This window comes from Aquarana catesbeiana, linkage group LG04 (assembly GCF_042186555.1).
Source record: "Aquarana catesbeiana isolate 2022-GZ linkage group LG04, ASM4218655v1, whole genome shotgun sequence".
Classification (NCBI taxonomy): Eukaryota; Metazoa; Chordata; class Amphibia; order Anura; family Ranidae; genus Aquarana; species Aquarana catesbeiana.
The window spans coordinates 190,035,598-191,189,030 of record NC_133327.1 but is presented as its reverse complement, the minus strand read 5'-3'; positions in this window follow the sequence as shown (position 1 = coordinate 191,189,030).

The following is a 1,153,433-nucleotide window of genomic DNA, read 5'->3' as shown; positions in this document are numbered from 1 at the left end:
AACAGGATCGGAAAAATTGGGCCTTTGGTGGTGGACGGTGTGGTGGTGTTGCCACGAGACTGTAAGGCCTCACAGTTACTCTTGGTGGGTGCAGGAACAGGCCCTGCTGCAAAGCATTGCATCAAAAATTGTAGCTATAGGCCCCTGTTAAACAGGGGCTGAAAAATTAGGCCTTAGGCACTGGTGCTGGTGCCACAACACTGCAACCCCTCACAGATACTCCAGTTGGAGTGCAGGAATGAGCCCTGCTGCAAAGTATTGCATCAAAAATTGTAAATACACACCCCTGTTAAACAGGGGCAGGAAAATTGGGCCTTAGCCATTGGTGGCGGTGCCCCGAACCAAAAATGTTCTTACAAGCTATGGTATCAGCATGAAAATTGAGGAGAAAAAGGATAGTCACTCAGAATAACAGGATAGTCACTCAGCATCAGCATAGGCAGTCTTGAAGGGATCTCAGATTAAAAAAAAAAAAATATTCGGTTACATCAGCATCAGGTGCTTGGTAGCTGGTGATCCAAGACTGATTCATTTTTATGAAGGTCAGCCGATCGACCGATTCGGTGGACAGGCGCACCCTGTGATTGGTTACAAAGCCTCCAGCAGCACTGAATGTGTGTTCCGAAAGAACGCTGGATGCAGGACAGGCCAGTAGCTCAATTGCATACTGTACAAGCTCTGGCCAGTTATCCATCCTCAAGTAACCCAGAGGAATTTCGGTGGAAAAGGTGTCCAAGTCTGATCTTGCCCCTAGGTAGGGATGAGCCGAACACCCCCCGGTTCGGTTCGCACCAGAACCTGCGAACTGACCGAAAATTTGCACGAACTTTAGAACCCCATTGACGTCTATGGGACTTGAACATTCGAAATCAAAAGTGCTCATTTTAAAGGCTAATTTGCATGGTATTGTCCTAAAAAGGGTTTGGGGACCCGGGTCCTGCCCCAGGGGGACATGTATCAATGCAAAAAATATTTTTAAAAACGGCCGTTTTTTCGGGAGCAGTGATTTTGATGATGCTTAAAGTAAAAAAAAAAAAAAGTGAAATATTCCTTTAAATATCGTACCTGGGGGGTGTCTATAGTATGCCTGTAAAGTGGCGCATGTTTCCCGTACTTAGAACAGTCCCTGCACAAAATGTCATTTTTAAAGGAAAAAAAGTTTTTCCCATATTAACTCTTACAGGAGAGAATTTCCCTGTCTCCTTCCGTTTGCAAGTAGGAGTCTTTTGTTTGTTGGATGCTTGAAAGTAGGGGCCTGCCCTATATACTCAGCAGAAATTTGGGCCTTAGGTGTTGTTGTGGCCACAACACTGTAAGCCCTCACAGGGCCCTGCTGTGAAATATTAGATCAAAAATTGTAATTACATGCCCCTGTTGAACAAGGGCGGAAAAATTGGGCCTTTGGTGGTGGTGGTGGTGCTGGTGCCACAACACTGTAAGTCCTCACAGTTAATACTCTTGGTGGGCGCAGAAACGGGCCCTGCTGTGAAATATTAGATCAAGAATTCTAATTACATGTCCCTGTTGAACAGGAGCAGAAAAATTGGGCCTTAGGCACTGGTGCTGGTGCCACAACACTGCAACCCCTCACAGATACTCTAGTTGGAGCACAGGAACTAGCCCTGCTGCAAAGAATTGCATCAAAAATTGTAATTACATGCCCCTGTCAAACAGGGGCTGAAAAATTGTCCCTTAGGCACTGGTGCTGGTGCCACAACAATGCAACCCCTCACAGATACTCTAGTTGGAGTGCAGGAACTAGCCCTGCTGCAAAGAATTGCATGAAGAATTGTAATTACATGCCCCTGTTAAACAGGGGCTGAAAAATTGGGCCTTAGGCACTGGCGGTGCCCAGAACCAAAGATGTTCTTACAAGCTATCATCATGATCATTGAGGAGGAAGAGGATAATTACTCAGTATAACAGGATAGTCACTCAGCATCAGCATAGGCAGTCTTTGAAGGGATCTGACATTTCAAAAAAATTTATTCGGTTACATCAGCATCAGGTGCTTGGTAGCTGGTGGTGATCCAAGACTGATTCATTTTTATGAAGGTCAGTCAATCGACCGAGTCGGTGGACAGACGCACCCTGTGATCGTTTACAAAGCCTCCAGCAGCACTGAATGTGCATTCCGAAAGAATGCTGGATGCAGGACAGGCTAGTACCTCAATTGCATACTGTGCAAGCTCTGGCCAGTGATCCATCCTCAAGACCTAGTAACCCAGAGGATTTTCTGTGGGAAAGGTGTCCAAGTCAGATCTTGCCCCTAGGTATTCCTTCACCATGTAAAACAGACGCTGGCGATGGTTGCTGGAACTGATCATACCTTGGGGCTGCGGACTAAAAAATGGTCAGACGGCCACCTTCTCCACCGCTCCTTGTTTGACTGACCAAAGCCTCAGCAACACGTTGTCCAGAAAGAGACGTTTGTAACCTCACAGTCTCTGGGAACGCATTGCACAGACCTTTCTGCAAGGCCTCCCGAAGATGTTTCATCCTCTGCTCCCTCTGCGACGGCAAGATAATGTCCGCAACCTTACCCTTGTAACGTGGATCAAGGAGGGTTGCCAACTAGTATTGCTCCTTCTCCTTGATGCCACGAATACGAGGATCCTTCTGCAGGCTTTGCAGGATCAGGGAGGCCATGCAGCATAGGTTTGCTGAGGCATTCGGTCCGGAGTCCTCTGGGTCACTAAGGACGACACGATCCGCAGCCACCTCCTCTCGGCCACGTACAAGTCCATGTGTTTCTTGGGACTGTAAATGATACCTTAAAGACTGCTGCTGATGCTGATTGCCAGGCTCCACCTCCATACTGACACAATCCTCCTCGTCCTCTTCCTGTGTGATCAGCGGGCATGCAGGAACACTGTCTGGATAAAGGGGGCCTTGAGAGCTAAGGAAGTCCTCCTCTTCCTGCCTCTGTTCTGCCTCAAGTGCCCTGTCCATTATTCCACGCAGCGTGTGCTCCAACAGGTGGACAAGGGGGACAGTGTCACTGATGCATGCACTGTCACTGCTCACCATCCTTGTGGCCTCCTCAAATGGTGACAGGACAGTGCATGCATCTCTGATCATGGCCCACTGGCGTGAGAAAAAAAAACAAGCTCCCCTGACCCTGTCCTGGTGTCATAGTTGCACAGGTACTCATTGATGGCCCTCTGCTGCGTGTGCAGCCGCTGCAGCATGGCCAACGTTGAGTTCCACCTGGTGGGCATGTCACAGATTAGGCGGTTCTTGGGCAGGTTAAATTCCTTTTGGAGGTCTGGCAGCCAAGCACTGGCATTATATGACCGGCGGAAATGCACACAGACTTTCCTGGCCACCATTCCTGCCTTAAGTTGGCGTGGCGTCAACCACCTTAGGCACTGGGCCTTAGGCACTGGTGGCGGGACTGGCGGTGCCCAGAACCAAAAATGTTCTTACAAGCTATCATCATGATCATTGAGGAGGAAGAGGATAATTACTCAGTATAACAGGATAGTCACTCAGCATCAGCATAGGCAGTCTTGAAGGGATCTGACATTTCAAAAAAATGTATTCGGTTACATCAGCATCAGGTGCCTGGTAGCTGGTGGTGATCCAAGACTAATTCATTTTTATGAAGGTCAGTCAATCGACCGAGTCGGTGGACAGACGCACCCTGTGATCGGTTACAAAGCCTCCAGCAGCACTGAATGTGCATTCCGAAAGAATGCTGGATGCAGGACAGGCTAGTACCTCAATTGCATACTGTGCAAGCTCTGGCCAGTGATCCATCCTCAAGACCTAGTAACCCAGAGGATTTTCTGTGGGAAAGGTGTCCAAGTCAGATCTTGCCCCTATGTATTCCTTCACCATGTAAAACAGACGCTGGCGATGGTTGCTGGAACTGATCATACCTTGGGGCTGCGGACTAAAAAATGGTCAGACGGCCACCTTCTCCACCGCTCCTTGTTTGACTGACCGAAGCCTCAGCAACACGTTGTCCAGAAAGAGACGTTTGTAACCTCACAGTCTCTGGGAACGCATTGCACAGACCTTTCTGCAAGGCCTCCCGAAGATGTTTCATCCTCTGCTCCCTCTGCGACGGCAAGATAATGTCCGCAACCTTACCCTTGTAACGTGGATCAAGGAGGGTTGCCAACCAGTATTGCTCCTTCTCCTTGATGCCACGAATACGAGGATCCTTCTGCAGGCTTTGCAGGATCAGGGAGGCCATGCAGCATAGGTTTGCTGAGGCATTCGGTCCGGAGTCCTCTGGGTCACTAAGGACGACACGATCCGCAGCCACCTCCTCTCGGCCACGTACAAGTCCATGTGTTTCTTGGGACTGTAAATGATCCCTTAAAGACTGCTGCTGATGCTGATTGCCAGGCTCCACCTCCATACTGACACAATCCTCCTCGTCCTCTTCCTGTGTGATCAGCGGGCATGCAGGAACACTGTCTGGATAAAGGGGGCCTTGAGAGCTAAGGAAGTCCTCCTCTTCCTGCCTCTGTTCTGCCTCAAGTGCCCTGTCCATTATTCCACGCAGCGTGTGCTCCAACAGGTGGACAAGGGGGACAGTGTCACTGATGCATGCACTGTCACTGCTCACCATCCTTGTGGCCTCCTCAAATGGTGACAGGACAGTGCATGCATCTCTGATCATGGCCCACTGGCGTGAGAAAAAAAAACAAGCTCCCCTGACCCTGTCCTGGTGTCATAGTTGCACAGGTACTCATTGATGGCCCTCTGCTGCGTGTGCAGCCGCTGCAGCATGGCCAACGTTGAGTTCCACCTGGTGGGCATGTCACAGATTAGGCGGTTCTTGGGCAGGTTAAATTCCTTTTGGAGGTCTGGCAGCCGAGCACTGGCATTATATGACCGGCGGAAATGCACACAGACTTTCCTGGCCACCATTCCTGCCTTAAGTTGGCGTGGCGTCAACCACCTCTGAACCTGCCCCTGCAGAGCTGACAGAACCTCTGCCCCAGTGTGGCTCCTGCCCCCCCAAGCACACCAGCTCAAGCACCACATGGCATCTTTTGGCCTGCATACTTGAGTAGCCCCTTGAACGCCTACGGAGCACCGCTGGTTCCGAGGACAAAGCACAGAAAGAGGCCATGGAGGAAGAAGAAGAGGAGGGGGAGAGAGGTGTGTCAGAATCATTAGTAGTGGCATTTTGGAGGCGTGGTGGTGGAACAATCTCCAACACTACTGCACCTTGTCCTGCATCCTTCCCAACTGCCAGCAGAGTCACCCAATGCGCTGTGAAACTTAGGTAACGTCCCTGTCCATGCCTGCTGGACCATGAGTCTGCGGTAATATGCACCTTACCGCTGACCGCCCTGTCCAGCGAGGCCAAGACATTGCCTTCCACATGCCAGTAGAGAGCCGGAATCGCCTTTCGTGAGAAAAAGTGGCATTTGGGAACCTGCCACTGAGGAACCGCACATTCCACAAACTTACAGAAGGGGCAGAGTCTACCAACTGAAAAGGCAGCAGTTGAAGTGCTAGCAATTTAGCCAAGCTATCATTTAACTGCTGGGCATGTGGATGGCTGGGAGCAAACTTCTTTCAGTGGTGCAGCAGCTGGGGCAGGGAAATTTGCCTGGTACAATCTGACGTCGGTGTGCCGAAAGCAGATTGCCCACAAGTACTTGGCTGTGACACACCTAATTCTATACCTTCATTCCTCTCAGTGCAGGTCTCAGAGAGGACTGAAGGTATAGTGGGGTTGGAGATCTCAGCTGATGAGGAGCAAGGAGGGGTCCTCTTTGTTCTTAGGTGTGGGTCCTTTAGATACACTTGCCAACGAACTGTCAGGCACCCACGTTGAGTGAGTGACCTCATCATCCCCTGCCTCCTCATCACTGGAGCAAACCTGGCAGTATGCTGCAGCAGGGGGAGCTTAACTGCCAGATTTCTGTCCTCCTTGGGCACCCCCTCTGTCCGTGCTCACGTTACTGCCTTCATCTAGCTCAGTATCATCATCAGAGCCTTCTAAACGCTGAGCATACTCCTGGAGCATGTACCCAATGCTGTGGTCAAACAGTTTGAGGGACTCCTCAGGAGGACATGGTGGGGCTAGGGAAGGAGTCACTGATGCCATTGAGCCGAGGGAAGAGGCCGCGTTGGCAGCTGCTTTACCAGACAAAGTACCCTGAGCATGGGTGAGAGAGGATGAGGAGGATGAGGACGGCTTGATCATCCACTCGACCAAGTCTTCCACATGTTGCGGCTCAACACAGCCAGCTTCCAAAAAAAAGGCCAAGCATGTCCCATGGCCACGTGCTGATGAGGATGCACCGTCTCCAAGACCAGCACTGTTGCCTCTAGACACAGAGCCTGCTTGACCACTTTTATTGGCTTGTGACTGTCTGCCTCTCCTTGTTGGCCTTCCAGACATACTAATGGCCTGCAGTGAGATGTACCTGAACTAAGCTTGGATATATATATATATATATATATATATATATATATATATATATATATATATATATATATATATATATATATATATATATATATATATATACATATATATATATATACTGATAATGCAGCTAGCAAAATCAACTGCCTGCCTGTAGTATGAGAACACCACCAATGTTCTACACTGTGCAGAGGTCGCACTACACTAACTTGTAGCTTTAGCTGAACACTGTGCAGAGGACGCACTACACCAACGTTAAAATAATGTAGCTGCCTGGGGTAGTGATGGGATCAGGAAAACACCACCAACCTTCTACAGGTAGCTTTAGCTGAACACTGTGAAGAGGACGCACTACACTATCGTTAAAATAATATAGCTGCCTGCGGTAGTGATAGGATCAGGAAGACACCTCCAACCTTCTACAGGTAGCTTTAGCTGAACACTGTGCAGAGGACGCACTACACTAACATGTAAATAATGTAGCTGCCTGCGGTAGTGATAGGATCAGGAAAACACCAGCAACCTTCTACAGATAGCTTTAGCTGAACACTGTGCAGAGGAAGCACTACACTAACGTTAAAATAATGTAGCTGCCTGCGGTAGTGATAGGATCAGGAAAACACCACCAACCTTCTACAGATAGCTTTAGCTGAACACTGTGAAGAGGACGTACTACAATAACTTTAAAATAATGTAGCTGCCTGCGGTAGTGATAGGATCAGGAAAACACCACCAACCTTCTACAGGTAACTTTAGCTGAACACTGTACAGAGGTCGCACTACACTAACGTTAAAATAATGTAGCTGCCTGCGGTAGTGATAGGATCAGGAAAACACCACCAATCTTCTACAGATAGCTTTAGCTGAACACTGTGCAGAGGACACACTACACTAACGTGTAAATAATGTAGCTGCCTGCGGTAGTGATAGGATCAGGAAAACACCACCAACCTTCTACAGGTAGCTTTAGCTGAACACTGTGAAGAGGACGCACTACACTATCGTTAAAATAATGTAGCTGCCTGCGGTAGTGATAGGATCAGGAAGACACCATCAACCTTCTACAGGTAGCTTTAGCTGAACACTGTGAAGAGGACATACTACAATAACTTTAAAATAATGTAGCTGCCTGCGGTAGTGATAGGATCAGGAAAACACCACCAACCTTCTACAGGTAACTTTAGCTGAACACTGTGCAAAGGTCGCACTACACTAACGTGTAAATAATGTAGCTGCCCGCGGTAGTGATAGGATCAGGAAAACACCAACAACCTTCTACACATAGCTTTAGCTGAACACTGTGCAGAGGTCGTACTACACTAACTTATAGCTTTAGCTGAACACTGTTCAGAGGACTCACTACACCAACTTGTAGCTTTAGCTGAACACTGTGCAGAAGTCGTACTACACTAACTTGTAGCTTTAGCTGAACACTGTTCAGAGGACGCACTACACTAACTTGTAGCTTTAGCTAAACACTGTGAGGAGGACGCACTACACTAACTTGTAACTTTAGCTGAACACTGTGCACTATACTAACTTGTAGCTTTAGCTGAACACTGTGAGGAGGACGCACTACACGAACTTGTAACTTTAGCTGAACACTGTGCACTACACTAACTTGTAGCTTTAGCTGAACACTGTTCAGAGGATGCACTACACTAACTTGTAGCTTTAGCTGAACACTGTTCAGAGGACGCACTACACTAACTTGTAGCTTTAGCTGAACACTGTTCAGAGGATGCACTACACTAACTTGTAGCTTTAGCTGAACACTGGGCAGAGGTCGCACTACACTAACTTGTAGCTTTAGCTGAACACTGTTCAGAGGACGCACTACACTAACTTGTAGCTTTAGCTGAACACTGTGCAGAGGTCGCACTACACTAATTTGTAGCTTTAGCTGAACACTGTTTAGAGGATGCACTACATTAACTTGTAGCTTTAGCTGAACACTGTGAGGAAGACGCACTACACTAACTTGTAGCTTTAGCTGAACACTGTGAAGAGGACGCACTAGACTAACTTGTAACTTTAGCTGAACACTGTGCACTACACTAACTTGTAGCTTTAACTGAACACTGTTCAGAGGACGCACTACACTAACTTGTAGCTTTAGCTGAACACTGTGCAGAGGTCGCACTACACTAACTTGTAGCTTTAGCTGAACACTGTGAGGAGGACGCACTACACTAACTTGTAGCTTTAGCTGAACACTGTGAGGAGGACGCACTACACTAACTTGTAGCTTTAGCTGAACACTGTGCAGAGGTTGCACTACACTAACTTGTAGCTTTAGCTGAACACTGTGAGGAGGACGCACTACACTAACTTGTAGCTTTAGCTGAACACTGTGAGGAGGACACACTACACTAACTTGTAACTTTAGCTGAACACTGTGCACTACACTAACTTGTAGCTTTAGCTGAACACTGTTCAGAGGACGCACTACACTAACTTGTAGCTTTAGCTAAACACTGTTCAGAGGACGCACTACACTAACTTGTAGCTTTAGCTGAACACTGTGCACTACACTAATTTGTAGCTTTAGCTGAACACTGTGAGGAGGACGCTCTACACGAACTCGTACTTTAGCTGAACACTGTGCAGAGGTCGCACTACACTAACCTGTAGATTTAGCTGAACACTTTTCAGAGGACGCACTACACTAACTTGTAGCTTTAGCTGAACACTGTTTAGAGGACGCACTACACTAACTTGTAACTTTAGCTGAACACTGTGCACTACACTAACTTGTAGCTTTAGCTGAACACTGTGAGGAGGACGCACTACACTAACTTGTAGCTTTAGCTGAACACTGTGCAGAGGTCGCACTACACTAACTTGTAGCTTTAGCTGAACGCTGTGAGGAGGATGCACTACACTAACTTGTAGTTTTAGCTGAACACTGTTCAGAGGACGCACTACACTAACTTGTAGCTTTAGCTGAACAATGTGAGGAGGACGTACTACAATAACTTTAAAATAATGTAGCTGCCTGCGGTAGTGATAGGATCAGGAAAACACCAACAACCTTCTACACATAGCTTTAGCTGAACACTGTGCAGAGGTCGTACTACACTAACTTATAGCTTTAGCTGAACACTGTTCAGAGGACTCACTACACCAACTTGTAGCTTTAGCTGAACACTGTGCAGAAGTCGTACTACACTAACTTGTAGCTTTAGCTGAACACTGTTCAGAGGACGCACTACACTAACTTGTAGCTTTAGCTAAACACTGTGAGGAGGACGCACTACACTAACTTGTAACTTTAGCTGAACACTGTGCACTATACTAACTTGTAGCTTTAGCTGAACACTGTGAGGAGGACGCACTACACGAACTTGTAACTTTAGCTGAACACTGTGCACTACACTAACTTGTAGCTTTAGCTGAACACTGTTCAGAGGATGCACTACACTAACTTGTAGCTTTAGCTGAACACTGTTCAGAGGACGCACTACACTAACTTGTAGCTTTAGCTGAACACTGTTCAGAGGATGCACTACACTAACTTGTAGCTTTAGCTGAACACTGGGCAGAGGTCGCACTACACTAACTTGTAGCTTTAGCTGAACACTGTTCAGAGGACGCACTACACTAACTTGTAGCTTTAGCTGAACACTGTGCAGAGGTCGCACTACACTAATTTGTAGCTTTAGCTGAACACTGTTTAGAGGATGCACTACATTAACTTGTAGCTTTAGCTGAACACTGTGAGGAAGACGCACTACACTAACTTGTAGCTTTAGCTGAACACTGTGAAGAGGACGCACTAGACTAACTTGTAACTTTAGCTGAACACTGTGCACTACACTAACTTGTAGCTTTAACTGAACACTGTTCAGAGGACGCACTACACTAACTTGTAGCTTTAGCTGAACACTGTGCAGAGGTCGCACTACACTAACTTGTAGCTTTAGCTGAACACTGTGAGGAGGACGCACTACACTAACTTGTAGCTTTAGCTGAACACTGTGAGGAGGACGCACTACACTAACTTGTAGCTTTAGCTGAACACTGTGCAGAGGTTGCACTACACTAACTTGTAGCTTTAGCTGAACACTGTGAGGAGGACGCACTACACTAACTTGTAGCTTTAGCTGAACACTGTGAGGAGGACACACTACACTAACTTGTAACTTTAGCTGAACACTGTGCACTACACTAACTTGTAGCTTTAGCTGAACACTGTTCAGAGGACGCACTACACTAACTTGTAGCTTTAGCTAAACACTGTTCAGAGGACGCACTACACTAACTTGTAGCTTTAGCTGAACACTGTGCACTACACTAATTTGTAGCTTTAGCTGAACACTGTGAGGAGGACGCTCTACACGAACTCGTACTTTAGCTGAACACTGTGCAGAGGTCGCACTACACTAACCTGTAGATTTAGCTGAACACTTTTCAGAGGACGCACTACACTAACTTGTAGCTTTAGCTGAACACTGTTTAGAGGACGCACTACACTAACTTGTAACTTTAGCTGAACACTGTGCACTACACTAACTTGTAGCTTTAGCTGAACACTGTGAGGAGGACGCACTACACTAACTTGTAGCTTTAGCTGAACACTGTGCAGAGGTCGCACTACACTAACTTGTAGCTTTAGCTGAACGCTGTGAGGAGGATGCACTACACTAACTTGTAGTTTTAGCTGAACACTGTTCAGAGGACGCACTACACTAACTTGTAGCTTTAGCTGAACACTGTGAGGAGGACGTACTACAATAACTTTAAAATAATGTAGCTGCCTGCGGTAGTGATAGGATCAGGAAAACACCACCAACCTTCTACAGGTAACTTTAGCTGAACACTGTGCAAAGGTCGCACTACACTAACGTGTAAATAATGTAGCTGCCCGCGGTAGTGATAGGATCAGGAAAACACCAACAACCTTCTACACATAGCTTTAGCTGAACACTGTGCAGAGGTCGTACTACACTAACTTATAGCTTTAGCTGAACACTGTTCAGAGGACTCACTACACCAACTTGTAGCTTTAGCTGAACACTGTGCAGAGGTCGTACTACACTAACTTGTAGCTTTAGCTGAACACTGTTCAGAGGACGCACTACACTAACTTGTAGCTTTAGCTAAACACTGTGAGGAGGACGCACTACACTAACTTGTAACTTTAGCTGAACACTGTGCACTATACTAACTTGTAGCTTTAGCTGAACACTGTGAGGAGGACGCACTACACGAACTTGTAACTTTAGCTGAACACTGTGCACTACACTAACTTGTAGCTTTAGCTGAACACTGTTCAGAGGATGCACTACACTAACTTGTAGCTTTAGCTGAACACTGTTCAGAGGACGCACTACGCTAACTTGTAGCTTTAGCTGAACACTGTTCAGAGGATGCACTACACTAACTTGTAGCTTTAGCTGAACCCTGGGCAGAGGTCGCACTACACTAACTTGTAGCTTTAGCTGAACACTGTTCAGAGGACGCACTACACTAACTTGTAGCTTTAGCTGAACACTGTGCAGAGGTCGCACTACACTAATTTGTAGCTTTAGCTGAACACTGTTTAGAGGATGCACTACATTAACTTGTAGCTTTAGCTGAACACTGTGAGGAAGACGCACTACACTAACTTGTAGCTTTAGCTGAACACTGTGAAGAGGACGCACTAGACTAACTTGTAACTTTAGCTGAACACTGTGCACTACACTAACTTGTAGCTTTAGCTGAACACTGTTCAGAGGATGCACTACACTAACTTGTAGCTTTAGCTGAACACTGTGCAGAGGTCGCACTACACTAACTTGTAGCTTTAGCTGAACACTGTGAGGAGGACGCACTACACTAACTTGTAGCTTTAGCTGAACACTGTGAGGAGGACGCACTACACTAACTTGTAGCTTTAGCTGAACACTGTGCAGAGGTTGCACTACACTAACTTGTAGCTTTAGCTGAACACTGTGAGGAGGACGCACTACACTAACTTGTAGCTTTAGCTGAACACTGTGAGGAGGACACACTACACTAACTTGTAACTTTAGCTGAACACTGTGCACTACACTAACTTGTAGCTTTAGCTGAACACTGTTCAGAGGACACACTACACTAACTTGTAGCTTTAGCTAAACACTGTTCAGAGGACGCACTACACTAACTTGTAGCTTTAGCTGAACACTGTGCACTACACTAATTTGTAGCTTTAGCTGAACACTGTAAGGAGGACGCTCTACACGAACTTGTACTTTAGCTGAACACTGTGCAGAGGACACACTACACTAACTTGTAGCTTTAGCTAAACACTGTTCAGAGGACGCACTACACTAACTTGTAACTTTAGCTGAACACTGTGCACTACACTAACTTGTAGCTTTAGCTGAACACTGTGAGGAGGACGCACTACACTAACTTGTAACTTTAGCTGAACACTGTGCACTACACTAACTTGTAGCTTTAGCTGAACACTGTTCAGAGGACGCACTACACTAACTTGTAGCTTTAGCTGAACACTGTGCAGAGGTCGCACTACACTAACTTGTAGCTTTAGCTGAACGCTGTGAGGAGGATGCACTACACTAACTTGTAGTTTTAGCTGAACACTGTTCAGAGGACGCACTACACTAACTTGTAGCTTTAGCTGAACATTGTGAGGAGGACGCACTACACTAACTTGTAACTTTAGCCGAACACTGTACACTACACTAACTAGTAGCTTTAGCTGAACACTGTTCAGAGGATGCACTACACTAACTTGTAGCTTTAGCTGAACACTGTGCAGAGGTTGCTCTACACTAACTTGTAGCTTTAGCTGAACACTGTGCAGAGGTCGCACTACACTAACTTGTAGCTTTAGCTGAACACTGTTCAGAGGACGCACTACACTAACTTGTAGATTTAGCTGAACACTGTGCACTACACTAATTTGTAGCTTTAGCTGAACACTGTGAGGAGGACGCACTACACTAACTTGTAGCTTTAGCTGAACACTGTCCAGAGGTCGCACTACGCTAACTTGTAGCATTAGCTGAACACTGTTCAGAGGACGCACTACACTAACTTGTAGCTTTAGCTGAACACTGTGAGGAGGATGCACTATACTAACTTTTAACTTTAGCTGAACACTGTTCAGAGGACGCACTACACTAACTTGTAGCTTTAGCTGAACACTGTGCACTACACTAACTTGTAGCTTTAGCTTAACACTGTTCAGAGGAAGTACTACACTAACTTGTTGCTTTAGCTGAACACTGTGCAGAGGTCGCACTACACTAATTTGTAGCTTTAGCTGAACACTGTTCAGAGGACGCACTACACTAACTTGTAGCTTTAGCTGAACACTGTGAGGAGGATGCACTACACTAACTTGTAACTTTAGATGAACACTGTGCACTACACTAACTTGTAGCTTTAGCTGAACACTGTGAGGAGGATGCACTATACTAACTTTTAACTTTAGCTGAACACTGTTCAGAGGACGCACTACACTAACTTGTAGCTTTAGCTGAACACTGTGCACTACACTAACTTGTAGCTTTAGCTTAACACTGTTCAGAGGAAGTACTACACTAACTTGTTGCTTTAGCTGAACACTGTGCAGAGGTCGCACTACACTAATTTGTAGCTTTAGCTGAACACTGTTCAGAGGACGCACTACACTAACTTGTAGCTTTAGCTGAACACTGTGAGGAGGATGCACTACACTAACTTGTAACTTTAGATGAACACTGTGCACTACACTAACTTGTAGCTTTAGCTGAACACTGTGAGGAGGACGCACTCCACTAACTTGTAGCTTTAGCTGAACACTGTGAGGAGGACGCACTACACTAACTTGTAACTTTAGCTGAACACTGTGCACTACACTAACTTGTAGCTTTAGATGAACACTGTTCAGAGGACGCACTACACTAACGTGTAGCTTTAGCTGAACACTGTGCAGAGGTCGCACTACACTAACTTGTAGCTTTAGCTGAACACTGTGCAGAGGTCGCACTACACTAACTTGTAGCTTTAGCTTAACACTGTGAGGAAGACGCACTACACTAACTTGCAGCTTTAGCTGAACATTGTTCAGAGGATGCACTACACTAACTTGTAACTTTAGCTGAACACTGTGCAGAGGTCACACTACACTAACTTGTAGCTTTAGCTGAACACTGTGAGGAGGATGCACTACACTAACTTGTAGCTTTAGCTGAACACTGTGCACTACACTAACTTGTAGCTTTAGCTTAACACTGTTCAGAGGATGTACTACACTAACTTGTAGCTTTAGCTGAACACTGTGCAGAGGTCGCACTACACTAACTTGTAGCTTTAGCTGAACACTGTTCAGAGGACGCACTACACTAACTTGTAACTTTAGATGAACACTGTGCACTACACTAACTTGTAGCTTTAGCTGAACACTGTTCAAAGGACGCACTACACTAACTTGTAGCTTTAGCTGAACACTGTGAGGAGGATGCACTACATTAACTTGTAACTTTAGATGAACACTGTGCACTACACTAACTTGTAGCTTTAGCTAAACACTGTTCAGAGGACGCACTCCACTAACTTGTAGCTTTAGCTGAACACTGTTCAGAGGACGCACTACACTAACTTGTAACTTTAGCTGAACTATGTGCACTACACTAACTTGTAGCTTTAGATGAACACTGTTCAGAGGACGCACTACACTAACTTGTAGCTTTAGCTGAACACTGTGCAGAGGTCGCACTACACTAACTTGTAGCTTTAGCTGAACACTGTGCAGAGGTCGCACTACACTAACTTGTAGCTTTAGCTTAACACTGTGAGGAAGACGCACTACACTAACTTGCAGCTTTAGCTGAACATTGTTCAGAGGATGCACTACACTAACTTGTAACTTTAGCTGAAAACTGTGCAGAGGTCACACTACACTAACTTGTAGCTTTAGCTGAACACTGTGAGGAGGATGCACTACACTAACTTGTAGCTTTAGCTGAACACTGTGCAGAGGTTGCACTACACTAACTTGTAGCTTTAGCTGAACACTGTGCACTACACTAACTTGTAGCTTTAGCTTAACACTGTTCAGAGGATGTAATACACTAACTTGTAGCTTTAGCTGAATACTGTGCAGAGGTCGCACTACACTAACTTGTAGCTTTAGCTGAACATTGTTCAGAGGACGCACTACACTAACTTGTAGCTTTAGCTGAACACTGTGAGGAGGATGCACTACATTAACTTGTAACTTTAGATGAACACTGTGCACTACACTAACTTGTAGCTTTAGCTGAACACTGTTCAGAGGACGCACTACACTAACTTGTAGCTTTAGCTGAACACTGTTCAGAGGACGCACTACACTAACTTGTAACTTTAGCTGAACACTGTGCACTACACTAACTTGTAGCTTTATCTGAACACTGTGCAGAGGTCGCACTACACTAACTTGTAGCTTTAGCTGAACACTGTGCAGAGGTCGCACTACACTAACTTCTAGCTTTAGCTTAACACTGTGAGGAGGACGCACTACACTAACTTTCAGCTTTAGCTGAACATTGTTCAGAGGATGCACTACACTAACTTGTAACTTTAGCTGAACACTGTGCAGAGGTCACACTAAACTAACTTGTAGCTTTAGCTGAACACTGTGAGGAGGACGCACTACACTAACTTGTAGCTTTAGCCGAACACTGTGCAGAGGTCGCACTACACTAACTTGTAGCTTTAGCTGAACACTGTGAGGAGGACGCACTACACTAACTTGTAGATTTAGCTGAACACTGTGCACTACACTAACTTGTAGCTTTAGCTGAACACTGTGAGGAGGACGCACTGCAATAACTCGTAACTTTAGCTGAACACTGTGCAGAGGTCGCACTACACTAACTTGTATCTTTAGCTGAACACTGTTCAGAGGACGCACTACACTAACTTGTAGCTTTAGCTGAACACTGTGCACTACACTAACTTGTAGCTTTAGCTGAACACTGTGAGGAGGAGGCACTACAGTAATTTGTAGCTTTAGCTGAACACTGTGCAGAGGTTGCACTACACTAACTTGTAGCTTTAGCTGAACACTGTTCAGAGGACACACTACACTAACTTGTAGCTTTAGTTGAACACTGTGAGGAGGACGCACTACACTAATTTGTAATTTTAGCTGAACACTGTGCACTGCACTAACTTGTAGCTTTAGCTGAACACTGTTCAGAGGACGCACTACACTAACTTGTAGCTTTAGCTGAACACTGTGAGGAGGATGCACTACACTAACTTGTAACTTTAGCTGAACACTGTGCAGAGGTTGCACTACGCTAATTTGTAGCTTTAGCTGAACACTGTTCGGAGGATGCACTACACTAACTTGTAGCTTTAGCTGAACACTGTGCAGAGGTCGCACTACACTAACTTGTAGCTTTAGCTGAACACTGTGAGGAGGATGCACTACTCTAACTTGTAGCTTTAGCTGAACACTGTGCGCTACACTAACTTGTAGCTTTAGCTGAGCACTGTGAGGAGGACGCACTACACTAACTTGTAACTTTAGCTGAACACTGTGCAGAGGTTGCACTACGCTAACTTGTAGCTTTAGCTGAACACTGTTCGGAGGACGCACTACACTAACTTGTAGCTTTAGCTGAACACTGTGCAGAGGACGCACTACACTAACTTGTAGCTTTAGCTGAACACTGTGAGGAGGATGCACTACATTAACTTGTAACTTTAGATGAACACTGTGCACTACACTAACTTGTAGCTTTAGCTGAACACTGTTCAGAGGACGCACTCCACTAACTTGTAGCTTTAGCTGAACACTGTTCAGAGGACGCACTACACTAACTTGTAGCTTTAGCTAAACACTGTGAGGAGGACGCACTACACTAACTTGTAACTTTAGCTGAACACTGTGCACTATACTAACTTGTAGCTTTAGCTGAACACTGTGAGGCGGACGCACTACACTAACTTGTAACTTTAGCTGAACACTGTGCACTACACTAACTTGTAGCTTTAGCTGAACACTGTTCAGAGGATGCACTACACTAACTTGCAGGTTTAGCTGAACACTGTTCAGAGGACGCACTACACTAACTGGTAACTTTAGCTGAACACTGTGCACTACACTAACTTGTAGCTTTAGCTAAACACTGTTCAGAGGACGCACTACACTAACTTGTAGCTTTAGCTGACCACTGTGAGGAGGAGGCACTACGCTAACTTGTCATCTTAGCTGAACACTGTGCACTACACTAACTTGTAGCTTTAGCTGAACACTGTTCAGAGGATGCACTACACTAACTTGTAGCTTTAGCTGAACACTGGGCAGAGGTCGCACTACACTAACTTGTAGCTTTAGCTGAACACTGTTCAGAGGACACACTACACTAACTTGTAGCTTTAGCTGAACACTGTGCAGAGGTCGCACTACACTAATTTGTAGCTTTAGCTGAACACTGTTTAGAGGATGCACTACATTAACTTGTAGCTTTAGCTGAACACTGTGAGGAAGACGCACTTCACTAACTTGTAACTTTAGCTGAACACTGTGAAGAGGACGCACTAGACTAACTTGTAACTTTAGCTGAACACTGTGCACTACACTAAATTGTAGCTTTAGCTGAACACTGTTCAGAGGACGCACTACACTAACTTGTAGCTTTAGCTGAACACTGTGCAGAGGTCGCACTACACTAACTTGTAGCTTTAGCTGAACACTGTGAGGAGGACGCACTACACTAACTTGTAGCTTTAGCTGAACACTGTGAGGAGGACGCACTACACTAACTTGTAGCTTTAGCTGAACACTGTGCAGAGGTTGCACTACACTAACTTGTAGCTTTAGCTGAACACTGTGAGGAGGACGCACTACACTAACTTGTAGCTTTAGCTGAACACTGTGAGGAGGACACACTACACTAACTTGTAACTTTAGCTGAACACTGTGCACTACACTAACTTGTAGCTTTAGCTGAACACTGTTCAGAGGACGCACTACACTAACTTGTAGCTTTAGCTAAACACTGTTCAGAGGACGCACTACACTAACTTGTAGCTTTAGCTGAACACTGTGCACTACACTAATTTGTAGCTTTAGCTGAACACTGTGAGGAGGACGCTCTACACGAACTTGTACTTTAGCTGAACACTGTGCAGAGGTCGCACTACACTAACTTGTAGATTTAGCTGAACACTTTTCAGAGGAATCACTACACTAACTTGTAGCTTTAGCTGAACACTGTTTAGAGGACGCACTACACTAACTTGTAACTTTAGCTGAACACTGTGCACTACACTAACTTGTAGCTTTAGCTGAACACTGTGAGGAGGACGCACTACACTATCTTGTAACTTTAGCTGAACACTGTGCACTACACTAACTTGTAGCTTTAGCTGAACACTGTTCAGAGGACGCACTACACTAACTTGTAGCTTTAGGTGAACACTGTGCAGAGGTCGCACTACACTAACTTGTAGCTTTAGCTGAACGCTGTGAGGAGGATGCACTACACTAACTTGTAGTTTTAGCTGAACACTGTTCAGAGGACGCACTACACTAACTTGTAGCTTTAGCTGAACACTGTGAGGAGGACGCACTACACTAACTTGTAGCTTTAGCTGAACACTGTGCAGAGGTCGCAGTACACTAACTTGTAGCTTTAGCTGAACACTGTTCAGAGGATGCACTACACTAACTTGTAGCTTTAGCTGAACACTGTGCAGAGGTCGCTCTACACTAACTTGTAGCTTTAGCTGAACACTGTGCAGAGGTCGCACTACACTAACTTGTAGCTTTAGCTGAACACTGTTCAGAGGACGCACTACACTAACTTGTAGCTTTAGCTGAACACTGTGCACTACACTAATTTGTAGCTTTAGCTGAACACTGTGAGGAGGACGCACTACACTAACTTGTAGCATTAGCTGAACACTGTTCAGAGGACGCACTACACTAACTTGTAGCTTTAGCTGAACAATGTGAGGAGGATGCACTATACTAACTTTTAACTTTAGCTGAACACTGTGCACTACACTAACTTGTAGCTTTAGCTTAACACTGTTCAGAGGACGTACTACACTAACTTGTTGCTTTAGCTGAACACTGTGCAGAGGTCGCACTAAACTAATTTGTAGCTTTAGCTGAACACTGTTCAGAGGACGCACTACACTAACTTGTAGCTTTAGCTGAACACTGTGAGGAGGATGCACTACACTAACTTGTAACTTTAAATGAACACTGTGCACTACACTAACTTGTAGCTTTAGCTGAACACTGTGAGGAGGACGCACTCCACTAACTTGTAGCTTTAGCTGAACACTGTGAGGAGGACGCACTACACTAACTTGTAACTTTAGCTGAACACTGTGCACTACACTAACTTGTAGCTTTAGATGAACACTGTTCAGAGGACGCACTACACTAACGTGTAGATTTAGCTGAACACTGTGCAGAGGTCGCACTACACTAACTTGTAGCTTTAGCTGAACACTGTGCAGAGGTCGCACTACACTAACTTGTAGCTTTAGCTTAACACTGTGAGGAAGACGCACTACACTAACTTGCAGCTTTAGCTGAACATTGTTCAGAGGATGCACTACACTAACTTGTAACTTTAGCTGAACACTGTGCAGAGGTCACACTACACTAACTTGTAGCTTTAGCTGAACACTGTGAGGAGGATGCACTACACTAACTTGTAGCTTTAGCTGAACACTGTGCAGAGGTCGCACTATATTAACTTGTAGCTTTAGCTGAACACTGTGCACTACACTAACTTGTAGCTTTAGCTTAACACTGTTCAGAGGATGTACTACACTAACTTGTAGCTTTAGCTGAACACTGTGCAGAGGTCGCACTACACTAACTTGTAGCTTTAGCTGAACACTGTTCAGAGGTTGCACTACACTAACTTGTAGCTTTAGCTGAACACTGTGAGGAGGATGCACTACACTAACTTGTAACTTTAGATGAACACTGTGCACTACACTAACTTGTAGCTTTAGCTGAACACTGTTCAGAGGACGCACTACACTAACTTGTAGCTTTAGCTGAACACTGTGAGGAGGATGCACTACATTAACTTGTAACTTTAGATGAACACTGTGCACTACACTAACTTGTAGCTTTAGCTAAACACTGTTCAGAGGACGCACTCCACTAACTTGTAGCTTTAGCTGAACACTGTTCAGAGGACGCACTACACTAACTTGTAACTTTAGCTGAACACTGTGCACTACACTAACTTGTAGCTTTAGATGAACACTGTTCAGAGGACGCACTACACTAACTTGTAGCTTTAGCTGAACACTGTGCAGAGGTCGCACTACACTAACTTGTAGCTTTAGCTGAACACTGTGCAGAGGTCGCACTACACTAACTTGTAGCTTTAGCTTAACACTGTGAGGAAGACGCACTACACTAACTTGCAGCTTTAGCTGAACATTGTTCAGAGGATGCACTACACTAACTTGTAACTTTAGCTGAAAACTGTGCAGAGGTCACACTACACTAACTTGTAGCTTTAGCTGAACACTGTGAGGAGGATGCACTACACTAACTTGTAGCTTTAGCTGAACACTGTGCAGAGGTCGCACTACACTAACTTGTAGCTTTAGCTGAACACTGTTCAGAGGACGCACTACACTAACTTGTAGCTTTAGCTGAACACTGTGAGGAGGATGCACTACACTAACTTGTAACTTTAGATGAACACTGTGCACTACACTAACTTGTAGCTTTAGCTTAACACTGTTCAGAGGATGTACTACACTAACTTGTAGCTTTAGCTGAACTCTGTGCAGAGGTCGCACTACACTAACTTGTAGCTTTAGCTGAACACTGTTCAGAGGACGCACTACACTAACTTGTAGCTTTAGCTGAACACTGTGAGGAGGATGCACTACACTAACTTGTAGCTTTAGATGAACACTGTTCAGAGGACGCACTACACTAACTTGTAGCTTTAGCTGAACACTGTTCAGAGGACGCACTACACTAACTTGTAGCTTTAGCTGAACACTGTTCAGAGGACGCACTACACTAACTTGTAACTTTAGCTGAACACTGTGCACTACACTAACTTGTAGCTTTATCTGAACACTGTGCAGAGGTCGCACTACACTAACTTGTAGCTTTAGCTGAACACTGTGCAGAGGTCGCACTACACTAACTTCTAGCTTTAGCTTAACACTGTGAGGAGGACGCACTACACTAACTTGCAGCTTTAGCTGAACATTGTTCAGAGGAAGCACTACACTAACTTGTAACTTTAGCTGAACACTGTGCAGAGGTCACACTAAACTAACTTGTAGCTTTAGCTGAACACTGTGAGGAGGACGCACTGCACTAACTTGTAGCTTTAGCCGAACACTGTGCAGAGGTCGCACTACACTAATTTGTAGCTTTAGCTGAACACTGTGAGGAGGACGCACTACACTAACTTGTAGATTTAGCTGAACACTGTGCACTACACTAACTTGTAGCTTTAGCTGAACACTGTGAGGAGGACGCACTGCACTAACTTGTAACTTTAGCTGAACACTGTGCAGAGGTCGCACTACACTAACTTGTAACTTTAGCTGAACACTGTTCCGAGGACGCACTACACTAACTTGTAGCTTTAGCTGAACACTGTGCACTACACTAACTTGTAGCTTTAGCTGAACACTGTGAGGAGGAGGCACTACAGTAATTTGTAGGTTTAGCTGAACACTGTGCAGAGGTTGCACTACACTAACTTGTAGCTTTAGCTGAACACTGTTCAGAGGACACACTACACTAACTTGTAGCTTTAGTTGAACACTGTGAGGAGGACGCACTACACTAATTTGTAATTTTAGCTGAACACTGTGCACTGCACTAACTTGTAGCTTTAGCTGAACACTGTTCAGAGGACGCACTACACTAACTTGTAGCTTTAGCTGAACACTGTGAGGAGGACGCACTACACTAACTTGTAACTTTAGCTGAACACTGTGCAGAGGTTGCACTACGCTAACTTGTAGCTTTAGCTGAACACTGTTCGGAGGATGCACTACACTAACTTGTAACTTTAGCTGAACACTGTGCAGAGGTTGCACTACGCTAACTTGTAGCTTTAGCTGAACACTGTGCAGAGGTCGCACTACACTAACTTGTAGCTTTAGCTGAACACTGTGCAGAGGTTGCACTACACTAACTTGTAGCTTTAGCTGAACACTGTGCAGAGGTCGCACTACACTAACTTGTAGCTTTAGCTTAACACTGTGAGGAAGACGCACTACACTAACTTGCAGCTTTAGCTGAACATTGTTCAGAGGATGCACTACACTAACTTGTAACTTTAGCTGAACACTGTACAGAGGTCACACTACACTAACTTGTAGCTTTAGCTGAACACTGTGAGGAGGATGCACTACACTAACTTGTAACTTTAGCTGAACACTGTGCAGAGGTCACACTACACTAACTTGTAGCTTTAGCTGAACACTGTTCAGAGGATGTACTACACTAACTTGTAGCTTTAGCTGAACACTGTGCAGAGGTCGCACTACACTAACTTGTAGCTTTAGCTGAACACTGTTCAGAGGATGCATTACACTAACTTGTAGCTTTAGCTGAACACTGTGAGGAGGATGCACTACACTAACTTGTAACTTTAGATGAACACTGTGCACTACACTAACTTGTAGCTTTAGCTGAACACTTTTCAGAGGACGCACTACACTAGCTTGTAGCTTTAGCTGAACACTGTTCAGAGGACGCACTACACTAACTTGTAACTTTAGCTGAACACTGTGCACTACACTAACTTGTAGCTTTATCTGAACACTGTGCAGAGGTCACACTACACTAACTTGTAGCTTTAGCTGAACACTGTGCAGAGGTCGCACTACACTAACTTGTAGCTTTAGCTGAACACTGTGAGGAGGACGCACTGCACTAACTTGTAGCTTTAGCCGAACACTGTGCAGAGGTCGCACTACACTAATTTGTAGCTTTAGCTGAACACTGTGAGGAGGACGCACTACACTAACTTGTAGATTTAGCTGAACACTGTGCACTACACTAACTTGTAGCTTTAGCTGAACACTGTGAGGAGGAAGCACTGCACTAACTTGTAACTTTAGCTGAACACTGTGCAGAGGTCGCACTACACTAACTTGTAACTTTAGCTGAACACTGTTCCGAGGACGCACTACACTAACTTGTAGCTTTAGCTGAACACTGTGCACTACACTAACTTGTAGCTTTAGCTGAACACTGTGAGGAGGAGGCACTACAGTAATTTGTAGCTTTAGCTGAACACTGTGCAGAGGTTGCACTACACTAACTTGTAGCTTTAGCTGAACACTGTTCAGAGGACACACTACACTAACTTGTAGCTTTAGTTGAACACTGTGAGGAGGACGCACTAAACTAATTTGTAATTTTAGCTGAACACTGTGCACTGCACTAACTTGTAGCTTTAGCTGAACACTGTTCAGAGGACGCACTACACTAACTTGTAGCTTTAGCTGAACACTGTGAGGAGGACGCACTACACTAACTTGTAACTTTAGCTGAACACTGTGCAGAGGTTGCACTACGCTAACTTGTAGCTTTAGCTGAACACTGTTCGGAGGATGCACTACACTAACTTGTAGATTTAGCTGAACACTGTGCAGAGGTCGCACTACACTAACTTGTAGCTTTAGCTGAACACTGTGAGGAGGATGCACTACTCTAACTTGTAGCTTTAGCTGAACACTGTGCACTACGCTAACTTGTAGCTTTAGCTGAACACTGTTCGGAGGACGCACTACACTAACTTGTAGCTTTAGCTGAACACTGTGCAGAGGTCGCACTACACTAACTTGTAGCTTTAGCTGAACACTGTGCAGAGGTTGCACTACACTAACTTGTAGCTTTAGCTGAACACTGTGCAGAGGTCGCACTACACTAACTTGTAGCTTTAGCTTAACACTGTGAGGAAGACGCACTACACTAACTTGCAGCTTTAGCTGAACATTGTTCAGAGGATGCACTACACTAACTTGTAACTTTAGCTGAACACTGTACAGAGGTCACACTACACTAACTTGTAGCTTTAGCTGAACACTGTGAGGAGGATGCACTACACTAACTTGTCGCTTTAGCTGAACACTGTGCAGAGGTTGCACTACACTAACTTGTAACTTTAGCTGAACACTGTGCACTACACTAACTTGTAGCTTTAGCTTAACACTGTTTAGAGGATGTACTACACTAACTTGTAGCTTTAGCTGAACACTGTTCAGAGGATGCATTACACTAACTTGTAGCTTTAGCTGAACACTGTGAGGAGGATGCACTACACTAACTTGTAACTTTAGATGAACACTGTGCACTACACTAACTTGTAGCTTTAGCTGAACACTTTTCAGAGGACGCACTACACTAGCTTGTAGCTTTAGCTGAACACTGTTCAGAGGACGCACTACACTAACTTGTAACTTTAGCTGAACACTGTGCACTACACTAACTTGTAGCTTTATCTGAACACTGTGCAGAGGTCACACTACACTAACTTGTAGCTTTAGCTGAACACTGTGCAGAGGTCGCACTACACTAACTTGTAGCTTTAGCTTAACACTGTGAGGAGGACGCACTACACTAACTTGCAGCTTTAGCTGAACATTGTTCAGAGGATGCACTACACTAACTTGTAACTTTAGCTGAACACTGTGCAGAGGTCACACTACACTAACTTGTAGATTTAGCTGAATACTGTGCACTACATTAACTTGTAGCTTTAGCTGAACACTGTGAGGAGGACGCACTGCACAAACTTGTAACTTTAGCTGAACACTGTGCAGAGGACGCACTACACTAACTTGTAGTTTTAGCTGAACACTGTGCACTACACTAACTTGTAGCTTTAGCTGAACACTGTGAGAAGGACGCACTACAGTAATTTGTAGCTTTAGCTGAACACTGTGCAGAGGTCGCACTACACTAACTTGTAGCTTTAGCTGAACACTGTTCAGAGGACGCACTACACTAACTTGTAGCTTTAGTTGAACACTGTGAGGAGGAAGCACTACACTAATTTGTAATTTTAGCTGAACACTGTGCACTACACTAACTTGTAGCTTTAGCTGAACACTGTTCAGAGGACGCACTACACTAACTTGTAGCTTTAGCTGAACACTGTGAGGAGGACGCACTACACTAACTTGTAACTTTAGCTGAACACTGTGCAGAGGTTGCACTACGCTAACTTGTAGCTATAGCTGAACACTGTTCGGAGGATGCACTACACTAACTTGTAGCTTTAGCTGAACACTGTGCAGAGGTCACAGTACACTAACTTGTAGCTTTAGCTGAACACTGTGCAGAGGTTGCACTACACTAACTTGTAGATTTAGCTGAACACTGTGCAGAGGTCTCACTACACTAACTTGTAGCTTTAGCTGAACACTGTGAGGAGGATGCACTACTCTAACTTGTAGCTTTAGCTGAACACTGTGCACTACACTAACTTGTAGCTTTAGCTGAGCACTGTGAGGAGGACGCACTACACTAACTTGTAACTTTAGCTGAACACTGTGCAGAGGTTGCACTACGCTAACTTGTAGCTTTAGCTGAACACTGTTCGGAGGATGCACTACACTAACTTGTAGCTTTAGCTGAACACTGTGCAGAGGTCGCACTAAACTAAGTTGTAGCTTTAGCTGAACACTGTGCAGAGGTTGCACTACACTAACTTGTAGCTTTAGCTGAACACTGTGAGGAGGACGCACTACACTAACTTGTAACTTTAGCTGAACACTGTGCAGAGGTTGCACTACGCTAACTTGTAGCTTTAGCTGAACACTGTTCGGAGGATGCACTACACTAACTTGTAGCTTTAGCTGAACACTGTGCAGAGGTCGCACTACACTAACTTGTAGCTTTAGCTGAACACTGTGCAGAGGTCGCACTACACTAACTTGTAGCTTTAGCTGAACACTGTGGAGAGGTCGCACTACACTAACTTGTAGCTTTAGCTGAACACTGTGCAGAGGTCGCACTACACTAACTTGTAGCTTTTGCTGAACATTGTGAGGAGGACACACTACACTAACTTGTAGCTTTAGCTGAACACTGTGAGGAGTACACACTACACTAACTTGTAACTTTAGCTGAACACTGTGCACTACACTAACTTGTAGCTTTAGCTGAACATTGTTTAGAGGATGCACTACACTAACTTGTAGCTTTAGCTAAACACTGTTCAGAGGACGCACTAAACTAACTTGTAGCTTTAGCTGAACACTGTGCACTACACTAATTTGTAGCTTTAGCTGAACACTGTGAGGAGGACGCTCTACACTAACTTGTACTTTAGCTGAACACTGTGCAGAGGTCGCACTACGCTAACTTGTAGATTTAGCTGAACACTTTTCAGAGGATGCACTACACTAACTTGTAGCTTTAGCTGAACACTGTTTAGAGGACGCACTACACTAACTTGTAACTTTAGCTGAACACTGTGCACTACACTAACTTGTAGCTTTAGCTGAACACTGTTCAGAGGGTGCACTACACTAACTTGTAGCTTTAGCTGAACACTATGCAGAGGTCGCACTACACTAACTTGTAGCTTTAGCTGAACACTGTGAGGAGGATGCACTACACTAACTTGTCGCTTTAGCTGAACACTGTGCAGAGGTTGCACTACACTAACTTGTAACTTTAGCTGAACACTGTGCACTACACTAACTTGTAGCTTTAGCTTAACACTGTTTAGAGGATGTACTACACTAACTTGTAGCTTTAGCTGAACACTGTTCAGAGGATGCATTACACTAACTTGTAGCTTTAGCTGAACACTGTGAGGAGGATGCACTACACTAACTTGTAACTTTAGATGAACACTGTGCACTACACTAACTTGTAGCTTTAGCTGAACACTTTTCAGAGGACGCACTACACTAGCTTGTAGCTTTAGCTGAACACTGTTCAGAGGACGCACTACACTAACTTGTAACTTTAGCTGAACCCTGTGCACTACACTAACTTGTAGCTTTAGCTGAACACTGTTCAGAGGTCGCACTACACTAACTTGTAGCTTTAGCTGAACACTGTGCAGAGGTCGCACTACACTAACTTGTAGCTTTAGTTGAACACTGTGAAGAGGACGCACTACACTAATTTGTAATTTTAGCTGAACACTGTGCACTACACTAATTTGTAGCTTTAGCTGAACACTGTTCAGAGGACGCACTACACTAACTTGTAGCTTTAGCTGAACACTGTCCAGAGGTCGCACTATGCTAACTTTTATCATTAGCTGAACACTGTTCAGAGGACGCATTACACTAACTTGTAGCTTTAGCTGAACACTGTGAGGAGGATGCACTACACTAACTTTTAACTTTAGCTGAACACTGTTCAGAGGACGCACTACACTAACTTGCAGCTTTAACTGAACACTGTGCAGAGGTCGCTCTACACTAACTTGTGGCTTTAGCTAAACACTGTGCAGAGGTCGCACTACACTAACTTGTAGCTTTAGCTGAACACTGTTCAGAGGACGCACTACACTAACTTGTAGCTTTAGCTGAACACTGTGCACTACACTAATTTGTAGCTTTAGCTTAACACTGTGAGGAGGACGAACTACACTAACTTGTAGCTTTAGCTGAACACTGTCCAGAGGTCGCACTATGCTAACTTTTAGCATTAGCTGAACACTGTTCAGAGGACGCACTACACTAACTTGTAGCTTTAGCTGAACACTGTGAGGAGGATGCACTACACTAACTTTTAACTTTAGCTGAACACTGTTCAGAGGATGCACTACACTAACTTGTAGCTTTAGCTGAACATGTGCACTACACTAACTTGTAGCTTTAGCTGAACACTGTGCAGAGGTCGCACTACACTAACTTGTAGCTTTAGCTGAACACTGTTCAGAGGACGCACTACACTAACTTGTAGCTTTAGCTGATCACTGTTCAGAGGACGCACTACACTAACTTGTAACTTTAGCTGAACACTGTGCACTACACTAACTTGTAGCTTTAGATGAACACTGTTCAGAGGACGCACTACACTAACTTGTAGCTTTAGCTGAACACTGTGCAGAGGTCGCACTACACTAACTTGTAGCTTTAGCTGAACACTGTGCAGAGGTCACACTACATTAACTTGTAGCTTTAGCTTAACACTGTGAGGAGGACACACTACACTAACTTGCAGCTTTAGCTGAACATTGTTCAGAGGATGCACTACACTAACTTGTAACTTTAGCTGAACACTGTGCAGAGGTCACACTACACTAACTTGTAGCTTTAGCTGAACACTGTGAGGAGGACGCACTACACTAACTTGTAGCTTTAGCTGAACACTGTGCAGAGGTCGCACTACACTAACTTGTAGCTTTAGCTGAACACTGTGCACTACACTAACTTGTAGCTTTAGCTTAACACTGTTCAGAGGATGTACTACACTAACTTGTAACTTAAGCTGAACACTGTGCAGAGGTCGCACTACACTAACTTGTAGCTTTAGCTGAAGACTCTTCAGAGGACGCACTACACTAACTTGTAGCTTTAGCTGAACACTGTGAGGAGGATGCACTACACTAACTTGTAGCTTTAGCTGAACACTGTGCAGAGGTCACACTACACTAACTTGTAGATTTAGATGAACACTGTGAGGAGGACGCACTACACTAACTTGTAGATTTAGCTGAACACTGTGCACTACACTAACTTGTAGCTTTAGCTGAACACTGTGAGGAGGACGCACTGCACTAACTTGTAGCTTTAGCTGAACACTGTGCAGAGGTCGCACTAGACTAACTTGTAACTTTAGCTGAACACTGTTCAGAGGACACACTACACTAACTTGTAGCTTTAGCTGAACACTGTGCACTACACTAACTTGTAACTTTACCTGAACACTGTGAGGATGACGCACTACACTAATTTGTAGCTTTAGCTGAACACTGTGCACTACACTAACTTGTAGCTTTAGCTGAACACTGTCCAGAGGACGAACTACACTAACTTGTAGCTTTAGCTGAACACTGTGAGGAGGACGCACTACACTAACTTGTAGCTTTAGCTGAACACTGTGAGGAGGATGCACTACACTAACTTGTAACTTTAGATGAACACTGTGCACTACACTAACTTGTAGCTTTAGCTGAACACTGTTCAGAGGACACACTACACTAGCTTGTAGCTTTAGCTGAACACTGTTCAGAGGACGCACTACACTAACTTGTAACTTTAGCTGAACACTGTGCACTACACTAACTTGTAGCTTTATCTGAACACTGTGCAGAGGTCGCACTACACTAACTTGTAGCTTTAGCTGAACACTGTGCAGAGGTCGCACTACACTAACTTGTAGCTTTAGCTTAACACTGTGAGGAGGACGCACTACACTAACTTGCAGCTTTAGCTGAACATTGTTCAGAGGATGCACTACACTAACTTGTAACTTTAGCTGAACACTGTGCAGAGGTCACACTACACTAACTTGTAGATTTAGCTGAATACTGTGCACTACACTAACTTGTAGCTTTAGCTGAACACTGTGAGGAGGACGCACTGCACAAACTTGTAACTTTAGCTGAACACTGTGCAGAGGACGCACTACACTAACTTGTAGCTTTAGCTGAACACTGTGCACTACACTAACTTGTAGCTTTAGCTGAACACTGTGAGGAGGACGCACTACAGTAATTTGTAGCTTTAGCTGAACACTGTGCAGAGGTCGCACTACACTAACTTGTAGCTTTAGCTGAACACTGTTCAGAGGACGCACTACACTAACTTGTAGCTTTAGTTGAACACTGTGAGTAGGACGCACTACACTAATTTGTAATTTTAGCTGAACACTGTGCACTACACTAACTTGTAGCTTTAGCTGAACACTGTTCAGAGGACGCACTACACTAACTTGTAGCTTTAGCTGAACACTGTGAGGAGTACGCACTACACTAACTTGTAACTTTAGCTGAACACTGTGCAGAGGTTGCACTACGCTAACTTGTAGCTTTAGCTGAACACTGTTCGGAGGATGCACTACACTAACTTGTAGCTTTAGCTGAACACTGTGCAGAGGTCACACTACACTAACTTGTAGCTTTAGCTGAACACTGTGCAGAGGTTGCACTACACTAACTTGTAGCTTTAGCTGAACACTGTGCAGAGGTCTCACTACACTAACTTGTAGCTTTAGCTGAACACTGTGAGGAGGATGCACTACTCTAACTTGTAGCTTTAGCTGAACACTGTGCACTACACTAACTTGTAGCTTTAGCTGAGCACTGTGAGGAGGACGCACTACACTAACTTGTAACTTTAGCTGAACACTGTGCAGAGGTTGCACTACGCTAACTTGTAGCTTTAGCTGAACACTGTTCGGAGGATGCACTACACTAACTTGTAGCTTTAGCTGAACACTGTGCAGAGTTCGCACTACACTAACTTGTAGCTTTAGCTGAACACTGTGCAGAGGTTGCACTACACTAACTTGTAGCTTTAGCTGAACACTGTGAGGAGGACGCACTACACTAACTTGTAACTTTAGCTGAACACTGTGCAGAGGTTGCACTACGCTAACTTGTAGCTTTAGCTGAACACTGTTCGGAGGATGCACTACACTAACTTGTAGCTTTAGCTGAACACTGTGCAGAGGTCGCACTACACTAACTTGTAGCTTTAGCTGAACACTGTGCAGAGGTTGCACTACACTAACTTGTAGCTTTAGCTGAACACTGTGCAGAGGTCGCACTACACTAACTTGTAGCTTTTGCTGAACATTGTGAGGAGGACACACTACACTAACTTGTAGCTTTAGCTGAACACTGTGAGGAGGACACACTACACTAACTTGTAACTTTAGCTGAACACTGTGCACTACACTAACTTGTAGCTTTAGCTGAACACTGTTCAGAGGACGCACTACACTAACTTGTAGCTTTAGCTAAACACTGTTCAGAGGACGCACTACACTAACTTGTAGCTTTAGCTGAACACTGTGCACTACACTAATTTGTAGCTTTAGCTGAACACTGTGAGGAGGACGCTCTACACTAACTTGTACTTTAGCTGAACACTGTGCAGAGGTCGCACTACACTAACTTGTAGATTTAGCTGAACACTTTTCAGAGGATGCACTACACTAACTTGTAGCTTCAGCTGAACACTGTTTATAGGACGCACTACACTAACTTGTAACTTTAGCTGAACACTGTGCACTACACTAACTTGTAGCTTTAGCTGAACACTGTTCAGAGGGCGCACTACAATAACTTGTAGCTTTAGCTGAACACTGTGCAGAGGTCGCACTACACTAACTTGTAGCTTTAGTTGAACACTGTGAAGAGGACGCACTACACTAATTTGTAATTTTAGCTGAACACTGTGTACTACACTAATTTGTAGCTTTAGCTGAACACTGTGAGGAGGACGCACTACACTAACTTGTAGTTTTAGCTGAACACTGTCCAGAGGTCGCACTATGCTAACTTTTATCATTAGCTGAACACTGTTCAGAGGACGCATTACACTAACTTGTAGCTTTAGCTGAACACTGTGAGGAGGATGCACTACACTAACTTTTAACTTTAGCTGAACACTGTTCAGAGGACGCACTACACTAACTTGCAGCTTTAACTGAACACTGTGCAGAGGTCGCTCTACACTAACTTGTAGCTTTAGCTGAACACTGTTCAGAGGACGCACTACACTAACTTGTAGCTTTAGCTGAACACTGTGCACTACACTAATTTGTAGCTTTAGCTGAACACTGTGAGGAGGACGCACTACACTAACTTGTAGCTTTAGCTGAACACTGTCCAGAGGTCGCACTATGCTAACTTTTAGCATTAGCTGAACACTGTTCAGAGGACGCACTACACTAACTTGTAGCTTTAGCTGAACACTGTGAGGAGGATGCACTACACTAACTTTTAACTTTAGCTGAACACTGTTCAGAGGACGCACTACACTAACTTGTAGCTTTAGCTGAACATGTGCACTACACTAACTTGTAGCTTTAGCTGAACACTGTGCAGAGGTCGCACTACACTAACTTGTAGCTTTAGCTGAACACTGTTCAGAGGACGCACTACACTAACTTGTAGCTTTAGCTGATCACTGTTCAGAGGACGCACTACACTAACTTGTAACTTTAGCTGAACACTGTGCACTACACTAACTTGTAGCTTTAGATGAACACTGTTCAGAGGACGCACTACACTAACTTGTAGCTTTAGCTGAACACTGTGCAGAGGTCGCACTACACTAACTTGTAGCTTTAGCTGAACACTGTGCAGAGGTCACACTACACTAACTTGTAGCTTTAGCTTAACACTGTGAGGAGGACGCACTACACTAACTTGCAGCTGTAGCTGAACATTGTTCAGAGGATGCACTACACTAACTTGTAACTTTAGCTGAACACTGTGCAGAGGTCACACTACACTAACTTGTAGCTTTAGCTGAACACTGTGAGGAGGACGCACTACACTAACTTGTAGCTTTAGCTGAACACTGTGCAGAGGTCGCACTACACTAACTTGTAGCTTTAGCTGAACACTGTGCACTACACTAACTTGTAGCTTTAGCTTAACACTGTTCAGAGGATGTACTACACTAACTTGTAGCTTAAGCTGAACACTGTGCAGAGGTCGCACTACACTAACTTGTAGCTTTAGCTGAAGACTGTTCAGAGGACGCACTACACTAACTTGTAGCTTTAGCTGAACACTGTGAGGAGGATGCACTACACTAACTTGTAGCTTTAGCTGAACACTGTGCAGAGGTCACACTACACTAACTTGTAGCTTTAGATGAACACTGTGAGGAGGACGCACTACACTTACTTGTAGATTTAGCTGAACACTGTGCACTACACTAACTTGTAGCTTTAGCTGAACACTGTGAGGAGGACGCACTGCACTAACTTGTAGCTTTAGCTGAACACTGTGCAGAGGTCGCACTAGACTAACTTGTAACTTTAGCTGAACACTGTTCAGAGGACGCACTACACTAACTTGTAGCTTTAGCTGAACACTGTGCACTACACTAACTTGTAACTTTACCTGAACACTGTGAGGATGACGCACTACACTAATTTGTAGCTTTAGCTGAACACTGTGCAGAGGTCGCACTACACTAACTTGTAGCTTTAGCTGAACTCTGTTCAGAGGACGCACTACACTAACTTGTAGCTTTAGTTGAACACTGTGAAGAGGACGCACTACACTAATTTGTAATTTTAGCTGAACACTGTGCACTACACTAACTTGTAGCTTTAGCTGAACACTGTTCAGAGGACGAACTACACTAACTTGTAGCTTTAGCTGAACACTGTGAGGAGGACGCACTACACTAACTTATAACTTTAGCTGAACACTGTGCAGAGGTTGCACTACGCTAACTTGTAGCTTTAGCTGAACACTGTTCGGAGGACGCACTACACTAACTTGTAGCTTTAGCTGAACACTGTGCAGAGGTCACACTACACTAACTTGTAGCTTTAGCTGAACACTGTGCAGAGGTTGCACTACACTAACTTGTAGCTTTAGCTGAACACTGTGCAGAGGTCGTATTACACTAACTTGTAGCTTTAGCTGAACACTGTGAGGAGGATGCACTACACTAACTTGTAGCTTTAGCTGAACACTGTGCGCTACACTAACTTGTAACTTTAGCTGAGCACTGTTCAGAGGACACACTACACTAACTTGTAGCTTTAGCTGAACACTGTGCAGAGGTCGCACTGCACTAACTTGTAGCTTTAGCTGAACACTGTTCAGAGGACGCACTACACTAACTTGTAGCTTTAGCTTAACACTGTGCACTACACTAACTTGTAGCTTTACCTAAACACTGTTCAGAGGACGCACTACACTAACTAATAGCTTTAGCTGAACACTGTGCAGAGGTTGTGATACACTAACTTGTAGCTTTAGCTGAACACTGTGAGGAGGTTGCACTACACTAACTTGTAGCTTTAGCTGAACACTGTGCACTACACTAACTTGTATCTTTAGCTGAACACTGTTCGGAGGACGCACTACACTAACTTGTAGCTTTAGCTGAACACTGTGCAGAGTTCACACTTCACTAACTTGTAGCTTTAGCTGAACACTGTGAGGAGGACACACTACACTTACTTGTAGCTTTAGCTGAACACTGTTCAGAGGACGTACTACACTAACTTGTAGCTTTAGCTGAACACTGTGAGGAGAATGCACTACACTGTTTGTAACTTTAGCTGAACACTGTGCACTACACTAACTTGTAGCTTTAGCTGAACACTGTGAGGAGGACGCACTACACTAACTTGTAGCTTTAGCTGAACACTGTTCAGAGGACGCACTACACTAACTTGTAACTTTAGCTGAACACTGTGTACTACACTAACTTGTAGCTTTAGCTGAACACTGTTCAGAGGACGCACTACACTAACTGTAAATAGTCTAGCTTCCTGACTGTAGTACTAATAGGATCAGAAGAACACCAGCAATTTTCTTCAAGTAGCTGTAAATACTGTAACAACACAAGCCTGCCTGTCAGTAGGAAGATAATAACAGGAACGGATCTAGCTAAACTGAATACAGTGTATATATATATATATATATATATATATATATACAACACCTGGGATGCATATATATACACAATACACTGTAAGTGCAGCTAACTGACTGACTGTCCTGCCTAATCTGTCTAACTTAAATCAAATTACACTGTCTCTCTGTCTCTCAACGCCGGAACACACTACACAGGGCCGCCGTGCAGGCCGCCTTATGTAGTGTGGGGCGTGTACTAAACCCCCTGAGCCATGATTGGACAAAGCCACCCTGGCTTTGGCCAATTACAGCTCTCTCTACAGACGGCGCTGTGATTGGCCAAGCATGCGGGTCATAGTGCATGCTTGGGCAGTCATCAGCCAGCAATGCACTGCGATGCCACAGTGAATTATGAGCCGTGATGCGCCACGCAAAGTTGGCGCGAATGGCTCATATCATTCGCAATTTGGCTAACGGGTGAACAGACGATGTTCGAGTCGAACATGGGTTCGACTTGAACACAAAGCTAATTCCTACCCCTAGGTGTTCCTGCACCATGTAAATCAGACGCTTGCAATGGTTGCTGGAACTGATCATACCTTGGGGCTGCGGACTAAAAAATTGTCTGAACACATCGGTCAAACAGCCACCTTCTACACCGCTCTTTCTGTGACTGACCGAAGCCTCAGCAACACGTTGTCCAGGACCACGAATTTGTAACCTCCCAGGCCCTGGAAACACGTTGCACAAACCTTTCTGCAAGGCCTCCTGAAGATGTTTCATCCTCTGCTCCCTCTGCGATGGCAAGATAAGGTCAGCAACCTTACCCTTGTAATGTGGATCAAGGAGGGTTGCCAGCCAGTAATGATCCCTCTCCTTGATAACACGAATACGAGGATCCTTCCGCAGGCTTTGCAGGATCAGGCATTTGGTCCGGAGTCCTCTGGGTCACTAAGGACGACATGATCCGCAACCACCTCCTCTCAGCCACGTACAAGTCCATGGGTTTCTTGGGACTGTAAATGATTCCTTGAAGACTGCTGCTGATGCTGAGTACTAGGCTCCACCTCCATGCTGACACAATCCTCCTCCTCCTCCTCTTCCTGTGTGATCGGCGGACCAGCAGGAACACTGTCTTGATAAAGGGGGCCTTGAGAAGTAAGGAAGTCCTCCTCTTCCTCCCTCTGTTCTGCCTCAAGTGCCCTGTCCATTATTCCATGCAGCGTGTGCTCCAACAGGTGGACACGAGGGACAGTGTCACTGATGCATGCACTGTCACTGCTCACCATCCTCATGGCCTCCTCAAATGGTGACAGGACAGTGCATGCATCCCTGATCATGACCCACTGGCGTGGGGAAAAAAAACAAGCTCCCCTGACCCTGTCCTGGTGTCATAGTCACACAGGTACTCATTGATGTCCCTCTGCTGCGTGTGCAGCCGCTGCGGCATGGCCAACATTGAGTTCCAACTGATGAGCATGTCACAGATTAGGCAGTTCTTGGGCAGGTTAAATTCCTTTTGGAGGTGAGCCAGTCGAGCACTGGCATTATATGACTGGCGGAAATGCTCACAGACTTTCCTGGCCTGCCTCAGGAGATCCTGTAAGCCTGGGTACCTGCCCAAGAACCGCTGCACCACCAAGTTAAGGACATGAGCCAAACAGGGCACATGGGTCAGGTGTCCCTGTCAGAGGGCGGAGAGGAGGTTGGTGCCATTGTCGCAAACCACCATTCCTGGCTTAAGCTGGCATGGCGTCAACCACCTCTGAGCCTGCCCCTGCAGAGCTGACAGAATCTCTGCCTCAGTGTGGCTCCTGTCCCCCAAGCACACCAGCTCAAGCACCGCATCAAACTGCCTGCATCTTTTTGCCTGCGTACTTGCGTAGCCCCTTGAACGCCTACAGGGCACCTCTGGTTCTGAGGACAAATCAGCACAGGAAGAGGCCATTGAGGAAGAAGAAGAAGAATAGGGGGTGGAGGAGAGAGGTGTGTCAGAATCACCACTAGTAGCATTTTGGAGGCGTGGTGGTGGAACAACCTCCAACACTACTGCACCCTGTCCTGCATCCTTCCCAGCTGCCAGCAGAGTCACCCAGTGGGCTGTGAAGGATAGGTAACGTCCCGGTCCATGCCTGCTGGACCACGAGTCAGTGGTACTATGCACCTTACCTCTGACCGCCCTGTCCAGCGAGGCCAAGACATTGCCTTCCACATGCCGGTAGAGAGCCGGATTCACTTTCCGTGAAAAAAAGTGGCATTTGGGAACCTGCCACTGAGGGAACGCACATTCCACAAACTCACGGAAGGGGGCAGAGTCTACCAACTGAAAAGGCAGCAGTTGAAGTGCTAGCAATTTAGCCAAGCTATCATTTAACCGCTGGGCATGTGGATGGCTGGGAGCGAACTTCTTTTGGTGGTGCAGCAGCTGGGGCAGGGAAATTTGCCTGGTACAATCAGACGTTGGTGTACTGATAGCAGATTGCCCGCAAGTACTTGGCAGTGACACACCTAATTCTACACCTTCATGCCTCTCAGTGCAGGTTTCTGAGAGGACTGAAGGCATAGTGGGGTTGGAGATCCCAGCTGATAAGGAGCAAGGAGAGGTGCTCTTTGTTCTTTGGTGTGGGTCTTTTAGGTATGCTTGCCAATAGACTTCATGGCAGGTCGACATATGTCTGGTCAAGCATGTGGTGCCCAAGTGGCTGCTGTTTTGGCCACGCGAGATACGCTTCATACATATGTTGCAAATAGCTGCACACGTCTCAAAAAAGGCCCACACCAAAGAACTTTTGGATTAACATGCAGAGACAGCAGCGCCATGCACATGCAGAGCTCTGCAGTGTGATGCAGTCAGTTGGCTGCCCTTAAGCTGGCCCCTGGAGGGCATCCTGCCTCGTTGGAAATGTGCCTCCTCCTCCTCCTCTCTCCTATCAGGCACCCATGTAGAGTCAGTGACCTCATCATCCCCTCCCTCCTCGTCACTGGAGCAAACCTGGCAGTATGCTGCAGCTGGGGGAACATGACTGCCAGTTTGCTGTCCTTCTTGGGCACTCCCTCTCTCTGGGCTCATGTAACTGCCTTCCTCAAGCTGGGTACCATCATCGAAGCCCTCAAAACGCTGCGCATTCTCCTGGAGCATGTACCCAACACTGTGGTCAGGGACTCCTCAGGACATGGTGGAGCTAGGGAAGGAGTGACTGATGCCATTGAGTCGAGGGCAGAGGCCGCTTTGGCAGCTGCTTTGGCAGACAAAGTACCCTGAGCCTGGGTGAGAGAGGATGAGGAGGATGAGGACAGCTTGGTCATCCACTCTACCAACTCTTCTGCATGTTGAGGCTCAACATGGCCAGCTGCCAAAAAAAGGACAAGCGTGCCCCATGGCCACGTGCTGATGAGGATGCATCGTGTCCACGACCAGCACTGTTGCCTCTAGACACAGAGCCTGCTTGCCCTCTTTTATTTGCCTGTGTGTGTCTGCCTCTCCTTGTTGGCATTCCAGACATACTGTCTTTGATGTATTGGAATAGGTACACAAGGACTTGTCTGCAGTCAGCTTTACCACACTGTGCCCAGTATACAGTACACTGACTTAATAAACTACAGCTTAGCTCAATCAACTGCCTGTATTATTAGGAATAGAACAGGAATAGTCTGCAGTCAGCTTTACCTGCACACTGAGCCCAGTATACAGTACACTGACTTAATATACTGCAGCTTAGCTCAATCAACTGCTAGTCTATATTATTAGGAAGAGAATAGGGATGGTCTGCAGTCAGCTTTACGTGCACATTGAGCCCAGTATATAGAACACTGACTTAATAAACTGCAGCTTAGCTCAATCAACTGCCAGGATATATTATTAGGAAGAGAACAGGGATGGTCTGCAGTCAGCTTTACCTGCACACTGAGCCCAGTATCCAGTACACTGACTTAATATACTGCAGATTAGCTCAATCAACTGCCAGCCTATATTATTAGGAAGAGAACAGGGATGGTCTGCAGTCAGCTTTACGTGCACACTGAGCCCAGTATATAGTACACTGACTTTATAAACTGCAGCTTAGCTCAATCAACTGCCAGCCTATATTATTAGGAAGAGAACAGGGATGGTCTGCAGTCAGCTTTACCTGCACACTGAGCCCAGTATACAGTTGACTTAATAAACTGCAGCAAGAATAACAGGAACACTCTGAAGTGAGATCTAATTAAACTGAAATACAGTGTATATATAGTGTATATACAACTCCTGGGATGCATGTATATACTAAATACACTGACTGCAGCTACCTGAATCGCCTGCATGCTCTAACTGAAATGAAATGACACTCTGACTCTCTCTCTATCTCCCGCACACGCCGCAACACACTACACAAGGCTGACACACAGGCGGCCTTATATAGTGCGGGGTGTGTACCTACTCCCCTGAGCCATGATTGGCCAAAGGCACCCTTCCTTTGGCCAATTATGGCTCTCTGTGCTGAAGGCGCTGTGATTGGCCAAAGCATGTGGGTCATAGTGCATGCTTGGCCAGTCATCAGCCAGCAATGCACTGCGATGCCTGCAGTAAATTATGGGCCATGACGCACCACTCAAATTTGGCGCAAGCAGCCCATAATGTTCGAAATTCGGCGGATGGCCAAACAGCCAATGTTCGAGTCGAACATGAGTTCGTCTCAAACACGAAGCTCATCCCTATCACAGAGCAGGTAGGAATGATATATTTGTTATTTTAACCACTTGAGCTCCGGAAAACTACACCCTTTATGACCAGGCCATTTTTCACTATTTAGCACTGTGCTCCTTTAACTGGTAATTGTGCGGTCATGCAATGCTGTATGTAGCACCCTGATAGTAGGCAGGCCTGCTAACAAATTTAGATTGCTAGGTGATAATTAGACTGGCTAATTGATAGGGAATTCACTGGCTTTCTACCTAACTCTGGATTTGATGCACCCCTCTCTTCTGTCACTAGGTGGCATTATTGCCTGTGGCAGTAGAATGATAAGGGCATAGGGAATCCAGATTAGGAGTGAAAAGGTTGACTCAGCCAGTTGGCAGGGGTCTCTTTGGTTCCTTGGCCTGCTGGGAGTGCAATTTATTCGGGAGGAGTCAGGTGATCAGGGTTCTGTGCCACCTGGATGGCTGTCTGGGTGGACGTGTGTCACAAGGCTCTGGGTTGCTAGGCCAGAAGCCTGAGGCCTATCCCAGGAGCATCTGGCTGCTAGGCTGTCTGAGGCCTAGCCAGGTTAGGTTAGAGAGAGGCAGTGCGAGGTTGGGGCTTCAGGCTGGAAGCCCAACCAAGTTGCAGAAGTTCCACCAGGCGGGGGAACTGGATCGTTGCCAGCGGGGAGAGAGAAGCAGTTGCCACAAGGGATGACCACTCCTGTCACCAGGGGCAAGTGATGATCAAATCCAGAGGTAAAGGGAGGAATAGTCGCGAGCAAGGGACAACCATTCCTGTTATCAGAGGCCAGTGTAAGGAAGTCTGAAGGAGTACCAGAGCAGCCTTTTCACTGGGGATGGTGAAGAAGTGGGAAAGCTTCAGCAGAGCGCTAAGCTAGGGACCCAGTGGGTTAGCGTGGGTGAAGCTTGAGGAGTTTACAGCAGGTTAGCTGTGGAAGAGCTCAGGGGATCCAGTGACGTCTGGGATCTTAAAGTCTAGTGAGAGACTGGGAGCTCAGTGAGTGAAGATCTACAGTAGGATTATGTGAGATGTGAGAGAAGATCTATAACAGGTTACTGTGAGTTATGTGTATGAATCTCTCTTGACTGTTCAAAGTTCAGTTGCCATAGGAGACAGCAGTTCTACAAATACAGTTGCTGCATCCAGCTTAAAGGCCCTTTTCCTGTATAGCTGTCTGCCTATTATTTTGTCTCAGAATCTGCCAATTACTATTGCATCTGCCTAAGGATGTCCTGGCCCTAACTCTCTCTCCCCCAGTTCTGTTTAAGAGACAATAAATCTCTTTTCTTGCATTCCAAAAAGTGACTGGCGCCCATGTTTCCCACTTGCAATACACCCACTATGCCTAATAACCCACACTACAAGGAAGGATGTCAGCTCTCCCTGACTCTGGAGGTCACCATTAAGCCTTTGGAGGTCGGGGATACCGCTACATGTACTTAAACAAAATGAATATAATTTTTTTACACTATTACAGCTTTATTTTGGTGGTATTTGATCACCACTGGGTTTTTTTACTTTTATTTTTTTGCAGTATATACAAAAAAGACCAAAAATTTTGATATGCAATAATTTTTACTTTCTGCTATAAATCATATGCAATCAAAAATAAAAATACATTAAATTTATTCATAACTTTTGGCCAAAATGTATTCTGCTACATGTATTTGATAAAAAAATCCCAAGAAGTGTATAATGACTGTTTTGCGTGACAGTTATAGTGCCTACAAACTTTAGTATATACGGTATACCAGATTTTTTTATTTATTTATTTTGTATACAACTATCCATATACCAAAAAAATACAACTGTGATAAAAAGTATTTGTGAAAAATTGAGGTAGTTCTTACAGAAATTCCGGCAATAAATAAGCCACGTGAGAAAACTGGGAAGTGCACCTTACAAGTTTGCCCACCACTGCCATCAAGCCTTTTACCAAATGGATATGATAAGCAATTACTAAGATATACGCATAGGGAGCCTCAAATCCTCTGCCGGAGTCTCCAAATCAGGTAAGTATGGTCAGCAGGGTCCCAGTATAAAAAAAAATGAATCACCACAACTCCAAAGTGAGCTCAGATAACCATCATACAGAAAAAAGGAATAAAGGACTCACATAGCATCAATGCCACTAGTACATATTTATTAATAAAACCAGGCTAATACAAGGCAATCAGATAATGGATGGCCTCACCATCAGTCAGCATTGGCTGGTGTGATGACGTCAAAAGTTTTGCGGCCCCGCCCACATCCCAGCGATTGGCAACAAAACTTCAGTATCCAGAATTCTCCATAGGAATGCTTTACAGGCGATTGGTTTGTTAGTTGTGAATGATGACCCTAGAATTATGATTCTCACTTCTCACTGTGCGTAGCAATATGTAAAATGTGTAGTAACAGACGTTTCTATACCTAGCCACACCCAAAGCATATGTTCACAGATGTATGTGAATGTGTGTGGAGTTTGTATTTTTTTGTGTGTTACTTTGATTTTTAAACTTTTTTTACCTAACTTTATTGCTACATATGGGGCTAATGAATCCTCAAGCACCAGAGTTGTGGCTTCCCCTCCTGATAAGGTGCTGGGCTAATTTTGCCATGTTTGCATTTAAATTGAATTTAAATTGTTTTATACAATTAGCCAGAGCTTTTTTTTCTCTGATTTTACATGGTTGCATAAAGATACATGATTGTATAAAGATACATAGTTGCATAATGATACTTGATCGCATAAAGATGCATGTTTATACATGTTTATACATGTTTACCTAAATATACATGGTTATACATGATCGCATAAAGATACTTGATTGCATAAAGATACAAGATCGCACAAGGATACATGGTTGCATAAAGATACATGTTTATACATGTTTGCTTGGATATACATGGTTATACATGATCGCATAAAGATACATGATAGTATAAGGATACATGATTGCATAAAGATGCATGTTTATACATGTTTGCTTAAATATACATGGTTATACATGATTGCATAAGGATACATGGTTGCATAAGGATACATGGTTGCATAAGGATACATGATCGCATAAGGATACTTGGTTGCAAAAAGATGCATGTTTATACATGTCTGCATAGAAACGTGTTGCGTAATGTTGCATAAACACGTTTCATGAACGCATGCTGCTTATTGCGAAAATGCTTGTTTCCATGGGCACATGTTGCATGCATGTGTGTGTACAGCGCACGCTTTCATATTTTGCCTAAATGCATAGTTGTATAAGCACATGCTTCCATAAACGCATGCTTCCATAGATGCATAATGCTTAAACAGATGCTGGCATGTTTTCATTTGTACTGCATACGTATGTTTATTTACATTAAGCTGTATACATATGTACTTGTTTTCCTGGGACTACATACATATGTGCTTATTTGCATAGGACTGCATGCCTATGGGCTTATTTGCCTGGGTGCTTGTTTGCCTGGTGGTACATGTGTGTGTGCTTATTGACCTTGTACTGCATACATAAATACATGAATGGCAAGAATACTTGTATACCTGCATGTTTGCATGACGACACCTCAATACTCTTTAGCTCAATAATCTTTGTTTAGGAAGCAGTCAATTCCAGGGGTTCCTTCGATAAATATTTCTACAGGAGGAAGCTGTATTTAGGTCAAAGCACGTTCTCTACATACAGCCCTACTCCAGGTCTTGGTAGAGGTTCATTCTCTGTCTGGAACTTGAAGATCCAAGCAGCGCATTGCCAGAAGGCTCTGTTTCCAGGGTGTTGCAGAGCAGAAATTGGTGCTTGATATTCTTCCTTTTCAGGAATTTGGAAAATAATAACCACTGATGCCAGTCTGTCTAAGTTGACTTGAGGCTGGCTACAGTTCAGTGGGCTTGGTCTCCACAGGAGAGAATACTGTCCAATAGCTTGGAATTTTTGGCTAATATGCCTTGCTCTAGATTATAGGACAAAGCTGTTGTAGGTTCAATCTGGAAATACCTCTGCAGGCATATATATACTGTATCAACCACCAGGGAGGCACCAGAGGTCATGCGTCTCAGGGAGGCATACCACATTCTGTCTGGGACAGTACAAGTGCTGTCTCTATCGCCAATACATATTCCAGGTATAGGATAGTGGCAAGGGGAACTCTGCAGGGGAATCTACTAGAGTCCAAGTTCTACAACAGTTTGGGACAGGTGTGTCCAGGACAAGAGCAACACTGCTAAAATTGGTATATGTACTGGTAACACCTTAAGGTCTGGTGGCGGTTTCTATGATGATGTCTCCCTCCCCCCGGGGCATTGCTTTGGGACATCCCAGATAGTAATTACTATTGCTGCTCTGTTTCCCATGATGTACGATAAAGAAAATAGGATTTTTCCTATAGTTTACCTGTAAAATCCTTTTCTTGGAGTACATCATGGGACACAGAGGCCCCTCCCCTCTTTTGGGAATTGCTTGCTAAAAAACTAAGGTACTTCCTGTATAAGAGGGGTTATATAGAGGGGGACTTCCTGTCTTTTGGGTGTGCCAGTGTCCATTCACCTATAGGTGGCGTATAACCCAGATAGTAATTACTATAGCTGCTCTGTGTCCCGTAATGTACTCCAAGAAAAGGATTATACAGGTAAGCTGTAGGAAAAATCTTATTTTTTAACACTCCCTACCAAACCACAGGTCTAAACAAGCCCTTAGTGTGTATTGTAGAATACCATGGATTATAATATACTCATACTTCCCAACTGTCCTAGAATGGGCTGGATCTTCCTGGGTTTTCATTGAAATACTGTTTCCCCATGGACCCAGACTGATTCCTAGATCCCAGTGCCCCTGCTCCAATCCTGCAGCACAGCCAGTGGAAGGGAGAAGCTGGCTGTGCTGCAGGGAAATTGGTGCGCCCAGCGCCCCCCTTTTCCCACTTTGATAACCACCACCCCCTGATGTTTCGATCTGTTCCAATTGAATCACCCACCCCCCACCTGGCCCTCCTATAACCCTTTCTTTTCTTTCTGACCCTCAACTTGCAAGACTTGTAGCTCTTTACCCCTCTGTGTGCCCCCTCCCACTGGCTTCCCTTCTCTTCCATTGGCAGGCTGCTGAGGGGCACAGGAAATTGGGTTCCAAATAGAGAGCAGGGGGCCAGTAAGTGTGTAATGTTTACCAGTTTTGTCCTTTCCTGAATGAACACTGTAAGCAATTGGTATTGATAACTACTGTGTTCATTTATAACTGAAGCATTGTAAATTTTGTTTACTATGCTTCAGTTTGTGAATGAACAGGAAGCAGCTTTCTTCTCATTCATTCTCCAGTGCAGCTGAGGCTGCAGATAAAGGGAATGATGGATCTGTGTCCTCAGTCACTTTCTATGTCTCAAAAGTGAGAAATCAGAGGTCTGTTTATACCCCTGATATTTCACCAAAGCCCAAAAACTGGGCTGTTAAAAATGAAAAACTATAAAAAAAATCTAAGTCTGTACAAAAACAAATTGTATTTTTTAAAAAAAAAACTTCCAGCACACCCACCTTTTAGAGAATACAGAGCCAGTATTATTTTTGTGGTGATATATGTCATTTTTGTGGAGGTGTGCTGCCTGTGGGTGTCAGCATGGCCAATAATGTGGGTGTTGCTTCATGGTTTATGACTTGTAGTGTATCACCTTTCCCCTTTGCTATGTTTTAGAAGAAAAACTGGTTAAATAAGCCCCATCTTTGGTGTCAATGGCAGCAATAATACCCCCCAGAAATAATATAAGTGGTAGCAATATTAAGCCCCAAAATAAAGGATAGTAGCTGCAATAATAACCCTCAGCATCGGTGTTCAGTTTTTTTACATACCTACGGTATGTACTTACTTCCGCACTGCAGCCTTTCCACCCCATTGGAGGAGAACTATACTTTTACTGTTGGATGGAGATCACTCAGCCTGGCAATACCAGTGTTAATTCAGTGCCAGGTGCTTTCTGGTGCCACTCTGCATTGTTGCCACAGGTCCCGTAGAACAGCCCATGGGACACAGGCAAAACTCCAAAATGCTGGGACTGTCCAGCTGGAAATGTGACTGTTGGCAACTATGCAGCCATGCAGCCAGACTGACTCACGGATATCATATTGCCACAAACCAACATATAGCTGTTAGACTGTGGGGTACACAGTGTCCTGAAGTGTGATGAGGGACTGGTCAGGAAACATTGCTGTACTGCATAAGGTACAAAACAGGAGCTTAGTTTGGCTTGTGTCCAGCTGGTGACCTCCGTGGGGGAGTCCTATGACCCACAGAGATCGCTAGAAGAACATGAGCCATACACAGGCCTTTCTCTACACAGGCAGATGTGACTCCGGCACAGCAATGCCAGGTGGCATAGCAATGCCAAGTGGGTTGCCTCCAGGTGCAAAATGTGGTTTGAGTTGCCATTCCCACTCCACCTCACCACCTCACCACCAGCATGTGTGTCAGCTTACCTGATGATCTCAATGGCTAAAGCTATGAACTCCAAGAGTATCCCCTCATACATTGATTTCCTAGCTTTCTGAAGGAGGCCTTCTGTAATCACACTAGCCGGATGTTAATGCTGGTTGATGGGAAATGGCAAGAAGTGTTCTGGATACATGTGGATCTATGTAAATAAATGCTCCACTGACACGCAAAGGGTATTGCACCCCCCCCCCAAGTGTCAGTTCATGGTGTGGACTGCACCCTCAAGGTCATGGCTGCCATTATAAATAATGAAACCTCGTGCATCCTAACTTAATGTCCCCCCACCTGACAGCCCCCCTCCTAACCCCCCATAAATGAATGCTGACTTTAGTGTTCTTTTTTTTATAATAATGTAGTGCCCACTACCCTAGGGTAGGTGCTATAGTAAATTTAGGTAAATTTAGCCAGGCCTGGTTGTAAAGGGGGGGGGGGGCACCTACACTTAGGCTCAGAGATACCTCCTCTGCCTGACAGTGAATTGTTCTGTGAAGGAGAGGATGGGCTGAGATCTGAGTGGCAGGAAGCTCATGTGAGAGTCGGGACCAATCATTAATTTGTTTGGTCGAGAGGAGGTCTCTTATATAAGGGGGTTCACATGCTTCCGGGAGGAGGAGCGCTGAGGGCCTGGGAGGAGAGGGCCAAGGGTCCGGGAGATGGGAGAGGGTCGAGGACCTGGGAGAAAGGAGGTTGAGGAGTGTTCCAGGAGGTCCAGGCGGGTGACTGGAGTACAGTGGAGCCAGCATGTAATGCTGGGGAAGAGCCAGGCATTCCCACGCGGGGATGTGCTAGGCGAGCGAGGAGAAAGTAAGAGTAAAGAGGAGGAAGTGAACTGGGTGATCGAATTTCTGTGAGTGAAACATGGACTGTTGATCGGGAGTAAACAGGTCACTGAAAACCCAAAAAAACAAGTGCAGAAACCATAAGAACAGTAACTTCCAGGGACTGAGGAACGTTAGCATGCAGGTCATGGAAATAGGCAGTGAAGGCCTGTGACTTGGCAGTAATACTCCAAAGGAATTCTATCAGTCAAGCAGAGGGAATTATTCAGAGTAATGACTTTCTGTTCATCTTGGGAGTTCTGTATAAGGGAAGTCCATTAACAAAAGCTATGGATGATACCCTTGTAAAAATGGGGTCTGGCAGAGCATCTCATATCTACCTATGAACAACTCGAGATTAACTCCACAAATAAAGAGGTATAAAAGTTAAACACTGACTGGTTGGTGTCATGTACGTGTATGGGAGATCGGAAGCGGAGTGATTGGCAAAATGATGATGAACAAATCAGCAGCCCCTACGGGGGTACCGCTACAATAAAAACAGATTTTATACACCAAAAATGTTGTCTCAATGTATTCAACTAAGAATAAGAAGTGATGACTATTTGACGTCCTGGTGCTACAGAATGTCACCAATCTATAGTTTGGCAAGTTGTTTTTAGTTATAAGTAGGGATGAGCCCGATGTTCGAGTCACACTGACATGAACAAATCAAAAGTGCTCATTTTAATGGCTTAAATGCAATTTATTGTCATAAAAAGTGTTTGGGGACCGGGTTCTGCCCCAGGGGACATGTGTCAATGCAAATTTTTTTTTAATAAATGTCCGTTTTTTCAGGAGCGGTGATTTTTATTACTGCTTAAAGTGAAACAATAAAAATGAAATATTCCTTTAAATATCGTGCCTGGGGGGTGTCTATAGTATGCCTGCAAAGTGGCATATTTTCCCATTGTTTAGAACAGTACCACAGCAAAATGACATTTCTAAAGGAAAAATTGTCATTTAATACTGATCGCGGCTGTAATGAATTGTGAGGCAATATAGATAAAACTCACTGAAAAAAAGAGCATGGGATCCCCCCTCAGCCCATTACTAGGCCCTTTGGGTCTGGTATGAATATTAAGGGGAACCCAAACCAAAATTAAAAAAAAAATGTGTGGGGGTCCCCCTAAAATCCATACCAGGCCCTTCAGGTCTGATATGGAAATTAAGGGGAACCCTGCACCAAATTATTTTAAAAATGGCTTAAGGGTCCCCCCAAAATTCATACCAGACCCTTCAGGTCTGTTTTTTTACCCAGATCTCCTATTTTTTGTTTTTTATAGTGATCATCGTTTTGTGTCAAGTTACCACAACACCATTATTATCTTGTATTTTTTAACCTTAAGGAGGTTGGTGTTGGTGTCCCTTGTTAATTTGACATTGTATTTTTGAAATGTACCTGCCTACTCACAAACAAACTGTCCTTTTTGAAGTTAAACACATAGGCAAGTATTTGTGAAAAATAAATAGCCATTTATTATGGGTCATAACAAACAAAATTTGTGAAGCCTTTGTACCCTAGAGCATGCATCAATTATTTTACGGTCAAAATTGGTGGCCTGAGGAGTCCTTATAATAGTGAGTACAATCTGGTCCAGGACTACAAGAGATCAGGAACAGCAGCAGATGACATATCTGTCCCCAGGCTGTGGTCTTACCACAGCCTGCATCTTTTGTCAGACCAGACTGAACCCAGGCCATCACTCTCTTGTCTTCTATCCACGCTTGCTTCCGCTGTGGCTCTGGTGTTGTAGTTGTGGCAGGAGGTGGAGGAGGAGGAGGAGGACCATGGTTGAACTCACAAACATGGCTTTGGCTTGTGAGTTTGCCCCTCAACCCCTTATTTAGAACTTGTAACATAACTTCCTCACATAAGAGGCATTGGCCCTCCTCCATTTCCTGCATTTTGCAGGCTGTCATGTAGGCATAGTCCTCCTGATTATTAGGGGGATTCTGAGGGCCGCAGTAGCCTTCAGAAATAAGCCAAGTGCTGCCTCCTCCAGGTTACTCCTCTTCCTGGGACTTTTTTGTGGAAGGCGGAGGGGAGGGACCTGGGATTGGGGCAGGCTACTAGGCCCGGCCACCTCCTGGCTGCCACTTACCCCTGCCACCTCCTGGCTGCCATTTTCCATGACCTTGTCCTGGCTGAGATTTTCATGTGTATGAAAAATGGACATAGATTTAGTTTTTGGTTCACCAATCACACACAATTTTCAGCTCATGACTACTGCAAATTGAATGTTAATAAATAGAAAAGACTATCATTCTAACCCCAGCATTTTTCATTCTTGTCCCAATCATTTGTGGCTACTACTGTCTATTGATATGTAAAACACTTCATAAAATCAGAAATTACTGATCAAACATAACATTTAGTTTTTAACATCATTAATTATTTAACTATAAATATGTTGAACAATGCTATACCTGGCTCTAGCTGGGCTCCTCCACTTATTCCTGGCTGGAAGGCCCAGGTTGGTTGTCGGAAGCCTCAGCGGATTTGGAAGAAGCCTTGAAGGAAGATTGGAGAGTGCTAGCCTGGGTTCAGTCTGGCCTGCCAGAAAATGCATTCTGTCATAGTACCACAGCCTGGGTACATAAATGTCATCAGCTCCTGATCTCTGGGAATCCTGGACCTTCTTGCTCTCCATATCCATATTATAAGTGTTCCTCATGTCACCAATTAGGGCCTTCAAATAGGAAATGTCTGCCGTGGGGATGACCGGCTTCACAAATTCCAGCAACTGATCCAGCGCTGCCTTCCTCTTTGGTTTATTGTTATAAAAGGGGTGGTTTACCTGCCACAGACTGGGCAGTTCCCTGTACATAGCAATGAATATGGGGGTTAAAATTGTACCTTCGTTTTAACGATCGGCGCTTCCGATACTCCTTCACAGATCGTACATAAGACACACGCGTGTTACACTTTATATACACTGCGTATGCATGAAACTCTGCCCACCCCTGACCTTCTATCTAGTATATTCCCCACCCGTTGTCTTTCGGCGCAGTGGGACAGCACATGGCAGAGACACAACAGGTGCATGAAGACAGCAGCAGCAATGACAAAAGCTCGGAGCTACGAACCTCCCGATCCCGGAGGATATTCAAGGCCTCAAATATGGCCTTTAAAGAGATGGTGGAGATGGTGGACATCTTCAAGATGGCCGACTATGATGGGAAGCATGGACCGTACCCAAACCAAAATGTGAGAACGGTGAAGATCATGACTAAAGTTGTGAAAAGTCCGCCGAAGAATTTTGGGGTACAGCGATCCAAGGATCAACTGGTCAGACCTCAAATTGAGGGAGCAGGATCAGTACAGAAGAATCCAGAGAGTGCTGCAAAAAAGTAAGTATTTTGTCGTGTGTTCCTATTCTTCTTCTTATGTTCATGTTACTCCATGTGCTTTTCTTTACTGTTGTACAGTTTAAAATGGCAAGTTTCAGGTTTGTGGGCACAGTAATGGTTCGTAGTAAACATCGTTCGTTCGCTCACTACTACGATGTTTTTTTGCAGATGCAGGTTAACTACATTTGGTCATGCCTATTTGTCTAAAAAGAAGTTTAGTACATTGTTCTCTAGATGGGTTTGTAACTAGAATGAAATGCAAACTTGATTCAGTGTAAGGAGAGAACACTCAGCAGCTGTTTACACATCTGGAAGCAGGAGCATTTCACAAGTGCAAGTGCACAAGTCCTCATCGGGGAGATCATGGTATACAATCGGGATTTACAGAAGATCAAGGAAGACATCAATGATGTTGAAAAAAAATTCAAAAACATAATTGATGTTTTAGGCAGAATCGAAAACACACCAACATTTATCAAATTCTTTCTATTTTTCTAACTTTTCTCCAAAATTTTGAAAGCCAAATTTTGAAGATGCACACAGTGTGTCAACATGTGCTATCTGCCATCACAGGATATCAAGGTACGTGTTTTGGTGGTGCAACCCCTTCCTTACAACTAAAGTAGATGCACCCTCGAAACACGCCCATTGATCCCCCATGATAGGAGTTTGCACAATGTGACATTAGGCATGGGATCAGGAGGAAAATCCCCATATTGACTGTCAATTTGTGTGCATCTTCAAAATTTGGCTTTCACAGGGGTGGATATAAATAGTGTAGCGCTAGTATTAAATCACAAAAAAGATAAAAATCGCAAGAAGCATAGTATCCAACTTGGACCACCATAAATTTGGAGAGTGGTGCCAAGAAGGATTTAGATAGATCTCTATTCCCCTCACAGAAATCTATAAACCAATAAAGGATCAGATTCTAATAGTAGTGTCTATGCACCCCATAACTAAATTAGATGAGGTAGTGAACAAAAAAAAGGAGCAAAGAGAATATGCATATAACCATTTGATTCATAACACCGTATACTGGAAAGAGTCTCTATAAGTGTCTATTTAAATAGAAGCTAAAGGTTATAAAAGTCCAAAATAGATGATGATGTCTATACGCCACATAGGTTGAGAGGAGATGGTATACAATGATGGAGGCTTACCGGAACCGTTGGACTCACAGAGACATATATCCCTTGAGTCAGAAAAGCTTGTGTTGCCACCGGGCAATAGAATGAGGTGTCACGCTAGACCAATACGGAATCCGGATGCTGTATCCAAAGCTCCCAACGACTTTCTTTCTTGTGTGACCAAATTACGTGATGGCTCATAGAAAGTAAAAAAGGGGCCACATAGTGTAATACCGTTTAAGAGAGATAAAATTTATTGTGGTAGAAAACTTACATGTTCCATGGTAAAAAAAGCGCTTAATTAAAAATTGATGGCAGGCAGTGGAGTCTCCCGACGCGTTTCGTCTCATTAGACTTCCTCTGGGGTACCTTACCACCGCTGCCATACTTACTTATATATCTACCAAGACCCCCTTTGATGAGAATCCGGCATGTGCCACTTGTTTACTTGCACTTCCGGGTGTCACCAAAATGGCGGCCCCGCGTGCGTTCCAAGCCTCTTTCCACTGGCTTCTATGCGTTCCAACCATCCCTTATACAAAATTAGGGAACATAAATGTCCATTTATTATCAGGTGGTTGAGTCCTATAGACAATTAATACCACCAGTGTTATATAGGAGGTAAGAAATACTAATATACTTTGAGGAAAGAAAACCGGATCTCCCTCGGGAAGTGGTTAGAACCGGATGTCCACTCCTCATGACGTGTTTGGCCTCGACTTCCGCCCATATGGAGCGCAAGCTGGACGGCCGTTCGCCGTATGCGTACCACGCCTCAGTGTAGCGGAAGGCATGGCGCGATGTCGTCATTGGCGGTCCGCTCTTCAACGCATGCATACCACGTCTCAGTGTAACGGAGGACGCGATGTCGTCATTAGCGGTCCCCTTTCTTAACACGCCTACCATTTAAACAAAGGTGTTCTAATTGTAAAGTGCGTAGTGTGTATTTAAGGTGTTGACAACAGTACATAAAGTAAAATATTCATGTTTAATCTTTGCTATAGGGCTATTCGTACTAAACGTGAAAGTGTAACAATCAAATAAAGGTGCAAAAAAAAAAAAATAAAGTCTTACGGTGACAAGTGTTGATGTGTCCGTATTATTCATGACAGATGTATACATTACGCTGGAATGTATATATTACACTGAAATGTTGTTAACATCCGCCAAATGGGTGTGATTGATATGTGCAATGTGAGTTAAGGGAAAGGGCTGGGATTTTCAACCGATGGAATAATACTACACATAAACCATCTTTTAATTTGTAGGTCTAATGTAAAATTGTGTAAAAAATCAATGTGCAATGTGAAATGAGGGAGAAGCTAGGTTTTAGAACCGATGGAATAATGTTAAATGTATACCCATCTCCCAGACTCATGAGTCATAGATATGTAAATATAGAAATCCTGTAGGTTGTAAGAACACAAAAGGGGGGGTGTAGGCCCAAGACGGATTCTCAATAGGGGGTCCATATTGCACAATTAATTGCACTCAAAAATTATAAGATATACATCCCAAAAAAAAGGAAAATATGAAGAATATATATCCAAAAGTACTTAAACATGAATGCAAATACATATTCATGCATGTAATAAATAATCAACTCCCACCAACTAATAAGCCTTAAAAGTAATCAGTAAAAATATTTCAAAGAATTGGGTAATAGCTATTCCCTATCCTCTAAAGTGTAATCTAATTAAAACTTCATTATTAACAGCCTTGTTTCCAGAACTAGATGTAGTCGTGTTCATTCTACGATTCATTAATAAAGGCGTTAATGTCTAGATCCACATTCATACCCCTTGGGTGAAGAGACTGTAATTCGTGGATCCAGAACATTTCTAAACGAGAAACGCCTCTAGTTAAAGCCCCGCCTCTCCATGGGGGGGTGTATTTGTCGATTATCATAAACAGTGAGCCAGTAGGATCACTGTTATGAGCCTCTTTATAGTGTCTCGGGACACTATGTTTTGAGTCTCGACTTTTGATGAGGCTAATGTGTTCACTCACTCTTTTCGTGAAGGTCCTGGTTGTTCGACCCACATATTGTTTGCCACATGGGCAAACAATTAAATAAACGACATATCTGGTATTGCATGTGCAAAAGGGTTTAACAGTATATCTCTTCCCTGTGGCTGTAGAAATGAATTCAGTTAGTTTTCTTCTTATTGGTATGTTGTGTCGACACACAACACACTTTTTGCAGGGGTAAAACCCCGTCCAGTCATGGAAGAAAGAAGGACGTACTGGAGGGTTAATAATGTTGGGTGCTACTCGTCCCTGTAAGGATGGTGCTCCTCTAAAAATAATCCTAGCTTGTTCCGGCACTATTTTTCCCAAGACATTGTCTTGTTTCAATACTCCCCAATGTTTTCTTATGATACTCTTGATTTGTTTGTGTTGTATTGAGTATGTAGTTGACAATGCCCATTTATAGGTGGTATCTGGATCTCTTTCTTGTTTGGTTAATAGGAGAGTATTTCTATCTATATTGGTCACTCTTTGCAGCTCAGTGTCAAGATCTGCTTGGTTATACCCTTTATCCAAGAATCTCTGTTTTAAAACCTCAGCTTGTAAAATAAATGTATCCACATCTGTACAATTCCTACGAAGCCTTAAGAATTGGCTCCGAGGAACAGCATTGAGCCAGGAGCTGTGATGACAACTGTCTCTGGGGATAATACTGTTCCGGTCCGTTGATTTAAAGTAGGTGTTAAACTTGAATTGACCGTCAACAATTTTGATCTCTAAATCTAAAAAATGTATCCCCGTTTTGCTGGCTTCATAAGTAAGGGAGATGCCTCTATTATTCGAGTTCAGATCTTCAAAAAAGTCGGCTAGAGTTTCAAAGGTGCCACTCCATAGGAGGAGGATGTCGTCTATATATCTTGCCCACAACACCAATGATGTGGTATGGTGGGCATAGACGACATCCTCCTCCCACTTCGCCATAAAGAGGTTCGCAAGGCTTGGAGCGAACTTTGCTCCCATGGCTACACCGCGCTGTTGCAGATAATAGCGGTGGTTAAACCAAAAGTAGTTGTGTTCCGTTGCGAACTCTAGGAGCTCTATCACATAATCACTCTGAAATGATGCTAAGGACTGTTCTTGGTTTAAAAAATGTCTAACTGCTTCTATACCTCTTTGATGTGGTATGCATGTATACAAAGATGCTACATCTGCCGTAGCTAAGATGTAGCCATCCCGTATATTGATGCTCTCCAGAAGTTTGATTGTAGAACCCGTGTCCTTCAAAAAGGAAGGTGTTTTTTTGACTATAGGTTGCAAATAAAAGTCGATGTATTTGCCAATTCGTGAGGTAATGGAGTTGATACCACTCACGATGGGTCTACCTGGAGGGCAAGTCGGATTCTTGTGGATCTTTGGCAAAAAGTAGATAGTGGGAATTCTAGGTGCTTTGGGTATCATGAATGCTTTTTCTTTTTTGTTTAGAATTCCACGATTATATCCTTTATTTACCAATTTCAAAAGCTGTTTTTTATATGTATTGGTGGGATTATTGGTAAGTTCAGTATAAGTGCCTGGTTCGTTCAGGATCCGGTACATTTCCTCCTCGTATTTATCTTTATCTAAGATCACTATACCCCCTCCTTTGTCTGCCGGGCGGACAACTATATTTTTCCGTGCGCACAAAGACTGTAACCCCTTTTTTGATATTGGGGGATGTCTTATGCGTTTCTCGGGTAGTTTTGCAAGATCTTCCAATATCAGATCTCTAAAGATCTTAACAGCAGGTGCCATAGGAACAGGGGGGGTAAACAGAGAGGGATTAGAAAGTCCGGAGTGCACAGTCCCTGAAGTGGCTGCTGGGTAATCCGTCCTCATAGGGTTAGTGACAAGATATCTCTGTATGTTTATTTTACGTATATATTTATGAACATCTATGTATGTATGAAATTTATTTAGTTTATTTGGTGGGGCATACTTCAAACCTTTGTCTAGTACTGATATTTCTCCTTGGGATAGTGGCTGGGTACTCAAATTGAATATACCTCGCCCTGCTACACTTTTTTTCTCTTTCCTCCTCCTCTCCTTTTTTGGGATGTATATCTTATAATTTTTGAGTGCAATTAATTGTGCAATATGGACCCCCTATTGAGAATCCGTCTTGGGCCTACACCCCCCCTTTTGTGTTCTTACAACCTACAGGATTTCTATATTTACATATCTATGACTCATGAGTCTGGGAGATGGGTATACATTTAACATTATTCCATCGGTTCTAAAACCTAGCTTCTCCCTCATTTCACATTGCACATTGATTTTTTACACAATTTTACATTAGACCTACAAATTAAAAGATGGTTTATGTGTAGTATTATTCCATCGGTTGAAAATCCCAGCCCTTTCCCTTAACTCACATTGCACATATCAATCACACCCATTTGGCGGATGTTAACAACATTTCAGTGTAATATATACATTCCAGCGTAATGTATACATCTGTCATGAATAATACGGACACATCAACACTTGTCACCGTAAGACTTTATTTTTTTTTTTGCACCTTTATTTGATTGTTACACTTTCACGTTTAGTACGAATAGCCCTATAGCAAAGATTAAACATGAATATTTTACTTTATGTACTGTTGTCAACACCTTAAATACACACTACGCACTTTACAATTAGAACACCTTTGTTTAAATGGTAGGCGTGTTAAGAAAGGGGACCGCTAATGACGACATCGCGTCCTCCGTTACACTGAGACGTGGTACGCATGCGTTGAAGAGCGGACCGCCAATGATGACATCGCGCCATGCCTTCCGCTACACTGAGGCGTGGTACGCATACGGCGAACGGCCGTCCAGCTTGCGCTCCATATGGGCGGAAGTCGAGGCCAAACACGTCATGAGGAGTGGACATCCGGTTCTAACCACTTCCCGAGGGAGATCCGGTTTTCTTTCCTCAAAGTATATTAGTATTTCTTACCTCCTATATAACACTGGTGGTATTAATTGTCTATAGGACTCAACCACCTGATAATAAATGGACATTTATGTTCCCTAATTTTGTATAAGGGATGGTTGGAACGCATAGAAGCCAGTGGAAAGAGGCTTGGAACGCACGCGGGGCCGCCATTTTGGTGACACCCGGAAGTGCAAGTAAACAAGTGGCACATGCCGGATTCTCATCAAAGGGGGTCTTGGTAGATATATAAGTAAGTATGGCAGCGGTGGTAAGGTACCCCAGAGGAAGTCTAATGAGACGAAACGCGTCGGGAGACTCCACTGCCTGCCATCAATTTTTAATTAAGCGCTTTTTTTACCATGGAACATGTAAGTTTTCTACCACAATAAATTTTATCTCTCTTAAACGGTATTACACTATGTGGCCCCTTTTTTACTTTCTATGAGCCATCACGTAATTTGGTCACACAAGAAAGAAAGTCGTTGGGAGCTTTGGATACAGCATCCGGATTCCGTATTGGTCTAGCGTGACACCTCATTCTATTGCCCGGTGGCAACACAAGCTTTTCTGACTCAAGGGATATATGTCTCTGTGAGTCCAACGGTTCCGGTAAGCCTCCATCATTGTATACCATCTCCTCTCAACCTATGTGGCGTATAGACATCATCATCTATTTTGGACTTTTATAACCTTTAGCTTCTATTTAAATAGACACTTATAGAGACTCTTTCCAGTATATGGTGTTATGAATCAAATGGTTATATGCATATTCTCTTTGCTCCTTTTTTTTGTTCACTACCTCATCTAATTTAGTTATGGGGTGCATAGACACTACTATTAGAATCTGATCCTTTATTGGTTTATAGATTTCTGTGAGGGGAATAGAGATCTATCTAAATCCTTCTTGGCACCACTCTCCAAATTTATGGTGGTCCAAGTTGGATACTATGCTTCTTGCGATTTTTATCTTTTTTGTGATTTAATACTAGCGCTACACTATTTATATCCATATTGTTTACAAATTTCCTTACTTTGTGTGTGAGCTGCTTTGATAGAGCAAGCGCGGTGTCTTTTGAGTTAATCGGCTTTCACAGGGGTGACATCCCCTCATCTGATGAAGGCAATATCAACACAGTTTGGACATACTAATGTCTGATATTGCCTTCGCTTTGTCAAAGTTGAACTTTGTAAGTTCCTGAGTTGTGTATTGTTTTATGGTTTTAAACATGCCTGTTTTAACACAAAAAGGCTATTTGTACTGTCCAAAAAAATGTTATTACTAAAATATGTTGGTTTGTTCAAAAATCCTTTTCTAATGCACATGTGAATGTGCACAGAGTAAAAAGTTTTCTACTCAACAATGTGTGGCTTTTTCTTTCAAGGCTCAATATCATTTTTGGACTAAGTTGGTGTTTACACTGAAATGGGGGTTATTTACTAAAGGCAACTCCACTTTGCAATACAAGTGCACTTTCAGTGCAGTTTCAAGTGCAGTTTCATGTGCACTTTTGCAATGCACTTGGAGTGCAAAGTGGATTTTCCTTTAGTAAATAACTCCCACAGTGCTTTATAATTTGCCACAATCATGCCATTTTCGTGACTCACCAAAATTCATTCATGGTGTTAAAAATTATGTATATTTTTATCAGTAATGCATTACATACATTAACAACAAAAACAAGGTGTGTGTGTAGCAGACCCACAAAATAATAATAGTTCGGTGAAGAAGAGATTGTCACCTCATGTATCAAATAAATTACATTTGCACTATTGAAGAAAATGGCCAAAAAGAAAAGCCCATTGGAGAACCTAGGAGACAGCTAAAAGAAACACAAGCAGTAAATCCAAGTAAATCTTATTTCAGTTTAAGTAAAAAATGTATTTTGAAAATGTTTCTTAAACATTTTCTGGCATATCAATGGCCCCCCTACCCGCAAAGTACTCCACATACTTCTGTCTTACTTTGCGGGCGCTTTGGGGGGGCAAGCCAGGATGGCCAGCTTCAAGCGCTGTCAGGGTTTCTTCTTGAAGTCTGGCCTCAGGCCCAACTGAGGCAACATAGTTCATTGAATTTCTCCTCAAAGAGTTGTGGAGAATGCAGCATGCAAGGATTATATGGTTAAGTTTTTATTCCGCCATGTTGATTGTCGTAAGGAATAGGCGAGACCGGCTGGCCATTATCCCAAAAGCATTATCCACCACTCTTCTGGCTCTGGCCAGCCGGTAGTTACAAAGCCTCTGGTCCGGGGTGAGGGTCCCATGGCTTCAAAACGGTCAGCTGGTCAGAACAAACTAACAGAAAGCACTGAAAAACAGAAAGGCCTGAGAAGAGCGAGCTGAAAATCAGAAAGGAGCGGATAATAACGCACTGAAAATCAAGTACATACTATAAAATACGCACTGAAAAACAAATGTGCAATAACTACACACACATCGAAAACCAGATACGAACCCACAAACACAAACTGAAGAGCAGTAACGATTGGAAAAGCACAAGGCTGAAAAGCGTGAATCGTCTCTCACCAAACTTCTACTAACACGAGATTAGCAGAAGGAGCCCAAAGGGTGGTGCACTTGGTATTGAACTTCCCTTTTCTAGTGCCGTCGTACATGTTGTACGTCACTGCGTTCTTGACGTTCGGAATTTCCAACAAGATTTGTGTGACCGTGTGTATGCAAGACAAGTTTGAGCCAACATCCGTCGGAAAAAAAACATGGATTTTGTTGTCGGAATGTGCGATTATGTGTACGCGGCATTCGTTTTTCAACTTGCTTTTAAGTACCTGGTCAATGTAATTGTCTTTTATCAATGATACAATAATTATGTACAGTTTTGTGTAAACTTATTAGGATATAAACATATCACAAGAGGATCTTGACAAAATAGAAAATTGGGTGGTTAAAGCCTAAATTTTAGGGCCTGGAGAAGATTCTTTTTATTATCCTTTTTATTATACAGTTTTCTCTGCTTGTTTCAAAAGCAGTTTTGATACCTACATTTGCACTCTCCTCTCTGCTGTATTCCTCCAAGTGTTTGTGCTAGTTACAGATCACACAAGTTGTTGTGGAAATTTTATGTGGACTCATTTGGACATTTTCTTCTAGGATGTGTTTTTTATAGATTATTATCTGTCTCCCTGTGTCTGATTTAACTGAGGAGTGCTCTAGTAGAGCTCACTAGGGTTGAATCGGGACCAGTGGTAAAACCGTCAGTATGAAAACCTTCTCATGGGCTTGGAGACGTGTTCTTTGTGTGTGTGGGTGTTTGCCAGTTTGTAAGTATCAAGCGCAATGCGCCAGGCTTCTTGCCTTCAGATGTCTATGCAAATTCCGCATAACGAGAGAAACATATTATATCTCTGTTGTGGGTATGCTATCCCTTTTGGATACATATCTGCTTTTATAAGAGGACATTGATATCTGCATTGTTGGTATACTCATGCCGTATATTGACCAAAGCAGTAGCAATGTCCCCGCAGATCTTCCTTTACTGTTGTCATTTCCTGTGTTGTCATTTCCTGCTGGGAGGTCATTTTGCATGGAGGAAGCGATTGGCTGATGGGACCATGACTTCCTGTTTGTTTTTATTTATCGACAACAAAAGAAATGACAAAGTGCCTCTGCTCATGAGGGGAAACACGTCAAGACTCCAGCTTGAAGCAGCATCTTTTCTGATTCTATCTGGTGCTACTGAAGTATTTCAATTTACTTGTACCAAAGAGCTTGATACAAACGTGCTTTTAAGCACGTAGGAATTGTTTTGTGCTTTGTGTGCATTTTGATGCTGGAAGTGCACATTTTGGCGCGGTGTGGATTTGCGTACAAAGCCCAAGGAAATTTCCATGACAAAGTAAAGGCAAAATTATAGGATACAATGTTATAGACTGCATCTGCAATTATATCTCTCTTTCTCATAGACGGTAAACTCCTGGTCCTCATCAAAACTTAATTTCACTAAGGGAATGCATTTTTTGCAGCATTACTTATGTCACATTTCTCCTTAAATAAAAATAAAAAACACTGTGCCCTAAATTCTTAAATTCAGTGAGTAACTCTGAAAATTAAGTTGTGCTTTTGCTGAAAATAACATTTATAACATCTATTAAAAACAACAGTTTCATGCAACATCAGCTAAATGTATATTTGATGTTAACATACATTGATTTCAAAACACTTTGCCAGCATAGGATTGCCTGTAAATATCATTCTTGTTTTTCCCATAAACTGGTATTACTGTTTTTTAATGGGACAGCTTCCTAGTAGGATGTTATCTTCTATGAAAGCTTTGACAGGGTTTAATAATGTCAGTTCACTTCTTGTATACTCCTGTTCTGTGTAAGCTTGAGGCTACACATTAATGTGAAGTTGAAATATTGATCTATTTCTTGACATTTTTAGTTTTTATTTCTCTTATTGCCTCTATCAAAGCAAAGCCATATTCCCTATATTTGGCTTTTTTCTCTGGTTTGTATAATAAATGTCAAATAAGTATTCTTGGATGAATTTATTTAGCTTTATCTGTGTCATTCTACCTTGTTCTTTTCTCTGTTTCTTTCTTTGAGAACCTACAATAGGTTATAGAACACAAGCATTTTGTCCTGGCCCACAAAGTGATTCTGGGAGGCAGTTAACTTGTACTTGGTATATGAACAAAGGCACTTACAATTTACAATACATGGAGAGACATATGCTCCAGGCGTGGAGGGCTTTGCTTACAGACAGCTTCAGCAGCAGCATAGATTTTAAATACTCAACATAGATGGTGAACAATTCAGTTGTGGTAAAACGATGTACTTAATTGTATCATAGTGCTACTACCCAGTAATCCTAGTCTCAGAGGAAAATGGGGGTTTTAAGCAGAAAAGGGGTGGATATACTGTCTCATAAAAAGAAAGTATATGCTGGGAAGGAGTGGGTTTAAGGGATTTACTGTATTTTGTCCTGGGATTTCATTCCAGGATGTGAAATTGATCTTTACATGTAACATTTTTAATACGGTGTTCATTCATTGATCAGACCAATATTGCCAAACAGACTTGTGCATGGAGAAAATGGACCATAACAAAGTACATAGCAACATCTATAAAATATGTGGATGCTGAAATTTTCACATTTTCGATTCTTTTTTTTAAAGAATAGAAAATGTGAAAATGGTCCTTAAATGGTTAAAGTGGTTGTAAACCTCAGACATGAAATGTGAACAAAGCAAATCCCTCTATAGAGTGTAATTGTTTCAATTAACAGCACTAAGTGTAATTTCTGTCTGTAGCTTCATTCCTCTGCTATCGGCATGAATAAATTCTGACAAGTCTGACACCAAGAGAAAAATGGTAACGGGGAGGGAGCTCCAGCAGATTTACAGCCTCAAACTGGTTCCTGTGTGCTGTGTGAAGAGGGGTGTGTTTCTTCCCTCCAGTCAGATGTTAAATATACAGCAGGTGACATGCCTGACGAAGGGCTCTGAGTGGCTCCGAAACATTGCTGTATATTTTAATATGTGACTACAGAATAAAGCTTTGGATCCTTCCGCGGAATCCTTGGTGTGCTGATGACATTTTCTTCACTTTGATCATCCACGGTTTCCAGCCTATGGCCAATAACCAAGAGTAAATCCAAGATGCAGTTTTTAATTATTATTTAATTTATTAAGGAAAAAAAGCTGTTCAAACCTGCCTGGCCCTATGTGAAAAAGTAATTGCCCCCTCCCATGCTGAATCATAAATGAACTGTGATTAACCACAATTTTTTGGAAAGCTGAGTTAATATTTCACTTGCCACACCCAGGTCTGATTACAATCACTTAAATAGAAGCTGTCTGACAAAGTGAAGCATGCTAAAAGATGTCAAAAAGCAAGACATCATGCCGTGATCTAAAGAAATTCAAGAACAGATGAGAAACAAAGTCATTCACATGTATCAGTCTGGAAAAGATTACAAAGCCATTTCTGGCTTTGGGATGCCAGCGAACCACGGTGAGAGCCATTATCCACAAATTGAGAAAACTTGAAAGAGTGTAGAACCTTACCAGGAGTGGCCGACCAACCAAAATGACTCCAAGAGCACAACGACGACTCATCCAGGTGGTCATAAAAGAACCCAGAACAACATTTAAAGAACTGCAGGCCTCACTTGCCTCAGGTAAGATCAGTGTTCATGATTCAACAATAAGAAAAAGACTGGGCAAAAATGGCATCCATGGGAGAGTTCCAAGGCCAAAGCCACTGATGACCAAAATGAACACAAAGGCTCATCTCACATTTACCAAAAACATCTTGATTATCCCCAAGACTTTTAGACAAATATTCTGTGGACTGATGAGACAAAAATGTAAATTTTTGAAAGGTGTGCGTCCCGTTACATCTGGCATAAAACTAATACAGCATTTCATAACATGAACATCATACCAACAGTCAGACATGGTGGTGATAGCGTGATGGTCTGGGGCTGCTTTGCAGCTTCAGGACCTGGCGACTTTCCATAATTGATGGAACCATGAATTCTGAGCTCTACCAGAAAATCCTAAAGGAGAATGTCCGGCCATCAGTTCGTGACCTCAAGCTCAAGCGCACTTGGGTTATGCATGTCTCAGTCTGGCATGTACAGTTGTGTGAAAAAGTATTTGTCCCCTTTCTGATTTTATTTTTTTGCACATTTGTCACACTTAAATGACTCAGATCATCAAACAAATGTTATTATTACACAAAGATAACCAGTAAATGCAAAATATAGTTTTTAAATGATGGTTTCATTTATTAAGGCAAAAAAAAGCTATCCAAACCTGCCTGGCTTCATGTGAAAAAGTAATTGAACCCTAAGCCTAATAACTGGTTGTGCCACCCTTGGCGGCAACAACTGCAATCAAGCATTTTAGATAACTGGCAATGAGTCTTTCACGTTGCTGTGGAACAATTTTGGCCCACTCTTCTTTGCAGAATTGTTTAATTAATTCAGCCACATTGGAGGGTTTTCCAGCACGAACGGCCTGTGTAAGGTCATGATACAGCATCTCAATTTGATTTAAGCCCAGGCTTTGACTAGGCCACTCCAAAACCTAAATTTTGCTTTGAACCATTTGGAGGTGGACTTACTGTTGTGTTTCAGATCACTGTCCTGCTGCATCACCCAAGTAAACTTGAGCTTGAGGTCACAAACTGATGGCCGGACATTCTCCTTTAGGATTTTCTGGTAGAGCCCAGAATTTATGGTTCCATTAATTATGGTAAGTTGTCCAGGTCCTGAAGTTGCAAAGCAGCCGCAGACCATCACGCTACCACCACCATGTCTGACTGTTGGTATGATGTTCTTGTTCTGAAATGCTGTATTTTTTTTATGCCAGATGTAATGGGACGCACACCTTCCAAAATGTTACATTTTTGTCTCATCAGCCCACAGAATATTTGCCTAAAAGTCTTGGGGATAATCAAGATGTTTTTTGGTAAATGTGAGATGAGCCTTTGTGTTCTTTTTGGACATCAGTGGCTTTGGCCTTGGAACTTTCCAATGGATGCCATTTTTGCCAAGTCTCTTTCTTATTGTTGAATCATGAACACTGATCTTACCTGAAGCAAGTGAGGCCTGCAGTTCTTTAGATGTTGTTTTGGGTTCTTTTATGACCTCCTGGATGAGTCGTCCTCATGGTCTTGGAGTAATTTTTGTAGACGGGCCACTCCTGGGAAGGTTCACCACTGTTCCAAGTTATCTCCATTTGTGGATAATAGCTCTCCCCGTGGTTCACTGGAGTTCCAAAGCCTTAGAAATGGCTTTGAAACCCTTCCTAGACTGATACATGTACATTACTTTGTTTCTAATCTGTTCTTGTTTTTTTTTTAAGATTGTGGCATGATGTGTGGCTTTCTGTGATCTGTTAGCGTGCTTCACTTTGTCAGACTGCTTCTATTTATGTGATTTCTTGATTCAACAGGTCTGGCAATAATCAGGCCTGGGTGTGGCAAGTGAAATTTAACTCAGCTTTCCAAAAAATTGTGGTTAATCACAGTTCATTCATGATTCAGCATGGGAGGGGGTAATTACTTTTTCACATAGGGCCAGGCAGGTTTGAACAGCTTTTTTCCCTTAATAAATGAAATAATGATTTAAAAACTGCATCTTGGATTTATTTGGGTTATCTTTGTGTAACATTAAAATTTGTTTGATGATCTGAATCATTTAAGTGTGAGAAATATGCAAAAAAATAAAAAAACAGGAAGGTGCAAATACTTTTTCACACAACTGTATGTATAGAAGCGTTTGTATGTAAAATCATTCTAGTGGCTATAATATTATTTTTCCTAGCCACTAAAATGAAATTGCATACAAACATTAATGTGGGTATATGCATTAAATTATGCCAGTAAGCATCTCTCTGAATGCAGGTTTCAGGCTTTCCTTATGCCCATAAACTTTATTCTTAAATACGAATATAAATACCACAATATACATGAACATGAAATATAGAGCTGCATTCAGAAGGCATAAAAAAAAAAGAGACCTCCAAAAGCTGGATTTTTTTTTTTTTTGCTTGTGTGCATGTAGCCTTTAAGTGAAAAAAGTTATATATGTTTAGTTTTATTTCCCTCCTAAATTACATTTGATTATTCTTGCTTCTTTTCTTGAAGCTTGAACATTCCCAACTGAGGGATAGTGTTGTTGAGAAGCAGTGCCCATTATGTACTGTACTGTTGTGAGAGAGAGAGTAGCTGTATTCATCATTTCTTACTGATAATCAGTCGATCTCCAAAACAAGAAAAGCAAAGAAACAAGGAGAACACCTAATCATCACATTTCTCTTTGTTTTCTAGTTGATGAATTTAGTACTGTCACAAGTAGTCGAACATCAGATGGAGAGTGTTCATGATAAGACAGGCAGTAAATGCCCCATCAGTTGTGCGCATATTGCTATTCATCATTATGTAAGATAAACGACGGTCTGATTTTGACAGCTATGCACTTATATAAACACTTAGCTCTTTCAAAATAGTCAACATATGTATTAAAAATGTCTGTATATTCATGGGAAACCTGCATTTTAGGAAGATATTACAAGTCAACCCAGTAGAAATATTTAATGGACTGCTAATAGTGTATTTAAGCAGACATTTATACATTTCCACATGAAAAATGATTCATAGTCTTGTGAACTACGGTGATGCATAATAGCATGGATAAGAAAGGTTAACAGCACATGAAAGAGCACAGGTCTTTTAAGGACAAAAGAAACACATAACAACATCATATTATTGCACTGTGGAATATAGTCATTGATTGTTTTAGGACTATACCCTGTGTTTTTTTTAAATAATACACTGGTTTTATATGACTATGTCTCAAGAAAATAATTATCTAGATCTAAGGGGTATAGGTGGTGTAGCAACATGGGTCATCATAGCTCCTTGTTTCTGACATCACGCTTTCCTAAAGTTTGATGTCTTTGGTTATATATAAAATTCTAAATCTACAAGAACATAGTTTATGTTTTTATGATTAAATAGCAGCCAAGGAGAGCTGGAGTTGGGATATCATTTGGCTTTGGTAATAAGTGCTACAAATGTCAGATGTCACAATCAAAAAGCAGACTTTATGATAGTGTGTTCAGCACAAATTTTGTCAAAACTGCTTATCAGGAACCTGGGTTCTGGATCAAGTGGAGCTGACATATTGGTCAATAGGAGATTCATTTCAAACTCCTTGACTCCCATTCTAATCTCTGACCAGGTGAGTCTGCCTACAGTTTGAATAGGGCCTCATACACAGACATGCCTTTGGTGTTTTTCTTTCAGGCTGTAAATACTCCTCTTCTTGTATGCCTGTAAATGACTATGTGTGCATGAACTCATAGGCTTACATAGAAGAGCTTTTACAGGCTGAAAAAAATGCCAAACATCTGTAAAAGTGGTGTTTTTTAGCCCAGTGTGCATGAGGCCTAAGGCTTTTCATGCTCCAGGGACAGGGATACGAATAGGTACAGGGTACTTGCTATGGCATTGTGCTTTGTTTTAAACTTCATTATCCTTAAGGAATCATTTACACCTATGCAGTTTTACTCACACAGAAAAGTGTAAATTCAGCCTTAATAATGTGACTGTCAGGGAGCCATGGAGGAAGTTCAGGGAGAAGAGAAGGGTCATCATTTCATGAATTTGAAGATATACAGGAAATTTACACTATGCCTCGGGTACCATTATGATTACGCAGCCCCTTTAAGCTTTCCTGTAGAATATTCCTCCCTGTCACAGTTCATTATCATTAATGGACAGAGAGTGTCTCCAACACAGGAGTAAACACCTTTTTGGTGGACTTTAAACATTAAACATACTTTTAAGATGGCGCTAACCTTTCTAACCTTAATGTGCTATTCATACCGGCCAAAAAAAATGCAGCTGCCCCTTTAAGTGATTAACACTAATATTAGCAAAATATACAAATGCAAGGTCCAGTGTTCTGCCGAGAAAGTTCTGCTCGGCGTATAAGGACCCCCCTGTACTGCGCAGACTCTGCGCCTGCGCAGTAGGATCCGGCGGAAATAGCCGAAGGTGAATAGGTGAAAATCAGCTGTACACGATGCCTGTAAGAGGGCCCCTCGCAGGCTCGATTCGCTCGCCACGCTTCAGGCACGGCCTCGCTTTGCTCGGCTCTTTTTTATTCCCCCTCTAGGTCCACTTGGATGGTGGGGAAGGAACCTGGACCCAGGGCGCAGGCGCCGTGTACAGCTGATTGTAGATTTTGAGCTTCGGCTATCTCCGGCGGCTCATAGTAGTTCGTACTGCGCAGTACAGGGGGGGGTCCTTATCCGCCGAGGGAACTTTCTCGGCAAGACACTGGCTCTATTAAACCGTGCATATACAATGAATGATGAATATTAAATGATAAAATTGACAAATTGCAAGCTTGTGACAAAATTTTCTTTCTTAAAGTGTTTGTCAAAGCTCATTTTTAAAAAAAAATAGCAAACATGTCATACTTATCTGCTCTGTGCAAGGGTTTTACACAGAGTGGCCCCGATCCTCCTTTTTTAGGGTCCCCTGGTGGCGCTCCTGGCTCCTCCTCTTTGGCAAGTGCCCCGCGGAGAGACGATTTCCATGGGGGCACCCGTGCGAGCGTGCTCCTGAGTCCTGCTGATGCATCCATCACTGTATTTGATTGACAGCAATGGGAGCCAATGGCTCGTGCTGTTATCAATCTATCCAATGAGGACTCGAAACAGCGGCTGGAGCTGCTGGGCTCGTGCTCGTCGCTACAACGATCGGGTTTAGGTAAGAAAAGGGGGCTCTTGGGGGCAGCAGCAGAACAGAAGGTGAAAAGCCCTGAGACTTTACAACTCCTTTAAATGTTGAAAAAGTCCACGTGTCCAAAAGCAAGCCCAACACCACTTTATGTTCACACCAGCAAAATAGCTTCCTCTTATTTCTTCCACCATATACAGTACTTCACCATGTGTGTTTAAAAATGCACACTCAACACTAATTTTTTAATTTGGGAAGCCAGGAGTTTACTCGCCCTATTGTTTTGGAAGTAGAAAGATAGTTTCATCCTTTTGAAGTACACATCATAGTCTGCTCTAAGTTCTTGGCATAATTTTTCGCAACATTGGGTAAGGCGGTTCAAAATGTTGGGGGAAGTGGTGCTGGGGTTCTTGTGTTGGGCCTCTAGTTCTGCAATGGACTTGTGAAGTTGTGACATGTGTTGTGATTTTTTTTTTCATTCCTGGGAAGCTACCTGGATAAAGGTACCCCTAGCAAATGCTTTATGTGTGCACCATGTCATTGAAGGAGAACATTCTCCATTGGCATGGAAGTGGAAGTATTCTTTTAATTTCCCTTCTAACTCATCCCTGATTTGGGGTTGCAATAGGAGGAAAGTGTTGTTGCGCCACAGAGATTTGTGGGAAGTTTTGTTAGTAGCCACAACCTCAATAGTCACTGGAGCATGGTCCGCCCATGTGATGTTGTGGATATCAGTTTTGTTCACATTCTGCAAAGTATACATGTCAGTAAGAAAAAAAACAATTCTAGAATAGCTGTTGTGTACCATAGAGTGGTAGGTGTAATCCCTCTCTGTGGCTCTAAGGCAGCGCCAGGGTTCAAAGAGTCTTTCTTCATGGCAGAAAGGGCCTAAAGAGGGCCTTTGCCTAAGAGCCACAGAGGAGGAGTCAAGTTCTCCGTTCAGAACCATATTGAAATCCCTGCATAAAATTAAGTTTCCTTTCTGCATGGATTTAGCAAGTTTTACAACTTTGCGGATAAATTTCAGCGGTTTAACATATGGTGCGTATAGGTTTACCAGTGTGTAGGTAGTATGGTTCATATCAGCCACCAAGATGATGAAGCGTCCATGGGGGTCAACATAGTCCTGTAATAAAGAAAAGGTTACAGTGTCCCTAATAGCAATCAATACACCATTTTTCTTGGCATTGTCATTTGCAGTGAATACATGTGGGAATTTGTTGTGTGTGCACTTTGGGGGTTTGCTGCTAGAGAAATGTGTCTCTTGTGCACACAGGATGTCACATTTTATGTCCATAGCTGATTTCCATAGAGCTCTATGTTTACAGGGACTGTTCAAGCCTCTCACATTGTGTGACATTATTTTAAGGTACATTCCAATAATAGAAAGCGAACTGTCACCATCTAGTGGTAGAACTTGGTAGGAAGCACGTTAACATTCTGTTGCTGGGTATGTGTATAACCTGAGGTAAATTTTCTTTAACAGTCATCAAAAAACAAAAGAGAACATGAAAAATAAACCAAACTGAGTTTTGCACCAACTGGGAACAGTCAAGTAACTCTTGCTGCTGAAAACAGGTTACGGGAATCATCCTGTAAATGAAGAGGGGGGAAAACAAGTTCTCGGTTTAGCTGAACAACGGATGCTTCTTGAGCCATCACATAAGTTTGCAGGTAGGTTAGAAGGTACCAGTGATCTGTAGGCCTGAGAAAGGTAGTAATCAAGTAGGTGTATCACTGAAGGCACGAGTATAGGCAGGTTAATTGCCTACCTACCCCTCCTGTGCTGGCGACGATGATTATTGTGTCTGTCCTGGAGGGGTTCAGGGTCTGCAGCCTCACCATTCACAGGGAGAAATCACCATTTTCTGAGGAGCTCCATTCCTTTTTATAGTGAGGTGCATGCGATTCATTATGCATTTCCAGCAGCAATTTGGCTGGGAACCCCCATTTGTATAGGATTTTGTGATTACGCAGGATTTTTGTAATAGGAACTAAATTATGCCATGTTGACAATGTAGCTTGCGACAAATCAGCATAGAGTGTGATTCCAGCGAATGGGTCAGGGAGTGCAGAGTGTTGTCTAGCATATCGCATCAACTGGTCTTTCACATGCTAAAAGTGAATTCTTGCTATGACATCCCTGGGGATTTGGTCAGACAGGAATGACGGTTTTGGCAGTCTGTGGGCTCTGTCAATGATGACATTTGCAGGCCCCAGGGATGGGAGAGCAGCAGTCATAAGCTTTTGGAGGTAAGCCATAAGCTCTGCAGGCTTGATTGATTCAGGGACCCCTCTAAATTTGATATTGTTCCTGCAAGCCCTGTCCTCAATGTCCGCCAATTTAAGACGCATAGCTTTGAGCTCATCTTCAACATCAAAATGGGCATCCACTAGCTCATTATGTGCCAAAGTAAATTCTTCCATCTTTTGTTCCACATATTTCACTCTGTTGCTGACTGCTGACATGTCTGCTTTTGTGGATTGCATGAATGCTGCCATATCCTGCTGGAGGGCCCCCTGCAAGGTTTGTAGCATTTCCTTCATAGTAGTGTCTATGATGGGCTGCCCTGATGTGAAAAAGGCATCTAAATGCTGACCATATGAGGAGGATTCCTCCATTTCTTCCCCCTCTGTCCCTGCAGCTGCCTGGGTCTCTCCCTCCTCCCCAATCCTCCTTTTTTGCTTAACAGGGCTGTCAAAAGGGGAGGATGGCATTGGATGTCCCGAGGGACAGGACTCACCCGTGGATAGCAATGGATTGCTGAGTGAGTGTGCAGGGGATGCTGAGGCTCGTCTCCCGGCGCGGGAACCATCTTGGATTTCTAGGTCGGCCGCTGGAGGGAAGAAATCTGTCGATTTCTTCAGTCCCTCTCATTCCTTACTTTGTTCATGGTGTCCAGTGTGTACCCCTTGGTCTCCCCGTGCTGAGGGTATGCTTTTTAGCTGTGTGGGCTTGCTGTGAGCCACGATATACTGTCCGTTGTGGCAGAGCTCTCCTCTCACACACCATCTGCTCTGGCTGTCGGCTCCGCCCCCCACTCAACACTAATTTTGACCCCCCAGTTAAGGCAGGTCAAAAGAGCCTTCTTCAATATGCTTTCACTCAGTCGGGTTTAATTACTTCTCCTTCACACTCCATCAGCAATTTCCATTATCTCCAACACTCAGCCACAGACTCAGCTACAGTACATGACCCCTGAACTAGCAGGAAAGTCAAAATGAACATTCCCCTTAGGGTAAAATCCAAAGCTATGGTGCCACCGGGGCCGCTGCTCCAAATTCTGGACTTCATTAGATATATTTCTACTTCTTCTTCTTTGTTACAGAACAGAAGCCAGTCAGCCTCCAGCCAGCTTTCCTCCCAGCCTTAATCAAAAACTGGATATCAAAAAATGATGTCAAATTTATTTGGGTCCAGGTTTGCATGAATGAGTAATTGTTATTCATACTATCACAGCACAGAAAACTGATAAATGGAACACAGAGACAGAAACAAGAAATTACATCAAAACCATTGCAGTTCCCCTAGAGGGAATAACATTATATAGTACAAGCATTAAACATAACACACTAGTAACATCAACACCCAGTGGCAGGAAAGCTAATGTTCCAGTACTATATAAGAGAATGGGATTCAGGTGATGGTGGTTCTCAAAGAGTGTCAGATCGGAAAAAAAAGACTGGAAACCTGTAAAAAGGACTGAGGTATCCACATAAAATATAAAGGGTAGAGGCAGGAGAGCCCTTTTAGTGTGGTATGTACAGTATCACACAAAAGTGAGTTCACCCCTCACATTTTTGTAAATATTTTATTATACCTTTTTATGTGACAACACTAAAGAAATAACACTTTGCTACAATGTAAAGTAGTGAGTGTACAGCTTGTATAACAGTGTAAATTTGCTGTCTCCTCAAAATAACTCAACGCACAGCCATTAATGTCTAAACCACTGGCAACAAAAGTGAGTACACCCCTAAGTGAAAATGTCCAAGACTTTTTCTCTCCCCAGTGTCACTTGACTCATTAGTGTTCCAAGGTCTCAGGTGTGAATGGGGAGCAGGTGTGTTAAATTTGGTGTTATCGCTCTTACTCTCTAATACTGGTTACTGGAAGGTCAACATGGCACCTCATGACAAAGAACTCTCTGAAGATCTGGAAAAAAGAATTGTTGCTCTACATAAAGATGGCCTAGGCTATAAGAGGATTGCCAAGACCCTGAAACTGAGCTGCAGCACGGTGGCCATGACCATACAGAGGTTTAAGAGGACAGGTCCCACTCAGATAAGGCCTCGCCGTGGTCGACCAAAGAAGTTGTGTGCACATGCTCAGCGTCATATCCAGAGGTTGTCTTTGGGAAATAGATGTATGAGTGCTGCCAGCATTGCTGTAGAGGTTGAAGGGGTGGGGGGTCAGCCTGTCAGTGCTCAGACCATACGCCACACACTGTATCAAATTGGTCTGCATGGCTGTTGTCCCAGAAGGAAGCCTCTTCTAAAGATGTAGCCCCCCCAAAGCACCTTGTCCCCATATTGATGGGGACAAGGCCTCATCCCCAAGAAAGCCCCAAGCAGACTAAGGACATGGATTACTGGAACCGTGTTCTGTTGTCTGATGAGACCAAGATAAATTTGGTTCGGATGGTGTCAAGCATGTGTGGCGGCAACCAGGTGAGTTGTACAAAAACAGGTGTATCTTGCCTACAGTCAAGCATAGCGGTGGAAGTGTCATGATCTGGGACTGAATGAGTGCTGCTGGCACTGGGGAGACAGGGCTGGATTAAGAACATCATGGGCCTGGTGCTGAGGATTATGGTGGGCCTTTTTATTAAAAAAGATAAATTAAAAAAAAAAATTAAAAATGCAAACAATTTTTTGTTATAACAAATTAAATTAAATAGAGAGAGGGAGGATGAGAGAGAGAGAGAAAGGGGGTGAGAGAGGGGTGAGGGGTAAGGGAGGGAGGATGAGAGATAAAAGGGGGATTAGAGAGAGAGGATGCAAATGAGCATGCGTGGAAGTGACAGCCCGGCCAAGGCAAGTGACCGAAGGCACAGAACCCGGAAGGAAGACCGGGTGAAGATAGAACAAAAGTGTGCCCATTCTAGATCTGGTAACATTGAGGATATTCAATATAATTTTAAAGAACTGTTTTTGTGTGTAAGAGGCATAGAGGAGGAGTATGGATGGTAAGTGGGAAGTATGTGCAGGTGAGGTAGAGGAATGTGAAGGGTATAACAGTGGGCACTATGTACAGGAGAGGAGTTTGGAGGGAATGATGGGGGCAGTATGTACAGGAGAGGAGTGTGGAGGGTATTATGAGGTTGGTATGTACAGTAGAGGAGTTTGGAGTTGGCAATATGTACAGGAGAGGAGTGTGGAGGGTATGACAGTTGGCAGTATGTACAGGAGAGGAGTGTGGAGGGTATCACAGTGGGCGGTATGTACAGAAGAGGAGTGTGGAGGGTATGACAGTGAGCAGTATGTACAGGAGAGGAGTGTGGAGGGTATGACAGTGGGCAGTATGTAAAGGAGAGGAGTGTGAAGGATATGACAGTAAGCAGTATGTACAGGAGAGGAGTGTGGAGGGTATGACAGTGGGCACTATGTATAGGAGAGAAGTGTGGAGGGTATTACAATGGGCACTATGTATAAGAGAGGAGTGTGGAGGGTATGACAGCGGACACTATGTACAGGTGAGAAGGATGTAGGAATCTGGGAAGGAAAAATATAAAGGTTTGTGGAAGGATGTCTAGGGACTGCGTAGTGATTAAGCGGGCCATACATGAATTAAAATTAAGCCAATTAAGCAGATACCAGCTACAGTCGCTCTATGTATGGGCCAGCTGGTTGTACACAAGTCAATCTATTAATCGACTTGAGTACAACCAGCCTGTCAAGTTTTTCCCAAAACAGTCAGTACTGCCAGCTATAGTTAGCAACACCGATCATTGTATTCTGTGGGTAGGGAAGGCTCCCCACTGGCAGAACACAATAATACTGCGGGATTGATTCCCCCATCCACAGGTCAGCAGGTGAGAAGGTGTGTGGGGACAGGCTGCGGAGAGAGGTCTGTCAGCAGGGGGGTGTGAGGTGGTCATGAAGGGATATCAATCAGCGGGTGGGGGGAGTAACTGGGAGTGATATCTTTTGGAGGTTGGGAAATGGTCACTTGTGATATAAGTTGAAGAGAGGTGGTTAACATTGGAAGTGGCTGGGAAGAGACCTGGTTGGTGGGGAGTGTGAAATGGATGATGTGTTTCAAGTTTCTTTCACATTTGCAGCAATGCTTACTGCCCTCTGAAAAGTGATCTGTGGTGTATTACTTTTCAACGAGTGGTATAGCAGTGTTTTTTTTACATTGCTGAATGGCAGTTTTACAATGTTGGACTATGCTGCTACTGTGAGCGAGTTTGACAGGCGGTGCTGCCTGTCAAACTCTGCAGGCTCCAAGCTGTCCATTGAGCTCAGTGCCTCTGACAAGAAGTGAGGAGAGGCACTGTGAGCTCATCCTCTCAGTCTGCTGCAAACAGAGTGTGCCAGCTTGTATTTAAACTGGCCGCTCCGTATGTAGCTTCTGACAGGCTGTGCAAGGAGCCCCGTATCTCCGGAACCATAGATGATAGGAGCACCAAATTTTTACCAGTAGTGGGGTGGACCTTCAGCTACATAGCCCCTAAATTTGGGCTCTATGTAACCCCTGGTCACCGAGCCACGACCCTCAAAGCCAAATGTTTTTTTTTTTAAATGGGCCTATCTTAAGGCAAGGGGCCTGGAGCTGCAGCTCCATTAGCCCCTATGTTAATCCAGCCCTGTGGGGATATACAGTTCATTGAGGGAACCATGAAAGCCAACATGTACTGTGACATACTGAAGCTGAGCATGATCCCCTCCCTTTGAAGACTGGGTCGCAGGGCAGTATTTCAACATGCTAATAACCCCAAACACACCTCCAAGACGACCACTGCCTTGCTAAAGAAGCTGAGGGTAAAGGTGATGGTCTGGCCAAGTATGTCTCCAGACCTAATCTCTAGTGAGCATCTGTGGGGCATCCTCAAATGGAAGGTGGAGGAAAATGGTCTCTAATATCCACCAGCCATGTGATGTCATCATGGAGGAGTGGAAGAGGACTCCAGTGGCAACCTGTGAAGCTCTGGTGAACTCCATGCCCAATAGGGTTAACGCAGTGCTGGAAAATAATGTTGGCCACACAAAATATTGACACTGTGTACCCAAATTGGACATTTTTCCCAAGGGGTGTACTCACTTTTGTTGCCAGCGGTTTAGACATTAATGGCTGTGTGTTGAGTTATTTTGAGGGGACAGCAAATTTACACTTATATACAAGCTGTACACTCACTACTTTACATTGTAGCAAAGTGCCATTTCTTCAGTGTTGTCACATGAAAAGATATAATTAAATATTTACAAAAATGTGAGGGGTGTACTCACTTTTGTGAGATACTGTTTGTAGCTAGTTATTTTCTTAATTGAAAAAAAAAGAAAAGAAAAAAATGACTTACATCTGGTGATGTTGCAGTGACCCAGGAGGGTAGAACCATGCAATCTTCCATGAACGCAGGTGAAGAAAAGGCCCCGTCTGCCATGCAGGGTGAAATTGGTCACTCTCAATGGCATGAGGTCCCAATCCTGGATCCTTTATGAGTTCTAAGGTGGGTATTGGACTGGTAAGATGAGAGGCGTGCATACCTCCCAACAGTCCCAGATTCCATTTAAATTCAAGTGTCCCACAAATCCAGATTAAATCCCAGAGCCCAGTGCCAAAACAAGTTCTGGCACTTGGTGCCACTATCTTGCCTGGCACGGGCACGCTAGTGTAGGCTCCTTGGGCACCTGCCCCACATCGCTCACTTGGGGTCCTACGTGTCATTGCCTGTACAACTCACAGCAGAGTCCACTAAAGCCTCCTTCTTGGCTCTGACATTCTCATGGACACAGGACAGGAGGAGGAGCCAGGGAAGATGCTCTGCGGCAGCCGCACTGATCAGAGGTTTGTAATAAGTTTAATATAAATGGAGACTTGCAAAGGAGGGGACACAGTGACAGGAAAGTGGGTAGGAAAGAAAGATTTACACTGGGAGGAATGATTTGGGGGTATAAGAGGACATGTGCTGGGCGGGCGCTCTGAGAGTGTCAGGGCTGGGCTCAGCCCTTCTTTCTCAGTGCAGGGCACTCAGCTGTCGGTTAATTGCCAGCTCCAATCTTTTCCACAGTGACTCACCTTTATGATGATATCCTGTTTGTCAGTCCTGCTGGTTACTTAAGCTATTCAGTTCAGTGCCTGTCTGCCTTCGCCTTGGTCAATACATTCAGAGACTCTCTCCTGTGTACCTGTTGAAGATTTGCTTGGCTGACGTCCCTTCTGGTTCCTGATCCTGCTTGCTGTTTTACTACGCTGATTGTCCAGTTTCCCAATTTTCTGGCCTGTCCGCTGATCTCTGGCTTCCTGACGTTTTGGCTTGTCTGACTATCCGTTCCGGTTACCAAACTCTAGCTATGATTTGAATATGTTACTCTGTTTACTCTTTTTTCTATTATTATTATTAAACAAGTTTTTTTTAACTGCACTTCTGTCTCAGTCTTATTCATGGTTTCTGACAGAGTGGGGAGAGGACCCATGCTAGAAGGGGGCAGTCAGATTGGAAATCCCCACCAACCCCACCTATTAGCACAAGTTCTCTCCCCTCCCGCCCCCCTAGCACATATCCTCTTAGTCTCCCCTTCCTTAAAGCGTAGGTCCGCCCCAAAAAATAAAATTGAAAACCAGCAGCTACACATACTGCAGCTGCTGGCTTTTAATAATAGGACACTTACCTGTCCTGGAGTCCAGCGATGTCGGCACCGCAGCTGATGCTTCCATCAGCTGTCGGGTGTTGCCGTCACCATTGTGGGTAAGTGTACTCAGCAGTGTAGCCTTTCGGCTTCACACCGGGAACTTTACTGCACCTCTCTCTTACTGTCCCGGCGACAGGGAAAGAAGGAGGGAGGAGGAGGGAGCCCCAGCTGTGACGTCAATATCCGCGGCTGAGGATCCTGGAAGTGGGAAAGGATACCTGTCAAAGACAGGTATCCTTTCCCCCCTCTCCCCCGATAGGGGCCAATTGTGGCACCGGAGGGGCGGAGAAATCAGATGAACGGAAGTTCCACTTTTGGTGGAACTCCGCTTTAAATCAAAGCAATGCAGGCTGCCATAGAGGGGGCTATTGTGGCATCTGGGACCCTAGGCACCTCACCAGAGATACAGGGTAAGTGACCCAGGTGCCCACACTAGCGCACTCCTGCCAAGTGCCTGGACCTTGTTATGGCACTGGGATCTGGGAATCAGTCTAAATTTGCAGGATGTCAGGATTTCTTGGGAAGGTCCTGCCAAATCTGGGATGGTTGAGAGGTATGGATTTGTACTAGCGGGAGGGGAGGAGTGTATGGTAGAGGGAGGGTTTCTATTGAAAGGGCGATTTGGGTGGGAGGATTTGTGCTAGAACTGGGGAGAGGACTTGTACTGGAGAGGATTGTGGGAAGGGAGGATTTGTGCTGGGTGGAGGGAGAGTTGTGCTGGGAGGGGTAAACTATTACAGTAAAACCTTGGATTTCCAGCATAATTTGTTCCAGAAACATGCTTGTAATCCAAAGCACTTGTGTATCAAAGCAAATTTCCCCATAAGAAATAATGGAAACTCATGTGATTCGTTCCACAACCATTTATTCATAAATCCTTCAGTTTAGTCCATATAAAAAGATTATAGCATCGTGATAGGTTGTATTACCATAAAATGTCCACCCACAAATGGAAGCCTTCACAAGAGGATTACAAAGATGATTTAAAGAGGCACATCTAAGTATGCAGGCATCTGAGGAAAAGCTGTTCACATAGACTATCCCGCACACCGCCGGCTTTCACCGCTGTCAGTCTGCAGTTGTGACCAGGAAGACTACCTTGCAGTAGAGCTATCAGAAAGCATGGCTTGAACCACTAGTGGAGTGCAGCGTAGAAGGGACGACGTCGATGGCAGTGAGGAGGATGCTCTATGTGGACAGCTTTACTCCGGATGCCTGCATACTTAGATGTGCCTTTTTTAATCATCAACCATGTGATTTGATAACTGTTGATCTTCATTAAATGTAACCATATTGCTACACTTAGAGGCGCCTCTCTTCTCTTTTATACTCACTTGTGACTTGACGCTACTTGTATATCAAGACATCGCTTGTATATCAAGGCAAAATGTATTAAAAAAATTTGCTTGTCTTGCAAAACGCCCTCAAACCAAGTTAAATTTAAAGAAAAAAAATGAAAAGGAGAGCCAAACGGACTTTCCAGGCAAGATGGACGAAAGTATAGAAAAATTTAATTTTATTCAACAAATCCTTATATACAAGTCAAGTAGAAAAGAGTTTAAAAAACATACAATTCACACATGAAGATCGTAAACATATGGAGTGAACAAAAGGTTGACACCAATTAGACAGCAGTGAGCCCCTGTGCGTCAATGCGTTTCACTGTTTTGCTTCATCAGGACACACTCGGGGGTTGTTGGAGGAAACAGGTCTCACTATCTTGCCAACACAAAGTTTTCCCCACAAGGGAATTTCCCAAATGAAACATCAGAATATCAACCGTGTAGAGGGGGAATCAAAACTCTGCCAATGTTAGCACGTATTATGTAGCACAAAGATATGAATATAAATATCTCTTTACGGATTGTTATTCACTGGAGGTAAACCATGAACATCAAGATCATTGTGAGAGAAGGGGGGGGGGGGGGTCCGTAGAAATAAAACCCTTCCAACTGTGTTTTGTCTGCAATATCAGGGACTTAGGTGTTGGTTGATGTTTCCCTGGGGGGTACAATGAGCCCTGTACTACAGTTGGAAGGGTTTTGTTTCTACCAACTCTCCCTTCTCTCACAATGATCTTGATGTTCACGGTTTATCTCCGGTGAATAACAATCTGTAAAGAGATATTTATATTCATATCTTTGTGCTACATAATACATGGATGCTAACATTGGTAGAGTTTTGATTCCCCCTCTACACGGTTGATATTCTAATGTTTCATTTGGGAGATTCCCTTGTGGAGAAAATTTTGTGTTGACAAGATAGTGAGACCTGTTTCTTTGTGTGTCCTGATTAGGGATGAGCTTCGAGTTCGAGTCGAACTCATGTTCGACTCGAACATTGGCTGTTCGCAAGTTCGCCGGACAGCGAACAATTTGGGGTGTTCGCGGCAAATTCGAATGCCGCAGAACACCCTTTAAAAGTCTATGGGAGAAATCAAAAGTGCTAATTTTAAAGGCTAATATGCAAGTTATTGTCATAAAAAGTGTTTGGGGACCTGGGTCCTGCCCCAGGGGACATGGATCAATGCAAAAAAAAGTTTTAAAAACGGCCGTTTTTTCAGGAGCAGTGATTTTAATAATGCTTAAAGTCAAACAATAAAAGTGTAATATCCCTTTAAATTTCATACCTGGGGGGTGTCTATAGTATGCCTGTAAAGGGGCGCATGTTTCCTGTGTTTAGAACAGTCTGACAGCAAAATGACATTTTGAAGGAAAAAACTCATTTAAAACTACCCGCGGCTATTGCATTGCCGACAATACACATAGAAGTTCATTGATAAAAACGGCATGGGAATTCCCCAAAGGGGAACCCCGAACCAAAATTTAAAAAAACAAAAATGACGTGGGAGTCCCCCTAAATTCCATACCAGGCCCTTCAGGTCTGGTATGGATATTAAGGGGAACCCCGGCCAAAATTTAAAAAAAAAAATGACGTGGGGTTCCCCCTAAATTCCATACCAGACCCTTATTCGAGCACGCAACCTGGCAGGCCGCAGGAAAAGAGGGGGGGACAGGAGTGTGGCCCCCCCTCCTGAACTGTACCAGGCCACATGCCCTCAACATTGGGAGGGTGCTTTGGGGTAGCCCCCCAAAACACCTTGTCCCCATGTTGATGAGGACAAGGGCCTCATCCCCACAACCCTGGCCAGTGGTTGTGGGGGTCTTCTTATCAGAATCTGGAAGCCCCCTTTAACAAGGGGACCCCCAGATCCCAGGCCCCCCCCTGTGTGAAATGGTAAGGGGGTACTTACCCCTACCATTTCACTAAAAAACTGTCAAAAATGTTAAAAATGACAAGAGACAGTTTTTGACAATTCCTTTATTTAAATGCTTCTTCTTTCTTCTATCTTCCTTCATCTTCTTCTTCTTCTGGTTCTTCTGGCTCTACTGGTTCTTCCTCCGGCGTTCTCGTCCAGCATCTCCTTCGCGGTGTCTTCTATCTTCTTCTACTCGGGCCGCTCTGCACCCATGGCATGGGGGGAGGCTCCCGCTCTTCTCTTCATCTTCATCATCTTCTCTTCTTCCTTCTTCTCTTCTTCTCTTCTTCATTTTCTTCTCCGGGCCGCTCCGCATCCATGCTGGCATGGAGGGAGGCTCCCGCTGTGTGACGGCATCTCCTCGTCTGTCGGTTCTTAAATAACGGGGTGGCCCCGCCCCCTCTGACGCACGGGACATGACGGGACTTCCCTGTGGCATTCCCCGTGACATCACAGGGAAGTCCCGTCAAGTCACCGTGCGTCAGAGGGGGCGGGGTCACCGGGTGGCCCCACCCCCCGTTATTTAAGAACCGTCAGACGAGGAGACGCCGTCACACAGCGGGAGCCTCCCTCCATGCCAGCATGGGTGCGGAGCGGCCCGGAGAAGAAAATGAAGAAGAGAAGAAGAGAAGAAGGAAGAAGAGAAGAGGATGAAGAAGAAGATGAAGAGAAGAGCGGGAGCCTCCCCCCATGCCATGGGTGCGGAGCGGCCCGAGGAGAAGAAGATAGAAGACGCCGTGGAGGAGATGCTGGACGAGAACGCCGGAGGAAGAACCAGAAGAGCCAGAAGAACCAGAAGAAGAAGAAGATGAAGGAAGATAGAAGAAAGAAGAAGCATTTAAATAAAGGAATTGTCAAAAACTGTCTCTTGTCATTTTTAACATTTTTGACAGTTTTTTAGTGAAATGGTAGGGGTAAGTACCCCCTTACCATTTCCCACGGGGGGGCGGGATCTGGGGGTCCCCTTGTTAAAGGGGGCTTCCAGATTCCGATAAGCCCCCCGCCCGCAGACCCCCACAACCACCGGCCAGGGTTGTGGGGATGAGGCCCTTGTCCTCATCAACATGGGGAGAAGGTGTTTTGGGGGGCTACCCCAAAGCACCCTCCCAATGTTGAGGGCATGTGGCTTGGTACGGTCCAGGACGGGGGGGCCGCACTCTCGTCCCCCCTCTTTTCCTGCGGCCTGCCAGGTTGCATGCTCAGATAAGGGTCTGGTATGGATTTTTGGGCGGACCCCACGCCGTTTTTTTTTTTTTTTGGCGTGGGGTTCCCCTTAAAATCCATACCAGACCTGAAGGGTCTGGTATGGAAATTAGGGGGAACCCCACGTCATTTTTTTTTTTAATTTTGGCCGGGGTTCCCCTTAATATCCATACCAGACCTGAAGGGCCTGGTATGGAATTTAGGGGGACTCCCACGTCATTTTTTTTTTTTAAATTTTGGTTCGGGGTTTCCCTGTGGGGAATTCCCATGCCTTTTTTATCAATGAACTTCTATGTGTATTGTCGGCAATGCAATAGCCGCGGGTAGTTTTAAATGGGTTTTTTCCTTCAAAATGTAATTTTGCTGTCAGACTGTTCTAAACACGGGAAACATGCACCCCTTTACAGGCATACTATAGACACCCCCCAGGTACGAAATTTAAAGGGATATTACACTTTTATTGTTTGACTTTAAGCATTATTAAAATCACTGCTCCTGAAAAAACGGCCGTTTTTAAAACTTTTTTTTGCATTGATCCATGTCCCCTGGGGCAGGACCCGGGTCCCCAAACACTTTTTATTATAATAACTTGCATATAAGCCTTTAAAATTAGCATTTGATTATTCATGTTCGTGTCCCATAGACTTTAACGGTGTTCGCGTGTTCGAGCAAACTTTTTTTCTGTTCGCATGTTCTGGTGCGAACCGAACAGGGGGGTGTTCGGCTCATCCCTAGTCCTGATGAAGCAAAACAGAGAAACACGTTGATACACAGGGGCTCACTGCTGTCTAATTGGTGTCAACCTTTTGTTCATGCCTTATATTTACGATTGTCATTTGTGAATTGTATGTTTTTTAAACTCTTTTCTACTTGACTTGTATGTAATAATTTGTTGAATGAAATTAAAATTTTCTATACGTTCACCCATCTTGCCTGGAAAGTCCGATCTAGAGCCGTTTGGCTCTCCATTTTTTCTCTAAATTTAATCTCATATGGGGGTGGTCTTAGGAGTGCTGTTCCAATTTTTCTCAAATCAAGTTACTCTCAAACCAAGGTTTTACTGTATATGTAAGCAGGACTTGCTTTTCTCAGCATGTTCAATAAAGATACTTGTATAACATTTATATAAACCTGAAACATTTAGATTTCTATAACTAGTAAAACTTTTGTGGCTCATCTGATAGAAAACAAACCAAATATACTTTTAGGCTGGGTTCACACTATACTACACGACAGTAGTACGACTTTCATCCTACTTTGCTCTGCGACATCAGTCCTACATTGGTCCTACATTGATCCTACATTGATCCTACATTCCTAACTGGTCCGACACAAGTCGTTCCGACTTCAGAAATGCTCCCTGTACTACTTTGGTCCGACTTTGATCCTACTTCAGCCCATTGACTATCATTGAAGTAGGATCAAAGTTGGATGCTTGTCCTAACCATCCGACTTTGGCATCCTACATTGTGTTATTTCCTGCCCCCTGCTGTAGCCCCTCCCATTGTGTGTTAGTTTTGATTGGTCAAAGGACAAGTGTACTATCTGAAAAGTCGGATCAAAGTAGTATCCTGTTCATGAAAGTCGGATGGATGTAGGACCAATGTAGGATCAGGCTGGGTTCACATTGGTGCGACACGACAGTCGTCCTACTTTGGATCCGATTTAGCCCTGCGACATGAAGCCAGCATGCGTCCGACTTTCAATGAAGGGGGATCCGACTTGGACCAATTAAAACTAACACACAATGGGAGGGGCTACAGCAGGGGGCAGGAAATAACACAATGTTGGATGTCTTGGTGTGAATCTTGAGGGGGAACTCGGCGCCAAATGTTAAATAAAAAAACGGCATGGGTTCCCCCTCCAAGAGCATACCAGGCCCTTAGGTCTGGTATGGACCTTGAGGGGAACCCCCTATGCCGAAAAAAAAGGCATGGCGGTCCCCCCAAATCCATACCAGACCCTTATACGAGCAGGCAGCCCGACCGGTCAGGAATGGGGCTGGGGACGAGCGAGCGCCCCCCCTCCTGAACTGTACCAGGCCGCATGCCCTCAACATGGGGGGGTTGGTGCCTTGGGGGAGGGGGGCGCGCTGCGAGCCCCCCCACCCCAAAGCACCTTGTCCCTATGTTGATGAGGACAAGGGCCTCTTCCCCCACAACCCTGGCCGTTGGTTGTCGGGGTCTGCGGGCGGGGGGCTTATCGGAATCCGGGAGCCCCCTTTAATAAGGGGGCCCCCAGATCCCAGCCCCCACCCTTTGTGAATGAGTATGGGGTACATCGTACCCCTACCCATTCACCTAGGGAAAAAAGTGTCAATAAAAAAACACAGTACACAAGTTTTTAAAGTAATTTATTAGACAGCTCTGGGGTCTTCTTCCGACTTCAGGGTCTCTCCGGCGTCTCCTCCCGGTGTCCTGATCTTCTGCCGGCTCCTCCGCTATCTTCTACAGCTCTATTGCTAGCGGTGGCCCGGACTTCTGCCTTCTGCCTTCTGCCTTCTGCTTTTCTTCCCTGGGCATGCTGGGACTGTGGCGGCATAAGGGGGCGGGGTCACCGCCTATATAAGCCATAGCAGAGTGCACAGAGAGCATTCCAGCCGGAGAGAGCGTCGTGTCAACATTGGAAGAAAAGAAGAAGGCAGAAGACCGAAGACCGGGCTCCTCCGCTATAGCAAAAGAGCGGCAAAAGAGCAGAAGATAGCGGAGGAGCCCGGCAGAAGACCCGGAGTGCGCGGAGAAGAACTGGAGAGACCCCCGAAGTTGGAAGAAGACCCCCAAAGCCGGAAGAAGACCCCCGGAGCTGTCTAATAAATTACTTTAAAAATCTGTGTAATTTTTTTTTATTGACACTTTTTCCCTAGGTGAATGGGTAGGGGTACCATGTACCCCATACTCATTCACAAAGGGTGGGGGGGCTGGGATCTGGGGGCCCCCTTATTAAATGGGGCTCCCGGATTCCGATAAGCCCCCCACCCGCAGACCCCGACAACCAACGGCCAGGGTTGTCGGGAAGAGGCCCTTGTCCTCATCAACATGGGGACAAGGTGCTTTGGGGTGGGGGGGCCCGCAGTGCGCCCCCTCCCCCAAGGCACCAACCCCCCCATGTTGAGGGCATGCGGCCTGGTACGGTTCCGGAGGGGGGGGCGCTCGCTCGTCCCCACCCCCATTCCTGACCGGCTGGGCTGCGTGCTCGGATAAGGGTCTGGTATGGATTTGGAGGGACCCCCACGCCGTTTTTTCGGCGTAGGGGGTTCCCCTCAAGGTCCATACCAGACCTAAGGGCCTGGTATGCTCTTGGAGGGGGAACACATGCCGTTTTTTTTATTTAAAATTTGGCACGGTGTTCTCCCTCAAGATCATCTGAGCACAAGTCGCGTGCCGAAGTCGGATCATGCGAGACGGCGATCCGACTTTTATCCGACTTCAATGACAGTCAATAGGCTGAAGTAGGATCAAAGTCGGACCAAAGTAGTACAGGGAGCATTTCTAAAGTCGGAACGACTTGTGTTGGACCAGTGAGGCCTGCTCCCATAGGGAAACATTGGATTTCACACGTCATGCGTCATGAGCTCCCAATGTCGAACCAGTGTGAACCCAGCCTAGTAATCAGAAATACCGGTAATTAGCAGGGCAAGTTACAAGTAACACATTCAATGGTCATTGACACCTGATCTTTAATTAGCTTATAACATTTCAGTGAATAGATTGCCTGCAGGTGATTCTCTCTACCTTCTCTTATGTTCACATTTTTGCACTTAATGTCATTGAATGCACCACTGATATTTAATGTGTGCTGCCTTTGAGTCTGTATTATTCTGTTTTCAGATTGTAATTACACCAGTCTATTGATATTACAGCTATTAATTTGCTTTAAAACATTCAATGAAACCTGCTGTACAGTGCCTAGCTGTATACTTTAACAGATTACAGTATTTTACTATTGGATATGAAGCTTTCATGAAATTTAACAGTACAGATAGTATTTTACATTTTAAAATACTATCTGTACTAGTCAAATTAAAGCCAACCTACACTATTCTTAAATAATATAAAAAAACAAACAAATGAGATACTCACTGTCTATCCCATTATGACCGTTTTTTGTGTGTAGATGGAGATTTTTCATTTTTGCTTTTATTTATTTATTTTTTTTTGTTTGTTGGACTTCGTTCCATCTAGTATTTTTATTACTCCTGTCCTCTAGTATAAAATATGTTATTTCGTTTTTAAAATTCAAATCAATTTTTGATTGCTTCCTGTTTACAATGAGAAGATCAGGTCCCGCCGCTCAGGTTTCACAATAAGGCGTGGTCCTGTTTATCGTTTTAAGCGATGAGTCAGTGCGTCGCCCGTTCCCCAGATGATGTCTTTTTGAGACGAAATGTACATCGGGTGGTTGATGCGCTGACGTCATCGCAGTGTACCTCGTAGTAGAACGGGTGTCTGCAAGCTGGCCATCTACTGTTTTTACTCTTTTTACTCTGGCTATACTGATTCACACTATGGAGAGCTTTTTCTCATCCATCTCTACCTGTTGATTGCTCCATATGCCCAATGGATTGAGCTATGCTGTGTGCCTCTGGTTCTATACTGCGGAGGGGAGCTATGACTGCATTGCTAACCAGACATCGAGTTACCTTACAAGCTTGTGCAAGCTTGCCCTTTGGTAAGTGTACACTCTATGCAGTTGTGGATCACATCAAAGGGTGTTATTTGTGTGATTAAGAAGTTCTATTCACCTTCATTGATCTATTACTAATTAATACTCACTGACTTATTCTTATTTGGGACGATTCACTGCTTTAATGTTCATATTTATATTTTGTTACCTTCAATGTTGTTCATAATATTCATTCTTTGGGTCCATCACGGATTTTTTCACTCACTTATTTTTGTTATTTGTTTTATTAAGCGCAGCTTGTTCCCTTTTTTTATTCTTTTTATCATTAACTTTAAAATTGCTGCAAAACAGTAAATAAAAATGTACCTATGTAACACCCTGCTAGTATAGACTAGGCTGCTAGGTAAATTTAGTTTGCCTCCTCTCTAATCAGTGGACCAGGAGTTGATTGTTTAGGGCAGCTCAGTGTTTCACAGGCAGCTGTTCTGTTGCTTCCCCCTGTCTTCTAGAGGATTATAGAAGTATAGTGGGAGAAAGAGCAGGGCAAGTAGCCTGAATATTTATGGGACCGCAGTCAATCCCTGGAGAGGTGTGCCCAGAAGGTAGTGAGAGAGCCTATAAATAGTCGGAGGCCCGAACAACAGAAAGCAGATTTCCTGGATCCAGCCCTGCTGGAGGAGACCCCTGTGCAGGGGCTCTTCCCCTGGGGCAGAATTCTGGAAGGATCTGAGAGAAAGATATTAAGGTCCGAGCTAGGATTAAAATCCAGATCAAAGTTTCAGCAAAGTCCAGTTGTATAGGGCCCCATTAGGGGGTTTTGATGAGCCTCTTTCCATAGCGTTCCTCTTTTGGCCAGGTGCCAAAGGCCATGGACATTGTTTTTATCGCTATTTTGTAAAATTAGAGGAAGCTAATGGTGATACCTTAGGTCAATGTGATGATGACAAAAGTACATGTAGACAGACAGGATAGCTCAAATAATAATGGACGAAGGATGACCTGGACGTGGTCTTCTGGAGTCTGTATTCAGAGAGCATAAGAGTACTGTGTGAACTAAATCATAAGAGAGCCCCAAAAAAACAGAAACAAGAACAAGAAACCAAAAACAGTGGTTTAATAATGTAACGCAGGGGTTTACCAAAGTCATCTTACTGAGTGGTGTGTTATTCCTTAAGTAAGGGAATGGCTCCCTCTAGTGACCGTTACAACTTTGGCATTTTCTTTTCCCTATTCAGCAACAAACAATTATGCATTGTGGGATTAGTAGTTTAATGAGGGAATGACTCATGTGTTTAACTCAGTCTGGAAACTACTGACCCACAATGCCCAGTTCACCTACCTACAATGCCCAGTCACAGAACAGCCTGCTGGTTAAGGAGATAAAAGGGACAGGCGTGGCATGTTTCCGGCCTCTTGGGACGCTATTCAAGACCTGCCTGCAGTGAGGTCTGAGTGTGACCGACAGACTGAGGCCTGTAAGGCGCGGAGCGGAATCATTTGGTCTCTGAGGAGTTCCAGAGCACAGTCAGCTGGACCAGTGTGCGGATGGACCGGAGAACCCAAGATTTCTAGAGGTTTCCTGCATTACAGTCACCGGACATCAGAAGGAGTGGTGCGGTGTGACGGCGCTAGCTTGGATCGGGACTGAGATATCAGGAAAAGAGCCTTGCAAGCATCTGGGCCTGTGTGGTGAGCGGGCACTTGCCCAAATCAGTAGAGTACACTGTTATTGTGTGATTTGGTTACAGACTTCTGGTGAGACCTGTAGTCCCACAGAAGTGATCTCACTTAGTCACAGGCCGCATGCAGTGGAACTTAGACATTTGTTTCTCTATGCTATAAACTCCATACAGAATTATACTCACTGCTAAGAAGGAAGTGATATAAGGGCCTTATATTTGCAAGTACTCAATTATCAGCACCTCCTTATTCTACAGTTTGTTCTCTACTTGATTTCCCTATTTAGATTTACAAATACTGCAGTCTAATACCATTAAGCTTGTGAAGATTCTGAAGACAAGGAACTTTTATCACCATTTACTCTACAGCTGGAACATTGCATTACCATCTAGGGGGAGCCCTTGAGTACAGGACATAAATATATTTTATTGTGCTGTTGCATATTCATAGCATTGTGCTGCAGTATTGATGTGTGTGTGTGCTCAGAGGTTTCAGTGGGAAGGTGCTCAATGAAGCTGTTGATTAATACCTGTACCTGTCCCACTGTACCTGTCCCACTGTACACCTGTTTGCATACGCTATCTATGGTGATCCTTGAGTACAGTGTCACATTTACATTGACTGTTATGTTACCATTTACTGTCTCTGAGTTATCACACTGTTCATTGTTTTAAACTTCTACCTCAGTAAACTTTCATATGGTTAATTGATACCCTGTGTGAGTATCTATCTTAATTGCAGCTGGTGTAGTGACGGGTACCAAGGTTATGGTAAATATACTGTATAGTGTATCCTTGCTGTGTTTCTCTATACTGCTGAGTCTTACACTAATATCACCATACAGGTGTCCCAGAGGGGCCGAGACTGTTCTTGGGGTTGATAGGCAGGGTGCAGAATTGAACATTTATCAGCAGGTCCTACGGGGGTCAGTGTTAAAATAAAAAGGTAGATCTCAACAGGAATCTGAACACAGATTAACTGCACATAGTATTGGGATGGTATTCTGTCGGATAGCTCCAATATGTCAAAGAGAATCTTTACAACGTGTTACTGTTGTGTTTTAGCAAAGTGCCTAAGAGGAAGATTTTTTACTTTTGAGCTTATTAGTGACCACCTGTCAGCCTTGCTGATCATCTAGTTTGGGTGTGGGGATGAATGAGAGGAGTCATAGTCAGGGAGAAGTTTCAAGTCACATAGGAGTTTTAAGCCCTCCTCAATTGTGGTAATTATAGTGGTGGAGCTATTTTTGGTGATAGACAGTTTCACGGGGTAACCCCATTGGTAGGGAATTTGGTTAGTGTGCAGAGCTTTGGTGATAGGCAGTAAGAATTTGTGTTTTTGTAGCATATATTGCAAAAGATCCATATACATCTGTATTACCGAGTATTTTTCCGGCATTTGTGAGAAGTTACAAAAAGCTGTCATAAACTTTTTCTTAATGTGGAAAAAATGGATGAGTATAAGAACATCCCAAGGAATATTATCAAGAAGACAGGACAGTTTGGGTAATTGATGAATTCTGTCAATCACCAGTTAGGAGTCAGAAATAAAAGGCAATACTGTTTGAATGAGATCATATACTGGTGTAGTTGGGCTGGCTGTACAGATTCAGTTATACAGTGAATTCTGACATTATTCCTTCATGATCTATCTTCCAAATCTGCCATCTTAGCTCTTTCTTTTTTTTTTTCTTTTTTTACAAAAGTTTGGCTTAAGGAAAGACTTTCAATAGATTGCAGCGAGGTAGCTGCTCTGCTACGCATAAAACCCTGACCCAGAATCTGGTCATTTATGAATGAATTAGCATCGGGTTCCCAACGAACATGCGATACGCTCCAGGAGAGAGGCGGCCTGCTTCTGTCTGCTCTCTGGTCCCAAGGTGAGAAGTGCTACATGCTGACCCCGCTCCAGTGAAAGGTTGGGGGGGGCTATCCCAGGCCAACCTGGGCTCCGCAGCACTGTGGTATCGTCACCTTTAGGGATGATTCTGACTGAGAGGCATTCAATCATAATCCCACAGATGGTAGCATTACCCATTGGCTCCTCAGCCAAGCACTGCCGTCTTAGCTTTTAACCAAGCCACTTCATCATCTTGATCATTTTGAGCATCTACCAGAGAGTTATATGAGGCAGCAAACTCCCCCACTTTGTGCTCCAGGTGATCTAGTCTGCCCTCCAGTTCCTGAACTTCAGTCTTAAAGTTTTGGACACAGGATATCATGTCAACAACATAGAGAGAACTGCATAAGGAAACCAGCTTACCTTTCAGTGTAGTGTCCATTATAGGGTGGTTGCTGGTAGGGACGAGGTTCATAGTGTCTTCAAGTTCTCTGGTGTCATCTAGGGAGATGTTACATGTGCTCCCCTCTGAATTTTTGGAGCCTGATGACATACAAAATTTAGCAGGGCTTCTTGAGAGCTCTTTGGAAGCTGCACGAGAAGGTGGCTGTGTCCTGACCTTAGCACTGGCAGAGTGTGGGCTGTGAGAGACAGGAGAAGAGCTACTGGATGAGGCTGGATATCGGCCACTACTACCATCTTGGAGATGTATGCAAAACAAAACCAGAGGAAATTCCTAGCTCAACTCTCCAACCAGTGTGCTACCAACCAAATTATCCTGTCTAACAGTTTGTGTTAAAAACAGGGGCTTAGTTGACACACATTTGCAAATACATGCATAAGCTGCAGAGCCACTCCACGGCACACTGATACTTCTGCAGTCTGAACTAGACTTGTGCACAACGGGAAATTTTGTTTAATTTCGGTTTGTTGTTATTCGTAAAATACATAATTTCGTTCTGTTATATTCGTTATGTTACGTTAATTTGTTTTCGGATAATTAGTTATTATTCGTAGTGTCAATATTCGTTATACTGAATCTCGAATCATGTCAAATTCATTCGTTATATCCGCTATAATTTCTTTCGTATTAATTGAAATTTGATATTTATGTATGTATACATATTTGTGATAATGATTCGTAGTTTGGAAAGTCCTTTGTTTATTGAATCTATTAACACACACAATGATAATATCTCTTCTCCTCTGCTCAAATACAATACAACACCCCTCTCACTCAGTTCTCAGGAATGCACTTTGCCAGTAATCCAACCTCCAGCACAAAATGAATCATCTGATTGGACTGTAAGATTTACTTTGAGTTGACCTTTTGTTTCATTAGATCTTTAACGAACTACCGAATCACGTAAAATTAATTCGTTATATCCGCTATAATTTCTTTCATATTAGTTGAAATTCAATATTTATGTATGCATATTGATTCGTGATAATGATTCATAGTTTGGAAAGTCATTTGTTTTTGAATCTATTAACACATATAATGACAATATCTCTTCTCCTCTGCTCAAATACAATACAACACCCTTCTCACTCAGTTCTCAGGAATGCACTTTGCCAGTAATCCAACCTCCAGCACAAACTTAATCAGCTGATTGGACTGTAAGATTTACTTTGAGTTGACCTTTTATTTCATTAGATCTTTAACGAATTACCGAATCATGTCGAATTTATTCGTTATATTCGCTATAATTTCTTTCGTATTAGTTGAAATTTGTTATTTTATTATTCGGACATTCGGATGCATCCAAATGTCCGTAAGATGCAAAATTCGGCCGAATTTTGATTCATTATGAAACGAATTGCACATGTCTAGTCTGAACTCTTGTAAATTTATGAGAGTCTCCACAGTGGAAGCACATGCATTCTAATGGATAGATAGAGGGCAGGCGAGCCGGAGGTAGCCCACCCCTCCTTAAAGACACAGAGGCACACTAGACACCCAGCACATAGCACAATGGCAGCAAATGTCTCTAGTGTGTCCCCTCACCAGTATAGCATCGGTAACAAATTGCCACTGCCCCCACCTATAACTGGCCTTCACAGCAAGGAGCAGATGGAAGGGCAACGTATACAAAACAAAACCAGAGAAAACCAGAGAAAATTCTCAGCTCAACTCGCCAACCAAATTATTTTCTCTAACAGTTTGTGTTAAAAATACTGGTATAGTTAGCACACATTTGCAAATACATGGCACCCCGATACTTCTGCAGTCCTAACTCTTGTAAATTTATGAGAGTCTCCACAGTGGAAGCACATGCGTTCTAATGGATAGATATAGGGCAGGTGAGCCGGAGGTAGCCCACTCCTCCTTAAAGGCACACTGGACACCCAGCACATAGAACAATGGCAACAAATGTGTCCAGTGTGTCCCCTCACCGGTATAACATCAGTAACAAACAAATGGTCACTGCCCTTTCACGGCAAGGAACTATTAGCTGGTTGTCCAGTGTGCCCTGTGCCTTTAAGGAGGAGTGGGCTACTTCCAGCTCACCTGCTCTCCATCTATCAATTAGAATGCATGTGCTTCCATTGTGGAGACTCTCAAATTTACATGAGTCAGTTGGCGAGTTGAGCTGGGGATTTTCTCTGGTTTTGTTTTGTATGCACTGTACTTCCATGTGCTCCTTGCTGTGAATGTCAGTTATAGGTGGGGGCAGTGACCATTTGTTTGTCATCTTGGGGATATTCCTGGAATATAAATGTGAAAGCTTCCTCAGTCTGAAAGTCTCTTTTCATTTCTGGGTCATCCCCTCGGGTGAGTTGGCAATACAGGATATGGAAGAGGTGGCGGGTGGTAGAGAAAGACACTGTAATCAGTGAGGATCAATTTCAGATAATTTACGAGCTTTACAAAATAAAGAAAATTCTCTTAGTTATAGAGACTTTTAAGCAGTAAATGAGCTTGATAACACAATGCAGCATTCTCTCTTCCAATTACAACAGAAAGATGTTCGAAAACACATTAACAGACTAAGCTCATTATTAAGACGGACACTTTCTTTGCCCTTTCCAGGCACAAACAAAGAACTGCCAAGTGCCACTTTTTTGTTTACATTTACAAGTCCTTAATAAAGATAATATATTTTTTAGTCATACAAATTGGGTCGCACTAAGTACTTGCTTTTTCTTGGGGGCTTCCCTCCTATTTCTATTATTACTGCAAGTTTTGGGTACACTGACCCACACCTGATATGGTGTAGTAGTGGACAAATTGTATTAGCTTCTTTCCTGATTCTGTGCCACTATGATGGTGACACCAACTTTTGTCTGTGCTCTGCCAGGTTGCATGTCTATCCTTCTTTTGCAGAGCTGTTTCTTCAGTTTCTGACTCTTTGATAGCAGTCGCAAAATGGGGGATAACCTAAGAGGTTTTAACCTTTCCCCACAAATTCAGATTTTTGCATCTTGTAAGTCCAAGGCACTGCTCCCCACTGCATACTCCCCACTCCACCCCACCCAACCTCTTACAAAGGTTGGAAAACCTGCATTGTTAGGGGGCTTTGAAAACTAGAGTTAAGCATCTTTTCCTAAAGTGGACTATGTGGTAGTGTGGAAGCAAAGTCTGATCGTCCACAAGACAACCTAGGCAGGAGGCTAGGGCCCAGTGGGTGTCCAGGCGACCCAAATGTAGCTACATACCCCATTCTGGGTGACTGTAATTATACAGACAGTATATGGAGTAGAATTACATTATAACACGTGTATTGTACCAAACTCTGCCAGATCCAGCAATGCATCAACCTATAATGCAGAATATTTAGAGCCTATAATAAACCTCACTGTTTAAGACCTGACAACAGAAGCTCACTTCATCTCACAAATATTTTCTGTAGGCCTTCAATTAAAAAATATGTTTTTACATTTTCTCGTCCCCAACCCTACACCAGTATTATGTTTAGAAATAATTATTTCTATTAGATGCACTGACAGAAAAGGAGAAGCACATGTCTTACAGGCTTAGTCTCTATGACTAAGCTTGTAAGGGCGAAACATGTTAGAGAGGAGTGGTCTCCAACCAGGGATGCTTCTATGGCTGAACATTTTTTTACTGAGCATCATCTGCGTGCAGCTTCTCGTTTTCTGTCAGTGCATCTTTACAGATAACTTCATCGGCTTTGCAGCGGTGGAGGCTTAGAGAGGTGACTCTGCATGATTCTCTCTACGTTGTACTACCTGTAGTATAACATACATCAATAAGAACTAGGTAGTTGATTCTTTATCTATTCAAAAATAAACCTACAATAAAATGGACCTAGTGTTAGTGAGGAGCAAACCAGGTTCTGGCAGGAAGTTTGTGAACTCAGAACTCCACTGTAGTCTATGGCAGCTGAATTTTGTTATTTGTTTCTGGCGTCTTGAAGGTTAATGTGTGAAAGTTTGTTAAAAAAAAAAGAGTCATGAGAATTGGAAAGTGCCACAGGAGACATGCTTCAATACAAAATATACATTAAAAAAAGCAGGGAGAGGGTACATTTACTGCGATGGGGTGGCATGTGCAGGCACAATCATATTCCTGTACATCATTGCGCCTGCTGCAGTTAAAGGAGTTGTAAAGGCAGAAGGTTTTTTATCTTAATGCATTAAGATAAAAAGCCTTCTGTGTGTAGTAGCCCCCCCCAGCACTCCCTAATACTTACCTGAGTCCCATCTCTCTTTCCAGCAATGTCCACGAATCCCTCGGCCATTCTAGACTCTCCCTCCTGATTGGCTGAGATACAGCAGCGGCGCCATTGGCTCCCACAGCTGTCAGTCAAAGTCAGATAGCCAATTGGGGGAGAGGGGGCAGGGCTGAATGACAGCTCCGTGACTGAATGGACAAATGGACCTGCACCTTGGCTCGGGTGCCCCCCCAGCAAGCTGCTTGCTGTGGGGGCACTCGACATGAGGGAGGGACTCAGGAGCAGCAAAGAGGCACCCAAGAAGAGGAGGATCCAGGCTGCCCTGTGCAAAACCAACTGCACAGAGGAGGTAAATATGACATTTTTTTTGTTGTTTTTTTTAAACAAAACTTTACAATCACTTTAACCACTTCCCGTCCAGTCTATAGCAAAATGAAGGCTGGGCGGTGGTTCCATTATCCTGACTGGACGTCATATGATGTCTTTCAGGATAACAGTGCAGTGATCGGTGGTGTGGCATGTCAGTCTGACATACCGCAACAGTGATCAACTGCTCTCCTGGCGGGGGGGGGTTTGCGCTGATTGATTATCAGTGCAGCCCCCCCGAGGATACCCACCCAGGACCACCAGGGATGCCCACCACTGATGACCACCAAGTATGCCACCCATGACCACCAGGGATGCAAATCAACGTCCATATATGAAGCCAATCAATGCCCATATATGATGCCAATCAGTGCCACCTATCAGTGTCCATCAGTGCCGCCTATAAGTGCCCATTAGTGCCACCCATAAGTACCCATCAGTGCTGCCTATCAGTGCCCATCAGTGTTGCCTATCAGTGCTCATCAGTGCCACCTATGAGTGCCCATCAGTGCCGCCTATCAGTGCCCATCATCAGTGCAGCCTTATCAGTGCCAACTCTTTGGTATGACCTCATCAGTGCCCATTAGTGCCACCTTATCAGTGCCCATCAGTGCAGCCTCATCAGTGCCCATCAGTGAAGGAGAAAACTTACTTATTTACAAAAATGTATAACAAAAACAAAGAAAAACTTTTTTTTTTCAAATTTTTTTGATCTTTTGTTATTTGTTTAGCAAAAAATAAAAACCCCAGAGGTGATCAAATACCACTAAAAGAAAGGTCTATTTGTGGGAACAAAATGATAAAAATGTGGTTTGGGTAGAGTGTTGCATGACCATGCAATTGTCATTCAAAGTGCGACAGCGCTGAAAGCTGAAAATTGGCATGGGCAGAAAGTGCCTGGTATTGAAGTGGTTAAGGAGTGTGTTGCATGCCTCTTCTGTGATCACTGTGTCCACTGCTGATCACTGCGGAACACTTTCATTAACTCTTATTTGTGGCCACCTCTTATTAGTGGCCACCAGTGCATAGGAGGAATCCCTTCAGTTCTCTCACATAGAGGAGTTTATCTACCATGATTGAGACACAGGTTCTTTCATTCTATTACCAGGGTAGGACCCACTAATTCAGGGTACTTTGTCGCAGTAAGTGGGCTTAGCACTATATAACCATATAGTGTGACCAAACCCCCATATTTTTGAATATGTTCAGGTGTTTTTAACTAACCTTGCAGGATAAATAGTAAAAAAGCATGAAAATGGGACTTTAAAGGTGCAAATGATTGGAAACAATATCAAATATAGTATAACATTTTTTTTTTATTTTGACAGACAAAATAAGAATTTCATATATTTAAAAGAAAGGGAAAAGGGGAAAGGAGATACAATACTGGCTGGTACAATAGTATATGCAGCGTGGACACATGCATGTCTGTCTTTTCAATCCAGATACACTCTATCTGACGGCATGAAGGTGTGTGGCCCCTGGCATTAGCCAGCTGCTGAACCTACTGTTCTGGTCTTTTTTTACCATCTACGGCCACTTCAGTGCATGGTTCCTTATAGCAGCAAACTAACAGTCATCCCAACGGTTACTGGTTTCTCCCCTATGTTTAGGAGATATAGAAGGCATTGTACGCTTCACATGACAAGCATCCCCTGAGGAAGCCCGTCCTATGGGTGAAACATGTTGGGAAATCCATCATTGCTGTATTGTCGCACATATACTATTGTACCAGCCAGTATTGTATCTCCTTTCCCTTTTTCCCTTTCTTTTACATATATGAAATTCTTATTTTGTCTATCAAAATAAAACAATTTTTTATACTATATTTGATATTGTTTCCAATCATTTGCACCTTTAAAGTCCCATTTTCTTGCTTTTTTATCTAATCTAAATTCTGGGATGTGGTGCTATTAAATTAATTGGTGTGTTCATGCTCAAAAAAATCTATATTGCAGGATAAATGTCTTATAGCAGCACCATCTTGAATGTAAAGCATTTTAGGGTGTGCCCCCCCAAGTATGTTTTTGTATATTGTATGGACCTTGACCAGGTCTCTTGGGCTGGAGCACCCCTCTTCATTAGTGGATAGGAGGAATCCCTTCAGTTCTCCCACATAGAGGAGTTTATCTCCCATGGTTGAGACACAGGTTCTTTCATTCTATTACTAGGGTATGACCCACTAATTCGGGGTACTTTGTCGCAGTAAGTGGACTTAGCACTATATGACCATATAGTGTGACCAAACCTCCGTATTTTTTAATATGTTCAGGTGTTTTTAACTAGCCTTGCAGGATGTGCCCCTTAAGTATGTTTTTGTATATTGTATGGACCCTGATCAGGTTTCTTGGGCTGGAGCACCCCTCCCCCTCTTCATTACCTCTATTAGTGGCCACCAGTGCATAGCAGGAATCCCTTCAGTTCTCCCACATAGAGGAGTTTATCTCCCATGGTTGTGACACAGGTTCTTTAATTCTATTGCTAGGGAAGACCCACTAATTCGGGGTACTTTATCGCAGTAAGTGGGCTTAGCACTATATGACCATATAGTGTCACCAAACCCCCCGTATTTTTGAATATGTTCAGGTGTTTTTAACTAGCCTTGCAGGATAAATGTCATTTTTGTATGTGTGTGCTGTAATCTGTTTTGTACTGTTTTTGGTCTTATAGCAGCACCATCCTGAATGTAAAGCATTTTAGGGTGTGCCCCTCAAGTATGTTTTTGCATTTTGGAAAGTAGACACCCCAAGGAAATTGCTGAGAGGCATGTTGAGCCCATTGCATATTTTATTCTTTTGTCACAAGTGATTGAAAAATGACAAAAAAAAAAAATGACACAAATTCACTTACATGCTGCTGCTTATCCTGAGTACGGGGATACCACATGTGTGAGACTTTTTGGGAGCCTAGCCGTGTACAGGACCCCGAAAACCAATCACCGCCTTCAGGCTTTCTAAGGGTGTAAAATGGCGATTTCACTTCCTCACTACCTATCACAGTTTCGAAGGCCATGAAATGACAAAACAAAATACCAAATGACTCCGTTCTGGAAAGAAGACACTTCAAGCTATTTGCTGAGAGGCATGTTGAGTCCATTGAGTTAATTTATATTTTGCCACAAGTTTCGGGAAAATTAAAATTTTTTTTTTACACAACGTAAATGATATATTGTTAAATCATGGCATGGTTATATGTGGAATTACACCCCAAAATACATTCTGCTGCTTCTCCTGAGTACGGGGATACAACATGTGTAGAACTTTTTGGCAGTCTAACCGCGTACAGGACCCCAAAAACCAATCACCGCCTTCAGGCTTTCTAAGGGAGTACATTTTTGATTTCACTCCTCACTGCCTATCACAGTTTCGGAGGCCATGAAATGCCCAGTTAGCACAACCCCCCCCCAAATGACCCAATTTTGGAAAGTAGACACCCCAAGATATCTGCTGAGAGGCATGTTGAGTATTTTGCAGATCTCACTTTTTGTCACAAAGTTTTGAAAATGAAAAAAAAAAAAAATGTTTCTTTACTTTTCTTCATTTTCAAAAATAAATGAGATCTGCAAAATACTCACCATGCCTCTTAGCAAATACCTTGGGGTGTCTACTTTCCAAAACTGGGTCATTTTTGGGGGGTTTGTGCTATCTGGACATTTCAGAGTCTCCATAACTGTGATAGGTAGTGAGGAGTACAATCACAATTTTATGCCTTTAGAAATTGCCAATTAGAGATTGATTTACGGGGTCCTGTACACGGCTAGGCTCCAAAAAAGTCTCACAGATGTGGTATCCCTGTACACAGAGAAGCAGCAGCAATGTATTTTGGGGTGTAATTTCACATATGCCCATGGCATGTTTGAGCAATAGATCATTTAGTGACAACTTTGTGCAAAAAAATGTGTAATTTTCCCGAAACTTGTGACAAAATATAAAATATTCCATGGACTCCACATGCCTATCAGCAAATAGCCTGGGGTGTCTACTTTCCAAAAAGGGGTCATTTGGGGGGGTTTACAAGCTTATGTCACACATCACCCACTCTTTTAACCACTTGAAGACAAAACCTTTTCTGACACTTTTTGTTTACATGAAAAAAAAATATTTTTTTTTTTGCAAGAAAATTACTTTGAACCCCCAAACATTATATATTTTTTAAAGCAAGGCCCTACAGATTAAAATGGCGGGTATTGCAATTTTTTTTCACACAGTATTTGCGCAGCGATTTTTCATATGCAATCTTTTGGGAAAAAACACACTTTTTTTCATTTTAATGCACTAAAACACACGATATTGCCCAAATGTTTGATGAAATAAAAAAGATGATCTTATGCCGGGTACATGGATACCAAACCGAACATGCTTTAAAATTGCGCACAAACGTGCAGCGGCGACAAACTACATACGTTTTTAAAAGCCTTTAAAAGCCTTTACAGGTTACCATTTTAGATCTACAGAGGAGGTCTACTGCTAAAATGACTGCCCTCAATCTGACCTTCTCGGTGATACCTCACATTGCTGGAACCGATCATACCTTGGGGCTGCGGACTAAAAAATTGTCTGAACGCATCGGTCAGACGGCCACCTTCTCCACCACTTCTTCTTTGACTGACCGATGCTTCAGCAACACGTTGTCCAGGAACAGGAGTTTGTGACCTCCCAGTCTCTGGGAACGCGTTGCACAGACCTTTCTGCAAGGCCTCCGGAAGATGTTTCATCCTCTGCTCCGGCTGCGACGGCAAGATAAGGTCCGCAACCTTACCCTTGTAACGTGGATCAAGGAGGGTTGCCAGCCAGTAATGATCCCTCTCCTTGATACCACGAATACGAGGATCCTTCCGCAGGCTTTGCAGGATCAGGGAGACCATGCAGCGTAGGTTTGCTGAGGCATTCGGTCCGGAGTCCTCTGGGTCACTAAGGATGACAGGATCTGCAGCCCCCTTCTCCCAGCCACGTACAAGTCCATGGGTTTCTTGGGACTGTAAATGATCCCTTAAAGACTGCTGCTGATGCTGAGTGCCAGGCTCTACCTCCATGTTAACACAATCCTCCTCTTCCTCTTCCTCCTCCTCCTCCTCCTCCTCCTCCTCCTCTTCTTCTTCCTGTGTGATCAGCGGGCATACAGGAACACTGTCTGGATAAAGGGAGCCTTGAGAGCTAAGGAAGTCCTCCTCTTCCTTCCTCTGTTCTGCCTCAAGTGTCCTGTCCAATATTCCATGCAGCGCGTGCTCCAACAGGTGGACAAGGAAGACAGTGTCACTGATGCATGCACTGCCACTGCTCACCATCCTCATGGCCCCCTCAAATGGTGACAGGACAGTGCATGCATTCATGATCATAGCCCACTGGCGTGGGGAAAAAAAACAAGCTCACCTGACCCTGTCCTGGTGCCATAGTCGCACAGGTACTCATTGATGGCCCTCTGCTGCATGTGCAGCTGCTGCAGCATGGCCAACATTGAGTTCCACCTGGTGGGCATGTCACAGATTAGGCGGTTCTTGGGCAGGCTAAATTCCTTTTGGAGGTCAGCCAGCCGAGCACTGGCATTATATGCCCGGCGGAAATGCACACAGACTTTCCTGGCCTGCCTCAGGACATCCTGTAAGCCCGGGTACCTGCCCAAGAACCGCTGCATCACCAAGTTAAGGATGTGAGCCAAATAGGGCACATGGATCATTTGTCTCTGTTGGAGGGTGGAGAGGAGGTCGGTGCCATTGTCACAAAACCCCCATTCCTGCCTTAAGTTGGCGTGGCGTCAACCACCTCTGAACCTGCCCCTGCAGAGCTGACAGAACCTCTGCCCCAGTGTGGCTCCTGTCCCCCAAGCACAAAAGCTCAAGCACCGCATGGCATCTTTTGGCCTGCGTAGTTGTGTAGCCCCTTGAACGCCTACAGAGCACTGCTGGTTCCGAGGACAAAGCAGTTGAAGTGCTAGCAATTTTGCCAAGCTAGCATTCAACCGCTGGGCATGTGGATGGCTGTGAGCGAACTTCTTTCGGTGGTGCAGTAGCTGGGGCAGGGAAATTTGCCTGGTACAAATTGACGTTGGTGTACCGATTGCAGATTGCCCACAAGTACTTGGCTGTGACACACCTAATTCTACACCTTCATTCCTCTCAGTGCAGGTCTCAGAGAGGACTGAAGGTATAGTGGGGTTGGAGATCTCAGCTGATGAGGAGTATGGAGAGGTCCTCTTTGTTCTTTGGTGTGGGTCTTTTAGGTATGCTTGCCAACGAACTGCATGGCAGGTCAACATATGTCTGGTCAAGCATGTGGTGCCCAAGCGGGAGATGTTTTGGCCATGCGAGATACGCTTGAGACATATGTTGCAAATAGCAGCGGTGCGATCTGATGCACTCATCTCAAAAAAGGCCCACACCAAAGAACTTTTGGAATAACGCGCAGAGACAGCAGCACCCTGCACATGCGGAGCTTTGCGGTGTGATGCAGTCAGTGTGCTGCCCTTAAGCTGGCCCCTGGAGGGCATCCTGCCTCGTTGGAGATGTGCCTCCTCCTCCTCCTCTCTCCTATCAGGCACCCACATGGAGTCAGTGACCTCATCATCCCCTCCCTCCTCATCACTGGAGCAAACCTGGCAATATGCTGCAGCAGGGGCAACATGACTGCCAGATTGCTGTCCTTCTTGGGCACCCCCTCTGTCTGGGCTCACGTTACTGCCTTCCTCTAGCTGAGTACCATCATCGGAGCCTTCAAAACGCTGGGCATCCTCCTGGAGCATGTACCCAACACTGTGGTCAAACAGTTCTGGGGACTCCTCAGCAGGACATGGTGGGGCTAGGGAAGATGTGACTGTTTCCATTGAGCCGAGGGAAGAGGCCGGGTTGGCAGCTGCTTTGCCAGACAAAGTACCCTGAGCATGGGTGAGAGAGGATGAGGAGGATGAGGACGGCTTGGTCATCCACTCAACCAAGTCTTCCGCATGTTGCAGCTCAACACGGCCGGCTGCCGAAAAAAAGGCCAAGCGTGTCCCACGGCCACGTGCTGATGAGGATGCACCGTGTCCACGACCAGCACTGTTGCCTCTAGACACAGAGCCTGCTTGCCCTCTTTTATTGGCTTGTGACTGTCTGCCTCTCCTTGTTGGCCTTCCAGACATACTAATGACCTGCAGTGAGATGTAGCTGAACTAAGCTAGGATATATATATATATTTATATATATATATATATAGATATATATATATATACTGATACTGCAGCTAGCAAAATCAACTGCCTGCCTGTAGTATTATTAGTATGAGAACACCACCAATCTTCTACAGGTAGCTTTAGCTGAACACTGTGCAGAGGTCGCACTACACTAACTTGTAGCTTTAGCTGAACACTGTGCAGAGGTCACACTACACTAACTTGTAGCTTTAGCTGAACACTGTGCAGAGGACGCACTACACTAACGTTTAAATAATGTAGCTGCCTGCAGTAGTGATAGGATCAGGAAAACACCACCAACCTTCTACAGGTAGCTTTAGCTGAACACCGTGCAGAGGACGCACTACACTAACATTTAAATAATGTAGCTGCCTGTGGTAGTGATAGGATCAGGAAAACACCACCAACCTTCTACAGGTAGCTTTAGCTGAACACTGTGCAGAGGACGCACTACACTAACGTTTAAATAATGTAGCTGCCTGCGGTAGTGATAGGATCAGGAAAACACCACCAACCATCTACAGGTAGCTTTAGCTGAACACTGTGCAGAGGACGCACTACACTAATGTTTAAATAATGTAGCTGTCTGCAGTAGTGATAGGATCAGGAAAACACCACCAACCTTCTACAGGTAGCTTTAACTGAACACTGTGCAGAGGTCGCACTACACTAACGTGTAAATAATGTAGCTGCCTGCGGTAGTGATAGGATCAGAAAAACACCACCAATCCTCTACAGGTAGCTTTAGCTGAACACTGTGCAGAGGTCGCACTACACTAACTTGTAGCTTTACCTGAACACTGTGCAGAGGTCGCACTATACTAACTTGAAGCTTTAGCTGAACACTGTGCAGAGGTCGCACTACACTAACTTGTAGCTTTAGCTGAACACTGTGCAGAGGTCGCACTACACTAACGTTTAAATAATGTTCTGCCTGCGGTAGTGATAGGATCAGGAAAACACCGGTCTTTTCATTCCGGCGCCGAGGAGAGAAGACATCAAGTAAGTTTGCACCAACACTACACTAACAGTAGAACATGCAGGCACACTTTTCACCCCCATCACCCCCCGATCACCCCCCTGTACCCCCTGTCACACTGACACCAATAGCGTTTTTTTTTTCCTGATTATTGCATTGGTGTCAGTTTGTGACAGTTAGAAGTGGTAGGGCAGTTAGGGTTAGCCCCCTTTAGGTCTAGGGTACCCCTCTAACCCCCCTAATAAAGTTTTAACCCCGTGATCACCCCTCGTCGCCAGTTTCACTAAGCGATTGTTTATCTGATTGCTGTATTAGTGACACAGGTGACGCTAGTTAGGGAGGTAAGTATATAGGTTCGCCGTCAGTGTTTTATAGCGACAGGGACCCCCATATACCCCCTAGTAAAGTTTTTAACCCCCTGATTGCCCCCTAGTTAACCCTTTCACCAGTGATCACTGTATAACTGTTACTCGTGATGCTGATTAGTTAGTTTGTTTTTTATAGTTTTAGGGCACCTGCCGTTTATTACCTAATAAAGGTTTAGCCCCCTGATCACCCGGCGGTGATATAAGTTAAATTTTAGGGTCAGATGAGGTCTGCGTCACCCCAGGCAGCGTCAGGTTAGGGCCAGTAGCGCTAACACCCACGCACGCAGCATACACCTCCCTATAGATCTATACTAGTGTCCCCAGCAGTTTAGGGTTCCCAAAAATGCAGTGTTAGCGGGATCAGCCCAGATACCTGCTAGCACCTGCGTTTTGCCCCTCGGCCCAGCCCACCCAAGTGCAGTATCGATCGATCACTGACACTTACAAAACACTAAGCACACATAACTGCAGCGTTCGCAGAGTCAGGCCTGATCCCTGCGATCGCTAACAGTTTTTTGGTAGCGTTTTGATACAGTCGCTGACAGTCAGGAGCTTTTTTGCCTGTGAGTCTCACTAGTGTACCACTAAATTTAGAGCCCAAAATGGCAAATTGAAGGTACACTAGTGAAGAGGCCTACACGTTTCTAAGCATGACAGATAGTGAAGAGGAAGTCACTCATCTGTCAGATTCAGGCTCAGAATATGATCCTGTAGACGACAGTGGCTCTATGACAGATAGCTCTGATGACGGAGTTTTGGTTCCTGCAAAAGGTCAGGCGTACCAGACCCCAGGGCTCTCGTATGGAGAAGAGAAGTACTAGCGCCGCCATTCCTTCTGGTGAACTGGCAAGCACCAGCGGCCTAGTACACCCTGGTCGAGGTGGCAAGCACAAGTAGTGTCCCGCTGGCACCAAGAAGACAAAGACAGGCCCGTCGTGCCCATAGTGCCCTTCCTGCTGCATTCGCCAATCCTAATTGGGAACCCACCACTTCTGCAGCACCTGTACTTCCCCCATTCACTGGCCAACCCGGCATTCAGGTGGAAACAGTTGATTTTACGTCACTTGATTTTTATTCACTGTTTTTCACCGAAGATCTCTATAGATCTATTGTTGACCAAAGCAATTTGTACGCTGGTCAACACATCGCCACTATTCCCCAGTCCTCCCTTGCCAGAGATTGGAGACCAATTACGGTCTCCGAATTTAAGATCTTTCTGGGCCTTTCCCTCAACATGGGCATATATAAAAAGAGTGAGTTGTGGTCATATTGGTCCACTGACCCAATTTACCATATGCTCGTGTTGTCTGCCTCCATGGCCCGGGCACGATACGAGCAGATTTTGCGGTTCATGCACTTCAACAACAATGAACTCTGTCGTCCTCGTGGAGACCCTGAATACGATCGGCTCTACAAAATTCGGCCCCTCGTAAACCACTTCAACCAACGTTTTGCAGACTTGTTTACTCCCCATCAAGTTGTCTGCGTTGATGAGTCCCTGATTAAATTTTCTGGCCACTTGTCATTCAAACAGTACCTTCCCAGCAAGCGTGCCAGATACGGGGTCAAGATCTATAAGCTCTGTGACAGGGCCACGGGCTATACATGTAGTTTTATGGTTTACGAGGGCAAAGATAGTCACGTAGAGCCGACAAACTGCCCTGACTACATAGGAAGCGCTGGCAAGATTGTGTTGGACTTGGTGTCACCCTTATTCGGAAAGGGGTACAATTTATATGTGGACAATTATTACACGAGCGTGCCACTTTTTAGTCACCTTTTTGATCATCAAATTGGAGCATGTGGCACCGTGCGATCTAATCGCCGGGGCTTTCCCCAGCGGCTTGTAGATTCCCGTCTTAGGCTAGGGGAGAGAGCCTGCTTGCGGTGTAATAATTTGCTCGCTATGAAGTGGAGGGACAATAAGAATGTTTTCATTCTTACCTCCCTTCATGCAGACAAGACGGTCCAAATTACTATGGCGACTGGTGTTGTGGAGAAACCCTCTGTGTCCATGAATATAACCAAAATATGGGAGGGGTGGACCTCAACGACCAGTTGTTGGCGTCATACCTAGTTGCCCGTAAGGCCAGACGCTGGTACAAAAAAGTGTCTGTATACTTATTTCAGTTGGCTTTGCTGAACGCTTATGTGTTATACAGAGCTTCAGGATGGACTGGATCCTTCCTTAAATTCCAGGAAGAGATCATCAGAGCCCTTCTGTTTCCAGACGGTGCTCCACCTCACCATCCCCAACCAAATGCAGTAAGCCAGCTGCATGAGAGGCATTTTATTTATGTCCTCCCGAGTACCCCTACCCAACGAGCGCCCCAAAGAAAATGTCGTGTCTGCAGAAAGCGTGGATATAGGCGTGACACCTGCTATTATTGTCCCTCCTGTCCTGGCAATCCTGGTCTTTACATTGGTGAATGTTTTGAGCGCTACCATACACTAGTTGAGTTTTAGTGTAGGGTACAGCATTGCACAGACTAGAACACACTTTCACAGGGTCTCCCAAGATGCCATCGCATTTTGTGAGACCCAAACCTGGAACTGGTTACAGTTATAAAAGTTACAGTTATAAAAAAAAATGTAAAAAAAAAAAAAAAAGTAAAAAAAATAAAAACAAAAAAATATAAAATAAAAAAAACAAAAATAGTTGTCGTTTTATTGTTAACTCTCTCTCTATTCTCTCTCTATTGTTCTGCTCTTTTTTACTGTATTCTATTCTGCAATGTTTTATTGTTATGTTTTATCATGCTTGCTTTTCAGGTATGTAATTTTTTTATACTTTACTGTTTACTGTGTTTTTTTGTTAACCATTTTTTTGTTTTCAGGTACGCCATTCAGCTGCAGAGCGGATTTATTTATCTTGACAACAACAGCGTTTGCTCCGACAATACATAAAGCCATGACTGCAGCGCTGTCAGAGGTGATTTCACCACCACAGTTACAAACTTCAGCATATATGCTGAAGCGTGGGGGCAGCAGTGGGCGGAGGAGCGATTTGCTCCTACCTTTGGCGGGCGGATGCCCCCATGCTTCGCCATATATATATTTTAGGCACAGGTTGCGTTAAATGTTTTATTTTTTACTATTTTTTTTTTTATTTGCTTTGCAGGTATGGTAAGTCTTACTGTTATACTGTAATGTTATTTTGTTTTATTGTTAACCATCATTTGCTTAGCAGGTACGCCATTCAGTTGCACCGCTGATTTATTTATCTTGACGGCAAAAGCGTTGGCTACCATGATACATAAAGCCGTGACTCCAGCGCTGTCGGAGGAGATTTCACCACCACAGTTACATACTTCAGCATATATGCTGAAGCGTGGGGGCAGCAGTGGGCGGAGGAGCGATTTGCTCCTACCTTTTGCGGGAGGATGCCCCCATGCTTCGGCATATATATATTTTAGGCACAGGTTGCATTAAATGTATTATTTTTTACTATGTTTTTTTGTATTTGCTCTGCAGGTATGGTAAGTCTTACTGTTATACTGTAATGTTATTTTGTTTTATTGTTAACCATCATTTGCTTAGCAGGTACGCCATTCAGTTGCAGCACAGATTTATTTATCTTGACAGCAACAGCGTTTGCTCCCACGATACATAAAGCCGTGACACCAGCGCTGTCGGAGGTGATTTCACCACCACAGTTACATACTTCAGCATATATGCCGAAGCTTGGGGGCAGCAGTGGGCGGAGGAGCGATTTGCTCCTACCTTTGGCGGGCGGATGCCCCCATGCTTCGCCATATATATATTTTAGGCACAGGTTGCGTTAAATGTTTTATTTTTTACTATTTTTTTTTTTATTTGCTTTGCAGGTATGGTAAGTCTTACTGTTATACTGTAATGTTATTTTGTTTTATTGTTAACCATCATTTGCTTAGCAGGTACGCCATTCAGTTGCACCGCTGATTTATTTATCTTGACGGCAAAAGCGTTGGCTACCATGATACATAAAGCCGTGACTCCAGCGCTGTCGGAGGAGATTTCACCACCACAGTTACATACTTCAGCATATATGCTGAAGCGTGGGGGCAGCAGTGGGCGGAGGAGCGATTTGCTCCTACCTTTTGCGGGAGGATGCCCCCATGCTTCGGCATATATATATTTTAGGCACAGGTTGCATTAAATGTATTATTTTTTACTATGTTTTTTTGTATTTGCTCTGCAGGTATGGTAAGTCTTACTGTTATACTGTAATGTTATTTTGTTTTATTGTTAACCATCATTTGCTTAGCAGGTACGCCATTCAGTTGCAGCACAGATTTATTTATCTTGACAGCAACAGCGTTTGCTCCCACGATACATAAAGCCGTGACACCAGCGCTGTCGGAGGTGATTTCACCACCACAGTTACATACTTCAGCATATATGCCGAAGCTTGGGGGCAGCAGTGGGCGGAGGAGCGATTTGCTCCTACCTTTGGCGGGCGGATGCCCCCATGCTTCGGCATATATATATTTTAGGAACAGGTTGCGTTAAATGTTTTATTTTTTACTATGATTTTGTATTTGCTTTGCAGGTATGGTAAGTCTTATGCCCCGTACATACGGTCGGACTTTGTTCGGACATTCCGACAACAAAATCCTACAATTTTTTCCGACGGATGTTGGCTCAAACTTGGTTTGCATACACATGGTCGCACAAAGTTGTCAGAATTCCCGATCGCCAACAACGCGGTGACGTCAACCACATACGACGAGACTAGAAAAGGTGAGTTCAGAACCAAGCGCGGCACCCTTTGGGCTCCTTTTGCTATTCTCGTGTTAGTAAAAGTTTGGTGAGAGACGATTCGCGCTTTTTCAGACTCGTGGCTTTCAGATCGTTTTCTGCGGTTCAGTTTGTGCTTGTGGGTTTGTATCTGCTCTTCAGTGCGTGCAAGCAAGTTCCGCGTGACTTTAATTAGTCATTGTGTTCTTGTTCGTTCGTTACTGTTTTTCAGGTAGCTCTTCACAGGCCTTGCTGTTCTTCAGTGCGTTCTGTTACTTCGTTCTGAGCAGCCGACCGTTTTCTAGCCATGTTGCGTATACGTACTCCTCGTAGAGTTCGTGCTGTGCAGGGGCTTGGTGTTGGGGTCCTGACCTTGACACAAGTCCAGTCCATGAACAGGGTGGGGAGGAGTTCATGGACCAAGAATTGGTTGCTTCAGCGTGACCAGTTCTCTCATATGCCTTTGCTCCGTGAGAATAACCTTGATGATTTCAGGAACTTTCTCAGGATGACGGACCCCGTATTTCACCATCTGCTGGCTTTGCTGACCCCCTATATCAGCAGGCAGGATACCTGCATGAGGCAAGCCAGCACTGCAGAGCAGAGGCTCGTCGCTACCCTGTGGTACTTGGCGACAGGGAGAAGCCTGCAGGACCTTAAGTTCTCGACAGGCATCTCCCCCCAGGCTTTGGGTATCATTATCCCAGAGACCTGTTCTGCCATCATCCAGGTCCTGCAGAAGGAGTATATGAAGGTACAATTTATCCTTTAATATCACATTTTATTGTATATAATTTTTGATAATATATTGTATTTCTTTCCTCATTCCCTAATTACCATGATTGTAATATGCTGTGAATGTCCCCTTTGTTCTCATGCATGCTGGATTTTTATGTAATTATTTTTTTAGTCCTTCATACATATTTGCCTTCAATAACCTCCCCAGCATGGTCTCCTGCCCTATATTCACCTCATGTAGTCACTTAACAATGTATTTTCTCAGGTCCATATTAGTGCTTTACCCCAAACACCCCCAAAAATTTTTCAAAATGTGATTTTGGCTTTAAATTCAGGCAGAGTGGCAGAGGCTTTGTTTTTTAGTGTCCCCAAATCATTTTTATTAACCCTCCCTCCCCCCAACTGCTTAGTCAGCTGATCCCAATTCTCTATCTATCCTCAATCATCTATCTGCTGACTTTGCCAAACCCATACCCACTATACCCACCTCTTTTGTGGTCATATTTATGGATGAATTCCCCAAAGCATGTAGTGCAAGGGCCTGTCTGAATACTTTCAAATGGTACTGTTTGAAGTTTTTCTATCCTATTATTATCTTGATAGGTAATAGCAGAATGTCAAAATGTGCTCTAATGTGTACAATGTGTATTTATATCTTTGTATTATGACACTTCTTTTACCTGTCCAGTGGGCTGCCAATAGTGTAACTAAGGAGGGGCTGTTCCAAGTAATACCCTGTATTTAGGCATTCATCTCTCAATGAAGTGAAGAGGGTTACCTGTCCAAGATCCCCCCCCTATAATGTTAGAAATGGCCCATGAGAGGGGGTGGGAGGGGGAATATGATAGGTGTACCTTATACTTTGGTGTTGTAAAATTCCCCCTAATAAATGTGATCTGAATGTTTTGTGTCTATAATCTGCTTTCCATGGTTATGTGCAAAAATAATAATTTTTTTTCTTTCCTCAACAGTTTCCTTCCACGCCACAGGAATGGCAGACTGTGGCCTCCCACTTTGCCCAGCGGTGGGACTTTCCTAACTGCGGAGGGGCAATTGATGGGAAACACGTCCACATCGTCCCACCACCCAACTCGGGGTCGTACTATTTCAACTATAAGGGGTTCAATAGTATTGTGATGTTAGCTTTGGTGTTGGCTAATTATGACTTCTTGTATGTGGACGTGGGGAAGAATGGCGGGATGTCCGATGGTGGAGTCATCGCCCAGACGGAGTTCTACAGGCATCTCCAGAATGGCAGCTTGGACTTGCCACCTCCAGAGGACAATGTGGAAGGACTCCCATTTTGTCTTCGTTGCTGATGAAGTGTTTGCGCTGGGGGACCATCTTATGCGGCCATTCCCTATGAGGACCCTCACCCCGGAACAGAGGGTTTTTAATTACCGGCTGGCCAGAGCCAGAAGAGTGGTGGAGAACACATTTGGAATCCTGGCCAGCCGGTTCCGCCTATTTCTGACACCCATCCATATGGCGGAGCATAAACTTAATCATCTAATCCTGGCGTGCTGTATTCTCCATAACTTTTTACGCCAACATTCGGCCAACTATGCTGGCTCAGTTTGGCCTGAGGCCGGAATGATACATGAAACAACACTGACGGCGCTTGAAAGTGGCCATCCTGGCTTGCCCTCCCTGAGTGCCCGTGATGTCCGGTTACGATACCTGGAGTTCTTTGCGGGTAGGGGGGCCATCAATATGCCAGTAAATTTGTGAAGCCTTTATCAAATAAAAAAAACAAAAAAAAGAAACTGTTTGTAAACATTTACTGCTTGTGTTTGTTTTAGATGACTCTGACAGAAATGTGGTGAGTCCCGAAAATGGCGTGATTGTGTAACCTTATACAAAGCATTGTTGGGTGTTATTTACTAAAGGCAAAGACACTTTGTACTACAAGTGCACTTGAAACTGCACTGAAACTGCACTTGTAGTGCAAAGAGGATTTGCCCTTAGGAAATAACCCCCATTTTCACAAAAAGCAGCAATTAGAGCCCCACAAAAGTGTTGTAGCGTTGAGACAATAATCCACACATTCTTGATGAACAATCTTTTTAATACCTGCACAATCACATGTGTATTTAGAAAAGGTTTTTAAAACAAACCAACATGTTTGTTGTATAACAATTTTTGGGGTATCATTATAAAAAATAGAAATGTCCATTTAAGCTAAAACAGGCATGTGTAAAACCAACAAGAAAGACACAAATCTTGAACTTACAAAGTTCACATTTGCTAGAATTTGAAGGCAATATCAGACATGAGTATTTAGGAACTGTGTTTGATATTGCATTCAGATGGGTTGAGGTCACCCCAGGAAAAGCCAAATTTGGAAGATGCACACAAATTTCCCAATGTCAACATGTGCTAGCTGCCATCACGGGGGATCAAGGGACGTGTTTTGGGGGAGCAACCCCTTCCTCTCAGCTACTTTATTATTGAGGAAGGGGTTGCACCCCCAAAACGCATCCATTGATCTCCCGTGATGGCAGATAGCACATGTTGGCACACTGTGTGCATCCTCCAAATTTGTTTTTTTGAAAAATCACTAACAAATTTAGAACATTGTAGCACACCAAAAAAACAAAGGGATTTGGAGGGGTTTTAAACTCGCCCCAAAATATCAATGATGTTTGTATTTTTTTGAATAACATCATTGATGTTTTTCTTGAGGTTTTCCAATTGTAAATTACACCCCATGATCTCCTCTATCAGGATCTGGGCACTTTCTGATGTGAAAGGATCTGGATCCACAACATCACGATCACCTAAAAAGAGAGAAACCAAAAAAAAAACAGGTATCAAAAATATGCCGGCATCCATCTCTTACCTGAGCCTGTGGTCACAGACACTCACCTGGTGACAATTTCCACCACGTCTTCCTCCTCCTGCTCTTCTTGTGTTGGGTGGATTTCCCCTTCTTCCAGAGGTGGGGGGTCTCTGGTCTCCTCGGATGAGGGGTGTCCTCCGAGTCTTTTCTCCCCTATGTGAAACAAAAATGATATACTTAGCACACAGATCTTTGATGGCAGAACTATAAATATGAAACATTGCTTGGAAGTGGGGTACAATTGTCAATTTTAGCAGAGTTCCAAGATGTAGCATTTTCAGTGTCCTTTGTCAAGCTGCAATACTTTACCTGTCTTGTACAAGCTTCACAAATGGAGACCCCCTATAGTATACACTGGAGCACCTGTGTGGGCCCCCTAATAAAAAGGGTGTTCTGGGGTCCCACACTAGTGCTCCAGTGTCCAGATGTGAAAACAGCTGCTGAGTGTCCTCTCCTTACACAGAATCTAGTTTGTATTTCATTCTAGTAACAAAGCCATCTACACAACCAAATTAGTTTCAGACAAGTAGGGCGTAAAAATTGTAACCAAATGCATATGGCCTAAACAATGGTGTTTTATAGGCCGAAAGAAAAATGTTTGATACGAACGAATAATGTGGCCATGAACATGAAAGTTGCCATTTAAAAATGTACACTTGTAAGAAAAGCACATGGAGCAGCACAAACGTAATAAACAGAAAGAATAGGAACACAGGACAACTACTTACTTTTTTGCAGCACTCTCTGGATCTTTCTGTACTGATCATCTTCTCGTAATTTGAGGTCCGACCACCGCTTCCTGAGCTGATCTTTCGATCGTCGTACCCCGAAATTCCAGTGCAGACTCCTGACCACTTTCGCCATGATCTTGGCCTTCCTGACATTGGGGTTGGGGTAAGGTCCATACTTCCCCTCATAGTCGGCCTTCTTCAGGATGTCCACCATCTCCAACATCTCCCCAAAGGACATATTTGAGGCCTTAAATCTCCTTCTGGATCCAGACGTTTCAGGCTCCGGGCTTTCCTCCCCCTCCTCCTCGTTGCTGTAATTAGCACGCACCTGCTGTGTATCCGCCATGTGCTCTTCCCCCACTGCGCCAAACGAAAAGGGGCGGGGAATAGACTAGAAAGAACGTCAGGGGTGGGCGGAGTTACACGCATGCGCAGTGTGTATAAAGCGTAACACGCGTGCGTATTACGTATGATCTGTGAGCGGAGGAAGGAGCATCGGAGGCGCCGATCGTGATAACGAAGGTAAGATCTAAACTTGGGCCTATACTGCTTCGAAATGGAAGCCTATATTGTAACAAGATTAGGGGAGTTTGGCCTGACCTTAGGGTTTGTCTTGTGTTGTGTCTTGCAGAGAAAATGGATGGCTTCAACGACCACAATTTCCTCCCCCTGTTCATAGACAAGTACAGGGAGCTGCGCTGTCTGTGGCAGGTGAAACATCCACATTATACTCATAAACAAAAGAGGCAGGCAGCGCTGGAGAAACTGCTGGAGTTGGTGAAGCAGGTGGTCCCCACAGCAACCATCCCCTATTTAAAAACCAAAATTGGTGGCCTGAGGAGCACTTATCTTAGGGAGCGCAAGAAGGTCACAGATTCCCAGAGGTCCGGAGCTGCAGCAGATGACGTTTATGTCCCCAGGCTGTGGTACTATGAGAGACTGCGATTTCTGTCAGACCACACTGAAATCAGGGAATCCCTCTCCACTCTTCCTTCCACTCTTCCTTCCACCCCAGCTGAGGCTTCCGATGTCCAACCTGGGCCTTCCAGCCAGGAAGAAGTGGAGGAGCCCAGCTGGAGTCAGGTATAGCATTGTTCTACTGATTTCTGGTCAATAAATAAATTATGTTTATTTGATGTTATTATTGATCACTAATTGCTTGAAAAAAGTGTTTGACATATCAATAGACAGTCGTGGGTACCCAAAATTGGGACAAGAATGAAAAATCCTGGGCTCAGAAGGATAGCCTGTTATATTTGTTAACATTCAATTTGCAACAGTCAGGAGGTGAAAATTGTGTGTGATTAATGAAGAAAAAAACTAAAACAATGTCCCTTTTTCATACACAGGAAGACCTAAGCCAGGAGGAGGTTGTGGAATGTGGCAGTCAGGAGGAGGCGGGGATTAGTGGCAGCCAAGAGGAGGCGGGGCTAAGTGGCAGCCAGGAGAAGCCTGGGACCAGTCGCAGCCTGACTGAATCGCAGGTTCCTCCCCTCCGCCTTCCATACAAAAGAGCAAGGAAGACGACTTCCATGCAGGATTCAGCGCTCAGGCTAATTCAGGAGGCTTCTGCGTCCCTCCGAGCCTTACCCACTCCTGAAGAGGCCTTTGCCTGCATGGCTGCCACAAAACTGCAGGGCATGCAGGAGGGTCAATGCAAGCTATGTGAGGACCTGCTTTATAAAGTCCTAAGTAAGGGGGTGAGTGGGGAACTAACACCCAAGACCGACGTGATTTAATTGGACCATCCTCCTCCTCCTGCTGCCACAACTCCACCACCAGGGCCACCGCGTGGAAGGAAGCGTGGAAGGAAGACAAGAGAGTGATGGCCCAGGGTTCAGTCTGGTCTGACAGAAGCTGCAGTCTCTCGTATGACCACAGCCTGGGGACACAGATGTCATCTGCTGCTTTCCGGAGCTCTGGGACTTCTGGACCAGACTGCACTCCCTTAGATAAGGACTTCTCAGGCCCCCAATTTTGCTTGAAAATAGTTGATGTCTGCCCTGGGGGTCCAAGGCTTCACCCATTTCTGCAGTTTCTCCAGCATTGCCTCCCTCTTTGTTTAGTTGTGAGCCCTTAATAAATTTTTTTTTTTTGGAAATTATACTCTCCTATGTGTGTTTGCATCCAAAAAGGACAGTTTGTTGGTGACGATTCAGGTACATTTCTAAAATACAATGTGAAATTAACAAGAGACAACAACACCAAACAATCTCCTACAGATTAAATAGAACAACATATCAATGGTGTTGTGGTAACTTGACACAAAAAACACACACAAAAATTTTCGGGAGTAAAAATAAAAATCCAAAAAAACAAAAATCAGCCTTGAAAAAAATACAAAGCAAAAATAACTAATCTGCCTTAAAACCAAAAAAAAAACAAAAAAAAAAACACCAAAATAATGTTGTCAGATGTGACTAATCAAAATATATTGAGGGAATCCCGATAAATAATAAAGAAATAAGTTTGTGAGAAGTCTGTGTGAATATGAGCAGCAAAACTACTTCATTCTTCTCACATTATAAAGAAGAAGAGAGTGCGCTGTATTAAACCATTTTTAACATTGCAGCGTGACGAAAGTGCTGTATCCATTGCGAACGCTAATTTTACCAGACCAAGCTGTTCCGTGTCGGAATTTCTTCTGAGCATGCGTGGCACTTTGTGCGTCGGAACAGGCCACATATGGTCGGAATTGACGCGATCGGATTTTGTTGTCGGAAAATTTTATAGCCTGCTCTCAAACTTTGTGTGTCGGAAAATCCGATGGAAAATGTCCGATGGAGCCCACACACGGTCGGAATTTCCGACAACACGCTCCGATCGAACATTTTCCATCAGAAAATACGACCGTGTGTACGGGGCATTACTCTTATACTGTAATGTTATTTTGTTTTATTGTTAACCATCATTTGCTTAGCAGGTACGCCATTCAGTTGCAGAGCGGATTTATTTATCTTGACAGTAACAGCGTTTGCTCCCACGATACATAAAGCCGTGACACCAGCGCTGTCGGAGATGATTTCACCACCACAGTTACATACTTCAGCATATATGCCGAAGCGTGGGGGCAGCAGTGGGCGGAGGAGCGATTTGCTCCTACCTTTTGCGGGAGGATGCCCCCATGCTTCGGCATATATAAACGGTGCATATATGCCCATAATTAGAAGTGGGTGGATGAAGGGAGGTATTCTAATGGTGGGCATACCCACCGATCAATCTCTTTTTTTCGTTCAGCCCATAGGCTGCATGAAAAAAAAGTTTACAATAAATGCCCAACAAGGACCAGCAACGTACTGGTATGTTGGTGGACTTTAAGTGGTTATACCAGAATGATGCCTGCAGGTTTAGGAATAATTTTGGTATTATTCTTTTCAGCCAGTCTTCGGCTTTCATGTAAAAGCAATCCTAGCAGCTAATTAGCCTCTAGACTGCTTTTACAAGCAGTGGGAGGGAATGTCCCCCCCATCTTCCATGTTTTTCTCTGGCTCTCCTGTCCCAACAGGGAACCTGAGAATGCAGCCATTGATTCGGCCAGCTGACCATAGAGCTGATCAGAGACCAGAATGGCTCCAATCATCTCTATGGCCTAAGAAACCGGAAGCTACGAGCATTTCATGACTTAGATTTCGCCAGATGTGAACAGCGCCATTGGGAAATTGGGAAAGCATTTTATCACACCGATCTTGGTGTGGTCAGATGCTTTGAGGGCAGAGGAGAGATTTAGGGTCTAATAGACCCCAATTTTTTCAAAAAAGAGTACCTGTCACTACCTATTGCTATCATAGGGGATATTTACATTCCCTGAGATAACAATAAAAATTCTAAAAAAAGAAAAAAAAATGAAAGGAACAGTTTAAAAATAATATAAAAAAGCAAAAAAAATAAGAAAGAAAAAAAAAAAAAAAAGCACCCCTGTCCCCCCCGCAAGCGTCGGTCTGGCGTCAAATGTAAACAGCAATTGCACCATGCATGTCAGGTATCACCGCGAAGGTCAGATCGAGGGCAGTCATTTTAGCAGTAGACCTCCTCTGTAAATCTAAAGTGGAAACCTGTAAAGGCTTTTAAAGGCTTTTAAAAATGTATTCAGTTTGTCGCCATTGCACGTTTGTGCGTAATTTTAAAGCATGTCATGTTTGGTATCCATGTACTCGGCCTAAGATCATCTTTTTTATTTCATCAAACATTTGGGAAATATAGTGTGTTTTAGTGCATTAAAAATTTAAAAAGTGTGTTTTTTCCCAAAAAAAATGCGTTTGAAAAATCGCTGCGCAAATACTGTGTGAAAAAAAAATGAAACACCCAACATTTTAATCTGTAGGGCCTTTGCTTTAAAAAAAATATATAATGTTTGGGGGTTCAAAGTAATTTTCTTGCAAAAAAAAAAAAATTTTTCATGTAAACAAAAAGTGTCAGAAAGGGCTTTGTCTTCAATTGGTTAGAAGAGTGGGTGATGTGTGACATAAGCTTCTAAATGTTGTGCATAAAATGCCAAGACAGTTCAAAACCCCCCCAAATGACCCCATTTTGGAAAGAAGACACCCAAGCCATTTGCTGAAAGTAGTACATGGAATATTTATATTGTGACACAAGTTGCGGGAAAAAATACTTTTTTCTTTTTTTTTTTTGCACAAAGTTGTCACTAAATGATATATTGCTCAAACATGCCATGGAAATATGTGAAATTACACCCCAAAATACATTCTGTTGCTTCTCCTGAGTTTGGGGATACCACATGTGTGAGACTTTTTGGGAGCCTAGCTGCGTACGGGACCCCGAAAACCAAGCACCGCCTTCAGGCTTTCTAAGGGTGTAAATTTTTGATTTCACTCTTCACTGCCTATCACAGTTTCGGAGGCCATGGAATGCCCAGATGGCACAACCCCCCAAATGACCCCATTTTGGAAAGTAGACACCCCAAGCTATTTGCTGTAATTCCACATATGCTCATGGCATGTTTGAGCAATATATCATTTAGTGACAACTTTGTGCAAAAAAAAAAGTTTGTCATTTTCCCGCAACTTATGTCAAAATATAAAACATTCCATGGACTCAACATGCCTCTCAGCAAATAGCTTGGGGTCATTTGGGGGGTTTTGTGCCATCTTAGCATTTTATGGCCTTCAAAACTGATAGGTAGTGAGGAGTGAAATCAAAAATTTACGCCCTTAGAAATCCTGAAGGCGGTGCTTGGTTTTCGGGGCCCCAAAAAGTCTCACACATGTGGTATCCCCATACTCAGGAGAAGCAGCTAAATGTATTTTGGGGTGCAATTCCACATATAACCATGGCACGTGTGAGCAATATATCACTTAGTGACAACTTTTTGTAACATTTTTTTTATTTTTATTTTTTTAATATTATTCAATCACTTGGGACAAAAAAATGTAATATTCAATGGGCTTAACATGCCTCTCAGAAATTTCCTTGGGGTGTCTACTTTCCAAAATGGGGTCATTTGGGGGGGTGTTTTTCACTATCTGTCATGTTCAGAAACGTGTAGGCCTCTTCACTAGTGTGCCTTTGATTTGACATTTTGGTCTGTAAATTTACTGGTACACTAGTGAGACTCACAGGTAAAAAAATCCTGACTGTCAGCGACTGATTCAAACGCTACCAAAAAAACTTAGCGTTCGCAGGGATCGGGCCTGACTCTGCAAATGCTGCAGTTATGTGTGTTGTGTTTTTGTAATTGACAGTGATTGATTGATACTGCACTTGGGTGGGCTGGGCTGGGCGGAGGGGCTAAACACAGGTGCTAGCAGGTATCTGGGCTGATCCCGCTAACACTGTGTTTTTGGGAACCCTAAACTGCTGGGGACCTTAGTATAGATCTGATCAGATCGGATATTGATGCGTTCAGACACTATACTACTAAGGGAGGCGTATGGTGCATGCGTGGGTGTTAGCTCTACTGGCACTAATCTGCCACTGCCTGGGGTGACTCAGACCCTGACTGATGCTAAAACCTAACTCAGGGGGTTAAACCTTTATTGGGTAATATACGGCGGGTGCCCTGACGCTATAAAAAATAAACTAACTAACCAGCGTCACACGTAACACTAATATGGCGATCGCTGGTGATAGGGGGTGAAAGGGTTAACTATGGGCCAATCAGGGGGTTAAAACCTTTCTTAAGTATTATATGGGGGTACCTGAGGCTATAAAAACCTGACAGTAAAACTAACTGGCTAACTAGTGTCACCAGTGACACAAATACGGTGATCAATTAGTGACACTGGCGACAGGGGGTGAAAGGGTTAACCAGGGGGTTAAAACCTTTATTAGGTAGTATATATGGGGGTACCTGATGCATTAAAAACCTGACGGTGAAACTAACTGGCTAACTAGCGTCACCAGTGACACAAATACGGCAATCGATTAGTGACACTGGCAACAGTGAAAATGTTGAAAACTACAATTGGTGACACAGTGATGAATGCAGCAGGAAGGGCACTATGGACTCGAGGGGCCTGTCTTCTTCTTGGTGGCAGCGGGACACTACTCATGCTTGCCACCTCGCCAGCTTGAACTGCACTTATGGGATTTGCCATTTCACCAAGTGTTACTGCAGTGCTGGATGTATGACCAGGATGTTATAGGCCACTGGTGCTTGCCAGTTCACCAGAAGGAATAGCAGCGCTAGTACTGGCTCTCTGCTCCATACGAGGGACCTGCGGTTCTTGCACCTCAACGACAGCAGAAGAATGGTGTCTGGTACACCTGACCTTGGCAGGGACCAAAACTCCGTCGTCAGAGCTATGTGTCAGGGTGCCGCTGCTGTCTACAGGTTCGTATTCTGAGCCTGAATCTGACAGATGAGTGACTTCCTCTTCATTATCTGTCGTGCTCAGAAATGTGTAGGCCTCTTCACTAGTGTACTTTCGATTTCACATTTTGGTCTCTAAATTTACTGGTACAGTAGTGAGACTCACAGGTAAAAAAGCTCCTGACTGTCAGGTATCTGGGCTGATCCCACTAACACTGCATTTTTGGGAACCCTAAACTGCTGGGGAAGCTAGTATAGATCTGATCAGATCAGATATTGATTTGTTCAGATACTATACTACTAAGGGAGGCATATGGTGCGTGCGTGGGTGTTAGCGCTACTGGCACTAATCTGACACTGCCTGGGGCGATGCAGACCCTATCTGACGCTAAAACCTAACTTGATCACCCGCCGGGTGATCAGGGGGTTAAACCTTTATTGGGTAAAATATGGTGGGTGCCCTGACACTATAAAAAATAAACTAGCTAAACTGCATCACCCGTGACACTTATACTGTGATCACAGGTGACAGGGGGTAATCAAGGAGTTAAACCTTTATGGGAGGGGTTAGGGGGGGTCCCTAGACCTATCTGGGCCTAAGACTAATTACCCTAACACTGATTTTTGTCACTAATGACACTAGTACAGCGATAAAAAAAAAATCTGATTGCTGTACTGGGTGACACAGTAACAGGTGGTGAAGGAGTTAACTGGGGGGGTGATCGGGGGTGAATTGTGTGCCTACGTGACCTGGTGTCAGTGTAGTGTTGGTGCAACTCAGTGTTTGATGCTCTCTCCTCTCAGTCTGGAACGAAAAGACCGTTACGAGGAGAGATGACATCACTTCTCCTGTCAGTGTTTACAGTTACACAGACAGGGGAAGGATCTCATTCGTCAGGAGTGATCACCATGTGCAGGCCAGATTTCATTGGCCTGGGCCTGGGGATTGATCAATTCCTGATCGAACCCGATCGTAGTGGACGGCAGGGGGGACACGCGCCAGACGCGCGCATCACGTATAGTAACGTGATTTTGCGCAGCCGGACCAACCTGCCGCAGTAAAACTGTGGCAGCTGGTCCGGAACTGGTAAATATACACCAACTGGGATTTTTTTTTACCGAAGACATGTAGCAAAATACATTTTGGCCTAAACTTATGAAGAAACTTGACTTTATTGGATATATTTTATAACAGAAAGTAGAAAATGTTGTTTTGTTTTTTTCAAAATTTTCTGTCTCTTTTCATTTATATAACAATAAGAAAAAAAATCCAGTGGTGATCAAATACCACCAAAAGAAAGTTCTAGTTGTGTGAAAAAAAAATAATATAAATCTTATTTGGGTACAGTGTTGCATGACCACGCAATTGTCATTTAGAGTAGCACAGTACCAAATAGCAAAAATAGCTTGGTGAGGAAGGGGTTAAAACCTTCTGAAGCTCAAGTGATTAATGCAGCTTGATGGGCAATATTAAGGGCTCATGCGCACAGGACACATGGAAAATGAACTCTGGATGTCAGAATTCCTGGCAGGAAAACGTGGTGCTTTTTAGCTATGGTTTAAAGCTGTGTCTACATGAGTTGAAGCTCCTTAGCATTTACAAGCGTTTTTCACTTTCCTCTGTATTCTTCACTCTCAAATGCCCAGAATCCATTGTAAAAAGTAATATTAATTTCTTGGCGCTATTTTTCAATAGCAAAGAGAGCACAGAGAGCTTCCTGTCTTTCCTGATTGTGTTATGGATTCTGTCATCCAAAAGATAAAAGAGGCACTCCTGATTCTCTTGCGGAGGGTGAGGAGACTGGGGGGAGGTGAAGAGAAGCCGTCATCAGTACTGGACTCATCCGTTGTTGTCTTGCCGTTTCTCTTTGGGATATTCCGCCAACATGTTTGTTGAGCTGTGGAATTATCCAGAAAAGTTCTACAATTTCACACAGATTTCGGTTAGGACCTTCAATGAGCTTGGTATAGTATTTTTTTAAATTATGTTTGAGTGTATATATATCTATCTATCTATATCTATCTATCTATCTATCTATCTATCTATCTATCTATCTATCTATCTATCTATCTATCTATCTATCTATCTATCTATCTATCTATCTATCTATCTATCTATCTATCTATCTATCTATCTATCTATCGATATATGTATATATAGAGATATCTAGATATATATATAGATATATATACACAGTATCTCACAAAAGTGACAACACCCCTCACATTTTTGAAAATATTTTATTATATCTTTTCATGTGGCAACACTGAAGAAATGACACTTTGCTATAATGTAAATTAGTGAGTTTACAGCTTGTACAACAGTGTAAATTTGCTGTCCCCTCAAAAAAACTCAACACACAACCATTAATGTTTAAACCGCTGGCAACAAAAGTGAGTATACTCCTAAGTGAAAATGTCCAAATTGGGCCCAAAGTGTCAATATTTTGTGTGACCACCATTATTTTCCAGCACTGCCTTAACCCTCTTGGGCATGGAGTTCCCCAGAGCTTCAAAGGTTGCCTTCGGAGTCCTCTTCCACTCCTCCATAACGACATCACGGAGCTGGTGGATGTTAGAGACCTTGCGCTGCTCCACCTTCCGTTTGAGGGTGCCCCACAGATGCTCAATAGGGTTTAGGTCTGGAGACATGCTTGGCCAGTCCATCACCTTTACCCTCAGATTCTTTAGCAAGGCAGTGGACTTCTTGGAGGTGTGTTTGGGGTTGTTATTATGTTGGAATACTGCCCTTGCGGTCCATTTTCCGAAGGGAGGGGATCATGCTCTGCTTCAGTATGTCACAGTACATGTTGGCATTCATGGGTCCCTCAATGAACTGTAGCTCCCCATTGCTGGCAGCACTCATGCAGCCCCAGACCATGACACTCCCACCGCCATGCTTGACTATAGGCAAGACAGACTTGTCTTTGTACTCCTCACTTGGTTGCTGCCACGCAAGCTTGACACCATCAGAACCAAATAAGTTTATCTTGGCCTCATCAGACCACAGGACATGGTTCCAGTAATCCAAGTCCTTAGTCTGCTTGTCTTCAGCAAACTGTTTGCCGGCTTTCTTGTGCATCATCTTTAGAGGAGGCATCCTTCTGGGATGACAGCCATGCAGACCAATTTGATGCAGTGTGCGGCCTATGGTCTGAGCACTGACAGGCTGACCCCAAACCCCTTCAACCTCTGCAGCAATGCTGGCAGCACTCATACGTCTATTTTCCAAAGACAACCTCTGGATATGAGGCTGAGCACTTGTACTCAACTTATTTGGTCGACCATGGCGAGGCCTGTTCTGAGTGGAACCTGTCCTGTTAAACCGCTGTATGGTCTTGGCCACTGTGCTGCAGATCCTTTTTTCAGATCCTCAGAGAGTTCTTTGACATGAGGTGCCATGTTGAACTTCCAGTAACCAGTATGAGAGAGTGAGAGCGATAACACCAAATTTAACACACCTGCTCCCCATTCACACCTGAGACCTTGTAACACTAACAAGCCACATGACAAGCCAAATAACAAAATTGGGCCCAATTTGGACATTTTCACTTAGGGGTGTACTCACTTTTGTTGCCAGGGGTTTAATCATTAATGGCTGTGTGTTGAGTTATTTTAAGGGGACAGCAAATTTACACTGTTATACAAGCTGTACACTCACTACTTTTCATTGTAGCAAAGTGCTATTTCTTCAGTGTTGTCACATGAAAAGATATAATTAAATATTTACAAAAATGTGAGGGGTGTACTACAATGTAAAGTAGTGAGTGTACACCTTGTGTACAGTGTAAACAGTGTAATGCCCTGCACACACGGTCGGACTTTCTGACGGAATATGTGCGATCGGAGCTTGTTGTCAGAAATTCCGACCATGTGTGGGCTCCATCTGACTTTTTCCATCAGAATTTCCGACACACAAAGTTTGAGAGCAGGCTATAAAATTTTCCGACAACAAAATCCGTTTGCGTAAATTCCAACCATGTGTGGACAATTCCGATGCACAAAGTGCCACGCATGCTCAGAATAAATTAAGAGACGCAAAGCTATTGGCTATTGCCCCATTTATAGTCCCAACGTACGTGTTTTACGTCACCGTGTTCAGAACGATCGGATTTTCCGACAACTTTGTGTTACCGTGTATATGCAAAACAAGTTTGAGCCAACATCCGTCGGAAAAAATACATGGATTCGATTCAATGTCCGATCCTGTGTACAGAGCATTACAGTGTAAATTTGCTCTTTCTTCAGTGTTGTCACATGAAAAGATATAATAAAATATAAAGATATAATAAATAAAGATATACTAAAATATTTACAAAACTGTGAGGGGTGCACTCACTACTCACTTTTGTGAGATACTATATATGTAGTGGGGACGGAAAGTATTCAGACCCCCTTAAATTTTTCACTCTTTGTTATATTGTAGCTATTTGCTAAAAACATTTGAGTTCATTTTTTTCCTCATTAATGTACACACAGCACCCCATATTGACATAAAAACACAGAGTTGTTGACATTTTTGCAGATTTATTAAAAAAGAAAAACTGAAATATCACATGGTCCTAAGTATTCAGACCCTTTGCTCAGTATTTAGTAGAAGCACCCTTTTGATCTAATACAGCCATGAGTCTTTTTGGGAAAGGTGCAACAAGTTTTTCACACCTGGATTTGGGGATCCTCTGCCATTCCTCCTTGCAGATCCTCTCCAGTTCTGTCAAGTTGGATGGTAAACGTTGGTGGACAGCCATTTTTAGGTTTCTCCAGAGATGCTCAATTGGGTTTAAGTCAGGGCTCTGGCTGGGCCATTCAAGAACAGTCACGGAGTTGTTGTGAAGCCACTCCTTGATTATTTTAGCTGTGTGCTTAGGGTCATTGTCTTGTTGGAAGGTAAACCTTCGGCCCAGTCTGAGGTCCTGAGCACTCTGGAGAAGATTTTCCTCCAGGATATCCCTGTACTTGGCCACATTCGTCTTTCCCTCGATTGCAACCAGTCGTCCTGTCCCTGCAGCTGAAAAACACCCCCACAGCATGATGCTGCCACCACCATGCTTCACTGTTGGGACTGTATTGGACAGGTGATGAGCAGTGCCTGGTTTTCTCCACACATACAGCTTAGAATTAAGGCCAAAAGTTCTATCTTGGTCTCATCAGACCAAAGAATCTTATTTCTCACCATCTTGGAGTCCTTCAGATGTTTTTTAGCAGACTCCATGTGGGCTTTCATGTGTCTTGCACTGAGGAGAGGCTTCCGTCGGGCCACTCTGCCATAAAGCCCCGACTTGTGGAGAGCTGCAGTGATGGTTGACTTTCTACAACTTTTTCCCATCTCCCGACTGCATCTCTGGAGCTCAGCCACAGTGATCTTTGGGTTCTTCTTTACCTCTCTCACCAAGGCTCTTCTCCCCCGATAGCTCAGTTTGGCCGGACAGTCAGCTCTAGGAAGGGTTCTGGTCGTCCCAAACATCTTCCATTTAAGGATTATGGAGGCCACTGTGCTCTTAGGAACCTTAAGTGCAGCAGAAATTTTTTTGTAACCTTGGCCAGATCTGTGCCTTGCCACAATTCTGTCTCTGAGCTCTTCAGGCAGTTCCTTTGACCTCATAATTCTCATTTGCTCTGACATGCACTGTGAGCTGTAAAGTCTTATATAGACAGGTGTGTGGCTTTCCTAATCAAGTCCAATCAGTATAATCAAGCACAGCTGGACTCAAATGAAGGTGTAGAACAATCTCAAGGATGATCAGAAGAAATGGACAGCACCTGAGTTAAATATATGAATGTTACAGCAAAGGTTCTGAATACTTAGGACCATGTGATATTTCAGTTTTTCTTTTTTTTTAATAAATCTGCAAAAATGTCAACAATTCTGTGTTTTTCTGTCAATATGGGGTGCTGTGTGTACATTAATGAGAAAAAAAAATGAACTTAAATGATTTTAGCAAATGGCTGCAATATAACAAAGAGTGAAAAATTTAAGGGGCCTGAATACTTTCCCCACTGTATATATATATATATATATATATATATATATATATATATATATATATATATATATATACACACACACTATATTACCAAAACGGTTTAAAAATTCTTCTGATACAAAGACACCAGAGGCCTCTGATATCTTTGTACCAGAAGAATTTTTAAACCGTCTTCAATAAAAGGTATTAGTGCGGCCTTCCAGCCTTTTCTTCGATTCATTCCTACATGCAGAGCCAGCACCTGTTTCCATCAGCAGGTGGGATGCATTATGAGATGTATGCCTAGAGCGGTGCTCTTTTGTTATTGGGACACCTGCCTTTACATGCCCATGAACACTCAAGGTGGGTGATTTCCAAGCTTTCTCTATGGTCTGCTTAGTAGCAGTAGTGACATACAGCAGTAGTTTGAATTGGCCATGAGTCGAGGACATGGGTTTGTTGTTCAGGAGAGCCACTGTCAGGTCAGGCGGTAGGGAGGTGGCAAATAGTTTTGTCAAGATTGAGAAAATCTTGCGCTATGGGACAGTCCCACCATACGTGGAGGTGCGTACCAGCCTCGTTACAGCCGTGGAAACAGTGCAAGGAATATTGCAGAAGGAATTTGTGTATCCTAGAGGGGACCATGTACCACCTGGTGAGTACCTTGTAGTTCTTTTCTAGGTCGGTGATGTTTGGGGACGAAGATTTAGTCGCCTGCCAGATAGATGACCAGTCAGCCTGGTCAAGCGTGAGGTTGAGGTTTCTTTCCCATCTGCTTACATATTCTGGAGGTTTTGCTGTTTCTGGGGCAATTAAGAAGGTATAAAGCTCAGAGATTAGCCCTTGTCTGTGGGAGCCAGACTTATACGCTCTTTCAAATGATGTAAAACCTGAGTCTGAGGGATCAGAGGGCGTAAAAGGTGTGAGAAAATGTTTGACCTGTAAAAATCAGAAGAGTTCAGAGGAGGGAATGTCATAGGACTCTCAAAGTGTCTGTTTGAAGGCTGTGGACGTAAAGAATTGATGAGCTCTGATCAGACCAGCTCTCGACCAAGCCAAGAATGAGGCCGGGGAGGACCAGGCTGGATAGAATGATGGGTTGCGAAGAAAAGAGAGTAGGGGATTATGAGGGGACTGGAAGCCAAATCGGGTCTTTAGTCTATCCCAGACAGTTAGGCTATGTTTTGAAACCAGGTTGGTGATGGATCTACGTAGGGCAGGAGCCAACAAAAGGAGATTGGCTGTGGAGAGGGGATCACATTCCACTGATTCTATGGCTACCCATAGTGGGGTTTCTGCTGTGGCATGGTATTTTGGGCCAGTTGCGGAGCCTAATAGTACTTCTGAAAGTTTGGAACGCCTGGGCCTCCTCTAATTCTAGCGGTATATAGAGTAGGTTTAGGTAGTCGGGGTCTCTGTTCCAGATAAAGGAGGATGCATGCCGCTGCAAAATTCAGAGGTAGTGTGTAGGGACTGTGATAGGAGGAACTCGAAATAGGTAGAGGAGTTTTGTGAGAATAGACATTTTCACGACAGTGATTCGGCCCATCCAGTACAGTGGTAGCGTGGCCCATCTGGGCAATAGAGACGTGAGGTCTAAGAGCATAGGAGGATAGTTTGCTGAATAGAGGTCTAGGGTATTTTAAGTATAACACCTAGGTAGGGGATGTGTTTATTTGCCCATAGAAAGGGGAGGACCTCGCTAAGGTGGGTTTGGAGTGAATTTGGTAATGATATGTTGAGAGCTGTCGATTTCTGAGGGTTAACCATGAGTCCCGATATTTGACCAAAGCTAGAGAGTGTATCTAACAGGTTGGGGGAGGGGGGCAGAGATTAGGGGGGAGGTTATGAAAACAAAGATATCATCCTTGAAAAGGCAGAGCTTGTGTTGAATGCCTCCAAGTAGGGATGGGCTTTATGTTCAGGTCGAACATGAGTTCGACTCGAACATTGGCTGTCCGCCCATTCGCCGAACAGCGAACAATTTGGGGTGTTCGCAGCAAATTCGAAAGCCGCGGAACACCCTTTAAAAGTCTATGGGAGAAATCAAAAGTGCTAATTTTAAAGGCTTATATGCATGGTATTGTCATAAAAAGTGTTTGGGGACCTGGGTCCTGCAAAATGTATCAATGCAAAAAAAAGTTTTAAAAACGGTCGTTTTTTCGGGAGCAGTGATTTTAATAATGCTTAAAGTGAAACAATAATAGTGTAATACTCCTTTAAATTTCGTACCTGGGGGGTGTCTATAGTATGCCTGTAAAGGGGCACGTTTCCCGTGTTTAGAACAGTCTGACAGCAAAATGACATTTCTAAAGGAAAAAAAGTCATGTAAAACTACTATCGCTAGCACCGGCTATAATGAATTGTCGGTCCGGCAATACACATAAAAGTTCATTGATAAAAATGGCATGGAATTTCCCTACAGGGGAACCCTGAACCAAAATGTAAAAAAAAATGTGTGGTGGTCCCCCTAAATTCCATACCAGGCCCTTCAGGTCTGGTATGGAATTCAGGGGAACCCCACGCCAAAATTTAAAAAAAATGGCATTGGGTCCCCTTCAAAATTCATACCAGACCCTTTAGGTCTGGTATGGATTAAAAAAAAATGGCGTGGGGTCCCCCGAAAAATCCATACCAGACCCTTATCCGAGCATGCAACCTGGAAGGCTGCAGAAAAAGAGGGGGGACGAAAGAGCACCCCTCCCCTCCTGAACCATACCAGGCTGCATGCCCTCAACATTGGAATGGTGCTTTTGGGTAGCCCCCCAAAGCACCTTGTCCCCATGTTGATGGGGAAAAGGGCCTCATCCCCGCAACCCTTACGGGCGGGGGGCTTATCGGAATCTGGAAGCCCCCTTTAATAAGGTGACCCCCAGGTTCCACCCCCCCCCGTTGTGAATTGGTAATGGGGTACAAATGTACCCCTACCATTTCACAAAAAAAGTGTCAAAAAGGTTAAAAAACACAAAAGACAGTTTTTGACAAGTCCTTTATTAATTTCTTCTTCTTTTCGCTTCTTCTTCCATCTGCTTTCTTCTGGTCTTCTTTCGGTGTTCTTCTTCCTCCATCTTCTTCTTCTCCATGTAGATACGAGTAGTGGGTATATTGGTGCCGGGCAGGATTGTGTACTCTCCAGGCATCTAAGAGCAAGAATTTTCTTAAGAGTTGCTGGAACGGGTAGGGCTAGGGGAGGAGGGGACAGGAGATTTATCAAGGAATGGGTACAAAACTTGGTTAGAGTCACCGCAGATTATGAGGGTGCCTTGTTTATGTAAGTCAATAACTGTTAGCACATGGGAAAGAAATCGGATTGGGTGTTTGTTAGGGGCATAGTATGAAACTATGGTTACCTCACTATCGAATAGGTGCCCGGTCAGGATGAGGTACCAACCCTCTGGGTGACTGATCTCCTCCACAAGCATAAAGGGGGTAGTACGATGAAAAGCAATGAGCACTCATCATTTTTTAGAGGAGGCTGAGGCTGTGAATGCCTGAGGGTAATGGCGGCCAAAGAATTTAGGCGTGGATTTGTGCGTAAACTGTGTCTCCTGCAAACAAACCACATGTGCCTTAGCGGATACAATTGAGTGAAATGCTTTAGTGCGTTTGTTGGGGAGGCCTTGAACATTGAGTGTGAGAATGTTGAATGGAGCCATAACCAAAGCAGAAGAGGCTAGGGACTAGCTAGGATTGAAGGTCTGAGGTTGGCTATCCACCCCTAGTGGGAAGGTGGGGGGTGTGGGCTTGGATAGGAGAGGGGAGAGTGGACCTTTAGCAGAGGGGGAGAAAAAAAAAGGAGGGGGGGAGAGAAGTGAGAGTTAGATAGGGTCAAAAGGGATCTGAATGTTGTTTATTAGGGTAGAGAAGATGTCCACTGGTAGGCCAGTAAAATAACCACCAAGGACAGAGGTTGGTACGTGGAATACTGTGTAACAGGATAAGCTAATATGTTAAAAGGTAGAGCCCGACAATGATTTGTTGAAGGAGACCTGAGTTTTGGTAAGGGGTCCCTTGTAACAAAGTTGAAAAACGGGTCTACAGTAGAGTAGGAGATATTCTGTAGGGTCAAACTGCAACAATTTTGTGAACAACAAATATTAACAAATATCAACAAGTGCAGTGTGGATAATACTGCATGGACCAGGGGACAATCAGTCCTTATACAGGCAGTATACAGAGTAGTAGGTGAAGGTAGTAACAAGTAATGGCAGGAGCAATCATTAAACTACAACCAGTATAACATTAGTAAGCTGTGAAGCTAAAGGCCTGAGCATGTGGCATTGTGTGCATAGCTATATATACAGTGTGAACCTAGGACATTTGAACGTGTGTGTAAAGAGAAATGTCATTGAGCGGGGGATGGAGAGGGGGGAGGAAAGGTAGGTAGTAGGAAGGGGAAAGGGGAAAAGAGAAAGGAGATTGGGGGGAGGAGAGTGGCATAGGAAATTTAGGTACAAATCTCATTTAAGAGGTAAGGCTAAGCAGATATATGCCTACAGGTGTTGTAGTTTAGGCCTGAGGTGTCAAAGTATATTTACGACTGGGTGGAAGTCCCATAAGGATGCTCTAGGAAGGCGATCGGAGAGGTGCCATCTAGTTGTGAAAAGCTTGTCAGTCCATGGAGTCTTCGGGAGCAGGGACAGGAGAAGGTAAGATGTAAGGACTCCGTTTATGGATGCTTGAGGATGTTTTTGGTTCAGGTGGGGATTGGAGTTTCCTCGGAGAATGAGAAGCAGATCTGCAATGAGCTCCCATAACAGCGGGGTCTTGAAGTGCCAGGTGTAGTTCTTGGAGTGTAAGTTGTAGGTCTTCGGCAGACTTGCACTGGTAGGCTGACCCTTTATGGGAGAAGCGGAAGGAGAAGGGAAACCCCCACCGGTAGGCAATTCGGTGCTGTTGAAGGATCTGAAGGTGAGGTTTTACGGCTTTCCATTTCACCAGGGTTACCCGGGAGAGGTCGTGGAAATTCTGGTAGCGGTGGCTTTGGAACACCAGTGATTCTTTATGCCGTGACACAGCCAGCGGTTGTTGCTTGGTGCCAAAGCACTGTAGCTTCACGGCAATGTCGCGAGGGGGGCCATCATCAGGACGCCTTGCCAGAGTGCGATAGATCCTATCTATTTCAAGGTGTTCTATAGGTATTGAGAGCACAAGTTCCTGGAATAATGCAGTGATGATGGACTGTAGGTCAGTGATTGTCTCAGGAATGCCACATATGAGCAAGTTAGAGCACCTGGCCCTATTCTCAAAGTCCTCGAGACGGGACTGAAGAGAGAGGTGTCATGGTTATGCAGTAATCTTTCTCTCAGCTTACCTCTCCTCATGTGTTCAGACTAAGAGGCCAGCCACTCTCACCTGGCTGTTTTTATAACCTCTCCTCTAAGCATGGCTCCACCCCAGGCCCTATCAGGGAACCCCATATTAACCTGTGCACTGCAAGCCAGCGGTGCTGATCAACCATTGTGTATTCATTGTGTGTTTGGCTTCCTGTTTCCTGCTTGCTGTGTGCTCTTTGTTTGTCTCTGTTACCGACCTTGGCGTGTTCTCGACTATTCCTATCTGCTTGTGACCCTGACCTTTTGGCGTGTCCCCGACTATCCCTGTTTGCCTGTGACCCTGAACCTTTGGCATGTACTTTGTTGTTCCTGTCTGCTAGTTGCCCTGACCTCTGCCTTATCCCTTTACTATCCTCGTTGTTCCAGCCTGCTGCTTCCTTTTCCTGTAGTCTACCGTGAGCTGTGAGACCCTAGGGGCCGCGACCTGGAGCCAGACTGCAGCGCAGTCCATCCTCACCACTAGAGGCTCTGGCGAACATCTGCTGGCTCTTAGACTCCGCACCCTGGGGAATCTATGCTCTAGCTCCCACTGGGATCTGTTTTAGTGATCCAGTAGACCTGCTTCCTGAACCTCCCTGGGTACTATCCACAGCAATCAGTCCTAGGGTCCACTATCTTAGCGGTGCACTTCCGACTCCTACGGAGTGCATCTGTCACCTGGTCTCAGGTGACCTGACAGTTTGATCAGCCATGGACTTGGCTGACGTGCCGCTTCCTGCAGATGATCCATTACAGGGCTTAGTCCGCAGACTTGAGACCCAGGAATCGCATCAGACCTAGGTGATGCGATTCCTTCAGGATTTGGCCTCCCATTTTGAACAGGTTCAGGCATCATTAGGATCCCCGGTTTAACAACCTCAACTGCTATCTGCTGCTGCACCTATCTCACCAGTTACAGCCACACATTCATTACAACTGCCAGCTCCGGGCAGCTTCTCTGGGGAAGCAATATGAATTCCACCGCTCAGGTAGATCCAAGCCAAGGTGTATACATCCTCAACCTCCAGAAAGAGGAGAGCCCCAGGTGCTGGCTACTGCTGGTACAAGTAGATATGGACAAAGAAATCTGGACAGCCGCACACCAGAATAAATTATATTCGCCTTTATTCATAGAACAGGATCATGGAGTGTACAGGACACAACAGTGGTGTGGTACAGAAAAACAGCTGACGCGTTTCACACTTACATTAAATGCTTACTCATAGTTGGTGCCCTGTACACTCCATGATCCTGTTCTATGAATAAAGGTGAATATAATTTATTCCAGTGTGCGGCTGTCCAGATTTCTTCATCCATATCTACTTCTACCAGCTTCTCTGGGAATTCCAAGGCCTGCAGGGGGTTCCTTAGCCAGTGCACAATTCATTTTGAACTACAGCCCCAAAACTTCCTGTCTGATCGGGCGAAGGTAGCCTATATTATATCTAGAGCTGCACGATTCTGTCCAAAATGAGAATCACAATTTTTTTGCTTAGGATAAAAAGATCATGATTCTCTCATGATTCTCACGATGTAAAATCTTTCACATTATACAAAAAAAAATGGGCTAACTTTACTGGTTAGTTTTTTTTTTTTTAATTCATTAAAGTAATTTTTTCCAAAAAAAATTGCATTTGAAAGACCGCTGTGCAAATACAGTGTGACAAAAAGTATTGCAACAACCATCATTTTATTCTCTAGGATGTCTATTAAAAAATATATATATAATGTTTGGAGGTTCTAAGTAATTTTCTAGCAAAAAAAATATATTTTAACTTGAAACCAACAAATGTCAGAAAAGGGTTTAGTGTTTAAGTGGTTAAACTTTTTTCACTTACACACAAAGTCTATTCCATTGACAAATGTTTACAATGTTTACACTTAGTTCAACTGATAAAGAATGTTTTGATTCTTGGCAGACTGCTCAGTTTTTCTCCTCCTCTCTTTTGACAGCTGTGGCTTCAGAAGAGCGAATTCTTTGCATAGAAAGAATCGGGAAACACTTTAGACCCCTTTCATGCGATCGGACCGTTCAGGTCCGCCTGTCAGTTTTGACGGTGGACCTGTTAGCCTATGGAGCGACGGATGTCAGCGGAGACATGTCCGCTGACATCCGACCCCATCCGGTCCGCTAAAAGCAGACGGATGGCCCTACGTCTAGATCCGTCGCTGGCGGATCGGATCGGGTGAGATCTGACGAAAACGGACATGCTGTCCGTTTTCATCCGATCCCTCCATGGGCAGCAGCGGTGCCTCACAAGCCACTCCCCGCTCAGTGAGCAGAGAGGGACCTGTCATCCGTCGACTCAGCAGAGATCAATGGACTGATCTCCCGCTGAGCCGGCGGATTGAGGCGGGCTCCGTGGAAACGGAGTCCGCTCGTTGTGAAAGGGGCCTTAGTCAAGATCGCGATAACGATTCTTGACGATTAATCGGGCAGCTCTAATTATATCCCTCCTGTCCGGTGAGGCCTTAGCCTGGGCTGCTCCTCTGTAGGAACTGAATGATCCAGTGGTTTCTAGCTTGTCTGATTTCTTGAAACTCTTTCGAAATATCTTCGAGGAAACGGGTCGTGTCTCCTCAGCGACCATCGCTCCTTTACGTCTCCGTCAAGAGTACGCTTCTGTGGGACAGTATGCTCTTCAGTTCCGTATCCTCACAGCTGAATTGAGCTGGAATAAAGAGGCCCTAGTTGCAACCTTTTTACATGGCTTCTCTGATAGAGTGAAGGATGAATGAATCTTCTGCTCTTTAGCTAACGGTGGCCCGGTCTTCTCCGCCATCTTCTTCCCTCTTCTCTTCTTCCGATGTTGACACGATGCTCTCTCCCACTGTAATGCTGTGTGCGTGGTGCGCAACGACTTATATAGGGATGGGGCATGGTCATCGAGTGATGTCACCTGGTGACCACACCCCTTATGACATCACAGTCCCATCATGCCCCGGGACTGTGACTTCAAAAGGGGCGGGGTCACTGGGTGACATTACCCTTTGACCATGCCCCATCCCTATATAAGTCATTGCGCACCGCTCACACGGCATTACGGTGGGAGAGAGCGTCGTGTCAACATTGGAAGAAGAGAAGAGGGAAGAAGACGGCGGAGAAGACCGGGTCACCGATAGCAAAAGATCAGAAGATAGCGGAGGAGCCCGGCAGAAGATACCAGAGAGTAGGGGAAGAACCGGAGAGCGCAGAGAAGAGGCCAGAGAGCACAGAGAAGAAGGAAGAGACCATGGAGAAGAAGAACGAGACCCCCGAAGTCGGAAGAAGAATCCCAGAGCTGCCTAATAAATTTCTTTAAAAACCTGTCTAGTGTGTTTTTTTATTGACACTTTTTTCCTAGGTGAATGGGTAGGGGTACGATGTACCCCATACTCAGTCACATAGGGTGGGGGGCCGGGATCTGGGGGGCCCCTTATGAAAGGGGGCTCCCAGATTCCAATAAGCCCCCCGCCCGCAGACCCCGTCAACCAACAGCTAGGGTTGTTGGGAAGAGGCCCTTGTCCTCATCAACATGGGGACAAGGTGCTTTGGGGTGGGGGGGCCGCAGGGCACCCCCCTGCCCCAAAGCACCCACCCCCCCATGTTGAGGGCATGCAGCCTGGTACGATTCAGGAGGGGGCACTTGTCCCCACCCCCTTTCCTGACTGGCCGGGCTGCATGCTCAGATAAGGGTCTGGTATGGATTTCGGGGGGACCCCCATGCTGTTTTTTTGGCATAGGGGGTGCCCCTTAAAATCCATACCAGATCGAAGGGCCTGGTATGCTCTTGGAGGGGGAACCCATGCTGGTTTTTTATTTAAAATTTGGCGTGGAGTTCCCCCTCAAGATTCATACCAAACACAGTGCCTGGTATTGGCGGGGATCCAAGTCGGATCCCCGTTCATTGAAAGTCGGACGTATGTCGGCTTCAAGTCGCAGGGCAAAGTCGGATCCAAAGTAGGACGGCTGTCGTGTGGCACCAGTGTGAACCCAGCCTAAGACTTGGAGACAGCTCCGCCCGGCAGACAGGAAGTCTGGCCTAGGAGGTTGGGAGGGTCCCAGTAAGACACGGCTCCAGGAGAAAGAGACAGGAGGTCTCGAAGTCTAATGCTGGCCATACACTATACGAAAAATTGGCCGAACCCATTTTCGAAAAATTAACATTTGGCTGTGAGAGCAAACGATAGTGCCATCATATAATGACCGATAAATTGTTCAGTGGACATAAATGAATCAGTTTTTTGTTCGTTTTTTTTTTACATATAGTGCAAACAGTTCGGACGGGAAGCACATTAACCTTTCAATTTATCGTTCGTTAGGCAGAAAATTTCCAAATGTCCAGCTTGTCCTTCGTTTTTTCGGCTCAAAAATTTCCCACCAATTTTCGATTTTGTGCCCATTAACTGGCCAAACAACGAACGAACTGGCCAAATGCCGAATTTCGGCCAATTTTTCCTTGTCAAAAGAAGTTTATTGAGTATACAATGTTATAAAGATACATAAAGTAAGTTTACAAGGATCTATAAAGTAAGCTCATTGTTTTACAGTAGGGTTTATATAGGTAAATATCATGAAATTTCAAATATTAAACATTGGGTTCACGTAAACCTAAATTAAAGATATATATCATTTCCTTAGTTACTTTTGTAGGTATTTAAATGATTTATACCTACTATACATATTGTTTACAAGTAGAGTGTATATAGGTCAAATAAATTCTGATAATGAGCTTTAATCGTAAGGTGGAGAAAAGGAAAGAGAAAGAAGAAAAAGGGTTGAAAGGTAGAGGTATGGTCCACAAGGTTGTCCCGCTCGTCAGTTTATTATTCTTTTTAGTTCTCTTTGAAGCCTTAAAATTGGGTGTCTCTGTAAGTCATTTAATCTGTTACCATGGCAACAGGACAGAGTCATTGAAGTTTGACAGGAACTGTTGTTTTATCCAAGGATGCCAAAGTTTTTCAAATTTTGGAATTTGATTTTGATCGATGGCTACCATCTTAGCATGGGACATTGTATTATTCATTCTGTGAATTGTTTCTGCTAGTACCAATGTAGGAGATTTCCATGCCTTGGCCACTGTTTGTTTTGCAGCCGTTATTAGTTGGATCATAAGTTTGAATTGAGAGAGTGTTAACCATTCCGGTTTTAGATTAAGTAAAGTTAAATATGGATCTGGTTGTATTATTTTTTTAAATATTTTAGATGCAATCACGAAGACTTCCTTCCAGAAGGTTTGGATTACTGGGCACGTCCACCATATGTGTAAATATGTGCCTATTTCTGGGCATCCTCGAAAACAAAGAGCTGAGGTATTAGGTGAATATTTTGCCACTCTAGCGGGTACAAGGTACCAGCGAGTTAGGACTTTATAATTTGTCTCCAGTGCTAAGATGTTGGGTGAAGATGACTTAGATGTGAGCCATATGTTAGACCAGTCCGTGTCTTCTAAAGTTCATCCCAGGTCCTCCTCCCACCTCTGAACGTAAGAGGGTCTATTAAGATTTGCTACTCCATATAATTGATTATAAAGTGATGAAATTGTACCTTTAGCAAATGGATCTTTTGTACAGATTGATTCAAAAATGGATAATTGGGATAATGGTGTATCCCCCTTTAGGAATGGTGTATAGAAATTTTTGATTTGGAGATATCTAAATATCTCAGAGTTTGGTAGATCATATTTTTTTCTAAGCGATGGGAATGAAAGGAATGATTTAGATGCTATGAAGTCATTTAGTGTTTGAATGCCTGATGTTGTCCAAGCTTTAAAAGAATTTGGGTAGATCCATGCCGGATAAAAGGCCGGATTTCTGATAAAAGAAAGGAGAGGATTGTGTGGAGATTGTAACTGATATTTGGTTTTTAGTTTATCCCAGAGAGATAAGAAGTGTTTAGTTATGGGATTATGAATTTTAAAGCGGTCTTTAGGATCAAGCCATAATAAATTTGATATTAATAGAGGGTCATTTTCTGAAGCCTCTATAAATACCCATAATGGGATTTCCTGTTTTGCATGGTATTTGGACAGACTGGCCAAATGTGCTGCTCTGTAGTAGTTAGTAAAATTAGGGTATCCCAGGCCTCCTTTATTTTTGGGAAGATGTAGTGTGTGTATAGGTATACGTGGTTTAGAAGAGCCCCATATAAATGAAGTTGCTCTTTTTTGTACTATTCTCAAAAAATAGGAAGGAATTGGAATAGGGAGGACTCTGAATAGATAAAGCAATTTGGGTAGAATAGTCATTTTGATTGCATTAATCTTCCCTATCCAGGATAAAGGAAGTTGCGACCATTGTTTTATTAGATTTGTGATCTGTCTTAATACAGGAGGATAATTGGTTGAGAATAAGTCAGAATGAGATGCTGTTAAATGAATTCCAAGATATGGGATTGATTTTTCTGCCCATGTGAATGGGAGTGCAGCACTAGCCGGGATCAATTCCATGTTTGTGAGTGAAATATTAAGCACTAGGCATTTCTTAGGATTAATCATAAGGCCAGATAGGGCTGCAAACCCATCAAGAGCTGGTATTAAGTTAGGACCAGAGACCTGTGGTGATGATAGAAAAAGTAATATATCGTCTGCAAATATACATAATTCAATGCCAGTTATAGTTTGGTTTGTTCTGATGTATTGGGCCATGGGTTCGAGTATAAGGGCAAATAATAAGGGAGATAATGGGCAACCCTGTCGGGTACCTCTTTCGATATTAAAGGCTTCAGATTTGTATCCAGCATATTTTATATAGGCTTTGGGTTTATTATATAATGCTTTGATCCATGTTAAAAAGTGGGGTCCAAAACCCCATTTTTGTAATGAATATTGCATATATTGCCAGGATACTGTGTCAAATGCCCTCTTAATATCGAGAGATAGAAAACATAAAGGGATTTTCCGCTTTTTAGCAATATGTGCCAATAACACTGCCCTGCGTATATTATCGCCTGCCTGTCTATTTGGCATGAAGCCTACTTGATCTCTATGTATTAATTTTCCTATAATGCTATTGAGGCGTTTTGCTATTATTTTTGCTAATAATTTAATATCGAGATTTAACAGAGAGATAGGCCGATAATTCACACAGGAAGTATCATCAGAAAGGGGTTTTGGGATCATACAAACAATTGCCATTAGTGTTTCTTGCCGAAAAGAATGTCCATCTAGAAGTTTGTTAAAAGTTTCAGTGAGAATGGGAGAGAGTATTTCTGAGAATGTTTTATAGTATAAAGCCGAGTAGCCGTCTGGGCCTGGTCTTTTATTAAGTTTTAGGTCTTTTATGGCGTTAGCAACTTCATCTATAGTTATAGGCTCATCCAAACTGCTTTTTTGATTTTGAGATAACTCAGGTAAGGTTATTTTTGAGAAGAAGGATTCAGCCTCTGTAGGATTAAATTCATTGTTTGTCTTGTATAAAGTTGCGAGATGTGAGTGAAATTTATGGACTATTTTAACTGGATTACAAGTGTAAACATTTTTTGATAATTTCAAACGTATTGGTTTGAAAGATTTGTTAGTTGAATTTAATGCCCGAGCCAAATATGTACCTGGTTTGTTTGTATTCATGTAGAAATTGTGTTTGGAGCGTTTGAGGGATTTATCAACTGACTCCGTGAGAAATAGATTGTATTCCAATCTAGATTTTTCCAGATAAGATTTTGTACTCTGAGATGGATTATCTTGGAATGATATGTAGGCTGCATTAAAATTGAGTTCTAGTTTTTTTGCTAGATTTCTGCGTTCCCGTTTAAATAGTGCCATGTGTCTTTGTATTGTACCACGCAAGACAGGCTTATGAGCTTCCCACAGTGTTATTGGGGAGATGTCTGTTGTATTATTAATTGATATGTATTCCTTTAAAGCTTGTTCAATGGCCATCTGATGTAGTGGGTGTTTGAGCATTATGTCCGGTAAGTACCACGTTGGGTCATGCGCTTTTGGTATGGCTGAGGCTATAGTAGTGTATACTGCATTATGGTCAGACCACGGAATCGGAATTATATCTGATGCAATAATTTCTGGTATCATTCCTATTGTTAGAAAAATATGATCTATTCTGGTGAAGGTTTGATGAGGGTGCGAGAAATAAGTGAATTTCTTTTTCATTGGGTTACTTTCTCTCCATGAATCTACCAGATTGTATTTGGAAAGAAGTTGAGAAAAAGGTAATCTAGAGGTTATTTTGGATGGTGTAAAAGGTGATTTATCTAGAAATGGGAGGAGGACCTGGTTCGAATCCCCACACATTATCACTGTTCCTATTTTGTGTGTATTAATCACTTGTAATATATGTGAGAGGAATGGTGTAGGTTGTTTGTTAGGAGCGTAGTAGGAAATCACCGTGATTGCTGTATCCATTATATAACCCATGAGTATCAGGTATCTACCTTCTGGGTCTTTAATTTCTGATGATAAGGTGAATGGTGTGGATCGGTGAAATGCAATTAGAGTTCCCCTTTGCTTGGTACAGGCAGAAGCCGTGTAAATTTGTTGATAAAAAGGAGAAATATATTTTGGAGTAGAATCTTTGGTGAAGTGTGTTTCTTGGAGGCATACTATGTGAGCCTTCTTGTTATGGAAAGTACGGAAGGCTTTGGTCCTTTTTTGAGGGACATTTATTCCCTGAACATTCAGGGAAAGTATATTCAGTGGTGCCATGGCAACAGATCAAATAGTTTTGACTTACTTTTTGTTATGCAGAGCTGACTGCGCAGATCAACCTGTGTGGACTGAAGAGATGAATAGATAGAAAAGAAACCAGTGAATTCTGGAGTAAAGAGTAAACAAAAAACATACGAGATTAGATGATACATTGTATAAATTATTTTTTGCAAGTAATCACAATTTACCCGTGAAAGAGAATAAATATCTCTCTCAGGGGAATAAGTGCCTTCGTCACACTCCCACATAATATGGTTGGGAGAATGAGGAGGGCTAATGGGGGTACACGGATCTTCCGCTTACAGGAGAGAAGTGCTATGTCAAAAGACATCAAAATGATGTTTCATTAATTGGAGTGCAGAATATAGTTTTTGTTGAAATTATTTATTCCAGGGTGGTTGTATATGGTTAGTCTTGCCCTAGGCTAAATAATTCAGTTAGAAAGGTACTGTTAATAACTTTGGTATTGATGAAGATAGTTTGAATTATTTTGGGATTTTAACCCTTTTAGAGTAAACAATTACATATTTTATTCTTACATAACTGTTTAGATATGTTAACTCATAAAATTGAGGTTGTATTGCTTCAGATTAGAATAAACAAAAACATAATTCTAGGAACTAGTTAGGTAATAATATATTTGTTTTAAGAAAAGAAAGAAAAAGCTTCCATTACTTCTGGATTATTGAACATATTTGTCCTAAAAAGTAATAAATCTATTGTTATTACCTGATAATATATAACTGAACAAGAATTTCCTTATTTCACTTATATATTCTAAGGCTATATGAATCAGAAGTAATAAGAAATATAACTGGAATGTAACATGATCCCACACAGTGTGTGACTATCAGAATGCAGTTACATTCAGTTATAAATATAGTTTTTTTATAGAGAACCATCTCTTAGTATAATAAATGAAGAGATATCAGGAATTAGGATGTCAGTCCATTGAATCTTCTTGGTCCATGGATGATGTGGCTTAACGGCCTCTTTTGTGAGAATGGTGATTCCCATTTTGTTCTGAAATTTTCTGGGTGCTGCCTGAAGGTGAAGATGATGCCATTCTTCTGCGTGTGGGAGTGTTGCTGCTTGTGGGTTCTGTCAGATTTAATTTTAAAAGGGTTTGTTGTAGTTCATCTGCTGATCTGCTTCTGTAAATTGTACCTTGGTAGTTAAATCTGACTGAAAAGGGGAAGCCCCATTGATACATAATGTTGTGGCGTTGCAGTTCCATTAGTTGGGGTTTCATGGATCGTCTTTTAGTAATAGTAAGTTGGGATAGGTCAGAAAAAATTTGACAATTGTGTCCTTGAAAATTAAGTTCCTTTTTTTCTCTTGCAGCAATTAGTATTTGTTCTTTCGTTCTGTAATAATGAAATTTTGTGATTATATCACGTGGGGGTCCATCTTTCTTTTTGGCTGTGAGGGCTCTGTGTACTCTGTCCAGTTCTAAACGTTCAATAGGGATATCTGGCTTTAGTTCTTGTAATAGAGCAGTAATAGTAGATTGCAGGTCTGTCACAGTTTCAGGTATTCCCCTTATGCGTAAGTTTGAACATCTGGCTCTATTTTCGTAATCTTCGAGCTTAGTTTGAAGTATTAAATTCTCTTTTTTTAATTGTTCCAATTCTGTTATATTTTCTTGGGTTGTAATTTCAATTTCATCCATTTTTATTTCTAAAGCTGTGGTGCGGTTTCCCAGCTCTCTTATTTCTTTGGTTAGGCTTTTTGTTATTTGGTCTGAGGTTTGTTTTAAAGCCTTATGAAGCATCTTTTCAAATTGTAATAATATTACTGGGGATACTGAGGAGGCTTGTGGAGAAGTTTGTGAGAGGATTTGTTCTGTATCTGACTCAAATGGAGAGTCTTGCTGTGACATTTTCTGTCTGTGAGAGCGCCCTGATGCTGTATCTTGTGAGGTGACTGGAGCTGCTTCAGCTGCAGTAAGTGCCTGTGAGCTCTTTGTGAGGTGATTTTTATTTCTGCCACGGTTTCCTCCCAGTACCATATTTCCTGCCCAAACTTTCACAGTTTGTTCCCTGGGGCAAAAAGGTTCAAATGGATACATTTTGAGCCTGCAGGCTCCGCTTTGTCCTTCTCTTCTCTCCTCAGCGGTGTGGAGCTCTAACAATGCATGTCTGCTCTGCTAGGCTCCGCCTCCTGCCCTCTTCGGCCAATTTTTCAATTATGGCCAGCATAAGACTGCAGGTGGCAGCCTGTGTGTGCACAACTGTAGCAGGCAGATGTGGCCCGCGACCGAACAGCACGAAGCTGACAATGAGTAAGCCAGGAGGTTGAAAGTTTGAACTATACAGTAATGGTGGAACCCACTGCGAGGGAACTTGCTGTTACTTTCTTAGAACTTTGTTTCCTTTAAATGAAAGTGGGCTGCCAAACCTTTAAAATACAGTCTGGACTGACACTTGTTCCTGAAATTGCATGCACCACTTGAGTTGAATCACCCTGATAGCTTACTATATATATATATATATATATATATATATATATATATATTATGCTTTTCTTTAGAAAAGTTGATTTGTTTTCTTATTTTTTTATTTCACCTGTGTTTAACCGCTTCAGCCCAAGAAGATTTTAACCGCTTCCTGACCAGGGCACTTTTTGCGATTTGGAACTGCGTCACTTTAACTGACAATTGGCGGGTCGTGTGGTGTTGCACCCAAACAAAATTGATGTCCTTTTTTTCCACAAATAGAGCTTTCCTTGACTTTTGCTATAATAAATATCCCCAAAAAATATATAAAAAATATATTTTTTTCCTCAGTTCAGGCCTATATGTATTCTTCTACATATTTTTGGTTAAAAAAAATTGCAATAAGTGTATATTGATTGGTTTGCACAAAAGTTATAGTGTCTACACCATAGGGGATCGTTTTATGGGATTTTTATTGTTACTTTTTTTTTTTTACTATTAATGGCGGCGATCTACGATTTTTATCGGGACTGCAACATTATGGCGACATTATGGCAGATGCGTCAGACAATTTTGATGCACGCCCCTTGTGGCCAAAGATAAAAGCGACGTAACATGACGGCGATTTGTGCTGCCAAGCCATGTTGCCGCAGTGCAACTACGGCGGCTGGTCGGCAATATATATATATATTTTTTTTACAGTTTCTTATTTTTCCCCTTTTTTTTTTCATATCAAATTTTTTTTCAATATGTTTAATTTTTTTTAAGATCTATTCTAAGCTTCTCACAAAAGGACCAACTTTTCCATCACTACACCATTATTTCCTTATGGGTGAGTGAGTCCACAGTTGCAAAAGTTACCCATGAGTCTTGCTTGGTAATAAGGGCTGAGTTGTGTGATGCTGTCATGCCTCAGCCAAATGAAGAGATGTAGGAAGAGATTGCTGATGAATTTTGGGAGAAGACTCCTAACTGCATAGGAGCACTGGATGGAGTGAAAATGCCACACAAGTCCAGAACATGACATTTCAATTATAAAAAATACTTTTCCATAGTACTACTTGGTATAGTGGATGCTCACCTGCGGTTCATGTCCATTGACATTGAAGCCTGTGGCAGTAAGGAGATGCAAGGATCTTTAGAGAGTCAGGGATGGGGCGTAGGCTATTTGGTGGACATTTCAGGATTCCCCCAAGGAAGCCATTCCCTTGCACATTGGAACCGAGTCTTCCAGTTGTCATTGTGAAGGATGAGGCTTTGCTGAGAACCTCATGCACCCCTACAGCTGGCACGGGCTTGCCTACCAGCAGAAGATATTTAACTAAAAATAAAAATAAGTGTAGCACTAAGAAATGTAGATCACTGTGACAGTGAACTATAATACAATAAATATGAACTAATGTAAAGAAAAAAGGACCATGAAGGGACAACAGTGAATAATATCTGTGACATATAAAGTCCAAATCCTGTGAGACACAAAAATTAATAAATGAGTTCATAGATGGGAGCTTTACTCAAATGACTAGGCTAATATCCTCTGTGACTCAAAAAATGGAAAAAACATAGTGATGACTGTGTAGGGATGACTGTGTAACACGACAAGTTTTACTGTCAAGCAACAAATGTACATTCATCAAATGAGGAGTAATGGATGGATACTTCATACCGGACTCAGTGGGCACATCTGTCGTACGACAGTGGGCCAATCAGGCTTGTACTGGTGACCAGAGGTCCAACACTCATCGATATTCCCGACTGGAAAAAGAATGGAATGGATGAAGAGATCCCTCCAAGAGTGGACGTATCAATTGGCCAAGCCGGATCGGGGTATAGCAAGCAGATATCCAAACCTCGTGATAATTTTTCAAAAAGGGACGAGCCAGACCTCCGGAGGAGGTCAAATGGACAATGGATAACACGGTGGAATGGTGTCACATACAAACCAAAAGAGAAAAAGAAAAAATGGAGGGCTCCATATGGTGCAGGTCAAAAAGATATAAGAATTTATTCTAATATAAAAAAGCTTGAAAAACATCAAATAACAGATGTAAGTAAAAAGTGATCACTGGTAGGTTTAAAAGCAATATGGGAAGCATGTGTAGCAAGCCCTACGCGTTTTGACCGCACGGTCTTCAACTGGGGCAGATATTTAACTATCGTTTGAGCTGTGCCCGTGGAGTTGTGGAGTGTGCATTTGGTGTCTGTGCTGTGAAGTGGCAGGTACTTTTGTCATGCATGCAGTTGGATTTGGAAAATGTAATCAAAGTCGTTTTGGCCGGCTGTGTGCTCCATAATTTCCTCATTCATAAAAGTGAGGCTCCTGTGAACCTGTGCCACCCTAACCTGCTCAGGATGTCCAATTTCATGAATTGCATTCCTCTGCATGTCTCATGGCCATTAGATATAAATTCACAGATTTCTTTGTGTCCTATGAGTGTCAAGTAACCTGGCAGGATCAGTATGTGTAGGAATTGTATCTGATGTGGCTTGACATTTTCTCAACTTTTCTTGTTATAAAAATAAAAAAATATATCTTTTTCACTTTGAATAACATCTTTCAAACTTATTTTTATCCTCTCTTTGTTCTCAGTGCTTTATCATCTGTGGGAGGTAAAGTAGCCACTCTGCAAGTAAATGACTGTATTTGCCCCACACACAATTAAATATGCTGCATTATCTTCTGTGGGAGGTGAAGTGGCCATTTACCAAGGGAATGACCGCATTTACCCCACACACAAGAAAAAGTGCTACATTTTTTTTCTATGGGAGGTAAAGTGACCATTCCCCATGGGAATGGCCACATTTACCCCACACACAAGAATTTTTTTTTTCACAAACTGAGGTCAAAACATTTGGCCAATTGAAAATATCATTATAAATTGGCCAATAAAAATGCACAGAATTTAAATATAACAAAGTCCACATAGGAGAACATACAAAGAAAATAATAAATTAAAGGGAAAGTGGCACTAGCCTGTAATGCTAACCTCAATATTCATATACTAACAATATAATATACAAATTATATACTTCTCTATGTGCAATTACACCTTAACATGATCAATAAAAAAATTGTTAAAAAACTACAAGTGCATACATAGCAATTTTTTGTTCACCCAACTCTATCTGACAGCTTTAGTGTGCATGAGGCTTAAAGTTGAAATCTACATATGATCTTACTTGCACACTTACATTCATTCAGCTTGGACTAATATAAGTATGCATATCTCATACCTAGTGAACAACTGTGGAAGCTAGCACTCACTGTAGTAATCAATGATGCTACAGTACTAACTGCAATCCTCCGGGTTCTATACTGTAATGCTGACCCACTACACACTGACTACAGGGGGTCGTTCACTTGGTACTGCCACCATTTATAGGATGCCTTGTACTTTTTAGCGAAAATAAGGTATTCTCTGATTAGACAAGGTGGAGGTTTTGATAGGGCAAAACCTTCCCATTTTCCAGGGCAGCTTTAAGGCCTCATTCCTACGAGGTACATTTGTTTAAGGAGGCTATGCAGCATATCTTTATGTTACCTGTTTTTGGCTTTGAGTACATGGGGTGATCAGCAAAGTACTAAAAAGACCTTTGTCTTCCAGTGTCTATTTTTCTCAGTCTGTGCATTTTACTTGCACAATAACCCCAGTATGATTTAAAGGTACATCTCTAGCCACTTCAGCTCCGGAAGAATTGGCTGCTCAATGACCAGGCCATTTTTTGCGATATGGCACTGCGTCGGCTTAACTGAAAATTGCGTGGTCGTTTGACGCTGTACCCAAACAAAATTGACGTCCTTTTTTCCCACAAATAGAGCTTTCTTTTGGTGGTATTTTATCATCTCTGCGATTTTTATTTTTTGCGCTATAAAATAGCAACAATTTTGAAAAAAAAAAAACACAATATTTTGTACTTTTTGCTGTAATAAATAGCCCCAATTTTTTTTTTAAAAAAGCTAATTTTTTCCTTAGTTTAGGCCGATGTGTATTCTTCTAAATATTTTTGGTGATAAAAATCGTAAAAAGTGTATATTGATTGGTTTGCGCAAAAGTTATAACGTCTACAAAATAGGGGATAGATTTATGGCATTTTTATTATTTACTAGTAATGGAGGCGATCTGCAATTTTTATTGAGACTGCAACATTATGGCAGACACATCGGACACTTTTGAAACACTTTTGGGTCGATTGACAATTATACAGCAATCAGTGCTATAAAAATGCACTTATTACTATACATGTCACTGGCAGGGAAGGGGTTAACACTAAGGGGCAAACAAGGGATTAACTGTGTTCCCTAGGTGTGTGTTCTAACTGTGGGGGATGAGACTGACTATAGGAGATGAGAGATCGTGGTTCCCAGCTCGTAGGAACTCACAATCTCTCTCTCCTCTCCTCACAGAACTGAGATGTGTGTGTTTACACACACACACGTCCCTGTTCTGCCTCTTGTGCCTACGATCGCTCGTGGCCAGCAGTCATCGCTCCAGTGGCACGCTCGCCTGCTATCCCGCTTAAAAGGACCGACGTATAGCTACGACGGTTCGCAGGATCGCGCCGACCTGCAGCAGTATAATGACGGCGGCTGGTCGGCAAGCGGCTAGAGAATGTTATTTCTCCATGAATAACCCGGGATACTTCCTATCCTAGAAACATGCAAAGCAAATTTTCTTTACGACACTAGCTGTCACCACCACACAAAGCCACGGTCTCCATGAAGGAAAAAGACTAATTTTGAGAGTTACGGGTTACCTTTACTTCCAGATAATAGCTGTGGAAATTGTCTGTGGGCAAATTGCAGAAAAGCAGCTCACAAGTGTGGACCACTTCATATTAGCAGTCAGTAGAAAGACATGTAGCAATAGGTCTTCTTTGTAGATATAAATCTAGCTCCCTCGTCATCTCCTCCCATGCTCGTCTCCAGGTCTTTTCCAAAGCCTCTCCAATCCTATGGAATGCCCTACCCCAATCTGTCTGCTTATTTCCTACTTTATTAGCTTTTAGACGATCCCTGAAAACCCTTCTCTTCAGAGAAGCCTACCCTACCCACACCTAACAACTGTATTTTCATTTTCTCCATCAGCTCATCCCCCACAGTTATTACCTTTTGTTTCCACTTGACCCTCCCTTCTAGATTAAGGGGTCCCTCTGATCCCTCCTGTATTGATTTGTATTGTAAGTGTACTGTCTGCCCTCATGTTGTAAAGCGCTGCACAAACTGTTGGCGCTATATAAATCCTGTATAATAATAATAATAATAAAAATTAATCATTTCAAATAAACCCCAACCTACTGTATATAAATGTGTGGATGTCACAATATATCAGTATACAGCATACCTTCCTTCCAAGAAGACTATTTTATCAGATGACAGATTTCTTTGTTGTTGGGATGTTTCTCACCTAAAGCTGTGAACTAATAAGGGAATCTTGGAAAAACATATTTCTCGCATGTCTGCTATAACAACAAAGCCATTGCCTCATTTACAAAGAATTTTTGTCATTAAACCAAGATAAACTTAGAACATCAACTATCAATTTTGCCTTGGCATACCTATACATTTGTTTTATTTTTGGCAGTGATGTAAATGCGCTTGGAATCGTTATCTCAGCTGATCAAAAACATACACATTGAAGGTGTAAAAATAGAAACCACCAAGCAAGAATGCTAACATTTGGGTAAGAAATCTGACAATATAATTTATTGAAAGAAAGCGGCAACAGCTAGCGCTGCCCCAGGCAAATATAAAACATTTATTCTTTTTTTTTAACCTCAAAATTTCTTGTGGCATAAAATAATAACAAAAATATGAAAGCAATATGTAAGCCACCATGGAGTTTTAATGCTAGCTATGTTTTTGCAATGATTAGTCATACAGTTGTTTACCAATGCAATTATGAAAATAGTAAATTATTCAGTTTATAACTGTTGGATGATTATTAGTATGCTATAATAAGGAACATGAGCATGGGTGACGTATGCATTTGAAATAAAAAAGAAACATTATCAAAGCTAAACTCATTTTAAATAGGTACATAGTAGGTAAGGTTGAAAAAAGACACAGGTCCACCAAGTTCAACCTTTTGTGTATCTATGTGTGTTTGTGTGTGTGTTTGTGAGTTTTATGTGTATGATTACTATTATTATTATTATTATTATTAATAATAATAAAAATGAAAACTAATGAAAATAATATGATTATTATACAGGATTCAAACAGGTTGTGCAGCGTTTGATCACTTTTTTTTTTAACTTGCCCTACATAATAATTTTTCTGTAGCAATTGCCCCCAAAGAAGCTGCTGACAATGTTGCGCCCCCCACACCTTTAAGGGGGCTGCCCGCCAGGGCTACACTACTAGTTAATTATATGTAAAGGTAAATTTGTTTTTATATTAGGATGGAGTTGGATAGGGTTAAATTCTTGGTCAAGTTTTATTGCTGTCTGTATCAGAGCTAGAGATTCAACCACTGTCACCAAGAAAAAAAAAAAAAAGGAAAACCATTTTTTTTTAACATATGTTTATTAAGGTTTTAAGCAAAATACATAGAACATAAGGTAAATTTCAAGGCAAATACAGAGAAACATACATACCTTGAAGTTAGAGAATGCTCACAAAATGTAGTAATGGATGGGGTGAAGCTTGCTGAGGACCGTGATGGTCGCATGAGAGAGGAGCTCTAGACACACCAGGGACAAAGCGGCACATAGCAGCCCACAATCCAGCAATCTGGACACCCCATCTTGGCAAGTGTACCCCAGGGACGCAGCCTGTCATGACCAACAAGAGGAAAGAGAACCGGAGGCTACAAAAGCTCACAGGCTTATTCACACTTGGGCAGCCAGCACTCCCCAGCAAGCACTGAGGAATGGCAATCCTACAAAAAGGAATACACCACCAAACAGCCAACACTCTCCTCTATCCACATCTGCCTCAAGGAGCCTGGAAAAGACACATTACAGGCTGGATGGCACAGATCCTACTCATAAGGTGAGCATGGGCCCAGACTCAGGGGATGACACCAGGGAGCTCCCTGACTCCATAGATTTCTTTTCCACTAGCAATCAGCTGGTACTAGATGATACCACACTCAAGGATATGTTATTATCCCTTAGAAGCTCACTTCACACTGATATGATGGCCTGTGTACACAAGTTTGGAATGGAACTACAGTCAGTGTCTGCAAGGGTGGATCATGTAGAAACAAAGATGGGGGAGTTTGCTACCACAGTTAATTTACCACTTTGATGCCCATGACACCAAGGAAGAGGAGATGGAGACACTTAAAGCCAAAATCGCTGCTATTGAGGATCATTCCAGAAGGAACAACCTAAAGATCAGAGGGGTCCCCGAAACAATTCAACAATCAGAACTGCATAATTATGTTGCTCAACTGTTCACATCCATTCTGCCTGATCTCACAGAACTGGATGTTACAGTGAAGAGAATTCATAGATTGCCAAAACCCTCTTATCTCCCTGATAAACTGCCCAGGGACATTATTCTACGCTTGCATTTATTTCATGTGAAGGAACGCCTAATTTCTGCTGCACGCATCGAGGAACTTCTGCCTGCACAGTACAAAAATCTTCAATTCTTCACTGATTTGTCCCAATTTACACTGCAAAAGAGGAGAAGTCTTAATACCACATCCAAGGCATTAAGAAACCACAAGATCACCTATAAACGGGGTTCCTGACAAAATTGATCATTACCAAAGATGGCAGGGATCATACCGTGTATTCTCTTACAAAGGGTCTAGACTTGCTGAAAACGTGGCAAATTATTCCAGATGACCTTCCACAGGGGTCCAACAACCGCAGTCCTGAACGACAAATAGAGGACTGGCATCTGGTCAACTCAAAAAATGCTCGTACACATTGAATAATGAGCACAATAATGGGCACAACACATTGCAAGTTTTTGTCCCTGTACTGGAGATATCCTACTAAGCTAGACTTTCTTTTTCCCCCTCAAGTTTGAGTGGCAATATGCTACACCCAGGTCCTCATGACCTACTACTGTTTTCTATGGACTTGTTTTTTGTTTCTCTTATTTTTTGTTCATCAAACCATTTACTTTATATGTTTGCAGTTAGATATGCAGATACCATCTTGTCTAAATGGACCCAAGTTAAGAAGTATTCACATGTCAAGAATCACTTAGGAGATGTCATAGTTTCCGGAAAGGGGAATCCTCACCACCTGATGTAAGTGTTACATACATATGCTGCACCTACAATTACCACTATACATACCACAATGATAGTTACCTTTCTAATCATTAATATCAAGGGCCTCAATCACCCGGCAAAACGAAAATCAATGTGGAATGAAGCAATCCAACATAACTGCGATGTTCTATGTGCCCAGGAGACTCATTTCCATAGTCTACGAATGCCCAAATGCACTCACCCCAAATTTCCCCATATCTTTATGGCAATTACCATGGCAAAAAAAAAAAGAGGGGTACTAACAGCTATTAGAGACACAGTTGCATTTACTTTGCATACAGAACTGGCAGACCCCCAAGGACATTATCTTGTCCTGATTAGGGATGAGCCGAACACCCCCCGGTTCGGTTCGCACCAGAACCTGCGAACGGACCGAAAGTTCGAACGAACGTTAGAACCCCATTGACGTCTATGGGACTCGAACGTTCGAAATCAAAAGTGCTCATTTTAAAGGCTAATTTGCATGGTATTGTCCTAAAAAGGGTTTGGGGACCCGGGTCCTACCCCAGGGGACATGTATCAATGCAAAAAAAACTTTTAAAAACGGCCGTTTTTTCGGGAGCAGTGATTTTAATGATGCTTAAAGTAAAAAAAAAAAAAGTGAAATATTCCTTTAAATATCGTACCTGAGGGGTGTCTATAGTATGCCTGTAAAGTGACGCGTGTTTCCCGTGTTTAGAACAGTCCCTGCACCAAATGTCATTTTTAAAGGAAAAAATCTCATTTAAAACTGCTTGCGGGTTTAATGTAATGTCGGGTCCTGGCAATATGGATGAAAATCAGTGAGACAAACGGCATGGGTACCCCCCAGTCCATTACCAGGCCCTTTGGGTCTTGTATGGATATTAAGTGGAACCCCGCACCCAAATTAAAATAAGGAAAGGTGTGAGGCCACCAGGCCCTATATACTCTGAACAGCAGTATACAGGCTGTAGGTTTGTTGTTAAGTAGAATCTCTTTGTAATTTTGAACGGGTACATTTTTAACGTGTTTAGCTCCAGCCAAAAAATCTTTTTTAAGCTTTTTGGAAAACATAGGGAAGGGTTATCACCCCTGTGACATTTGTTTTGCTGTCTTTCCTCCTCTTCAGAAGATTTCACCTCACTTTTTGTCCCAATGGATTGGAAAGCATCAGTGGAAAGGAGAAATGTTTTTCCCATATTAACTCTTACAGGAGAGAATTTCCCTTCCTAGGGGTAGATTTATTCTCACTTCCTGTTGTCTCCTTCCGTTTGCAAGTAGGAGTCGTTTGTAAGTTAGTTGTTTGAAAGTAGGGTCCTGCCCTATATACTCAGCAGAAATTTGGGCCTTATGCCGCGTACACACGGTCGGACTTTCTATCCTACTTGGTCCGGCACACTTACCGACGGACTTTGTCCGCCAGGTGCGCCGGACTTTAAAACGGACGGACTTGCCCACACACACCCGGACTTTCCGGCGGGCTAAGTCCACCCGTCTTTCCGACGGACTTTCGCCGGAGTTCCGGCGGACTTTCAGAATGAACGGACTTGCCCACACACGGACAAGTCCGTTCATTTTGAACGTGACTCAGGTGCGACGGGACTAGAAAAGGATGTCAATCTTGCCGCTTTTATCGGCGAGATTGACACCTTGCGAGCCCCGTCGCGGGGCATACCAGGCCCTTAGGTCTGGTATGGATTATAAAGGGAACCCCCTACGCCGAAAAAACGGCGTGGGGTCCCCCCTAAAATCCATACCAGACCCCGATCCGAGCACGCAGCCTGGCCGGTCAGGAAAGGGGGTGGGGACGAGCGAGCGCCCCCCCCTCCTGAACCGTACCAGGCCGCATGCCCTCAACATGGGGGGTGGGTGCTTTGGGGGAGGGGGGCGCCCTGCGGGGCCCCCCCACGCCAAAGCACCTTGTCCCCATGTTGATGAGGACAAGGGCCTCTTCCCGACAACCCTGGCCGTTGGTTGTCGGGGTCTGCGGGCGGGGGCTTATCGGAATCTGGGAGCCCCCTTTAATAAGGGGGCCCCCAGATCCCGGCCCCCCACCCTATGTGAATGAGTATGGGGTACATGGTACCCCTACCCATTCACCTAGGGAAAAAGTGTAAGTAATAAAACACACTACACAGGTTTTTAAAATATTTTATTAAACAGCTCCGGGGGGGGGGATCTTCCTCCGGCTTCGGGGGTCTTCTTCCGGCTTCGGGGGTCCCTCCGCTTCATCTTCTCCCGGCGTCCGGTTGGTTCTTCTCCGCTCTCTTCTCCCGGTGTTCCTGTTCTTCGGCCGGCTCCTCTGCTGTCTTCAAGTAGCTCTCTTGCCAGCAGAGGTCCGGACTTCTGGGCTTCTGGGCTTCTGGGCTTCTGGGCTTCTCTTCCCCAGATGTTGACACGACGCTCTCTCCTGCTGGACTGCTCTCCGAGGGCTGCGTTGTGACTTATATAGGTGGAGACCCCGCCCCCTTTTGATGTCACAGTCCCTGGGCATGCTGGGACTGTGACGTTTTAGGGGGCGTGGTCAACATCACCCAGTGACCACGCCCCCTAAAACGTCACAGTCCCAGCATGCCCAGGGACTGTGACATCAAAAGGGGGCGGGGTCTCCACCTATATAAGTCACAACGCAGCCCTCGGAGAGCAGTCCAGCAGGAGAGAGCGTCGTGTCAACATCTGGGGAAGAGAAGCCCAGAAGCCCAGAAGCCCAGAAGCCCAGAAGTCCGGACCTCTGCTGGCAAGAGAGCTACTTGAAGACAGCAGAGGAGCCGGCCGAAGAACAGGAACACCGGGAGAAGAGAGCGGAGAAGAACCAACCGGACGCCGGGAGAAGATGAAGCGGAGGGACCCCCGAAGCCGGAAGAAGACCCCCGAAGCCGGAGGAAGATCCCCCCCCCCGGAGCTGTTTAATAAAATATTTTAAAAACCTGTGTAGTGTGTTTTATTACTTACACTTTTTCCCTAGGTGAATGGGTAGGGTACCATGTACCCCATACTCATTCACATAGGGTGGGCGGCCGGGATCTGGGGGCCCCCTTATTAAAGGGGGCTCCCAGATTCCGATAAGCCCCCGCCCGCAGACCCCGACAACCAACGGCCAGGGTTGTCGGGAAGAGGCCCTTGTCCTCATCAACATGGGGACAAGGTGCTTTGGGGTGGGGGGGCCCCGCAGGGCGCCCCCCTCCCCCAAAGCACCCACCCCCCATGTTGAGGGCATGCGGCCTGGTACGGTTCAGGAGGGGGGGGCGCTCGCTCGTCCCCACCCCCTTTCCTGACCGGCCAGGCTGCGTGCTCGGATCGGGGTCTGGTATGGATTTTAGGGGGGACCCCACGCCGTTTTTTCGGCGTAGGGGGTTCCCTTTATAATCCATACCAGACCTAAGGGCCTGGCATGCACCGCGCTCACCGCAATAGGAAAATTTGTTTTTCCTATTGCAGAGAGCGCGAGATGCAATACCCTGCCCTCGCGTCGTATCTGGTCCGTCGGACCAGCCTACACACGAGCGGGCTTTCCGTCGGACCAGCACACACACGAGCGGACTTTCCGCCCGAAACTGAGTCCTACGGAAAGATTTAAAACTTGTTTCAAATCTAGGTCCGGCGGGCTTTTGGGAAGAAGTCCGCCGGAAAAGTCCGCCGCCGCCCACACACGGGCGGATTGTCCGGCACACTCTGGTCCGCCGGACCAAGTATGCCGGAAAGTCCGACCGTGTGTACGCGGCATTAGGTGTTGCTGTGGCCACAACACTGTAAGCCCTCACAGGGCTCTGCTGTGAAATATTAGATCAAGAATTGTAATTACATGCCCCTGTTGAACAGGAGCTTAAAAATTAGGCCTTAGGCACTGGTGCTGGTGCCACAACACTGCAACCCCTCACAGACACTCTAGTTGGAATGCAGGAACGAGCCCTGCTGCAAAGTATTGCATCAAAAATTGTAATTACACGCCCCTGTTAAACAAGGGCTGAAAAATTGGGCCTTAGGCACTGGTGCTGGTGCCACAACACTGCAACCCCTCACAGACACTCTAGTTGGAATGCAGGAACGAGCCCTGCTGCAAAGTATTGCATCAAAAATCGTAATTACACGCCCCTGTTAAACAAGGGCTGAAAAATTGGGCCTTAGGCACTGGTGCTGGTGCCACAACACTGCAACCCCTCACAGACACTCTAGTTGGAATGCAGGAATGAGCCCTGCTGCAAAGTATTACATCAAAAATCGTAATTACACGCCCCTGTTAAACAGGGGCTGAAAAATTGTGCCTTAGGCACTGGTGGTGGCACCCAGAACCAAAAATGTTCTTACAAGCTATCAGTGTGATGATTGAGGAGGAAGAGGATAATTACTCAGGGATAGTCACTCAGCATCAGCATAGGCAGTCTTTGAAGGGATCTGAGATTTCAAAAAAAATTATTCGGTTACATCAGCATCAGGTGCTTGGTAGCTGGTGGTGATCCAAGACTCATTCATTTTTATGAAGGTCAGTCGATCGACCGAGTCAGTGGACAGACGCACCCTGTGATCGGTTACCACGCCTCCAGCAGCACTGAATGTGCGTTCCGAAAGAACGCTGGATGCAGGACAGGCCAGTAGCTCAATTGCATACTGTGCAAGCTCTGGCCAGTGATCCATCCTCAAGACCCAGTAACCCAGAGGATTTTCGGTGGGAAAGGTGTCTAAGTCAGATCTTGCCCGTAGGTATTCCTGCACCATGTAAAACAGACGCTGGCGATGGTTGTTGGAACCGATCATACCTAAAAAATTGTCTGAACGCATCGGTCAGACGGCCACCTTCTCCACCGCTCCTTCTTTGACTGACCGAAGCCTCAGCAACACATTGTCGAGAAACAGGAGTTTGTAACCTCCCAGACTCTGGGAACGCGTTGCACAGACCTTTCTGCAAGGCCTCCCGAAGATGTTTCATCCTCTGCTCCCTCTGCGATGGCAAGATAAGGTCCGCAACCTTACCCTTGTAACGTGGATCAAGGAGGGTTGCCAGCCAGTATTGGTCCTTCTCCTTGATACCACGAATACGAGGATCCTTACGCAGGCTTTGCAGGATCAGGGAGGCCATGCAGCGTAGGTTTGCTGAGGCATTCGGTCCGGAGTCCTCTGGGTCACTAAGGACGACATGGTCCGCAGCCACCTCCTCCCAGCCACGTACAAGTCCATGTGTTTCTTGGGACTGATCCCTTAAAGACTGCTGCTGATGCTGAGTGCCAGGCTCCACCTCCATACTGACACAATCTTCCTCCTCCTCCTCCTCCTCTTCCTCCTCGTCCTCTTCCTGTGTGATCGGCGGGCACGCAGGAACACTGTCTGGATAAAGGGGGCCTTGAGAGCTAAGGAAGTCCTCCTCTTCCTGCCTCTGTTCTGCCTCAAGTGCCCTGTCCATTATTCCACGCAGCGTGTGCTCCAACAGGTGGACAAGGGGGACAGTGTCACTGATGCATGCACTGTCACTGCTCACCATCCTCGTGGCCTCCTCAAATGGTGACAGGACAGTGCATGCATCCCTGATCATGGCCCACTGGCGTGGGGAAAAAAAACCAAGCTCCCCTGACCCTGTTCTGGTGCCATAGTCGCACAGGTACTCATTGATGGCCCTCTGCTGTGTGTGCAGCCGCTGCAGCATGGCCAACGTTGAGTTCCACCTGGTGGGCATGTCACAGATTAGGCGGTTCTTGGGCAGGTTAAACTCCTTTTGGAGGTCCGTCAGCCGAGCACTGGCATTATATGACCGGTGGAAATGCACACAGACTTTCCTGGCCTGCCTCAGGACATCCTGTAAGCCCGAGTACCTGCCCAAGAACCACTGCACCACCAAGTTAAGGACGTGAGCCAAACAGGGCACATGGGTCATTTGTCCCTGTCGGAGGGCAGAGAGGAGGTTGGTGCCATTGTCGCAAACCACCATTCCTGCCTTAAGTTGGCGTGGCGTCAACCACCTCTGAACCTGCCCCTGCAGAGCTGACAGAACCTCTGCCCCAGTGTGGCTCCTGTCCCCCAAGCACACCAGCTCAAGCACCGCATGGCATCTTTTGGCCTGCGTACTTGCGTAGCCCCTTGAACGACTACGGAGCACCGCTGGTTCCGAGGAAGAGGCCATGGAGGAAGAAGAAGAGGAGGGGGTGGAGGAGAGAGGTGTGTCACAATCATTAGCATTTTGGAGGCGTGGTGGCGGAACAACCTCCAACACTACTGCACCTTGTCCTGCATCCTTCCCAGCTGCCAGCAGAGTCACCCAATGCGCCGTGAAACTTAGGTAACGTCCCTGTCCATGCCTGCTGGACCATGAGTCAGCGGTAATATGCACCTTACCGCTGACCGCCCTGTCCAGCGAGGCATGGACATTGCCTTCCACATGCTGGTAGAGAGCCGGAATCGCCTTCCGTGAGAAAAAGTGGCGTTTGGGTACCTGCCACTGAGGAACCGCACATTCCACAAACTCACGGAAGGGGGCAGAGTCTAGCAACTGAAAAGGCAGCAGTTGAAGTGCTAGCAATTTTGCCAAGCTAGCATTCAACCGTTGGGCATGTGGATGGCTGGGAGCAAACTTCTTTCGCCTGGTACAATCTGACGTCGGTGTACCAAAATCAGATTGCCCACAAGTACGTGGCTGTGACACACCTAATTCTACACCTTCATTCCTCTCAGTGCAGGTCTCAGAGAGGACTGAAGGTCTAGTGGGGTTGGAAATCTCAGCTGATGAGGAGCAAGCAGAGGTCCTCTTTGTTCTTTGGTGTGGGTCTTTTAGATACGCTTGCCAACGAACTGCATGGCAGGTCAACATATGTCTGGTCAAGCATGTGGTACCCAAGCGGGAGATGTTTTGGCCACGCGAGATACGCTTGAGACATATGTTGCAAATAGCAGCGGTGCGATCTGATGCACTCGTCTCAAAAAAGGCCCACACCAAAGAACTTTTTGAATAACGCGCAGAGACTGCAGCGCCCTGCACATGTGGAGCTTTGGGGTGTGATGCAGTCAATGTGCTGCCCTTAGGCTGGCCCCTGGAGGGCATCCTGCCTCGTTGGTGATGTGCCGCCTCCTCCTCCTCCTCCTCCTCCTCTCTCCTATCAGGCACCCACGTTGAGTCAGTGACCTCATCATCCCCTCCCTCCTCATCACTGGAGCAAACCTGGCAGTATGCTGCAGCAGGGGGAGCATGACTGCCAGATTGCTGTCCTTCTTGGGCACCCCCTCTGTCCGTGCTCGTGTTACTGCCTTCATCGAGCTCAGTATCATCATCAGAGCCTTCCAAACGCTGGGCATCCTCCTGGAGCATGTACCCAACACTGTGGTCAAACAGTTAGAGGGACTCCTCAGGAGGACATGGTGGGGCTAGGGAAGGAGTCACTGATGACATTGAGCCGAGGGAAGAGGCCGCTGCTTTGCCAGACAAAGTACCCTGGGCATGGGTGAGAGAGGATGAGGAGGATGAGGACGGCTTGGTCATCCACTCGACCAAGTCTTACGCATGTTGCGGCTCAACATGGCCAGCTGCCGAAAAAACGGCCAAGCGTGTCCCATGGCCACGTGCTGATGAGGATGCACCGTCTCCACGACCAGCACTAGACACAGAGCCTGCTTGCCCTCTCTTATTGGCTTGTGACTGTCTGCCTCTCCTTCTTGGCCTTCCAGACATACTAATGGCCTGTAGCTGCACTAAGCTGGGATATATATATATATATATATATATATATATATATATATATATATATATATATATATGTACTGATACTGCAGCTAGCAAAATCAACTGCCTGCCTGTAGTATGAGAACACCACCAACCTTCTACAGGTAGCTTTAGCTGAACACTGTGAGGTGGACGCACCCCACTAACTTGTAGGTTTAGCAGAACACTGTGAGCAGGACGCACTGCACTAACTGTAAATAGTCTAGCTGCCTGACTGTGGTACTAATAGGATCAAAAGAACACCAGCAATTTTCTTCAGGTAGCTGTATTTACTGTAACAAGACAAGCCTGCCTGTCAGTAAGAAGATAACAGAAACGGATCTAGCTGAACACTGTGAGCAGGACGCACCCCACTAGCTTGTAGGTTTAGCTGAACACTGTGAGGTGGACGCACCCCACTAACTTGTAGGTTTAGCTGAACACTGTGAGCAGGATGCACCCCACTAACTTGTAGGTTTAGCAGAACACTGTGAGCAGGACGCACTGCACTAACTGTAAATAGTCTAGCTGTCTGACTGTGGTACTAATAGGATCAAAAGAACATCAGTAATTTTCTTTAAAATACTGTAACAAGACAAGCCTGCCTGTCAGTAAGAAGATAACAGGAACGGATCTAGCTGAACACTGTGAGCAGGACGCACCCCACTAGCTTGTAGGTTTAGCTGAACACTGTGAGGTGGACGCACCCCACTAACTTGTAGGTTTAGCTGAACACTGTGAGCAGGACGCACCCCACTAACTTGTAGGTTTAGCAGAACACTGAGCAGGACGCACTGCACTAACTGTAAATAGTCTAGCTGCCTGACTGTGGTACTAATAGGATCAAAAGAACACCAGCAATTTTCTTTAAAATACTGTAACAAGACAAGCCTGCCTGTCAGTAAGAAGATAACAGGAACGGATCTAGCTGAACACTGTGAGCAGGACGCACCCCACTAGCTTGTAGGTTTAGCTGAACACTGTGAGGTGGACGCACCCCACTAACTTGTAGGTTTAGCTGAACACTGTGAGCAGGACGCACCCCACTAACTTGTAGGTTTAGCAGAACACTGTGAGCAGGACGCACTGCACTAACTGTAAATAGTCTAGCTGCCTGACTGTGGTACTAATAGGATCAAAAGAACACCAGCAATTTTCTTCAGGTAGCTGTATTTACTGTAACAAGACAAGCCTGCCTGTCAGTAAGAAGATAACAGAAACGGATCTAGCTGAACACTGTGAGCAGGACGCACGACACTAGCTTGTAGGTTTAGCTGAACACTGTGAGGTGGACGCACCCCACTAACTTGTAGGTTTAGCTGAACACTGTGAGCAGGACGCACCCCACTTACTTGTAGATTTAGCAGAACACTGTGGGCAGGACGCACTGCACTAACTGTAAATAGTCTAGCTGTCTGACTGTGGTACTAATAGGATCAAAAGAACATCAGTAATTTTCTTTAAAATACTGTAACAAGACAAGCCTGCCTGTCAGTAAGAAGATAACAGGAACGGATCTAGCTGAACACTGTGAGCAGGACGCACCCCACTAGCTTGTAGGTTTAGCTGAACACTGTGAGGTGGACGCACCCCACTAACTTGTAGGTTTAGCTGAACACTGTGAGCAGGACGCACCCCACTAACTTGTAGGTTTAGCAGAACACTGAGCAGGACGCACTGCACTAACTGTAAATAGTCTAGCTGCCTGACTGTGGTACTAATAGGATCAAAAGAACACCAGCAATTTTCTTTAAAATACTGTAACAAGACAAGCCTGCCTGTCAGTAAGAAGATAACAGGAACGGATCTAGCTGAACACTGTGAGCAGGACGCACCCCACTAGCTTGTAGGTTTAGCTGAACACTGTGAGGTGGACGCACCCCACTAACTTGTAGGTTTAGCTGAACACTGTGAGCAGGACGCACCCCACTAACTTGTAGGTTTAGCAGAACACTGTGAGCAGGACGCACTGCACTAACTGTAAATAGTCTAGCTGCCTGACTGTGGTACTAATAGGATCAAAAGAACACCAGCAATTTTCTTCAGGTAGCTGTATTTACTGTAACAAGACAAGCCTGCCTGTCAGTAAGAAGATAACAGAAACGGATCTAGCTGAACACTGTGAGCAGGACGCACCCCACTAGCTTGTAGGTTTAGCTGAACACTGTGAGGTGGACGCACCCCACTAACTTGTAGGTTTAGCTGAACACTGTGAGCAGGACGCACCCCACTTACTTGTAGATTTAGCAGAACACTGTGGGCAGGACGCACTGCACTAACTGTAAATAGTCTAGCTGCCTGACTGTGGTACTAATAGGATCAAAAGAACACCAGTAATTTTCTTCAAAATACTGTAACAAGACAAGCCTGCCTGTCAGTAGGAATATAACAGGAACGGATCTAGCTGAACACTGTGAGCAGGACGCACTGCACTAAATGTAAATAGTCTAGAAGATAACAGGAACGGATCTAGCTAAACTGAATACACTGTATATATATATATATATATATATATATATGCAACACCTGGGATGCATATATATACACAATACACTTTAAGTGCAGCTAACTGACTGACTGTCCTGCCTAATCTAGCTAACTCAAATGAAATGACACTGTCTCTCTCTCTCTCTAAGCACACCGGAACACACTGCACAGGGCCGCCGTGCAGGCGGCCTTATATAGTGTGGGGCGTGTACTAAATCCCCTGAGCCATAATTGGCCAAAGCCTCCTTGGCTTTGGCCAATTATGGCTCTCTGTTAAGGCGGCGCTGTGATTGGCCAAGCATGCGGGTCATAGTGCATGCTTGGCCAATCATCAGCAAGCAATGCACTGCAATGCCGCAGTGAATTATGGGCCGTGACGCGCCACACGAATTTGGCGCGAATGGCCCATATCGTTCGCAATTCGGCGAACGATCGAACAGCCGATGTTCGAGTCGAACATGGGTTCGACTCGAACACGAAGCTCATCCCTAGTCCTGATGTGTGACATCAACTCTACCACTTATACAGTGGTCAACATCTACGCACCTAATAAGAAACAATATGTGGTGACTTCAATCTCCCCCCTGACCCCAACATGGACTCTACGACACGTTCTAACAGACATCAGCACTTGCTACAACCACTACTGCATACTAATGAACTCTATGACGCCTGGAGATGCCTTCATGGCACGGAAAATGATTACTCCTTTTTCTCTACATGTCACAGAACCTACACAAGGCTTGACCTATTTCTCACGGTCTCATAAATGGTTGATGCCCAAAATCAAAGCATCAAGGATCAATACCATCACCTGGTTGGATCATGCCCCGGTGACGCTTTCGGTGACGATTCACCAAATGTTAATTCTAAATTTGTTTGGCTGATCCCTCCAAAACGACGCTCACAAAGGATCTAACTGATTTTTTTACATGTAATAAAAATTCTGTTTCAGACCCCTTTGTTATTTGGAACGCCCTTAAGGCATATTTAAGAGGGATTCTCATAAAAATGGGTAAGGGCTAAGGAACAGAGGCGGCAGCGTATTCAGGATATTACTTCTAAAATTCATGTTCTAGAAGACCATAACAAAACAAGCGCATCCCCAAAGGTATCGGAACAATTAACACAACTTAAGTATGAACTACGACTAATACTATTTGATGACTTTGTGAAAGCTTCTAAGTGACGCAAAATGTCTTACTATGCAAATAGCAACAAAGCTGGGAAACTTTTAGCCAATAGTCTTAGAGGGCATGGACACAAAACCAAGCTTCCCTATGTAATACACCCCACTATTCAAGAAAAGCTATACCACCTACAAGCTATTGCAGATGCATTTAGCTGTTACTATAGTTCTCTCTACAATTTGCGTGAGGACCTAAATACGATCCAACCTACATCCTCCCTGATATCAGATTTTCTTGACAAGATTAAACGTCCCCAATTATCAGAGGTGCAATTGGAGAAACTCAATTCCCCCTTTTCAGAGGCAGATTGCCAATACCATTGATTCTCTACCCAACAATAAATCTCCTGGGCCTGATGGCTTCACAGGGGAATACTACAAAACATTTAAATCCATACTTACCCTGCACTTAAAAATGTGAAAAAATGTGTCACCGGAGCAAAAATCTATAAATCTATAATAATGTGTAACTTTACCTTTTGATTTAAACAGCAGATCTGCTGCAGTTAGAGATCCCCCAAAAATAGTGAGGGGTAAGCAATGTTACAGAAAAAAATCCTCTTCGAAAGATGGCTATCCAAATCCCAAGTGCACAAATCCACATCCATGACTGGAAAACTTTCACCAATTCATGAAACACCACCACCTTCTAAAATGGACACTCACCAGAAACAAGGTAAAAAGACGCCTTTGGTTTATGTTGGGCTAACCACTCCACTCATATAAGCATGCCTGAAGATTTCCCAATTGAATGCCAGTAATCACTCCTTGAATCTCCACATTAATCTCAGGATCTCATAAAAAGCAAACAGCCATCATTGCGCAACATATTATACTTTATTAAAACATTAAAATAAGTATAGGGAATTTTCACTCACAAGTGTGGTGCCTTTAGACCAGCACTAAGTCGTTCCAGCAATGCTCTTAGGGCTAGCAAGCGTTGTTCCGTCTCCCAGGATTGGTCGTACGATCGAAGCCTTGATTTGGTGCAGGTTGGGGCACGAAGTGACGTCAGTGTTACCCAGAAGCCTCTACGCATTTTGCATCCAATCATGCGTCTTCAGGAAGCTGAGCTTATTTATTTTAATGACTGAATTGTTCGCGGAACAGCGAACAAATTGGGGTGTTCGCGACAAATTTGAAAGCCGTGGAACACCCTTTAAAAGTCTATGGGAGAAGTCAAAAGTGCTCATTTTAAAGGCTTATATGCATGGTATTGTCATAAAAAGTGTTTGGGGACCTGGGTCCTGCCCCAGGGGACATGGATCAATGCAAAAAAAGTTTTAAAAAACTGACTTTTTTTTCGGGAGCAGTGATTTTAATAATGCTTAAAGTGAAACAATAAAAGTGTAATATTCCCTTAAATTTTGTACCGGAGGGTGTCTATAGTATGCCTGTAAAGGAGCGCATGTTTCCCGTGTTTAGAACAGTCAGCAAAATTACATTTCAAAGGAAAAAAAGTCATATAAAACTGCTCACAGCTATTAATGAATTGCCGGTCCGACAATACACATAAAAGTCCATTGATAAAAACGGCATGGGAATTCCCCACAGGGGAACCCTGAACCAAAATTTTTTTTAAAAAATGACGTGGGGGGTCCCCCTAAATTCCATACCACGCCCTTCAGGTCTGGTATGGATATTAAGGGGAACCCTGGCCAAAATTACAAAAAAAAATGGCGTGGGGTCCCCCCAAAAATCCATACCAGACCCTTATCCGAGCACACAACCTGGTAGGCTGCAGGAAAAGAGGGGGGACAAGAGCGCCCCCCCTTCTGAACCGTACCAGGCCACATGCCCTTAACATTGGGATGGTGCTTTGGGGTAGCCCCCAAAACACCTTGTCCCCATGTTGATGGGGACAAGGGCCTTATCCCCACAACCCTTGCCTGGTGGTTGTGGGGGTCTGCGGGCGGGGGGCTTATGGGAATCTGGAAGCCCCCTTTAACAAGGTGACCCCCAGGTCCCGGCCCTCCCCCCCTGTGTGAAATGGTAAGGGGGTACAAAAGTACCCCTACCATTTAACAAAAAAGTGTCAAAAATGTTAAAAATTACAAGAGACAGTTTTTGACAATTCCTTTATTTAAATGCTTCTTCTTTCTTCTATCTTCTATCTTCTTTCTTCTATCTTTTATCTTGAATCTTCTATCTCCCTTCGGTTTCTTCCTCCTTCTTCTTCTGGTTCTTCTGGTTCTTCCTCCGGTGTTCTCGTCTGGCATCTTCCTCCACGGTGTCTTCTTCCCTTCATCGGGCCACTCCGCATGCATGATGGCATGGAGGGAGGCTCCCGCTGTGTGACGCTTCTCCTCTTCTGACTGTTCTTAAATAAAGGGGGTGGCAGAGCCACCCGGTGACTCCGCCCCCCTCTGATGCACGGGGACTTGACGGGGACTTCCCTGTGGTATTCCCTGTGATGTCAGAAGGGGGCGTGGTTATGTACCGGGAGAAGCGTCACACAGCGGGAGCCTCCCTCCATGCCATCATGGATGTAGAGCGGCCCGAGGAGAAGAAGGGAAGAAGACGCCGCAAAGGAAGATGCCGGACGAGAACACCAGAGGAAGAACCAGAAGAACCAGAAGAAGAAGAAGATGGAGGAAGAAACCGAAGGAAGATAGAAGATAGAAGAAAGAAGATAGAAGATAGAAGAAGCATTTAAATAAAGGAATTGTCAAAAACTGTCTCTTGTAATTTTTAACATCTTTGACAGTTTTTTTGTGAAATGGTAGGGGTACCCCTTACCATTTCACACAGGGGGGAGGGCCGGGATCTGGGAGCCCCCTGTCCGCAGACCCCCACGACCACTGGGCAACGGTTGTGGGGATGAGGACCTTGTCCTCATCAACATGTGGACAAGGTATTTTGGGGGGCTACCCCAAAGCACCCTCCCAATGTTGAGGGCATGTGGCCTGGTACGGTTCAGAAGGAGGGGCTGCTCTCTCGTCCCCCCCCTCTTTTCCTGCGGCCTGCCAGGTTACATGCTCGGATAAGGGTCTGGTATGGATTTTTTGGAGGACCCCACACCATTTTTAAAAAAAATTTTGCCACGGGGTTCCCCTTAAAATCCATACCAGACCTGAAGGGAATTTGGGGGGACCACCCACGTTATTTTTTTTTTGAAATTTTGGTTCAGGGTTCCCCTGTTGGGAATTCCCATGCCGTTTTTATCAATGAACTTTTATGTGTATTGTCGAACTGGCAATTCATTAATAGCCACGAGTAGTTTTAAATTACTTTTTTCCTTTGAAATGTCATTTTGCTGTCAGACTGTTCTAAACACGGGAAACATGCGCCCCTTTACAGGCATACTATAGACACCCCCCAGGTACAAAATTTAAAGGAATATTACACGTTTATTGTTTCACTTTAAGCATTATTAAAATCACTGCTCCTGAAAAAACGGCTGTTTTTAAAACTTTTTTTGCATTGATCCATGTCCCCTGGGGCAGGACCCAGGTCCCCAAACATTTTTTTATGACAATAACTTGCATATAAGCCTTTAAAATTAGCACTTTTGATTATTCATGTTCGTGTCTCATAGACTTTAACGGTGTTCGAACAAATTTTTTGCCTGTTCGCAAGTTCTGGTGCGAACCGAACAGGGGGGTGTTCGGCTCATCCCTAGTTGTAGCATTACCAAAGCCCGGGAAAGACCAAAACACGCCGCAAAATTTCAGACCTATTTCATTGCTGAACAATGATTTAAAATTGTATGCTAAATTCCTAGCTAACAGATTGGTGGGTCTATAGCCATCTATAATACACTTGGATCAATCTGGGTTTACAAAGGGACGTCAGACAGCAGACGCAACGCGATGTCTGATCAACATTACATCTGGCTAAACAAAACACAAACACCTTCTCTGCTTCTGGCTTTGGATGTAGAGAAGGCGTTCGATAGAATACACTCGGAGTACCTGGCACGTTTGAGGGTCAAATTCACTCAGCTATCATGGCACTATATACAACCCCATCAACTCAAGTGTATATTTCGGGCATGCTCTCCACTCCATTTAAAATAACTAATGGGACACATCAGGGGTGTCCACTTTCCCCGCTTATTTTTAACCTTTTAATGGAACCTATGGCCACATATATTCGTTCCCATCCCCAAATAAGCGGGTTTAGGATCAGGGACACAACACACACCATTAGTCTCTTTGCAGATGATACTCACCAGCGTTGATTCCTCCCTGGCTTCGGTTCACCAAGCGTTACAGCTTTTTAACACAGTGTCTTATTACAAGGTCAACAATACTAAATCATATATTTTAGACCTAGGAATTTCTAATAAAACCAAACAAGATCTACACCAGAGTTTTCCATATACATGGAAGGAGAAAGGAATCTCATATCTAGGTATTGCCCTTACTTCTAGAGTATGTGAACTGTTAAAACTATATTCCCTTTTACTGTCTCTCCACACCAAGTTAGGAAAACTGGCAAAATATGAATTATCCTGGTCTGGTAGATTGGCAGCCTTTAAAATGCAAATCCTCTGGCAATTACTATATCTCTTTAGAACACTACTCGATCCTGACTCCTTCTGTTCCATACAATCTATTCTCAACAACTACTTACGGGTGGGGAAAAAGGCACGTTGTGCATTCAGCAGACTTAAAAAACACAGAAAGGTGGGAGGAGTGGGCCACACTCACATAAAAGACTACTACATAGCCTCCATTCTAGCTCAACTAAAGGGATGGTTCTCCCCATCTCAAACTACTCTGTGGGTGGCACACGAACAACACCAGATTGCAGGAGGTAATCTCTATAATTATCTCATATCTAGTCCTTTTCTCCCTCGCTCATCCTACACCAGTGGCCCTACCATACAGGTGTCTATAGAGGCATGGCTTACCCTCCGAGCACATCTGTTCCCTCAATCCAAACAAACTACACTGAGGTTCCCACTTTCAGCTCTCCCTTTCCTCATACCGGGTATTTCTCTCACTAACTGGCAATCTAGGAGAGCTCTGGTGTCGAAGGACCTGTATGTAAGCCCTGCACTCAAGACATTCAGAACTCTCCAACTGGAATTCTCCATTCCCCAATCTGAACACTACAGATATCTACAAATTTCATACTTACTGAAACAGTCTAGTGGATTAACTACCTCACTGCCATGGCTAATTGCCCAATACTATTTAGCAAAAAACATGAATATCAAGGGTATATCATTATTTTACTCACATCTTCAAAACAAACTGGAATTTAAAAAATCATTACCTACTCAAGCATGGGAAAGGGATTTTGATAAGATATACTCAGATGATGAATGGCAAAAAGCGTTGACTGTAACATACTCCTCTACCAGGAGCTCTAATCTCTGGGAACTCTTCCAGAAGATCTTGTTATGTTGGTACCTTACCCCCTACCGTATATCCAAGTTTGCCCTAAGTGTATCTCCCTTGTGCTGGAGACAGTGTGGGGAGTCAGGAGCCTTATTTTACCTTCTGTGGTCCTGTCCCGATATAACTCAATACTGAAACCTAGTATTTAACCTCATAACACAGGTCCTAAAACTCAAATTGGAGCTGACACTGGGTATGGCACTAATATCCCTGGGGGGGTGGGATATGTCCCTTCTACTTTGAGGATATTGATATCCTACATCCTTTTAGCAGCCCGACTAAATCTGGTCAGGCACTGGAGGGACGCCAAAACCCCTGATATACAGGAAACCATCCAAATAATCAATACTCATGGTACTTAGGGACAACTCTTTGCTTCTATTGTGGGTAGATACTCAATTATTGACAGGATTTGGTATCCCTGGAAAAAGTGCTACAACATAGTCTCTAGTTCTTGACCTATTCTCAATTTCTTGATAACTGTTCGGAAAGTTTTGCTTGTATCACCTAACTGCACTTCTTATTCCTAAAATCTTTTAATTTTTTTTTATTCCTACATTAATTAAATTTTACAAGTTATTATTAATGTTTGTACTGTTTATTCTTCTCTTTGTCTTGAAAGTTCAATGGCATACTAGCTTGAAGAAAACACTTATGCACCAGCCCGTTGGGGTATGTTTGATTGTAGAGAAAATATTTGTTACAGATAGTCGTTAAACCCATCGCATTTATTGCACTAGATACCTCTTGTTCTAATGTAATGCAATGTATGATCTACAAGTCTACTGCATCATCCAGATGTCATGTACTCTTTACCTTGGACTTGTTAAAACCTAATAAAAATGTATTGAAATAAAATGTAGAAATGAACATTCAGTCTAAAAATATATTTGTATCAAAAGGACAAGGGTAAAATGAAGTCTAAGTAGGTTAGTGATTGGAAAATTGCATATTTCATATTTCCATATTAAAGTTGTCTAGTTGGCTTACAATATCTAATAATGAATTCTAAACCTGGTTTAAGTGATATTAAAGTCTTGTTTTTTTTTTTTTTTTGTTTAAAAATAGCAAACATGGTATACTTACCTGCTTTGTGCAATGGTTTTGCACAGAGCAGCCCAAATCCTCCTCTTCTCAGGTCCCTTGGCAGCTCTTCTGGCCCCTCCCTCCTGCCGGGTGCCTCTACATAAGCAGCTTGCTATGGGGGCACCCGAGCCGAGCCACTGCTCTGTGTGTCTATTCAGACACAGAGCTGTGGCTCGGCACTGCACCCTCACTTTCCTCATTGGCTCACTGACTTTGATTGACAGCAGCAGGAGCCAATGACACCCGCTGCTGTGTCTCAGACAATCAGGAGGGAGAGCCAAGACTCAGCCAATCAGGAGGGAGAGTCCAAGCCAGACAGCTGAGGCTCTCATGTAACATTGCTGGATAGAGATGGGTCTCAGGTAAGTATTAGGGGGGCTGAGGGGAGCTGCTGCACACAGAACATCTATTTTCTAAAATTATATGTATCTGTCATTACTTTTATTAAATGTTATACTTAGAAGTATTTGTGTGATCTCTCTTTACACAAATTGAATACAACCCCAAAAAACTTAAATTACCATGTGACCATGATAAAACATTGTGGTACCAGAAGTGGGGTTTGATCTGTGTAAACTAGAGACATTGTGTTAGAATGTTTGTGCTGGGTTTAATGCTATGTTGTTGTATTGTAAGACATTCAGAAAGTATAGAAAATGCATCAGATACTTAGCTGGCTTAAAAAAAGATGCTAGTAGATGATCGGGTACGAGCCCTTTCCAGAGTTTGGTGCCCATGACTGGACATTGCTCGTAAAATGTAGTGTTTTTTTATAAAATTGAATGATGACTGATATACAAGGGAGTGGTTGTATTAACAGAAAGCTTCAATTTATGATAGTAAAAAGGCATTGGACTCTGGGATGTAAGCTGTTCCATTGCAATTAGCTTTTTTGAGATTTGGAAACGATGAGCCGATGCTCAGATTGTGATTATAGCAGTAATGTAAGATATGTGTGTAAGTTGAAATCTGAATGCTGAGCTCTTTGTGTTTTGTTTTTAGCTAGCTAATGTTGAGGAGCTGTTATTAGTATGAAGACATGATGAATGCATGTTGTTTTTTTTGTGGTAGATGTGATAATGTTACCTGAATTAAGACAGACACTAGGCTGATTTGTAAAATACATTTTGCTACTTTAGTTTGAGGGTCCAAGTAAGTTTAACATTAGAAAGGTTTATAAGTATTAAAACTAGGGCAAACGTTTTGTGAAGTTGTATATGAGAAAAGTGAGAACAAAATAGCATTTATGAGACAAGCAGCCCACTTGTGTAAAGGACATATGACCCCTCCTTTGCATGTTCTGTGTGAGGGAGAAGAGAAGAAGGAGACAGAGACAGAGCTTGCAGTTTGCAGCAGCCCCCTCAACTCCTACCTGTAAAATAGAGAAATGTTTATATTTTGACTTATAAGTATAACATGTTACATGTGTATAACATGTATGTTTAAATGTGGGTGATGTAGATTTTATAAGGCAAAAGGTTTTACAAAATAAAATCCTAGTTGAAATCGTTAGGTTTTATTATATAACTATAGGATTATTTGAAACAAAGAAATGAAAATGGCTGATTGAGGTTGACACCCTTTAAATTTATAAAAGCCGCCATGACTGTTATAATTATTTAAATGTTTATCTCTCCTACTGGGCATTGAAAAAGAAGAAGGCACCACCCACCAATAAAACCTGGCTGTACTCCTTTAATAGCAGTCATTTGAACAAGATAGTTGACTAGTAAAGACTAGTAAAGTTCTGTATAGCATGTTGAATGTATGACAAAGCTAAGAGTAAGGCCCCTTTCACACTGGGGCAGGAGGTGCGTCGGTGGTAAAGCGCTGCTATTATTATAACGCTTTACAGTTTTAGCGGAGGTATTCGGCCGCTAGCAGGGCGGTTTTACCCCCGCTAGCGGCAAGAAAAGGTTAAAAACCACCACAAAGCGCCTCTGCGGAGGAGCTTGGGCGGCGGTATAGCCGCGCTGTCCCATTGATTTCAATGGGCAGGAGCGGTGAAGGAGCTAGCAGGACTTTTTTTCCCGTCCTGCTAGCGCACCGCTCCAGTGTGAAAGCCAGCGGCTGTTTCGGGTCGGTTTGCAGGCGATATAGCGCAATAGTGCCTGCAAACCGCCCCAGTGTGAAAGGGGTCTAACAGCATACAGTAGAACAACAGTAAAAAAAAAAATCACTGAAGATGTACAGTATATCTACTTTGTATTGGCTTATTGCTGATTATAATGAAGTGTGATACTTTAGAATACAACACTATTTTTATGTTTTTCGTTAATACAGAAGGACTGTGTTTAGAAGTTAAGAAGTTTCCAAGATCTGTGTGGGATTGAACAAGAGGTTGAACTAGAAAAATCAGTATGGATGGTGACGTATAATCTTTGTACACAAATGTGATGAACACACTATAAATGTTATTGTGACTTTCATTTCAACCATGGTGAATTAATGACAACTTTTATTAAACGTCCTTTAATGAAAATTCACGTTGTGATAATTAATCCATTAATTGATATAAGCTCATTAAGTATGTATAATAGATAGTGCACTCATGAATCAACAAAATAATTGGCCATATGTTTTGGATTTTGTGATTTTGTGTAATGTGTGTTTGTGCTAACCATTCATTTATTTCTAGGAAGGAAATTTATTGATACCCCACTAAGACCTTTTATTTTGTTTAGTTCCTAGATAGTACAAAAACTCCATCAAGATATGGTTGCTTGAACAGAACTAAAGAAGAAAATTACAGCTTTAATGGAGAATTTGGGCCATTTTATTTTTGTTTTTATGTTTCTGGGAAATATGTAAATGTGATGAAAGTTTTTGTTAGAGCCAATTATTGATGCTGTATTATGACTATATAAAGGTTTTCCTCTGATTAAATTGAATCTGAAACAAAAATAGCTAGTATTTGATCAGCAGTAATATTGTTTCCCGATTTGGGATTTTTTTTTTTTTTAAAGGAACATGTTTATTCGAAAAAACAAAATGGAAAGCATACATACATGTTTTACATTGCACATATCATCTGGATAGACGTGTGGTATATGTATAAATTTACATTTTGGATAACATACGTTAGAAAGCAATAACACTCTCTTAGTAATATGCGACTCATATTGACAGAACATAAAACTTTCTGAGCACTCCTTTCTCATGGTGTGGCTCCACTCTTGTGTGGAACTGGAGACAATTCCTGACTCCTCTACTCATATCAACCATATATCTATTCATCACATGTATTTGTATTATTGAGCCACGTATCCCAGATCTGGTTGTACTTAGTAGGACATCTCCTGTGTTTGTATATAACCTTTTTGTAAGGTAGGGACATATTTACCACTTTAATCCAAGCCTGGAGAGTGGGGGGGTTGGCCCTCATCCAATGTCTAGCCACTAGTTTTTTAGCACAGAAGAATGTTTCGTATAAAAAAGTAGCTGAAAATTTGTCAATGGTAGTATCCGGAAGCAGCCCCAATACGCATAACTTTGGCTCCAATTGAACGGGGGAGCCCATATCATCATGTAAGAATTTGATGATTTGTGTCCAGTAGCTCTGGATATCCGGACAGGACCACATAAGGTGAAAGAATGAGCTTGATAAACTTGTGCATCGTGGGCACTGTGTGTTCTGGTTTTGAGAGAATTTAGCAATTCTAGTTGGTGTAAGATAGGATTTGTGGATTATGTACAGCTGAGTCAGATGCTCCGGAAGCCTTGGAGACACCTTTGACGTTTTCCAAGACCTCATCCCAGTCAGAATCATCCACTGGACCAATGTCCTCTTCCCATCTATGTTTTGCTGTGTCAATGATACCCACAACCAAGCGTGCCAGCAAAGCTATGTACAGGGTTGATATCAGTTTGGCTGAGTCTACCCATGTAATTACATCCACTAGGGGATAGTACTTGTGGGTTCAGGAAACCGTTTACAAATTGTGCTTGTAAAGCATGTTTCAATTGCCTATAATTAAATAACATGTGTGTAGGCAGTTGAAACTCAGCGCATAGTGATTGGAAATCTCTTACACCTAACGGGGTGACCACCTGATGTAGAAATACGATCCCCTTTGCGGCCCAACTGGCAGCGCCGGGGACCGATAGCAGTTCTCCCATCTGTGGGTTGTGCCATAAAGGAGTATGTGAGTGAAAAAAGTCAGCTCCAATGAGTTTTAATGCTATCTCCCAAACGCGTTGGTGTTGTATTAATAGAGATCCTCGACCCCCTGCACCCCTCCTGCCATCTCTGCCTCGGAATAATACTTGTAAGGGGGAGTAGATATCCTTATTAGGTTTGTTGCAAACAAGGGCCTGGTATTTGGCGCTATTCATTTTGTGTATGTAATAAAAGTGCGATAACTGTGCGGCTATATAGTATGAGTGAAAGTCAGGGAGGGCTGCCCCCCTGATGAGGTAGGGTTTTTAAGGGTATTCCAGGCTAATTTATGTCTGCTTGGGCCCCACACAAATGAATTAATAATTTTGTCAATTGTTTTGAATACTTTAAGAGGGATGAGTACTGGGGAATTCCAAAACACATACAAAAACTTTGGCATGATGATCATTTTGATAAGGTTGATCCTACCCATTATCCCCAATGGAAGACGTGCCCATATTTGTATATGTGATTTGAGATATGTAAAAAGCTGTTCTATGTTATTATCTAAAAATTCCGTGGGGTCCCTGGTTATTTGTATTCCCAAATATTGGATAAGCGCCACTCTCTTCAACGGGAGGGTCGCTGATAAGCTAGTGGGAGGTGATATATCTAGAGGCAAGATCTGCGACTTTGACCAGTTCATACGTAACCCTGAGTGTTTACCAAAGTCTTCAATAGTCTGAAGGGCAGCATGTAGAGATGGGCCTGTGTCCTCCAGATACAGGAGCATATCATCAGCATAGAGACTCACTGTCTCCACCAAGTTCCCTACCCTAAGGCCCCGTATCTTGGGATTGTTCCTAAGAACAATGGCAAGTGGCTCCACCGCCAGTGCGTATAGGAGTAGGGAGAGCGGGCATCCCTGCCTGGTCCACCGTTCAAGGGGAAATGGGTCTGATGTCCTCCCGTTCACTGTTACGCGGGGCTTCAGGTAAAAAGTAAAGTAATTTGACCCATTTTATAAAATTAGGTCCAAACCCGAAGCCCCTCAAACACTCCCATAGATATCCCCACTCCACGGAGTCGAACGCCTTGGCGGCATCAAGTGCTACCACTGCCCTATTCCCTATCTCCTCATGTGTTGCTGAAACATTCATGTACAGGCGACGTAGATTCATAGCTGTGTTTTTCCCAGGCATGAATCCCGTCTGGTCTGGGTGTATAAGGGATAGAATGATTTGATTCAAACGAGTAGCCAGAATCTTCACCAAGATTTTGATATCAGCCTGTAAGAGCGAGATTGGGCGGTAGGATTCGGGGTGCCGGGGATCCTTACCCGGCTTAGGGAGCACTAGGATTACCGCTTGTTGGAGTGAGTGGGGAAGGGTCTCGGATTCAAAAATATAATTATATAACCTTAATAGCTCAGGTACTAGTTCCTCTGAATAAGCTGCATAAAAGTCTAAGGGCAGGCCGTCCAGCGCCAGGGATGCCACGGCCGCCGCGATCTCATCCGCAGTAAGAGGAGCTTCAAGGTCCACCAACTGGGATTCCGAAATTTGTGGGAAAGAAATATCTTGAAGAAAGGTCTGGGTCTCCTGTGCTTTAGATGAGTAAAGGTCGGCATAGTATGCCCGAAATGTATCCGCCACTGTCGAAGGGTCCGTCAGTAGCACATCATTTGGAGCCACTAGGGAGACCACCACTGGAGGTCTGGCATCTTGTCTAGCCAGGTACACTAACAACTTGCCCACCCGCTCACCTTGTTCAAATACTCTGCTTTGAGAAGAATAATTTTTGTTTGGCTTTTTCAAAATGTAATTGATCCACTATCCGGGTGTGGAATTTCAGTGCTGAAGCTTTATCTGGCGTAGGATCTTTGCTGAATTCATTTGTAATCTCCTCTAATTTTTCAGTGGCCTGCTGGATTATTGCTCTTGAGGAGGTTTTCACTCTATTAATGCATGATGTCAACATGGCCCGAACAGGTAGTTTAAAGGATTCCCAGACCATATCCACAGGAGCGGTGTCTCTGTTGGTGTTAAAGAAAAACTGCCACTCCCTGTGTATATCATCCTGATCCTCCAAAGCAGAAATCCAAAAAGGATAAAGACGCCACACCCTGGGCCCTGCCCGCAAGGCGAGCATCAAGGAAGCCCAGCATGGAGCGTGATCAGATAGGGACCTAGTGTGATAGCCTGAATTGGTTAACAGAGGGAGTAAAATGTTCGAGATCAATATCATATCTATGCGTGACATAGAAGAGTGTGTCACAGAGAAGCAGGAGAATACCTGAGCCCCTGGGTGTTTATGGTGCCACGTATCGGTAAGTGAAAATTCAGTTAAGGTGCGCCCAAATCGGGTAGTGTTAGGGGGTTGAACGTCTCGACACAGCTGCAACCTATCCATGGATGGATCCAGAACCATATTGAAATCTCCAAGCCAAATAGCCGGGATCAAGGGGTGTTTTGTCATAAAAAGAAGACCCTCATTAATCAGATTGGACGTGTACGGTGGGGGGCTGTAGAACGCCATTATGAGATACTGGGTACCTGATAGTGTACAATGCAGGAAGATGAACCTTCCCTGAGGATCAGTCTGCACTGACATACAACTAAACGGAGTGGTCTTAGCAATCAGGATAGAAACCCCCCGCGAGTATGGAGTATGAGTGGCTTGATAGGTCCAGCCCATCCATGGGCGCTTTAATGCACTCTGGAGTTGTCCAGTGACATGCGTCTCAACCAGAACAGAAATGTCAGCCCAATAGGACTTAAGACACCTAAATATCGCAGAGCGCTTAATCTTATTATGGATTCCTCTAACATTCCAAGTTAGGAACTTTATGCTAGTCATATTTTAGTTGTTGAATGCTGTTGAGATGCCTGTCACTGAATTTCGCCCGCGATATAGTTACCCACATCACACATCTCACGGATTCTTCCCAATCGCACAAGAGCAACCTATACCACATATATTGCCTTCTACTATTTTTTAATGTGACATAAACATAGTTCCTTATGAAAACCAGATAACATTTCCCCTCCCCCCTCCCTGCCCTCCACCTCCCAAACTTGGCTGGGGCATAAAACCCAAAACATGTGTGATTATATGTGAACAACTGTCCACTCGCATATAAGAAAAATAATAATCGCACAACTTTAACTTCTACCCACTGGCGGCACAGCATCGCTTTTAATAGAAGAGCAATTACCGCCAGTGAGGGCGAATAAACGCTGGTGAAGAATTCAGCAATAAGAGTAACAGACGGCATTACTTAGCAATACCTAGTAGATGTGTAACTCTAACCTGTTACTCAGCCGTGATATATAGCAACCACAAACGTGTAATGAAAAAAACTTGTAAATTAAAGAAAAACACCACAAAACAATTGTTGATTATTGAGCCCCCCACTCTCCCTCGAAAAGGGAAGGAGAGAAGGGGAGAAGAAGGTGTCCCCGTGGAAAGGAGGCAGACATAGTAATATGGGGCCGATAATCAGGATCCATGTATAGTTAAGTCTTGTCTTTTCTCTCCCCAGTTGCATAAGATCAACATTTCCCAAACAGGAGTCTGGCTTTACAGTATCTGAAATCCTTTAGGGATAATCGTAAGATGGGGTGCATGTCAGGAGCATCCATCACTCCCCCTGCAGGGCTTGCCACGTGCCTCAATTAATTAGAGTAGAATATTCTACATCTATTATAAACTCATGTGAGTTATGAGACAGTTACAAGTTCAGTATGTGGGTCTCTGGTAGTGTTATATAAAAAATGAGGCAACTTACAATCCCACACAGCAGCAAGTCGAATCTTCTATCTGGCAGGTCTGTTTCTTTCTGCTTCACGCTGGTCCAACCAAGCCACTGCGAGCATCGGATCCTCGAAAAAGTGCGCACGGTCCTCTCCCTCCACATGAAGACGGCTGGAAACAGCATTGCGTATTTTAGTTTGAGGACCCTTAACCGCGTTTAACCTCTCCAACGCAAGCCTGTTGTTTTTGGACCTCCGCAGAGAAGTCTGGGAACGCCATCACATGACCCGACTGGAAAGGTATATTCCCCTCGGTTCTTGCCAGACGGAGGATGGTATCTCTGTCCCTAAAGTTTAGCAGCTTTGCTATGAAGGTGCGTGGCGATGCACCTTCAGGTGGGCGGCGTGCAGGCATTCGATGGGCGCGTTCCACCACAAATGTGGTAGAGAAAGCCTCTCTGCCATAAGTGATGATGAGGAGTTATTCCAGAAAGGTGGCTGGGTCTGGACCCTCCGAACCCTCCGGCAGACCGATAAAATGGATATTGGATCTGCGGGCCCGATTTTCCAGCTCGTCTTGTTTCTGAACTAATTGTTGTAGTTGGTGCTGGAAGTCCTCCTGGGAGTGCTGCAGGGGGTACAGTGTATCCTCCGCGCGGCCTACTCTGGCCTCCACTTCCGTGACCCACTCCCGGATCTTGGTTATGTCCTGGTGAATAAGCGATATATCCACCTTCACCTCCTCTATCTTGGTAGTTAATGTGGATTGGCACAGAGAGATCGCCTCCAGGACCTTAGCAGTATCAGCCGCCTCGTACTCTGTATGTTGGGCAGCGTTTGGTGCTGCTGAGGCGCCATCTTGTCCCTCTAGATCCTGATCTACTCTCTGGTATTTTTCCAGGGAAGAGGATGCCGCGCTGCTCTTCCTCGGCGGGGACATTGTAGTGCAGGTGTTGCAGGGTATTTTCACCCAAGTACAGGAAGATTTGTCAGCTGAAAAGATGCAGGATATTACTGGCAGGATATATCACATGCGGAGCTCTTCTCGGACACATCCACTCACATTGCCGTCCAGGCCACGCCCCTCCGATTTGGGATGTTTACCTATTTTTAAAAAACATACAAAAAAACAAAGAAACACAAGAGGGTGCCTCCATCTAGGTGTAGCAATTTATTTAAAAAAGGTATAAAAGACAATAAAAATGCAGTCACTAGTTAAAAAAGTGGGTCAAGGCTAGTCATAAACGCATATAGACCTCCATGGAATCACCATGAGGCTGCAGAGCTCTGCAGGCATGTGGCTAGTTGAAGCAGAGTTCTTGGTGGAAGTACAGCCGTCAGGCTTCAGGCTGAAACATAAGCAACAGCAGCTTCCAGAAGTAGCAAGCTGGCTGCAGCTCCAAACAGCACCTCTTTTTGGCTGAGTGATGACAGGAAGTGGAGGGGGTGTGGCTACATGTTTCAGGGCAGACAGGAGCACCTCTTTATCAAACCATAGGATGGTTTACATATTCGTAATGCTTTGAAGGGTGTAAGAAACCCAAACATTTACACTAAAAATGTTGTTGTAAATCTTCCTTTAGTGCCAGTACACACTTGTGTGATGCCAGACATTGCATGTGATTCGCACCGCATTGCTGTGCAGATCACATGCAATGTCTGTGCACTGCAAATTCAGCCATACAAACTGTATGGATGAAAGCTCATCGCATTCGCACCAAATTGGTGCAGGACCTTTTTTTGGTATGCACTGGAATCGGATTGTGTAGGTGTTCACTCCTATGTGATTCGATTCCTGCACAATTTTACAGTTCATACTGCGATCTGTGAATCAACCTGGGGGTGTCATTAAAGCGGAGTTCTGCCCACCACTGTAAAAATGAAAAGCCAGCAGCTGCACATACTGCAGCTGCTGACTTTTAATAAGCGGACACTTATCTGTCCTGGAGTCCAGCGATGTCGACACCGAAGCTGATGTTTCCATCAGCTGTCGGGTGCATGCCGCCTCCATTGCGAGTAAGGGAACTGACAGTGTAGCCTTACGGCTTCACGCTGGGAACCCTACTGCACATGTGTGAGGTTCCGCTCCTCTCTCCTACTGGCCTAGCGGCTGGGGAAGGAGTTGGGAGGAGGAGGGAGCCCCAGCGATGACGCAAATATCCGCAGATGAGGCTCCCGGAAAGGGGGACAGGATACCTGTGAAAGACAGGTAACCTGTCCCCCCTCCCCCCCGAAAGGTGTCAAATGTAACACCGGAGGGGGGATGGAGTCCAATGAGCGAAAGTTCCACTTTTGGGTCGAACTCCGATTTAACTTTGTATTGAGGAGAAATTATTTGAAGGGGAGGGAACTATGCAAGAGACTGATCCTAGGGGTTTCTGCCACATCCCAAAGGCAAAATTGGAAGAAACAAAAAGGTGACCCCAAAGGATAATATGGGCAGAAGACCAATAAAGGATGGTAAAAAGTAGGGATACCAGATATATAAAATTTAACAAATTTTATTCAGAATACAATTAGAAAGTATACAAAATTACAAAAATAGCTTAAAAACTTTTGAAAAGAGCATGATTTGTAAATGCAAATGATGTACATAGCTGATAAATGCTACAGACGGCGCAAGAAAGCGCAGTTATTACATAACTAACCACCCTACATGTTTCGGAAAGGGTCACAGAAAAATAAATTTCTATGGAAAAATGGTAGGTTGTAGTGTTGCATTTCTATCGAGAAGAAATAAGAGAGTATAAGTATATCTGGGTGACAGTACCCCATAATTCCAAGTTTGCAATTTATTCATACATTAGCATATAATTGTGAGATGGCAAAATACAGTCAAGGAAATGTAATTACATACTCACAGATCAAACAGTGCTCTCTTAGTGGCAGGAAAGTTACACAGCACATGTGCAGGCAGATTGGGTCCCACACCCAAAAGGTCCTTTTGAGAAACTTGGTCAATGTGCATGGAGTTATTTTCTAAACACAGAGGCAATATGCAACCACTCATTCAGTGAATATGAAACATATGGAGATGTTCATGAAGACAGGGTGAAGTGATGGTGTCAAGGACCCCCCCTTTTTCTCATACACCCATAAATCAGTGAAAGCGGCAGGTCAGAGCTCACAGGAGCCACCTGAATCAGGGTATGGAGAGCATATGCCTGTCAAAGTATAAAAAAAGGGGGTATATATGTGTGTGCTGCAAGACTCAACCCACAGTATAAATTTAATGGCATACTTTCACTCAATGAGGAGAGCAAACAGATAAACCAAAAAAGCTTAGCCAGGAGGGAGGGAAAGACAGCTTTAAAAGAGCCAAGTATCACATGGGATTGAAGCTGCAGAGAGAGTTATATCAACAAGGATATATAAGGAGAGAGGGCCTAGAAAAAAACAATAGTGCTATCTGTATTCTAACCTTACTTTTAGATCGATCCCAATGTGTCCATGTCAGATGCCTCAGCTGTGTAGCACTGATCTGACAAATGTGTTTGGTGGTTTAAATATCCCTCCTGGGGGAGTGGTGGCCCAGAAGCAGCCAATTAGTAAGTTAAGAAGATGGAGTCCATGTGACAGGTCCTAAAACACAGCTGCATTGACAGGCATATGCTCTCCATACCCTGATTCAGGTGGCTCCTGCGAGCTCTGACCTGTCGCTTTCGCTGATTTATGGGTGTATGAGAAAGAGGGGGGTCCTTGACACCATCACTTCACCCTGTCTTTATGAACATCTCCATATGTTTCATATTTACTGAATGAGTGGTTGCATATTGCCTCTGTGCTTAGAAAATAACTCCATGCACATTGACCAAGTTTCTCAAAAGGACCTTTTGGGTATGGGACCCAATCTGCCTGCACATGTGCTGTGTAACTTTCCTGCCACTAAGACAGCACTGTTTGATCTGTGAGTATGTAATTACATTTCCTTGACTGTATTTTGCCATCTCACAATTATATGCTAATGTATGAATAAATTGCAAACTTGGAATTATGGGGTACTCTCACCCAGATATACTTATACTCTCTTATTTCTTCTCGATAGAAATGCAACACTACAACCTACCTAAACCCCTGAAGAAGAAAGTACACTTTCCATAGAAATTTATTTTTCTGTGACCCTTTCCGAAACATGTAGGGTGGTTGGTTATGTAATAATTGTGCTTTCTAGCGCCGTCTGTAGCATTTATCAGCTATGTACATCATTTGCATTTACAAATCATGCTCTTTTCAAAAGTTTTTAAGCTATTTTTGTAATTGTGTATACTTTCTAATTGTATTCTGAATAAAATTTATTCAATTTTATATATCTGGTATCCCTACTTTTTACCATCCTTTATTGGTCTTCTGCCCATATTATCCTTTGGGGACACCTTTTGTTTCTTCTAATTTTGTATTGACACCCGCAGCCGTTTGCAGAGGGCAGTGTGAAGTGCCAGCGATTCAATTGCGATGCGAGAACCCGCACTGGAATCATGCTTGTTCCCACATCACACAAGTGTGAACCGAGCCTAACTGTTCTTTTTTCGTGTGTGTGTTCAAGCTAGATTATGGTGGCATGTACTTTAGTACATTCTGCCATAATCATAGTAGTCTAACTGTAAGGCAGAGCCACTGTCAGAGTGCACATACGTTTGAAAAGGCAGAATCCACAGGATGTGCACAACACAGGGAGAGAAAGGGTGATACTACATTAAAGGTTTAAACTTGGAGTTTTATGCCCCGTACACACGGTCAGACTTTGTTCGGACATTCCGACAACGAAATCCATGGATTTTTTCCGACGGATGTTGGCTCAAACTTGTCTTGTATACACACGGTCACACAAAGTTGTTGGAAAATCCGATCGTTCTAAATGCGGTGACGTAAAACACGTACGTCGGGACTATAAACGGGGCAGTGGCCAATAGCTTTCATCTCTTTATTTATTCTGAGCATGCGTGGCACTTTGTCCGTCGGATTTGTGTACACACGATCGGAATTTCCGACAACGGATTTTGTTGTCGGAAAATTTTATATCCTGCTCTCAAACTTTGTGTGTCGGAAAATCCGATGGAAAATGTGTGATGGAGTCTACACACGGTCAGAATTTCCGACAACAAGGTCCTATCACACATTTTCCATTGGAAAATCCGACCGTGTGTACAGGGCATTACACATAACTACTGTCGGATTTGAAGTATACATTTCCACATGAATGACAGTTTGAATTTAAAACAGACCTTCAGTCATTTTTTCAACTTTCCATGTATGAAATCTTCTGCCCTTGTTGTTTTAACTTTGGATAGTAAAACATTTTTTTTGCTGGCCAGTAAATACCTTATACAGCTCACTTCCTGTTTCTTGTCTGGTAAAAAGCATAGATTTATGACATTACTCTCGTGAGAGTTTGCCAGGAAGGGAGGGGGGATGAGTCATAAGAGGGCCAATGAGAGCTGAAGAGCTGGAGGTGTGTCTGTGTGATTCCAGGAAGTGAACAGGCAGCAGCTTCAGCTGCCCACAGTTAATATAGATGCCCTCCAGACTCAGTGGAGGGAGATTTCTGCAGAATATTTGGCAACTACAGAATCACAGGATATATAAAGTAATATGCTCAGTGGTTGGAGGGAAGCTTCAGAATGGCAAAGATGTTTTGATTACAGATTATGTGAGCAGACTGCAGTTTCTCTTTAAGCTAATTGTATCATTCATTAAGGAAAAAAATAATTTTATGTCTACTCATAGTCATTGGTTATATCATAATCCTGATCAAAGAGAATTTTTAAAGTATTTCCTTTACGATGAGGTGTTCTAGTATATACAGTCAGTTATACCTGACACTCAGTGCTTAGTAAATCATTATGAAATAGGTTTCCAGGTTTGTTTTTTCTCAATCCTCCAAGATTATTTGGGTGTTAGACTGGAATATAGAGTATGGTGACACATTATGCATGGGTAAAATGTATGCACATACTGAGGCCAGTGCAGATAAGAGCCAGTTAGCCTGCCAGAATGTCTTTAGAGTGTGGGAGGAAACCGGAGTGCACAGGAAATGCACACAATGCACAAGTAGTTTGAAGTTGGGCCCTTAGTTTGTGACACAGTTTTGTTTAGATAAAGAATAGTGTAAAGTTCAGGTGATAGATGGGTAATGTCCCTATTAAATAATCTGAGTTTTTATTTTACTGTCAGGCCAGACTGTCACTTCTACCCCAACATAGGTGGTTAGACACTATAGCTGTCTACTGTGTTCTTCACCTATAGCAGCCCCCTTTCCCATAAGGCAAGCAGGCCTACCAGTACTCAGTTGCCCCCTGGTCTTATACACAATGCTATAGTGCCTGGCCACCACACCAGGGCAGGAGCAAACTGAACAAAGCAAACAGATACTTGTGGTTGGTAGACAAGCAGAGTGGTTCTATGACAATTCAGGTAAAAAGGCAGTCTGAGATCAGGGAATAGTCCAAAATCCAGTCCAAGGTCATACACAAGGAAATCCAATCTAACAGAGCAAGGCAGACAGACAAGGTGCTTGATCAGGGATTACACATGTAACACTCTCTATCACAAGCATGCAAGTGAGGGTTTGGCTGACTTATAACAGGTTTGGTTTCCACCCAGAGATTGATCACATTAATCACCTTGTAGGTGGACAGACTGGGCCGCATCGCTAGGTATAGCGACTAACTAGACCGCATTGCCTGGTGTAGCGACTGACTGGACTGCATCGTCAGGTGTAGCAACTGACTGGATTGCATCGCCAGGTGTAGCGACTGACTGGATCGCATCGCTAGGTATAGCGACTGACTGGACCGCATCGCAAAGTGTAGAGACTGACTGGACCGCATCATCAGGAGTAGCAACTGACTGGATCACATCGGCAGGTGTAGCAGCTGACTGGACCACGTCGCCAGGCGTAGTAACTGACTGGACCGCATCACCAGGTGTAGCGACTGACTGGACCGCATCGCCAGGTGAAGCAGCAGCAGACCTTGAGATCCAGTTAGCCTGGATGTGCATCCAAGGGAGTTTAAGGACAGGCAAAGGTAGGGTTAATCCAGCGGGCTTGACTTCTGAGGGCTTATGTCGCGTACACACGACCATTTTTTCCATCAGAATAAACTCTGACGGTTTTATCTGACAGAGTTCTGACGGAGTTCCACTGGAACTGACTTGCCTATACACGATCACACCAAAGTCCGACCGTTTAGAACGTGATGACGTACAACGGGACTAGAAAAAGGAAGTTCAATAGCCAGTAGCCAATAGCTGCCCTTGCGTCGTTTTTGGTACGTCGGAATAGCATACAGACGAACGGTTTTCCCGATTGGACATGTTCTATTTCTAGGTCCATCAGAATTTTAGAAAGAAAAAGTCAGATGAAGCCCACACACGATCGGAATATCCGATGGAATAATTCCGTCTGACCTTTTCTGCCGGAAAGTCCAGTCGTGTGTATGCGGCATTAGGGAAAGCTTCCAAACAGGGCTCAAGGCTGAGAGACAGTGGGTAAGTTTGGCTTCTAGGAGAAGATTCAGGCCATGGGCGTCTGCATGGGGAAGCAAGGGAGGAAAGGGCCCCCCCCCGGAGCACGGTGTCCACACACGCAGCTCTCAAAATTTCCACTCGCCTGCTCTCATTTGAAAAAAACTAATTTACTCATCAGTTTAGGCCAATATGTATTCTGCTACATATTTTTGGTAAAAAAAAAATCACAATAAGCGTATATTGATTAGTTTGCGCAAAGGTTATAGCGTTAACAAAATAGGGATAGATTAATGGACCTTTATTTTTTATGTTCTTACAGGTAATGGCAGTGATCTGCGATTTTTAGCGGGACTGCAACATTTCGGCGGACAACCCTGACCCCAGGTGACACTCTTTGGGGACCAGTGACATTATTGCATTGATCAGTGCTATAAAAACGCACTGATCAATATATAAATGGAACTGGCAGGGAAGGGGTTAACACTAGGGGACGGTCAAGGGGTTAACTGTGTTCCCAGTGTGTGTTCTAACTGTATGTATGGAGAATGGGCTTACTGGAACCCCACAGAGATTGCTATTCCGATCACTGGGAACAGCAGATCTCCATGATGTCCCCTAGCAGGATGGGGATCCGCCGTATTTACATAGGCAGATGTCCGTTCTGCCTCTGTGTACAGCAACCGCTGGTCGCCCTGCAGACATCGAGTTAGCAGGACCCGCTGTGACGCCCCCGCAACGTGCAGCGCACATCTGCAGTTTAACATGCACAGACGGACGTACGGGTACATCGGTTCGCGCAGGAGAGCCGACCTGCCGCTGTATATATACTGTGGCTGGTCGGCCTAAGGCCTAAGGATGTATGATCAGATGGAAGTATTACAGACACTGTCAAGGTATACACTTTAGGGGAGGGGGTAACTCACAGAAAACCTAGAGTGTAGTATGTCAGTGCACAAATGACTATATAGAAGCAGAGTGACAGTCACTTCAGCTAAATCAGTATTATGGCATGGTGATTAAGAAGGTGGTATATGCTGTAGATTTCAGTTCCACATAATAAAACACAAAATATATAAATGTTTGTATTAGTTTTGCAAAGGTTGTAAAATACTCCTGGAGTATACCAATATAATTTGAAATCTGGTAAAATGATCCTAAGTCTGTGTAGCAAGTTTCTCCAAGTTCCTGCATGCATCCTTATCTTATTTCTACAATACCACAGAAATCCCAAAGCCTATCCCAAAGAAGGTTGCATAGTTGGGTTGTGGCCAGCACCTTCCCACTGGACTCTCATGCCTTCCCACTCAACTCATGCTTTCCTAGTGGCCAAATGTGATGGGATACCTCACTAACCAATAGTAGGGCAAGGGGTTGGAAGACGGAAGGCCTGAGTGCAACTATGCTAGGTTTGGTCAGAATTAGCAGTATTGAGCACACCAGTTTTTAGAAGGACTCCTGGAGGTGCCTTCTATACAGTCCAAAAAGCACTTTACCAGATTGTTTGGTTTCCCAATTTACTTGTATATAACTAATTATACATATAGAAAAAGTTGTTTAATCTTTTCTAGTTACTTATTTTTATTTAGGTATCAGGCGGATGTATTAATTGTAAAATAGGTAAAGCACATATTTATTTGTATAGGGGTTGTAAACAGAAAAAATGGACAGGAACGTAGAACCCTGGCAATTTTTTTTTTAGGAAAATAAAAAATGATTTGTTTCAAATAACGGTATTTTCCTTGAACAGAATGGTGGACTATATGCAAGATCTATGTCCTCCTAAGATTATACACAATTCACCAGACAATTGATACAATACTGCTTTGAGCACAAATCAACAACAAAGAACAAAGAACAAAGTTCATCCAGTTTTGGTACTCTGTGGAGATGCAATCACTGGCTCATGCATTTATTGAACTTCAGATATAATAAAGCTGAATCCAATAAATAGGAAACTCTTCAGTATTTTTGATTTCTGTGGATGCCTTATGCACTTCAATTAATTTACTGTAGCCTGGTTTAGTAAAAGAGAATATGGGCTTTTTTTTTTATAAGATAATGGTATACAGCTTGATACCTGCTGTGTCTCTATTTCTAGAGCAAATTTCCCCATGATGTATTTCACCTATATAACAATAATAATAAATATGTATCAGAAAGAAGAGCCATGAGCACCCTGCTTGTAGCAATTAGTAATCTGAATGGAATCAGACACAAACAAGTCATCTTGGGAAAGGCAGCATTGAACAGTAAGAAGGGGTAGAAGAGATAATAGAATGATTTAGAAGGAAGAATGTCTGGTGTGGGGATCATAATACAAAGGCAAACTTGAACCTCAAAATATTCAAGCCCCAAAAAGCACAAAAAAATCAGCACTAGAAGATCTATGTGCTCTGTAAAATATGAAATATATTTTATATTCAGCAGTAATATATAAATAAAAAATATTATATTTCAATACACAGCTGTGCTTATTTAAACTGAATAATTTTGTAATTATATAATGATGCGGTAGCACTGTATTTTGCAGTAGTTTACAGAGTACTGTACATAGACCTATTAAAGTATATCTAAAGCCAAAAATTGTTTGGGGTTGTTTTGCATGGCCTAGGGCAGTAATGGTGAACCTTGGCACCCCAGATGTTTTGGAACTACATTTCCCAGGATGCTCATGGAATCTGCAGTGTATTTGAGCAACATGGGAAAAAACATCTGGGATGCCAAAGTTCGCCATCACTGGTCTAGGGAATCGTTAAAACCCCTTTCGGTTTTTAACTGTCTGTTTCCCACTAGAGAGATTTTTCCTAATTTCCTGTACCAAAACCCAACAGAGGCTGAGAGGAGATCTCGCCAGAGTGAGGAGAAACCATTTGTTACACACCTGTGACTGAAGCAAATGTCCCTATGTCCTAGTGACAATTGTATAACTTTGGATTTCCTATATAAGAACCAATAATTATTAAATATTAACCATATATTAAAAAATACATGCAAACATCCTGTTTAGGGATGAGTAAAAATAAGAATCAATTTTGAAGAATCAAAATGACTGTTTACTTGTAATCTTTTTAGTATAACAAATAAGAACGACTAAGCTAGAGAATGCCATTTACAGTCACGATCATGTGAACATATATGTACATCCCATGTAAGTTGTTTTTTTGTAAATATTCGAACAGTCAAAAATTAAATATTCAGTCATACAGTGCCTACTGATAAACATAATACAGTACCTGAACAAATGAAACATAAAATGAACACCATGTATTCATTCTATTATTGTGGATGCGTATAATGCCCTGTACACACGGTAGGATTTTCCGATGGAAAATGTGTGATAGGACCTTGTTGTCGGAAATTCTGACCATGTGTAGGCTCCATCACACATTTTCCATAGGAATTTCTGACACACAAAGTTTGAGAGCTTGCTATAAAATTTTCCGACAACAAAATCCGTTGTCGGAAATTCCGATCGTGTGTACACAAATCCGACGCACAAAGTGCCACGCATGCTCAGAATAAATTAAGAGACGAAAGCTATTGGCTACTGCTCCATTTATAGTCCCGACGTACGTGTTTTATGTCACCGCATTCAGAGAGATCGGATTTTCCGACAACTTTGTGTGTCCGTGTGTATGCAAGACAAGTTTGAGCCAACATCCGTCGGGAAAAAATCCATGGATTTTGTTGTCAGAATGTCCGATCAATGTCCGACCGTGTGTACAGGGCATAAGTCTGAAAGGGATTTAAAATAATTTGCCACATTATTTGTCAATCAATCTACTATACGAAAAGTAATCTACAAATGATGCAGGATTTGTCCAACATTGGCCTGTTCAGCAAATTCAGCCCAAAAAATTGATGTTAAAAGAAGTCTATGTGAACCCCAAAATGTATTTATGGGATCTGCAGGTAACTCTTGTAACATTGGGTGCCAAAGTGCATGCATCTACAATCAAAAAGCGACTACATACAGTCCAAAAGGAACATTAATAAAAGAATTCAGCTTGCCATTGAATATATAAGAAAGGACCAGGCCTTCTGGAATGAGAGAACGACTGATAAATAAAGACTGAGGTATTTGGCCACAGTAACAGGAGATATGTTTGGACAATCCAAAAACAGTATTTTAGGAGAAAAGAACCTCACACCCACTGCATAGGATGGTGGAAAACTGTTATGGTTTGGGTTGCCTTGCTGCATGAGGATTATCACAAATGTTTACACGTGTGCAGCATACAGGATGGTTCTTACACAGGACTTCAGATGCTGCATTTTTTTTAAATCTTGATCTTTATGGAAGATTATTTTGATACAGGTAGAGACAAACAAAAAGACATAAAAAAGACACATAAAAAGACATTTGTTTGTCTCTACCAGATGCTGCATTTTTTATGCCTGTGTGCATGGGCCCATAGGAAAAATACACAAAGAAAACAATGCACAGCTGCACCGAATTCTGTATGCCCCAGTTTTAGTAAATCCCCCAATATGTGTCAGGGATAGCTTGAACCACAGTACTAGGCAAACAGGTTTCAACATTAAAAATTATGCCAAACAGTAAATATATGTTATCTACATCAAATAGGTGCCCCAAAAGAGCTCCATAACAAACTAGAAAGTACTATAGGACTTAAAGTGATTGTAAAGTATCGTTTTTTAAAAAAAATAATAAACATATCATACTTACCTCCACTGTGCAGCTCATTTTGCACAGAGTGGCCCCGATCCTCGTCTTCTGGGGTCCCTCTGCGGCTCTCGTGGCTCCTCCCCGCATCAGATAACCCCCTAGGAGAAGCGCTCTCCTGAGGGGGTTAACTTGCGGGCGCGCTCCCAAGTCCAGCATTTGAGTCCACAGACACGAATGCCGGACTCGGCGCCTGCATCATTGGATTTGATTGAGAGCAGTGGAAGCGAATGGCTGCTGCTGTCCAATCAGGACACGAGACACCAGCTAGAGCTGGTGTGCTTGTCCCTGGGAGAAAAAGACCGGGTTCAGGTAAGTAAAACAGGGGCTCTGGGGGGCTGCAGCATGAGAGAAGGTTTGCATAGAGTGCATTAAGGTGAAAAATCATGAGGGTTTACAACCCCTTTAATAGTTATTTAGTAATTTGCCACTGTTTATTTGTATAGTGCTCATATATTGCACAATGCGTTACAGTGCACATAGACACTTAAAGTGGAACTAAAAGCATTTTACTTACACTCACTAACGATCTGGGTCCCCTGCTGGTGCTGGCGTTTTCCTCCCAGTTCCATTCTTTAGGTATCTCCATTGGCCAGCATGGGATAAGGTAACTGTGTAGTGCATGTGCAGGAGTCAGTCAACCTTGCACACAATGATCATATCGGGAATGTAAGTTGAGTTGTGCATGCACAGCTCAGTTTACATGCCACAGAAGACTGCAAGCAGGCAGGTAGGTGTATTTTATCAAAGAAGAGACATTGCATGACTCTTCTGTGATAATAACAGAACATTCAATTCCACTTTAACTTTAGTGCCTGCTCTTAAATCAACCTAAGGGCTCAAGTAGATGTTCGTTGTTTAAAAGTGCTGCCTTTTGCACTAGAAAGCAGCGCTACATAAATGCATGCATTCAAATACAAAACATAGCAAAAGGCTATTTTTGACTCGCTTTGCTTACAATGCAAACATATCTCAGTATCGCTGGAAGTGTTCAGGGAAAGTGAATATGTATCTGCTAACCTGCTTTTGATGTGGATTTAAATACAGAAAAAGAACACATGCCTACATGAACCCTAAATCTTCTGTCCCTACTTTTTTTTAACAATCAGGAGTGCTTTATTGAAAAGAATAACTTACAGTACAAAGCAAACAAAGGTTATGTAGAAACTTACAATGTCATGCGGACCACATATAAATCTTCAGGTAATCTCTTCCTCATAGTATCCAACTTGAGTACATAAAATACACTTAATACATTAAGGGAGAGTCATACAAATGAATCCTGCCAGGCAGGGTAAAAAGAAGGAGAGTAAGGAGTGGGGGGGAGACAGAGATCAGGTCATGGAAACACAGGAGAAGGGAGAGGCCACACTGGAGGCAACAAGAAAAGAATCAGTCTACCCCCTCACTGCTCAAAAATCATTGACATATCAACCATTATAAGATTCCCATAGCTACTCTACTAAGTAATCCATGGGAGCCAGACTTTTTCAAATTTCCAGGGGCAACCCAGACTGATGTATGTCAACCTATAGAGAGGCAAGGCAGCATTAATTCTATTTTCCCAAGAGGAGAGGGCTGGGGGGCTAGCAGAGGTCCACCTACAAAGGATTTTCTTTTTGGCATAGTAGAAGAGGAGCGAGACTAAGATTTTACTATGATGAGATCTGTGCTCATCCTCATGTATTCCCAATAGGGCCAACTCAGGTGTTTTGGGGACAGACAAATCCATCCGGATGTTTAAGTGATCATACAACACCAACCAGAACTTCGACAATGCAGGACATTTCCAAAACATATGAAGGTATGTACCAATCTGAGTCCGGCATCTAGGGCAATGTGGATCCCTACCAGGGTACATCCTAGCTAATCTCGCCGGAGTAAAGTAGATCCTATGCAAAAATTTTGTTTGTGTCAGTTTATCTCCGGCCGAGATCACCAGTTTGGGACCATGTTCCAGACAGGCCTCCCAGTCCTCTCTGTCTAAAGTGGGAATATCTAATTTCCATGCATTCCACAACCTGTCCATCTTGGGAGTTTCCCTAGGTAGCAGAGTATTGTATAGGGCAGAGAGGGGCTTCTCTAGTTCACTATTGGATAGTAAATCCTCCAAAGGGTCCAGCTGGAGGAGAGGCGGGACAGGGAACTGTGCCCTGGCCGCGTGGCGCAGCTGAGCATAGTGGAAAAACATCCATCCCGGGAGCCCATATATCCTAGACATATGAGCAAAGAACATCAGTACACCATTGGGCATAATATCTCTAAGAGTCTTTATTCCAAAACCCGCCCATAACTGAGGATCAGGGATTGTTCAAAAATGGGGCAAATGAGGATTCCCCCAAAGAGGCTGGACAGGTGCCCAGCGCTCCGCAAGGGAAAAACCCCTTCCAGGCACTCTCCACACCTGAAGCATTGCTCTAGTTGGAGCAGGCAGTTCCGCATAGGCTTTCACCCCTCTGTAAACCAGATTTTGTAGATCTTGTATAGACCCTAGCCGTGCCACCTCCACGCACACTGCAGCATTAGAACGTTTCCCTTCAAACCACCAATACAATACGTCGTCACAAGCATCGCCGCCGAGTAGTAGATTTTGAAGTTGGGGAGAGCAAGCCCACCCATCTGTGTAGGTAATTGCAATGTGGATTTTGCCAGTCTTGGAATAGCACCATTCCAGATAAAGGAAATGATATATTTGTCCAGTTCCCGGAAAAAGGATGCCGGAAGCCAGATCGGGCTATTTCTGAAAAGGTAAGTAAACTTGGGTAAAGGCATAATTTTTAAAATATTTATACGCCCCAGTAAGTTAAGAGGAAGTCCGGACCATGAATGACACCTCTCCTTAAGGAGACGGAGCAGAGGGAGCATGTTGAGGCCATAATACTGGGTAACATCCTTGGACACCCGAACCCCGAGGAACTTGAATTCCGATACCCACATCAGGGGCGTATTGCCTGCCGCACTAGGAGCCCCACCGTCCAGAGGAAAGAGGACCGATTTGGACCAGTTTATGCGGATCCCTGATGCATTGCCAAACCTGTTAAAAAGATCCAAGGCAGCCAGTAAGGACGGTCCAGCATCCTTCAGATGGAGCAAAAACTAAGCAATCAGCTATGAATAATTGTTACCCTACACATTCCCCATGGTATTTGTAGTACAATGACAGATACTAATAACAAGAGTTCAGTAGTTCAATGTAGTTGTCACCTCCATGGCTGGAGGTTGCGCGCTTATCTATCAGGTGACTTTAGCTCTTGGAGCTAGCAGTACTCCTTACACCAGGGACAATTTGAACCTGCAGAAGAAGTTTTTCATATAGGATAAGTTTCAAATTGAAGAGAAAAGAGAACGAAAAAGGGCATGCACTGCAGTTCAATCTTAACCGATACCAGACAGTACATCCAGGTCAGTTTAAGCAACGATAGGGTCCTTACCAAGGAACTATAATAATAGCAGTTTCCCATAACTGTTCGGGTGGGCTATAAACTAACATCAACATCTCGAGCAGGTACTACCCTTTTCGTCAAGGTTGCTACTTGCAAAAGACCCGCGTGGCAGTCAACTTTATGTATCTTCATAGTAAAACACGCGTCAAACCTATTAAAGAAAAGAAAAAAAAAAAAAAGGGGAAAGGGAGACTTCTTCTGTCTCATGTACATACTAGTACCAGCTCAGCCATGTCATCCGGTGCAGCAGATTTCTAAGCTGGCAAGGGCAAGTGCTCTATCAGGCACAGCCGGTAATAGATAACAGCAACTAGATCAATATCCTCTAGTCAGTAGTATAGCATCCAGAGCAGCCTGGAGAGGATTGAAGTAGCATTCCACTTAACGCTGATGTGGTAGGGCTTCAAGCCAGGTGGCAGCATCTCGGGGAGATGTAAAGAATTTCACTGTCTCGCCATCCTGCACCCTCAATCTGGCCGGAAAAAGAATGCTATATTTATATTCCGCGCCCGCAGCGATGCTTTGACTTTTTTCCTTGTCAAAAGAAGTTTATTGAGTATACAATATTATAAAGATACATAAAGTAAGTTTACAAGGATCTATAAAGTAAGCTCATTGTTTTACAGTAGGGTTTATATAGGTAAATATCATGAAATTTCAAATATTAAACATTGGGTTCACGTAAACCTAAATTAAAGATATATATCATTTCCTTAGTTACTTTTGTAGGTATTTAAATGATTTATACCTACTATACATATTGTTTACAGGTAGAGTGTATATAGGTCAAATAAATTCTGATAATGAGCTTTAATCGTAAGGTGGAGAAAAGGAAAGAGAAAGAAGAAAAAGGGTAGAAAGGTAGAGGTATGGTCCACAAGGTTGTCCCGCTCGTCAGTTTATTATTCTTTTTAGTTCTCTTTGAAGCCTTAGAATGGGTGTCTCTGTAAGTCATTTAATCTGTTACCATGGCAACAGGACAGAGTCATTGAAGTTTGACAGGAACTGTTGTTTTATCCAAGGATGCCAAAGTTTTTCAAATTTTGGAATTTGATTTTGATCGATGGCTACCATCTTAGCATGGGACATTGTATTATTCATTCTGTGAATTGTTTCTGCTAGTACCAATGTAGGAGATTTCCATGCCCTGGCCACTGTTTGTTTTGCAGCTGTTATTAGTTGGATCATAAGTTTGAATTGAGAGAGTGTTAACCATTCCGGTTTTAGATTAAGTAAAGTTATATATGGATCTGGTTGTATTATTTTTTTAAATATTTTAGATGCAATCACGAAGACTTCCTTCCAGAAGGTTTGGATTACTGGGCACGTCCACCATATGTGTAAATGTGTGCCTATTTCTGGGCATCCTCGAAAACAAAGAGCTGAGGTATTAGGTGAATATTATGCCACTCTAGCGGGTACAAGGTACCAGGGAGTAGGGATGAGCCGAACACCCCCCTGTTCGGTTCGCATCAGAACATGCGAACAGGAAAAAAGTTTGTTCGAACACGCGAACACCGTTAAAGTCTATGGGACACGAACATGAATAATCAAAAGTGCTAATTTTAAAGGCTAATATGCAAGTTATTGTCATAAAAAGTGTTTGGGGACCTGGGTCCTGCCCCAGGGGACATGGATCAATGCAAAAAAAAGTTTTAAAAACGGCCGTTTTTTCAGGAGCAGTGATTTTAATAATGCTTAAAGTCAAACAATAAAAGTGTAATATCCCTTTAAATTTCGTACCTGGAGGGTGTCTATAGTATGCCTGTAAAGGGGCGCATGTTTCCTGTGTTTAGAACAGTCTGACAGCAAAATGACATTTTGAAGGAAAAAACTCATTTAAAACTACCCGCGGCTATTGCATTGCCGACAATACACATAGAAGTTCATTGATAAAAACGGCATAGGAATTCCCCAAAGGGGAACCCCGAACCAAAATTAAAAAAAAAAATGATGTGGGAGCCCCCCTAAATTCCATACCAGGCCCTTCAGGTCTGATATGGATATTAAGGGGAACCCCGGCCAAAATTAAAAAAAAAAAATGACGTGGGGTTCCCCCTAAATTTCATACCAGACCCTTCCGGTCTGGTATGGATTTTAAGGGGAACCCCGCGCCAAAAAAAAACAAAAAAAATGGCGTGGGGTCCCCTCAAAAATCCATACCAGACCCTTATCAGAGCACGCAACCTGGCAGGCCGCAGGAAAAGAGGGGGGGACGAGAGTGCGCCCCCCCCCTCCTGAACCGTACCAGGCCACATGCCCTCAACATTGGGAGGGTGCTTTGGGGTAGCCCCCCAAAACACCTTGTCCCCATGTTGATGAGGACAAGGGCCTCATCCCCACAACCTTGGCCGGGCCCGGCCCCCCCTGTGTGAAATGGTAAGGGGGTACTTACCCCTACCATTTCACTAAAAAACTGTCAAAAATGTTAAAAATGACAAGGGACAGTTTTTGACAATTCCTTTATTTAAATGCTTCTTCTTTCTTCTATCTTCCTTCATCTTCTGGTTCTTCTGGCTCTTCTGGTTCTTCCTCCGGCGTTCTCGTCCAGCATCTCCTCCGCGGCGTCTTCTATCTTCTTCTCCTCGGGCTGCTCCGCACCCATGGCATGGGGGGAGGCTCCCGCTCTTCTCTTCTTCTCTTCTAGCACTTTTGATTTCTCCCATAGACTTTTAAAGGGTGTTCCGCGGCATTCGAATTTGCCGCGAACACCCCAAATTGTTCGCTGTTCGGCGAACTTGCGAACAGCCAATGTTCTAATCGAACATGAGTTCGACTCGAACTCGAAGCTCATCCCTACCAGGGAGTTAGGACTTTATAATTTGTCTCCAGTGCTAAGATGTTGGGTGAAGATGATTTAGATGTGAGCCATATGTTAGACCAGTCCGTGTCTTCTAAAGTTCGTCCCAGGTCCTCCTCCCACCTCTGAACGTAAGAGGGTCTATTAAGATTTGCTACTCCATATAATTGATTATAAAGTGATGAAATTGTACCTTTAGCAAATGGATCTTTTGTACAGATTGATTCAAAAATGGATAATTGGGAAAATGGTGTATCCCCTTTAGGAATGGTGTATAGAAATTTTTGATTTGGAGATATCTAAATATCTCAGAGTTTGGTAGATCATATTTTTCTCTAAGCGATGGGAATGAAAGGAATGATTTAGATGCTATGAAGTCATTTAGTGTCTGAATGCCTGATGTTGTCCAAGCTTTAAAAGAATATGGGTAGATCCATGCCGGATACAAGGCCGGATTTCTGATAAAAGAAAGGAGAGGATTGTGTGGAGATTGTAACTGATATTTGGTTTTAGTTTATCCCAGAGAGATAAGAAGTGTTTAGTTATCGGATTATGAATTTTAAAGCGGTCTTTAGGATCAAGCCATAATAAGTTTGATATTAATAGAGGGTCATTTTCTGAAGCCTCTATAAATACCCATAATGGGATTTCCTGTTTTGCATGGTATTTGGACAGACTGGCCAAATGTGCTGCTCTGTAGTAGTTAGTAAAATTAGGGTATCCCAGGCCTCCTTTATTTTTGGGAAGATGTAGTGTGTGTATAGGTATACGTGGTTTAGAAAAGCCCCATATAAACAAAGTTGCTCTTTTTTGTACTATTCTCAAAAAATAGGAAGGAATTGGAATAGGGAGGACTCTGAATAGATAAAGCAATTTGGGTAGAATAGTCATTTTGATTGCATTAATCTTCCCTATCCAGGATAAAGGAAGTTGCGACCATTGTTTTATTAGATTTGTGATCTGTCTTAATACAGGAGGATAATTGGTTGAGAATAAGTCAGAATGAGATGCTGTTAAATGAATTCCAAGATATGGGATTGATTTTTCTGCCCATGTGAATGGGAGTGCAGCCCTAGCCGGGATCAATTCCATGTTTGTGAGTGAAATATTAAGCATTAGGCATTTCTTAGAATTAATCATAAGGCCGGATAGGGCTGCAAATCCATCAAGAGCTGGTATTAAGTTAGGACCAGAGACCTGTGGTGATGATAGAAAAAGTAATATATCGTCTGCAAATATACATAATTTGTGTGTAATACCTCCTACTTCAATGCCAGTTATAGTTTGGTTTGTTCTGATGTATTGGGCCATGGGTTCGAGTATAAGGGCAAATAATAAGGGAGATAATGGGCAACCCTGTCGGGTACCTCTTTCGATATTAAAGGCTTCAGATTTGTATCCAGCATATTTTATATAGGCTTTGGGTTTATTATATAATGCTTTGATCCATGTTAAAAAGTGGGGTCCAAAACCCCATTTTTGTAATGAGAATTGCATATATTGCCAGGATACTGTGTCAAATGCCCTCTTAATATCGAGAGATAGAAAACATAAAGGGATTTTCCGTTTTTTAGCAATATGTGCCAATAACACTGCCCTGCGTAAATTATCGCCTGCCTGTCTATTTGGCATGAAGCCTACTTGATCTCTATGTATTAATTTTCCTATAATGCTATTGAGGCGTTTTGCTATTATTTTTGCTAATAATTTAATATCAAGGTTTAACAGAGAGATAGGCCTATAATTCACACAGGAAGTATCATGAGAAAGGGGTTTTGGGATCATACAAACAATTGCCATTAGTGTTTCTTGCCGAAAAGAATGTCCATCTAGAAGTTTGTTAAAAGTTTCAGTGAGAATGGGAGAGAGTATTTCTGAGAATGTTTTATAGTATAAAGCCGAGTAGCCGTCTGGGCCTGGTCTTTTGTTAAGTTTTAGGTCTTTTATGGCGTTAGCAACTTCATCTATAGTTATAGGCTCATCCAAACTGCTTTTTTGATTCTGAGATAACTCAGGTAAGGTTATTTTTGAGAAGAAGGATTCAGCCTCTGTAGGATTAAATTCATTGTTTGTCTTGTATAAAGTTGCGAGATGTGAGTGAAATTTATGGACTATTTTAACTGGATTACAAGTATAAACATTTTTTGATAATTTCAAACATATTGGTTTGAAAGATTTGTTAGTTGAATTTAATGCCAAATGCAAAATATATACCTGGTTTGTTTGTATTCATGTAGAAATTGTGTTTGGAGCGTTTGAGGGATTTATCAACTGACTCAGTGAGAAATAGATCGTATTCCAATCTAGATTTTTCCAGATGAGATTTTGTACTCTGAGATGGATTATCTTGGAATGATATGTAGGCTGCATTAAAATTGAGTTCTAGTTTTTTTGCTAGATTTTTGCGTTCCCGTTTAAATAGTGCCATTTGTCTTTGTATTGTACCACGCAAGACAGGCTTATGAGCTTCCCACAGTGTTATTGGGGAGATGTCTGTTGTATTATTAATTGATATGTATTCCTTTAAAGCTTGTTCAATGGCCATCTGATGTAGTGGGTGTTTGAGCATTATGTCCGGTAAGTACCACGTTGGGTCATGCGCTTTTGGTATGGCTGAGGCTATAGTAGTGTATACTGCATTATGGTCAGACCACGGATTTGGAATTATATCTGATGCAATAATTTCTGGTAGCATTCCTATTGTTAGAAAAATATGATCTATTCTGGTGAAGGTTTGATGAGGGTGCGAGAAATAAGTGAATTTCTTTTTCATTGGGTTACTTTCTCTCCACGAATCTACCAGATTGTATTTGGAAAGAAGTTGAGAAAAAGGTAATCTAGAGGTTATTTTGGATGGTGTAAAAGGTGATTTATCTAGAAATGGGAGGAGGACCTGGTTCGAATCCCCACACATTTTCACTGTTCCTATTTTGTGTGTATTAATCACTTGTAATATATGTGAGAGGAATGGTGTAGGTTGTTTGTTAGGAGCGTAGTAGGAAATCACCGTGATTGCTGTATCCATTATATAACCCATGAGTATCAGGTATCTACCTTCTGGGTCTTTAATTTCTGATGATAAGGTGAATGGTGTGGATCGGTGAAATGCAATTAGAGTTCCCCTTTGCATGGTACAGGCAGAAGCCGTGTAAATTTGTTGATAAAAAGGAGAAATATTTTGGAGTTGAATCTTTGGTGAAGTGTGTTTCTTGGAGGCATACTATGTGAGCCTTCTTGTTATGGAAAGTACGGAAGGCTTTGGTCCTTTTTTGAGGGACATTTATTCCCTGAACATTCAGGGAAAGTATATTCAGTGGTGCCATGGCAACAGATCAAATAGTTTTGACTTACTTTTTGTTATGCAGAGCTGACTGCGCAGATCAACCTGTGTGGACTGAAGAGATGAAAAGATAGAAAAGAAACCAGTGAATTCTGGAGTAAAGAGTAAACAAAAAACATATGAGATTAGATGATACATTGTATAAATTATTTTTTGCAAGTAATCACAATTTATCAGGGGAATAAGTGCCTTCGTCACACTCCCACATAATATGGTTGGGAGAATGAGGAGGGCTAATGGGGGTACACGGATCTTCCGCTTACAGGAGAGAAGTGCTATGTCAAAAGACATCAAAATGATGTTTCATTAATTGGAATGCAGAATATAGTTTTTGTTGAAATTATTTATTCCAGGGTGGTTGTATATGGTTAGTCTTGCCCTAGGCTAAATAATTCAGTTAGAAAGGTACTGTTAATAACTTTGGTATTGATGAAGATAGTTTGAATTATTTTGGGATTTTAACCCTTTTAGAGTAAACAATTACATATTTTATTCATATGTAACTGTTTAGATATGTTAACTCATAAAATTGAGGTTGTATTGCCTCAGATTAGAATAAACAAAAACATAATTCTAGGAACTAGTTAGGTAATAATATATTTGTTTTAAGAAAAAAAAGAAAAAGCTTCCATTACTTCTGGATTATTGAACATATTTGTCCTAAAAAGTAATAAATCTATTGTTATTACCTGATAATATATAACTGAACAAGAATTTCCTTATTTCACTTATATATTCTAAGGCTATATGAATCAGAAGCAATAAGAAATATAACTGGAATGTAACATGATCCCACACAGTGTGTGACTATCAGAATGCAGTTACATTCAGTTATAAATACAGGTTTTTTATAGAGAACCATCTCTTAGTATAATAAATGAAGAGATATCAGGAATTAGGATGCCCATTGAATCTTCTTGGTCCATGGATGATGTGGCATAACGGCCTCTTTTGTGAGAATGATGATTCCCATTTTGTTCTGGAATTTTCTGAGTGCTGCCTGAAGGTGAAGATGATGCCATTCTTCTGCGTGTGGGAGTGTTGCTGCTTGTGGGTTCTGTCAGATTTCATTTTAAAAGGGTTTGTTGTAGTTCATCTGCTGATCTGCTTCTGTAAATTGTACCTTGGTGGTTAAATCTGACTGAAAAGGGGAAGCCCCATTGATACATAATGTTGTGGCGTTGCAGTTCCATTAGTTGGGGTTTCATGGATCGTCTTTTAGTAATAGTAAGTTGGGATAGGTCAGCAAAAATTTGATAATTGTGTCCTTGAAAATTAAGTTCCTTTTTTTCTCTTGCAGCAATTAGTATTTGTTCTATCGTTCTGTAATAATGAAATTTTGTGATTATATCACGTGGGGGTCAATCTTTCTTTTTGGCTGTGAGGGCTCTGTGTACTCTGTCCAGTTCTAAACGTTCAATAGGGATATCTGGCTTTAGTTCTTGTAATAGAGCAGTAATAGTAGGTCTGTCACAGTTTCAGGTATTCCCTTTATGCGCAAGTTTGAACGTCTGGCTCTATTTTCATAATCTTCGAGCTTAGTTTGAAGTATTAAATTCTCTTCTTTTAATTGTTCCAATTCTGTTATATGTTCTTGGGTTGTAATTTCAATTTCATCCATTTTTATTTCTAAGGCTGCGGCGCGGTTTCCCAGCTCTCTTATTTCTTTGGTTAGGCTTTTTGTTATTTGGTCTGAGGTTTGTTTTAAAGCCTTATGAAGCATCTTTTCAAATTGTAATAATATTACTGGGGATACTGAGGAGGCTTGTGGAGAAGTTTGTGAGAGGATTTGTTCTGTATCTGACTCAAATGGAGAGTCTTGCTGTGACATTTTCTGTCTGTGAGAGCGCCCTGATGCTGTATCTTGTGAGGTGACTGGAGCTGCTTCAGCTGCAGTGAGTGCCTGTGAGCTCTTTGTGAGGTGATTTTTATTTCTGCCACGGTTCCTCCCAGTACCATATTTCCTGCCCAAACTTTCACAGTTTGTTCCCAGGGGCAAAAAGGTTCAAATGGATACCTTTTGAGCCTGCAGGCTCCGCTTTGTCCTTCTCTTCTCTCCTCAGCGGTGTGGAGCTCTAACAATGCATGTCTGCTCCGCTAGGCTCCGCCCATCTCCCCCCGCTTTGACTTTTTTCAAATGATCTGCGTAGCTTCTGCATTTCAACTGAATAATCCGGAAAGAAGACCAGGTTTGCATTTTGGAACTTTATTTCTCCGACCTTGCGCGCCCCCCTGAGAACTGCATCCCGGTCTCTAAAATTGAGCATTCGGAAGATCAGAGTACGGGGATTGGAGCCGGGCGGACCAGGGACAGGAGGGATCCGGCGTGTGCACTCCACAGTAAAGAAGGGAGAAAATTGAGCAGCCGGGAGCAATGATTTCAGCAGATCTTCCACAAATACCGTGGGATTCTTCCCCTCAGCCCCTTCTGGCATGCCCACAATCCGGAGGTTGTTCCTCCGGTTCCTGTTCTCGGCGTCGTCCACTTTATATTCTAGAGCCCGGACTTTAGTCTGTAGCGTGCGAATGGAGGCAGCGTGGTCTGTAACGGTATCCTCTGTCAGTCCCACACGCTCCTCTACCTCCATCACCCTCAAGCAAAGCTTGTCCTGGTCCTGCCAGATCAGGCTCACATCAAGCTGCACTGACTCGATCTTACTTGTCAGGGCAGCCTGGCAAGAGGCAATCGCAGCCATCACCTCTGGGAATCCAAGCTGTGATGTTTCTGTGGGCCATCAGCCTCCATCTGCGACGCCATATTTGAGAGCCGCCGGGGAGAATCTGCCAGGTGGGGGTCCGCAGTCAGAGCTGTATCCTCCGGGATTTGCGGGAAACTTAGCTTTTTCGCCCACCGACGTGTTTTATATGGCATTCAGGCTATTGTGGTTAGTTTATCTGGTGGAAAAGCAGCCAGGAAACAGGATAGACAAGAGATCATCCAGCAGAGCTCCGACTCACATGTCCTCCTAGATTTCCATCTTGGACACGCCCCCTTCTGTCCCTACTTTAATTACAAAGACACATGCCTTGGCTGGTTTGGGTGGAAGACAATTATCCTCCTGATGCTATATTTATGTACACATCTGTACAGATAGCTTTGCCTCTCTTACTGTCCAGCTCTGCACTTTACCCATTAGAGTCTTGGATAGCATGGAAAACTGTTAGAACCTCAGTTTACAAAAAATGTTTTTATTTATGATTGATATTTGCCTGCTAGAGACATTCATCTTCTCCTTCCTGTTCCAGTGATCTCAAATAAATAAAAATAAAAAAACTCCCCAAAGGGGGTAGAGACAGCAAAAGTTTTACACCCTTCCTACTGTATCCAAAACTAAAAAAAAAATGTGTTTGTTGGTGTAGCCGTATTAGTACTGATCTTAGCTAAGTCCACCTACTTGGCAACAAAGTCTCAAGCAAAGGATTGAAGGAACATAGGCACCAGTAATTTTAAAGTTAAATTTGATCAGGATCATTGCACTATTACGTGGAGAATAGGAAAGAGGGAGGAGGCAGCACTGGATACCTGAGGGTTTTCTACATAGAACACAGTCCGTGGTCCTCTGCTATCCTTCTGAATTCTCTGGATCCTTCTCTAACAGGATGCTGGGCGGAAATCTATCTTAGAAGATGCTCTTTGGCATTTGAGGTTTAAGTGGTTTCCTAATCTTTGTGTTCCAAGGGAAGACAGCATAGAAAGGTTCCTACGTGTACTTTCCACCGAACCAGTAACTCACCACCCCTCTTGTGGGGGGCAGTTGTAGCTTGCTTCTTCTAGGTCAGAACAGGGGAACACTTGCAACTCAAGGTTTCCTATTCAGAGGGGAAATTCCTGCAGCACTCCAATCTTTAAAGCAGAATACTGGGATTTTCAAAAAATCCCCCATTAGTACACCCCCACCCCCAGACAAAACACTAAACAGTTATTACATTTGTACAATTTCTTACTGTTTAAGAGAGATTTGTGATTGAATTTTTAGGAAGTCAGATTTGTGATTCAAAAAAAGCTTAATCTTTTCTGGCAGGGAGGATCTCTTATGCCGTGTACACATGGGCGGACTTTTCGACCAGACTGGTCCGACGGACCGAATCCGGCGGACAATCCGACCGTGTGTGGGCTTCATCGGACCTTCAGTGGCCTTTTCCAGTCGAAAATCTGACGTACTGTAGATTTAAAACATGCTTTAAATCTTTCAGACGGACTCGAGTGCGGTTGAAAAATCCACTCGTCTGTATGCTAGACCGACGGACGAAAACCCACGCTAGGGCAGCTATTGGCTACTGGCTATCAACTTCCTTAGTTTAGTCCGGTGTACGTCATCACATAGGAATCCATCGGAGGCAAGTCCGTTCGTTCAAAAGTCCGTCGGAAGTCCGTCAAAAGTCCGCCAGAATGGCCATCGGAATTTTGTTGCCGAAAAGTCTGCTTGTGTGTACGCGGCCTAAGAACAGTGATTGCATCATATTCTCTTCTCTCTCTCTAACTGTAATCAGACTACACTTCCCATAAATCCTTAGGATGGGAGTAGTGAATGTGGGAGGTACACGAGGCTTGTACATGTAAATGTGAACTCGCCCACTTCAACATAAATCACACCCCTGATTCTGCAGCCAGCAAACCATACATAACACACAGTATGATAGGTTACTGCCTTATAAATACAAAGCATTTTAATATAAATGCAAACCAGTGCAACATGTCAGGGACCACCAGAGCCAAATATCAGGGACCACCAGAGCCAAATGTCAGGTACCACTAGAGTGGAAAGTCGGGGACCACCACCAGTGCCAAATGTCAGGGACCACCAGAGCCAAATGTCAGGGACCACCAGAGCCAAATGTCAGGGACCACCACCAGTGCCGAATGTCAGGGACCACCAGTGCCAAATGTCAGGGACCACCAGAGCCAAATGTCAAGGACCACCAGAGCCAAATGTCAGGGACCACAGAGCCAAATGTCAGGAACCACCAGAGCCAAATGTCAGGGACCACCACCAGAGCCAAATGTCAGGGACCACCACCAGAGCCAAATGTCAGGGACCACCAGAGCCAAATGTCAGGGACCACCACCAGTGCCGAATGTCAGGGACCACCAGAGCCAAGTGTCAGGGACCACCAGTGCCGAATGTCAGTGACCACAGAGCCAAATGTCAGGGACCACCAGAGCCAAATATCAGGGACCACCAGAGCCAAATGTCAGGGACCACCAGTGCTGAATGTCAGGGACCACCAGAGCCAAATGTCAGGCACCATCAGAGCTGAATGTCAGGGAACACCAGAGCCAAATTTTAGAGACCACCAGAGCCAAATGTCAGGGACCACCACCAGTGCCAAATGTCAGGGACCACCAGAGCCAAATGTCAGGGACCACCAGAGCCAAATGTCAGGGACCACCAGTGCCAAATGTCAGGGACCACCAGAGCCAAATGTCAGGGACCACCACCAATCCTGAATGTCAGGGACCACCAGAGCGAAGTGTCAGGGACCACCAGAGCCAAATGTCAAGGACCACCACTAGAGCCAAGTGTCAGGGACCACCAGTGCCAAATGCCAGGGACCACAGAGCCAAATGTCAGGGACCACCAGAGCCAAATGTCAGGGACCACCACCAGTGCCAAATGTCAGGGACCACCAGAGCCAAATGTCAGGGACCACCACCAGTGCCAAATGTCAGGGACCACCAGAGCCAAATGTCAGGGACCACCACCAGTGCCGAATGTCAGGGACCACAGAGCAAATGACAGGGAGCACCAGAGCCGAATGTCAGGGACCAGCAGAGCAGAATGTCAGGGACCACCACCAGAGCCAAATGTCAGGGACCACCACCAGAGCCAAATGTCAGGGACCACCAGTGCTGAATGTCAGGGACCACCAGAGCCAAATGTCAGGGGCCACCAGAGCCAAATGTCAGGGACCACCACCAGTGCCGAATGTCAGGGACCACCAGAGCTGAATGTCAGGGAACACCAGAGCCAAATTTCAGAGACCACCAGAGCCAAATGTCAGGGACCACCACCAGTGCCAAATGTCAGGAACCACCAGAGCCAAATGTCAGGGACCACCACCAGTGCCGAATGTCAGGGACCACCGGAGCCAAATGTCAGGGACCACCGGAGCCAAATGTCAGTGACCACCAGAACCAAATGTCAAGGACCACCACTAAAGCCAAGTGTCAGGGACCACCAGTGCCGAATGTCAGGGTCCACAGAGTCAAATGTCAGGGACCACCAGAGCCAAATGTCAGGGACTACCAGTGCCGAATGTCAGGGACCACCAGAGCCAAATGTCAGGGACCACCAGAGCCAAATGTCAGCGACCACCACCAGTGCTGAATGTCAGGGACCACCAGAGCTGAATGTCAGGGAACACCAGAGCCAAATTTCAGAGACCACCAGAGCCAAATTTCAGGGACCACCACCAGTGCCGAATGTCAGAGACCACTACAGCCAAATGTCAGGGACCACCAGAGCCAAATGTCAGGGACCACCACTAGAGCCAAGTATCAGGGACCACCAGTGCCGAATGTCAGGGACCACAGAGCCAAATGTCAGGGACCACCAGAGCCAAATGTCAGGGATCACGAGAGCCGAATGTCAGGGACCACCAGTGCCGAATGTCAGGGACCACAGAGCCAAATGTCAGGGACCACCAGAGCCAAATGTCAGGGACCACCAGAGCCAAATGTCAAGGACCAGCAGAGCCGAATGTCAGGGACCACCACCAGAGCCGAATGTCAGGTACTACCAGAGCCAAGTGTCAGGGACCACAGAGCCAAATGTCAGGGACCACTACCAGTGCCGAATGCCAGGGACCACCACCAGAGACCACCAGAGACCACCACTAGAGACACGGTTAGCATTGATAGGGGTGCTTGCAGTGATCAGATTTTATTTATTTATGTTAAATCTTTAGGGCCAATTCATGCCACATGCAGTCCAGTTCATTTTTTTCCTCCATAAAAAATGCATGGAAAATAGGTTATGTGGTTTTTAATGGCATAGTTCACACCAGTGTTTGCAGTTCCAGTGCGTTCCAGCTCCAGAAAAAAAAGTAGAGCATGCTGCATTTTTCCTGTACTGGACTGTACTGGAACGCTGTAAAAAGCATCAAAAACCAACTAGAACGCACCAGAACGCACCTAAACACACCAAAATGCACTGGAACACACATGTCCTTATTTAGGACCAGTTCACACCATAAAAACGCAGTCCAGATGCATTCCAGGTGCTTTTCTGTATGCCCGTTTTTGACATGTTTTTGATGCGTTCCAGTGCGTTTTTGATGCAGTCCAGTGCTCCCCCCCCCTGTTTTTTCTTAACCTTAAACAAGGACAAGTGTGTTCCAGTGCATTTTTGGTACGTTTTTTGATACGTTTTACAGCGTTCCAGTACAGTCAAAATGCAGCATGTTCTACTTTTTTTTTCTGGAACGCACATCAACTGTAAGCACTGGTGTGAACTAAGCCATTGAAAACCATATAACCTACTTTCCATGCATTTTTGATGCAGAAAAAAAATGCACTGGACTGCATGTGGTGTGAACTGGCCATAGAAACGCAGTCTGGATGCATTCCAGATGCTTTTCCGCATGCGCGTTTTTGACGCATTCCAGTGTGTTTTTGATGCAGTCCAGTGCATTTTTTTTGTCTGCATCAAAAACGCATTGAAAGTAGGTTATACTGTATGGTTTCCAATGGCATAGTTCACACCAGTGCTTGCAGTTCCAGTGCTTTCCAGTTCCAGAAAAAAAAGTAGAACATGCTGCATTTTTTAAAAATGCACCATAAATGCATCAAAAAACGCACTGGAATGAATCAAAAACGAGTCAAAAATGTGCATGCAGAAAAGCATCTGGAACGCACGTGGACTGTGTTTCTATGTTGTGAACTGGCCCTAAAACAGAGGTGTGTTACTGGCCAGATCACCAGGTGAAAACAGAGGGAAAAAAGCCTGAGAAAAGAAAACTGCCAAAAGCCACCACATCTACTGGTTGGTAAGCTGCAATATATTACATTCTTGCTTTTGGGTTGAATACCAATTTAACTGGGATGAGAACTTCTACCGATTTAATTGGGAGAAGATGTGTACTACTAGCAGATCCAACCTATCTTCATGGAAAACAGCTCAACGGTTTGAATGGAGTAGCCAATTCATTGTGGCAAGATGTATTCTGGATACTAATTTTGTTAAGCCAGCTCCACTATGTTCTGTCTGCTCAAATGCGGCACTTTCATGTTTCAGGGACAATGAAAATAGCTGATATAGAAACAGATTGGAAGAGAATTAGCAAATTTGTTTTCATTAATAAATTAAGGCAGAGTAGCCTAGCAATTCAAAACCATAATTAGAAATCAGAAAATGTGTACGCAATGTTCTGCCAAAAATATATATGTACGAAAATGTTATTTTTTTGCGCGTGTGTGTGTGTGTGTGTGTGTGTGTGTGTGTGTGTAGGGGGGAAGAAAATAATCGTAATGCAGATTGAAATGTCCCCATGTCTGATAAGGAATAAAGGACTTGTTTGATTCTGTGTAGCTGATGAAAACAACTTCCTGGTTTAATCAGCCGACATTTTTAGGCAGCAATGTTCACTCATAAGAGTTAAATGCACAAACAATTTTTTTTTTTTTTTTTTATAATTCTGTGTTGTATGCCAGAGATTTGCAGAGCATTTGCCAAAAGTTAGAGAAAAGCCTTGTTATGATGTGCAGCGCTGAAATCCATAATTGCATGATGATGAAAGAAAATTATATTTTGAATTTATTTAAAACTGATTTAGTCCTATTAAAGCGGACCTTCATTCACATTGAAAACATCACATCATCCTAACTCTCCCCCTACCATTTACATATTTGGATTTCTTTTTTTTTTTTCTTTTTTTAGACCAAGCTCCCAATTTCTTCTTCATTGCCCAGGTGAGGATGATGTAGCCCTTGGTCTACCCACCTCCCCCCTGCTGGGATACATGTCACACATCCCAGGAGGCTTCAAGGCAGTCTCTCCCTGGTGGCAGATATTGCACATGTGCAGTAGGGTCCTGGCTGTGAGTGATCAAGAAGTTCCTGAATGCAAGATGGTGTCATGCCATGAGGACCTATTTTGGCCAAAGTACAAACTTATAAATCACGACTTTGTATGGTTATGCTTTCTGGTGAGCAAATGAAAAGATGCAAGCTCAGCAAAAGCTGGATCTTTTTACAGAGAAAGGACTTTTTCTTGTTGTGCTTTTGCATTTTACCCTACCCCTTTTTGAGTGAAAAACTTTTAGCCCTATTTAGCCAGGTGCTACCGCCATTGTATGGATTCTGTCCAGTGCGTGGTTATGCCTGTTCATAGATTTTGTGTGGGCATATTAACCAGTTATACATCTGTGGTCTGCTATAAATGGAATTATATAAAATATAAACCAAAAAAATTGCTCTTGTGTTATACCGCAATAAAAAAGCTACAAACACAACAGTGAGATATTTTCCACTAAACAATATATATAAATCCAAAGTGTTGCGCTTTTAACCATATTCAGTGAAAATTCATAATAATACTAACAATAAAAAGTTTAAACCATAGTGCAAAATGTTCAAAGTAAGCACCAGTCCCTTGTAATTGAAGTTGGAAAGAAAAAGTGATCCAAGAGGCCAAGCAAAGATGGGTGAAATTCCTTCCCTCCACCTTAGGGGCACACACCAACACCCAGATAAGATGTACTCTACCAGAGCACCTGGGCTCCCTGAGGACAGGTGGGTCAAACAGGCATTTGGGGACTTTCTCCCTGTGTAAATGTTCGAGCTGTTAATAACCAGTCACACAAACAGTACCTCGGTATACGTCTCAGGAAAGGAAACAACAACTCCAAAAATGCAATGAAAATGGATAAAAAAACACTCAATAGTGTAAAACCTTACGTTGGATCCTTTATTAAAAACAAATGCTACTCACATTTGGTAAAAATTAATGCGCATGTCTCAAGAGAAAACACAATCCCGGGCAGGGTAAATGGCGTCTGCCTCCACTTCCGGCTGATGCGATGACGTGACCAAGTCCCCAAATGCTTGTTTGCCCCACCTGTTCTCAGGGGGTCCAGGTGCTCTGGTAAGAGTACATCTTATATGGGTGTTGTTGTGTGCCCCTATGGTGGAGGGAAAGAATTTCACTCATCTTTGCTTGGCCTCCTTGACCGCGTTTTCTTTCCAACTTCAATTACAAGGGGCTGGGTTTTACTTTGGACATTTTGCACTATGAATTGAACTTTTTATTATTAGTATTATTTTGAACTTTCACTGAATATGGTTGAAAGCGCAACACATTGCATTTATATATAAATGGGATTATGTCTTATCCGACTTATCTTGTCATTTGCTTATATTGTGGTGCTCTACATTGGGACCTGTACATGACATTTATAGAGGTCAATTACATTGTGGCTGGTACTGTAGAGTTACGTTCCTTATATTCTGCTAGTTAGAGGTTTTCTTTTCCTTTAATATTTTTTATCTTTGACATCAATATTTTTGGCTGCACTGTTATAAAGAGTGAACAACAAAGTGGATCCTGAAGAAGCTCTCTTTGGGCAAAACATATCGATCCACCTGTTCTATGTCATGTTTGTTCCATTGTATACTCTTCATGTTGGAATTGCAGCTGATGGTATATGCTTTTATAATGTGTCAATTTTAGTATGGAAATAAAACTGTGTTTTTGTTGATTTTTTTATGTTTTAGTGGTGTTTAAGCACATTAAAATCCTCATTTTCCCACGACCCCTGGCAGGGCATTAGGGGAAACTCCTCACTTTTCATTTGACATTATAGGGGATAGTGCCATGTATTTGGTTGACAAGGCCCCCCACCTACTATATAGATTTTTAGCATTAAATACTACACTATATTGGATCCTCTTGTGCTGTTGTCTCCTTTTTTTTCTCTTGGGATGTACTCATGCATTTGTTGTTCCTGACTTGAAGGGACTTTATCACTTTACTCATTTAGCAAAGAACAAAACAAAACAAACCCACCCACTAATACTTTCCTTCCCATCATTTAATGCTATGTTCCTCCATCAGAGCCAGAAGACCAAACCCTGTGTAAGGTGTTGGAGCTTACACAGGATTAATGACCCCCTCCTTCTCTTGATACTGTTTGAGCTTGGCAATTAGGGATGAGCCGAACACCCCCCGGTTCGGTTCGCAATCAAAAGTGCTCATTTTAAAGGCTAATTTGCACGGTATTGTCCTAAAAAGGGTTTGGGGACCCGGGTCCTGCCCCAGGGGACATGTATCAATGCAAAAAAAAGTTTTAAAAATTGACGTTTTTTCGGGAGCAGTGATTTTAATGATGCTTAAAGTAAAAAAAAAAAAAAGTGAAATATTCCTTTAAATATCGTACCTGGGGGGTGTCTATAGTATGCCTGTAAAGTGGCGCGTGTTTCCCGTGCTTAGAACAGTCCCTGCACAAAATGACATTTTTAAAGGAATAAAAGTCATTTAAAACTGCTTGCGGCTTTAATGTAATGTCGGGTCCTGGCAATATGGATGAAAATCAGTGAGACAAACGGCATGGGTACCCCCCAGTCTATTACCAGGCCCGTTGGGTCTTGTATAGATATTAAGGGGAACAACGCACCCAAATTAAAAAAAGAAAGGTGTGGGGCCACCAGGCCCTATATACTCTGAACAGCAGTATACAGGCGGTGCAAACAAGACAGGGACTGTAGGTTTGTTGTTAGGTAGAATCTGTTTGTAATTTTGAACTGGTACATTTTAACGTGTTTAGCTCCAGCCAAAAAATCTATTTTAAGCTTTATGGAAAACATAGCGAAGGGTTATCACCCCTGTGACATTTTGTTTTGCTGTCTGTGCTCCTCTTTAGAAAATTTCACCTCACTTTTTGTCCCAATGACAAATGTTTTTTGAAAATTTGGGGTTTTTAATGAAACAAGAATTGGTGATAAAGCATCAGTGTAAAGGAGAAAAGTTTTTCCCATATTAACTCTTACAGGAGAGAATTTCCCTTCCTAGGTGTAGAGTTCATATCACTTCCTGTTGTCTCCTTCCGTTTGCAAGTAGGAGTCATTTGTAAGTTGGATGTTTGAAAGTAAGGGCCTGCCCTATGTACTCAGCAGAAATTTGGGCCTTAGTTGTTGTTGTGGCCACAGCACTGTAAGCCCTCACATGGCCCTGCTGTGAAATATTAGATTAGGAATTGTAATTACATGCCCCTGTTGAACAGGGGCAGAAAAATTGGGCCTTTGGTGGTGGTGGTGGTGGTGGTGGTGCTGGTGCCACAACACTGTAAGTCCTCACAGTTACTCTTGGTGGGTGCAGAAACGGGCCCTGCTGTGAAATATTACATCAAGAATTCTAATTACATGTCCCTGTTGAACAGGGGATGAAAAATTGGGTTTTAGGCACTGGTGCTGGTGCCACAACACTGCAACCCCTCACAGATACTCTAGTTGGAGCGCAGGAACTAGCCCTGCTGCAAAGAATTGCATCAAAAATTGTAATTACACGCCCCTGTTAAACAAGGGCTGAAAAATTGGGCCTTAGGCACTGGTGCTGGTGCCACAACACTGCAACCCCTCACAAATACTCTAGTTGGAGTGCAGGAACTAGCCCTGCTGCAAAGAATTGCAACAAAAATTGTAATTACATGCCCCTGTTAAACAGGGGCTAAAAAATTGGGCCTTAGGCACTGGTGGCGGCACCCAGAACCAAAAATGTTCTTACAATCTATCAGCTTGATCATTGAGGAGGGAGAGGATAATTACTCAGCATAACAGGATAGTCACTCAGCATCAGCATAGGCAGTCTTTGAAGGCATCTGACATTTCAAAAAAAATTATTCGGTTATATCAGCATCAGGTGCTTGGTAGCTGGTGGTGATCCAAGACTGATTCATTTTTATGAAGACCAGTCGATGGACCGAGTAGGTGGACAGACGCACCCTGTGATCGGTTACAAAGCCTCCAGCAGCACTGAATGTGCGTTCCGAGAGAACGCTGAATGTAGGACAGGCCAGTAGCTCAGTTGCATACTGTGCAAGCTCTGGCCAGTGATCCATCCTCAAGACCCAGTAACCCAGAGGATTTTCGGTGGGAAAGGTGTCTAAGTCAGATCTTGCCCGTAGGTATTCCTGCACCATGTAAAACAGACGCTGGCGATGGTTGTTGGAACCGATCATACCTAAAAAATTGTCTGAACGCATCGGTCAGACGGCCACCTTCTCCACCGCTCCTTCTTTGACTGACCGAAGCCTCAGCAACACATTGTCGAGAAACAGGAGTTTGTAACCTCCCAGACTCTGGGAACGCGTTGCACAGACCTTTCTGCAAGGCCTCCCGAAGATGTTTCATCCTCTGCTCCCTCTGTGATGGCAAGATAAGGTCCGCAACCTTACCCTTGTAACGTGGATCAAGGAGGGTTGCCAGCCAGTATTGTTCCTTCTCCTTGATACCACGAATACGAGGATCCTTCCGCAGGCTTTGCAGGATCAGGGAGGCCATGCAGCATAGGTTTGCTGAGGCATTCGGTCCGAAGTCCTCTGGGTCTCTAAGGACGACATGATCCACAGCCACCTCCTACCAGCAACGTACAAGTCCATGTGTTTCTTGGGACTGTAAATGATCCCTTAAAGACTGCTGCTGATGCTGAGTGCCAGGCTCCACCTCCATACTGACACAATCCTCCTCCTCCTCGTCCTCTTCCTGTGTGATTGGTGGGCACGCAGGGACACTGTCTGGATAAAGGGGGCCTTGAGAGCTAAGGAAGTCCTCCTCTTCCTGCCTCTGTTCTGCCTCAAGTGCCCTGTCCATTATTCCACGCAGCATGTGCTCCAACAGGTGGACAAGGGGGACAGTGTCACTGATGCATGCATTATCACTGCTCACCATCCTCATGGCCTCCTCAAATGGTGACAGGACAGTGCATGCATCCCTGATCATGGCCCACTGGCGTGGGGAAAAAAAACAAGCTCCCCTGACCCTGTCCTAGTGCCATAGTCGCACAGGTACTCATTGATGGCCCTCTGCTGCGTGTGCAGCCGCTGCAGCATGGCCAACGTTGAGCAGGTTATATTCCTTTTGGAGGTCTGCCAGCCGAGCACTGGCATTATATGACCAGCGGAAATGCACACAGACTTTCCTGGCCTGCCTCAGGACATCCTGTAAGCCCGGGTACCTGCCCAAGAACTGCTGCACCACCAAGTTAAGAACGTGAGCCAAACAGGGCACATGGGTCATTTGTCCCTGTCAGAGGGTGGAGAGGAGGTTGGTGCCATTGTCGCAAACCACCATTCCTGCCTTAAGTTGGCATGGCGTCAACCACCTCTGAACCTCCCCCTGCAGAGCTGACAGAATCTCTGCCCCAGTGTGGCTCCTGTCCCCCAAGCACACCAGTTCAAGCACCACATGGCATCCTTTGGCCAGCATACTTGCATAGCCCCTTGAACGCCTACGGAGCACCGATGGTTCCGAGGACAAAGCACAGGAAGAAGTCACCCAATGCACCGTGAAACTTAGGTAACGTCCCTGTCCATGCCTGCTGGACCATGAGTCAGCGGTAATATGACACCTTACCTCTGACCGCCCTGTCCAGCGAGGCATGGACATTGCCTTCCACATGCCAATAGAGAGCCGGAATCACCTTCCGTGAGAAAAAGTGGCGTTTGGGTATCTGCCACTGAGGAACTGCACATTCCACAAACTTGCGGAAGGGGGCAGAGTCTACCAACTGAAAAGGTAGCAGTTGAAGTGCTAGCAATTTTGCCAAGCTAGCATTCAACCGCTGGGCATGTGGATGGCTGGGAGCGAACTTCTTTCGGCGGTGCAGCAGCTGGGGCAGGGAAATTTGCCTGGTACAATCTGACGTCGGTGTACTGAAAGCAGATTGCCCACAAGTACTTGGCTGTGACACACCTAATTTTACACCTTCATTCCTCTCAGTACAAGTCTCAGAGAGGACTGAAGGTATAGTGGGGTTGGAGATCTCAGCTGATGAGGAGCAAGGAGAGGTCCTCTTTGTTCTTTGGTGTGGGTCTTTTAGGTAAGCTTGCCAACGAACTGCATGGCAGGTCAACATATGTCTGGTCAAGCATGTGGTGCCCAAGCGGGAGATGTTTTGGCCACGCGAGATACGCTTGAGACATATGTTGCAAATAGCAGCGGTGCAATCTGATGCACTCGTCTCAAAAAAGACCCACATCAAAGAACTTTTGGAATAACACGCAGAGACAGCAGCGCCCTGCACATGCAGAGCTTTGCGGTGTGATGCAGTCAGTGTGCTGCCCTTGGAGGGCATCCTGCCTCATTGGTGGTGTGCCTCCTCCTCCTTCTCTCTCCTATCAGGCACCCACGTTGAGTCAGTGACCTCATCATCCTCTCCCTCCTCATCACTGGAGCAAACCTGGCAGTATGCTGCCGCAGGGGGAGCATGACTGCCAGATTGCTGTCCTTCTTGGGCACGCCCTCTGTCCGTGCTCACGTTACTGCCTTCATCTACCTCAGTATCATCATCAGAGCCTTCTAAATGCTGGGCATCCTCCTGGAGCATGTACCCAACACTGTGGTCAAACAGTTCGAGGGACTCCTCAGGAGGACATGGTGGGCTAGGGAAGGAGTCACTGATGCCATTGAGCCGAGGGAAGAGGCCGGGTTGGCAACTGCTTTGCCAGACAAAGTACCCTGAGTATGGGTGAGAGAGGATGAGGAGGATGAGAACGGCTTGGTCATCCACTCGACCAAGTCTTCTGCAAGTTGCGGCTCAACACGGCCAGCTGCCGAAAAAAAGGCCAAGCGTGTCCCACGGCCACGTGCTGATGAGGATGCACAGGACACAGAGCCTGCTTGCCCTCTTTTATTGGCTTGTGACTGTTTGCCTCTCCTTGTTGGCCTTCCAGACATACTAATGGCCTGCAGTGAGATGTAGCTGCACTAAGCTAGGATATATATATATATATATACTGATACTGCAGCTAGCAAAATCAACTGCCTGCCTGTAGTATGAGAACACCACCGATCTTCTACAGGTAGCTTTAGCTGAACACTGTGCAGAGGTCGCACTACACTAATTTGTAGCTTTAGCTGAACACTGTGCAGAGGACGCACTACACCAACGTTAAAATAATGTAGCTGCCTGCGGTAGTGATAGGATCAGGAAAACACCAACAACCTTCTACAGGTAGCTTTAGCTGAACACTGTGCAGAGGTCGCACTACACTAACGTGTAAATAATTTAGCTGCCTGCGGTAGTGATAGGATCTGGAAAACATCACCAACCTTCTACAGGTAGCTTTAGCTGAACACTGTGCAGAGGTCGCACTACACTAACTTGTAAATAATGTAGCTGCCTGCGGTAGTGATAAGATCAGGAAAACACCACCAACCTTCTACAGGTAGCTTTAGCTGAACATTGTGCTGAGGTCGCACTTAACTAACATGTAAATAATGTAGCTGCCTGCGGTAGTGATAGGATCAGGAAAACACCACCAACCTTCTACAGGTAGCTTTAGCTGAACACTGTGCAGAGGTCGCACTACACTAACATGTAAATAATGTAGCTGCCTGCGGTAGTGATAGGATCAGGAAAACACCACCAACCTTCTACAGGTAGCTTTAGCTGAACACTGTGCAGAGGTCGCACTACACTAACGTGTAAATAATTTAGCTGTCTGGGGTAGTAATAGGATCAGGAAAACACCACCAACCTTCTACAGGTAGCTTTAGCTGAACACTGTGCAGAGGTCGCACTACACTAACATGTAAATAATGTAGCTGCCTGCGGTAGTGATAGGATCAGGAAAACACCACCAACCTTCTACAGGTAGCTTTAGCTGAACACTGTGCAGAGGTCGCACTACACTAACGTGTAAATAATTTAGCTGTCTGGGGTAGTAATAGGATCAGGAAAACACCACCAACCTTCTACAGGTAGCTTTAGCTGAACACTGTGCAGAGGTCGCACTACACTAACATGTAAACAATTTAGCTGCCTGGGGTAGTGATAGGATCAGGAAAACACCACCAACCTTCTACAGGTAGCTTTAGCTGAACACTGTTCAGAGGACGCACTGCACTAACTTGTAGCTTTAGCTGAACACTGTGCAGAGGTCACACTACACTAATTTGTAGCTTTAGCTGAACACTGTGAGGAGGACGCACTACACTAACTTGTAGCTTTAGCTGAACACTGTGCAGAGGTCGCACTACACTAACTTGTAGCTTTAGCTGAACACTGTGCACTACACTAACTTGTAGCTTTAGCTGAACACTGTTCAGAGGATGCACTACACTAACTTGTAGCTTTAGCTGAACACTGTGCAGAGGTCACTCTACACTAACTTGTAGCTTTAGCTGAACACTGTGCAGAGGTCGCACTACACTAACTTGTAGCATTAGCTGAACACTGTGCACTACACTAACTTGTAGCTTTAGCTGAACACTGTTCAGAGGACGCACTACACTAACTTGTATCTTTAGCTGAACACTGTTCAGAGGTTGCACTACACTAACTTGTAGCTTTAGCTGAACACTGTGCACTACACTAACTTGTAGCTTTAGCTGAACACTGTGCAGAGGTTGCACTACACTAACTTGTAGCTTTAGCTGAACACTGTGAGGAGGATGCACTACACTAACTTGTAGCTTTAGCTGAACACTGTGCAGAGGTCGCACTACACTAACTTGTAGATTTAGCTGAACACTGTGCACTACACTAACTTGTAGCTTAAGCTGAACACTGTTCAGAGAATGCACTACACTAACTTGTAGCTTTAGCTGAACACTGTTCAGAGGACGCACTACACTAACTGTAAATAGTGTAGCTGCTTGACTGTGGTACTAATAGGATCAGAAGAACACCAGCAATTTTCTTCAGGGAGCTGTACTGTAACAACACCTGCCTGCCAGTAGGAAGATAATAACAGGTACGGATCTAGCTAAACTGAATACAGTGTATATATATATATATATATATATATATATATACACACACAACACCTGGGATGCATATATATACACACAATACACTGTAAGTGCAGCTAATTGACTGACTGTCCTGCCTAATCTATCTAACTTAAATCAAATGACACAGTCTCTCTGTCTCTGTCTCTCAACGCCGGAACACACTACACAGGGTCGATGTGCAGGCGGCCTTATATAGTGTGGGGCGTGTACTAAACCCCCACCCTGGCTTTGGCCAATTACAGCTCTCTCTACAGATGGCGCTGTGATTGGCCAAGCATGTGGGTCATAGTGCATGCTTGGCCAATCATCAGCCAGCAATGCACTGCGATGCTTCAGTGAATTATGGGCTGTGACGCGCCACACGAATTTGGCGCGAACGGCCCATATCGTTCGCAATTCATTGAACGGGCGAACAGACGATGTTCGAGTCGAATATGGGTTTGACTCGAACACGAAGCTCATCTCTATTGACAATTGGTCACTCTGGCCAAGTCATTTCATATAGTATTTACCAAGGGCTCAGATGAAGCAAATAAGTTATGGTAAGAGTGCTTTTCAGAGATTGTTTTTACGTACAACCAATAAAATTGTTTAGATGTGATTATATATGCTATAGCAGTGCAGTTAAGCTGGTCAAAGATTGGCTGAACTAAACAAAAGAAATACAGACTTCTCCATCCACACAATAGAGGTGGATGGTGAAATCCCCCTTGCTGGATCATTGTATTCTGTCAGTGGGACCCATCACTGTCAGAATACACCGATCAGCACATGCAGCTGATTGAATGCAGCCGCAGATTGAGAACATTTTTCCAGCAAGCCTGTTCTCCAGAAGTCAAACGATAAACCTCCCTCTTGAACCAGCCAAATTTCTATCAGTTGTGACATTGGGGATTGTTCATCTCAGTGATAGATGTGTTTTTCTGTAGTGAGTCCACATCAGACAGGCATTTATAGGTAAGAGCCCGGTAGCCCATGTTTATTAAATGAACAAAAAAACAAAAAAGTCCGTAAGTCCACTAAGGAATCCCACGCAGGGGTTTACACATCATTCAAACAAAACTGAAATTGCAAGCCCTCCTGGCTACTCTTTAACAGCACTGCTGTTATAGGTACTGGTAACTCAAACCACCAGATCTTCCAGGCCCATGGTCTTGGGTGCACACAACTTTGGGCTCCTTAAAGCTTCAAGCTCCTCAATGCACACAGCTTCTGGCTCCTTGGACGGACACAGCTTTGAAGCCCTTCAACACACACAGCTTCTGGCTCCTTGGACGCACACAGCTTTGAGCTTCTTAATGCACACAGCATCTATCCTCACACAGAGACACTCACTAGCAGCCACGGCTCCAACTCCACCTTTCTTCTTCTTCTGCTCTCTTCAGCCCCTCGTTATATGGGCTGTGTGCACCTGGACAGACCCCTGCTGGCCGTCCACAAGACCCAGACACAGGGTTGGAGATCCCGTCCCACCCAAGACTCTGAAGGCTCTCCAAACCACAGAGCCCCTTCCAGAAATAGCAAGATCCGGAGAAAACTGCCATAGGTTGTAAAAAATAGGTTGTAAAAAAATATAGGTTGTAAAAAAAAAATATGTCAATTGTAAAAACTGCGGGGGGTGGTATATTTACTCACGTGCCAATGTGGAAGTTTTTACATTGGCAAGACTTAGTTGGAATTTCGCAAACGTGCAAGACGCCATATTGCAAGCATGCTGACAGCAAACCCTGAGCTCCCCTTGGGGAGACATGTTGGCAGTTATCATGCTGGAGTATGCCCTAGATTTCATTTCTTAATCCTAGATCGTATCCACCCAAATATGAGAGGAGGAGATTGGAACAAACTTCTCCTGGAGCGGGAAACCCGATGGATCATGGAGCTCAATGCCACACATCCACCTAGCTTGAACACCCAATTAAGCTATAGGCCATTCTTCAAAGGATTTGAATCAGGGTCTGTGAGAAGGATCTCTGATAGAGGTTTCTCAGTTTGGGTACAATGTGTGGAGAGTCAGCCTGGGCAGGGTTTAGAAGGGGTTAATTGAAGAGGACAGGTACTTCCCCTTCAGACCTGCTTATTGCCAGTTGAGTTGAAAATGTCAGAGAGGAGAAGTGTGTTTGGAGAAAGATGGCTGTTAAGCCATCAAAGCTGAGAGGAGCTTGAAGCTGGAAGGACCCCTGTTACCTATGACTTGATCCTGCTGTGTGAGCTTTCCTGAACTTGGACTATGTTATGTGCTGTGGCTGGGATACTGAGCATTATTTAAAAGGACTGTCTTATACTGCTAAGAAGAGTTTTTGTGTTGTTTGAACTGCCTATAAAGACAAAGTTTGTCAATTTTCTGTTGCTTTTTCTGAATAAAGTCTTTTATGTTGACTGAACTGTTTGAGCCGGCTTGTCACCCCCTGATCCCTTACAGATGGTTATTCTTTACATTGGATTGTAATATTCTGTCCATTTGCCATATGTATATTTATTATATATGCTATGTATTTTGTCTATAGTCCCCTATTTGATGTAACTGTAACATCGAGACTCTTTTTCATGTTTCATGTGGTTGCTCTATGATCCCTTGAAGCTAAGCCTTGAGACATACAACCGATCATTAAAAGTGAATATTTATCCTTTGTTAGGAGGTACTCACTTATATGTCTGTGGAGCCGATGCGCTCAGCTACCATCGAGCTATTGATATTTTCATGTATTGGATACTTTCAAGCTCTGTGTTGTGCCCTCTGTTCTAATGGCTTCTATTTAGCCTGTGTTATTATGCACAGATGCTTTGTATTCTTTCACCACTGATCAGTCATAGTTGTCCAATTCTATGCTGCTCATTTAGGGAATATTTAGCAGAGCTTGTGATTCTGTTATGGTTCTACATTTCACTTCGATTAAACGTGGTTATGCTATTTGCAACAATTTTCCTTCCCTATGAGCGATCATTAGGCTGTTGCCCGCATGTGATCCCGTTCTGTGATCCAGAGCTGCGTGGCTTGGAACATGCATTTGCTGTGTGCTTCCCCCTCCTCCCTTGCTATGTGAGAGGGGAGGCTAGGGGGGCGTGCACAGCCTACGTGTGTCTTCTGATTTGAAGGCCACGTTGAGAACGGCCTCCTTGTTAATGCTATCCTCCGTAGCCCCACACTGTATGTTTACGTGTGTGGAGAGGGAGGTGCTTGGCATGACTTAGAGGGTGTGAGGACAATCAGAGATGCTGATATATCGCCCCGCCCCTCTCTTTATCGCATTCACAGCCTCTCTCCTATTTGACGTGATACATGTCGGTTACATTCCCTGCCTACGCCATCCACATTGGCACTTCCTGCCTATAACGCCGCACAAAGCTCAACACACTACTTAGTGCACATGTGCAGGCATCTGTTAAGAGCTATATAAGGAGGAATTGTTATTCCTCCCATCTGCTTCCACCCACACTACAAGAGGTCAATATGGAATCAGCATATTTAGCATATAGCTGCTGGTGCTGGGTTTAGTTTGTGCTGATTGATCTGAGTGATTTGGTTTTCACACATTGGTATATATAGTTATTCATAAAGAGGTCTATATTTCATACCGGTCACCATTACATGGCAATTATATATATATTATTACTTTCAATCTCTTTCCATGTATCTGGTCTCCATACCTCTTTTTGTTCCAAAGTTTTTATCTGTCCCAAATCTGGAATACTATAAAGGGCCTCTCTGTTTACTTGCTGTCACTATCCTATCATGATATTGGCTGGCGGCACTATAGAGACCACCCCTGGAGGGCTCACACTGTCCACTGTCTCACCTATATGATCATAGTACAGCGCTACTTAAACTAGCATATGACCCCTGTTACTCAAATGTTATACTAATAATTGTGATATAAAAATCTGGTATTCTGTTTCAATAATATCATCACTGCTAAATATATCATTTAATATTAGCTAGTTTGTCACCCAACAACAACATGTAAAACTATGTTTCTACAAAAAATCTGCTCTTTTCACAGAAACATTTCTGTTCCTTTGGCACTTGATAACATTACCAGTAAAATCAGCAATACCGTTTAAGTTTGTGTTTTGGAAAAATGGCTTTCCACCTATCCAAACTTACCTGATGTCCGCAAACACTCCAACGTACATGATTACTCTTCCAGGTCTCATATACCCCCAAGTTTCCCTGCAACATCTGAGCCTATTTCCATCTTTGGATCTGTATCAGGTGATACCTTTATTGCAGACTCCACATTGGATTGATATGTTTTTCTAGACTTGGCTTCAACGATGCTCATTTCTTTGTTTCTGATGTTGATTTTGATATGTGATTCTGTTTCATTGTAGAATGTTGTATAGCAGTAATACTTTGCATGGAATGCCCCTGAAGAAAGGACTCTACATAGGTTCTGAAACACGTCGGGCCCAATACTGAAGGAACTGTATTTACATGATCTAATTCTGCTTCTTGTTTGTATTCAATTTATGGTGATGTGTGCACCACATATTTTATACTAATAATACATTTCTATTTTTTCATATTTTGTCATTGATCAGTTGCCCTTAAAGTCCCACAGTATTTCCATGGGGGGGTACATTCTTTATATGAACATATTTAGGCCAATCATTCAAATGAACCCCATCAGGTCTCAATAAATACTGTTATCTCCCTCAGGACCCCAGCAGACAACGATGCCACCAATCCCTTGGACAAATGTGAAAACCTAGGCATTCACCTTGCAGTGAAACAGCTTGAAACAAGAACAAAGCATGTGATGGGCCAAAACCAGAAAATGGGGGACAATGTTGGACCAAACAATAGATTGGTAAAACTGGCAAAACATGGAGCAATAACATGCTTAATAGAGGAGATTGAATCTACAGACTGGTAATGTCCTACATTGTTACCCCATACATGAATGATAAGAATGAAGGGGCCAGAAACAAACTGTCTCAGATAAAACCAGCAGCCAGTGTAGGCAACGAAAACTGCAACAACAAATTCTGCCAACTGCAAAGGAAAATTCTCCCCACAGTGTCAAAATTTGGCATGGCAAGAAGCCCAATAAACAAAGGAGTCAACCATGATCCAAAGTAATGCTGGAGAGAGACATGAAATTTTAACAAAAAGGTGAGGACGAATATATAGCAAAAAAAAAAAATCCCATGGGCAGCAATGGCTGCTCCAATGAGAAAAGAGTATGTGGGAAAAAACATTAGGAGGCAAGACCAATTGGAAAAAGGAAAAGGCAGAAGAACTGAAAAAAATGGAATTTGTTGAGGTTAGAAGAATTAGCGGTAGAGATTAGAAATAAAAACAAAAAGATTCCGTGATCAGCACATCCACTGAGTTACCACCAACTGAGCGTTTGTCCTCGGAGACAAGTTCACTAATCCTAAAGGTGCCACAGAATGCCCAAGAAAAGGCAACTCGAAACAAGAGAGCCCTACATGTGAAAACAAAGGGCAAATTGGAGAGGATGTCGGTTAGGTTGTGCACAGAAAATCGGTGGCAAAAATCAGGGAAGCAAATCAGATGTTTCCAGACTTTCAAAACCCTCTGAATGAGAAAACTTTTGAGATGTCCTCCCAGCTGAATAGTCTGAACCAAACAATACAGCAGGGGGAGCGGTACCTATATCCTGCAGGTGGCGGAGGTAGGAGAAAAAAGCCAGGTGCCTGTCCCACAAGGGAAAAGGGAGAACTCATTGACAGGTGGAGGCACCCATTCATCCCAAATTTGCCGGCAGGTTACCCAAGAGTTCTGGGAGGAGAGGCATGAACGGGGGGCCCAATAGGAGTCAGAAATGAAACTACACAAAAAGGGAAGGACAAGGAAGACCCACACCTGTTGAAGCCAAAAAGCAGAAGCGGGTGAACTGTGAACAAGAGGACAAATCAACAATGGAATTAGCTACATCTGAAACCAAACAGTTGTAGCACCCTTTATCTTAGGTAAGTAGGTTGCTAGAGTTGTTGTTTTTGTTACAGCCAGTGCAGGTAAATTTAGGCATGGCTAGTTTTGAGCTAGGCCTGTTTGTTTTGATCTGGGGGCTGGGAGTGGTTTTGAGTATAGCAGTAGGTGACTGACATGTACTTCACCTCTCTGGTGCCTCCTCTGTTTCTAGAGGGTTCTGGAAAAGAGGCAGGGTAGAGGATGAAAATGGCATGGAGTGTATTTTGAAGTCCTGACCAATCCCCAACTAGGATTGGCAGGGGGAAGGCCTCCTATATATACTTATGGTCAGCCTGCTGTGGGAGGAGTGGTCGGGTGGAAGAACTAGTGATGAAGTGTTAGACTGTTGTGGCCCTTGAGGGAACCCCCTTTCTGGGGGGGTGAACTCGGGTCTGGAGCTTGGGAGCTAGGAAGGAACCTCTAGATACGCTGTCATCGAGAGGTGTCTGGAACAGGAGCAGGAGGAGGACAGTGGGAGAACATTGCCGGGCAAGTTACTAGGAGGGATCCATTCTGGGGTCGGTGAGTGACAGGAAAAGTGGAGAAATCTGGGAGAGACATTTGAAGCGTGGATGTAAAGCCAGAAGGAGAGGCTGTGATGTCACCGGTGTTGAAGCTAAGTTGCTGCAGCTAGGAGGATTGGCAGAAATTGCATAGGATTTTCTGGGACCAGTCGTCCACCAAGCTTTGCAGCTAGCTAAAGAAGTATTATTCATATTGCTATTGGATGCTTTTCAACTGTTAGGACTTATTCAGAGTAGGACCTTAACACATGCTATCTGTATCAGGAAACTATGATTGCGCAGTAGAGAAGCAGAGTTTACTCAAGTGATGTGCTGGAGGAGTATGGAGTTTTAGAGACTGCAATATAGATTCAAAACGATTGTTCAATTCATCAAGATCAATTATCTTGGCATCACATGTCCCTTTCCCCAATCCAAGTTAAAACCCCTAAATAAAAACATCAAAAACAAGCTAAAGAACTATTAATTGACTGGCAATGTGTGTCTTAAGTGAATGCTTGGCCTATCAGGATGATGTGTGGAACTACTACATGCAGCGACCCCATGGGGGCACCGCTACACTGTCAACTGAAGACATCCAAGCACCAGGAAAAACACAACTGGGGGAACAGAGGGTGGAGAGCATGCAGAGAGGCAGATAACCACTTGTATCACACTCCTCAGTCCAAAAAAACACTCACCTACTCAGCAATGTATCCACTGATTATTCCACTGTAGGGATGAGCTTCGAGTTCGAGTCGAACTCATGTTCGACTCGAACATCGGCTATTCGCCAGTTCGCCGAACAGCAAACAATTTGGGGTGTTCGCGGCAAATTCGAAAGCCACGGAACACCCTTTAAAAGTCTATGGGAGAAATCAAAAGTGCTCATTTTAAAGGCTTATATGCATGGTATTGTCATAAAAAGTGTTTGGGGACCTGGGTCCTGCCCCAGGGGACATGGATCAATGCAAAAAAAAGTTTTAAAAACGTCAGTTTTTTCGGGAGCAGTGATTTTAATAATGCTTAAAGTGAAACAATAAAACAAGCAAGGTGGGTAGAGATCAGTATTTCCAGAAATACTGGAAACATTTTTTATGTACCAACATCCCTAAGAGTAATAAAGCAAAAATATATGTAGGAAATGGGATTTTAAAGGTACACCCAATATAAGAAAGAGCACTGTCAGTTAAAAATTTTATACCAAATATTTATTAATACAGTTTTACAAAGAAGAGCAATAAAATGTGAAAACAGTTTTACACTCATAGTCAAAGGTAAACATCCTCAACCTAGTATTGACAAATGAAGAGAGAGAACTGTAATCACAAAGAATTCTTATCATAACCACGTCCACAAATTTCAACATGTTTCGCCAGGAACACTTCATCAGGAAAATGGACAAGGATTTTCGATTATTCAACAACAATACACATGATAAGAATAACCTTGGATGTTTAAAAGAGAAAACAGAAAATAAAGATAAATAAATGGAAAAGATACATGAAACATTTATATTTATACAACTTGAAAGCTCTTTAGCTTGTATAACCATGACTCCACCAAAACCCCCCAAGAAAATTCAACACCTACCCCCACCCGACCCCACCACAGGCTTGCACCCTCCCCCTCCCCCTCCATATGCTCCCAACCGACACAACCCCTACTTCAACTCCATACCTCTAAAGAGAGTTCCAGGGAAGTCACAGGACCCGAAGTTTCAAGTGAGAGGAGAGGGGAGGAGGGGTACCCCCAGAGTTCACTCCCCCCTGTAGTCCAGAAAGATGTCTGATCACCCGTAGGGAGGGATGTGTGTTATTATAAATGAAGACCATCCAAGCAGAAGAGATGATCACAGTATCTGTAACATATATCATAGATAATAAAAATACACACATTGCGGGTGAGAGGAGAAAAAGTCCACAGCAGTGTCTAATCAGTTGACCATACTCACCGACACCCCGTGATATGAAAAGATATTTATATTGGGAGCTCAGGAGGACTAGTGGCACAATACCAATTATGCAAATGCATCTATGCGAGAATCAAGAGAGAGGACACGGCTACGTCAAAGTTTCTGAAATGATATGTAAATATGCATATGCTTGTATCAGAATCTTGTATAATAAGAAATATATATATGTGTATAATGCGTCTCTAAATCTTCAAGAGCACATGCTCACCTTGAAGGGATTCACAACGCTGTGTAGAAAGCTACATCAGGTGCCTATTGGTGCTTCTGGAGAGACACCCAAAGATAATGAACCTCAAAGGGTAGTCGCTTCCTTTATTTCAAAAAAAAAAAAAAAAAAAATATTAAGGCACTCAAAGCAGTGCTTAGTTTTCAATTGAATATATCGCAAAGTGCTAGACCAACTATTAGTTTTGTGGTTTTACCTGGTGCCGGCGTCCATATTCAGCATGAGCTCCCAAGCTGCTAACACAAGCATCAGAATGTGTGGGGTTTAAATATCCCTCCCCATGGCGCCAAAATGCTGCGTATGTCATCACGCTGCACCGGCGCCAAGCAGACGCAAGGGGGAGGTCCCAGGTCCATGGACTGATTACCCAGAAACAAAAACCCGGAAGTGAATAGTACTTCCGGTTGCCAAAAACAGCGCTGTAACTCACATTGAAGACAGTGCTGAGCCAAGAGAATGGAAAGGCTCGGACAGATGGTATATGGTGGCTGTTGAATACAGTTATGCCCGGGATGCCATGGGTCAAAAGGAAACCTCAAGGCGGGTGTCGACCGGGGTGGCACCCCCCCAGAAGGGAAAAACCCAAGGGGGATGTGTACCCACCCTAGTCCACAACCTTGGGCGTCCATACGGGGATCAAAGGGCACTGGACAGGGGAGGTAAAAATGAGGGAACAAAGAAGCCCGGGGGGGGTAAATTAAAAAAAAAAAAAAAGGGGAAAACCATAAAGTTTGGGTGTAGTCATGATTATACATCACAATAATTGATTTACAATAATGCACCCATAATTTGTATCTACATATAGGAGATTATAACAATGTGTACACCATTATAGCTAACTATGTATTGCTTTCCCTATTTTCCGAAAGATATATTTTAAATAATAAAAGCAACCCTAGGCTAGACAGCCAATCAGGGATTGGTCGCGATCAAAACACACGTCTAGCAATCCCATGATGTTCAAGCGTGGTGAGTGACTCCAAGACGGGGGGGAGGGGGAGGAGGGGGGGAAAGAAAAGAAAGGGAAGATGGGTAGTAACATGGGTAACACAATCCCATGATTAGTATACCCAGGAAGATAGTCATATTCAGAAATTAGTGCCTTGATTTATATGGCCAGATGGGTCTCTCAATTTTGGGGACGTACTCCCAAAAGGACATGAGTGACAAATCTCAGTAAAGGATGGTGTTCACAGAAAGGGCTTGTAACTAATCCTCTCTTTGAGGCCAGGGGACCGAGTAGCCTGTAAACAGTAAATCCATCTCGTCACCAGTTGGAGGAGTTTGTTATCTATGTCACCACCTCCTTCATGTTCTGGAATGTGTTCAAGACTAAAAAAAACAATAGCTTTTAAATCAAAATTGTGGTATAGCCCCACATGACGGCTGATTGGTGTTTCCATCCTGTGTTTGGAGATAAGGGACACATGGTCCCTGATTCTGCAGAACAGTGGGCGCTTTGTTTTTCCCACATAAAATGCCCCGCAACGACATTTCATTAAGTATACAGAGCCAACCGATTGGCAGTTGGTTCTGTATTTGGGGGTCCAGATATTGTTATTGGGCAGAGTGACATTTTTCCCTTCTAAGATGAAGGGGCAATAGTTGCACCTGCCGCATGGGTAGGTACCTGGTGACTTAGATTTTAGAGTGGTCTGATTACTGTGGTGGCTACTCACTAGGGTGTCTCTCAGAGAGCGAGAGCGTTTAAAGGTTGTCTCTGGATGTGGCTTAACGAACTTAGAGATTTTTTGATTGGCTGCCAATAGGTACCAGAACTTTTTGTAAATATGTCGCACCTTTGCATGTTGTCTGTTGTACTTAGTGATCACTCTCGTTGATGTTGATACTTTATCATGTCTGGGCTTGTACAGTAAAAGTTGTCTGTTCTGATTTTTTACTCTATTAAAGGCTTTTTTCAAGCAAGTTCTACTATAGCCCCTGGCTAAGAGGCAATCACGTAGCAAATTTGCCTCCTTTTGAAAGTCTGTATCCAATGTACAATTGCGTTTCAGTCGCAAGAATTGACTGAAAGGGATACTTTTGATTAATTTTTCAGGGTGCGAGCTACTGGCATGCAGTAAGCTGTTTCCTGCTGATGGTTTTCTATATAATGTGGAACAGAGTGTCCCTGTTTCGTTGATAAAGATCTCTATGTCTAAGAAGGTAATTCTTGACTGGTAGAATGTATATGTAAACTTCAGATTGTATGTGTTTACTTGTAGACCAACCAGGAATTCTAATAGTTGTTCTCTTGATCCTGCCCACACCATAAAAACATCATCTATATATCAAAGCCATGATACAATCTTACCAATAGATTCTGATTTGGACTCGTCAAAGAAAAGGTATTGTTCCCACCCCCCCAGGTACAGGTTTGCGTAGGAGGGGGCACATTTCGCCCACATTGCCACGCCCTGTACCTGGAGGTAGTGGGAACCCTTAAACACAAAGATATTGCGTGTAAGTATAAAATTGAGAATTTCAATCACAAATTCATTGTACTTCCATGAATCAAGATCTCGTTCGTTCAAGAATTCTCGCACAACCTTCACACCTCTGGTATGGGGTATGGAGTTGTACAAGGCCTCTATATCGATCGCAACTAGCCAACATCCTTGGGGTAGCTGTAATCCATCCAATGTTTTCAATAACTCAATGGTATCCTTAACAAATGAAAAGAGTCCCTTTAAATGGGGGTATAAATACTTGTCCACTAGTTGGCTGGCCTTTTCTGTCAGAGATCCGCACCCTGTCAGAAAAGGCCATAAAAATAAAAAATAAAATAAAAATATCCCATAGTTTGTAGATGTTATAACTTTTGCGCAAACCAACCAATATATGCTTATTGGGATTTGTCTTACCAAAAATATTTATCAGAATACATATATATTCATCAATATTGGCCTAAATTGATGAAGAAATTTGATGTTTTCAATTTTTTTATTGGATATGTTTTATAGCAGAAAGTAAAAAATATAGTTTTTTTTTCAAAATTGTCGACCTTTTTTAGTTTATAGCGCAAAAAATAAAACTTCAAAAAACTCACAATGCCTCTTACTAAATACCTTGGACTGTATACTTTCCAAAAAGGGTTGTCAGTACATCAGGATTGGTCAATTTTTAGATACATACCATAATTTGTGGACTCTATAACTTTCCTACAGACTAAATCATATACACTGATTTGGATTATTTCCACCAAACAAAAATGCAGCAGTATACATTTTGGTCTAAATTTATGAAGAAAGATGATTTATTTGCAACATTTTATAACAGAAACCTGTCTTTTTTTCAAAATGTTCAGTCTTTTTTTGTTTATTTACCAAAAAACAAAACAAAACAGTGTTGATTAAATACCACCAAAAGAAAGCTTTATTTGTGTAAAAAAATGCATGCAGTTGCATGACCACACAATTGTCATTCGAAGTGTGATAGTGTTAAAAGCTGAAAATTGGCCTGGGCAGGAAGGGTTGAAAGTGTTCGTAATTGAAGTGGTTAAAGGCATCAAAAACCTTCCTACCTGCCTGTTGTGTTTTGCACCTGCAAAAGATGTGTATTGATCATGTAGTTTTATGGTGTAATTTGTTGCTCTGTACACACAGCCTATAGTGGAGTAAATCTGCACATGCTGGTGTCGTGAGTTTCTGTTTGTGTTCAAGCATGATGCAAGTGGCATTATACTGCACGGGTTAATGCATGACCTCTGTCTGTAGTCTAAGAACTGACTTTTTCTGTGAAGAAACTACATATCCCATAGTCCCTGGGTCTTCCAGTCTAGCACTGGTGCAGGTGCAGTAATTAGATTTGACACAGCTACAAACATGCAGAGCATTCAGAGGCATCACTGTGCTGGAAGAGATGTGCTTCCATCACATTAGCATTCCCACATTGAATGCTCATGGCACTGTTTTCATCATTTTTTTCTGCTATCATTGATTTTCCTTTTTTCCTTTTCAGAGCAACAGCTGCATTGTCATGTTCCACCTCCCTGATGAAGCCAATGTTTTGGCGAGACTAGTAGGAGCAACAGCTGCATTGTCATGTTCTACTCCCCTGATGAAGCCAATGTTTTGGCAAAACTAGTAAGGACTCACTGATTTGCTGTTGTAATGTACCACCACCTCAAATTTTGATATGCATTATTGTATTATGCTCCCCATATTTGTATGTTTTTTTTCATGAAATCCTTTTTAATGAATTGTAATAAAGTTTATATATTTTTTATCTATATTGTACCAAATTACTTTGTGGCACCATAATAATCCTTCTTTTCTCGCTCCTTATTGTATTCAAACATAGGGATGAGGTGCCTTATCTACTAAGGACATACCAATCACCTCCTCTTTTTTCTTCCACCCACATTTGTGATGCAACACAGAGGAAATGGCAAGGTGTGGATTGGATTCTGCAAGTCCCAGAACAGGAAGCTGCCCGTCCCTTTATACTACATTCACACCTATGCGTATTTTGGTGCATTTTTCGTTTTGCAAAAACGCTCTACAGTCCATTTAACATGGTTTCTTATGGATGTAGTTACATATATGCGTTTTGCGGCACTGCATTTTTTGGAAAGGGTCAGGGAATTTTTCTTCTGCAGCAGATTGTGTTTTGCGTGTAATAGACTTCTATGGAGCCTCACCAAAAATGCAAGTGTTGTGTTTTTTATACGTTTTTCATTTTGCAGTTTGTTTGTTTTTTTTCACTTTAATACACTGTGTATAGCTGGTTGCTAATGAGTGGGCCGGAAATCCGGACGCCGCATCCTTAAAGTGGTTGTAAAGGTAAAGAACAATTACAGCCAGCTCCTCTGCTCTAATCCAGCGGTCCACAACCTGTGGGTCGCGACCACGCCGGGGGTCAAATACTGATTTGTCAGGGGTCGCCGAATCCCAATCCAATCCATCTGATCCACAGACAAGACTCTCGAAAGTGACGTCATTAGCCGGCGAGACGTCACTTCCGGGAGACGAGAGACCACGCCAGAGTAACTAGTAAAGTAAGTAAGTTTCTATGATTTGCATATAAACAACTTGTTGATCAGACTCACGCTGTCTGGGAACTTGGTGTGGCCAGCTATGATGTAAATTTATTTACCGAGCTTTGTGGCTGAGCACATGGATTTTTGAGAGGAAATTTAACTTATATAATTCTGTCTGAGATGGGGGTGAGATCTTGGGATGGGGGAGTCTTAAGTGTTAATAATATTACATTACATGTGCTTGAAGTTGGAATGAACAGTAAGTAGGGATGGAGTTTGGTCAGAGCCACCTTGGATTTGAGGTGGATCTTATTATTTGGTGAAACTCAGAATTTGTGGGCATAAATTTGCACCTGAATCCATAATGCACTGCAAAACAATTATCCTTGGTCAGATAGGTCCCTAAGAGCCAGTAATCAAAAAATATGGACAAGGTTGTCTTATTAAGACTGTTAACGTTGTTACGCTTTGTTTTCAAATTTTTAAATGATTATACAATACATTGAATACAGTTCAATACATAATGAATAATAAATAAAAAAACGTAAGTCGTAAACATTTTACTCATCTGTAACTTATATATATTAATTAGAAATAAATATTTCACAATATATATTACAGATTGTTTTTGTGATTAATCACTACGCTTTAATTATGTTAAGTTTGTAAGAATTGTTTTTTTTGTTTTTCTTTGATCTTTTATGGCTGGTCACATGTCCTCTGGCTGCTCTATTACGCCGATCTACGGGCTACAGAGGAAGGGGCCGAGTTCCCCCTATTATTTGTAGGCTTTGCTTTACAAAAGCATTTACATAGTGTAGATGGGGACAAGGGCCTCTACCCCACAACCCTGGGTGATGGTTGTGGGGGCCTGCGGGCAGGAAGAATTTTAAAGCTAACTTTACCAAATGGGGTCCCCCAACTCCCAGCCCCCCTATGTGAATGAGTATGGGTTACATTGTACTCCTACTCATTCACCAAAAAGAGTGTCAAAAAGGGGAAAAAAAACACAATGTCCTCAGATGTAGATCCATCGTCAATCACGCCGCCCGCCGCAACACGGGACCCTAAAAAAAAGAAAAAAGCTTGGCACTGGATGAAGGCTAACTGCCAACTGCCCCCTCCTCCTTCTGACAGTTCTTGAATATGTAAGGGGCGGGGCTACCTGGTAATATCACTTGGTGGCACCACCCCCTTGTTACATCACTGACCAGTGACCAGTGAGTCACCAGCTGACAGCTGATGACTCATCGGTTGTTAAGGACACGGCGGTGAGCTTCCCTTAGCAACCAGCTATATACAGTGTGTATAAATAGAAAAAAAAGAAACAGCAAAATCCATGAAAACTGCATGCAAAAACACATCCAAAACACAGGTTTAAAAAAGCAAAATCGCACCACAAAACACGCCTGAAAACCACATCAACCACAACCGCATAGATGTGAACCTAAACTTAGCAAATGAGGACAAGCTTGGTGTATTAATACATGGGCAAACAGATACAATTAGCTATGACACTACAAACTGCACCACGACAAATTAACCCATCATTACAAGGTAAAGAAAACAAACACATGGAATATAACTACACTAATACCATGTTTGTAGAGCAAAAACAAATACAAGTGTACAATGCCTTTAAGAGTATCTGGAGCCCTGGTACTTCTATTTCCCAGGATTTACAAGGATTGACTGTTCTGACTTTACAGTTTTTTTTAGTTATACCTGCTACAGGGTTGGAGCTGCACTTTTGTCAAGCTGTGTATATAAATCCCTTATGCCTGGGAGTGTTATTTTACCTGCTGTTCCTTTTCATAAGGTATGAAGCTGGTGCCATGTTTCTACCATTTGACAAGATTAACAAACCTTGAGAAGAGAACATCATTTAACCACAGGGACAAACAGCCTTTTTCCCTAGGCAGTTCACTCATGTTATGTTCAACTCTGAGTTTCAGTAAGCAGATTTCTTTTTCTGACCTAACTGTCTATTCAGTTGAACACACAAACCATGCAAAATGACACTTCTACACATTCGCTTCTAGCTCTCTTTTTGATAGAGTAGTGAAACTCATTCACATCACAGAGACCCTGTTGATTTAATAAAATTGTAGAATGCAAAATCTGCTGCAGATGTGCATAGAAACCAATCAGCTTCTAGTTTTTTTTGTCAAAACTTATATGAACAAGCTGAAGTTAGAAGCTGATTGGCTGCTATGCAGAGCTGCACCATATTTTGCACTCTCTAGTTTTAGTACATCAACCCCTGTGTCTAGGCTGTACTTGTAGCCAGCAGCAACTGCCAGGTGTCTGCCTAGTAATCACATGATCCCTATAGCCTCTGAATATACTTTTATTAACCAACAACGTTTCATGTTATATTGCTAAAAAGGGTATCAAATAGTGGGGTAAAACGATGAAGACTGACCCTAGTCAATTAAAGCTAAGCTCCAGGTATAGATTGTATTGCATAGTTACATAGGTCTATCCTGGACAAATGTAACTATGTACAGTATCTCACAAAAGTAATTACACCCCTCACATTTTTGTAAATATTTTATTATATCTTTTCATGTGACAACACTGAAGAAATGACACTTTGCTACAATGTAAAGTAGTGAGTGTACAGCTTGTATAACAGTGTAAATTTGCTGTTCCCTGAAAATAACTCAACACACAGCCAATAATGTCTAAACCGCTGGTAACAAAAATGAGTACACCCCTAACTGAAAATGTCCAAATTGGGCCCAATTAGCCATTTTCCCTCCCCGATGTCATGTGACTCATTAGTGTTACAAGGTCTCAGGTGTGAATGGGGAGCAGGTGTGGTAAATTTGGCATTTTCACTCTCTCTCTCTCATACTGGTCACTGGAAGTTCAACATGGCACCTCATGGCAAAGAACTCTCTGAGGATCTGAAAAAAAATAATTGTTGCTCTACATAAAGATGGCCTAGGCTTTAAGAAGATTGCCAAGACCCTGAAACTGAGCTGCAGCACAGTGGCCAAGACCATACAGCGGTTTAACAGGACAATTCCACTCAGAACAGGCCTCGGCATGGTCGGCCAAAGAAGTTGAGTGCATGTGCTCAGCGTCATATCCTGAGGTTGTCTTTGGGAAATAGACGTATGAGTGCTGCCAGCATTGCTGCAGAGGTTGAAGGGGTGAGGGGTCAGCCTGTCAGTCCTGCTCAGACCATACGCCACACGCTGCATGAAATTGGTCTGCATGGCTGTCGTCCCAGAAGGAAGCCTCTTCTAAAGATGATGCACAAGTAGGCCTGCAAACAGTTTGCTGAAGACAAGCAGACTAAGGACTTGGATTACTGGAACCATGTCCTGTGGTCTGATGAGATCAAGATAATCTTATTTGGTTCAGATGGTGTCAAGCGTGTATGGCAGCAACCAGGTGAGGAGTACAAAGGTAAGTGTGTCTTGGCTACAGTCAAGTATGGTGGTAGGAGTGTCATGGTCTGGGGCTGCATGAGTACTACCAGCACTGGAGAGCTACAGTTCATTGAGGGAACCATGAATGCCAACATGTACTGTGATATACTGAATCAGAGCATGATCCCCTCCCTTCAGAGACTGGGCCCCGGGGCAGTATTCCAATAAGATAACGACACCAAACACACCTCCAAGACGACCACTGCCTTGCTAAAGAAGCTGAGGGTAAAGGTGATGGACTGGCCAAGCATGTCTCCAGACCTAAACCCTATTGAACATATGTGGGGCATCCTCAAACTGAAGGTGAGTGAGCACAAGGTTTCTAACATCCACCAGCTCCGTGATGTCATCCTGGAGGAGTGGAAGGACTCCATGCCCAAGAGGGTTAAGGCAGTGTTGGAAAATAATGGTGGCCAAACAAAATATTGACACTTTGGGCCCAATTTGGACATTTTCACTTAGGGGTGTACTCACTTTTGTTGCCAGCGGTTTAGACATTAATGGCTGTATGTTGAGTTATTTTGAGGTGACAGCAAATTCACACTGTTATACAAGCTGTACACTCACTACTTTACATTGTAGCAAAGTGTAATTTCTTCAGTGTTGTCACATGAAAAGATATAATAAAATATTTACAAAAACATGTGAGGTGTATTGACTTTTGTGAGATACTGTATATGCCATACCCGTGGGACTGCTGTAGTTGCTACGACATCAGTGCTCACTGCTATATTCTGAGTCCTGGTTCTGGATTGTGACATCACCGCCCACCTCTCTCTACTTTGTTCAATCAAAGAATTCCTTGCATCCATTCAAAAAAAATGTTAAGCATTCTGTGATTGGCGCCCATGCCAAACAAGAGACCCCCTTAGCATGGGACTCAGAAGACAGCACGTAACTTTGGCATTGACTCGTATGTACCATTCTTTTGTTGTTTTCTTTGAAAACTAAAATAAAGATTATATGAAAAAAAAATACTGCTGTCAAGTTTATTTACATTGTACACTAGGCTGTACATGCACAGCTCACTGATCAATCTTGGCATGACTTCAGGGATAATTTAAATCTCATGCACGTTTATATAAGTACATCATCTCCAGCCAGCCAATTAAGATTGTCAATATATCTCCTCTATTGCTGGGATTCGCAGGGAACAGGCAGCCGTTGCAACAGCACTACAGCAAGCTGTGCAACGTCAGTCTGATATTTATACTACTGACCCTACTAATATCGCTTTTGACCTCCTGAATGCTGCAAAACGTAAGTTACATCTCCATCTTACTGAGATCACCAGATTAGATCTACATCGGAATAAACAAATGTTCTTTGAACAGGGAGACCGTAATGGTCGTCTTCTAGCGATGTTGGCACAGCCGGATTATCCTCCAACAGTGATTCCCAATGTGGTGTCTGCCTCAGGTGCATCAGTTTCTTTATTACCAGATATATTAGAGGTCTTTCGCCAATATTATAGTTCTCTTTATACCTCTGTGTTGCCTTCTGACTTTCAGCCCAAGGATTTGGCATCCTGGCTAGACCCATTGGCATTAGGCTGGCTTTCAGATAAAGAAAGAGAATCTCTGGTGGGGCCAATAACCCCGGAGGAGGTACTGAGAGCAATCGAATCATTTCCGCGGGGGAAGTCTCCGGGTCCGGATGGCCTCCCCATAGAGTTTTATAAGACACATGGGAATATATTAGCTCCCAAGCTAGCACAACTTTATTCTCAATGTCTGATAGATGGAGCCCTTCCAACTTCTATGAGCCATGCCCATGTTATACTAATTCATAAAGATCTAAAAGATCCCTCATTGTGTGCCTCCTATAGGCCAATTGCCCTACTTAATACAGATTTTAAAATTTTGACTAAATTACTTACCATCAGACTACAGCCACTATTACCATCTGTTGTAGATATTGATCAAACTGGCTTCATGGCCAACAGGTCAACCGATGTAAATTTGAGACGTTTGTTTACTAATATACATGCAAAGCATTTGAATGAAGGTACTAGGGTGGTGGCCTCCTTAGATATTGAAAAGGCCTTTGATACTATCGAATGGCCTTTTCTTTGGGAGGTCCTTAGAAGGATGGGGTTCCCCCTGATCTTTATTAAATGGATACAGATAATTTATCAAAACCCCACCTCAGCTATCAAGTTAGGAGGTAGCTTATCACAGTCTTTTTCTCTGTCAAGGGGTACTCGACAGGGCTGCCCCCTCTCTCCAGCCCTTTTCGTTATAGCGATGGAACCGCTGGCGGAGGCTCTCCATACTTCCCTTCATGTTGCGCGTTGGCTGGCTGGAGGAAAGGGTCGCCTTGTATGCGGACGACCTACTCCTCTTTCTTAATGACGCAGGACCATCACTTAGGGGGGCCCTACAGGTCCTCAATTCTTTCTCCGCAGTCACAGGCCTTAAAGTAAACTGGGAAAAGTCACTTCTATTTCCTATAGACTCTGCGGCTCGTGCTACTGCTGATATGGATACCCCCCTAAGATGGGTGGAGAATTGTAAATATCTAGGGGTGGTGGTTTCCAGACAAGTTTCAGACTATATATCCCTAGATTTAACACCTGTGATCCAGGAGACTCAACAACGGCTGAAGGCATGGGAGTCATTACCCCTTACATTGTTAGGACGCATAAATTTAATAAAAATGAATGTATTACCTAAATTCACATATTTATTTCGACACTCTCCCCAGTGGATCTCTAAATCTTTCTTTGCAAGGCTACATCGTATTTTCTCAGCATTCATATGGAGATCAAAGCCCCCTAGGTATAGCTGAGCAACATTGGTACGCCTGACCTCCCAAGGTGGCCTGACATGTCCAGATTTCCATAAATATTACTTGGCTTCTCAGCTAGTAACTACGGCCTGGTGGCTTAACCCAGATACCTCAAATTCCGCTACTCAGGTAGAAGCAGCAGTGCTGGGATCCCTAGAGGCGCTGAAATTTTTGATTTTTCGGGGCCCTCGTGCTCCATATTCATTGACACCATCTATGCTTACCACGCTACGTGTATGGGGAGAGAGCCTCAAAATTGAACGATATCCCCTACAGGCAATATCACCTAATGCTCCCCTCTGGTTAAATCCCACTCTAGAGCATTTCTATTCACTACCCGACCCCTATGCTTGGACTAATTTTAAGATAAAAACAGTGACACAGATCATTTTGGATAAATCTTTGATTTCTTTTTCCCAATTAATCTCTGATTTCAATATCCCTCAGTCGTATTCTTTTCGTTTCCTTCAACTCTCCCATGCCTTCAGCTGTCAATTCTCTGGCTCTCCTCTACAACTAGTCCAATCTGCCTTAGAGAAGCTTCTTAGGTTGGATGGCACAAAGAATGCTGCATCTAAATTGTATCTTCACTTAACAACTGCCTCTCTCTCTGATTTAGAGAAATTAAGATCAAAATGGTCTAAGGATATCCCTGAACTTAATGAGGATGATTGGGATAATATATGGGACTCTCCCTTCAACTCTCTCGTCTCCTTGAGAGACAGACTTATTCAGTTTAAGATAGTCCACAGGGCATATTACACCCCCCATATATTAAATAAAATTAATTCAGACTTTACCCATATATTCTGGACTTGTCCAGCTATCGTAAGGTATTGGGAAGAAATACTAGCTTTTATATTCAAAAAAACATATATCCCACTGCAACAATCAATGCCAATATGTATTTTAGGTCTGATAGAGCAATTTATTCCTACGACAGCAGGGCGTACTTTGGTGGGGCTGCTTTTGTTCTATGCTCGTAAAGCCATAGCTCTCAGCTGGAAGAAAACCACCCCCCCATCTCTGACTTTGTGGAAACAACTCATTAATAATAGCTTACCATTATACAAAGAAACATATATAAATAGGGGTTGTCTCCTCAAATATGAAAAGGTTTGGTCCAAATGGCTCACGGACCCCTCTACAGCCTCAATAGCCTCCTAGAGGAATATGACTCTTTGCAATCTCTCCATTAGTTATTGGGCTCTAGTTGTACATATGTAACACGGGATAACACCTTTCTCTAAAATTAAACTGGCATAGGAACCAGGTATGACCAATGTATGTATGTATGTATGTATGTGGGGTTTGTTTTGTTTGTTTTTTTTTTTTTGTTTTGTTTTTTTTGTTTTGTGTTTTGTTCTCTATGTATATAGTTTCTTTAATTGCTGCAAATATTCATTTTTGTTTGTTTGTTTTTTTGAAAATTAATAAAAAAGTATTAAAAAAAAAAAAAAAAAGATTGTCAATGATGCTGAACCCAGAAAAAGATGTCAAGAGAAGAGCTTGTAAAAATCCCATCACTGTAGAGGAGGTAAGTGCGCAGATTTTAGTTCCTCTTCAAGTGGATTCAAATTAACTCTTGTCCTGAAATATAACAGTTGAAGATATAAAGTGGTTCTAAAAGCTCAAGGTTTTTCACGCGCAGAGCAGCGGCTCTGGAGCGAGTCTGTTTGGGTGCCTTCATAGCATACTGCCTGCTCTGAGGGCACTTGGCAGGCGGAAGGGGCCAGGAGCGCTGGCGGGGACCTGAGAATACGAGGATCAGGGCTGCTTTGTGCAAAGCCACTGTACAGAACAGGCAAGCATGGCATGCTTGTTATTTATTTTTATTTTTTAAAAAAACAAAATGCCTTTAATTTTACTTTAAAGTATAAGTATGAGCACAACTATATATTGACATATATGATGTAAACTGTCAATAGCATTAAAGAGTCACTAAACCCAAATCATAAAAAACAATAAATAAATGGTTTAAATAAGGGTGGCTTCACCTCCTTCTTATTCTAAGACACAGAAAGGAGGGATGTGACACAGCCTGTGACTGGTAGAAATCTGCCCATACCATGTTATTGCCAAAAAATAAAAAATATTTTACTTCAAATATATAATTTTTTGCCAATTTAAAACAGTTTATTGATATTATTTATTTATTTTACATATATTACAATGGGTACACACAGGAACAGTAGCATTGTGTTGAGTTAAAAATTAAGCAGCATATCTCTTTCATGAGGTATCAACACTTATCAGCCACCTCCATTAATTTCAACGGTAATATGCCATAACGGCATCTTAACTGCACCTTTAGCATTTATGCCATGTTAAGAAATAATAAAGTGTTAGTTGGGCACTGGAAGAGAGGTAGTGGAGGTTCCTGTTCCTGTATCTCAGAATAAACTGGGAAATCATAGAGAACTATGACAGAGCAGCTCCAGCCACTTCCTGTTTGTACAGAGCAGCTGTGTGGTTACAACATTTGCTTTTGTAGGCAGGGAAAAGTTTTAAGCTAGATAGCAATACTGACATACCAGGCAGGAGCAGGAACATTGAACATTACTACCAGTGGCAAAGTTGAGTTGGACCAAGCCAAGTGCCAAAAAGATATGCAGTACATATGAAGTATACAAATCTTGCAGAGAATTCACAAAAATGTCTGCTATCACACCACAACCTAACCACACCTCAAAGCAGATCATTTCCTCTACATCACTTTCCTGTTAAGCACTATCCCCTAGAAAAACAACACTATCACTGGAATTTATCAAGCATTCTTGAAACTTTTTCAGTGCTTCAAAAGCACAACAAAAAATGTCAAAAACACATCATAAACATATCATAGGTGAATTCATGAGTATTGTTTTGTTCTTCATAATTAATACACACGTGAACAAGACCTTAGAGTGGAACCAAAGACACAATTGCTTACCTTAGTCCCAGTGGACCGGCAACTGTGAGGTACATCACCTGCACTGGCAACTTCTCCTCGAGTGCTGGTCTTTGGCCAGGTGTTCATCTTCAGATGGCGTAAAACGATGCCAGAATGTTAAAAGAGGGTGAAAGAATTTGAGCCTAATGTCATGGGCATGCGGCCACCCCTCCCTCCTAAATTTAAAGTAAATTTAAATAGGTTTTTTCAATCACCTTAGGTGATTACATTTTAGAGACACTAGCCCTTTAAATTTCAGATATGAGTTTGAGTGGGAAGAGAGTGTAGCACGTGACCTAGTAGAACCTTCTGAAAGGTTTGGGGCTTATTATATAAAGGAATCAGCTGAGGAGACTGTGTCAGTGAGCCAGTTTTGGTACAGTGAGCTCCCCCACCCTTTGTCACAAGGCACTTTATGTGGTTTGTCACCTTTTCAAATAAAGGTGGGACTTATGGTTATGTTTAAGTCATTTTGCTTGAGTCCTTGATGACTGAGCAATTTATTATCAGAGATAAGTTGTCTTAAGTTATTTATGAATTAAATACATTTTATATTATCTATTGTAAATAATTTATACCAATAAATGTGCAGCGGCCAAAAAATTGGCAGAAAAATAGTGTATGTGTCTCTTTTTTTATTATAAAGATGTATTCATGGGAGGGACAAAGGTGTGGCCTGAATGCCCATGACTGAGCCCCTAGCGCTTATGTGGGGCTCCATGGGACAGTATGGAGGGCTGTAGTATGCTCCACTGTTTCCCCCCTCCCTCCGTTTTCATTATTGGGTTGTCCCAGGTGATGGCAGATTTCGGAGCAGCATGGCAACGGTTTCCGATTGGCTGAATCGGGCGGGATTGAGCCGGGCTGTGGTTATATAAGCCGGCGGCTTTCCCGCTCCGTTCACCGCCTGAGGAGATCCTGCAGAAGATGGACCCCGCGCTGCTCCAGACAGCGTTACCTGAAAGATGGAAGAGCTACTGCGCAGTCTTATCCACAAAACCGAGAGCTGTGGAGGGGTGGAGTGGTTCAGGCGGTGCTTAGAAGAGGATGCGGTTCCATCGGCGTCAGCCTCAGCTGACATAGAGGGGGAAAAGAGTTGACTCGCGCTAAAACAAAAAAAAGGCTAACGTGTATAAAGCTGAAAAATCCCAGCCTGTTTATGATATCTTAGACATTGAAGAAATGTAGCAAAAGTATATATCAAGTTGGGAGATGAATACCACTTCCCCTTAACAGGGTGTCATCGCGTCACCTCCCTCTGTCGTTGTTACTCCAGTAGGACGGGCGGCCTGTGTACATCCGGCCGGTGTCACAGACTGCCTTTCATCTGAGGAAAAGTGCTATTTTAAATCTGAGTGTTTACTACATTTTTTAATACATTTTTAAGTGATTTTACACTATGGGAGCCTCCTTTTGTTTTCCCCACATGACGTTGGTATTCCATTGAGGGCTGAGTTTTGCCTTTTTTCCCTGGAGATCCACCTGTAACCAACCTTTACAGCATTACAAACTCCAGAGATTCCAATCCAGTCTTCTTTTCGGGACCCCAGGCTGTCAGATGCAGCAGGACTTCAATGCCCATTTAGACCCTCTGTAACGGGGGGTCATGGGGTTCCGGTAAGCGGCCAGGCACTTCATTCATGGTGGTGGACCCACACATTTGGGACTGTATACAATTGGACACCTTTTGTTTTCATCACAGCACGTTATGGTGTTTTTTGTACATGGACTTTCTTTTTTACACTATTTTCTTTTTCAAGCAGTTTATTTACTTTGCCAATTTAAGTGGTTTGTTTTGGTTTAGGTACCAATTTGAGTCGCTATTGGTTACACATACCTGTTAAGGGGAAGTGGTATTCATCTCCCAACTTGATATATACTTTTGTTACATTTCTTCAATGTCTAAGATATCATAAACAGGCTGGGATTTTTCAGCTTTATACACGTTAGCCTTTTTTTTTGTTTTAGCGCGAGTCCACTTTTTTTCCCATTCGTTTTCTGTGTGTTTGTGTCATACATAGGACTCTGCTGCATAGATGGTTCACAATTTATTTTTATTGCGCAGTTAATTTGACATTTTTCTTGTTCAGCTGACATAGAGCATGCCCAGTCAGTGCCCACTGAAGTCATTGTAAATGACAGTCACCCAGCCCCCCCTGCTGATATGAGGAGAAGTCGCAGAGGTAACAAGGGAAGGAGGTTGAGAAGGGATGATTCTCCCTCTTCCCCTGTGAGAGAACAAGTGAAACAGGAAAGGTCACGCTCCTCAGACAGAGCCAGAATGGAATCAACTCAGACAGCTTCTGCGGGCATATCCTGTGAGGTGCCAATATCTGGGCATCCTGTTAGCGTGGACCATAATTCTGGTGAGAGAAATTATTCACATTTAATAGAATTGGGTAAAGTAGGTGGTTCTTTAGCCAATGTACTTGCTAAAATGAGTGAACCTATTAATATTGGTAATGTTGGTAATGTATGGAGTGGCGGTGGCTCAAGAGGTTTAACTGTATCAGATAATGCTGTTTTTTCACAAGGTAACCCCGCCACGCCAGTAAGTATTAACCTTTTGAATAAAAATGTTTCTGTTGATAAATTACCTGTTCATAATATTAATATTGTATGTTTCTGTTTCTAATCCTACACTTTCTTTACCTATAAACCTCTGGTTTCTGAATCCTGTTTTAAAGAGGCTCTCCCCTGTGAATTATCTCCGCTTGGATATCATTTATCCACTGCTGTTAAAGAAAAAATATGGCGTGGAGAATTCATAGATATTTTATCATTGCTCCCGTCATCTAAAGAATTTCTGTTAAAATCCAATAAAAAAATAGATGATAGGTCTGAGGAAGACAGGAGGAGGGCAATTCCCAGAACTTTTCAGAATTGGCTTCAGGCCTTTTGTATCTTTGCCTCTGTGATGGGTGAATGTTTTACTGATAAATGCTCAGGTTTGTTTCAGCACCTGGATAAAGTAGCGGAGGCATACCGCCATTTTGGTGCCATTGCTTGGTTCAGTTATGATGAGAGCTTTAGACAAAAGCTCTCTGTTCACCCATCCCTCCGTTGGGGGGTAAATGATGTAGGTTTATGGCTGAACCTGATGCTGCAACAAAGACCTTAATATACACAGAGACCTCAATTAGCGAATGTTCAATCGACTTTTCGTAAAGGAGTATGCTTTGCATATAATGATTCCCAATGCAGATTCCTATCGAATTGCAGATATAAGCACGAATGCTCATTCTGCTCAGGTACCCATCCAGCATCCTGCTGTTTTATGAAATCAGCTACCACATCTGAGTCAAGAGAAAATAATGCAAAAGGCATGGATGCCAGTGAGATTGTCAAAAATGCAGTTCTGGCTAGATCAGTATCCAGATCGCAAGCTGGCGGACCTTCTTTATGAAGGATTTAAATTTGGTTTCTCAGTCCCTGTTTTTACAGGGCAAGGTTGTCTTCTGGTAAAAAATTTACGCTCTGTTCTTGCGCACCCTGATATAGTCAAGGAAAAAAATTTCTAAGGAATTAAAGGAAGACAGAATTGCTGGACCTTTTCCCTCTCCCCCCTTTGAAAATTTTCGTTTATCCCCTTTAGGCCTGGTACCAAAAAAGGAGCCAGGTTCTTTTCGACTCATTCATCATTTATCTTTTCCTCATGGAGATTCTCTAAATGATGAAATAGCGGATTTTGAATCAACAGTGTCCTATGCTTCTTTTGAAGAAGCTCTTTGCCTGTTAAAGCAATATGGCAGAGCATCTTTTATGGCAAAAGCAGATATAAAATCTGCTTTTCGACTTTTACCAATCAACCCCATTGGTTTTAACTCACTGGGTTTTTATTTTAAGGATAAATTCTATTTTGATAAGTGCATGCCCATGGGTTTTTCCAAATCTTGCTGTTATTTTGAGGGTTTTGTCACAAAATTCCCCCAGAGGTGGTGTTATACATTATTTAGATAATTTTTATTTATAGGCCCTGCCGAAGCTCCAGTTTGTTCTGAAATGTTGAATTCTTTTTCAACATTTGTGAGTCTTTTGGCATTCCCCTAGCCAATGAAAAAACGGTGGGTCCAGTAACGGTTATTGAATTCCTGGGCATCACAATTGACTCTGTCACCATGAAATTCCGTTTGCCGATAAAAAAAAATTATAAAAATGAGGCTGATGATCGCTAAGTTTTTGTCAAAAAGAAGGGTTCTGTTGCGGGACGTTCAGTCCTTGTTGGGTCTTTTTGTTTTTGCATCTAGGGTCATCCCAGTAGCCAGAATCTTCTCTCAGAGATGCTCTAGCCACTAGGGGTCTTAAAAATCCTTTTTCTCATGTCTCCATTACACGGCCCATTAAGCAGGATCTAAAAGTCTGGGATCAATTCTTGATCAACTTTAATGGTCGCGCAGTATGGCAGAGCGAATTCGTTAAAGATTTTGATATTCGCCTGTTTACCGATGCATCTGGTGCTATTGGTTTTGTTGCTTTCCTGGATGGTCATTGGTGTGCCAAAGAATGGCCTGTGTCTTGGAGGTTGCCAGATATTAGCCGTAATTTAGTATTATTAGAATTATTTCCGGTAGTGGTGGCTATTACTATTTGGAAAGAATTTTTGAGAATAAACGAGTTATACTACATACGGATAATAAAGGAATATTTTTTGCAGTAAACTGTTTGTCATCCAAGTCTGAATTAGTGATAAAATGACTCCATTTTTGGTTTTGAAATGCATGACGTTTAACATTTGGCTGAAAGCAAAACATGTCCCGGGTATTACTAATGAGATCGCCGATTCCTTATCTCGTTTGCAGTTCCAGAGTTTTCGTGAACTCGCTCCAGAGGAGGACCAAAAAGGTTTCCATTGCCCAGATTTTCTCTGGGGCCTGATATGGGAATAATTGAAGAAAACATAAGAAATTCCATCACTCATAAAACTTTGGAAGAATACTCACAAGCTTGGTTTAGATGGTGTAATTTTTGTGAAGAATATAATTTTTCTTTTAATACAGTTAGTATGCATATAGTGTTATGTTTTCTCTCCGCCTCGGTTAGCAAAATTGTAGCAGGGGCCTCATTCTTTTTGAAAATGTCAGGACTTCCTGCTATTAATTCCTTTTTTCCGGTCAAACAAATGCTAAAAGGTTTTAGAAGATCCTTTCCAGCTGTTGACAGTAGACGCCCTATTTCCTCTGATTTATTGGTAAAATTGATGTCTACATTGAAATCAGTTTGCTTTTCCTCTTTTGAAACTTTGCTGTTCAGAACAGCGTTCGTTTTTGCAATTTTTGGTGCTCTTAGATTAGGCAAATGCACGGCACCTAATAAATTTTCTTCTTCCTTTTTAGTTTTTTCAGACATCTCTCTATTTTAGAAGATTCGGTTAGGATTTTTATTTGTAGACCCAAAATGGATCAATCAGGCAAGGGTTGTTGGTTAACTCTTTATAGAGCCCCTTTTCAAGTCATAGGTCCAGTTTTTAGAGTTACTCAATATCTTTCTTCTCGACCCCCTTTTACAGGTTCATTCTTTATTCATATTAATCTATCTCCATTAACTAGATACCATTTTTTTCATCTGTCCTGTCTTCTTGCTTAAAGAAATTTAACCTTTCTGGTTTTCATTTCTCTTCACATTCTTTTAGAATTGGGGCGGCTACTGAAGCCAGCCTTCTCGGGTTTTCTAAGGATGGTTTAAAGAAATTAGGGTGTTGGGATAGTGATAGATTTAAATTGTATATTCATCCTGATCTGGTTATTGTTTAATTTTCCTTAGGTTCTTCCAAGTGCATCATTTGGATAATAGGACATTCCTTTATATTTTGGGCCAAAAAGAGAGCTTCCATCAAGAATGGCACAATCAATATTGGTCTGGATGAAAGACGTTTTCAGGTTTTATGGTGGGGAATAAGAGGGCTGAGATGGAGGAATTTAAAGGATCGGTTAATTTACTTGTTAGGTCAGTGGCCTTCTCCCGATGCACTTATTATTCATGCTGGGGGTAATGACCTAGGCAGGATCAAAACTTGGAATTTGATTTGCGAAATGAAGAGATACGTATCTTCTTTTAAGTTGTTATTTCCTTCCACAGTTATAGTTTTTCCGAAATAGTGCCAAGACTCCTTTGGTCAGAGTTAGGTAACCTTCATTATATACACAAGATTAGAAAATGTGTAAATAGAACCATATGTAACGTAGTCATTTCTCAAGGAGGTTTTTCCTATCGCCATATAGATCTGGAGGGTTTCCTGCCTGGTTTATATAGAATTGATTTTTTACACCTGTCGGAAGTTGGTTTAGACATTTTTATTTTAGGTTTGCAAAACATGATTGAGCAGGCCACGGCATTTGGGGGGCTTCAGCCACTCATTTCTTGAGTGGCTTTCAGCTGTTGGGGTTTGTCATCCAGTTCAGTTCTGGATGGACTACGTGATATCATTAATAAATTAAATATTTTATGGTTATGGAATTTTAAGTTAAAGATTTTGTTATAAATGATTATTGTTCATCTTGGGTAACCCCTTAATAAATGCTGTGGCCATTATTACCAACATGAGATAGTGTTGTGTCTCTTTATTTCTTTATTGTATATTATCAACATGAAATGGTGTTGTGTCTCTTTATTTCTTTATTGTATATCCTTTTTAGTCCTTTGTGCTGTTCCATGTATCTGAGCTGCACATGCACAGCTTAGTGTACTTCCTGCAGAGGATTGTGAACAGGCAGGTAAGTGTACGTTAATGCAGAAGAGACATTGCATGTCTATTCTGTGATAAAAAGCCTGCCTGTTCAATTTTTTTTTTTTATATTTAGCTTTAGTTATATTTTAAAGTCAATTTAAAGCTATAGATCTATGTAAGAGTACCCTGCTCAAGGTAGTACAAGTTGACAATGCTGCCATGGAATTTCACCACAGAACAAACAGCAATCGCTGTAAGGATAAAAATTAATGGACCAACCGATAAGATCAACCATTATTAAAACCTTTTTACAAGAGAGGCAAAAAACCAAAAACTGCTGTGTTAATATTGGTGACAGATTGCATGATTCCATTTATGCATATATTTTTTTAGAAATGTTTGTTTTTCCTGAAATGGTGTTAGCTTAGATGCACAGAGCACGGAGTTATTTAATTACTAACAGAAAAAATATCCACAACAGCACTTGACCATTTGATGTTATGATATGCCTTTACACTGAATACCAGGAAATAATGAGCATGACATATAAAAACAGTATCCCATTTATAAGCAGGGAGACTGGTTTTATGGAAATCCTCAAAAAGACCCATTTTTGTTCTGTTTCATCCCACAATATGTCAAAGCTATGAGTTCTGCTTGACTAAATCCTTTTTTTATTGCCAGGCCTTTCTCATCTGGCTAAAATAACATGCAACACGCCTTAAAAGGCACAGCGACGCAGAAAGGCTGCTGCATTTTAGTAACACACTTGTGTTAATGCACAGGTCAGAGAATAACATGTAATTTATACAATCCAGAGGTCATGTCCTAAGCCAGCTCTTTCCATGTTCTGTTTTCCTGCATATTGCCCAAACACTATCAATTATATTCTTGTGTGATGTCGACTGCATACACTTCAATGATCAGCATACACATCTCGCTAAATGCCACATCCTAATTTGTGCTTTTCTTGCTGTAGGGGAAGCAGAGTGATTTCTGGAGTAAGTCTAATCATTACCAGTCCATTTTCCCAGCCTCAGATCTTTTTCTTATATTTTTAATCATGAAAAGTCTCCTTTTATATGTTTAAAGGATTTGACAAATAAGTGTTTCAAAGCATATTCTAATACATTTTAGATTTGAAGATGTTGATCTACATTTAGAAACAATAACCAAGAATTTAATTTTAGACTTCCTTTAGGAAATAGAGCTTACTTGCTGAATGACTTTCATTTTTTTCCTGCTTTTCATCATATGCACCTTTCTACTTATGACTGGCAGATCCCTTTTGCTAATGGTAGTTTTTGATTCTGAATAACCCTGAGTTCAAGCCTTCAATAGTGCAAGCCACCAGGTAAATGTACCTTGATTCAGGGCACCAGCCTTTGGAAATTCCAAAGAGGAAGGTTGAAGCACACACAGACTCTTTCACACTGGTGGTAATGCCTACTGCCTGAAAAGCAATCCACAGTCGATCTCTTTTTAGAGGGTGGTATAGCAGCGGTGCAGCAGGTGTTCAGAAGGCACCAATGCTGACTCCTGTATTTCTTTTTCCTTTTTTTATTATTGCCAAATGGCAATTTTACGTTGTGGGGCTGCGCTGCAACAGTGAGCTAAGCATTTGGCTCGCAGTTGCGATGCAGCCTCATTGATCTCAATGGGCAATTTTTACAGCCAGTGCCCCAGGCTTTACATTCTGGGTTAAAAAGAGTCCTGATTCGTATGACAAAAGACTGAACTCCCATCTCCAAAAACTGCTAGAGGGTTTTACAAACTTGATGGACTGGCAATGGAGAGTCAATGCGTCTGGCTCTGCTGTTCCAGTCTGCTTCGGGTGCCGGCGTGGGTAAGCTCATCCAGGAAGCATTGTGTATTTTGATAGGAACTGTGGCATATCAAGCAGCTCAAAGTGCCTGAGATGTAAGAAATGACCTCAGTCTCAGCTCCTGGCCATGCCCTCTGACAAGTTTTTCCGCACCCATGGAGTGCCTGTCTCTGTACGCTGCATAGCAAGCAGCATATTTGCCATTGCTATCTCTTCCTCTTCCCACCTGGTACTGGTTGTTAGAGACACTGTTGGCTCCACAGTGATGCTGACAATGAAAGGAGTCTGATGGGGAAGCTGAGACACTAGTTCCCTATCAGGTCCGCTCTTTCCATGTGATTTACAGCAGGTAGCGGACAGATTCTATAGAAGGCTGTATACTGGCTATGGATTTGCCCACTGCCTGCTGTCAATCACAAGTGGAATGTACCTAATGGGAAACTAGCGTCTCAGCTTCCCCATCAGGTTCCGTCCACCCAACCACAAAACTCTTCTGCCTCTGCACTGTCTGTGTGTCCCTATGGACACCCTGGTCTGGTCTCACTGTGCTTCCAAACGTGGTGCGTGCCCCAGATTCTTGTACCTGTTTACAACAGTTCTATGAATTTTTTCTCACATACTGAAATTTGTTGTGAGGAGGCACAACATAATTATAAAGAGTGTCTCAAACACTCTTAATGAATTCCCCTGACTAAAACCTAGTGAACCTACTGATAAAAATGTCTAGTGATAAAATAAGACAAGGAACTTCATAAGTACAGCGCAAAGCCAGAACCATAACATGAATATTGTACACCAAGAGGTTTTTCATGCATGCAAAGGTCTCTGTTGCTAGGAGTGGGGTATTTGTGTCATTGTACAGTATTTCTGGTGCACAACTTTCTGTCTAGCGGCTTGCTAACAGCGGTGTATATTCAAGCTGATCTAAAATACCCAATAAGGTCCACAGGCAGAATACCACTAGCATGTTTGCATGCAGCTTTAAAAATAGGAATGACATTGATAACCTTTCCACTCTTCTTGACAGTAATTGATGTTGATTTGCATCATCTATACATCACAGCAGCCATTACCCACAGATTTATATATTGAGGGAGTGCCCATCTTTTATTCCTACAAATTGAGTGCTGCAGGTAGCAGAAACCCTAGGTCAAAGGTAATGGTAAAGAGGTAAAGATGATGGGGGGGCTTTCAATATCAAAATAAATGCAAATGAGGCAGCAAAACGGTGAAAATCACAGTGAGGCAGATTATTTATTATCCGCCTCAAGAGAATCAGTACACATTCTGATACGTACAGATCAGCTTGTCATTTCCCAATTACAATATTTAATTTGTCAAAAAGAATCTTTAGGTTACATTTCAGTGAAGCTCTAAATTGGTTAAGACTGCAAGCTTTGCTCACAGGACTCTTTGGTATTTTGTCTCCACGTGTGTGTGTATGTTACTGTGTTTTTATTATTTTAATTTGGGCCCATCTTTTTAAAGGACTGCTGCATAGGTACTGTAAGTTAAAAATAATAATGTGCATCTCCAATTGTTTAGGAGAGCCCATACTATAAACATACACCCAAAATTATTTTCCTGTCCTCAAAGCACACTGCAGACTAAAACAGTTGCCTTGGAAACAAACTGCTTCAGTCACATGTTATCAATCAACATAAAAGTGCAACTTCCAGATTCTGCAACATAGATGGGTTAATTATGTTTCATACAGGCAGTGTGAAAGATACACATCATTAGCAATACAGAAAAAATACTGTATGTGTTATTAAAATAAACTAAAAAGAAAAACACACATTTCACACAAAACACACATATTATAATTTTCCACTAAAATGTCCTGTGGCTTTGTTTTAGGTTTACGATCATATATTACCTTGGTAGAGATATTGGCGTGCTATGTCATAATTGACATGTCACTCACTGATTTTAACAATTTTTTGTTATAGCTGTCCACGTAGTGAAGGCCCCTTGAACCGCCTTTAGGGAAATGTAGCCTTGACTGCTGGAAGCATGGCATCACTGTGGGTGTGAACCTAAAAGGGAAGTTAAGTAGCTCCCTTGGGATTGGCTACAAAGACTTGAAGTGATTGGGTGGAGCCTGGACTCTAGGAAAAGGCTATGCTGAGACATATCCAACTGCTCTGAGGAGATTCAGCTGTCACAAGAGTTGTTAGTTGAGTATCTCTCCTCTGTTCCCTGGCCCCTCACTACAAAAATCTCACAGGTGCTCTGATCCACCATACTGATTGATCCAGAGCCCCTGCAGGGTCCCAAGTACTTAAGTCAGACATTGGATCAGTACTGGAGCAACTAGCAATGAATTTGCTGGCTCCACTCCTACAATCTCCACTTTGCTATACAGGTTCATTTACATAGCCCTGACCTCTTCTTTAACTCATGGACACCTTTTGCTACCCACACCAGAGTGTGTCTCTCAACCATCACATCCCCTGAGAACTGCTGCTCTGACCAGAAGGTGTCTCTCCTCTACACCCAGCAGCCTTCCCCTATGCTCATTCCTGCATGGGATGGGGTCCTTCACCACGGCTACTGGTGCTGATGGAGCTGGCTCCTCTCCTACTTTCATCACTCACTCTTCTGCCTACAACCTGTGAAGACTTCTAATACAGCATCTGCCTCTGGTAATGGACACTGCCTTCCCCATCTTAGGATTCCCAGAGCACTGCCATCACATGTGAATGGACCTCAGACACTTCAAGCATCTCACTCCAAGGATTCTGCCAGTGGGACTGAGTTCCCTGTGCCCTACAGGGCAGGAACTGATGTCTACTGTCAGCTCTCATCCCCTCCAGCACTTCACTCAGCTCCTCTCACTGCATGTGTGAGAGATCAGGTTTCCATACAGCAGGAGGCACTGATATTTAAGTATAAAATAGTATGAATACCGGGCTAACAAAAACGTAACAACAAGCAGCAGCATACAGTGCGATCACACCAAAATTCAAAAAGTTATATAAAAAAACTGCGCTAAGTATTAAAGTCCATAATGGATGACATCAAGGAAAAAATAAGTTAAGAAAAAAGTGTCCATTAAGAACATAAAGCACCACCACCATGTGCCTAAAAGATAAATGTGCTCATCCACCGTAGCTGTTGATTCAGCTTACCAGACGGCAAGCTTAAAAAGGCAAGTGACTATAGCCCAGCCAAGGCCTTTAAGCTTGCTGACGATCCCGGTGTTCAGATGGCGGGGGTTAAATCTCCAGGCTCACTCGCGGTGTCCACGTATCCACATATTCCAATGAAAACCCAGGTAGCTCAAAGGAAAAAAAGACTGGCCATAGTGTGATACCTTCTAAATATTTATTATAAAACTTGTAGTCACTCACAGTTAAAACAGCAGAGTTGCGCATACGAAAGCCGGCCAGCATACAAGATAAGCGGAGCCTGTTCTCCTACTCCGAGGGTGTGGTGACGTCAGTGCGTGAACTGGATCAGTGTTGGATCAGTCGGGATTTAATTGGGGGTTTTGGATGCCTTTCATACCACTCCTAACACTCCTCATATATATATATATATATATATATATATATATATATATATATATATATATATATATATATACAGTATGGCACAAATCACAAAAGTCAGTATACCCCTCACATTTTTGTAAGTATTTGATCATATATTTTCATGTGACAACACTGAAGAAAATACACTTTGCTACAATGTAAATTTGCTGTGCCCTCAAAATAACTCAGCACACAGTCATTAATGTCTAAACCGCTGGCAACAAAAGTGAGTACACCCCAAGTGTAAATGTCCAAATTAGGCCCAAAGTGTCAATATTTTGTGTGGCCATCATTATTTTCCAGCACTGCCTTAACCCTCTTGGGCATGGAGATCACCAGAGATCCACAGGTTGCCACTGGAGTCCTCTTCCACTCCTCCATGAGGACATCACGGAGCTGGTGGATGTTAGAGACCTTGCACTCCTCCACCTTCCATTTGAGGATGCCCCACAGATGCTTAATAGGGTTTAGGTCTGAAGACATGCTTGGCCAGTCCATCATCTTTACCCTCAGCTTCTTTAGCAAGGTAGTGGTCATATTTGATGTGTGTTTGGGGTCCTTATCATGTTGGAATACTGCCCTGTGGCCCAGTCTCCGAAGGGAGGGGATCATGCTCTGCTTCAGTATGTTACAGTACATGTTGGCATTCATGGTTCACTCAATGAACTGTAGCTCCCCAGTGCCGGCGGCACTCATGCAGCCTCAGACCATGACACTCCCACCACCATGCTTGACTGTAGGCAAGACACACTTGTCTTTGTACTCCTCACCTGGTTGCAACCACACATGCTTGACACGATCTAAACCAAATAAATTTATCTTGGTCTCATCAGACCACAGGACATGGTTCCAAAAATCCATGTCCTTAGTCTACTTGTCTTCAGCAAACTGTTTGCGGGCTTTCTTGTGCATCATCTTTAGAAGAGGCTTCCTTCTGGGACGACAACCATGCAGACCAATTTGATTCAGTGTGCGGAGTATGGTCTGAGCACTGACAGGCTGACCCCCCACCCCTTCAACCTCTGCAGCAATGCTGGTAGCACTAATACAACCCCTGGCAAAAATTATGGAATCACCAGTCCCTGAGGATGTTCCTTCAGTTGTTTATTGTTGTAGAAAAAAATCTGATCACAGACATGGCCAAAAACTAAAGGCATTTCAAATGGCAACTTTCTGGCTTTAAGAAACACTAAAAGAAATCAAGAAAAATAATTGTGGTGGCCAGTAACAGTTAGATTTATAGAACAAGCACAGGGAATAAATTATGGAATCACTCAATTCTGAGGAAAAAATTATGGAATCACCCTGTAAATTTTCATTACAAACACTAACACCTGCATCAGATTAAATCTGCTTGTTAGTATGTAGGTAAAGAGGGTAAATCATCACGCAATGTCGCACAAGATGTTGGTTGTTCACAGTCGGCTGTATCTAAAACATGGACCAAATACAAACAACATGGGAAGGCGGTTAAAGGCAAGCATACTGGTAGACCAAGGAAGACATCAAAGCGTCAAGACAGAAAACTTAAAGCAATATGCCTTTGAAACAGAAAATGTACAACAAAACAAATGAGGAACAAATGGGAGGAAACTGGAGTCAACATCTGTGACCGAACTGTAAGAAACTGCCTAAAGGAAATGGGATTTACATACAGAAAAGCTAAAAGAAAGCCATCTCTAACACCTAAACACAAAAAAACAAGGTTACAATGGGCTAAGGAAAGGCAATCATGGACTGTGGATGATTGGATGAAAGTCATATTCAGTGATGAATCTCGAATCTGCAGTGGGCAAGGTGATGATGCTGGAACTTTTGTTTGGTGCCGTACATCTATCTACATCTACATCTATTTTACAAAGACAACCTCTTGATATGACGCTGAGCACGTGCACTCAACTTCTTTGGTCGACCGTGGCGAGGCCTGTTCTGAGTGGAACCTGTCCTGTTAAACCGCTGTATGGTCTTGGCCACTGTGCTGCAGCTCAGTTTCAGGGTCTTGGCAATCTTCTTATAGCCTAGGCCATCTTTATGTAGAGCAACAATTCTTTTTTTCAGATCCTCAGAGAGTTCTTTGCCATGGGGTGCCATGTTGAACTTCCATTGACCAGTATGAGAGAGTGAGAGTGATAACACCAAATTTAACACACCTGCTCCCCATTCACACCTGAGACCTTGTAACATTAACGAGTCACAAGACACCGGGGAATGAAAATGGCTAATTGGGCCCAATTTGGACATTTTCACCTAGGGGTGTACTCACTTTTGTTGCCAGCGGTTTAGACATTAATGGCTGTGTGTTGAGTTATTTTGAGGGGACAGCAAATTTACACTGTTATACAAGCTGTACACGCACTATTTTACATTGTAGCAAAGTGTAATTTCTTCAGTGTTGTCACATGAAAATATATAATACAATATTTACAAAAATGTGAGGGGTGTACTCACTTTTGTGAGATACTGTATATATATAAAGGAGAAAAACTTAGGGATTGCTGCACAAAAAATTATATTTAATCAAAAATATGAAAGATTACATAATGTCCATGGCATGCAAGGTATAAGTTATCAACTTATATAACAATTTCCTTTCCCTGTAGGTTTGTTGGTTAATAGTGGTATTGATCAGGAGAATTTCTGGGTCCAATACTCTACTTTTATACAGCACTTTCTTTGCTGATATATTTGGTGCTCCTACCCTTCTGGTGAAGGCCGACATCGAGTCTGCCTTTCACTTCCTTCCTGTACACTCTGACTGTTCTAACCCAACATCACAGAAGGTCATCTGTCCTTTTGGGCATTGAGATTGACATTGTGGAGATGGTCTGTCGACTCCCTGGGGTTAATTAGATTCTAGCCTTGTTTAAATTCCCAAGGGACTCTAGGAAGCTCTGACTGTAGCAGCTTCAATCTTTTTTAGGCCTTTTTGTTTATACACTGCATGTACGTCTGATCGGCAGTGCATTCTGTGGGTGTCTTGAAATGTATAACAGATACACGTAATTACGTACAAATTATCAGACCCATGTGATGACTTGGAAGCTCAGTTGTCCTTCTTGCACCCCTCTAATGGTCATTCTTTGATAAATGGAGGAATTGCCGAACTCACAGCTGGAGTTTTACAGGGCTGCATTCAGCTCCACCCGCTTTGGCATCTTGTTCCAGGGTGACTGGTCTGCCGAGCCTTGGATGGCCTTATGGGCCCAACTCTATTTGTTATGTAACATGATGCTGTTAGAGCTCTTGCCTCATGTGATGACAGTGGAATAGGGATGAGCCGAACACCCCCCTGTTCGGTTCGCACCAGAACTTGCGAACAGGCAAAAAATTTGTTCGAACACACGAACACCGTTAAAGTCTATGGGACACGAACATAAATAATCAAAAGTGCTAATTTTAAAGGCTTATATGCAAGTTATTGTTATAAAAATTGTTTGGGGACCTGGGTCCTGCCCCAGGGGACATGGATCAATGCAAAAAAAAGTTTTAAATGGCTGTTTTTTCGGGATCAGTGATTTTAATAATGCTTAAAGTGAAACAATAAAAGTGTAATATTCCTATAAATGTCATACCTGGGGGGTGTCTATAGTATGCCTGTAAAGGGGCACATGTTTCCCGTGTTTAGAACAGTCTGACAGCAAAATGACATTTCAAAGGAAACAAAGTCATTTAAAACTATTCGCGGCTATTAATAAATTGCCGGTCCGACAATATACATAAAAGTTAATTGATAAAAACGGAATGGGAATTCCCCACAGGGGAACCCCGAACCAAAATTAAAAAAAAAAATGACGTGGGGGGTCCCCCTAAATTCCATACCAGGCCCTTCAGGTCTGCTATGGATACTAAGGGAAACCCCGGCCAAAATTTTAAAAAAAAATGGCGTGGGGTCCCCCTCAAAATCTATACCAGACCCTTCAGTTCTGGTATGGATTTTAAGGGGAACCCTGGCGAACATTTTTAAAAAAAATGGCGTGGGGTCCCCCCAAAAATCCATACCAGACCCTTATCCGAGTATGCAACCTGGCAGGCCGCAGGAAAAGAGGGGGGACGAGAGAGCGCCCCCCCCTGAACCGTACCAGGCCACATGCCCTCAACATTGGGAGGGTGTTTTGGGGTAGCCCCCCAAAACACCTTGTCCCCATGTTGATGGGGACAAGGGCCTCATCCCCACAACCCTTGCCCGGTGGTTGTGGGGGTCTGCGGGAGGGGGGCTTATCGGAATCTGGGAGCCCCCTTTAACAAGGGGACCCCCAGATCCCGGCCCTCCCCCTGTGTGAAATAGTACCATTTCACAAAAAACTGTCAAAAGTGTTAAAAATGACAAGAGACAGTTTTTGACAATTCCTTTATTTAAATGCTTCTTCTTTCTTCTATCTTACGGATAGAGGGGGTTACGTAACGGGTGACCCCGCCCCCCTCTGACATCACGGGGGAATGCCACAGGGAAGTCCCCGTCAAGTCCCCATGTGTCAGAGGGGGGCGGGGTCACCGGGTGGCCCCACCCCCCATTATTTAAGAACTGTCAGAAGATGAGAAGCGTCACACAGCGGGAGCCTCCCTCCATGCCATCATGGATGCGGAGTGGCCCGAGGAGAAGAAGGGAAGAAGACGCCGCGGAGGAAGATGCCGGACGAGAACACTAGAGGGAGAACCAGAAAAACCAGAAGAACAAGAAGAAGAAGAAGATGGAGGAAGAAACTGAAGGAAGATAGAAGATAGAAGAAAGAAGCATTTAAATAAAGGAATTGTCAAAAACTGTCTCTTGTTATTTTTAACATTTTTGACATTTTTTTTGTGAAACGGTAGGGGTACTTTTGTACCCCCTTACCATTTCACACAGGGGGGAGGGCTGGGATCTGGGGGTCCCCTTGTTAAAGGGGGCTTCCAGATTCCGATAAGCCCCCTGCCTGCAGACCCACTGGGCAAGGGTTGTGGGGATGAGGCCCTTGTCCCCATCAACATGGGGACAAGGTGTTTTGGGGGGCTACCCCAAAGCACCCTCCCAATGTTGAGGGCATGTGGCCTGCTACGGTTCAGGGGGGGGCGCTCTCTTGTCCCCCCCTCTCGTCTGGTATAGATTTTGAGGGGGACCCCAAGCCATTTTTTTTATTTTGTCCGGGGTTCCCCTTGATATCCATACCAGACCTGAAGGGCCTGGTATAGAATTTAGGGAGACCCCCCACGTCATTTTTTTTTAAATTTTGGTTCGGGGTTCCCCTGTGGGGAATTCCCATGCCGTTTTTATCAATGAACTTTTATGTGTATTGACGGACCGGCAATTCATTAATAGCCACAAGTAGTTTTAAATGACTTTTTTTCCTTTGAAATGTCATTTTGCTGTCAGACTGTTCCAAACACGGGAAACATGCGCCACTTCAACTAACATTTTGCAGCCTTATTTACTCCCCATCAAGTTGTCTGTGTTGATGAGTCCCTGATTAACTTTTCTGGCCCCTTGTCTTTCAAACAGTATCTTCCCAGCAAGCGTGCCAGATATGGGGTCAAGATGCATAAGCTCTGTGACAGGGCCACAGGCTATACATATAATTTTATGGTTTACAAGGGAAGAGATAGTCACGTAGAGCCGCCAAACTGCCCAGATTACATAGGGAGCACTGGCAAGATTGTGTGGGACTTGGTGTCACCCTTATTCGGAAAGGGGTACCATTTGTATGTGGACAATTGTTACACAATCGTGCCACTTTTTAGTCACTTGTTTTATCATCAGATTGGCGCATGTGGCACCGTACGATCTAATCGCCGGGGCTTACCCCTGAGGCTTGTAGATTCCCGTCTTAGGCTGGGGGAGAGAGCCTGCTTGAAGTGCAATAACTTGCTCGCTGTGAAGTGGAGTGATAATAAGAATGTTTTCATTTTGTCCTCCCTTCATGCAGACACAACGGTCCAAATTCCTACAGCGATTGGTGTTGTGGAGAAACCCCTCTTTGTCCATGAATACAACCAAAATATGGGTGGGGTGGACCTCAACGACCAGTTGTTGGTGCCGTACCTAGTTGCCCAGACGCTGGTATAAAAAAAGTGTCTGTATACTTATTTCAATTGGCTTTGCTGAACGCTCATGTGCTGTACAGAGCTTCAGGATGGACTGGATCCTTCCTTAAATTCCAGGAAGAGATCGTCAGAGCCCTTCTGTCTTCAGATGGTGCTCCACCTCACCTTCCCAATCCAAATGCAGTAAGCCGGTTGCACGAGAGGCATTTTCCGTATGTCCTCCCGAGTACCCCTACCCGACGAGCCCCCCAAAGAAGATGTCATGTTTGTAGCAAGCGCGGATATAGGCGTGACACACGCTATTATTGTCCCTCCTGTCCTGATAATCCTGGTCTTTGCATTGGTGAATGTTTTGAACGCTATCATACACTAGTGGAGTTACATAGTTACATAGTTACATAGTAGGTGAGGTTGAAAAAAGACACGAGTCCATCAAGTCCAACCTATGTGTGTAGAGTTTTAGCGTAGGGTACAGCACTGCACAGACTAGGACACACTTTCACAGGGTCTCCCAAGATGCCATCACATTTTGAGAGACCCGAACCTGGGACCGAACTGTTATGCCCCGCACACACGGTCGGATTTTCCGACGGAAAATGTGTGATAGGACCTTGTTGTCGGAAATTCCGACCGTGTGTAGGCTCCATCACACATTTTTCATCGGATTTTCCGACACACAAAGTTTGAGAGCAGGATATAAAATTTTCCGACAACAAAATCCGTTGTCGGAAATTCCGATCGTGTGCACACAAATCCGACGGACAAAGTGCCACGCATGCTCAGAATAAATAAAGAGATGAAAGCTATTGGCCACTGCCCCGTTTATAGTCCCGACATACCTGTGTAACGTCACCGCGTTTAGAACAATCGGATTTTCCGACAACTTTGTGTGACCGTGTGTATGCAAGACAAGTTTGAGCCAACATCCGTCTGAAAAAATCCTAGGATTTTGTTGTCGGAATGTCCGAACAAAGTCCGACCATGTGTACGGGGCATAACAGTTACAGTTATGCCCTGTACACACGGCTGGACTTTCCGACGGAATATATGTGATCGGAGCTTGTTGTAGGAAATTCCGTGTGTGGGCTCCATCTGACTTTTTCCATCGGAATTTCCGACACACAAAGTTTGAGAGCAGGCTATAAAATTTTCCGACAGCAAAATCTGTTTGCGTAAATTCTGACCGTGTGTGGACAATTCACAAAGTGCCACGCAAGCTCAGAATAAATCAACAGATGAAAGCTATTGGCTACTGCCCCGTTTATAGTTCTGACGTACGTGTTTTACATCACCGCATTCAGAACAATCAGATTTTCTGACAACTTCGTGTGACCGTGTGTATGCAAAACAAGTTTGAGCCAACATCCGTCGGAAAAAATCTATGGATTTTGTTGTTGGAATGTCCGATCACTGTCCGATCCTGTGTACAGGGCATAACAGTTACAAATAAAAGTGTAAAAAAAAAGTAAAAAAAAAAAAAACACAAAAAAAATAACATAAAAAAACAAAAATAGTTGTCGTTTTATTGTTCTCTCTCTCTCTATTGTTCTGCTCTTTTTTACTGTATTCTATTCTGCAATGTTTTATTGTTATGTTTTATCATGTTTGCTTTTCAGGTATGTAATTGTTTTATACTTTACTCTTTACTGTGTTTTATTGTTAACCATTTTTTTGTTTTCAGGTATGCCATTCAGCTGCAGCGCGGATTTATTTATCTTGACAGCAACAGCATTTGCTCCCACGATACATAAAGCCGTGACTCCAGTGCTGTAGGAGGTGATTTCACCACCACAGTTAAAAAAAAGATGCCAAAGCATGGGGGCAGCAAGGGTGGAGGAGTGATTTGCTCCTAACTTTTCGGGCGTATGCCCCCATGCTTCAGCAGATATATAATTTAGGCACAGATTGCGTTAAAAAAGGTTTTATTTTTTACTATTTTTTTTGCATTTGCTTTGCAGGTATGGTATGTCCTACTGTTATACTGTAATGTTACTTTGTTTTATTGTTAAACATCATTTGCTTAGCAGGTACACCATTCAGTTGCAGCATGGATTTATTTATCTTGACGGCAACAGTGTTTGCTCCTATGATACATAAAGCCGTGACTCCAGCGCTGTAGGAGGTGATTTCACCACCACAGTTAAAAAAGAGAGCATATATCCCAAAGCATGGGGGCAGCAGGGGTGGAGGAACGATTTGCTCCTAACTTTTGGGGCGGATGCCCCCATGCTTCAGCATATATTTTGTAGGCCATTCAGCTGCAGCACTGATTTATTTATCTTGACAGCAACAGCGTTTGCTCCCACAATACATAAAGCCGTGACTCCAGCGATGTAGGAGGTGATTTCACCACCACAGTTAAAAACAAAATGGTGCATATATGCCCATCATTAGAAGTGGGTGGATGAAGGGAGGTATTCTAATGGTGGGCATACCCACTGATCAATCTCTTTTTTCCTTCAGCCCACAGGATGCATGAAAAAAAGATTACAATATATGCCCAACAAGGACCAGAAACGTACTGGTATGTTGCTGGACTTTGAGTTAACCAGAATGATGCCTGCGGGTTTAGGTATCATCTTGGTATCATTCTTTTCAGCCAGCGGTCGACTTTTATGTGAAAGCAATCCTAGCTGCTAATTAGCCTCTAGACTGCTTTCACAAGCAGTGGAAGGGAATGCCCCCTCCCTCACCATCTTCCATGGTTTTCTCTGGCTCTCCTGTCCCCACAGGGAAACTGAGAATGCAGACGGTAGTTCCAGAATGGCTCCAATCATCTCTATGGCCTAAGAAACTGGAAGCTACGAGCATTTCATGACTTAGATTTTGCCGGATGTAAACAGCGCCATTGGGAATTTGGGAAAACATTTGATCACACTGATCTTGGTGTGGTCCGATGCTTTGAGGGCAGAGGAGAGATCTAGGGTCTATTATCCCCCTATTTTTTCAAAAAAAGAGTACCTGTCACTACCTATTGCTATCATAGGGCATATTTACATTCCCTGAGATAACAATAAAAATGATTAAAAAAAAAAAATGAAAGGAACAGTTTAAAAATAAAACTAAAAAGAAAAATAAATAATTAAAAAAAAAAAAAAAAGCACCTCTGTCCCCCCCTGCTCTCACGCAAAGGCAAACGCAAGCGTCGGTCTGGCGTTCATATGTAAACAGCAATTGCACCATGCATGTGAGGTATCACTGCGAAAGTCAGATCGAGGGCAGTAATTTTAGCAGTAGACCGCCTCTGTAAATCTAAAGTGGTAACCTGCAAAGGCTTTTAAAAATGTATGTAGTTTGTCGCGGCTGCACGTTTGTGCGCAATTTTAAAGCATGTCGTGTTTGGTATCCATGTACTCGGCCTAAGATCATCCTTTTTATTTCATCAAACATTTGGACAATATAGTGTGTTTTAGTGCATTAAAATTTTAAAAAGTGTGTTTTTTCCCAAAAAAATGCGATTGCAAAATCGCTGCGCAAATACTGTGTGAAAAAAAAAAAAATGAAACACCTACCATTTTAATCTTTGCTTTAAAAACATATATAATGTTTGGGGGTTTAAAGTAGTTTTCTTGCAAAAAAAAATAATTTTTTCATGTAAACAAAAAGTGTCAGAAAGGGCTTTGTCTTCAAGTGGTTAGAAGAGTGGTTGATGTGTGACATAAGCTTCTAAATGTTGTGCATAAATTGCCAGGACAGTTCAAGTGACCCCATTTTGGAAAGTAGATACCCCAAGCTATTTTCTGAGAGCCATGTCGAGTCCATGGAATATTTTATATTTTGACACTAATTGCGGGAAAAAGACAATTTTTTTTTTTTTGCACAAAGTTGTCACTAAATGATATATTGCTCAAACATACCATGGGCATATGTGAAATTACACCCCAAAATACATTCTGTTGCTTCTCCTGAGTACGGGGATACCACATGTGTGAGACTTTTTGGGAGCTTAGCCGTGTACAGGACCCCAAAAACCAAGCACCGCCTTCATTCCTCACTGCCTATCACAGTTTCGGAGGCCATGGAATGCCCAGATGGCACAAACCCCCCCAAATGACCCCATTTGAAAAGTAAACACCCCAAGCTATTTGCTGAGAGGTATGCTGAGTATTTTGCAGATCTCGCTTTTTGTCACAAAGTTTTGAAAATTGAAAAAAGAAAAAAACATTTTTCTTTTCTTTCTTCATTTTCAAAAACAAATGAGAGCTGCAAAATACTCATCATGCCTCTCAGCAAATAGCTTGGGGTGTCTACTTTCCAAAATGGGGTCATTTGTGGGAGGGGGGGTTTGTGCCATCTTGGCATTTTATGGCCTTCAAAACTGTGATAGGTAGTGAGGAGTGAAATCAAACATTTACACCCTTAGAAATCCTGAAGTCGGTGATTAGTTTTTGGAGCCCCGTACGCGGCTAGGCTCCCAAAAAGTCCCCGTACTCAGGAGAAGCAGCAGAATGTATTTTGGGGTGTAATTCCACATATTCCCATGATATGTTTGAGCAATATATCATTTAGTGACAACGTTGTGCAAAAAAAAAAAAAGTTTGTATTTTTCCCGCAACTTGTGGCAAAATATAAAATATTCCATGGACTCAACATGCCTCTCAGCAAATAGCTTGGGGTGTCTACTTTCCAAAATGGGGTCATGGGGGGGGGTGTCATCTTGGCATTTTATGGCCTTCAAAACTGTGATAGGTAGTGAGGAGTGAAATCAAAAATTTACGCCCTTAGAAATCCTGAAGACGGTGCTTGGTTTTCGGGGCCCCATACGCGGCTAGGCTCCCAAAAAGTCCCACACATGTGGTATCCCCATACTCAGGAGAAGCAGCTAAATTTATATGATTTAGTGACAACTTTTTGTAAAAAAAAGTTTTATTTTTTTTGTCATTATTCAATCACTTTGGACAAAAAAAATACATATTCAATGGGCTCAACATGCCTCTCAGCAATTTCCTTGGGGTGTCTACTTTCCAAAATGGGGTCATTTGGGGGATTTGTACTGACCTGCCATTTTAGTACCTCAAGAAATGAGATAGGCAGTCATAAACTAAAAGCTGTGTAAATTCCAGAAAATGTTCCCTAATTTGTAGACGCTATACCTTTTGCGCAAACCAATAAATATACGCTTGTTGACATTTTCTTTTTACCAAAGACATGGCTGAATACATTTTGGCCTTAATGTATGACTAAAATTGAGTTTATTGGATTTTTCTTATAACAAAAAGTAGAAAACATAATTTTTTTTCAAAATTTTCGGTCTTTTTCCGTTTATATCGCAAAAAAATAAAAATCGCAGAGGCAATCAAATATCAAAAGAAAGCTCTATTTGTGGGAAAAAAGGATGCAAATTTAGTTTGGGTACAACATTGCATGACCGTGCAATTACCAGTTAAAGCAGTGCAGTGCCAAATTGTAAAAAGTCCTCTAGTCTTTAGGCAGCCAAATGGTCCGGGGCTTAAGTGATTAAACAACATCTTAACAAGCCCCCCATGCTTAGATGAGTGTCATTATATACCAGGCCTATATACAAACATGAAGCTTGCATGCCATATTCAGGAGGCGTGCCTGAAAAATAGAAGGCCACATGCCCTCAAAATAAGGGTAGTTTGCAAGGGGGACTCCTTCTGTCAAAGTACCTTATCACCATATTGATGAGGACAAGGGCCTCTTCCTGACAACCCTGGTACAGTGGTTTTGGGGGTTCTAAGGGGATCTGAAGCCCCTTTTAACAGTAGGGGTCTCTAGATTCTACTCCCCCATTTTAAGGGTTAAGGTGTACATAGGACCCCTACTCATTCACAAAAAAAACAAGCAACGGTAACACAGTTTTTGACAAGTCCTTAAAAAATAAAAAAAATTCCACAATGTAAATCCACCACTATCAATCAATCATTGTCCAGTGAAGCAGATCCACATTAGTCATAATAAATGGCACCTACTGAAAGTAAAACAACTTGACACAATCCGTTTCCAAAGACTGCTCACCCGCAAATGACAAACTCTAATGGATTTAAACTGATCTAAACACAGGGGCAGGGTCTCCCATGTGACATCATTGACCAAATATGGACATGGGCATGGAAATCCTCCTGACATCATTGAACAAATATGGTCATGTCCATACCTGGTAAGTGACAATACCCTAAAGACCCATTGCCTATTAGCCTAAAAGATGGCCAGAGCTGGTTTTGAATATTTGGTTCCCTTTAACTTCAATGGGGTTTGGCTTCAACACCCAAACTTCTATAATTTTTGCAGAACCTGTTTCAAACCGAACCCTGGTACCCCTAGTTATAATAAATGAAGAGTACATTTTCAGATGTTTGCATAAGCTGCCTGTTAACTTGCTCTTTTTATAATGTATGTTCAGGAAAAGTCTAAAAACTATATCCATCACAGCTCTTCAATACATACAGATGTTTTGTCTCTAGAAATTCTGCAAGTACAGAAAAATGCCCAATGGTCCTACTAGAAATGCAGTCAGCCTATAGGTTCCTGTAGTGGGCAGACAATGACTGAACACAGACAGAATGGCCTCTATGTGGTCCTTACAATTCAACATGTGGCAGCATTGAGGGTTGTGCTAAATCTTTTAGATTTTGCCCACAAATGCTCTTTAAAGATAATCCCTAAAGCCTTGTATCATTCTATGATGCAGTTTTTGATTAAACTGAAAGAGTAGCTAAAAAATAGAATCAAAATGTCGCTATTCCTTTGTATATGTTACTAATTTCTTATTTTTTCCTAATCTGCTAATGCTAGAAAGCATGTTATACACGGCCTGCTATTGCTGCAGGTTCCGTGTTACTCTGATCACAATGCCAGCTGAGTTCTATTCCCAAAACCTCTGCTTGGTAAATTTTCATGAAGAAATTATCCTTTATTGAACATACCATGCATCAAATTCCATTTTTTTTCCCTGCAACTTGGGATATCTGGACATAGCTAATATTAATAGATTTTAATGCTAAAAATGTTACACTATCACGTTAAATAAGCATCCTTATCAAAAATAAAATATCACACTTTTCACAGTAGAAAAATTATGTTTACTGGTAAAAATTACATTCTGATTAAAAATGCCATGACGATGTCATAAAAAAGGCTTGTCCACATTCCATAAGCTGTGACTGTAAGGTCAAATCTCTCTCTGCTATTGATTGTACTTGCCAGTGCTGTAACTGACACATTCAGTTCTTCTGTTGTACAAACTCATCTTCTGTTAGCAATGAATTATATCTCTAAAGAACAATGATGAATACAAAAATCATTCCAAAATAGAGACCTTGCTGTGACCTTAAGCAAGCTTAGAAAAAAAAAGGAACTATTATTGACTTCCTGCTTATGTGTTATGTAGGTTCTCATTATTCTCGCCTCTGTACCACTCCTTTCCCAAGTTGTATTTTTTTTATCACATAAGTTCTAAATATACAAAGTTACAACAGAAATAGCATTTTCTGCATCTTTTTATCACATATTATTCTAGAGGCTGGTTGTGACCGGGTCTCACTTTTACTAGTGATAAAAAATGCAGTGAGAAACTCTTGCTATATATGTCTCATGATTACACACTCAGGCATTTTACAGTTCTTAGTGGGTAATACTTTTTTACATTGCTTTTTTTTGCCTACATTTTATGCAGTGTAATATGACTAAACAATAGTTCACTTTATACAGAATAGTTGAATCATTCATTAGCTTTTTAGGCTTTTCAACTAATCGTTATTAAAACTTGCCAGTTTTGCTCCAGTGAAATGCACTAGAGTTTGATCTTGATTACCTAACCCTAAAATTTAACCGAACCCCCAAATTCATACCTCCCAACTGTCTCTGATTTTGAAGGACTGTCCCTGATTTAGAACAATGTCCCTCTGTCCCTCTTTCCTCCTCATTTGTCCCTAATTTTGGTCTGATCTACATAGTTGTATATAAAACGCACTTTTTATCTTTCAAAAAGTGTTTCCCAGTGCTAAACCTTTCATCCATTTTCTAAATTTCTACATTTGTAAATTTCATAAACCAGTATAAAGGAATAATAGTGGTAGGAAAAAAAACTCTTGGGTTTAACTAATCATTTTTTTTTTTGCATAATGTCCTTTCCTTTAACCACCTGCCGACCAGCCCATGCACATTTATGTCGGCAAGTTGGCTCGTTCCTGCGAATCAACATATGGGTACGTTGGCTCCTTTAAGAGACATAGCAGGCGCGCACGCCTGCTGCACGGTGGGGAACCCGATGCTCGTGGCCGGCTATGTCCACCGGCCACCCACGATCACGTAGTAGGTCAGTAGAAGATGAGGCAGAGTTCAGTAGTAAGTGACAAAGAGGACAGGTTTTGCCTAACAGTGGAAGGATCTAAATGTCGCAAGTGTCTGTCTCACAGATACACATAAACCTCAGAACATAGGATCATTTTAAAAATGTAAATGCTTCCATCACACATGCTTTTCTGCACACTAAAAGGAATCACTTTGTCTGTCTGAGGCTACTTTTAAAAAGAACTTTATTGAAACCAGCAACTGTTGGGACAACACTATGGTCTGGACTATGTAATGTACAACATAATGTATAGAGTGCAGGGTTAGGTGTAAGTAACATCAAAACAACATATAGAGTGCAGCATCAGGACGAGCCCATCCGTTCACATCAGATTCCCCTTTACATCAAGAATCCCCGTTAGCGTTCCATCTCAAACAGAAACTAAAGAGTCCCCTCTCTCCAAAAGAGTCCTCCCCCTAACATCAGGGTCCCCCCTACCACCAGGGTCCCCAGAAATACCACCCTAACATTAAGATCCTTAGAGCACCCCCTTACATCAGGATCCCCGGGGATACTCAGCCTTACCTCAAGATCCCCAGAGCCCCCCCTTACATCAGGGTCCCCAGAGTCACCATCCCTACATTAGGGTCCCCAGAGTAACCCCCCTTACATTAGAATCCCCAGAACTACCCACCTACATCAGGATGCCTAATGAACAGGCCAAACTTGGACCCATCTATGGGCAGCCTGGTTGTACTGAAGTTGATCTATCAGTCGACTTTAGTACAACTAGCCTGGTGGGGTTTTTTGTGAGATTACTGTGCGCGGCTATAGTAGAAAACCTCCCGCTGTCAGAATACAATATTGTGCTAATGGGGGAACTGACTGGTGCTTGAAGGAAAGAATATTGTTTAATGTATGGTCAGCTTAAAGAGCCGTACACAGGGGCTGAATATTAAGCGGCATCAGACGGTTCAATAGAAACCAGCTGACATTTAGCCCGTGTGTACGGAGGCCATTTCGGCCGGCTCACTGTTGAAGGGGCATGACTGAAAAAGGTGGCTGAGTGTACTGACTAGTGTGTTCTGGTAGGGGGGCAGTCCTCCTGTCAGAACACAATAGCTCAGTGGGGGAGATTTCTGTAGTAACATTGGATTGTTAGTACAGCGGCTCCTTCTGAGCTCTTCATTTTTTTTGTTTAGTCCCATGGGTTGAACAAGAAAAAACTTCTAGTGTGTTCCAGGCTTAGCCCTAAGAGTAGCCAAGCAAACTAATACACAGAAATAAAGGTTTAAATTATAAACCTTCGGATCTGATAACATAACTTTCACTGAACACAGCCCTATTTATTCCTGGGTTTACTGTGTATCTCCAGTCTCTGCTGACAGGTCAGGCAAGAACAGATAAAGGATCACCGCACAATCTGGCTCAGCTTAATTTACTGCTGGGCTGACTGTCAATGATCGTGCTGCATAGAGATCATAGAGATCCAGAGCAGTGAAAGTTCTGTGCATTTGTGTGTCTTCTTTTAGAAGAGGTAGAAGGAGGCTATTGGAGCTCCCAGTGCGCCCCTGCCTCTATCCACTGCTCCCTCCTTGTCCTGAGGAGTTCAGTGGCTGGGCACAGTGTTCCAGGGTGGAGATAGAAGGGGGCTGTTGACTTTGGGGGGGACACACAACTGGAATCTGGGGGAGCGTAGCCCACCCCAGCACCCCCCTAGATGGTGCTCTCATAGTCTATTGATTCGTCCTATGATTATGACAAAGCGCAGATGCGCAAAACGCATCGTCAAGGCAACCTTATGACAGTGGTCCTATCCAGAACCATGCCACGGTGACCATCCATCCATCCATCCACTCTTGGGAGCTTCACATTGCCCAACATCGGTGACTTTCATCAACATTTCTGGCTCCATTATTTTCCTTCTGGTTTTCCTATCCACCTTTCACCACTGGATCCCCTGAGTGACACCACCTAACACTGAGGCAATTTATTTCTGAGGTGTCACAGACCGTCGAGTCAGCGGCTCAGCGTCTACCAGCTGACACTCCGGCAGCTTTCCTGTGAGAAGCCGCGCTCTCCCCTCCCAGCTGTGCTGACGTCATCGCCCATCGTCACGGAGCCTCAGAGAGGCTTCTCTCCTCACGGCGGAGCATTGGTTTCCCTTCATGCTATATCAACCACACAGCTATCCGGAGACGGTGAATCATCTCCTCAGGGACCAGACCCCACATCCAGTGGGGAGTCTGTGAGTCCCTAGTGTTTCCCGACCTGGGTTCCCTGTTTCCTTTCCATCTCCCTTTTCCATCGATCTCAGTTTGGGGCTATGCAGTTGGATGGATCTCCCGTTTTTGGTTCCTGTTGCTCAATGGACTATCTGTCTTTTACTATGCTCCTAATCTAAGTGCAATGTAGTGCTGTGTTACTATGGGACTATTTTTACAATCTGTTTTCATTATCTGTTTTTATTAAACCATTCAGTTTTTTACTTTGGGCTGTTGCAGTCGGACTTTGTGACATCCAGAGCGCTGGACATTTTTTGTTTTTTCTATTGATTCGTCCTGTCATTCAGTAACTGTCTGCCTGTATTGGAGGTAAGTGCAGACAGTGTACTGAAAATCTGCAAAAACCTAGCATAGCACCTGCAATCTGCTGATCGGGGGTGCAATGCCTTACAGGCTGCAGAGTAAAGCAAAAGATAACAAATGCTCATTTTTTTACTTGCAAAAAGATGTGCATTTCTAATTTTTTTTTTGTAAAAGGTGAACTTAGCTTTTAAAACCAATGTGTACCCTGCAATACCCCATACAAATGCTTTACAAATCAATATATGTAATGCAGAAGAGCAAGTTTGTAAAAATGTGAAAGTCACAATAAAATTACTTCATGGAATAAAATAACCCCGATTTGAAAAAAAAAACACAAAACATTCTCTTTCATAAACTGAATTTAGAAATGTCTGCCTGCTAGGAGTGCAGCCATTGTGTCATCAATATCTTTTTATATATTTCCACATTTACTCAGCTGACTACGTCAGTTAAACACCCTGTCTGCATAGAATATGAAATACTATTTTCAGTGTAACAGTTCCAGAAGCAAGGGACCAAAGGTCAGTTTTAAAAAATGTAATACAATTTCAAAGATCCAACAGTTAATAATGTGTGATTGTCAAAAACTCCCAAGCTACTTTTTGTGTTTTTATTTGGTACATTTGTGAACCAAAGCCAACTAAGAACACACACCTGTAACATTAACATTCATGTCAAAAGCAGGTTTTTGGCCTTTTTCTTTATACATCAAAACAGCATGAAAGGCATTTCATTTGTACATCAAAACTAAGTATAATAATAGGAATACTGTATATCAAAGCAAAATTTGCATGCTTAGTATCTGTATCAATTCACATTCCCTATGCCTAGTGGTAATCAAGAAATTATAACAATCCTTTCTCCCAGACATGAGAAGGTTGGTAATTTTTATGTTGCATTTGACTTTGGACATTAGAGGCTTGTTAAAAAAAGCAACAAACACATATTTACTTTATTAAAAGCTAATTCCAGGCAAAGCTGAAAATTCACCTTTGGGTAGAACCAGGAACATTAAACACATATCTTACTTATGTCTAAATTTCTGGCATTGCAGTCTGAGAGCTGATTTGTCTTTGTTGTTTTTGCTCCCTGGAGAATTTCATATGTGGAACTTGACTACCATGCTCAATTTTAGGACAACTATAAAGAGCAACTCCAGGCACGTAGGGCAATCATTTGGTGAACTGTTGATGCAATGCAGGAGTCACTGCGCCTATGTGTACTGGCAAGTCCACAAAACTGAAAATATTTGAACTTCATATATTTCCTCAAACTGCATTTGTAGAACATCAGAATACACGTATTGTCCTAATTTCAGATTTTCAAAGTACTGACACTTCTCCTTGGCAGTTAGTAGGTCTCTTGTTTCTCATCTCTCTTTTGCTGCCTGAACTGTTTGTAATTGTAAGCCATGTGCCGCTGCCCCCCATGGGTGGCTGAGTTGTTACATTGAATCTATTAATTCAATAAAACCTGCAAGAGAGACTTCTTGAGTGGACTGCTTCCCTCCTTTAATCTATATACGTGCTCTGACAAACGTGGGGCAACATCACACCAGAGTGTCATGAATACTTGATGACGATACTCTCAGCCTCACTTTGCACAAAGATTTTCCAGCTCACAAGACCTCAATATAGCTGCCAGCAGATTAATAGCAAGTGACAATGGGTTTAGTTAACTACTGTAGCATACCTCCCAACTTTTTGAGATGGGAATCAGGGACACCTACTAGCAAGGTATGTAGGCAAAGGACACACCCTCACACACACGCCGGTTCAGGTGAGGACACTGCTGGATATCTGGACAGGTAAGTGCCTATAGTATTTTCAGCTGCTGACTTTAAATTTTATGTGTGTGTGTGTGTGTGTGTGGGGGGGGGGGGGCTGGTGCTCCTCTTTAAAAAAAATACTTACTTGAGTCTTCTCCCGATACAGTGCTGTCCAGTCTGCAGCAGCTCTTCTTCCCTCTCCCTGTATTCAGCAAAAGACATCTGGACTTTACAGGCATTCAATTTTTTTTTTATTTGTATTAACAATTTTTTTAAAAGCTAGTAACACATGTATAGGTTAAAAAAATGCAAAAGGCTGACATTATAGATGTGCAATCATAGCTGTTGTATACAAATGTTCCCAACACGTTTCAAAATGTCTTTCTTCCTCAGGGGAGAAGATAATTTGCTCACAAACACCCATGTAATGTATGTACTGTAGGTGTCAGCCTATAACAACTCCTATGTTAAAAGGTTTTGGTGTAGTTCCCTAGGCAAACCCTGGAGTCCTCTCCATCAACAGAACCTCTCCAGTACAGTCTTGTTCCTAACTGGATCTGATATAAACAGAATAGGTATAATACAAAAGGGACAACATTACTCTTGAAAAAATAATAAATTAAAGAGCAGCCAATGAACTATAAATGTTCTGAGTAACCAAAGGACTGGGAATTATCAGAGAAGTGTGCCCAACAATAAGAAGCATGTAGCACTGTGATTGGTCTGCACAGCCCTGACATAGAATGAGTAAACAGAGGATTTCTGGCTTTGCTCCACCTTTTCTGATAAGCATTTTTGTTCCCAGTCTGTTATCCCAATAATATTGAAGGCAGCTATTCAGCACAATACCCAGGGTCAGGGCAGATTCATGTTTATAACCTAATGCTTAAAGTGGATGTAAACCCAATGTCATCCTTTCTAAATTACTGCCATAGGGGTTATCTATAAGGATATACATGCCTTCTGCATGTATCTTTACCTGTCAAATGTCTCCCCTCTGTCTGTTATTAGACCCGAAAAACTGCATATTCTGTGGGTGGGTCTGTTGTCTGGAGCTCGGTGGGTGGAGTTGTGATGTCAGTAGACTCCCCGTCCACCTCTACACTCCCCTTGTCAATATGCATTTTCTCCTGTGTATTTCTTACAATGAAATTCTGCTATGATCTCTAACATCCAGTGAAAAGACAGGAAAGTAACCATATGACTTCAGCATGCCAAATCATGCTGAGGTGTGGAACAGCGAATCCTTGCAGAGCTGCTGAAGAAAGGAGTGGGAGGGAATTAAAAAATACTGCATGTCTCTTAGGCTAGTGCACGAGATATGTAAATCACCTGTCACTCACAGCAAGGGGGAGTATTTGACAAAGTTTTTCTCAGTTTGTCAAGATTTATCTCACTGAACAATAAAAGAGGATTGCTCAGAGATGGATTAACTCTGTATGGCAAGACTGGGCTCAAATGATAGGAAATCTTATACTCTACAGTATGATTAAAAAAAAAAAATTTCAGGTTTACATCCACTTTAAGACCTAAGCACACCTGAATGACAACATTTTGCTCTAGTTCCACCCCTGGTGTAAACGTTAAACCAACAATAACTTGTAGAAAAACGTGGCTTTTGTAGGCAACAATATATAAAAATGAACACATTTTATTGGGTTTCATCTTAAAACATTATTACAAATCATACAATAACAATTCACTGAATCAAGTAGTGATCACTACTACTCAGCCTGATGGTTTGATTCAATAAATTGTTATTGTATGCTTTGTATTAGTGTCTTAAGATGAAATTCAATAACATTTGTTAATTTTTATATATTGGTGCCTACAAATTCCATGTTTTTCTGCTAGTTATTGCTGGTTCTCATATATATTTAGGGACGTAGCACAGTAGGCTATTTGGTATACCTCCATGCCACGTGCGGAGTTATGTACTACATACTATCTACTCATGAATGGTAAAATGAGCTACTGGAGGCAGAATGTTATCTGCTTTATATGGAGAGCTATATTTTTAATTGTATAGCATAGCACTTGTGGTCAGTAGGAGGAGGAGTAGTACCCCATCTTTGTATTAGTGGAAGGAATAGTGACACATTGTTGGAGTCAGTGGGAGGAATAGTGCCCCAAAAATGGTGTCAGTGGGAAGAACAGTGCCCCATTGTTTGTCAATTGAAGGAATAGTGCTTCATCAATGGTGTCAGTGGAAGGAATAGTGCCCCATCATTGATGTCAGGGGGAGGAATAGTGCCAGACCATGTTGTCAGTGGGATGAATAGTGCCCCATTGTTGTGTCATTTAAAGAAATAGTGCCACATCAATGGTGTCAGTGGGAGGTGGAGCACAGGTGTGTCAAGAGGAAGGGGTCTATAAAGCTGCTGCAGGTGATCTGTGTGAGAGGGGAGTGTGGTGGTGAAATCTCTCCCAGCCACCCTGGCCCCTCTCTGGGGAAGCCATGGAGGCCAGTGGGGCCTCTTCTGATGGAAGCTCGCAGCCATCTCCTGGGCCATCAGGTGACATGCCTGCCCCTGTACAAGCCATGTCTTGTGATCTCTCTGCCCCTGGTGAGGATGAAGGCTCGGAGGCCATTCAGGAGCGAGTGGTGGCTGGGATTAAGGTCCTGAATAGGGAGAAAGACAAGCTCTACAAGCTCAGAGCAGAGCTGAAGTGCTTGCGAAGGCAGCGTGAGGGCTTGCACAGCAGGAACCGTGGTTCAATGAATTCAGAGATCAAACTGGCTTCTTCTGGGTGAAACACCAGAAGACCATTGTGGCCATGATGCAAGGATGAGACGGGCCCTTCAAGGAAAACTTTGGCAATGATCAAAGATTTGGAAGGATGGCAAAAGTGGAGGTGAAGGAGGAGACCCCCAGTTCTGACCCCCTGCCCCCTCAGGGAGAGGTAAGCAGCCCCATGCCTTCCCAGAACTCACTAGGTATGCTGAGGGCTATCCAGGCGATGGAGTCTCCTATGCAGGGGGGATCAGTTGGCGTTTGGTGGTGAGGACATAACAGATGATGTGCCTGAAAATGTCAAGCCCCAAGCAGGGGATAAAACTGTTTTTGTGCCATCTAACACCATGAGCAATGTCGAAAGTGTGCCCAGTGACAGTCAAGTTGCTAATGCTATGTGTAGCGATGCTGTACCTGCCGATGCTGCAGCGCAGCAAGAGTTGCATTTAAAAAATGACATTCCTGCAAAGGAACTACAAGTCTCAGCCCAGCCTGTTAATCCTCCTTTAGCTGAGTCTAAAGCTGTTTGCCCCACAGCTGCTGAAGACTCTACAGCACGGCTTCAGGAGACAGCTGGTATTGCAGCAGAAACTGTGACTATTCCTGATGGGAAATTGAATGTGTGTGTGACTGATAGCAATTGTGCAAGCATGATAGACAATCGTCCCAGCTCACTCCAAGCAATTAATAATGTACAGAGTACTGTGACATCTGTGTGGGGCCTTGGCCCTGATAAGCCTACATTTGCTCAGGTGGTACACTGTGCTCCTGGTAACTCCACTTCTAAGCGGGTCTTCCCACTACAAGCTACCACGTTGAGCCCCCCAAGATCTGGTCTTGGGTCTCTGGCTTCTGCTGAGGGTCTGAGGAGAAATGTAGTAATTCTTAAATGGGAAGGTGGTGCAATCCCTCCAGCATGGCGTGAGGTGCTGGATATGATTTTAGAGATGGGTTTTGGAGCGAACGACCTCTATGCTCTACATGTAGCTGGGACACGGGAATATATTATTAGCTTCACCAGGACAGAGGGTCTTGACCTGTTCTCGGAGCGATATGAGGCTCAGTGCAGGTCAAGACCTGAATGGGAAGGTCTGGTCCCAATTGCAGTTTCACAGAGGTCAACAGTGAAAAAGATCACAATTATTCTCACTAGGGTTGAGCCAAACACCCCCCGATTCGGTTCACATCCAGAACATGCGAACAGGCAAAAAATTTGTTCGAACACGCGAACACCGTTAAAGTCTACGGGACACGAACATGAATAATCAAAAGTACTCTTTTTAAAGGCTTATATGCAAGTTATTGTCATAAAAAGTATTTGGGGACCTGGGTCCTGCCCCAGGAAACATGTATCAATGCAAAAAGAAGTTTTAAAAACAGATGTTTTTTCGGGAGCAGTGATTTTAATAATGCTTAAAGTGAAACAATAAAAGTGTAATATTCCTTAAAATTTCGTACCTGGGGGGGGGGGGGTGTCTATAGTATGCCTGTAAAGGGGCGCATGTTTCCCGTGTTCAGAACAGTCTGACAGCAAAATTTCTAAAGGAAAAAAAGTCATGTAAAACTACTATCGCTAGTAGCGCCGGCTATAATGAATTGTCGGTCCGGCAATACACATAAAAGTTCATTGATAAAAATGGCATGTAATTTCCCTACAGGGGAACCCCGAACCAAAATTTAAAAAAAAATGCATGGGGGTCCCCCTAAATTCCATACCAGGCCCTTCAGGTTTGGTATGGATATTAAGGGGAACCCTGCGCCAAAATTAAAAAAAAAAAATGGCATGGGGTCCCCCTCAAAATCCATACCAGACCCTTCAGACCTGTCAGAAGAACTGAAGCGTCACACGGTGGAAGACTCCCACTGAGGCGAATCGTGCAGATGGAGCGGAGAAGAAGCCGGAGGAAGATGCGGGACAAGAAGAGCGGAGGAAGAAGATGATGGAGAAGAAGAAGATGGAGAAGAAGAAGATGGAGGAAGAAGAAGAACACCAAAGGAAGACCAGAAGAAAGAGGATGGAAGAAGAAGCGGAAAGAAGAAGAAATTAATAAAGGACTTATCAAAAACCGTCTCTTGTGTTTTTTAACCTTTTTGACACTTTTTTGTGAAATGGTAGGGGTACATTTGTACCCCATTACCAATTCACACAGGGGGGGCGGAGTCTGGGGGTCCCCTTGTTAAAGGGGGCTTCCAGATTCCCATAAGCCCCCCGCCCGCAGACCCCCACAACCACCGGGCAAGGGTTGTGGGGATGAGGCCCTTCTCCCCATCAACAAGGGGACAAGGTGGTTAAGACAAAGCACCCTCCCAATGTTGAAGGCATGTGGCCTGGTACGGTTCAGGAGTGGGGGCGCTCTCTCATTCCCCCTCTTTTTCTGCGGCCTGCCAGGTTGCGTGCTCGGATAAGGGTCTGGTATGGATTTTTGGGGGGACCCCACGCCATTTTTTAAAATTTTGGCACGGGTTCCCCTTAAAATCCATACCAGACCTGAAGGGCCTCGTATGGAATTTAGGGGGACCCCCACGCATTTTTCTTTTAAATTTTGGTTCGGGGTTCCCCTGTGGGGAAATTCTATGCCGTATTTATCAATGAACTTTTATGTGTATTGACGGACCGACAATTCATTATAGCCGGCGCTAGCGATAGTAGTTTTACATGACTTTTTTTCCTTTAGAAATGTCATTTTTAGACAACCCCCAGGTATGAAATTTAAAGGAATATTACACTTTTATTGTTTCACTTTAAGCATTATTAAAATCACTGCTCCTGAAAAAACGGCCGTTTTTAAAACTTTTTTTTGCATTGATACATGTCTCCTGGGGTAGGAACCAGGTCCCCAAACACTTTTTATGACAATACCATGCATATAAGCCTTTAAAATTAACACTTTTGATTTCTCCCATAGACTTTTAAAGGGTGTTCTGTGGCTTTCAAATTTTCCGCGAACACCAGAAATTGTTCGCTGTTTGGCGAATGGGCGAACAGCCAATGTTCGAGTCGAACTCATGTTCGACCTGAACATAAAGCCCATCCCTAATTCTCACTAATGAGAGTGTCCCTGCTTAGGATCTAGTGGTCTGGTTAAAAAAGTATGGTGAGGTTTTGACTAAGCCCAATAAAATCCTTGATGAGCGTAACATCTGGACTGGGGGTTGGTCAGTGACGGTCAGGTTGGCCAGGGATGGGAATTTTGTCCATCACCTGCCCTCCTCAGCTTTTATAGGGAGGGATAGGATGACTATTTTCTACCCTGGTCAGCCGAAGCTGTGTCACTGCTGTGGAGAAAAGGGGCATTTGAGCTCCTCCTGTTCAGCCTTGATATGTTCAGTGTGTCAGGGTCAGGGTCATATGGCCAAGGACTGCACCCAGATGATCAGATGCAACCTGTGCCTGCGCTTTGGCCACCCCTATAGCAGATGTCCTGAAGCCTGGCACAATATGGAGAAGGAGGTAACAGATGACTTGTCAAGGCTGGACAGGTTAGAGGCCCCTGGTGTATCATCCTCCTCTGCGGTGACCGACTCCCCTGGTCCTGTTCAGGATCCCTCTCCAGTTCCTGTGGCCACCCCTCCTGTGTCTGTAGGTATTCCTTCTGTATCTGAATCTGTCTCTGCGTCCCCCCAGCCTACTGTACCCTCTTCTCTTTGTCAGAACCTTCCAAGTCTGTGCCCCCCGAGTCAGTTACCCCACAGGAGTCTACCCTTCCTAATTCTGACTTAAAGAAAGCCCCCACCAGGAGTGGTAGAGAGTATCAAAAGGGGTGCTGCTTCTTCCTCTGTAAAGAAGTCTTCTCTGAAGATTTCAAAGAAAAAAGCAAGGGATGAGGCTCTCTGAAGCTGACCTGAAGTACCTGGAGGAGAGAAGGAAGGTTGGGAGGCGGAAGAAGCAGGCGGTGAGGACGGAACGGGGTCAGGAAGCTCCAGTGCCTGTCCCCAACCATCATAGGTCCTCTAAGTGGGGAATTTCCGCTTCTTCGGAGCAAAGTTCAGATTCTGAAATTGAGTTTGAGGCAGTCTCAAGAAAGAGAGAGGCTTCTGGTGATGAGCAGCAGAGGGGAGCTAAGAAGCAATTCACCCAATAACCTAAATGGCGGTTCCCCCTCTGTTTCATAGTTACATATATAGTTACATAGTAGGTGAAGTTGAAAAAAGACACAAGTCCATCAAGTCTAACCTATGTGTGTGATTATGTGTCAGTATTTCATTACATATCCCTGTATGTTGCGGTCATTCAGGTGATTATCTAATAGTTTCTTGAAGCTTTCAATGCTCCCCGCTGAGACCACCGCCTGTGGAAGGGAATTCCACATCCTTGCCACTCTTACAGTAAAGAACCCTCTACGTAGTTTAAGGTTAAACCTCTTTTCTTCTAATTGTAATGAGTGGCCACGAGTCTTATTAAACTCTCTTCTGCAAAAAAGTTTTATCCCTATTGTGGGGTCACCAGTACAGTATTGGTAAATTGAAATCATATCCCCTCTCAAGCGTCTCTTCTCCAGAGAGAATAAGTTCAGTGCTCGCAACCTTTCCTCATAACTAAGATCCTCCAGACCCTTTATTAGCTTTGTTGCCCTTCTTTGTACTTGCTCCATTTCCAGTACATCCCTCCTGAGGACTGGTGCCCAGAACTGGACAGCATACTCCAGGTGCGGCCGGACCAGAGTCTTGTAGAGCGGGAGAATTATCGTTTTATCTCTGGAGTTGATCCCCCTTTTAATGCATGCCAATATTCTGTTTGCTTTATTAGCAGCAGCTTGGCATTGCATGCCATTGCTGAGCCTATCATCTACTAGGACCCCCAGGTCCTTTTCCATCCTAGATTCCCCCAGAGGTTCTCCCCCCAGTGTATAGATTGCATTCATATTTTTGCCACCCAAATGCATTATTTTACATTTTTCTACATTGAACCTCATTTGCCATGTAGTCGCCCACCCCATTAATTTGTTCAGGTCTTTTTGCAAGGTTTCCACATCCTGCGGAGAAGTTATCGCCCTGCTTAGCTTAGTATCGTCTTCAAATACAGAGATTGAACTGTTTATCCCATCCTCCAGGTCGTTTATAAACAAATTAAATAGTATTGGTCCCAGCACAGAACCCTGGGGAACCCCACTACCCACCCCTGACCATTCTGAGTACTCCCCATTTATCACCACCCTCTGAACACGCCCTTGTAGCCAGTTTTCAATCCATGTACTCACCCTATGGTCCATGCCAACGGACCTTATTTTGTACAGTAAACGTTTATGGGGAACTATGTCAAATGCTTTTGCAAAATCCAGATACACCACGTCTACGGGCCTTCCTTTATCTAGATGGCAACTCACCTCCTCATAGAAGGTTAATAGATTGGTTTGGCAAGAACGATTCTTCATGAATCCATGCTGATTACTGCTAATGATATCATTCTTATTACTAAAATCTTGTATATAATCCCTTATCATCCCCTCCAAGAGTTTACATACTATTTATGTTAGGCTAACTGGTCTGTAATTCCCAGGGATGTTTTTTGGGCCCTTTTTAAATATTGGTGCTACATTGGCTTTTCTCCAATCAGCTGGTACCATTCCAGTCAATAGACTGTCTGTAAAAATTAGGAACAACGGTCTGGCAATCACCTGACTGAGTTCCCTAAGTACCCTCGGATGCAAGCCATCTGGTCCCGGTGATTTATTAATGTTAAGTTTCTCAAGTCTAATTTTAATTCTGTCCTCTGTTAACCATGTAGGTGCTTCCTGTGTTGTGTCATGAGGATAAACACTGCAGTTTTGGTTACTGAAGCCCCCCGATTCACTCGTGAATACTGAGGAGAAGAATAAATTCAATACCTTTGCCATCTCCCCATCCTTTGTAACCAGATGTTCTTCCTCATTCTTTATGGGGCCAATATGGTCTGTCCTCCCTTTTTTACTGTTTACATACTTAAAGAATTTCTTGGGATTTTTTTTGCTCTCCTCCGCTATGTGTCTTTCATGTTCTATCTTAGCCGTCCTAATTGCACCCTTACATTTCTTATTGCATTCTTTATAAAGTCTGAATGCTGAGGATGATCCCTCCACCTTGTATTTTTTGAAGGCCTTCTCCTTTGCTTTTATATGCATTTTTACATTGGAGTTAAGCCATCCAGGATTTTTGTTCGCTCTTTTAAATTTATTACCCAATGGGATACATTGGCTAATGCCCTTATTTAATATGCTCTTAAAGCAAACCCATCTCTCCTCCGTATTCTTTGTTCCTAATATTTTATCCCAATTTATGCCTTTTAGCAAGGTTTGTAGTTTAGGGAAGTTGGGTCTTTTGAAATTCAGTGTCTTTGTGTTCCCTTCATGTTTCCTATTTGTGTGATTTATACTGAAACTAATTGACCTGTGATCGCTGTTACCTAAATTGCCCCGTATTTCCACATCTGTGATCAGGTCTGTATTGTTGGTAATCAGTAGATCCAGTAATGTTTTATTTCTAGTTGGTGCGTCTACCATCTGACCCATAAAATTGTCCTGCAAGACATTAAGGAACTGGCGAGCCTTAAATGAATGCGCGGTTCCCTCCGCCCAGTCTACTGTATGTCTGGATAATTAAAATCCCCCATTATGATAACACTTCCCATCCTTGCTGCTAATCCAATTTGTGATAGGAGATCCGTCTCCACTTCCTCCCTCAGGTTAGGGGGCCTAAAGCATACTCCCAGTATTATTTTCCCCTTAGCTTCATCCCTTTGGAGCTCTACCCATAAGGATTCCACCTCCTCACTAGCTCCCTCAGTGATGTCATCTCTCACATTCACTTGTACATTATTCTTGATATATAGGCATACCCCTCCCCCTTTTTTACCCTCTCTATCCTTGCGGTATAGGGTATATCCTTGAATGTTTGCCAGCCAATCATGAGAGCTGTTGAACCAGGTCTCTGAAATTCCCACAAAATCCAAATCCTCCTTGTACAACAGTATCTCTAGTTCACCCATCTTGTCCGCCATGCTCCTGGCATTGGTGAACATGCCACATAGTTTAGACCGGTCGCATATTGTCCTCGTATTGGGTGTTTCAAGATTGCAACTAGGACTTGCTACTATACTCACCTTGTGTTTTTGTGCTTTGGTTAACCTACCACTAATGCCCCCAATACTACCCTCTGGAATATCTTCCGCGCTGGCTATCACTGTCTCTGGACCCTCCCCCCCATCGCCTAGTTTAAAAACCCCTCTAACTTTTTGGCCATCTTCATTCCCAGCAGATCTGCACCCTCCTCATTTAGGTGCAGTCCGTCCCTTCTATAGTACCGGTTACCGACTGAGAAGTCGGCCCAGTCCTCCAGGAACCCAAATCCCTCCTTACTACACCAGATCTTCAGCCACTTGTTTACTTCCCTAATCTCCCTCTGCCTTTCTGGTGTGGCTCGATGTACCGGTAGTATTCCTGAGAACACTACCTTGGAGGTCCTTTTCCTCAATTTAGCACCTAGGTCCCTAAAATCGTTCTTTAGGACACTCCATCTGCCTCTGACTTTGTCATTGGTGCCAACGTGCACCATGACAGCCGGGTCTTCCCCAGCCCCTCCCAGTAATCTGTCCACAAGATCCGTGATGTGCCGAACCTGAGCGCCTGGTAGACAACATACTGTTTGGCGCTTCAGGTCTTGGTTACAGATTGCCCTCTCTGTCCTTCTAAGAATTGAGTCCCCTACCACCAGAATCTGTCTTTCCTTTCCCTTTGCTGCCCCCCCACTCTCACTGGAGGAGTTCTTCCCCTGGCAGCTAGGAGAGTCCCTCATCTCCAGCAGTGCTGGTCCCTGACTGGTTTCACCAATGTCACTCAATGGAGCGTACTTATTGGGATGCTCCAGTCCTGGATCGGCCTCTCTGGCACTTCCCCCTCTACCCCTCCTGACTGTCACCCATCTACTCTTTGCTAGTGCCTGCACCTCTTTGTCTCCACCCGCCTCTGTGCTGGCCCCTGCCGGCACCTGCCGTGTACGTTCCTGGCTCACCTTTAGTATGGAGGGACTTCTCAGTGCTGACAGTTGCTTCCCCAGATTCAGAACCTGGGCTTCCAGGGAAACAATATGCTTACATTTTGCACAGCAATATTCGCCCTCGATCGGATGATCAAGGAACGCATACATGCGGCAAGATGTACAAAGAGTCGCCTCTCCACACCCGTCGGGCATCGTACCTATTAAATTTAGTGAGGATTTGGGGATTTTACCCTGTCCAAATTACCTAACAGCTAGCTTCCTGGCACTAATACTCAAGACAATACACAGGTACACAACAAGACAATACACAGGTACTCACAGACCTACGTGCAATCGCAGAACAGTCGAAGACCTACGTGCACTCGCAATACTCAAGTATACAGTACACAATACACAAGTACTAACGATCCACACGCACTACTCAGACAACACTCAGATACTCACACTACACAGGTACTATGACCCCTGTTATAACCTCCTGTTTTAAACTCTGGTTTTTAACTCCCACTTATACCAGCTCCACTTACACAAAGTTTCACAGCCTCAGACTGAGCACGCTCAGACTGAGTCCTACACCCAGTTAAATAGACACCTGTGAGCAATTAACCACCCCCCTTAATTGATAGACTGATGGAACCAGAGAAAAAAAAAAAAGCTATTTAAAAAGTGACAGCAAAAGGCAAATAAAAAACTAAAAGGGAAAAGCCCCAAAAATGCAACCCAGCAAACAAACAGCAAACAAACAGCAAGCACACAAACAGCAAGCAAAAAAACAGCAAGCAAAAAAACAGCAAGCAAACAAACAGCAAACAAACAGCAAGCAAACAGCAAGCAAACAGCAAACAAACAGAAAACAAACAGCAAACAAACAGCAAACAAACAGCAAGACATGTACACTCTAACTCTGGTTTTTAACTCCCACTTATACCAGCTCCACTTACACAAAGTTCCACAGCCTCAGACTGAGCACGCTCACACTGAGTCCTACACCCAGTTAAATAGGCACCTGTGAGCAATTAACCACCCCCCTTAATTGATAGACTGATGGAACCAGAGAAAAAAAAAAAAGCTATTTAAAAAGTGACAGCAAAAGGCAAATGAAAAACTAAAAGGAAAAGCCCCAAAAATGCAACCCAGCAAACAAACAGCAAACAAACAGCAAGACTTGTACACCCTAACTCTGGTTTTTAACTCCCACTTATACCAGCTCCACTTACACAAAGTTCCACAGCCTCAGACTGAGCACGCTCAGACTGAGTCCTACACGCAGTTAAATAGGCACCTGTGAGCAATTAACCACCCCCTTAATTGATAGACTGATGGAACCAGAGAAAAAAAAAAAAAGCTATTTAAAAAGTGACAGCAAAAGGCAAATGAAAAACTAAAAGTGGTGACAATAAATGTCTCCAGCATTAAGTCAGCAAGAGCTCATTCTATGGCCTTCTTTTTCTTCAGCCAATTAGATGCTCAAATTTTATTTTTGCAAGAGACTAGGCTCACCTCCTTGGCAGATATTCATATGGCCAAGAGAGAGTGAAAGTGTGGTCCATCTTACTGGTCTCTTGCGGCCGAGCCTTACGGTGGTGTTGTTTAAAACTGGCATGGTAACTGTCCGGCGGGTTATTGAGGTGGAGATTGGGAGATGTATGGTCTCAGAGGTCCTTGTGGGAGGGCAGGACCCGCGCCTAAATAATATTTATGGGCCGCACATGAAGTGGGACAGGAAATGCCTTTTTACAAGGATCAAGCCATTTCTTTTTACATCCCGGCAAGTGGTCTGTGGAGGTGACTTTAATACAGTAACTAGGCCCAAGGACAGGAAGGAGTTCAAGGACAGGCTGGGATATGTTAGCGTTTTTTTAAATAGTATGGTTAGGTATGCTGGTCTTGTGGATGTGCACATTAAGCACCTCACGGATGACACCGGGTTCACCTTTCATCAAGGTAGTAGTCGTAGTAGGATAGATAGGGTTTTTTTAAGGAGACCTCTGCTTTCTCACTCCCAGTGGTTCAGGCATTAGAGTTCTCTTATCACTGTATGCTAGCTGTGGTCCTAAATGCTTCAGGCACCCCTCAGAGGGGCAAGGACATCTGGAGATTGAATTCAACTCTACTGAAGGAAGAACATGTTAGACAATCCTTTGAGGAATTCTTTTAGGCACAGGTGACCATCCTGGACTTTTGTAGCAGTAAGGCTGAGTGGTGGGAGCTGACCAAAAAGAGGATCACTGCATTCTTCAGGGGCCTAGCCAATATAAAACAGTTTAATAAATACATGACTTACCAACGTTTACAGAGGAAGCTGGATATTCTTATCTCGAGAGGAGGAGATCCTGGGGCAATCTCCGAAGTGAAACTCCTTCTCAGGAAGTGTCAATATGACCGGCATGCCTCTTTTGTTCTAGAGAGGGACTATGGGAAGTACCACTCTCCTGACCCTTACCAGAACTGCAAACAAGGTGTAGCTGTTAAAACGGCCTTTGGCCTTAAGGGTAGTACAGGTTCCTTGACAAAGTCCAGGTCAGGGATCCTGGAGGTCGTGAGGTCCTTTTATGCTGACCTTCTTGGGAGGAAAGAGCTTGACCGTGACAGGATGGAAAGCTTTTTGGACTCTACTGCAGGTCTAAATGATGAAGATGTCCCATTGATGAATTTGGCAGAGGAGATCACAGTTGAAGAGGTGATGAGGGCAATTGAACAGCTTGCCATCAAAAAGTCACCTGGACCAGATGGCTTGACGGCTGAGTTTTACAAAGCCTTTAAGTCTATTCTGGCCCCACATTTGGTAAAGGTTTTTAACAGTTGCCTTGCTGAGGGGGTTCTTTCCCCTTTCATGAGGCACTCAGCTGTGATTCTTCTTTCAAAAGGTAAAGATCCTTCGATAATTGAGAATTGGTACCCCATCAGGCTTCTCAATGTCGATAGAAAGGTGCTGGCAAAGATATTTTTCTGGCGCCTATCGTCAGTTGCCATCAGCACTGTTCGGTCCAGGGTAGGATCACCTTCACAGTGGTTTTAGCTGTCCGGGAGGCCTTGGAGCAGTGCAGGGCTGCAGGATGGGGACATTGGATCAGGTAAAGGCTTTTGATCGTGTTAACCATGAGTACCTATGGTTGCTCCTTAGTAAGTACAGTCTGTCGGGTGGTTTTGTTGATTGGTTGAAAGTTTTGTATAAGGGGGCAGAAAGCTTTCTTCTTGTTAATGGTTGGGTTGGGCAGTCCTTTGAGGTTGGCTCTGGAGTGCGTCAGGATTGTCCCCTGGGTCCCCTTCTCTATGTGCTTGCAATTGACCCCTTCATCAGGAGTCTAGAGAGCGGCATGTTGTGTGGGGTACCAGTGGGGCTCCCCGGTGAGCCGCCATTGGGGGTTGTTGCCTATGCGGATGATGTGTCAGTGATTGTCACTGGGACCGATGAAGCAGAGGAGGTGGTATCTCTGACATCACGTTATTCTGAAGCATCGGGCTCCAAGATCAATCAGGAAAAGAGTGAAGTTTTCTGGATGGGAAAGGAAGGAGAGGGGTTTGATCTCTCGGACACCTTTCCAGTGCCCCAGGAAAAAATTAAGATACTAGACACTGAATTCGGATTATGGCCTCAAAAATTGGGAAGGCAGACTGGAAATTGCCAATACTAAGGTGGTCAGCTGGAAGAGATGGGAATTATCTCTGAGGGAAAGGGTTGATCTGATTAAGACTTACCTGATTCCGATCTTCTTGTATGTCAGCTTTGTCTGCATCTTGCCAGTATCTCTATGCTCTCTATGCTAGGGTCAGTAGTGTTTTCTTCCAGATGCTGTGGGGGAACAGACTGCATCCCATCAAGAGGAATGTCACCTATCTATCCAGGAGGGAGGGTGGCTTAGGTATGGTCAACCCAGTTCTTTTCTTTTTCGCAAGTTTAACATTGGCAATATGCTTGCAGTGGAACCTCCTGGATGGGTAGGCCTATTTAGATCTTGGTTTAGGCCTTTTCTACGACTTTGGGAAGAAGGTGGCCAAGTGAAGAATCTCAGGGGTCATCGTGGTCAGCTACCAGCCTATGTCGCTCCGTGCCTGAAGTTACTACGGCAGTGGCGATTGTCAGCTGAAGATCTCAGATCGGTTCTGAGGAAAGTTCTTATGAGTCGAGTCTTGAGCGAAGTCTTTCATGACCCACTGGCCTTAAGGGATTTCCCAGGTCCAGTTTTGAGGGCAGGGTTAAGACTGATTAATTTGGATAGAGTCCCCCTTAAATTTAGGGATCTGGCCTGGTTGTGCTTCCATAAAAAAGGGGAAAAGGACACAAAAGAGGGAGAAAGAGTGCTCCCTGGTACTAAAAAAGGAAAAAAGGGAAAGAAACTCCCCCAGGATGGGGTTTTTGGGCAGCAAAATGTAGATATCAAGTCAAAATATGTATAAAATTGAAAAAGTTTATTTTACAAAAAATCACATGTCATAAAAATTAAGATATGAGCTCCAGTAGGAAGTAATTCAACTTTGTTTACAATTGGCATACACTATACAGACATATTTCCATAATAGCATCAGACAAAAATGTTAGCAATATGAAAAATAAATTTGACGCGTTTCAACCCATATGCTAGGGGTCTTCTTCAGAGGGTCAGTCTGTTGAGAAATATGTGATATAAGTACACATGTAACATAGAATTTGCATACAACAACAGTAATACACCACAAATACACCTAGTTATAATTACCCAACAGTGTATGTCCAGTAGAAGAAAAGAGGAACTTCCTACATCTAGGTCCCTTTAAAAAAAAACTGCTCACTCTCTCACCCCCAGGGGGTCTAGTGGCCTTTAGGTACTTGGCAATTATATTTCTATTAGGTAGTAATAAAAAGAAAAATATATAAATATAAGGGAATAGGTTAGAAAGGAAAAGGTAGATAAGTATGTTTGATGGATAAGTGATATAAGGGATTGAAGGGTCAGAATAATATATGTCAGCCCGATTAAAATACAGGAATTGTGAAAAAGTGAAACAAGTGTAGTGATATATGGAGTGTATCAAAAAATATGATACTAACATATGAATAATATAGAGAAGGTGACCCAAGAAGTGAAAGATAATACATACAGTGTATACAAGACCACAGTGAAAGACTGGTGAAACACAGGGATGCAGAAAGTGAACTGTATGTGCTAAAAGGGAAGAAAAAGAAGTCCCCACTAGAATCTGAATGCAAAGGAAATGGAGATAACAAAATAACCCAAGTATACCAAATCGCCGTATATAGACAGACTATAGTTTGTGGCCTGGCCCGGGAATGGCCACAGATTATGTCAGGCTCAGAGGATCAATGTCCAAACCGAGTCGACAAGTCTGAAATATATATGTAAAGAGAAGGTACCATAAGTATCTGCTCAAAATAGCATAATATCTTTGTTGCAAGGTGTAACTATAAAGGCAAAGATGGCGCAAAAACATACTGCTCAAGTGTGTACTTACTGTGCAGGGGCTGTATAGACTTCTGACCCACCAAGTAGAGAGGCTACAGATCCCAAATCATTCAGGCATATATATACCTAACAGGGGCGTATCCTAATCCAATTGGATCCACTGCAGGTGTGCATCCCCCCCCACAAGGGACAACCCCATTGAGGGACCGATCAGATGAACCCTCATGGGCGGCATGGCTGCCATACAGGCAGCCTCGTGTGGCTTCCCCGGCGTTCGGGATGAGCGTTGCGCCCCAAAATGACGTCATTCCCGTCGCAACTATGTGACGCACCTACATCACGTCGCACGCGCGGGGGCCCGCACATGCGCAGTGACGTGAACGTCCGGGAATGGTCCGGAAAGCCTCCGGCAAGGAAAGAAAATCCCCAATATGGCAGCCAGTGCCAGCCCGGGTGCCTGATGGGGAAAAGGGGGAGGGGCCACTTGGATGGCTCCTCCCCCCCTTTCCGGGAAGGCACATAGGAGGAAAGAACCCCCCCAATGAAAACGGAAATCGCGGCAGCAGGCGCGTCGGATCCCCAGGGGGGCGAGTAGGAGGACCAGATCAGGGAACATCACAACCATTTACATTAACCTACAAACAGAAAACATGTGCTTCCATGGGAGGCTCTATGTTCGGGGCAATTTGAAATTCCGCAGTGAGATGGCTCATAGTTGTCCTCGGGAGGAGTGTGCAGGTGAAGAGGAGACTATGGGCCATTTTCTGCTTTATTACCCTTTAACCGCTTGCTGACTGCGCTATAGCCGAATGACGGCTACAGCGCAGCTCGATAACTCTGGGAGAGTGTACATTGACGTCCGCCCAGAATCACGCCTCCCGGGGCGTGCACCCGGGAATATCCGTGACCGCCAGGTAGCGGCCGTTTACCACGTGTTTGCTCCGTCAAATGACGGAGCGATCACTTGTAAACAAACCGGTGTCACGTCCGGTTCCTCTCCCCTCTCTGTACCGATTGGTACAGAGAGGGGAGAGATCAGATGCAGCAGCACTGTGGACTGGATGTGTAGTGCCCACACCGCTGATATGTGACAACTCCAGCATTCATGCAGCCATCCATCCATGCTCAGCCATCCATCCTCATCAATACTCAGCCATTCATCCTCACCCATCCATCCTCATCCAAGCTCAGCCATCCATCCATCCTCAGCAATACTCATCCATGCTCAGCCATCCATCCATACTCAGCAATACTCATCCATCCATCCATACTCAGCAATACTCATTCATCCATCCATACTCAGCAATACTCATCCATGCTCATCCATCCATCCATACTCAGCAATACTCATCCATCCATCCATACTCAGCAATACTCATCCATCCATCCATGCTCAGCCATCCCATCCATACCCAGCCATACTCAGCCGTACCTAGCCGTACACAGTCGTAACCAGCCGTACCCATCCATACCCAGCCATACTCAGCCGTACTCAGCTGTACCCAGCCATATCCATCCATATCCAGCCGCACCCATCCATACCCAGCCGTACCGAGCCGTACCCATCCGTACTCAGGCATACTCATTCATGCTAAGCCATCCCCATCCACGGCTCATCCATCCCCATTTATGCTCATCCATGCCACATCAGTTCTCATCCATGCCACATCCAAATCACTACAGTGCCTCACAAAAGTGTAATAGGTAGTCAAATTAGATTTGACATTTATGCCCCTATAACACCTGATGGCGCCGTCAGTATATCAGGTGTGATCAATTTTCAGAGATTGGCACCATAGCTTGTGGACTCTATAACTTTCACAAAGACCAAATAATATACACCAATTTGGGTTATTTTTACTAAAGATACAGTGGGGACGGAAAGTATTCAGACCCCCTTAAATTTTTCACTCTTTGTTATATTGCAGCCATTTGATGAAATCATTTAAGTTCATTTTTTTTCCTCATTAATGTACACACAGCACCCCATATTGACAGAAAAACACAGAATTGTTGACATTTTTGCAGATTTATTAAAAAAGAAAAACTGAAATATCACATGGTCCTAAGTATTCAGACCCTTACAAGTTTTTCACACCTGGATTTGGGGATCCTCTGCCATTCCTCCATGCAGATCCTCTCCAATTCTGTCAGGTTGGATGGTAAACGTTGGTGGACAGCCATTTTTAGGTCTCTCCAGAGATGCTCAATTGGGTTTAAGTCAGGGCTCTGGCTGGGCCATTCAAGAACAGTCATGAAGTTGTTGTGAAGCCACTCCTTCGTTATTTTAGCTGTGTGCTTCAGGTCATTGTCTTGTTGGAAGGTAAACTTTCGGCCCAGTCTGAGGTCCTGAGTAGGGATGAGCTTCGTGTTCGAGTCAAACCCATGTTCGACTCGAACATCGTCTGTTCAGCCGCTCGTGAATTGCGAACGATATGGGCCGTTCGCGCCAAGTTCGTGTGGCGCGTCACGGCCCATAATTCACTGCGGCATCGCAGTGTATTGCTGCCTGATGATTGGCCAAGCATGCACTATGACCCGCATGCTTGGTCAATCACAGTGCCATCTGAACAGAGAGCCATAATTGGCCAAAGCCAAGGAGGCTTTGGCCAATTATGGCTCAGGGGATTTAGTACACGCCCCACACTATATAAGGCAGCCTGCACGGCGGCCCTGTGTAGTGTGTTCCGGCGTTGAGAGAGACATAGATAGACAGACAGACTATTTAAGTTAGATAGATTAGGCAGGACAGTCAGTGAGTTAGCTGCACTTACAGTGTATTGTGTATATATATGCATCCCAGGTGTTGTGTGTGTGTGTGTATATATATATATATATATATATATACACTGTATTCAGTTTAGCTAGATCCGTTCCTGTTATCTTGCTACTGACAGGCAGGCTTGTGTTGTTACAGTAATTACAGCTACCTGAAGAAAATTGCTGGTGTTGTTTTGATCCTATTAGTACCACAGTCAGGCAGCAGACTATTTACAGTTAGTGTAGTGCGTCCTCCTCACAGTGTTCAGTTAAAGCTACAAGTTAGTTTAGTGAGACCTCTGCACAGTGTTCAGCTAAAGCTGCAAGTTAGTGTAGTGCGTCCTCCTCACGGTGTTCAGCTAAAACTACAAGTTAGTGTAGTGCGACCTCTGCACAGTGTTCAGCTAAAGCTACCTGTAGAAGGTTGGTGGTGTTTTCCTGATCCTATCACTACCGCAGGTAGCTAAATAAGCTACAAGTTAGTTTAGTGCGTCCTATAGCCGTACCCATCCATACTCAGGCATACTCATTCATGCTAAGCCATTCCCATCCACGGCTCATCCATCCCCATTCATGCTCATCCATGCCACATCAGTTCTCATCCATGCCACATCCAAGTCACTACAGTGCCTCACAAAAGTGTAATAGGTAGTCAAATTAGATTTGACATTTATGCCCCTATAACACCTGATGGCGCTTCCTGCATGTTAGAAAAAAAATGACTCATTATGCCTCATAGATTATACATTGGGTTGTTTTCTTTCCAAAATGGGGTCATTTTTGGGGCGTTTCCATTGTCATGGTGCTCCAGGGCCTTCAAAAGTGTAAGAGGTAGTCAAGAAATTATATGTATAATTTATGCTCCAAGAACGCCTGATGGAGCTCTCTGCATGTTGGGCCTCTGTATGTAGCCACGCTGTGTAAAAGTCTCACACATGTGGTATCGCCTTACAATAACCTGCTAATATAACAATTTTGTGGAAAAAAAAAATTTAAAAAAATGTGATTTTGCAAAGAATTGTGGGAAAAAATTACAACTTCAAAAAACTCACCATGCCTCTAACTAAATACCTTGGAATGTCTACTTTCCAAAAATGGGTCATTTGGGGGGCATTTGTACTGTCCTGGCTTGTTAGGGTCTCAAGAAATAAGATAGGCCGTCAGTACATCAGGTGTGATCAATTTTCAGAGATTGGCACCATAGCTTGTGGACTCTATAACTTTCACAAAGACCAAATAATATACACCAATTTGGGTTATTTTTACCAAAGATACAGTGGGGACGGAAAGTATTCAGACCCCCTTCAATTTTTCACTCTTTGTTATATTGCAGCCATTTGCTAAAATCATTTAAGTTCATTTTTTTCCTCATTAATGTACACACAGCACCCCATATTGACAGAAAAACACAGAATTGTTGACATTTTTGAAGATTTATTAAAAAAGAAAAACTGAAATATCACATGGTCCTAAGTATTCAGACCCTTTGCTCAGTATTTAGTAGAAGCACCCTTTTGATCTAATACAGCCATGAGTCTTTTTGGGAAAGATGCAACAAGTTTTTCAAACCTGGATTTGGGGATCCTCTGCCATTCCTCCATGCAGATCCTCTCCAATTCTGTCAGGTTGGATGGTAAACGTTGGTGGACAGCCATTTTTAGGTCTCTCCAGAGATGCTCAATTGGGTTTAAGTCAGGGCTCTGGCTGGGCCATTCAAGAACAGTCATGAAGTTGTTGTGAAGCCACTCCTTCGTTATTTTAGCTGTGTGCTTCGGGTCATTGTCTTGTTGGAAGGTAAACTTTCGGCCTAGTCTGAGGTCCTGAGTAGGGATGAGCTTCGTGTTCTAGTCAAACCCATGTTCGACTCGAACATCATCTGTTCGGCTGTTCGCGAATTGCGAACGATATGGGCCGTTTGCGCCAAGTTCGTGTGGTGCGTCACGGCCCATAATTCACTGCGGCATCGCAGTGCATTGCATGCTGATGATTGGCCAAGCATGCACTATGACCCGCATGCTTGGCCAATCACAGTGCCGTCTGAACAGAGAGCCATAATTGGCCAAAGCCAAGGAGGCTTTGGCCAATTATGGCTCAGGGGATTTAGTACATGCCCCACACTATATAAGGCAGCCTGCACGGCGGCCCTGTGTAGTGTGTTCCGGTGTTGAGAGAGACATAGATAGACAGACAGACAGTGTAATTTGATTTAAGTTAGATAGATTAGGCAGGACAGTCAGTGAGTTAGCTGCACTTACAGTGTATTGTGTATATATATGCATCCCAGGTGTTGTGTATATATATATATATATATATATATATATATATATATATATATATATATATATATATATATACACTGTATTCAGTTTCGCTAGATCCGTTCCTGTTATCTTGCTACTGACAGGCAGGCTTGTGTTGTTTCAGTAATTACAGCTACCTGAAGAAAATTGCTGGTGTTCTTTTGATCCTATTAGTATCACAGTCAGGCAGCTAGACTATTTACAGTTAGTGTAGTGCGTCCTCCTCACAGTGTTCAGTTAAAGCTACAAGTTAGTTTAGTGAGACCTCTGCACAGTGTTCAGCTAAAGCTGCAAGTTAGTGTAGTGTGTCCTCCTCACGGTGTTCAGCTAAAACTACAAGTTAGTGTAGTGCGACCTCTGCACAGTGTTCAGCTAAAGCTACCTGTAGAAGGTTGGTGGTGTTTTCCTGATCCTATCACTACCGCAGGCAGCTAAATAAGCTACAAGTTAGTTTTTTGCGACCTCTGCACAGTGTTCAGCTAAAGCTACCTGTAGAAGGTTGGTGGTTTTTTCCTGATCCTATCACTACCGCAGGCAGCTAAATAAGCTCCAATTAGTGTAGTGCGTCCTCCTCACAGTGTTCAGCTAAAACTACAAGTTAGTTTAGTGCGTCATCTGAACAGTGTTCAGCTAAAGCTACAAGTTAGTGTAGTGCGTCCTCTGAACAGTGTTCAGCTAAAGCTATAAGTTAGTGTAGTGCGTCCTCCTCACAGTGTTCAGCTATAACTACAAGTTAGTGTAGTGCAACCTCTGCACGGTGTTCAGCTAAAGCTACCTGTAGAAGGTTGGTGGTGTTTTCCTGATCCTATCACTACCGCAGGCAACTAAATAAGCTACAAGTTAGTGTAGTGCGTCCTCCTCACAGTGTTCAGCTATAACTACAAGTTAGTGTAGTGCAACCTCTGCACGGTGTTCAGCTAAAGCTACCTGTAGAAGGTTGGTGGTGTTTTCCTGATCCTATCACTACCGCAGACAGCTAAATAAGCTACAAGTTAGTGTAGTGCGTCCTCCTCACAGTGTTCAGCTAAAACTACAAGTTAGTGTAGTGCGATCTCTGCACAGTGTTCAGCTAAAGCTACCTGTAGAAGGTTGGTGGTGTTTTCCTGATCCTATCACTGCCGCAGGCAGCTAAACAAGCTACAAGTTAGTGTAGTGCGTCCTCCTCACAGTGTTCAGCTAAAACTACAAGTTAGTGTAGTGCGACCTCTGCACAGTGTTCAGCTAAAGCTACCTGTAGAAGGTTGGTGGTGTTTTCCAGATCCTATCACTACCACAGGCAGCTAAATTATTTACACGTTAGTGTAGTGCGACCTCTGCACAGTGTTCAGCTAAAGCTACCTGTAGAAGGTTGGTGGTGTTCTCATACTACAGGCAGGCAGTTGATTTTGTTAGCTGCAGTATCAGTATATATATATATATATATATATATATATATATATATATATCTATCTATATATATATATATATATATATATATAGATAGATATATATATATATATATATCTCTATCTATATATATATATAGATATATATATATATCCCAGCTTAGTGCAGCTACAGGCCATTAGTATGTCTGGAAGGCCAACAAGGAGAGGCAGACAGTCACAAGCCAATAAAAGAGGGCAAGCAGGTTCTGTGTCTAGAGGCAACAATGCTGGTCGTGGAGTCAGTGCATCCTCATCAGCACGTGGCCGTGGGACACGCTTGGCCTTTTTTTTGTCAGCTGGCCGTGTTGAGCCGCAACATGCGGAAGACTTGGTTGAGTGGACGACCAAGCCGTCCTCTTCGTCCTCATCCTCTCTCACCCAGACTCAGGATACTTTGTCTGGCAAAGCAGCTGCCAACGCGGCCTCTTCCCTCGGCTCAATGGTATCAGTGACTCCTTCCCTAGCCCCACCATGTCCTCCTGAGGAGTCCCTCAAACTGTTTGACCACAGTGTTGGGTACATGCTCAAGGAGGATGCCCAGCATTTAGAAGGCTCTGATGATGATACTGAGCTAGATAAAGGCAGTAACGTGATCACGGACAGAGGGGGTGCCCAAGAAGGACAGCAATCTGGCAGTCATGCTCTCCCTGCTGCAGAATACTGCCAGGTTTGCTCCAGTGATGAGGAGGGAGGGGATAATGAGGTCACTGACTCAACATGGGTGCCTGATAGGAGAGAGGAGGAGGAGGAGGAGGCACATCACCAACGAGGCAGGATGCCCTCCAGGGGCCAGCCTAAGGACAGCACACTGATTGCATCACACCGCAAAGCTCCGCATGTGCAGGGCACTGCTGTCTCTGCGCATTATCCTAAAAGTTCTTTGGTGTGGGCCTTTTTTGAGACAAGTGCATCAGATCGCACCGCTGCTATTTGCAACATATGTCTCAAGCGTATCTCGCGTGGCCAAAACATCTCCCGCTTGGGCACCACATGCTTGACCAGACATATGTTGACCTGCCATGCAGTTCGTTAGCAAGCGTATCTAAAAGACCCACACCAAAGAACAAAGAGGACCTCTCCTTGCTCCTCATCAGCTGAGATCTCCAACCCCACTATACCTTCAGTCCTCTCTGAGACCTGCACTGAGAGGAATGAAGGTGTAGAATTAGGTGTGTCACAGCCAAGTACTTGTGGGCAATCTGCTTTCAGTACACCGACGTCAGATTGTACCAGGCAAATTTCCCTGCCCCAGCTGCTGCACCGCCGAAAGAAGTTTGCTTCCAGCCATCCACATGCCCAGCGGTTGAATGCTAGCTTGGCAAAATTGCTAGAACTTCAACTGCTACCTTTTCAGTCGGTATACTCTGCCCCCTTCCGTGAGTTAGTGGAATGTGCGGTTCCTCAGTGGCAGGTACCCAAACGCCACTTTTTCTCATGGAAGGCGATTCCGGCTCTCTACCGGCATGTGGAAGGCAATGTCTTGGCCTTGCTGGACAGGGCGGTCAGCGGTAAGGTGCATATTACCGCTGACTCATGGTCCAGCAGGCATGGACAGGGATGTTACCTAAGTTTCACGGCGCATTGGGTCACTCTGCCTGCAGCTGGGAAGGATACAGGACAAGTTGCAGTAGTGTTGGAGGTTGTTCCACCACCACGCCTCCAAAATGCCACTATTAATGATTGTGACACACCTCTCTCCTTCACCCCCTCCTCTTCTTCTTCCTCCATGGTCTCTTCCTGTGCTTTGTCCTCGGAACCAGCGGTGCTCCGTAGGCATTCAAGGGGCTATGCAAGTACGCAGGCCAAAAGATGCCATGCAGTGCTTGAGCTGGTGTGCTTGGGGGACAGGAGCCACACTAGGGCAGAGGTTCTGTCAGCTCTGCAGGGGCAGGTTCAGAGGTGGTTGAGGCCATGCCAACTTAAGGCAGGAATGGTGGTTTGCGACAATGGCACCAACCTCCTCTCCGCCCTCCGACAGGGACAACTGACCCATGTGCCCTGTTTGGCTCATGTCCTTAACTTGGTGGTGCAGCGGTTCTTGGGCAGGTACCCGGGCTTACAGGATGTCCTGAGACAGGCCAGGAAAGTCTCTGTGCATTTCCGCCGGTCATATAATGCCAGTGCTTGGCTGGCAGATCTCCAAAAGGAGTTTAACCTGCCCAAGAACCGCCTAATCTGTGACATGCCCACCAGGTGGAACTCAACGTTGGCCTTGCTGCAGCAGCTGCACACACAGCAGAGGGCCATCAACAAGTACCTGTGCGACTATGACACCAGGACAGGGTCAGGGGAGCTTGTTTTTTTTTCCCACGCCAGTGGGCCATGATCAGGGATGCATGCACTGTCCTGTCACCATTTGAGGAGGCCACGAGGATGGTGAGCAGTGACAGTGCATGCATCAGTGACACTGTCCCCCTTGTCCACCTGTTGGAGCACACGCTGCATGGAATAATGGACAGGGCACTTGAGGCAGAACAGAGGCAGGAAGAGGAGGACTTCCTTAGCTCTCAAGGCCCCCTTTATCCAGACAGTGTTCCTGCGTGCCTGCCGATCACACAGGAAGAGGACGAGGAGGAGGAGGATTGTGTCAGTATGGAGGTGGAGCCTGGCACTCAGCATCAGCAGCAGTCTTTAAGGGATGAGTCCCATGAAATGCATGGACTTGTACGTGGCTGGGAGGAGGTGGCTGCGGACCATGTCGTCCTTAGTGACCCGACTCCGGACCGAATGCCTCAGCAAACCTACGCTGCATGGCCTCCCTGATCCTGCAAAGCCTGTGAAAGGATCCTCGTATTCGTGGTATCAAGGAGGGGGATTGTTACTGGCTGCCTACCCTCCTTGATCCACGTTACAAGGGTAAGGTTGCCGACCTTATCTTGCCGTCGCAGCTGATGAAACATCTTCAGAAGGCCTTGCAGAAAGGTCTGTGCAACGCGTTCCCAGAGACTGGGAGGTCTCCTGTTTCTGGACAACGTGTTGCTGAGGCTTCGGTCAGTCAAAGAAGGAGCGGTGGAGAAGGTGGCCATCTGACCGATGCGTTCAGACAATTTTTTTGTCCGCAGCCCCAAGGTTTGATCGGTTCCAGCACCCATCGCCAGCATCTGTTTTACATGGTGCAGGAATACCTAGGGGCAAGATCTGACTTGGACACCTTTCCCACCAAAAACCCTCTGGGTTACTGGTCAGTCTTGGATCACCACCAGCTACCAAGCACCTGATGCTGATGTAACCGAATAATTTTTTTTGAAATGTCAGATCCCTTCAAAGACTGCCTATGCTGATGCTGGGTGACTATTCTGTTATGCTAAATAATTATCCTCTTCCTCCTCAATGATCATGCTGATAGCTTGTAAGAACATTTTTGGTTCTGGGTGCCGTCACCAGTGCCTAAGGTCCAATTTTTAAGCCCCTGTTTAACGGGGGCATGTAATTACAATTTTTGATGCAATTCTTCGCAGCAGGGCTAGTTCCTGCACACCAACTAGAGTATCTGTGAGGGGTTGCAGTGTTGTGGCACCAGCACCAGTGCCTAAGGCCCAATTTTTCAGCCCCTGTTTAACAGGGGCGTGTAATTACAATTTTTGATACAATGCTTTGCAGCAGGGCTCGTTCCTGCTTTCCAACTAGAGAATCTGTGAGGGGTTGCTGTGTTGTGGCAACAGCACCAGTGCCTAAGGCCCAATTTTTCAGCCCCTGTTCAACAGGGACATGTAATTACAATTCTTGATTGAATATTTCACAGCAGGGCACGTTTCTGCGCCCACTAAGATTAACTGTGAGGACTTACAGTGTTGTGGCACCAGCACCACCACCACCACCAAAGGCCCAATTTTTCAGCCCCTGTTCAACAGGGGGCATGTAATTACAATTCTTGATCTAATATTTCACAGCAGGGCCCGTTCCAGCGCCCACCAAGAGTAACTGTGAGGACTTACAGTGTTGTGCCACCAGCACCACCACCACCATCACCAAAGGCCCAATTTTTCTGGCCCTGTTCAACAGGGGCATGTAATTACAATTCTTGATCTAATATTTCACAGCAGGGCCCTGTGAGGGCTTACAGTGTTGAGGCCACAACAACACCTAAGGCCCAAATTTCTGCTGAGTATATAGGGCAGGCCCCTACTTTCAAACATCCAACTTACAAACGACTGCTATTTGCAAACGGAAGGAGACAACAGGAAGTGAGATGAAATCTACCCCATAGGAAGGGAAATTCTCTCCTGTAAGAGTTAATATGGGAAAAACTTTTCTCCTTTTCACTGATGCTTTATCACCAATCCTTGTTTCACTAAAAACCCCAAATTTTCAAAAAACATTTGTCATTGGGACAAAAAGTGAGGTGAAATCTTCTGAAGAGGAGCACAGAAAGCAAAACAAATGTCACAGGGGTGATAACCCTTCCCTATGTTTTCCAAAAAGCTTAAAAACAGATTTTTTTGGCTGGAGCTACACTTTAAAAATGTACCAGTTCAAAATTACAAACAGATTCGACTTAACAACAAACCTACAGTCCCTGTCTTGTTTGCACTGCCTGTATACTGCTGTTCAGAGTATATAGGGCCTGGGGGCCCCACGCCTTTCCTTTTTTTAATTTGGGTGCGGCGTTCCCCTTAATATCCATACAGGACCCAATGGGCCTGGTAATGGACTGGAGGGTACCCATGCCGTTTGTCTCACTGATTTTCATCCATATTGCCAGGACCCTAAATTACATTAAAGCCGCAAGCAGTTTTAAATGACTTTTTTTCCTTTAAAAATGTCATTTTGTGCAGGGACTGTTCTAAGCACGGGAAACACGTGCCACTTTACAGGCATACTATAGACACCCCCCAGGTATGATATTTAAAGGAATATTTCCCTTTTTTCTTTTTTACTTTAAGCATCATTAAAATCACTGCTCCAGAAAAAACGGCCGTGTTTAAAAGTTTTTTTTGCATTGATACATGTCCCCTGGGGCAGGACCGGGTCCCCAAACCCTTTTTAGGACAATACCATGAAAATTAGCCTTTAAAATGAGCACTTTTGATTTTGAACGTTCAAGTCCCATAGACTTCAATAGGGTTCTAACGTTCGTGCGAATTTTCGGTCCGTTCACAGGTTCTGGTGCGAACCAAACCGGGGGTGTGTTCGGCTTATCCCTAGTCCTGAGCACTCTGGAGAAGGTTTTCATCCAGGATATCCCTGCACTTGGCCACATTCATCTTTCCCTCAATTGCAACCAATCGTCCTGTCCCTGCAGCTGAAAAACACCCCCACAGCAAGATGCTGCAACAACCATGCTTTACTGTTGGGACTGTATTGGACAGGTGATGAGCAGTGCCTGTTTTTCTCCACACATACCGCTTAGAATTAAGGCCAAAAAGTTCTATCTTGGTCTCATCAGACCAGAGAATATTATTTCTCACCATCTTGGAGTCCTTCAGGTGTTTTTTAGCAAACTCCATGTGGGCTTTCATGTGTCTTGCACTGAGGAGAGGCTTCCGTCGGGCCACTCTGCCATAAAGCCCCCACTGGTGGAGGGCTGCAGTGATGGTTGACTTTCTACAACTTTCTCCCATCTCCCGACTGCATCTCTGGAGCTCAGCCACAGTGATCTTTGGGTTCTTTTTTACCTCTCTCACCTTGGCTCTTCTCCCCCAATAGCTCAGTCTGGCCAGACGGCCAGCTCTAGGAAGGGTTCTGGTCATCACAAACATCTTCCATTTAAGGATTATGGAGGCCACTGTGCTCTTAGGAACCTTAAGTGAAGGAGAAATTTTTTTTGTAACCTTGGCCAGATCTGTGCCTTGCCACAATTCTGTCTCTCAGCTCTTCAGGCAGTTCCTTTGACCTCATGATTCTCATTTGCTCTGACATGCACTATGAGCTGTAAGGTCTTATATAGACAGGTGTCTGGCTTTCCTAATCAAGTCCAATCAGTATAATCAAACACAGCTGGACTCAAATGAAGGTGTAGAACCATCTCAAGGATGATCAGAAGAAATGGACAGCACCTGAGTTAAATATACGAGTGTCACAGCAAAGGGTCTGAATACTTAGGACCACGTGATATTTCAGTTTTTCTTTTCTAATAAATCTGCAAAAATGTCAACAATTCTGTGTTTTTCTGTCAATATGGGGTGCTTTGTGTACATTAATGAGGGAAAAAATTAACTTAAAATTATTTTAGCAAATGTCTGCAATATAACAAAGAGTGAAAAATTTAAGGGGGTCTGAATACTTTCCGTCCCCACTGTATGTAGCAGTACAAATTTTGTCCAAAATATATGAAGAAAAATTACTAATTTGCAAAATTTTATAACAGAAATGAAGAAAAATGCAATTTTTTACAGAATTTTCTGTATTTTTTCTATTATAGCACAAAAAATAAAAAACCCAGTGATGATTAAATACCACCAAAAGAAAGCTCTATTTGTGTGAAAAAAAGGACAAAAATGTCATATAGGTACAGTGTTGCATGACTGAGTAATTGTCATTAAAATTGTGAGAGCACCAAAAACTGTTAACATAGAGGTGTACAAACAGGTGGGGCGGGCACTCTGTTTTCCTTTCCTCTCCAGGCTGGGTTATGCTGAGTGGGTCTACGGAGCATTCAATACTGGTGAGGGTTTTTGTTTGGATACACTTTTTTTAGTTAGCCTAGTAGTCTGTTATTTCACCTGGAATGCACGGTGTCAGGTCTGCACTTGGCATAAAATCCTTCCTGTTGAGGTAGTGGTGTACAACATTTTGCATGAGGTGGGGAAGATTTGAGAGCTTGAGAAAGACAAGCGGAGTCCGGGGGCTTGGTTGAAGGCATGGAGGTAATAAATTATTGAACACAATTAAAAAGAGAAAAATAAAGATGAGATATATTAATGTGATGAACCACAGTGCACAGGTATCTCAATAGGACAGCATAATGCTGTGAAAAAATATAACGTCTTTGGTGATTTGATGAATATAGACAGGTTTCAATGAGTAATCCCCAGTGATAGCTGGCTTGCTCATATATTCAGCTGCTCATTAGCATGGGCTGGCTTCTGGCTTTCAAAGGACTTCTGCAGTATGAAACTACAAAAAAAGAAAGACCATTGCGCAGGCAGTGTGATATGTAATCCCTATAAACAAAGGGTAAAAATTCACTCACACTTTTCAGCAGAATAAATCGCATATGGTAAGGTCAGTTGCATACAGCTAACAGCTGGGATCTCCTCACACGCCAACAGTGTACACACAGCACTGCTCGTCACTGGCTCCTCCCGACCGGTTTTATCACTAGACACGTGACTTTTTCAAAGGTGACCATGTGACGACCTTGCTTAGTATTTATAGTGTGCATGCCAGTTGCCATAGTGACCAGGGAGTGTAATGCATCATCATGCCGCTATATGCGTTCTGCACTACATTCAAACAACATAATATCCATACAAAGTAACTATTTAATACATATAGATACATATTTTTTACAATAAAACATATATTTAACCACTTCAGCCCCGGAAGGATTTACCCCCTTCCCGACCAGAGCACTTTTTACAATTTGGCACTGCGTCGCTTTAACTGCTAATTGCGCAGTCATGCAATGCTGTACCCAAACGAAATTTGCGTCCTTTTCTTCCCACAAATAGAGCTTTCTTTTGATGGTATTTGATCACCTCTGCCGTTTTTATTTATTGCGGAAAAAGACCGAAAATTTTGAAAAAAAATGATATTTTCTACTTTTTGTTATAAAAAAAATCCAATAAACTCAATTTTAGTCATACATTTAGGCCAAAATGTATTCGGCCACATGTCTTTGGTAAAAAAAATGTCAATAAGTGTATATTTATTGGTTTGCGCAAAAGTTATAGCGCCTACAAACTAGGGTACATTTTCTGGAATTTACACAGCCTTTAATTTATGACTGCCTATGTCATTTCTTGAGGTGCTAAAATGGCAGGGCAGTACAAAACCCCCACAAATGACCCCATTTTGGAAAGTAGACACCCCAAGGAAATTGCTGAGAGGCATGTTGAGCCCATTGAATATTATTTTTTTTTGTCCCAAGTGATTGAATAATGACAAAAAAAATTACAAAAAGTTGTCACTAAATGATATATTGCTCACACAGGCCATATGTGGAATTGCACCCCAAAATATATTCAGCTGCTTCTGAGTACAGGGATACCACATGTGTGGGACTTTTTGGGAGCCTAGCCCCAAAAACCAATCACTGCCTTTAGGATTTCTAAGGGCATACATTTTTGATTTTACTCCTCACTACTTATCACAGTTTTGAAGGCCATAAAATGCCCAGATGGCATAAACCCCCCCCCAAATGACCCCATTTTGGAAAGTAGACACCCCAAGCTATTTGCTTTGAGGCATGTTGAGTCCATGGAATATTTTATATTTTGACACAAAATGCGGAAAGTGACAATTTTTTTTTTTTTTTTGCACAAAGTTGTCACTAAATGATATATTGCTCACACAGGCCATGGGCATATGTGGAATTGCACCCCAAAATACATTTAGCTGCTTCTCCTGAGTATGGGGATACCACATGTGTGGGACTTTTTAGGAGCCTAGCCGCGTACGGGGCCCCGAAAACCAATCACTGCCTTCAGGATTTCTAAGGGTGTAAATTTTTGATTTCACTCTTCACTGCCTATCACAGTTTCGGAGGCCATGGAATGCCCAGGTGGCACAAACCCCCCCAAATGACCCCATTTTGGAAAGTAGACACCCCAAGCTATTTGCTGTGAGGCATGGTGAGTATTTTGCAGCTCTCATTTGTTTTTGAAAACTTTCAATTTTCAAAACTTTGTGACAAAAAGTGATGTCTGCAAAATACTCACTATACCGCTCAGCAAATAGCTTGGGGTGTCTACTTTCCAAAATTGGGTCATTTGGGGGGGGTTTGTGCCACCTGGGCATTCCATGGCCTCCGAAACTGTGATAGGCAGTGAAGAGTGAAATCAAAAATTTACGCCCTTAGAAAGCCTGAAGGCGGTGCTTGGTTTTCGGGGTCCCGTACGAGGCTAGGCTGCAAAAAAGTCTCACACATGTGGTATCCCTATACTCAGGAGAAGCAACAAAATGTATTTTGGGGTGTAATTTCACATATTCCCATGGCATGTTTGAGCAATAGATCATTTAGTGACAACTTTGTGCAAAAAAAAAAAAAAAAAAAAAATTTGTCTCTTTCCCGCAACTTGTGTTACAATATAAAATATTCCATGGACTCTACATGCCTCTCAGCAAATAGCTTGGGGTATCTACTTTCCAAAATGGGGTCATTTGGGGTTGTTTTGAACTGTCCTGGCATTTTATGCACAACATTTAGAAGCTTATGTCACACATCACCCACTCTTCTAACCACTTGAAGACAAAGCCCTTTCTGACACTTTTTGTTTACATGAAAAAATTATTTTTTTTGCAAGAAAATTACTTTGAACCCCCAAACATTATATATTTTTTTAAAGCAAATGCCCTACAGATTAAAATGGTGGGTGTTTCATTTTTTTTTTTCAAACAGTATTTGCGCAGCGATTTTTCAAACGCATTTTTGGGGGTAAAAACACACTTTTTTAAATTTTAATGCACTAAAACACACTATATTGCCCAAATGTTTGATGTAATAAAAAAGATGATCTTAGGCCGAGTACATGGATACCAAACATGACATGCTTTAAAATTGCACACAAACGTGCAGTGGCAACAAAATAAATACATTTTTACAAGCCTTTAAAAGCCTTTACAGGTTACCACTTTAGATTTACAGAGGAGGTCTACTGCTAAAATTACTGCCCTCAATCTGACCTTCGCGGTGATACCTCACATGCATGGTGCAATTGCTGTTTACATTTGACACCAGACCGACGCTTGCGTTCGCCTTAGCGCGAGAACAGGGGGGGGACAGGGGTGCTTTTTTTTTTTTTTTTTTTCTTTATTTTTTTTTGCTTTTTTATCTTATTTTTAAACTGTTCCTTTCATTTTTTTTTAAATCATTTTTATTGTTATCTCAGGGAATGTAAATATCCCCTATGATAGCAATAGGTAATGACAGGTACTCTTTTTTGAAAAAATTGGGGTCTATTAGACCCTAGATTTCTCCTCTGCCCTCAAAGCATCTGACCACACCAAGATCGGTGTGATAAAATGCTTCCCCAATTTCCCAATGGCGCTGTTTACATCCGGCGAAATCGAAGTCATAAAATGCTTGTAGCTTCCGGTTTCTTAGGCCATAGAGATGTTTGGAGCCACTCTGGTCTCTGATCAGCTCTATGGTCAGCTGGCTGAATCACCGGCTGCATTCTCAGGTTCCCTGTTGAGACAGGAGAGCCAGAGAAAAACACGGAAGATGGTAGGGGAGGGGGGGCATTCCCTCCTACTGCTTGTAAAAGCAGTCTAGAGGCTAATTAGCCAACAAGATTGCTTTTACATGAAAGCCGATCGCTGGCTGAAAAGAATGATACCAAGATGATACCTAAACCTGCAGGCATCATTCTGGTATAACCACTCAAAGTCGTGAATGGCGTACCTGAAGACAAAAAAATGGTTAACAATAAAGCACAGTAAACGGTAAAGTATAAAAAATTGCATACCTGAAAAGCAAACATGATAAAACATAATAACAATAAAACATTGCAGAATAGAATACAGTAAAAAAGAGCAGAACAATAGAGAGAGAATAGAGAGAGAGAGAACAATAAAACAACTATTTTTTTTTATTTTATATTTTTGTTTGTGTTTTTTTTTTTTTTTTACACTTTTTTTTGTAACTAACTTTTATAACTGTAACCGTTTCCAGGTTCGGGTCTCTCAAAATGCGATGGCATCTTGGGAGACCCTGTGAAAGTGTGCCTAGTCTGTGGAATGCTGTACCCTACGCTAATACGCAACTAGTGAATGGTAGCGTTCAAAACATTCACCAATGCAAAGACCAGGATTGTCAGGACAGGAGGGACAATAATCACGCCTATATCCACGCTTGCTGCAGACACGACATCTTTTTGGGGGGGGTTCGCTGGGTAGGGGTACTCGGGAGGACATAAAAATGCCTCTCATGCAGCCGACTGCATTTGGATGGGGGAAGTACGGGTGCTGCAGAAGTGGTGGGTTCCCAATTAGGATTGGCGAATGCAGCAGGAAGGGCATTATGGGCACGACGGGCCTGTTTATCTTCTTCTTGGTGGCAGCGGGACACTACTCGTGCTTGCCACCTCACCAGCTTGAACTGCACTTACGGGACTCGCCACGCCACCAAGTGTTACTGCAGTGCTGGTTTGACTATGACCGGGGTGTACTAGGCCGCTGGCGCTTGCCAGTTCACCAAAACGCTACCAAAAAAACTGTTAGCGATTGCAGGGATCAGGCCTGACTCTGCGAACGCTGCAGTTATGCGTTTAGTGTTTTGTAAGTGACAGTGATCGATCGATACTGCACTTGGGTGGGCTGGGCTGGGACAGGCGGAGGGGCAAAACGCAGGTCCTAGCAGGTATCTGGGCTGATCCCGCTAACACTGCGTTTTTGGGAACCCTAAACTGCTGGGTATGCAAGTATAGATCTGATCGGATCAGATATTGATCCGTTCAGATACTATACCACTAAGGGAGGTGTACGGTGTGTGCGTGGGTGTTAGCGGTACTGGCGCTAATCTGACGCTGCTTGGGGCTAGTGTTTACCAGTTCACCAAAACGCTACCAAAAAACTGTTAACGATCGCAGGGATCAGGCCTGACTCTGCGAATGCTGCAGTTATGCGTTTAGTGTTTTGTAAGTGACAGTGATCGATCGATACTGCACTTGGGTGGGCTGGGCTGGGCCGGGTGGAGGGGCAAAACGCAGGTGCTAGCAGGTATCTGGGCTGATCCCGCTAACACTGCGTTTTTGGGAACCCTAAACTGCTGGGGACGCTAGTATAAATCTGATCGGATAAGATATTGATCCGTTCAGATACTATACCACTAAGGGAGGTGTACGGTGCGTGCGTGGGTGTTAGCGGTACTGGCGCTAACCTGACGCTGCTTGGGGCTAGTGTTTGCCAGTTCACCAAAACGCTACCAAAAAAACTGTTAGCGATCGCAGGGATCAGGCCTGACTCTGCGAATGCTGCAGTTATGCGTTTAGTGTTTTGTAAGTGACAGTGATCGATCGATACTGCACTTGGGTGGGCTGGGCCGGGCGGAGGGGCAAAACGCAGGTGCTAGCAGGTATCTGGGCTGATCCCGCTAACACTGCGTTTTTGGGAACCCTAAACTGCTGGGGACGCTAACATAGATCTGATCGGATCAGATATTGATGCGTTCAGATACTATACCACTAAGGGAGGCGTATGCTGCGTGCGTGGGTGTTAGCGCTACTGGCGCTAATCTGACGCTGCCTGGGGCGACACATATCACCGCCGGGCGATCAGGGGGCTAAACCTTTATTCGGTAATAAACGGCGGGTGCCCTGACACTATAAAAAATAAACGAACTAACCAGCGTCACCCGTAACGGTTATACGGTGATCAGTGGTGAAAGGGTTAACTAGGAGGCAATCAAGGGGTTAAAACATTTATTAGATAGTATATGGGGGTCCCTGTCGCTATAAAACACTGACAGCGAACCTAAATATTTACGTCCCTAACTAGCGTCACCAGTGACACTAATACAGCGATCAGAAAAATGATCGCTTAGCGACACTGGCGACAGGGGTGATCAAGGGGTTAAAACTTTATTAGGGGGGGTTAGGGGGGTACCCTAGACCTAAAGGGGGCTAACAATAACTGCCCTACCACAGTAACTGTCACAAACTGACACCATGCAGTAATCAGAAAAAAAAAAAACTGCTTGGTGTCAGTGTGACAGGAAGGGGGGAGGGGTGATTGGGGGGTGATCGGGGGGCGATCGGGGGTGGGATCGGGGGTGTAATGTGTGCCTGGCATGTTCTACTGTGTGTGTTTGTGTTTTACACTCACAGTGATGTCTTCTCTCCTCGGCGCCGGAACGGAAAATACCGAGCCGAGGAGAGATGACATCATTTCCTTTGCTGCTGTTTAGCATACAGCAGCAAAGGAAGATTCTCATTGGCTGGGAGCGATCGCGAGGGGGGGCCACGAACGGATGGTCTCCCCCTCACCTCTCATCGCTCCCAGTCACAAGCCGACTGCCTCGGGCACCGGGAGGGGTCCGATTGGACCCCCCGCCCGCGGGAGGCAGATCACGTATGGGTACGTGATTCTGCCTGCCCGTGCCATTCTGCCGACGTATATTGGCGTGAGGCGGTCGGCAAGTGGTTAAAAACATAATTGCAACTCTACCCTAAGACCCATTTAAATACATGAAGTAAGCAGAACTAACCTAGGAACTCCGTCTAGTGGTGAACCAGTGGAATTACATCTCTACATAATCATCCTCTAATGAGCTAAGGGTAAATGGATGTGTATGAGATAGAAAGATGCTAAAAAGACGCTAAAAGAAATATTTAAAAAATATATAATAAAATTATTAAAAATAATTAAAACAAGTTCTAATATTTTAAAATATTTTTAATAATTTTATTATATATTTTTTAAATATTTTTGTCAAAAAAAATTTTAGCGATTTTTTTAGCGTCTTTTTAGCATCTTTCTATCTCATACACATCCATTTACCCTTAGCTCATTAGAAGATGATTATGTAGAGATGTAATTTCATTGGTTCACCACTGGAGGGAGTTCCTAGGTTATACCTGCTTACTTCATGTATTTAAATGGGTCTTAGGGTAGAGTTGCAATTATGTTTTTAAATATATGTTTTATTGTAAAACTTATGTATCTATATGTATTAAATTGTTACTTTGTATGGGTATTATGTTGTTTGAATGTAGTGCAGAACGCATATAGCGGCATTGATGATGCATTACACTCCCTGATCACTATGGCAACCGGCATGCACACTATAAATACTAAGCAAGGTCGTTACATGGTCACCTTTGAAAAAGTCACGTGTCTAGTGATGAAACCGGTCGGGAGGAGCCAGTGACGAGCAGTGCTGTGTGTACACTGTTGGCGTGTGAGGAGATCCCAGCTGTTAGCTGTATGCAGCTGACCTTACCATATGTGATTTATTCTGCTGAAAAGTGTGAGTGAATTTTTACCCTTAGTTTATAGGGATTACATATCACACTGCCTGCGCAATGATCTTTCTTTTTATTTTGTTTCATACTGCGGAAGTTCTTTGAAAGCCAGAAGCCAGCCCATGCTAATGAGCAGCTGAATATATGAGCAAGACAGCTATCACTGGGGATTACTCATTGAAACCTGTCTATATTCATCAAATCACCAAAGATGTTATATTTTTTTACAGCAGTATGCTATTGAGATACCTGTGCACTGTGGTTCATCACATTAATATATCTTATCTTTATTTTTCTCTTTTTAATTGTGTTCAATAATGTATTATCACATTGATATTTAGTTATAGGATTTTGTTATGGTGAATGATGTTATGTTATTTATAATAGACTCCATTTGATTATTTTGCACATAATTTACTGATAAATCATTAAGAGATCACACCGTGTTATATTGGGAGGTTAATATTAGCGCATTATACATTCTGAATATATACAACACTTTTTGTGTGATATCAGTTCACATACACAATAATTGCAGCTATATTATTTGGTCATCTTCTAGTATTTGTTACTTATTTATTTATTTACTAGTTCATATCAGCGCTTTAGTACACTTTTTACTTGAAGGCATGGAGGGGTTTCAAGCCTCCCTGACTGCCAGGAGTCTCTTTCCCGGGTGTGGCTGTCTGTCTCTTATCACCCTAGATTATTATTTTTTTAATTATTTTTTTTATAAATGGCTGGGTACATAGGTGATGGGTTGTGCCTCTTAGGCCCTCTCTGCTGCTTTTATGTAAATAGTTTTCTAAAAATGTTTTGGTAGTGGACTATGTATATATTGTATAAATTCTGAATGTGGATGTGTATTCCTTTGATTTCTGTTAAAGTTTTGTACTTTGGTTTTGTTTTTTACTTTTGTATAAAATTGGTTGCTTGATTCTTTTCAATAAAAGATCAATAGTGCCCCATCATTGATGGTGGTGGGAGGAAGAGTGCCCCACTGTTTGTGTCAATGGGAGAAATAGTGCCCCACTGTTTGTGTCAATGGGAGAAATAGTGCCCCACTGTTGGTGTCAGTGGGAGGAATAGTGCCCCATTGTTGGTGTCAGTGGGAGGAATAGTGCCCCATTGTTGGTGTCAGTAGGAGGAATAGTGCCCCATCATTGGTGTCAGTGGGAGGAATCATACTCAATCGTTTCTGTGAATGGATGGAATGGTGTCTTATATCAGTGGGAATAATAGTATCTGTGGGGACAGATAAAGGCAAGCAAAGGTCCGCATCTGGCTCATGGGCTGCAGTTTGGAGTCCACTGATATAGACCAACAAACAAGAAAAAACAGGTAGTTTCATGTTCCTTGAACTTTGTTAAGTCTTTTGACTCCTTCTAAAATTCTGTGCATTCCTTTCAGTTCTGCTATTGAATTTATTAACACATGGAGAGAAGAGGAAATAAGAGAGTGAAATAATTACCATTCCGATCTGGCTCAGAGAGATATGTTTGCATACTTGTTATTCCCTTGTTTTCTCAAAGCCCGGACTCCCAGGGCCAAAAGCAAGGCTATGTTTGTAAAGCTACTTTGGGAAGTTTAGACATGTATGGAGCTGTATTGAAGAGGAAGCGCAGTGCAGCCATGACAGGGTGCAAGTAGCTTAGGAACAGGTTAATAATGAGGAGGGGTTTAGGGAATTTAGTTCCCTGTTGGGATTGGGGGATCAGTGTAGAGGGAAGGAGTGTGTAACTTTGGGAAGGAGCTGGGGGGAGTGGGAAGATCAGTCATGGGTGAGATAGCTAGGAAGAACGTTCCCGAGTCCCCTGTGAGACAGTAGGTACAGGATGAGCGATTTAGAAAATCTTTGGTCCCAGTTGAGGGAGGCAGCAGAGACCCATGGCTCTGACTGGCTTCAGAGCCAGATCGCTTCCACACTGCAGGGGGTAGAACAGGGCCCATCTAGAGTGAGGCCTGCCTCAGCACAGGCTAGGAGAACAGAGCCCTCTTAGTATTGTTGCCCCCCCTCCGGTCGCTCGGGCTGCAGGACACAGCAGGGATGAAAGGACGGAGCAAGTGCTACAGCAAGCAAGACACATGGGCAGCGACAGCAGCAGCAGCGAGGAGGGTGAGCTGAGCGACGATCCCCCGGAGGCAGCGGTGGAGTCTGGACAGACGGCTGGTGGGTCCTCTCGCCTAAGGCAGCCAGGTAAGTAAAAAGTTCCTACTGTTGTTAAAAATGTACCTAGGTTGTTAGCTGGGAATAGGAATAGTGGTGGTAGTGCAATGCAGGGTACACTTGGGAGGGGGGATGAGGGCTTATGGGATTCAGTGCGGGTGTTGCTGCGCCGACTGGAGAACGGGGCTCAACAGCCCTCGCCCCCAATTACCCCCTGGATAGCACAACCCACAAGTGGGCGGGAGCCCCCTGACGTGACGGATCCTCCGCGCAGGACGGCGACGTCGGTGGTGGCGGAGACGCAGGCGGGAAGTGACGGCGTGGGAGAGTCTACGGTGACTACAACGCAGGAGAAGGACGTGGATAGAGTGAGACTGGCTGATGCAGCAAGGTATGAGGTATGCTTCGAGGGACCTCTAGGGGCGCATTTAAAAAAGGAGGTCAGGGAAAAAATTTGGAAGAACGAATATGTGGAGATTTTTTCCCTGCTCCCACTAGAAAAATTTAATTTAGACAGGGTAAAGCCAGATGAGAGTAAAAAGGAAGAAGAAGAAAAGAGGAGTTACAGACTCATTCTGCGCACGTTTGCTAACTGGTTGCAAGCGTTTGCGATTTTGGCAAGCGTGATCGGGGAAAAAGCCCCCGAGAATTGCTCAGCACTATTCTGTTACCTGGAGGCGATCAGCGAGGCGCATAGAGTTTATGGGGGTTTGGCATGGCTTCGTATGACGAGCAATTTCGTCAGCGGAAGGCCATTCGCCCCTCGATTAGGTGGGACCATAAGAATATTAGTCTCTGGATGAAGTTGATGACTTCTTCCAGGGCTACGAGCCCGTTTTTTCCAGGGGGGGTTGGCGGCACCGCCTCAGTTGGATCGCCGGCCCCAAAAAAGAAAGGGGTGTGCTGGCAGATCAATGAAAGTACCTGTCGGTTCGGAAACTCATGTCGAAACATGAATGCTCGGGATGCAGTGGGACACATTCGTTCGTGCAATGTTTCAGACATGGAAAGGGTCGCACAGGTGACGTCGCTGGAAAAAGGGATGACGCCGGTGAGGTTAGAAAAGATGCTACCGTTCCTAAATAGGTATCTGGATAAGGCGGCGGTGCAATTATTGGAAACAGGGTTTAGGGAAGGTTTTCAAATTCCTAGCCCGGTGCGGGAGATTCCGCCTGTGGTGGAGAATTTGAGGTCGGCACTCCGTCATCCGGAGGTGGTGTCGGCTAAGTTATTTAAGGAAGTGGCGTTAGGGCGCATGGCTGGACCATTTCCTGCTTCGCCGTTGTTAGGGTTAATAGTTTCCCCGTTGGGAGTTGTTCCAAAAAAGGAGGTGGGCCAATATAGGATGATACATCATCTATCTTACCCAAAAGGCGGCTCAGTGAATGATGGTATCGACCCGCAAGCTTGTGCGGTTACCTATACATCATTCGATGCGGCTGTCGCATGGGTTAGGAGGTATGGTAAGGGCTCCCTCATGGCAAAAACGGATGTGGAATCGGCGTTTAGACTATTGCCGGTACACACCCAAAATTTTGACGATCGATGCCTACCTATGGGCTGTTCGATTTCCTGCGCACTGTTTGAGGCGTTTAGCTCGTTCTTTGAATAGGCGGTTAGGGAAGTGGCGGGGGTTAATTCAATTATCCATTATTTGGATGATTTCTTGTGTGTAGGCCCCCCTGACTCCCGCTGTTGTGTGGTGTTGCTAGGGATGTTGCAACACTTAGCTGAGAAATTCGGGATCCCGTTGGCGGCGGACAAGACAGAGGGCCCAAAATCCGAGTTGGTTTTTTTGGGCATTACTATTGATTCCATGGCCATGGATTGTAGGCTGCCGGAGGACAAGGTGGTGTCCCTACGAGAGGAGGTGAGTAGGGCAGTTAAGAGGCATAAGCTGCGTTTGAAGGAATTGCAATCCTTTTAGGGAAACTGAATTTTGCATGTAGAATCATTACCATGGGTCATATATTCTGTAGGCGGTTGGCGGCGGCCGCGGCTGGGGTGAAGGTTCCCAATCACTTCGTAAGATTGACTAGAGAATTGCAGGCAGATTTAAAAGTCTGGGACGGGTTCTTGGAGTACTTTAATGGGCGCTCTATGTGGCAAACAGGTCCGGTCAGCAACGCTGACCTGCAATTGTTTACGGATGCGGCAGGATCGGCGGGGTATGGTGCGTATTGCCGAGGTAGGTGGTGTGCAGGGCCTTGGCCGGAGAGTTGGAGGGAGTCGGGTTTCCTTCGCAATTTGGTGCTACTGGAGCTTTCCCATTGTTTTGTCAGTTGAACTGTGGGGTGAAGAGTTACGTAACAAGAAGGTTTGGTTCAATTGCGACAACTTGGGGGTGGTTTGGGCGATTAATAACATCTCGGCTTCTTCCCCGCCCGTGTTTAGGCTGTTGAGATACCTGGTGCTCAGTTGTTTGCGCATGCGGTGCATATCCCTGGGGTAGACAATAAGTTAGCGGATGCTCTGTCTCGTTTCCAGTAGGAAGAATTTCGCAAGCTGGCACCGGAGGCGAAGCGGGTAGGGGAAACATGCCCTTCGGAATTGTGGAGAATTGCGTTGGAATCACCGCGGGCTTGATACAGCAGTCTCTCAGCGCTGGAACCTGGAAGGCCTATTGCAAAATATGGCAGGAATGGTTGACTTTGATGGAAGAGGTAGGAGGGTCAGAGGATTCGGAGGACATGCAGGTATGGGTGTTGTGTTTTATTTGTAAAAATTATTCAAATGGGGTTTCAGGACCTTCGATAGGGAAAAAGATGGCAGCTTTAGCCTTCTTGTTTCAATTGAAAGGGCTAAGGGATTTCACAAAATCCTTTCTGGTTCGCAGGGCGTTGAGGGGCTATAGAAAAGGTTCTCACAAACAGGACTCCAGACGCCCAGTGTCATTTGCAGTCTTAAGAACGATTATTTCAAGTTTACAGAAGGTGTGTTCGGAGCACTTCGAGCAAGTGCTGTTTAGAGCGGCCTTCATTTTGGCTTTTTTTGGGGCGTTCCATATTGGAAAGTTAGTTTCACCTTCAAAAAAGGTAGTGGGAGGTTTAAGGTTTGGTGACGTTCAGTGTTCAGAGCAGTCAGTGCTGATTTGTATTCGGCGCTCAAAAACAGATCAGGAAGGTAGAGGGGTTAGGGTGGAATTGCTTCGGGGACGAGATCCTCAGTTGTGTCCAGTGACAGCTCTGCGACAGTTCATGGATATTCGACCAATGGGGGGGGGCATTGTTCATCCACAGGGATGGACAGTGCCTATCTAGATTTCAGTTTACGGTGGTGCTGCGGAAGTGTTTAGCGGAGGGTGGTCTCCCTCCGGGGGAATACGCGGGGCATTCTTTTCGCATAGGAGCGGCCATGGAGGCTTCTCGTTGGGAACTTCCTGAAACGGTAATAAAGAGGATAGGCAGATGGGAGTCTAGTAGGTACCAATTGTATGTTCGCCCACACTTAATGTGATTATTTTGTACATGTTAAATATGGAGGCGACTGCCAGGTTTCGATTGTCGCTGGTATCTTTCTTTTTATGTCTTTGCAGATCCTCCACGATGTCTCATTTGGATACTGGGACATTCATATGTTTTTTGGGGGGCAAGAAGGGTGGACGTCAGACCTGACGGTAGGCAGCTTAGGATTAAGAGGGAGGAGGGCACGGTTAGATGGCTCGGCATACCCGATATGCGTTGGCAGCAAGTAGTTCTGGAGGTACATCACTTTTCCAGATTGGATAGGGCCCCCGGATATATTAGTCCTACACGTGGGAGGAAATGACTTGGGCAGTAGACCAATGAGACAGGTAATTAAAGACATACAGTGGGATTTTCTCAGGCTGAGGGCATCTTTCCCGAACATGATGTTTGTATGGTCGGATATAGTAGCCCGCATGTCTTGGAGGGGGGCCCGTTCATGGGAAAAACTGAATAAGTCCCGGATAAAAGTTAACAAAGAAGTGGGCAGGTTTATTTCTCGCAATGGCGGCATAGTCATACGTCATTGGGAGTTGGAAGTTGACACTTGGATGTACCTTAGAGGGGATGGTGTTCATCTCAATCCAGTGGGAATTGATCTTTGGGCCTTGGGGCTGGAAGACGGCATTAGGAAAGCATTGTTAGTTTGGCTGCAGGCACAAGTGTAAGGTGTCACACTTCTGCTGTGGTGGCGTTAGGTCCTTGATGACAGGAGTATATATATGTATATGGATATATAGATATATATGAAAAGGAGGTCTTGAAAACGTTGGGACACATCCCAGGATGGAGTAGTCCGGTTGGTCTAGTGTCAGTTTTTGGACCAACGGGTAATAAGTGGGGGTCTGTGGTCAGTTAGTGTGTCCTCGAGGCGAGTTAGCGGCTGAGGGCAGATGCTAACAAAAGGGGCTACAGGCTCAAAAGTTAAAGAGGGTCGTCAGGGACCAGAAACCAAAAATGTAAATTCAATTTTAAATATTTGAAATAAAAAAGTTTACAGTTTTATTGGTTTTGTTAATAAAGGCCGTGAAGGCCATTTACATCCATTCAAGTGTCAGTGTCATTAATGGTAGAGTATAAGGTTACATGCATTGGTGGGGCAGTAAGGTATCTGGCTACCTTAGTCAAGACATGTACGAAGCTGTATTGAAGAGGAAGCGCAGTGCAGCCATGACAGGGTGCAAGTAGCTTAGGAACAGGTTAATAATGAGGAGGGGTTTAGGGAATTTAGTTCCCTGTTGGGATTGGGGGATCAGTGTAGAGGGGAGGAGTGTGTAACTTTGGGAAGGAGCTGGGGGGAGTGGGAAGATCAGTCGTGGGTGAGATAGCTAGGAAGAACGTTCCCTACCTCCCGCCCTAAGGGATGTGGTCTAAAAATGGTTCTTATTGGAGAGTAGAGGCGTTAGGTCCTTGACGACAGGAGTATATATATGTATATGGATATATAGATATATATATGAAAAGGAGGTTTTGAAAACGTTGGGACACATCCCAGGATGGAGTAGTCCGGTTGGTCTAGTGTCAGTTTTTGGACCAACGGGTAATAAGTGGGGGTCTGTGGTCAGGTCCTCGAGGCGAGTTAGCGGCTGAGGGCAGATGCTAACAAAAGGGGCTACAGGCTCAAAAGTTAACGAGGGTTGTCAGGGACCAGAAACCAAAAATTACTGGGATTTCGAGTTTAAAATCTTTTTGAATATTTTGAATATGTAAATTCAATTTTAAATATTTGAAATAAAAAAGTTTACAGTTTTATTGGTTTTGTTAATAAAGGCCGTGAAGGCCATTTACATCCATTCAAGTGTCAGCGTCATTAATGGTAGAGTATAAGGTTACATGCATTGGTGGGGCAGTAAGGTATCTGGCTACCCTAGTCATGTTGACTGCCTGAGACCCTAGTCAAAACTCTTGTAACTGATAAGCTGAATATTGTTTTTTACCAAAATGAGCTGATCCATTTGTCTCAGCAGAGTACTGTATATACAATATACAGACACACACACTATATACATGAAATACCTGTGGGAAGAACATAATTTGCCTTACAGAAAGGTGTTAATTCCTTTTCAAATAGTAACATTTTAACCTGGCCTTGTAAGGTGCCTTGTACATTTTATTTGCATTCATTTCCAGCCTTCAGTAAATAGTGTAGAAGTCAAAGGCCACAGCTCAGTTAATGGACTTGGTAAAATAAATGGTAACTTGTGAGCGAATGCTGCAGATAAGCAGCCATTGATGTAGAACTGGATTTCTGCTAGTTTTCTGTCAGTGTACAATTATATAACTTGGGATAGTCTGTCAGTTGTAAATTGTTGCTGCTTGTGTAAGCAGAAAGATATGAATAGATATAACCTAGGTTCAGATTTTTTTTTTATTGTTTTTAATGTTAATAAAAAGGTGGTAAAGCCTAGAAAAAAAACACATACGATTTTTAAAACAAAACAAGAATTGCTAGCCCTTTAAAGGGGAACAGTCATTGTTCCTGTGAAGCAGGGCTGACCAAGCTTTTTAACTAGAGGGCTGTATACTGGGATCACACACTGGCTTGTGAGGCAAACCCTTAATTGTAACCTGACACAGCTGCTTTGTAAATGTAACTATAACCAAAACCTGCTTTTATAACGCAGGATAGATAAGAGTCACAATGCCCTTCTTTTACATACTGCATTCCATTTACACTGACCATAATATCCAACATAACACCTATTGCATGCTGTCATATCAGAATGCACCATACATTATACACACTGAATCATATATGTGTAATTTTACAGGTGCTACTACAGGACAATGCCCATTCATCATCTTTTTTGTCAAAGACGTTCTCCATAAAACCTCTTGATGGGTCTAGGGGATCATTTGGAACCAAGATCATTTTGAAAGGGTGTATCCATCAGATAATCTAAATGTGATGTTTATAATGTAAATGTATCATTAGGTACCAGTTTTGGGTCCCTATATGGATGTATTGTTAATTATTAAAGATACCAAACTGATTTTACTCTTTTCTGTTTTAGTGGTAAATATTAAATAACAAGGTTCTACAAAAGCTCCAGAAGAAGCCACATTTGTGGTGAAACATGTAGAGGCAATCACACTTTTGTACCATTGGTTTGATATGGTCTGAATTTTACAAATTGTTTTATAATATCTATGTAATAACATTTTCTATATTTTTTGCAACTATTGCTTTTGATTGATTTTTCTGCACCTTAAAACTCTAATTTTGTGCTCTCTGGGTATATATTGTTTTGTCATACTATACTAAATGCACACGACATCATATATAACATGCATTATTCCCCTATATTAGAGACTTGACAGCACACTTTACATACTACCCACTGATTCATTTATCACTTGCACTGTACCACCACATTATAAATTTTGAGAGCTTTTTTTTCAGTTGAACACAGTTCCGACACCTCCAGCACTGACTTATGTAAAAGCAAGGGGTGCAGGGGTATGCTACAGGGTCTATTGATGCTGGCTACTTGGTTGGGGATCTACTCTACCTGGAGGGGATCTATCTAGTTTTCTAGTTTTGCGGGGGGCAGAGACTGTTGTTGCTGGTAGAGGACCTATTGTTGCTGGAGGTGGGTCTTATATTGCTGGGGGGTCAGATATTGCTGGGAGAGATCTACTGTTGAGGAGGGGTCTATTGATGCTGGCTGTGGGGAGATCTGTTGTTGGTGCCGGGGGTCTATTGTTGCTGGAGGTTTTCTTGTCATTGCAGGGAGGGAGATTTTGTTTCGGGTGGTCCATTGATGTTGGGGGGGTCTATTTTTGCTGGAGGGGGCTCTATTGTTACTGGCCTCAGGGGATCCATTTTACTGCTTTCTTGTTACAATTTAAAAAAATCCATACAAATGACTTATCACCACAATATGATACTTGGTTCTGTATTCTCTAAAAGGGCAGTAATGGGAGGTGGGTAGGGGGTAGAACCAAAAAACAGTGCTCGATGGTGGGTTGGGGCAGAGAAAAGAGGTCAGAAAGAGGGAGTTCCTGCACCCATTCGCTGAGAGAAAAAGCCCTGCAAATTGTACAACACACTATACACACATCGCACCACATCATATCTAACATGCACTGCACCCCCATATTAAAAACTGCACCACATACTATACACACAGCACATCATATCTTATATAACATGCAGTGCACCTCCAAAATACAAACTGTAACATACACAATACACACAGCACACCACATACTAAAAACCATGCATTACACACCCACATTACAAACTGCACCACAAACTACTGTGTATTCACAGCACACCATATCATATATACAAGCAATGCACCCCCACATTGCGCACTGTACCACATACTACCCACACAGCACACTATATCTTATATAACGTGCACTACACCCACACGTTAAAACTGCACCACACACTATACATATAGCGCTACCTCCTCAGGAGTGGTTGGTTAATAAGGGATTCCCCACCCTGCACAGCCAGGCACACATAATTTTCCACAGCACTCTTAAGTCAGAAAACAGTCCTTGCAGCTTTGTTTTTGTGTTTTTATTAGGGGTGTTCAACTTGGAAGGGGATAAGGGTATTAAGGGATGCCCACTTGACTAGTAGAACTTTCCATGGACAACTTCTTCTGTCCAGACTATTTACACACTCCTCAGCTCCTCCAGCACAACACTTGCTTGAAGCACTAAAACTCCTAGGATCGGCTGGCACACTGTTAGGTGATCTGACAATAGGGCTCACTCAGATTGGTAGCAAATGCCCTTTACAGGCAGGGGCCCCTTGGTTGTGTAGCAAGGCCCTAGTGTCCAGCTGTCCTTCTGTGGCTACTGATCCGAGCACCACCTCTTCAGGCACTGCCAGCCCACCTGGCTGTAGCTGCCCCTTTCTCTAGCCCTCCTGGCCAGGGCCACCATCAGAAATTTTGAGGCCCCTTACACAGTTTTAGGCCTGGGCCCCCCCATCCCCGGACCTGACCATCAACATTCCCCAGGGCCCGCCCACTGGCAGTCCCACCGAGTCCCATCCCATGTCCTCCTCTTTCAGTCTCATCTCCCCGATCCCATGTCCTCCTTCTCCTCCATCCTATGTCATCCTTCTCCAGTTCCATCTCCTCCATCCCATGTCCTTATTCTCCTCCAATCCCATCTCCTCCAACCTTTCTCCTCCTCCTGTTAAACCTCCTCCATCCCACATTCTCCTCCTCCTCCAGTCTCATCTCTTCCATCCCACATCCTTTTCCTCCTCCAGTCCCATCTCCTCCATCCCACATCCTCCTCCTCTTCCAGTCCCATCTCCTTCTCCTCCTCCAATCCCATGTCTTTATCCACCTCCAGTCCCATCTCTTCCATCCCATGTCCTTATTCTCCTCCAGTCCCATCTCCTCCATCCTCCTCCTCCAGTCCCATCTCTTCCATCCCACATCCTCCCCCTCCTCCTTCAGACCCATCTCCTTCTCCCCCTCCCCCTTACACAGTTTTAGGCCTGGGCCCCCCCATCCCCGGACCTGACCATCAACATTCCCCAGGGCCCACCCACTGGCAGTCCCACCGAGTCCCATCCCATGTCCTCCTTCTCCTCCCCCAGTCCCATCTCCTCCATCCTATCTCCTCCGCCAGTCCCATCTCCTCTATCCCACATCCTCCTCCTCCTCCTCCAGTCCAACCTCCTCCATCCCACATTCTCCTCCTCCTCCTCCTCCAGACCCATCTCCTCCATCTCATCTCCTTCTCCTCCTCCATCCCATCTCCTTCTCCTCCTCCAGTCCCATCTCCTTCTCCTCCTCCAGTCCCATTTTCTTCTTCTCCTCCTCTAGTCCCATCTCCTTCTCCTCCTCCAGTCCCATGTCCTTATCCTCCTCCAGTCCCATATCCTCCATCCCATGTCCTCTATCCCATGTCCTCCTCCTCCAGTCCCATCTCCTCTTTCCCATCTCCTCCTCCTCCAGTCCCATCTCCTCCATCCTGGGACTGGGATTATATGGACTGCTCCTACCACATTACAAACAGCTCCACACACAATACAAACAGCACACCGCATCATCTAATGTATAATGTGCACCTTCGCTTTACAAACTGCAACATACACAATACACATGGCACACCACACACTATATATCATTCAATGAACCCCCCTCCCCCATTACAAACTGCACCACAGACCATACAGATTGCATACCACATTATATAAGACATGGACTACAACCCCACATACCACACACACTGCATACCACTTCAAATATAATGTGTACCTTATATTATCAGTTGCACAGGGCCGAGGTTGGTGGGGGAGGCAAACTTAGCCATTGCCCAGAACCCCCACTTTCTGTCTTCATTACAAGGGTAAAATTTATTAGCAGTTTTATTTTAGTGACCGTGTCTCTTTAATCTGATTTTGATACAATCTAGAGCAGCCAAATTTAGCATGCTTTTCACATAAGTTTAACGTCAACATTTTTTTTTACATGAATTTGTATTGTGTAGCCTCCCTCTCTGTGGAATACAGACGGTGGTGCTCTATAACAGAAATGAGTTGGCATTTTTGCAGGCTTGGATTCAGAAGATAAGGATACTAGCTGCCACTGAGATTTGCAAACTGGACACGAAACCGTGTGAATGCCAGGATGAAAATTAGAGCCATTCAGCAGGCAGGCTTTGTCCACTGAGTGAATGTAAACACAAAACTTTCATATTTAATTGCAGTCTACCTTCAATAATGTTTTCCTTTGCCTTGCAGGGCTATTAGTCTTTGCCCTAGAGTAAATTATTCATGTGAAATGTTTTCAAAAGTTTTAATTTTGTTTTGTTTTTGTTCCTCTATTTTCTATATGCGATGTCTAGATTGTTTAGAAAGGTGTATGTTAATGAAAAATGTAACTGTAAAAAACACACAATGCTCAACCCTTTCTTTTTTCCAAGGTATTACCTTTGCCAGTGACAATACTTAGAACTTTCAGCAGCAGAAATTCTTTGCCTATCACTGTCTGTTGCCATGGTTTCCAAGGTTTTTGAGCCAATTATTGTCAACACTGGGAATAAAGAATAGCCAAAAAAGAAAATTTATAAAAGAACCAGTTAAAAAAAAGGGGGGAGGGGGTAGAAAGATTGAGCAAAACTGTAAAAGCATAAGCTTAGCAATAACACACTTGAAACAGTGTGCATTGTGCACTTTACCTTTTTTTTGTTGTTGTTGCAAATACACTAGTGCGGAGAAGCAATACAGCAGCTGGATTCTGATTCTGAACAAGCAGTTTAATAAGCAGCTGGAATCCTAGTGGTCCAACACTGTAATCAGATTTTTTCAATAAAATGCATATTTTAACCTGTTGCCCATGTAACAAGGTAACAATGTAGGACCACATTTGGAAGATAGGTATATAGCACATAAAAAGCCACTCTATAAGAAAGTGCCTGAACAAGGACCTTAGTGGCAGGATTGGCAGTTATTATTGCAAGGAAAGCTGCAGCTTTAAAAAAAAAATGAAAATAGATTTTGAAATAACACAAATGCGTTAAAGCTTATATCATTTTTGAGAATTATTATGGCCAGGGACAACCCCCATCCCCAGCACAAATATTACCCACCATCTCATGTAGATAAGCACTGCAGCAATTTAGAAAAAGAAAGAATCAAAATGCCACTTTTACATACTTAAATGTGCTGTCATGTTACATGCCCCAAGTGTTCTGTCTTTAGGACTGCCAAGTAGGAGGGACCTTTTTCATGTGTTTCTGTTGCTGCCTCAGTGATGTTGACACCTATATTTTGCTGTCCAGTGGTGGCAGCAATGCAAAGCCTGAATTCTTCTTTTTTAGCAGTGCTAATTACCTTCTAGGTACCACACAGTGGTCTTGAAAGAAGAGCAGAACACTGGTCAAAGTATGGCAGGTAGAGCATGAAAATTACAACTCTGAGACTTGTTAACTTGAGGAAGATGGGTATAGACCAGCCTTTCTCAACCAACATTCCTCCAGAGATTCCTAGGGGTTCTTAAAGCAGTGAGCACTTCCCACTTACACCAGAGATTTTTTTTTAGATATATGTACTTCCCACTGATCGCAAACATAAGGAGAATTCTCCCCACTGACTATCACACTAATATATAGTGAGCGACAGATATAGTAATTATTAAAGTGGAGTTCCACCCAAAATGTAACTTCCACTTTAAGGGAAGGTGACCCCCTGACATGCCACATTTGGCATGTCATTTTTTTTTGGGGGGGGGCGGAAACCCTCTTTTTAGAGGGTTCCAGCTCCCACTTCCTCCTGGCACATCCCGCGGTGCCGGAAGGAAGATCACCTCTCCCTCTCAGCAATCATCTGGGACCTGTGATTGGCCGGCCAATCAGAGCGTGCAGCGCGGCTCGCACGTGTGCAGTGCGCACCCAGCTGTGAAGTCACAGCTGGGCACCTACAGTGACAATGATGGCGCCACTTCCCTCGCATCGGGGGCTTCGTTCCCCCGCATCGCTGGACCCTGGAACAGGTAAGTGTCCGATTATTAAAAGTCAGCAGCTTCAGTATTTGTAGCTGCTGACTTTTAATTTTTTTTTTTAATTGGAACCCCGCTTTAACCAATCATATATAAAGATTTGTATGGACTGGTTTTCCTATTTCTGAGTATTTGTCTGTATCCACAGACTATAACATAACAACCAAAATATAACAAAAATAGGAGGGTTTTGGATACAGGAAGTCAACCACAAATGAACATTTGTGGTTGACTTCCCATATACAAAAAAGTCCAATTTTTTAATAGGTGGGAAGACCCTCATCACGATATGTATAAGGATTGACCAGTCGAAAAATTGGCGAACTTGTGGGCACACAATGAGAGGGAAAATCAATAAAAAGGTATACATTTTATTACAGCATAATTAAAATAATAAAAAAAAAACATATAACCAACATACAAACAACACCCTGTATGGATACAGTTACCAGTTACCCAATAATGATTCTGATCCAGTAATTCCTCCAAAAACTTGCTTGTCAACGAGTTTCCCTAAAATATTAGCTTCCTTAGGACAAATACTGGGTAGGTGCTGGTATATTTAAAAACAAAAGAGTACATGTGTAAGTATTTATTGTAGTATAGATCTATATAAGTATAACTATGGTTGTTGCAACATTTCCCCAGGAGGAGTACATATACACAAAGACCAATTACATATAGACATGACAACATGTATGCTTGCCTGGTAAACTTGTGGCTCAGAGTATGGGAGAACCTAACAGAACTAACAGACAACTGAAAAGGCAAAATTTCAAGTTTTCATATGTGTGTGTATGGTAGTAAGATATAAACATATCATATGGTCTATGATAGGTACCACTAGATAAAACAGACACATATGCATTATGGACTAGGGTGCCACTGTAAAAAATCCCCAGATCAAAAAAACGGTTTATACTAGAATGGCTCTCACCTGATATGCAACGGTCAAGTAGAAATATTAGAATATAAATCACACACAGCGGTAAATGGTCACAGATTCCAAATATAAATATATTCGACACAGTATCTAAAAGTAGACAAAGTCCATGATTAGGGGTTAACCCTTTGAAAGGGATGTATATAGTAGAATAGAATACAAAAGAGATACAAAAGATTTATATGGGTGGTACTTACCAATAGTACCGAGAAATGGCCCATAGGTACAGAACCAATGTATTAAATGGATGAGTGCTCAATCCCCTAAAGTATAGCGATCGATAGCATGTCTAAAAGAGGGGGCATAGCAGCCTATTAAGTATTTAGCATATATATGGAAAACGCCTAAATGCAGGCACAACTGACAAGAAAAAGACATGCAGAAAACGTGAGAACCCACCTGAATATGTAAATACTTCACTTATCCCATAGGGGGAGACCTTTTTTTAGGGCTCAGGTCAGTGTTGCCGCATAAGCAGGGGAAAATGTGCCCACATAATAAAAACAGTTATATAGATGGAATAAATGTCCAATTTCCAAGAAAGATGTCACATAGGGGTTTGCTAGAGTGGCTAAACAACAATACGGCTTACCCTGTGACACTGCATGACCACAATCACATGGCATTGTTATACGTCATGTGATCAGGTACCTTTTGGTGCCATATTTGCGCCGCCATGCTTCCCCCTCTGCTATTTCCATGCCCTATTACAAGAGCGGATGTATATGCTCACATGTTGATATCTGCCCAATCATCTAAGAAGTGGTTTGCGGTCACATAACTACGCTCACGTGACCACGATCACAAGGCGTTGTCCTGAGGAAGCTAATATTTTAGTGAAACGCATCGGCGAGCAAGTTTTTGGAGGCATTACTGGATCAGAAATTCTTCTCCCTCTTTGATACATTATGAAATCAATCTTTTTACCTTAGATCCAGCCCTCTGTAACTGCATTTTGGGTAACTGATAACTGTGTCCATACAGGGTGTTGTTTGTATGTTGGTTATATTTTTTTTAATTTTAATTATGCTGTAATAAAATGTATAACTTTTTTCTTGTTTTTCCCTCTCATTGTGTGCCCACAAAGTTTGCCAATTTTTTGACTTGGTCAATCCTTATCCAATTTTTTAATGTTTTGGTTATTGTCTAGAAATTATTAACAGGGTTCTCTGAGACCAGGAAGTTTTTTAAGGGTTTCTCTATTTAAAAAAGGTTGAGAAGGGCTGGTATAAAGCGATATGCCTTAATGCTAAGCCAGTCAGTGTGTGAGTGTGAGAGTGTGAGTGTGTGTGTGGGATTTAAAGGCCGCCATAGATATCTTGAAAATAATAAGTTATTCTCCCAAATGTGAACCAAGCAACTATGACCTTGTGACTAAATCATCAGATTATCTGCTCTAAAACCTAAACTAAAACACATATAGGTGCCCTCCTAGCACAGTCTTATGCCCCGTACACACGGTCGGACTTTGTTCGGACATTCCGACAACAAAATCCTAGGATTTTTTCCGATGGATGTTGGCTCAAACTTGTCTTGCATACACATGGTCACACAAAGTTGTCGGAAAATCTGATCATTCTAAACGCGGTGACGTAAAACACGTACGTCGGGACTATAAACGGGGCAGTGGCCAATAGCTTTCATCTCTTTATTTATTCTGAGCATGCGTGGCACTTTGTCCGTCAGATTTGTGTACACACGATCGGAATTTCCAACAACGGATTTTGTTGTCGGAAAATTTTATATCCTGCTCTCAAACTTTGTGTGTCGGAAAATTCGATGGTAAATGTGTGATGGAGCCTACACACGGTCGGAATTTCCGACAACAAGGTCCTATCACACATTTTCCGTCGGAAAATGCGACCGTGTGTACGGGGCATTTGTATTTGATCATCAAGCACACTTTCTGTAACAGTATATCCCACTCTGGGAAAGTAGCATTTACCAAAATGTGATTATATTCTTAACACTATAGACTAATCAGCCCACGGTAACATATTTTTAAACACAAATCCAACCACAAAATGATAAAAAAGAAAAACGATGGAAATAATTTAACCTTCCAATTGTTCTGCTCTCCAACTGCTACTGGAAAAGGAAGGGATACTGATGTATGCACATGTGCTTAGAAGAGGAAGGAACAAAGTGAGCAGAGCTGATGACTTACCAATGTGTTGCTGTTCTTTCACTGTCCATTCTTCAGGTTGCAGGTAAGGAGCTGACACTACTGTGTTCCTTCTTTCTAACAGAGAAATTGGGGTCACCCTCTTGGTTTTTCTGTCTGGCTGAATTGTATGAAACCCCAAATTGGCTGAACAGAATTAAAAACCCTTTGGTATATAAATTAGTTCACATATGTGTGTAGCCCAGATCTGCGACACTCCCCAAACCACAACCACATGAACTGGGCTGTCACCACTGCTTGCATACTGCACCTGTCATTCCCTTCTACCCAGCCACTAGTGAAGCACATGGAGCAGCTTCACAGGAGAGAGGGGGAAAGAGAGAACACGGGCAATGTGACAGAGCTGCAATTGCAGCCACAGCTGCTGGAGGAGAGCCTCACCCACTGCCCAGGATATAGAGAGCACTGATTTTCTGCAAGGCAGTCTGGGAAAGAAAGAGCTCATCCAGGGAAATATGAAAGACTGTTGGGAGCTGCTTGGAACTATTGGAGATATAGTCCTCAAGAGAAAGCCTCTATTACATTCCATGCAAAGTGTATCAATTCTCAAAAGGAAAATCTTCTCCCATGTAGGACATTTTATTTATTATTATTGTATTAAGTATTGCCTTTAGTTAGGACGCCCTAGATTGAGGATTCAGGCACCTGGAGGGGAGTGGGTCCGGCATTACTTGGTCCTTGCACTGGTTTGTAGTATTGTACAATTTTTTTTAATCTTGTTACTGTTTTATTGCTGTTGCCGTTTTTTTGTTGTTTTTGCCTCACTGAGTGTATAACCCAAATAAATCATTTTCTTCAGTCTTGGCATGTCAGAGGGTGTGGCATTGATGGAAGGGACATTGCTATCTGAAATAAGGATATTCATACATAAGAGGCTCCTTCAGGGGTAAATGCTGCATGTTTATTTCATCTGTATATTCAGCTGCGTCCCTGGAGTTTAGCATTAATGAAAATGGTGTTTGCAAACACTGTTTGCTAAAAAGTGGAATCCATAAAGTAAATGCAAATAAAAATACCCCTCTTTTATTATTTTCTGTTGTGTTCTTTTGAGGGGATTGCCCTTTACTTGTCTCAGAGAAATAAAAGAAAGTGAAAGGAAATCCAGGCAAAGTGAGGGGAATTCTCCTCTATGTATTAAAAAAGAGAGTGACCCCTTTGGAGCATGCCCCCATTATTCTTTTCTGATGACCCTGCAATTTTGGATCTTATATCACTTTCAGCCTTGGTGACAGTCTTCACCAGGACAAATAGAGAGGGACATATTAGAGACACAAAAAGCAATAAAAACTTGACAGAGGTTACATTCCTTCCATACTCTGTACAAAATGAGAAAATAAATGTTTTAGCTATACATACACTTTAATTCTCTGAACAGCTGTGATGATATTCATCTATCACAGTGATTTATAGCCGTACCTTGTCACAATAAAAAAAGAGGGTGAATTGCTATAATTTTGTATACAGTATGATATATTACTGTAAGACAAGGCAATGCCAGTACATAATTATTACTGATTTATGTTTCTGGTATTGTAAAAATAATTCTTTGACTCGCACATACAGAACTCTATATTTTAATAAGTGATACATTTTGTCTATTCTGTGATAACTCTTCATTTTGATGGCTGAAATGTTTACTCTTTTGCATGTGCCATGCTCCTTGATGTATTAGCGCTGAGATTTTTTTATTTAATCCTGTTCGTTAAAAATATGCTCATGTTCACTTGTTCAATTTTAGAGGCAAGAATTGCTTTAGTCACAGAATTGGCACAAGGCTAACACCTGTCATCACTCGGGTTGCAAGAAGATAGAGAAGCCAGCAGGTGATTCTACTTTCCAGCAACCCTTAGGTAGAGTTCAATTCTACAAGCATTTCAGTACACCAAATGTGTCAGAACTGTATCATTGAGTCTGCCTTTCGGGAAAAGCATGATATAATAAATTGGGCTTTTTCCATAAAACAAAGAGTAAAGTGCAGTAATTCATTATAGACAAGTATAATTTTTTATTGAATGCTCTGGGTATGGAAAACTGCCTATGGTATGCTCTTATCTTGACCTGTTTGTAAGGATTAAAGCATTTTGTAAATATTCTTTGGTCTTTGCATTGCCATATTGAATGAAACCGAATATGTGCTTTTCTCTAAAGGGCTCATTCACACTGTGTGCAGTAACTGGCATTTTTCCAGACTGGATAAACACAAGTCACCACAAAAGGCACATAGAAAACAATTGTTTTATGTGTTCCCGATTCACACCACAATGTTGTGCAGTGCAGAACACAGAAATGCAGACATGCTAGATTTCCTGCAGAGCACTGGATGGCAATGCACCATGCTGCTGTGCAGAGACATAAATGGAGTTTCAATGTGGGCTCTTCAAATAAAGTTTAAACAAAGTAAACAATGCAATGTGCTGAAACGCGCATTGCACTACCTCATCATTGCAACTCATTGTAGTGCAAAACTGACAGCTGCCCTCACACTAAAACAGAGGATTTAGGATATGGGCAGTGGGAACAAGCCCTAAAATAAACTTTGGTATGTAACATAGGTGTAAGTGCCAACTAAAATTGGTACTCAGTGTACTGTACCCTTACATTGGTGGTTAGTGTCTGGCTTCCAGAAGAATGGAGGGGGGGTAAGGAGGAGCTGTCTGAGGACCCTGACCAATCCCCAACAGATTGGTTGTCAGGGGGCAGGCCCCCTCAAATACTCAGGGTCGGCCCAGCTGGGGAGAGTGGAGTTCGGGTGGAAGCTGGAGATAGAGTGTTAACTGTTGCAGGCCTGTGAGAATAACCCCTTATTCTAGGGGGGGGAGTGGCGATGAACTCAGTCCTGGGCTTGGGGGCAGAAGGGACCCCTCTTCAAGACACACAGGCGGATCCTGACCAGGAGGCACGGGAGCATGAAGGACAACAGGAGGACACTGCCAGGCAAATCTCCAGGGAGGAAGACAGCCAGGTGGGCTGGTGAGTGAGACACAGTTGGGAGGACTGAGAGACAGCCCGAGAGGACTGGGCGAGAGCAGTCGGGGGATGGATGCAGAGTCAGTCAGGAGGACTTAGTAGAATGGGCAGGAGAAAGGGGCAGCTGCAGTTAGGTGGGCTGGCAGTGCCTGAAGAGGTAATACTGAGAGCAGTAGCTGTAGATAGGACACCTGAGCACTAGTACTTTTCTACACCAAAGGGGCCTGCGGTTCATGCCTGTAAAGGGCATTTGCTTTAAAACCAGAGTGCCAGCTGGTCCTGGGTGTTGTACTTCAACGAACAAGAGTTGTGCTGGAGGGGTTGAAGGAGATCTGCAAGCAAGTTAGTGCAGAAGGCAGAGGAGTGTATATACTGTGTGTATATAGTTGTCCCTGAAGACTTTACTACACTGATCAAGTGGGCATCCCATATTCCCCATCCCCATCCAAGTTTAAATCCCCTAATAAGAAAAACGAAGCTGCTTGGACTGTTTCCTGACTCTGTGTGCTGTGAAAGATGCAGTGTGCCTGGCTGTGCAGGGTGGGGGATCCCATTCACCAGAGCCTCCTATGGGTGTAACGTTACAAAAAATAATAAACATCTATACACTTACCTGCTCTGTTCAATGGAACTGCACAGAGCGGCCAGGAGCCTCATCTTCTCGGATACCCCGCCGATACTGCTGGCTCCACCACTCTTGTGCCCTATGGGAAGCTGCTTCCCATGGGGGCACTTGTTTATGCTCGCTCCCAAGTCCCACTGCTGCGCCAGACAGTGGGTACCGGCCCCACCTCCCCGATCCCTTGTCACTGGCTTTGATTGGCAGCACGGGGAGCCACTTACTCCCAGCACCCCAGCAAAGCCAACGAGACCCGGAAGTGAGGGGAGAGAAGAGATGCAGTCGTGCATACCATTGGATCAAATAAGGGCTCAGGTAAATATTGGGGGGGGGGGTTAGGGGCCAAAATCAATGTCTAAATATTTTTTACCTTAATGCAAGGTATGCTTTAGGTAAAAAATGTTTAGGCTTTAGAACCACTTGGATGTTTTGGGCACACACAAAGTTTATTAAATGAAGCTAGGCAGTGGAGCTGAAGCGGGGATGGGAAGGGGATGATGGGAGCAGCACTGAATCATAAAGGGGGGGGTTACTTCTTTGGAAGAAACTTATTTTGTAAATGAGAGAAAACCAAGCCTACATGCACTTTATCAGAAATTCTGAGCTTAAAATGCTAACCTGCATTCACAGGACAATTCTGCAGATCTTCCAGCCTGAGCCTTAGTAAAACTCTCTATTAAGTGCAAAATTTTTACTTACTGGTTTTTATTTCCAGGTACAATGTTTCAGTTTGACATAGAATGTAATAGATTATATCCTTTTGTATAAACCTCCCACTCAGTACACGGATGCATATTTTTTAAATGTGTAGACAGGGATGATAAAATAAAGACATTTCACTTAGCATTCATTTAACATGCATTCTAATTTAACTAATTCCGTTTATTTTCCCTGATATGCTATGTGCGTGATCGAAATGTGCTGAAAAAGAAATCAATTAACACTATATTCCAGAAAAAGCACTGCTAGATAATTAGCAGTTAGTGCATCACAAAGCTGGCATTTTTGGCATGCAGCATGAGAGAACTGTACAAATAGTATTTCATCAACAGAAAAGAGGAGTTATTTTTCAAACTTTAGTTAAAAACTTACAGGGCTTACTGTCTGAACTCACATCAGGGTTCTGTGGTTAAATTACAGTTCATGGCCAATTTATACTTATCTTTTCCTGTGCAATGACAAGGCTCTGCTAATGAATTGCTCACACATTGCAAAAAGTGCCTGATTGCTTCTATTCTAAATTGTACCAGGCATGGTGGGTCTGTAGAGGTATTATTTAACAAGGCTATTCCTAACATAAGGAAAGGTAAGCATTTGGGTTCACCCGCGGTCTCCATGACATTATGCTATCACCTACCCCTTCTAGTTCTTCAGCTGCATTCTTACACAGTTTATCCATTGTCGGTAGCAGCAAAAATGGCTAGGATAGTGAGGACAGAGCCCATCTTTTAATGTGCTTCAAAGCTACTATTATAAATGTCATATAGACAATGGAGTGTTTGAGAGGATGTTACAATCCATTGATTAGCTCTATGATCCTTAAGACCTCTAAGGGCCCTGTCTAAGAAGTAATCATGCTGCTAGTAACATGACCACTAATAGACCACTTACTTTTTCTCACTGAGTCATTGCCTTACTGGCCAGACTAATAAGAAGTACTTCCCTCACTATCAGGGTTCTACAGCATTCTAGGCCAGTCAGAGAGCAACTACATTAAGGTAAATGGTTCCCTTACCTGGATGACTGTGCTGCTGACGACAAATCAGTTAAAGTGGTTGTAAACCCCATTCATGAAATCTGATCTAAGCACATATATCTGAAGTATTTACGTATCTCTCTCCAAAGCTCTGAGTGCTGTTTTTCTCTGGTGCTCAGTTCCTCTGTTATCAGCAGAGTCACTTCTGACAAGTTCTCCAACACATGAGATAAACAGCAGCTGAGAATTTGTGTTGGGGAGGGAGCTTAGAGGTAGATTAGCAGAGAAAGCTGGTCTATGCAGAGTACAGCTCTGCATTCCTTCGTTCCTCTATCTATGTGGAGGGGGGTGTGTGCTTTTCCTCCAATCAGCTCACACACAGTGTATGCCCAGGCTCTCCACCCACTGCTGAATGAGGAAGAAAGATTTCCAACACAATCTGCACTTTTCAAAGACTGCAGAAAAGGGAAGACTACAGATATACATGTAAAACGTATGTAGGAGGATTTGTTTAATCTCTGTGTATCATCTGAGGCTATTCACTTCACTGGGTATATGTGCAGGTTTACAATCACTTTAATCACTACCTCTGGTCTTAAAACCAAGCTTTTGAATATATACAATATTTTTGTATGATGGACTGGAGAATGATTGAAAATATTTAATAAAAAAATGTCTTTAACATTAATATTAAGACATCTTTTTCAATTATTGAATTATGAAATTTACCATGCAAGTACCAGGTTTATAATGGACCAAGTTACCAATGTTTATCAATAAAGTTTTTCAATAGAAAGGTTTACCAAGTTTACAATGGACATTGCTAAGCCGGTGCTGCTGGTTGGATCCTCGAATGTGCCAGCCATCACTACTTTACTGTGCCTATATGTGTATATAATTATCCCCGGGTCCTTACATAGATCAATGATCTCCGCCCAGATCCTAGCCCACCATTTTGAGGAAGGGCAATGCCCATATCGGAATCCCCATATCGCAGCCGTTAATAGGGGGGAAAAATTAACAAGCACAATGCAACATATGTAATTATTAGAAGAACATATAACCTATGATTGGTTTCAAAAATTGTCACCAATTAACAATTTAGAGGGTCACACATATTGACCCAGACACATGGAATAGCATAGCGATTCGTAATGGGCCAAAAGCAGGGTCATAAGGCAGAACACATCCCCTCACACAGTAATTAAAGGGAAAGTGTGGAGTGGGTCGCATCATTAAACTCTAGAATTATCTAGAAAAATGAAGGCCCCAGCAACACAGCGACTTGGAAATAAAAGCGCTGCTACTTCCGAGTCGCTGTGTTGCTGGGGCCTTCATTTTTCTAGATAATTCTAGAGTTTAATGATTTGACCCACTCCACACTTTCCCTTTAATTATGTGAGGCGATGTGTATTGCCCTTTTTCCCAAGTCATTACTACATTTATTAGGTAAATGTGAGGAATAAAAATTTAATGAAATCATGGTTATTTTATAGACTGAATGTGAGGAACCAAAACTAAATATATGAGAGAAGTTTATTTACCAATCACCTGTGTAATAGACCACCTGTGTCACCACGATAACAGAAATTATCTAAATGTCAAAATTATTTCTTTTGACTGCAACATATAAGGTAAATATTAAGTTTTGAATTTAAGACATTTTTGGACTGAAGGTACAGTATCTGTAATATAATCCTTGATGGATCCCCCTTGCAGGGGAACACACATAATTAACCTTGAATATAAAATAAATAAATAATTGATTGAAGGTTTGAGTGATATTTCTGTCACCCACCAATTGAAAGAATTAATAAAGTATTAAATAAAATGAATTAAGCTGGAGGTCGGAGGTTGGGGGAGGAGGAGGAGGGAGGGAGATTCCCCATCTTGGGACCCCTGTGCCATGTATGATTGAACTGCGAGGAATATCTGGATACACATTATTGCAGTCCATGGGGAGGAATTATGGCACGATGTATGAAAATGCACTATATTTTTATGACTGTTTAAGATCAATTGTGTCACTCTATTTAGATGGCAGCAATTCAAGTCTGCTATCTCCCAATGAAGAGGACCATGGCCATGAAAAGCTTTGAGCAGAAAGACTTGCTATAAATGACTGCAGTGGTTTAAAATTACTGTTTTATAATTGTATTTTATTATATGTTTACTTCTTTAAAAGAAATGAAATAAAAGCTTACAAATTTCACTAAAACGTTCTGCCTCAAAAGTCCCATATGTTACTACAGATACTTTTTTGATTTATGGACATAATCATACACAAAGTGACATCTAAGTTTAACACCAGGGAATATTTATGAAACCTTTTTATAGAATATATTTACATGTTGATTTGTTGATAGAATGACTAGAAAGTCCCAGATAACCCTGTAACCTTGCATTGACACAATTAAAAACAAAATGGCATGGGGTTCCACTAAAAATTCCAACCAGACACTTATCCAGGCATGCAGACTGGGTGGACAGGAAAGGAAGGGCACTTTATACATGGGGGGGAGGAACTTGCAATGGAGGGTGGCAAAGCCTTGGATCCCCCTTTTCCTTGGCAAGGCACATTGTCCCCATATCTGCTCCCCAAAAATGAATGTGGTGATTTTTTGGAAGACTTATAGCAAAACTCAGAAACCTGTTTTATAATAAGGAGCATCATGAAGCGAGGCAGGCTTTTCTCCAGCTATTATTTTGTCTTGCAATCCCACACAGGTTGGACTTGCTGTTGACTGTAGTTAATAATGTACCTCAACATTCCATTGATAAAAGGTTGTTGTTTAAATCCTCCAATTCACTTATGTCCTTTGTGTAAAGGAGAAAATAACTTTTCAAATAAAATAATACAGTTAATAATCTCAGTCTTAGCACTCGGAATAATGATTCTTTCATTCTGTTCCTTGAATTTTCAGCTCCTTCTTTTGAATATATATTGTCTTCTCTATTCCCTCTACAGATGCCGAGAACCCATCAACATGATTGTCACAAACAACTCATTAAATGCTTTTTTTTACTTCTTTCTTTTGAGAACTGTAGTTTTTCATTTTCAGTTAATTTGTAACAGTCACGATTTTAATATTTCTTATGTCTATGTTTGAGGTGAATTGATATTGCTGCAATTCTGAATAAGTTTTACTATTTTTAAAGCTGAACACCAGGAATTATATTTTTTGCATACTTATGTCAGGTCAGCTTGCTTTGATGTAAAAATCCAAACCTGATATCCGAAGGGCCATTGGGGATGCTCTTTTTTTTACCTTTGTCAGTTATAAAATGTCTTGTTTTTTTTTTTCTTTAATTAATACAAGGCATTTTTTGATGGAATAAAGTTAAGCTCATAATATCATTGCCCTTCCTTTCCACCTGTATTTTCTTCACACCATCCTAGTGGTAGTTTATTTAGTGTCCCCACCCCTTGTAACACCAGGCCATTGTTATGCAGAGGTCTTGACTGGTTAACTGGTACTCCTCTACTGCAATCCCAACTACTTACCCTATATGTGAACCTTCACCTTGTATAACAATCCATTCAGTTTAAAATAGAAATGTGAGGCAAAACATTTTTTCTTCATTTTTTTTTTTTTTTTTTTTTTTTATAAGTGATCACACAACCGCTGTCCTCAGCTGCATAAGGGGCTTGAATAGGTGGGGGTAGAGACTACTGGGGGTGGAGGGTGGACGTGTCAGCAGGAGGTAGAAAAAGAGCAATACATTCCCAGGAAAGAATTGTGCAGGGGGGCATGTCAGCACAGTCTTAGCCATTGGAGGACAAGCAGGCTGGGCTACCAGAACAGCCAGAAAACTGACCACATTGGGAAGAATCTGTTTCTTTGCCTAGCATGGCCAGTTTGATATAGGAAAGCAGAGGGACTGTCAGGATCACCAGGTATTTCATACAGAAGAAAAAATACAAAGAGATCAGGATACTTTTAACACAAGTACATGGTACAACATACATATACAGTATCAGGATTATAAAATGTTGGGGTAACATACACTTTAATTCTGTAATTTCTTTAAAGTAATTTTTGATCTTTTTGCAGCTTTTCTCAGATCTGTTTCTGTCTACATAAAGAGGTTTAAGGGTCAAAGGCAGATCCCTTTGTGTGAGTAAAAGGGGACATTAGATTTCAAGAACTCCACACACTGATACATCTTGCACCATTCCTTATCACATTCTACATATAGCATTTCCTAATATTACAGACATGATAAGAGTGCCCTCTTATGATCAGTTTCTGCTGTCAGCAGTAGACAGCCTTATCATGAAAATAATACTAGAAAAAGCTATAATTAGGCTGGTCAGTTTCTGTTTCTAATACTAACCATAGGTGGGGAAGGTTAATATGAAAGTAATATCAGTAAATGCTATATGCTGATCAGTTTCTGATGAAGTAATATTAGGAAATGCTATATTCAGGATGTATATGGGAAATCTGAAGCATTGTAATCTAATGTCCACCAATAATGCTAGCTCTGGCTGTGAGGTATACAGGGGCAGACTGACAAAACTCAGGGCCCTCGGACCAAATAAAGCAAGGGCCCCCTGTCAGGCCCTGCCCATGACCCGCCCATGACCCACCCCTGGCTCACCCATGACCCACCCCTGGCCCCGCTCCTTCATTTTGCACAAAGTAAAACTTTTGCCTTTAAAAAAAGAAAAAAACACTGTTTAATAACAATCTTTCAATGCAAGAGACTACAAAGGAGTAATAATGGGACCTGAAGGGGGGTCTCTCTCTAACAGATGCCCTCTCTGTGTCTATTAGACAGTCTGTTAGAAAGCATCCCCTCCAGACCCCATTAGAGACTACAACAGAGTAGAGAGAGACCCCCCTCCAGAACCCATTGGAGACTTCAAAGGAGTCTAATGGGACCCGAAGGGTAGTCTCTCTAACAGAGGCCCATTCAGTGTCCATTATAGAGTCCGTTAGAAAGAGTCCCCTCTAGGAGACTGAAAAGGCGTATAATGGGACCTGGAGGGGGCTACTTTCCAACAGAGTGTACAGTGAACACCTTCATTCACTCTGGTCCCCATGGGATCCCCTGCTTGTGCCATGACTCTCACCCCTGCTCCAACCTCTCACAAAGTAGAAATAAAATTGGCACTGTGTAGCACTCCTCTTACCTTAACTATGGGTACTATAGCTGTGGCTGGCTCCGGCATCCTCTGTGTCTGGCTCCTGTGTGTGGCTCGCTGGTACCCTGTTGTGGCTGGCTGGTTTCCTGGTGTGGGTGGGTCACCATGGGTGGCTGGCTACACTCTTCTGCGGGTGGCTGGCTTGGCTCCCTGCTGTGGGTCAGTGGAAGGGTGGCTGGCTGGCACGGTGCACCCTGCTGCTGGTGGCTGGCCTGGCTCCCTGCTGTGGGTCAGTAGGTGGGTGGCTGGCTTGCATGGTGCACTCTGTTGTGGGTGGCTGGCCTAGCTCCCTGCTGTGGGTCAATGGGTGGGTGGCTGGCATGGTGCACCCTGCTGTGGGTAGCTGGCCTGGCTCCCTGCTGTGGGTCAGTGGGTGGCTGGCTGGCATCCTGCTGTGGCTGACAAATAGGGCAGACTGACAGAGAGGGGAGGTGGCTGAAAGAGAGGTGGGCTGACAGAGGGGGGCTGACAGAGAGGGGCGCTGACAAAGGGGGTTTCTGACGGGGGGTGCTCACAGAGAGGGGTGGGCTGACAGAGAAGGATGGGCTGACAGAGGGGGGTTTACACAGGGGGGTTGCTGACAGAGGGTGGGCTGAGGGGGGGTGACAGAAGGGGGTTTCTGACAGAGGGGGTTGCTGACAAATGGGGGGCTAACAGAGGGGGTTGCTGACAGAGGGATTTGCTGACAGAGAAAGGGTTGCTGACAGAGGGGGCACTGACAGCGGGGTGGGGGGGTGCTGACAGAGGGGGGGTGCTGACAGAGAGGGTTGCTGACAGAGGGGGGGCGGACTGACAGAGAGGGTTGCTGACAGAGAGGCTGGCTGACAGAGGGGGCGCTGACAGAGAGGGGGTGCTGACAGAGAGGGGGAAGGCTGACAAAGAGGGTTGCTGACAGAGGGGGGCGGGCTGACAGAAAGGGGCGGGCTGACAGAGGGGGGGTGGGCTGACAGAGGGAGTGGGCTGACAGAGAGCGTTACTGACGGGGGGCAGGCTGACAGAGAGGCGGGCTGACAGAGGGGGGCACTGACAGAGGGGGGCGCTAACAAAGGGGGTACTGACAGAGAGGGATGCTGACAGAGGGGGTTGCTGACAGAAAAGTTTGCTGACAAAGGGGGTTGCTGACAGGGGGGTTCTGACAGAATGGGTTGCTGACAGAGAGGGTTGGGCTGACGGAGGGGGAACGGGCTGACAGAGGGTTGCTGACAGAGAGGGGCGGGCTGACAGAGGGGGGGTGCTGACAGAGAGGGTTGCTGACAGAGGGGGCGCTGACAAAGGGGGGTGCTGACAGAGAGGGTTGCCGACAGAGGGGGGGCTCTGACAGAGAGGGTTGCTGAAAGAGGGGGGCGCTGACAGAGAGGGTTGCTGACAGAGGGGGTTACCGACAGAGAGGGTTGCTGACAGAGGGGAGCGCTGACAGAGGGGGCGCTGACAGAGAGGGTTGCTGACAGAGGGGGCGCTGACAAAGGGGGGGTTGCTGACAGAGGAGGGTGGGCTCACAGAGAGGGTTGCTGACAGAGAGGGTTGCTGACAGATGGGGGTGGGCTGACAGAGAGGGTGGGCTGACAGAGAGGGCTTGAGGGGGCGGGCTGACAGAGAGACCTCAGGAGACACACAGTGCGCCAGGCAGAGAGGCAGGACTCACATGCCCCGCGATCACTCACAGATCAGCCCCGCCTCCACACGGCCCATTAGGCCAAACACAGGGCACTCGCTGCCCATCGCTAAGCTGGGCTCGGAGCGATCACTGTGAAACATTTAAAACAGAACAAGTGGCAGCCCTACATCAGTGGGCTCCCCTCTGCGGCTCTCCCTCGGACCACGGTTAAATGGACCGACTGGTCAGTCTGCCCCTGGAGGTATAATCCTGGGGGCACAGCCAGAGATAATTCGAGCCCTTCCACATGCTTTCCAAAATGAAAAAAGTTGGTTAGGAGTTAGACTTTAACTGTGAGGTTTTTATCCAGAAAATATGTTATATAGTGTTTCACTGATGGAGGTCAATTTTGAGGCAATTGTGTGCTCATTAGACAATTGTTTTTCATCTATGTAAACACACAGTTTCCACAATGTAGAGACTAATTAGTTATACAAACAGCATAATTTCTGACATAAAATAATATTATATTATCAGTGTTTTGAAAATATCACAGAGAGATGGGACTAATAAAGTATTCTAAATTTGAATTTCTGTAGGTGCAAAATGAGAGAATTAGTCAAGGATCCTTAATGTATGGGTGGGTACACGTGTCTATACATTATATATATATATATATATATATATATATATATATATATAGCCTCTCACAAAAGTGAATACACCCCTCACATTTTATAAAAATTTTATTATATTATATATGTGACAACACTGAAGAAATGACACTTTGCTACAATGTAGTGAGTGTACAGCTTGTATAATGGTGTAAATTTGCTGTCCCCTTAAAATAACTCAACACACAGCCATTAATGTCTAAACCGTTGGCAAAAAAAGTGAGTACACCCCTAAGTGAAAATGTCCAAAATGGGCCCAAAGTGTCAATATTTTGTGTGGCCACCATTATTTTCCAGAACTGCTTTAACCCTCTTGGGCATGGAGTTCACCAGAGCTTCACAGGTTGCCACTGGAGTCCTTTTCCTCTCCTCCATGATGACATCACGGAGCTGGTGGATGTTAGAGACCTTGCGCTCTTCCACCTTCAGTTTGAGGATGCCCCACAGATGCTCAATTAGGTTTAGGTCTGGAGACATGCTTGGCCAGTCCATCACCTTTACCCTCAGCTTCTTTAGCAAGGCAGTAGTCATCTTGGAGGTGTCATTATCATGTTGGAATACTGTCCTGCAGCCCAGTCTCCAATGGGAAGGGATCATGCTCTGCTTCAGTATGTTGCAGTACATGATGGCATTCATGGTTCCCTCAATGAACTGTAGCTCCCCAGTGTCAGCAGCACTCATGCAGCCTCAGACCATGACACTCCCACCACCATGCTTGACTGTGGGCAAGACACACTTGTTTTTGTACTCCACACATGCTTGACACCATCTGAACCAAATAAGTTTATCTTGGTATCATCAGACCACAACACATGGTTCCAGTAATCCATGTCCTTAGTCTGCCTGTCTTCAGCAAACTGTTTGTGGGCTTTCTTGTGCATCATCTTTAGAAGAGGCTTCCTTCTGGGATGACAGCAATGCAGCCTAATTTGATGCAGCATGCAGCGTATGGTCTGAGCACTGACAGGCTGACCCCCACACCTTCAACCTCTGCAGCAATGCTGGCAGCACTCATACGTCTATTTCCCTAAGACAAGCTCTGGATATGATGCTGAGCATGTGTACTCAACTTCTTTGGTCGACCATGGTGAGGCCTGTTCTGAGTGAAACCTGTCCTGTTAAAGCGCTTTATGGTCTTGGCCACCATGCTGCAGCTCAGTTTCAGGGTCTTGGCAATCTTCTTCTAGCCTAGGCCATCTTTATGTAGAGCAACAATTCTTTTTTTCAGATCCTCAGAGAATTCTTTGCCATGAGGTGCCATGTTGAACTTCCAGTGACCAATATGAGAGAGTGAGAGCGATAACACCAAATTTAACACACCTGCTCCCCATTCACACCTGGGACCTTGTAACACTAACGAGTCACATGACAGCGGGGAGGGAAAATGGCTAATTGGGCCCAATTTGGACATTTTCACTTAGGGGTGTACTTACTTTTGTTGCCAGTGGTTTAGGCATTAATGGTTTAGTGTTGAGTTATTTTGAGGGGACAGAAAATTTAGACTGTTATACAAGCAGCACACTCACTACTTTACATTGTAGCGAAGTGTCATTTCTTCAGTGTTGTCACATGAAAAGATGTGACAAATGTGAGGGGTGTACTCACTTTTGTGAGATACTGTATATACGGTATACAATCATGCTCATAAGTTTACATACCCTGGCAGAATTTATGAATTCTTGGCCATTTTTCAGAGAACATTAATGATAACAGAAAAACTTTTCTTTCACTCATGGTTAGTGTTTGACTGAAGCCATTTATTATCAATCAAATGTGTTTACTCTTTTTAACCCCCCTGGCGGTATTCCCGAGTCTGGCTCGGGGTGGATTTTACATACCAAAAGCGGTATCCCCGAGCCAGACTCGGGCTTGCATCGCAGGATCCAGGAAGAGATTACTTACCTTGTCCCCTGGTTCCTGCGATGTCTCCCCGCTGTGATCGGCGAGCCGCTGTGTCTCGCTCGATTCACAGTGCCGAGCTCCGTTCCCTGCGAGCGTTGCGACGCACGGGGACGGAGTTCGGCGGTAAATTCAAAAGTGAAACACATAGTATAGATACAGCATACTGTAATCTCACAGATTACAGTACTGTATCAAATAACTACACATCCCCTTTGTCCCTAGTGGTCTGCCCAGTGTCCTGCATGCAGTTTTATATATATAAAACTGTTCTTTCTGCCAGGAAACTGGAGATTGTCCATAGCAACCAAAACTGTCTCTTTACATCAAAAGTGGTTTTAGACCAGCTAGAAAAAAGCGATAATAAATTATAATCACTTGCAGAATTGAGCGATAGTGATTTGTGGGGAGATCCGTCATCAAACAATAAAAGTAATAAAAGCTAAAATTCTGCAACTGTGCAAATTTCAGTGTTTTTGATTTGATTACATTATTATATAATTTTTATTATTATTATATTATTATGTGTTTTAATTATTTATAGTTATTTATTATATTATAATTTTTTATTTCGTTTTTCAAACTTTATCATACCCGGGATGTCTACTAGACTCTTGTTTGGACAGATTTAAGTGAACTATTCCTAAGAATTACAGGCCTACAATATGAAACGCCATATTTCTGTGCAAAATAATTGTACCGCTTTCAGCACCTAAAATCTGAAATAATCATACCGCCAGGGAGGTTAAATCATAATGGCAACAGAAACTACCCAAATGACCCCGATAAAAAGTTTACATACCCCAGTTCTTAATACCGTGTATTGCCAGCTTTAACATCAATGACAGCTTGAAGCCTTTTTTGGTATTTGTGGCTGAGGCTCTTTATCTTCTCAGATGGTAAAGCTGCCCATTTCTCTTGGCGAAAAAGCCTCCAGTTCCTGTAAATTCTCGAGCTGTCTTGCATGAACTGCACATTTAAGATCTTCCCAGAGTGGCTCAATGATATTGAGATCAGGAGACTGAGATGGTCACTCCAGAATCTTCACTTTATTCTGCTGTAACCAATGATAGGTCGACTTGGTCTTGTTTTGGATCATTGTCATGTTGAAATGTCCAAGTACGTCCCATGCGCAGCTTCCTGGCTGATGAATGCAAATGTTCCTCCAGTATTTTGATAACATACTGCATTATTCTTGCCATCAATTTGACCAATTTCCTGTGCTTTTGTAGCTCACACATCCCTAAACATCAGCGATCCACCTCTGTAGCAATGGTGTACCTTTAATCATAGTCCTTGTTGACTCCTCTCCAAATGTAGCATTTATGGTTGTGGCCAAAAAGCTCAATTTTGGTCTCCTCACTCCAAATGACTTTGTGCCAGAAGGTTTGAGGCTTGTCTCTCTACTGTTTGGCATATTATAAGCAGGATACTTTGTGGCATTTGCGTAGTAATGGCTTTCTTCTGGCGACTCAATCATGCAGGACATCTTTCTTCAAGTGCCTCCTTATTGTGCATCTTGAAACAGCCACACCACATGTTTTCAGAGAGTCCTGTATTTCACCTGAAGTTATTTGTGGGTTTTTCTTTGCATCCCGAAACATTTTCCTGGCAGTTGTGTCAGAAACCATGAATCAGACTGAGGCATAAGTACAGTTAAATCACACTTGTTTAACCACTTCAGCCCCGGAAGGATTTACCCCCTTCCTAACCAGAGCGTTTTTTGTGATTTGGCACTGCGTCGCTTTAACTGACAAGTGCGCGGTCGTGCAAACAAAATTGACGTCCTTTTTTCCCCACAAAGAGAGCTTTATTTTGGTGGTATTTGATCACCTCTGTGATTTTTATTTTTTGCGCTATAAACAAAATAAGAGTGACAATTTAAAAAAAAAACGCATTATTTTTTACATTTTGCTATAATAAATATCCCCCAAAAATATATAAAAAAACATTTTTTTCACTCAGTTTAGGCCGATATGTATTCTTCTACATATTTTTGGTAAAAAAAAATCGCAGTAAGCGTTTATTGATTGGTTTGCGTACAAGTTTTAGCATTTACAAAATAGGGGAACGTTACGGGTATGTTACTTTGCGCGGCCGTGGCCATTCTGCCGACGTATATCTACAGGAGGCGGTCGGCAAGTGGTTATTAGTAGTAATGAAAAGGTTATCAGAATAAACGTAGTCAAAACATAGCCAGAGTTCAGGAACCAGAACGGATAGTCAGACAAGCCAAAACGTCAGGGAGCCAGAGATGAGCATAGTAGAACAGCAAGCAGGATCTGGAGCCAGAAGGACTGTCAGCCAAGCAAGTCTTTAACAGGAAAACAGGAGAGCATCTCTAGAGATATGACCAATGCGAAGACAGAGATCATCTGTGCTGGATGGTTTAAGTAGGCAGGACTGACGAGCAGGATATCATCAACAGGTGAGTCATCGTGGAAAGAAAGGAGCTGGCAATTAGCTGACAGCTGAGCGGCTAGCTTTGAGAAGGAAGGGATGAGCCCAGCCCTGACAGTACCCCCTCCTCAATGACAAATCCCCTCGGAAGACCACAAGGCTTGAGGGGAAAACATCAATGGAAATCACGGAGGAGGACAGGGACATGTACGTCTCAGGATGAGACCCAAGAGCGTTCCTCTGGACCGTACCCTTTCCAATGCACTAGGTACTGTATGCGCCCACGGAACCTATGGGTGTCAACAATGGATTGTACTTCATACTCCTCATGGTTCTCAACCTGTACAGGGTGAGGATGAGGCACCGAGGTGTTAAAGCGGTTACAGACCAAAGGTTTTAATAAGGAGATAATATAGCAACGTAGAAATTGCTTCAAGGACTGATTGGCTCGTTCTGCAGCCTCATTAGACTGCGGGTGATATGCAGAGGAGAAAGCAAACTGAATTCCCAACTGTGCACAAAAGGCTCGCCAGAAGCGGGACACAAACTGACTATCCCTGTCCTAGACAACCACCTTGGGTAGCACATGGAAGCAAAAGATTGCCTGAGCAAAAATGGAAGTCATTTCTGGCAACTTCTTAAATGGCAACTTCTTAAATGGAATACAATGGCACATTTTCGAGAACCAGTCAACCACCATAAGGATAACTGTGTTGCCCTGGGAGTTGGGTAACTCCACAATGAAATCCATAGACGGCTGGGTCCAGGGCCTCTCTCCATTGGGTATGGGCTGTAGGAGGCCCACTGAAAGGTGTTATGGAGTCTTACTCTGAGTGGAACAGGCAGCTATGAAGGCGGTTACATCAGCACGTAGACTAGGCTACCAGAATTGTTGGGAAATGGTCCAAAAGAGTTGATTCTTCCCAGGGCATCAAGCAGCCTCGGGAGAATGGTAAGTCTGGAGCACGGCAGTATGGAGACTCTCTGGGACAAAGCAGTGGTCACAAGGTTTCTCAGGAGGAGCATGGACCTGAGTGGCAAGAATTTTGTCACCCAAAGGATAAGTGAGACTGGTGCGAACCATAGCCAGAATACGATCAGGAGGAATCACAGTAACTGGAACAGACTCCATGTTAGAAGTGGAGGACAATTGTCGTGACAAAGCGTCAGCCCTTACATTCTTAGTACCAGGTAAGAATGAGACAATGTAATTGAAACTAGACAAGAAAAGAGCCCATCGTGCCTTTCTGGGAGAGAGGCATTTAGCGTCAGACAAGAATGCGAGATTCTTATGGTCAGTAAGAAAGAGAACCAGCACAGTGGTACCTTTGAGGAGATGTCTCCATTCTTTCAGGGCTAAAATGATCGCTAACGGCTCTCTGTCACCAATCTCGTAATTGCACTCTGCAGGTGACACTTTCTTGGAAAAGTAGCCACAAGGATGCATAGTGCTCTCAGAGGTAGGACGTTGAGACAGAAGGGTGCCAACTCCAGTCTCAGAAGCATCAACCTGAAGGATAAAATTTAACATAGGATCAGGATGTGCTAACACAGGAGCAGAAACAAAGGCAGACTTAAGACTCTCAAGGCCTTAATGGACTCCGGAGACCAAATCTGTGAGTTACCGTCCTTTCTGACTATATCAGTCAGGGGCTTGACCAGAAACGAGAAGTTACGAATAAACTTCCGATAATAATTGGCAAAGCCAAGTAAACGCTGCAGAGGACTTAAACCCATGGGTTGGGGCCACTGTGGGACTGCTGAAAGTTTCTCTGGGTCCATCGAAAATTCAGCAGTGGAAATGACACAAGCCAGGAATTTAACTTGTTCAAGATGGAATTTGCACTTCTAAAATTTACAATAGAGATTGTTCTCTCTTAGTTTCTTAAGCACACAACAGACATCTGTGAGGTGGCTCTCCAGGGACTTGGAAAATATAAGGATATTGTCAAGATAAACCACCACACATAACTACAGCAAATCTCGGACATTGTTAATAAATTCCTGGCAAACTGACGGGGCATTACAAAGACCAAAAAGCATTACGAGGTACTCATAATGGCCTGTTCTGGTATTAAACGCAGTTTCCACTCGTCGCCCTCCTTAATCCTCACGAGATTGTATGCCGCTTTCAAATCAAGCTTTGTGAAAATCGTTGCTCCCTTGAGGCGGTCAAATAACTCTGTACTCAACGGATTCGGATAGGCATTCTTAAACGTGACACAACTGAGACCCCTATAATCAATACAAGGTTTCAGTTCACCACTCTTCTTCACAAAGAAGAATCCAGCGCCAGCAGGAGATGAGGATTTGCGGATGAAACCTCAAGAAAGTGTGTCTGCAACATACTCCTTCATGGCCCTATCCTCCAAGACCGACAAAGGGTAAACCCGGCAACGAGAGGGTATGGCACCAGGTTGAAGGTCAACTGCGCAATCATACGACCGACGTGGAGGAAAACTATTGGCTTGACCTTTGTCAAAGAAATCGCTAAAATTGTGGTACTCCTCCGGCAGGGAGGAGAGTGAAGAGGTGCACAGGACCTTGGCTATATTCTGGAAGCATTATTACTTATTGCATTGTGACGACCAGGAGAGAACCTCAGCACAGAGCCAATCAAAAGAGGGGTTGTGCTGGGGGGCGTGGTGACTGCTGTCAAAGATGGCCATATAAGACTATAGCTCCGCTCAGAGCTTCCGAGATATACGGCCCATCCACAAGTCCATCACACTGCCGATCCAGCAAAGACATCTACGGACTCCTCACACCACCGACAATGTCACAGTGGAGGAGAGAAGAGCTGCAGCATCAGAAAATGTCCGCATTCTTTCCGAAAATCTGAAGAGGACCACAATAAAATGGCGGTGCGAGACATCAAGACGCGGCCGAGGATAGACCTCTAGACCTCTAGCCACTGCTACATTTATTTCCCCTCAGGGAGAGGGGGAGAAAGGAGAAGGTGAAGGATCTGACAGGGAAGTGTCCCCAAGCACTCCTAACACTGGCAGCCCTGCTAAATCTCGCCCCAGGCGAAATTCTAATGAACCTACTGGCCCATGCAAGGAGGTATGTTACCCTACCACAGCACCAAGAAGCACCACTCCTAAACCTCTCCCCCTTTCCTACAGTAGGACAACCAATGTCAGATATAATGATGAAAGAAATGCTTTTATCCCTACGTTCCTCACTGCAAGCTGATATGTCAGCATGTTTCAATAAATACGCAGTGGAAGTCCATAATTTGGGGGAGAGAGTAGCTCACCTAGAAGACACTATGGGTGCTTGCACAGAATCCTACAATAATATGGTTGACATACACACAAACAATGCTGGCTAAAATAAAGGTGGCTAACCTGGAGGACCGCTCCAGGCGTAATAATTTAAAAATAAGAGGCACGCCTGAGTCAGTGCAACCATTGTAGCTTCCTCACTATGCTAGAGATCTTTTCCATGTGGCGGTGCTGTCATTATCACTTACAGACTTAACTATTGACAGGATTCATAGAATCCCCAAACCATAATTTCTTCTGGATGAAGTTCCAAAGGATGTTCCTCTAAGGATGCACTACTTCCAAGTGAAATAAACAGTTCTCAAGGCATTCTGTAAGAAATCTCAACTCCCTGAAAGCGCTGCATCAGTACAAGTCCTCCCTGACCTCTCCGCGCACCTTACAGAGATGCAAAAATGTAATCTCTATCACAAAAGCCCTGCGAAACCAGGAAATAGGATACCAGTGGAAGTATCCCACTACCTTGAAAATCTCACGTGCTGGCTCAACTTTTTTTAACAATTCTCTTTCAGAGGGGCTCCAACTTCTGAAAGAGTGAAAAATTGTCCCAGTGGATCCACCTGACCATCCACAATCTCACCCATCTACTAGACCAACTTGGAACTGGCATAAGTCATCACACAAATGCAGCGCCAAGAAAAAATCTGCGGTGGGCAGTCATACCTGACCGAATCAAAGCCGAGGAGCCATACTCTCATGAGAAGAGAGCTCTCCATTTTTGTTTTGTTTATGAGAAAGCATCTCTATTTCTTCCCCCCGCCTGATATGCAGTTCGGCTGCCCTGAGTTCTTTAGAACTTTCCTTTTTACCCTCACCAGGGTTAACATGTATACCCTGGCTATTACACTTAAGAACCCTAGTTACAATTTTCACCAGTCTCTTAAAAGGCGCTATGTACTATGCATTATGTTGATCATCTTCAGATTTTTATATGCATCGATTCTTCATGAGGCACCTACAATTCCACCCACACATGACTGTGTATTATGTTTCAGTATCTCACTCCAAGCACGGAAAGAACTAAACCGGATCTACCTCTACCCTCAAATCCATGTCTCTTAAATTACTATCCATCAATGCCCGGGGCCTCAACTACCCGGCTAAATGCTTCTCATTATGGAAGGAAGCTTACAAGTCCAACGCAGATGTTCTAATTGTACAAGAAACTCACTTCAAGACCTCAGCAGCTCCAAGATGTCAGCACAGAGACTTCCCATATGTTTTCTCAGCTGAATACTCCTCCAAAAAAGGGGAGTTTTGATTGGCGTTAAGAACTCGGCATCCTTTAAAGCTACACTCTTCCATCTTAGACAAAGACGGTAGATATGTTTTACTAGTGTGTCATATTAATGAACGTTTGTACATAATAGTAGGGGTGTACTCTACCAACTCAAAGCAAGGTTCCTTTTTTCGTAAATTATTTAAATGTATAGCAAAACATAAGCAAGGCAACCTAGTTGTAGACACTATTGGACACTACCTCAAATATGAGGCCACATTCATTCTTCCTAGCCAATCTCTTACTAAAAGACGAGATATGTATGATGTATGGAGATGTCTACATGCATCCGAAAAAGATTACTCGTATTATGCCCCTATATTTAATACATAAATACATACTCTAGAATTGACCTATTTCTAGTGGTCAAGTGGTTGTTACAACAGGTGTCCCACTCTGACATGAAAATATGGCAATACTATGGCAATACCCTTAAATCTGTAAGAGGTACATCCCTTATTTATAGCTTCCATAAGACAAATCTTATGATTAAATGGGAAACAGATCTTAAAGCTTCCTTCACCAATACTCAGTGGACAAGAGATATCAGACACACATATTCTACCAATCACTGTGTGAACCACTGGAAGCTAGCACTTAAGATATCACATCGTTGGTATCTTACCCACTATAGATTAGCATCCATATACAAAACAAGTTCTTCTCTATGCTGGCGTGGTTGCAGTGACTTGGGGACCCTTGTACATATCAGATGGGCATGTAATAGCATTCACAGTTTACTGATTTTGGAAGTTTCTGGCATTATTACCCCCACAAACCCAGCTTTAGACCTACTTAACATAGGCATAGACCAATTTCCACCTCATTTTCATGGTATAGTAGCCAATATCTTACTCTCATCAAAGGTAATTCTCACCAGGCATTGGAAACAAGACCTGGCTCTTAACCCGTTAGAAATTGCGAATGTTACCTAATAACATTATATGTATAGAAAGTCCCTGATTCCTCACAAGTTCTTCTCGTGCCTTCAAACACATATGGGGTCCATGGGTCTCTCGGTATCCACCTTAGGGTCCAGAGTACCTTTGGCCCAAGTTAAGATATATTAATATTAGTGTTAATGTTAATGTTTGAGATTGTTTCATTTACAACATATTCGGTGCTGCCTCATTATCTCTTGTTCAGATAACCATGACCCTGCTGATGTAGTTGTATTCTGTTAAGTAAGTTAAAAAAAAAAAAAAACGATGTCCAGTCCATGCCTACAGTTTGAAACCATTAGGGGTAGACTGGTCCAGGATATCAAGTGTTCTATAACTATGCAACAGCATTTCTGAATTACTGTAACTATTCTAGTTATTAATGACTGAAATAAATGACAATTTGTATTGTTACATAATAATTTCAATAAAAATGATTGTTTAAAAAAAAAAAAGAGGGGTTGTGCCTCTGTAACAAAGGATAACCAATAACCAGCGGAAACTTAGGTGAGGAAATAACGTGGACTTGGATTATCTCATGGTGAGGAGCCCCTACGGCCATGGACAATGGAACAGTCTCATGAGTCCCATGGGCAGGCTGTAGAGGTCTCCCGTTAAGAGCCTCAATGGCAAGTGGAGTGTCATGCAGCTGCAGAGGAATCGAGTACTTCGATCCAAAGGCAGCATCAATGAACAGGCCTGCAGCCCCATAGTCGATTAGAGCCTGTATCTCGACGGATGACTCAGCCCAAGAAAGGGTAACCAAAACCATGGGCTTATCCTTCTGGATAACTGGGGATGAAACAACGCCACCTAAGGTCTGTCTGTCACAGGACCTCAAGGTTCGGGCATTCCCTGGACAGGTAGGACAAGACTTCAAAAAGTGACCTGCCTGGCCACAATAAAGGCACAATCTTTCTCTCCCTTTAAGGGTTCTCTGATCCACAGAGAGATGTGTGAAGCCTGAGTGCATGGGTTCATCATCACAGACCGACTCAGTACCAGGAGGCATGGGAGGTGAGTGAGGCAAGGGTGGGACTGCAAAGTTCGGAGACAAATGTACAGGAGGCTTGCACAAGCGCTCCCTAAAAGGGAGTCTTTCTCTGAGTCTGGAGTCAATGAGGATCGCTAACATGATCAACTTCTCCAGCTCAGTGGGTATATCTCGGGCTGCTATCTCATCCTTCATGGTATCCGAGAGACCATGAGAAAAAGCAGCCATGAGGGCCTCATTGTTCCAAGCAACCTCTGCTGCCAGAGTACGGAATTAAATGGTAAAATCGGCAACAGTTCTTGTACTCTGTTTGATGGACATGAGGCACTTGGCAGCAGAAGCGGAGCATGCGGGAACGTCAAATACCCTTTAAAAGAAGCCACAAACTCTGGGTAACTCAAGACAACAGGTTTTTGCGTCTTCCATGCCAAGGCTCTCTCAGAAAGCAAAGATATCAAAAAACCTATTTTGCTTCTGTCTGTGGGAAACGCCTGGGACAGCATCTCAAAGTATATCTTAACCTGGTTGAGAAACCCTCTGCATTGGATTAGATTGCTCTCAAATCCCTGGGAAAGCAGAGCAGAACCAGACATACCTCTTATAAAGGTAATATTGGAAACGGATGCCTGCACAGAGACTAGAGCAGCAGCAGGGGCAGTCTGCAACACAGGTTGTACCGGAGCAGCCATAGTGGGAGATTCCAGGTGAGCCATATGACTCAGGAGCATTTGTAACGCCATGGCAAACTGATCCATGCGGTGATCCTGCTCATCTAATATGGAAAAAATATTATACCATCAAGTGGATTAACTGCATCTTCTGAATTCATGTCCTTCGCCTGCTGTCAGAAACCATGAATCAGACTGAAACAGAAGGACGGTTAAACCACACTTGTTTAATAATAATAATGAAAAGGTAAACAGAGTAAACGTAGTCAAAACATAGCTAGAGTTCAGGAACGGATAGTCAGACAAGCCAAAAGGTCAGAGAGCCAGAGATGAGCGTAGTAGAACAGCAAGCAGGATCTGGAGCCAGAAGGAATGTCAGCCAAGCAAGTCTTTCAAAGGAACACAGGAGAACGTCTCTAGAGATGTGACCAAGGCGAAAGCAGAGATCATCTGGGCTGGATGGCTTAAGTAGGCAGGACTGACGAGCAGGAAATCATCAACAGGTGAGTCCCTGTGGAGAGAAAGGAGCTGGCACTTAGCCAACAGCTGAGCGGCCAGCTTTGAGAAGAAAGGGCTGAGCCCAGCCCTGACAAGTTGTGGCTGAAATTGTAGTTGGTCTACCTGACCGTGGTTTGGTTTCAACAGAACCCCTCATTTACCACTTCTTGATTAGAGTTTGAACACTGCTGATTGGCATTCTCAATTTCTTGGATTTTTTTTATATCCCTTTCCTGTTTTATACAATTCAACTACCTTTTCCTGCAGATCCTTTGACAATTCTTTTGCTTTCTCCATGACTCAGAATAAAGAAACCTCAGTGCAGCACTGGATGAAAGATGCAAGGGTCTGTCAGGAGTGCAGAAATTCATTGACCTTTTATACACACACACACTAATTATAAGCAAACAGATCACAGGTAAGGATGGTTACCTTTAATAGCCATTCAAACCCCTTTGTGTCAACTTGTGTGCATGTTATGAGGCCAAAATCACCAGGGTATGTAAAGTTTTGATCAGGGTAATTTGAGTAGTTTCTATTGCCATTATGATTTAAAAAGAGTAAACACAGTTGATTGATAATACATGGCTTCAGCCAAACACTAACCATGAGTGAAAAAAAAGTTTTTGTGTTATCATTCATATTCTCTGAAAAATGGCCAAGAAATCATAAATTCTGCCACGGTATGTAAACTTATGAGCACAACTGTATGTGTTCATACTGCTAAGTACAAATCTAAACAGGCATACTTTTAGGTAGTCACTGGTTACCATTTGTGCCAGTATCCAATCAAACTTGCATATTAAATCTATATGATTAAACTGTAATACTAGTAATTTTATACAAGGTCATGCCTCAGGACTAACTTTCGAAACGCATAGGCTGTTTTACAGCTCTATACATGTATTTAATAAAGGAATACTATTTTGGATGTCATCCTGAGTGCTGACCATCATTTTCCTTATTCTGGTACGTTGGAGGTGTCAGCAGCCTCAAGGTCTGAGCACCGGGCGGAGCTTTTATGTGGGAAGGTTGCAGCACCTATACACTTGTCTTTCTGGCATATAACTAATGTTTGGCCCTGGAAATAAGGTCATACTAATATCTGAATTCCACATTCATCCTTTCAGTAAATCTGCAGGGACCGGAGCAATGGGAACATACTAAATGTTGTTTGCTGATGAGCAAAAAGCAAAACGAGAACTTTGACTCTGCCCCCTCTGTGAAGAGCTGCTTGAAAAAAGTTACAAATCTTGTTGGATAGGAAGATCGCAACCACTTACACACAAAATGCTCATTGTTACTTTTGATAGAAATTGACAGCAGACATGTAGGAAGTATATAGATGGATGAATGTAAAAATGATGATGTCCTCAATACAAACAAATAATATAAAAAAATATATATATTTAAAAGTGAAAGCCATTAGTTACATTTTTTTTTAGAATGAAGGAATTCACTAGGAAGTAGTGTAACTGGGGTAAATATTTTGTAAGGGGACACTTACTTACTTAGGTGTATCAGGTTGATAGCTATATGTAGCTGTCTCAGCATTCACTCATAATCAAATAAAATCAATAACGATTCACTTTTATATTTTATGGGGTTTTTAAGGTTAAACAAAAAGGGGTGTGTTTGTGTTTTTGTTTTCTTTTGCAGTGAATTTATGTACGGTAAATACAGGGTGGCAGTTTTGTAGCTTTAGAGTGGTACCAGAGAGATGTCCAATATTGGGACCCCCCTGGTTCCTCACTTTTTATATTAGAAACCCCTTTTTTTTTCACTAGAATTTAGGAATTCACTAGGAAGTAGTGTAACTGGGGCAAATATTTGGTAAGGGGACACGTATATTTAGGTGAATCAGGTTGATAGCTATATGCAGCTGTCTCATTATTCACCCTTAAATTAAACAAAGTCAAAATGATTTCACTTTAAAATTTTAGGGGTTCTTTGAGCTTAAAAAGGGGAGTGTGTTTTTTTTTTTTTTGTTCTTGGAGAGAGAGAAGGTTAGTAATAATTACATATTAAGGGATATTTAAAATATTTTTGTAGTATGCTTACTCTAGGAATGTTATGTTATATGTAATTGTGAATGTAGAAATGTTATATGTGATTGTGGATGTTTTGTAATGTTATTTATTTCAATGAAAACTAATAAAAATATTTTGAATCCTCAAAAAAGATGAATGGGACACAACCCATGCTGTATGCAGTATGTATGCAAATGCTGTGGAATTAAAGAGCCCACTTAGCACTATAAGGTCCATTTATAGAAAAAGTCTCAACATTTTATGCAATTATAATGAAGAATACCTTTCATTGTTTCATTGTTTCATTGTTGCCTTTCACCAGGTGAATTTACCATTCCTTAACATTCGGTCTTAAGAGAAAGAAGGCAACAAGGAAACTATTACACACATATTACAAACATCACGGGTAATAGTTATTACACTTGCACGAATGTTGAGACATTAGCAAAGAGATTTTTTATGTATAGTCTCCATGTTATGCTGTGGGGGGCCTAAAGAGAAAAGAAACACCCATTATGTGTGCAGTAGATTTACATTCATTGATAAAAAAAATGGGCAAACTAAAAATGAAAAGTCTGCTTAAAGAGAGGGTATGGTTTATTTTCCGTATCTTTTTATTGATTACCAACAATTTTTATTGTGGCAAAAGTTGAACATGTACAAAGATTGCATAATTAGCTATCTTTACATAACAGATATCAGTCAGGTACAAACGTAACTTGAAAATAAAAAGGAATACAACAATAATAGCCACATCTAAATGGGAGAATAACAATCATAGTCCAAGAGACATAATCTTAACTGTTGGGCCATATAAACTGACATATATGATACAGTGCTTTATGAAAGAAAAACAAAAAAAGGGAAAGGGGAAAATAATACAGTTGCTTAATATCATGGGTATGGTGCTATCCAATAAACTACAAGCCAACAAATCCGTAAGAGGACCAAGATTCCCATTTTCTATTGAACACAGGCAGAGTGTCCATAATGGAATGGTGAATACATTGCATGAGTTGTATTGCCTCCATACACCTCAGTACTTGGTCCCAGGGGACCGTAGGGGAGCACCAGTGTAAAGCAATCGCCCAGTGAATATCGATGAATAAAGTGTGGGCAAACCTTTGGCAGGGGGGACTCACTTCGGGCAGATCTTCAAAAAACAGGCACATCTGGAATGTCAGAGTTAACTGCATATCTGTGATTTGAGCCACTCTAGTAGACACCTGCTGCCATAATGGTTTGATTACCTTGCAACTCCAGAAAATGTGGAGGTGTGTGTCCCTATCTGGACAGCCTCTGAAATAGGTTTCTGGCACTGAGAACCTATGTAATTTGGTAAGTGTATAATACCATCTAGTGTGAAGCTTAACCATCGTTTCCTTCAGGGCTATTGAATTTGTACATCTATGCATATTGGAAAGCATATCTAACCCATCTTCTCAGGAAATTTCCTCAACTGTTTCTGATTCCCAACTAAGCATTGCTGAGGATTTAGTGGGAAGATCCTGTTCACTAAGGTATTTATACATAATGAAAATATTGCTCTTATCTCTGGAAGATGACCTGCTTTGGTGTTCAAAAGGGGTGTCCACACTTACAGTTTTAGTATATATTTAAACCTATATTATGAGTTAATATAGCAAAACCTCAAGGTCATTTTTTAAAATGACTTACATGTTTTAAAATAATTGTTCTACTATATTTTTGTTATTGTGGTCACTAGGGGAAACCTATGTGAAGGAATTCATGAAAGAGTTTAAAGGTTGCCATGGCTGAACTCTCCTTTTGAGAATGCCAGTTCTCTAGTTGTTGAGGCAACACTTTTGGCTTCAGTTCTGTATGTGCTGGTAATCTGAACAGGTACAGCAATTCTGACACTTTCCTGACAGTCATTTGCAGCATACTTATTCAAGATCTGTGACCTAAAAGTACTTAAAGTGGAAAGGAAACTGACCAATCAAACAGTGACCTTTCCGGCACAGCTGGAAATGTAACACTCTTATTGGTTGTGCTCTCAACCAAACTGTCAAACCATCCAAAGGCTGGTGTCATAACTGTTTACATGTGCAGCATCATGGCAGTTGTAGATTAAACAGAGGCCAAGATAGCAGCTTCCTTGGCTGAAAACGATAGGAGGGTTTACTTCCACTTTAAGTCAGACACAGCATTTTCAAAAAGAGGACATTAATGGCAGCCCCCATACTTTGTTCATGAGTGATTTTAACCTCTGTTAAATGCAGTACAGGCCACACAGGAAATGAAGAGTACTAAATCATAACCATTGCATAGAAATGCAAAGCATGAAGCCAGTGGCAGCCCGTCCATAGGGGGCGCTCGGGCGCCGCCCCCCCAAGCTCTTAAAAAACAATTGTCACTTTAAGAGTGACCAGACATGGTCAGCTAATTCCCAGCCTGCAATCAGCTAATTGCAGGCTGGGAAGTTGATTTGCCTGTGTTTAGGGTGTGGTCGTGGGGCACAAGTGATGTGCCCTGAACACTCCTCACTCCACTGTGATTTGTCTCTGGTCTCCTTTCCTATATTTTTATTGGCCAGGACCGGAGGACGGTGGATGGTGCTGTTTGCGGCGGCACTTCCGGTTTCCCAGCTCACTGCTGTGTGCTCTGGGAGTATAGTACCGGAGACCATAGTGAAGGACAGCCAGGCTCCGGTATAGTGGGTTCCATATTTCCAGTATGGAGGGCAGTGGTGCAGGACTGGAGGTATAGTGGAAATCGGTGTCGGTAGCAGGGAAGAGGAGGATGGTCAGGCTCAGTTCTGTATTGTTGGCGCTCTGCCCCTTGCTGTACCCCGAGGGGTCTGGGAGTGACATCAGGGGATGGGCTGGTGGCGATTCGGGCGGAAAAGATGCTGAGACCCCCCAGCTGGAGCCCCATGTGACCGGGGAGGTGGCTGGCTGGCCGACTGGGGAGGGAGGAGGGTGAGGCAGCCTCTGCTGCTCGGATGGCCACAGTGTGAGCGGAGGGTCTGCTGTGAGGCTGCACCAAGGAGGATCGGCAGGGATATGGCTGGGCTCCTGAAGATAAGAGAGCATCGGCCCATCCACAAATACTGACTGACATCAGCCGATTAGTGTGAGAGATCCCTGACTGAGAATGAAAGCTGAGTGACAGATGGGCACAGTGACAGTGATCTGAGTGATAGATGGGCACAGTGACAGTGATCTGAGTGACAGATGGGCAAAGTGACAGTGATCTGAGTGACAGATGGGCACAATGGCTGCATTTAATGCAATTGATGGCACAGTGGCTGCAATTGATGGACACAGTGGCTGCAATTGATGGGCACAGTCGCTGCATTTGATGGAACAGTGGCTGCAATTGATGGGCACAGTGGTGGCTTTTGATAGGCACAGTGGCTGCAATTGATGGGCACAGTGGCTGCATTTGATGGGGCACAGTGGCTGCATTTGATGGCACAGTGGTTGCATTTAATGGGCACAGTGGCAGCATTTGATGGGCACAGTGGCGGCATTTGATGGGCACAGTGACAGCATTAGATGGGCACAGTGGCTGCAATTGATGGGCACAGTGGCTGCATTTGATGGGCACAGTGGTTGCAATTGATGTGCACAGTGGCTGCAATTGATGGGCACAGTGACTGCAATTGAGGGCACAGTGGCTGCAATTGATGGCACGGTGGCTGCATTTAATGGGGCACAGTGGCTGCATTTGATGGCACAGTGGCTGCATTTAATAGGTACAGTGGCAGCATTTGATGGGCATAGTGACAGCATTTGATGGGCACAGTGGCTGCAATTGATGGGCACAGTGGTTGCAATTGATGTGCACAATGGCTGCAATTGATGGGCACAGTGGCTGCAATTGAGGGCACAGTGGCTGCAATTGAAGGCATAGTGGCTACAATTGATGGCACAGTGGCTACATTTGATGGCACAGTGGCTGCAATTGATGGGCACGGTGGCTGCAATTGATGGGCACAGTGGTTGCATTTGATGTGCACAGTGGCTGCAATTGATGGGCACAGTGGCTGCATTTGATGGGCACAGTGGTGACATTTGATGGGCACAGTGACAGAATTTGATGGGCACAGTGGCTGCAACTGATGGGCACAGTGGCTGTATTTGATGGCACAGTGGCTGCATTTGATGGGCACAATGGTTGCAATTGATGTGCACAGTGGCTGCAATTGATGGGCACAATGGTTGCAATTGAGGGCACAGTGGCTGCAATTGGTTGCACAGTGGCTACATTTGATGGCATAGTGGCTGCAATTGATGGGCACAGTGGCTGCATTTGATGGGCATAGTGGCGGCATTTGATGGGCACAGTGACAGAATTTGATGGGCACAGTGGCTGCAATTGATGGGCACAGTGGCTGCATTTGATGGCAGAGTGGCTGCATTTGATGGGCACAATGGTTGCACTTGATGTGCACAGTGGCTGCAATTGATGGGCACAATGGTTGCAATTGAGGGCACAGTGGCTGCAACTGGTTGCACAGTGGCTACATTTGATGGCACAGTGGCTGCAATTGATGGACACAGTGGATGCAATTGATGAACACAGTGTCTGCAATTGATGGGCACAGTGAGGCTGCAATTGATGTTTTTTTTTCAGTATTTTTCAGAATTTTTTCCGGAAATTGCAATATGTGTGAACTAAAAATCCCTGTTTTTTATTGCATCATGTGCTAGAAAGGGTGTACAGCAGTGTGCAGAGGATTTATCCAGAATTTGTAGTATATAACATAAAGATCACACAGAAACAGAGCTTTTGTAAAAGATAATTTTTATACCATTATTTATATCAAATGTACAGTGCATCTGCAGGGCCTATCCTGGGCAGGTGCGTGGGGTGCTCTGCACCCGGGCGCTGCAGAAAGGGGGGCACTGAAGTGTCAAAGTGCTCCCCTCCTGGCTCCCTCCTCCTCTTTGTTCTGTGAAGTAGCGTCGCTATGGGGAAGGCGGCCACAGTGCAGTCTGCCAGTGAACACAATCGGCCGTGCTATGAACAAGGGGAAGTGAGCTGCGGGATGTCAGCGTATCTCCCCCGCTCGCCGCCCCCCCCTTCTCCTGTCAGGAGAGCGCTGCTCTCATCTTGTTAGCTGCTCAGCTTGGTGCCCAATTTGCTTCCGTCCCCATTGGCCACATGGAGGGCCAATTAGAAGATGCTAGCAGTGCATCATGGGACATGCAGTCCTGGAACATCTGCAAAGAAGTCTGTAAAGTGTAAAGGAAGGCTTCCTCTGCTGTGCCCAGTGATTGTAGGTATGTGCAGGGGAAGGGGCTGGTGAGTGAGCTTGTTACTTTATCAGTTAGCAGCAGGACAGTATGTCTGTGTACACTGCAGTCTGCTAAGAACAGCCCAGGAATGAAGGGGGGAGGGGGAGAGTGAACTACCTGAGCTCCTCACTGACTTCCCCCTGACTTGGCCACTTTTACCATTAATGTAGAAGGCTGTAAGGGGTGAGCAGTAGGCTGACACATAAGCAAGTAACTCAGCTTGTCCTCCTGATACTCCCCCCTTACAGACAGTGGAGTGTAAGAAGTAAGTCACACACAGCATGCTATACCATCTCTGCACACTTGAGGGAGAGCCAGGAGTAGAGTAAAGTCTCTATTGGGGTAATTTAAGGGGATAGTCTGTACTGGGAATGGGGAGGGGGCAATATTTGTTGTACATTGGCCAGTGTGTTACCTCTGTGCTATGTGCATGGCACACTCCTGGGCACTGTCTGAAACACACACTTGAACCCTCTACTCCATGCACTCCTCAGCCCAGCAAAACAATCAAACCTCAGCCCAACACCCGTACAATATGCATTCCTGAACCCTGTGCTGTCTGTGAGTATCGCACTCCTGTGCCATCTGTGAGTATCGCTCTCCTGTGCCATCTGTGAGTATCGCACTCCTGTGCCGTCTGTGAGTATCGCACTCCTGTGCCATCTGTGCGTATCGCACTCCTGTGCCGTCTGTGCGTATTGCACTCCTGTGCCGTCTGTGAGTATCGCACTCCTGTGCCGTCTGTGCGTATCGCACTCCTGTGCTGTCTGTGCGTATCGCACTCCTGTGCCATCTGTGAGTATCGCACTCCTGTGCCGTCTGTGAGTATCGCACTCCTGTGCCGTCTGTGAGTATTGCACTCCTGTGCCGTCTGTGAGTATCGCACTTCTGTGCCGTCTGTGAGTATCGCACTTCTGTGCCGTCTGTACGTATCGCACTCCTGTGCCGTCTGTGAGTATCGCACTCCTGTGCCATCTGTGAGTATCGGGCACCTGTGCCGTCTGTGTGTATTGCACTCCTGTGCCGTCTGTAAATATTGCACTCCTGTGCCGTCTGTGAGTATTGCACTCCTGTGCCGTCCTGTGCTTTCTGTGTTAAACGCATTCCTGTGCTTTCTGTGTAAAACGCACTCCTGTGCTTTGTGCTCTGTGCAGTATGCGCTCCTTATCCCTATGCTCTGTGTAACACACACTCCTGTGCTCTGTGCGATATGCACTCCTGTGCCCTGCAGCCTGTGCAATGCATACTCCTAAGCCCTGTGTGTTGCACACTCCTGAACCCTGTATTCTGTGAAATATGAGGAGTGAGTACCTGCACCTATTCTCTGAGAAGAAAAAAAGTCCTGGGTTATGTTTGAAGTCTCTGACCATCTCTTGTATCATTTCTGCAGTCTCTGACCATCTCTTGTATCATGTCTGCAGTCTCTGACCATCTCTTGTATCATCATGTCTGCATTCTCTGACCATCTCCCATAGTATGTCTGCAGTCTCTGACCATTTCTTGCATCATGTCTGCAGTTTCTGACCATTTCTTGTATCATGTCTGCAGTCTCTGACCATCTCTTGTAATATCATGTCTGCAGTCTCTGACGGTCTCCTGTACTATGTCTGTAGTATGTCTGGGGGCTCTTTCTACCAGACTCTCTAACAGAAGTCCTCTCCATCAGAGAGACCCCCCCCCCCAGGTCCCATTAGTGTACTCTCTTCCTGTAATTTGTTTATTGTTAAGAGATCATCGGAGGATCCCAGGGTAACGAAGACTCCTTAGGGGAGCATCTCTCTGTTTGAGTCATCGACATTTTTAATGGGGAGGAGTTAGTAAGATGACCAACATGCCCCATGTGGGGGCGCCAGAAATATTTCTGCACCCAGGCTTTGGTGACCCTAGGATCGGCCCTGTGCATCTGGAAAGTATTCACAGCGCTTCACTTTTCCCACATTTTGTTATGTTACAGCCTTATTCCAAAATAGATTAAGTTAATTGTTTTCCTCAAAATTCTACAAACAATACCCCATAATGACAACTAGAAAGAAGTTTGTTTGAAATCTTTGCAAATGTATTAAAAATAAAAAACGAAAAAAATCACATGTACATACAGTAAGTAGTCACAGCCTTTGCTCAATATACTTTGTTGAAGCACCTTTGGCACCAATTACAGCCTCAAGTCTTTTTGAGTATGATGCTACAAGCTTGGCACACCTTTTTTGGGCAGTTTCTCCCATTCTTCTTTGCATTATCTCTCAAGCTCCATCAGGTTGGATGGGGAGTGTCGGTACACAGCCATTATCAGATCTCTCCAGAGATGTTCAATCGGATTCAAGTCTGAGCTTTGGCTGGGCCACTCAAGGGCATTCACAGAGTTGCCCCATAGCCACTCCTTTGTTATCTTGGCTGTGTGCTTTGGGTCATTGTCCTGTTGGAAGATGAGCCTTCGCCCCAGTCTGAGGTCCAGAACACAGGTTTTCATCAAGGATGTCTCTGTACATTGCTGCATCCATCTTTCCCTTGATCCTGACTAGTCTCCCAGTTCCTGACACTGAAAAATATCCCCACAGCCTGATGCTGCCACCACCATGGTTCTCTGTAGGGATGGTATTGGCCAGGTGATGAGCAGTGCCTGGTTTCCTCCAGACATGATGCATGCCATTCAGGCCAAAGAGTTCAATCTTTGTTTCATCAGACCAGATAATTTTTTTTCTCATGATCTCAGAGTCCTCTAGGTGTCTTTTGGTAAACTCCAGGTAGGCTGTCATGTGCCTCTTACTGTATAATGGCTTCTGTCTGGTCACTCTACCATACAGGCCTGATTGGTGGAGTGCTGCAGAGATGGTTGTTCTTCTGGAAGGTTCTCCTCTCTCCACAGAGAAAGGCTGGAGCTCTGTCAGAGTGACCATCAGGTTCTTGGTCACCTCCCTGACTAGGGTACTTCTCCCCCGATCGCTCAGTTTGATCGGTCGGCCCGCTCTAGGAAGAGTCCTGGTGGTTCCAAACTTCTTCTATTTAAAGCGGAGTTCCACACAAAAATGGAACTTCCGCTTTTCGGAACCCTCCCCCCCTCTGGTGTCACATTTGGCACCTTTCAGGGGGGAGGGGGGTGCAGATACCTGTCTAAGACAGGTATTTGCACCCACTTCCGGCATAGACTCCCATGGGAGTCTATGCCTCTTCCTGTCCCTCCGCGCTGTCTGCTGGGAACACACAGCTCCCAGGAGAGAGGGGGGACCAATAGGGATGCGCAGCGCGACGCGCGCATGCGCAGTAGGGAACCGGGAAGTGAAGCCGCAAAGCTTCACTTCCTGATTCCCTCACCTAGGATGGCGGCGGCAGCTGCCGAGAACCGAGCGGGTTCTCGGCATCGCCTGCCGACATCGCTGGACCCTGGGACAGGTAAGTGGCCATGTATTAAAAGTCAGCAGCTGCAGTATTTGTAGCTGCTGGCTTTTAATATTTTTTTTTTTTGGCGGTGTGGGTGAACCCCCGCTTTAAAAATGATGGCGGTCACTGTGCTCATTAGAACCTGCATTGCTGCAAAAAAATTTTTGTATATTTCCCCAGAGCTGTGCCTCAATACAATCTTGTCTCGGAGGTCTACAGACTATTCCTTGGACTTCTTGGCTTGGTTTGTGCTCTGACATGCACTGTTAACTGTGGGACCTTATAGACAGGTGTGTGCCTTTCCAAATCATGTTCAATCAACTGAATTTACCACAGGTGGACTCCAGTCAAGTTGTAGAAACATCTCAAGGATGATCAGTGGAAACAGGATTCACCTGAGCTCAGTTCTGAGTGTCATGGCAAAGGATGTGAATACTTATGTACATGATTTTTTTCATTTTTTATTTTTAATAAATTTGCAAAGATTTCAAACAAACTTCTTTTACATTGTCAAAATGGGATATTGTTTGTAGATTTTTTAGGAAAATAATCAATTTAATCAATTTTGGAATAAGGCTGTAAAATTACAAAATGTGGAAAAAGTGGAGCGATGTGAATACTTTCCAGATGCACTGTATGTCTTATACACATATACATCTAAAATGCCTTTGAAGATAATACGCATTCCCCAAAAATGCCCACTTGCCAGGGCTTTTACAATTTTCCTAGATCCAAGCTGGAAATATTACAAGCTTGTTTTAAAAAAAAGAAAAACTCATTGTCACTTTCATTGACACAGCTACTGAAACAAGGTCCTAAGTGCACATTATTTGAACTGAAGCCCCATTGTTGGGGATCCTTCCCCAGCCTTGCCGGGCTTTGCCCGTACCACCACCATATTGCCTCACTGTGCTTTCCTATGCATCTTTGCGTAGCTCTACCATGAGGAACATCCAGAAAACATAGGTTGCTTTATGCTAAGTATAATTCACTCTATCAACCCAGAGGTGGGCTAGGTCTCAGGTGTGACTGTTATGACCTCTATTCCTACATCACTATTTGACCACCAGCACTAATTCAGACCATGAATATTGGTTATTGAAGGAGTACAGTGAAGACACCGTTATATAATTTCTTTAGAGCATGTACATCCTCTCTTCCGTAGAGCAAATGCTGTTACTAAAACAGTAGAAAAAGAACTGATAGGAAGGGATATAGGCTATACTGTAAATGCTGCTACTGGAAGATGATTCCAATGATGGCCAGATGGTCTGGGTTTCAGAATATTTTCATCAACAATCACTTGAATACTGGAAAGGTTCTGGAATATCTGTTTAGGCATTCACTTGGGGCTCTGTTAAACGGCAGAAAAGGAAAAGCACAGATCAGCACAAATATTCAGTTCTCATAGCAATGCTGGCATGGTGACATTATTCTTTCCAGGATATCTGTCATCAGTTATCACCCCCGGAGGATGCAGTGAAACACGTGCATGTGTTATTTTTCTCAGCACATTGCAGCCTCTGCACATTGCTGTAAACAGGGTCAAAATTGTAATTTGTTGGAGTGTCTTCAAATGCATAGAGAAGCACACTTATTTTAAAGATTAGCGTTATCATGATTTATAAGGCATTAATAAGGGGCTTGGACTCCTGGGACACCAAAAGTTACAGATACTGGAAGTCCATCTGTACGCCTTCTGCAATGATTGCCATCTGCAGTTGTGGGATTGAATAAAGACAACAGAGCTTATGAGCTGGGTATTTAGTAGGAGTTGCTTTCTATCTTACTATTTAACAGTTTAAAAAGATTGATCTGTTTGAAATATTAATATAGCATTTTTACAACATTGGCCAGTTATACCATTGTGTCTTTTTCTTTCCTTTATTTATTATGATGTTCTATCTGTACAACTATGTAAACTAAAGCATGTTATCAATACAAGTTATGCATGCTAGCATAGGTATGATGATGCCTTATTCATCATGTGTCAAACACATTATTTATAGTTTTCCCATGTACTTAATTAATCAAAGACTCTGAGTTAAAGAAGAAATATTGATAGCACATTTGGTTGTAGAAGTCTGTCCTGGCAAAGGGGCTGTATAAATGTAACATTTAAACAAGGAAAAAATGACAGCTGCAGAGGGAACTGAGGAATCATTTTGACAGATCATTTTGGAGCAGATGACTTTAAAGTTAAAAAGAAAAAACGGCTAGTGACAAAACAGAAATACATTTTATTTTGTAAGAGATCAGATACATTTTCCTGGCCTTCCTTTTCTACATTTGTAAGTTAAACGTCATTAAAATTCAGTTACAAACACCAAATCATGTTTTGTTTTATAACAGATTTGGAACAGTTTATATGCTTTTATTCACTTCATCTGTTGCATATCATACCCCACTTGATGTTTAACTCTATTATGAATATAAATAAAGTAATATGTATAATAATAAATTACATTCAAACTTCCTGAAATTTGTTCTGCCAGTTATTCACCCAATTCACTCTTGCAACATTCACTGCAGTTTATGAATTTTCAAGATATGGATACTTGTTAGAAAAATATATTCTTTTACTTACTTTTGCTTGAAAAAGTAAAGAGGAGAATGTTCTTGTTTTTTTTTTAACTTCCCACATGTCTCCTCTTGTATGATATTAATAAGGATGCCCAGCTGAAAATACTATGTAGGAAACATTTTTGAGAGTTTTTTTTTTTTTTAGATGGGAGGAGGGGGTTTGAAAAATGTTGAATTGGCAAAACTGTATATGTATTGATATAAAAGTAAAATGTAAAAGCATGCTTTTATTTGCAAACTTACCTTCATTTAACTAACAGATGCAACTCCAGTTATGAAAAATCTTTACCTGGCAGTGGTAGGGTTAACTTCTCATTTTGCCTATATGATGAATAAGGTAATACTGTATACCGATACCTCGCAGGCCTTCTTCTACGAAAGGCTCCCAAGCCTGTTTGAAGTCATTTACTGTTGACTGTCTCACTACCTATGCTGGTAGTTTATTACGAGCATCAACTACCCTTTCAGTAAAATAATACTTTCTAAAATTCGTTTTTAACTTTCCTCCAGTTAGTTTGAGGTCATGTCCCCATGTTCTCGATTTTGGTTTCATATTAATAAAACTGCCCTCCTGAACCTTATTCACCCCATTGATGTATTCAACCACTTAAAGGGTTTGTAAATACTCATGGTTTTTCACCTCAATGCATTCTATGCATTGAGGTGAAAAACCTCTTGCAATGCAGCAGCCCCTCAGTGCCCCGTTTTACTTACCTAAACCCTCTCTTTCTCGCGCCGAGCTTGAGCTCTAGCCAGTGTTTCGTGTCCTGATTGGCTAGACTGATAACGGCGCAGCCATTGGCTCCCACTGCTGTCAATCAAATCCAATGATGTGGGCACCGGGGGGGCGGGGCCACGTCTGGCATTCGTGTCTATGGATGCAAATGCTGGACTCGGAAGTACGCCGCAAGGTTACTCCCTCGGGAGAATGCTTCTTCTAGGGGGTTATCTGATGCAGAGAGGAGCCACGAGAGCCACGGGGGGAACCCCAGAAGAGGATGTTCGGGGCCACTCTGTGCAAAACGAGCTGCACAGTGGAGGTAAGATATGTGTGTTATTTAAAAAAAACAAAAAAACGATCCTTTACAATCACTTTAAGGACCGAGCCTCTTTTTGAGATTCCAAACATTATATATATTTTTTTAGACACCCTAGAGAATAAAATGGCAGTAATTGCAATAATTTATGTCACACCGTATTTGCACAGCGGTCTTACAAGAGCAATTTTCTTTGGCAAAAATACATTTTTTGAATAAAAAAAATAAGACAGCAGTAAAGTTAGCCCAATTCTTTCCTATATTGTGAAAGATAATGTTACGCCGAGTAAATTGATACCCAACGTGTCATGATTCAAAATTGCACCCGCTCGTGGAATGGCAACAAACTTTGTCACTTAAAAATCTCCATTGGCGACGTTTAAAAATTTCTACAGGTTACTAGTTTTTAGTTACAGGTTTGAACACCGTCTTCATATGTGGGCACGACGTCTGTATTCATACACCGCTAGTGACTGCTCTCTGTTCTGAGTGAACCCCATTTACAACCACACTCTGGTTCTGGATAGTGGAGGAAAGCGCCAACTGCAAGGGGAGCCAGTTAACCCTTGTAGTGGGAGGCTGGACCCACTACAGGGAAAAATATTTTTGTCACCAATGTTCAGCTTAAAGTTGCAATATGTGCAAATAATGTATAACTGAAACTTAAATATGTATTTAGCTTTAATTAGAGAAATCAGGGTTAAACTTTGGTTTTAAATTGCTATTGTTAACTCCAATGTTTTTTTTATTATTATTATTATTATTATAAGATCTTAAAATGGGACTGGGTGTCACTGAGACAAAAAGATCTAGACAGCAATGCAAACCATATTTATCCTTTCCCCCTCTACAAATAAATGCTGCTTCTCTGTCCCCATTATAGAGATTTGCCATTTCTTCCTGGGCATCTGACCCCTGTGCTCAGCCCAGAAAGTGAGGGCAAAGCATTCTCACTCTATGAAAAATAAAATAAAAATTGGCTAGAGTTTTGCTTTAAACTGAGAATATACAGGTGAGACTCGATGCGCCACTGGCTAAGACATTGTGGCTCACTGCACATCCAGATTATTTTGGATGTTCAGTGAACTTTAGTGCCTCAGCCAGTGTCACACCCAGTAGCTGAGACATTCAATCAGGATATAAATTCAACAGTAGCTGAAAACAATTCAACATTTGTTGTGTAATCTGCTAACCAGTTATAGTTATCAGCCTAAGCAAAATGTTTAAATCAGGGTCAAACTATGGTGCACAGGAGTTTTCCACATAATATTAGTTAATACTTTCCTGACTTCTATGTTACTCTTCTCTGCTCCCAACCCTTTCCAATTCTCAGCTTTACACTACCTGTTTCTTCTCCATATGCCTTGTTCTTAATTACCTCTTCTATACTACCAGTTTCCTAGCTATAGTCTAAATATTCTCTACTCCTACATACACAAAGAGAAAATGTGTATTCTAGAACATGATGTTAGGAAACATAAATTCATGTTTAAACCACATCTTTGAACATTGTGTGGGGTAATACAAATTCATGTTTAATAATATCCTTCAGGGTAAAACGTGTCATTGAAAAAAAAGACAAATAACTGGTCACACCAATAAATAAAAGATATTATAGGTAGAAAGTGTCAGTTATGAATGATTGAAAATCTGCTTTTTGGTTGTATCTTAAGTTGTTAGTTGATACAGAATATGCCAGCTTGATGTCATTTTTATTTACTTATGGAATGGATTGCACAACGCTGGTTAAAGTGGTTGCAAACCCTTACAGACCATTTTTACCTACAGGTAAGCCTAGGTTAAAGCTTACCTGTAGGTGCAAGAAATATCTCCTAAATCTACATGTTTAGGAGATATTTCCAAAAGACAGGTACTGCTGTCTACGGCGCATGCACCGTAGACAACGGCGCACAGGCGCACTGAGCGTGCCATCTCTAACGGTGATCATGCCGTTAGTGGCGGCACCAGCGCACATGCACGGGAGTGACGTCATCATGGGTCCGGCCAATCACAGCAGATGGACGGAAAGAAGATAGATGCTTTGTAGGAGAAGGGACAGCGGTGACATCACAGGCTCCCTTGTCAGGTAAGTGACACATAATGGCCTACTATGCGATGCATAGTAGCCCATTATGCTTTACCTTTGCGGGGAAACAAAGAGGAAGTAAACTCATCAGGGTTTACTTCCCTTTTAAAGTAAATCTTTCACAAACAAACTAGATAATATTATCAGAAAACTTATGTGGGAATGGTCAATAGATTCAATAATATAGACAGCTGAAAATATATGTAAATCTCAACCTTTTCTGGTGAAAGTTAAAGTGGATGTAAACTCTCACATATACCCAGTGAAGTGAACAGCCTAAATAAAATAAATATAAATAAATACAGCTGTACTGTGAAGCCCTCAGAGGTTTGTTAGAGAACCTTGGTGAACAAACCGCATCATGAAGTTCATGGAACACATCAGACAGGTCAGGGATAAAGTTGTGGAGAAGTTTAAAGCAGGGTTAAGTTATAAAAAAAATATTCCAAGCTTTGAACATCTCATGGAGCCTTGTTTAATCCATCATTCGAAAATGGAAGGAGTATGGCACAACAAACCTACCAAGACATGGACGTCCACCTAAACTGATAGGCCAGGCAAGGAGAGCATTAATCAGAAAAGCAGCCAAGAGGCCCATGGTAACTCTGGAGGAGCTGCAGAAATCAAAAGCTCAGGTAGGAGAATCTGTCCACAGGACAACTATTAGTCATGCAATCCACAAATCTGGCATTTATATAAGAGCGGTAATAAGAAAGCCATTGTTGAAAGAAAGCCATAGGAAGGCCCTTTTGAAGTTTGCGAGAAGCCATGTGGGGGACACAGCAACCATGTGTTAGAAGGTGCTCTGGTCAGATGAGACCAAAATTGAACTTTTTGGCCTAAAAGCAAAGCGTGTGGCAGAAAACTAACACTGCACATCACCCTGAACACACCATCCCCACCATGAGACATGGTGGTGGCAGCATCATGTTGTGGGGGTGCTTTTCTTCAGCAGGGACAGGAAAGCTGGTCAGAGTTGATAGGAAGATAGATGGAGCCAAATACAGGGCAATCTTAGAAGAAAACCTGTTAGAATCTGCAAAAGACTTGAGACTGGGGTGGAGGTTCACCTTCCAGCAGGACAACGACCCTAAACATACAGCTAGAGCTACAATGGAATGGTTAACATTAAAGCATATTCATGTGTTAGAATGGCCCAGTCAAAATCCAGACCTAAATCCAATTGAGAATCTGTGGGAAGACTTGAAAATTGCTGTTCACAGACGTTCTCCATCCACTCTGACAGAGCTTGAGCTATTTTGCAAAGAAGAATGGGCGAAAATTTCACTCTCTAGATGCAAACCTGGTAGAGACATCCTCAAAAAAACGTGCAGCTGTAATTGCAGTGAAAGGTGGTTCTACAAAGTTGACTGGACTGAATACAAACGCACGCCACATTCTTCACATATTTATTTGTAAAACGTTTTGAAAACCATTTATCATTTTCCTTCCACTTCACAATCATGTGTCACTTTGTTGTGGTCTACCACATAAAATCCCAATAAAATACATTTACATTTTTGGTTGTAACATAGCAAAATGTGGAAAATTTCAAGGGGTGTGAATACTTTTTTCAAGGCACTGCATATTAGCACTGTCAGTAATATGCTGAACCAAACAATGAAAACGTTTATTAACCTAAAAAAAAAAAAAGATCTTGCTCATTTAAAGCATTTTATACAGCACAGTGCGTGTGCTGTGTAATTTGGCCTCCGTAACATCTGAAATACCTGGTTGATCCTGCCTGGCTATGCCTTCCCCCCTGTATGCTGACTCCAATATATCAGGGATGCTGAGCCCTGACACTGGAGTCATCTGTATGTGCCTCCATCATCCACAGCCCTGCTCTCTGTCTCCTCTGTGCTCTCTCTCCCCCTCCCTTCCTGCCTGTCAGCTCTGTATGTGTGTGAGAGCCGCCCCTCCTCTCTCCTCCTGCCACTATTAGTAAGCATTAAAACTTTAAAAACGTACTGCCAGCCCCTCTCTTGTACCCAGTTATAACATTCAGTGTATGTGGAAATGTGGAAAACAAAGCTCCTAAATTACATTTTTGCAGATCCCTTCAGAGCGGTCACATGACTCCTGGCTGCCTTCCACTCCATCTAAGAGCTACAGGGGAAGGAGCCGAGTGGCCAGCACAGCAATCACGTGACCTCCAGGCTGATGTCAGCGGGAGACCTCGGCTCCTCCTGCTGCCCTGGATCAGAGTAGAAGAGCGTCCAAGAGTCACGTGACTGGCCTGAAGAGATCTGCAAAAAAGGTATATAAAAGCTTTGTTCGCCACATACACTTACACAGTGTGTTATAGGTGGATACTAGAGAGGGGCCAGCAGAGTAAAAAAAATAGTGTTAACAAACACTTTAACCAGATTAGGGAGAATGGAAAGGGGATAGAAAAAAAAAGAAGAAAAGGGATGGATCCCTATGCTCTCTCTCCATGAAGTACCTGGAACTCCTTAGTTGGGTTAAAAGTAGGTGTAAAGGGGTTGATTTACTAAAGGCACAAAAGTTGTGCATTTTGCAAAGTGTGGTTGCACTCTGCAAGTGCAGCTGATTCAGAGCTTAGTAAATGAGTATAAGCTCTACTGACTTTCATCATCCAATCATGTGCAAGCAAAACTGCTGTTTTTTTTATTTTCCTTGCACGTGATTGGATACTCTTTGAAAAATGAAGCTTTACTTCATTTAGTAAGCTTTGGAGCAACTGCACTTGAAGGGTGCAATTGCACTTTGAAAAGTGCACAGTCTATTTGCCTTTAGTAAATCAACCCCAAAGTATCAGTGGCATTGAACAATGAAGGCTACTACAGCAATAGTATCAAAAGAGGGTCATCAGTATTTCCCATTGAAACCACTTTTTGTTGTAGGCATGTGGGGAGTAGTTCAGTCCAAAAGGCATTCCGTGTTTTGGATGTTGTAAATGTGTTTACAGAGATTGGATTTGGAAGGTCCAGCTGAATGTCTTAATTTCAAGGATGTGAATTTTTGCAGCAGTCAGAATGTGCTTCATTTATTTATTTCAAAAGATTTTTATTTTGAGAAAAAGTAAGAGAAATCATACAGAGCAGGATTGTACATTGTCAGGTATAGGTATTGAGAAACAGAACAGTGTCTAAGCAGTAAAAATTATAACAGTTGTCTACTGCATGTATTATGAGTGGTCAAGGATTCTAGAGCTCAGTAAATAGCCTAACACAAAAAAAAAAAAAATACGGGTGTCAGAGAAAGTTATAAGCTCAAGGAGAGGAAGGGGGAGGGGGACGGCCGCAGTTAGCTGCTCCTGTCAGCCAATGTCTCCACCCCCCAACAGGAAGAAAAAGGGGGACTATTGCGGTACTCAGTATAACTATGTACTGAACAAGGAAGGGTAAAGAGGGAAATAACAGGTTTTATAAAATTTCAATTTTAATAGAAACAATATTTAAAAAATTATTACAGTATCACATACAGTTGCGATTTGAAACAAGGACAATATATACAACCATATGGATTACACCCAATTTTTGATGGTAGATAAATATAGCTTGAATTCTCGACCGGTTTCGCGGTTTTCACCGCTTCCTCAGGAGAGCCATATCTATAGTGCAACATAAAATAGTTGTAACAAATACAAACAACTCAACAAGTGTATAATGAAGTTATTATCGCAGCAAAATTATTAATGATACATTAAACCATTACATACAAATTGTAAACAATAAGGATAAGCTCACCCGTTCAGGAATTCTAGAAAGTTATAAGCTGTCGCTCAAGGGATCATCTTCTTCCCGGCACCCCGTATGGGAACTCACTGTGCCGGGACGAGGGACCTCCATACAATCTCGGAGATTCAAACTCACCCTAAAAGAGCTCACATCCCAAATAAAATTATATCTTTGAGAGCCGTAAAATAAAGTTAAGCTATGAGGGGAATGGGATTTGAAGATTTACTTGTTTCACTGCTGTGGTTGACACTGATATGAACAAAGCTGAGCAAACCTAGTAACCATGTAACTGAAGTAATAACAGGGTCTAGAGGAGACCTAAAGACGAGAGAATAGTAGGAAGGAAGAAAGAAAGAAGAGGAGGGAGGGGAGAAGGGGGGGGGGGGGTGGAACATCTCTAATGCTTTTAGAGTATGCTTTATGTGGATCTACCATTAGGGACTAAAGTTACTCCTACGAAATGAGCCCATGGATTCCATATACCTTCAAACTTCTTCACATTGTCCTGGACTATGCTGGTGAGTTTTTCCTGGGCCATTATCCAGGATATTTTCCTTTTGGCTGCTGGGAGAGACACGCCCGGACGTTTACAGGCCCTGGCAATCGTGAGCTTAGCCCCCAGCAGCACAAAGTGAACCAGTCTGTTTGAGGACTTCGGAATCCCCGGGATCGGGGCATTAAGAAGGGCTACCTGAGGAGTTCTGGGAACCTGAGCCCCCACCAGCTCTTTCAAAATATTAAATATTTTTTTCCAGAAGGAGCGAAGTTTGGGGCATTCCCACCAGATGTGGGACATTGTGCGCCGGAGTTGACAACCTCTAAAGCAGAGAGGGTCAGCCGTAGGATAGATTGAGGCCAGTCTAGTCGGTGTAAGGTACCATCTGGAGATCACTTTCAGGCTGGCCTCAGTGGTATTGAGGACACCCTGGAAGGATCTGAAACAGGATCTCTGCCAATCAACTAAATTCCAATTAAATTGGAGCTCAGATTCCCAGGCCTCCATGAAAGTCGCTTTTGAGCATGTCGATGTAAGTGACGAATAGATCACCGAGATCCCACCCCTCTGGTCTCTGGCTTGACCACACCACATTTCGTAATCAGAGAATTTTGGAGGGAAGTCTTAGCGATTGCAAAAAGTGGGAGATTTGACTGAACCGAAAGGTTTCAGACAAGGGCATGTCTAGCGATTTGGTGCAGTGTTTTTGAGTGAAGGGGCCTGCGGCTGTAAAAAATTGTCCTATCCTGTATAGGCCTTTATCCACCCACCATTTGAAGGCCATGACATTTTTCCCCGGAGGGAAGTCTGGGTTATTATAGATATGAGTGAGAGGTTTGTATGCCAAAACTAAAGCCTTGGAAGAACGTAATGAATCCCATAGAGCGAAGGAGTGAGAAAGGGTCGGTGCTAGAATAGAGGGTCTGTCTCTTGGGGGCATCCATAGGAGGAAGTCTAGTGTGAAATTAGGAACTGCCTGTTTTTCTATTGCAACCCAAACAGGTTTTTCGGAGGTAAAATAGACTGTTGACATTTGAGCCACTCTGGCAGCTTGGTATTACTTGAACAGGTGGGGCAAGCCCAGCCCTCCTTTTTTCCTATGTAGATAAAGGGTTCTTTGGGGAATTCTGTATCACGCCTTACCCCAGATGAACTTTAGAATTTTGCTTTGGAAAGATCTAATATGGTCCTTCCGGAGAGGGATGGGCAAGGCGCGAAACAGATATAGCAATCTGGGAAGTAATGTCATTTTGACTGAGTCTACCCTCCCCAGCCAAGAAATATTGCCACGTGACTAGGAATTTAGGTCTTTTTCCAGATTATGGTACATGGGGGGGTAGTTATGGCCATACAGAGCTTCAGTTTTAGCTGTTAGGTTAACACCTAAGTATTTGATGGAGGAGTCGCTCCATTTGAAGGGAAAGTTTTGTCGTAGGAGATTAACAGTCTCAGGTGATAGTGAGATATTGAGAGCTCGTGATTTTGAGTAATTAACTGCTAAACCGGACAGATTGGCAAAGGCGTCTAGAGTTTTGCATAGATTGGGAAGGGAGGTTACTGGGGAGGTGAGGAAGAGCAGGACGTCGTCCGCATATAATCCGCATTTGTGGGTTTTGGGGCCGCAAGTCACTCCCTGGATGTTTGGGTTATGACGAATTGCAATAGCAAGTGTTTCAATGGCCATTACAAATATAATCGGCGAAAGTGGACATCCTTACCTAGTCCCTTTTTAATTGTGATGGGTTTTGAGTAGTATCCTTGCAGATGGATACTGGCAGTAGGGTTGGAGTAAAGGGCCCGCATTAGTTCGAGAAAACTTTGTCCAAAGCCCCATTGCTCTAACATGGTAAAGATATATGGCCAAGCAACAGAGTCGAAGGCCTTTTGTAGGTCCAATGACAGGAGCATACCAGATTGTTTAGGGCCTCCCACCCAATTAGTTTGAAGAATGGAAACCAAGTCTATGGCCCTCCTTATTTGGTCTGGACCTTGTCTGCCCGGGATGAAACCCACTTGATCCTTATTGATATATGTATGGATGAAGGAAGCCATGCGATTAGCAAGAATCTTCGTCAGAATTTTGACGTCACAATTTATAAGTGATATAGGGCGATAGTTTCCGACATCTTCCAGATTCTTATCCGGTTTAGGGATCACTGCAATGTACGCAGTATTAAGTTGTGGATCAAGTGAGTTCCCCCGCGTTTTAAAGTTGAAGAAGTTTGTTAGATGTATGGCTAAGGTATTGGAGAAGGTCTTGTAGTAAACGTTGGACAGACCGTCCGAACAAGGGGCCTAGCCGTTTTTTTGTGATTTTATTACACCAAGTACCTCTCCCTCCGTGAAGGGGGCTTCAAGGCTGTCTCTATGTTCCGCTGAAAGCAAAGGAAGAGAGAGACCGCCCAGAAAGGAATCTAGAGGGATGATCTGTGAAGGAGATTTTGGCGAGTAAAGCTCGTTATAGAAAGCTTGAAAGGCCTCTAAAATTTTGGAGGGATCAGCCGTGGAACCCTGACCTGGGATCTTTATTTTTGGCATAGTATGTGATTTAATTTGAGGTGTTAGTTTGGCGGCCATCATGGAACCTATCCTGTCCCCTTGGGTATAAAATTTGTGTTTGTTCCATCTAATTTGCTTTTCCGCCTTAGTAGTGAGGGCCAGATTGAGCTCCAACCTGGCCTTGTCTAACTGAGACATCGAAGAGGGAGAGGGGTTGGATTTGTGGAGCATCTGCTGCTTGGAGAATTCGGATTCTAGGCTCTTAATATCGCTCTCCCTTTCCCTCTTCAGTTGGGAAGCTAGTCTGATTAGCTCCCCTCTAATGAAGGCTTTATGAGCTGCCCATAAAATTTCGGGTGATATGCCCTCGGTTTTGTTTAGGAGGAAATATTCTTTTAAAGATTTGTTCAGCATAGTGACGTGGATTGGGTCTGTGAGAATGGATTTGTTTAGTCTCCATTGTCCCCTGCCCAATCTGCGGTAGTGTGCTTGTATGTCCATGAAAACCAGTGAATGATCAGACAAAACAGTGTCTTTGATATGAGACTTTATGATCAATGGGACGGACTGTGTTTTGACGAGGAGGTGATCAATCCTAGCCTAGGAGTTATGTGGGTGAGAAAAGTGGGTATAGTCCCTCTTCGTGGGGTTCAATTCCCTCCAGACATCCGCTAACCCATGGGCATGAATAAGTCTAGCTATTTTCAGACTTTGTTTGGTAAGGCGGGTAATTTGCTTTGCGGGGGGCTTGGACTTGTCCAGCCCTTTGTCAAAGGCGGTGTTTGAGTCACCACCAAAAATAACAGTGCCCTCTAGAGCTGGGGAGAGGACGCTCAGAAGGTTCTGAAAAAAAGAAACTTGTCCCTTATTAGGTGTATAGTAGGAGATTAGGGAGTAGACCTGTCCGTCTATTTTACCCTTAACCAAGAGAAATCTGCCGTTTGGGTATTTAATGTCTGCAATCCAGCTAAAGTTGCAAGTTTTGGCAAAAGCTATGGCTTAGGACAGTATTTAGCCGGGAAATGAGTTTCCTGCATTAGAACAATATCAAATTTAGAAGATTTATAGAAGGTAAAGATTTTTCGTCGTTTGATGGGAGAATTTAGGCCTTAAACATTGTGGGTGGCGACCCTTAAAGTGTCCAGTGGAAGATCAGCCATAAGACCAGAGAAAGTGAGTGCTGCAGAACCCTCCGTTACTTACCATTGCTGAAGCCCTCGAGAGCCGCGCTAATAGTGGATACGGTGCCTTATCCATGATAGGAGCCTCCGATCGAGGGGATAAGCCTCTGTTTTTGGGCTGAAATGAGAGAAACCTTTGAGTGATGTTCCGTGTGTTGGGGAAGGAAGGGAGGAAGAAAGAAAGACGAGAAAAGGAAAGAGAAGAGAGAAAAGAAACGGGAGAGTTCCCTCCCCTCGGGGCTATATGGAGCCCAGGGAGGAGAGAGGACCCCCCTCATCATCTCACTATAACATGTGAGAACCATTGATATCAATAGTCTGACCGTAGTTGAACTTCCTATCCCCCAGTGCCTTGTGGGAGACTAAGGGATAGGTGGAGGCACATGCATTCCGCCCCAAATCAGGGCGCCCTACAACCTGTGTTAAATATTAAATGTGATATTAAGGTCAAGATAGCAAGAACAGGTTGTAATAATAGCAATAGTAAAGTGAGTTTTCCGAACCCAAACTGTACCCCCTCTTGAACTCGCTGCTCTCCAATTCTCTACGGTGCAGGGAGTGGAGGTGGAGCAATGGGGAACTGAGCTTGAACATTAGAACAACAGTAGAAAAGAAAAATGGAAGCAAAATTGTCAAGCTAAGAAACGTTCAAAGATTTCTATCGTCCCCTGTCAGTGGAGGCACATCAGAGGGTAAAAAATTACTCCCAAAGAAAAATATAGGAAGTGAGTCAGGTCTTCTATCAGGAAGTCAGTCACTAGCGATAGAAGTCGACATCAGGAGACACAAAGATTGGAGAGGTCATGTGGTCATGGTGGACCATAGTGGGAGGATCTTCTGGATTTATTCTTGGACCACAGTGGATTTGGGGAGCCAGCCAGAGGTGGACGTTTGTTGGAGCCAGAGGGGGGGGGATGCTTCTGTGTCCATTTCTTGCGAGATTATCTTCAGGTTGAGCAATAGCTTCTCTCCCTATATAAAGTTGGAGAAGGAGTGATTCTGTCCCTTGTGAGCAAATTTGACCGCAAATGGAAAGGCCCATTTGTACTTGATTTCCTTCTGAGCCATTGCAGATAGCAGGGGTTTCAGCATTCTTCTGCGCTGTATGGTGGAGGGAGAACTGTCCGCATAGATTTGCACTATGTGACCTTGGCAGGAAACTTGAGGGAGGGACCGGGCCTGTTTCATGACAGCTTCTTTGACTTCATAAAAATGTGGTTTGGCAATAATGTCCCTAGGGGAACCATCTTTCCTGGGGGGTCCCAGAGCCCGATGAACCCGGTCCAGCTCCAGACGTGCTGTTGGAATGTTTGGGATCAGTTCTCTCATAAGGTCCTGCGTAGCCGCGGCGACTTCTGTGACTGATTCCGGTAGGCCTCTGATCCTAAAGTTCAGTCTCCGAGATCTGTTCTCCATATCACCTATGCGGGAGTTTGCTGTATCTAATTGGTCTTGGAGGGATTGAAGCAGGTCAGAGTTCTGATGGGAGACTGCAGCAGTCTGTTCAAGCTTTCCTTCAATGGCGTCAATTCTGGAGCCTATATTCTGCAGGTCCGCTTTGATGTCTCCTGTTATTTTAGCTGCCGTGGCCTCTAGGCCCCTTTCAAGGAGATTGGAGAATTTAGCAAAGAGATCTTCCATCATAAACTGAGTGTTTTGTGTCGACGGGCTAAGGGGGGTAGGAGCAGCATAAATGGAAGCCATCGGGCCTGCCGGGGAGAAGGCCTGCTCTCCAAATGTGCGGCTGAGAAGAGACTCTGTGGAGGCCAGTGAGGGGGTCTGAGCCTGTCCTCCTGCATTATGTGGGCCGGGGGTGATGTGGAGAAGAGCGGGAGACAGCTCTTGTCTGTGTTCAGGGGTGGCTTCTTTAACTGAAGCATGGTGTTGTGCAGCAGCAGCGGCCGCGGCGGCCATCTTGGTACACCCGGCGTGGGTGGAGGAGGCGAATTCGGGGATCAGGCTTCTCCTGACCCCGGGTTCCAACATATGGGGCTGTTCTCCGGTGCTTGGGGGGTCTCCTGAGCCAACTCTGATGCTATAGAGCGGGGTCAGAAAGGCTCGCTGGGCGCGTCTGAGATGGTGAGGTGCGGAGCTCCTGGCTCAGGCGGCCATCTCGGAACTCTCGCGCATGCGCACTGTGCTTCATTTATTTAATACATTTCTCCTTTTAATTTGTATTTTATTTTATCAGACATTCAGTTTCAATTGCAAGTATATTTTCAATCAAAAGGTTTGTCTATATTGCTTTTACCAGGTTAGGTCTTATAAGTACAAAGTGTGATGCACAGAATATCTAATAGCATTCCATCTTAGTGAATTATATTAAATTCCTATAGGTCAGTGATGGCGAACCTTGGCACCCCAGATGTTTTGGAACTACATTTCCCATGATGCTCGTGCACTGTGAAGTGTAGTGGAGCATCATGGGAAATGTAGTTCCAAAACATCTGGGGTGCCAAGGTTTGCCATCACTGCTATAGGGTAATGCATTTTTAATTGCTCTTTGCAATTTAGTGAATAATCCAAAAATCTTCAACTAGTGCATGAGTGAGAAACTCTGGTATTCAAAAAATTATAGATTTAAAATTATTTTTACTTGTATCCCTAGTCTGCTATATTTAGATGGTTTACATTGTTGCTGCAAGAAAGTTACACACGCAACTGGGATTTTTTCCTCCAAAACTTTGATTTGCTATAGCCTGAATTGTGTATTTAGAAAAGCTGCCTAAGGCAGACATCTGTGACTGATCTTATAATAACACAAATGAGATGTTGCTGCTTGTTAGTAATAAGGATTGTTCCTGTGTACATATGACTCATGAAAATGTTCACATATTCTGCTTACATTCTTTGCTTAGCTCTAATAATTTTTTACTCCATTCAAAAGACAACCTTATGTACAGTGAAACAAGAATAACCACATTCAATCTTATGTAAGGGTACAACTGTTATTTGATTTGTGTTGCAAAAAATGAATGCGCACAATGTTTTGTATGGTTTACTTAGACAGTTTTGTTCTTTAAAGTGTTAGTCTATTCAAAGTTTGTGTATTTTAGGAGCTCCTGTATTGACATCTCTGAATGCAAGTTCCCAGAATGCAGCAAGAAGGGCTAGACTCTAATACTTGGCTTTAGAATGTCTGCAAAGGGGGAAATTTTGAAATGATCTGTAAAGGTTCTCGAGTCTTTAGGTCATGGTATTTCTAGTAGTAGGAACGAGCTAGATGAAGATTGTCAGAGGAATCCACGCTTATGATATGTGTGATTGCTGCCTCCCTAAAGACAAGTCCCACCTAGGTGAAACCCAAACAAAGTGTAAATACGTAAAAAAAGGAATTGGTGCTGTGCTAATAAAAAACATATGTGCATGTAACTGTTGATGTTGTGTTTACCACCAAATAGACATATATATGTATAACCATATACATAAGGTGTGCAAACAGCAAGAACCAGGTACAACCTACCACGTGAGAAAGTGAAATGTGCTAGAAATTAGACGTGCACACTGAAATATTTTGTTTCGGAATTTCGTTTTCGTCCGAAAAATAAATGTATTTAGTTACTCCCGAAATTCGTTTTTCTTTATTTCGTTTTTCGTTAAAAACTTGCATTCGTCCGAAAATCGAAATGAATTAAGGTCGTATCTGTCATTAAAGGCTTATGGCGTCTGTCGAATGTTCAAAGTAGATTCGACGGAGCAGCTAAACTGTACGACGTCACAATCGTACATTCCGGTCAAATTTTCCGGGATGCATTTGACCGGAAATGTACGATAGCAGCATCGTACAGTTTGTTTAGCTGCTCCGTTGAATCTTCTAACTTTCGACAGACACCATAAGCCAAAGATTTACGTTTGCATGTTTTCGTTTCTGTGTTGAATCTTCATCGTTCATGCTCATTGGTCTACTCTGCCCCAGCAGTCAGCCAACCAAACTTTCACATTCGTTTCTCAATCGGAAGTGCGGCCGCAAAATCCGACGCTGTGTCTGGCTTATAGAGATAATGGCAATGGCAGCACCAGCAACAACCCATGAAAGCATGGAGGAGGAGGATGTTCCTGGGCCTTTTAAGGCAGCATCCAAAAATGGGCGCAGGAGGGGGACACAAGCTGCAACCAGCAGGAAGCGTAACCTTATGTGGACTCACATTGAGTCCCAGGTCCTTGTAAGGGAAACGCTTCCTTGCTGGATGCAGCTGTGTGGCCCCCACTCCAGGGAAACCACTGCGAAGTGGAAGTGGGAGAAGTGGGAGGAGATCTCCAGGAAGGTCAAGGAGACCTATCGCCATCGGTGTGACCCGACTGCCTGTCGCAAAAAATTCAGCAACATAAAATGGTAAGTAACGTGTCTGATTATTTATTTTTTTTACATTTTAACCACTTCAGCCCCGGAGGTATGGCTGCCAAATGACCGTGCCACTTTGTGCGATTCGGCACTGCGGCGCTTTAACTGACAATTGCGCAGTGGTGTGACGTTGCTCCCAAACAAAATTGACGTCCTTTTTTCCCACAAATAGAGATTTCTTTTGGTGGTATTTGATCACCTCTGCGGTTTTTATTTACTTTTTGCTATATAAGTATCCCCAACAAACCTATAAAAAACTATTTTTTTCCTCAGTTTAGGCCAATATGTATTCTTCTACATATTTTTGGTAACTAAAATTGCAATAAGCGTTTATTGATTGGTTTGTGCAAAAGTTATAGCGTCTACAAAATAGGGATAGTTTTATGGCATTTTTATTAACAATTTTTTTTAATAGTAATGGCGGTGATCAGCGATTTTTATTGTGACTGCGACATTATGGCAGACACATCGGACACTTTTGAACCCATTTTGGGACCATTGTCATTTATACAATGATAAAAGCTCCAAAAATGCACTGATTTTACACATAAACATATATTATTGCTATCACATGTGATGTCAGTAAAGTTAAGTGAAATTTTTTTTAAAAAAGGAATAAATAATTTTCAATTTATCCTCCCTCCTGTGAAAAACCAAATTTGCGCATAGGTGTGCCTAGCCTACACATAGTTTGCAGTTGCACATGTTATATATTATCGCCACAATCATTTTAAGAGGAATATTTCCATGCCCGTTATTTGTTCTTAGTTAGTTATCATTAAACTGAACAGTAAGTGCTTTTAAGTTCCACTTGACCTGACCACCTGTAGGTTACGCCCCCTTTCTGACCAGGCCATATTCTGCTATTTAGCGCGTTGCAGCTTTAAACTGAACGCTCCTGCTATGTACTACCCAAATGAAATTTATGCTCTTCTCCCGCCACATATAGAACTTTTATTGGTGGCATTAGATCACCGTTGGGTTTTACATTTTTTGTTATTGAAAAATAAAAAAGTTAAATATATAAAAAAAAGTGTTACGATGGCTGGACTTAACCAGCTTGCGGACCCGCCATATGTTTAGTTACTATGGGGGGGGGTCCACATCCGCGGGTTAATGCTTTGCAAAAAGAAACAAGAAAGGAAATTTTACACTATACACAGTTCACACAAGCGTGTAACTGGACTGGAGTGGACACAATGGACATTTACTCGGCACAATCCCAATCCTGTCTTTTATTATTTATTGTGCACCAAAAAAGCATACGTTTTTCTTACAATAAATTTGGTTAATAAATAAATGTGCAAACCTTGTGCTACATGAAAAAATGTGCCTAATCCAAAAATTCCATTTGCATGTTTCATTCTACGAGTTTATTCTACATGTGTTTCATGTGTTGATGTCATTTTCAGATTACAATTGTAGTTTATTTGTGGAACCCGTTTCTCTTCTCTTTTTGTTTTGCATTTCCATAGCGCTTAAGCGCAGGCAGTCGGGGCGCAGAGGAAAGCAGGTACCTCTCCTCCCCCATGAGAAAGAGCTCTTAGCAGCTGCGGGGGAGGATGAGATAAGAAAGCTGCTGGCTCATCAAGGTTGGTGTCAGCATTGCATTGTGTGCAGGACATTTTTTTTGTCAAGCATGCGACGCGACATAGTCATTTACCATGATGTGTTTGATTTTATTTAAAGATCGTCTCCAGGCCCAGCGCCGCCGAAGGCAGAGGGTGGAGGAGCAGTCCTCCACGTCATCAACGTCCAGTAAGTACTGTAGTAGTGACACTAATACAGTGGTTCCTTTTCCATTTGTCCAGCCTTCCATTGTTGATTCCAGTGTCATTGCTTCTCGCTCATGCAGTGACAGGTAGAGCCTCTGTGACGCTCTGTCAGGTAACGCAAGTGATTGCGTAACTTACATAATCTGACAGAACGTTGCCGCTCTGAACTGAGGCGCCTGATCAGTGGCGGTGCACCTAGCACTCGCTGGCGCCACTGGAACCAGGACAGATAAGTGCCTCGTATTTGTTTTTTTTTAATGATTTTTTCTAAATGGTGAATGCATGTCCCTGCCTTGTAGATAAACGTTAGTGACCTGCCCTGTATTGCCATGCTAATGGATAATTAATTTTATCTATTTACACTACAGTATATTTATTTACGTTTATTAACATTCATCATTTCTCCTTTATAAATAGGTGTCATCCAGTCAGAGGGGGAGACTGAGGAGGAGGCTGAGGCAGCAACGCCCACATTAAGTTAGTATAATCTTTCTGGTATCTGCTGAGTGATCATACATGTTTCAATGTTCTTGTACATGTGTGAGATTGTTGTACACTGCAGATTGTAATGTTCTTTTCTATCATTATCAACAGCTACTGAGGCTGAGCAGGAGGTGGAGGAGACCTGCTCTGTAGAGGCTGCTGGGGATGCGGCAGAACAGCCAGACGCAGCAGATCCAGGGAGTAAGCATAACTTTTTTTGTATTTTCCAGGCAAATATAGTATTTTAAATATGAAATGCTGATGGCATACCTTGTCTAGAATAGCTTGTGATTTATTCTGCAAGGCTTCAGTTTAGCTGTAATTATTAATTATATTAGTTCCCCTCTGCAGCTGATTCCAGTCTTCCTGTTAGCGTGACCTGTGCTTGTCAATATTTCCTCAATGTCCCTGATCACGCCACTTTCTTGCTGCGGTTCAGATTCCCAGTCTGAGCCAATCACTGTTAATCATTAAGAATAACACAGCAGGCTGGAAGGGGTGTGTCAGAAAAGAATCTCCAGCTATTGGCTGGCAGTCCCTGGACATGTTCAATCTCTGGCATGCCCCTAATGCATGCATTAACACTTTTCTCATGATGTTATACCTCCTGGCCTAGACCAGGAGTGAGTAACCTACCTAGCCTAAAACAGAAGTGGGGCTTATTCAACAATCAGTGGCCTTACAAATTTATCAACTTTAAAAAGTAGCCTGCTATATTTTATTAAACAACTTTTTATTAGGTCATCCCAAATGCAATGGCTTGAATGGCTTCTCTTTGGTGAGTGTAATGTTAAAAGCTGGTATAGCTGATATGTTTTTCTGCAAGTGCAACTGATCTTCCACATTTGCCAAAGTCAGTCAGTCTGGATGAAGTAGATTAGTTAGCAGTAGCACTTAGGCGTCCATTACACCTTAAGATTTTCTCCAGCCGCCTGTGCGACCAAGCGGATAAAATCTTTGGGAGATTCCCCTTTACATTGCTCGATGTGTAGAGGGGAATCCCTTTGTACTCTGGCCGGGGAGGACACTCAGCTCCGCCCCGGTCAGAGTACAGTAAAGTAGTACTACACCTTCCTGCACAGCTCTGCAAACTTGTTATGACGCAGCGAATTGACACAGACACCACTATCTCCTATATACAAATTGATTAGGTGCATCTCACTAAATAATATCAAAAATCGAAAACTGGTATGGAAGTGAAAACATCTCAAGATGTTACAGGATTGTCTACAAGGGCTGGGAGATCTTTGCCTTTATATAATGTTAGGGTGAAGAAGCCATGTGTATTGTATTATCTATCTAATGTATTTTCTTTTCTTCACAGGTGAAGTCTTCATCCTGCAACTGCACCCTGTGGACGAAGGCCTGGACCTGCCCGCGTCTGGTTGGACTGACTGTCCTTCCGAGTCCCCAGTGGTTTCTACAGTCCTCCACCCTTCAACATCCCCCCACCTGGACAGTGACACACCCATTGTTGTTGCTGCCTCCTCCCCAGTGCATCCTTCACTCGCTCCAGAACAGGCACACATCCCCCACCCTCCAGAGCCACATGTGACGGATTATCTGCGGCGCATTGTGGAGGTCCAAGAGAGACAATTTGCAGTAACCCAGAGGCTGTGTCGATCTTTGGCCCCCCACAATCGCCGGCAGCTCCGTCACTATGTGGCTCTGGAGAGGTACCAGCGTAGCCTCAGGAGATACCTGGAGGCTACACGGTACCTTGGTGACCAGTTGGCTGGGATTAATATGTCCCTACAGCGACTGGTCACCAGGTTGGGGGAGAATGCACTTTAATTTTTTTTTTATTTTAATTTTTTATTTGTTTGGTTTATGTTAAAAATAAAAAAATTTTGTTCAGAAATAATTGTTTTCTTGAGTTTTGCTTTCCTTGTTAGATTTGTGTGATGTTTATCTAAATGAACTAGTCCATATATTGTTACTAACTTACTAGAGGCCTTATAATTGTAGTTTTTCTACATTTAACCATCAGGTTGAACTTAGAAAATTGATGAGATTTCTCTCTACACTATTTCAATGTGCAAAGGGTAATCCCATGTATTGTGTCCAGTCACGCCGTTCAGCTTTCCCTCCACCAGAATACACAGCAGATAGTTACAGCAGGGCTTACTATACAGTCCTTAACAGTTCACAGGACATAGGTTGCAGGCTTGCAATCATGAGGGCAACAGTTAACCGGACAGAGGTTCACAGGCTAAGGCAATCACAAGGGGCAACAGTTCAAAGGGCAGCGTCATGGTTATGCAATAGAGTTTGTCTGTCAGCATACCTGTCTCCATGTGTTCATCTCTAGAGACCAGCTGACCCTCACCTGACTGCTTTTGTAAGCTCTCCTCTAGCATGGCTCCACCCCAGCTCCTATCAGGGAACCCTATATTAACCTGTGCACTACAAGCCAGCAGTGCTGATCAACCATTGTGTGTTAGCTTTCGTGTGTACTGGCTGTGTTTCCTACGTCTGATTCCAGTTAACCGACTTTGGCCTGTTCTCTACTATTCCTGTCTGCTCTTGACCCTGACCTTTGGCATGTCCCTGACCATCCCTGTTTGCCTGTGACCCTGAACTTTGGCGTGTACTCTGTTGTCCTTGTCTGCTTGTGGCCCCAACCTTGGCTTATCCCTTACTTGCTTGTTGTTCCAGCCTGCTGCCTCTTTCCTCTTCTCCTGTAGTCTACCATGAGCATGAGCTGTGAGACCCTGGGGGCCGCGACCTGGAGCCAGACCGCAGCGCAGTCCATCCTCACCACTAGAGGCTCTGGTGAACACCTGCTGGCTCTTAGACTCCGCGCCCTGGGGAATCTATGCTCTAGCTCCCAGTGGGATTTGTTTTAGTGATCCAGTAGACCTGCTTCCTGAACCTCCCAGGGTTCAATCCACAGCAGTCAGTCCTAGGGTCCACTACCTAGCGGTGCACTTCCGATTCCTACAGAGTGCATCTGTCACCTAGCCTCAAGGTGACCTGACAGGCAGTCATCATTTCCAGGGCTTGAGTAACATGGCAGCAGGGTAGATTACTCACTCACACTGGTGACTTTGGACAATTGCAGATGGTCATGAAACAGACGGAGGATCAGAGAGGGCCCTGGTGTCCCCAGGGTCAGAGATGGTAAATGGGAGGGGTCCTGGGCATCTGGATGCAGCTCAGCAGTGACCAACTAATCTATCTTGCATAGAATCACGTTTCCAACTGTATGCTTTGTGCTATGTTGTGTTGGTAGCATATTCTGATCCTTGAGTTGACAGTCTCTCCATCAAGAGGAACTGTCATGCTGTTGAGGTCATCTTTAATCATTGTCTCTTATTTCCAGACCATCAAACAAAATTGGTTAAATTAGCACATGTTGCTATTTGTATTTACAAAGACAGCAACACGTGAGCAGTAGCGCCACGTCAAGGCTTCAACCCTTGCTACTGTCTATTCACACAACATTCATTGATGCAATCACGCACACTCTAGTCACTCTACACAACATTCACTACAAAAAAGGGTGATGAAAGGAATAAAGGGAAAAATTTGGATTACTTAAAACAATATAATTCTATTTAAATCTTGGGGTCACACCAAAGTCAAGTAGACAACTGCTATTGTGTCAAGCGGTAAGAAGAAAATAAAAAAATTATTTTCCTCAACATTTGGATGGTTCCTCTGAGTCCCATCTATCTTCACTGTCCATTCACACATTCATTCATGCAATCACGCACACTCAAGTCACTCTAGTCCCATCTATCTTCACATGGTAGCAATGATTCAGGTCTCACAAGTTAAGGGTAGGGTAACCCAGCTTGGGGAGGTTAAATTTGAGGAAAGTTATTTGTTCCATAAAATGGGGTGTTAGTTGTGAACGGTGTGGATTAAGGATATTACCAGTAATAGAGAAAACTCTCTCACTTTGCACAGTGGTTGGAGGACAGGATAGTAGTTGCTGGGCAACCAGGCAAAGACCAGGCCACAAACTTTTCTTAGCATCCCAATAGGTCAAAGGGTCCTCTGTAGGAAGCAAAGGTGCTTCATATAGGTAAGCCCTGACCATTTCAGAGGCACTGCTCTCCTCTCAATTACCTGCTGCTTTACCTACATCCAGCAGATTGTCAAGTGCCTCTACCCAACATGCACATGCTCCACTCTGTTGTTTTTGAGTGATGGTGCCAGGCCTTGGAATAGCAGACATGGCAGGGGAATCTTCCAAACCGGCCTCATCTGTCGTACATTTCTGTTGCTGCAAATTCTGGACCCTTTCAATCAATTTTTCTTTCCAGTAGGAGAGGCTGTTGTCTCTGAGTGCTAGTTTACCTTTGATCCTGGGATCACACAGGGAAGCCAGCATGAGTTCAGGGCTTTTGCGGACACGGTCATTTAGCCGATCTTTTAAGTTAGCTTGTAGCTTTCTGATGAAAGACGCTACATCGGCATGAAGTGGGCTGCCACAAACAGGCTCACTGTTTTCTAGGAACGATCCCATCTTATCTATGAGATAGGTAAACAAGGGTATGACCTGTCCTAGGCTGGCATTGCTCTGACTCAAGTTTTCCGTCACATTCCGAAAGGGTTTTAAGACATAAACGAGCTGCCCAATTATACACCAGTCATCACGTCCCAGTGTGGAATCAATCCCGATGCTGTGGCGGGATGATAGATTGTGGATGGCTGTCTTTTGCTCCAAAATGCGTTCCAGCATTTCCAGGGTATAGTTCCACTGGGTGCTGACATCTTGATTCAGGCGATGTATGGGGAGCCCTGATTGTTCTTGCTCCTCCCTCAACAGTTGACTAGCCCCTACACTGCGGTGGAAATGCCCTGCAATCTTTCTGCAAAGGTCCAAGATTTGAGCAATCTTGTTGTTTTTCTCCACTGGGATTGCACCCTTGACCACTAAATGCAGTATGTGTGCAGAACAGCGCACACCGACAAAAGATCCATCTTGGAGAGCTTTAACCATGTTTGAACCTCCGTCTGTCACAATGAACCCAACAGAGACATTGGTGACTGCCCCCTCTCCAAACCAATTGGCCAACATTGATCTAATTGCCCGCAATATGTTGGCAGAGCTGTGTTGGTCATCACGGACTTCTGTGTGGAGCAGGAAAGCTTGATAACCCTGCTGGTCTTGCGCTGCAGACCTGCTTCCATATGAAGTTTGGACTCTTACACCAGTGCCACCACCAACAGGCACAGTGGCCTGCCACCAGTGTGCAGTCAAAGACAGGAAAGCGTGTTGACCGCTGGGAGCTGTCCACAAATCAGTTGTCAAATGAATTGTCTGACCCTTGGCTTTGGCCATTTTTTCCTTCAATAATCCAAAGCACGAGTGGTATAGTGCTGGAATAATCTTTCTGCTGAAAGTTGTTCATGCAGGAACAACGTATCGTGGAGCAAGGGCATGCATAAGCTGTTTAAACGGCTCCCCTTCAATCATGCGAAAAGAGGCTCCTCCAACAGCAATGAATTGGCCCTATGAGGCGGGTGATCTTGTTGGCCTGCTGTTTTGACATGCCCTTGGAACTAAAGCCAACAAAACTATTGAGGGTAGGCTGATGATGTCCTTGGGAGGATGAGGAGCCTGATTGGGTCTGACTCTGCAGTGGAACTACTGCACATGGACGGGTTGTATTAATTGAACCCTCTCTATTGCCTCCTGTGCTCTGAGTAAGTGGTGTGCTTGAGGAGGTATCACCAGTACAGTCAGAGTCCGTTATGCTGCTTCCTGCGCTACCATCTTCTTTTTCTGCCTCTGCCTGCAGTAAAGTAGAGTGGTGGTCATTTTTAAGGTGTATTTTAAGGTTCATACCAGCATTGGTTAAATGACCTAACTTTTTACCCCTACTTACTTGCTTCCCACACAATTTACACTTGGCAAAGAACCCGCCTTCCAATGTTTGAAAGTATTTCAAAACGTTGCTGCGGCGGGATGCAGCCCCTTGACCCTGTTGATATCTATTTAGGGCTGATATAACTGCAGCAGGTAGCACACCAGTGGTGGAAGCTGTTGCCACTACAGTTACACTTGGTGAACTAGAACTAGTGCTGCTAATGGCAGGGGTGCTGGGGACTGAGAGGTCAGTAATATCATCATCACAGGATTCTTCCATAATAACAGAGGGAGAAGGGGAGTTAGCAGCAGATGAAAAAAGTGGACTGCTACCTGTCCTACTCCTCACAGAATATCCCTCTTGCACTTTCTCCAGGTCAAGCTGTAAGTCCTGTGGGCTAAGATTGTATAAAACATCTGCAGTGTTTGGGGAAAGAGGAGCATCACATTCTAAATCATCTTCTTGGGCCAATGAAGAAAAAGTCTCACACTCTGTCTCCCTCAATTGCTCCTTTGGGGAGCTGGGCAGTGGCACCGGTAGTGTGATTGGTGGTGGTGACTGTAAAGGCAACTCCACTTTACTAGGTTTCTTGCCTATTCCATAAAAATATGCAGCCATGACACCTGTAGAAGTGGAAGGAGGCGCTGCACTGGCAGTGGAAGTGGCAGCAGATGTTGGTGGTCTGGCAGGAAAAGTAATATTAGAAGAACTGGGGGTGGTGGAACTAGCTTTGCTGGTGGCACTGGCGGTGACACCCACTGCTGTGGACAGCATGTTGGTGGCGGCAGAAGTGTCAGAGGCACTAGTAGCAGAGACCTTGCCACTTTTTTTAGCAAGGCGTCCACCGCGACCGCGACCACGACCACTACCTCTACCAGCCTTCACTTTTACATTAGAATGGTACATTTCTGAACTTTACAGCAACTGCAAGTCAGAAAATGGACTGGAGTGGAGATAGGGTATATAGAATCTCAATCTATAAATCACCCCCCACCACAACACGGGCAGCCTCTGAGGCTATCACAACACTAGCAGCAACACTAATATCACTAGTCTATCTATCAAGTTCACAACACAGATGTAGCTTGCTTCACTACTGTTCTGCTGCTGTGCTTAGCTTATGCTCAAATGAAATAGTTCAGGTTCTCTGACAAAGTGACAATGAATTCAAATGGACCAGCTAAGATTGACTGTTCTGAAATGAATCAGCGTGTCTGTCTCTCTCTGCTAACAAATCGTAAGTAAAACTAAGTTGGCTGTACATGCGGTTCTAGTTATTTTACTGCCCCTCCTCTTTGGTTACAATTGGCCAATAACCATCATCATCATTATTTTTATTTTACTTAATTTTTCTCTCTACGTCAAATCTTTTCTCTCTATGTCGAATCTTCTCTCTCTATGTCGAATCTTTTATCTCTATGTCGAATCTTTTCGAATAATCTTGGTCTACTATGGTGGATAGACTATAGAGTTAAGGTTAGGCACTTTTGACCACAGGTTCGATAGACACAAATTGTTATTGTTAGCGTTATGTCGAATCTCCTATCTATATCGAACTGTTGTCGCAGCGAAAACGAAAATAAAGCATTTGTTTATGTCGGATCTTTCGTTTTTCGGAACCTGCTCTTTCGTTATCGTTTGTTAAAACGATAACGAAAATACCTGAAATTCGGACGAAAATGCATTCGGACGAAAATGAATGCACATGTCTACTAGAGATACAATATGTGCACAAGGTAAAAAATGCAAATATAAAATACATATGTAGCAATAACTCTCGGTGGAGCTGCTGGTTTAAGCGGGCTTGTTACCTTCACTCTCGACACCTCTGTTTCCCCGGGTCAAGGGTTCCGTTGAGTTTACCTCTGGATGATATAAGCACCAAACACTTGAGTAGGTTTTCCAATGCTTTAATAAAATAAACAAGGGAAGTAGCAGGAAAGAGGTAGTAGGAAAACTGCAGGGAAGCTCAAATACCTTTCTGTTGTATTTCTTCAGAACATTCTTTGTAATTGAACACTTGTAATTGAATAGTCCCCCTTTCATAGGATTCAATCTTTGCCTGCCTGGATAGACATCTCTCACTTGCCTAGCAGCCAGCACATAGCACGAACAAAAGTCTCTCCCACAGACTTATCTGGAATAAAACTCGTACGATCCTCTGCCACAGGATGTATTGGTTTGTGATGAATGTCAGATACAGTACTTGAACCTTTAAGCCAGCCCGGCAGTACTATACTGTAAGATTACTTCGGAATGCGTCCTCCAACCGAGTCACCAGGCCCCTCTCCAGACCAGCACTCTGCATGATCCTTCCATGACGGGTCCTCCCCTGGGATCTTCTCGGTTGTCCAGCTTCTTCACTCAGGATAGACAGCTCAGGACCATTCCTCCGCTGCTGTGGTAGGCCCCAGACAGGCTTCTTGGCCCACCCACACGCCACAGCAACGCGGAATGGAGGACCATGAGGTGGTATTCCTAGTGCATACCTGTCGGCCAGGAGGGCCAGCAGGTGGCTGAAAACGAACCCTAAAACATGGTGTCTGTCCCATAAATACCGTCTCCCAGAATGCAACTCGGAAGGCCACCTCCACCAAGTTATCTCCGGGACAGAGGAGCACTCATTCGCTTCAACACGTTGCTTTTCCAACACCTGCCGATGGTGACAACGACACCCACCGGCACAATGTGGAACTGCATGCAACATCAGCCAAGCTGGAAAAGAGGCAAATCTAACTTCCTATAATAAGCGACCCACTAAATTTACCTATCAGCGGTAGATAAAAATCTACCAGCGCTACATATATGTGAAGGTGTATGTAAAGAGAAATGGTCAATAAATAAATAGCATCAGCTGGTGTGAGTAATATCTAACAAACAGCATTGGTATAGGATACAAACATATAAGCTAGATAGACTGCTGTGAATGATATCCAATAAATAGTTAAAACCGAGTGTCCATATGAGGTATTGACCAATAGTACCCAAAAAATTAAAATTAAAATTAAAAAACAGTGTCCATATAAAGGGACATAGTGCTTCCTTCAATAGGTGAAAAATCTCCAAAGATAAGCAAAGAACTTGCTGGCAAAAGTGTCTGTGCTCCCCTCTTGTGCTTTCACTCACCAGATATTGTAACTCACCAGAGAGTTACGATATCCCCCTGGTTCCCAGCTTTAGGGCAGAGAGGTCATCCACGGGCGGAGGGGAAGGAAACTCCAGTGTCCCCCCTCTACAGTGACTAAGCTGATTGGCCACAATGACAGGCGGTTATCTGGCCGGAAGTTATGCTGTAGAGGGGGGACACTGGAGTTTCCTTCCCCTCCTCCCGTGGATGACCTCTCTGCCCTAAAGCTGGGAACCAGGGGGATATCGTAACTCTGAGACCGGGATCACATCATACTCTACACGCTTGTACCCCTGCAGGGGTAAAGCGCTCTGGTGAGTGAAAGCACAAGAGGGGAGCACAGACACTTTTGCCAGCACGTTCTCTGCTTATCTTTGGAGATTTTTCACATATTGAAGGAAGCACTATGTCACTTTATATGGACACTGTTTTTTATTTTAATTTTAATTTTTTGGGTACTATTGGTCAATACCTCATATGGACACTCGTTTTAACTATTTATTGGATATCAGTCTATTTAGCTTATATGTTTGTATCCTATACCAATGCTGTTTGTTAGATATTACTCACACCAGCTGATGCTATTTATTTATTGACCATTTCTCTTTACATACACCTTCATATATATATTTTATATTTGCACTTTTTACCTTGTGCACATATTGTATTTCTAGCACATTTCACTTTCTCACGTGGTAGGTAGTACCTGGTTTTTGCTGTTTGCACACCTTATGTATATGGTTATACATATATATGTCTATTTGGTGGTAAACACAACATCAACAGTTACATACACATATGTTTTTTATTAGCATAGCGCCAATTCCCTTTTTTACGTATTTACACTAGGAATGAGCTAGATGTTCGGGTCGAACAATAGTTCGACTTGAACATCAGGTTTTCGCCCGCTCGCTGAACAGCGAACATTATGGGGCGTTCACGGGAAATTTGGGTGCCGCAGAATGCCCCATAATGCACTGCGAGATCGCAGTGCATTGCTGTATGATGATTGGCCAAAGCATGCACCTGACCTGCGTGCTTTGGCCAATCACAGCACGCTCTGCTGAGAGAGCCATAATTGGCCAAAGGAAGGGTGCCTTTGGCCAATTATGGCTCAGGGGGACTAAGTCCACGCCCCACACTATATGCGGCTGCTTACATAGCGGCCATGTGTAGTGTTGTTGGTGTGGCCAGAGAGATAGCTTGAGTTAGATTAAGCAGGCAGGTTATTAAGTTAGTGGCAGTGTATTTGATGTATATCAGTCAGTCTAGTATATATATATATATATATATATATATATATATATATATATATATATATATATATATACACATATACAGTCAGGTCCATAAATATTGGGACATCGTCACAATTCTAATCTTTTTGGCTCTATATACCACCACAATGGATTTGAAATGAAATGAACAAGATGTGCTTTAACTGCAGACTTTCAGCTTTAATTTCAGGGTACATCCAAATCAGGTGAATGATGTAGGAATTACAGCAGTTTGTATATGTGCCTCCCACTTTTTAAGGGACCAAAAGTAATGGGACAGATTAACAATCATCCATCAAACTTTCAGGGAACAGCGGAGCAGCCAATTGTCCCATTATTTTTGGTCCCTTAAAAAGTGGGAGGCACATATACAAACTGTTGTAATTCCTACACCGTTCACCTGATTTGGATGTATATACCCTCAAATTAAAGCTGAAAGTCTGCAGTTAAAGATTAGAATTGTGTCGATGTCCCAATATTTATGGACCTGAATATATATATATATATATATATATATATATATATATATATATATATATATATATATATATATATATATATTCTGCATCTAGCATAGACTATATATTTAGTGTTTGTATTCAGTGACTGCAGGAAGTGTATTAATATATAATATATATGTTACATTACAGCCTTTGGTTCAATATTTTTTTTTATCTGAATTATATGTGATGGATCAGAACACAACAGTTTAAGTTGGTGAAGTAAAATTAGAAAAATATATACATATAACAATTTTTCAGAAATAAAAAACTGATAATTGGCATGTGCATATGTATTCACCCCCTTTGTTATGAAGCCCATAAAAAGTTCTGGTGCAACCAATTACCTTCAGAAGTCACATAATTAGTGAAATGATGTCCACCTGTGTGCATTTTAAGTGTCACATGATCTGTCATTACATATGCACACCTTTTTGAAAGGCCCCAGAGGCTGCAACACCTAAGCAAGAGGTACCACTAACCAAACACTGCCACGAAGACCAAGGAAGTCTCCAAACAAGTAAGGGACAATGTTTTTGAGAAGTACAAGTCAGGGTTAGGTTATAAAAAAAATCCAAATCTTTGATGAACCCTAGGAGCACCATCAAATCTATCATAACCAAATGGAAAGAACATGGCACAACAGCAAACCTGCCAAGAGACGGCCGCACACCAAAACTCACAGACCAGGCAAGGGGGGCATTAATCAGAGAGCCAGCACAGAGACCTAAGGTAACCCTGGAGGAGCTGCAGAGTTCCACAGGAGAGACTGGAATATCTGTACTAGGGATGAGCCAAACACCCCCCTGGTTCGGATCGCACCAGAACCTGCGAACGGACCGAAAATTTGCACGAACGTTAGAACCCCATTGACGTCTATGGGACTCGAATGTTCGAAATTTAAAAGTGCTAATTTTAAAGGCTAATTTGCATGGTATTGTCCTAAAAAGGGTTTGGGGACCCGGGTTCTGCCCCAGGGGACATATATCAATGCAAAAAAAAGTTTTAAAAATGGCTGTTTTTTCGGGAGCAGTGGTTTTAATGATGCTTAAAGAAAAAAAAAAGGAAATATTCCTTTAAATATCGTACCTGGGGGTGTTTATAATATGCCTGTAAAGTGGCGTGTGTTTCCTGTGCTTAGAACAGTCCCTGCACAAAATGACATTTTTAAAGGAATAAAAGTAATTTAAAACTGCTTGCGGCTTTCATGTAATGTCAGGTCCTGGCAATATGGATGAAAATCAGTGAGACAAATGGCATGGGTACCCCCCAGTCCATTACCAGGCCCTTTGGGTCTTGTATGGATATTAGGGGAACCCCGCACCCAAATTAAAAAAAGGAAAGGTGTGGGGCCACCAGGCCCTATATACTCTGAACAGCAGTATACAGGCGGTGCAAACAAGACAGGGACTGTAGGTTTGTTGTTTAGTAGAATCTGTTTGTAATTTTGAACTGGTACCTTTTTAACGTGTTTAGCTCCAGCAAAAAAATCTATTTTGAGATTTTTGGAAAACATAGGGAAGGGTTATCACCCGTGCTCCTCTTCAGAAGATTTCACCTCACTTTTTGTCCCAATGACAAATGTTTTTTGAAAATTTGGGGTTTTTAGTGAAAGGATTGGTGATAAAGCATCAGTGGAAAGGAGAAACGTTTTTCCCATATTAACGCTTACACGAGAGATTTTCCCTTCCTAGGGGTAGATTTCATCTCACTTCCTGTTGTCTCCTTCCGTTTGCAAGTAGGAGTCGTTTGTAAGTTGTATGTTTGAAAGTAGGGGCCTGCCCTATATACTTAGCAGAAATTTGGGCCTTAGATGTTGGTGTTGCCACAACACTATAAGCCCTCACAGGGCCCTGCTGTGAAATATTAGATCGAGAATTGTAATTACATGCCCCTGTTGAACAGGGGCGGAAAAATTGGGCCTTTGGTGACGGTGGTGGTGGTGCTGGTGCCACAACACTGTAAGTCCTCACAGTTACTCTTGGTGGCCACAGAAACGGGCCCTGCTGTGAAATATTAGATCAAGAATTCTAATTACATGTCCCTGTTGAACAGGGGCAGAAAAATTGGGCCTTAGGCACTGATGCTGGTGCCACAACACTGCAACCCCTCACAGATACTCTAGTTGGAGCGCAGGAACTAGCCCTGCTGCAAAGAATTGCATCAAAAATTGTAATTACACGCCCCTGTTAAACAGGTGCGGAAAAATTGGGCCTTAGGCACTGGTGCTGGTGCCACAACACTGCAACCCCTCACAGATACTCTAGTTGGAGTGCAGGAACTAGCCCTGCTGCAAAGAATTGCATCAAAAATTGTAATTAGACGCCCCTGTTAAACAGGGGCTGAAAAATTGGGCCTTAGGCACTGTTCTTACAAGCTATCAGCCTGATCATTGAGGAGGAAGAGGATAATTACTCAGCATAACAGGATAGTCACTCAGCATCAGCATAGGCAGTCTTTGAAGGGATTTGACATTTCCAAAAAAATTATTCGGTTACATGAGCATCAGGTGCTTGGTAGCTGGTGGTGATCCAAGACTGATTCATTTTTATGAAGGTCAGTCGATCGACCGAGTCGGTGGACAGATGCACCCTGTGATCGGTTACAAAGCCTCCAGCAGCACTGAATGTGTGTTCCGAAAGAGCGCTGGATGCAGGACAAGCCAGTAGCTCAATTGTATACTGTGCAAGCTCTGGCCAGTGATCCATCCTCAAGACTCAGTAACCCAGAGGATTTTCGGTGGGAAAGGTGTCCAAGTCAGATCTTGCCCCTAGGTATTCCTGCACCATGTAAAACAGACGCTAGCGATGGTTGCTGGAGCCGATCATACCTTGGGGCTGCGGACTAAAAAATTGTCTGAACGCATCGGTCAGACGGCCACCTTCTCCACCGCTCCTTCTTTGACTGACCGAAGCCTCAGCAACACATTGTCCAGGAACAGGACTTTGTAACCTCCCAGTCTCTGGGAACGCGTTGCACAGACCTTTCTGCAAGGCCTCCCGAAGATGTTTCATCCTCTGCTCCCTCTGCGACGGCAAGATAAGGTCCGCAACCTTACCCTTGTAACGTGGATCAAAGAGGGTTGCCAGCCTCAAGTGCCCTGTCCATTATTCCATGCAACGTGTGCTCCAACAGGTGGACAAGGGGGACAGTGTCACTGATGCATGCACTGTCACTGCTCACCGTCCTCGTGGCCTCCTCAAATGGTGACAGGACAGTGCATGCATCCCTGGTGCCATAGTCTCACAGGTACTCATTGATGACCCTCTGCTGTGTGTGCAGCCGCTGCAGCATGGCCAACGTTGAGTTCCACCTGGTGGGCATGTCACAGATTAGGCGGTTCTTGGGCAGGTTAAATTCCTTTTGGAGGTCTGCCAGCCGAGCACTGGCATTATATGACCGGAAATGCACACAGACTTTCCTGGTCTGCCTCAGGACATCCTGTAAGCCCGGGTACCTGCCCAAGAACTGCTGCACCACCAAGTTAAGGACATGAGCCAAACAGGGCACATGGGTCATTTGTCCCTGTCGGAGGGCAGAAAGGAGGTTGGTGCCATTGTCGCAAACCACCATTCCTGGCTTAAGTTGGCATGGCGTCAACCACCTCTGAACCTACCCCTGCAGAGCTGACAGAACCTCTGCCCCAGTGTGGCTTCTGTGTCCCCCAAGCACACCAGCTCAAGCACCGCATGGCATCTTTTTGCCTGCGTACTTGCATAGCCCCTTGAACGCCTACGGAGCACCGCTGGTTCCGAGGACAAAGCACAGGAAGAGGCCATGAAGAAAGAAGAAGAGGAGAGGGTGGAGGAGAGAGGTGTGTCAGAATCACCAGTAGTGGCATTTTGGAGGCGTGGTGGCAGAACAACCTCCAACACTACTGCACCTTATCCTGCATCCTTCCCAGCTGCCAGCAGAGTCACCCAATACGCCGTGAAACTTAGGTAACATCCCTGTCCATGCCTGCTGGACCATAAATCAGCGGTAATATGCACCTTACCACTGACCGCCCTGTCCAGCGAGGCCAAGACATTGCCTTCCACATGCCAGTAGAGAGCCAGAATCGCCTTTCGTGAGAAAAAGTGACGTTTGGGAACCTGCCACTGAGGAACCGCACATTCCACAAACTCACGGAAGGGGGCAGAGTCTACCAACTGAAAAGGTAGCAGTTGAAGTGCTAGCAATTTTGCCAAGCTAGCATTCAACCGCTGGGCATGTGGATGGCTGGGAGCGAACTTCTTTCTGTGGTGCAGCAGCTTGGGCAGGGAAATTTTGCCCGCAAGTACTTGGCTGTGACACACCTAATTCTACACCTTCATTCCTCTCAGTGCAGGTCTCAGAGAGGACTGAAGGTATAGTGGGGTTGGAGATCTCAGCTGATGAGGAGCAAGGAGAGGTCCTCTTTGTTCTTTGGTGTGGGTCTTTTAGGTACACTTGCCAACGAACTGCATGGCAGGTCAACATATGTCTGGTCAAGCATGTGGTGCCCAAGCGGGAGATGTTTTGGCCACGCGAGCCGCGCTTGAGACATATGTTGCACATAGCAGTGATGCGATCTGATGCACTCGTCTCAAAAAAGGCGCACACCAAAGAACTTTTGGAATAAGGTGCAGAGACAGCAGCGCCCTGCACATGCGGAGCTCTGAGGTGTGATGCAGTCAGTGTGCTGCCCTTAGGCTGGCCCCTGGAGGGCATCCTGCCTCATTGGTGATGTGCCTCCTCCTCCTCCTCTCTCCTATCAGGCACCCACGTTGAGTCAGTGACCTCATCATCCCCTCCCTCCTCATCACTGGAGCAAACCTGGCAGTATACTGCAGCAGGGGGAACATGACTGCCAGATTGCTGTCCTTCTTGGGCAACCCCTCTGTCCGTGCTCACGTTACTGCCTTCATCTAGCTCAGTATCATCATCAGAGCCTTCAAAATGCTGGGCATCCTCCTGGAGCATGTACCCAACATTGTGGTCAAACAGTTCGAGGGACTCCTCAGGAGGATATAGTGGGGCTAGGGAAGGAGTTACTGATGCCATTGAGCCGAGGGAAGAGGCCGCGTTGGCAGCTGCTTTGCCAGACAAAGTACCCTGAGCCTGGGTGAGAGAGGATGAGGAGGATAAGGATGGCTTGGTCATCCACTCGACCAAGTCTTCCACATGTTGCGGCTCAACACGGCCAGCTGCAGGAAAAAAAGGCCAAGCGTGTCCCACAGCCACATGCTGATGAGGATGCACCGTGTCCACGACCAGCACTGCCTGTAGTATTATTAGTATGATAACCCCTGCACTTGTCTTCAGGTAGCTATACTGTAGGTGCAACTGTGCAGGATACACAGTACACTAACTGGAAATACGTCAAGAGCCTACACAAGCACCTGGCTGCAGGTAGCTATACTGTAGGTGAGACTGTGTGGGGTACACAGTACATTAACTGGAAATACTTCAGTGAGCCTACACAAGCACCTGACTGCAGGTAGCTTTACTGTAGGTGAGACTGTGCAGGGTACACAGTGCAGTAGCTGGAAATACTTCAATGAGCCTACACAAGCACCTGGCTGCAGGTAGCTAAACTGTAGGTGAGACTGTGCGGGGTACACAGTACAGTCACTGGAAATACTTTAATGAGCCTACACAAGCAGCTGGCTGCAGGTAGCTTTACTGTAGGTAAGACTGTGCAGGATACACAGTACAGTAGCTGGAAATACTTCAATGAGCCTACACAAGCCCATGGCTGCAGGTAGCTAAACTGTAAGTGAGACTGTGCAGGGTACACAGTACAGTAGCTGGAAATACTTTAATGAGCTTACACAAGCACCTGGCTGCAGGTTGCTATTCTGTAGGTAAGACTGTGCGGGGTACACAGTACAGTAGCTGGAAAAACTTCAATGAGCCTACACAAGCACCTGGCTGCAGGTTGCTATACTGTAGGTGAGACTGTGCAGGGTACACAGTACAGTAGCTGGAAATACTTCAATGAGCCTACACAAGCACCTGGCTGCAGCTAGCTATACTGTAGGTGAGACTGTGCAGGGTACACAGTACAGTAACTGGAAATACTTCAATGAGCCTACACAAGCACCTGGCTGCAGGTAGCTATACTGTAGTTGAGACTGTGCAGGGTACACAGTACAGTAGCTGGAAATACTTCAATGAGCCTACACAAGCACCTGGCTGCAGGTTGCTATACTGTAGGTGAGACTGTGCAGGGTACACGGTACATTCGCTGGAAATACTTCAATGAGCCTACACAAGCACCTGGCTGCAGGTAGCTATACTGTAGGTGAGACTGTGCAGGGTACACAGTACAGTAGCTGGAAATACTTCAATAAGCCTACACAAGCACCTGGCTACAGGTAGCTATACTGTAGGTGAGTGTGCAGGGTACACAGTACAGTAGCTGGAAATACTTCAATAAGCCTACACAAGCTCCTGGCTGCAGGTTGCTATACTGTAGGTGAGACTGTGCAGGGTACACAGTACAGTAGCTGGAAATACTTCAATGAGCCTACACAAGCACCTGGCTGCAGGTTGCTATACTGTAGGTGAGGCTGTGCAGGGTACACAGTACAGTAGCTGTAAATACTTCAATAAGCCTACACAAGCACCTGGCTGCAGGTTGCTATACTGTAGGTGAGACTGTGCAGGGTAAACAGTACAGTAGCTGGAAATACTTCAATGAGCCTACACAAGCACCTGGCTGCAGGTTGCTATACTGTAGGTGAGACTGTGCAGGGTACACAGTACAGTAGCTGGAAATACTTCAATGAGCCTACACAAGCACCTGGCTACAGGTTGCTATACTGTAGGTGAGACTGTGCAGGGTACACAGTACAGTAGCTGGAAATACTTCAATGAGTCTACACAAGCACCTGGCTGCAGGTTGCTATACTGTAGGTGAGACTGTGCAGGGTACACAGTACAGTAGCTGTAAATACTTCAATAAGCCTACACAAGCACCTGGCTGCAGGTTGCTATACTGTAGGTGAGACTGTGCAGGGTAAACAGTACAGTAGCTGGAAATACTTCAATGAGCCTACACAAGCACCTGGCTGCAGGTTGCTATACTGTAGGTGAGACTGTGCAGGGTACACAGTACAGTAGCTGGAAATACTTCAATGAGCCTACACAAGCACCTGGCTACAGGTTGCTATACTGTAGGTGAGACTGTGCAGGGTACACAGTACAGTAGCTGGAAATACTTCAATGAGTCTACACAAGCACCTGGCTGCAGGTTGCTATACTGTAGGTGAGACTTTGTAGGGTACACAGTACAGTAGCTGGAAATACTGTAAAAACACCTGCCTGCCTGTCAGTATATTAGGAAGAGAAGAACCGGATCTAGCTAAACTGAATACAGTGTGTATATATACATATATATATACACAACACCTGGGATGCATATATATATATATATATATATATATATATATATATATATATATATATATATATATATATATACACACACACACAATACACTGTAACTGCAGCTAACTGACTCAACCTGCCTACTCTATCTAACTTAAATCAAATAACACTGTCTGTCTCTCTCTCTCTCTCTCTATCTCTCTATCTGAATGCCGGAACACACTACACAGGGCCGCTGTGCAGGTGGCCTTATATAGTGTGGGGCGTGTACTAAAACCCCTGAGCCATAATTGGCCAAAGCCTCCTTGGCTTTGGCCAATTACGGCTCTCTGTTCAGACGGCGCTGTGATCGGTCAAGCATGCGGGTCATAGTGCATGCTTGGCCAATCATCCGCCAGCAATGCACTGCGATGCCGCAGTGAATTATGGGCCGTGACGCGCCACTCGAATTTGGCGCGAACGGCCCATATTGTTTGTAATTTGGCGAACGACCGAACATGCGATGTTCGAGTCGAACATGCGATGTTCGAGTCGAACATGGGTTCGACACGAACACAAAGCTCATCCCTAATCTGTACATAGGACAACAATAAGCCAAACGCTCCATAGAGTTGGACTTTATGGCAGAGTGGCCAGAAGAAAGCCATTACTTTCAGCAAAAAACAAAATAGCACGTTTTGAGTTTGCGAAAAAAAAGGCATGTGGGACACTCCCAAGATGTATGGAGGAAGGTGCTCTAGTCTGATGAGACTAAAATTGAACCCAACACATAAGATCACCCAAAAAAAAACATTCCCACAGTGAAACGTGGTGGTGGCAGCATCATGCTGTAGGGAAGTTTTTCAGAAGTCAGGACTGGGAAAGTGGTCAGAATTGAGGGAAAGATGAATGGTGCTAAATACAGGGATATTCTTGAGCAAAATTTGTACCACTCTGTGTGTGATTTGAGGCTAGGACAGAGGTTCACCTTCCAGCAGGACAATGACCCCAAACACACTGCTAAAGCAACACTTAAATGGTTTGAGGGGAAACATGTAAATGTGTTGGAATGGCCTAGTCAAAGCCCAGACCTCAATCCAATAGAAAATCTGTGGTCAGACTTAAAGATTGCTGTTCACAAGAACAAACAATCCAACTTGAAGGAGCTGGAGCAGTTTTGCAAAGAGGAATGGGCAAAAATCCCAGTGATAAGATGTGGCAAGCTCATAGAGACTTATCCAAAGCGACTTGGAGCTGTGATAGCCGCAAAAGGTGGCTCTACAAAGTATTGACTTTAGGGCTGTGAATAGTTATGCACATTGACTTTTTCTGTTATTTTGTCCTATTTGTTTTTTGCTTCACTATAAAAAAAAATCTTCAAAGTTGTGGGCATGTTCTGTAAATTAAATGATGCAAATCCTGAAACAATTCATGTTAATGCCAGGTTGTGAGGCAACAAAACACGAAAAATGCCAAGGGGGTGAATACTTTTGCAAGGCAAAAGTGAGTAGTAGTGAGTGTACAGCTCGTATAACAGTGTAAGTTTGCTGTCCCCTCAAAATAACTCAATACACAGCAATTAATGTCTAAACCGCTGACAACAAAAGTGAGTACACCCCTAAGTGAAAATGACCAAATTGGGCCCAATTAGCAATTTTCTCTCCCCGATGTCATGTGACTGGTTCATGTTACAAGGTCTCAGGTGTGACTGGGGAGCAGGTGTGTTAAATTTGGTGTTATCGCTCTCAATCTCCCATACTGGTCACTGGAAGTTCAACATGGCACCTCATGGCAAAAAACTCTCTGAGGATCTGAAAAAAAGAATTGTTGCTCTACATAAAGATCGCCTAGGCTATAAGAAGATTGCCAAGACCCTGAAACTGAGCTGCCGGATGGTGGCCAAGACCAAACAGTGCTTTAACAGGACAGGTTCCACTCAGAACAGGCCTCGCCATGGTCGATCAAAGAAGTTGAGTGCATGTGCTCAGCATCATATCCAGAGGTTTTCTTTGGGAAATAGACGTATGAGTGCTGCCAGCATTGCTTCAGAGGTTGAAGAGGTGGGGGGTCAGCCTGTCAGTGCTCAGACCATATGCCACACACTGCATCAAATTGGTCTGCATGGCTGTCCTCCCAGAAAGAAGCCTCTTCTAAAGATGATGCACAAGAAAGCCCGCAAACAGTTTGCTGAACATGAGCAGACTAAGGACATGGATTACTGGAACCATGTCCTGTGGTCTGATGAGACCAAGATAAACTTTTTTGGTTCAGATGGTGTCAAGCGTGTGTGGTGACAACCAGGTGGGGAGAACAAAGGGGCTGTATGAGTGCTGCTGGCACTGGGGAGCTACAGTTCATTGAGGGAACCATGAGTGCCAACATGTACTGTGACATACTGAAGCAGAACATGATCCCCTCCCTTCAGAGAGTGGGCCACAGGGCAGTATTCCAACATGATAACGACCCCAAACACACTTCCAAGATGACCACTGCCTTGCTAAAGAAGCTGAGGCTAAAGGTAATGGACTGGCCAAGCATGTTACAAGACCTAAAGCCTATTGAGCATCTGTGGGGCATCCTCAAAGGGAAGGTAAAAGAGTGAAAGGTCTCTAACATCCACCAGCTCAGTGGTGTCGTCATGGAGGAGTGGAAGAGGACTCCAGTGGCAACCTGTGAAGCTCTGGTGAACTCCATGCCCAGGACAGTTAAGGCAGTGCTGGAAAATAATGGTGCCTACGCAAAATATTGACACTTTGGACTCAATTTGGACATTTTCACTTAGGGATATACTATGTGTATATATATATCTATATATATAGATCTATATATATATATCTATATATATAGATCTATATATATAGATATATATATAGATCTATATATATACTCTTTATTCAGTGTAGCCTATATATATATAGTGCATTTGGTGGTGTATGCTTTCTAATACACTTCAGGCGGTGTACACAGTATCTAATACAGTGTGTACAGTTTCTACTGCACTTCTGGTGGTGTACACCGTATACAATACAGTGCAGCCATTGTACAGTTTCTAATACAGTGCAGGCGGTGTACACAGTATATAATACACTGTGTACAGTTTCTAATACTCATCAGGTGGTGCATTAATATATATATATATATATATATATATATATATATATATATATATATATATATATACAGTCTAGTATATATATATATATATATATACAGTCTAGTATATATATATATATATATATATATATATATATATATATATATATATATATATACTCTGCATTCAGTATAGCCCATATATACAGTGTATTCAGTGGTGAATAGCTTCTAATACATTTCAGGCGGTGTACACAGTATATATGACAGTGTAGTGTGGTGTTGCAAAACAAAAATACATCTTGTCTGGAATGCCACCAAGAAGAGGCAGACACTCACAGGCCACTAAAAGAGGGCAAGCAGACTCTGTGTCTACGTCAACAGATGTGGGCGTGGACATGGTGCATCCTCTGCAGGTGGCAGTAGGGCATGTTTGTCCTTTTTTTCTGCTGCTGGCCATGTTATTGAGCCACAATATGCAGAAGAGTTGGTGGAGTAGATAATGAAGCCGTCCTCATCCTCCTCATCCTCTGTCAACCAGGCTCAGAGTAGTTTGCCTTCCAACGCAGCTGCCAAAGTGGCCTATTCCACTGGCTCCTTGTCCACAGTCACTACTTCCGTAGCTCCACCATCATGCACGGAGGAGTGCCCAGAATTATTCGACCACAGTGTCTATTATATGTTGCTGGAGAATGCGCAGCAATTTGAAGGCTCCAATGTTGGTTCACAGATTGAGGAAGGGAGTAACATGAGGCTAGAGAGAGGGGGTGCCCCAGAAGGACAAGAAACTGGCAGTCATGTTTCCCCAGCTGTGGCATACTGCCAAGTTTGCTCCAGTGACAAGGAGGGAGGGGATGATGAGGTCAGTGACTGTACTTGGGTGCCTGAGAGAAGAGAGGAGGAAAGTGAGGAGAAAGAGGAGGCACAACTCCAATGAGGCAGGGTGTCCTCTAGGGGACAGTTTAAGGGCAGCCACCCTATTGCATCACACTGCAGAGCTCTGTAGGTGCAGGGCACAGCTAACTCCCTATTGACTTTTAAAAGTTCCTTGATGTGGGACTATTTTGGCCAGAACAGCAGCCACTTGGGCACCACATGCTTGACAAGCCATATGACGACCTGCCATGCAATCCATTAGCAACAGCACCTGAAAGACCCACATATTAGAAAAAGGCAGACTTCTCCTTGCTTATCATCTAGGATCTCCAATCCTACTATACCTCCAGTCCTCTCAAAACCTGCACTGAGAGGAATGAAGGTATAGCAATAGGTGTCCCAAGTACTTGCAGCCAATCTGCTAGCAGTACACCACCAATTGATTTTAGCAGGCAAATTTCCCTACCCCAGTTGCAGAACCGTAAAAAGAAATTCAGTCCCAGCCATGCACATGCTCAGCATCTAAATGCTAGCTTGACCAAATTGCTAGCACTGCAACTTATGCCTTTTCAGCTGGTAGACTCTGTCCCCTTTCGTGAATTTGTGGAATATGCTGTACCTCAGTGGCAGGTTCCAAAAGGCCATTCCGGCTCTCTACCGGCATGTGGAAGGATATGTTTTGGCCTCAATGGACAGGGCGGTCAGCAGTAAGGTGCATATTACCGCTGACTCATGGTCCAGCAGGCATGAGTATGGACGTTATCTTTCCTTCACGGCGCACTGGGTAACTCTGCTGGCAGCTGGGAAGGATGCAGGATGGGGTTCAGTGTTGTTGGATCTTGTTCTGCCACCATGCCTCCAAAATGCTAGTGATGATTCTGCTACAGCTCTCTCTTCCACCCCCTACTCTTCTTCTTCCTCTATGGCCTCTTCTGCAGATTTGTCCTCTGAACCAGCAGTGCTCCATAAGCGTTTAAGGGGCTACGCAAGCAGCCAAGCTAAGAGATTCAATGCGGTGCTTGAGTTGGTCTGCCTAGGGGACAGGAGCCACACTGGGGCAGAGATTCTGTCAGCTCTGCATGGGCAGGCTCAGAAGTGGTTGTATGCGACAATGGCACCAACCTTCTCTCCAGCCTCCAACAGGAGCACTTGAGCAGGTACCCAGAGTTACAAGATCTCCTGAGGCAGGCCAGAAAAGTCTGCGGTCATTTCCGCCAGTCATACAATGCCAGTGCTTGGCTGGCTGATATTCAAAGGGAATGCAAACTGCCCACCAACCACCTCATTTGTGACATGCCCACCAGGTGGAACTCAACGTTGGCAATGCTACAGCAGCTGCACACACAGCAGAGGGCCATAAATGAGTACCTGTGCAAGTATGGCACCAGGACAGGGTCAGGGGAGCTTGGCTTCTTTTCGCCATGCCAGTGGCTACTGATCAAGGATGCATGCACTGTCCTGTCACCATTTGAGAAGACCACAAGGATGGTGAGCAGCTACAATGCATGCATCAGTGACCCCGTCACTCTAGTCTTCCTGCTAGAGCACACACTTTGTGGAATCAAGGACAGGGCACTTGAGGCAGAACAGCGGGAAGAAGAGGAGAACTTTCTTTGTTCTCAAGGCTCCCTTTATCCAGATAGCTTTCCTGCAGGCCCGCCAAACACACAGGAAGAAGAGGAGGAGGAGGATTATGTCAGCATGGATGTAGAAGATAACACTCAGCAGCAGTCTTCAAGGGATGGTTTTCAGTCCCCAGAAACCCAAGGAGTTGTACGTGGCTGGGAGGAGGTAGTTACGGATAATCCTTAGTGACCCAGAGGACTCAGAATCGAATGCCTCTGCAAACTTACGCTGCATGGCCTCCCTGATACTGCAAGCCTGTGAAAGGACCCTAGGATTCGTGGTATCAAGGAGAGGGATTACTGACTGGCAACTCTTCTTGATCCACATTACAAGGCTAAAGTTGCAGAACTCATCCTGCCTTCATGGAGGGAGCAGAGGATGAAACATCTCCAGGAGGCCTTGAAGAAAGGTTTGTGTAATGCATTTCCAGGCCCTGGGAGGTTACCATTTCCTGGTACTGGATAACGTGTTGCTGAGGCTTCGTTCAGTCAGAGGAAGAGCGGTGGAGAAGGTGACCGATGCCTTGAAACAATTTTTCAGTCCTCAGTGCCAAGGTCTGATCAGTTCAAGCAACCATCGCCAGTGTCTGCATTATATGGTGCAGGAATATCTAGGGGCAAAAGCAGACTTGGAGACCTTTCCAACAGAGCATCCACTGGGTTACTGGGTCTTGAGGATGGACCACTGGCCAGAACTTGCTCAATATGCAATCGATCTACTGGCCTGTCCTGCATCCAGCATGCTTTCTGAATGCACATTCAGTGCTGCTGGAGGGTTTGTAACGGATCAAAGAATGCGCCTGTCCACAGACTGGGTTGATATGCTCACATTCATAAAAATGAATCAGTCTTGGATCCTCAGCTATCAAGCCTCTGATGCTTATGTAACTGATTGAATTTGCTAGGGATCTGGGATCCCTTGAAGACTGCCTATGCTGACTATTCTATTCCTCCTCAATCTTGATGATGCTAGCTTCCAAAAATATTTTTGGTTTAGGGCATCACCACCCAAGGCCCAATTTGTCTCCCCCTGTTTAAGAGGGGCATGTAATTACAATTTTTAATATAATATTTCACAGCAGGGCCCATTCCTGTGCCCAACAAGAGTATCTGTGAGTGGTTACAGTGTTGAGGCACCATCACCACCACACAAGGCCCATTTTTTCTGCCCCTGTTTAACAGGGGCATGTAATTACAATTTTTTAAATAATAGTTGAGCAGGGCCCATTCCTGCGCCTAACAAGAGTAACTGTGAGGGGTTACAGTGTTCTGGCACCACCAACACCTAAGGCACATTTTTTCTGCAGCGTATATAGTGCAGCCCATATAGTATATATACTGCTTTTCAGAGTATATACAGTAGTGCCTGGGGGACACCCACGCCATTTTTTTTATTCTGGTGCGGTGTTCCCCTTAATATCCATACCAGACCGGAAGGGCCTGGTATGGATTTTGGGCGGGACATCCATTTTTTTTTGTTTTTTTTCAATGATTTTTTATTTATATTGCTGGGATCCGGCAATACATTACAGCCGCAAGCAGTTTTAAATTACATTTTTTCCTTTAGAAATGTAATTTTGCTGTGGTACTGTTAAAAACATGGGAAAGATGCGCTACTTTACAGGCAGACTATATTTCATTGTTATTGTTTCACTTTAAGGATTATTTAATTTACTGCTCCAGATGTTCTGCTGCGAGCCGAACCGGGGGGTGTTTGGCTCATCCCTAGCTAGTAGTAGTTAAGTCACATTCAACTGGACTTGTTCTGTCATAATAGAGGAAAAGTCCAGTAGAATGTGACTAACTACTACTAGCTGGCATATTGGGTATTTTTGCAGGAAAGAGTTGCCATTGTGCAAGTCCATACAGTTTAATTTAAAGTGGTTATAAACCCTTACATATACCCAGTGAAGTGACTGGCCTCAGGTGAAACACAGAGGTGAAACAAACCCTCCTACATAAGTTGCACCTGTTGGAGTGCAGCCATCTCCTCTCTACAGCCTTCTAAAACTTACATTTTACACAGGATCTCTCAGCTCTGAAAAGCAGGGGGCAGGGATCTGAATACTCACACCACAGAGTTCAGTGAGGAGAGTTCAGAACCCTGATTGGAGGGAAGAGACACACCCTCCTCCTCATAGTACATGGAGAACATGCAGAGCTGTAGCTGTCAATCACAGGCTATGTGCTGGAGCTTTCCTCCCCTGTTATCAATTATCTCTTGGAGTCTGGAAAAGCTGTCAGAGGTGACTCACGCAGATAACAGAAAAATGAGGCAGCCAGGGAGAAATCACACTCAGTGCTTTGGATAGAGTCAAGTACACAGTATAAAAGGATGTGCTTTGTTCATTATTCATGTTGGAGGTTTACAATCACTTTAACCTTAGCTTTATATATTGTTATAATTTCATGGCTGAATAAGGCTTTCAGAGGCTGCATGCAATGGATACTGAGTGCCGATATCCAGCAACGGTAGGGGTGACCAGTTCAGTGTAGCTGCACTTAGGAAACTGAAACCAGACTATGTATAATTAAAGTAAGATGGATTAATAATGAAACAAAACCCCAGTGAAGATATATGTGAACAATAAACTAAGTGACAAAATATCTAACAAGCAACCTAACTATAATACAATATACTGGGGAACACAGAAAAACAGGACAAGACAGGAGCTGGAAAGAGATGGATAGAGAAGGAGGCCAGAACTGGGATCAGAAACAAGGAGAGAAGATATGAAGTAGCAGGGCACAGAATGCAGGTACTGAAACAGAATCACAGCAGAAGTCAGGATCAAGGTCAGTAGCAGCACATCAATAACCAGGCATAAGGCTCACAGGCAAAACACTGACCCAGTGAGAGAAGTTAGGGAAAGAGATATAGAGTATATACCTTCCCAGCAGACATCCTCAGGTGATACTGATTATTGGGATTAGCTGGCTAATGGGAGACACCCACTGGTGGCCACTGAAACTGCACCATTCTACTGTAGGAAAAACAGTGCCACCAGCAGGTGATCCAGGACCTGACACTGCAGTCATTTGTCATTAGTTCTATACTGTGTAACATTTCTACATCCAGAATATTGAAATGGGGTGGATCAGGATTGTTAATAAATTCATTCTCAACGATAAGGGATGGAATAATTAAAATGGTACAGCCCATGGATTTACATACATACTTTAGAATAACTCTGCTGTATGGCTCTTTGTGAAGACTCTTTGTTAGAGAAAGAAAGAAGTCAACACTGGAACTGTAATTTGAAGACTATTTCTTTACTGAAGACTTTATAGCACAGCACGAATGAAATGGCACACACAAAATCAAAACATTGAGAATACTTACCCTTGCTGTTGCAGACAGGGCGGGATTAAGAACATCATGGGCCTGGTGCTGAGGATTTTGGTGGGGCTTTTTATAATAAATAAATAAATAAATAAATAAATAAATAAATATGCAAACAATTTTTTTTGTTATAACAAATTAAATTAAATAGAGAGAGGGAGGATGAGAGAGAGAGAAAGGGGTGAGAGAGGGGTGAGGGTTAAGGGAGGGAGGATGAGAGAGAGAGGGGGGATGAGAGAGAGAGAGAGGATGCGCATGAGTATGTGTGGGAGTGACATCAACACAGCCCGGCCAAGGCAAGTGACCAAAGGCACAGAACCCGGAAGGAAGACCGAGTGAAGATGGAAGCATCCGGGACCCACCGGATTGATTACAGTGCAGTGCTGCAGGGCTCAGTCTGACAGGTAAGTGTACCCTAGTGTGCTAATATGCGGTGCATACTAGTACATTATGGCATAACCTACCTCAGGGCCTCTAAAAAGTAGTAATGTTAGCAAAGTTTACTACCGCTTTAATATCACAGGCTCCTGGGAGCCTCTCATGGGGCCCCCTACTGACCCGGTGGGCCTTGGGCAATGCCCAAGTGCACAGTTACCAACATTTCAAAAAAAATTCAGGGACACTTTTTTTACCAGTGGTATATTTAGAGTAGCTGATATCCTCTATGTTCCTATATACATCACAATAGTAATCACAAAATTAAATGAGTACTAATAATGGGCAGAACAAATATGAGGACTGAGAAGATTTCCTTTAGTTGAACTAACAAAAGTGTGCCCATTCTAGAGCTGGTAACATTGAGGATATTCAATATAATTTTAAAGAACTGTTTTTGTAGGTAAGAGGCATATGGGAGGAGTATGGATGGTATAAAAGTGGGAAGTATGTACAGGTGAGGGAGAGGAATGTAGAGGGTATAACAGTGGGCACTATGTACAGGAGAGGATTGTGGAGGGTTTGGTAGTGGGCACTGTGTACAGGAGATGAGTGTGCAGGGTATGACAGTGGGCAGTATGCACAGCAGAGGAGTGTGGAGAGTATGCCAGTGGGCAGTATGTACAAGAGAGGAGTGTGGAGGGGATGACAGTGGGCAGTATGTACAGGAGGGGAGTGTGGAGGGGATGCAAGTGGGCAATCTGTACAGGAGGGGAGTGTGAAAGGTTTGATGGGGACATCATGTACAGGAGAGGAGTGTGGAGGGTATGACAGTAGGAAGTATGTACAGGAGAGAGTTGTGTGGAGGGTATAGCAGTGGGCGGTATGTACAGGAGAGGAGTGTGGTTCGTATGACAGTGGGCAGTGTGCACAGGAGAAGAGTGTGGAGGGTATGACAGCCGGCACTATGTACAGTAGAGTAGTTTATGAAAGTGGGCAGTATGTACAGGAAAGCATTGTAGAGGGTATGATACTGAGTAGTATGAACAGGAGACAAGTGTGGAGGGAAAGACAGTGGGCAGTATGTACAGGAGAGGAGTTTGGGTAGTATGACAGCAGGAAATATGTACAGCAGAGGATTCTGGAGGGTATGACAGTGGTCAGTATGCACAGGAGAGGAATGTGGAGGGTATGACAGTGGGCACTATGTATAGAAGAGAAGTGTATGACAGTGAGTAGTATGTACAGGAGAGTAGTGTGGAGGGTATGACATTGAGCAGTATGTACAGGGAAGGAGTGTGGAGGGTATGACAGTGGCCGATATGTACAGGAGGGGAGTGTGGAGGGTATGATGGGGGCAGTATGTACAGGAGAGGAGTATGGAGGGTATGACAGTGGGCAGTATGTACAGGAGAGGAGTGTGGAGGGTATGACAGCGGGCACTATGCACAGGTGAGGAGGATGAAGGAATCTGGGAAGGAAAAATGTAAATGTTTGTGGAAGGATGTTTAGGGACTGTGTAGTGGTTAAGCGGGCCATATATGGATTGCAATTAAGCAGAGACCAGCCATAGTCGATCTATGTATGGGCTAGCTGGTTGTACACGTCAATCTATTAATCGACTTGAGTACAATTAGCCTGTCAGGTTTTTCCCAAAACAATCAGTGCTGCCAGCTAAAGTTTGCAACACTGATTATTGTATTGTGTGAGTAGGGAAGGCTCCTCACTGGCAGAACACAATAACACTGCGGGAGTGATTCCCCCATCCACATGTCAGCAGGTGAGAGGGTGTGTGGGGACAGGCTGGGGAGAGAGGTCTGTCAGCAGGGGGGTGTGAGGTGGTCATGGAGGGATATTAATAAGCGGGGGGGAGTAATTGGGAGCAATATCTTTTGGAGTAGGGTCTGTCATCTGCAGGTTGGGAAATGGTCACCTGTGATATAAGTTGAAGGGAGGTGGCTAACATGGGAAGTGGCTGGGAAGTGACCTGGGTGGTGGTGAGTGTGAAATGGATGATGTGTTTCAAGTTTCTTTCACATTTCGGTAATGCTTACTGCCCTCTGAAAAGTGATCTGTGGTGGATTGCTTTTCAACCAGTGGTATAGCAGCAGCTGACAGACATTCATGAGGTGCTACTGCCGCCTCCTTGTTTTTTTTTTACATTGCTGAATGGTAGTTTTACATTGTTGAACTATGCTGCTACTGTGAACGAGTTTGGCTTGCAGTTGCAGAGTGGCCCCATTGAAATCAATAGGCGAGTTTGACAGGCGGTGTTGCAGTTAAAGTTGCTGCAGCTAATGTAATTACAAAAAAAAGTCTCAGCTGTGAAGTAAAGCATCACAGCTACGGCATTGGTACAGCCCTATCCAAATGTATTTTTAAGATTTGGGTCAGTGACGTGTGATGAGGTCAGTGGCTGGTGATGCACTGGCTAGTATCAGAGCCAGATACACTCAGGTTATATATGCTGCGAACATTAGAGCGAGAGCAATAATTCTAGCACTAAACCTCCTCTGTAAAGGCTCGTACATACAATCATATTTTCGGCAGGGAATTGTGTGATGACTGTCTGTCTAAAATCCGACTGTTAGTACGCTCCATCAGACAATTGTTGTCTAACTTTCCACCAACAAGTCAGATTTTCGTATCGTCTGTCCGCAAGTCCGTCACACAAAAGTCCAAAGTACAAACGCACGCAGTACAAATCAATGCTTACCAAACCCGACATTAGCATAAGGTGCACAAAGGATGGTGCTCAAGAGCTGAAATTCCACGTAGTACGTCTAGTACGGCACTACGTTGGTGTTTGTTGGCCAATTGTGTGCCGTTAGTATGCAAGACAAAATCCAGGCACACACCCTTCGGACAATAGTCTGACGCTCTGTCTGCCAACAATCGGATCCTGTGTACTAGGCTTAACTCTTATGCCCCGTACACACAGTAGGATTTTCCAATGGAAAATGTTCGATGGGAGCTTGTTGTTGGAAATTCCGAACGTGTGTAGGCTCCATTTTCCCTCGGAGTTTCCATCACACAAAATTTGAGATCTGGATCTCAAATTTTCCGACAACAAAATCCATTGTCGTAAATTCTGAACGTGTGTACACAATTCCGACGCACAAAGTTCCACGCATGCTCGGAATCAAGCAGAAGAGCCACACTGGCTATTGAGCTTCATTTTCCTCGGCTCGTCGTACGTGTTGTACGTCACCGCGTTCTTGACGTTCGTAATTTCGACAAGATTTGTGTGACCGTGTGTATGGAAGACAAGTTTGAGCCAACATCCGTCGGAAAAAAACGGATTTTGTTGTCGAAAAATCCTATTGTGTGTACAGGGCATAACATGTAACCTGTAAAAAAATGTAAAGCTTCGCCTTCGAAAGATCCATCCCCAAGAGGGAGCAAGTCACTACCTGTACATTTATCTGCAAACAGTATCCTCCATTACATATGACAAGGAGAGACTTCATGGTCCTCATTGTTTACCCATCAATGTTGTATTCACTGTGCATTCAAATTTGGCTCATCTTTAATACCTTCCACTCTGTCCATGACAATGTGCCACTGAGGCTATGCCCCAAGTGGCATGATGTCATGACCTATGCCATTTTATCTATGTGTATGTTCACTATGTACTTTTTTTTAAAATTCAATTTTTTATTTAGTTATCAGAACATAAAACAACAAATAAAGACATTAAGAAAGGTATAACAGGATTCACACCATTACAGTTACATAGTATAGCGAATGCATTTTTGATAAATACATTAAGTCAGTATAATAATCATGAATAATCCTTCAAATTCATATCTTTAAATTCAGTTTCTAGCTAGTAAACCTCCAAGAATAAACCTATTCACCCCTAGGGGAGCAAACTGTGAACAGGTCTATTCTAACTTATGTAAACAAAAGAGAGAACAGAATGTCGTCTAGTAAATCAATGTATTCTAGCGAGTCAAACCAATCAGGGAATGAAAGTAGCATAAGTCTCTACAAGGAATAAGTGATACCAACAGGCTACCTAGTAGTAGTTAAGACTGAGCGTACAAGTCTTTTAGTACTGTAGATGCTTTAGGATGTATGATCCATACATACCAGTGCTTCTTAAAGTGAATTACGTTATAATTTTAACTGCTAACAGTAATTCATAGTATGCCTGGGTGTTGACTCTAAGAATGACATCGCACAGGTTAGGGGCCTCAATTGATTTCCACATTTTCGTTATGGTAAGTCTAGCTGCTATAAGAATATTCACTGTATTGAAATGGGAAAGTGTCAAAGTTGATACCTAAAAGGGCCATAGCAGGTGATAGTTTTAATAAGTTGCCTGTGAGAGAGGCAATAAAGGTGGATATCAAGTTCCAGAAACTGGTCAGATTTTTACAACTCCATAAAATGTGGAATAAGGAACCAACTTGATCCGTACAACGCCAGCATAGTGGTGATGTAGATGAATAATTTTAGCTAATTTGTAAGGAATTAGGTACCATCTATTCAATATTTTCTGGGAGTTGTCCCAATACTCTAAGCAGGATGTTGCAGTTTGGTTTATTCTCATAGCATTGTACCAACATTCGTCCGAAAAGGATTGTCCTAAATCTTTTTCCCATTTATACATATTAGGGTTTTTCTCATATTTAAGATACTGAGAAAAAACTTTATAGAAGAAAGCTATACTTTTATGTTTTACAGGTTTGTTAATGGTGAGGTGTGACCAAATTAAAGATGGAATTTCTTTGCAGATGGTTAAGCTTATTTAACTTATCATCAATCATGGCTTTGTATCCTGAGGGAAGGTGTACGTAGAAGTTAAAGCCCTCAGCAATCCATTTGTTCATCGAGAGTCGGCCTCTACAGTAGTCAAGGGCTCTGAGTGGTATAGGTATCTTTTGTAAATGCCCTAAAGAATGGAAGTTTGAGACAAGAAACTTCCATGCTAACAGGGTAGCTTTAATGGAAAGTAATTTAGGAACTATGACCTTAGGGAATATAATGTAAGCCACTGACAGGGTAAATAAATAATTTCCCTTGGTGATTTCTCTTTCAATGGATAACCAAAGCTTATTGTCATTTGGGAAGAACCAGTATTTCATTTGATCCAAAAGTGTTGCGTAGTAGTATTTATGCATATCAGGTAAGTTCATACCCCCTTTGTTTTTAGAAGATGTTAAAATAGAGAAAGCTACCCTTGTTTTTTTGTTATTCCAGACCAGGTTTATAAATTTAGTATTTAGAATCTTGAAAAAGCTTGAAGGTATTGGAATAGGTATGGCTCCAAAAAGGTAGAGTATCTTGGTTAGGGTTTGCATTTTAAATGCTGCAATTTTGCCTATCCAGGATAGGTGCATTTGTTTTATATTTTGAAGATCTTTAGAAATCAAGTCTAATAACTAGGAAAATTAGCTGCAGATAGTTTTTTTGAGGGAAATGTAAGGTTGATACTTAGATAGGTGAACGAAGATGCATCTCAATTATAATTATATTTTTCTTTGAGGATGGTAGAGGTATCGTTAGATATATTCATAGGTAAGGCAAAGCTTTTCCTATTGTTAATTTTGTAATAAGATACTTTACTAAAGGAGTTAAGTATTGATTGTAGCACATGCAGGGATTTGTTGGGACTAGTTAAAGATAGAATGATGTCATCTGCAAATAGCCCGGTTTTATGTATTCTATCACCTATCTTTATTCCTAAAATATTTTCATTGGACCTAATGGTTTCCGCTAAGGGTTCAATTACCAAAGAAAATATAATGGGTTAGAGTGGGCAGCCCTGTCTGGTGCCATTCGTGAGGTTAAAAGTCTTAGACAACATTCCCGAGGAGGGAACTTTTGCTGATGGTTGTGTAAAAAGTAGCATAATTGCTTCACGGATAAATCCTGAAAATCCAAACTTCTCAAGAGTCCTGGAGATATAGTTCCAATGCACTCTATCGAATGCCTTCCCTGCATCCAGACCTAGGAGCAGAGAAGGCGTTTGTGTGTTCTCAACGTAGTTAATCAAACTGATCATCCTTCTCGTGCTGTCCGGGGCTTGACGACCCTTAACAAAGCCTACTTGGTCAAAGTCGACCAGGTAAGGGGTAATTTCTAACAAACGATTGGCCAATATTTTGGCATAAATTTTAATGTCTGAATTGAGCAATGAGATTGGTCGATAGTTTAAAGGAGATGTCAAGTCTTTGTCAGATTTCAGGAGAGTAATTATTACCGCTTCTAATAGTTCTTTCGGGCAACATTTAGCTGTAGCTATGCAATTAAACAGGTTTGTTAAGTGCGTAGCTAAAATATTAATGAATGTTTTGAAATATTCGTTGGATAGACCATCATTACCTGGCGATTTATGCTGCGGAAGGTCTAACTTTCTGGGTTTCCATTAACCATATGGGTTGATTTAGTGCGTCAAGTGTGTTAGAGTCAATTTTGGGTAAGTTCACTTTGTCTAAGAATACTGTAATGTCTTTTAACGTTGGTTGGATAGTATCCTTGTAATTTTTTAAGTTGTATAAATCTCCATATTAATCTGAGAAAGTATCTGCTATTTCTTGTGGGTTTATTAATGCTTTCCCAGATTTTTGATGAACTAGTCTATCAATTTTTTGTGTTCTTTGGCGGTGACGTAGTACAGAAGCCATCAATTTGCCTGCCCTATTATTTTGGGAGTAATAATTCAATTTCAATCGTTTGAGGTATTTGTCATGGTTAGTTAATAAAGTTGTCCTAAGCTCATTCCTTTAGTTGTTGAGTTTTTGTAATAAGTTAGAATTTTCTGGAGATTGCTTATGTTCTTTTTCAAGATTAGATATATCTTTTAAAAGGGTATCAACAAATTTTAGCCTTTCTCTTTTATCCCTAGATGCCATCTAGATAAGGATACCCCTAATAAAGGCTTTGTGTGTACACCACAGATTAGTAGTGGATGTAGAGCCATTATCATTAAAATCAAAGAATTCTGTCAATTTGTTCTTCATTGCAGACACGTATCTCTCTTGAGAGAATAGAAATGTATTATTCTTCCAAAGGGTTGACGTTAGGCCTTGTTGGCCTGTCGTAATAGATAAAGTGAATGGTGAATGGTCCGACCAAGTGATATTATGAATTTGTGCATCTGAAATTTTTTGTAAGAGCATTTTGTCTGCAATGAAGAAATCAATTCTGGAATACGTTTTATGTACATTAGAGAAAAATGTGTAGTCTTTTTCAGTAGTATGTAAACACCTCCATGGATCATATAAATATTCCTCAGCAAAATATTACCAATACTCAATCTATTTGTGCAGTCTCTTTTAGTAGTATCTACATTAGGATCCATCAGGGCATTAAAATCTCAGATGATGATGATAATATGCCCTTTCTGTATTTTCCGTACCTTTCTCAACAGCTTACGGATGAATTTTTGTTGATGCTTGTTAGGAGCATAAATGTTGGCTATTGTGTAAGTAACATTGTCTATAATAGCAATTAGAATTACATACCGACCATGGTTGTCTATTACTGAGTCAAAAAGGTGGAATGAGACTGTCCCTTTGATTGCCGTTATAACACCTTTTTTCTTTTTAAGGTTGTTAGAGCAGAAGATATGTGGGAAAAGAGGATGCAAAAATTTAGGTGCTTTATCTTTCGCAAAATGCGACTCTTGTACACATATGATGTCACTCTGAAGTTTGATAGCAACAGTCCAGAGAGCTTTTCTTTTATGAGGACTGTTAAGCCCGTTGGTGTTCAGAGAAAAAAAGTTGCAACATTTTTTAAGGTGTTGATGATAAGTAGCAGTGACATCCTATTGTGGATAAGCCAAGATATATAATGATCATGTTCCTGAGTAGAGAGACCAACCTTGAAGGAAAAAAGATAGATTCTCATAGAATGTATGAGTAATTTTGAATCCTGTTAGAAAAAAATATAAGGAGACAAAAATAGAAACAATCATAAAAATTCAGAACATTGAAGAAAAACGTTGAGTCGCCATGCAACTGTAGGGTGCACCAATGTGCACTTATAGATAGGGGGAAATTTACCATTTCCTTCCGGGGTAAAAGTTTCCCTGAGAACAGATAGGTTTGAGGGTTTAGCAATATAAGCAGTGAACCATAGTAATCCAGTGAGTTTAGGCATGACCAAGTCGCTTTTCTTGTGCGATTTATACTGCAAATTATTTGCTCTGAGAGTTATCTTCATCCATGGGGAGTAACCCCCATTTCCCTTCAGGCCATCATTAAGTGTATGGATATTGTAGGAAACATCATTACGATCAATGATCAATGTGGTTGGGAAACCCCATCTATATTTGAGATTATGAGTACGGAGTAACTTAGTAATGGAATTCAGGTTTTTCCGTGCCAATAAAGTTGCTTGTGAAAGGTCTGAGTAGAAAAAAATACCTGCATATGGATCAGGTAGTGGGACATGTTGTCGTGCGCTTTGCATCAGGAGATCTTTAATAAGATAGAAATGAATTCTCGCAATAACATCTCTCGGGAGTTTTTCCGGTATATGCGAAGGTTTTGGCAATCGATGAGCCCTGTCAATTGTCAGCTCCTGACGCAGGATTTTGGAGAGTAGGTCAGACATCATTTTTTTTTTAAATCCCTGTAATTCAGTATTTTTGACAGTTTCTGGGATCCCTCTGAATTTTATATTATTGCGTCTGGATCTGTCCTCGATTTCTGACACTTTCAACTTAAGTTGCCTCAATTCTTCTATTAGCTCAAAATGGGAGTCTACCAATACATTATGCGCGTCAGCGACATCCTCCATTTTATTTTCCATGTCATCAATTCTTACTCCTAGACCTCCTATTGCCACATTAGTTTTGTGCATATATGACTGCACATCATGTTGAATCGCTCCTCTCAGGGACAGAAGCATTTCTTTGATATCTGTATCAAGTATAGGCTGTCCAGATGTGGGGAAGCAAGCAGTTTATCAGCACAGGGATTATTAACAGGTGGCTGGTCATAATCAGGCAGTGAACTACTGGCATGTTCATCTGAGGCGGAAATCCTCCTTCTTTGTCTCTGAGATCCAATAATTTCCTCCCCCATGTCAGGGTCAGGCACATATCTGCCGTTTTCAGTGTTACCAAGCTCACTGTCTGTCACTGAGGCGTGCTGGCTGCTGTTCAGCCCTAGAGTGCTGAGGTAAAGCTGTGCCATTTTTCCTCACAGAATCACTATAGTGATTCTTAAATGACCCCAATTTCCTGGGTCCTCCGCGGTCTTTCCTTTTCCCCATTGTGACACGCTATTACTCCAGATATTCCAGTATCTTTTTGTGCCCTTAATACCTCTTTTAGTTGCCGTGTGTCGCTTCAGGGAAAGTCAGTGCTGCAGAGCTCAGCTAAATAGCAGCCATCTTCCTCCACTGCCACGTTCACTGTGTACTTTTAAAGATATTGTAATAAACATGTACATGTTTATTGAATTGACATTGTAGAACCACATTTTTTTGGTGCCAGAAGAGTCCTTTATTTTATTTTTTAGGCAGCTTGAGGAGATATATGACCCCTTCCAGATAGATAGAATTAAGAATCAGAATTTTTTTCGTTCCCTGGTGTGTATAGTTACGCATTTACATTTGAATCCTAATAAGAGTAAAACATGGGGCTAAGTTCTGAAGTGTGTAGTTCTGAACAGCTGGGAATGGCTGTGAAAGGATCAGTTGTGATCTGCCCAATGTTTTTGAGTGCTACTGTTTTACAGTGAGTCTCTCTTTAGAGACTATAGGGTTGATTTACTAAAACTGGAGAGTGCAAAATCTGGTGCAGCTCTGAATATAAACCAATCAGCTTCCAGTTTTTTTTTTGTCCATCAAAGCTTAATTGAACAAGCTGAAGTTAAAAGCTAATGCTGGCTACCATGCACAGCTGCACCAGATTTTGCACTCTCTTTGTTAGTAAATCAACCCCTATGACTTGCACATCTGACCCTAATATCCAAACGACTTTGTAAGTTGCTACTTTATGTATCTTTATGTGATATCTTGAATCTCCAGTCAATGATCAGCATTGTTATTGGATTGTTTTTCTTTATTGTGGCATTAGTAAAGTATGCTGAAAATACTTGTGTGTGTGTTTTGTCATCTAGGTAACTGCTTCTATTCTCCAGCATTTGATCTGACTGCTTGAAGATCTATGTTGTTTGATATATTCACCCTTTTAACACCCAATGTATTAGCAGGTGGGTTTGGCTATGTATGTGTCACATGCTGAGCATCTATATTTCATCACAATCCCAATCTATATCACATTTAACTGGCAAACATTTAGATTTTAGGAAAAGTATATCTTTGAAGTGCCATAGCAGTAACCAAAGCCAAATTCTATAGCCTGTATATTTTGTACAAGATAATTGAACTTTTTTTCATATGAAAAACAGATTCTCCAGTTACAAAAGGCACAATAGGCTGTCAGAAATATTGAGTTAAAACACAGTAACATGAATAGCTGAGGTTAACTTTAAAAAATGAAATATGCAAGCTAATGCTATTATTTCAAATTGACAGATACAAAAAAATCTGCCACGTATAATGCAAGCAGCCTTAGTGATCTGTGTCTTAGAGAAAGGCAATATTATGCTTCGCACTTTGGTTTATACACATAAAAAGGTGGAAGTAAATACTTTTCCCATTTACAAAAATTATCGGTAAATCTTCTTAAAATTTTACAGCAGTCTTGCCTGAAATAGACATTCCTTTGATCTGTCTCACTAATGAAGGATAAAGTTACTGCACAGGTCTTTTACCTTTTTGATCCTAATGACTATGTGTGCATAAAATACATCATGAATTTATACATAGTTTAAGAAAAGTGTATTGCCCTGTCAGTGTAAGACTTTATTAGGCAAAGTTCTTGTATGCATTTATTTTAATATTCCTAACTATAAAATATTAGAACATTTTTTTATATGCCAAGTTAGTTCTCAATAAACAGACATTAGTTATACATATTTTATGTACAGTATTTACCCACAGTATAGAGGTTTTTTGTCTTCTCTTCCTAAAATTCTCGGACTACAGCTCTCCTCACTGACAAGATTTCAACCAGGAAGCCTACTCATTGAAGACTGCCGTTGTGCAAGACAAGTAATTTACTATATGTATTTTCTTCAATGAAGAATGGAAATATAAGCAAAAAAGAAATGCTGTAGTTCATTTATGCAGGTTCATAGGAGCTAGAGACCTTAGCTGAGCCTCCCATATGCCTAGTCACACTCACAACAAAGAAAAATATGTTGGACAAGAAGATCCCCACAGCAGAGCTACGGATGATTGATGTAGAGCGTAAGGATATGTCTTGGTCTGTGATCTGATCTGTGAAGTCACATGACCCATTTAGTGATACAATGTAAATGTATTTATGGAGCCATGTAGTAAATATTAACTCGAATTGCCCTTCATGGTGAAAACCAGCAGTTACTAAATTGTAGTTTAAATTTTCCTGTAGTATATTATATGGCATAAGAGCTTATTTATAAGAGATTGTTCATCAAAGGCAAGCTTCTAAAAATATCTGGCACCAACATCTTGGCTACAAGAGCAGGCTGCTATTAGGTGGGGTGACACATAAGTGAGCCTGGTCACCAAGAGGTTCTATGGACTATATGGAAACTGGGATTGTATCCAAAAACATTTATATTATTCATAAAAATTGCAATTTTTTAAAATGTATGTTTCCTTTTAAGACAAAAAAAAAAGAACACATTGTTTTTAAAACTTCATTTTTATTGTAATATATAAACAAGTATAGCACAACTTATGGGATTTGTTACATGCAAAGAGCAAAGGCAGATACACAGATAAACCTTGTACAGAGTGATGAAAACATTAGTTGTAAGACAGGTATACCATTTATAACATCTGAGTCCTTGTGTTGTACATCTAAGAAATGATATATTGATGAAATGTTCAAAAATCTTTAACCATATGGGTTAGAAACCAAAGTAATAAACAAATAAAACCCTACAGAACTAACAACTCTAAAGAGGTGGTCTGGTCAGAAAAATTTCTCATTCTACAATAAGCGAATTCAAGCAAAGGTCACATATACAGGCACACACTATAATATTCCTCCACATATGAGAAATTTCTTTTGAAACATTTGAGTACAGGGCAACCTCTGTACACATTAGTGGTGTAAGAAGAACTAAAAAAGAATGGGTCAGTTTTCAGGCAATTCACAAGTTCCAAATGTATCTACCCTTTGTCCCCAAACTTTGTTAAATTTTTAAGGGCATCCCCTTGCTTCATAAATTAGTTTAAAAATTGGTAGTACTTGATTAATGAGATTATTCCAGAGATTAATGGGTACAATCCTTGAGCAAATCCACTGCAGTACCACAGTTTTCCTGGCATAAAATAACATAAATCTCAGAAATTGTTTTTGAAAGAAACGTAGATCTATATCTTCTAGAACCCCCAGTATACACCACTTTGGACTACAAATGTTGGGGAGATCAAAATGCGTGGTGATAAATTGAATAATTTGAGACCAGAAGGGACGTATTTTATCACAACTCCATAACATATGTAAAATGGTACCTTGAGTATTATGACATTTATGGCACTCTGAATTGTCTTTCCTTTGCATCCAAAAGAGTCGGAGTGGTGTATAGTATGTCCTATGAAAAATATGTATCTGAATCAATCTATCCTTGGCCAAGATTGTGGTAGGAAGTAACTGTGAAGCAACTCTTCCCAATTATCATCAGACAAGTCCATTGGGCTTGTACAGTGTCTAGGCGGGATGGGATACTATGAATCAGAGTACCTTAATAGGAACTAATTAGTTTAGAGTGTTCATTGCATAGTAGTTCTTTTTCTAGTAGGAAGTTAGTTAGGCGAACTGTACTGAGTCCTAGTTGTATTGAGGGCCCATGCCTCAGTTGAAGGTATCAATAATACCAAGAGTTCAGGATCTGGGTATTCTGTTTCAATTGTGCAAAGGTTTAAAAGACACCATTGTCATAGATTTGGTGAATATACAGTGGGGCTAAAAAGTATTTAGTCAGCCACCAATTGTGCAAGTTCTTCCACTTAAAAAGATGAGAGAGGCCTGCAATTGTCATCATAGGTATACCTCAACTATGAGAGACAAAATGTGGAAACAAATCCAGTCAATCACATTGTCTGATTTTTTAAAGAATTTATTTGCAAATTATGGTGGAAAATAAGTATTTTGTCAATATCAAAAGTTCATCTCAATACTTTGTTATATATCCTTTGTTGGCAATGACAGAGGTCAAACGTTTTCTGTAAGTCTTCACAAGGTTGTCACACACTGTTGCTGGTATGTTGGCCCATTCCTCCATGCAGATCCCCTCTAGAGCAGTGATGTTTTGGGGCTGTCGCTGGGCAACACGAACTTTCAACTCCCTCCAAAGGTTTTCTATGGAGTTGAGATCTGGAGACTGGCTAGGCCTTGAAATGCTTCTTACGAAGCCACTCCTTCGTTGCCCGGGTGGTGTGTTTGGGATCATTGTCATGCTGAAAGACCCAGCCACATTTCATCTTCAATGCCCTTGCTGATGGGAGGAGGTTTGCACTCAGAATCTCACAATACATGGCCCCATTCATTCTTTCATGTACATGGATCAGTCATCCTGTTCCCTTTGCAGAGAAACAGCCCCAAAGCATGATGTTGCCACCCCATGCTTCACAGTAGGTATGGTGTTCTTTGGTTGCAACTCAGCATTCTCTCTCCTCCAAACTCGACGAGTTGTGTTTCTATCAAACAGTTCTACTTTGGTTTCATCTGACCATATGACATTCTCCCAGTCCTCTTCTGGATCATCCAAATGCTCTCTAGCAAACCTCAGACGGGCCAGGACATGTACTGGCTTAAGCAGGGGGACACGTCTGGCACTGCAGGATCTGAGTCCCTGGCGGCGTAGTGTGTTACTGATGGTAGCCTTTGTTACGTTGGTCCCAGCTCTCTGCAGGTCATTCACTAGGTCCCCCCGTGTGGTTCTGGGATTTTTGCTCACTGTTCTTGTGATCATTTTGACCCAACGGGTTGAGATCTTGCGTGGAGCCCCAGATCGAGGGACATTATCAGTGGTCTTGTATGTCTTCCATTTTCTAATTATTGCTCCCACAGTTGATTTCTTCACACCAAGCTGCTTGCTTATTGCAGATTCAGTCTTCCCAGCCTTGTGCAGGACTACAATTTTGTTTCTGGTGTCCTTCGACAGCTCTTTGGTCTCCAACATAGTGGAGTTTGGAGTGTGACTGTTTGAGGTTGTGGACAGGTGTCTTTTATACTGATAACAAGTTCAAACAGGTGCCATTAATACAGGTAATGAGTGGAGGACAGAGGAGCCTCTTAAAGAAGAAGATACAGGTCTGTGAGAGCCAGAAATCTTGCTTGTTTGTAGGTGACCAAATACTTATTTTCCACCATAATTTGCAAATAAATTCTTTCAAAAATCAGACAATGTGATTGTCTGGATTTGTTTCCACATTTTGTCTCTCATAGTTGAGGTATACCTATGATGACAATTACAGGCTTCTCTTATCTTTTTAAGTGGGAGAACTTGCACAATTGGTGGCTGACTAAATACTTTTTTGCCCCACTGTATTTAAGACCTATTCTGCCCCAAGAATGGGCCTCCTGAGAGGTAAGAAAATGCGTGAGATTAGGATTACACCATATGGGTTGATTAGGTCCTCCCTGACATAAGAGGTCACCACAGCAGCCTCAGCAGCCATGGCAGCATTGTTAAGTTGTGGGAAGAGCCACCAGTGTATATAAACCAATTGGGAGGCGTAATAATACAAACGCAAATTAGGGAGGGATAGCTCTCCTCGTGACGTTTGTTGCTGGATCGTGGGTAATGAGAGTCTGGGCACTTTGGGGTGCTAGAGAAATGAGGAAAGAAGGGAGTCTATTTCTTTAAAAGCCTTATTGGGAATGTAGGCTGGGCTAATAGATAGGATATACTGTATAAGAATTTAGGTAACAGAACCATTTTAAAAAGATTTATTCTCCTTGACAAAGTCAAGGGTACATTTTTCCAGCTAGCAATCTTAGTTATGAATAAGGATATGCAGGGGAGAAGATAATTTGTCACATACGTTGATAAAGGTTGCTGCACCTTAATTCCCAAGTATCTGAAGGAAGTAGTTACCTGTAGTGGACATTCCAAAGGAAGAGAGATGGGTGACTTCCCTGGGAAGACACTTGACTTGAACCAGTTAACCTTAAAAAACAGAAAAAGTCCAGAAGTCTTGTATAATCTTTAATACCTTCATGATTGTGTTTTGAGTATCTGACAAGTAGAGCAACATGTCATCTGCGTAAAGGGATACGCGTTTTTCTAAGATACCAATCGACATGCCTTGCATTTCTAGAGAATGCCTAAGAAGTTGTGCTAGGGGCTCTATAGCAATCCAAAATAATAATGGGGATAACAGACAGCCCTGCCTCATACCTCGATGAATAGGAAATGGTTTTGAAACGCTACCGTTAATACGTAGGCGGGCTACTAGCTAGTTGCATAAAATACAAATCCATGTAAGGAAATCCTTGCCATAACCAAATCTCTCCAGTACATAAAACAGGTAGGGCCACTCGACAGAGTCAAAGGCTTTTTGTGTGTCGAGTGTCACCATCGCCCTAGACCGTGAGAGGGCATCCGGATTCTGGAGGTTGATGAACAGCCTACGAATATTAATGTGTGTAGAGCGACCCGGGATAAAACCTGTTTGGTCTGCACTAATTATAGTAGTAATTACCCTATTCAGTCTCAGTGCCAAAATTTTTGAAAGGATTTTAAGGTTCGTGCTAATTAATGATATCGGCCTGTATGAGTCACATTACAATAGATCTTTATTTGGTTTTGGGATTAAGACTATCAGGGCCTCTTGCAGTGAGTCAGGTTCATTTTCTTCTATCATAATTGGCTGCTCTAATGTGGCACTCTGAGCCTGTGTGAGCGTATGAAGAGGAATAGAATCTACATATTCATACAACTCAGGGCGAATGTAATGAGCTTGAGATGTATAAAGGTTGGTGTAAAAATGCAAAAAAGAATCCATTATCCCTTCATGAGACACAATAAGGACAGCATTACAATCGTAAATGCTGGTGATAGTTAAAGGATCAGGGATAGGGTTTGCCAAAAGACAACCATTTTGGTCACCAGACTCAAAGATCCTCTGTGACTGATACAAAAGCCTCTTCTGATTTTGTTCACCAAGGCCAATTTATAGTCTCTCTGGGCAGCTTTTCATAACTGATAGATAGCTGGGGTAGGATTTAACGTATATGACCTCTCAGCTGTACCCAATCCATCCGCATTGGCCTTTTTAAAGGGCCGTGACCCCAATCAGATACCTTTCATCGCTGCCTTAAAGGTGTCCCAACAGACAAAGTCAGAAACCCCCTGGGCATTTTCCATCCAAAAAATATGAGATAGCATCAGTACAAGTATATAAAACCATGGGCTCCATAAGCAAGTATGGACTCATACACCATACTTCCAGCAGCATAAGTCTAGATGCCCTAATTCCAATTCCAGGGGTAAATGATTGGACATTGCTCTAGGCAAATAGGACATACCCCTACGATTTTCTTACCCCAGTAAGAAAATCCAAAGTTACAAAGAACATATCCAGCCTGGAAAAGGACTTATGGGAATCCGAGTAGCAGGAGTATTCTTTACACCCAGGGTGTTTCCACCGCCATGTCTCCACTAAATTGTAAGTTGCAGCCCGGTCTTTCAGACCTGATAGGGAACATTTTGCACAGTGTAGTCTATCAATTGCAGGGTCCATGTCTGTGCTAAAGTCCTCCCCTATAATAATGGTCCCTTGAGCGACCGAGAGAGCATCTAGCATACAACTGGTTAAACGTTGCGCCTCAAAGGGTAAAGGTTTACAATTGTAAGGAATTGGTTCATATAGTGCAACACCACTATGACATAGCATCCCGAGTGATCAGTCCTAACTTCCACGATCTGCACTGGTAGAGCTTTGATAATTAAAATGGAAACTCCTCTGGAGTATGTTGAATATGTCTTGGTTCTCTTTAATACCATTACCCTTGATCCAGTCAAATGAGTCTCTTGCAAAAGAAGGACATGCGCCTTTGTGCGTTTAAAATGGTCTAGCACCAAGGACCTTTTAATCTTGGAATTTAGGCCCCTAATGTGAGTAGTTTCAGACTCATGACAAGGTACACAAATACAACGGCTCAAAGAGGAACTCCAACCTGTCAAAAGGAAAATTAGCAGTGGAGGTACACAAAGTACCAACATAAACCATACCACAACCCTTGACTTGGAAAGTTGCCATACCATTATGACCAAATAAGTAAAATAGACCACCATCTTAGTATAGAAATTTGTAAAATAAGAACAGAAAACAGTCAATTGTCCCTCCCCCCGCCTGACTAATTGCGTAGAACTGCAACAAGCTTTATCCCAAAAACCTTAACAATTGTGGACATGACTATGTCAGTCCTGAACTACTTGGGAGGGGGTCTTTCCCCCACCTAAAAGATGAGAAATGGCAACCGCAATAAAACAGCACTATAGAAAGGTTCAATAGAGGAAAAGAAAAAAAAATGGGATGCAGTACGAGCCATCTTTGCACCTATTCCATGTTCATGTCTGTTATCCAGCTTCTCCCCTCCAGCAGGAATCAGCAGAGTCACTGAAGAGTGGGTCAAATAGGCAGAAGTGATGGCAAGCACTGTTAGATGGCATTCAGTAGTCAGAAAAGAAAAAAAAGAGAAACAAGCAATGAAGCCACTCCGAAGCTTCTGAAGGAGACAAGAAAAAATGGGCTTTGCCGTTTTTGAGAACTCATAGTTTGACCGGAAAGAGAATACTATAGCGGAGCTGCTTGTCCCGGAGGCGCCACTTAACTGCAGTGAAGGCAGATCTCTGCTTCTGGGTAGCTGCTAAAAAGTCTGGAAATATGGAAATACAGTTGCCATTGAACTTGATTTCTGAAAGGTTACGGGCTGCTCCCAGGTTATTCTCTTTATCCCAGAAGTGAAGCAGTTTTGCCAGCAGAGGTCTTGGAGGTGCCCCAGGTGGAAGTGGGCGCATAGGCACACTATGAGCTCTCTCAATGGCGAATAGGGTTGAGAGGTGTTCTGTCCCTATTGTCGATTTCATCCAACTTTCGAGGAAATCTTCAGGGTCTCTAACCTCAACCCCCTCTGGAAAGCCTATGAAGCGTAAATTGTTCCTGCACATGCGATCCTCCAGGTCCCCAAGCTTAGCAAAGTGGTCTTTCAAATTTTGCTGCTGGGATCTAACTTCAGCAGTCAAAGAGTTAACTGTGTCTTCAACATCACTGATGCGTTGTTAAGCTGTAGAGATTCTAGATCGAATCTTCTGCATGTCATGTTTGACAATGGAAAGGTCCAGCTTGACTGATTCTTTCTGGGTTGTTAAAACAGCCTGACAAAATTGTATGGCTTCCATAATGTGTTTCAGAGTGAGATTACCATCCTCTGTGTCTCCTTCCCCCTCTGGCTTCTCTCCCTGTGTAAGGGTCTCTGGGTCTTCTCCCTCATCCCAAACCCCTCAACCTCCCAGGGATCAAATTCCTCACGCACTGCTGAGGTATCTGGAGCAGACCGATGTGAGGGCACAGAGGAGTCTGAAAATGCTCCTTGATGGTTGTAGGAGATCTATGTTTAGCAGTGCCTGGTTTAGCTTTAGGAGTCGGTATCTGGGACTCACCCTGCTTGAACTGGTGCAGCTTGTCCTTAGGTGGAAGTGGACACGAGGCAGGGGAGTCAGTACCATCTTGAGGGTCCTCTGCAGCCGGCCGGCGCTGGCAGGCTCCTGAAGTTTTGGGGCCAATCTTTACCATCCTGCTCAATGGTGAAGTGTAGCTGGAGGTGAGCCCGAGCTGTCTGGAGTGGAGGATAAGCCTAGCAGGATCTATCAGTGCACACAGAGTTCTGGATCCTCGCTGATCACATCTCTGTTGCTAGCCACGCGAACAATTCATTTTTAAAAAGGAATTTAAATGTACCATCAAATGACTACACAAGTTTGCATTGTGCCATACAATAAAAGAGCAAAGTGGTATCATATGTTAACAGGAGCTTTACTGAAAATGTAAATGTAAAACAATACAAAACAAATATGGACGGTAATACAGGAAATGCAGGCCACACGGCCAAGACAGTTATATAATTGGAAGAGACAAAGGTAAATGTCATATAACATGACAGAAATCAGTAAAGATAGACAGGATATCAAAGAGATCTTGTTTATAACCATAAACTACAATACCCTATGGGGCTATCATTAAAACAGGGGGTCTAAAAAGTAGGAAATAAGGGATGGTGAATGGTGGCAGACCAAGGCATGTAAATGTATGAAGAGTAACAGCTGGGGCAGGCTATCATAAACCACACACAGAACATTAAAGGCAGAAGAATTAATATTCTTTCTGATCTCTCTGGAAAATCTGTATCAGTGTTTATTAACAGGGGTATTAGGGAACAAAACCAGATAAGGTGGGTGGAAGTAATAGGAGGAATGGGGGGTTAGGGTGACAATGGGAAGGGGGTAGGGTGAAAGACAAGGGGAGGAAAAAAATTGTATAATTTGATTGTTTGGTACTGGATTAAACATTTCTGGTCTCAGCAATAAGCTGTCATGGAATTATGTATTAAATACCCAGGGCTGGTTGCATTATATGACAGAGGATTTTGATTCTGAAGTAACAAAATCACAATATTTACATAGTTGTTAAGCTGAATAATATTAGGTTAATTGATATTTAGCAGTATGTGTAAGGCAGAAATGTGCTGTGTACACTGACCCTTGATATGTGAACATTAAAAGTGACATACAATAACTAACAGAAATCCAAAAAGGCCCTATAGCCAATGACCAAACTGAGGGTACATCAGTAAGACAAACTGTACAATTCATTAAAGCTAAACTCAAGACAAACCACTAACACTGTTAAAATACATATACAGAAGCTGGTTAACCCGACAAAGGATTCATTCCACCCAGTTCTGACATTTACACACTTTTCAAGACAGCACAGTCAGGTTAGTGGCCTCACTTTTCTCCACTGCTGGTAAGAAATAAATCTTTCCCACCTTCCTGACCCAACCTTTGAATGGACAGTAAAATGCAGAAATAGACTGATGAGGTCATCACTTTCTTCCTTTACCTCATTAATACATGTGCCTCATTGCATCTCCTTTTCTCAGTCCCAGTTATACCGTTTGAAGAGTTAAAGAACCTAATTAAGATATTAATCAAGACAAATTCAAGTACTTCCAGTTGAATTTAAAAATATAGTTGATGCTAATTTTGTTACTACATGATGGCATTGATTTGTGTCTTTTTATACACCTGCTTGGAGTTCAGGTTTAAGGTGTCCGGGCTAAGAGTCTAACAAATGATGATATAGTAGTACATAAATGGAAAAACTATATCATCAAGCAGGAACAGTTGTCATAAGTACAAGTTTTGTCACTAATTGTGCAGCTTCTGTCAATAAATTAAATTATGATATTTGTTGCTCAGTCTCAAAACAATACATTAAATCCAATATATATTTGTGGTGATCCTTATAATAACTTACAAAAGGAGGCATCATCCCCATGAAATATACAGAAAGACTAAAAGACCATATTTATGGGACTTTATACATGCCTCCAATAGTAAAACAAAAACTTGTTTAAAAATACCATCAAATTGTATTAATACATATATTAAAAACACACAAGAACAATGCTTAAAACCATTATTACATTCCTAGATTTTTGAGGTCACAAACAACAACCGATTTGGATATTCCCGACAATGGTCGCGGTTATAAAGGTCTACACATTTCGTGGAAGTGTCCGCTTCTTCAGGACCTTACAGATCTCATATACTGTACTTTCCCATGCAGTTACATATAGAACTGTAAATAAATAAATCATGAAGTAAGTACTCCATGTTCAATAATTAAACTGGTTAATATAGTAATAAAATGAAAATTATACCTCTAGGGAGAACAGGGAAACAGGACACACACACAAAAAGGAAACATATTATTGTAATAATAATAATAACAATTAATTAATTAATTAAATATATGTCACCTCAAAATCTCACAAAAACTTTTATCACCCAAGCCAGGGAAAGAAGGAGCTTGTGGAGTCAAACTCTGAGCGGCCCGTAGTAGTAGTTAGGGTAGTTGGAATCAAAAAGATAATGGTAAAAATATGTAAATATAGCCTAGATGGATATATAGATATGTTGAAGATCCCCACTGGACAATATATATATATATATATATATATATATATATATATATATATATATATATATATATATATATATATATATATTTCTTTTTAATTGTTTTTTATTGAAACTTTTTCATAATACAACATAGAGTACAAATAGTACAACAGTATAAAGATATACATTCAGCTGTATGTAGTAGAGGAGGTATTCTCATAAGGCAGAGATAGATGGATATTCAACAATCATTGGGTTATCTATTTTAGAACCAAATAGTTGCCGAAGTTACAACAACCTGAAAATGGGAGACTAATGGTCTGTACTGAAAAATGATATTCTCAGAGTATCAATAGCTGAGTATATTTTAAATGCAGAGTGTATAAATAAAAGTAAATGTATATAAAATAAAACATAGGGTGGGATATAAACAAGGTTAAAAGGAGAATAGACTTTGGTCTGACCTTTATATGAGCAGAAGAGGGTGGATGGGGATGAGAAATATAATCATCAAAGAATGAGTCATCAATTTACTTTAAACCAGTTTTTCCATATTTTCCATTGAGTATCAAACTGTTTACTAGTGCCACATCTACTAGCCAGTAAGGATTCATAAACATAATGGGATTGAGTAATCTCGAATACTTCAGAAGCGTTTGGTGCCTTATCAGTTTTCCAATGTTTCGCTATCAATGTGCTAGCGACCACAAAATATATAATTTGATAGCAATCAATAAAAACCCAACAAAATCAAAGAAAACTAAATATATAAAGGGAATACTTTAACTATTGTCATCCCAAATATATCATGTAACGAGCCCCTTGCTCGCTCGGTTCCACTCTCCTGACACTCCTCTGCAGCTATAGAATCAGATTGCAGATCGCAACATCTGATTATTCGGTCATCCAATGCTCCGGGATTAGAACTACAGCTATGTGCCGTTCTAACCCAGTTGTGATAGCTCAGAACAAACACTAGGCAGGCTGTATGTAAGTTCAACCAGGAATCTCCTTTATTGCAAAATACAGGCTCTTTTATACACTTATGCCCCGTACACACGGTCGGACTTTGTTTGGACATTCCGACAACAAAATCCTAGGATTTTTTCCGAAGGATGTTGGCTCAAACTTGTTTTGCGTACACATGGTCGCACAAAGTTGTCGGAATTTCCGATCTCCAAGAACGCGGTGACGTCAAGCACGTACAACGAGACTAGAAAAGGTCATTTCAGAACCAAGCGCGGCACCCTTTGGGCTCCTTTTGCTAATCTCGTGTTAGTAAAAGTTTGGTGAGAGACGATTCGCGCTTTTTCAGACTCATGGTTTTCAGATCGTTTTCTGCCGTTCAGTTTGTGCTTGTGGGTTTGTATCTGCTCTTCAGTGCGTGCAAGCAAGTTCCGCGTGACTTTAAGTAGTCATTGTGTTCTTGTGCGTTCGTTACTGTTTTTCAGGTCGCTCTTCACAGGCCTTGCTGTTCTTCAGTGCATTCTGTTACTTCGTTCTGAGCAGCCGACCATTTTCTAGCCATGTTGCGTATGCGTACTCCTCGTAGAGTTCGTGCTGTGCGGGGGCTTGGTGTTGGGGTCCTTACCTTGACACAAGTCCAGTCCATGAACAGGGTGGGGAGGAGTTCATGGACCAAGAATTGGTTGCTTCGGCGTGACCAGTTCTCTCATATGCCTTTGCTCCGTGAGATCCGTGAGAATAATCCTGATGATTTCAGGAACTTTCTCAGGATGACGGACCCCGTGTTTCACCGTCTGCTGGCTTCGCTGACCCCTTATATTAGCAGGCAGGATACCTGCATGAGGCAAGCCATCACTCCGGAGCAGAGGCTCATCGCTACCCTGCGGTACTTGGCGACAGGGAGAAGCCTGCAGGACTTGAAGTTCTCAACAGGCATCTCCCCCCAGGCTCTGGGGATCATTATCCCAGAGACCTGTTCTGCCATCATCCAGGTCCTGCAGAAGGAGTATATGAAGTTAAGATTTTTATCCTTTAATATCACATTTTATTGTATTTAATGATTGATAATATATTATATTTCTTTCCTCATTCCCTAATTACCATGATTGGAATATGCTGTGAATGTCCCCTTTGTCCTCACTCATGCTGGATTTGTATGTAATTCATTTTTTAGTCCTTCATACAGATTGCCCTTCAATAACCTCCCCAGCATGTTCTCCTGCCCTATATTCACCTAATGTAGTCACTTAACAATGTATTTTATCATCTCCATAGTAGTGCTTTACCCCAAACACTCCCTAAAATGTTTTGAAATGTGATTTGTGTTTTAAATTCAGGCAGAGTGCCAGAGGCTTTTTTGTGGTGTCCCCAAAGCATTTTTCTTAAACCCTCCCTCCCCCCAACTGCTAAGTCAGCTGATCCCAATTCTCTATCTATCCTCAATCATCTATCTGATGACTTTGCCAAACCCATACACACTATACCCATCTCTTTTGTGCTCTGATTTATGGATGAATTCCCCAAAGCATGTAGTGCAAGGGCCTGCCTGTATACTTTCAAATGATACTGTTTGAAGTTTTTAGATCCTATTATTATCTTGAGACAGGTAACAGCAGAATGTTCAAATGTGCTCAAATGTGTACAGTGTGTATTTATATCTTTGTATTCTGACACTTCTTACCTGTCCAGTGGGCTGCCAATAGTGTAACTAAGGAGGGGCTGTTCCAAGTAATACCCATTATTTAGGCATTCATCTCTCAATGAAGTGAAGAGGGTTACCTGTCCAAGATTTCCACACCCCCCATAATGTTAGAAATGGCCCATGAGAGGGGGGGGAGGGGGAATATGATAGGTCTACCTTATACTTTGGTGTTGTTAAATTCCCCTTAATAAATGCTATCTGGAGGTTGCCCCAGAATGTTTGTGCCTAATCTGCTTGCCATGTTTCTGAGCAAAAATATTAATTTTTTTTTTTTCCTCAACAGTTTTCTTCCACGCCACAGGAATGGCAGACTGTGGCCTCCCACTTTACCCAGCGGTGGGACTTTCCTAACTGCGGAGGGGAAATTGATGGGAAACACATCCACATCATCCCACCACCCAACTCGGGGTCGTACTATTTCAACTATAAGGGGTTCAATAGTATTGTGATGTTGGCGGTGGTGTTGGCTAATTACGACTTCTTGTATGTGGACGTGGGGAAGAATGGCCGGATGTCCGATGGTGGCGTCATCGCCCAGACGGAGTTCTACAGGCGTCTCCAGAAAGGCAGCTTGGACTTGCCAGCTCCAGAGGACAATGTGGAAGGACTCCCATTCGTGTTCGTCGCTGATGAAGCGTTTGCGCTGGGGGACCATCTTATGCGGCCATTCCCTATGAGGACCCTCACCCCGGAACAGAGGGTTTTTAATTACCGGCTGGCCAGAGCCCCGAAGAGTGATGGAGAACACATTTGGAATCCTGGCCAGCCGATTCCGCCTATTTCTGACACCTATCCATATGGCGGAGTATAAACTTAATCATATAATCATGGCGTGCTGTATTCTCCATAACTTTTTACGGAAACATTCAGCCAACTATGCTGGCTCAGTTGGGCCTGAGGCCGGAGTGATACCTGAAACAACACTGACAGCGCTTGAAAGCGGCCGTCCTGGCTTGCCCTCCCTGAGTGCCCGTGATGACCGGTTACGATACCTGGAGTTCTTTGCGGGTAGGGGGGCCATCAATATGCCTGCAAATTTGTGAAGCCTTTTTCAAATAAAAAAGCAAAAAAAATACATTCTTTGTGGACATTTACTGCTTGTGTTTGTTTTAGCTGACCCTGACAGAAATGTGTTGAGTCCAGAAAATGGCGTGATTGTGTAACCTTATACAAAGCACTGTTGGCTGTTATTTACTAAAGGCAAAGACACTTTTTATACTACAAGTGCTCTTGAAACTGCAATGAAAATGCTCTTGTAGTGCAAAGAGGATTTGTCCTTAGGAAATAACCACCATTTTCTCAGAAAACAGCAATTACATCACCACAAAAGTGTTGTAGCGTTGAGACAATAATCCACACATTCTTGATTAACAAACTTTTTAATACATGCACAATCACATGTGCATTTATTTATTTATTTATTTCAGGTACTTATATAGCGCCGTCAATTTACGCAGCGCTTTACATATATATATATTATACATTCACATCAGTCCCTATACCCTCAAGGAGCTTACAATCTAAGGTCCCTAACTCACATTCATACCTATACTAGGGCCAATTTAGACAGGATCCAATTAACCTACCAGCATGTCTTTGGAGTGTGGGAGGAAACCGGAGTACCCGGAGGAAACCCACGCAGACACAGGGAGAACATGCAAACTCCAGGCAGGTAGTGTCGTGGTCGGGATTCGAACCAGCGACCCTTCTTACTGCTAGGCGAGAGTGCTATCCACTGCACCACTGTGCCGCCCGATAGAAACGGTTTTTAAAACAAACCAACATGTTTGTTGTATAACAACTTTTGGGGTGGCATTATCAAAAATAGGAATGTACATTTACGATAAAACAGGCCTGTGTAAAACCAACAAGAAAGACAAAAAACTTGAACTTACAAAGTTCACATATGGTAAAACTTGAAGGCAATATCAGACCTGAGTATTTAGGAACTGTGTTTGATATTGCATTCAGATGGGGTGAAGTCACCCCTTGAAAAGCCAAATTTGGAAGATGCACACCAATTTACGAATGTCAACATGTGCTAGCTGCCATCACGGGGGATCAAGGGACGTGTTTTGTGGGAGCAACTCCTTCCTCACAGCTACTTTATTATTGAGGAAGGGGTTGCACCCCCAAAACGCGTCCATTGATCTCCCGTGATGGCAGATAGCACATGTTGGCACACTGTGTGCATCCTCCAAATTTGGCATTTTGAAACATTGCTAAAAAATTTAAAACATTGTACCACACAAAAAAAGTGATTTTGTGGGGTTTTAAATTCGCCCCAAAACATCAATGATGTTATTATTTTTTTGAATCACATCATTGATTTTTTTCTTGATGTTTTCCAATTCTAAATTACACCCCATTATCTCCCCGATCAGGATCTGGGCACTTTCTGATGTGAAAGGATCTCGATCCCTAACCTCACGATCACCTAAAAAGAGAGAAAACAAACAAAAACAGGTATTATAAATATGCCGGCATCCATCTCTTACCTGAGCCTGTGGTCGCAGACACTCACCTGTTGTGGTGCCAATTTCCACCACATCTTTATCCTCCTCCTGCTCCGCTTGTGTTGGGGGTATTTCACCTTCTTCCAGAGGTGGAGGGTCTCTGGTCTCCTCGGATGAGGGGTGTCCTCCGAGTCTTTTCTCCCCTATGTAAAACAAAAATGGTATAATTAGCACACAGATATTTGATGGCAGAACTATAAATAGGAAACATTGCTTGTAAGTGGGGTACAATTGTCAATTTTAGCAGAGTTCCAAGATGTCGCTTTTTTATTGTCCTTTGTCAACCTGCAATACTTTACCTGTTTTGTACAAGCTTCACAGATGGAGACCCCCCTATAGTATACACTGGAGCACCTGTGTGGGCCCCCTAATAAAAAGGGTGTTCTTGTGTCCCACACTAGTGCTCCAGTGTCCAGATGTGAAAACAGCTGCTAAGTGTCCTCTCCTTACACAGAATCTAGTTTGCATTTCATTCTGGTAACAAACTCATCTACACAACCAAATATTTTGCATCCAAGTAGGCCCTAAAAAATGTAGGAAAATGCATATGGCCTAAACAATGGTGTTTTAGAGGCCGAAAAAAAAATGTTTGATACGAACGAATAATGGCCCATGAACATTAAAATTGACATTTTAAACTGTACAATTAAGAAAAGCATATGGAGCAGCATGAACGTAATAAAGACAAAAAGAATAGGAACACAGCACAACTACTTACTTTTTTGCAGCACTCTCCGGATCTTTCGGTACTGCTCGGGCTCTCTTAATTTCAGGTCCGACCACTGCTTCCTGAGCTGATCTTTCAATCATCGTACCCCGAAATTCCGGTGCAGACTTTTGACCACTTTCGCAATGATCTTGGCCTTTCTGATATTGGGGTTGGGGTAAGGCCCATACTTTCCATCATAGTCGGCCTTCTTTAGGATGTCCACCATCTCCAACATCTCCACAATGGACATATTTGTGGCCTTAAATCTTCTCCTTCTGGATCGGGACGTTTCTGTCTCCGGGCTTTCCTCCTCCTCGTTGCTATAATTAGCACGCACCTGCTGTGACTCCGCCATGTGTTCTTCACCCACTGCGCCGAACGAAAAGGGGCGGGGAATAGATTAGAAAGAACCTCAGGGGTGGGCGGAGTTACACGCATGTGCAGTGTGTATAAAGCGTAACACACGTGCGTATTACGTACGATCTGTGAGAGGAGGAAGGAGCATTGGACGCGCCGATCGTAAGAACGAAGGTAAGAGACATACTTGTGTCTATACTGCTTCAAGATTGAGGCCTATATTGTAACAAGATTAGGAGAGTTTTGTCTGACATTAGGCTTTGCCTTGTGTTGTGTCTTGCAGTGAACATGGATATCTTATTACAAGATAATGACTTCATGTCAATATTCATTGACATGTTCAGGGAGCTGCCCTGTTTGTGGGAGATCAACCACCCACATTACAGGAACCAAACAAAGAGGAAGGCAGCGCTGGATCAATTGTTGGAAATTGTGAAGCAGGTGATCCCCACGGCAGACATCACATATTTGAAGACCTTAATTGGTGGCCTGAGGAGCATATATGTAAGGGAGCGCCAGAAAGTCCAGGATTCGCAGAGATCCGGAGCAGCAGATTACATCTATGTCCCCAGGATGTGGTACTATGACAGGCTGCATTTTCTGGCAGGCCAGACTGAACCCAGGTCATCCCTCTCCAGTCTTCCTTCCACGCTTCCTTCCCCTCCAGCTGAGGCTTCTGACGCCCAACCTGGGCCTTCCAGGCAACAACATGTGGAGGAGCCCAGCTTGAGCCAAGTATAGCATTCCTCTAAATATTTCTGCTTGTCCAATCAATGATGTTAACTAGATGTGAGTTTGGAGTACTAATTTCTGAATGTGATTGATGATGCAAAAACTAAAACCATGTCCCTTTTTCATACACAGGGAAGTCTCAGCCAGGAGTTGGCCGGGCCGAGCAGGCTGCCTGATCTGCAGGTCCCTCCCCTCCCCAACACCTGGAAAGAGAAAGTGGCAGGAGGAGGAGTGCCCTAGAGGAGGCTGCCATAGGCCTCTTTTGGAGGGCTACAGAGGCCCTGGGAGCACCACAGACCGTGGAGGATGACTTCGCTGCCATCATTGCCTCTAAAATGCAGAGGATGGAGGAGGGACAACAACTCATGTGTGAGTCACTCATATTGGAGGCTCTTAATAAAGGTATGAGGGCCCAAATTACATCTGGGACACACCTTTGTGAACTCACACATGGTCCTCCTCCTCCTCCTGCAGGTCCTCCTCCTCCAGGTCCTACTCCTCCTCCTCTCCAACAGCACAGTCACAGCCCGGAATGAAGCGTGGAAGGAAGACCAGAAAGTGAGGACCCTGGATCCAGTCTGGTCAGCCAAAAGATGCAGCCTCTTGTGGTACCACAGCCTGGGGACACAGATGTCATCTGCTGCTTTCCGGATCTCTGGGACTTCTGGACCAGACTGCCCTCCCTTACATATGGACTCCTCAGGCCACCAATTTTGATGTTCAAGAATTGATGTCTGCCCTGGGGTCCCAGGCTTCGCTAATTTCTCCTGTTTATCCAGCGTTGCCTCCCTCTTTGTTTGGTTCTGAGCCCTTAATAAAGGAATTTTGTTTTGAATTATACTTGCCTATGTGTGTTTTACTTCAAAAAGGACAGTTTGTTTGTGAGGATTCAGGTACATTTCAAAAATACAAGTACAAATAAAGGGACACCAACACCAAGCAATCTCCTTGAGATTAAATAATAAAAGATATCAATGATGTTGTGGTAACTTGACACACAAAACATACACAAAAATAGTCTGGAGTAAAACTAAAAATAACATTAAACAAAGATCAGCCTTGGAAAAAATACAAACATAAAATCTAAACCAAAAATAGCTTTAAATAAAAAAAAAAGAAAACAAAAAAATCTGTCAGATGTGACAAATAACAATATATTCAAGGAATCCCAAGAAAAAAACAAAAAAATAAGTTTGTGAGAAGTGTGTGTGAATATGAGCAGCAAAACTACTTAATTCTTGTCACATTATAAAGAAGAAGAGAGTGCGCTGTATTAAACCATGTTTAACATTGCAGTGTGACGAAAGTGCTGTATCCATTGCGAACGCTAATTTTACCTGACCAAGCTGTTCCATGTCGAAATTTCTTCTGAGCATGCGTGGCACTTTGTGCGTCGGAACAGGCCACACACGGTTGGAATCAACGCGATCGGATTTTGTTGTCGGAAAATTTTATCTCCTGCTCTCCAACTTTGTGTGTCGGAAAATCCGATGGAAAATGTCCGATGGAGCCCACACACGGTCAGAATTTCCGACAACACACTCCGATCGGACATTTTCCATTGGAAAATCCGACCGTGTGTATGGGGCATAACAGTGGAGGTGCATACCTCCAGCTCATATTACTCTGAACATACACCTGTAACCTAATTAACCTAATTAACATGGGCTAATTAACTAATCCCTTTAGACAGCCTAGATGACTCAGACATGACCTTTAGGCCAGACTGGCCGTCTTGTAGCTTAGAACCCCCAATCAACATTATCACAATAGCAGAGTTAATTAACACAAACAACAATGGGGATCTAATGACTCTTAGATCCCATACTAGAGACTTATTTACAATACACATTTTAGCAGACACAGACAGGTAGCTGGAATTGATGACATTAGCATTTAACAGTAGGAGTCCCAACGGTATGAATCAGTCACTATTCCAATATGGCAAATCCAGGGTCCCCAGAGTCTGTGTGTCTTGGGGGACCAGGACCCGAATCCACAGTAATACCACCTCAAGGGTCCCCAGGCATACAGCTCACAAAGAGCACCGTTCCCCCAAATTCCAGGGCCCACGATCGATCAGCAAGAGGCTAGCATACAGTCCCCTCCAAAAGTCTCTCTCCCGGCTAGGTCTGTCACATATCAAATACAAAAAAAGGAGGAACTATCAAAATAATACATTGTAAACTTCACAACTTAAAATTGCTAGCTGTCTTGCAATTTGGAAATTGCAAAGGCAAGCACACAAAAAGCTTAGCCTGGTGCAAGGAGCAAAAAAACCTGAACTCCTGTCGGATGGGAAAAGTGATATACTGTATGTCTCCATTCACTAATCTATAATGAATGTGGTATTTACTGTAAAAACCACTTCCCCAGCAATCAGAACTAAAAATAATATAATTCCTGAAAATATTGGTCACTATGGAAAATAATAAATCAAACTACACTTAAAGCCAACGCATTTTTTCTCATTTTTGATAGACATAGAGAGGAAGGATTCTTTCTGTCTCCAATCTTTGTAAAATATAATGGGGAATCAAGAACTGTAATTGTATGGCTGAATGATGGTCAAGAGCTTGGTCACATTACAGGGGTGCCCTTTAATACAAACACAGGGGTTGATTTACTCAAGATAAATACAATACTCACTTTGCAAGAGAATTTTCCCTTAGTTTAGTAAATGTGAGAATTAACTTTGCAAAGTATACACAATTGTGTGCAAGAAAAATAATTAAAAAAAAAAATATTTCTGCTTGCACATGGTTGGATGACTTATTCACGAAGCTAAGGGAAAGTTCCCTTGCAAAGTGAGCATGTTCTTTTAATGTGAACAGCCTATTTGTTTTAGCACATCAGCAATCAACCCCGTTTCCTCAATATACTGTAGTTCTGTTTTGAAGTATCCCAGTACACCTATACACACAGCTAAATAAATTCAGAACTGATTTTTGTAAATGCCAGGACAATGTCAAAAGTCTTCTGTGGCCTCCTGAAATACCAGATCTAAATATCATCAAAACCCTATGGAAAGTTTAGGTACAGTAGCTTTCCTGTCTTTCATTCCATGGAGAACTGCAGACTTTTCTTCTTTATATAAGGTTACATGTTATCTAATTATTTTATCCAATCCCCATCAAACAAAGTCCCCATCAGCCCTTAACTAAGCATATCTGATGTGGTATGGTTGGCTTTTAAACACTATGTTTTGTTACATTTACATAAATCTAATCAGGCAATTAGCAGATTTGACATATTTATACATAAGACTGTCTAAAATGTAATCTTCAAAACATAACTACCCTAATTTAAACTGAAAATATATTTAACATTTTCATAATAATCCACAGGAGTAAAAAAAAAAATTACAGCAAACTGATATGAACATTGTACTGATATTTTTATTTTTAACCCCCAGGAACCAAACAGATAATGTTATAAACAATTTTAACCCTTTAGTAAAAGGCCACTGATGGTACCTGTTGTCTATTAGTGATAGAATATTTTCAATAACTATACAAAAACCTGACACTTATAGAGGTAATGTTATATATGAACCTTGTTTTTAAAGGTACACAGAATGTATGATCGTCAATTTATTTCTGCTAATATTGTCATGTTAAGTATCTAGTTTCTCTTTTGTATATTTAAATTTTTTTACATGTCGCTGTACATGACTGGATAGTTGAAATAACATGGCTTCAGCTGACTTCAACCATTATTAAATCAAGCCCTTAAATTCAAGAGGTGTTGTGGAAAATACCAGAGCAGCCAGATTGTCAGTCTTGGTCTGCATGTAGACATAATATGTAAACAATTTACCATACATTTCAAAGTTTTTAAAATCAGCTAAATTATATGTACATCAAGACAAAAGGAGTGCAAAGATTTATGGTTATTTTTTTTGGAAGCAGCTGCACCCTACGTAGAAAAGCCTGTCTACTACAAGCATGCTGTAAAGAAGGACCTTTGCTTTCTGTGTGGAAGTAGTGGTTTCTCTTCAGAGATTCGACACATCCTCTGCTGAGCCAGACCTTTAGGTCTGCAATCAGCAAAACCCATTCTCCCTTCTAATTGGAGAGCTCTAGCTCTGACTCAACAGGGATTGGGTAAGACCTCTGCAGAGATACCACTGTTTCCATTCCAATAATATATAGACACTGCTCAAAGTGTGCGTGAACGCCTTGTTGAACATCCAAAACAGAGGTGCCTGCCCGGCTTCCCTCTGAGATTAACAAGAACAAAATAAATGTTGATGGCTGCACACTCCAAACGGATGCCAAAACTATAGTGATGCATATCAAAAATGGAAAATTAAAATCACGATAGCACTATGAGCAGGAGGAGTTGGCTGTTAATGCGTTTCACGCAAACAACAGCTCTTGCTCATACACCATGAGTGTTATGACTAAGCACTGTTGTTAGTAGTGTGTTCTCTTCTCTCTGTATTGCTTCCTTTATGTTAAATGCCTGGTGTTCCTGCCAGTCCCTCTGCTTTCCTATTAAAAACGGACCACACTAAGCAGAAGAACACACTGTGGTCAGTTCTCTAGTTATGCTGGGAACTCAGCCTGCTCTCCCCAATGATCAGACTTGTTCTGACTTGCCCCCACTGCACAGCTATTCACTGTGAAGCTCAGTGTTCTGCTGCTTCTCCTCCTCCCAGCTCTTATGCAGCTGAGAACAGAGAGAATGTGGTCACTTATAAAAAAGTGAAAAGGGGTATTTATAATATTTTTTACATCTATACAAAAATGTTTTGCATTTAATTTCAATTTTAAATTGAATGGGCCATGGGCTATTTTACACAGTGATCATTTGCAATCACTTTAACTGTGTATTATGGCTCCAGAATTATTTGACAGTCACATTGACTGTCACATTGACTGTCAGAGCGCAATTTATATCTACAAGCACATGCATGCCTTACTCTGCCTGTTTGAAATGGGGTGTCTACGGGGCTAACAGAGGTGCCTTTAAAAATGCTAACTATTTTTATTTTATATAATTTTTTAACTATTTAAGTTAACTTTATTTAACTTCATAACAAGGGGGCTAACACGCCCCTATAGGATAGCTTCGTGCAGGTGACAGGTTCATTTTTATAAAGGCATCAAGAGTTTATACCCTCAATGTCTTCCCTGCCCTCCATTTCAGCTAATTAAAAAATTACAGCACACTGATATGAACATTGTACTGATATTTTTATTTTTAACCCTCAGGAACCAAACAGATAATTTTATAAACAGTTTTATAAAGAGTTTACACCCCCAATGTCTTCCCTGCCCTCCACATCAGCTAAAATTACAGCAAACTGATATGAACATTGTACACACTGAACATACTTCAGCTAATCAAGCACATATGTGCTTGATTAGCTGCATCTTCGGCTATAGTAGCCAAGGAATGACTACTATGAACCTGGAAGGGAGTTAATAAATGATGTTACATTAGTAAAAGGCTCTCACATCAATCCTGCTCTCCCTGTGGTAAGCCTTTGCTAGCTCTAAAAATCATAAAAATCAGTAGCAAGCTTAAGGTTACAGCAGCAGCCATGAGCTTGCTTTACCCCTTGTATACCACACCTTTTATAAGGTATGTTGGTAGACAAGGTGATAAGAGGACTCCATAGTGTACTAAAAATAAAACTAGAACCAGATGTTTAGGAAATATTACATACAAATATTATAGATGTGCTACTTGTAGCCAGTAGGTGGTGCGCTATCCCACTGTGCTATGCTTTTCTAAGATTCACAGAAAGCAGCTGCCTAACTAAACATAAACTGGAATAGCAGACATGCTATTGTACTGAGATAACACTTCAGTTTATGACTTCACCAAAGCTTAATTTATGCAGCTTGTACTGGACTCTCCTATTACAAAGTGCAGTATCCTTTGCAAACTAATGTCATGGATAAGGGTTTTATGTAATTGATTAAAAATGTTTAGAAAATCAGTTTAGAAATGTGTAAACGTTAAAAAAGTAAAGAAAATAATTGATATTCAAATTCATTGTTATGTCCTATAACAGAATATAAGTTCATAGGTAACATTTAATCTGAGTTATAGATCAATATTGATATCTGAAACATGTATGGTGTATTTGCATAGATAGGTAGCTAAACAGACAGAGAAAGGTATGTCCACAAAGTTCAAGCATTTTGTAAAAAAAAAAATTTAAATACAATATTCTGATGATCTGAAAATACAGCTACTCAATCTTTGACAGTAGGCACTGTAAAGAAGTATAACAAGTTAAGTGTGATTTCACACTTTGGTCACACTCAGCAAGTGTACACAGTTGCAAAGGTTTGGGATTCATTTAAATTAAGAGCATGAAGTGTAAATTTGAAACTGGGAATAGCGTGTTAATTTTTTACATCACGATCTGTCACCTAGGCATAGGTGTTTAATATTAGTTATTTTAAAACAGAAGTTTCTGGATTATTAAAATTCAACTGATTTTGTTTTATGTTGGTATCCACTGTTCTCTGAAAATTTACCAGGTAATACAGATTTGTAACATATGTCCAACTACATACAGTATGCATGGCCTGCATAATTAAAAATAGTGGTTTGCTTACAGTCATTTTTTTTCACCATTGTACCACTTGCTCCACCCTATTAGATTGTAAGCTCTAATGAGCAGGGCCTTTTAACCTTCTTGTATTTAATTGTGTTGTAACTGTACTGTCTCCCTTTTTATATTGTAAAGCGCTGCGTAAACTGTTGTATATAAATACTGTATATTAAAATAATTATAATAGTAGTCATTATCAGGAAACCTTTTTTCAAAATATGGTTTGATATTATTACTAGCAAAAGTGTGCCCATTGGTATACATGACAAATCGGACTGGAGTGGAACAGGAAAATCAGAGACACCAATTGGGGACACAGAGAAAAAGTGTACCCTGTGTAAAAGAAGAAATATTGTATATGTCAAAAGGAAAAAAAGAGAGAGAGAGCAGATTGAGGAATGTGACCTTCACTGTGGGGGCGTGCAATATAAAATAGGGTATATAAAAAAAAAAAAAATTACAGGGATCATAAACTGCCTATAAGTAGAGGTCGGTGCTTACTTAAAATTTTACATATTTAATGAAGTCATCTTTACTTATTTTTCAGTATTTAATATTTATCTTTTGTGTTAGGTGTCTTTTGGTATACAGATATTTATAAATTAAAGGCCACCGCTTGTTTTAGCTGTACTTGGTTAAGAAAATGCATCCGGATATTTAATCTTACAGAATTCAGATTTTTATTATGAGGCTGGGGAGTTCAGCAAAAGACTTTGTAACAAATACCTTACTGACAATTTGGTAAAGTAAACTTTAAGTGTTCATTCGCTTCAACGGGAACCCCTTATAGTGTGTTTAATGTGCATGTGCTGGTGTGTATTGTGAACTCACATCGTGATCTCATGTACCAATACATTGCAGTGTTTATGTGTGTTTTATATATATATATATATATATATATATATATATATATATATATATATATATATATATATATATATATAATATATATATATAATATATTTCTTTTTTTTTATTGAAAAATGCCCCTTTTACATTGGTGGAGTCCATTAGCGGTCTCTCCATGGCTCCCTGCAATGGACCGCCTGTCCAAAGCCATCCAACTGTCATCCAATCCGATCTGCTGGACGGATAGGGAACGGATCCCCATCCACCTGTTTTTAGCAGACAGGATCGGATCAGATGCCTGCAAGTGTCAGCGGACACATGTTTGCTGACATCTGCCACTCCATAGAGACCAATAGATGGTCCAAACAGCTCTGCCTGAAAAACTGACAGGCAGACACGATCGGTCCATCAATGTGAAAGGAGCCTAATTGATCTCTATGCACAAGAGTGTATAGTGACACACTGGCATAGGCTATAATGCATTGTCACGCGGTGTACAGATCCAGTAGTATGTACAGACATACTGCATTTTTATATAACACACATCAATGGATCTGTGTGGTATGAACAGGGCAAATAGAAAACAATTGTTGTCTCTGTATCTTTGCATTGTTCACAACAGGTGCATTGAGCTGTGTTGATCAGCATTGATCAATGCAGCTCAACGCACCTGTTGTGAATGAGTCCTAAATTATTTTATTTTTTTTAAATTAATAAGATTTGTATTTCTGAATTATGCAATTGTTTTAAATATATTGCTTGGCTAAGCCAAACTAGCATTTTGCTGTTCCCATAGTTCCATTATTCTATTTGGTTCAACCATTGAAGCGCATTAAATCTTGGCAGTAGCTCCTCATAATAACATTGTAGAAACAAAAGGAAATAGGAGTACTGAGTGACTCCTCTTCATATTTACAGTATATCTGTAGTAAGATAATGCAATTTATTATATATGGTGTGTATTTTTCCTTTTATTGTCATGTCTCATAAATCCCATGTAAAAAAAAAAAAAAAAATGATTTCAAACTGCTGAGGATGACCTTGGGAGGCCTCATCAGAAGAAAAATTGGCCAAGTGGAAATTTTTGACCATCAGACCATTATTCATCTCTTGATTTCATTGACTACATTAGCTGGCTTATTCAAGTAAGCAGTGCAATATGCAACAAGAAGGTTAAATGTAATGCAGTAGGCAGTTAGATATCATCTCTTAACAGACCTTATTATAGTTAAGATCTGACTGACCAGCCATGTATTTATGTAAAGCGTGAAAGAGAGACAGTGGTATTGCTCCTGCTCAAATTGTTTCCTGTTCTAATATTTAACAAACTACCTTGGCTCTGATTTGTCATTAATTTTTTAATAGAAAAGGCAACATACACCTGTATTTTTAATATTCTTGACTAGTAGGGTTAATATGCTGTTCTGCTGATAAATTATAAATGAATGTGTTGAGCTTGAAAAGGACACAAAGACAACAAATACATCAGCTTTGACAGGTCAGCAAGTTCTGCCCTCCTCTATAAGGTATCCACTTAGCCATTTTTCATGACTTAGTATGATGTGCTAGTAAAGTGTTTTTCTCAAAGCTTACTGAGGCATGAAGCTACTCCGCAAATAAACAAAAGATGAAAGAAGGAGAGTAAAACACGTAGAAACAAGATAGGGGGTCCATGCAGAATTATGGCCTATGAGCGGTTTGTGTTAAAAATCAAAAACAAACATACACAATCATTAAAAAATAAGTTATGATAGAGAAGATTTTCTGGGTAACAGTAAACTAGAGAAGAATTTGAAAAGTGCAATAAACAGTGGTAACACTTTCATTAGTCTGAAATCAGTTATGCAAAAATCAGAAGCAATGAAGCAGGGGTAGGCAACCTTAAAGAGGTGGAGATCTACCCGAACAACATGGAAGAAGTCTAAGATCACTGGGCACAGTGTTGCCTCCTCACACCTGATTTAAACCTCTAATTGCCGTACTCCCGTGTTGCAATCGTATGCATTGCAAGGCAATCATGGGTTTAAATCAGTTGGTGAGGAGGCAACATATCACTGAGATAAGAGGAGGAGTGCAGTTGGTATCACTCCGCATGCGATAGGAGCCAGCACTACAGAGGAGGCATTGTCTTATGCGGCTCTTGCTCCCTACTACAGTTCCAATTTTACAAGTAGCCCCTCTGCATTGCACACTGTTTGATGCTCTGGGGTGGCGGGTCAGCAAGCCCTGACCGCAATCTACCAGTCACCTGGTTGCGATCTACGGGTTGCTGACCCCCGCAATAAAGCAATAAAGTACAGAAGCAAGTCTAGAAAACAGGGTTTAAAGGTTAAAGACTGAAAGACCTACAACTAGCATGACAAGTCCAGATGCATGACAAGACATAGTCAGAAGGAAGAATTTAGAGACTCAAACATACTTCAGCACTTAGAGAGATACCATGGACATTTTCACTTAGGGGTGTGCTCACTTTTGTTGCCAGCGGTTTAGACATTAATGGCTATGTGTTGAGTTATTTTGAGGGGACAGCAAATTTACATTGATATACAAGCTGTACACTCACTACTTTACATTGTAGCAAAGTGAAATTTCTTCAGTGTTGTCACATGAAAAGATATAATAAAATATTTACAAAAATGTGAGGGGTGTACTCACTTTGTGCGATACTGTATGTCTCTCTGAACAACTGCTAGGAGGCTTGATGCCAGTAGTGCTTTCTGGAGAAGGATAAAAATATTAGGGGGGTTAAAAAAAAAGATCTATAGATAAAAAAATGGGTGACCTTACAAAAGCTCTCTTGCCTTTTGGGCTTTTTGCCAGGAGAGGAGTCTGTGTATTTATGCTCAGTGCCTCTGAGGCCTGCTGCCTAAAAAGGCGAGACCTTGGTATGTGGCCTAGGAAGAATGGACTACCTTCAGTGAAGCACCTGAGTGTCCTGGAGAGCTGAGCAGAAGGTTCTGCCAAAAGAGATTGCAGGGAGTTCTGGAAGCTCTTCCAGGGGATATGGGTGCTACCTTAAAGTTGGTATACAATATGGCTTAAAGGAACCTTTTCTGTTTTGACTGAAAGTCAAGTCAGTCAGGAATCTGCATTTTTGGTTACTTAAGTGTCCTGTACCCTAACCCCTCTCTATCTCTCTCTCTCTCTCTCTCTCTGTTATTTTTTACTTAATAAACTCTGTTAATACTTCCTAAACTGACTGGCATTGACTTTCCCCCCAACCCACAAAGAGTCAAGACCCTGAGGTGAAATACAAGGCCAGCATGCCACCTGAGGTTCCTCCACCACTACCCAAGAGAGGGGGTGCTACAGTTCCCTTGATTGTGCACAATATGCATACACAGACCACCCATGAGTAAACATTACAAAATTATAAAGAATCTTTTAATGAAAAAAATGATACTTGATTGAACAAAATACCCAATTTTATACAAATACAAAATAATATTGTATTAACCACTTACCCACCTTACCCTTGACAATGCCTGGAATCCATTTCTTAGTGAACAAACACGTACAGTTATGAACACATTTTTTTAAGGAGCTCACCCACTATAATCTATGATAGTGACTGATTGCATTTGACAGCAATCAACTTCACCTTTTATTCTAAAATGAACCCCTAATGTTGTCTAGTTCCAGGATTCTTGTATTTCCTATGAAAGCATCAACCAGATGGATTGCAATTTTGTTCATTTCTTTAAAAAACAAAAAAAACAGAGCAGAACATTTGAAAGCAGACATTAATCTGCAATCAATGTCCTGTCCTGTGGATGCATGCTGCATGAACAAGAATATAACATTTTAAAGCTTACAAAGCAGTAGTACAAATCATTTTGTGTACACTAGAGCATTTCAATTATTTCAGACATACAATGGTTTTATTCTCTTTTCTAAAAGATGCACCTGAAATAGAAATACCATTAGGATATAGATCAGGACAGGCGTCAGTATTGGTTTTAAATGTCGCCACAGTAGGATTGATCAGCAAGATGACCTTCAGCTGTAGTCATATGGTTGTCCCCAAAATAAATATTTGTGTCTCTTTAGCTGAACCTAGTTTAGCCAGCTTTTCACCCTGCAAAATAAAAGAAGAAACTTTGTATGTACTTATGCATTATTTATATACAAAATATAGGATTGATTCTTTGTATTATTATTATATTTTTACCTGTATTCATGTTATGAAGTAGGGAATGTCAAAACAAATAACAAAAGATTTTTTTGATTGCCATCACACTTCAGACTCTTATGAGCTAGCTGTACTATGTATAGGATACAGTGGAGAGTCTGCTCTCCAGCAGTGCTTACATTAGTGATCACCTATGCAAACCAGTACTGTATCTACAGTCTCATCGGTAAATTTCCCATATCAAACTGTTCATCAACATATCTTTTTTTTTTCATTTGTATTTCTTGTTCTGTATGTTCCTTGCAGTATGTAAGGTGCACCACCAGGATGTTAATATTAGTAACAGTAAACACTATTGTGGTGGGTAACATCCAACTGCTTTTCAACATTCAAATGCCTCTAAACATTTTTTTCATAGTGTACCAGGGAGATATGTCCTCATTCTGATTCCACTGAGTTACAAAGCCTTCTGTATCTAGCTGGGGTGAGGATTTGTGCAGTGGGCTCCTGGAGCCTAAGGTATATTGGCTATTTATACTGTTCTCCAGGATGCCTTGTGGTTTAAATCATAGTTAGGATGTCAATTTACACATTAACCACTTGCTTACTGGGCACTTAAACCCCCCTCCTGTCCAGACCAATTTTCAGCTTTCAGTGCTCTCACACTTTGAATGACAATTACTCAGTCATGCAACACTCTACCCAAATGATTTTTTGTCCTTTTTTCCATACAAATAGAGCTTTCTTTTGGTGGTATTTGATCACCTCTGGGTTTTTTATTTTTTTTGCTATAAATGAAAAAGACCGACAATTTTATAAAAAAAACAAATTTTTCTTAATTTCTGTGAGAACATTTTGCAAATTGTTAATTTTTCTTCATAAATTTTGGCCACAATTTATACTGCTACATATCTTTGGTAAAAATAACCCAAATTAGTGGAAATTATTTGGTCTGTGTGAAAGTTTTAGAGTCTACAAGCTATGGTGCAAATAATATAAAAAATCAGATGTATAAAAATCCGCCCACTCATACACCCAAAAACGCTGCGCTGATGGCAAAAACCTAAATCTGAGCTGCTGCTTAAATAATAAGTATACAGTAAAAAATTGATTCACCACAAACTCGCTCCTAGTGAACTCAAAATAGCAGCGCTAAAAGTGATCCCTAATCAAATAATAAGGTGTAGTGAAGAGTGATGAGCTGATGTATCAACCTGTGCAATGATTACATCACGTCCTCATCCTTCATCATTAATGTGCATACAATGACATACTCAAAAAAATCACAAACAAATGGTGCATATACACCAATTAAGTGAATAAAGTATCTGTGCACATACAAATATAATGTGAAAATTATAACTGAGAGCCAATGTGAATTAACTCGCAAAAAAATAATTATATCTATAAAGTGTGTCCACAAACAATCCAAAAGTAAAATAGTCCAAAACAAAATCCGTGACGTGTTGTAGTGCAAATCTTCTACTTAAATGAATCTTCCACCGCACCTCTGTGACTGTGAATCCACTCCCCTTAGGTGAATGCACTCACCAGCTCCTTTTGCCCACACTCTCGTGTCAGGGCTAACAAGCTTTTATCCCACACTCACAAGGGATAAGATTGATCTTCAGTGGTAAACCTGTACACCTTTACTTCTCCAAAGTGTAATGCCCAAGAGCTCTCTCCACATGAAAAAAGAAAAATAATCCAATGGTGCAATAACGTAATAAAATTTATTAAAAATCAAAAAGCCCCTTCACCATTGCACTCACATCTTTAAAATTCACTGCAGGCTCAACAGTAACACAGCACAGCAAGTTGTCACAGCATAACAAATGAAGTAAGTAAACCAGTGTATGGTGGTCACGGCGGACCCAGGTACTGCGCTCTCAAAATACCCGTCTCACCCGATCCCTGGTGTAAATGTGACCGGCTTCCACCTATCCTCGTATGGCGCTCCCTGTCACAGCGTCCTACGTCACTCAAAAACGATTGCCGTGTAGCCACGCCCCGACATGTTTCGTCATAAAGACTTAGTCATGGGATTGGCTACACGGCACGGCAATCAATCTTTTATACCCATAGCTTCCGATCCGGGCGGAAGACCCATAACTGCGCCTGCGCGCTTTCAGTGTTTGATCCGAGCGGAGATCGCAATACTGCGCATGCGCGTTCCCTGTGTCCCCGCTCGCACCATTTCACACTGCTACTATATACCAAAGTACACATTGTGCTTGTGACAGTCACATTATTACAAATATCGGAACTGTTTCATCCTATAATGTTTCTCCCGATGTTGTACCTCACATTAATACTGTTCTAAAAATATTTCACCTCCACGTGAGACAACGGGCTAATTCTCACATATATATAAATAAAAACTCCATAAAAAGTTCCTTGAACATCACAGTGATATGTAAAAGAGCTGCTTTGATAAATCATAATGTTGAATATAAAAAAACAGTCAACTAATATCATCCTATCATCGAGCAGATATATAACGCTAACCCAACCTATAACTCATATCTTCCCCTAAACCATGGATAAAATACTAAACAGGACTATATCTAACGATACCTTTATCTCACAGTGTAAACATGAGCCCTCACTGCAACACCATCAAACTAAAAAAGACAAATATAAAAAAATATATAAAGAAATTAGATAAAGAATAAGATAGAAATAAAAATAAAAATAAAAATAAAAATAAATAGAAATATAAATAAAAATAAATATAAATATAAAAATAAATAATAAAATTAAACAAAAATAAATATAAAAAAAAACAAAAAAAAACAAAAAAAACAAAAAAAAAAAAAATTAAAAAAAATTCCTTTTCTTTTCTCTTTCTTTCTTCCTTTCCATATATGAAATAATAAATAAAAATGAGTAAAACTATCAAAAATATGTCAATCAATTGAATTTAATAGTCGTTGATGAAGCAGTTGAGGTCCAACTCTATGTTAAGGCCCCTCGGAAAAAGGCACCTGAGCAGGAATATCCATCGGGTCTCTCGTTGGGACAAGTCCCTCACCCGATTTGACCCTCTCCAGGAAGGGTAAACTATGTCAATCCCACAGAACTGGAGAAGAGTAGGGTCCTGATCATGTTTCTCTTTAAAATGGAGGGACACGCTGTGATATTTATATCCATTCCTAATATTGGACATATGTTCAGAGATCCGCACCCTTAGAAGTCGCTTGGTGCGTCCAACATAAAACAGGCCGCAGGGGCACCACATTAAATAAACCACAAACGATGAGTTACATGTAATAAACTCCCTTATTTTAAAGGTCTCATTTTCGTGGTTGGTGATGCTCTTCATTCCTCGGTTACTTATTCTGGCTGTTTTGCAGCATATACACTTCCTACATGGGAAAAACCCATTTAACTCTATCTTTATAGACTGGCGCCCAGGGGGATCAAGGATCTTTCTCACCACCCTATCTCCAAAGCTGGGGGCCCTTCTATAGATAAACTTAGGGAGTTCAGGTAGAGCCTCCCCCAAATGGCGGTCTCTCCCCAGAATATACCAATATTTCTTGAAGATATCTTCAATTTCTTTGTATTGACAATGAAAATTCGAGATGAATCCCCACTGTTGTTCATTAGAGGTGCATAATTCTCTTTTTTTGCTTTTTAAGCACTCTTCTCTTGGGACATTGGCTACCTGTTCTATGACATTGTCTAGGGATCCTTCAGAGTATCCCTTTTGCATGAATCTCTCCTTTAATATATTGGCCTGTGCATAGTATTTTTCCTGTTCTGAACAGTTCCGACGGATCCTCAACATTTGACCCTTTGGTATATTCTTTATCCAAGCCGGGTGATGTCCACTCCGGATGGACAAAAAACTGTTGCGGTCAGTCGGTTTAAAAAATACATACGTGCTTAGAGAGTTCCCTCTTTTCTCAATAGTTACATCGAGAAAATTCACACTCATGTCACTCACTTGTGCCTCCAATTTTATGTTATTCCCATTAGTGTTAAGGTAACTTAAGAATTTATCCAAAGACTCCCTAGAACCCTCCCAAATCAATAGGAGGTCATCTATGAATCTTCGATAAAGTCTGAGTTGAGGTAATCGTTTGCTAAATATAAATCTGTCCTCCCACTCTGCCATGAACAGGTTGGCGAGGCTGGGAGCATACTTAGCTCCCATAGCCACGCCAACCTGCTGAGAGAAGAAGTGACCATTCCACCAAAAATAATTATGTGACATGCAGAAGGTCAGGGCATGGCCCAAAAAACGCTTCTGCATGTCAGGAATGTCCTCTCTCCTGCTTAATGCCCAATTCAATGACAAGGAGGCGTCCTCATGCTGAATGACCGTATAGAGGGAGGCCACATCGGCCGTGACCAAATAGGTCTCGGTGGTGGGATTGAGACACACCTCACTCAAATGTTGGAGGAGGTCAGAGGTGTCTTTAAGATATGCCCTCGTGATTTTCACACTGGGCTGAAGGAATTTGTCTAAATACTCTCCAAGCCGCGCTGTTACTGATCCTATCCCATTCACGATGGGTCGTGCTGGGGGTACTTTGGCATCCTTGTGGATTTTAGGTAACGTGTAGATTACTGGAATCCTACACGCACTTGGTACCAGATATCTCCTTTCTTTCCCATTCAAAGCACCTGTGTCATACCCCCAGTCCACCAATAAACTCAGTTGGTGCTTATATTTCTCCGTGGGATCACTAGTCAGTCTCTCATATGTTGAACGATCGCTTAGCATCTTGGTGAGTTGTTCCTGATAAAACATTTTATCCATAATAACGACCCCCCCTCCCTTGTCCGCTGGGCGTACAATAATGTTATTCCTTTTTTCCAGAGAGCGAATACCATCCTCAATATATTTTGGGTTGATATTATCTTTTACAGTCAATTGTTCTATATCATTTAGCACCAAATTTTTAAACACCTCTATGCAATGATTGCTAGATTTTTGGGGGTTAAATACGGACTTATTCTTTAAGCCACTATCCACTTTCCTCACAGATGAAACTGGGTCACTCCTAGGGGCCAGCGGGTGGCTCAAAAAATATTTTTTGAGGTTCAAAGTCCGTATAAATTTGTGTGTGTCGATGTACACCTCAAATTTATTAAGTGTTTTTTTGGGCGCACATTTAAGGCCCAAATTTAGTATATTCTGTTCTTTTGGATTTAATTTCACCTTACTTAAATTATATATGCCAGTATTTATGTGTCCCTTAACCTTTTTCTTGGATTGTCTACGTTGTCCTGCTCGACAGCCCCTTCGTTTCTTAGTGGTGGTCCCATTTCCCTGTTCACATGTTGCTGTGGGCCATTCCTCCCTCCCTTGTTGTTCATCGGGTGGTTCTTTCCTCTCGGTGTCCCCCCTCCCCTCCCCCTCCTCCCTCGCTGTCCTAAAAAAGATCCAGGGCCCTGTTGATAGTGGTATTGTCCCTGATAATCCTCGTCCAGGGGGAGATATCTATTGTATATTGTCTCACGTGGAGGTGAAATATTTTTAGAACAGTATTAATGTGAGGTACAACATCGGGAGAAACATTATAGGATGAAACAGTTCCGATATTTGTAATAATGTGACTGTCACAAGCACAATGTGTACTTTGGTATATAGTAGCAGTGTGAAATGGTGCGAGCGGGGACACAGGGAACGCGCATGCGCAGTATTGCGATCTCCGCTCGGATCAAACACTGAAAGCGCGCAGGCGCAGTTATGGGTCTTCCGCCCGGATCGGAAGCTATGGGTATAAAAGATTGATTGCCGTGCCGTGTAGCCAATCCCATGACTAAGTCTTTATGACGAAACATGTCGGGGCGTGGCTACACGGCAATCGTTTTTGAGTGACGTAGGACGCTGTGACAGGGAGCGCCATACGAGGATAGGTGGAAGCCGGTCACATTTACACCAGGGATCGGGTGAGACGGGTATTTTGAGAGCGCAGTACCTGGGTCCGCCGTGACCACCATACACTGGTTTACTTACTTCATTTGTTATGCTGTGACAACTTGCTGTGCTGTGTTACTGTTGAGCCTGCAGTGAATTTTAAAGATGTGAGTGCAATGGTGAAGGGGCTTTTTGATTTTTAATAAATTTTATTACGTTATTGCACCATTGGATTATTTTTCTTTTTTCATGTGGAGAGAGCTCTTGGGCATTACACTTTGGAGAAGTAAAGGTGTACAGGTTTACCACTGAAGATCAATCTTATCCCTTGTGAGTGTGGGATAAAAGCTTGTTAGCCCTGACACGAGAGTGTGGGCAAAAGGAGCTGGTGAGTGCATTCACCTAAGGGGAGTGGATTCACAGTCACAGAGGTGCGGTGGAAGATTCATTTAAGTAGAAGATTTGCACTACAACACGTCACGGATTTTGTTTTGGACTATTTTACTTTTGGATTGTTTGTGGACACACTTTATAGATATAATTATTTTTTTGCGAGTTAATTCACATTGGCTCTCAGTTATAATTTTCACATTATATTTGTATGTGCACAGATACGTTATTCACTTAATTGGTGTATATGCACCATTTGTTTGTGATTTTTTTGAGTATGTCATTGTATGCACATTAATGATGAAGGATGAGGACGTGATGTAATCATTGCACAGGTTGATACATCAGCTCATCACTCTTCACTACACCTTATTATTTGATTAGGGATCACTTTTAGCGCTGCTATTTTGAGTTCACTAGGAGCGAGTTTGTGGTGAATCAATTTTTTACTGTATACTTATTATTTAAGCAGCAGCTCAGATTTAGGTTTTTGCCATCAGCGCAGCGTTTTTGGGTGTATGAGTGGGCGGATTTTTATACATCTGATTTTTTATATTATCTTCATTTATTTAAACGCGTGCAGCCATGGAAGTTCTTAACTTTCTCAATAACAGACAGATGAATCCGGATAATATTTTCTCAGCTAATTCTGAAATGACGGATTATGAGGAAGATATTTCCGGCATGTTAAAGAATTTAGAAAACTTATTGGAAAAACAGGTGAAAACCTGGTGGGATGTGTTCACTTTTAATCATTATCAGAAAGAAAAACTGATTTTTAGGAGCCTGAGGTGGGATATTCCCCCCCAGGATGGTCTTGATGACCAATGTTTTATGGATGAATGGTTAGAATTTTTTAATAGAGTAGGAAGGGAGTTGCAAGACCTAGTATTAAGTAGGAAACAGAAAAAATTAAGTAGGATTAATGAGCAGATTAATACGCTACGCAACAAATTAGAACCTATGAATGAGTCTAATCAACTCAAAGAATTCAATAACACTATGAAAAGAAAGCTTGAAAAGGTGGATAGAGAGACACAAAAGAAAAAAGTTAGGAAATATAATAGGGACGTAGCAGATTTCAAAAATAATAAAATCTATGCATGGCAGAACCCTGTTGTGAAAACCAGGGAGGTCTCTGTGCAGGATAAAAACAATATGCATACAACCACTGACCCTAAAACTGATCAAAATAAAAGAGTGAGGGCGAAGAGTGGCACCGGTAGAGGTGAACAAAGTGGGAGTGGACAGGCATCTAACAATGCTTCTCTACAACAAAGAGATAATCAATATAATGATCACCACTATTCACCTAAGCCAACCCCACCCTGGAGAGGGAATTATCAATATTACCCGAATCAGGGGGATTGGCGGGAACCCCAGTCATATGGAATGAATTACCCTGGAGGAGGTGCCCCATCCCAGGGTCATGGGGTATATCAAAATTACCCCCCTCAAAATCATGGGGAGGGCAGATATCCTACCCCCCTATACAATAGATATCTCCCCCTGGATGAGGATTATCAGGGACAATACCACTATCAACAGGGCCCTGGATCTTTTTTAGGACAGCGAGGGAGGAGGGGGAGGGGAGGGGGGACACCGAGAGGAAAGAACCACCCGATGAACAACAAGGGAGGGAGGAATGGCCCACAGCAACATGTGAACAGGGAAATGGGACCACCACTAAGAAACGAAGGGGCTGTCGAGCAGGACAACGTAGACAATCCAAGAAAAAGGTTAAGGGACACATAAATACTGGCATATATAATTTAAGTAAGGTGAAATTAAATCCAAAAGAACAGAATATACTAAATTTGGGCCTTAAATGTGCGCCCAAAAAAACACTTAATAAATTTGAGGTGTACATCGACACACACAAATTTATACGGACTTTGAACCTCAAAAAATATTTTTTGAGCCACCCGCTGGCCCCTAGGAGTGACCCAGTTTCATCTGTGAGGAAAGTGGATAGTGGCTTAAAGAATAAGTCCGTATTTAACCCCCAAAAATCTAGCAATCATTGCATAGAGGTGTTTAAAAATTTGGTGCTAAATGATATAGAACAATTGACTGTAAAAGATAATATCAACCCAAAATATATTGAGGATGGTATTCGCTCTCTGGAAAAAAGGAATAACATTATTGTACGCCCAGCGGACAAGGGAGGGGGGGTCGTTATTATGGATAAAATGTTTTATCAGGAACAACTCACCAAGATGCTAAGCGATCGTTCAACATATGAGAGACTGACTAGTGATCCCACGGAGAAATATAAGCACCAACTGAGTTTATTGGTGGACTGGGGGTATGACACAGGTGCTTTGAATGGGAAAGAAAGGAGATATCTGGTACCAAGTGCGTGTAGGATTCCAGTAATCTACACGTTACCTAAAATCCACAAGGATGCCAAAGTACCCCCAGCACGACCCATCGTGAATGGGATAGGATCAGTAACAGCGCGGCTTGGAGAGTATTTAGACAAATTCCTTCAGCCCAGTGTGAAAATCACGAGGGCATATCTTAAAGACACCTCTGACCTCCTCCAACATTTGAGTGAGGTGTGTCTCAATCCCACCACCGAGACCTATTTGGTCACGGCCGATGTGGCCTCCCTCTATACGGTCATTCAGCATGAGGACGCCTCCTTGTCATTGAATTGGGCATTAAGCAGGAGAGAGGACATTCCTGACATGCAGAAGCGTTTTTTGGGCCATGCCCTGACCTTCTGCATGTCACATAATTATTTTTGGTGGAATGGTCACTTCTTCTCTCAGCAGGTTGGCGTGGCTATGGGAGCTAAGTATGCTCCCAGCCTCGCCAACCTGTTCATGGCAGAGTGGGAGGACAGATTTATATTTAGCAAACGATTACCTCAACTCAGACTTTATCAAAGATTCATAGATGACCTCCTATTGATTTGGGAGGGTTCTAGGGAGTCTTTGGATAAATTCTTAAGTTACCTTAACACTAATGGGAATAACATAAAATTGGAGGCACAAGTGAGTGACATGAGTGTGAATTTTCTCGATGTAACTATTGAGAAAAGAGGGAACTCTCTAAGCACGTATGTATTTTTTAAACCGACTGACCGCAACAGTTTTTTGTCCATCCGGAGTGGACATCACCCGGCTTGGATAAAGAATATACCAAAGGGTCAAATGTTGAGGATCCGTCGGAACTGTTCAGAACAGGAAAAATACTATGCACAGGCCAATATATTAAAGGAGAGATTCATGCAAAAGGGATACTCTGAAGGATCCCTAGACAATGTCATAGAACAGGTAGCCAATGTCCCAAGAGAAGAGTGCTTAAAAAGCAAAAAAAGAGAATTATGCACCTCTAATGAACAACAGTGGGGATTCATCTCGAATTTTCATTGTCAATACAAAGAAATTGAAGATATCTTCAAGAAATATTGGTATATTCTGGGGAGAGACCGCCATTTGGGGGAGGCTCTACCTGAACTCCCTAAGTTTATCTATAGAAGGGCCCCCAGCTTTGGAGATAGGGTGGTGAGAAAGATCCTTGATCCCCCTGGGCGCCAGTCTATAAAGATAGAGTTAAATGGGTTTTTCCCATGTAGGAAGTGTATATGCTGCAAAACAGCCAGAATAAGTAACCGAGGAATGAAGAGCATCACCAACCACGAAAATGAGACCTTTAAAATAAGGGAGTTTATTACATGTAACTCATCGTTTGTGGTTTATTTAATGTGGTGCCCCTGCGGCCTGTTTTATGTTGGACGCACCAAGCGACTTCTAAGGGTGCGGATCTCTGAACATATGTCCAATATTAGGAATGGATATAAATATCACAGCGTGTCCCTCCATTTTAAAGAGAAACATGATCAGGACCCTACTCTTCTCCAGTTCTGTGGGATTGACATAGTTTACCCTTCCTGGAGAGGGTCAAATCGGGTGAGGGACTTGTCCCAACGAGAGACCCGATGGATATTCCTGCTCAGGTGCCTTTTTCCGAGGGGCCTTAACATAGAGTTGGACCTCAACTGCTTCATCAACGACTATTAAATTCAATTGATTGACATATTTTTGATAGTTTTACTCATTTTTATTTATTATTTCATATATGGAAAGGAAGAAAGAAAGAGAAAAGAAAAGGAATTTTTTTTAATTTTTTTTTTTTTTGTTTTTTTTGTTTTTTTTTGTTTTTTTTTATATTTATTTTTGTTTAATTTTATTATTTATTTTTATATTTATATTTATTTTTATTTATATTTCTATTTATTTTTATTTTTATTTTTATTTTTATTTCTATCTTATTCTTTATCTAATTTCTTTATATATTTTTTTATATTTGTCTTTTTTAGTTTGATGGTGTTGCAGTGAGGGCTCATGTTTACACTGTGAGATAAAGGTATCGTTAGATATAGTCCTGTTTAGTATTTTATCCATGGTTTAGGGGAAGATATGAGTTATAGGTTGGGTTAGCGTTATATATCTGCTCGATGATAGGATGATATTAGTTGACTGTTTTTTTATATTCAACATTATGATTTATCAAAGCAGCTCTTTTACATATCACTGTGATGTTCAAGGAACTTTTTATGGAGTTTTTATTTATATATATGTGAGAATTAGCCCGTTGTCTCACGTGGAGGTGAAATATTTTTAGAACAGTATTAATGTGAGGTACAACATCGGGAGAAACATTATAGGATGAAACAGTTCCGATATTTGTAATAATGTGACTGTCACAAGCACAATGTGTACTTTGGTATATAGTAGCAGTGTGAAATGGTGCGAGCGGGGACACAGGGAACGCGCATGCGCAGTATTGCGATCTCCGCTCGGATCAAACACTGAAAGCGCGCAGGCGCAGTTATGGGTCTTCCGCCCGGATCGGAAGCTATGGGTATAAAAGATTGATTGCCGTGCCGTGTAGCCAATCCCATGACTAAGTCTTTATGACGAAACATGTCGGGGCGTGGCTACACGGCAATCGTTTTTGAGTGACGTAGGACGCTGTGACAGGGAGCGCCATACGAGGATAGGTGGAAGCCGGTCACATTTACACCAGGGATCGGGTGAGACGGGTATTTTGAGAGCGCAGTACCTGGGTCCGCCGTGACCACCATACACTGGTTTACTTACTTCATTTGTTATGCTGTGACAACTTGCTGTGCTGTGTTACTGTTGAGCCTGCAGTGAATTTTAAAGATGTGAGTGCAATGGTGAAGGGGCTTTTTGATTTTTAATAAATTTTATTACGTTATTGCACCATTGGATTATTTTTCTTTTTTCATGTGGAGAGAGCTCTTGGGCATTACACTTTGGAGAAGTAAAGGTGTACAGGTTTACCACTGAAGATCAATCTTATCCCTTGTGAGTGTGGGATAAAAGCTTGTTAGCCCTGACACGAGAGTGTGGGCAAAAGGAGCTGGTGAGTGCATTCACCTAAGGGGAGTGGATTCACAGTCACAGAGGTGCGGTGGAAGATTCATTTAAGTAGAAGATTTGCACTACAACACGTCACGGATTTTGTTTTGGACTATTTTACTTTTGGATTGTTTGTGGACACACTTTATAGATATAATTATTTTTTTGCGAGTTAATTCACATTGGCTCTCAGTTATAATTTTCACATTATATTTGTATGTGCACAGATACGTTATTCACTTAATTGGTGTATATGCACCATTTGTTTGTGATTTTTTTGAGTATGTCATTGTATGCACATTAATGATGAAGGATGAGGACGTGATGTAATCATTGCACAGGTTGATACATCAGCTCATCACTCTTCACTACACCTTATTATTTGATTAGGGATCACTTTTAGCGCTGCTATTTTGAGTTCACTAGGAGCGAGTTTGTGGTGAATCAATTTTTTACTGTAAGCTATGGTGCAAATCATAAAAAATGTATCACATCTGATGTACTGGTGGCCTATCTCATTTCTTGAGACCCTTTTTTTTTTAAGCCAGGAAAGTAAAAATGCCCCCCAAATGACCCCTTTTTGGAAAGTAGACATTTCAAGGTATTTAGTAAGAGGCATGGTGAGTTATTTGAAGTTGTAATTTTTTCCCACAATTCTTTGCAATATTAAGATTTTTTTTTTTTTTTTTTTTTCACAAAATTGTCATTGTAATAGCTTATTTCTCTCGCATGGCATGTGCATACCACAAATGACACCCCAAAATACATTTTGGAAAGCTAACACCCCAACATATAATCTATGAGGCATAATAAGTCTTTTGAAGGGTTCATTTTTTCCAGAAGTTTTTGGAAAATGTGGAAAAAAAATGAAAACGCATTTTTTTTTACACAAAGTTGTCCGTTTATAAGATATCTCCCACACATAGCATTTAGATAGCAAAAATGACACCCCAAAATACATTCTGCTACTCCTCCTCAGTATGGCGATACCACATGTGTCAGACTTCTGCACAGCCTGACCACATACAGAGATCCAACGTGCAAGGAACACCGTCAGGTGTTCCAGGGGCACATAGCACATACCAAGAATTACACCCCAAAATACATTATGCTGAGCAAAGCGTAAACAAAAGATTACCTGTGGTTGTAGTAACGCAGTTGTACACAGGAGGATAGCACTGGTCCAGGCAGCAGGCAGGGACGTGGTCAGCAACGGCAAACACAATTGTCTAGGCAGCAGGCAGGGATACTGTCCATATACAGTCCAGGGTTAGTGCAGGCAGAGATATTGTCAGAAGTGCCATAAATATTGGTCCTGGTAGTAGGCAGGAACATGTGGTGTGGTCAGTGCAACAGGCAGGGACATAATGGCAGTAAGTCCTACAGGCAGCAGGCAGAAGTAGGGCCTCATTCAGGACAGAATGGGGACAGGGGTAGAGGCTTCTCCCACCAAAATCTCTTTGAAGCCTCTGAGTCTCCAGACCCTAATCTAGGAATGAGAAAACAAAAAAAAATAAAATGTTTTCTTCATCCAGAAAAACAATTCTGGAGCCCCTCACAAATGTGAGACCCCTGTGTTGAATCCCACTAGTCCAGTTGCAGGGTACAAGATTAGTCCAAGAGGCAAGAAAATATCATGGTCAAACAGTCCAAGGTCAGTTCCAGATCAGGCAGAGGTATGTACAGAATTGTTAGGCAGAAGCATGGTCAAATAACAGTCCAGGGTCAGTTCCAGATCAGGCAGTGTTATGTTCAGAATCGTTAGGCTGAAGCATGGTCAAATAACAGTCCAGGGTCAGTTCCAGATCAGGCAGCGGTATGTACAATATCGGCAGGCAGAAGCGTGGTCGAATAACAAGCCAGGGTCAGTTACAGAGCAGGCAGTGGCATAAGGGGTGTGAAGGTGTGTGAAGGCAGGAACTGAGGATTACATTTACCATACTTCACTAATAATTTATTGAAGTATGGTAACGGCGAAAACATTCACTTATGCAGAGGCCTAGTTCGGAAGGACATTGGGTACAGTAATAAGATGTGTCTCTTCTGACTCCTGCTCTGGTACACACCTTACTTTTTTTTTACGTCGTTGGCCTGTTGGTCTGGGAGGGAATCTATCTGGAAAGTGGCGTTCGGAGAGTCGACTAAGAATATCTGATCGGATGTTTTCTGGGGGGCCGTTCGGGAATATAAGGGCAGTGTAAATTTCCTCCTGGTAGCCAAGGAAGAGTTTGGGGTTTTGGGTGGAGTTGCGGTAAATTACATATGAGTTGTATATGGCCAATTGAAAAAAATAAATTGCGACTTTCTTATACCAATGGTATGTCCGTCTTGGCAAGGTATGGTTCCAACATTTGGTCGTTGAAGTCGACTCCCCCCATGAACAAATTATATTCATAAACGCATTTTGTTTTTTGGATGGGGCCATTTCTTCTAGGGATTTCTACGAAGGTATAATTGTGGATCGAAGACAACATGTAGACATCCCTTCTGTCCCTCCACTTCACTGACAAAATCTCCTTGCTCCACAGACTTGCCGTTTCTCCTTTCCTCAGCCTATTATTGACAAGACTTTGAGGAAAGCCCTTCCGGTTCTTTTTTACGGTGCCACATGCTGGCGTCTTCTTCTGGTGAAGGTTGTGGAACAGGGGCAGAGATGTGTAGAAGTTGTCTACATACAGGTGGTAGCCTTTCTCCAGTAGGGGGGTATATCAGGTCCCAAACAATTTTCCCGCTTGATCCCAAGTAGTCTGAGCAATTAGGGGGTTGCAGCTGGGTGTCCTTCCCTTCGTACACTTTGAAGGCATCCATATACCCTGTGACTCGGTCACATAATTTGTATACCTTTACCCCATAGCGGGCCTTTTTGCTGGGAATAAATTGTTTGATTTTAAGCCTGCCACTAAATTTAACAAGGGACTCATCCACACATATGTGTTGGTCCAGGGTAAACAGCTGGTGGAATACTTCAGAAAAATAATTTAGAAGTCGCCGAATTTTGAAAAGCCTGTCATAATTTGGGTCATTTCGGGGAGGGCACTGGGTGTTATCATTGAAATGAAGGAACCTCATTGTCATTTGGTATCTGGTTCTGGGCATTACCTTGGAGAAGATTGGCATGTGGTGGATGGGGTGGGTTGACCAATAGGAATTCAAGGTGTTTTTTTTTTGGTGAGTCCCATACAAAATGTGAGGCCTAAAAAAACTTTCAACTCCTCCACCGTTAGGTCTTTCCACTCGTAGGGACGGGTATAATAGGACATTGGATTATTTAAAATAAATTACTGTGCATAAAGGTTGCACTAGGCCACAATTGTTGATAGCATACCCTCTGTAAAAATTAAATCAAAAAAATTGATTGGGGAAAAATTTTCTGTGTCCACCTGGACTCCTGGCTGGGCAGTGAAAGGGGGAATGTTGGCTTCTCCTGAATTAGGAGAAAGCCACAAGGGGTTCTGCAGTGCATAGGGAAGGCTGGCATGGGTTCTTGGCCTTTCTTGCCGAGGTACTGCGGTGCTGGTGGATGGGACTGCGGTGCGGGTGGAAGGCACTGCGGTGCTGGTGGAAGGAATTGCGGTGCTGGTGGAAGCCACTGCCTCCTCACTTGAACGCCTTCGTTTGGCAGGCTAAATATCTTCCTCCTCTGAGTCACTCAGTGTTCCACTACTGAGGACTGGCTCATAATTTACGTCCGACTCAGAATCGGAGTTTGAAATGGAATCCGAACAAGAGAGCTCCCCGTTGCTCTTGTCGGCCTGGGAAAGTATCTGGTATGCCTCCTCGGCGGAAAAGCCTCTTTTAGACATGCTTTCTGGTGGTGATGCGACTATACTGCACTGATGGGCACTGATGAGACAGTACTGATGAGCACAGATGTGCACTGAGGCGGCACAGATGTGCACTGATGCGACGGCACTGATGAGGCTGCACAGATGTGCACTGATGAGGCAGCACAGATGTGCACTTATTACACAGATGTGCACTGATGAGGTGGCAGAGATGGGCACTGATGAAGCTGCACAGATGGGCACTGATTGATTGCACAGATGTGCAATGAGGCAGCACAGATGGGGACTGATTTATGACACAGATATGCACTGATGAGGTGGCACTGATGAGATGGCACAGATGGGCACTGAGGTGGCACAGATGGGCACTGAGGTAGCACAGATGGGCACTGATGAGGTGGAACAGATGGGCACTGATGAGGTGGAACAGATGTGCACTGATTGATTGCACAGATGTGCACTGATGAGGTGGCACAGATGTGCACTGATGAGGCGGCACAGATGGACATTGATGAGGCAGCACAGATGGCCACTGATGAGGCGACACAGATGTGGACTGATGAGGCGGCACAGATGGGCACTGATTGGCACAGGTGGGCACCAATGAGGTGGCACAGGTGGGCACAGGTGAGCACAGATTGGCACAGGTGGGCGCAGGTGGGCACCAATTGTCACAGGTGGTCACCGATTGGCACAGGTGGGCACTGATTGCCACAGATCCCACTGTACTGATGGGGCACTGTTTGGGCACTGTTTGGGCACTTTTATCACTGTAAATAATGTTGTTTGACTCACTGAAGCGCAGATTGCTGTCAGATCCTCTCTCTCTCCTCACACGCGGTCTCTGTGTGAGGAGAGAGAGCCGGCAATGAGAGATGATCTCATATGTTTACATATGAGATCATCTCTCATTGGCACCGCCGATCACGCTGTAAACGGGCGCTGTGATTGGCCGTTTACCGCGATCTGTGACTGGCTGTGTCCAAGGGACACGGCCAGCACAGAATTTCCCCGATGCGCGCTCGTGAGCGTGCACGGGGAACGAGGAAAGGGGAGGACGTCCCTTGACGGCCTCCCAGAGATTGAGGTCCGCGCTGTAGCTGTCATTCGGCTATGGCCCGGACCTCAAGTGGTTAAGTAATAAGACTTTTTTGTGTGACAATATTTTTGCATCCTAATTGTTTCAATTTTCTGCATTACATATGATGTTATTTTATATTTAAATGTTTTTAATGTGCTCAAATTATTGTGTAGCGCTTACCCCCGAAGGAGCGGCTGATTAATTTCAGGTCTTTGCCGTCACCCTCTTACCTGTATTTCCACCATATACGGGACTTAGAGTCTCTATGAGGCCTTACGCCCATCAATGTATGCACCAGTCACTTTGTTCTGTTTCCAATGCTTTATTGCAAAACTTTTTAGGAAGTAGCAGTAAAGAGGTAGAAAGGGAGTTGCAGGAGAGTTCAAATACCTTTTTGCAGATCACTGAGGAATTTAAGATCTTGCAGACAAACACACCTTCAGTCTAAAGATCTTTGCCCACCTGGATAGGTCTCTCTCACTGACGTAGCAGCCAGAATGGCGCACGGACGAAAAGTCTCTGCCACAGACTTGAGAAGAACAAAATGGTTGTACGATCCTCTGCCACAGGATGTAGTATTAGATGAACAATCCTCTGCCACAGGATTTAATATTAGATGAACAGCAACACAGTACCAGAACCTTTAAGCCGACCCAGCAGTACTGTGCGGTAGGTTAGTTAGGATGCATCCTCCAATTGAGTCACCAGGCTCTTCTTGAGATACCAGCCTTTCGCACGGTCCTCTCCAAGATGAGTCCTCCCCTGGATCTTTCAATTGCTTGGCTTCTTCCCGCAGGACAGACAGCACAGGCCCACCTCTAAACCAACAGGCCCCAGACGACCTCTGGGCCTACTTGTAGTAACGTAGCCTCGGGCCAGCATGGTCCCGAGACAGGAAAGAAGCTGTCACATACCTTAGGACAGGAGGGCCAGGAGGTAAAAGAATGGTCCAGCTCCCTTTTGGGTGGCAGGTTCCTGAATTACAGTGGTGGGGTTGTTTTTTCTAAGCACCTGATTAGAGCCATGGGCTCTAATAGGCTTCAAAAAAGGTAGACTCAGAGCACAGAGTATTGCGCTCAGATTCCACCCAAGTGTGTTAGAAAAGCAAATGAATATTTGCTTTTCTGACACTAAACCGCCTCTCCGCTAATCAGGAAGCGCGGGTCTAATACCTGTCATTTGATTGGTTGAAGGCACAGGCATCCCTATTGGACACCTATCGGAATGGAAGGAGAGATGCACGGGAATCATGGAGGACACAGGAGTCATCACCTGACCCGCTGCTTGGACCCGCTGCATGTCCCACAGCTCGCCGCTGTCACCAGCTGCCTGACCTGCCACCAAGATTAGATAAGTGCCGGTCAGACAGCGAGCGCGGTCACAGTGGCTGCATATGATGGGCACAGTGGCTGCATATTATGGGCACAGAGGCTGCATTTTATGGGCACAGTGGCTGCATATGATGGGCACATTAGCTGCATTTGATGGGCACAGTGGCTGCATTTTATGAGCACAGTGGCTGCATATGATGGGCACAGTGGCTGCATTTGATGGGCACAGTGGCTGCAATTGATGGGCACAGAGGCTGCACATGATGGGCACAGTGGCTGCATATGTTGGGCACAGTGGCTGCATATGATTGGCACAGTGGCTACATTTGATGGGCACAGTGGCTGCATTTTTGGGGGCACAGTGGCTTAATTTTATGGACACAGTGGCTGCATATGATGGGCACAGTGGTTGGATATGATGTGCACAGTGGCTGCAATTGATGGCACAGTGAGGCTGCAATTGATGAGTTTTTTTCAGTATTTTTCACTTTGTTTGCGCCCCCCCAAAAAATTTTGAGTGCCAGCCGCCACTGGCTCCAATACTATCTGAAAAAAAACCTCCAAAACATACAGGCAGTGAAGTCAGAAGTCACAATCTGTATACTTGCCTAATGCATACTTTGTACCCTATTTATAAGGGTTTACTACCTATAGAATACAATAAGTAGCTGCATATGAGCATTTTTAAACAATCAGGCTGGCATCCCAAGATGCTTTGTCATACCTGTATGTTAGTGTAGAAGCAGCAATTAAATAGGAGCATGCTATCTATGAATAAGGAGAAGCACTGTTGGATTGTGTTATTAATAGCTAAGTTATAATTAGAACAGCATACAACAAAACACCTTTCCTTGGATGTCTGCCCTTATATTCTGTCTGTATGTGTTTTTCTTTATATATGTGTAACTACTATGAAGAAAATGTCCATCTACCAGTCAAAAAAAGTGTGATGCCTGCCTGAAGCAGAAAGAAATTGGGAACACTGTGGGGGGAATTCAATAAAGCTGCTGCATCACTTTTTTGGTGTTAATCCCTCTTGTTAATGTATTGTGCCAAATCCATTCAATTTTGGTGCTGATAGCGACTCATGCACCACATTTAGGTAGTTCTAAAATATGACACTTTTACATTATGTCGCATTGAATGTTCCACTTTACACTGTGTCACATCAAATGTGCCAAATGTAAAAGTGGAGCTAATTAACCACTTGCCAATGGCGCTATAGCCAAATTACGGCTACAGCACAGCTGGCTAGTATTGGGAGGCCTTCATATAATGCCCACCCCTGCTCGCACGTCTCACACAGACCCAGTGTCTGTGATCGCTGGGTCCCCAGAACCCAACACATCACAGAATAGGGTCAAGGGTCAATCATAGTGGCCCTTTACCACATGATTGCTCTGTCCAGTGATGGAGCGATCACTTTGTAAACAAACCAGGGTCATGCCCGATTTAGCTCTCTCCCCTCCTCACACGGATACAGTGTGAGGAGGGAGACCGTGTGCAGCAGCATGAGTTGATTGATTTTTGTGTGCCCTATAGTGCTCATCAGTACCCTACAGTGCCACTAAAGTGCCATCAGTGCCACCACAGTGTTCATCATTGCAACTACAGTGCCAATCAGTGCCACTACAGTGCCCATCAGTGCCACTCCACTGCTCATCAGTGCCCTACAGTGCTCATCAGTGCCCTACAGTGCCATCAGTGCCACCACAGTGACCTACAGTGCCACTACAGTGCTCATCAGTGCCCTATGGTACCACTACAGTGCTCATCAGTGCCTTATAGTGCTCAACATTCCCTTACAATGATCATCAGTGCCCTACAATGCCACTACAGTGCTCATCAGTGCCCTACAGTGCCACTACAGTACTCATCAGTACCCTATGGTGTCACTACAGTGCTCAACAGTGCCCTACAGTGCCATCAGGACCCTACAGTACACATCAGTGCCACCAGTGAGTGCTTATCAGTGACCTACAGTGCCATCAGTGCCCCACAGTGCACATCAGTGCTACTACAGTGCCCTATTAGTGCTCATCAGTGAGTGCCCATCAGTGCCACCCTATCAGTGCATCCTTATCAGCTCCTGTCAGTGCTGCCTCATCAGTGCACATTGTTGCCAGCTAATCAGTGCAGCCTCAGTGCAGTGCATTAGTGCACATCAGTGCAACCTCATCAGCGCACATAAGTGCACCCTCAACAGCACCCATCAGTGCAGCCTCATTACACCAGCCTCATCAGCACTCATCAGTGCAGCTACATCTATCCCAGTTTCCCTATCACAGCTGTTTGTCACCACAGCCCACAGTCACCAATATGGCAAAATTAATTTTTTCCAGTGAAGAGGCATATCAACTTCTAAGCCTGGCTGATGAGAGCAGTGGAGAGCTCTCTGAGTCCGATTCTGATTTGGATTATGAATCCATTTTAAGTAGTGGGTCTGCTATAGAATCGGAGGAATAAGAAAGTGTGCCTGCCAAACGAAGGCATTCTGGCGTGAAGCAGGCTATCACAAGTAGAGCAGTGGCATCCACCAGCAGTTCAGTGCCATTCACCATTAGTGCAGTGGCGTCCACTAGTAGTGCAGTGACATATACCAGTAGCAGAGAACCTCTACAAGAAAGACCAGGAACTAGTGGGGTGTCATTTCAGTCCCAGAGGATTAAGACCCATGCAAGCCTTCCATCTGGTCTTCAAAACCCTCTGTTGCTTCCACCTAATTCAGATGCAGTGAACCCTTCTTTTACCACCCATCCAGGTGTCCAGGTGAACACAAAGAATTTTGCCCCCATTGATTTTTTTAAATTTAATTTTTAAGTGCAACCTCAATGCCCAATAATTCATATCAAGCAACCCAGGTTCAAGTTACGCTCGTCCCTATGAGTAGAGAAACTCCACGGGTGCCATTTTCCAGAGAAAGTCCCTCCCCGTGAAACAGGCATGTGTTCCAAAGGAGGAGTTAGAAGAGACATGTATTATTGTCCCCAGTGTCCTTCCCAACCAGGCCTCTGCATAGGTGACTGTTTCCACCGTTACTAAACTTCTATACATTATTAGTGAAGTATCGTAAACATAATTCTCAATTCCTGACATTTACCTTCACACCCCTTACACCACTGCCTGCTCCGGAACTGACCCTGGCCTGTTATTTGACCACGCTTCTGCCTGCCACTTAAACTGTACATACAGTGCCTTGCAAAAGTATTCACCCCCCTTGGCATTTTTCGTGTTTTGTTGCCTCACAACCTAGAATTAACATGGATTGTTTGAGGATTTGCATCATTTAATTTACAGAACATGCCCACAACTTTGAAGATGTTTTTTTTTTTATTGTGAAGCAAACAACAAATAGGACAAAATAACAGAAAAAGTAAATGTGCATAACTATTCACACCCCTAAAATCAATACTTTGTAGAGTCACCTTTTGCGGCTATCACAGCTCCAATTCGTTTTGGATAAGTCTCTATGAGCTTGCCACATCTTACCACTGGGATTTTTGCCCATCCCTCCTTGCAAAGCTGCTCCAGCTCCTTCAAGTTGGATGGTTTGTGCTTGTGAACAGCATTCTTTATTGCCCCATACACACGGTCGGACTTTGTTCGGACATTCCGACAACGAAATCCTAGGATTTTTTCCGACGGATGTTGGCTCAAACTTGTCTTGCATACACACGGTCACACAAAGTTGTTGGAAACCATGATCGTTTTAAACGCGGTGACGTAAAACACGTACGTCGGGACTATAAATGGGGCAGTAGCCAATAGCTTTCATCTCTTTATTTATTCTGAGCATGCATGGCACTTTGTCCGTTGGATTTGTGTACACACGATCAGAATTTCCAACAACGGATTTTGTTGTTGTAAAATTTTATATCCTGCTCTCAAACTTTGTTTGTCGGAAAATCCGGTGAAAAATGTGTGATGGAGCCTACACAAGGTCAGAATTTCCGACAACAAGGTCCTATCACACATTTTCCATCGGAAAATCCGACCGTGTGTACAGGGCATAAGTCTGACCACAGATTTTCTATTGGATTGAGGTCTTGGCTTTGACTAGGCAATTCCAACACATTTACCTGTTTCCCCTTAAACCACTCAAGTGTTGGTTTAGCAGTGTGTTTAGGGTCATTGTCCTGCTGGAAGGTGAACCTCCGTCCTAGCCTCAAATCACACACAGAGTGGTACAAGTTTTGCTCAAGAATATCCCTGTATTTAGCACCATCCATCTTTCCCTCAACTCTGACCAGTTTCCCAGTCCCGACTGCTGAAAAACATCCCCACAGCATGATGCTCCCACCATCATGTTTCACTGTGGGGATGGTGTTCTTTGGGTGATGTGTTGGGTTTGCGCCAGACATAGCATTTTCTTGGATGGCCAAAAAGTTCAATTGTAGTCTCATTAGACCAGAGCACCTTCCTCCATACATTTTGGGAGTCTCCCACATGCCTTTTCACAAACTCAAAACGTGCCATTTTGTTTTTTGCTGAAAGTAATGGCTTTCTCCTGGCCACTATGCCATAAAACCCAACTCTATGGAGCGTACGGCTTATTGTCGTCCTATGTACAGATACTCCAGTCTCTGCTGTGGAACTCTGCAGCTCCTCCAGGGTTACCTTAGGTCTCCGTGCTGCCTCTCTGATTAATGCCCTCCTTACCCGGTCTGTGAGTTTTGGTGTGTGGGCGTCTCTTGGCAGGTTTGCTGTTGTGCCATATTCTTTCCATTTGGTTATGATAGATTTGATGGTGCTCCTAGGGATCATCAAAGATTTGGCTATTTTTTTATAACCTAACCCTGACTTGTACATCTCAACAACATTGTCCCTTACTTGTTTGGAGAGTTCCTTGGTCTTAATGGCAGTGTTTGGTTAGTGGTGCCAATTGCTTAAGTGTTGCAGCCTCTGGGGCTTTTTGCACACAGGTGGACATCATTTCACCAATTATGTGACTTCTGACGGTAATTGGTTGCACCAGAGCTTTTTATGGGCTTCATAACAAAGGGGGTAAATACATACGCACATGCCATTTATCAGTTTTTTATTTCTGAAAAATAATTTTATGTATATATTTTTCTAATTTTACTTCACCAACTTAGACTATTGTGTTCTGATCCATCACATATAATTCAGATTAAAAAAACATTGAACTTTCTGGCTCCTCTGATTCACCTAGACAACGGAGAGCCCGACGTGACTATTGATACCTATTCAGGCACATATGCTTGTAACTGGATGCCGGCTCCACTGGTCCACCGGTAAACTAACTCTCTTTCACTCTTTACATAACTCTCCTATTCATTCCAGTTACAGTTGACTATAAATGCAAAAATTTGATTCACCAAAATCTAGCCCCAAGTGAATTCAAATAGCAGCGCTAAATAAAAGTCCTAATGTAAATAAAATAAGCGAGTGATAAAATTACATAATGCACCGGTGATGAAATTATATAATCACTCCTACCTACTACTGTGCATTAAAATAATGTGATCTATATTCACAAATACAGTGCGCATAACCAATTAAGTGAATATCATAACTGTGCACAAAAAATATATATATAAAAAATTGAAGGATATATATAAAAACCAGTGTAAAATAAGTCCACAAATGTGTAAAAAAGTCCAAAAGTATTGATCCGTGACGTGATACAGTGTAGATCTCCACTTTAAATACTCTTCCACCACACCTCTGTGACTGTGAATCCACTCCCCTTAGGTTAATAAACTCACCAGCTCCTTTCGCCCACACTCTCGTGTTGGGCCATAAAGCTTTATCCCACACAGAAGGGGGAAATAAATGGCCTCCAATAGTTCACCTTTACATATCCAGAGTGTAATGATAAAGAGCTCTCTCCACATGAAAAAAAGAAAATGATCCAATAGTGCAATAACGTAATGATATTTTATTAAAATAACACACTCCTCCACCATTAAACTCACATCTTTAAAATTCACTTCAAGCTCAAAACAGCACAGCACAGCAAGCTGTCACAGCATAAACTCCAAACAGTAAAACCAGCGTATGGTGGTCACGGCGGACCCAGGTATTCCGCTCTTTGATATCAGTCTCACCCGATCCCTGGTGTTGCTAGGACCCACTTCCCCACTTCCTCATATGGCGCTCCCTGTCACAGCGTCCTACGTCACAAGCGTTCGATTGCCGTATAGCCACGCCCCGACATGTTTCGTCATGAAGACTTAATCATGGGAATCCCATGAAATTTTACTCACTAAACACTCATGGATTAATACCCTGGAAAAGAGATCCCAACTACTACTACACCTTCAAAGGACTAAAGCCCACATAGTGTTTTTACAAGAGACTCACTTTAGATCAGATAACATCCCAAAGCTTCATAGCAGCTTCTATCCAACAGCATACCATGCCTCCAATACAGATTCAAAAACCAAGGGCGTCTCGATACTATTCTCTGAACACTGTCCCATCCCCATCCAAGATATTGAACAAGACAATGAAGGTAGATACTTATTCCTCAAGGGCAAACTACACAGACCTATTACACTGGCTAACTTGTATGCTCCCAATACACCCCAGGTACCCTTTTTCCAAAAAACCCTACACCAGCTTACCTCCTTTCAGAGTGGCATCCTGATAGTAGGGGGCAATTTTAATGTAGCACTATCTCCTGCCCAGGACACATCCGCAGGATCCTCATCCCTGACATACAGAGCCCTATGAGTAATCAAGTCCCAACTAAGTGACCTATCCCTACACGATACCTGGCGTACTCTCCACCCCAAAGAAAAGGACTTCACTTTCTTCTCCTCACCACACAATAAATACTCCAGACTGGACTAATTCTTCATCTCACAGAATGAACTGACACTCCTCACTACGGCTACCATTGATCCCATGCTTCTTTCTGACCACAACCTCATCACTATGACCCTGACTCTCCCAACCTCACAAACGAATCTTTCCATTTGGTGCCTTGATAATTCACTACTGACAGACCTGGGCATAACGCAGAAAATCACAGCAAGCCTGACACACTATTTTCTTGAATATGAATCTGCTGACATCTCACCCACAACTCTCTGGGCAGCACACAAATGTGTCCTCCGGGGCGAACTCATCTCTATAGCTGCAAAAAGACGCAAAGCTAGAAAAGCACATATTGAGAGTCTTTCTAAGCGCATTCATTCTCTTGAGAAAATCCACAAATAAACCCTGGCCACTAATTCCCTTGAAGACCTACTGAAGGAAAGGGAAGAACTACTGGGAGAGCTAGGGAAAACGTTAAAACGCAAGTTCACACTAACAAAATGCTTCTTTTATGAATTCGGGAACAAGTCCGGGAAAATGTTAGCTAGAGCCCTACAAATTAAAAAGGCAGCCTCCACCATTCATACTATCAAAGACCCTTCCAGGAACCCAATTGTCACTTCGGATGGAATAGCGGATCAATTCGTAAAATACTTCGCCAAACTTTATAACCTGCCACCTACGAAAACGACCGGTCAGACCCCAGACAGAACACAGGCTATTGAAAGCTTTCTAGCCCAATATAGCCCTATAATACACCTATTACCCCAGCTGATTCGGCCACAATAGATCACCCAGTTACCAATGAAGAAGCTCTGGTAGCATTGAAACAATTAAAAACCATCAAGAACCCAGGTCCTGACGGCCTCTTAGTCAGATACTATAAATCCTTTACCGACATTCTGATCCCCAGATTTCTAAAAGCATTCAACTCTATACCCTCCTCACCTCAAGCTACCACAGACATTCTATCTGCCCACATAACGCTTATACCGAAACCCGGCAAGGACACCACCTTAGTATCAAATTATAGGCCCATATCTCTCCTGAACGTGGATGTAAAACTTTACGCGAAAATCCTCACAAATCGTATCCTTCCTCTACTCTCCAAACTGATATCACTAGATCAGGTAGGTTTTGTTCCTGGACGGGAGGCCAGGGACAACACCATAAAAGCCATCAACATACATCACTGGCTGTCACGTTCCTCGAAACCTGTTTTTTTGTTGTCCCTCGATGCGGAGAAGGCATTCGACAGAGTGGCATGGGACTACATGATGGCAACACTAAAGGCTATGGGATTCCCAGACCACCTACTTCATTTAATTCTCGCCCTATATTCCACGCCATCAGCCAGAATTAGGGTCAATGGCCACCTGTCGGACGCCTTCTCCGTTTCGAATGGCACACGCCAAGGATGCCCCTTATCGCCCCTTATCTTCATTCTTACCATGGAGCCCCTTCTTCGTAGAATAAAAGCTAACCCCGACATTAAGGGTATTCACATTAAACACAAACATTATAAACTAGCAGCTTACGCTGATGACATACTGCTTTTCCTTTCGGACCCAATAACCTCCATTCCAAACCTACTAAAAGACCTCACTCTATTCAAATCACTCTCTAACCTCCAAATTAACTTCTCTAAATCTAAAGCATTGAACATTACCCTACCTTCCACCACAGTAGCGCAATGTCAAGCAAACTTTCCCTTTGAATGGGAACCCCACGCTATCACCTACCTAGGTATTCAGATCCCCAAAACCTTTCAAACCTATACTCCAGAAACTTTTCGCCCCTTCTACAATCAATCCAACAGGACCTACAGAGATGGAACGTGGGCCTCTATTCATGGTTTGGAAGAGCGTCCATCATAAAAATGAATATCCTTCTCAGAATCCTATACCTCTACCAAACCGTTCCAATACGCATACTCGCAACGTTCTTCAAGACATACAAACGACTCTGCAGGAACTTTATCTGGTCCTCTAAAGCGCCCAGACTAAGATGGGATAGATTAACCCTTCCTAAATCAAAAGGAGGAATTGGACTCCCGGATGTTTACAAATACCATTGGTCCTGCCTACTGACCAGAGTAGTCAACTGGCATGTTCACACAGACAATAAGGACTGGATTAAGCTTGAGGAGTCGTTTGTGGGTTTTCCGATATCCCATCTCCCGTGGATCTCACAGAAAACGATCCCCAAAGAATGTACTGACCATCCACTTATACACCTTACTATCCTACATTTTAGGATGGCATGTAATAAACGCAATATGACATCCTCGCCTGGACCCCTGACCCCTATGGAACAAAATCCTGACTTCCCTCCTGGCCTTGTAAATTCCACCATTGAAATCCCGAGGCGACCACCTTTCTTTCGAGCAGAACAAATTCTTCCATAACGATGAGTTCACTACATACGCGACTCTAACCTCTCGCTTTCCCGAACAAACTATCCCCTTCTTTAAATATTTGCAGGTCAGGCATTTCATCCAAAGCTCTAAACCTCTGACCAAATGGCATAGGGAATACACTACCTTCAAAACCATTTGTACCACCACTGAGCCCCAAAAACATCTAATTTCGACCATATACTCTCTTCTGTTGTTAGACTGCAGCCCCAAGTCCAACGCCATTAGCCAACGATGGGAAAAAGAACGATTATTAATCCTATCTAACGTTGAATGGGAACAGATCTTTGAACACATTCATAAAGGATCCATCAATGTATCTGCACAAGAAAACGGATACATGCTATATTCTAGATGGTACAGGACCCCAGTCAGAATACATAAATACCACCCCAGCATCTCCCCACTCTGCTGGAGATGTAATTTATCTCAAGGCTCTCTACTCCACATATGGTGGGAGTGCCCGATCATACAACCTTTCTGGAAGGAGGATCACCGCCTCACCACCCAAATCACAACTTACACACCGGATTTTAAAAATTGAAAATACATGCTCCACCACACGTCCATACCCCACTCGGCCTACAAAAAATCTCTCATCCTCCACCTCATCAATGCTGCAAAACAATGCATACCAATGTTCTGGAGACAAACCAACCCCCCAGCTACTTCTCACTGATATTGCCGCATAGACAGAATAGCAGAAATGGAAACCCTTATTCACCAGGATGGAGAGAACCCAAGTAAGTTCTAGAAAACCTGGGCCTGCTGGTTACATTTTAAAGAAACAGCCGATTACTGCAATTCCCTAAACTAACACACCTCTACCCAACCCGGGGTATTCAACAAAACACTAACTGCCTATACTATACACTCGCAGGGGAAAGGTTCCCCCATACCTTTATCCAACCTCATGTCCCTATCCACCCCCATATAATGCCTCTGCCTAAGGTTGTATATTACATTAGGTCCCTAAGAGATATTAATCCCCTCATTGTAAGGCCATTTGGTGACAGAGGTGCTTCCCCAATTACATTTCATCAGGAGCTAACTATTCAACTACTTTGTCCTACTGGCACAGCATATACCAAACCATCATACAGGTTAAATACACCCTTTTCTGACGACGCCTATGGAGATCATTAGCTCCCCCCATCCACGCACAGTTAGAACCCAACAGGGGTGTTTGGATGTCGGGAGCGTAAATCAGACTACCTATATTTTACACTCTCCATGATACTCACACCTTACCCCAATAGTCGCCAGTGGAGACGTCCTCCTACTTTACTTAAAGACTTCCTTACCTTTTCCTTACTTGGTTTGGCTCTTTCTCTTAGTCGTATAGTTTAATGATTATAAAACTTAGTTATTGTACTGCAAATGTACTGTATACATCCAAACTGTAATATCCATGTACCACTTCATTGTTGTATTGTATTTTCCTTGTTGCATCACAAGTCAGTTTTAATTTTCTTTCTACATTTTCCAAAAACTTGTGGGAAAAAAATGACATATACATTGGGGTGTTTGCTTTCCAAAATTGGGTCATTTTGTGGGCGTTTACATTGTCCTGGTGCTCCAGGGCCCTAAAAACTGTAATAGATAGTCAAGAAATTAGACATGTAATTTATGTCCCTAGAACACCTGGCAGTGCCCCCTGCATGTTGGGCCTCTGCATGTGGCCAGGCTGTGAAAAAGTCTCACACATGTGGTATCACCATACAGCAGAATATATTTTGGGGTGTAGTTGCAAGTATGCATATTCCATGTGAGAGAAATAACCCGTTAATATGACAATTTTGTGGGAAAAAAAATTACATGCTTTTTTACTAAAAAGCTTGTCTACTTTCCAAAAAGGGGTCATTTAAGGGTATTTGTACTTTCCTGGCTTGTGAAGCCCCATACACGATTAGAAAATCGTATGAAAAATAACGCTTTTGAAGCGAACGTACGATAATCGGATCATTAGTACAGAGCTTTCAAAAGCCGATCATGACAATTCATCCGATATTATCCAATCGGAAAAAAATGAGATAGGCCATCAGTACATCAGGTGTGATCAGGTGTGATCAATTTTCAACAATTGGCACAACAGCTTGTAGACTCTATATGCTTCACAAAGACAAAATAATATACACAGAGTTGGGTTATTTTTACCAAAAATATGTAGCAGTATAAATTTTGGCCAAAATTTATAAAGAAAAAATACTAATTTGCAAAATTTTATAACAGAAGCAAAGAGAAATGCATTTTTTGGTCTTTTTTTATAGCGCAAAAAAAATCCAGTGATGATTAAATACCACCAAAAGAAAGTTCTATTCGTGTGATAAAATAAACGAGAAACATTTCATATGGGTACAGTGTTGCATGACTGAGTAATTGTCAAGTGTGAGAGCACTGAAAGCTGAAAATTAGCTTGGTTAGGAAGGGGGTATAAGTGCATCATAGGCAAGTGGTTAAGACCAACTCTCTTTTGGCATACATAGAGAAAAACTGTCTCAGACTTTTTGCAAAAGTGTCTTGAGTGCATTCTAAAAGTGCCACAAAATGATCCAAACTCAAATACAAGTCTAAACAGGTACATGAATTTGGCGCATTCTTCACCACTTTTAGAATGTATGGGTCCCTAGCATTCAGCAGGACCCCATGGAAAAGCTCAAAGGGGACAGATGTTTCTTCCCTTCTCTGATTTCTTTTTTCAGGTTGCTACTGGCTACAACACCTAGTCTTTCTGCTTGGTAACAGGAGCAAGATTGGTTGAAATTGGTGGGCTCAGCTCGGCTTGCTCTGCTGGAGCATTTAAAAGCCAGCTAGCACCTGAGGCTGCGCTAAGAAACAGGACCGGACTGCAGCCATCGTGCAAGATGAAGTGCCACTCACCTGAGAAGAGGAAAAGATTGCTCTGCTGCCTCATTGAGAAAGTCAAGAGTTTCAGAGGAGAGGAGTGGCTTCAGTGCTGCCTGGCAGAAAACTCTAGTGTTGCTACTCCCAATACGAAGTCAGAGGGGGACTTGGCCATCATAGACGTCTCGGCTCAGGACTTGCATGGTCTGGTGGGGGGGTTAGAATTTGTTGATCTGCTGTCTTTATTACCAGCATCAAAAGAATTTCTGTCCAAATCTGAAAAGAAAACCGAGAATAGATCAGAGGAAGACAGAGGGAGGGCTATTCCTAAGACATTTCAGAACTGGCTGCAAGCCTTTTGCATTTATGTGGCAGTAAGAGGTGAACATTTTCCTGGTAAATGCTCTGGTTTATTTCAACATTTGGACATAATAGCAGAAGCTTTTAGACATTTTGGTGGCACAGCATGGTTTTCTTATGATGAAAACTTCAGATAAAAACTAATTGTTCACCCATCTTTGCATTAGGGAGTAAAGAATGTGGGACTATGGATACATTTAATGTTAACGCAGAAACCTCAGCTCACCTCTAAAATGGTTAACAGTGTGCAGAATCCCTTTCATAAGGGATTCTGCTTTGCCTTTAAAGAAGGGCAATGCAGATTTTCATCAATTGCCACTATAAACACAAATGCTCCTACTGTAATTGAATGCATCTTGCCAGTAGATGTTACCTTAAAGCCTTTGCATCCTCAATACAACCACAGGCACGAGACATTACTGTCAAAGGTCAGGACTCCGGCAAGTTTGGCAAAAATTTCCCATGGTTGGATCGCTATTTAACCACTTGCCGACCAGCCGCCGCAGTTTTACTGCGGCAGAATGGCGCGGCTGGGCGGAACAACGTTACCTTACGTCGCTTCGCCCTGTGGCCACTAGGGGCACGGTTCTCTGAGGGGACAAGTGACTGATCGTGTGCTCATACAAAGTATGAACACCGATCTATCTCTTCCCCTAGCAAGTCCTATCCCCTCTTCAGTTAGAACACAGCGAGGGAACACAGTTAACCCCTTGATCGCCCCCTAGTGTTAACCCCTTCACTGCCAGTGACATTTGTATAGTAATCAATGCATTTTTATAGCACTGATCGCTGTATAAATGCCAATGGTCCCAAAAATATGTCAAAAGTGTCTGATGTGTCCGCCATAATGTCGCAGTCTGGAAAAAAAAAAATCGCAGATCGACGCCATTACTAGTAAAAAAAAGAATAATAATAAAAATGCTATAAATCTATAACTTTTGTGCAAACCAATCAATATACGCTTATTGCGATTTTTATTACCAAAAATATGTAGAAGAATACATATTGGCCTAAACTGAGAAAAAATTAGTTTAAAAAAAAAATGGGGATATTTATTATAGCAAAAAGTACAAAATATTGTGTTTTTTTCAAAATTGTCGCTCTTTTTTTGTTTATAGCGCAAAAAATAAAAACCACAGAGATGATCAAATAGCACCAAAAGAAAGCTCTATTTGTGGGAAAAAAAGGACGTCAATTTTGTTTGGGTGCAGCGCCGCACGACTGTGCAATTGTCAGTTAAAACGATGCAGTGCCAAATCGCAAAAAAAATGGCCTGGTCATTCAGCAGCCAAATCTTCAGGGGCTGAAGCGGTTAAATCACAGGATGGCAGATCTTTTGCATAAAAGCTTTGGTGAAGGTTTTCTGGTACCACATTTCACGAGTAAATGTTGTTCCATAGTTGGGAATTTACGTTCCATTTGTCTTCATCCTGATATTGCTGAAAGCAAAATTGCTAAATAACTCAGTGAAGGGAGGATTGCAGGTCCGTTTTCATCTCCCTTTTTGGCGCTCCCCATTAGGCCTTGTTCCTTAAAAGGTACCTTCCGGTTAATTCACCACCTATCTTACCCCTCAGGCATGTCTCTCAATGATGATGTTGTGAATGTTAAAGTCTCAGTATCTTACGTCTCTTTTGACAAGACACTTTTGTTACTAAGGTGTTTTGTTGTCTAAAGCTGATGTTAAATCGGCCTTTCGTTTACTACCAGTGCATCCGCAAGGTTTTAATTCCCTCGGTTTTTATTTTAATGGTTGTTTTATTTTGATAAATGTATGCCCATGGGCTTTTCACTTTCTTGCGAGTTGGATTATCCTTTAGATCTTACATAGTCTGGTCTTACTGGAGTTACAGTGCTTTGAAATGTATTCATACCCCTTGAAATTTTCCACATTTTGTCATGTTACAACCAAAAACATAAATAAATTTTATTGGGATTTTATGTGATAACCCAATTATGTGCAAACTTTGTGTTGGTCTATAAAAAAATATCCCAAGCTTTAAACATCTCAGGGAGCACTGTTCAATCCATCATCCGAAGATGGAAAGAGTATGGCACAACTTCAAACCTACCAATAGGCTGATAGCCTCCCATAGCTTCCAATACCACCTCTATGCTGATGACACCCAAATCTATTTCTCTACCCCTCAGCTCACTCCCTCTTTCTCCTCACGTATCACTAAATTACTATCAGATATATCAGTCTGGATGTCACACCACTTCCTCAAACTCAATCTATCCAAAACCGAACGTATAATTTTTCCTCCCCATGTGTTCCTTACCCTGATCTCTCTGTCAAAATCGATGGCACAACTATAAGCCCATCCCCGCATGCCAAGGTTCTAGGTGTAGTCCTGGACTCTGAACTCTCCTTTAAGCACCATGTCCAATCACTGTCCAAATCTTGCCACCTCAACCTCCACAACATATCCATAATACGCCCCTTTCTAACCAATGACACAGCAAAGCTCTTTATTCACTTGCTGGTCATCTCTCGCCTCGACTGCTGCAACTCCCTTCTCATTGGCTTACCTCTACATAGTCTATCATATCTTCAATCTATCATGAATGCTGCTGCCAGACTCATCCACCTTACCAATTGCTCTGTGTCTACTACTCCTCTCTGTCAATCCCTCCACTGGCTTATCATAGTTGCCAACATTGTAAAAAAAAATGTGGGACACTTTTGTGGCTGTAAGTGGAGCCGTACAATAATTAGGGGGTGGGGCATTCATGTGCGGGCGTGGCTTAGGAAAAATATACAACTGCGGCACGCGACAAATGGGCATGGTTTACGTGACATAGTGGGCGTGGCTTAAATGGGCATGGCTCAAGAGGGTGTGGTTAGAGTCTGAGATGAATGATGGAGAGGGAAAGGGGGAGAGGGGGGAGAGGGGGAGAGGGGGAAAGGGGGAGAGGGGGAGAGGGGGAAAGGGGGAAAGGGGGAAAGGGGGAGTCGGAAATGACGGGACAGCAGCCCCAGATCCTACACAATAAAAATATGTGTATTCTAGAAAGTTTAACAATCAGCAGATAAAGATACTCCAAACACCTGGTGTTAGCACTTCAATCATCCCGGCACCATGGTTGTTATGATGTCAGGATGATTGAAGTGTATTATTTCTATTATTACATTGTAATATAAAATGAAATCATTCAACTCACCATAATGCAGAATCAGTGGGATCCCTGAGCGTGTCACTAGCCACGTCGCCTGCCACCAGCCATCCGTCCTTGCGTCAGATGTCCCAGCAGAGTCCGTCCTTGCATCAGGTGCCCCCAGCGGAGCCCCCCTTACATTAGATGTCCCCAGAGGAGCCACCCTCACACCAGGAGTCCCCGGCAGAGCCCCCTCTCACACCAGGAGTCCCCGGCGGAGCCCCCCTCACACCAGGAGTCCCCGGCGGAGCCCCTCTCACATCAGGAGCCCCGGCGGAGCCCCCCTCACACCAGGAGTCCCTGGCGGAGCCCCCTCACATCAGGAGTCCCCGGTGGAGCTCCCCCTCACATCAGGAGTCCCTGGCAGAGCCCCCTCACATCAGGAGTCCCCGGCGGAGCCCCCCTCACATCAGGTGCCCCCGGCGGAGCTCCCCCTCACATCAGGTGCCCCCGGCGGAGCCCCCCTCACATCAGGTGTCCCTGGTAGAGCCCCCCTCACATCAGGAGTCCCCAGCAGAGCCCCCCTCATATCGGGTGTCCCCAGAGGAGCCCCCCCTCACATTAGGTGTCCCCAGTGGAGCCCCCCTCACATCAGGTGTCCCCAGTGGAGCCCCCCTTACATCAGATTCCCAGAGCGGTGCGCCCCCCCACCTCAGAGGTGTCTGCCGGCCGCATGGCTAGAACCCCCGCCCCTTTCCATAACAGACTGGCAGCGGGGCGAGGGGTAGGCGGGGTGAGGCGGAGCCCCCGGCGGAGGGTGGGCGGCGTTTCAGGACTGGCAGCAGGGTGAGGGGTAGGCGGGGTGAGGCGGAGCAGGGCGGAGGGTGGGCAGCGACGCAGGACTGGCAGCGGGTCAGGGGGTAGGTGGGGAGAGGCGGGGCGAGGCGGAGGGTGGGCGGCGACGTAGGAGCTCCGTCTAGCCCCCCCAGCTGCCTTCCTGATCTTCGTTAAAAGAACCGGATTTCTCTGGACATTTACCGGGACACCACAAATTCGGGAATGGCGTCTAAGTCCCGGGAATGTCCTGGGAAATCCGGGACAGTTGGCAACTATGGCTTATGCTCACCCAACTAATTAAATTCAAAATACTAACAACTACTTACAAAGCCATCCACAATTTAGCGCAGAGCTACATCACTAGCCTAGTCTCTAAATACCAACCTACTCATTCTCTTTGTTCCTCCCAAGACCTCCTGCTCTCTAGCTCCCTAATCACCTCCTCCCATGCTCATCTCTAGGACTTTTACAGGGCCTCTCCAATCCTATGGAATGCCTTACCCCAATCTGTTCTCTTATCTCCTACTCTATTAGCTTTTAGACAATCCCTGAAAACCCTTCTCTTCAGAGAAGCCTACCCTACCCACACCTAACAACTGTATTTTCATTTTCGCCATCAGCTCACCCCCCACAGTTATTACCTTTTTGTTCAACTTGACACTCTCTTCTAGATTATAAGCACTAATGAGCAGGGTCCTCTGATCCCTCCTGTAATGATTTGTATTGTAGGTGTACCTGTATGCCCTCATGTTGTAAAGCACTGAGCAAACTGTTGGCACTATATAAATCCTATCCAATAATAAAAATAATATATATATATATATATATATATATACAGTGCAGGCAGTGTACAGTATATAATACAGTGCAGCCAGTGTACAGTACATAATACAGTGCAGGCAGTGTACACAGTATATAATACAGTGTGTACAGTTTCTAATACACTTCAGGCTGTGTACACAGTATATAATACAGTGCAACCGGTGTACAGTACATGATACAGTGCAGGCGGTGTACACAGTATATAATACAGTGTGTACAGTTTCGAATACACTTCAGGCGGTGTACACAGTATATAATACTGTGCAGGCGGTGTACATGGTATGTAATACACTGTGTACAGTTTCTAATACACTTCAGGCTGTGTACACAGTATATAATACAGTGCAACCAGTGTACAGTACATGATACAGTGCAGGTGGTGTACACAGTATATAATACAGTGTTTACAGTTTCGAATACACTTCAGGCGGTGTACACGGTATATAATAAAGTGCAGGCGGTGTACATGGTATGTAATACACTGTGTACAGTTTCTAATACACTTCAGGCAGTGTACACAGTATACAATACAGTGCAGCTGGTGTACAGTACATAATACAGTGCAGGCGGTGTACACAGTATATAATACAGTGTGTACAGTTTCTAATACACTTCTGGCGGTGTGCACAGTATATAATACAGTGCAGCTAGTGTACAGTACATAATACAGTGCAGGCGCTGTACAAAGTATATACAGTGTGTACAATTTCTAATACGAATAAAAGCAGGAGTAGATGTGGTGCTGCTCTGGTGGAGTAAATTATAATATATAAAAACCTTATTTGATGTCCTGGGTTAATACTGAAGATTTAGGTGGTCTTAATAGTGCATTTGGTTTGACAGGACATATGCCTTGTGAATATGTGTCACCTGTGTGGGTTTTGTGGTCATTAAGTTGATTTAAACCCTTAAAGACTACAACTTACATACCTACAGGATCCAAAATAAAATAATAAAAATAAAAATATATAAAGTATGTGCCACCAATGCTGTGCCTTTGAATAACCCGAGATGTTTTTAGGATTGTGCTACAACCTCTGTCGGTTGTTTCCTATTGTGGTTTCTTCTGTGGTTGGACTGAGAGTGATATGATAATGTTCAACAGACCTTGGTAGTGATTGTATAAGGAAGGGATATTATATTATATATCCCTATGTGCATAATTAGTAACAAATTAAAAAAGAAGGTGTCCTTTATCACCCCTGATCTTTGCCTTAGCTATGGAACCAGTGGCCGCTGCGGTAAGACAAAATAGGATGGTGGAGGGGTTTCGGAGAAGGACCAGGGAGGAGAAGATCACGTTATACGCGGATGATGTCCTTATTTTCCTGGGGAATACGGAGGGGTCATTAAGACAGGTGATGGGAGTCTTTTCAGACTTTGGGGAGGTCTCCGGCCTCACCATAAATTGGGAGAAATCTGTCCTGCTACCAATAGACCCCATCAAACAAGGTACTTTTCTGGAAGAAACCCCATTAAAAATAGTGCAGAAAACCAAATATCTAGGAACCCAGGTAACAAGGGATTTAGACCATTTCTTAAATAATAACATGGCTCCATTATTGGAGAAATTTAAAAAAAAGGTTGATATATGGAAAGGACTCCCATTGTCGGTAGCTGGAAGGTGCAACTTGGTTAAAATGCTGTGGATGCCCCAACTATTGTATATATAGTAGGTGAGGTTGAAAAAAGACACAAGTCCATCAAGTCCAACCTATGTGTGTGATTATGTGTCAGTATTACATTACATATCCCTGTATATTGCGGTATATCTTACACAACTCACCAGTTTGGATATATGGTAAATGGTTAAAAAAAATAGATATGTTGTTTAGAGGGCTTGTGTGGAGGGGGGGCACCCGAGGATAAGTCTACAGACCCTACAGTTTGCAATGGGTGAGGGGGGCATGGCGGTCCCGCATCCACGTTGCTACTTTCTGGCGGCCCAATTGCAACATCTGAGAACAGGTAGTGGCCCTATGGGTAATAATAACCTAGGTATAATGACTACAGGTGCACCCCACAGATGGGCGCTGGAGGTGTTGGAGGCAAACTCGTTTGTATATAGGACTCCCACAGTTAAACTAATGCTAAAAATTTGGAATAGTATTAAAAGTCTGAAAGATATGGAGGGGGTAGCAGGAGGTATGCCTCTTTGGGATAACAAATATCTCCAAGAATTGACAAAGATAGGAAAAATCAAAACATGGGAGGTAAGGGGGATAACTAAATTAGAGCAATTATATAATGGTAATATGCTGAAATCCTTTGCCTCCCTAAAAGAAGAATTTGGTGTCCCGAAGCAGTCATATTTTAGTTATATCCAAATTAGGCATGCACTACAGGCCCAGTTTGGGGAACAAGGCCCGAGCTGGAGCCAATCACCCATCCCTCAGATGATAGAGAGTTTTGAGGGATCAAGAGGATTAATAGCTGAACTCTACCAACATATCTTTAAAACTAGCAGGGAAGGGCCAAATAAACTTAGGTGTAGAGGGAAGTGGGAAAGAGACCTGGGGATAATATTGGACGCCCAGTGGAGGGAGGTGTTGAAGGGGGGCCACCAAGTCTCGGTCTCGCCAGCTCAGAAATTTTCGCACCTAATGTTATTGCATAGGGCATACTATACCCCCCAAAAACTGTTTAAATGGGGGAGAAGAGTAGATCCCAAGTGTCCTAGATGCCAAATGAATGGAGATTTGTTACATATGGTATGGAAATGTCCTAAACTATCCCGCTATTGGACGGAAGTGATTGAGGATATAAATAGGTTTTTCAATTTGAGTCTTAAACTAGATCCAAAGCTATGTATTCTAGGGGTGGGGGGGAATCTGGGTAATGGGAGGGACAAAATAAAAGCAGTGCGGAGATGCCTATATCAGGCAAGAAAGGGAATAACCAAGAGATGGCAAGCTGAGAAACCCCCTTCGGTAGCTGATTGGCGTAGAGAAGTGTCGGAAACAATAGGGAAAGAAAGGACAGTGTTTGTAAGGGCAGGAAACTTAAGAGAATTTTAAAAAATCTGGAATCCCTGGCTGATGAAGGTGGCCCACCCTATGGAGTAAACAGAGTAAGAAGAAGATAGGGAGGATGTTGATCTTAAGATAGGTGTAGTAGTAACATGTAAGCACAATAAGTTTTTTTTTTTCCCTTCTTTTTCTGGTGATTATATATAAGGAAAAGAGTTTGGTACAAGGTATATATAATGGTGCAATGGGGGGGGGGGGGGGAGAAAAGTAGAAATGTACTTTTTATAGTGTGGACTAGGGATGAGCTTCGTGTTCGAGTCGAACCCATGTTCGACTCGAACATCGGCTGTTCGATCGTTCGCCGAATTGCGAACGTTATGGGCCGTTCGCGCTAAATTCGTGTGGCGCGTCACGGCCCATAATTCACTGCGGCATCGCAGTGCATTGCTGGCTGATGATTGGCCAAGCATGCACTATGACCCGCATGCTTGGCCAATCACAGCGCCGTCAGTAGAGAGAGCTGTAATTGGCCAAAGCCAGGGTGGCTTTGGCCAATTATGGCTCAGGGGATTTAGTACACACCCCACACTATATAAGGCCGCCTGCACGGCGGCCCTGTGTAGTGTGTGTTCCGGTGTGCTGAGAGATAGAGAGAGAGAGAGACAGTGTCATTTGATTTGAGTTAGATAGATTAGGCAGAACAGTCAGTCAGTTAGCTGCACTTACAGTGTATTGTGTATATATATGCATCCCAGGTGTTGCATATATATATATACACTGTATTCAGTTTAGCTAGATCCGTTCCTGTTATCTTCTATCTAGACTATTTACATTTAATGCAGTGCGTCCTGCTCACAGTGTTCAGCTAGATCCGTTCCTGCTATTTACATTTAGTGCAGTGCGTCCTGCTCACAGTGTTCAGCTAGATCCGTTCCTGTTATCTTCTAGACTATTTACATTTAGTGCAGTGCTTCCTGCTCACAGTGTTCAGCTAGATCCGTTCCTGCAATTTACATTTAGTGCAGTGCGTCCTGCTCACAGTGTTCAGCTAGATCCGTTCCTGCTATTTACATTTAGTGCAGTGCGTCCTGCTCACAGTGTTCAGCTAGATCCGTTCCTGCTATTTACATTTAGTGCAGTGCGTCCTGCTCACAGTGTTCAGCTAGATCCGTTCCTGCTATTTACATTTAGTGCAGTGCGTCCTGCTCACAGTGTTCAGCTAGATCCGTTCCTGTTATCTTCTAGACTATTTACATTTAGTGCAGTGCGTCCTGCTCACAGTGTTCAGCTAGATCCGTTCCTGCAATTTACATTTAGTGCAGTGCGTCCTGCTCACAGTGTTCAGCTAGATCCGTTCCTGCTATTTACATTTAGTGCAGTGCGTCCTGCTCACAGTGTTCAGCTAGATCCGTTCCTGATATTTACATTTAGTGCAGTGCGTCCTGCTCACAGTGTTCAGCTAGATCCGTTCCTGCTATTTACATTTAGTGCAGTGCGTCCTGCTCACAGTGTTCAGCTAGATCCGTTCCTGCTATTTACATTTAGTGCAGTGCGTCCTGCTCACAGTGTTCAGCTAGATCCGTTCCTGTTAAATTCCTACTGACCGGCAGGCTTGTCTGGTTACAGTATATAAAGCTACCTGAAGAAAATTACAGGTGTTCTATTTGATCCTATTAGTACCACGGTCAGGCAGCTAGACTATTTACATTTAGTACAGTGCGTCCTGCTCACAGTGTTCAGCTAGATCCGTTCCTGTTATCTTCCTACTGACAGGCAGGCTTGTCTGGTTACAGTATATAAAGCTACCTGAAGAAAATTACAGGTGTTCTATTTGATCCTATTAGTACCACGGTCAGGCAGCTAGACTATTTACATTTAGTACAGTGCGTCCTGCTCACAGTGTACAGCTAGATCCGTTCCTGTTATCTTCCTACTGACAGGCAGGCTTGTCTGGTTACAGTATATAAAGCTACCTGAAGAAAATTACAGGTGTTCTATTTGATCCTATTAGTACCACGGTCAGGCAGCTAGACTATTTACATTTAGTACAGTGCGTCCTGCTCACAGTGTTCAGCTAGATCCGTTCCTGTTATCTTCCTACTGACAGGCAGGCTTGTCTGGTTACAGTATATAAAGCTACTTGAAGAAAATTACAGGTGTTCTATCCCAGCTTAGTGCAGCTACAGGCCATTAGTATGTCTGGAAGGCCAAGAAGGAGAGGCAGACAGTCACAAGCCAATAAGAGAGGGCAAGCAGGCTCGGTGTCTAGTGCTGGTCGTGGAGACGGTGCATCCTCATCAGCACGTGGCCATGGGACACGCTTGGCCTTTTTTTCGGCAGCTGGCCATGTTGAGCCGCAACATGCGGAAGACTTGGTCGAGTGGATGACCAAGCCGTCCTCATCCTCCTCATCCTCTCTCACCCATGCCCAGGGTGCTTTGTCTGGCAAAGCAGCGGCCTCTTCCCTCAGCTCAATGTCATCAGTGACTCCTTCCCTAGCTCCACCATGTCCTCATGAGGATTCCCTCGAACTGTTTGACCACAGTGTTGGGTACATGCTCCAGGAGGATGCCCAGCGTTTGGAAGGCTCTGATGACGATACTGAGCTCGATGAAGGCAGTAACATGAGCGCGGACAGAGGGGGTGCCCAAGAAGGACAGCAATCTGGCAGTCATGCTCCCCCTGCTGCAGCATACTGCCAGGTTTGCTCCAGTGATGAGGAGGGAGGGGATGATGAGGTCACTGACTCAACGTGGGTGCCTGATAGGAGAGAGGAGGAGGAGGAGGAGGAGGAGGAGGAGGAGGCGGCAGCACATCACCAACGAGGCAGGATGCCCTCCAGGGGCCAGCCTAAGGGCAGCACATTGACTGCATCACACCCCAAAGCTCCACATGTGCAGGGCGCTGCAGTCTCTGCGCGTTATTCAAAAAGTTCTTTGGTGTGGGCCTTTTTTGAGACGAGTGCATCAGATCGCACCGCTGCTATTTGCAACATATGTCTCAAGCGTATCTCGCGTGGCCAAAATATCTCCCGCTTGGGTACCACATGCTTGACCAGACATATGTTGACCTGCCATGCAGTTCGTTGGCAAGCGTATCTAAAAGACCCACACCAAAGAACAAAGAGGATCTCTCCTTGCTCCTCATCAGCTGAGATTTCCAACCCCACTAGACCTTCAGTCCTCTCTGAGACCTGCAGTGAGAGGAATGAAGGTGTAGAATTAGGTGTGTCACAGCCAAGTACTTGTGGGCAATCTGCTTTTGGTACACCGACGTCAGATTGTACCAGGCAAATTTCCCTGCCCCAGCTGCTGCACCGCCGAAAGAAGTTTGCTCCCAGCCATCCACATGCCCAGCGGTTGAATGCTAGCTTGGCAAAATTGCTAGCACTTCAACTGCTGCCTTTTCAGTTGGTAGACTCTGCCCCCTTCCGTGAGTTTGTGGAATGTGCGGTTCCTCAGTGGCAGGTACCCAAACGCCACTTTTTCTCACGGAAGGCGATTCCGGCTCTCTACCGGCATGTGGAAGGCAATGTCCATGCCTCGCTGGACAGGGCGGTCAGCGGTAAGGTGCATATTACCGCTGACTCATGGTCCAGCAGGCATGGACAGGGACGTTACCTAAGTTTCACGGCGCATTGGGTGACTCTGCTGGCAGCTGGGAAGGATGCAGGACAAGGTGCAGTAGTGTTGGAGGTTGTTCCGCCACCACGCCTCCAAAATGCTGATTGTGACACACCTCTCTCCTCCACCCCCTCCTCTTCTTCTTCCTCCATGGCCTCTTCCTCGGAACCAGCGGTGCTCCGTAGGCGTTCAAGGGGCTACGCAAGTACGCAGGCCAAAAGATGCCATGCGGTGCTTGAGCTGGTGTGCTTGGGGGACAGGAGCCACACTGGGGCAGAGGTTCTGTCAGCTCTGCAGGGGCAGGTTCAGAGGTGGTTGACGCCACGCCAACTTAAGGCAGGAATGGTGGTTTGCGACAATGGCACCAACCTCCTCTCTGCCCTCCGACAGGGACAAATGACCCATGTGCCCTGTTTGGCTCACGTCCTTAACTTGGTGGTGCAGCGGTTCTTGGGCAGGTACCCGGGCTTACAGGATGTCCTGAGGCAGGCCAGGAAAGTCTGTGTGCATTTCCGCCGGTCATATAATGCCAGTGCTCAGCTGACGGACCTCCAAAAGGAGTTTAACCTGCCCAAGAACCGCCTAATCTGTGACATGCCCACCAGGTGGAACTCAACGTTGGCCATGCTGCAGCGGCTGCACACGCAGCAGAGGGCCATCAATGAGTACCTGTGCGACTATGGCACCAGGACAGGGTCAGGGGAGCTTGGTTTTTTTTCCCCACGCCAGTGGGCCATGATCAGGGATGCATGCACTGTCCTGTCACCATTCGAGGAGGCCACGAGGATGGTGAGCAGTGACAGTGCATGCATCAGTGACACTGTCCCCCTTGTCCACCTGTTGGAGCACACGCCGCGTGGAATAATGGACAGGGCACTTGAGGCAGAACAGAGGCAGGAAGAGGAGGACTTCCTTAGCTCTCAAGGCCCCCTTTATCCAGACAGTGTTCCTGCGTGCCCGCCGATCACACAGGAAGAGGACGAGGAGGAAGAGGAGGAGGAGGAAGATTGTGTCAGTATGGAGGTGGAGCCTGGCACTCAGCATCAGCAGCAGTCTTTAAGGGATCAGTCCCAAGAAACACATGGACTTGTACGTGGCTGGGAGGAGGTGGCTGCGGACCATGTCGTTCTTAGTGACCCAGAGGACTCCGGACCGAATGCCTCAGCAAACCTACGCTGCATGGCCTCCCTGATCCTGCAAAGCCTGCGTAAGGATCCTCGTATTCGTGGTATCAAGGAGAAGGACCAATACTGGCTGGCAACCCTCCTTGATCCACGTTACAAGGGTAAGGTTGCGGACCTTATCTTGCCATCGCAGAGGGAGCAGAGGATGAAACATCTTCGGGAGGCCTTGCAGAAAGGTCTGTGCAACGCGTTCCCAGAGACTGGGAGGTTACAAACTCCTGTTTCTGGACAACGTGTTGCTGAGGCTTCGGTCAGTCAAAGAAGGAGCGGTGGAGAAGGTGGCCGTCTGACCGATGCGTTCAGACAATTTTTTGGTCCGCAGCCCCAAGGTATGATCGGTTCCAGCAACCATCGCCAGCGTCTGTTTTACATGGTGCAGGAATACCTAGGGGCAAGATCAGACTTGGACACCTTTCCCACCGAAAATCCTCTGGGTTACTGGGTCTTGAGGATGGATCACTGGCCAGAGCTTGCACAGTATGCAATTGAGCTACTGGCCTGTCCTGCATCCAGCGTTCTTTCGGAACGCACATTCAGTGCTGCTGGAGGCGTGGTAACCGATCACAGGGTGCGTCTGTCCACCGACTCGGTCGATCGGCTGACCTTCATAAAAATGAATGAGTCTTGGATCACCACCAGCTACCAAGCACCTGATGCTGATGTAACCGAATAATTTTTTTTGAAATCTCAGATCCCTTCAAAGACTGCCTATGCTGATGCTGAGTGACTATCCCTGAGTAATTATCCTCTTCCTCCTCAATCATCACGCTGATAGCTTGTAAGAACATTTTTGGTTCTGGGCGCCACCACCAGTGCCTAAGGCACAATTTTTCAGCCCCTGTTTAACAGGGGCGTGTAATTACAATTTTTGATGTAATACTTTGCAGCAGGGCTCGTTCCTGCATTCCAACTAGAGTGTCTGTGAGGGGTTGCAGTGTTGTGGCACCAGCACCAGTGCCTAGGGCCCAATTTTTCTGCCCCTGTCTAACAGGGGCGTGTAATTACAATTTTTGATGCAATACTTTGCAGCAGGGCTCGTTCCTGCGTTCCAACTAGAGTGTCTGTGAGGGGTTGCAGTGTTGTGGCACCAGCACCAGTGCCTAAGGCCCAATTTTTCTGCCCCTGTCTAACAGGGGCGTGTAATTACAATTTTTGAAGCAATAATTTGCAGCAGGGCTCGTTCCTGCGTTCCAACTAGAGTGTCTGTGAGGGGTTGCAGTGTTGTGGCACCAGCACCAGTGCCTAAGGCCTAATTTTTCAGCTCCTGTTCAACAGGGGCATGTAATTACAATTCTTGATCTAATATTTCACAGCAGGGCCCTGTGAGGGCTTACAGTGTTGTGGCCACAGCAACACCTAAGGCCCAAATTTCTGCTGAGTATATAGGGCAGGACCCTACTTTCAAACATCTAACTTACAAACGACTCCTACTTGCAAACGGAAGGAGACAACAGGAAGTGAGATGAAATCTACCCCTAGGAAGGGAAATTCTCTCCTGTAAGAGTTAATATGGGAAAACAATTTCTCCTTTCCACTGATGCTTTCCAATCCTTGTTCCACAAAAAAACCCAAATTTTCAAAAAACATTTTTCATTGGGACAAAAAAGTGAGGTGAAATCTTCTGAAGAGGAGGAAAGACAGCAAAACAAATGTCACAGGGGTGATAACCCTTCCCTATGTTTTCCAAAAAGCTTAGAAAAGATTTTTTGGCTGGAGCTAAACACGTTAAAAATGTTCAAAATTACAAACAGATTCTACTTAACAACAAACCTACAGTCCCTGTCTTGTTTGCACCGCCTGTATACTGCTGTTCAGAGTATATAGGGCCTGGTGGCCCCACACCTTTCCTTATTTTAATTTGGGTGCGGGGTTCCCCTTAATATCCATACAAGACCCAAAGGGCCTGGTAATGGACTGGGGGGTACCCATGCCGTTTGTCTCACTGATTTTCATCCATATTGCCATGACCCGACATGACATTAAACCCGCAAGCAGTTTTAAATGAGATTTTTTCCTTTAAAAATGACATTTGGTGCAGGGACTGTTCTAAACATGGGAAACACGCGTCACTTTACAGGCATACTATAGACACCCCCCAGGTACGATATTTAAAGGAATATTTCACTTTTTTTTTTTTTACTTTAAGCATCATTAAAATCACTGCTCCCGAAAAAACGGCCGTTTTTAAAAGTTTTTTTTGCATTGATACATGTCCCCTGGGGTAGGACCCGGGTCCCCAAACCCTTTTTAGGACAATACCATGCAAATTAGCCTTTAAAATGAGCACTTTTGATTTCGAACGTTCGAGTCCCATAGACGTCAATGGGGTTCTAACGTTCGTGCGAACTTTCGGTCCGTTCGCGGGTTCTGGTGCGAACCGAACCGGGGGGTGTTCGGCTCATCCCTAGTGTGGACTTATACACCACATCGGGTATTAGGAGGTTTTATTATTGTTTGGAAATTTGTATACTGAGTAATGTGATGTATTGTGTTTAACCATGAATAAAAATTATCAAATAAAAAAAAAAAAAAAAAGAAAAAATGCAATGGTGCTAACACTAAAATTGCCAATAATAAATGCAAACCATTATCATACTAAATAACAAAGTGCAATAAGTGCTTGTGCTTATACCATATATCATAAAGTGACTAATGCTTTTTTTTTTTTTTTTTTTTTAATTTTGGCACGGGGTTCCCCTTAAAATCCATACCATGCCTGAAGGGTCTGGTATGGAATTTAGGGGGAACCCCACGTCATTTTTTTAAAAATTTTGGCCTGGGTTCCCCTTAATATCCATACCAGACCTGAAGGGCCTGGTATGGAATTTAGGGGGACCCCCACGTCATTTTTTTTATAAATTTTGGTTCGGGGTTCCCCTGTAGGGAATTTCCATGCCGTTTTTATCAATGAACTTTTATGTGTATTGTCGGACCGGCAATGCAATAACCGCGAGTATTTTTAAATGACTTTTTTTCCTTTGAAATGTCATTTTGCTGTCAGACTGTTCTAAACATGGGAAACATGCGCCCCTTTACAGGCATACTATAGACACCCCCCAGCTACGAAATTTAAAGGGATATTACACTTTTATTGTTTGACTTTAAGCATTATTAAAATCACTACTCCTGAAAAAACGGCCGTTTTTAAAACTTTTTTTGCATTGATCCATGTCCCCTGGGGCAGGACCCAGGTCCCCAAACACTAAAATAACTTGCATATAAGCCTTTAAAATTAGCACTTTTGATTTCTCCCATAAACTTTTAAAGGGTGTTCTGCGGCATTCGAATTTTCCGCGAACACCCCAAATTGTTCGCTGTTCGGCGAACTTGCGAACAGCCGATGTAGCAAACCATCTGTCCTCATTCATAGCCCAGTATGTTCACCAAGACCAAGCAGGATTTATCCTGGGGAGACAGGGCCCTGACCAGGTGAGAAGGGCGATTGATGTAGTGTCCCTGTTCAGATCACAATTGGATGGGGGTTCCCTGCAAGAGGGGTTCTTGCTTTCCATTGATCTACAAAAAGCATTTGACACAGTCACATGGCCTTATATTTTTGGAGCTCTAGAGAGATGGGGTTTCGGGCCCTATCTTCCTCGGCACTCTACACTCCCTTTACTCTAATCCAAGCGCTCAGGTAAAGTTGCAGGGCAGATACTCAGACAACTTTTTTTTATAGATAAAGGCACAAGACAAGGCTGCCCGTTATCGCCATTGATTTTTGCAATAGCAATAGAATCCCTCGCAATCGCCATACGTACCCATCCAGATATCAGAGGAGTTTCTTACGGTCTGCAAGAACATAAATGTGCTTTGTTCGCTGATGATTTACTTCTCTTTGTCACATCACCCCTTATTTCCACCCCTAATATTATTAAGCTCATCGAGCGGTTTGGGAAAGCCTTGGGTCTCCGTGTCAATGTCTCCAAATCCGCTGCCCTAAACATCTCAATACCCCCAGACCTACTTAAACGCCTACAGTCACATTTTCCTTTCACTTGGTGCTCTTCACATATTCCTTACTTAGGCATAAACTTGACTGCTTCGTACAAAACATTATTCGTTGCTAATTACCCTCTGATGTTTAAAAAATTAGAAGCAGACATGTCCGTGTGGTCCAAGCATGATCTATCCTGGCTGGGCAGAGTGAACTCCACAAAAATGACCTTACTTCCTCGCCTCCTGTACCTCTTCCGTTCACTTCCTATCCCATTTAAAAAAGCGCTACTCCTACGATTCCAATCTTCCATCCTGAAATTCGTCTGGGGTTCCAAGGGTAGAAGATGCTCCAAGGAAACACTATATAGACTAAAAACTCAAGGTGGACTCGCTCTTCCTAACGTCTGGTGGTATTACCAGGCAGCGCAAATCGCCCAAATCTCCATAGCATACTCCAGGGGTCCTAAACCAGACTGGTTACGGATGGAACGGAAAGCAACGCCACGACACACAATAGATTCCTTGCTCTGGGCTCCTCCCCGCCTTAGACCGGCAATATTAGCACCAACACTCTCTCACTCGATGACCTTGTGGGACAGGTTGCAAAAGAACGCTTCCCTAACATCTCACATTCGCCCCCTTGCCCACCTATTTAACAACCCAGAATTTCCCCCAGGCCAAACCATACTTGCATTCAAATGGTGGCTTGATAATAGCCTTTACCAAATCGGTCACTTTATAAATTCCAATGGGCCCCTCACTATCGGTTTTTGCAAAAAAAAAATTAGAAATGCCTGACACGGAAAGATATAGATTGTTACAAATTACCCACTTCCTTCATAACAAATGGCCGATACCTCTGTGCCCCTTTCCCTAACTGCCTATGAAACGTGGTGCTCCAACATAATGGATCAGAGACGGGGAATATCTATTATCTACACCTCGCTTGCCAGTAGTGACAACAAACCTCCATATGCCCGAAGGTGGGAGCAAGACCTGGCAGTTGAGTGGGACTTGCATGACTGGTACCGAGGCATTCACAGGTCATTCAAGGGCATCCTGAACATCTCCCTTATGGAAGCTAGTATTAAAATTATCACATGTTGGTACTGAGTGCCTACCACCCTATCCAAAATATTTCCAGATTCATCCCCATTATGTTTCAGAGGGTGCGGCCATGAGAGGTCCTTGTTCCATGTTTGGTGGACATGCCCACGGCTCTGGAACTTCTGGAACAGCTTTTTTCACACAACACGGAAAATCACAGGAGTGGCTGTCCCACAGGCGCCGGACATAGCACTTCTCAACGCCAAAATAGATGACATCCCCAGACACAAACAATCCTTGATCTTTTATATGCTCTTGGGTGCCAAAATCACTATTGCCAGGCACTGGAAAAGACACTCGGTACCAATAATTGCTATGAAACGTAAGATATCCTGGATCATGGCTCAAGAGAAGATTGTTAGCAAGTTGCTTGACAAAATCCACAAATTTGTACTGATTTGGGAGCCCTGGGCCACATACATAGGGATACCAATACTTCCAGTTTAGCGGATATCCTCGAATAATCCAACATACTCTAGGTGATCTTCCTTTTCTTACCTCCTACTGTCACTATTCCTCTTATTGTTACTCACTTTTCTTTTCCCCTCTCACTTCTCTTCCATCTTATTCTTAACTTGGCGATGAAGTACCACTACTGGTACACCAGACACAGGTGTTCATTGGCCGAGATTTTGTATTGTCTTATTTTTTTTTCTTTTTTCTTTTTTTTTATTACAACAAATTCAATTGCACTATTGAATGCAGAGGTTGAGGCTGGTTTATGCGGATCCTTGTGATATCCGCCCAATAACATTCCGACCTGTTTGTTTAATTCATGACTTAATTTAGCTCCATAACCATCTTTATGAAACCAATAGGGCAGACCAGGGTAGCCATGATTTTTCTATTCCCGTGACCATTTTATAATCTAGAGGATTCATCAGGGTAGGTCTTCTCCACAGTGAGTTCCCCTAGGAGTGGAGAAACGTCCTTTCCTGGTTACTCAACCGTCTTATCAATCTCTAAATTCTCTTTTGTTAATTATTCAGGAATGTTTGCTCGCTGATATCGGTCAGTGAGTTTAAATAATCTAGTCTCCCTGGTTGCCCTTGGACCCTGAATTCTACATTCACGGGGCTATTCGACCTAATACCTCTGCTATTTTTTTCTTTGCTCAAATACTTATAGATTTGTTAGCTGAATACCTGTATCACATTGAATTTTCTCCTGACAGAGTGTATCTATCATTGTATGTAACCTGCAATATTTTTATATACATGTAAACTAATAAAAACTATTGAAATAAAAAAAAAAAATTATAACAAGAGCAAAATTTTCACCCTCGGTATGTTACCTAATCCAAATTGGGCACACCGCTCCCCATTCACAATAGCTAAATCCCATATATCCTACCTGGGTATTAAGTTAGGCAAGACCCCTTCCTCCCAGGACACATTGAACTAACCCCCCCTTAATTAAAATTATTGTTCAGGAGCTTGAAAATTGGATGGATCGACCTCTATTGCTCCTAGTGAGATGTCATTTATAAAAAATGGTATGTTTTGCTAGGATGCTATATCCTCTTCGGACAATGTCAATTCTCCTAAGACACACAGAAATCAAAACCCTGAACAAAGTGATATCCAAAATTCTCTGGCGCACAAAACGCCCACGCATTGCACTTTCCGAATTCTATCTCCCCAGGAGCAAAGGGGGCATTAGGGTTAGGGTTTACAATTGAGCTTGCCTGCTTTGTACAGGCCTAGACTGCATACTGAAGGCATCCCGCTACTCAAACTACTATATTGAATCTGAAATGGCATGTCTATATACTCTGGAGGCTCTCTTACATGCCAAGTGGAAATCAGTTCACCCAGACCTTCAACATATTACAAGACACGGTAATAGCCTGGAGGGAAATCCGGAAAAAATGAAATCTTTCCCCCTACATCTCTAGACAGCTATCTATCCAGGGTAATCTCATGTTCCCACGGGGGATGGAACATAAGGCCTTCCCTCTATGGCAACAACAAGGTCTCACCAAATTCGCATCCCTGTATGACTTAAGTTCTGGCTCACCATACTCCTTCACAGAAATAGTGGAAAAATTATCTCTCCCTACATCACACTCTCTCTACTTTGGCCAATATATCAGCTTTGTGTGTACCCAATGCAGAAACAGTAACAGAAGATTCCAATTGTCAATCCCGGACCGTCTTTTCGAAGTAGGAACATACTCCATCTCGGACATCTACAAACCCTTAATTCACAAATTCATCCCCCCACTTGCGTCATCCTTAACGGATAACTGGGGCAAAGATTTCTCTGACCCGGAGATCTTGGATAAAATACTCCAAGGGTACAACAGTATACTCCGTCTGGTCCCAAACGAGCAATGGAGAGAAACACAGATGAAAATTCTCCACCGTGCCTACATACCATTCATATCTGAAGCAGCCAACTCCCGAGGGCCGTAGAAAATTTGGGGGGTAGGTAGCCAAAGACCTACCCCACCACTGGTAGAAATTTGGGGATACTAGGACCGATGGTTCTGGAGATATGGGGCTCCTTGCACAGCCCGTCAGAAGCTACATACAGCGCGGCCAGTTTAAATACAAGCTGACACACTCTGTTTGTAGCAGACTGAGAGGATGAGCTCACAGTGCCTCTACTCACTTCTTGTCAGAGGCACTGTGCTCAATGGACAGCTTGGAGCCTTGGACCATTGGTAAAGTACCATTGGCCCCAGCTCAGGGACGGATACAGAGTCTAGTCTTGGGAGGGGCACTGGCAGAAAATATGTTTTTTTGGGGGCAATTTATCGGGGAAATGGCTGGTGTTGGTGCTTCAATCATCAGGGCACCATGGTTGTTATGGTGTCAGGATGATTGAAGCACATTATTTCTATTATTACATTGTTATATAAAATGAAATAGTTCAACTCACCATAATGCAGAATCAGTGGGAGCCCTGAGCGCGTCACTTGCCACGTCGCCTGCCACCAGATGCAGATTGTCACTTGTCTGCCACCAGATGCGGATTGCCACTTGCCACGTCGCCTGTCACCAGAATATGGGGATTTGGTCACACCATATTGCTATATGGTGCTAAACCCACTTACAGTGACAAAGTACCCCATGATTAGTGGGTCCTACACTATCCATAGATTGGGAGATCCTGCTTCTCTGAACCATGAGAGCAATACACTCTTCTATATAGGAGAACTTTAAGGTCTCCACCCATGACACAAGTGGACACTAATGAGAAGTACTTAATGAGGGAGTGGGGTGCTCCTCACCCAAAATGATTTGGTCAGAATCCATACAATAGACAAACAAAATATTTGGGGGGCACACCCTAAAAGATGCATTAAAGATGGTGAAGCCATAAGACCATACAAAAGAACAAAATATTACAGCACACACATGCAAAAAAGACATTTACCTCCAGCAAGGCTAGTTTAAAACACCTAAACATTTTCAAAAAACATTATCAAAGAATATGGGGATTTGGTCACACCATATTGCTATATGGTGCTAAGTCCACTTACTGCGACAAAGTACCCCATGATTAGTGGGTCCTACACTATCCATAGATTGGGAGATCCTGCTTCTCTGAACCATGAGAGCAATACACTTTTCTATATGGGAGAACTTTGAGGTCTCCCCCATGACACAAGTGGACACTTCACCACGTCACCTGCCACATGTTGTGGATTGTCACTTGCCACACCACCTGCCACACATTGCAGGATTGTCACTTGCCACATGTTGTGGATTGTTACCCACCTGCTACAATTGTCACTTGTTGTGTCACTTACCTGCTAAGGTGGTCTCTTGCTGTGTCCCAGAGTCAGGCAGCAGAGAGATGATGTAATCAGGGATGCAGGGCAGGCGGTGAGATTGGCCAGCAGCCCGCTCACACACCAAGCTACCCAGCTGCTCGGCTGCTCTCTCACCCGCCCGCTCACTGACTGAGCTGCCCGGCCTGCCGGCTCTCTCACCCGTGGAGCCGCCCACTCACTCACCCGCATTCTCAGAGGGGGCAATTGCCCCGTTGGCCCCCCGTGAATCCACCCCTGCCCCAGCTGTCCAATAAAAATGTGTCATAGAAAGGGGCATATGTCTAAAAGACACATGCTCCCTTCCAGCCCAGCCTGCTTAATTAGAAGGAAAAAACATGTTTATGTGTATAAGATTTACCCCAAATCCCATGTTTTTCTCACACAGTTAAGAGGAATGATGAGAATCTTCTGCTGCTGAAAAGGTACTGTTATAATCAAGCTAAATCATATATTATAATGCTATCTGGTATAACATAATAATTTATTATTTATCTATTTACTGTGAAAATACTGGTTGGATGTTATAACTTCAAACTTCAGTAATTTGTTTGTTAAGCCACCTGCTTGAGTACAGTTTTTGAAAATATAGTGAATTGCCTTAAAAACAATATATAATAATTCTTTGTATATTACTTGGTAATTAACCCCTTGCCACCCAGGCCAATTCTGACACTTCTCTCCTACGTGTAAAAATCATATTTTTTTTTGCTAAAAAAATAGTCAGAACCCTCAAACATTATATATATATTGTTTTAGAAGACACCCTAGGGAATAAAATGGCAGTCATTGCAACTTTTTATGTTACACGGTATTTGCGCAGCAATTTTTCAAATGTGTTTTTTTTTTGGAAAGAAAGTGTTTCATAAATTAAAAAAAAAAGATCTGGCTCAGATACTAGCCAGTGCCTCACCAGCCACTGACCTCACCGCACGTCCCTGACCCAAATCTTAAAAATACATTTGTACAGGGCTGTACGAATGCCGTAGATGTGATGCTTTACTTGACAGCTGCAACTTTTTTTTTTTGTAATTTCTTTACCTGCAGCATCTTTAACTCAGCCTGCAGAGATTGAAAGGCAACACCGCATGTTCAAACTCGCCTATTGATTTCAATGGGGCCACTCTGCAACTGCAAGCCAAACTCACTCGCAGTAGCAGCATAGTCCAACAACATGTAAAAATACCATTCAGCAATGTAAAAAAAAAAAACAAGGAAGCGGCAGTAGCACCTCATGAACGCCTGTCAGCTGCTGCTATACCACTCGTTGAAAAGCAATCCACCACAGATCACTTTTCAGAGGGCAGTAAGCATTACCGCAAATGTGAAAGAAACTTGAAACACATCATCCATTTCACACTCCCCACCAACCAGGTCACTCCCCAGCCACTTCCCATGTTAGCCACCTCCCTTCAACTTATATCACAGGTGACCATTTCCCAACCTGCAGATGACAGACCCTACTCCAAAAGATATCACTCCCAGTTACTCCCCTCACCCGCTGATTGATATCCCTCCAGGACCACCTCACACCCCCCTGCTGACAGACCTCTCTCCCAAGCCTGTCCCCACACACCCTCTCACCTGCTGACCTGTGGATGGGGGAATCACTCCCGCAGTATTACTGTGTTCTGCCAGTGAGGAGCCTTCCCTACCCACACAATACAATGATCAGTGTTGCTAACTTTAGCTGGCAGTACTAATTGTTTTGGGAACAACCTGACAGGCTGGTTGTACTCAAGTCAATTAATAGATTGAATTGTGTACAACCAGCTAGCCCATACATAGATCAACTATGGCTGGTCTCTGCTTAATTTCAATCCATGTATGGCCCGTTTAACCACTACGCAGTCCGTAAACATCTTTCCACAAACATTTACATTTTTCCTTCCCAGATTCCTTCATCCTCCTCACCTGTACATAGTGCCTGCTGTCATACCCTCCACACCCCTCTCCTGTACATACTGATCACTGTCATACCCCCACACTCCTCTCTTGTACATACTGCTCACTGTCATACACTTCTCTCCTGTACATAGTGCCCACTGTCATACCCTCCACACTCCTTTCCTGTACATACCGCCCACTGTCATACCCTCCACACTCCTCTCCTGTACATACTGCTCACTGTCATACCCTCCACACTCCTCCCCTGTACATACTGCCCTCTGTCATACCCTCCACACTCCTCTCCTGTACATACTGCCCTCTGTCATACCCTTCATACTTCGCTCCTATACATAATGCCCGCTGTGATGCACCTCTCTCCTGTACATAGAGCCCACTGTCATACCCTCCACATTCCTCCCCTGTGCATACTACCCACTGTCATACACTTCTCTCCTGTACATAGTGCCCATTGTCATACCCTCCACACTCCTCTTCTGTACATACTGCTCACTGTCATACCCCCCACACTCCTCTCCTGTACATACTTCTCACTGTCATACACTTCTCTCCTGTACATAATGCCCGCTGTCATACCCCCACAGTGCTCTCCTGTACATACAGCCCACTGCCATACACTTCTCTCCTGTACATAGTGCCCACTGTCATACCCTCCACATTCCTCTCCAGTGCATACTGCCCACTGTCATACCCTCCACTCTTCTCTCCTGTACATGTTGCCTGCTGTCGTACCCTCCATGCTCCTCTCCTGTACATACTGCCCACTGTCTTACCCTCCACACTCATCTCCTGTACATACTGCTCAGTATCATACCCTCCACACTGCTCTGCTGTACATACTGCTCACTCCTCTACTGTACATAATGCCGCTGTCATACCCTCCACACTCCTCTCCTGTGCACACTGCCCACTCTCATACCATCCACATTCCTCTCCTGTACATACTGCCCACTGTCATACCCACCACACTCCCCTCCTGTACATACCGCCCACTGTCATACCCTCTACACTCCTCTCCTGTACATACTGCTCACTGTCATACCCGCCACACTCCTCTCTTGTGCATACTGCCCACTGGCATACACTCCACACTCCTCTCCTGTACATAGTGTTCACGGTCAACCCTCCACACTCCTCTGCTGTGCATACTGCCCACTGTCATACTCTGCACACTCATCTCCTGTACATAGTGCCCACTACTATACCCTCCACACTCTTCTCCTGTACATAGTGCCCACTGTTATACCCTCCACATTCCTCTCCTTCACCTGCACATTCTTCTTTTATACCATCCATACTCATCCCCTATGCCTCTGACCAACAAAAACAGTTCTTTAAAATTAAATTGAATATCCTCAATGTTACCAGCTCTAGAATGGGCACACTTTTGTTAGTTCAACTAAAGGAAATCTTCTCAGTCCTCATATTTGTTCTGCCCATTATTAGTACTTATTTAATTTTGTGACTACTATTGTGATGTATAGAGGAACATAGGGGATATCAGCTACTCTAAATATACCACTGGTAAAAAAAAGTGTCCCTGAAAATATTTTTGATATGTTGGCACTAGGCACTATGCACTAGGGGGCCCCATAAGAGCCTCCTGGGATCCTGTCATATTAAAGCGGTAGTAAACTTTGCTAACACTACTACTACTTTACTACTTTTTAAAGGCCCTGGGGTAGGTTATGCCATAATGTACTGGTATGCACAGCATATTAGCACACTAGGGTACACTTACCTGTCAGACTGAGCCCTCCAGTGCTGCACTGTGATCAATCCGGTGGGTCCCAGGTGCTTCCATCTTCACCCGGTCTTCCTTCTGGGTTCTGTGCCTTCAGTTACTTGCCTTGGCCGAGCTGCGTTGATTTCACTCCCATGCATGCTCATGCACATCCTCTCTCTCTCTCATCCCCCTCTCTCTCTCATCCTCCCTCCCTTACCCCTCATCCCTCTCTCATCCCCCCTCTCTCTCTCATCTTCTCTCTATTTAATTTAATTTGCTGTAACAAAAAATTGTTTGCATTTTTATTTATTTATTTATTTTTAATAAAAATCCCCACCAAAATCCTCAGCACCAGGCCCATGATGTTCTTACTCTATCCGATATTGGTCTAGATGTTTTCAATATGAGCTTACAAAGCTTAATTGAATCAGCCACGGTGTTGGTGGTGCCTCAGCCAGCAGTTTCCCTTCTTGCTTCGGCTGGTGGGAATTAGTCGTTCAGTATAGTCTGGATGGCCACCGTGTCTTGAATTACTGGTATATTTTGTTGATAGTCAGACAGGCTAAATTTTCAGTTAAAGGTTGTTTGAGATATGCTGTTAAGGTTACTCCTTGAGTAACACCATGGTCGATTTAAAATAATTTCCAAATAAATATTCATTAGGTTTTAATGATTGAGTTTGTCTCCTTTTTATGGTTGTATTGACTCCCTTTGTGCTATCCCATGTATGGGTCCGTAGCTTTCAGCAGGACCCCATGGGATAGCTCAAAGGGGTCAGGTGTTTCTTCCCTTTCCCGATGTCTATTCTTAGATTGCTACTGGTTACAACACCTGGCCTTTCTGTTGGCAACAGCAGCAAGATTGGTTGAAATTGGCAGGCTCAGTCACTGCACTGAGGAAGAGGAATTTCCCACATCCCCCACCCATCCTCCCATCTTATTTTTTTGTTTGTATTGTCATGGTGTTATTTAGTGGGGATTAGTTGCCTGTATATTCTGATGGACAACGTGTCTTGAATTACTGGTGTATTTTGTTGATAGCCAGTACGGCTAATTTTTCAGTTAAAAGTTGTTTGTGATATGTTATTAAGGTTACCCTTTGAATAACATAATAGCCAATTTAAAATAAATTGCCAAATACATTTTCATTAAGTTGTAATGATTGAGTTTGTCTAATGTTTTAGTTGCATTGACTCCCTTTGTGCTATCCCATACAGTGCTGTCTCTTGGCCTAGGCCAAGAAGGCCCAGGCCTAGGGCAGCACTTTGCGGGGGGGCAGCAAAATAGCCGCCCCCCCACATGAAAGAAGCCCCCCCACCTGTCCTCCCGAGTCTCGTATGACCGCCTCCCGCACATACACAATCCTCGGTGGCCGGCGACTTGCTGTACTGCGGTACTTGTGTGCAGTACCAGTGTATGGAGCGTACTTGGCCAGGTGAGGGGGGGAGGGACTAGTACCCTCATAGAGCGGCCGGTGACTGGCCATGCAACTGGCCAAGGCGGAGCTTAATGCTCCGCCCACTCTCCTTTACTGGCATCTAACATATTGCGAGGCACATCTGTGTCCAGGGGAAGAGAGCGAGGAGGACGTGGTGAACCCCCAGGCAGGGGGAGGTGGAACGCACCCAGTGACACCCTCCAGGAAGCGGGTGCTATCAAACCCCCTCCAGCTGTGAAGCGGTGACTGCAGCTGAAAGTACTGGCACTGTGACAAGGAAGAGGCAGGCTGTCAGACCATTTCCCCCCTGTTCACCCCCCTCCTCTTTTTATGTCAGCCACGCAGGATAAGAGAGCAGGGGGCTCTTTTCAGATTTGCCACCCAGCTTCCTGCCCGTTTTTTTCCCCTCCCCATTGGCCACAGCAGATGCCAATCAAAAGCATCATGGGAAATGTAGTCCCAGAAGATTAAGCCATTTACTTTCCCTTTCATTTCACCCCATCTCCTATTGCATTAAAAACAGGATTGGTGTATATGCTTACCATTGAATAAACTATTCAAGAGAGAGCACCACTCTGCCCAGCGCCACTAGAGAGAGCACCACGCAGCCCAGTGCCACCAGAGAGAGCGCCACACTGCCCAGCGCCACCAGAGAGCGCCACACTGCCCAGCGCCAACAGAGAGAGCGCCACGCTGCCCAGCGCCACCAGAGAGAGCGCTACACAACATAGGGTGAGGGAACATCCAGCCAGAGGGGTCGCTGATGCTGTTTCGCTGGGTCTGGTAAGATGACCTGTCGGCCATTATGCATTACTGATCCCAGGGACTGAGGGGGGTGGCACCATGTTTTACCGCACCAGTTGATATCCGATTTCCCCATAGAGGAGAGCAGGGCTCTGACAGGTCTGTCTCAGCACAGTGAGCGGAGACGGACCTGTCATCCACCTGCTCAGCAGCGATCAAGGGAGCGATCCCCCATTGATCTAGCGGTGTCCGTCAAAACAGATCGACCCTATGTGAAAGGGGCCTTACAGTGTCACCTCATGAGATCATTTATGAGAGTGTGTTTAGGGGCAGGGGAGGGGTTGGGTGGGAAAAGTGGTAGTGAGTAACTATTAGGCTGCTTTCACACTGGGGCGTCGGCGGTAAAGCGTTGTCGTTTTTGCAGAGGTTTTTGGCTGCTAGCGGGGGCGCTTTTAACCCCTGATAGCAGCCGAAAAAAGGTTAAAACGACCCGCAAAGCACCACTACAGCAGCACTTTGCCAGTGATTCAGCAGCGCTGCCCATTCATTTCAATGGGCAGGAGTGCTTTAGGAGCCATGTATACACCGCTCCTTCACTACTCCAAAGATGCTGCTTGCCAGAGTTTTTTTAACATCCTGCCAGCGCATCGCCTCAGTGTGAAAGCCCTCGGCTTTCACACTGACACTGCAGGGGAGCCGTTTTTCAGGCGCTTTACAGGTGCTATTTTTAGCCCAAAAGCGCCTGAAAAACGCCTCAGTGTGAAAGGGGTCTTAAGGCCTAGCTAATGGCTCATGACTTGAAATTTTGAGGCCTGCATTGTACATTCACATCGGTCCCTGCCCTCAAGGAGCTTACAAGTAGGCACTTGGTACCCACTTTTAATGTACAGAGAGGAAGAGGTGGACCCTAAAGAGGAAGGGGTGTAGTTTACAGATGACCGGGTTGGTCTTAAACAGAAAGGGGTGTGGCCTTGACAGGAATGGGCGTGGCATATTTAAATTAGGGGGTGCATGGGTTCAGTCAGGCCTAGGGCAGCACAAAACCTAAATATACCACTGATACCATACATGAGAGACACTTTTGCAAAATCTGTCTGCGGCAGTCTTGCTGGCATAGCCAGAAATGTTGAGAAGAGCTGGGACAAATTTGCCTGTTGAAACCAAGAAATAGTATTCTTTGTAGTTCTACCTGTACTGTGGTCATTTTAGCTTCACATAAATAGGGCTTTTCATACATACAAATAAATTATATCTTCTTGTGGTCTTCTTATTTATGATCACCCTTATCATGGAGAAAGCAGTTGCAAGTTAACAAATGTACAATATCATTACTAAAGGCAGATCTACATGATGTGGACTGTAAAGTGCAAGACTGCAGAATTGTTCCATAATAATGTTATAACTGTAACGGAAACATCTAATTATTCTGCTAGTCTCAATGCATTCAGTGTGTTCAAAAGCCACTTGGTTCCAAGTAATACAGTACATAAAACTCCCTCAGACAAATTATTGTTTGTGGTTTATTGTAAAATTGTCTAGGTGAATGATGGAATGAAATTACATCAGTGCCAAGTTTTTGTGACACTGTGCAAAAACATTAGACTAGTCATTATAATTTACCACAACAATAACTGGATCTTGAAGACGCTAAAATAAAAAAAAATAGAAATAAAATATTGTACAAGTGACGATGCTTGGCAGCACTTAGCTCATCAAACTGTGTGACATTTAAAAGAAGCTTAGACATGTTCAATTAATTGAAGCTTTCAGTAGACTTTTGTGTTCCAGACCATTACAGAACAGTAAGCCAATCTGTCTTCACAGTCCACATTCAAGATGAGTGACTCATTTTTAATTCTGTAATGGCACTGTTAATAAAAAACACAATACAGGTGAACTATATTTTAGTATGGTACAGATTTAAAGCAGAGCACCTTCATTTTTCAAACAATCTGTGCACAATAATGATTTTAACCAACACCTGTAATTTAAGCATCATTATGTAGTGTTTTTTCCAATAACATGGGGTCCTAAAAAAATTCCATTCCAAAAAACACGAAATGAAGAGCTTAAAATGTATATTAGCATTACAGGATATGTACATATCATACCATATCATATCATTTTTACATAACATTCTGAAACTGTCATCAATCTAGAGTTATAAAGTGTATAATACCCTTAAATAACCAAAATATGGCCAAATCTCAAGACTTTCTAGGACCAAGAGTGAGTTAATCACATAACGCATTTATACCCCATTAAATTTGATGCTATTGCATATTAAATCTTGAAATGCATGGCTAGCAACCATTTGTGGTTTAGCAATCACTGCAGTTGATATACTAAATGCAAATAGACATGTGCAAGGAAATTTTACCCAGAACGTATTGAATGAGGTGAAGCTTTGCTGACTTCCATCAAGCAATCATGTACAAATAAAAATGCTATGTTTTTTATTTTATTTTTTTGCATGTGATTGTTTTTTTAGCAAAGTGAATCTTCACTAATTCACTAAGGTGTTGGGGAAATTCTCTTGCAAAGTGCAACTTCCCTTGCAAAATCAACAGCCTATTTGCCTTTAGAAAATAAACCCCACTGCATGACTCCCTGTGACATATTTTTGCTCCATATAACAATGGAAAATCTTTGCAACATGGACTTCTGCTTATCTGCATCAACTTACCCTCTTACATTTTACCACTATTAACTAAAGTTATGTGAAATAAAGACCTTAAATAAATGGCAGCTGATGACATTCTGCTTGAGTTTTCTTTGTTTTGGGTCTTTAACCACTTCAGCCCCGGAAGGATTTGCCCCCCTTAATGACCAGTACATTTTTTGCGATACGGCACTGCATCTCTTTAACTGACAATTACACGGTCGTGCGATGCTGTACCCAAACAAAATTGATGTCCTTTTTTCCCATATGTAGAGCTTTCTTTTGGTAGTATTTGATCACCTCTGCAGTTTTTATATTTTGCGCTATAAACAAAAAAAGAACGACAATTTTGAAAAAAAAAACTATATTTTTACTTTTTGCTATAATAAATATCCAAATAAAAAAAAAAACACATTTATTCATCAGTTTAGGCCAATCAATATGTATTCTTCTACATATTTTTGGTAAAAAAAAATCACAATAAGTGTATATTGACTGGTTTGCGCAAAAGCTATAGTGTCTACAAAACAGGGGATAGATTTATGGCATTTTTATTATTATTATTTTTTTTTTTTTACTAGTAATGGCAGTGATCTGTGATTTCGGACAGATCAGACACTTTTGACACTTTTTTGGAACTATTGACATTTATACAGCGATCAGTGCTATAAAAATGCACTGATTACTTTGTAAATGTTACTGTCAGGAAAGGGGATTAACACTAAGGGGCGATCAAGGGGTTAAATGTGTTCCCTCATGTGTGTTTCTAACTGTTGGAGCAGTGTACTGACTTAAGGAGGAGACATATCGCTGTTCCTAATTACTAGGAACAGCAGATCTGTCTCTCCTCTCCTGTCAGAACATTTGTTCTGACAGATTTGTGTGTTTACATTATGGACGGGCGAACGGTTCAGCCCGAGCATGACTTCAGGGTCGAACTTTCACTGTTCAGACGTTCGGTGAACAGCCAAACAAACGGGTTGTTCGATCATTTGTTCGGCCCTCTGATCCGACCACAATGCATTGTGGTGCTGAACAGTGCATTGCAAGCCCTGATTGGCTGAAGCAGTGAAAGCATCAGCCAATCAGGGCACAGAGCACTGTCAGAGTCATGATTGGACATTGTCATCCAATCATGGCTCATTCCCGCCCCACAGTATTGAAAGCATTCTTTCAATGACAGCCATTTTCAGTGTGATTTCAGTGTGAAAAGAGATAGAACAGGGCTCTGTTCAGTGCTATTAGTTAACTCTGTTCTGTGCTATTTTGCTTCAATTGTCAGTGTAGAATTATTAGTTTAGTGTCAGTCTAGGGATAGCGTGAGTGTAGTAAGGAGGACCATCATTCAGCTTTGCATAGTGTGCAGCTAGAGTAGGGACAGCTCAGATAGTTTCAGTATAGTGTAGTGAGACTGTGTCAGTAATCTTTACATTAGTGTATAGCTAGAGTAGGGACAGTTCAGATAGTGTCAGTGTAGTGACGGTTGAACATCATCTATTTGATTGTGTTACTGCTAGTTTAACACCATTTACTTCTGTGTGCATTACTGCCAGTTTAACGCTATATAGTTATGTGTGCGCTACTGCCAGTTTAACGCCCTATAGTTCTGTGTACGTTACTGCCAGTTTAACACCATATAGTTTTGTGTGCGTTACTGCTAGTTTAATGCCATATAGTTCTGTGTGTGATACTGCCAGTTTAACGCCATATAGTTCTGTATGCGTTACTGCCAGTTTAACGCCATATAGTTTTTTGCATTACTGCCAGTTTAACATCATTTATTTCTGTGTGCGTTACTGCCAGTTTAACGCCATATAGTTATGTGCGTTACTGCCAGTTCAATGCCATATAGTTTATGTGCATTACTTCCAGTTTAATGCCCTATAGTTCTGTGTGTGTTACTACCAGTTTAACGCCATATGGTCTTGTCCATTACTGCCATTTTAACTCCACTTACTTCTTTGTGCGTTACTGCCAGTTTAACGCCATATAGTTCTGTGCGTGTTACTGCCAGTTTAACGCCATATAGTTCTGTGTGTGATACTGCCAGTTTAATGCCATATAATTCTGTATGCGTTACTGCCAGTTTAACACCATATCATTTTGTGTGCGTTACCTCCAGTTTAACGTCATATAGTTCTGTGTGCGTTACTTCCAGTTTAACACCATATAGTTCTGTGTGCATTACTGCCAGTTTAACGCCATATAGTTTTGTGCATTACTGACAGTTTAATGCCATATAGTTCTGTGTGCGTTACTGCCAGTTTAACGCTATAATGTTTTGTGCGTTACTACCAGCTTAACACCATTTACTTCTGTGTGCATTACTGCCAGTTTAACACCATATAGTTCTGTGTGCATTACTGCCAGTTTAACGCCATATAGTTTTATGTGCATTACTGCCAGTTTAACGCCATGTAGCTCTGTGTGTGTTATTGTCAGTTTAATGCCATATACTTTTGTGCGTTACTGCCAGTTTAATGTCATTTACGTCTGTGTGCGTTACTGCCAGTTTAATGCCATATAGTTCTTTGTGCGTTACTGCCAGTTTAACGCATATAGTTTTGTGTGCATTACTGCCAGTTTAATGCCGTATAGTTTTGTGTGCGTTAATGTCAGTTTAACGCCATATAGTTCTGTGTGCGTTACTGCCAGTTTAACGCCATATAGTTCTTTGTGCGTTACTGCCAGTTTAACGCCATACAGTTTTGTGTGTGTTACTGCCAGTTTAATGCCTTATAGTTTTGTGCATTACTGGCAGTTTAATGCCATTTACTTCTGTGCGCGTTACCGCCAGATTAATGCCATATAGTTCTGTGTGTGTTACTGCCAGTTTAACGCCACATAGTTTCGTGTGTGTTACTGCCAGTTTAACGTCATATAGTTTTGTGAGCGTTACTGCCAGTTTAACGCCATATAGTTCTGTGTGTGTTACTGCCAGTTTAACACTATATAGTTCAGTGTGTGTTGCTGCCAGTTTAACGCCATATAGTTCTGTGTGCGTTACTGGCAGTTTAACGCCATATAGTTTTGTGTGTTACTGCCAGTTTAAAGTCATTTACTTCTGTGTGGGTTACTGCCAGTTTTTTATTCCATATAGTTCTGTGTGCGTTCCTGCCAGTTTAATGCCACATAGTTTTGTGTGTTACTGCCAGTTTAACGCCATTTACTTTTGTGTGTGTTTTTGCCAGTTTAACGCCATATAGTTCTGTGCGTCACTGTATGTTTGGTTCATTCTATTGCAGTATATTATAGTGTATCCATGGAGTGTGTCTGTATAGTGTGAGTACTCAAATTAAGCAACAAATGTGTCCACAGGCAAAGGTGGATGTGGTGGTCAGTCCTCAGGCAGGGCATCATTTCCTCTGTTTAGTGAGTTTGCCCGTGCTATCCAGCCACAGCATGCAGAGGAGGTGGTGGACTGGGTAACTAAATGTTCATCCTCTGTCACGAGATAAGTGTGCAGTCCCCTGCAGTTGCCAGGGTGGATAAACCTGCCTTCTTGTCCACATCTATTCCTGCCATAGCCCCAACATCAGCCATTGAGGAGTCACCTCAGTTATTTGACCACAGCATCAGCCACTTGCTCCTTGATGATGCCCAACCATTACTGGATTCAGATGTTGATTTTGAGGATTGGCAGGAACATGAGCCTAGAGAGAGGGAGGAACACTGGTAGACAAATAGGCATTCATGTTTCCCAAGCCACAGCGTATTGCTAAGTTGTCTCCAGTGGTAACAATGAAGATGGAGGAGATGGAGATGATGATGATGATGAGGTCACTGATGCCACTTGGGTGCCAGATAGAGCAGAGGAGGAAACTGAAGGTGAGGCGGCACAAGCCCAAGGAGGCTGACATCAAGAAAGAGTAGAGAGCAGCCACCCTATTCCATCACATTCTGCAGCTGTTATCTCCGGACCCACTGCCCAAAGCTCAGCTGTCTGGGCCTTTTTCAGCACATCTGCAGCAGATCGCACTGTTGCTATCGGCAAACTGTGTCTCAGACACATAAAACGTGGCAAAAACACCAACCATTTGGGTACCACATGCTTAACAAGGCATTTTACATCCAACCACTCAGCTCGTTGGCAAGAGCACCTAAAAGCCACACAAAAGGGGAACAAATCTGTCCCTCCTCCTCCTCCTTATCCACTTCAGTCTACCTCTGCTATACCGAGTCCTTACCTCTCAGCAGCCTCCACTGACAGGGATGATGGTATAGCACAGGGTGTCCCAGGTCCTAGCAGCACACCTGCCAGCAGCACACCACCAGCTGTAACCTGTAGCCGGCAAATATCTTTGCCCCATCTGCTGCAGTGGAAAAAACAATACAGTCCCTGCCACCCACATGCCCAACATCTAAATGCAAGCTTGTCAAAGCTCTTGGCTCTCCAATTTCTGCTTTTCAGACTGGTATATTCTGCACACCTTTCGTGAATTCGCACAATGTGGTGTACCACAATGGCAGGTTCCCAGTCACTACTACTTTTCACGTAAGGCCATTCCATCTCTCTACTATCACGTAGAAGGGAATGTTCTGGCATCGTTGGGCAAGGCAGTTAGCCATAAAATCCACCTTACTGCTGACACGTGGTCCAGCAAGCATGGAAAGGGACAATATATTTCGTTCACAGCTTGCAACTTGAAAGGATGCAGGACAGGGCTCGGTGCTGCAGCTTGTTGTGCCCCCACATCTCCATACAGCTGATGTTGATGATACCAGACCTGTGAGCTCTACCCCCTCCTCCTCCTCCTCTGCCACCTTCATGCCATCCTCTGCAGAATAGTCCTATAAACATCAAGTACCCACTAAGCCTTCAAAGGGCTAGTCGAAGAGTCAGGCTAAAAGGTGCCATGCATTGCTTCATCTGGTGTATTTAGGGGACAGGAACCACACCGGAGCAGAGATACTTGCAGCTCTGCAGAGACAGGCCCAGAGGTGGTTCACACCATGCCAACTGGAGCCAGGAATGGTGGTTTGCAATAATGGCTCAAACCTCCTGCCCTCCCTTAGACAGGGAAAGATGACATGTGCCATGCCTGGCACATGTCCTCAATTTGGTGGTGCAGCGTTTCCTAAATACATACCCAGGGTTGCAAGCTGTGCTGAAGCTGGCCAGAAGAGTCTGTAGCCATTTAAGGCGGTCATACACAGCCAGTGCTCGGTTGGCTGAAATTCAGCAGGAAATTCACCTGCCCATAAACTGCCTGATTTGTGACATGCCCACCATGTGGAACTAGACTTTGTCAATGCTGCAGCAGCTATACATGCAGCAGGGGGCTGTCAAACAGTACCTGTGCGAATACAGCATCACGTCAGGCTCAGGCCACCTCAGCTTTTTTTTTTCCCCATGCCAATGGCTGATCATTAACCACTTCAATACCAGGCGCTTACACACCTTCCTGCCCAAGCCAATTTTCAGCTTTCAGCGCTGTCGCAAATTGAATGACAATTGCGTAGTCATGCTACACTGTATGCAAACAAATTTTTTATCATTTTGTTCCCACAAATAGAGCTTTCTTTTGGTGGTATTTGATCACCTCTGCAATTTTTATTTTTTGCGCACCAAATAAAAAAAGACCGAAAATTTTGAAAAAAAAAAGGTTTTCTTTGTTTCTGTTAAAAATTTTTGTAAATAAGTATGTTTTCTTCTTCAATGACGGGCACTAATATGGCTGCACTTACAGGCACTGATAAGGCGGCACTGTTGAGCACCGATGAGGTGGCACCAATGAGGTAGCACTGATGGGCACTGATGATGAGCACTGATAGGTGGCACTGATGGGCACTGATAGGCGGCACTGATGGGCACTGATAGGTGGCACTGGTATGTGGCACTGATGGGCACTCAGGCGGTACTGATGGGCACTCGTAGGCGGCACTGATGGGTACTTATGGGTGGCACTGATGGGTACTTATGGGTGCCACTGATAGGTGGCATGGATGGGCACTGATGGGCACTGATAGGTGGGCACTGATAGGCATGAATGGGCACTGATAGGTGGCACTGATGGACACTGATGGGTGGCACTGATGACACTGATGGGTGGCATTGCTGGGCATCACTGTTTTTTATTGTGCCACAGAGGTGTCAGTCAGTGCCCATTTGTAGGCACTGATTGGCATATTTTTGGCATCAATTTTCACATGTGGATGGCCATGGGGGATGTACCTGGCCATCCACATGCTGGGAGCTTCCCTGGTGGTCCTGGTGGCTTCCCTGGTGGTCCATTGTGGGCATCCGATGGGGGCTGCGCTGATAAACAGTCAGTGTAGACCCCCCCTGTCAGGAGAGCTGTCGATCAGCTCTCCTCTACTCGCGTCTATCAGATGCGAGTGAGGATGAGTCGATCACCGACTCTTCCTGTTTACATCCTGATCAGCCATGATTGGACACAGCTGATCACGTGGTAAAGAGCCTCCACCAGAGGCTCTTTACCGAGATCGGTGTAGCTGTGTGTCAGACTGACACACTGCACCACTGATTGCCGCGATGCGCGTGGTGGCTATTATCCCGTAGGACGTCACATGACACCCAGACAGGATATCTGAATCATCGATCGGCAGTCATTCTGCTATAGGCCAGGCAGGAAGTGGTTAAGGATGCATGCACTGTATTGTCACCATTTGAGGAGGCCACAAGGAGGCCACAAGGATGGTGAGCCGTGACAGTGCATGCATCAATGAAACAATCCCTGTTGTGTTCCTGCTGGAGCAGACTCTGTGTGGCATTATGGACAGGGCACTGGAGGCAGAGCAGCAGGAGGAAGAGGAGTATTTCCTTTCCTCTCAAGGTCCACTTTATACAGACACCATAATTCCTTTTTCACAGAACACACAGGAGGAGAGAGGGGAAGAGGATGAGGAGTTGGATTCTGGCACTTTCATTGGCTTCGAAGAAGAGGAAGACATGCGTCAATCTGTAAGCGATGGCTTTCCATCCCCAGTACCCATGGGAGTAGTACGTGGCTGGGAGGAAGAAGTTGCTGATGCTGTCATCCTGAGTGACCCCGTGGAGTCTGCCTCTCAAGCCTTGGCAAATTTGAGACACATGGGAAACCTCATGCTTAAAAGCCTGTGAAAGGACCCAAAAATACGTGGCATAAAGGAGAAGGATGATTACTGGTTGGCAACCCTTCTTGACCACCGTTGTAAGGGGAAGGTCTCAGAACTCATCCTGTCCCCACAGAGAGTGCAGAAAAAAAAAATCTCTTGAGGACACATTAAAGAGGATTTTATTGAATGTTTTTGCTTACTCCAGTAGGTTACAGTGTCGTGGAAAACATCGTTTGGAGTCTTCTGTTGGTCAAGAGAAGAGCGTTGGAGAAGGCGTCCGCCTAAATGAGGCATTTCGGAATTTTTTTAGTCCTTGCCCCCCAGGGCTGTCAGCTTCCACATCCCATTGGCAGCGTCCGCATCACATGGTGGACGATTACCTCGGGGCCAAAACAGAGATGGAGAGCTTTCCAGCTGATGATCCACTGACTTACTATGAGAACAGACCACTGGCCAGAACTTGCCCAGTATGCTATTGAGTTGTTGGGCTTCCCTGCATCCAGTGTGCTTTCAGAATGGGCATTCAGTGCTGCAGGAGGTTTCGTTACTGATCATTAGGGATGAGCTTCGAGTTCGAGTCGAACTCATGTTCGACTCGAACATTGGCTGTTCGCAAGTTCACCGAACAGCGAACAATTTGGGGTGTTCGCGGCAAATTCGAATGCCGCGGAACACCCTTTAAAAGTCTATGGGAGAAATCAAAAGTGCTAATTTTAAAGGCTAATATGCAAGTTATTGTCATAAAAAGTGTTTGGGGACCCGGGTCCTGCCCCAAGGGACATGGATCAATGCAAAAAAAAGTTTTAAAAACGGCCGTTTTTTCAGGAGCAGTGATTTTAATAATGCTTAAAGTCAATCAATAAAAGTGTAATATCCCTTTAAATTTCGTACCTGGGGGGTGTCTATAGTGTGCCTGTAAAGGGGCGCATGTTTCCTGTGTTTAGAACAGTCTGACAGCAAAATGACATTTTGAAGGAAAAAACTCATTTAAAACTACTCGCGGCTATTGCATTGCCGACAATACACATAGAAGTTCATTGATAAAAACGGCATGGGAATTCCCCAAAGGGGAACCCCGAACCAAAATTAAAAAAAAAAAATGACGTGGGAGTCCCCCTAAATTCCATACCAGGCCCTTCAGGTCTGGTATGGATATTAAGGGGAACCCCGGCCAAAATTTAAAAAAAAAAATGACGTGGGGTTCCCCCTAAATTCCATACCAGACCTAAGGGTCTGGTATGGATTTTTGGGGGGACCCCACGCCGTTTTTTTTTTTTTTTTTTGGCGCGGGGTTAAGGGGAACCCCGCGCCAAAAAAAAAAAAAAAAACGGCGTGGGGTCCCCCCAAAAATCCATACCAGACCCTTATCCGAGCACGCAACCTGGCAGGCCGCAGGAAAAGAGGGGGGGACGAGAGTGCGGCCCCCCCTCCCTCCTGAACCGTACCAGGCCACATGCCCTCAACATTGGGAGGGTGCTTTGGGGTAGCCCCCCAAAACACCTTGTCCCCATGTTGATGAGGACAAGGGCCTCATCCCCACAACCCTGGCCGGTGGTTGTGGGGGTCTGCGGGCGGAGGGCTTATCGGAATCTGGAAGCCCCCTTTAACAAGGTGACCCCCAGATCCCGGCCCCCCCCTGTGTGAAATGGTAAGGGGGTACATAAGTACCCCTACCATTTCACGAAAAAAGTGTCAAAAATGTTAAAAATGACAAGAGACAGTTTTTGACAATTCCTTTATTTAAATGCTTCTTCTTTCTTCTATCTTCCTTCATCTTCTGGTTCTTCTGGTTCTTCTGGCTCTTCTGGTTCTTCCTCCGGCGTTCTCGTCCAGCATCTCCTCCGCGGCGTCTTCTATCTTCTTCTCCTCGGGCCGCTCCGCACCAATGGCATGGGGGGGAGGCTCCCGCTCTTCTCTTCTTCTTTTCTTCTCTTCTTCTTTTCTTCTTTTCTTCTCCGGGCCGCTCCGCAATCCATGCTGGCATGGAGGGAGGCTCCCGCTGTGTGACGGCGCTCCTCGTCTGACAGTTCTTAAATAACGGGGGGGGCGGGGCCACCCGGTGACCCCGCCCCCCTCTGATGCACGGTGACTTGACGGGACTTCCCTGTGACGTCACGGGGAATGCCACAGGGAAGTCCCGTCAAGTCACCATGCGTCAGAGGGGGGCGGGGTCACCGGGTGGCCCCGCCCCCCCGTTATTTAAGAACTGTCAGACGAGGAGCGCCGTCACACAGCGGGAGCCTCCCTCCATGCCAGCATGGATTGCGGAGCGGCCCGGAGAAGAAAATGAAGAAGAGAAGAAGAGAAGAAAAGAAGAAGAGAAGAAGATGAAGAAGATGAAGAGAAGAGCGGGAGCCTCCCCCCCATGCCATGGGTGCGGAGCGGCCCGAGGAGAAGAAGACAGAAGACGCCGTGGAGGAGATGCTGGACGAGAACGCCGGAGGAAGAACCAGAAGAGCCAGAAGAACCAGAAGAACCAGAAGATGAAGGAAGATAGAAGAAAGAAGAAGCATTTAAATAAAGGAATTGTCAAAAACTGTCTCTTGTCATTTTTAACATTTTTGACACTTTCTTCGTGAAATGGTAGGGGTACTTATGTACCCCCTTACCATTTCACACAGGGGGGGGGCGGGATCTGGGGGTCACCTTGTTAAAGGGGGCTTCCAGATTCCGATAAGCCCCCCGCCCGCAGACCCCCACAACCACCGGCCAGGGTTGTGGGGATGAGGCCCTTGTCCTCATCAACATGGGGACAAGGTGTTTTGGGGGGCTACCCCAAAGCACCCTCCCAATGTTGAGGGCATGTGGCCTGGTACGGTTCAGGAGGGAGGGGGGGCCGCACTCTCATCCCCCCCTCTTTTCCTGCGGCCTGCCAGGTTGCGTGCTCGGATAAGGGTCTGGTATGGATTTTTGGGGGGACCCCACGCCGTTTTTTTTTTTTTTTTGGCGCGGGGTTCCCCTTAAAATCCATACCAGACCTGAAGGGTCTGGTATGGAATTTAGGGGGAACCCCACGTCATTTTTTTTTTTTAATTTTGGCCGGGGTTCCCCTTAATATCCATACCAGACCTGAAGGGCCTGGTATGGAATTTAGGAGGACTCCCACGTCATTTTTTTTTTAAATTTTGGTTCGGGGTTACCCTTTGGGGAATTCCCATGCCGTTTTTATCAATGAACTTCTATGTGTATTGTCGGCAATGCAATAGCCGCGAGTAGTTTTAAATGAGTTTTTTCCTTCAAAATGTCATTTTGCTGTCAGACTGTTCTAAACACAGGAAACATGCGCCCCTTTACAGGCATACTATAGACACCCCCCAGGTACAAAATTTAAAGGGATATTACACTTTTATTGTTTGACTTTAAGCATTATTAAAATCACTGCTCCTGAAAAAACGGCCGTTTTTAAAACTTTTTTTTGCATTGATCCATGTCCCCTGGGGCAGGACCCAGGTCCCCAAACACTTTTTATGACAATAACTTTCATATAAGCCTTTAAAATTAGCACTTTTGATTATTCATGTTCGTGTCCCATAGACTTTAACGGTGTTCGCATGTTCGAACGAACTTTTTTCCTGTTCGCATGTTCTGGTGCGAACCGAACAGGGGGGTGTTCGGCTCATCCCTACTGATCATAGAATGCGTCTGTCCACAGACTCCATGGACCGTTTGACTTTTATAAAAATTAATCAGTCCTGGATTACCAGCTATAAAGCCCTTGATGCCGATGTCTCTGATTAAGTCTTTTTAGGATGTGGAATCTCTGCAGGACTTCGAGGCTGCCTAGCTTTGATGGGGTTCAATCATTTCATCTGGAATAATGTTTTTGGTATAGGTTTCATGGGCACAATTAACACCCAAAGACCAATTTTTCAGCACGTGTTTGACAGGTGCATATCATTGCAATTTTTTTTGCCTTCATCAAGAGCACCTCTATAGGGTTACACTGGGAAGGTGCCCCTGACTCCCAAAGAGTAATTTTTCTGCACCTGTTTGACAGGTGCATATCATTGCAATTTTTTACAGCAAGACCAATTCTTGCTTTCATCAAGAATACCTCCATAGGGCTACGGTGGGAAGGCACCACCGACACCCAAAGACCAATTTTTATGCACCCGTTACTTCTATACAAAGTCAAAGTGACACCAGAATGTATCCAAAAAATCTCTAATCTTGTTTCCCAGTGCACTACATTGTGGCCTAAAATCGTGAGCAGTGATTTTACTAATGCTTAAAGTGAAACAATAAAAGTGAAATATTCCTTTAAATTTCAGCTGGCCTCGCCCCCTCTGACGCTACGGGGAAGCCATAGGGATGTCCCCGTGCTCTAAGAGGGGGTGGGTTCACCGTGTGGCCCCGCCCTCAGTTATAAAAGAACTGTCAACTGAGAGGACGGTTATTACAGCAGGTCGGTGGTGGCGTGCGGGGTTTTTTTTTCTTTTTTGGTCCGTCGTTGGAGCAAGAGAAGAAAAAGAAGACTTCGTGGGACATTTAAATTTTTTATTTTATTTTATAAAGGACTTGTCTACAAGCCGGGTCATGTCATTTTTACCATTATCACACTTTTTTTGTGAAATGGTAGGTGTACATTTGTACCCCGTTACCATTTCACACAGGGGGTTAGGCCTTGTTAAAGGGGGTTTCCAGATTTCGATAAGCCCCCCGCCCGCAGACACCCACAACCACCGTGCAAGGGTTGTGGGGATGAGGCTACCCCAAAGTACCCTCCCCATGTTGAGGGCATGTGGCCCGGTATGGTTCAGGAGGGGGGGTGCGCTCTCGTCCCCCCCTCTTTTCCTGTGGCCTGTCAGGTTGCGTGCTCTGATAAGGGTCTGGTATAGATTTTTGAGGGGAACTCCACGCCATTTTTATTTTTAATTTTGACACTGGGTTCCCCTTCAATTCCATACCAGACTATGGATTTTGAGGGGGACCCCCACGCCATTTTTTTTTAAATTTTGGCGCGGGGTTCCCCTTAATATCCATACCAGACCTGAAGGGCAGGGTATGGATTTTGGGGGGACCCCCACGCAATTATTTTTTTAAATTTTGGTTCTGGGTTCCCCTTAATACTCATACCAGACCCAAAGGGCCTGGTAATGGATTGTGGGGGAATCCCATGCCGTTTTTTTCAATGACTTTTATGTGTATTGCCGGGACCGACAATTCATTATAGCTGCGAGTACTTTTAAATTACTTTTTTTCCTTTAGAAATGTCATTTTGTGCAGGGACTGTTGTAAACACGGGAAACATGCGCCACTTTACAGGCATACTATAGACACCCCCCAGGTACGAAATTTAAAATAATATTTCACTTTTATTGTTTCACTTTAAGCATTATTAAAATTACTGCTCCCTAAAAAACGGCCGTTTTTAAAACTTTTTTTGCATTGATACATGTCCCCTGGGGCAGGTCCCAGATCCCCAAACACTTTTTATGACAATACCATGCATATAAGCCTTTAAAATTAGCACTTTTGATTGCTCCCATAGACTTTTAAAGGGTGTCCCGCGGCTTTCGAATTTGCCGTGAACACTCCAAATTGTTCGCTATTCGGCGAAAAGGCGAACACCCGATCTTACGTTCGACTCAAACATCGGGCTCATCCCTAACAGGGATATACAATGTAATACTGACATATAATCACACACATAGGTTAGACTTGATGGACTTGTGTCTTTTTTTAACCTCACCTACTATGTAACTATGTAATATCAGTGCCGCCTATCAGTGCCCATCAGTGCTGCATATTAGTGCCTCATCATCAGTGCCCATCAGTGCCACATCATTAGTGCCCGTCAGTGCAGCCTCAACAGTGCTCATCAGTGAAGGAGAAAACTTACTTATTTACAAAATGTTATAACAGAAACTAAGAAAAACTTAAATAAAAAAAAAAATTCAGGCTTTTTTACTTGTTTAGCAAAAAATAAAAAAAAATAAAATAAAAAAATAAAAAAACTCAAATATCACCAAAAGAAAGCTCTATTTGTGGGGAAAAATGATAAAAATTTTGTTTGGGTACAGTGTTGCATGACAGCGCAATTGTCATTCAAATTGCGATAGCGCTGACAACGGAAAATTGGCCTGGGCAGAAAGGCGGTGAAAGTGCCCTGTATTGAAGTGGTTAATGAATGTTCTTGGCGTATGATTGAGTATTTTTTGCTAGGTAAATTTTTCACTACATTTACTAAGCTAAGAGAACATTTCCCTTGCAAAGTGAACAGCATATATTTCCATTCAGTAAATCAACATTGTTGTGTCTTGATGTTCTGCTTTCAGTGAAACGTAGGTTCGACATATGCACATGGCAGACTCCAGAATTCTACAAACAGTGTTTACTGGTGAAAGGACCTTTAAGCCAGACTGACAACCTGTACTTTCTAAACACTAGATTGTAGAGCAGATGCGTCATGAAACTCCTAGGCAAGACACTAGACTCCCTTTGAGGTCCAAGATAAAATGCAGCTTTTCAGGCACCTGCAGCAGCCAAAGTTCCTCCATACAGTTATTCCAACTTATATTTCCTGTTCCCTACATGGTCAGTATTTTGGTTACATAGCACACCAACATAGGTGCATTCATTGTCCATTTTGATAATTTATATTATGGACTTTTATGTAACTGTGCATGTGTGTGGTTTCTTTCGTCTCCTGGCATGTTCATATGCCTGGCCTCCTGCAAGTTTCAAACAGCAACACTCCTCTGGGTGTGCGGTTGGGGTGCCCAGGTAAACACATGGTTTTAATTGCTCTGGTTTATGTTCAGTATCCCCAAGCTGCAAGGTAATTATACCATGCATACATACTTAGTGTAGCTTGTAGCTCCCTGATCACCCTGATGAAGATTATGATTGTTGCATATTTAAACGCATTGGGCTCTTGCTTTACGGCAGAATTATAATGTGGATATTCTCTGTATAGCATTTCTGCCATTAGCAGGGTTATCTTTGCATTCTAAACGGGGACATGATATACCTTGATATGATATATATCATATTTTAAGCATTTTTGGTTTTTAATTTTGTATCAATCAAGATGTTGTTATTATATTTCATACTATTGTATCTGACTCATTTTGCTGCCTAAAAGCCCCAGGGGGATAAATTTATTGTCTGTGTATGTTCCTCCATTGTGCTCCTTCCCAGGGTCAGCCCCAATCCAGGGAAAATATCTCCAGCAAAGCAATGCAAACTTATTCTTACAACATACTACATTGGGCCTCTTTAAGCAACAGGCCTGTACAGTCAGAGACAGCAGCGTGGGAAACATAAATATTCATAACCCTGCTTATTAGATTCTCTGACACTATAGGCAGGGACACTCTACAGTAGCAGACAGAATCAATCAATAACCAGAGCATAAGAGTAAATTAAGGCCGCGTACACATGCGCAGACTTTTCTGCAACAAAAGTCTAACGGCCATTTCGGCGGACTTTCGTCAGACTTTTGACGGACTTCCAACAGACTTTTTAACGAACGGACTTGCCTACACACGATCACACCAAAGTCCGACGGATTCATACATGATGACTTACGACAGGTCTAAAATAAGGAAGTTGATAGCCAGTAGCCAATAGCTGCCCTAACGTGGGTTTTCGTCCGTCAGACTAGCATGCAGACGAGCGGATTTTTCGACCGGACTCGAGTCTGTCGGAAAGATTTGAATCATGTTTCAAATCTAAAGTCCGTCAGATTTTCGACTGGAAAAGTCCGCTGAAGGTCCGATGAAGCCCACACACGATTGGATTGTCCGTCGGACCAGTCCGGTTGAAAAGTCCACTCGTGTGTACGCTGCATTAGAGATAGCAGAACTATCAATTATGCCCAGGCTGACTTCAGCCAGTAATGCCTATTTTGACAGCTAAGCACTACGTCAGCGCCTGATAAACATTTCTGTGTTGGTTTTATTGTTTACAACTCAGCTTTACTCAACATGTGTTTATTGACTAAAGCTTAGAATTCCATACTTCTGTTTGCCTCTGATTAAGACACTTACTATTTGGATTATGCTTTCAAATAGCCATCTACTCTGGCCATCTGCTTGGTTTTTAAGTATAGTTGTCTACTACCAACCCTGACCTCATCTTGGCTTCACAATCCAGTATGAACTGTAGATTAATATCCTAGATTATTTTGGCCAACCAAGAGACAGGGTTAAAATGTAAGCCTGTGTGGGATTAGCTGTGGTATCTGTACTATGGGAATACAAAATGCAAAAATTCAAATGATGTGCAAAAGAGAATGGGACAACGCCCATACATTCTCCAAATATATTAATAATAAAAAAGCCAGCTCTGAATATCTAGGTCCTTTACAAGATAACTCAGTTGGTGACTGGGAACAATGAGAAGGCAATTTTATTAAATACCTTTAGCTTTGTATATACAAAGAAAAATTGGGAACCCCAAGTCCATAAAAACGATAGTATTGACATAGCCACAAAAGAGCCACAATGGCTCAAAATGGATATGGTCCAGAAATAGTTAAAAGAAATAAAGGTGAATAAAGCACCTGGAGCAGATGGCATACATCCATGGATCCCCAAAGAGTTGAGATATGTTATTTCAAAGCTATTGTTTTAAATTTTTAGATACTCTTTTGTTACTGGCTTTGTACTACTAGATTGTCACAAGGTCATTGTGGTGCCTATGTGTAACCACTTGCCTACAGGGCACTTTCACCCCCTTCCTGCCCAGGCCAATTGTCAGCTTTCAATGCTCTCACACTTTGAATGACAATTGCACCATGCAACACTGTACCCAAATTAAATTTGCGTCCTTTTTTCCCCACAAATAGAGCTTTCACTAATGGGTTTTTAATTTTTTGTGCTATAAAAAAAAAAGACCAAACATTTTGTAAAAAAAATGCCTTTTTCGTTGTTTCTATCATAAAATTTTGCGAATTAGTAACTTTTCTTCATAAATTTTGCCCAAAATGTATATGGCGTCATATCTTCTGTAAACATAACCCTAATTAGTGTATATTATTTGGTCTGTGTGAAAACTATAGAGTCTACAAGCTATGGTACCGATCACTGAAGTCTTATCTCATATCTTGAGACACTTAGAGCCGGTTCATACAGGGGCGACATGACTTACAGCGTGACTTTGCGAGGCGACTTGGACACAACTTGAGCGTGAACCACAGCGCGACTTGGAGCAACAAGTCACCTCCAGGACAGGGGATCTTGGCAGTGGCCAATCAGAGCTTATCAGCTCTGTGTGTGGGAAGGAGGGGGCTGCCTGTTTAGTGGGGTGTACCTGGGTAAATTCCTTTCTGCTTCCTGTAAAGTTGCCTCACTATGAACGGGGATCTGACTTGGAGGCGACTTCCATTGAAATCAATGGGTACAAGTCGGATTGAAGTAGTACAGGAACCTTTTCTGAAGCCAGAGCGACTTCAGTAGTGTACATTAAGATGGCTCTCATTCACTAACATTTCTCATGTCGCGCGGCTTGGGGCCACCTGGGGCGACTTGAAGTCGGACCCCAAGTCGCTCCTGTGTGAACCGGCTCTAACAAGCAAGGAAAGTACAAATACCCCCCAAATGACCTCTTTTTGGAAAGTAGACATCCCAAGGTATTTAGTAAGTCACATGGTGAGTTTTTTAAGTTGTAATTTTTTCCCACAATTCTTTGCAAAATGAAGATTTTTTTTAACAAAATTGTCATATTAACGGGTTATTTCTCTCACACAGCATATGCATACTTGCAACTACACCCCAAAACACATTCTGCTACTCCTCCTGAGTATGGCAATACCATACGTGTGAGACTTTTTCACAGCCCAGCCACATACAGAGGTCCAACATGCAGGGAGAACCGTCAGGTGTTCTAGGGACATAAATTACACATATAATTTCATGACGACCTATCATACTTTTGAGGGCCCTGGAGCACCAGGACAATGGAGACGCTCAAAAAATGACCTCATTTTGGAAAGCAAACACCACAATATATAATCTATGAGGCATAATGAGTCTTTTGAACGGTTAATTTTTTTCCAGAAGGTTTTGGAAAATGTGGAAAAAAAATTAAAACGCATTTTTTTATACAAAGTTGTCCATTTGTAAGATATTTCCAACACATAGCATGTACATAACAAAAATGACACTAAAAAAATGACACTACGAGGAGTAAGACTTTTATCCAGCCTGGCCACATACAGAGGCCCAACATTGAAGTAGCACCTTCTGGTGTTCTACAAGCATAAATTACACTAACATCTAATTTCTCAACCACCTATTACACTTTTGAAAGCCCTGGAGCACCAGGACAATGGAAACACCCACAAAATGACCCCATTTTGGAAAGCTAACACCCCAACGTATAATCTATGAGGCATAATGAGTCTTGAACGGTTAATTTTTTCCAGATGTTTTTGGAAAATGTGGAAAAAATGCATTTTTTTTACACAAAGTTGTCCATTTATAAGATATTTCTAATACATAGCAGGTACATAGCAAAAATGACACCCCAAAATACATTCTGCTACTCCTCCTGAGTATGGTGATACCACATGTGTGAGAATTTTTCACAGCCTGGCCACATACAGAGGCATTGAAGTAGCACCTTCAGGCATTCTAGGAGCATAAATTACACATCTCATTTCTCAACCACCTATTACACTTTTGGAACACCAGGACAAAGGAAATGCCCACAAAATTACCCCATTTTGGAAAGCTAACACCCCAACGTATAATCTATGAGGCATAATGAGTCTTTTGAACGGTTCATTTTTTTTACAGAAGTCTTTGGAAAATGTGGAAAAAAATGAAAACGCATTTTTGTTACACAAAGTTGTCCATTTATAAGATATTTCCAACACATAGCATGTACATGATGTCCACCATCAATGATGACACTACAGTTGAGGTTCAAAGAAGATGAGGTGCCATTGAAACATGTGTCCAAAAATTCAATCTCTACATGTCAACGACCAAATGCTTCAGCCCTATTTGTCAATAAGGAGGTCCTGTTTCTGCTACAAGAAAGTAGCAATTTATCTAATTCACACATGTTGGCTTTTCAATGGCACCTTGTCTTTGAACCTCAACTGTAGTGTCACCATGGATGGTGGACATCATGTACACATTCCTGCTATCCTTCCACCTCAAGGCCAGCACTTCATTGCATCTCAACGTTGCTCTTTCCCCCTTCGCAGTTTTTTGTTCACTATGGATTGTGAGAAGCCCTTCCTGTTCTTTTTGGAGGTTATGCAGGCCTGGGTTTTAGCAATGTATAGATGTATGAAAAGGGGCAAGCTGGTGTTAAATGTATCCAGGTATATGTGGTAACCTTTGTTCAGCAGTGGGTATGCCAGGTCCCATACAATTTTACCAGTTGTGCCCACGTAGGCTGGGCACTCAGGGGGCTGGAGCTGGGAATCTCTTCCTTCATATATGCAGAACGCATACAGATATCCCGTGGTTCTCTCACAAAGCTTGTAAAATTTGACTCCGTATCTGGCCCTTTTGCTAGGAACATATTGTTTAATTACCAGCTGGACTGAAAAGGGTACCAGGGACTTAACTACACATATATGTTGATCGGGGACATAGAGTTCTGCAAAAAAAAAAGAGTGGGCGAATTTTACATAATTTATCATAATTTGGATGATTTCAGGGAGAGCACTGGGTGTTGTCACTGAAATGAAGGAAGCGCATAATAAACTCATATCAGGACCTGGACATTATGGCAGAAAAGGGCCCATAAACAATTTGAACGCCTCCAGAGTCAAATCTCTCTACTCAAACGGATGGGCATATGATGATTGGGGGTTGTGGGTAATATGTTGCTGGGCATATAGATTGGTCTGGTCCACGATAAATTGAAGCAAAGTGTCGGGCAAAAATAGATAAAGACAATACATTTCTGTGAAATTTTGGGTATTGGCCTGCACACCTGGCTGTGTAGTGAAAAGGGGAATACTTGCTGATCCTGAGTCGGAAGCCAGCCATGTTGGGTTGGCAAGACCATCTGAGAGGTATGTAGCAGCCCTGGCTCTTGGGGAATGTGACACTCCAGTGCTGGTAGTTGGGGGATTTGAAGTTCCTGTGCTGCTACATGGGCGTGATGCAGCAGTGCTGGTACTGGCCATTTGTTCTTGGGGTCTTTCACCGGTGGCAGCGCTGGTACTGGGCCTGGGTATTTGTTCTCAGGGTCTTTTGCTGGAGGCAGCCCTGGTACTGGGCCTTTGTTCTTGGGGTCTATCGCTGGCGGCAGTGCTAGTACTGGGCCTGGGAATTTGATCCTGGGATCCTCTATTGCTGGCAGCTGCCTGGTTTCCAGAGGGCCATGCCCTTTTAGGAAGAACCCATTCTTCCTCTGATTCATTTGCCAATCCACTACTATTGATCGGTTCAAATGTTGAATTTGATTCAGAATCGTAATTGACATTTGAATCTGATGAGAACTCCCTGCTGCTCTTATCAGTCATGGAGAGAAACTGGAACGCCTCCTCACTGCTATAAACTTTTTTGGACATTTTGCTGATGGGCTGTGTGATGGGTGGCAGGTGACGGTCACTGATGGGCTGTGCAACGGGTGGCAGATGATGGTCACTGATGGGCTGTGTGATGAGTGACAGACGGGTGGCAAGTGACATTCACTGATAGTTGACAGGTGATGATCACTGATGGGTGACAGGTGTCAGGCGACGGTCACTGATGGCAGTCTCTGTTGGTGACCAGTGCACTTTATGGGAATGATAGGTGACAAAGGAGGGTCATGGATGGGTCACTGATGACAGTCACTGACGGGTAACTGATGAGTGACAGGCGATGGTCACTGATGGGTGATGGGTGCACCACTGACAGCCACTGATGGCAGCCTCTGACAGTGTAAGGGGCACTTTATGGGAACTGATGGGTGACAGGTGCCCTTTTATAAGCACTTATGGGCACTGATGTGGTGACTGTTGGGTGACAGGTGCAATGGGGGGGCAATGTGACAGGTTCTCTTTATTTGTGTGGTGCTTGTGCAATACAATACACACACAGATCAGTAACTCACTGCTCCTGGCTCTTCTCTCCTCAAACTGGAAACTGTGTGTGAGGAGGGAAGAGCCGGTTACAGCTAGTTAATGGTCTGTGTTTACATTTTGTGATTGGCGGTAAATGCATCACAGCCGATCACCTGGTAAACAGCCGCCAGCCATTGACTGTTTACCATGCTTGGTGACGGTGTTTACCATGCCTAATGGCTGTTCACCCCTGTCGGTGACACGCTGTGTCTGGGGACACACCACCACCGATCATATGATGTCTGCCCAGAACGAGAGCCTCACCGCCACTCCATCATTTGACATTGGGCGGGCCGCAACTGGTTAAAAAAGATCAAAGTCTTTACCAAGTAACCACGGACTGGTTAGTTAAACATCTAGAGATGAATATACATGAGAGTTTGATATAAGACCACGTAGAAGAGTTTTTTCTTGAAAACAATATTATAAGCAATAGTCAGTGTTGATTCATGAAAGACTGATGCTGTCAAACAAATCTGCTATGCTTTATAGGGTTTTTTAACCTTCCTTTGGATCAGCTGTGGGTATAGAATTCTGTGTATGGAGAATTTCTATTTATTTATTCTGTTTATTTATTATTTATCTTTTGGTTGAACTAGATGAAAATTCTTCAACCTATGTAACTATGTAAAACAGCCTGCCTTTGCTGCATATGTGATTTGTATCTAATGCACAATTGTGTCAACAAATGGGATCTCTTAATTTGATTTTACAAGGGTTTTTCAGAAAGTTTCTGTACCTTTTTAAACTCTATTATATATATAAAAGTGCAGAAACTTTTTGAAGCACCCTCGTATTTGCTGGATTGCTGGTTTTATAAAAGCACTATGAGTTGACTTTCTTTGCCTGCTCTATTCACCTTCATTATTCCTAGGAGGGACAGTTGATATACTGTAGATCAGGGGTGCCCAACCGCTGGCCCGTGGGACACATGTGGCCCGCTATGTCTTGCTCTAAGATGGTGGGTCGGCAAGCCCAGATTTGAGGTGCATACTGGGCTTCTTTAATTTTAAAGCAGTTGTAAAGGCAGAAGGTTTTTTATCTTAATGCATTCTATGCATTAAGGTGAAAAACCTTCTGTGTGTAGCAGCTTCCCCAGCACCCCCCAATTACCTACCTGAGCCCCTTCTCTCTCCAGTGATGTCCATGATCCCCTCAGCCATCCAGGACACTCCTCTTGATTGGCTGAGACAGAACAGCGATGCCATTGGCTGCCGTGGCTGTCAATCAAAGTCAGTCAGCCAATCAGGGGAGAGAGGGGACGGAGCCAGGTCAGGGCTCCATGTCTGAATGGATACACAGGGCTCTGACTCGGCTTGGATGGCCCCTGTAGCAAGCTGATGGCTGAGGAGCACTAAAAAGAAGGAGGGGCCAGGAGCAGCAAAGAGGGACCAGAGAAGAGGAGTATCCAGGCTAAAGATTAACTGGACCATTAGCCAGTAGAATTCTTTTAGCTCACAATTTTATTGTATATGTGCTTTTATATCTGTCTATGTTAAAATATATTCAATCAATGTGCTGCACTTCTAAACCAACCTTAAAACCTCCTTCTAAACAGATACTATTGGGGTCATTTACTATAGCACTGCAGTGCTAATTAGCGCTTATTACCGCAAATTAGAGCTAGTTAGTGCTGAAACAGTATTCACTGTAGTGCTGGTAAAAAAAATACTCCTAAAATCAAATTTACTATAGTTCCCTGAAAACAAATAGCGCCCAAACCCTTACTCTGCTAAAACCTGGAGTAGTGCACATGGAAATAATGTTTAGAGCATGATATAATTGCCTAAATGGTAATGAAATATGCAGTTTTTTGCATTTTTTAAAGATAATCTGCTTTTAAACTGTGTGAAAAAATTATTTCTACACTGAAATATCTTTAAAAGTCTTATGCCCTGTACACACGGTCGGATTTTCCGACGGAAAATGTGTGATAGGACCTTGTTGTCGGAAATTCCGACCGTGTGTAGGCTCCATCACACATTTTCCATCGGATTTTCCGACACACAAAGTTTGAGAGCAGGCTATAAAATTTTCCGACAACAAAATCCGTTGTCGGAATTTCCGATCGTGTGTACACAAATCTGACGCACAAAGTGCCACGTATGCTCAGAATAAATAAAGAGATGAAAACTATTGGCTACTGCTCCGTTTCAGCGGCGTTGCTATGGGGGTGCGGCCCGCACCGGGTGACACCCGCCAGAGGGGTGACACCAGGGCCGCCGCTAAATGCTATAGCTTGCAGCGGAGTGGCACGAGCAGGGGGAGGCTGCTATAACACTCCCCAACTGTCACTCAGGGATCTCCTCCAATATCTCCCGTGGCAGCCGGGTTAGGTGGGCGGAGCTGGGGGTGTGGCCGCCTCCTCCACTCCTCACACAGACCCCTTCACGCTGATCCCACAGCTGAAGGAGATAGAGCCGAGGACAAAGCCCCGCCCACTCACCCAGGTCTTCATCTGCAAGCATGAGGTATGGTATAAGCTACTGCACAGCACACTGTCACACAACCCTACCACCCCCAACCTGCCCTGTGCCATCCCCAACCTCCCCTGTGCCACCCCAAATTGCCCTGTAACAACCCCAACCTGCCCTTTACCACCCCCAACCTGCCCTGGACCACCCCAACCTGCCCTGGACCAACCAAACCTGCCCTGTACCACCCGAAACCTGCCCTGTATCGCCCCAACTTGCCCTGTACCACCCCCAACTGCCCTGTACCACCCGCAACCTGCCCTGTACCACCCACAACCTGCCCTGTACCACCCTAACCTGCCCTGTGCCACCCCAAACTGCCAATATACCAATCCAACCTACCCCATACCACCCCAACCTGCCACTATACCACTCTATAATACCCTAACCTGTCCTGTGTCACCCAAACCTGCCCTGTGCCACCCCCACCTCCTCTGCACCACCCCCAACCTGCCCTGTATCACCCTCAACCTGCCTTGTACCACCCCCAACCTGCCCTGTACCACCCCAAACTGCCCTGTACCACCCCAAACTGCCCTGTACCACCCTCAACCTGTCTTGTACCACCCCGAACCTGCCCTGTACCACCCCCAAACTGCCCTGTGCCACCCCAAACTGCCAATATACCAATCCAACCTACCCCATACCACCCCAACCTGCCACTATACCACTGTATAATACCCCATGAACAATTAGGAGAAGAAAAGTGGGACTTTAAATGAAGCATGTCATTGAGGATAAGGAAATTGCATGTGAATTAATAAGATTGATTTGCATTTAATTTGTTGTCATTAACCCCTAGGGGTAGTCCACGATTATTAAGCATAAACTGATAAAATCATAAATATATAGATATATATATAATATATATTATATATATATATAATATGATATACACAGATATAATCATAAAGATTAATGTATGTATTGATAATCAAAGAATCTTTTGTGCAAACAATTCAATGGACATACATTGATGCAGTTCATAACAGAAATACATTTCCAATCAAAATTAACATAACAAAACCAATGTTTTTTTCGAGTCTGTACTTATACCATGTGAAACCTGCCACTATACCACCCTATACTATCATTTACAGGGGCTGGTTTTGGGTGCGCCCCGTGATCGTGCGCTGCCTGCAGGGTGCTGGGCAGCCTAGGCAGGAGGGGGGGTGACACCATGTTTTATCGCACCAGGTGACACCAACCCTAGTGACGCCACTGCCCCGTTTAGAGTCCCGACATACGTGTTTTACGTCACCACGTTCAGAACGATCGGATTTTCTAACAACTTTGTGTGACCGTGTGTATGCAAGACAAGTTTGAGCCAACATCCGTCGGAAAAAATCCATGGATTTTGTTGTCGGAATGTTCAACCAATATCCAACCGTGTGTACGGGGCATTAAATTCCCCATCTCTGTATAACTAGGTGCCAACACAACTGAGCATGCTCAGACCTGCAAACTACTCTAGTATAGTAAATACCAAAATAAACGCTGGGTTAAAGAGCGTTTTTTGGGAGTGAAAATGAGAGTTATGTAGCCCAATGCAAGTTTCAGCCATTGATTCTAATGGTACAAATAAATACTTTTCTTGTTGAGATAAAATGTATCCTTTTCTGAAAAGCTGTCTTTGCAACAATGTTGCTTCTACTTAATTTATTTTGTTAATTTATTTTGTTTTTAAGAATGCTAGAATGTGGAATGTTTTCATGTTTTTGTAAAATATATTTTTCTCTGTCACTTTCACTTTTTACTCTCCATCTCACAAACATCTTTACCCAAATTCACACAGGTGTCTTTACAAACCACAAACAATACCATTGCTGATGCAAATTTAAAATGAGTCACAATACACAATTTTTGTGTTTTTTATTATTTCCAAATAATCATAATTTGAGTCCAAAAAATTTGATATGTGTATCGATATCAGAAATCAAAATTTAATTCCCCAAAATTAGAGGGTAACATCACTATTCTACACTCACGAACCAAGAACCACCAAATATCACAGAATAAATCAAGAACTGAGTAATGTAATTCCACCACCTATATGTCCAAAGAAATGCAGTATTTATGTGTATGTGCAGGAAATTTTCACACCTGGCAGCACTGTGGCTTAGAGGTTAGAACTTCTGCTTAGTATCCCAGAGGGTCTGGGTTTGAATCCCAAACATGCCACTTCATGTAGAGAAGTTGTCTCATCTCCCTATGTTGCGAAACATGACTCGTGTCCTAAAACTATGTCTAAATGTAGTATTTATGTGTAAGAGGCTTGCCAGATAAACTATCTAGCCAAAAGTATTGATACACCTGCCTTTACACACACATGAACTTTAATGGCAGCCCTGTCTTAGTCCATAGGGTTTGATTTGGCCCACCCTATGCAGCTATAACCGCCTCTGGGAAGGCTGCCCACAAGGTCTAGTGCAGTGATGGTGAACCTTGGCACCCCAGATGTTTTGGAACTACATTTCCCATGATGCTCAACTACACTGCAGAGTGCATGAGCGTCATGGGAAATGTAGTTCCAAAACATCTGAGGTGCCAAGGTTTGCCATCACTGGTCTAGTGTGTCTATGGGAATGTTTGACAAATGAGATAAGATGAGAAGTCCTGGCTTGCAGTCTCTGCTCTAATTCAGCCAAAAGGTGTTCTATCAGGTTGAGGTCAGGGCTCTGTGCAGGCCAATCATGTTCCCCCACCCCAAACTCCCTCATCCATGTCTTAATGGACCTTGCTTTGTGCACTGGTGTGCAGTCATGTTGGAACAGGAAGGGGCCATCCCCAAACTGTTCCCACAAAGTTGGGAGCATGAAATTGTCCAAATTGTCTTGGTATGCTGATGTCTTAAGAGTTCCCTTCACTAGAACTAAGAGGCCAAGCCCAACCCCTGAAAAACAGCCCCACATCATAATCCCCCTCCACCAAATCATTTGGGCCAGTGCACAAAGCAAGGTCCATAAAGACATTGATGAGTTGGTTTGGGGCTGGAGGAATTTGACTGGCCTGCACAGAGTCCTGACCTCAACACAACAGAACACCTTGGGGATGAATTAGAGCAGAGACTGTAAGCCAGACCTTCTCGTCCAACATCAGTGTCTGACCTCACAAATGCACCTATGGAAGAATAGCCAAACATTCCCATAGACACACTCCTAAATCTTGTGGACAGCCTTCCCAAAAGAGATGAAGCTGTTATAACTGCAAAGGGTGGGCCAAATCAATTTTGAACCCTACGGACTAAGACTGGGATGCCATTACAGTTCATGTGCATATAAAGGCAGGCGTCCCAATACTTAGGTCAATATATTGCATATTGCCTGTGACACTGAGCATGACTATGGACTTAGGGCTGGTTTATACCACAGAGATGCAGCCTATATCTTTGAGGCTGCCTGCTGGCTAAGTGAGTGGCAATTCCATCTAGCAGCACTGGGGTTGCTGGTTCAGTTCCCCAACATGCTAATGCTTGTGTTGAAGTTTATATGTTCTCCCTGTGTAGGTTTCTCACCACAACCCAAAGATGCTGGCATCCTATTTGTCTCCTGATGAAATAATCTTGAATGTAAGAAAGTTAGTTTTGGAAGCTCATTGCAGCCAGGAACTGTCTGATGTTAATGTTTGTCAGCACTAATCATGCCCAGGGACTTGGAGATTTAAAATTGTAGGGTTTACACTGCACAGGAACATATGCTTAGAAAACTGTTGTTTTGTTTATGTGCATGCAAATGGACTTTGATCTTTGGCCTGTAGTTGGAGATTGGATGCACATAGCCAAGGGCTAACACAGTTGCAAATAGTATTATGTGTTCCTGCTCATCAGGTGCAACCACTTTAGACATACATGAAGAGACAGATTGAAAGATACTGGTGAACATGTACTTCTATTGGGCGTGTGTCAGTGTGCTAACAATACAACCTATCTTATATAAAGGCCTGCAGTAGGGGGGTTTGTTTGGCCTGTAAAGAGGCCAGTTTTTTTGCTGTGATTTGTGGGGGAGAAGGAATGATATTGTGCATAATGAAAAACGCCCAACTAGGACTGTTTGCTGAAATTCTTGTACATTTTTCCCATCAAAAGTGGCTTTATGTGGCCATACTGTCAATGTTGTGTGTATTCCTGTCTGACCATGCATTCATGGTTTGGGAGCATCTGCTGACCTTCTACTCTTTGATCTCATTGCTTAATCATGTACACAGAAATGCAGCTTCCAGCAGAACATACTGCCTAATGTATGTGTGTGGAATGTAGGATGGTGGTGGGTGTTATAGTTTGAATATGTGTCTTTTTTAATATTATGTTGGAATGCTTTGTAAGAATAATGACTGTTGAGTATGTTTCTATAATCTTGCAGATAAAAATGTTATGTGGGCTGGTAGGTGAGTAGTACTATGAAATGTGTTACCCATTATACACTGAAAGTAAAGCTGTGTCCACTCTAAGATTTAGACAAATTTTAGATTGTAAGCGTCTATAAGCAGGGCCCTTAAAACCCAATTGCTAACTGTTTTGCTAAATGCAGCACCATATATCCTGTAGAATATTTTTTTAAGCCAGTAAATAAATGTACATAATTTTGTTTCTGCTGGCAAAATAAAAGTATATTATTGAGCTTGCTTGTTTTTTCTTTTCTTTCTTCTTTTCAATTAGTTTTGGAGATGGATTTGGGAAAGTGCAATATCGTATACATATAGAAATTATAAGATATACTTGTGCATCAAAAAAACTAATCTCTTCAGCACACTTGCAAGCAAATGATAAAGGTGGAGTCTTTATATATAATAGCTGTGGAGAATTGCAGGTAATGAATTCAGCTGGTGGGTAGGCAGTGTTGTATGTGTCAGCCCTGGTTCACATTGGTGCAATTTGGCATGCAATTTGACATGTCAAATTGCATGCCAAATTGGCGGCAATTGCACTGTTTTAATTGGTGCTTTCCAAAAGTAGTTTCTGTACTACTTTTTGGAGAATTTTGGGTGCGATTTTTATTGACATCAGTGCAGAAACCTGCACAGATATCTCTGAAATTCCCCCTGCAGTTGGGACTGACATGCGGAAATGAAATCGTGTGAGTTCAGCTGAACTCGCAAAATTTCCTCCTGCTGTCAGTATGAACCACGGCTCAAACTGGGCCTTTGTCTTTGTAATTCACCTGCTGCTATCCCAGGGACACCATTTCTTATCAAACTCCCTTAAGTTTGCTTTAAAATATCGTTATATGTAGAAATACAGATTTGCATATCTGCAAATAAACTAAAATAAAAAATTCTAATCATGGTTGCGATCAAATATTCGCAGCTGCGATCAAAAGAGTGTGGTTTCACCTTCTGACTCGGAAATGAGTCATTGTAATCACCTGGAAGTTCCCGTGCTGGCCAGGATTTCCATCTAGGTGGACATGGCGAGGTCCCTCCTTAGCAAAGAGGAGGTGCTGCTCATTTGCTGGGTAAGTGTATGATATGTACTTGTGCTTACTCAATGTGGGGGTGGGGTTCATTGATTTGTTTATTTGGCATCACCACACATTTGCTTATGGCTCAGGTGCACACATCACTTCCTGCATTTGTTCTGCTGATGTAAATCAGTAAGGACTATGCAAATATAAATGAGAGCTCCTTTCTAATAAAATATATATGACTTGTTTCACACTTGGGTGACTTTTCCAGCAAATTTGGACCTCTGAGTTGCATGACAAGTTGTACCCCATGAATCGCAATGGTAACCATTCATATCTGTGCTACTTCAAGTGGCCACAACTTCAAAGTACTCCCTGTACTACTTTGTTGTGACTTGAGGTACATAGGTGTCATGGTCCCTACTGTGCCTTGCAGACGGCCAGGCATGGCTACGCCCTAAGCGGCTCTGGGTGGTGTTGAACTCATGACTGCCTGTTACTTGCTCTGGTTTCTTCACCTCTGAGCCACACCTCAGTTCTGTCCACCCTAATTTGCAGCCATTCCTAATTTAGCATGAAGTACTGTGGGCAATACTCTGTACCTGTCACTCCTGGATCAGCTGAGGCAGGTTACCTAATTAGCTGGGTATAAAACCCTGTCTCACTCTGAGGGCTTTGTCAGTTCATTTTCTCATGTTTGCCAAGTGTTCCTGGCATCTGTTGCAGTGTTCTAAGACTGACCCTGGCTTCAGACCCTGGCTTTGTTTATTGTTATCCTGACTTCTGGAATCCCTGACTGCAGCTTTACCTCGACTATCCCTTGGCTATTCCTGTCAAGCCCCCATGCACAGATTCACAGCCCAGGTAGCTTATCTCTTTGTTATCGTGGGCTGTGTGTATTTGCAAGGGTGAGCGTACATCTCTGTGCCATGAACTCCAACCTAGGTAAGACCTTACATAATGAACTGACCAACATGGAGTCTGTAGAGATGTACAGGATGCTCACCTCCCTTGCTCTGCAAGTCTTCAGCCTGGGCCAGACCGTTGCTGAGTTGTAGCAAGAAGTCCGCTTGTTTAAAGGCACAGTACGCCCAACCCTGGAACCTGCATGTCCGGATCTGTTTGTTGTGATGCTCGAGAAGTTTGATGGGAATTGTGCATCATTCTTGAATTTTAGGACGGATCCGAGCTGTTTTTTGCTCTTAAGCCTAGGACCTATGCCTCTGACTTTATAAAGGTTCACACATCCATCAATATGCTCACTGGGCTAATCAAGCTATGGGCTTTTCAGCTATTACAGGAGAAGAGTCCAGTCTTGGACAGCTGGGAAGCTTTCATGTTTGCTCTGGACTCTTATATTACAGTTTCTAAGAAAACCAGTGTTCCCAAGTCTGCTCCTAGTTCATGTGGCCTACGGGTACCCAGGGACAGGAATACCCTGTACAGATAGGACTCCAAGCCATCCCAGTCTGTGCCAAGTTATGAAGCTCTAACCCCTCAAAGCCTAGACACTCCTGAAGTTTTAACCACTCCTACCTTGGATGATGTGGAACCCATGGAGATCAGGTCCATCCTGTCCAAGCTGTCTAAGAGAGAGAGCAGAGGAGAGGCTGTGGACTCTGTTTCTATTGTGGAGTAAGAGGGCACCTTATCTCTCTCTGCCCAACTCGTCCACCTCAGCCAAAGTTTCAGCAAGTGGGCACTACTAGTATCCTTCCTGTCACCCCTGAATCTTTGCCTGCTATCCAGCTAGAAGTTCCTGTGCCCCAGTCTGACGTTCCGGTACCTGCTGCCGGTCTGATGTCCCAGTGCCCATGTTCCAGCTAGAAGTTCCTGTGCTTGTGTCCCCGCTACCTCCTGACTGTATGTATGCTTTGAATGGCACCATAGTCCGTAAGTAGGACCTGAAGATTTTTGAAAAAGCCTTGCGAGCGACAAAAGTCTCTCCAGCTGGAACTTCTAAAACAAAGAAAGCCCAAAGGAAATTTTCTAACTCTTCTTTTGATTTATTTAGTTTGATATTTGTGACCAACTATCTGTTCCATGCTCCTGAGGGCATTCCTAAGGGGAGAGAACCTGTCACAGTCCCTACCGTGCCTTGCAGATGGCCAGGCGTGGTCACACCCCAAGTGGCTTTGGGTGGTATTGAACCCAACCTCAGTTCTATTCTGTGTGCTTTCCAACAATGCCTAGTTTAGCATGAAGTGCTGTGGACAATACTCTGTTTGTACCTGTCACTCCTGGATCAGCTGAGGCAGGTTACCTAATTAGCTGGATATAAAACCCTGTCTCACTCTGAGGGCTTTGTCAGTTCATTTTCTCATGTTTGCCAAGTGGTCCTGTCTTCTGTTGCAGTGTTCCAAGACTGACCCCTGCTTCAGACCCTAGCTTTGTTTATCATTATCCTGACTTCTGGAATCCCTGACTGTGGCTTTACCTCGACTATCCCTTGGCTATTCCTGTCAAGCCCTGTGCACAGATTCACAGCCCAGGTAGCTCATCTCTTTATTGCTGTGTGTATTTGCAAGGGTGAGCGTACATCACTGCGCCATGGACTCCAACTTAGGTAAGCCCTTACAATAGGGCGCAATATTACACAGGCATTCCCAGAAGTTGGGGCCAAGTTGCAGCACCAAAGTGGCAGCAAAATAGTGTGACTTTCAGGTCACAGCAGTGTGAATAAAATTCATGAATAATACCTTTGGATTAGGCCCTATTCTCGCTTCCTGCAAGTGGGTAAGATTGGTCCCTGCACTACTTTGGTTTGACTTTGGTGTGACTTGAGCTCCATATACTGCAAGATTACACAGGCATTGGTTGCACAAGTGCAAATAGGGCCTAATTCAAAGGTGTTATCAATGAATCTCATTAGGTTCCTTTCACACTTGGCCAACTTTTCTTGCAATTTTGGGTCCATAAGGCCCCTTTCACACTTGTGCGACCTGAAAGTCCAGCGATTTTTGCATGGCTTTTTGCCAGAAATTGAATGTGATTTTAAGCAATGCCAGTGTAATCTTGAGGTCTATGGATGCAGGAGTCGCACAAGTGTGAAAGGGGCCTTAGGGTCAGTTCACACTGCTGTGCTGTCCGACATCGGATGTGATTTGTCCCGCACTGCAAATCGCATGCAATGTCTGTGTGATGCAAACTCAGCCATACACATTGTATGGCTGTATTTTCATCGCATTTGGACCAAACTCGCACAGGACCCTTTTCTTTTTTTGGTCTGCAGCGGAATCGGATCGCATGGGTTTTCAGACCCATGTGATCCGATTCCTGTCTGAATTTGCAGTTCGCTCTGCGATATGCAAACTGATTTGGGAATATCCTTAGCTTTCTGCTGACACTCCCAGTAGTTTGCATATGGCAGTGTGAACTGCCTGCAAGTTGTATGCGATGCAGGAACCCGCACTGGATTTGCAGGGTTCCTGCATCGCTCCAGTGTGAACCGGCCCTGACCCTAGGTTCACACCTATGCGTTTTTTTTTTTTAGTGCATTTTGCAGTTTGCAGAAATGCTCTACAGTCCATTTTCCTATGGTAATAGTTCACATCTATGAGTTTTACGGCCAGTGTGTTATCGGAAATGGTCGGGGACCTTTCTCCCGCAATTTACAGGTAATAGATTTCAATGGAACTGCACCAGAAACGCAACTGTTATGTTTGTGATGCAATTTTTGATGTGTTTTACAGTTCATATTTTAACACTGTATATAGCTGGTTGCTAACCGGGGCGGGGGGGGGGGGCGGGAAGCCAGCCGCCATGTCCTTAACAACCAATGAGTCATCAGCGGCTTCCCCCCTGAAAGAAAAAAAAAAGATCGCCAAAAAAACTGCGTGGGGTCCCCCCCCAGGTCTATACCAGGCCCTTCGGGTCTAGTATGGATTCGGAGTGGACCCCCCAAAAAGTTTTAAAAATGTGTTGGTTTTTTTTTTTTTTTTTTTTTTTACGCCCTATAATGCACATATAACTTCAAGAGCTTATGTAATTAATCTGGGTGTGAAAAAAAATGTTTTAAAAACAATAAATGTGTATGTATATCTCACATTAAATCACAACAATTTCATTATCAGTGTTCATAAATAGCGTGACAAGTGAGTATATATGAACCATATAGTCCTTGGTGTACATGGTATATCCTCAAAGGAAAAAAATGTATATAAAACTCCTTTTTTTTTTTTTTTTTTTTTTTTTTTTTTTTTATTGTTGTGTATGTGGTCACCGCTTCTTCTGTGCAATCCTTAAAAAAACTTCCCCTGAGGAAACCATATGATCCTGTGGCATAATGCGTAGGGGAGGGACAAGGAGGACGGTACTTTTAGTGCAACCAGCGGGAGGAATTGCAGACGAGCGGCTGGTGTCACGGAGGAAACGTACTGCATTGATTTATCAAGTGAGGTCAAAGTGGTGCACTACAAGCATTCTGAATATGTGAGCAATGATTTGTTGACATTTAAATAAAGTGTTGGTTTTAAATGATATAAGCACTGTGGGAGTATTTTTTTTCTTGCATACATGAATCCTATGGTAAGAGACATCACCACAGCCAAAAAGGACTAAAGGAAGAAAAAACATCTTTACCCATTAGTCTGCTGGTGACTAAAGTGAGCACTGACCAATTGTGAGGTCACTAGCATAGAGGTAAGAGCACACCCAGAAGGGGAGCACGAGTGGGGTGTTATCATTTGTTGTAGTAGATGAACACTTTTAAGGATTGCACAGAAGGAGTGGTGACCATATACACAAAAATTTAAATTGGATCATTTTTTTTTCAATTTTTTTGTTTAATATATTTTTTATTTTGAGTATATATCGTGTAACAAGGATTGCATGGTTCATATATACTCGTCACTCTATTTATGAACAATGATATTGGGATTGTTATGATTTAATATGAGATAAGAAGTTGACAATATTGTGTATATATATATATTTTTTTTTTTTTGTTATTTGCACACGGATTAATTACATAAGCACTTGATGTTATATGTGCATTATAGAGTGATACATAGTATCTGTTTAGAAAGAGGTTTTAGGCTGGATTCACACCTATGCATTTTTAGTGCATTTTGCACTACAGTCCATTTAACATGGTTTCCTATGGAATACGTTCTGTAGTGCAAATATGCAAAAAGCACTAAAAATGCATAGGTGTGAATCCAGCCTTAGGCCCCTTTCACATGGGCTTTCTGATTAGGTCCACCTGTCAGTTTTTCAGGTGGACCTGATCAGAGCCTCTAATCACTCCTATGGGGCAGCAGATATCAGCAGTGATATAGCCGCTGACACCCACTGCTATTCGATCACCCTATAATGCACATATAACATCAAGAGCTTATGTAATTAAGCTGGGTGTGTTAAAAAAAAAAAAAAAAAAAAGATCTATATATCTTTCCATCCAGACAGATGGAAACCCGATTTGACATGTCAAACCATGTGAACAGTTTTAACCCCCGCTAGCGGCCAGAAAAGGGTTAAACCCGCCCGCAAAGCGCCGCTGCAGCGGCGCTTAGCAGGCAGGTTTGGAGCGCTGCTCCATTGTTTTTAAAGGGAAGGGGCGCTTTAGGAGCAGTAAATACATCACTCCTACAGCGTTCCAAAGATGCAGGCTTGCAGGACTTTTTAGACCACCCTGCAAGCACACCGCTCCAGTGTGAAAGCCCCTAGGGCTTTAAAATTGGAGTGCACTGAGCGGCTCTTTCAGGGCACTTTGCAGGTGCTATTTTTAGCGCCTGCAAAGCACCTCAGTGTGAAAGGGACCTTAAGGTTGGTTTAGAAGCACAGCACATTGATTGACTGAATTGTAATTACTGTGCACAGAATATGGGAGTGTGAGAAGTGCCTGCGGCTGATAATACCAGGTGATAAAGCATTGATTAGCTATAGGTTGCTCGCAAGGGTGTTTGATTGTTTTATGGTAAAATATATGTTTTCTTTTTTGCTATAATAAAAAAATGTATGTAAAGACGCTTTTAATTCTGCCTAAAAAGTCCATTCCTTCTTCACTTTCAGTTTTCCTTGATGCCTATTAGGGCAGGGCATAGTGTATTTTTTGGTGTCCACAGCACCACCCTGTGAGGACATAATTATTCTGTCCACTACTGACACCTTACAACCACTTGTAGTGTCGTTCGAGGTGCTCAAATGTGATGACAAGTCTGGTGATTCACAGTATAATGAGGGTGCAAGCTTCCATGTATGCTTAAAGGGGTTGTAAACCCACTGTTAATTAAAAAAAAAAAAAAAAAAAAAAAAAAAAAGTCCTCCCTCCACTGTGCAGTTCGTTTGGCACAGAGTGGCCCCGATCCACCTCTTCTGAGGACCCCCAGCGGCACTGGTGGCTCCTCCCCGCATCAAGTCTCCATGCTGGAGAAGCTCTCTTTGGTGGACACCCGGCACCCACATCTTTGGATTTGATTGACAGCAGCGGGGGCCAATGACTGCACTGCTATCAGTCTATCCAATCAAGAGCCAAGACAACATGCAGGGAAGTAGAGCATGTCTCCGCTGTGGGAACGAATGGGCTCAGGTGGGTGAGTAAATTGGGGGGGGGGGGGGGGGTCTGCTCAGTGTCAGATGTTTTTTCACCTTAATGCATAGAGTGCATTAAGGTGAAAAAGCACAAGGGTTTAAAACCCCTCTAATCCAGAAATCAAAATGGACATGTGGAAACAAAAGAACTTGGCAAACCGGATGATATTGCAAATTGGACTTACAGGTTTATTGGTTTTAGAAGCCCTCTAGAAGATAAAAATGTTGTATGCAAGAGCCTTATTTTAGATTAAGGGGTGTATTTATATTTAATTCAATAAGATATTTGCGCAGCATTTGCCTATTGTTCAACAAAGATATTTTTCCTCACTCACTATATTTATCACAGTGGTTTTCACCCATTTTATAAATAAGATATGTCCAGTGAAAATTGCATCAAACAAGATTCACCCAGGTGAAAATCTCATCAAACAGGATTCACTCAACATCTGTTCTGCAAAGATAATGTGTTTTACTGCACTATTCATCTTATTTACCACTAAGTGACTGTAGAGGCATCCTAAAATTCAACCAACAGTCACCCATTTTTAGCCTTGCACAATTTTTAAATAATCCCCAGATTTGAAGTGAGGAATGTATATTTTGCTTTGGATCTATTAATTTACATAGAGAGTGCTCAACCTGTGTTTTTAATACAGACTTTCATAAAGAGATTTTTGTTTTCTTTTTTTATTACAAAAAAAAGAGAAAGAAAAATCATGCCCTCTCCTTCCAGAGCTAACCAGCCCAACATACCAGGCATATAGCAAATGAGGGGCAATTGTGTATTCTCTTCTTCAACTGGTTATGCTGATAATGACCCACATGCCTTCAGCACGGGTGGTTGGGGTAATTTGTGAGGGGAACTACCCAAAAGGGTCTCCTCTCAAAGCACTTTTTTTTTTTTTTTTTTAGTAGTCCGTTCTTATTGAGATACAAAAAGGAAAGGTATTGCACCAATGAATAAATAAATTGGTGTATAAAGGGAAATAACTGAGCTAGAGCACAGGGCACAATGTGACATCATTGCCTATATTTGGACTAGGGATGAGCTTCGCGTTCGAGTCGAACCCATGTTCGACTCGAACATCGTCTGTTCGCCGAATTGCGAACGATATGGGCCGTTTGCGCCAAATTTGTGTGGCGCGTCACGGCCCATAATTCACTGCGGCATCGCAGTGCATTGCTGGCTGATGATTGGTCAAGCATGCACTAGTACTAGTACACGCCCCACACTATATAAGGCCGCCTGCATGGCGGCCATGTGTAGTGTGTGTTCCGGCGTTGAGAAAGAGAGACAGAGAGACATTGTCATTTGATTTAAGTTAGATAGATTAGGCAGGACAGTCAGTGAGTTAGCTGCACTTACAGTGTATTGTGTGTGTGTGTGTGTGTGTGTGTGTGTGTGTGTGTGTGTTTTATATATATATACACACACTGCATTCAGTTTAGCTAGATCCGTTCCTGTTATCTTGCTACAGGCAGGCTTGTGGTGTTACAGTATTTACAGTTACCTGAAGAAAATTGCTGGTGTTCTTTTGATCCTATTAGTACCACAGTCAGGCAGCTAGACTATTTACAGTTAGTGTAGTGCGTCCTCCTCACAGTGTTCAGTTAAAGCTACAAGTTAGTTTAGTGAGACCTCTGCGCAGTGTTCAGCTAAAGCTACAAGTTAATGTAGTGCACAGTGTTGAGCTAAAGCTACAAGTTAGGCTAGTGCGTCTTCCTCAGAGGGTTCAGCTAAAAGTACACGTTAGTGTAGTGCGACCTCTGCACAGTGTTCAGCTAAAGCTACAAGTTAGTGTAGTGCGTCCTCACAGTGTTCAGCTAAAGCTACAAGTTAGTGTAGTGTGTCCTCCTCAGTGTTCAGCTAAAACTACAAGTTAGTGTAGTGCGACCTCTGCACAGTGTTCAGCTAAAGCTACCTGTAGAAGGTTGGTGGTGTTCTCATACTACAGGCAGGCAGTTGATTTTGATATATATATATATATATATATATATATATATATATATATATATATATATATAATCTCCCAGCTTAGTGCAGCTACAGGCCATTAGTATGTCTGGAAGGCCAACAAGAAGTGGCAGACAGTCACAAGCCAATAAAAGAGGGCAAGCAGGCTCTGTGTTTAGAGACAACAGTGCTGGTCGTGGAGACGGTGCATCCTCATCAGCACGTGGCCGTGGGACATGCTTGGCCTTTTTTTCGGCAGCTGGCCGTGTTGAGCCGCAACATGCGGAAGACTTGGTGGAGTGGATGACTAAGCCATCCTCATCCTCCTCATCCTCCCTCACTAATGCTCAGGGTACCTTGTCTGGCAAAGCAGCTGCCAACGCGGCCTCTTCCCTCGGCTCAATGGCATCAGTTACTCCTTCCCTAGCCCCACCATGTCCTCCTGAGGAGTCCCTCGAACTGTTTGACCACAGTGTTGGGTACATGCTCCAGGAGGATGCCCAGCGTTTAGAAGGCTCTGATGATGATACAGAGCTAGATGAAGGCAGTAACATGAGCACGGACGGAGGGGGTGCCCAAGAAGGACAGCAATCTGGCAGTCATGCTCCCCCTGCTGCAGCATACTGCCAGGTTTGCTCCAGTGATGAGGAGGAAGGGGATGATGAGGTCACTGACTCAACGTGGGTGCCTGATTGGAGAGAGGAGGAGGAGGCACATCACCAACGAGGCAAGATGCTCTCCAGGGGCCAGGCTAAGGGTAGCACACTGACTGCATCACACCGCAAAGCTCCGCATGTGCAGGGCGCTGCTGTCTCTGCGCGTTATTCTAAAAGTTCTTTGGTGTGGGCCTTTTTTGAGACGAGTGCATCAGATCGCACCGCTGCTATTTGCAACGTATGTCTCAAGCGTATCTCGCGTGGCCAAAACATCTCCCACTTGGGCACCACATGCTTGACCAGACATATGTTGACCTGCCATGCAGTTCGTTGGCAACCGTATCTAAAAGACCCACACAAAAGAACAAAGAGGATCTCTCCTTGCTCCTCATCAGCTGAGATCTCCAACACCACTATACCTTCAGTCCTTTCTGAGACCTGCACTGAGAGGAATGAAGGTGTAGAATTAGGTGTGTCACAGCCAAGTACTTGTGGGCAATCTGCTTTCGGTACACTGATATCAGATTGTACCAGGCAAATTTCCCTGCCCCAGCTGCTGCACCTCCGAAAGAAGTTCGCTCCCAGCCATCCACATGCCGAGCGGTTGAATGCTAGCTTGGCAAAATTGCTAGCACTTCAACTGCTACCTTTTCAGTTGGTAGACTCTGCCCCCTTTCGTGAATTTGTGGAATGTGCGGTTCCTCAGTGGCAGGTGCCCAAATGCCACTTTTTCTCACGGAAGGCGATTCCGGCTCTCTACCGGCATGTGGAAGGCAATGTCTTGGCCTTGCTGGACCGGGCGGTCAGCGGTAAGGTGCATGTTACCGCTGACTCATGGTCCAGCAGGCATGGACAGGGATGTTACCTAAGTTTCACGGCGCATTGGGTCACTCTGCTGGCAGCTGGGAAGGATGCAGGACAAGGTACAGTAGTGTTGGAGGTTGTTCTGCCACCACGCCTCCAAAATGCCATTACTAATGATTGTGACACACCTCTCTCCTCCACCCCCTCCTCTTCTTCTTCCTCCATGGCCTCTTCCTGTGCTTTGTCCACAGAACCAGCGGTGCTCCGTAGGCATTCAAGGGGCTGCGCAAGTACGCAGGCCAAAAGATGCCATGCGGTGCTTGAGCTTATGTGCTTGGGGGACAGGAGCCACACTGGGGCAGAGGTTCTGTCAGCTCTGCAGGGGCAGGTGCAGAAGTGGTTGATGCCACGCCAACTTAAGGCAGGAATGGTGGTTTGCGACAATGGCACCAACCTCCTCTCTGCCCTCTGACAGGGACAACTGACCCATGTGCCCTGTTTGGCTCACGTCCTTAACTTGGTGGTGCAGCGGTTCTTGGGCAGGTACCCGGGCTTACAGGATGTCCTGAGGCAGGCCAGGAAAGTCTGTGTGCATTTCCGCCAGTCATATAATGCCAGTGCTCGGCTGGCAAACCTCCAAAAGGAGTTTAACCTGCCCAAGAACCGCCTAATCTGTGACATGCTCACCAGGTGGAACTCAGCGTTGGCCATGCTGCAGCGGCTGCACACGCAGCAGAGGGCCATCAATGAGTAACTGTGTGACTATGGCACGAGGACAGGGTCAGGGGAGCTTGTTTTTTTCCCTACACCAGTGGGCCATGATCAGGGATGCATGCACTGTCCTGTCACCATTTGAGGAGGCCATGAGGATGGTGAACAGTGACAGTGCATGCATCAGTGACACTGTCCCCCTTGTCCACCTGTTTGAGCACACGCTGCGTGGAATAATGGACAGGGCACTTGAGGCAGAATAGAGGCAGGAAGAGGAGGACTTCCTTAGCTGTTAAGGCCCCCTTTATCCAGACAGTGTTCCTGTGTGCCCACCGATCACACAGGAAGAGGAGGAGGAGGAAGAGGAGGAGGATTGTGTCAGTATGGAAGTGGAGCCTGGCACTCAGCATCAATAGCAGTCTTTAAGGGATCAGTCCCAAGAAACACATGGACTTGTACGTGGCTGGGAGGAGGTGGCTGCGGACCATTTCGTCCTTAGTGACCCAGAGGACTCCGGACTGAATGCCTCAGCAAACCTATGCTGCATGGCCTCCCTGATCCTGCAAAGCCTGTGGAAGGATCCTCGTATTCGTGGTATCAAGGAGGGGGATTGTTACTGGCTGGCAACCCTCCTTGATCCACGTTACAAGGGTAAGGTTGCAGACCTTATCTTGCCGTCGCAGAGGGAGCAGAGGATGAAACATCTTCGGGAGGCCTTGCAGAAAGGGCTGTGCAACGCGTTCCCAGAGACTGGGAGGTTACAAACTCCTGTTTCTGGACAACATGTTGCTGAGGCTTCGGTCAGTCAAAGAAGGAGCGGTGGAGAAGGTGGCCATCTGACTGATGCGTTCAGACAATTTTTTAGTCTGCAGCCCCAATGTATGATTGGTTCCAGCAACCATTGCCAGCGTCTATTTTACATGGTGCAGGAATACCTAGGGGCAAGATCTGACTTGGACACCTTTCCCACCGAAAATCCTCTGGGTTACTGGGTCTTGAGGATGGAACCCTGGCCAGAGCTTGCACAGTATGCAATTGAGCTACTGGCCTGTCCTGCATGCAGCGTTCTTTCAGAACGCACATTCAGTGCTGCTGGAGCCTTTGTAACTGATCACAGGGTGCGTCTGTCCACCGACTCGGTCGATCGACTGACCTTCATAAAAATGAATCAGTCTTGGATCACCACCAGCTACCAAGCACCTGATGCTGATGTAACCGAATAATTTTTTTTCGAAATGTCAGATCCCTTCAAAGACTGCCTATGCTGATGCTGAGTGACTATCCTGTTATGCTGAGTAATTATCCTCTTCCTCCTCAATGATCATGCTGATAGCTTGTAAGAACATTTTTGGTTCTGGGCGCCGCCATCAGTGCCTAAGACCCAATTTTTAAGCCCCTGTTTAACAAGGGCATGTAATTACAATTTTTAGTGCAATTCTTTGCAGCAGGGCTAGTTCCTGCGCTCCAACTAGAGTATCTGTGAGGGTTTGCAGTGTTGTGGCACCAGCAGCAGTGCCTAAGGCCCAATTTTTCAGCCCCTGTTCAACAGGGGCATGTAATTAGAATTATTGATCTAATATTTCACAGCAGGACCCGTTTCTGTACCCACCAAGATTAACTGTGAGGACTTACAGTGTTGTGGCACCAGCACCACCATCACCAAAGGCCCAATTTTCTGGCCCTGTTCAACAGGGGCATGTAATTACAATTCTTGATCTTATATTTCACAGCAGGGCCCTGTGAGGGCTTACAGTGTTGAGGCCACAACAACACCTAAGGGCCAAATTTCTGCTGAGTATATAGGGCAGGCCCCTATTTTCAAACATCCAACTTACAAACGACTCCTACTTGCAAACGGAAGGAGACAACAGGAAGTGAGATGAAATCTACCCAATAGGAAGGGAAATTCTCTCCTGTAAGAGTTAATATGGGAAAAACTTTTCTCCTTTCCACTGATGCTTTATCACCAATCCTTGTTTCACTAAAAACCCCAAATTTTCAAAAAACATTTGTCATTGGGACAAAAAGTGAGGTGAAATCTTCTGAAAAGGTGCACAGACAGCAAAACAAATGTCACAGGGGTGATAACCCTTCCCTATGTTTTCCAAAAAGCTTAAAAACAGATTTTTTTGGCTGGAGCTACACTTTAAAAATGTACCAGTTCAAAATTACAAACAGATTCAACTTAACAACAAACCTACAGTCCCTGTCTTGTTTGCACCGCCTGTATACTGCTGTTCAGAGTATATAGGCCCTGGGGGCCCCACGCCTTTCCTTTTTTTAATTTGGTTGCGGGGTTCCCCTTAATATTCATACAGGACCCAAAGGGCCTGGTAATGGACTGGAGGGTACCTATGCCGTTTGTCTCACTGATTTTCATCCATATTGCCAGGACCCGACATTACATTAAAGCCGCAAGCAGTTTTAAATGACTTTTTTTCCTTTAAAAATGTCATTTTGTGCAGGGACTGTTCTAAGCACGGGAAACACATGCCACTTTACAGGCATACTATAGACACCCCCAGGTACAATATTTAAAGAAATATTTCACTTTTTTTTTTTTTTCTTCTTTTTTTTTTTTTTTTTTTTTTTTTAACTTTAAGCATCATTAAAATCACTGCTCCCGAAAAAACGGTCGTTTTTTAAAAGTTTTTTTTGCATTGATACATGTACCCTGGGGCAGGACCCGGGTCCCCAAACCCTTTTTAGGACAATACCATGAAAATTAGCCTTTAAAATGAGCACTTTTGATTTCAAATGTTCGAGTCTCATAGACGTCAATGAGGTTCTAATGTTCGTGCAAATTTTCGGTCCATTCGCAGGTTCTGGTGCGAACCAAACCGGGGGGGTGTTCGGCTCATCCCTAATTTGGACATAAGAAGTAGAGGCTGTGGCTGTCATTTAAGGCAAGTGAACAGCTGGGGGCTGATATTCAAGGTTAGTTTATGTTACAAAAGCTATGAAAGGGTGGACTAGACCACTTTTTGTTTCCTTCTTTTTCTAAAAAGGAAGTGTCCTTTAAAGATATTATAAGCCTTTCTACCCGACCACCTTGTGTTTTTCTCCTGAATAAGATGAGCATTGATCGTGTAGTTTTATGGTGTCATTTGTTGCCCTGTACACACAGTCCATAGTAGAGTACATTTTCACATACCTGTGTCAGAAGTTTTTGTTTGTGTTCAAACGTGAATCATGCAGCACAGCACTGCACAGGTTAATGCATGACCCTGTCTGTAGTCTGAGAACTGACAGCTGTAAGGAAACTATACATCCTAAAATCCCTGAGTCATTCTAGTTCTCTGCAGGTGAGAACAATACAGTTATTAGATTTGATGCAGACACAAACAGGCAGAGCTCACCACGGTGAAAAAAAGATGTGCTTAATCACATCAGCACTCCTCCATTGTGATGTAAAACATAGAAAATTGCTAGAAATTAATTGGATGCCGTGTGACATGTAGCAAGAAGTTGCTTGTCCCTCTAGTGAATAGAAACAGTCTGTCTGCAGCAATACATGGAAATAGGGGAGTTGGTCAGCTATAAACTGTAGCCACAACATGTAAGCCCATCATCAAAAGGTCAGGCAAAGAAATGATGCAGGGAATATAACTACACTAATACCTAGTTGAAACAATAAAAACATTTGAAAGTTTACAATGCCTTTAAATATTTTATCCACTTCAGGACCCCCCACTGCATTTATACTGCAGCAGAGTGGCCCTGGAGCATTGGATCATGTACTTGCACATGCTTTTTGTAGTTCTAGGTGGGGGGCTCACACGCATGCGTGTGGCCCCGGCTGTGCTGTCATTCGCTGCAGCACATGCCAATCAGCGAGTCCCCCAGCCAATGATTTATGACCGGAACCCACTGAGCAAATGCAGAAAAGACTCTACAGACAGAAGTGATGTGCCATTTTGTTTCTCCCTGCAAAGCAGGGAGTAGAAATCAGCACATTGCTTCGTGAAAACAGCACACAGTAAATATTGTTAGGCACACAAATACCCCCTTGATTACCCCTAAATGTTAACCCCTTCCCAGCCAGTGTCATTAGTACAGTAACAGTGTATATTATTAGCACTGACCCCTGTATCATTGTCATTGGTGATGTCAGTGTCAGTTCCCCACTAGCGTCAGTTAGTGTCAGATTTCAAGTCGCTAAGTCACTAATTACTGCCATTACTAGTAGAAAATACATAAATAACAATTGCAGTTTATATACCATTGTTTGTAAATGCTATAACTTTCATACAAAATGTTATTTTTATTTTTGTTGGATATGTAATATAACAAATTTAAAAAATATATATATTTTTTTCAAAATTGTAATTTTTTTTTCATGTATAGTGCAAACAATAAAAAAAACCTAGTGGTAATCGAATACCACCAAAAGAAAAGCTCTATTTGTGTGAAAAAAGTAAGCGCAATGCTAAATAGCAAAAAATGGCCTGGTCATGAAGGGGGTAAAATCTTTTGTTTGCCCCTCTGGTGTTTTTAAAACAAATGTTTCCTTATGTTTCATTGAAATTATTTATTTTTTCTTCTGTTCATTGTTGCTGCATGCAGAATGATTTATTTATTTTTATTCTATGACAAATGTCCCTTTTATAATACACCAAAACTTGTCAGCAAATGAAGGCACAGGAAGGTCTGTCAATCAAGACAGTATACTGTTTCTTGTTTTATGATTGGCAGCTAATCTCCACTGCTGTCATGAACATGGGCTAGCATTTATTACAACCTAATGCTGTGAAATATTTGCAATGGTGTAATCATTATATTTTCTTTAACTACTTCATGTCCACACAGTTCTAGCCATCTGCAAAGTATTCTTTTAAACGGCATAACTGTATTTTATGTGCTTTTCCAAAATTGGAAAAAAAAATATTTTCTATAGAACAATTGCTTACTCAAAAGATCCTATGTATAAATTATTTTCCATTTAAAGCAGATATAAACTCTAACTTTGTGATATTTAGTTAAAAAAAAGCACTGTGCATTAAAAACAACCACTATTATTTTTGGAAAAAAGATAAACACTTTTCAACTTTGTTGCATCTCAATGCTGGTGATCTCTTGCGGACTGTTTGCAACATATTCCTCAGTTCATGCTTTATTGGAAGCATGTGACAATGCAGAAGCAGTAGAAAGGATGAGAGTGTCAGTGAACATCTTAAAGCATGTGTGATTTTTAGGGATTACATTTACAGAATCTTTAGGGACAGAAATATTTGAGTTTGAAGCTGTAGTCTAGCTTTTCCCTATGACCTTCTTGGATGCCCCCCCCCCCCCCCCCCACCTTTTAACAAAAAACAATAAAGTCAGCCATACAGGGATCGCAATTCGGCCAGTTCAGCATGGACAGGCCAACTTTCAATCCATGTATGGAGACTGTGGTTGTACAGAAGTCAATCTACCAATCAACTTCTGTACAGTCACCCTTTTTGGTTTTCCCTGATCGATCAGTGCCTCCGTGCTGATCAGTGTGTTCTGATGGCAGGGAAGTGTCACCACTGTCAGAATACTACATCCAATGTGGATGAGGAAATCTTCCCCACTGTGTTTGTAATCGATTCTTTTTTTTTTTTTTTTTTTTTTTTTTGTTAAATCCGCTGGTTGAACAAAAAAAAACTGACTTATGTATGGGCTGCCTACCTTTTTTCTTTCTAGTTGTCTTTTGCCCGGACATGTGACATCTTTGGTTTTCGTCCTCCTCGTCTTCTTCTGGCAGTGGGCAGGGTCTGAATACTGCAGAAAGGCCTTGGTCTCTGCATCCTTTTGCTTTGACACAATTAGTATCAGAAAGGAAATACTGTGGAGCAGCTCTGGATGAAAGATAAGTATTGTTTTTATTTGCAGTTTGAATATTTATTTTATTGTGATACGGAGAGCAAAAGAAACAACATGGCGTTACAATAAAAAAGTAACAGGTAAAAGTTGTACAACAAATACAATCAAGTTGCGCTTAACGTAACACATATAGCTTTTTTCTGGCTATAGTAGAAATATATATAAACCAGAGACAAGTAGAAGGAAAAGGAGAAATTACTCCCTAAAGCCAAGCACTCCACTGACCCAGCCCCTTGCCCAGTATGCACTAGTGCTTACTTCCCTATGTGACCAAGTAGAGATTCGCAGGTAAGGGGAAATTAACTTGTCAATCTCCACTCATAAAAGCCTTGTGCCCACTAACACCAGAAAAAAACATGCCAAACGTGTTTTCACCTTAAAACAAAGATTAAGCAAGGATGCATTAAATGTATGTAGTACTAACCCCATAGGAGTCGCTGAAGTTAGGGTTCCCAACTGCAGCACAGCCAGTCATTTAGCATTTACTTAATTCATTCAGACACAGAAATCAGTCCTTGGCTTGATCCGGTTGTTTTATTGGGGGGTGAAAACTTGGATGGGTTAGCGAATTTTTGAATTCCCAACTTGAAAAATGTCCAGAACACAGAAAAAGAAACAACTTCCTCCCTATTTACACAGGTCTTCCTCTGCACAAACTTGGTTCCTTTATACATTACCTGGTGCTCACTCCTGAAGGAACTAATGCCGTGTACACACAGGTAGACTTTTCGGCATCAAAGGTCCGACGGTCTTTCCGACAGACTTTCGATGGACTTTGGAACAAATGGACTTGCCTACACACGATCACACCAAAGTCCGACGGATTCGTATGTGATGACGTATGACCGGACTAAAATAAGGAAGTTGATAGCCAGTAGCCAATAGCTGCCCTAGCATCGGTTTTCATCCGTCGGACTAGCATACAGACAAGAGGATTTTTCGACCGGACTCGAGTCCGTCGGAAAGATTTGAAACATGTTCCAAATCTAAAGTCCATCTGATTTTCAATTGAAAAAGTCTGCTGCAGGTCCAATGAAGCCCACACTTGGTCGGATTGTCTGACAGATTTGTCCCGTCGGACCAGTCCGGTGGAAAAGTCTGCCCATGTGTACACGGCATTACAGTTAGAGCTAGTTCAGCAAAGGCCCATTACAGGCAGGGACTCACAGCCCCTTTTGGCACAGTACAAATATGAACAGCAAACACACTTCCGTCTGCCTTCCTGTGGTCACTGCTTCCAGTTCCACCTCCTTACAGAAATGATAAGCCCACCTGGCTTCTTCCCAGTCCTCCTGACTGACACACACATGGAGATCTCCCAGGGCAAGGTTAGATGAAGACTTAGCACAGTGCAGTCTTCAAGAAAGCACTGTTACAGCTGACAGTCTTTCCCCTTGTCTTATCCCTGCACCATGCTGATCTACTCACTGTCTCTGCTTGCTCCTTGCTGCTGCCTCTGCAGCATAAATCCTTCCAACTGCCCCCTGTGGTAGGCTCCTTCCAGGCAAGCTTTCCTGAGACCCCAGCCCGAGGCAACCCCCCTGATAAGGGGTCCCTCAAGGGCCACCGACAGCCTCTCCTCAGCACTGTTTCTCCATCTTCTCCCCGACTCCCCTGCTGGCTTTAAAGGCTTCTTTAGCTCCCTGCCCCCAGGCCATCAACCTGGGGATTGGCTAAAGGCCCCTAAATATTCATGGCAGCTCCTCCTCACCTCTGTCCACTAGTTCTAGAACATTCCCCAATGTCCTAGAAACAGGGGGAGGCACCAGACAGCTGCCAGGATGAGTCATCCAGCCCTGGCCTCTAGTAACCCCGACCCAGATTTAGTGACTCGGGGTTTGTCCCTGGCCAGAAAATGCTTTTACCTACTCTCACTTTTAGTAGCACACACTAGAGGGTGCTACATGTGTAACAAAATTAAATATAAAGAGGCATCAGATTCCTGTAATGGTGTCTATTACCATGTGGCTGCTATCACCACGTGGTCAAAATAACCAACGAAATTGCGGTCCTTCCGCATTGACCCCTATATATAGCAAAGATGGCCATTAGGGATGGGCAAATGGTTCTGCCCGAGCATAAGTTTGGTCCGAACTTTGGTTGTTCAGATGTTCGGCAAACACCGAACAATATGCGGTGTTCATGGCAAATTCGAAAGCCGCGGAACACCGTTAAAGTCTATGGAACACCAACATGAAAAATCAAAAGTGCTAATTTTAAAGGCTTATATGCAAGTTATTGTCAAAAAAAGTGTTGGGGACCTGGGTCCTGCTACAGGGGACATGTATCAATGCAAAAAAACGTTTTAAAAACTACCGTTTTGAGTGCGCATGCGTGTGAGATCCAAGATGGCCGCTTGAGCCCAGACCTCCGCGCATTCCCCGACCATCGGCGATCCCTGCTCTGCTCAGCATGCCCCAGGAAGGGCACCAACAAAGGGTCCCACCACCCGAACCACCGGCGATCACACCCGGATGAACAACTCGGCCGCTCGAAAACAGATATGATATTCCTATGGAAGATCATGAGTGGTATGTATACACAAATGTGACTAGAGTGCATAAATACAATGTGGTGAAAATGAATCATAAACATAAAACATGCATCCTCATCCCAAAGTGCAATGAACCAAGCATATAATGTCCGCAATGAGGTGCAAATATAGCATAGATGAATATGTGCACAAATGGATGGATTCCACAGTAGGAGATAATACAGGTGAGATGCTGCAGTCCCTGTCCCCACCTCCCTGGGACGTGGATGATGAAAAGATGAATCACAGTGTCGTAGTTGGGAATCTGTATATGAAGACCCTTACCAGAAAAGGTGGACCCCCTCCAGCACAGGGTCATTCGAGCAGACAGATTATCCTCTGTGGGGGAATGTAATGATGTCTGATGTCTGGTGGCTCCGGTCTCCGGTCCGCTTCAAATGATGGGTAGAGGCGTTACACAGGGATACGGATAAAACACGATATTTTAGTTGCTCTGAAATGAGACACACTCGGGCTTATTTGCCGCCATTGGAGATGAAGGTAGGTCACCGCTTATCTCCCAACATGTAAATCTGCTTTTGTTGCTGTGTTGGGTAATGTCAGTGTGCAAAATCCACTAGACACACAACTCAACGCAGCATTCATTGCAGTGATTCCTAAGCCAGATAAAAACCCGAAGAGAGTTAGCAATTACCATCCGATATCTCTTATCAATAATGATCTTAAGATACTAACCACAATCCTAGCCAATCGTTTCTCATCCTTCATTAATAATTACATCCACAAAGATCAAGTTGGGTTCATCCCAGGCAGACAAGGACCAGACCAAATTAGGAGGGCAATTGACATAATCTATATCCTCCAATCTAACTGGGATGGGGGTCCCAAACAAACAGGCATGTTACTTCCTTTAAATGTAAAAAAAGCCTTAGATTCTGTATCCTGGCCATACAGTACATCTTTACTCTACTGGAGCGATGGGGCTTTGGCGACAGATTCATGGGATTAATTAGAGCTCTCTACTCTGGACCTCAGGCAAGAATACGCCTCCAGGGATACTATTCAAACCCAATTCATATCGCAAAAGGCACCAGACAATGATGCCCACTTTCTCCGCTAATCTTTGCCTTAGCAATTGAAACCCTTGCTATCACAATCCCGCAAAACCCAAATACAAAAAGGAGTAACATGTGGCTCCCAAACTCACAAGTGTGGGCTTTACGTGAACAACATTCTATTATTCATCACCTCCCCCATCATATCCCTCCCAAATTTATGCCAGACCCTAGAAGAATTCTCTGATATATCAGGTCTTCAAGTGAACTATTCCAAGTCCCTTGCCATGAACATATCCCTCTAACCGAACTTGGTGTCCCTGCTTAAAAAAATCTTTCCACTTTGACTGGAACAAATGATCCATTAAATACCTGAGAATTAACTTAACACCTAAGACAGAATCCCTCTATGATGGCAAATACGTCCCTATGTACCGGAAACTAGAATTAGAGCTCAAGGCCTGGAACATGCACAACCTCTCCTTGACTGGTTGGATAAACTCTATAAAGATGACTTTACTCTCCAAACTCCTATATCTGTTTCGCTCCCTGTCCATCCCAATTAAAAGGGGCCACATTAAGACCTTTCAGAGTAAGATTCTGAAATTCATATGGGGCAAGGGAGGTTAAAGAATTCCACAAAGCTCTCTGTACTGTCATAGGAAAAATGGAGTTTAGGTCTTCCAAAATTACTCCAATACTATTTTGCAGCTAGACTAGCTCAGATCTCAATAATATATTCCATATAAGAAAAACCGGATTGGGTCAAAACTGAAAGGCAAGCTGTACCCCAACACACTATAGATTTTTTAATGTGGTGCCCCCAAAATCCTGTCCACCAATAATGGCACCAACTCAATCTTACTAGCCCTATGGGACCATTTACGCAAGCTTAAGGCCTTAACCTCAGCTAGCAAACCACTATCCCATATATTCAATAACACTGACTTTCCCCCAGGCCTGAACATTTTAGCATTTAAATGGTGGCTGGACAAAGGACTGTACCGAATCGGACATTTCTACTCCCCTTCAGGCCCTCTATCCCTCAAGCATTGCATTAACAAGTTGGAATTACCCTACTCAGAATACTTCAGATACAAACAAATTTCACACTTTTTACACTCAATATGGCCGGAAAAAACACTTCCACCTAGGTGCACGACATATGAACCATGGTGTGGACAGGGCTTGGAGCAGAAGGGTGGGATCTCTATCATTTACTCATCACTAGTACTTCCGGACTCCAAATCCCCTTTCATGACTAAATGCTAAGCGGATCTTCAATTCAGCTGGAACCTGGGGACAGCTTGCTTTAAATCCTTTAAGGACGTTTTAAACACATCCCTCACAGAGGCCAGTTTGAAGGTGATCTCTAGGTGTTACTACACTCCCTTCAGATTGGCCTCTATGTACACCTTAGCTGATCCCCCGTGCTTCATAGGATGTCAACTAACAGGAGCAATGGCCCACATTTGGTGGGAATGTCCCAGAATATGCCCTTTCTGGAGAAAAATCTTCAACATTATAGACAAGCTCACTGGTAACCAGGTACCTAGGTCCCCGATGATAGCTCTACTCAATGAAAAGATTCCTTGCATACTTAGAGGCTAATCCACTTTATATTAGTGGGGGCTAAACTAACTATAGCTAAAGCATGGAAACAACCAAACATCTCCATTAAAGCTGCCCAAAGGAAAATATCATGGATAATGTCCCAAGAAAAACTTTCCAGCATACTGTTAGACACCGTTAACAAGTTTGAAGCCACATGGGCACCCTGGGCTCAACATGTGGGAATTTCCCTACTACCTAACATTATGCCAGACTAAGATATTTTTTTTTTATCCTCCCCAGAACTTGATGATAGACCATCTCATCCCCTATCTCCTCCTTTATCTCCTCTTCTTTATTTCTTTATACTTCCCACTCTATCCTATTGTTCTCTTTTAATGATCTCCTAGTAAGTAGGACAACAGAAATTTATATGGAAGTTAACAGTTGCAAGTGTCAGTTGCATATAGGAATGTCTGATTCAAATTATATCAACTAATGCCGTGGGGTGGGATGGAGGGATTGGTTCTAGGGTTGAGACCCCCCTGGCACAGCTTGATCCCCTTGGGCGTGTAGGGGGTAAAAGGGGACTCCCCTGGTCCGTCTTGATCTCACCACAGTAAAGTTCTAACTGTTCACTCTTCTGATGCTCGACACATTATACAGCATGTATAGGGTAAATGTTTTGCGCTTCAACAATAACTTTATAGATTTACAATTTACTGATGAAGTCGATTTACTGCTCATTTCACTAGCTCGTGGTGCTCCTTGATTCTATGGACTGTTTCCCATTGTGTAACAGAAGGCACCTCATATGTTGTTTCGTTGTGATGCATGTATATGTCTGTTAAACCTCAAAATAATAAAAAAATGTTGACGTCAAAAACTGCCATTTTTCGGGAGCAGTGATTTTAATAATGCTTAAAGTGAAAAAATAAAAATGAAATATTCCTTTAAAATTCATGCCGGAGGTTTCTATAGTATGCCTGTAAAGTGGTGCAGTTTTCTCATGTTTAGAACAGTACCACAGCAAAATTACATTTCTCAAGGAAAAAAGTAATTAAAACTGATTGCGGCTGTAATGAATTGTTGGGTCTTGGCAATATAGATAAAACTCATTGAAAAAAAACGGTAAGTCATTTTGTTCCAAGAGAAAACAATAAGAATATAACTTTCCAGGCAGGCATTTAGCAGCCATAAAAAGTGTCGTCTTTTAGACATTAACGATGGAAATAGCCTACAGGTTTGCAACACAGTTAGAAAGCTTGTTCGAACGGATCACAATTTCTGAGAGTTTGAGCAGGCATTTAGCATCCATAAAAATACCATACAGGTTTGCACTACAGTTCAATAGGCTATTTTGACAGGCTGCAAATTATGAACAGGCATTTGGCACACTGAGGATGGAAAAAGCATATGGGTTTGCAACACAATTAGCAAACCGATGTTGACAGTTTGCAGTTTTGGTGGGGTAAAGCAGGCAGTATTTTATGAGGGAGAGAGTAACCAGGTGGTTATTTGCCCAAAAATAGTCTTTTAATAGTAAGGAAGGACAAATTGTACACATTTGATGCATACCTTTTTTAAACCTTTTTTTCAACCTTTTCAGACTGTCCCCTATTTGTGAGAGCAAGCAGATTGCAATATAAAAATGTTCACACAGAAGATGGTAAAACAAAAGTACCCCCAGAAAAGTTTTTATACTCATTCTGGAGATGCCACTATTTCTGTGGGACAGAACAGGCAGATTAATTTTGACTGCATATTTGCTGAGAAATAATATAAATATTGTTGTGAAATAGTGAAGGAAACTGCATTTAGGTACATGCTGATAATGGAAATTATCATCAGATAATGGAAAACATTTTTGAGAAAAGTAAATTTAAGGAGGCAGAAAGTCAGCTTATTTCAATGAGCAAATGAAACATGTATTTTTTAGGACACAGTTTATAACTATTGTACAGATACATATTACTGCTCCCTTTTTAAAAGAAGGTAATTTAGGATGCAGGGTGATGTTATATTTGAGAAAGCAATAATCAATCAGATAAGTAAGCTAAATACAACCCTGTCTTATAAACATAAAAGTGTGAAATCATGTACAGCTGCTGTGATAAATACAACAGTGCCAAAATGAAAAAAAAAGAAAAAAACAGAGCTTGTACTTTAAAGTAAAATTCAAATGTCTAAATAAAAGTCTTTATAAAAGAATGTTATTATATATTCTTATACATCCACATGCTGTAATAAAATAAATATGTTCTCTACTCCACCCTCTCCAAAAGCAAATACTCTGCACTAATCAAATAAATATGACATCTTGTAAAAATATATGAAAGTCAAAATGCGTCTGCTGGTATAAGCGTAAACCACTGGTCCAATGGAGAACAGGAACACCACACAGCCAAGGGCAGATACCCAGGGATGTTACCACCGATGTTGCCACCACCAGTCCCATCTTGCCTCAATTTGGTCCTCTTAGGTCAGGCATGTCCAAAATCTGGTCCACAGGTCAATCGCGGCCCGCGTTCCGGTTTTGAATGGCACGCCTGGTTATTCAGACATATATATCTTTTGTGACCCCCAATGTTCTCCCAGTGCCGGGGCCACAAAATATTTATATGCTGGCTGCCTTGGAGGGGACAGAGAGGAGGCGGGATGAGTGCCGTACACACAGGAGAATTCCCTTTTTATACGGCAGCCTCTGTAATAGGAAGTCCCGTCTCCTGCGCTGCCATTGGATGACTGTTCTGTCCATCATAGGAGGCAGACTTTGTATTAAAAAGGCTGCCGAGAAAACAGGAGTTGTTCCTGTATGTAATCTTTTGGCACTCGTCCCGCCCCCCGTCCCCTCTGAAGCTGCAGATGGATGGACATTAATCAGGCTGCGCTGATGGAAATGGTGAGTCTGCATTCATGGCAATAGGGGTGCTGCATTCCTGGCAATGGTGGGTGCTGCATTCCTGGCAATGGTGGGTGCTGCATTCCTGGCAATGGTGGGTGCTGCATTCCTGGCAATGGTGGGTGCTGCATTCCTGGCAATGGTGGGTGCTGCATTCCTGGCAATGGGGGTGCTTCATTCCTGGTAATGGGGGTGCTTCATTCATGGCAATGGTGGGTGCTGCATTCATGGAAATGGTGAGGCTGCATTCATGGCAATGGTGGGTGCTGCATTCCTGGCAATGGGGGTGCTGCATTCCTGGCAATGGGGGTGCTGCACTGATGGCAATGGGGGTGCTACACTGATGGCAATGGGGGTGCTGCATTCATGGCAATGGTGGGTGCTGCATTCATGACAATGGTGGGTGCTGCATTCATGGCAATGAGGGTGCTGTATTCATGACAATGGGGGTTCTGCACTGATGGCAATGGGGGTGCTGCATTCATGGCAATGGGGGTGCTGCACTGATGGCAGTGGGGGGGCTGCACTGATGGCAGTGGGGGTGCTGCACTGATGACAGTGGGGGTGCTGCACAGATGGCAATGGTGGGGCTGCATTCATGGAAATGGGGGTGCTGCACTGATGGCAGTGGGGGTGCTGCACAGATGGCAATGGTGGGGCTGCATTCATGGCACTTGTGAGGCTGCAGATAGGCACTGACCCTTATTTTGCTTCACAGTTCTTTGTTTACATTTTTTTTTTTTTCCTGAAACTTCCCTCTTAAAGTGAAGGTGCATGTTATACACCAATAAATACAGGATATCCAAATAACACGCCCAAGCTCATCTCTTTACTCACACACAGCCACAAAGGCAAGAGAATTCTTGTTGGCCAGTGTATTAGTGCTTGGACGAACACACTGAGACCGAATGTTAATGGTTCAAAGAATGTCAGGCAAAATGGTCGACCCTCACGCATTTTCACTTTATCAAATCTGGCCCTCTTTGAAAAAAGTTTGGACACCCCTGTCTTAGTATTTCAGTCATTCATTAGAGAAAAAAGGAGAATCACTGTGAGGCCACACTATTTTAAATTTTACAACTGAGGAGTAGGGATGGGCAAACGGTTCAGCCCGAGCATGAGTTTGGGCCGAACATTTGCCTGTTCAGCCATTCTCCGAACATCCGAATTTTCAGGGTGTTCGCCGGGGTATTCGCCTCCCGACAAACACCCTGAGCACCACACAGTGCATTCTGTGTCCTGATTGGGCAAGGCTTTGCCCAATCAGGGTGCATTGTAAGCTGGTTGTTAAGGAATGGGGACAGGAAGCCGGCCGTCATGTCCTTAACCACCTCAATACAGGGCACTTACACCCCCTTCCTGCCCAAGCCATTTTTCAGTTTTCAGCGCTGTCGCACTTTGAATGACAATTGCGCGGTCATGTTACACTGCACCCTAATTAAATTTTTATCATTTTTTCCCCACAAATAGAGCTTTCTTTTGGTGGTATTTGATCACCTCTGCGGTTTTTATTTATTGCGCTATAAACAAAAGAAGAGGGACAATTTTGAAAAAACACAATATTTTTTACTTTTTGCTATAATAAATATCCAATTTTTTTTTTTTTTAACAAATTTTTTTCCTCAGTTTAGGCCGATATGTATTCTTCTACATATTTTTGGTAAAAAAAAATTGCGATAAGCGTATATTGATTGGTTTGCGCAAAAGTTATAGCGTCTACAAAATAGGGGATAGCTTTATAGCATTTTTATTATTTATTTATTTTTTACTAGTAATGGCGGCGATCTGCAATTTTTATTGTGACTGCGATATTGCGGCGGACACATCGGACACTTTTGACACATTTTTGGGACCATTCACATTTATACAGCGATCAATGCTATAAAATTGCATTGATTACTGTGTAAATGTGACTGGCAGGGAAGGGGTTAACACTAGGGGGCGCTCGAGGGGTTAATGTATGACCTAAGGAGGTGATTCTAACTGTGGGGGGAGGGGACTGACTGGGGGAGGTGACCGATCGCTGTCCCTATGTACAAGGGACACTCCATCGGTCTCCTCTCCTCTCTGACAGGACGTGGATCTGTGTTTACATGCACAGATCCACGCTCCTGCTCTGTTACCCGGCAATCGCGGATGCCCGGCGGACATCGCGGCCACCGGGCACGCGCACCGGGTCCCGAGCGATGCAGCGGGCACGCGCGCGCCGCCGGCGGGGCACGCGCGCCCCCTAGTGGCTCGGGAGGGCGAGGACGTCATATGATGTCCTCCCAGAACAACAGAAGCCTCGTCCTGCCGTCATATGACGGTGGGCGGTGGCTTAGTGGTTAACAACCGATGAGTCATCAGCTTTACATTCCTTGTAATAGAAACAAAAGTGATCTTTTTTTTTTTAAGGGAAAGTGTAAAAATAAAAAAATACAAATAAAATAAACAATAAAAAAATAAATTAATAAAGCCCCCCCCGTCTCCGCTAGCTCGCAAGCAGAAGCAAACGCATATGTAGGTCGCACCCGCATATGTAAACAATGTTCAAACCAAACATGTGAGGTATCACTATGAACATTTGAGCGAGAGCAATAATTCTAGCACTAGACCTCCTCTGTAACTCTAAACATGTAACCTGTAAAAAATATTAAACATCGCCTATGGAGATTTTTAAGTACTGAAGTTTGGCGCCATACCACCAAGTGTGCGCAATTACAGATGATGATATGCAAGCGGCATATCATCATCTGTCACATTATACAAAAAAATTCATAAGTGTTTTTTCCCAAAAAAAAATCACGATTGAACAATTGCTGCGCAAATACCGTGTGACAAAAAAAAGTTGCAATGACCGCCATTTTATTCCCCAGGGTCTCTGCTAAAAAATTGATATATATATATATATAATGTTTGGGGTTTCTGAGTAATTTTCTAGCAAAAAAATGATGATTTTTACATGTAGGAGAGGAGTGCTGGAATTCGCCTGGAGGGCAAGTGGTTACTAGCCGGGTGTCGGCAATTGTAACAGCGAGTCATTCTAACTGGTTCCCGACCAGCTGCCGCAGGTATACTGCGGCAGGTTGGCTCCCCAGGGTGAGCTGTCATAGCTGTACCTAGGCTCTTTAAGATGCTGTAGGAGGCACGCACCCGCTTCATTTTCCCGGAGCCAATGCGAGTGCCCGGCAGGCACAATGACTGCACCCGCGATCGCTCGTGACAGAATGAGAACCTGGAACTGTGTGTGTGTAAATACACAAATCCCAGTTCTCTCAGGGGAGAGGAGCCAGATCATGTGTTCATACCAAGTATGAACTCTGATTGGTCCCCTCCCCTAGTCAGTTCCATCCACCCCACAGTTAGAACACACCTAGGGAACACAGTTAACCCCTTGACTGCCCCCTAGTGTTAACTCCTTCCCTGCCAGTGACATTTATACTGTAATCAGTGCATTTTTATAGCACTGATCACTGTATAAATGTCACTGGTCACAAAAACGTGTCAAAAGTGTCAGATTTGTCTGCAATATCGCAGTCCCGATAAAAACCACCGATCGCCGCCATTACTAGTAAAAAAAAAATAATAAAAATGTCATAAATCTATCCCCTATTTTGTAGACGCTATAACTTTTGCACAAACCAATCAATATACGCTTATTACGTATTTTCACCAAAAATATGTAGAGGAATACATATCGGCCTAAACTGAGAAAAAAATATATATATTTTTTAAAAAATTGGGATATTTATTATAGCAACAAGTAAAAGATATTGGGGGTAATTTACGAAAGGCAAATCCACTTTGCACTACAAGTGCAAACTACAAGTGCAAAGTGCACTTGAAATTGCACTGAGAGTGCACTTGGAAGTGCAGGCGCTGTAAATCTGAGGGGTAGATCTGAAATGAGGGGAAGCTCTGATTCACGTAGTGCAACATGGATTTGCCTTTTGTAAATAACCCCCATTGTGTTTAATTTTAAAGGCTTATATGCATGGTGTTGTCATAAAAAGTGTTTGGGAGCCCGGGTTCTGCCCCAGGGGACATGGATCAATGCAAAAAAAAGTTTTAAAAATGGATGTTTTTTCGGAAGCAGTGATTTTAATAATACTTAAAGTGAAACAATGAAAGTGTAATATTCCTTTAAATTTCGTACCTGGGGGGTGTCTATAGTATGCCTGTAAAGGGGCACATGCTTCCCGTGTTTAGAACAGTCTGACAGCAAAATGACATTTCAAAGGAAAAAAGTCATTTAAAACGACTCCCGGCTATTAATGAATTGTCGGTCCGACAATACACATAAAAGTTCATTGATCAAAATGGCATAGGATTTCCCCACAGGAGAATAACGGAGGGCGGGGCATTCCCCGTGATGTCAAAGATGACCCCGCCCTCCTCTGACGTCATGGGGAATGCCACAGGGAAGTCCTCGTCAAGTACCCGTGCGTCAGAGGGGGTCGGGGTCACTGGGTGGCCCCGCCTTCCATTATTAGAACCGTCAGAAGACAAACGTCACACAGCGGGAGCCTCCCATCATGGATGCGGAGCGGCCTGAGAAGAAGGGAAGAAGACGCCGCGGAGGAAGATGCCGGACGAGAACAACGGAGGAAGAACCAGAAGAAGAAGATGGAGGAAGAAACCGAAGGAAGATAGAAGAAAGAAGAAAGAAGATGGAAAAAAGAAGACTCTCTAAATAAAGGTATTGTCAAAAACTGTTTCTTGTCATTTTTAACATTTTTGACAGTTTTTTTTGTGAAATGGTAGGGGTACTTTTGTACCCCCTTACCATTTCACACAGGGGGGGGGCGGGATCTGGGGGTCCCCTTGTTAAAGGGGGCTTCCAGATTCTGATATGCCCCCCTGCCTGCAGACCCCCACAACCACCGGGCAAGGGTTGTGGGGATGAGGCCCTTGTCCCCATCAACATGGGGACAAGGTGCTTTGGGGGGCTACCCCAAAGCACCCTCCCAATGTTGAGGACATGTAGCCTGGTACGGTTCAGGAGGGGGGGTGCTCTCTCGCCCCCCCCTCTTTTCCTGAGGCCTGCCAGGTTGCGTGCTCGGATAAGGGTCTGGTATGTATTTTTGGGGGGAACCCCATGTCATTTTTTTAAATTTTGGGGTGGGGTTCCCCATAAAATCCATACCAGACCTGAAGGGTCTGGTATAGATTTTGAGGGGGACCCCCACGCCATTTCTTTTTTACCTTTTGGCCGGGGTTCCCTTTAATATCCATACCAGACCTGAAGGGCCTGGTATGGAATTTAGGGGGACCCCCCACACCTTTTTTTTTTTTTTTTTTTTTTTTTTTTTAATTTTGGTTCGGGGTTCCCCTGTGGGGAATTCCCATGTGGTTTTTATCAATGAACTTTTATGTGTATTGTCGGACCGACAATTCATGAATAGCCGCAAGTAGTTTTAAATGACTTTTTTTCCTTTGAAATGTCAGACTGTCCTAAACACGGGAAACATGTGCCCCTTTACAGTCATACTATAGACACCCCCCAGGTACGAAATTTAAAGGAATATTACACTTTTATTGTTTCACTTTAAGCATTATTAAAATCACTGCTCCCGAAAAAACGTCCGTTTTTAAAACTTTTTTTTGCATTGATCCATGTCCCCTGGGGCAGGACCCAGGTTCCCAAACACTTTTTATGACAATAAGTTGCATATAAGCCTTTAAAATTAGCACTTTTGATTATTCATGTTCGAGTCCCATAGACTTTAACGGTGTTCGCGTGTTCGAACAAATTTTTTACCTGTTCGCATGTTCTGGTGTGAACCGAATAGGGGGGTGTTCGGCTCATTCCTATTCGGCTCCCATGGACTTCAATGGGGTTCGCTGTTGGGGTTAGAACATTTCCCCTGTTTGGGAGTTCTGCCGCGAACCAAACAGAGGGGTGTTTGGCCCATCCCTACTGAGGAGCAGCATGAGGAAACATAATGTGTTGTCAATTTGTAATAATGATGCGTTCAACCAAAAAAATATAAAAAAAAAATTGGGTTTCGGTTATTATTAAGAACAAAGCACAGTAACCCTACACAAATATTCTTGCACTGGAAAGGATTGACTCTGCCAAAAACATGTATGTTTTGTTCTACTGTCTGCAGAAAAAATGGGTTTTGGGTGTTGGTGATGACCAAACACTATAACCCCACAGAAAAATTCCTGCAAAGCACAATATGGACCCTGCTTTTTTAAACATTCAAGGTATCTACAAAAATTACACTACTGCAAACAAATGTGTTTTTGGGTGTTGGTGGTTCCCAAACACCATAACCTAATAGAAACATTTCTCTAGAGCACAGAATGAACCCTGCTTTAACAATCATTTACCGCGTTTGCAACTGTCTCATAGCTGTGAAAAAATTGGGTTTTACGTCTTGGCGGTGCCCAAACAACTTAAAGGGGTTGTAAACCTTTGTGTTTTTTCACCTTAATGCATCCTATGCATTAACCACTTAAGCCCCGGACCATTTGGCTGGCCAAAGACCAGAGCACTTTTTGCGATTTTTCACTGCATCGCTTTAACGGTCGTGAGACGTGGCTCCCAAACAAAATTGATGTCCTTTTTTTCCCCACAAATAGAGCTTTCTTTTGGTGGTATTTGATCACCTCTGCATTTTATTTTTTTTGCGCTATAAACAAAAAAAGAGCGACAATTTTGAAAAAAATGCATTATTTTTTACTTTTTGCTATAATACATATCCCCAAAAATAACATTTTTTTTCTCAGTTTAGGCCGATACATATTCTTCTACATATTTTTGGTAAAAAACATCGCAATAAGCGTTTATTGAATGGTTTGCGCAAAAGTTATAGTGTCTACAAAATAGGGGATAGTTTTATGGCATTTTTATTAATAATTTTTTTTTTTTACTAGTAATGGCGGCGATCAGTGATTTTTATCATGACTGTAACATTATGGCGGACAGATCAGACACTTTTGACGCTATTTTGGGACCATTCTCATTTATACAGCAATCAGTGCGATTAAAAATTCATTGATTACGGTATAAATGTGACTGGCAGTAAAGGTGTTAGCCAGGAGGGGGAGCTGCAGGGGTTAAGTGTGTCCTAGGGAGTGATTCTAACTGTGGGGGGAGGGGCTACGTGTGACACGACACTGATCACCGGTCCCGATTACAGGGAGCTGTGATCAGTGTCAGTGTCACTAGGCAGAATGGGGAAATGCTTGTTTACATTAGCATTTCCCTATTCTTCCTCTCCGTGAAACGATCACGTGTATCCCCGTGGACATCGATTCCGCGGGACCCGCAATCACACTCATGGAGCTCACAGCAGGGCCGCGAGCATGCTGGCGGCGGCGCGCACGCGACCACACGGCTGAAAATTTAAAGGGACGGACCTGTACGCCCATTTGCCTGTCTGCCATTCTGCCAACGTAAATGTACATGCGGCGGTCGGCAAGTGGTTAAGGTGAAAAAGCATCTGGCAGTGACCGGCCCTCCAGCCCCCCTCCTTTTTACTTATCTGCGCCATGGAACTTGACCCAGTGGGGATACGCTGTTTCTCTGCCCAGGGTTCTCGGCTCTTGATTGGATAGATTGATAGCAGAGCAGCCATTGGCTCCCGCTGCTGTCAATCAAATCCAATGACGCGGGGCCAAAGTCATACATTTGGCGGCTATGGATGCCGAATGCTGGACTCCGGAGCACGCCCGCAAGTAAACCCCCTCAGGAGAGTGCTTCTCCTAGGGGGTTATCTGATGTGGGGCGGAGCCACGAGAGCCACCGGGGGACCCCAGAAGGCGAGGTTTGGGGCCACTCTGTGCAAAACGAGCTGCACAGTGGAGGTAAGTATGATATGTTTGTTATTTAAAAAAAAAAAAAAAACTAACCCTTGCAATCACTGTAACCTCACAGATAAAATCCTGAAGAACACAAAATTGACCCTACAAACAAATTTCACTGCATTTGCAACTGTGATACAAGTACTAAAAAAGTTGGGTTGCCACACTTAAATTGCTGTTGCAAAGAACAGCAGATATGATCCCATTTTTAGACCTTAATTGTAGCAGGCCTATAACGGTGAGATGTCAACAGTAGCAGGTAGAGGGATGAGCCAGCGGCGCATGGATGTGCTCAATGAGAGTAGACATGGGAATGGTGGCAGCGTGTGAGATATTTTTTGTAGGCTGTGATGGTGAAAGGAGAACCTTGGGATGAAGCAACAAAAAAATTGTGGCGAGTGGTAGGACACCCAAAATATTTAATCAGCAGCATCTGCAGCAGGGGCTTGGTAAGTGCTGCTAATGCAAGACTCATTTTCACAAAACTCAACCAGTCAACAGTGTCTATGGACAGATGCACTGTTTTGTCTGTCTCAGTACTGAATGTATGCTGAGAGAGAAAACCAGCTTCAGGGCAGTCCAGCAGTTCAATTGCATCTGGCCAGTGATCTATCCTCATGACCCAATAGTCGAAGGGGTCATTCTTTCTGAGGGTCTCTACATCCACTCATAAGTAATTGGCCACCATGTGATGCAGCTGCTGCTGGGTACTAAGGATTTATATTTTTTTTTAAAGGCAGCAACCTCTGCCACACTTCCTACTTTCACCAACAGTAGGCTCAGAGACACCTTGTCCATGAGATGTTATCCTGGAAATTAGTGACACAGGTTCCACATAACTCATCCTCTAGATGTTTCATCCCCTGCTCTGCAGGGGCAGGATGAGTTCTGTGATTTGTTTTCCTTGTATGTGGATCAAGGAGGGTTGGCAATCAGCAACGGTCCCTCTCCTTGATGACACAAATCTTATGGTCCTTTTGCAGGCTCTGGAGCATTAGGAAGTCCATTCGCCACAAATTACTGGGGGTGGAGGAAAGAGTCTTTATGGTCAGAGTATGACATTTTTCTTAGCTACCTCCCCCAGCCACAGGCATGAAATTGATCTCCGAGTGGCCTCAAAAGAATGATGTCTAGATAGAGCAGGCTCCAATATGCAAGAAAGTCTTCTCCTCTTGTTGCTTGGCCTTGAGTGCCCTGTTCTTGATGTCATGCAGTGTGTGATCCAACAGAACACAACTGGTACAGTCTTGCTGATGCATGCAATGTCTCGGCTAACCATGCTTGTTGGCTGCCATAATGGTTACAATATAGTGCTTGCATCCTGTATCAGCTGTCACTGGCATAGAGATAAGACTCCCAGCTCCCCGGAACCTGGCCACATGCCAAACTTCCCCCAGTGTACTCCACGATGATTGGTGTGGACTTCCTGCATCCACCAGACGTCCATGCCTGTTATCACCATCTCATAGCTGCCCAGCCCACCCTAAGACAGGGATGAGCCACTGATCTCTTACACATGATGAACAATTTTACCACTAATATCTTGTGAGTTTTTTTAATCTTGTGTCAATAAATTTTACTTCTAAATACTGAACTTAGGTGCTGCCCCCCTTCTTTTCTTATCTCCACAGAGCTGGTCACACTCTGAGGATGGCAGGCACTTCTGTTGCAATTTGCATTTTTAGGAACTGTATGCACCCTATGGACCCTTAGAGACATTTTAGAGAACATATGGAATGGGCTATATGCCCTTTATATACAACAATTTCTACAACTACCTTTTGAACTACGCTAACTAGTTGGGTACATACCCTCTATGCGCCAGAATATTCTCATTCTTTCACATACTTGCTCCAGTACTCATTGATGGCCCTCTCCTGCATCTGCAACTGCTACAGCATGGCTAATGTTGAGTTCCACTGCATAGGCATGTCACAGATCAGGCAATTTGTGGACAGATAGAATTCCCATTGAATTTCACCCAGCAGTACACTGGCTGGGTAGGACCACCTGAACTGGCTACAAATTCCTCTGGCCTGCCTTAGAAGATCTTGTAACCCAGTGCACCTCTCCAATAAACATCCAACTTACGCTCTGACCAAACACTCTGTTCATCCCTAAATTCAATTATCTAATTATGTGAAAAGCAAACTCATGTTCACTTTGAATACCCAATCAGGTGCCGATACTTTTCACATAAATGGCTATTTATAGTGAATCTAGTAGTAACCATTACTCTTAAAATATCAGCCCAATGTTCTATTAACATACAAGCTAGTAATCAGTTTGGTGAAACTGAGAAAAAGTTTTGAGTATTTCACAATGCTACTAGTATACATGTAATTTGATTTGGTGTCAGCTTCTTGTAATCCTTTGTACAATAGCATTCAGTTTTGAAAAGGTAGATGAACATGCTCACAGTAGAAGGGAGGAGAGTAATGTCTTTTCAGTCTGTTACTGCTCCTTCAATGTCCATTAACAGGCTGGGGCAGTGAAGTGACCAAGCTGTATTGCTGATCTATAGTAGAGAAAGATCATGTCACCAACCGGGCTGTGCTGCCTGTCTGGGCTTTGTAAATCTCAGGAATAGCTAGACAGAAATGCAAACTTTGGTAGATAAGTCTGTTTTCATGCATGTGTAGCGCTACCCGCGTAGGAGCCGCTGGTGAATAGAGATCCACCACCCTGCACAGCCAGGCACACCAATCTTCCACAGCACTCTTGAGTCAAGCAACAGTCCAGCAGCTTTGTTTTATTTTGTTGTATTAGAGGTTAATAACTTGGAAGGGGTTAGGGGTATTATGGGATGCCCATTGACTTTAGCAGACTCTTTAGGGACAACTTTCTTATGTACAGTCTATTTACGGTACACACTCCTCAGCTTCCTCCAGTTCATCACTGCTTGCAGAACAAAATCTCAGACCCAGCTGGCACACTGTTAGATGATCTGACAAAAAGACATCAGTCAGATAAAGCGGTCCATTACAGGCAGATACTGCAGGCCCCTTGGTTGTGTAGCAAAGTCAGTGTCCAGCTTCCATCCCTGTTGATACTGATCCCAGCACTACCTCTTCAGGCACTGTCAGCCAACCTGGCTGCAGCTGTCCCTTTCCTAGCCCTGCTGGCTAGACCTCCCACAGTCCTCCCCGACTACACACTCACCAGCCCTCTTGGCTAACTTCTCCTGGATATCTCCTGGCCATGATGACTCTTTCCCACTGTCCTCACACCTGCTCCCGTGCATCCAGGCCAGGATTTCTCCACATGTTGTAGAGGATCCCTCCAGCACCTCAGCCCCAAGCCCAAGGTCCCCCCCCCCCCCCAAGACTAGGGGGCACCCGCAAGGGCTGCTGACAGCCTCCTCAGCACTCTATCTCCAATCTTCCACCCAAACTCCACTGCTCCTGCTGGCCTGACCCTGAGTATAAAAGAGGTGCCAGCTCACTTGCTAGGGATTGGCTGGAGCCCTCCTCAATACTCCAGGCAGCTCCTCCTAACCTCCTTCCCATTCTTCTGGAAACTTCTCCAAGGTTCCAGCAAGTAGGGGGAGGTACCAGAGGTGCTGCCTGATGAGTCATCCAGCCTCCCTAAGTCACCCTGACCCAGATTCAGCTTAGCCAGGCTAATTTACCTACACTAACAAACTATGTACACTAGCCTTTCAAACACACTAGAGGGTGCTACAGATGTTATATTTATTGATTAAAGTATCTGTTGTAATAGGTTTGTATAAACAAGCACATATTTATATATTTAAAATGCTTCCTGTGTCATGTTTTATGGTAAAACTAGTTTAGAAATAAACAGACAATATTTTTCTATGACCAGCAACAATAATATATAGGTTTAGACAGAATATCACATTCCAAGCTACTGCAGGAAAGTAAGAACTATCAGCCAGTGTTTTGCTTTTACATATGGAGCTACCTAACAGTGAACATTTTAGGTATATCTAAAGGTGACTGCCATCTGCTCATGTAAATAAGATTCAGCAGCAACCACATGCCTATACTATTCTTCTTCAACAATCAAATCAACCTAACACACATGATATTAGCTCAGAATAGTCAGAAAAAAGACCCTGGTGAAAATGTCATGTCATCACAAATAGCATTTCAGAATGTTAGCACTGCATACAGTAGGATAAGCCAGGAATAATTACTCACAGCACTACATGGCTAGAAATAAAAGAGTTAATAGAGTCTAGCTAAGTGACATAAAATTCAAATTTGTTTCTGAAAATTTTAAAGTTAAATAGTTATTTTAGTTTAGATTTTATTTAGGAGAGATTAGATTCTAAGTTGGTATAACAGTATCCCACCTGTAAATTTCTGGAATACCTGCTTTTGCTGTTTAAGAGGAGTGCAGAGTTTTCCTACTGCTATAGGCTTACTTGGGTGGCCGGTCGCTATATATGGCATGCATACAGCTTTCTACTGTTGTATTTATGGAACTAGTATACTATAGTTTCCAACTGTCCCTCATTTGGAGGGACTTGTCCCAGTTTTGGCACCAAATTTCTGTACCCTCTTTTCTCCCCATTTGTCCATTTTTTGTCTAATATATGGATGTCTATGAATAATAAATTATTCAACTACCAAAAGAGGTCTACAACACAAAATATTTCATCCAGTCTCTATATTATTGCAAGTATTATTTTTAAAACCACAATAAAGGAAAAGCAGTGGTGAAAAAAATTATCATCCCAGAAAGTTTGGAGGTATGAATATACTATGTAATCTTTAAAGGGGGTGACATGTCTCCTGTAGAAGTGTATGATTTTGGGTGCTAGGGGAGTTGTTTAAGCAGAGCAATTATTTATTAACTTTACTTGTACCTCAATGCCTTCTAGGTCATAAGAAAAGTAGCTATTGCTTTAACCAACTGTTGTTTATACTTTGAAGTAAATGGAGGAACGGGTACAGCTAAGCCATTCTGTTCTATGGTTTATCATTCTGTTTTAAATACAGTCAGTCTCCGAGTTACAAACAAGATAGGATCAGTAGGTTTGTTCTTAAGTTGAATTTTATGTAAGTCGGAACAGGTACATTTTTTAAGTGTATCTCCAACCAAAAAAAATTTTTAAGCTTTTTGGATAGCACAGGGAAAGGTTAATACCCCTGTAACATTTGTTTTGTTGTCTGTGCCCCTGTTCAGAAGGTTTCACCTGACTTTCTGTCCCTGTGACAATTGCATTTTGAAAATTTTGGGTTGTTGTGGAAACAAGAATTGGTGATACAGCTTCAGCGGAGACACCTTTTTCCCATGTTAACTCTTACACGAGAGAATTTCTCTTCCTAGGGGTAGATTTCCTCTCACTTCCGGTCGTCTCCCTCTGTTTGTAAGTAGGAGTCATTTGTAAGTCGGATGTTTGTAACTCAGGGACCGTCTGTGATCTCTTTCTAGAGCCTAACTGCATTATAATGTTGCAATAAGTCTTATATCCATGTGCTTCTGTAATACGTGTTTAATTTTGCATTCAAGCTTTTTGCAGAATCATCATTTAAACTGTTTTGTTATCACACAAAGTAAAACTGTTGATGACAATAATGGCTTTTTATGTCTTCCTAGTTTCACAGAGTCTACCTGTCTATCATCACTGGTTCTGCTGCAATGTTTTCTTGTAGAAATAGAAATGAATGAATATGGTATTTAGCCTTAAATGTGAACAACTGATGAGTAAAGTCTACATTTTGGAGACCATTAGCATGAAAGACAGACAACAATGGCAACAGGTCCTGTATGGGATTGTTATTGGGGATGCACTGGGGATGCATTGGGGATGCACTGGAGAAGTGTGCAGTGTTAATCGGTATAGGGAAGCAATAGGCGAGAAAAGCTAGCAAGGAAATTGAGTCACAGCAGTGACAGAAGGCAAATGGGAAAAAGGTAGCAGTAAGATAGCAAGACAAAGGAATAAGAAGCAATGACAGATGTGCACGTGGAAGCTGCAAACAATAAGGATAAAGTGACACATAATGAAAATGATGAAAACGGGGAAGAGAGTAAACAGTTATTGTAAAAGATGTGGAAAAAGAAGAAATTGTCTTCTGAATGTACTATATGCTCTTTCTGTCTCTGACGTAGGGTTGTGTTCCTTAACAGCATTGCTGCATTTACGTTGTTTTAGATATTTTACAAATTGCCTGCCAGACTCTAAGTGTGCTCCAAAGTTCTAAGGAGTTTGTCATCAGTGGGCTAGACCACATATTAACAAAACAGCTGAAGCCTATTCTAGAAGGGACCTTTAACCTTCCCCTTTTTTAGAAGAAGGGATGTTCACCGGTGTGCAGACATTGTAACTGTTGAGAGGCCCCATGATTAGAGCCTGTTACTACATGGTGAGAACCTCTTGCAGGCTGAATGCCTTGAGGCTAGGGGGTTCATTTACTAAAAGCAAATAGACTGTTCACTTTGCAAAGTGCATTTGCACTCTACAAGTGCAGTTGCTCTAGAGCTTAGTAAATGAGCAGAAGCTCTGCTGATTACCATCATCCAAATACATGCAAGCAAACATGCTGTTTTGTTATTTTCCTTGCACATGATTGGGTATTCTTTGCAAGGTGAAGCTTTACCTCATTTACTAAGCTCTGGAGCAACTGCACTTGCAAAGTGCACAGTCTATTTGCTTTTAGTAAATCAACCCCTATGTGTCTTTTGTAATGGCCCCATGCTAGAGTCAAAGAGCTGGAGCAAGAGAAACAAGTGGAACATCTTGTGTGTTCCTGAATGCTAAAATCCACCCAGCAACTGCTAGCTAGTGAAGACATAGGAGCCCCCTGGAATGGAACTGGGTGTTCCACCTTTTTAGGTTTTGTATTCAAGTTTGGAAATTCATTTGTGAATTGGACTTGCATTACTGAAAGTTATTTAAGTAGGTGTACCTACTTGGGGATAACGTATTCTAGAAAGGGAGCGCTACTTGCAATCCCTAGTTTATTTCAATTAGAAATGAGGTTCGAATTCACTGCTACCATGGGTTTGCAGCTGATCCAGCTGGTACTGGCAAATGAATAAGAAAATTCATCAGATCAAATTCAGTGTAACCATATTTTACTTCTCGACCTTTGAACTTAGGTCAACTGGTTTAGAAGGGTCAATAAGGGGACCTTTGAATGCGCCAGACCACTCACTAAAAAAAGAGTAAGGTCACAGGAGACATATTGACAATGTGCTTTATCTGTGATAGAGAAAGCATAAGGATAGCTGATGACAAAATTAAAATATTAGTTTAGGGCTTGTAGGCACTAACCAATCTGTTAAAGTAAATGTAAGTCCTTACATACTACATGAATGTCATGTAGTATCAAAATGCTAAGTATCTTCTGGTTGGGGGTTTACCTTCTTACATCCTTTGTCACATCTGAATGCTATGCCCCTTTAGATAAAAAGCTGCATGTGTTTTTTCACAGGGCATATTTCCTAACTGCATCTGGCTGCACTTTTTTTTACAGACCTTTATTTTAAATGGTGACAACAGTGGAATATGCCTGGTTAATGTGCATCAGAACAGAAGTGTATAGTTCCGTTAGGAGAGCATGTGGCAGGGTGATTCACAGGCAGGAGATTATAGGAGACAGGGGCAGAGCATTGTCATAACACAAAGTGCTCAAGCAAGGCATTTTATATCAGTATCAGCAGCTAGCGATTAAAATAAACATAGGTGTTTGAAGTGATATTATCATCGTAAATTTTTAAACTAGATTTTAATGGTTGGGTTTACATTCAATTTAACAATCTATGCTTGTGATTTTTTTGATTTCCAGTGCAGGGGCACATTTTATTATGTGCCCTGCCTATGTGCACATATCTGTATACGAGTATTCTTTTAGGGACCACTATCTTTCTGCAACAACTAATTAATAGTTAGCATAGCAAGACAGGTGTTTGCTACACCAAATGTTCAAGTACATTATCTTAAGAAAGAACTGACCGAAAACATGACAGTTTTGGGATCAGGATGATGAGGCAGGCAGAAAGAAATAAGGCAAATATTTTATTATACTAAAAATAAAAGCATACTGTCCAAGAGAAACTGCAGAGAAAATTTATCAGCAGCTGGAAAAAATAAGCAGAGGCAGGACAGTATGTAAGTTGCTGGTATAGGCCAAAATGAGTAAATGCAAGGCAGCTTTTTTTTTTTTTTTTTTTTTTTTTTTTAGCAATTCCATTCTTTTTAAGAATGTATACCAGATGACTCTTTAGACTTCTCAGCTCTTATGCATATTGCCTACTAGTACCACATATTCGAGAAAGCAAGCTAAGGCCCAAATGTAGAGACAGAGGACTATGAGAACAGGGCCAAATGTTTAGACAGCAGGCACAGATAGCTCTCTTTCTCAAAAAAAAAAAAAAAAAAAGTCTTCAGCTCTTTTTTGATTTTTAAGGGGTTAAATCGATTTTTATGGCTAAGGGAAGAAGGGGAAGGATAAAGAGGAAGTGAGATGCCAGGAAGTGGAAATGGTGGCTGCAGCAGCAGCAACAGTAAGATTAACAACGACAGTGTTTGGTATACATGCCAATACATATATAAAATGAATGTATTAATTTTATCAGTAACATCTCCAATTGGTGTTTGATTTCCTCTGTGATCCAGTTCTAATTAGGTATATTAAAAGTCAGCTTCTCAGTCACATATTCCCCCTTCACTGTGCTAAAGGCCCTCTTTGACATGACACATTCAAGAGGACAGGCTGTTACCTCAAGCGCATATTGGGCCATTTCCAACCAGTGGTACATCCTTGACATCCAGGAGTCTAAGATATGATAACTTGTGTTTTAGTTACAGCCTTGCCATTTGTGCCCATGTTTGGTTGATCAGGGCAGGTCAAAAAGTTTGAAACAATGCCAAAAATAAAAAAATGTACAAATTAAAAATATAATAAACATAGATCAGTACCAAGGCCTGCCAAAGCCATGGGCTGTTTACAGTATCAATGCTTGCAGGGCCAGATTAAAGGCAACTGATGCTCTAAGCACAGCCAACAATGAGGCCCCCTAAACCCCTCTATTGCTTAACTGACAAGACATTAAGACTCACTAAGTGCTGAAAGTGAAATAAAAGTTTGACAATGTATAAACCTATTTCAGTTTTCTTCCAGATCAACCCTAGGCCAGACCCCACAACTATATTAAATAAAAACATTTTCATTTCATATATTTATTAGATTGGGCATAGGTCAAAATCAAGAAACTGACTGAAGCCTTTTATTTAGAAATGATGAGGGAGCTGGTAAACTAAGGTAAATTAGTAGCATGTACATAAGCAATGGAAGTTACCATGCCGGATCTCAATAAGTTACATCTGTGGAGGGAGGATTGGTTAGATCAGGGCAAAGGTGCAAATTTTGCCAGATAAAACCTGTCTTGTCTCTTTCTATTTGTTACCTATTCATGTGCTTGCATACTGTCCGGACGCTAGCCAGTCTCTAACATGTACCTAAAGTCTTGATTATGGGGGGTATTGTGAAGTGATTTTGTGCACTCTGTTTTGACATTTTACTAAACATTTAAGACAACTAGACATGTGCAGGATGAAAAAATTCGTTTAGTTTAGTTTCGTTTCGATTCGTTATTTAACTTAATTCGTTTAGTTAAATTCGTTGCATTCATTACATTCGTTTTCGGAATTCGTTTCGTTTCGTATTCGAATTCGAAAAAATTCTACCACATTCGAAAAAAACTATCAAATTCAAAAAAAAGTTACTACATTTGAAAAAAATATTAAATTCGAAAAAACTGTCAAATTCGAAAAAATTCTACCACATTCGAAAAAAAACTATAAAATTCGAAAAAAACAATAACTGAATTTGAAAAAGTAAACTATATATAACCATTTTGCGAAATTTGAAATTCATATAGAATGAAATCGAATTCCAATAGAAAAGATTAGGATAGAATAGAAAGTATAAAAGAATAGCATAGAAAAACAATAGATCAGAATAGAAAAAAATATAATATATTGTATTCTAAGCTTTTCTATTTGAATTCGAATTCATTCTGTACCAAATTCCAATTTTGGAAGATGGTTAAATATATATATTCTATTTTTTTTCTATTCTGTTCCATTGTTTTTCTATGCTATTCTTTTCTATTCTATTCTAAACTTTTCTATTCGAATTTGAATTCATTCTATACGAAATTCGAATTTCGGAAGATGGCTTCTGAAATTCGAATTTCGTATAGAATGAATTTGAATTTGAATAGAAAAGAATAGACTAGAAAAACAATAGAACAGAACAGAATAAGATATAATATATATATTATATTTTATTCTATATCTTATTCTATTCTGTTCTATTGTTTTTCTAGTCTATTCTTTCTACTCTATTTTAATCTTTTCTATTCAAATTTAATTTTATACGAAATTCGAATTTTGGAAGATGGGGAGATGGAGATATATATATATATATATATATATATATATATATATATATATATATATATATATATATATATATATATATATATATATATATATATATATATATATATATATATATATATATATATATATATATATATATATATTATATAGCCAGTATGGTGGCCTGAATTTATGGGAGGAGCCCGGGGGGTATTTAAGCAGCCCGCTCACCTGTGGTGCTTGTCGGTTTCCTGTGCGCGATATACGTCACTAGGCCGACTATTCGTATACCATCGTGCAAGTTCCCGCACTCGCAATTTCTCTGCTCGAGAGTTTCGAAGCCCGCGTTTACCGAGTCGTACGTTCGTACCACGCGTCTGGCTTGGCTGTCGCAGGTAGGGTCCCGTCGGACTTTTGTTTTTACGCATTATAGATAGCATGTCACTAAACCGTGATATCAAACTTACGAATCACTCGCAAATTTCACGAACGTACCGCAATGTATATCACTCGTACTATCGTTATGTTACCATTTCGCGTTATCTGAGAAACCACCGCGACGCAGGCGTCGCTTCATTTCAGGCATGTCTAAGTTGTTAAACATGTGTCAGTAGACAGCCATAGCGATTCGCAATCCTTATCGAACCACGTCAGTTCGATACCAATCATTTCTCATTTCTGAACATTTCTAAATACATTTCTAACATTTCAAACCATTTCGAATCATTTCTTTCATTTCAGTCACGTACCGCGCTCCGATTCGAATCTAGTCGCATCTAAAGATGCACCGATTCGCTCCGGTGTGCCCCAGTAGTTACGGCCTCATTTCAGTACATGCTCCAGAGTCACGTTATTATCAGTCGCTTTCGACTCACCGATTCGTACCTCTGTCATGGTTATCATGCCACGTATCACGCTCCGTTACGAATTCAGTCGCATGGAAATGCACCGATTCGTCTCGGCGTGCCCCAGGTATTGGCCACATTTCAGTACATGCTCCAGAGTCCGATTTGCAGTCAGTCGCTATAGCGGCATGATCGATTCGCGCCTCTGTCATGGCAACAAATGTTACACCTTCACTTACCGCGCTCCGGTTCGAATCCAGTCGCATCTTCAATGCACCGATTCATTACGGCGTGCCCCAGGGCCCGGCCTCATTTCTGGACATGCTCCAGAGTCCGGTTCATTGTCAGTCGTAGTTTGCGGCTCACCGATTCGTGCCTCTGTCATGGGAATCATTTCAACTGTCACGAATCACACTCCGATTCGAATCCAGTCGCATCCATGATGCAACGATTCGTCCCGGCGTGCCCCAGGTATTTTCGGCCACATTTCAGTACATGCTCCGGAGTCCGGTTGTTGTCAGTTGCAATCGCGACATGATCGACTCGTGCCTCTACCATGACAAATCATTTCATTCATTTCATCATTTCACTCCTCTCACTGTCACGTACCGCGCCCCGATTCAAATCCAGTAGCATCCGAGATGCACCGATTCGTCCCGGCGCGCCCCAGTTGTCTTGGCCTCATTTCATTCGTGCTCCATAGTCCGACTCGTCATTTGTCGCAGTTGGAAAAAAAAAAAAAAAAAAAATATACACACACACACACACACACACACACACACACACACACACACACACACACACACACACACACACACACACACACACACACACATACATATATACATATATGTGTATATATATACATATATACAAAAAAAAAACACATATATGTATATATATACAAAAAAAAAAATATATATATATATATATATATATATATACATAGATAAATAAAGTAGTATAAATAAAACGCTTGGACCTCAGCCAACACCTGCATCAGAACTTGGTTAGCTATCAGTTGCGGCATAACCAATTCGTGCCTTTGCCAGGGCAAACATTTCACGGTTACATACCACACTCCAATTCAAATCCAGTCGCATCTGTGATGCACCAATGTACTCCGGCATGCACCAGCGTTTCTTTTGCCTCATTTCAGTACATGCTCCAGAGTCCGGGTCGCTGTCAGTTGCAGCTGCGGCATGACCGATTCGTGCCTCTGTCATGGCGAAACGTTTTTCATTCATTTCACTCTAAGGCAAACATTTCATTTATTTCGTTGTCACATGCCGCACCCCAATTAAAGTTCAGGGCATCCGTCAGACATCGATTCATCCTGGCAAGCCCCAGTTGGCGCGGCCTCATTGGCGCAGTCATGGCACACCAATTCGTGCCTCTGTCATGGCACAAACAGTTCACTTATTTATTTAATGCCATGCACCTGTCGCTTAAACATGTTACAATTTACCTTTCAAACCAGGTAGTCAAACCCTCCACCGGTTCTCATCTGTCATTTCCTCTAGGTCAGTCAAAAAAAAAAAAAAAAGGGGGGGCCACACCCCGTCTTCCTTCGAAGCTCAGTCATGGTCCCGATTCATTCGTTGAAACCTTCGCCTCGCTACTATACCCCCTCATAGTCACAGCACATCCAAGTATAACTTTTTGCAATCGTCGCAAATACGCATCCAAACACAACTTCTTGCATTTCATTGCAAGCACACATCGAAACATAACTTCTTGCTATTGTTGCAAGCACACATCCCATCATGACTTCTTGCAATCGTTGCAAGTACGCATCCAAACAGAACGTCTTGCAATCGTTGCAAGCACACATCCAAGCACAAATTCTTGCAATCATTTCAAACACGCATCCAATCATAAAACTTCTTGCAAACGTTGTAGGCATGCATTCAAGCATAACTTCTTGCAGTCGTTGCGAGTACGCATCCAAGCTTAAACTCTTGCAGTCTTGCAAGCACATGCAGCAATACGAACTTTTCACAGTCACTACAAACACATCTCCACCGACAGAAACCCCCTTGCAATCGTTGCAAGCACACATTCAAGCACAAATCTTACAATCATTACAAGACACGCATCTTAGCATAACTTCTTGCAAACGTTGCAAGCATGCACCCAAGCATAATTTCTTGCAATCATGGCAAGCATGCATCCAAACACAACTTTATAATCGTTGCAGACACGCATCCAAGTATAACTCCTTGCAGCCCGTGCAAGCACATGCAGTAATACGGACTTCCCGCAGTCACGGCAAACACATCACCATTGACACAAACTCCCTGGCAATTGTTGCAAACACGTATTTAAGCACAACTCTTGCAATCATTGCAGGGCTCGCATCTTAGCATGACTTCTTGCAATCAGTACACATTTCCAGTGGCACACAATCAGTCACACATCATTCTTCTGTGGCACTTAATCGGCCACTTGTCTCCAGTGGCATTTCATACGAGCCACTCATCAATTTCTGTGTCATTTCTCGCTTAGGTCAGTTGAGTTCAGGTTCCATCCCCGCACCAGGTATCGTATTGCCACACACAGCTGGCTCCTCATAACATCATCAGGCTATACCTAGCCAACATCCAGCATTTCTTGCCCTCACAAGACCCCAGAGAGTCATCCGTGTTTACGGCTCATACAGTAGGATCCTTTCTACGTGGCGTCCAGAAGCATCAGCCCATAGCTAAACGGCAAACTCTTGCCCATCACAACTGCCATCTTCAGGGACATCTCAAAACCTCTGATATTCCCCAGTCTAGTCATACAAGCAGCCATCTACCTGGCCCTCTGTGGTTTTGTACGGCCTAACAAATGCACTTTACTGGCACAGGCAGCCAGGTACTACGTAGACACAACTTGACTCACTGGTAATACCATTATGTCCTTCAGCTTGTAGTCTCAAAAAACTCAATAATCCGGAACCGAGGTCTACAATAACCTCCTCCGAATTAACGAATACCACGCAGGCCAGCCTCCCCCTTGACAAACTGACCCGTATCAGGTTAGTTCCTCAAGACTTCACCCATACACGGGTGTGTACTAACAAGTAGCTGCAGTCTTTCCTATGAATGTGGTCCTATCAATGTCGGAAGGTCCCATACTACGTGGATCGGTGTATCAATGATTATACCTTAACTCTAGGGTCTTATCACCTACGTCGCTCTTGTCACCCCAGGTAGCGACAGATGCCACAGCCACCACAGGCATCGCTGCAATTTTTGGCCATCATCGGTTTACAAGTACATGGCCTCCAGAGACGCTCCTAAAACCCCGGGTTTACCCGGACTTCCTCCCTCTTCAAGTTACACCCGGTCATGGCAACCGCTTAACTCCAGGGTCTTAACTGGACAGGACAGGCCGTGGCTTTGCCACCGACATCCGGTCCGAGGCTAGCCTCTTAATGAAGCCAGGTCCGCATCGCTCTGTGATGTCCTTCCTGCGCACGCTGGTGTAATTATCTTGGCAACACCAGTTTTATGTCCACTGCATGTTCGTTCCAGGCTGCCATCTTCTGGGACATGTCTACTATATTAACCAGTACGATATTGGGCCTTCTCCCCAGTTTGGTCATACAAGCAGCCATTTACTTGGCCTATCACGGGTTCTGGCGGCCCAGCGAGTTCACCCGCAGCAATCCCGCAGGCCAAGTTCTGTGTAGTTGGCTCGCTGCCAACATCATTTCATCCTCCACCCAGCAGTGTCCAAAACCCAGCAATCAAGCTCCAGGATAGACATCCATCTCCATAAAGTAAACAACGTCCGGTGGCCAGTAACCATACTCGACCGCCTACTGTCACTCCTACCGGAACACTCAAACTCCAGTCCCCTATTACCTTTCGGCCAACCCTCGAGTGCCTGCCAGTTCATCAAACACCTGGGGTTCTTCTACGCTGCCTACACCTCGACTCCAGTCACTCTTTAGTATTGGGGCAGCCTTGGCAGCATGTCGGCATGGGTCCCAGACCACGTCATCAAGAGACTTAGCAGGTGAAACTCTGCCTACCTCGCCCGGTACGTTCCCACTCCTTAGGTGGAAACGGCACAAGCATTCACCAAACTTGCTCAAATAAATAAAGCCAGAACTAATAAAACCACACCCCTATCTGAATGTTTTTGCCCCCTTATTCTGGCATACCCACCAGCAGACCAAGGCACACTTTCAGGTCCATTTCATATGGTAAGTCCACACTTCCAGGTCTATTTCCGATGGTAAGTTTTATGTTAACTACAAATGTTATCTATGTCCATATTGGACATAGGGCTCCACCCATAAATATATATATATATATATATATATATATATATATATATATATATATATATATATATATATATATATATATATATATATATATATATATATATATATATCATCTTCTGAAATTGGAATTTGGTACAGAATGAATTCGAATAGAAAAGATTAGAATAGAATATTTTATATTTTTTTTCTATTGTTTTTCTGTTCTAGTCTTTTCTATTAGAATTCGATTTCATTCTATTTCATTCTGTTTCTGTATAACCGTTTTCGGAAATTCAAATTTTGTATAGAATGATTTCGCATTCAAATAGAAAAGATTAGAATAAAATAGAAAAGAATAGAAAAACAATAGACCAGCATAGAAAAAAAAAAAAAAAAAAAAAAAATATATAAATATATATACCGTATTTATCGGCATATAACACGCACTTTTTTCCCCTTAAAGTCAGGGGAAAATCATGGGTGCATGTTATACGCCGATCCCTTGCGATCCTGAGCTGACAGATCTTCAAAATCGCCGACCGCGATTTGAAAATGGCTCCGAAATACACAGAGCCGGTCCTCGGCTCTTCTCGGCCACTTTCGGCTTCACTCGAGCGCCGCTCGAACCTAGCCGAGTGTACTCGGCTAGGTTCGGATAGCTCCGCTCACAGTCACACCCATCCCGGGCGGGACTACGAGTGGAGCCGAAAGTGAACGAGAGCCGCCGAGAAGAGCCGAGGACCGGCTCTGTGTATTTTGGCGCCAGCGGCACCATTTTCAAATCGCGGTCGGTGATTTTGAAGCTCAGGATCGCAGGGGATCACAGGATTTTCAAACTGCGAGCTGCAAGGCTGCACTGGGGCAAAGCTGCACTGGGGCAAGGCTGCACTGGGATAAGGCTGCAATAGACACTGGGAAGGCTGCACTGACAAGGCTGCACTGACATGGCTGCACTGGGGCAAGGCTGCACTGAGAAGGCTGCAATGATGGGCATTTAAATGTAAGTTTTTTTCCCTTAAACTTCCCTCCTAAACTTGGGGTGCGTGTTATATGCCGGTGCGTGTTATACGCTGATAAATACGGTAATTTTTTTGTATTATTCTCTTCTATTGTTTTTTTATGCTTTTCTTTTCTATTATTTTATATTCTATAATAGTCTTTTCAATTCAAATTCATTCTATACGAAATTCGAATTTCGGAACATGGCTTCTGAAGTTTGAATTTCTTATAGAATGAATTCGAATTTGAATAGAAAAGATTAGAACAGAAAATAATAGAAAAGAATAGACTAATAGACTAGTCTATTCTTTTCTATTCTATTCTAATCTTTTATATTCAAATTTGATTTCGGTCTATATGAAATTCAAATTTCGGAAGATGGCTTCTGAAAGTGGAATTTCATATAGAATGAATTCGAATTTGAATAGAAAAGATTAGAATAGAAAATAATAGACTAGACAAACAATAGAACAGAATAAAATATAATATATATAATTTTTTGTATTCTGTTCTATTGTTTTTCTAGTCTTTTCTCTTCTACTCTGTTCTAATCTTTTCTATTCAAATTCGAATTAATTTTATAAGAAATTCAAATTTCGGAAGATGGATGGATGGAGATATATATATATATATATATATATATATATATATATATATATATATATATATATATATATATATATATATATATATATATATATATAAAACCATCTTTCGAAATTTGAATTTCTTATAAAATGAATTTGAATAGAAAAGATTAGAATAGAGTAGAAGAGAAAAGACTAGAAAAACAATAGAATAGAATAAATTATATATATTATATTTTATTCTGTTCTGTTCTATTGTTTGTCTAGTCTATTATTTTCTATTATAATCTTTTCTATTCAAATTCGAATTCATTCTATACGAAATTCCACTTTCAGAAGCCATCTTCCGAAATTCGAATTTCGTATAGAATGAATTCAAATTCGAGTAGAATAGAAAAGAATAGCATAGAAAAACAATGAAACAGAATAGAAAATTATATATCTATATATATATATATCTCATCTCCCAAAATTCGAATTTCATATAGACCGAAATCAAATTTGAATGTAAAAGATTAGAATAGAATAGAAAATAATAGAAAAGAATAGACTAGAAAAACAATAGAACAGAATAGAAGAAAATATAATATATATATTATATTTTCTTCTATTCTGTTCTATTGTTTTTATAGTCTATACGTTTCTATTATTTTCTGTTCTAATCTTTTCTATTCAAATTAATTCTATACGAAATTCAAACTTCAGAAGCCATGTTCCGAAGTTCGAATTTCGTATAGAATGAATTTGAATTGAAAATACTATTATAGAATATAAAATAATAGAAAAGAAAAGCATAAAAAAACAATAGAAGAGAATAAAAAAAATTTTATATATATATATATATATATATATATATATATATATATATATATATATATATATTCTATTGCTTTATTATTTTATATTCTACCTTATTGTTTTTTTTTAGAAAAACGTTTTCTATTTTTTTTTAATTTGATTATGTTTTCGAATTTGATTTGAATTTGATTTGAATATGTTTTCGAATTTGATTTGAATATGTTTTCGAATTTGATTTGAGTATGTTTTCGAATTCGATTCGAATGTTTTCGAATTCGATTCGAATTCGATTCGAATGTTTTCGAATTCGATTCGAATTCGTTCCTTTTTTTTCGGATTCGTTTAAATTCTTTACTTTTGTCATTCGGAAATTCGGATGCATCCGAATTTCCGAATAATGAAAAATTTGTTCGAATTTCGATTCGGAACGAAACGAAATGCACATGCCTAAAGACAACACAGTTTGGTATAACAGAAAAAGATGTTTAAAAACTATACTTAGATGTACTGGCTACATTATTTCTCTGTTACAGTTTTGTCACTGGCCAAATTAGTACGAAGATGAGGCCAGAAGATGAGCTTTATTTTTTGAAGAGTATACTTTCCTATAGCTTTGAAATCTTTTGTGGTTGTTACTTTCACTGCTCAATTTAGGCATATTACTTCTTAAGCAGCGTACACACGGGCGGACTTTCTGACCGGACTGGTCTGACGGACTTTCCGATGGACTTTTGACAGACTTCCGACTGACTTTTTTTTAGGAACGGACTTGCCTACGCACGACCAGACTATGGATGGACTTGCCTACACACAACTGGACTTTCCGGCGGACCTAGTTCCCAACGGAGTTACAGTGGACTTTTCAAATGAACGAACTTGCCCACACATGAACAAGTCCGTTCATTCTGAACGTGACTTGGGTACGACGGGACTCAATCTCGCTGCTTTTATCGGCGAGACTGACGCCTTGCGAGCCCCATCGCGGGGCATACCAGGCCCTTAGGTCTGGTATGGATTTTAAGGGGCACCCCCTACGCCAAATACACGGCGTGGGGGTCCCCCCAAAATCAATACCAGACCCTTATCCGAGCACGCAGCCTGGCAGGTCAGGAAAGGGGGTGGGGACAAGCGAGTGCCCTCCTCCTGAACCATACCAGGCCTCATGCCCTCAACATGGGGGTGGGTGCTTTGGGGGAGGGGGGGTGCCCTGCCCCCCACCCCAAAGCACCTTGTCCCAATGTTGATGAGGAAAAGGGCCTCTTCCCGACAACCCTGGCCATTGGGGTCTGCGGGCAGAGGGCTTATCAGAATCCGGGAGCCGCCTTTTAATAAGGGGGCCCCCAGATCCCGGCCCCCCACCCTATGCGAATGAGTATGGGGTACATCGTACCCCTACCCATTCACCTAGGGAAAAAAGTGTCAATAAAAAAACACACTACACAGGTTTTTTAAGTAATTTATTAGATAGCTCTGGGGGTCTTCTTCCGACTTCAGGTGTCTTCTTCCGACTTTGCTGCTGTCTCCGGCCTCTTCTCCTGGTGTCCAGTTCTTCTCTGGCCTCTTCTCCCGGTGTTCGACCTCTTCTCCCGGTGTCCAGTTCTTCTGCCTGGCTCCACTGCTATCTTCTGCCGCTCTTTTGCTAGCGGTGGCCCGGACTTCTGCGTCATCTTCTTCCCTCTTCTCTTCTTCCGATATTGACACGATGCTCTCTCCCGATTTAATGGTGTGTGAGTGCTCCGCAATTACTTATATAGGCAGTGACCCTGCCCCCTTATGATGTCACAGTCCCGGGGCATACTGGGAATATGACGTCATAAGGGGGCGTGGTCACCAGGTAATGTTGACCACTCCCCCCCAGCGTGCCCATGTGTATGCTGCATTAATGAGAAAAAAAAAACACAGGTGTCCCAACCAACTGCTGCTGTATACAGGCCTTTAAGCTGAGCTAAATGTAAAAGTTTAAATCAATTTTACATCCAAAATATGTTACGCCAGACACTGTGCATGAAAATTGTACTGTTCTGTAATTTCATATACAGCCTAAAAAGTATTTGCCATGTAATTTAAATAATTGTTTTTTTTTCTCCACGTCACCCTTGAAGTCCATTAAAAAGGTCCTCTCCCCACGGTACAGTATTTTTATGAAATTATTTTTCTTTGGTCCCTTTATGGCAGTAATAGTTTTGCCACCATGTGGTGTTTATGCTTGTTTAATGTATTGTTCTTTCTTGTGGGACAAAATTATTATAATGTAATTTCTTGTGACTGTGTTCCTGTTTTCTTAATGTAATAAAAATGGGTCAGCCATTTGTCCAGCACCATCATGACCTGTAAAAATCCTATCTGAAGCAGCTTTCCAACAGGGTGGGTGTGGGGGAGTTGCAGGTTAAGAACACTTGGGTATCTGCATGAGAGCTTTTTTAAGAGACATATAGGAACAACAACCATTCTCATATGGTTTATTGTGATTAGTAGTTTTGCCACTATGAGCTAGTTATGTTAAATCTTGTTTAATGTATCATTCTTTCTTATGGAACTACATGGGTATAATGTCATTTGCCATGATTGTGTTCCTGTTCTTTCAATAAAACAAAATTGTCACAACCATGTGTCCAGCACCATCTTCACTGGTAAGAAGTATATCTGCATTATTTATATACAGTATCTTGCCAACAGTGGGGGTGTGTACGTTTTGCAGGTGAAAACTTTTGGGCAGCTGATATAAGAGTGTACCTAAACCCAAAAATAAAAATTTATTATATTGCAGCTTTGCAGTTCTTAGAGTGGCTACATTATTTTTCTTCTTTTAGGCTTTTTTCCTTTATTTTCACCCTTTGATCCTACTATTAGCACACCTTGTCCTTGGGTGTCTATGTTCACTTCTCCACTGAAAATATATGAGGGAGTCAGGGTTGCCACCCAAGCTGGACTACAAACATATCTGCTTTTTTTGCTCTCTTTAGCATAGGCATGAGGAGATTATTTATTTACAGTAAAAAATATATATATAAGGTTGTTCATCTCACATGAATTGACAAGTACACTGCATTTCTGGCAAGATTAAAAGGTATGAAAAAATGAAAAGTAATGCAGCCACCATATCTAAGAATTGGTAAGCAGCAACATATATTATATTTTTGTTCTTGGGTTTAATTATCCTTTAATCCCCAAGAGTCTTTCACCACCGTGAGCAGGTCAGAATGGTTTATAAGAAAACCCTATGGAATTCACCAATCATGTAGGTATGTAATGTGTCACCCTTTCACAAGTGCTTGTGTGTTCATGAAAAGTGTTTGTGAACCCATATTTATAAGACTATACCAGCCCCTCTATTAGAGGCTGGCATAGTACACTATGTAATTGTTTTTAAAAAATAAAGTTATAAAAATAAAAAATAAAACTGGCGTTATAAATACAGATTCTGAGCTGTCTTCGGGCCAGTCACATGACTCGCAGCCGCTTTCCAGCTCTGATGGATGTCTTCTGTGGGAGGAGCCATGATCTCCCTCTGATGTCAGCCAGGGAGTTCACGTGGCCGCTCATCTGCTCCCACAGAAGCTCTGTCTCATAGCTTTAAAGCAGCCGCGAGTCATGTGACCAGCCTGAAGACAGCTAAAAAATGGTATTTGGAACACTAATTTTTTTAAAACCACTTACATAGTGTGCTATGCCAACCTCTAATAGAGGGGCTTTCAGTGACAATTTTAAGGATAGCGGCGGGAGAGGGGGGGCGGAGACAGACACACAGAGGGAGATGACAGGCAGGAAGGAGGGGTGAGGAGGAGAGAGGAGAACAGAGGGGACAGCAGCATATGACAAAGGGACGCAATCAGACCACGGTGGTCAGGGCGGGGCAACCCTGATTTTTCTGGTCTGTACAGAGAGAGCATACAGGAAGTGGCAGGTTCGAGGAGGTTTTTTTACAGTTTAGAGGGGGCAGATTACACAGCACAAGCACTGTGTAATCTGCTTTAAGGGACCAGGATCTGTATTTTTTTTGGGTTAACAAACACTCTAACACAGCTAGCTTACAGCTGGTAAACTATCCACTTATCCTTAGTGTCTGTAATTTTTTACCTTGGAGGATTTAGCCTAGTCCTCTAAAGCCCACTGAGGTTGGACCAGGGCCGTCTCTAATATTGATTGGACCCTGGGCAAACATTTTCTTGGACCCCCCCTCCTCCCACCTCCCTGCGAGATATAGTAATTAGCAGTTAGACTCAAAATCAGTTTACTGCAGCAGATCAGGCAGTGATTGTGATTGGTTTCCAGAGGTTTTAGCATATCATTGCCTCTCCCTAACTGGTTGCTAGAGGTTACTTTGCATTATTGCTGCTTGCTGAGTGGTTGCTGAGTGGTTGCTCGAGGTTACTGCACATCATTACAGCTCACTGATTGATTGCTAGAGGTGCACTACATACAGAGTGCAGGGTTGAGGGGTGAGCTATGTACGGAGTGCAGGGTTGAGGGGTGTGCTACATAAGGAATGCAGGGATGAGGGGTGAGCTTTTAGTAGAGTGCAGGGTTGAGGGTTGTGCTATGTGCAGAGTACAGGGTTTAGAGGTGTGCTATGTGTAGAGTGCAGGGTTGAGGGGTCCTCTGTGCAGAGTGCAGGGTTGAGGGGTCCTCTGTGCAGAGTGCAGGGTTGAGGGGTCCTCTGTGCAGAGTGCAGGGTTGAGGGGTCCTCTGTGTGCAGAGTGCAGGGTTGAGGGGTCCTCTATGTGCAGAGTGCAGGGTTGAGGGGTCCTTTATGTGCAGAGTGCAGGGTTGAGGGGCGCACTTTGTACATCCAAGTTCCCCCTAGTACAAAGCTTTTCTCCCTCCCCAAATCCTCTCCCAACTTTTGGAAAACTTCACAGAGTGGGGCTAAAAGGCAGTAGCTACAACTTACACAGGATGTTCGTGCAGGCTGCTGGGTTCACGAGAAGCTTGTGCCTGTGTAGATTCCCCACCCCCCCTCTCTCTTCCTCATCTGTAGAGCAATGAGGGTTCTGAACAGCCAACAACAGAGGAGTGCTGTCAGTTGTAAATACAGAAGCTGTGCTTCTGTATTTACAACTGACAGTAGTGAGCAGCCAGCAAGTGAGCAGCGCAGGTGGCAAAACTCCAGCTGCAAAAAAGAACTGGCAGTTAGCAATGCAGGCTCAAGGGACAGTTGCTTTGGGCCCCTCAACAATAATTAGGCCCAGGGCAGCTGCCTTTTTTTCCCCACGTTAAAGACGGCCATGGGTTGGACCCTGCTACAGGAGCACATTTTTTATAGAATGCTACCACACACAGGTCTACGGCACCATTTTTTATCTGCTTACTTATTCTTGAACTTTATGAGGTGCCTGAATTTCTTCTTCAATAAAAGAATATAGCTGGTCAATACAGCAGAGAAAATATAATTTCTATTTTACAAAATGTATTAGAATTTAGGTCGTCGTTTCTGAAGTCCAACATAGCACACCCAGTTTACTTTGTCATGCAGTTTCACAAGCACCCAAGAATTGTCTATGGCGACTTTAATTATTTGAATAAATATAACATCACTTAATTATGGGAAAACAGCTTAGAATAACAAAACGGTCGTGGTTCCCAGAATAAGATATAATTCTTTATTTAGGCTGTGAGTATTGCAAACCAAATGTGGAAAAGTTTTATGTCTGCAAATTTTAGTTTTCGATGGCAAAAGCCCATTTTGTTAATTATGAACATTAATTAAATATTTCTATTGCTTTTAAGCCTAAACACAGTTGAGTTCTCAATACTTTTTGTAGTATATATTGAACATTTGTGTAGCATCACAGATCTAAAAAAAAGCTGGTGATATTGGAAAAATACTAAAAAGAAAAACATTTTATTTGTGTTCAACAAAATGGCAAAGGCTATATATACAGTATATGGACATTTTAATCTGAAGATTGAGTGATGTGTGTTTTCTTTAATGCTTCTTATTGAGATAATCTCTGTTTTCTTCCTAGGAAAAAAAGCATATTAAGCAATATTGTAAAGACCTAGATGTAAAATTAGAACCTGACCCTCTGTGCTTCTAGGTAAGCTCTATTAAAAACCATCTAAAATGAGAATGAGTACCTGCAAAATGCAACACTCGGTGACAAATGTATGCATAAACATGGTTTAACCATTCCTGACAGAGTAAAAACTTGGATTCAATTCTGCCCTAGGAGATCATTCTCAAATCTTGTATGTGTTGAAAATTATCTTTCCATGGCAAGAAGCCTGTTATAATGACATCATCCTTACAAGAGGCCATACTGATATCACTAGAATAATGTGAAGGTTGTGTTTAACTCCACGTTTTCCTGGTAATATCACCAACTGTATAAAAGCCTTTCCCCATAATTATCAAAAAAATCATAAAACCAATTTTGACCACTCACACAACTATTAAAGGTACTACTTTTTATTAATCAACTTTCTTCTTATCTGGGCATCTAGAATATAGCTTAATTACTGAAATAGTCAAATGTATAAGAGAAACAGAAAGGTTTTTTTCTGTTAAAATGGGGAAAAACTTGAAAATGGAAAATCTATACAACAAATAGTAGATATTTACCCTTGTAAGGTTCATGTAAAACAACTGTATAAATCAAGCTAAACAAAACTCTGCTTCTAAAAGTATCCAGACTAAATAGAGCTAGCTTGTTGAATGTGCTAAGATCTACACAACTATATTATACAGCACAGTTTGGTGGTGACATGACTTTTCTCTTCTACAGCTATTCAATAAAGCTTGGTCATCCTCCTGCCTTCAGGCTGTGATTGGACAATGAAGGAGCAGCAGATGACTGATAAGGTCATTCTTCTGTTCTTTCCTCCTATCTGCATGTTCCTTTTTGGCAGATGCACACATGATTGGGATTGCAGCTGGCTAATATGAAGTCAAGTGCAGGTATTTACACTAGTTGCATGTATACTATGTTTAAAGTGATTGTAAAGTCTCATTTTTTTTTCTACAAAAATAACAAACATGTTAACCACTTCAGCCCCGGAAGGATTTACCCCCTTCCTGACCAGAGCACTTTTTACAATTTGGCACTGCGTCGCTTTAACTGCTAATTGCGCGGTCATGCAATGCAGTACCCAAACGAAATTTGCGTCCTTTTCTTCCCACAAATAGAGCTTTCTTTTGATGGTATTTGATCACCTCTGCCGTTTTTTTATTTTTTGCGCTATACACGGAAAAAGACCGAAAATTTTGAAAAAAAATGATATTTTCTACTTTTTGTTCTAAAAAAAATCCAATAAACTCAATTTTATCATACATTTAGGCCCAAATGTATTCGGCCACATGTCTTTGGTAAAAAAAATGTCAATAAGTGTATATTTATTGGTTTGCGCAAAAGTTATAGCGCCTACAAACTAGGGTACATTTTCTGGAATTTACACAGCCTTTAATTTATGACTGCCTATGTCGTTTCTTGAGGTGCTAAAATGGCAGGGCAGTACAAAACCCCCACAAGTGACCCCATTTTGGAAAGTAGACACCCCAAGGAAATTGCTGAGAGGCATGTTGAGCCCATTGAATATTCATTTTTTTTGTACCAAGTGATTGAATAATGACAAAAAAAAAAAATTACAAAAAGTTGTCACTAAATGATATATTGCTCACACAGGCCATGGGCATATGTGGAATTGCACCCCAAAATACATTTAGCTGCTTCTCCTGAGTATGGGGATACCACATGTGTGGGACTTTTTAGGAGCCTAGCCGCGTACGGGGCCCCAAAAACCAATCACCGCCTTCAGGATTTCTAAGGGTGTAAATTTTTGATTTCGCTCTTCACTGCCTATCGCAGTTTCAGAGGCCATGGAATGCCCAGGTGGCACAAACCCCCCAAATGACCCCATTTTGGAAAGTAGACACCCCAAGCTATTTGCTGAGAGGCATGGTGAGTATTTTGCAGCTCTCATTTGTTTTTGAAAATGAAGAAAGACAAGAAAAAAAATTTTTTTTTTCAAAACTTTGTGACAAAAAGTGAGGTCTGCAAAATACTCACTATACCGCTCAGAAAATAGCTTGGGGTGTCTACTTTCCAAAATGGGGTCATTTGGGGTTTTTTTTCTTGCCACCTGGGCATGTATTTTGGGGTGTAATTTCACATATTCCCATGGCATGTTTGAGCAATATACAACTTTGTGCAAAAAAAAAAAAAATTGTCTCTTTCCCGCAACTTGTGTCACAATATAAAATATTCCATGGACTCGACATGCCTCTCAGCAAATAGCTTGGGGTGTCTACTTTCCAAAATGGGGTCATTTTGGGGGGGTTGGAACTGTCCTGGCATTTTATGCACAACATTTAGAAGCTTATGTCACACATCACCCACTCTTCTAACCACTTGAAGACAAAGCCCTTTTTGACACTTTTTGATTACATGAAAAAATTATTTTTTTTTTGCAAGAAAATTACTTTGAACCCCCAAACATTATATATTTTTTTAAAGCAAATGCCCTACAGATTTAAATGGTGGGTGTTTCATTTTTTTTTTTTCACACAGTATTTGCGCAGCGATTTTTCAAACGCTTTTTTTTGGGAAAAAACACACTTTTTTAAATTTAATGCACTAAAACACACTATATTGCCCAAATGTTTGATGAAATAAAAAAGATGATCTTAGGCCGAGTACATGGATACCAAACATGACATGCTTTAAAATTGCGCACAAACGTGCAGTAGCGACAAACTAAATACATTTTTAAAAGCCTTTAAAAGCCTTTACAGGTTACCGCTTTAGATTTACAGAGGTCTACTGCTAAAATTACTGCCCTCGATCTGACCTTCGCGGTGATACCTCACATGCATGGTGCAATTGCTGTTTACATTTGACGCCAGACCGACGCTTGCGTTCGCCTTAGCGCGAGAGCAGGGGGGACAGGGGTGCTTTTTTTTTTTTTTTTTTTTTTTTCTTTATTATTTTTTTGCTTTTTTATCTTATTTTTAAACTGTTCCTTTCATTTTTTTTTTTTTTAATCATTTTTATTGTTATCTCAGGGAATGTAAATATCCCCTATGATAGCAATAGGTAGTGACAGGTACTCTTTTTTTGAAAAAATTGGGGTCTATTAGACCCTAGATTTCTCCTCTGCCCTCAAAGCATCTGACCACACCAAGATCGGTGTGATAAAATGCTTTCCCAATTTCCCAATGGCGCTGTTTACATCCGGCGAAATCTAAGTCATAAAATGCTCCTAGCTTCCGGTTTCTTAGGCCAAAGAAATGTTTGGAGCCACTCTGGTCTCTGATCAGCTCTATGGTCAGCTGGCTGAATCACCGGCTGCATTCTCAGGTTCCCTGTTGAGACAGGAGAGCCAGAGAAAAACACGGAAGACGGTGGGGGGGGGGGCATTCCCTCCCACTGCTTGTAAAAGCAGTCTAGAGGCTAATTAGCCACTAGGATTGCTTTTACATGAAAGCCGACCGCTGGCTGAAAAGAATGATACCAAGAAGATACCTAAACCTGCAGGCATCATTCTGGTATAACCACTCAAGGTCGTGAATGGCGTACCTGAAGACCAAAAAATGGTTAACAATAAAGCACAGTAAACGGTAAAGTATAACAAATTGCATACCTGAAAAGCAAACATGATAAAACATAATAACAATAAAACATTGCAGAATAGAATACAGTAAAAAAGAGCAGAACAATAGAGAGAGAGAGAACAATAAAACGACAACTATTTTTTTTTTTTATTTTTACACTTTGTTTTGTAACTAACTTTTATAACTGTAACCGGTTCCAGGTTCGGGTCTCTCAAAATGCGATGGCATCTTGGGAGACCCTGTGAATGTGTGCCTAGTCTGTGGAATGCTGTACCCCACGCTAATACGCAACTAGTGAATGGTAGCGTTCAAAACATTCACCAATGCAAAGACCAGGATTGTCAAGACAGGAGGGACAAAAATAGCGGGTGTCACGCTTATATCCACGCTTGCTGCCGACACGACATCTTTTTTGGGGGGGTTCGTTGGGTAGGGGTACTCGGGAGGACATAAAGAAAATGTCTCTCATGCAGCTGACTGCATTTGGTTGGGGATGTGAATGGGGGAAGTACGGGCGCTGCAGAAGTGGTGGGTTCCCAATTAGGATTGGCGAATGCAGCAGGAAGGGCACTATGGGCACGACGGGCCTATGCTCGTCTTCTTGGTGGCAGCGGGACACTAATTGTGCTTGCCACCTCACCAGCTTGAACTGCACTTATGGAACTCGCCACGTCACCAAGTGTTACTGCAGTGCTGGTTTGACTACGACCGGGGTGTACTAGGCCGCTGGTGCTTGCCAGTTCACCAAAACGCTACCAAAAAATCTGTTAGCGATCGCAGGGATCAGGCCTGACTCTGCGAATGCTGCAGTTATGCGTTTAGTGTTTTGTAAGTGACAGTGATCAATCGATACTGCACTTGGATGGGCTGGGCCGGGCGGAGGGGCAAAACGCAGGTGCTAGCAGGTATCTGGGCTGATCCCGCAAACACTGCGTTTTTGGGAACCCTAAACTGCTGGGGACACTAGTATAGGTCTGATCAGATATTGATCCGTTCAGATGCTATACCACTAAGGGAGGCGTATGCTGCGTATGTGGGTGTTAGCGATACTGGCGCTAACCTGACGCTGCCTGGGGCTGGTGCTTGCCAGTTCACCAAAACGCTACCAAAAAAACTGTTAGCGATCGCAGGGATCAGGCCTGACTCTGCGAACGCTGCAGTTATGCGTTTAGTGTTTTGTAAGTGACAGTGATCGATCGATACTGCACTTGGGTGGGCTGGGCTGGGCCGGGCAGAGGGGCAAAACGCAGGTGCTAGCAGGTATCTGGGCTGATCCCGCTAACACTGCGTTTTTGGGAACCCTAAACTGCTAGGGACGCTAGTATAGATCCGATCAGATCAGATATTGATCCGTTCAGATACTATACCACTAAGGGAGGTGTACGGTGCGTGCCATGGGTGTTAACGGTACTGACGCTAATCTGACACTGCCTGGGGCGACGCATATCACCGCCGGGCGATCAGGGGGCTAAACCTTTATTCGGTAATAAACAGCGGGTGCCCTGACACTATAAAAAATAAACGAACTAACCAGCGTCACCCGTAACGATTATACGGTGATCAGGGGTGAAAGGGTTAACTAGGGGAAAATCAAGGGGTTAAAACATTTATTAGATAGTATATGGGGGTCCCTGTCGCTATAAAACGCTGACGGCGAACCTAAATATTTACGTCCCTAACTAGCGTCACCAGTGACACTAATACAGCGATCAGAAAAATGATCGCTTAGTGACAGGGGGTGATCAAGGGGTTAAAACTTTATTAGGGGGGGTTAGGGGGGTATCCTAGACCTACAGGGGGCTAACAGTAACTGTCCTACCACTTCTAACTGTCACAAACTGACACCATGCAGTAATAAGAAAAAAAAAAAAACACTGCTTGGTGTCAGTTTGACAGGGGGGGAGGGGTGATTGGGGGGGATGGGGGGGGGAGGGGGTGTAAAGTGTGCCTGGCATGTTCTACTGTGTGTGTGTGTATGTGTTGTGCACTCACATGTCTTCTCTCCTCGGCGCCGGAACGGAAACTGCCGAGCCGAGGAGAGATGACATCACATCCTCTGCCTCTGTGTACTATACAGAGGCAGAGGATGTTTCTCATTGGCTGGGAGCAATCGCGAGGGGGGGGCCACGATCGGATGGCCTCCCCCTCATCTCTGATCGCTGCCAGACAAAAGCCGACCGCCGCTGGCACCGGGGGAGGTCCAATCGGATCCCCCGCCCGCGGGAAGGCAATCACGTACCAGGTACGTGATTTTGCCTGCCCGTGCCATTCTGCTCCCGTATATAGGCGTGAGGCGGTCGGCAAGTGGTTAAACTTGCCTGCTCTGTTGCAGCGGTTTTGCACAGAGCAGCACAGAGCCTCCTCATCTCAGGTGCCTCTTCTATGCTCCTGGCCCCTCCCTCCTGTTAAGTGCCCCCACAGCAGGCAGCTTTTTATGGGGGCACCCAAGCCGAGCTGCAGCTTTGTGTGTCCATTCAGACACGGAGCTGCGGTTTGGCCCCACCCTCTCTCTCTTGTGATTGGCTAACTGACTTTGATTTACAGCAGCCATTGGCACAACTGCTGTGTCTCAGCCAATCAGGAGGGAGAGTCCCAGCTGGCTGAGACACTCGTGGACATTGCTGGACAGAGATGGGGCTCAGGTAGGTATTGGGGGGGGGGGGGGGGTGCTGCACACAGAAGGCTTTTTATCTTAATGCATAGAATGCATTAAGATAAAAAAAAAAAAAAACCTTCTGACTTTACAACCCCTTTGAATGCATATGTGCATCAATGATTGTTTTTTTTTTTTTTATATATTTGCCTGGAATGCAATCTGTAGTGAACTTTCCTTTACTGTCTACAGCAGTGTATGTTTTACTCTTTTGATTATTTTAACAGGAATAATGATTTCCAATATGAAAATTGTCCAGACTCCATCATTTTTTAATTTCCATAATTAAAACAAGTTGCATAATAACATTTACATACACTATACAGCTCTCCCTCTTGTCCTAGTCAATTGTTTCCTATTGAAAGAAAACACACCCTGCTACTGCTTATTGAGCCGACCGCTAAGCGTCTTTTGACTTGTTGGCCCATGTTTACCATTAAATGATATATAATCATTCTCTGCACAACCACCATCCTATGCAACCTCATAATTGCAAGTGTTCATTTTCATTTTCTAGTAACAGTAATAGTAGTAGTAGTAGTTTTGAGCAGAGTTGAAATTGCATTTTTGTAATGCGTGGCCAATACTTTTTGCATAAAAAGAAGTGAGACTTTTGTTAAAGCCAGCCATACATGGATCAATATTCAGCTGGGTCAGCAAAGACTGGTCAAATTTTGATCCATGTATCCACAGGGTGGTTGTGCAGAAGTTGATTTAATGATCAACTTCTGTACAACCGTCCTGTTGGAAAATTTCCACTTGATCAGTGCTGTTAGCTATTTCCTGCAGCACTGTTCAGTGTATTCTGGCAGCGGAGAAGCCTCTCAATTTTCAAAATAAAAAGGCACAGCGGAGGATTTCCTCATCTACCTCGAATATGTGGATAGGGGAGCTGAGTCTTCTCTGGCTGGTGTGCAATGCAATCATCAAAAAATGCAATCATCTATGGGCTGCCTAAGACTGTTTACATAGTTAGTCAGGTTAGTCAGGTTGAAAAAAGTCCATCCAGTTCAACCTTAAAAACAATAAATTAAAAAAAAATATATCGTACAATCCAATATACCCAATAGGGATGAGCCGAACACCCCCCAGTTCGGTTCGCACCAGAACCTGCGAATGGACCGAAAATTTGCACGAACGTTAGAACCCCATTGACGTCTATGGGACTCGAACGTTCAAAATCAAAAGTGCTCATTTTAAAGGCTAATTTGCATGGTATTGTCCTAAAAAGGGTTTGGGGACCTGGGTCCTGCCCCAGGGGACATGTATCAATGCAAAAAAAACTTTTAAAAACGGCCGTTTTTTCGGGAGCAGTGATTTTAAAGATGCTTAAAGTAAAAAAAAAGTGAAATATTCCTTTAAATATCATACCTGGGGGGTGTCTATAGTATGCCTGTAAAGTGGCGCGTGTTTCCCGTGCTTAGAACAGTCCCTGCACAAAATGTCATTTTTAAAGGAAAAAAAGTCATTTAAAACTGCTTGCGGCTTTAATGTAATATCGGGTCCTAGCAATCTGGATGAAAATCAGTGAGACAAACAGCATGGGTACCCCCCAGTCCATTACCAGGCCCCTTGGGTCTTATATGGATATTAAGGGGAACCCCGCACCCAAATTAAAAAAGGAAACAGCCGTATACAGGCTCTGTACTGTGAACAGCAGCAAACAAGACAGGGACTGTAGGTTTGTTGTTAAGTAGAATCTGTTTGTAATTTTGAGCTGGTACATTTTTAACGTGTTTAGCTCCAGCCAAAAAATCTATTTTAAGCTTTTTGGAAAACATAGGGAAGGGTTATTACCCCTGTGACATTTGTTTTGCTGCCTGTGCTCCTCTTCAGAAGATTTAACCTCACTTTTTGTCCCAATGACAAATGTTTTTTGAAAATTTGGGTTTTTTGTGAAACAAAGATTGGTGATAAAGCATCAGTGGAAAGGAGAAATTTTTTCCCATATTAACTCTTACAGGAGAGAATTTCCCTTCCTAGGGGTAGATTTCATCTCACTTCCTGTTGTCTCCTTCCGTTTGCAAGTAGGAGTCGTTTGTAAGTTGGATGTTTGAAAGTAGGGGCCTGCCCTATATACTCAGCAGAAATTTGGGCCTTAGGTGTTGTTATGGCCACAACACTGTAAGCCCTCACAGGGCCCTGCTGTGAAATATTAGATCACTGGTGCTGGTGCCACAACACTGCAACCCCTCACAGATACTCTAGTTGGAATGCAGGAACGAGCCCTGCTGCAAAGTATTGCATCAAAAATTGTAATTACACGCCCCTGTTAAACAGGGGCTGAAAAATTGGGCCTTAGGCACTGGTGGCGGCGCCCAGAACCAAAAATGTTCATACAAGCTATCAGCGTGACCATTGAGGAGGAAGAGGATAATTACTCAGGATAGTCACTCAGCATCAGCATAGGCATTTTTTGAAGGGATCTGAGATTTAAAAAAAAATTATTCGGTTACACCAGCATCAGGTTTTATGAAGGTCAGTCGATCGACCAAGCCGGTGGACAGACGCACCCTGTGATCGGTTACAAAGCCTCCAGCAGCACTGAATGTGCGTTCCGAAAGAACGCTGGATGCAGGACAGGCCAGCAGCTCAATTGCATACTGTGCAAGCTCTGGCCAGTGATCCATCCTCAAGACCCAGAAACCCAGAGGATTTTCAGTGGGAAAGGTGTCAAAGTCAGATCTTGCCCCTAGGTATTCCTGCACCATGTAAAACAGACGCTGGCGATGGTTGCTGGAACCGATCATACCATGGGGCTGTGGACTAAAAAATTGTCTGAACGCATCGGTCAGACGGCCACCTTCTCAACTGCTCCTTCTTTGACTGACCGAAGCCTCAGCAGCACGTTGTCCAGAAACAGGAGTTTGTAACCTCCCAGTCTCTGGGAACGCGTTGCACAGACCTTTCTGCAAGGCCTCCCGAAGATGTTTCATCCTCTGTTCCCTCTGCGACGGCAAGATAAGGTCCATAACCTTACCCTTGTAACGTGGCTCAAGGAGGGTTGCCAGCCAGTATTGGTCCTTCTCCTTGATACCACGAATACGAGGATTCTTATGCAGGCTTTGCAGGATCAGGGAGGCCATGCAGTGTAGGTTTGCTGAGGCATTCGGTCCGGAGTCCTCTGGGTCACTAAGGATGACATGGTCCGCAGCCACCTCCTCCCAGCCATGTACAAGTCCATGTGTTTCTTGGGACTGATCCCTTAAAGACTGCTGCTGATGCTGAGTGCCAGGCTCCACCTCCATACTGACACAATCATCCTCCTCCTCCTCCTCCTCCTCCTCGTCCTCTTCCTGTGTGATTGTTGGGCACGCAGGAACATTGTCTGGATAAAGGGGGCCTTGAGAGCTAAGGAAGTCCTTCTCTTCCTGCCTCTGTTCTGCCTCAAGTGCCCTGTCCATTATTCCACGTAGCGTGTGCTCCAACAGATGAACAAGGAGGACAGTGTCACTGATGCATGCACTGTCACTGCTCACCATGCTTGTGGCCTCCTCAAATGGTGACAGGACAGTGCATGCATCCCTGATCATGGCCCACTGGCGTGGGGAAAAAAAACAAGCTCCCCTGACTCAGTCCTGGTGCCATAGTCGCACAGGTACTCATTGATGGCCCTCTGCTGCGTGTGCAGCCGCTGCAGCATTGCCAACATTGAGTTCCACCTGGTGGGCATGTCACAGATTAGGCGGTTCTTGGGCAGGTTAAACTCCTTTTTGGAGGTCTGCCAGCCGAGCACTGGCATTATATGACCGGCAGAAATGCACACAGACTTTCCTGGCCTGCCTCAGGACTTCCTGTAAGCCCGGGTACCTGCCTAAGAACTGCTGCACCACCAAGTTAAGGACGTGAGCCAAACAGGGCACATGGGTCATTTGTCCCTGTCGGAGGGCAGAGAGGAGGTTGGTGCCATTGTCGCAAACCACCATTCCTGTCTTAAGTTGGCATGGCGTCAACCACTTCTGAACCTGCCCCTGCAGAGCTAACAGAACCTCTGCCCCAGTGTGGCTCCTGTCCCCCCAGCACACCAGCTCAAGCACCGCATGGCATCTTTTGGCCTGCATACTTGCGTAGCCCCTTGAACAGCTACGGAGCACCGCTGGTTCCAAGGACAAAGCACAGGAAGAGGCCATGGAAGAAGAAGAAGAGGAGGGGGTGGAGGAGAGAGGTGTGTCACAATCATTAGTAGTGGCATTTTGGAGGCGTGGTGGCGGAACAACCTCCAACACTACTGCACCTTGTCCTGCATCCTTCCCAGCTGCCAGCAGAGTCACCCAATGCGCGGTGAAACTTAGGTAACGTCCCTGTCCATGCCTGCTGGACCATGAGTCAGCGGTAATATGCACCTTACCGCTGACCGCCCTGTCCAGCGAGGCATGGACATTGCCTTCCACATGCCAGTAGAGAGCCGGAATCGCCTTCCGTGAGAAAGTGGCGTTTGGGTACCTGCCACTGAGAAACCGCACATTCCACAAACTCACGGAAGGGGGCAGAGTCTACCAACTGAAAATGCAGCAGTTGAAGTGCTAGAAATTTTGCCAAGCTAGAATTTAACCACTGGGCATGTGGATGGCTGGGAGCGAACCTCTTTCGGAGGTGCAGCAGCTGGGGCAGGGAAATTTGCCTGGTACAATCTGACGTCGGTGTACCGAAAGCAGATTGCCCACAAGTACTTGGCTGTGACACACCTAATTCTACACCTTCATTCCTCTCAGTGCAGGTCTCAGAGAGGACTGAAGGTATAGTGGGGTTGGAGATCTCAGCTGATGAGGAGCAAGGAGAGGTCCTCTTTGTTCTTTGGTGTGGGTCTTTTAGATACGCTTGCCAACGAACTGTATGGCAGGTCAACATATGTCTGGTCAAAGCATGTGGTGCCCAAGTGGGAGATGTTTTGGCCACGCGAGATACGCTTGAGACATATGTTGCAAATAGCAGCAGTGCGATCTGATGCACTCATCTCAAAAAAGGCCCATACCAAAGAACTTTTGGAATAATGTACAGAGACAGCAGCGCCCTGCACATGCAGAGCTTTGGGGTGTGATGCAGTCAGTGTGCTGCCCTTAGGCTGGCCCCTGGAGGGCATCCTGCCTCGTTGGTGATGTGCCTCCTCCTCCTCCTCCTCCTCTCTCCTATCAGGCACCCACGCTGAGTCAGTGACCTCATCATCCCCTCCCTCCTCATCACTGGAGCAAACCTGGCAGTATGCTGCAGCAGGGGGAGCAGGAAAACACCACCAACCTTATACAGGTAGCTTTAGGTGAACACTGAGCAGAGCTCGCAAAAAACTAACTTGTAGCTTATTTAGCTGCCTGCGGTAGTGATAGGATCAGGAAAACACCACCAACCTTCTACAGGTAGCTTTAGCTGAACACTGTGCAGAGCTCATACTACACTAACTTGTAGTTTTAGCTGAACACTGTGAGGAGGACGCACTACACTAACTTGTAGCTTTAGCTGAACACTGTTCAGAGGACGCACTACACTAACTTGTAGCTTTAGCTGAACACTGTGCAGAGGTCGCACTACACTAACTTGTAGTTTTAGCTGAACACTGTGCAGAGATCCCACTACACTAATTTGTAGTTTTAGCTGAACACTGTGAGGAGGGCGCACTTCACTAACTTGTAGCTTTAGCTGAACACTGTGAGGAGGACGCACTATACTAACTTGTAGTTTTAGCTGAACACTGTGCAGAGGTCACACTAAACTAACTTGTAGCTTTAACTGAACACTGTGAGGAGGACGCACTACACTAACTGTAAATAGTCTAGCTGCCTGACTGTGGTACTAATAGGATCAAAAGAACACCAGCAATTTTCTTCAGGTAGCTGTAAATACTGTAAAAACACAAGCCTGCCTGTCAGTAGCAAGATAACAACAGGAACGGATCTAGCTAAACTGAATACAGTGTGTGTGTGTGTGTGTGTGTATGTATGTATGTATGTATGTATGTATGTATACACAACACCTGGGATACATATATACACAATACACTGTAAGTGCAGCTAACTCACTGACTGTCCTGCCTAATCTATCTAACTTAAATCAAATGACACTGTTTCTCTGTCTATCTCTTTCAACGCCGGAACACACACTACACAGGGCTGCCGTGCAGGCGGCCTTATATAGTGTGGGGCGTGTACTAAATCCCCTGAGCCATAATTGGCCAAAGCCTCTTTGGCTTTGGCCAATTACGGCTCTCTGTTCAGACGGCGCTGTGATTGGCCAAGCATGCGGGTCATAGTGCATGCTTGGCCAATCATCAGCCAGCAATGCACTGCGATGCCGCAGTGCATTATGGGGCATGACACGACACACGAATTTGGCGCGAACGGCCCATATCATTCACAATTCGGCGAACGGGCGAACGGACGATGTTCGAGTCGAACATGAGTTCGACTCGAACACGAAGCTCATCCCTAATACCCAATTTTATACCCTCATTTGGTCCAGAGGAAGCAAATAAAATTATTCCTGCACTACCATGTGCGGAGGGAGAGAAAGAATATAGAGGTAATAAATATAACACTGGGAAAAGCCGCCTGCACCGAATATGGTGCTGCGCTAATCCATTTGAAAACAATATGGTACATAAATATGTGAAAATATAAAAAAAAATATATATAAAAAATATTGAAAGTGCTGATATCTATTACTCAAGATATCTTTGAAGGTCTATGAAGTGACTGTGTTATACTGATGTGCTGATGTAAAACATAAAACACGTGATAAAGCAACATGTGATCAATACCATGTGCAGAGTAATCAATTAAATATAGTAACAGTAACTAGCTCTAATAAAATTCATGTCAATAATGTGCAAACCAGGCACACAGCAAATGGATAAAAAGGATAAAGTGACTAGTGCAAATGGACAAAGTATAGGTGACAACTGACTAGAAAAATGTGGGATGAAGTCACGTGGGTCGTGACGTCACGCGTAGGGACTGGACAGGCACTCTATGTTGATTGAAGATACGAGCTCGCCGCTCGTCGGATTTATGCTTTGTGTTACTGCTTTTATGTGAGTACTTCTATTGTTTAAATAAACCCTGCTTACTGCCAAACAATATTACACTATTGTGGGACCTTCCTTTGCTCTTTTCCCTATCTGGTGACCCCGGTACATTACTTGGAGGGACGCAGTTCCCATATGAGGCTAGTGAGGATAGGACCAAATATTGTCACTCCCACTACCGGTTTGAAGTTGGCACTCTGCCATTCGGAAGTTTTTTCATCCCTGCACCTTGAATAAGGGCCGTAATGCCTAAAATTGGCTAATGCTATTACCCCATTACCTGCAGGTAAGGGGCCACTGCTCACTGATGTGTGGTGTGTTGCACGAAGAAAGAAAATTTCACCATTTGTTCTAGTCACCTTACTTGCCCAAAGAGGATCACCATTTATGCACTTTTATTTGTGGACTTTTTCAGTTTATTGTCACATTTTCTAGTCAGTTGTCACCTATACTTTGTCTGTTTGCACTAGTCACTTTATCCTTTTTGTCCGTTTGCTGTGTGCCTGGTTTGCCCATTATTTACATGAATTTTATTAGAGCTAGTTACTGTTACTATATTTAGTTGTGATTACTCTGCACATGGTATTGATCACATGTTGCTTTATCACATGTTTTATGTTTTACATCTGCACGTCAGTATAACACAGTCACTTCATAGACCTTCAAAGATATCTTGATTAATAGATATCAGCACTTTCAATATTTTTTATATACATATTTTTTATATTTTCACATATTTATGTACCATAATGTTTTCAAATGGCTTAGCGCAGCACCATATTCTTATTGATTCACTGATCCAGAGGAAGGCAAAAAACCCCAGCAGAGCATGCTCCAATTTGCTACAGCAGGGGAAAAAATTCCTTCCTGATCCCCCAAGAGGCAACCGGATTTTCCCTGTATCAACTTTACCTATAAATGTTAGTACCCAGTTATATTATGTACACTTAGGAAAGTATCCAGGCCTTTCTTAAAGCAATCTACTGAGCTGGCCAGAACCACCTCTGGCGGGAGTCTATTCCACATTTTCACAGCTCTTACTGTGAAGAAACCTTTGCATATTTGGAGATGAAATATCTTTTCCTCTAGACGTAAAGAGTGCCCCTGTGTCCTCTGGGTTGACCGTAAAGTGAATAACTCAACACCAAGTTCAATATATGGACCCCTTATATATTTGAACATGTTTATCATATCCCCCCCTTATTCTCCTCTTCTCAAGAGTGAATAAATTCAGTTCCTCTAATCTTTCCTCATAGCTGATCTCCTCCATGCCTCTTATCAGTTTGGTTGCCCTTCTCTGCACTTTCTCCAGTTCCCCGATATCCTTTTGAGAACTGGTGCCCAAAACTGAACTGAATATTCCAGATGAGGTCTTACTAATGATTTGAACAGGGGCAAAATTATATCTCTCTCTAGAGTCCATACCTCTCTTAATACAAGAAAGGACGTTGCTTGCTTTGGAAACTGCAGCTTGGCATTGCATGCTATTTTTGAGCTTATGATCTACCAAAACCCCCAGATCCTTCTCCATCATGGATTCTCCCAGTTATACTCCCCCTAGCATGTATGATGCATGCATATTCTTAGCCCCCAAGTGCATAACTTTACATTTCTCAACATTAAACCTCATCTGCCACATAGTGCCCAATTGGACAGTGCATTGAGGTCGGCTTATAAATTGGAGACATCCTGTAAGGACGTTATTCCACTGCATAGCTTGGTGTCTCCTTCAAAGACAGAAATGTTACTTTCGATCCCAGACCCAATATCATTTATAAAGATATTAAAAAGTAAGGGTCCCAGCACTGAACCTTGGGGTACACCACTAATAACCTTAGACCATTCAGAGTAAGAATCATTAACCACGACTCTCTGAATTCTGTCTTTTAGCCAGTTTTCTATCCATTTACAAACTGATATTTCCAAGCCTGTAGACTTTACCTTACACATGAGCCGCGTGTGGGGAACTGTGTTGAACGCTTTTGCAAAATCCAAGTATACCACGTCCACAGCCACCCCTCTGTCCAAGATTTTACTTACCTCTTCATAAAAAGAAATCAGGTTTGTCTGACAACTTCTGTCTTTCATGAATCCATGCTGTCGGTTTCTTAAAATGTTTTTTTCCAGCAAGAACTTGTCTATGTGGTCTTTTATTAAACGCTCCAGTATCTTCCCAACTATAGAAGTTAAACTAACAGTCTATAGTTACTTGGTAAAGACTTTGATCCCTTTTTAAATATAGGCACCACGTTCGCCCTGCGCCAATCCAGTGGTACTATTCCCGTCATTAATGAGTCCCTAAAAATGAGATACAATAGCTTTGAAACTACAGAGCTCAAATCTTTTAGGATCCGTGGGTGGATGCCATTAGGTCCAGGTGCTTTATCCACCTTTATTCTGTCTAAATAATTCTGGACCATATCACTTTGAGCCATTGTGGATCATTCGGGGCTGTGTCACTACCACCCCCATTATGGACATAAGCTCCCCAATGCTCCTTTGTATGCACAAAGCTGAAGAAAGTATTTAATACATTTGCCTTCTCTTTGTCCCCAGTCACCCACTCTAGATTATTTTGTAAAGGGCCTACATGCTCAGACCTGGCCTTTTTACTATTAATATATATATTAATATATATAATAAATATATGTGCATGCGCTAAAGGCTATAAATACGTGAACAAAGAATATAATAAATCTATACAATATTGAAAATTACAAACAGTGTCAAACGCCTGTGAAGAAAGTGACTAAAATCCACAATTGAATATATGAATAAATGGTAACAAGCAACATGCAAAAAAAAAAAAAAAATGTGAGAAAGAAAAGAAAAAAATCCTTTAAATAATTAACAAAAACATATAAGTGCTACTTGATAAATAAAGTGTCCGAAACCAATTCATACAAATGAATATATCTCAGTCCAAACCATTCACAAGAGTATATAAATCAAAGTGCACAATAGTGTCCAAACAAATAGCAGGCATTCCTCATGCTTGTATTTATGAAAAAGTGCTAAATATTCCTCATGCTCTTCTTAAGAGATGTGCACATTATGGCATGCTGCAGTGCTCTCCAGTGACCCCCAATGGATAATGCGCTCACCTTAGAGCGTGTGACACAGTGGCTAAACAGTGTCAAAACACGCATTAGAGCCACTCCAGGGCTCATACAGGGTCTGCTGGTGATGATCTGTACCACGCTCAAATGGTGACATATATAAAAGAAAGGAGACTCATAGCATAATACCGCCAGGAATTTATTTGAAAAGCCATAAAAACAATCCCTCCAGGAGGGTACTCACAATGCTTGGGTGCGTCAGTGCACCATCCTATCCAAAGTATGCAATACAGATGAATCCTGTGGTGTGCGGTGCGGTGTACAATCCTCTGCCTGTCTGTGTGTAGAAAGCTCCGTCCTGCCCCTCCCCTACGCGTCTTCGGAACAGGGTATACGTGCCTTCATCTGGGGGATGAAGGCACGTATACCCCATTATCAGTGGGTCCTACACTATTCATAGAATGAAAGATCCTGCTTATCAACCATGGGAGAAATACACTCCTCTATGTGAGAGAACTAAAGGACTACTCCTATAACATAGGTGGACACTAAAAAGAGGTAATGGCGGGGGGATGGATTGCTCCAGCCCAAGGGATCTGGTCAGGACCCTTACAATAGACAAACAAAGATAGACTTGGTCTTGATTTGTTACCTGCTGTGTCCAGTGGAGCCCATGGGGTGTGTGCAAGACGTAGTCCTGGTAGGATGTCATATCACATCCACCCACAATGTGAGAACTCCCACTCGGCTGTCATATTATAGTAGGCCTGACGAGAAGCAGTTAAAAAAAAAAAAAGAACGTGTTTTTGTACACATTTTGCTTACAGAATCTTATCCTTTTCTATGGGAGAAATTTAGGAGGCAGGGAGGTGGCCTATTTCATCCATAAATGCTAAATGAAAATGTATTGTTCACCAAAGCATTTTATAAATTAAACTGAACTATCTGCTGAACTGAATCACATTCTTTACGATGTGATGGAGTGAGTTTTGGAGGCAAAAAGTAGGCATATTTCACCAAGAAATATTATATGAAACTTTATTTTTCCAGAGACATGGGCTCCACTGTATAACCATATATATTTAAAGTAAAGAAATGCATCCTGTTTACATGGATGCAATTTGGGAGGCAGTGAGTAGGCATTTATCAGGCAGAAATATGAAATTAAAATTTAGTTACTCAAATATTATATAAAATTTGAAAAGATATGATGCACAGATAGAAGCAGGGAGAAGTGATATTTTAGCAAGAAATAAGCAAAAAGTTATTTTTCAAAGACACTATATTATAATGGTACAGATGCGCTGCACTGAATCTTTTCTTTTTTAATAGGAGAGGGTTTTCAGGAGATTTTATGCACAGAATATTATTATTTAAATAGAATTACATTTTGGAAGTAGAGGGGAGTCATTTTCAGCCCGAAATCAACTGTACTGTTATTTTTAGCATACATAATTAAAAAATTATAGATCTGATGCACACAATCTATGTATTTCAATAGGAGGCAATCAAAGAGGGAGAGAGCAGACAGACTCCCCTTTATTTAAAATATAGCAAACTGTATTCCTCATGTGAAAGGGAACACAAATTAGCTGCCAAAATGTAAAACATATTTTTTGGACACAAAAATTCAGAGTTAAAGAATGAGAATGGGTGGTCTTTATGTTAAGCGTGTATCCAAAAAATGTCTGAATCGTGGCAGCGTACTCAAATAGGGTCAAGAGAACAATACAAACAGCATGATATAGCCTGCATGAAAGCCAGAAATAGAATAGAACTAATGAGAAATATAAACTGTTGGGAAAGGGGATATGTATTGGATTTGGGCGTTAAATGGTCTCCTCCAGACAAATGACAAACATGTTAACACTGAATCATTTATTGAAAAATAGAAAATGACATAAAGACATAATGCGTAAAAAATAGGGGAATATCATACATATCCCTATAAATAAAAACAATGGTATTTTTACAGCATGTCAGAGATGTTAAATTAAAATAGCCAACAGTTTGTGTATCCGCTTCTTTTTTATGTGTTTCAAAAATTAGGCTTTGAATGTTGTTGCTGACAGCACACTGTAAACCAAATATCACAATGCAAACCACCAATATTCTTTCTATCCTTGCATAGTACAGGATGTTACCTGTATTTTTTTTTTTTTTGCTTACAATGGTCAGCTTTTATTTATGTCTTTAAAACATTTATCCCGAAATAAAAGAAACTGCTGCTGTAACTGCTTAAAAAGTGTAAGGCTTCATTCACACTTGTGCAACATTAGACATCAAAGTCGCAGCTCATTATTTTCAATGACACTCGTTCCAATCGGTGTGACTTAAAGTCCCAGCGACTTTGAAAAGGTTATTTTGAGGTCTGCAAAGTGAGCTTGTTCATGACACAGGTTAAACTACAACCCATTTTTAGTATAGTTTAGTGCGCCAAATCAACACATTGGTAATATTTGCTCTGTCCAGGCACTGTTCTTTTCAGCCTTGTTCTAGCTCTCTCTGCTACAGTCCAGGATTTCCAACACATCAGCACATGCTAATGATGCTGGGATTGGCCTGGAGGGTATTTAAGCACCAGACTTTGAACAGGCTGAGGCTGTGTCTTCTTACAAGCTACCTGAGAGCTATACTACTAAAGCTGACCCGGATTGCCTGACTACTCTCTTGTCTTCTGTTTATTGCCTATTTGTTGCTAACCTAAACTGCCTGACTACCCTCTGTTTGCTGTTTACTTTAACCCCTGCTTGAACTATAGCAACTGATCTTCAAGCCTGACCCCTGATCGTGACTAAATAATCTGGCCCAAACATGGAAGCTGCTATAGCAAACGTAGGGCCTCCTCTTAGGCAGCAAATTGCTGAGCTGCAGGAATTCGGTGTTACATACCAAAAAAAGATACCAAACTAGAAAGTATGGTGGAAAGGCAACAGTCCTGAACAAAAAGGTTAGTTAAATTCTGCACTGACTGACCCATACAACTTGGTCCAGCTGAGAGCAGTCAGCAGACCTGTCAGGAAAAAATATTTGATAAGTAAAGAAAAATAGCTGTTGATCCTACCATAGATCCAGTGCTGTTCTGTATCCTTTGCACTCTGTAGTGATACCTCAAGTAGTTTTAGCTTTCTGCCCATGGTTGCTCTGTGAACTATAGAGCACCTCCACCGTTATCATGATGAGAAGAGGGAAAGATGTTCTGTAGCCCTAATACATATCCTGTCCTAGGATAACAACGCTGCTTCTCCATAGACACAGTACATTGAGTGAACACTGTTACCCTAAGACAGGAAGTGTGTTACGGACAGGATCAACAAGTGAAAATAAAGGGGGAAAAAAAAAAATTTCTAAAGAAAAAAAAAAAAGAGCACAAAAATTCAGTTTTGCTATAATTAAAGTGATAGTAAACTCAATGATTACAAAAAATGCTGACAGGCAGGGTTTTTATAACAGGAGAGACCCGGGGGGTCTCTTCTGTTATAAATGTACCAGGTAATGTGATCTAAGCCACACATGTACAGTTCAGACCTCATTTACAGCCTGCTCTGTCTGCCGTGGCAATGTGACTCCCGTGTGCATGCATGGGGGTGATGTCTCCTCCACTCGGCCATTTAAATGACCAAAGATATGAAACCCGGAAGGAAGACCAGTTGAAGACGGAAATGCCGGGGACCAGTGAGAGCCGTGACAATGCAGCTCAGGGCTCTGTTTGTAGGTAAGCTTGTCATAATATACTATTATGCATCCCATACTAGTACATTATAACTTAAACCTACAGGGGGGGGGGGGGGGCATTTTTTTAAATTTATCAACAAGACTTTACTACCACTTTAATATTGAAAATAAAACACTTGTCTCTTTTTATCACTGAGCTTGATTGCAAAATATGAGTTTGTGTGTATGTAGAAAGTCATGTGTAGTTACAAAGTAAAGATAGTAGCTATGTAAAGTTGTAGTTTAATGTCTCTTGTTAAGGTGTTAAGGATGCAGGAGATTAATCAGCCAAATAATATGCAAACACTTTTGTAAAGGAATATCCCACTCATTGGATGTTCACTTTACTATTATTCACTTTGCAAAGTGAACGTTTACTAAGTGCTAAGTGAACAACCTTTAGTAAATCAACACCAACCAGTGCTTTCCTATTTACATATTGATTAGTTACCTACATTGTAATAAAAAAATGAAATGCAATCCAGGACTTAGGTGCTCCCCAGGAACTTAAAATAACCTTTTGTTTTCAGGAGGTCATTCCCCACTACAGTAAGTAAGAAAGGAAATGTTAAGTATCAAGGAAGGCCAAAATCAATATCCAGCAGGCATAGAATATGGTAGAAGTCAAGCTTAGCAGTGCAATACAAATAATATACTTAGTATGTACATCGGGTGCCTACCTTTCGCCACCTGTGACTACATTTGGGTCTGGCAATAGCCAAATAAGCCACCATATACTGGGGAGGGGGGAGTAGATCTCAAATGTCCCCCTTATGTGAAAGTACAGGCTTTTACTTAGAAATATATGAGGAAACATAGGTTTCCTATAATATCTTTCCCACATTTCAAATGCCAAAATGGTGGCTACTACAGAATCCAACCAGAGGTACAATTGCAAGGTGAATCAAGGATGCATCCTAAAACCACTATTATTATACAAAAAATAAACACATAAAATACACATTAGAACGCTTAATTATTGCCCTCTGTCTGACTGTCTTAATCACCTTTTACATATGAAAGTTGGGCTGTGCCCCACCAAAACATTGACATTGATTAGGCTACATTGGAAAATTCCTCCTGCTGTAAGTCCTGTTGAGTGCACCTACTGCCTGCTGCATATTTTACGCACCTTTTACATATATATATATATATATATATATATATATCTATATATATCAGCAGTGATTGATAGGATGAACATCTCATGCTCTAGGATAGCAGTTCATATGACTGTAAACCGTTCTTGTTCTTTATAGTGCAAGCATATATCTATTGGTGTCATGTTGGATACTTCAAATGATCCATAAATGTTGATCTGAGCATAAAAAGACAAAAAGCACTTCTGGACTAGTTGGCTGTTTCTCTGTATGTAGAGACGATGTTCATCTCAAATTAAATTATCAATATTCTCTTATGTTTTGCACAAGTTAAATAAAACTGTCCAGATGGATTTCTCCTAAAAAGGCAATCTTTAACACAAATAAAAGCAAGAATGTTCCCTGATATTTTGCATTTGAGTTCAGTGATATTAATGTACATCAGTGTTCGATCCAATATACAGTACAATGTTTGTAATAAATTTTGCATACATTCAAGTTATACGTTTTATAAAAGAACTCTCTTTGTAATGCACTTTGGTGCAAAGAAAAAAATCCCAAAATGCTAATTTACACTCCAATTAAAATGTATACACTCTATACAGTATATCTTCAGAGTGTTGTACCCTCAAGATGGGCAACACAAACATTATCACTTGTGGCAATAGGATCCTGTGTTCTGGAAAGTTATAACATCACAATCATTGACCATTCCTGATATGGTTCATGCTATCATTCATTTTTGATATACAGTGCATCCGGAAAGTACTCACAGCGCTTCACTTTTTCCACATTTTGTTATGTTACAGCCTTATTCCAAAATGGATTAAATTCATTATTTTCCTCTAAATTCTACAAGCAATACCCTATAATGACAACATGAAAGAAGTTTGTTTGAAATTTTTGCAAATTTATTAAAAATGAAAAAAGGAAAAAATTGAATGTAGATAAGTATTCACAGCTTTTGTTCAATACTTTGTTGAAGCACCTTTGGCACCAATTACAGCCTCAAGTCTTTTTGAGTATGATGCTACAAGCTTGGCACACCTATTTCTCGATAGTTTCTTCCATTCTTCTTTACAGGACCTCTCAAGCTTCATCAGGTTGGATGAAGGACATCGGTTCACAGTCATTTTCAGATCTTTCCAGAGATGTTTAGTTGGGTTCAAGTCTGGCCCCTGGCTAGGCCACTCAAGGACATTCACAGAGTTGTCCCATAGCCACTCCTTTGTTTCTTGACTGCGCTCTTAGGGTCGTTGTCCTGTTAGAAGATGAACCTTCACCCCAGTCTGAGGTCCAGAGAGCTCTGGAGCAGGTTTTCATCAAGGATGTGTCTGTATATTGATACATTCAACTTGGCTCGATCTTGACTAGTCTCCCAGTCCCTGTCGCTGAAAAACATCCCCAGAGCATGGTGCTGCCACCACCATGCTTCACTGTAGTAATGGTATTGGCCAGGTGATGAGTGATGCATGGTTTCCTCCAGACATGATGACACTTGCCATTCAGGTCAAAGAGTTCAATCTTTGTTTTCTCAGACCAGAGAATTTTGTTTCTCATGGTTTGAGAGTCCTTCAGGTGCCTTTTGGCAAATTCCAGGTAGGCTGTCATGTTCTTTGATAATGACCATGTGATTGGTCGAAACATATCGGCTACGACACCACGGCAGTGACATCAACTACGTCATGGATGACACACCTCGCCACATCAGCACAAGCGCACTGCACATTTTGAGGACAGCGGGAACTTCCCCTCCTTTGAACAAGAAACCAGAATAGACTAACCACACATAGACGTGATATATGCTTTAGTGACACAGCAACCAAATTTGCAGCGGTCACGCTCACTTGATGCCCTGGCAAGAAGTGAGCCCCAGGACAGACCAGATTTGAGCAGTGAAAGCTCTCCCAACAGGCTGTCAGTAATGGACTTGTCCGGGATGCCTAGGAATCAAGAGAGCCTATACTTTCTGGTCAGGTGAATGGATCTGTGTCCTATTGATCAATTATCAGCTACTTACTGTTTCCAGCACTGCTCTGTGGCTACTACCTAAAACCTACAGACTATCTCACTGACTAATCACTGTCCATACAGTTTGTCTTGAGCCAGCAGCAGGGCTGGACTGGGACAAAAATTTGGCCCTGGACTTCATCCAGACCGGCCCACTTTACTCCAAACACCTGGTGTTGGCGCTTCAATCTTCTCGGCACCATGGTTCATATGGTGTCCGGATGATTGAAGCGCATTATTTCTATTATTACATTGTAATATAACATGAAATAGTTCAACTCACCATAATGCAGAATCAGTGGGAGCCTTGAGTGTGTCACCTGCCACCTTACTTGCCACATCGCCTGCCACCAGATGCAGTGTTTCACTTGCCACTTCACTTGTCAGCAGAGGCAGCTTGTCATTTGCCACGTTGCCTGCCACCAGATGCACTGTTTCACTTGCCACGGCACTTGTCAGCAGAAGCAGCTTGTCACTTGCCACATCGCCTGCCACCAGATGCTGCATGTCATTTGCCACGTTACCTGCCACCAGATGCAGAATGTCACTTGCCACGTCACTTGTCAGCAGAGGCAGCTTGTCATTTGCCACGTTGCCTGCCACCAGATGCAGAATGTCATTTGCCACGTCACTTGTCAGCAGAGGCAGCTTGTCATTTGCCACGTCGCCTGCCACCAGGTGCCGCATGTCACTTGCCACGTTACCTGCCACCAGATGCAAAACGTCACTTGCCACGTCACTTGTCAGCAGAGGCAGCTTGTCACTTGCCACGTCGCCTGCCACCAGATGCTGCATGTCACTTGCCACATTGCCTGCCACCAGGTGCTGCATGTCACTTGCCACCATCGCCTGCCACCAGATGCAGCATGTCACTTGCCACCATTGCCTGCCACCAGATGCCACATGTCACTTGCCACGTTACCTGCCACCAGATGCAAAACGTCACTTGCCACGTCATTTGTCAGCAGAGGCAGCTTGTCACTTGCCACGTCGCCTGCCACCAGATGCCGCATATCACTTGCCCCGTCGCCTGTATCCTGCCAAGTCACTTGTCACCAGATGGCAGATGCAGTGCTTTTACATGACTTGATGGGCACCTCCAACCCAGCTCCGTAACCCCCCCAACACACAACGTGACAGGGGAGGAGAGAGAGATACACAGCGCCAATTGTAGCATTAAAACAACTTGTATTCCACTTAAAGAACGTTACTGACAAAGGTAGTAGGGTGAAAGGCATTGAGACACTGTGATCTGAATTAGGAGCTGCCACCAGGAACCGAATGGGCCAGTAGATGCAGAGCATCGGTGTGTACTACTACTTCCTGGTAGCGGTGGAACGCATGATGGGGCGGACGTGATGTCATCATCTGGAAATGATGCAAGATGTGGGAGGTGACGCATCCTTCAGGCCATCATTCCTCCGCCACCAGGAAGTAGTAGTACACACCGATGCGCTCTGCATCTACTGGCCCAATCGGTTCCCGGTGGCCGCTCCTAATTCAAATTGTTGACAAGCCTGGATTCTTGCCAGTGTTTCAATGCCTTTCACCCTACTTTGTCAGTAACGTTTTTTAAGTGGATTAAAAGTTGTTTTAATGCTACATTTGGTGCTATGTATCTCTCCTTCCCTGTCTCTGAAACTGGCCCACTGAGCCATCGGCCCACCGGGAATCTCCCGGTAGTCCCGATGGCCAGTCCATCCCTGGCCAGCAGTGCTGAATTAAGAACTGTATCCAGCTAACTTATGCAAATGCATCTACAGTCCACCATAAATTGGTTCATTTCTCACTAACAGTTCTCTTCCATCAAAGTGGGCCTCCTGGACTAATTTATTCAGTACCCAAGTCCTCACTGTACATATATAATCTATTTTCCAGTTTGGGAGCATCTGGCAGACAATGTAGTGATACACACATATCTTGAAGGTACTTGGTACCAGGAATTATGCGGTTATCACATCTCCACTCTCTGCCTTATATGCCGCTATACTTTATAATTATTAATTTCATGTGTGCTTATAGTCTGATATGAAGTGATGTTCTTAATAGACAATGTTGTCTTATGCCGCGTACACATGAGTGGAATGTCCATCAGGAAAAGTCCAATGGGAGCTTTTCATCGTATATTCCAACTGTGTATATGCCCCATCGGGCTTTTTCCATCGAAAATTCAGACAGACTTAGATAGAGAACATTATATACAAAAAAGGGCTGCGCTGCCACTTAAAGGTGAATAGAACAAATAAATCATTTAGTTAACTACAAATTATTCACCCATATATCGTGAATGAACAGTAAAAGAAAAATAAAAATAAAAATAGATTGCAATTTAAAATTAAAAGATCATCATAAATCCAATAGAATGAAACTATAAAACTGAACATGAAAGATCAAATTCAAAGCTGGATGGAGCAAGCAAAGTCCATAGAGTAAAAAGTTCATTGATGGGGAAAATCTTTAAGAGGGGGAATACAACAGTCATCCAAGCGATGTGAGACGTGCAATCTTTTCACCCTGAGGAGCGTGATGACAGGAAAGTTCCTCCACCTCAAAACAGACTGCCCCTTACCGGATTGAATGATCTCTTGTTAGGGAGATCGTAAGAGAGTATGGCTGTTTTCCTCCAGCCCAGGGTCTCTGCTGGGAGCGGATCCCAAAAGTGTCACCTCTCAGGGGATCCTCTAGATGGTATATGAGCGCTTGTTCCCCATGGAAATATATATAAGAGAAAACTCCATAGCGTAACACAGTTTAGCAGTTTATTAAAAGGTAAAAGAAACACACTTACAAGCAAGTCGTGTCAAATTATCATTAAAATCACAAGCCGGCCGGCTCCAGACTGCTGCCCATAGCTTCCGGGATCAGCGATTGATAGTGGTGACGTCAGCACGCCGCTCCTCCCCTTTGTTCTATTCACCTTTAAGTGGTAGCGCAGCCCTTTTTTGTATATAGTGTTTAGTAAGTGGACGTGTCTCACATTTATGGTTGCTGCAGCACAAACCAACTTTTTTCACAATACATTCATATATCTTCACAGATTAGATTTTGGGATAGCGCAGTAATTTTTTCCTGTTTGTAGATAGAGAACATGTTCTAAATTTTTCCGACTGAACTAATTACTATTGGGAAACCCGCTCGTCTGTATGCTATTCCAACGTACCAAAAATGACGCATGCTCAGAAGCAAGTGCAAGATGGAAGAGCTCAGTCTGGTAAAACTAGCGTTCGTAATGGAGATAGCACATTCCTCACGCTGCAAATTCTGTGATCTTTTAATGCAGCACATTCTTTTGTGCTTTATAATGCTAGAAGAATGATTTTTTTTTTGCAGCTGATATTCACACTGTTTTTTCACAAACGTATTTCTTTATTATTTCTCGTGATCTCATGAATAATCTTTTATTGTTTTTTTAAGCCAGATCTCCATAATAATGTTTAGAATAATTTTTTTATAGTGATCTTTTTATTTAATCAAGATCTCCTTTTTTTGATTATTGCAAAATTATTTTATAGTGATCTCCATATTTTTTGTATTTTTTTGTGTGTCAAGTTACCACAATAACATTACTATCTTGTATTTTTAAACCTCAAGAAGGCTGGTTGGTGTCCCTTGTTGATTTGACATTGTCTTTTTGAAATGTACCTGCCTACTCACAAACAAACTGTCCTATTTTAAGAAAAACACATAGGCAAGTATTTTCAGAAAATAAAATAACCATTTATTCTGTGTAACAAAATAAAGAGGAAGGCAACGCTGGAGAAACTTTTGGAATTTGCGAAGCCTTTTGGCCCCCAGTGCACACATCAAGTCTGTGGGGAAAAAAAATTGTTATCTTGAGGAGTCCATATAATTTGGAGCCCAATCTGGTCCAGGACTCCCAGAGATCAGGACCAGCAGCAGATGACATATCTGTCCCCAGGCTGTGGCACTACACCAGCCTGTGTCTTCTGTCAGACCAGACTGAACCCAGGCCATCACTTTCTTGTCTTCCCTGCAGCCTTCCCTCCACGCTTCCCTGCACCCTTCCCTGCAGCCTTCCCTGCAGCCTTCCTTGGAGGCTGTGGCTCTGGTGGTGGACTTGTGGCAGGAGGAGGAGCAGGAGGATGGGCGAGCTCATATACGTGGCTGTTCTAATGGCTAGATAGCAGCCATAGGCCTCTTCAGCTTCAGGGGGGCTTCTGAGGACATCAGTTGCTTCCCTAATGAGGCCCAGTGCTGCCTCCTCCGTGATCGTCCCCTTCCAGGGCCTTTTGTTGTAAGGCAGAGGGGAGGCACCTGGGATTGGGTGTGGCTCCTACTGGGCCCAGCCACCTCCTGGCTGACACTGGGCATGGCCTCCTCCTGGCTGACACTGGGCACGGCCTCCTCCTGGCTGGCACTGGGCACGGCCTCCTCCTGTCTGACACTTTCCAGACCCTCCTCCTGGCTGAGCGCATCCTGTGTATAAAAAAGGGACATATTTTTAGTTTTTGGTTCATCAATCACACACAATTTTTAGCTCATGACTTGCAAATTGAATGTTAATAAATATTAAAGAGGGCCGACTAAGATGGGAAGTATGGACCGTACCTAAACGCAAATGTGAGAAAGGCCAAGATCATGACTAAAGTTGTGAAGAGTCTGCACAGAAATTTTGGGGTACGACGATCCAAGGAGCAACTGAGGAAACGCTGGTCAGACCTAAAACTGAGGGAGCAGGATCAGTATAGAAGAATCAAGAGAGTGCTTCTAAAAAGTAAGTAGTTGTCCTGTGTTCCTATTATTATTATAACTTGCATGCTGCGCTGTGTGATTTTCTTAGCTGTTGTACAGTTTAAAATCGTGACTTTCATGTTTGTGGGCACAGTAATCGGTCGTCAGAAACATTGTTCGCTCATTAAATACAATGTTTTGGGCAGATACAGGTTAAATACATTTGGTCATGCCTATTTGTCTAAAAATACGTTTTGTACATTGCTGTCTAGATGTGTTTGTAACTAGAATGAAATGCAAGCTTGATTTAGTGTAATGTAAGGAGAGGACACTCAGCAGCTGTTAACACATCTGGATTCAGGAGCACTAGTGTGGGACACAAGAACAAACTTTTTAAGGTGTCCCACACAGGTGCTCCAGTGGATACTTGGGGTGTCTCCATGTGTGAAAATTGTCACAAAAAGGTAAGTGTGCCAGCTTTGGTAAGGTAAAAAATCATGTCTTCAGCTTGGAACTCTGCCCAAAACAGACAATTGTACCCCACTTCCCAGAAATGTTTCATATTCCTATTTCTGGACTCAAATATCTGTGTGCTAAGTATACCTTTTGTTTCATTCTAATAGGGGAGAAAAGACTCGGAGGACACCACTCAGAGGACACCAGGGACCCCACACCACAGAAACAAGGGGAACTCAGAAAAACACCACACCCCGAGGATCTAGAGGAAGGAGAGGTGGAGGAAGTCCGTGAAATTGTTACCACAACAGGTTAGTGTCTGACACCGAAGCTTCAGGTAATATATGTATGCCACCATTTTACCATTTTTTTTGGACTAAACCAAAACTTTTTTTTACATTTTTAAAAGCTAAATTTTGAAGATGCACACGGTGTGTCAACATGTGCTATCTGCCATCAGGGGATATCAATGTACGCGTTTTTGTGGGTGCAACCCCTTCCTCGTAACTCTAGTAGATGAGAGGAAAGGGTTGCACCCCCAAAACACATCCATGGATACCCCATGATGGGAGATAGCACATGTTGACATTAGGCATGAGATCAGGAGGGAAATACCCATTTTATCTTCAAAATTTGGCTTTTACCGGGGTGACATCAACCCATCTGATGAAGGCAATATCAAGACATTTTTGACACTATAATGTCTGATATTGCCTTCAATTTTTTGACATTGAACTTTGTAAGTTCCAGACTTGGTTATGTTATGTTTAGAAACATGCATATTTATAACCAAAAAAAAAAATGTAAAAAAAATGTGAAAAAAAAAATTTACAGTAACATTTTAAAACGCACATGTGAATGTGCACAAAGTAAAAAGTTTGCTAATCGACAATGTGTGGCTTCTTATTTCAATGCTCAATACCAGTTTTTGAAGTAATTTGGTTCTTACAGTGACAATGGGGCTTATTTACTAAAGGAAAATCCACTTGGCACTACAAGTGCACTATAGGAGAACCTAGGAGACAGCCAAAAAGAAACACAAGCAATAAAGAAAATTCAAGATTTTATCAGATTTTTTTTTTTTTATTAAAAAATATTTACACATTGTCTGGCATTGCAATGGCTCCCCTACCTGTAAAATAATTTACATATTAGCTCATATACGTGGCTGTTCTAATGGCTAGATAGCAGCCATAGGCCTCTTCAGCATCGGGGGGGCTTCTGAGGATATCAGTTGCTTCCCTAATGAGGCCCAGTGCTGCCTCCTCCGTGATCGTCCCCTTCCAGGGCCTTTTGTTGTAAGGCAGAGGGGAGGCACCTGGGATTGGGTGTGGCTCCTACTGGGCCCAGCCACCTCCTGGCTGACACTGGGCATGGCCTCCTCCTGGCTGACACTGGGCACGGCCTCCTCCTGGCTGGCACTGGGCACGGCCTCCTCCTGTCTGACACTTTCCAGACCCTCCTCCTGGCTGAGCTCATCCTGTGTATAAAAAAGGGACATATTTTTAGTTTTTGGTTCATCAATCACACACAATTTTTAGCTCATGACTTGCAAATTGAATGTTAATAAATATAAAAGATTATCATTTTGACCCCAGCATTTTTCATTCTTGTCACAAAATTTTTGGCCACTACTGTCTATTGATATGTCAATCTCTTTGTTTTAAATCATTAATTTCTTATCAATTATAACATCTAGTTAACTTTATTAATATTAGGACAATAAATATGTATAAAAATAATATACCTGACTCCAACTGGGCGCATCCACTTCTTCCAAGATGGAAGACCCAGGTTGTTCCTCGTCAGCCTCTGCTGGGGTTGAGGGAAGGGTGGAGGAAAGGCTGCAGGGAAGGGTAGAAAGTGATTCCCTGGCTTCAGTCTGGTCATCCAGAAACCGCACATGTTCCTCAAGATCCCAATTTTCTTTTCCAAGAACTGGATGGTTGCATCGGGGACCCGAGTCTTCACAAATTCCAGAAGTTTCTCCAGAGTTGACCTCATAGCTTGTTTATTATAATATAAGCCGTTTCACCTCCCACAAATTCCTCATCTCCCTGTACCTGGCTATGAAACTGGCCATGAATTCTGGGTCCTTAAAGTGATTCATATTTGCTGTAAGGCAATACACAAGACAAAAACACTAATGTCAGCCTAAAACTCTCATAATCTTATCCCAATATAGGCCTCAATCTTGAAGCAGTATAGGCCACTGATGGGCCAAGTTCAAATTTTACCTTTGTTTAGGACACTCGCAACTTACGTTCCTCCTTCCTTCGCACACAGAATGTACGTACGACACGTGTTTTAGCTTGTTATACACTGCGCATGCGTGAAACTCTGCCCGCCCCTGACGTTCTTTCTAGTCTATTCCCCGCCCCTTCTCTTTAGGCGGGCAGTAGGAACGACATGGCGGAGAAAGAGCAGGTGTGTGATAATTATAGTAACGAGGAGGAGGAAAGCCCGGAGCCCGAAACGACCCGATCCCGGAGGAGAAGATTTAAGGCCTCAAATATGGCCTTTGTAGAGATGGTGGAGATGGTGGACATCTTGAAGAGGAACGATTATGATGGGAAGCATGGACCATACCTAAACCGAAATGTGAGACCTCAATCTATAAGCAATATAGGCCACTGGTGCACCAACTTAAAACTGAACCTTCATTATAATGATCGTCGCTCCCGTTACTTCATCCTCCGCTCACAGATCGTATGTACGACACATGCATGTTCCGCTTTATATACACTGCGCATGCGTGAAACTCTACCTGCGTTGCCCACCCCTGACGTTCTTTCTAGAATTTTCCCCGCCCCGTCTCTTTCATCGCAGTGGGAGAGGAACATGGCGGAGACAAAGCAGGTGCTTAATAGCAGTAACGAGGAGGAAAGCCTGGAGCAAGAAACGCCCCGTTCCCGGAGAAGATTTAAGGCCTCAAATATGTCCTTTGAAGAGATGGTGGACATATTGAAGAGGGCCGACTAAGATGGGAAGTATGGACCGTACCTAAACGCAAATGTGAGAAAGGCCAAGATCATGACTAAAGTTGTGAAGAGTCTGCACAGAAATTTTGGGGTACGACGATCCAAGGAGCAACTGAGGAAACGCTGGTCAGACCTAAAACTGAGGGATCAGGATCAGTATAGAAGAATCAAGAGAGTGTTTCTAAAAAGTAAGTAGTTGTCCTGTGTTCCTATTATTATTATAACTTGCATGCTGCGCTGTGTGATTTTCTTAGCTGTTGTACAGTTTAAAATCATGACTTTCATGTTTGTGGGCACAGTAATCGGTCGTCGGAAACGTTCGCTCATTAAATACAATGTTTTGGGCAGATACAGGTTAAATACATTTGGTCATGCCTATTTGTCTAAAAATAGGTTTTGTACATTGCTGTCTAGATGTGTTTGTAACTAGAATGAAATGCAAGCTTGATTTAGTGTAATATAAGGAGAGGACACTCAGCAGCTGTTAACACATCTGGATTCAGGAGCACTAGTGTGGGACACAAGAACAAATTTTTTAAGGTGTCCCACACAGGTGCTCCAGTGGATACTTGGGGTGTCTCCATGTGTGAAAATTGTCACAAAAAGGTAAGTGTGCCAGCTTTGGTAAGGTAAAAAATCATGTCTTCAGCTTGGAACTCTGCCCAAAACAGACAATTGTACCCCACTTCCCAGCAATGTTTCATATTCCTAATTCTGGACTCAAATATCTGTGTGCTAAGTATACCTTTTGTTTCATTCTAATAGGGGAGAAAAGACTCGGAGGACACCACTCAGAGGACGCCAGGGACCACACACCACAGAAACAAGGGGAACTCAGAAAAACACCACACCCCGAGGATCTAGAGGAAGGAGAGGTGGAGGAAGTCCGTGAAATTGTCACCACAACAGGTTAGTGTCTGACACCGAAGCTTCAGGTAATATATGTATGCCACCATTTTACCATTTTTTTGGACTAAACCAAAACTTTTTTTTTACATTTTTAAAAGCTAAATTTTGAAGATGCACACGGTGTGTCAACATGTGCTATCTGCCATCAGGGGATATCAATATACGCGTTTTGTGGGTGCAACCCCTTCCTCGTAACCCTAGTAGATGAGAGGAAAGGGTTGCACCCCCAAAACACATCCATGGATACCCCATGATGGGAGATAGCACATGTTGACATTAGGCATGAGATCAGGATGGAAATACCCATTTTATCTTCAAAATTTGGCTTTTACCGGGGTGACATCAACCCATCTGATGAAGGCAATATCAAGACATTTTTGACACTATAATGTCTGATATTGCCTTCAATTTTTTGACGTTGAACTTTGTAAGTTCCAGAGTTGGTTATGTTATGTTTAGAAACATGCGTATTTATAACAAAAAAAAAAAAAATGTAAAAAAAATGTGAAAAAAAAATTTACAGTAACATTTTAAAACGCACATGTGAATGTGCACAGAGTAAAAAGTTTGCTAATCGACAATGTGTGGCTTCTTATTTCAATGCTCAATACCAGTTTTTGAAGTAATTTGGTGCTTACAGTGACAATGGGGCTTATTTACTAAAGGAAAATCCACTTGGCACTACAAGTGCACTATAGGAGAACCTAGGAGACAGCCAAAAAGAAACACAAGCAATAAAGAAAATTCAAGATTTTATCAGATTTTTTTTTTTTTTTATTAAAAAATATTTACACATTGTCTGGCATTGCAATGGCCCCCCTACCTGTAAATTAATTTACATATTTTTCCTGAACTTCATGGGTGCTTTGGGATGCCAAGCCAGGATGGACAGTATCCAGGCCCATCAGAGGATTTGCAGGAAGTCCGGCCTCAGGCCCAACCAACTGAGGCTATATAATTGTGGGCATTTTTACTTAAAAAATTGTGCAATATGCAGCAGGATAAGATGATGTGGTTTATTTTGTAGTCCGCCATGTGTATGGCTGTCATAAACAGAACCGGTGGAACCGGCTGGCCATTATCCCGAAGGCATTCTGAACAACTCTTCTGGCTCTGGCCAGCCGGTAGTTAAAAATCCTCCTCTCCGGGGTGAGGGTCCTCTGGGGGAATGGCCTCATCAGGTGCTCACCCAGTCCGAATGCTTCATCAGCAAGAAAGACGAACAGGAGTCCTTCAATTTGTCCACATCAGGTGGCAATCCCAGGCCACCAGCCTGGAGACGTTGGTAAAACTCCATCTGAGCGAAGACTCCTCCATCCTCCATCCGGCCATTCTTTCCCATGTCCACATAGAGGAACTCATATTGTGCCGACACCACTGCCATTAACACTATACTATTAAACTCCTTATAGTTATAATAGTAAGACCCCGAATGGGGTGGTGGCATGATGTGGACATGCTTCCCATCTATAGCCCCTCCACAGTTGCGAAAGTCCCAACGATCAGCAAAATGGGATGCCACAGTCTGCCATTCCTGTGGTGTTGAAGGAAACTGGGGAGTCAAACCAGAAAAAAAAATATTAGTACTTTTGCACATAACATTGCAAGCAGATTAGACACAAACATTCTTGGCCAACATCAGTATAACCTTTATTTTAAGGAGTATTTAAAGACAAAAATATAAGGCCCACTTATCAGATCCCTCCCCCCCTCTGATGGCCCATTGTAATAATTTTAGGGGAGGTTCAAGCTGAGTTTGGGACCCCCAAAAAAAGCCTCTGGCACTCTGCCTGAATTTAAGGACAACAATAACATTTGTACATATTTTAGGGGGTGTTTGGGGTAGAGCACTACAATGGAGCTGAAAAAATACATTGTTAAGTAACTAGGCTAGGTGTATATGGGCCAAGGTTAGCATACTGGGGAGGTTAGTGAAGGCAAATATGCAAGAAGGACAAAAAAGAAGCATTATAAAAGATTACAGCATGCATGAGGACAAAGGTGACATTCACAGCATATTACAATCATGGTAATTAGGGAATGATGAAAGAAATACAATACATTAGCAAACATTAAATACAATAGAATGTGATGTTAAAGAAGAAAAATTACCCTATTATAGTCCTTCTGCAGGACCTGAATAATAGCAGAACAGGTCTCTGGGATAATCATTCCAGAGCCTGGGGGGAGATGCCTGTCGAGAACTTGAGGTCCTGCAGGCTTCTCCCAGTCGCCAAGTACCGCAATGTGGCGACTAGCCTCTGCTCTGGAGTGATGGCTTGCCACATGTAAGTATCCTGCTTGCTAATATAAGGGGTCAGCAAAGCCAACAGATGGTAAAAAACGTCATCCTGAGAAATTTCCTGAAATCATCAAGGTTATTCTCCTGGATCTCACGAAGCAAAGGCATATGAGAGAATTGGTCACGCTAGAGCAACCAATTCTTGGTCCATGAACTCCTCCCCACCCTGTTCATGGGCTTGGCTTTGGTCAAAGAATGAACCCCAACATCAAGCCCCTACACAGCACGAACTCTACGACAAGTACGTACCCGCAACATGGCTTCAAAATGGTCGGCTGGTCAGAACGAACTAGCAGAATGCACTGAAGAACAGCAAGGCCTGTGAAGAGCGAGCTGAAAATCAGAAACGAGCGGACAAGAACACACTGCAAAAACAGATGCAAACTGTCTACACGCTCTGAAAAGAAAATACAAACCCACAAGCACAAACTGAAGAGTAGTAACAGACTGAAAAGCACGAAAGCTGAAAAACGTGAATCGTCTCTCACCAAACTTCTACTAACATGAGATAAACACGAAATTAGCAGAAGGAGCCCAAAGGGTGGCGCGCTGGCTATTGCACTTCCTTTTTCTAGTCCCGTCGTACGCATTGTACGTCACCGCTTTCTGGACGGTCGGACTTTAGTTTTGTGTAGACAAGAGCGCTTGAGCGGAATTCCGTCGGAATTCCATCAGAGAAGCCTTCAGAGTTTATTCCAACGGCAAAACCGCTCATGTGTACGCTGCATTAGCTTTAATCTTATTCAGGTGTTGGTGACGGGACCCAGTTTCTGTAATCTGTTAATAGATTTTTTGTGCAATAAAGAATTTTCCCTATTTAAGCTGCTTGGTCCGCCCATGACTCCCTTTCTCAGTGGGATTTTACCCCTGATTTTTTTCTCTTTATGTCGGATTTCAGGGTCGCGGAGACCGCACCTAACTGGTGAGTCAGCAATACTTGGGACACTGCACCTACATTTGCACAGACTACCTGTGGTTCAGTGACTATACCTTAGTGAGCAGTTGGTTTTCATTTTTTTTCTGGGCTGTCATGTGCCTTTTACTGAGGAGTGGCTTCCATCTGACCACTCTACAATACAGGCCTGATTGGTGGATTGCTGCAGAGATGGTTGTTCTTCTGGAAGGTTCTCCTCTCTCCACAGAGAAACGTTGGAGCTATGTCAGAGTGACTATCGGGTTCTTGGTCACTTCCCTGACTAAGATCCTTCTACCCCGATCCCTCAGTTTGGCCAGATATCCCGCTCTAAGAAAAGTCCTGGTGGTTCAGAACTTCTTCCATTTATGGATGATGGAGGCACTGGTGCTCATTGGGACCTTCAATGCTGCAGAAACTTTTCTGTACACTTCCCCAGATCTGTTCCTTGATACAATCCTGTCATGGCTTGGTTTATGTTCTGACATGCACTGTTAACTGTGGGACCTTATATAGACAGGTGTGTGCCTTTCCAAATCATGTCAAATAAACTCAATTTACCACAGGTGGACTCCAATCAAGTTGTAGAAACATCTCAAGGAATATCAGTGGAAACAGGATGCACCTGAGCTCAATTTTGAGTTTCTGTAGATACGTATGTACATGTGATTTTTTGTTTTTTTATTTTTAATACATTTGCAAAGATTTCAAACAAACTTCTTTCATGTTGTCATTATGGGGTATTGTTTGTAGAATTTTGAAGAAAATAATGAATTTAATCCATTTTGGAATAAGGCTTTAAAATAAAATGTGGAAAAAGTGATGCAGTGAAGCGAAGATCTACACCCTTTCACCTTTCACTTTGCCATAAATGTACTGCAGTTGAAAGTCTTCGAAATTGGAAAGAAAAGCTGCATTGGGTTGCAGCAGTTGATGGTTGTGACACAGGCAGGCAGATCTTTTAGACCAAGAAGTAAATTGTTCTGTAAAATATGCTGTTTTTTAGGTCAAAATAAATCAGGAAAATAACTAATTATCCCTTTCTGTGTCTCAAAGAATGTGTTTTGAAATGAATCCTGGAAACTTTAATTTCCTTGTTAACTAACTTCATCCGCCTACTGTTACTGCAAACAATCTAATTAAATTAATTCAATGGAATTACAGTATGTCCACACATTCAAAGCAATTAATGTTAATTCTATGTGTAATCATCAGTTAAGTGTAGGGTTGTAGAGCTTCATCCAAAATTACCACCGTATGATGAAAACTACATTAAGGATTTATAGCTAAATCAGCTAAGCCATAACTTGATTAGATTACTTTTTAATATTATATTAAATGAAAACAATGCAAATTTTGTATCAAAGTTGGATTGGTAAGCACTATCTATAACGGAACTAACAATTATGGTATAGCTAAAACTGGAAAACTGCTGGTTAGAAAATAAAATTCAAATCAGATTAGTTGTTATAAGTAGGGATGAGCCGAAAACCCTCATGTTCGGTTCGGCAGAACAGGCGAACAGGCAAAAAATTTGGCAGAACACATGAACACCATTAAAGTCTATGAGACACGAACATGAATAATGAAAAGTGCTCATTTTAAAGGCTTATATGCAAGTTATTGTCATAAAAAGTGTTTGGGGACCTGGGTCCTGCCCCAGGGGACATGTATCAATGCAACATTTTTTTTTTAAAAACCCTGTTTTTTCGGGAGCAGTGATTTTTTTTAATGGTTAAAGTGAAACAATAAAAATGAAATATTCCTTTAAATATCATGCCTGGGGCCCTTCAGGTCTAGTATAAATAATAAGGGGAACCCCGAATCAAAATTAAAAAAAAAAATTGTGTGGGGGTCCCCCTAAGATCCATACCAGGCCCTTCGAGTCTGATATGGAAATTACAGGTAACCCTGTGCCAAATTAAAAAAAAATGGCATAGGGGTCCCCCCAAAATCCATACCAGACCTGAAGGTCTGGTATGGATTTTAAGGGAAACCCTACGCCAAAATAAAAAAATGGCACAGGGGTCCACCCCAAAATCCACACCAGACCCTTATCCGAGCGTGCAACCTGGCAGGCTGCAGGAAAAGAGGGGGGACGAGATATTGCCCCCCCACCCTCCTGAACCGTACCAGGCCACATACCCTCAACATGGGGAGGGTGCTGGGGTAGCCCCCCAAAGCACCTTGTCCCCATGTTGATGGAGACAAGGGCCTCATCCCCACAAGCCTTGCCCGGTAGTTGTGGGGGTCTGCGGCCGGGGGGCTTATTAATTAATCTGGAAGCCCCCTTTAACAAGGGGACCTTCAGATCCCAGACCCCCCCGTGTGAATTGGTAATGAGGTATGTACCCCTACCATTTCACAAAAAAGTGTCAAAATGGTAAAAAAGACGAGGCCCCGCCCTCAATTATATAAGAGCTGTGACAGTGAAGACACGTCAGCGCGCGGGAGACTCCCATGGAGGAGGGTCAGTTGCGGGGTTTTTTTCATTTTCGGTCCATCGGGCAGCATGAACTTACTTCGTGGGACATGTTTATTTTTTAATTTTTTAATAAAGGACTTGTCCCAAGCTGTCTCTTGTCTTTTTTACCATTTTGCCACTTTTTTGTGTGAAATGGTAGGGGTACAAATGTACCCTGTTGCCAATTCACACGGGGGAGGCCGGGATCTGGGGGTCAACTTGTTAAAGGGGGCTTCCAGATTCCGATAAGCCCCCTGCCCGCAGACGCCCACAACCACCGGGCAAGGGTTGTGGGGATGAGGCCCTTGTCCCCATCAACATGGGGACAAGGTGCTTTGGGGGGCTACCCCAAAGCACCCTCCCCATGTTGAGGGCATGTGGCCTGGTACGTTTCAGGAGGGGGGGGCGCTCTCTCACCCCCCTCTTTTCCTGCCTTTAATTTTGGCGCAGGGTTCCCCTTAAAATCCATACCAGACCTTGAGGGTCTGGTATGGATTTTGGGGGGACCCCAATTGCCATTTTTTTTTAATTTGGCGCAGGGTTCCCCTTAATATCCATACCAGACCCTTCCTGGTATGGATTTTAGGGGGACCCCCACGCAATTTTTTTTTTTTAATTTTGATTCAGGGTCCCCTTATTATTCATACCAGACCCAAAGGTTCTGGGAATGGACGGGGGGTCCCTTGCTCTTTTTTTCAATTATCTGTATCTATATTGCCGAGACCCGACAATTCATTACAGCCACGATCAGTTTTAAATGACAATTTTTCCTTTAGAAATGTAATTTTGCTGTGGTGCTGTTCTAAACACAGGAAAAATGTGCCACTTTACAGGCATACTATAGACACCCTCCAGGCATGATATTTAAAGGAATATTTCATTTTTATTGTTCCACTTTAAGCATTAAAAAAAATCACTGCTCCTGAAAAAACGTCCGTTTTTAAAATAACATTTTTGCATTGCATTGGGGCAGGATCCAGGTCCCCAAACACTTTTTATGACAATAACTTGCATATAAGCCTTTAAAATTAGCACTATTGATTTTTCATGTTAGTGTCTCATAGACTTTAACGGTGTTTCTGCAGCTTTCAAATTTGCTGCGAACACCGCATATTGTTCGCTGTTCGGCGAACAGGCGAACACCCGATGTTTGAGTCGAACTTACGTTCGACTCGAACATCGGGCTCAGCCCTAGTTATAAGACATTAAATCTCCCTGCTGACCAGTGGTCAAGTGAGGGGCAGGGAGCTTGTGCTGGATTATGAACAACCTCCAAGGGGCAAGGGGGCTCTTAATCATGCTATTATGCAGGTGAACCAGCAAGGGGTCTAAAGCGGTGGTCATCAACCCTGTCCTCAGGGCCCACTAACAGGCCAGGTTTTATGTATTACCTTGGGGAGATACAGACTAGAATACTGCAATCACTTAGCAGCAAAGGATATCACCTGTGATGTATTTCAGTTATCTTGCAAACCTGGACTGTTAGTGGGCCCTGAGGACAGGGTTGATGATCACTGGTCTGAAGGACCTCTTACTAGTTTGAATTACCAGAGTGAATCGATTTGCCTAGCATGGTGTTAACCTGAAAATCAGGTGGACGCATGTGCAAACCCAGGTTCAGATGAACCAGTTTGCTCATATCTAGATACCACTAATTCTTTTTACCAGAATATATAAAAACCAGGGCCAGCCAAATCTGTATCAGAAGTAAACCCCAGAAACTTAAAAAAAACATTTAGAGTACAACTTTTTTTTTGAAAAGGGATTTACCAAAATAATAGCAAGTGTGCTTCTAAACATAAAATGGAAAATAGTGCTGCGCAAATATAAAAGTCCTCAAAAATCATATATCAGATGTAACAGGTGAAGTGAATGACAGGAACCACCAGTGGACACTCCGGACGACAGAAAACAACTTTATAGTGACTGTGATCCCTCCACCGCACATGGATGGCCCCTCACCTGAGATAATCGACATGAAACAGGTCATACAGCATAAATAGCATACACTAGGTAGACCGATCCAGATGATGGTGGCTTCGGTTTCATAATTCAGCACTCATCAGATAGAAACGAATGATGCATATGTAATAAAAAGGGGCAAACGAGTGCCGGCTAAGAAGCTTGCGATCGTATCAGCCAATGGCCGCGGGTGGCCGGGGGCCAGGAGCGCATGACGTCACCCGCGGCCATTGGCTGATACGATCGCAAGCTTCTTAGCCGGCACTCGGATCTGAGTGCCGGTCTCTGCACATTTTACTCTTTTAAATCTAATAAATTTTCTACGGAGAGCACTATGTTTTCCCCTTTTTATTACATATGCATCATTTGTTTCTATCTGATGAGTGCTGAATTATGAAAACGAAGCCACCATCATCTGGATCGGTCTACCTAGTGTATGCTATTTATGCTGTATGACCTGTTTCAGGTCGATTATCTCAGGTGAGGGGCCATCCATGTGTGGTGGAGGGATCACAGTCACTATAAAGTTGTTTTCTGTCGTCCGGAGTGTCCACTGATGGTTCCTGTCATTCACTTCACCTGTTACATCTGATATATGATTTTTGAGGACTTTTATATTTGCGCAGCACTATTTTCCATTTTATGTCATAGAGGTGTTATTGAATTTGCCTTAGTGTCTGCTTGCATTTATTATCTGTGTCCGTTGGTTAGTCAGCGCTGAATTTATTCATATTAGTTTTTTTGCTTCTAAACATAGATAGGCTTTCCATAAATACTTAACACTGGTAATCCCTGCAGCCATGTGAACAGATGTACATAGGAAGAAATGTACATTCCTAATAGACAGTCAGATATACTGTATACTAACTGTTCCAATATTTGCTTAACCGCTTGCCGACTGGCTCACGCTGATATACGTCGGCAGAAGGGTACTTACAGGCATATTAACGTACCTGTACGTTGCCCTTTAAGAGGCGCCCGCCGCGAGATCCGTGAGTGTGATCACGGGTCCAACGGACTCGATGTCCGCAGGGATACCCGCGATCGTCTCACGGAGAGGAAGATCGGGGAAATGCTGATGTAAACAAGCATTTCCCCATTCTGCCTAGTGACACTGACCAAAGCTCCCTGTAATGGGGAACGGGGATCAGTGTCGTGTCACACATAGCCCAGCCCCCCCATAGTTAGAATCACTCCCTAGGACACACTTAACCCCTACAGCGCCCCCTAGTGGTTAACCCCTTCACTGCCTGTCACATTTACACTGTAATCAATGCATTTTTAATCGCACTGATTGCTGTATAAATGTGAATGGTCCCAAAAACATGCCAAAAGTGTCAGATCTGTCCACCATAATGTTGCAGTCATGATAAAAATCATTACTAGTACCAAAAAAAAATTATTAATAAAAATGCCATAAAACTATCCTCTATTTTGTAGACGCTATAACTTTTGCGCAAACCATTCAATAAACGCTTATTGCGATTTTTTTTTTTTTACCAAAAATATGTAGAAGAATACATATCAGCCTAAACTGAGGAAAAAAAATGTTTTTTTATATATTTTTGGGGAATATTTATTATAGCAAAAAGTAAAAAATAATGCGTTTTTTTCAAAATTGTCGCTATTTTTTTGTTTATAGCGCAAAAAAGAAAAAACACAGAGGTGATCAAATACCACCAAAAGAAAGTTCTATTTGTGAGGAAAAAAGGACGTCAATTTTGTTTGGGAGCCACGTTGCACGACCGCGCAATAGTCAGTTAAAGTGATGCAGTGCCAAATCGCAAAAAGTGCTCTGGTCTTTGGGCAGCCAAATGGTCCAGGGCTTAAGTGGTTAAGTAATTTTTCATTAGCTGCATAAATTTTTTTTAAGAAGTAAACATTTAATGCCTCCATGATTCCAACATTGCCTGCACACACTGGCTTTCTCTGCAGACTAAATAATCAAGACGGGTTCCTCTCTGCTAGGAAGAGATAAGAAGAGATGCTTTCTAAAGAGGGTATACAGACATAGTTTTTTTTTTTTTTTTTTACCAGGCGGACCAGGGATCCCCCCTATTGTGCTATTGTTTATTCTTAGGGCGGAGACTCCACCCCTGTCAGAATACACGTTTCAGCGCTGCAGTCATTGGCTCCATGTGCTGATTGAATGCTGCTTTTCCAGCAGGACTGTTTGACAGAAGCCCATTAGACCAGCTTCTGTTGAACAGACATGGGTACACACATACTGAAATTTGTCTGCTTCCTTCTGAACTGGCCGAATTTTGGTACAGAATATGTATACCTATCTTAAGTTATTAAGTTATTTGTGTGATTTGACCTCCTATTATTCAGTCCACATCATAGGCTATCTTGATAATTTTTTGCTATTCAGCACTGTGCTACTTTAACTGGCAACTGCTCAGTCATGCAACACTGTACCCAAATTAAATTTATATCATTTTTTTCCCACAAATAGTGCATTTTTTTGGTGGTATTTAACTACCACTGGGCTTTTTAGTTTTTGCTGAACAAACAAAAAAATACGGAACACTTTGGGAAAAAAAACACGCTTTTCTTTGTTTCTGTAATTTTGCAAAAAAATAATCTTTCTTGATACATTTAGGACTAAATGTAGTCCGCCTTTATTTCTTTGGTAAAAATATCCAAAACCAGTGTATATTATTTAGTTATAGTTATATAACATTATAGGGTCTACAAACTATGGTATTTATATTTAAAAATTGGTCAATACTAATGTACTGACCGCTTATTTCATTTCTTGAGGCCCTAAATTGCCAGAACAGTACAAATCCACCCCCCCCCCACCCCCCAAATGACCCCTTTTTGGAAAGTAGACAGTCCAATGTATTTAGTAAGAGGCATGGTACATTTTTTGAAGTTGTCATTTTTTGTCACTTTTTTTACATACTGTCATCAGTGCGGTACAACATCATCGTATGACCAGCGTGGTGGTGATCAGCAATACTGATTTGTGACAATATGTAAAATAATAAATGAACAAGTGATTTTCAGTGATTCAACACCACTGTGCCAAAGAAGAAAATAAATGATAAAAATAAATGATGTGTATATATATATAAATATCTACATATGTGTTAAGATATGGAATCAGTGAAAAAAGCTGCTACTTATAACGTATAAAAAGATCAAACTAATCACTTAAATGCAATGCTAAAAAGTGAACAGCAGCGCTAAAGTTTAAGAAACAAAATATTAAATGACGTGATAACTTAGTTGCAAAATATAAACACAGATAAATGTCACAAAAGTACCACATTAAACCAAAGGAAAAATGGTGTAGAAAATGAAAATAAAAATAAAAATAGTGTACATAAGTTCACAAAAAAAGTCCCAAAATAAGGTGCAAAATATGCCAAAGTGCATAGGAGCGACCCTCCAAAGGGTGATAAGATCTTCACACAACACCATGAGTGCATCAAACACCTCTCCCCATCAGCTGTAGACTTACCAGACTTAGTTGCCTCACATTAGCATGTTTGACATCAAAACAATTACCCTTACAGGGTTAATAACTCCTTCCATTTTGTTTGTGGCAATCCTCTGCCATGCTTTGATCTGATGCTGGGACATCCATTGCGAGTGTGGGTGATTGCTGCAAGCGTTTACATTGTCTGGTCTGTTTGGATTACAAGATTAGACCTAAGTAATGGGTTAATTCTCACTTAGTCATCAATAAACAAGGTAATGTTAATTAACATTTTACAAAACACTTGGATAGAACATCTTATTAAACTGCCTGAAGATTTTCAGTTTTACAGTTCAAAGGATCTAAATTTAAAGTGTGGTAAACATTTTCACATCTTAGGTAAGATGCAAAAGAGATACATTACTTACAGAGGATATAAAGTTTCTTTTGAAATCAGGAAAGTTTAAAGAATTTTTTCTGTAGGCTATAAAGCACATTTGCTTTTAAACAATACTGTAATGGGATGTCAGAATGGAGGAGATTGGACCATCCTCTCTGCAGACTACAAACAGTAAACGTAAAAATTTACCAAGCCATGAATAAAATAAATTGTGCAAATACAATTCAGTGCCAACGTGTTTTGCTGTACAAGAAGAGAGAATTCTGGAAAATATCTTTTTATCAAGGGAAACATATCTGCTTATTAAGGGTCTTTGCACAGTGACTTGTCCTTATGATGACTAGTGATGAGAAAATCTTCCCAGGTTAATTTGCCAAGGGTTCCTTAAATCTGGCTCAGAACCCAAAGTTGGAGACAAAACTATCTAAAGTCTGTGGGAGAGGGGTGAATCTCGCTGTCTGTCCACGGGGCTGATAGTGATAGGTCAACTACTGTTGTAAAAAGCTGGGCACCACCATGGAGAAAAAAAAAACAAAAACAAAAGGGAATGGCTCTGCAAGAGGTCCAAAACACATAAGAGGTGTTTAATAGTATAAGGATAGTCCTTGGGGCATCATCAGTAGAGAGTTCATTGAGTCCACAGGTTTGTTAAAAACAGAACTTAGGGCAGCTCCGTTTAGAGTAAAGCAGTTTCTCTGGAAAACAAGTACAGTATGAGAGCAAAAACGTGTGCCAATCTAAGTGTAGCAGTAAAACCATACAGGGTTTTATTAAATTAGCCAAATGTCTACTGACAGCCATTTGGCTGTTTTATTAAAGCCCTATATGATTTTACTGCTACACTTAGATTGGAGCACCTTTTTGCTCTTTGCTCTCATATTACCATAGAGAATGTGTATCAAAGTAAAAACAAAAAAAAGAAACATATACTGTAAAGAGGGAGAAGGTAGAAGTTTTTTTTTATGTGGCTTTAAGAGCAAAATTGAAGCTGTGCATGATGTTATGGAACAGTATGATTTTCAACAAGTCTCAGTGACGGCATACAGTAGCAGCATTTATTTCGCTGTGGAATAAAAAAATTTGTTTACAATTAGCTTGGCTTACATATAGCAGCAATTCCCCAATCTGCTTAATTTCAATTTAAACAAATGGCTTTTTCATGTAGCTTTAGTAGCAACACCTGCTCTTTAATCAAACAGCAACAAGCCCACTTTGACTGTCAGATTGGCCGGAAGCCTACTATGGCTGTACTTATTCTAACTGATTCAAAGCTGTCCTGCTGCAGGGCAATTTCTAATAAGCTCTTATCAAAAGTTAAGAGACTGCAGATGATACAGCAGTGTAAAATTGGCCAGCAGCAGGATAATTTAAAAAATAAGGCCAGGCCCAAATTTACTAGAAAAAAAGAGTACAGACTGAGGCTTTAATACAAGAACTAGGATACTGTTTGTAGAGGATACAGAAGGGTAAAATTGTCAAGTGGAAAGACAATTTTACTCAGGGATAATAGGCCTAACTCTTGTATTCTCAACTTTTAATTTATCTATGGCATCTATTTTTTAAGGCTGCCCCAATTGTCTGTGTCACTTTCTGTTTTACCCCCCTTTTTATTTTTTGGGGTGCTTTTTTTCCATGTTTTTCATATACATACACACATACTAGGGCCATTTTTGCCATTTAACCTGTTTCTGACCAGCTGCCGCAGCTGTACTGTGGCAGAATGGCACAGGCAGGCGAATCGCCGTCATGCTATGTCGGGCGCGCAAACAGCTAGGGGGCGCGTGCGCCCCCCCCTGCCAGCCGCGATGATCGGATTAGTTCAGGAACTGATCAATCCCCAGGCCCAGGCCAATAAAATCTGGCCTGGACCTGGTGATCGCTCCTGATGAATGATATCCTTCCCCTGTCTGTGTAACTGTAAACACTGACAGGGGAAGTGATGTCATCTCCCTCGTGTCGTTCTTTTCCGTTCCAGACCGAGAGGAGAGAGCATCAGAAGAGTGAGTTGCACAACACTGCACTGACACCAGGTCACGTAGGCACATAATTCACCACCGATCACCGCCCAATCACCACCTGTCACTGTGTCACCCAGGTTAGCAGATTTTTTTTTAATCGCTGAACTAGTGTCATTAGTGACTCTAATCAGTGTTAGGGTAATTATTCTTAGGCCCAGATAGGTCTAACCCCCTGATCACCCGGTGGGTGATCAAAGTTAGGCTTTAGCATCAGATAGGGTCTGCGTCACCCCAGGCAGCATCAGATCAGTGCCAGTACCCCTAACACCCATGCACGCACCATACGCCTCCCTTAGTAGTATAGTGTCTGAACAGATCAATATCTGATCTGATCAGAACTATATTATAGTCCCCAGCAGTTTAGGATTCCCAAAAATGCAGTGTTAGTGGTATCAGCCCAGATACCTGCTAGTACCTGTGTTTAGCCCCTCCGCCCAGCCCAGCCCAGCCCACCCAAGGGCAGTATCAAATCGACCACTGTCACTTACAAAACACAACACACATAACTGCAGCGTTCTCAGAGTCAGGCCTGATTCCTGCAAACGCTAACAGTTTTTTTGGTAGCGTTTGAATCAGTCACTAACAGTCAGGAGCTTTTTTACCTGTGAGTCTCACTACTGTACCACTAAATTTAGAGACCAAAATGTCAAATCGAAGGTACAGTAGTGAAGAGGCCTACACGTTTCTGAGCATGACAGATAGTGAAGAGCAAGTCTCTCATCTATCAGATTCAGGCTCAGAATACGATCCTGTAGACGACAGTGGCACCTTGACAGATAGCTCTGATGATAGAGTTGTGGTCCCTGCCAAGGTCAGGCGTACCAGACCCTGACCTTGGGCTCTTTGACTGTTGTTGAGGTGCAAGAACCGCAGGTCCCTCGTATGGAGAAGAGAGCCAGTACTAGCGCCGCTATTCCTTCTGGTGAACTGGCAAGCACCAGCGGCCTAGTACATCCTGGTCCTACATCCAGCACTGCAGTACCACTTGGTGATGTGGCGAGTCCCATAAGTGCAGTTCAAGCTGGCAAGATGGCAAGCACGAGTAGTGTCCCGCTGCGACCAAGAAGAAAACAGAGACAGATCCATCAAGCCTATGGTGCCCTTCCTGTTGCATTCGCCAATCCTAATTGGGAACCCACCACTTCTGCAGCATCCTTACTTCCCCCATTCACTGGCCAACCCAGCATTCAGGTGGAAACAGTTGATTTTACGTCACTTGATTTTTATTCGCTGTTTTTCACCAAAGATCTCTATAGATCTATTGTGGACAAAAGCAATTTGTATGCTGGTCAATACATCGCTGCTAATCCCCAGCTGACCCTTGCCAGAGATTGGAGACCAATTACGGTCTCCGAATTTAAGACCTTCCTGGGCCTATCCCTCCTCATGGGCGTAACTAAAAAGAGTGAGTTGTGGTCATAGTGGTCCACTGACCCAATTCACCATACGCCTGTGTTCTCTGCCTCCATGACCAGGACACGATACAAGCAGTTCTTGTGGTTCATGCACTTCAGTGACAATGAACTCTGTCGTCCTTGAGGTGACCCTGAATTTGATCGGCTCTACAAAATTTGATCGGCTCTACAAAATTCGGCCCCTCGTAAACCACTTCAAGCTACGTTTTGCAGCCTTGTTTACTCCCCATCAAGTTGTCTGCGTTGATGAGTCCCTGATTAAGTTTTCTGTCCGCTTCTCATTCAAACAGTATCTACCCAGCAAGTGTGCCAGATACGGGGTCAAGATGTATAAGCCCTGTGACAGGGCCACAGGCTATACATGTAGTTTTATGGTTTACAAGGGAAGAGATAGCTACGTAGAGCCAACAAACTGCCCTGACTACATAGGAAGCGCTGGCAAGATTGTGTGGGACTTGGTGTCACCCTTATTTGGAAAGGGGTACCACTTGTATGTGGGAAATTATTACACAAGAGTGCCACTTTTTAATCACTTGTTTGATCATCAAATTGGCGCATGTGGCACCATGCGATCTAATAGCCGGGGCTTTCCCCAGCGGCTTGTAGATTCCCGTCTTAGGCTGGGGGAGAGAGCCTGCTTGAGATGTAATAATTTGCTGTGAAGTGGAGGGATAACAAGAATGTTTTAGTTCTTTCCTCCCTTCATGCAGACATGACTGTCCAAATTACTATGGCGACTGGTGTTGTGGAGAAACCCCTCTGTGTCCACGAAATATAACCTCAATATGGGAGGGGTGGACCTCAACGACCAGTTGTTGGCACCGTACCTAATTGCCCGTAAGACCAGACACTGGTATCAAAAAGTGTCTGTATACTTATTTCAATTGGCTTTGCTGAACGCTCATGTGCTATACAGAGCTTCAGGACGAACTGGGTCCTTCCTTAAATTCCAGGAAGAGATCATCAGAGCCCTTCTGTTTCCAGACGGTGCTCTGGCCCAACTTCCCAGTGCAAATGCAGTAAGCCGGCTGCATGAGAGGCATTTTCCGCATGTCCTCTACCCAAAGAAACCCCCAAAGAAGATGTAGTGTCTGTAGAAAGCACAGATTTAGGCGTGACATCCGCTTTTATTGTCCCTCCTGTCCTGACCAACCTGGTCTTTGCATTGGTGACTGTTTCAGTGTGCTATCACACATTAGTTGAGTATTAGCGTAGGGTACAGCACCACACAGTCATAGGCACATGTACACAGGATCTCAGGGTCTCGAAAGATGTGATGGCCATCACATTTTGAGAGACCCTAATCTGCAACGTTCAGTTTATATTTTTTTTTACAGTTTTTATAAAAGTGAAAAAAAAACACACACAAAAAAAATAAAAAATAAAAAAGCCAAAAATAGTTGTGGTTGTATTTTTCTTCTCTCTCTCTCTCTCTCTCTCTCTCTCTCTCTTGTTCTCTCTCTTATGTTCGCTCTCTACTTTCCACTCTACTGTTCGCTCACTATTGTTCTATATCGATCGTTCTCTCTCGGTTTTATTTTTACTATGTTTTATTGTATTTGCTTTGCAGGTATGGTATGTTATACTGTAATGTTTGTTTTATTGTTATCCATCATTTGCTTAGCAGGTATGCCATTCAGCTGCAGCATGGATTTATTTATCTTGACAGCAACAGTGTTTGCTCCCACGATAGATAAAGCCGTGACTCCAGCGCTGTAGGAGGTGATTTCACCACCACAGTTAAAAACAAAATGCTACATGTATGCCCATCATTAGAAGTGGGTGGATGAAGGGAAGTATTCTAATGGTGGGCATACCTACCGATCAATCTCTTTTTTTCATACAGCCCACAGGCTGCATGAAAAAAAAGATTACAATATATGCCCAACAAGGACCAGCAACGTACTGGTATGTTGCTGGACTTTGAGTGGTTATACCAGAATGATGCCTGCGGGTTTAGGTATCATCTTGGTATCATTCTTTTCAGACAGCGGTCGGCTTTCATGTAAAAGCAATCCTAGTGGCTAATTAGCGTCTAGACTGCATTTACAAGCAGAGGGAGGGAATGTCCCCTCCCACCCTCTTCCATGGTTTTCTCTGGCTCTCCTGTCTCAACAGGGAATCTGAGAATGCAGCCGGTGGTTCTGCCAGCTGACCATAGAGCTGATCAGAGTCCAGAATGGCTCCAATTATCTCTATGGCCTAAGAAACCGGAAGCTACAAGCATTTCATGATTTAGATTTCGCCGGATGTAAACAGCGCCATTGGGAAATTGGGAAAGCATTTTATCACACCGATCTTGGTGTGGTCAGATGCTTTGAGGGCAGAGGAGAGATCTAGGGTCTAATAGACTCCAATTTTTTCAAAAAAAAGAGTACCTGTCGCTACCTATTGCTATCATAGGGGATATTTACATTCCCTGAGATAACAATAAAAATGATTAAAAAAAAGAAAGGAACTTTTTAAAAATAAGATAAAAAAGCAAAAAAACAAATAAAAAACAAAACAAAAAAGAACTACCCCTGTCCCCCCCGCTCTCACGCAAAGGCGAAAGCAAACGTCGGTCTGGCGTCATATGTAAACAGCAATTGCACCATGCATGTGAGGTATCACCATGAAGGTCAGATCGAGGGCAGTAATTTTAGCAGTAGACCTCCTCTGTAAATCTAAAGTGGTAACCTGTAAAGGCTTTTAAAGGCTTTTAAAAATGTATGTAGTTTGTCGCCGATGCACGTTTGTGCGCAATTTTAAAGCATATCGTGTTTGGTATCCATGTGCTCCCCCTAAGACCATCTTTTTTATTTCATCAAACATTTGGGCAATATAGTGTGTTTTAGTGCATTAAAATTTAAAAAAGTGTGATTTTCCACAAAAAAAATGCGTTTGAAAAATCGCTGTGCAAATACTGTATGGAAAAAAAATGAAACACCCACCATTTTAATCTGTAGGGCATTTGGTTTAAAAAAATATATAATGTTTGGGGGTTCAAAGTAATTTTCTTGCAAAAAAAAAAAATATTTTTCATGTAAACAAAAAGTGTCAGAAAGGGCTTTGTCTTCAAGTGGTTAGAAGAGTGAGTGATGTGTGACATAAGCTTCTAAATGTTATGCATAAAATGCCAGGACAGTTTAAACCCCCCCCCCAAATGAACCCATTTTGGAAAGTAGACACCCCAAGCTATTTTCTGAGAGGCATGTTGAGTCCATGGAATATTTTATATTTTGCCACAAGTTGTGGGAAAATTACAAACTTTTTTTTTTTTTGCACAAAGTTGCCACTACATGATATATTACTCAAACATGCTATGAGCATATGTGAAATTACACCCCAAAATACATTCTGTTGCTTCTCCTGAGTATGGGTATACCACATGTGTGGGACGTTTTGGGAGCCTGGCCGCGTACGGGACCCCGAAAACCAAGCACCGCCTTCAGGCTTTCTAAGGGTGTAAATTTTTTATTTCACTCCTCACTGCCTATCACGGTTTCGGAGGCCATGGAATGTCCAGATGGCACAACCCCCCCCCCCCAAATGACCCCATTTTGGACAGTAGACACCCCAAGATATTTGCTGAGAGGTATGGTGAGTATTTTGCAGGTCTCACTTTTTGTCACAAAGTTTTGAAAATTGAAAAAAGAAAAAAAAAAACATTTTTCTTTGCTTTCTTCCTTTTCAAAAACAAATGAGAGCTGCAAAATACTCACCATGACTCTCAGCAAATAACTTGGGGTGTCTACTTTCCAAAATGGGGTCATTTGGGAGGGGGTTGTGCCATCTTGGCATTTTATAACCTTCGAAACTGTGATAGGTAGTGAGGAGCGAAATAAAAAATTTACGCCCTTAGAAATCCTGAAGGCGGTGCTTGGTTTTTGGTGCCCCGTACGCGGCTAGGCTCCCAAAAAGTCCTACACATGTGGTATCCCCGTATTCAAGAGAAGCAGCAAAATGTATTTTGGGGTGCAATTTCACATATAACCATGGCATGTGTGAGCAATATATCATTTAGTGACAACTTTTTGTAATTCTTTTTTTGTCATTATTCAATCACATGGGACAAAAAAAAATATTCAATGGGCTCAACATGCCTCTTAGCAATTTCCTTAGGGTGTATACTTTCCAAAATGGGGTCATTTGGGAGGGGTTTGTACTGCCCTGCCATTTTAGCACCTCAAGAAATGAGATAGGCAGTCATAAACTAAAAGCTGCGTAAATTCCAGAAAATGTACCCTAGTTTGCAGACGCTATAACTTTTGCGCAAACCAATAAATATACGCTTATTGACTTTTTTTTACCAAAGACGTGTGGCTGAATACATTTTGGCCTAAATGTATGACTAAAATTGAGTTTATTGGATTTTTCTTATAACAAAAAGTAGAAAATATTGTTTTTTTTCAAAATTTTTGGTCTTTTTCCATTTATATCGCAAAAATAAAAATCGCAGAGGCAATCAAATACCATCAAAAGAAATCTCTATTTGTGGAAAAAAAAGGCCGCAAATTTTGTTTGGGTACAACATTGCATGACCGCACTATTACCAGTTAAATCAGCGCAGTGCCAAATTGTCAAAAGTCCTCCTGGTCTTTTGACCAGCCAAGTGGTCCGGGGCTGAAGTGGTTAACCTACCAGAGTGTATTGTTTTATTTTAGATTTAATATTGGGCATTGTGCTCAAACTGATTGATTTAGGCCCGCACACATAGGTAATACAATATCCTGAGGGCTTTTTATGTAATGTTTATTTCTATATTTTAAAATGGATATTGAAGATTGTATCCAAATAGGAGACTCGTACAAGTGAATTAAGCATGCACATGTAGGTATTACAATATTATGGAGGCTTTTTGATGTGAATAAACAACAATGTCATTTTTATTTCTAGATTCAAAAATGGATGTTGGGGTCTTGCTAAAATAGGGTGTCAGAGAACAGCTGTAAAGCTGATCTGTTTCTTTTTAGTCCTGCATACATGTGAACTGCTTCTACCTGACTATGACTGTGAAACTGAAACTGTGAAACTGAACCTGTGAAGGCTGTTCGAGTACAATACAGATCACATTGCATTTGATTGTCCCAAGCCTGCAGATGGGCAAGTGGAGCCTGGCATAAATGGCAGTGTGGCCATTACTGGGGGGTGTGCAAGTAATCCAGTGCCTGCAGAAGCACCAGACTGCATTCACCTGACAGCCAGAAGTCAGATTGTCAAATTTACACACAATTCCAGTGGCTGCACAACCAGGATTGTGTGCAAAACTCCTGCCGTCAGGTCTGTACAATGTACGGACATGGCAGTGGAAGGGTTAAAGGCCATGATCCATCATCTGAAAATAGAAAACAAATCGACCGAGACATGGCAGTCCACCTAAACTGACAGGCCGGCAAGGAGAGCATTAATCAGAGAAGCAGGCAAGAGGCCCATGGTAACTCTGGAGGAGCTGCAGAGATCCACAGCTTAGGTGGGAGAATCTATCCAAAGGACAACTATTAGTTGTGCACTTCACAAATCTGGCATTTATGGATGAGTGAAAGAAGAAAGCCATTGTTGAAAGAAAGCCATAAGAAGTCCCATTTGCAGATGCTTTTCTTCAGCAGGGACAGAGAAGCTGGTCAGAGTTGATGGGAGGACGGATGGAGCCAAATACAGAGCAATCTTAGAAGAAAACCTGTTAGAGTCTGCAAAAGACTTGAGACTGGAGTGGAGGTTCACCTTCCAGCAGGACAACGACCCTAAACATACAGCCAGAGCTACAATGGAATGGTTTCGATCAAAGCATATTCATGTGTTAGAATGGCCCAGTCAAAGTCCAGCCCTAAATCTAATTGAGAATTTGTGGCAAGACTTGAAAATTGCTGTTTACAGACGCTCTCCATCCAATCTGACAGAGCTTCACACCATTGCATTGTGGCAACATTACATGGGTGGCACACTCCATAATGCAGCACACTGCAATGCACGGTAATGCACTACCACGTGTGCGGTGTGCTGTGTTAGCTAAAATACAATACAAATTATTTGGTACAAAGAGCTCTAGGTATGAAAGCATTCCTGGTACCTACGTACACCCCTCAAAAAACTGAAAAAAAAATGATTATGTTTTGTTCAAAGAATAGGGATTTTTCTATGGTACCTATAAAATCTTCAAGCCTTTCATAAAATCTTAATATCTTTTATTATACAGTGTCACAGGCACAGTAAAGGACAAGTCATAATACAAACACCCCCTTAGGCTCACAACACACCAGTTGTATTATTCCACCTAGTAAACTGCTTATACATCAATAAACTGTAAAAGATGGGATGGACTTTGAGCCTTAAATCTCTTTGCATTTTGATGAACTTTGGATCAACTTCATTAGGAGTAAATTAAAGGTATTGAATTCTACAATGTATACACAAAAAGATTTCATTGCCAACATTTGCACAAAATATTTTACATCCATGTACATATCCAATATATAATCTCAGAATCACAATATGTTAATGTAACAAGCCCCTTGCTCGCTCGGTTCCACTCTTCCGACACTCCTCTGCAACTATTGAATCAGATTGCAACGTCTGATGGTTCAGTCATCCAATGCTCCGGGATTAGAACTTCAGCTATGTGCCGTTCTAACCCAGTTGTGATAGCTCAGAACAAACACCAGGCAGGCTCTATGTAAGTTCAAACAGGAATCTATCTTTATTGACAAAATACAGGCTTTTATACACTCAAAGTAGAGGTGCAGACCTCCTGCTCATATTACTCTAACAATACAGCTGTAACCTAATTAACCTAATTAACCTGAGCTAATTAACGAATCCCTTTAGACAGCCTAGATGACTCAGACATGACTGTTAGGCCAGACTGGCCGTCTTGTAGTTCAGAAAATCCAATCAACATTATCACAATCAACATAGACTCTTCTTCACACAATAGCAGAGTTAATTAACACAAATAACAACGGGGATCTAATGACTCTTAGATCCCATAGTAGACTTATTTACAATACACATTTTAGCAGACAATAGACAGACAGGTGTTGGAATTTACATCAGCATCTCCTAACAGTATCTATCCCAGCATTATGAATCAGCCACTATTCCAATATGGCAAATCCAGGGTCCCCAGACATACAGCTCACAAAGAGCACCGTTCCCCCAAATGCAAGGGCCCCCGATCGATCGGCAAGAGGCTAGCATACAGTCCTCTTCAAAAGTCTCTTTCCCGGCTAGGTCTGTCACATTTCTCCCCTTTCGGCAGGAGACTAACACAGGAGGAGACCCCAGACGGGTTGACTCCGAAGTTAGTCAGTAGTTCCAGTCCTCTAATGCCTGTACCAACACAGTACCCCAAACAAATTGTTCCAAACAAAGTATTACTCACCCAGCCAACCTCTGCCTCTCTCAGAGAACATATCTGCCGCTGGGGAGAGGCCTGGACTGGCCCTTCTCCCTGGAGTCCTTTCTGCCGCTGGAGAGAAGACAGGGTGTCTGGGCTCACTCCGTCATGCTTTTGTGGATCTGGGCCGACTGCCCAGCATCCCAGGAGTATACAGGTGGAGACTGAAGTCCCATCTACCTTCACAGGACATCCATCCTCTGTTAGTTGAGGGCAGAGTCCAGCAGTACTCGGCCCTGTTGCCAGCCCTTCTGCTGGAAACCCCACACCATCTGCTCCGGCTAACTGTTGGGGAGGGATGACGAACACCTCCTCTCCCTTCTCCCCCTGTATCCTGATCTGCTGCTGGGAAGTGACCACCTCCTTCTCACCCTGAGCCTCCGGAACCACCGCAGGTGTAGGGCAGAGATCTTGGACCCTCTGTCCAGTTGCCAGCGCTTCAGCTGGGGAAGTTCCTTGTAACTTCACAGATACTTCTGTTGGTGCTGGGCAGAGCATAGTGAAGTTTGGCCCTAATAACAGCTCCTCTTCTGCTGGAGGCTCACCAGGTTGTTCTTCTTCAGCAGAACAGTCTATCAAATCCCCTGTCTCTGCAACTGGTGTCTGGGGATAAAGGTTCACCATCTCCTGTCCCTGGAACCCAGAAGATGCTATCAGTGCTGGGCAGAGCACAGTGAAGTTTGGCCCTAATAACAGCTCTTCTTCTGCTGGAGGCTCACCAGGTTGTTCTTCCTCAGCAGAAAAGTCTATCAAACCCCCTGTCTCTGCAACTGGTGTCTGGGGATAAAGGTTCACCATCTCCTCTCCATGGAACCCAGAAGATGCTATCAGTGCTGGGCAGAGGTTAGCAGAGTTCTGCCCTGTTGTCAGCACTTCAGGTTTGGGGACGGCAATCTTCAGATTTTCCACTGCCGATTCTCTGGCATTCTGCTGGACAGGCACATTCCTCCATCCAAGATCATCCAATGCAGAAACAGGTTCATCAAGGTCAGTCAGCACTTGCTGCATCCGCCATAAGACCTCCGCCTCCATAGCTGCGGGGGCAGGTTGGCAAAGTACACTGTTACTCTGCCACATTGTCAGTTCTTCAGCCAGGATTTCAGAGTTGTCAACTGGTATTTCATCATAGTCCCAGGCAAAGGGAGCACCACCCTGCTGCTGAGCAGAGTCTAACAGCTGTTTGTAGGCAATCTGCAACTCCCATTCCTGAACGGCCAGAAACTCCAAATCTTCCAGTGCCCAGTGCACTTCTGAGACATTCAGTCTCTGCTCTCTGTGCTTCATTATTTCCTCCAAACGCCACTCCCGATCACTTCCAAAGTCAGGGTCCCTGGATAGCCTCCAGTATAACAATCCCAGGCCATCGTAGTCAAAGCCTTCCGTGGGGCTGTCATCCGCTGTCCATGGGCACACTTCGGCTACATACCACTGGAGGGCTCTGTAGCTCTTGTCCAACCCCAAAAACAGCATTCGCACTTCATACTGCGACCAGTACCTCACATGGACGGAGGGGAGAACTTTTCCCTGGTGTCGCTGCTCACGGGCTAGCGCTTCCTTCCAGAGCTCACAGCAGACAGAATCAAACCATCCTAGCAGGACCTGCTCTGATACTGGTCCTCTGTGCTGTATCTCCTCTCGCAACCTCCTTCTGAATTCCTCATCCATGGTGGCTGGTATCTCTCCTCTCCTGTTATCCTGCTACCTTGGATCCAGGTGATGGTTTGGATGTGTTCACGGCAAGGAAGCACGATCCCACCATTCCCTCCACGGCTCTCAAGTAAGTCTTTCAGCATGGCTCTCCTGCAGGCTGGTTTGGAGTGTCCCAGTAACTGGAGAGCAAATCCCACGGCTGCCAACCAATGTAACAAGCCCCTTGCTCGCTCGGTTCCACTCTCCCGACACTCCTCTGCAACTATTGAATCAGATTGCAACGTCTGATGGTTCAGTCATCCAATGCTCCGGGATTAAAACTTCAGCTATGTGCCGTTCTAACCCAGTTGTGATAGCTCAGAACAAACACCAGGCAGGCTGTATGTAAGTTCAAACAGGAATCTATCTTTATTGACAAAATACAGGCTTTTATACACTCAAAGTGGAGGTGCAGACCTCCTGCTCATATTACTCTAACAATACAGCTGTAACCTAAATAACCTAATTAACCTGAGCTAATTAACTAATCCCTTTAGACAGCCTAGATGACTCAGACATGACCGTTAGGCCAGACTGGCCGTCTTGTAGTTCAGAAAATCCAATCAACATTATCACAATCAACATAGACTCTTCTTCACACAATAGCAGAGTTAATTAACACAAATAACAATGGGGATCTAATGACTCTTAGATCCCATAGTAGACTTATTTACAATACACATTTTAGCAGACAATAGACAGACAGGTGTTGGAATTTACATCAGCATCTCCTAACAGTATCTGTCCCAGAATTATGAATCGGCCACTATTCCAATATGGCAAATCCAGGGTCCCCAGACATACAGCTCACAAAGAGCACCGTTCCCCCAAATGCAAGGGCCCCCGATCGATCGGCAAGAAGCTAGCATACAGTCCCCTCCAAAAGTCTCTTTCCCGGCTAGGTCTGTCACAGTTATATCATAATCTGTATCACAAAGTCCAATACATACATTACTTCCAGATCTGTGTGCAAGCCGAGCCAGGAGCCATGTGTCTATCGCGGAAAGCTAGTTGCAGAGGGAGCGAGACATAAACCAAGGTGGAAGAGAGACAAGGCAACACCAAGTTCCCAGCCCCCACTTGGTGGCTCCCTATAAATGTTATGAGCAACACTCAAAATCTCCTGGAGACTTCTCCCCGTCGCCAAGTACTGCAAGGTGGCGATGAACCTTTGCTCGGGAGAGATGGCTTGCCGCATGCAGGTGTCAGGTTGAACTGACTTTGCTGTAACATATTTTTGGTAATTGTCTCCTATCCATCTGTACATCTCTACTGAACTGACTTTGCTGTAACATATTTTTGGTAATTGTCTCCTATCCATCTGTACATCTCTACTGAACTGACTTTGCTGTAACATATTTTTGGTAATTGTCTCCTATCCATCTGTACACCTTTACTGAACTGACTTTGCTGTAACATATTTTTGGTAATTGTCTCCTGCTGCCATATCTTTAAACTTCTATATTTAATGCTAGCTCTATAACAAACACACTGCAATAACAATATTACTGGTGATTGATTCTCAACTCCATGTGGCTTGAGTGATCAAGAGAGGTAATAATTAGCTTTACGACCCTAGCCTGTGTCTGTAGCTGGTCTGGTACTGGCCATCTCCTCCCCATATTCAGGTGTCTCACATCAGACCCAATAATGACCAACTGAGAAACGCATCCCTGCTTAGTCTCCCTATAAATTTATGGCAGCTTATGGGGTGGCACAGACAGGGGCAAGGCGCAGACATCATGGCTCTTTCCTGAGTGGCTCTGTCATGAGTGATGCGCAGTTTCACCGACGCAGTTTAACAAAAGCAGGATAACTAAAGCTGGATGAACAACAACAAGAACTCTGCTCCACTCTGCAAGACGACAAGCAAACCAGCTTTTGACATTTATTTTATATTAAGTTAGTTTCCCACTCTCTATCCACTAACATGCTCCGTATTCTCTTCCTTCTCACATTGGTGTCTTCTATCCTCAAATTATCTTTACTCTACCCCTCCTCTCTTCCCTGCAGCATGCACGTATCACCCTCACTCCTACCCTCTCCCTACTATGGCACCCATCATCTCCTGCATTTGCTGCACCCACATGCTGACATAAACATCAGGGCCACTAGACATGTGGGCTCATGCACATCCCACTCCCACCTTGCCTTCCTCGCCCTCCTCCTTCTCCTAGTCTAAGGTGACATTTCTCCTAATCCTGGTCCGCCATTTTCCAAATGCAAGCCACATATCCAATACCCCTCCCCGTCTGGCAACCACCGCAATCCACTCAGTTTAATTTCTATCCCCCTGCTTCCTCAAAGCAGCCCACCAATCTCATGCACCCTTTGTAACGCCCACTCCATCTGTAACAAGCTAACATCTGTACATGACCTCTTCATCTCTCATGGCTTGAACATACTTGCCATAACAGAAACATGGCTTCAAAATTTTGACTCCGCTTCTCCTGCTGCCCTCTTCCATGGTGGTCTACATTGGACTCATTCCACAGAAAGGAGGTGGAGTTGGCTTCCTTCTATCCCCACAAAGCACCTTCCAAGTCCTTCCTGTCCCTTCCTCTCTATCCCTCTCTTCTTTCGAGATGCACTGTATTCAACTGTTTTCTCCCATTTCTCTGAGGATTGCAGCAATTTAACGGCCTCCAGGACCGGTATCGCGCTTTCTTGATGACTGCTGCCTAGCTACCCTACATTCTCTCTTCTGAAATACCCACCATTATTCTTGGTGACTTCAACATTCCTGTCAATGTTAACAGCCCAACTACAGTTAAACTTCTCGACTTAACCTCATCTTTTGACCTAAACCAATGGACACATACTTCCACTCACTCCAATGGTAATACCCTTGACCTTGTATTCTCCCATCTCTGCAACCCTGTCAACCTCACCAACACCCTCTTTTCTCTCTCTGATCACAACCTCATTACTTTCACTGTATCCTTGCCTCCAACCACACCCATCCCTCCAAGCAGCAAACAATTATTTGTAGAAACTTTCGCCACTTTAACCCTTCTCTTCTCTATTCTGCTACTGACCACCTATATGACATAATCTCTCCCCTGTCCAGTCCTGTTCTGGCCACCTCTGTCTACAACAGTTCACTCTCATCATCACTAGATGCACTTGCTCCTCTAACCACATGCAGAATCAGGCCCTGACCGTTACAACCCTGGCAAACTGACAACACTAGAAATCTCAAGAGACATTGCCGTGCTCTTGAATGACTGTGGCGTAAAACCAAATGCCTGCAAGACTTCACCCTATTTAAATCTGCCCTTCTAAAATACAATTCATGCCTCCATGCTGCCAAACAAGCTGACTTTGTCTCTCTTATTAATTCCTTGTCATCCAGTCCCCGTCGGCTCTTCTCAACCTTTAACTCTCTGCTTCGTCCCCCACCCCCTCTACCCACTAACTCACTCACTGCCCGAAAGATTGCCAATCACTTCAAAGACAAGATCGATGAAATTCGTGAGGACATCTCCACTGTGCGTACGTCTTCCCCACCCAACATACCTTGCCTAGAAGCACATTCAACACTCGCCTCTTTTGAATTGGCTACTATTGAAGAGGTTACAGAAATTTTCTCGGATGCCCACCTAACCAATTGTCCCTTGGATCCTGTTCCCTCACAACTACTACGGTCACCCTCTTCTTCTATTCTATGCTCCTTCACCCACATCTTCATTCTCTCCCTCTCTAGTGGCATCTTCCCCTCCCCTCTAAAACATGCGCAGATCACTCCCATTCTTAAAAAGCCCTCACTGGACCCCACCAACCTGAACAACTTAAGACCCATCTCATTGCTCCCATTCACCTCTAAACTTCTAGATCGCTTAGTCTACAACCGTCTTAGCTCCTACCTCAGTGAAAATAACCTTCTTGACCCCTTACAGTCTGGCTTTCGCTCGCAGCACTCCACGGAAATTGCCTTACTAAAACTCACTAACGATTTACTAACTGCTAAAACCAACAGCCAGTACTCCATACTCATACTACTTGACCTCTCTGTGGCCTTTGATACTGTTGACCACCCGCTCCTTCTCAATAAACTACATTCCCTTGGCCTCCGAGATTCTGCTCTATCCTGGTTCTCTGCCTATTTATCACAGCGCTCCTTCAGTGTCACCTACAACTCTGCCTCCTCCTCTCCATTGCCCCTTTCTGTGGGGGTCCCCCAAGGCTCTGTTTTTGGACTTTTTCTCTTCTCTATCTAAACCTCCTCCCTTGGTCACTTAATAACTGCCCATGGCTTCCAATACCACTTAGACGCTGATGACACCCAAATCTATCTGTCTGCTCCTCACCTCACTGCTTCAGTCTCTCGCATTACTAACTTACTAACTGACATATCAGCATGGATGTCGCACCACTTCCTTAAACAAAATCTCTCTGAAACTGAGCTATTAATATTCCCCCCTGCCCGTGCCCCCCTCCATGACTTTTCCATCAAAATCAACAATGCAACCATCAGCCCCTCCCCTCACGCCAGGGTACTAGGTGTAATCCTAGACTCTGACTTGTCATTTCAACCTCAAATCCAATCGTTGTCAAAAGTTTGTAGAATGCACCTCCGTAACATCTCTAAAATTCGCCCCTTTTTAACAAATGAAACCACCAAGCTCCTCATTCACTCCCTTGTTATCTCTCACCTTGACTATTGCAACTCCCTTTTCATTGGCCTACCTCTCCATAGGCTATCCCCTCTTCAGTCTATCATGAATGCTGCTGCCAGACTTATCCACCTTACCAACCACTCAGTGTCTGCCAACCCTCTACTCCAATCCTTGCACTGGCTCCCAATCACCCAGCGAATTAAATTCAAAATACTAACCACAACATACAAAGCAATTCACAACTCTGCCCCGAGCTACATCACTAATCTTGTCTCCAAATATCACCCAAATCGACCTCTCCACTCTTCTCAAGACCTCCTGCTTTCAAGATCTCTCATCTCCTCCTCCCATGCTCGTCTCCAGGATTTCTCCAGAGCCTCTCCCATCCTCTGGAACTCACTACCTCCATCTATCCTGCTATCCCCTACTCTTGCTACCTTCAGGCAATCCCTGAAAACTCATCTCTTCAGGAAAGCCTATCACGTCTCCAACTAATCTCCTACCACTTCCACCAGCTCATTCCCCACAGTTACAACCTTTTGTACCACCTGCCCCACCCTATTAGATTGTAAGCTCTTCTGAGCAGGGCCCTCTTAATCCTCTTGTATTTTATTGTATTATAACTGTATTGTCTCCCTTTTATATTGTAAAGTGCTGTGTAAACTGTTGGCGAAATATAAATCCTGTATAATAATAATAATAATTGGTACAAGAACTCTTCTTCCTCCTGTTCATTGACCAGACTTGGGTCAAAGCAATAACTCCAAGCCTAACAATAGTAGCACAATCTCTCTGACGAGAACGCCACATGGCTAGTATACGAACGGCCATTCAGAGCGAACTGACTGAATGCACTGAAAATCAGAAAGGACCTGACAAGCATGACCTGAAAAACAGAAACGACCTAACAAGCGTGCACTGAAAAACAGATATGAACCGACAAGCACAACCTGAAAAGCAGAAACGAACTGAAAAAGCACGAGGCTGAAAAGCGTGAATCGTCACTCACCAAACCTCTACTAACACGAGATTAGCAGAAGGAGCCCAAAGGGTGACACAATGACTATTGAACTTCCTTTTTATCGTCTCATAGAACGTCACTACATTTGTATTTGTTGGCCAACATTTGTGTGACCGTGTGTATGCAGGACAAGTTTGAGCCAGCTCCCTTCGAACAAAATTCCACGGTTTTGTTGTCGGAAAGTCCGATTGTGTGTATGAGGCATAAAGGTATGGAAGGAAGAGAGGTATGAGGTTGTGTTACAAATAGAAGCAAATCATCTGCAAAAAAGGGCCATTTTTGCATGAAGAGGACCTACCGAGATGCCGTGATATTTAGGTTTTGTTGCAATGTGATTGCCAGATGTTCCATCGTATGAACATACAAAAGAGGTGATAAGGGGCATCCCTAAGTGTGCTGTTAAAGATAGGGAACACAGAAGACAAAGATCCATTCACCCTGATTCTAGCTGAGGGTGATAGATAAGAGGACATGATCCGCGCTATCACATAGGGGCCTAGGCCGATCTGCTGGAGAGAGGTTCGTAAAAACTCCCAAATGACTCAGTCATTCAGCAGAAGGGCTTTAAGTGTGTTATCTCTAGCCTCTCGACCACTGACAAAGCCGACCCGATCCAGATGTACCAGTTGGGGCAATAATGGTTGTATGCGACTAGCTAAGATCTTAGTGAAAAATTTTACATTGACACCAATTAAAGATATGGGTCTTTAGTTCGCATGAAGGGAAAGATCTTTTTCTGGTTTTGGAATAAGTTAAATATGTGCTTCCAAAGTGTGTGTAGGAAAAGTGGACCCATTCGCTATGGAATTGAATACCTTGGCCAAAAAAGGAATAAGGAGGGGTGCACAATGCTTATAATGCATCAGGGCCTGGACTTTTACCCGCTGGGTTGATGGCAATAGCTTTCGCAACCTCTTCTTCAGTGAATGGAGCTTCTAGTTCTTCTATTGTATCTGCATCCAAAGTTGATAATGGTGTATCTGCTACGCAGGATGCCGGATTATCCTCATTAGTAACAGATAAACTTATAGATTGGTGAGGGGATACATTGTAAAGAGACTGGTAGAAATCACCAAACGTTTTCATAATTAAAGAGGGTGAAGATATTGTTTCTCCGTTTGGTCCCTGAAGATGTGGAATAAAGGTAGGAGTCTGTTGTGGATTTAAAGAACGAGACAATGGCTTTCCACATTTATCACTAAATTTATTTTGATGTAGTGCTAGTTTGCCCGAATATGTACGGCAGAAGATTCATATAAGACGCACAGACACGTCTGAGCGGAGGCAACCTCCAGTAGTGTTTCGGTCGTATTTGTTCAATTTCTAGTCCTAAGCTTTTGGACCGCCGATGTAATGGCTGATAATCGCTTCTTTTTCAATCTGGAATCCAGCTGAATAAAAGTCCCTCTTAAAATTGCTTTCAAAGCCTCCCATTGAATGGGTAGTGAAGTAAGGTCTAAGACATGATCAGTCAGGAAATTTGAAATAGTTTCCATGATATGTGTAGAACATTCTGAATTTACCAATAATGCATCATAAAGACGCCAGGTCCATTCTCTAGGTGGAGCTGAAGGAATCTCAAGTACCTTATGTCGAATGGATGTGGCCCTAAACTATCCCTGGGGTCTCCAATACAAAATCTGCTACTTTCAGATCCACCAACAATTAAGCATCTTGAAGCACAATTCGAGGGTTGACCTGGAAACCATGACCTGGGGGGGAGGGGACTTGATTTTCCCTCATCTCTCTTCCACCTTGGTCTATATCTGTCTTCCTCTGCACCTGGCCTTCTGAGGAGGATGCATGTGTACAAATGTTGACAATATAATCTTTTTGTGTATAAACTGTAGAATCTATTACCTCCAATTTACTCCAAATGAAGTTGATTCAAAGTTTAACGAAATGCATAGAGATTCAAGGCTCAAAGACCATCCCATCTGGTACAGTTTAGAGATTTGTAAACAGTCTAAATAGTATCATACAACAACTGATGTGGGGGGAGCATAGGGGTGTTTGTACTATGAACTGTCTTTTTTTGTTTCTGTGACATTTTAATACAATAATACTTTGTATAATAAAGATGTTATTGATACCAAGGAAAAATCCCTGTTCTACTTTAACCACCTTCCGTCCATGCTATAGCCTAAAGACGGCTACAGAGCAAACCTCAATTTCCAGAAGGGCATCCATAGATGTCTTCCCGTGCTCGAGCAGCCTGGGCGCCCCTGCAGGGTGCACGAGGCGTGCTCTGTAATCAGCGAGTCTATGAGACTCGGCTGATCAGAGATTGGAGTAAGGGGTCGACCCCAACCCCTTACCTCATGATTAGCTGTCAGCCAATGACAGCTTATCATGTGATGTAAACAGAGCTGATAATCGGCTATTTTGGTAGCGTGAGGAGACAAAAAAAGCCGATCACTGGCGGCTGTGAGAGGGACATCAGTCTCGATCGTGGAGAACCTCTGCAGAGGCTTCTGTGCCACCTACAAATGCCCACCAGTGCCACCTACCAGTGCCCACCAGTGCCATCTACCAGTGCCCACAGTACCACCCATCAGTGCCCACAGTGTCACCTATCAGTGCCCACAGTGCCACCTATAAAATGTCACCAGTCAGTGCCTCATCACCAGTGCTGCCTATCAATACCACCTACCAGTGCCCATCAGTGCCACCTACCAGTGCCCATCAGTGACATCTATCAGTGCCACTCATCAGTGCCACCCATCAGGGCCCATCAGTGCCATCTTATCAGTGCCTATCAGTGTCACCTTATCTGTTCCTATCAATTCAGCCCATCAGTGCCCATCAGTGCAGCCTCATCAGCGAATATCAATGAAGGAGAAAAATTACCGGTTTGCAAAATTGTATAACAAACTATGAAACGTGTTTTTTTTTTCAAAAATTTCAGTCTTTTTTGTTTGTTTAGCAAAAAATAAAAACCCAAGTGGTGATTAAATACCACCAAAAGAAATTTTGTGTGAAAAAATGATAAAAATTTCATTTGAGTACAGTGTAGGATGACTGTGCAATTGTCATTTAAAGTGTGACAGCGCTGAAAGCTAAAAATTGGTCCGGGCAGGAGGGGAGTTTAAGTGCCCAATAAGCAAGAGGTTAAACAAAATATAAGAGAAAAAGAGAGCGGTCTGGATGCTGCCTCTTAATATAACACAACTCCATCCCTATTAAACATACACAACAAGAGAAATTCGCCCATGGGACTTTAAATGAGTTGGTCATAGAGGTCATAGTAGATAGTATAAAAGTTTATTAAGGTTCCAAAAACATGATTTACGATGAGCGTAGAAACATCATAGGGCATGATTAGACCATTGACATGTTGGTTATAGTAATAAAATACATGGTAACATAGTATACATATACAGCTTGTGTACTCTTAGACCACTGACATATTGGTTACAGTAATACAATCCATAGTATACATATACAACTTAGTACTCAACGCGTTTCGTGAGCTCTGCTCGCTTCCTCAGGAGTAGTGTATATGCAGGATATCTACAAAATAATAAATATCAATAAGATATAACATTCAATAATGATTATGGTCAGAAAAGAAGCACATGGCCTAAAAAGGTAACCCATACTTGCATTATGGTTAATGGATCCATGGAACTGGTCTACAAAGGCAACAGCGGAAAGCACTCCAACCGGGAGCTGAAGGGGCGTAGCCCGCAGCAACCGAGCGGGGGTCCAGTGGAGGGCGGACATGGCGAGGAGAAAAAGAGGGGATGTTGTATATCCTAGGATGCCCCAATGGCCATATATGTCATGACAACTGTAATAGAAATAATATATATATATATATATATATATATATATATGTATGTATCTGGGTCAGAGTGAAACTTAAATAATAATTTAAGAGTGTAAATAGTAGTATGATATCACTCTTATATAAAGGAATTCGTGACCTAGTAGGCCTGGATGCAAACAGGGAAGAAAAAGAAAAAAGAAAAAAAGAAAAAATAAATGAATAGGGTGTGAAGAATGCATGGTGTGAGAAAAAAAAAAAAAAAGATTCTGTTTCTTGGTGTGTCTCATTGACCATGTAAAGTATGATAACAGTGCTGGCAGTAAAATATATGTAGGTCTGATGATAAGCGCCAGAGGTGAAATAAATATATACAGTATATAAATATCGGTATATCTTTATGTCCATATAGTATACTAAAATGAAAAGCGAGCACAGGCAACCAAGGGTGGATATGAACACAATACCAAGAGTAGAATAAAAACCAAATAAAAAAAGGGAAAGAAAGAGGGATGTTTGTTATTAGTGGTGAGTATACCAATTCACACATAGTATGTGCAAGTGAAATTGAGTAAGAATAAAATGACATATTAAGTGATTGTGATATGCTTACCCATGTGTAGGACCTCTCAGATGTGGGGGAACAATCCAAGTGGGGAAAGAAAAAGAGTTCGCCATGCTACAACCTCCAAACTTAAATCCCAGAGCGGGAGCATTGGGCCACGCCCCTAACGCCATACAAACGTGGCTAAGGTGGACGCCCGCGCTGCGCATGCGCGGGCTCCTCCAGCCAACAGGATGACGCACTGCACGCCAGAGCATGGAGCCGCAGATGTGCGGAGGTCACACGATGGGTGTAGATATATGGCGCCGATGTAAAGGTGGCCCCACCCATACAGAAACTGGAGGGGAGGGGACAGCAGGGGGGAGAGAAAAGCCCCCCATTTATACATCGCAGCTCCCGGAGAGGAGAGACAAAACCGCGGCCAAAAATATAATTTTTTTTTTTCTATTACCAAAAATTCAACAAGTACTAATTTAGATCCATTGTGGTGCAATGGCAGCCTGTGAATGCAATGTGTGTGAAAGGACCTGGACAATTAGGTACCATCGCTGAATGATTTTTTCTTGTTACACTGGGGCCCACTTTTAACCCTTTCATTTCAATAGTTGTTATTGTTGTGCATTTACAAGTTACAAACAGTGTTACTTAGATGTATTACATTTTAGGAAACAGATAAACATAAGCATATATGTAATATAATCAAGGGTACGTGGATTAATGTTTTGAACAAATACTTGGGCAAATAAGTTTAATATCCTTATACTGTATAATATTCCTGAGTTGCAACCGTGTTTCTCAGTCATATAATTAACTTCTAGAAGAAATGCAACAAGCATTTTTGAGGTTTGGGGAGGTCAGGAAAAGGAAGAGGGAGTAGGGGGAGGGAGGGGGCAAGGAGGGGAACATGCATGAGTATTAATCAAGAGTTATATCTTTGTGATTTCCTCATACCAATTAGACCAGGAGTTCCACATTTGTCTCACCTTGCTGTTAGATTGGTTGTTGTTGAATAGAAGTACCAATGACAAAGTCAGAGGCAGATGGAGTGTCCTAAAGAACGATTTTAGGGACTTAGGTGCTAAATTGAGGAAAAGGACCTCCAAGGTAGTGTTCTCAGGAATACTACCGGTACATCGAGCCACACCAGAAAGGCAGAGGGAGATTAGGGAAGTAAACAAGTGGCTGAAGAGCTGGTGTAGTAAGGAGGGGTTTGGGTTCCTGGAGGACTGGGCCGACTTCTCAGTCGGTAACCGGTACTATAGAAGGGACGGACTGCACCTAAATGAGGAGGGTGCAGATCTGCTGGGAATGAAGATGGCCAAAAAGTTAGAGGGGTTTTTAACCACTTGACGACCACCTCACGCCGATTTACGTCGGCAAGGCGGCACGGACAGGCAAAATCACGTACATGTACGTGATTTGCCTTCCGCGGGTGGGGGGTGCCCGAGGCGGTCGTCTTTTGTCCCCCAGCGATCGGAGGTGAGGGGGAGGCCATCCGTTCGTGGCCCCCCCCTCGCGATCGCCGCCGGCCAATAGGAACATTCCTTTGCTGCTGTATGCTAAACAGCAGCAAAGGAAATGATGTCATCTCTCCTCGGCTCGGTAGTTTCCGTTCCAGCGCCGAGGGGAGAAGACATCACTGTGAGTGAAAACACACTACACAACACAGTAGAACATGCCAGGCACACAAAACACCCCGATCCCCCCCCCCCCGATCGCCCACCCGATCGCCCCCCAATCACCCCCCCTGTCACAAACTGACACCAAGCAGGTTTTTTTTTTTTTTTTTCTGATTACTGTATTGGTGTCAGTTTGTGACAGTTACAGTGTTAGGGCAGTTAGTGTTAGCCCCCTTTAGGTCTAGGGTACCCCCCTAACACCCCCTAATAAAGTTTTAACCCCTTGATCACCCCCAGTCACCAGTGTCGCTAAGCGATCATTTTTCTGATCGCTGTATTAGTGTCGCTGGTGACGCTAGTTAGGGACGTAAATATTTAGGTTCGCCGTCAGCGTTTTATAGTGACAGGGACCCCCATATACTACCTAATAAAGGTTTTAACCCCTTGATTGCCCCCTAGTTAACCCTTTCACCACTGATCACCGTATAAGTGTTACGGTTGACGTTGGTTAGTTCGTTTATTTTTTATAGTGTCAGGGCACCTGCCGTTTATTACCGAATAAAGGTTTAGCCCCCTGATCGCCCGGCGGTGATATGCGTTGCCCCAGGCAGCATCAGATTAGCGCCAGTACCGCTAACACCCACGCACGCAGCATACGCCTCCCTTAGTGGTATAGTATCTGATCCGATCAGATCTATACTAGCGTCCCCAGCAGTTTAGGGTTCCCAAAAACGCAGTGTTAGCGGGATCAGCCCAGATACCTGCTAGCACCTGCGTTTTGCCCCTCCGCCCAGCCCATGCGTTTAGTGTTTTGTAAGTGCAGTATCGATCGATCACTGTCACTTACAAAACACTAAACGCATAACTGCAGCGTTCGCGAAGTCAGGCCTGATCCCTGCGATCGCTAACTGTTTTTTTGGTAGCATTTTGGTGAACTGGCAAGCACCAGCCCCAGGCAGCGTCAGGTTAGCGCCAGTAGTGCTAACACCCACGCACGCACCGTATCCTCCCTTAGTGGTATAGTATCTGATCGGATCAATATCTGATCTGATCAGATCTATACTAGCGTCCCCAGCAGTTTAGGGTTCCCAAAAACGCAGTGTTAGCAGGATCAGCCCAGATACCTGCTAGCACCTGCGTTTTGCCCCTCCGCCCGGCCCAGCCCAGCCCACCCAAGTGCAGTATCGATCGATCACTGACACTTACAAAACACTAAATGCATAACTGCAGCGTTCGCAGATTCAGGCCTGATCCCTGCGATCGCTAACAGTTTTTTTGGTAGTATTTTGGTGAACTGGCAAGCACCAGCCCCAAGCAGCGTCAGATTAGCGCCAGTACCGCTAACACCCACGCACACAGCATACGCCTCCCTTAGTGGTATAGTATCTAAACGGATCAATATCTGATCCGATCAGATCTATACTGGCGTCCCCAGCAGTTTAGGGTTCCCAAAAACGCAGTGTTAGCGGGATCAGCCCAGATACCTGCTAGCACCTGCATTTTGCCCCTCTGCCCGGCCCAGCTCAGCCCACCCAAGTGCAGTATCGATCGATCACTGTCACTTACAAAACACTTAACGCATAACTGCAGCGTTCGCAGAGTCAGGCCTGATCCCTGCGATCGCTAACAGTTTTTTTGGTAGCTTTTTATTGAACTGGCAAGCGCCAGCGGCCTAGTACACCCCGGTCGTAGTCAAACCAGCACTGCAGTAACACTTGGTGACGTGGCGAGTCCCATAAGTGCAGTTCAAGCTGGTGAGGTGGCAAGCACAAGTAGTGTCGCGCTGCCACCAAGAAGACAAACACAGGCCCGTCGTGCCCATAGTGCCCTTCCTGCTGCATTCGCCAATCCTAATTGGGAACCCACCGCTTCTGCAGCGCCCGTACTTCCCCCATTCACATCCCCAACCAAATGCAGTCAGCTGCATGAGAGGCATTTTCTTTATGTCCTCCCGAGTACCCCTACCCAACGAACCCCCCCAAAAAAGATGTCGTGTCTGCAACAAGCGCGGATATAGGCGTGACACCTGCTATTATTGTCCCTCCTGTCCTGACAATCCTGGTCTTTGCATTGGTGAATGTTTTGAACGCTACCATTCACTAGTTGAGTATTAGCGTAGGGTCCAGCATTGCACAGACTAGGCACACTTTTACAGGGTCTCCCAAGATGCCATCGCATTTTGAGAGACCCGAACCTGGAACCGGTTACCGTTATAAAAGTTAGTTACAAAAAAAGTGTAAAAAAAAAAAAAAATATATATAAAATAAAAAAAAATTGTTGTTGTTTCATTGTTCTCTCTCTCTCTATTCTCTCTCTCTATTGTTCTGCTCTTTTTTACTGTATTCTATTCTGCAATGTTTTATTGTTATTATGTTTTATCATGTTTGCTTTTCAGGTATGCAATTTTTTATACTTTACCGTTCACTGTGCTTTATTGTTAACCATTTTTTTGTCTTCAGGTACGCCATTCACGACTTTGAATGGTTATACCAGAATGATGCCTGCAGGTTTAGGTATCATCTTGGTATCATTCTTTTCAGCCAGCGGTCGGCTTTCATGTAAAAGCAATCCTAGTGGCTAATTAGCCTCTAGACTGCTTTTACAAGCCGTGGGAGGGAATGCCCCCCCCACCGTCTTCCGTGTTTTTCTCTGACTCTCCTGTCTCAACAGGGAACCTGAGAATGCAGCCGGTGATTCAGCCAGCTGACCATAGAGCTGATCAGAGACCAGAGTGGCTCCAAACATCTCTATGGCCTAAGAAACCGGAAGCTGCGAGCATTTTATGACTTAGATTTTGCCGGATGTAAATAGCGCCATTGGGAAATTGGGGAAGCATTTTATCACACCGATCTTGGTGTTGTCAGATGCTTTGAGGGCAGAGGAGAGATCTAGGGTCTAATAGACCCCAATTTTTTCAAAAAAGAGTACCTGTCACTACCTATTGCTATCATAGGGGATATTTACATTCCCTGAGATAACAATAAAAATGATAAAAAAAAAAAAAAAATGAAAGGAACAGTTTAAAAATAAGATAAAAAAGCAAAAAAATAATAAAGAAAAAAAAAAAAAAAAAGCACCCCTGTTGCCCCCTGCTCTCGCGCTAAGGCGAACGCAAGCGGCGGTCTGTCGTCAAACGTAAACAGCAATTGCACCATGCATGTGAGGTATCGCCGCGAAGGTCAGATCGAGGGCAGTAATTTTTGCAGTAGACCTCCTCTGTAAATCTAAAGTGGTAACCTGTAAAGGCTTTTTAAAGGCTTTTAAAAATGTATTTATTTTGTCGCCACTGCACGTTTGTGCACAATTTTAAAGCATGTCATGTTTGGTATCCATGTACTCGGCCTAAGATCATCTTTTTTATTTCATCAAACATTTGGGCAATATAGTGTGTTTTAGTGCATTAAAATTTTAAAAAGTGTGTTTTTTCCCCAAAAAATGCGTTTGAAAAATCGCTGCGCAAATACTGTGTGAAAAAAAAAATGAAACACCCACCATTTTAATCTGTAGGGCATTTGCTTTAAAAAAATATATAATGTTTGGGGGTTCAAAGTAATTTTTTTGCAAAAAAAAATAACTTTTTCATGTAAACAATGAGTGTCAGAAAGGGCTTTGTCTTCAAGTGGTTAGAAGAGTGAGTGATGTGTGACTTCACATCATAAAGTGCATAAAATGCCAGGACAGTTCAAAACCCCCCCAAATGACCCCATTTTGGAAAGTAGACACCCCAAGCTATTTGCTGAGAGGCATGTCGAGTCCATGGAATATTTTATTTTGCGACACAAGTTGCGGGAAAGAGACAAATTTTTTTTTTTTTTTTTTGCACAAAGTTGTCACTAAATGATATATTGCTCAAACATGCCATGGGAATATGTGAAATTACACCCCAAAATACATTCTGCTGCTTCTCCTGAGTACGGGGATACCACATGTGTGAGACTTTTTGGAGCCTAGCTGCGTACGGGACCCAGAAAACCAAGCACCGCCTTCAGGCTTTCTAAGGGCGTGAATTTTTGATTTCACTCTTCACTGCCTATCACAGTTTCGGAGGCCATGGAATGCTCTGGTGGCACAAAACCCCCCCAAATGACCCCATTTTGGAAAGTAGACACCCAAAGCTATTTGCTGAGAGGTATAGTGAGTATTTTGCAGACCTCACTTTTTGTCACAAAGTTTTGAAAATTGAAAAAAGAAAAAAAAAAATGTTTTTTCTTGTCTTTCTTCATTTTCAAAAACAAATGAGAGCTGCAAAATACTCACCATGCCTCTCAGCAAATAGCTTGGGGTTTTCACCCTTAGAAATCCTGAAGGCTGTGATTGGATTTCGGGGCCCCGTACGCGGCTAGGCTACCAAAAAGTCCCACACATGTGGTATCCCCCATACTCAGGAGAAGCAGCTAAATGTATTTTGGGGTGCAATTCCACATATGCCCATGGCCTGTGTGAGCAATATATCATTTAGTGACAACTTTGTGCAAAAAAAAAAAAAAAAAAGTGTCACTTTCCCGCAACTTGTGTCAAAATATAAAATATTCCACGGACTCAATATGCCTCTCAGCAAATAGCTTGGGGTGTCTACTTTCCAAAATGGGGTCATTTGGGGGGGTTTTGTGCCACCTGGGCATTCCATGGCCTCCGAAACTGTGATAGGCAGTGAAGAGTGAAATCAAAAATTTACACCCTTAGAAATCCTGAAGGCGGTGCTTGGTTTTCGGGGCCCCGTACGTGGCTAGGCTCCCAAAAAGTCCCACACATGTGGTATCCCCATACTCAGGAGAAGCAGCTGAATGTATTTTGGGGTGCAATTCCACATAGGCCCATGGCCTGTGTGAGCAATATATCATTTAGTGACAACTTTTGTAAATATTTTTTTTTTTTTTGTCATTATTCAATCACTTGGGACAAAAAAAATAAATATTCAATGGGTTCAACATGCCTCTCAGCAATTTCCTTGGGGTGTCTACTTTCCAAAATGGGGTCATTTTGGGGTGTTTTGTACTGCCCTGCCATTTTAGCACCTCAAGAAATGACATAGGCAGTCATAAACTAAAAGCTGTGTAAATTACAGAAAATGTACCCTGTAGACGCTATAACTTTTGCGCAAACCAATAAATATACGCTTATTGACATTTTTTTTTACCAAAGACATGTGGCCGAATACATTTTGGCCTAAATGTATGACTAAAATTTAGTTTATTGGATTTTTTTTATAACAAAAAGTAGAAAATATCATTTTTTTCAAAATTTTCGGTCTTTTTCCGTTTATAGCGCAAAAAATAAAAACTGCAGAGGTGATCAAATACCATCAAAAGAAAGCTCTATTTGTGGGAAGAAAAGGACGCATATTTCGTTTGGGTACAGCATTGCATGACCGCGCAATTAGCAGTTAAAGCGACGCAGTGCCAAATTGGAAAAAGACCTCTGGTCCTTAGGCAGCATAATGGTCCGGGGCTCAAGTGGTTAAACTAGGCGATGGGGGGGAGGGTCCAGAGACAGTGATAGCCAGCGCAGAAGATATTCCAGAGGGTAGTATTGGGGGCATTAGTGGTAGGTTAACCAAAGCACAAAAACACAAGGTGAGTATAGTAGCAAGTCCTAGTTGCAATCTTGAAACACCCAATACGAAAACAATATGCGACCGGTCTAAACTATGTGGCATGTTCGCTAATGCCAGGAGCATGGCGGACAAGATGGGTGAACTAGAGATACTGTTGTACAAGGAGGATTTGGATTTTGTGGGAATTTCAGAGACCTGGTTCAACAGCTCTCATGATTGGCTGGCAAACATTCAAGGGTATACCCTATACCGCAAGGATAGAGAGGGTAAAAAAGGGGGAGGGGTATGCCTATATATCAAGAATAATGTACAAGTGAATGTGAGAGATGACATCACTGAGGGAGCTAGTGAGGAGGTGGAATCCTTATGTGTAGAGCTCCAAAGGGATGAAGCTAAGGGGAAAATAATACTGGGAGTATGCTATAGGCCCCCTAACCTGAGGGAGGAAGTGGAGACGGATCTCCTATCACAAATTGGATTAGCAGCAAGGATGGGAAGTGTTATCATAATGGGGGATTTTAATTATCCAGACATAGACTGGGCGGAGGGAACCGCGCATTCATTTAAGGCTCACCAGTTCCTTAATGTCTTGCAGGACAATTTTATGGGTCAGATGGTAGATGCACCAACTAGAAATAAAACATTACTGGATCTACTGATTACCAACAATACAGACCTGATCACAGATGTGGAAATACGGGGCAATTTAGGTAACAGCGATCACAGGTCAATTAGTTTCAGTATAAATCACACAAATAGGAAACATGAAGGGAACACAAAGACACTGAATTTCAAAAGAGCCAACTTCCCTAAACTACAAATCTTGCTAAAAGGCATAAATTGGGATAAAATATTAGGAACAAAGAATACGGAGGAGAGATGGGTTTGCTTTAAGAGCATATTAAATAAGGGCATTAGCCAATGTATCCCATTGGGTAATAAATTTAAAAGAGCGAACAAAAATCCTGGATGGCTTAACTCCAATGTAAAAATGCATATAAAAGCAAAGGAGAAGGCCTTCAAAAAATACAAGGTTGAGGGATCATCCTCAGCATTCAGATTTTATAAAGAATGCAATAAGAAATGTAAGGGTGCAATTAGGACGGCTAAGATAGAACATGAAAGGCACATAGCGGAGGAGAGCAAAAAAAATCCCAAGAAATTCTTTAAGTATGTAAACAGTAAAAAAGGGAGGACAGACCATATTGGCCCCATAAAGAATGAGGAAGGACATCTGGTTACAAAGGATGGGGAGATGGCAAAGGTATTGAATTTATTCTTCTCCTCAGTATTCACGAGTAAATCGGGGGGCTTCAGTAACCAAAACTGCAGTTTTTATCCTCATGACACAACACAGGAAGCACCTACATGGTTAACAGAGGACGGAATTAAAATTAGACTTGAGAAACTTAACATTAATAAATCACAGGGACCAGATGGCTTGCATCCGAGGGTACTTAGGGAACTCAGTCAGGTGATTGCCAGACCGTTGTTCCTAATTTTTAAAGACAGTCTATTGACTGGAATGGTACCAGCTGATTGGAGAAAAGCCAATGTAGCACCAATATTTAAAAAGGGGCCCAAAAAACATCCCTGGGAATTACAGACCAGGTAGCCTAACATCAATAGTATGTAAACTCTTGGAGGAGATGATAAGGGACTATATACAAGATTTTAGTAATAAGAACGATATCATTAGCAGTAATCAGCATGGATTCATGAAGAATCGTTCTTGCCAAACCAATCTATTAACCTTCTATGAGGAGGTGAGTTGCCATCTAGATAAAGGAAGGCCCATAGACGTGGTGTATCTGGATTTTGCAAAAGCATTTGACACAGTTCCCCATAAACGTTTACTGTACAAAATAAGGTCCGTTGGCATGGACCATAGGGTGAGTACATGGATTGAAAACTGGCTACAAGGGCGTGTTCAGAGGGTGGTGATAAATGGGGAGTACTCAGAATGGTCAGGGGTGGGTAGTGGGGTTCCCCAGGGTTCTGTGCTGGGACCAATCCTATTTAATTTGTTTATAAACGACCTGGAGGATGGGATAAACAGTTCAATCTCTGTATTTGCAGACGATACTAAGCTAAGCAGGGCAATAACTTCTCCGCAGGATGTGGAAACCTTGCAAAAAGACCTGAACAAATTAATGGGGTGGGCGACTACATGGCAAATGAGGTTCAATGTAGAAAAATGTAAAATAATGCATTTGGGTGGCAAAAATATAAATGCAATCTATACACTGGGGGGAGAACCTCTGGGGGAATCTAGGATGGAAAAGGACCTGGGGGTCCTAGTAGATGATAGGCTCAGCAATGGCATGCAATGCCAAGCTGCTGCTAATAAAGCCAACAGAATATTGGCATGCATTAAAAGGGGGATCAACTCCAGAGATAAAACGATAATTCTCCCGCTCTACAAGACTCTGGTCCGGCCTCACCTGGAGTATGCTGTCCAGTTCTGGGCACCAGTCCTCAGGGGGGATGTACTGGAAATGAAGCAAGTACAAAGAAGGGCAACAAAGCTAATAAATGGTCTGGAGGATCTTAGTTATGAGGAAAGGTTGCGAGCACTGAACTTATTCTCTCTGGAGAAGAGACGCTTGAGAGGGGATATGATTTCAATTTACAAATACTGTACTGGTGACCCCACAATAGGGATAAAACTTTTCACAGAAGAGAGTTTAATAAGACTCGTGGCCACTCATTACAATTAGAAGAAAAGAGGTTTAACCTTAAACTACGTAGAGGGTTCTTTACTGTAAGACGGCAAGGATGTGGAATTCCCTTCCACAGGCGGTGGTCTCAGCGGGGAGCATTGATAGCTTCAAGAAACTATTAGATAATCACCTGAATGACCGCAACATACAGGGATATGTAATGAAATACTGACACATAATCACACACATAGGTTGGACTTGATGGACTTGTGTCTTTTTTCAACCTCACCTACTATGTAACTATGTAAGTGTCTCGTAGTTGTGGTGAGTCTCAACCATTGTAACTACATCTTGAACAACTGGGGGTTTAGTAGTTTTCCAAAGTTTTGTTATGTTGCGCCTAGCTGCCAGTAATATGTGGGTTATTACTTTCCTGTGAGCTATAGGTATGAGATCTATATTTAAATTTAGTAAAGCTTGATCAGGCGATGGTAGTATGGTTGATCCTGTAATTTGTGAAAGCATCAAGAAGACTTCCTGCCAGTATTTTGTTAATTGTGGGCATTCCCATAGGGTGTGGATTAAAGATCCCTTTGATCCGCATTTCCTCCAGCACTCGGGAGATGTTTGATGGTCAAATTTAGCTATTTTATCTGGGGTTAAGTGCCTACTTTGAATGATGTTTTGCGTGAGTTCCCACAGTGCTGTGCATTTTGTGGCATCGTATGAGGCTTTGTGAGCTCTCTGCCATTCTGGCCCTCAGTATGATCTGCCTAGATCTCGCTCCCATTGGTCAAAAGCCAGGGAGTGGTGGAATTGTTTTTTTCCTGTAGAAGGTTATAAAATAGGGAAATACCTTTATTTCCAGGGATGTGGGGCGAATAGAATGTGATAACCTGTTTAGGAACAGAGATTAGAAGTTGTGAGTTGTTTTTGAGACAGTGTGCGATTTGTAGATATTGGTAGTGTGATTCTGGGTCTAGATTTAACTCTGTTTTAAGGTTTTGAAAGATTTGATCTTATCGTTGTGCAGTAGTTTATTTAGGGGTAGAGGGTCTTGTTTGGATCATTTATGTGTGTGGAAGTCAGGGATAAGCAAGTTGAGGACAGATAGGGGTAATTTGATTGATGTTGTTAGAGTGCTTCTCCAGGTGGTGGATGAGAGTTTACGCCATGCTCTGACTGTGGCTGTCATGGTTTGTGGGAGGAATTTGGGGGGATTAGTTTTTGGATGTATGCTACATATCCAGTTTTTTAGATCTTTATCTGGGATTGTATATTTGTCTATGGTCCCCCATCTAGTAGAGGGTGTTGGAAGGAACCATTCTTTTAGTTGGGCTAATATGCTTGCTGTATGAGAGTCTGCAATATCTACTAGGCCTGAACCCCCTACTGATCTGTTTTGATTAATCTACTTTTAGCCACTCGTGGTTTTTTCCCTGCCCATATGAATTTTTGTAGGGATGTTTGGAGGGACTTGGTGAAGCTTTTAGGTATTGGGATGGGTAAGGTTCTGAAGAGGTACAGAAGTTGAGGGAGAGCGGTCATCTTAAATGCCGCCAGTCTGCCAGCCCATGAGAATTTGTGTTTTCAAAGTTGGTGAAGAGACTGGGTAAATTTTTGTCTATATGTGGTGTAGTTTTCTTTGAAAAGGTTCTTTAAGTGTCTTGTTATTGTGATTCTGAGATATTCTATGTCTGTTTCTGCCCATTATGGTGGATAATATGGAGTCCTCGAATCGAATTTGAACCTCTCTCATGTATCCCCAGTGAACCCTGTCGAACGCCTTCTCTGCGTCCAGCAATAGCAGCAGAGAAGGCGTTCCGTCGGTGCTGGCTGTGTGGATGAGGTCTATGAGTCTTCTCGTAGCATCTGATGATTGCCTGCCTTTGATGAATCCTGTTTGATCTGCATTAATGAGAAGGGGGAGAAATTTGGATATTCTAAAGGCTAAAATTTTTGCGTATTATTTTAAATCTACGTTGAGTAAGGAGATAGGTCTAAAATTTTGGGGGGTGTCTGGGCTTTTACCTGGTTTAGGTAGGGCGACAATTACTGCTGACAATATTTTAGGGGGAAACATAGAGGAGGAGGCAGCATCATTGTAGAGGATTTGTAGGTGGGGCTAAGTATATAACCAAACTGTTTGTAGGATTCTCCTGGGAGGCCATCTGGTCCAGGAGATTTACCAGATGGAAGGGAATGGTTTGCTTGGGCAATTTCTTGCTTTGAGAAGGGAGAATTCAGTTCTTTTAGGTGGTCTTCACTAAGGGTAGGGAGATGTATTTCGGATAGGAATTGTTGGATTAGGTCTTCAGAGGGTTGGGGGGTGTTTTTGAGGTTGTATAGGGAGATAATATGAGCTAAAAGCATTGGCTATGTCTTGTGGGTTAATTAATTTTTCATTTGTAAGAGGGTGGAAAATATGAGTGATTAAGGTCTTACATTGGCCACAGATACGTTGTATCATGGCCTTCCCTGCCTTGTTAAAGGTAGAGTAGGATGTGGCTTTGAGCTTGCTATGTGCTTTTTCATAAGAATTTAAGAGAAGCACTCTTAATTCTTGGCGGAGGGCTAACAATTAATTTTTAACTCGTGGGTTAGGTTCAGCTTGTTTTGGGCGTCTGTGTTTGAGATTGCAGTGGTAAGCTCATCTAGACTCTACGTCCTCCTCTTTTTTGCCAGTGAGCTTAGCTGGATCACTATTCCTCTTATGAAGGCTTTATGTGCCATCCAGAGGGTATAAGAGTGGGCGACATATCCTTAGTTGTTTTGAAAAAAGTCAGTCAAATGGTCAGGAATTTGTTCAGCATATGGGGACATTTGCATGACGTGAGCATTGGCTCTCCAAATTCTCAATGGGTTTGAGAATGTAGAGAGTGCACTGGTGATGCTCATGGGAGAGTGGTCTGACCATGTAATGGGATCTATATTTAAATTTATTAATTTTTTGTAGTACCCAATGGTCAACTAGGAAATAATCAATTCGGGACTACGAATTGTGTGGGGCCGAGAAATAGGTGTAGTCTTTCCCTGTCGTGTGAAGGCATTCCTTAGATGTCATGAAGATCGTGGGATCGAAGAAAGTTCAGCATGAGTAAAGAATGTCTGGGGGTGGGGTTGGAGGTATCCAGCACTTGATCCGGTATTATGTTGAAGTCACCGCATATGATCAGGGAGCCTTGCCTGTGTTTGTTGATTTTTTTCATCTCCTTGTTGAAAAAGTGAATTTTATGTGAGTTTGGGGCGAATATGCATGCTAAGGTATACTTGGAACCTGCGATAGTGCAGATCAGTATTAGATATTTACCATTGGGGTCAGATATTTTCTCGTGGAGAAGAAAATCTGTGGATTTATTAATTGCAACCAGCACTCCTCTTTTCTTTTTGTCCTGGTTGGATGCTAGGAAGATATCTTTGTGGTGGCATGGAGGGAAGGCAGAGTCAATAAAGTGGACTTCTTGGGCACAGATTATGTCGCAGTGTGACTGTTTTGCTGTCCGCCACAATGTTGTCCTTTTCACCACATCCTATGTTTCTATTCCTCTGAAACACAAGCTCCCTTAAGGGATGCTGTTAAATCACTTTAATAATAACACTAAAAGGAATTGAATGCTGCTATTTATTTACTGGATCAGATAAGGTTTCCTATTGAAATATAAAAGGAAACATCTGAAGAATGAAGTAAATAACAGCTATATCGAAAATGTAAGCATAATTTCTTCTTACCTTGAGTTCAATTAGACATTTGGCCTTAAAGAGACTCATAGTAGACAATCCCCGATCCCTTCTGCTAATCTTTCCTGTCTTCCCTGCTTTTACGTTGCTTTTCCTAACATATGGCACATGCCTGCTGCTTCCATGTTCAGGAGACTATGTGACCTACTCCAACAATGCTTTTCTCAGATCTAAGTGGCCAATTGACAGGTCTGCATTCAGGGATAAAGGCAACAGATCTCCCTTTGAGAGGCTGATTAAAAGATTCTTCTGTTTGGCTTTGAGTATGGGATGTAGAAAAAATTGGGCGAGTCCATAGCCTGGCTCTTCTTGGTCCACAAGTCTACCTGTCAGTTAACCTAGCTCATTATAGAAGGAACAGAGTGTTTGTGCAAATGCACTTGGTCATCATTGAGAAGAACTGTGAGTTTAGGGCCTTGTGCATTTAGGGACAAAGGTCCAGTAACCAGAAGCCCCTTGTTCTTGAGATTTGTCCCTGAATGTACAACATTCAGCCTCTTCCAGCCGTAGCCTACCATAAACTTTGAAAGACTGCCTGGAATGGGGCTGGATGCTGCACCTGTCCATCACAAGCACATTAAAATGCCAGGCAGGATACAATGCTTTTAGATGGCCCCATGCACAAGGAGCCTTAAAGTGAAAATTCAATCAGCTAAACAAACATTTTAAACATGCGTATGTGTTTTACCTGCCAATGGATACGGAATTCTTTACAGCCAGTTCTGTGATTTACACACATATTCCTCACTACACAGCCAGGTTAATGACACACGTATGGTGAATCCTCTAGTGGATACTAGGCTTCCTATGATTGGCTAAGGTGGAAAGGCAGGTGCATGATGTCACAATCTCCACCTCAACTTATCAGAGGAAGATTTCCAGGAAATGAGTACGCTCAGGCTGACTTTTTTCCAGGAGATGGACAGGACTGGACCAGACTTAGAAAATGGAGTATACAGGCCCTTTTTTTTTATAGAGAAGGCAGGATAGATAGGGGGAAGGGTAGGGAACATTTTTAAGAATAGTGTTAGGCTTGAAATCCACTCTAAATACTCCCTCAGAGAGACTGCATTGTACCAAGTCTTCCTGCCACAAAAACCACCATGTGAGCATACAAGAAAATAGATGTTAAAATAGTATTAAGCCCAAAGACAAAAATGGAATATATTGCAGCTTACCAATCATTAAATGTGGTGGCTGCATTTGTTTTCTTTCCTTTATTTTCACCTACCAGTAGGTCTGTTATTTTTAACTTCCTTTAACAGAGTTAAAGAGTTAAGAGTTAAGTCCTTTAAAGAGGAAGTAAAGTGGGTTTTACTTCCTTCCTTTGCCCCTGCAAACTAAAAGCATAATGTGCTACTAGCACATTATGTGACACTTAACTGCATACGAAGCCTGCGCTGTCCCCGCTGCAGGCCGCATCCATGTTCGCCCCTTTTCCTTCTGGGGCGGCAAAGCTGGGGTGGCTCTGTGACTGGTGGGAGCCGCCAGTCACTGCACTTGCTCGTGAAGAAATGGCACAACATTAGAAACATCATCGGCACAAAACACAGTAAATATCTCCTAAACAGCACACATTTACAGTACCTATAGGTAAGCCTATAATAAGGCTTACCTATAAGTACAACTTCCACAGAGAGGTTTACAACCTCTTTAAGAGTTGGCACAAACCATTTAACATTTATAGGGATGCTTACAATGGTCAGCTTTTATTCATTCATGTATACCAAAAAGAGAAAAAAATTGTTAGCTGGAGTTTAACGTAAATTTGTTAGTAAAATGTATCTAAATCCGTAGTGTATCTAATGCTAGCCTCTCCCCAGTCTGGCAATGCTGCTGTCCAAAGGTGTCTTCAATGCTCCTCCAGTGAAGTGGAGACATCCTAAGACAAAAAAAGTGTTACTGGCAAAATAGAATCTTAAGGCAAAAAAAAAAATCTTAACAACAAAGAAGCCACCACATTTAATGACTTCAATACCAGGCACTCCCCCCCCCCCCCCTTCCTGCCCAAGCCAATTTTCAGCTTTCAGCGCTGTCGCTTTTTAAATGACAATTGCGTGGTCATGCTACACTGTACCCAAACAACATTTTTATCATTTTGTTCCCACAATAGAGCTTTCTTTTGGTGGTATTTGATCACCTCTGGGGTTTTTATTTTTGCTAACCAAATAAAAAAAGACCGAAAATTTTGAAAAAAAAGTTTTTCTTTGTTTCTGTTTTAAAATTTTGTAAATAAGTATGTTTTCTCCTTCATTGATGGGCACTGATGAGGCTGCACTGAGGTGCACTGATTAGGCATCACTGATGGGCACTGCACTGATGAGGTGGCACCAATGAGATGGTCCTGATGAGGCGGCACTGATGGGCACTGATGATGAGCACTGATATGCGGCACTGATGGCCACTCATGGGTGCCACCGGTGGGCACTAATAAGCGACACTGACGGGCACTGAAAGGATGCACTGATGGGTACTTATGAGTGGCACTGATGGGCACTCATGGATGGCACTGATGGACACTGAAAGATGGCACTGATGGGCATCACTGATAAGCAGGCACTGGCAGGTATTAGTGAGGAGCACTGATTGGCACAATTTCTAGGCACTGATTGGCATAATTTCTGGGCACAGATTGGCCTCCCTGGGAGCCATGAGTGGCATACCTGGTGGTCATCAGTGGTGGGCATCCCTGGTGGTCCTGGTGGCATCCCTGGTGGTCCTGGGTGGGTATCCTTGGGGGGGCTGCACTGATAATCAGTGCAGACCCCCTGTCAGGAGAGCAGCTGATCGGCTGTCCTCTACTCGCGTCTGTCAGACAAGATAGAGGTAAAGCCAATACACAGCTTTTTCTGTTTACACCGCGATCAGCTGTGATTGGACACAGCTGATCATGTGGTAAAGAGCCTCCATCAAAGGCTCTTTACATAGATTGGAGATGCCGTGTGTCAAACTGGCCATCACTTTGCTATAGGCCGGGTGGGAAGTGGTTAAAGTGGTTATAAAGTCAGAAGCCATTTTATGCATTAAGATTAAAAAACCTCCTGTGTTCAGCAGCCACACTCAGCCCCCTAATACTTACATGAGCCCCATCTCTGTCCAGCGATGTCCACAAGTGCCTTGGCCATCTGGGATTTTCCTCCTAATTGGCTGAGACACAGCAGCAGTGCCACTGGTGCTGTTGAAGTTTAGCCAATCAGGAGAGAGAGGGGGACGAGGACGGGCCACGGCTCCATGTCTGAATGGGCACAAGGAGCTATAGGAGGGAGGGGCCAGGAGAGCCGAAGAGGGGTGAGAGAAGACCCCTGCACAGAGCAGGTAAGTATAACATGTTTGTTATTTTTAGAGAAAAAACATGAAACTTTACAATCACTTTAAGGATTGGTAAGTTGCAATATATTACATTTTAATTTTGGATTTAATAATGCTTTAAAATGAAATAACAATGACACAAAGTAAAATTATGTGCAGAAGACTATTCTTGAAATTTAGCAGACTTCAATGGTTTACAGGAAAAATAAAAAGTTCTAAAAAAAACATATTCAGAAGCAGCCAGAATGCTTTTGCATGAAACTAAACTTGACTTAATGAACACAATTCAGTGAGTCATTAGCAGATATACCAGTCCATGCACCTAATAATCTAGACCTTGTTATTAAACTTTCACATAATTGCTAATTTATTTTAATGTCATTGATCATGATGGGGTTTAGAGTGACAGTAATTTATGTCACCTAGTATTTTGCTGTTCCAGACAGTTTTGTTAATTTTATTTTTGCTGAAATGTTAGATGGCTTTTCAAATAGTTAATTTACAGGGAAAAAATATTCTTCTGACTACACCAACCCCTTTATATTCTCTATGCACATATTTTTTAAATCTACCTAAAAGCCAAAAGTACTTCTCTAAATCTGTAGTTACACAGCTCATTTGTTGTCATACAGTAAGAGTCTATTATTGGGTCTTTGTCATTACTGGAGTCTTTACAGGGTGCTGAAGCCTTCAAGCAGGGGCAAACACAAGACCAGTTGGCTTAGTGGCAGAGATATTCAAGAAAAGCTTTGGATCATCAGTTGCTGCTGTCAGAAGAGGGGCTATGAACAGCAGATTTGACAGCAGATTTTGGTAAATTTTCTGGGTTTTAGAGGCATTTTGAAAAAAAAAATACACAGAGGGGGTAAGTAAGGGAACCAGACATTTTTTCCTTGTGTTGGTCTTTAAGATTTTGCTCCTCAATGTAATCAGTGTTATGAAAGTAGGGAAGTGATCTGGATTCACTGCACAGTGGGTTCACAACAAATGCAAGGGATTTGAAATGTGCAGTTTTGACGAATATATGTGTAAATATGCAAGACAAAAGGGGTATTTATGTGTAAGCCCCCTCACTATAAAAAGGGTGTGTTCCCAGCAGTCATTTTTTCTGCATAAGTTGGAGTAGTTTAGGGAGAGCTGACAGGCAAAACTTTTGCAGCACATCATTTCATACTTGTGCAGTAAAGTAATGTGCATATTTATTAGCAATTATCAGCAATTTAGGCAACTTTATTACAAAAAAATTCAGACAGGCCTAAAGTAAATGCCAGAAGTTCTGCATGCAAAGGTAGTGGGGGTGAAAAAGTTCTGTAGGACAAAGCAATGGTTTTCTATCACAGATTGGCCATGCTATACAATCACAGCATATGCAGGAGGCAATGAATATGTATTTCAATATTTTTTTATTAAGATTTGAAATAGAATAGAAGTACAAATAAAAGTACGAGTACAATAAACATCAAGATCTTCAGTCAAGATTGAATTGTAATCATCATATCCAACAATTTTCGGCAGAAGAAAGAGGATACATTGGCCATAAAATAGCACCAACAAGAAATAAAACATTACTGGATCTACTGATTACCAACAATACAGACCTGATCACGGATGTGGAAATATGGGGCAATTTAGGTAACAGCGATCACAGGTCAATTCGTTTCAATATAAATCACACAAATAGGAAACATAAAGGGAATACAAAGACACTGAATTTCAAAAGAGCCAACTTCCCTAAACTACAAACCTTGCTAAAAGGCATAAATTGGGATAAAATATTAGGAACAAAGAATAATACGGAGGAGAGATGGGTTTGCTTTAAGAGCATATTAAATAAGGGCATCAGCCAATGTATCCCATTGGGTAATAAATTTAAAAGAGCGAACAAAAGTCCTCTGCGGGTTATCCGCATGTTTTTTATTAATAAAGCGATTTCGATTTTACTACGCGATTAGCGTCCCTTTCCTTCTCGCTTTTCCACTCGTGGCCTGGAGCCCGAGTGTGTCTCATTTCAGAGTCAGAGAAGTTATTGTATCGGGTCTATTCCGTATCCCTGTGTAACACCTCCACCCATCATCTGAAGCGAACAGGAGACCGGAGACACCAGACACCAGACACCAGACGTTCTTATAGTCCCCCACAGAGGGTAATCTGTCTGCTCAAATGACCCTGCGCTGGAGGGGGTCCACCTTTTCTGGTAAGGGTTTTCATAAACAGATTACCACCACAATACTGTGATCCATCTTTCCATCATCCACACTCCAGGGAGGTGGGGACAGGGACCCTAGCATCTCACCTGTATCATCTCCTACTATGGAACTCATCCATCTGTGCATATATCTAATTATGCTACATTTGCACTTCATTGTGGACATTATTATATGTTTGGTTCATTGCACTTTGGGATGTGGATGCATTTTTTCATGTTCATGATTCACTGCTCATCACATTGTATCTATGCACTTTAGTTACATTTGTGTATACATACCACTCATGATCTTCCATACGAATATCATATTTGTTAATAGTGCAAGTTTATTTATTTCCAATGTAAAAATGCATATAAAAGCAAAGGAGAAGGCCTTCAAAAAATACAAGGTTAAGGGATCATCCTCAGCATTCAGACTTTATAAAGAATGCAACAAGAAATGTAAGGGTGCAATTAGGATGACTAAGATAGAACATGAAAGACACATAGCGGAGGAGAGCAAAAAAAATCCCAAGAAATTCTTTAAGTATATAAACAGTAAAAAAGGGAGGACAGACCATATTGGCCCCATTAAGAATGAGGAAGGACATCTGGTTACAAAGGATGGGGAGATGGCGAAGGTATAGAATTTATTCTCTCTCCTCAGTCTTCACAAGTGAATTGGGGGGCTTCAGTAACCAAAACTGCAGTGTTTATCCTCATGACACAACACAGGAAGCACCTCCATGGTTAACAGAGGACAGAATTAAAATTAGACTTGAGAAACTTAACATTAATAAATCACAGGGACCAGATGGCTTGCATCCGAGGGTACTTAGGGAACTCAGTCAAGTGATTGCCAGACCGTTGTTCCTAATTTTTACAGACAGTCTATTGACTGGAATGGTAACAGCTGATTGGAAAAAAGCCAATGTAGCACCAATATTTAAAAAGGGCCCAAAATACATCCCTGGGAATTACAGACCAGTTAGCCTAACATCAATAGTATGTAAACTCTTGGAGGGGATGATAAGGGACTATATACAAGATTTTAGTAATGAGAACGGTATCATTAGCTGTAATCAGCATGGATTCATGAAGAATCGTTCTTGCCAAACCAATCTACTAACCTTCTATGAGGAGGTGAGTTGCCATCTAGATAAAGGAAGGCCTGTAGACGTGGTGTATCTGGATTTTGTAAAAGCATTTGACACAGTTCCCCATAAACGTTTACTGTACAAAATAAGGTCCGTTGGCATGGACCATAGAGTGAGTACATGGATTGAAAACTGGCTACAAGGGCAAGTTCAGAGGGTGGTGATAAATGGGGAGTACTCAGAATGGTCAGGGGTGGGTAGTGGGGTTCCCCAGGGTTCTGTGCTGGGACCAATCCTATTTAATTTGTTCATAAACGACCTGGAGGATGGGATAAACAGTTCAATCTCTGTATTTGCAGACGATACTAAGTTAAGCAGTGCAATAACTTCTCCGCGGGATATGGAAACCTTGCAAAAAGATCTGAAGAAATTAATGGGGTGGGCAACTACATGGCAAATGAGGTTCAATGTAGAAAAATGTAAAATAATGCATTTGGGTGGCAAAAATATGAATGCAATCTATACACTGGGGGGAGAACCTCTGGGGGAATCTAGGATGGAAAAGGACCTGGGGGTCCTAATAGATGATAGGCTCAGCAATGGCATGCAATGCCAAGCTGCTGCTAACAAAGCAAACAGAATATTGGCATGCATTTAAAATGGGATCAACTCCAGAGATAAAATGATAATTCTCCCACTCTACAAGACTCTGGTCCGGCCGCACCTAGAGTATGCTGTCCAGTTCTGGGCACCAGTGCTCAGGAAGGATGTACTGGAAATGGAGCGAGTACAAAGAAGGGCAACAAAGCTAATAAAGGGTTTGGAGGCTCTTAGTTATGAGGAAAGGTTGCGAGCACTGAACTTATTCTCTCTGGAGAAGAGACGCTTGAGAGGGGATATGATTTCAATATAAAAATACCGTACTGGTGACCCTACAATAGAAATAAAACTTTTTTGCAGAGATTTTAACAAGACTCGTGGCCACTCATTAAAATTAGAAGAAAAGAGGTTTAACCTTAAACTATGTAGAGGGTTCTTTACTGTAGGAGCGGCAAGGATGTGGAATTCCCTTCCACAGGTGGTGGTCTCAGCGGGGAGCATTGATGGCTTAAAAAACTATTAGATAAGCACCTGAATGACCACAAAATACAGGGATGTACAATGTATTACTGACACATATAATCACACATAGGTTGGACTTGATGGACTTTTTTCAACCTCACCTACTATGTAACTATGTAACAGTTGAAACATATCCATAAAAAAATACAAACAATATTCGGTTGACTTTCACAAAAGGGATACAAGTACTCTGTTGCGCTATCCCCAGTTAAACTGTTAGGTGGATGGTGTTTACTGTTGCTAGATTTGACGCAGCACTGGTTAAGAAGTCTGTACCTGCAGAGGTCAGGAAGTGATCTATAAGCAAAATGAGTCAAAATGACACATAGGTAACTCACAAGAAAGAGAAAACAAAACAAAGGAAATATTGAGGAGAAGAAAGAGAGAGGGACACATATAGTAGCACATGAGCAGTTGCTATATTTAGTTTGACATCGAGCACCCTGTTGCAACCCCCAAATCAAATAGAGGATTGTATATATCTTATCCAGGGGTTCTAAATTTTCTCAAATCTAGTTTGTTTATCCCATAGGATACTTGCTAACTTTTGGTGAAACATTATCAAAGAGATCTCATTTTTATTTGTTATTTTATGTTTACTATAGGACATTTTAGCAGCTAGAAGGATGAAGAAAATGAGGATCAGAAATGTTCAGGAATATTATCCGTCAGGTCGCTAAAGAGCATCATTTTAACATTTTTGATTATGGTAACGGTAGCCACAGGATGAATTGGGGTGAACACTCTAGTCCAAAATACTTAATTTTTGGACAAGTCTACCTAAGTATATGGTGCCCTCTAATCAGCAATCTCTGAAGCATAAAGGGGATGCATCAGAGAAAATTCTGGCAATTTTTGATGGCACCAGGTAACAGTGGGACAAAACTTATATTATAATTTGCCTCTATGAGTATAGTATTGAGGATCCCCTGTGCACCATGGTAGACCATTGAGACCAATCTTCCTCTGCCATTTCCATCTTAAAGTCAGCTTTAGAGCCCCATAAGTATTTATTTAAATATGAGAGATTGAGATTTTTTCAAGAAAGGGGAAAGGACCAGAACAGGCAAGGAGTGAAAGTAATAATATTTTGGGGAGCACCATCATTTTTATAGCAGCGATTCTCCTCATCCAAGCGAAAATAAGGTAGATCATGTCTTCAGATCTGTTTCTAAAGAAATATATGGGGGGGCGTAATTAGCCCAGTATAAAAGCGAAATGTCCAGAGTGAGTTTAATACTGAGATATGGAATGTTGTATGTACATCACTTAAAGGGTAAGGAGGTCTTAATAGATTGCAATACTGAGCCTGGGAGATTAATGTTAAGAGCTTTCGATTTATCCGGGTTAATTCGTAGGTGGGTTAGGACCTTAAATGGATTGGGCAAAGTTATGATTGATGATGTAATGAATATCAGCAGATTATCTGTGAATAGGATCCACTTGTAGGTCATTTTAACGCTTTGGATACCATGGATGTCTAGGTCAGTTCTAATTGCTATTGCCAGCATCTTTATCGCAATGACAAGTAGCAGTGGTGACAGGTGACATCCCTGCCTAGTGCATACAGTATCTGCATATAAATTATATCCGAGTTGTGATGCAACAATTTTGGCAGTAGGGCTTGAGTATAAGGTGCAAAACTTGAGATCAAAATTCCACTTCTGCAAGATATGAAATAGATAGGGCCAGGACAGGCATTTAAACGCCTTGTGTAAATCTGACAATAATAGCATCCCACCCCTGTCCCCAATCCCGCCCCAGCTGAAGCTTAAGTGTGAAATACTAGCCACCCTGAAGGGCATTAAAATATTTCTGTAGATGAGGTATAGGATGCAGGGTGATTTTTTTTGTAATAAGAGGCTAAGAATCCTTCTGGGTTTTAAACACATTGGCTTGCTTGATCACTTGATAAAGGTCTTCCCCTAAAACATTATACTGAATAATCCAGAGACATAGACATAAAGCGGATCTAGCTTCCCAGTTATCCATAACTATTATCTTGCAGCAATACTAGACCAAATGAAAGCATGGTTTGAACCAGGAACTGAGAAACTTTGGGTGCAAATTGAAAAGGCCACATTGAATAACAGTGACTTACCCTCCCTACTAATAGCTAAGTTGACGAACAGACAACTAAACTGCCCACTCTTTCCTTCTGTAGCAGCAACTTTATCAGCTTGGGAAAAACTTAACATTCAGATAGACCCTAAATCTAAAACAGGTCAAGAGGAACTACCTCTTCGGGCTTATGAATACTTAATTCCAAATTAGAAAAAAAAAAATTAGAGTCCACCCATGAATGCAAGATAACATACTGACATACAAAGAATTACTCTAGAAGCAACCGCCTCTTATGCCTTGATCGGATTGCAGCATTTTCATGCACCCACTCAGATATACATTATGAAATGCACATTGACTTATGGCAGTATCTGATGACCAACTATGATACACCTAAAAGGTTATCTTGGTTCTACTCCCTGATTCAAAACAAAAATAATTTTGTAAAGACATCTTATATGACTAAATGGGAAAAAGAACTTGGGTCAGTATACTCCCCTAAAGAGTGGCAAGATGCTATTCAATCCTGCTACCGTTATTCCCACTGCACTAATTACTGGGACTTAGTGCTAAAAGTCCTTCATAGATCATATCTTACCCCAGTAAGATTATCTTTAATCTTCCCTTCGGAAACAAGCTCCTGTTGGAGACAATGTGGTGCAAAAAGTAGCATCACACATATATTATGGGAATGTAAAAATATACGCAGCTTTTGGTACATAGTCTTTAAGTTAATCTCTTCAGTAACTGGCCTTATCATTAAACCTACCCCTCATTTAGCTCTACTTATCCTCTCTATTAACAATGTTCCAACCCAGTTCAGAAGCATAATAATCCATATATTCATCGCTGCCCGATTAACAATAACATCGAAATGGAAATCCACTTTAACCCTTAATACGGACAAAGTAATACAAAGGGTTAAAACTTAACACTTTTATGAAAGAAACTTTGCAACCCAATCTAATAATTTAAAAACCTTTTTAAAAATTTTAATACACAATGGTCACCATGGACATCAAGATTCCCTGATAGTGATTAACTCTATTAATACAATTCTTATAAACATTTACTTAAGCACTTGCCGTCCGCTGCACAATGATGTACGTCGGCAGAATGGCACGGGTGCCCAAATGGGCATCCCTCCGTCATCGCAGGCTAGCCCGCCGCGCCACGAAGCGTGCCCACGGGTCCCTCGGACTTGATGTCTGCTGGTGGCCCGCGGTCGTGGCAAGGAGAGGCAGAATGGGGAGATTCCCCAGTCCCTTTCAATGCAGTCTCAGCTGCACTGAAGATGAATGGACAGGAGACAGACCCCCCCATTTATAAATGGAAGCATCATAAACAAAGTCAGTTATGAATGGACAGAGTCAGCGATCACTAACTCTGTTCACTCAGAAAAGAAAGGAGCATATTTACTGGCTCCTTCCTCCACTCTCCATCCTGACAGATCTGGGACGGGGGGGACCGGAGGAGGATACAAAGGACCCGGGGAGCCAGAGGAGGACACAGGTGACAGTCAGGGGGTGATCAGTGCGGCCATTGGGGGGGGAGATTCAAGGGAACCAATAATGCAGCTGAAAGCTGCGGGAGGGAGAGGAGGAGAAGCGGCTCCCAGCTGCTTTATTGAAAGCTATACAGGGAGATCAGTGCTTGTAACTGCCCCCACCACTGCACTGACTATCTGTGATGCTGCCCAGTAGGGATGAGCCGAACACCCCCCTGTTCGGTTCGCACCAGAACATGCGAACAGGAAAAAAGTTTGTTCGAACACCGTTAAAGTCTATGGGACATGAACATGAATAATCAAAAGTGCTAATTTTAAAGGCTTATATGCAAGTTATTGTCATAAAAAGTGTTTGGGGACCTGGGTCCTGCCCAAGGGGACATGGATCAATGCAAAAAAAACTTTTAAAAACGGCCGTTTTTTCAGGAGCAGTGATTTTAATAATGCTTAAAGTCAAACAATAAAAGTGTAATATCCCTTTAAATTTTGTACCTGGGGGGTGTCTATAGTATGCCTGTAAAGGGGCGCATGTTTCCCGTGTTTAGAACAGTCTGACAGCAAAATGACATTTCAAAGGAAAAAAGCCATATGCCGGTCCGACAATACACATAGAAGTTCATTGATAAAAACGGCATGGGAATTCCCACAGGGGAACCCCGAACCAAAATTTAAAAAAAAAATGACATGGGGGTCCCCCTAAATTCCATACCAGGCCCTTCAGTTCTGGTATGGATATTAAGGGGAACCCCGGCCAAAATTTAAAAAAAAAATGACGTGGGGGTCCCCCTAAATTCCATGCCAGACCCTTCAGGTCTGGTATGGATTTTAAGGGGAACCCCGAGCAAAAAAAAACAAAAAACGGCGTGAGGTCCCCCAAAAATCCATACCAGACCCTTATCCGAGCATGCAACCTGGCAGGCCGCAGGAAAAGAGGGGGGGACGAGAGAGCGCCCCCCCTCCTGAACCGTACCAGGCCACATGCCCTCAACATTAGGAGGGTGCTTTGGGGTAGCCCCCAAAACACCCTGTCCTCATGTTGACGAGGACAAGGGCCTCATCCCCACATCCCTGGCCGGTGGTTGTGGGGGTCTGCAGGTGGGGCGCTTATCGGAATCTGGAAGCCCCCTTTAACAAGGGGACCCCCAGATCCCGGCCCCCCCTGTGTGAAATGGTAAGGGGGTACAAAAGTACCCCTACCATTTCACTAAAAAACTGTCAAAAATGTTAAAAATAACAAGAGACAGTTTTTGACAATTCCTTTATTTAAATGCTTCTTTCTTCTTTCTTCTATCTTCCTTCATCTTCTTCTTGTTCTTCTGGCTCTTCTGGTTCTTCCTCCGGCGTTCTCGTCCAGCATCTCCTCCGCGGCGTCTTCTATCTTCTTCTCCTCGGGCCGCTCCGCACCCATGGCATGGGGGGAGGCTCCTGCTCTTCTCCTCATCTTCTTCTCTTCTTCTTCATCTTCTTTTATTCTCTTCTTCTCTTCATCTTCTTCTCCGGGCCGCTCCGCATCCATGCTGGCATGGAGGGAGGCTCCCGCTGTGTGACGGCGTCTCCTCGTCTGACAGTTCTTAAATAACGGGAGGTGGGGACACCCGGTGACCCCACCCCCCCTGACGCAGGTGACTTGACGGGACTTCCCTGTGACATCACGGGGAATGCCATAGGGAAGTTCCGTCATGTCCCCATGCATCAGAGGGGGCGGGGTCACCGGGTGACCCCACCTCCGTTATTTAAGAACCGTCAGAAGAGGAGATGCGTCACACAGCGGGAGCCTCCCTCCATGCTAGCATGGATGCGGAGCGGCCCAGAGAAGATGAAGAAGAGAAGAAAAGAAGAAGATGAAGAAGAAGATGAAGAAGAGAAGAAGATGAAGAGAAGAGCGGGAGCCTCCCCACATACCATGGGTGTGACAGTTTTTTAGTGAAATGGTAGGGGTACTTTTGTACCCCCTTACCATTTCACACAGGGGGGAGGGCCGGGATCTGGGGGTCCCCTTGTTAAAGGGGACTTCCAGATTCCGATAAGCCCCCCGCCCGCAGACCCCCACAACCACCGGCCAGGGTTGTGGGGATGAGGCCCTTGTCCTTATCAACATGGGAACAAGGTGTTTTGGGGGGCTACCCCAAAGCACCCTCCCAATGTTGAGGGCATGTGGCCTGGTACGGTTCAGGAAGGGGGGGCCGCTCTCTTGTCCCCCCTCTTTTCCTGCGGCCTGCTAGTTTGCGTGCTTGGATAAGGGTCTGGTATGGAATTTAGGGGTACCCCCACGTCATTTTTTTTTAAATTTTGGCCGGGGTTCCCCTTAATATCCATACCAGACCTGAAGGTCCTGGTATGGAATTTAGGGGGGCCCCCACATCATTTTTTTTTTTTTGGTTTGGGGTTCCCCTGTGGGGAATTCCCATGCCATTTTTATCAATGAACTTCTATATGTATTATCGGACCGGCAATGCAATAGCCACGAGTAGTTTTAAATGGCTCTTTTCCTTTGAAATGTCATTTTGCTGTCAGACTGTTCTAAACACGGGAAACATGCGCCCCTTTACAGGCATAATATAGACACCCCCCAGCTATGAAATTTAAAGGGATATTACACTTTTATTGTTTGACTTTAAGCATTATTAAAATCACTGCTCCTGAAAAAACGGCCGTTTTTAAAAGTTTTTTTTGCATTGATCCATGTCCCCTGGGGCAGGACCCAGGTCCCCAAACACTTTTTATGACAATAACTTGCATATAAGCCTTTAAAATTATCACTTTTGATTTCTCCCATAGACTTTTTAAGGGTGTTCCGCTGCATTCGAATTTGCGGTATTGGCGAGTACTTGAAAAAAAGTATCGGTACTTGTACTCGGTCTTAAAAAAGTGGTATGGGTGCAACTCTATCATTTGCCATGAATAATGGCCTTTTCAAAAGAAAACCTAACTCACTTAGAAAAGCAGACCCCCCATCCTCCTTTTTTTTCCTGGGCTGTTTGAAAATTTGAATTAAAGAAAGTGTTTGTGTAAAAATGTAGGGTTATATGTAGGCGGGAAATGTGTTTCCTGAAAGAGTAGGAGATACACGTCAGCAGTGACTGATAAAGTTGAAAGGCAATAAGCTGCTTGGTAGGCAAATTCAACCCTTGAACTTTATTATTAGGGATGAGCTTCGTGTTCGAATCGAACGCATGTTCGACTCGAACATTGTGTGTTTGTTTTTTCGCCGAATTACGAATGATATGGGCCATTCGCGCCAAATTCGAGTGGCGCGTCGCGGCCCATAATTCACTGCGGAATCAAAGTGCATTGCTGGCTGATGATTGGCCAAGCATGCACTATGACCCGCATGCTTGGCCAAAAACTGCGCCGTCTGTACAGAGAGCCGTAATTGGCCAAAGCCAGGGTGGCTTGGCCAATTATGGCTCAGGAGGTTTAGTACACGCCCCACACTATATAAGGCCGCTTGCACGGCGGCCCTTTGTAGTGTGTTCCGGCGTTGAGAGAGAGATAGATAGACAGAGAGACAGTGTCATTTGATTTAAGTTAGATAGAGTAGGCAGGAGAGTCAGTTAGCTGCACTTACAGTGTATCGTGTATATACAGTGGGGATGGAAATTATTCAGACCCCCTTAAATTTTTCACTCTTTGTTATATTGCAGCCATTTGCTAAAATCATTTAAGTTCATTTTTTTCTTCATTAATGTACACACAGCAACCCATATTGACAGAAAAAACACAGAATTGTTTACATTTTTGCAGATTTATTAAAAAAGAAAAACTGAAATATCACATGGTCCTAAGTATTTATACCCTTTGCTGTGACACTCATATATTTAATTCGGGTGCTGTCCATTTCTTCTGATCATCCTTGAGATGGTTCTACACCATCATTTGAGTCCAGCTGTGTTTGATTATACTGAATGGACTTGATTAGGAAAGCCACACACCTGTCTATATAAGACCTTACAGCTCACAGTGCATGTCAGAGCAAATGAGAATCATGAGGTCAAAGGAACTGCCTGAAGAGCTGAGAGACAGAATTGTGGCAAGGCACAGATCTGGCCAGGGTTACAAAAGAATTTCTGCTGCACTTAAGGTTCCTAAGAGCACAGTGGCCTCCATAATCCTTAAATGGAAGATGTTTGGGACTACCAGAACCCCTCCTAGAGCTGGCCGTCCGGCCAAACTGAGCTATCGGGGGAGAAGAGCCTTGGTGAGAATGGTAAAGAAGAACCCGAAGATCACTGTGACTGAGGTCCAGAGATGCAGTCGGGAGATGGGAGAAAGTTGTAGAAAGTCAACCATCACTGCAGCCCTCCACCAGTTGAGGCTTTATGGCATAGTGGCCCGACGGAAGCCTCTCCTCAGTGCAAGACACTTAATTCTAAGCGGTATGTGTGGAGAAAACCAGGCACTGCTCATCACCTGTCCAATACAGCCCCAACAGTGAAGCATGGTGGTGGCAGCATCATGCTGTGGGGGTGTTTTTCAGCTGCAGGGACAGGACGACTGGTTGCAATCGAGGGAAAGATGAATGTGGCCAAGTACAGGGATATCCTGGCTGAAAACCTTCTCCAGAGTGCTCAGGACCTCAGACTGGGCCGAAGGTTTACCTTCCAACAAGACAATGACCCTAAGCACACAGCTAAAATTAGGAAGGAGTGGCTTCACAACAACTCTGTGACTGTTCTTGAAAGGCCCAGCCAGAGCCATGACTTAAACCCAATTGAGCATCTCTGGAGAGACCTAAAAATGGCTGTCCATCAACTTTTACCATCCAACCTGACAGAGCTGCAGAGGATCTGCAAGGAGGAATGGCAGAGGATCCCCAAATCCAGGTGTGAAAAACGTGTTGCATCTTTCCCAAAAAGACTCATGGCTGTATTAGATCAAAAGGGTGCTTCTACTAAATACTGAGCAAAGGGTCTGAATACTTAGGACCATGTGATATGTCAGTTTTTCTTTTTTAATAAATCTGCAAAAATGTCAACAATTCTGTGTTTTTCTGTCAATATGGGGTGCTGTGTGTACATTAATGTACATTAGTGTACATTAATGAGGAAAAAATGAACTTAAATGATTTTAGCAAATGGCTGCAATATAACAAAGAGTGAAAAATTTAAGGGGGTCTGAATACTTTCTATCTCCACTGTACATAAAACAATTTTTCAGAAATAAAAAACTGATAATTGGCATGTGCGTATGTATTCACCCCCTTTGTTATGAAGCCCATAAAAAGCTCTGGTGCAACCAATTCCCTTCAGAAGTCACATAGTGAAATGATGTCCACCTGTGTACAATCTAAGTGTAACATGATCTGTGATTACATATACACACCTTTTTGAAAGGCCCCAGAGGCTGCAACACCTAAGCAAGAGGCACCACTAACCAAACACTGCCATGAAGACCAAGGAACTCTCCAAACAAGTAAGGGACAATGTTGTTGAGAAGTAAAAGTCAGGGTTAGGTTATAAAACAATATCCAAATTTTTAATGATCCCTAGGAGCATCATCAAATCTATCATAACCAAATGGAAAGAACATGGCACAACAGCAAACCTGCCAAGAGACGGCCGCACACCAAAACTCACGGACCGGGCAAGGAGGGCATTAATCAGAGAGGCAGCACAGAGACCTAAGGTAACCCTGGAGGAGCTGCACAGTTCCACAGCAGAGACTAGATTATCTGTACATAGGACGACAATAAGCTGTACGCTCCATATAGTTGGGCTTTATGTCAGAGTGGCCAGAAGAAATACATTACTTTCAGCAAAAAACAAAATGGCACATTGTGAGTTTGTGAAAAGGCATGTGGGAGACTCCCAAAATGTATGGAGGAAGGTGCTCTGGTCTGATGAGACTAAAATTTAACTTTTTGCCATCAAAGAAAATGTTATGTCTGGCGTAAACCCAACACATCACATCACCCAAAGAACACCATCCCCACAGTGAAACATGGATATGGCAGCATCATGCTGTGCTGGTTGTTTTTAAGCAGTCGGGACTGGGAAACTGGGAAAGTGAACAAAGAAATACCCTTGTCATTTTCCTTTTGCTCCTTCGCTGTCCAATAAGTAGGCTAAAGCTTAGTAAGCACGGGCCAAGTGTCGGACGTATTGGACGATTCAATAGAGTTCAGCCTGTGTATATGGCAGCCGTTCCAACAGAAGCCGGCTCATGAACAAAAAGGCTCCCCATCAGTGTGTTCTCCGCCAATGGCTGAGAGCGCTGACCAAAGTGTCAGAACACAATAGCATAGCAGGGGAGACTGCTGTACTAACATTGGATTGTTAGTATGGTGGCTCTGACCTAAGCTGTCAGGTTTTTTTTTTCCGGGTTAAACGAAAACCTGACAGCTTAGGTCAGAGCTGCCATACTAACAATTTGATGTTTGTACAGCTTAGTGGTGTGTACAAGGCTTCACAGTGAGAAAAGGACACCATTGCATCCCTTCTGAAGTCTACAATTTTAACAGAGAAAGTGATGTAATTAACTTAACCTAGTTGTGTTGTGTGGCAGACCTGGATGGTTATAATACAAATCTTTGGAAGGTAAAGCAGCTCCCACATATATTTAATCTATATATTTAGCTACTTGTCTAGAGTCCAGATCTGAACTATAACTCAGCCAGCGGTGCTCTTGTGAGTGCACTGATAGAACCACCCATGGTGCTACCATCTCTCTCCCAGGCCAAGATTAGAGTGTGTGGCTAGACTGAGGGAGAGAGAATGTCTCTGTCACTGGCTGTAGTTGTGTCTATGACCACCCTACTGAAGAGAAGGGAACTCTAAATGATGGCAGGTGGCAAGTGGCTGCATCCAGGGTCGCTGTTGCTGAATCCAAGACTGCTGCAACCTCACTCAGAGACTGCGATAGCCAGTCTGCAGTTGTATCCAGTGACACCACTCCAGTCTCTGAGGGAAAAGAGTCCGGCATACAAGACAGCCTGAGTGGTGAGAAGCCTTTGGCCAGCATCTTTCTCAGTTTCCTGCTTAAAGTGCTATTCTCTTTTTGGAACACATTGGATTGGTTTTATTGGTTAGCTCCCGCCCTTGTTCCAAGATTATAGGAAATCCTTTTGAGCCCTCTATCAAAGATTTCAGGCCGCAACACCGGTCACTGACATCTGCTCACCACTGGCCAGTGAAAGGGGGATATGGAGGGACTGTGTCTTTATAGCCCTTAGGTCAGGGTCTAGGATATCTGAACTCTGCCTCTTAAAAACAGGTCATTGGGTATTTGTTGTAGATAACTCTATTGTTATATTGCTTGTTATCCACGTTACTACAGCTTGTTGATATTTCCATATTGCTTAATTTTTGGAATTATCTAATAAAGGGTATGTATGACTTTAACTCCAAAGTTTTTGCTGCCAGCAAATCGATGGTCAAGTTAGGTAATAAATGCAATTTACAAACGTTATTTTTATTCTTTAAAATACCTTGTTTTACTTGTCTTCATCCTGTGTTGACCTTCAGTACTGCTGATCTCTGTGGTCAATTTTCAGTGACAAAGTGCATGCATGCAGAATGTTGTCATTCTATAACAGGAAGGATGAAGGTACCTCGTGGCAGGATCACCAGGTATTATTTAAAGATTTATAAGGTTCTGAAAAATACATTTCAAAATATATTACTATGGTAAAGCTTATATGAAATTTTAGATATTGGGTTTATATACTTATACAGCTTTTATTAAGTAGAAAATTGCTCAGAAATACAGAATAGCCCACCTAGAAATACTCATTTAATGTTAACTGCAGGCAGGAAAACAATATTAGTTCATGTTAAAAATGTACAATAGGCCATGCTTCATTCCATTTTTATCTTTGTGAGTCATTCTCTGGCTTGGCAATGCCCTAACAAGCCTAAATGTGATAAACAGGAGAACAGATAGAGCACTATACTATACACGAAGGCAGAGCCAAAAATGCTTGTATAATTAGCTTGGACTGCAATTGCTGACATGCATCCAATATAGTATATATTTACTGAGCATTGGAAAGGTTGGCTTCTAAAGCGAACAAGCAGTTCTTAGGAAAGCAAGACATATTGGGAATTATAATGCATTTCTCTCAGGTGGTGGGAGTGACTGCATTGATAGCACTAACAATAATGCTATCACTGATTACTCTCCCTCTCTCTGGAATTGAACATGATCTGTCATGTAAAGAAAAATTCCACAAGCTGCATATTGTGGAGGATTGAAGGGGAGTTGGATACATGTGATGTGTAATTAACCTTACTTTTAATCCACTGATTAGTCCATATGCAGCTTCAGACCCAGCCATTGCTTTCTGGTTTCTCAATTCCCTATATACACCATGTTACCAAAAGTATTAGGACACCTGCGTTTACACGCACATGAACTGTAATGGCATCCCAGTCTTCGTCCGTAGGGTTCAATATTGAGTTGGCACACCCTTTGCAGCTATAACAGCTTAAATTCTTCTGGGAATGCTGTCCACAAGGTTTAAGAGTGTGTCTTTGGGAATGTTTGACCATTGTTCCAGAAGTGCATTTGTGAGGTCAGGCACTGATGTGGATGGGAAGGCCTGGCTCACAGTCTCTGCTCTAATTCATCCCAAAGGTGTTCTATCGGGTTGAGGTCAGGACTTTGTGCAGGTCGATCAAGTTCCTCCACCCCAAACTTGCTCATCCCTGTCTTCATGGACCTTGCTTTGTGCACTGGTCTAATCATTTGGTGGAGGGGGGATTATGGTGTGGTGTCGTTTTTCAGGGGTTGGGCCTGGCCCCTTAGTTCCAGTGAAGTGACCTCATAAGATGTTAGCATACCAAGACATTTTGGACAATTTCATGCTCCCAACTTTGTGGGAACAGTTTGAGGATGGCCCCTTCCTGTTCCAACATGACTGCGCAGAAAGCAAGGTCATAAAAACATGGATGAGTGAGTTTGGGGTAGAGGAACTTGACTGGCCTGACCTCAATCCCATAGAACACCTGTGGAATGAATTAGAGAGGAGACTGCAAGCCAGGCCTTCTCATCCAACATTATTGCCTGACCTTACAAATGTGCTTCTGGAAGAATGGTCAAACAAAAAAAAATAAAGAGGAATGAGGACTACAACTTCTGTTTTTTTTTTTTGTTGTTTTTCTGAGCAGTACTTTAATAGATATCTAGTAAAAAAAAAATATGAGGGACGTGGGTTGGCAATGCAGCGGTGAGGATGTGTCTCTCTCGTGCTCCGGCGCTGACACATTATTTTCAGCACTTTCACTGATTTGCTCGCTCCCATCCACTTCACAAAGATGCTGAAGAGATCCGGAAAGCCCCTGCCTAAGAAAGGAGCTGCCGTCGGATCAATTAAATGGTTCATGGCCACAGAACCAGATGATCCGGAGGACATGGATGGCTTAGGCCGCTCTCCTGGTGGCATGAGCTCCGGTACAGGCTCTGCCCCCGACGCAGGCCTGAACACAGACACCGCTCTCCAGTATCCTCGGCCGGCTCGGAGGGAGAGGAGAACTCCTCCAGACGTTCGGGAGTAGAGGCACTGGTAAGCGATCTGTCAACTAATTCTGAACTGGCTTCCATGCTACTAGGCCTGGAACGTGCCATTAAGAAGGAGGTTTCTGCAGTGCGCGCCGACCTCTCGCATGTCTTGAGAGGGTAGAGGAGTCAGAGCAGCGTCTTGATTGCCACACGGCGGCCATTAGACACTTACAAACTTCAACCCGCGCACTTACTATAGCCCATAGAATGGCGCTGTATAAAATTGAGGACCAGGAAAACCGCAACAGGCGGAATAACATCCGGATTAGAGGTTTGCCGGAGGCGACTGGGGATGAGGATCTTCTCCCCTCTGTCCAGGGCATTTTCAACAGCTTACTGGGCCAGGCCGCAGACTACCCATTGAAAATAGATCGAGTGCACAGGGCCCTTCACCCCCGGAATCTCTCTCTTCAGATGTCCCTTGCGATGTCATTTGCAGGATCCACTATTATGAGGAAAAAGAACTCATGAAAAAAGCTAGAGATGCTGCTTCACTGGACTTTGATGGCGCCATGCTATCTTTTTTCCCAGACCTTGCTAGGGACACTCTGGAGTGCCGCAGGGCTCTGCGCCCCTTGACGGAGAACTTGCGAGTTGCCTCGATTAAATACAGATGGGGGTTCCCGGCTGCATTGATCGCTAACAAGGATGGTAAGACAGCGATTCTCCGGTTTCCCGAGGAGCTGGAAAAATTCTGTATGGATGTTAACATTTCTCCGCCGGAGCTTCCTGGCTGGCAGGATCACATCCCACCTCTGCCTACTAATGCTGAAACAAGATGGCAGTAGGTTGATCGTAAAAATCGCTCTTCTGCCTCTGGAGGTTCACCCGACATGGGTTGACCCATCAAGTTGGATGGCTCAAGCTCCTTGCCCACTCCACATCTGACCCACCAGGGTCGCATCTGCCTTTTACTGGGTTCTACGTAGTCTGGTAATAACACAGACTTGGATGGTTATTGTCTAGGCCTTAAGTTGTATCTCTGCATGGCGTAGCCATGACAGTCTAATGTCAGGCTCTAACTTTGTTTCTTTTTATATATGTTCCTTTCTTATAGGTTTTTACTTATTAACAAGTGTTATATGTTTTACGCTCCGGGTAACTAGGCGTATGGCCTTTCATGACCGGGTTAAGGCGTTATGACGCACTTTAAGTGCCTTGCTATTTGCAATTCTCACTTTATGATGTTTTGATGTTGGCACCGGGGCAACCTGTCGACGCCCACACCAATTTTGGTGCCGTGTGCATATGCACGGAGACCTTCACTCCCCTGTCTTTGGGGTGCCGTGCGGGCTAGCATCTCCATGCTCCAGCTCATATTTGGGTGACGGGTGTGGGGATGTTGGGCCACCCATGTGCCCCACTATGCACCGCAGTTCAATGTGTGCACTTATTGACCACCCCCCGAATGGTCTAAATTTCATTTGGTAATGGATATTGATCGTCCTTTTTTTCTTTTCTTTCTTATAACTTCTTTACTTTTCTTCACCTCCCCCCACTCTGCCCATTCCCCTCTCAAATTCTTCTTCCCCGCCTTAGGTCCGACTCCTCAGGTTACAGTGGAGGTGGATTCCCCCTGCTGGTCCCCATGGCTAAGGTAAATCTTATCTCTTTTAATGTACGGGGGCTGTACGCCCCGGGGAAAAGACACAACTTATACAGGGAGCTGGGTCGCCTGCGGGGAGACATTGTTTTTCTCCAGGAGACCCACCTCACTCACACCACACGGGTAAAACTTTTTTCTCAACAGTACCTCATGTGGTACTATGGCTTATCGGATGTACATAAAGCTAAAGGAGTGGCCATTGGGTTCCGCAGGGGCACCCCATTCACATTGGAAACCATGTTAAGTGAGCCACTTGGACGTTTTCTGTTTATTAGAGGCAACCTGGGTAATATGCCTTGCACCCTGGCAACTATATATGCTCCTAACCGCGACCAATCAGGCTTCATTGCCTCCACTCCTAAAAAACTTAGAGATTTTGCACGTGGGTGTGTTTTCCTGGCTGGAGATTTTAATACCCCATTAGAACCTGTTATAGACACGTCTAGAGGTAGAACTAATATGCCACATAAACGTTTACTGTTTATACGCAAATGCCTACACGAATCCCAGTTGGTTGATATATGGAGAATTATACACCCACGTATGAAAGACTACACCCATTTTTCGCAGGTACATCATACCTACTCCAGAATAGACTTTTTTCTCATTGATCACCATCATCTCTCACTCCCCACCCCACTCATAATGACTCATCTCCCCTATCAGATCATACTCCGATTATACTAACCATTAAAGTCCCCTCCCTACCACACAGGTCTACCAATTGGAAGCTTAACGAACATCTCATAGCTGAGGAAATAGATAGAAAACAGATAGGCGAGAATTTATCCCTTTATTTTAGTGAAAATAAACACCTTGACATTTCATCGGGCACACTATGGCAGGCGCACAAGGCCCATATTAGAGGAAAGCTCATTGAAATGGAGACTAGATAAAAGAGGGAACGGACATTCCAACAATCTAAGTCACCAACTGAGATTAGGGACCTTGAGCAATCACATAAAGCGAAACAATCGCAAGCGGTACTTCACAATCTGACTCTGAAGAGGGAAGAATTAAAGTCCCTTTTCCACACAGAACAAAAACAACAAGCTCGCATAGTGGCCCAACGTTTTTACGAATGGGGTAACAAACTGAGTAGATTATTGGCACGTTCACTACAACAAAAGAAAACAGCCACCTTTATAGCTAAAATTAAAAACACTGCAGATGGGTTGGTTCACGACACGCCATCCATAGCTAAAGAGTTTCGGGAGTTCTATCAACACTTATACCATGTTCAACATTCAGTAACAGATCGAGACACTAAAACTAAGCTTATTAGGGAATATTTAGCACAAGCCAACCTACCCAGACTATCACCTGATATTCTGGCTACACTGGATGGGGAGCTCACCACCTCGGAGCTACGCGTTGCATTAAAAGCTATGGCAAATGGTAAAGCCCCAGGTCCGGACGGATTTATTGTGGCATACTACCGTGCATTTGCAGATATCCTCCTTCCACATTTAACCTCTTATGCTAACGCGATCTCTGATGGTGAGTCCCTCAGACCTGAAACCATCCACGCACATATTACTATTATTCCCAAACCCGGCAAAGACCCTAGTGCATGTGGAAGTTATCAACCTATTTCACTGTTGATGCCAAAATTTATGCTAAAGCTATAGCGAATAGACTCCTTCCCTTAATCCCGCAGTGGGTTTCCACCGACCAGACGGGATTCATTCCTGGTAGGGAGGCAAGGGATAATTCCCTTCATACCCTATCTCTAATAGCACTTGCCCGGGGGTCGTCCCAGTCCACCCTGTTACTATCAACGGATGCTGAAAAGGCATTTGATAGGGTGGACTGGGACTATCTCATGGCAACACTGACTCATCTGGGCATTAAGGCACCCTTACTGACTCAAACAGCGGCATAATTTCCCTACGGCCCAATTAAGAGTGAATGGCACCCTTAGTGCCCCATTTACTCTGTATAATGGCACTCGACAGGGCTGCCCTCTCTCACCTATTTTATTCACCCTATCGCTTGAGCCCTTTTTGTCTACTGTGAGACATAACCCCTCCATACATGGGATTACCATAGGATCAGCTGAACACAAATATGCCGTATATGCAGACGACATCTTGTTTTATGTACAACAACCCCTTATATCTCTCCCTTATCTTATGTCGGAATTCACAAAGTATGGCGCCATCTCTAATTTTAAAATTAATATGTCCAAATCAGAAATCCTAAATATATCTATTCCCACACTGACTGCTTCCCAATTGAAAAGTTCCTTTCCCTTTAGCTGGCAGGCACACAAAATGAAATATTTAGGTATTTACCTTACTCCGAACCCAGACACCCTATTTCGTTCGAATTTCTTGCCCCTATTAAACGCGATTAAAGCTGACTTACAAAAATGGTCTCAGATGGCTCATTCCTGGTTGGGGAGAATAGGGATCGTTAAGATGAACATACTACCCAGGTTGCTGTTTGTATTTCAAATGATGATCCCATTTGGAATACCTCTAGGCTTCTTTACAATAATAAAATCGCTGATTGGCAAATATATATGGAACAGAAAGCGTCCCAGGATTGCTAGGATCCTTCTCAATAGATCTAAGCGAGAAGGGGGCTTAGCCTTACCAGACTTTAAAAAGTATTTCATGGCGATCATCTTGACCAGAATCTCTGATTGGAGATTCCATAAAACATCTAAGCTTTGGGTAGAGCTGGAAGCAGAACTAAGTGGCTCTGATCTCTTTACGCAATTATGGGTTCCTCAGAAATATAGATCCCTATCATCTAAGACTTCTCCGCTTACTCACTCCACCCTTATGATGTGGGATTCTCTTTGCAAAACAAATAACTGAAACAAAAATATGAAATATTGTAATTGGTTAAACATATAGATATATTCTTCTAAAGCAATCTCAGAATTTCAGAAATATATTTCACGAAGCATCTAATTACACCATTAGTGATAAGTTGTAGCAATGAAAATATCTTAAAAGTATAACATATTTCCTTTTGAAATACACCTGCAGTCTTCTTTTGTACTATAAGGCAGGGCCTTTTACAAAAGCATACACACTTAGCCATTCATGCTGATATCTCAGCGTTCTGCTTGCACACCTGTGTTATAGCCTTTACTGAATCAATTCCAAACAGAAGGATCAGAGTAGATAACATAAAAGATATAAAATTGATTTCCTTATCATTCCTATGGGTAAGCATAAACTGTTGCACAGCTGAAATGTTTTCATACAATCTTTATGGTACTGTGCATGGACACAAAACAACTGCAGCAGATAAGCAGCCCTCAAAAATATTAGTTGGACAATGGTAGATGGTAAATCATTGGGTGATTGTTACATATCTTTCCTGGTTAAGAGGAGACAATCTAGCAATGGGACCACCACTCAAAGAGAACACATTCTTGCATGGGCTATTGAGAGAATGTACATATTTGACCAAGACATCAAGGGCATGATCATTAAAAAACAGTGGTGTGTGGGGGGGGCGTGGTCTGGACATGGCCGAGTAGAGGCGTGCTTTCACAGAGCTCCTGATTGTCCTCTACCTACCCCGGCCAATACAGCAGATTTCAGCACAAAATGCACTCAGCCAGAAAGAAATTAACCAAAAAGACTATTAAGGCTGCTAAAGCTTCTCCTTCCACCTCCTCATCAGGTGAGATTCAGAGACTTTTCAAGCTAAAACATCCAGAGCACAAGAAGGCCGGAGACACGTGCAACCCAAGAGGAGCTCCAGGCCTCATATATGGCACTGGACTCTCCTACCATGTCGGAGACATATTTAGAACTACCGAATGAGTTCCTGTCTGAAACGAGGAGATCATCACACTCCCCACCTGCTACACACTGGGACGACAGCGACCTGTGATCTCTCCTCCAAGCCCTCACGACCAAGGTGGACATAGAGGCCCTCATCGGCCGGGTGGAGGCAACACACAGACAGGAACTCAGAGTAGTGAGGAAGGAGGTGCAAGCAATATCTTCCTGGATGACCCCGGGGGAATCCTCACTAACAGCACTGGATCAAATAGTGTCAGCGCTAGAGGCGATACAGGACGAGCACACCGAGGTGGTAATACAACTACAGCTACATCTCGAGGATATGGAAGACCGGAGCCGAAGGAACAATCTTTGGCTCTGGGGACTTTCGGAAGCTACAGGGTCAGAGAACCTATCCGCCACAGTGACCGATATCTTCAGGGGCATAGCAGGAGTGGATCTACCAGGGAGGGTGGAAATCGACAGAATCCACAGAGCACTGGGACCCTGCTTGAGTGAACCTGCTAGACCCAGGGACGTAATCTGCAGGTTGCATCATTACATCCACAAAGAGACCTTCATTCGTGGAGCCTGGGAAGCAGGGGAGATCGATTTTGAGCTACACTGAAAATACTGCCAAACATCTCCAGAGCTACACTTCTGAGGCAAGCCAAGCTCTGACCGCTGCTAGAACTAGCCAGGAGCCTAGGATTCACATACAGATGGGGATACCCCCTCTCGGTCACGTTCAAGAAAGAGCAGTGATCGTTCACTTTACGAACACCGGAATCCCTCCCTGCTCTTTTTTCTTTTCTGGGAACAACCCCCATAGATGTCCCAAACTGGCTCTCCTTTCTTCCGTGAACGGTGGGAAGACTGGGTCTTTCCGAGCAAGCAGGCAGCTTCAGACCGGGACCCAGAGGAGATAACCGCCGTGCCCGCCGACAGTCCCAGGAGGGACCACGTGAGTCTTAAACTATACACACCAGTCAGCCCTTACTGTCTCTGAACTGTCCCCCACACACCTGCACTACAGAACTGAGGACCCTCGATACTTCTGTAGTATCCCCCTGGATTTGGTAACCAGCGCTCTCCCCTGAACTTATACCCAGAGCCCCCCCGGGTTGACCACTCCAAAGACTTCCCCTGTGTGACAATTTTTTCTTTTGGTATCCCGCAGACATTCCCCATGGAGAGTATATTCACCCCTATGCTTAGCCTTACCACACAGGACAAAAACTGAATAAGAGAGTGAAAGAACTGGCCCTCTTCACCCCCCCACTACAAATGCGCAGTAGAAGGACTTTGAGCCTTAATGATTTAAGCTGCCGCTAGGCTAGCGTTGTAATGTAGAACCCGCGCTACCACTGGAATAGCTGCTCAAATAGCTGCATTATAAGAGGAGGACTGGCACAGCACCTATGGATGCTTAATATATAACAAAACAGTGCAGTTGCAACAGTGCAGAAGTGCAGTAATAGCAATACAGAAATGGTAGTGAAGTAATAACTGCATGTTAAGATATTGGCTTGCACAGCATACTAAGAATCCAAAAGTGACGTTAGCAACTATATACGCTCTGAATGACCGCCAAGATGCATTTTCTGTGTCACACTGGAGAAACTATCAGAGTTCTTGGAGAGACAGTTGATCCTAGGCGGGGACTTCAATATCCCATTGATCCCTGCGGAGGATACCTCCTCCGGCTCATCTTCGATCCCGTTGGGACATTTGAAAAGAGCCACAGATGCAATCCACAAGGCCCAATTAATAGATGTATGGCGTTTGCAACACTCAGGAAAACGTGACTTCACGTTCTACTCCCCCCCACACAAAATCTATACTAGGATTGATTATTTTTTAGTTCCCCATGCTCAACTCCAAGCAGTAAAACACACCTCGATCGGTCACATAACATGGTCAGATCATGCCCCCATCCTTTTGACTTACAGATTCTCTGAGATCCCTTCTTCCAGGGCCCATTTTTGGTGCCTGAATGAAAGCCTCTTGCAGACACCTGAGGTACTTTCTGACATATCCAAAGAAATGAAACATTATTTCCAAACAAACGATCAACTAGACTGTGACCCGGGCACCCTATGGGAAGCACACAAAATGGTCATTAGAGGTGTGTTTATTAAACATGGGGCGAGAATCAAAAGAGAACGAAATGAATAATTATCCATACTTTTTAAAAAACATACAGGTATCGAAGCTAAACACAAACATGCCCCCTCCCCCACCCTTGAACTGGAACTAGGTACACTATGCAGACAGATTACTGATCTACTATAATACAAGGCGAAAGCAGCACTACAATTTTGTCGTAAAACGAATTATGAATCAGGAAACAAATGTGGTAAATACTTAGCAAAGATGGTCAGAGAATACAAACTGTCCACGTATATCCCCCAAATAATAACCCCCAAAGGGCAGAAAGTAGTATTACCTACACACATCACAAAGGATTTTAGAGATTACTATACCTCCTTATATAACTTACCAAATAAGTCACCACCTCAAAACATCATAGACAAATATATAACGTCTTCCCAACTTCCCTCTCTATCACCAGAAGTGAGAACGGAATTGGATTCCCCAATCACCTTAGAGGAAGTCCAGCAGGCCAAAGGATCAATAAAACCTGGCAAAGCCCCAGGCCCAGATGGCTATACCATACAGTATTATAAAACACTACCCCCCCATCCTGAGTCCATACGTGCTTAAATTTTTCAATGAAGCCAGTACCAGTGTGAACCTCCCCAGAGATACCCTAAGGGCACATATATCAGTAATCCATAAAGAAGGAAAAGACCCTACGGCATGCAGTAGCTGCAGGCCAATATTGTTACTGAATGTAGATCTCAAATTATTCACAAAAATCTTGGCTACCCATCTAACTCAGGATCTTCAGCAGTTAATTTATCTAGATCAGGTGGGATTTGTCCCATGCAGAGAAGCCAGGAACAGCACAACTAAAGTGTTGAACCTGCTTCATATAGCAAATTCCACAAAGAAACCATGTGTCCTAACCAATACAGATGCTGAAAAAGCGTTCGATAGGGTAAACTGGACATTCATGTTTTCGGTACTCCAACATATTTGTCTGGGGGAGGTGATGCAGAAATGGATAGCCAAGATATACTCTAACCCGACAGCCCAGGTAAAAGGGAATGGCACCCTGTCTGACCCGTTCCCCATTGGCAACGGGACGCGACAGGGATGTCCACTATCCTGGCTCCTGTTCGCCCTGTCGCTAGAGCCTTTTTTGTGTAAAATCAGACTTAATCCTGACATACAAGGTATACCATGCGGTGAGACTCAATACAAGATCTCCGCCTACACGGACAATATGCTCTTCACTTTGACGAACCCTGCAATATCGATACCTAATTTGCTACAAGAATTTGACACATACGGGAAATTATCACACCTCAAAATAAACTTCACCAAGTCTGAAGTGATGGGAATAGCATTACCCCCACACTATTTACCAAACTTACAAACTAACTTTAGCTTCAAATGGACAAATTCGCACCTTAAATACTTAGGCACCCACATTCCACCAGACTTGTCCCGTATTTTTGAACATAACTTCCCCCCTTCCCCCATAAGACCCGAACACTATTAGATAAATGGAATACAGGCTTACACTCCTGGTTCGGCAGATGCAACCTCCTAAAAATGAGCATCCTGCCAAAGTACTTATACTTTTTACAAGCCCTACCCATCAAGATTCCGCCCTCGTATTTCCGGCAAGTACAGACGCTATTTACACGTTTTGTATGGACTCGTAAGAAACCCCGCCTCCCTTGCTCTCAATTATATTTACCAAAACATTTAGGTGGACTTGAACCCAATGTGCGAACATACTACCAAGCAGTACACTTGGGCAGGATAGTCGACTGGAGACGACACTCGACATCTAAACTCTGGGTTCAGATAGAACAAGCTCAAACAGATATCCCTTTGAAGAGTGCACTATGCTGCTACAATTCTCTTCCGCAACAATTAAAATCCCACCCTCTTATAGGGAACATGCTCTTACAAAGCACTCAAGCCGGAAATTCGGCTTCCCTTACGACGAAAGAATCACCACTGATGCCAATCATAGGCCATCCCAGTTTTCCACAAGGACTCCTGATGCCAGAATACAAAAACTTAAGAGCCCTAGACTGAGAAAATGCCGCTAAATTTGTTGTTACAGGAAGATGGCCATCTATGTTAGAGCTGACAGGTGACTCAGGCTCATTTCAACTGCCCTTCTGGAGTACAGCAAAAATCCATCATTTCCTACACACCATCCCAAATCCCCAAAACTTCACATGACAGCTAACTACCTATGAGGAATACTGCTCAGGCACTGAACACCTCCCACAGGTCCTCTCCAAAGCATACTCACTATTAATTCACCCCAGGAACAACCAGGACTACTGGGTATAGTAAAATGGGAATCAGAACTACCCTGCACATTCACCTCAAAACAGAAAGTAAACATTATCCAATTCTCCCTTAAATCATCCATATGCAACAAAATACAGGAGACTAATTTTAAAATACTCCATAGGTGGTATCTCACGCCCAGTAGACTACACACAATCTTCCCTGAAATGTCAGATCTCTGCTGGAGATGTCAAAAGGAAAAGGGAACGATGATGGACATCTTCTAGACTTGCCCGAAATTATCAAATTTCTGGGAAAATGTACCCAAGGTCACCCAGGGACTTACTGAATGGGAGATACCATTAGATCCAGCATTCTTCTTACTACATGTATCGAACATACCAGCCAAAGCTTACAAGAAATCCATCATAAGACATCTACAAAATGCTGCCAAAGCTTGTATCCCTCTCTTGTGGAAGCAACAACACCCCCCGACAATATCAACATGGCTAGAGAAAATAGAAGGTATAAATAAAATGGAAGACTTAATTCTCACAGGGCAAGATAAACAGGAGACATACACCAAAACTTGGAGACCTTGGAATCTATACAAAATCTCGGACGAAGGAAAGGCCCTCTTTGGATCATAAACACACAAACATGATTAGCAGAACAGATCCCATGTCATACCGCCATTCTCTCCCTCCCTCCCTCCCTACGCCCCACCCCCCCTCCTTCCCCCTTCTCCTCTTTCTTTCTGGTCCCTTAGACCAGGTACTGTTTCTTAACTCCTTTTTCTCTGTTTGTTTTTTTTTAATGTGTAGTAAAAGGAAAAAGGTAGATTGGGTGGCCTAAGGTCAGAATACAAAGTTGATTATCGGAAAATTGCACAAGTATGTAAAATTAAGAAATGTACCAACTGCAAATTTTGTATACCAACTCCTAAGTCAAGTTATAAATACCCATTGATATATTATGGTTTAGAATTTTAAGAGTATATGATGATTGTTGATCACTGGTTATCTCTGTATCACCTGGGTTGCACCCCTTCGTGGAGTTTAATAAAAACTATATTTGAAAACAAAAAACAGTGGTGTGAAATTTTAGGTGAATATTTAAAAAAAACCCTGTAAAACTATGTTGAAATAGCAAAAATAGGGGATCGTCCATATTGTTGGCATAGCAGCAGTCTAAAACCTTTCATTGTAAACAGGAATACCTTATTGACAGTCAGCATCATGATGTGTAGGTGGCACAGAGTCTCCCCTGTCAGTGTTGTTGCCCTAGTCCAATGTTTCTCAACTCCAGTCCTCAAGGCGCCCCAATAGGTCATGTTTTCAGGATTTCCCTCAGCTGAAATGGCTGTGGTAATTACTAAGGCAGTGAAACTGATCAAATCACCTGTGCAAAATAATGGAAAACCTGAAAACATGACCTGTTGCGGCGCCTTGAGGACTGGAGTTGAAAAACACTGCCCTAGTCTATAGTATATGCTGACTATGCAGGCATCTGGCCCTGTTATTGATTATGTCAGTAAACTGCAAAAAAACTGAAAATCAGAAAATTATATAGCTACAGTAGGCTATGCTATTGCAATTGATTATTGGGCTTTGAACACGCTTACAAAATCCATCCCTTCAACCTTATTTAAATGGATCATTCTAGAGCAGAAAAACTTACTTTACATGTGGTTGTAGAGGATGAGACTGGTTTACAGAGCTCATGTACAGTTTGCGCATTGAATCATTTACAGGAAATTTTTCAAATAATAATAATTTCTTTCATACATGATTGGGTAATTAAAGCGGATGTCGTTTCACTGGACAAAGTGAACATTCTACTCTTTTACTAAATCAACCCAACAAAGTAAGACCTCCTACCAAGAGATGTAAATAACAACCATAAAATTATTTTAAATTCACATTTAATGTGAACTATGTAAGAGCGAAAAAGAAACACAATATTATAGTTTTAACTGCCAAGCAATTTTCCCTATCTGCACACAAATTCATTTTTCAAACACTGTACACGTTTTCATTTTAATCTTCATATAATTTCTTCTTTTATTTAGCCAGGTTAGAGTAATATAATTAAAGTTTGTTCAGTAGCACTGGTTAAAGGTGAATCGGAATCTCTTTGTAAACCAGTATATACAAACAGTATCTCTGTCAGTGCTCAGACCATATGCTGCACACTGCATCGAAGTGGTCTGCATAGCTGTCATCCTAGAAGGAAGCCTCTTCTAAAGATGATGCACAAGAAAGCCCACAAACAGTTTGCTGAAGACAAGCAGACTAAGGACATGGATTACCGGAACCATGTCCTGTGGTCTGATGAGACCAAGATAAACGTATTTAGCTCAGATGGTGCCAAGCGTGTCTGGCGGCAACCAGGTGAAGAGTATAAAGACAAGTGTGTCTTGCCTACAGTCAAGCATGGTGGTGCGAGTGTCATGGTCTGGGGCTGCATGAGTGCTGCCGGCACTGGGGAGCTACAATTCATTGAGGGAACCATGAATGCCAACATGTACTGTGAAATATTGTCAAAATGTCCAAATTGGGCCCAAGGTGCCATGTTGAACTTCCAGTGACCAGTATGAGAGAGTGATAACAACAAATTTAACACACCTGCTCCCCATTCACACCTGAGACCTTGTAACACTAAGAAGTCACATGACACCGGGGAGGGAAAATGGCTAATGGGGCCTAATTTGGACATTTTCACTTAGGGGTGTACTCAGTTTTGTTGCCAGCGGTTTAGACATGAATGGCTGTGTGTTGAGTTATACAAGCTGTACACTCACTACTTTACATTGTAGCAAAGTGTAATTTCTTCAGTGTTGTCACATGAAAAGATATAATAAAATATTTACAAAAATGTGAGGGGTGTACTCACTTTTGTGAGATACTGTATATACAGTATATACACAGTAAAACCTTGGATTGAGAGTAACTTGGCCTGAGAGTGTTTTGCAAGACAAGCAAAATATTTTTATAAATTTTGACTTGATAAACGAGCGATGTCTTGATATACAAGTAGCGTCACGTCACAACTGATATAAAAGAGGAGAGAGGTGCCTCTAAGTGTAGCAATATGGTTACATTTAATGAAGGTACAACATTTAGCAACTTACATGGTTGATGATTAAAAGAGACACATCTAGGTATGCAGGCATCCGGGGTAAAGCTGTCCACATAGACCATTCTTCTCACCGCCATCAAAGTCATCCCTTCCATGCTGCACTCTACAAGCACCCCAAGCCTCGCTTTCAATTGCTCTACTGCAGGGTAGTCTTCCCGGTCACGATTGCAGATTGACAGCGGAGAGAGCCGGCGGTGCGGAGGAGTGTCTATGTGGACAGCTTTACCCTGGATGCCTGCATACTTAGATGTGCCTCTTTAACATCTTGCCGGTCACCGTGCACTGATTTACATTGGCAGAATGGCACGGGCAGGCAAAAGGGCATACCTGTATGTCCCTTTGAATTTGCCGCCTAGCAAATTCGATGTTCGCCGGCAGCCCGCGATTGCGGCGAGGAGAGGCAGAATGGGGAGATGCCTATGTAAACAAGGCATTGCCCTGTTCTGCCTAGTGACATAACAGGGATCTACTGCCCGAGTGCTTTCACACTGGAGCGGTGCTCTGACAGGATGCCAAAAAAAGTCCTGCAAAGCCACATCTTTGAGGTGCTGTATGAGTGGTGTATACAGCGCTCCTACATCGCCCCTGCCCATTGAAATCAATAGGCAGCGCCACTGCAGCGGCGCTTTGCGGGCACATTTAACCCTTTTTCTGCCATTAGTGGGGGTTAAAAGTGCCCCGCTAGCGGCTGAAAAGTGCTGCAAAAACCGGTAAAGTGCTGCTAAAAATAGCGGTGCTTTACCGCCGACGCCACCAATGTCCCTGTGTGAAAGTAGGCTTATACTCTAGCTCCTGCTGGATTTTGCTTCTAATCCTCTTGTGGAGGCTGCCATTTGTGGATGGACATTGCTATAATCTTTTTATATGGACTATAAACTGAAGGACTTATGAATAAATGGTTGTGGAACAAATCATCCATTATTTCTTTTGGGGATATTCGCTTTGATATACGAGTGCTTTGGATTACAAGCATGTTTCTGGGAATGAATTATGCTCTCAATTTAAGGTTTTACTGTGTATGTGTGTATATATATATATATATATATATATATATATATATATATATATATAAAGGTTTCTGTATATTTTGTAGGTGTAATTGGAAATTTGTACTGAGAGAAACCCTTAAGCCCCATACACACTGTTAGATTTTTTGCAGATTTTTGTCTTCAGATTTACCAAAACCATATAATATGAGGTCAAACCTTAAAGCCTTGTTCACACGATTGGATTTTCCGCAGAAAAAAACTCAGACTTTTGTCTGAAGGGCGTTGGCCACAAACTTGTCTTGCATACAAACGGCACACAATTGTCGGCCAACAAACACAAACGTAGTGACATACTACATGGTTTTTCAGCTCTTTAGCACCACTCTTTGGGCTCCTTCTGCTAATTTCATGTTAGTAGAAGTTTGGTAAGTGTTGATTCATGCTTTTCAGTTCGTGCTTTTCATTTTGCACTTTTCATTTAATTTCTAACAGCCGTTCATCAACCAGCCATGTTGCGGAATTGGAGGAGACGTGTTATTTATTATTGGCTTTGGAGTTATTGCCTTGACCCAAGTCCAGTCCAGGAACAGGAGGAGGAGGAGTTCTTGGACCAAAAATTGGTTGCTTTATTAATCGTGATCAATATGTCATATGCCTTTGCTGCGGGAGCTCCAGGAGAACAATCTGGATGATTTTTGGAATTGACAGACCCCTGCTTTCACCAACTCTTGGCATTGTTGACCCCCTATATTAAGAAGCAGGACACATGCATGAGGCTTTTATTTTATTTTTTGGTTGAATGATGATTTGATTTGGTATATTTTCTATATTTTTGGATGCATAGAATGAACTTTTTGGTTAAGTTCTATTGGCATATAGCATGTCTAATTTTATTTGTTTTCTTTTTTTAATGCACAATAAAATAAAAAATAAAAAATTGTGGAGAATAATACTTGGCTTGTGTTTTACTTCAAATGACAGTTTGGGAGTAGGCAGTTCCATTTTAAAAAATACACTGTAAAATTAACAAAGGACACCAACATAGTTGTATCTTTGACCTTAAAAACTACGGGATAATGGTGTTGTGGTAACATGCACCAAAAAAACCCCAAAAAAAACAAGCATAATAATATTATTCTTGATATCACTAGAAAAAAAAAGCCTTTGAAAATTAGTTTGCAATAACTCCATCAGTATCACCAGCAAAGCAGCTTCATTATTATCCCATTAAAGAGAAAGAGAATATGTACTGCATTGCGAGATTTCATAATTAGCCACGTCACAAATGTTAATTCTCCATTACGAATGCTAGTTTACAAGAACGACCGCTTCTGGCTTGTCCTTGCTTCCGAGCATGCGTGTTTGTACTTTGGACTTTTGTCCGACGGACTTGTGTACACACGCTTGGAAAATCCGACAACAGACAACTGTAGGTGGAAAATTTTAAAGCCTGCCATCCAACATTCGTTGGCGGAAAGTTGGACAACAATTGTCTGATGGAGCGTACTAACGGTCAGATTTTAGGCCAACAGTCTGTCATAACACAATTCCCTGCCAAAAATCCGATCGTGTGTACGAGGCTTTAGGCTGTATTTACTAAACTCCTTCCTGGTAGTCATACTGATCCTCACAGCAGCGCTATGCAAAAATGTACTTAGACATGTATTTAAAAAAAACCCACACACACTGCACTTCATTAGAACCAAAAATAGAGAGGTTAAAAGGATTTATTAGATGTGACTTCACAATTATTTTAAAGGATAACTTCACCTGTTTTTAAACAAAAGTAATACATGCACATCTTTTTGTAGGTAAAAAAAAATGTGCATTTTTTTTACTTAGGGCCTGTAAAGTATTGCAGGACTTCTGCAGACTTGTCAGTGTATCTGTCTGCTCATACCTTGTATGAGCAGGCAGATACACACTGACAGGAAGAGACAATAAAGAACTACCAGAGTGCTCAACAGTGCCATGGTGGTCCATTAAGAACTACAAGCTGACAGCTGCAAAGGCTGTTGGTACTTCTAGTTTCCCATTCACAGAACTTTATGAATGAATGACGCGGTCGGCAAAGGCAGCAGAGTGACAGCAGCTGCAAGAGTGGGAATATGTTACATGTTCCACCCTAAAATTGGGTGGAACATGTAACATGTTTCTTTAACCCTTTGACTGTCCTTTCATCCAGCCAGTGTCATTAGTACAGTGACAGTGTACAGTATTATCACTGATCACTGCATTAGTGTCATAAGCGATGTCAGTGTCAGTTAGTGTCCCTCCCAGCCAGTGTCCGCTAGCTCCATATTGGCCGCCACACTCTGCTAAAATCAGGCATACCCGACCCCATGTTGCTGAAGTGCTAGAAACAAATAATTATGCTCAAATGCAGTTCCAAAAAAGGGTCATTTGGGAAGTTGTTTATACTGTCCTGGCATTTTAGGGCTTCCGAAAATGTGATAAATCTGATACTCAGGAAATACAATGCGTAATTAACGTTCCTTGAAAGCCTGAAGGTGGTCATTGGATTTTGGGGCACTGTATGTGGCTGGGCTGCAGAAAAATCTCTCACATGTGGTATCCCCATACTCTGGAGAAGTAGCAGAATGTGTTTTGTGATGTAATTCCACATATACCCATGGCATGTGTGAGAAATATCTCAATAAATTGACAACTTTACAACGGTGTAAAAAAATATAAAAAATTATTTTATTTTCCAAAAACTTGTGCAAAAATTGAAATCTTTCAAAGAATCGCCATGCCTCTCAGTAAATACCTTTCCAATACGTAATTAATGCCCCTTAAAGGCCTGAAGGTGGTCACTAGATTTTGGGCCCCTGTACGTGGCAGGCTTCCAAAAAGTCTCTCACGTGTGGTATCCCCATACAATAGCAGAATGTGGGCAATGTTTCTATACTGTCCTGACTTTTTAATGCCTCAAGAAATGTGATAGGCAGTTAGAAAGTCAGAGCTGCTTAAAACCTGTGTAAATTCCAGTAAATACAGTACACCATTATTTGTAGATGCTATAAATTTCACACAAACCAATTAATATACATTTATTGGGATTTTTTTTTACCAAGACATGTAGCAGAATACATTTCGGGCTAAGTTTATGAAGAAGAATTTTTTCCTTCAAAATGTTCATTCTTTTTTTATCTATATAATAAAAAAAGTAAAAACCCAGTGGTGATTAAATACCACCAAAAGAAAGTTCTATTTGTGTCAAAAAATGATATAAATTTCAATTGTGTACAGTTTTGCATGACTGAGCAATTGTCGGTTAAAGTAGCACAGCGCAGGGGTAAAACCATCTGAAAGTCAAGTGGTTAACTTATTTATTTATATTTTTTTGACCCTACTTATTTAATTTACCTTTATTGTTATGATAGCTTGCACAGGTGACAGGTTCTCTTAATGGAGACAACTGGGGGCTATTAGACCCCTAATGTCACCTCTGCCCTCAACAGCAGCTAATGAAGCACATATCATGCTTGATTAGCTGCTTCTCTGTCCACAGTAGCTTGGGCATGCCAGTTTTGAACCCAGAAGTGACAAAACGTGCAAAGGAAATTGGAACACATGTTCCCAAGCTCCTCCTGCTCAGCGTCCTGACAAAGTTTTTCATGGTCATGGACTCTCCAAAGAAACAGACGATTCTGGGAACCCCCCAGATGGCAGCTGGGAGTTAAGGAAAATGGCACTTTCTCAGTAGTGTAAAAGGGATCAGGTGCCTCTACGGCCACCTGCCTCATTTTTACTGAAAAGCTGTGAGCTTGTTTTAACCACTTGAAATGCAGTCTGTTAATATATGGCCTATGGACATCAAATGGTTAAAAGTACATGACAAATCACCACATTTTCCTTTTTTGTTTGTTTGCATGTTGTTGTAACTGACAAGGTATATATACAGTACACAGAAAAGTTAAATGAGTTACAGTATATATCTGAAGTAAATACTTGTATGCAAGTAAATACTTTTGAGATATACTAACGGTTAAAAATCAATGGTCACTATTTTGTACTCTTATTCTTGGACCTCTCTGCTGCCCTCTATACAATTTACCACCCCCTCCTCCTCAAAAAAACCCATTCCTTTGGTCTCCATGACTTTACTATTCGTTGGTTCTCATCATACTTATCCCACCTCACCTTCAGTGTCGCTTACAATTCTACCTTCTTCTCTGTTCTTCCTTTTTCCATCAGGGTCCTCTGAGGTTCTGTTCTTGGACCTCTCTTATTCTCAATCTACACCTTCTCCCTGGGTCAGCTAATAGCCTCTCATGGCTTCCAATACTGTTTCTTTGCTGACAACACACAATTTTACCTTTCTACCCCTCAACTTACTTCATTGGTCTCCTCACGCATCAGTAATTTACTGACAGACATATCAGTCTAGATGTCACCCCACTTTCCCAAACTCAATCTATCCAAAACCAAGCTCATAATATTTTCTCCCCCACTTCCCCCTTCCGCTGACTCATCTGTCAAAATCAATAGCACTATGAGTCCGTCTTCGCATGCCAAAATGCTAGGTGTAATCCTTGACTCTGAACTCTCCTCTTAGCCTCACATTCAATCACTGTCCAGATCTTGCCACCTCAACCTCCTCAACATCTCCAAAATATGACCAATGGCACCACAAAGCTTTCTCATAATTTACTCCCTCCCTGGTTATCTCTCACCTCGACCACTGCAACTCCCTCCTTATTGGTTTGCTTTTGTACAGGTTACTTGCCTTCAGTCTATCATGAATGCTGCTGCCAGACTCTTCACCTTACCAACCATTCACTGTCTACTACATCTCTCTGCCAGTCCCTCCATTGGCTTCTGCTCACTCAACGAATAATATTCTAAATATTAACAACAACTTAAAAAGCCATCCAGGACTCCACAAGCCCCCAAATACATCATTAACCTTGTCTCAGAATTCCAACCAAATTTTTCCTCCCAAGACCTCCTGCTCCTTAGCTCCATCCTCACCTCCTCCAATGCTCGCCTCCAGGACTTTTCCAGAGCATCTACCATACTGTGAAACTCCCTAGCCCAATCTGTCCAACAATCTCCTACTTTGTTCCCTTTTAGGTGATCCCTGAAAACCATTTTCTTTAGAGAAGCCTATCCTGCCTCCTCCTAACAACTGTACTTTCATTTTAGTCATAATCTTATCCCCCACAGTTATTACCTTTTGTATCACTTGACCCTCCCTTTTAGATTGTAAGCTCTAACAAGCAGGGCCCTCTGAATCCTTATGTATTGAATTGTCTTGCAACTGTACTGTCTGCCCTCATGTTGTAAAGTGCTGCACAAACTGTTGGTGCTATATACATCCAGTATTATAAAAAATAATAATAATAAACGCATTCCAATAAATCTCCTCATGCAGCGTACACACGACCAGACTTTACGGCATACTTGGTCCAGCGATCTTTCCAACGGACTTTGTAGCGTAGGTGCGCCGGACTTACAAACGGATGGACTTGGACACACGCGATCACTCCAAAAGTCCGATGGTTTTGAAAGCGGTAACATACAGCACGTACGACGGGACTAGAAAAGGGAAGTTCAAGCCCCACTACGCCACCTTTTGGACTCCTTCTGCTAATCTCGTGTTTATCTCGTGTTAGTAGAAGTTTGGTTAGAGACGATTCGCGCTTTTCACACTTCAGCCTTTTTCGATCGTTTTCTGCAGTTCAGTTTGTGCTTGTGAGGTTTGTATCTGGTTTTCAGTGCGTGTTGGTCAGTTCGTAACCTGCCTAGCAGGTCGTTCTGGTCCGCTCGTTCCTGATCTTCAGGTCGCTCTTCATAGGCCTTGCTGTTCTTCAGTGCATTTGTTCTAAGTTTGTTTGTTTGACCAGCCGACCGTTTTGAAGCCATGATGTGTGGACGTACTCGTTCTCGAGTTCGTGCTGCGTGGGGACTTGGTGTTGGGGTTAATACTTTGACCCGAGTCTAGTCCATGAACAGGGCGAGGAGGAGTACATGGACGAAGAATTGGTTGCGCCAGCGTGACCAATTCTCGCACATGCCTTTGCTCCGTGAGATCCGTGATAATAATCCTGAGGATTTCAGGAATTATCTCAGGATGACGGACCCTGTTTTTGAACGTCTGCTGGCTATGCTGACCCCTTATATCTGCAGGCAGGATACCTGCATGAGGCAAGCCATCACTGCGGAGCAGAGGCTAGTTGCCACTTTACGTTGCTTGGCGACTGGGAGAAGTCTTCAGGACTTGAAGTTCTCGACAGGCATCTCCCCCCAGGCTCTGGGGATCATAATCCCAGAGACCTGTTCTGCTATAATTCAGGTCCTGCAGAAGGACTATATGCCAGTTTCACCCCCTTCCTTCCCAGGCCAATTTTTAGTTTTCAGCACTGTCGCACTTTAAACGTCAATTGCGCGGTCGTGCGACGTTGTACCCAAAAGAAATTGACGTCCTTCTTTTCACCACAAATAGAGCTTTTTTTTGGTGGTATTTGATCGCCTCTGCGGTTTTTATTTTTTGCGCTATAAACAAAAGAAGAGCGACAATTTTGAAAAAAACACTATATTTTTTACTTTTTGCTATAATAAATATCCCAATTTTTTTTTTTTAAAACACATTTTTTCCTCAGTTTTGGCCGATACGTATTCTTCTACATATTTTTGGTAAAAAAAATCGCAATAACCGTATATTGATTGGTTTGTGCAAAAGTTATAGCGTCTACAAAATACGGGATAGATTTATGGCATTTTTTTTAAAAAAATATTTTTTTATTTTTTTTAGCGGTGATCGTGATTTTTTTTGGTGACTGCGACATTATGGCGGACACATCGGACACTTTTGACACATTTTTGGGACCAATTACATTTATACAGCGATCAATGCTATAAAATTGCATTGATTACTGTGTAAATGTGACAGGCAGTGAAGGGGTTAACCACTAGGGGGTGGGGAGGGGTTAATATGTTTCCTAGGGAATGATTCTAACTGAAGGGGGAGGGGACGCACTAGGGGAGGAGACTGATCAGTGTTCCTCCGTTCTGGGAACACAGATCACTCTCCTCAGAGCTGACAGGCTGTGGATCTGTGTGTTTACACACACAGATCCACATGCCGGCCCGGTTAACGGGCAATCGCGGGTGCCCGGCGGACATCGCGGCCGCCGGGCACATGCACCGGGTCCCGAGGAACGCGGCGCGCGCGCGTGCGCCCCCTAGACGGCCGGAAATCCCAGGACGTCATATGACGTCCACCCAGGATGGGAGATCCCATCTGTGGATGTCATATGACTATGGGCGGGTAGGGAAGTGGTTAACATTACATGATATGTATTTAATATTTGCTAATGTATTGTCTAAACATCCTCGTTACATAATTACCATGCTTGGAATATGCTGTGAATGTCCCCTTTATCTTCATGCATGCCTGTTTTTTTAAATTAATCATTTTTAGCCCTACATGCATATTTACCTTCACTAACCTCCCCACCATGCAATCCTGGGTCCATTTATACCTCTAGCCTATAGTCCCTTTAACAATGTATATTGTCAGCTCCATTGTACTGCTTTCCCCGCCCCAACCCCCTCAAATGTTTCCAAATGTCAGGTGTGTTCTTCTCCCAAATTAGAACCCCTCCCCCTCAAATGTTTCAAAATGTCAGGTGTGTTTTTCTCCCAAATTAGAACTCCTCTCCCACGCCCTCAAATGTTTCCAAATGTCAGGTGTGTTCTTCTCCCAAATTAGAACCCCTCCCCCACCCCCTCAAATGTTTCAACATGTCAGGTGTGTTCTTCTCCCAAATTATAACCCCTCCCCCACCCCCTCAAATGTTTCCAAATGTCAGGTGTGTTCTTCTCCCAAATTATAACCCCTCCCCCACCCACTCAAATGTTTCAAAATGTCAGGTGTGTTCTTCTCCCAAATTAGAACCCCTCCCCCCACATATAAATTGATCAATGGTCCATCAGAGGGGGTGAGTAATCTTATAAGTGGGCCTTATGTTTTGTATTTTTTGGAAATAACACATATTAAAAATGTTCGGCTGCTGTTGTTCAAGAATATTTTTGTGTAATCTGCTAGCAAAGTTATGTTTAAAAGTACTTATATTTTTTTTTCTTGTTTGACTCCACAGTTTCCTTTAAACACACAGGAATGGCAGACTGTGGTCTCCAGTTCGCTGACCGTTGGGACTTTCCCAACTGTGTCAGGGCGATTGATGGGAAGCATGTCCGCATTGTGCCACCACCCCATTCGGGGTCTTACTACTTTAACTACAAGGGGTTTCATAGTGTAGTATTGATGGAGGTGGTCTCGGCACAATTGGATTTTATGTTCATGTACGTGGGGAAGAACGGCCGATGTCGGATGGAGGAGTCTTTGCACAGACCGAGTTGTGCCTTGATCTCCAGACTGGTGGCCTGGAATTGCCACCTGATGACCAGAATGTTGATGGACTCCCCTCAGTTTTCATCACTGATGAAGCGTTTCCTCTTGGTGAGCACTTGATGAGGCCGTTCCCCAAAGTTCCTCACCCCTGAGAGGAGGGTATTTAATTACCAGCTGGCCAGAGCAAGAAGAGTCATGGAGAAAGCCTTTGGGATTCTGGCCAGCCGGTTCAGTTTGTTCCTCTCGGCCATAAATCTGGCGGAATATAAGATAAATCATGTCATAATGGCTTGCTGCATTCTTCATAATTATTTGAGACGACATTCAGCTACATATATTACCTCAGTTGGGTCTGAGGCAGGACTTAGTGGTGAAGATCCACTCACAGGCCTGAATACTGGCCATACTGGCTTGGCCCCCCAAACTGCCCGTCAAGTGCGTCACAGATATGTCAATTATTTTAATGGTTGGGGGGCCATTGCAATGCAAGAACAACTTTAAACTTTTACCAAATAAACACAAATTATTTTGGATAAAATCTCTTGTTTTTATTCTTGTTTGCATTTAGTTTTGTCTGTCTCCTAGTGCACTTGTAGTGGCAAGTGCATTTCCCTTTAGTTAATAAGGCCCTATGTCACTGTAAACACACAAAAAATTAAGAAACTGTTATTGATAAATAATAAGCCACATACATTGTAGTAGTAAAAACATTTTACTGTACGCACATTGAAAGGTGCATTTTTTTTAACGTGTTTAGGTTTTTTTTTTAGGAACAATATAATTTTTTTTTTGGTTTATTTTTTTAGTTTAGGCATATTTGTCAAAAATATTTTTTGTTTACAAATTTAGGCTTGACAACAGGGTTTTTAAAAACATAATACAAAAAAAAAACAAAACAGGAACTTACAAAGTTCAACATGTCAAAAACGATGCTGGTGATGTCACCCATGTAAAAACAAAATTTAGCAGATGCACACAAATTGGGAGTAAAAAAAGTTCAAGTCAACATGTGCTATCTCCCATCATGGGGGAGCAATGGACATGTTTGGTGTATACAATCCCTTTTTTCCTCTCACAAACTAACATTATTATGATGAAGGGGTTGCAAGCACAAAACATGTACATTGATATCCCCTCATGGAAGATAGCACATGATGACACACCGTGTGCATCTGCTAAATTTTGATATTACTATTTCACAACTTCAAACTGTAAAACTTGACAATGAAATGAAGAACATGATTGATGTTTTTAGGCAAAAAGTTATTAGATTCTGCCCAAAACATCAATTATGTTCTTCATTTCCTGTTGCATGCTGTCCAGCCGATTTCTCATGCTGTCAATTTGTTCACACATTCGATCAATTTGGCCATTATCTGCCCAATCAGTCTTCGTGCGCCGTCTGTGCTAAATGGCTCCGCCGCTTGGCCTTCCACAACCAGAACATCACCTAAAATTTGTGGATAAAAATTTTTAGAAAAATATGCACGCCTAAATAGATTACCTTAAGCTGGGGTGTCAGTCACTCACTTGGTGGGGTGCAAATATCACACACTTCCTCCACCACTCCTCCCTCAATATCGTCGGGTGGGCGTGGTCTTGGGCTGGGGCTTGGGGTAATTCCTGCTTCAGGCTGGTGACTTGGGGGAGTCCTGGGATCCTCGTACTGTTGTCTGAGTCTTTTTTCCCCTATGAGAATGAAACAAAAGGTATACTTAAAACACAGTGATATTTCAGTCCTGAAAAAGGAATATGAAACGTTGCTTAGAAGTTGGGGACAATTGTCATTTTGTTCCCCCAAAATTTTTGAAGACAGGATTAAAATTCACTCTGACCAAAAATGCTAAACAATACACATTTTCATGCAAGTTTCACGGATGCAGACACCTCAAGTATCCCCTGGAGCCCCTATGTGTATTACACTCAAAAAGTTTCTCTGGTGTCACATAGAACACTAGTGCTCCTGAGTCCAGATGTGGAAACAGCTGCTGTGTCCTGTCCTTACATTACATTGAATCATTTTTTAAGAAGCATTCTAGTTTCAAACACAACATCCCCACATTTTTGGAATACGACAAATTATCAAGACCTGAATGTATGTCCAACCCTGTACCATCGTATTTCTAGCAAAACAAACGTAATTTTCCTATTATCATATGTAGTTTCAAGAGAACGGTCTTTACTAACGATGCTGTATAAATGAAAAGCATATGGATCAGCATGCAAGTTAAGTATCTCAATAGGAACACACAACAAGTACTTACTTTTTTTAATCAGCTTCTTGATTCGCCAATATTGTTCAGGCTCCCTAGTTTTGAGGTCAGATTACTGCTTCCTCAATTGTTCTTTAGCCCATTTAATGTCAAATTTTTGTTCAAGACCTGTGACAACTGAGGACATTATTTTGTCCTTCCGCATATTGGGTCGGGTGTTCAGTCCTTTTTTGGCATCATAGTCCTCCCTTCTCAATATGGACACCATCTCCACCATCTCTTCAAAGGCCATGTTGGTGGCCTTATATCTCCTCCTAGATCTGGATGGTTGTGGCTCCGGGCTTTCCTCCACGCTAGTTCCAGATAATCTCTCCGCCATCTTTCTCTAGATACTCCCACTGCACAATGAAGAGTGAAGGGGCGGGGACAAATCGTACTAAAGAACGTCGGGGCGGGCGACGCAGGCGTAGTATGACACATGCGCAGTGTATATAAAGCTATTACGCTGGCCTACGTATGTCCGAGCGGAAGTAGCAAGCGTCAGAAACGAAGGTAAGATTTAAACGTGGGTGTGTGTTTGGTGTGTGTGTGTGTGTGTGTGTGTGTATGTGTACCCTAGATTCTGCAAAAAATAATACTGGGATTTTGGACTGACATTACAGTTTTTATCTTCTGTCTTGTCTTTCAGCAAAAATGAATCCCTTTAAGGAGGAAGAATTTTTGTCGCAATTTATTGAGCTGTACCAAGAGAACAGAAACCTGTGAGAGGTCAAGCACCCATAGTATTTTATTAGACATGTAAGGAAGGCAACACTGGGGACACTTTTGGAATTTGTCAAGACTCGTGTCCCCCAGGCAGACCTTAAGTTTGTGGACAATAAAATTGGGATCTTGCGCAATATGTACAGGCGGGAACACAAGAAGATCAAGGATTCCCTCAGATCAGGAGCAGCAGCAGACCAGGTTTATGTCCCCAAGCTGTGGTACTACCAAAAACTGCGATTTCTGGATGACCAGACAGAAGCAAGGCAATCACTTTCGACCCTTCCCTCCAGCCTTCCCTCCACCCTTCCCTCCAGCCTTCCCTCCACCCTTCCCTCGACCTCCACCCTTCCCTCCACCCCAGCTGAGGTGTCCCAGGAAGAACTGGGCCCTTTCATCCTTGATGAAGGGAATGTGCCCAGCTTCAGCCAGGTATACTTTTTTGAGAATTTGGGATTGTGTAAATATTAATGATATAAACTGTAAAATGTTTTAAGTGCTTCCCCAAAAATGATTTAATCACAATTGTTAATATGTATACATATCACTAGACAGTAGTGGCCAAAAATGTACTTCAAAGATTGGTGATCAGCTAGAATAATGGTGGGGTCAAAAAGATAGCCTTTTCTATTTGTTTAAAATTATATTTGCAAGGCATGAGCTGAAAATTGTGTGATTGCGGAAGCAACAATTACAACTATGTCCCTTTTTTTTACCCAGGATGAGCTCAGCCAGGAGGAGGCCATACCCAGTAGTATAGAGGAGGAGGCCTTGCCCAGTGGGAGAGAGGAGGATGCCTTGCCCAGTGGAAGAGAGGAGGAGGCTGTGCCTAGTGGCAGGCAGGAGGTGGCTGGGCCCAGAAGAAACCTCACCCAATGTCAGGTGCCTCCCCTCCGCATTATCACCAAAAGGCCCAGGAAGATCACCTGAACAGAGGAATCACTAGCCCTCATTCGGGAAGCCAGCCAAATACTCAGTACCCCACCCAATGCTGAGGAGGCCTATGGAACATATATGGCCACCAGGTTGCTGGAACTTGAAAAGGAGCAACGCCTCCTCTGTGAGGGGCTTATTTTTCAGGCCTTTCAGAAGGGGTTGAGAGGGGAGCTTACTCCAACAAGCTATATTGCAGATGAAGCCCCTCCTCCTGATCCTCCTCCTCCTCCTGCCCCAAGTACACCACCAGAGGCACAGCCTCCAAGGAAGGCTGCAGAGAAGCGTGGAGGGAAGCTGCAGGGCAGCATGTAGGGAAGGCTCCACTGAAGAGTTGAAGGTGATTGCCTGGCTTCTGTACGGTCTGACAGAAGATGCAGATTGTGCTCCCTAATCGCAAGATCCCAATTTTATTTTCCAAGAACTTGATGTGGGTCCTGGGGAACAAAAGGATTCACACATTCCAAAAGTGTCTCCAGTGTTGCCTTCCTCATTTATGTTTTTCAAAAAATAAATGGATATTTTCTTTACCTTACATTATTGACTATATGTTTTGATTCAAAAAGGACATTTTGTTTGTGAGTAGGCAGGTACATGTCAAAAAAGACTATGTGGGTTATTTCCAAAAGGCTAAATCATTTTGCAATTCAAGTGCAAAGTACAAGTGCAAAGTGCACTTTAGAAATTGCACTGCAAGTGCACTTGTTGGAAGTGCAGTTGCTGTAAATCTGAGGGGAAGATATGAAATGAGGGGAAGCTCTGCAGATTTTATCATCCAATTATGTGCAAGAAAAACATTTTTTGGGGTTTTACTTGCATGTGCCCCTCGGATCCACAGCGAATGCACTTCCAAATGCTCTTTTAGTGCAATTTCAAGTACACTTTGCACTTGTAGTGCTAAATGAATTAGCCTTTTGAAAATAACCCCCTATGTCTAATTAACAAGGGACACCAACCTCATTAAGGTTCATTAAAACAATACTAAATATTAAGGTTATTGTGGTAACTTGAAACTCCAAAAAAAAAAAAAACTAACAGTTTTGAGAATTTAGCACAAATTGGAAAATAGATATTGATTAAATCTAAAATACTAAAGATGAGTCCAAAAAATAATTTTATACATTATTTCTGGAGATCTGGCTTTTAAAACCTATAATATTAGTCATGGCATGAGGATAAATCAAGAAGAAAGTAGTTTGTGAGAACTCTGTGTGAATATAAGCAACAAAACAACTTCATTCCTCTCGCATTATAAAGAAAAAAAGAATGCGCTGTATTAAAAGATCACAGAAGAGGAACGTGCTAGCTTCAATACGAAGGCTAGTTTTACCAGACCGAGCGCTTCCATCTTGTACTTGCTTCAGCGCATGCGTTAGTTTTGGTCCGTCGGACTAGCACACAGAAGACCGGTTTGTACGCTAGAAAGCCGAGTCCGTTGGACAGATTTGAAACATGTTTCATTTCTAGGTCCATCAAACTTTTGAGAAAAAAAAGTCAGCTGGAGACCACACACGATCGAATTGTCCAACAGACTCCGGTTCGCCGGACCAAGTATGCCATAAAGTCCGGTCATGTGTACGTGGCATTAGTTTACTTTTTGAATGACATGCACACCCAATTGTAGGCTAACTTTCTTAAGGGCATAAGTGCCCTATGAGTGGTTTGATTGAGCTGCTAAAGTCTCCTTTATGGCTGGAGGCCCGGGAAAATTGTCCTATTTGCCCCCTTATATATCTGTCTCTGAGTGTACTTTAATTTTAAGAAAACCTATCCTGCCTGCCAGAATGAACAGCATCCTAACCTCACCCACAATATGCATAGTTACCTGAATCTGGCACTTGCAGTTGAAGTCTTCCTGCAGTTGGCTGCGCCTGTGCAGTAGATGTTCATAGACCATTACCCAAGTGTATCCAGGCTGCGTATGAGTAATTAAAGCTATTCTGAAACCATGTATATCCTGAAAGCTGGGCCCCAATAAACATTCAAACTAGAATCACTAAAATAACTACTTTCTGTACAATAAAGATAGAAATTGATTTTTATTGTCATCTGCAGTAATTTCACTGTCAGGGTGGATTTTGCACATTTAATAATGGCAGCACAGAGAGTGCTGTGCAGCTTACAACTATTTAATAGTATTCACAGCATATCCAAATCTGCAAAAGTATTTATATGATGTTTAACATCACATCAACAAAACTCATTCCGACATGTCCATCTTTAGAACTTTTAAAGCACTGAGTTCTGTCTTTAGGGACTGCTCTATATTTGCCTTGTGAAGAGAATTCAAATAGACATAAATCAGAATCCTTTGGGCACTGATATATTTGGACTTCTAACAAGCAATATTTTAAACGACAGGATAAGAGAGTAACATAATAAAACTGAATATACTGTACATAATTTACCTTTTCTTATTACCTTACACATAGGCACATGGTTTGATACAATAATGTTTTCTTCTGGTTTTCTCACTTTATTTGGTAATATACTGTATAACTGACACTTACATTAAAGTTCACTGTGCCATATCCCTTGTTAGAATTTACTTTTAGTATTAGTACATTTACTGGTGACAATAATGGCAGTTGAGAAAGGAAAATTAAACCTTTTAACCACTTAAGGACCGAACAAAGTGAGTGGCCTTTGTGATGTATAAACAAAGGTATGCAAAATTCAAATTAAAAACTTGTACCATCATCCAGGAGTCCAGAGTTTAGGGAATGTTGGGAGCCTGGTCCCCCAACCAGGCTACCAAAAGGAAATGAGGGCATTTGGACTATTGCGGTACAGTAAAAGGTGTTACAATAGAAGTAATATAACAATACAAAATAAAGATTAAAAAATTGATTTATTGATGCAGAAAACAAATCATCAGTTACACGGTAAAGCATGGTAACAATAGTAAAGCCATTGAACCCCAAAAGGAGAAAAATTGTACAGTAGAAAATTTAATCTCAGATATCACGTTCCTCGACTAGTTTCGCGGATACTGGCCGCTTCATCAGGAGGGAATCTGTAGATTGTATTTTTGACTAAACAGTCAAAACCTAACAATTAACAAAAATATATATATAAAGAGGTTGCTAAAAGACTTTATAATACAGCATCATAGGTAGATAAGATATTAATGAGGCTTAGAAGGGGAAGGAGCGAAGCTGCTTTCCCGTGTCCCAGCAGACCCCGACCGCAGGGCTCAACTACCACAATTGGTCCCCCCCGCGGCGACCCGGGGGAGCTGCAAAAATGATGACAAATGATCAGGGTAAATAGAGTAACCAAGTAGGTATACTAGGGTAGCCAAACTAGGGACAAGTGGACCAGGGGGGTGTCAATTAGTAGAAGGAATACTAAGAATAAACTGGTGACAAGCGTGAGGTAGTGATAAAAGTGTATACACAGTTAGGGGAAAGGAAAAATGGTGAAGATGATGGAGAAATGAATGGTATAGAACGTGTGGAGTGAAAGTGATAACAATATACAAGAATGTAAAAGAAACAGTGAGAAACAAGTAGAAGTGTGGGAAGGAATGGGGGGGGGACAGAGAGGGGAGGGGAAAAAGGATGGATAAGGCAAGGGGTAAATGGGAAACGGGGGGGGGAGAGGAAGGGGGAGAATTGGGAAAGGCAGCACGGGAAGGAAAGGGACAAAAGGGAGGGGAAGAAAGGAGAGGGGGGAGAGAAAGGGATAAGGATGATGAAGAGGAGTGTGAGGTATGAGGTGAGTAAGAGGCACAGTAATACCTGGTGCTGGTATAAGGGTTAGAAGGGTCCAGGGGGAGGCCACTCTCTTTGTTCATATTCATTAGGTGGATAACACACCTGGCATGCTGCCGAGTGGGACTTATTGGTAGACGATTTGAGTGGACATGGCCCCTTTCCAAGCCTTCCACCTTGTTGCCTCCAATTACCCCACCCCCCAGTTTTTAATTCACCCCCACTGACATACATGTCCTTGCATGGGGGGGCCTCTGATAGTACATACTATTACCCTTAGCATATTATCTTGTAATTATCTAGCCCCGATGCACCCATTCATCATAGATGCCCATTGATTTGGCCACACAGTGCTATTATCCTCTACCATTACATGGGCTACCCGTCCAATTCTTCACATATTGTACCTAATTATGTGTTTACTGTCCTTGGCCATTTTTCACTTACATGCATTTCATATGCATCTAGGGTTTTCAATGGGCCTATGTCATGTATGTGACCGCAGCGGCCTTGTAGGGTACTTATGTAGTCCCTACTTACCAATTACAATGCTTTGTATGATATGTTTATTTTCTCTTTTTATCACCAATATGTCTATGTGTACAATTTTTTGATTAACTACTTTTATCTTTACTTTGTTACTGGAGCTTCCTGCTTCCCCATATTGTTTTGCCCTGTTGACGGACGCCAGCGCGGGGCTCTCCACCTGTGCTCCTCCGCGGCGGCCCGGTGGGATCCCTGAAGTCGGTCTCGGACACGGGGCTGCCTCCTTCTCTTGCACTAATCCTGGCGGGGACTTTCCCGTGGCCTTGGGGGCAGTGCGCATGCGTGCGCGCCATAGGCTTTCCCACAGGGTGTGCCGGGTGTGCCCAGGAACACCCTAATCATCCATGTTCTCTCACTGCTAGTGCTAGTAGTTGTGACTGCTGTGAGCCTGAGACATTGTCTGTGTAGCTCATGTCACCACTGGGGTTGGTCCGGGCAAGCAAAAACATCTGTGTGCTGCGAGAGGGAGGTGATTAAGCAGGGACTAGGGAGTCGCCGGGACCACAGCCGTGGAGTAATCCAACCACATTTTCTATAGTTCTATAGTTCTGGCTGCAGGTCCCGCAGGTGGCGGCGGAGTGATCTACATCTGCACTCCGCCCACCCACGGCCTCCTCTCTCTCCCTTGGTCTCTTGGAAGAAGCAGCGAAGCCTCAGCCTGGATATTGGCAGGCAGGTGGCTCAGTGAGGTGAGCAGTGAGACAGCACTGAGCAGGGCAGGCAGCCAGACACATGATGGACCAAGAAAAAAAAAAAGCTACTCGATATGAACCCTGCCTGACTTGTCAGCAAGAAAGTAAGTGTGCATTTTTATATATATATAAAGCAGCCAGTATCCTGCAGGGGGGGGAGAAGAAGGGCACACCAGCCCTGGACGACTTTACTGAGAACTTAGTTTCTGCTGATGAAGAAGCCACTGAAGAAGAGGGATTCTGGCAACCAACTCGGTCCAGCCCTGCCCCCTCCCCTTCGGAGCAGGAGGAGGGGGGGTTGAGGGGGGATTCTGAGCATTCTTTGTGATCACACTGTGTGTTGTGTGTGATGATCGAGTGAAGGTCGGTGCCAGCATAAGATACAGTGAGAGAGAATAGTGTGTCCCCTCCACATGTCCTCCTGTCACTGTCTGTCCTCCTTATGTTAGTCTGCCCCCTCCTTTTGTTATCCTGCCAACCTCCTGTCACACTGCCCAGGTACCCCCACTCCTGTAATACTTCCCAGATCCCCCCCTGTAATACTGCCCAGGTACCCCCCTCCTGTAATACTGCCCAGATACCCCCCCTGTAATACTGCCCAGGTACCCCCCTCCTGTAATACTGCCCAGGTACCCCCCCTCCTGTAATACTGCCCAAGTACCCCCCTCCTGTAATACTGCTCAGATACCCCCCCTGTAATACTGCCCAGGTACCCCCCCCTGTAATACTGCCCAGGTACCCCCTCCTGTAATACTGCCCAGATACCCCCCCTCCTGTAATACTGCCCAGGTACCCCCCTGTAATACTGCCCAGATACCCCTCTCCTGTAATACTGCCCATATACCCCTCTCCTATAATACTGCCCAGATACCCCTCTCCTGTAATACTGCCCAGGTACCCCCCCTGTAATACTGCCCAGGTACCCCCCTCCTGTAATACTTCCCAGGTACGCCCCTCCTGTAATACTGCCCAGGTACCCCCTCTTCTGTAATACTGCCCAGGTACCCTCCCGTAATACTTTCCAGGTACCCTCCTACCTGTAATACTGCCCAGATACCCCCTTCCTGTAATACTGCCCAGATAACCCCCTCCTGTAATACTGCCCAGATACCCCCCTCCTGTAATACTGCCCAGATACCCCCCTCCTGTAATACTGCCCAGGTACCCCCCCTGTAATACTGCCCAGATACCCCCCTCCTGTAATACTGCCCAGATAACCCCCTCCTGTAATACTGCCCAGATACCCCCCTCCTGTAATACTGCCCAGGTACCCCCCTCCTGTAATACTGCCCAGATACCCCCCTGTAATACTGCCCAGGTACCCCCCCTCTTGTAATACTGCCCATGTACCCCCCTCCTGTAATACTGCCCAGGTACCCCCCTCCTTTAATACTGCCCAGGTACCCCCTCCTGTAATACTGCCCAGATACCCCCCTCCTGTAATACTGCCCAGATACCCCTCTCCTGTAATACTGCCCAGGTCCCCCCGTAATACTGCCCAGGTACCCCCCCTCCTGTAATACTGCCCAGATACCCCCTCCTGTAATACTGCCCAGGTACCCCCTCCTGTAATACTGCCCAGGTACTCCCCCTCCTGTAATACTGCCCAGGTACTCCCCCTCCTGTAATACTGCCCAGGTATCTCCCCTCCTGTAATACTGCCCAGATACCCCCCTCCTGTCACACTGCCCAGGTGCCCCCCTTCCTGTAATACTGCCCAGTTACCCCCCTCATGTCACACTGCCCAGGTACCCCCCTCCTGTAATATTGCCCAGATACCCCTCTCCTGTAATACTGCCCAGGTACCCCCCTCCTGTAATACTGCCCAGGTACCCCCCTCCTGTAATACTGCCCAGGTATCTCCCCTCCTGTAATACTGCCCAGATACCCCCCTCCTGTCACACTGCCCAGGTGCCCCCCCTCCTGTAATACTGCCCAGGTACCCCCCATAATACTGCCCAGGTATCCCCCATAATACTGCCCAAATACCCCTCTTCTGTCACATTGCCCAGGTACCTCCCTCTCCTGTCACACTGCCCAGGTACCCACCCCCTGTCACAATGCCCACCTCCTATCACAATTCCAGGTCCCCCTCTCCAATTATAATGCCAAGGTGCCATCTGTGTTCTAGCAAAAAGTCACTTGATTTCCTGTGCCCCACCCTTGGTGTAAGCTGTGTGTTCAGCTCATACTGCACACTGGAACAGTGCTTGCAGAGCACCGGCATTCATTTGAATTTGTCAGTGTGTGTGTGTGTGCGTGTGTGTGTGTGTGTGTATATATATATATATATATATATATATATATTAGGGATGAGCCGAACACCCCCCTGTTCGGTTCGCACCAGAACATGCGAACAGGAAAAAAGTTCGCTCGAACACCCGAACACCATTAAAGTCTATGTGACACGAACATGAATAATCAAAAGTGCTAATTTTAAAGGCTTATATGCAAGTTATTGTCATAAAAAGTGTTTGGGGACCCGGGTCCTGCCCCAGGGGACATGGATCAATCCAAAAAAAAGTTTTAAAAACGGCCGTTTTTTCAGGAGCAGTGATTTTAATAATGCTTAAAGTCAAACAATAAAAGTGTAATATCCCTTTAAATTTCGTACCTGGGGGGTGTCTATAGTATGCCTGTAAAGGGGCGCATGTTTCCCGTGTTTAGAACAGTCTGACAGCAAAATAACATTTCGAAGGAAAAATTCCATTTAAAACTACCCGCGGCTATTGCATTGCCGACAATACACATAGAAGTTCATTGATAAAAACGGCATGGGAATTCAACACAGGGAAACCCTGAACCAAAATTAAAAAAAAAAAAAATGATGTGGGAGTCCCCCTAAATTCCATACCAGGCCCTTCAGGTCTGGTATGGATATTAAGGGGAACCCCGCGCCAAAAAAAAAAAAACAGCGTGGGATCCCCCCAAAAATCCATACGAGACCCTTATCCGAGCACGCAACCCGGCAGGCCGCAGGAAAAGAGGGGGGGACGAGAGTGCGGCCCCCCCCTCCTGAACCGTACCAGGCCACATGCCCTCAACATTGGGAGGGTGCTTTGGGGTAGCCCCCCAAAACACCTTGTCCCCATGTTGATGAGGACAAGGGCCTCATCCCCACAACCCTGGCCGGTGGTTGTGGGGGTCTGCGGGCTTATCGGAATCTGGAAGCCCCCTTTAACAAGGGGACCCCCAGATCCCGCCCCCCCATGTGAAATAGTAAGGGGGTATCTGGGCAGTATTACAGGAGGGGGTTATCTGGGCAGTATTACAGGAGGGGGGTATCTGGGCAGTATTACAGGGGGTACTTACCCCTACCATTTCACTAACAAACTGTCAAAAATGTTAAAAATGACAAGAGACAGTTTTTGACAATTCCTTTATTTAAATGCTTCTTCTTTCTTCTATCTTCCTTCATCTTCTTCTTCTTCTTCTGGTTCTTCTGGCTCTTCTGGTTCTTCCTCCGGCGTTCTTGTCCAGCATCTCCTCCGCGGCGTCTTCTATCTTCTTCTCCTCGGGCCGCTCCGCACCCATGGCATGGGGGGAGGCTCCTGCTCTTCTCTTCATCTTCTTCTTCATCCTCTTCTCTTCTTCCTTCTTCTCTTCTTCATTTTCTTCTCCGGGCCGCTCCGCACCCATGCTGGCATGAAGGAAGATAGAAGAAAGAAGAAGCATTTAAATAAAGGAATTGTCAAAAACTGTCTCTTGTCATTTTTAACATTTTTGACAGTTTTTTAGTGAAATGGTAGGGGTAAGTACCCCCTTACCATTTAACACGGGGGGGCGGGATCTGGGGGTTCCCTTGTTAAAGGGGGCTTCCAGATTCCAATAACCCCCCCACCCGCAGACCCCCACAACCACCGGCCAGGGTTGTGGGGATGAGGCCCTTGTCCTCATCAACATGGGGACAAGGTGTTTTGGGGGCTACCCCATAGCCCCCTCCCAATGTTGAGGGCATGTGGCCTGCTACGGTTCAGGAGGGGGGGCCGCACTCTCGTCCCCCCCTCTTTTCCTGCGGCCTGCCAGGTTGCGTGCTCGGATAAGGGTCTGGTATGGATTTTTGGGGGGGCCCCATGCCGTTTTTTTTTTTTTTTTTGGCGCGGGGTTCCCCTTAATATCCATACCAGACCTGAAGGGCCTGATATGGAATTTAGGGGAACTCCCACGTCATTTTTTTTTTTTAAATTTTGGTTCGGGGTTTCCCTGTGTTGAATTCCCATGCCGTTTTTATCAATGAACTTCTATGTGTATTGTCGGCAATGCAATAGCCGCGGGTAGTTTTAAATGGAATTTTTCCTTCGAAATGTCATTTTGCTGTCAGACTGTTCTAAACACGGGAAACATGCGCCCCTTTACAGGCATACTATAGACACCCCCCAGGTACGAAATTTAAAGGGATATTACACTTTTATTGTTTGACTTTAAGCATTATTAAAATCACTGCTCCTGAAAAAACGTCCATTTTTAAAACTTTTTTTTGCATTGATCCATGTCCCCTGGGGCAGGAACCGGGTCCCCAAACACTTTTTATGACAATAACTTGCATATAAGCCTTTAAAATTAGCACTTTTGATTTCTCCCATAGACTTTTAAAGGGTGTTCTGCGGCATTCGAATTTGCCGCGAACACCCCAAATTGTTCGCTGTTCGGTGAACTTGCGAACAGCCAATGTTCGAGTTGAACATGAGTTCGACTCGAACTCGAAGCTCATCCCTAATATATATATATATATATATATATATATATATATATATATATATATATATATATATATATATATATATATATATATATATAATATGCGCACACACACGCATGTGTGTTTAAGCTTTGGTTTAGGGTGCACACCCTAATGCAACAGGCTGCGCACGCCTATGGTGCGCGCGATCCAATTGCGCGTGCACCATGTGGGATCTCTGACCCTGTGATGTCACGCACCGGCGTCTGTCCTGCGTATGGGTCAGCGTCGCAGGGTTGGGAGCTATAAATACAGGCCCCTGCCTGTTTATTGATGATTTGGATGCTCGGTCCCCGGGATTGTATGCCTTAGCGAGCTCTGTGTAAGTCTATCCGTTTTACTACCACTTTTGCAGTCCCTTCATTCAAGGCACTGGCTTTATTGTTTTTCCTTTTACACCTGACACCGCTTTTTGCCCCATAGGTGCTCCAGGCATGGGTGGAATTGCCTTATCACATCTCTGCCCTTTGCCCGTAGTCCCCTTGCTATTGACGCCTGTTCCTTCTAGGCACCGGCTTTTCGAGTGGTGCCTCCCCCGGGAACCTTCTAACCCTTATACCAGCACCAGGTATTACTGTGCCTCTTACTCACCTCATACCTCACACTCCTCTTCATCATCCTTATCCCTTTCTCTCCCCCCTCTCCTTTCTTCCCCTCCCTTTTGTCCCTTTCCTTCCCGTGCTGCTTTTCCCAAATCTCCCCCTTCCTCCCCCCCCATTTCCCATTTAAGCCTTGCCTTATCCATCCTTTTTCCCCTCCCCTCTCTGCCCCCCCCCTTCTCCCCCCCCCCATTCGTTCCCACACTTTTACTTGTTTCTCAACGTTCCTTTTACATTCTTGTATATTTTTATCACTTTCACTCCACACGTTCTATACCATTCATTTCTCCATCATCTTCACCATTTTTCCTTTCCCCTTCCTTTCCCTTTCACCAGTTTATTCTTAGTATTCCTTCTACTAATTGACACCCCCCTGGTCCGCTTGTCCTTAGTTTGGCTACCCTAGTGTACCTACTTGGTTACTCTATTTACCCTGATCATTTGTCATCATTTTTGCAGCTCCCCCGGGTCACCGCGGGGGGACCAATTGTGGTGGTTGAGCCCTGCGGTTGGGGTCTGCTGGGACACGGGTAAGCAGCTTCGCTCCTTCCCCCTCTGATGCTGTATTATAAAGTCTTTTAGCAACCTCTTTATATATATATTTTTGTTAATTGTTAGGTTTTGACTGTTTAGTCAGAAATACAATCTACAGATTCTCTCTTGATGAAGCGGCCAGTATCCGCGAAACTAGTCAAGGAACATGATATTGAAAATTTTCTACTGTACAATTTTTCCCCTTTTGGGGTTCAATGACTTTACTGTTATTACCATGCTTTACCGTGTAACTGATGATTTGTTTTCTGCATCAATAAATCAATTTTTTAATCTTTATTTTGTATTGTTATATTACTTATATTGTAACACCTTTTACTGTAACGCAATAGTCCAAATGCCCTCATTTCCTTCTGGTAGCCTGGTTGGGGGACCAGGTTTCCAACATTCCCTAAACACTTAAGGACCGAGTCACACCAATATACGTCGGCAGAATGGCACGGCTGGGCATATCAACGTACGGGTACGTCACCTTTAAGATGAGACATTGTGGGCGCGCGTGCCCGCTACAAGCTCTGTGAGTGTGACTGCGGGTCCCGCGGACTCGATGTCCGCCGGGAGTCCTGCAATCGTCTCATGGAGAGGAAGAATGGGGAAATGCTGATGTAACACAAGCATTTCCCCATTCTGCCTAGTGACAGGACACTGATCACAGCTCCCTGTGATCGGGAGCAGTGATCAGTGTCGTGTCACACGTAGCCCACCCCCCCACAGTTAGAAACCATCCTTAGGACACACTTAACCCCTTCAGTGCCCCCTACTGGTTTACCCCTTCACTGCCAGTGTCATTTTTACAGTAATCAGTGCAATGTATAGCACTGATCGCTCTATAAATGACAATGGTCCCAAAATGGCATAAAAAATGTCTGATGTGTCTGCCATAATGTCACAGTCACAATAAAAACCGCTGATCGCCGCCATTACTAGTAAAAAAAAAAATATTAAAATATTAATAAAAATGCCATAAAACTATCCCCTATTTTGTAGACGCTATAACTTTTGTGCAAACCAGTCAACACTTACTGCGATTTTTTTTTTTACCAAAAATATGTAGAAGAATACATATCGGCCTAAACTGAGGAAAAAAATATTTTTTTAAATATATTTTTTGGGGTTATTTATCATAGCAAAAAGTAAAAAATATTGCTTTTTTTAAAAAAATTGTTGCTCTTTTTTTGTTTATAGCGCAAAAAATAAAAAATGCAGAGGTGATCAAATACCACCAAAAGAAAGCTCTAGTTGTGGGAAAAAAGGACGTCAATTTTATTTTGGAGCAATTGTCAGTTAAAGCGAAAGTGCCAAATTGCAAAAAGTGCTCTGGTCTTTGGGCAGCCAAATGGTCCGGGGCTCAAGTGGTTAAGGTTCTCCCTCTGTGCACACAGGTAGTTTTTTCCATGGAGTTTATTAAAAAAAGTATTGATTAAATTGATTCAAATGTACAACTGAATTAAAGAGAAATTAACCACTTCAGCTCCGGAAGAATTGGCTGCTCAATGAGCAGGCCATTTTTTGCGATACGGCACTGCGTCATTTTAACTGACAATTGCACGGTCATGCAACGCTGTACCCAAACAAGATTGACGTCCTTTTTTTCCCACAAATAGAGAATGCTTTTGGTGGTATTTGATCATCTCTGCAGTTTTTATTTTTTGCGCTTTAAACAAAAAGAGCGACAATTTTGAAAAAAACACAACATTTTATACTTTTTGTTAAAATAAATAGGCCCAATTTTTTTTTTTATTTAAAAGCAATTTTTTTCCACAGTTTAGGCCGATATGTATTTTTCTACATATTTTTGATAATAAAAAAATCGCAAAAAGCATATATTGATTGGTTTGCACAAAAGTTATAGCATCTACAAAATAGGGGATAGATTTATGGCATTTTTATTATCTTTTTAATGAGTAATGGCGGTGATCTCTAATTTGTATCAAGACTGCGATACCAGACCTTCAGGTCTGGTATGGATTTTAAGGGGAACCCCGCGCCAAAATTTAACAAAAATGGGGTGGGGTCCCCCCAAAAATCTATACCAGACCCTTATCCGAGCACTCAACCTGGCAGGCTGTAGGAAAAGAGGGGGGACGAAAGAGCGCCCCCCCTCCTGAACCATACCAGGCCACATGCCCTCAACATTGGGGGGGTGCTTTGGGGTAGCCCCCCAAAACACCTTGTCCCCATGTTGATGGGGACAAGGACCTCATCCCCACAACCCTTGCCCGGTGGTTGTGGGGGTCTGCGGGCGGGGGGCTTATCGGAATCTGGAAGCCCCCTTTAACAAGGGGACCCCCAGATCCTGGCCCTCCCCCCTGTGTGAAATGGTAAGGGAGTACCCCTACCATTTCACAAAAAAACTGTCAAAAATGTTAAAAAGACAAGAGACAGTTTTTGACAATTCCTTTATTTAAATGCTTCTGGCATTCCCCGTGACGTAAGAGGGGGCGGGGTCACCCGTTACGTAACCCCGCCCCCTTCTGACATCACGGGGAATGCCACAGGGAAGTCCCCTTTAAGTCCCCGTGCGTCAGAGGGGGGCAGGGTCACCGGGTGGCTCCGCCCCCCATTATTTAAGAACCGTCAGAAGAGGAGAAGCGTCACACAGTGGGAGCCTCCCTCCATGCCATCATGAATGCCGAGCGGCCCGAGGAGAAGAAGGGAAGAAGACGCCGTGGAGGAAGATGCTGGATGAGAACACCGGAGGAAGAACCAGAAGAACCAGAAGAGGAAGAAGATGGAGGAAGAAACAGACGGAAGATAGAAGATAGAAGAAAGAAGAAGCAATAAAGGAATTGTCAAAAACTGTCTCTTGTAATTTTTAACATTTTTGACAGTTTTTTTGTGAAATTGTAGGGGTACTTTTGTACCCCCTTACCATTTCACACAGGGGGGAGGGCCGGGATCTGGGGGTCCCCTTGTTAAAGAGGGCTTCCAGATTCCGATAAGCCCCCCGCCCGCAGATCCCCACAACCACCGGGCAAGGGTTGTGGGGATGAGGCCCTTGTCCCCATCAACATGGGGACAAGGTGTTTTGGGGGGCTACCCCAAAGCACCCTCCCAATGTTGAGGGCATGTGGCCTGGTACGGTTCAGGAGGGGGGCCGCTCTCTTGTCCCCTCTCTTTTCCTGCGGCCTGCCAGGTTGAGTGCTCGGATAAGGGTCTGGTATGGATTTTTGGGGGGACCCCACGCCATTTTTTATTAATTTTGGCATGGGGTTCCCCTTAAAATCCATACCAGACCTGAAGGGTCTGGTATAGATTTTGAGGGGGACCCCACACCATATTTTTTTTTTATTTTGGCCGAGGTTCCCCTTAATATCCATACCAGACCTGAAGGGCCTGGTATGGAATTTAGGGGACCCCCACGTCATTTTTTTTTTAAATTGTGGTTCGGGTTCCCCTGTGGGGAATTCCCATGCTGTTTTTATCAATGAACTTTTATGTGTATTGTCAGACCGGCAATTTATTAATAGCCGCGAGTAGTTTTATATGACTTTTTTCCTTTGAAATGTCATTTTGCTGTCAGACTGTTCTAAACACGAGAAACATGCGCCCCTTTACAGCCATACTATAGACACCCCCCAGGTTTGAAATTTAAAGGAATATTACACTTTTATTGTTTCTCTTTAAGCATTATTAAAATCACTGCTCCCGAAAAAATGTCTGTTTTTAAAACAATTTTGTTTGCATTGATCCATGTCCCCTGGGGCAGGATCCAGATCCCCAAACACTTTTTATGACAATACCATGCATATAAGCCTTTAAAATTAGCACTTTTGATTTCTCCCATAGACTTTTAAAGGGTGTTCCGCGGCTTTCGAATTTGCCGCGAACACCCCAAATTGTTTGCTGTTTCGCGAACTGGCGAACAGCCGATGTTTGAGTCGAACATGAGTTTGACTCGATCTCAAAGCTCATCCCTACTCACCAGCATCCTCGCAGATCACTGAGAACTACACAAACCATCAGTCGCAATGGCTAATGGTACTTGTACTCATTCATTCACAGGATACTGTGACTGAATGACACAACCCATGGGTGGAGCCCCGCATGGCCACGCTGTTTTCAAATTGTAAAAGAAGAGGATCCCCCACTTGCTATCACAGGGTGGGGGGATCAGGGAGGAGAGGCTTCAGATGCTGGAACATGTTACATATTCCACCTTAAAAATGGGTGGAATATGTAACATGTTCTAAAGGTGAACTTATCCTTTAATACATTTCTTCATAAGAATTCACACGAAGGCCAGAGGTTTGGAGGCAAACACGTTTTTATTACTGGAAGCTCAAGTCACTTGGGAAGAATTGCTAATGAACATGGCACAAAGAGACTTTGTGGTTTATTTACTAAAGCTGAGAAAAAGGATATGGTTGGTAGTACCCTGTGGGGTGTCTTCATCCCCATTAACATACAAATACAGAGCTTTGCCCATTTTGGACTTTAGATGAAGCGCCATACAGTCAGTAATAAAAACATAGTATAGATTTATTGAATATGCCAGCAATAGGACTGGGAAAAATGTCAAAATGCCAAACATTTGGCCCAAATGTAAATATCCATTACATAGTTACATGGTGTCATCAAATAATCCATAGTAGGTGTGCCATAGCATCTATGGTGACCCAACATGTTTTGTTAGTTCAGTCTCACTCTTCAGGGGTTAATGCATAGACAGGATCTATAAAGTAAAATAGTAACAAGAAATAACATAGTAAAGAACATGGAAATATGTCCAAAAAATTGAAGATGCAGGGTGTTGCGTGCCAAAGTCGCACCAGTGGGTGCCGTAGAAGTATCACCTGGGAGTTGTGGGTAAAGGATCCAATGATGGGCCAGCAGAGCAAAAACAGGAAGATGGAAAACAGGCAAACAAAACTGTCCATCATGGCCTGCCAGGATGGTGGCTAGAAACAAAAAATGTATGGAAATAGTGATGTGCACTACTGAATTGAAAAATGCTAAAAATAATGCAGATGTAAAAATTGGGGGAAAATATTAAAGTATGATAGAATGGCCAGAAGCAGCCACATGGTACAATTGAGAATAGTAAAAATGACCTGCACAGCTGAGTTGAATGAGAATCCACATGTGAGATTAAGTATAGGTGTTATATAGTAAAAAGTGCAACTTGGTGAAGCAGTTCAATTAAAAAAATTGCTAACCAAAAATAGTGTGTGTCCAACCACCTGGGGGGCATTGCATAGACTGGTGCTTGAGCCTTCCTATTTATAGCTCCCCAGACCCATCAAAGGATCCCTCCCAATGCCCAGGGGGAGGGTGGGACAGTTGGTTGACCCCACTAGCCTTGGTCGCCATAAGGGAAAGGACAGCGCAGAGATGCAAGCACCTCCGCAGCATCATGTGATAGAGGTCACATGATCCGGCACCATGACACGTCGGCTAGGCCAGTGCCACGTGCCGGATGCTGTACCTGATGTCGATGCATTCACTGGCACCGCCCATCCAAATAGAGATGAGTGGGGACAGTGGATAATGGATCAGCATCGCAGCTCCCAGGAAAGAAAAACCTGCACACCTCCCGGGGGAAACAAGACACGCAGCACACCTGCAAGCGAGCAATACCACATAATACAAAGCAAACATGACTATAATGATGTCCTAATAATGGACTGAGATAATGGGTATAACCAACCAAACGTGTGCAACTAGTATCAGAGCCAGATACACACAGGTTACACCGCGATTGTTAGAGCGAGAGCAATAATTCTAGCACTAGACCTCCTCTGTAACTCTAACCATGTAATCTGTAAAAAATTTTAAAGTGTCACCTATGGAGATTTTTAAGTACTGAAGTTTTGCACCATTCCACGAGTGTGCGCAATTTTAAAGTGTGACATGTTAGGTATCTATTTACTTAATATCATCTTTCACATTATACAAAAAAAATTGGGTTATCTTTAGTATTTTTTTTTTTTTTTATATTCATGAAAGGTTTGAAAAATTGCTGCTCAAATACCGTGTAACATAAAAAGTTGCAATGACCACGATTTTATTCCCTAGGGTGTCTGCTAAAGCAGTATATATATATATATATATATATATATATATATATATATATATATATATATATATATACATATATAAAAAAAATCTCCAAGACCCTGGGCCATGTCCCTTCATATAAATCCCACACCCATATTACCTCCCTCACCCTCTTGCTTCTCCTAATCTCTGGAGATATATCCCCAAACCCTGGGTCTTCATCTTTTAACTGTACCCCATGCACCCATCACCCTGCATCCTCTGGCAGTAGCCGCAATCAACACAATTTAGTTCCCATTTCTATTCTTCCCAAGACCAGACTCCCTTTCTCTTGTTCCCTTTGGAACTCCCGCTCTGTCTGCAACAAACTCACCTCTCTCCATGACCTCTTTATCGCCAACTCATTTAACCTACTCGCCATTACCGAAACCTGGCTCCACGAATTCGACATTTCGTCTTCCCTCCCTCTACCCTCACTGGACCCATCCAATCTTAACAACCTACGCCCCATCTCCTTGCTCCCCTTCTTATCCAAACTCCTCGAACATCTGGTCTACAACCGACTGAGCGTCCACCTCACTGATAATAACCTTCTTGATCCCCTTCAGTCTGGATTTCATCCTCAACACTCCACAGAAACTGCTCTCCTAAAACTAACAAACTATCTACTAATGGCCAAAACCAATCGACACTATTCTGTACTTCTACTCCTGGACCTCTCTGCTGCCTTTGATATGGTTGACCACCCTCTCCTCCTCAAAAAACTACACGCCTTTGGTCTCCGTGACTGTACACTTCGCTGGTTCTCTTCCTGCTTATCCAACCGCACCTTTAGTGTTTCTTACAACTCTACTTCCTCCTCTCCTCTTCCTTTCTCTCTTGGGGTCCCCCAGGGTTCTGTTCTTGGACCTCTCCTATTTTCAATCTACACCGCCTCTCTGGGTCAACTGATAGCCTCCCATGGCTTCCAATACCACCTCTACGCTGACGACACCCAAATCTATTTCTCTACCCCTCTGCTCACTCCCTCTGTCTCCTCACGTATCACTAATTTACTATCAGATATATCAGTCTGGATGTCACACCACTTCCTCAAACTAAATCTATCCAAAACCGAACTTACAATTTTTCCTCCCCCATATGCCCCTTCCCCTGATCTCTCTGTCAAAATCGATGGCACAACTATAATCCCATCCCCACATGCCAGGGTTCTAGGTGTAGACCTAGACTCTGAACTCTCCTTCAAGCAACACATCCAATCATTGTCCAAATCCTGCCGCCTCAACCTCTGCAACATCTCCAAAATATGCCCCTTTCTAACCAATGACACAACAAAGCTCTTAATTCCCTCACTGGTCATCTCTCGCCTCGACTACTGCAACTCCCTTCTCATTGGCTTACCTCTACATAGTCTATCACCTCTTCAATCCATCATGAATGCCGCTGCCAGACTCATCCACCTTACCAATCGCTCTGTGTCTGCCACTCCTCTCTGTCAATCCCTCCACTGGCTTCCGCTCGGCCAAAGAATTAAATTAAAAATTCTAACAACTACGTACAAAGCCATCCACAATTTTGCCCCCAGCTACATCACTAGCTTAGTCTCTAAATACCAACCTACTCGTTCTCTTCGTTCCTCTCAAGACCTCCTGCTCTCTAGCTCCCTCATCACCTCCTCCCACGCTAGCCTCCAGGACTTTTCCAAAGCCTCTCCAATCCTATGGAATGCCCTACCCCAATCTGTCTGCTTATCTCCTACTCTATTAGCTTTTAGACGATCCCTGAAAACTCTTCTCTTCAGAGAAGCCTACCCTACCCACACTTAACAACTGTATTTTCATTTTTTCCATCAGCTCATCTCCCACAGTTATTACCTTTTTGTTTCCACTTGACTCTCCCTTCTAGATTGTAAGCTCTAACGAGCAGGGCCCTCTGATCCCTCCTGTATTCATTTGTATTGTAAGTGTACTGTCTGCCCTCATGTTGTAAAGCGCTGCGCAAACTGTTGGCTCTATATAAATCCTGTATAATAATAATAATAATAATAATAATACTAATTATATATGTATACTAATTATATATATATACTAATTATATATATATATATATATATATATATATATATATATATATATATATATATATATATATATATATATATATATATATATATAATGTTTGGCGTTCTGAGTAATTTTCTAGCAAAAAAATGATGATTATTACATGTAGGAGAGAAGTGTCAGAATTGGCCTGGGTGCCAAGGGGTTAATTACCATAAGTAATATACAAATAATTATTATATATTGTTTTTAAGGTAATTTACTATATTTTCAAAAGCTGTAATCAAGCAGGTGGCTTAACAGACAAATTACTGAAGTTTGAAGTTATATAATCGATCACTGCAGCCCCCTCCTCATTGTCCTACCTCTGCATACTCTATCCCCCCTTCAGTCCATCATGAATGCTGCTGCCAGACTCATCCATCTTACCAAACGCTCTGTCTCTGCTACCCCTCTCTGTCAATCCCTCCACTGGCTTCCACCCACCCAACAAATTGAATTCAAAATACTAACAACTACCTACAAAGCAATCCACAACTCTGCCCCAGCTACATCACTGACCTAGTCTCAAAATACCAACCTAATCTTTCTCTTTGTTCTTCTCAAGACCTCCTTCTCTAGCTCTCTCATCACCTCCTCCCATGCTCATCTCCAGGACTTTTCCAGAACCTCTTCAAGCCTATAGAACCCCTTACCCTAATCTGTCCGTCTCCTACTCTATTAGCTTTTAGACGATCCCTGAAAACCCTCCTCTTCAGAGAAGTCTATCCTACCCACACCTTTCATTTTGTCCATCTGATCATCCACCACAGCTACTCCCCTTTGTTCCACTTGACCTTCCCTTCTAGATTGTAAGCTCTAATGAGCAGGGCCCTCTGATCCCTCCTGTATTGAATTGTAATTGTACTGTCTTCCCCGATGTTGTAAAGTGCTGCACAAACTGTTGACGCTTTATAAATCCTGTATAATAGTATTAATAATAATAACTTCAAACCAGTAATTTCACAGTAAATAGTTAAATAAATTATTATCTTATAACATATAGCATAATAATATATGATTTAGCTTAATTATAACTGTATCTTTTCAACAGCAGGACATTCTCATTCTCCCTCTTAACTGTGTGAGAAAAACATGGGATTGCAGGTAAATCTTATACCCATAAACCCATGTTTTTTCCTTGTTGTTAAGGGCTTTCACACTGGGGCAGTGCTCTTGCAGGACAGGAAAAAAAGTCCTGCAAGCAGCATCATTGGGGCGAAGCTCCCAAACCGCTCCCAAAATGGCCTGCCCAAATTAAATGAATGGGCAGTGCTGCCAAAGCGCCAGCAAAGCGCTTTGGCAATGCCGCAACAAGGGCGCTATTAACCCTTTCTTCGGCCGCTAGTGGGGGTTAAAAGCACCCTGCTAGCAGCTGAACAGCGCCGATATAACAGAGGTAAAACGCTAACACTAGCGGCGCTTTACCACTAATGCGCGCACCGCCCCGGTGTGAAAGGGGTCTACGTTTGTCAAAATCCATGCACTGTACATAGATGAAATGCTTTTTTTCTCAACTAAAGAGTCAATAAAATTTTCAAAAATGATAATATTTTTTTTCTAAATGAAAATGATCCCAAATTTTGGAAGTAAAAATTCTCTGCAACTTTCAACAGGAAACAAGCTGTCTGAACTTTTTGCAAATGTTACTGGCTACATAAGAGATTTTCTGTATCAGTAAGCACAAAACAAAGAACAAAAGCATCTCACTAACCAAATCAATCAAATTGTGGTGTTTCATTTTCTAAACCCATTTTATGATTACACTTAAATTCAAATCAATACTGGGAAAATCCAATTTTGATGAGTGGACCTCTCTTGAGAATCATGAGCACAGGCTACAGGGGAAAAATGATTTTCTGCAAATTACCAAAATATGTTTTTCTATTACATGTTGTAAACATTTATTTTGTGAACAACTTTAAGTGGTGAATTATTTCCATAAACATAATTCAGATTAATGTTAAAGGGGTTTTTTTTTTAAATAACAAACATGTCATACTTACCTCCTCCTTGCAGTTAGTTTTGCACAGAGTGGCCCCGGTCCTCCCTGCATCGAGCGCTTCCGAGTACTGCATCTGTATCCATTCACAGAGAATGCAAGACTGCAAGACTCAACCCTGCTCCCCCCAGAGCCGTGTCATTGGATTTGATTGACAGCAGCGGGAGTTAATGGCTGCGCTACTATCAATCTATCCAATCAGGGTACCAGACACCAGCTAGAGCTGGTATGCTCATTCAGGTAAGACAGCTTTCAGGTAAGTAAAACTGGGGGGGGGGGGGGGCTGGGGGGCTGAAGCACTACAGAAGGTTTTTCACCTTAATGCACAGAATACATTAAGGTGAAAAACCATGAGGGTTTACAACCCCTTTAAAGTTACATGTGAAAAAAGCCTTTCTGATAATAGAGAGTAAAAGTGGGTCTTCTAAAAGCCAAGGCTACTAACGTGTAGATTGAACAGACTAATATAATAGACTCAGAGAAATCAGTTTAATACACTCCAAAATATAAACAGAAGCATTATGAAAAAAAAAAAAAACCTTGTTTGCCTCGAATTATATTGTAATGTTTCATCTTCAAGAAAAATAGCAACAAGAAAATCAACAAACAATGCTATACAAGGACGATGTTGAACGCATACTAGAATGTAGAAAATTATGTTTTCATTTATAAAGAAAGGGTTAGTCAGATTTGATCGATGCACAATGTTACTCTAAATGAGACTTTCTTGGTGCCAAACATTAATCATACATTTTTCTCTATATCAAAAAAAGTATTTTTATTGATAATGTATAAAATCTTTGCCATCTAAAACATGTATAGTATTGCATCATGTTCAATAAAATTTGAACCCATACAGTAGGGCTTGAACCCATACAGTAGTAGACATTAATCTCTAGTCACCCATCCCCTGTTATACATTTAGTGTCTTATACATTTAATTGCAGTGATTGCTATATTAGGGTGTAACCCCATTCAATTTCTTAGCACATATATTCTTCCTTCATCAATACATTTCTCACATAGTGCAATATTGGGGAGGTTTGTTTTGAAATGTTTCACAGATAGCTTCTTCAAACAGGGATAATTTTGTTACAATGATGTGTATATGTATCGTATCATAAGGGACGGGGGCACACTCTGGGTGGGGGGTTGCAGGGGAAGAGGTGAACCAATGGCTCAGATCTGTCAGAAATATTCCCATATGCTTTCATGGCTCATGTCTCAATTGAATTCAACACTGAGCTATTAAATTTTCCCTTGGAGAGATTTCCTGCAGCCATCCCACAACCATCCCTTCGAACAAGAGAAAATCGAATAGCTCCGAGTTGAATTTAAGTGAGACAGGAGCAAGTGAAAGCATATGGGAATATTGCTGACAAAACTGAGCCATTGGTTCATCTCTCCCCCTGTGGCCCAACCAAGAGTGTGCCCCTATCCCTTAGGGGTCCATATACATAAACATGGTTTTAATACTATTATCCCTTTTTCTGAAGACGCTAGTTGTGAAATGTGTCAAAATAGAGACGCCTCCCCTGAACTGTATGCAGTAGGAACAAGATATATGCTAAACTTTAATTTCAATATTTTTTATTATTTTTCAGTAAAGTGAACAAGATATATGTTTGTTACAATATGTCGGATGTTCCGACTGGAGAAAGTAAACCAAAGCATACAAATTAGAGTCAAGTAATGCAGAGATAAGCACACAAGACTAAACAGTGGTGTGTTATGCTTAGCGTTATAACATAATAACAGAACAGGACTATTACTACTCATGTTCTGGGCGGGAATTTTCCTATTCCAAGGTGCAGTAATGCTAGTGAGGGATTAGGGGTCGTTGAAACCTGTGATATGATGGAGATTAGGGCAAATATTTGTTTCCAGAATGAGCTTAGAGATTTGCAAAACCACAGTATGTGTGCTATGGTACCAGAACTTCCACAGGATCTCCAGCAGGTAGGAGGATGTCCAGGGAAGAATTTGGAGAGACGGTAGGGTGTGAGGTACCATCTGTGAATTGTTTTTTGGTATGATTCCCAGTGGTTAGAGCAATGGGAGGCTGTAAAGGTGTGCTTAAAGGCGCGTGTCCACATGTCAGGGGTGGCATCAATGTTTAGTTCTTCTGTCCATTTTGAGAGAGAATTTATTTGGGAGTATGGCTGGTTGTCGCTAAGTATAGAGTACAGTGTAGAGATACCATGTTTTGGGTATGTTGCGTGTGTGTAGAAGTTGTGTATTGGTTCAGGAATTTTGGCCTCAGTAGAGATTTTAGATTTTTGAAGGAAGTGTATGTAAAGGCTTCTGTATGGGGGAGGTCGTATTCGTGTTGGAGATTTGTAAAGGTTTTTAGAGTGTTATTGGTGTTGTAGAGATCTGAGATATTAGTTATCTTTTGTGTCTACCAGTTTTGTAAGTTTAGATTTGGTATTTGTGACATCAATGTTCTGAGAGGGGTCTGTATTATTTGAGACAGGTGGTCTGAGGTAACATCTGGGTGAATTTCTTCCAGACTGTTAGAGAGGCTGTGATTGACGGAGGATTAGTCATTGTGTTAGGAGGGAGACCCGCTGACGTTGCAAGGAGTATATCGCGCAGAGTATTTGGTTTGAAGGATGACGATTCTATGACGATTCTGTTCTATTGACCAGGCCTTATTGGGGTTTGGATGCCTCCAGTAGTATAGCTGGTCCAGGATGGAAGTATAATAGTAGCTTTGAATGTGAGGAAGGCTTACCCCACCTTTCTTGTGATGTCTGGTTAGTACGTATTGAGCGCATCTAGGTCTTTTAGTTTCCCATATAAACATGGAAAGTTGTTTTTGTATGGAAGTGAAAAAGGAGTGGGGTGTAGGTAAGATTACTGTGCAAAATAGGTATAGTAACTTAGGGAGGATTAGCATTTTAAAGGATGCAATTCGTCCTAGTTTAGAAAGGCCTGTTGTGCGCAGTTGGTTTAATATTTGAGGAAGTCGTTTTTGGAAGGCACAATAGTTAAGGTCGTAGAGTTGAGGCAGCAAAGGAGCTAATTTTATCCCCAAGTATGGGATAGACTGTCTCGTCCATGAATAAGGGAGAGTACTCTCCAGGAGGGACTGTTGTCTATGTGTTAGATTAAGCGAAAGTATTAGAGACTTGGAGGAATTAATTTTGTAGAATGAGGCAGAGCTAAATTGAGTGAGGATGTCTTGGATTGCAGGCATGGAGTGGGCTGGGTTTGTGATCATAAGTATGATATCAGCAAAGAGGCTGATTTTATGTTCTATGTCATTGTGTTTGATGCCTGAAATGCGCTTGTCCCCTCTAATCTTTGCCGCAAGGGGTTCCATTATTAGAGCAAAAATAAGGGGGGGGGAGCGGGGAGCCTTGGCATGTGCTGTTGGAGATACAGAATGGTGTAGACAGGGTTCCATCAGTTAACACTCTAGTTGAGGGGTTCGAGTAAAGTGAGAGAATGGCCATTTGGAACCAGCCTGTGATTCCAAATTTGGAGAGTACTGCTCTCAGGAATCCCCAATGCACCCTGTCGAACGCCTTCTCTGCATCCAGGGATAGCAGCAGAGAAGGCGATCGTGTTTGGGTGACCTGATGAATCAAATTAATGACTCTTCTAGTTGCGTCTGGGGCTTGCCTGTCCGGCATAAAGCCGACTTGGTCTGGGTGCACTAGAGAGGGAGACATTTCAACAACCTAAAAGCAATGACCTTAGCAAATATTTTCACGTCTGTGTTGAGAAGTGAAATGGGTCTGTAGTTGGATGTGGAGGTAGGGTCTTTCTCTGGTTTGGGAATAGTGGTGATGATTGATTGCAGCATATCAAGCGGTAGAGAATCAGAGGTGGCAGCAGAGTTGAAGAGGTCAGTAAGTTGGGGGGTGATGAGTTTGGTGAATGTTTTGTAAAATTCGTTGGTGTAACCATCTTCCCCAGGTGACTTGTGGAGAGGGAGGGTGTTGATGGCTTTTAATACTTCGTCATTTGAGAATGGTTGGGAAAGATCCTCTAGTTGTGTGTGGGTTATATTCGGAAGATCAGTAGTGGATAGGAAGTTTTGTATGTTTTGATCAGTTGGTTGAGGAGTAGCTGCGTCGTGTGAGAGGTTGTAGAGAGAAGAGTAATAGTCGGCATTATTAAAGGCATTAGCTATATCCTGTGGGTTTGTCAGGAGTTGTTTGGTGGTAGGATGTTGAAGGGATATTATTTTACTTTTAATGCGTTGAGCTTTGACTTGTCGGGCTAGTAAAGCTCCTGCTTTATTACCTAAAACATAGTATTTGGCTTTAGTTAATTTAAGGTTGTTCTCGAATTGAAAGAGCAGAAGTGAGCGGAGTTTTTGTCGCTGTTCTAAGAGCTCACTGGCTAGTTTATGGGAGGGGGTAGTTTTATTCTGGTTTTCTAATAGGGTAATTTGGGAGAGGACCTCGTCAACTCGCTTAGACCTCTGGTTTTTAACATTACTGTGAAGTTTAATTAGAATGCCACGCATGTAAGCTTTATATGCTGACCAAAGTACAAACCTATCAGTGTCCAGTTGGTTGTTCGTTTGAAAATATGAGCGGTGCTCAGTATTGAGTTTCTGAACAATGTTTGGGTCGGAGATGAGGGAGGCATCAAGTCTCCATAATCTGGTTGCTCTAGGTCTGCAATTTCCCACAGTAAGGGAGACGGGTGCATGGTCCGACCATGAGATGGTTCCATTTTCGGATTTCGTCACGTCCTGGAGGGTGATTTTGTCAACAATAAAGAAGTCAATTCGGGAGTATGAGAGTTGAGAAGAGGAGAAATATGAAAAGTCCTGCTCGTTGCTATGGTGGCATCTCCACGGATCGTAAAGGTCGTTTGCTTGAAGAAAGGGGTTCAGAACAGTTCGGCGGTTTCTAGTCTCGGACGTAGTATCCAGTGAGGAGTCTCCAATGATGTTGAAGTCACCTCCTATAAGAAGCCTCCCCTTTCGGAGTTGTGTAATTTTCTTGTAGAGTAGGTTGTGGAATCGTATTTGCTGTTTGTTTAGGCCATAGACGTTGATCAGGGTGTAGGTGACTTGATTAATGTAACATAAAAGAATCAGGAAATGGCCGTGGGCGTCTGCAATGGATTGATGCAGTTTAAATTGTAGTGTGTTCCGTATGGCAGTGAGGACTCCATTTTTCTTCTTCTGGGCTGAAGCTGAAAAAACCTGGTTGTAATTTCTTAGGGCAAAGCTGGGAGTTTTAGCAGAGGCAAAATGGGTCTCTTGTACGAAGAGAATATTGGCTTTTTGGGTGTTGGCCTCTCTGAGAAGTGCAGATCTTTTTTCTGTAGGGAGTTTAAGCCCCTTGCGTTAATAGAGACTATTTTGAAAGCGATTCTGGGAGATTAAAGGTAGGGTGGGTAGACCTCAGGTGAAGGTGGTGAGCAGTAGGCATGGGACAATCCGTTAGTCCGGCTCTAAATGGTAAGGGTAGTGGGGGGTTGTCACTTATGTAAAGGAATAGGGCTCCGGATGTAGCTTGATGGAAAGGTGGGTGGAGATTGGCTGGTGCTGGGTTCGGGTAAAGGGTGTTTATTTAAAAAGGGAGAGCCCAGAAACAAAAAGAAAAAAACAGAAGAGGCCCGGGCTTAATGTGCAGATACTACTGCAAACAGGCAGTGGGGGCAAGAGAACTTACGTCCACAACGTGGGACAGGGATCTCTTAACAGGCAGGTAGGTACTGGATAAGGGAGCTGCAGTTTCCCAGCCATTAGGCGTGTGCAGAGAAGGATATAGGATGTGGCTGTCAGGCATTTGGAGGGTCTCCTCCGGTTTCCATGAGGATTGGAAGTTGATCTGAAGGGTGCGGTGTTTCCTCTGGGATGATGTGCCAGTTTCTCAGGAGTGTGAGTCCCATAGGTAAGGTGCGCACTGCGTGAGTTTTGTTTTGATGCGTAATGAGTAGTTTAGTGGGGAAGCCCCATTTATAGGGGATTTTATGGTTCTGGAGCACTTTAGTTATAGTCGCCAACTGTGTGCGATTTTCCATTGTAGTTTTGGACAAGTCAGCATACAGTGCTATATTAGTGAAAGGGTCAGGGAGTCTTGTTACTCATTTGGCAGCGTACATGACTTTTTCTTTTACAGTAAAAAAATGGATGCGGGCCAAAACATCCCTGGGGGTGGAAGTAGGGAGGTGAGATGGCTTGGGGAGTCTGTGTGCCCTGTCAATTTCCATGTCACGAGTTGTCAGGTCAGGCAAAAGGGTCCACATCAGGGATTGCAGAAATTGTATCAGATCAGATGGTTGGATCGACTCTGGGATATTACGAAATTTGATATTATTCCGTCTGGAACAGTCTTCCAGATCTGTGAGCTTCAGATTGATTAGTTTGAGTTCATCATCATGATCCGCAAAGCCATCCACCAGCTCATTATGGGCAGAAAGCATGCCTCCCATTTTAGCCTCCATTTATGTAATAGCTTGGTCATGCTGATTTACTGATATGGATAATGAGGAGACAGCAGTAGATAGATCATTGTACAGTGTTTGCCTCAGAGAAAGCAACATATTCTTCATAGTGTTCTCAGACAATGGCTGGTCTGAGGCAGGAAAGGCATCTAACACTGATGATTGCTGTGGAGGGGGGAGAGAGAACAAGCAGGGAGTTGTGACAGGCAGGGACTGCTGAGGCTCAGCTGTTCTGAGCCTAGTCCTGGCAGGGCTGGATGTCGTGGGTGAGTTAGGGGGACACTCACCCTGTGTGTCGGAGGATTGGTAAAGCCCCGGAGACAGCGTGGGGCTCTGGCTGAGAAGTGAGGAGGAGAGCCGCGCTGTTGTTTCCCGGCCGTTGCCGACACCATTTTGACCGCTCTCCAGGCCGGGTGAGGGATAGTAGTCGTTCAGTTTCCTGGGGAGTGTGGATGTTTTCCTCCTCTTCAGGATGGCCGCTCGCAGTGTAGGGACAATTAGGCTGCTTGTGGGGTGGTTTCTCCTCTGGAGCCGCTGTATATGTCGCTGTGGCTGGGTATACTGCAAAGCTGTGGTTCTAGGCAGCCATCTGCACGAGCCATCAAGCCATGCCCCCTATGATAAAGTTTAAGGGCTTACACTCTAACATAGCAATGATTGCAAGTAAATGTAAAGGCACCAAACATGTACTGTAACAGGATATGGGTGAATAGGAAAAAAAAGTCTGACCCCTACTGTATGGGTTTACATTTTATTGAACATGATGTAACACTATACACATTTTAAATGAAAAAGGTTTTATAATCTATAATTTTTTTTTTTAATAAAAATTTGCCATAAATGTTTGGCATTAACAATGTCCCATTGAGATTAATTTTGGGCATTCTAGTATTGAAAAGAATGTGGTGCTTATGGCCAGCCACCTATGCACCTGGTATACAGATTTTACAGCAAGCATGTTGTAAGCACACTATTCATTGAATAGCTACCTCTCCTCTCAATGGTCTCCAATCAGTTAATCAATAAAGAGGTTAACAAACCTAAAGTAGCTTTCCAACTTTTGATAATTTTAGAAGATAATTCAATCTAGAAACCACATAATGCTCTTGAAAGCATGCATCATGTGTTTATTGTTTATTGTACTTCAATGACTCTCTCCTACTCCCTTAAAGTGGTTGTAAACACTCACATATACCCAGTGAAGTGAGCAACCTCATTGACGTTGCTGAGGACGTCAATGACGTAACGTGTACGACGGAGCCACACACACTACGTCACTTCCTGGAACTCGAGAGGTTGGAACGCAGTGGGCCGCTGCTGTCCCATATCTCGGGCTCCTTTGGTGCTTTGTTTGTGGCTTACTCATCATTAGCCCCACAGCTGGCCGTAGACTTAAACGCTGATTGTATTTTATGTATGTTTTTTACTTTTTAATAAATGGACGAACAAAAAAAATGTTTTTACTACACTATGGCAGCCAATTATTTTCTTCTATGAGGTACATAATTTTGGTCACATCCATCTTATCTGGAACCAAATAGGAGCGGCACAGCGGTGTAGTGGATAGCACTTTCACCAGTAAGAAGGGTCGCTGGTTCATATCCCAACCACGACACTACCTGCCTTGAGTTTGCATGTTCTCCCTGTGCCTGCGTGGGTTTCCGGTACTCCGGTTTTCTCCCACACTCCAAAGACATGCTGGTAGGTTAACTGGATCCTGTCTAAATTGTCCCTAGTATGTATGAATGTGAGTTAGGGACCTTAGATTCTAAGCTCCTTGAGGATAGGGACTGATGTGAATGTACAATGTATATGTAAAGCGCTGCGTAAATTGACGGCGCTATATAAGTACCTGAAATAAATAAATAAATAAAGGGAGGCGTTTGGGATCTACATAGCAGACACTCTGGTGAACTGGCATTATAGAGTGCAACACTTATGCATATTACCCCTGCAGGGGTGATGGGATTCGGTGAGTGGGGACCCTTGAGGGCGAGTACATAAGTCACTTGGATATACTGCAAGCACTCAAGTCACCGATGATGATCTCTGCTACCTCCATGTACACCACCTGATTAATGTCTATATGTGGACTGCTATCAATCAATTTTTTATCTACATATATATAGTTTTACACACCCCTTGGTTGTTTTTTTATTTATTTATTTATTTTTTTTTATTTTTTTTTTTCTATGGGTATTTTTGACATTTGGGACATTATTTATTTTTAACATCTACTGGATGTAACACCATCTGGGCACTTATAGGTTTATATTTGTCTGATTGTGCAGGTGCACTTTATATGCATATTTTTATAATAATATTCTAATTGGTAGGATTTATACGTTATGTCATTTTTATGATGGTATTCACATATTTGTATACACATATTGTATGCACTTTAAGGGTAGCCCTTGTGGTACCGTAATTTAGGGATCATTTGATATTCAATTTACTTATTTTATATTTTATTTTTTATCACATATATGTTTTTTTCAGGATGTGTGTCATTCACTTATTTACACATATATATAATTAGTATTTTCACATAGGCACTGGGCTGAGGTCATTAGGTTGTGATCTAGGAGCTGAGGCTTGGTGTTGATTGTACACATAGGGTACAGTCCTCAGCACACCCCTGGCACAGCCCCTCACCCCTTGTCATACTTCTAGTGCCCTTAGTGTATAGGTAGCACCACTATACCCCCATCTGTTGATTTTGGCAACCTCAGATGATACACAGAGATGAAACAAATCCTTGTACATAGGTTTTACTTGTTTATCTGCAGCCATCTTTTCACTACACCCCTTCAAAAGGGCAGATCATGTTAAAATCCTTCTTCATCTGTCTGAAGCACAAAGGAGAGGGTGGATAGGCTGCAGTTACAGTATGTAAGAGCTGATTGGAGGAAAGGCATACCCCCCCTTCACACAGCATAAGAACTGTGTTGTGAATAGACAAGCTGCCTGCTGAGCTCCCTTCCTGACACAAATTTTATTTTAAGCATCGGGAAAAATTGTCAGAAGACAGATGAATGAAGCACCAGAGAGAAATAACACTTATGCCCCGTACACATGATCGGACATTGATCGGACATTCCGACAGCAAAATCCATGGATTTTTTCCGACAGATGTTGGCTCAAACTTGTTTTGCATACACACGGTCGCACAAAGTTGTCGGAATTTCCGATCACCAAGAATGCGGTCACGCACACCACGTATGACGAGACTAGAAAAGGGCAGGCCCGAACCAAGCGCGGCACCCTTTGGGCTCCTTTTGCTAATCTCGTGTTAGTAAAAGTTTGGTGAGAGACGATTCGCGCTTTTTCAGACTCGTGGTTTTCAGATCGTTTTCTGCTGTTCAGTTTGTGCTTGTGGGTTTGTATCTGCTCTTCAGTGCGTGCAGTCAGTTCGTATTGGAGTTTTCTGTGGCGATCTTGTCTGCTCGTTGCTGTTTTTCAGGTCGCTCTTCACAGGCATTGCTGTTCTTCAGTGCGTTCTGTTACTTCGTTCTGAGCAGCCGACCGTTTTCTAGCCATGTTGCGTATACGTACTCCTCGTAGACTTCGCGCTGTGCGGGGGCTTGGTGTTGGGGTCCTTACCTTGACACAAGCCCAGCCCATGAACAGGGTGGGGAGGAGTTCATGGACCAAGAATTGATTGCTTCAGCGTGACCAGTTCTGTCATATGCCTTTGCTCCGTGAGATCCGTGAGAATAATCCTGATGATTTCAGGAACTTTCTCCAGATGACGGACCCGTATTTCACCATTTGTTGGCTTTGCTGACCCCCTATATCAGCAGGCAGGATACCTGCATGAGGCAAGCCATCACTCCAGAGCTGAGGCTAGTCGCCACCCTGCGGTACTTGGCGACGGGGAGAAGCCTGCAGGACCTCAAGTTCTCAACAGGCATCTCCCCCAGGCTCTGGGTATCATTATCCCAGAGACCTGTTCTGCCATCATTCAGGTCCTGCAGAAGGAGTATATTAAGATAAGATTTTTATCCTTTAATATCACATTTTATTGTATTTAATGTTTGATAATATATTGTATTTCTTTCCTCATTCCCTAATTACCATGATTGGAATATGCTGTGAATGTCCCTTTTGTCCTCATGCATGCTGGATTTTTATGTAATTATTTTTTTGGTCCTTAATACATATTTGCCTTCACTTACCTCCCCAGCATGGTCTCCTGGCCCTATATTCACCTCATGTAGTCACTTAACAATGTATTTTATCAGCTCTATTGTAGTGCTTTACCCTAAATACCCCCTAAAATGTTTACAAATGTGATGTGTGCTTTAAATTCAGGCAGAGTGCCAGAGGCTTTTTTTTGGGGTCCCCAAATCATTTGCAACCCTCCCTCCCCCAACTGCTAAGTCAGCTGATACCAATTCTCTATCTATCCTCAATCATATATTTGCTGCCAAACCCATTCACACTATACCCACCTCTTTTGTGGTCAGATTTATGGATGAATTCCCCAAAACATGTAGTGCAAGGGCCTGCCCGTATACTTTCAAATGGTACTGTTTAAAGTTTTTGTATCCTATTATTATCTTGATAGGTAATAGCAGAATTTCCAAATGTGCTCAAATGTGTACAATGTGTATTTATATCTTTGTATTATGACACTTCTTACCTGTCCAGTGGGCTGTCAATAGTGTAACTAAGGAGGGACTGGCCAAAGTAATACCCATTATTTAGGCATTCATCTCTCAATGAGGTGGAGAGGGTTACCTGTCCAAGAGCTCCCCCCCATAATGTTAGAAATTGCCCATGGGGGGGGGGAATCTGATAGGTGGACCTTTCACATTGGTCTTTCAAAACTCCCTAAAATAAATGTTATACTGATGTTGGGCAAGAATGTTTGTGTCTAATCTGCTTTCCCTGTTTATGTGCAAAATGATTAATTTTTTTTCTTGTTTGACTCCACAGTTTCCTTCCAACCCACAGGAATGGCAGACTGTGGCCTCCCACTTTGCCCAGCGGTGGGACTTTCCTAACTGCGGAGAGGCAATTGATGGGAAATACGTCCACATCGTCCCACCACCCAACTCGGGGTCATACTATTATAATTATAAGGGGTTCAATAGTATTGTGATGTTGGCAGTTGTGTCGGCTACTTACGAGTTCCTGTATGTGGACGTGGGGAAGAATGGCCGGATGTCTGATGGTGGAGTCATCACCCAGACGGAGTTCTACAGGCGTCTCCAGAATGGTAGCTTGGACTTGCCACCTCCAGAAGACAATTTGGAAGGACTCCCATTCGCCTTCGATGCTGATGAAGCGTTTGCACTGGGGGACAATCTTATGCGGCCATTCCCGATGAGGACCCTCACCCCGGACCAGAGGGTTTTTAATTACCAGCTGGCCAGAGCCAGAAGAGTGGTGGAGAACACATTTGGAATCATGGCCAGCCGGTTCCGCCTATTTCTTACACCCATACACATGGCGGAGTACAAACTGAATCATATCATCCTGGCGTGCTGTATTCTACACAACTTTTTACGGCAAAATTCTGCCAACTATGCTGGCTCAGTTGGGCCTGAGGCTAGAATTCCTAATGAACCAACCCTGACGGCGCTTGAAAGTGGCCGTCCTGGCTTGCCCCCCCTGAGTGCCCGTGAGGTCCGTCTTAGATACATTGAATACTTTGGGGGTAGGGGGGCCATCAATATGCCAGACAATGTCTGAAACATTTTTCAAATAAAAAAAACATTTTAACTACTAAAATCTTTGGTGACATTTACTGCTTGTGTTTCTTTTAACTGACCCTGACAGAAATGTGGTGAGACCTGAAAATGGCGTGATTGTGTAACATTAAAAAGCACTGTTGGGTGTTATTTACTAAAGGCAAAGACGCTTTGCACTACAAGTGCACTTGAAACTGCACTTGTAGTGCAAAGTGGATTTTCCCTTTGGAACTAACCCCCATTGTCACAGTAAACACCAATTAGTGCACAACAAAAGTTTTGGAGCATTGAAACAATAATCCACACATTCTTGATTATCAATCTTTTTAATACCAGCACAATCACATGTGCATTTGTAAAAGGTTTTTAAAACAAAACCAACATGTTTGTTGTATAACAATTTTTTGGGTCACATTAGAAAAAGTAGAAATGTCCATTTAAGATAAAACAGGCATGTTTAAAACCAACAAGAAAGACACAAATCTTGAACTTACAAAGTTCAACTTTTAAAGAAATTGAAGGCAATATCAGACATGAGTATTTACAAACTGTGTTTGATATTGCGTTCAGATGGGGTGAAGTCACCCCTGGAAAAGCCAAATTTTTAAGATGCACACAAATTGCCGAATGTCAACATGTGCTAGCTGCCATCAGGGGGATCAAGGGATGTGTTTTGGGGGTGCAACCCCTTCCTCCCAGCTACTTTCTTATTGAGGAAGGGGTTGCACCCCCAAAACGCGTCCATTGATCTCCCGTGATGGCAGATAGCACATGTTGACACACTGTGTGCATCTTCAAAATTTTGTTTTTCGCGAATATGTCAAAAAATGTTAGACATTTTTAGATCACAAAAAGCACAAAAAAGGGAAGGGATTTGGAGGGGTTTTAAACTCTCCCTAAAACATCAATGACGTTCTTCATTTTTTTTGAACATCATTGATGTTTTTCTGGATGTTTTCCAAGTCCCTATTACACCCCATGATCTCCCCGATCAGGATCTGTGCACTTTCAGAGGTAAAATGATCTGGATCCACAACATCACGATCACCTAAAAAGATAGATACAAAAACACACCATGTATTATAAATATGCGGGCATCCATCTCTTACCTGAGCCTGTGGTCATAGACACTCACATGATGTGGTGACTATTTCCACCACGTCTCCTTCCTCCTCATCCTGTTGGCTTTGTGGGATTTCCCCTTCTTCCAGTGGTGGGGGGTCTGTTGTCTCCTCGGATGAGGGTTGTCTTCCAAGTCTTTTCTGTCCTATGTTAAAAAAAATAGGTATACTTAGCACACAGATATTTCATGGCAGAAATAGAAATATGAAACATTGCCTGGAAGTTGGGTACAATTGTCTGTTATGGCAGAGTTCCAAGATGAAGAAATATTTTGTCCTTGTCAAGCTTGAATACTTACCTGTTTTGTACAAGCTTCACAGATGGAGACACCCCTATAGTATACACTGGAGCACCTGTGTGAGCCCCCTAATAAAAAGGGTGTTCTGGTGTCCTACACTAGTGCTCCAGCGTCCAGATGTGAAAACTGCTGCTGAGTGTCCTCTCCTTACACAGAATCTAGTTTGCATTTCATTCTAGTTACAAACCCATCTACACAACCACTTTTTTTAAGAGAAGTAGGCCATAAAAAATTTATTCAAATGCATATGGCCAAAACAATGCTGTTTTCTAGGCTGAATGAACAATGTTTCATCCGAACGAATAATGTGCCCATGAACATGAAAGTTGCCATTTTAAACTGTACAACAGTAAAGAAAAGCACGTGGAGCAGCACGAACGTAATAAACATAAAGAATAGGAACACAGCACAACTACTTACTTTTTTGCAGCAGTCTCCTGATCCTTCTGTACTGGTCGTGCTCCCTTAATTTGAGGTCCGACCAACGCTTCCTGAGCTGATCCTTGGATCGCCGTACCCCGAAATTCCGGTGCAGACTCTTGACCACTTTCGCCATGATCTTGGCCTTTCTGACATTGGGGTTTGGGTAAGGTCCATACTTCCCGTCATAGTCGGCCTTTTTCAGGATGTCGACCATCTCCACCATCTCCACAAAGGACATATTTGATGCCTTAAATTGTCTTTTTCGGGATCGGGATGTTTCAGGCTCCGGGCTTTCCCCCTCCTTGTTGGTGTAATTATCAGACACCTGCTCTGTCTCCGCCATGTGCTCTTCCCCCACTGCGATGAACGAGAAGGAGCGGGGAATAGACTAGCAAGAAGGTCAGGGGTGGGCGGAGTTTCACGCATGCGCAGTGTCTATAAAGCGTAACACGCGTGCGTAGTACGTACGATCTGTGAGTGGAGGAAGGAGTAACGGAGGTGCCAATCGTGATAGCGAAGGTAAAATTTAACATTGGGCCTATACTGCTTCTAGATTGAGGCCTGTATTTGCACACATTTAGAAGACTTTAGGCTGACATTGGGGTTTGTCTTGTGTTGTGTCTTGCAGTTAAAATGGATATCTTGAAGGATCATGACTTTATGCCAATCTTCCTAGATATGTTCAGGGAGCTGCCCTGTCTATGGTAGATAAACCACCCTGAATATAAGAACCAAACAAAGAGGAAGGCAGCGCTGGATAATTTGCTGCAATTTGTGAAGTCGGTGATCCCCATGGCAGACATCACCTATTTGAAGATCCTAATTGGTGTCCAGAGAAGCACTTATCTAAGGGAGCACAAGAAGATCCAGGATTCCCAGAAATCAGGAGCAGCAGATGACATTTATGTCCCCAGGCTGTGGTACTATGACAGGCTGCATTTTCTGGCAGGTCAGACTGAACCCAGGCCAGCACTCTCCACTCTTCCTTCCAAGCTTCCTTCCCCCCCAGCTGAGGCTTCTGATGCCCAACCTGGGCCTTCCAGGCAGCAACATGTGGAGGAGCCCAGCTTGAGCCAGGTATAGCATTATTCAAAATATTTCTGGTTGTCCAATCAATTATGTTAAATAGATGTTAGTTTGGATTACTAATTTATGATTGTGATTGATGAAGCAAAAACTAAAACCATGTCCCTTTTTCATACACAGGGAAGTCTCAGCCAGGAGATAGCCGGGCCAAGCAGGCTGCCTAATATCCAGCCCCCCCCCCCACACCTTCAAAGACAAAGTGGCAGGAAGAGGAGTAACCTGGAGGAGGCTGCAATAGGCCTATTTTGGAAGGCTAGTGAGGCCCTCAGAACACCCCACAGTGTGGAGGAGGACTTTGCTGGCATAACTGCATGCAAAATGATGCAGATGGAGGAGGGCCAATGATGCCTATGTGAGTTTTTAATTTTGGAAGCTCTAAGCTCTAAATAAGGGGTTGAGGGGCCAACTCACATGTGCAACCCACATTTGTCACCTCACCCATGGTCCTCCTCCTCCTCCAGGTCCTACTCCTCCTCCTCCTGCCACACCTCCAACACCAGAGCCACAGCCGGGAAGGAAGCGTGGAAGGAAGACGAGAGAGTGATGGCCCTAAGTTCAGTCTGGTCTGACAAAATATGCAGCCTCTTGTAGTACCACAGCCTGGGAACATACATGTCATCTGCTGCTTTCATGATCTCTGGGACTTCTGGACCAGACTGCACTCCCTTAGATATGGACTCCTCAGGCCACCAATTTTGCTGTAAAAATCATGGATGTGTGCCCTGGGGGTCAAAGGCTTTGCCAATTAATGATGTTTATCCAGCGTTGCCTCCCTCTTTGTTTGGTTCTGAGCCCTTAATAAAGGAATTTTCAGTTCAATTATACTTGCCTATGTGTGTTCTCCTTCAAAAAGGACAGTTTGTGAGTAGGCAGGTACATTTCAAATATACAATGTGAAATTAACAAGGGACACCAAAACCAAACAATCTCCTTGAGATTAAGTAATACAAGATAATAATGGTGTTGTGGTAACTTGACACACAAAACACACACAAAAATATTCTGGAGTAAAAAAAAACAAAAAAAAACCATCAGCCTTGAAAAAAATACAAACCAAAAAAAATTAAAAAAAAAAAATCAGGCTTGAAAAAAATACAAATAAAACAGAGGACAATCAGCGCAAACTAAACGTAATAATGAATGCAAGCTGGACACTTAAAGGATTCACCAACCTCAATAGCAAATAACTAAACAAATGAAAGTGCAGCGCAAACTGTTAAAAGCATTAAATAAAAGCATTAAATAAAAAGTCCATCTAGTAAGACATATATTAAATTCTTCTTGGCACAAACAGACTGGTCCCCTTTTCCTGCGTCTCAGATGTCATATACAAAATCGTATGGGTACGCTTACCGGAAAGGATGGACCCCTTAATTACAGGGGTCAGACACGCCTGGATGAATATCTGATGGGCAGCTGCCTTAGATCTCGTCTGCGGTGGTCGGTCAAACAGTATATCTGAAGTGAAGCCGTGACCTGGGAACTCATCACATGTATCTTCACTGTGCAAATCCTGCATCCTCTGGTGTCAGATCTGACCATTCCCATCACTGACTGACCAGTCATTCAGTTTGTGCCAAGAAGAATTTAATATATGTCTTACTAGATGGACTTTTTATTTAATGCTTTTATTTAATGCTTTTAACAGTTTGCGCTGCACTTTCATTTGTTTAGTTATTTGAAAAAAATACAAACCAAAAAAAAAAAATATAGATTTTTGGTCGGATGTGACAAATCAAAATATATTGAGGGAATCACGAGAAATAATAAAGAAAGAAGTTTGTGAGAAGTCTGTGTGAATATGAGCAGCAAAACTACTTCATTCTTCTAGCATTATAAAAAAGAAGAGAGTGCACTGCATTAAACAATTTTAAACATTGCAGCCTGACGAAAGTGCTATATCCATTCCTGAACGCTAATTTTACCAGACCGAGCTGTTCCGTCTCGGAATTTCTTCTGAGCATGCGTGGCACTTTGTGCGTCGGAATTGTCCACACACGTGATCGGATTTTGTTGTTGACAAATTTTATAACTTGCGCTCAAACTTTGTGTGTCGGAAAATCCGATGGAAAAAGTCTGATGGAGCCCACACACGGTCGGAATTTCCGACAACAAACTCCGATCGCACTTTTTCCGTCGGAAAATCCGACCATGTGTACGGGGCATTAGAGGTTTGGAGAGAGATAAATAAATACTACAGATACAGTATATGTGCTTTGGTCACATTTCATGACTGAGGTTTTTAATGTGACACGTGACATGACATTCACGTGACACCTCCCCTTCCCAAGTAGATGTGCATGTGCATGCCGGAAATTATCGTTTGATTTCGGGTGCACCCGTTCATTGAAGAATTTCATTTTGTCATATTCATTATGTTGACCCAATTTGTTTCCAGAATTCGTTGCGTATCTTCAGCATTCGTTTCTTATATTCGTTGGTCCAGGTGGATTCGAAATTTTTTGCAGTTTTTCCGTAAGATTGCTATATATTTGACATATCATCAAATCGTACAAATTCGAATCAGACAGTTTTGAATTGGAATGATTTGATATTTTGGGATGTTAGTCAAACCCACCAAGAGAAATGGCTTGAGCTGATTGGACAATATCAAGTGGCATCATGTGCATCCAAATTAATGAACGGAACAAAATTAGGATCCATTCATTACCCCAATCTAAATTTGAAAATTGAATTAATTTCCCCATGAGCCCAAACTACTATCGCATCATGTGATGTCATCTGGATGAAACAAATAAAATTGTATTCATTAATTTCATTATAATTTTTTTGTGATTCCTTGATATTCATTACTATGTCCATTCAAAGATTTGTATGTATATATCCGAATGTCTGAAAATGAAACTTTAGGCTGAAAAACTAATCAAAACGAAACGCACATGTCTACCCTCGAGAACCCCACTACTTTTTGCTTTCCCACTCAAACCACCACTACTTGGATTCAATATTAGTCTGAACCCAACAGCTGCTGCTTCTTCAACATCCTCTACAATCATCATTGGCAATCCAGCTGTTCACTACTCACCCTTTACCATCGCCTTAGCCTATATTGATGATCTGGATATGGATGATCTTTTTGATCTATGCCTGTCTGTACTGTGTACCCCTTGATTATTACTAATTTGCTACCCTATTACCCTATGCCTCAAATGTTACCTGCTCTTAAAAAAGTCAATAAAAAGATTGAACAGTTAAAAAAAAACGGTTTATTGTAAAATATGGGTCAGATAATTTCCCTTGAAATTTGTAACCTGGGGGGGAAATCACCCAATGAAAAAAGTGAGGGAACTTACTTTTTGATTAACATGTGCACAGACTGGCATCACACGTCATATTAGAAGAACGTTTAGTTACATTTTAGCCTCGTAGTTACCTGCACAACCTGCATTGATAGCTATATGAATTGACAGACTTCAAGAGTCATATGCTATGCCCCTATAAATCTATAATATTTAATCAGATCTTAAAAGTTGGAGAGGATGCTTTTCAGTGAACTTTTTCTGACAACCATCTTTCTTTATATTTTCAGCTGTGGAACAACCAAGACTATTGAGATAAGTGACACAATTTAATGACGATGGCAATGGTCACATAGGATAAAAATAACACCTAAAAAAGAAAACACAAAATAACATGGTTTTTGCTTTTTGGAACAGAAATAACACTGACTTAACTGGGCTTGTCCAGTCGCTTTAAATTAATCTCTGAAAATCAGTGGCTTCGCTTAATAAAGAGCAAGCAGAAGGGTAAGGAAAACAAGCAGACTACATTTTTGCAGTTTTACAAAATCGTTTCCCAATTTTTGCTGAATCTCTAGAGCCCCTCAGTCTTAAAATGACACAGGTTGTACCAAGAAAAACCTCAACCCTTGGTGTTAATATTATTAATAGAAAATGTTAATAGTACTTTCCTGCCTGACCATCTGTGGTTAGACATTAATTGCTGCTGACTAGTTGAACTTTTGTTTTAATTTCATTGTGAAGATGCATACAGTGTGTTGTCTTTTCCATTAGTTTATGCCTCACTTTGCAGTGCAGAGATGGCACTCACTCATTGTCTGTCAACTATTTGAAGAAAGAATTCTTGCATTTAAGCGCCACTTTTATCAAAGTGTAACTGCTTGTTACAAGTGCAAATATTTAGTTTGTGTTTTCAAATAGGAATTACATATTTTATATTATATGCCAATCTATAGTTATATAAATTTGTAATTTCTTTTCTAGAATGGTGTGTTTGTGTGTGGTTGGGAAAACTCACCAGCCCTTGCTAAGGTTAAAAAAAATGCGTAAAACTTTTAGAACAGTAAAAGCAAATAAAGTGCTGGAGTAGTAATGAAAGGAAATGTCTTTAGTATCTGTTTCTACTCATGCATACAATTAATTTATGCTTTTAAACAAGAGTAGGGATGAGCTTCGCGTTCGAGTCGAACCCATGTTCGACTCGAACATTGGCTGTTCGATCGTTCGCTGAATTGCGAACGATATGGGCCGGTCGCGCCAAATTCGTGTGGCGCGTCATGGCCCATAATTTACTGCGGCATCGCAGTGCATTGCTGGCTGATGATTGGCCAAGCATGCACTATGACCCGCATGCTTGACCAATCACAGCTCCGTCAGTAGAGAGAGCTGTAATTGGCCAAAGCCAAGGTGGCTTTGGCCAATTATGGCTCAGGGGGTTTAGAACACGCCCCACACTATATAAGGCCGCCTGCACGGCGGCCCTGTGGAGTGTGTTCCAGCATGCTTAGAGAGAGAGAGAGACAGTGTCACTTCATTTGAGTTAGCTAGATTAGGCAGGACAGTCAGTGAGTTAGCTGCACTTACAGTGTATTGTGTATATATGCATCCCAGGTGTTGTATATATATATATATATATACACTGTATTCAGTTTAGCTAGATCCGTTCCTGTTATCTTCCTACTGACAGGCAGGCTTGTCTTGTTACAGTATTTACAGCTACCTGAAGAAAATTGCTGGTGTTCTTTTGATCCTATTAGTATCACAGTCAGGCAGCTAGACTATTTAGAGTTAGTGTAGTGCGTCCTCCTCACAGTGTTCAGTTAAAGCTACAAGTTAGTTTAGTGTGGCCTCTGCACAGTGTTCAACTAAAACTATAAGTTATTGTAGTGCGTCCTCCTCACAATGTTCAGCTAAAGCTACAAGTTAGTTTAGTGTGACCCCTGCACAGTGTTCAGCTAAAGCTACAAGTTAGGGTAGTGCGTCCTCCTCACAGTGTTCAGCTAAAGCTACAAGTTAGTTTACTGTGACCTCTGCACAGTGTTCAGCTAAAGCTACAAGTTAGGGTAGTGCATCCTCCTCACAGTGTTCAACTAAAACTACAAGTTGGTGTAGTGCATCCTCCTCACAGTGTTCAGCTAAAATTACAAGTTAGTGTAGTGCGACCTCTGCACAGTGTTCAGCTAAAGCTACAAGTTAGTGTAGTGCATCCTCTGCACAGTGTTCAGCTAAAGCTACAAGTTAGTGTAGTGCGTCCTCCTCACAGTGTTCAGCTAAAGCTACAAGTTAGTGTAGTGCGTCCTCCTCACAGTGTTCAGCTAAAACTACAAGTTAGTGTAGTGCAAGCTCTGCACAGTGTTCAGCTAAACCTACCTGTAGAAGGTTGGTGGTGTTTTCCTGATCCTATCACTACCGCAGGCAGCTAAATAAGCTACAAGTTAGTTTTTTGCAAGCTCTGCACAGTGTTCACCTAAAGCTACCTGTCGAAGGTTGGTGGTGTTTTCCTGATCCTATCACTACCGCAGGTAGCTAAATAAGCTACAAGTTATTTTTTTGTGAGCTCTGCACAGTGTTCACCTAAAGCTACCTGTCGAAGGTTGGTGGTGTTTTCCTGATCCTATCACTACCGCAGACAGCTAAATAAGCTACAAGTTAGTTTTTTCCGAGCTCTGCACAGTGTTCAGCTAAAACTACAAGTTAGTGTAGTGCAACCTCTGCACAGTGTTCAGCTAAAAGCTACAAGTTAGTGTAGTGCATCCTCCTCACAGTGTTCACATAAAACTACAAGTTAGTGTAGTGCGACCTCTGCACAGTGTTCAGCTAAAGCTACAAGTTAGTGTAGTGCCTCCTCCTCACAGTGTTCAGCTAAAACTACAAGTTAGTGTAGTGCGACCTCTGCACAGTGTTCAGCTAAAGCTACAAGTTAGTGTAGTGCGTCCACCTCACAGTGTTCAGCTAAAACTACAAGTTAGTGTAGTGTGACCTCTGCACAGTGTTCAGCTAAAGCTACAAGTTAGTGTAGTGCATCCTCCTCACAGTGTTCAGCTAAAGCTACAAGTTAGTGTAGTGCGTTCTCCTCACAACGTTCAGCTAAAACTACAAGTTAGTGTAGTGCGATCTCTGCACAGTGTTCAGCTAAAGCTACAAGTTAGGGTAGTGCGTCCTCCTCACAGTGTTCAGCTAAAGCTACAAGTAAGGGTAGTGCGTTCTCCTCACAGTGTTCAGCTAAAGCTACAAGTTAGTTTAGTGTGACCTCTGCACAGTGTTCAGCTAAAGCTACAAGTTAGTGTAGTGCGTCCTCTGAACAGTGTTCAGCTAAAACTACAAGTTAGTGTAGTGCAACCTTTGCACAGTGTTCAGCTAAAGCTAAAAGTTAGTGTAGTGCGTCCTCCTCACAACGTTCAGCTAAAACTACAAGTTAGTTTAGTGTGTTCTCTGCACAGTGTTCAGCTAAAGCTACAAGTTAGGGTAGTGCGTCCTCCTCACAGTGTTCAGCTAAAGCTACAAGTAAGGGTAGTGCGTTCTCCTCACAGTGTTCAGCTAAAGCTACAAGTTAGTTTAGTGTGACCTCTGCACAGTGTTCAGCTAAAGCTACAAGTTAGTGTAGTGCGTCCTCTGAACAGTGTTCAGCTAAAACTACAAGTTAGTGTAGTGCAACCTCTGCACAGTGTTCAGCTAAAGCTAAAAGTTAGTGTAGTGCGTCCTCCTCACTGTGTTCAGCTAAAGCTACAAGTTAGGGTAGTGCGTCCTCCTCACAGTGTTCAGCTAAAGCTACAAGTTAGTTTAGTGTGATCTCTGCACAGTGTTCAGCTAAAGCTACAAGTTAGGGTAGTGCGTCCTCCTCACAGTGTTCAGCTAAAGCTACAAGTTAGGGTAGTGCGTCCTCCTCACAGTGTTCAGCTAAAGCTACAAGTTAGTTTAGTGTGACCTCTGCACAGTGTTCAGCTAAAGCTACAAGTTAGTGTAGTGCGTCCTCCTCACAGTGTTCAGCTAAAACTACAAGTTAGTGTAGTGCAAGCTCTGCACAGTGTTCAGCTAAACCTACCTGTAGAAGGTTGGTGGTGTTTTCCTGATCCTATCACTACCGCAGGCAGCTAAATAAGCTACAAGTTAGTTTTTTGCAAGCTCTGCACAGTGTTCACCTAAAGCTACCTGTCGAAGGTTGGTGGTGTTTTCCTGATCCTATCACTACCGCAGGTAGCTAAATAAGCTACAAGTTATTTTTTTGTGAGCTCTGCACAGTGTTCACCTAAAGCTACCTGTCGAAGGTTGGTGGTGTTTTCCTGATCCTATCACTACCGCAGACAGCTAAATAAGCTACAAGTTAGTTTTTTCCGAGCTCTGCACAGTGTTCAGCTAAAACTACAAGTTAGTGTAGTGCAACCTCTGCACAGTGTTCAGCTAAAAGCTACAAGTTAGTGTAGTGCATCCTCCTCACAGTGTTCACATAAAACTACAAGTTAGTGTAGTGCGACCTCTGCACAGTGTTCAGCTAAAGCTACAAGTTAGTGTAGTGCCTCCTCCTCACAGTGTTCAGCTAAAACTACAAGTTAGTGTAGTGCGACCTCTGCACAGTGTTCAGCTAAAGCTACAAGTTAGTGTAGTGCGTCCACCTCACAGTGTTCAGCTAAAACTACAAGTTAGTGTAGTGTGACCTCTGCACAGTGTTCAGCTAAAGCTACAAGTTAGTGTAGTGCATCCTCCTCACAGTGTTCAGCTAAAGCTACAAGTTAGTGTAGTGCGTTCTCCTCACAACGTTCAGCTAAAACTACAAGTTAGTGTAGTGCGATCTCTGCACAGTGTTCAGCTAAAGCTACAAGTTAGGGTAGTGCGTCCTCCTCACAGTGTTCAGCTAAAGCTACAAGTAAGGGTAGTGCGTTCTCCTCACAGTGTTCAGCTAAAGCTACAAGTTAGTTTAGTGTGACCTCTGCACAGTGTTCAGCTAAAGCTACAAGTTAGTGTAGTGCGTCCTCTGAACAGTGTTCAGCTAAAACTACAAGTTAGTGTAGTGCAACCTTTGCACAGTGTTCAGCTAAAGCTAAAAGTTAGTGTAGTGCGTCCTCCTCACAACGTTCAGCTAAAACTACAAGTTAGTTTAGTGTGTTCTCTGCACAGTGTTCAGCTAAAGCTACAAGTTAGGGTAGTGCGTCCTCCTCACAGTGTTCAGCTAAAGCTACAAGTAAGGGTAGTGCGTTCTCCTCACAGTGTTCAGCTAAAGCTACAAGTTAGTTTAGTGTGACCTCTGCACAGTGTTCAGCTAAAGCTACAAGTTAGTGTAGTGCGTCCTCTGAACAGTGTTCAGCTAAAACTACAAGTTAGTGTAGTGCAACCTCTGCACAGTGTTCAGCTAAAGCTAAAAGTTAGTGTAGTGCGTCCTCCTCACTGTGTTCAGCTAAAGCTACAAGTTAGGGTAGTGCGTCCTCCTCACAGTGTTCAGCTAAAGCTACAAGTTAGTTTAGTGTGATCTCTGCACAGTGTTCAGCTAAAGCTACAAGTTAGGGTAGTGCGTCCTCCTCACAGTGTTCAGCTAAAGCTACAAGTTAGGGTAGTGCGTCCTCCTCACAGTGTTCAGCTAAAGCTACAAGTTAGTTTAGTGTGACCTCTGCACAGTGTTCAGCTAAAGCTACAAGTTAGTGTAGTGCGTCCTCTGAACAGTGTTCAGCTAAAACTACAAGTTAGTGTAGTGCAACCTCTGCACAGTGTTCAGCTAAAGCTACAAGTTAGTGTAGTGCGTCCTCCTCACAGTGTTCAGCTAAAGCTACAAGTTAGTGTAGTGCGACCGCCTCACAGTGTTCAGCTAAAACTACAAGTTAGTGTAATGTGACCTCTGCACAGTGTTCAGCTAAAGCTACAAGTTAGTGTAGTGCATCCTCCTCACAGTGTTCAGCTAAAACTACAAGTTAGTGTAGTGCGACCTCTGCACAGTGTTCAGCTAAAGCTACAAGTTAGTGTAGTGCGTTCTCCTCACAACGTTCAGCTAAAACTACAAGTTAGTGTAGTGCGACCTCTGCACAGTATTCAGCTAAAGCTACAAGTTAGTGTAGTGCGTCCTCCTCACAGTGTTCAGCTAAAGCTACAAGTTAGTTTAGTGTGATCTCTGCACAGTGTTCAGCTAAAGCTACAAGTTAGGGTAGTGCGTCCTCCTCACAGTGTTCAGCTAAAGCTACAAGTAAGGGTAGTGCGTTCTCCTCACAGTGTTCAGCTAAAGCTACAAGTTAGTTTAGTGTGACCTCTGCACAGTGTTCAGCTAAAGCTACAAGTTAGTGTAGTGCGTCCTCTGAACAGTGTTCAGCTAAAACTACAAGTTAGTGTAGTGCAACCTCTGCACAGTGTTCAGCTAAAGCTAAAAGTTAGTGTAGTGCGTCCTCCTCACTGTGTTCAGCTAAAGCTACAAGTTAGGGTAGTGCGTCCTCCTCACAGTGTTCAGCTAAAGCTACAAGTTAGTTTAGTGTGATCTCTGCACAGTGTTCAGCTAAAGCTACAAGTTAGGGTAATGCGTCCTCCTCACAGTGTTCAGCTAAAGCTACAAGTTAGGGTAGTGCATCCTCCTCACAGTGTTCAGCTAAAGCTACAAGTTAGTTTAGTGTGACCTCTGCACAGTGTTCAGCTAAAGCTACAAGTTAGTGTAGTGCGTCCTCTGAACAGTGTTCAGCTAAAACTACAAGTTAGTGTAGTGCAACCTCTGCACAGTGTTCAGCTAAAGCTACAAGTTAGTGTAGTGCGTCCTCCTCACAGTGTTCAGCTAAAGCTACAAGTTAGTGTAGTGCGTCCTCCTCACAGTGTTCAGCTAAAACTACAAGTTAGTGTAGTGCAAGCTCTGCACAGTGTTCAGCTAAAGCTACCTGTAGAAGGTTGGTGGTGTTTTCCTGATCCTATCACTACCGCAGGCAGCTAAATAAGCTACAAGTTAGTTTTTTGCAAGCTCTGCACAGTGTTCACCTAAAGCTACCTGTCGAAGGTTGGTGGTGTTTTCCTGATCCTATCACTACCACAGGCAGCTAAATAAGCTACAAGTTATTTTTTTGTGAGCTCTGCACAGTGTTCACCTAAAGCTACCTGTCGAAGGTTGGTGGTGTTTTCCTGATCCTATCACTACCGCAGACAGCTAAATAAGCTACAAGTTAGTTTTTTCCGAGCTCTGCACAGTGTTCAGCTAAAACTACAAGTTAGTGTAGTGCAACCTCTGCACAGTGTTCAGCTAAAAGCTACAAGTTAGTGTAGTGCATCCTCCTCACAGTGTTCACATAAAACTACAAGTTAGTGTAGTGCGACCTCTGCACAGTGTTCAGCTAAAGCTACAAGTTAGTGTAGTGCCTCCTCCTCACAGTGTTCAGCTAAAACTACAAGTTAGTGTAGTGCGACCTCTGCACAGTGTTCAGCTAAAGCTACAAGTTAGTGTAGTGCGTCCACCTCACAGTGTTCAGCTAAAACTACAAGTTAGTGTAGTGTGACCTCTGCACAGTGTTCAGCTAAAGCTACAAGTTAGTGTAGTGCATCCTCCTCACAGTGTTCAGCTAAAGCTACAAGTTAGTGTAGTGCGTTCTCCTCACAACGTTCAGCTAAAACTACAAGTTAGTGTAGTGCGATCTCTGCACAGTGTTCAGCTAAAGCTACAAGTTAGGGTAGTGCGTCCTCCTCACAGTGTTCAGCTAAAGCTACAAGTAAGGGTAGTGCGTTCTCCTCACAGTGTTCAGCTAAAGCTACAAGTTAGTTTAGTGTGACCTCTGCACAGTGTTCAGCTAAAGCTACAAGTTAGTGTAGTGCGTCCTCTGAACAGTGTTCAGCTAAAGCTAAAAGTTAGTGTAGTGCGTCCTCCTCACAACGTTCAGCTAAAACTACAAGTTAGTTTAGTGTGTTCTCTGCACAGTGTTCAGCTAAAGCTACAAGTTAGGGTAGTGCGTCCTCCTCACAGTGTTCAGCTAAAGCTACAAGTAAGGGTAGTGCGTTCTCCTCACAGTGTTCAGCTAAAGCTACAAGTTAGTTTAGTGTGACCTCTGCACAGTGTTCAGCTAAAGCTACAAGTTAGTGTAGTGCGTCCTCTGAACAGTGTTCAGCTAAAACTACAAGTTAGTGTAGTGCAACCTCTGCACAGTGTTCAGCTAAAGCTAAAAGTTAGTGTAGTGCGTCCTCCTCACTGTGTTCAGCTAAAGCTACAAGTTAGGGTAGTGCGTCCTCCTCACAGTGTTCAGCTAAAGCTACAAGTTAGTTTAGTGTGATCTCTGCACAGTGTTCAGCTAAAGCTACAAGTTAGGGTAGTGCGTCCTCCTCACAGTGTTCAGCTAAAGCTACAAGTTAGGGTAGTGCGTCCTCCTCACAGTGTTCAGCTAAAGCTACAAGTTAGTTTAGTGTGACCTCTGCACAGTGTTCAGCTAAAGCTACAAGTTAGTGTAGTGCGTCCTCTGAACAGTGTTCAGCTAAAACTACAAGTTAGTGTAGTGCAACCTCTGCACAGTGTTCAGCTAAAGCTACAAGTTAGTGTAGTGCGTCCTCCTCACAGTGTTCAGCTAAAGCTACAAGTTAGTGTAGTGCGACCGCCTCACAGTGTTCAGCTAAAACTACAAGTTAGTGTAATGTGACCTCTGCACAGTGTTCAGCTAAAGCTACAAGTTAGTGTAGTGCATCCTCCTCACAGTGTTCAGCTAAAACTACAAGTTAGTGTAGTGTGACCTCTGCACAGTGTTCAGCTAAAGCTACAAGTTAGTGTAGTGCGTTCTCCTCACAACGTTCAGCTAAAACTACAAGTTAGTGTAGTGCGACCTCTGCACAGTGTTCAGCTAAAGCTACAAGTTAGTGTAGTGCGTCCTCCTCACAGTGTTCAGCTAAAGCTACAAGTTAGTTTAGTGTGATCTCTGCACAGTGTTCAGCTAAAGCTACAAGTTAGGGTAGTGCGTCCTCCTCACAGTGTTCAGCTAAAGCTACAAGTAAGGGTAGTGCGTTCTCCTCACAGTGTTCAACTAAAGTTACAAGTTAGTTTAGTGTGACCTCTGCACAGTGTTCAGCTAAAGCTACAAGTTAGTGTAGTGCGTCCTCTGAACAGTGTTCAGCTAAAACTACAAGTTAGTGTAGTGCAACCTCTGCACAGTGTTCAGCTAAAGCTAAAAGTTAGTGTAGTGCGTCCTTCTCACAACGTTCAGCTAAAACTACAAGTTAGTTTAGTGTGATCTCTGCACAGTGTTCAGCTAAAGCTACAAGTTAGGGTAGTGCGTCCTCCTCACAGTGTTCAGCTAAAGCTACAAGTAAGGGTAGTGCGTTCTCCTCACAGTGTTCAGCTAAAGCTACAAGTTAGTTTAGTGTGACCTCTGCACAGTGTTCAGCTAAAGCTACAAGTTAGTGTAGTGCGTCCTCTGAACAGTGTTCAGCTAAAACTACAAGTTAGTGTAGTGCAACCTCTGCACAGTGTTCAGCTAAAGCTAAAAGTTAGTGTAGTGCGTCCTCCTCACTGTGTTCAGCTAAAGCTACAAGTTAGGGTAGTGCGTCCTCCTCACAGTGTTCAGCTAAAGCTACAAGTTAGTTTAGTGTGATCTCTGCACAGTGTTCAGCTAAAGCTACAAGTTAGGGTAATGCGTCCTCCTCACAGTGTTCAGCTAAAGCTACAAGTTAGGGTAGTGCATCCTCCTCACAGTGTTCAGCTAAAGCTACAAGTTAGTTTAGTGTGACCTCTGCACAGTGTTCAGCTAAAGCTACAAGTTAGTGTAGTGCGTCCTCTGAACAGTGTTCAGCAAAACTACAAGTTAGTGTAGTGCAACCTCTGCACAGTGTTCAGCTAAAGCTACAAGTTAGTGTAGTGCGTCCTCCTCACAGTGTTCAGCTAAAGCTACAAGTTAGTGTAGTGCGTCCTCCTCACAGTGTTCAGCTAAAACTACAAGTTAGTGTAGTGCAAGCTCTGCACAGTGTTCAGCTAAAGCTACCTGTAGAAGGTTGGTGGTGTTTTCCTGATCCTATCACTACCGCAGGCAGCTAAATAAGCTACAAGTTAGTTTTTTGCAAGCTCTGCACAGTGTTCACCTAAAGCTACCTGTCGAAGGTTGGTGGTGTTTTCCTGATCCTATCACTACCGCAGGCAGCTAAATAAGCTACAAGTTATTTTTTTGTGAGCTCTGCACAGTGTTCACCTAAAGCTACCTGTCGAAGGTTGGTGGTGTTTTCCTGATCCTATCACTACCGCAGACAGCTAAATAAGCTACAAGTTAGTTTTTTCCGAGCTCTGCACAGTGTTCAGCTAAAACTACAAGTTAGTGTAGTGCGACCTCTGCACAGTGTTCAGCTAAAAGCTACAAGTTAGTGTAGTGCATCCTCCTCACAGTGTTCACATAAAACTACAAGTTAGTGTAATGCGACCTCTGCACAGTGTTCAGCTAAAGCTACAAGTTAGTGTAGTGCATCCTCCTCACAGTGTTCAGCTAAACCTACAAGTTAGTGTAGTGCGACCTCTGCACAGTGTTCAGCTAAAGCTACAAGTTAGTGTAGTGCGTCCGCCTCACAGTGTTCAGCTAAAACTACAAGTTAGTGTAGTGTGACCTCTGCACAGTGTTCAGCTAAAGCTACAAGTTAGTGTAGTGCATCCTCCTCACAGTGTTCAGCTAAAACTACAAGTTAGTGTAGTGCGACCTCTGCACAGTGTTCAGCTAAAGCTACAAGTTAGGGTAGTGCGTCCTCCTCACAGTGTTCAGCTAAAGCTACAAGTTAGTTTAGTGTGACCTCTGCACAGTGTTCAGCTAAAGCTACAAGTTAGTGTAGTGCGTCCTCTGAACAGTGTTCAGCTAAAGCTACAAGTTAGGGTAGTGCGTCCTCCTCACAGTGTTCAGCTAAAGCTACAAGTTAGTTTAGTGTGATCTCTGCACAGTGTTCAGCTAAAGCTACAAGTTAGGGTAGTGCGTCCTCCTCACAGTGTTCAGCTAAAGCTACAAATTAGGGTAGTGCATCCTCCTCACAGTGTTCAGCTAAAGCTACAAGTTAGTTTAGTGTGACCTCTGTACAGTGTTCAGCTAAAGCTACAAGTTAGTGTAGTGCGTCCTCCTCACAGTGTTCAACTAAAACTACAAGTTAGTGTAGTGCAAGCTCTGCACAGTGTTCAGCTAAAGCTACCTGTAGAAGGTTGGTGGTGTTTTCCTGATCCTATCACTACCGCAGGCAGCTAAATAAGCTACAAGTTCGTTTTTTGCGTGCTCTGCACAGTGTTCACCTAAAGCTACCTGTCGAAGGTTGGTGGTGTTTTCCTGATCCTATCACTACCGCAGGCAGCTAAATAAGCTACAAGTTAGTTTTTTGCGAGCTCTGCATAGTGTTCACCTAAAGCTACCTGTCGAAGGTTGGTGGGGTTTTCCTGATCCTATCACTACCGCAGGCAGCTAAATAAGCTACAAGTTAGTTTTTTGCGAGCCCTGCACAGTGTTCAGCTAAAACTACAAGTTAGTGTAATGCGTCCTCCTCACAGTGTTCAGCTAAAACTACAAGTTAATGTAGTGCGACCTCTGCACAGTGTTCAGCTAAAGCTACCTGTAGAAGGTTGGTGGTGTTTTCCTGATCCTATCACTACCGCAGGCAGCTAAATAAGCTACAAGTTAGTTTTTTTGCGAGCTCTGCACAGTGTTCAGCTAAAGATACCTGTAGAAGGTTGGTGATGTTCTCATACTACATGCAGGCAGTTGATTTTGCTAGCTGCAGTATCAATATATATATATATATATATATATATATATATATATATATAATAAAATAAAATAAGACCTAGCATGATTGTCAGTGATGGCTGCAATATAAGTCCTACCCCCAAATAATCAGATCCCACCGCTGCTATTTGCAACATATGTCTCAAGAGTATCTCGCGTGGCCAAAACATCTCCTGCTTGGGCACCATATGCTTGACCAGACATATGTTGACCTGCCATTAGGGATGAGCCGAACACCCCCCGGTTCGGTTCGCACCAGAACCTGCGAACGGACCGAAAGTTCGCACGAACGTTAGAACCCCATTGACGTCTATGGGACTCGAACGTTCGAAATCAAAAGTGCTCATTTTAAAGGCTAATTTGCATGGTATTGTCCTAAAAAGGGTTTGGGGACCCGGGTCCTACCCCAGGGGACATGTATCAATGCAAAAAAAACTTTTAAAAACGGCCGTTTTTTCTGGAGCAGTGATTTTAATGATGCTTAATGTAAAAAAAAAAAAAAGTGAAATATTCCTTTAAATATCGTACCTGAGGGGTTTCTATAGTATGCCTGTAAAGTGACGCGTGTTTCCCGTGTTTAGAACAGTCCCTGCACCAAATGTCATTTTTAAAGGAAAAAATCTCATTTAAAACTGCTTGCGGGTTTAATGTAATGTCGGGCCCTGGCAATATGGATGAAAATCAGTGAGACAAACGGCATGGGTACCCCCCAGTCCATTACCAGGCCCTTTGGGTCTTGTATGGATATTAAGGGGAACCCCGCACCCAAATTAAAATAAGGAAAGGTGTGGGGCCACCAGGCCCTATATACTCTGAACAGCAGTATACAGGCTGTAGGTTTGTTGTTAAGTAGAATCTCTTTGTAATTTTGAACGGGTACATTTTTAACGTGTTTAGCTCCAGCCAAAAAATCTTTTTTAAGCTTTTTGGAAAACATAGGGAAGGGTTATCACCCCTGTGACATTTGTTTTGCTGTCTTTCCTCCTCTTCAGAAGATTTCACCTCACTTTTTGTCCCAATGGATTGGAAAGCATCAGTGGAAAGGAGAAATGTTTTTCCCATATTAACTCTTACAGGAGAGAATTTCCCTTCCTAGGGGTAGATTTCACTTCCTGTTGTCTCCTTCCGTTTGCAAGTAGGAGTCGTTTGTAAGTTAGTTGTTTGAAAGTAGGGTCCTGCCCTATATACTCAGCAGAAATTTGGGCCTTAGGTGTTGCTGTGGCCACAACACTGTAAGCCCTCACAGGGCTCTGCTGTGAAATATTAGATCAAGAATTGTAATTACATGCCCCTGTTGAACAGGAGCTGAAAAATTAGGCCTTAGGCACTGGTGCTGGTGCCACAACACTGCAACCCCTCACAGACACTCTAGTTGGAATGCAGGAACGAGCCCTGCTGCAAAGTATTGCATCAAAAATTGTAATTACACGCCCCTGTTAAACAAGGGCTGAAAAATTGGGCCTTAGGCACTGGTGCTGGTGCCACAACACTGCAACCCCTCACAGACACTCTAGTTGGAATGCAGGAACGAGCCCTGCTGCAAAGTATTACATCAAAAATCGTAATTACACGCCCCTGTTAAACAGGGGCTGAAAAATTGTGCCTTAGGCACTGGTGGTGGCACCAAGAACCAAAAATGTTCTTACAAGCTATCAGCGTGATCATTGAGGAGGAAGAGGATAATTACTCAGGGATAGTCACTCAGCATCAGCATAGGCAGTCTTTGAAGGGATCTGAGATTTCAAAAAAAATTATTCGGTTACATCAGCATCAGGTGCTTGGTAGCTGGTGGTGATCCAAGACTCATTCATTTTTATGAAGGTCAGTCGATCGACCGAGTCAGTGGACAGACGCACCCTGTGATCGGTTACCACGCCTCCAGCAGCACTGAATGTGCGTTCCGAAAGAACGCTGGATGCAGGACAGGCCAGTAGCTCAACTGCATACTGTGCAAGCTCTGGCCAGTGATCCATCCTCAAGACCCAGTAACCCAGAGGATTTTCGGTGGGAAAGGTGTCCAAGTCTGATCTTGCCCCTAGGTATTCCTGCACCATGTAAAACAGACGCTGGCGATGGTTGCTGGAACCGATCATACCTTGGGGCTGCGGACCAAAAAATTGTCTGAACGCATCGGTCAGACGGCCACCTTCTCCACCGCTCCTTCTTTGACTGACCGAAGCCTCAGCAACACGTTGTCCAGAAACAGGAGTTTGTAACCTCCCAGTCTCTGGGAACGCGTTGCACAGACCTTTCTGCAAGGCCTCCCGAAGATGTTTCATCCTCTGCTCCCTCTGCGATGGCAAGATAAGGTCCGCAACCTTACCCTTGTAACGTGGATCAAGGAGGGTTGCCAGCCAGTATTGGTCCTTCTCCTTGATACCACGAATACGAGGATCCTTACGCAGGCTTTGCAGGATCAGGGAGGCCATGCAGTGTAGGTTTGCTGAGGCATTCGGTCCGGAGTCCTCTGGGTCACTAAGGATGACATGGTCCGCAGCCACCTCCTCCCAGCCACGTACAAGTCCATGTGTTTCTTGGGACTGATCCCTTAAAGACTGCTGCTGATGCTGAGTGCCAGGCTCCACCTCCATACTGACACAATCTTCCTCCTCCTCCTCCTCCTCTTCCTCCTCGTCCTCTTCCTGTGTGATCGGCGGGCACGCAGGAACACTGTCTGGATAAAGGGGGCCTTGAGAGCTAAGGAAGTCCTCCTCTTCCTGCCTCTGTTCTGCCTCAAGTGCCCTGTCCATTATTCCACGCAGCGTGTGCTCCAACAGGTGGACAAGGGGGACAGTGTCACTGATGCATGGCCAACGTTGAGTTCCACCTGGTGGGCATGTCACAGATTAGGCGGTTCTTGGGCAGGTTAAACTCCTTTTGGAGGTCCGTCAGCCGAGCACTGGCATTATATGACCGGCGGAAATGCACACAGACTTTCCTGGCCTGCCTCAGGACATCCTGTAAGCCCGGGTACCTGCCCAAGAACCGCTGCACCACCAAGTTAAGGACGTGAGCCAAACAGGGCACATGGGTCATTTGTCCCTGTCGGAGGGCAGAGAGGAGGTTGGTGCCATTGTCGCAAACCACCATTCCTGCCTTAAGTTGGCGTGGCGTCAACCACCTCTGAACCTGCCCCTGCAGAGCTGACAGAACCTCTGCCCCAGTGTGGCTCCTGTCCCCCAAGCACACCAGCTCAAGCACCGCATGGCATCTTTTGGCCTGCGTACTTGCGTAGCCCCTTGAACGACTACGGAGCACCGCTGGTTCCGAGGAAGAGGCCATGGAGGAAGAAGAAGAGGAGGGGGTGGAGGAGAGAGGTGTTTCACAATCATTAGCATTTTGGAGGCGTGGTGGCGGAACAACCTCCAACACTACTGCACCTTGTCCTGCATCCTTCCCAGCTGCCAGCAGAGTCACCCAATGCGCCGTGAAACTTAGGTAACGTCCCTGTCCATGCCTGCTGGACCATGAGTCAGCGGTAATATGCACCTTACCGCTGACCGCCCTGTCCAGCGAGGCATGGACATTGCCTTCCACATGCTGGTAGAGAGCCGGAATTGCCTTCCGTGAGAAAAAGTGGCGTTTGGGTACCTGCCACTGAGGAACCGCACATTCCACAAACTCACGGAAGGGGGCAGAGTCTACCAACTGAAAAGGCAGCAGTTGAAGTGCTAGCAATTTTGCCAAGCTAGCATTCAACCGTTGGGCATGTGGATGGCTGGGAACAAACTTCTTTCGGCGGTGCAGCAGCTGGGGCAGGGAAATTTGCCTGGTACAATCTGACGTCGGTGTACCAAAATCAGATTGCCCACAAGTACGTGGCTGTGACACACCTAATTCTACACCTTCATTCCTCTCAGTGCAGGTCTCAGAGAGGACTGAAGGTCTAGTGGGGTTGGAAATCTCAGCTGATGAGGAGCAAGCAGAGGTCCTCTTTGTTCTTTGGTGTGGGTCTTTTAGATACGCTTGCCAACGAACTGCATGGCAGGTCAACATATGTCTGGTCAAGCATGTGGTACCGAAGCGGGAGATGTTTTGGCCACGCGAGATACGCTTGAGACATATGTTGCAAATAGCAGCGGTGCGATCTGATGCACTCGTCTCAAAAAAGGCCCACACCAAAGAACTTTTTGAATAACGCGCAGAGACTGCAGCGCCCTGCACATGTGGAGCTTTGGGGTGTGATGCAGTCAATGTGCTGCCCTTAGGCTGGCCCCTGGAGGGCATCCTGCCTCGTTGGTGATGTGCCGCCTCCTCCTCCTCCTCCTCCTCCTCCTCCTCTCTCCTATCAGGCACCCACGTTGAGTCAGTGACCTCATCATCCCCTCCCTCCTCATCACTGGAGCAAACCTGGCAGTATGCTGCAGCAGGGGGAGCATGACTGCCAGATTGCTGTCCTTCTTGGGCACCCCCTCTGTCCGTGCTCGTGTTACTGCCTTCATCGAGCTCAGTATCATCATCAGAGCCTTCCAAACGCTGGGCATCCTCCTGGAGCATGTACCCAACACTGTGGTCAAACAGTTCGAGGGACTCCTCAGGAGGACATGGTGGGGCTAGGGAAGGAGTCACTGATGACATTGAGCCAAGGGAAGAGGCCGCTGCTTTGCCAGACAAAGTACCCTGGGCATGGGTGAGAGAGGATGAAGAGGATGAGGACGGCTTGGTCATCCACTCGACCAAGTCTTCCGCATGTTGCGGCTCAACATGGCCAGCTGCCGAAAAAAAGGCCAAGCGTGTCCCATGGCCACGTGCTGATGAGGATGCACCGTCTCCACGACCAGCACTAGACACAGAGCCTGCTTGCCCTCTCTTATTGGCTTGTGACTGTCTGCCTCTCCTTCTTGGCCTTCCAGACATACAATGGCCTGTAGCTGCACTAAGCTGGGATATATATATATATATATATATATATATATATATATATATATATATATATATATATATATATATATGTACTGATGATGCAGCTAGCAAAATCAACTGCCTGCCTGTAGTATGAGAACACCACCAACCTTCTACAGGTAGCTTTAGCTGAACACTGTGAGGTGGACGCACCCCACTAACTTGTAGGTTTAGCTGAACACTGTGAGCAGGGCGCACCCCACTAACTTGTAGGTTTAGCAGAACACTGTGAGCAGGACGCACTGCACTAACTGTAAATAGTCTAGCTGCCTGACTGTGGTACTAATAGGATCAAAAGAACACCAGCAATTTTCTTTAAAATACTGTAACAAGACAAGCCTGCCTGTCAGTAAGAAGATAACAGGAACGGATCTAGCTGAACACTGTGAGCAGGACGCACCCCACTAGCTTGTAGGTTTAGCTGAACACTGTGAGGTGGACGCACCCCACTAACTTGTAGGTTTAGCTGAACACTGTGAGCAGGACGCACCCCACTAACTTGTAGGTTTAGCAGAACACTGTGAGCAGGACGCACTGCACTAACTGTAAATAGTCTAGCTGCCTGACTGTGGTACTAATAGGATCAAAAGAACACCAGCAATTTTCTTCAGGTAGCTGTATTTACTGTAACAAGACAAGCCTGCCTGTCAGTAAGAAGATAACAGGAACGGATCTAGCTGAACACTGTGAGCAGGACGCACCCCACTAGCTTGTAGGTTTAGCTGAACACTGTGAGGTGGACGCACCCCACTAACTTGTAGGTTTAGCTGAACACTGTGAGCAGGACGCACCCCACTAACTTGTAGGTTTAGCAGAACACTGTGAGCAGGACGCACTGCACTAACTGTAAATAGTCTAGCTGCCTGACTGTGGTACTAATAGGATCAAAAGAACACCAGCAATTTTCTTCAGGTAGCTGTATTTACTGTAACAAGACAAGCCTGCCTGTCAGTAAGAAGATAACAGAAACGGATCTAGCTGAACACTGTGAGCAGGACGCACCCCACTAGCTTGTAGGTTTAGCTGAACACTGTGAGGTGGACGCACCCCACTAACTTGTAGGTTTAGCTGAACACTGTGAGCAGGACGCACCCCACTAACTTGTGGGTTTAGCAGAACACTGTGAGCAGGACGCACTGCACTAACTGTAAATAGTCTAGCTGCCTGACTGTGGTACTAATAGGATCAAAAGAACACCAGCAATTTTCTTCAGGTTGCTGTATTTACTGTAACAAGACAAGCCTGCCTGTCAGTAAGAAGATAACAGAAACGGATCTAGCTGAACACTGTGAGCAGGACGCACCCCACTAGCTTGTAGGTTTAGCTGAACACTGTGAGGTGGACGCACCCCACTAACTTGTAGGTTTAGCTGAACACTGTGAGCAGGACGCACCCCACTTACTTGTAGGTTTAGCAGAACACTGTGAGCAGGACGCACTGCACTAACTGTAAATAGTCTAGCTGCCTGACTGTGGTACTAATAGGATCAAAAGAACACCAGTAATTTTCTTCAAAATACTGTAACAAGACAAGCCTGCCTGTCAGTAGGAATATAACAGGAACGGATCTAGCTGAACACTGTGAGCAGGACGCACTGCACTAAATGTAAATAGTCTAGAAGATAACAGGAACGGATCTAGCTAAACTGAATACAGTGTATATATATATATATATGCAACACCTGGGATGCATATATATACACAATACACTTTAAGTGCAGCTAACTGACTGACTGTCCTGCCTAATCTAGCTAACTCAAATGAAATGACACTGTCTCTCTCTCTCTCTAAGCACACCGGAACACACTGCACAGGGCCGCCGTGCAGGCGGCCTTATATAGTGTGGGGCGTGTACTAAATCTCCTGAGCCATAATTGGCCAAAGCCTCCTTGGCTTTGGCCAATTATGGCTCTCTGTTAAGGCGGCGCTGTGATTGGCCAAGCATGCGGGTCATAGTGCATGCTTGGCCAATCATCAGCAAGCAATGCACTGCAATGCCGCAGTGAATTATGGGCCGTGACGCGCCACACGAATTTGGCGCGAACGGCCCATATCGTTCGAATTCGGCGAACGATCGAACAGCCGATGTTCGAGTCGAACATGGGTTCGACTCGAACACGAAGCTCATCCCTACCTGCCATGCAGTTCGTTGGCAAGCGTATCTAAAAGACCCACACCAAAGAACAAAGAGGACCTCTCCTTGCTCCTCATCAGCTGAGATCTCTAACCCCACTATACCTTCAGTCTTCTCTGAGACCTGCACTGAGAGGAATGAAGGTGTAGAATTAGGTGTGCCACAGCCAAGTACTTGTGGGCAATCTGCTTTCGGTACACCGACATCAGATTGTACCAGGCAAATTTCCCTGCCCCAGCTGCTGCACCGCCGAAAGAAGTTCACTCCCAGCAATCCACATGCCCAGCGGTTGAATGCTAGCTTGGCAAAATTGCTAGCACTTCAACTGCTGCAGTTTCAGTTGGTAGACTCTGCCCCCTTTTTGTGGAATGTGCGGTTCCTCAGTGGCAGGTACCCAAACGCCACTTTTTCTCACGGAAGGCGATTCCAGCTCTCTACTGGCATGTGGAAGGCAATGTCTTGACCTTGCTGGACAGGACGGTCAGTGGTAAGGTGCATATTACCTCTGACTCATGGTCCAGCAGGCATGGACGATACCTAAGTTTCACCACGCATTGGGTGACTCTGCTGGCAGCTGGGAAGGATGCAGGACAAGGTGCAGTAGTGTTAGAGGTTGTTCCACCACCATGCCTCCAAAATGCCACTACTAATGATTGTGACACACCTCTCTCCTCCACCCCCTCCTCTTCTTCTTCCTCCATGGCCTCTTCCTGTGCTTTGTCCTCGGAACCAACGGTGCTCCGTAGCCGTTCAAGGGGCTACGCAAGTATGCAGGCCAAAAGATGCCATGCGGTGCTTGAGCTGGTGTGCTTGGGGGACAGGAGCCACACTGGAACAGAGGTTCTGTCAGCTCTGCAGGGGCAGGTTCAGAGGTGGTTGACGCTACGCCAACTTAAGGCAGGAATGGTGGTTTGCGACAATGGCACCAACCTTCTCTCTGCCCTCCGACAGGGACAAATGACCCATGTGCCCTGTTTGGCTCACGTCCTTTACTTGGTGGTGCAGCAGTTCTTGGGCAGGTACCGGTCTTACAGAATGTCCTGAGACAGGCCAGGAAAGTCTGTGTTTCCGCCGGTCATATAATGCTAGTGGTCAGCTGGCAGACCTCCAAAAGGAGTTTAACCTGCCCAAGAACTGCCTAATCCGTGACATGCCCACCAGGTGGAACTCAACGTTGGCCATGCTGCAGCGGCAGCACACACAGCAGAGTGCCATCAATGAGTACCTGTGCGACTATGGCACCAGGACAGCATCAGTGGAGCTTGGTTTGTTTTCCCCACGCCAGTGGGCCATGATCAGGGATGCATGCACTGTCCTGTCACCATTTGAGGAGGCCACAAGGATGGTGAGCAGTGACAGTGCATGCATCAGTGACACTGTCCCCCTTGTCCACCTGTTGGAGCACACGCTGCATGGAATAATGGACAGGGCACTTGAGGCAGAACAGAGTCATGAAGAGGAGGACTTCCTTAGCTCTCAAGGCCCCCTTTATCTAGACAGTGTTCCTGCGTGCCCACCAATCACACAGGAAGAGGATGAGGACAAGGGGGAGGATTGTGTCAGTATGGAGGTGGAGCCTGGCACTCAGCATCAGCAGCAGTCTTTAGGGGATCAGTCCCAAGAAACACATGGACTTGTACGTGGCTGGGAGGAGGTGGCTGTGGACCATGTCCTCAGTGACCCAGAGGACTCCGGACCAAATGCCTCAGCAAACCTACACTGCATGGCCTCCCTGATCCTGCAAAGCCTGCGTAAGGATCCTCCTATTCGTGGTATCAAGGAGAAGGACCAATACTGGTTGGCAACCCTCCTTGATCCACGTTACAAGGGTAAGGTTGAGGACCTTATTTTGCCATCGCAGAGGGAGCAGAGGATGAAACATCTTCGGGATGCCTTGCAGAAAGGTCTGTGCAATGTGTTCCCAGAGACTGGGAGGTTACAAACTCCTGTTTTTGGACAACGTGTTGCTGAGGCTTCGGTCAGTCAAAGAAGGAGCAGTGGAGAAGGTGGCCGTCTGACCGATGCGTTCAGACAATTTTTTGGCCCGCAGCCCCAAGGTATGATCAGTTCCAGCAACCATCGCCAGCGTCTGTTTTACATGGTGCAGGAATACCTAGGGGCAAGATCTGACTTGGACACCTTTCCCACCAAAAATCCTCTGGGTTACTGGGTCTTGATGATGGATCACTGGCCAGAGCTTGCACAGTATGCAATTGAGCTACTGGCCTGTCCTGCATCCAGCGTTCTTTCGGAACGCACATTCAGTGCTGCTGGAGGCTTTGTAACCGATCACAGGGTGCGTCTGTCCACCGACTCGGTCGATCGACTGACCTTCATAAAAATGAATCAGTCTTGGATCACCACCAGCTACCAAGCACCTGATGCTGATGTAACCGAATAATTTTTTTTTAAATCTCAGATCCCTTCAAAGTCTGCCTATGCTGATGCTGAGTGACTATCCTGAGTAATTATCCTCTTCCTCCTCAATGATCACGCTGATAGCTTGTAACAACATTTTTGGTTCTTGGCACCACCACCAGTGCCTAAGGCCCAATTTTTCAGCCCCTGTTTAACAGGGGCGTGTAATTACAATTTTTGATGCAATACTTTGCAGCAGGGCTCGTTCCTGCGTTCCAACTAGAGTATCTGTGAGGGGTTACAGTGTTGTGGCACCAGCACTAGTGCCTAAGGCCTAATTTTTCAGCCCCTGTTTAACAGGGGCATGTAATTACAATTTTTGATCTAATATTTCACAGCAGGGCCCGTTTCTGCGCCCACCAAGAGCGAGTGAGGATTTACAGTGTTGTGGCACTAGCACCACCACCACCAAAGGCCCAAGTTTTCTGCCCCTGTTCAACAGGGGCATGTAATTACAATTCTTAATCTAATATTTCACAGCAGGGCCCTGTGAGGGTTTACAGTGTTGTGGCCACAACAACACCTAAGGCCCAAATTTCTGCTGAGTATATAGGGCAGGCCCCTACTTTCAAACATCCAACTTACAAATGACTCCTACTTGCAAACGGAAGGAGACAACAGGAAGTGAGATGAAATCTACCCCTAGGAAGGGAAATTCTCTCCTGTATGTGTTAATATGGGAAAAAGGTTTCTCCTTTCCACTGATGCTTTATCACCAATCCTTGTTTCACAAAAAAAAAACCAAATTTTCAAAAAACATTTGTCATTGGGACAAAAAGTGAGGTGAAATCTTCTGAAGAGGAGCACAGACAGCAAAACAAATGTCACAGGGGTGATAACCCTTCCCTATGTTTTCCAAAAAGCTTAAAATAGTTTTTTTGGCTGGAGCTAAACACGTTAAAAATGTACCAGTTCAAAATTACAAACAGATTCTTCTTAACAACACTGCCTGCATACTGCTGTTCAGAGTATATAGGGAAAGTTGGCACCACGCCTTTCCTTTTTTTTAAATTTAGGTGCTGGGTTCCCCTTAATATCCATACAAGACCAAAGGGCCTGGTAATGGACTGGGGGGTACCCATGCTGTTTGTCTCACTGATTTTCATCCATATTGCCAGGACCCGACATTACATTAAAGCCGCAAGCAGTTTTAAATGACGTTTTTTCCTTTAAAAATTACATTTTGTGCAGGGACTGTTCTAAGCACGGGAAGCACGTGCCACTTTACAGTCATACTATAGACACCCCCCTGGTACGATATTTAAAGGAATATTTCACTTTTTTCTTTAACTTTAAAATCACTGTTCCCGAAAATACGGCCTTTTTTAAAAGTTTTTTTTTGCATTGATACATGTCCTCTGGGGCAGGACCCGGGTCCCCAAACCCTTTTTAGGACAATACCATGCAAATTAGCCTTTAAAATGAGCACTTTTGATTTCGAACATTCGAGTCCCATAGATGTCAATGGGGTTCTAACGTTCGTGCAAATTTTCGGTCCGTTCGCAGGTTCTGGTGCAAACCGAACCGGGGGGTGTTCGGCCCATCCCTAAACAAGAGTAAATTACTAAAAAAAATCTATGACTTTATAATAGTTACCATGATACTTTTTATTCAGAGGTGATACATAGAAAATCTATGCCTGTTTCAGGACTTAAGGAAAACATATATTTAGTAGGTTGTAAAAAAGAGGAAGAAGATTTTGAGACTGAAGAAAATATTGTGCCATTGTGAATACTAGGAAGAAAGGGTGATTTAAAAGTAGAATATCCACTCCCCTGCAACTATTCTATAGTTAATTTAAAAAAAAAAAATCTTGCTAAAAGCCCCAAACACTTACCTGAATCTCCGGTCACTTTTCACAATGGGTACCAGGTTTTCTTTCTTTTGTGCAGGAGGGTGCCTGCATTGCTTCATGGTGTTCTTCAGCATTAAAGAGGAGTTCCACCCAAAAATGGAACTTCCGCTGATCGGATCCCCCCCAGTTTCACATTTGACACCTTTCAGGGGGAAGGGGGGAGCAGATACCTGTATAATCCAGGTATTAATCCCTCTTCTGGGCATAGATCACCACAGGCTCTGCGGTGATCTACGCCATGTCTGGCCCCTTCTTCATCCCCCCCGCTGTCTTCTGGGAGACACACAGGTCCCAGAAGGAAGCAAGGACCAGTGAGGACACGCAGCATGACTCGCACATGTGCAGTAGGGAACCAGGCTGTGAAGCCACAAGGCTTCACTTCCTGATTCCCTTACCGTAGATGGCGGCGCCTCCACCCGAGAGCTGAGGGACGAAAATTTTGAAAAAAAACTTTTTTTTGTTTCTGTTACAAAACTTTGTAAATAAGTAAGTTTTCAACTTCACTGATGGGCACTGATGGGGCTGCACTAATGGGCACTGATAAGGTGGCACTGATGAGGTGGCACTGATGGGCACTGATGATGGGCACTAATATGGGGCACTGATGGGGCACTAATAGGCGGCACTGATATGCAGCACTGATGGGTACACATAGGTGGCACTGATGGGCACTAAAAGGTGGCACTGATAGGTGGCACAGATGGGCACTGATAGGCGGCACGGATGGGCACTGATAGGTGGCACGGATGGGCATGGATGGGCTCTGATAGGTGGCACTGATGTACATTAATGGATGGTACTGATGGATGCCAATCAGTGCCAAACAATAATGCCTGCCAATCAGTGATGCCCATTGTGGGCACTGATTGGATCCATTGTGGGCACTGATTGGCACCCCTGGTGGCCATGTGTGGCATACCTGGTGTTGACTAGTGGTGGGCATCCCTGGTGGTCAAGTTTATGCGGATAATCAATCAGCACAGACCCCCCTGTCAGAAGAGCAGCTAATCAGCTCTCCTCTACTCGTGTCTGACAGACGCAAGTTAGGAAAAGCTGATCAATGACTCTTCCTGCTTACATTGTGATCAGCCGTGATTGGAAATAGCTGATCACATGGTAAAGAGTCTCTGTCAGAGACTCTATACCTAGATTGGAGTTGCGGTGTGTCAGACTGACACACCACAACAACAGCGGCTTGATATCCTGGCGACGTCATATGACGTCTGGTCAGGATATCGCAACCACTTTGCCGACATCATATTACTATATGGCAGGTGACAAGTGGTTAAAAAAATTTTTTGGTGGAAATCCGCTTTAGGTGGTGACATTATGCAAGGAGCATGCAACAAGAGAGATGGGTCCAACTTACACAAGGTAGACGACTCATGAGCACGGAGGAGGTCACATGCTTTGCACTGTCTATTACAAAGCACAAGATCTGATTTATTGCACATGACTATTACACAGTAATACCCAGATAACGCAAGCCAGCTTGGACGTGAGCCCAGCGGTGAACAGCTTTCATATTGCAATTCATGCAGGCTATCCTTAGTGCTAGGCCAAGGCACCCACTAATGTAAGCCTTTTGTTTGTATTATTTTCAAATAGAAAAACAGTATTACGCTATGGATTGTCCTTTTGTTTCCTTATGAAATATTTTTGAGAAGGAGAGGACACAGTACAGAGGCTTCATCCTATAATTAAGGGTTCCTAACAGGATTTCCCTACAGCGCATTAGACCATCATTTTAATTAAAGGGTTATATCCATCTGGTGAGCAGTTTTCATATCTGAGCACTTCTGGTGTTGTTTTATGGTAACGGTGAAGGATTTCTTCTCTGCCATCAAAATTCAAGCCATCATTAATTTATATTATGGACTTTTTTACTGTTATATTTTTTTAAAAATATTATTTCACATTGGTACATTTATTGTTGCACTTTATATTTGAATTGATTTATCTATGTCCTATAGCACTTTTCAGGTAGGTAGTAGTTACCTCATTTGCACTTTTATTGCACATGTCACTTTATTCCATGTTATATGGTCTTTAAGATAAGGCACATATCATTACCATACAGCACCCTCTGTCACCTATTTTTCCAATTGTACAGTGTTCTTTCATTGTTTTGGGGAGCAGCTATATATATATATTAGGTTTGTTTTACAAATTATTGTTTAGCGCAAGGTTCCCCTTTCACACTAATACCCAGATAGCAAGCAATTGAGCTGCAATTTTGAAAATGGTTTGCTACGCTATTGCTAGACTTGCCAGGCTTCACAAGTTTGTTGCACAATTGCAGCAAGTCCGCATTGCATGACTTATTTGCAAACATTCTGTGAGTCTGCTGCTAGTTCTGGTTCAGTTATGTTGTGCAATAGTCATCCCACCACAGGGGTCACTGTGACTTGTAGAGCTCTTGCTGTAGACTCACCACTGAAACGTTGCTCTTGCTAGAGACTTGCCACACAAATTTTCTACAAATTGGAAAAGTGTCAACTAGAAGTTGTGCTTCAAGTGCTCTGAAAGTATACAACTTGCCAGTGAAAATGTGCAGCAAGTTAACAGACTTACAATTCAACAATGACACAAATTTGTGGCAAGTTATCCTTGCTATCTGGGTAGTTTACTAACATGGTAAATGATACACATTGTAAGTAAAACATAGCACTAATGACCTAGACATTAACCTTGTACTGAGAGAAGTAGGTAAGCTGCAATAACTGACCTCTCCTTATGAAAATGTTAGCCACATGGTCATCATATTCATTCACTTAACTCTATATTTGATATCACGGACCCAAAACAAGCTTGCAGATAATGACTTTTGCTCTGATTTCACTTTCTGGATGTTAGTTCCAGATTGGTGAATCTAAGTACCAAAACCAGATGATGTGCAAGGGGGTATTGGACAGCTGGAGACCCAAACTTCTGCATTCTTTGTTAAGTAGTAATCCAGATCTCCAGCATGCTGCCCGCACAGGGCATTTAACCATAGCCGCAGCACAATAGTATATTAACCACTTGGCCTGCAGAAGATTTACCCCCCTTCATTACTAGGCCATTTTTTGCGATACAGCACTGAGTTACTTTAACTGACAAATGTGCAGGTGTGATAGACTGTACCTAAATAAAATGTATGTAATTTGTTTCCCACAAATAGAGCTTTCTTTTATTGGTATTTTATCACCACTGTTTTTTTTTATTTGTTGCGCTTTTAACAAAAAGACTGACAATTTAGTGTGTACAGGGATATGGGATACATTTGTAAGATTTATATATATATAGGGGAAGGAATGGATTCTAGTCCCTGCTTTGTAGCAACACAGAGTCCATTCCTTCTCCCCTGTCAGAACTAAGATATGCCTTGTTTATGCCTTGCATATCTCAGTTCTCTGTGTTTAACTGACGATCACTGGGTGCCAGAGGACATTGAGTCCCTGGGACCCACAGATTGGCTTCTGCTTTAAATGATCACAGCAGCAGCGGTGCACATGCGCCCCCCTGCAGGCGGAAATGCAGAATCACATTATTATATATATATATATATATATATATATATATATATATATACATACATGATCCTGCATACTGCTGCTGCCCTGTAGCAATAAAAATGCTATAGGGCGGTCAGCAAGTGAATAAGCAATATAAAATGCCTACATCTATTAGGATAAGTTTACAAGTGTGGCTGGGGGGAGGGGGTAAAAGCAGGCGGTTGAGCTGTATTATTACTACCTCCTACTGACCTCCTTAAGCTGCTAAGGTAACTTTGTGACTCATGTCACAGAAAAAAATGATACCCCTTGTTGCATTCAGCGGCCAGTGTCTAAATGCGCTGCAAATAACCCTGCAATCATGGGATTAAAACAGGTGGGAATGAGGTGCCATATCACCTCCTTACCATCTGTAAAATGCCCTCTGAAAAGCGGTCGACCAAGGATTGCTCTTCAGAGGGCAACACTTATATAACTGAGTCCTTACAGTTCATGCAGCCTGTCTGAATTACACTAATACAAAAAGAGGCTTCAATTGGAAGCTTGCATATCACTCCCTACCTAGCGATATAAATTAAATCATTCACACGTTAACTTTGGCTAATTTACAGTTACATTTATTTTTGCATTTCATGATTCTTAAATGCATTTAATTTTTTACAATGCTATCCAAACAGCACATTATACAAAATATAAGAATTTCAAATATACTACACATCAGTCTTTTCATTTTTCCATGTTCCCATTTCTGAGACGGTCTTCTAAAAAGGGCAAATGATTGATGTTTAAAAGATTCCTGCCCTCTCTCTGCTGAATGTTTGAATTTGAGGTTGCCATGGTGATGTTGGTAGTAACTGTCTGGGACTTTTGTTTTTTTTTTAGATTAAATGCTTAGAAATTGAAATAGCATACCAGCTAAAGACAAGAAGCATTGATAGCGGAAGTGCCGATACTGCTCTAATATGTTTAGGTGGTGCAGGTGGTAGTCTGCTGTCGATTAGAGAACTATTTGCAGGTTGCACACCTCATATTGCTGATGGAAAACATAAGCTTTAAATTAATAAAACAATGATTTTGTGTTATTTTAAAGCCAAGTCACGTATTGCTAGAGAACAACAAGAACTGTGCAGCTCTGTGTCTGCTTCCTATCAGATTTTCACAGTCGAGAGAAGCTGATGATCAAAATATGGAAATTAAACAAAACTCATGTTACAAATGTTATGTTTTCCTCTCAGGTTTGCTTATTTAGCCATTTTATGCAATACATCTTTGGCAATAAATACATAACTGGTGAAAACTGAAGAAAGGAAACATATGAAAAGAGATTGTATATTAGAAGCTTTGATAAGTTTAATAAAAAATGGAGGTAATGAAAGGTGGAGGGGTTGACCAAAGAAGCATGGTAGATGCTTGTAATTGATTAATAGGTAGATAAGAGCTGGCACCTGTCTAGTTACTATTGGCAACTACTTAATTTTTTTATCTCCACCCTAATGTAATGCCAAGAAAAGTTACATTATATTATAAATAATTGCATATTGCACAACTCCTTTACATTTTGTATATTACCATATTTCCAAATGATTGTTTCCTAATTGATTACATAATAAAAACCGAATAAGACAATAATGAAGTGACTGAAGGTACATTTACGTATGTCTCTATTGTTTCACATATGCCAGTAGGGTGCAATATTCAAACTTCTTTGTTTGCCAGGAAATTCTAGGGTTCACCAGTAATATACACTCCCTCTTCTGAATCACAAGGGTGATCTCCAATAATTTCAGGAGTGATCAGATATACAATATACACCTTAAAATATAGATATACTGCATCTAACAAAAAAATCAACCAACGCAACCACAAGCAGAAAATCACATCGCATTACACAAGAATTGAGTCTCTGACATGCTTAGTGAGCTGTGAGCTGTTCATCCATATATGTGTGGCTAAGTTGAAGTATTTGTTTTATAGGCTTATATCATTATATCATGCCAGTGTTTTTAATCTTGATCTTATATAATAAATCTGTCAGTGAGGACTATGAGAGGTTTTTGTCTTTAAACGTACTATATGTGCTGAAAGCACATTGCTTAAGAGCTGGATGATGTGTGGAGGAGAGCAGATCATCATTCTAACCCCATATGGGGATACATGCGCTTCTGACATCATATAAGCTCAAGTTCTTGTTTTAATGTGAGTGGTTTGGAGTATCACAGAGTAGGAGGATTGCACAGTACATAGTGGCAACTTTGCAGAAAGGGTTGGCATCACTGTCTTCACTTGGACTTGTTCTTTACTATAGTGTGTTACCAACATACAATTGTTGATGTGATATTTACCATTTATTGCAAATTCTCACATTTTCAATGTAGTGCTGTCATGGCGTGGATACATAAACATTTTTCTAATTCATGAAATACTCAATCAAGGATATGTCAGACTAGAGGAGATTTTACCCCCCCCCCCCCTGGGGAAATGTTGATTAAATCATTCTCACAGGTGGGGGGGGATTAGGATTCAAGCTCTTGTGTGGATAAAGAAAAGACCTGAACAATGTTGCCACTTTGCTCAACCCCAACCCCAATGGTAAAACTGGTGTTTCAAAATCAGGATATCAAGGCCTCATTGTTTCAAAGGTTAAGACGTCTCCTCAGTAGGGATGAGCTTCGAGTTCGAGTCAAACTCATTTTCGACTCGAACTTTGGCTGTTCGCAAGTTCGCCGAACAGCGAACAATTTGGGGTGTTCGCGGCAAATTTGAATGCCACGGAACACCCTTTAAAAGTCTATGGGAGAAATCAAAAGTGCTAATTTTAAAGGCTTATATGCAAGTTATTGTCATAAAAAGTGTTTGGGGACCTGGGTCCTGCCCCAGGGGACATGGATCAATGCAAAAAAAAGTTTTAAAAACGGCCGTTTTTTCAGGAGCAGTGACTTTAATAATGCTTAAAGACAAACAATAAAAGTGTAATATCCCTTTAAATTTCGTAGCTGGGGGGTGTCTATAGTATGCCTGTAAAGGGGCGCATGTTTCCCATGTTTAGAACAGTCTGACAGCAAAATGACATTTCAAAGGAAAAAAAGTAATTTAAAACTACTCGTGGCTATTGCATTTCCGGTCCGACAATACACATAAAAGTTCATTGATAAAAATGGCATGGGAATTCCCCACAGGGGAACCCCGAACCAAAATTTTAAAAAAATATGACGTGGGGGTCCCCCTAAATTCCATACCAGGCCCTTCAGGTCTGGTATGGGTATTAAGGGGAAACCCGGCTAAAATTAAAAAAAAAAAATGACGTGGGGGTCCCCCTAAATTCCATACCAGGCCCTTCAGGTCTGGTATGGATTTTAAGGGGAACCCCGCGCCAAAATTAAAAAAAAAAAACGGCGTGGGGACCCACTGAAAATTCATACCAGACCCTTATCCGAGCACGCAACCTGGCAGGCTGCAGGAAAAGAGGGGGGACGAGAGAGCACCCCCCCTCCTGAACCGTACCAGGCCACATGCCCCCAACATTAGGAGGGTGCTTTGGGGTAGCCCCCCAAAACACCTTGTCCCCATGTTGATGAGGACAAGGGCCTCATCCCCACAACCCTGGCCGGTGGTTGGGGGGGTTTATCGGAATCTGGAAGCCCCCTTTAACAAGGGGACCACCAGATCCTGGCCCCCCCTGTGTGAAATGGTAAGGGGTACAAAAGTACCCCTACCATTTCACTAAAAAACTGTCAAAAATGTTAAAAATGACAAGAGACAGTTTTTGACAATTCCTTTATTTAAATGCTTCTTCTTTCTTCTATCTTCCTTGATCTTCTTCTGGTTCTTCTGGCTCTTCTGGTTCTTCCTCCGGTGTTCTCGTCCAGCATCTCCTCCACTGCATCTTCTATCTTCTTCTCCTCGGGCCACTCCGCACCCATGGCATGGGGGGAGGCTCCCGCTCTTCTCTTCATCTTTTTCTCTTCTTCATCTTCTTCTCTTCTTCTCTTCTTCATCTTCTTCTCCGGGCTGCTCCACACCCATGCTGGCATGGAGGGAGGCTCCCGCTGTGTGACGCGTCTCCTCTTCTGACGGTTCTTATATAACCGGGGGCAGGGCCACCCGGTGACCCTGCCCCCGGTTATATAAGAACCGTCAGAAGAGGAGACGCGTCACACAGCGGGAGCCTCCCTCCATGCCAGCATGGGTGTGGAGCAGCCCGGAGAAGAAGATGAAGAAGAGAAGAAGAGAAGAAGATGAAGAAGAGAAAAAGATGAAGAGAAGAGCGGGAGCCTCCCCCCATGCCATGGGTGCGGAGTGGCCCGAGGAGAAGAAGATAGAAGATGCTGCGGAGGAGATGCTGGACGAGAACACCGGAGGAAGAACCAGAAGAGCCAGAAGAACCAGAAGAAGATCAAGGAAGATAGAAGAAAGAAGAAGCATTTAAATAAAGGAATTGTCAACTGTCTCTTGTCATTTTTAACATTTTTGACAGTTTTTTAGTGAAATGGTAGGGTACATTTGTACCCCATTACCATTTCACACAGGGGGGCCGGGATCTGGGGGTCCCCTTGTTAAAGGGGGCTTCCAGATTCCGATAAGCCCCCCGCCCGCGGACCCCCACAACCACCGGCCAGGGTTGTGGGGATGAAGGCCCTTGTCCTCATCAACATGGGGACAAGGTGTTTTGGAGGGCTACCCCAAAGCACCCTCCCAATGTTGAGGGCATGTGGCCTGGTACGGTTCAGAAGGGGGGCACTCTCTCGTCCCCCCCTCTTTTCCTGCGGCCTGCCAGGTTGCGTGCTTGGATAAGGGTCTGGTATGGATTTTTGGGGGGACCCCACGCCGTTTTTTTTTTAAATTTTGGCCGGGGTTCCCCTTAATATCCAGACCTGAAGGGCCTGGTATGGAATTTAGGGGGACCCCCACGTAATTTTTTTTTTTTAATTTTGGTTCGGGGTTCCCCTGTGGGGAATTCCCATGCCGTTTTTATCAATGAACTTTTATGTGTATTGTCGGACCGGCAATGCAATAGCCGCGAGTAGATTTAAATGACTTTTTTTCCTTTGAAATGTCATTTTGCTGTCAGACTGTTCTAAACACGGGAAACATGAGCCCCTTTACAGGCATACTATAGACACCCCCCAGCTACGAAATTTAAAGGGATATTACACTTTTATTGTTTGACTTTAAGCATTATTAAAATCACTGCTCCTGAAAAAATGGCCGTTTTTAAAACTTTTTTTTGCATTGATCCATGTCCCATGGGGCAGGACCCAGGCCCCCAAACACTTTTTATGACAATAACTTGCATATAAGCCTTTAAAATTAGCACTTTTGATTATTCATGTTCGGGTCCTATAGACTTTAACGGTGTTCGAACGAACTTTTTTCCTGTTCGCATGTTCTGGTGCGAACCGAACAGGGGGGTGTTCGGCTCATCCCTACTCCTCAGTAAGAACTTAGTGTTGACTCAACTGGCCCCAGACAATGGCAGAGATGCCTGGTTAATTATACACCAGAAGGACACCAATCACAAGTTTAAACAGAAACAAGAATATATAAGTTACTATGTTGCTATATGTAAGAATCAATGCATACTGGAGTCATCTAGATATTGGAAAAGGGCTTGACACCAGTCTTTTATGGTTAAAAGGTGGTCTTGTTTGATTCAATAAATCTCTGTCAATCTTAATACATTAGGTTAGGTATACATTTCTTATAGTCAGCAAGGTACGCAAAATGGGGACAGCGAATGACAGGGCAAAAGAAAAGCAATCACCATATTATATTAACATGAAACATATTAAAATACAATTCATAATAATACTAGACACCTTTATTCTGATTACAGATTTACCATGATCACAGATGGGCGGATGAGAATTAGTACAGTTACCTCCCATATTTGGAACCAACCAATTATGAGATGGTAAACATGAGGAGGGGGAGGTAACAATTCAACAATGGCATTGCACCCTACAAAAGCAGAGACACACTGTCAGAAACCATGAATCAGACTGAGACAGAAGTACAGTTAAATCACACTTGTTTAATAATAATAAAAAAGGTAAACAGAGTAAACGTAGTCAGAACATAGCCAGAGTTCAGAAACCAGAATGGATAGTCAGACAAGACAAAACATCAGGGAGCCAGAAATGAGCGTAGTAGAACAGCAAGCAGGATCTGGAGCCAGAAGGAATGCCAGCCAAGCAAGTCTTTAACAGGAACACAGGAGAGCGTCTCTAGAGATATGACCATGGCGAAGGCAGAGATCATCTGGACTGGATGGCTTAAGTAGGCAGGACTGACGAGCAGGATATCATCAACAGGTGAGTCATTGTGGAGAGATAGGAACTGGCAATTAGCTGACAGCTGAGCGGCAACCTTTGAGAAGGAAGGGCTGAGCCCAGCCCTGACAGTACGCCCCCTCAATGACCCCTCCCTCTCAGAGGACCACCAGGCTTGAGGGGAAAACGTCTATGGAAATCACGGAGGAGGACATGGGCATGTACGTCCGAGAATGTGACCCAAGAGCGTTCCTCTGGATCATACCCTTTCCAATGCACCAGGTACTGTATGCGCCCACGGAACCTACGGCAGTCAACAATGGACTGTACTTCATACTCCTCATGGTTCTCAACCTATACAGGATGAGGACGAGGCACCGAGGTGGTAAAGTGGTTGCAGGCCCAAGGTTTTAATAAGGAGACATGAAATACATTTGAAATACGCATATTAGAAGGAAGTTCTAATGCGTAAGCCACTGGGTTAATCCTGTAAAGAATACGGAAAGGCCCAATAAATCAAGGTGCAAACTTCAGAGAGGGAACACAAAGTCGGAGGTTGTGAGATGACAGCCAGACCCTGTCTCCAACCTGGTAGGAAGGCGCAGGCAGGCATCTGCGGTCAGCATTGAGTCTGTACCAACATCAGCATGTCGCAAAGCTTCCTGGACCAAGTGGAACGAAGACCACGGAGATGCTCCTCTAACGCAGGAATACTCTGCGGAACAAATGAGTCAGGCAACATGGAAAGTTGGAAACCATAGTTCGCCATAAATGGGGACAATTGGAAAGCAGAATTCAAGGCACTATTGTGAGAAAACTCTGCTTACGGTAAGAGGTCTAACCAGTTGTTATGATAGTCAGAATATAGCAACGTAGGAATTGCTCCAAGGACTGATTGGCTCGTTTGGCGGCCCCATTAGACTGCGGGTGAGGAGAAAGCAAGCTGATTTCCCAACTGTGCACAAAAGCCACCGGGACACAAACTGACTACCCCCTGTCTGAGACAATCACCTTGGGTAGCCCATGAAAGCGAAAGATCTCCCAAGCAAAAATGGAAGCCAGTTCGTTAGAAGTGGGCAACTTCTTAAGTGGAATGCAATAGGACATTTTTGAGAACCAGTCAACCACCATAAGGATAACTGTGTTGCCCTGGCAGTTGGGTAACTCCACAATGAAATCCATAGACAGGTGGGTCCAGGGCCTCTCTCCATTGGGTATGGGTTGTAGGAGGCCCACTGGAAGGTGTCGTGGAGTCTTACACTGAGCACACATGGAACAGGCAGCTACGAAGGCGGTTACATCAGCACATAGACTAGGCCACCAGAATTGTTAGGAAATGGCCCAAAAGAGTTGATTCTTCCCAGGGTCGCCAGCAATCTTGGGATAATGGTAAGTCTGGAGCACGGCAGTACAGAGATTTTCTGGGACAAAGCAGCGGTCACATTGTTTCTCAGGAGGAGCATTGACTTGAGCAGCAAGAATTTTGTCCTCCAAAGAAGAAGTGAGACTGGTGCGAACCGTAGCCAGAATACGATCAGGAGGAATCCATCTTGGAAGTGGAGGAAAATTGTTGTGACAAAGCCTCAGCCCTTACATTCTTAGTACTGGGACAATGAGACAATGTAATTGAAACTAGACAAGAAAAGAACCCATTGCGCCCTTCTGGGAGAGAGGCGTTTAGCCCCAGACAAGAATGTGAGATTCTTATGGTCAGTAAGAATGAAAACCGGCACAGTGGTACCTTCCAGGAGATGTCTCCATTCTTTCAGGGCTAAAATGATTGCTAACAGCTCTCTGTCACCAATCTCGTAGTTGCACTCCGCAGGTGACAATTTCTTGGAAAAGAAGCCACAAGGATGCATAACGCTCTCAGAGGTAGGACGTTGAGACAAAAGGGCGCCAACTCCAGTCTCAGAGGCATCAACCTTAAGGATAAAACGCAACATAGGATAAGGCTGTGCCAACACCGGAGCAGAAACAATGGCAGCCTTGAGACTCTCAAAGGTCTTAATGGACTCCGGAGACCAACTCTGTGGGTTACCATCCTTTCTGGTCATATCAGTCAGAGGCTTCACCAGAGACGAGAAGGTACGAATAAACTTTCGATAATAGTTGGCAAAGCCAAGAAAACCCTGCAGAGGAGGTAAACCCACGGGTTGGGGCCACTGTAGGACTGCTGAAAGTTTCTCTGGGTCCATCGAAAAACTAGTAGTGGAAATGACATAATCCAGGAATTTAACCTGTTCACGGTGGAATTCGCACTTCTCCAATTTACAATAGAGATTGTACTCTCTTAGTTTCTGAAGCACACAACAGACATCTGTGTGGTGGCTCTCCAGGGACTTGGAAAATATGAGGATATCGTCGAGATAAACCACCACAAATAACTGCAACAAATCTCAGAGGACATCATTAATAAATTCCTGGAAAACTGCCGTGGCATTACAAAGGCCAAAAGGCATTATGAGGTACTCATAATGGCCTGTTCTGGTATTAAATGCAGTTTTCCACTTGTCGCCCTCCTTAACCTCATGATGACCAGACGCCGCAGTTGTTCTGCAACAACATGGATTGGCTGCACGAATCGCCGTCATGTTACATTGGTAAACACACAGTTTCCGGTTCTCTGAGGGGAGAACAGACAGATCGTCTGTTCATATATAGTATGAACAGATGATCTGTCATCTCCCCTGCACAGTCCGATCCCCCCTTCAGTTAGAACACGTACTAGGACACACTTAACCCCTTCACTGCCCTTAGTGGTTAACCCCTTCACCGCCAGGGACATTTTTAAAGTAATCAATGCAATTTTATAGCATTGATCGCTGTAAAAATGGCAATGGTCCCAAAAATGTGTCAAAATTGTCCGACGTGTCTGCCATAATGTTGCATTCCTGATAAAAATAGCAGATCGCCGCCATTACTAGTAAAAAATAATAATAATAATAAAAAAGCCATAAAACTATCCCCTATTTTGTAGACGATATACATTTTCCGCAAACCAATCAATATACTCTTATTGCGATTTATTTTTACCAAAAATATGTAGAAGAATACATATCGGCCTAAACTGAGGAAATACATTTTTTTAATATATTTTTGGGGGCTATTTGTAATAGCAAAAAGTAAAAAATATTGAGTTTTTTTCAAAATTGCCGCACTTTTTTGTTTATAGCGCAAAAAATAAAAACCGCAGAGGCGATCAAATACCACCAAAAGAAATCTCTATTTGTGTGAAAAAAAAAGATTTTGTTTGGGTGCAACGTTGCACGACCATGTAATTGTCAGTTAAAGCGACGCAGTGCCGAAACGCAAAAAGTGCTCTGATCAGGAAGGGGGTAAAATCTTCTGCGGCTGAAGCGGTTAATCCTCACGAGATTGTATGCCCCTCTCAAATAAAGCTTTGTGAAAAACGTTTCTCCCTTGAAGTGGTCAAATAACTCTGTAATTGATGGAATTGGATAGGCATTCTTAATCGGGAAATGATTGAGACCCCTATAATCAATACAAGGTCTCAGTTCACCAGTCTTCTTCTTCACAAAGAAGAAACCAGCACCAGCAGGAGACGAGGATTTGCAGATGAAACCTCAAGAAAGTGTGTCTGCAACATACTCCTCCATGGCCTTAGCCTTCAAGACCAACAAAGGGTAAACCTGGCCACGAGGGGGTATGACACCAGGTTGAAGGTCAGTTGCGCAATTATACGACCAGTGTGGAGGCAAACTACCGGCTTGACCTTTGTCAAAGACATCGTTAAAATCCTTGTACTCCTCCGGCAGGGAGGAAAGTGAAGAGGTGCACAGGACCTTAGCTACCTTCTGGAAGCATGTCTTACTGCATTGTGGCGACCAGGAGAGTACCTCAGCATGGAGCCAATCAAAAGAGGGGTTGTGCCTCTGTAACCAAGGATAACCGATAAACAGTGGAAACTTAGATGAGGAAATAACTTTGGAACAGTTTCATGAGTCACATGGGCAGGCTGTAGAGGTCTTCTGTCAAGAGCCTCAGTGGCAAGTGGAGTGTCACGCAGCTGCAGCAGAATTGAATGCTTCGATACAAAGGCAGCATCAATGAACAGGCCTGCAGCTCCAGAGTCGATTAGAACCTGTATCTCAATGGACGACTCATCCCAAGAAAGGGTAACCAAAACCAGGGGCTTATCCTTCTGGATAACTGGGAACGAAACAACACCACCTAAGGTCTGTCCGTGACAGTACCTCAAGGTTTTTTGCGTTCCCTGGATGGGTAGGACAAGACTTGTGACCTGCGTGGCCACAATAAAGTCACAATCTCTGCTGCCAGATTACAGAATTCAATGGCGTAATTGGCAACAGTTCTTGTACTCTGAGGGACATGAGGCACTTGGCAGCAGAAGCGGCGCATGCGAGAATGTCAAATACCCTTTAAAAAGAAATCACAAACTCAGGGTAACTCAAGACAACAGGTTATTGCTTCTCCCATAGAGGGTTTGCCCAGGCTAAGGCTCTCTCAGAAAGCAAAGATTTTATGAAACCTACTTTGCTTCTGTCCTTGGGAAACACCTGGGGCAGCATCTCAAAGTATATCTCAACTAGCTTGAGAAACCCTCTGCATTGGACTGGATCGCCCCCAAATTGCTGGGGAAGCGGAGTGGAACCAGAGGAGGGTGCCTGCACAGAGACTGGAGCAGCAGCAGGGACGGCCTGCAACACAGGTTGTACCAGAGAAGATTCCAGGTGAGCCGTGCGAATCAAGAGCATTTGTAATGCCATTGCAAACTGATCCATGCGGTGATCCTGCTCATCCAATCTGGAAAAAAAAATTGCCAACAAGTGGATTGACTGCATCTTCTGAATTCATGGCCTTCGCCTACTGTCAGAAACCATGAATCAGACTGAGACAGAAGTACAAGTAAACAGAGTAAACATAGTCAAAACATAGCCAGAGTTCAGGAACCGGAACGGATAGTCAGACAAGCCAAAATGTCAGGGAGCCAGAGATGAGCAAAGTAGGTCAGCAAGCAGGATTTGGAACCAGAAGGAATGTCAGCCAAGCAAGTCTTTAACAGGAACACAGGAGATCGTCTCTAGAGATGTGACCATGACGAAGGCAGAGATGATCTGGACTGGACGGCTTAAGTAGTCAGGACTGATGAGCAGCATATCATTAACAGGTGAGTCACTGTGGAGAGATAGAAGCTGGCAATTAGCCAACAGCTGAGCAGCCAGCTTTGAGAAGGAAGGGCTGAGACCAGGCCTGACACACATATGATTCAAGGGACCAAGGACCACACACCCACAGGCTGATAGCCACTCTCTGGATGAACACAAAGCTTGGTGATAATTGACCATTCCCCCCATCTCATTAGACTCTGCTGCTAGGATGAAACAAATATACTGGTAGTTCTTTGGACATCTACCTTTCTTTTAAACAGTGGTGAGATACCAACCATTCAAATATTAATCTACTTTTTCCTCCCAAAATTGTAGGAATTGCATATTAGCATTTATGTTTTAACCTTATCAAGTACAGTGTGTAGGGTAGTTTAGTGTTTATTAATTTTCCCACAATATTTGTCTTGCTGTGTGTTGAAGCCGTGTCTGGGTGAAATTAAGATAAACCTGTATTTCAACTAATTTGGCTATTGTTGTCCCAGGGAAACTGTCTATTGTCCAATCCAATTTGGTAGCCCTTGTTAAGTTAGGACTTCTTTCAAATTAATAATATCTATCTGTTGGCAGCCCAAGATATATTTTTCACCTTTCTTCTGGCCGGAGAGATTCAAAAAATTGTCTTACGAGCTGCAAGAGATCTTACTTTTTTAAATTTAAGGCACAGTTAACCACATCCTTTTAATATATTCGGTTGGGGCTGCCCCAGTGTTCTTTTTCAAATATTAAGAAACGTTTTTTATTGTTGTGTTGATATCTTTGATTGTGTGCATGAAATATTAATCACCAGAATTCCGGTTTTGTATGAAGTTGTATAATTATACTTGTATCTTAATACATTTTATTTACAGTACTTATTAATTTAATTGGGATATATTTACACTTTGGTAAGAATTCCTCATAGATTAACAAACTCAGGAAATTATTGTGGTATACTACTGATTGTCTGAACAAAATTCATATTTTATTAAAGAAGAAGTCCAGCCTGAGATTTTTAGGCTGGGGTTCTCCTATGGGTCACAGGAGCGCAATTTATTTTGCACTCCTGTGACCCGTTTTCAGTGGAGAGCGGTCTGAAGTCCGCTCTCTGCTGACGTTACTGCCATCAGTCGAAGCAGCACGTCATCCCAACTTCCAAGTCTGGATCCACCAGCTGCCTTGATTGATGCCAGTAGCTTTCCTCTCAGGAATCTGTGAGAACTGAGTCATCAGCGATGTTCGGTGGCTAGGTTCTCAGTGCAGAGATGGTGGAGGACAGCTGCAGCATTGGTCTGATGCTCCATCCACAGAGGTAAGTATGAATAGAAAATGTAAAAAAACATACTTCTCTTTTAAGTTATTTATAAATTGCCGTAACTGGCTAGAGGTACTGTACTTATATTCAGACACTACCCTTTTATTATCATTTACCATTTGCCAAAACACTACATTTTATTTATTTAAAATTCCCCATATTTATTATCATTAAAATTACATACCACACATTCACAAAAGTGCTACCCCTGTGAGGGCCACTGAATTAATCTGGTTCTTTCCCAAATAGTACAGAGGCCGCCAGTCACCCAATCAACAGTCCATACATTGTGGTTCCAACAAACATATCTAGGGTTTGTCTTTTTGTTATTTATTACTTCCAGAATTTGCAACAGCAGAGGGATTGGAGCATGCAATATTTCATAGACATGTGCACAACAAAAAAATGTGTTTTGTTTAGTTCTGTTTCTTTACGTTTGGCATATTTGGCATATTAGCATTTTCATGGATAGAGGCTGATTGGATGAATTACCAGAGGAGCAGACTTTTTTGTTCTTGAAAATTTTCATTCCTCTCATTTAGAAATCTAAAGCCTTTAAAATTGTACATAAAAATGTTAATCCTTGAACTGAGCCTTTCACATTGTATCAGCATATAAATCAACATACAGAAATGATTTGTTAGGAAAAACATCAGCAGGAATAAACCTACATTGTTTTCAAGATGAGATGTCAAAAAAGCCCAAGTAATAGATCTTACATCATAAAAAAGGTCTGGTTTTCTTTAGTATTATATGGCGTGCCGATATCCAAACTCATACTTTTATTTTCTCTTGATTAGAAGCAACACATTTACGGTATATATTTTTTGCATTCATCCAATACTTTGCAGTAAGAAACACAAGAACATGTGTCACAATCATTCTAGCTGAATTGAATGGATTTAGGAGCAGTGGGAGAGCTTTTGTTGCAGACATCTAAAAAAACAGGTGAATACTAGGTATAGAACAAATAATCAAAGGGACCAAACATGACCCCACTTGGAAGCAGCATGTTTACAGATTCCTAGTGATAAGATTACTTTGTCAGTGGAGTTTTAAATAGTGTTCTCTATGATTAGACTGTCTTCTGCATTGCAGAGCAGAGGACAGACATTCTTATTTAAAGGTATGGGGCATTTCATGTGCATTCAGTAGAAAGAAAGTGAAGGAGAAAGATAAATCACCTGTCATGTAACTTCAGAGCCACTCCAGAGGGATTTAACTACAGTTTATTCACTTTAAAGAACATTATGTCACACATGTCACTATGGTTTATACTAAATAATTAAACAACTTTATACTATTTATCAACTATTTATTATTACGGCTAAAACATGTTAAATAAATACACCTGATAAAATAATATGAATATCTAAAGATTACAATATTATCAAGGATTGTTTTTGGTACTCACATTTAGAAATACTAGAAGTACAGTCGGGAAGTAAATTGATTTGTGCTTATTTAATATTTATTTTTACATTTCACTAAGTGCTCTTTGCTTTTCCCTTGCACTTGTTATATCTTCTACATTATTAGATCAGCTTGTGATGGCTTGTAACCCTGATCTGGGCTGATGTCTATCATCATCCATGGATTTTTAAATCCAAACTCTAGCCAAACTTTTTCTCTTTTAAAGCCAAACTACAACTCCAGACTAAAAAAAACATGTTCCCAGAACCATTTTTTTCTACTTTTAATCTTTTTATTGAAAAATTATCCAGCAAAGAAAAATAAAATGATCCTATTAACAGTATAACAACATAGCAAGGAAAAGTGTGAAAAAGTGATGTGAAAAAGACATTACATATAAATTCCTTATCCTGTTTGTCCAAATGAATGAGAAGGTAGGCATTATACTAATTCCGGACTGGTCCCAGTTCGCAGTACTGACCAACAATCTGGTCGCCATGTTCCAGGTAGGGAGAACCCCAAAGAACTGTGTACCCTAAAAATTGTTGCAACACGAGGGAGATGGGCGGAGCCTAGCAGAGCAGACATGCATTGTTAGAGCTCCACACCGCTGAGGAGAGAAGAGAAGGACAAAGCGGAGCCTGCAGGCTCAAAAGGTATCCATTTGAACCTTTTTGCCCCAGGGAACAAACTGTGAAAGTTTGGGCAGGAAATATGGTACTGGGAGGAAACCGTGGCAGAAATAAAAATCACCTCACAAAGAGCTCACAGGCACTCACTGTAACTAAAGCAGCTCCAGTCACCTCACAAGATACAGCATCAGGGCGTTCTCACAGACAGAAAATGTCACAACAAGACTCTCCATTTGAGTCAGATACAGAACAAATCCTCTCACAAACTTCTCCACAAGCCTCCTCAGCATCCCCAGTAATATTATTACAATTTGAAAAGATGCTTCATAAGGCTTTAAAACAAACCTCAGACCAAATAACAAAAAGCCTAACCAAAGAAATAAGAGAGCTGGGAAACCGCACCGCAGCCCTAGAAATAAAAATGGATGAAATTGAAATTACAACCCAAGTAAATATAACAGAATTGGAACAATTAAAAGAAGAGAATTTAATACTTCAAACTAAGCTCGAAGATTACGAAAATAGAGCCAGACGTTCAAACTTGCGCATAAGGGGAATACCTGAAACTGTGACAGACCCGCAATCTACCATTACTGCTCTATTACAAGAACTAAAGCCAGATATCCCTATTGAACGTTTAGAACTGGACAGAGTACACAGAGCCCTCACAGCCAAAAAGAAAGATGGACCCCCACGTGATATATTACAAGTGATTAATACACACAAAATAGGAACAGTGATAATGTGTGGGGATTCGAACCAGGTCCTCCTCCCATTTCTAGATAAATCACCTTTTACACCATCCAAAATAACCTCTAGATTACCTTTTTCTCAACTTCTTTCCAAATACAATCTGGTAGATTCGTGGAGAGAAAGTAACCCAATGAAAAAGAAATTCACTTATTTCTCGCACCCTCATCAAACCTTCACCAGAATAGATCATATTTTTCTAACAATAGGAATGATACCAGAAATTATTGCATCAGATATAATTCCGATTCCGTGGTCTGACCATAATGCAGTATACACTACTATAGCCTCAGCCATACCAAAAGCGCATGACCCAACGTGGTACTTACCGGACATAATGCTCAAACACCCACTACATCAGATGGCCATTGAACAAGCTTTAAAGGAATACATATCAATTAATAATACAACAGACATCTCCCCAATAACACTGTGGGAAGCTCATAAGCCTGTCTTGCGTGGTACAATACAAAGACAAATGGCACTATTTAAACGGGAACGCAAAAATCTAGCAAAAAAAACAGAACTCAATTTTAATGCAGCCTACATATCATTTCAAGATAATCAATCTCAGAGTACAAAATCTCATCTGGAAAAATCTAGATTGGAATACGATCTATTTCTCACTGAGTCAGTTGATAAATCCCTCAAACGCTCCAAACACAATTTCTACATGAATACAAACAAACCAGGTACATATTTGGCTCGGGCATTAAATTCAACTAACAAATCTTTCAAACCAATACGTTTGAAATTATCAAAAAATGTTTACACTTGTAATCCAGTTAAAATAGTCCATAAATTTCACTCACATCTCGCAACTTTATACAAGACAAACAATGAATTTAATCCTACAGAGGCTGAATCCTTCTTCTCAAAAATAACCTTACCTGAGTTATCTCAGAATCAAAAAAGCTGTTTGGATGAGCCTATAACTATAGATGAAGTTGCTAACGCCATAAAAGACCTAAAACTTAACAAAAGACCAGGCCCAGACGGCTACTCGGCTTTATACTATAAAACATTCTCAGAAATACTCTCTCCCATTCTCACTGAAACTTTTAACAAACTTCTAGATGGACATTCTTTTCGGCAAGAAACACTAATGGCAATTGTTTGTATGATCCCAAAACCCCTTTCCGATGATACTTCCTGTGTGAATTATCGGCCTATCTCTCTGTTAAACCTCGATATTAAATTATTAGCAAAAATAATAGCAAAACGCCTCAATAGCATTATAGGAAAATTAATACATAGAGATCAAGTAGGCTTCATGCCAAATAGACAGGCAGGCGATAATATACGCAGGGCAGTGTTATTGGCACATATTGCTAAAAAACGGAAAATCCCTTTATGTTTTCTATCTCTCGATATTAAGAGGGCATTTGACACAGTATCCTGGCAATATATGCAATATTCATTACAAAAATGGGGTTTTGGACCCCACTTTTTAACATGGATCAAAGCATTATATAATAAACCCAAAGCCTATATAAAATATGCTGGATACAAATCTGAAGCCTTTAATATCGAAAGAGGTACCCGACAGGGTTGCCCATTATCTCCCTTATTATTTGCCCTTATACTCGAACCCATGGCCCAATACATCAGAACAAACCAAACTATAACTGGCATTGAAGTAGGAGGTATTACACACAAATTATGTATATTTGCAGACGATATATTACTTTTTCTATCATCACCACAGGTCTCTGGTCCTAACTTAATACCAGCTCTTGATGGATTTGCAGCCCTATCTGGCCTTATGATTAATCCTAAGAAATGCCTAGTGCTTAATATTTCACTCACAAACATGGAATTGATCCCGGCTAGGGCTGCACTCCCATTTACATGGGCAGAAAAATCAATCCCATATCTTGGAATTCATTTAACAACATCTCATTCTGACTTATTCTCAACCAATTATCCTCCTGTATTAAGACAGATCACAAATCTAATAAAACAATGGTCGCAACTTCCTTTATCCTGGATAGGGAAGATTAATGCAATCAAAATGACTATTCTACCCAAATTGCTTTATCTATTCAGAGTCCTCCCTATTCCAATTCCTTCCTATTTTTTGAGAATAGTACAAAAAAGAGCAACTTCGTTTATATGGGGCTCTTCTAAACCACGTATACGTATACACACACTACATCTTCCCAAAAATAAAGGAGGCCTGGGATACCCTAATTTTACTAACTACTACAGAGCAGCACATTTGGCTAGTCTGTCCAAATACCATGCAAAACAGGAAATCCCATTTTGGGTATTTATAGAGGCTTCAGAAAATGACCCTCTATTAATATCAAATTTATTATGGCTTGATCCTAAAGACCGCTTTAAAATTCATAATCCCATAACTAAACACTTCTTATCTCTCTGGGATAAACTAAAAACCAAATATCAGTTACAATCTCCACACAATCCTCTCCTTTCTTTTATCAGAAATCCGGCCTTTTATCCGGCATGGATCTACCCAAATTCTTTTAACCACTTGACCACTGGGCACTTAAACCCCCTTCCTAACCAGACCAATTTTCAGCTTTTGGTGCTCTCACATTTTGAATGACAATTACTCAGTCATGCAACACTGTATCTATATGAAATTTTTGTCCTTTTTTTCACACAAATGGAGCTTTCTTTTGGTGGTATTTAATCACCGCTGGGTTCTTTATTTTTTGCGCCGTAAAAGAAAAAAGACCGAAAAATCTGTAAAAAAATACATTTTTCTTTATTTCTGTTATAATATTTAGCAAATTAGTAATTTTTCTTCATATATTTTGGCCAAAATTTATACCGCTACATATCTTTGGTAAAATTAACCCAAATCGGTGGATATTATTTGGTCTTTGTGAAAGTTATAGAGTCCAAAAGCTATGGTGCGAATATCTGAAAATTGATCACACCTGAAGTACTGACGGCCTATCTAATTTCTTGAGACCCTAACATGCCAGAAAAGTACAAATACCCCCCAAATGACCCCTTTTTGGAAAGAAGACATTCCAAGGTATTTAGAAAGATGCATGGTGAGTTTTTTGAAGTTGTCATTTTTTCCCACAATTCTTTGCAAAATCAAGGTTTTTTTTTTACTTTTTTTTTTTCCCACAAAATTGTCATATTAGCAGGTTATTTCTCACACACCGCATATGCATAGCACAAATTACACCCCAAAACACATTTTGCTATTACTCCCGAGTACGGCGATACCACATGTGTGAGACTTTTACACAGCGTGGCCACATACAGAGGCCCAACATGCAGGGGAGCACCTTCAGGCGTTCTGGAGCACCCAGGCCAATTCTGACATTTCTCTCCTACATGTAAAAATCATCATTTATTAGCTAGAAAATTACATAGAACCCCAAAACATTATATATGTTTTTTTAGCAAAGACCCTAGAGAATACAATGGCGGTCGTTGCAACTTTTTATCTCGCACGGTATTTGCGCAGCAATTTTTTAAACGCGTTTTTTTTGGAAAAAAAAAGTTTTGTGCTTTACAAAAACCAAAACAGTAAAGTTAGCCTAATGTTTTTGCATAATGTGAAAGATGAAGTTACACCGAGTAAATAGATACCCAACATGTCACCTTTCAAAATTGCACGCGCTTGTGGAATGGCGCCAAACTTTGCTACTCAAAAATCCCCATAGGCGATGCTTTAAAATTTTTTACTGGTTACATGTTTTGAGTTACAGAGGAGGTCTAGGGCCAAAATTATTGCTCTCGCTCTACCGATCGCAGCGATACCTCACATGTGTGGTTTGAACACCGTTTTCATATGTGGGCTGGACTTACGTATGCGTTCGCTTCTGCATGCGAGCACACAGGGACAGGGGCGCTTTAAAAATTTTTTTTTTTTTTTTTATTGTTCATTTTACTTTATTTATTTTAGTTTGATGCTTTTTTCCAAAAAAAAAAAAATTTGACCACTTTTATTCCTATTACAAGGAATATAAACATCCTTGTAATAGGAATATGGCATGACAGGTCTTCTTTACAGTGAGATATGGGGTCAATAAGGCCCCACATCTCACCTCTAGGCTGGGAAGCCTGAAATAAAAAAAAAAAAAAAACGATCCTGGCTTCGATCGTAGCGGTGAGTCGGTAGAAGCGTGGGAGGGGGGGGACATCCCCTCTCGCCTCCAGTAAGAACGATCAAGCAGTGGAACAGCTGCTATGATCATTCTCATGGTGTAGGGAATCGCCGGCTGAAAAAGCTGATATCTGAATGATGCCTGTAGCTGCACCCATCATTCAGATATCCCCGCACAAAGTTAAGGACATTGTATGACGGCCGGCGGGCGGGAAGTGGTTAAAACGCTTTTTTTTTTTAACACAAAGTTGTCCATTTATACAATATTTCTAACACATAGCATGTACATACAAAAAATGACACCCCAAAATAGATTCTCCTACTCCTCCTGAGTACGGCGATACCACATGTGTGAGACTTCCACAGCCTGGCCACATACAGAGGGCGAGTACAGCTGAGCATGGCTCAGCATGGCAGGGTATGGCGGGGTATTGCGGAGTATGGCGGGGTATTGCGGAGTATGGCGGGGTGTGGCGGGGTGTGGCGGAGTATGGCGGGGTATTGTGGGGTATGGCGGAGTATGGCGGGGTATGGCGGGGTATGGCGGAGTATGGCGGAGTATGGCAGGGTATGGCGGGGTATGGCGGAGTATGGCGGAGTATGGCGGGGTATGGCGGAGTATGGCGGGGTATTGTGGGGGCATGGCAGAGTATGGCGGGGGCATGGCAGAGTATGGCGGGGGCATGGCAGAGTATGGTGGGGGCATGGCAGAGTATGGCGGGGGCATTGCAGAGTATTGTGGGGGCATTGCAGAGTATTGCACAGCATTGGAGAGTATTGTGGGGGTATTGCAGAGTATTGCACAGCATTGCAGAGTATTGTGGGGGCATTGCAGAGTATTGTGGGGGTATTGCAGAGTATTGCACAGCATTGCAGAGTATTGTGGGGGTATTGCAGAGTATTGCACAGCATTGCAGAGTATTGTGGGGGTATTGCAGAGTATTGCACAGCATTGCAGAGTATTGTGGGGGTACACAGAGCCCTCACAGCCAAAAAGAAAGATGGACCCCCACGTGATATATTACAAGTGATTAATACACACAAAATAGGAACAGTGATAATGTGTGGGGATTCGAACCAGGTCCTCCTCCCATTTCTAGATAAATCACCTTTTACACCATCCAAAATAACCTCTAGATTACCTTTTTCTCAACTTCTTTCCAAATACAATCTGGTAGATTCGTGAAGAGAAAGTAACCCAATGAAAAAGAAATTCACTTATTTCTCGCACCCTCATCAAACCTTCACCAGAATAGATCATATTTTTCTAACAATAGGAATGATACCAGAAATTATTGCATCAGATATAATTCCGATTCCGTGGTCTGACCATAATGCAGTATACACTACTATAGCCTCAGCCATACCAAAAGCGCATGACCCAACGTGGTACTTACCGGACATAATGCTCAAACACCCACTACATCAGATGGCCATTGAACAAGCTTTAAAGGAATACATATCAATTAATAATACAACAGACATCTCCCCAATAACACTGTGGGAAGCTCATAAGCCTGTCTTGCGTGGTACAATACAAAGACAAATGGCACTATTTAAACGGGAACGCAAAAATCTAGCAAAAAAAACAGAACTCAATTTTAATGCAGCCTACATATCATTTCAAGATAATCCATACATAGAACCCCAAAACATTATATATGTTTTTTTAGCAAAGACCCTAGAGAATACAATGGCGGTCGTTGCAACTTTTTATCTCGCACGGTATTTGCGCAGCAATTTTTTAAACGCGTTTTTTTTGGAAAAAAAACAGTTTTGTGCTTTACAAAAACCAAAACAGTAAAGTTAGCCTAATGTTTTTGCATAATGTGAAAGATGAAGTTACACCGAGTAAATAGATACCCAACATGTCACCTTTCAAAATTGCACGCGCTTGTGGAATGGCGCCAAACTTTGCTACTCAAAAATCCCCATAGGCGATGCTTTAAAATTTTTTACTGGTTACATGTTTTGAGTTACAGAGGAGGTCTAGGGCCAAAATTATTGCTCTCGCTCTACCGATCGCAGCGATACCTCACATGTGTGGTTTGAACACCGTTTTCATATGTGGGCTGGACTTACGTATGCGTTCGCTTCTGCATGCGAGCACACAGGGACAGGGGCGCTTTAAAAATTTTTTTTTTTTTTTTTATTGTTCATTTTACTTTATTTATTTTAGTTTGATGCTTTTTTCCAAAAAAAAAATTGACCACTTTTATTCCTATTACAAGGAATATAAACATCCTTGTAATAGGAATATGGCATGACAGGTCCTCTTTACAGTGAGATATGGGGTCAATAAGGCCCCACATCTCACCTCTAGGCTGGGAAGCCTGAAATAAAAAAAAAAAAAAAACGATCCTGGCTTCGATCGTAGCGGTGAGTCGGTAGAAGCGTGGGAGGGGGGGGACATCCCCTCTCGCCTCCAGTAAGAACGATCAAGCAGTGGAACAGCTGCTATGATCATTCTCATGGTGTAGGGAATCGCCGGCTGAAAAAGCTGATATCTGAATGATGCCTGTAGCTGCACCCATCATTCAGATATCCCCGCACAAAGTCAAGGACATTGTATGACGGCCGGCGGGCGGGAAGTGGTTAAAACGCTTTTTTTTTTTAACACAAAGTTGTCCATTTATACAATATTTCTAACACATAGCATGTACATACAAAAAATGACACCCCAAAATAGATTCTCCTACTCCTCCTGAGTACGGCGATACCACATGTGTGAGACTTCCACAGCCTGGCCACATACAGAGGGCGAGTACAGCTGAGCATGGCTCAGCATGGCAGGGTATGGCGGGGTATTGCGGAGTATGGCGGGGTATTGCGGAGTATGGCGGGGTGTGGCGGGGTGTGGCGGAGTATGGCGGGGTATTGTGGGGTATGGCGGAGTATGGCGGGGTATGGCGGGGTATGGCGGAGTATGGCGGAGTATGGCGGGGTATGGCGGGGTATGGCGGAGTATGGCGGAGTATGGCGGGGTATGGCGGAGTATGGCGGGGTATTGCGGGGGCATGGCAGAGTATGGCGGGGGCATGGCAGAGTATGGCGGGGGCATGGCAGAGTATGGTGGGGGCATGGCAGAGTATGGCGGGGGCATTGCAGAGTATTGTGGGGGCATTGCAGAGTATTGCACAGCATTGGAGAGTATTGTGGGGGTATTGCAGAGTATTGCACAGCATTGCAGAGTATTGTGGGGGCATTGCAGAGTATTGTGGGGGTATTGCAGAGTATTGCACAGCATTGCAGAGTATTGTGGGGGTATTGCAGAGTATTGCACAGCATTGCAGAGTATTGTGGGGGTATTGCAGAGTATTGCACAGCATTGCAGAGTATTGTGGGGGTATTGCAGAGTATTACACAGCATTGCAGAGCGTTAGGGATGGCTGAGCATGGATGGATGGATGGATGTCTCTGTGCAGCGCTGTGGGCACTACACATCCAGCCCACAGCGCTGCAGACATCCATCCATCTCCCTCCCCGCTCACTGTGTACCGATCGGTACACAGGAGGGGAGGAGAGGAACCGGCGTCATCAGATGACGCCGGTCTGTTTACATGTGATCGCGCCGTCATTTGACGGCGCGATCACATGGTAAACGGCCGCGATCAGCGGCCATTTACCGGGATCCGTGATGCGCCGGCGGTCACGGATGTGTTCGGGTGCGCGCCCCAGGGGGCGCGCGAGAGGGGAATTCCGGGAGGACGTCATATGACGTCCTCCCAGAGTTATCCAACCGCCCTGCAGCCGTCATTCGGCTATGGGCCGGTTGGTAAGTGGTTAAAGCTTGGACAACATCAGGCATTCAGGCACTAAATGACTTCATAGCATCTAAATCATTCCTTTCATTCCCATCGCTTAGAGAAAAATATGATCTACCAAACTCTGAGATATTTAGATATCTCCAAATCAAAAATTTCTATACACCATTCCTAAAGGGGGATACACCATTATCCCAATTATCCATTTTTGAATCAATCTGTACAAAAGATCCATTTGCTAAAGGTACAATTTCATCACTTTATAATCAATTATATGGAGTAGCAAATCTTAATAGACCCTCTTACGTTCAGAGGTGGGAGGAGGACCTGGGACGAACTTTAGAAGACACGGACTGGTCTAACATATGGCTCACATCTAAGTCATCTTCACCCAACATCTTAGCACTGGAGACAAATTATAAAGTTCTAACTCGCTGGTACCTTGTACCCGCTAGAGTGGCAAAATATTCACCTAATACCTCAGCTCTTTGTTTTCGAGGATGCCCAGAAATAGGCACATATTTACACATATGGTGGACGTGCCCAGTAATCCAAACCTTCTGGAAGGAAGTCTTCGTGATTGCATCTAAAATATTTAAAAAAATAATACAACCAGATCCATATTTAACTTTACTTAATCTAAAACTGGAATGGTTAACACTCTCTCAATTCAAACTTATGATCCAACTAATAACGGCTGCAAAACAAACAGTGGCCAAGGCATGGAAATCTCCTACATTGGTACTAGCAGAAACAATTCACAGAATGAATAATACAATGTCCCATGCTAAGATGGTAGCCATCGATCAAAATCAAATTCCAAAATGTGAAAAACTTTGGCATCCTTGGATAAAACAACAGTTCCTGTCAAACTTCAATGACTCTGTCCTGTTGCCATGGTAACAGATTAAATGACTTACAGAGACACCCATTCTAAGGCTTCAAAGAGAACTAAAAAAAATAATAAACTGACGAGCGGGACAACCTTGTGGACCATACCTCTACCTTTCAACCCTTTTTCTTCTTTCTCTTTCCTTTTCTCCACCTTACGATTAAAGCTCATTATCAGAATTTATTTGACCTATATACACTCTACTTGTAAACAATATGTATAGTAGGTATAAATCATTTAAATACCTACAAAAGTAACTAAGGAAATGATATATATCTTTAATTTAGGTTTACGTGAACCCAATGTTTAATATTTGAAATTTCATGATATTTACCTATATAAACCCTACTGTAAAACAATGAGCTTACTTTATAGATCCTTGTAAACTTACTTTATGTATCTTTATAACATTGTATACTCAATAAACTTCTTTTGACAAGGAAAAATTGTTGCAACACAAATGAACCTCTGGGGCCTAACCAATTAGGGATCAGACTGGCATAGGAGGTGGAAATCACCTTAGTCACTAGGGGCAACCAGTTGATTGAGTATAATATCAGTGTAAGTATGTGTATTTTCATGGCATCCTTGCCTCCTAGAACCAATTTTTAAACAAGCATATCTTGGTGATATGTGCGCCTAATGTCTGGCAATGTCCCCTGTAGTTAGCAATTTTCTTTTCTTTTCTATCTTGGCTTGAATGAGGCCCAGCATCATGCAACCCACTAACAATGACCTCAGGGCATCAAGCCCCAACATCACAGAATCACCAGAAAATGCTTCAGAATGCAGTGCCACTGCTCTCTGTAGCATCCCAGACCCCCCTATCATACCAGGAACAGAGGAAGAGGAGTAATGACTTTACCTGACAGGATTGAGTTATCAAATGGAAAGGTGTGTATACTAACTTTTTAAATAGGAACAAGCTTTAAGAGGCCGGTTAGAGAGTGTAGTGGGGTTACTGCCCAAAGTGAAGTTAGACTTTAATTTTTAGGTAGAGTGCTTATTAAAACTTATTTGGGGTGTTAATGCTCTCTTTGCCTCTTTTGAGGAAACAATATCTCACTTAACTAATTTCATGGGTGCTAGAGAGAAAAGGAAGGGAGGAAAATACCCATTTAGTCAGTATAGTCTTTTCTGACCCTCTCCCCTCCAGCAGTTTCAGTGTAGATCATATTTTCTTTACTCCTTTGAGAACCTCACTGAACAGCCTGCACAGTACCAGACAGCCTTAGTCCAAAATCATAAGTACTTGGGCATTCTCCACAGCTTCAAAGCCTATCCACATTCTGAAAATGGACTTTATAATATAAAGAATAGAGGCCACAGTTTGCATTTGTAGATATCACACAGAAGAATGCAGAATATTCTGGGGAAAGGTCATATGGGCAAGCTTTTAAGCACGGATCTTGTAGGGATGTTGGTAAATATGATACTGAAATTGTTGGGGGATGGGATGGGCACAGAAAAGGATAAATTACTAAAAGTGCACTTAAAAAGTAATCTTAATGCAGTCATCCTGTACATTTCTACCTTCCCACTAGCTAAAACCTTACAGTTGAATGTATCCATATCTCCTGAACTTTTCTGAAAGATGTCTGTCAAAATTCAAGCTTGCGGTTTCCATGAATTTAACCCCACCCTTGAGAATGTTAGTTTGGACGAAACTAGTCAGGAAAGAGTCTCAGTTCTGATGTCGTGCCACTGCACGAATCTGGGTCAGCAGCTGTCTTAGTGTTTTTTTACTGTTTTTTCGCTGTCACATTGTTTTAACTGGGTAACTGGCTGTGTTTTACAAAAAACATTAATTTAAATTGCTACACTATTACTGGCTTTCTGTTGGCTCTTTGGTGAGTTCTATCTGTTCTAGTGGGAGTTGCCTTTTTGCTGCTGTGCAAAGGGAGTGATTTCAGAGTGGAAGTGCATACACTTGGGGAGGATCTGTGCCAAAGAAGCATGCTGTGCTTGCTACTGATTATGGTCTGGTGAGTGTGCATTTCATTAAGGTGGTGGCACTTAGTGTTTTCATTACCCTACGAGGATCTGCTGGATGGTGGAAGATCTATTTAATCTGAATATATATGGACTTTGATTTAAGAGAGACTTCATGTTTGGCACATTGAACACTGTTTATTTACCTATTTATTTTTTTTGAAGTTTTTGTTGTTTTCACTGGCACTGCATCATTTTATATAATTTTCATTGAAAGAATCAAACTTTGTTTGCCAGCAGCCACACGTGCCACAGCACAGATTTATTACAATATGTTTATTATAATCTCACTCATTTAATTGGCCTAGTGCGGCCTTGGTTACACATATTGGAAGTTGACAGGATGGTTCAACAGAGCAGAATCATATAACAAATTGCAGAAGTTCTAACCAAAATCACAGTAACAGGTGTGATAGATCAAATGGGAAGAAGACGCGCTGACAAAAACTAATAAAACTATTAGAACTATTAGAAATGGTGAGAAAAGCTGCTAGCAACAAAACAGTCAGACACACTGTAAAAAACTAAATCGTAAGGGTAATGCAGTGCTTAAAGTAAACAAATAAAGTCCATGAATAATGAATAATATTAGCAAAATATTGTGTAAATGCAAAAGTGCAAAACAAATATCCAAAACAATATTGACCAAAAAGACAGTTCATAAAATGATGAAAAATCAAATGTTCTGATGATACAAATGAACCACGTGATCCACCACCTAGTGCAAGATGGACTCTTACCAGAGTTGCAGGACTCTATTACGGAGTCAGATGCGATCAATGTAGTATATCAGCATGAATCCGACATTGCATATCTCACAAGGGCATGAAGTGTCAAGAGCTTCCAGTATAACTCAGTAGATGTAGGGAAGAGGATGTGCATCATGGATATAAATGAAAAGAAACATCCACATAGATTAAATCCGTAAAGCACTCTCTAATGTCATAAAAGGGATGAAGGGTACTCACATTCAATAAAAGGTCACAAGCATATAAAATCAATCCAACGAAGATGGTCCATGTACGGAAACAAACAGGTTTGTGTACACAGGAGAAACAGCATGGCAACGGCACGTATGTAGGCTCTGCCCTACATGTTTCATCACAACTGACATCATTGGGGGCATGCATGTGCAGCTATCGATAGATATGGTGGCTGAGAATCATGAAATGTATAGTAAAGATATATGGAGTGGCTTACTAGTATTTGCACAGTTGGATAATATCAAAAGTTCATAGAATGGTGTGGTGATCACTGTCCAAAGCTTGCCGCCTCAACCTCCACAACATTTGCAAAATATGTCCCTTCCTAACAAATAACACCACAAAGCTTCTAATTCACTCCCTGGTTTACTCTTTCCTCGACTACTGAAACTCCCTTATCATTGGATTACCTTTACATAGGCTATCCCCCATTTAGTCCATCATGAATGCTGCTGCCAGACTCATTCACCTAACCAGCCATTCAGTGTCTGCAAACCCTCTCTGACAATCCCTCTCACCCAAAAAATTCAGTTCAAAATACTAACAACTTACAAAGCCATCCACAACTCTGCCCCCAGCTACATCACTAACCTAGTCTCAAAATACCAACCAAATTGTTCTCTTAGTTCCTCCCAAGATCTCCTGCTCTCTAGCTCCCTTGTCACCTCCTCCTATGGAACACCTTCAGGATTTCTCCTGAGCCTCTCCCACCCTATGGAACTCCCTACCTCAATCTGCCTGACTTTCTCCTACTCTTTCCAATTTTAAGCGATCCATATTCAGCAATTAAAATTCACAGATTGAACAGTCAGCTTAGAGACTCACAGCAGGCCATAAATACCATCAACACTGCTCAAGCTAGCCCCTTTACAGTATTTCTGATACTATCCAGGCCTAAGTAATTAATCCTATTAGGAAAACATCCCACAAGCCAACAGTCATTGTAAACCTCCATTAGCAGAGGCATTAGAACATGTCAAAAGTAGCAAGCAGAGAAAAGCAGGCCACATGCCTAGCTGTTTATTTCTCACTGAAGAACCAAAATCCATTCATATTTCATAAATCCCGATCTCGGGAAATTACATTAATAACAAGCATCCACCCAAATGTAGAAAATGATTATCATCATACCCCTATATTACTATGTGCAGTAGGCAGATTTGACACATTCCATCTTTTAGGTGTATCGCAGTTTAGTCTCTATCACGTTGTACTGCACAATAATATGTGGGGTAAAAGACTTTAGCGCATGTGCTTAAAATAAATTGAAAACATGCTTTAGGTATTGCATAGATGTATTGCACATATATCTTTATATTTTATTTAAAATCTTTTAAATTTATATTTTATTTAAATAACCATATAATAAAACTTTTATTTAAAAAAACCTATAAACCTGGAAAGCCTGTTATGGCCTTGGTACAGCCATAAACCTTGATATCCAATGTCTCACAATACCCCTTGTCACATGGTGCCCTGGTTACTCCACTCATCAAAACATTACATATGTCAATAATTTATAATTTTAATCATCCACACTGATTGCAATGATGAGATCTGGGTGCATTCAGCACATTTCTAGAGTCAGTTAACTTTATTCAACAGGAGCTGTGAAAACTGTATTATTTTAAAGAAACCAAAAACATAAACATTTATAAATCTTAAATCAGTGCATGATATTCCATAATTATTATTAAAACATCACTTACATGCAGTGGCGGCTGGTGCTCAACATTTTGGTGGGGGCGCAAATGAACTGAAAAATTCTGAAAAATATTGAAGCAAAAACATCAACTGCAGCCACTGTGCCATCAAATGCAGCCACTGTGCCCATCACATGCAGCTACTGTGCCCATCATATGCAGCCAACTGTGCCTAGCAAATGCAGCACTGTACCCATCGTATGCAGCCACTGCGCCCATCATATGCAGCCAACTGTGCCCATCATATGCAGTAACTGTGCCCATCATATGCAGCCTCTGTGCCCAGCAAATTCAGCCAACTGTGCTCATAATATGCAGCCAACTGTGCCCATCATATGCAGCCAACAGGGCCCATAATATGCAGCCAACGGTGCCCATCATATGCAGCCACTGTGCCCATCATATGCAACCTCTGTGCCCAGCAAATGCAGCTAACTGTGCCCCCATCAGTTGCAGCCTCTGTGCCCATAATATGCAGTCATTATGCCCAGCAAATGCAGCCAACTGTGCCCCATCACTTGCAGCCTTGGTGCCCATAATATGCAGTCACTATGCCCAGCAAATGCAGCCAACTGTGCACCATCAATTGCAGCCTCTGTGCCAATAATATGCAGCCAACATGCCCCACCGTCCGCCCGCTGTCTGCCCAGCACTTACCCCATTGTGGTGGCAAGTCAGGCAGCGAGACAGACGGCGAGCTGTGGGACTGGTAGTGGGGCGATGGTTCCTGTGTCCTCTTCTTCTTGTTCCGCTAGGTGGTCAATGGGATCGCCTCTGCCTTCAGCCAATCAGCTGACCGGTATTACATCTGCTCCTCCTGATTGGCTGAGAGGTGGTTCTGTGTTAGCAAAGCAAATATTCATTTGCTTTACTAACACACCTGGGTGGACTGCGAGTGCAATGGATTGCGCTCGCTGTTCCCCTTTTTTGAAGTCTATTAGAGCCTGTGGCTCTAATCCGGTGCTTCAAAAACAACCCCTGCAGAAGATAAAAGGTGGGGGAGCCTTAACTGCCATCAGGAGCTCAAACAAAAATGTGATTCTAAGGACCCAATGCAAATGTATTATACATGTATCCCAAATAATCCAAGGTCAAGTGTTTTAGTTCTTATGTCTTGTCTAGTTGTTTAGGTGTACCCACCCTTGATCATCATATAGATCCTGAGTTGTGGCATTCAAAATCTTGCCTATGGGTGAGTGTTTTTTTTTTCTGGGAGGTTCTACCTCCTCCCAGACAATAAACCTGCAATTACTACCATATATTACTCTTCCATATCACTTATTAAACTTGCTTCATTAATTTATCCATATTCATAGTACTTGCATAAATTTACCTATCCAAGTTTATGTGGTTGAAATATTATTGCTCGGTACAGGAAATCTGGAACAACATATTTGTTCAACAAATCCTCCATTGTGTGTATCGATTACCTAGTTTATAATGTCTACAATATTTTCACAGACACACAGAGATATTCACCTACACCTCCATCTGTTGGTATATTTGTTTCACCTTCCTCTTAAATTGTGTCTGTTGATTTGTATGAAGATACACAATGTTTGCCAACCATCAAAATAACAAACCTGCCAACCCATGGACACGTCAGTTCCCATTGCTAAATGCAAATAGATGGCCAGATTTCATCAATGTTATTGTCCAAATATGGTATCTAAGCATATTTGGTCAGTGATATCAGTGCTACACCTTCCCCTTTACTTAAATTTACTTAGTTATATTCTTTCTATGTTATTCTATTCTATTTGTTTCTATTATATTCAAGTCTATTCTATTCTTTTAATTTTCTGTTATATCCTTTTCTATTCTATTTTTTTTTCTATTCTATTCCTTTAGTTTCTATTTTATTCTCTTTGGAAACTGGAAAACTATTCAAATTCAAAAACGTTTCGAATTCAAATTCGAAAAGTATTTGAAAAGTATTTGAAAACGATTCAAATTTGAATTTCATCTGAATTTTTTTTTGTTATTTCAGATTTGTTTAAATTCAGTACTATTGTAATTGGGAAATTCAGATGCATCCGAATTTCCTAAAAATTTAAATTTGTCAGAATTTCAATTCAGAACGAAACGTACACATGTACATTTGCACATGTCTAGTGTCAGCAGCCACTACTTTTGAACAATCATTGACAAGAGGCTGACATATATAGTAGTGGTAAAAATAATGCCACTGTTGATACACATGACATACAGCTCCCAGAGAATGAGCAAAAATCCAGCTCAAACTGGTAAAACTCTATCTAAGCTTGTGTTCAGACAAAACTTTGAGCTCATTCCCACTTAGTAGGAAGTTAAGTACTTTCACTTTTATTTCCATTAATTTTTATGTTGCTATTATTGTCTTTTATGTAACATCTTTTCCTGTAAATACTTTGTTTGTACCTTTTTTTTCCTTGTCTTTTTATTAATCAATATAAAAAACAGAACTTAAAGTGTTACTGAACCCACAACAGTAAAATCAGTCTGTATTTGCAGTGAAGCATGCTTGTGGCATTATGTAAAAAGGCTGTTTGATTCTGTGTGCACATATCCTCCTCTTCTTGCATTGTCCTCAAAACATTTCCTTATAACACAGAATTAGCAGAGTCAGTTTGCACATGGTCAGTTTGGTGTGTATTGCTGGAGGGATTTTTATTTTCTCGGGAGAGTGCATGTGATCAGCACAGGGCCAATCAGCACTGTCCAGACAGAGGGTTGGGTGTCCTGCATCCTGATAGGACAGCCAGTGCAGTATGAAAACTCCTCCTACAAGCTTTAACAAGGCACTGATAGAAGTCACAAGCCTGCTATATACTTCTGATGATAAACGGTATTTAGTAGTTTATATTTACTAAAATGATTGCATTTCCATGTTCTGTGTACTGTGGGAGGCCAGATATAGTGAATGCAGGGTCCTGGGTTTAGTAACACTTTAAAGTATTGCCCCATACACACGGTCGGACTTTGTTCGGACATTCCGACAACAAAATCCTAGGATTTTTTCCGACAGATGTTGGCTCAAACTTGTCTTGCATACACACGGTCACACAAAGTTGTCGGAAAATCCGATCGTTCTAAACGCGGTGACGTAAAACACGTACGTCGGGACTATAAACGGGCAGTGGCCAATAGCTTTCATCTCTTTATTTATTCTGAGCATGCGTGGCACTTTGTCCGTCGGATTTGTGTACACACGATCGGAATTTCCGACAACGGATTTTGTTGTCAGAAAATTTTATATCCTGCTCTCAAACTTTGTGTGTCGGAAAATCCGATGGAAAATGTGTGATGGAGCCTACACACGGTCGGAATTTCCGACAACAAGGTCCTATCACACATTTTCCGTCGGAAAATCCGACTGTGTGTACGGGGCATATCTCTGTTTCTTTGAAGAGCTATATTTTATTTTAACCTCTGTCATATTCCTGTCTGGCATAACAGCATGTATTACAGATATTTCTTAAATGTTACAGCAGATACTCTGAGCCGTGTGTGTTTTTGTTGAAACACACAGTGGTGGCTGTTTGTGTGTGTGTAAAAGGTTATTTGTGGAAATAATGAACCCCAGCTCACAGTCTATTGATCTTAGATTTTTGTCCCACAAGTCGGAAAATGTCTGTGCAAGGTGAGGCTGTGAATGCCATCATCACACACTGGTGACAGCAGCAGGATGGTGAACAGGGATGAGATTTGGATTTGATCCAGTGCAGGATTCAACCCAAACTTTGCATATTTGGCATTCACGGACTTGCTGAACAGTTCCAAGCAAGCCAGATTTATAAAGAAGCTGGCAGGCATCACAGGAGAGAGCATAACCATATTTGGTTAATGATCTCAGACAGCTCCTGGGCCCTTTGTTTACATTCATCTGGGAACTGTGAATTGCAATTTGGAGTCCTTTGGAATTGGATCATCAAGCACAGTCACCTTTTTTATCTTTTGATGGATGATGAATGACATGATTGATAATGGAATTTCATTGTGGGAAATTATTATATTCTCTTTGGCCTTGTAAAAGGTGTGTGTGTTTATTTACTTTTTTACTTTTTTTCTTTGTGAATGAGTAACCAGGAGTACTATGTACTCTTATTCCTTCATGGGGGTGGGGGGTTGTATCTGGAGGACCACCTATTTTTAAGTGGGCTTTCATATTCTGCTAAGTTAAGTCCCACTCCACAGACTTCTACAACTACCAGATCAGGGTTGTGGGGAAGAACACCTTGTCCTTATGAACATGGCTTTTCCAGGGGGCCCCTCCCTGACAATGCTACTTCTTCATCTTCAGGGTATGTATTCTGGTATGGTACCGGAAGAGGAGGGGCACACCCTTGCTGCCCTGTATGTATTTGTGTGGGGTTCCCACTAAACCCCCTATCTATACCAATCCCAGATACTGGGGATTCGAAGACCGCCTCGGCCATTACAGATAAAGTAAGAGTATAAAACAAATTAAATAACTAAGACAAACAAGAACTTGTCATTGTCAGCGAGCCAATTAAAATATTGCACTGTAACCCAACTTGTGCAAGGAGCCAAGAAAACAATGCAGCGACCTATGAAACCATGGGTTTGCCGTATCCAATTAGCTCATACCATTGTGAAAGTGGGGTGAGGGGGGAGTGTAGGGAGAATCAAATATGGGGAGAGAGAATGAAAGGGCCTAGTGAGTGGTGCTTGGATCCCCTCAAGTTGAGGGGTAGTGAGTAGTATGTGGTTTTAGCGAGGTTGAACGCAGCGACTTAGGGTCAGAATTTAAGAGGTGAGATGTTCTGGACAGGGAAAAGGGAGATAGGGGAGATCTCATTCTTCTTTTTCCCTTTTCAAATACTTTCCCTTTTCCCCCCTTTTTTTAGAATTTAGCATTTTTAATACCGCTCTTTAAATTTTAAAAATGCCCCCCCAAACTACACTCTTCTGAATAGAATTGTTATTTTTTTTTTTTTTTTGCATTGGAACATGTCCCCCAGGGCAGTGCCTAGCTCCCTGTGTCCTTTTTCTGAAATGGGAGAGGCCCATCCTGTTTTTTACAACAAAAAAACAATCCAATAGGAAAATGTCATTTAGCAGCAAATGGTATATTTTTCCTTTATAAATGTCACATTTTCTGTAGTACATCCTGCAAGTATGGCACTTCACTGGTAGGTTCATTCCAAGCAAGCATCCTGCTAAACAGAAAAACAAAACAAAAATGTAAAACAAAATGTCTTCCAGGGCAGTGTCCAGTTCTCCATGCCCTTTGTTTGACAATCCCTTGCCTACTAGAACTAAAAATTGACAGAATTGATTTTAAAGATTTGGCTCCCGTTAACTTCAATTAGCTTTGTATTAATGTTCAAATTTAGGAGCAGTTCGACGAACGCCCTGCAAACTGAACTTGGGTACAATCATCTCATTCCTAATAGTAACCCTGCATTCTTCCCATATTGGTGGCAGCCACTCGGATCTGATTCTGAGTGCATCACAAATGGTGATACATGTTGCGTGGAGTTCCTTTCTAACTTTTAGTGCTTTGTATTAGTAGTTGTTATGTTCTCGGTTTTGAACAACAGGTATTCATAATGCCAGAAAAACTCAAATTGCATGTCAATTCAGAATTAATATGTTCCAACTTTGAAGTTATATGACACTGCAACTGTAAAGAAATGATTTACAGGTAATATGTAAGTGGTGAAATCAAAATGTTCTAAAATTTTTGCTGAAATATTAACTTTGATGGTACTCTACAGTTTTTTAAAGTATGTAAAGTTATCATTTTGATACTGATAATGTTTCTCTTAACAATATATTTCACAGTATTTATAAAAAAGCAATCTCAACCGCTCAAAAAAATATTCACTGAAAAATGTTTCCACTCTAGAGTGAAGAAAGGTAAACATATATTTTTTGCAATAAAAAGAAGGAATAGTCCTAAATCTTGCCAAAAGATGCAAATCTCTCAAAACACTGCAATTACAGAAAAAAATTACATATAGTTCCTGCCAGAAATCCAGTGAGACAATAATTTCTGTTTACTCAACCCTGCCTAGTTCACCTCTGTGAACTACAAAAACTCCTCGCCCCATGTTAGGAAGAATAAAAGAAGGGGAGAAAGGATCACCAGGTTAAAGTAGTTGTAAACTCTCTCATATACCTCGTGAAATGAATAGCCTCAGGTGATACACAGAGATGAAACAAATCCTCCTACATATGTTTTACTTGTTTATTTGCAGTCTTCTCTTGTGATAAAATTGTGATAAAATCCTTCTGCATCTGTGATGAGTACAGAAGAGGGGGTGGAGAGCTGCGGTTACAGCTCTCATATACTGTGGGAGAGCTGATTGGAGGAAAGAGACCCCCCTCCACATAGGCAGAGGATTGAAGGAAAATGCAGAGCTGTATTCTGAATAGACAATTTGTGTGCTTAGCTCCCTCCCTGTGACAAATTTTATCTCATGTGTTGGGAAAACTTTTTAGAAGATGTGCTTTAACTGCAGACTTTCAGCTTTAATTTGAGGGTATTTACAGCCAAATCAGGTGAACGGTGTAGGAATTACAACAGTTTGTATATGTGCCTCCCACTTTTTAAGGGACCAAAAGTAATGGGACAATTGGCTGCTGGGCTGTTCCATGGCCAGGTGTGTGTTTTTCCCTCATTATACCATTTTCAAGGAGCAGATAAAAGGTCCAGAGTTCATTTCAAGTGTGCTTTTTGCATTTGAAATCTGTTGCTGTCAACTCTCAATATGAGATCCAAAGAGCTGTCACTATCAGTGAAGCAAGCCATCAGTAGGCTGAAAAAACAAAACAAACCCATCAGAGAGATAGCAAAAACATTAGGTGTGGCCAAATCAACTGTTTGGAACATCCTTAAAAAGAAAGAATGCACCGGTGAGCTCAGCAACACCAAAAGACCCGGGAGACCATGGAAAACAACTGTGGTGGATGACTGAAGAATTATTTTCCTGGTGAAGAATACACCCTTCACAACAGATCAAGAACACTCTCCAGGAGGTAGGTGTATGTGTGTCAAAGTCAACTATTAAGAGAAAACTTCACCAGAGTGAATACAGTGGGTTCACCACAAGATGTAAACCATTGGTGAGCCTCAAAAACAGGAAGGCCAGATTAGAGTCTGCCAAACAACATCTAAAAAAGCCTTTACAGTTCTGGAACAACATCCTATGAACAGATGAGACCAAGATCAACTTGTACCAGAGTGATGGGAAGAGAAGAGTATGGAGAAGGAAAGGAACTGCTCATGATCCAAAGCATACCACCTCATCAGTAAAGCATGGTGGTGGTAGTGTCATGGCATGGGCATGTATGGCTGCCACTGCTGCCTTTTGTGATTTTAACCAGCGCTGTTTTATACATATCCATATGAGTAGTTTCGTATTTTAAATAAATGTGTTTTTTTTTTTTTTTTATGGAATTACGCTATGGTCCATTTCTGTTTCCTCTTTGGTACTCTGCAATTGCCGTGGAATTTTGAGCTTGGGTCCAATCCTGGCATTACATTTTCCAAGATTCTGTCCTAATGACATTTGTATATATCACCTTGACGGTACCATCCAAGGGTCCATTTGATGTAAAAGCAAGCTTGTTTGACACAGTGCTTATGCCCTTGTGTGTTCAAACCATCCAGTAAGCCTTTTCTATATCCGGTGATGGTTCCTTCACAAGTGCATATCATTTCACCACTTACAAGATTTTTTTGGCATTCCATTGTGTATGGATTCATCATCTCATCATTTATGGACGTTTTTTCATTATAACAATACAGATTGTGTACACTATTCACTTATGCACATCATCACATTTGGGCATGTTATTTATGTTTATTGATATTGATTGTAGACATTTATCTATCCATCATATATATGTGGCCTTTCAGTGATTCGTTTTATTTATTTTTGCATGGTTTGTACTGTGCATCTTAACTTTTAGCGCTACACTTTTATTTACTATTTTATGGCTGCCAATGGAACTGGTTATCTTGTGATTATTGATGATGTGACTGCTGACAAAAGCAGCAGGATGAATTCTGAAGTGTTTCAGGCAATCTTATCTGCTCATATTCAGCAAAATGCTTCAGAACTCATTGGATGGTGCTTCACAGTGCAGTTGGACAATGACCCAAAGCATACTGCGAAAGCAACCAAAGAGTTTTTTAAGGGAAAGAAGTGGAATGTTATGCAATGGCCAAGTCAATCACCTGACCTGAATCTGATTGAGCATGCATTTCACTCACTGAAGACAAAACTGAAGGGAAAATGCCCCAAGAACAAGCAGGAACTGAAGACAGTTGCAGTAGAGGCCTGACAGAGCATCACCAGGGATGAAACCCAGCGTCTGGTGATGTCTATGCATTCCAGACTTCAGGCTGTAATTAACTGCAAAGGATTTGCAACCAAGTATTAAAAAGTGAAAGTCAGTTTATGAACTTCTGGTTCCGGCACCACATGAGGAGGAGGTAGATATCTCCAGCTCCCGCAGCGCTCCTCACATAACCTGCCTTTAAACCTGGCCACTGCTCTGGGGAAACCCCCCTTCATCCCTGCTGCATTGTAGATGCACATGGATCGCTTTGTGGAGCAATCATATGCTCGGGCTGTATCCTCCACAATACCCCCCCGCAAGAGAGACAGCGGCGGACACAGCCAAGATGGCGGCCGCTCCAGGCATGCCAGAGCTGCTGCAGACTCAGCCACAGCCTCCCTCAGCTCCAGAACTGGCAGGTACAGATCCTGCCTCCCCCGCTGGCACCAACTTGTTTGATTCCCTTGGAGGAATTCCCAAATAGAGCTTGTAATTTCTATGCTTTTCATGCATTTAGTAGTTGAGTGGTAGTGTCTGGTCTGCATTGACCTATAAGCATCCTTATGTAAGCTGCTTAGGTGTAAGGAATTTGTGAAGTTTATACCTCGTTTAAGGCAGTCTCTTGCATCAAAATCTTTAATTAGCCATTCATATGCTTTAACCGGGATATTTAGTTTGTATGTGTTTTCTATGTACTTTTTGCTGGAGAGTAATGAGCACCATGCCTTAATAGTAGCTGCAATTGTGGGGTAGTGAACAGAAGAGGTTACGTGGGGGGACATAAGAGAAGCTGATAGAATTGCAAGGGAGTCCTGATGTTTCATAAAGCTTAGTTCTATGTCAACCCATACTATATACTCACTCGGTTTGATCCAGTGTTTAGCTTGGTCTAGTAAGGACTAGGGATGAGCTTCAAGTTCAAGGACTATCTTGTCTGGGAGCACCAAACAATATGGTTCTTTAGATGAGAAGGTGCACAACTCAGAGACTCTTCTGGCCGAGGCCACGGCTAATAAAAAACAAAAAACTGTTAAAAGAAATAATGAACAAGAGAACGCTTGATCAAACGGAGGAACCAGCAATGTTCCCAAGACTAGTGTTAAGTCCTCTTTTGGAAAAAACGATTTCAATGGAGGTCTGATTCCTATGGCTGCCCCTAAAAATCAGATCACCAACGGATGTAGAGCATATCTTGTACACGACATAGCCGACAAGGCAGGGATTTGACCCTTCAGGGAATTATAAGCTAACCCTTGGAGACCACTCTGCAGAAACTCCAAAATGTTAGATACTGACGGAGATCCAAGGTCCCAACCCCTTTCCGTAGTATTCCAGATCCGATGATATGTTACATTCGTTCTTACGAGCCTGTAATAATTTCATTAACTTTATCCTCCTGCGGTTCGGGTGTCAGGCCCCACTGTGCAGAAGGAGATTTTGACAAGGAGGCAGTAAGATTGGTGAGCCCAACTTTATCCTCCAAGCCAGAGGGAACCACAGCTCCCTGAGCCAGTAAGACTACTAATGCTGTGACCCTTTCTCGCTGAATCTTCCGCAGGATTTTGAGAGCCAATGGAAGCGGCGGGAACACATACACCAAAGGGAAGTTCCAAGACCTGGACTGAGCACCCTGACCCAATGCCTGTGGATGCCAGGTCCGGGAGAAGAAGCAAGGCAGTTGACAATTCTCCAATGCCATAAGATCTATCAAAGGCATCTTCCAGACCCTGAAGATCTTGCGTAGGTACTTGGGGTTGAGGCCCCATTTGTTGTGATCCCCAAAGCCTCGACTCAAGCAATCTGCTAAAACATTATCAGGCCCTGGGAGATAAGATGCTGTAAGAGAGACGAGATTCTTCTCTGCGCATAGGAAGATTGACATGCAACCTGAAGGAGAGGGTGACTTCTTGTGCCCCCTTGATGAGACACATAAGCCCCCGTAGTTTTGTTGTCCAAAAGAATATTGACAGCTCGACCTCGCAACATAAGTTGGAATGCTAAGAGCGCATCTGACAGCATCCAATCCCAGGAAATTTGAACTCTTCGCCCCACAAAGGTTCCATTGGCCTTGAACCTGCTGTCCCAGGCAGTGTGCCCTGCAGCCTTCCAGACTGGCATTGGTCGACACCACTATTGGTTCTGAGGCCTTCAGCAGAACTCCACAGGAAAGATTGCGAGCTACTGACCACCAAACCAGGGACCAGATTATCGGAATTGGCAGACAATCCCACTGAAGAAGAAAGTTGCATTGAAACCTCCTTCTGCACCACCTGACCCACGGGACTACTGGAACTGTGCCTGATAAAACCCCCAGATACTGCATGCATTCCTTTAGCATCATAGAAGGCCTGGCCATCACTGCTTTGTCTGAGACTGGATCTCCTGGACATTCCTCTGAGGAAGAGAAAGACGACCCCGATCCATGTTGAATTGTACTCCTAAATACTTCAACAATTGGGTCAGATGCATCTGGCTCTTCCAAAGTTGATCAACCAACCGAAATGAGCTAGTGTTTTGCAGGTGAAATTCACATAAACTAGAAGGAGCTCATTTGACAGACCCAGAAGTAGCATGTCGTCTAGATAATAAAATATTTGCACTCCCTTGACCCTGAGAGTCGCAACGACAGCAGACAGTAGCTTTAAAAACGTTCTCGGAGTCGTGTAGAGACCGAATGGGAGAGATTAAAAATGAAAATGAGAGCCTTCCACGGAAGGCCTGAGAAAGCGATGGTGAGATGCGTCTATGGAGACATGAAGATATGCATCTGCCATATCGATGAAAACCATCCAGTCTCCTGACTCCACAACTGAAACAATCATTTACAATGACTCCAATTTGAATGGTGGAACCTTCATGTAAGAATTCAGGAGTTTGAGGTCAAAAACTGGTCTGAATGCCCCTGAAGCCTCTGGGACCAAAAACAGAGGGGAACATACTCTCTGACCCAATTCGTGCCTTGGAACTGGAAGGATGGCCCTTGCTCCCAACTGCTCCCATATATATCCTTGCAAATATTGCCTCCTTTCCAAATCCGTAGGAAGTCCAGTTTCTATGGTCTGAGGGGGCCTTGTTCTGAACTCGAGACGATAACGTGATCAAATGACGGCTACAATCCAGGCATCATGTAATTTGTCCCCCCAAACCCCCCTGAATTGGGCTAGTCTTGCTCCTACTTGAGAGGGTTAAGCGGAGACAGCTTCAGAATGACTTATTTTAAGCCTTAGGAGCTTTTCTGGCCCTGGGCTTTGATGGTTTCTGGAAGGTTGAACCGGCTACCCTCCACTGTCTGAAAAACTGTCTCTAAGCCCTGGCCTCTCTGAATCCTTCTTTGGATCCCTTGTTAAACCGAAAGGGCTGCTGTGTCTTTTTCTCTTCTGCGGGATTAGGCCAGATCTGCCACCAGAAACCCGCTGAATTGCTGTTTCTAAGTCTTCCCGAAAAGTAGCTTCCTTCAAATGGAACCGAACACATTCTGTGCTGAAAGGTCTTATCGGCCGACCAATGCTTCGACCATAAGGCTCTGCGGGCTGTATCGGAATGAGCCATTATCTTTGCTGTCATCTTGACCTGGTCGACAGCCACTTCAGCCACAACTCTACAGCAGTCTTAAAAACTGCAAAGGAGAAGAACTGCCACTTCCCAGACTTTCATCCAAACATCCATCCACCAGCTCCGCTACCTACACGCTAAGGCTGGATTCATACCCATGCATTCCCAGCGCTCCCTGCATTCCGTAGAACCACACCACAGAACGTGTTCCATAGGAGACAAATGGAGATAGATGGACGGTAGTGCAAATCCGCAAAACACAAAAAAAAAAAACGCACAGGTGCGAACCCAGCCTAAGTGCTGCTGCCACAGGAGTGAGTGCTACCGCCAGTCTGCAGGCTGCTGCAGCCAAACTATACAACCTTTTTAGGTCTGCATTTATTTTGTGGTCCATAGGATCCCTAAAAGAGACCAAATCCTCCAGCGGAATCGTAATGTGGCGTGCGAATACACGTAATGAAGCATCCACCTTAGGCGTAGTGTCTCAAGGGGTAAAACTTCGATACTCCATTATGCACATTGAGCCCCCCCACTCATCGTCAATTACTTATTTAATTTCAGAAATGAAATGGGAAGGAAGGTAACGATTTCTTTAAATATGGGTAGTATCTTTGCTGTTTCTTTGGAGGCGACGATTCTTCCTGCCACTTCATCGCATCCTTAACAGCCTCCACCACGGGGGGAACCAGTGTAAAAATCAAACGTATGCGATTCTGAGACCATCTCAGCCTCAGATGGATCCGAGTCGCTATCGACTTCAGAGTTAAAACCCACTGAAAACACATGATCTGAATCTGCAGATGGTGAAAATACAGCAGGATGAGTAGGATTCCTTGAAACACTCTTTAACCCTTCCTTGACTGCGTGCTTAATGTAGGATTTAACCTGGTGTGCTTTCGCAGCATTGTCCTGAGCCGTCTGATGTCTTGACCTCTCTTGGCTTGGGTCTGAGCGACTAAAGTGAGGTAAGAACAAGGGAGATCTGGAATGCTGTGACAACAGGCGTCTATCCAGCTGCATGCGACTCTGTGATTTGTCATGTCTAGGCCCTTCTTTACTCTTTTGAGGCTGGAATGCTGATTTGGAACGGGAGTTTATCTCGCAGTGGGCCCTTCTCTCTGTAAAACACAGAGGATGTGCTCTTTTTAAAAAAAATAAATAAACTTTTTTTTTTTAAACAAGAATAAATAAAATAAATAAATACAATTGTATATCGCAAGTAATCTGTGCTAACCCCGACTTCTATCTTATTTATAACGTGGTGTGAGTTCGAAAATAAGCAACAAAGTATTTCCACATAATTCTACACATCTAAAGTAAAGTTTTGAATACAAAATAATAAACTATCCAGTGAATAAACTGAAAAAAAGGAACTTGAGACAAATGACTAATAGTGCTGCAACCTTGCAAAACCGGAATTTTCAGTTTTATCAATATGGTAACTACACTCAGGTGCGCTGCTATTTTTTAAAACAATCAGATCGAGGGAACTCCCTTAGCCTGGATGTGTGTATGGGTTATACCTTTGAGCAATAGTGATAATAAGTAACAAATAAATGTTGTGCCTTCAGTGAGATAATGTGTGAATGGTTATAATGTGGCAAAAGTCCCCTAAAGGAATAGATGGTTGAAGGAAGGCAATTAAAAAAGTCCTGCAATACAAATATATGCTTTCTTGGATAAGATAATCCTTTTTCTGCAAACCAGGATCTTGTGATAAATTGGGAAAAGGCGGCCGCTTACCAGATCCGTGGGACCCCTATCACGGGGGTCTTACGGGCTCAAATGTGTCAACTCCCACAGGCAGGAACAGCTTATGAGAACCTCTTGTTCAATCATCCATCCGCCTAAGATCCTCCACTGGCATCAGGGTAGCGGTGTGATGAGGTCCCATAGACTGGAACAGCTGATCGGGTGGAACAGCTGATCTGGTGACTCAGACTCACTCCTTCACAGGTGCTGTTGGTTTTATATAGCCAGACTGACTTCAGTTGTATCACTTGCCATATTTGGAATACAAAAGCAGGAAAATCTCCATAGCGTAATAAATAAAAACGTCTTTATTAAAACAAAAACATGGCCGGCATCAAGGTGTTAGCAGAAAATCAAAAATACGAAAAGTCTAGCGGTACTGCTGCATTGAAGCTAGTCAGCTGCTATGTGGTGAGGTTAGGTTTCGTGGCTCCGCTCTACACTGCATTTGTCCATAAGAGGCATCGGCTGGGAAAGGAGGCTGAAGCCAGACGTCACACACCACACTTTATAAGTATCTCAGCAGGCACGATGACACCAGAAACAAGATTGAGATAATTTCCTAATCGGTTCACAGTGTGACCAAATCCTTTACAGATCTGTGAGTGTTATTATACTGTGCCAGATATATATATATAATAAAACCAGTCACATTATTACAATATCATTGCCGGAAAAGGAAACTAAATGATCAAAAATTATTTATAGTACATATTAAAATTTATACATTGAAGTTAAAAAACAATACAAAATATGGTATTACTCCAAATTTTACCAAATTCATACAAAACAGCAACGTCAATTCCTGTATTATATAAAACTATAACTTGACAAGGTGGTATTAAAAATATTAATAATAAACGGATGCAACCATCTCATACACCTAGATGGATAGATTTAATGGTGGTCCGAACATTTGTGCTGGGACATCGCACGTCGCCCATTCACCTCCTCCTAAAGGGGGGGAACATTATGGGCAAGATGGGATGTCCATTGTCAGAGATATTGGAGAAAGTAGATAAAATTAAACATACTGTACTAATTCTATAAAATCATGTGTGTGCATAGAAAAAGAAATTGTTTAGCAGAGGAAAAAAGGTAAAGAAATAAAGGAGAACCCCTCACCTGATGGTATACCTTAATTACATAAATGGAGGGACAGCTTTAGCTGTTATCTATATAGCAATTTATATCCCATTCTATGTTCAGGCCCCAAGGGCTATAGGATTTCATGTCAAATATCCAGCGGGTTTCACGACGTGAAATATGGCATTTTAAATTACTACCCCTCCAATGGGGGGTGGATTTTTCTATGGCCATAACTTTCAATAATGATGTATCACAGTTATGAAATTTATGGAAATGCCATGAGACGCTATGTTCGATGAAACCCCTCCGTATATTCAACAAATGCTCATCGATCCGAATTTTGAGCGCACGGTGGTCCTACCAATGTATTGAAACCCGCATGGACAACTGAGAAGATATATTACCCCTACAGTTGCACATGTGATGAAATCTTTTACAGAGTAGATCCTAGAAGTGACAAAAGAAGAGAAGGTGGAACTTTTAACGGTTTGAGATGACCTGCATACCGCACATTTTTTAGAAGGAAAAAACCTTTTAAGTTGCCAAACATTTGTGCCTTGGGGGGTGAATCAATGACACTAGGTGCCAAAAGGTCCTTCAGATTTTGGTTCCTTCTGTATAGGACGTTTGGCCGATCTGGAAGTGCAGGTCCTAAAACTTTGTCGCACTTCAAAGTCTGCCAGTGCTTTCTAATGATTTTGTTCACCCACCAATACTGTGAAGAGAAAGTGGTCAAAAAGGACCACTCCAACTTTTTTGTGTTTTTATTTTCATCCCTATTTTTGGGGACCAAGAGACTTGGTCTGTCAAGAAGAGCAACTTCTTGTAGGTCCCTATCAAGTAAGGTGGACTCATAACCTTTTTCAATAAAACAATCTTTTAGGACATTTGCTTGAACCTAGAAATCTTCTATATTCAAACCCTATAGAGAAAAATTACTCCCGGACAGGAGGTCAATCTTCTAAGGGAACAGGGTTGAGAAATGCATCCTTATTTAATCCCCCGGGAAAGTTGACCCCCAACTTATCGGTTTTCACAGATCTAGTGTTACAGGACTTACAATAGGTAAAATTCAAAAAGGGATGTCAAGAAAGCACAGGGGAGGATGTAGCCTCTCTCTGTCAAAGGAAAGAACTTATTATAAGGCCAGCGGACAAAGGGGGGGTTGTTGTTTTGAAGAAACAGGATTATTTGAGGGAGATGGAAGTACTTCTGTCAGATAGAAGTACCTATACCATCCTTAAAGGGGACCCTTTGAACAAATATAAAAGGTCCCTAAATTGTTTAATACAGGAAGGTTATAAAAAAGGAATTATTAAAGAGAAAGAACGAGATTTCCTTATACCCTTGGCACCCAGAACACCCATTATATACTACATCCCCAAAATTCATAAAAACCCTATCCAACCCCTGGGCCGCCCTATCGTAAGCGGTATCGATTCCCTGACCTCCAGAATAGGGAAATTTATTGATTTTCATCTTCAGCCGGTAATAGTTAAAACACCAGCCTTTCTAAAAGACTCAATGCAAATTATCAAAGAAATATCAGAGTATAGGGTAGAGGACAACGTCTTGCTTGTTACGGCAGACGTTGCCTTCCTCTATACCATCATACCTCACCAACTGGGATATCAGGCGGCTGAGTTGTTTCTTAAAAAGGAGTCCTTACACATTATGGGGGAGATTTTTATCTACAGAGCACTGGAGTTGCTATGGGGGCTACATTTGCCCCCAGCTTAGCTGGGTTGTTCATGGCCCTATGGGAAAATGATAAACTTTTTTCCCTGGAGGAGCCCCGCCTCCTTTTTTGGCGTCTCTACATAGATGACGCCTTTTTCATGTGGAAGGGTGTCGAGGGATCCCTTCACTCTTTTATGACCCAACTGAACACCAATGATTGGGGAATTAAGTTTACTTATGAATATAGCCCTACCTCAGTCAACTTCTTAGATTTGGTAATTTGCAAAGAACATAGTTCCCTCCTTACGATAACCTTCTTTAAAAACACTGACCGCAATGGATACATTCCACTGGACAGTGGACACCACCCGAAGTGGCTTAAAGCCATTCCTAAAGGACAATTCCAACGTATTCTAAGAAACTGTTCCCATATAGAAGATTTCCAGGTTCAAGCAAATGTCCTAAAAGATCATTTTATTGAAAAAGGTTATGAGTCCACCTTACCTGATAGGGACCTACAAGAAGTTGCTCTTCTTGACAGACCAAGTCTCTTGGTCCCCAAAAATAGGGATGAAAATAAAAACACAAAGAAGTTGGAGTGGTCCTTTTTGACCACTTTCTCTTCACAGTATTGGTGGGTGAACAAAATCATTAGAAAGCACTGGCAGACTTTGAAGTGCGACAAAGTTTTAGGACCTGCACTTCCAGATCGGCCAAATGTCCTATACAGAAGGAACCAAAATCTGAAGGACCTTTTGGCACCTAGTGTCATTGATTCACCCCCCAAGGTACAGATGTTTGGCAACTTAAAAGGTTTTTTTCCTTGTAAAAAATGTGCGGTATGCAGGTCATCTCAAACCGTTAAGAGTTCCACCTTCTCTTCTTTTGTCACTTCTAGGATCTACTCTGTAAAATATTTCATCACATGTGGGACTGTAGGGGTAATATATCGTCTCAGTTGTCCATGCGGGTTTCAATACATTGGTAGGACCACCCGTGCACTCAAAATTCGGATCGATGAGCATTTGTCGAATATACGGAGGGGTTTCATCGGACATAGGGTCTCATGGCATTTCCGTAAATTTCATAACCATGATACATCCTCATTGAAAGTTATGGCCATAGAAAAATTCACCCCCCATTGGAGGGGTAGCAATTTAAAACGCAATATTTCACGTCGTGAAACCCGCTGGATATTTGACATGCAATCCTATATCCCTTGGGGCCTGAACACAGAATGGGATATAAATTGCTATATAGATAACAGCTAAAGCTGTCCCTCCATTTCTGTAATTAAAGTATACCATCAGGTGAGGGGTTCCCCTTTATTTCTTTACCTTTTTTCCTCTGCTAAACTATTTTTCTATGCACACACATGGTTTTATAGAATTAGTACAGTATGTTTAATTTTATCTACTTTCTCCAATATGTCTGACAATGGACATCCCATCTTGCCCATAATGTTCCCCCCCCTTTAGGAGGAGGTGAATGGGCGACGTGTGATGTCCCAGCACAAATGCTCAGACATCATTAAATCTATCCATCTAGGTGTATGAGCTGGTGGCATTCCTTTATTATTAATATTTTTAATACCACCTTGTCAATTTATAGTTTTATATAATACAGGAATTGACGTTGCTGTTTTTTATGAATTTGGTAAAATTTGGAGTAATACCATATTTTGTATTGTTTTTTTAACTTCAATGTATAAATTTTAATATGTACTATAAATAATTTTTGATAATTTAGTTTCCTTTTCCGGCAATTATTGTGATAATGTGACTGGTTTTATTATATATATCTGGCACAGTATAATAACACTCACAGATCAGTAAAGGATTTGGTCACTCTGTGAACTGATTGGGAAATTATCTCAATCTTGTTTCCGGTGTCATTCTGCCTGCTGAGATACTTATAAAGTGTGGTGTGTGACGTCTGGCTTCAGCCTCCTTTCCCAGCTGATGCCTCTTACGGAGAAACGCAACGTAAGGCGGAGCCACGAAACCTAATGTTACCACATAGCAGCTGACTAGCTTCAATGCAGCAGTACCGCTAGACTTTTCGTATTTTTGATTTTCTGCTAACACCTTGATGCCGGCCATGTTTTTGTTTTAATAAAGAAGTTTTTATTTATTATGCTATGGAGATTTTCCTGCTTTTGTAATCCACATATGGCAAGTGATACAACTGAAATCTGTCTGGCTATATAGAACCAACAGCGCCTGTGAAGGAATGAGTCTGAGTCACCAGATCAGCTGTTCCACCCGATCAGCTGTTCCAGTCTATGGGATCTCATCACACCACTACCCTGATGCCAGTGGAGGATCTTGGGCAGATGGATGATTGAACAAGAGGATCTCATCAGCTGTTCCTGCCTGCGGGAGTTGACACATTTGAGCCCGTAAGACCCCCGTGATAGGGGTCCCACGGATCTGGTAAGCAGCCGCCTTTTCTCAATTTATCACAAGACCCTGGTTTGCCGAAAAAGGATTATCTTATCCAAGAAAGCATATATTTGTGTTGCAGGACTTTTTTAATTGCCTTCCTTCAACCATCTATTCCTTCAGGGAACTTTTGCCACATTATAACCATTCACACATTATCTCACTGAAGGCACAACATTTATTTGTTACTTATTATCACTATTGCTCAAAGGTATAACCCATACACACATCCAGGCTAAGTGAGTTCCCTCAGTCTGATTGTTTTGACAATAGTAGCGCACCTGAGTGTAGTTACCAAATAAATACAATTAAAATAAACTTCTCCATCCAAATCTTCAGTGCTAAGGCAGCTAGGCATGCATGCAAAATTCCCCAGTCCTAGAAGGTACAGTATAATACAAATATTCTGACGGACAAGTAACACAGCAGAAAGTAATGAGAGACCTGGAAGGAGGCTTACCAGAGCAGAGCAGAGTAGCAGATTGACCAGCTGGAGACTGAGATTAGCCTAGAGGACAGAGCCTGCTGCAAATCAGCAGTGAGTCTGATGTTTGCTAGGCAACCCAAAGAGGAAGCTGCCTCTGACCTCACCTGCTCAACTCTGAGCTTCCTGAAAGGAATACATGTGTAGGCGGTGAACTACAAGTCCCAGTGAGCCAAACCACTGCCTGAACACACAAAAACATGGAAGGAGAGAGTGCCAGCACCTGCCTAACGAAGATATATACAGTCATTTATGCTGCCAGTGACCTTTGCCAGAAATACACAGTCATTTATACTGTACCATACAATCTCAGCACCATGTGAACCCACCTCCTCAGGAGATTTACAGCCTATATGGGGGGTCTTCTGAACCGGGAGGGGCTGAACCCTACAGGATGGATGGATGGATGGAGAAAAAAAATAAATAAAAATAAATAAATAAATAATAATAAACTTTAAAAGGCGTCCACCGCAAGGACGAAAAAAGAACACTGGTGTGGGCTGACAGCCGCCCTTTTATGGGCTAGAAAAGAGGTGGTCCTGGAGGGGTCAGAGGGGGGGGAACTGACCCATAGTAGGCTGACATGGGCAGGTCCAGGAAAGCTGAATATATTGTCCCAGACAACCCGAATTTAGTTAGCACTTGCGACAGATATTCCCAGTGAACTCTGTCGAATGCCTTCTCCGTATCCAGAGCAAGGAGAAGAGAAAGCACCTGACAAGTCTCAGCATAATGTATGAGGTTGATCATTCTTCTTGTACCATCTGGAGCTTGCCTCCCCCTCACAAACTTTACTTGTTCCGGCCCTAGTAAGAGTGGGGTGAGATCTAAAAGTCTGTTAGCTAGCAGTTTGGAGTATATTTTAAAATCAGAATTTAGAAGCGATATGGGCCTGAAGTTTTGTGGGTGGTCTGGCTCTTTTCCAGGTTTTGGGAGAGTCACAATAACAGCTTCTAACATTTCCTTCGGGAAGTGAGGACAGCTTGATTTAAAATTGGATTAAGGGCTCTATAAAATTCTGAGGTATTGTCCATATATTCCTGGCAATTTTCCCAGCGGAAGGGAGGTGATAACATTTATAATTTCTTGTCTCTCTATAGGGCGAATAAGATGAGTCAGGGAGGCTTCATCAAGTGCAGGTAAATTTATGTTTTGTAAGAACTTGGACATTACCTCAGTGTTGGGTTGAGGGTAGGGATGAGCCGAACACCCCCCGGTTCGGTTTGCAGCAGAACTTGCGAACAGGCAAAGAATTTGTCCGAACACGCGAACACCGTTAAAAGTCTATGGGACATGAACATGAATAATCAAAAGTGCTCATTTTAAAGGCTTATATGCAAGTTATTATAATTAAAAGTGTTTGGGGACCTGGGTCCTGCCCCAGGGGACATGTATCAATGCAAAAAGAAGTTTTAAAAACTGATGTTTTTAATAATGCTTAAAGTGAAACAATAAAAGTGTAATATTCCTTTAAATTTCGTACCTGGGGGGTGTCTATAGTATGCCTGTAAAGGGGCACATGTTTCCTGTGTTTAGAACAGTCTGACAGCAAAATGACATTTCAAAGGAAAAAAGTCATTTAAAACTACTCGCAAAAATTAATGAATTGTCGGTCTGACAATACACATAATGCCCCGTACACACGGTCGGACTTTGTTCGGACATTCCGACAACAAAATCCTCGGATTTTTTCCGACGGATGTTGGCTCAAACTTGTTTTGCCTACACACGGTCGCACAAAGTTGTCGGAATTTCCGATCGCCAAGAACGCGGTGACGTCAAGCACGTACGACGAGACTAGAAAAGGCCAGTTCAGAACCAAGCGCGGCACCCTTTGGGCTCCTTTTGCTAATCTCGTGTTAGTAAAAGTTTGGTGAGAGACGATTTGCGCTTTTTCAGACTCGTGGCTTTCAGATCGTTTTCTGCCATTCAGTTTGTGCTTGTGGGTTTGTATCTGCTCTTCAGTGCGTGCAGTCAGTTCGTATTGGAGTTTTCTGTGCGATCTTGTCCGCTCGTTGCTGTTTTTCAGGTCGCTCTTCACAGGCCTTGCTGTTCTTCAGTGCGTTCTGTTACTTTGTTCTGAGCAGCCGACCGTTTTCTAGCCATGTTTCGTATGCGTACTCCTCGAAGAGTTCGTGCTGTACGGGGGCTTGGTGTTGGGGTCCTGACCTTGACACAAGTCCAGTCCATGAACAGGGTGGGGAGGAGTTCATGGACCAAGAATTGGTTGCTTCAGCGTGACCAGTTCTGTCATATGCCTTTGCTCCGTGAGATCCGTGAGAATAATCCTGATGATTTCAGGAACTTTCTCCGGATGACGGACCCCGTATTTCACCGTTTGGTGGCTTCACTGACCCCCTATATTAGCAGGCAGGATACCTGCATGAGGCAAGCCATCACTCCGGAGCAGAGGGTGGTCGCTACCTTGCGGTATTTGGCCACAGGGAGAAGTCTGCAGGACTTGAAGTTCTCGACAGGCATCTCCCCCCAGGCTCTGGGTATCATCATCCCAGAGACCTGTTCTGCCATCATCCAGGTCCTGCAGAAGGAGTATATGAAGGTAAGATTTTTATCCTTTTATTTCACATTTTATTGTATTGAATGTTTGATAATATATTGTATTTCTTCCCTCATTCCATAATTACCATGATTGTAATATGCTGTGAATGTCCCCTTTGTCCTCATGCATGCTGGATTTTTATGTAATTATTATTTTAGGTCCTTCATACATATTTGCCCTTCAATAACCTCCCCAGCATGGTGTCTCCTGCCCTATATTCACCTCATGTAGTCACTTAACAATGTATTTTATCAGCTCCATAGTAGTGCTTTACCCCAAACACCCCCTAAAATGTTTTGAAATGTTATTTTTGATTTAAATTCAGGCAGAGTGGCAGAGGCTTTTTTTTGTGGTGTCCCCAAATTTTTTGTAACCCTCCCTCCCCCAACTGCTAAGTCAGCTGATCCCAATTCTCTATCTTCAATCATCTATCTGCTGACTTTGCCAAACCCATACACACTATACCCATCTCTTTAGTGCTCAGATTTATGGATTAATTCCCCAAAGCATGTAGTGCAAGGGCCTGCCTGTATACTTTCCAATGGTACTGTTTAAAGTTCTTGTATCCTATTATGATCTTGATAGGTAATAGCAGAATGTCCAAATGTGCTCAAATGTGTACAGTGTGTATTTATATCTTTGTATTATGACACTTCTTACCTGTCCAGTGGGCTGCCAATAGTGTAACTAAGGAGGGGCTGTTCCAAGTAATACCCTGTATTTAGGCATTCATCTCTCAATGAAGTGAAGAGGGTTACCTGTCCAAGAGTTCCCCCCCCCCCTATAATGTTAGAAATGGCCCATGAGGGGGGGAGGGGGAATATGATAGGTGTACCTTATACTTTGTTGTTGTTAAATTCCCCTTAATAAATGCTATCTGGAGGTTGACCCATAATGTTTGTGTCTAATCTGCTTGCCAGGTTTCTGTGAAAAAATAGTAATGTTTATTGTTTTTTCCTCAACAGTTTCCTTCCACGCCACAGGAATGGCAGACTGTGGCCTCCCACTTTGCCCAGCGGTGGGACTTTCCTAACTGCGGAGGGGCAATTGATGGGAAACACGTCCACATCGTCCCACCACCCAACTCGGGGTCGTACTATTATAATTACAAGGGGTTTAATAGTATAGTGATGTTGGCGGTGGTGTCGGCTAATTACGACTTCTTGTATGTGGACGTGGGGAAGAATGGCCGGATGTCCGATGGTGGAGTCATCGCCCAGACGGAGTTCTACAGGCGTCTCCAGAATGGCAGCTTGGACTTGCCACCTCCAGAGGACAATGTTGAAGGTCTCCCATTTGTGTTCGTTGCTGATGAAGCATTTGCGCTGGGGGACCACCTGATGCGGCCATTCCCGATGAGGACCCTCACCCCGGAACAGAGGGTTTTTAATTACCGGCTGGCCAGAGCCCGAAGAGTGGTGGAGAACACATTTGGAATCCTGGCCAGCCGGTTCCGATTATTTATGACACCCATCCATATGGCGGAGTATAAACTGAACCATATAATACTTGCCTGCTGTGTTCTCCATAATTTTCTACAAAAACATTCAGCCAACTATGCTGGCTCAGTTGGGCCTGAGGCCGGAATCCCAAATACATCAACAATGACTGCACTTGAAAGCGGCCGTCCTGGCTTGCCCTCCCTGAATGCCCGTGATGTCCGATTACGATACCTGGAGTTCTTTGCGGGTAGGGGGGCTATCAATATGCCAGACAATCTGTGACACCTTTTTCAAATAAAAAACAACCAAAAGAAATTCTTGGTGGACATTTACTGCTTGTGTTTGTTTTAGCTGACCCTGACAGAAATGTGTTGAGTGCAGAAAATGTCGTGATTGGGTAACCTTATAAAAAACAGTGTTGGCTGGTACTTCCTAAATGCAAAAACACATTTCACTACAAGTGCACTTGCAACTGCACTGAACCTGCACTTGTAGTGCAAAGAGGATTTGCCCTTAGGAAATAACCCCCATTTGTGCATAAAACAACAATTACATCACCCCAAAAGTGTTGTAGTGTTGAGACAATAATCCACACATTCTTGAGTAAGGCACTTTTTTATACCTGCACAATCACATGCGCATTTACCAAAGGTTTTTAAAACAAACCAACATGTTTGTTGTATAACAATGTTTGCAGTAGCATTATGAAAAATCAAAATATCCATTTCAGATAAAACAGGCCTGTGTAAAACCAACAAGAAAGCCAAAAAACTTGAACTTACAAAGTTCACATTAGGTAAAACCTGAAGGCTAGATCAGACATCAGTATTTAGGAACTGGGTTTGATCTAGCGTTCAGATGGGGGGAAATCACCCCTGGAAAAGCCAAATTTGGAAGATGCACACCAATTTACGAATGGCAACATGTGCTATCTGCCATCAGGGGGGATCAAGGGACGTGTTTTGGGGGAGAAAGCCTTTCCTCAATGCGACTTTATAATTGAGGAAGGTGTTGCACCCCCAAGACGCGTCCATTGATCTCCCGTGATGGCAGATAGCACATGTTGGCACACTATGTGCATCCTCCAAATTTGGCTTTTCTAAACATTTTAAAAATTTTTGGAAGATTGGACCACATTAATAAAACAGGTGATTTTGTGGGGTTTAAATTCGCCCCAAAACATCAATGATGTTATTATTTTTTTTAATAACATCACTGATTTGGTTCTGGATGTTTTGCAATTGGAGATTACACCCCATGATCTCCCCGATAAGTATCTGGGCACTTTCTGAAGTAAAGCGTTCAGGATCCCTCACATCACGATCACCTAAAAAGAGATAAAGAACAAAAAAAAGGTCTCAAAAATCTGCCACCATCCATCTCTTTTACCTGAGCCTGTGGTCGCAGACACTCACCTGTTGTGGTGCCAATCTCCACCACGTCTTCTTCTTCCTCCTGCTCTTCTTCTTCGTTTGGGGGTATTTCACCTTCTTCCATAGGTGGGGGGTCTGTGGTCTCCTCGGATGAGGGCTGTCCTCCGAGTCTTTTCTCCCCTATGTAAAACAAAAATGGTATAGTTAGCACACAGATATTTGATGGCAGAACTAGAAATAGGAAACATTGCTTGGAAGTGGGGTACAATTGTCTATTTTAGCCGAGTTCCAAGATGTATATTTTTTTTATTGCCCTTTGTCAAGCTGCAATACTTTACATGTTTGGTACAAGCTTCACAGATGTAGCCCCCCCTATAGTATACACTGGAGCACCTGTGTGCCCCCCTAATAAAAATGGTGTTCTGGGGTCCCACACTAGTGCTCCAGTGTCCAGATGTGAAAACAGCTGCTCAGTGTCCTCTCTTTACACACAATCTAGTTGTCATTTCATTCTAGTAACAAACCCATCTACACAAACAAATCTTTGGCATCCAAGTAGGCCCCAAAAAATGTGTGAAAATGCATATGGCCTAAACAATGGTGTTCTAGAGGCCGAAATAAAAATGTTTGATACGAACGAATAATGGGCCCATGAACATTAAAGTTGCCCTTTCAAACGTTACAATTAATAAAAGCATATGGAGCAGAACGAACGTAATAAAGACAGAAAGAATAGGAACACAGCACAACTACTTACTTTTTTGCAGCACTCTCCGGATCTTTCGGTACTGCTCTGGCTCTCTCAACTTCAGGTCCGACCACCGCTTCCTGAGCTGATCTTTAGACCTTCGTACCCCGAAATTCCGCTCTAGACTCCTGACCACTTTACCAATGATTTTTGCCTTTCGGATGTTGGGGTTGGGGTAAGGCCCATATTTTCCGTCATAGTCGGACTTCCTCATGATGTGTACCATCTCCAACATCTCCCCAAACGACATATTTGTGGCCTTAAAACGTCTCCTTCTGGATCGGGACGTGCCTGGATCCGGCCTTTCCTCCTCCTCCTCCTCGTTGCTAGAATTAGCATGCACCTGCTGTAACTCTGCCATCATGCTCTTCACCCACTGCGCCGAACGAAAAGGGGCGGGGAATACACTAGAAAGAACGTCAGGGGCGGGCGGAGTTACACGCATGCGCAGTGTGTATAAAGCGTAACACGCGTGCGTATTACGTACGATCTGTGAGCGGAGGAAGGAGCATTGGACGCGCCGATCGTAAGAACGAAGGTAAGAGACAAACTTGTGCCTATACTGCTTCTAGATTGAGGCCTATATTGTAACAAGATTAGGAGAGTTTTGTCTGACATTAGGCTTTGTCTTGTGTTGTGTCTTGCAGTGAACATGGATATCTTAATGAGAGATACTGACTTCATGTCACTATTCATTGATATGCTAAGTGAGCTGCCCTGTCTGTGGGAGATTACCCACCCCCATTTCAAGAACCAAGCAAAGAGGAAGGCAGCACTGGAGCAATTGTGTGAAATTGTAAAGCAGGTGATCCCCACGGCAGACCACTTATTTAAAGATTTTCATTGGTGGCCTGAGGAGCACATATCTGAGGGAGCGCAAGAAAGTCCTGGGTTCACAGAGATCCGGAGCAGCAGGTGACATCTATGTCCCCAGGATGTTGTACTACGACAGGCTGCACTTTCTGGCAGGCCAGACTGAACCCAGGTCATCACTCTCCAGTCTTCCTTCCACGCTTCCTTCCCCCCTGGCTGAGGCTTCTGACGCCCAACCTGGGCCTTCCAGGCCGCATGTGGAGGAGCCCAGATTGAGCCAGGTATAGCATTCCTCTAAATATTTCTGCTTGTCCAATCAATGATGTTAACTAGATGTTAGTTTGGAGTACTAATTTAGGATTGTGATTGATGATGCAAAACATTACAACTATGTCCCTTTTTCATACACAGGGAAGTCTCAGCCAGGAGGTGGCCGGGCCGAGCCGGCTGGCTGATCTGCAGGTCCCTCCACCCCCCCTGAAAAGAGAAAGTGGCAGTAGGATGAGTGCCCTAGAGGAGGCGGCTATCAGATTCTTTTGGAGGGCTACAGAGGTCCTGGGAGCACCCCACACCAGGCAGGAGAACATTGCTGCCTTCATAGCATATAAAATGCAGAGGATGGAGGAGGGCCAAAAAGCCATGTGTGAGGCCCTCATATCAGAGGCTCTGGAGAAAGGTATGAGGGGCCAAATTACACCTCACACACAGCTTTGGGATGGTCCTCCTCCTCCTCCCTCTCCTCCAGGTCCTCCCAGTCCTCCTCCAGGTCCTCCCAGTCCTCCTCCAGGTCCCCCCAGTCCTCCTCCTCCTCCAGGTCCTACTCCTCCTCCTGCCACATCTCCAACTGCACAGCCACAGCCCGGAAGGAAGTGTGAAAGGAAGACCAGACAGTGATTGCCCTGGGTCCAGTCTGGTCGGCCAAAAAATGCAGCCTCTTGTGGTACCACAGCCTGGGGACACAGATGTCATCTGCTGCTATCCGGATCTCTGCGAATCCTGGACCAGACTGCACTCCCTTACATATGGACTCCTCAGGCCACCAATTTTGATGTTGAAGAATTGATGTCTGCCGTGGGGGTCCCAGGCTTCGCTAATTTCTCCTGTTGATCCAGTGTTGCCTTCCTCTTTGTTTGGTTCTGAGCCCTTAATAAAGGATTTTTGTTTTAAATTATACTCTCCTATGTGTTTTACTTCAAAAATGACAGTTTGTTTGTGAGGATTCAGGTACATTTCTAATATACAATGTGAAATGAACAAGGGACACCAACAACAAACAATCTCCTTGAGATTAAATAATAAAAGATATCAATGGTGTTGGGGTAACTTGCCACACAAAACACACACAAAAATATTCTGGAGTAAAAATAAAAATAACATTGAACAAAGATCAGCCTTGGAAAAAATCCAAACATTAAAGAAAAAAAAAGGCTTAAAAAGAAAATAAAAAAAACATAAAAAATATAAAACTGTCAGATGTGACAACTAATAACAATATATTGAGGGAATCCCACTAAAAAAACACAAATAAAAGTTTGTGAGAAGTGTGTGTGAATATGAGCAGCAAAACTACTTAATTCTTGTCACATTATAAAGAAGAAGAGAGTGCGCTGTATTAAACCATTTTTTACATTGCAGCGTGACGAAAGTGCTGTATCCATTGCGAACGCTAAGTTTACCAGAACGAGCTGTCCCGTGTCGGAATTTCTTCTGAGCATGCGTGGCACTTTGTGCGTCGGAACAGGCCACACACGGTCGGAATTGACGCGATCGGATTTTGTTGTCGGAAAATTTTATCTCCTGCTGTCCAACTTTGTGTGTCGGAAAATCCAATGGAAAATGTCCGATGGCGCCCACACACGGTCGGAATTTCCGACAACACGCTCCGATCGGACATTGTCCATCGGAAAATCCGACAGTGTGTACGGGGCATAAAAGTTCATTAATAAAAACGGCATGGGATTTCCACACAGGGGAACCCTGAACCAAAATAAAAAAAAAATGTGTGGGGGTCCTCCTAAATTCCATACCAAGCCCTTCAGGTCTGGTATGGATATTAAGGGGAACCCCGCGCCAAAATAAAAAAAAATGGTGTGGGGGTCCCTCTAAATTCCATACCAGGCCCTTCAGGTCTGGTATGGATATTAAGGGGAACCCCGCGCCAAAATAAAAAAAAATGGTGTGGGGGTCCCTCTAAATTCCATACCAGGCCCTTCAGGTCTGGTATGGATATTAAGGGGAACCCTGCGCCAAAATTTTTTAAAAAATGGCGTGGGGGTCCCCCTAAAAATCCATACCAGACCCTTCAGGTCTGGTATGGATTTTAAGGGGAACCCCACACCAAAATTTAAAAAAATGGTGTTGGGTCCCCCCAAAAATCCATACCAGGCCCTTATCCAAGCACGCAACCTGGCAGGCCACAGGAAAAGAGGGAGGACGAGAGATCTCCCCCCCTCCTGAACCGTACCAGGCCACATGCCCTCAACATTGGGAGGGTGCTTTGAGGTAGCCCCCCAAAGCACCTTGTCCCCATGTTGATGGGGAGAAGGGCCTCATCCCCACAACCCTTGCCTGGTGGTTGTGGGGGTCTGCGGGCAGGGGGCTTATCGGAACCTGGAAGCCCCCTTTAACAAGGGGACCCCCAGATCCCGGCCCCCCTGTGTGAATTGGTAATGGGGTACAAATGTACCCTACCATTTCACAAAAAAAGTGTCAAAAAGGTTAAAAAACACAAGAGACGGTTTTTGACAAGTCCTTTTCTTCTTCTTTCATCTTCTTTCTTCTGGTCTTTCTTCGGTGTTCTTCTTCTTCTTCTTCTTCAACTTCTTCTTCTCCATCTTCTTCTTCCTCCGCTCTTCTAGTCCCGCATCTTCCTCCGGGCTTCTTCTCCGCCTAGTCCACATGATCCGCCTCATTGGGAGTCTTCCGTTGTGTGACGCTTCGGTTCTTCTGACATTTCTTATATAACGGAAGGTGGGGCCACCCGGTGACCCCGCCCTCCTCTGATGCACGGGGAACTCCCCTTTAGCTTTCCCCGTGTTGTCAGAGGGGGAGGGGTCACCCGGGTACATGGAACCTTATTTGATGTCTGCTGGGGGGCATATCTATTGACAAAGGTATATAGGGCTCCATTAAATTCTGTAACCAGGATTATATATCTAACTTCTTCATCCATCACTGATGTATGTAACTTGAGGGGAAGTGAATCTTTAATTGCTATCATAACTCCTCTTTTCTTTTTCTTGAAATTGGCTTGGTAAACATGGGGAAAGTGCTTGTGGGTACAGCTGGGAGGATTTGCAGATGGGAAGTGAGATTCTTGTACACATAAAATATCGCAGGGTTGATTTTCTGCTTCCTTTCATAGTGCCCGTCTCTTGTAAGGGCTGTTAAGACCTTTCATGTTCAACAATAGTAACTTAAGTTGCATTGAAGATAAGTGTATTACAGACAAACGATTTTTCTTCTATATAGTTATGTTGCAGGCAGGAGAGAAGGCAAACGTGGTAACATGAACTGAAAACAAACAAAACAAGAAAAAGGAATTGACAACTTGCATTGCTGTAGTCCCATACTCTTGGATGAGAGAGAGTTTGTTGGGTACAGGTGTTTTCTGTACACATATCTAACGAGGAGTAAAATGTCCAACCGGGCAGGATCTTAGTAAGCAATAAGACGGCAGGTTATGAGCAGCAGAACCATATGCCGATGATGTTCAGAACTGTGTTCATTCAAACCTGAGCTTTCATCTGGTGGGAGAAGACCCCAATATTTCATTAACTCCAGTCCTTCTTTTAGGGTGGCTACCAGCCAGGTTTTGTTGTTCTTTTCAATGGACATTTGTAGAGAATATTGTTATTCTTGGTGATGGTGAGGAGATTCGTGCGGGCTTGTATGGTTGCCTGTGAGAGATCTATATATAGCGAGATTGCAGAATACAGTTCTGGTAAGGAGTTGCGTTTGCGGGAGAAGTACATGAGCTGATCCTTAATGTGGAAATAATGGATCCTAGCTATCACATCTCTTGGTACGCATTCAGGTAGATAGGATGGCTTTGGAAGGTGGTGAGCCTTATCTATCACCAATTCGTGGCATTTTGTCATTGGAAGTAATTAGGCTATAATTTTTTGCAGATAGGGACAGAGTTCCCCTGGTGGGACCGATTCCAGAATGCCTCTAAGTTTCACATTGTTCCAGCGGGAACGGTCTTCGATGTCCGCCATTTTGATTTTCATGTTGCGAATTTCTTGGTCCTCATGGGCATCGACTACTTCATTGTGTGCTAGGGTATAGTCACTCATTTTGTTCTCTAAGTGATCCACTCAATCCCCAATGGCTTCTATTTCCCTGTTTGTTTGCCTCATAAAATTAGACATGTCATGCTGCAGTGCTCCGCGTAGGGTAATTAGCATGTCTTTCAAAGCAGAGTCTAAAATAGGCTGGCCCACTGTGGGAAAAGCATCCAGCTTCTCACTGAAGCCATTATTGTTAGCCTGAATGACATTTTCCAGGGAGGCATCACTTACTGTGTCTTCCTCTGCTGTCAGCTTCCTTCTCTGCTTCACAGGGCTGTTAAATGTGGATTGGGGAGAGCGGCTTCCATTGTCAGCGGCTGAAGGGTCATACTGATATGAGGTATTACGCGCCGCTGCAGCTGTCCCCATTCTTCACTGTGAGGGAGCCGGCGCACCGGCACCATCTTGGGAGAATCGAGCACCCGCTAGGCTGTAAAAATCCGTAAGTCTACGGGGTTCCTCACGCTTCTTCCCCCTCATGCCTCCCCTGCCTCTCTGGCTCTGCATCATGTGTTGGGTAATGTTTTCAGGGTCCCGCCGTTGCTGTGTGTTGCCTGTTAGATCCTGTTGAGCCGGAGCTTGGTCACAGTGCGGCCATCTCCTCAGGCTGCTGGCCACGCCCCCGCTATCAGATTTAAATTTCTGTCTTTGTCCCTGTTGGGTAGACTCTCTCTAATGTGTCCCAATCACCAATGTCACCAGGAATGAAAGCAAGGGTAAAACCAAAACTTCTATTTGCCACTAGAACAGAATGGAGGCCAAATCTATCAATGGGAACACTTGTTCCTGTGATAACTGTCTAAGAGGGGATTTCCCATGAAAATACATACTCTCACTTCCTGTGTACAAGTGAAGTGAAGGAAAATCACCATGATGAGAAACCCTCCTCTACTCTATCCAAAGTCATTTTTGGCTTTGTATATACTTAAAAAAAAACAAAAAAAAACTGAAGGACAGTGACTGACTTTAAATTTTATTTGTTTTTTTGTTTCAATATTCTTAAAAAAAATCCATTCACTTAGATTTTTGAACAAGTTGATAGAAAATGTCAGAATCATGCGGTAAAGCTAAACTGCCTGGTTTTATTTGAGCATTCTTTTTATTTTAGTAATGTTCCACACAGTTAGAGAATGCAGCCAAGCTTTTAAAAAACAATACTTCAAAGACAACCATGTTTTTTCTTGGCACAGTTATCTACTGCTCTCTGCAAGAGTGTGTATACACTGACAGCCAAGAGGAGTGGTTTAAGATAAAGATGAGAGTGTCCACTGTTTGCATATTGTTACTGGTGCTGTTAGGTTGCACATTTTGGAGAAAGAAAGGGTGTTAAAAAAGCTGATAGTGTGGACTTTGAGGGTACTACTATGCTTATATGCTTGTGGAATGGAAAAGTGCACTTTAAAGTATAACTAAGACCCCTTTCACACTGGAACGTTTTGCAGGCACTATAGCGTTAAAAATAGCACCTGCAAACCGCCCCAAAACATCTGCTCCATTCACTCCAGTGTGAAAGCCCGAGGGCTTCCACACTGGAGCGGTGTGCTGGCAAGGCGTCAGAAAAAGTCCTGCCAGCAGCTTCTTTGGAGCGGTAAAGGAGCGGTGAACTCACCGCTCCTCCATCGCTGCTCCCCATTGAAATCAATGGGGCAGCGCTGCTATACCACCGGCAAAACACCGCTCCGGCGTCATTTTTCAGCGCCGAATAGCGCAGATAAAACGATGGTAAAGCGGTGCTAAAAATATCGCCGCTTTACCGCTGACGCCGATGGTGGCACAGTGTAAAAGGGGTCTAAAGGTAAAGCTTTTTTTAGTGTTAGACAGAGTGGAGATGGATTGAAACACATATTGCCGTGTACACACGAGCGGAATTTCCAACAGAAAGAGTCCGTTTACTATCCCCTGCCAGAAGTTTATATATATTTGATGGCATCCTTTTAAATAAAGCAGTAAGATTGGTCTGCACTATCGGAGTCCTCTTTTTCTTTTTGGGGCACCTGCTGATAATTACTGCTGTACTTTGCCTGGAACCCCTCGATTTGCCATGCGAGGAACACCTCTGGAAAGTATCCGGTGACCACAAGCAATATCTTCCTGTGTAAAGCCTATGGAGCCCTTCTAGGAGATATCTACTGGACCCATACATCTCTACTGAGCCTGTTTAGACCCCCCTGAATAAGGGTGGTCGCAGGCTGTCTGGTAAGCCTCCAGCCTTATTCTCTTGGTGGTGGGCTACAGTTGCAGTGGAACACTGAATTGAAATATATGCTGAAATTTTATCAAGTTTGGGACTCTACACTTATTTTGCAGTATATGAACTTTTTGGGTGGTTCTAATTTTTCCACTCCTTTATTTATTTTTCACTATCTCTGGGAATTTTTTATTTTTATTTTTGTTTTTAGCATATGATTCTTTTGTGTTTATTTAACTAATAATTATAATATTGTTAAGCATTATAAGGTTTTTTGGAATAATCAACGTCAAGTGGTTGACATATTTTCTTAATTACACACTGCCAATCATAACGGTATTGACCTTTGTTGTTTATGTTGATATCTAGTTCACGTAATTTATCCACATCATATACACGTATATGTTCACATTATTCACTGTTCTTAAACACATATAGGTTTATTTGAACACTTTTTAGAGTCACGTATGATCTTTACGCATGTGTGTTTGATCACTTTAGAATAGTGACATACAGCCTTAAATTCACGGGTTTTAGTATATTCGCATACATCATTATATGCGCTTTTTCTCATAATCCAGCGCTACACTGTTTTTTTTTTTATATTTTTTTTTTTATATTGTTTAGTTTGTATGCCCCTGTATTTGGGTTATTGTGTTTTAGCTGCAGGATTTCTTTCACAGTTTTTTATCATTAGTTTTTTATCATTAGTTCTCATATTCATATTGAACACCGAGCGCAATTTCTTTTCCCCCATTTTAGCCAAGAGGAGTGGTTTAAGATAAAGATGAGAGTGTCCACTGTTTGCATATTGTTACTGGTGCTGTTAGGTTGCACATTTTGGAGAAAGAAAGGGTGTTAAAAAAGCTGATAGTGTGGACTTTGAGGGTACTACTATGCTTATATGCTTGTGGAATGGAAAAGTGCACTTTAAAGTATAACTAAGACCCCTTTCACACTGGAACGTTTTGCAGGCACTATAGCGTTAAAAATAGCACCTGCAAACCACCCCAAAACATCTGCTCCATTCACTCCAGTGTGAAAGCCCGAGGGCTTCCACACTAGAGCGGTGTGCTGGCAAGGCGTCAGAAAAAGTCCTGCCAGCAGCTTCTTTGGAGCGGTGAAGGAGCTGTGAACTCACCGCTCCTCCATCGCTGCTCCCCATTGAAATCAATGGGGCAGCGCTGCTATACCACCGGCAAAACACCGCTCCGGCGTCATTTTTCAGGCGCGGCCGAATAGCGCAGATAAAACGATGGTAAAGCGGTGCTAAAAATATTGCCGCTTTACCGCTGACGCCGATGGTGGCACAGTGTAAAAGGGGTCTAAAGGTAAAGCTTTTTTTAGTGTTAGACAGAGTGGAGATGGATTGAAACACATATTGCCGTGTACACACGAGCGGAATTTCCAACAGAAAGAGTCCGATGGGAGCTTTCCATCATATATTCCGACTGTGTGTATGCCCCATCAGATTTTTACCATTGAAAATTCAGACGGACTTAGATAGAGAACATGTTCTATATTTTTCCGACAGAACAAATTCCTATCGGAAAAACTGCTCGTCTGTATGCTGTTTCGACGTACCAAAAATGACGCATGCTCTGAAGCAAGTACGAGACGGAAGCTTTTGGCTACTGGCTTTTGAACTTCTGTTTTCTAGTCCCGACGTACATGTTGTATGTCACCGCTTTCTTGACGGTCGGACTTTGGTGCGACCGTGTGTATGCAAGACAGCTTGAGCAGAATTCCGTCTGAGAAACCTTCAGAGTTTGTTCTGACGGCAAAACCGCTCGTGTGTACGTGGCATATTAGGTTTTTATTGCTGTCTGTACGCCTTACCATTATCAGTGCAAGTAAAAAAAATCCCACATTTTGGATTGTCCCCAGAAACATAATAGAAGGGAAATTCTCCAATGTGGACATTAGTTTTGGTGACCTGGGTGCCCCAAGCGATTCCCTTAATTTTCAGGGATTTTCTCTCACTTCCTGTTTTGTCTATGGAAAATGAAGTGAAGGTAAATCTCTCCAATGGTACGCAGATGGCAAAAAAAAAAAAAAAAACTGACAGAAGTTATAACCCTCCATTACTCTATCCAAAATGAGAAAAAAGTTTTGCCTTTAATTCTACTTTAAATTTGCATAAGAATAATATTTAGCAAAATAGCTTAGCATTTGGAAAAAAGGAAGTTAGCGGCATGTCTCTTGCCAATTTCCTCTTTGGAGATCGAGAAAATACATGAAAACATTTGCTCTATATGCAGTCTTTGTGCCACCATTTCCTTCACTTGCTGAATGACAGTCTACTCTACACTAGGTTAAAGAAGAACTTAATTTTTTCACACACTTTAAATAGTTCATTTGAACAAAGTTGACCCAAACGAGCTATATCCCTCACTAACCTGTGAGGCCACTGGATGTGTGGTATAAACTGTATGTAGCTGCGGCTACATACAACTAGGGATGGGCCTGATGTTCAAGTCGAACATAAGTTTAACTCGAACATTGGGCGTACACCTGTTCCCCATACAGCAAACACTATGCTGTGTTCACGGCAAATTTCAAAGCTGCAGAACACCGTTAAAGTCTATGGGACATTAACATGAAAAACCAAAAGTGCTCATTCTAAAGGCTTATATGCAATTTATTGCCATAAAAAGTGTTTGGGGACCTGGAACTGCCCCAGGGGACATGTATCAATGCAAAAAAAAGTTTTAAAAACGGGCGTTTATCTGGGAGCAGTGATTTTAATAATGCTTAAAGTGAAACAATAAAAATGAAATATTCCTTTATATATCGTGCCTGGGGGTGTCTATAGTATGCCTCTAAAGTAGTGCAGTTTTCCTGTGTTTAGAACAGTACCACAGCAAAATGGCATTTCTAAAGGAAAAAAAGTAATTTAAAACTGCTCGTGACTGTAATGAATTGTCGGGTCTCAGCAATATAGAAAAAACTCATTAAAAAAAATGACATTACCCCCCACTTCATTACCAGGTCTTTGGGTCTGGTATGAATATTAAGGGGAACCCCTGTACCAAAAATGTTAAAAACAATTGCGTGGGGGTCTCCCCAAAATCCACACCAGGCCCTTCAGGTCTGGTATGGATATTAAGGGGAACCCTGTGCCAAATTTTAAAAAATTCCCCTACCATTTCACAAAAAAAGTGTCAAAAATAGTAAAAAAGACAGGAGACACTTTTGAACAAATCCTTTATTGAAAGATGAGAACATTTAAATGTCCCATGATGTAGATCCATCTCACACCACCTGACAAGCCGAAAAAAGAAAAAAAAAAGCTGCAACAGCTGTCACCGAGAAGAAGCGTCACTCAGAAGGAGCCTCCCATGGAGGCGGAGCTGTTGCTGCTTTTTTATTTATTTTTTTGGCTCGTCGGGTGGCGTTAGATGGATTTACATCGCGGGACATTTTTATTTTTTTATCTTTTAATAAAGGACTTGTCCCAAAGTGTCTCCTGTCTTTTATTTTTGACACTTTTTTTGTGAAATGGGCCTGGTAATGAACTGAGGGGGACCCATGCCGTTTTTTTTGATGAGTTTTATCTATATTGCCAAGACCCGACAATTCATTACAACCACAAGCAGTTTTAAATTACATTTTTCCTTTAGAAATGTCATTTTGCTGTGGTACTGTTCTAAACACGGGAACACTGCGCTACTTTACAGGCATACTATAGACATCCCCCAGGCATGATATTTAAAGGAATATTTCATTTTTATTGTTTCACTTTAAGCATTATTAAAATCACTGCTTCCGAAAAAAACGGCCATTCTAAAAACTTTTTTTTGCATTCATACATGTCCCCCGGGGGCAGGACCCGGATCCCAAAACACTTTTTATGACAATAACTTACATATAAGCCTTTAAAATAAGCACTTTTGATTTTTCATGTTCATGTCCCATAGACTTTAACGGTGTTCGTGTGTTTGTCCGAATGTTTTGCCTGTTCGCAAGTTCTGGTGCGAACTGAAACAGGGGGGGGGGGGGTTGTTCGGCTCATCCTTGGGGACATAGTTAATTTGGGCCAGCTTGGAAAGTATGTAAAGTATGTGAAGTTCTTCTTTGAGTAAAACAGCTGAGTTCCAGGTTGAGAAGTGATGTTCTTATACCAGTAGCATCTGGTAAATGTTCAAGGTGGTGACACATGTGTTTAGGAGAAGAGGACACTAATCTCACTAAAGATTTATCTGCCTCTAGACTCCCAAGATCCAACAGCTGAGTAAGGAGAAGGGTAAAAAAAAAAAAAAAAAAATCAAAGTTCAGGCAAATTTTAGCATGCCACAAAGTTTTCACAAGCAAAATCTGTGCGGTTACTGGTTTTGAGATATACAATCTTCATCAATTGGTTATTCTAATGGGAGAAGTCAGCTGCCCTAAAGACTGCTTTCTGAGTGTCAGGCTTTTTGCTTAGATTCATCAAAGTGAGATACATATTTAAAGCAAGCTTTTTCTCACCTCCTGCTAGGAAGTGTGCCTTTACCGTGTTCTTATCTTAACTTCACAAAGCATATTTTTAAAGCATACTTAGGATTTAGCCACAGTAGAAAAAAAAAAAGTTAAAACTAAATTCTAAATAGGAAATTTGCATGTGGTAGAGTACAGCATACAGATATGAAATATATAGCCTTACTTAAATTTTTATATCTCTTTTTCACCTTTAGCCCTTGTACTGCCAGTAACACTAACAATATTATATATTTTTCAAGAGCAGAGGCTCTGTAAAATAAAATGGTAATTTTTTACATAACACAATATTCTAGCAACTGTTTATCAAACCCACATTTTCAATTTATGTGCATTTTTGGTGCACATAAACACAATATAATACCTGTGTTTTGGTAAAATATAACATATGAGGTTGCGTTGAGTAAATTGAAACATGTCAAAGCCTAAAATTGTGCACACCTGTCAAACTGTGATAAACCACATTGCTCAAAATTGTCCACTTCAAAAGCCTTTACACATCTTCAGTGAATGATGGCCCTAGAATTATTACTGCTCTCTCTCCACCATGCACAGTAATACCTAACATGTGTAGTGTAATTGTCATTTTCATACACAAGTGTTCCCAACACAAGCGTTTACATTTCTGTGTGGGTGTACATGGGGGCTAAAAAAAAAAGGGGGGGGGGCTTTTTTCTTTTTTTTAAGTTTTCTTTTGTTTTCTTAACTTTATTGCTATCACAAGGGGGATTATAAGGATTGTAAAAAAATCCTTTGAGAACTGTATTGCATGAGCAGGTAATTGTCAGTCGAACTATCACAGCACTAAAAGCTGAAAAATGGCCTGGCAATGAAGGGGTATTACAGGATGGTACACAAGTGGTTAAACTAGGGAATTTCTATTTTTTTTGAAGATTATTTCTTTCTGAAGTGTGTATGGCTGTGATTTAATATGGGTATTAACCACTTTACCTCCAGAAGAATTACCATCCCTTCATGACCAGGTCATTTTTTGTGATAGGGCAATATGTTACTTTAACTGACAGTTGCACACTTGTACCCAAATAAAATGTAATTTTTCCCACAAATTAAGCTTTCTTTTGGTGGTATTTGATCGCCACTGCATTTTCTATTTTTTGTGCTATAAACAAAAAAGATTTTAAAAATTGTGAAAAAAGCAATATTTTTTACTTTCTGCTATGAAACATATCCAATAACAAATTTTAAAAATCAAATTTTTTCTGAAATTTAGGCCAATATGTATTCTGCTACATATTTTTGGTTAAAAAAAAATCCCAATAAGCGTATATTGATTTGTTTGCATAAAGCGTCATAGAGTCTACAAACTATGGTGTATATGTATATAAAGTATTTTTTTTTTATACTAGTAATGGCGGTGATCAGTGACTTATAGCGGGACTGGGATATTGCGTCGTATAATTGGACACTAACTGGCACTTTTGACACTTTGTGGGAACCAGTCATACTAATACAGTGATCGGTGCTAGAAATCTGTTTACTAAAGGAAGTGGTGGATTTTATTCTCTGCTTTGCAGGGGCACAAAATCCATCACATTTTCCCTGTCAGAATGGAGCTCTGCCTTGTTTACATAGGCAGAGCTCTGTCATGTATCTCTTCCCGGCGATTGGCAGGTGCTGGCGGACATCCAGTGTGCGGCACCCGAAGATCGGCTTCTGTTGTGAGTAATCACAGCAGAAGTGACGCGCTAAGCCCCCTAGGCGGATGTGCAGAATCACGTATATAAAATGTGATTCTGCGCAGAACGGCCGCCCTGTAGCAGTATGTCTGCTATGGGGCAGCGGGGAAGTGGTTATTTTTAATTCACAGATTTCCCAACATTTAAAATTTGCAAGGTAATTATTTATTAAATGTGCATATGTTTAGTAAAGAGCAGGAAGCATCTCTTTAACCTAGGTTGATTTTAAATATGTCCTTCACTGCACACACAAATTGAATAAAGGCATGCATCTCTATTAGGCTGGGTTCACACTAATGCGATGTCAGACATGTGATTTGCATCGCATTTCTGTGCACATCACCAGTAATGTCTGTGAGATGTGAATTCAGCTATACAGTTTGTATGGCTGAAATTGCATTGCATTTACACAAAAATGGTGCAGGACCCTTTTTTTGGTCCGCACTGGAATCTGATGGCATGGGTGTACAGACCCATGCAATCCGATTCCATAGTTTGCACTGCGTTCTGCAAACCAATTTTGGGGGTGTGACCTGCCTGCGAGTCAGATGCGATGTGGGAACCTGCACAGGAATTGTGGTGGTTTCCGCATCACACCAGTGTAAACGGAGCCTTAAGAGAGAACTCTTCGTTCTATTCACAGTATATATAGTATGGTCACATAAATAAGCTTATTGTTATATTATTAGAGAGACATTAACCCTCTGCTGTGATTTTGTTTCTTATGGAGTTCTTATGTCTCTTGCAGTAAACACGCTCAGACATTTTTACTGCCATGTATAAACTGTTCTGTAAATGAATATTATATATTAAAATTATTTGGCACACACTGCTCTGTAATTGTAAGGAAATTGGGAGCTTGGGTTTTCCCATTGGGTATCTTGGTCCACTACTCCCTTGTCAGACACTGAGCAGCGGTCGCCATTTGGAGGTGCTATGTCTGATCAAGTTCCAAGCTGGTTTGTAAGTCTCTCTTTTTTAGCACATAAGTATGCAGGGTGTTTTCACCCCCCCCCCCCCCCGTATTTTTAGGGAGTGCTTTAATATAATTTATGTATTTGTTTCTTAGTATAGAGTTCTGTTGTTGGAGGCAAATTATTCAAGTAACAAGTGTCAAGTTACCAGATGCATCTCTCTTTTATATTGCAATCATCTTGGTGTAACAGTCTTTTTCAACCCTTGAGGTTTCTTCAGTGGTGCCTTGGCAAAATGCCAAAAAATTGCCCATAAATTGTATACAAGCGTGTGTGTGGATGAAGCTTGCCTTTTAGCTACACAAAGCCACAGGTTTTCATTGTGTACCAATACAACCTTCTTGCTGCAGGCATCCCAGCGACCAATGGCATCATCAATTGATATTAGAATCGTTTTTACATTTTAGAATGGGGTGATTGTCCACAATTTTTAAAGGGTGCCTTGACTGAAAAAATGTTGAGAAACACTGGTGTAAAGCATGCATTTGAGAATATACCAGCTTGATGTACAATCTATATTGCTATATGTAATCAATTGGCTTGACATGCCAAACAAAAATTTGTATGTGTACATTATGTATGTGTCAGATCCTTGTATAATAAATTTAGATTTTATGACTTTTGTATTATGCCTCATTTAAAGTCCCATGAGCAAATATTGTTTGTGTGTATGTTCTATATCAGAATGGAGGCATGGTACTATAGGCACATGGTCACATTTTTGCTATTTCTATAATTGTAAGGAAAGTAGAATGTGAATTGATTCAGTTGCTTGATTTCTTTAAAAAGCCTATATTTCAAATCAACATTCTCTTTTTTTTTTCAGTTAGACACGCACTTTACAATAAAAGGGAATTTACAAAAGTTTTGTGTCACTCCTTTTAGGCTCTGTATGAAAAAGATGAACATGAAGTGTTTCAAGTATTACCTTATACTAACTGTACATTAATGATTTGAATTCCTCCTTTAATGCCCACCTGTTCCAGCCTTCCACCCACTGAGTTTCCTGCACTGCCTGTGCTCTGATAGAAAATATAATGAGAACTATCCAAGTAACCTAATGAGACTCATACAAGGAGAGGCTCGGTACATTGCCACATATTTCACATCAATCAGGTCTGCTATTATTTGCAAACTTTTTTTTCTATTCATGAGCATCAGTGTATAGGATCAGACAGACTGGGGGTGGACAGGTGCCAAAAGGGAACAGAAAACCAGGCCTGACATAAATCAACAAATCAGATGAAAACAGATACATGCAAGTCTTAAAAAAATCATATTTCTATACTCCCTACTTTTCTGGTCTGTAACAAGGTAATTTGTTTTTGTTTGGGCGGCATATATAAAATCAAATTTAGTTCACTTTGTCATAATGTATCACAACAAGATGCGGAATCATTTTTCTGCATAAAGTGCTGTGATGCAGCATTAAATGGAACATGTCATAACAGCAATAACATCCCTAGTAGCATTTTTATGTGTTTTGTGTGGAGCCATATGCGCCCCTGTCTAACAGTGTTAGTGTTTAAATGAGATGTGTTCCCTTAGACAAACTTGTGAGGCAGGGATAAAATGTTATTCCATGCAGGGGCAGTGCATTTAATATTTAAATCACTAGAATGAACTTACTTTAACCACTTAGGAGTCGGTGGTGTAAGATAAAAAAAATAGCCATATAAGACCTGTTATTCTGAAAAAAAACAAAAACCAGAGGACCACTCGGATCAGTCTGACATAGGGGTTAACATCCGAGTGATAACAAACACAAGCAGGGGTCTGAACTACTCCTCATCACAAGACATTTCAAAATCTTTCTAACCGATTGCCTATCATTCCATTTTCCTCCCAGAAATACCCACAATTCCCACATGGCGTTGTGCACTGAATTCAGACAGCGCATGAAACAAGTCCAAGTGGCACAGTATACAGCAACAATATATCATTAAGAAGCATTTCCTAAACTTGTATTCAAATTCTTCCAACAGTGTGCATGCTAAAGATAACCTTACATTTGCTTAGGTGGAGTCCATATACACAAAATTATTAAGTGCAATTTGTTTAGTTCAGAATTCGTTTTTTAACAAATTTTAACAAATTCATTAATTCAGAAATATCTGAATTAATGAAAAGCCGTTTAATAACTTTTTCCAAATATTTGTAAATTTGAAAATTTATACATTTGTAAATTCATAAGTTCAAAAGTTCATAAACTAAAAAATCTGTAAATTTGTACATTCGAAAAATTCGGAAATTCGGAAATACGAATTTATCTGAAGTTAGGAATTATCCGAAATAACGAATGCCATATCTAAATGAATGGAACGTATTGAATAATAATAAATAACAATAATAATAATAAAAAAACGTTTTATTATTATTCATTATTAATTTGTTCTGTTCCATTTGTTTAGATGCGGAATTTGTTATCTTGGATAATTCGTAACTTTGGATAAATTCATATTTGTTACGTTCACTAACAGAAAAAGGACACCCCAGATGATGTCTTTTGAGATGAAACACATCGGATGATGATGCTTGTGGCAATTGTTATACATAAAAGCTTGTATTGATGGATTTTTTGTAAGTGTGCACCCCCTTTTTTACAATAAATTAAATTATACAGAGTTACACTATGTGCGGTCCTTTATTTTTCATGTTTAACGCCACTACTACTTTTGAGACCTTTTTGCTGTCTACCATGGATTTTGTTTATTGATGTTGGATCATTCTATATACATACTTGGAACTAAGTGTACACAAACTATTTCCCATATGGAGGATCCCATTGAGGTTATCACCAAATGCCTGTTTGACCCATGTACTATACGGTACATGTGTCCATCCCATCTGGTAAGCGTGCCAACTTTACTTTTTATTGATTGCATCTTTAATCAAGTTTGCTTACTCATCATCAAGTCTATTCACCTATTACCAAGTATACCTACCTTGATCAACAACAGATGGACTTTTTTCACTTTTATCACTGTTATTATTATTATTACTCACTTATCTTATTATTATTACTCACTTATCTCAAGATGGACTATTTTTGACTTATGATGACCTATTGTTATTTCTTATTGTTTTTCTTTATTGCACTTATGTGTGAATCATTCACCTAACTTGGTTGAATCACCCTTTTAATATTTTGGTTCACAAATTGCTGGTTTACCCCCTGAATGTTTGTGTCATATTTTATTTCATTTCACTGTTTTCACTGAGTACTACATTATTTGTTTTTTATATTTTTCTGCACTTTGTGTCTAGTGGAGTGTTGGTAGCTCACCATTTTCTCTTTGCACAATTATTTTCTTTTTTATTTAACCTCATAGGACAGTCAGAGGAGAATCAAAACTCCTCCCACAAGCTTTAACCAGTGCTCAGCCGGACACTAATTGAAGTCACAAGACTGCTATATACTGCTGATGAGATAAGATAATCAGCAGTTTATATTTACTAAAATAATTGCATCTCTATGTTCTGTGTACCATGGGAGATGAGACATAGTGAATGCAGGGTCCTGGGTTTAGTAACACTTTAATGGTACAGTGGATACTACTGACCAGCAGTGCAAAATGCTTTCCCTTTCCTGGCCTGGAATGAATGCAGAGATCAGGTCCCCTGGTTTATGCAACCTAGAAGGTCAATAAAATTATAAAAAGTCAAGCAAAACAAAATTGAAGTAAAAATAGATATTTAGCAGCTTGCAATACATATTGACATACAAACACCCTTTAAGATAATCAAAATATAAATCGCAGCGCTAAACAATATTAAAAATGTAATGTGAATTTACAAATATTGGTCAAATCTAACAATCCAAAAAAAAGTGCAGCCATATGAATCAACAGTGAATATGAATAATCATGTGATATAACACCACAAATCAGGTTAACTATAAGACAGTCCATGCAGTGAATCCAAATCAGTGTTATTCACCAAAGGACTGATTTCTACACTGGAATAGGAAGATAGGAATTGCACACTCACTGCAAGGGAATGCTGCTAAAAGAATAAGCAACAGCAAGAGCTTTCACACTGATCATGGACAAGTTACACTCTCTATCCCCGCAGGTCTGGTCAATCTCATCTCCTCTCCTCCACTGGGGGCAGTATTCCACACATGGACACAATCAGCCACAAATAAAAGCATCATGGTGTAGCATTTATTAAAAATCCCACTGGCACAAAATTCTAAAATAGTCATAAAAACATCTCCATCCACAATGCAAGTCAAATAGCATGAAAAAGCATCAGACGCCGCCACTATCAAAATCAGTGTGACGTCACACTACTAGCTCCACCCAACGTGTTTCACACAAATGTGCATTCTCAGGGATCTCTACTGTCGGTACATGGGGTCAGAATTATGTAGCCTATAACCAGAACTCACACAATGTCATTTCCAGTTTTAGTGCCGTCTTTAAGTAGTCAACTAAGCTGGTAATGACAGCCATATTCCCACTTATACTATGCGAACCAGGTTAAGTATAAGAACGTTACTGGACTTAACATTATTATTATTATTATACAGGATTTATATAGCACTGAGTACAATTACAATACAATACAATTCGATACAGGGGGGAATCAGAGAGCCCTGCTCATTAGAGCTTACAATCTAGGAGGGAGGGTCAAGTTATACAAAAAGGTAATAGCTGTGGGTGTTGAGCTAATAGAGAAAATAGTGCAGTTGTTAGATGGAGGCAGGATAGGCTTCTCTGGAGAGGAAGGTTTTCAGGGATCGCCTACAAGTGGATAGGTTGAAAGTGATTGGGTGTGGGGCCGAAAGGAGAGTCCAGAGTCCAGGGTAACACCTAGCACGCTGACATGTGGGGATGGGTGGATGGTTGTGTCATTGTCAGGGGAAGAGGCACGTGGGGAGGAAATATTATAAGCTCGGTTTTGGACAAGTTGAGTTTGAGGAAGTGGTGTGACATCCATACAGATATATCTGTTAGTAAGTTAGTGATGTGTAAGGAGACAGATGGAGTGAGTTGAGGGGTGGAGAGATAGATTTGTGTTTCGTCAGCGTAGAAATGATATTGAAAGCCGTGAGAGTCTATCAGCTGACCCAAGGAAGAGGTGTAGATTGAAAATAAAAGAGGCCCAGGAACAGAACCTCAGGGGACCCTGACGGAGAAGGGAAGAGGTGTGGAGGAAGTAGAATTGCAAGTGACACTGAAGGTGCATTGGGATAGGTAGGATGAGAGCCACTGAAGAGCACAGTCACGGAGACCAAGGGAGTAAAGCTTTTTGAGGAGGAGGGGGTGGTCAACCATCTCAAAGGCAACTGAAAGGTCCAGAAGTAGGAGTACAGAATAGTGTCCTTTGGTTTTTGCAGTTAGTAGGTCATTTGTGAATTTTAAAAGAGCAGATTCTGGGGAGTGTTGAGGGCGAAATCTAGATGGAAGGGGATCAAGAAGGTTATTCTAAATGAGGTGGTCACTTAGTTGGTTGTAAACTAAGTGTTCAAGGAGTTTAGAGGAAAAGGGGAGCAAGGAGATAGGGCGTAGGTTGTTAAGATTGGTAGGGTCCAAGGATGGCTTTTTAAGTATGTGGATGACCAGTGCATGTTTTAGAGCATTGGGGAAAATGCCAGAGGTGAGGGAGAGACTGAATATGTGGGTTAGAGAGTGTAGGATAGCTCCTCATGAATCAAAAATAATGAAAGAAAATAGTAACAGTACTAGTTCACTGCCAGAGCAATATTACTGAGCATGGTAAACAAGGTGAAATAACCCCAAGAAATCGCACTATACAGACCTCCCCTCAAGTGGAAGTCCTTTAAAATAACTCCCCAGAAATATAAAACATTGGGAATAACCCAATAATCAGAAATATGTAAAACCAGTGACATAAAAAATAATCATGGAGTCTGGGTAGACTACATATCACAGTACACAATAAAAAAACTAATTTCAATTATTACATCCCCATGGAGTATTCCTCCTATTATCTACAATTAAAGATGTAGATAATAGGAGGATAATAGGAGAAAACTTTAAAAATAAGGGGGGGGGGGGGGGGGGGACAAAATACATATTGAATGTACCTGAAAGGTTATTAAGCTAATGGACCTTTTTTTCACTTTTTCAGGGTTGTGTCACAATTTTTAGGGCAGTTCCTCACTTTCCCCAAGGTTCTCATTACAGGTCACTTTCTCTCCAAGACAGTTTCTTTTTAGGCCAATCTCTTTGCTCCTCCCAAACAGTCCCTCTCTCATTCTTTAGAGTAGTCAGTTTCAAATTTTGCAAACAGTTTCCAACTCAAAGTGCCAAATCAGTTATTGACAACTAAGGAAAGACAGTTTGTACCTTTTAACACACATACATACACAAATAATGTATTTCTCATGTAGTATATTATATGAAAGCTGAATTCCAGGTATGACTATGTTTGCTTTATTACATAGCCCCAGCTTGGACTAATGTAACTATGCATGTGCCATATGTGGCCGATCCCTGTGGAATCTGGAAATCACTGTAGTATACACTGCTACTACAATGATCACTACTGACATCTGGGTCCTGTGCGCAGTGGCCACCCTGCTGTTTAGTAAACACAGAAGGTCACTCAGTTGGCACAACCACCATTCAGAGAACACGTTGCATTTTCTCAATGATTTCTTGTCTAATTGGTTGAGGCAGAGATCATGACACCACAGCCCCACCTCTCCACTTCATCAAATCAGAGAATGCTTTGCATTCATTGATAAAATGCAAAGTGTTCTTCTTAATGGCACCCTTGCATAGCGAAGTCTTTACATAGTAGCAGGGTAGTCACTCTGCACATGACCTGAAAGCTAGTGATCATTGTAGTAGTGGTGCATGGTACAGTGATTTTCAGTTTCCACAGGAAATGGCACATGCATAGTTACATTGGTCCAAGCTGGTTCTAGCCACACCTGGAATTTAGCATTAAATTTAAACTTAGGTGAGCTTTTTTCTATTCTGAGCAACATTGAAGAACTTCAGAGAAACTTTTAACCTATTTGTCATACCACATACATTTTCTTGTTACTGAAAAACTGTTTATACCTGTAGTTACTCCAAACTCTGTGACAGTAAGTAACCACTGTGGACCTTGTCAGTGAGTTACTTGTAATATAAAATAGAGATCACTGCAATGTATATACTGATGGCAGAAATAGATTCAGGGAGGAGAAGAATGCTTAAAAGCAGATATATTCTGGTATTCAAAATAAGTTAAAAACATTAGGACAAAAGCAAGATGGAAAGGTTAAGCAAACAGTGAGCAATTAAGCAATATATGGCTCATCAGTACCAAATTAAACATTTACTTATTGAAGTGCCTGTACTGCAGATTGCCAAGGCATACATCTTTGGCTACTTATGTTTTAATGGACAATTTAAAGGATCTTTAAACCTTTCTGACATTTAATCCTTAAAAATCTTAGATGTCCATTTTACTTATTGACTTTGTGGGGCCATATAAAAAAGCTAGAGTCAAAGAAGCACACCCTAAATGTGCATGGCTGGCAACATCAACAGCTCACAATGCCCCCCGTGTTGGGCATCACAGAACAGAAGGAATGTAAAGATGCGCTTGCTTTGCACATTGTTAAAGGGGTTGTAAGAGTCACCACTTTAAAATTGAAAACTGTAAGTCTAAAATCAGATTAATCTTATATAAGACAATTAATTAATTCTTCATAAAATAATATTGTTTTATCCAGTGTTCCCTCCAACCAAATATTCTACTTCATTTTAAAATAATTTAGGTTTTTTAAAGAAAATATTTAGGAAATATGAGTTTCTGGTCAACAAGTGCACATTCTAAGCTGAGGTAGACAAATCTTTGGCTGCATTAAATATTTTGGGAAGTGCAAAACATATTTAAAACATGCTTTATAAGTCCAACTATATCTATGTATGTTACTATTTCACTACTGTATGCACACAGATAGCACATACAAAAACGCATGTGGTGCAGCACTAGTAAAAAATAATGAAAAACCACAGATGAAAAAAGATTTAAAAAAAAGACTAATGAAGAGTCCAAAATCAACAGTTCATATGTATAAAGATGAAAACAAAGATTAATATCCGTGCTTCGTGTGGATAAAAGGCTGTAGGTGAGGAAAGAATGATAATCCTTCACACTAGATAGAATCCTGCTCCACACCCGGTGAGAGTAAGTATATCCTGCTTACCAGCTGTCCATGACCACTGAATAGTGGTCTCACCAAGCACAGGGAATTGGGTCTCCCCAGGAACCTTAATGCTTGCTGGAATTGCCACTATTCATATGGAACTCGGAAATGGAAACAAAAGCAAAACAGTGCTCCCATAGTCCAGTACTTCAAAAATCCACATTTAATGGTATTAAAAGATTGCACTTACAGGATCAAAGCATCAAGACAGCATGTATTCCTACACATGCTGTCTTGATGCTTTTACCCTGTAAGGGCAATCTTTTAATATTTAATATATTTAATATAACCAGCATTTGTTTACATGGAATCAGCTGTGATTAGACACAGATGATCACATGGTAAAGAGCCAATGTTATTGGCTCTTTACACTAATCGGTGATGGATTGTGTTCATCAATCTGCTATAGGCGGGACGGGAACTGGTTAATATCATAATTATCAAAATAAGATCTAGAACCCAGACTCAACTGTAGGAGTTATAGCAGGATTTAAATTTAACTTCAATAGCAAGCATTCATTTCACCCAATGACCAGATAACAACTGCTTTTTCTGGAGTTTTAGCAGCAATTTAATATAAATAACAGATCCAAAAATAGTTACAAAACAACAATCGAATATAACATACCTCCTTACATGTCTACAGGCCAATTTTATGATCAAACTAACTATATCTACCATCAATATCCATGTCAAGGCCCCCAGCAACCACTACACCACCACCACTACTACAATTTTTTACCAATTTACCCCAGAAACAGCCTAACAACTCCTACCACATTACCACCATAGCTTATTTTGGAAAAAGACACGCATAACTGAGATGTACACAATCTTGGGGGGACCTCAGGTAGTTTTTTTCATACATTTACTGTTTACATACACCTGTCAGCCAGGAATCCAAGGTAGTGGCATATAAATGTCTACTTTATATTTTTCTACAATAGTGTGCCTTATTGCTTGGACTTCATTGACCAAAATGTCTGACACATAAACTGTGATGCCAACAGCAACCAGATGCCAACTGTCATTTAAAATCTATGATAGAAACAGTTAACTATTTTGACAAATGTAAGACAGTACTTATTGACTCATACTGCCAAAGATCAACCTAAAAGTTGAATAGCTGCAATTCAGATAAGAGGATTTTACATTCAGCAGTAACTCAAAGCAATCGGAATTCATATAATGCTGACCTAATATTAGTAAACTTACATCTGATTAGATTGAACTTTGCAGCTCATCTTTCCTTTTGCCACTGCTTTAACCCTTTTGCTGCTGGGAGCTGCCTCCAAATTTGCAGCACACATAGCCATAATAACTTAGCTATTTTTAACATGCTCGTTACAAACTTGAAAGTTAGCAAAAGTTCCTAAAAACTGAAAGCGCAGAACCTATAGAGTTAAAATATGATACTGTTCTGTACATGCTCTTACCGTTGGCTGTTAAGTGCCTATCCCAATCAGGTCTGTCAGTCAGGCAGCCGAATGGCTAACAAGAGGAGATTGCAGTGCAGGCTGACAATGCTGCTGATTGATAGGAATTGTTAACCTGCAACAGGAAATCCTGTTACCCGCAAGATCTCCAGGTAAGAAACTTTTCAATAGAATCACAAAAATGATTTACCTAAGAAAATTCTATATGGTGAGGCATGATGCCCAACTTTCTAAAAAAAAAACGTAGCAGATAGCTCTTTGACTTCAGTCATTTGAAAGCTAATTGGGGATTGAGTTATTGCACTTTGCTGTGTCTTTTTAAATTAGCTAAACCATTTTGATGGTGTAATTCATTGCCATGAGTTTCTGCAGTTTACACTGTAGTTTTAAATAAATTAAACAGTCTTGGATGATGTGATCTGATGTAAAGGCTACCACTTTGTAATATTGTGAAGTAACAGAAATCTATTCCTTTTTGCATAAGAAGTGCAATCCATTAAACTGGGTAGTGTACAGATGTTTTAGTATGCTTTCCTGTTTTCCCAATGCAATTTCCGAGGAAGTCAAAGTACAGTTTATTCTTAATATGTAGCTGGTAATACGCATAATTACTTGCTGCAATCATAGTGATAATCAGCTCTTCAGTTTCTCCCTGCTAATTATAGCAGCTTTTTCTTCCTCTGAGAACTCCACATGAAATAAAACTTAGCATAATGTACTACTGTATACACTTATGGTTCAACTCATTCATTCCACTGCTGCGTGATTGACTAGCAGAGGGTAGCGTACCATGCTGAATCTGTATTATTCTGGATACTGGGGCTCATCACTGGGGTACATACATAATAGAAAGTCTAACTATGCTGTAAAAAATTGAAAGCAAAAGATAGAATTTTTTTTATTTGAAAGTTTTAGATCTGCCCTTTATTATGTTAATTCCTGTGGGTTATAATTAGCCATGATGCATACAGTTCAAACTTAGAAGGCTAAATGTGGTAAGGTCCATCAAAATAATGAAGAAACTCTGCAAAGCTATGTGGTAGTTCACATTGGGAACCCCTAGCTTTCTCTCCTAAGCTCTAGCTAGTAAGAAACACAAGTGCACATAGCAAAAACACATAGACAAACATTATGTACACAAAATTTCTATTGTTTTCATTATCAGAAGTAGATATATTTTTATATAGCTTGGGGCTAATTCGTCAAACAATCCAGAAGAGAGGAGGTACTTTGAGGAGCCAAGGAACTCATGCTTCAACTGACCAGAAAACCACACGACTTTGCTATTTCAGGAGTTAAGTAATGGCAGTCTAAATATTTCACTTCATAAAGTTTTCTTTTAAGAGGTCCAGGACTGTCAATCTGGCCATTTTGCCTTCGTCAGAAGAGATTATGATTTTGACGTGTGTTCCTAGGTTGGTATAAACTGTTATGGAATTCTTAGAGTTTTAGTACAGTATATTAGGAAGAGGACACTCAAACCAACAGAGCACTGAGCAGGGTCACACAGTGAATATCACTACAGGTAATCCTCACTTAAGGACCAGGTTCTGTTCCAACGAGGAGCCACAAGTAATCAATATTTTAAGCATTCTTAACTACTGTAAGTACCAATTACAGCACTCTGCATTTAGAGTCAGAAAATTAGTGAATGACAAGTTCACTAAAAATTAAAGCGTATGCATTAAATGTTTTTGTTAGTTTTGGATTGAGTAAAGAAGGGTCTCCAGATGCTTTTTTTTTTTTTTTTTTTTTACTGTCTGTGGACCATTGGGGAATTTTCCCTTAACTTCCTGTCCCAGAGAAACAGCAGAAAGTTGGAGGAAATTTTTAAAAGTCAGTAAAATTTCCCTCTTAGCTTTCTCTGAAAAATATCTCACTTTTGTAAGATTACGTCTTATTTGAGAGGCAACTCTAATGCCCCGTACACACGGTCGGATTTTCCGATAGAACATGTCCGATCGGAGCGTGTTGTTGGACATTCCGACCGTGTGTGGGCTCCATCGGACATTTTTCATCGGATTTTCTGACACACAAACTTTGAGAGCAGGTTATAAAATTTTCCGACAACAAAATCCGATCGCGTCAATTACGACCGTGTGTGGCCATTTCCGACGCACAAAGTGGCACGCATGCTCAGAAGAAATTCCGAGATGGAATAGTTCGGTCTGGTAATATTAGCATTCGGAATGCATACAGCACTTTCTTCACGCTGCAATTTCAAAAATAGTTTAATGCAGCGCACTTTCTTCTTCTTTATAATGTGAGAAGAATCGAAAGTCGTTTTGCTGCTCATATTCACACAGACTTCTCACAAACTTCTTTCTTTATTATTTATTGTGATTCCCTCAATATATTTAGATTTCTCACATCTGGCCAAATTTGTTTTGTGTTGTTTTTAATTTTTTTTTGTTTTATTCCAGGCTGGATTTGTATTTTTTGGGGGGTTTGTTTTTTTTTCAAGGCTGTGTTTTTATTGTTGTTTTTGTTGTGTTTTACTCTATAATATTTTTGTGTGTGTTATGTGTGTCAAGTTACCACAACACCATTGATATCTTGTATTATTTAATCTGTAGGAGATTGTTTGGTGTTGGTGGCTCTTGTTAATTTCATATTGTATTTTTGAAATGTACCTGCCTACTGACAAACAAACTGTCCTTTTTGAAGGAAAACACACATAAGTATAATTGAACAAAAAATTTCTTTATTAAGGGCTCACAACTAAACAAAGAGGGAGGTAACGCTGGAGTAACAGATGAGATGGGTGAAGCCTTTGACCCCCAGGGCACACATCAACTATTTGCAAGCAAAATTGGTGACCTGAGGAGTCCATATCTAAGGGAGTGCAGTCTGGTCCAGAAGTCCCAGAGATCTGGAAAGCAGCAGATGACATCTGTGTCCCCAGGTGGTCATACAAGAGACTGCATCTTTTGTCAGACCAGACTGAACCCAGGGTCATCACTCTCTGGTCTTCCTTCCACGCTTCCTTCCACACTGTGGCTGTGGTGGTGGAGTTGTGGCAGCAGGAGGAGGAGGAGCAGGGGCCAACTCACTCAGGTGGGTATTGGGTGTTAGTTCCCCACTCACCCCCTTACTTAGGACTTTATACAGAAGGTCCTCACACAGCCGGTGTTGGCCCTCCTGCATGCCCTTCAGTTTGGTGGCAGCCATGCAGGCAAAGGCCTCTTCAGGAGTGGGGAAGGCTCTGAGGGACGCAGAAGCCTTCTGAATGAGGCTGAGTGCTGAATCCTGCATGTGAGTCACCTTCCTCGCTCTTTTGTATGGAAGGCGGAGGGGAGGAACCTGCGATTCTGTCAGGCTGCGACTGGTCCCAGGCTTCTCCTGGCTGCCACTTACCCCCGCCTCCTCCTGGCTGCCACTAACCCCCGCCTCCTCCTGGCTGCCACATTCCACAGCCTCCTCCTGTGTGCCACATTCCACAGCCTCCTCCTGGCTGAGGTATTCCTGTGTATGAAAAAGGGACATAGTTTTAGTTTTTTATTCATCAATCACACACAATTTTCACCTCATGACTGTTGCAAATTGAATGTTAACAAATATAACAGACTATCATTCTGAGCCCAGCATTTTTCATTCTTGTCCCAATTATTTTTGCCCACTACTGTCTATTGATATGTCAAACAGTTTTAAATCAGCAATTAGTGATCAATACTAACATCTATTAAACATCATTTATTTATTGACCAGAAATCTGTAGAACAATGCTATACCTGGCTCAAGCTGGGCTCCTCCATTTCTTCCTGGCTGGAAGTCCCAAGTTAGACATCGGAAGCCTCAGCTGGGGTGGAAGGAAGAGTGGAAGGAAGAGTGGAGAGGGATTCCCTGACTTCAGTGTGGTCTGACAGAAATCACAGTCTCTCATAATACCACAGCCTGGGGACATAAATGTAATCTGCTGCAGCTCCTGATCTCTGGGAATCCGTGACTTTCTTGCGCTCCCTAAGATAAGTGCTCCTCAGGCCACCAATTTTGGCTTTTAAATAGGGGATGGTTGCCGTGGGGACCACTGGCTTCACCAACTCCAGCAGTTTCTCCAGCGCTGCCTGCCTCTTTTGTTTATTATTGTAATGGGGGTGTCTCACCTGCCACAGACAGGGCAGCTCCCTGTATTTGTCTATGAACAGGGGGAGGAAATTGTGGTCATTGAAGCCATCCATTTTCTCTGCAAGACACAACCCAAGACAAACCCTAATGTCAGGCGAAACTCTCCTAATATAGTTACAATATAGGCCTCAATTTGGAAGCAGTATAGGCCCAAGTTTAGATCTTACCTTCGTTTTCACGATTGGCACCTCCGATACTCCTTCCTTCGCTCACAGATCGTACGTACTACGCACGCGTGTTACACTTTATAGACACTACGCATGCATGTAACTCCGCCCACCCCTGATGTTCTTTCTAGTCTATTCCCCGCCCCATTTCATTTGGCGCAGTGGGGGAAGAGCACATGGCGGAGACACAGCAGGTGCGTGCTAATTACAGCAACTAGGAGGAGGAGGAGGAAAGCCCGGAGCCGTAAATGTCTTGATCCAGAAGGAGAAGATTTAAGGCCTCAAATATGTCCTTTGGGGAGATGTTGGAGATGGTGGACATCCTGAAGAAGACCGACTATGATGGAAAGTATGGACCTTACCCCAACCCCAATGTCAGAAAGGCCAAGATAATGGCGAAAGTGGTCAAGAGTCTGCACAGGAATTTCGGGGTACGACGATCGAAAGATCAGCTTGGGAAGCAGTGGTCGGACCTCAAATTAAGAGAACATGAGCAGTACAGAAAGATCCGGAGAGTGCTGCAAAAAAGTAAATAGTTGTGCTGTGTTCCTATTCTTTTTGTGTTTATTACGTTTGTGCTGCTCCATGTGCTTTTCTTAACTGTTGTACAGTTTAAAATGGCAACTTTCATGTTCATGGGCCCATTATTCGTTCGTATCAAACATTTTTCTTTCGGCTTATAAAACACCATTGTTTTGGCCATATGCATTTGACCACATTTTTTAGGGCCTACTTGTATGAAAATAATTTGGTTGTGTAGATGGATTTGTTACTAGAATGAAATGCAAACTCGATTCTGTGAAAGGAGAGGACACTCAGCAGCAGTTTTCACATCTGGACACTGGAGCACTAGTGTGGGACACAAGAACACCCTTTTTATTAGGGGGCCACACAGGTGCTCCAGTGTATACTATAGGGGTGTCTCCATCAGTGAAGCTTGGACAAAACAGGTAAAGTATTGAAGCTTGACAAAGGACACTAAAAATTCTACATCTTGGAACTCTGCCAAAGTAGACAATTGTACCCCACTTCCAAACAATGTTTCATATTTATAGTTCTGCCATCAAACATCTGTGTGCTAAGTATACCATTTTTTTTTTACATAGGGAAGGAAAGACTCGGAGGACACCCCTCATCCGAGGAGACCAGAGACCTCCCACCACTGGAAGAAGGGGAAATCCCCCAAAGACAAGAAGAGCAGGAGGAGGAAGACGTGGTGGAACTAGTCACCACAACAGGTGAGTGTCTGCGACCTCAGGCTCAGGTAAGAGATGGATGCCGGCATATTTATAATACATGTTTTTTTTCGGTTTCTATCTTTTTAGGTGATCGTGATGTTGTGGATCCAGGGCATTTCACCTCGGAAAGTGCACAGATCCTGATCGGGGAGATCATGGGGTGTAATGTTGCATTGGAAAACATCAAGAAAAACATCAATGATGTTATTCAAAAAAATAAGAACATCATTGATGTTTTGGGGAGAGTTTAACCAGTTCAATACAGGGCATTTTCACCCCCTCCCTTCCCAGACCAATTTTTAGTTTTCAGCGCTGTCGCACTTTAAACAACAATTGCGCGGCCCTGCGACGTTGTACCCAAACAAAATTTACATCCTTTTTTCCCCACAAATAGAGCTTTCTTTTGGTGGTATTTGATCACCTCTGCGATTTTTATTTTTTGCGCTATAAACAAAAGAAGAGCAACAATTTTGAAAAAAACACAATATTTTTTACTTGTTGCTATAATAAATATCCCAATTTAAAAAAAAAAAAACACATTTTTTCCTCAGCTTTGGCCGATACATATTCCTCTACATATTTTTGGTAAAAAAAATCACAATAAGCGTATATTGATTGGTTTGCGCAAAAGTTATAGCGTCTACAAAATACGGGATAGATTTATGGCATTTTTGAAAAAAAAATATTTATTTTTTTTTTTTACTAGTAATAGCGGCGATCACAATTTTTTTTCATGACTGCGACATTATAGCGGACACATCGGACACTTTTGACACAGTTTTTGGGACCATTCACATTTATACAGCGATCAATGCTATAAAATTGCATTGATTACTGTATAAATGTGACAGGCAGTGAAGGGGTTAACCACTAGGGGGACACAAGGAGTTAAATATGTTTCCTAAGGGAGTGATTCTAACTGTAGGGGATGGGGACGTACAAGGGGAGAGTGTTCCGCTGTACTGGGAACACAGATCAGTCTCCTCTCAACTGACAGGACGTGGATCTGTGTGTTTACACACACAGATCCACGGTCTGGCCCGGTTAACGGGCAATCGCGGGTGCCCGACGGACATCGCGGCCGCCGGGCACACACACCGGGTCCCGAGCAACGCGGCTGGTGCGCGCGCACCCCCTAGACGGCCGGGAAGCCCAGGCTGTCATATGACGTCCACCCAGGATGGGAGATCACATCTGTGGACGTCATATTACTACGGCCGGGTAGGGAAGTGGTTAAAACCCCTCCAAATCCCTCTCTTTTATGGTGTGCTACAATTTTAACATTTTTTGTCGAATTGTAGAAAAGCCAAATTTTGAAGAGGCACACAGTGTGTCAACATGTGCTATCTGCCATCACGGGACATCAATGGACGCGTTTTGGGGGTGCAACCCCTTCCTCAATAATAAAGTAGCTGAGAAGAAGGGGTTGCTCCCCCAAAACACGTCCCTTGATCCCCCGTGATGGCAGGTAGCACATGTTGACATTCGTAAATTTGTGTGCATCTTCAAAATTTGGCTTTTCGTGGGGTGACTTCACCCCATCTGAACGCAATATCAAACACAGTTCCTAAATACTCATGTCTGATATTGCCTTCAAGTTCCACCAAATGTGAACTTTGTAAGTTCAAGATTTGTGTCTTTCTTGTTGGTTTGAAACATGCCTGTTTTATCTTAAATGGACATTTCTACTTTTTCTAATGCCACCCCAAAAATTGTTATACAACAAACATGTTGGTTTGTTTTAAAAACCTTTTCTAAATGCACATGTGATTGTGCAGGTATTAAAAAGATTGTTAATCAAGAATGTGTGGATTATTGTCTCAACGCTCCAATACTTTTGTTGTGCTCTAATTGCTTCTTTCTGTGACAATGGGGGTTATTTCCTAAGGGCAAATCCACTTTGCACTACAAGTGCAGTTTCAAGTGCACTTGTAGTGCAAAGTGTCTTTGCCTTTAGTAAATAACACCCAACAGTGCTTTGTAAGGTTACACAATCACGCCATTTCCAGGACTCCACACATTTCTGTCAGGGTCAGCTAAAACAAACACAAGCAGTAAATGTCACCAAAGATTTGCTTAATGTTTTTTTTTATTTGATAAAGGTTTCACACATTGCCTGAAATATTGATAGCCCCCCTACCCGCAAAGAATTCAAGGTATCTTAGCCGGACATCACGGGCACTCAGGGAGGGCAAGCCAGGACGTCCACTTTCAAGCGCCGTCAGGGTTGGTTCATTTTGAATTCCTGCTTCAGGCCCAACTGAGCCAGCATAGTTGGCAGAATGTTGCCGTAAGAAGTTGTGTAGAACACAGCACGCCAGGATAATGTGATTCAGTTTATACTCTGCCATATGTATGGGTGTAAGAAATAGGCGGAATCGGTAATTAAAAACCCTCTGGTCCGGGGTGAGGGTCCTCATCGGGAATGGCCGCATAAGATGGTCCCCCAGCGCAAAGGCTTCATCCACAATGAAGACGAATGGGAGTCCTTCCACATTGTCTTCTGGAGGTGGCAAGTCCAAGCTGCCATTCTGGAGATGCCTGTAGAACTCGGTCTGGGCGATGACTCCACCATCGGACAACCGGCCATTCTTCCCCAAGTCCACATACAGGAACTCATAAGTAGCCGACACCACCGCCAACATCACAATACTATTGAACCCCTTATAATTATAATAGTACGACCCCAAGTTGGGTGGTGGGATGATGTGGATGTGTTTCCCATCAATTGCCCCTCCGCAGTTAGGAAAGTCCCACTGCTGGGCAAAGTGGGAGGCCACAGTCTGTCATTCCTGTGGCGTGGAAGGAAACTGTTGAGGAAAACAAAAAAAATTAGGCTTTTTGCACATAAACATGGAAAGCAGATTAGACACAAACATTCTTGGCCAACATAAAGATAACATTGATTTATGGGAATTTTTAAAGACCAAAGTATAAGGTACACCTATCATATTCCCCCTCCCCCCCTCTCATGGGCCATTTCTAACATTATGGGGGGGGAGCTCTTGGACAGGTAATCCTCTCCACTTCATTGAGAGATGAATGCCTAAATAATGTGTATTACTTGGAACAGCCCCTCCTTAGTTACACTATTGGCAGCCCACTGGACAGGTAAGAAGTGTCATAATACAAAGATATAAATACACACTGTACACATTTGAGCACATTTGGACATTCTGCTGTTACCTATCAAGACAATAATAGGATACAAAACCTCGAAACAGTACCATTTGAAAGCATACAGGCAGGCCCTTGCACTACATGCTTTGGGGAATTCATCCATACATCTGACCAAAAAGAGGTGGGTATAGTGTGTATGGGTTTGGCAAAGTCAGCAGATAGATGATTGAGGATAGATAGAGAATTGGTATCAGCTGACTTAGCAGTTGGGAGGAGGGAGGGTTCCAAATGATTTGGGGACCCCCAAAAAAGCCTCTGGCACTCTGCCTGAATTTAAAGCACAAATCACATTTAAAAACATTTTAGGGGGTGTTTGGGGTAAAGCACTACTATGGAGCTGATAAAATACATTGTTAAGTGACTACATGAGGTGAATATAGGGCCAGGAGACCATGCTGGGGAGGTAAGTGAAGGCAAATAAGTATGAAGGACCAAAAAAAAAATTACATAAAAATCCAGCATGCATGAGAAAAAAGGGGACATTCACAGCATATTCCAATCATGGTAATTAGAGAATGAGGAAAGAAATACAATATATTAGCAAACATTGTATACAATAAAATGTGATATTAAAGGATAAAAATGTTACCTTAATATACTCCTTCTGTAGGACCTGTATGATGGCAGAACAGGTCTCTAGGATAATGATCCCCAGAGCCTGGGGGGAGGTGCCTGTCGAGAACTTCAAGTCCTGCAGGCTTCTCCCCATCACCAAGTACCGCAGAGTGGCGACGAGCCTCTGCTCTGGAGTGATGGCTTGCCTCATGCAGGTATCCTGCCTGCTGATATAGGGGGTCAGCAAAGCCAACAAACTGTGAAATACGGGGTCCGTCATCCGGAGAAAGTTCCTGAAATCATCAGGATTATTCTCACAGATCTCACGGAGCAAAGGCATATGACAGAACTGGTCACGCTGAAGCAACCAATTCTTGGTCCATGAACTCCTCCCCACCCTGTTCATGGACTGGACTTGTGTCAAAGTCAGGACCCCAACACCAAGCCCCCGCACAGCACGAACTCTACGAGGAGTATGTATACGCAACATGGCTAGAAAACGGTCGGCTGCTCAGAACGAAGTAACAGAATGCACTGAAGAACAGCAAGGCCTGTGAAGAGCGACCTGAAAAACAGTAACGAATGAACAAGAACACACTGACAAGTCAATGGTACTCGCTGCACGCACTGAAGAGCAGATACAAACCCACAAGCACAAACTGAACAGCAGAAAACGATCTGAAAACCACAAGTCTGAAAAAGCGCGAATCGTCTCTCACCAAACTTTTACTAACACGAGATTAGCAAAAGGAGCCCAAAGGGTGCCGCGCTTGGTTCTGAACTGGCCTTTTCTAGTCTCGTCGTACGTGGTTTACGTTACCGCGTTCTTGGTGATCGGAAATTCCGACAACTTTGTGCGACCGTGTGTACGCAAAACAAGTTTGAGCCAACATCCATCGGAAAAAATCCTAGGATTTTGTTGTCGGAATGTCTGATCAATGTCCGACTGTGTGTACGGGGCATAAAAGTTTGGATTTGCCCCCTCTTTTCCTTCTTAGTGACAATGGTCACCAGTACAAATAGAGGGGCAAATCTCCTCAATAGAGACACAGGCAGCAATACAAACTTGACAGAGTTTCTACAGAAATGCTTCCCACTCTGTCCAAAACTACAAACACAAGTTTTGGAAGAAAGGAAAAAATCCTGGACAGCCGCACACCGCTAAAGGCATCTTTATTTAAACAATTAAAATCCAAAAACAGTCAAATCTTGTGCATAGAAGACAGGGAAAACCAGCTAACGTATTTCACATCATTGATAGATGCTTAGTTATAGCTAAATGAACAAGATCTGATCGTGTTTATATATAAAGGAGAATAAAAAATGAACAACCAATCAAATGTGAAGTTGTATTAGAAAGAACCTCCCCACACGATCAGACCTTGTTAATGCCTAAAATCAAAAACACCTGGAGGGGGGAGGCAAAAAGCAAAAAACACAAACTAACATATACTGAAAGCAATAAATTTAAATTTAAACCAATGAATGGATGAAAAAAGTATGTACGGTTGGCAACTTCCCTCCATGGTGCGATAAAAGACACTAAGATCAGAAATAATAAGGAAAAAATGCATAATAGATAATACAAAAATAAATACAGATATATATATATATATATATATATATATATATATATATAGTCACAAAACTATTATAGACAAAGTCAAGTTAATCATCATAAAAAATCTGCAAAAAATTTTGATATCGATTATAATACAAAAAATTCGGAAGGCATTAGGAGGGGGGCATGCAAGGAACATAAAAAAAGCATTTTAGCTTGCACATAATTGGATTATAAAATCAGAAGAGCTTTCCCTCATTTTAGATCTACTCCTCAGATTTACAGCGACTGCACTTCCAAGTGTACTTTCAGTGCAATTTCAAGTGCACTTTGCACTTGTAGTTTGCACTTGTAGTGCAACGTGGATTTGCCTTTCATAAATAGCCCCCACAGAAAGCAAAAAAAAAAGATAGGATTACTGGCTGGTCCCTACTATATCCAAAACTAAAAACAGGTTTTGGCTACAGTTGCACTTTAAGCCCCATATCAAAAACCTACCGACCACAGCTGGAGGGAGCCTACCTTGGCCCTGGCTTGGCTCACCAAGGAGCGGAGTCCAAGGAACAGGTGGTCTTCTCCAGAGCTCCTGATGGTAGAGATGGGTTGGCTGCTTCCCGCTCCAAGGTTGCAATCCTAGTTACTACCAGCTGAGGCAAGGTGCGCAAAAGGCTTTGGTGGGGTACCAGTCACTGGTCTGATAAGCAGTAGAATTGTACCTCACACAGGCTACAAGGGACTGAGTACAAAGCAGCTTACAAGGTCCTAGGGGACTGGAGACTGTACCGCATACAGGTAAGTAGAGTGCACAGAAAAACTTGCAAGTACAGGGTACTGCTCAGTATGCAAGATTTCCAGGGACAGGGAAGCTGCATGCACAGTGGGACTTGCAGAGACAAGGAAATACAGGGCACAGCGGTACATGGACAAACACTGCTCAAGCAAAGATGGCTTATCTGAGTACAGCTTAAAGGGGTTGTAAACACTTGCCATTTTTCACCTTAATGCATTCTATGCATTAAGTTGAAAAACATTCTTTAATGCAGCAGCGCCCCCGAGCCCCCCTTATACTTACCTGAGCCCCGAAATTCGTACGACGGGAGCGAGCACACCAGCTCTGGTCGGTGTCTCGTGTCCTGATTGGATAGATTGATAGCCATTGGATCCCGCTGCTGTCAATCAAATCCAATGACATAGGTGCCGGGGGGCGGGGCTGAGTCCTACATTCGGCATACATGGACACCGAATGCTGGACTCGGGAGCATGCCCGCAAGGTAACCCCCCGGGAGAGAGCTTCTCCTAGGGGGTTATACGATACAGGGAGGAGCCGTGAGAGCTGCCGGGGGACCCCAGAAGAGCAGGTTTGGGGCCACTCTGCGCAAAACTAACTGCACAGTGGAGGTAAGTATGACATGTTTTTTATTTAAAAAAAAACAAAGCCTTAGAATCACTTTAAGATATCCAGCCTGGCAAAGACAATTCCTATATTAGACACTAGGTGGAATTGGGCATTGCCTTAGGCTGCCAAACCACTGCAATAGGTGAGACTAGAACATGAGTCAATGGGACTACAAGTAACAGTTCAGCTTTTCAGCCATAGTCTGTAGGACTACCTGGTGTTACTACAAGCTGATCTATGACACCACACCACCTTAAATAAATGGATGTTCTTGCAATGATCCAGCTCTATCTTAATACTGGGTTTTTGCCACTAAGTTAAGATTGTATCATGTACAATACAAGATCATTGTACATTTTGGTGATGTATGAGGCCCATGATGACAGGGGCTGGGGCTACTATCATTAAGCTAAACAGGACGATGTGTATTGGAATTTGCATTCTGGTGCCTACCCATGGTAGTATTTCCCAATTTATGTGATACCAGAAATCCATGATGGATCCCCAGTGGCATTTAGTGATGGAGTCAAAATGTAGTATGGCCTCAAATGCAGGAGCAAAAGAAAGCTAGGCTGGTGTTCATTGCTCCCACACCTATAGTATTTTGTGATGATCACATGTATCTCTATGTTGAATTGAAATAATAAATACTTGTATCTGACTGTTATTGGCAACAACTCCTCCTTTCTTGTCTCTGATATTTAGCTGCACAATGTATATTTAATAACCAATTATATGAAACTTTCTGTGCCACATAAATTGCCCACATTACAAAAAAGAAACACTCAAATAAAGGTGCTAAATCCCCACCTGCTACACTAAAATAGGTCATACTCTCTTGGTACAAATGTTTACCATATAAATAATATATGTAGAACTTTTCTATAAATATAAATCAACACACCCTACCACCTGACCACACCGCAGAACCCCTACACATTGAGGCATCTACTTGCTGTGAGTCCTTCTGGATATTTTAATGTAGGAGGGACAGGAGCAGCATCTGTCCCTGCTCTCGACAGCCTGTCAAAGTCTAAAGCAGGTTGCAGCTGGATGGGGCTGAATGTTGTACCAAGCGAGAATCACTTTTAGCACCCTATCAATTCAGGAGCGAGTACTCAGAATACTTCTGAATTCCGGGCATTTGTCACTGAACACATAGAGTCCAAAACGTAAGTACCACAGCTATGGAATACACCCACTGTTGTTCACTGTCAGTTAAAAGTAAGGGGGCTCTGATGGGAAACTAGTCTTTTGGTTCCTGATCAGGCTCCGCCCACCCCACTACAAAACTCCTCAGCCATGCACCAGTTTGGGTGCAATGTTGACAGAGAGGCTTATAAAGCTCCTTATGAATCCCCCTTTTTATGACCAGATCAAACTAGTGTTCTCCTATATTCAGTGAATCTTCAAAAATAAGATCTTTGCCTTACTCCGATTAAAGTTTAAAATTCACCTTCAGCAAGATTTTCCTGTTATAAATGGTGCACATCCCTCTCATTACACAAACAGCTCCTGCGGTTGCAGGAAAGAAATTGGCTCCATCTATGGCTGGCTTTAAGCACCATGTTCTCTCTGCTGATCTCATGGTTAATTTTTCCATAGGTACAGCACGCTTCAGCTCAGTGTGAAAACTTCACCTTCACTGTGATGTCACCAAGCAACAAAATCCCCCCAGCGTGTTTCAGTCACCAAGACTTTAAAGGAGTGCTGTGTTGATTTACTTATTTAAAAGAGCACTAAGTATATTTGTTTTATGTTAAACAATGTTTATTTAGCCTTATTTTTTTGTAATTGTCAAGACCCATGCTTCTTTTTGAACATTGTGTTATGCAGGCTTATGGTAATTGTGTCAGAATCAGACCTGCTCAGCTATGCAAAACTACTCTGATAACTTTCCACACATCTGCTGACATGTAGAGTGAAAAGTGAGAGAATCCAAAGTGCAAGTCTACATGTCATTTTGCATAATATCACATTTATATATCAGCGTATGTACGAAGGAGTAATATGACATTCCTCACAATTTTGTGGCTCAGCATATAAATCTTTAAAAGGCCGCTATTATGAAGAATACATCTGACAGAAGAGGGAGCTGAGTGAGAAAAGCTACAACATCAGCTAGCCCAATATAGACACTATATTACCAAAAGTATTGGGACACCTGCCTTTACACGCATATGAACTTTAATGGCATCTCAGTCTTAGTTCATTATTGTTCATTATTGAGTTGGCCCACCCTTTGCAGCAATAACAGCTTAAACTAGTCTGGGAAGGCTGTCCACAGGTTTAGGAATCTGTCTTTGGGAATGTTTGATCATTCTTCTAGAAGCGCATTTATGAGGTCAGGCACTGATGTGAATGAGAAGGCCTGGCGTGCAGTCTCCGCTCTAATTCATCCCAAAGGTTTTCTATCGGGTTGAGGTCAGGACTCTGTGCAGGCCAGTCAAGTTTCTCCACCCCAAATTTGCTCATCTATGTCTTTATGGACCTTGCTTTGTGCACTGGTCCAAATCATTTGCTGGAGGAGAGATTATGGTTTGGGGTTGTTTTTCAGGGGCTGGGCTTGGCTCCTTAGTTCCAGTGAAGGGAATTCTTAAGGCCCCTTCCTGTTCCAACATGACTGCGCACTAGTGCACAAAGCAAGGTCCATAAAGATATGGATGAGTGAGTTTGGGGTGGAGGAACTTGACTGGCCTGCATAGAGTCCTGACCTCAACCCGATAGAAAAACTTTAGGGTGAACTAAAGCAGAGACTGCTAGCCAGGCCTTCTCACGTGACCGCCCTGATAGCTAATCACTATGGTCACATGCTCTTTAGCCGTGCCCTGCCTCCTGGCATATCCCGGGCTGGGAGGCGCCAGTGCTAAGAGGTTAAAAAAGAAAGCGTCCATCACAGATCCAAATGCTTCATAGACATTAAAGTTAGCACATTTTTGGCGCCTTTGATCAATACGTTTTACAATCCACTTCTTCAGGATAAACATCAACAGCAATGTTCATGTAAATGATGGTTCATTCTATATCAGAAGCCACAAGGTTCACAAATTACAAACATCTATACCACAGTGACACAGTATCTTAGAGATATCATTGGCTGCATCATGAGCCAGAAAGAACCAAGAGGAGGGTTATATGGGATCATGCTCTCAAATGTATGTAGTGAAGATAACCTTTCCTATGATCACAGGATATAATTCCCCAACCTGGGAACTGTGCATCCCCAAAAATGTGCTTACCCCCAACATGCCAACTACTTGCAAATATTATCTATGACACAGATACTGTACTCCTCATTTAATATACTGAATGAAAATGGCACCCTGGCTTTACTTTATTGTATGTAAAACAGTTGGGCTCTATGATGGGCTCTTTCTTTAAAAAAAAAAAATGTAGTGTGATGGTCACATTATTTTTATGTGTAATAATTTAAAAATTCTTGTTATAAATGAAAATATTATTTTACATGTGGATGTTACCTATGTTTGGTACATTTAGGCTCCATTTACACCAGGGGTGTCCAAACTTTTTTCAAAGAGGGCCAGATTTGATGAAGTAAACATGCGTGAGGACCGACCATTTTGCCTGACACTCGGTCTAATGCCGTATACACAAGACCGGACTTTCCGGCAGAAAAGGTCAGACGGAATCATTCCATCGGATATTCCGATCGTGTGTGGGCTTCATCTGACTTTTTCTTTTGAAAATTCTCATGGACCTAGAAATAGAACATGTTTTAAATCTTTACGACGGAATCAATTCCTATCGGGAAAACCGTTCGTCTGTATGCTATTCCGACGGACCAAAAACGACGCAAGGGCAGCTATTGGCTACTGGCTATTGAACCTCCCTTTTCTAGTCCAGTCGTATGTCATCGCGTTCTAAACAATCAGACTTTGGTGTGATCGTGTGTAGGCAAGTCCGTTTCAGCGGAACTCCATCGGAAAAACCGTCAGATTTTATTCTGACGGAAAAAACGGTCGTGTGTACGCGGCATAAGTGTGTTCGTCCGAGCACTAATACGCTACCCAACAAGCATTCTCTTGCCTTTGTGGCTGTGTATGGTGAAGAGATAAGCTTGGGTGTGTTATTTGTATATATATATATATATATATATATATATATATATATATATATATATATCTTTTGTGGCACCCGACAAACCCCTGAGCGCCGCCCAGGACTAAGGATGAGCTCAGGCGTGTTATTTGGATATACCGTACTTATCGGTGTATAACACGCACAGGTGTATAACATGCACCTTCACTTTAAGAGGGAAGTTTCAGGAACTGTGAAGCAAAATAATGGTCAGTGCCCATCAATGAACAGTTCTCCAATGCCAGCCCAGGAGACGGCACTTCCTATTAGAGGCTGCCGAGTAAACAGGAGATTCTCCTGTATGTAATATGTCGGCACTCGTACCGCTCCCTCCCTGTCCCCTCCGAGGCACCGATAAATACGGGTATATATCTTTTGTGGCCCCTGCGGCACTCTTGGATTCGTTGGGGGCCACAAAAGATATATATATCCAAATTACCAGTGGGGCCATTTGAAGGCCGGACTTTGGATATGCCTGATTTACACCATGGCATTCTGTTTTGCAGGCGGAATTGCCATGATTCTGCCCAGGATTCGGAAATGATGCAAATCGCGGGACGCCTTTGCGATCCCCATTACTTTGAATGGCACCAAATTGCGATCGCGATTCTGCCGCGTTTGGCGCCCAACTAATCGCGGTGAAATCATTTAAACAGAATCGCAGGATGCTCGACGCCCAAAAGATGTACAAGAACTTATTTTGGACATCGGGAGGCCCATGATTCTGTTTGTGCGATTTTAGAGCAATTTTACAGTGATTCGTCGGGCGACAATCGCGGCAGAATTGCGCCAGAATTTGGTGACATTCAAAGTAATGGGGATTGCAAGGGTGTCCCCAGATTTGCGGTGTTTCCGAATCGTGGGCAGAATCATGGCGATTCTGCTTGTAAAACAGAACGCCATGGTGTCAATGGAGCCTTAAAGTTAATTTTTTTTCCCATCCTTTATCCACTTTTGTTTGTGGTGGTTTGAGAAATGTAATGATATCAATACACATCTAACACTACTCTGTCCCCAGACTGACAATGCTGCTGTCCAAGGGTGTCTCTGTTACTCCTCCAGCAGAGTGGAGGCGCACTAAGGCATGAAGCGTGTTACTGGCAAGGAGTATGTGTGAAACATTTTTTTCTTTTTATCTAAACTCCAATGAAAGGTCAGATACAAGGTTATATCTTAGGCATTCCTGAAGCTTTTCCTCTCTGTTGTTGTCTTTTCATACTTCTGTGTTGCTACATGGTCTTCTTTAAAACTGAACTCCAACTTTTTTTTCTCTAGAACTGAATGAAATAATTAATGCCAGCATAGTTCATACCTCTGTACCATGTTGCTCTGTTCTCTACAGATCCCCTGATATTCTGGGTTTTGTTGTGGCTTAGTATCATGTGACATGCTGTATAGTCTAATGTCTCTTCCACAGTCACTTCCTGTAGCATCTCTAGCCTAAAACACTCCCGTCTATAGTCTTTGATACTCTGCAAATGATGTCGTTCCCTCACAGCTATAATAGTGGGTGGTATTGAATACATCCTAATTAGCATTCAATCCCGCCCAGTCACACCTACAGGAAGAGTCCAAAACAGTCCCGCCTCATAGATCACAGCATTATTAAAAATCAAATAGGAAACTCTTTCATACACAGCCTGCTGTGAAAGCTAGTTGTGCTGCTGTTGCTGGGCAGGATTGAATAAATCACAATTAGAATTCAGTCCTGCCCAGGTAAATATGCCGACCAATGTGAACAGGGAGAGTCCCACCCATCAGATCCCGCCCTCCCAGAGCGCTGTGAAGGGATTAAATTACATATGAAGGAAACACCTTCATAATAACCTCCCATACTCTTCCTCTGTAGTCTTGCAGTAAGCCATTATTCTTTGGCATGCTGCAAGACAGGAATGCCACATTTACACCTGTTTTGCAGACTGAAGAGGGATATCAGCATTCGGATCACTCTGCAGAGAGCATTTGACAGGCGGTGAGAAGGAGTTGTATCACCTCATCATCACCTATTTTAACACCCTAAATGCTGCAGTACTGCACTGCAAACATGCTCTTTGTGTGCAATTGCAGTGTGGCTCCATTTACTAGAATTGATTGTGTAGTGCCCACCACAGCCATGAAGCAGAGTATCGCAGTCACCCCCTGCCACTGTCCCTTCAGCTAAAAGGGGAGCAGTTGGGGGGGTGGCAAAACCTATTGGTTGTGCTGCATTTTTACACCATTAATTTAAACAAGCCCTAAGACTGCAATGATTCTAGTATGGTACGTGATCTCTTGTATCTAAGGCCCCATTCACACTTTGTGTAGAAGGAGTGCGCGTTTCTGCTTACAATAATTTTAGTGTGTTAGGTGACTACACATACACTTTACTACAACCAAAGATTTGTGTGTGACTAAATCGAGTTTTGTGTGTGTGTTGTATGTGCAAACACTATATACACATTACAAATCATGCCTTCAACAAAGACAATTTACGGTTTCTCTGTTAAAAAGAATGAGATCAGAGCAGAAAAAAACATGATCATGTGATCCGTCTTATATTTGTGTGCCCTTTTTAGCTAGAATAGCACATTTCATGTCCAAGAGATGGTTTGTAAGGTTCCACTTCCTGCTAGTTCTTACCTGCTGTGCAGCACTCACTGCAGAGATGAATGGAGTGTGAGCAGAATTCCAATACTCTGCTTTCACCATCCACATGAAGGCCCAGAAACAACCACAGTAACCCTAGGACCCCCCCTCATCAACTCGCACAACTGGTACAAGTGACTCTCATAGCCCACCCTGAAACTACAGAGACTCAAAGGATCATGGGACATGATCGGTACTGGTAAAGGAAGGAAACAGGAAGTCAGAGAACTCTGAAATTCACCTAGGAGAAGGAGTGACATCACAGACACAGACACCTGCTGTATACAGCTAAAGTAGGTAAGTTACACACAATCTGACACTGGGATTATGATTAATTTACATGCATAATGCATCTGTTTTGGGGAGGAAAAGCTGGAGTTCTTCTTTAACCCCTTACAGACCAAAAGGATTTGCCCCCTTAATGACCAGGCCATTTTTTGCGATATGGCACTGTCACTTTAACTGACAATTATGCGGTCGTGCGACTCTGTACCCAAACAACACTGACGTCCTTTTTTTTCCACAAATAGAGCTTTTTCTTGGTAGGATTTGCATGAGAGATGACCATTGATGGATGACATTGTATGGAGATATGCTTTGATAGTTTTATGCACATAATCCCTGGATTTGAGGTGAGCAGCCATTGCACATGGTGGCTGATTTGTGTCCTTTTTGGGATTTAGCACTAATATATGATTGTTGAGACTGGGATCTGTTTGTCAATCACTCACCATTTATCTTAGAAGGACCACACCTTATTGCTATTTGATTTTTATTAATTTTTGCACTCATTATTTACTTTGGAAGAAGGACTGCACTTTATTGATATTTGACTTTTAACACTTTTTGCACTGGACTTTTAATCAGATTTAGTTTTCATCCAGTATTATATTTTTTCACTTTTTTTTGTCTTTGTATATGTTTCTTGAGTTTTAATATTTTTTTTAATTTGTGTATTTATATTTAGCACTGCTCCAACATATAGGGTAATTGATCTACAGCCAGGTGAGTGGCCCTTTACTGTCAGAACCGGTGTGTGGTCAGCCATTAGTAGCCTAATAACACACAGTTTCCCTGATAACCCAGCTACTGTGCTACCAGCCTGACTGCTATCAAAGTAGTGAAGTTCCAGTGGGATGGCCCTTTGTCCTTGGGCTTTGTATCTCTATAGCTGTTTTCCTGTGTTACCAGAGCTGTTAGAGTTGTTATAGAAACAATGCTATGTAGCTACATTGGGACACAGCAATTGGTGCGATGTATCCATGTTTTCATAATCTATTTTGTATTTTTGCATTGTATGCATGCTCTTTGCCATCCATAATCTAACATTGCACTATTTTAGTAAACAGCAAATTACAGTTACTCCTTGTCTGTTACCTATTCTGTTAAAGACTTATCTGTCAGAAGTTCGATTTAGGCAAAACTGTACAATGTTTGCTATCGTTTAACCATGAATGCTAGAGGTGTTTTGTTAATCAAACTGATTAATGGGTTTCCAAATATTCTTTTCAGTAAAGAAAAATCTGTGTGTTGCAACAGGTGTTAAAAAAAGTCTAATTCTTGTTCACTGCTGGCAAGAGCTATGGTTACTGATAGCAAAGCTAAGGTAATATGGGTGCAGGACTACATAGATTTTTATTAGCAATTGTGCAACTCTGAAGCAATGAAACAAATATGTATTAATGCCACTAAAGTAAACATATAGCATAGTTTCAACATTTGCTGCATTTGAAAAGAGTACAGAAAAGTTTTGTTAATTGAAACATTTTCCATCTGGACTTAAGTTGCCAGTGAATTCCCTCTGGGTTCCATTTCAGGTCTCCTCCTTTTCTGTTTATTAATGATTTAGCATTGTGATGTGAAAGTATGAGAATTTGCAGCATACATAATGTTATATAAGGCACTTAGCTCCATTCAGGTACTTTCTCTGCTGGGAGATTTGTACAAATTTGTGATCACAATTAGCTGTTCCAGATGATAGTTGAAGTAGAAAAGCTAATGTTTAGCTATAAACCAGGACTGTGATTGATTCAATTTATAACTCCTGGCAAAATATTGACAGAAAAATCTGAAAACAATTGTGGATATCTGTTTGCCCTGAGTCTGTATTAGTAATTAAGGGTCATAACTGTGTGATGACAAGGGTTTATTTTGACAATATTGCCCTTTTATAGTGTAAGTGGTGTTCATTTAAAAATAAATAGTTTTACTGTGGGTTAAAAAGTGCAAGTTGTATTTGAAGTGCTTACTCCCGAAGGATCAGCTAAATAATTGTTATATCCGTAATTCACGTTTACCACTCAACCCTCGCAGCCCATAGATTTAAAAGTCACAGTCCTTAATGCTTTTTCTTAATGCTTTATTCATCAACATAAACTGGGATGGGAGAAGGACTTTCTTTGAGATGCTCTTTGGTTGATTTATGATCTTTTCCTTTGCTTCACTTGCAAAGACTCACAGCATTGCGGGAGACAGCAATATAAAACTGCATGATTACTTTATCAGGGAAGAGGGAAGTAAATTTCTGTCCCAGAATAAATGACAAGAGTCATTCTGAATGACCTCTCCCGCTTGACTGATTGGAATGCCGGGGCAATGTTGAACCCAAAGTCACAGGCCTCAGTCACCTGTCTTGCTGACTTATGTACCAACATCCCTCAGCCTCTGGACAGTACCTCAACCTTCGGCTTTTCACTCACTTGATCAATAGCCTGTGTGCTGCTCCTAAGAGATCGATCACCCAGTTTCCTTTGGCTTGATTCTACTTCTCCCACAAGGATTCCTAGTTCCTCTGCTCCTTTGTGGCCTGTTCCCCTCCCCGCAGGGGCAGCCAACGACATCAGCGACTACATGCTGTAAGATGTCGTCTGTTCCTCCAGGAGGACCGGTTCTTCACCCATCTCTCAAGGGTGAAGCTCCGTTGGCTTCCCGGAGGGGAAAAATCTCCACCCCCCCCTCCGGGAACCAGGCTGGCTCTCCCGCTCCGCAGAGCAGGACCAGACTCCAACTCCGACTCCAACTCCAGCTTCCACCCCGGGACACCACGTGACCCCCCTTTTTATATGAAAGTCCCAGGCATTACCAAGCAAATCAATGATTGGTCGAGACTATCACATAAACTACCTGTCACTCAAATGGTAATTTGACAACAACAGGCCTGCTGTAATAGCACAAGCCTGTCTAAATTTACCTGACATAGAAAGCTAGAAGAAAAAAAGGTCACCTACCTAAAAGTAGGTGCTTGCTACATATTTTTTTTTTATTTAAATGTTCTGGCTCAAACAAAATAAAGGCATTTTTTTCTCCATTATATGTATTTTTTAGCAAAAAAAAAAAAAATTGAAGAAAAATAAATTTAAACAATAAAGCTTAAAGTGCATTTATGGTCAAAATTTTATATGATATATTCATATATAGTTAAATATTTATTCCTGCATTATATTTAAATTATTTCTAGCCTACTCCTATCAATCTGCATGGCCTTGAGGATTGAAAACTTACTTTTTGAAAAATCCCACAAATTTACTTTTATGAATTCTGTGACATGTATTAACTATGCCCTGAAAATATGTACTGTTGTCTCACACATTTCACAGAGTTTGCCTTCTGGGCTACAGAGGTTCTGAGAGGAGAAGCTTTAGGAGGCATAGTCATTACAGGAATCACTGCTTTCAGCCAGTAAGGTACCATGGGATATATAGTTCTTACAATTCAAAAGTAAACCAAAGGCATGAATACAGAAGAAGCTGCAAAGCAATAATTTTTTTAGATCTCTGTGCCTGTGGTGCTCACAGTGTAGGGCTAATATGAACCAGCCCCCTCTTCCCTAATCCCCAACTTCATTGGGTTAATTGGAGGGCAGGCTTATTGGATTGCTCATATAGAGCACTGTCCAGTTTCAATGGCCCTGACAAATGTTAATCAACCTGTAATTAAATAAACTAATTTAAACTAACAGATGTCTTATACATGTATAATTTTTTGTATGAAATAGTAACTTTATAGACAAACAAAACCAGTCACTAATTATGTTAGCTTTAACTTGCTAATTTATAATTTCAATGTGGCTGCAAGAAAAATAAAAAAGTAAAAACAAGTATTTTATAAAAAAAAGATTATAATATAGTACTGTAGTAAATACAGTGCCTTGAAAAAGTATTCATAACTCTTGAAATGTTCCATATTTTGTCATGTTACAACCAAAAATGTAAATGTATTTTCTTGCGATTTTATGTGATAGACCAACACAAAGTAACACATATTTGTGAAGTGGAAGGAACATGATAAATGGTTTTAAAGATTTTTTAGAAATAAATAACTGAAAACTGATAACTTTTTAGAAATAAATAACTGAAAACATGCATTTGTATTCAGCCGCTTTACTCTGATACCCCTAACTAAAATCTAGTGGACCCAATTGCTTTCAGAAGTCACCTAATTAGTAAATAGAGTCCACCTGTGTGTAATGTAATCTCAGTATAAATACAGCTGTTCTGTGAAGCCCTCAGTGGTTTGTTAGAGAACCTTAGTGAACAAACAGCATCATGTAGTCCAGTGAACACATCAGGAACCAAAGAAGAGCACACACCGCTCCAGGCAAACCTTCAGGTGCAAATGGATAACAGGTGCAGACCCCGGCTCACCACCGTCCAATACGAATACAACAAAGAAATGGTTGCACTCTGGATTTCCAAAAAACTTGCTTGACATACCTATATTGTCACAAGTGTATCAAACAAACACAGGACAATCAGTTGACGCGTTGCACAAGCGATAGCTTGTGAACCACATCAACTGATTGTTCTGTGTTTGTCTGATACACTTGTGACAATAAAGGTACATCAAGCAAGTTTTTTGGCAATCCAGAGTGCAAATTATTTCTTTGTTTTATTCAATGAACACATCAGACAGGTCAGGGATAAAGTTGTGGGGAAGTTTAAAGCAGGGTTAGATTAAAAAAATATTGAAAGCTTTGAACATCTCACAGAGCATTGTTCAATCCATCATCCGAAAATGGAAAGAATATGGCACAACTGCAAACCTACCAAGACATGGCCATCCACCTGAACTGAACGGCCAGGTGAGGAGAGCATTAATCAGAGAAGCAGCCAAGAGCCACATGGTAACTCTGAAAGAGCTGCAGAAATCCACAGCTCAAGTGGGAGAATCTGTCCACAGGACAACTATTAGTCGTGCACTCCACAAATCTGGCCTTTATGGAAGAGTGGCAAGAAGAAAGCCATTGTTGAAAGAAAGCCATAAGAAGTATCGTTTGCAGTTTACAAGAAGCCATGTGGGGGATGCAGCAAACATGTGGAAGAAGGTGCTCTGGTCAGATGAGTCCAAATTGAACTTTTTGGCTTAAAAGCAAAATGCTATGTGTGGTGAAAAACTAACATGCACATCACCCTGAATACACCATCCCCGCCATGAAACATGGTGGTGGCAGCATCATGTTGTGGGGATGCTTTTCTTCAGCAGGGACAGGGAAGCTGATCAGAGTTGATGGGAAGCAATGGGGGGAAAAGCGAACTTGGGACTTTAATTGGGAGGCAAAGGAAGGTTTGTACCCCCATCCTTAATATCATGAAAAAGAGGGGGGGAGGTTGGGACTTTAAACGAGGTGCGCATGATGCAGCCCAATCACACTCACAGAGGTGCAAACATATGTATGTTTATTAAGGACCAATGATCAACATGGCATAAAAACGCATTGCAAACATTAGACATAAAATAATCACATATAAACAGTAAATCTATGTATATACAACCATGGGACATGGGTAGGTACAATTATGCATCTTAATCCCCCAAGCAAGATAAAAGTCATGTGAAGTAAAAATGAAAAACAAGATCAACCAGCGCAAACCAAAAGCCCTAATTAAGCAGCTGTGATACTGAGGGTAAAATTTATCAAATCCCAAAAAGTGCATCAAAGAAAAAAGCAGTACAGCGCATAAATTAAAGTAAATATATAGACAAAAAATAAATAAAGGTCCAGTATAAACAAAATACAGGCAAAATCCAGTGATTCTTCCAGTGATAATAGTGACATATGGTAAAATGTTGCAGGGTGACTGTGGTGACAAACGTAGACCTCCACCTTCAGTGATACTAGCTGCTCACCTCAATGGATGGACCCCTGAGTTAATCAGTCAGGTCAAACACAGCAGTTCCCTCACCAGGGAATTAATCAGGAGGAGATGAGTGCACCGTAAAGCATCAGCAGCAGCAGCTTTCAGTAACCAACAGACAGGCAATGATCACATGTAAAAGATAAGGAAGGAATCTAGTGCTCTCTGAATGATAATCAAATCAATTTAATAAAAAAGCGAAAGAACTCACAATAAAATGCACTGTACCCCAGTGCGGAGGATAAAAGCATGGAAGGAATGGATGTCCCATAGAGGATGGACGAGCGGAGCGCGGGTGACGTCACGATCAGGGCACGCTCTCCTTGCCGTACGCGTTACGTCCCTCAAAAGTGGGCGGGACTTCCTCAGCGGCGACGGCTGAGCGCGATGACACCCATTTAAATACTAGTCTGCTCCTCCCAAACAACCAATGAACTGAGTTGTATACTAATCACCATGGTGACCATAAACGAGACTTCAAACCAGGAAGTGACTGTCTCCATAGGATAGCCATATAAGTGGTGAATAGTGAGGCTATTAATAAATGGCCTCCGTTGGAAATACCAAACGTCATGTCTCTAAAACTATAGAAAATATATAGAATAATGAGACCACTGTAAGGATAAATAAAAAATAATAAAAAATATGAAAAAATCAAACAAAGCAATGGCGGCAAAATCCCCACGTATCCGCTCACCTTCCAGCAGGACAATGACCCTAAACATACAGCCAGAGCTACAATGAAATGGTTTAGATGAAAGCATATTCCAGACCTAAATCCAATTGAGAAGCTGAAGCAAGACTTAAAAATTGCTGTACACAGAGGCTCTCCATCCAATCTGACAGTGCTTGAGATGTGCAAAGCTGGTAGAGACATCCCCAAAAAGACATGCAGCTGTAATTGCAGCGAAAGGTGGTTCTACAAAGTATTGACTCGGGGGGGGGCTGAATACAAATGCACACCACACTTTTCACATATTTATTTGTAAAAAAAATGTGAAAACCATTTATTATTTTCCTTCCCCTTCACAATTATGTGCCACATTGTGTTTTTGGTTGTAACTTGACAAAATGTGGAAATTTTCAAGGGGTATGAATACTTTTTTTTAGACACTGTATAAGAAGGATAAAGAAGAAAGAAAAAAGAAAAAATAGTGAAAGAAGAACGAAAGAGAAAGAAAAAATAATGGGGGGGGGGGGTTGAGAGAAGAAAGTAAGAAAAAATAGGGGGAGGGAGAAAAGGGGGGAGGGAGCAGCTGGCTGGTGGTTTATCTGACCTAATGCACCCATTCCAATCACCAGTGTTCATGTATGTGCGAAGGATAGTCACATGTAAGCAGGTTTTCTACTTTCTACTCAAAATTTTCACTGGCAATACTAAAATATATTTAGAAATGCGCTTGAAAGGATTTGCTTCAAATATAACTTGCAAATGTATCATGATGTTGACATGCATTAAGCACATCCAGCAGCTGTGTTCAAATGATTTGTTTTTGGAAAGGAGCCAAAACAATTAAGATACATTTAAGATGTTTAAAATAGTCCCACAAACTGGAGTTTTCCAGAATGGACCATTTGTGATTACATTTTGTTAAATTATTCTGAAGTAAAGTAGTAGTTCTGTATTGAAATACTTGAGAGAAGGGAATAGGATTTGCAAAATATTCAAATTTCAGACTGTAGATATATAAGTAATCTAGCACACATAGTCTTAAAGATTATCACAAAATGTACGGAACCTGGGTTTATTGATTGATGTGAAGATAATGTTCGGTTTATTAGAGTGGCAGCTATAATTTTAGTAAAATGCTAAGGGGAGTCCCAGTCCTCAATTGCATCAAAAAGCATGCATCGTAAGCAATTACAGTAAACACTGCATTTTAACAGTTTGAAAAGAAATCTCTCAGATGTAAATAGTAAATGTCAGCAAGCTGTCTGACCTGGAGCAAATTAATAGAGTTAAACTAATGATCTTTACCTGTAAGACAAACTTAGTACCTATTGGAACCAAAAGGCTATTACAGGTTCATAATTCTGATTAAATCTCACTGCAGAATGGGCACCAAACAGACTAAGCTGGGCTTTGGCATGAAAAGATTGCTGAGTGGTCTTCAGCTGGTTCCTGTTTAACCTGCCCTTGACCTGCTATATCTGCCTATCCAGGCAAGAGCCGGCTTGCCCTTGACCAATCTCTGGATTTCTGCCTGCATGACCTTGGCTTGTACTCTGACTCTGCTCCTTTCTTGTGCTCCTGTACCTCGCTGCCCAACCGTATACTGACCACAGCCTGTATCCTAACTCTGCCCCTGTTCCTGTAACTCGCTGCCTGGCTGTTGATGATCTTTTGGTTATGCTCCTGCCTGTAGATCGTCACTGTGTTCCAGTTCCTTCTTGGTGATCCAAGGTCATCACTACCAGGGGTGTTGGACAAGACAGTTTAATCTCCACCAGTTACGTGACAATACTTGCTCCTTGATATATGAAGGAGAGTCTTGGCACTGTACTCAATGTTGACTGTTCTATACAGGTTGCTATACAAGTACATTGTGTTGGGGTGGTGTCAGACTAGTTGGCTTAGCAAACTAAAAAAGTGTTAACCCATGCAGACTACCAAGACACTTGCAATACAAGAAAACACACAAGAATTTTATGCATTGGTGTATACCACGTGAGCCTGCTCAGCGGGATGCCTGCACTACTGATAGAGAAAAAAACATGTCACCTTCATAAAACAACTCCATGCTATCATACCTTAAGGTTTCCTCACATGCAGCCATCAGCTCAAGCTCAGCTGAAGATGAACTTCAGCTACAGAAAAGCCCTTCTAGACCTGGCAGCTGCATATTGGCAATGAAGAGGTCCTGTCACCAATTTATATTTTCACCTTTCTGTTTTGCAGTATGTCTTGATGTTCTAAAAGGAAGGTGGAATCCGTTTCATCACTTCTTGATACTAGAGACACCAAGCTGAGCAGAATGAAACCACACTTAAAACAGAACTTTGCAGGAACAGAGCTAGGAAACCCTGACTCTAACTAGAGATGAACACAAATGGATAGACACAAAATAGATGAGCACTGGAAAATAAGGTGAAAGAGCCCAAAGAGAATCCTAATAGTACACAATTCAACCATAAAAAACAGCCAATGCGTATTTGAAAGATGTCCCGGTCATTCATTTGTTTTTGTGAGTTCTTTCAGTCCAATGGTCAAATTATTACATATATATATATATATATATATATATATATATATATATATATATATATATATATATATATACTGTATTTATTGGCGTATAACACTCACTTTTTCACCATGAAAATCGGGTGCAAATAGCGTGTGCGTGTTATACGCCAATACTTCAATTTCAGCTGCCTCGGAGGCAACGGGGGGGGGGGACGAGTGCTGTCAGATTACATACAGTGAGAATCTCCTGTTTACTTGGCAGCCTCTGTAATAGGAAGTCAATAGAGGTAATGGCGAGGCTGCTGCATTTATGGCAATGGCGAGGCTGCTGCATTGATGGCAATGGTGAGGCTGATGCATTGATGGCAATGGTGAGGCTGCATTGATGTGGACTAATAAGGCTGCATTGATGGCACTTGTGAGGCTGCAGGTGGGCATTAATCAGGCTGCATTGATGGCAATGGTGAGGCTGCAGATGGGCACTGACCTTTATTTTGCTTCAAAGCTCCTTATTTAAAATTTAAGTTTTTTCCTAAAACTTCCCTCTTAAAATGAATGTGCGTGTTATACCCCTGTGCGTGTTATATGCCGATAAATACGGTATATATACAGTATACTGTATATAAGGCTTGCCTCAAAAAATGTTAAGAAAAGCTTCTAAAAAAGTGAGCTTTTAACCGCTTGCCGACCAGCCACCGCAGTTTTACTGCGGCAGAATGGCACGGCTGGGCAAACCGATGTTATGTCGCTTTGCCTTTTGGCCACTAGGGGTCCGCAGCATGTGCCTGACCCCAATGTGAGTGCCCAGAGAGTGCGATGACCACTGGGCTCCCGCGATTACTTGTGACAAAGCGAGAACTGTGTAAACACACAGATCCCTGTTCTTTCAGGGGAGAGGAGACAGATCGTGTGTTCATACTATGTATGAACACCGATCTCTCTCTCCTCCTAGACAGTGCCATCCCCCCACAGTAAGAAACACACATAGGGAAAACAGTTAATCCCTTGATCGCTCCCTAGTGTTAACCCCTTCCCTGCCAGTGACATTTACACAGTAATCAGTGCATTTTTATAGCACTGATCGCTGTATAATGGTCAATGGTTTCAAAAATGTGTCAAAAGTGTCTGATGTGTCCGCCATAATGTCGCAGTCCTGATAAAAATTGCAGATCGATGCCATTACTAGTAAAAAAAAAAAATAATAATAAAAATGCCATAAATCTATCCCCTATTTTGTAGATGCTATAACTTTTGTGCAAACCAATCAATATATGCTTATTGCGATTTTTTTTACCAAAAATATGTAGAAGAATACGTATCGGCCTAAATTGAGGAAAACATTAGTTTTTGTGGGATATTTATTATAGCAAAAAGTAAAAAATGTGGTGTTTTTTTCAAAAATTGTCGCTCTTCTTTTGTTTATAGCGCAAAAAATAACAACCGTAGAGGCAAACAAATACCACCAAAAGAAAGCTCTATTTGTGATAAAAAAGGATGCCAATTTTGTTGTGGTACAGTGTCGCACGACCGCACAATTGTCAGTTAAAGTGACTCAGTGCCGAATCGCAAAAAATGGCCTGGTCATTGAGCAGCCAAATCTTTTGGGGCTGAATCAGTTAAAATATGTCACTTACCAACACAAGATGTCAGTGGGTTCTCCCTTCATTTGGGCTGAATAAATTTATGATTTAAATGTGTGTTCAGTACAGTGCCTGCAGTTATAGGGGTTAGTGAGGGTTGTTGTAAAGCTAATGTACTGCTTCTTAAGAAATATAACAGATTTTGCCTGGCCATAGCCTAATCACAGTAATGGTTAAAGATTTAGCCAATGTGCACTGCTTTATTACTGTCTGTATAGCAGCTTTGGTCATATCATTTGTAAAGGAGAATTCCAGGTACGGATATTTTAACATAGTTACTTTGGTCCAGCTTGGACAATGAATGCCTCGCGCTCTGATCTCTTTCATGTCCTGCAATGCATGAAAGACAATGACAGATGCTCAATAACAATGCTGCAGCTATTCAGGAGTTGCAGGCTCATTCTCGTCAATTAGCCATAGCTTACCGATCTGCAAGTTATATAGCCAGGAAAACCGCAACAGGAGTAACAATGTCCACATTAGGGGCTTGGCAGAAGCCACTATGGATGAATATCTCCCTGACATTATCCAGGGTGTACTAAATGCAGTTTTGGGCAATCCATCTACCCACCAAATTAATCTGGATTGAGTATACCATGCCTTATGTCCACACAACCTAATATCAAATGTTCCTAGTGGCATTATATGCCAGCTTCATTCTTATGAGGTCTTTGATGGGGCTACTCTTACCATCTTCCTGGATCTAGTCAAAGAGACATGCCACAGAGCCCTACATCCTCTACTAGACAAGCTATGATGGACAAACTTCTATTACAGTTGGCATTTTTCTGTATGCTTAAAGCGGAGTTCCACCCACTTTTTAGAGGTGGTCTTAAACGAAAGACCACCTATCCACCCCTCATTTTTGGATATTTAAAACTTTTTTCTATAGTACCTTTTTTGGAAGTACTGAGTGTACTTCCAATCCAGCCAGGGCGCGGCCAAGGACATGACATCCTCTTTTGCAGTGAGCTCCCCGTTGTCTTCTGGGACCTGTGTGTGTCCCAGAAGACAAGCTGGCCATTCACAAAGTGCCATGCGACTCGCACATGCGCAGTCGGAGACTGGCAGTGAAGCCGCAAAGCTCCACTGCCAGTTTCCACCTGCACCTAATCTGATGGATGGATCGTTCCTGGGGGTCCGACATCGCAGGCTCCCTGGACAGGTAAGTGTCCTTATTAAAAGTCAGCAGCTACAGTTGTTTGTAGCTGCTGACTTTTTTTTTTTTTTAATTTTTGTGGCTGGAACACTGCTTTAATCACACAAAAAGATGTTTGTTCGGCTACTCTCCACTTTCTGAAGGACTTGGAGAAGTTTTGCATGGATCTTCAAATTGACTCCCTAGAGCTGCAGTGCTGGCAGAAAGGGTGACATCTCTCTAGTTTTCCTCAAAGGCACTTTTCCTCAAAGGCACTTAGCTGCTACTTTTGTTGTTTTTGAGCATTTACTGTATATATTGTTCTTTGGTAGTATTTATTGGTGCAGAGACTCTCACAGATGGTCCATTCTGCTCCATGGAAAATGTTATCTGTTCATCTTGGGGTCTTGGTTTTTTTAATATTCAGTTCCTCTAATATGTGTCGGTTAAATCTCACTTACCACCCCACTGGTTGTGTCTTCCTAAATACCATTATGGAGACACACACATCTGTCTAGAGCTTCTCTCTACTTCTCCTCCCATATTCTCACTTTGTTTTCCCCCTCCACCTCTTCACCGAAGGTCTCTCCTCTACCTGATATAGAGGTCAATTTTCAAAAGGCACTTCAATAACCCTATGGTGACCATAATCTTTTTTCATATAATGTTAGGGGTCTACATTCACCAGGTAAGAGACATCAACTTTTCCGGAAACTCAAATGTCTCTCTTGTGACATGACTTTCATTCAGGAAATCCACCTAACTTACAATACCAATACTAAACACTGTTATTTGTATTACTCAGTGTGGTATTATGGCTTATCTGCCTACAAAGCCAAAGGGGTCACCATAGGCTTTCAGAGCAATGTTTCTTTTCAATTTGTTGATATGGTGGCGGACATAAATGGGAGAGTCTTGTTTTTAAAAGGTGCCATGTGTCATTTCCTTAGTAACATGCTGGTGGCACTGTTGTTCCCAGAGTCAAAGGGCGCACTTCTGGTGGCCACCAGCGGGTGTCTCCCGGCAGTTAGGCTGTCCAAGTAATAGGGCTGCACCTGACGTGGGCTGATGGAAGGTATATAATCCCACCTTGACTTAAGTTCAGTGCTTCACTGTTCTTCCTGTGAGCCATGTCCCTGCCTGATCTTGATCCTTGTTCCTGTACCTGCTTCTGAGACCCGCTCCTGTGACCTGCTCCATGTACCCTGCTTCTAGCTCCCAGTACCTTGGTCCCTGCTACTATTGTTTCCTATCTCTGTCCTGAGCTTGCCCTGTTCATGTGTGCGCCCTCTATTTGTACATAATCGGTTAGGTTGATATTTGGTTTGCTGCATTTCCGTGCCACATCCATGACACATCTGTGCCACATCAGTGCTCATCCATGCCACATTAGTGATCATCCATGCCACATCAGTGATCATCCATGCCACATTCATGCCACACCAGTGATCATCCGTGCCACGTCCGTGCCACATCAGTGCTTATCCGTGCCACATCCATGCCACATCAGTGATCATCCATGCCACATCAGTGATCATCCATGCCACATCCATGCCACATTAGTGCTCATCTGTGCCACATCAATGCCACATCAGTGCTCATCTGTGCCACATCCATGCCACGTCAGTGCTCATCTGTGCCACATCCATGCCACATCAGTGATCATCCATGCCACATCAGTGGTCATCCATGCCACATCCATGCCACATGCTCATCCATGCCACATCAGTGCTCATCCGTGCCACATCCATGCCACATCAGTGATTATTAATGCCACATCCATGCCACATCAGTGATTATCCATGCCACATCCATGCCATATCAGTGCTCATCCATGCTACATCCATGCCACATCAGTGCCACATCCATACCACATCAGTACTCATCTGTGCCACATCCATGCTCATCCGTGCCACATCAGTTCTCATCCATGCCACATCCATGCCACATCTGTTCTCATATGTGCCACATCAGTTCTCATCCATGCCACATCAGTGCTCATCCGTGCCCCATTCATGCCACTAGACTGCCCATCAGTCCCACTAGAGTGCAAATCAGTGCCTAACAAAAGTGTAATAGGTAGTCAAATTAGATTTGAAATGTATGTCCCTAGGACACCCAACGGTGCTCCCTGCATGTTGGGCCTCTGTATGTGGGCAGGCTGTGTAAAAGTCTCACACATGTGGAATTGTCATACTCAGGAGGAAGAGCAGAATATATTTTGGGGTGTAATCTTTGCTATGTACATGCTACGTGTATATCTTATAAATGGACAACTTTGTGTAAAAAAAAAAAAAAAGCGTTTCCATTTTCTTTCCACATTTTCCAAAAACTTGTGGAAAAAAGTGACATGTTCAAAATACTTATTATGCCTCATAGAATATACATTTGGGTGTTTACTTTGCAAAATGGGGTCTTTCCATTGTCCTGGTGCTCCAGGGCCTTCAAAAGTGTAAGAGGTAGTCTAGAAATTATATGAGTAATTTATGTCCCTACAACACCTGATGGTGCTCCTTGCATGTTGGGCCTCTGTATATGACCAGGCTGTGTAAAGGTCTCACACATGTGGTATTTCCATACTCACAAGGAGTAGCAGAATGTGTTTTGGGGTGTAATTTGTGGTATGCATATGCTGTGTGAGAGAAATAACCTGTTATTATGAAAATTTTGTAAAAAAATGAAAGGAAATTAATCTTAATTTTACAAAGAATTGTGGGAAAAAACTGCAAAAACTCACCATGCCTCTAAATACCTTGGAATGTCTACTTTCTAAAAAGAAGTAATTTGGGAGGTATTTGTACTTTACTGGCTTGTTAGTGTCTCAAGAAATGAGGTGTGCCGTCAGTACATCAGGTGTGATCAATTTTTAATTATTGGCACCATAGTTGTAGACTCTATAACTTTCACAAAGACCAAGTAATTTACATTGATTTAGGTTATTTTTTTACCAAAGATATGTAGCAGTATAAATTTTTTTTTACAAAATTCTTGGTCTTTTTTCATTTATAGCGCAAAAAATAAAAAACCCAGTGGTGAACAAATACCACCAAAAGAAAGCTATATTTGTGTGAAAAAAAATTCATATGCATACAGTGTTGCATGACTGAGTAATTGTCATTCAAAATGTGAAAGCACCGAAAGCTGAAAATTGGTCTGGTTAGGAAGGGGGTTTAAGTGCCCAGTGGCCAAGTGGTTAAATGGCTGATTTTTTTTTTTTTTTTTTGTTAAAGTCAAAAAATCTTTTTTTTTTTTTGCTTCTAAGTGATCAAAATGATCAAAAAAAAAGGGACAGTGTAAAAATAGAAAATAAAAAGTAGAATAAATAAGAAAAAAAAATGTAAAGCACCCTGTCCCTCCGTGCTCGCATGCAGAAGCGAATGCATACTTAAGTTGCACCTGCATATGTAAACAGTGTGTTCAAACCAGCTATGTGAGGTATCGCCACAATCGTTGGAGTGAGAGCAATAATTCGAGCACCAGACCTCCTCTGTAACTCTAAATAGGTAAACTGTAAAAATGAAGCTACAGCTGTCACAGCCAGGTGCCCACACTTAAAATGCCAGCACCAGGAACCCCAAGGGTAGTGAAAAATTAGCCTAGGTGGGGACAGCACTGGATCCATAGACAGGCAATGCCCCATACAAATGACCGGATTTTCTGACAACAAATGTTGGATGTGAGCTTGTTGGCAGAAAGTCCGACCGTGTGTATGCTCCATCGAACATTTGTTGTCAGACTTTCTGCCAGCACTGCAACCTGAGCTTACCCAGTTGTGTGATAGTGAATTAATATTCGCTATTGTCTTCCTGTTTCTCCTACCAGCCAATCAGGAAGTGGGTACTGAGACCTGATTGGCCGAGAGGAGAAGCGACCATATTGGCCGGGCAGGGGAGAGGATGTATGGAGCGATCTGGGAGATGGCCGCCGTCATCGGAGCAAACTCTCAGTGCTCTGCATTGGCACCAACACAGAGCCTGACTGCGTGAATACCACCCGCAGGGTGGTTGAGGCCCCCCGGCTGGAGCACCAGCCGCCACTGATTTGGCGTAAACAACATGAAAGCATGGATCCATCCTGCCTTGTATTAATGGTTCAGGCTGGTGGAGGTGGTGTATTGGTGTATAGAATATTTTATTGGCACATTTTGGGCCCCTTAGTAGCAAATGAGCATCGTTTAAACCCTAAAGCCTACCTGAGTATTGTTGCTGACCATGCCCATCCAATTATGACTACAGTGTGCCCATCTTCTGATGGCTACTTCCAGCACGTTAATGCACCATGTCACAAAGCTCAAATCATCTCACCACTGGTTTCTTAAACATCACAATGAGTTTACTGTACTCCAATGGCCTCCACAGTCACCAGATCTCAATCCAATAGAACGCCTTTGGGATGTGGTGGAACGGGAGATTCGCATCATCGATGTGCAGTGGACAAATCTACAGCAACTATGTGATATCTATGCCACAAAGAATTGAGGCAGTTCTGAAGGCAAAAGGGGGTCCAACCCGGTACAAGCAAGGGGTACCTAATAAAGTGGCTGGTGAGTGTATATTTCTAGCAATACTTTACATAAAAACAGGAATTCTTATGTTTTATATATTGCAATACATGCTTAAGCTGGGTAAGTGCATCAGAATAATCCCGCTATAGCCAGTTCCTATCCTACTTTGCAAAATAGAGAATGCTTACTTGATCATAGCATACAGTATATGAAGGGACAGACAGTATAGCATCAATATAGCGCCAATATCAGTTTGAGGAGAGCTACAGACCTGGAGGTATGGAAAAGATTTAAAAGAACATTCTAAGAGTGGTTTACTGAAGGAGTTGAGAATCTTCAGGCAATAAATGTAATGAAAATTCACTACAGTTATCCAATGACGTGAAAAAGGAATTCCTGATTTTCAGTTATTTTAGTAAATCAGCCTCAGTATATCCAGAAATAGTTATTATTATACAGGATTTACATAGCGCCAACAGTTTACGTAGCGCTTTACAACTTGAGGGTAGACAGTACAAATACAATACACTTTAATACAGTAGGAATCAGAGGGCCCCGCTCCTTAGAGCTTACATTCTAAGAGATTAAGATTTTCTACTCACAAAGTACTCTGGGGAAGTGTTTTGACAATTACACTATTTAATTTACTAATAAAGTTTTAGAAAAGTGATATTACAAGTAGCTCCAAGAAAACCAATTCACCAGGAAGATGGGCACCACCTATTTTAATCCCCCTCCACCCCCTTTATTTAAGGTGCTGCAGTCAAATATTAGTGTGGAAGTATGGCATCTGCTTGTCCAATTGCCATGAGGATACCAGCTTGCATACTTTATGTCCTGGGCTGGTAGTATACATTAAGGAAAGAGGCAGTACACATTTTTTAATGCAAAAAAAAAAAATGAAAATTAACATTCCAAGTATTAATATCTCATGGAAATACAACACATTTGTGGAATTCACCAATTGCGCATATTATTTATTTATTTTATTTATTCTAAGTATTGATATAGCACCGTCAAATTACGCAGTGCTTTACATATACAGTGGGGACGGAAAGTATTCAGACCCCCTTAAATTTTTCACTCTTTGTTATATTGCAGCCATTTGCTAAGATCATTTAAGTTCATTTTTTTCCTCATTAATGTACACACAGCACCCCATATTGACAGAAAAACACAGAATTGTTGACATTTTTGCTGATTTATTAAAAAAGAAAAACTGAAATATCACATGGTCCTAAGTATTCAGACCCTTTGCTCATTATTTAGTAGAAGCACCCTTTTGATCTAATACAGCCATGAGTCTTTTTGGGAAAGATGCAACAAGTTTTTCACACCTGGATTTGGGGATCCTCCTCCTTACAGATCCTCTCCAGTTCTGTCAGGTTGGATGGTAAACGTTGGTGGACAGCCATTTTTAGGTCTCTCCAGAGATGCTCAATTGGTTTTAAGTCAGGGCTCTGGCTGGGCCATTCAAGAACAGTCACGGAGTTGTTGTGAAGCCACTCCTTCATTATTTTAGCTGTGTGCTTAGGGTCATTGTCTTGTTGGAAGGTAAACCTTCGGCCCAGTCTGAGGTCCTGAGCACTCTGGAGAAGGTTTTCGTCCAGGATATCCCTGTACTTGGCCGCATTCATCTGTCCCTCAATTGCAACCAGTCGTCCTGTCCCTGCAGCTGAAAAACACCCCCACAGCATGATGCTGCCACCACCATGCTTCACTGTTGGGACTGTATTAGACAGGTGATGAACAGTGCCTGGCTTTCTCCACACATACCGCTTAGAATTAAGGCCAAAAAGTCCTATCTTGGTCTCATCAGACCAGAGAATCTTATTTCTCACCATCTTGGAGTCCTTCAGGTGTTTTTTAGCAGTGTTTTTTTGCACTGAGGAGAGGCCACTCTGCCATAAAGCCCCAACTGGTGGAGGGCTGCAGTGATGGTTGACTTTCTACAACTTTCTCCTATCTCCTGACTGCATCTCTGAAGCTCAGCCACGGTGATTTTTGGGTTCTTCTTTACCTCTCTCACCAAGGCTCTTCTCCCCCGATAACTCAGTTTGGCCGGACGGCCAGCTCTAGAAAGGGTTCTGGTCATCCCAAACATCTTCCATTTAAGGATTATGGAGGCCACTGTGCTCTTAGGAACCTTAAGTGCAGCAGAAATGTTTTTGTAACCTTGGCCAGATCAGTGCCTTGCCACAATTCTGTCTCTGAGCTCTTCAGGCAGTTCCTTTGACCTCATGATTCTCATTTGCTCTGGTCTGCACTGTGAACTGTAAGGTCAAAGCCTCGGTTCACACTGGGACGACTTGTCAGGCGACCTAGGTCGCCTGACAAGTAGCGTCCCATTCAGTACAATGGAACCATTCTAATCGGAGCGACGCAAAGTCGCTCCGACTTAGAAAAAGGTTCCTGTACGACTTTGGGGGCGACTTGGGGTGACTTGCATAGACTTCTATACAGAAGTCGTTTTGCAAGTCGCCCCGGCAGTCGTGTGCAGGTCGCCTCGGTGAGGCGACCTGCAAGTCGTGCCACCTCTGGTGTGAACCGAGGTTTATATAGACAGGTGTGTGGCTTTCCTAATCAAGTCCAATTAGTATAATCAAACACAGCTGGACTCAGATGAAGGTGTAGCACCATCTCAAGGATGATCAGAAGAAATGGACAGCACCTGAGTTAAATATATGAGTGTCACGGCAAAGGGACTGAATACTTAGTATACTTAGACCATGTGATATTTCAGTTTTTCTTCTTTAATAAATCTGCAAAAATGTCAACAATTCTGTTTTTTTGTCAATATGGGGTGCTGTGTGTACATTAATGAGGAAAAAAATGAACTTAAATGATTTTAGCAAATGGCTGCAATATAACAGAGTGAAAAATTTAAGGGGGTCTGAATACTTTCTGTCCCCACTGTATATTGCACATTCAGTCCTTGCCTTTAAGGAGCTTACAATCTAAGGTATATGGTATCTTTTTGGTATGGCAGATGAGCAAGAAAGCTGACAAATGGGATACTAATGAATGTGCAATAAATGTTACAGAGGTCAATTATGCAGAATATTGTTTGTAAATATGCCCCAAATGTTTAACAGAAAAAAACAAAATATTTTAGAAACAAGGATTATAATATACACATGCTAAAATTGTGAATTATCTACAATTTTTAAATTGTGTTAAAATTCTTTCTGATAATTAAAAAGTCACTTTTCTATTTAAACCTTAAAGATTCTTGGTATTCTGAGGGTGTTTCTGCAATCAATATGGTTAGTAAAGGAAAGTAAAACTTTTCAGCTTCGGGCTCATCGTTTGCCAAGTGCAAAAGGCTTAATCTGTACTTTTTATAGCCTCTCTAATACAGCGTTTGACAGAAGACAGATGAAAGAGCATTTGGAAGCAGCGATAGGGGAAATAATCTCTCAATCATCCTAATCTATCATCACATCTGTAAAATGCTTAAAAGGAGAAAGGCTGTTGGAGCAACAATCAGAAAATATACTACACTATCGAAGTTGCAATAAATATATCTAAACTGCTTAGATTGTGGCACTTCATCTTAGCTGCTGATAGTTTTGTAATCTGTCAAACATGACCAGCTAGGCAAACCACTTAGAATTATGCTTGAGTTCTCTAGTTATATTTTCTTTCATCTTTTCCCATATCTAGAGATGAGAAAATTAATTTGCCAGAACCAAGATTCATCCCAGATCAAGCCAATTTGCTAAAGGCGGAACTTTGTCATATTTGTTACCATGCAGTATTGTGATATTGGGCAGGCACCCCTTAGTTTGTTTCTTTCAAACCTCTGTTCCTTTTCTCACCAATGGCAGTAGACAGCCAGCTGGGTTTTTGGTAACAAGCATTCAAATGCATTAAGGCTCCAACAGAAAAAAGATTTGTGCTCACCTGCCAGATGCATGCTATACTGCTCAGACACACTGATCTACACCTATAGCACAGTAATGCCACCATTACTTGTCACCAGCAGAAGCAGCAGCACTTCCTAATTTTAATTGTGCTGGTCACAGCAGCATAGTTAGCAATGTTCCCAAAAACATATAGTGAAATCCTTCCTAAGAATGGAATTAATACTGGTGTGTTTCTCAAGCAACTGTCAATGCTACAGTACAGTGCCTTGAAAAATTATCCATACCCTTTAAAATTGTCCACATTTTGTTACAACCAAAAACGTAAATGTATTTTATTGGAAATGTATGTGATTGACCAACACAAAGTGACACATAGTTGTGAGGTGGAAGGTAAATGATAAATGGTTTTCAAAATGTTTTACAAATAAATATCTGAAAAGTGTGGCGTGCATTTGTATTCTGCCCCCTTTACTCTGATACCCCTACCTAAAATCTAGTGGAAACAATTGCCTTCAGAAGTCACCTATGTTGTATATGTTGTAATATGTTCACCAATTTATGTGGGACATTATATTATTATATGTATGTACACATACAGTCAATATTGACCAGGCCAGAATTCAATTGACGATAGTTGATTTGTCCGAGCCAACTGAATTTTAACATAGCAAGGGGACAGCTGAAGACCCTTTGATGTGTTAATCTTATGCAAGTCTATTTGAACATTTCAAATGGTGTTCAGGTGGTATCTGTTAATCTAATCTAATTACACATATCTAAGGGGACTTGTTGATGTTGAAATGCGGGAGTGCAAATTGGGGCGGTTTATGACTACAGCTGTTCACGGCTGGGAGTTGTCTGAAAGACTAGAGTATATCAAAGTCCTAAATTGAAATGGCCAATCAAATTGCTCAGCCATTCAGTGTCTAGTGAATATAACACGGCATTCAGTCTATAGTTTAAGTTAGGCTTGTCTTTGTATGAACACGCAAACCTAGAAAGAAATGGGACTCTGAATTATATACTCTGCTGGATATTTTTGTCATCTGTGGACTTTGGACTTTGTTCTGTGTTGGAAGTCAATAAAGTGCATCTCTCTGGAAGAATTGGGTTGCTGCGGAAGAGTACTTACATCATCATTATAATACCTAAATATTAATTAACTATACTACCACACTACAACCTAATTAGTAAATAAAGTCCACCTGTGCGTAATTTAAGCTCAGTATAAATACAGCTGTTCTGTGAAGCCCTCAGAGGTTTGTTAAAGAACCTTAGTAAACAAACAGCATCGTGAAGGCCAAGGAACACACTTGACGGGTCAGGGTCAAAGTTTAAAAGAAGTTTAAAGCAGGGTTAGGTTGTAAAAAAAAATCCCAAGCTTTGAAAATCTCACTGAGCACTGTTCAATTCATCATTCGAAAATGGAAAGAGTATGGCACAACTGCAAAACTTAGAGAGGACATGGAGTCGCTGCCCGCCTAGATGCGTTCCAGCACATCCCTTCTGAGGACTGGTGACAAGAACTGGACGGAATACTCCAGATGTGGCCGAACCAAAGTTTTATAAAGTGGTAGTATTATCATTTTATCTCTGGAGTAAATTCCCTTTTTTATGCATGCTGATAGTCTGCTGGATTTGCTTGCTGCAGCTTGACATTGCATGCTATTGCTCAGTCTGTCATCTCCGAATTCCAGCCAGCAAAAGATTGAACGCATGTTCTCAATTTTTTGGTCGGGAAAAGTTCCTATCTGAAAATGCGATCGTCTGTGGCAATTCCAAAGTGCAAAACTCCTACGCATGCTCGGAAACAATTCGACGCATACTCTGAAGCATTGAACTTCGTTTCTCGGCTCGTCGTAGTGTTGAACGTCACCGCATTCTTGACAGTTGTAAGTTCAGCAAACTTTTGCGTGACCGTGTGTATGCAAGGCAAACTTGAATGGAATCCTGTCGGAAAAGCCATCATATCTTTTTCCGATGAGAAGTCTGATCGTGTGTACGCGGCATAAGAGCAACCAAAGGCCCGGGCTGGGTATTAATCCATAGGTGCATATGATCTCCTCTAACTAGGAGATCCATACAAGCTGGTAAGTGGCAGTCTGTGTGGAGGTGGAAGACAGATCTGTTCCTTTTATCACTACTTTTGGGTGTTGTGTGTGTGATAATTACACCGAGGATATTGATTATCTATTTGAATGGACTATTCATTTTTTATTATGTGATCTATGTTATTTCTCTATTTAATTTTGTACTAAGTCACAATATTATATGTTTCACTTGTTCAGTTTACAGCGCGGCTTAATAATGGAAAATTGTTTGTTGATGAGTGTATCTTGCAGCAAAGTCACAGCCGTTTACATTCACCATTTTTTTTTAAACACATATTTGGTATCACTTTATTTCTAGGACAGCGCAGTAATTATAACCTATACCTACAACTGCAAACCTACCAAGACATGGTGGTCTACCTAAACTGACAGGCTGGGCAAGGAGAGCATTAATCAGAGAAGCAGCCAAGAGGCCCATGGTAACTCTGGTGGAGCTGCAGAGATCCACAGCTCAGGTGGGAGAATCTGTCCACAGGACAACTATTAGCAGCGCTTTACCCGAGCTGCAGCGCCACTTTGCTAGTGGGTAGGGATGAGCCGAACACCCCCCTGTTCGGTTCGCACCAGAACATGCGAACAGGAAAAAAGTTCGTTCGAACACGCGAACACCGTTAAAGTCTATGGGACACGAACATGAATAATCAAAAGTGCTAATTTTAAAGGCTAATATGCAAGTTATTGTCATAAAAAGTGTTTGGGGACCCGGGTCCTGCCCCAGGGGACATGGATCAATGCAAAAAAAAGTTTTAAAAACGGCCGTTTTTTCAGGAGCAGTGATTTTAATAATGCTTAAAGTCAAACAATAAAAGTGTAATATCCCTTTAAATTTCGTACCTGGGGGGTGTCTATAGTATGCCTGTAAAGGGGCGCATGTTTCCTGTGTTTAGAACAGTCTGACAGCAAAATGACATTTTGAAGGAAAAAACTCATTTAAAACTACCCGCGGCTATTGCATTGCCGACAATACACATAGAAGTTCATTGATAAAAACGGCATGGGAATTCCCCAAAGGGGAACCCTGAACCAAAATTTAAAAAAAAAAATGACGTGGGAGTCCCCCTAAATTCCATACCAGGCCCTTCAGGTCTGGTATGGATATTAAGGGGAACCCCGGCCAAAATGAAAAAAAAAAATGATGTGGGGTTCCCCCTAAATTCCATACCAGACCCTTCAGGTCTGGTATGGATTTTAAGGGGAACCCCGCGCCAAAAAAAAAAAAAAAAAAACGGCGTGGGGTCCCCCCAAAAATCCATACCAGACCCTTATCCGAGCACGCAACCTGGCAGGCCGCAGGAAAAGAGGGGGGGACGAGAGTGCGCCCCCCCCCTCCTGAACCGTACCAGGCCACATGCCCTCAACATTGGGAGGGTGCTTTGGGGTAGCCCCCCAAAACACCTTGTCCCCATGTTGATGAGGACAAGGGCCTCATCCCCACAACCCTGGCCGGTGGTTGTGGGGGTCTGCGGGCGGGGGGCTTATCGGAATTTGGAAGCCCCCTTTAACAAGGGGACCCCCAGATCCCGGCCCCCCCCTGTGTGAAATGGTAAGGGGGTACAAAAGTACCCCTACCATTTCACTAAAAAAACTGTCAAAAATGTTAAAAATGACAAGAGACAGTTTTTGACAATTCCTTTATTTAAATACTTCTTCTTTCTTCTATCTTCCTTCATCTTCTGGTTCTTCTGGTTCTTCTGGCTCTTCTGGTTCTTCCTCCGGCGTTCTCATCCAGCATCTCCTCCGCGGCGTCTTCTATCTTCTTCTCCTCAGGCCGCTCCGCACCCATGGCATGGGGGGAAGCTCCCGCTCTTCTCTTCTTCTTCATCTTCTTCTCTTCTTCTCTTCTTCTCTTCTTCATTTTCTTCTCCGGGCCGCTCCGCATCCATGCTGGCATGAAGGGAGGCTCCCGCTGTGTGACGGCGCTCCTCGTCTGACAGTTCTTAAATAACGGGGGGCGGGGCCACCCGGTGACCCCGCCCCCCTCTGACGCACGGAACATGACGGGACTTCCCTGTGGCATTCCCCGTGACGTCACAGGGAAGTCCCGTCAAGTCACCGTGCGTCAGAGGGGGGCGGGGTCATGCTAGCGTGTGTGAGGAGCGGCCCGGAGAAGAAAATGAAGAAGAGAAGAAAAGAAGAAGAGAAGAAGATGAAGAAGAAGAGAAGAGCGGGAGCCTCCCCCCATGCCATGGGTGCGGAGCGGCCCGAGGAGAAGAAGATAGAAGACGCCACGGAGGAGATGCTGGACGAGAACGCCGGAGGAAGAACCAGAAGAGCCAGAAGAACCAGAAGAACCAGAAGATGAAGGAAGATAGAAGAAAGAAGAAGTATTTAAATAAAGGAATTGTCAAAAACTGTCTCTTGTCATTTTTAAAATTTTTGACAGTTTTTTAGTGAAATGGTAGGGGTACTTTTGTACCCCCTTACCATTTCACACAGGGGGGGGCCGGGATCTGGGGGTCCCCTTGTTAAAGGGGGCTTCCAGATTCCGATAAGCCCCCCACCCGCAGACCCCCACAACCACCAGCCAGGGTTGTGGGGATGAGGCCCTTGTCCTCATCAACATGGGGACAAGGTGTTTTGGGGGGCTACCCCAAAGCACCCTCCCAATGTTGAGGGCATGTGGCCTGGTATGGTTCAGGAGGGGGGGGGGCCGCACTCTTGTCCCCCCCTCTTTTCCTGCGGCCTGCCAGGTTGCGTGCTCGGATAAGGGTCTGGTATGGATTTTTGGGGGGACCCCACGCCGTTTTTTTTTTTTTTTGGCGCGGGGTTCCCCTTAAAATCCATACCAGACCTGAAGGGTCTGGTATGGAATTTAGGGGGAACCCCACGTCATTTTTTTTTTAAATTTTGGCTGGGGTTCCCCTTAATATCCATACCAGACCTGAAGGGCCTGGTATGGAATTTAGGGGGACTCCCACGTCATTTTTTTTTTTTAATTTTGGTTCGGGGTTCCCCTTTGGGGAATTCCCATGCCGTTTTTATCAATGAACTTCTATGTGTATTGTCGGCAATGCAATAGCCGCGGGTAGTTTTAAATGAGTTTTTTCCTTCAAAATGTCATTTTGCTGTCAGACTGTTCTAAACACAGGAAACATGCGCCCCTTTACAGGCATACTATAGACACCCCCCAGGTATGAAATTTAAAGGGATATTACACTTTTATTGTTTGACTTTAAGCATTATTAAAATCACTGCTCCTGAAAAAACGGCCGTTTTTAAAACTTTTTTTTGCATTGATCCATGTCCCCTGGGGCAGGACCTGGGTCCCCAAACACTTTTTATGACAATAACTTGCATATTAGCCTTTAAAATTAGCACTTTTGATTTCTCCTATAGACTTTTAAAGGGTGTTCCGCGGCATTCGAATTTGCCGCGAACACCCCAAATTGTTCGCTGTTCGGCGAACTTGCGAACAGCCAATGTTCGAGTCGAACATGAGTTCGACTCGAACTCGAAGCTCATCCCTACTAGTGGGAGTGGGCACTTTTAACTCCAAAGAAGTTGTTAACAAGGAGTTAAAAGCGCCCATGTTGCAGCGGTGCCGAATCGCTTTTCAGGTACTTCGGCAGCGCTGCCCATTCATTTCAAAGGGCAGGGTGGTTTGGAAAAAGTGTATACACCGTATACACCGCTCCTGAACCACGCTAAAGATGCGACTTGTGGGACTTTTTTTCCTGTCCCGCAAGTGAACTGCCCCAGTGTGAAAGCACTCAGGCTTTCACACTGGGGTGGCAGGAGAGGCAGTTTTCAGGTGCTTTACAGGCGCTATTTCTAGTGCTAAAATGCCTGAAAACAACCTCCGTGTGAATAGGGTCCTAATGAGACCAGTGATCACTGATTAATTGTATTAGAAATCCGTGCACCTGGGGGTGGTTTTGATCTGCTGGAAGGCAGCCACGGGTGTGTGTGCTAATGAGCTCAGCTGATGAATTCCTTCCTGTGTCTTACTGGCTTCTATGTCTAATATCTACATACCAGCAAGGGATGAAGTGTTATAGGAAGTATAGCAAAAGCACAGGGAAGGCCTTCTTCTCTCAATTAAAGAAATTGTGTAGTTTTTTTGCAACAGAGGTACATTAATGGTATATTGGTACATAGGGGAGCTGTAATTTAGTAACAAAAAAGGGAACTTAGCCTTTAAGGGTAGCATATGCAGACACACTCAGCTGTCAGTGAAAACTGTTATGAATGTGACCATAAAGGACTCATCTGTGGCAATTTCTATGAATGGTGAATTTTTGATGGGGTGACATGTGAGCAACACCAGTATGAGGCAACTAAAAACTAGGCAAGTATGTATGAGGTGGTGAAAATTGCTAGCTAAATTACATGTGCGTAGAGTTCCTTTTATACAAGACTTTTTTTTAAGCCAACAGCTTGTGGAGCACTTGCTAAAATGCATACTTATACACACATTCCATAGTGTATTTACATGAGCATGTACAAATGCAGGAAGTCTACTGTGCATTGAATCAGGAAGTGACATATGTTCTGAGAATCACTAAACACAAAATTCCACACACTAAACACCACATCCCCCCCAAACCTCGAGAGAACTAAGACATCTCCTACACTTACCTTGCAAATCAGCAACATCTCCTCATGAGAAAAAACGTGACCTTACCATGTTAAAGTGATTGTAAAATCTGAAGTTTTTTTTTATCTTAGTGCATTCTAATATGGGGGCCGCCGAGGCTCACAAATAATAAATACATGGTCAGACTGGACAAAGACACACAATTTGGAAACCATGCCCACAAAAATACACTTTTGAGGGCCAAAATGCAAAACTATTCCAGCAAACACACAAAGCGATCATCAAGCCACAGCCTTAGTGGGGTGTGGATCGGTCATTATGCACACTATCTCTCTCCTCCCCCCCCAAAAAAAAAACAAAACAAAAAATGTATAAACAAATGCAAGCAAAGATTCTGGCCTCTTCTCAGACAAAGCAACCGCCACAACTGCAGGCCTTTATATAACATAGGTAGGATTGATAGCACATCTACACCCACCCAGTAAAGGACACTGTGTATTTGATTCTGTCTCTTCATGTATGCTCGAGTGCTCACACCTGTTGATCAGGAACACACACTCTTACCAAATAAAAGAATGCATCAGCTATATAAGCACATGTATCTGTGCAGGGTAAATAGAAAATATCAAATGTCCAAGTCTCTGGCCATGATCAGTGATACCAAAAATCAAACGATTCAAGTTGTATGTTGATGGGCATATGGAGGGTCCAAAACTTTGTGAGGGCTGCTTCACACAAATTGTTGACAAAGTGCATTCGGCATTTTTCATTAGCATCCAACATTAAAATATGGGTGGAGGATCACACCATACTTATACATCCATATCTGACCCAAAACACACAGTTATAGATTGGGTGCAAATCTACACTCGCTTTATTTATAATGTCCTTTCTTTTGTTTCCATTATGTGAAACCTGTCAGAAATTGAATAACTTTTAAAAAAAGAAACTACAACAACACAACAGAGGAAGAACATACAAACCTCTAGCCAGGTTGCAGTATGTTTTGGATTCAACCCAACGACCCCAGTGCTACTAGGCAGAAGTGCTAACCAGTTAGCCACCGTGCTGTCACATGCATGGAGCCTCCATCTCTGTGGTGTTAAACAGCCCTAAGTCCCTGGGGTGCAAAAAGTTACTTAATGCAGATGTACCTTGCAAGTCCTCAGTGCCATTGAACAACCTGTTTCTGTGATATGATATCTGGGTCCAAGCCTGGGTATGGCTGATTACTGTCAGCATGTTGCTATAGGACCATGTCTAATTTGGGGTCTTTTTGCTTAGTAAGAGGGTGGAATTCACAAGGCTGCTTTTTGTCCTTCCTATGAAAACATATGGCAAGGTTTGCAGTGGTGGTGGAACTCTCCTACACCTAAAATATTAAATTTCTTTGGACATTTACCTATAGGTGGTGGAATGACATCAGTCAGGAGTTATGTTTCTTGATTTATTCTGTGATATTTGGTGTTTATTGGTGTGTGAGTGTAGAATAGTGGATTAACCCCCCTGAATTTTGGTATTGACATTTTGATTTGGATTTATGATGTTGGTACACAAATAACATTTTTTAGATGAAAATTATGATCATTTGGAAATGCTAAACAAAGCAAAAAATTGCTACTCGTTTTAAATTTGCTTCAGCAATGGTATTGTGTGTGGTTTGTGAAGACAGCTGTGGGAGTTTTGCTTTAGATTTATGTGGGATGGAGAGCACCAAGTGCATTATCTACCATTTACTTATCAGATGTCAAATGGCTAAGTCTCTGAGTATGTGCAGTGTAACAAGATATATATCAGAAATAGCTAAGTCTCTGAGCATGCTCAGTGTGACAAAAGATATGTTGCAAATGGTTAAGTCTCTGAGCATGCAATAGATCTATCTATCTATCTATCTATCTATCTATCTATCTATCTATCTATCTATCTATCTATCTATCTATCTATCTATCTATCTATCTATCTATCTATCTATCGAGAGAATAATATATATTCCCAGAACATGAAAAAATTACACTGTACTAGCATTGTTAAAAAAAAAAAAGGAATAGAAAAGTTACAAAAAACCCAGCAAGGACAAGTTATTTTAGGGATTAACCACTTCATCCCTGTAAAAATTTGCCCCCTTAACCTCCCTGGTGGTATGATTATTTCAGATTTTAGGTGCTGAAAGCGGTACAATTATTTTGCATGGAAATTTGGCGTTTTATATTGTAGGCCTGTAATTCTTAACAATAACACACTTAAATCTGTCCAAACAAGAGTCTAGTAGATATCCCAGGTATGATGAAGTTTGAAATACAAAAACATAAATTATAATATAATAAATAAATATAAATAATTAAAAAAAAAATAATATAATAATAATAAAATAAATTACCCCACGATTCACTATCGCTCAATTCTGCAAGTTTTCTAATTTACTATCGCTGTTTTCTTGCTGATCTAAAGCCACTTTTGAGATAAAGGGACACTTTTTGGTTGCTATGGACAATCTCCAGTTTCCAGGCAGAACAGTATATATATCATATAAAACTGCATGCAGGGCATGGGCCAAAGCACTGGGGACAAAAGGGATGTGAAATAATTTCATACAGTACTGTAATCTGTAAGATTACAGTACCGTATGTGTTATGATTTTTACATTTTTTTGAATTTGCCGCCAGGCTCCGCCCCGTGCGTCGCGCCGCTCGCAGGGAACGGAGCCTGGCACAGAGAGGCTTCGGAGGAGACACAGCCCACAGACACAGTGGGGGACATCGCAGGATCCTGGGGACAAGGTAAGTAAAGCCGCACCAGGATCCTGCAATGTAATCCCGAGTGTGGCTCGGGGTTACCGCTAATGGGATTGAAATTTAACCCCGAGCCACACTCAGGATTACCGTCAGGGAGGTTAAAGTGGTTGTAAACCCTTACAGACCACTTTTTGCTACAGGTAAGTCTATAATAAGGCTTACCTGTAGCTACCTAGGATATCTCCTAAACCGTGCAGGTTTAGGAGATATCCTAGGTAGCTACAGGTAAGCCTTATTATTATCCCCTGTATTTGCATGTGCTGACGTCATCAGCACATGCGCATTGAAGCAAACTGAAGCAATGGCATGTAAGTGTGCCATGACAGGTGGCTCCTGCGCACATGCGCAGGAGTGACATTATCACGGCTCTGGCCAATCACAGCAACGGAGCCACGATACCCAAAAGTAACCTTCGGGAGTGATGTCACCGGCCGGTGCTGTGTACGGGCACCGTAGCGAGGGCTTTGATCTCAGGTGAGTATTACATAATGAGCTAGTATGCTATGCATACTAGCTCATTATGCCTTTGTCTTGCAGGTGTTTTTTTTTTTTTTTTTCAAAGTGGGTTTACAACCACTTTAATGACCAGGCCTTTTTTTGTGATACAGCACTGCGTTGCTTTAACTGACAATTGAGCGGTCCTGCGACGCTGTACCCAAACAAAATTGATGTCCTTTTTTTTCCCACAAGTAGATCTTTCTTTAGGTTGTATTTGATCACCGCTGTGTTTTTTATTTTTTGCGCTATAAACAAACAAAGAGAGGCAATTTTGAAAAAATATATATTTGTTTTACTTTTTGCTATAATGCAAAACCAAACAAAAATATATAAAAAAACAAATTTATTCATCAGTTTAGGCCCATATATATATTCTTCTACATATTTTTGCTAAAAAAAAAAAAACGCAATAGGTGTATATTTTTTGGTTTGCGCAAAACTTATCGTGTCTACAAACTATGAGATAGATTTTAATTTTTTTATAGCTTTTACTAGTAAAGGCGGTGATCTGCGTTTTTTAGGGGGACTGCGACATTGCGACAAATCTGACCCCAAATGAAACTTTGGGGACCAGGGACATTAATACATTGATCAGTGCTATAAAAATGCAGTGATCAATAATGTAAAAATTACACAGGCAGGGAAGGGGTTAACACTAGGGGTTAGGTGTGTTCCTAAAGTGTGTTCTAACTGTAGGGGGGATGGGCTGCCTGGGACATGACAGAGATCACTGTTCCCTATCACATGAACAGTAGATCTCTGTCATGTCTCCTGTCAGAATGGGGATCCGCCTTGTTTACAAAGGCAGATCCACATTCTGCCTCTGTACTAGGTGATCGTGAGTCACCGGCGGACATCGAGTCCGCCTGACCCGCGGGCACATTCCCGCAGCATGCAGCGAGCACGCACGCTGCCGGCCGCGTGCGCCCACCCGCTATCGTACCTGCGCGAGCCACCGTATAGCTACGGCTATTTGCACAGGAGAGCTGACCTGCCACTGTATAACGACAGTGGCTGGTCGGCAAGTGGTTAAACAGTTCATCTCAAAATTAAGATGTGTGTTTTTGTGGAAGTAACAGTTTTACAATGAGAATCAATGGTTTACACTTGCATTTATATCTAAATATTAGATGTTTTGCTAGTTCGCACAAATTCACAGTTGCAATCACGTTTTTGACATTCGCGTATTTGCAAATTGACTATAGCGCGCCGGTAAAACTGAATGTGGGAACGATTGTGACTATTTTCTACTGTCTGGGCATGCGCACTTGTGCTAGTACATAGCTGGAGAAACAGGGGGAATTTATCTCTTCTTAGATTTTCACAACAATTTTTGTTTACACATCAATTTTTTTAAAAGTTTAACAGGCAGATCATCTAGAAAAAATATACTACATGTTTAGGAACCATTTCATCTATGAGATCATGCTCTAAACATTTCCTTGTGCAATTCCCATGCTCCTACCACGGGAACTGATTTCGACGATCGCTGATTTCTAAGACCATTAGTAAATTCGCTTTTGCAACCGTTTTTTCCCACACGCTACAGTAAATGCCTTTTCCGACGAAATCTGCTTTGTAATCCAATTGTGACCGTGCGTTTGCGCATTCACCGCATAGGCGCTATAGTAAATCAACACTTTTATGTCTATAGCTGCTGTTGCTGCTGTTTTTTGTAATCATCCCAGCCCCTCCAAAAAAAGAACAAAACATTGTACTATTATTTCCTATGTCATAGAGGTTAACGTTGTTCTGCAGCCTCTCAAAACAAATTGGCTTTTCTAAAAGAATGCAAGCACACCTTTTCATCTGTAGTATTTTATGTAGAATGGATTCTTTGCATAAACAGAAATATAGTGAATTCAAAAAGTTAATACAGTAAAAAGAATTACTGTTAGCCAGTGGAATTCTCTTGAGATTAAAATTTGTTCAGGCAAAAGTATGGCTTTACACCATTAATCTATAGTGACTCCTGCCTCGGTTGTTATTTGTATCTGGTACAAGATTTTTGTAGTGCTTTAGGGTCAAATGTCTCTGTAGCCGTGCCCTAGTATCCAACAAACATTATATCTGCTTTCCCAAGGTAGACTGGCTTACCTCTATCCCAGCATCAGTGTCTGGTCTTCAGCTTGTCTCACTGAAACCAAGGCTAGCCATACACGCATATATTTCTCTATCCATGCTAAACAACATGGTTGGAGGTGTCTTCACACCTAGCACCCAAAGCTGCTTGAATACTCAAGCAGTGACTGTATCTGATAGGATCCAATCACTTTCAGCTTACAATTTTTCATCCAGGTCCTTCGATTTTTCAGTTAAAGTTTGTTGAGTTGGGTGGTGCCAAAAAGAGCCAACCATGGCCTGAGTTGTGGCCGATTCAGCATGGACACACACAGGACTTATAGGTATTGGAATTATGTCTTCAAATCCATTCAGCACAAATAATGGCATTAAATAAAGCCATTTAAAGTCTTATGATGAAACAGATCCAGCAAAACACATTAAATTGGTTTATGTCATGTTATCTGTGATGAACTAATTTGAATAAGTGTAAGGTTGACCCTAGGTCAGCCTGTATTTGTAGGAGGAGTCAGGCCGCATAAAGCCTGCCCTCCTTTGCCTCCTCCCTTCGTGGTCGTAGGCTTTGGTCTTGTCGTCATTTCCTGGCGACTCTGACGTAATTTCCGGATTGCGGGACAAGCGAGGAAGACGTTCGACGTTCGGCGGCATCACTCTCCTTGCTCGTGGCAAGGCTTGGCTTAGCATTTTCCTTGCGCTCAATCGTTCTGTGGCTCTCGTGCCCTGCAGGCGCAGGTAAGGGGGAGTTTGTCTTCCCACTGTTTGGTCATCCTCATGCTGGCTGGTCCTACTGGCCTGGTTGGTTTGGTCTGATACTGGGTGGGCTGGTTAGGTTTGGCAGCAGGGCAGGCTCAGGGGTCAGGTGGCTGCATTCAGGGCTGCTTAGTGGGGGGAGTGTGTTTTGGGGGCCAGGTGGGGAGGTTTGTAATTTCTATCAGGGAGGCCTTGCGACCCCATCTCTACTGGGGGCTCAGTATCAGGCCGGTGGAGGTGCTGGTCACTCAGGGGCAGTTTCAACAGGGACCCTCCCCATGTGCTCAGCTTCATGGCACCCCACTTTCATTAGGGAGGGTTTCCATGTATGCATGGTCACGTACCATCCCACCAGCCATTCTCTGGTATGTTTTGTGTATCGCTTCAGTTTCTGTTATCTAAACTTCACGTTCTTGACGTTTATTTCTGAGTGGTAGTTTGTATGTTTATGTTCCTTTTTTTCTCTAGTTGTTTTTTTTCTACGCATCTACTGGAGGCACAAAGTTGCATTCTTTGCGTTTTTTTCTCTTGTTTTTCCGTCTATTTCAGGTAGGTATTATTTGTTTTCTTCACACCGGTTTTTCAGGGGTGGTTTTATTTTTTCTTTATTCAAAGCTGATGCAGGTACATATGCATTATTCTGAGTAGTTGCTGTGTGTATTGTTTCTTTTCATAGTTGTGGGTTTTTCTATGTTGCAGCAGGATTATCAAGAGTCTGTTCTTTGGTGATTCCCAGGCAGTTCAGGTATGTATTTCAGTTTGTGACACATTTTCACATTGCAGGGCTGTTTATGTTCATCCACTGCAGGTTACCCATCATGTCTATGGGTTTTCAGCAGACTGAGGTGATCGTTTTTAATTGGCTTGTTTAGTGGCAAGTCTCCTCATCTGTTATTACGCAGCTTACGTATCTCATACGAACTCATGTTTTCTCGTACAACATTTAGTTTCTCATGCATTTTACGTTTCTCATGCTATTTTCATTTTTTCATGCAGTTTACATTTCTCATGCGACTCACGTCATTGTTTCCCATGTCACTCACGTTTTGTTTCCCATGTTACTCACATTTCCATGTTATTCATGTTTCCAATGCTACTCACATTTCTCCCGTTACTCACGTTTCCCAAGTTACTCATGTTTCCCAGGTTAGTCACGTTTCCCATGTATCTCACGTTTCCCATTTATCTTACGATGCTCATGCAATTTACGTTTCTTGTGCAACCTGCGTTTCTCATTCAGGTTGCTTTTCTCATGCCGCTCACGTTTCTCGTTCAGTTACGTTCCTTCACGCAGCTTTCATTCCTGTCGCAGGTTACTTTTTCTCAGTCTGCTCATGTTTCTCACGCAGTTCATGCTCCTCACTCAAGTATGTGTCGTTTTCACTCAGTACGTGGTTACACTTTTCATCATTTTGCTGGGTACCGTTCATATGTTTGCACCATATTGAGTTCACATCTTCAAGGTTAAGTCATGGCGTTTCCACTGCAGTCTCGTCTTTTTAAGGTTTGCACGGATTGAGTGGGTCGTTGTTAATTGGCTTGTGCAGTGGCAAGTCTCCTCATCCGTGTTACATATGTTACATCTCGGTTTCTGTTTCATAATTTACATGGTACCATTTACTTCAGTAGCCTGACACGTTTTCAGGCTTCAAGGCCTGAGTTTACGCTTTTTATTTGCCTGTTACGCCTCTGGTAACTCGGCCTGGTATTTACACAAGACTGGCATGTGTCGGTCCCATTCTTACGTTGTGTTTTTCAGGGGGCGGGGGCAGTTGGTCGCAGGTAAGTCATGGAGGCGGTTTGTTACATTCTTGATTATGTCAAGTTTATTTTTTCAGTTAATGCAGGTCATGTCTCAAGCAGCAGATATTGGGGACTTCGCTTCTATCCCTCCTTCTCTGGCTAGGAGGTCGGAGCACGGTAGCTCACCCTCTCTCAGAACCTGGACCTTCCCAAGGCTGATGGCAGGACTACAACTCAGAGGGATTGCTTTCCTGGCTTCGGCTCGGAAAGCCCAGCTATTTAGGTTGCTGTTCCCTTGTGCATCGGACGCGAGTGTAGAGCAAGTTACCCTGTGGTTTCTTCTCTGTCCCAGATCCACACTACCCTAAATTCCCTAGCTATGTCCTGCCAGGAGTTGTGTAATAGAGTGAAGGTGTTGGAAAGTCAGCCTAATGCAGCTCCAGGATCTTCTGCTGGCCCAGGGGCTTTAGCGGATTTCGGAAGCCCCTCGGTGCTCAGGCCAGTACTGGTAGGCCCAGGTAATAACTTGTGTGCTCCCCCCATTACTCCGGCACATTTTATCCCCGGGAACATCAAAAAGGACATCTTGGAGGACAAGGATGTTAACCTTGCGTCCCTGTTAATTGCTGCTCATGATGTGGCAGATAACAGGTCTTACGCTTGCAGGGATGTTTCGGTGGTGGTTAAGACCAGGGATCACAGGCTCAATCATAAGTTGTCCATCCCTGAGTTTGTCCTGGCCTTTAGTCTCTACAGAGACATAATTTGCCCTGTAAGTCCGCTTAGAAGGTAAGAGTTGGACCTTTACCGCTATACTGTGGTCGAGCTAGGCCACAAGTATGGGGGGTCCAATTTTTATGACTAACACCGGTCTTTTTCCGCCAAGGCTGTGGCCTGTTTTGCTCAATTTCAGGTGGTGACGGTTTGGAGCAACATAGATACCGAGTTGTTTGGAGTGTTTAGCCGCCCATCCGTCACTTTCTTTGAGCAACTTTTTGGTAAAGGGTTTCTCTGAGGGGTTCCATACGGGGTTTGTCTCCTTGCCGTCAGATAGTTTTGAATGCCCAAATCTCAGGTCTTCTTCCATAGACACGTAAGCGGTGGATCTGTTACTGCAATCAGAACTTGAGAAGGGCTTCATCATCGGGCCATTTATGGCACCAACTTTCCAGGTTTGGAGGGTCAACCCCCTGGGGCTTGTTAGAGGGAAATTTTCCAATAAACTACATTTAATCTATAACTTGTCTGCCCCTCATTGTTCACACATAGCTAGCCTCAACTCTTTGATTCCTTCAGACAAATTTTCTCTCAAATATGCTTCGGTAGATCAGGAGATTCAGTCTATCATCAGGGTGGACACAGGTGCCTGGTTGTTCAAAGCAGACATTGCGGACGCTTTTAAGCTTCTGCCAGTTCTGCCGTCACTCTGGCAGTGGCATGGTATCAGGTAGAAGGGAGGTTACTATTTTGCCACTAAACTCACTTTTGGGTCCAAAAGTAGCCCTTGGTTGTTCGACTCATTTGCCCAGGCCCTTAGCTGGATCCTTACTCACACGGAAAATTGTCACAAGGTGATTCGTTATTTAGATGATTTTCTCCTCATTGAAGGTTGTGATCAGGTCCCCACTGACCTTCAGAAGCTCACTTCACTTTTTACAGCTCTCAACGTCCCGCTAGCAGACAAAAAAATGGAAGGTCCTGTTACTAGACTCACGTTCCTGGGTATCACGCTTGATACTCCGTCCATGCAGTGCAGGCCAGTCTTCCTACAGACAACTAGTTAGGATCAGAGATCACATTCATGCCTTTACGGTCTCCCGAGTCTGTACCAGGGTGGAGTTACAGTCACTGCTGTACATGTTAAATTTTGCAATGTGGATCATTCCCCAGGGGAGGGCTTTCATTTCCAGATTGTTATCATTATTGCCTTCAGCCCCTAGTTCGGATTCACAGGTTATTCTGGATCCTTCCGCTCTATCTGATCTACTGATGTGGGATGAGTTCCTCCAGAATTGGAATGGGGTCACCATGTTTATCCCTGCAGTGTCCAGTTTTTCACCTCAAGTGTCCACAGATGCAGCGGCCACCAAAGGCTATGCAGCCATTTTTGGCTCACACTGGCTGGCAGGGTCTTGGCAATTCCTTGGTTTACGGAGACATCTGCTATGTTTGAAATTTATCCCATAGTGGCAGCGGCTCAGGTCTGGGGGCATTTATGGGTGGGACAGACAGTGTTTTTTTCCACAGATAACCAAGTGACCTCTGAAATCATCAACAATGGCAGATCTAAGTCCTTGCTGATCATGGGTTTTGTGCGTAGGTTCGTTTGGTTGTCCCTCCATTTCAATTTTCACTTACATTGTAGGTTTGTCAATGGTGCAGGTAATGTAGCGGCTGATGCTCTGTCAGGTTTAATTTCCTACTGTTTTTCCAGCAGGTCCCAGACACAGATGCTTGTGCCACGCCTTCTCCACGGTTCCAGCAATTAGTGATGGATTAGATTCCCATTGAGCTGACGCAGCAGCCTTGATCGATAAGTCTTTATCTTTTAATACTAGGAAGGCTTATGACACTACTTGGAATGCTTTACAGGCTTTCCGGTTGAGGTTTCCTAGTCCTGACCATTACGATATCCAGTACCTACTAGCTTTCACTGCTTTTTGCCACTCCCAACTCAAATTGGCCCACAGCACCATCAGAACGTATCTGGCTGGGATTCAGCATTTCATGTTTTTGGAAGACCCCAATAGGCCCTCTATATTTTCTGCGCACCCTATTAAAGCCGTCCTCAAAGGGATCCAGAAGAGTAGCTCTCCTGCCGTGGTCAGCAGACTTCCCATCACGGGTCATATTTTTCGTGACATTTCTGACATGCTCACGAGGTCTCCTTTTGGGCTGTTGCCCAGCTTGGTGCTCAAAGCAGCGATATATCTGGCCTTTTACGTTTTTTTGAGGCCAGGGAAGTTTACGGTTTCTGGCCCAGGGTCTCGCATGCTTTTGATTAATCAACTGGTTAGACACCCCGGCCACTTCTGTTTACATCTGCATGCTTGCAAGACACAGCAAACGGAAGTTGGCACGGACATCAGGATTTTGAGACATGGCAAGGTGTAGTGCCCGGTGTTGGTTTTAGACCAGCTCGTCAGTGCTACTTCTGATAAGCCCAGGGATGGTCCTCTGTTGCCTTTTCCTACTACTCCCCTCTCTGCAGCTCAATTCATACTTCATTGTCATTCCCTATTGGTCAATCTGGGTTTGGACCCTAAAGCGTACTCTGGCCATTCATTCAGGATAGGAGCGGCTTCCACGGCTTCGCGCCAAGGGGTCCTGGCTCATATTATTAAGAAATTGGGAAGGTGGAGGTCGTCTTGTTTCTCTAGGTATATCCCAGAGCCACTTTTTGAGATGTCACAAGCGTTTGTCAATTTGGCGGATTGAATGTTAATTTAGTGTGTAATAAATTTTTTTGTTAGGCTTTTCATCCAACTGTGTTTATTTTTGCCCCCTTTTAGGCATACTGACCACGTGACCTCGGCACACCTCAGGTCAATGTTCTCTGTTTCTCTTTGTTCATGTCCTATACTATACACAGAATGACTCCAAGTACAAGTGTAAGGCTGACCGCAGGTTTTGTAGGAGTCAGGCCGAATAAAGCCTGCCCTCCTTTGCCTCCTCCCTTTGTGGTCGTAGGCTCTCGTATCCCACCCACCCATTCCCTTTTTCTTTTTCTTTTACTTTTCATTTCATTTCATACTTGGGTATGCCCCCTTTTAGGCATACTGACCACGTGACCCTGGCACACCTGTTCTCCGTTTCTCTTTGTTCCTGTCCTATACTATCCACAGATTGACTCTGAGTACAAACAATCTCTGTGCTTGGACATTCTCTGCACAGTCCACACTCTATGAAAAACTAGAACTGCATTAGTATACCAAAATTTTTTTAAAAGGTCCTGATGTACAGCAGAGATCTTAGCTTCCCTGAGCAAATAATGAGACAAAATTCTGGGGTTATGGTTTACAACAGTATCAGGAATAGAGATGGGCTGAACACCCATCTCTATAACTCTCGAACATCGCAAAAGTTCGGACCCGAACACCAAATCTCATTGAAGTCTATGGGACCCAAATTTGAAAAATCAAAAGTCCCCATTTTGAAGGCTTATATGCAAGTTATTTGCTATAAAAAGGGTTTGGGGGCCTGGATACTGCCATGGGGGACATGTACCAATACAGAAAAAAACTTTTAAAAAAGATTGTTTTTAACCACTTCAATACCGGACACTTTCCCCCCTTCTTGCCCAGGACAATTTTCAGCTTTCAGCGCTGTCGCACTTTGAATGAAAATTGCGCGGTCATGCTACACTGTACCAAAACTAAATTTTTATCATTTTCATTTTGACAGGTGGCCCTGATGGGCACTGACAGGTGGCACTGATGGGCACTGTTAGGTGGCACTGATAAACACTAATAGATGGCACTGATGGGCAGCACTGATGATGAGGTACTGACAGGTGTTACTGCTGGGCACTGATTGGCACTGTGATGGGCACTGATTGGCACAGTGGTGGGCTCTGATTGGCACTGTGGTGGGCACTGAGAGTCTTTATTGAGGGGGCACTGAGTGCAGCTGTTGGACACTGATTGGCAGCTCATGGGCACATCTTATGGGGGCTGTGCTGATAATCAATGTGCTGATTATCAGCACAGACCCCCCCTCTGACAGGGAGAGCCGCCGATTGGCTCTCCCTGTCAGTGCGAACCAAGGAATGCCGTTTACTGGCACTTCCTTGTTCATGCGATGATCAGCTGTGATTGGTGACAGCTGATCACGCAGTAAGAAGCCTCTGTCAGACTCCCGATTGCTGCACTGCACACCCCCATGGGAGTGCGCCAGCATGTTATCCTGCTGGATGTCATATGATGCCCAGTCAGGATAACAGAACCACCCGGCGGTCAATCTGCTATAGGCCAGGTGGGAAGTGGTTTAAAGGTGCAGTGACTTTAATGATGCTTAAAATGAAACAACAAAAATGAAAAATCCCTTTAAATATAGTGGCTGGGGAGTCCCCTTAGTAGAAACTCCTATCTTTAAAGGATTTTTTCATTTTTATTGCAACACTTTAAGCATTGCTTACAGTGAAACAATAAAAATTAAACATTTCTTTAAATTTAGTGCCTGGGGGTCCCCTTAGTCTGCCTGTAATATGGCGCATCTGTACCCGGTATTGAACCTGCTGCAGGAAAACTGAAATTTATAAAGAAAAAAAATTACATTTAAATTGCTAGAAATACAACACTATTGCCGGCAATACAAAAAAACGACGTGCCCCCCCCCCCCCATCCAAGCTAGGCCCTTTGGGTCTTGCATGGATTTTAAGGGAAACCCCATGCCAAGATTTTTTTTAAAATGGCGCGGGGTCCCCCCAAAATCTACCAGACCCTTATCTGAGCATGCAGCTCGGCAGGTCATGCCAGGCCACATGCCCACAGCATGGGGGGTGCTTGTCCTCATGTTAATGAACAAGGACCTCTTCCCGACAACCCTGGGCTGTGGGGGTCTGTGGGCAGGGGGTTTATCAAAATCTGGAAGCCCCCTTTAACAAGGGGACCCCCAGATCCTGCCCCCCTATGTGAATGATATAGCCATACCAATTCACCAATAGACATAGCCATACGCATTCACCAAAAAAGTTTCAAAAAGTAATAAAAACACATACACAATTTTTGACAATTCCTTTTTTTTTTAATTAAAAAATACAATGCCCCCCGATGTAGATCCATCATCAATCATGATGTCGCCACCACCGCTGGACCCTGAAAAAAGAAAAAAAAGCTCTGCCCGTGATGAAGACTAACCATCTCTGCCTGCCCCACCATCTGACAGTTCTTAACCACTTCAATACAGGGCACTTCCCCCTCCTTCCTGCCCAGTCCAATTTTCAGCTTTCAACACTGTCGCATTTTGAATGACGCTGTACCCAAACAAAAATGTTATCATTTTTTTTCAACAAATAGAGCTTTCCTTTGGTGGTATTTGATCACTACTGGGGTTTTTATATTTTGCGCTACAAATAAAAAAATAAATAAAATAAAAGATTTTCTTTGTTTCTGTTACAAAACTTTGTAAATAAGTACGTTTTCTCCTTCACTGATGAGCACTGATGAGGCTGCACTGATGGGCACTAATGAGGCAGTACTGATTGGGACTGAAATCTATACCAGTTTTTCACCATAATTTCCTGCATGCTGGAAAAAGATACTGTTTCATTATTAACCTCTCTGCTCAGTATAAAAAAAAAATGATAGTACCCCAAGTCATCAAAACTCAATGTTTTGCTGTAGTGCTTCCATACCATGAAAAACTCAAAATTTTTGTTTATTTAGCATGTTTTTTAATGTTCCAAAAAAACATTAATGGAGAAATGAGTGAGTTGATGCAGAGTTTGAATGTCAATCTGACTTGTGGAGACTAATGGTAAATTTGTGATGTGGAGGACTTTAAAATGTTCACTCACCTCTATTTGTATGTCACGCTACAAGAGCTTTTATTGGCTTTAGTAATAGTCCCATTCTGAACATGCTATATCTCCTCAAATAAAGCACAAAGCACTACTCCAACATAAATATTGCCATTTAGGCAAAGTAAAAACAAAACAAGTGAACATTCTCCAAAAAAATAAGCAATTTTCTGGAATAAAAGTCCAATGTTCAAATAACTTGAAAGGTTTTCATGGTAGCATTTAAGAATAAAGATGGAACAATTTGAATTTCACTGTCTGTTTTTTCCTGCAGCTTTGAAAATTGGTGTGTGTCATGAATGATAGTTTTTTAGTTGTCTACGGAAAATGCTGATTGAAATAAGTTCTGGCTGGCTTTATTTGAAGGGGATGCTCATCCAATGAGATGTACAAATGTAGTCATATGATTACTTAACTTAGACTTGCTCTCTTTACCTCTAGGGAGTACCTCTAGCTTCTGCTGTACTTCCATCCTTGTGCCACTGCACTGCAACCATGACTGACACCACCACTAGTCTTGAGTCCCTGCCATTGTATATGCTTGCACGCTTATAAAACACAGCCTTTAATGACGTAGAACCCACTTCTTAGATGTGGCGGATGCTTTGTTTTTCTTTTTTTAGGCTTTTAACCCTTTATTTTCACTTTATGATTCAGCCAGTGGGATTGATATACCAAAGACAATTTGACTGTTTACGTTTTAGGGTAATTTTCTCCACTCTCTCAATCAACATTAACTATTTTTAATCCTTATGCTGCTAGCATTAGTAAGTGGATATGAAAGTATATTATATTTACTTGTTTACTGTTATTTTTTTCAGTTACTTTCTGGTTTGCAAGCCAATGCAAATTATGTCATACATCCCAGGAGTCTTCAGGAGGAAAGTAGGGTAGTAGGGGCTTTCTCAGTTAAGCAAACCTTCCTGCCTGCATGCCTGAGCTAAGGGCAAATAGATTCCAGGAAGTAATTGCTACATAATTCATCTACCCTCACTCAAGATTGCCATGGCCAGAAATGCTAGGGAGGGTTTTTCAAATTGATTTCTCAGCAAAATAAAGCATAGAGACATGGATGGATGAGGTAGTTTGCATTAAAGTGATTGTAAAGTTTTGTGTTTGTTATTTTTATAAAAAATAAATAAAAAAAAACATGTTTTACTTACCTGCTCTGTTGCAGTGGATTTGCACAGAGCAGCCCAGATTCTCCTCTTCCCGGGTCCCTATTTGCTGCTCCTGGCCCCTCCTTCCTGTTGAGTGCCCCCACAGCAAGCAGCTTGCTATGGGGCACCCGAGCCAAGCTGCAGCTTTGTGTGTCCATTTAGGTTTGGCCCTCTCTTTCTCCTGATGGCTAACTGACTTTGACAGCAGCGGGAGCTGCTATGTCTCAACCAATCAGGAGGGAGAGTCCTGGATGGCCGATACACTTGTGGATAATGCTGGTCAGAAATGGGGCCCAGGTAAGTGTTAGGGGGGCTTCTGCACACAGAGCGGTAGCAAACCTCTGAAAAAAAACAAACAAAAAAAACCCTGCAAGACAATAGCATAATGTTCTAGTATGCATTGTCAGCGGCTGCATGCAGGGTCAAAGTCTCCTAAGTTTAGGAGATATTCACCAAGCGGACCATACAACCGCTTTAATGCATAGAATGCATTAAGATAAAAAACTTTCTGACTTTACAACCCCTTTAAATATAAAAAAAAATTATGAAATAGCATTTTGGTTTGTGGTGCTCAGATGCAGTGTAGTTTTACTTTAGTGAATGAGTTGGTTTCACTTTGCAAAGAATACCCAATCACATGAAAGGGAGAAAAAAAAACAGCATTTTTGCTAGCATATGATTGGATGATGGAATTCAGCAGAGCTTCACCTCATTTGCTAAGCTTTGAAGCAAATTCCCCTGAACAGTCTATTTGCTTTTAGTCAATCAACCGAAGTAAGTCTGTTATTTTCCTTTAACAGACCATGCTGTTTAGCAAAAGAGACAGTTAGAGGGTTTAGGCAAATTTGTTCTGCCCCTGTTCCTAACACTTCACTCTCTTAAAGAACTACTGTCTATGGCAGAATCGTTGGGGTTGATTTACTAAAAGCAAATAGATGGGGCACTTTGCAAAGTGCAGTTGCACTCTGCAAGTGCAATTGCTCCAGAGCTTTGTAAATGAGGAAGAGCTCTGCTGACTTCCATCATCCAATCATGTGCAAGGAAAAATGCATAAGTGGGATACAGGCTTTAGCTGCATTCAATAAATAACACAAAATGGACTTCCTATAGATTTTACCCAGGATTTCCAATAGATGTAATAGGGAGAAGGCTGGGTCATCACGAACTTCAGTATCACTGAATTTTTGGATGATCTCCCAGACCTCTCTACAAAATGTCCTAATTCTAGGGCAAGACCAAAACAATATGTAATAGAGTCCCCTGTTCTACCTGGCAGCGCCAACAATCATCTGGTATGTTCAGAAAATATCTTTGGAGTGTAACTGGGGTTCTGTACCTTTGGGAAATGATCTTATAATTTGTTTCCTGCAATTTCGTACAGGTCGCTGTTTTAAATACGGATTGTATGACATTAGTACTTTGGCCTTCTGAATAGGTCCTGCCCAGATCCAGTTCCCATTTTCGCAAAAAAAGGGAACTGGTAGTTCTGCGGTGGTTTGATCAATAGTGCATACATCTTTCAGATCGTATGCAAAAGAGGTCCATTTTCTGTACAGTATTTCTCAAATGGCAGGACTCAGGAGGGCCCATAGTATGTAAAAAGTGTCTTAATTGTGCTGCCAATGCAGTTTTTTTAGTTTGCATGTGATTGGCTATTCTTTGCAAAGTGAAGCTTTACCTCATTTACTCATTTACTAAGATCTGTAGCAACTGCATTTGCAGAGTGCATCGTCTATTTGCCTTTAGTAAATCAACCCCTTTGCATTTTACACTTATGACTATGTTAGATGTCTGCTTTTCCCTTTCTATGGTGTGGATCAATCTGCTGGTTCATACTGTATGTCACTACAGGACATGGAATGCAGGTACACTTAAACTATGTTGAATGTAAAGATTCCTCTGGAAGGTGTGCTATTTAACATAATAAAGATTCCAGAAACAGGCAGACAGGTGAGTATAAACATTGTGCAGGGAGCTTTTTTTATTTTAAAGGTGAAAGAATCACTTTAGCAAACACAGGACAGGAGGATATCCCTACTAAATTGCCCCGGGCTGATGCCCTGGTGATGAGCTAATAAATTAGACCTACCCTCTTTATATAGTACTCCTTGGGGAGATTGGAATGCAGTGCAGTAAGTCATTGTTGATACCGACCATGCCTACATACTACTGATGTATAGGTGGAAGAATTATGATTATTTAGAACAAATACTAAATGATCTCTTCATATATAAAGCTACACATTTATTGCAAATAACAATCAGTGCTAGAAGAATATTTTGTGCAATTTATACTGGCATTTCACAAAATTCCAACATGCCATTTGCAATTATAATGCTAAATATAGAAAAAAGGATGTTTTCCAGTATGTTCCTTTTATGTTGTCTTCTTTTTCTTCTCTGTGCTTAACTCTTGCCAGCTTTGTAAATGATCAACAAAACTTCCTGGCAGTAAAGGAGTTTTAGCAACTGAAGTGGACTGAAAAGAAGAAAATGTTTTCCTCTCACTGTGCAATTAGGTCAGTGTTTCCTACTAAACTAGGCCATTTTTTTATACCAATATTTAGTAAACCCATGTTTGCAACTGAAAAATTAAATAATATTTTCCATTTATTTCATAAATGTAGGCATTCATTATATATAAGAAAAATGATTTACAGTGAACAGGACTGGGTTTAGTAACACACTATAGCTGAGCTTCTGTAAGATCCTAAGAGCACTTTTTAATTCATTGATGTCTTCTTAAAAAAAATCAGTACATTGGCTTTTCATAGAACTAGCATAAGTACCAGATTCTGTCTCACTATCAGCCTCTTTTATTTCCTTGCATAACAGCAGCTCGGGCTAGGAGAGAATTGAACATCATAAGTCAGTTATGGCTCTTTTTCTGTGCATACCTCTGTCTGTGAACCGGTTACAAGAGGTGAAAGTCATGACCTTTTTAGTGTGTTTCTGCTTCTTCATTGTGGGGGTCCTAGACTAGGATGTATAACATGCAACCACCATTGGGACGTATAATGGATGATCCTTTTCAAAGACTTTATTGGAAATTCTTCTAGCATGCATGAAGCAAGCACAGCCTACCCGGCAGTTGCTTGAAGCAGTAGGTGTGAAACGGGGGGGGTATTGGGAGTGGAGAGGAGTCATTTAAAGGAAAACTGTACTCTCTTCTTGCAGATACGTCACTGACTTGTTACATCTAGAAAGGTTCATTCAATGCATGTTCTGTATCAAATGTCACCTTATGCAAAAGGCCTACTGTATTTCCCGAGACCTAGTCTGTACAGAGAGGTCAAGTATTTGTTATATCTAGAAAGGATCATTCAATGTATGTTCTCTATCAAATGTTGCTTTATGTCAAAGACATACTTATTCACAAAACATACCCCTTGAGAACCTGTCTGTACAGAGAAGTCAAGTATTTGTTATATCTAGAAAGGATCATTCAATGCATGTTCTTTATCAAATGTTGCTTTATGTCAAAGACATACTTGCTGAGACCCAGTCTGTCCAAAGAGGTCAAAGACTTGGTACATCTAGAAAGAATAATTTAATGTATGTTATGTATTAAATGTCACGTTATGCAAAATACATACTACCTGAGACCTAATCTGTACAGACAGGTCAAGGACCTACATCTAGAAAGGATCATTCAATACATGTTCTGTATAAAATGGACCTTGCTTTGTGCACTGGTGCACAGTCATGTTGACACAGGAAGGGGCCATCCCCAAACTGTTCCCACAAAGTTGGAAGCATGAAATTGTTCAAAATGTCTTTGTATGCTGACACCTTAAGAGTTCCCTTCACTGGAATATGGGGCCAAGTCCAACCCATGAAAAAAAAAACCCACACCATAATCCCCCCTCCACCAAATGATTTGGACTTGATTAATAAATTAAAGCTGAACTCCATCTAACACCTTTAATCTATTGTAGCAACAGATTTTATTTCTTTTGGATAAAGGTTTTACATAAATGAATACAAGCTGGGCTTTGTAAGCAACTCTGTCAGTGTTGCTTATACTGTACCCAAACACTTTTTTTTTTCACACAAATAGAGCTTTCTTTTGGTGGTATTTTTATTTTTTTGCGAGTGAAAGAATAGCAAATTTGTTTTTAGTTTCTATTATAAAATTTTGCAAATAAGTAGTTTGTGTTCATAAATGTGGGTCAAAATGTATACTGCTACATAGCTTTGGTAAAAAATAACCCAAATAAGTGTATATAATTTAGCGTGTGTGAAAGTTATAGAATCTACAAGCTATGGGGCCAATCTTTGAAAATTGATCACACCTGATGTACTGACGGCCTATCTCATGTCTTGTGGCCCTGAAATGTCAGGACAGTACAAACACCCCCTAAATGGCCCCATGGTTGTTTTTTTAAAGTTGTAATTTTTTCCCCACAATTCTTGGGAAAATGAAGAAATTATATATATATATATATATATATATATATATATATATATATATATATATATATATATATATAATTTTTTTACACAAAATTGTCATAACAAGTTATTTCTCTCACACAGCATAGGCATACTTGCAATTACACCCCAAAATACATTCTGCTACTCCTCCTGAGTATGGCGATACCACATGTGTGAGACTTTTACACAGCCTGGCCACATAGAGAGGCCCAACATTCAAGTAGCACCTTCAGGCATTCTAGAAGCATAACTTACACATCTAATTTCTCAACCACCTATTACAATTTTGAAGGCCCTGAAGCACTAGGACAATGGGAATATTCACAAAATGACCAGATTTTGGAAAGCAAACACCCCAACGTATATTCTATGAGGCATTATGAGTCTTATGAACATGTCATTTTTTTCCAAAGGTTTTTGGAAAATGTGGAAAGAAAATGAAACCTTATTTTTTTTTAAACAAAGTTGTCAATTTACACATTATTTCTAACACATAGCATGTACATAGCAAAAATTACACCCCAAAACATTCTGCTACTTTTCCTGAGTATGGCGATACCACATATGTGAGACTTTTACACAACCTGACCACATACAGAGGCCCAACATGTAAGGAGCACCATCAGGCGTTCTAGGAGCATAAATTATACATTTAGTTTCCTGACTACCTATTACACTTTTGAAGGCCCTGGCCCAGGACAATGGAAACGCCCACAAAACAACCCCATTTTGGAAAGCAAACACCCCAAGGTATATTCTATGAGGCATGGGCTGCAGATAGGTACTTGGGTACTCTTATGGGCTGGAGACAGGTACTCAGGTACTCTGATGGGCTGGAGATAGATACTTGGGTACTCTGATGGGTTGGAGACAGGTACTCGGGTACTCTGATGGGCTGGAGACAGGTACGTGGGTACTCTGATGGGTTGGAGACAGGTACTCAGGTACTCTGATGGGCTGGGAACAGGTACTTGGGTACTCTGATGGACTGGAGACAGGTACTCGGGTACTCCAATGGGCTTGTGACAGGTACTCAGTAACTCTGATGGGCTAATGACAAGTACTCGGGTACTCGGATGGGTTGGTGACAGGTACTTGGGTACTCTGATGGGCTGATGACAGGTAATTGGGTACTCTGATGGACTGGTGACAGGTACTAGTGTACTCTGATGGGCTGGGGACAGGTACTCGGGTACTCTGATGAGCTGGTGACAGGTACTCTGATGGGTTGGTGACAGGTACTCTAAAGGGCTGGTGACAGGTACTCTATATTTTATAGGCAATTAGTGCATTTTGGTGTGCACTTTGGGCGGTAACTAGCTGTTAGCGCAATCTCCTCCTCACACATGATCGGTGTGTGAGGAAAACCTGGTAACAGCTAGTTACTGCCGGTTGTTGACATTTGTGACCAGCTGTGATTGGACATAGCTGGTCACGTAGTAAACAACCAATTCATTGCTCTTTACCCTGATTAGGGATGGGCTGTGTCCAGAGGAACATGCCTCATCCCCGATCACCATGCTGAGCGCCCCTAGGGTGCGTAAGAGTGGGAAGAATGGGCGGACGTCATATTACGCCCGGAGGGAGGGAGTGTTCATGCCAGTGTTATTTTACTATAGGCCAGTAGGGAACTGGTTTAGAAAAGTCCATAATACTCACTGTGACTTCAAGTTCACATTATGGCAGTGTCAGTCAGTCTCTCCCACCAGCAAACCATGTATAAACAGAAAAAAGAAGGAGAGAAATAGGTGCCACTACCTAAATGTAGCATTTATTAAAACATATTGTTAAAATGAAAAACAATAAATATGCACTCAAGTTTAAAAGACATTAAAAAGTGTATCAATAGGTCTTCTGCAGGTGGCAACCTTCCAGGTGGTCAATGTTGAGCAAGCCCCCCACCATGAATGTAATGTAAGGTGCTTAGAACCAGGAAGTTGACCAGGGGAGCACTAGGAAGCGCTAGAAGGAGCAGCGAACAGTGTGTATATCACATAGATGAAAATTACTGTGGACAGCAAGGAAGTGTGACAGGTTCACAAAATGGCCATGATGATGTCATATGTGACAATGATGGGCGTAGTTATGCATTTCGGGGGGGCCCCCTTTGACAAACTATCAGAATAGGGGATCGGGGGGGATGCAGGGGGCGGTGCATTTGTAATATGTTACATGTTACACCCTAAATATGTTACACAAAAGGTGAACTTATCCTTTAAGCAAGCTGCTTGGCAGGCTTTCTTTAGGTTTTCATCAAGCTTTAAGTAATGCTGAAGCTTACTGAAAAACAAAACCAGAGAGATTCCCTGCTCAACTTGCTGACCAGCCTGCAAACAACCAAATTATCCTACCTAACAGTATGCATTAAACAACAGGGGTTTAGTTTGAATACACAGTGGGGACGGAAAGTATTCAGACCCTCTTAAATTTTTCACTCTTTGTTATATTGCAGCCATTTTCTAAAATCATTTAAGTTTTTTTCCTTCATTTTTTTTCCTCAACACACAGCACCCCATATTGACAGAAAAATGCAGAATTGTTGACATTTTTGCAGATTTATTAAAAAAGAAAAACTGAAATATTACATGGTCCTAAGTATTCAGACCCTTTGCTCAGTATTTAGCAGAAGCACCCTTTGGATCTAATACAGCCATGAGTCTTTTTGGGAAAGATGCAACAAGTTTTTCACACCTGGATTTGGGGATCCTCTGCCATTCCTCCTTGCAGAGCCTCTCCAGTTCTGTCAGGTTGCATGGTAAACGTTGGTGGACAGCCATTTTTAGGTCTCTCCAGAGATGCTCAATTGGGTTTAACCTCCCTGGCGGTATGATTATTTTGGATTTTAGGTGCTGAAAGCGGTACAATTATTTTGCATGGAAATTTGGCGTTTTATATTGTAGGTCTGTAATTCTTAACAATAACACACTTAAATCTGTCCAAACCAGAGTCTAGTAGATATCCCGGGTATGATAAAGTTTGAAACACAAAAACATAAATTATAATATAATAAATAAAAATAAATAATTAAAAAAAAAAAAAATAATAATAAAATACATTTCCCCACGATTCACTATCGCTCAATTCTGCAAGTGTTCTAATTTACTATCGCTGTTTTCTAGCTGATCTAAAGCCACTTTTGACATAAAGGGACACTTTTTGGTTGCTATGGAAAATATCCAGTTTCCAGGCAGAAAGAACAGTATATATAACATAAAACTGCATGCAGGGCATAGGACAAAGCACTGGGGACAAATGGGATGTGAAATAATTTCATACAGTACTGTAATCTGTAAGATTACAGTACTGTATGTGTTATGTTTTTACAATTTTTTTGAATTTGCCACCAGGCTCCACCCCGTGCGTCGCGCTGCTCGCAGGGAACGGAGCCTGGCACGGAGAGGCTTCGGAGGAGGACGGAGCCCGCAGACACAGCGGGGGACATCGCAGGATCCCAGGGACAAGGTAAGTAAAGCCACACCAGGATCCTGCAATGTAATTCCGAGTGTGGCTCGGGGTTACCGCTAATGGTCCTGAATTTTAACCCCGAGCCACACTCAGGAAAACCGCCAGGGAGGCTACGTCAGGGCTCTGGCTGGGCCATTCAAGAACAGTCACGGAGTTGTTGGGAAGCCACTCCTTCGTTATTTTAGCTGTGTGCTTAGGGTCATTGTCTTGTTGGAAGGTAAACCTTCGGCCCAGCCTGAGGCCCTGAGCACTCTGGAGAAGGTTTTCGTCCAGGATATCCCTGTACTTGTTCATTTTTTTTCCTCATTAATGTACACACAGCACCCCATATTGACAGAAAAACACAGAATTGTTGACATTTTTGCAGATTTATTTAAAAAAAAAACCTGAAATATCACGTGGTCCTAAGTATTCAGACCCTTTGCTGTGACACTCATATATTTAACTCAGGTGCTGTCCATTTCTTCTGATCATCCTTGAGATGGTCCTACACCTTCATTTGAGTCTAGCTGTGTTTGATTATACTGATTGGACTTGATTAGGAAAGCCACACACCTGTCTATATAAGACCTTACAGCTCACAGTGCATGTCAGAGCAAATGAGAATCATGAGGTCAAAGGAACTGCCTGAAGAGCGCAGAGACAGAATTGTGGCAAGGTTACAAAAAAATTTCTGCTGCACTTAATGTTCCTAAGAGCACAGTGGCCTCCATAATCCTTAAATGGAAGATGTTTGGGACGACCAGAACCCTTCCTAGAGCTGGCCGTCTGGCCAAACTGAGCTATTGGGGGAGAAGAGCCTTGGTGAGAGAGGTAAAGAAGAACCCAAAGATCACTGTGGCTGAGCTCCAGAGATGCAGTCGGGAGATGGAGAAAGTTGTAGAAAGTCAACCATCACTGCAGCCCTCCACCAGTTGGGGCTTTATGGCAGAGTGGCCCAACGGAAGCCTCTCCTCAGTGCAAGACACATGAAAGCCCACATGGAGTTTGCTAAAAAAACACCTGAAGGACTCCAAGATGATGAGAAATAAGAATCTCTGGTCTGATGAGACCAAGATAGAACTTTTTGGCCTTAATTCTAAGTGGTATGTGTGGAGAAAACCAGGCACTGCTCATCACCTGTCCAGTACAGTCCCAACAGTGAAGCATGGTGGTGGCAGCATCATGTTGTGGGGGTGTTTTTCAGCTGCAGGGACAGGACGACTGGTTTCAATTGAGGGAAAGATGAATGCGGCCAAGTACAGGGATATCCTGGATGAAAACCTTCTCCAGAGTGCTCAGGACCTCAGGCTGGGCCGAAGGTTTACCTTCCAACAAGACAATGACCCTAAGCACACAGCTAAAATAACAAAGGACTGGATTCCCAACAACTCCGTGACTGTTCTTGAATGGCCCAGCCAGAGCCCTGACTTAAACCCAATTGAGCATCTCTGGAGAGACCTAAAAATGGCTGTCCACCAAAGTTTACCATCCAACCTGACAAATTTAAGGGGGTCTGAATACTTTTTGTCCCCACTGTATTTGCAAATACATGCGTAAGCTACAAAGCCCCATCAAGGCACCCTAGTATTTTCTATAGTCCTAACACTAAATTTTGAGAGCCTCTACAGTGGAAGCACATGCATTATAATGGATAGGCAGAGAGCAGATGAGCTTGGAAGGAGACACCTCTCCTTAACTTCACAGGGGTGCACTGGACACCCAGCACATATGGTAGCAAAGGTGTCCATGCATCCCAAACCAAAGGCCAGTTAAAGGTGAGGGCAGTGGCCATTTGTTTGGAGCTTACTGAAGCCTGCTCACATTTTGTTTAAAGTGATAATTAGCATTTTGTACTTTAATTTATTTTTATATTTAAAAACATAATGTTTGTTGAAAGCTCTGAAAATTCTTTGTAAAGGGTTGCTATACATACTGCTCTTGTAACAGCTAAAGCCCATATGAACAGGGTCTTGGATAGGTGTCACCAGAACATATTTAACTCTTGGAGTCCCATTGCCTTTGCCGAAATGTTTACATTTCCATCTTTTAATACCAGTGACAATGGTTAGCAGGACCTCTAGTTAGCCTAAAAAATACTGTTTTTCATCAGCATTTTACCTGTGGTCTTCCTGTTGCTGATCTTTGCCCATTCCTGACTTATCATGCCTTGTTTTGCACTGTGTCTCTGGTTGGAAGCCACAAAACTAGTAGTCAGTGAAGGGCAGCAGCAGTGCTTTAGTCTCATATTGAAGAAATACAACTATGAGTATATAACAGGAGTGCCAAGAGACACTCACATACCAGGAAGTGCACTGCAATTTTTAAAGTGACACTAAATGTTCATGTTTTTTTTAAATAACAAACATATCATACTTACCTCCACTATGCAGCTCATTTTGCACAGAGTGGCCCCGAACCTGATCTTCTGGGGTCCCTCGGTGGCTCCTCCCCATATCAGATAATCCACGGGCACGCTCCCAAATCCAGCAATCGCGTCCATAGATGTAGTACTCAGCCCCGTCCCCAGTGGCCGAGCCATTGAATTCGATTGACAGCAGTGGGAGCCAATGGCTGCGCTGCTATCAATCTATCCAATCAACAGCCGAGAACCCCCTAGCAGAGAGATAGAGCGTCCCCGTGGGACAAGTTTGAGGGTTCAGGTAAGTAAGATGGGGGAGGAGGGACTGGGGGGCCAGTCACTGGCAGGTGTTTTTTCACCTTAATGCATATGATGCATTAAGGTGAAAAAACATGAACCTTTATAACCCCTTTAAGCAAAAGGGATTGTTAGTCGGCTTATTGACTGCAAGTTGTGCCACGTCCAAAAGTTAAATAATCAAACAAAAAGAAAATTCCCCTAGTGGTGGACTTTAAAGGCACGTATATATAAATATAGGAGAAAATGTATAATATATAGAAAAATCATTTATTAATTTCAGAAACATCTAAAAAGCATCAACAACAATATGACTATAACGAGTAATGAAAGGAATGCGTTTTATGCATTTATACATATGTTGAATATTGATACCAATGTATTTGCACCCGACGCGTTTCGGAGATATTTAGCCTCCTTCTTCAGGGGTGGATGTGAGTTATAGCAAGGGTTTCTAAATTGGAAATAATATGTTTAACAAAGAGATCATGAGTATGCGTACATATTAGGCTTTACAGATAAAGGTACATATCATATTTTCATTCCATTGCACTCACATTGGTAATATGTAGACTAGCTTCGCATTCCAAACAAGGAGTTAAAAACAGAGGCGCTGACACTGTCTGCCCATCCAGCGTGTTTCCCGATTGTGATCAATATGGGTTAATTGTCATACCCAAAGTCTTAGTATTTCATACGTAGCAAGTATGACTAGGTAAAGGTGTGTATGGATAGGTTTGACTCCTCATAGACCAGAGGAGAGAGCCCACCTATGTGGGACATGGAAAGGTTTTGGATCTGAAGTTCCACTGAGGCCAGATGCGGGTCCTGTAAAATGTAGAAAAGTAGAAGTATGTAGTAACCGATCAATGATTTAAGATGTTGCTTGTTTGTAAGAAAAAAGGAATCTTACAGTAGTGGGGGTACAACATACCTGATCCGGCTAGTGTAGGGGATTCAGGAGAGTGATGAAAATAACTGGTGTGAGTATATGTATCCTGAGTGGCTGAAAGAAAATGGTACAAAAGGGGAAAGGGAAGATATAAGGATATCATTAGATAAATAAATAATTTATCCAATTGGGATTTGTTGACAATCGAGGGTATATAGGGTTAATGTAGTCCAGATATGTCTGGATTGTCCCAGGTAGGATAGTAGTGGTTGATTAAATGTTAATTAGATTAGTGAAAAAAGGGAGGGGGGGGCGGGAAAGAAAAAAAAAAAAAGAAGGGGGGGAAGGGGGGAAAAAGAAAAGCGGGAAGAGGGGAGGAAAAGAAGGGAGAGAGGGGGGGGAAAGGGAAAAAGAAAAAGAGGGGAACAGAGGAGAGAAGAAACAGAGGATCTCAGCTGCAGCTATAGAGAGTCTCTCACAGCTGCAGCGGTACACTTATGAAAGTACAAACAGCATGGGGGTAGAGTAGAGGCATAGATAATGTGTTTATTTCAAACAGCATGTGGATTCAGTGAAACAATAGATTATGTATTAAAGATACTCACTTTTTTGTATGTACTTGTTGGGCATCAGCTCAGACCGACAGCATCCTGCACACTTACTACATTATTCTTTTTTTTTTTTGAAAAATATTTATTGATTTTTTCAAAGTATTTCCATAAAAAAAAACATTTTACAATGCAATTATAAGGCGAAGATATACAGTTGTTCTTGATACATATTGGATGTTATAACTAAAGACAGTTATAGGGAAGACGGGGGAGAGGGAAAGGGGAATGAAAGGGGAAGGGAGAATGCAATTCAGTTTTGCCGGACCATCGCTAACGTTAGGCAGAAAATTGCCAAATCTAGTCTAACGTAAATTTTTGTACCTTTAGGGAATGGAGGCGACTTTTAAACATGTCTAACTAAATAACCTACAACATGGTTTGGTTAAAACAATTTGTTGAGGTGAGGAAAGTCCCATGGCTGAGTATATGAAGTTGGTGGATGCTAAGGAGCTGTAGGCGAATGTAAACGGCTTAAACGGTTTAAGGTGGTTTGAATGAAGAAGGGTCAGACACTGGAGGTAGTTTAAGTTTTCCAAGTGAGTTAGAAATATCTATCGTCAGGTACCACTCTGTGTAACGAAATGGATGCATTATGTCTTGAATAGTCCGTTGAGGAAATGTGGCTTCTAGAAACCTTCTCCAGCGTTTGAAAAATCGTGGGGTAAATCGGAGGTTTGACGTGATGAGATCCAATCTTTCCAAGTAAAATAATGATGTCAGAGCTTTTATAACCGCAGGTAGGCTAGGCGGTGCTGTCGTGATCTAGTGGGACATGATTGTCCTGCGGGCTACAAGAAGACAGATATGAGCCCAGTGCGGTATGTTGGGAAAGTCCAGTGAAGACGAGGAGGAAGCTGAAGGCGTAATGCTGAATAGGTATAGTAGGCAGTCTCTGTGTAGGTTGGTATGACTGATTTTGTTGATGTAGGCAACCACATCATTCCAATAGTTGGTAACAACAGGACACTCCCAGAGCCTGTGTAGCAGTGTGGGTCGTGGCAGAGAGCACCATGGGCACAGGGCTTGAGACGGGTCTTCTTTGTTAAAACGGAAAGGGAAGTATGCTCTGTGGATGATCTTAAATTGGGTCTCACGCCAGGTCTCAGATATTGTAAGCTTACGCATGAGCCTATATCCGTCAAGGATTTTGTCGGGTAGGTCTTCATCCCCCAGGAGATGAGACCATTTTTGGAAGGGTGCAAGGCGATACTTCCGCGATTGGTGTTGAATGAGATGGGAGTAGATGGTGGAGATAGAGTACTCTTTGCTTTGTATTATGTTGTCAATGAAGGATGGCTTAAAGGGGTCCGAATCAGGAGCACAACATGTTCTCAGAAAATCCGTAAGTTGGTGATAGTAGAAGCCGTGAGTTGTCGGCAGGGAGAATTCTCGCATCAAGGTTTGGTATGGCTTGAATGAACATGGCTTGTCTTGGTACATTGAAGTTATCTTTGTGAGGCCTCTGGATTGCCATTGGGTATAGGCTTTATGGAGAGTAGAAGGCATGAACATGGGGTTTCCTTGTATTGTCAGGTATTTAGAAATGCTAGAGGGGAGTCCAAGTAGTTTTCTGACCTCTCTCCATGCGATGACAGTGTCTCTGAAAAGTATGCTAGTTTTGAGGTGGCAAGGCAGGTGGTTAGGATTAGAGTGGAGGATGCCTATAAGACTGTAAGGGTGAGCCATAGAATCTTCCAGGTCGTGATTGGAGTATTTGGAACCTCCCGTTAACCAATTTAGGCCCTGTCTGAGTAAGCAAGCTAAGTTATAGAAACGAATGTTAGGGAGCCCTGCCCCCCCCTCGCCCTTCGGGAGACATAATTTTTGAAGCGCAATGCGCGTTTTTTTGCCCGACCATAGGAAAGCTGTCAGTGCCTTCTGAAGTTTTTGTACATCTGAGTGCCTGAGTAATAAAGGTATGGTCTGCATGGGATACAGCAGACGTGCAAATGAGATCATTTTAAAGAGGTGGCATCTCCCAAAGAGCGAGAGGGGAAGGGCACCCCAAGCCTCCAATTCCCTGATTATTTTGGCAACCAAGGGAGGGTAGTTGAGTACATATAAAGAGGATGGGTCACGCCCTATGTTTATGCCCAAGTATGTAATATATTGAGGTGCAATGGCTAGCGGGGACATGTGTGCCCATTTAGTAGAGAGGCGTGGGTGCAAAGCTAAGATTTCACTCTTATCAAAGTTTATTCGAAAGCCAGAGCAGACTCGGAAGGCCGCAAAGAGTTGTTTCAGTCTGTCAAAATCTGATACGGGGTCAGTGGAAAACAATAAAATATCGTCCGCAAATAGCGCACAGCGAAGTGTTTGGTTGCCCATAGTGATGCCACTAACTCCCTCGGTTGAGTTGAGGATTCTAGACAGGGGTTCAATCGCGATGTTGAATAATAACGGGGATATCGGGCATCCCTGTCGCGTTCCCTTCGCTAAAGAGATGGTGTCTGATATAAAGTCTGGAGTGACAAGGCGCGCCGTTGGGGAAGCATACATTGTTGATAAGAATTTTGTGATTTGTCCTGAAAAGCCGAATTTCTCCATTACCGTGAATAGCCATGAGAAACCAATGTTGTCAAAGGCTTTTTCTGCGTCTAGGGACATAATTGCAATGTCTTGGTCTGGGTGGGTTTTAGCATATTCTAGAGCCATTAAGACCTTACGAATGTTTAGTGTAGCTGATCGTCCTGAGACAAATCCAGATTGGGCTGGGTGTAGTAGGGACGGGAGCAGGAGAGCTAAGCGTGACGCTACTATTTTAGATAGGATTTTTACATCCACATTTATTAATGAAATTGGACGGTAGGAGCCTGGGAGTAGAGGATCTTTCCCCTTTTTGGAAATTAATTTGATATGGGCCTGTGTTCCTGTGCTACATTATTCTTGATATATAGGGGTATGCCTATATATCAAGAATAATGTAGTAAGTGTAGTAAGTAAGTGAATGTGAGAGATGACATCACTGAGGGGGCTAGGGAGGAGGTGGAATCTTTATGGGTAGAGCTCCAAAGGGATGAAGCAAAGGGGAAAATAATACTGGGAGTATGCTATAGGCCCCCTAACCTGAGGGAGGAAGTGGAGACGGATCTCCTATCACAAATTAGATTAGCAGCAAGGATGGGAAGTGTTATCATAATGGGGGATTTTAATTATCCAGACATAGACTGGGCGGAGGGAACCGCGCATTCATTTAAGGCTCGCCAGTTCCTTAATGTCTTGCAGGACAATTTTATGGGTCAGATGGTAGACGCACCAACTAGAAATAAAACATTACTAGATCTACTGATTACCAACAATGCAGACTTGATCACAGATGTGGAAATACGGGGCAATTTAGGTAACAGCGATCACAGGTCAATTAGTTTCAGTATAAATCACACAAATAGGAAACATGAAGGGAACACAAAGACACTGAATTTCAAAAGAGCCAACTTCCCTAAACTACAAACCTTGCTAAAAGGCATAAATTGGGATAAAATATTAGGAACAAAGAATACGGAGGAGAGATGGGTTTACTTTAAGAGCATATTAAATAAGGGTATTAGCCAATGTATCCCATTGGGTAATAACTTTAAAAGAGCGAACAAACATCCTGGATGGCTTAACTCCAATGTAAAAATGCATATAAAAGCAAAGGAGAAGGCCTTCAAAAAATACAAGGTTGAGGGATCATCCTCAACATTCAGAATTTATAAAGAATGCAATAAGAAATGTAAGGGTGCAATTAGGACGGCTAAGATAGAACATGAAAGACACATAGCGGAGGAGAGCAAAAAAAATCCCAAGAAATTCTTTAAGTATGTAAACAGTAAAAAAGGGAGGACAGACCATATTGGCCCCATAAAGAATGAGGAAGGACATCTGGTTACAAAGGATGGGGAGATGGCAAAGGTATTGAATTTATTCTTCTCCTCAGTCTTCACGAGTGAATCGGGGGGCTTCAGTAACCAAAACTGCAGTGTTTATCCTCATGACACAACACAGGAAGCACCTACATGGTTAACAGAGGATGGAATTAAAATTAGACTTGGGAAACTTAACATTAATAAATCACCGGGACCAGATGGCTTGCATCCGAGGGTACTTAGGGAACTCAGTCAGGTGATTGCTAGACCATTGTTCCTAATTTTTACAGACATTCTATTGACTGGAATGGTACTAGCTGATTGGAGAAAAGCCAATGTAGCACCAATATTTAAAAAGGGCCCAAAAAACATCCCTGGGAATTACAGACCAGTTAGCCTAACATCAATAGTATGTAAACTCTTGGAGGGGATGATAAGGGACTATATACAAGATTTTAGTAATAAGAATGATATCATTAGCAGTAATCAGCATGGATTCATGAAGAATCGTTCTTGCCAAACCAATCTATTAACCTTCTATGAGGAGGTGAGTTGCCATCTAGATAAAGGAAGGCCCGTAGACGTGGTGTTTCTGGATTTTGCAAAAGCATTTGACACAGTTCCCCATAAACTTTTACTGTACAAAATAAGGTGCGTTGGCATGGACCATAGGGTGAGTACATGGATTGAAAACTGGCTACAAGGGCGTGTTCAGAGGGTGGTGATAAATGGGGAGTACTCAGAATGGTCAGGGGTGGGTAGTGGGGTTCCCCAGGGTTCTGTGCTGGGACCAATCCTATTTAATTTGTTCATAAACGACCTGGAGGATGGGATAAACAGTTCAGTCTCTGTATTTGCAGACGATACTAAGCTAAGCAGGGCAATAACTTCTCCGCAGGATGTGGAAATCTTGCAAAAAGACCTGAACAAATTAATGGGGTGGGCGACTACATGGCAAATGAGGTTTAATGTAGAAAAATGTAAAATAATGCATTTGGGTGGCAAAAATATGAATGCAATCTATACACTGGGGGGAGAACCTCTGGGGGAATCTAGGATGGAAAAGGACCTGGGGGTCCTAGTAGATGATAGGCTCAGCAATGGCATGCAATGCCAAGCTGCTGCTAATAAAGCAAACAAAATATTGGCATGCATTAAAAGGGGGATCAACTCCAGAGATAAAACGATAATTCTCCCGCTCTACAAGACTCTGGTCCGGCCGCACCTGGAGTATGCTGTCCAGTTCTGGGCACCAGTCCTCAGGAGGGACGTACTGGAAATGGAGCGAGTACAAAGAAGGGCAACAAAGCTAATAAAGGGTCTGGAGGATCTTAGTTATGAGGAAAGGTTGCGAGCACTGAACTTATTCTCTCTGAAGAAGAGACGTTTGAGAGGGGATATGATTTCAATTTACAAATACTGTACTGGTGACCCCACAATAGGGATAAAACTTTTTCGCAGAAGAGAGTTTAATAAGACTCGTGGCCACTCATTACAATTAGAAGAAAAGAGGTTTAACCTTAAACTACGTAGAGGGTTCTTTACTGTAAGAGCGGCAAGGATGTGGAATTCCCTTCCACAGGCGGTGGTCTCAGCGGGGAGCATTGATAGCTTCAAGAAACTATTAGATAATCACCTGAATGACCGCAACATACAGGGATATGTAATGTAATACTGACACATAATCACACACATAGGTTGGACTTGATGGACTTGTGTCTTTTTTCAACCTCACCTACTATGTAAGATGTTTCTGAAATGAATAAATGATTTTTCTATATATTATACATTTTCTCCTATATTTATATATACGTGCCTTTAAAGACCACCACTAGGGGAATTTTCTTTTTGTTTGATTACCCCTTTAAGCAAGGATTCCAGACAAAAGGTTGATTAGTTAGGGCACTGCTAAGGCACAACTAACACTTCCTTTCTCAGGTCAGGTTCACTTTAAGAGCTTCTGACTTTACTTTGATTCCTCTGATTTGCATACTTGTCCTATGTTGAAACCAGAAGCCAAGCAGCTATCATTTTCAGTGAGAGTTTGGCAACGGCATCTTCCACCTTTCTTTCAGGAATAATTTACATTAATATTTGTACATACTCCTAGAGTAATATACTGTATATATACAGTGTATGCATGTGTATATATACAGTATATATATATATATATATATATATATATATATATATATATATATGTATATATCAACCTTTTAATAACAGGGACTGCTTGGCACCTTATTCCCTTAGGAATTGCATGCTTTTTGTAAAGAAACTTCATATATAACTAGAGATGAGCCAAATACCTCCCAGTTCAGTTCGCAGCAGTAAAAAATTTGTGCGAACACCGTTAAAGTCTATGGGACAAGAACGTGAAAAATCAAAAGTGGTAATTTTAACCACTTGCCGCCCGCTATATAGCAGAATGACAGCGACAAAGTGGTTTCAATATCCCGACTGGGTGTCATATGACGTCCTCAGGATATTAAGCCGATGCGGACCAATCGTTATTGCGGTGTGTCAGTCTGACACACCGCAACTCCGATCTAGGTAAAGAGCCTCTGATGGAGACTTTTACCACGTGATCAGCTGTGTCCAATCACGGCTGATCACGATGTAAATAGGAAGAGCCGGTGATAGGCTTTTCCTCACTCGCGTTTTACAGACCCAGGACCACCATCATGCCGCCCAGGACCACCAGGATGGACATCCACCCAGGACCACCATCATGCCGCCCAGGACCACCAGGATGGACATCCACACTGGACCACCAGGTATGCCCCCCCTAGACACCCAGGGAAATACTAATTTGTGCCCAGGCAGCTGCCAATCAATGCCCAGGCAGCTGCCAATCAGTGCCAACTCCAATGCCTACCACTGCCAGTGCCACCAGGGATGCCTATCAGTGCCTCATATCAGTGCCACGTATCAGTGCCCATCAGTGCCACGTATCAATACCCATCATTGCCCAGCAGTGCCACCTATCAGTGCCCATCAGTCCCCATTAGTGCCGCCTATCAGTGCCCAGCAGTGCCGCCTATTAGTTCCACCCATAAGAGCCCATCTTTGCAGCCTTTCAGTGCCCATCAGTGTCGCCTATCAGTGCCCATCAGTGCCCACCAGTGCCACCCATGAGTGCCCATCAGTGCTGCCTATCAATGGCCATCAGTGCTGCATATCAGTGCAACCCATCAGTGACGCCTACCAGTGCCCATCATTGCTGCATATCAGTGCCCATCGTCAGTGCCCATCAGTGTCCGCTCATTGGTGTCAGCTCATCGGTGCCGCCTTATCAGTGCCTGTCAGTGCCGCCTTATCAGTGCCCATCAGTGAAAGAGAAAACTTACTTATTTACTAAATGTTATAACAGAAACAAAAGCAAAACTTTTATTTTTTTCAAAATTTTCGGGTTTTTTTTATTTGTTTAGCAAAAAATAAAAATCACAGAGGTGATAAAATACTACCAAAAGAAATCTCTATTTGTGGGAACAAAATGATAAAAATTTAGTTTGGGTACAGTGTTGTATGACCGTGCAATTGTCATTCAAACTGTGACAGCACTGAAACCGAAAATTGGTCTGGGCAGGAAGGTGTATAAGTGCCCTGTATTGAAGTGGTTAAAGGCTTATATGCAAGTTATTGCCATAAAAAGTGTTTGGGGACCCGGGTCCTGCCCCAGGGGACATGTATCAATGCAAAAAAGAGTTTTAAAAATGTCAGTTTTTTTAGAGAGCAGTGATTTTAATAACGCTTAAAGTGAAACAATAAGAATGAAATATTCATTTAAATATCATGCCTGGGGGGTGTCCTTAGTATGCCTGTAAAGTACTGCATCTTTCCCATATTTATAACAGTGCCACAGCAAAATTACATCTCTAAACGAAAAAATGTAATTTAAAACTGCTTGCGGCTGTAATGTATTGCCGGATCCCGGCAATATAGATAAAAATACCAAAAATATTTTTAAAAAATGGCGTAGATGTCCCCCCAAAATCCATACCAGGCCCTTCAGGTCTGATATGGCTATTAAGGGGAGCCCTGCTCAAAAATGTAAAAAAAAAATACTTGGGGTTTCCCCAGGCCCCCAGGCACTATATACATTGAACAGCAGTATATATACTATACGGTCTGCCTTATATACTCTTCAGAAAAACTGGGCCTTAGGTGTTGGTGGTACCAGAACACTGTATGCCCTCACAGTTACTCTTGTTGGGGGCAGGAACAGGCCCTGCTGTGAAATATTATATCCAAAATTGTAATTACATGACCCTGTTAAACAGGGGCAGAAAAATTAGGCCTTGGGTGATGGTGGCGCCAGAACACTGTAAGCCCTCACAGTTACTTTTGTTGGGTGCAGGAATGGGCCCTGCGTTGAATTATTATATCAAAAATTGTAATTACATGCCCCTGTTAAACAGGGGCAAAAAAATTGGGCCTTGCGTAGTGGTGGTGGTGGTGGTACCACAACACTGTAACTCCTCACAGATACTCCTGTTGGGCACAGGAACAGGCCCTGCTGTGAAATATTAGATCAAAAATTGTAATGACATGCCCCTGTTAAACAGGGGCAGAAGAATTGGGCCTTGGGTGGTGCCACAACACTGTAAGCCTTCACAGTTATGCCCCGTACACACGGTCGGACATTGATCGGACATTCCGACAACAAAATCCATGGATTTTTTCCGACGGATGTTGGCTCAAACTTGCCTTGCATACACACGGTCACACAAAGTTGTCGGAAAATCCGATCATTCTAAACGCTGTGATGTAAAACGCGTACGTCAGGACTATAAACGGGGCAGTAGCCAATAGCTTTCATCTCTATATTTATTCTGAGCATGCGTGGCACTCTGTGCGTCGGATTTGTGTCCACACGATCGGAAATTCCGACAACGGATTTTGTTGTCGGAAAATTTTATAGCCTGCTCTCAAACTTTGTGTGTCAGAAAATCCGATGGAAAATGTGTGATGGAGCCTACACATGGTCGGAATTTCCCACAACAAGGTCCTATCACACATTTTCCGTCAGAAAATCCGACCGTGTGTACGGGGCATTACTCTTGTTGGACACAGGAACAGGCCCTGCTGTGAAATATTAGATCAAAAATTGTAATTACATGGCCAGAAGAATTGGGCCTTGGGTGGTGGTGGTGGTGCCACAACGCTGCAAGCCTTCACAGTTATGCCCTGTACACACGGTCCGATTTTCCGACGGAAAATGTGCGATCAGAGCTTGTTGTCGGAAATTCCGACCATGTGTGGGCTCCATTTGACTTTTTCCATCAGAATTTTCGACACACAAAGTTTGAGAGCAGGCTATAACATTTTCCGACAACAAAATCCATTCGCGTCAATTCCGACCGTGTGTGGACAATTCCGACGCACAAAGTGCCACGCATGCTCAGAATAAATTCCGAGATGGAACTGCTCGGTCTGGTAAAATTAGCGTTCGTAATGGATATAGCACTTTCGTCATGCTGCAATGTTTTAAATAGTTTAATGGAGCGCACTCTCTTCTTCTTTATAATGCTAGAAGAATGAAGTTGTTTTGCTGCTCATATTTACACAGAGTTCTCACAAACTTCTTTTTTTATTATTTATCGTGATTTCATGAATATAATATTTTTATTTGTCACATCTACCGAAAAACTTTTCTTTCTTATCTCAAGGAGATTGCTTAGTGTTGGTGTCTCTTGTTAATTTCGCATTGTATTTTTGAAATGTACCTGCCTCCTCACAAACAAACTGTCCTTTTTTAAGGAAAACACACATAGGCGAGTATAATAAAACAAACCAAAAATTTATTAAGGGATCCTAACCAAATAAAGAGGGAGGCAACGCTGGAGAGACAGCAGAAATAGGCGAAGCCTTTGGCCCCCAGGGCACACATCAATTATTTTACTGCAAAATTGGTGGCCTGAGGAGTCCATATATAAAGGAGTACAATCTGGTCCAGAAGTCCAAGAGATCATGAACAGCAGCAGATGACATACATGTCCCCTGGCTGTGGTCATACAAGAGCCTGCATCTTTTGTCAGACCAGACTGAACCCAGACCATCGCTTTCTTGTCTTCCTTCCACTCTTCCTTCCACGCTGTGTCTGTGGTGGTAGAGTTGTGGCAGGAGGAGGAGGAGGATGATGCAACTCACTCAGGTGGGTATTGGGTGTGATTTCGCCCCTCAACCCCTTATTTAATGTTTTATAAATGATTTCCTCACACATGAGGCGTTGGCCCTCCTGCATGTCCTGCAGTTTTGTGGCAGCCATGGAGGCAAAGGCCTCTTCACCAGTGGGGGTGGCTCTGAGGGACGCAGAAGCCTCCTGAATCAGCCTGAGTGCTGAATCCTCCCCATTACTCCCCTTCCTGGGTCTTTTGTTTGGAAGGCGGAGGGGAGGGACCTGTGATTCTGTTAGGCTCCTACTGGGCCCTGCCACCTCCTGGCTGCCACTTACCCCCACCTCCTCCTGGCTGCCACTTATCCCGGACACCTCCTGGCTGCCACTAGCCCTCGCCTCCTCCTGTGTGCCACATTCCACAACCTCCTCCTGGCTGAGGTCTTCCTGTGTATGAAAAAGGGACATAGTTTTAGTTTTTTCTTCATCAATCACACACAATTGTAAGCTCATGACTGTTGCAAATTAAATGTTAACAAATATAAAAGACTATCATTCTGAGCCCAGCATTTTTCATTCTTGTCCCAATTATTTTTGCCCACTACTGTCTATTGTTATGTAAACACTTTAATAAATCAGCAATTAGTGATCAATAATAACATCTAGTAAACATCATTTATTTATTGACCAGAAATCTGTAGAAGAATGCTATACCTGGCTCAAGCTGGGCTCCTCCACTTCTTACTGGCTGTAAGTCCCAGGTTGGACATTGGAAGTCTCAGCTGTGGTGAAAGATAGGGTGGAAGGAAGAGTGGAAGGTAGGGTTGAGAGGGATTCCCTGACTTCAGTCTGGTCTGAAAGAAATTGCAGTCTGTCATAGTACCACAGCCTGGGGACATAAACGTCATCTGCTGCAGCTCCGGATCTCTGGGAATCCTGGATCTTCTTGCGCGCCCTAAGATAAGTGCTCCTCAGGCCACCAATTTTGGCTTTTAAATAGGGCATGGTTGCTGTGGGGACCACTGGCTTCACCAACTCCAGCAGTAATCTTATGATTATATTGCAGGTGTTTGACCTGCCACAGACAGGGCAGCTCCCTGTATTTATCTATGAACAGGGGGAGGAAGTTGTGGTCATTGAAGCCATCCTTTTTATCTGCAATACACAAGACAAACCCTAATGTCAGGCTAAAGTCTCCTAATCTTGTCCCAATATAGGCCTCAATCTCTAAGCAGTATAGGCCCAAATTTAAATGTTACCTTAGTTATCAAGATCATCACTTCCTATACTCATTCCTCTGCTCACAGATCGTACGTACGACGCATGCGTGTTAAGCTTTATATACACTGTGTATGCTTGAAACTCCGCCCACCCCTGACGTTCTTCCTAGTCTAATCCCCGCCTCTTCTCGTTCGCTGCAGCGGGGAAGAGCACATGGCGGAGACAGAGCAGGTGCATGCTAATTACAGCAACGAGGAAGAGGAGGAGGAAAGCCCGGAGCCAGAAATGTCACAATCCCGGAGGAGACGTTTTAAGGCCTCAAATATGTCCTTTGTAGAGATGGTGGAGATGGTCGACATACTGAAGAGGGCCGACTATGATGGGAAGTATGGACCTAACCCCAACCCCAATGTCAGAAAGGCCAAGATCATGGCGAAAGTTGTGAAGAGTCTGCACAGAAATTTTGGGGTACGGCGATCCAAGGATCAACTCAGGAAGCGGTGGTCAGACCTCAAATTAAGGGAGCACGATCAGTATAGAAGGATCAGGAGAGTGCTGCAAAAAAGTAAGTAGTTGTCCTATGTTCCTATTCGTTATTTTTAGAACGTTCTTGCAGCTCCATGTGCTTTTCTTTACTGTTGTACAGTTTAAAATGGCAACTTTCATGTTCATGGACACATTATTCATTTGTAGGAAACATTGTTAGTTTGGCCAATAAAACACCATGTTTGTCCAGATGCATTTCAATACATTTTTTCTGGCCTACTACTTACTCTTAAAATAATTGTGTTGTCTAGATGGGTTAGTAACTAGAATGAAATGCATACTAGATTCTGTGTAAGGAAAGGACACTCAGCAGCTGTTAACACATGTGGACGCTGGAGCACTAGTGTGGGACACAAGAACACCCTTTTTATTAGGGGGCCCACACAGGTGCTCCAGTGTATACTATAGGGGTGTATCCATCTGTGAAGCTTGCACAAAACAGGTAAGTATTCAAACTTGACAAAGGACAAAAATATTTCTTCATCTTGGGACTCTGCCAAAAGAGACAATTGTACCCCACTTCCAAGCAATGTTTCATATTCCTATTTCTGGCCTCAAATATCTGTGCTAAGTATACCTTTTTTTTTTTTACATAGGGGAGAAAAGACTCGGAGGACACCACTCATCAGAGGAGACAACAGACCCCCCACCTCATGAAGAAGTGGAAATCCCCCAAACCCAACCAGAGGAGGAGGAGGGAGACGTGGTGGAAATTGTTACCACAACAGGTGAGTGTCTGCGACCACAGGCTCAGTTAAGAGATGGATGCCGGCATATTTATAATACATGGTGTTTTTGTTTTTTATATATTTTTAGGTGATCGTGATGTTGTGGAAAAAGGTCATTTCACCAGTGAAAGTGCCCAGATCCTGATCGGGGAGATCATAGGATGTAATAGGGACTTGGAAAACATCAAGCAAAACATCAATGATGTTCAAAACAAAATGAAGAACATCATTGATGTTTTAGGGAGAATTTAAAACCCCTAGAAATCCCTAACTTGTTTGTGCTTTGTGTTTTTGTTTTTCTGACAACTTTATGAAAATTTTCTGACATATTATAGAAAAGCCAAATTTTGAAGATGCACACAGTGTGTCAACATGTGCTATCTGCCATCACGGGAGATTAATGTATGCGTTTTGGGGGTGCAACCCCTTCCTCAATAATAAAGTACAGTGGCGGAATTATAGGGGTCGCTGAGGTTGCCATGGCGACCGGGCTCCTTGCTGCAGGGGGCCCTTGAGGGCCCCCTGTATACAGTACTTTGATAGCTCTCCGATCCTAAGCCGAACTGTATTCGGCACTGTGAAGGGAGCTGGTCACATTGATTACAAAGTGAAAGCACAGTGCTGTGCTCTTTGTCTCCCCCTCCAGTGCAGTACCCGGCAGGAAGAGCTAAGGTAAAGGTCTGCCGTTTTTTATCTACTGTATGTGTGTTTATATGTATGTGTGTGTGTGCGAGCATGTATGTATATGTGTGTGTGTGTGTGAGCATGTATGTATATGTGTGTGTGAGCATGTATGTATATGTGTGTGTGAGCATGTATGTATATGTGTGTGTGTGAGCATGTATGTATATGTGTGTGTGTGAGCATGTATGTATATGTGTGTGTGTGTGAGCATGTATGTATATGTGTGTGTGTGTGTGTGAGCATGTATGTATATGTGTGTGTGTGTGTGTGTGAGCATGTATGTATATATGTGTGTGTGTGTGAGCATGTATGTATATGTGTGTGTGAGCATGTATGTATATGTGTGTGTGAGCATGTATGTATATGTGTGTGTGTGTGTGTGTGAGCATGTATGTATATGTGTGTGTGTGAGCATGTATGTATATGTGTGTGTGTGTGAGCATGTATGTATATGTGTGTGTGTGTGTGTATGTGTGAGCATGTATGTATATGTGTGTGTGTGTGTGTGTGTGTGTGAGCATGTATGTATATGTGTGTGTGTGTGTGTGAGCATGTATGTATATGTGTGTGTGTGTGTGAGCATGTATGTATATGTGTGTGTGAGCATGTATGTATATGTGTGAGCATGTATGTATATGTGCATGTGTGTGTGCATGTATGTGTATGTGTTCAGTGGTGGTGTGTCCATATGGGCACCGCCTCCTCTCTCCAGGCACCCCTCTATAACAAATAGATAGATTCATGCATAGCGTGAATCTATCTATGGCCGTCACTGCCCCCCTATTCAGACACCTGGCCCCTTTTTGGACGCCGGGCGCCTGAATTACACCGGCGGGGGTGTTTTTAAAGCACTAATAGGCTTCAAAATAGGTGAACTGCGAGTGCCATGCTTGGTGCTCACAGTCCACCCAGGCGTGTTAGAAAAGCAAATAAATATTCGCTTTCCTAACACTGAACCACCTCTCCACCAATCAGGTGCTCGGGTCTGTTACCCGTCACCTGATTGGCTGAAACGACAGGCGCCGCTATTGGATGCCTATCAGGAGGAGAGGATGGGAGGAGACGCATGGAGGACCCCGCTCGTCGACGTCACCCACTGCCCCACCGAGACAGGGTAAGTGCCAGGCAGACTGCGAGCGGGCAGGGGGGTCACAGTGGCAGCATTTGATGGCACAGTGGCTGCGTTTCAGGGCACAGTGGCTGCATTTCAGGGCACAGTGGCTGTGTTCGATGGGCACAGTGGCTGCGTTTCAGGGCACAGTGGCTGCGTTTTATAGGCACAGTGGTGGCAATTGATGGGCACAGTGGCTGTGTTTGATGGGCACAGTGGCTGTGTTTGATGGGCACAGTGACTGCGTTTGAGGGCACAGTGGTGGCAATTGATGGGCACAGTGGCTGCGTTTGATGGGCAGAGTGACTGCGTTTGAGGGCACAGGGGTGACAATTGATGGGCACAGTGGCTGCGTTTGATGGGCACAGTGACTGCGTTTGAGGGCACAGGGATGGAAATTGATGGGCACAGTGGCTGCGTTTGATGGGCACAGTGGCTGCGTTTGAGGGCACAGTGGTGGCAATTGATGGGCACAGTGGCTGCGTTTGATAGGCACAGTGACTGCTTTTGAGGGCACAGTGGTGGCAATTGATGGGCACAGTGGCTGCGTTTGAGGTCACAGTGGTGGCGATTGATGGGCACAGTGGCTGCGTTTGAGGGCACAGTGGTGGCGATTGATGGGCACAGTGACTGTGTTTGAGGGCACAGTGGTGGCAATTGATGGGCACAGTGGCTGCGTTTGATGAGCAGAGTGACTGCATTTGAGGGCACAGGGGTAACAATTGATGGGCACAGTGGCTGCGTTTGATAGGCACAGTGACTGCTTTTGAGGGCACAGTGGTGGCAATTAATGGGCACAGTGGCTGCGTTTGATAGGCACAGTGACTGCTTTTGAGGGCACAGTGGTGGCAATTGATGGGCACAGTGGCTGCGTTTGAGGGCACAGTGGTGGCGATTGATGGGCACAGTGGCTGCGTTTGAGGGCACAGTGGTGGCGATTGATGGGCACAGTGGCTGCGTTTGAGGGCACAGTGGTGGCAATTGATGGGCACAGTGGCTGCGTTTGATGGGCAGAGTGACTGCGTTTGAGGGCACAGGGGTGACAATTGATGGGCACAGTGGCTGCGTTTGAGGGCACAGTGGTGGCGATTGATGGGCACAGTGGCTGCGTTTGAGGGCACAGTGGTGGCAATTGATGGGCACAGTGGCTGCGTTTGATGGGCAGAGTGACTGCGTTTGAGGGCACAGGGGTGACAATTGATGGGCACAGTGGCTGCGTTTGATAGGCACAGTGACTGCTTTTGAGGGCACAGTGGTGGCAATTGATGGGCACAGTGGCTGCGTTTGATAGGCACAGTGACTGCTTTTGAGGGCACAGTGGTGGCAATTAATGGGCACAGTGGCTGCGTTTGAGGGCACAGTGGTGGCGATTGATGGGCACAGTGGCTGCGTTTGAGGGCACAGTGGTGGCAATTGATGGGCACAGTGGCTGCGTTTGAGGGCACAGTGGTGGCAATTGATGGGCACAGTGGCTGCGTTTGATGGGCAGAGTGACTGCGTTTGAGGGCACAGGGGTGACAATTGATGGGCACAGTGGCTGCGTTTGATGGGCACAGTGACTGCGTTTGAGGGCACAGGGATGGCAATTGATGGGCACAGTGGCTGCGTTTGATGGGCACAGTGGCTGCGTTTGAGGGCACAGTGGTGGCAATTGATGGGCACAGTGGCTGCGTTTGATAGGCACAGTGACTGCTTTTGAGGGCACAGTGGTGGCAATTGATGGGCACAGTGGCTGCGTTTGATAGGCACAGTGACTGCTTTTGAGGGCACAGTGGTGGCAATTGATGGGCACAGTGGCTGCGTTTGAGGGCACAGTGGTGGCGATTGATGGGCACAGTGGCTGCGTTTGAGGGCACACTGGTGGCGATTGATGGGCACAGTGGCTGCGTTTGAGGGCACAGTGGTGCCGATTGATGTGCACAGTGGCTGCTTTTGAGGGCACAGTGGTGGCAATTGATGGGCACAGTGGCTGCGTTTGAGGGCACAGTGGTGGCGATTGGTGTGCACAGTAGCTGTGTTTGATGAGCACAGTGAGGCTGCAATTGATGCGTTTTTTTTTAAAGAATTTTTCAGTTTGCTTGCACCCCCCAAAAAATTTTGAGCACCATCTGCCACTGGTTTATATGTGTGTGCATATGTGCATTTATATATATATATATATATATATATATATATATATATATATATATATATATATATATATATATATATATATATATATATGTGTGTGTGTGTGTGTGTGTGTGTATGTGTGTTTACATATATATATGCACATTTTATGTATGCGTTTTTAATCCTGACCCCCTATATGTGTCCCATTAGAACCGATTTTTTTTTTTTTTTGCTTGTTCATAGTACCAGCAAAAAAAAAAATGCTGTTCCTCTGAAAAGTGATCCATGCTCAGATCGCTTTTCAGAGGCATTTGACAGCCGGTAAAGAGGCAATATGTTGCCTCCTGACCGCCTGTTTTAACCCCTTAAATGCATCATAACTATGCTGCAACTGCATGGAATGCACACAGTTGCAGGGTGGTTGCAGTGCAGCCACTTCAAGGGTGCCCTGACTTGAAAAAGATTGAGAAACACCGACATAGAGGAACCCATCTCTCCATTTTCCTCCTGCAGCTCCTGAATGCCTGTGGGGTGGAGAGAAGGAGAAGGGGGGGGGGAGAATCGATTCCTTTACATGCAGCCACCCACTTGCAACCGGGCCCTGGTGTTCCGCCATCGGGCTCGGAGAAAAGAGCCCTGTCTGGGAGTCAGGGGGGCCCTTCATGGTTTCTTACATCGGGGCCCTGAAGATTCTAGTTACGCCTCTGATAAAGTAGCTGAGAGGAAGGGGTTGCACCCACAAAACAAGGCCATTGATCCCCTATGATGGCAACTAGCACATGTGTGCATTTGTGTGCATCTTCAAAATTTGGCTTTTCCAGGGGTGACTTCACCTCATCTGCTGAACGCAATATCAAACACAGTTTATAAATACTCATATCTGATATTGCCTTCACTTTCTATAAAAGTTGAACTTTGTAAGTTCCAGAGTTGTGTATTTCTTTTTGGTTTTAAACATGCCTGTTTTACCTTAAAAGGAAATTTCTACTTTTTAATGTGACCTAAAAAATTGTTATACAACAAACATGTTGGTTTGTTCTAAAAACCTTTTATAAATGCACATGTGATTGTGCTTTGATTAAAAAGATTGAGAATCAACAATGTGTGGCTTCTTCTTTCAATGTTCAAAAGCATTTTTAGTAAAGTTGGTGTTTTCAGTGACAATGGGGGTTATTTACTAAAGGCAAATCCACTTTGCACTACAAGTGCAGTTTCAGTGCAGTCTCAAGTGCACTTGTAGTGCAAAGTGTATTTTACTTTAGTAAATAACACCCAATAGTGCTTTGCAATTTTACACAACCACGCCATTTTCAGGACTCCCCAAATTTCAGTCATGGCCAGCTAAAAGAAAGACAGGCAGTAAACCTAAGCAAATATTTGTTCAGTTTAAAATATATTTTTATTTAAAAAATGTCTCGGACATTGTCTGGCATATCGATGGCCCCCCTACCCGCAAAGTATTTCATGTATCTTATACGGACCTCGTGAGAACTCTGGGCGGGCAAGCCAGGACGGCCAGCTTCAAGCGCCGTCAGGTTTGGTTAATTCATGTTAATTCCAGCTTCAGGCCCAACTGAGCCAGCATAGTTCCAAGAATTTCTCCTTAAAAAGTTGTGGAGAACACAGCAAGCCAGGATGATATGATTGCGTTTATATTCTGCCATGTGTATGGGTGTAAGAAATAGGTGGAACTGGCTGGCCATTGTTCTAAACGTGTTCTCCACCACTCTTCTGGCTCTGGCCAGCCGGTAATTAAAAACCCTCTGGTCTGGGGTGAGGGTCCTCCTAGGGAATGGCCGCATAAGATGGTCCCTCAGCGCAAACGCTTCATCCGCAACGAAGACGAATGGGAGTCCTTCCGCATTGTCTTCTGGAGGTGGCAAGCCCAAGCTGCCATTCTGGAGACGCCTGTAGAACTCAGTTGGGCGGTGACTCCACCATCTGACATCCAGCCATTCTTCCCCACATCCACATACAGGAACTCGTAAGTAGCCGACACCACCGCCAACATGAATGAACCCCTTGTAGTTGTAATAGTATGACCCCGAGTTCTGTGGTGGGACGATGTGGACGTGTTTCCCATCAAGTGCCCTGACGCAGTTAGGAAAGTCCCACCGCTGGGCAAAGTGGGATGCCACAGTCTGCCATTCCTGTGGGTTGGAAGGAAACTGTGGAGTCAAACAAGAAAAATAAATTAATAATTTTGCAAATAAACATTGAAAGCAGAACATTGAAAACATTCTTGGCCAACATCAGTATAACTTTTATTTTAGGGAGTATTTAAAGACAAAGGTATAAGGTCCAGCTATCAGATCCCCCCCCCCTCTCAAGGGCCATTTTAAAAATTTTAGGGGGGGAGATGTTTTGGACAAGTAACCCTCTCCACTTCATTAAGAGATGAAGGCCTAAATAATGTGTATTACTTTGGCCAGTCCCTCCTTACTTACACTATTGGCAGCCCACTGGACAGGTAAGAAGTGTCATAATACAAAGATATAAATATACACTGTACAAATTGAAGCACATTTTTACATTCTGATATTACCTATCAAGATAATAATAGGATGCAAAAACGTTTAACAGTACCATTTGAAAGTATTCAGGCAGGCCCTTGCACTACATGCTTTGGGGAATTCATCCAGAAATCTGACCACAAAAGAGGTGGGTATAGTGTGTATGGGTTTGGCAGATAGAGAATTGGTATCAGCTGAGTTAGCAGTTGGGGGGGAGGGAGGGTTTCAAATGAGTTTGGGGTCCCCCCAAAAAAAACCTCTGGCACTCTGCCAGAATTTAAAGCACACATCACAATTTAGCACTACTATGGAGCTGACAAAATACATTGTTAAGTGACTAGGCGAGGTGGATATAGGCCCAGGAGAGCATGCTGGGGAGGTAAGTGAAGGCAAATATGTATAAAGGACAAAAAAAATTTAAAAAAAAATCCAGCATGTATGAGGACAAAGGGGACATTCACAGCATATTACAATCATGGTAATTAGGGAATGAGGAAAGAAATACAATATATTAGCAAACATTGAATACAATAAAATGTGATGTTAAAGGATAAAAATCTTACCTTAATATACTCCTTCTGCAGGACCTGAATGAAGGCAGAACAGGTCTCTGGGACAATGATCCCCAGAGCCTGGGGGGAGATGCCTGTTGAGAACTTGAGGTCCTGCAGGCTTCTCCCCATCGCCAAGTACTGCAGGGTGGTGACTACCCTCTGCTACAGAGTGATGGCTTGCCTCATGCAGGTATCCTGCCTGCTGATATAAGGGGTGAGCAAAGCCAACAAACGGTGAAATACGGGGTCCGTCACCTGGAGAAAATTCCTAAAAATCGTCAGGATTATTCTCACAGATCTCACGGAGCAAAGGCATGTGACAGAATTGGTCACGCTGGAGCAACCAATTCTTGGTTCATGAACTCCTCCTCGCCCTGTTCATGGACTGGGCTTGTGTCAAAGTAAGGACCCCAACACCAAGCCCCCGCACAGCACAAACTCTACGATTAGTATGTACACGCAACATGGCTAGAAAACGGTCGGCTGGTCAGAACAAAGTAACAGAACGCACTGAAGAACAGCAAGGCCTGTGAAGAGTGACCTGAAAATCAGTAACGAACGGACAAGAACACAATGACAAGTCAATGGGAACTTGCTGCACGCACTGAAGACCAGATACAAACCCACAAGCATAAACTGAACAGCAGAAATACGATCTGAAAACCACGGGTCTGAAAAAGCACGAATCGTCTCTCACCAAACTTTTACTAAGATGAGATTAGCAAAAGGAGCCCAAAGGGTGCCGCGCTTGGTACCGAACTGCCCTTTTATAGTCTCATCGTACGTGGTGTACGTCACCTCGTTCTTGGCGTTTGGAAATTCTGACAACTTTGTGCGACCGTGTGTATGCAAAACAAGTTTGAGCCAACATCCGTCGGAAAAAATCCATGGATTTTGTTGTCGGAATGTCCGATCAATGTCCGACCGTGTGTACAGGTAATTACTCTTGTTGGGCACAGGAACAGGCCCTGCTGTGAAATATTAGATCAAAAATTGTAATTACATGGCCCTGTTAAACAGGCAGGATACCTCATGCAGGTATCCTGCCCGCTGATATAGGGGGTCAGCAAAGCCAACAAACGGTGAAATATGGGGTCCGTCATCCGGATAAAGTTTCTGAAATTGTCAGGATTATTCTCACGGATCTCACGGAGCAAAGACATGTGACAGAATTGGTCACTCTGGAGCAACCAATTCTTGGTCCATGAACTCCTCCGCGACCCTGTTCATGGACTGGGCTTGTGTCAAAGTAAGGACCCCAACACCAAGCCCCCGCACAGCATGAACTCTACGATGAGTATGTACACGCAACATGGCTAGAAAATGGTCGGCTGGTCAGAACGGAGTAACAGAACGCACTGAAGAACAGCAAGGCCTGTGAAGAGCAACCTGAAAATCAGTAACGAACGGACAAGAACACAATGACAAGTCAATGGGAACTTGCTGCACGCACCGAAGACCAGATACAAACCCACAAGCACAAACTGAACAGCAGAAATACGATCTGAAAACCACAAGTCTGAAAAAGCGTGAATCGTCTCTCACCAAACTTTTACTAACACGAGATTAGCAAAAGGAGCCCAAAAGGTGCCGCGCTTGGTACTGAACTGTCCTTTTATAGTCTCGTCGTACGTGGTGTACGTCACTGTGTTCTTTGCGTTCGGAAATTCCGACAACTTCGTGTGAACGTGTGTATGCAAAACAAGTTTGAGCCAACATCCATTGGAAAAAATCCATGGATTTTGTTGTCGGAATGTCCGATCAATGTCCGACCGCGTGTACAGGGCATTACTCTTGTTGGGCATAGAAACAGGCCCTGATGTGAAATATTAGATCAAAAATTGTAATTACATGGCCCTGTTAAACAGGGGCAGAAGAATGGGGCCTTTGGTTTTGGTGGCGCCAGAACACTGTAAGCCCTCACAGTTACTCTTGTTGGGCGCAGGAATGGGCCCTGTATTAAAAAATTATATCAAAAATTGTAATTATATGCCTCTGTTAAACAGGGGCAGAAAAATTGGGTCTTGGATGATGGTGGTGGTACCCTAAACCAAAAATATTATTGGAAGCTAGCATCATCAAGATTGAGGAGGGATAGGATAGTCACTCAGCTTAGGTAGACTTCAAGGGATCCCACATCCATAGAAAATTCAGTCAGTCACATCAGCATCAGGTGCTTGATGGTTGCTGATCCAAGACTGATTCATTTTTATTTTTGTGAGCCTATCAATGGAGTCTGTGGACAGGCACACTCTTACAAACCCTCCAGCAGCACTGAATGTGCGTTCAGAATGCACGCGGGATGCAGGACAGGCCAGTAGCTCAATTGCATATTGAGCAAGTTCTGGCCAGTGGTCCATCCTCAAGATCCAGTAACCCAGTGGATGCTCTGTTGGAAAGGTCTCCAAGTCTGCTCTTGCCCCAAGATATTCTTGCACCATATAATGCAGACGCTGGCGATGGTTGCTTGAACCGATCAGACCTTGACGCTGAGGACTGAAAAATTGTTTAAAGGCTTTGGTCAGCCGGCCACCTTCTCCACCACTCTTCCTCTGACTAAACAAAGCCTCAGCAGTACGCTCCCACTGTTCTGCCTCAAGTGCCCTGTCCATGATTCCATGAAGAGTGTGCTCCAGCAGGAAGACTAGAGGGACATTGTCACCAGAGGCGTATCTAGTGAAAATGGCACCTATGGCAAGCACTGAAACTACGCCCCTGTGAAAACATTTGAAACCCATCTTTCAGATAACCTTAACAAAAAAAAAACAGCTAACAAAACTACAAATCAAGCTCTTTAATCTTTCAATTAACAAATTATGGATTGGCACTGATGACCTGCACTAATGGGCACAGATAGGCAGCATTGATGATCTGCACTGATTGGCAGCACTGATGGGCACTGATAGGCAACACTGATGAGCTGCATTGATAGGCAGCACTGATGGGCACTGATAGGCAGCACTGATGAACTGTACTGATGGGCACTGATTTGCGGCATTTATGGGCACTGATAAGGCAGCACTGATGAGGCAGCACTGAACACTGATAGGGGGCACTGATGAGCTGCGCTGATGGGCACTAATAGGTGACACTGGACTGACAAGTGGAATTGATGAACTGCATTGATAGGTGGCACAAATAGGTGACACTGGCACTAATACGTGGCACTGATAGGTGACACTGGCACTGACAGCTGCACTGATAGGCAGTGCCCCCTTAGTACTACTGTTCATCCATGCTGAAGGATGGCAGGGGGCATGCTGGAAAAAGTAAAAGGACACTCTGGAGTCACCCTGGAGGTTTTAATGGGACACCCTAGAGGATGTAAGGGGTCACTCCAGAGGCACTAAGATAGTACCTCCAGAGTGCCCGCATCAGAGGAGGGATGGCCATTAATCCTTGCCATGTCAATGTTAGAAAAAGCAGAGTACACCACCGACCTCACAGCCACCCTATTCCAGTCCTGCTTGCCTTCTCTCTGCCACAGCCCCATATTATCTGTACCTGTGTGGCTTACTGCAGCTCCTTGTCGGTGTCACTTGCTCTCAGTCTTTGCTGTGAAGTGCAGGGAGAAGGAGTTCCGGGACTGGAGTCTGGATACTTCATGCTCCTCTGGGTCAGCCTGACAGCCTCTGCCACTCCTGCTTCCACGCACTGCCATTGCTGGTAACCAGACCCGCCGCCTGCCACCTGAGCAGTAGCAGCTGTCAGGCAGGCTGACACGCAGTAAGTGGGCTGGTCAGGGACTTGGGAGACACTTGACTCCCTACTGCATTCCGCTGAGTGCTGGAGAAGGAGGAGGTTCTGACTGCAGAGATGGGTAGAGACAGCAGGGCAGAATTAGGCAGGGGCCTTGCTCCCAGCCTCCCTGTCTGACAGTTTGTGACGTCACTGGTTGCTAGACACCAGGCAGGGCTGGCCCTAGCAACCAGTTCTGCAAATGTAGTTAATAGGGTGGCTGCACTGGCTGTGTCCACTATTTCATTCCGGAACACTGCAGTGTCCCAGAATGAAGGTGCCCGAGACCAAGGACAGACATGTCCATTAGGGGACAGGGTAGTCCCAGGCAATTCGCCAGGGACACGCACACGCGGGCACCCAGCAGCCACTCATGAGCACCCCCTTCATATGCCACTGAGTGTCACTGATGCATGCATTGTCGCTGCTCACCATCCTTGTGGCCTCCTCAAATGGTGATAGGACAGTGCATGCATCCTTGATCAGTAGCCACTGGTGTGACAAAAAGAAGCCAAGCTCCCCTGACCCTGTCCTGGTGAAATACGCACACAGGTACTCATTGATGGCCCTCTGCTGTGTGTGCAGCCACTGCAGCATTGCCAACGTTGAGTTCCACATGTTGGGCATGTCACAAATGAGACGGTTGGTGGGCAGGTTGCATTTCCTTTGTATGTCAGCCAACCGAGCATTGGCATTGTATGACCGGCGGAAATGACCACAGACTTTTCTGTCCTGCCTCAGGAGATCTTGTAAGCCTGGGTACCTGCTCTAGAACTGCTGCACCACCAAATTCAGGTCATGTGCCAAACATGGAACATGGGTCAAGTGTCCCTGTCAGAGGGCGGAGAGAAGGTTAGTGCCATTGTCGCATATAACCATTCCTGACTGAAGCTGGCATGGGGTCAACCACCTCTGAGCCTGCTCCTGCAGAGCTGACAGAATCTCTGCCCTAGTGTGGCTCCTGTCCCCTAGGCAGAACAACTCAAGCACCGCATGGCATCTTTTAGCCTGACTGCTTATGTAGCCCCATGAACGCTTACGGAGCACCGCTGGTCTGAGAACAAATCTGCAGAAGATTCCTTCCACATGCCGGTAGAGAGCCGGAATGGCCTTACGGAAAAAAAAATGGCGTTTTGGAACCTGCCACTGAGGTACAGTACATTCCACAAATTTACGAAAGGGGGCAATGTCTACCAGCTGAAAAGGCAGCAGTTGCAGTGCTAGCTATTTGGCCAAGCTAGCATTTAGACACTGAGCATGTGGGTGGCTGGGACCAAAGTTCTTTTTACAGTTCAGCAACTGGGGTAGGGAAATTTGCCTGCTAAAATCAATTGGTGGTGTACTGCAGATTGGCTGCAAGTACTTGGGACACCTATTGCTACACCTTGATTTCTCTCAGTGAAGGTTTTTGAGAGGACTGGAGGTATAGTAGGGTTGGAGATCTCAGATGAGGAGCAAGGAGAAGTCCACCTTTTTCTTTGATGTGGTTCTTTCAAGTAATGTTGCCAACGGATTGCATGGCGGTTCATCACATGTCTGGTTAAGCATGTGGTGCCCAAGCAGCTGCTGTTCTGGCCACGCTTGATCCGATTCAGACATAGGTTGCAAACAGCAATGGTGCGATCTGCTGCACACATGTCGAAAAAGGCCCACACCAAGGAACTTTTAAAAGTCAGCGGAGAGTCAGCAGCACCCTGCACCTGCAGAGCTCTGCGGTGTGCTGCAGTAGGGTGGCTGCCCTTAAGCTACCCCCTAGAAGACATCCTGCCTCATTGGAGTTGTGCCTCCTCCTCCTCACATTCGTCCTCTCTTCTCTCAGGCTCCCAAGTACAGTCAGTGACCTCATCATCCCCTCCCTCCCCATCACTGGATAAAACTTGGCAGTATGCTGAAGTTGGGCGAACATGACTGCCAGTTTCTTGTCTTTCTCTTGCACCCTCTCTCTGTAGGCTCACGTTACTCACGTTACACGTTACTTCCTCAACCTGTCAACCAACATCACAGCCTTCAAATAGCTGTGCATCCTCCAGCATCATATAACCGACACCGTGGTTGAATAATTCTGGGGACTCCTCTGTGCATTATAGTGGGGCTACGGAAGGAGGGACTGTGAACAGGAGCCGGTGGTATAGGCCGCTTTGGCAGCTGCTTTGGAAGGCAAACTACTCTGAGACTGAGTGACAGAGGATGGGGAGGATGAGGACGGCTTCCTTATCCACTCCACCAACTCTTCTGCATGTTGTGGCTCAATAACATGGCCAGCAGCAGCAAAAAAGGACAAGCGTGCCCCACGACCACCTGCAGAGGATGCATCATGTCCATGACCACCACCGTTGACTGTAAACACAGAGGCTGCTTGCCCTCTTTTAGTGGCCTGTGAGCGTCTGCCTCTCCTTGGTGGCCTTCCAGACACAATATATTTTTTGTTTTGCAACACCACACTACACTGTATTAGATACTGTGTACACCGCCTGCACTGTATTAGCAACTGTACAATGGCTGCACTGTATTGTATACTGTGTACACCACCAGAAGTGTTGTAGAAATTGTACACACTGTATTAGATACTGTGTACACCGCCTGCACTGTATTAGCAACTGTACAATGGCTGCACTGTATTGTATACTGTGTACATCACCAGAAGTGTATTGGAAACTGTACACACTGTATTAGATACTGTGTACACCGCCTGCACTGTATTAGTAACTGTAAAACGGCCGGCTGCACTGTATTGTATACTGTGTACACCACCAGAAGTGTTGTAGAATCTGTACACACTGTATTAAATACTGTGTACACCACCTGAAGTGTATTAATAACTGTACACACTGTATTAGATGTGGTGTACACCACCTGCACTGTATTAGCAACTGTACAATGGCTGCATATATATATATATATATATATATATATATATATATATACACTGCCTGCACTGACTGAATATAGAGTAAACACTAAATATATAGTCTATGCTAAATGCAGAGTATAAATATATATATATATATATATATATATATATATATATATATATATATATATATATATATATATATATAAAATTAAATACACTGCCACTAACTGATCAAGCTGCCTGCTTAATCTAACTCAAGCTATCTCTCTGTCCACAACAACAACACTACACACGGCCGCTCTGTAAGCAGCCTTATATAGTGTGGGGCGCAGACTTAGTCCCCCTGAGCCATGATTGGCCAAAGGCACCCTGCCTTTGGCCAATTATGGCTCTCTCAGAAGAGTGCACTGTGATTGGCCAAAGCATGCAGATCAGGTGCATGTTTTGGCCAATCATCATATAGCAATGCACTGCGATCTCGCAGTGCATTATGGGGTGTTCCGTGGCACTCAAATTTTCTGCGAACACCCCATAATGTTCACTGTTCTGCAAACTTTTTTTGTTTTGGTACCCTATTGGACAACTTTAGAGCACTATAAAGCAATGTAGCATGCCAACAGTGTGCGGGCTGCATATGAATGACCATCACTTAAGAAAAGTACACCTGATATGCAACAATCAGGATGCCCAAGCTCAGTTTGTGTTGACATGCAAAGGATTTTTTGAATAAAAACAACTAAATAATCAAATGTTTGCTACAGTTAAATGAGCAATTATCTGATTTTGTTGTCATACCAAAACAGATTTCAAAATCAATTATATTGTTTGCACTTTATAATACATTGTACTTTAATGTACAAAAATGTACACAATTCTGCACTTGGTGCATTAAGATAGCAGGGAAGCCACTCACATATTATATTGATATTATGTTATATATGATATATAGTTATATAGTTAATCAGGTTAAAAAAAGACAATAGTCAATCTAGTTCCACCAATAATAAAAACAGAAAACTTTCATACACTCAAACAAATACATCGGGGAAATATCCTTCCTGATCCCACAGGAGGCAACCAGATATTCCCTGGATCAACTTCCCCTGGCGGAGTGCTCTTTTTTACATTTTATGATGGTATGCTGATGATTGGAAGAGGCATCTTCATTTGATGATCGGCTGGCAGTGTCCTGTTCCCTTGCTGAAGAGTTTACCTTTATGTGAGATTTGACCTTTTATGATTTCATGGTCCTACAATTTGATAAGTCCTTGATGAGTCCTTAGTGCTTGTGGTGGTGGCCAGCGTTCACACAGAGGAGTACTCTAATTAACCCCTTCACGCCTAAGGTTAAAACAAATATTAATGCCTAAGCACAATTTTGCAACTTTGAAATGTGTTAGTAAAACTGTACATATCATCAAAACTACTTTGTGCAGCCAGGTGTATTATAGATTGGGTTTTTTTCAAGACAAAGTGTGCTTTCATTTAGTGTTTAATGATAGTTGATATCGCCTGATTTTTTTTTTATTATCAATGAAAAAAATGGCATCAAATAGTAAAAAAAAAACAAATTTGTTTAAATGTAGCTGTATATGCCTTGTTACTACCATAACCTACCACCAAAGAACAACTCAAAATAAATTCTCCTGCTCCCAATGATCACAGCGGTACCACATATGTGTATGTTATTTGTTGTTTGTACCCATAGTACAGCCCAGAAACAATAGTGAGATTTTAGCATTTTTTTATCCTACCTAAAACACACTGACACCGATACTAATTTAAAAAAATGCTTTTTTTTTTTTTAAATCATCCCAAAAATATACTGACCTTGCCCTTTGATCACTTACTTGACTCAAACCCTAACCCTGGCACTGGCCTAGATTAAACCTTGACCTAGGTATTTTTTTTTCTTTTTTTTTCTTTTTGTTTTTTATTTTTTTTTTTACACTCAGGAGAGAGAGATGCGGTGGGGGTTATTTACTAAAGGAAAATCTACTTTGCACTGCAAGTGCACATGAAAGTGCACTGAAAGTGCACTGAAAGTGCACTTGGAAAAAAAGTCGCTGTAGATCCGAGGGGGACATGCAAGGGAAATAAAAAACAGCATTTTAGATTGCATATGATTGGATGATAAAATCAGCAGAGCTTCCACTCATTTCAGATCTACCCCTTAGATTTAGAGCGACTGCACTTCCAAGTGCACTTTTAGTGCACTTTCAAGTGCACTTGCAGTGCAAAGTGGATTTGCCTTTCGTAAATAACCCCCAATGTATCTTTCCTCCTCATTCACAGGAAGAGAAACACGGGGGAGGGCTTCACAGTGATTGATCACTGTGGTAACCAACCAGAGGCTATCACAGCGATCAGGTGACCCGGGTGTATGGGATGTGGGGATCCTGGTGAAACCCAGGTCTCTGTGCTGGGAGCATGCTGTGCGGCGTGCTCCCATCACAAAGACAGATATACATATATACGGCCCCACAGAAAAAAGCCCAGTCCAGTGAGGCTGCATATATGCGCACTGCAGGCAGGAAGGGGAAAGATTTGGGAGCGGATTGTTTTCGATCACCTTTTACTCCATGGAAGCGCTTTGGAATTTTTTAACTACAATAGTTATTTCATATTTCACTTGTTTCAGTTTATTGTTTGTATGTTATTATGTGTAAATTGGTTCACTTTATTCACAGTTTATATTAAAATTTTTAGTGTACCATAATTGGAGAATCACATTATTATTATACAGAATTTATATAGCCCCAACAGTTTATGCAGTGATTTGTTTATTGTATTATTGTATTGTACTAAAATGTTAATTCAAACAGAAGCATGCAGCTAGGTGCATGTTTGTTGTGATATATATTAAAAAAACACGCATTCAGTGTAATATAAAGATATAATAACAGTCTACATGGGAAAATTATAGGAAAAACAGTGAATTTGATGCTAATAGTTACAGTAGTTAGTTGTAATTATAATGATCAGTCCATACTCACTGCTGGGAAATTCTGTCCAACCTTCAGGATTAACATTCACGCCTCTTTTTAGATCACTAGGAGGTCTGCTAAGTATAGTTGGCTGCAGACTACATTACCATAGCCTAATGTTTGAGACCTGTCTCTTGCCTTACTGAAGAAATTGAGAAGAGCAGAATATTTAAAGAGTATGCAAACCAATATTAAAAATGTAATATATTGCAGCTTACCATTTCTTGGATGTACTGGCTGCATTAGTTCAGGTTTTTTGCTTTATTTTACCTGGCGATTCTTCCAGTGACACGTTTCTTATTCTATGGTGGAGATGCTCACTCTTCACACTATATCAATGGAGGTGCATTATTGGTAATCCAGGAAAGGACTACAGAAGACCCTATAAGGGTGGGTGAGTGTGGGTGGTTGTTTGTCACATTCTCCTCGTTTGGCAACAAGCAAGGGTCACATGAGAGGCCTACCTCCGCTGGGCTACGCTGGACACCTTGTACAGGGTCTCACTTTATTATTATTATTATACAGGATTTATATAGTGCCAACAGTTTACGCAGCGCTTTACAATATAAAAGGGAGACAATACAGTTATAATACAATAAAATACAAGAGGATTAAGAGGGCCCTGCTCAGAAGAGCTTACAATCTAATAGGGTGGGGCAGGTGGTACAAAAGGTTGTAACTGTGGGGAATGAGCTGGTGGAAGTGGTAGGAGATTAGTTGGAGACATGATAGGCTTTCCTGAAAAGATGAGTTTTTAGCGATCGCCTGAAGTTAGCAAGAGTAGGGGATAGCCGGATAGATAGAGGTAGCGAGTTCCAGAGGATGGGAGAGGCTCTGGAGAAATCCTGGAGACGAGCATGAGAGGAGGAGATGAGAGAGCTTGAGACCAGGAGGTCTTGTGAAGAGCGGAGAGGTTGATTTGGGTGATATTTGGAGACAAGATTAGTGATGTAGCTTGGGGCAGAGTTGTGAATGGCTTTGTATGTTGTGGTTAGTATTTTGAAATTAATTTGCTGGGTGATTGGGAGCCAGTGTAGGGATTGGAGTAGAGGGTTGGCAGACACTGAGCGGTTGGTAAGGTAGATAAGTCTGGCAGCAGCATTCATGATAGACTGAAGAGGGGATAGCCTATGGAGAGGTAGGCCAATGAGAAGGTAGTTGCAATAGCCAAGGCGAGAGATAACAAGGGAGTGAATGAGGAGCTTGGCGGTTTCATTTGTTAAAAAAGGGGCGAATTTTAGAGATGTTACGGAGGTGAATTCTACAAACTTTTGACAACGATTCGATTTGAGGCTCAAATGACAAGTCAGAGTCTAGGATTACACCTAGTACCCTGGCGTGAGGGGAGGGACTGATGGTTGCATTGTTGATTTTGATGGAAAAGTCATGGAGGGGGGCACGGGCGGGGGGAATATTAATAGCTCAGTTTTAGAGAGATTTAGTTTAGGGAAGTGGTATGACATCCATGCTGATATGTCAGTTAGTAAGTTAGTAATGCGAGAGGAGACTGAAGGAGTGAGGTGAGGAGTAGACAGATAGATTTGGGTGTCATCAGCGTATACGTGGTATTGGAAGCCGTGGGCAGTTATTAGGTGACCAAGGGAGGAGGTGTAGATAGAGAAGAGAAGGGGTCCAAGAACCAAGCCTTGGGGGACCCCCACAGAAAGGGGCAATGGAGAGGAGGAGACAGAATTGTAGGTGACACTGAAGGAGCGCTGTGATAAATAGGTAGAGAACCAGGATAGAGCAGAATCTCGGAGGCCAACTGAATGTAGTTTATTAAGAAGGAGCGGGTGGTCAACAGTATCAAAGGCCGCAGAGAGGTCAAGTAGTAGGAGTATGGAGTACTAGCTGTTGGTTTTAGCAGTTAGTAAATCATTAGTGAGTTTTAGTAAAGCAGTTTCCGTGGAGTGCTGCGAGAGAAAGCCTGACTGTAAGGGGTGCCTTTGCTTTGTGACATTTTCATCCATGCCCTGGGACAAGGCTGAGGCTACCATTTATGAATACTCGACCTTAAGGCGGGCCTCTAGACTTAAATCTAATTCAAAAACTCGCACTGAAGTGTTAAATCAAAATAAATACAAATGAAAATTAATACAAATGAGAAAAAATAATGAGACTGCAGCTGCTGCACAAAGGTGCTAAGACCTTAAAGCAATATAAAGTATGAGACAGCGCTAGCAGCCTATATCAAACAATATGCATCCTAAATATATTGGGTACCTTTGCTTTGTGACATTTTTATCAATGTCCTGGGACAAGGTTGAGGCTATTGTTTAGGAAGACTCGATGTACACTTGCATTGCAACTGTTTTCCAGTTAACTCTCAGTTCCCCGTGACAATGTACACCTTCTCCGTATTTTGCATTTAGAGGGGACACACTGAGCCACTGTCCACATCCACCTGTCCAGCGGTTTCCTCTACTACTCCTCAGTAGCAGAGTGGGCCCTCCCCCCACCACCCCCCCCGTGCACTCTGCGCGGGCTCCACACATGCACTTAACACTTGAACTTCCGTACCTCTGTACAGGATGGGAACCTCTGTAGCGCAAATCTGCCCCCATTCCTCTAAAAGACAGACCGATGGGGGAAGCGGTGTGGGTAGAACATCTCCCTTGCTTCTAGAGGCCGTGCCACCTATAGCAGGTATACGTTATCGACAAGCTGCTTGTTATGCTTTCATTATTCTTGGCCATCAGTTATGTCTTTACACTACTCCATTCCACACCAACATCTTCATTCTCCAATGTGTCAAGACCCACTTGTCAACTATGTGTGTGCTGGTTACTTGCAAGGACAATGTTTCAATACTTTACTTGGAAAAAGTGCAAAAAATTTAAATTCCACTGTCCAACATACAAGGTTATTCCTATGTTCCTACTTCTAACTACAGGCTTGAGTGCTACCTGGCATACCTGTAAATATGTAGTCCAGCAATTACAGTCCTTTAGAGGCACTCTCACGGAGGTGTAAGTACTTCAGAGGCATACTCCACTGTTGGTGTCTACAGGGCGAACCTGAAGTGCAGATAACTTTACATACAGGCAGTGTTGAGCGACACCCTTTTGCTCCTCACAGGTAACCTTCTCCGCCTCATTCCCTTATGGGCCTTGTACGTTATGCTGGTCCTGGTCCACTTAGCTCTCTCTCTCTCTATGGGGGCCCCCCTCTTGCCGGACCACTGTCACAATTTATATATCACAAGTTACATGCGCCGGACCCAGAGAAGAATCCGACAAAAAGACCAAAGAAACGGGAAAAGCATTAACTCCTACCATCCTGGCCAGGTCAGCAACTAACTATTTCAACCTACCCACAGCCCCTCCTCTTCTCTATAACATAGGAGGGAGGTGTTTTGTATTCCACAGAGATATCTGGGAATAATGCTTATTTATAACAGTGCAGCATAAATAAAGATCACAGGAAGTCCAGAGACGGGTAACAAAAATGGTGAAAGGTCTCGGGAATAAAACAAATCAAGAGAGACTTCAGGAACGTAATATGTACAGTCTGGAGGAGATAAGGCAAAAGGGAGACATGATTGAAACCTTTAAATACATCAGGGGGGTGCATAGGGTTCAGAAGGGCAATTTTTTCAACATGAAACCAAACTGAAGAACACGGGAACATGATCTCAAACTAAGTGGAGGAAAGTTCAAAACAAATCTAGAAATTGTTGTTTTGCTGAAAGGGTAGTTGATGCTCGGAATAAACTTCCAGCAGAGGTAGTGAACTAGTCAACAGTAAATAGCTTAAACACGATTGGGACAAACATACACGATTGGGACATATACAAACAAATACATATACGCAGACAAAAAAGTTTACAAAAAACAAATGGGCAGACTCGATAGAAGTCTTTTTTTTGCTGTCACTTTTCTATGTTTCTGTTTCTAAAATGCTTTAATTGTATATTTTACATCAAAAGGGAGCAAAAATAAAAGTTCATTTTTGGGATTTACATACATTTTAGGTGCTGTATCAAATGTTTAACCGCTTCAGCCCCGGAAGATTTTACCCCCTTCCTGACCAGAGCGTTTTTTGTGATTCGGCACTGCGTTGCTTTAACTGACAATTGCGCAGGCGTGCGACGTGGCTCCCAAACAAAATTGACGTCCTTTTTTTCCCACAAATAGAGCTTTCTTTTGGTGGTATTTGATCGCCTCTGCATTTTTTATTTTTTGCGCTATAAACAATATAAGAGCGACAATTTTGAAAAAACGCATTATTTTTTACATTTTGCTATAATAAATATCCCCCAAAAATATATAAAAAAAAAATTTTTCCCTCAGTTTAGGCCGATCATATCTTCTACATATTTTTGGTAAAGAAAATTCGCAATAAGCGTTGATTGATTGATTTGCGCAAAAGTTATAGCGTTTACTAAATAGGGGATAGTTTTATAGCATTTTTATTAAAATTTTTTTTTTACTAGAATTGGCGGCGATCAGCGATTTTTATTGTGACTGCGATGTTATGGCGGACATGTCGGACATTTTTGACACATTTTTGGGACCATTGTCATTTATACAGCGATCAGTGCGATTAAAAATGCATTGATTACTGTGTAAATGACACTGGCAGTGAAGGGGTTAACCACTAGGGGGCGGGCAGGGGTTAAGTGTGTCCTAGGGGAGTGATTTCTAACTGTCAGGGGGGTAGGTGTGTGATGTCACTGATCTCTGCTCCCAATGACAGGGAGCAAGGATCGAGTGATACTTGTCACTAGGCAGAACGGGAAGATGCAGTTTACATCAGCATCTCCCCGCTCGTCCTCTCAGTGAGGCGACCGCGGGACCCGCGACCCGACTCACGGAGCTCCCGGCCGGCGTGCATGTGCGCCGGCGGCGGCGCGCACGCAATGGCACGGCGGGGAATTCAAATGGACGTACAGGTACGCCCATTTGCCCAGCCATGCCATTCTGCCGACGTACATCGGCGTGCGCCAGTCGAGAACCGGTTAATGATACTGCTATGTTTCACTGTTAGCACTGGCAAGGCAGACTAATCAATATTTTTATATAAACTCCTGAAGCACATATGTCAAACACCGAACCGATCCTAGGGTCACAGACACCTGGGGGCAGAAATATTTCTGGCGCCCCCACATGGGCATGGTTATCTTACTAACTCCTCCCCTTTACAAATATTTCTACGGCAACGACTCAAACACAGAGATGCTACCCTAAGAAGTCTTTGTTACCCTGGGATCCTCCCATGATCTCTTAACAATAAACAAAATACAGGAAGAGAAACAGAGTACTCTAATGGGACCTGGAGGGGGGTCTCTCTAATGGATACAGAGAGGGCCTCTGCTAGAGTCTGTTAGAAAGAGCCCCCAGACATACTGCAGACATACTACAGGAGATGGTCAGAGATTGCAGACATGATACAGGAGATGGTTTGAGACTGTAGACTAGGGATGAGCTTTATGTTCGGGTCGAATATGAGTTCGACTCGAACATTGGCTGTTCAACCGTTCACTGAATAGCGAACAATTTGGGGTGTTCACGGCAAATTCTAAAGCCGCGGAACACCCTTTAGAAGTCTATGGGAGAAATTAAAAGTGCTCATTTTAAAGGTTAATATGCATGGTAATATGCAAGTGTTTGGGGACCTGGGTCCTGCCCCAGGGGACATGTATCAATGCAAAAATAAGTTTTAAAAACTTTTGGGAGCAGTGATTTTAATAATGCTTAACGATGTACAGCCAACTAGTACACACATCACTTGGCAGCACATTGCAATTCCTTCAACACAACAGCTTTGCCTAATACCTAAGAGTTGGAACATATTATTAAACTACATTTTTTAGAAGCAAACAGTTCAATACAAGGGGGAACTCTGCAGGAGTCTTCCAGAAGCTTCATAATACCTGACTCCAGATATTCTGTATCTTAACAGTCCCTCCTGTAGTTCAAATTCTTCAGTATTAGCCTTCCTCTGTGTCTTTAAACTTCCTCTGTATCTTTAGGTCTTCCTTCAGGTATACAGGCCACCATCACATAGGCAGTCATCATGCGTGACCTTGAGGGCTCAGTAGGACGAGTATTAGTACAAGCATTTGCGTTTATTTTCAAACAACATTTGCACATTATTGGTGCACATTTGATTATAAGGATTATAAGTACAATAAATCCAGCTATATATAATATGCCGTATAATATTCCAGAAATCCAACCTCGAAGTCCTGACAACCAGTTCAGGGGATTTGAGCCATGAGAGCCAGCTCTCCCAGCTTCCTTCAACCCAAGTGGTTTCAGTATGCTCTTTCCAAAAATCCAGTTTTAACTGTTGCACTTTTTCTATATGGGAAATTATGGAATTCTCAGCCTTCATATCATTTGCAATGTAATTGCAACATGCTGTTCCCACTATGGCACACATTCCTCCCTGACTGGCCGTGAGATAGTCCAACACCAATCGGTATTGAAGTAACTCCTTTTTTATCATCTTTAGTTCAGTAGCAAGAACTAAAAAGTTTTTGTCATATAAAGCATTAATATTATCCATCAGTTCTGCCAAATCGATGATAAAATGGAACGATTTCTCAATACACCTGTTTACCAATGGTATAGAGAACAGAGGTTTAATTACTCTATCATGTAATGCAACATCACTTCTCTTATCATTATTAGACTCGGAATTCTTTGATATGTTAGTGGGTAACTGAACAACCTCCGCCTCATCATCATCTGCCACTTCATCTTCCTCACTGATCTTTCCTATGCTGGAAGTGTATAGGTAGCTTATGTACCTGTTTTTCCTTAAACTCATTATCCTCCATATAGGAAGTAGAAGGTATAACTCTTTCAAAATAACAAACACCCATTGAATTTAATGGAACCCAAGTATAAGCCTTTTTACCACAGATGAAATAATACCCTCGTTGAGCAGAACAGGCTTTCTTGAAATTATACCCTTGTAAACACATCAGCAGTTTTAAATTGTTTTGTCTAGAGTGTTGGCGTTGGGTTAAATCCTGTAGTTAGGCACATGGAAGGCTAGAAAACTATGGCACGTGGAAGACTATGGCACATGGAAGGCTGGAAGACTATGGCACATGGAAGGCTAGAAAACTATGGCACATGGAACACTGGAGAACTATGGCACATGGAAGACTATGCCATTTGGAAGACTATGGTACATTTGGAGAAGAGAGGGGAGAGATTACTCACACAGGGATGCATTGTCTTCAGAGGCACAGGCACTGAGGCAGCGACATCAAGCAGCAGGATCAGTGGCTGGTTTCAAATCTCCCACCCACACCTCCTTCTCATGCACAGACCTAGCCTACCTCCTCCTCCCTCCTCGTACATAATATACAGCGGGCGCTAGGTGGGGGATGTGCAGCAGGCGCATGGGCGGGGGATGTGCACACTGCTGCAGGCACGCCAGCGGGCAGGAAATGTGCACCCTGCCGCAGGCGTGAGGCAACACACTCAAGATGTCCTGGCACTTTAGAGACCCCCTCTGTGGTACCTGGGTGTGGTGCACCCCGCCCACCCGCCCATGATTGGCCCTGGTCAAACACAAGGCCTGTGGGCTGAATTTCATGTGGCCCTCACTCCTCTCTTGCAGCTCCGGCACTTCCCTTATCTCTGCCCCGAAAATTGTTTCAGCAGTCAGCAGCAGAGAGGAGGATAGTACTCATCCTATAGATTCTGTGCCTCTTTGTGCAACCACAGCATCCCCTCGTCTCCACATCCTGTGGACTCGGTATTCAGCAGACTCCAGCAGCCGACTCCTGTCCTCCTCTGGTCCTGCGCCAGATCCTGCACTTTCTGCTTCCCAGCTTCACCTCCAGCTTCTTCCCAGCAGCAGCACAAGGTAAGGGAATGTGAGGGCTCTTTGCTTCTGATGGTGGGGTCTTTTGACATATGATGTAATGAGGGCTGGGGTACTCTGGACAGCTGCTTATAATAACTATGAGAATAATACAGTTTATGTCAGTTGAAAAGGAGGGTTTTGCACTGCTTATTTCACTCACAAAAAACTTTATTGGAGATTGCTCTGACAGAACACCATGACAGAACCATGTTCTGTCGAAACAGTCTCCAATAAAGTTTCTTGTGGATGATACCAGCAGTGTGTGACCCTACTTTTCATCTGCTACAGAGGTGTAAGTGGGCTCAGGTGTGTCTGTACCTCCTCTCTACAGCTTACATTTTACAGTAGGTTATTACCAAAAACCAGTAATGATCGAATGCATCGGCAATTATTTATATATGATGAAGAGTAGATGCATTTATATGTAGCGCTACCACCTGCAAGAGCCGCTTGAATATTGTTGGTTCTTTAATCTGCCTTCTCAACCCCAAGAACAAACTCAACCCCACTGACACACCTGGCTGTGGTGTAGTGTAAATACCACAGTAAAAGACACAGGTTATGATGAAATCAGAAAGTAACTTTTACTGTGTGATTGCTTAAAAAAGGACAAAACAAACAGTCACAGCAGTATAAAGTATTAGGTAGGTATGATGAGATACAGTATAACAAGACAAAAATTGCAGGAAAATACGGCAAGTCAAATTCGTCTGCTCTCAGGGGACTCCTTCAAGTGAAATGGCCCCAAGAGCAGAGGTAAAGACATGAGAATAGTAAATCAAGAAAATGTAAAATTAACTTCAATAAAACATCTGACAACCCCAAACAAATTGGGCTATATGTATCCAGGCAGAAGGAGGGTAAAAGAATGACCTGATCTTTGTCTTTCAATCCTCTCCTTTCCTCACCCCAGCATCACAGTCCCCCCAGGCCTGCTTAACTTCAATACCTGACCCAGTGCACTGAATAGACCCCCAGTGTGGATCCACCTATAATTGAGCAATGTCTTGAAAACAGATAGTGCCCTTTAAGATCTTGACTTTCCGGTGGTGCACTTGCTGATCTCCAATAATGAAGTGAACACAGCACATCCAAAGGGCTTGATAAGAGTCCAGTATTGTAATCCTATAGGGCAGTGAACAAATACTTTCACTGTCAGGCAGAGTGTAACAGCATCATAGTTCCATGTAACTAAGAGAGGCAAAGTGACAAAGATAATACAGAGTTCTGGCTTAGGGAGTATTGGGCAAAAGCCCTCTCACCTCCTGTGTCAAAGGCCGCTGAAGAAGATGCTGCAGTACCAGTCTGTCACGGAACGTCCCACACTCCGCTTGAGTGTTTCCGTCAGTATACCACTTCCTCCCAGTCTGGATACAGATATCAGATATTCCAACAACTCCCAAGCATAAAACAAGGCGAGACTTGCTTAGATGCTAACATGGACTGTTTATTTAGAATCAAAATTACAAGACTTTATATGCCGTTAGAGGGGGTTCCCCCCTCCTGCTCATATTACTCTAACAATACAACTGTAACCTAATTAACATGAGCTAGTTTACTAAATCATTTACCCAGACTAGGTGACTACGTCTCCTAGCTCATTGACTATTCAACACACATTACCATAAACATCAACACAGGGTTAATTAGAACAAACAACAGTGTGTGAAATACCCTTAGAACCCTCTAGCCAGACTAGACTCATTTACATTAAACACATTATAGCAGACATCAGACAGGTGAGTGGAGTTTATACTAGCATCTCCTCACAGTATGTGTGCCAACAGTATGACTCTATGACTCACTATTGCTAATATGGCAAATACAGGGTCCCCAGAGTTTGTGTGTCCTGGGGGACAAGGACCTGAAGTCAAAGTAACAACACCTCAAGGGTACCCCAAATGCCAGGGCCCATAATCTGTAGGCAGGAGGCTCACATTCAGTCCCCTCCAAAAGCCTCTGTCCCAGGTAAGTCTGTCACACAGTCCTTACGAGTGCCCAATTGACATCTCCTCACGGGAACGTTGCATGCTGATCGGGATATCTGGGGATGTCCTTGGAGTCCTCCTTTAGTTTCGGATGCCACTGCTGACTTCCTGGCTGTAACAGGCGCAATCCCCCAGATCTAAGGCCGCAGCGTTCTCTCCTCATGTCCAGACTCTTCCCTGCCTTGTGGTAGCTCTTCCCTTTCTTCCAAAAAGCCTCCAGAGCAAAACTTCTCCCATCCAGCAGTGCTTCTTGGAAGATGTAGTTCTCTACATGTTGATTTCAATCCAGCAGTCTGTGCTAGGAACTCTATCTCCCAAAGTTCTTTGCATCTCCCAAAGTTGTTCCTTAAATGGCTCACTCACTTCTGCCTATTGAAAACTAGGTGAAAGGGCAGAGTCTTGTCTGTGCACAAGTTAACGCTGGCAAGCTACTTCTCTGTTTAGTAAGAGTCCCAGCTAGCTGTACAATGTAATGAAGATACATAACTACCGCTACACACTCCCCTCACCAGAGAATCTTTGGTCCTCCAAAGGCAGTAAAGTCTGTAACCTGTTACATGCTTTAAGGTTACATGCAGGAAAAAAACAAGTTAATTCACACAAGAAATCAAAATTTGGCATCAACATAAGAAGAGTACAGCTCATATCTTGGCATAGACTTGACAGAGGAAACTCCCACCAATTGTCAGTGGAAGGGAGGTTGATCCGCAAACCACCAATACTGGGGTGGCCTGCATGGATGTGTCAGGGAGTAAGCTAGGATTGTCCTCCACCAAATTGGTGATGGACGGACCAGGCTCTTTGAGAGTCCTTTGAGAGGTGAGGATGACCTACTCAGATCTTTCACTTAAAATTTCATGTCATATGTCAGTCTCTTAGGTGGGCGAGCAATTCTTCTCACTCTCTGCCCCTTAGGCTCAGAGGTTGTGGGCTCCCTAGCCTCTTCCTCTTCTACTTCTTCTTCAACTTCTTCAACGTCTTCTTCAACAGCAGGGAAACCACAATCCTCAGAGTCTGCTACCAACAGGGGAATTTGTAAATCTTCCAGATCCTCTGAAGGTTGACTCTGAAGCACAAATTATGGGGCCTCCAGCCTGAGAATCCCAGTGTCTGCCATTTTGGGAGAAGAGACAGGTGAAACAGCAGGCTCTGAAATTTAGGATGACCACAGCCAATCTACTCTCATCTCTTTATCCTCACTGCCTTCATCTTCCACATCTGGGGGCTCTGACTGAGATCTGTAAGTTTAGGCTGGGGGTCTGATTGTGGGGGCACACGGACTGCTTTTGACAAAGGCAGCAGATGATTACGATGCCAAGTCTTCAGGGGCCCTGTACTTCCCTCCAGGCGGATCTAAAATACTGGTAGCCCTGGTAGCGGTTTGCACATTATATAGGGCTGTGATTTCCAGCGATCAGCCAACTTGTGTTTCCCAGGGACACCCAGGTTTCTCAATAACACTCTATCGCCTGGTTGCAAGTCCTGTACTCATACTTTGAGGTCCGGGCATCTGAGGCAGATTGAGCCTTCTCATAGGCAGTCTTCAAACTTCTCCTCAGACACTCCATATACATTTTGTGAGAAGCTACTGAGGTATGATCTAGTGATGTGTCGAAAGCCAAGTCGATGGTTAACGGAGCCTTCCATCCAAACATCAACCGATAAGGAGAGTAGCCCATGGCATCATTTGATGTGCTGTTGTAGGCATGCACATTGGCCGCTATATGCCTGCTCCAATGCTGCTTCTGTTCCGAAAGTCAGAGACCCAAGCATATCCAGCAGGGTGCGATTGAATCTCTCTGGCTGAGGATCTCCTTGATGGTGGTATGAAGTGGTTCGTGATTTCTTTACACCCAGCAAGTCTAGCAACTTCCTGATGAGGCGTCCCTCAAAATCTCTCCCTTGATCGTAGTCGAAGCATTGAGGCAGATCATAGTGTACGAAGAACTTCTCCACTAGGATTCTAGCCACAGTGGATGCCTGTTGGTCCCTTGTAGGAAAAGCTTAGGCATATCTAGTGAAGTGATCAGTCTCTACCAGAATGTTTCCCTGTCCACTCAAATCAAGCTCCAAGCATAGGAAATAAATGCACACCAAATCCATGGGGCTGTGACTCTTAAGGTGGTCCATTGGGGCAGCTCGGTGAGGCAGGGTCTTCCTTTGGATGCATCGGAGGCAAGAATGATAGTAGCTTTCAACTTCAGCCTGCATACAGGGCCAGTAGAACCTGTCTCTCACCAATTGAAACAGATTTCTCTTGGAAAGCTTGGGCAGACCTTCATTCCCAATCTGGGTAACGTTGCAATATCCTTTGGGGACTCCAGCTGCAGAGACCCCAATTTCTTCTGCTCTGGATCCACCTCCAGCTTGAAAATCTATCCCCTGAGGTATTGTGTACCTTCAGGTGTCAGTTGAATCCATACTTCTGAAAGGTTTCCTGGACCCTTCTAGACAACGCATCCGCGTCTTTATTCCCAACCCCTGGGCGATACTTCAGGCTGAAAGTGAATTCAGACAAGGCAGCCAACCACATGTGACTGGTGGCATCCAACTTGTCAGTAGTGAGAATGTGAGTAAGAGGATTATTGTCTTGATCACAAAGTCTGCCCCATACAGGTAGTCCCTCAGCTTATCCACCACTGCCCACTTCAGAGCCAAGAACTCAAGTTTGTGTGTGGGGTAATTCTTTTCAACCGGTGTCAGACTCCGACTCACGTAGGCAACTGGCTGCAGGTGTTCACCATGTTCTTGATAGAGCACACTGCCTAGTGCTTCTCAACTAGCATCTATGTGTGGCTCGTATGGCTTAGTTGGATCCGCGTAGGCCAAGACTGGGGCAGTTGTTAGACTCCACTTCAGCTGCTGCTGGAAAGCCTCCTCACACTGGGCAGTCTGCTATCCCTGAATAAACTCTTTAGGCTTCCTGGGCCCTCCAGCTGCTCTGACAGACCTAGCTAGCTGAAGCAAAAAGGAAGTTCTGGACAGCCTTTATTTGTAAAAAGTCCAACAGATACAAACCACAGCAAAAAATGGGACATAGCTATGACTAAGCACTGTTAAGTGTGAAACACATCAGCTTGTTTGTCCCATATTTTGCTGTGGTTTGTATCTGTTGGACTTTTTACAAATAAAGGCTATTTTCCAGAGTGCGGCAGTCCAGAACTTCCGTTTTGCTTCATTTTGCTATATACTTAGCCGGCACCTGGTGTTCCAGTTCTGATGAGAGTCTTATATCCATATAGCCACTTGGAGCGGTGATCCCCTTCCCTTCCCCTGCTGTTCCTGGACCTAGTTAGGTCTGAGTGCTCATCTTCCTCTTCATTTTTCAGCAACTTGTTGAGAGGGCCAGCTATTTGGGCAAATCCATCTACAAACCTTCTGTAGTAAGAGCAAAACCCTAGAAATGACCTAAGCTCGGTCACATTAGTGGGCCTTGGTCAAGAGGTGACGTCCTCTAGCTTTTGAGGGTCGGTGGCTACTCCTTCAGCAGATACAATATGGCCACGGTAATTGACCAAGGGTTGATAGAACTGACATTTCTCCAAATATAGCTTCAATCCCTCTTCATGGAGTCTCTTCAGAACCTTCTCCAAGCATTCTTCGTGTTCGTCCAAGGTCTTGCCAAAGACAATGATGTAGTCTAGGTACACCAACACCTCGATCAGGTTCATGTCACCCACAGTCTTCTCCATTAGCCTTTGGAAAGTAGCTGGAGTGCCAGACAGGCCTTGGGGCATGCGATCAATTTTAAAGAACCCCACTGGGTTCTTCTCCCGGTCCTCAGTCCACAGGGTGCATGGGGATTTGGTAATATACGCTCTTCAAGTCGGACCCACTTTGCCCCCAACAAGCTCTGCAAAACGTCTTCTATTCTTGGGTGGTATATTGGTCGGGAATGGTCCTTAGGTTTAATGTCTGATGTCTCAGTGACCCATTCTTCTTCCATACCACCACTATCGGAGAAGCATATGGACTTCGGGATTCTCGGATGATACCGGTCATTTTCAGTTCTGCCAGTTGCTCATACAGGTGTTTCAAGTCCCCTAGAGGAATCCGTCTGACTCTTTCTCTAAATGGCTTATCTTCTTGGAGACTAATCCGATGTTTGGCGCTTTTTGCACACCCTACATTGAACTCACTCTTATGCCCTGTACACACGGTCAGATTTTCCAATGGAAAAAGTGTGATCGGATTGTGTTGTCGGAATTTCCGATCGTGTGTGGGCTCCATCGGATTTTTTCCGTCGGAATTTCTGACACACAAAGTTTGAGAGCAGGATATAAAATTTTTTGACAACAAAATCCGATCGGTTAAATTCCAATAGTTTGTGCACAAATCCGATGCACAAAGTGCCACACATGCTCAGAATAATTTAAAAGACGAAAGCTATTGGCTACTGCCCCGTTTATAGTCCCGAAGTACGTGTTTTATGTCACCGCGTTCAGAATGATCGGATTTTCTGACAGCTTTGTGCGACTGTGTGTATGCAAGAAAAGTTTGAGCCAACATCCGTCTGAAAAAATCCATGGATTTTGTTGTTGGAATGTCCGATCAATGGCCGATCGTGTGTGTACAGGGCATTAGAGAATGCAGTAAATAAATAAGTGCAGCGCTAAAATTACAAAATAAAAAGTTCAATAAAGTTCATATGTTCATGAATTGAAACACATGTAAATAAAGAGGCACGCAGACGTAACTGGTGATAAAGGGTGCTTCATGCAAAAGTTTAAGGTGATCCCTGGTCCGTGCTCACACCATTTGTTTAGCCAAACTGCTCACCTTGCTTAATAGACCCCTGAACTAACAGGAAGGTCATGAGAGCTTTCACCACCTCCGGTGGTAATGGTAAACTTGTAGATGGAAGATGGGCACCTCTCGGACTCCGCAGATAAGCCTTGTGACTCTCCCGCAGCAACATATAATATAAAGAAAAAATCTAGTGCTCTCTGTATGACCAGTAAAAGGTAACATTTATTAAAAGTCGGGTACTCACATAAATAGCACTTAGTCCAAGTGCTAGGATATCAAGCATAAAAAAAAACTGGTAACAGCAAAGCTGGTAAGGTGGTCGTAGTGACATTAAGATAAACTCCCGCACGCGTATCGTCCATAGGACTTCCTCAGCGATAATGGAGTATCGAAATGCCACTGTAGTTTAAATAGATAGCCCCTTATCACACTCACCTGTGTAATTAGAGAACGAGCGGTAGGCATCCAATCAGGACGCACCACTCACTAACAGGAAGTGTGTATCCAGAGAGGTTGCCATAGCGATCACTGGAGCGCGTCATGCAGCGAGGAACCCCTTATCACACTCACCTGTGTGGTTAGAGAACGAGCGGTAGGCATCCAATCAGGACGCACCACTCACTAATAGGAAGTGTGTATCCAGAGAGGTTGCCATAGCGATCACTGAAGCGCGTCATGCAGCGAGAAGCCTGTATGGCAATCCGACTGTGTATTAAAAAGAACCGAGCGGTAAGCGTCCTATCAGAACGCACCCCTCGGACATAAGAGGAGTTTGATAGGCTATCTCCATAATGGTCATTGCGACGGCGCAACGGCATGTCGACGTGACGGCGGATCACATGACCACGCGCCTCAGAAGATACCTCCCACCTCGGACAGACGTAAACAGAGCTAAGATATGTTTATGTTTACATTAGAGAATGCAGCCTGCCATCTAAGTAGCTGGGTCTTTACCCTTTCCTTCCACTCAGGAGGAAGAGGAGTATTCTTTGGATAAAACTCCTTGACAGAGATTTCATCCTTCGCCCCCCCCCACCAGATCAGACGGTGAGATTTGGGTGGCCTGACTCACTTGTCCCAGCAACATTTGAGCTGGCATCTTCACTGGGGAGGTCGTTATGTTGTGGACACTGACCGAAATCTTCCCAAGACTTCTTTGTAACGCCTTGGTTGAAGCCACTTCTGTCATTATTTCTACTCCTGTCTCTGCTCCCTTGTCGTCTGTTTCTAGGATGATGAAAGGACCTGGTTGAGCTTGATAGTTGCTTGTAGACAAAGCACTTCACCAGGCTGTAGCACCTTCCCATTTTGGTCCAGGCACTATATCTTCCCCACTCTTTCAGCTGGGCCCTTCTGCTCTTGTACCAGGTGCTGGTAGGCTTGTCTCAGCATAGGGTGTACACTAGTAGTTGGAGTACCAGTCTCCAGGACAAGAGGTGTCAACAGTCTACGAACAAGATCCATGTTGGTCCCTATGATCATGGAATTCTTGCCGGCCCCTGGTGGGTGAGAGCAAACTACTGCCAGTGTGTCAAATGTCTCTGCTTTTCCTGCCACAGAAGGATCGAAGGTCAGTTTCACTGGTAAATAACCATCATAAGGAAATTTCTGAGTTCCAATGCCCCATATCTCTAATTCTTCCAACTACTGTAAGGGGCAGGTATTTAAGATGCCTGTCGTAGAAGTCTCTGTAGAGGAGGATTACCTGAGCTCCAGTATCTAGGAGGGCTTTAGTGTAGATTCCCTCTACTTGAGCTTAGCAGGGAACTCGTAGGACGTGGTGGCTTTGACCCGTTCCATGGCCTGTATCCACACTTCTTTCTTGCAAGAACTCTAACCAGCCTGAGGTCTCTGTTTTTCGGTTTGGTGTGCTCCAATTCCCTGAAGCTGGACAGCCTGCATCAGAGGGAGTGGACGCTGGGTTGCTCTGAGGCAACAACGGGAGTCCCCTGCAAAGATTTGGACTTCCACTGCTGTCTCTTTGCGTCGTTAGTTTTGGAGCTAGCTACTGTAGATGGACTCCTGATTGGCTCCTTCACCTGGGTCCTTTCAAGTTTTCCACTGGATTCCCAAGGAACAGCTTCTTTAACACTTTCACAACTTCTGCTGCAAAATCAGTTACATTCCCCCCCGTTGGGACATTGCGCTTTAAGGTGACCCACTTCCCCACATCCATAGCATCTTATCCTGGATGAGGTTGGTGTGGAATGGGGCTTGCATTACTTGAGCTAAGATGTCAGGCATTGCTGTAACGGATGAGGCCTGGAGTGTAGTCCTCTTGTACTGCCCAGCATCTGTCTCATCTTCAAACCCTGGAGGATCCCGTTTGGGCTGAGCATGTGAGTACTTTCTCTTTCCTGGGTGTTTGTTTTGCTCTGAGGCAGGAGCTTGGGTATTTCTTTTCCTATAGCTCTTCCTCTTCTCTCTCAATCCTAAAAAGCTCTGGATATGTTAGGGACTTGCATCACTCAGAGGTTTTTAACTGGATCCATATTGGATCAGAGTGTAGAGCACCTCTCAAGATCTGTTTCATCCTGGATTGGTCTAAAGCTGTAGAGTCCAATCCTTTCCTTAGTACAATTTGATACAATATCTTGTTTAGGCTTTTTATGTACTCAGACAAAGGTTCTTCTTATGTACTCAGACAAAGGTTCGCCTTGCTGTTGAAAGGTGTGTTCAAATTGATAAATTAGATCAGAGGCCTTTTCTGTTCGGCCAAACTCCTCTTGCAACATAATAAGATATTCGTAAGCCACACAGGTCTTTTGACTGAATTTGAGATTACTAATGGCCTCAGTGGCTGCACCTCTGAAGCTCTCGGTGATCCACTGTTTCTTCTGGGCTTCAGGAACATCCCATCCTTCAAGAGCCTGCAGGGCCTGTTCCATCCAGGTTTCATACTCCTCCTCCCCTTTTTGTACAGGCAGTGTCCCTGAAAAAAGTCTCAGCTTCCTGTAACCTGCCCCAGAGTGGATGACATTGGTCTGATTACACTTGGTCATGAAAGTCCATAGAGCAGTGAAGAAGTCTGCTCCCAGGGTGACTGAGGTCATAGACGTGGGTGTCTCATCAACTGGAATGTCATGACTTGAACCTTCCCTACTTCCTTCCAACCCCTTCAACTGGATTAGACAAGCTTCAGTGCCCTCAGTTAGTTTGATGTTAGGTTATTGTAAGCAGCCAGGAATCCCCCTCCTCTACTCCAATAGCACGAGAGTATGAGAGGTGTTCTGAGTCACCTTTAGACCCAACACCGACACCTTCCTTCCAGGGGCTAAAGCCCCCAATGCTTGTTGGATTTACACTTCCGTCCATGCAGCCCTGGGGATCTCTGCCACCACACTTAGCTCCAGGCGGCCATTTTCCTCCTCACACCGCCTGCTTGCGGTAGTCACATCCATGTCTATGTTGGTAGGGTTGCTGTCTTGAGAAGTTGCTTGCACAGTAAAGGTATCCCGGATGAGCCAACACATGTAACGCTACTGCTGCAGGAGCCGCTTGAATATTGTTGGTTCTTTACTCTGCCTTCTCAACCCCAAGAACTGACTCAACCCCACTGACACACCTGGCTGTAGTGTAGTGTAAATACCACAGTAAAAGACACAGGTTATGATGAAATCAGAAAGTACTTTTTACGGTACAACCGGCCCTTTGAAGACAACCATAATGCTAATGGTTGTCTATGCTAATGCTAATGATTAGACGAGCTTCAGTGCCCTCAGTTAGTTTGACGTTGGGTCTTTGTAAGCAGCCAGGAATCCCCCTCCTCTACTCCAATAGCACGAGAGTATGAGAGGTGATCTGATTCACCTTTAGACCCAACACCGACACCTTCCTTCCAGGGGCTAAAGCCCCCAATGCTTGTTGGATTTACACTTCCGTCCATGCAGTCCTGGGGATCTCTGCCACCACACTTAGCTCCAGTCAGCCATTTTCCTCCTCACACCGCCTGCTTGCGGTAGTCACATCCATGTCTATGTTGGTAGGGTTGCTGTCTTGAGAAGTTGCTTGCACAGTAAAGGCATCCCGGACGAGCCAACACATGTAACGCTACTGCTGCAGGAGCCGCTTGAATATTGTTGGTTCTTTACTCTGCCTTCTCAACCCCAAGAACAGACTCAACCCCACTGACACACCTGGCTGTAGTGTAGTGTAAATACCACTGTAAAAGACACAGGTTATGATAAAATCAGAAAGTACTTTTTAAGGTACAACCGGCCCTTCGAAGACAACCATAATGCTAATGCCACCCCCCGATGAAATTGTTTTGGACACCCGTGTCCTACAGTATTTGTCCAGGCTTCCCCATAACTGTGATTTGTTATGACTGTCCACACCTTTTATCTTCCCTCTTTGGAAGTAAAGCTTCACCCATGCATGTTGTTACTTTAATACCCCAACCATGAGCTCTTTCATGTGATTGGGAGTTCAAACTTAATGCAGCCTTACCTTATTCACTAAGTGCAGTCTGGCAGTGTGTACAGGGAAACCACAGGTTTACTTTCAGAACATAAAGGTATACTGATATTTAAATCTATTGACTGGGAATGCCATGAGAGGCATCTGACTATACCATTGTGGCCAATAAGTGATTCTCAAATTTATTTAACAATGTGCACAAGGCAGAATCATCTTGAAATATGTGAGCATCATGGCAGAATAGTGTTTGTACCATAGGAAGCAAGCAGTATTGCATCCTTTAGTTTCATCTAAAACTAAATCTTTCAGATTTAGGAAAGAGAATGAAAGATAACTCATAAAGCCAATTTAATATTTGTTTGTTACTTGAGGGACAATATATAGTATTATACTATATACAGTATTATACTTGTATATATATAGTATTATACAGTATAAAATGAATGCACACGAGCACACACACGTACACATTTAACAAAAAATCATATTTCCAGTGGAATAGAATCCCTTTTCTCTGTACATTTCACTGACACTGTGACTCTTCTTGGATTATAGCTCAAAGAAAGAGAAAAAAAAACAATTATAAAAACTGGGACAGTCTATATATGGTGAGTTATGACATTGCAGTGTTCTTGAGGAAGGTTATCCATTCAATTCTAGGCTAGTCATTTCAAAAGAATCACTTATTGGCTCCAAAGGGATTATTCAACCAGAAAGAATCATTTGTTGCTTCAGCTAAGTGTGCCTCCTGACTTGCACAAGACCATTTTGTGCTAACATTTACAAATGTAAGCTTAGTTATCAATTCAACGTTTAGGCTTATTCTAACTTGGAAGAATAATTCTTTTTTCTGGTTTAAGAATACATTTTTACATTCCATTTTTTTTTTCTTTCAATACGTTTTTATTGTTTTGTACAAGCAATAAAATATCATAGTGAATACGTTTGAAAAACCCGCACTATAGAGACAATTGTAAATAAAATTGAATATCAATGCAAATATGTGCTTTGGGCTGCTGTAGTGCAAGGTAAACGACCCCAAGTGATGAAAATAGATGTTAAACTCAGCGCTGCTCCAATAAACAAATATATAATAAAGTACTTACATCAGTATAATCAATGACATAGTATTAATTAACAATGTAAAGCGCTCAGTGCAATTATAGTGCAAAACAAAAAAGTGCAATCATATAAAGTCTATCCATATAATCATATGGTGTGTTGAACTTATTATGCAGTTGGCGTAGATCTTGCAGTTGGTGTAGATTATGCAGTTGGTGTAGATCTTGGTGACACTCCGTGCTCCCCTCCTGGGTCTCCACTCACCAGTGGGAATGAGCTCACTGTTCGAGTCGAACGTAAGTTCGGCTCAAACATCGGGTGTTCGCCGAACAGCAAACATTATGTAGTGTTCACGGCAAATTCGAAAGCCGAGGAACACCGTTAAAGTCTATGGGACATTAACATGAAAAACCAAAAAAGCTCATTCTAAAGGCTTATATGCAATTTATTTCTATAAAAAGTGTTTGGGGACATAGGTCCTGCCCCAGGGGACATGTATCACTGCAAAAATTTTTTTTTAAAACTGACTTTTTTTGGGAGCAGTGATTTTTTTAATGCTTAAACAATAAAAATTAAATAGTCCTTTAAATATTGTGCCTGGGGGGTGTCTATAGTATGCCTGAAAGTGGCACAGTTTTTCCGTGTTTAGAACAGTACCACAGCAAAATTACATTTTAAACTGATTGCGGCTGTAAAAAATTGTCGGGTCTCGGCAATATAGATAAAACTCATTGAGAAAAACGGCATAGGTCCCCCCCAATCCATTACCAGGCCCTAATATATGAATATTAGGGGAAAAAAATGTGTAGGGGTCCCCCCAAAATCCATTCCAGGCCCTTCAGGTCTGTTATGGATTTTAAAGGGAACCCTGCGCCAATTTTTTTTTTAAAATGGCGTAGAGATCCCCCCAAAATCCATACCAGACCCTTCAGGTTATGGCTCCGCCTCCATGGGAGGCCCTTGTACCAAGGTGTGTCTTCTGTCTTTTTTACTACTTTTGACACTTTTTTGTGAAATGGTAGGGATACAATGTACCAATTCACATAGGGGGGTCCTCTTGTTAAAGGGAGCTTCCAGATTCTGATAAGCCCCCTGCCTGCAGACCCCCACAACCACCAGCAAGGGTTGTGGGGATGAGGCCCTTTTCCCCATTAACATGGGGACAAGATGTTTTTGGGGGATCCCAAAACATCCTCCCCATGTTGAGGGCATGTGGCCTGGTACAGTTCAGGGGGGGGGTGCACTCTCATCCTCGTCTTTTTCTACTTCCTACATCTTTTTTTTACATTTTGGCTCAGGGTTCCCCTTAAAATGCATAGCAGACCTGAAGTGTCTGATATGGATTTTGGGGGGGGGGCCTACACCATTTTTTTTTACATTTTTGGTTTGGGGTTCCCCTTAATAGTCATACCAAACCTGAAGGGCCTGGTATTGATTTTGGTGGGACCCCCACGCAATTTTTGTTTACATTTTTGGTTCGGGGTTCCCCTTAATAGTCATACCAAACCCAAAGGACCTGGTAATGGACTGTGGGGGGGGACCCATTCCGTTTTTTTTCAATGAGTTTTATAAATATTGAAGGGATCCGACAATTCATTATGGCCGCAAGCAGTTTTAAATGACTTTTTTCCTTTTGAAATGTCATTTTGCTGTGGTACTGTTTTAAACACGGGAAAACTGTGCCACTCTACAGGCATACTATAGACACCCCCAGGCACAATATTTAAAGGAATATTTCATTTTTGTTGTTTCACTTTAAGCATTATTAAAATCACTGCTCCCGGAAAAAACTGACATTTTTAAAGCTTTTTTTTTGCATTGATACATGTCCCCTGGGGCAGGACCCAGGTCCCCAAATACTTTTTATAACAATAACTTAGCACTTTTGATTTTTCATGTTCGTTTCCCATAGGCTTTAACGGTGTTCGCGTGTTTGTACAAATTTTTTTCCTGTTCGCAAGTTCTGGTGCAAACCGAACCGGGGGGTGTTTGGCTCATCCTTACTCACCAGCAATAATCTTTAAATCCGCCTGGTATTAAGTTTGGAATGGCGTCTCCCGTCCATGGCTTGGGCTGCTGGATGTGATCAGTATGTGGGTGAAAATATCACCTTCCTGCCACCAATATATTAAAGCTGTCAGGTATATCCTATATCCAGATATAATTATCACCTTCCCAACTTTCCCGGTGATCGGATATCCATATTAGACGTGTGGCAATGAAGAGAAAAGGATATATAGTGTAATACTGCTAATTTTATTCATAAAAATCCAAAATCATTACACTTACATCAAACTTTTAAAACCGTGCAAAAAACGCTGCCTTGGCATGCAAACAACCGTCACTTGGTCTCCTCAGCTTGACGTGTTTTGCCCCCCCACTGGGCACCCAATTTAAAATTTAAACGTAATTTAATTATTTAAGTTTATTGGAGCAGCGCTGAGTTTAACATCTATATTTTCAATAAAATATCATAAACAGAAAGTTGATCAATCAAGACAGGGATGTTACAATGGCATAACAGACAACAGAGGCCTATATAATGCAAAGAGTTCATCCACTGGAAAAAGACGGTAAATGTTAAGACTCAAAGAGGAACCAAGATTATAATGTAGAAATTCTATATGGCATATAAAAGATGTAGTAGTGTGTCTGACTCGATGACAGAATAACCAAGCTTGTGTTATCTTGAGGCAATGGTCCTGTCTGTCCAATGCCTTTGGGTATCTGGTCCCTGAAAACTATGTTAAAGGTGCATAACTACTTGCACTAGAAGATGCGCAACTGTATATCAAAGAAAGAGAAGTCAGAAGAAAGAAAGAGAAGGGAAAGGAAAAGAAAATACTTAAATCAGCCAGCCCTACAGGACCCCCCACCACCACCTCCCCACGACCATGCATGATAAATCAATGAATACCCAAATAGGATGCCCAGGGTTCCCAGGTTGCCTCAAACTGTGCAGCAGAGTCCACCAGGGAGCTAACCATTTTTTCTTCTGCCATTATCCATGAGATTTTTCGTTTGGCAGTGGCCACAGAAACGTTTAGTTGTTTCCAAGCTCGTGCTACGGTCAATTTTGCTCCCAAAAGAATTAAGAAAATTAGATTCTGGGTAACTTTATTGGTTTTAGGAGCCCTGGCATTGAGTAGCGCTTTTGTGGGGTCTTTGGGGACCTGGCATCCCGTAACTTTGCTTATTATGTGGAATATTCTATTCCAGAACCCCCTAATTCTCGGGCAGTCCCACCATATATGATTAATGGACCCTGAGAGATCACAGCCTCTGAAGCATTGGAGAGAGGAGGATGGGTACATTTGGGTTAACCTGGTAGGTACCAGGTACCACCTTGTTAACACTTTTCAGTTAGCTTCTATAAGGACTGTGTTGTGTATACTTTTGTAGGATCTAAATAATCTTCTATTCCAGGCCTCTACTTCCCAGCTATCCTGGATCTCGTCTTCCCACGCCAGCATATATGATAACTTGGAGCTGTTTGAGGCTAGTGACAGGTATATTGTGGATATGCCCCCCCATTGCTCATAGGCTGTCAACCTCAGAGGCGCTGATCTGTTTTTCCATTGAGAGTGTAAGAAGTGAGATATTTGCATGAATCTGAACCTCTCAGGAGCAGGCAGTTACAATTTTCTTTTACAATAGTTGAGTGAGAGTGGGCCCAGGGGGGTAAGGAAATGTCCAATGCTGTCTAACCCCTTATCCAGCCACCATCTGAAGGCCTTAATGTTCATTCCTGGAGTGAATTTGTGGTTATGAAAGAAATACGCTAATGGTTGCATGTTCGAGGTTAAGGATGGGAGGCCTTTCAAACCCTCCCAGAGGGATATAGAATAAGACAACATGGGGGACAAAATGAGTGGCTGATCTTTAGGAGGGCACCAAAGTAGGAAATCCAGTATATGTGTGGGGACTGCTTGTCTTTCTATATGCACCAAATCAGGTTTTTCCAGGCCTTTGTAGACGATTGATAATTGTGCTAAGCGTGCCGCTTGGTAGTACCACAATAAATTGGGAACCCCTAACCCTTCCTGTGGTCTCGGCCTGTAAAGTATTCGCTCAAGAGGCTGTGTCCTGAGGAGCCCCATATGAATTTTATTGTTTTGCTTTGGAAGGTCCGCATATGATCTTTTTTGATGGGAATCGGAAGGGCATAAAATAGATAAAGTAGTTTGGGGAGCAGCATCATCTCAACTGTGTTGATCTTTCCTGGTCAAGATATGTCATGGAGAGCCTAGCCCTTAAAAACCGCTTTGAGATTTTTATACAAAGGGGGGAATTAACCATATAGAGTTGTTCAACCTTCGGGGAGAGGTCCACTCCTAGATAGCTGATGGTAGAGTCACTCCACTCAAATTGAAATGAGGTTTTAGGATGTTCAGCAATCCTATGAGGGACTATTATATTTAAGATTTGGGATTTAGAAAGGTTGACCCATAACCCTGAAGCCTTGGCAAAATCTGCTAACAGCGCATAAATGTTTGGGAGAGAAGTCGACGGTGACGAGATGAATAATAGTAAGTCGTCCGCAAATAGGGCACATTTATGGGTCGGCTGACCGCAATGAACCCCTTGAATGTCCTGGTGGGTACGTATGGCTATTGCCAAGGTTTCTATTGCAATTTCAAATGTTAAAGGGGACAAGGGACAGCCCTGCCTAGTTCCTCTGGCTATTTTAATAGGCTCAGAGTAATACCCTTGGAGGCGAACTCGGACTTCCGGAAAGGAGTATAGTGCTGATAAAAGACCCATGAATTTCTGACCAAAGCCCCAGCAACCCATGACATTTAACAGCTATGGCCAGCACACTAAATCAAAAGCTTTGTGGAGATCAGTCGAGAGGAGCAAACCCTCCTGATGTTTCCCTTTGTCCCATCCCATCTGTAGGAGACATATGATATATATCACTCTCCTGATTTGATTCGGACCCTGTCTACTGGGGATAAAACCTACTTGGTCCTAGGGATGAGCTTCGAGTTCGAGTCGAACTCATGTTCGACTCGAACATTGGCTGTTCGCAAGTTCACCGAACAGCGAACAATTTGGGGTGTTCTCGGCAAATTCGAATGCCGCGGAACACCCTTTAAAAGTCTATGGGAGAAATCAAAAGTGCTAATTTTAAAGGCTAATATGCAAGTTATTGTCATAAAAAGTGTTTGGGGACCTGGGTCCTGCCCCAGGGGACATGGATCAATGCAAAAAAAAGTTTTAAAAACGGCCGTTTTTTCAGGAGCAGTGATTTTAATAATGCTTAAAGTCAATCAATAAAAGTGTAATATCCCTTTAAATTTTGTACCTGGGGGGTGTCTATAGTGTGCCTGTAAAGGGGCGCATGTTTCCTGTGTTTAGAACAGTCTGACAGCAAAATGACATTTTGAAGGAAAAAACTCATTTAAAACTACCCGCGGCTATTGCATTGCCGACAATACACATAGAAGTTCATTGATAAAAACGGCATGGGAATTCCCCAAAGGGGAACCCCGAACCAAAATTTAAAAAAAAAAATGACGTGGGGGTCCCCCTAAATTCCATACCAGGCCCTTCAGGTCTGGTATGGATATTAAGGGGAACCCCGGCCAAAATTTAAAAAAAAAAATGACGTGGGGTTCCCCCTAAATTCCATACCAGACCCTTCAGGTCTGGTATGGATTTTAAGGGGAACCCCGCGCCAAAAAAAAAAAAAAAAAAACGGCGTGGGGTCCCCCCAAAAATCCATACCAGACCCTTATCCAAGCACGCAACCTGGCAGGCCGCAGGAAAAGAGGGGGGGACGAGAGTGCGGCCCCCCCTCCCTCCTGAACCGTACCAGGCCACATGCCCTCAACATTGGGAGGGTGCTTTGGGGTAGCCCCCCAAAACACCTTGTCCCCATGTTGATGAGGACAAGGGCCTCATCCCCACAACCCTGGCCGGTGGTTGTGGGGGTCTGCGGGCGGGGGGCTTATCGGAATCTGGAAGCCCCCTTTAACAAGGTGACCCCCAGATCCCGGCCCCCCCCCTGTGTGAAATGGTAAGGGGGTACATAAGTACCCCTACCATTTCACGAAAAAAGTGTCAAAAATGTTAAAAATGACAAGGGACAGTTTTTGACAATTCCTTTATTTAAATGCTTCTTCTATCTTCCTTCATCTTCTGGTTCTTCTGGTTCTTCTGGCTCTTCTGGCTCTTCTGGTTCTTCCTCCGGCGTTCTCGTCCAGCATCTCCTCCGCGGCATCTTCTATCTTCTTCTCCTCGGGCCGCTCCGCACCCATGGCATGGGGGGGAGGCTCCCGCTCTTCTCTTCTTCTCTTCTTCTTTTCTTCTTTTCTTCTTTTCTTCTCTTCTTCTCTTCTTCATTTTCTTCTCCGGGCCGCTCCGCAATCCATGCTGGCATGGAGGGAGGCTCCCGCTGTGTGACGGCGCTCCTCGTCTGACAGTTCTTAAATAACGGGGGGGCGGGGCCACCCGGTGACCCCGCCCCCCTCTGACGCACGGTGACTTGACGGGACTTCCCTGTGACGTCACGGGGAATGCCACAGGGAAGTCCCGTCAAGTCACCGTGCGTCAGAGGGGGGCGGGGTCACCGGGTGGCCCCGCCCCCGTTATTTAAGAACTGTCAGACGAGGAGCGCCGTCACACAGCGGGAGCCTCCCTCCATGCCAGCATGGATTGCGGAGCGGCCCGGAGAAGAAAATGAAGAAGAGAAGAAGAGAAGAAGAGAAGAGCGGGAGCCTCCCCCCATGCCATGGGTGCGGAGCGGCCCGAGGAGAAGAAGACAGAAGACGCCGCGGAGGAGATGCTGGACGAGAACGCCGGAGGAAGAACCAGAAGAACCAGAAGAGCCAGAAGAACCAGAAGATGAAGGAAGATAGAAGAAAGAAGAAGCATTTAAATAAAGGAATTGTCAAAAACTGTCTCTTGTCATTTTTAACATTTTTGACACTTTTTTCTTGAAATGGTAGGGGTACTTATGTACCCCCTTACCATTTCACACAGGGGGGGGGCCGGGATCTGGGGGTCACCTTGTTAAAGGGGGCTTCCAGATTCCGATAAGCCCCCCGCCCGCAGACCCCCACAACCACCGGCCAGGGTTGTGGGGATGAGGCCCTTGTCCTCATCAACATGGGGACAAGGTGTTTTGGGGGGCTACCCCAAAGCACCCTCCCAATGTTGAGGGCATGTGGCCTGGTACGGTTCAGGAGGGAGGGGGGGCCGCACTCTCGTCCCCCCCTCTTTTCCTGCGGCCTGCCAGGTTGCGTGCTCGGATAAGGGTCTGGTATGGATTTTTGGGGGGACCCCACGCCGTTTTTTTTTTTTTTTTTGGCGCGGGGTTCCCCTTAAAATCCATACCAGACCTGAAGGGTCTGGTATGAAATTTAGGGGGAACCCCACGTCATTTTTTTTTTTAAATTTTGGCCGGGGTTCCCCTTAATATCCATACCAGACCTGAAGGGCCTGGTATGGAATTTAGGAGGACTCCCACATCATTTTTTTTTTTTAATTTTGGTTCGGGGTTCCCCTTTGGGGAATTCCCATGCCGTTTTTATCAATGAACTTCTATGTGTATTGTCGGCAATGCAATAGCCGCGGGTAGTTTTAAATGAGTTTTTTCCTTTAAAATGTCATTTTGCTGTCAGACTGTTCTAAACACAGGAAACATGCGCCCCTTTACAGGCATACTATAGACACCCCCCAGGTACGAAATTTAAAGGGATATTACACTTTTATTGTTTGACTTTAAGCATTATTAAAATCACTGCTCCTGAAAAAACGGCCGTTTTTAAAACTTTTTTTTGCATTGATCCATGTCCCCTGGGGCAGGACCCAGGTCCCCAAACACTTTTTATGACAATAACTTGCATATAAGCCTTTAAAATTAGCACTTTTGATTATTCATGTTCGTGTTCCATAGACTTTAACGGTGTTCGCATGTTCGAACGAACTTTTTTCCTGTTCGCATGTTCTGGTGCGAACCGAACAGGGGGGTGTTCGGCTCATCCCTACTTGGTCCTTATTGACATACAGACCAATGAACGATGCCTTTCAGTTTGCTAAGATCTTGGTCAGGATTTTCATGTCATTATTGATTAGAGATATGGGCCTATAGTTCCCCACCTCTCCTTGGTCATTGTTCGATTTTGGTATTACCGAGATAAAACCTGAGTCAAGGTGTTTATCAAAGGGGTCCCCTTTAGTTTTGGAGTTAAAGAATCGTTTGAAGCCATCTGGGCCGGGGGCAGACCCCCTCCTAAGGTTCTTAATGACTAGCAGAACTTCTTCCTCTGAAATCGAGGCCTCCATTTTATCTCGGTGTCTGGTTTCCAGGGTCAGAATTGGGAGAGAATCCAAGAACAAAGTCATGTGGGTAGTATTACTGTTACCCTCCTCGCTTTATAATAGCTTATAGAAAGTATGAAACGTTTCCATAATGCGTTGTGGATACAAAATATAAGTCCCTCCTGATAACCGAATTTTAGGAAAAGAATTTAGCCCCACTCCATCTAAACTGTGTCTCTGATGGATGACTTTACTATGTTTGGGATTGTGGATGTGGTTATAAAGACATGATCGATCCTTGCTTAGGACTGGTGTGGGAGCGAAAAGTGTGTGCAATCCCTTTTGGTGGGGTTCATCTCTCTCCAAGCATCGGCTAAGCCATGTTGGAATATTAATTTGGCTATTTTGAGGCTCCATTTAGGAGGCCATGTGAGTTGGGAACCAGGTGGTCTAGACTTATCCAACTTCTGGTCCAGGGCAGTACTCGAGTCCCCCCCCCATATGTGACCGTCCCCTCCACCATAGGATCTAGTGTTTTAAGTATAGCTTGGAAGAAGTCAGCCTGGCCCTGATTGGGTGCATAGAACAAGACAAAGGAATACAGATGGTCATCTATTGTCCCCTTCATGAGCACGAATCTGCCCTTGGGGTCTCTGTGTTCTGAGATGTGAATTTGCAATTGTTAGAAATTAGAATAGCTACCCCTTGGTCTTGTCTTCAGAATTTGCAAGGAATAACATAGGGAATTTGGCATGTAGGAAGGAGGGGTTATACCGCTTTGGAAAATGTGTCTAATGTCTAAGGGGAAAGATGTAAATTTTTTTGGGCGTGAAGCATATGCAAAATTTTCCGTCATTTCACTGGGGAATTCATCCCCTGCATATTGTGCAAAGTGGAGGAGAGGGAGTAGTATCGTTAGCCATCGAGCAGATGGGTAAGGTTCTCACCTGATACGCTGTCCCTTACATTTGGGAGGAGCAGGGATCAATTGGGGTCCAATCCAGAAAGGTCTTAAGACCCAATGCGAGATGGCAGGGAAAGGGGGATATTGTCTCTCCGCCCACAGAATCAACAATTGTTTCAACCTCATCATGTGAGGCTGAGGTCCCACCTAGTGAGTATGGAGATTCCATAACCACCGTGTGGGGGGCGCACAAGCAAGCCACCCCGGCCAAGACCCAGCTAGACATATAAACTATTAAAATACTTAGAAATATCTGACTGCAACTCGCATATAACAACAAATGAATCATCCTAATTAGGCTGAGCAGTGTGTGGGATGGGGGGGCGGAAGAGGGCGATAATAGGGAGAGGGAGAGGGAAGGGAGGAGGGAGGGGGGGAGTGAGGATAAGGGCAACATCACAGAGCAGGGTGAAGAAATGTTCGCTGAGTAGCTTGGTATGGCCACCAAAAGTGGGATCCTGTCCATTGCATTACTGATCTGGAACATTCAATTAGGCCACTCTCTTGTGATAATGGAGCATACAATAATATCCAGCTAACAGAGCTTAGGATAAAAAAGTCCAGTCATAGAAAATAACTGGAGGACTGGGCAACAAAAGTGCAAAAAAAATTGAGATGCTTTGGTGAGGTCCAAAACCGATCAAATCTTCTCACAAAATCAGTTTTGGACCAGGAAGGGAAGTGTATGAGCACTGAACCTTGTCAAATCAAGGGGGTCTGCCTTCCTTGGGTTTCTTGAAGTTGGACTTGTTTCATGTTGGGGATATGGGATTAGTAAGTGTTTGGCGTTTCGTGGTCCCCATTTGGGAGTTTGGGGGGTTGTGAGGAGGACCATGTGTGATGAATCTCAGGCTCAGAAAAAACTTTGCTCCATCCTGTATACTGGAGAAAGAGTAGGTCTTGGATTTAAAGGTATGCTTGAGAGAGAAAGGGAAGGCCCACCAATACTTAATGTCCCTTTGAGAGAGGACCATTAGCAAGGGTTTCAGGGACCGTCTTCTTTCTATGACTGTTGGAGAGATGTCTGCAAAGATCTGGATAGGATGATTTTGACAGAGAAGTGGAGTTTGAGAGTGTGACCTTTTCATGATCTCCTCTTTCACCAAATAATAATGTAGCTTGACCACTACATCTTTGGGGGCACCATCTCTGCACGGCGGAACCAGTGCTCTATTATCTTGATCGAATTCTAGCTTATGCTGTGGAATGTCTAGGATGAGATCCTCGATGAAGCTTTGGACTGCTGTCGTAACATCAGCGACAGACTTCGGGAGACCCCTTAATCCAAAGTTGTACCTGTTCTCGTGATCTGTTGATCTGTTCTCGAGATCATTGATTCTAGAAAGGTCTGTGTCAAACTGGTCCTGCAAAACTTGGATATGATCAGAGTTTTGGTTGGCCCTGGTAACTGTGGAGTCCAGCTTATATTTGATTGCCTCCATTCTGGCTCCCAGATTCTGGAAGTCTGCCTTGATGTCTCCAGTAATTCTGGCTGCTGTGGTAGTTAGTCCCCTGTCAAGCAGCTTTGACAATCTATGGAACAAATCAGTTGTATTTATCATGGTGTCCGAGCTAGTGTGCCCTGGCTGGTGTGGGGAGGCCGAGTAGGGCTCAGAACATCCCATGGGGGAGAGCATGTAGTCCTCCATTGTGTGCCCTACAAGTGACACTGTGGAGGCTGGGGAGGGTGCCACTGTGTGGAGATTACTAACATTAGGTCCCGGAGAAGCCTGAAAGGGGTCTATGGTTGCATTCCTCCTCCATCTCAGCACATGTTTGTGCCACGGCCGCCATCTTGGTAAGCGAGGTGAGCCGATCAGCTCGGGTGGTATGGAGCTCCAGGCTTAAGCGACCATCTTGGAGTCCTCCGCGCATGCGCCTCCCCATTTTTATTTTTTTTTGTATCTAATTACATTCAGTGGTTTAATGTATGGCATAATAATGTTTGGAAGAATCTAAGTAAAAGTCCTACATAAAATTTTGCAATCATCTATTAGACCAGCTTCACACCTGTGTTTATCAAAAGGGTCCCCTTTAATTTTGGAGTTAAAGAATCATGTGAAGCCATCTGGGCCGGGGCAGACCCCCCTCCTAAGGTTCTTAATGACTAGCAGAACTTCTTCCTCTGATATCGGGGGCCTCCATTTTATCTCGGTGTCTGGTTTCCAGGGTGGAAATTGGGAGAGAATACAAGAATTAAGTCATGTGGGTCGTATTACTGTTACTCTCCTCACTATATTTCTTATATAACGTGTGAAACGTTTCCATAAAGCGTTGTGGACCCAAAGTATAAGTTCCCCCTGATAACCGAATTTTAGGAAAAGAATTTGGCCGCACTCCATTTAATACTCTTTTTTTGGGCGTGGCCGTGAGAGCCAGGTTGAGAGAGAGACGAGCTTCGTCCAGTTTATCTGTGGGGACCATTTTGGGATCTCGTTTATGAAGGCGTCGCAGTTGAAGAAATTCTTTTTCCAGTCTATCTATGTTAACCATTCTCACCCTTTTGATCTCTATGGACGTCTGAATTAATTTGCCCCTTATAGTAGCCTTGTGGGCAGCCCAGAGCATTTCTGCCAGATTTTTAAGAAGGAAATATTCCTTTATAGCTTTCTCAATTTCCAAAACCCTAACCAGGTCGCTGAGTATAGATTTTTTTTATTCTCCAGTAAGGGAGGTTTGGGCGATTAAAACTCTTTTTTAGCGTGAGAACTATAGAGTGGTCCTACCAAACCGTGTCTCTAATGGAGGACTTTACTATATTTGGTGCGGAGCTCCAGTCTTAAGCGGCCATCTTGGAGTCCTCCACGCATGCGCCTCCCCATTTTTAATTTCTTTGATGTAACTGATTACAGTCAGTGGTTTAATGTATGACATAATAATATTTGGAAGAATCTAAGTAAAAGCCCTACATAAAATTTTGCATTCATCTATGAGACCAGCTTCACACCTGTGCATGCACAGTCCTGTACCATATGCATACTTCAATGCATTGCTGGTCATTTTGACTGGTGTGCAAACACACTAAAGCAACTCACTTGCATTGCAGCGAATCACAGAACACTGTAATGCATTACCATTAAAAAAAGCACAGGTGTGTTTTTTTTACATGTTACATAGTTACATAGTTACATAGTAGGTGAGGTTGAAAAAAGACACAAGTCCATCAAGTCCAACCTATGTGTGCGATTATATGTCAGTATTACATTGTATATCCCTGTATGTTGCTGTCATTCAGGTGATTATCTAATAGTTTCTTGAAGCTATCAATGCTCCCCGCTGAGACCACCGCCTGTGGAAGGGAATTCCACATCCTTGCCGCTCTTACAGTAAAGAACCCTCTACGTAGTTTAAGGTTAAACCTCTTTTCTTCTAATTGTAATGAGTGGCCACGAGTCTTATTAAACTCTCTTCTGCGAAAAAGTTTTATCCCTATTGTGGGGTCACCAGTACAGTATTTGTAAATTGAAATCATATCCCCTCTCAAGCGTCTCTTCTCCAGAGAGAATAAGTTCAGTGCTCGCAACCTTTCCTCATAACTAAGATCCTCCAGACCCTTTATTAGCTTTGTTGCCCTTCTTTGTACTCGCTCCATTTCCAGTACATCCCTCCTGAGGACTGGTGCCCAGAACTGGACAGCATACTCCAGGTGCGGCCGGACCAGAGTCTTGTAGAGCGGAAGAATTATCGTTTTATCTCTGGAGTTGATCCCCCTTTTAATGCATGCCAATATTCTGTTTGCTTTATTAGCAGCAGCTTGGCATTGCATGCCATTGCTGAGCCTATCATCTACTAGGACCCCCAGGTCCTTTTCCATCCTAGATCCCCCAGTGTATAGATTGCATTCATATTTTTGCCACCCAAATGCATTATTTTACATTTTTCTACATTGAACCTCATTTGCCATGTAGTCGCCCACCCCATTAATTTGTTCAGGTCTTTTTGCAAGATTTCCACATCCTGTGGAGAAGTTATTGCTCTGCTTTGCTTAGTATCGTCTGCAAATACAGAGATTGAACTGTTTATCCCATCCTCCAGGTTGTTTATGAACAAATTAAATAGGATTGGTCCCAGCACAGAACCCTGGGGAACCCTACTACCCACCCCTGACCATTCTGAGTACTCCCCATTTATCACCACCCTCTGAACACGCCCTTGTAGCCAGTTTTCAATCCATGTACTCACCCTATGGTCCATGTCAACGCACCTTATTTTGTACAGTAAACGTTTATGGGGAACTGTGTCAAATGCTTTTGCAAAATCCAGATACACCACGTCTACGGGCCTTCCTTTATCTAGATGGCAACTCACCTCCTCATAGAAGGTTAATAGATTGGTTTGGAAAGAACAATTCTTCATGAATCCATGCTGATTACTGCTAATGATATCGTTCTTATTACTAAAATCTTGTATATAGTCCCTTATCATCCCCTCCAAGAGTTTACATACTATTGATGTTAGGCCAACTGGTCTGTAATTCCCAGGGATGTTTTTTGGGCCCTTTTTAAATATTGGTGCTACATTGGCTTTTCTCCAATCAGCTGGTACCATTCCAGTCAATAGACTGTCTGTAAAAATTAGGAACAACGGTCTGGCAATCACCTGACTGAGTTCCCTAAGTACCCTCGGATGCAAGCCATCTGGTCCCGGTGATTTATTAATGTTAAGTTTCTCAAGTCTAATTTTAATTTCGTCCTCTGTTAACCATGTAGGTGCTTCCTGTGTTGTGTCATGAGGATAAACACTGCAGTTTTGGTTACTGAAGCCCCCCGATTCACTCGTGAAGACTGAGGAGAAGAATAAATTCAATACCTTTGCCATCTCCCCATCCTTTGTAACCAGATGTCCTTCCTCATTCTTTATGGGGCCAATATGGTCTGTCCTCCCTTTTTTACTGTTTACATACTTAAAGAATTTCTTGGGATTTTTTTTGCTCTCCTCCGCTATGTGTCTTTCATGTTCTATCTTAGCCGTCCTAATTGCACCCTTACATTTCTTATTGCATTCTTTATAAATTCTGAATGCTGAGGATGATCCCTCAACCTTGTATTTTTTGAAGGCCTTCTCCTTTGCTTTTATATGCATTTTTACATTGGAGTTAAGCCATCCAGGATGTTTGTTCGCTCTTTTAAATTTATTACCCAATGGGATACATTGGCTAATGCCCTTATTTAATATGCTCTTAAAGCAAACCCATCTCTCCTCCGTATTCTTTGTTCCTAATATTTTATCCCAATTTATGCCTTTTAGCAAGGTTTGTAGTTTAGGGAAGTTGGCTCTTTTGAAATTCAGTGTCTTTGTGTTCCCTTCATGTTTCCTATTTGTGTGATTTATACTGAAACTAATTGACCTGTGATCGCTGTTACCTAAATTGCCCCGTATTTCCACATCTGTGATCAGGTCTGTATTGTTGGTAATCAGTAGATCCAGTAATGTTTTATTTCTAGTTGGTGCGTCTACCATCTGTCCTGCAAGACATTAAGGAACTGGCGAGCCTTAAATGAATGTGCGGTTCCCTCCGCCCAGTCTATGTCTGGATAATTAAAATCCCCCATTATGATAACACTTCCCATCCTTGCTGCTAATCCAATTTGTGATAGGAGATCTGTCTCCACTTCCTCCCTCAGGTTAGGGGGCCTATAGCATACTTCCAGTATTATTTTCCCCTTAGCTTCATCCCTTTGGAGCTCTACCCATAAAGATTCCACCTCCTCCCTAGCCCCCTCAGTGATGTCATCTCTCACATTCACTTGTACATTATTCTTGATATATAGGCATACCCCTCCCCCTTTTTTACCCTCTCTATCCTTGCGGTATAGGGTATACCCTTGAATGTTTGCCAGCCAATCATGAGAGCTGTTGAACCAGGTCTCTGAAATTCCCACAAAATCCAAATCCTCCTTGTACAACAGTATCTCTAGTTCACCCATCTTGTCCGCCATGCTCCTGGCATTAGTGAACATGCCACATAGTTTAGACCGGTCGCATATTGTCCTCGTATGTTGATGCGCTGGCAGTCCATTCAAATGAATAGGTTTGCTATGCAAAGCATGTTAGCGCACATGCATTAATGCAGCAAATGGTGTGACTGAGTCCTTAAAGTTCTCTTTCTCCTGATGGAAGTTGCCCATGTTGACCTTCTACTTAAACATTCCACTTGTCTGGGTTATAACCCCCCTTACTCTATTCAAAATAATAATAAAAAACAAAGTTTTGCCTATAGTGCTACTTTAAACCTGTCCTTGAAGGTCCTCGTTAAACGAAGGCCTGCCACACACCTGTCGAAAACCATTCGAGCGAGTTTTCGAAAAACGAACACATGGTCGTGAGAGCAAACGATTTTGCCTTCATCTAACGATCGAAATTTGATCGCTAAATCGTTCAACTGACATAAATTAATCCATTTTCCATTTGTTTTGTCACATGAGCCCACTTTTCCTTCGATTTTTTGGCTCAAACACGTCACAACCAATTTTCGACTTGTGCCCATTAACTAAACGATAATCGAACAAACTGTCCAAATGACAGATTTTTGAACGATTTTTCTCTAGTGTATGGACACCATAAATCATTGTAAATCTAGCAGCAGTTAATCATATTCAGCTGGACTTTTTCTGTAATGTTTAGGACATTTTGTAGTTTCTCCAAGACACCTTTTGGGTGTCAGGAAGATACCTTAGCATTTATATCTACACAGGTAAAATAGACACATTAATTATATTACCACTCAATGTGTAGTTGTTGATTGTCCAAAAACAGGATGTGAGGTGTTAAAGTTGTGGAACTACCCTGTTCTAGTTACATAGTCCCATCCTTGGTCTCACAAAGCTTGCAAAGATTTTAAAATCAAAATTTGCATGGCTATTAAATGGTATTATAAAATGGTAGTATATGTGGAAGTCACTTAGTGTTGCAGACCCTCACTCCTGTTGAGGGACGTTTATTTCAATGGCAAGATAACAATGGGGGGGGGAGCAAAATGGGCAGACAAGATGGTATTATGGAGACAAAACAACCTTTTAACAAGTGTATGGCCCAACATAAGAAGGAACATTTTACAAGTCATGATTCAGAAGTTTTCCTACATCCTAAGCAACATTCTTTTTTAGGACAGTGAGGTGCACATTTTGGACGGAGGACAATTGGTTTTCAAGAGGCATAAAAGAGGCTACATGAAACTGCAACAATCATCTCTAAAAAGGAGTGAAGGCAGGGGCCCTCTGTACACCTGGATAGGAGGGGAGCTGGGGGTGTCATATGGAGGAACCAATCCCCAGCCCCCCACATCCCTGTGTACATCCCCAACCCCCCACATCCCTGCGTACATCCCCGACCATCAACACATCCCTGCAGCACTGCCGGGTTCCCCATTTCCCTCTCTCACTGGCTGCTGCAGGGGATGTTTTCAGGATAGAGGGCAGGGACAGGGCTGGTAATTGTGTCATTTACCAGCCCCTTCCTTGTCTTAATGAACAGAGTCAATGATCTGTACCAATAACTGACTCTGTTCATTCATAATTGAGGCATTGAAAACTGTGTTTACAGGGCGCATGTGCGGAGCTGATGGCAACGGACATGTCCTGCTGAAGCTCTGCTTTTCTCGGGACTCCACGGCGCTAAAGGACACCCGAATGACAGTGTAAATACCATTAAAACATTACCCTAAGCCTCATCAGCGACCTGGGAGAATTTGAAAATGTTTTTGGGAGCTGTCTGCTGCAAAAATAAACCTAAAAACCCCAAAGACATAGTGCCCAGAGGCTCCTGTAGAAGGGCGCTGTCTCACGCTCCTCACACAGCCACATCTCGTGCTGACAAGCAGCTGCATTTACCTCAGGAAGATTATGATACTGCACCACCTCCCAGGAAAAACAAGCAGATACCTTACACCCAAATATAATTAGACAAATTGAAAAAATGCTACAGAAAGCCTTAAGGCAGACCTCTGACCATATTACTGAAAGACTCACTAAAGAAATCCATGAGTTAGGTCAGCGTACTGCTGACTTAGAAAATAGAGTGGATGACACTGAAATTAATGTACTGTCTCATGATAATGAAATAGAGGCTCTTAAAGAGGAAAGTCTTATACTGCAAACTCGATAAAAGGATTTTGAAAATAGAGCACATCGCTCAAACTCCGTATACGAGGTATACCTGAAGCTATTATTGACCTTCAATCTAACGTGACTGTACTTTTCCAAGAAATGTTACCATCAATATTGATTGAAAGATTAGAAATGGATAGAATCCACAGAGCTTGAACACTTCGCAAGCCAGAAGGTCCCCCCCCCCCTTGATATAATTGCAAAATTTCATTTCTTTCGCACCAAGGAGCAACTCATGGCTGCTGTCAGAAGCAAAGAATCCCTCATCTTCCATGGTCACCACTATCAGCTCTTTGCTGACCTTTCCCAAATAACTGTAGCTAAGCGACACACGATGAAACCCTTGCTTCAACTTTACAGCATCACCAGATGCCTTACCAATGGGGATTCCCATTCTCTATTCGCTTCACACATCATGGCACCAAGCATTCATGCAAATCCTCAGATGAACTATTGAACACCCTACAGGAACTTCTTCATCTTTATGAAAGACCCTCAGCTAGCCCTTGTCGACACACAACATCCAACTCTCCGCAAGAATCCTCCAAATTTGGAAATGATAGAAGCAGACAAAACTCCCCTAAGAGAGGTCGATTCAACTCTCCAGACCCAGACCCTCCGGACACAATGGACTGAATGGCTTTCGTATATCAACCCGAAGTTTACCTTATTTTAAGGCTCTCCCTTTCAGCGGTCGCTGAATACTTACTGCCTTTATTATATTTTGAATATACCTACTTAAATTAATAGTGTTTTAATAGGTTATGAATTCTCCTCTGAATCTCCCTCAGATTCAGATAATTATATTTACTATATTATCTACCTACTCCCTATTCATCCTCTACTCTACCCCTCCCTCTCCCCCCTTCCACAACCCCCTCCCCCTATTCCTTTCCTTCTCCTCCTTCCCTTACTCCTCCCCTCCTCATTTCCTTCCCCTCTCTCAACGAAAAATTGTTACACATTGTTCTGGTCATAGCCTTATCTACTTAATTTACTTCAAAAGGAACAAACTTAGTTATCCTTTAAATTTTAATATTACAATTTTCTATCTTTAATGTTCCTGATCATCAGTAGCATTACTTACCTTCTCCATTACTGGCATTACTAAGGCAATGAGTAAAGTTATGCAAATCATATAGATTTTTATTTTCTAGCTATTTGCATTAAGATAAGTCATATAGGGGATCATTTACTATAGAGCTGCGGTGCTAATTAATGCTAATTGCCGGTAATTAGCGCTAATTAGCGCTAATTAGCGCTAAAACGCTCCTCACTATAGCACTGGTGAGAAAATACTCCCAAAATCAAATTTACTATAGTTCCCTGAAACCAAATAGCACCCAAACCCTTACTCTGATAAAGCCTGGTGTAGTGCACATGGAAATAATGTTTAGAGCATGATATAATTGCCTAAATGTTACTGAAATATGCAGTATATTATTTAAAGATAATCTGCTTTTAAACTGTGTGAAAAAGTGATTTCTACGCTGAAATATCTTTAAAAGTCTGAGAAGTGAAAAATTCCCCGTTTTGGACAATTAGGTGCCAACACAACTGAGCATGCTCAGACCTGAAAATAGCTCTCATTTTAACTCAAGTGCCTTTTTTACCTGGCGCTATAGTAAATACCAAAATGAGAGCTAATTAGAGAGCATTTTTTTGAAGTGAAAATCTGCTCTATTCTAGTCCAAATCAAGTTTCAGCCATTGATTCTAATGGAACAATTCTAACTTTCACAAAAAAAACCTTTTAATGTTGAGATGAAATGTATTATTCTCTAAAATAAATTTTCCTTTGCAACATTGTTGCTTCTACTTAAAATATTTTGTTTTTAAGACTACTAGAATGTGGAATGTTTTGAGGTTTTGGTAAAATATATTTTTCTCTGTCACTTCCACTTGTTACTCTCCATCTCACAACAATCTTTACCCAAACTCACACAGGTGTCTTTATAATCCACAAACAATACCATTGCTGATGTAAATTTAAAATGAATCACAATTTTTTGTGCTTTTTATTATTTCCAAATATTCATAATTTGAGCCCAAAAAATGTGATATGTGTACCAACATCAGAAAGCAAAATGTAATTCCCAAAAATTTGAGGGTAATATTCTACTCTCACCCACAAATAAAAAAAAACAAATATCACAGAATAAATCAAGAAGAATAACTCTTGAGTAATGTAATTCCATCACCTGCATGTCCAAAGAAATGCAGTATTTATGTGTTTTTATGTGTATTTATGTGTAGTTATGTGTAGGAAGCTCTCACATGTGGCAGCTCTGTGGCTTAGAGGTTAAAACTTCTGCTTAGTATCCCTGAGGGTCTGGGTTCAAATCCCAAACATGTTGCTTCATGTAGAGAAGTTGTCTCATCTCCCAGGTCCTATAACTATGTCTAAATGTAGTATTTATGTGTAGGAGGGTTCCACCACCATTGTCTTTTCCCAGGGGAAGTCCTGTCAAGTCACCATGTGTCAGAGGGGGAGGGATCACTGGGTGGCCCCGCCCCCCATTATTTAAGAACCGTCAGAAGAGGAGAAGCGTCACACAGTGGGAGCCTCCCTCCATGCCATCATGGATGCGGAGCGGCCCGAAAAGAAGATGAAGACAACAAGAAGATGAAGAGAAGAAGATGAAGAGAAGAGTGGGAGCCTCCCTCCATGCCATCATGGATGCGGAGCGGCCCGAGGAGAAGAAGGGAAGAAGACGCCGACGCTGCGGAGGAAGATGCTGGACGAGAACACCGATGGAAGAACCAGAAGAACCAGAAGAAGAAGAAGATGGAGAAAGAAACCGAAGGAAGATATAAGAAAGAAGATATAAGAAAGAAGAAGCATTTAAATAAAGGAACTGTCAAAAACTGTCTCTTGTCATTTTTAACATTTTTGACACTTTTTTGTGAAATGGTAGGGGTACTTTTGTACCCCCTTACCATTTCACACAGGGGGGAGGGCCGGGATCTGGGGGTCCCCTTGTTAAAGGGGGCTTCCAGATTACGATAAGCCCCCCACCCGCAGACCCCCACTACCACCGGCCAGGGTTGTGGGGATGAGGCCCTTGTCCTCATCAACATGGGGACAAGGTGTTTTGGGGGGCTATCCCAAAGCACCCTCCCAATATTGAGGGCATGTGGCCTGGTATGGTTCAGGAGGGGGGGCGCTCTCTTGTCCCCCCTCTTTTCCTGTGGCCTGCCAGGTTGCGTGCTCAGATAAGGGTTTGGTATGGATTTTTAGGGGGACCCCCACGTCATTTTTCTTTTAAATTTTGGTTCGGGGTTCCCCTGTGGGGAATTCCCATGCCGTTTTTATCAATGAACTTCTATGTGTATTGTCGGACCGGCAATGCATTAATAGCCGCGAGTAGTTTTAAATGACTTTTTTCCTTTGAAATGTCATTTTGCTGTCAGACTGTTCTAAACACGGGAAACATGTGCCCCTTTACAGGCATACTATAGACACCCCCCCAGGTACGAAATTTAAAGGGATATTACACTTTTATTGTTTCACTTTAAGCATTATTAAAATCACTGCTCCCGAAAAAACGGCCGTTTTTAAAACGTTTTTTGCATTGATCCATGTCCCCTGGGGCAGGACCCAGGTCCCCAAACACTTTTTATGACAATAACTTGCATATAAGCCTTTAAAATTACGGGTACATATGCTTAGAAAACTGTTGCTTTGTTTGTGTGGATGCAAATGAACTTTGATCTTTGTCTTGTAGTTGGAGATTTGATGCACATAGCCAAGGGCTAACACAGTTGCGAATAGTATTATGTGTTCCTGCTCATCAGGTGCAATCACTTTAGACATACATGAAGAGATAGATTGAAAAATACTGGTGGGCGTGTACTTCTATTGGGTGTGTCAGTGTGCTAACAATACAACCTATCTTATTTAAAGGCCTGCAGTAGGGGGGTTCGTTTGGCCTGAGAAGGTTTGTTTTTTTGCTGTGATTTGTGGGGGAGAAGGAATGATATTGTGCATATTGACTAATGCCCAACTTTGGATATTTGATGAAATTCTTGTGCATTTTTTCAATCAAAAGTGGGTTTATGTGGCCATGCTGTCAATGTTGTGCGTGTATTGTTCCTGTCTGATCATGCAAACATCGTTTGGAAGCATCTGCTGACCTACTCTTTTTGATCTCGTTCTTTAATCATGTACACCGAAATGCAGCTTCCAGCAGAACAGGATCACCAATGTATATATGTGTGGATTGTGGGCTGGTGGTGGGTGCTTTGAATAAGTCTTTTTTGTAATATTATGTTGGAATGCTTTGTAAGAATGACTGTTAAGTATGTTTCTATAATCTTGCAGATAAAAATGTGATGTGTTGCCCATTATACACTGAAATTAAAGCTGTGTCCACTCTAAGGTTTTGTCAAATTTTAGATTGTAAGCTCCTATGAACAGGGCCCTTAAAATCCCACTGCTAAATGTAGCACCATATATCCTGTCCAAATTTTTTTGAAGCTAGTAAATGAATGTACATTTTTTTTTTCTGCTGGTAAAATAAAAGTACATTATTGAGCTTTGTTGTGGTGTTTTTTTTTCTTCTACTTTTCTTTCTCTTTAGTTTTTGTGGGTGGTGGTTTTGGGAAAGTGCAATATCTCTTATATTTTATTTCAATATGTATTTGTGCACCAAAAAACGAATCTCTTTGCCCTGGTTTACATTGATGCTACTTTAAATTCGCGATACATCACTTGAAGTAGCACGATTTCAAAGTAGCAAGGTCAGCGTGATTTCAGGTGCTACTTGATAGACATCCATGTGGCTTCATACACAAATGTCTATTGAAGTCGCATCTGAAATCGGCAAAAGTAGTGCAGGAACTACTTTAGCAAATTGGTGCAGAGCCACAAAATTGGTGTTGCATCGATTGGAACAGTGCCATTGCTGCCAATAATCATGTGATTTGATCTCTCAAATCGCATGACAAATCGCTCCAATGTAAACCTAGGCTTCTGCACACCTGCAAGTAAATGATAAAGGTGGAATCTTTATATATAACAGCTGTGGAGAATTGCAGGTAATGAATTCAGCTGGTGGATAGGCAGTATTGTATGTGTCAGCTTTAGTTCACATTGGTGCGATTTGGCATGTCAAAGCGGTGACAGTTCCACTGTTTTAATTGGTGCGACTTTGGGGTGCAATTTGTATTGATATCAGTGCAGAAACCTGCAAAGATGTCTCTGAAATTCCACCTGCAGTCGGGACTGACATGCGGGAATGAAAGTGTGTGATTTCAGTGATTTCCTCCCTCTGTCAGTGTGAACCAGGGCTCAAACTGGGCCTTTTGTTTTTGTCATTCACCTGCTGCTAACCCAGGGACACCATTTCTTATTGAACGCCTATAAATATCATAAGTAGAAATACAAATTTGCATATCTGCAAATAAACAAAAATAATAAAATTCTAATTGTGGTTGCGATCAAATATTCACAGCAGCAATCAAAAGAGTGTGGTTTCACCTTCTAACCCAGAAATAAGTCATTGTAATCACCTGGAATTTCCTGTGCTGGTCAGGATCTACATCTAGGTGGACATGGCGAGGTCCCTCTTTAGCAAAGAGGAGGTGCTGCTCATTTTCCGGATAAGGGTATGATATGTACTTGTGCTTAATCAATGCAGGGGTGAATGTGGTAGTTAGATTTGGTGTGGGTGGGGTTCATTGATTTGTTTGGCATCCCCACACATTTGCTTCTGGCCCATGTGCACACATCACTTCCTGCATTTGTTCTGCTGATGTGAATGCAAGTATAAATGAGAGCTCCTTTCTATAAAATACATATGACTTGTTTCACAGTTGGGCGACTTTAGACCTCCGAGTTGCTTGACAAGTTGTACCCCATGATTCTCAATGATAACTAGGGATGGGCCGAACATCCCCCTGTTCGGTTCGCAGCAGAACATGCGAACAGACAAAAAATTTGTGCGAACACTGTTAAAGTCTATGGGACACGAACATGAATAATCAAAAGTGCTAATTTTAAAGGTTAATATGCAAGTTATTGTCATAAAAAGTGTTTGGGGCTCGGGTCCTGCCCCAGGGGACATGTATCAATGCAAAAAAATCTTTAAAAATGGCTGTTTTTTCGGGAGCAGTGATTTTAATAATGCTTAAAGTGAAAGAATAAAAGTGTAATATTCCTTTAAATTTCATACCTGGGGGGTGTCTATAGTATGCCTGTAAAGTGGCGCATGTTTCCCGTGTTTAGAACAGTCTGACAGCAAAATTACATTTCTAAAGGAAGAAAAAAGTCATTCAAAAGTGCTAGCGCTAGTGCCGGTGTTCTGCCGAGAAAGTTCCCCCGGCGGATAAGGACTCCCCTGTACTGCGCAGGCGCAGCGCTTGCGCAGTACGAGCTGCCGAAAATAGCCAAAGCTGAACACCTGTGAGTCAGCTGTACAGGGCGCCTGTAACAGGGCCCCTCGCGGGCTCGCTTCGCTCACTTCGCTCGCCACGCTTCGGGTATGGCCTCGCTTCATTCGGCATATTTTTATTCTAACTCTATGTCCACTTGGATGGTGGGGCTTGAACCAGGGCTCAAGGCAGAATGTAGTGCGCAGGCGCCATGTAGAGCTGACGATCATCTGTTCAACTTCGGAGACTTTCAGCTGCTCCTTAGTAGTTCGTACTGTGCAAGCACAGCGCATGAGCAGTACAGGGGGGTCCTTATCCACCGGGGGAACTTTCTCGGCAAGACACCGGTTATTAATGAATTGTCAGTCCTGACAATACACTAAAAAGTTAATTGATAAAAACGGCACGGGATTCCCCCATAGTCCATTACCAGGCCCTTTGGGTCTGGTATGAATATTAGGGGAACCCCAAACCAAAATTTAAAAAAAATGCGTGGGGCCCCCCCAAATTCCATACCAGGCCCTTCAGGTCTGGTATGGATATTAAGGGGAACCCCGGCCAAAATTTAGAAAAAAAATGGTGTGGGGTCCTCCTCAAAATCTATACCAGACCTTTCAGGTCTGGTATGGATTTTAAGGGGAACGTCATGCCAAAATTTAAAAAAAATGGCATGGGGTCCCCCCAAAAACCCATACCAGACCCTTATCCGAGCACATAACCTGGCAGCCCGCAGGAAAAGAGGGGGGACGAGAGAGCGGCCCCCCTCCTGAACTGTACCAGGCCACATGCCCTCAACATTGGGAGGGTGCTTTGGGGTAGCCTCCCAAAGCACCTTGCCCCTATGTTGATGGGGACAAGGGCCTCATCCCCACAACCCTTGTCCGGTGGTTGTGGGGGTCTGCAGGCGGGGGGTTTATCAGAATCTGGAAGCCCTCTTTAACAAGGGGACCCCCAGATCCCGCCCCCCCGTGTGAAATGGTAAGGGGGTACAAAAGTACCCCTACCATTTCACAAAATAAGTGTCAAAAATGTTAAAAATGACAAGAGACAGTTTTCGACAATTCCTTTATTTAAATGCTTCTTCTTTCTTCAATCTTCTTTCTTCTATCTTCTTTCTTCTATCTTCTATCTGCCTTCGGTTTCTTCCTCCATCTTCGCCTTTTTTGAGAGTTATTTTTTGGTACTGCAGGATAATTTTTTGGCGCTATAGTAAATGACCCCCATAGTTTTTATTTTTTATTATTTAGTTATACAACCTCAGGATACTCAGATGAGGTTCACACATACCTGGTGATATAGCTGTTTATGGTTAACTAACTTTTCTTTTCCCTTTACCCATTTTTTTTATATACTGCCGAACTTGGATGTCCAAGAAATTCTTTTTTCTTTTTTCAAATATACCACTTGGCCATTGGGGACTTGGGGAAATAGTCACTGCTTCCCCCATATTTCTGTCTTAGGACACGCCTCCATTCTGTTTTTTTGGTGGGGGTCTCCTCTGACAGATATTAGGCCTTTGAGTTAGCGTTGTATATGCACTCAGTAAGCCACTATTTTACTTTTTGCTTTTTACACAGTTAATTGTAAATTATGTGTGCATATGATCCTTAATCTACCTTTCTTCCTTAGCAATCTGTCTATGCTCCCTGCTTTTTTCTTGCCCCTCCCTGGGGTACCTATAAATTTACAATCTATGAATGTAATATACTACAATATCCTCCCTATGGTTTCTAGATGGCCCCTTTAAATGTCCTTATGTTAAATGTACAAGGACTAAATATCCCGCAAAAGCGAACTAAAGTTTTTTGTTCCTTGGCTTCTTCAAAAGCACACATAGTATGCCTCCAAGAAACTCATTTCACTGACTTAACAACTCTTAAATATTTTTGCTCAGTTTATCCCAAGTTTTCACAGCCTCTGCTAAATCTAAACAACAAGGAGTGCTAATAGCAATTCATCGATCTACACCATTTTCCCTTCTGACAGGGATCAAAGAACCGGAAGGTCGCTATCTTATACTTACGGGACAGTTATGTGATTCCCCAAGCACAGTGGTATCCTACTATGCTCCTAATAGAAATCCATCTTCATTTCTCTCCCACTTATTGCAGGTAATAGATACACATAAAATGGGCAAACTTTTAATCTGTGAAGACTCAAATCAAGTTCTATATCCTTTTTTAGATAAATCCCCAACCCCTATTGCATCCAATTCTCAATCTAGAAAGTTCCAAAGACTTCTTCAGCAACATGAGTTGATATACATTTTATTTCCATCCTCATAAAAAGTTTTCTTGTATTGATCACATACTGATCTCAATAAGCATGTCCCCGGAATTGTTTACTTCATCAGTCAGTTTACATGGACTGATCACTGTGCTATTCTCTCAACTTTTACTTCTCTAATACTTAAAACACAAGATTCCATATGGTATATTAATGATTTAATCCTATCTTACCCATCACACTCCTCTGATCTAGAAATAGCCATAAAAGATTATCTAGCTAACAACAAGACACCTGATATAGCTCCATTAACATTATGGGAAGCACATAAACCGGTTCTCCGAGGGGTCTGTTTATGCCAGGCATCATTTCTTAAAAAAAGCAAACGACAAATGCAACAAAAATTAGAAACTGATTTTAATACTTGCCACACAAATTTTCAATCTAATCCTACCCCTATGACTAAAAAACAGCTTGATAAGGCGTGTCTAAATCTTGACATTTTTTTATCAGAATCTGCTGACAAATCCTTGCATAAAACTAAACATAAATTCTATTTCAATGCAAATAAACTTGGTACCCTTCTTGCCCGAGCACTTAAAAAATTAAATCGCCCTTCTAAACCGATTTTGCTAAAACTAGCCCATGATACATACTCTAGTAACCCAGTAAAGACCCTTCATACCTTTCACAAACATCTCACTTCCCTATATAAAAAAGAAGGATCTTTTGATCAAACCTCTGCAGAATAATTTTTCTCACAAATTAAACTTCTGACCATTCCCTTAACACAATGTGATAGCTTTGAAAGCCCCATTATATCTACAGAAGTTGAATTAGCAATTAAATCTCTTAAACCTAACAAACTTCCAGGTCCTGATGGCTTTTCTGCCCTCTATTATAAGAAATTTACTCATATCCTTGCTCCAATATTAACAGATGCTTTTAATTCCCTTCTCAATAATCATTCTTTTCACTCTGGAACATTAACAGGTATAATTTCAATGATTCCAAAACCTCAGTCAGACAAAACATCTTGTGCTAATTACAGGCCTATAACTTTACTTAAAGGGGTTGTAAACCCTCGTGTTTTTTCACCTTAATGCATCCTATGCTTTAAGGTGAAAAAAAAGCCTGGCAGTCACCAGCCCCCCAGCCCCCCCGTTTTACTTACCTGAGCCCCTTCATGTCTTCAGTGGGGACTCGCTGTCCCTCTCTCCACGGGGTCCTGGCTCTTGATTGGATAGATTGATAGCAGCGCAGACATTGGCTCCCACTGCTGTCAATCAAATCCAATGATGCGGGTGCCTGGGGGTGGGGCAGAGTCTGGCATTCGTGTCTGTGGACGCAAATATTGGATTCGGGAGCGCGCCCGCAAGGTAACCCCCTTGGGAGAGCGCTTCTCCAGAGTTGCCAGGGGATCCCAGAAGAGGATGTTCGGGGGCACTCTGTGCAAAACGATCTGAACAGTGGAGGTAAGTATGACATGTTTGTTATTAAAAAAAAAACAAAAAACGATCCTTTACAATCACTTTAACGTTGACATAAAGCTGCTAGCGAAAGTTCAAGATCAAGTAGGCTTTATTCCATTACCCCAAGCTACAGATAATATACGCAGGACTACTCTATTGATTCAAGCAGCCACAACACGACTAATACCCATATGTCTTCTATCTCGTATCAATATGTTTTTATTTTAAAATAGCTCAGGATATAGTCAAAACATTTAGATGGCCCAACATAAGGGCCAAATTACAATTATACATACAAAAATGAGCATAACTTAGTTGTAATCAGCAACACAGAACATCTTATGAAAAAGAAAAACTTAATCGTACAGTGGATTGGGGTAAAGTGTATTCAGACCTTGCACTGTGCATTGGCTGGGAGAAGTAGAGAACCTTCTGATAAGTAGGACCTGCGGATAAGGATTGATCGCCTGGCCCGGGCACCCCTAATGGCATCTTCCTGTGCCCCAGCAGGGTCCCCCCTCCCCCTCCCATCTTTGACTACACCCCGCCCTAGAACTTAACAAGGATGGCCCCTGTTTGTCACAGATAGAGTGTCACTTGTCCAGACAGGTTTTTACTGTTGCCGATTTAGCTCAAAAACAATCAACCAATGTTAAGACCTTTTGTCTAACTGTACCTAAAAGGATTATGGAAGAAGAGGGGAAAGAAAAGAGAAAGAGGAATAGGATGGGAGCGGGGGAGGAGAAGTAACGGGAACACATGCCTGACTTTAGCTGGAAGTTACAGATGTGTCATGGGGAACCCCAGCCACTAGGGGTATTCCACAATATGCTGCTCAAGGTGTCCATACGGATTCAAATTTGTGGGGCATGTCTGATAGGATGCTGGCTAATTTTTCTTGGGTCATTATCCATGAAATCTTGCGCTGTATAGCTAGAAAGCATACCTTTGGTTGTTTCCATGCTCTGGCTATGGTGAGTTTCGCACCTATGAGCATGAAGTGGATCAACTTACGGTTAGGTTTAGAGATATGGGGGATATGGGCATTTAGAAGGGCTACCGATGCAGACCTGGGGACCTCGCATTTAGTGACTTTGTAAATTAAGTTAAAGAGTTTCTTCCAAATTGGTCTGATTCCAGGGCATTCCCACCAGACGTGTACCATCGAGCCCAGGAGCTGGCAGCCCCTGAAACAACTGGGGTCAGCTGTGGGGTATATAGCTGCGAGCCTGGTGGGGGTCATGTACCACCTCATGAGAACTTTTAAATTCACTTCCATGAGTGAAATGTTTATAATGCCTTGAAAGGCTTTAGAGCCAGCCATCTGCCAAGTCCCCAGGTCCCACTCATGTTGGAGGTCAGCCTCCCTGGACTTCATATAAGTAGATTTCTCTGTCAGATGGGTGAGTGACGAGTAGATGATTGATATGCCACCCCTCTGCCCCATGGCTTGTCCACACCAGAGCTTGTAATCCATAAATTTGGGGGGGAGTGGTTTTTCCACCCAGATTTTGCGTAGAAAGTGTGAGATCTGTCCGAATCGGAATTTCTCAGAATTTGGGAGATCCAGGGTATTTATACAATGGCTTAGGGTGAACGGGCCTTTGGCAGTGAAAAAGTGACCTATGCGGTATAGGCCTTTGTCGAGCCACCATTTAAAGGCTTTAATATCTAGTCCAGGAGGGAAGTTTGGGTTATGGAAAATGTGGGCTATGGGTTGTCCCTTAGACGTCAAGGATGGGAGATTGCGGATACCATCCGATAGTTTGAAGGTGTGGGAGAGGGAAGGCGACATAATTGGTGGTGTTCGTTTTTGAGGGCACCAGAGAAGATAATCGAGTGTGTGTAGGGGTGTAGCCTGCCTTTCTATCCGGACCCAGTCAGGTTTTTCTAGTCTTGTGTATACTGTAGAGAGTTGGGCCAGTCTGGCTGCTAGGAAATATTTGTACTGATGTAGAGAGTAAACCTACCCCGCCCTTTCTTCTATGAAGATATAGAGTGTGTTGGGGAATTTCTCTATCCTGAGTTGCCCCAGATAAATTTCAGGATTTTACTTTGTAAAAATCGCAAGTGGTCCTTTCGGATTGGAATAGGGAGAGATCTAAATAGGTACAGGATTCTAGGCAAAAGTGTCATTTTAATAGAATTTATTCTACCCATCCAGGAGAGTTCGCATCTGTCCCAGGTTTTCAGGTCTGCTTGCAATTTTTTATATAGGGGAGGGTAGTTGTTAGCGTAAAGGGATTCTATTCGAGCTGTGAGGGTGACCCCTAGTATTTGATAGAGTTGGGGCTCCATTCAAACTTAAAGGATTGTTGGAGGAGGGAGACTGTGGATGGCGAAAGGGTTACATTTAGGGCCTGAGATTTAGAATAGTTTACCATGACCCCAGAGATTTTAGAGAATTCCGCTAGAGTTTTATGTAGGTTTGGTAGGGAGGTGACGGGAGAGGTCAAGAACAGGAGGATATCATCTGCGAATAATCCGCACTTGTGGGTCTGGTCCCCGCATGTTACCCCCTGAATGTCCTTATTCTGTCTAATAGTTGCAGCTAGGGTCTCTATTGCTATGGTGAATATAATTGGGGAAAGCGGGCAGCCTTGTCTGGTATCTCTAGCTATGTCAATCGGGGTTGAGTAATAGCCTTGTAAGCGAATTAGGGCTTTGGGTGAAGAGTATAGGGCTTGCAGCACTCCCATGAAACGTGGGCCAAAGCCCCATCTCTCGAGGAGGGAAAATAGATATGGCCAGGACACGGAGTCAAAGGCCTTTTGTAGGTCAAGGGCCATAATAAAGCCTTGTTGTTTAGGACCCCCCTCCCAATTGGATTGCAGTATGGATATAATGTCCACTGCTCTTCTCACCTGGTCTGGGCCTTGTCTGCCTGGTATAAATCCCACCTGGTCCCTGTGAATATATGTACTTATAAATGAGTCGATCTGCTAAAATTTTAGTTATTAATTTGAGATCGTTATTGATGAGAGAAATGGGGCGGTAGCTACCAACATCTTCAGGGTTTTTGTCTGGTTTTGGTATGACTGTAATATATGCGGTATTAAGCTGAGCATCTAAGCGGCCACCCCGTGTTTTGGAGTTGAAAAACTTTGTCATATGCGGGTGAAAGTGTCTAAAAAGGCTTTATAATATGGGACCGATAGGTCATCAGGCCCCGGTGCAGAGCCTGTGCGAAGGCCCTTGATAACCGCCACCACCTCTTCCTCCTGAAAGGGAGCCTAAAGGATGTCTCTATGTTCGGGTACTAGGGATGGGATGTTTATGCCATCTAAGAATTCGGATACCACATTCTCAGGTGGCTGTGGGGGGGAGCAATATAGGTCCGAGTAAAATTTCTGGAAAGCCTCCAATTTTTGGCTGGATTAGCAGTGGGGTCTTGGCCCGCAATGCGTATCTTGGGGAAAGCAGAGATCTGTGGTTTAGGGGATAGTTTGGCTGCCAGCATTGAGCTGATCTTATCCTTTTGTGTGTAGAATTTATTACTACTCCAGCGGAACGATTTTTCCGCTGTCGTTGTGAGGGCGAGGTTGAGCTCTAGTCAGAGCTTCTCTACTTGGGCAAGCAAAGCTGGGGAGGGAGTCTTTTTGTGTTGTGTCTTCATGGTCCTGTATGACCTCTCCAGGTGCTCTACGTCCGCTTTGTGTTCTCTTTTATTTTGCGTTGTAAGCTGTATAATCCTGCCTCTGATGAAGGCTTTGGGTCTCAGCGGATGTGCCCTCCACATATTAAGTGAGAAATATTCTTGAAGCTCTCTATTTAGTATTGTTTTGTGAATTGGATTAGAAAGGATGGACTCTTTGAGTCGCCAATGTCCCCTATTCGCCTTAATATGACTCGAGCGGATATATATACGAGCACCAGAGAGTGGTCAGACAGGACCGTATCTCTGATTTGTGACTTGAGGACTGCTGGAAGTGTGTTTGGGGGACCAGAATGTGGTCGATCTTTGCATAGGTATTGTGCGCCTGGGAGAACTGGGTGTAGTCTTTTTTAGAGGGGTTAGATTCTCGCCAGACATATGCCAGACCCCTCTCATGGAGAAGCTTAGCGATTTTAAGGCTTACCCTAGTGGGTCTGGTAAATTGGGCCGATGGGGGGTTTAGATTTGTCTAAACCCTGGTCGAATGCTACATTAGAGTCTCCCCCCCAGATGACTGTGCCCTCCAGTAGGGGGGTGAGGGTGTCTAAGATGAGGCGGAAAAATTTTTCTTGCCCTTTATTGGGACAGTAGTATGAGACTAGGGAGTACAAGTGTCCCCCTATTTTTCCCTTGACCAGGAGGAACCTCCCATCTGGGTCCCTAAGGTCTGAGAGGAATTCAAAATCACAGGATTTGGATAGAAGTATAGCGACACCTCTGGTCTTATTGTCTGCGTTAGCGAGGTGGATATGGGGGTATTGTGAGTGAATGAACTTTGGGTTATATTGCCTAGGGAAATGAGTCTCCTGGAGCATAAGGATGTTGATTATAAGGGACTTGTAATAGTGAAATATTTGCTTTCTTTTGATGGGGGAATTAAGCCCTTGTACATTATGTGTGGCTATTTTGAGGGAGCTCTGTGTGGAGTCAGCCATGGGACCGGGGAAAGGCTCTATGCTCGTGTCTCCCGTCACTCACCCTTCGACGTTTTCTGACCGTCAGGTCTAGTTGGTTCCCCATAAGTTTCTTCAGCTTCCAGCAGTTTCCCCTTCTTGTAATGATGATGTGAACTGCAAAGAATAACCAGATGATATGCATGTGGGTTAGGGGTAGGGTTGGGAGATAGGTAGGAGGGTAGAGAAAGAGGGAGGAAAGGTCTCCTAGTATAGAGGAACTGTTCCCGGGGGGAGAAGCCCACCAAGAACTGCTACCTAGTTTGGACAGGTAGGGCCTGTTCCATAAGGTAGCAGGCAAGCGTCCCCTAGAAACCAGCCAGGGCATGGGGTCCACCCCAGCCAGGGCGCCCCCGATAAATGAGAAGATTTAGTAAACTGCCGCAACCGGGAACAATAAACTTAGGTTGTGGGGTAATTGCCGGGGACTGGGTCCGGAACTCTTGGCCCTCCGTCTTCCCTCCTAAAGGGAGTCAAGGAGGGAGGGCCCATAAGTGGATGGTGTAGGGTCCCACCTTCACAGGGGGAACCCTACCCTCGCTCATGTAAAATTTTTTAGGACACATCTGAATAGAAATTTGGTATATATAGGAGAAGTAGTCCAGTCCCCTGGCCCAGAAAGGATCTGGGTTCAAACTCAGGTGGATCAAAATGGACAGTTTGCGTCGTCCTGTCGATGATCAGGGTGGACCGTTGTCTTTAGCTTTCTTGGTCTTTATCCTGATCCACAGGGGGGATTGGGGGCTGGTGGAGGTCGGTCTCTTGGACGATCCTGGGTTGCTGTGGGAAGTGTCCATAGCTGCTTCTTGTGAGATGAAATGTAGGCGTAGGAGCAATCGTTTGCCCTCAGGGAAGTTGGAGAATGAGTAATGCTTCCCGTTATCCGAGAACCTCACGGTGAAAGGGAAGGCCCACTTGTATTTAATGTCCCTTCGTGTCAGGGCTAGGAGTAGCGGTTTAAGAGATCGCCTGCATTGCATAGTGGATGGCGAGAGGTCTGCATATATTTGGACAGGGTGTCCTTGGCACAGCACCTTGGGAGCAGACCGGGCCTGTCTCATCACCTTCTCTTTTACTGTGTAGAAGTGGGGTTTAGCGATAATGTCTCTCGGTGTTCCGTCCTTTCTAGGTGGTCCTAGAGCTCTATGGGCCCTGTCCAGCTCCAGGCGGTGTTGTGAGATATTTGGAATCAGGTTCTGGATCACATTTTGTACAGCTGCATGGACAATAGTGATGGGTTCAGGGAGGCCCCTGATCCTGATGTTATACCTTCTCGATCGGTTTTCCAAATCATCGATCCTGGACATGGCCACATCTAATTGATCCTGAAGTGTGTGCAAGTGATCCGAGTTTTGATTTGTATTCGCGATCGTATGCTCCAGCTTATCTTCAATGGCTTCTATTCTAGAGCCAAGATTCTGAAAGTCTGCCTTTAAGTCTCCTGTGATCTTAGCAGCAGTTTGGGATAAACCCCTGTCAAGGAGATCTGATAGTTTTTGATATAAGTCAGCTACTTAGAAGGCTGGTTCTGCAGCCAGGGGATCAGCATGGAGTGTGTCTGCATGTCTGGCCGTGTTAGGCCCCATGGGGAGAGGACATAGTTCCCCATGGAGCGGCTTAGCAGCGATTCTGTGGAGGTTGGGGATGGAGTCAGGGCTTGTGGGTTACTCACATGAGTCAGGGGGGTATGTGGCAAGGTAGCAGGGGTGATCCTCGGTCTCCCATCTCCCAAGTCCTCAGTGCCGTGGACATGAGGCTTCAGTGCGGCCGCCATCTTAGATCCGCTGGCTGGATCAATAATGTTGAATTCCGGCCCAAGGTCCCTCCGTACTGTGGTACCAGGCATGGGGGGGTTCCAGATTGTCTGGGGATGCTGCAGTGATCGCTAACTCCATACCCGGAGCGCAGTGTGCGGAGTTATGAGCGCCGCTGGGCTGGGGTGGTGAGGAGCTCCTGGCTTAATCTGCCATCTTCCGGGCTCCGCGCATGCGCTCCCCATGTCTTCTATCTCTAGATATCAAAAAAGCATTCAATACAGTATCATACCTACATTTTGCCCTACAACGATGGAGATTTGGTCCTCATTTTCTAAAATGGGTTTCGTCATTATATAAAAACCCCAAAGCCTATGTTAAATATGCTGGATATAAATCAAACATGTTTGACATCTGTAGAGGAACACATCAGGGCTGTCCACTTTCCCTACTTTTATTTGCACTACTTATCGAGCCTCTTGCCTCTTGCCCAAGGAATCCTTACCGACCCCTCTATCAAAGGTCTAGATTTAGCTGGTCGCAAGCCCAAACTCTGCCTATTTGCTGACGATATCTTAATTTTTATGTCATCACCCCATATCTCTGCTCCTAACCTTATAAACAAACTTGATCATTTCACCCACATTTCTGGTCTAACTATTAACTCTCAAAAATCTACAGCCTTAAATATTTTCTTACCTTCTCATATCTTACAACAAGCACAAACATCCCTCCCCATCTCCTGGTCCACCTCGCGCCTCCCATAATTAGGAATTACTCTTACCCCCAACCTCTCTGACCTTTTCATTGCTAATTTCCCTCCAATACTGCGGCAAATCTCCAATCTCTTTAAACAATGGTCCTCCTTACCAATAGATAAATCATAGATTGGTAAAATTAATGTATCAAAGATGTCTATATTACCCAAAATCTTATATCTTTTTCGAGTCTTACCGATCCCTGTCACAGCATATTTTCTTAGGATACTACAACGTAAAGCATTTGCTTTCGTTTGAGGCTCTTTGAAATCCTGTTTACCCAAACATACTCTATACCTTCCCAAACTTAAAGGTGGACTAGGGTTTCCTAATTTCACCACCATTATAGAAGCAAATGTTTTGAGGTCTCTGGTTCTCTTATAGGCATGGATAATATCCTTTACCATTTTATTATGGCCATTTGGTACATGCATATATGTATGGTATTTATGTTTGTATATACATTCTAGTATACCTTGTTATCAACTGGCTTGTACTACCATTATTATGGATTAGTGACTTTGTATATTTCTGTTTACTTTCTTATCTTTTTAGATTGTTTAAACTTCATGTTCTACCATGGGCCTTTGGCTGTGCTGATGTGCAGGCCTCTCGCTGCTGATGACTAGGTGTCACTGTCTCTTCAGGGTCCCCGTGCAGCTTTTGATTGGTTCCTGAACATCGGCCGCTTGGGGGCTATTGCCATCTGCGGTCAGTGGGTGGCGGTCTGGGGTATTGTCCACAGCCTGGCACGCGGGGGACGCAGCTCCACCTAATGGGCAGACTGGCGCCGCGGGCCACCTCATCTCAGAACACTATGTCACAACACTGTGCCTACTCCTTTGCACAGCACGTGCTGATCCTGGCCCCAGCTGATCTTGGTTGCTTATCAGCAATCATCGTCAGCTGTGTCTACCTGCCCCTATATAACCACTCCTCCAGCTTGGACAATCACACAGATTACGTCACGCCACAGGATTCACTTTCAAACAGGCAAACAGGCAAATCTGTCCACTTATCTACTACATTTTGACTGACTTACTTATATCTTTCTATTATTACTGCTAGCTATACTTAGCTATTTTTGTATATCTTTGTATATTCATACACATAGTTCTCTGCCTCACCCTTACACTTGCCCTTTGTTTATTGTGTCTCTTGTCTAACTTTAGAGACATATACATCTATCAACTATGGTATATACAGTACTCATTTGTGGCCGGTCAGCTGTGGTTAGTTTTCAGCTTCCCCAGCTGGGTGTTCTTGTAGTGAACTTAAATGCCCTGTCTCCCATGCCGCGCCACTTGTGGTCAATCAATTGCCCCTGGTTGCCATTTTGGATATGTCTCTGGCTGGTCTGTGGATCTGGGAGGAGTATAGACAAAATTCCATCTCCCTCTGTGCTCAGCATCGACTGACCTGCTCGTGTAAGTACTATGACTCACTGTCTCATTGTCACCAACTATGTTCTAGCATGTTAACCAATGCTGAAAGTGCGATTTTAATGAATCTGTTTTGAATTATATTGTTATCTGTTTATACTAATTTCTATTATATTTACATTTATAGTCAAATAAACAATAAAATATGATTATCTTAAATGACATTAAGCCCCTGAGGAAGGACGTCATCGTCCTAAATATGTCAGGCGTCATTTATAGCATGGACTTCTGCTAGCCTAACCTTCATATAGGGCAGCTAAGTTGCATGCCTATTTTTGTATACTCAGTATATATTGTTACCAATACTTTTATATGACAATTTTTTGATATTGTAATTTTCTCAATTGTGATTACCTAATAAATACTTGTTTTACTCCATACTTGGTCTGTCATTCAAAATCCTGAGGGGTTATACTGTGCCTTGCGCACTAAGTTTTCTTTTGTCCAATTTCACCACATATTACCATGCAGCTCAAATAGCACATATACCTAAATACCACGCAACACATGAAACTCTGCTTTGGGTAGCACTAGAATCGATAGATTGCGACCCATTTTCCGTAACAAACCTAATATTGTCTAAGCCCTCTGACCGTAAAACTATCAAAAATGTTATAACTAAACATACAATGGATGGGATTTATCTGTGATAAATTTAAATTAGTTAATGGACTACAATCACCACATGTACCTCTATTATCATTTACTAGAAACCCACTTTTCTACCCTGCATGTTTATTTCCTAAATCTTTTAAAGAATGGACCTCCTCTAATCTAACCCATCTTTGTGAATTATCATCATCCACCTCATTTAAAACATTTCCTGAATTATATGAAAGTCACAAACTCTCTCAATCAGAACTTTTTCGGTATCTACAGATTAAAATTTTTTTTATGCCCTATATACAAGGGGAAAGTAATCTAGATAAACTTACGAGGTTTGAAAGAATATGTAAACATGATCCCCATTCAAAGGTTCTTATAACAATAATCTACAACCATCTTATTACCGTATTTATCGGCGTATAACACGCACTTTTTTCCCCTAAAATCAGGGGAAAATCGCGGGTGCGTGTTATACGCCGATCCCCTGCGATCCTGAGCTCACAGATGTTAAAAATCACTGACCGTGATTTGAAAATGGCGCCGCCGGCGCCAAAATACACAGTGCCGGTCCTCGGCTCTTCTCGACCTTTTTCGGCTTTACTCGTCGCCGCCCGAACCTAGCCGAGTGTACTCGGCTAGGTTCGGATAGCTCCGCTCACAGTCACGCCCATCCTGGGCGGGACTACGAGCGGAGCCGAAAGTGCACGAGAGCCGCCGAGAAGAGCCGAGGACCGGCTCTGTGTATTTCTTTCAGCGCCGGCGGCGCCATTTTCAAATCGCGGTCGGCGATTTTTAAGCTCAGGAGATGGAGATGGGATCCTGCAAGGCTGCACTGGGGCAAGGCTGCACTGGACACTGGGGAAGGCTGCACTGGATACTGGGCAATGCTGCACTGGACACTGGGGAAGGCTGCACTGACAAGGCTGCACTAGACACTGGGGAAGGCTGCACTGACAAGGCTGCACTGACATGGCTGCACTGACATGGCTGCACTGACAAGGCTGCACTGACATGGCTGCACTGACATGGCTGCACTAAGAAGGCTGCAATGATGGGCATTTAAATGTAAGTTTTTTTCCCTTCAACTTCCCTCCTAAAAGTTTTTTTTTCCTTAAAATTCCCTCCTAAATTGGGGTGCGTGTTATACGCCGGTGCGTGTTATACGCCGATAAATACAGTACTTTACCTAATATTGCTTCACCATCATATGTAGCAAAATGGGAGAGAGACTTTGGATTTCAGGTAGAAGCAACTGGATGGGAAAAAATTTGGGCCACAACAAAATCTTCTTCACAGAATATTACTGCCTTATGCCCCGTACACACGGTCGGACTTTGTTCGGACATTCCGACAACAAAATCCTAGGATTTTTTCCGATGGATGTTGGCTCAAACTTGTCTTGCATACACACGGTCACACAAAGTTGTCGGAAAATCCGATCGTTCTGAACGCGGTGACGTAAAACACGTACGTCGGGACTATAAACGGGGCAGTGGCCAATAGCTTTCATCTCTTTATTTATTCTGAGCATGCCTGGCACTTTGTCCGTCGGATTTGTGTACACACGATCGGAATTTCCGACAACGGATTTTGTTGTCGGAAAATTTTATCTCCTGCTCTCCAACTTTGTGTGTCGGAAAATCCGAAGGAAAATGTCCGATGGAGCCCACACACGGTCGGAATATCCGACAACACGCTCCTGTCGGACATTTTCCATTGGAAAATCCAACCGTGTGTACGGGGCATTAGAGACAAACTATAAGGCACTCACACACTGGTATTTGGTCTCTGTCAGAATCGAAAAATTTGCTCCCCAATTTTCTCCATTTTGTTTTTGTGGCTGTGGTGAACTAGGATCACATATTCACATATGGTGGGACTGCCCGGTTGCAAAAGACTTTTGGAAATATGTTTTTATTATAATCTCAATAGTATTTGAGATCACTATGAAACCCGATCCTACAATTGCACTTCGCAACAAAAAACCAACCACCATTTCTTATATCAAATTCAAATTCCTACTACAAATAACCACAGCCGCGAAGCAAACAATTGCCAAAGCTTGGAAATCCTCATCTTTAATGATTTCTGAAACTAAAAATAGAATAAACCAAGCATTGATCCATTCCAAAACAGAAGCCATATTCCATGATAGAGTTCACAACTTTGAAAAAATATGGAGTCCTTGGGTGGCTCAATTTTTTCCTCCCAATTTTGACACCTCCCTACTAAGGCCTTGGTAATTCTACTTCATACCTCTATTCTATACTTTCATAGTGTAAAGCTACCACCGTGTGATATCCCGGGGATCCCCACCGTTTTTGATTTCTTTCTTCTCTCATTTTCCCGTTTCAAACTTTCCTCCTTATCCTTTTCTTCCTTCTTCAATTTACTTTATACACAAAGTTGGTAGCGGATTTCTTATTTCTTTATTTCCTTGAATAGCATTATACTAATGTTATAATGTTATGTTTAACAACGCAAACCTATTGATTCTACACAAATCCAATTTTTAATAACTTCTACATTATATTCAAATGATTTATATGAGTTAATGTTCAGATCCTTTCTTTTTCTCTCCATCAGTTGAGATAATATTATAACTACGTACTCTATCCGAGTTTTAACCTTTCATTTTCAACATAAAACATATTTTTTGTGAGATGTTAGATTTTTACCTAAATAGGTTAAGTCACAATATCTTAAAATAATATTGGAACTTCAGATTGATACTATTTACTTGTATATGATCTTTATTTTTGCTACCATCAATTGTATCTATGTATGTTACTTATCAATTACACCTATGTTGTTGATTATTGAAATTCAATAAACAAAATTGACAAGAAAACTGTGTCTACTATGCTTCAGTTAATGAATGAAGGGGAATCTCTCTACAGAGTTATTCCTGTCCATCCACTCTGTGCTGCTGAGGCTACAGAGAAGGAGATTGAGGGCTGTGTCCTCAATATCCTTTCTCGTCTCAAAGGTGAAACATCAGAGGTCTGTTTAGACCCCTGATATTTCATCAAAGCACTTCAATGGGGCTCCTAAAAAAAAGTAAAATATAATAAAAATAAAAATTATAGCTAAATAAATAAAACAAAATGATAAAAAAATAAAATGAAATAAATAAAAAAACTACTGACACCATTGTCAGAACTACCAGGGTCGCAAAGGTTGTACTTGCGACCAGGCCCTGGCACTTTGACACCATGGGGGGAGGCCTGATAAGGGGTCAAGGGGGCCCTCTATGCTTTCTTGCCCCAGGGCCCTAAAGCTTCTAGTTACACCTCTAGATGAAGGCTTTCAAAAACATCTGTCTTCCACGCATAATGCTGTTTTAACATCTCTACCCTGGTGATTTGACAATTCATACCTCTAGCCATTTAAATTAAGGAATTAACACCTATACAGACTTCCTAATACCAAAATGGAATTATGTAACAATTTTGGTACAGCACAGTGCACTCCAACATACACACAGCCTTCGCATCTGTGTGATGTGATGTGCTGTAGGGGAAACACTACAGTATGCATTTCTTGATACTGTATATGTGAATTGAGTCCCATTCATTCCCCTATGCACATATACGCATGCAGAAGTGTGAAGGGAATCTAAATGCACACACTTGCTCCAGGTCAGTGGCCCACAAAGCCATGAAGTATGTATTTTAATAATAGCCCTGAAACTTTTAAAGCCAACATATCTCTATCCTGATGGATTCTCTTTCAAGTCAGACAGTCACCTCAACTAATCCTACAATGCCATGAAGGTACTTAAGTTATGAGGGGATTGGTGAAATGTCTCTAGGGTGTTAAAACATGCTGACATTTAAACAACCACCACTAATTAAAAGTGCCTGTCTAGCATCGTCAGCCCTGTCAACACAAGACCTCCATTCCTGATAAACAAACTTGGAACAGTAAGTTGAAAAATATGGTCAGCTTGGGGCAGGAAAGTTAAATTGGCTGAGTAAATGCAGTCACTTTCTATTAGGAATGAAAATATTTCACCAGTGACATTCATTTGCTTTACAATTATGAACTTACCTTTGTGCATCAATTTGCCTTTGTGACATTATTGAAATTTAAATGATCGTAATTTATCATGACGTTTTTGTCGATCTTTGTCAACTTGTCCAATGTTGTTGCAGCATGGAATAGGAGCTTGCCTGTGGCATGAACTGTACCTGTAATGATTTCATGGTAAATGTTTGTACACATCAGATATGTTTTGGAGATGTCTTAGTCTGCACATTGCAGTACATTAAGACAGTCAAATATGTCAACATTGCTATCCGTATCTGCTCTTCTAAAGTTCAAGTCAACAGCTGTCATCTGTAAGGAGAATTAAATCAGTGCTTTGTTTTATGTAACAGAACATCAATGCTTGGTGGTATCAACTTTTGGTAGTACCATCAGATGACAATTGGGTGTTCCAATGTGTGATGATTGCATTTAAAAGTACAGTTGTTTTCCCTGTGCCTATCAATGTCTTTACAAAAGGGAGGGAAACGTGATTTCCCTATCCCACAATTTCCCCTCCCCACTCACTTGTAAAATCTGTCTGCTTTACAATGAGGAGGAACTGGGAACTAGATGATTATTACTGGCCACAGTCAATTCTCTGTGTATCCCTAGGAATCTGGAGACAATGGCGATTCTAAGAGAGAACACATCTCTCATCATTATACTGTATGCCATAATGAACATACTTAAAGCAGAGCTCCAGTTCCCCCCCAAAAAAATAAACATCATCAGCTACAAATACTGTAGCTGCTGACTTCTAATATAAGGACACTTACCTGTTCAGGGATCCAGCAATGTCGACACCCGAGCCGATTGTTCAATCTTCACTAAGGGAAACCAGCAGTGAAGGCTTCCCATCCAGTTTCCTACTGCACATGCGCGAGTCGTGCTGCTCTTTCTGAATGGTCCCACTGTCTTCTGGGACCTGTGTGCGTCCCAGAAGGCAGCGGGGGGGGGGGCGTGATCTTACCCAGTAGTGACAAAACTAGGTACATGCTCCTCTCCCCAAAAAGTGCCAAATGTGACAGTGGGGTGGGGGGGGAGGGGAGGGTGTGAACAAGCAGAGCTTCCCCCTTTGGGTGGAGCTCCACTTTAAAGCAGAACTATATCTGAGAATCACAAACTGAAAATGCTATTTAATTAATTTTGATATTCATAGCAAACTCACCCATCCCTCCACGTCTCCATGCTTTATTTTGTTGAGAAATCACTTTGAAAAACACCACCTAACATTTCTAGCCATGGCCATCTTGAGTAAGGGCAGATGATTCATGTAGCATTTACTTCCTGGAATCTATCTGCCTTAGCTCAGGCATGCCGACAGTAGGGTGTTCTTATCTAAGAAAGTCCTTCTTCCCCTTTTCCAGCTGAAAGATAAAAAATGCTCAAAGACTCATGGTACGTATGTATGACATAATTTTGGCCAAGGCCAGTAACCAGGAAGCAGCAGCAGGAATGTAGAAGAAAAAGTTTAAAAACAAGGAAATATAATATACCTTTCTATCCATGTTCTAATGATAGCAGCAGAAGGATTGAATGAATGAATGAATGAATGAAAAATTTATAAAGCGCTGCTAATGCGAACTGAATCGCCTCAAGGCGCTAAATGCGTTTGGTGTTGTCAGCTTCTAGAAGAGGAAGGTCTTGAGTTTTTTCCTGAAAGCCAGGTGGTTTTCTTCCATGCGGATGTGGGTCGGAAGTGCATTCCATAGCCTAGGTCCTTGGACTGCGAATCTTCATTCTCCCTTTGCTTTGTAGTGGTATTTGGGAATGAGAAGGAGGTTTTGGTTAGATGATCGAAGATTGCGATTAGGTGTGTAGTGTTTTATTTTCTCTCGAAGGTATTGAGGCACGTTTCCTTGTATGCATTTGTGGGTGAGGCAGAGAGTCTTGAATGTGATACGGTTAGCCAATGTAGGTTCCTTAGGGATGGGGAAATTGACTCCCAGGGGTTTTTTCCTGTTAACAGTCTTGCCGCCGCGTTTTGGATGACCTGTAGGTGCGCAAGCTGATATTAGGGTAATCCTATGTAGAGTGAGTTAGCGTAATCGAGTCGGGAATTGATGATTGTTCCAACTACTGCTGCTTTGCCCTCTTCTGGGATGAAGGGGACAAGTCTACGTAACAGGCGGAGGAGATGGTGGGATCCGCTAACTACCGATCCTATTTGTGCATCTATTGTCATTTCTGAGTCAAAGATAACTCCAAGGCTTTTGGCTTTGGAGCTCGGAGAGATGGTTTGTCCTAAGATGGTGGGAGGTGTCCACGGAGTCTTGTTTTTGGCATTTTGGTTAGCGTGTAGGAGAAGAAGTTCTGTTTTTGAACCGTTGAGTTTGAGGGAGCTAATGGTCATCCAGTCATCTATCAGAGTGAGGCATTTCTCTAATTGCTGATGGTGGTCTTTTTGTCTGGTGATGCGAAGGTACAGTTGGGTGTCGTCAGCCTATGAGTGGAAGTAGAGGTCTGATTTTCTGATGATTTCGAGGAGTGGGCGGATGTAGATGTTGAATAGGACTGGTGACAAGGGTGAACCCTGCGGGACTCCACAGGAGATTGTGCGGGTTTCAGAGGTTAATGCTCCCAGTCTCACTGTCTGAGAGTGATTCTCTAAGAAGGATGCAAACCATTTTAGACCAGAATCTGTGACTCCTGCTACTTCTGTGAGGCGGACGAGTAGAGTATTGTGGTCCACTGTATCAAATGCTGCACTGAGGTCTAATAGTACCAGGTGACATGATTCTCCGTCATCTGCTGCTTCCAGGACATCATCCCATATTTTAAGAAGTGCTGTTTCTGTGCCATGCCCTGGGCGAAAGCCTGATTGCAGAGGATCCAGGAGTTGCTGTGTGTCCAGGTGGCGCTGGGGCTGTTGCACTACTGCTTTCTCCATAATCTTGGAGATGGTGTTGAGGCTTGTTATCGGTCTGCGGTAGTTAGGGTCCTTAGGGTCGAGATTGGGTTTCTTTAGTAGAGGTTTGACGATACCTTGCTTGAGGGTGGTTGGCACAATCCCCTCTTTGAATGACTGATTTATGAGGTGTGTTATAGTAGGGGCCAAAATGTCGGAACACTCTTTCAGGAGTTTTGTGGGAATTATGTCATTTGGTGATGTACTGTCTCGAAGGCTTCTCATAATGTTTCTAGTCATGTCAGTGGAGATTGGGGTCAAAGAGAAATCTGGTGGTTTTGTGATGTTCGTGTCGATATCCTCTGTGTGCTTTGGGTGAGTTGTTTCTTTCTGTTGAATTGATTTCCGAATATTGTCGATTTTGTCAATGAAGAAATTTGATAACTCATTGCAGAATTCTTGAGTATCATTTGCTGGGGGCTCTAAGCAGGTAGGGTTCATTGATTGGGCGACTATTTTGAAAAGTTCCTGCGGTCGGTTTAAAGCAGTTGAGATGGTGTTAGGAAAATGTTCTTTTTTGGCTTTGAAGATTGCTTTGTGGTATTTCACAGTGAGTACTTTGTATTTTGTATGGTTTTCCTTAGTAGGATTTCTTCTCCATGCTCTTTCAGCTCTTCTACGTTCTTGTTTGAGTAGTGTGAGGGTGCCATTAAACCATCTGGAGTTTTTTTTTCGGATGAGTGTTCTGCGTTTTGGCGCCACTAAGTCTGCTGTTTGTAGTGGTGCCTTGTTTAGGAAGTTGAGTGTTTGTTCCGTTGAGAGGTTTAAGTTTAACAATGGTATTTTGTTTGATAATGTGGTTTTGAAGAGTTCAGAGTGTAGTTTCTTCTGAGGTCTGTTCCAATGTGTTGTTATATGTTTCTGTTTTTGGAGGGTGGTGTTGGTGGTGACCTTAAACTTGATAGCGTGGTGGTCCGTCCATGGAAGCGGTGTGTTCTCGAATATGTTGATGTCCATATTCTGTTCGAAGATGAGGTTTAGAGTGTGTCCTGAACCATGGGTGGGAGCATTTATCAGCTGTTGAAGACCTAGTTCTTCCAGTTGGTTAATGCAGGCGGTAGCGATGGGGTCTTGGGTAGAGTTTGCCCAGAGGTTAAAGTACCCAAGTACCAGAAAATTTTTGTTTTTCAGGGTGTGCATTGAAATGAATTCAGTGGGTGGTGTAAGGAAATTGGTCTTTGGTCCTGGTGGTCTGTAGTATAGTAGTATGTGAATGGTGTCTTGGGGTGTTGTTTGAAGACGCAGGGAGAGTGTTTCCATAAAAGGCACTGAGTTCTGTAAAGTTGGTTTGGTGAACAGAAGGTGCGATTTGAAGATCACTGCTAGGCCTCCGCCTTTTTTCCTATTCTATGCTCAGTTAGGATGCTGTAGTTCTCAGGTTACATTACAAATAGTTTGTTGATTGAGAGAGTTTAGTTCCACTTTAAGGAATAGCACTTGTTGCAGTCAGACATGGGCATCCTCCAGGGCACAATGAGAGTTTCAGCTGTGACAGGTAAACCTTGTCCTGTCATTATTCTTTTGAAATGAAGACTCTTATTTTATAAGGCTGATAATACTTCTGAAGATCACAGCTACCTAAATATTTCCCCCGCCCAGTCTCAGGGCATTTAGCCCTGGTTCACATTGGTGCGATTTGACATGTGATTTGACATGTTAAATCGCATGTCAAATCAGCGGCAATTGCCGGCAATAGCACTGTCCTAATCAGTGCGACGCCGCACTTGCGGAGCCGCACCAATTTCAAAAAGTAGTTTCTGTACTACTTTTTGCAACTTCGGGGTGTGATTTCCATTGGCATCTGTGCAGAAACCCGCAGAGATCTCTGCAAAATCGCAGCCGAAATGGGAACAGACATGTGGGTGTGAAATTGTGCGAGTTCAGCTGAAGCGCAGCTTCATTCCCACATCTCAGAGTGAACCAGGGCTTAGGCCCCTTTCACACTTGTGTGACTTGTCCTGCATCTTGGGACTGCAAAGTTGCATGACAAGTCGTACCCCATAATTTCCAATGAGTACCATTCATATCTGTGTGACTTTAAAGTAGTCCCTGTAATACTTTGGTCTGACTTTGATGCGAATTGAGGTCATAGACCTCAGGTTTACACAGGCATTCCCCGAAATTGCGGTAAAATCGTGGCAAAATCGCGCGACTTTCAGTGTGAAAGGGACCTTACAGATAGTGTGACTTTCACTGCCAGCCTGTCCGTTCTTAAATTTTTTTCAGCTCAGCTACATTACTTGGTATAGTGCAGATGTGAAGGGGCACTTGTCACCACGTGATAATGTAGTCTGCTTACCAGAAGGCTGTACAAATATGGCATGTATGTATATTCCTCAATAGCATCCAGCAAATCCAGCTCCCTGGAACCCCTCGTTATCACAGACAGCAACTTCCGTAAAAACTTCCTTCACAGATCTACAACTCCCAGTAATTGCATCAAAAGTGGGACTTTCCAATAAGTGGTCATCATATACCCAGGAAGAGAAATGAAGGACCCATAGTGAAGCCCGTAATAATAACAAAACAATTTATTGTAGTAACTTACAGTTAGAAGTACAAGTTTGCATGCATCAAAAAGGACATCGGCTGCAGCATTCAGCTGGTGTCAACCTGCCTGACATGTTTCTTCCTAACGGATGTCTTCAGAGGCGTGGCTACAATGACCACCGCACGCTATATATATATGCATAATCTGATGGGTGGATCAGAGAGGTGACAATCAACCCAAACAGTGACAGCTGGGCATAGTTCAGTGTGCATCTATCATACGGCGCGTCGTGTGCACGCGCACCAGATGCAACCACCAGCAAGTAGTGTGAGGAGATGACTCTACGTCACTCCGCACAAAGCCAGGATGTAAACAACGCACTGCACATGTCTGCATCCATAGAAGAAATGTGGTTGGCAACAGCTGACGCGACCTCACGTCACCGACAGCACAAACAAAAAACCTGATAGGGTAATAACAATGGCAACAGATGATGCGACACAGCATCATAGCTAACGGCCAGTCCAATGGGAAAAGAGATAAAATATATATCAAATGAACGCGGACAGACAGCCTGTCAGTGCATATCATGATATACAGCCAAAAGGAGGAAAAGAGGCACTAAACATATTTAATCTGACTAGTGCTAAACAGACTGAAGTGTGGTTAAGTACAAATTCACATGTTTCAAATGGAAGATAGGTGGTCGCATGCATTAAATAGACCCCAATATATACAAACTGAAAATAAAATACAATCCTGTACAAACTAGTCAAAAGGAGCTAATAACATATATGAAAAAATCATTTTCAAAAAAATTATTTTCAAAAAGATTATTCTAAACAAATTATCTTTAAAACTGTATCTTAAAATCCTGAATAAAACAAAAAATGTGGAATGTGTTAAGATTAGCTGTTATTAATGAAGCTGTTAACATCCCATTCCACATTTAACCCGTGGGGCGTATAACATTTCAAGGTATGTATCCATCGGGTTTCCAACCTCGAAATTTCTCTCTTGGTATAGCTACCTCTCCAATGAGGCGTAAAGCAATCAATAGCAGTAATAATAGTACCCGCTGGGTTTTTATTGTGACATTCCAGGTAGTGACGTGATACTGTATGTTTAGGAAAACCCTTCTTTATGTTTGTTAGATATTCTTTAACACGTACATTCATGGCTCTCATGGTGCGGCCCACATATTGTAGGCCGCATGGTCAGGTCAGTAGGTACACCACATTCTTAGATGTACAAGTAATAAAGGTGTCTATATTAAAAACCTTTGCAGTAGAGTTTGACTTGAACTGACAGATTTTTTTATTTTTATTACTATTGATACGACATACTTTACACTTACGACATGGGAAGTAGCCTTTAGAGTTCTGGAAGAAGGAGACCCTATTAGGGGCATCAAGAACATTAGGGACAGCCTGCAATCTCAGGGGAGGTACTCCTCTGTAGATAACCTGTGGATGTTCAGGTAAGGAGGGGCCCAAAATTGTATCATTCCTCAACACGGCCCAATGTGTTTTGAGGATTTTCTTTATGTCATAATGTTGTCGTGAATAAGTAGTTAGTAGAGAGAACTCATGAGTATTATTATTATTGATAGCTCTATCTCTTCCCTTCAACATTATAGCCCTATCCAAGGTGGCAACCTCTTCGATGGTTTTATCCAAGTCGGCATTAAGGTACCCTTTTTCCAAAAACTTGGTTTTAAGATCAGAGGCCTGCACCAGAAAGTCTTCCCTAAAAGTACAGTTACGCCTTAAACGGGTAAACTGACTCTTAGGAACAGCTTTCAACCATGAAAGATGGTGGCAACTCCCCTGTTATATTGATGGGTTCTTACAACCTTTGGTATTCCAGACTCCTTCTTTTTTGAAGGACTCTTCTCAGGTTTTGAAAGTTTTAGAGACTCTTGAGTGGAAGGATGGTTATATCATGGCCACTGCTGATGTGTCTTCATTATATACCATCATATCCCATTCTGATGGTTTGGATGCAGTGGATTCCTTCCTCACTAGAGATAATCAGTGTGTCTCTTTGCAGAAGGAATACATCTTACTCTTGCACAGGTTTGCCATGACGCACAATTACTTCTGGTTTGGGGGTTCTTTTTACCTCCAAAACAGAGGGGTAGCTATGGGCGCAAAATTTGCACCCAGTATGGCTAATTTGTTCATGGCCAAATGGGAGGAGGATGTCGTCTATGCTGACAGATGGCCAGAATTGGTGTACTGGGGCAGATATATAGATGACATCCTCCTCCTATGGGATGGTGATGAAACATCGCTGACCAACTATATGCAGTTATTGAATCAGAACAATTTGGGCATATCCCTACAATTTGAAATGAGTAGGGTGGCCATTCATTTTTTGGATTCAAATATACAGATTGTTGATAATAAGTTTAGGACTACAACTTTCTTTAAAGAGACGGATCGAAATGGCTACATTGGACAGGGGAGTTGCCACCATCCTTCATGGTTGAAAGCTGTTCCTAATAGTCAGTTTACCCGTTTAAGGCGTAACTGTACTTTTAGGGAAGACTATCTGGTGCAGGCCTCTGATCTTAAAACCAAGTTTTTGGAAAAAGGGTACCTTAATGCCGACTTGGATAAAACCATCGAAGAGGTTGCCACCATGGATAGGGCTATAATGTTGAAGGGAAGAGATAGAGCTATCAATAATAATAATACTCATGAGTTCTCTCTACTAACTAATTATTCACGACAACATTATGACATAAAGAAAATCCTCAAAACACATTGGGCCGTGTTGAGGAATGATACAATTTTGGGCCCCTCCTTACCTGAACATCCACGGGTTATCTACAGAGTAGTACCTCCCCTGAGATTGCAGGTTGCCTCTAATGTTCTTGATGCCCCTAATAGGGTCTCCTTCTTCCAACACTCTAAAGGCTACTTCCCATGTCGTAAGTGTAAAGTATGCTGTATCAATAGTAATAAAAATAAAAAAAATCTGTCAGTTCAAGTCAAACTCTACTGCAAAGGTTTTTGATATAGACACCTTTATTACTTGTACATCTAAGAATGTGGTGTACCTACTGACCTGTCCATGCGGCCTACACTATGTGGGTCGCACCATGAGAGCCATGAATGTACGTGTTAAAGAACATCTAACAAACATAAAGAAGGGTTTTCCTAAACATACAGTATCACGTCACTACCTGGAATGTCTCAATAAAAAGCCAGTGGGTACTATTATTACTGCTATTGTTTGCTTTATGTCTCATTGGAGAGGTAGCTATACCAAGAGTGAAATTTTGAGGTCGGAAACCCAATGGATACATACTTTGAAATGTTATACGCCCCACGGGTTAAATGTGGAATGGGACGTTAACAGCTTCATTAATAACAGCTAATCTTAACACATTCCACATTTTTTGTTTTATTCAGGATTTTAAGATAAAGTTTTAAAGATAATTTGTTTAGAATAATCTTTTTGAAAATAATTTTTTTGAAAATGATTTTTTCATATATGTTATTAGCTCCTTTTGACTAGTTTGTACAGGATTGTATTTTATTTTCAGTTTGTATATATTGGGGTCTATTTAATGCATGCGACCACCTATCTTCCATTTGAAACATGTGAATTTGTACTTAACCACATTTCAGTCTGTTTAGCACTAGTCAGATTGAATATGTTTAGTGCCTCTTTTCCTCCTTTTGGCTGTATATCATGGTACGCACTGACAGGCTGTCTGTCCGCATTCATTTGATATATAATTTAACTCTTTTCCATTGGACTGGCCATTAGCTATGATGCGGTGTCGCATCATCTGTTGCCATTGTTATTACCCTATCAGGTTTTTTGTTTGTGCTGTCGGTGACGTGAGGTCACGTCAGCTGTTGCCAACCACATTTCTTCTATGGATGCAGACATGCGCAGTGCGTTGTTTACATCCTGACTTTGTGCGGAGTGACGTAGAGTCATCTCCTCATGCTACATGCTGGTGGTTGCATCTGGTGCACGTGCGCACGGCGCGCCATACGATAGATGCACACCGAACTATGCCCAGCTGTCACTGTTTGGGTTGATTGTCACCTCTCTGATCCACCCATCATATTATGCATATATATAGCATGCGGTGGTCATTGAAGCCACGCCTCTGAAGACATCCGTTAGGAAGAAACATGTCAGGCAGGTTGACACCAGTACGCTGAATGCTGCAGCCGATTGTCTTTTTTGATGCATGCAAACTTGTACTTCTAACTGTAAGTTTCTAAAATAAATTGTTTTATTATTATTACGGGCTTCACTATGGGTCCTTCATTTCTCTTCCTGGGTATATGATGACCACTTATTGGAAAGTCCCACCTTTGATGCGATTACTGGGAATTGTAGATCTGTGAAGGAAGTTTTTATGGAAGTTACTGTCTGTGATGACGAGGGGTTCCAGGGAGCTGGATTTGCTGGATGTCATTGAGGAATATACATACATGCCATATTTGTACAGCCTTCTGGTAAGCAGACTGCATTATCATGTGGTGACGAGTGCCCCTTCACAACTGCACTATACCTGGTGATTGGACTTCTCCCATTCTTCAGATCCTTTTGGATTTTTTTAGAGCCGCAATTTATTTATAAGTGTTTTTTATGTTTGATGTCAACGAACTTTTGCTGGCTGCTTGCTCACATTTTTTTGATTAGCGCAAATTTTTCTTTTATACATTACTAGGTGCTCCCACTGTTATTTTGATTGCAATTTTATAAACTATGCACATAATGAAAGCAGTGTTACAAGAAATTACATATAGCTTGCTTAACTGTGGTCACAAGAAAGCTTTTACATTATATACACTATATGATAATTGCCTATGTGTGTTGAGTATATATGGGTCTCAGTAATTCTTCAAATATAGCAAAAATAGTTTTAAAATAGCAAGAGTATTTACTACTTAAAAAGCATTTTATATAGTCAATGAGTGTTTTACTACTTTATACCACCACTTATTTTGCAGTAAAATCAGGCACTATGATTCAAGGGTCTGTATAAGTGTAAAAATGTAAAACACATTCCAACAAAGGCTATGGAGAAAGCCAGTTACAGAATTAACAGGATGTTTCAATTATAGAAGTTCTTTTTCCTGGTGCCTCCATGGCAGCATACTGGTGATAGAGCTCTGCCTCGACTCCTCCCTCAGGACTAGTGAATAGCATAAATTAAAGGCATAGTCCCTCCCCCAACATTCTCCTTTTTTCCTCATACCTCTTATGCTGGTGAAGAGTAGCAGTTTGTCTATACCTCTGCCTTTGGCAGCGTCCGCCGGGTTTAGCCTTTCCCGTGCGCAGTCCCTGTTCTTGGGCCGCTCACAGTGCTGATAAGACTGGGAACCCCTCTGTGGATCCGTTGGGGTCTTCTTGCAGAGTTTCCTCACAGGAACGCAGTCTGCCACCATATCCTATGATGAATGCAAAGGAGTCGCAAAAGGATCAGCTCCATTCTCCCAGGCTTGTGGTTTTTCGTTTCATTTTTCATTTTAAAAAAAAAGAAAGAAAAGAAGCATATGTTGTTTTTTTTTTCTCCCCTCTTCCCTTTCTATTTCCTTCCCTTTGCTTTCCCTTAAAAAAAAAAAAAAAATATATATATATATATATATATATATATATATATATAATAGGGAGTAAGATGTTTTTTTTTATTACCTGTACTAGTTGTCATTCCATCATATTCCCATGCTGTGTCCTTAAATCGGCACCCTTTTTCCTGTTGCTGCGGGTGCTTTGTCTTTCTATTACCATTCCCTGCAGGAGAAAACAGTGCGGGCCAGCGTCCCCGCCACCGTACTGCACATGCGCGATCTGGGGAGCTAGAGATCCGTCATTTGGCAGGGTTTTTTTTTCTGCTTCTCGGCGTCGGCTCAACTGCGCATGCGTGGGCGCCTCCTTACCTGAACATCCACAGGTTATCTACAGAGGAGTACCTCCCCTGAGACTGCAGGTTGCCTCTAATGTTCTTGATGCCCCTAATAGGGTCTCCTTCTTCCAGAACTCTAAAGGCTACTTCCCATGTCGTAAGTGTAAAGTATGCTGTATCAATAATAATAAAAATAAAAAAATCTGTCAGTTCAAGTCAAACTCTACTGCAAAGGTTTTTGATATAGACACCTTTATTACTTGTACATCTAAGAATGTGGTGTACCTACTGACCTGTCCATGCGGCCTACAATATGTGGGCTGCACCATGAGAGCCATGAATGTACGTGTTAAAGAACATCTAACAAACATAAAGAAGGGTTTTCCTAAACATACAGTATCACGTCACTACCTGGAATGTCTCAATAAAAAGCCAGCGGGTACTATTATTACTGCTATTGATTGCTTTATGCCTCATTGGAGAGGTAGCTATACCAAGAGAGAAATTTTGAGGTCGGAAACCCAATGGATACATACTTTGAAATGTTATACGCCCCACGGGTTAAATGTGGAATGGGACGTTAACAGCTTCATTAATAACAGCTAATCTTAACACATTCCACATTTTTTGTTTTATTCAGGATTTTAAGATAAAGTTTTAAAGATAATTTGTTTAGAATAATCTTTTTGAAAATAATTTTTTTGAAAATGATTTTTTCATATATGTTATTAGCTCCTTTTGACTAGTTTGTACAGGATTGTATTTTAGTTTCAGTTTGTATATATTGGGGTCTATTTAATGCATGCGACCACCTATCTTCCATTTGTAACATGTGAATTTGTACTTAACCACATTTCAGTCTGTTTAGCACTAGTCAGATTGAATATGTTTAGTGCCTCTTTTCCTCCTTTTGGCTGTATATCATGGTACGCGCTGACAGGCTGTCTGTCTGCATTCATTTGATATATTTTAACTCTTTTCCCATTGGACTGGCCGTTAGCTATGATGTGGTGTTGCATCATCTGTTGCCATTGTTATTACCCTATCAGGTTTTTTGTTTGTGCTGTCGGTGACGTGAGGTCGCGTTAGCTGTTGCCAACCACATTTCTTCTATGGATGCAGACATGCGCAGTGCGTTGTTTACATCCTGGCTTTGTGCGGAGTGACGTAGAGTCATCTCCTCATGCTACATGCCGGTGGTTGCATCTGGTGCGCGTGCGCACGGCGCGCCATACGATAGATGCACACCGAACTATGCCCAGCTGTCACTGTTTGGGTTGATTGTCACCTCTCCGATCCACCCATCATATTATGCATATATATAACATGCGGTGGTCATTGAAGCCACGCCTCTGAAGACATCCGTTAGGAAGAAACATGTCAGGCAGGTTGACACCAGTACGCTGAATGCTGCAGCCGATTGTCCTTTTTGATGTATGCAAACTTGTACTTCTAACTGTAAGTTTCTAAAATAAATAGTTTTATTATTATTACGGGCTTCACTATGGGTCCTTCATTTCTCTTCCTGGGTATATGATGACCACTTATTGGAAAGTCCCACCTTTGATGTGATTACTGGGAATTGTAGATCTGTGAAGGAAGTTTTTATGGAAGTTACTGTCTGTGATGACGAGGAGTTCCAGGGAGAAAACAGTGCGGGTCAGCGTCCCCGCCGCCGTACTGCACATGCACGATCCGGGGAGCTAGAGATCCGTCGTTTGGCGGGGTTTTTTTCTCTGCTTCTCAGCGTCGGCTCTACTGCGCATGCGCGGGCGCATGCGCGGTCTCTCGGCGCCTCGGCGGCCATTTTTGTTCCTGGAAAAAGGGCCAGTTTTTGCCCTTTTTCTTCTAGAATTTGAAAAAAAAAAAAAAAAGAGAGAGAGAGACTGGGGGTTCATGGGATTAGCCCACCCACCCTCAGAGTATTTAAGGTCAGCTTTAAGGGTTAGCGGTCAGAGTCTCCTCAGCTGTGCCCTGTTAGGTTTCTCTGAAGCTGCTCTGTGGTAAGTATTTAAAAAAAAAAAAACATAAGGGGGGTAATGTGTCCTTTCAAAAAAAAAAAAAAAAAAAAAACCTCCTTTTTTTCTCCTTTCTTGCTATATTTCCGCAGCTGATCCTTATGCCCAACTCCACAATGAGCCATTCATCTTGCAAAAAAGATCCTCACACTTCTGTTAGGTATGGGACCAACTATACGTGAGTAAAAAAAAAAAAAAAGTGCGCTCGCTGGCCTGACATGGTTTTTCTTAAATCATAGTCCTGTCCACTTCAAGAGGACCGAAAAATCCTCAAGGCACCGCGATGACAACAGCCCAAGTCGCAGGTCTCATTCTTCACGCCACCGGTCCCGCTCGTCAGGACATAGGTCCCATTCTTCACGTCATAGATCAAGATCCAGAAGACGGGATCGGTCCCCCTCTCCTAGATCCTATACAAAGAAGAAATGCTGGACCTGTGGGGCTAGTCCGCTGCCGAACAAAGTAGTTTGCAAGGATTGTTTTGCAGACTATGCGTCCAGCCGCGAGTTAGAAAATCAACAGGTTGTGGACCCGCTCAAAAGAACTATGAAGGATTCCTTCTCTGAGCTTGCGGCTTTGGTTCCCGCTCAGCCAGTCCCGCAGATGTCCCAGGTTCAGGATGTTGAACTTAATCTTCCCGGTCCTTCTGCAGTCAGTACTCCTCTGCCTCCATCAGGCCGACCAGCCAGAGATTCTCCACCTGAAGACCTCTCGGGGGATTCATCAGATGAGTCAGATCCTTCTGGCTTCAGCCATTCATTGGTAAAACCATTCATCCAGGCAGTCAGAGCTGCAATAGCCTGGGAGGATGCAGAAGAACTTCCATTCCTTAAAAGGAAACAGGTTTTCTTCTCTTTGATGGGGGAAATGAGTCAAAACGAGTGGTCAAAGACTGATAAAAAAACTTTTGTTGGGCCGTTTCAATAAACTGTATCCCTTACCAGAGTCGGGAACGCAGTCAATAAACTCCATGCCTGTGGTGGACGCATCAGTGGTGCGACTCGCAAAAAATATCACGCGATCGCCCTCACCTCCATGTCTAATGCCATCAGAACTTGGACGGATAACATTGAAACAGCTCTGCGCCAGGACGTCCCCAAGGAGGACATAATTAAAGCCTTGGAGGAAATTAGGTTGTCAGCAGACTTTGTCGGAGTAGTGGCTATAGACATGATTAGGTGTGCAGCAAGGTCTATGCTGCACTCAGTAATGGCGAAAAGGGCCTTGTGGCTGAAACCCTGGACGGCGGACTTAGCTTCCAAGCAAAATTGGTGCAAAATCCCATTCGATGGGAAGGCATTATTTGGAGACAAGATGGATAAAGCCATCTCCAGGTTGTCAGGAGGAAAGTCCGGTATGCTTCCCCAAGACAGAAGGATGCGAAGATCCAGAGGGGGTTCTTCTAGGATCCGCCAGTCGAATCCTAGGGATTTTAGACAATCAAGGCAGCCCAGAGACAGCAGAAGACCCCGGAAGGGCACTCAGGCATCCTTTTTGGGCAGAAAGATGAAGGCCCTTCCGACTCCACATGAGCAGAAGCAATCCTTTTGACCCCAGATTAGCCCAGACACTCCTGGTGGGAGCCAGGCTAAAGTTCTTTTTTCCAGTCTGGGCCAACAGATGCCAGGATTCCTGGGTCCTGTCAACAATCCAATGGGGGCACTTTTGGAGTTTCTCTCATCCTCCACCTCAGAATTCTTTCAAGAGAACAGAAATTCCATCCTCTCCGCTGAAGGCTCAAGCCCTAAGACACTTCGTATCGTCTCTCCAGCTTCAGGGGGCAGCTGGTCCGGTTCCCTTGGCAGAGCGCTTCACAGGCTTCCCAAAGAGAACGGGTGGATGGAGGCCTGTGATAGATCTAAAGAGGCTTAACAGGCACATACACCCCGAAAGCTTCAAGATGGAATCTCTGCAAACAATTATTCAGGCAGTGCAGCCAGCAGATTGGATGATTTCAGTCGATCTGCAGGATGCGTACCTACACGTTCCAATTCTACCTACCTTTCAAAAGTATCTTAGATTTGCAGTAGGACGGACCCACCTGCAGTTTCAAGCCCTGCCCTTAGGTCTGTGCACTTCCCCCAGGGTATTTACCATGATTCTAATATCCTCCCTGGTTCTCCTGCGGGAGAGGGGTTTGAGGATATACCACTATTTAGACGACATCCACCTCCTAGCAAGCAGTCCAGATCAGTTGGTATATCACCGAGACATTCTTCTCCAGTCCCTGAGAGAACTAGGATGTCTGATAAACTCCGAGAAGAGTCAGCTTGCACCTACACAGCGGATGATCTATCTGGGTGCAATGTTCAACACTCGGGAGGGGACAGTATCGTTACCATCTCCAAAGATGAGGATCATCATCCAGAAGATGGTCAAGACCATCCGGAGCCTGTATCTAACGGCGTCACAATGTCTGAGTCTCATTGGCACAATGTCTGCCTGTATACCAATGATTCCTTGGGCCCATTGGCACTTGAGGTATTTCCAGATGGGTTTCTTGGCGCAGTGGAAGAAACAACAACTCTCTCAGACAATCCTGCTGACGGGAGCAATGCGCAGGAGTCTTCATTGGTGGACCCTTCCGGAAAACCTCTCCAAACCTCGTCACCTGGGTTCCCTCCCCTGGATCACAGTTATGTCTGATGCAAGTGGACAAGGCTGGGGAGCCCATTGCGGGGAAAGCAGGATACAGGGAAGATGATCCTGTTCCACCCAGGGGGTGGTATCCAACATCCTGGAGATGAGAGCAGCGTTCTTGGCATTGACTTCCTTGGCATCTCAAATCAGAGGCCAGAGAATACTTATACGCCTGGACAACAGGGCAGCTGTCAAGTATCTGCAGAAGCAGGGGGGCACTCGCAGCAGATCACTCCTCAGGGAAGTAGAGCCGATTATGCTCTGGGCAGAGAAGAACATCCTAGACCTCAGGGCGATGTATCTCCCGGGCAGGTTGAACACGGAAGCAGACACGCTGTCGAGGAACTTCCTGGACAACAACGAGTGGGCTCTTCATCCCCATGTCTTCCGTCAGATTGCCAACCTTTGGGATCCTCCTCAGGTAGACCTATTTTCCACTTCAGAAAATGCCAAACTGACCAGATTCTTCTCTCGCCTGCCGTATACGCAAGCCGAGGAAGTGGATGCCCTGTCATGCCCCTGGAGGTTCACCACCGCATATGCCTTTCCCCCCAGCCATTAATATTCAAGTTCCTCCTGAGGCTTCTCAGAGAGACAGTCCAGGTACTGGCAGTACTTCCATATTGGTCAAAGCGACCCTGGTTTCCTCTAGCTATGCGCCTCAGTGTGAGCTCTCCAATCAGGATCCCTCCTTTCCCTCAACTTCTAGCGCAGGGCAGTTTAGTTCATCCAAACCCTCAGAAGCTGAATCTTTGAATCTGGAGGTTGAGAGGCGAAGGTTCGAGTCCCTAGGATGTTCCCCAGGGGTCATAACAACCCTCCTAGGAGCCAGGAAGCCGGCAACCAATGCTATATATTCAAAAATATGGGACAAGTTCTTGTCATTTGCTACCACAAATGAGTTTGATCCAATCCTTCCTTCTACATCAAATGTTCTAGGTTTTCTCCAGACAGGACTTGATCTGGGTCTTGGTCTAAGTTCCCTCAAAGTGCAAGTAGCAGCAATCTCTGCTGCAACAAATAAAAGATGGGCGGAAAAGCCTTTAGTAGTCACTTTCCTCAGAGGAGTATTAAAGATTCGCCCACCTATCAGACGGTCTTTTCCTAAATGGGATTTATCCCTGGTCCTTGAAGTCCTCGCTGACCATCCCTTTGCTCCAGTGAAACAAGTAGCAATATGGAACCTAACACTGAAGACGACTTTCCTGCTAGCCATTACATCTGCAGAAGGATTTCAGAACTCCACTCTTTAGGGATAGGTGATGACCACATCTCTTTCTTCCACGATAGAGTGGAGCTTCGTCCCCGTCGGGGGTTCACACCTAAGGTCGCTACTCCAAGCCACCTTTTGGAGCCTTGGGCACTACCAGTATTTGCTGAAACAGATTCGGAATCGTGTCACGAGCTGGACATATCCAGAGTGCTCAGGGCCTACCTAGAGGACACCAGACCCTTCAGGAACTCGGAAAGACTTTTTATTGTACCATTCGGTAAATACAGGGGCAAAGAAGCTTCCATCAGAACTCTGGCATCATGGGTTGTAAAATTAATCCAGAAGGTCTACAGGATGAAGAATATGGAACCTCCATCCCGAGTGATTGCTCATTCTACAAGGGCAGTCTCAACCTCCTGGGCAGCAAGGGCTAACGTTTCATTGGAGATGGTGTGCAGGGCCGCCACCTGGTCTTCTCACAATACTTTCCTCAGACACTACCATATTGATCCAGGAGCTCTCACAACTGTTGAGTTCGGAAGGAGGGCAGTTCAGGCTGCAATGTCCCATTCTAATTAAACATTTATTGTTAAGCATTATCCCACCCGTGTCAGCTAGTTATTTATCACCAGTATGCTGCCATGGAGGCACCAGGAAAATGGAAAATTGGATCATACCTACCGTAATTTTCCTTTCCTGGTGCCTATCCATGGCAGCATACGCTCCCACCCTCGGTATTCTATTTTACGGAGAATGTTGGGGAAGGGACTATGCCTTTAATTTATGCTATTCACTAGTCCTGAGGGAGGAGTCGAGGCGGAGCTCTATCACCAGTATGCTGCCATGGATAGGCACCAGGAAAGGAAAATTACGGTAGGTATGATACAATTTTCCGTTTTTTCAACTGCACTAGAAAATGGTCAATTATAATTTGATTTGTTTGTATGGACTATAACCTAGATCATGGGTGCTCAACCTGTGGCCCTCCAGCTGTTGCAGAACTACAAGTCCCATGAGCCATTGCAAAGCTGACAGGTACTCAGGTAATGCTTCAAAGTCAGCCATATTATCCTCTCCACTTTATCAAGAGAGACGGAAACAAGTTCCAGCCCTTCTCCATCAAAGCAAAAGGCCCCCACATTTCCTTCTTTCCTGGTGCCTTCATGGCAGCATACATATGGTTGGTTACTCCACCCCCAAACAACCCACGGGACCAATCTAACTCTATAAAGAAAGAGTCAGCCCCCCATACGCCATTCTTTTTTCTGTCCTCAAACCTGCAGGATCATGGACCTCTGGGATACAGCCCTTACCACACCACTATGTTGGTACACCATTGCAGGTTCATGCTTCCTTGTATATGAAGTCCCATGACTTAGGCTGCTAAAGGCGCCAAAAAGTTTGGGAACCCGTTTTTCTGTGGATGTTTTTGGGGGTCAGGAGCCCAGGCATTCCTTCCAGGACTTTGCAAGTAAGCTGCTCCTAGATAAAGTACGGCCCTACCTGTTTGGGCTCTCTTCAGCTCCTTGCCGCTTCGTTTTTTCCTTACTGGCGGTGGGCCCGGCAACAGAACTCCTGGGAATAGCAGTAATTGCACTGCAAACAGTGGCTGCATGCTTCCCCTCGCTCTGTTTACATCGGTGGCGCTTCACGCATGCTTCCTGAGCCTGTTTTTTTCCTTCAAAGGCGGAGCATGCGCGGTGGCTTCGTGAGGCCATTGGCAGCCATTTTGGTACACCCAGACTGAAGCTAACTATATAAGGAGCTATGTGCCTTCATTATGGCAGCAGCTCTCATTAGGGAAACATCTCCTGTCAGACTCGTGATTGGCAGTATGGAGCCAGCCCAAGGTAAGGAGCAAAGAATGATAAAAGAATGGGTTATAAATGTATAATTAAGAATAATAAAAAAAAAAAAAAAAAATCTTTTTTTTTCCTCTGATTAATTAAAAAAAAAAGAATAACCCTTTTGGCTTCTTTTTGGCAGCCGTGTCCCGCAGCCCAGTGTCACAAAAAGATCCTTAACATACCACTAGGTAAGTGGCTACAACTGCCAGGTAAGTGCAAATAAAAGAGCATTCGGGTGTTTTTGTTGGAAAAAACAGGATTTCCTGCTTTTTTCTTCTTACAGCCCACAACGTTAATCATCCCACAGAAATTCACCGGATAGGAGGTCAAAGGGTCACAGTACCTCAAGAAGGGAACACTTTTCTTCAACTCATGTATCTCAGAACCGCAGGTCTCCCCTACAAACGGCTAGAGGAGCTCCCTCTCCACATCGACCCACCTGTCCCAGAGACAAGACTTGCTGGGTCTGTGGAAGGGAAGCGCTTCCAGAGAAGTTGGTCTGTAAGGCGTGTTTTTTGGAGGCAACTAGGGATAAAGAAAAGGAAAAACAAGAGTCCATGGACACTATGAAAAGATTGATAAAGGACTCAATTCAGGAGTTAGCTTCATCTCAGGATTTAGCAACTCCCTCAATGACTGAGTTTTCCGCAGAGACGAAAAAGACACGACAGAAGAACATTATTCCACCTTGATTTTGGATTAATTGAGCCATTTGTAGTCGCAGTGAAAGATGCGATCCAGTGGGAAGAAGCTCCCGAACCTCCTGCCAAGTCTAGGAAATACTTTCCCCATTTAAAGAAAAAAGCAACGACCTTCCCACTTATGGAAGAGATAAGGGAGGTAGTTACAGAGGAATGGCAGAAGATGGAAAAAAGGCCGGTCGCCTATAACCGTTTTCACAAGTTATATCCCCTTTCTGACTCAGATACGCAGCTATTTGATTCTTTACCATTACTAGACGCTTCTATTATAAGGTTAGCAAGAAATACTACACTGCCCTAGAAGATGCAGTTTCCTTTAAAGACGCGCTCAATCACAAAATTGACGCAGACCTCAAAAAAGCTTATCAAGCGGCTGGAGGGGCCTGTAAACCAGTGGCGGCCCTAACTTTGGTTTCCAGAGCGACAAAGGCTTGGACGGACAATATCGAGTTAGCTTTGAAGCAGGGTTTCAAATCAGATGAGATTATTAAAGCCCTTGATGAATTGAAGTTAGCTTTAGATTTCATGGCTGAAGCTGCCATCGATACATTGAGATGTTTGGCACGGGCCATGCTATACTCAGTGACCGCCAGAAGAGCTCTTTGGTTGAAACCATGGTCAGCGGACCACTCCTCCAAACAAACATGGTGCCGCATACCCTATGATGGGAAAGCACTTTTTGGCGAAAAACTTGATACCGCCATTAACCGAGTGACAGGAGGAAAGAATGGCCTAATACCTCAGGATAGGAACGGGAGGAAAAGCAGCTCGTCCTTCTTTTCAACAGAGGAACAAAGACACCAGGTCATATAAGCCTGGGAGGGAATATAGAAGAGGCTGGAGAGGTTCCCAGGCAACCTTCTTAAAGATGGGAAAGCAGAAATCTACATCTACTACTCCCAAAAACCAAAAGTCTTTTTGACTTTCTGCCCACCAAAACCAGTCCAGTGGGGGATCGTCTCAGGGCCTTCGCTCAAGTTTGGGTGAAATCTTGCACAGATCAGTGGGTCACCTTCACAATACTCCACGGGCACTTCTGGAGGTTCAGGCGCCACCCACCCCATTCTTTGTTTCTGCCCACCAAGATCCCAAGTTTCAGAGAAAAATGGGAAATTCTCATCCAATATGTACAAACACTAATACGCCAGGAGGCAGTAATATCAGTTCCAGAGTTGCAAAGATTTTTTGGGTTTTATTCCCCAATCTTTCTGGTTCCCAAAAAACAGGAGGCTGGAGGCCGGTTCTGGATTTAAAGCATCTAAACAAATTCATCAGTCTAGAACAGTTCAAAATGGAATCTCTCAATACGATAATTCTAGCAGTACAACCGGAGGATTGGATGGTCTCTATAGAGACATGGTCTCTATAGAGACATGTACCTACATATTCCAATTCATCACGATTTTCAGCCCTTTTTATGATTCAAAGTGGGGGAACTCAACAGCCCCCAGAACCTTTACAAAGGTGTTGGTGGCAATTCTAGCTCCTCTTCGGGAGAAGGGAATACGTATCCCACACTATCTAGATGATATATTGATTCTGTATAAGGAAACACTCCAAACTCACCTACAGGAGGTAGTGGACATGTTAAAAAGGTACAGTTGGCTAATAAACTATCCGAAGAGTCAGTTTTTTCCAGCACAAGAAATTATATACCTTGGGGCATTGTTCAATACCCCAAAGAGAGCGGTGTCACTCCCTCTAATCATAACCAAAGTAGGGAGAGCTATGGCGAGCAAAACATTGCAGCGCAGCAGCGAAGTGTCTGAGTCTTCTGGGATCATTCCCAGTGGAAGAGGGGATCTCTATCTCAGAAAATTCTAATAACATGTTCGATTAAATCCAGTCTATGGTGGTGGACAAGACCCCGGAACCTGTTAAATCATTGTCACCTTGGCCCCACCTCCTGGACCACTCTTACATCAGATGCAAGTCATCTGGGTTGGGGCGCCCACTTCGAAAATCAGTTGGTCCAGGAGAAAGGGCAGTTCGACACGGAAGGCATAGTGTCCAACATTTTGGAGCTAAGAGCAGCCTGGATGGCAATATCTCATCTAGCATCCTCTCTGAGAGGCAAGTCCATCTTGCTACAGATGGACAACAAATCAGCAGTAGCCTATGTCCAGAATCAAGGAGGGACACACAGCAGGTCGTTGTCCAACGACGTACCCTGATAATACTCTGGGCCGAAGAGAATCTCACCAACCTCGTAGTGTCTTATATCCCAGCTCTCAAAAATCACCTAGCAGATCGCCAATCAAGGAAATTCATCAAAACAATGAGTGGTCCTTGAACCAGGAAGTTTTCCAATGGATCTGCCACCAATGGGGCAGCCCTCAAGTGGACCTTTTTGCGTCCCCTCTCAATGCCAAAACACCCTGCTTCTTCACGAGGTTTCCAGTCAGGGGTTCAGCAGGGTTGGATGCCCTCGTCCACCCATGGAGCTTCCAAGTGGCATTTCCTCCGACCCCTCTGATACTGAGATTTCTTCAACGCCTAACAAAAGAACAGGTAGCCAACTTAGCAGTAATCCCTTACTGGCCAAGAAGAAACTGGTTTACCCTGTTGTCTGACTGAGAGGAGGGGGCTGCTGACAGAGAGGAGGGGGCTGCTGACAGAGAGGAGGGGGCTGGTGACAGAGGAGGAGGGTGGCTGACAGAGGAGGGGGGTGGCTGACAGAGGAGGGGGTGGCTGACAGAGAGGAGGGGGATGGCAGCGGAGGGGGGCTGACAGAGGAGGGGGGTGGCTGACAGAGGACAGGGGCTGACAGAGGAGGGGGGTGTCTGACAGAGGAGGGGGAGGGCTGACAGAGGGGGGGTGGCGGACAGAGGAGAGGGGCTGACAGAGAGGAGGAGGGCTGACAAAGGGGGGCTGACAGAGTCGAGGGGGGGCTGACAGAGGAGGGGGTGGCTGACAGAGGTGGGGAGCCAACACAGAGGAGGGAGCTGACAGAGGAGGGGGGCTGACAGAGGAGGGGGGCCAAGTCTGACAGAGAAGTGGGGTTGACAGAGAGGAGGGGGTGTCTGACAAGAAGGGGGCTGACAGAGCAGATGTGACCGGCCAATCACACAGGGCACCCGCTTGGCTCAGAGCGCACTGATGTCCCGGCACTGTGTGACAGTGATAGCGGGCACAGGATGCGTAGTGCCTCTTGAGACCCGCTGCCACTGGCCACAGGATGGTGGTATGTGTGCCCGGGTTTCCAGCGGGTGGAAACCCAGGCACATGTGTCAAAACCTGGACTGTCTGGGTCAAAACCGGACAGGTGGCAACCCTACCTCCACCAGCATATGGATCATAATATGGCTGTGTCACTGGACCAAAATATCAGTGAAGGATGCATATGACTAATGATACCTGTAAAATTGTGGTCTAGAGGAGAGGAGGGGGTGGCTGACAGAGGAGGGGGGCCAACAGAGAGGAGGGGGCTGACAGAGGAGGGGGGCCGACACAGAGGAGGGGGGCTGAGTCTGACAGAGAAGGGGGGCTGACAGAGAGGAGGGGGGTGCCTGACAGGAAGGGGGCTGACAGAGCAGATGAGCAGGAGACAGTGCACAGATGGTGAGGCAGGATTCCAGGAGCAAGCAGCAGGCGTGATTATTGACAGTCCTGTCCAGCCCCACCTCCACATGTGACCAGCTCAGCTGGGCCAATCACAGACTCTCATTTCTGCCGCCCCGCACATGACATGTTCCGTTCGGCCAATCACATAGGACACCCACTTAGCTCAGAGTGCACCGATGTCCCGACACTGTATGTCAGTGATAGCGAGCACAGGATGCGTTGCACCTCTCAAGATCCGCTGCCACTGGCCACAGGACGATGGTATATGTGCCGGCGGGTGGAAACCCGGGCACATGTGTCAAAACCCAGACTGTCCGGGTCAAAACCGGACAGGTGGCAACCCTACCTCCAACACCATATGGATCATAATGTGGCTGTGTCACTGGACCAAAATATCAGTGGAAGGGTGCATATGACCAATGACAACTGTTCCAGTAATTGTGGGCAGGCATAATGTCCAGCCACTATAAAATATTTATAGATATTTTCTTCCAGATAATACACTCTTATGGTTATTTCAAAATAAAACCTGCCTCTTCTCTACCTGTAAAATTGTGGTCTAGAGGAGAGAAGGGGGGTGCCTGACAGAGAAGGGGGGTGGGTGACAGAGGAGGGGAGCTGACAGAAGAGGGGGCTGACAGAGGGGGGCTGACAGAGGAGGGGGGCTGACAGAGAATGGGGGCTACTGACAGAGAGGTTTGGGGGCTGACAGAGGAGGGGGCTGACAGAGGAGGGGGGTGGCTGACAGAGGAGGGGGCTGACAAAGGAGGGGGCTGACAGAGGAGGGGGCCTGCTGACAGAGAGGAGAGGGGCTGACAGAGGAGGGGGGTGGCTGACAGAGGAAGGAGGTGGCTGACAGAGAGGAGGGGGACTGACAGAGAGGAGGGGGCGGCTGACAGAGAGGGGGTGGCTGACAGAGGAGGGGGGCTGACAGAGAGGAGGGGGCTGACAGGGGGGGTGGCTGACAGAGAGGAGGGGGGCTGACAGAGGAGAGGGTGGCTGACAGAGAGGAGGGGGGCTGACAGAGGAGGGGGCTGACAGAGGAGGGGGGTGGCTGACAGAGGAGGGGGCTGACAGAGGAGGGGGGCTGACAGAGGAGAGGGGCTGACAGAGGAGGGGGGCGGCTGACAGAGAGGGGGGTGGCTGACAGAGGAGGTGGGCTGACAGAGAGGAGGGGGGCTGACGGGGGGCTGACAGAAAGGAGGGTGGAAACCAGGGCACATGTGACAAAACCCGGACGTTCCGGGTCAAAACTGAACAGGTGGCAACCCTACTTCCACCAGCATGTGGATCATCATAATGTGGCTGTGTCACTGGACCAAAATATCAGTTGAAGGATGCATATGACCAATGACAACTGTTCCAGTAAGTGTGGGCAGCCACTATATAATATTTATAGATATTTTCTCCCAGATAATACACTCTTATGGTTATTTGAAAATAAAACCTGCCTCCTCTCTTCCTGTAAAATTGTGGTCTAAACAGCCTGCTTATATACTGTCCAGCCACTAAAAAATATTTGTGGATATTGTCCCTCAGATAATACACTTTATTGTTTATTTCAAGATAAAAGCCACCTCTTGTCTCCTTCTTACAACTGTGGCCTAGCAAAGCTACTTATATGCTTTTTCAACCACTGTAAAAAAATATTTGTTGCCATTGTCTCTTAGATAATACACTCCAATGTTTATTTCAAGATAAAGCCTGGGTCCTCTCCTTTTTTATTTGCTGCCTAACCGAGCTGGTAAAATAGTGTCCAGTCCCTGAACAGTATCTGTTTTCTCTCAGATAATACAGACTAAGTTTTATTGCAAGCTAAAACCTACATTGTCTCTTTTTATTTGATGCCTATACAAGTGCTTGTGTGCTGGCCAAAACATACCTATCTAAGGTTTTAATAATGTGGGAATAATTTTGGAGATGGGCACGGGGGGGGAGGGGGGGGGGTTGAGCTTGCAGGGAATGTGGGGTTTTGGTTTTGAGGTGTTTTTGTGCACTTTGACAATGTTGTGGTAACGCAAGCAAAAAATAAAAAATAAACAGGTGCTCACAAACATTACTATGAACCGCTGTCACTTTGTAACAATTTGTAACAAGCTAAAGGCTTTAGCTTTACTTATTTTTTTATATGAAGACACCTTTCCATAAATTTTAGATCCGTTGTGGCTGCTATTTTCACTGGTCAAATGTTATAGCCAAAACAAACTAAAAAATGTTTTTATATGGAAATTCATTGGATTGGGGTGCTGCTTCTGTATGTAAGGAATGCTTAATTTAAAAGTAAAAAAAAAACTCCCTATTTCATTCTATCTAGCTCTCCTTCTCTATTCACCTTTACACAATCCCAAATGAATCTCTTCAGGGAAGCCTATCCAGACTTCACCTAAAAACTTAACTTTTGTATGACTTGCCCCGCTTTTGTACATTGTTAGCTCTCACAAGCAGGGCCTACCAAATCCTCTTGTCTTATATTGCAACTGTACTATTTCCCGTTGTATTGTAAATTGCTGTGCAAACTGTTGAGGCTAAATAAATCATGTTTCCCTAATAATATAAAAATAAGTCCTAGATCTGTTTTACAAATGAGGAAACAAAAACAAGAGCAATCATTACACTGGGGAAACAGAAATGGAGAAAAACATAAAGGCAAATGTAAAGCATATGTTTCCAGTCCCCCAGTGAGAAAACAACAGTGGGAGAAATTGCAGCATAGTGCCTACAAACTAAGCTCATCTTTTCCCTTTCTTCCAGTCCTCCTGCCCCCCTTACCACAGAAATCTTTTCCAACATCTGCCCCAACCCTGCCAGCTCTCCTCTCTGCCCCTTTCTCTACTCAGTGGGCCAATTTTAGTGACAGGGAAGGAGAGAGAGATACACAGTGCCAACTAAGTGTAGCATTAAAACAACTTTTATGCCACTAAAAGAACATTACTGACAAAGGGAGTAGAGTGAAAGACATTGAGATACTGTGCAAGAGTCCAGGCTTGTCATCAATCTGAATTAGGAGCCGCCAGCAGGAAACGATCGGGCTAGTAGATGCAGAGCACCGGTGTGTACTTTTACTTCCTGGTGGTGGTGGAACGCACAATGGGGCAGACGTGATGTCATCAGATGTCATCAGAAATGATGGCCTGAAGAAGGACGTGTCACCTCCCATGTTTTGCATCACATCTGCCCCATTGTGCATTCCACCGACACCAGGAAGTAGTATACACAGTGTTCTGCATCTACTGGCCTGATGGATTCCTGCTGGTGGCTCCTAATCCAGATTGATGACAAGCCTGAACTCTTGCACAGTGTCTCAATGCCTTTCACCCTACTCCCTTCGTCAGTAACATTCTTTTAGTGGAATAAAAGTTGTTTTAATGCTAAACTTAGTTGGCGCTGTGTATCTCTATCCCCTCCCCTGTCACATTCTGTGTATTGAGGGGGTACAGAGCTGGGTGGGAGGTGCACCTCAAGTCCTGTAGTATCGCTGCGTCTGGTGACAAGTGACTTGACAGGTAAAAAGCTGCGTCTGGTGACAAGTGACTTGGCAGGTGACAAGTGGCATATGGTGGCAGGCAACGTGGCAATTGACATGCGGCATCTGGTGGCAAGCAACGTGGCAAGTAACACACGGCATCTAGTGACAGGCGACGTGGCAAGTGACAATCCACATCTGGTGGCAGGCAACTTGGTAAAAGACACGCGGCATCTGCTGAAGCACCAACACCAGTTGTTTGGAGTAAAGTGGGCCAGTCTGGATGAAGTCCAGGGCCAAATTTTTGTCCCAGTCCAGCCCTGCTCACTGCTGTGCTGGAGTCTAGCCCACCCAAAACCACCAGGTGGATTAGTATAGGTAGTACAGCAGCAACTCTTCTATGGATTACCAATGGTCCCTTGCTATAAAAACATAAAAAAGAGTTGGGACTTTAAATGAGGTCATGGAAACCATGTAGGTACCTGGGGTAGCAGTGCAATTTTATTAATCAAGTAACATGCATAAAACAATTCAAGACAGAACCACATACTGTGGAGAAGGACATTATAATAAATATCATTCCAAAATCACAACACATGTATTTGTGCATAAGCGATCGGCATCAAGGGTACAATCCACTTGGCGCCACATAGTGGTCTAATAGAGAAATTTAGTGCATGTACAAAGATTACATAATATGTACAAACAACAATACCACAGCACAACGAAATAAATAAATATAGTATATGAAAACCATAATGATTGTTCTTGAGATGTTGTAATGTCAACATATGTTGGTATCCCAAAAGCCCGACGCGTTTCGTGCAGAACACACTCATCAGGGGCCAGGTGGTCAGGGATTTCTAAAAATGTAATACAACATAAAGGGAGTCTAGCTAGTAGCTCATAATGGCAGCGAAAGAGGGGTGGGTCACCCTAAAACACTTACATGTGAATGGTACATTGGGACATGGCAGGTGCAGAGCCAAGACCAACAGGCATCTCTCCCGGGAGCTGAGGTGCAGCGGAATGCGCGCTGGTGAGCCGGGTACACAGAGTCCCCCCCCAGGAACAGCGCGGGAGCCACAGAGCCGAGATGGATAGAGTATCGACAAAGAGTGCCAATATGGACTGCCTGGGAGAGAAATTAAATTGAAGCAATGTGTCAAATTTGATGTTGGTAAAAAGAACCAATGTTATCTCTCTAATGAGCATGGTGAAATACGGAAATTTGTGCCAAAGAAAGCTGCATAAATAAAATTGAGCATCAAAAGTATCCACATCCAACATAGTGGACTGTGGTATGTACACAATTGGAAAAAGAATTTTAAAGCAGGCAGCAGGGGTAACACCGATTACAACCAGCCAAAAAGGTGGATAGAATGACCATGTATGAGCTTACATGCATCCCAGGCAGGAGAGAGGGCACTATGGATTGTAGGTGATGATGAACCATCTCGGAACGGAGGCGCCCACACTGTGTCAGGGGAGGCAAGATATACCCGACAGAAACCACGTGCACGCTGTCCGCGTACACCAGCGTCACCCGAGCACGGCAGAAAACAGGGGGGAGGGGCTCTGACTCTGACGGCGACCTCCGTCAGTCAGCAGCATCCGCACTCCCCATCTGACTGGCTACATGGAGGAACTCATGCACCACGCCGTGACGCCCATATTGGCGTCCAACGTGGGGCAGGGGGGGGTTGACACCGATGCGCTGTGGGCGCCCGCCCAACCCTCCTTAAAGCAACAAAGTGCACTCCCTCCCGCACACGAACCGGAGCGGGGGGGGAAGGCAGGGGGGACACACAGAGCGCATCGCAGCTCCCGAGTATGAGATACAAAGCCAGTCCTGGATGTAACACAGTCACGTCTCATCCCTGAAGGGGATGACAAGTTAAACAGCTGTGCTGCCTGATCTCATGGAAACCAAAGAGGTGTCCAGGATCAGCAGAACCTGAATATGGAAAGTAACCATACCGGTACATGGATACCTAACATGTGGGTGGCAGGGGAACACTGCCGGAACCTCGCCAAGGACCTCCATCCCTATATAGAATCAATTGAGAAGGGGAAAAGGGGGAAAGTGGGACTTTAAATGAGGCACCAAAGGTGTCTCCATCCCTGTATACGAACATAAATAAGAGTTGGGACTTTACATGAGGTCATGGAAACCATGTAGGTACCTGGGGTAGCAGTGCAATTTTATTAATCAAGTAACATGCATAAAACAATTCAAGACAGAACCACATACTGTGGAGAAGTACATTATAATAAATATCATTCCAAAATCACAACACACTCCACTCATCAGGGGCCAGGTGGTCAGGGATTGCTAGACTCACTTTATGTTGTATTACATTTTTAGAAATCCCTGACCACCTGGCCCCTGATGAGTGTGTTCTACACGAAACGCGTCGGACTTTTGGGATACCAACATATGTTGACATTACAACATCTCAAGAACAATCATTATGGTTTTCATACACTATATTTATTTATTTCGTTGTGCTGTGGTATTGTTGTTTGTACATATTATGTAATCTTTGTACATGCACTAAATTTCTCTATTAGACCACTATGTGGCACCAAGTGGATTGTACCCTTGATGCCGATCGCTTATGCACAAATACATGTGTTGTGATTTTGGAATGATATTTATTATAATGTCCTTCTCCACAGTATGTGGTTCTGTCTTGAATTGTTTTATGCATGTTACTTGATTAATAAAATTGCACTGCTACCCCAGGTACCTACATGGTTTCCATGACCTCATTTAAAGTCCCAACTCTTATTTATGTTCGCATACAGGGATGGAGACACCTTTGGTGCCTCTTTTAAAGTCCCACTTTCCCCCTTTTCCCCTTCTCAATTGATTCTTGCTATAAAAATGCTGCAGTGTGCACTGATCCCTGGCTCACCTTCTGTTGGTCAGAGCCAGAACCTTTAGTGCACTGCATCCCACAGATGCCCCTCCTCCCCTTAGCACACAGTTTTGAGAAGTGGGTGGTGAGCCCGAGACCAGTGCTCTTAATCCCTTATCCAGCACTGCTCAGAGCACCCTGTTCACCCCTGTCTGATACAGTGATACCAGCAGTGATTTTCCTCCTGCACTGTGCTGCTGAAGTGCAGTATAAAAGTTCTACATATCCTATGCTGCTTAGTTGTTGGCAGTGACACTGTGGTACTCTCTGCTGCCTCTGTACGCCATCATCTGCACACCACAATCTGCCCTGCTCCACCTGTTCTGCAATAGTCATACTTTGGTATTAATAGTAATGTTAAAAATAATAATAATTTTAGCAAGCACACTTAGCAGACTCATCGACCTGTATTGGATTTCAGGCAATAGGGATGATTCATTAAAATCGGTAAAAAGAAAATGAACATGAAGTGGAGCTTCACTCCACTTCATGTTCTGACATGTTCTGACACTGGTCAGAATTTGAATTTATTGTTCCAATTTATCCAGTTTTAAAGTATATATAAATATTCAGTTTTTTTGTTTTAGTTTTGGATAAGGTGAGGAAGTATTAAAACTGTTTTTCTGATGTCTAAGGAGCTTCACCCCTCTACATTTACCTGAGCATCATTGTTTCTGGCTCAGAAAGTGATGGGATATAATAAAAGTAATAATAATAATTGCTGCAAACAATTGAAATTCCCTTTTTACTTAATTGATATGAATGTTTGCTGTTTACTTCATTTTATTACATTTTTTTTAAACTGTTAATGCTTTAGTGCTACTCATGAGAGCACATTCGTAAACACTGCAAAACAAGATTAGGTGTACACTGGAGACAATCAAGGGATAGCCATAGAAGCAGACAATAGTGAAGACAATTTTGGCTGGAGGGTATAAACATAAGACCAGACCATGACTGACCTATTTACGTAAGTACGTGGTTGGGAGGCTGATAAACACTACACCTGTTCTCCTGGTGTAATCTGCTTTGTGTATCAGGTGTGCTGACAGCGGCTCCTGTATGAGTAAAGCCAGCAAACACTCTGTGCAGGCTTCATTGATAAGTGCATTGTAACATTTTTATTACAATGTAGTTTGATTAGTAGTTATGAGCAATTTTGACTTGTCTTTTGATTTGCACATAATGTCAGTTGTAGAAAACCATCAGTTTTAAAACTGTATCACTATTTTCCACAGAAATGCAGCAGCCCTAGGGCCAATAGGACAGTGGCTATCATTTCTATGACAACTTGGCTGGTAAATGTGTGACTGTGTAGACATGGTCTTTCTACTCCCAGGCATATTCATTTTGGGGCATTTTTTAATGTGAAGGCACATTACTAACAATAATGGATCCAGCTTAGAAGGGAGAAAATAATGATTGGAAAAGGATTCTAGTCTGTCCAATTACTATTCCCTCCCCTTTGATGAGCTGTGTTTACATCTATTGTGGAGGTACCCCCCTTATTTTACAGCAAAATATGACACAAACTTGTCATGTGGGGGGATAAAAAAGAAAAATCATGAATAACAATTTTAAATTGAGTGAAGCAAAGAAAAATGTAATTCTGTAGATTATTATACCTTGCACATGTTGATCACTTTTTGCACTGCCTCCATAAATAAGACTGGTATATGTAAGACTTAATTTTGCAGACTATATAACTAAAACTATTAAAATTTATAAAAGTAATAAAATCAAATGAAATTAGCTCTTGCTTTTTGCCCTTTTATAAAGTACACTTATGTTATCTCCTACAGTCATGTGCAATCAGTCAAGTCTGTCTAATTACACATACTGTCATTTACTTTTTATAATGCATTATTATTCATCACTGTCATTCCTGATATCCTGACGTTTATCTGCTGCTGCACTTCATGTGTCCCCTGTGGAGCTGAGAAGTGGCCAGCAAAACTGTTCTCAGTAACATGCGTTAAAGAGCCCAGATGACTTCTCTTCAGTTGCCAACAATTTACAGATGGTAGTCATACATTTTATACACTGAATCTTCCTTGCTGTTTATATAGTGCAATGCTAATGGGGAGTTTAATGGTATACATAAATTTGCTGTTAGGCATCATTACATTTTTAGATTTATGAATTACTTTGTAACTTTTACAAACTGTATACTATGAAACTAAACCACATTTCTTAAGTTTGCTTTTGTCCACTGTATTTATATCTGATAAAAGGAAGGACCCTTTTTTTTTTTCATTAGGGTACAAAGAGCAAAGAGGGGATATATCCTCCTCTGGGTTTTTATTGACTGTGATCCAATTTCCACATATCACATTTTTACCTTTGTGAGTAAGAAATTAAGGGTATGGGGATCACCAGGACAACATGGCAGAGACAGTAATCAAAACCTCACAGCCATTTTAACCCTGCCCCACTCTACAATAAAGACTTATGTCACTAGTTATTGGTCATGGGTTTGTGTTGATAGGCAAATATAATATGTTCTCAGGGGCATTCAGCTTGCTTTTGAGATCAGCTTATGATGCTTCTGAGACATATGCTCGGTTCACATACAGGTGCATCTCATAAAATTAGAATATCATCAAAAAGTTTAATTTATTTCAGTAATTAAATTAAAGAAGTGAAACTCATTTATTTTATATAGATGCGTTATATACAGAGTGACATATTTCAAGCATTTCTTTCTTTTAATTTTGATGATTATGGCTTACAGCTAGTGAAAACCCAAAATTCAGTATCTCAAAAAATTAGAATATTACATAAGATCAATAAAAAAAGGATTTTTAATACATAAATATTGGCTTACTGAAAGGTATGTCTATGTACAGTATAGTATGCACATAAAACTTGGTTGGCACTCCTTTTGCATGTATTACTGCATCAATGTAGTGTGGCATAGAGGCAATCAGCTTGTGGCACTGCTGAGATGTTGGAAGCTCAGATTGCTTTGATAGTGGCTTTCAGCTCATCTGCATTATTGGGTCTGGTGACTCTCATCTTCCTCTTGACAATACCCCACAGAGCACAGTGATAACATGATCATTAAACAAGGTATTAGTACTTTTGGCAGTGTGGGCAGGTGCAAAGTCTTGCTGGAAAATTAATTCAGCATCTCCATAAAGCTGGACAGCAGAGGGAAGCATGAAGTGCTCTAGAATTTCCTGGTTGCTGACTTTGGACTTGAGAAAACACAGTGGACCAACATCAACAGATGACAGGGCTCCCCAAATCATCACTGACTGTGGAAAATTGTATAATTTCATTTGCAAATCAAGGTCCCAGAGTCAGGAGGACGAGTGAAGAGGCACAGAATCCAAGTTGCATGATGTCAAGTGTAAAGTTTCCACATTCAGTGATGATTTGGGGAGCCATGTCATCTGCTGGTGTTGGTCCACTGTGTTTTATCAAGTTTAAAGTCTAGAGCACTTCATGCTTCCTTCTGCTGACCAGCTTTATGGAGATGCTGTTTTAATTTTCCAGCAGGACTTGGCACCTGCCCACACTGCCAAAAGTACCAATACCTGGTTTAATGACCATGGTATCACTGTGCTTGATTAACCAGCAAACTTGCCTGATCTAAACCTCATAGACAATCTGTGGGGTATTGTCAAGAGGAAGATGAGAGACACCAGACCCAACAATGCAAATGAGCTGAAGGCCGCTATCAAAGAAACCTGGGCTTCCATAACACCTCAGCAGTGCCACAGGCTGACCGTCTCAATGCCACACTGCATTGATGCAGTAATTCATGCAAAAGGAATCCCGACCAAGTATGGAGTGCATACTATACTATACATGGACATACTTTTCAGTAAGTCAACATATCTATATTAAAAATCCTTTTTTTATTGGCCTTATGTAATATGCTGATTTTCTGAGATAAGAAGGTGAAATAATACTGCGCAGTACCAATAATAAATAGCTGCTACACTAAATGTGACAAACATCGATACAAAGGGTGAAAATACAATGTAGCGCTTAATTAAATAAATATACAAATATTGTGTGCATTAGTATAAAGGTAATATATATAAAGTCCAACATATAAAATGATATGGAAGTGAGTCTCTAACCAAATCAAACCAAATGGAAAAATAATATAAATAGCCTCCAAAGGTGGGGGGAATCTCCTTGGATGTGCAAAGAATAATATGTAACACCACCACTTATGAATCCTGAATGTGAAAACAAATGTGTACTCTTACCAGAGCCAATGGACCCGGATGTCAGCGACACCGAATCATAAAAGCTTAAGACTAGAATTCATGGCATATATATATAAATATCTATACAAAATATATCTAATCAGTATCAATCAATTAGACATACATGAATTGTGGCTTGCTATTGGTGGGAGAGTGGTCAGTTATCTCCATCAAACCAATCCTCATTTGGGTTACCCAATAAAATCGCAAATTAATAAACCATCAACCAATGGCCAACCTAGTACCTGAAAAAATGTAAAAATAAAAAATGGCTGCAGAGCGGTGTGTATACCGTCCAAAAAGCCAGCGAAAATAACTTCTCTTCCTTCCAACTAAAAGTGGGAGTGTATAACCCACATCATGGCCAATGAGAATCTTAAAATGTAGTGGTATCCAACTAACATAGGGAAGATCATACCCTCCAAGCCTGTGATTTGTGTACATAGGGGGCAGCCAATCGTGCGCCACGGACAAAACATGGTGTCCGTAATGTAGCATCATGTCCATAGCGGCGTGATGCGTCCAAGCATCCATGGAAACCATGGCGCTTTGACCGTAATGCGCAACCGCGCCTGCGCACGTCACGCCATCATCTATGTACGACGATCACATGACCGCGGGACACGTGACTGGATCAATGACGTGGGAAGGCGTGTGGGCAGCACTCTGTCTCCTCGAGACATAGAGAACAGAGACGCCCACTGGCATATCAAAAGGGCAGCAATGGTATGCACTGACAGTGTGGGGACACAACAAAAAAAATAAATGAAAACTGGAAGTGTATAATAACCATAGAATATCCAAAGGCACAAAATGATATAAGTGGCAGTGGATATACTAAATATGATGTGATGTGTAGGTCCACAAAGTGACCCAAAAATACATAGATCTCATAAATGAATAAAATATAATATGTAAAATTAATAGAGTGTTGACCCTAGTGAGCGGGTGGACAAACCAAAAAGGAAGGGGACAAGCCCCTCAAAAAGAAGTGAACTAGTGAAAAGAATGAAACAAAATAGACCGATATGTTTAAAAATAAATAAAACGAATGAAATGATGTTTAAAAATGAATAGAACGAATATGAAATGATAATAAATCAAGACTTATTAATAAATGAGTTGATGTCCCACTCTATGTTCATACCATGAGGGGAAAAAGATTGCAATTCATGTATCCAAAAAGTCTCAAGTTTTGAGACTCCACGTAACCGGGACTCTCCTCTCCAATTAGGGATAAATTTGTCGATAATCAGAAATTGAGTATCGGTAGGGTCTCGATTATGATGTTTCAAGTAATGTCTAGGGACACTATGATCAGTTTTACCAGCTCTGATATTAGTCAGGTGCTCATTAACACGAATAGAAAAAGTTCTGATCGTGCGCCCAATGTACTGTTTTTTACAGGAACAAGTCAGTAAATACACAACAAATTTTGTGGCACAGGTGGTGAAGTGCTTCATGGGATACACTCGTTGTGTAACTGAAGATTGAAATGTCTCAGTTTTCCGTCTGCCACTGGTATTAATAAGACAAACGTTACACTTCCTGCAAGGGAAATAGCCTTTACACTGTTGAAAAAAGGAAATGGTTTTGGGATGATCTATAACATTGGGAGCTGTGACAGACTCACCCGGGACAGAGGCTATTGGAGGGGACTGAACGCTAGCCTCTTGCCAACAGATTATGGGCCCTGGCATTTGGGGGAATGGTGCTCTCTGTGAGCTGTATGCCTGGGGACCCTGGGGTTGGTGTTACTTTGGATTCACCTCCATGTCCCCCCAAAACACACAGACTCTGGGGACCCTGTGTTTGCCATAGTAGCAATAGTGACTGAGTCATACTGTTGGGACTCATACTGTGAGAAGATGCTAATGTCATTAACTCCACTCACCTGTCTGATGTCAGCTATAATGTGTTTAATGTAAATGAGTTTAGTCTGGATTACCACAGGTTCTAAGGGTATTCAACTCATTGTTGTTTGTTCTAATTAACCCTGTGTTGATGTTTATGGTAATGTGTGTTGAATAGTCAATGAGCTAGGAGACGTAGTCACTTAGTCTGGGTAAAAGAATTAGTTAATTAGCTCATGTTAATTAGGTTAGGTTTTAGTCATTCTGCTGTGTATATATTTGTGTGAGATCTCAAATAAAGAGTCAGTCCATGTTAGCAACAAGCAAGTGTCACCTTGTTTTGTGCTCAGAGAAGTTGGAATATCTGATATCTGTATACAGACTGGGAGGAAGTGGTATATGACGGAAGCACTCAAGCGGAGTGTGGGACGTTCCGTGACATTGAGCTATCTGTCCCTGAATGGATCTAGCTCCCCTGAAAATAACCCCTGCTTGATCTGGAATAACTGAGCTCAAAAATCTGTTGTTTTGAAGGACTCCCCAGTGTCTCCTAATAATATTACGGATCTGTTTAGATTGCATTGAGTATGTAGTGAAAAAAGACCACTTAGATTTGTCTGTGGCAGCCTTAGGGCGTATTTCTAACAGGGAATGTCTTTCAATAGAGGAGACCTGTTGTATCTCAACATCCAACTCAGTAGGATCGTTTCCCTTCGCCAAGAACCTAGTTCTTAAGATCTGAGATTGAGTCGAGAAATCTTCTATCTTAGTGCAGTTCTGTCGCAGCCTTAAAAACTGACTGCGTGGAACAGATTTAAGCCACTGGGCATGATGGCAACTGTCCATTGGAATGTAACCATTCTGGTCAGTGGACTTACAGTATGTTCTGAATTCTAAATGCTGGTCAACAGCCATAATCTCCAAATCCAGAAAATGGACAGAGGTAAAACTGGCCTCATAGCTGAGGCAGGTCCATCAGGTTTGGTAAGAGTACCCATTTGTTTTCACTTTCGGGATTCATCAGTGTTGGTGTTACATATTATTCTTTGCACATCCAAAGAGATTCCCCCACCTTTGGAGGACTATTTATATTATTTTTGCATTTGGTTTGATTTGGTTAGAGACTCACTTCCATATCATTTTATATGTTGGACTTTATATATCTTACCTTTATACCAATGCACACAATATTTGTATATTTATTTAATTAAGCGCTACATTGATTTTCTGAGATACCTAATTTTGGATTTTCACTAGCTGTAAGCCATAATCATCAAAATTACAGTACCTGACCGCAAGATTGTGTTTCCAGCGCGATACCATCGCGCTGGTTGTCGGCGACAGGGTACTGTGCATGTCGCGCTGGCTCACTCATCGGGAAAGGAAAACTTCTTTCCTTTCGCGATGAGCGACAGGCAGTGCTGACAGCTGTCTGGTATGAATCCTGAGGGGGAACGCCGCGCCAAATTTTAAATGAAAAAAACGGCATGGGTTCCCCCCAGGGGCATACCAGGGCCTTCGGTCTTCCTGACCGGCCGGGCTGCATGCTCGGATAAGGGTCTGGTATGGATTTTGGGGGGACCCCCACGCCGATTTCTCGGCGTAGGGGGTTCCCCTTACAACCCATACCAGACCTAAGGGCCTGGTATGCTCCTGGGGGGAACCCACGCCGGGTTAACATTTTGATAATATCCTAATTTTATGAGATGCACCTGTATATGCAAATCAGGTGCATTTTCAACCGCATCCGATTTGCATAACATGTAAACCAGACAGACTTTCAATGGAGCCGGTTCAAATATATGCGGGCTGGTTGCAATGCAAATTAAGAAAGGATCCTGTGCATTTTTCCGTCCAAGTCAGGTGCGATTTTAGTGTCAAATTCGCACCAGAATCACACCTGAACTGCTGGATAGAAACTGCACTGGACTCTGCACCAAAACCAGGAGGCATACATGTGAACCCAGCGTAAGAGTTTATTGACAGGTGCATTTTATCTGCAGTTGACCTTGACCTGCATCTAAGCTTCAGCAGTCTGCTTTAAGCTGTTTTTGCTATTTCATTGGCTTGACTGTTCATGCTATACTGAGTTTTCTTGTATGGGATGGTCACCTACATGTTGTTTTAGAGAAGCTTCATCATATTGTGTCACCTTCACCTGACCTGAAGCACCTGACCTGAAGCCCGCTCACTCACATATTCCTGGCCTGAGGCCTGTTACCCGGAACAAACAAATGTCCAGTCCAGTTGCATTTTAAATGCTTTACTGCATCACTTCACTCCAGCACAGTTATTAAAGTTACAGGCACTGTGCAGTACATCAGCAATATATGACTCACTGACAGAAGTCCACAGAACACCGCCCTTCCTTCTGATGACTTTCCATACAGTGGTCCCACAAGTGCAGAACACTTCAATGCCTCACAAAATAGTTATAGCCATCTTCCCCTGATGTTACAGTCTCTTAACATAGGCATTAATTACACAGGGCGCACCTTCCATTCGCACAAGGGAGGTCTTCCACAGGCCCAGGGGCCACTCCAAAACAAGCTGTGGGACCTGGTAGGCGAGGGGCAAGGTTTCTCCGTCTGCCTCCAAGTGTCCTCATTCACCACCCTGTCAGTTCAGCCTTGCAGCCGATTTTGCAGTTCAGCTCCTGAACAGCACTATATCTTTGTTGAGCAAGGGTGTCCTGCTCCCATACCTCAAGTGCATGGGCCCCAACCACAGCTGGCATATAATGGGGCACTATCTCCACCAACTACATTAATACACGCACTACATGTACGTTGACACTTGCCAACATGTAGGACTGAGTGCAGTTAATGTAGCTGGCACTGTCTTATTCAGAAAGGCAGTGGCAAGTACAAGAATAATGTACAAAGAGCAGCAAACAATAGATTGCCTCTTCTCTAAACTAACTACATAAACCTAACATATGATAGTTGTTTTGGATAACTTTACCACTTTCATTCACACCAGATACAATTGAGAATGCATGCATGTGCTCTTTAAAACACATTGCCATTTTTCTCAGTTATGCTATATGGCATTTTCTATTATGCCCCATACACACAATCGGACATTCCGACAACAAAATCCATGGATTTTTTCCGACGGATGTTGACTCAAACTTGTCTTGCATACACACGGTAACACAAATCTTGACGGAAACTCTGAATGTCAAGAAAGCGGTGACGTACAACACGTACGACAAGCCGAGAAAAATGAAGTTAAATAGCCAGTGCGGCTCTTCTGCTTCATTCCGAGCATGCGTGGAACTTTGTGCGTCGGAATTGTGTAAACACGATTGGAATTTACGACAATGGATTTTGTTGTCGGAAAATTTGAGATCCAGATCTCAAATTTTGTGTGACGGAAATTCTGATGGAAATGTCCGATGGAGCCTACACATGGTTGGAATTTCCGACAACAAGCTCCCATCGAACATTTTCAGTCGGAAAATCCGACCGTGTGTACAGGGCATTAGACTGTTGTTGAATGGCAACTGCAGTCAGGGCACCCAAAATAAGACATGTAGGATATATTCACAATGCACTGCAAAGCTTTGTTTTGCTGAGAACCTCTGGCATAAATATCTGTAGTGTCATGTAGTATGCTTGCATTGCAAAATGCATCATACTGTGTTGAATTGCATTTGGTGTAAAAGTGTTAAGCAAATTATTGTTTCTTGCAGTCTGACTGTGAACATGGACACTGCATACAGATGATTGCTTGTTGGTCTAAGACAGAGGTTCCCAACTCCTGTCCTCAGGGTCCACTAACAGGCCAGATTTTAAGTATTACCTTGGGGAGATGCAGACTAGAATATTGCAATCACTGAACAGTAAATGATATCGCCTGTGATGTATTTCAGTTATCCTGCAAACCTGGCCTGTTAGTGGGTCCTGAGGACAGGAGTTGAGAACCACTGGTCTAAGACCATGTTGTTTCAACTTGTATGACTTTGAGTTTGGTGCTGTATATGGAAATTACAGTAAGCAGCATTAGCATATTTCAATTTTTTTCTACTATGCCAAATACTGTCTGTGTATGTGTACATGTACTCTTATGCCCCATACACATGGTTGGATTTTCCGACTGAAAATGTTTGTCGGAAATTCAGACTGTGTGTAGGCTCCATCGGACAGTTTCCATCGGAATTTCTGTTGCACAAAATTTAACATCTGGTTCTCAAATTTTCAGACAACAAAATCCGTTCTCGTAAATTCCGATCGTGTGTACACAATTCCGATGCACAAAATGCCACGCATGCTCGGAATCAAGCAGAAGAGCCGCGCTGGCTATTAAACTTACTACGGGGAACCTTTAGGTTGGGGTGGCAATCATTTTTCTGGGCTCGTTGTACGTGTTGTACGTCACTGCGTTCTTGACGTTCGGTATTTCCAACCAACTTTGTGTGACCGTGTGTATGCAAGACAAGTTTGAGCCAACATCTGTCAGAAAAAAGACATGGATTTTTTTGTCGGAATGTCCGATCGTGTGTACGAGGAATTACACTTCCAGAATCTTCTAATTTGCAACAGCTATCATGGTATGGATTGCTTAAACATATAATTTAAAATATGTCTACTCAATATGTTCCTCAGTTTCTCATTCCTGCTGCTTTTTTTCTGCATACATACCATTAGGATCCTCTTTTAAAACATACCAGCTTCTGTTTTGATGCACTGCATAAATCAAACCTATATAGTCAGTCACAACTGCCCTTCAGAAGCAAGGCAAACTACACTTGGGAATGCTGTAATTTTGTGTTTGAAGTTAATATTATTTAGCATTAATCATGAAATTACGTGCCTCTTAATGATTGAAATTACTCTCATGTGCAATAGAATTAGGATGCCTTTAAAGTGGGCTTTCTGTAATGTTATAGATACAGTTACTGAGTGGCTTGGGGCTTCTCATAAGCCTCATGGTGACTTTAATTTCTCTTAAGTTTCCACATTTAAAGATTGTGAACAGGGAATACAGATCCTAAGTGGCAACTCAGTGAGAGCTCTTCACCATCCTCACCAAAGTGTATGCACCCCATGATCTTTACTCAGAATTCATACTCAGAACTGAGTACACAGAATATTAGTATGTTGTAACTCATGGCAACCAATTACTCCTAATTAGCTTGTCAAACTGATGCAAATTCCAATATATTATTCTAAAGTAACTAACATTGCAGCACTGGGTACTGACATTTATAGGTAAAGTTGATCCAGAGAATATCCGATTGCCTCTCGGGGGGGATCAGGAAGGATTTTTTTCCCGTGCTATATCAAATTGGATCATGCTTTGCTGGGGTTTTTCACCTTCCTCTGGATCAACTGTGGGTATAGGATTGTGTATATAGGATTGTATTTTTTATTTTTTTTGGTTGAACTGGATTGACTTCTGTCTTTTTTCAACCTGACTAACTATGTAACTATGCACAGCACTATTTTTCATATCAAGCAAAGGTCTATGCCTGCATGTAAGACTACTCATAACTGTGTTATAGATGGATGATGTTTCCAATGATATAAGTAAAATTTAGGTTTTGATCATCATTATTGCTACATGTATGGGTGGCACATAGTAAAAGAACAACTATGTAACATGTGAATTCAAATTTCTCCCTGATGACATGGATTAAAGTAACTAAAAGGATAAATGTGTTTAAGCCTCAACAAAAAATAATGCTTTTGGTTCTATTAGCAGCAAACAAACTACAGAAAATACCTGAAAGAAATTTTAATTTCCTTTTCTAGAAGTGAAAGTCAAACTAAATGATTCGATAAATGAAAAATTAACTAGCATCCTCGCAGACACATCAATGACAAGTTTCTTGACATGTGGTAACCCTGAGTTGACACTGCACATTCCCACATGGGTACATGACATCGAATCTGCGGACATTACCTGGTTATGTAGGCAGAACCAAAATATAAATAATAAAATACACAATACAGACAAATTGGCCACAGCCCTTTATTTTGATAATAAATAATTAAATAACGTCATAATTATATGGACCATAACTAAAACTAAAGCAATACTAGTAATAAGAAATAACATCACATTTAACCATTAAATTCAACTCAGCCATTACATCTTGGGCTGAGCATTTAAACTAATAAAATGACAACTGTCCCCTTCTCATACAAGGGACAAAACCACATAGCTTAAAGTGTTTGTAAACAATCATCTTGTAATACAAGCCATTCAGTTTAAATTAGAAATGAAAGGCAAAGCATTTTTGTATAGATATAAAAGCTACAGACAGGACCCTCATATGAGATTTTTTAGGGCATGAGCTCCAACTTTCCTTCAACAGCGATTAATATACTATACTATACTATACTATACTATACTATACTATACTATACTATACTATAGATATAAAAAAAAAAATTATAAATACCTTTTTTCCATGTTTTATAAATGATCACATTCCCTCTGTTCTCAGCTGTATAAGAGCTAGGGGAGAAGAAGCAGCAGCACACTGAGCTTCCCAGTGAATGGCTGTGCAGCGGGTCATGTCAAGTCTGATCATTGGAGGAGAGCAGGCATGGCTATTGGAGTTCCCAGCATGGCTAGAGAACTGAATATTATGTGCTCTCCTGCTTCGTGTGGTCATATTTTAATAGGAAAGCAGAGGGGACTAGCAGGAATACCAGGGATTTCACACAAACAAAGCAATACAAAGAGAACAGGATACTTTCTCATACAAGTACATGGTACAGCAGGCACATATTAGGAATATGAAGTGTTGGGGTAACAAACGCTTTAAGACCATGAAAATGGAAGGGAGGGCAGAATGCTTTTGTGTCAGCTGCCTGTTTGTTACCGACATAATGATGCACTTCTCTTTCCTTTAAAGGACTCTGGAGGTGACATCCACATATAACAGCCCTTATAAGTAAGTGCTACTACAATGCAGTGACTGGACCAACAGATCTTTGAGATCTGCCGCGGTCCCATAAGTGGGGGTGACACAAAATTGCTTTGCCTCCCCAAATTATATTCTTTTACCTCAGGAAGAAGAAGGAGTCCTCTCTCTCTCTTTCCTTTTGTTTTTTCTTGTTTCTTTCTCTTTTTTTAACATTTTAAATCGACCTCCTCTAAATTTCTTGGATTATATCCTCTACTTTTGTTTTTCTGACATGTGCCACATTTATCCCCTTCCCGCCGACCATACGCAGATATGCGTACTCGGCTTTCCGGGGTTATACCGGGATGATGCCCGCAGCTGCAGGCATCATCCCGGTACCGTTGTTTACAGCGGGCGATCGGCTACCCATGTATAACAACCGATGCGGCTAAAAGCCGATCGGTTGTTATACCGGAGGAGCGGGAGGGGACACCCCCTCCCGCCGCCTCCCACCGCTGTTACCGGGCCTCCCGTGCGATCGGGAGGCCCGGTGTCCAATCGGGTACCTTCGGCGGCTGGGGGTGGGCTGGAACGAAGCTGTGAGCGGCTTCGTGCCAGCCTTCTTGTTGTAAACGTGGAAGCGACGTCATGACGTCACTTCCCGTTTACTCGGCTGCCAATGGCGCTGAATTTAAAAAAGTACACAGTATTCAGAATCACCGCTTTCGGCGATCTGAATACTTTGAAGTGTAAAGGAGGGATGGGGGGTCTTTTAGACCCCCCATCCCTCCATAAAGAGTACCTGTCACCACCTATTACTGTCACAAGGGATGTTTACAATCCTTGTGACAGCAATAAAAGTAATAAAAAAATTTTTTTTTTTAAACACAATTTATAAAGCAAAAAAATAAATAAAATAAATAAATTAAAAAAAAAAAAATTTTTAAAGTGCCCCTGTCCCCGCGAGCTCGCGCAGCGAAGAAAACGCATACGGAAGTCGCGCCCGCATATGTAAACGGTATTCAAACCACACATGTGAGGTATCGCCGCGATCGTCAGAGCGAGAGCAATAATTCTAGCCCTTGACCTCCTCTGTAACTCAAACCTGGTAACCGTAAAAAATTTTTAAAGCGTCGCCTATGGAAATTCATAGGTACCGTAGTTTGTCGCCATTCCACGAGTGCGTGCAATTATAAAGGGTGACATATTTGGTATCTATTTACTCGGCGTAACATCATCTTTCACATTATACAAAAAAATTGGGATAACTTTACTAACTTTATTAACTTTACTTTACTTTGGATTTTTTAAAATTCATGAAAGTGTCCCTTTTCCAAAAATTTGCGTTTAAAACACCGCTGCACAAATACCGTGTGATAAAAAATATTGCAACAATCGCCATTTTATCCTCTAGATTCTCTGCTAAAAAAATATATATAATGTTTGGGAACTCTAAGTAATTTTCTAGCAAAAAATACGGATTTTAACTTGTAAACACCAAATTTCAAAAATAGGCTTAGGCATGAAAGGGTTACAATTTTTCAAAATATCCATTATGTAAACTATTTATTTGCTTATATAATGCCATAATATTCTGGAATAAAGGGAAACCACATTGTACATGCTCCAATGATCCACATAAACTCTGCTTTATAAATATACCCCTAATTAGGAAATATTTAACTTTAAAAAATACTTTATGCAAATTACCTAACAACAGAGAGTCATTAATACCCAACAAAGTATAACCTACTACATATCCACCCTCTACACCAAACAGACAACCTATAATCCAAGGGTAGAGAGTAATATTAATAGAATAATAAATTCTAGACAAATTAATGTGAATAAATGTATGACAAATATTCTTTTTCTGTGGTAGGTCAAAATATTTCCAGGGATAAATATAATGTAAAGTCTGTTATTATTTATGAAATAAATGATGATTAAACATAATAAGATAAAAGTGATGGACTGGTTATGCTTTAGATAAGTTCAATGGAGTGATAGAAACTTGGTCTACTGAGAATTCCTTTTCTTCAAGATCTTCTGAGCCCTGTACCTCTGTAACTATTACCATCTCTTAGGCTAGATAGAAAAGTTTAGCTAGGACCTCTGTTACTATTACCAGCTCCTGGGCTATATTAAGGTTGCTAGCCATCTCTGTTTGCTGGTACAGTCCCTGTTTTAAGGAGTCTATCGCCGTGGTGTCCCAGAAAGGGCCTGCCTGCATTAATGGGACCTACATAGCAATATCACTCACTTTCACTTTGTTGACACATGCGGCTCCCTCCCATCTAGACTCACACCTCTGCCATGGGAGGGTCTGGTTTCACTCAACTGACATTCTGCAATATGGTTGAACAATTTGAATCTCTGAAGTCAGAAATAACTTATTGGATTAAAGATAGAGGATGGGACTGTGTAGGCAGTTTGTCCAAGCTGTGGGGCTGTAGTGAAAGTGTAGCTGGAGAGTGATTAGGAGACAGTGCTCTGCCTGGGATTGCATTACCATTGCTGAGCTCTAGATACTACACAGCCTGATTCCGGCACTGATAAGAGAGTAACACAGCTGGCTGGGCATGTGCAGGGCTCAAACTGAGGGTGTTAGTGCAGGTTGCTGAGCAAGGCTATCATCTACAAGAGGGCAAGCTGGGCAGATGTGTGCTGTTATTGGTCTGGCTGCAGCAGAGCTCTGATTGTATCATTGCAGTGGTCTAAGAGTCCCCCGTATTCTGATTTCTGATATTAGCCTATTCACTGCACTGTCTTAATTTTATATCTTGGGGTGTTTGCCAGTGTAACAGCTTAAATGCTAACACTGTTTAAGATGTCCTTATTATCCACTTTTATTTTAGACGTTCCTAATTATATTCTTTTTTTTGTTTGTTTGTTTCAGATAACCCTTGTTATCCAATTTTTTTTCTCTTTTGTTTCAGAAAGGGGGGCCCTGAAGATACTGTCAGCCGTGTGAGGCTTCATGATATGTAATAGTGGCCATTACCCCAGGTGAGTGCTCAGTGGCGGCTGGTGACGTTTTAGGATGGGGGGGGCCAGACCCCACCCTTCCTTTTGACCCCTCCCACTTGGTGAAAACGGGTGTGGTTTCAGCTAAATAGTGGGCGTGGTTCTAAGGTGGTGTGGTTAGCGTCTGAGATAAGCGAGGGATGGAGGGAGAGGGAGAGAGGGATGGAGGGACAGCAGGCCCAGATCCTACACAACAATAGAAATATGTGTATTCTAGAAAGTTTAACAATCAGCAGATAAAGATACTCCAAACACCTGGTGTTAGCACTTCAATCATCCCGGTACCATGGTTGTTATGGTGACAGGATGATTGAAGCGCATTATTTCTATTATTACATTGTAATATAAAATTAAATCATTCAACTCACCATAATGCAGAATCAGTGGGAGCCCTGAGCATGTGGCCTGCCACCAGATGCCATCAGGTGTCCCCAGCGGAAACCCTTCTTACATCAGGTGCCCCCAGCAGAGTCCCTCCTTACATCAGGTGCCCCAGCAGAGTCCCTCCTTACATCAGGTGCCCCCAGCAGAGTCCCTCCTTACATCAAGTGCCCCAGCGGAGTCCCTCCATACATCAGGTGCCCCCAGCGGAGTCCCTCCTTACATCAGGTGCCCCCAGCGGAGTCCCTCCTTACATCAGTTGCCCCCAGCAGAGTTTCTCCTTACATCAGGTGCCCCCAGCAGAGTCCCTCTTTACATCAGGTTCCCCCAGTGGAGTTCTTCCTTACATCAGGTGCCCCCAGCAGAGTCCCTCTTTACATCAGGTGCCCCCAGCGGAGTCCCTCCTTACATGCAGCCTGTGTCCCATCAAATGCAGCCTGTGGCACATCAAATGCAGCCTGTGTCCCATCAAATGCAGCCTGTGTCATATCAAATGTAGCCTGTGTCACATCAAATACAGTCTGGGTCACATCAAATGCAGCCTGTGTCCCATCAAAGTCACATCAAATGCAGCCTGTGTCACATCAAAATCACATCAAATGCCGCCTGTGTCACATCAAACCCCCCCTCCTCCGCAGGAGGTCCAGACCAGCACAGCGGCACTTACCATGCTGTGTTGTCCTCTCCTGCTGTGTCTCCTTCCACTGGCAGCAGCGATGGAGGAGTCCGCTCCTCATACTTCTGGTTTTCTCTCTCAGGCGCAATGGGAGAGAGAAAACAGGAAGTGACATCTACCTCAGATTTCAATTAAACCGCCCGGCCATAGTAATAGATACTACGAGTGCCGGGCGGAAGCTACTCGGCACTTCGGAATGCTCCGCAAGGTGGTATAAAAGCCCGCAAATGAAGCGCGCGTCTGCAATCTAGTGATTGCATAGACGTGGTGCTTCCAACAATGCACTGTGTCCAGCGTCCGAACACAGTGCACTCAAGAACTTTTTTCTATTTAATTTTTTTTTAAAGGGCCAGTTTAAAAAAATTTTTTTTTGTGACTGCCTGTAGGAGGGGCGACGCCCATGCGCCCCCTATGGACAGGCCACCACTGTGAGTGCTATTACTGTCCTCATATTTTCCTCCATATGCCACCTGTCAGACCTGTAGCACAGAGCCAGGGAGGAGTTGTAGAGCACTTTCCTTGGCTCTGTGCGTCAGGTCTGACAGGTGGAGCGGGTCAGTAGGTGGGGACAGAAGCTGTGGTCTAAAACTTAGCAGCAAAGAAGGAATTTGCACACCAATGATGTCAGATCACATTTAACTTTATTAAAGCTGGACAAAGCACACTGCAGCTCTGCCTAGGACTGCACTCTTTAATGTTTCATCCAGTATGGGCTTGATCCCTATTTTGGGGTTGATCTGCACAGTCATATACATTTTAAGTAATTCTGTGCACATGGCTACAAATAGGGGAAGAAGAGCATGATTTTGTGGGTGTGGTTAAAAGTGGGTGTGGTAAATAGAGGTCACAGACAAACAGTGCATTACTGAGAATAATTCTGTGTTGAACTGGAGGGACCTGTGTCTTTATTCATCCCCTTATAACAGTGGTCAAGGAGGGTTGCCAACCAGTAATAATCCTTCACCTTTATGCCACGTATTCTTGGGTCCTTTCACAGGCTTTGAAGCATGAGGTTGCCCATGTGCCTCAAATTTGCCAAGGCTTGAGAAGCAGACTCCTCGGGGTCACTCAGGATGACAGCATCTGGAACTTCCTCCTCCCAGCCACGTACTACTCCCAAGGGTCCTGGGGTAGGAAAGGCATCGTTTACAGATTGATGCATGACTTCCTCTTCTTCGAAGCCTATGAAAGTGCCAGAATCCTCCTTATCACCCTCCTCCCCTCTCTCCTCCTGTGTGTTCTGTGACATAGGAATGATGGTGTCTGGATAAAGTGAACTTTGAGAGGAAAGGAGGTCCTCCTCTTCCTTCTGCTGCTCTACCTCCAGTGCCCTGTCCATAATGCCTTGCAGAGTCTACTTCAGCAGGAACACAACGGGAATGTGTCAGTGATGCATGCACTGTCACTGCTCACCATCCCTGTGGCCTCCTCAAATGGTGACAATACAGTGCATGCATCCTTAACCACTTACCGACCGGCCACTGTATATATATACGTCATCACTTTGAAGATGGATATCTCGGTAACGGCAGCAGCTGCTGCCACAACCGAGGTATCCATCTTTATGGCCGGAGGTTCTGTATACGCTAATGGTGGTCTCTGCGGCGGGTTCTCCGCGAGATCACAGTTATTGGCGGCGGGAGAGGTGCCCACCTCCCTCCCACCGCTCTCCCGCGCCCTCCTCTGCTTACCGGAGCTGTCGGTAGTGGCAGAGGCGATCGGGTCCCCTCACTTCCTAGGTATGGAGATGAGTGAGGCTAAGATGGCCCCACCCGTCTCCATACCATAGGAGGGCAGAAGCGACATCATGACGTCAGCTCCGCCCATTTGTCTTAAAGGCACTTTTTTTTCTTTTTTTTTTAAACAACTTTTTTCTTTTTTCTTTTTTGCATTAAAGTCCAAATATGAGATCTGAGGACTTTTTGACCCCAGATCTCATATTTAAGAGGACCTGTAATGCTTTTTTCTATTACAAGGGATGTTTACATCCCTTGTAATAGGAATAAAAGTGATCCATTTATTTTTTTACAGTGAAAAAAGAAATAATATAAAGTAAAATAAATAAATAAATAAATATTTTTTTTTAAAGCGCCCTGTCCCGACGAGCTCGCGCGCAGAAGCAAACGCATATGTGAGTAGCGCCCGCATATAAAAATGGTGGTCAAACCACACATGTGAGGTGTCGCCGTGATTGGTAGAGCGAGAGCAATAATTCTAGCCCTAGACCTCCTCTAACGCAAAAGATTCAACCTGTAGAATTTTTTAAACGTCGCCTATGGAGATTTTTAAGGGTAAAAGTTTGATGCCATTCCACGAGCGTGTTGGGTATCAATTTACTTGGCGTAACATTATATTTCACAATATAAAAAAAATTGGGCTAACTTTACTGTTTTCTAATTTTTTTATTCAAAAAAGTGAATTTTTTCCAAAAAAAAGTGCGCTTATAAGACCGCTGCACAAATACGGTGCAAAAAAAAGTATTGCACTGACTGCCATTTTATTCTCTAGGGTGTTAGAAAAAAAATATATAATGTTTGGGGGTTCTAAGTAATTTTCTAGCAAAAAAAACTGTTTTAAACATGTAAACACCTAAAATCCAAAACAAGGCTGGTCCTTAAGTGGTTAATGATCAGCCATTGGCATGGGGAAAAAAAGCTGAGGTGGCCTGAGCCTGTCGTTGTGCCATACTGGCACAGGTACTCGTTGACGTCCCTCTGCTGCATGTATAGCCGCTGCAGATTTCCCAAAGTTGAGTTCCACCTGGTGGGCATGTCACAAATCAGGCGGTTTACAGGCAAGTGGAATTCCCTCTGAATTTCAGCCAACCAAGCACTGGCTGTGTATGACTGCCTGAAATGGCTACAGACTCTTCTGGCCTGCTTTAGTACATCTTACAACCCTGGGTATGTACTTAGGAAATGCTGCACCACCAAATTGAGGACATGTGCCAAGCATGGCACATGTGCCAACTTTCCCTGTCTAAGGGCAGACAGGAGGTTTGAGCCATTATCGGACACCACCATTCCTGGCTCCAGCTGGCGTGGTGTGAACCACCTCTGGGCCTGTCCCTGCAGAGCTGCAAGAATCTCTGCTCTGGTGTGGTTTCTGTCCCCTAAACACACCAGCTGAAGCACTGCATGGCACCTTTTAGCCTGACTAGCTGCAGCACCAAGCCCTGTCCTGCATCCTTTTGAGTTGAAAGCAGCATTACCCAGTGTGCTGTGAATGAAATATATCGTCCCTGCCCATGCTTGCTGGACCACATGTCAGCAGTAAGGTGGATTTTATGGCTGACTGCTTTGCCAATGATGCCAGAACATTCCCTTCCATGTGATGGTAGAGAGATTGAGCGGTCTTACATGAAAAGTAGTAGCGACGGGGAACCTGCCATTGTGGTACAGAACATTTTGCAAATTCACGGAAGGGGCCAGAATCCACCATGCTGAAAGGTAGAAGCTTGAGAGCCATCAGCTTTGATAAGCTTGCATTCAGATGCTGGGCATGTGGGTGGCAGGGACTGTATTTTTTTTTCCACTGCAGCAGATGTGGCAGAGAAATTTGCCAGCTACAGACTACAGCTGGTGGCGTGCTGCTGGCAGATGTGCTGCTAGGACCTGGGCACCCTGTGCTATACCATCATCCCTGTCAGTGGAGGCTGCTGAGAGGTAATGACTTGGTATAAAAGATTGGGGCAGAGAAATTTGCCGGTTACAGACTACAGCTGGTGGTGTGCTGCTGGCAGATGTGCTGCTAGGACCCGGGACACCCTGTGCTATACCATCATCCCTGTCAGTGGAGGCTGCTGAGAGGTAATGACTCGGTATATAAGATTTGTGCCCCTTTTGTGTGGCTTTTAGGTGTTCTTGCAAATGGACTGAGTGGTTGGACGTTAAATGCCTAAGGACTTGCAGCCGCGTGGCAACTTTTAACGCCCTTTTTCCTGTGATGTCCCCAACACTGAGAGGAGCGGCATTTGTGGAGCCTCCGTATTGGCGGTTTGTGACATTTCGGGTCCTCTTCTGGGTGCCACTTCCGGGTCAGACGCCACAGATGCAATTGGTCCTTATGCTCCCCTACCTATGGGGATATGTTTGGAGATGCCCCATTGGGGGAGGGAGAGTATAGGAGAGTAGTATCACTTTCAGTTGAGATACCAGGGGCAGACCTTCCCTCCCTCGTGTGTCACATATTGTCTGGATTTTTTATAAATACAAGCGATGTGGGGGAGCAATGCTATGCCTCAGTTGAAGTCCTTTAGGACGAAACACATCGGGCTTGCTACGCTTGTTCCCCACATTGCTTTTTATACTTTTATATTTTTATACTTGTGATCACCAGTACTTGTACTCAACTACCCTTGATGTACTGCAGCTTTTAAAATAAATACCTTCCAGGTTTTTTCGACCTACAACATATGGAGTCCCTTCATTTTCCCTTATTTTTATTCCAGTCCAATTGAATCCATTTTATACATCGACATCCTCCAGACGGCTCCCCCACAAGGTGGAAGTTCCATATCGCGTTGGAGAGTCAAAGGGATCCAGGATCTTCGGCTGAACCATCACGGGTGAGGAGTGGAACCATCCCGTACAGAGTGATCGTTTTTCTGCCAATCCTAACCCTGTGGCACTTGGCCCACATAAGTGGGTCCACCATATCTGGTAAGAGTAGCCACCTTCATTTCTTCTACAGAGGATTTATTCACATCCACATTTCCATAGCTATTTACTTATTGTTTGTGCTGTCCTTGTTCAATTGAGGATTTGCCATTGAGTCATATTTTTTGAACCTTTGTCAATTATTTAGTCCAACTTCAGTGAATATTGGACTTTTTATCAGTTCACTCATTTTTTAATGTTTTATATATTGGATATCACAGTTCATTGTTTTTCCTCTTAACGCTACACTATATATTTATATATGGCTTGGGGAACATGAATGCCGATTTGTCTACCAGTGTCTCCCTTTCTCTAGGCTCATGTTCCTGTCATCCTCAACCTCAGAACCAACATTTGAATCCAGTAATGGCTGGACATCATCAAGGTGCAAGTGGCTGACTCTGTGGTCAAATAACTCAGCTGACTCCTCAATGGCTAATGTTGGGGCTATGGCAGGAATAGATGTGGACAAGGAGGCAGGTTCATCCACTCTGGCAACTGTAGGGGACTTCACACTTGTCTCTGCTTGCATGACAGAGAATGAGGAGGATGAGAAAGGTTTAGTAAGCCAGTCCACTACCTCCTCTGCATGCTGTGGCTGGATAGCACGGGCAAACTCACTAAACAGAGGAAATGATGCCCTGCCTGAGGACTGACCACCACATCCACCTTTGCCTGTGGACAGATTTGTTGCTGGCCCCCTTACAGTGCCAAGGGAACGTCTGTCTCTCCTTGTTGTCCTCCCAGACATTATTGGGAGGGAGGGGACAGTGCTTATAAGCTAATGTAAAGAAGAAATTGAAATCTGTACGTAGATTCACTTTATTCAATGTAAAGAGCTGTTTGGTCACTTTAATTTGAGTACTCACACTACACAGACACACTCCACGGATACACTATAATATACTGCAATATAATGCGCCAAACGTACAGTGACGCACAAAACTATATGGCGTTAAACTGGCAGTAATGCACACAGAACTATATGGCATTAAACTGGCAGTAATGCACACAGAACTATATGGCGATAAACTGACAGTAATGCATGCAAAACTATATGGCGTTAAACTGGCAGTAACGCACACAAAACTATATGGCGTTAAACTGGCAGTAACACACACAGAAGTAAATGGCGTTAAATTGGCAGTAACACACACAGAAGTAAATGGTGTTAAACTGTCAGTAACACAATCAAATAGATGGTGTTCAACTGTCACTACACTGATGCTATCTGAACTGTCCCTACTCTAGCTATACACTAATGTAAAGATTACTGATATGGTCTCACTACACTACACTGAAACTATCTGAGCTGTCCCTACTCTACACTAATGTATATATGAATGACATGGTCTCACTATACTACAGTGAAACTATTTGAGCTGTCCCTACTCTAGCTGCACGCTATGCAAAGCTGAATGATGGTCCTCCTCAGTACACACACAATACTATCCCTAGACTGACACTAAACTAATATTCTGCACTGACAATTGAAGCAAAATAGCACAGTATAGTACACAAAGTAACTAATAGCACTGAACAGAGCCCTGTTCTATCTCTCTCCATGCCAAAATCACACTGAAAATGGCTGCCATTGAAAGAATACTTTTATACTGTGGGGCGGGAATGAACAATGATTGGATAAAGTCATGATGACAGTGTCCAATCATGACTCCGACAGTGCTCTGTGCCCTGATTGGCTGAAGCTTTCACTGCTTCAGCCAATCAGGGCTTGCAATGCACTGTTCAGCTCCACAATGCATTCTGGTCAGTTCGAGGGGGGCGAACAAACTGTCGAACGACCCATTTGTTCGGCTGTTCGCCGACACGCCCGAATAACGCAAGTCCGGCCCAAACTTATGCTCGGGCCGAACCCTTCACCAATCCCTAATTGTCATGCACATTAGAGTGAGAGAAAAATTATATGGCTATCATTTACAGTTACAGAAGAAGGAAGGTTTCCCCACATTGGGGTTTTTTGGCAGCACAATAACAGATATAGACAAAGTTGTATGAAAAAAGTATAACAATTTTATTGGATAATAATAGACCATCAAAGTTAAAAACAGTGAGCTTCAGTGGGAATTATTTAAAAGAATAATAAGCTGAACATACATAAGCAGACATTTGTTCATAACCATACTTTATATCATGAACATTAAACCTGACGCGTTTCAACCCCTATAATTGGGGTCTTCTTCAGAGGATCAGTCTGCTGGGGAGAACACGAAAATAGAGTTGATATACATATACATGTTCCATTCGTATGAGTATAGCATGAACTACATTAACTATGCAATACATTAATACAGTATAGTTACCAAGTAGAAGTATGTCCAACAGAAAACACAGATTCCCACATGAAGATCCCTTTAAAAAATATATTGCTTTGTCCTCTTCTCCAGTGGAGGATTCCAACCTTCTCTATCGCCGCCACAACCCAGACCAGGATGGTGAGACGCAACGTGGCTTACGAGAGGTCACACTTTTGAGCACCGCCCGCCAAGGCAGACGACCGGCCGGAAAGCACCAAATCACCTATGATGAAGATTTGCAGGGAATAATGAATAGAAGCCCATATTGGGATAGTCAGATTTGATCTGTGGGCTAAAAAAGCCACTACAAGATCAAGGGCATTGTAAATATGATATATATGGACCAAACCAAAAGGGGTTCTGAACCATAATCATCTGGTGTATGTTTAAAAAGAAAAACCATATACAGAGCAAAACTGCAAAAAGATTAAAAAGTATTCAGTCTGTGCTGAAAGAGAAGTGGTAGTAACGGAGTGAAAAGAAAGTGAGAGAGAAGGAGTGAAGGGGTAAAAAGAAACATACAGTCTGGATGTGATGGAATATAAGAGAGCATGATAGGTGCAAGTGAGTGCCAGTGAGGGGGGGGGGGGAAGGGGGATGGGGGGAGGGGGAGGGAAAAAAAAAAGGGGGGGGGGAGAAAGAGGAAGGGGAAAAGGAAAAAGAAAAAAGAAAAAGAAAAGGAAAGAAAAAGAAAGAGAAGGAAAAGAAAGAGAAAGAAAAGGAAAAGAAAAAGAAAAAGAAAAAGAAGAAGAAGAAAAGGGGGAAAGGGGGCCGTTAGGGAGTGATAGTGTGGAAAAGCAAAATATTATTGTTACCTCAGAGAGTGCTAAATAGCGCATGTGGATGCATCAGGTTGTCCCATATAACTAGACTGTTGCTTGTTAGCCAACCCGGGATTGGTCATAAGCTGTATAAGACTCAGGTAGTGGTATCCAAACCTGAGTCAACCAGTCTAAGAATAAACAAAGTATATAATTGTAAAGTATGTGACCACATATATTATCAGTGGTCAAAAAGTATATTAGCAATCATAAGGGTCGGTAAATCCTGACTATTTGGGGCAAAACGATGCTATAACAACACATGGCTTAGAGAGTGTACTTACTGTGTGGTAGCCGAGAGTGACAGCAAGGGTGATAGCAGGCAGCAGGATGTGTTTGCAGTTCGCCAGATAGGAGAAGATTGAGAACATACATCAAGTATAGGTTTTTATACCCATAATTAGGGGGGTGTGTATACCCTGCATCTATCCCTCCAGGTGTGCGCAATCCGCCGATGATCCCATGACGGGCGGCAAGGCGGCCATCATGGCAGCCAAGTGTGGTCTCCCCGGCATTCCGGAAGAGCGAGGCTCCGAAATCTCGTCATCCTCGCCGAAATCTCGCGATGTCTATGACGTCACGTCGCTCGCGCGGGGCCCCGCGCATGCGCAGTGATGAAAGGCATCCGAGGATGTTCCGGAATGCCGCCGGCAAGGAGGGAAAAATCCCCAACACGGCGCTCGGTGGCCAACCGAGCACCCAAGGGGAAACATGGGGGGAGGGAGCCGCCAAAACACGGGCAAGCCCGTCCCCCCCCCACCTTGCCGGGAAGGCACGTCACAGGTCACTCCCGCCCCAGGGATGACAGCAGAGAGAGTGCCAGAGCTCCCCCGGTGGGGGGAAAAAAGCAAATTCAAAAGAGGAGAAAAACAAATGTGAACTGTGAGGATGACATTTCCTCACGGTTCAAGATTAACATCATTATTGCATATCTTAAATATATCTACCCATGTAAGGAGCTTCAGTGAAAAATAGGAGAAGATCAGTGACATGCATAGATATCTTCACACCATCAATTTAGGAATAGAGCAAAACAGCAATATCGAAATGATTTTTTTTTTTTTCCCTCCCCCTCCCCCCATCCCCCTTCCCCCCCCCTCACTGGCACTCACTTGCACCTATCATGCTCTCTTATATTCCATCACATCCAGACTGTATGTTTCTTTTTACCCCTTCACTCCTTCTCTCTCACTTTCTTTTCACTCCGTTACTACCACTTCTCTTTCAGCACAGACTGAATACTTTTTAATCTTTTTGCAGTTTTGCTCTGTATATGGTTTTTCTTTTTAAACATACACCAGATGATTATGGTTCAGAACCCCTTTTGGTTTGGGCCATATATATCATATTTACAATGCCCTTGATCTTGTAGTGGCTTTTTTAACCCACAGATCAAATCTGACTATCCCAATATGGGCTTCTATTCATTATTCCCTGCAAATCTTCATCATAGGTGATTTGGTGCTTTCCGGCCGGTCGTCTGCTTTGGCGGGCGGTGCTCAAAAGTGTGACCTCTCGTAAGCCACGTTGCGTCTCACCATCCTGGTCTGGGTTGTGGCGGCGATAGAGGAGGTTGGAATCCTCCACTGGAGAAGAGGACAAAGCAATATATCTTTTAAAGGGATCTTCATGTGGGAATCTGTGTTTTCTGTTGGACATACTTCTACTTGGTAACTATACTGTATTAATGTATTGCATAGTTAATGTAGTTCATGCTATACTCATACGAATGGAACATGTATATGTATATCAACTCTATTTTCGTGTTCTCCCCAGCAGACTGATCCTCTGAAGAAGACCCCAATTATAGGGGTTGAAACGCGTCAGGTTTAATGTTCATGATATAAAGTATGGTTATGAACAAATGTCTGCTTATGTATGTTCAGCTTATTATTCTTGTAAATAATTCCCACTGAAGCTCACTGTTTTTAACTTTGATGGTCTATTATTATCCAATAAAATTGTTATACTTTTTTCATACAACTTTGTCTATATCTGTTATTGTGCTGCCAAAAAACCCCAATGTGGGGAAACCTTCCTTCTTCTGTTCCAATTTTTAAGGGGTGAGCAGCAATCCTCTTTTCTTCTCCCTAGTGTCCCCTCCATTTTTTTGCAATATACTTGGGTGGTTAAACACCCCTTCCCCAATGACACATGAGAGTGGAAACATGAGCTTCAGTATATAGGATTGATCGTCTATATGTTGTGATAACCTTTGCAAAAGTGATTATTTTTGATGTCAATATGAGTCATTTTCAGGGTACAGAATGGGTGAATCTAATGTCGGGCTATGAAACAGATTTTGAACAGGGGGATCGAGCAAAAACCCAGATCTCATCCCTCTTCCACAAATTAAATAGAACACTCGAGAAAAAATCAGCATTATTTTGGCACATTAAAACCTTCAATAGATATAAAGAAGACAAAATCAATCCTTTAGGTCTACGGATTCAAATATTTCCCAATTTGGACCAGATTAGTGCTGAATGCAAAAGTGAATGGGAGGCTAACCTAAATGCCTGTTCCCAGGAGATGATGGCCATCCTCACCAGGGAATATAATAAACAAATGGTATCATTGGATAAGGAAATTGACAACATAGATACCTCTCTGAGACCCTTTATGCAGCACACCCTGTATTCGGATCTACAGGCAAATCTCCGGAGTTGCCTGTCGACCTATAACAGGAATGTGCTGCAGAAAAAGGAGTCGAAGTTTTGGAGGGATCATGCCGCCTTCTCTGAAGGACGGGCATACAAATGAAATAACAAGTCCCAAACAAACCTTCAAAAAAACAAACAATATGTGACACAACAACAATCTAAACAAAGTAGTAACGTATTGAAGCCCCAAAAAAGATCTTGCTTCCAATCAGAACTCAAAAACACCAAAGGAACGCGGTAAATTTAAGAGAAGCCGCAACAACAAGGGCTCCCCGGAACAAGAAAGAAAAAACGGACCATGGAGGCCACTTTGGAGCCTAACCTGGGGGTCCATATTGGTGAAGTGAAATATGTGGGACCTAAATCTGACATAACGAACATAGCCATAAATGAAATAGATTCCCCATCAAACATTACAGCAACTAAAATACACCCAAATCCACCGCTGGGATGTCAAAAATCTAGTTCACAGAACCCTTTAAACCAAGCACAGGGATTCTCTCCATCCCAAATAAACAGGGGAGTAGGGAATCTGGACGCATTCGTCACGCGGATTCCAATGAATCCTTCAGCGTGATCAATTTATCCTCCTATTCGCCATCCGTAGCAGAAATCGACGTATTGTCGCGCGGTTTGACCTTTTGTCCACAAGAAAACTTCGATTTATTCGAAGTGGTCACAGACCTACAATTATTTGCACGTCGGCTACTCCTAAAGAGCCTCCATGCAAAAATTGATACTAACTTGGACATGACGGAGTGGGCCACCTTCAGTATGAAGGAATTTAAAGCCTTACGTGATTTAACGCTTTTGTTTCAAGAAAATAACACTCTAGATCTTATAGACCAAATTGACCTAGAATCTTTACTTGAAAGTGCTAATGAATCCACTCATAACCTTACAATGAACCTTAAAAAACCTTCTGGAAAATTTCCACCTCTCAGTTTGAATTCAAACATAGAGATTTTTGTAAAACAAACAATTAGAGACATATCTAAACTTACACACAAGAAAGTATGCTCACAAAATCTGACTGTTGAGGAATCGGCAGCTATTGATTCCCTGTGCAACAATGTAGAAATTACAATAAAACTTTCTGACAAAGGAGGTAACGTAGTCCTGATGGACAATCAGGACTACGTACGGATGTGCCAAGACATCTTGGATAATGATGAATGGTATAAAACCATTCCGAGCAAATTCATACAAAGGTCCTATACCAAATTTTATGATCTAATAGGAGGTTATCACTAGAGACCAGTATGAGTTCATTCGAACTAAGCACCCACGTATGGCTACTTTTTACAGTTTGCCCAAAAATCCATAAGAACTAAACCAAACCTCCCGGACGACCAATTGTCTCCGGGAATGGAGGAATCTCAGAAAACTTGAGCAAAGTGATTGACTCATTTTTACAACCATTCGTCACGAGCATGCCCTCGTTCCTCAAGGACACATTACATCTACTCCAATTGATTCAGGAGGTATCCCTTCCACCCAATTCATTTTTTGTGGCCATTGATGTTGAAGCCCTGTACAGCTCGATCCCCCACAACAAGGGGATCGAGGCTGTACGGGCACTCCTCCAGAGAACCAGCAGTTATGATGGAGCTCTGGGTGAGTTCATCATCGATGGCCTTGAATATATCTTGAATCACAACTTTTTCCTCTTTGACAACTCCCACTACCTCCAGGTACAGGGCGTGGCTATGGGCACTTGCTGTGCCCCGGCCTACGCCAACCTGTACCTGGGGGAGTGGGAGAGGGCGCTCGGAGAGGATGAGGGCCTAGCCACATACGTGAGCTGCATACGTATGTGGCGACGTTACATCGACGATATCCTCCTGGTTTGGGAGGGACCTGAAGAATCATTATTGAAGTTCTTTGACCACATCAACCATAACAAACGCAATCTGAAGCTCACTATGACATATGATCGCGACCAAATAAACTTCCTGGATGTACAGTTGAGACGTACCCCTGAGGATCTCATCTCTAGCACCTTATTTCGGAAAAGCACCGCAGGAAATACCATCCTCCATGCGGACAGTTTTCATCCCACATTTTTGAAGAGATCTATCCCATATGGACAGTACCTGCGTTTACGCAGGAATTGTTCTGATGAGGTTCTCTTCAAACAGGAAGCACAGAAATTACAAACCAGATTACTAGCACGGGGTTATAGTCGCTCAACTCTACGCAAAGCATACAATCGTGCAGCTGCACAATCCAGACATACTTTGTTGTTTGGGGAAAGGGCCAAGGGCAACCCTGGTATGGATCCCACCAGAGTGATCCTGCGCTTCTCCAGACAACATAACGAGATCAGAAACATTATTCGTAAGCACTGGCCCATACTTCGAGATGACCCAAAAGTTAGTAGGTTCATTGCAGATATTCCCTCAATCACCTTTAGACGAGCAACCTCACTAAAGGATAAATTGGTTCAAAGTGAGTTCAAAACTGCACAAAAACGACGTAGGCACTGTTCTATCCTGGGATCCTTCCCCTGTGGACACTGCTCCTGTTGCTCATATATAAGACGTGAAAAGATTTTTACCCTCCCAAATGGGACAACCTTTAAACCGTCACATTTTACCAACTGTCAAACACGTGGCGTAGTGTACCTCATGTCCTGCGAATGTGGAGCACACTACGTCGGAAAGACCAAACAAGAGTTTCACCAGCGCATATCTAAACACATCTACCATATGCAAATTGGTAACCCATATGTGCCACTTGGGCGACATGTGATGGAAATTCACAACTATAGAATGCCCATAGTATCCTTCGTCATGCTCGATCGAATTCATATACCAGTGCAAGGCGGCGACTGGAACAAAATTCTACTGCAGCACGAGCAGAGGTGGATATTTAAATTAAATTCCACCTTGTTCCCAGGATTGAACGAAGCCATTTCGTTTGCTCCATTCTTAAAAGGCTTAGTTTCTGGCAAAACACAATAGTCTTGTCCCCCTTCTGATGGGCTATAATTTAATATAGTCCAAAATAATAAAAACAACTGGCACTATTGACCATGTCCCGTCCCCCCCCTTTTTTTCAACCCCTCCCCTCCCTCCCTGTGCTGATTCAATTGCACCTTCTACCATATGCCATCATTTCGATATTGCTGTTTTTCTCTATTCCTAAATTGATGGTGTGAAGATATCTATGCATGTGACTGATCTTCTCCTATTTTTCACTGAAGCTCCTTACATGGGTAGATATATTTAAGATATGCAATAATGATGTTAATCTTGAACCGTGAGGAAATGTCATCCTCACATTTCACATTTGTTTTTCTCCTCTTTTGAATTTGCTTTTTTCCCCCCACCGGGGGAGCTCTGGCACTCTCTCTGCTGTCATCCCTGGGGCGGGAGTGACCTGTGACGTGCCTTCCCGGCAAGGTGGGGGACGGGGACGGGCCTGCCCGTGTTTTGGCGGCTCTTCCCCCCCCATGTTTCCCCTTGGGCGCTCGGTTGGCCACCGAGCGCCGTGTTGGGGATTTTTCCCTCCTTGTCGGCGGCATTCCGGAACATCCTCGGCTGCCTTTCGTCACTGCGCATGCGCGGGGCCCCGCGCGAGCAACGTGACGTCATAGACATCGCGAGATTTCGGCGAGGATGACGAGATTTCGGAGCCTCGCTCTTCCGGAACGCCGGGGAGACCACACTTGGCTGCCATGGTGGCTGCCTTGCCGCCCGTCATGGGATCATCGGCGGATTGCGCACACCTGGAGGGATAGATGCAGGGTATACACACCCCCCTAATTATGGGTATAAAAACCTATACTTGATGTATGTTGTATGTATGTTGTATGTGATGTATGTTCTCAATCTTCTCCTATCTGGCGAACTGCAAACACATCCTGCTGCCTGCTATCACCCTTGCTGTCACTCTCGGCTACCACACAGTAAGTACACTCTCTGTACTGTGTACACTCTATGTGTTGTTATAGCATCGTTTTGCCCCAAATAGTCGGGATTTACCGACCCTTATGATTGCTAATATACTTTTTGACCACTGATAATATATGTGGTCACATACTTTACAATTATATACTTTGTTTATTCTTAGACTGGTTGACTCAGGTTTGGATACCACTACCTGAGTCTTATACAGCTTATGACCAATCCCGGGTTGGCTAACAAGCAACAGTCTAGTTATATGGGACAACCTGATGCATCCACATGCGCTATTTAGCACTCTCTGAGGTAACAATAATATTTTGCTTTTCCACACTATCACTCCCTAATGGCCCCCTTTCCCCCTTTTCTTCTTCTTCTTTTTCTTTTTCTTTTTCTTTTCCTTTTCTTTCTCTTTCTTTTCCTTCTCTTTCTTTTTCTTTCCTTTTCTTTTTCTTTTTCTTTTTTCTTTTTCCTTTTCCCCTTCCTCTTTCTTTCCCCCCCCTTTTTTTTTTTTTTGTTGTGCTGCCAAAAAACCCCAATGTGGGGAAACCTTCCTTCTTCTGTTCCAATTTTTAAGGGGTGAGCAGCAATCCTCTTTTCTTCTCCCTAGTGTCCCCTCCATTTTTTCATCATTTACAGTTAACACTCAAACAATGAGCTTCAAAAGGATTTATTGATACATTGATTGATTATGGACAATTATGGGTATCATATTTTTTCTCCTTTTCCTGGGTGCATGCAATTTTTTGGCTTGACATACTTGTTATCTTTTTACTCGATACAACCTCATTTTTTATATTTTACAAATCAGTGGAAATTTTATTGTTTTTGTCTGCAAAAAATTAATTACTTTTTAATAAAAACATAGGTTTGATAAACACATACGCAAATATCATGCAACCTAAAATGTTTTGATTACCAACATCTTATTCTACAAGTCCTTTGCGTTCAGAAAATATAAAACTATTGATTTTTAATCATATCATTGTCACTTTGATTGTGATACGTACTTTGCTGCTAAAAAACCCTTTGAGGGATCTTCCATTCAACACGTGAGACGGGAAGCTCCTTGAGGGCAGGGACTGATATGAATGTAAATTGTCTGAGCTCTATAAATTGCCTGTGCTGTAATAAATATTAAGGGAGTTAACTTAATACAGCCACACACACACACACACACACACGTATATATATATATATATATATATATATATATATATATATATATATATATATATATATATATATATATATATATACAACAAGTATTTATACCTCTTGAAATTTTCCACACTTTGTCATGTTACAACCAAAAAACCTAAATGTATTTTATTAGGATTTTATCTGATAGACAATCACAAATTGGCACATGATTGTGAAGTGAAGGGAAAATTATATATGGTTTTCAATTTTTTTTACAAATAAATGTCTGGAAAGTGTGGCGTACATTTTTATTCAGCCCCATTTACTCTGGTACCTCTAACTAAAATCTAGTGGAACCAATTGCCTTCAGAAGTCACCTAATTAGTAAAAAGAGTCCACCTGGGTGTAATTTAATCAGAATTAATCAGTATAAATACAGCTCTTCTGTGAAGCCCTCAGAGGTTTATTAGAGAACCTTGGTGAACAAACTTTAACATTAAGGCCAAGGAACACACCAGACAGGTCAGGGATAAAGTTGTGGAGAATTTTAAAACAGGGTTAGGTTATAAAAAAAAATCTCAGGCTTTGAACATCTCATGGAGCACTGTTCAATCTATCATCCAAAAATGGAAAGAGTATGGCACAACTGCAAACCTACCAAGACATGGCCGTCCACCTAATTAATCAGAGAAGCAGCCAAGAGGCCCATGGTAACTCTGGAGGAGCAGCAAAGACCCACAGTTCAGGTACAGGGAGAATCTGTCCAAAGGACAACTGTTAGTTGTGCACTCCACAAATCTGGCCTTTATGGAGGAGTGGCAAGAAGAAAGCCATTGTTTAAAGAAAGCCATAAGAACTCCCATTTGCAGCTTGTGAGAAGCCATGTGGGGGACACAGCAAACAGATGCTTTGGTCAGATGAGACCAAAATTAAACTTTTTGGCCTAAAAGCAAAATGCTATGTGTGGGCGAAAACTAACACTGCACATTACCCTGAACACACTATCCCCACTGTGAAACATGGTGGTGGAAGCATCATGTTGCAGGGATGCTTTTCTTCAGCAGGGACAGAGAAGTTGGTCAGAGTTGATGGGAAGATGGATGGAGCCAAATACAGGGCAATCTTAGAAGAAAACCCATCAGAGTCTGCAAAAGACTTGAGACTGAGGCGGAGGTTCACCTTCCAGCAGGACAACAACCCTAAACATACAGCCAGAACTACAATGGAATGGTTTAGATCAAAGCATATTCATGTGTTAGAATGGCCCAGTCAAAGTCCAGACCTAAATATCTGTTGCAAGACTTGAAAATTGCTGTTCACAGACGCTCTCCATCCAATCTGACAGAACTTGAGCTTTCTTGCAAAGAAGAATGGGCAGAAATGTCACTCTCTAGATGTGCAAAGCTGGTAGAGACATCCCCAAAAAGACTTGCTGCTGTAATTGCAGCAAAAGGTGGTTCTACAAAGTATTGACTCGGGGGGGGGCTGAATACAAATAAGTTACATATAGACTATGTAACTATGTTGAACCTCCAGTGACCAGTATGAGAGGGTGAGAGTGATGACACCAAATTTAACACACCTGCTCCCCATTCACACCTAAGACCTTGTAACACTAACAAACTAGGCGACGGGGGAAGGGCCCAGAGATAGAGATAGTCAGCGTGGAACATATTCCAGAGGGTAGTATTGGGGGCATTAGTGGTAGGTTGACTAAAGCACATAAACCCAACGTAAGTATAGTAACAAGTCCTAGTTGCAAACTCAGAACAGCCAATAAGAGGATAGTATGCGACCGGTCTAAACTACATGGCATGTTCACCAATGCCAGGAGCCTGGCAGACAAGATGGGTGAACTAGAGATACTGTTGTATTGTACGAGGAGGATTTGGATTTTGTGGGAATTTCAAAGACCTGGTTTAACAGCTCTCGTGATTGGCTGGCAACCGTTCAAGGTTATACCCTTTATCGCAGGGCTAGAGAGGGTAAAAAAAAGGGGGAGGGGTATGCCTATATATCAAAAATAATGTACAAGTGAATGAGAGAGATGACATCACTAAGGGAGCTAGGGAGGGAGGAGGTGGAATCCTTATGGGTAGAGCTCCAAAGGGATGAAGCTAAGGGAAAAATAATACTGGAAGTATGCTATAGGCCTCCTAACCTGAAGGAGGAGGGGGAGATGGAAATCCTATTACAATTTGGATTAGCAGCAAGGATGGGAAGTGTTATCATAATGAGGGAATTTTAATTATCCAGACATAGACTGGGAACTATGCATTTGTCTAAGGCTCATCAGTTCCTAAATGTCTTGCAGGACAATTTCATGGTTCAGATGGTAGATGCACCAACTAGAAATAAAGGGTTACTGGATCTACTGATTACCAACAATACAGACCTGATCACGGATGTGAAAATACAGGACAATTTAGGAAACAGCGATCGCAGGTCAATTGGCTTCAGTATAAATCACACAAATAGGAAACATAAGGGGAATACAAAGACACTGAATTTCAACAGCCAACTTCCCTAAACTACGAACCTTGCGAGAAGGCATAAATTGGGATAAAATCTTAGGAACAAAGAACACGGAGCAGAGATGGGTTTGCTTTAAGAGCATATTAACCGGTTCAATACAGGGCATTTTCACCCCCTTCCTTCCCAGACCAATTTTTAGTTTTCAGCGCTGTCGCACTTTAAACGACAATTGCGCGGTCGTGCGATGTTGTACCCAAACAAAATTGACGTCCTTTTTTCCCACAAATAGAGCTTTCTTTTGGTGGTATTTGATCACCTCTGCGGTTTTTATTTTTTGCGCTATAAACAAAAGAAGAGCGACAATTTTGAAAAATACGCAATGTTTTTTACTTTTTGCTATAATAAATATCCCAATTTTTTTTTTAAAAAAACAATTTTTTCCTCAGTTTCAGCCGATACGTATTCTTCTACATATTTTTGGTAAAAAAAAAATTGCAATAAGCGTATATTGATTGGTTTGCGCAAAAGTTATAGCGTCTACAAAATAAGGGATAGATTTATGGCATTTTTTAAAAAAAAAATATTTTTTTTTTTTTTTACTAGTAATAGCGGCGATAGTGATTTTTTTTCATGACTGCGACATTATGGCGGACACATCGGACACTTTTGACACATTTTTGGGACCATTCACATTTATACAGCGATCAATGCTATAAAATTGCATTGATTACTGTGTAAATGTAACAGGCAGTGAAGGGGTTAACCACTAGGGGGACACAAGGGGTTAAATGTGTTTCCTAGGGAATGCTTCTAAATGTAGGGGGCAGGGACGTACAAGGGGAGGAGACCGATCAGAGTTCTGCTGTACTGGGAACACAGATCGCTCTCCTCTCACCTGACAGGACGTGGATCTGTGTGTTTACCGGTTAATGGGCAATCGCGGGTGCCCGGCGGACATCACGGCCGCCAGGCACACGCACCGGCTCCCGAGCAACGTGGCGGGCGCGCGCGCCCCCTAGACGGCCGGGAACCCAGAGGCGCGCCCCCTAGAGGCCGTCATATGACGTCAACCCAGGATGGGAGATCCCATCTGTGGACGTCATATGTCTATTTTAAAAGAGCGAACAAAAGTCATGGATGGCTTAACTCTAATGTAAAAATGCATATAAAAGCAAAGGAGAAGGCCTTCAAAAAACACAAGGTTGAGGGATCATCATCAGCATTTAGACTTTATAAAGACTGCAACAAGAAATGTAAGGGTGCAATTAGGGCAGCTAAGATAGAACACAAAAGACACATAGCGGAGGAAAGAAAAAAAAAACCCCAAGAAATTCTTTAAGTATGTAAACGGTACAAAAGGGAGGACAGACCATATTGGCCCCATAAAGAATGAGGAAGGACATCTGGTTACAAAGGATGAGGAGAAGGCAAAGGTATTGAATTTATTCTTCTCCTCAGTCTTCACGAGGGAATCGGGGGGCTTCAGTAACCAAAGCTGCAGCGTTTATCCTCATGACACATCACAGGAAGCCCCTCCATGGTTAACAGAGGACAGACTCAAAATTAGACTTGGGAAACCTAACATTAATAAATCACAGGGACCAGATGCCTTGCACCCGAAGGTACTTAGGGAACTCAGTCAAGTAATTGCAAGCCCGTTGTTTCTAATTTTTACTGACAGTCTACTGACTGGAATGGTACCAACTGATTGGAGAAAATACAATGTAGCACCAATATTTAAAAAGGCCCCAAAATACATGCCTGGGAATTACAGACCAGTTAGCCTAATATCAATAGTATGCAAGCTCTTGGAGGGGATGATAAAGGACTATATACAGATTTTAGTAATGAGAACGGTTTCATTAGTAGTAATCAGCATGGATTCATGAAGAATCGTTCTTGCCAAACCAATCTATTAACCTTCTATGAGGAGGTGAGTTGCCATCAGGATAAAGGAAGACTTGTAGACGTGGTGTATCTGGATTTTGCAAAAGCATTTGACACAGTTCCCCATAAATGTTTACGGTACAAAATAAGGTCCGTTGGCATGGATCATAGGGTGAGTACATGGATTGAAAACTGGCTACAAGGGTGTGTTCAGAGGGTGGTGATAAATGGGGAGTACTCGGAATGGTCAGGGGTGGGTAGTGGGGTAGTGGGGTCCCCCAGGGTTCTGTGCTGGGACCAATCCTACTTAATTTGTTCATAAACGACCTGGAGGATGGGGTAAACAGTTCAATCTCTGTATTTGCGGATGATACTAAGCTAAGCAGGGCAATAACTTCTCCGCAGGATGTGCAAACTTTGCAAAAAGATCTGAACAAATGCATGGGATGCGCAACTACATGACAAATGAGGTTTAATGTAGAAAAATGTAAAATAATGCATTTGGGTGGCTAAAATATGAATGCAATCTATACACTAGGGCAGGGCCGGTACAAGGCAGGGGCGGAAGGGGCACGTGCCCTGGGCGGTACCATTTGGTATGGGGGGGGGCGCAGCCTGCAGGTGAAGTTCTGCCACGCCAGTGTGTACAATAATACTGTCTTACAGTGCATGTACAGTGACCAGCGGCACTGTACAAATTCCCTTTGTGCGCTCCTGCATGATCCTCCCTTCCCTTCCCTCAGCACACAACTACAATGTTTACTCCCCTACGGAGGAGTCCCATTGTCTCTGCCAGTGCCGTGACGTCACTCACGGCCGAAGGCGAGGTGGGAGGACACAGACGAGCGCAGGGAGGCGGGAGCTGTGAGGTGTGTCGGCACGCTGCCTGTTACCTCAAGCGGAGCGGAGTGGAGCGGAGCAGAGCTGAGGAGCTGAGGAGCTGAGGAGCTGCTGGCTGGCTCAGGCTGCTGAATTCAATCTGAAAGGTAGAAGAGTGCAGTGCCAGTGTCATGTGTGCCAGTGTTCTGACTCAGATCTTCAGCAGTGGTGTTCACTGGTCATTAACCTCACCTCAGCCTCCTCCCCTCCCCCAATCCAGCCATTTATTAATCTGTTTTTTAGCGTTTACTTACACAAGTTCAGACTCAGAAGTTATGAGTCTGAACTTGTGTAAGTAAACACTAAAAAACAGATTAATAAATGGCTGGATTGGGGGAGGGGAGGAGGCTGAGGCGAGGTTAATGACCAGTGACCACCACTGCTGAATACCCCACAATACTGTGCAATACTCTGCAATACCCCACAATACTGTGCAATACTCTGCAATACCCCACAATACTGTGCAATACTCTGCAATACCCCGCAATACTCTGCAATACCCCACAACACTGTGCAATACTCTGCAATACTCCACAATACTCCACAATACTGTGCAATACTCTACAATACCCCGCAATACTCTACAATACCCTGCAATACCCAGCCATACTCTGTGATACTCTGCAATACCCCGCAACACTGTGCAATACCCCGCAATACTCTGCAATACTGTGCAATACTCTGCAATACCCCGCAATACTCTGCAATACCCCGCAATACTCTGCAATACCCCGCAACACTGTGCAATACTCTGCAATACTCCACAATACTCCACAATACTGTGCAATACTCTACAATACCCCGCAATACTCTACAATACCCCGCAACACTGTGCAATACCCTGCAATACCCCGCAATACTCTGCAATACCCTGCAATACCCCGCAATACTCTGCAATACCCTGTAATACTCTGCAATACCCCGCAATACTCTGCAATACCCCGCAATACTGTGCAATACTCTGCAATACCCAGCCATACTCTGTGATACTCTGCCATACCCAGCCATGCTCAGCCATACCCAGCCATACTCAGCTATACTCGGCCTCTGTATGTGGCCAGGCTGTGGAAGTCTCACACATGTGGTATCGCAGTACTCAGGAGGAGTACAAGAATCTATTTTGGGGTGTCATTTTTGGTATGTACATGCTATGTGTTAGAAATATTGTATAAACGGACAAATGTGTGTTAAAAAAAAATGCGTTTTAACCACTTCCCGCCCGCCGGTTGTCATAAGACATCCTTGACTTTGTGCGGGGATATCTGAATGATGGGTGCAGCTACAGGCATCATTCAGATATCAACTTTTTTAGCCGGCTATTCTCTACACTATAAGAACGATCATAGCGGCTGTTCCACTGCTTGATATATTCTTGTTTTGAAACGATGTTGATTCTTTATTAAAAACGGGGGGGGGGGGGGGCGCAGTTTGCCATCTTCGCCCTGGGCACCAAATGGCCTTGTCCCAGCACTGCACTAGGGGGAAAAACTGTGGAGGAATCTAGGATGTAAAAGGACCTGGGGGTCCTAGTAGATGATAGGCTCAGCAATGGCATGCAATGCCAAGCTACTGCTAACAAAGCAAACAGAATATTGGCATGCATTAAAAAGGGAATCAACTCCAGAGATAAAATGATAATTCTCCCGCTCTACAAGACTCTGGTCCGGCCGCACCTAGAGTATTCTGTCCAGTTCTGGGCACCAGTCCTCAGGAAGGATGTACTGGAAATGGAGCGAGTACAAAGAAGGTCGACAAAGCTAATAAAGGGTATGGAGGATATTAGTTATGAGGAAAGATTGCGAGCACTGAACTTATTCTCTCTGGAGAAGAGACGCTTGAGAGGGGATATGATTTAAATTTATAAATACCGTATTGGTGACCCAACAATAGGGATAAAACTTTTTTGTGGAAGGGAGTTTAACAAGACACGTGGCCACTCATTAAAATTAGAAGAAAAAAGGTTTAACCTTAAACTATGTAGAGGGTTTTTTACTATAAGAGCGGCAAGGATGTGGAATTCCCTTCCACAGGTGGTGGTCTCAGCGGGGGGCATTGATAGTTTCAAAAAACTATTAGATAAGCACCTGAATGACCACAACATACAGGGATATATAATGTAATACTGACATATAATCACACACATAGGTTGGACTTGATGGACTTGTGTCTTTTTTCAACTTCACCTACTATGTAACTATGTAAATGCACGCCACACTTTTTACATATTTATTTGTAAAACAATATAGAAAACCATTTATCATTTTCCTTCCACTTCACAATTATCTGCCACTTTGTGTTGGTCTATCACATAAAATCCCATTAAAATACTTTTTTTTTTTGGTTGTAACATGACAAAATGTGGAAAATTTCAAGGGATTTGAATACTTTTTCAAGGCACTGTATATATATATATATATATATATATATATATATATATATATATATATATATATATTGTATAGAATACACATATATTTGTTGTCTCTAAAAATATATCTATTTCCAGGTCAATAGTTCTCACGTCTGAGATGACTCGTGTATTTTATTCTGATAAAAATGGGATTGCAGACTTCTTCGTACCTCCAGGGATCTCTCCACATCTAAGGAATCAGCATTCTGATATTGTGTACAGGAACAGGCTTTTTCCCTGTGATTTATTTATCCTGTTTGATATGTTATGTATATTGAATATTTTAGTAAATACATAGTGATAATGCGTATGTGTTTTTAAAGTACATTTTAGCAGTCTCTTGTGTAGCATAGAACATTTTGCATCTGTGGAAAAGAAAATATGTTAGGTTAGCTTTATTGAGCTGACAGTTATAAGCACAATTATGACTGATATATTTTTTCTGTATCTCAAACCATGCATTCTTTCTAGCAGCAAAACATGCCTAACATCTTCTGGAACCTGGTACGGGAGATCACAAAGTCATTGCATCATCAACCAATGTTATTTTACCTGCTGTATTTGTACTATATTGTGCCACCACAGAACTGAATCATGTGATGTGTAGCTGTCACATTCCTGTTGCATGCATTACTAAAGTTCACTTGAGTTTTCCACATTTTGTGCTCATACTATATCTCTGCTCCTACTGTAAAGCCTTCCTATATTATCTCCACACCACAGTTTAGTTGTTTCCTTCAGTCCAGGTTTATCAGAATCCACACATTCCAGGGATCCCACAAAGGCCCCAGTGGTGATTTTCAAGAAGTCTTAACAAAAGGCAAAAATGACTGTCAGTATTTGATAAGATAATGAAATAAAATCTGGGGTGCCAATTGAAATAGCTTTGAAAATGAATATTAACATCCGAGGGTGGTTACGGATTCCCTCTATCTATTCCATATATGTATTATTTGTGTCTATTCTTATAGTTAACTAGTCTATTCAAACTCTGATTATGTTACTGTTGATAGCACAATAATATAAGGTTAGCTATGAAAATAAACACACTGCTTAACCACTTCAGCCCCGGAGGATTTGGCTGCTCAATGACCAGAGCGCTTTTTACAATTTACACTGCGCTGCTTTAACTGGTAATTGCACGGTCATGCAATGCTGTACCCAAACGAAATGTGCGTCCTTTTCTTCCCACAAATAGAGCTTTCTTTTGATGGTATTTGATTGCCTCTGCGATTTTTATTTTTTGCGATATAAACAGAAAAAAGACCGAAAATTTTGAAAAAAAACTATATTTTCTACTTTTTGTTATAAATTTTTTTTAATAAACTCAATTTTAGTCATACATTTAGGCCAAAATATATTCAGCCACATGTCTTTGGTAAAAAAATGTCAATAAGCATATATTTATTGGTTTGCGCAAAAGTTATAGCATCTACAAACTAGGGTACATTTTCTGAAATTTACGCAGCTTTTAGTTTATGACTACCTATCTCATTTCTTGAGGCGCTAAAATGGCAGGGCAGTACAAACCCCCCACAAATGACCCTATTTTGGAAAGTAGATACCCCAAGGAAATTGCTGAGAGGCATGTTGAGCTCATTGAATATTTTATTTTTTTGTCACAAGTGATTGAATAATGACAAAAAAAATTACACAAAGTTGTCACTAAATGTAGGTCACCGCGTTCCGGACGGTCAGAATTTGGTGTGACCGTGTGTATGCAAGACAGCTTGAGCGGAATTCCATCTGAACTCTGTCAGAAAAACCTTCAGAGTTTATTCTGACGGGAAAACTGGTCATGTGTACAGGGCATAAGGGTGTAAATTTTTGATTTCACTCCTCACTACCTATCACAGTTTTGAAGGCCATGAAATGACAAGATAGCACAAATCCCTCCCAAATGACCCTATTTTGGAAAGAAGACACTTCAAGCTATTTGCTGAGAGGCATATTGAGTCCATGGAATATTTTATATTTTGCCACAAGTTTCGGGAAAATTACAATTTTTTTTACACAATGTTGTCACTAAATGATATATTGTTCAAACATGGCATGGTTATATGTGGAATTATACCCCAAAATACATTCTGCTGCTTCTCCTGAGTATGGGGATACCACATGAGTGGGACTTTTTGGCAGTCTATCCGTGTACAGGACCCCGAAAACCAAGGGCGTACATTTTTTATTTCACTCCTCACTGCCTATCACAGTTTCGGAGGCCCTGAAATGCCCAGATAGCACAAAACCCCCCAAATGACCCCATTTTGGAAAGTAGATACCCCAAGCTATTTGCTGAGAGGCATGTTGAGTATTTTGCAGATCTCGCTTTTTGTCACAAAGTTTTGAAAATTGAAAAAAGGAAAAAAAAAAACATTTTCTTTTCTTTCTTTGCAAATGAGATCTGCAAAATACTCACCATGCCTCAGCAAATACCTTGGGATGTCTACTTTCCAAAATTCGGTCATTTGGGTTTTTTTGTGCTATCTTGACATTTCAGGGCCTCTCTAACTGTGATAGGTAGTGAGGAGTAAAAAAAAGAAAACATTATGAAGAAAAGAAAACAGGTGGCAAACAGACAGTAGGCCTCTTTAGACATAGCAGCAGCCTCAAAGTGGAACGAATAAAAACATTGCCAATTATTAAAAGCACAGACCAGGGGCTCCAGGAATTGCTACACAGTGGCAGATACTGTGAACGCGCAGTACCCCTGGGGGGTTGAGGCTATCCCGTGAGTGCATTCACATTAGGAGCACGGATAAGGATCACTAATACCGATTGTCACCCGAATAAGAAGATTTCAGTTAGTATTCAACAACAAGCACTGGACACTTTTTTGAGCACAAGTCACTTTATTTGTGGCATATTGCCTTTATAGAGTTATTGCACATGAAACCTGCATTTAATTTTTATGTCTTATGACCATCACTATATTACCAGGTTTGAACCTGTCAAGTTGAACACATTGTATGCATTCATTGGTGAAAATAATTAATTTATGAAAACAAATTAACTTTGTGTAGTACCGTCCAGGGGGTACAACACATCTCACTTTCACATCACTGGGTCTGATTCACTTAGGTCATTGGTTTTTATTTATTGTCACCATTATCATTTTTATTATTTTTTTATTTTTTTCATTTGTTTCCATTCTTTGTATAGCACCTGCCAGAGGGTGCAACACATGTCCATTTGATCACTTGAATCCACCACACCCATCAAATCTTAATTTTTAATTCACACCTATATTTCCTCATCCATAAGGGTTATATAAACTCACAGGGTTGTAACAGATAAACACCTATTTTATGCAGAGGGTGTAGCACACCAAAACACAAATTATAAAATTACGAGGTTCATATCACCTATCTCTTGATTCTCACAATTCTGACTTACTAGTCAATTTTACCATATATCCTTTTCTGACTGGGCTTATCCAGCAGAAGATTTGGTGCCCATTTCTGCATTTGCTATTGCAGGGGGTGTAATACGAAAGCAGATTGAACAGGACGTATTGAAAGTGGTATATATTGCCAGAAATACCCTTCTGCATATCCCTTCAGCTTATTTTTTCTAGTGAGGAGTAAAATCACAATGTTACGCCTCTAGAAAGCCTTAAGGCGGTGTTTGGTTTTTGGGGTCCTGTACGCGGCTAGGCTCCCAAAAAGTCTCACACGTGTGGTATCCCTGTACACAGGAGAAGCAAAAGGATGGATTTTGGGGTGTAATTCCACATATAACCATGCCATGTTTGAACAATATATCATTTAGTGACAACTTTGTGAAAAAAAAATTGTAATTTTCCCGAAACTTGTGGCAAAATATCAAATATTCCATGGACACAACCTCTCATCAAATAGCTTGGGGCGTCTACTTTCAAAAATGGGGTCATTTGGGGGGGTTGTGCTATCTTGCCATTTTATTCAAAACTGTGACAGGTAGTGAGGAGTGAAATCAAAAATGTACACCCTAAGAAATCCTGAAGGCGGTGCGCGATTTTCGGGGTCCTGTATGCGGCTAGACTCCCAAAAAGTCTCACACATGAGGTATCCCCATACTCAGGAGAAGCAGCAGAATGCATTTTGGGGTGTAATTACACATATTGCCATGCCATGTTTGAACATTATATCATTTAGTGACAACTTTGTGCAAAAAAAAAAAGTGTATTGCCCCGTACACACGGATTTTCCGGTGGAAAATGTGTGATAGGACCTTGTTGTCGGAAATTCTGACCGTGTGTAGGCTCCATCACACATTTTCCATTGGATTTTCCGACACACAAAGTTTGAGAGCAGGCTATAAAATTTTCCGACAACAAAATCCGTTGTCGTAAATTCCGATCGTGTGTAGACAAATCCGACGGACAAAGTGCCACGCATGCTCAGAATAAATAAAGAGATGAAAGCTATTGGCCACTGCCCCGTTTATAGTCCCGACGTACGTGTTTTACGTCACTGCGTTTAGAACGATCTGATTTTCTGACAACTTTGTGTGACCATGTGTATGCAAGACAAGTTTGAGCCAACATCCGTCGGAAAAAATCCTAGGATTTTGTTGTTGGAATGTCCGAACAAAATCCGACCATGTGTACGGGGCATAATTTTCCCGAAACTTGTGGCAAAATGTTAAAATATTCCATGGACTCACTATCAGCAAATAGCTTGGGGTATCTAGTTTCCAAAAAGGGGTCATGGGGGGGGTGGAACTGTCCTGGTATTTTATGCACAACATTTAGAAGCTTATGTCACACATCACCCACTCTTCTAACCACTTGAAAACAAAGCCCTTTCTGACACTTTTTGTTTACATGAAAAAATATTATTTTTTTGCAAGGAGATTACTTTGAACCCCCAAACATTATATATTTTTTTAATGCAAAGGCCCTACAGATTAAAATGGTGAGTGCTGCAATTTTTTTTCACACAGTATTTGTGCATTAGACATGTGCATTAGTTTTCGTCCGAATGCATTTTCATCCGAATTTCAGGTATTTTCGTTATCGTTTTAACAAACGATAACGAAAGTGCAGAATACGAAAACCGAAAGATCCGACATAAACAAATGCTTTATTTTCGTTTTCGTTGCGACAACAGTTTGATATAGATAGGAGATTCGACATGACACTGACAATAACAATCTGTGTCTATCGAACCTGTGGTTGAATGTGCCTAACCTTAACTCTATTAGTCTAATGCCGCGTACACACGGTCGGACTTTTCGTCTACAAAAGTCCAACGGACGCTGACGGACTAAAGCTGGCTGGTAATCCGATCGTGTGTGGGCTTCTCCGGACTTTCAACTGACTTTTTCAGCCTCAAATCCGACGGACTTTAGATTTGAAACATGCTTCAAATCTTTCCGACGGACTCGAGTCCGGTCGAAAAATCCGCTCGTCTGTATGCTAGTCTGACGGACAAAAACCCACGCTAGGGCAGCTATTGGCTACTGGCTATCAACTTCCTTATTTTAGTCCGGTGTACGTCATCACGTAAGAATTCGACGGACTTTTGTGTGATTGTGTGTAGGCAAGTCTGTTCGTTAGAAAGTCCGCCGCAAGTCCGTCGAAAGTCCGTCGAAAGTCTGTCGGACAGGCTGTCGGACTTTTGTAGCTGAAAAGTCCGACCGTGTGTACGCGGCATAAGATTATTCTACATAGAGAGAAAAGATTTGACATAGAGAGAAAAGATTCGACATAGAGAGAAAAGATCGCTGCTGGAATTGGGTGGGGGAAGTAAAATACAAATAATGATGATGATGAATGTTATTGGCCGATTGTAACCAAAGAGGAGGGGCAGTAAAATAGTTAGAACTAAGTACACACGTACAGCCAACTTACTTTCACTTACGATTTGCTAGCAGAGAGAGACACACACACTGAATCATTTCAGAAGACAGTCAATCTTAGCTGGTCCATTTGTCAGAGAACCTGAATTATTTAGCAATTACGCATAAGCACAGCAGCAGAACAATAGTGAAGCAAGCTACAGTTCAACTTAACTTTTTCATAATAATCTGCTGCTATTGTGTTATGCCGCGTACACACGGTCGGACTTTTCGTCTACAAAAGTCCGACAGCCTGTCCGACAGACTTCCGGCGGACTTCCGGCGGACTTTCGGCGGACTTGCAGCAGACTTTCTAACGAACGGACTTGCCTACACACGACCACACAAAAGTCCGACGGATTCGTACGTGATGACGTACACCGGACTAAAATAAGGAAGTTCATAGCTAGTAGCCAATAGCTGCCCTAGCATGGGTTTTTGTCCGTCGGACTAGCACACAGACGAGCGGATTTCGGGGTCCGTCGTAGTTACGACGTAAAGATTTGAAGCATGTTTCAAATCTAAAGTCCGTCGGATTTGAGGCTGAAAAAGTCTGCTGAAAGTCCGGAGAAGCCCACACACGATCGGATTACCAGCCAGCTTTAGTCCGTCAGCGTCCGTTGGACTTTTGTAGATGAAAAGTCCGACCGTGTGTACGCGGCATTAGTGTTGTGAACTTGATAGTGATACTAGTGTTGCTAGTGCCTCAGAGGCTGCCCGTGTTGTGGGGGGGGGATTTATTATTACAGATTCTATATTATAATGCCATATCAATATCTGACACAATGCCGGATGCTGCGCCCACCATTGCACTTGGAGATTGAGAAACGAATGTGAAAGTTGGCTGACTGTTGAGGTAGAGTAGACCATTCAACATGAACGATGAAGATTCGACAAAGCAACGAAAAACATATAAAAGTCGAATCTTTGGCTTATGGTGTCTGTCGAAAGTTCTAAGAAGATTCAACGGAGCAGCTAAACTGTACGACGCTGCAATCATACATTTCCAGTCAAATGCTTCCCCCAATAGGCTATAGAAAAATTCTACTGTTGGTTGACTAGTAAAATAATTAATAAATATAATTATTACTAGTCATACAACATTAGAATTCTACTACAGCTAGCTTGTAGACGGAAAATTCGACCGGAAATGTACACGTACAGTTTAGCTGCTCCGTCGAATCTTCTTTGAACATTTGACAGACACCATAAGCCTTCAATGACAGATTCAACCTTAATTCATTTGGATTTTCAGACGAATGCAAGTTTTAATGAAAAACTAAATTAATAAAACGAATTTCGGGAGTAACTAAATAAATGTGTTTTTCGGACGAAAATGAAATTCCGAAACAAAATATTTCAGTGTGCACATGTCTATAATGCGCATCGATTTTTCAAATGCAATTTTTTTGGAAAAAACAAACTTTTTTCAATTTTAATGCACTAAAACACACTATATTGCCCAACTGTTTGATGAAATAAAAAAGATGATCTTATGCTGATTACATGGATGCCAAACACAACATGCTTTAAAATTGCACACAAACATGCAGCGGCAACAAACTACATACATTTTTAGAATGGGTGGACAGGGGTGCTTTTTTATTTATTTATATATATTTTTATTATTATTTATTTTGCTTTTTTTATTATATTTTTAAACTGTTCCTTGCATTTTTTTTAATCATTTTTATTGTTAACTCAGGGAATGTAAATATCCCCTATAATAAAAATAGGTAGCGACAGATACTCTTTTTTGAAAAAATTGGGGTCTATTAGACCCTAGATCTCTCCACTGCCCACAAAGCATCTGACCACACCAAGATCGGTGTGATAAAATGCTTTGCCAATTTCCCAATGGCGCTCTTTATATGCGGCGAAACCTAAGTCATGAAATGCTCATAGCTTCTGGTTTCTTAGGCCATAGAGATGATTATTCACTGCTCCTGAAAAAACGGCCGTTTTTAAAACTTTTTTTTGCATTGATCCATGTCCCCTGGGGCAGGACCCAGGTCCCCAAACACTTTTTATGACAATACCTTGCATATAAAAATTAGGACTTTTGATTATTCATGTTCGTGTCCTATAGACATTAACAGTGTTCGCGTGTTCGAACAAACTTTTTTCCCGTTCGCATGTTCTGGTGCGAACCGAACAGGGGGGTGTTCGGCTCATCCCTAGTCAACAGATATGTGAGTAGTCCAAGAAGAATGTCTTCTTTACCAGATAGAACATTTTCACAGATCCAATGAGTGTGTACAACTCTTTTTGGTTTTGAGACCTCTTTAAAATTGAAAGTGATTAGAACAAAAACTAGAGCTACGTAATATAATTTCAACCAGTGTTTGTAAATTAATAGAGGATCAGAAATCGTTAATTTTGTCTATTGGCTGAAACACAAACTTGAATCTACTAATAGATCGTTAATTGTTAAAGTAAGTGGGTTACTGTGGCTTCCATTCATACCCAACCTGTGCACAGGAGTGCCATCATACACTCACTTTACTTTCCCTGGAAACAGGTTTTATCTATGTTATGCAACAAAACATTTTCATCCACAGTTACTGTTTTCCCTAATGGACCCAACTAGCATCTTCTATGTTTTATAAAACTACTGCCTATTGATTTTACATTTTGACTGTCCTGTTACTGATCTTTTATGCCTAGAGCACATGAAACATCAACCCAGCCTTTGCCTGTTAACTGATTTATATCTTATGCCTGCCAAACCTTTTTTATGCTGAATGCCCTGCTGATATTAACCTTGATAACTGGTTTAGAACTCCTGCCTGACAAAATGTAAAACCTAAGTTTAGCCAATATGTTTACAAATAAAATCAGCATAGGACAATACTTAAAATCAATATTAAGTTTCCATTGTGCTGCGGGCTGAGGATTTAGCTAAAATCTTAAGTCCTCTGAACTTCTGGTGCAGTGGGGGTTACAAGCCAAGGGACCTTTCATATGTCATACTCATCAAGAGTGCCAATTATGCCTACCCTTTTCAATCCCCTCCTCAATTCATAGAAGCTGCACTACAGCTTCCATGGATGAAAAGCAATCTATGAATGGAGTGCTTTTCATTTATGGAAGTTATAATACAGCTTCTGTAAATGGAGGGGCAGGAAGGGCAGGCCTAGTCAGCACTCTTCAGCTGGATCCCTCAACTCATATTAACCCCCATGGCACCAGAAGAGAGGGGTGACCATTAAACTGGAAATGCTAACTAAATCCTCTGCCAGCAGCACAATGGAGGCTTCATTGTAAGTACAGTCACTTTTGCTGATTTTTTAAATTATATTTTGACTAAATAAATAATAAAAACGTAATAAACTGCCCTGTCTGGCATATGGTTTAAAGTGTATGCGGAGCCATTTTTGTTAAGTTTTGGATTGCGTAGGAGAAGGTTAAGTGGGAGAAGGAAAATGTTATATTAGTCTCCCCACTGGTAAGAGTATTGGTCCTGGTGACCTATGTATCTGGTACAGAAAGCAATATAAAATCAATCATTGAGAACGTCCGCTTGATGACGAAATGCATCTGGGTACGCACGTAGTGACGTCACCACGTGACCAGGGAAGGAGGACGAGCTCCGCTTCGTGATTGATATGCCGGCCAGCGTTTTTACACACTTTATGCGAATCTTGATCGTCTGTTTGTAAGTGTTCTACTTTATTCATTAAAGGGTTTATTGAATGTATTACACTATGGTCAGTTAATCTCATTTTTGGGTCGTATACTGTGGATAAGGATTCCCTGATACAGCAATCAATCTCCCAGTGTGACATAGAGCCCAATGAATGTAAAGTCTGAGAGTTGGTAAGCACACTCTATAGCTGTGGTGGAGGGATATCACCTTTTGTTTTAAGTGCACAATAGGGTGTTGGTCTCGGGTGTATGCCCATACATGATTGTATAACAATACTACACTATGGCCAGCCTTCTTGTCATTTCTTTCTTTCGGTATTGAACTGAGGGAACTACGCCTGAATTTTGACAGAGCTGATCGGTCCTTATCTTAAAGGCCCCAGCTGGGTTTAAGCCATCCGCCCACTATATTTGGCGTTCTGGTAAGGGCAACTCATTATCATGACGTTTGGATTGTGAATCATTTCTGTGCATGTTGAAGCATTTGGATGATCCGGAGTGCTTTTTTCTTGCTTAAAGTGATATTTGGACTACAACATTTACTTCAGACGTTTATGTCACACAACGTTTTATAATGTAAAGGACATTTAGTGCAGTTTATTTTTTTATTATTGATATAAAATCAAAATTGGAGTCACAGGGGCTGGAGGTGTGGGGAAACCTCCCTGATGGGATTAATCCTGACAGAGGTTTTAACCATTCTCTACTCTTTCTCTTTCCAAAACAAAGCAAAAAAGGTTTGGCTTCCCACCAAATGATACACATTGCTGTTAGCAACCCTTGTCAGTATTCAACTGAAGGCTAGCTAAAGTTTTAGAACCAGGCAGTGAATTTTGTGTAGCAATATTTCCCAAGGGGGTTTATGACGGAAAGTGGAAAATCGGCTCTAATTCATTCCAGTGCCATGCAGCAGAGATCCTGCTGATCAGCTATTTTATTTGTACAGCTGACAATATTACTGCTCAGAACAGCACATTTTTTTCATAGCATATTGTAGCCCAGACTGTGTTTTGTGGGTTTCTAAGACCGGCCTCCACCTGCATGGATAAATTTCCTAGGCTGGATTGCATTTTGCGGAAAAATCTCAGCAAATCTCCAGGTTGTGGTAGCCTCAGAGTTTCTTGACAGTGCTGTTAGAAACAAGTTTTCACTTTCTGAATGAAAGCACAAAACCTCTTGACTGGTTTAACTTTCTTTCTTTCCCACTTGCAATGCCTATTTACAAAAATGTTGTTTTCCTTTTTACAAAAAAAAAAAAAAAAAAGTTCAGTTGGCTATGGTTTGGAATCATTCAAGCCTGCTGCAATAAAAAAAAAAAGGTCAAAGTGTATGTAAAGATAATATATGTATATATATATATATATTTTTTTTTTTTTTCGTTTTGGATAGGATGGGGAAGGATTATCATTGTTTCCTTTCAATCTACGTCACCATTTTGCAATCTCACCCTTTTTTTTCCCCCTAATGACCATTTCTACTTAGACAGAAAGTAAGAGGAAATCTAAAAATTTAGAGTTGTTATCAGAGAGGTGAGGGGAAATCATCCATGGTTATAAATGTCCCAATTACAGCTGTCTAAAATGGGAATTTCCCTTTGGGGAGGGGCTTCCTCTCAGTTCCTGTTGTGTCTCCAAGATAGAGACAGCAAAAAAAGAAAAACATAAATTAACAGGGGTTTTACCCTATCTTACTCTATCCAAAAAAACAGGCTCTCGTTTTAAAAAAAATCTTTTCAAATGCAGTATGTATTTGCCCACTTAAAAACTCCTCCGAATCCCCAAATTTCTTTTTTGTGCTGCGGTGATCCCCAAATTCCTTATTTGTGCTGCGGTGATCCCCAAATTCCTTTTTTATGCTGCGGAGATCCGACATCTTGTTAGAGGGTGGCTGTGTTCATTCTCCACGGTCCCACTGTATGTAGGAATTTAGACACTCTCTCCCGTTCACTCCTAGGGTGGACTATGGGTATTTTAGTGTACAGTACATAGAGCAATACACTTGACCACACCTTACGTACACTGCCCATTCCATACAAATGGAAGGGAGGGAGGAAAAAGAGGTTTGAGAGCTCAGGGAAGACAATACAAGGAAGCAGAAAAACAAACAATTTCATAAAAATAGATTACAGGGCCACTAAAGAGGATGTATATAGATTATTTTTGGAGAATAAGGATATAATTTAGTGTCTCTTGGAGTCAACACTAAATCCATGTAATATCAGTTAATACAATTATAAGTGCTTCAACCAATTAGGACCATGTTGGAGTTTAGTGCATTTAGTGCAGTGCTACATAGTCATAAACTCAATTTTGAGTTTAACAAGGGTTAAATAAATATTTGGCAGGGGCGCATGCACGGCGCCAAAGGAAATGGATGCCTGACACCGTAGCTCTGCTCCACTCGGGTCTCTAACGGCTTCCCGAGGGCTATAAACAGCTCAAACAACAGCGATTTTTGCACCCCTTGAGCTACATAACATTGGTGCATGCCGTCGAGGAGAAGGAATTCCCGAGGCTCTGCTCAGAACACCTTAACCCTCTATCTCCTCCGCACGCGGGAAAGATACAGCATGTCTCAAGATGGCGCGGCGGGGAGAGGAGATTCTCCTGCTCCGGCTCCCCCGTCACGGCCGAATCCCTCTCCAACACGAGTGAGTACCACACCACCCTCTCTAAGGCGGATCTTGATACCAGTCTGGAAGCCATGTATACTAGACTGGCTACCAAATTTCAGACAGAAACATCCCACACGCTATCACAAAAAATTGCGGCCTTACGCTCACGCACTGAGCTCCTTGAAACCAAGCATGACAAGCTCGCCCTGGCCTATAACGATCTTAGTCGGGAGCAGGAACCTCTGGCCACGGCCCTCGCAGCGATCCAAGCCCAAGTCGAGGATCTTGATAACAGAAATAGACGCAATAACCTCCGTTTACGAGGTATCCCAGAATCAGAGACTGAATTAATCCCCGCTGTGATTCGACTATTCAAATCACTTCTCCCGGATTATGACTTCACAGCATTCAAGTGTGATCGCATTCATAGAGCACTTTGCCCGAAACCACCTGACGACAAGCCCCCCAGGGATGTAGTCCTTTGTATGAAGGACTTGCTCACTAAAGAGGACATTCTGAGAGCTGCCCCTAACAAACAACGGATTACCCTGGATAATCATCCTATCCAGATCTATCCAGATATCTCCCCAGCCACCCTGGATAGACGCAGAGGCTTGAAGGAAATAACTGCCACACTTCAATCTGCTCACATTCGCTACAGATGGGGATTTCCATTTAAGTTGCTGGTCCCCCACAATGGCACCAACTTCTCAGCTTCTTCCCTGCAAGAGGGCCAGGAAGTCCTGGTGAAACTTGGCCTCCTAAATGCAGCTGCGATCCATCGCCCACCATCGACCCCCCGTCCAGCCCCCATCTGGCAAACCCCACCACCCAGGAGAGACAGAAGGAGGATCCGATATGACATTGGAGAGGGACCCGCTGAGCAACCCCGTTGACAGTCGTGCAGCCTATTACTTCACTATTCCTTGAGACGCTCTGCACCGAACTTTCCATCATGCCACTACAGGCGTTTGTCCCACGGAGCCGTCGCATGTTCACCCCACCCAGCAAAGGTTCTCCCTGAAACTTCGGGCAGTACACTTCTTTTAGTAATTTTTTTGTGTTCTTTTTGCCTTTTGTCAGCCCCACAGGTTTCTCACCCTGCTACCCCACTTGTGGGAATTTGCAGTCCGGCTGGGTACGAGACCTGGTTGTCTCGCTCGTAAGTTTTCTTTTTTTTCTATCAGGTAAAGTTCTTGTTTACTTTTCACTCTACCTGATCCAGTTTTGAAGTTGGACTTCATGTCTCTTTCCAGTACTCTACAAGTTTTTCTTTTTTTGGTTATGTACATTTTTAAAGCTTTTCTTTTTTTTTGGTCAGTCAGTATACAGTCTGGTATATTTGCTCTCCTTATAATATACTTGCGAGATTTGTATGTTTTACCATTATTTTCAATTTTATATGATAAATCTGTATCACATTTACCACAGGTTGTTTGTGATAATGGCAGCACCCCAGCTGGGCCTACTATACTTCTACTATACTGTCTACGTCCTCCGGCTTCCCTCCATGCATGGTCAGTTCTGTATCTTTTCTGTTTGATAGTGCGGTATTGACCTATCATGGTAATCACTTGTATTTCACATAATGTGAAAGGATTTAACTCCTCCATAAAAAGGCGCAGTTCACTAAAAACGACCGTCCCCAAGGCCTACAGTAGTTGTAGTTCATTTATTCACATAATTCTGTGAATAAACGATGCAGCTGTTCCACTCGGCCTGCCCTGCTTTCAAATTGTGACAGCAGGTGTGGAGAAAAGATCCCCCACCTGCTGTCACAGGAAGGAGGCTGATCAGGGTGTGAGGTGGTAGATGCTCAACATGTTACATCTTAAATATGGGTGAAACATGTAACATGTTGAGAAAGGTGAACTTATCCTTTAAGTGATACCCTTTATTAGCTAAAACTTGTGCCCGGATCATGCACACTAAAGTATTTACATATTCTGAACAGGCGATTAAAGTGCTTTAGGCCTGACAAACATCCAGATCTATAATAAAGGAATCACTTTATGTTACAAGCAGCTAGGGAGGTCAGAGGTGGCTTGTCTGTAGACAAAAACAAACTCTGCAGCTTTGACCAAAGTTGAATAATGTCTTTACTATAGGTGTTGGCCATTTACATACCTCCTGGAGATCGCATCATCCCATCCTGCCTTGTTGCTAGGACATTTCTAGAAGACTTACTGTTCACTTCCACTGCACAGAAATTAGCTATTTCTCTGATTCAAACCCCCTTACATGCACTTTATCTCCATTGATGGGTAACTCTAAGCTAGTATCTGAGAGCACGCTCTAGTGATGGTGCTCATCAACACTATGGGGGTTATTTACGAAAGGCAAATCCATTTTGCACTGCAAGTGCACTTGAATGTACACTGAAAGTGCACTTTCAAGTGCAGCCGCTCTCAATCTAAGGGGTAGATCTGAAATGAGTGGAAGCTCTGCTGATTTTATCATCCAATCATGTGCAAGCTAAAATGCTGTTTTTTATTTTCCTTGCACTACAGCGACTTTACTTCCAAATGCACTTTCAGCGCACTTTAAAGTGCACTTGCAGTGCAAAGTGGATTTTCCTTTAGTAAATAACCCCCTATATGTGGTGACAGGTGTTTTCAACACTGGATAAATGCAGGCATGCTGTATTTTTCCTCAGCGCACTGTATTTCACCCCATGTCACCACACTGTAATGCAACACACCATACAGCAGTGCATTGACATATTGCATAATGCTGAGATCATGCATGTTCTGGCCTCTGCAGCAGATATGCACCACTACAGAAGCATTTGTTTTGTTATATTGTATCAGGTTGGCACACCAAAAGTGCAAAAGCAGATAACTAATGCTATTGAAAAACTATATAAACATGGACTCCTATAACTACTTCAGTCACAAGTAATCATTAGACCAGAAGTATATACAGGAGTAAGATGTAATCGTAATCGTAAACAAGCCAGGGTCATACACAGGAGATCAAGCAGAGAGGGCTGGGAACAAGACAGGACAGGGAGAGGAAGAGGGTAACAGGAGACGGGGGGGACAGGCGGAAGGGCTCAGGCTGCAGGGCAGGGGTTCAGAAATGGATACAGGGTCACAGGACAACAGGATCACAGGATACAGAATCAGGATCCGGATACAGAATAACAGGATAACAGGTAACTGAACACAGGTCAGGGCTCAAGGAACAATACCAAGGCAAATGTGTGCAGTATCTGTCGGGTATATATACACCTCCTGCAATAAGTCTCAGGTGATGCCTGATTGCAGGAGATGATGTTGGCTCCAGACTGCTGGGAGACACCTGCTGGTGGACACCAGTACTGCAGCCCATAGATCTGACAGTGCCACCAGCAGGTGAAAACTTTTCTGACAGTACCCCCCCTCAAAGGAGCGACCTCTGGATGATCCAACTAGTCGTAACTGCAAAAAGTTCATGACATCAAGCCACTCCTTGGTTAAAGGATCATCAGAGGCTGGCTGGAATGCAGGCATATCAAGCTGGGCAGCGGGTAGAGGCACATCAAGCTGGGCAGCGGGTAGAGTCACATCAAGCTGGGCAGCGGGCAGAGGCACATCAATCTGGGCAGCGGGCAGAGGCACATCAAGCTGGACATCGGGCATCGGATCATCAGACTGGAGAGCAGGCACTGGAATAACAGGCCGGACAACGGGCACTGGAACATCAGGCTGGGCATCAGGGACAGGATCATCAAGCTGGACATCAGGTATTGGATCATCAGACTGGTGAGCAGGCACTGGAACATTAGGCTGAACAGAGGGCACTGGAACATCAGGCCGGGCAGTGAGCACTGGAACATCAGGCCAGACAATGGGCACTGAACCATCAGGCCGGACAACGTGCACTGAACCATCAGACCGGACAACGGGCACTGAAACATCAGGCTGGGCAGCGGCACTGGAGCGACAGGCTGAACAGCGGGCACTGGAGCAACAGGCTGGGCAGCGGCAAGCTGGGCATCAGGAACCAATTTAGCAAGCACCATATCACCAGGCTGGGTAACAGGCACCCAAACATCAGACTGGGCCATGGGCATCAGAACTTCAGGCTGGACTGTGAGCACTGGAACATCAGGCTGGACCGTGGGTACTGGAACATCAGGCTGGACCGTGGGCACCGGAACATAAGGCTGGACCATGGGCACTGGAGCATCCGGCTGAACAGCAAATACTGGAACATCAGGCCGGACAGCAGGCAGAAGGTTGGCAGGGTTAGGTGGGTCATCAGGTTCAGGACCATCAGAGGCTAGCCTAACCCAATTGGCAATCATGGAGGCAGGCTGGAGTGGATCGGCTGGCGTGGAGGCAGACCGGAGCAGATCGGCTGGCGTGGAGGCAGACTGGAGCATATTGGCTGGCATGGAGGCAGGCTGGAGCAGATCGGATGGCATGGAGGCAGGCTGGAGCAGATCGGCTGGTGTGGAGGCAGGCTGGATCAGATCGGATGGTGTGGAGGCAGGCTGGAGCAAATCAGCTGATGTGGAGGCAGGCTGAAGCAGATCGGCTGGCGTGGAGGCAGGCTGGAGCAGATCGGATGGCATGGAGGCAGGCTGGAACAGATCGGCTGGTGTGGAAGAAGGCTGGAGCTGATTGGCTGGTGTGGAAGCAGGCTGGAGCAAATCAGCTGGCGTGGAGGCAGGCTGGAGCATATCGGCTGGCGTGGAGGCAGGCTGGAGCAGATCGGCTGGCGTGGAGGCAGGCTGGAGCAGATTGGCTGGTGTGGAGGCAAGCTGGAGCAGATCGGCTGGCATGGAAGCACGCAGGAACAGATTGGCTGGTGTGGAAGCAGGCTGGAGCAGATTGACTGGTGTGGAAGAAGGCTGGAGCTGATTGGCTGGTGTGGAAGCAGGCTGGAGCAGATCGGCTGGCGTAGAGGCAGGCAGGAGCAGATTGGCTGGGAGTGGAAGCAGTCTGGAGCAGATCGACTGATGTGGAGGCAGGCTGGGATAATGGCAATTGTATGAGTTAGAAAAAACTTCAGTTTCTTCTTTGGTTTAACCACTGAAGTTCTGTAAATGACTGCAGGGCTGTAAGTAGGGGGTGCAGCTGGTTGAAGAGAAGGGCTGGGGTACAGTAAAGAAGAGGGAGCAGTTACTAAGTGGGATCTTTGTGGAAATGTTGCAGGCAGCAGAGAGGAGGCAGATGGGTTAAAGGCAGGATAGGAGTAACAAGTGGAAACAGGATATTGGTATTTAGTTGGTAGCAGGGTATATTGGGCTGTGACTGTAGTTGCCGCGGGTGATGGAGAAAGAGACCACTGAGCAGGCAGGTCTCTGGCAGCAGGAATGGGTTGTTGCAATCTGACTGAGGTTGAGTGCAATGCCTTGTACACACGAGTGGAATGTCTGTCAGAAAAAGTCCAACGTCGAAAATTCTGACAGACCTAGAAAGATAACATGTTCTAAATTTTTCCGATGGAACCAATTCCTATCAGGAAAACCGCTCGTCTGTTTGCTTTTCCGATGTACCAAAAACGACACATGCTCTGAAGCAAGTACGAGATGGAAGCTATTGGCTACTGGCTATTGAACTTCCGTTTTCTAGTCCTGTCGTACATGTTGTGCGTCACCGCGTTCTGGACGGTCGGAATTTGGTGTGACCGTGTGTATGCATGCAAGACAGCTTGAGCGGAATTCCGTCAGAAAAACCTTCAGAGTTTATTCCAACGGGAAAACCGGTCGTGTGTACAGGGCATAATAGAACTGACCATGCCTGTAGTAAAGGTTGAACAAAATTCAACTTATATACTGTCTGTCTAACCAGGGACTGCACTGCATTAATACACTCTAACAACACCTGCTAAGAACATGAGGAATAATGCTCAAAGAAAGAAACCGGGTCATCCTCCAATAACCACACCAGAGACTCAACCTGATCAAAACTGAAGGGGGGAGAAAAATCATCACTGGCTTTTGGAGTACTGGACAAGGCTAGCTCTGCACACACCTGAATCAGAGGCTGAAAATCCCCAAACAGCATATGGCCCTGATTAACTAGGGAATGAACCAGTCGGATACACTCTAGTAGCTGGTAACTGGTCCACTCTTTCAATACCTGCCAGCAGTATTCACCATCCTCACCAGCAAAGAATAATAAACAACTTCCTCTGGATGCATCTTAGCAAAAACAACAGAACCAAGATGGTTCCTCTGTGCAGCCACTTCTGGTCGGGCATGGTCTTGCTATTATGTAATGGACTGGTGGGACCAGAACCGTGTGGACTGCAACTGAGTGAACCAGACATGTGTAAAGTGAAAAATAATATAATTTATTATAAGGAAAGTAAATAAACAAAAGTAACCGCACCTCCAAAATGACAAACAGTGATTAACCAGCAACCAACCCCAGTGACACACAATAAATAACTTCCTAAACCAAAAGTATATACAGGAGTACAATGTAATTGTAATCATAAACAAGCCAGGGTCAAACACGGGAGATCAAGCAGAGAGGGCTGGGAACAAGACAGGACAGGAAGAGGGTAACAGGAGACAGGGGGAACAAGTGGAAGGGATCAGGCTGCAGGCAGGGGTTCAGGAATGGATACAGGGTCACAAGGATAACAGGATCACAGCATACAGAATCAAGATCAGGATACAGGATACAGGATAACGGGGTAACAGGATAACAGGTAAGCAACCACAGGTCAGGGCTCAAGGAACAATACCAAGACAAATATGTGCAGCATCTGCCGGGTATATATACACCTCCTGCAATCAGTCTTAGGTGACGCCTGATTGCAGGAGATGATGTCGGCTCCAGACTGCCAGGAGACACCCGCTGGTGGACACCAGTACTGCGGTCCATAGATCTGACAGTGCTACCAGCAGGTAAAACCTTTCATGACAGGTGCCATACTGCCACCATTACCAACATCTTCAATCTCTTGACCTATTCCGGTAATTCAGCACTATAAAGGTGCCACAAAATGTTTCAGGAGGACAATCTATGGCCATAGGCTGCCCACCCTTCCACAGGCAGGGAGAAGGTCAGGCAGCAGTAAACAGAAGAGGGAAATCCCATTGCCAGTGTGAAGGCCAGAAATTAGCAAAAATTAAGTGCAGAATCTTCCATTCATAGGCTTCCTGCCCTTTCCCAAATCAGCACCACAAAAAAAAACATGGAGGTAGTAGATGCCAAGCAAATGTGACCGCTTCTTCCTTCTCCTCCTCCCTCTTTTCATCATGCCCTTCCTCCTGCACCTCTTCCTCCTCGCCCCCCTTCTCCACCTCCTCCTCCCTCTTTCTCTTCCTCCCCTTTCTCTTCCTCCCCCGCCCGCCTCCTTCTTTTTCCTCTTCCTCTTCCTCCTCCCCCTCCTTCTTCCTCTACTCTTCCTTCGCTAACTCCTGCTATGTGATTACAGCATGAAGAGAGGAGAGTCTCTGGGGAGCTTTTAACACATGTAGCTCATCTTCTAGGATGCAAGCACCATTTTGGCCCCATTTGAATAGGTGATTTGAGCTGAGATGAACCAGGAATGAGTGAAATTAGTGACATAATCCCTTTTGTGTTCCTCCTAGAGCACACATTGATTGGCCCAATAGACAGGATCAGTCACAAAAATCATTCACTGTAACTCTTACCATATTTAGCTTAGTTTCTGATCTGGATGGTCCCATGATAAGATATTCCCACTCACCATCATTTTTTTATTATCAATTTTATTATTTACATGTTTTATTTGTTTATTTATTTTTTTCATTGTGGGACAATCTTCTCTGGTCAAACAAACATGGGCAGGGACAGCAGTTAAAACATTTCACAAATCCACAACTTAAAGTTATGTTCTGCTTGCTTGAGCTGGCAAAGGAATAGGATCCCTGTAGACTGTTCCATGGCATAAAATGCTGGAGTAGGCAAAGATTATAGTGCCTCAAACCATACATGGTGAAGTATGGGTGAAAATAGCCCCTTCTTCCAGTTCTTGGCCTGAGAGGCCCCACTGTAACACATTTGTAAACATAACACCTTTTTTACCACGTATTATGTACAAACTTTTAATACTTTTTCTTAAAATTCTTAAACTGAAACACAAGTCATGGCAATACAAGCTGGGTAAAAATATTGGCAGCTGGAAAGGATGCTGCAAGGGGGAAAAAATTGTATTCTGTTGGGCTGCCATATTTGGTGGGAGACTCATTTAAATCCCCCTTCAGTCTTCATTGGTCTTTCAGTTCAGTCCTTAACCACTTGTCACCCACCCACCTTCAAATGACGGAAGAGCGATGCAGCTCTCATTCTGGGAGGATTTCATATGACAGCGCTCCAGAACAACCGCTCTTGTGCGCCCGCGATCATGGCCGGGCCATGTTCCTAGGACATGGTGCGACCCTGATCTCTGTAAAGAGCCGATGACACGGCTCTTTAACTATGCGATCGGCTGTGTCCAATCACAGCTGGTCAAATGTAAATGTGGAAGTGCCTCAATCGGCTCTCCTCACCTCACACTGACAAAGTGTGTGGCGAGGAGTGCCAATCAGCGGTATCTCCTCACTGGGGAGACCAGGGCAGGTAACCAGGGCACTGATCAATAGTGCCCTGATTACGGTAAAGCCCCAGCATGGCCCATTAAAGCCACCTATCAGTGCCCATCAGTGACACCAGTCAGTGCAGCCTTTCAGTGCTCTTCAGTGCCTGCTCATCAGTGCTGTCCATCAATGCCCATCAGTACCATCCATCACTGCCGCCCATCAGTGTCACCCATCAGTGCCGCCTATCCGTGCTGCCCATCAGTGCCTACCAGTGTCGCCCATCAGTGCCCACCAGTGCCACCTATCAGTGCTTATCAGTGCCACATATCAGTGCCACCTATCAGTGGCCATCAGTGCGGCATATTAGTGCCTCTTCAACAGTGCCGCCTCATCAGTGCATATCAATGCAGCCTATCAGTGCCCATCAGTGCAGCCTCATCAGCGCACATTAGTGAAGGAGAAAAATTACTTATTTACAAAATTTACTGACAGAAACTAAGAAAAAAAATATTTTCAAATTTTTTGGTCTTTTTTCTTTTTTTTTTATAAAAAAATAAAAAAAACCCAGCAGTGATTAAATACCACCAAAATAAAGCTCTGTGTGAAGAAAATGATTAAAAATTCATTTGGTTACGCTGTTGCATGACCATGCAACTGTCATTTAAGGTGTGAGAGCGCTCAAAGTTGAAAAATGGGCTGGGCCATTGGGGGTGAAAGTGCCCTGTATTGAAGTAGTTAAAAATACAATGCTATGGCCGTAGGCTGCTGCTCCCCCCCAGAATGAAGGCTTTAAATTTAAAGCCACACCCACCAACACCAGCACCTCCAGTAATTGTGACGGACCTAGCCGGGACAGAGGCTGTTGGAGAGGACTGAATGCAAGCCTGTTGCCTTTTGATTATGGGCCCTGGATTTTCAATGGAACAATACTCTTTGTGAGGTAAATGAGAAATCCAGTCTGAACTGTACTAATCGGACTCTGTTGTGTATATATGTATATATTGTATGTTGTTTGATTCTGTTGGGGACTCCTTGCTGTGGATTTGTGTCCCTGAAGAGGGAGGGGGGATTCCTCCAGTAGCCCCCTGCTGATAAGACTGATTCATTCTGTTGGGACACATCCTGTGAGGAGATGCTGGTGTCATCAACTCCAACTACCTGTGTTTATGTTAATTGAATGAGCTGATCACATTGTCCTCTATACAATGTAGGAGACGGGACGACTCCTATTGGAGCTGCTGCTATTGTGAGAAGGTGTCCTGTGATAATTAACTCAGTCTGGGCAAAAGGTCATGTCTCAATCACCTAGGCTGTATAAAGGATTAGTTAATTAGCTCATGTTAATTAGGTTAATTAGGTTACGTTTGTATTGTTAGAGTAATATTTTCTCCTGTATATAAGACTGTATTCTGGTTCTGGATAAAGTGAGTTAATGTTAGCAACAAGCAAGTGTCGCCTTGTTTTGTGCTCAGAGAGGTTGGGATATCTGTATACAGACTGGGAGGAAGTGGTATATGACGGAAGCACTCAAGCGGAGTGAGGGACCTTCCGTGACATTGCTGGCAAGCAGCGGGAAAGCTTCCTGCAGTCTGGGACATCCAAACTTCCATCTGGATCCAAGGTCCAGATAGCAGGAGAGGAGAGGTACAGATACCAGCCGGCATGGATGAGGAATTCAGAAAGAGGTTGCGAGAGATGCAGATACAGCACAGAGGACCAGTATCAGAGCAGGTCCTGCTGGGATGGTGTGATTCTATTCGCTGCAAACTCTGGAAGGAAGTGCTAGCCCGTGAGCAGCGACACCAGGGAAAAGTTCTCCCCTCCATCGAGGAAAGGTACTGGTCGCAGTATGGACTGCGGGGGCGGTTTTTGGGAGAAAAACCACACAAGAAGCAGACAGCTGAATTAAGCAGGCTGGTCTGGGCAGAGATAAAGCTGGATGAGAGCTACAGAGCCCTTCGGTGGCATGTATCCCAAGCATGTCCCTGGATAGCGGATGACAGCCCAACGGAAGGCTTAAGCTATGGCAGCTTGGGACTGTTGTATGTGAAGCTGACAGGGGACTCTAACTTTGGGAGTGATTTGGAGTGGCGGTTGGACGAAATCATGGATTTCAGAGAAGGGCTACTGAACATTTCGGAAGTGCACTGGGCACAGGAAGATTTGGAGTTTCTGGCCGTTCAGGAATGGGAGCTAGAGATTGCCTACAGACGGCTGCTAGACATTGCTCAGTGCCAGGGCTGGGCTTCCTTTGCCTGGGACTATCAGGAAATACCAGCTGACAACCCTGAAATCTTGGCTGAAGAGTCAGCAATGTGGCAGAGTAATAGTGTGCTTTGCCAACCTGCCCCACAGCTAGGGAGGCGGAGGTCTTATGGCGGATGCAGCAAGTGCTGACTGACCTTGATGATCCTGTTTCTGCATGGGATGATCTTGGATGGAGGAATGTGCCTGTCCAGCAGCATGCCAGAGAATCTGCAGCGGGAAATCTGGAGATTGCCATCCCCAAACCTGAAGTGCTGACAACAGGGCAGAGTTCTGCTAACCTCTGCCCAGCACTGATAGCATCTTCTGGATTCCATGGACAGGAGATGGTGAACCTCCATCCCCAGACACCAGTTGCAGAGACAGGGGATTTGATAAACTTTTCTGCTGAGGAAGAACCATCGAGTGAGCCCCCAGCAGAAGAGTTGGGATTAGGGCCAAACTTCATTGCGCTCTGCTCAGCACTGATGGCATCTTCTGAGTTCCACGGACAGGAGATGGTGAACCTCTATCCACAGACACCAGTTATAGAGGTAGGGTATTTAATAGACTTTTCTGCTGAGGAAGAACAACCTGATGAGCCTCCAGCAGAAGAGCTGCTATTGGGGCCAAACTTCACTGTGCTCTGCCCCGCACCAACAGCAGTATCTGTGGAGTTACAGGGAACTTCCCCAGTTGAAGCACCGGCAATCGGGCAGAGTGCTACCAACGTCTGGCCATCACCGGCAACAACTACAGAGTTCCAGGGAGGTGGGGCAGTCGGCCTCCCTCCCCAACAGGTAGCCGGAGCAGATGGTGTGGGGTTTCCAGCAGAAGGGCTGGCAACAGGGCTGAGTACTGCTGGACTCTGCCCTCAACTAACAGGAGATGGATTTCCTGTAAATGGTGGATGGGACTTCAGTCTCCACCTGTATACTCCAGGGATGCTGGGCAGTCGGCCCAGATCCCCAACAGCATGACAGAGTGAGCCCAGTCCCCCTGTCTTCTCTCCAGCGGCAGAAAGGACTCAAGGGAGAAGGGCCAGTCCAGGCCTCTCCCCAGCGGCAGATATGTTCTCTGAGAGAGGCAGAGGTTGGCTGGGTGAGTAATACTCTGGAACAATTTGTTTGGGGTACTGTGTGGGTACAGGCAGTAGAGGACTGGAACTACTGACAAACTTCGGAGTCAACCCGTCTGGGGTCTCCTCCTGTGTTAGTCTCCTGCCAAAAGGGGAGAGATGTGACGGACCTAGCCGGGACAGAGGCTGTTGGAGAGGACTGAATGCAAGCCTGTTGCCTTTTGATTATGGGCCCTGGATTTTCAATGGAACAATACTTTTTGTGAGGTGAATGAGAAATCCAGTCTGAACTGTACTAATCGGACTCCGTTGTGTATATATGTATATATTGTATGTTGTTTGATTCTGTTGGGGACTCCTTGCTGTGGATTTGTGTCCCTGAAGAGGGAGGGGGGATTCCTCCAGCAGCCCCCTGCTGATAAGACTGATTCATTCTGTTGGGACACATCCTGTGAGGAGATGCTGGTGTCATCAACTCCAACTACCTGTGTTTATGTTAATTGAATGAGCTGATCACATTGTCCTCTATACAATGTAGGAGACGGGACGACTCCTATTGGAGCTGCTGCTATTGTGAGAAGGTGTCCTGTGATAATTAACTCAGTCTGGGCAAAAGGTCATGTCTCAATCACCTAGGCTGTATAAAGGATTAGTTAATTAGCTCATGTTAATTAGGTTAATTAGGTTACGTTTGTATTGTTAGAGTAATATTTTCTCCTGTATATAAGACTGTATTCTGGTTCTGGATAAAGTGAGCAACAAGCAAGTGTCGCCTTGTTTTGTGCTCAGAGAGGTTGGGATATCTGTATACAGACTGGGAGGAAGTGGTATATGACGGAAGCACTCAAGCGGAGTGAGGGACGTTCCGTGACAGTAATAATCTCTCCATGCCAGTTTTTTTTTCAGTCATAGTCCATTATTATTTATTCCTATAAAAATGTAAGCCAATATGGGAGTACCTTCATAAAAATCCATTCCAGAAGAAACATTTGTTATTTGGTTTGTATTTATTATTTAATGGAAATTACAGTATAAAGCTAAAGTTTAGCTAAAAATCATTTTCAGCCCTACAGATTTAGTGACATAACTTACCTGTAATCAAGTATGTCCCATGTCATGCAGGCAGCTGTACCCCGGAGAAATTGTCACTGCAGGGATGCTGGTCCTCTTCCTGTCTCTTTGATTTGGCTCTCTAGGCTGAATTACATAAAAAATGCTCCTGACAGGGACCTACCTCAACCTCCCTTCTCCTCAGTTGAGAAAAGTTATCTCATTGTTTTCACTGCAGGTAACATTATCTATGAATGGAGAGAGAATTACATCATTCATCAAATTCTTTGCCATTCAGAGATCATTACATGCAACGAATAAACGTTTCTGGAAGAGGGAGGAAGGGGCATGAGGAGTTTTTTCTATTGAATTCAATCTGATCACCCAAAGCTAATAACCACTGTAGTATGTGAAGTTTACAGCTAGGAAAAAGATGGGGCATCCTGACAGTGAAGATTTCTACAGGTTGCAGCTGCCTGCACAGTGTGGGCCATACCTAATTACAGGTTATTTAGGTCACTAAAGCTGTGGAACCAAAAATTATTTTTAGCTAAACTTTTAAGGGACCATGCCCTCCTACAGTATTTCAATGCAACCCAAAGATACCAAGCTCTTTAAGATATAGAAAAGAATAATAATAAACCACCTTGTCTATGTTTTTTATATTACAAACCTTGCAAACCTATTAGATATCTGACAATTGCAGAACTGTCAGATCATTCTAGCTGTCAAAACAAAACATATATTGCACAAGGCATAAGATACAATGGGGAAGGGACCTAGGACTCTGGCATGTTTCTGGACTACGCACGTTGAAGGGAGTTTGCACATTTCTTGATCTTTCGTACATCCATATACAAGTATATTTCCTTGTCCTGGGTTCTCTAGCCAGTAATATGCAATTACTAATCACACTCAACTGGGACATCACTGAAATTGATGTGTGGTTGTAGATGGTATTTGATATTTGGTATTTGGTCATACTTAACTTTTTAACTGGCTTGGTAACAATTGCATAATATATATCAGCTTCTAAAAGGGTCCCTTGTGTGACCTGGAAACACTTTTGATGTTATGCCTCTCAAATAAACCAAGGTTTTAGCTAAATCTTATATTGGTTTAATGGCTTTGTTTTAGTCAGATTTCACTGTCGTTTACTGCAAAGCTTCCAACTTATACTGACAGCCAGAGCTACTTGCAAATATTTAGCTGTAATAAATACTATTATTGTGTGGCCGGAGAGAATCTCCCCTGAGATATCATGGCTACATGGTAAACCTAAAACAAAAACTTAACCTACCCCCTTAACTTTTGACTTTAAGACCTAAAATTCTGAACTTATCTGGGTGGCTAATAAAGCATTTATGCCAAATGCTACCATTCCCACTATGGATACTGTCTAAATCAGGGATCTGTTAGCGAAGGCAACTGTTCAGTCTATTGTACCTGGTTTAGTCCAAAGATTTGTGAAAAAAATGTCAGAAAGCATTTAGATGGGAGAGCTCTCACGCATCCCACGCACTTGAATGTACTTTGCAGACAAGCTACTTTTTCTTTCATGGTAACTTCTTGATCTTTCTGAATAATGTGTATGTGTGAAAGACATTTGAAATCCTCAGTGAGTGCTTGTGAGGCCATTATATTTTATGTGGAGATAAGAGTAAGGCTTAGATTAATCTGTCCTTAGGCAAATTTTATTCTAGAATATTGACAAGAAATTCTTTGTTCTTCTCTATTGTGTTTTAAAAGTTTTTATAACACCCATTTTCAGCGACAGACCTTGAAATGAACTTTTCAACTGTAACCTATTACCACTATTTGACACAAGAGAAAATATTGGTAAATTATACAGTGATAAACAATACATTGACAATACATCTCTATGAATTTGCTTGTTGTGTGCTAAACAGAGCTGTTTTAACATTGGCATTATGATACTCCTCCTATCAATATCATTTATCACCCCAACCTTTAATCTACCAGCACTTTAACCTGGAGAAATTAAATGATGTCCTGTGATGGGAAATTCTTATCTGTTTTACATTCCTTAAAGTGGGATTAATCTTTTTCCTCCAGATAAAGCCACGTGGGAGGTGGCTTAACTAGTAGAGGTGGAGCCTGGCGGTAGAACCTGTCGCAACAAGTGAGATACACCTGATGAATTTTATATCAATGTTTTTTTATCTTTAAATATTAATAATTGAGTTTAATATTAGCTGGGGTTGTGAGGTTCTGTTTTTAATCCCCTTGGTACTGCACTATCGGAGGCATTTCTGTTTTTATATGTCGCTGTGGAACTACCGGCAAAGACTGAGGAGCCCAAGTTGAACCAGTTCACTGGGAGGTCATTCTATTTGCTGTGGAGCTTTATCTATCTATAGCAGGTTTCTCAAACTGGCGGCCCTCCAGCTGTTGCAAAACTACAAGTCCCATGAGGCCTTGCAAGGCTGACAGTTATAAGAATGATTCCCACAGGCAGAGGCATGATGGGACTTTGTAGTTTTGCAACAGCTGGAGGGCCACCAGTTTGAGACCCCTGATCTAGAGGGACCATAGGGAACCACCCAGGACCACTGTGGAGCATTCCCCATAGGAAAGGTGCACTGTGTGCAAAAATATGTTCGACCCCCTGCCGGGTCTTGCGGTGAGGTGAGCGAGCATTGCACACGAAGGGGGGAGCACGGTTATTGGTAGAGCAGTGAAGCACTTGGAAACAACCTTTTTTCCTGTATTTCGTTTTACTTGCTTTTTAGCAGAAGAATTGCCACTCATATTGATGTATGGACATTTTTCATTGAGCACTATTCACCTGTATTCATATATGGACGCTTTTAATTGAGTACCATTTTCTTCTTATGTGGATTTTTATATTTAATATTTGAGCATATTACATATGCAGCGCTGTCACTTTAACTTTATTATCTTCTTTTTCTATGTGGGAACACTTAGGTGACAGCAGCAGCATTCATTCATTTTTTCAGTAGTTTCTCTTTAATGTTAGTTTATAGGGATGAGCCCGATGTTCGAGTCAAACGTAAGTTCGATTCCAACATCGAGTGTTCGCCTGTTCGCTGAGTAGCGAACAATTTGGGGTGTTCACGGCAAATTCGAAAGCCGCGGAACACCCTTTAAAAGTCTATGGGAGAAATCAAAAGTGATAATTTTAAAGGCTCATATGCATGGTATTGTCATAAAAAGTGTTTGGGGACCTGGGTCCTGCTCCAGGGGACATGTATCAATGCAAAAAAAAGTGGTGCAGGGTTCCCCTAATATCCATACCAGACCTGAAGGGCCTGGTATGGAATTTGGGGGGACCCCCATGCAATTTTTTTTTTAATTTTGGTTCGAGGTTCCCCTTAATATTCATACTAGACCCAAAGGGCCTGGTAATGGACTGGGGGGGATCCCATGACATTTTTTTCAATTACATTTATCTGTATTGCGGGGACCCAACAATTAATTATAGCCACGAGTAGTTTTAAATTACTTTTTTTTTCCTTTAGAAATATCATTTTGTGCAGGGACTGTTCTAAACACTGGAAAGATGTGCCACTTTACAGGCATACTATAGACACCCTCCAGGTACAAAATTTAAAGGAATATTTCACTTTTATTGTTTCACTTTAAGCATTATTAAAATCACTGCTCACGAAAAAACTGCCATTTTTAAAACCTTTTTTTTGCATTGATACATGTCTCCTGGGGCCTCTCTGCCACAATCACATGATCAGGGAATGTCAATCATGTTTGTATAATTTTTTTTGTTTTTGTACACATGAAATAGGCCATGTGAAGCTATAATTACAAGGAAATGACATCTGATTTTGTTTGCAGTTTTAGAAACTCATAGATGGTTGTAGATCTAAAGAAGAAAGGTTTTAATTGCAATAAACTACAAAGGGTCTGTGCAAAAATTATTTATGTAAAAATTGACTTTTACTTTACATTTCAGTACTAGGTCACCCTATCTGTGGTTGCAATGCTATTGGAAGGCCAATGATGTCTGAGAGCTGGGACATTACATTTATGTAATGTGTTCTCATGTAAAGTTTTTGTTAAATAAAGCCATTTTTAATTCTAGAATCTCCTCCTGCTTTCTTCATGAATTAATTGCATGTTCTCTAAATTTTTATGCAAAGCTTGAGGTACAAAGCAAAAACATCAGACAAAACAAAATAATTAGATAAAATTGTTGTGAATATAAAAGGTTGACTTACTTCAATATGAACATTTAAATTCAATTAAATTCAAATTCTTGCCAGACAAGAGAATTTTCCAGCACCACATTTAGCATATCATGGCATCAGAATCTTTGTCAACAACTTAGGGCATTCATGACTCATGACTCATTTCTCACAGCAGTTGGGTTCAGCACATTCCAGACACTTTGTTGTGTGCCTGGACAAGTATGCTTCCTTTTTTATGAATAGGACCTCATCTGGGTTTAACCTTACTACTCCTTATACATGATGTTCTCCAACTGTAGACAACCACTTTTTACCCATTTTCTCTCCAAAGTTCTCATCAGTTTGCTATTCATTTATAGGACTCAGTGGTCTATGTACACTTGTTCTCCTTGATTTCTGTCAACCTACTAGTCTTCAGTAGCCCACATTACCTTATACAGTTGCCCTTCATGGTGCAATTTTGGTAACTGGAGTTTCTTAAAAAGTAAAAACTATTTTAGTGGCAAGTTTCTTCTTTTTGGAGCAAGCCTGATATCTTTGCATGCCCACCCTGCTCCACAACCTCCTGTGCTTTCCTTAATCTTGTGGCACAGCCGGGTGCAGAAGCCCAGGAGCCTGCTCACACTCCACGCCACATGCAAATTCAAAGAAAGACGGGTCACACATCAATGAAGTCCTCAAACTCAAGTTTATTGAGCTTGCAGAAGCAGCATGCAGCACATACCTCTAATGTGTTTCACCCATAACAGGGCCTAATCGTAAAGACACTGGAAATCTAAAGGTAACTATATTATAAATTCTCAACACAACAAGCTTGACAAATTAATTAATAATTTGCAGCACTCAAAAACCTTAAAAACTCTCAATGAGATATGTGTAAGATGCACTGAACCCGTATGGGGCAAGGAAAATTGTGTTTCACTAAAGGAACCCTAGACATTATAATTGTATTTATTCAAAAGTGTATAAAGTGTATAAGCGCCAAACTTATAAATTAATAAGCAGCCAACACAACAACTAGACTAACTGTGATATAAATGAAACATAAAGTGTAGCGCTAGTGGATAATACAATATATAATGTGTATAGAAATACATAAAACCATATGTAAAGAAGAGAGAAAGTCAGCTAAAGCTTATCTTCTCATAAAAATAGTATGCTTCAAACAAAAAGTGCATATGTGATTATCGAGCGATGGTAAATCGCAAGAAAAAATTAAATTTGCAAATCTATTTAAAATCGTGCAAATCAATGTGGAGTGCAAAGAGCACTAGTGTACCACATATACCCGTGACTAGAACACTAGTGCAACCAAATGTATGTGCAAATTTAAGCATAAACATGTGCAAATTTAAGCATAAACATTAAAAAATCATATATATATGAAAAGAAAAAATAAAATAAAAAAGGAAATATAAGTCCAGCAGGCGTCACTCGTGCAACAGGGGTACAATACGCCGGCTGTGGCCACCTTTTACTGCGCTATTTTTATCTATTTTTATTTGTGTTTTTTATACATTTTTGGATATCCATTTTACTGCTAATAAATCTTGAGAGCCCGTTCCCGGGGCCCTGCTGTCATGCCTTACTGACCCACCGTCATAAGGATTAGCGACTACTGAGCTGTTTCCGCAGTTACCTGATCAGAAGGGTGCCGTGCAGTCCATCTTGAGAGACAGTTTTCTGCGCCTTGCTGTCATGCCTTACTGACCCACCGCCATATGGTGAGCTGGGTCCATCGTTCCTGGTAAGAGTATCTCTTTCTCCTTTTGTGTTCTTGCTGGTGAAGATACTCCAGAGTGTACACCCACCATTGAAGACATCCATTTAAAGACGATATATATATATATATATATATATATATATATATATATATGTCACTTTTTCATTGCATTTGGTTGCACGAGTGACGCCTGCTGGACTTACATTTCCTTTTTTATTTTATTTTTTCTTTTCATATATATATATGATTTGTTAATGTTTATGCTTAAATTTGCACATGTTTATGCTTACATTTGCACATACATTTGGTTGCACTAGTGTTCTAGTCACAGGCATATGTGGCACACTAGTGCTCTTTGCACTCCACATTGATTTGCACGATTTTAAATAGATTTGCAAATGTAATTTTTTAATTGTATTTATTAATTAATACAACCAAACTGATCCCCAAATCCAATAATAACTTTATAAAAACAAAAGAAATAAAATCTGAACCCCAATTTATTAAGTTCTCTTCTTGGTGTATGTGTATGTGTACACACAAACACATTTATTTACATTTGCCTATTTTATCTTAATCTGAAAATGTAACTTGAATTTGGGGACAAAAAGAGTCAACTGAATTCTAAAAATTTCTGCCCTTTCAGCTCCATATCCCCGTGCACTTCCTCCAGCCTCTATATAACAGGGCCACAGAACAAAACCTTCCCAATAAGAAGAATGTATAAAAAACAGATTTTTGCTGAAACCTGATTGGACGATTAAAGGTTGACAACTACACTATGCTAAGTGAAATTTTGTTTTGCAATCATGTGCAAGCAATAATCCTTTTTTAATATTTTCCTTGTACATAATTGGATATTTTTTTTACAAAGTGAATTTTCACTTTGTTTCACCTTATTCACTAAGATAAATGAATGAGGTGTGCTACACCTTTAGTAATTTGAGGCAAGAGCAGAAACTGTCAGTCTTAAGGTGTTTGTGACCCCTGAAAAAATCAGGTTGAAAAATCAGACTTATGCCCTGTACATACGGTCGGATTTTCCGATGGAGAATGCTCGATGGGAGCTTGTTGTCGGAAATTCCGACCCTGTGTAGGCTCCATCGGACATTTTCCATCGTAATTTCCGTCACACAAAATTTGAGATCTGGATCTCAAATTTTCCGACAACAAAATCCGTTGTCGTAAATTAGGATCGTGTGTACACAATTCCAACGCACAAAGTTCCACGCATGCTCGGAATCAAGCAGAAGAGCCGCACTGGCTATTGAACTTAATTTTTCTTGGCTCATCGTATGTGTTGTCTGTTCGTCAACCGCGTTGAGGTTTGGAATTTCCGACAAAATTTGTGTGACCGTGTGTATGCAAGACAAGTTTGAACCAACATCCGTCGGAAAAAATCCATGGATTTTGTTGTCGGAATGTCCGATTTTGTGTATGGGGCATAAGAGTATGTGAAGTTAAATAATATACATTTTCACATATATAACGTATATACCTGTACATTTATAACAATGTATTATTGAATAGAGCTGTGTTTTTCCTCCATGCCCTTTGCAATTATGGTAAGGATCTGGAATGATGGAGAGTGGCATGATCACTTCTGTAAAAATACTGAAAATGATAAAAAAAAACTAAAAAAAACCCCAGATATTTTAATATTTATGTTTAGCAATCATTCTGATTTATGCCTATCTTAATAACCACTAACCAGAAGCATTTAACGTGTGGATCTTCCTTAGTGCATGGACCCTTAGTATGGTACAACTTCTTTAATTTACTATAACTGATCTTATTTTCTGAGCTGTGCAGCTATGATTCTGCACTAAATATTTTACACTGCATGTATGGAAAAGGCACGTTTCAGACGAATAACCACTCTGATATATATGTATTTATGGAAAATAAAAAAAACAGTTGCTCAATTTATATTCAAAGTCAGCTTTTAGATATACACAATATGCAACCTGACTTCTTTTCCTAAACATTTTTATGCTGTTTTCATTAGCTGCTAAAATGGACAGAAAAGCAAGTACAATTTTCAAAGCTAAAAAGTAGCAGTGAGCTATGTATTTGCATTACTTAAACTAGATGGTTAGACATTTTCCCTAGAAAGTGGTTAAGAATTTATTTTAGAAGCAATGGAGATTGTAATCTTGTCAGAGATTTTTTTTTCTTTTTTCTTTTTTTTTTTTTTTACACATCAAAGCAGAAAGAATATTTCTGTTTTAGTAGACTGAAAAAAAACCTCTTGGGCAGAAATGATAATTATGACTTTTTAATCATAAATGAAAAGACTCAATCATAGAAACTTTGACTATAGGCCGAAATAAGGGGTTTTTTTTCAAAGTTTTGCAAGGATAGCCTCAACTTTCTCTCTTTCAGTCTGCAGAGAAATGGAAATTTCTCAATTAGTCTTTGAAAATTAAGCCAACTCAAGTAGATGTTACTCTTTACATTTTTATGCAATCAATTTCAACTAACATAAGAGATTATGGTCTTAAAGAATTCCATGCTACTGCCTGGGCAAAGGTCAAAATGTGTAATAAAAGAAGATGCTTTGCTTTTCATCCAGTATTTTTTATGATCTAACATTTGAACATGTATAACCTGATATCGCTTTTAGCAGGGGTATGTGTTATTTAAACATATATTACTGGAATTTATAATTTGGCATCTGGCTTAAGGATAAACTCTAGCCAAAGTTTTGTTTTTTCTTTTTAAGAACATTTAGATCTTTTGTTTTTATTCCCCATCCACCTTGAATGTGTTAATGAGGGAATTGATGGCCTGTTTTAGAGAGATTTCCCTTCATTTCCAATCCTGGCGACATAATAAGATACAAGTGAAATGTCCATACCGCCTCCCCACAAAGTGGTGGAAAATCTCATTTAATTTAGTTGTCACTGGAACAGATTCAGAGATTAGGAGATCATTTTCCGTTTCAGGGACAGTCACTGGGACAAAAACAGTGAGAGTGGATGTTCCAGGCAACAATGAAATACTTTAATGAGATTCTAACTCTTCCCCAATTAACTCTTTAGATCATTATTCCCATTAAATAAAAAATATATTATTAGGTAATATGCTAATATAGTGACATATTAATATACCTCCCAAAAACACCTACTTCTGCTTCAGAGTACATAACATATATATATATATATATATATATATATATATATATATATATATATATATAAAACATATAAGCATATTAACCACTTCAGCCCTGGAACATTTGGCTGCTGAATGATAGGGCATTTTTTTGCGATTCGGCACTGCGTTGCTTTAACTGACAACTGCGCGGTTGTGCGATGCTGCACCCAAACAAAATTGACGTCCTTTTTTTCCCACAAATAGAGCTTTCTTTTGGTGGTATTTGATCATCTCTGCTGCTTTTATTGTTTGAACTATAAACAAAAAAAGAGCGACAATTTTGAAAAAAAACACAATATTTTGTACTTTTTGCTATAATAAATATTCTCATTTTGTTTTTTAAAAAGCTATTTTTTTCTCAGTTTAGGCCGATATGTATTCTACATCTGATCTGAAAACTCTCTGCTGTGTTCCTGTTGAAGACTTGCCTGGCTGACATCCTTTCTGATTCCTGATCCTGTCTGCTGCCTCTGACTAAGCTGATCTCTGGATTCCTGATTTACTGGCTTATTCTGACTATACGCTTTGGCTACCGAACCCTGGCTATGTTTTGACTACGTTTACTTTCTATAACATTTTTACTATTATATTAAAAGGTGTGATTTTACTGCATTTTCTGTCTCCGTCTGATTCATGGTTCCTGACAGTAGGCGAAGGCCATGAATTCAGAAGATGCAGGCAATCCACCTAGTGATAATATTTTTTTCCAGATTGAATGAGCAGTACCACCGCATGGATCAGTTTGCCATAGAGTTACAGACGCTCCTGATTCGCACTGCTCACCTGGATCCTCCCACTGTGTCTGTTCCAGTATAACCTGTGTTGCAGGCTGTCCCTGCTGCTGCTCCAGTCTCTGTGTCTCAGGCACCCGCCTCTAATATTATCTCTGTAAGAGGTATGTCTGGTTCTGCTCCGCTTCCACAGCAATTTGGGGGTGATCCAGTTTAATGCAGAGGGTTTCTCAAGCAAGTTGGGATATACTTTGAGATGCTGCCCAGGAAGTTCCCCAGGGACAGAAACAAAGTAGGCTTCATTATTTATTTGCATTCTGATAGAGCCTTGGCATGGGAAAACCCTCTATGAGAGATGCAAAGACCCATTGTCCTGAGTTACCCTGAGTTTGTGGCTTCCTTTAACCACTTCCCACCCGGCCTATAGCAGAATGACGGCCAGGCGGTGGTTCAGTTATCCTGACTGGGCGTCATATGACGTCCAGCAGAATAACAGCCGCCGCGCGCCCATGGGGGCGCGCATCACGGTGATCGGTGGTGCCGTGTGTCAGTCTGTCAGTCATGTGATCAGCTGTCTCCAATCACGGCTGATCACGATGTTGACAGGAAGAGCCGTTGATCGGCTTTTTTTCACTCGCGTCTGACAGATGCGAGTAGAGGAGAGCTGATCGGAGGCTCTCCTGATAGGCGGGGTCTGCACTGATTGTTTATCAGTGCAGCCCCCCTCAGATGCCCACACTAGACCACCAGGGAAGCCCCCAGGACCACCAGGGAAGCCCCCAGCATGTGGATGGCCAGGTACATCCCCCATGGCCATCCACATGTAAAAATGTAAAAAATATGCCCAAAATATGCCAATCAGTGCCCACAAATGGGCACTGACTGGCACCTCTGTGGCAATTTAAAAAACAGGTATGCCCAGCAATGCCACCCATCAGTGTCATTAGTGCCACCCATCAGTGTCCATCAGTGCCACCTATCAGTGCCACCCACAAGTAACCATCATTGCCACCTATAAGTACCCATCAGTGCCACCTACGAGTCCCCATCAGTGCCGCCTACGAGTGCCCATCAGTGCCGCATACCAGTGCCACCTATCAGTGCCCATCAGTGCCACCTATCAGTGCCCAACATCAGTGCCCATCGGTGCCACCTCATTTGTGCCACCTCATCTGTGTCCATCAGTGCCACTTTATCAGTGCCCGTCAGTGCAGCCATATCAGTGCCTGTCATTGAAGAAGAAAATTTACTTATTTACAAAAAATTTAACAGAAACAAAGAAAAACTTGTTTTTTTTCAAATTTTTCTGTCTTTTTACATTTGTTGCGCAAAAAATAAAAATCACAGAGGTGATCAAATACCACCAAAAGAAAGCTCTATTTGTGGGAACAAAATGATAAAAATTTAGTTTGGGAACAGTGTAGCATGACCACGCAATTGTCATTCAAATTGCGACAGCGCTGAAAGCTGAAAATTGGGCTGGGCAGGAAGGTGTCTAAGTGCCTGGTATTGAAGTGGTTAAAAGTGTATTTGACGTTCCTGCACCCTCCACTTCTGCTGCCAAGAGCCTCGTGTCAATCAAACAGAGTACGAGAACTTACGCCATTGAATTCCGTAGTCTGGCAGGTTTCTCAGATAACATTAAAGATGAGATAGGAGCCTGAGACATACCTACAGGTATGGAAAGTTGATCACATTTGCCATTCTCATTGACTTCAGACTCTGAGAGAGAGACCTTTGTTTAAGGAGCGCTTGTGGAAGCCTCCTGTACATTTGGCTCCAAACTTTGCAGATCCACCTCTGCCTCCCTAACCTCCCACACCTCCTGGTACCAAGTCCACCAGTGAAGTAGAACCCATGCAGTTTGGCTTCACATGTCTCTCTGCAGAGGAGAGGACCTTTAGGAGGAGGGAGAGATTGTGCCTTTATTGTGGCCAGGCAGGTCCTCTTTTGAAGTCTTGTCCTACCTGTCTGGGAAATGCTTGTACCTGAGGTCCTGTAGGGGACAGACCTTAGGTGGCATTGTTACGTCCCCAGTTATCCTGAAGGATAAGCCTCTACATCCGGTTACCCTTTCTTGATCTTAGTCGTCCATTGATACACAGGCTCTAATCGACTCTGGGGCTGTTCATAGATAGTGCCTTTGTATCTAAGCACTCGATTCCACACTTGATTCCGCTGCAGCTTCATGCCACTCCACTTGCCATTGAGGCTATTGGTGTGGGAGACTTCTACAGCCTGCCCATGTGACTTATGAGACTGCTCCATTGACCATGGCCGTAACCATGAGATAATCCAATTTCAAGTCATTTCCTCACCTCATTACCTGGTGGTTATTGGTTATCCTTGGTTACAGAGGCACAACCCATTTTTGATTGACTTCCTGCTGAGGTTCTTTACTGGTCGCCACAATGCAGTAAAATGTATTTTCAGAAAGTGGCTAAGGTCTTTTGCACCTCTTCACTCTCCTCCTTGCCAGAGGAGTACCACAATTTTAGCGATGTCTTTGACAAAGGTCAAGCCTGTAGTTTGCCACCAAACCGGTCGTATGATTGTGTAACCTGGTGCCATGCCCCCTCGTGGCCGGGTTTACCCTTTGTCTGTCTCGGAGGATAAAGCCATGGAGGACTTCTCCAGGGTTCACCTGCAAATCCTCATCGCCTGCTGGTGCTGGCTTCTTTGTGAAAAAGACGAGTGGGGAACTGAGACCTTGTATCGATTATAAGAGTCTTAATCGAATCATGATTAAGAGCACTTATCCAATGCCGCTGAGTACAGAATGATTTGACCGCTCGATCTGAGAGGGGCATACAATCTTGTGAGGATCAAGAAGGGCGATGAATGGAAAACTGCATTTAATACCAGGACAGGACATTACAAATACCTTGTCAAGCCATTTGGTCTTTGCAACGCTCCTGCAGTTTTTCAGGAATTCATCAATGATGTCCTCCGAGATATGTTGCAGCAATGTGTGGTGATATCCAGGAGAACTTCCAGAACCTGGGATCCAGGATGGAAGCTATAGAAAGTAAACTGGACATAACTGTCTCCAAAACTAAACAGAACTCCGAATCAGAGGTCTCCCGGAATCAATCACTGACACCACGTCTGTAGTGCAAGATTTCCTCAAACAATTGCTTCCCAACATCCCGCCACACAAATTGGAGATAGACCGGGCCCACAGGACCCTGGGCCCTCTGAGAAAAGATGGCTCCCCCAGGGACATAGTGGTGAAACCTCATTTCTTCTCCATTAAGGAAGAAGTGATGAAGCTGTGACGCTTCCAATCTCCCCTAACTTGCCGAGGGCATGCCATACAAGTGTTTGCTGACATCTCGCCAATCACTATTCAAAAAAGGAGATCTTTGAAACCCATTCTAATGCCCCGTACACACGGTCAGATTTTCCGATGGACAATGTCTGATCGGAGCGTGTTGTCGGAAATTCCGACCGTGTGTGGGACATTTTCCATCGGATTTTCCGACACACAAAGTTGGACAGCAGGAGATAAAATTTTCCGACAACTAAATCGGATCGCGTCAATTCCGACCGTGTGTGGCCTGTTCCGACACACAAAGTGCCACGCATGTTCAAAAGAAATTCCGACACGGAACAGCTCGTTCTGGTAAACTTAGCGTTCGCAATGGATACAGCACTTTCGTCACGCTGCAATGTTCAAAATGGTTTAATACAGCGCACTCTCTTCTTCTTTATAATGTGACAAGAATATAGTAGTTTTGCTGCTCATATTCACACACACTTCTCACAAACTTATTTTGTTACTATTTATCTGGATTCCCTCAATATATTTTGATTTCTCACATCTGACAACATATTTTTGTATATTTTATTTTTTTTTTTTGGCTTTAATGTAGAATCTTTTTTTGTGTTTCTCTTTTTTATATTTTTTTTTTTGGTGATTTTGATTTGTACTCCTGAAAATGTTTGTGAGCATAGGCGTGCGCACAGGGTGTGCCGGGTGTGCCCAGGCACACCCTAATCCCCCCATGCGCATTAGTGTTATCGTTTTGTGTAGCAACAGTATCATGGGAAAGATCTCCCTCTTACCGGCTCTGCTATAAGAGAAGTGTTTATCCTTTTCTCTTTCACTGTGCCAGCAGGGAGATCAATGTGTCGGGGTCATATATATGTAGATACATACACATGCATGTGTGTTTGAGCTTAAGGGTGCACACCCTAATGCATTAGGCTGCGCACACCTAAGTTTGTGAGTTTTTGGTGACAAGTTCCCACAACACCACTAATATGTTGTTCTATTTAATCTGTAGGAGATTGTTTGGTGTTGTTGTCCCTTGTTAATTTCACATTGTACTTTAGAAATGTACCTGAATACTCACCAACAAACTGTCCTTTTTGGATGAAAACACACACAGGAGAGTAGAATTTACCTAAAAAAATTTTATTAAGGGGTCACAACTATAAAAAAACAAAGAGGGAGGCAACGCTGGAGAAACTGCAGAAATTGGCGAAGCCTTGGACCTCCAGGGCAGACATCAATTATTTAAAAGCAAAATTGGTGGCCTGAGGAGTCCATATCTAAGGGAGTGCAGTGTGGTCCAGAAGTCCCAGAGATCCAGAAAGCAGCAGATGACATCCCCAGGCTGTGGTCATACGAGAGACTGCATCTTCTGTCAGACCAGACTGAACCCAGGGCAATCACTCTTTGGTCTTCCTTCCATGCTTCCTTACAGGCTTTGGCTGTGGTGGTGGAGTTGTGGCAGCAGGAGGAGGAGGAGGAGGAGGAGGAGGAGGATCGTCGATCTCAATGACATCCGTCTTGGGTGTTAGTTCCCCACTCTCCCCCTTACGTAGGACTTTATAAATCAGGTCCTCAGAGAGCCTGCGTTGGCCCTCCTGCATGCCCTGCAATTTTGTGGCAGCCATGCAGGCAAAGGCCTCTGCAGGACTGGGGAAGGCTCTGAGGGACGCAGAAGCCTCCTGGATCAGCCTGTATGCTGAATCCTGCACAGGACTGGGAGTGGCCTTCCTGGCCCTTTTGTATGGCAGGCGGAGGGGAGGAACCTGAGACTCAGTCAGGCTGCGACTTGTCCCAGGCTTCTCTTGGCTGACACTTAGCCCCGCCTCCTCCTGGCTGCCACTAATCCCCGCCTCCTCCTGACTGCCACATTCCACAGCCTCCTCCTGGCTGAGGTCTTCCTGTGTATGAAAAAGGGACATAGTTTTAATATTTTTTCCATCAATCACACACAATTTTCACCTCCTGACTGCTGCAAATTGAATGTCAACAAATATAACAGACTATCCTTCTGAGCTCAGCATTTTGCATTCTTGTCCCAATTTTGGGTGCCCACTACTGTCTATTGATATGTAAAACACTTTTTTTAATCAGCAATTAATGATCAATAATAACATCTAGTAAACATCATTTATTTATTGCCCAGAAATCTGTAGAGGAATGCTATACCTGACTCCAGCTGGGCTCCTCCACTTCTTCCTGGCTGGAAGGCCCAGGTTGGACATCGGAAGCCTCAGCTGGTATGGAAGGAAGCGTGGAAGGAAGAGTGGAGAGGGATTCCCTGACTTCAGTGTGGTCTGTCAGAAATCGTAGTCTCTCGTAGTACCACAGCCTGGGGACATAAACGTCATCTGCTGCAGCTCTGGACCTCTGGGAATCTGTGACCTTCTTGCGCTCCCTAAGATAAGTGCTCCTCAGGCCACCAATTTTAGCTTTTAAATAGGTGATGGTTGCTGTGGGGACCACCGGCTTCACCAACTCCAGCAGTTTCTCCAGCGCTGCCTGCCTCTTTTGTTTGTGATTATAGTGGGGGTGTCTGACCTGCCACAGACAGGGCAGCTCCCTGTACTTGTCAATAAACAGGGGCAGGAAATTGTGGTCGTTGAACCCATCCATTTTCTCTGCAAGACACAACACAAGACAAACCCTAATGTCAGGCCAAACTCCCCTAATCTTGTTACAATATAGGCTTCCATTTCGAAGCAGTATAGGCCCAAGTTTAGATCCTACCTTCGTTAGCACGATCGGCGTCTCCGATGCTCCTTCCTCCGCTCACAGATCGTACGTAAGACGCGCGCGTGTTACGATTTATACACACTGCGCATGCGTATAACTCCGCCCGCCCCTGACGTTCTTTCTAGTCTATTCCCCACCCCTTTTCGTTCGGCGCAGTGGGGGAAGAGCACATGGCGGATAGACAGCAGGATCGTGCTAATTGTAGCAACGAGGAGGAGGAGGAGGAGGAAAGGCCGGAGCCTAAAACGTCCCGATCCAGAAGGAGATTAAAGGACTCAAATATGTCCTTTGGGGAGATGTTGGAGATGGTGGACATCCTGAAGAAGGCCGACTATGATGGAAAGTATGGGCCTTACCCCAACCCCAATGTCCGAAAGGCCAAGATCATGGCGAAAGTGGTCAGGAGTCTGCACCGGAATTTCGGGGTACGACGATCGAAAGATCAGCTCAGGAAGCGGTGGTCGGACCTGAAATTATGAGAACATGAGCAGTACAGAAAGATCCGGAGAGTGCTGCAAAAAAGTAAGTAGTTGTGCTGTGTTCCTATTCTTTATGTTTCTTATGTTTGTGCTGCTCCATATTCTTTTAGGAACTGTTGTACAGTTTAAAATGGCAACTTTCATGTTCATGGGCACATTATTCGTTCGGATCACACATTTTTATTTCGGACTATAAAATACCATTGTTTAGGCCATATGCATTTGGCCACCATTTTGACGCCCTATACTTGGCTTCAAAGAATTGGGTTGTGTAGATGGCTTTGTTACTAGAATGAAATGCAAACTAGATTCTGTGTAAGGAGAGGACACTCAGCAGCTGTTTTCACATCTGGACACTGGAGCACTAGTGTGGGACACAAGAACACCCTTTTTATTAGGGGGGGCACACAGGTGCTCCAGTGTATACTATAGGGGGGGCTACATCTGTGAAGCTTGTACTAAACAGGTAAAGTATTGCAGCTTGACAAAGGACACTAAAAAAGCTACATCTTGGAACTCTGCTAAAATAGATCATTGTACCCCACTTCCAAACAATATTTCATCTTTATAGTTCTGACATTAAATATCTGTATTCTAATTATACCATTTTTGTTTTACATAGGGGAGAAAAGACTCGGAGGACACCCCTCATCCGAGGAGACCAGAGCCCCCCCCTCTGGAAGAAGGGGAAATCCCCCCAACACAAGCTGAGCAGGAGGATGAAGACGTGGTGGAACTAGTCACCACAACAGGTGAGTGTCTGCGACCACAGGCTCAGATAAGAGATGGATGGCGGCATTTTTTTGAAACCTAATTTATTTTGGGTTTCCTCTCTTTTTAGGTGATCGTGAGGTTGTGGATCCAGATCCTTTCACATCCGAAAGTGCCCAGATCCTGATCGGGGAGATCATGGGGTGTAATTTACAATTGGAAATCATCAAGCAAAACATCAATGATGTTATTCCAAAATATAAAAACATCATTGATGTTTTGGGGCGAGTTTAAAACCCCTCCAAATCACTTTCTTCTTTTGTGTGCTACAATGTGCGAAATGTTTTTGTGATTTTTCCCAAAGCCAAATTTGGAGGATGCACACAGTGTGCCAACATGTGCTATCTGCCATCACGGGAGATCAATGGACGCGTTTTGGGGGTGCAACCCCTTCCTCAATAATAAAGTAGCGGTGAGGAAGGGCTTTCTCCCCCAAAACACATCCCTTGATCCCCCGTGATGGCAGCTAGCACATGTTGACATTGGGAATTTTGTGTGCATCTTCCGAAATTGGCTTTTCCAGGGGTGATTTCCCCCCATCTGAACGCACTATCAAACCCAGTTCCTAAATACTCATGTCTGATATTGCCTTCCAGTTCTACCAAATGTGACGTTTGTAAGATCAAGATTTGTGTCTTTCTTGTTGGTTTTACACAGGCCTGTTTTCTATAAAATGCACATTTTGATTTTGGATAATGACACCACAAAAATTGTTATACAACAAACATGTTGGTTTGTCAGAAAAACCTTTGGTAAATGCACATGTGATTGTGCAGGTATTAAAAAGATTGTTCATCAAGAATGTGTGGATTATTGTCTCAACGCTACAACACTTTTGGGGTGATGTAATTGTTGTTTTATGAGAAAATGAGGGTAATTTCCTAAGGGCAAATCCACTTTGCACTACAAGTGCTGTTTCAGTGCAGTTGCAAGTGCACTTGTAGTGAAAAGTGTCTTTGCATTTAGTAAATAACAGCCAACAGTGCTTTGTAAGGTTACACAATCACAACATTTTCTGGACTCCACACATTTCTGTCAGGGTCAGCTCAAACAAACACAAGCAGTAAATGTCCACAAAGAAGAGCCTGGGGGGAGATGCCTGTCGAGAACTTGAGGTCCTGCAGGCTTCTCCCTGTGGCCAAATACCGCAGGGTAGCGACGAGCCTCTGCTCCGGAGTGATGGCTTGCCTCATGCAGGTATCCTGCCTGCTAATATAAGGGGTTAGCGAAGCCAACAGACGGTGAAATACGGGGTCCGTCATCCTGAGAAATTTCCTGAAATCATCAGGATTATTCTCACGGATCTCATGGAGCAAAGGCATATGAGAGAACTGGTCTCCAATTCTTGGTCCATGAACTCCTCCCCACCCTGTTCATGGACTGGACTTGTGTCAAGGTCAGGACCCCAACACCAAGCCCCCGCACAGCACGAACTCTACCGAGGAGTATAAACATGGCTAGAAAACGGTCGGCTGCTCAGAACGAAGTAACAGAACGCACTGAAGAACAGCAAGGCCTGCGAAGAGGGACCTGAAAACCAGTAACGAACGAACAAGAATACAATGACTACCTAAAGTCACGCGGAACTTGCTGCACGCACTGAAGAGCAGATACAAACCCACAAGCACAAACTGAACGGCAGAAAACGATCTGAAAGCCATGAGTCTGAAAAAGCGTGAATCGTCTCTCACCAAACTTTTACTAACACGAGATTAGCAAAAGGAGCCCAAAGGGTGCCGCGCTTGGTTCTGAACCGGCCTTTTCTAGTCTCGTCGTACGTGGTGTACGTGACCGCGTGGTTGGCGATCGGAAATTCCGACAATTTTGTGCGACCGTGTGTAGGCAAAACAAGTTTGAGCCAACATCCGTCGGAAAAAATCCTAGGATTTTGTTGTCGGAATGTCCGAACAAAGTCCGACCGTGTGTACGCCCTATAACAGTGCTATCTCACAGTGACATCAAGTACAGATGGGCCTTCCCCTTTGCTTTAAAGTTCGAATTCAAAGTCAAGACGCATTTCTTCCACAGCTTCCAGGATGGCGAACGTCTCCTCCTGGATCTACGTCTCATCTCACAAGAAGCGGCTATGGACTTTGCTAACTCCAGCTCCAGATCAGCCAAGCATCCCTCTTCCACGAGCCCCCTGCCGACTATCTGGAACAAACCTAATCCAAAACGCTCCAAGGACTCTAGACCCCCCCAATATCTCAGGCCAAAACCTTGACATCACTTCCATTATTTTTCCTCCCAAGACCAGGAGGTTACAGGGCGGGTAGCCCTCAGTTCCCATTTTTACCACTCCCTAGTTCTTAGTTTATATCAAGTTAGCTGTTTTTGACTATACAGGTTAGAACTCTATTGCCTAAACATTTCTTTATTGTTACTCTGGGTCGAACCATTGACCCATTCTGTGCTGCGACTCTGAATTTCTGGGACGCCTCCCCGAGAGGTTCGGGTCTTTCCCCAACAGGGGGAGGAGGCGAGCCCCCCCAGGACAACGTGCCTGGGACCATAAGATCCCCCATACCTTAGCATTCTTTTACAGTTGTTATTTTGGTGTGCTGAGGCTAAGGCAGTATTTCAGTACCTCCTCCTACCCCATGTACTTGGTTTTACCTTCTCTCTGGGATAGGTTTCCACCCCTATCAAAGAAAGTGGACATATTTTGTTGTCTCCCAGGCAGCAGGCCACGCTATGCCTGCTGTCTACTCAGACTTCCCAGAGGCCTGAGCACCTTACCATATCTACTCTTCCTATTCTTCCTTCTCACTACTTTCTCTTTTTCAGCCAACTGCCAGACCCTGTGCAGAACACCCATCTTCCAGGAGGTTTCAGCTTCATAGCACGCAAGCCACCAGGACTGGTCTCACAGCTCCCCACAGGTAAGTGACGGTGGATTGGGTATAGGTCTGATCCTTCAGCTCCATGACGAGAAAGGCATCACAAGCTGCTCCCTTAAGAGTTGCAACTCATAATGCCCAAGGGTTAAACTCCCCCACCAAAAGCAGACAGGTCCTCGACTACATGAGATCCCATAAAATAGATGTTTTCTTTCTACAGGAAATGCATTTTCTGATCTGGTACAAACCATCATTTATCCACGCTCAGTTCCCTCTATTTTTCCTATCCAATGCAGAGGACAAAACCAGAGGGGTGGCTATTCTCATCTTGAGGAGCTGTAGGTTCTCCTTGAGATCAGAACAAAGAGACCCTGAGGGCAGATTCCTCCTGATTAAAGGGACTATAGAAGGTCACCTCTACTCCTTTGTGTCTTACTACGCCCCTAATGCCGGCCAATCAAAATTTTTCTGCTCACTCTTTAAGACCCTAGGTCCCCAGTTGGAAGGTTCTGTAATCTTCGGGGGGGACTCTAATACATCCTTAGACCAAGGTCTAGACAAATCTAAACCTCCTCACGCCCAAATTATTTGCCCAATCAGGAGCAGTTCCAAGATTGCCAAAATGATCTTTCTGCTGGGCCTCACTGATATTTGGAGAGAATTGAACCACACAAAAAAGACTACATGCACTTCTTCCATTCACACCAATCCTATGCCAGCTTGATCACCTCCTGGTCTCTAACGCTCTAATCTCCTCAGTGCTTAAAGTGCATATTACAGATACGGTCTGGTCAGACCACTCCATGGTTGTCATTACTATCTGTAACTGACCCCCCAACCTAAATTTCCCCACTGGAGACTTAATGAAGCCACCTTAAATTACCCAATCAGAAAAATCGAAATAGAAAAAGCCCTCATAGAATACTTCACCCTAAACATTGTCAACTGTGTTTTGGCGGAAACTTTATGGGCGTCGCATAAAGCCACAGTAAGGGGCAACATCATTCAAATTGCTACCCAACTAAAAAGAGCAAAATGCGCACATATCAAGAAATTAGAGAAGAACTTCTCCTCTCTCTAAGTAGAGCACAAGAAAGACCCATCTTGAGTCCCCTCCTCCCTCCTAGACACAGCCCGCCTGGAACTGAACTTAGCACTGACAGCCGATGCAGAGAAAAACATTAGATGGAGTGGGGCGAGATAATATCATCAATGAGATAAGACAGGCTCCCTCCTAGCTTCCAGGCTTACACTTTGTGCCCGCACTTACTCCTTCCCTAAAATTAGGATAGCAGGTAAACCCCAGACGGCGAACCCATTGAGCATTATGCAGGCCTTGCAAAAGTTCTATGAGAACCTATACAGCGCACAGCAAACAGAAAGTGCCTCGGATCTATCTAGCTTTCTTGATAATCTCCCAATCCCCACTTTGGCGGCAAAACATAGGGACAGACCTGAAGCCCCCTTCTCTACAGAGGTGTTAGAGGTGATTAAAAACTCAAAGAAAAACTCAGCCCCGGGACCAGATGGGTTCTCAGTTCCCTACTACAAAGAGCTTGCGACTACTGTAGCGACACACAGTTAAACTCTGCGTTTATAACCATTATCCCAAAACCAGATAAAGACCCTGGTGAGCAATTATTGACCAATATCCCTGATTAATAATGATTTAAAGATCATGACTAAAGTCATGGCCGACTGCCTTGCCTCCTTTATAGGAGCATTTATTCATAAAGATCAAGTGGGGTTCATCCCAGGAAGACAGGGTCCGGATCAAATTAGGAGAGCAGTAGACATTGTCTCTCTCTTACAGTCAGGTTGGGATGGCAGTTCTAAACAGGCCAGTATGCTGTTGTTGGATATCCAAAAGGCATTCAATTCTGTCTCTTGGCCTTACCTGTTTGCCCTAATGGACCACTGGGGATTTGGCCCTCATTGTACAGGCCTTCTCAGGTCATTATATTCTACGCCTAAAGCTAGGATTTGCCTACAGGGCCTCTACTCCCATTAAAATAGCTAAAGGCACTCGCCAAGGTTGCCCATTATCTCCATTAATCTTTGCCATAGCAATAGAAACCCTGGCAATTTCCATCCACACAAACCCAAACATAGCGGGGGTCAAGTGCGGCCCAAACACACATAAATAAGGTCTCTTTGCAGATGACCTACTCCTCTTCCTCACCTCCCCGGTCACCTCCCTTCCCGTCATATGCAAACTACTAGAAGAATTCTCCAAGGTTTCTGGACTCCGGGTAAACTACACCAAATCACAAGCACTCAATGTCTCTCTCCAGCCATCCCTGGTTGCCCAGCTGAAGGAATCCTTTCAATTTGAATGGAGCAAATCTACCATTAGGTACCTAGGGATAAACCTCACGCCCAAGTTTGAACAATTATACTCCGCTAACTATCCCCCCATGTACCAGAAGCTAGAAACAGACCTTAAAGCCTGGTCCCAATACAAACTCCCTTGGTTGTGCAAAATTAACACCGTTAAAATGACCCTCATCCCAAGACTCTTATACCTTTTTTTGCTCTCTTCCAATTCTAATCAGGATGGATCAATTATGCTAATTTTTAAAGCAAAAACATTAAATTTGTCTGGGGTAAGTCAGACCACCAACTCTCATGATACACGCTTTTCAGATTAAGGACTAGAGGGGAACTGGGTCTGCCAAACCTGCTCTGGTATTACCAGGCTGCGAGACTTGCCCAGCTCTCTACAGTATACTCTAAGTTGGTTAAACCGGACTGGGTGGACATAGAGAGACAGGCGGTCCTATCTCACACCCTAGATTTTCTCCTCTGGTGTTCACCCACAAATCACCCTCTCATTCTTTCCCCCTCTCTGTCCCACACTATAGCCATGTGGGATAAGCTCAAACAGTCCTCATCCCTGGTGTCTGATTGCTCGCTCTTGGCTCACATATTCCACAACCCGGACTTTAGCCCAGGAATGGAAATTGGGGCCTTCGAGTGGTGGCTGGATAAGGGGATGTACCAGATCGGACACTTTTTCACTTCTGTGGGCCCCATCTCGCTCGCCTACTGTATTAAGAAACTGGACCTACCTGATTCGGAACGGTTCAGGTTCTGGCAAATATCTCATTACCTTTACTCTCTCTGATTGACGAAACCTAATCACCCTCAATTTACACCCTACAAACAATGGTGTGGTCAAGTCATGGGGCAGAGGGGAGTCATTTTCATAATTTACTCGTCACTTACTCAATCCATCTCGGAACCCCCTTCCATGATATCTTAGGAAGCTGACCTTCAGGAAAAATGAGATCTGGGCACATGGCACAAGGCCTTCTCTCAATCTTATAAAGTTATCCTGAACACTTCCCTATCAGAAGCTAGTCTGAAAGTCATAATGTTCAAGGTTACAGGGTTCTCGATTCCCAAGTCTCCATCAACGGCCCTCCTGAATAGGGATGAGCCGAACACCCCCCTGGTTCGGTTCACACCAGAACCTGCGAACGGACCGAAAATTTGCACGAACGTTAGAACCCCGTTGACGTCTATGGGACTCGAATGTTCGAAATCAAAAGCGCTCATTTTAAAGGCTAATTTGCATGGTATTGTCCTAAAAAGGGTTTGGGGTCCTGCTCCATGGGACATGTATCAATGCAAAAAAAAGTTTTAAAAACGGGCGTTTTTTCTGGAGCAGTGATTCTAATGATGCTTAAAGTAAAAAAAAAAAAAAAAAAGTGAAATATTCCTTTAAATATCGTACCTGGGGGGTGTCTATAGTATGCCTGTAAAGTGCCACGTGTTTCCCATGCTTAGAACAGTCCCTGCACAAAATGTCATTTTTAAAGGAAAAAAAGTCATTTAAAACTGCTTGCGGCTTTAATGTCGGGTCCTGGCAATATGGATGAAAATCAGTGAGACAAGCGGCATGGGTACCCCCAAGTCCATTACCAGGCCCTTTGGGTCTTGTATTGATATTAAGGGGAACCCTGTACCCAAATTAAAAAAGGAAAGGTGTGGGGCCCCCAGGCCCTATATACTCTGGACAGCAGTATACAGGCGGTGCAAACAAGACAGGGAATGTAGGTTTGTTGCTAAGTAGAATCTGTTTGTAATTTTGAACTGGTACATTTTTAACGTGTTTAGCTCCAGCCAAAAAATCTATTTTAAGCTTTTTGGAAAACATAGGGAAGGGTTATCACCCCTGTGACATTTGTTTTGCTGTCTGTGCTCCTCTTCAGAAGATTTCACCTCACTTTTTGTCCCAATGACAAATGTTTTTTGAAAATTTGGGGTTTTTTGTGAAACAAGGATTGGTGATAAAGCATCAGTGGAAAGGAGAAAAGTTTTTCCTATATTAACTCTAACAGGAGATAATTTCCCTTCCTAGGGGTAGATTTCATCTCACTTCCTGTTGTCTCCTTCCGTTTGCAAGTAGGAGTCATTTGTAAGTTGGATGTTTGAAAGTAGGGGCCTGCCCTATATACTCAGCAGAAATTTGGGCCTTAGGTGTTGTTGTGGCCACAACACTGTAAGCCCTCACAGGGCCCTGCTGTGAAATATTAGATCAAGAATTGTAATTACATGCCCCTGTTGAACAGAGGCAGAAAAATTGGGCCTTTGGTGGTGGTGGTGGTGCTGGTGCTACAACACTGTAAGTCCTCACAGATACTCTTGGTGAGTGCAGAAACGGGCCCTGCTGTGAGATATTAGATCAAGAATTCTAATTACATGTCCCTGTTGAACAGGAGCTGAAAAATTGGGCCTTAGGCACTGGTGCTGGTGCCACAACAGTGGAACCCCTCACAGATACTCTAGTTGGAGTGCAGGAACTAGCCCTGCTGCAAAGAATTGCATCAAAAATTGTAATTACACGCCCCTGTTAAACAGGGGCTGAAAAATTGGGCCTCAGGCACTGGTGCTGGTGCCACAACACTGCAACCCCTCACAGATACTCTAGTTGGAGCACAGGAACTAGCCCTGCTGCAAAGAATTGCATCAAAAATTGTAATTACACGCCCCTGTTAAACAGGGGCTGAAAAAATTGGGCCTTAGGCACTGGTGCTGGTGCCACAACACTGCAACCCCTCACAGATACTCTAGTTGGAGCGCAGGAACTAGCCCTGCTGCAGAGAATTGCATCAAAAATTGTAATTACACGCCCCTGTTAAACAGGGGCTGAAAAATTGGGCCTCAGGCACTGGTGCTGGTGCCACAACACTGCAACCCCTCACAGATACTCTAGTTGGAGCACAGGAACTAGCCCTGCTGCAAAGAATTGCATCAAAAATTGTAATTACACGCCCCTGTTAAACAGGGGCTGAAAAAATTGGGCCTTAGGCACTGGTGCTGCTGCCACAACACTGCAACCCCTCACAGATACTCTAGTTGGAGCGCAGGAACTAGCCCTGCTGCAGAGAATTGCATCAAAAATTGTAATTACACGCCCCTGTTAAACAGGGGCTGAAAAATTGGGCCTTAGGCACTGGTGCTGGTGCCACAACACTGCAACCCCTCACAGATACTCTAGTTGGAGAGCAGGAACTAGTCCTGCTGCAAAGAATTACATGAAAAATTGTAATTACATGCCCATATTAAACAGGGGCTTAAACATTGGGCCTTAGGCACTGGTGGCGGAACTGGCGGCGCCCAGAACCAAAAATGATCTTACAAGCTATCATCATGATCATTGAGGAGGAAGAGGATAATGACTAATTACAACAGGATAGTCACTCAGCATCAGCATAGGCAGTCTTTGAAGGGATCTGACATTTCAAAAAAAATGTATTCGGTTACATCAGCATCAGGTGCTTGGTAGCTGGTGGTGATCCAAGACTGATTCATTTTTATGATCGACCGAGTCGGTGGACAGACGCACCTGTGATCGGTTACAAAGCCTCCAGCATCACTGAATGTGCGTTCCGAAAGAACGCTGGATGCAGGAAAGGCCAGTAGCTCAATTGCATACTGTGCAAGCTCTGGCCAGTGATCCATCCTCAAGACCCAGTAACCCAGCGGATTTTCGGTGGGAAAGGTGTCAGATCTTGCCCCTAGGTATTCCTGCACCATGTAAAACAGACGCTGGCGATGGTTGCTGGAACCGATCATACCTTGGGGCTGCGGACTAAAAAATTGTCTGAACGCATCGGTCAGACGGCCACCTTCTCTGCTCCTTCATTGACTGACCAAAGCCTCAGCAACACGTTGTCCAGAAACAGGAGTTTGTAACCTCCCAGTCTCTGGGAACGCATTGCACAGACCTTTCTGCAAGGCCTCCCGAAGATGTTTCATCCTCTGCTCCCTCTGCGACAGCAAGATAAGGTTCGCAACCTTACCCTTGTAACGTGGATCAAGGAGGGTTGCCAGCCAGTAACTATCCCCCTCCTTGATACCATGAATACGAGGATCCTTCCGCAGGCTTTGCAGGATCAGGGAGGCCATGCAGCGTAGGTTTGCTGAGGCATTCGGTCCGGAGTCCTCTGGGTCACTAAGGACGACGTGATCCTCAGCCACCTCCTCCCAGCCACGTACAAGTCCATGTGTTTCTTGGGACTGTAAATGAACCCTTAAAGACAGCTGCTAATGCTGAGTGCCAGGCTCCACCTCCATACTGACACAAATCTCCTCCTCCTCCTCTTCCTGTGTGATCGGCGGGCACACAGGAACACTGTCTGGATAAAGGGGGCCTTGAGAGCTAAGAAAGTCCTCCTCTTCCTGCCTCTGTTCTGCCTCAAGTGCCCTGTCCATTATACCATGCAGCGTGTGCTCCAACAGGTGAACAAGGGGGACAGTGTCACTGATGCATGCACTGTCACTGCTCACCATCCTCGTGGCCTCCTCAAATGGTGACAGGACAGTGCATGCATCCCTAATCATGGCCCACTGGCGTGGGAAAAAAAAACAAGCTTCCCTAACCCTTTCCTGGTGCAATAGTCACACAGGTACTCATTGATGGCACTCTACTGCGTGTGCAGCCGCTCAGCATGGCCAACGTTGAGTTCCACCTGGTGGGCATGTCACAGATTTGGCGTTTCTTGGGCAGGTTAAATTCCTTTTGGAGGTCTGCCAGCTGAGCACTGGCATTATATGACCATCGGAAATGCACACAGACTTTCCTGGCCTGCCTCAGGACATCCTGTAAGTCCGGGTACCTGCCCAAGAACCGCTGCACCACCAAGTTTAGGACGTGAGCCAAACAGGGCACATGGGTCATTTGTCCCTGTCGGAGGACGGAGAGGAGGTTGGTGCCATTGCCACAAACCACCATTCCTGCCTTAAGTTGGCATGGCGTCAACCACCTCTGAACCTGCCCCTGAAGAGCTGACAGAACCTCTGCCCCAGTGTGGCTCCTGTCCCCCAAGCACACCCGCTCAAGCACCGCATGGCATCTTTTGGCCTGCATACTTGAGTAGCCCCTTGAACACGTACGGAGCACCGCTGGTTCCGAGGACAAAGCACAGGAAGCGGCCATGGAGGAAGAAGAAGAGGAGGGGGTGGAGGAGAGAGGTGTGTCACAATCATTAGTAGTGTCATTTTGGAGGCGTGGTGGCGGAACAACCTCCAACACTACTGCACCTTGTCCTGCATCCTTCCCAGCTGCCAGCAGAGTCACCCAATGCACCATGAAACTTAGGTAACGTCCCTGTCCATGCCTGCTGGACCATGAGTCAGTGGTAATATGCACCTTACCGCTGACCGCCCTGTCCAGCGAGGCATGGACATTGCCTTCCACATGCCGGTAGAGAGCCGGAATCGCCTTCCGTGAGAAAAAGTGGCGTTTGGGTACCTGCCACTAAGGAACTGCACATTCTCACAGAAGGGGGCAGAGTCTACCAACTGAAAAGGTAGCAGTTGAAGTGCTAGCAATTTTGCCAAGCTAGCATTCAACCGCTGGGCATGTGGATGGCTGGGAGTGAACTTCTTTCTGCGGTGCAGCAGCTGGGGCAGGGAAATTTGCCTGGTACAATCTGACATTGGTGTACCAAAAGCAGATTGCCCACAAGTATTTGGCTGTGACACACCTAATTCTACACCTTCATTCCTCTCAGTGCAGGTCTCAGAGAGGACTGAAGGTATAGTGGGGTTGGAGATCTCAGCTGATGAGGAGCAAGGAGAGGTCCTCTTTGTTCTTTGGTGTGGGTCTTTTAGATACGCTTGCCAACGAACTGCATGGCAGGTCAACATATGTCTGGTCAAGCATGTGGTACCCAAGCAGGAGATGTTTTGGCCACGCGAGATACGCTTGAGACATATGTTGCAAATAGCAGCGGTGCGATCTGATGCACTCGTCTCAAAAAAGGCCCACACCAAAGAACTTTTGGAATAACACACAGAGACAGCAGCGCCCTGCACATGCAGAGCTTTGCGGTGTGATGCAGTCAGTGTGCTGCCCTTAGGCTGGCCCCTGGAGGGCATACTGTCTCATTGGTGATGTGCCTCCTCCTCCTCCAATCTCCTATCAGGCACCCACATTGAGTCAGTGACCTCATCATCCCCTCCCTCCTCATCACTGGAGCAAACCTGGCAGTATGCTGCAGCAGGGGGAGCATGACTGCCAGATTGCTGTCCTTCTTGGGCACCCCCTCTGTCCGTGCTCACGTTACTGCCTTCATCTAGCTCAGTATCATCATCAGAGCCTCCTAAATGCTGGGCATCCTCCTAGAGCATGTACCCAACACTGTGGTCAAACAGTTCGAGGGACTCATCAGGAGCATATGGTCGAGCTACGGAAGGAGTCACTGATGCCATTGAGCCGAGGGAAGAGGCCGCGTTGGCATTGGCAGCTGCTTTGCCAGACAAAGTACCCTGAGCATGGGTGAGAGAGGATGAGGAGGATGAGGACGGCTTGGTCATCCACTCGACCAAGTCTTCCGCATGTTGCGGTTCAACACAGCCAGCTGCCGAAAAAAAGGCCAAGCGTGTCCCATGGCCACATGCTGATGAGGATGCACCGTCTCCACAACCAGCACTGTTGCTTCTAGACACAGAGCCTGCTTGACCTCTTTTATTGGCTTGTGACTGTCTGCCTCTCCTTGTTGGCCTTCCAGACATACTAATGGCCTGCAGTGAGATGTAGCTGCACTAAGCTGGGATATATCAAAATCAACTACCTGCCTGTAGTATGAGAACACCACCAATCTTCTACAGGTAGCTTTAGATGAACACTGTGCAGAGGTCGCACGACACTAACTTGTAGCTTTAGCTGACCACTGTGCAGAGGACGCACTACACCAATGTTAAAATAATGTAGCTGCCTGCGGTAGTGATAGGATCAGGAAAACACCACCAACCTTCTACAGGTAGCTTTAGCTGAACACTGTGCAGAGTTCGCACTACACTAATGTGTAAATAATGTAGCTGCCTGTGGTAGTGATAGGATCAGGAAAACACCACCAACCTTCTACAGGTAGCTTTAGCTGAACACTGTGAAGAGGACGCACTACACTAACGTTAAAATAATGTAGCTGCCTGCGGTAGTGATAGGATCAGGAAAACACCACCAACCTTCTACAGGTAGCTTTAGCTGAACACTGTGCAGAGATCGCACTACACTAACGTTAAAATAATGTAGCTGCCTGCAGTAGTGATAGGATCAGGAAAACACCACCAACATTCTACAGATAGCTTTAGCTGAACACTGTGCAGAGGACACACTACACTAACGTTAAAATAATGTAGCTGCCTCACTCAGTAGTGATAGGATCAGGAAAACACCACCAACCTTCTACAGGTATCTTTAGCTGAACACTGTGCAGAGGTCACACTACACTAACGTGTAAATAATGTAGCTGCCTGCGGTAGTGATAGGATCAGGAAAACACCACCAACCTTCTACAGGTAGCTTTAGCTGTACACTGTGCAGAGGTCGTACTACACTAACATGTAAATAATGTAGCTGCCTGTGGTAGTGATAGGATCAGGAAAACACCACCAACCTTCTACAGGTAGCTATAGCTGAACACTGTGAAGAGGATGCACTACACTAACGTTAAAATAACGTAGCTGCCTGCGGTAGTGATAGGATCAGGAAAACACCACCAACCTTCTACAGGTAGCTTTAGCTGAACACTGTGAAGAGGACGCACTACACTAATGTTAAAATAATGTAGCTGCCTGCGGTAGTGATAGGATCAGGAAAACACCACCAACATTCTACAGATAGCTTTAGCTGAACACTGTGCAGAGGACACACTACACTAACGTTAAAATAATGTAGCTGCCTCACTCAGTAGTGATAGGATCAGGAAAACACCACCAACCTTCTACAGGTAGCTTTAGCTGAACACTGTGCAGAGGTCGCACTACACTAACGTGTAAATAATGTAGCTGTCTGCGGTAGTGATAGGATCAGGAAAACGCTACCAGCCTTCTACAGGTAGCTTTAGCTGTACACTGTGCAGAGGTCGTACTACACTAACGTGTAAATAATGTAGCTGCCTGTGGTAGTGATAGGATCAGGAAAACACCACCAACCTTCTACAGGTAGCTTTAGCTGAACACTGTGAAGAGGATGCACTACACTAACGTTAAAATAACATTGCTGCCTGCGGTAGTGATAGGATCAGGAAAACACCACCAACCTTCTACAGGTAGCTTTAGCTGAACACTGTGAAGAGGACGCACTACACTAACGTTAAAATAATGTAGCTGCCTGCGGTAGTGATAGGATCAGGAAAACACCACCAACCTTTTACAGGTAGCTTTAGCTGAACACTGTGAAGAGGTCGCACTACACTAACTTGTAGCTTTAGCTGAATACCGTGCAGAGGTCACACTACACTAACTTGTAACTTTAGCTGAACACTGTGAGGAGGACGCACTACACTAACTTGTAGCTTTAGCTGAACACTGTGAGGAGGACGCACTACACTAACTTGTAGCTTTAGCTGAACACTGTGCAGAGGTCGCACTACACTAACTTGTAGCTTTAGCTGAACACTGTGAGGAGGACGCACTACACTAACTTGTAGCTTTAGCTGAACACTGTGCAGAGGTCGCACTACACTAACTTGTAGCTTTAGCTGAACACTGTGCAGAGGTCGCACTACACTAACTTGTAGCTTTAGCTGAACACTGTGAGGAGGATGCACTACACTAACTTGTAGCTTTAGCTGAACACTGTGAGGAGGACGTACTACACTAACTTGTAGCTTTAGCTGAACACTGTGCAGAGGTCGCACTACATTAACTTGTAGCTTTAGCTGAACACTGTGAGGAGGACGCACTACACTAACTTTAAATAGTCTAGCTACCTGACTATGGTACTAATAGGATCAGAAGAACGCCAGCAATTTTCTTCAGGTAGCTGTAAATACTGTAACAACACAAGCCTGTCTGTCAGTAGGGAGATAATAACAGGAACGGATCTAGCTAAACTGAATACAGTGTATATATATATATATATATATATATATAAATATATACAACACCTGGGATGCATATATATACACAATACACTGTGAGTGCAGCTAACTGACTGACTGTCCTGCCTAATCTATCTAACTTAAATCAAATTACACTGTCTCTCTGTCTCTGTCTCTCAATGCTGGAACACACACTACACAGGGCCACCGTGCAGGCGGCCTTATATAGTGTGGGGTGTGTACTAAACCCTGGCTTTGGCCAATTACAGCTCTCTCTACAGACGGCGCTGTGATTGGCCAAGCATGCGGTCATAGTGCATGCTTGGCCAATCTTCAGCCAGCAATGCACTGCGATGCCGCAGTGAATTATGGGCCGTGACGCACCGAACGACCCATATCGTTCGCAATTCGGTGAATGAGCGAACAGACGATGTTCGAGTCGAACATGGGTTCGACTCGAACACGAAGCTCATCCCTACTCCTGAACTTCTGAATCCCTAAAATTCTGAAATACTCTCAAAAACGTATCTTCGTTATCCTCTTTGGTTCCAAACTCATCATAGCCAAGGCCTGGAAGCTCCCCAAAGTCTCAATTCAGTCAGGCAAACTTAAGATCTCATGGATCATGTCTCAAGAGAAATTAGTGAGCTCCCTACTGGATACTCCCCACCAGTTCCAGGAGACTTGGGATCCCTGGGCCAACTAAGTAGGAATTCACAAATCCACTGATTTCTCCCAATCTTAAATGCTACCAATGGTGCTCTGGCGGCTGAGCCTCTTCTTCCCTGTCCTTCTTTTCCTTCTTTTCTCTTTTGGACCCTCTCCTTTTTCCTTCCTTTCCTTACCCTACGGGTCCCTCTCTCCCATATTGCAGTTCTTTTCTTGATACACAATGTTTCCTCTTTATCCATGAGATACTCCCATTACTATGTTTCTCAACACCTAAAGAAGACTAGGGGTAAAATACAATACCTTTTTTCTTATTTTGTTTGCCTTGTATGATATTTTTGCTAGAGAATCTTCAATCACTGGAACTGAGAGGGGGGAGGCCCCACCAATCCCCTCCTGCACAGCTGGCTCCCTCTCAGAGTGCAGTCGGTGAAAGGGTTTTGGTCTTCCCCCTTGGTCTCAGCCCTAAGTGTATGATATATACCACGTGCTGGCTTCTCATTTGCCTAGTCTTAAGCAGATCGCTCCAGTTATTGTCTCTTAATCAGTCTTGCTGGATGTTATCTTGATGTTCTTTATGTCATTGCATCTTTGTGCTTTGTTACTTTTATGAAAATTCAATAAAAATCTTTGAAAGCAAAGAATAGAGGCATCTCCTTGAAGGTACCACTGTGCCGGTCCTCATTCTGACTGACTATAAGAATCTCACATTCTTGCCAGAGGCAAAACGCGTGTCTCCCAGAGGGGCACAATGGGCTCTTTTTCTGTCAAGCTTTAATTACATAGGGGGTTATTTACGAAAGGCAAATCCACTGTGCACTACAAGTGCAAGCGGCACTTGAAATTGCACTGAAAGTGCACTTGGAAGTGCAGTCACTGTAAATCTGAGGGGTACATCTGAAATGAGGGGAAGCTCTGCTTATTTTATCATCCAATCATGTGCCAGCTAATATGCTGTTTTTTATTTTCCTTGCATATCCCCCTTGGATTTACAGTGACTGCACTTCCAAGTACACTTTCAGTGCAATTTCAAGTGCACTTTGCACTTGTAGTGCAAAGTGGATTTGCCTTTCGTAAATAACCTCCTAGTGTCATTCTTACCCGGTAAGAATGTAAGGGCTGACGCATTGTCGTGATAGTTTTCCTCTACTTCCAAGATGGAGTCGGTTCCTGTGAGACACTGTTCGTACTAGTCTCACTTCACCTTTGGGTGACAGAAATCTTGCCTCTTAGATCCATTCTCCTCCTGAGAAACCTGGTGACCGCTGCTTTGTCCCTGAGAATCTTCGCACTGCTTTGCTCCAGACTTACCATTCTCCCAAGGCTGCTGGCCACCCAGGGAAGAATCAACTAATTTGGACTATTTCTCAACAATTCTGGTGGCCTAGTCTCCACACTGATGTAACTGCCTTTGTAGCTGTTTGACCCGTGTGTGCTCAGAGTAAGACACCATGACACCATCCAGTGGGCCTCCTACAACCCATACCCAATGGGGAGAGGCCTTGGACCCACCTGTCTTTGGATTTTATTGTGGAGTTACCCAACTCCCAGGGCAACACAGTGATTCTTATGGTGATTGATCGATTCTTGAAAATGTCACATTGTATTCCACTTAAGAAGTTGCCCACACCCAAAGAACTGGCATCAATTTTTGCTTGGGAGATCTTTCAGTTACATGGCCTACCCAAGGTTATCATTGCGGATAGGGGTAGCCAGTTTGTCTCCATGTTTTGGGAAGCCTTTTATGCACAGTTGGGAATTCAGCTTTCCTTCTCCTCTGTGTATCACCCGCAGTCCAATGGGACCGCAGAACGAGTCAACCAAGCCTTGGAGTTTCTACGTTGCTTGGGTGCAGGTCCAAGAGTCCTTGCGATGTGCCAGTAATAGGTACAGACTCCATGCAGACCGCAGATGCCTACCTGTGCCTTCCTACCAGGTTGGGGAGTGAGTCTGGCTGTCATCTCATAACCTCTGACTCCATGTTCCCTCACTGAAACTGGCACCACAATTTATTGGGTCGTTACGTATTTTTCCATAGGATCAACCCAGTGGCTTACGCATTAGACCTCCCCTCTAACATGCGTATTTCAAATAGTTACATAGTGGGCAGGTCGAAAAAAGACACAATCATTGTATCACACAGTTCAACAAAAAAAAAAAAAAAAACCATACAATTCCATATACACATTCCTTCACCCATAGTTGATCCAGAGGAAGGCAAAAAACCCCAGCAAAGCATGATCCAGTTTGCTACAGCAGGGGAAAAAAATCCTTCCTGATCTCCCGAGAGGCAATCGGATTTTCCCTGGTTCAACTATACCTATAAATCTTAATACCCAGTTATATTGTGTACATTAAGGAAAGAATCCAGGCCTTTTTTAAAGCAATCTACTGAGCTGGCCAGAACCACCTCTGGATGGAGTCTATTCCATATCTTCATAGCTCTTATGGTGAAGAAACCTTTCCGTATTTGGGGATTAAATCTTTCTTCCTCTAGAAGTAAAGAGTGCCCCCTTATCCTCTGTGATGACTTTAAAGTGAATAACTCAACACCAAGTTCACTATATGGACCACTTATGTATTTATACATGCTGATGATATTCCCCCTTAGTCTCCTCTTCTCAAGAGAGAATAAATTCAGTTCCTCTAATCTTTCCTCATAACTGAGTTCCTCCATACCTCTTATCAGTTTGGTTGCCCTTCTCTGCACTTTCTCAGTTCCCCGATATCCTTTTTTGAGACGTGGTGCCCAAAACTGAACTGTATATTCCAGATGAGGTCTTACTAATGATTTGTACAGGGGCAAAATGATATTGCTGTCTCTGGAGTCTATACCTTTTCTAATACAAGAAAGGACTTTGCTTGCTTTGGAAACTGCAGCTTGGCATTGTATGCTTATATTAAGTTTATGATCTACCATAACCTCCAGATCCTTCTCCACTATGGATTACCCCATTTGTACCCCCTTAGTATGTATGATGCATGCATATTTTTAGCACCAAAGTGCATAACTTTACACTTATCAACATTAAACCTCATTTGCCCAATTAAACAGTGCAATGAGGTTATCTTGTAAGTTTGAGACATCCTGTACGGATGTTATTTCACTGCATAGCTTGGTGTCATCTGCAAACATTGAAATTGTACTTTTAATCCCAGACCCTGTATCATTTATAAAGATATTAAAAAGTAGGGGTCCCAACACTGAACCTTGGGTTACACCACTGATAACCTTAGACCATTCAGAGTAAAAATCATTAAACAGTACTCTCTGAATTCGGACTTTTAGCCAGTTTTCTATCCATTTACAAATTGATCTTTCCAAGCCTGTAGACTTTACCTTACACATTAGCCATGTGTGGGGAACTGTGTCAAATGCTTTTGCAAAATCCAAGTATACCACGTCTACAGCCACCCCTTTGTCCAAGGTTGTAATTACCTCCTCATAAAAAGAAATCAGGTTTGTTTGACAACTTCTGTCTTTCATGAATCCATACTGTCTGTTGCTTAAAATATATTTTTCCAGCAAGAACTCTTCTATGTGGTCTTTTATTAAACTCTCCAATATCTTCCCGACTATAGACGGTAAACTAACAGGTCTATAGTTACTTGGTAAAGATTTTGATCCCTTTTTAAATATGGGCACCACGTTGGCTCTACGCCAACCCAGTGGTACCATTCCAGTCAATAAGGAGTCCCTAAAAATTTGAAACAAAGGCTTTGAAATGACAGAGCGGAATTCTTTTAGGATCCTTGGGTGGATGCCATCTGGTCCAGGTGCTTTATCCACCTTTAATCTGTCTAAATATGTCTGTACCATATCACTTTTGAGCCATTGTGGATCATTTGGGGCTGTGTCACTACCATCCCCATTATGGAGATGAGCTACCCCATGCTCCTTTGTATAAACAGAGCCGAAGAAAGTATTTCTTAAATTTGCCTTCTCTTTGTTCCCAGTTACCCACTCTAGATTATTTTGTAAAGGGCCTACATGCTCAGACCTGACCTTTTTACTATTAATATATTTGAAGAATTTTTGGGGGTTTGTCTTACTATCTTTTGCAATCAGTCATTCGTTTTGAATTTTTTGATTTCTTGATTTCCTATTTACATATTCCGTTATATTCTTTGTAACATTTAAACGATGATAGTGTTCCTTTATTTTTATATTTTTTAAAAGCTCTTTTATTATTTATAACTTTTTTACTTTGGTCATGAGCCACAAAGTTTATATTTTCAGCTTTTTAAACATATTTCCCATGGGAATAAGCTTTGCAGTGAGTTCACATACAGTGTTTTTGAAGTATCTTCATTTCTGTTCTGTGTTCATCGATGCTAACAT